The sequence below is a fragment of the Felis catus genome, chromosome B3 (assembly GCF_018350175.1).
Source record: "Felis catus isolate Fca126 chromosome B3, F.catus_Fca126_mat1.0, whole genome shotgun sequence".
Classification (NCBI taxonomy): domain Eukaryota; kingdom Metazoa; phylum Chordata; class Mammalia; order Carnivora; family Felidae; genus Felis; species Felis catus.
Genome location: NC_058373.1, coordinates 2,524,104 through 3,423,680, shown reverse-complemented (window position 1 = coordinate 3,423,680; position 899,577 = coordinate 2,524,104). Strand labels below are relative to the sequence as shown.

The window sequence follows — 899,577 nt, the reverse complement described above, 5'->3', positions numbered from 1 at the left end:
CAAAGGGCAGGGACTGTTGTGTCCTAAGGTTTCTAAATACCTGCCCAAGGTGATACCATCCATAGACGTAAGAGTGGAGCCACTGAAGATAGGCTGAGCGATAGAGTCGTCCAGAATGTTGAAGAAACTCCCACTGAAGTCTACATCACTGGCACAACAGCAGAAACTGACTAGACATATATTTTAAATATTAAGAAAAGTAGAGATTCTGGGTGGCTCAGTTGGTTGAGCATCAGTCAGACTCTTGGTTTTGGCTCAGGTCATGATCTCATGGTTCGTGAGTTCAAGCCCCGTGGTGGGCTCCACGCTGAAGGTGTGGGGCCGGCTTGGGATTCTCAGTCTCTCTCTGCCCCTTTCCCCCACTCTCTGAAAATAAATAAACTTTTTTTTTAAATTTTTTTTCAACGTTATTTATTTATTTTTGGGACAGAGAGAGAGCATGAACGGGGGAGGGGCAGAGAGAGAGGGAGACACAGAATCGGAAACAGGCTCCAGGCTCCGAGCCATCAGCCCAGAGCCTGACGCGGGGCTCGAACTCACGGACCGCGAGATCGTGACCTGGCTGAAGTCGGACGCTTAACCGACTGCGCCACCCAGGCGCCCCGAAAATAAATAAACTTTAAAAAAAGTCTTTGATTAGCAAATTCCCATGAGGAAATGAATACATTGTGCCTGGGTCCTGATGCTGAACACATGAGCTGCTGGTGACTGCTGGCGGATCCGAAAATGTTACCAAGTCGCCCTCACGGAAGCTGTGTTGCTCCCCTGAATACATGGTCAGCATCAACGATGACAACCATGGCCAATACCCCTCCTCCCTCTCAAAATGCAGACGCGCAGGCAGCCAGCTCTGCCTCTCCTGGGCTGATTTGTAGGGTCTGAGCTGGGCAGCTACTCCTGACCTTGTCCCTTCTGTGTTTTACCAGCCACATTTCCTGAAAACCCAACATTCCTGTTAAATTTTGAATTTCACTCCGTATATCTGTGCTCTAGATCCCTTTCAGTCTAGCACAGATCCCTCACAGTCTAGCACTGCTAACCAGGTGAGTTACGGCCTGCAGCACAAGCACTCACGTGATGGACCCACGATACTCTCTTGCTTCTGGGATTCTGTGGTTGTCTCAAGGAAATCAATCTAGGGAGGATCTAAGGAAAAGAGTTCATCAGACAAAGTGGTTGCCGCTGACCTGCCCTTGTAACACTCCCCTATCTGTAGCATGGGCAGATACAGGTGTTCTGTGCCTTAACTCAAGTACTGACCCCTAGGTGCCCGCCCATCGATAGCAGAAAGGACTTTTCCTGTAGTATGAGGAATGACAAGAGGCAAATAACCCAGGCTTCTCCTCTCTCTGATATGTTTGGTTAGGCCAACAATGTAATACAGGGGGTTTTGAGAGGTCAGAAGTACACCCAACCTTAGGTGAGGCCAAAGCCGGTGCCCAGCCATGGCCACACGCAGTGTTTCCCACATCAGCCCGTGTCCCTCACACCATGTCAGGCAACGTGTTCAGACGCAATTTCAGGTGGGACAGAGAATACAGAATATAGAGATTAAGCCTTGGTGGTGACAGTGGGCAGAATAATGGTCACCAAAAGGTATGTCCTAGTCCTAACCGCCCGGAGCCTGAGAATGTGACTTTAACTTGGAAATAGGGTCTTTTACGTGCAAGAAAGGGTCTTTTAAAGTCCAGGGTTTGGGGCGGGCCCTAAGTCTAATGATTGGTGTCCCTAGGAGACAGATGCAGGGAGAAGGTCACGTGAAGATCACGTGGAGACAGAGGCAGAGATGTGGGGGGCACAACGGCAAGCCGAGGAAGACCCGACGCCACCAGAAACTGGAAGAGGCGAGGAAGGATTCTCCCCTAGGGCCATCGGACGTAGCGCAGAATTGCCAACACCTTGGTTTCCGACGCATGCCCTCCGGGACAGTGAGAGGCCACCTTTGTGTTGTTTTGAGCCACTCACTTGCGGTCATTGGGTATGGCCGCTCCGGGGAGGCTAATGTAGAGGCCTTGGAGTTCATTCAGGTGTAGTATCATTCAAATTCCCGAGAGTCTTCCAGAAGAAACTGTGCGCTGCCCGTGACGACACTGCAGCAATGGCCTCCTGAAGACAGGAAGGGGCTTTCTCTGACTAAGCCCGAGAGACGGAAAGGAGAAACCCCCCGGGAGTGCTGGGGTTGGGGCTGGTGGCGGATCCTTCTTCTCTACTTCGGCATCTGTGCCACATACAGGCGGCTTTGCTACTTTGCTACGCTGCCCTGCCTGCACCCTCTAGTTCCTAAGTCCTGGGCCCAGAGGGCGACGGAATCAGCCGGTGACTTTGGAAAAGGGGACCGAGGGCCTGGGCAGGGGTTGCTAAGCCCCTCCCTTCCTCTTCTTGGGAGCAGCGCATCAGCAGAGTGGACAGATGCCCAGTCACCACGGAGACGCTGTGGTCTTCTGGTGCGTTCCTCTTAATTGCTCAAGCTTTGGGCCAAGAGACGGGGGCTGCTCCCCGGTTCCTTTGAACGCGCGCCCTTGCCATAGCTCTTATTTCTGGCTTTAGGCTGGCTGATGCTTATTATCCTACCGTCCTGTCCTACTTCGGTCTACACGTATTCATTCAGTCTATATGGATGCGCTTATAATTGTCGGCACGAAGCCACAGGAGCCGTGAGAGATGAAATTATATGAGGATGCGAGGCTGCCTTGCTCTTGGCCATCACGGACTCCGCCTCCTGGATCTCCTGGAGTCTCTCCGACTTAGGAAATGACCCTTCTCCGAGGCCCAGTGACTCGTGAGGGGTCAAAGATGGAGGGGGTTGGCGCTGGGAAGATGACCCATCTTGGTCACCTTGAACCAAATATTTCTTTAAAACCATGGTCTCTGGTTTACATAGCCAAGAGGAAGGCAGAGGAGGAGGCTGGCAGGAAGCAGCTAGGAAGGTACCACACAGGGGAGAGCCCCCCATCACACACACACACACACACACACACACACACAGACTGCCCTTGTCATGTCGCAGGCCAGACGTGGTGAAGAATCAGTTGATGCTGAATCTCCCACAAGACACCCACAGAGAAGGCCAGCAGAGAGCATCGCTAGCCTGCCTCCTGGTGCTGGGTTGACACCAATCCGCTTCCAATCGACCCGTTGCAAAGAAAACCGGATCATGTGCTTGTGCCTAAGGCTCCCTATCAGCAGGATTTCACGTCCAGAAGCATGTTACACGATGTGCATCTAGCGTTCTTAAAGCTGTTCTGTCTCTCCCAAAGACCCAGTCGCCACATCAACCTTTCCTCTCATTTTCTCCTGATCTCTCAACCTCTGCCCACTGCTCTCCTTGTCTCTCCTCCTGGATCCTTTCTTCTCTGGGTCGGTCCACATAATTTATTAGTAGAAATCCTTCGGCTTTTTTCCAAGCCCAAGAGCAGTCTCACAGCTAACCGAGCAGGGAAAGAATCACCCCATCCTTGAAGGCAGAGCGGGGAAAGCAATATTGCCGACCTGTATCATTTGCTTTTTTTCTTCTGTACTTGTCAAGAACAGTCTCCTTACCTTCCTGGCAGAGTCAAGGGAAGACATTCATGGCGCACGGCTCTCTTCCCGCATCACGAGGGCCATCGTTGGCAGAGTTACGGCTACTCCTGTGTCTCATCAACCCTCTGCGCCTCAGCGGTGGGGATGATTTCCTTCCCCGGTTTCCAGCACTAATGTAGAATTTTTTTATCCTATCCATTTAGTGGCTTCAGTGGGGGAAGGCATGGTTTGAGGAAAAAATTTGAGCTCAAATCATCTTCTTGGATCAGAAGTCTCTGCCTGACCTGAAATTTCATGTCAATATCAGTTTTTTATTTTAAATTTTCATTTCCATTTTCTTTATTTATACTTTGCAGAACACGGGACATTGTGTTCTCAATTTTCCCGGCTACACACATGAATTTAGGAATATTTGTTTCATGCAGTCTTTTGGTTTCTTTCTTGGTTTTCAAAAACAACAATAAAAATACACTGTTCCAGCACATATTTAATGAAATAGAATCTAGCAATTTCATGGGGAATGCTGAGTAAGTCCCACTCTTGCTTTGATGGTAAACCAGGGACCCAGGTTAGGGTTGAATGTCATACTTGCCTTGGTGGATTCGGGGGCTTCTGGGTGTCTTTCAGGCTGATGTTTTCAATGGAAAAGCAAGAGAACGGAGTTGAGAGAACATCCTTCAGGCCTGAGCCTCTGAACCATATGAGCGAATGATGAAGATAAAGGCAGAAGTCAAAAGTGGCTCAAGATAATTGCTTCTTGGTTTTGGTGTGTGTGTGTGTGTGTGTGTGTGTGTGTGTGTGTGTGTGTGTGTGTGAAAAAGACACAAAATTTGATATTTTCACTGTTTAGGGGAATTATAACATATTATATGCACATTAGAGAATATTTAAAAACTCCTTTCCCCATAAACAGACATATGGACAGATGGTGGATGGGCAGATAGCTGTTTTCACGCACACTATCAACTCCCATGGCTTCAAGGGTTAACCATATGCTGACAAGTGTCAAGCCTGAGTCTCCGGCCCAGGTTGTCCTCATTCTAGACCACAGGCATTTCCGGCTCAAACTCTTCCAAGTGAAGCCATTGTCTCTGTGCTGCCTCTTCCCACCCAATATGCTCCGTCTCTTATGTTCTCTGTGTTAGTGAATGACAACTGCCACTACCCAAGGCCAGTGTCAAAAACCGGGGCGCTCGCCTTGACTCGTCCCTTCGTGGTACCCTACCTTTGAAGTCATTCACCAAGCCTTATCAGCTCTAACAGCTCTCAAATACACCTGTTTCCTTCTGTCTCCACGACCACTTGGGCCAGGTTATGCCTACGTGAGCTCTTGCTTGGATCATTGAACATAACAGCCAGAGCCATCACTACTAAGATCCGATCTTCTCGTGCCATTTCTGTGCCAGATGTTATACTAAACAAGCCCCTGTGCTTAGGGTAAGTTCCAAAACCCCACAGCATGGCCTATGTGCCCTTCACAAACTCGCCCCCTGCCTACTCGTCTGTCTATTTAACTTGGGCCAATCCCCGATTTTCACTCTGGGCCCCACATGTATTAGTCTGCATAGGCTGGTGAATGCTGATGTAACAAATAAGTAAAAGGCGTCAGAGGTTCAACAGAAAAAGGTGCTTTCTTGTCCGTGTGAGATCGAGCGTAGGTCGGTTGACTCTCCAAGCCAGCCGTCCTGCGTGGACCAGCCACCCGGGATCTTTTCATTTGTGGTGCTGCCGTAACAACACACAGCATCTATGTTCACTGCCCAACTTCTCCTGTGGACAAAGCCACAGCAGCTTTCCACCGCCTCGACCAGGAAGAGATACACCGCAACTCCAGTCTCATTTCACCGGCCAGAGCGAGTCACGTGGCTCTGCAAGAAGGCTGGGAATCATAGCCTCCGAGAAGGAGGCGTAGGAGAAGGGATTCGGCCAACTGGCAGCCTTCCGTCCGCCACGCCAAACCTTTACAAAGCACGTGGCTGTTGAATTGGAACGTTCATCTTTGGGTCTTTGCACGTTTTCCTTTTTGTCTGGAATTCTTACTTCACACCCAAACCTTCTCATGAATAATTCCTGCCCAGAACTATTTTGGGGAGGAATGCATGGGAATGCCAGGCTAGAACCTCTTTCTCAGGATTATGAAAGCTGGAACAGTACTCTAGAAGCTGGCTTTTAGCTGGCATCCTTGAAGTGAGATATAAATTCTGTCCTTTTAAATTTGATTTTCAAATCAAATAGAAATGTTTATTTATACAGATTTTTCACATCTTCCTCTATGATGTAAAGAAGTTATGCTGGATCTGATGTGTTATCCAGCCCCTTTCACACCTGATACCACTGAGAACATACTGGGAAAGAGACAAGAGGTGAACAAGGACCCTTAAGCTAAGGATCCTTAGCTCCTTGCCACACGAGTGGCTCTGTTATTGGCTCACGTCATCACATCAGACAAGGGAGAGTCTCCTGGCAAGAGAGAAGTGACAGTATTACATCACTTACTCAAAGAAGTGCTGTCCCAATGACTTTGTGAAATTCTTTTTTGTTTAATTTTATGGTTCTATTAACACAAATACAACATGCACATAGACTGCCTGTTCATTTTCTTTGCTGCACAGCCTGGCATTGGGACTGGGGACTCTGATGGCCGGCGGGGCTCCTCTTTCCACAACGGCTTTGTGGTTCTTGGAGGGGACGTGAGCAATCTCTGAGGCGCAGTACGATTTGTTGCACATCAGCAGCTCTGCAGACTCCTTGATATTGTGGACCAGGAACTTCTGGAAGCCACCGGGCAGCACGTGCTTTGTATCCTTGTCGCTTCTGTATCCACTGTCGGGCAGCAAGACCGGGCCCTTCCGCACACCCCGTTGTCAATGCCTCGGGGTTCCCACTGGTTGTGCCTAATTTTGATACGGTGTCTGGCTGGTGCTGGATGAACTTCTTTTTAACGATCCTGGGCTTCGTCGGAGGTCTGGGGGTGGCCACGATGCCTAGCAGGAGATGGCTGTCACCTCCACAGGCAGCACCGAGGAAGAGAGTCCTTTGTCATATTCTATTGCTAGAAGTCACAGGTCCTGTCCACACTCGCAGGGAGGGGATTACACAATGGTGTGCATACCAGGAACAAGGATCATTGGGGGCCCCACTAGAATGTGCCTAGATACTCTACAATGTTCCCACAATTCCTAGTCTGAAGGTGCAGGCATATCACATGTGTGACCATGATGGGAGTGGTCACATAGGGTTTGTCCTAGAGCATGTGATGCATTGAGTCATTCTTTCCTAGATCTACACCCCTCACCCCAGCCATTTATATGGTTTAAAAATGTCTATTTGGAATAGTAGATTGTTTCTCATTGGAGGAGAAGCACAGAAGGAGAGTAGCTTTTTTTATTTCATTTTATCTTAATTTTTTAAAGTTTATTTATTTTAAGACAGAGAGAGTGAGAGAGAGAATCCCCAGCAGGCTCCGCACCGCCAGCACAGAACCTGACATGGGGCTCTATCTCCTAAACTCTGAGATCATGACCTGAGCTGAAATCGAGAGTCGGACGCTTAACCAACTGGACCACCCAGGCCCCCCTGTTTTTATTTTAAACCAGAAGATACTGTGCCTGCACTTAAACTTCAGTTCTCAGCTGAAATATCACCTCTCCTAAGAAATCTCTAACACCCCCATGGCTGAATTAATTGTCATCCTACCCAATTCTTTTATAGCTCCCTGTTCTGACACCTCTGGGAACACGTATCCCACCGTATCTCATTTGCTTCTTCGGGGAAGAGGCAATGTCTTATCACGCCATCGTGTTCTCAGGACCTAGCGCATGCCTGACACGAAGTAGGTCGTCGGCTAATATACACTGCATTTCACTGCATTGCACTGAAGTTTTCCTTAGGTTTGAGGCTGACCCATAGTGGATGGCGGGATCTGAAGGAAACTGGTTCCTCACCCTCATCCATAGAACGTTTTGGCCTGAGTCTTGGTAAAGAAGGGAGAAAAATGCCTAATTGGCTATCAACACCATCCCAAAGTTAAGTGTGTTTTGCAAAACAATGCTTTTTGTTGTTGTTGTTGAACTTATATGTGAAAAGAGACTTTCAAGTATTTCTCGGAGGCATTTCCAACCCAAATATTGCCAGGCCGGCAGAGCAAGGGGCACGTAGGAAGCCAACTAAACAGGCAAGTCTCATCTCGTGGGCCAGGTAAGTGACAGGGGATGTGGCACCAGGAAATAAAGATCTTGAGGACTTGGAAGAAAACTGTTACCACAATGTTAAACAATAGTGCGTACAGAGTTCTTTGCACTCTGTTTTTTGTTGTTGTTGTTGTTGTTGTTGTTGTTGTTGTTGTTGTTGTTGTTTTTGGGGCAAATTGATCAATGCTGGAATACGACGTTGGTCTCCAAGAGCTGCCAGAGGTGATGTTCGAGATGTGAATTTTTCAGAAGGCTGAGAGCAAAGAGGTAAAGGAATATATATTGCTTGGTTTTGTTTTCTTTTTCATAAGTTGAACCCTTTTGTGAGTGAATGTCTTTCTAAAACGTTACATGTACTTCCGTACGTCCGTAAACAGAAGCTAATGAACAAATGCATTTATAAATAATCTGGACTCGTGGACACAGGACGGTGCCACGACATAGTGATTTTCTCGAGCCTTCTGAGGGGGAACAACATGGTCCCTGACTATGGTGTCCTTTTCACTTCTTTTGTGCCTTTTACGGTTTTTCTGTAGTGACTTTGTTCGTATCTCTTTTCTTAGCAGGCTTTCTTTTCCTTTCAAATTTACAACTCTAAGTTACTCTTGAAAACTAGAACTATGTGCAGAGAAAGAGTCAATAGTCGAGCAAGACCTAAGTGTTTGCTCATAGGCGATATGCTTAAATCTGACGTCAGGTGGATGTTCAGAGGCCTTTTCTTTTCTGGCTGTGGTTAGACCCACAGAGACTGCTACAGCTGAGTTCTAGATGGGGAAGGTGTTGCTCTATTATACAAGCAGAGTATGAAGACAATCCTGGAGAGGACAGTGGAAGGACCTGTTGTCCACAATATAATGGACAAAGCTGGTGCTCAGAGAGGTGAAGCGATTTGCCTAGAACTCCCCAGTTTGTGGCCGATTCTGGGCCGCAGTAGTGGATTTCCTGATGATAGCTCCATGTTCCCCACTTGGCCTATGCCTCTAAGGAGAAGATAAGGGTTGTCAAGGGCGGAGTGAAATGGTTCAAAGGCACTAGCAAATCCATCCTTGCCTGGAAACCTGCGGTTTGCTCCCGTTCCACAGTGGAGTCTATCTGCACATACATGTATGTGTGTGGGTGCAGATTATCAGAGTATGAGATGCCCACAAAACCGGGTCAGGTCAGCACCTTCCTAGCCCTGGAGGCCACATGGGAACCGGCCTTAGTTTGGGGCACGGAGAAACCTGGTTTGCCGGCCCTGGGAAGGGCCCCAGCACTGTTCCTTTGTAACACTTTGGGGCACCCTAGCCCTCCTTATCACACCCCTAAAGATTCAAAACTTTCTAGAAAAAGTCTGTCCGACATCACCCACCTGACAGAGAGATCCTGACTGGCTCAGACCTCCAGAACCGCAGCAGTCCTCATTCCTAAGCTCCTGACTTGCAATCATGGATCCGGCTGTTCTAAGAAGTCATGAAATCATGGATCTGGCAGCCCGAGGCACTCCTTGGGGATCTCTGTGCAGGATGAGAGGAAAAACCAAGAATGAGGCTGTGCCAAGGCACACAGCGCCCCTCACCAAGTGGGACTGCCTCCTGTCCCCCTCCTCCCGAGGGTTTTTTGCTTATGAGGCAGAAAACTTGAACACATTTTGTAAAGCAAGTTTCTCTTCCAAAGAAGGACTCCACCCCGCCCCCCCCCCGGCCCCAGGCAGAAAACTACAGCCCGTAGGTGAGCATGTTCCCCACGTGGGGCTAAGGAGACCTGAGAAACTGCATAGAGCAGATGCTGTTGGTGCGGATGCCCCGTCAGACCCTCATCATTGGCAGGTGCGCCCATCCCTCAGTTTAAGAGAATGTGGCTGCCAAGGGCTCACACCTGACGGCTTCTCTGGAGAGCTGTCTGGTTTATGGGAGCTGCCTGGGGAGTTACAGCACCCCCCAACTCTAGGGGAGGCAAAGCCTGACTGCACATAGATGCCACAGCTCAGTCCTGTTGTCTTAAGACAAGGCACGTCTTGGGGCGCCCGGGTGGCTCAGTTGGTTGAGCGTCCGACTTCGGCTCAGGTCATGATCTCACGGTTTGTGGGTTCGAGCCCTGCGTCAGGCTCTGTGCTGACAGCTTGGAGCCTGGAGCCTACTTCGGATCCTGTGTCTCCCTCTCTCTCTGCCCCTCCCCCGCTTGTGCTCTGTGTCTCAAAAATAAATACACATTTAAAAAAAAAAAAAAAAAAAGAAGGCAAGGCACGTCTATGGTGGAGCTCCTGCTCTAGGGTGCCTGAAGTTCAGGCAAAGGTGAGACCGTACCTGGGGCACAGGCTTGCTCTCTGCTCTTACCTCTTCCCTGTCCTGTGCTCTACTCCCTTACAGTTTTTTAAATGTTTATTTTAATGTTTATGTTTGAGATGGGGGAGGGGCAGAGAGAGAGGGAGACACAGAATCTGAAGCAGGCTTCAGGCTCTGAGCTGACAGCACAGAGCCTGACACGGGTCTTGAACTTGTAAACCGTGAGATCATGACCTGGGCTGAAGTCGGATGCTTAACTACTGAGCCATCCAGGTGCCCCCCAGCTTTTTTTCTGTAAGAGCACCCCCTTAGCAGTCTTGCACCCCTAACACACCATGCTCACTTAGCACTCTTGGCCTCTTGTCTCCTGCTGGCTTTGGGTGACAGCATGTCCTTTGCACCTATTGTAGGCAACTGCAATTTCCATAGGATTTGTCCCCAGAAGCTCTTCCCTCCCAGCCTCCAACAGAGTCTTCTTAGGTGTGTTTCCTGAGCCCATCTCACAAGTCCTGTAGGCAGAGAGAGCAATTCTCTCTCAAGATTGATGCCCTGAAGTGATTTCCTCTCTCTCCCTCTCTCTCTCTCTCTCAGGACAAAATACACACATACTCCAACAGCGGCATCGCCAGGAGTAACCTCCCAAGTCCTCCCTGCACGCCTCGTATACAAATGCTGCATTGTTGTGCTGGTCCGGTTGGGGTCAGCAGGCCAAGCTGGGAGTAGGGGCAGGAATCCCCAAAACTCTCCCAGGGAAGAGGCAGATCCTGTCACTGGGAATGGAAACCAGGAACTCTGGAATATGGATCATCAGGTGAAAACGGAACTTGGTTTCTTAGACCTCTCAGGGTTGGTGACATTGCTCTTGGCCTTAGGTGGTGGGGGATGTCTTGGGGGAGGTGGGGTAGTCCAAGGCCTGAATCCCCAGAAATACATTGGGTGGGCATCTGTGCCCGATGGCCCAATCCAACAGATTGACTTTCTTGGGGGTTCATTCTCTTCTGTTCTTCCCACTCCCCATTCCTCCCCCACCTCTGTGCCTTGGGCGATGTCTTATTGAAATGTTTTGGCCAGATCTCAGGGGAGGGGAGAGTGGGTGGGCGACCGAGGGCAGGTTTGGGGTCTACACTTGGGCCGAGTGGTGAAGGAGAGTCCTAATGGGGGGTCAGGCAGGGAGTCTGGGGGCAGGACCTGCGAGGTCCAGCCAGCCCTCCCTGAATGGAGTGTACCTTCCATGGCTCTCTGTTATCCTAACGCACAGTGCCTGAGCCCCAAACAGGATGGATTGCTTGATCTGTTCCTCCGGATCAAGGAGGAACTTCTCCATCAGGGTCTCGGTGATGTTTTCTCTTCTTTTCACTCCCGACCAACTGTTTCTTGAGGGGCCGGCCTGATAGGAGATGTAACCCGGAGGGAGAGAAGCTCAGCCCTGGCCTCCACACCTGATGCAGGGCACTGCCTGGGGGGTGGCTCAGGAATCAAGAGTGCCTAAGGGAAAAGGAGACAGGAGTCCTGCGGAGCCATTAATTCCAGGAGAGGAGCGGCTCAAGGGTTCCCAGCACACCTTCAGCTCCAGAGACCTTCTCCGTGCCTTCCTGAACGGCAGGCACCGGGGGCTCAGCTCACCCCAGCTGCACGGGCATAATATCTCTTTGAATTCTCTATTTCATCTTGAATATTCATGTGATTTTTGCAACAGACTCCACGATACATCAGGGCTGGTTTTAGAATAGAACCATGGGACGTTCTAGCTGCTAAGAACATGAGGTTAAACCTGTCCACCGTGGTCTCATTTGTAAAATGGAATAAAAACCATACCTACCCCACAGGCCACGGGGATGACGGAGCTAACGCAAGTCAAGTGCCTGGTGCTCCATAAATGTTCTGAAATGTTATTCTCCTACTGATAGCCTGATAATGAGAAGTGCATACAGTGGGTCCTCATTATTTGCAGATTCCGCGTTTGCGAATTCACCTACCTGCTGAGATTTATTTGGGTCCATAAATCAGTGCTTGCAGCTCCTCTCGTGGTCATGTGGCAAAGGGGTGGAACCCGTGAATCGCCTGATCCATGGGACCGGGAGGCGTCCTGCTCTGCCTTCTTGTTTCATGGTCTGTTCAGTGCCACCTTCCGCATTTTTGTCTTCTTTGTTGGGGATTTCGCTGTTGAAAATGGCCCCCGAGAGCAATGCTGGAGCGCAGGCTCACTGCTAAGCACAGGCTGTGACACGCCCTGCAGAGAAAAATCCTCGTGTTACATGAGCCTCATTCAGGCAGGTGTTGTACCGCTGGTGGCCGTGGATTCAGTGTCGATGAATCAATAATACATGTTAAATAAAATGGTTTCAATGAGAACCACATATAAAATAAGGCTGTGCATTGGTTGGTTGATAGACGGGACCAGAAGCTGGCAGGAACCTAACTGTGTTTCAGGGGTTCAGCATTCGTTGTTCCCGTGGCTTTTTAAGAACAGAACTTTGTATGGCAAGTGACGAGAGCTGACGGTCCATAGGTGCGTTCTTTGTGGTTCAGCCCGGCCCTCCCTGCCGCCGACTGACTCTTCTTCCCCTGCTTCCTGCCCCTCTGCCCCCTTCACATTGAATGTCCTCTGCTCACTTTTCCACGAGATTCCAGCCCTTTCACATGGGGTGGACTGTCAGGAGAGCCAAAGGAGTCACTCGTCTAAGGAAGGTAAGGAGGGGAAGCAAGGCAGGCAGGGGGTCCACTTCTCTTGGTAAAGTTCTAACACTATATGCAACGTACCCCCTACAGACAGGCAGGCAGCAGCTTTGGGGATGGACAACAGAGGGACTTCAGAGGGAAGAGGTTACCAGCCCCAAACTTGGCTTCGCAACTCACTGTGTGCAACTTATTAATCTCCGGGGCCTCAGCTTCCCCACTGTGAAATGGGAATAACGAACCTAACCAACGCCATGGGGCCCGTGGTGGAGACCAGACGCACAGGAGGAGCTGGGCGCAGTGGCCGGCACACACGGGGCACCCGGGGACATGATGCGGGTGACGGTACTTAGGCGGGGGCATCAGGCCGACTTTGCAAGCAATTCCCCAGCCGCTGGCTTTCTACCGCCGAGGTTAGGCCAAAGCCGGGGACAAACGGTTCGTCTTAATCCCACAAGGAAAGTCACCCCAGTCCCCGGTCCTGACACCCCACCCCTACCCCTCGTCCGGGGGCCTGGCACCCCATTACTTGGGCAGCGGCGGAGCTCTGTGCCCGAGCCCGGCTCCCACGAGGCGGCGGCCGGTACCTGGCGCGCAGGCGCCCCTACCCGGGCGCTCGCGGACCCCGCAGCCGGACGTCCGTGGGTGGGGTGAGCGAGCTCCGGGCCGCGGCACGGGGTCGGTCCCGAGGTCGGGACGTGTGGGCCGCCCGGGCCGGGGAGGCTCGCGGCGGCGGGTGGGGGGCGACGGCGGCCCTCCTCCCGGCTCCGGCCGAGGCGGGGCGCCCCGGACTTGGCTCGCGAGGCCGCGGCCGCCTCTCCCCAGCGCGCCTGCCGCCGGCGGCGGCGGCGGCGGCGTCGGCAATCCCGGCTCTTGGCACCACGCCTGGCGGCCGGCCCAGGGCGAGGAGTGGCTTCCAGGAAGCGGGCGGAGGAGCGTTCCAGCCGCGTCTCGCCGTCGCCGAGGCCCCGCGCGCTCCGAGCGGCCCGCGCCCGGCCCCCTCACGCGCTGCCCCCGCGCCCCGGCGCCCCCCGGCTCGCGCGCAGGGCTGTGGCCGGCCGGCCGGCCGGGCGCGCCGTGCACTTGCCGGGCGGTGCAGGTGGCGGCGCGCGCCCTCCGCCGCTGGGCCCCGGGCCAGCGCCGCGCTGCGCGCCCGGAGGGGGCGGGAGAGGCGGGGCGGCCCCCGTCCCGGCCCCATTTAACTGCGCGGCGGCGGCGGCGGCGCCGCGGGCTGGAGGCCGGCGTCGGGGAACGTCCTGGTCCCGGGCTCCGCACGAGGTGCCGCGGCCCGCCTCTCCGCCGCGCGCGCCGCCCGCGCCGCACGTCCCAGAAGCTTCTACGGCGCCAGGTGGGAGTCGCGAGCTCCGCGCGGGGGTCGAGGGGAGGCTGTCCCCGGGGGGCGGGCAGGGACACCCGGGGCAGTGGCCCCCGGGCAAGGTTGGAGGGGTTACCTCGCGGGTCCCGGGGCGGGGGGGGGGGGGCGGCCCGGAGACCTCGGGCCGGCACGCTCCGTGGGGTCCTGGAGGACCCGGACAGGGACGTTCGGGGCTGCCGGCGGGCGGGGATGGGGGCGCTCCTGAGGGCGGGGGCCCCTGTCCGCGAAGGCCGGTGGGGGGGGGGGGTCCTCGTGTTGGGGCTTCCCCGGCGGAAAACGGGCTGACAGCAGCCAGTGGCCTTGAGCGTCGGCGGGTCGCGAGCGCCTGGAGCGCGGGGTAGCGGGCTGGGGCGGCGCGGACGCGCGGGCGCGGGAGGAGCCTCCGCCGGGCGGCGGGCTCCGGCGGGGTGTGCGGCGGGGCGGCCGGTGCGAGCCGGCGAGGGGGGCGCGCGGTTCCCCGGGCCCGGCACTGGCCGCCTCCCTTCGGCCCAGAGTCGCCGCCTCAGGTCGGAAACAGCAGCACATTTGCGGATCGCATTAGGCCAGGCCCTTAATGCTTTCTCCAGATGGAGAGAAGCCACCGACCCGCCCCCGGACACCGGCTCCGCCAAGGCGCCCGCGAGGCGAAGTGAGAGGCGAGGCGAGTGTGACCTCGGCTTTTCCAGTCTCGGCTCGTACTGATTTCCCTGTAAATCGTCAGGGGGACTCTGCAGGCCCCCTCCCACCCCCCTCGCTGCCCTCCTGGGCTCGGGGGGCCTCTGCCCGTTTGCCCTCACCTACTTTTGGCAGAGTGTGCCCGCGGGCGCTGAGGCCGTGCGCTCTGAACCTCCCTGAACTCAGCTCTGAGACCTCTCTGGCTGCAGGTCTGGGGCTTGGACGGTGGCATCTCCTGGGAGAAAAGCCTCAAACTGTTCGAGAACAGTCACCATCGTGCTGTGTGACCTTAGGCAGGTCCCTTCCCCTCGCTGGGCTGCCTTAGTTGGCCTCAGATTCATTTTTGCCTGAAGTCGAAGAAGCTGGCAGGTGCCCTAATCCTTGGCTCCATGCTGGCTTCCTGAGTCAGAAGCCAATCGCCACACCCTGCTGTTGACACATGAGCTGGAAAGTGGCTGGTGCAGAGATGTCTCAGCTTCTGGAGGACTGGCCGTGTGGGTTGCACTTGGGAGGCAGGTCCAACTGCCCTCCTGACCTTGATGTGGACGCCTCTTAAAGATAGCCCTCCATGGCCTGTACCTTGAAATAGGCACCCCATCCTGAATCTACACAAACCTTTTCGAGACATTGTTGGCGGGGCGGGGGGGGGGGGGTGGTTCAGGGACCCTCCCTCTGATGGGTCTCTTAAGTCATGGGTGCCGCCACTGGGGACAGAGCTGGTTGGAAACCAAATTTTTGCTCTCTTGTAGGCTCAAGAGAGACTCCCAGGAGACCGGACCCGATGGCTTCGTGGGAGAGTTCCTGGTGGCCGCTGACCTGGATGGTCGTCATGCACTCTGCCTTCCTACAGGTACTGTGCAGGGGAAGAAGGGTGGCAAGCTTCCCTCTGCTTGCTCACAAGCACTGTTCTAGATCACCTAAGATGTGGTATGAGCAGTGTTCATCCTATCCCAGAGAGAGTCTCATTTTCTCCCTTACCCCCGGCAAATGGCATTCTGGTTGACCTAGCTGTAAGAATGATCCAAATCTCTTGGGTCCTCGCGGAGCCCTGAGAAGGGCTCTGAGACCGCTTGGGTGCCATGTACCAGCAATGACTTGGGGGGCTGTCGTGGACCCTGTCTTTTCAGTCTAGAATGGCTGTCTGCATGTGCCCAGTGGAGGCTGGGCTGCTAAAGGCCAGGGCACAACGAAGGGGCCGAGCCCACTTTCTGACCTTTGCTCAGCCACGAAGTAAGTGTTCTGAGTTTACTTGTGTCAACACACATCACACTATTTTGCGGTTCTTTCTTAGGCTCCTGTCTCTCCCACTAGCCTGGGAGGGCCCAGCTCACCCCTTGCGTCCTCATTTGCCCACAGGGCAGACTGAAGTAAAGGTAGCATTGCCGGAGAGACAGGAGGGAGTGGCGGAGACAGTGACAAAGTGGATGGCTCATCCCCCATCTAGTGAGAACAGCCGCTGCCCCATTCCAGCGGAGCCAGGTGGGAACACAGGCCCAGAATTGCCGTATCTTCTACTTTTTAAAAGAGGGCTGGATCGTTCAGACTTCCTAGGAAACCTCCCAGGTTTTAAAGCCATGAAAGCCAGACACCTATGTTTGCATCCTGGATTTCGCCTAGCAGTTTGGAGCCCATGGTCTAAAGGTGCAGACCGAGTCTTAGTGTGATGTCCCCAGGGCCACTGTTAGCCCCGTACAGCACCTCATGTGGGTTGGAACAAGGCAGTCCCTCTCTTCAGGTGTAACTTCTTGGGCATATGGCTCAGGGGCCTGTGTACCCTCCGGGTCTAGCAAAGGGCCTGGCCCTTTAGGAGGGCTTTAATGTTTTTTCAACGAGGTTGCACACTTGAATAAAGAGACACACTGTGGGACAGATTGATCAGGCTGAGTCTCAGTTCACTTTCTCGGACACGGTGTTTCTGAAGCCTCTTTTAGCCCCAGTGCCTCTCGATTGCGGTGGCTCGTGGAAGCTGGCTGTCAAGGTACGGTTTCTCCCCCGTGATCCCCGTGTCATGGATGCTGTTCCGTAATCACATTCTAATAGATACGTTTCGTTAGCACAAAAATATATATATATTTTAAATTTTTTTAACGTTTATTTATTTTTGAGACAGAGAGAGACAGAGCATGAACGGGGGAGGGGCAGAGAGAGAGGGAGACACAGAATCGGAAACAGGCTCCAGGCTCTGAGCAGTCAGAACAGAGCCCGACACGGGGCTCAAACTCACAGACCGTGAGATCATGACCTGAGCCGAAGTTGGACGCTTAACCGACTGAGCCACCCAGGCGCCCCAGCACAAAAATATTTTTAGGGTGATTTTAGGGTTCCTCTAGTCAGTGAGGTGTAGGGTGGTGGCGAATGGCAGAGACTCACTTTTCGGTCCGGTCAGCAGATCTGAAACAGGCTGTGAGAGCTTCGCATATTTCTTCCTGGGCAAATGGGGCTGAGGCTTCAAGGCACAGCGTTTCGTTTTGTCTTCTCGCACCCTATAAAAAATTTAAATGTGCTCTGAGGCAGTCTGCTGACCTTTGGCCAAGGGCAGCGTTTGCCCAGCTTGAATCGCTCAGTGACCTCTTTTGGATTTTTCCGTATCTATGTGCCTCTGGCAGTGCTGTTTCCACGTATGGGGCGGCGGGTGCGGGAGGTCGTGGAAGGAGGGCTCAGACTACAGCGCCCTCCACTCAGTCCACCGCTCGAATCCCGGCTGCACTACCTCCTGACCCGTCCACCCAGACTTCTCCGCATCTGTTTCCACATCTGTAGAGAGGGGTGTCTACCTCAGAGAACCATTTGGAGGAGTTAATCCGCTGCAAGTGGAGAGAAGGAGCAGACAAAACAAAAACAGTGTCTGGCGTGTAATAAGTGTGCAATAAACGGGAGCTCTCTGCGGGGGCTGTTGCCTGGGAGCACCGGGGTTTAAGGGGTGCCTGCAGTTCCCGCTGTGGTACTGTAGGGGGCAGTCAGGAGGCGTCAGCCGGAGAGAGAAGGTGCTGTACAGGCGGGAAGGAGGTGGGGCCGACCTTCTCAGGGGAGTCTCCCGGCAGGTGTGAGTGGGATTAGCCAGGGCAGTCTCGCTATGTGGGCGGTGGGAGAATGTTCTAGGGTAGGGTAGGTCAGTCCTGAGAATCTACTTGTGGGTTGGACACTTGGCTGTCTGCCTAAGGTCAGCCTGGGTTTGATTCAAAGCTGCCCCTCTGGGATATCTTGAGAGTTTGGTTCGTGTTTGGGAGGCCTTGAGTGTTCCTCAATCTCTCCCCTTTTTTTGTTTTGTTTTTGTTTTTGTTTTCTTTTTGAGAGCGAGAGATTGAGAGCGAGGGAAGGACTGGGGGAGAGGGAGAGAGAATCTTAAGCAGGGCCGCGACCCGGAGCTCCATCTCACCTGGGTGAGATCAAGACCTGAGCAGAAATCAAGAGTCGGACACTTAAAGACTCAAGACTGAGCCGCCCGGGCGCCCCTCCCCTTGCCTTGTCAGTGTGGCCGCTAGGTGGCTGGTAGGGAATTAAAAGATGCGAAGCCGAGCCACAAGGAGCAGGGGTGTGCCAACTCGTTTAATAAAAACTAGATTTCCTTTATTAAATCAGCAAAAACTTAACCTCTTATATTCACTGACCGCAAGCAGTTGTGACAGATCGCAGAGCAAACGCATGAGGTCGGCCGCCTTGTGTTTTTCTGACTTGTTCTTGAGTGTTTCTGGAGCAGCTTCCTGTTTCCCTCGCCCTTCTGGGTCAGGGGCCCCAGCCGCGTCCTGTCGCCCCAGGTCCTCTCCTTGGGGACCCCGGTCTTCCCTGAGAAGTCAGCTGCCACCGCTCCAGTGCTCCCCTGCAGCCGCCTGCTTTGGGAAGGTCTTACACCCACTCAGGGGGTATAAACACGCTGCCAGTCGCCGGCTCCAGCCATGCTTTGGCCCATCCCCCCCATGTCCATTCCTTAGTGACGTCTTGGGCAGATTTACTTTCATTTTTTTTTTTCCATTTAAAAAAAGTCCAGTCCAATTTCAAATTTGGATTCCCCACTTTGGTTTCAGTGTCACCTCCCTTCTGTCTCGTGTAGGCTCCACACGTGGCTCTCCAGGCACGTGACGTGACGTCCTGCCGTGGTCTTTCTCGTCTCACCTCAGCCAGTGGTGAGGACGGGTTCGGGGATACTTCTGCTGGGTCCAGCCTTCCTGGCACTGGAAATAAGGAGGGGGGACGGGGAGAAGAGCAGACAGCTTTCTGTGTAACTGGACACCTCTCTCTGGTAGTTGCCACTGCCTGTTGGGCTCTCGGCGACTCTCGTGTCCTCGGGTGGCTGGTGTGAGTTCTTCAGGGGGCTCGGCAGGGCCTTCCTTTCCTGGAGCAGGAGGCCCAGCATGCCCATTGCTGCTGAGTTCTTCTTGCCTAGCGGGCAGCTTCGTGGGGTGGGGTCCAGGCATGCAAGGCGTTGTGAACCCAGCTCCCTAGCAGAACACACGGACTCACCCCATCACCATCTCGTCCACCTGCAACAGACGTCGCATTATGTGTCAGCCACACTCCAGTTAAAGAGAGACACCCCAGCTCCCTTTGTCGTTGCCCGCTTGATCCGTAGGGAACGCACGCTTCCTTGCCGTGCAGACGGTGGAGGCATCGGATTCTCCACGCCGCCTCCTCTCTCTGTCCTGCCAGCCGCCTTCGGTTCTCCACTTCTTGCTCGGGGAGGCCCAGGGACGTATCAGCAGAGCCAGTCTGAGCGGATGCACGTCTGGGGAGTGGAAGGCCAGTCTCGCCTTGCAGCACCGCCCCCCCTGCCCCGCCGTGCGTTCTCTGTGAATGATCTTTTTCTTCAGTGAATCTCAGTCGGGCTTAGAGAGTAGGGAGGTGATGCAGGACTGGCCTTGCCCCTCCCTGCGAGCTCTGCGGCAGGTGTGTGCCTAATGTTAGCCCCTCTCTTTAGAATGTGAGGTCCTTACCTCCCCTTTTGTCACCACTTTGGCCCTTAAGACCAATGTCTTAAGGTCTTAAGGTCACTGGGAAAGGTCCCATTGAATGTCTTGACTCCAAAATTAGACACTGAGCTCTAGTTAGTGCGAGTCGTGGTGGCGGTTCTGGTCCCAGCGATTTGGGTTTCAGTGGTCCTGGTCTGAAGTTTTAAGGGTTGTTCTTTCAGGTGGTTCTTGGCAGTTCTGGTCTCACTGATCCCCTCCGGTGTTATTTCTGGTCTTTGATCCTTCCTTCTGGTTGCATCAGTTCTGGAATCGAGAGGAGTTGTGGTCTCAGAGACTCTGGATATTTTGGTGGTTCGGGTCTCAACAGCAGTTTTGTCTGGGTGGCCGTCACCTTGGTGGAGGCCTCGGCGTCTGTGGTTCTCATCTCGGTGTTGGCTCTGGCCATGGTGGTGGCTCTTCCCTTCTCTCACCACAGACATTACATCATAATAATTAGACCGTTTGGCCTTCACCCCGTCCCTGTTGCATCAGAAGGCAGAATCCAAGCACAGGTGCAGAAATCCCCCTTCTCCTCAGAACCTGTCCCCTGACCCGGGAGAGGAGGGCGGCAGACTCAGCCGAGGTGACAGGTGTGTGGATGTGCTCTTGATTGACTTGGGTCCTGCGTGGGCAGTGGTTGTAGAGCCACGCACACCTACGCTCACCCTTCACAGTGGCTTCTTACGGCACCACGGAACCCCCGGTAGAACCATTTTCCATCTCTCTTACTCTCACCTGCCTGGTCCCCCACCTTCAGGACTTCCCGGCCAAGTTCTGGGGCACTTTTCCGGCCACTCCCCATCTAGAGAAGAGGTCTAAGAGAATGACAGTGATGAGTCCATTGAGCTCCTTGCCATAGCTTGACATCCTGTGTCGAGCGGCACTGACCGCTAGCGGGTAAGTTATGTGCATAAAAATTTAAGTTGTAGAAACATAGCAGAGGTAGTTAATGAAAGGAAAATCAAAGTAAAAAATCTGCCTTACCCCTACCATCCAGACAACTATCGATGTTTTCATGTGTGATCTTCCAGGCTTTGTCTATGCACAGATGTCATATAAATACACGTGTTATGTTTTGATTAGTGGGATCATGCTAAACACACTGTTAGACATCATTGTTTTCAGTCAGTATATCATGAATATTTCTCCCTGTCGGTACGTGTATGTCTGCGCTTCCATTTGCAATGGCGGTGTTCATTGCACTTATGGATATACCGTAATAATTTGTTTACACACGTTGTTTCTTTGTTGGACCTTTGGATTGTTTCCAAGATGGTTCGGTCGCCTGTGTTTGCCATCAGCTACCTGTAATGGACATCTTACGCTCACGTCTTTGCTTACTTATTTGAATATTCCTTAGAATAATTTTTCCGTAGTTGAATGTGCTTTGCTACACATTTGGTACACCTTGTGGCGCTTTTTCTCTTCATCCTGTTTTATTCTGGGTGGAGTTCTTCCAGCACTCTGGGTTTTGTGTCACACGTGCATTCCCTGAGTGACGTCCCCCTCCACAGTGATTTGGGATGCAGATTCCAAGCTGCGCTGATTGACACGACAGATCCCGAGCAGAAGGACTTAAGCTTGTCCTGGAGGCAGAGTCCGCCTTCTTCCCAAGCTGCCCCCAAGGCCTGCACCTGCAGGATGGAGTCATTGGGTAGATCCCGTGAGAATCCAGTGGAAGAATGAAGGGGAGCCCTCTCCTCATTTGTCATTGTGACGCCGGATGCCTTTCTCGTTGTCTCCGTGTCCTTCCCGTCTCTGGCTCTTTTTGCAAGCTGCTCAGTTCCGGAGTTCTGCACATTGTCTCTTGTGTCTTCATACGCTCTCCCCAGGCATCTTCCGTCAGTCACTCCTCTGCTTTTCTCGCCAGAGCCTCCTGCCTGGGGCTTATCACCAGGGGACCCAGATCTCAGAGAGATTCAGGCTTTCAAAAGTTCTCTTCAAGTAAGATTCTGCATACAATCGAAAGATAAAAGCGTATCTTCTATTTTACATTAACTTCTAAATGTCAGCATTGGAAATGAAACACAAGTTTGGTGAGTCTCTTTTGGCTTTTCTTTTCTTTTCTTTTCCTTTCCTTTCCTTTCCTTTCCTTTAGTTCCTTTTCCTGTCTTTTCTTTTCTTTTTTCTTTTTCTTTTCTTCCTTTCCTTTCCTTTCCTTTCCTTTCCTTTCCTTTCCTTTCCTTTCCTTTCCTTTCCTTTCCTTTCCTTCAGTTCCTTTTCCTGTCTTTTCTTTTCTTTTTTCTTTTTCTTTTCTTCCTTTCCTTTCCTTTCCTTTCCTTTCCTTTCCTTTCGTTCCTTTTCCTTTCTTTTCTGTTTTCTTTTCTTTCCTTTTTTCCCTTTTTTTCTAAACTCAAACACTTCTCCAAAATGGAAGAGGCGCAACATCTCGGACAGGCTTCTGACTGCCTCTTCCATGAACTGCACATCGATATCCATGAGCTACTAGTCAGCTCCCTAGGATATTCCCTGGGGGCCTTAAACATGATACGTCTAAAGGGAAGTCCTCAGTGCCCTTCCCCCGCTGCCCCACCAACTCTGTCTCAGTGCTTAGATTCTCCATCATTTGGTCATTTGAGCCAGAATCCTGGGATCACCGTAGATGTGTTCTTTGTGTTCTTTGCTGCCCTGCCCTGTACCCATTCTGCCACCAATTTCCATTTGTTCCATCTCAAAAATGCCTCTTAAATCAGTTTCCACCCCTCTGCTTCCATTGATACCATATGTTTGAAGAGTAGGGTACGTGGTGGCACCAGGTATAAACAAAGGCAGTTTGTGGTCATACCGGACAGGACCTTGCCGAGCAAGTTGAATAAGTCATTGATAAAGAGGGCTTTTTTTGGCGGGCAGCATGGAGTCCTGTGGGTGTTCAGGAGGTGATGGGAGGCACCATTAAGATTCCCTCGGACCACTGGTGATGCACATGAGCAGAGGGTACTCGTGAGGCAGCTGGCACCAGTCCAGGTTGGTAATGAGTCCTTCAACTCAGTTCACGAGAGTGTGTGGGTGGGAGTTAGCCATGGACAAGAGGGTGAGTATGGAAACATTTTAGAACCTGATGAGATAGATCCTGACAAGTGATCGTGTGGGATAGAGAGGGGCGGGGGAAGAATTGGAGATTTCTTCAGGTTTTGAACAAGTTTTAGGGGCACATGAAAATGAAAACTTACCCTGATCTTGTGAAATGGTTGGTGATGGCTGAAGGAATAGTTTCAGGGCAAGATGTCGATTGCAGAAGGTGAGGCACTGAATAAAGGACATGTGTGATGCTCTTTGAGAGGGAAGTAGGATCTGAGCAGAGTGAGCATTTCAGTATATATGTACTCCTCAGGGAAGCATCTAGGAGAAAAGAAGGGATTAAAGATACAAGAGGAAAAAACCAATTTTATGTAATTGTTTCATAACAGAAAAGTGGGCAGCGTTCCCCCACTACGTTGCTAATGGATCTGAAAGCACCAAAGCTGACATCTTATGGAAACCACATTGCAAGGTTTATGATTGTGATTGCTCTCAGTTTATTTGTACAAAGATGCTAATTTCCATAAATAGCATGGAAGCATAAAGCAATTTCCTCTCCAAGTATTTTATGCAATTACTTTCTGGAATTTGTCAGCACTGAACAGCTCCAGCCAATGTATGCTATAAATTATTGTGGTCAAATACTCAGAAATGCATTTGTTCTCCAAGCCTTCGCTTATAAATATAATAGCCTTTTATTTTGAAAATACTTTTTAAAAAGGAAGAATACCTATTTTATTCATAAGAACTCATATATGGTATTAAAGGACTTTAAATTCTCTTCACTCTTTTGAAATTTCCATTGTATTTTTCCTGATTTAAAAATATAAAACATGTTTATTAGAAAAAATATGGAGAACACAGGGAAAGACAAAAATGCTAAAAAGAACCATTAATTCTACCAATTATTAGGATTTTGTGGTATATATGTATTGCTAATATTCTTCCTGGAATATTAACATGTGTAAGCATCTTTTAAAAAATGATTACACTGTATTTTGGTTATAACTTTTTAAATATTTAACAGTGTGAGGAATATTTCCATATGTCCTCAAATATTTTTCCTATAGTAGTATTTAATGTCTTCATAATACTGCATCATTTAGATGTCCTATATTTTATTAACTAATTCTTTACTGCTGAACCTTCAGGTTGATCAGCTTTTTGTTATTACAAATAATGCTGCTACAAAAACTCAAGCAGAACCATCCTTGCTCACATTTGTGATTATTTTCTTTGAATACATTTCTGGAAAAATGTATTCGTTGAGACATAATTTGGGGGTCAAAAGCTATGTGCAGTTTTAAGACCTTAAATTTATATGATCAAATTGTCTTTTCACAAAGCTTCTATCAATGTGTGTTCTTACTTTGCAAAAGTTAGCAATATCAGACTTAATTAAGGAAATCTTAGTAATGAGAGATTCTCAAAAATACTTTTGGGCTTTCCTTATTACTGGTTTCGTGTAAGGTTTCCTTAAGACGTTAGAAATAGTATAACAGATTTTATCTTCATATTTTTGCCTATATTTTTCTACTGAGAATTTCTTGTTAATTTGTAAGTGTTCTTTATATATAAAGTATATTAACCTCCTGTCTTTCACATGTTGCAAGTAATTTTCCCATTTTGTCATTAATTTTTATCTTTATATTTTGGATACACTGACATAATTTTCAAGTCGTATACTTTGCCTCTGCATCATGCTTGGAAATAACTGAGAGAAAATGTATGCACATCTGTCTTCTTCTAGTCTTTTTTTAAACATTAACATTTTAATTTTGGAATATATTTAGTTAATTAATCTGTCAGTGTCTTCCTGTGCTAATACCATATTTTTTAACAAACTATTTTACTATAGCTTTATGGTGTGTTCAGTATCTATTAAGTCAAGACCTATCTTCATTATTATAGTTTTGACTAATCCAGAGGTCTTTCAAAGGATTTGGTCAAGTTCCAAACAAAAAAATTCTGCTGTTTTAAATGAGATTTGGTGTAATGGGGGAGTAACAAGGATTTTTTTCCCTCAAAACTACACAAAACAGACACACAACAAAAAGAACAAAGTTTATCTTCAGTGTAACAAGGAAATGGAACTGGCCTCTCAACACAAACCGTGAAGCATTTTTTTTTCTGAGTTCTGTGGATTCTAGACCTGAGTGAGAGAGGATCCTGGAGGCTGACATGTGTCTCCTTGGACTGTGAGCAGGACAGAGATTTCCCCAAGGGTGACTGTCACAAATTGTGCCTATCTAATAAACTCTTGGTAAGGACAGTGGCATTGGGAGCCTTGATGGGGCTCAAAAAAGTGGGTATTGTCCCCAAAGAGGCCTTACTTGACATCAAAAATGGCAAGTGACCCAGAGTTGAAGGGGAAAATTCTTGACACACATATTTTTTTTTGGTCTAGATGTTTAAGGTGACCTTCTGCCCAGGGAGTCTGCTGAAGGGGAAAGGGAAAGGGGATGAGGTAGGGGGAGGGAGCCGCACTTCCCAGAACAAAAGGCTGTGGATTAGGGGCTCCTCCTAGACCTCACGGACCTTCCAGTGGTGACAGTAAAAGGAAGATACTGTTCTCAAGAAAAGGAGAGAGCTTAATTAGAGGATGAGCCAGACAGCAAAACAGAATTGAAGCACTGGATGGCTCATCCCTTACGTCCTCCCCTCCCTCCTCCCTGTGCTGCTCTTCAGCGGCGCTGACTCTGCGAGGAAACAGGAACGCAGTGGGTTAAGCAGCTGGGGATGTGCCAGATCAACAGGCGTTCTACCCAGTGGAATACGAACGAACGAATACGTGATAATAGAAGACTGATGAAAGAAGATCCAACATACGTATAGTTAATATATCTTGAAAAGAAGAAAAAAATCAACGAGTTAAAACGTTTCTCACTTTTTCCCCGAGGTCTTTGTAAATATCGACTCCGGGCCTTTTGGCGTTGGATATTACTGAAGAGAACTGTGTGGCCAATCTGATTTTTTCCCCTTGTATGTGCCTTGGTTTGTCTGCCATGATAGCTATGTGATTTCTTCTCTGTTCTGAAGTCCTGTATTTTCATCTGGACATTATGTATATAATTTTTATGTAAATAGTTTTTTTTTAATCTTTATAAGTGTGTGTTGTGTGTGCAGGAAAGGCTTTTTACTGTGATCTTCAAATTTGTAATGGTTTGGGGCACCTGGGTGGCTCATTCAGTTAAGCATCCGACTTTGGCTCAGGTCATGATCTCATGGTTCCTTTGGCGTCGGACCCTGCACTGACAGCTCAGAGCCTGGAGTCTGCTTTGGATTCTTTATCTTTCTCTCTCCCTCTCCTCCTCCTTTGCGCGCGCTCTCTCTCTCTCTCTCTCTCTCAAAAACAAATAAACTTAAAAAAAGACAAATTTGTAATGTTTTTATTTTTTATTTTCACCATTCTTTTTCTAAGCTCACTTTTTCCACGATCTTAAATGTTTTCTTTAAACTTTAATATTTCCACTGAGCTTTTTAAAAGAGCAATCAGGTTGTCTATAATTTATCTGTGGCTGTTGTTGTGTGAAATTTATCTAGTGATACGTGTTCATTGACTACATTTTGCTTATGTTTCTATTTAAAAAAAATTGTATTTGTGGACCTTGTGAGGGTTCTGTTCTGATGGGGATTTTTTAGAATGGGGGTCTGCTCCATGTGTCTTTTGTCCCCCCTTGGTGAGACCAGCAGGCTAGCCAGGGGTGTTCCTCTCTTGATGATAACAGACACACACGGGAATAAGTCTGAGTGCACAACGGTCTTTCTTGTGACTTCTACTGGAGCCACTTTTGCTAACATCCCATTGGCCAAAGCAACTCACATAGTGGAAGCCATAGTCAGGGAGTGGGGAGGTACCTTGACCTGCTATGAAGCCTGGGCAAGTTATAAAGCTAAGCCCCAATCACTGGGGTGGGCAGGTAAGCTCCTCCCATAGAGATTATGTGTGTATGAATGTGTGTGCGATAGTGGGGGGTGAGGGGTAGGAGTGAATTTTTTTTTAATGTTTATTTTTGAGAGAGACAGAGACAGGGTGCAAGCAGGGGACGGGCAGAGAGAGAAGGAGACACAGAATCTGAAGAAGGTTCCAGGCTGTGAGCTGTCAGCACAGAGCCTGACATGAGGCTCAAACTCATGAACCATGAGATCATGACCTGAGCCAAAGTTGGACGCTCAACTGACTGAGCCACCCAGATGCTCTGTGAGTATTTTCAGTTAATCTAATCTAATCTGGTAAATCCGGGATTTTCTTTTTTTTTTCAAAGTTTGATTTTAACTCCAGGTAGTTAACATACAGTGTTAAATTAGTTTCAGGTATACAATATAGTGGTTCAATAATTCCATACATCACCCAGTGCTCTTTACGGCAGATATATTCCTTAATCCCCATCACTTATTTCCCCCACCCCCTCACCCACTTCCCCTCTGGTAACCATCAGTATGTTCTCTATAGTTAAGAATCCGTTTTGTGGCTTATCTCTCTCTCTCTTTTTTCCCTTTGCTCATTTGTTTTGTTTCTCAAATTCCACATATGAGTGAAATCATATGGTATTTGTCTTTCTCTGGCTGACTTATTTTGCTTAGCCTAATACACTCTAGCTCCATCCATGTCATTGCAAATGACAAGATGTCATTCTTTTTTATGGCTGAATAATATTCATTTGCATGAGTGAGTGTGTGTGTGTGTGTGTGTGTGTATCACATCTTCTTTATTCATCAACTGATAGACACAAAACCAGGCTTTTCAACGGAGTGTAGATAGCTCTGGAGAGCACGCTTTAATCACCACATTTACACCATCATCATCAACTAATATCGCTGAACTGGGAAATTGTAGCAGTGTCTCACTTTGCGATGTAAAGTCAGCCAGGAAGAAGTATACTTTACATCATGACTCAATGCATGTATGTATATATGTGTTCATATTACTGGAACAAAAGTTTCAAGAAACAAGGCTTATTCTTTCTATGAAGCCTTCATGGTGACATTTGCTTTTTTACCCAGTCCATTCCACTTGATCCTATGGGGAAAAAATGGCTGGTTAAGACCTAATAAATTAAGTTCATGACCCACTAACGGGCTGTGTTTAGAGTTTGAGAAAACACCACCCTGGTCAATAGACCCCATACTCTGTGTCCTTTTGTGTGTATTGATTGTCCTTCTCTGACATTTGGCTGGAGGGAGAGGGTTGATGAGTGAGGCATACTCCTAGCACAACTCCCAGGTCTGGTTACCCCTCACCCAGTGTAGCTCTGGTCTCCCTGAGGTGGTAGGTTCTTCTGCTGAACTGTTGCCAATGGTGTGCACGGAGAAGTGTCATTGCCAGCATGCATGTTATCAAGGCTCTTCAGAATGATCTAGATGCTCATATTCTTTTACTCCTCTGACCTACTAACACAATGAATCATATCAGTGAGCTCCCTAATATCGAATCATCTCTGTGCTCCTGGCATTAACTGAACTTGGCCATGATATATTGTCTTTTTAATATTCAGCTGGATTCAGTTTGCACATATTTTGTTGGAAACTACGACATCTGTATTCATAAGTAATGTCGGTTAGTATTATATTTTTCAGGTTTTTATATCAAGATTTTTGTTCACTTCATAAAAATGGGTTAGAGCATTTTCCATCATTTTTTTTTTCTTTTCTTGATCTGTTTAAATAGCACAGGAATAACCTGTTCCTTGAAGATTTGAAAGAACTTGATAGTAAATGGGGCACAGAACCTTTTTGGGAAAGTATTCTCTGAAGGCTTTTTAAAAATTTTATATGATTGGAATATTCAGGTTTTCTCTCTTTTTTAAAATTTTTTTAATGTTTGTTTTTGAGAGAGAGAGAGAGGTAGAGCTAGACCGTGAGTGGGGGAGGGGCAGAGAGAGAGGGAGCCACGGAATCCAAAGCAAGCTCCAGGCTCTTAGCTGTCAGCACAGAGCCCGACGTGGGGCTCGAACTCGTGAACCGTAGTGAGATCATGACCTGAGTCGAAGTCGGACGCTTAACCGACTGAGCCACCCAAGTGCCCCATCAAAAAAATTTTTTTTAAAGATTTATTAACTTCATCACCCTTAAACCTAGAGAGAAGCAACCGCCTTGGTTTTCAGAGCCTGGAATTCTGAGCGTTGGTGTAGCTAGCTCATTTAGGAGTATATTTTAAGCCATGCTATGAAACGGATTAACTATGACTTTATAATTTTATGAAAAAAAGAGGCCCATACATGTTAAAGTCCAAAAATACAGTGCCCGTCAGTTGGGGGAGGGGTGGGTGAAATTACAAGGAAACTTGCTGTTACTCAGTGGGATCTGGGAGACAGGACTCCAGATGATTCTGGAAAGGAGAAAGCAGGCAGAATCTTCTGCTGGGGTGAAGGCAGGGCTTATGAAGACATCTTCTGCTTGTCTGGTTCGGCTCATTGGTTTGGATTCATGCCCGTTTGCTGGGACGGAGGGTTGGAGGTACTGATGGAAAGACGCCAGCCCGAAGGTGAAGGGCATGGCTGTCCTTCTCAAGGAAGGGTTGCCCATCTGTTAACAATAACTTGTGTTCATCCTTCGCTCGGTTGGGAGGGAAGAGAAGAGGGGAATGTGTGCGATGGGCAGGTTGAAGCGGGTCCAATGCCCTGTGGCTGCTTAAAACAAATTCCTTTCAACGCACTCTTTGCATTTAGAACACAGAGCCTCCTTTCCCCGGAGCGGTGGCCAGTGGAACAGTAGCTACTAATACTCCCTCCTTCATGGTCCTCTGATGAGAGAAGACCTTCCCAGACCCTGGCCAGGCCTTTGCCTCGTGCTTCAGGACGGGCTTTGTGGCCTTGCGTCCTGGCGGAAGCCCGGTGACTGTGAGCTGACCTCCAGGCCCTCCCTCCCATCCTTGGGAGGCCCAGCATGTGGCAGGCGTCACCGCTCATGGCTTCGAGGGGCAGAGCACTTGCGCTGCAGGCTCTGTAAACCCTTTCTGGGATGCATCAGCAGCTTCCATTGTGAGAGCCAGGAGCGCATTTGGTGCGGGGAGTAGGGAAGGGGCGCGTGGCGTGGCAGGTGGCCACGGTCTGGCGGGCTCCGTTCAGCCCCGGTGGGAGGCCGCTGTTCACCTGGGTGGTGCCCGCTGTGTACCGGGCTGCTGACTGCCGGTGGCTGGCACGTCCTTGGCAATGTACTTAGCGACCTGGCACTTTAGCAGACAACGGGAGGAGCCCAACACAGGCTGCAGAATGAGCGAGCCGCGGTTGATTATGTAGTTGATTGATGAAGCCAATAAATAGGCACCCGCACACATAGGGGCACACGGTGACACAGACGGTGTGCCGATGCAGGCTCCCGTCCTTCCTCAGTGGGGCATTGGTGAATCCCTTGGGAGTGACAGGCCACGTGTCTCCGTCTTTGTTGACCTCATTCTGGTTGTTTCCTGTGTCGTCCGCTGATCTGCTTTGGGGCCCACCCCAGGACACAGATGTTTTGAGCAAGCCTTGGCTCCCAGGATTCTCCCTTGGCTAGCCCTTGAGTGGTTTCCTGGAGAGAGTTAACGGATTTTTCCAGCCTAGGAATAGCCAAGGAAGCTTGTCCTTCCAAAGGCACGTGGCACATAGGACGTGGGCATCTTTCTGTAACTGCCATGTGGATGTACTCACTGAGCTCAGAGCTCTGTTTTGTATTCGAAGACAGTGGGGTTAGCACATAAATCTGAGATTCAATTAACAAGTCCATTGACTGACAGTCTCTGATGAGGTCAAGAAAGAAAGAGATCTTCGTGGAAACTAACAGGAGACCAGAGCTGGCAGTAGAAGTTCACAGGGCGGCCTAATCTGTGTTCCGCATTTAGAGTTCAGATATCCTTCCCCGCTTTCTCTTTGATAGAATGGTCAGGATAACGAAGGCGTCGTAGCTTCTCTGGTATGTTAGAATTCTCTCTGTGGGGTTTGCTGTTTGTAAGTATTTTTTCCTGGTCTGTAGCTTGATTTTTTAAAATCCTCTGACGTATGGTCTTTTGTAGACCAAAAGTTGTCAGTTTTGATGAAGTCAAGTTTATCCGTTTTTTTCTTTGTTTTTTCAATTGTTTTAATGTTTGTTTATTTTTTAGAGAGACAGAGACAGAGCACAAGTTGGGGAGGGTAAGAGAGAAAGGGAGACACAGAATCCGAAGCAGGTTCCGGGCTCTGAGCGGTCAGCACAGAGCCCGAGGCAAGGCTCGAACTCATGAACCGTGAGATCATGACCTGAGCTGAAGTTAGATGCTTAACCAACTGAGCCACCCAGGTGCCCCTCATTTTGTTTTGTTTTGTATTTTTTTTTTTTCATTTGTGAATCATGGTGTTTGTTGTCATGGCTAAGAACTCTGCCCAGCCCTAGGTCCTGAAGATTTTCTCCTATGCTTTCTTCTAAAAGTTTCATATTTTGTTATACTTTGTGTTTAAATTTGTGATTCATTTTGAATTTTGTATAAGGTGTGAGGTTAAAGGTAAGGCTTACTCTTGCCTGTAGATGTCCAAATGCTCCAGCGTCATTTGTTGAAAAAACTGTCCTTCTTCCAATGAGTTACTTCTGCTCCTTTGTCTGAAATCCATTGGGAAAACACGTGTGAGGGGTTACTTCCGGACTCTACATTTTGTCCCGTTGATCAATATGTCTATTCCTCCTCCAACATGACATTGTCTCTGTTACTGTAACTATAAAGTAAGTATTAAAGTCGAGTACAATGCTCCTTTCCTACCTTATTAACTTCTTTATCAAGATTACTTAAGCTATTCTAGTACCTTTGCATTTCCATATAATTTTGGAATAAGCTTGTATATGTACAAAAAGTCTTCCTAGAATTTTGATAGGAGTGATGTTGAACCTGTTGATAAGTTTGAGGGAGGATAAACATCTTAACTATCTTGAGTCTTCCAATCCATGAACATGGTCTGACTTTTTATTTACATCAATTCTGACTTCTTTTGTAAGTGTTTTGTAAAATCCTGAACATGTCTTTTAGATTTGTACCTACACGGTTCCTCTTTTTTTGAATGGTTGTAAATGTATTGGGGTTTGCATTTCATTATCCACATGTTAATTGCAAATGCATAGGAAACAATTGGTTTTTGGGTATTGCTCTTAGAGCCTACAACCTTTCTAAACTCGTATATTGTTTCTAGGAGGTGTGTGTGTGTGTGTGTGTGTGTGTGTGTGCGCGCGTGTGCGTGTGTGCGTGTATTCCTTAGGATTCTGTAAATAGATGACGTGGAGTAAGGTGTAAAATTAAGGCCCGATATTATGTGCTATGTTGATATCTGGGGAAACTGGGAGGGTCTAGAATGGTCTTACTATAGGTTCTCTTCCCCACTCTGCTCCCACAGATATGGTCCCCTAGACAAGCAACCTTCCTTATGTAGAGGGCCAGGCAAGATTCCTGCTTTTTTTTTTTAATACTTATTTTTATTTTTGAGAGAGAGAAAGAGGATGAGTGGCAGAAGGGCAGAGAGAGAGGGAGACGTGGAATCCGAAGCAGGCTCCAGGCTCTGAGCTGTCAGCACAGAGCCCAATGTGGGGCTCGTACTCACAAACTGTGAGATCATGACCTGAGCTGAAGTTGGATGCTTAACCGACTGAGCCACCCAGATGCCCCTATTCCTGCTTAGATCTGAGTAGTGGATTTCAGTTCCTTGCCAGACTACAGAATTACTCAAACAAGCCAATCACATCCCCCATAAGGAACCAAGAGGTCATGTCTTGATAATACCTGCCTGTCTGCCTCTGTCCCTGCTTGTTTAGTCTGTTCCCCAGTGACACCCCCATGTGCCACTGCATGGCATGATGTGTCCTCTTCTCCCCGGGCTATGAGTATGTGATTAGTAATCCGTTGTCTGTCTCATTGGTCCAGTGTCAGCTGTCAGGTGTCTGGCCATTCCTATAACCCTGGAGGAGAATCCCTCCCTCTCCAGTTGGGCAAATTGGAAGTGATTAAACAGATAATCACGTCATCTCTTCCTTTCAATCTGTATGCTTCATTGAGGTTTGTTTTATGTCCCAGAATGCGGTCCCTCTTGGTGAACGTTCCATTAGACGAAAGAATGTATATTCTGCTGTTGTTGGGTGGAGTGTTCGTTAAATATCAGTTACGTTTGGCTGGTCGACAGTATTGTTTACTTCTTCTCTGTCCTTGCTCATTTCCTCACTAGTTATTCAGTCAATTACTGAGAGAAGGGTGTTGAAATCCCCATTGTGGATTTGTCTGTTTTTCCTTTCAGCTTTATCAGTTTTTGCTTCACGTGTTTTGAAGCTCTGTTGTTTGGCACATAAACATTTAAAGTTCCTGTGTTTGCTTGGTGGACTATTCCTCTGGGTCCCTGGTAATTTTCTTTGCTCTGGAGTTCATCAGATATTAATGTAGTCTCTCCTTTGTAAAAATTGATCTTAAACATAATACTAGCACAATATAAATTTTCCTTTTACTTTAGTATTCTTTCATTTTCAACTTATCTATATATACCGTTATATCTGAAGGGAGTTTCTTATACAGAGGATATAGTTGAGTTGTCTGTCTGTCTAGTGCATTCTACCAGTCTTTATCTGGTATACCTGTGCATTCGGTGTATTTCGATCATTTACATTTAATGTGTTTATTGATATGTTTCTTTTTTTTTTTTTTTAAATATTTTTTCAATGTTTATTTATTTTTGGGACAGAGAGAGACAGAGCATGAACGGGGGAGGAGGAGAGAGAGAGGGAGGCACAGAATGGGAAACAGGCTCCAGGCTCTGAGCCATCAGCCCAGAGCCCGACGCGGGGCTCGAACTCACGGACCGCGAGATCGTGACCTGGCTGAAGTCGGACGCTTAACCGACTGCGCCACCCAGGCACCCCTATTGATATGTTTCAATTGTATGTTATGTTAGGACTTTAGCCTGCTGTTATTTTTCTTGTTTCCTCTGTTTCTCTCTCTTTTTAAAAAAAATTTTTTTAACATTTTATTTTTTTAAGAGACAGAGAGGGACAGAACACGAGCAGGCGAGGGTCAGAGAGAGAGGGAAACACAGAATCCAAAGAAGGCTCCAGGCTCTTAGAACTGTCAGCACAGAGCCCGATGAGGGGCTCACACCCATGAAAGAGAGATCATGATCTGAGCCAAAGTCAGAAGCTTAACTGACTGAGCCACCCAGGTGTCCCTTTCTCTCTCTTTTTAAAAAATATTTAGTTTTGAGACAGAGAGAGACAGAGCATGAGTGGGGGAGGGGAAGAGAGAGAGGGAGACACAGGATCCAAGTCACATGGCCACACCTGACTTCCAGGGGATGGGAATGTGGACTCCTGCCATGGACCCAAGAAGGAAACTGGGTGTCTTTAGTGAACAAAACATCTGTTCTACCAGAGTTCCCCCATTGTTTGCTTGGGTACCTTAGAAATCCATCTTTAAGATCGTCAGGAATGGATCTGGGAAGAGTTACGCAACTACTACCAGCCTGGCCGTAGCCGTAGTTACAGCTGACATCTGATTGGCTGGTGCCTGTGCCTTACTAGTTGTTAAATACTTTAAATACCGTTCTTGATCATATAGTTTCTTTTATCGCAGCTTTATTCATCCAGCACCATTAAGGGCTGATTGTGGGAGCTGGGAGCACAGACTCGTTTTGGTGTGGCTTCTCGCTTTCCCAGCTACCTTTGACTTTGAGCCATGGTTAGAGACTTCCAGTTAAGTTGTTCCTGCCTCCCCTGTCTTTGTTATGGTTCCCAGCTGTCATCCCTCCACATCTAGGAGTGATGTCATCCCTCCACATCTAGATTTTGTTTACTTACTCCCATAATGTTCCTAGGCACCACTTCCCTAAGAACGGACGTTTAAAAACCTGCCCTGGGGCGCCTGGGTGGCTCACTTGGTTGAACATCCGACTCTTTTTTTTTTTTTTTAATTATTATTTTTTTTTCAACGTCTATTTATTTTTGGGACAGAGAGAGACAGAGCATGAACGGGGGAGGGGCAGAGAGAGAGGGAGACACAGAATTGGAAACAGGCTCCAGGCTCTGAGCCATCAGCCCAGAGCCTGACGCGGGGCTCGAACTCCCGGACCGCGAGATCGTGACCTGGCTGAAGTCGGACGCTTAACCGACTGCGCCACCCAGGTGCCCCGCACATCCGACTCTTGATTTTGGCTCAGGTCACGATCTCACAGTTGGTGGGATTGAGCCCCGCTCAGTGCAGAGCCTACATAAGATTCTCTCTCTCTCCCTCTGCCCTTACCCTGCATGCACCTACGCACACTCTCTATCTGGAAAAAAAAAAAAAAAAGATTTTCTCTCTCTCCCTCTGCCTCTCTCCCCCACTTGTGTGTGCTTTTTCTCTCTCTGTCTCTCTCTCTAAGAAAATAACAAAAATAATAAAAATAAGGATCTGCCCTTAGTGACTTTTTCTTCATCTGGTCCTGCCTGCACTTGATAAAAAAAATTTTTTTCTTAGAATTTGTATCATATGATTAGCATCATTTCAAGTCTCTTATTCAAAACTATTGGTATTCCAAAGGTCTGTTTTTCTTGGGTCATTTGGGACAGTTTCTGGGTAGGGGAACTTGATCATGTCAGTTACCTGAATGCTGATGTTTTGACCCTCTGGCTCTTGGGTTGGGCTCAGCACTGTAGCAGTTTTCTCTGCATCGTCTCTGGCGTCATGTGGGGTAGACCAGTTGTGTTTAAAAACTCAGGGATAGGAGGGGCGCCTGGATAGCTCAGTCAGTTGAATGTCTGACTCTTGATTTCGGTTCAGGTCATGATCTCAGGGTCATGGGATTGAGCCTGCTTGAGATTCAATCTGTCTCCTTGTGCCCCTCTCCCCTGCTTGCGTGCACGCGCTCTGTCTCTCTCTGTCTCTCTCTGTCTCTCTCTCTCTCTCTCTGTCTCTCTCTCTCCCTCTCCCTCTCTTTCTCTCTCAAAACAAACAAAACAAAACCCCCTCAGGGAGAGGACAAACAGAACACCAAAGATCATGGAGCCCCCAAACCAACCTAACAAGGTCTCGGGACAGGTGAGGGTCAGAATGAAGACTAGATCCTCTTCTCTAGTTCACTTGGTGTTTTGTACTAGACAACCTACAGCATCAGTGCCAGTGGCTCGTGGCTGAGTCACTCTACCGGGCACTCTCTAGGGCACATTTTCCTTTGCGTCTTTTCTGTGCTTCCTCTTCCACCCGTTTTATCCCTCTTCCCCCACATATGTCAGGTCTGCCGAAGGAGCCTACCGGTAGAGATCATCCTTGCTGTTGGCACTAGGTACCGAATAGATTACTACGTGTTGGAAGGAGGAGGCATCTGATGTCTAGTTGGAGAACGTTGGTGTGAAAGGGTAGGGAGATTCAGTATTTTGTTTATTGTACCAGGAAGCGTGATAGTGCTGTAGTCTAAATAATACTAATTGGGCTTTCTCTTGGCTTGGCCTGAATCATGCTGTTCTCCTTAAATTTTCCATCAGAGAACAGATGTCATCCAATGACTTTCCTACAACTGTTTGCTTTCTTAGTGGTCGGCTATGTTTATTTCTGCAGTTACAAAAATGTGTTGTTTATAACTCGTGAAGAAATGTGAATGGATTCTGATTTGCTTCCCATCTGCTTTTCTCACTGGGTCATTACCGGCCCGTTGTCAGGTGGACCAAACAGGCTCCATGGTGTGGCAGTGGAGGGAGACATCCCAGGTAGGCCTTCAGAGTTGCCTCATCCATCAGAGGTTAAGGAGTAAAAGGAAGTTGACTGGGAAACACTTGGACTTAGGCCACGTAATCAGTTTCAGGTATTGGCTCAAAAAAACTGGTCATCCTTTGAGCCAAGATGAAATCAATGGGAAGAGTGGAAGTAAGTAGAGAGTTGCTCACACCTTCTATTTGCGGTCATTGAGGAACTGCTGAGTTGTTACTCTGCCTTTGTATGTGGCTCACCATTTCTCCCAAATAGTTGGCTGGTTGTGTGTCCATGCCTCAGCCGAGCTGAACTCCTGTTCACACTTTCTTCTGCTTATTCTCCCCCCTCAGTCCTTTCTCCACGTGCCCCTCTGTTCTTAATTCTGGCTATCTTTCAAGATTCAAGACGATCACAGAATCTTTCCCAACCCTCTCGCTTCCATAAATCTCTCCTTTCTCGTGTCCTACCTTGTCACTGAATTCTTTCTATACGTGTCTTTTCCTCCCATTGGACTTCACATTTGACTTTTCTCGCTCATTCCTTGGGGTCTGTGTCTGCTTTCCCTTTGGGCCTGAAATCTAGCCAGATCCTTGGACATTGGGAGGACTCATTTAAGGACATGCTGTCTGCTTTGGAGGAAGTTCATGTTGAGTTGGGGAGAGACAAGTAGATGACGTGAGAAGCATAGAATGGGTCCTGATGGAGCTTTCCACCTGCCCGGTGTCTGATGCAGCCATGCCCCTGGGCCCTTGCCAAGTTTGGTAGAGTGTCCCTTGTTCCTCCCAGTCTGGGGCCTTTTCCGCATCTGCCCCATACTTTCAAAACTTGAGCCTCCCAGGTGCCTGGGTGGCTCCGTCGTTTAAGTGTCCAACTTTGGCTCAGGTCATGATCTCACGGTTTGTGAGCTCGAGCCCTGCATTGGGCTCTGTGTTCATAGTGTGGAGGCTGCTTGGGATTCTTTCTCTCTCTCTCTCTCTCTCTCTGCCTTTCCCCTGCTTGCTCTTTCTGTCTCTCAAACTTAACAACAAAGCAAAACGAAAAAAATGAAACTGAGCCAATCATATGGGGCAACCTTGGCCGTGAGACCTCCCAAAGGCCTGGCTTAGCCTTTGACAGCCTGAGACCATTTATTCTAACCTCTTTTGTTTGTATTTTCTCATTCTGCTGTTTGGAAAAACATTTAGAGTTTCTCCCTCATATAATAGTACTTTATGTCCCTGGCTGCATGCTTTATGCTGGTACTCGGATCTTAGGGCTTCCTGGTAGATTGGAAATTCAAAGCGAAGCTTACCTGTTTATGACTTGTCAAGGCCAGCATTGATTTATCTTCTGAGAATCCTTGCTTATTTCTTGTAAGTATTCTGTTGTTTTTGAGATTGATGCTTAGTTTGCTAAGATCTTTCTACTGTGTAATAATTAAGAATTAGAAAGGATTAAATAGTAATAATACAGTGCATTCTCACGTACCACCTTTTAGTGTAGGAAATAAAATATTGTCAATACAAAGACTATCTCTTTTTCTTTCCCTTTCGTCCCCACAGGTAATGACTCTTTGAATTAAAAAAAATTTTTTTTTAATGTTTGTTTATTTTTGAGAGAGAGATACAGAGTGTGAGCAGGGGAGGGGCAGAGAGAGAGGGAGACACAGAATCCAAAGTAGGCTCCAGGCTCTGAGCTGTCAGCCCAGAGCCCGACACAGGGCTTGAATTCACCACCCGTGAGATCATGACCTGAGCCGAAGTCGGACGCTCAACCAACTGAGCCACCCAGGCTCCCCGACTCTTTTGAATTTTGAGTTTATAATTCCCTTCCTTTTCTTTATACTTTTCCTGAATAAGTAAAGGATGTGGTGTTGTTTTGTACTTTTCAAGCTTAATATAAATGCAAAGAGACCTTGAGTGTTCAGTAGCTTGCTTTTCTTAGCAGTCTGAGCAGTGAGGTTCACCGACGTTGTGAAATGTAGCTTTAATTCATTTATTTTTGTTGCTGAACAATTCTGTACATCTTCTTTTTGGAGATTAGTTTCTCTAAGGTCTATGCCTAGGAGTGGAATTTCTGGGTGAAATGATGCATCCGTCTTCAACTTTACCAGCTACTGCCAAATTATATTCTCCAAAGTCATGGCACCTGTTTATGGTCTAGCCAAAAATCCAGGAATACGCACACCACAGTAGCTCCAGCCTGACGTGGTCAGGCTTTTTCATTTTTGTCAGTCTCTTGGTTGTTAAATGGCACCCTTTTGATGTTGTAATTTGTATTTTCTTGATTACTAGTAAAATGCTCACCTTTTCATATTTACTGGCATTTGGGTTTCCTCTTGAGAGTTGCTTATTCATGCTTTTTGCTCATGAGTTTTCCTGGTGTTTTGGTCTCACTTATTTGTAGATCGTAGCTCTGTAATCTAGACACTAATCCTTTGTCGCTCACATGTCTTTTCTCAGTCAGTGGCCTATATTTTCACCTTTTATGGGGAACAAAGGTGTCCGTGTGAATTTTAATGTAGCTTCTCCCTAGCGTTATACGCATATCCCTGGAGACTAGGGGTTTTGGTCTCTTTTGTGCGGCGATGTATCCCAAGTGCCTGGAGCAGTATATGGTCGGTGGCTGAGTTTCAGAAATATTAATTGAATAAAGGAGTGGATCAGCATTTATCCCTCTTGTCATTTGTAGTTTGCCTTTTTTCTGGGTCTCTTTAGAGAAATCCCTTCTTGCCTCGACGCTGCACAGATACCCTTGCCACAGATCTATATTTTCCTCTCAGTGCTGAGCCTCGTTAATTTTTTTTTTGCCCGAGGAAAAATTATTTTATATCCTGTACGGCTCTGTGAAGAGGAAATGAATGCGTTTTCCAGCGGGCTTTGCTTATTAGCCATGAGGGTAGACAGCTCTCTTTACCTCGAGAACCTCAGTGTTGACCCCTTATTTGAGAAAGGGGGAATGATGTGAACTTGCCTTGCAGGGCTGATGTGAGGTTACCTTAGATAGACTGTGCCAAGCACCTGGTACATGCCTGGGACGTAGTAGGCCTTCAGGAATGTGGCTGCCCGTTCCTGCTCTCTCGTTCCTTCACTGAGGACAGCAAGGCCCCCGGAACACGAGACCGTCTTTCCCGGTGACTTCCCCGTGGACGTGTAGAAACCCCACGATGGGCTCTTTTCGGCCTCTTTTTGTCAGCTGGCCCCTTCCCCCCCACCCCCCCACCCCACTCCTTCCTCCTGGTCTGGCCTCATCTCCTCAGCCTGGGTTTCTGCCCTAAGCCAAGTAGCAGACGTCTCTCTTTTACAACCTGTCACGAAGCCCTGAGTAGATGCAGGCAGGCCTTCGAGCCGCAACGCCGAGCTTCCCTCTAAAACACTTAAAGACACTTTTCATCAGAACAGAGCTGTTTCAAAAAAAATTTTTTTAATGTTTATTCATTTTTTGAGAGAGAGACAGAGAGAGAGAGAGAGAGACAACTGGGGGTGGGGCAGAGAGAGAGGGAGACCCAGAATCGGAAGCAGGCTCCAGGCTCCGAGCTGTCAGCCCAGAGCCGGACGCGGGGCTCGAACCCACGAACCGCGAGATCGTGACCTGAGCCGAAGTCAGACGCCTGACCGACTGAGCCACCCAGGCGTCCCTGGGCATCGCTTCGAACAGCGGGTGTGAGCTAGGCCGAGGAAAATCGGTGTAGCCACGCTGTTTGTGTCGTGTTCACATGTGGCTGCTGGCAACGGAAGGTATGGAAGATGCTTCATGTTCTTACGTAGCACGCACCACCACAGTGGGGATGTTTGTGCTGTTTTACGGCTCCTTGCTCAAGAGCCACGTCGAATGTAGTTGTTCGGTTTCATTTTGGCATCGGCGTGCTGGACTTTTGAGGTGCCATCTTGCAGGTAGGCCTCTCACGCTGGTTTGTGTTTGATGGCCGTTCTCCTCAGAGCCAATAATTGAGGCGTGGGTGGAGACCCCTTAGCATGGAGCCTTCGACGCCAACAGGGCCTGATTATCCCTTTCTGAAGCCCCTCCAGGGGTCTCATGCTTAGTCATGGCCCCAACGCGGCCTCTTGGTGAGTAGGGGGCGCTAGAAACAGCCCCCTGTCTTGGGTCAGTGGGCTTCCTTCTCCTCAAAACTTTCGGGGAAGTAAGGACTACTCCAGGATCCTGTCTTGTGTCGTTCAGCAGAGACGTGATGCCAGTCACAGAGGTAACCCTACACTTCCTAGTGGCCATATTAATAAGTGAAAAGAAACAAGATCGGTTTTCGCAGTATGTTTCATTTTACCCCAAATACCCAAGTGTTATTTCAACATGTAATCAATACACAACTTCTTTTTTAAATTTTTTTTTTTTTTCAACGTTTATTTATTTTTGGGACAGAGAGAGACAGAGCATGAACGGGGGAGGGGCAGAGAGAGAGGGAGACACAGAATCGGAAACAGGCTCCAGGCTCTGAGCCATCAGCCCAGAGCCTGACGCGGGGCTCGAACTCACGGACCGTGAGATCGTGACCTGGCTGAAGTCGGACGCTTAACCGACTGCGCCACCCAGGCGCCCCAATACACAACTTCTTAATGTATTGATTTGGGTTTGTTTCTTTTTTTTCCATCCTGAGTATTTGAAACCAGGTGTTTATTTTCCACTGACAGCCCATGTCAGTTCAGAATACAGGAGTCCCCCTCTTATTCCTGGTCACATTTGCCACAGTTTCAGGTCCCTGGGCTCCGCTGCGGCCCTGAGGCAGAGGATGCTCTTTCTGATGCGTCGTGAGGTCAGTAGCAGCCTCACGCTACGTCACGCGCCCGCGTCCCTCGCCTCACCTTGTCTCCTGCTCTCGCAGGCGTTGTGTCTGTCACCTCGGCACAGGAAGGGTTATTAGCACAGACCGGGAGGATATTTGGAGAGAGAGATCACAGTCACATAACTTTGATTGCAGTGTATCGTTCCAGGTTCTATTTTATTATTGTTTTTTGTTGTTCATCTCGTACTGGGCCTAATTTGTACGTTAAACCTGATCATAGGTACGTACGTGTAGAAAACAAATAGCGTGTACAGGGTTTGGTGTAATCTGTGGTTTCAGGCATCCGTGGGGGTCTCGGAGCAGGTAAGGGGGGGATGACTGTAGTCATGTTTCAGATACTCAGTTGCCGTGTCGCCTAGTGGCTAGTGGTGTGTCGGACAGTGGGACTTCTCGGGAAGCCGTGGGAATCGGCATTCCGTGCCCCGTGTCTCCTGCATCACTTCGACCGCAGCCGGCTAATTTCCGGTGTCCTTTGCTCCTTTCAGGGAGACAGCCGGGGTGGGGCCGGATCTTCCATGGGCTGTAGTAGGTAGAAGCCCCATTCCCCTTGCTTTTCCGCACTGGTTAGCTACTTAGGACTTAAATGTGTTCCGGAAAGTTAATATTTACACACAAATAACTTTGAGTGTTGTTTCAGCACTCCCCAGTGTTAGTTTTTAGGTTGGGAGGTAAAGCAGGCATATAATTAGCATATTTTAAAATTGGCAAAATTTGCCCGAAATGCTCTTATGATAATTGCTTTAGAATATAAATTTCTTGAGGGGAGAATTGTGTCTGTGGCTCTTACTGTCGTGTCCTCAGTGCCTCCCGCATGGCCTGGCACAGACCTGCTGCTCAAAAATACTGAAGGAATGCATCCGTGAATGTGCTAAGGTGTTTTATCTTCCCCGGTGTCCTATTTGTATTGTAGGTTTAGCTATGTTAGCTTTTAAAAAAAATTTTTTTTTAATCTTTATGTATTTTTGAGAGAGAGACAGTGTGAGCAGGGGAGGAGCAGAGAGAGAGGGGGACACAGAATCTGAAACAGGCTCCAGGCCCCGAGCTGTCAGCACAGAACCCAACGTGGGACTCGAACTCACGAACCGTGAGATCATGACCTGAGCCGAAGTCGGACGCTCAACCGACTGAGCCACCCTAGTGGCTCAACCGACTGAGCCACCCTAGTAGCTATGTTAGCTTTTAAACTTGGATTTGTTTTGAGATTGTATTGGGGATGCAGAATTTTTTTCTGCACATTAAAACATTTTTCTTAATGTTTATTTTTGAGAGACAGAAAGAGAGCACGAGAGGGGGGAGGGACAGAGAGAGAGGGAGACACAGAATCTGAAGCAGGCTCCAGGGTCTGAGCTGTCAGCACAGAGCCTGATGCGGGGCTTAAACCCATGAACCGTGAGATCGTGACCAGAGCCGAAGTTAGACACTTAACCAACTGAGCCACCCAGGTCCCCCCAGTGCACACTTTTAAAGTTAGGATTGCAGTGTGTTCTTTATTTGAATTTAAACATTTGAAAGTCCAGTTTGTTATATTGTGTTTCAGACATGAACCTTGCCAGCAGTGGGTCATATTTTAAAAAGTCTTTGCCGATCCGATAAGCATTTGGAATTTATTTTTTATTGCTGGTGACATTCGTAAGCTTAATAGCTATGTTCATTTCTTCTTTTACGGGTTTCCTATTCATGTTTTTGCCCATTTTTCTATTAAGCTATTCCTCATCTTCTTACTGATTTTTAAAAGTGATTTTAATTAATAGCTAATAGTTAATAATCTTTTCCCTGTTACTTATGTTTGAAATATTTTAATGTTTTATTTTTCACTTAGAAGTTTTTCTGAAAGGAATTTTTTTAAAGTTTTTATTTAAATCCCAGTTAGTTAACATACAGTGTAATATCAATTTCAGGTGTACAATAGAGTGATTCAACACTTCAGTACATCACCGGATACTCATCACAACAAGTACCCTCCCACCTCCCCTCTGGGGACCAGCAGGGTGTTCTCTATAGTGAAGAGTCTGTTTCTTGGTTTACCTCTCTCTTTTTTCCCCCTCTGCGTGTTTTTGTATCTTAAATTCTACCTGTGAGTAAATTCGGTGGTAATTATCTTTCTCTGAGTTATTTCACTTAGCATTATACTCTCTAGCTCCATCCGTGCTATTGCAAATGGCAAGATTTCATTCTTTTTTTATGGCTGAGTAATATTCATTGTGTGTGTGTGTGTGTGTGTGTGTGTGTGTGTGTGTCTGTGGCTGCACCAGTTTGCATTCCCATCAGCAGTGTAAGAGGGTTCCCCTTTCTCCACATCCTCACCAACACCTGTTGTTTCCTGTGTTGTGTTGTTAATTTTAGCCATTCTGACAGGTGTGAGATGCTATCTCATTGTAGCTGTAATTTGCATTTCCCTGATGATGAGTGATGTTGCACATCTTTTCATGTGTCTGTTGGCCATCTGTAGGTCTTCTTTGGAAAAGTGTCTATTCATGTCTTCTGCCCATTTCTTAATTGGGTTACTCCTTTTTTTGGTATTCACTTTTAAATTTTACCTAAAATTTTACTTTTGACATTAATTCAGTACATATTTTTATGGTTTCTGCCTTTGGAGTTGTGTTTCTAAAGATTTTTCCCCCACACCAAGATTTTATAGGCATTAAACATATTTCATTCTGTCCAGTAGCTATACCAGAATCATTTAAGGTCATGCAATCGTATGGTGATAGCAGATCGAACTGGTTCATGCGACCCTCTCCTCTGAGGCCATTTAAGGCCATCCACCCCTCTGGCAAAGGGGTGATTCTGGGGCTGGTGGGCAGGCTGGTCTGGAAAGAGAGTCCAGGCTGTACCAGCTCCTAATGCAGACTGTGCATTAGGATACAGGCTCAGGGCTTTCTCCCGCTGGGAAGAGAAGGGGGCTCAGGGTCAGAGGCGATGTCTCCTTGTACCCTAGGAGACCTCCGAGTGGCCAGCTGGTTCTCTGGCGCCTTCAGGGACATCGGTTGTGTGTCCTCCTTGCCCTGGCTGGGATGGCAGCCTCTCGGAGCAGACTCGAGCAGCATCATGGATGCAAGAGCACAGAGGCCCCACGTTTAATTCCAAAACCATCCAGGGTCCTTAAGGAGATTCTGCGCCAGCCCCGAATGGCTTTCTTAAACTGAAAATAACTGAGGCTTTCAAAGCGAAAATGCAGTGGGTGAGTTGAAGGAAATGCCAGGGGACGAAACGCTGTGTAACACAGTGGAAAACCACCAAGTGTCAACCGTGAGGGAAGTGCTGAGAGCCTTGGAGAGCAGACCCCGACCGAGGATACCTGGTGTCCACACGACAGCCACAGCAGGAAAGAGAGGGAAGGATGGAGAAGAGGCCACAGTGAGGGGACTCGAGGGGAGAGCTTCCTAGAATGAGGAGAAGGCTGGAGCCTAGAGGGTTACAGTCAGGGCCGATGAGAAAAGACCCAAACGGAGACCTACCCGTATTCTGAGAAAACGTTTGACTTCTAAAGATGCCGATGAGAAGCTTTCCAGAGATGCCACATTATCATAGTTAAAGTGTCTAGTTTTCAACAAAAATTTGCAACCCAAGCGAACAGGAAAGCATGGCCCCCACACACGAACAGACAGCCATCAAATAGAAGTGGTCTTTCTAGGAAGCCACATTCTTTGACAAATGCTTAAATCAGCTTTCGTACATACGTTCAGAAATTCCAGATGAAAGAAGTAATTTACAATGGGAAGACAGTCAGATGGCTGTCAGACCTTTCTTTCATGATTCTTGATTCTAAAAAAAGGTATGTGTGTATATATATATATATATATGTATGGCAAGGTATGTGTGATGTGATGTATTCGATATAATATAACATATATTTTAGCCATTATATTTTTCCACATGGAATTCATTTTGGTGCATTGATTGAGGACGAATCTGAGTTTGCCCTTTTTCCTCCTAATGTACCTATTGTCCTAAAGAATTTCTTGAATGAGCCACGACTTTCCCACTGATATAAGAGGCTGTGTGTATTTAGTGTTAAATATAAACATGCGTATACTACAGGTCTAACATAAAACTTATTCTATTATCTATAAGTAAATACAGGTATTATATCTATAAAGCAACTTATGTAACATGAGTTTTTCCAGTTTTATTCAGAGGTGATTGACATACATCACCGTATGGGTTTAAGATGTGCAGCATAATGGTTTGACTTACATATATTGTGCAATGATTACCACTCTAGGTTCATAACATGATTTTTACCTTATTTTATTTATTTTATTATGTATTTAGTTTTTATTTAATTCTGAGAGAGAGAGAGAGGGAGAGAAGGGCACAGAGAGAGGGAGACCCAGAATCCGAAGCAGGCTCCAGGCTCCGAGCTGCCAGCACAGAGCCCGATGCGGGGCTTGAACTCGCAGACCCCGGGATCATGACCTGAGCCGAAGTCGGGCGCTTCACCAACTGAGCCGCCCAGGTGCCCCTAAGAGTCAGTCTTGATTATTTAGATTTTTTTTCTAAAATGTTTTTATGTCTCCTGATGTTTCGAACATATTGGCGTAATTTTTTCCTTGAGTTCTGAGACACGTTGTGGTTCAGTCCCCTCTCTGTTCTCATTGCCACCCCCGGTTCTCTAGCAGGTTCTCTGCCTGCTAGTCTCTCGGCCTTCTGTCTGCCCCCCTCCTGTCTCGTCTCCATAGTCGTAGCCTCGCTTCCCTGCTCAGCGTCGGTCATGTGCTTCCGAAGGTTGAGCACTGACTTCTGGATCCGTCAGCGGACCCCCTCTGCCAGCCCACGCCTGCCTCTCCAGCTCTCCCTTGCTTCTCGCTCGTTCTGTGCCCGGCCCCTCGTCCAGCCTGCCCTCTTGTCTCCAGTCTCCTGTTTTGCCCACAGTGTTCGTCATGCCCGCGTTCTTCTAGAAGGCTCTGCTCCCCTCTCCTTCTCTCCATTTCCCCAATTCCTCCTTGTTCTTTACGTGGCAGCGTGGCGGCTCTGGTCTCCAGGATGCCTTCCGTGTGACCTCTGTCCTCGGCCTCGGCCTCATGCGCGTCCCTCTCGCGTGCTCCCGTGGCGTTCTGCTCCTCCTCTCCTGGGAGCCCTCCTCCCGGGGCTTCAGGCGGCCTGTCCTGTCCCCACCCGGCCGCGGTGGTGCCCCGGAGGACGTGCCCTGTGCCTCGTGTGGCCTCTGATGGTAGCACGGCACCCGCAGAGAGGAGGTCCGTGGAACACGCTCGCGCTAACGCTCACATTAAACACGCGTTTTGGGGGCTTCGTGACGACAACGCTCATGCTGTCCTACACCGCGCAGCTCCTTAACATTTTAAAGAGCACGGCCATTTGCGTGATTCCATTAAACAGTCACAGCCGTTGGGGAGGTAGGAGGTTTTTACCGCCGCTTTACACGTGAGGAAACGGGGTCTCCCTCCGACAGCACAAGTGCACCTTACGCGAGCTCTCTCCGTGGTGGGCCAGGGGAAGACTGGACTGACGTCCGCAGCATGGGCTCTTTCATCCTGAAGATGTGTCATTCTGGGTTTTTCTTTAAACACCGGGCTTCGTGAGGCTGCATCTGAGGGGCCTTTGAGTCACTGAGGGGGGTCACCGTGCTGTTCTCTCCTGGGCCTGCTTTTGCTTTAAGAAAAACGCACTGACTCTTAACCATGAAAGATGCCAGAGTTTTACTTTGACTGCTGGGGATTGTTTTTCTCTTTTTCTTTTCTTTTCTTTTTTGTTTTTTTGTTTTTTGTTTTTAATATATGAAATTTATTGTCAAATTGGTTTCCATACAACACCCAGTGCTCATCCCAAAAGATGCCCTCTTCAGTACCCATCACCCACCCTCCCCTCCCTCCCTCCCCCCATCAACCATCAGTTTGTTCTCAGTTTTTAAGAGTCTCTTATGCTTTGACTGTCTCCCGCTCTAACCTCTATTTTTTTTCCTTCCCCTCCCCCGTGGGTTTCTGTTAAGTTTCTCAGGATCCACATAAGAATGAACACATATGGTTATCTGTCTTTCTCTGTATGGCTTATTTCACTTAGCATCACACTCTCCAGTTCCATCCATGTTGCTACAAAGGGCCATATTTCATTCTTTCTCATTGCCATGTAGTACTCCATTGTGTATATAAACCACAATTTCTTTATCCATTCATCAGTTGATGGACATTTAGGCTCTTTCCATAATTTGGCTATTGTTGAGAGTGCTGCTAGAAACATTGGGGTACAAGTGTCCCTATGCATCAGCACTCCTGTATCCCTTGGGTAATTTCCTAGCAGTGCTATTGCTGGGTCATAGGGTAGATCTATTTTTAATTTTTTGAGGAAACTCCACACTGGTTTCCAGAGTGGCTGCACCAGTTTGCGTTCCCACCACCAGTGCAAGAGGGTTCCCGTTTCTCCACATCCTCTCCAGCAACTATAGTCTCCTGATTTGTTCATTTTGGCCACTCTGACTGGCATGAGGTGATATCTGAGTGTGGTTTTGATTTGTGTTTCCTTGATGAGGAGCGACGTTGAGCATCTTTTCATGTGCCTGTTGGCCATCTGGATGTCTTCTTTAGAGAAGTGTCCATTCATGTTTTCTGCCCATTTCTTCAGTGGATTATTTGTTTTTCGGGTGTGGAGTTTGGTGAGCTCTTTATAGATTCTGGATACTAGCCCTTTGTCCGATATGTCATTTGCAAATATCTTTTCCCATTCCGTTGGTTGCCTTTTAGTTTTGTTGGTTGTTTCCTTTGCTGTGCAGAAGCTTTTTATCTTCATGAGGTCCCAATAGTTCATTTTTGCTTTTAATTCCCTTGCCTTTGGGGATGTGTCAAGTAAGAAATTGCTACAGCTAAGGTCAGAGAGGTCTTTTCCTGTTTTCTCCTCTAGGGTTTTGATGGTTTCCTGTCTCACATTCAGGTCCTTTATCCATTTTGAGTTTATTTTTGTGAATGGTGTGAGAAAGTGGTCTAGTTTCAACCTTCTGCATGTTGCTGTCCAGTTCTCCCAGCACCATTTGTTAAAGAGACTGTCTTTTTTCCATTGGATATTCTTTCCTGCTTTGTCAAAGATGAGTTGGCCATACGTTTGTGGGTCTAGTTCTGGGGTTTCTATTCTCTCCCATTGGTCTGTGTGTCTGTTTTTGTGCCAATCCCATGCTGTCTTGATGATGACAGCTTTGTAGTAGAGGCTAAAGTCTGGGATTGTGATGCCTCCTGCTTTGGTCTTCTTCAAAATTACTTTGCCTATTCGGGGCCTTTTGTGGTTCCATATGAATTTTAGGATTGCTTGTTCTAGCTTCGAGAAGAATGCTGGTGCAATTTTGATTGGGATTGATTGCATTGAATGTGTAGCTTGTTTTGGGTAGTATTGACATTTTGACAATATTTATTCTTCCAACCCATGAGCATGGAATGTTTTTCCATTTCTTTATATCTTTTTCAATTTCCTTCATAAGCTTTTTATAGTTTTCAGCATACAGATCTTTTACATCTTTGATTAGGTTTATTCCTAGGTATTTCATGCTTCTTGGTGCAATTGTGAATGGGATAAGTTTCTTTGTTTGTCTTTCTGTTGCTTCATTATTAGTCTATAGGAATGCAACTGATTTCTGTACATTGATTTTGTATTCTGCAGCTTTGCTGAATTCATGTATCAGTTCTAGCAGACTTTTGGTGGAGTCTATTGGATTTTCCATGTATAATATCATGTCATCTGCAAAAAGTGAAAGCTCAACTTCATCTTTGCCAGTTTTGACGCCTTTTATTTCCTTTTGTTGTCGCATTGCTGATGATAGCACTTCCAACACTACGTTAAACAACAGCGGTGAGAGTGGACATCCCTGTCGTGTTCCTGATCTCAGGGAAAAAGCTCTCAGTTTTTGCTCAGGAGACTTTTTCTAAATTCATACCAACAATACTCCTTTGATACTATAAAAAACGCAGTAACAGTAAAGAAACAAAATCACTACACCTACATCTTTTTGCCTGGTTTTCCTCCCGTCGTGGGGCATTTTGGAGCTCGCCGAGGCTGGTCCCCGTGTTTAACGATGTGGCGAGAAAGCCCTGGGGACGAGAAGGGTGTGTGGAGAACCACACGGTCTCCTGTGAAGGTGGGTGGGAGCCCGGAGCCCGGACTCCCAGCTGCAAATCCGGCTCCCTTTCTAAACTTGACCGTCTGTCACCAGTTGTAACAGGTGTTTGGTGTTTCCAAGTGTGGCTAGTGTATGAACGTGATCCTGAACGTATCCAGTACCATGAATAAAACGAATCCTGTGTTTACTCAGGACTTAAAACTACATGCCATTTTCGTGTCAAACACATATGGAACGGTATGATGATGTTGTCAGCCCTCAAAAGAAATGTGGCAACTTACACACGTAAACCTGTATCACGACCCACATCTCACTTGGATCAAAGGCTATGGTTTGCATCTCTGTCTCTCGCTTTCTTTTGTAACGAGAGGCAATGTGTTCGTAACGCTTTCTTCTGCTGATTTATGGTTCCAATATGGCTTTGTTACCATTGGGGTTGATGTTAGCATCTTCATTTTGTAAAAGTAGCACTTTTTGTTTCCAAGAAGTCCTTGGCATTTTATGTGACAGACCCCCCAGTTTTCACGCAGTTTGTGGAAATTAGGGGGATGCCCTTTTATACACACGGACCAAAGACACCCTGCCTCTGAATCACTCTCTTCCTGTGTCTTGCTTGTTTAAGAATTCCGAAAGACAGGAGCATCCCAACAGCGAACTTGGCCGCTCTGCTGACGTGTTAGCGCTGAAAACTTCCTGTCTTGCTAAGCTCAGAAAAACAAACCGGCTTATGATGAATATAAGTGTTTTTCCGAGTATATGCAAACAGCACATTTCTGTCTTTTCCTTCTCTTGGAAGGCTGCATTTTGGAAGGCTGCATGATTTCAGCCACACAGACGAGCTGTTTCCTGAAAGAAATAAAGCCGTAGGGGTGAGAAAGATCTTGAATAAACACGAGTATGTCCCTGGACTGTGTCAGGTTGGGTGGTGTCTCATTGCCAAATCGGGAAGAACTGGTAATGCTTTCTGATTTTTTCTTTTCTTTCCTTTTCTTTCCCTTTCTTTTCTTCCTTCCTTCCTTCCTCCCTCCCTCTCTCCCTCCCTTCCTTCCTTCATTCCCTTTCCTTTCCCTTTTCATTCTCCCTCCTTCTTCTCTCTTTCCCTCTTCCTTCCTTCCTTTCTCCCTTTCTTCCTTCCTTCCTTCTTCCTTTCCTTTCCTTTCCTTTCCTTTCCTTTCCTTTCCTTTCTTTTCCTTTCCCTTTTCATTCTCCCTCCTTCTCTCTCTCCTCCTTCCTTCCTTCCTTCCTTCCTTCCTTCCTTCCTTCCTTCCTTCCTTCCTCCTTTCCTTTCCTTTCCTTTCCTTTCCCTTTCCATTCTCCCTCCTTCCCTTCCCTTCCTTCCTTCCTTCCTTCCTTCCTCCCTTTCTTCCTTCCTTCCTCCCTTTCTTCCTTCCTTCCTCCCTTTCTTCCTTCCTTCCTCCCTTTCTTCCTTCCTTCCTTCCTCCTTTCCTTTCCTTTCCTTTCCTTTCCTTTCCTTTCCTTTCCTTTCCTTTCCTTTCCCTTTTCATTCTCCCTCCTTCTCTCTTTCCCCCTTCCTTCCTTCCTCCCTTTCTTCCTTCCTTCCTCCCTTTCTTCCTTCCTCCCTTTCTTCCTTCCTTCCTCCCTTTCTTCCTTCCTTCCTTCCTTCCTCCTTTCCTTTCCTTTCCTTTCCCTTTCCATTCTCCCTCCTTTCCTTCCTTCCTTCCTTCCTTCCTTCCTTCCTTCCTCCCTTTCTTTTCTTCCTTCCTTCCTTCCTTCCTTCCTCCCTTTCTTCCTTCCTTCCTCCCTTTCTTCCTTCCTTCCTCCCTTTCTTCCTTCCTTCCTCCCTTTCTTCCTTCCTTCCTTCCTCCTTTCCTTTCCTTTCCTTTCCTTTCCTTTCCTTTCCTTTCCTTTCCTTTCCTTTCCTTTCCTTTCCTTTCCTTTCCTTTCCCTTTTCATTCTCCCTCCTTCTCTCTTCCCCCTTCCTTCCTTCCTCCCTTTCTTTCCTTCCTTCCTTCCTTCCTTCCTTCCTTCCTTCCTTCCTTCCTTCCTTCCTTCCTCCCTTTCTTTTCTTCCTTCCTTCCTGCCTGCCTGCCTGCCTGCCTGCCTGCCTTTCTTTTTCTCTTCTCTTCTTTCTTTTTTTCATGGCTACTGAGTGAATGCAAATTCATACGTGAGGGATACACACAGATTTGCTGATACTCAGTCATGGGCTCTGAGAGACACCAGGCCTGCTGAGTATTCCCTCATCTTCTAGGGCTGTTCTCTGCACACTTTTATGCCACGCTCGTGTTATTGGGGCCTGCTGCCGGCCGGGCTGTGGCTCGCTGGAGGCAGGAGACCTGGGAACAACCAGGGAGGAGCGCCAGGGCCCCGCCTGGCTGGAGTCGGATGCCTGTGGAGGCAGAGTGGCACTTGGGGCCAGGGAGTCCAGGGTCCCACCGCTGCTGTGGGCAGGAGCAGATGAGTCCCTGCGGGTCCCCGCCAGGGTCCTGGAGAATGCAGACAGTTTGAAACCTCCAAGGAAAATGGCAGGTTCCAACTTGTCAGTTCAGAAAATTAGAAAATGAAAACGAGTGATTTCTCAAGGGCACCCTGACCGACCTTGGCCTGCCCTGACCACTCCGTTTGAACCTGCGGTTCGTACTTTTCCCCCGAATCTTTTCCCGCGTGATGTGATGGACACCTTACCTGTCTCTTTTGTTCATTTTCTGCTTCCCCTAGTTAAGTCTATAAGCTCCTTGGGAAAAGGGATTCTCGTCTGTTCCCTTGACTGCTGAACTCCCTGTGTCAACAACAGCCCCGGTCCGTAGTAGGTGCTTATTAAACACGTGTGGACCGCGCGTCTGAACCAATGCCCTGGACCCAAGAATTGCTTGGATGCGCCATGCTTGGGGATTACCCCTCTCCGCCACTTTGGTAAAATAAAATACTTGTTTGTACTTTATTCAAAAAGCAAAAATGCCTTCTCTCTGCCAGAGAGATAATCATGTGTGTTAGTGGTGAAGAGGCTGTGGGAAAATGCACCCTCCACTTTCGGATCAAAGTGCAGATCTCACTGGCCACACTGGGCCTGAGGGTGCTGCTTCCTGAATGTTGAAGCCCCGTCACGGAGCAGGGAGGGTCATGGACGTGGCCCCAAAATACCAGTTTGCCACGGTCGTTCCCACATAGCACCCTCACCCCACAGTGGCTGCTCCTGGTCCTTAGAAACTGGGGGTCCCCTCCTCTGCCAACTTCTGGGGTGACTGGACCAGGGGGTGGGGTGGTGGGAGAGGGACGGCCTGGGTTAGCGAGTTCACAGTCTAGCCAGGTTTGAGATGACCATGCACCTGGTGTTTTTTTTTTTTTTTTTGCTTAAAAATTTTTTTTTCATATTTTCGTTTATATTTGAGAGACAGAGATGGAGCTGAAGCAGGCTCCAGGCTCCATGCTGACAGCACAGATATGGGGCTCAAACCCACAAACCGTGAGATCATGACCTGAGCTAAAATCAAGAGTCAGACGCTCAACTGACTGAGCCACCCAGGCGCCCCATAACATCACTGATTTTTAATGTTTTATTTATTTTTGTGTGTGAGAGAGAGAGAACGAGAACAAGCGAGGGGGAGCAGAGAGCGAGGGAGACACAGAATCCGAAGCAGGCTTCCAGGCTCTGAGCTGTCAGCGCAGAGCCTGACGCGGGGCTCGAACCCACGAACCATGAGATCATGACCTGAGCCAAAGTCGGACACTTAACCGACTGAGCCACCCAGGCGCCCCTAGTGTTTTTCTTTACCAGTAGAGCCCTGTTTGGGGGACACAACGTTCAGTGTTTTTCCCCTGAGGTATTTTAGGGCAGAGTTATTTCCATGTGACCTTTTGCTAATTGAAGCTGATTCCAGTGGGTCAGCTTACTTCAAGGTCTTGAAAAATGAACTCTTAAATGAAATTGTTTTGGGGGTGGGCTCCGGCAGAGGAGGATCTGGATTGTGTTTATTGGCAGGGCGAGGCTTTCCTTCCTCTCCAGGCTGAGAGTCATCGTGGAACTCTGAAATAGCCCCTTGTGAAGGGCCAGCGTGGTATTCGGGCAGAGCATTTTGGTCTTTCTGTGGTGGAGAGAATATTCTGGCGTCAGTCATGCAGGGCCCTGCGGGGGCGGAGGGGGTGACCTGTGTGGCTTTGATTGGGAAAGAAAGTTAATTGTCGGATGTCTTCCGTGCACAAAGCCCAGCTCTGAGCACTCAAGACGGCTGAAAGATGGGGGGAGGGAGTAGGACTCCTCTGCCAGGTTTTCTCCTTTAGGGAGCCAGAGATGAAGTCTGTTCCAGCACGATCTTTTCACCCATGACTCTTGGTTCTGCTTTGTCAGTGCTGTTTAAGATGTGTTCGCCTTTGTGTGTGTGTGTGTGTGTGTGTGTGTGTGTGTGTGTGTGCGCGTGTGTGTGTGTCTGTGTAGGGGGAGAGGGGAGGGAAGGAGAGAAAGAGAAAATTAGAGAGTACGTATTTAGAGGCAGGATGACTAGTGCTGTGAATGATGTTTATCAGCTCCAAATTCCAGTTTGCTAACAAGAGTCTTAACGTGATAAATTCAGGGAAAGACCTTCTGTGTTTAGCAGCTCATTCTGAATATGCACGCCCAAAGGCACCCCCCTCCCCACTCACAGCTCCAGGAGGGATCCAGGAGGGTCTGCCCTTTAGATTTCTTGGCCAAACGTGACCCAGAGTGTCGCTGAAGTTTGAAACTACGTGGCATTTTACCTCAGGTCTACTGAGATATTTATCCAAATGTCCAGTCTTTCAGCCCAGCGATATTAAGAGAACATATTAATTAGTTGCTGGTGAGCGGGGAAGACAAATCTTTTAAAATTTTTTTTTAAGTTTTATTTATTTATTTTGAGAGAGCATGTGCATGAGCAGGGGAGGGGCAGAGAAAGAGAGGGAGAGAGAATCTCACACCGACTCCACGCTGTGAGCCCGGAGCCCAACGTGGGGCTTGAACTCAAGAACCATGAGATCATGACCTGAGCTGAAATCAAGAGTCTGCCACTTAACCGACTGAGCCACCCAGGCACCCCGAGAAGACAGATCTTAAGTCCCTCGCATTAATTTGTAAAAACTAACAAAAAAAAAAAACCCACTAAAACAAATTTTCTTTCAGCCCGCTTTTCCAATCCTGCCAAAGTAAATATTATCTTATTTAATCAGGGAGCGTTGGGACACCTAAGAGTTTGAAAAGCCTTGGAATGATGACATCCTCCTTGAAAAAACAAAATGGAGGGCTTTTTGTTTTGTTTTGTTTTTAACCTTCAGGTTCAAGAAACAAAATGCACGTTGTGCTTTTTGGAATGAAACTGTAGTTGGTATGCTGAGCTTAAATAGTATTGGTTAACCTGATTTCCCCCTCCGTGGGCTTTGGAAGGTGCAAACTGTAAGGTCCTGTGCCATCCAGGCCGCTCCAGAGAACAGAGTCCCTGCAGACTGTCCCCGAGGTCTGGGGGTTCTGGCTGCCGCACCTGCAGGGCACTCTTCTGGACTCATCGAATGTTACCGTTGAAAGGCGTGGTCCCAACCTCCCATCCAGGTAGTGAGCTCACACCCGCAGATCTTGGTTGCCATGAATAGAGATCGACTTCCTGTGCGCTGATGTTCCAGACGGGAGCCTTGACGGTTTTCTGCTACGCGCTGGTGTCTTGAGGAACCGTCCGTCCTGCATTAGCGGCTCAGGGCTTTGCTTTCGAGGGGTTCGCTTCTGTCCCAACCTTACTAAGATCTGGTGGGATCTCGGCTCTCCCGTGTGCCATCTTACTTCGTGGGCTGTATCGCTGCGGATGTGAAGCATCTGGCAGGGTGTTTCTTGAATCCCTAAGCGGCCGACATGGAGACATCTGAAATGAAGGGACTGTCAGCCCGGAGACAGGCTCTTGGTGGCTTGGTAAGGGGCCCGGCCACCGGCCCTGTTCCTGCTCCGTGTGTGTTGCAGTCAGAAGGATGCACAGAGGGCGTGCTGCTGAGATCTGGGCTGACACGAAGCCATGCGACAGCGACGTGGCTGTCGGTCAGTGGAGCTGGGATCCAAAGCCTCGACGGGCCGGAGGGTCTTGAGAATGTGGACGGCGGGGAACGGTGCGGTCTGGCTCTCAGACTGCGGGGTCGTGGCTTCGCAGTGGCACGTGGCTCAGAGGCTTGGTGGCCTTCACTGAGCGTGAGTCTGTAGAGGTTAGCGGCGTGGCGTTCGGAGGGAGGGAGATGGATGTTCCGTGTCACGTGTGTGCTCAGAACAAGCTGGGAGAGGTGCTTAAACAGGAGTCACGCTGTGTAAAAGTCGCTGCTTGACTTTTGAGGCATGTGGGGCCCCATTCTGTGCTGTAGGACGTCCTCTTCTCCCTCTGGTATGTCAGCCAGACCTTTTGCTCAGTCCTGATAGGCATTCCCCATCCTTATGGAGTACAAACTGAGGCCTGGGACGCTGAAATCTTGTCCTTGACTTGCCATCACATATTCAGTCCTTCCTGCCAGAGTCAGAGCCTTCAGCTGGAGGGGGACGGGGGGGGGGGGGACACAGCTGCATCCCCAGGTCTCAGATTCACAGTCCCTGGAGGGGCCATTTGGATTCCTCCTGACCCCGTCCCTGGTGACTCGGCAGCTGTGGACAGTGGCTGGGGGGATGATGCATTCTGGCAGCTTCTCTCCGGGCCCTGGATCTGTGCCCTGGGAAGATTGCACGCTTCCTGGCCCGGCTTCCCTCCCCCTGCCTTCCCTCTGACTCTCGCTACTTAAGGGCCTGACATCTTGGGTCACCTCGTCCCGCGAGGAGCCGCGCACTGCCACCCCCCTGACACGTAGGAAGTCCGCTGCCTTCTGGGCGAGGATGTTGGTGCTGCAGCCGCCGGTGAACTCAGCCGGTTCTCCCGAAGGAAGGCCCACTCTTCCGCAGACTGGTTTCCCCAGAGGGAGGCAGGGAAGCCAAACAGAGGTGAACTTGCCCTTGGCAGCTGGGAGCTCATGTGCCCCCCTGCACAGACCACCTGTCCTCCCGTGTCTGGGTTTCTTCGGGTGAAATGAGGTGAATGGCACCCATGTTGCAGGGTGCATGTGAGGACACAATGAGACCGTCTACACAAACCCTGTCTGACAGCGATGCTCGGTAGGCTTGATTTCCTTCTTCCCCAGCCTTCTCTCCAGAGGGCCTCTAACGAATGCCTTGTTGGACGGTCGGAGATGCGGGCTGGGATTAAAGCATCTCTAAAGTTCCTCGCATTCTGGCACTCCGATGCTCACTGTGTGCAGACTCTGGAACCCAGCTCAGCATGTGTGTGTTTGGAGGGGAGGTGCAGGGGGCGGCTGGGGGAGAGGGCGGCCAGAGGGCAGTGCTGGTGGCCAGGGCACCTCATACCTCCACTGGGGAGCAGTGGACCTCTTCTGACCAGTTGGGCGTCTGTGAGCTTGCTAGATTCTGACACATCCCTGTTGCCTTGGTAGCGAGGGAGCTGCTCATCATGAAAGGTATTCAAGTAGAGGCTGCAGGGCGTCTGGCAGGATTTCTGAGGTAGACAGGCTGGATTAGATCACTGAGAAGGTCGTGTCAAGTGCTGGGCGTTCATAACCCTGGGATGACACACTACAGCTCTTCAGACATCAGGCAGCCATGGCCGTGCCCTGTGACCTTGGTGCGGCCTCGTTGCCATCCCAGGGAAGGGACTTGGGCTGTACCAAAGCTGTAGAATCAACTCCGGAATGATTGGAAATTTCCTCAGGAGTAAGGGACTTGATAAAAGGAGTCGAGTGCAGAGTCTTTTTTTTTTAAATTTTTTTAATGTTTCTTTATTTTTTGAGAGAGAGAGAGAGAGAGAGAGAGAGAGAGACGCAGAGAGGCAGAGAGAGAGGGAGACACAGAATCCGAAGCAGGCTCCAGGCTCCGAGCTGTCAGCACAGAGCCTGACGCGGGGCTCGAACCCACGAGCTGTGAGATCATGACCTGAGCCGAAGTTGGACGCTTAACTGACTGAGCCCCCCCCCCGCCCAGGCGCCCCAAGTGTAGTCTTCATTGTCAGTAACAAGGACTGGGATGCGGGTGTGGGTGTGGAGAAGGATCTGCCTGGCCCGGGGATCAGTGACCCTGAGCCTCCTTGGCCCCGGGGACCAGTGATGCTGAGCGTCTACAGGTGGAGCTGGGGCTGCTGAGCAAGCCGACCCTGGCCTGCGGGGCTCAGGTCGTGCGGTCCGCCAGTCTTTCCTTCCCGCTGCCCACACACCTACTGTGGAGACACGGCAGACGTGGTAGAGACCCTGTTCTCAGCCTTAGGGAACTTCCCCCAGAATGCAGCACCAACGTGGTCCTGGCAGGAGAGGCAGAAGCCTGGGCAGGAATAACATGTGGGGCAAACATACCTCGTTTTACCCAACCTGAGCTTAAGGGGACAAAAAGAAAGCTCACGAAAGGAGCTTATGAAAGGTCTGTAGATGTTTTGAACAGTCTAGAAACACAGCGATGAATGCTCTAGCTACGGAGGACTGTCGTGGTGTTACAAAAGGAAGCTCAGAAGATTTCAGGGACGCCCGGCTCGGGACGGCCCCACCTTGCCAGCGAAGGCGGCCGGTGGGGAGGAAATGCGGGCCATGCATTCTTTCAGGTGTGGGACGGTTCCAGAGAGGCCCAGGAAACAGCGGCTCTGAGGCCAGAAAGCCTACTTGGGAAGCAGGGTGATAGAAACAGGTGCGTGATCTCAGGCCCCGTTAGAAGGGTGTCTAAGGAGTAAGCCCAGGGAAGACCGGAGGGTCCAAGTCAGGAGTCCGCCAGTGCGTGTGGCGTGGGGTAGACTTAATTCGCCTTTATGACAGCCAAGCCTCTCCACGCACGTTGTGGACCCCATTCCTCCTGTCTTCTCAAGGGCTTGGCACCTGCGGTGTCTCGTCTCCTCCACAGTCCCTCTTACCACTGGATGATTCCCATAACCCAACAGACGTGCTCCGGTTTCTCCCGTCTTTACCAGTTCTGCCCGTACCTGTGTGTTCCCTCTAGCCGGTGCCCGGTTCTAAGGGTCCCTTCCTGGTCTCTTCTTCCTCTTATCTTATCCACTCCTCAAACCATTTCCGTGGTCCCTGCAACTTCACTGTACCTCCTCTTGTCCACGTCAACAATGACCTCCTTCTTGCCAGACCCAGGGGACCCATCTCTGGTCTCATCTTATTCAGTCTCCCAGGGCCGTTCAAGGTAGTCGGTTGCTCTATTTGATGCTGAACCCATCCATGGTCCAATATTTGTCTTTTTCCCCCCTTTATTCCTCTCTAAATGATTACCAGTTTTAATCTCTTTGGCTGGCTCCTCCTCTACTCACGGCTAGACATTAGAATTGTGGAGGGTCCCAGACAAAGCCCTCTTGTCTCTTTTCTCTTTCAGGAGGTGTGTATATATGAAAACGTAAACAATGACTTCCAGATCTCTGGCTTCAGGCTGAGACTGCGTTTCTGAGCTCCAGACTTGCATATGACAAGCCAACCCAAGCTCTCCACTTGGATGCCACGAAGGCATCTCAGATGCCACGCGACTCAAACACAGCTATCACCTCTCTGCCCCTCTCTTCCTGCTGGGGCTGCCCATCTATGGTGCTCCTTTATGGCCTGCTGCTCAGGCCAGAACCCCAGAAATTATCTTTGATTCCTCCCTTCTTCTCACCCACCAGCAACTCTTGGAGGACCTACTTCTGGCCTATTCAGCTCTCCCTTCTCCACTGGCATCACTTCGTCCGGGGAGTCATCTCTTCTCACCTGGATTAGTGCAGCCGCCTCCCAGCTGGTCTTTATGGCTCCATTGCTGCCTCCTCTAACCCCTCCTCCATGAAGCAGTCAACCTTTGAGATACTCCTGGTGGTTCTCTAACCCCTTGCCTGGGCCCACAGTGCTCTGAATGTCCTGCCTCTTCCTTCCGTTCTCTCTCGTCTCCCCTTCAGCTTCTCTCTTCCTCATCCACACGGGATCAGCCTCACTGACTCTTTCTGCAAACTCAACCTTATTCTCCTATCACCCTGTTTGCTTCCTTTAGAGCACGTAGAACTTTCTTCCTCTTGTTTATGGATTTGTTTACATACTAGGTGTCTCTTCGCCTTAGAAGGTAACCTCCGTAAAAACAAGGACCTCCTCTTTCTTGTTCCTCAGTGTACCCAGAGCTCTTAGAATGGTTCCAGGCATATAGTAGGTGCTCAGTAAATACATGTGGAATGTATAGGTCACTAAATATAAATCACTATAGTAGGGGGCCCCTTGTATTCAGGGAGCTGTTTTCAGGTGATGCTCCCAGACACCTCCCAACGACCCCCCCCCCTTTTGGTAACTAGATCTGTGTCTTCACACATAGCTGCTCATGGGTTCTGGGCCTGCCTTCTGCTCTGTGGTGCCAGGCACACATGGCAAGTCTTCTTAGGCATTTAAAATTATCATTCTATGAACACTGAAGGCAAAAGAGGCAAATCACAACTACAGCAACTAATTCTCATGGACTATTCGCTAGGCGTTTTAGTAATCAGGTTACCTGAACTGTCTTAAGATGAAATCCATCGTTTTCTTGCAGTTATGCAAGATTTCTCCTGAGCTTTACCTAGATGTGTTTTTCTTTCGTGAGAATAATTGATCTTTGACACATATTCAGACTTCCCAGGAAACATACACAGAAGTAAGAAATTATATCATTAAATTCACCTCCTATTTCCACATGGACTTTTTTATTTCCATCTCACTGTTTTTTTAATTAAAAAAATTAATTAAAATTTCCATCTCACTGTTTTTTTTAATTAAAAAAAATTAAAAAAAATAAAAAAATTTTAACCTTTATTTATTTTTGACAGAGACAGATTATGAGCAGGGGAGGGGCAGAGAGAGAGGGAGACACAGAATCTGAAGCAGGCTCCAGGCTCCAAGCTGTCAGCACAGAGCCTGAGGCGGGGCTCAAACTTGTGAACTGTGAGATCGTGACCTGAGTCAAAGTTGGACAGTTAACCGACTGAGCCACCCAGGCACCCCTCACTTTTGTTTTTTGAGCCTGATAAAATTGAAAGATTGGAAAAACAGGTCAGAAAGCAGAAGGTAATCAGCCATAGCTATAATCAAGCTGTTTTTTTTCCCTATGCTAATAAATACTGAGGAGTGAAAACGTTAGTACTGGAGAGGTTTTTGCTTTTTCTAGTATTTCATGTTGAGAGCCATAAAAGAGCACTAAGATGTGTGAGAGCCATGTTGTCTCTGTGGGGTCTGTGGTATTAGCTCCTCTTCCTTTTCCTTCCCAGGCCACTTAGAGATAATGTCCAGCAGTGATCAGAACGCTGGCTGGCCGGGTGTGATAGATGCAGTCTGTACCTCTGGCGGGGCCTGGACAGACTTCCCTGCCAGACCTTTAACACCCTGGCTTTGCTGCAGGCTGCAAGTGACCCCATAACTTTGGCAACACAGCCTTCCCAATAGAAGCTGGCGTAACAGAGAAAACCGGCTCAGAACACAGCGGTGGTCTGAACACTGAGGTGACAGCCCTGTGTCAAGGGAGGCTTTGCTGCTTAACAGAACTTTTACAGGTGATTTTCCTATTTTCCTCACTTCAGACTAGAGTAATCCAGACTCAAGCAAGCCACTCTGAGGGAAAGCAAGGGGGACGTGGGGATGCATGGCTCTGGGAAGATTCCTGTCACCCACTTGGTGCTGCAACCCTCGTGTGAATGAAATTTAATAAGAAAATCTTGAAATGTTTGTGAACAGTCTAGGGCTAACCAAAAGAGAGAGTTATCTGTTCTAAGTGCCTTCACAAAGGTATCACATACTGATTTCTCTCTCTTTTTTTTAAAGTTTACTTATTTATTTTGAGAGAGAGAGAGCTTGTGAGTGAACACACAAGAAGGGCGGGGGCGGGGGATCCCAAGAAGGCTCTGTGCCGTCAGCACAGAGTCCAACGCGAGGCTCGAGTTCACGAACTGCGAGTTCATGGCCTGAGCTGAAACCAAGAGTCAGATGCTTGACCTGGCGCCACCATGGCGCCACTGCTTTCTCTTCTTAAAGCGTGGTGTTCAAATGGACGTTTTGCTTTAACCAGAGTTCCTGCTTCAGTTTGAGAATGTGACCATTGGGGGAGCAGAGGTATTTGAGGGGTGCTTTTACTGCACCCTCTTCCTGTTTGCAGAGAGTGTTTTCCTCAGGGTAACACCTGTGGCCTCTTTCTTGGATTCTTAACTCCCGCCCAGACAGGGGGAGTGAGGTCTCCTGTGGGAGACGTAGTCCTTGATCGGTGTCCTTGGATCGGATGGGGCTGCACACTGGGGGCTCCCCACCTCCTGTGTCTCTTTCATCCATTTTCAACAGTCAAGGCAGCGATCCGTGTAGCCTCCAGCACCTTCTCGCTTGGGCTTCCCCAGGCTGGAGGTGATGACAAGTGATGGTAGCAAGTCCACTGGGTCGTTGTACCCAACCCATAGTGTCTAAGAGATGACGTCCTCCCTCCTGACTCCCCTCAACCCTGACGGCGGGGGCTTATGTCTAATGCTTCAGACGCCAGCGCATGAGCCTTTCCTTGAACCAAATGGAGTCTTCCTGCACGAGCCATGTTTATTTCATCTTGGATTTTTACATAAACATACAAAGCATTAGGAGAAAGTAAAGTCTCAAAGGAAATATGCCAAAACAATTAAACGTGGTTATTATAGGTTGAGGGGATTATGGGGCGATCTTTGTTTTCTTTTGTGTTCCTCCGTATCTTCAAAGGTTTCTTCGATGAATGTGGATTTCTTTTGTAGTGGGGAAAAAAATTTATTTCTCACTCCTTCACCAAACAAACAAAAACAGGAAGGAAGGAAGGAAGACAGGAAGGGAGGAAGGAAGCAAAAGAAAGAAAGTCCTAGAAACAATGGATTTGTAACAACAACACTTAATAATCAAGTTAACCGCAGGGCGCCTGAGCGGCTCAGTCAGTTGAGCGTCCGACTTCAGCTCAGGTCATGATCTGTCGGTCTGTGAGTTTGAACCCTGCATCGGGCTCTGTGATCACAGCTCGGAGCCTGGAATCTGCTTTAGATTCTGTGTCTCCATCTCTCTGCTCCTTCCCTGCTCATACCTCTCTCTCTCTCTCTCTCTCTCTCTCCTTCTCTTTCTCTCAAAAGTAAATAAACATTAAAAATTTTTTTTTAAATAATCAAGTTAACCACACTGTAGCTGAATCATTGGAGGGTTGTGGGGAGGGGGCAGGTGTCGGGGAATAAATAACCGTGTGCGCCAACTTGAGGTGAAGCTGTGTGATATCCTAGCCTACCAGTGCCTCAACACAGACACCTGGTGCATCTCACACCTTGGCCTTTACTAAGAGAGGTCACTTCCCTTTTCTTACTACAGACTTTAGTGGGTACAATCACGGTTTTTCGGGGGTGCTCACTGGAGCCTCGTTTGTAACCAGGTGACCTTGCCTTTCAGACCGCAGCAGAGAAGTCTCCTGGAGCGTATTTCCTTCCTGAGTTTGCACTTTCCCCTCAGGGAAGTTTCCTCGAAGACACGACCGGGGAGCAGTTCCTCACCTACCGCTATGATGACCAGGTAAGAACCTCATAAAAGAGCTTACCTTTGGCTTTGCCATTTGCCGACGGGCAGGAAGTGGTTTCTCAAAAATAACTTCAAAATAATTGTGTTTTCCCCCTTGGCACAGCTAACACGATACGCCTTTGGCTCTCTGGAGTGATCCCGAGACTGCTGGCCTGCCCATGCTTGTATACAATTTCCTACGCAATGTGTGGCTCTTGCTCTGGTGGGGAGGTTGGCTTGAGTCACTTTTTTCTTACTTTCATCAGAAATATACATGACGGCTTCGTTCATTTTACTCATCACCAAATTTATTATTCAGTTCTGAAGTTGTCCAACGGCACTGTTTTCTGTTTTCTTTCTTTTTGTTTTTTTAAATATAAATTATTGTCAAATTGGTTTCCATACAGCACCCAGTGCTCATCCCAACAAGTGCCCTCCTCAATGCCCATCACCCATTTCCCCTCTCCCCCACCCCCCGTCTACCCTCAGTTTGCTCTTAGTCCTGAAGGGTCTCTTATGGTTTGTCTCTCTCCCTCTCTGTAACTTTTTTTTTTTAACCTTCCCCTCCCCTGTGGTCTTCTGTTAAGTTTCTCAAAGAGCACTGTTTTCTGATTAGGCATTAATTTTTTCTCTCTCTTAGCTTTTACCTCCTTTCTTTTGACTGTGCCGACATTGATTTTTTTTTTCCTTCCCAAGCCCATTTTCCAGAAGGGAACAGGGTAGGGGTGGCTGTGTGTGTGTGTGTGTGTGTGTGTGTGTGTGTGTGTGTGTGTGTGTGTTTCAAGGACTTCCCAACGGCTCACCGCGGAACAAGGCTGTGCCTGGCGGAGGCGTGCAAGCTGGGCACTGGGCGCCGTGCTTCTCTTCCACTCGCGGCTCACGTTGTCGCCTTAATGGCGTTAAGGGTCATACACATCTTTGAGGTCACTCACACCTTGTCTGCAGCAGCGTGGGTCAACTCTGCCAGATGCAGAGGGTTCTAGCCGGTAGGGCCTGAATTCACCGGGCGGTCGGGGAGGGTTTTGGAGGATTTGGCGGATCTTGGTACCCACAGGGCCGGGTGCAGATGCAGAATGGGGCTACACTGTGTTCTCAGGGCACACGATGGGGTGGAAGAAGACGGGCCTATGACCGAGGTGTCCTCCTCCGTGTGGTCAAAGCTGGCAAGTTCGGGCTTGAGTGCAGCAACTGGTTCGCAGGTGGAAGGTGCTCCTCAGGAGCAGAGGCTCTGGCCGCGTGGGCAGATGTGAGACGTGACAGCAGGGAGCGGTCCGGCTGTGGGCAGGCCGTTCCGATCCTCTAAGCTGCTGCTGAGTGTGGCCTGTGCTCGGGACATTTGGCCGTGGGGCTGGGGTTGGGGTGAGCCGCACGGGGACCCACCTGTGGGCAGGGGGCTACCCGGGGGCTCAGGGGCAGGAGTGAGATAAAGACTAATTGTTTTTTTAAGTCTGTTTGTTTTGAGAGAGAGAGAGCAGGGGAGGGACAGAGAGAGAGAGAGAGAGAGAGAATCCCAAGCAGGCTTCGCACTGTCAGTGCAGAGCACGATGTGGGGCCTCAAACCCTCAAACCGTGAGATCATGACCTGACCTGAAACCAAGAGTTGGGTGTTTAACCGACTGAGCCCCCCGGCTGCACCGAGACCAATTTTTAATAAAAAATTTCGACATACAATCAGGATTTTCAAGTGTCTCGAGAAATGAGTGTGTGAATAGTTACTGTGGGCAGCAGGGCTGGGCAAGGGATGATCCCGTGTTCACATAATGGGGCCCGGTTAACACTTTGGATGGGCTTTGGGGCCTGGTTGCTACGTTCTCGTTAAGTTGCTTTCTGCCCTTCTCCCCGGTGGATTTTTACAGGGCCTGTGATTTATGGCTCCTTGTAATCGAGAAATCAATGATCCAACAGGTTTTCATAGGACAACTTCAGGGAACTAATTGAGAAGGCATTACGTGATAAAAGAGGGCATCTGGAAAACCATGAGCTATGTACTTTTTAATTCAAGAGTGGTTAATGCCCGCTCCAGGTTCTACAGACATTATCCTTAATATAATAACAGTTACAAGCTGGAGGAAAGTAAGTTCCCTCAGCCTTTTCAAAAGGCCGAAAGAAGACTCTTTAAAAAATGTTTTTTAATGTTTATTTTTGAGAGAGACAGAGACAGAGTGTGAGCAGGGGAGGGGCAGAGAGAGAGGGAGACACAGAATCGGAAACAGGCTCCAGGCTCTGAGCCATCAGCCCAGAGCCCGACGCGGGGCTCGAACCCACGAACTGTGAGATCATGACCTGAGCTGAAGTCGGACGCTCAACTCACTGAGCCACCAGGCACCCAGGCCTAAAGGAGATCTTAAAAGTGTGTGGCATACTGTGGAAATGTTGTCCTAAGACATGGTGTTCCAAAAAGCCCCAACGAATAGCATATGAAAACATTCTGTATTCTCCCCACCGTGTGTTTCCCTTAAGGGAAAGGAATAAGGTCACACTAGAACCAGTCGATAACAGCACCTGCTTTCTGCTAACAAAGACCAAGCAAACAGGCTGCACAGGCCTTTGCACCAAACTCGGTGTATTTCCTGAGTGAACTTCCAGAATGTTCTCAGCTAGAGACGATCCATCACCCCATGCCTTGGTTCCCTTTCCTCTTAACGCTGAGCGTGCTGGCCGCATCGTACTAGGGGGAGCCTCTCGGGCAGAGGGACGAGAGAATGAGTCCAACCTCGCCCAGTGAGAGAACTCCCCTGGGTCTGCACCATGCAGTGAAACATGAACACCAATTAAGAGCATTGCTTTGGTTTTGAATCCCTGTTGTGACATGTGACCGCTTGACTTCCCTTGTGACTCTGGACCCGTTACTTCACTTCGCACATCACACTTCCTGTGTGAAATGCAGACGTGGATGGTCTCTACCCTGTGGAAATGCTTTAAGGCTGAATGGAGGTAATTCATACAGGTGTCTCTGCACAGGGCCTGCTGCATGTAAGCACTGAATGTAGATACTGTTATTACTGATACGCTTCGCAGAGGCCCCATTTGGAGAATCTCAGATATGCTTATGCTGCAGAGGAGGAAGAGGCATATTCTCCATTGACATCGGGGGACCTTGAGCCATACTTAAATTAACTTATTAAGGCACGGCACGATATAGGCAAGTGCACGCGTATCTGAAGGGGAGAACTTGACGAATTTTTAAATGTCTTTATACCTGTGTCGTCGCACCCAGATCAAGAAATGGAGCGTTTGCAACACCCTAGTTTCCTCCCACTGAAGAAATAACGCCGTTCTGGCTTCTGTCATGATTATACTTTTGCTTTTTATTTGTAATTTTACATGAATGGAGTCGTATAGCACGTACCCATACGTGTCTGGCCTCCCTCATACGGCATCGTGTCGGAGAAATTTGACAAGTTGGCGGGTCCGACATAATTTAGGCTTTGACGTCCCTGTAAGTTGTATTCTTTGGAACAAGTTGTCCCGTACTGGGACACCACAGTGACTTCGGTGGCATGAGGCATTGTTCCTGGCTCAGAATTTCCCCAGCTGTCCCTAAAAGGTTTTCAGGGCTGTCCCTCCCTCACCGAGCCCACATCCGGAGGGTGGTGGGGGGCAGTTGTCTGGTGTACCTGTCACCTGCCTTCCGCCCCCCGCCCCCCATCACCTGCTGGCGTTGCCTGGCTAGGAACAGGTGCGGGTGGGTGCGAGTGGCCGTCCAGGCTGGTGTCTGTGCTGTCACACTTGCAGATTTGTGCAGACGCCCCTTTCTGCTGGGGCAGCGGCCTGAAGCCAGAGTGACACAGAGAGCTTCTGTCCTTGAAGCTGCAGCCTGCCTCTAGAAGTGATAGCATCGGGACTGGGTTCCCGAGGATTGTCCTACCCACAGAGCGCTCGTTTGATAAAATGGGAAGCAGGCAGGTGGTAGATCGCTATTTGCCGTCTTCAACCGTCCTCGTAGGGCTTTTTCGAGTATTTCATCCCGGCCTACTTTGCACGAAGACCTTTAAGGTCACCCTTCCAATGGCTCCTAGAGGAGGTGTCTGGAAAACGCATAACCCTGAGGCCAGTAAAGCACAGCTGTGATGTAGGCTGCGTTTAATGAGTCACATAAAAGGCGCACTATGGATTATGCAGGGGCCGAGGCGGCTTCTGGTGCAGGAAAGCGGTGCCGAAGCCAACTGGGTAACCGTGTGGTTCGGGGCAGACCGGCTGGTAGTCAGGCAGCCCTCGTCTTGCTTCTGCTATGAATCAATCAGCTCGTAATTTAACAACGGTTTTCAGCATCTTCGCCGTCAGATTTCAGCGTCAGATTCTCCATTTGTTTTGAAAAACAAGGTGACTGTGTTGCATGATCCGGATGCCTTCCACTTTGAAATTGTTGGGTTTTTTGTCTGTTTATTTTTTTATTTTTATTTTTATTTTTTTTAAACTACAGCTAGAATAGTCCACACTGCAGAGTGCTAATTGGATCATTCCGATTCTCAAGGTGGACCTGCCAGCAGCACAGTAAACTGTTACTTAGAGAATCATAGAATTTTACAGCTGCCGCGGACCTTGGCTCAACGCCTCGTTTTACGAGTCAAGGAAACAGAGACTCTGGATGTGTAAGTGACCAACTCAAGGACACCCAGACAGGTGTTTGAAAAAACTAAGACTACTGCACTCCGATTTCAGGCTGCCCCTCTGAGATATAGCTGCGTGCTCCTTTCAAGAGAATCACCCAGAAAATGATCTCCTTTCCTCGTAATCCTGCTTCTGCTGTTAAACCTTAGCAGACCGTACTAGACCCAAGGGAATGACTTAATATCACTGAGTTGCTTCCTCAGCTCATTCTTAACTTAGCACCTTCAGGACTTAAGAATTAGCTATGCCGATGGCATTTATACACATGATTATTATCACACTAGGAACGACATTTTTCCTTCAAAGTCCGGGCGGAACACGATAGCTGATGTTAAAATGGCGCTGACTTCCCATTTGGTGAGCATATCCTTGCAATGGAAGCATCCTGACATTTGGTTGCATCAGTCATACAAGGTGGTTAACCCGTGTTCGGTGAAGGGCTTGTGGTCCAGAAACTTGTTAGCCCGCCAGTCTCTGGGGTAAATTCTTTTGTCATTGCTCATGGTGGTTTTGGAGTTTATCCCAGGGAGGACCTGTTCACAGGCAAACGGCTGAAGGCCGGTCGGTTCTAGGAAGCGGAGTCTTGAATTGTGCAGTTTGTTCTCTCCCTGTGGCCGTTGTGGCGGTCAGTCACGTCGCCCGTGTCTCCTTCTGGGAAGGAGGAAGGCAGCCCTCACCATCCTCGCCTGTAGTGCACTGCAACTTTAAACTTGGGGCCTCCAAGGTTTATTATGGGGACAGATTTAAAAGTCTGTTCCAGGCTAGTCTTTCTTGGTGGGAAGTCATTTCTTTTTTTTTTTTTTTTTAAAGTTAGCGAAACTTGGGGCACCTGGAATGCTCAGTCCTCTAAGCGTCCGGCTTCGGCTCGGGTCATGATCTCACAGTTCATGGGTTCGAGTCCTGCGTCAGGCTCTGTGCTGACAGCTCAGAGCCTGGAGCCTGCTTCGGACTCTCTGTCTCCCTCTCTCTCTCGGCTCCTCCCCGACTTGCACTTTGTCTCTCAAAATAAGTGGACGTCAAAAAAAAAAAAAATGGAGACTCTACATTGACAAGAAAAAGCTAGCGAAACTCTTGGTCTTGCACAAAGTAGTCTTTTATTTTTGTGGGTTTTCGTTGTTGTTGTCGTTGTGTGTGTGTGCGTTTAGCGTTTGTTAGGTGTAGGGAAATACGGAAGGTGTGTCTTCCCAGACCTTGTGGGTTTGCTGGAATACTTACTGGCAACCGTCGTGGGATAAAAGGAGGTTACACACCCTTAGGAATCAGCGCCCATGTTCGTTTTCCCGTGGCGCGTGCATGGTCTTCGCCTGCATACATGCTGGTGTAACGTGTGCCTTGCCACCTTTCGAGGACGAGACACACAGAGGCAGAACAAAGCTTTAATAACTTGGACTCCAGGCAGGCGGGACAAGGCTGGGTGTTGAGTTAGTGGTGGGTTCTGACTTCCCCCAAATTAACCTAGGGTGAATTCCGATGTAAGCGGGTAGCCATGCAGAACACGCCTTGATTTCGTGTTGCAGAGGTCCTTGTACACCTGTTTGTACCCATCATGCCTTCTCCTCTGTGACCTTCTCAATTAGGTTCAGTTACTACCTTCAGTTAGGTAAGGAGCCCCTAATTTGGCGTGTGTTTTGTCTCTTCACTGCCCACGTTTAAGTGGATTCAAGATTTTTTTTTAAGTTAAAAATTCTGTTTCCTACACTCTGATCTATCACTTCCCTCAGTGACCAGTTGATTTTCAAATTCTTACTGTCTCTTGCTACTTTTCCCTATGCCCTTTAGCTCTTACAATCTGACTTCGCACATCTCCCTTGCCCTGCCCCAGCCTTGCCTTCGACGGGTGTCCTTTTTAAGAATTTGAGTTACGCTCCCGAGATCAAACCCAGACTCTCATGTGACTCATTCCGTGTCTGTAAAATTGTGTACTTGTAAAATCCTAAGGCGTTATAATGCTATGGATGGGGTCACAGTTGACTCTTTCCTTTCTTGGACGCCATTGACCGCCTGTTGGTATGATTTCTCAGTTCAAAATGCCTCTCCAACTTGTGTTTTCTCTACTGTTTCCATTGCCGGGGAGGCGGAGGGCTGGGTCTGTGGCCCTGACAGGCATTTGGAATTATAGCAAGTCAGAGTGGGAAGGACATGTAGGGATTCTGTTTTTTCAGGTGAGGAACCCCAGCCCCAGAGAGGAACAGGGTCTTACCCAAGATCACACAGCCAAGGCGGTAGCAAAGCCAAGTGCCTGTTCTTTGCCCTTAAGCTCAGTTAAGACATTTTTACATCTAATCTGTGGGAAGGAAAAGTATGAGAGAAATGTTTGAATGAATTTTTAATACTAGTAGTAATAATAATATGTTAATAACGAAGTCTTTGTAGAGTCTCATTTCCAAACTTCTTTTAAAAGTCTTTTTTCTTAAACCCTTATGACAAACCTAATTTTTCTTCTCCTTTTTAAAATTTTTTTTTTCAAGGTTTATTTATTTTTGGGACAGAGAGAGACAGAGCATGAACGGGGGAGGGTCAGAGAGAGAGGGAGACACAGAATCGGAAACAGGCTCCAGGCTCTGAGCCATCAGCCCAGAGCCCGACGCGGGGCTCGAACTCACTAGCCGCGAGATCGTGACCTGAGCTGAAGTCGGAGGCTTAACCGACTGCGCCACCCAGGCGCCCCCTTTTTTTTTTTTTTAATTTTTTTTTCCTTCTCCTTAATGTAACTATTGACTTACGCATTTTTTTTTCCTAAGGAGAAGAAATCTGTTTGCCGTGAGTACATCTTTCTCGAAGGAACTTCTTCTGAACTTTTCACGAATATCTTGGCGATGAGCTTCCTGGTGGTTCAGCTGTTGGCAGGCCTCAAGAAACATCACTTGACATTTCCAAGTTGTTTATGTAATAGTTTGTAACTTGGGAAGTGTATACCAACTTCTGAAATTTCTGGTGGAGGAAGATAGACACAGCCCTCGCACGTATAGGGTATTGTCAGCTCCTTCCCCGGTCAAAATGAACGCTCGCGTATTCTCCGGATAGGAGAGTTTCCGTGTTGTTTCTGGCCTGTGTGGATAATGTTTTTAAGCAGCACGCCACTTGAGCTTGAATAGCTCATTCCTTTGTTAGTGAGTCATCTTGGTCAGATGCAGCTATGCTCCTTAAATATTCCAAAGATTTAGCGATCTAATGAGAAAGCGAGCTCATGGTCTGTGAGGAGAAGACAAGAATGTGTTAATTGGAATGACTTGTACTCTGTTCCCAGTCGAGGCACAGAGCAAATGCATGAATGTCGTGCATGCGGCGGCACATGCTGTTCCGACCGGCTCTGGCACACGTGAACGCTGAATTCCATTGTCATCGAGCTTTTTGCAAATCAGCTGCTTCTCAAGCGTGAAAGAATGGGGTCTGTTACTGGAGACTCGGGCTCTGGCTTTTGAACTACGCGGACACTTTCCTCTTCTAGCGCTGTCTTCCTAGACTCATTTGGAGGGGGGGTGGGTACTGTGTACTATTATTATTTTTTGTCCCTTTCACCAGGTAGGTTACATGGTGGGTATGGGTGGCGTAAAGGTCAAGACAGCCCCAAACGCAGCTTCCCCTGCAAGTCACGAGTGCTGAGAGACGGGTCCCGTCCTGACGATGCCCTTGCTGTCTGTGCTCAGACATCCCTTCTCCCTGAGAGCAGGCTGGTCCCTGCTCAGAGATGCTCTGTCTTCAAGCACCGTGAGACTGGGTCGCTTCAGGCAACTCCACTGCGTCACCCCCTCCGCTTGGACGAAAGTAAGTGCGCTCACCTCTCAACCTCTCATCTCTGCCGCCGAACACGAGTTCCTCTGCAGGGGATGCCAGGGCTGGTGTTCTGCTGTGGCAAAGGCAGAGGTCTCGTTCGTGTCTGCCGTCTTGGAAAAGTGCGGGACTTGGGACAAGGAGCTGTACCGGTAGCCTTCCTGTGAGGATGAAGTGGGGGCTAGAGGGAGCCTTCTCGTTTCTTTCTTTGGTCAAGGAGAAAAACCAGAGATCGAGAGAGCCACAAAAAAGAGGTGAGTTTATGTGCAGGCCGGGGGGGGAGGGGAGAGAGAGAGAGAGAGCGAGCGAGCCATGTCCGGCAAGAAAAGACATAGGGCTGGATGTGGAGGCAATAATGGAATTTATTCCCTATCATGAGGGATTTTAAGCATTATGTTTGGATTGGCTTATTTGGAGTTTGGAAATGTTTCCTTTGGTTGGGCCAATTCTGGCCTACATCGCAGAAGTGCAGGCATGGCTTGCAAAGAGGCTCCTGACGGACTAAGGCTCTGCGAGGCTCGGGTCATTCTGTGGACACACCGTATTTTCTTGGATCTGGATTGGGGGCGAGTCAAGGAATTCTTGAGGGCTTTTTTGGGTGGTGGGAAAATGGCTGTGCCAGGCGGATGCCTGGGGCCAGGTAGAGAAGTTTCTTGAAAGTGTCTGTTGTGTTGCTCTGTGTATTGAGTTACTGTTTATAACGCTCTTCGTATGAGTTACGTAAGTTTCTGTAGGGCGGCCAACTGTCCCGGTTTTCTTGGGACCGAGATGGCCCAGGCAGACTGGACGCGTGGTCCTCCACCTTCACAGCCTGGACTTGACTGTCCCCTCTTGGGCTGCGGTTACCAAGTGGGATCTGTGGTCCCGGGGCGGGTGCTGCTGGCTGCTGTACTTGGTAGGACATTCCAAGGGCAAGCGGGGGACAAGCACGTGGCTGTTAGGGATGCCCCACGTGGATGTCCTCTGGGCACTGCCTCCCAGTGAATTTCCGGGCCAGGTTTTACCTACGAAGCTTCCCCGTGTCCTTTCTCGTGGCTCTTCTCCAATGGCAGACATTGCGCAAAGTGTCCCAGTTCTTGGGCCATCGCCCTCTGCCTCTTATGCCCCGTGTCTCTCCCCTGTCATTCATGCGAGCCCTTGTTTATGTTCTAGTTCAGTCATTATGTCGTCAGGGGAGCCCCTGATGCCGTCCTTGCCTTCCCTTCCCACCCAGGTGAGACTTGGTGTGCTTGCTTGCTGGCTTCCTTCCTTTAGCATCTTAGGAATTATTTTCTTACAGCATTTCCTGCCTCCTGAGCGGACTGTGACCTTCCTGGGTGGTGGCGGGAGTGGTAGGGGGGCGGGGGCTGAGGAGAGGAGAAGGCGGCTGTGGTCCGAGAGGGCACTTGGGCAGTTTGAACTTCTAGTGCTCGTCTGGGTGGCTCGTTTATCCAAACAGCAAACCCCGTGGGGATGCTGCATCACAAACGGTTCCAAGAAACCCAGTCCAGGATCTGAGGTTTGGAGCACTTTCTGCTGAGCCCCACGTCCCCGGGGTCAGCAATGATAGTCCTGGACAGTGACTGATGGCCTTTAATATTGCCTCTTCCCAGAAGTGATTCCAGTCTCTTCGTCATTCTGCACACGCGCAATTGTTTTGGACAGGTTTCCACTTCTGAAAGTTAATAACGTGTGGCTGCTTACATGAATACATTCGAGTTGTGTAGAAATTAACGAACGTCACATAACGTACGCCTCCCTTCCCAGGGCTGGGTCTAGCTAATGAAGTACTTTCTCCGTCAGTCTTCCCTCATCCCCTTGGAGGTTCTCCCATCGATTACTCATCCTCAGCCCCCAGCACGGTGATAATTTCCTCCCTTGACTCTCCCTCTAGGCTCTGAGTCCCTTAGGGGCAGGGGCTTCTGCGTCTTTTCGCCATTATACTCTCAGATCTGACTCACAGCCTGGCACAGAGTAAATGCATGGCGGACATTTATTTGTTGAAGGTTCTATCCCTTGTCGGAAACCTTAAGTGGGCCCCATTTGTGCCCTCCTCTGAGAGTTCAACCCCGGAACAACATTGACGTCCTTACGTAGCTTGGCCTGGGCTACCTGGCTTCTCTTGTCCCTCATTTCTTTTTCTTTTTCTTTTTTTTCAACTTTATTTATTTCGAGAGAGAGAGAGAGAAAGAGAATCTCAAGCAGGCTCCATGCGGTCAGCACAGAGCCTGATGCAGGGCTCGATCCCATGTGAGATCGTGACCTGAGTGGAAATCAAGAGTCAGATGCTTAACTGACTGAGCCACCCAGGCGCTCCTCCCCCATTTCTCTCATGTGCCCAGTGCTGTAACCAAACCGGACCTGCCTTCTTGAACCTTTGCCTACGCCGGGCCCTTGGCATGCCAAGCTCATCGGTGAACATCGGTGACTCCTGCAATGCCCACCATAGGTACTGTCTCCTCCATCCGTCTCCAGGGAGGTCGTCAGCGTATAGTGTTTTTTTTTTTTTTTTTTTCCTGCTCTTTGGTGAACAGCAGCTCATTCTTGCTTGGGACCCCAAGGCTTCATTTGGGTTTGTAATTATTTACATGGACATCTTCTTTCTTCTTCTGGATTGAGAGCAATTCTGGAGCAGGCCTGTGTGACTTCTCTGTGTCTCCCGTGGACACAGAGTGAATAGAAGGTCTGTTTCCAGGGGTGACGAGACTTGACAAAATTCTGATTATACCTTTGTTTCTGAGTTTTCTTTAAGGAATAAGAGAAATTCTTCAAAAATGTTCGTTATCCTTTGTCATCACAGAGTCTGTCCGGATTTCTTTCTTGTGTGTATGTGTGTTCAGTCCTGTTCTACCTGAAACTGAGGAAATAATTTCTTTCTTCCAAACACTGTTAGTCCAGAGGCTTGGTTGGAGAGTCACATCATTCTCTTTTTGGACTCTGGCTGTTCCGCCTCTAATTCTCCACTGTTTCCACATGGCAGGTCACCAAGGACAGTACTCCTAGTCCACTTAGATGATGCCTTCTCTTGATCCCTTCCCTCTGACATTTAATGCTGACAAGCTTTTAATTCTGCCAAGTTCAAAATGGTTGAGCAGAGTTTCCTTTCTGATCAGGACAAGGCAAGGTTTTGGACTCAAAATTTTTGCTGTATATTAGGTTTACGCTACATTAAAATATACACGTATCGAATAGAGCAGTGATGTGTTAAATGTATGCATTAAATGCAACCATGCTCCATTTAAAAACCTAATCCCAAACACACTGTGCCCACGGAAAGACAAATGATGCTTTGCACTGTGGCCTTTGTGTTTGGCGTCCGTGCTGGCAGCTGCAGGAAGTCTAAGGAGAGTTATTCATTCAGGGACTCATTCAGACGTTCCCTCAGCAAATATCGAGGGACTCTCTACAGCGTGCCAGACACTGTGCTGGGTGTGGGATGAATAATAACGTGAGAAAGGATTGTCTCCAGGGTACCTCATGCAATTCCAGTTGAAGACTAGAGAAGTGGGGGCTTTTTCTTTTTTGGAGAAGATTATAAGATACAGATAAGATTCTAGTTCCCCTTCAGTAAGTGACCTCCATGTACAGGCATACTGCGTGTGCGTTATAGTTACAGCTGCTTTGCAAAACAGTCGTCTGTGTTTGCTTCAGGAGCACATCTACTAAATTGCCAACACAGAGAGTATTAGCATGGCCCCTGTAAGGTGAGATGAAATTTGTGGAGAGTTGAAAACAAAACAAAACAAACCCAATAGCTAATATATGGGAAGAGAGAGAATAAGGTATAGAGGAGAAGGATGGGAGCTAAACTTCTTCCTATTCATCTGTCTTAGACACTTTACTCTGGAATCTGCAGAAGTTTTTACAAAATTGTAAAATGACATTAGATTTAAAAAGTATAATCTCTACAAATCGAAAATAAAGAAACAAAGCTAAAGAAAAATCTGTGCTTTCAATTGGTGGCATTAACCGCACAGAGAGAAGAATTATTCCAAGACTTTAACACATATAAGTTTGACTCTATGTGAGTATATCCAAGGACAAAGAGAACTAAAAACGATAAAACTTTCGACGGTAATCTTATTGTGGGTGGCGGCATTTGAAATGCTACCCAAGACCACTGTGTGGGTATTGTGGGATAAAGCAAATGAGCGATGCAAAAGTGATCATCCACTATATTTCTGGTATTCTTGAGAGCCCAGCTTCTTGGTGTGGGAGAAATGAGAGATGGGTGTAAAAGAGAAATGAAAACCTGATAGTCCTAAAGTTGAACTGTAAGTATCTGTAAGAACCCCTGAGGAATTTGATCTTCAACAAAAGTAACAAAATAGGATGTGTTTTCTAGCTCCATTCACTGAAAAGTCTTAGAAACAATGACCAAATGACCAGCTTACCTGCAACGGCACCCCTCGTGCCCAGATTATGGTCTCTAAATATCATTTCCCACTTAGCAGGACCTGGGACTCATGGGACAATGGCTCGGGGATGGAAATCTGCAAAATGAGACTGGAAACATTATGTAATTAACTCTGGTAATCAGGATTCCTAGAACTTCATCACAAGGACTCAGGAGCCACCTTAGCATAGGCTCTTACGAGCATAAAATGGGACAGTCTGGGCATCAATAAGAATAAAAATGACATGGCGGCGCCTGGGTGGCTCAGTCAGTTGAGCGTCCGACTTCGGCTCAGGTCATGATCTCACAGCTCGTGAGTTCGAGCCCCGCGTCGGGCTCTGTGCTGACAGCTCAGAGCCTGGAGCCTGCTTCTGCTTCTGTGTCTCCCTCTCTCTCTGCCCCTAACCCACTCACATTCTGTCTCTGTCTCCGTCAAAAATAAATAAACATTAAAACAAAAGAATGAAAACGACAAAGGATTTAAATATATGAACTGTGTTTAATTCCCTAAATTAATAACGATAGCGAAATGCATTCATCAGTGTTGGTGGGTGCAGTCGTACCACTGAGTGACCAGTGGTAAACGAGGAAAATATATCTTTACAGAAGTATTCCATCTATTAAAGAAGGGATGATAGAATGAGATGATCATTTTGCAACCGCCAAGGCACTGATGGTTCTAAGCGCAGTATATCAATACCTGCTAATGAGATCACAAAAAGAGACACCTAAACATTGTGTGTCTCTTGATGAAAAACACAATACCATCTATGAAGTACTCTTGCCCTCTGTGGTTCCTACCCCCCCCACCCCCGCCCCATGTGAAAATCATGGCTCCAGATCTAACATCCAGTTACAAGGAGGAATCCAGCGTTCAGAGAAATGTGTTAAACCAAGCCGTGGTTCTGCAACCACCAATATCCAGACAGTGGGAAACCTTACAGCACAAACAGCCCAGTTTCTTCAACAAATATATTTTAAAGGAAAAAAAACACAACAAAAAAAGAAAAGAGTAGGTGGGGAACTGAAATGATCAAATGAAACTTAAAAGATACATCAAGCATTTGCAATATATGGACCCTAGTTGGATCCTGACTTTAACTAACTAACTAACTAACTAACTAACTAACTAACTAACTAACTAACTAACTAACTAGCAGGAGTTACAATACCATTGATGATATAAGAAGATTGGAAAATTAATATTTTATTGTCAATTGTTAATTTTTAAGCTGCGAAAACAGTATCATGATCGTGTTAAAGAAGAGTATCTTTTATAGATGCCTATGAAAATATTTACTGATGCAATGACACGATGTTTTGTATTTGCTACAAAATAATGGGGGAAGGTGGGTAGTGGGTGAGTCAGGATTGGCTTTGGGTTATTGATGGGGGGGCTGAGTGAGTGGCCCTTGGGGTTCCTTATACCATTCTATCTTTACACTTGAAAATGTCCAGAGTAAAAAGTAAAAAAAAATTAGCAATTACAGAACAAACAACAAGAAAATAAACCCTATGTTTATTTATGAAACCCAACGTTCCTATGAGGTGGTGTCATTGCATTATTAGTAAGGAGCCTGCAGGTCTGGAGGAGGCAATGACCTCACCAAACCCAGGTCTTGCTCAAGGGAAAACATCTTTACTTCTCACTGCCCTAGATCACATACCTAAAATTAAACAATGCAATTTAAACTATATCAGATTCTCAAGAAAATCAATCAATTTAGCAGCAAAACATTTTATAATTAGTTGCCTCTTCTAAAGGCGTTTCTTAAATGTGTGGCCCCTGACCTCTGCCACACTGAAATATGAGAGAAAATAGTTCTCTGTTTTGTCCAACATTGCAAGTATTGTAAAGTAAAGTTTAATTTTATTCGTATTCCATTGGGCCTGGTAAAAGCATCCCATGATGGTTCACACATTCTGACACGAGCACATGTTTGAGAAGCATTGATTTAGGGGTTGGTGACAAAAGCTATTGGATTGTCAGCATTTACAAAGGTTAGAATGTGTCAGTGAGCCTTACACTCTGAATAGCTATGTTAAGCACTAAAATATTTTAATGACAGAAAATATGCCCTGCTATTGGCAGTGAGACTGTGTTACCATTAGCATATTTTACAAGTTGAGTCTATTTTGTGTTCTGACTTGAAGCAGCTTCATTTCCTGCCCCATTACAGGATAGTGCTCTTATAACATCAAGTGAGTGTCCCGAATTCAGCCCATTTTAAGGCATGGATTTATAATGCCATGAACTTAGTGTAAACCTTTAGCTAAAATGTTTTAAAAGCATATTTTTTCCTCAGTGTTGAGTCTTACAATATTCTACTCATAGTTTTTAAGTTAAAAAAAAAAGACATCATTAAACTTGCCAGATTTTATCGTAGAATATTAGAATAAGAGCCTGCAAAATAAACGCAAAAAACATTTGTTCTTTCCCAGGTTCAGATGAGTATAGAAAAATATTTCTGTACAGCTTAGTTAGTGATTTTTATATTTTTATTTTTTAATCTTATAATTTATTTAAGTAAAAAAATTTTTTAAATGTTTTTATTTTTGAGAGAGACAGAGACAGAGACAGAGTGCAAGCTGGGGAGGCGCATAGAAAGAGGGAGACACAGAATCCGAAGCAGGCTCCAGGCTCCGAGCTGTCAGCATAGAGCCTGACACGGGGCTTGAACCCACAAATTACGGGATCGTGACCTGAGCTGAAGTTGGACGTTTAACCAACTGAGCCACCCAGGCTCCCCATAATGTTGTAATTTATTTAGATGCAGCATATTTATTCTTTAATTTAGCAAAGTGGACTGGACCCGGGATTGGAGCTGTTTAGCATCGCTGTAGGAGGTTGCCTTGAAGTTCAGTTTTGCCTGCCATGCGTGATCTTGTGGCTAGGCTCTACACCTGCTAGGGCCAACTGTTGCCACATGCCATAGGAAATCTTACTTTAAACAACCAGAGTTCATCTGATCAGCAATATCATTAAACACCTGGCAGGCCTTACCATTCGTGAGCATTTTGTGGTGTTGGACGCAACGGCCATGTTGTCTTATCTATATGTGCACACTGGTGATTCAGACTCACACATTCCTTAGTAAAGGATTTGGGTGAATAAGGTTCCTTGCCCCAGGGGTCTTTGAGAGATCTCCCTTCCCAACTCCTAATTCAGCCACTCGGTTATCACCCAGATCCAGATCAGCCTCTCGAAGAAATACAAGCAAGGAATATCCCCGAACCTACAAAACGTTCTGCAATTTGCGAGAAGGGGACCTCCACTTCTCTAAACGCTCCTAGATGTTGGCTTCCTGCAAAATAGGTGTACAGCCAGAAACCTAAGAAACATGGGACACTGACTTGTCTTTTTACAAGAGGTTGCCCCCGTGAAACTAGCTTAGACTAGTTTACTAGCTTAGACTAGACTAGGAGGCAGGGTGGCCTGAGGTGACAAAGGCTGGAAAGGGAGAGGCATGATTTCGGGTGAAATCAAGATGCAGGAGAAACGGAGCATTCTGGAGTCAGCAAGACATCAAAGCTGTGGAGACAAGTGTCAGTAGTCCAGTCACACAAGAAAAGGACAGGGAGATAAAATTGATGACAAGGAGACTGTAACTATGTTGTAGAGATAGCAGAGAGCCAACCGATGGACTCAAGAAAGAGGTGCGACAGAAGAGACGAAAAAATGAAGTAAAAGTCTTAAGACATCTTTAATTTACTAAGAGCTCGCGAGAAAAAGAATCCCCAGAACTCACTCAACTGTGTTGATCGTGAGATGTATTGCATTGTGGTTTCAAAAATCGAAGAAAAAAGAAAAAAACAACTATGAAAAGTGGCATTTTAGAATTTAGGAAACACAGAAATAGAAAAAAAAAATCAGATAAGGAAATCGACACAGGCCACATTCTCTGAGCCTAATGTGAATAGACATCAGGGGAGATATTTTGAGATACAAACTGTAAGCGTTTAGAAATCTTAAGATATTCTCCTAAAGCAGTTATCGACCAAGGAGAAAATAAAAACTACAGTGATACGCTGTGTAGGAAATACCAAAAATGAGAATATCTCAAAAGTTGTAATGTCACTGGAATCTCTGGTGGAGAAGTGAATATTTTACCTCAAATACTTTCAGTAAATGTGAGCACTTAATATATTCAACAAGTGATATATTGGAACAATTGGTTAACTATTTAGAGAAAGTTAATTTAAACCTTTGCCACATGCCAAAATAAATTCCAGATGGATTGAAGAGTTAAATAAAAATTAAACCATAAAAATATAAAAAGGCCATAAAAGTAGATGTTTCTCAAATTTCTAAAAATTACAATAAGAAACTCACAATGAAGGGAAAACGAAATGTATTGATGGATTGGTCTACTTAGAAGGCTTAAAATGGGTATTTGTCGAAAAACATTCAAATGAAAAATTGAAGAAAAATGACGTGTCATGGAAGTGATGTGAAACTGCTCACTGTACAAAATAAAGTTTTTTTCAGGTAGGCAAGAAAAATGGAAGGTGGTAGATGAATATTTTAAAGGAAAAGAATCCATTCTTCTGTTCGGAAATCAAGTGGTTAGCAATCCCAAGGAGAGATCCAACTTATAAGCGATACGATGTGAATTCAAGCAGTGACCAAAGAGCATTTTTACCCGTAACATTAAAGAAAAGAAAAAGTATGAAAACCCCGTGGTGGAGTTTGCGGGGGCAGAGATTAGGTGTCTCGTGCTACTGAAATAAATACAGGGCTTTCGATAAGCGCTTTGCAACATATCAAGACCCTCAAAACTATCTTTACTTTCGGATCCAGCAAATTGCCTTTCCTGGGACTTTTCTCAGGGGAATGTTCTAAGTGAAACAGAATGTTTTATGCAAAAATACATGAATATCATCGTTATTTATAACATGTGAAACGCAGAAACAGTCCAAATCTTTGTAAAGAAATGGCTGAGTAAATTATGGGATCTCTAAGATGGAATATTACAAATTTTTATTATATTTACACTTTTGAAATAACATGGGGAATGTTAATATTACATCCATAACTTAAAAGATCGGGTCATAAAATCTTACAGGTCTCCAATTTTATTCATAACATGAACAGAAAGAAAACATCAAGAGACACCTCAAAATGTTAACAGTGGTTGTCTTTGGATGGTGGAATTATGAATGTTTTAAATTTCCTTTTCAGTGGATTTCTCAGGTTTTCTGCAAGTGAGGATATAATACTTTGATCTGGAGCACATGATAAATACTCTTTCTAAGTGGTGATGAAGGAGCACTCCGGAGGAGTGACTAACCCCTGTGCAGGCTGGGGGCAATTTTCACAAACAGGAAGGATGGGGGAGTTGACCTCCAGGACTAAATACTTATTTAATAGTGTCTACCTTTTTCTGTTTTCCCTTCTAGTTTTTCTTTGAGGAACTTCACTAAGAGATGATGACAGAGCTTAACTTCCCATTTTTCTTTATAGAGAAAACTCTGTTGTCTTGTGGAACCCCCCCACCCCCGCCCTTTTTTTTAAATTCCTTTTTCAGAACAGGTAAGTCTACAGGATTCATGCTTGGACAATGCATGTACTCAGGTGTTCATTTTCACCTGCACAAACCCACATGCGCCCATGCCCCTCCTTCTAACGTTTGGGTGAAACCTTTTAGTAAGGTCAATATGAATATTCATCTATCAATACAACACTGGTCAAGAGTTGGTTTGAAATCATAACTTGCTTTACTCCTTAAAGTTGCTCAGATCAAATCATTTAATGGAATATTTTTGTGAGTAAAAAAGGTATTGGGGCGCCTGGGTGGCTGAGTCGGTTAAGCGCCCAACTTCAGCTCAGGTCATGATCTCACGGTTTGAGTTCAAGCCCCACGTGGGGCTCTGTGCTGACGGCTCAGAGCCTGGAGCCTGCTTCGGATTCTGTGTCTCCCACTCTCTCTCTGTCCCTCCCCTGCTTGTGCTCTGCCTCTCTCTCTCAAAAATAAATAAGCATTAAAAAAATGAAAAAAAAATTCTCTGGGAATAAATACTGTACCCCTGTGGATCTCCATTTGAAAAAGACCACCCAAGACTATGGTTTGGCTTTAATCTCTGAGGGACAGAATTGTCACAGAGCAGGGCACCTAGTGGCGTGGTTGGTACCTGACCTACAGGTCCTAGCCTTTTTCTTTAAGAGATGTATGATGTCTAAAAACCAGAGTTAAAAATCTAATGTTTAACAATGATGTGGAACTTTGTAGAGGGTGCCGGGTTGCTTATGAGTGCTGACTGCCTGGAGGAGGGCTTGCTGACAAGGCCAAGAGCCCTGGCCACCCACGATGGGCCCAAACGATGGATTTTTCTAGGCGGGAACTCTATGCCTAAAGCCTGCAGGGTTGAATCTGAAATGACATCCAGAGCCTGCAGTGGTAAATCTCTTGAGAAGGATGGGCTGGAGAATCTTCTGTGGAGCGGAGCCCAGGTCACTCCGTGTGGCAGGGACAAAGGAAGGGGAAAAAGGCCGTCGGAAGCTGGCATGGAGACTGGGGTAAAAGAAACCGTAGCACGGTTTCACAGCAAAGGAACAACCAACCTCAGGGACTCGGAAGCTTAGCAGTTGGGAACATTTAACAACACGACAAACTTAACCATTGCTTTTATAATAGTGAGTGTTCCCAGAAATGATCCTGAGCACCAAGAAGGTGTTAAATTATTGTCATCCCTGTCCAAAGGCTGTCACGTGTCCTTTCCATTTAAAAAGAGCTAAACTAAAAATGATATTTGGGAGAGCCACCGTCTATTACCTGGAAAATAACTCATTTTCCAACTGGTGTCAGATAAATTATCACTGTATTTTATCTAACAGATGCTTCCTCTGTCAGATCAAAACATACATGAGTCAAACTGGGATTCAAAAGAACAGGTTGGGGGCGCCTGGGTGGTTCCGTCGGTTAAGCGTCCGACTTCAGCTCAGGTCATGATCTCTTGGCTCATGAGTTCGAGCCCCGTGTCGGGCTCTGTGCCGACAGCTCAGAGCCTGGAGCCTGCTTCGGATTCTGTGTCTCCCTTTTTTTCTGCCTCTCCCTTGCTCACACTCTGTCTCTCTTTGTCTCTCTCTCTCTCTCTCAAAAATAAACGTTAAAAAAAAAAAAAGAACAGGTTGGGATTGATGTTATTCCTTAGAGATGGATTTTCCCAGAAAATTCTGTTCTGTTTCAATAATAATGGGCAACAATAAGAAAGGGCCATTGCTTCTACATTTATTAACGAGTTTGGGTCGCGAGAAATCTTCTCGGACTATATTAGAAGTTGTGTAAACAAAGTTCAGCTCTGTTTTACCCAGCTGATTATATTCCATAAAACCATCATTTGTATTCCACTGACATTTCATGGAATTTATTGACTTTTCCTCACTTGTACCAGATTATCTTCCCACTTCTCACGTAAGGTTGGATTTTCATCAGAACATCACACATGCCTACTTCTCTCTCTTCGTGGGGAAGGGGTATGTTTCTTTAGAAACTGACAGCTTCGGAGACGGTGTTGCTCTGAATGTGATTCCCGTCAGGTGGCAGTGAGCGCAGGTAATGGATACTGTCATAAATGACATTTAGGTCATTGGAACCCGCCAAAATGCGCTGGAGAAATGATGGCCCCTGGAAAGAGCACAATACTGCATTGTATTGGGAAGCACACTCTTCAGGAATTCCTGCGCTGGCATTTATTACAACCCGCCACATCATTTCCATTTTCTGCGTTTCATTAAATTGACCGTCTGGGTGTAATCACAAGAGTGAAATGGGAAATGTAATGTAAAATGTCTCCTTACACCCTCCTGAACAGAAGTGAACGGCGTCTTTCATTCAATCAAGCAAGGTGAGCGCCTCCTAGGCCCCGGCTCGCAGGGGAAAAAACGAGTTAACAAGACAGGTTCTGTGTCTTAACTGGTCCTCAGCCCAGCAGGGAACCTGAGTGGACACAACCAGTGCTAATGTGATGCTGTGACAGAGGTGTTGATAGAGAGTATCACGGGGGCGAGGGGTGGAGGCAGGGATGTCTACGAACTAGGCACCCACGTGGGTGAGCAGAGACTGTGAGTCACGGCCTCTAAGTGCAATTACAGTTCTGGGGCTGGTGCGAAGTTCATTGTCTTTCGGCATTTTTGTGGGCTGCGCGCATTTTACGGGTGGAATTTAATGTCGTTTTAACTCACCAGAGAAGGTTTGTGGGTCTCGAGGTTTGGAAGATAATTCGCTCGGCAATGTGCTCCATTTTCGTGCAAACCTTTCAAACGATTGCGCCGTGCTCGCTAAGCTTTGTCTGATGGAAGCTGTCTTGCTGTTTGGAGGAAACGGCGTTGATTAAATTTACAGGGGGATGACTTTATTTAAAAATCCCCTCTAGTTTGTTGACAGCACTCATGCTTCATAAAACAGGGTGCACGGTCCTGAATTTCATATGAGTAAAAATTTATTAATTTTGGCGTCTATTTTGAATGCTTTAGATCATTTACTTGGCTTAGCGCCCAGCAAAAGCAGGAGAGTGACTCCGACATCAACCGCAAAACAGCCCAGGGACTCCTTCCCGCTGGATAGACATCTGGAATGGTACATGAGGAGTAGACATCGCAGGCGGACGCTTAATTAAAGGCTGGTATTCAGACCGGAGGAAAGTGTGGTGAGCCTCCTAGCATAAAGGGAATAATGAGTCTCTGCAACAAAAATTAATTTTTTTTTGTATTTTATACTAATGCTCTACAGCTTGAACCAGTTTCACCGTAAAATACAAACTATGAACTCATAACGACATCAAGCCCAGATAGTAATTTTTACGGCAACAATTTACGAGGCATCTGTGTGGGTTCCTTAAAGGGGAAAAAGTCTTTGACGTGTATTTTGCAGTTTGTGTGCAAAAACAGAAAAATCCCCTCTTGGGTGTGGGATCTCTTTGGGATCTGAGTGAATACGGCAATTGTAAGGATTTTATGCAGTCATCTATTAGGCTAATCTGGATATCAGAATAACTGGTGGAGATTATTCCATAGATAATGACACAAGAATAATAATTTAAAACAATGATGTTTTGTTAATTTCTAAAAAAAAAAAAAAATTCATCCTCAAGCTGTCACTAAGCTGGTATGGGCGTAACTGGGGCAGAGATGGGAAAGTCAGGGACGGGAGTCCTAGCTCCCTGTTCCCGGAGCTGTTCATACAGGGGTCCCACGACCCCATAGCTGAAGCTGTTCAGCGTCACAGCACCTGCGCACCTGTCTTGTGATAAGCTGTCTCTGCTGACTTACACCTGCCCACTCAGGTACAGGTGTAACCACTTGGGGAGGGCGGATGCTCAGGAAATAGTCTCGTGGTTTCTAGATATGGGCACCAGGCATAAAGGAATTAGAACATCTCTCCTCTAAACGGTGCAGGCACAAGTCATCGTTGGAGCTAAGAAGAAGCGGGTCTCCTTTTCAGACTCCACGGGGCATCAGGCTCAGCCCTCCCCCAAACAATTCCCATCTCACCTTGGGAATGACCGCTGCGGGGGGTGGAAGCATCTTTTTTTCCGGCTCCTTCTCTGCTAGCGGGGTGGGCGAGAGGTGTCGTGCTCCATACTGCATCTCTGGTAGGAGGTCATCCATCCAGTGGGGCCTCTACTCCCACTACGGGTTTTCTGTTCGGATTATGCTGTGTTCCGAGCTCTGCTGGTAGTTATACAAGTCAGTCCATCTTTACGACAGTGAAACTCTATCCAGTAGCCTTGTTATGTAAATGTTTCAGAGTAAGAGTTTTTGTTGTTAAAAAGTTACGTCTGATTTTTGGGCGCCTGGGTGGCGCAGTCGGTTAAGCATCCGACTTCAGCCAGGTCACGATCTCGTGGTCCGGGAGTTCGAGCCCCGCGTCAGGCTCTGGGCTGATGGCTCGGAGCCTGGAGCCTGTTTCCGATTCTGTGTCTCCCTCTCTGCCTCTCCCCTGCTCGCGCTCTGTCTCTCAATAAATAAATAAATAAAATAATGTTAAAAAATTTAAAAAAAAAACCACCAAAACCTTTCTTTAGGAAAAAACCTCTGATAAATAAACCAGAACTGGCTGCAAAGACAAGGTGAGAGGCACACGATTGAGCCAGGAATAAGTTGCACGAAAGATGCACCCCACAGAGTCCCACATACCTGCTATAGGATGGGAGAAGGTTCCATTCTGAGCTTCCTAGCAGACGACGTGGAGAGAGAAACCCAATCAATTACATAATTGACAGAGTCCATAAGATAATAAACTAACAGTGTTTCTCAGGAGCAAAACCAACCGTTGTTTATTTTAAGATGGCAAAAGCTACTGATTTTATAAGCAAGTAGCCTCTAGTCCACAAAGGTCAGGATAGTTGGCTTTGAAAACAAAATTCCTGTGATAGGCTTCCTTAACCTTGCTTACCAGATTCATAGCTTCAATAATTATGTTCTAGAAGCTTCTTCCATTAAGAAACTTATAAGTGTTTATAAGAACTTTTTTGGGGGAGATTTTTAATAAACTAAAACATGTTTTTATTTATTTTTGGCATCTCAACAACCTAAAGGTAGGTTGGTTGGTTTCACTACTAAGCGGTATTTGTGACACCAGCTGCTTCATACATTTACTTCATAAATTAAATTGGGTTTGGGTTTGCCGTGACCTGCTGGTGACAAGAAGAGAAGCTTCACCTTAATGTACCTCTACACACTATAGAAAATTGAGGGAGTCTTTGCCTAGAAAGTTTTAACAAGAAAGTTAAGGAGCGACACTTTTTAAAAATTTTAGTTAACCTACAGTGCACTGTTGGTTTCAGAAGTAGAATTCGTCGGTTAAATGCACCACCCCGTACTCATCACAAGTGCCCTCCTGAGTACCCATCACCCATCTAGACCATGTCCCACCCACATCCCTCCATCAACCCTCAGTTGTTTTCTCTGTCATTAAGAGTCTTTTGTGGTTTGCTTGCCTTTCTTCTCTACGCCCCCCCCCCTTCCCATATGTTCATCTTAAATTCCACATGTGAGTGAAATCATATTATTTGTCTTTCTCTGACTGACTTATTTCACTTAGCATAATACATTTTGGGTCCATCCATGTCATTGCAAATGGCGAGATTTCATTCTTGATGGCTGAGTAATATTCCATTATATATATATATATATATATATATATATATATATATATATTCCATTGTATATATATGTACACACATATACACATTATATATATATATACACATTATATATATATACACATTATATATATATATACATTATGTGTATGCGTGTGTATATATATATATACACACACACACACACACACACACACACGCACATACGCACACAGACCACATCTTCTTTATCATTCATCAGTTAGTGGACATTTGGGCTCTCTCCATAGTTTGGCCATTGTTGATACTGCTGCTGTGAACATTGGGGTGCAGGGACCCCTTCAAATCTGTATTTTTATATCCTTTGGGTAAATACCTAATAGTGCGATTGCTGGATCATAGGGTAGTTCTATTTTTAGGTTTCTGAGGAACCGTCACACTGTTTTCCACGGTGGCTGTACCAGTTTGCCTTCCCACCAGCAGTGCAAGAGGGTTCCCCTTTGTCCACATCCTCACCAACACCCATTTCTTGCGTTGTTAATTTTAGCCATGCTGACAGGTGTGAGGTGGTAGCTCATTGTGGTTTTGATTTGTATTTCCCTAATGATGAGTGATGTTGAGGATATTTTCATGTATCTGTTAGCCATCTGGATGTCTTCTTTGGAAATGTATCTGTTCATGTCTTCTGTCCATTTCTTAACTGGGTTGTTTGTTTTTTGGGTGTTGAATTTGTTACGTTCTTTGTAGATTTGGGATGGTAACCCTTTATCATCAGATATGTCATTTGCAAATGTCTTCTCCCATTCCATAGGGTGCCTTTTAGTTTTGTTGATTGTTTCCTTTGCTGTGCAGAAAATTTTTATCTTGATGAGGTCCCAACAGTCCATGTTTGCTTTTGTTTCCCTTACCTTCGGCGATGTGTCTAGAAGGACCTTGCTTTGGCCAAAGTCACAGAACTTACTGCCTGTGTTCTCTAGGATTTTGATGGTTTCCTGTCTCACATTTAGTTCTTTCATCCATTTTGAATTTATTTTTGTGTATGCTGTAAGAAAGTGGTCCAGGTTCATTCTTCTGCATGTTGCCACGTTAATAACAGAAAGGAGAACAACCATATGATCCTGTCAGTAGATGCAGAAAAGGCATCTGACGAAATACAGCATCCATTCTTGATTAAAAACCCTCAACAAAGTAGGGATGATTGGAACATACCTCACCCTCATAAAGGTCGTAGATGAAAGACCCAAAGCTAATACCATCCTCAATGAGGAAAAACTGAGAACCTGTATGGTCAGGAATAAGACAAGAATGCCCACTCTCACTTTTACTATTTAATACAGTACTGGAAGTCTTAGCCTCAGCAACCAGACAACAAAAAGAAATAAAGGGCATACAAATCAGCAAGGAGGAAGTCAAACTTTCACTATTTGCAGATGACATGATACTCTATGTAGAAGACCCAAAAGACTCCACCAAACAATTGCTAGAACTAATACATGAATTCAGCAAAGTCTCAGGATATAAAATCAACATGTGGAAATCTGTTGCATTACTATACGCTAATGATGAAGTAGCAGAAAAAGAAATCAAGGAATTGATCCCATTTACAGTTGTACCAAAAACAATAAGGTATCCAGGAACAGGGGCACCTGGGTGGCTCAGTGGGCCGAGTGGCTGCCTTTGGCTCAGGTCATGATCTCACAGTTTGTGAGTTCAAGACCCACATGAGGCTCACTGCTTTCAGTACAGAGCCCACTTTGGATCCTCTGTCCTTTACCCCTCCCCCACTTTCACTTTCTCAAATATAAATAAACATTAAAAAAAAAAGATAGGAATAAACCTAACTAAAAGAGGTAAAATATCTGTATTCTGAAAATTATAGAAGACTTATGACAGGTATTGAAGAAGACACAAGGAAATGGAAAAACACTCCATGCTCATGGATTGGAGGAACAAACATTGTTAAAATGTCTATCCTACCCAAAGCAATCTACACATTTAATGCAATCCCTATCAAAGTACCACCAGCATTCTTTGCAGAGCTAGATCAAACCATCCTAAAATGTGTATGGAACCACAAAGACCCTGGATAGCCAAAGCAATCCTGACAAAGAAAAACAAAACTAGAGACATCATGATTCCAGATTTCAAGCTATATTTCAAAGCTGGACTCATTAAGACAGTATGGTACTGGCACAAAAACATACCCATAGATCAATGGGGATAGAATAGAAAATCCAGAAATGGATCCACAACTATATGGTCAACTCATCTTCGACAAAGCAGGAAAGACTATCCGAAGGAACAAAGACAGTCTTTTCGACAAGCGTTGCTGGGCAAACAAGACATAACACTTTGGATCAAGATGGTGGCCAATAATTTTGCATCTACTTTATTGCATATTGCAAATCTTTTGAAATGCCCTCAAAGATGTGTGAAGAACAAGAACTCAATGGCAACCCCAGAAAAGAAGAAAAAGTTGTGCCAACAAACTAGAAATTCTGGGGAATTACTAACATTAGAAGTAGGAGTTCTTATAGACCCTAGGAAACTGTAGCCTGCAAAAATACTCAAGAGAAATTCTGTGGTGGAAGGCATTCTGTGGAAGTCCTAAGGCTAGAATTAGCAGATGAAAAGGGGGTGGAAGGAGAGTGTGATGTGGCTCTGTTTCAGCTGAGAAGTATACGGCAATAGTATTTTTTCTTACATAGCAGTAAGTGGAACACTGGAGCCGTAGAATCAGGCTCATGGTCCAGGAAGCCAGCGACCACTAGGAGAGAGGGGGTGGGGAGCCCAAATCTAGAAGATACATTATCATTGTGCTCCACAGACCACACATCCTGTCCTAGGTATAATTAATACAAAGTTGAAAAATTAGATACAATGGATAATTTTAATATAAAACCCAAATTTATAAAATAAGAAAACAAATTTATAAATAGAAAACATAAACTATAGAAGAAGTTGAAAAAGTGACCGGCTGTCTCTTACTTAGAAAGACACCAGGCCAAGATATTTTTCCATATAAATTCTAACAGCCATTCAAGGAAGCATGTAGTTCCTATTATTATAAACTGTCTAGAGCATAGAAAGAGCTAGAAAGCTTTCTAAAAGGCTAGTACGTTATGGATACTAAATCAGCAAAGATAATCCAGAGAAGGAAAATTATACCCTAGTCTCATGAACCAAATGCCAAAATCCTAAATAAAATATTAATTAGTGGAATCTAGAGGCTTTTTTTTTTCTTTTTAGGTTAATATATCACAACCAAGTGTGATTTTTCCCCCTAGGGATGAAGGAATAGTTTAAAGTTCAGTCATTTTAGATGAAAAATTCAATCATTACCAGATTATAGAATTGTCTTCATATGTTGTAAATGTTCAACATAGAATACTAATAAGGACTTTTTTTTTTTTAGCGTAGTAGGACTATAAGGAACATGTCTTAGTATTATCAACCAGCATAATACCTGGTGTTAAAACATCCTATTGAAATGAGGAAGTGGATGATAGAATCATATAATAATATTAAGTATTAATTTGGAATCCCTGCCAAAGCACTAAGAAAAGGCAAGGCAAGGGATGCCTGGGTGGCTTAGTTGGTTAAGTGCGCCCAACTCTAGCTCTAACGAACTTACGGTTCGTTAGTTCAAGCCGCACATCAGACTCTCTGCTGTCAGCACAGAGCCCGCCTTAGATCCTCTGCCCCCAATCTCTCTGCCCCTCCCCGCTCTGTCTGTCAAAAAATAAAATAAACATTTGAAAAAAGGCAATAAGTAAAGACTTCAAAGAAAGAGACAGAACTATAATTATTCGAGGAAATTATGATCAATCTAAAAATTTAAGAAAACTCTGAAACTATTGGAAGTGAAAGGTGAAATCAGGAGGGGGATATAAATTGAAATAAACTCAGCACATTTAATCTAACAGGTTTATACTGGACTGTATGTTTTCCAAATACAAAATATGTTTTCCTTAAAAAAAAAAAAGCAAATTATGGAAAGTTCCAAAAAATTACCATGTATTAGTTCATAGGGAAAAGTCAGTATGTTTTCCATATTAGAGACATATACCTCATTTCTTATCACAATGCAGTTAAAATCAGGCATGTGCAACAAAAGTAGAAATTAAAAAAAATTTTTTTTTTCAACGTTTATTTATTTTTGGGACAGAGAGAGACAGAGCATGAATGGGGGAGGGGCAGAGAGAGAGGGAGACACAGAATCGGAAACAGGCTCCAGGCTCCGAGCCATCAGCCCAGAGCCTGACGCGGGGCTCGAACTCACGGACCGCAAGATCGTGACCTGGCTGAAGTCAGACACTTAACCGACTGCGCCACCCAGGTGCCCCATCAAAAGTAGAAATTAAATAGATGTAGCCATTTGTAAATTGATGTAAGCCTGTCTCTTAAGCCAGCAGTTATCGGATCAAAGAGGAAATAAGATCTGTGATTATAAGTTATTTGGAAAATAATGAAAATGAAAAAAAAAAGCCTCACATTAGAACATACATTAGGAATAACAAAGTAAAATAACAGATAAAAATAATAAAATAGTCCGTGGCCACTATGATTTTTCGTAGCTTGTAACCATATATGTTTTTCCTGTCTGGAAGCTTATGAGATTAGTTCTCAATCTCTTTATTGCCAAAATTTTGCCTGGATGTGCTATTATGAGGGTGTCTTTTCAGTGATGTTGCCTGAAATGAACCTCTTCAGTCTCTGGGTGGAGATCTGACTTCAGCTCGGAAAACATTCTTCCTATCACCATCAGCAGCACTGGTTATTTGTTATGACATTGTTCTTTGATGGCCACAAGTATTATTTCCTGTCTTGTTTTAATTTGCTGATCCTTTCCATTAGCATTCTGAAAGAAGCCTTAATATTTGCCTGTTCCTTTTGTGATTCAGATTGATATATTTTATTTTCTGCTTGTTAGCACTTAGGTTCATCTTTAATTCTCCTGGCCTGTTACGACTGTCCTTATATGTTAGCTTCATCTATATCCGCTCCCTTTAAGAGTTCGTTTACCTAATCATTCCCTTTTTATTTCTTCTGCCATTGTGTCTATTTGCCTTGAATTAATTAATTAAATTCAGGTTAGTTAACATATAGTGTAGTATTGGTTTCAGGAATAGAATTTAGTGATTCATCACTGACATATAACAGCTGGTGCTCATCCCAACAAGTGCCCTCCTTAATGCCCATCACCCATCTAGCCCATTCTCTCGTCTCCCTCCCTCTGTCAACTCTTAGTTTGTTCTCTATATTTAAGAGTCTCTTATGGTTTGTCTCTCTCTTCATTTTCATCTTATTTTATTTTTCCTTCCCTTCCCCTATGTTCATCTGTTTTTTTCCCCTAAATTCCACATATAAGTGAAATCATGATATTTGTCTTTCCCTGACTGACTTATTTCACTTAGCATAATACATTGTATTGCCATCCATGTCATTGCAAATGGCAAGATTTCATTCTTTTTGATTACCAAGTACTCTTCCATTGTGTGTGTGTGTGTGTGTGTGTGTGTGTGTGTGTGTGTGTGTATCACATCTTTATCCACTCATCAGTCGATGGACATTTGAGCTCTCTCCTTAAACTGGCTGTTGTTGAAAATAGAACTACCCTATGACTTAGCAGCTGCACTACTAGGTATTTATCCAGAGGATACAAAAATGCTGATTTGAAGGGGCGTGTGCACCCCAATGTTTAAGCATTGCCTTGCCTTGAATTTAAATGAGAAAAAAGAGGAATCTGACATTACTTCTTTTGACTTTAACAAATGTTTTTAAAAATATGCTTTCCCTTGCCTTTTGAGTGGTATACTCTTTTGGTTTCCCTGCACAAGCATCTGTGTTTATAATGGGTTTGACATTTATGAAATTTAATTTCTCTGCCTGCCATTGGGGGAGGGTGGGGAGACTAATAAAAGGTAGATGTGAGTTACTAGAGTCTAACATTGTGCCTTAAAATACAATAGATAGCTTATAACGGTTGTATGAGGAGGTTGAGTGAGAATATTAAAAGTACTGAATTTTAATCTAGTGTCATAATTGATGTTTATAACAATAACAGATCTAACAAGAAATGCTTCTTCAACGCAAATAATACCTAAAGAGGCAAACTTTCTTTATGTGGAAAGTTCATTTATGTAGCACGGTTAGTTCTGATCGTTCTAGAAAAGCAGAGCATTGCTGTATAAGAAAGATTAAACCACATCCGTGACTTAATATTTGCCAAGAACACCAAAGATATTTCTGTTCAAATTTCCGTAGTTCAGATTCCACGATTTTCTCCATTTTTGCCTCGTGTAAAGGAGAATCCTTTCCCCTTCCACTGGATATGAGAGGAAGAACTCCCCCATACTTCTCTTACGGCTGCTCAAGCAAAGGTGATCTCTGAGCATTAACTTTGAATCAGTGGTCTGTCTGCAAGACTTCAGTGCTTGAGATCTCCCACATACGCCTTTCTACAGAAGCCATTTGTAATGTCAAAAGGGTGTGTTTGTTTATTATATAAAGTTATTGGCATTAATAAATGAAATGGAAATACACAGAGCGGGACTTGGTTTATGCCATTGGGCAGTATGTGCTACGGACAAATGTAATTTTTATGGTAGCCTACTGTCACGGAAGGAGGGCAAGCTTTGGAGTTGGACAAACCTGGATGTGCCAGGTGCTTTACCAAATGACTTTGATATAATATCTTTTTTCTCTCTCTACGATAACCCTATATCATTTGAGTATTTTAAGCTGCAAGAACGTAATGCCATACCAATAGTTACTTAAGTAAGGCTGGTACGATAGGTCACTGACATCATCAGAGATCCAGTCTGCCTTTCTGTTTTCCGTACTCAGTGTGTTGTCTCTTCCCCTTGTCACTGCAAGATGGCTATCGCAGCAGCAGCCACCACACTGAGGTCCTGGGAGGAAAGGAGGGAAGAGGAACGGAACCACTCACGTCCCATTAATCAAAAAAGCGATCTTTGCTCAGCACACCCAGGACAAATGTCTTCCTACGTATTGTTGCCTGGAACGGGGTCATGTAGCCACCCAGCAAGGGACGCTGGAAAGTGGGAACGAGATTGTCATGTTGGGTTATGATTCGCCACCTGGGATTCTGTTAGCAAAAAAAGAAGGAAGGTGTGGATATTAAGGGTCAACTAGTCGTGTCTGACACAAATCCTCTATTTGCTGTACACACGGCAAAGTCCAGATTCAGATAGGATAGATGGGCGAAAATCACCAGCCTTTGGGTGATGGTAGATCAACAGGGGTCTATTTTACTGTTTAGCCCGTGCTTCTGACTATCATGCGGTAAGCCAGGGCTATTTTACGCAGGACATCAGGGAATGTGCGTGATGTTCACAATATCGGTCACGCGAGGAAGCTAGCCTTGGGTGAACACAGTAACATTTCAGCGTTGAAGTAGTTTTTCATTTTGTTCAATGTGAAGTAAAATAGGAAGTTTCCTTCCCTGTCATTCTGATGGAATAATTAATTTCCGGTAATGTAAGGCAAAGATTTTTGTCATAGATTTTCCGGGGGTGGGGGGGGGTGGGGCGGCGGGGAGTGGATCCAAGGACTCTGGTACTGCCTGAGAATTTCTCTCTGTTTGGACACCAAGCAAATGGCCAAAGCTAACAGAAGGGACAGGTCAGATTGGGTTCCAAAGGACGCTGCCCAGACAGCGTGGTCTAGGCGTAATTCGGAAACTGCATTATATAAGGAAGTGTCGGGTGGCCCTCTTGCTGCGAGTGCCCGGAGTCCCCCTCAGCTCAGAGCCGGTTCTGACCGTGCCCGAGGTTTCCTGCTTCCTTGGCCCCCTCCCCTTGCGTCCCGTTCCCGTTTGACTTTCCTCTCTGTTCATCTTGCACTTCCTCTTTCCTCACTTGGAGAAAGTATAGAAACCACATTTCATGACTTGGCCCCTCAAGGCGGTGGTGGTGTCCCCGCTTTGGACCGTGTCTGCCCTGGCAGAGAAGGAGAAGTGGTTTCGGTACATTTTCCCATCCCCCCCCCCCCAAGCTATCCTGTCCCGGCCAGATCCGTCCACACGTGGGAGACACGGGCCGGATGCCGCGCCTCTGGCCAGCTGGGAGCGCTGGTGGCAGTGCACCTTGCTGGAAGCCGGCGTCAGCTTTGGAGTCTTGCCCAGAGGCTGGGGCTTCACGTTCCTTTTCAGGCTGGGCTCGCGTGTCGCAGCATTCGGGCCTTGGCTCTCACTGCCCGTAGCGGGTCGTTGGTGAGTTTTGGTCTACTGCGTTATGAGTTACCGTGATCCGGTTTGGTTTCAACAAAGACAGACCCTCGTCTCCCGAACACCTATTGTCTTCCGTGAGAAGAAAAGAGGAACGGCTTGGCTTGGCTGTTCAAGGGTGGAGAGGCGGCTCCTCCTTCAGAGTGTGGATCATTCTAGGTGGACGAGGGCAGCTTGTGGTGGCGGAGGCGGACTCACTGGCACCAGAGAGGCGGGCTCTCAGCAGGTGTCGACTCAGTGTCATCCAGAGTCGTTCAGGCCTGGGAGAAGGGCCTCGTACGACCTTCTTTCCGTGTCGTTCCCCTTAAACATTTCTCCTGCTTCCCTTTCTCTCCTCCCCTGCTCTGCTATGGCTCAGAATACAGATACAAAAGCACTCTCTTCAGCGCCTGCTATAAAGAACCAGGGGGCGTCGCCTGGGGGGGCTCAGTCAGTTGAGCGGCTGAGTTTGGCTCAGGTCATGAGCTCACGGTTCGTGGGTTCGAGCCCCACGTCGGGCTCTGTGCTGACAGTCAGAGCCTGGAACCTGCTTCGGATTCTGTGTCTCCCCCTCTCTCTGCCTCTCCCTGCTCTCTCTCTCTCTCTCTCTCTCTCTCTCAAAAATACATAAACATTAAAATAAAATATAAAACAGAACCAGTGGGGATAGCAGTACTCTGCTCTCAGGCACCTGTAGTCAGGGGAGAAGAACGGCCCTGGAGTTGAAATGGATTGTCCATTCAGGATTTGTTAACGTCATCGTTATCGCCACCAACGTTACCACGCATCGGTCCTTCACGGTGTACGTGGCGTGGGGCTCGTTCTTGAGGATACAAGCAGGTGCAAAGCCCAGTGGACGCTTTTGACACCACGTGCCTATGAGGTCCTCAGTGGTACGGGGCAGTGCCTATGAATGGGACATAAGTGACAGGGTCTGTATGTGCTACAGAACTTGCGAAGAGTGGGGGCCCGGGGTGTAGACGTTGAAAGAGAACGGAGGCTGGCATTTTACAGCAGGGAGTGTCACCTGCCGGGTTGTCCGGGGAGCAGGCTCTGAGGAGAGCCCAGCGTGCGAGATGTTTGTTTGGGAGTGACGCCCACGGAGGAGGGGATAGGAGGGAGGGGGGGAGGAGAAGGAGGACAGGCAGGGGGAGAGGTGGAGCTGTAACGCAGCCCACCCCCCAAGGAGCTCTGCAGCGAGGGAAGCCTTTAGAGTTGCCGCAAATTGCACTGAGATGGCCAGGCCCTCGGACCTGCCCTCGGATTAGTCACCGGCTGCAGACTGCCCCTGGGCATGACCCTAGAGAGACACCTTTCTTCCGCATCTCTTCCAGAAAGGCCGATGGCTGTTTGATAACACACTCCTGCAGCCGAGGCAGTGAGCTTCATCGCTGGGGATCCTGGGCCCCCACTCATGCGTCCCCATAGGCAGAGGGCACAAGCGAATGCAGGCATGGCCTGTGTGATGATCGCTGAATGGTAGTGGCTGTCCCTGCAGTGGGAACAGAGCAGGAAGTCATGCTGATGTGTCGGCAGGAGGCAGCAGGTGGAGGTCTCGCCTGCCCGGGCCAGAGACTTCAAGTTAATCCTGTAGATGTTAGGAATATACTGAATAGTTTGAGCAGCGGGTGAGTGTGACAGATGGGAACCTGTTTTCAAGAGGACACACCTGGCTTAGACATGGAGGATAGATACTCGTGGCAGAAGGTGAAAGGCAGAAAGGCTGTAGATTAGCCGTTCTTGAAGGTGGGTATCGCGGTTGGTGAAGAGTTCCGCGTTGCAGGCGGAGATCGGCAGTCCTCATGCGAGCCCGCTAGTTCACTGTGTAGCTTGTCTCTGGGCCTCTGTTTTACCACCTGTAAAAGTGATAAGCCTGGGAGTTCCTTGGCAGCTCGGACCACTTGTGATTCTACGTTAAAGTTACCTATGACTTTGTGTGCCTTAATTGTGTTTTTTTTTTTTTTTAAATTTTTGTTTTTCAACGTTTATTTATTTTTGGGACAGAGAGAGACAGAGCATGAATGGGGGAGGGGCAGAGAGAGAGACACAGAATCGGAAACAGGCTCCAGGCTCTGAGCGGTCAGCCCAGAGCCTGACGTGGGGCTCGAACTCACGGACCGCGAGATCGTGACCTGGCTGAAGTCGGACGCTTAACCGACTGCGCCACCCAGGCGCCCCTTTAATTGTGTTTTTGAGAAAGATGCCACCAGCTAGTTTAGTGCAAAGCCAGACTTCTGGAAGCTTTGGTTTGGATACTGAATGTTATTTGATTCCTTCACACTCATGGCCTTCCAAATACCACGATTTATTTTTCTTTAAATGTGTATTTATTTGTTTTGAGGGGGAGGGGGCAGAGAGAAGGAGAGAGAGAGAGAGAGAGAGAGAGAGAGAGAGAGAGAGAGAGAGAGAATGAATGAATGAATGAATATCCCATGCAGGCTCCACGCTATCAGCTCAGAGCCCAATGCGGGGCTCCAACTCACAACCCATGAGATCATGACCTGAGCTGAAATCAAGAGTTGGATGCTTAACCAACTGAGCCATCCAAATGCCTCTCAACTCCCTCTGTTTCTGCACACATTTTCGAAGCCAGTGGATTACAGACGCAAGCTGAATCTGAATCCTGTATCTGCTGTTACAAGCCTGAGAGTTTTGTGTCTTAATCAATTATAACGTATCCGGTAACTTAGCCCAACTCCACAGAAAACAGAATTAGCTTTCCTGGTCGTACAGAGATGTATGCGATGTCTTCACCTAAGCTTCTGCTTAAATAGCAATGAAAAAAAGAATTACACTGGCAATTAAAAAAATTGAGCCAGTTTGAGCCCACACTCATTGAGGATTTAGGTAAGATCTGTTTCTTTCTCTCCCTTGTGGGTTCTGTGGCATAGTTTGGTGTCATGACCAGAATCAAAAGGTCATTTAGAGAATGACAAAAATAAGACAATAAACAAAGATAAACTCACTGATCAGGACTCTGGCCCCGTTTGCCTTCAAAATGGTCCATAGAGAAAATTTTCTATATTGGAGAAATTTCAATTTCTTGGTTCGTTATCTCAAAACATGAATTTTTATCCCTACACATATATTATTGAAAGTATTAACTCTGCATGTGTTTGCCCATTAGCTAAATTACTAATTCATGCATTCCTTTAGTAAATATTTTTATTAAGAGCCTCTCGTATATCAGGTCACGTGTCAATGCTGGAGATATCCTGGCGGATAAAACTCGATCAAATATTGGATTTTATGGAGCTTGCAATCTAGTTGATGAGACAGACATTAACCAGATAACCACACGGTTTTCTTCTTTTTTTTTAAAAATTTTTAATGTTTATTTTTATTTTTGAAAGTGAGAGAGACAGAGCGTGAGTGTGGGAGGGGTAGAGAGAGAGGGAGACACAGAATCGGAAGCAGGCTCCAGGCTCTGAGCTGTCAGCACAGAGTCCGACGTGGGGCTCGAACTCACGAGCTGTGAGATCATGACCTGAGCCCAAGTCAGCCTCCCATCCGACGGAGCCACCCAGGTGCCCCCACATGATTTTCTGTATATAGTAAACTCCTCCCTTATCTATAGGGGATACATTCTAAGACTCAGCGGACACCTGAAACCAAGGGTGGCGATTTATACCAAGCCCTGTCCATACTATGTTTTCTTCCTATACATGTATACCTGTGATGAAGTCTAATTTATAAATTAGGCACAGTAGGAAATTAATAATAACCAATAATAGAACAATTATAACGACATACTGTAATAAAAGGTATGTGAATGCGTTCTCCCTCTCAAACTACCTTATTCTGTACTCACCCTTGTGATGCGGATGTGAAGTGGTCCGATGCCCACGTGAGGAGAGGAAGGGAGGTGAGTGACGTTGACACGGTGGCGTAGCGTTAGGCTACTGCTGACCTTCCGACGCTGCATCAGAAGGAGGATCGCCTCCTTCCGGGCCACGGTTGAGCGGGGTCACTGAAACCTTGGGAAGCAAAGCTGCAGAGAAGGCGGGGAGACTAGTCGCAGGCTGAGGTCCGGTAGGATTCCTCCGAGGACACGAAATGGAGCTGAGCGCTGGGGATGAAAGCTTGGTGGACTCAGGTGATCAGTCGAGGTGGGACTGAAGCTTAGAGTCACTGATGAATGTTTATGTCAAGGTCATTAAGGTTTCCGGCACTCTGTTATCATGGGAAAAAGAAAAGAAACGCACTATGCTGATTTAACCAAGTGTTGGAAGTCATCCAGTAGTTCAGAAGCAGAGTCAGGTTTACCGTGGACTTGAAGTCATCTCTAGTGACAGGGAGACAGCCATGGTTCTGCTTGGAGCCTCACTGGCTGGTGCGGGTGAATGGTATTTGGAAGCTCCGGGTCCAGGCAGAATCAAGCACCGATGGGGCCACGCCAAACGTGGACCTGTGGGCATTTGTGATTTCTCCCAAGTAGATTTTTCCCCGACATGCTCAGGTCCTTTCTCAGGAGGTGAGGAGCCCTGCCGGGAAAAGTCACTGGTATGAACAGAAAAGTACACGTGGAATTCTCATTCTTGGAGGAGGCATCCTTAGTAAACGCAGAGGAGAAATTGTAGAGGCGATATTGTCTCTTTGGCGTTAATTTCAGTCTTGAGTCACACAACCTGCCCCTCATTCATCGCCCAACCCTAGGTGTGAGGAATGTGCCTCTGGGGTCCAGATGGGAAGTGAGAATCGATCCGCCGAATGAGAGCCTGTCCTATAACATTTTGGGGCAAACACCAGCTCAGAACAGATCACTCCTTGTACAGTGGATGAAAACCAACAACAGTAACGTGAGAAATGTGAAAAGAAATATTTACGTATTGTGACCTAAAACTGTACCCTAAAAGAGGTAAAAAGGAATGTTTAGAAGGTAATTTATTGCAGGAAATAAATATGGCTTAAATTACGTTTGCTTTGGCAACAGATGAAATTGAAGAAAACATCAAGTATATGAAAATAACAAAATGAGATGAAAAAGGCTTAAAAGTTCAGACAGGTATGCAAACAAATGATGAAATAGCAGAGTTTTGATAGCACGATAAAGGACAAAATTAGCGTTGTGGAAAAAACTGAATCCATGACAGAACATACAGAAATTAAAATGCTCATTTTTGGTTATGCCTACTCTCATTTCTGTTAATTTTTTTTTTGCTTTATTCCTTTATCATGTTCATATTTTGGGGGTACAGCCCAATTTTTGGTACATTTCTTTATTTTTGGTACTTTTCTCTCCAGACCATAGTTTGCTTGAATTCATGGTCTCTGATGATTTTGAAAGTCTTAAGTTCTGTAATTAAAAATCCCCACTGGATATTTTTAAGTTAATCACACACATGATTAAGTAAAATAAATGATTGGCTTAATAGTGTAAGGTTGTATCATGCATGCATGCGTGTGTGTGTGTGTGTGTGTGTGTGTGTGTGTGTGTGTACATACTGACCTATACGCTTTGTTTTCCAAGAAAATTTTTGGCTTTGCTTTCAGATTTGTGACCATATTTCCAACAGTCATTTATACCATTGATGTCTAGCAGAACTTTCTGTAATTATGGAGGTTTTCTGCATTTGCACTAACGCAGTAGCCACACGTGTGCACAGCAAGCACTTGTAATGTGGCTGGTGTATTTCAGGTCCTATTTTGAGGTAGATAAAAATCTCACTTACATGATACAGAGCTCTACAAGTGACCATAGTCCTTTGATTACTCTATGTGCAACCCACTCAAATTTATACAAGTATCTCCTCCCTTCCCCACAAATTACAGAGACTCTTTGCTCAGATATTCACTGTGACGGTTTCATAAGCACCTCTTCATCCACCAAGATTCGGCTGGAGTGGCACCTTCTCAGGAAATGCTCCTGACTTCCCACGCTGAGGGTATTTGTCCTTTGAGCACTCAGTACCTGCTTGAAATCATGTGCTTTCCTTTATCTTGTAACTAGATCAGTCTTCTTTAGGGCAATGACTAAATTAGGCTTGGTGAAGTTTAAGTTTGCTAAACCTGTGGAAACTCTGGCTAACTCTCCGGAAGACTCAATGGACCTGAACGTCAACCATTTAGCAGTGACCTAAACAAGGCCATTGTCATTTAACCCAGGGAGACTCTCCTACCATTTTTAGTCAAGGATTTGTGGCTTTGCCATGAACTCGTCCAGTCTCGGGATGTGCAGAATGTTCCGGTTTCTCTCTTTACCCGCAGTGACATGCCACGCAGGGGTGGCCCAGAGCTTGCAGACTGCCAGCCAATCCCAGAAGGAGAGGCATGAGATAAAAACAACATGCTGGCTTCTTTCATTACTTACTTTTGTAGCTGTCAAATAATATTTCTTGTGGGAGTTTGTTTAAAGCCTGTGCCCCTAAAATGTGGTCTGGGTAATATTCTCGATGAGTTGTTGGCACAAAACCTCTGTTTTTCTATGTGAAATGGCTAACCATGGATGGAAGTAAATCACTGAGAAAAGTCAAAAAAGAATTTTTTAAAAACTTGGTATCATTAAACTTGAAAATCTATGCTGCTTTTTTCCTGGGAAAGGAAAGTCCACTGCGGATTGTCAAATATGAATGCTTTGAATATGGTTTGAGGTATGTTGAAATTAAGAGCTTCTTAAGGCTATTTTGTGGTTCTTAATGTAGGGCAAGAAAGTATATAAAGTAACCGGCACAAACCTACATTAAATAGGAAGAAGCATTATACAGACGCAGGGTATGATTTTGTTCCATGGCGGTGAGCGTAGGTAAAACCCTTTGCGTTGTCTCCAGACACTGCCAAATGTTGACCAGGGTGGGGGACAAAACTGCCCAGTTTGAGAAGCATTGTTCTAGAACATTCGTTGCAATGTGTGGGGCTGGAAGTTAATAATCTGGAGCATCTGACTGCTGGCCTTTGTCCAGCAGCCTTGAGATGCCCTGAGGCAGTTTCCATAAATACCGCTTCCAGGAATGCCAGCCCCCGACATCGGCTTCTTGGCAAGCGTTCACCGGGGAGACCCTGGGTTTCGAAGCCACAGCGGGGTGACTTCTTTGGATGCAGGTTGGACTTGCTCATTTATCAGAATAATTGACATGTAAAAAAAAATGTTATGACTGCTCTTTAAAAAAAGTCCAGCAGTACAGAAAACTGCAAAGAAAGCTACAAATCACCCCTATCCCACTTTCTAGAAATAACTAGCGTTTGCATTTGGCAAATAGCGTTTCTGGACATTTTCAACACATTACACAAGGAAGACTTTGCATGGGATCAAGAAATTGACGTAAATCTATGAAAATGCTATCCCAGGATGTGTGCCATTTTAAGTTAGAAATATTTAATTTCTGTGAATTTAGTAGATGATAAGGAAATTAAGGACTTGATAACCTAGGGATAAATGCTTCACAGGAGAATAAATCATTTCCCCAGGGATGTCCCTAAGAATGAGATTATGAAAAACACAAGGAATTTGTGGCGATATTTCAGACGATATTTACTTGACTTCCTTACGACTTTCCTCCATTCATCACCGCCCCCCCCAGTTTTTGTTATATTTTTGCTCATTTAATATGTTCCGTCCTACAACCTTCATGGCTCCTGATGCTGATTCATGGTTCCATATTGATGTGGATTCAAGACTCACTGTCGTTCCTTTTGTACAACTTGTACAATCCCGTTCTTGACAATTTTGAATCCTCTCCTGGTTGACTAGACTCCTTCATCAACTTTTTAAAGAAGGGCTCCGTTTTCTGAATTTTTTGCTTTCGTCATTTGAAAATGGTAGTGTTGCTTTTCTTCTTTCTATTTCATTCGGTTTTCCATTTCGTGTGGTAAAACACACGTGACATAAAAGTCACCGTCTTAACCGTCTGTAGGCGTGGCGTGCACTGGTGTTAAGTACATTCACACTGTTGTACAAACACCCCCACCGTCCATCTCCAGAGCTTTCTTCATCTCACGAAACTAAAAGTCTATACGCGTTAGACAACGATTCCCCATTCCTTCCTCCCCCCAGACCCTGCCAACCACGATTCTACTTTCTGTCGCGGTGAATTGTCGATTCTAGGTACTTCGTAAGTGGAATCATACGCTGTTTTTGTCCTTTTTTTTTTTTTTTTTTCTGGTCTGGCGTCTTTCACTAAATATCATGATCTTCATGGTTTATCCACGTGGTAGCATGTGCCAGAACTTCATTCATCTTTCAGGCTGAATAATATCGCGTTGTTTGGATATATCACACTTTATTTATCCGGTCATCTGTCCCTGGACGTTTGGGTTGTTTCTGTCTTCTGGCTCTTTTGAATAAATGCCGCAGTGGACATGGGAGTACAAACATCTATTTGAGTCCCTGCTTTCAGTTCTTTTGGATATATACCCAGAAATAGAATTGCTGGATGACACAGGAATTGTATTTCATTTTTTGAGAAACCACCAGACTGTTTTCCACAGGAGCTGCACCATTTTACATTCCCACCAGCAAAGTACAAGGCTTCTCATTTTTCCACATCCTCTTCAAAACTTTTTTTTTTGTTTTGTCTTTTTCTGGTTTTGTAAAAAAAATGAACAGTCATCCTGTGGGTCTGAGGGTGGTATCTTATTTTGGTTTTCCTTCACGAGTCCCTAATGATTAATGATGTTGAACATCTTTTCACGTGCTTACGGGCCATCTGTATGTCTTCTCTGGAAAAGTGTCTGTTCATGTCCCAGTTTTTAATTGGGTGTTTATTTTTTGGTTGTTGAGTTGTTCTCAATATATTCTGAATATCAGTCCCTTATATGATATATAACTTGTAAATATTTCCTCCCTTTCTATGGATTATCTTTTTACTGTTAATTGTGTCTATGCATGCATAAAAATGTTAAATTTTGATAAAGTACCATTCTTCTTTTTTTTTTTTTCAACGTTTATTTATTTTTGAGACAGAGAGAGACAGAGCATGAACAGGGGAGGAGCAGAGAGGGAGGGAGACACAGAATCTGAAACAGGCTCCAGGCTCTGAGCTGTCAGCACAGAGCCCAACGTGGGGCTCGAACTCACGGACCGTGAGATCATGACCTGAGCCGAAGTCAGATGATTAACCGACCAAGCCACCCAGGCGCCCCAATAAAGTGCCATTATTCTTGAATAGGTCTTGACTGAGTACAATATATTCTTGCATGGTACTATTTTTATTTATTTATTTATTTTTTAGAATTTTGTACGCATTACTTCTGTGTCTTCTGCCATTAAATGTTGCTGTGGAGGGGCACCTGCTGGGTGGCTCAGTCAGTTAAGCGTCTGACTTCAGCTCAGATCATGATCTCACAGTCCGTGAGTTGGGCTCTGTGCTGACAGCTCGGAGCCTGGAGCCTGCTTCGGATTCTGTGTCTCCCTCTCTCTCTGCCCCTTCCCCACTTGCACTTTGTTGCTCGCTCTCTTTCAAAAATAAATAAATAAACATTAAACATTAAATAAACATTAAAAATTGTTTTTTAAATGTTGCTGTGGAGAAGGCAGACTTTTCCCCTTGCAAGTGACTTGCTTTTGCTGCATGAATATCTGGATCCTGCTTCAGATTCTGTGTCTCCCTCTTTCTCTGCCCCTCCCCTGTTCGTGCTCTCTCTCAAAAATATTTAAGCATTAAAAAAAATTAAGAAAGAATATAATTGAATTTTAAATTTCACCCTGATAATCTTTATCTTTTAATTGGTACATTTTATTTGATTTGGATTTAAAGCAATTGTTGATATATTTGCATTTAAATCTTACATTTTGCTCTGAGCTTTTTAAATGTATTCATCTTAGCTATGATCTTCTCTCCGTTTTGCTTTCTTTTGGATTGATTCAGTATGTGCCCTTAATGTATGTTTTCCCATCTATTAATTTGGAAGTTATCATTCTTTTCTGTTCTTTTAGTGGTAATGCTAGAGATTAAAACATGTATCCTTGAGTTACCAAAATCAATTGTTAATTTGCCCTTTTATCGTCTTCCTAGATGATATTGACTTTCAGTATATTGACTGTTACCTACCGCTCTTGTGACGCATACGCCATTGTTATCACGTAGCCTGATTACATATAAATATTTTAAGCCCCATAAGCCATTATAATTGCTGTTTTATGTAGTTTCTCTCCATTTAGGTTTACTTACACGTTTGCCGTTCCGATTTTGATTCTTCATTTCTTTCTGCATTTCCGGGCTTCCTTTAACTCTAAAATCACCTTTTACTATTTCCTTTAAGACTGGTCTGATACTGATGATTCTGTTTTTGTCTGAAATGCCTTTATTTCATTCACAGAGAATATTTTCTCCTTTCTGGTTGCCATCAGTGGGATGCTGATCCACATTACCTAGCCCACCATGACTGTCCATCAGTCTTTTACAGTTGGCAGCATTAAGTGTTCTTTGCTGGTCTGTCTTACCGGATGTTGTGCTGGACATGCCTCATGATGGTATCTTACTAAATCTTTCTCCACGTAAAGTAAATTTGTATTTAGGAGTTTGTTTTTAACAAAAAATAAAACGAAAACAAACCAATACAAAGCCGTCATAGTATTTGGGCATTTTTATTTATGTATCTTAACATAGTTGGAAAGGAACTGGTTACGGTTCTTTTCTAACTTGTCCAGTAGCCATGAAAATTGCACTTATGGTGAGAAACATTGCCTAGATGTTTGCATCCACAATCTAGGATTGTGCAGGGGTTGTGATGGAGAGGTGGCCCTGGGGGATTCCTGGGCTTCCTGGGGACCATGGTGTCCCATGTGTTGGTGCCAGCATAGTATCTTCCAAAATATTTGTCTACACTCTGGGAATTTTTATTTGGGCTCTTAAAATACACTAATATTTTGGGGGCACCTGGGTGGCTCAGTCGGTTAAGCATCCGAATTCAGCTCAGGTCATGATCTCACGGCTTGTGAGTTCGAGCCCCGTGTCGGGCTCTGTGCTGACAGTTCAGAGCCTGGAGCCTGCTTCTGATTCTGTCTCCCTATCTCTCTGCTCCTCCCCTGTTCACTCTCTCTCTCCCTCAAAAATTAATAAACATTAAAAAAAGTATTAAAAATACACTAATATTTTATATATAACTACCCCAGAGACAAATCCCTTAGATGCAAGGGGACTTAGAATTTAGACAACGAGCATCATGGAATAACTTCTTACATTCTGCTTCTGTGCACCTTGCTGAACTCACTGTCCAGTGAAGATGAAAAAGTGCCCTTTGTTTTTATTTTAAAGTTATTTGTATCTGTGCTTTTTACTTGTGTTTCTTACTTGTTTCTTACTTTCTTGTGTGTTGTTGTTCTGCAGCAAGATTGTAAAGAATCTGACATCAGTTATAAATACACATGCCTATTGATTACCTCCAAACCGACAGTCACTCGTCACCAACAAGCTCCCAATTTGGCCTCCAGGAGCCAGGAAGATAGTGTGAATCCTCATAGGGGCTGGGTGAGGTCTGTGCAAATTGGAAGTCATGGGCCCTTTAGAAATCATGTGGCCATATCTTGGCTATTGTAAATAATGTTGCAATAAATATGGATGAATGGATAAAGATGATATGGCATATATATTACAGTGGAATATTTTGTTAAGTTTACTTTGAGAGATGGTGAGCATGAGGAAGGGAGGGTCAGAGAGAGAGAGAGAGAGAGAGAGAGAGAGAGAGAGAGAGAGAGAATCAGAAGCAGGCCCCATGCTGTCAGCATGGAGCCTGACGTGGGACTTGATCTCACAAACCGTGAGATCATGACCTGAGCTGAAATCAAGAGTAGGACCCTTAACTGACTGAGCCACTCAGTCACCCATATATTACAGTGGCATGTTACTCAGCTATAAAAAAGAATGAAATCTTGCCATTTGCAATGACATGGAGGGAGCTAGTGAAATAAGTCAGTCAGAGAAAGACAGACACGTATGATTTCACTTATACGTGGAATTTAAGAAACAAAGGAGCAAAGGAAAAAGAGAGCTAAGGACATACTAAGAAACAGACTCTTAACTACAGAGAACACACTGCTGGTCACCAGAGGGGAGGTGGGTGGGGAGATGGGTGAAATAGGTGATGGGGATTAAGGAGCCACTTGTAATGAGCAGAGGGTGGTGTATGGAAGGGTCAAATCATTATATTGTACACCTGAAACTAGTATCACACTGTATGTTGATTATACTTGAAAAAAAACCCCCACACGGCCATGCTTAGTTCAAATCGTTGCCGTGCTGGGATGTGGGTCCTACATTGATTTCTTCTTTTCTTTTTCTGAGAAGTCGGAAGTATAGGTTTTTATGTAAAAATCTCCATATTTTTAAACGTTAGCCAATGAGTACTTTTTTTTTTTTTTTTTGGTAAGATACTCAATTACAGTTAAATAAATCACATCGCTTCTCGGCCTTTTGGCTAAGATCAAGTGTACAGTTAAATAAATCAGATATGCAGTCAGATTCCTCCTGGGACCACCGGTTCACTCCCTTTATCTTAGCCGTCATCCAGACACTGCTTATGTTTTATGCACGAGGGCACTGAGAGTCTCCCCTCAAGGGTGGGGTTGGAAGGTGGTTGTGAGGCCTGGAGATGTGTGAGATTCACACGTACCACAAGCCACTTAGTACGGAAGCCCAAGTCGCTGGCACCCCTTTCTCCCTGCGGCTGGGCAGCTGACACGTCCTATTGATTCAAGCTCCCGAAAGCTTCATGTCTAAGAAAGTCGACCTTCAAAGTTCTCATCCCAAGAAAAATACATTTTGTCTCCTCTTCCCACGGTCCTCCCCCACATCCCTACCAGAGCAATTTTGCCAAAGCAACCATTTGCCGAAGTCTCTTGTCTGTTCAAAATCATTCCAGTGAGTCGGGGCACCTGGGCGGCTCGGTCGGTTAAGTATTCGACTCTTGGTTTCGGCTCAGCTCATGATCTCATGGTTTGTGAGTTCGAGCCCCTGCATCGGGCTCTGTGCTGACAGGGCGGAGCCCGCTTGGGATTCTCTCTCTCCTTCTCTCTCTCTCTCTCTGCACCTCTCTTGCTTGCATTCTTTCTCTCAAAATAAATTTAAAAAAGTATTCCAGTGAGTCAGTAAATTACTGTGCTGGAAAGCCTCCCTCTGCCCTCCATGCCTTCTCTCCGCTGCTGGCCACCATGTGCCACACCCACCCAGGAGGCAGGCCTGTGGGGACCGCATCCATGGTCTCCCTCGCCCTCTGGCTCCTGGCCAGATCTGACCGCCAGTTGGGTGAGGACTGCAGGGGATTAGCAAGAGGGAGGAGAGCCGTGTATCTGTTTCCTCAGCTCCCACCTTGTGGGGTTGATGTGGGCTGTAATTCTTTTTTTTTTTTTTAATTTTTTAATGTTTATTTATTTTAGAGAAGAGAGAGGGGAAGACACAGAAGCCGAAGCGGGCTCCAGGCTCCGAGCTGTCAGCACAGAGCCCGATGCGGGGCTCGAACCCATGAACCGTGATATCGTGACCTGAGCCGAAGTCAGACGCTTAACCGACTGAGCCACCTGGGCGCCCCTTGTGGGCTGTAATTCTTAACCAAGGCCTTAGCTCCTCTCAGGCAGCCTTTGGGCCCAGCGTCCGCCCGCCCTTGCCCCATCTTTCACGCAAGGCCCAGGCAGATGACAAGAAGGGCATCATTCACAGAGCCGGCTCAGTACCGGCCCCCGGGGCGGAGGGGGGTGCTGCAACAGCTCTGGGGTTTCCCGGTGCCCCGTCCACACCTTGGTAAGCAGTGGGTTTTTAGGATGCTCCTCGAGTGAGCCCCATCTGAAAGTGGCCTCGGTGTCCCCGCGGGGACCTGGTCCTCCCACCTAACACAGGGGACTACACTGCTCTACTCGGGGCTGCCTCACTCTCGCGGGTCTGGACGTGCTCAGCAGGGGCTCCTTCGTCTGCACTTGGAGAAGCCTTGGCTGCTCTGATTGGGGAAGTCTTCCTAACATTTGTGGGAGACAGGAGGTCCAACCACCTTCCAAATTAGGAGTTTGGGGCGAGGGTGTGGACGAGGAGGTGGACCCCACAGAACCCGGCTGACTCGGGGGAGGGGCTAGATGAGGTGAGGAGTCCCAGGACGGGGGCGCTGCGCGGCCTCCCAGGTGCTGGGGCTGGCGGGAACCATCCAGGGAGCAAGGTGCTTCCTCAGAAGCTCTCCTGGACCGCACTGACCCCAGGCTCAGGGAAGACGGCCCGTCTGGCTCTCCGCTCGCTGGTCTCCTACAGAGAGGGCTGCCAGACGAGGAGGGTCTTTGTACCGCTTCGGAGTTGGCCACGGGACGCAGATGTGCTTGTGTCTGGGGGACAATGAGAGTTCTGGTGTGCTTGGATCTGGAATGTGGTGTGAGCCCGAGGCGTGGAAAGGGGGCTGGAGAAAGAGGTAGAGCGGGTCGTGGAGAGCCAGGAGATAGAGGATCCCGAGGGATGGGTGAAGGGTTTGAAGAAGGTGGTGAAATAATCAGGGCCACGTTGTTGGAAACGGTCAACCAAACCCCAGAGGTCGTTGACTATCTGGGTCATGAGTTGTGGATATTCAGGAGTCTCCCCCCTCCAATCGTGGTTTCGGTCACTGGAGATCAACCACAGCATCACCCTGAGGGAGACGATCCTCCTTCTGACCCAACGCCAGAAGACCAATAGCACCCCAAACTGCATCACACGCCCACATCTTTCACCTCCCTTCCTCTCCTCAGGTAGGCATTCTGTCATCTCACATCATCACAAGAAGAAAAGGGGAGAGAGAACAAGAAGATATTTTGAGAGAGGCTGCATTCACATAACTTTTATTACCGTGTATTGTTATAATCATTCTATTTCACTACGTTATCGTTATTCATTTCTTACTGTGCCTAACTTATAAATTAAATTTCATCATAGGTATGTATGTAGAGGGAAAATATCGTTCATCGAGGGTTCAGTACTGTCTGTGGTTTGAGGCATCTACCTGGGGTCTTGAAACGTATCCCCCATGGATAAGGGGGGACTACTGGATACATTTTTGAGTAGAGGGTCCAAAGGGCTGAAAGGGGAGAGGGGAGATACAGGGTTATGGAGTGTTTCTCAATAGTGCCTCGCACACCGCTTTAGATATGTCCATGTTTAATATATTCTGGCTGAATTGAATTGTTGAGTCTGTGTGACAGCTGGAGTGGCATTTTTATGTCATTTACCTAATTTATGTATTTTAAAGATTTTTGTTGTTAAAGACCTTAAGGTCACATTAACCTGAAAGAATGTATTTACTGTTAACAAAATCTGGGTCATTTGAGATCTCCTTAAATAACCTTTGTGGTCACATTGGAATGAACATTTATTTGATGTCTGGGAAGTAATATCCCAGTGGAACTTACTTTATTTTGGGTTGTTTTTAATATGGAGCTGTTAATATAGCATTTCCAATAAGTGACCTTATATGTGAAATCTGTGTTTAATTACTAACATTTTTGCAAGACTGGTTAGAACTGTACTGTTCATTATAACTCTCAGATTTAAGGACTTGTCAGGAAAATATTTTATGATTTGATTTATGCACGGAGATCCAAGAAAGGCAAGGAGTCCTCGAGTCTTTATGAGATCGTGAACACACTTATTCCTGCAATACTCTTGGCTTTTACCAGTCCTATTATATAATGAGTAAACAATATCTCCTTTGAATTTTTCATCCAAAAATATTCCCCAGCTATAGCTTCACGTAGGAAAATATGATTTCCTAAGAGATCTCTAAGCCTGATAGTTTTAACCAAACAGCACAAGGCGCAGTTTACTTCTCTGGATGCGTTTCTATAGGTTTCCTTTTAGTGGTTCCCCCCCCACCTTAAAAAAAAAAGAACTTTTATTGGGTGTTTTATTGCATAAACCGTACATGTTCACTGTATAAAATGGGGAAATATAGATGAGCAGAAGGAAAAAAATCGGCAAGCATTGTAATTCTATCACAGTTCCAAAATAGAGATGAAATTAAGACCACACTTGCAATCATGTTGCAAGACAGAGGTGGAAGGGGTGCTTGGAACAGCAGAATTGGTGCATCCTTGGAAAGCGCATGTCCCTAACGGGGTAGCATTGCTTCTTCGTCAGTCTCCTCGCTCTGGGCTCCTGTGTCTGTCGCTGTCGAAGCCCGACGGCTGATTCTGCATCACCACGTCCCTCCAGGGTCTGTCACCTGCTGCCTGGCTGCCCTGTGACCCGTCCAGGCTGGTCCTCTGGGGACACCATGTCTCGAGCATCAGAAGCTTCCGTCTCTGTTTGTGTGTGGGAAATTAACACATGTGTCTGGGTCGTGAGCATCAGTTAAGAATGTGTGTCGCTCGTGAAATAACCTAGATACGATCAAATACGAGAAACAGAAGCACAGTTCTGCTCAAAACACAGAGGAAAAAAGAGAGTCTGCACTGAAATAGCAGGGGAGCTCTGTGGTCAGGTGGGGCCACAGCAGCAGGTGCTCTCACTGCGAGTGACGGTAGGGCGGCTGCTGGATTCATTGGGTTCCTGGTCACAAACGCAGCGGGGCATCCGTGAAGAACACGCAGGCTTGCCAGGGTCAAACAGAAGGGGGTTCCCCCTGGGCTCCCCCCGCGACACCCGACATGTGGTTCTCCAGGCCACAGTTGCTCACCTGTCAGAGGGGGCTGGTAGTACCCCCCTGGAGGGTTTGTGAGAAGGTTACAAGGACTGCAGGGAAAGCGCAGACAAGCAGTACTTTCTGAGGGTAGAAAACCTATAGATAGGGTTCAGGCAATGGCTTGTAGCGTACTCGCAACATGGGCTTTAGATAACTAGGCAAGACAGTGTATGGAGATGTGGGGGGAGAGGCTGCCTCTTCGGGGTGACCGTCAGGCCAAACATGGATCTGCTCTCCAGCAGTCAGATTTTACCATCGCTGCGTCTCAGAGCTGGGGCTGACAAATGCCCCTTCTCTCGGGAGGCTCACCACCACACTCAGCCCAGGGACATGGGCCCCACCTGATCTAGGTCCCCTCCTGATGGCAGGTTTCTTCCCTCCCCGCCCCTCCCCTTCTTCCGCCTCCTAATATTTGATCATGGCGATTGGTATTATTTCGTATTTTCACTGTAACATTAAACTGTGTTCACAGATTCCAAGGCTGATTAGTTTGGCCGCTTACTTGGCATTATGGTCTGCTTACTGTTTAAAAAAAAAAAGGCAGAAATATGCATTAGTGGAATTCTGTAAGATTAGGAAGCCATGGCCAGCACATTTATCGGGGACTTGGGCGGAACATGGAAGCTGCGAAGCTGAGCGAAATGGCTCAGAGACGGGTGACAGGATCAGGATTCCAACAGATCTCAGCAGGCCGGTGTTCTGGGCCAAAAGCAACAAGAGGAAATTCAGCAGTGATTAACGTTAAGGCTTGCAGGAGTAAAAACGGGGGAGAGCTGGCCCTGCTGTGGCTGCTTTGAAAAAGATGTGCTTTTGCAGGATAACAGCTTACGCGTATCAGGACATTCGCTTATTACGTTTATTGAGATGATGTGTGGTTCGTGATATATGTGTTATTTTATTTAAATCTTGCTGGGGTGAAGGTTATCATCTCCGTTTTATAGATGAGTTTTACAAGGGTTAAGAAACGGGTCCAAGATTGCACAGCTTTTAACCATTATGTGATACGGCCTCTTTGATGAGATCCAAGAAGCAGTGTGACTGAAGAAGGAAGGAAGGAGGGAGGGAAGGAAGGAAGAAGAAGGAAGACAGGAAGGAAGGAATGAAGGGAGAGAAGGAAGGAAAAAGGAAAGAGGAGGGAAGGAAGGAAGAAGAAGGAAGAAAGGAAGGAAGGAATGAAGGGAGGGAAGGAAGGAAAAAGAAGGAAAGAGGAGGGAAGGAAGGAAGAAGAAGGAAGAAAGGAAGGAAGGAATGAAGGGAGGGAAGGAAGGAAAAAGAAGGAAAGAGGAGGGAAGGAAGGAGGAAGGGAGGGAGGGAAGAAATGAAGAGGGGAGGGAAGGAAGGAAGGAAGGAAGGAAGGAAGGAAGGAAGGAAGGAAGGAAGGAAGGAAGGAAGGAACTCAGATTTTACTGGAAGAAAGCTGGAGAGTGGGGCAGTGCTTAGTCTGTGTTATTTTCAGATACAGTGCTGTATTCTGAACTCTGCATTTCAAGACTGAAAATGTACAAACGTAAGTGTGTGCAGAGAAAATATCGACGGAAGAGCTGGGGTGGTTGAAGGCACGAGATGGCTTGAGAACACTTGGGGAGGGCTGTTGTGTGGAGGTGGGTGGGGGCCCGCTGTCCCCTGCTCTGGGAGGCCATGGGGTCCAGGAAAGAGGTTCGGTGTTGCTGTGAGGATGAACACACGGACGTAAATGTCCAGGAAGGACCCAGGTGGCCTTTGTCCTGCCACAACAGGGCTTTTTTCCGAACGTTTGTGTTGTCTTCATGCTCCCAGCATCAGTGGGGAGCGGCGGGATCCAGGTAGAAATAGGGATGCTCTTGCTGCTGTCTGGGTCAGAACGAGTACGTGAACAGGGAAGACTGGCTAGCCGGCTGGGCGCTGGGGTTTCAGAGCAAAATCCCAACTTCATCTTCACGGTCAAGGACAGGAGAAAAACTCAAGGACCCCTCTTGACATGTGATTTTCTGTTTTCTTAGGGGGAAAATCTCTTACCCAACCAGAGAAACCAAATGCCTGCATTTATAACATGTCTATTTTAGTTATTCTAGAATCCAGATTTTTTTTTTCTTGTAAGTAAAGGTGGAGAAGTTATGGAAACAAACCGGACTCTAACTATAAACCGAACAGATGGGATGGTGGGAATAAAAACAAATTAAAACAATATTGCAAAGAACTCTCAACTTTCATTTAAAAATATATATGATGATGTTTTTCAACTTTTCACATTCAACCTATCGGTAGATCGAGTGACAAAATGAAAAATCAATTTCAGCTGTGTGTATTTTAAACGCTTGCCTAAATGGTTTGGACTCACCAACCTAAACGTCCAGATGAATGCCTTAAACTGACTGTGTTTTTTATGAATTAAAACTTTATTTTATGTTATGTTACAGACAGGACACAGCTCCATTTGGTGACGTTTAGTGTAGAAAATTGAACTGAACAGTGATCTAATTAGAACAGTAAATAGTATGGGTTTAATTAGCCCTTATTCGTGATGACAGATTTGATCAGTTGCCAGATATATATCCTTTCCTTTCACTTGACTGTTCCTGAAATATTGCCTCTAGTAGGGCTTCTTACTGTGCTATAAATAGGTAGCTTGGCAGAAGGCCATGAAATCCACTGACTGGTGAGTCTTGGGTGGAAGTTATTGGGAACCCCTCCCCCCACCTTGCTTCATTATTTCATTTCAGTTTTGAAAGTCCTTTCTACAGATCCCCCTCTTAATTTAAAAAATTTTTTTTTCTGGTTGGATGAGGTCATGTGGCCTAAGGGCTTGAGGAAGCCTGGGCAGTGTCTCGTTCAGCTGTATGCTGTGGTTTATTAGCATTAGGGTTGCCTTCATAAGTGTTCATTGACTGTGACTTAGGGCTTCCCTGTTAAATTCCCCCTGACTTGAACTTTTCTGCCTGTCAGCAGGATGTGTTCTTTGTTCGTTTGGCTGCCTGCATTTAATTCAAGTTTGAAAGTGTTTGCTTTAAAAAAAATTTTTTTTTGTTTTTTGTTTTTTTGTTTGCAAAATGCAGAGAAATAAAAACAAAAGAGGACAAAATCCTCCAGAGTCCTTGATCCCGGAAGTAGCCACGGCAAACATTTTAATTAACTTGCTTCTTTCTCAATGCAGGTACCTGGTTACCTGTATGAAGAGTGACAGAGACTTATACTGTGCTCTGAGGATTATCTTTTACCCCCTCCGTTACAAAAAAAATTTTTTTAAAAAAGGTATTTCAAAAACAAATTGCAAGTTCACATACAGCTAGTATCCGTTATAACACTACGTGGCTTCATCAGATGTAAGGTTTTGTCATCTTGGCTTCAGATCTTTTATGAGGGTGTAGGGGATAGAAGACATTCAGTCAGCATCCCTTCTGTGTCTTCCGTGAACAGCATTGGCTCCTAGCCCCACATTCTCCATTCTCAGAGGCAGGTGACTGTCTTTCTTGCAGCCCATATACTTGTACTTTATGCATTTTGTGGGCATGCTCACATACATGCACCTTTATCTGAAGGTGAAGAGATAGGAAAGGCCTTGTGTGTTCGCATTTTAGGGTGATTAAACCTTCCTGCCTTTTCCTTTGTGGTTTCTACTTTTGTTGACCTATCTAGGATGGTCTTGCTTACGTCAAGTCTATACGACTGTTAATCTATAATATTTCTAGTATTTTATAGTCTGAGTGTTTTTAATAAAAATTTCTCATATATCTGGAAGTCATTTTTGGGTATTTTGTGAATGAGTCATCTATGGTTTTTGTTTTGTTTTTAAATACCTTCACGTTGACGTGTGGTCCCATCCTATGTCCTTCTACTTGAGTCTGCTTCTGGACTCCCTCACCCCCCCGCCCAACCCTTTTTTTAATTTAATAGATTTCAAATGCTTATTACTATGCCAGTTCTCTACTCTTAATTGAGGCAATTTCCCTCCAATTTCCCTTCTTTTACAGTTTTTGTCTTGGCTCGTATAGACATTTATTCCACTAGATGAACTTTGGAATCATTTTGGTGGGTTCCAAGAAGGTTCTCTTGGGGATTTTGATTGGAGTTGTTATACATTTATAGATTAATTTGGAGAGAATTAACATTTCACAGTACCAAGTCTATCCATTTAGGACCATGATACATTTCTCCGCTTATTCTGTGGAGCCTACCGTAGGCCCTTTAGTAAAGTTTTGTAACTTTATGTAAGCATTGCACATCATTTCTTTTCACGGCTACATTTACGTATGTCTATATATTTTTAACTTCTAACTCTCCTCTTTTCTCCAGAGTATTCCAATATAAGTCAATGATGGCAATTCCAGAAGACTAATTAAACCAAAATGTATTCAAAATGGGCCCTTCTCTGTTTTCTTGGATCCCCAAGGCTTTGTTTACTTTGTTTTCTTGGGATGGAGCCCTTTTCAGGAGAGAGAGTCCACGAATCCTTGTGCAGAAGCATTTCCTTGGAGCTGGTGCCCGTCTGTCTGATGGATAGGCAACTCAGAATTTCAGGGGTGAGAAAGTATTAGGTGCAAGGTGTGACCCTGCTGTGTAGGTTATAAAACATGATTTAATCCATTTAAATTTTGGAATGATAAAATTTCAGACTTAAAACTGAGCTTAGAGGGGCACCTGGGTAGCTCAGTTGGTGGAGCATCCGACCCTTGATGACAGCTCCGGTCGTGATCCCACGGTCATGGGATTGAGCCCTGCATCAGGCTCTGTACTGAGTGTGGAGGCTGCTTGAGATTCTCTCTCTCTCCCTCTCTCTGCCCCTGCCCTGCTCATGCGTGCCTGTGTGTGCACACTTTCTCTCTCTCTAAAAATAAACAAACATTAAAAAAAATAAAACTGAGCTTAGAAGCTGCCTGGACCAAACCTTCACAAGGTGGAAAAATACTCACATGCCACTAGTTTCCATATAAAACTACCGTGTGTGTGTGTGTGTGTGTGTGTGTGTGTGTGTGTTAATGTAGTCATCAAGGCAAAGCATCTTTAGGCAACTTTGGTCTCTGTGAACAGCTTAGAATAAGACTCTGGGAAAACTGGGGAAGCTTTGGAATATTTCTAGCGTATTTGTCTACAGTGTATTGTGTTTTCTTTTTCACGTTCTAGACCTCAAGAAATGCTCAGGCCGAGGAAGACAAAGACACCAACTGGGATGCTTGGGGCAGCTGGAGTGACTGCTCCCGGACTTGTGGGGGAGGGGCATCATACTCTCTGCGGAGGTGTCTGACGGGGAGGTAAGTGGGGGCTGGTTGTGGGATGTCAGGGTCTTTGAAGGGTGGGGCTGGCGAGACAGCTCGGCTTCCGGCCTCGGAAGGTACTATGATGGTGATGTGACATCTGCTGTGTGTAAATATTAGTTATCCTCAAGTTACCATAGTTAAATAGTAATGGTCCCATTTTCACTAGTGTGGCCATAGTCCATCCACGTGAGACCCCCAGCTCAAAGGAGCCTGGGGCACTAGGCGCTTTAAGCTTTGCAGGAGGGAAGGCCTGGCGTGTTAAGTTACTGGCCCCACATTGTCAAGATTAGGGATAATGGCTCGAGTATTTTGGGTGCCACCCTTGAGTTATTTCACTTTTAATTCATTTCTTGTTCACTTTCTCTGAGCATCCCATCCATTAAAAAGGTAAAGCGAGTTCTGTTTTCACACCGTAGGTATGCTTATATTAAATAACGTGTTAAAATATAAGATTGGCTTCTTAAAAAAAAAACACATTAAGTTTGTAAGAAGCCCATAGTCATCACTGCGTCTGAGACAATTTGAGGTAACCCTTCATAGGGCAGTTGAAGTGCCAGCCAAGAATTCACTTCGGCTCTCAGAGAAGACAGAGCTCCAGGTTGATGGAACCTGATGTCCTGGTCCTAGACCAAAGGAAGGCTCCAGGATTATGGCAGCCATCGTCAGATTTGGGATATTGTCAGGCAGAAGGGTAACTTGACGTTCCCTGAATAGTGTCAAGGTGTAGATCAGAAATGCAGGGAGAGCATCCTGTGTCTGGCTCAAGCAGGGTTTCGTTGATGTTGCTGTTTTATGGGATATTAAAGAGTGACCACATACGTCCTGCAGTTTTCTTGAGACAGCGCACAGCGGGGCAATTGGGAGATTGTGATGTGGCCTTGGAGAATGAGGATGCTTAGTCCACTGTCGGACTGCAAGGGAAGGCTATTGGAGGCACTGTCGGTGTCACTGCCCCCAGGCTGAGTTCCCGCTCAGAGCGTTGACCCTAAGTGCGTGGTTGCAGAACTGAAATCTAGGGATTAGTTTTGCACAGACAGATTGGCGTACCTACACCCCCTGTGCTGTTGACGTGGGGAGGAAACGAAGGCTCTGTTACTCTGAGTGCGTCGTGCACTGTGCAGGGATGGTAGGGTATGTGCTGTTTGGCGCGTATTGATGCCGGTGAGGTCTGCAGTAGGAGGGCCGTAGGCCTGTGGGCAGGGGTCAGGGAGGGACTTCTCATGTGTGGGATAAGATTTTTCCCACTGCCGTTCAGTCACCTGGGGGAGAAGTTTCCAGCCTAGAGTCTGATGTGTGGAAGGTAGGACTTTGGCTCCACTCTGTGGCCTCCAAATCTGGGGGTCTGAATAATTTGCATTCAGTGGTGGGGTTTGGATGGGAAAGGAGTGGGGATTATTTGTGTTTGTCCTTTTTAAAAAAATTTTTTTTTAATGTTTATTTGTTTTTGAGAGAGAAAGAGCAGGGGAAGGGCAGAGAGAGAGGGAGACACAGAATCCGAAGCAGGTTCCAGGCTCCGAGCTGTCAGCACAGAGCCTGACGCAGGGCTCGAACTCATAAGCCATGAGATCATGACCTGAGCCGAAGTCAGATGCTTAACCACCTGAGCCACCCAGGTGCCCCTGTCCTTTTTTTTTTTTTTAAATGTACTTTTGTTTGTTAAAAACAATTGGGGGAATATATTAACGGCCATGAATGACCACTTTAATTCTGTTGTCATACAACCAAAATGCTCATTTATTCGTTGATTATTTTATTAATTAAAAAATAACCTTGACTTGGGAATATAATTTTGGTAATTGATCTATCTCTGTGTGTGTGGATTTGCATCTTCTCTCTCCTAACTGGGGCCAGCTGATCATTGAACGTGTCAGATAAGGAAGGGAGGTGGCCGAGTTTCTTCTGTCTTTTCTGCACCTTCCAGGAAGGGAAATTTGGGATGAGGACAGCAACAGGAGAGGAGAGGTCTGCCTTGACTGTAGCGAGTGGGCCTCGGTGCTCTCTGCTTCGGCAGGTGTTTAAAGCTGGCTGCTTCTGTTGTGAACACTTGGATGGATTTCTCTGAGGCGCCATGTCCCCTTTACCCCCAGTCCCTTGGCCTGTCTTGGCAGCAGTTCCCTCCAGATGTGTGTTCACAACCCCGTCTTGCTAATACTGCTCCTTCTTAGGCTCTTGGACAGCTGGGCACCCTCCAGGCTTCTTCCTGTTGATGTCTATCCTCACCCCTTGGCGGCCATCTTGGTAGGTTCCTGAGACAGCGCCATGCTGCCTGTGTCACACGCGGCCCGCGTCTGGCTCACCAGAAACCGTCTTGCCAACTTCGCTAAATGAACTCTCGAAGCTCAGTGAGCTGGTGCGGCAACAGCTACTCTCTGTACACAGGTGCTGCGGCCAGTCTCTCTGCCCTTAAATTTCTCAGGTATGGATTAGCCACCAACCAACGGCCGGAGGTACAGATTGAACTCTGTAAGTGCTGTCCCTAACATTTCTCCCCCTTGATTTGGGGTTAGCAGATTGAAGGCCTCATCCCTTCTCTTTCTTGGTGGGGCAGAGTGAAAGGTAGGATTTCTCAACGCTTCAGAAATCTTTCCACTCTATCTATAATCCTCCACTGATCTTTCTGTCTCCAAGCGCCGGACCCTTTTAAAAATTTATCTGTCTGCGTATCTATTTAAATTCCAGTTAGCTAACGTATAGTTGTATTAGTTTAGAGGTACAGTACAGGGACTCAGCAATTCTGTACATTACTTAGTGCTCGTCATGGTAAGTGTGTTCTTAATCGCCTTGACTTATTTCCCCCAACCCCCATCCACCTCTGGTGGTCACCTCTATAGTTAAGAGTCTGGGTTTTGGTTTGTTTCTTAAACGGTATTTGTCTTTCTCTGACGGACTTATTTCACTTAACATCATACCCTCTAGATCCATCCCTGCTGTTCCAAATGGGAAGAATCTCATTCTTTTCGATGGATGAGTACTATTCCAGTGTGTGTGTGTGTGTGTGTGTGTACCAAATCTTCTTTATCTGTTCATCCCTCAGTGGACACTTGGGCTGCTTCCATAATTTGGCTATTGTAAATACTGCAGTAAACATAGGGGTGCATATGTACCTTTTCAAATTAGTATTAGTATTTTCATTTCTTTGGGTAAATACCCAGCATGGAATTACCAGATACTATGGTAGTTCTATTTTACATTTTTTACAATTTTTTGAGGAGCCTCCACACTGTTTTCCACAGCGGCTGCACCAGTTTGCATTCCCACCAACAGTGCACAAGTGTTCCTTTGTCTCCACATTCTTGCCAACACTTCTTGTTTCCTGTGTTGTTGACTTTAGGCATTCTGAAAGGTGTGAGGTGGTATCTATTGTGGTTTTGATTTGCATTTCCCTGATGATGAGCGATGTTGAACGTCTTTCCACGTGTCCGTTGGCCATCTGGATGTCTTCTATGAAGAAATGTCTGTTTGTGTCTTCTGCCCATTTTTAACTGGATTATTTGGGTTTTATTGGTGTTGTGTTGTGTAAGTTTTTATATGTTTTGGATGTTCACCCTTTCATTGATGTGTCATTTGCAAATATCTTCTGCCCAGACCCTTTTTATATCTTGACGTACGCAAGGAGTTTAACAATTGTGAAGGACACTAACACAAAGTCTGCCCTCATCGTTCTCATAGGGGAGGGATATGGAACAAAATATTCAAAGGGTGGGAGCAGCATGTGTAAAAATGCTGGAGCAGGAAATGAAAAGAGGCTTTTATGCTTGGAGAACAACAGAGAAAGGAGAAAACAGAAGGGGCCAGTATTGAAGAAGGAGGTAGATCTGTAGGCCAGGATTCAGAATCTGGTTCTCAGACTTTTGAATTTCAGACACTTGTAAAATTTCACAAGAAGCATATTTGGAATTGATATAGGTTGTCAATTTTTTATTTCGTTAAATAAGGACAAAAACAACAACGAGCAAACAGAACGCAGCCATGGTCTTCCATCACAGCCTTTTCAAAAAAGAATTACAATCAGGGTCTTTTCATTTTAGCATCTAAAAGCGGGGCATACTCTTAGATTTAAAAAACCCGCCTTTAAATTGAATTCACTCAGCTTTATGAAAATCTACTGTTTATCTCTTATTTGTCTCACTTCACTTTGGACTAATATAAACTATCGCAGGTATTAACAGCTCAGTGATGGGCAATAGGGAAGCAGAAATTGAGAAGTAAACATAGTCATGGACTCAGAACTTGAGATTCTAAGATCCATAAAGGAAGCAATATGCAGAAAAGTGACTTTATCTGAGCCATATTTTTCATCCAGGCATTCACTGATTCTTAAGCAATGAGAGGTAGAAAAGCCAAGCAGAAGGCAGTTACAAAGAGGCTGAGACGGTAAGCAGATTTATTGACAGTCTCATGGTCCTGGGACATAGAAATTGGGGTTCAAAGCCCTGGTAGACACCTCAGTGATAAGCTGGTATCTCTGAAGCACTGTACCCTAAAAGTAAGGGGAAAAACCAGTTCTAATTAGACTAGATGTTGCTAAGACTAAAACTTAGTCTTGAATGAGCTCAACCCCAATTTGAGTGATAAAATTTATCACTATTCCACCTGCCTCCAAGAAGCTTTAAAAAAGACCCTAAAATACCCTGGAGATTATACGGATTTTCATAGATCATGCCCATAATGTAATAAAATTACCAGTCTTACCATGAGACAGGATCAAGATGAAAAAGAGAATAGAAACAGGTACTGGAGCTGTTGGATCTATGTGTTGAAAAACACGACAAAACAAAAACCCTGTAATAAATGTGTTTGGTACGAATAGATGACAAAATACAGGATCTAAGCAGAGAACCGGGATCCATGAAATAGCATCAAATGGAAATTTGAGAACAGAAGCATATGATAACTAAAATTGTGAACTTAACCGCAGATTAGAAATGACAGAAGAGGGAATAAAACTATGCTGGCTAAATTATAGAGGGGGGAAAACACAGAAAATAGAATAAAGGATATATGGTATAAGGTGAAAAAGTCCAAAGTATGTGTAATTGGAGTCCCACAGGAAAAGAAATGGGCGTAGAGTACAAATACGATTTGAAGAGATAGTAGCCGAGAATTTCCCAGAACTTCTGAAAAAAGTTACTGCTCTGTAGGGATCAAGCCACAAATTGATGCAGCCCTGAAAACCCCAAATAGAAGAAATACACATAAACCCATTATAGTAGAAGAAAGTCTTAAAATAAGTCAGAGAGAAAACACACATTATCTTCAAAGGAGCAAAAATCAGGGTGACTGTAAATTGTCATCAGAAGATAATGAAATGACCTGCTTAACATCTTGAAAGAAAATAACTATTAGAGTAGAATTCCCCATGGAGGAAAAGAGCCTTCAGGTGTGAAGGTGAAATATGGTATTTTCAGGCAAACAAAAACTTTAGAATTCTTTGCTACTTGAACTGTGCTAAAGGGAGTTCTTCAGGTAGAAGGAAGGTGACCCCATCTGGAGAGTGGAAACTCAGGAGGAAATGGACAATTGAGAACAGAAATATAAATGAATACAAACCATTTAAAGTAATAATAGCATGTTGTGTAGGGTTTAAGTATATGTAGAATGAAAAAAAAAAAAAAAAACCCAGGGAAACCATACCATGAAATTTGGGAAGGGGGTAAATGGAGTTAAAGTATTCTAATGTTTTTGAATTGCCTAGAAAGTCATAAAAGTGACTCACATTTGACATTTCAAAGTCAGGGTGCATCTTGTAAGTTTTAGGGTTACCATTAAAAGCCTAATAAAAAATTCTATAACTACCAACCAGCTATCATAGAAATAGAATAATGGTAAAATGTTTGGTTGATTCCAAATAACTCAAGAAAGAAAACTCATGGAGAGAAGATGGAATACAGAGCAAGTGTGGCAAATAGAAAACAAACAGCAAGGTGGTAGATGTGAACCTCTGAATATTTCAGGGTTTACATTAGATATAAATGGACTAAGTCCAGTTAAAAGATAAAGGCTGTTAGAGGTAAAACACCAATATCATATGCTGTTGACTAGAGACAAACGTGAAGTGTAAGGACACCCAATGACTGTAAATAAAAGCACAGGAAGAAGCCATAACGTGACACTAATTAAAAGAAAATTGGTAAAGCTGTACGGGTATCAGACAAAGTAGAAACTAAGGAGAAGAAGCATTATCAGAAATAAATCTTTTGGAATAGTTAGCTCAAGCCATCTTTGTAGGGAAGCGTATAGCCCAGAATATACATATCAGAATATACATATCAGGGTTGGCTGAAAACAATCAATGGTCTAAGCTTCCATTTAAACAATAAGAACAAATCTGGGGCGCCTGGGTGGCTCAGTCGGTTAAGCGTCTGACTTCGGCTCAGGTCATGATCTCACAGCTCATGAGTTCGAGCCCCGCGTCGGGCTCTGTGCTGACGGCTCGGAGCCTGGAGCCTGCTTCGGATTCTGTGTCTCCCTCTGTCTGTCTCTGCCCTTCCCCTGATTGCTCTCTCTCTCTCAAAAACAAACATTAAAAAAAATTTAAACAAGCAAATTTTTAAAAATAAGGATATATGTATATGCGTGTGTGAGTGTTTTATTTCTGAGTCCCTCTACTCCAAATAACAGGGATCTGGATTTTTGGTCAGAATTTGATCAAGTCCCTAGTTAATTCAGTTCTGGATCTCCATGGGAAAAGTGCCCTTCTGTCTGGGTAAGAATCACTGTTCTAGATGTACTGCATCTTTGGGTCAGTATCTCCATACTGAAAGATCAACAGGAAGCGTGGTTGTACGGCATTCATGGGAAGGAATATTGCCTTTCTGCTAAATGAATTTCTTTTCTATGATTTTCGTGTCTTGCTTTTATTTGGAGATAGTATTTGCGGTACCTATACTTTATGTAACCTTTCCAGAGTACCCTAGCCCGTGTAGGCACTGAGATATCACAGGGACCTCCATCTAGTGGGATCTTAGGTGTCTTTTGCTAGTTACCCCCATCCTGTTACTTGCAAGGAATTCTGGCTACATCGTCTACTTTAATTTAGTGGGTAAAGGTAGGTTCTCACTTAGCCTCACTTTTATGTACAGTGAATGGTATATTTGTGCACCCCCTTTAAATTGTTATTTTTTTTTAATGTTTATTTATTTTTGAGAGAGAGAGAGAGAGAGAGCATGAGTGGTGGAGGGAGCAGAGAGAGAGGGAGACACAGAAGCTAAAGCAGGCTCTAGGCTCTGAGCTGTCAGCACAGAGCCCAACGTGGGGCTCGAACTCATGAACCATGAGACCATCATCTGAGTTGAAGTCGGATGCTTAACCGACTGAGCCACCCAGGCACCCCCACCCCCTTTAATTCAGACTTGCTTACATTATATCTTGAAGTTCCTGGTTTGTGTATAGCCTCTGTGAATTTCCACGTATAATATAGAGATGTCCACTTATTAATGTACTAAGGTGGTCATTTCACTAGGCATTTGTAAGGAAAGGAATTCAATATATGTGCTCAGATTACTATTTCTATTTAAAATCTTTCTCTTTTTTTCTTATGTTTTTGTCTGAAATTTAACCTCTGGTAATTTGGAAATTATATATATATATTATATATATGTTATATATATATAATATATATTATATATCTTTTGCTGCCGATGAAATTGAAGATGTTTGAAAGCCATATTTTAATAATTGCTTTATAGCTACCAGTGCCAATGCCAACAATAAAATAGGTTTTTTTCTGATTTCTCCCTGTACAGACGATGAATATTTTATGCTTTTCCTCTTCACTTCCACCTCTTGGGTTTTGTTGTTATTATTTGAGATTTTACATTTCAGTGTATTGGCACCAGTATTTTGCTTTATAGCTTTTCTTTTATGATCATATTTCAGACCTTTGTTGAAACTTAATTGTGTGTGCGTGCGTACATTATTTCAGTGCTCATTATCTGTCTTTGTAGTTTCTTCATTTTGAATCATCACTTTGTTGGCAGGGATGTGTTTTGAGCAGTGCTTCTGGAATTTTAATGTGCATATGAATCACCTAGGGATCTTGTTAAAATATAAACTTTGATTCAGTAGGTCTGGAGTGGGGCCCAAGAGCTTTCATTTCTAACAAATTCCCAGGCGATGTCAATGCTGCTTGTCCATAGACCACACTTCAAGCAACAGGGCTTTATAGCCTTTTTAATTTCGGGACAAAGCTGTGGGTCTTATACTTTACGAGTCCTGATGTATCTGAAAATGTCTTTTTCCTGCTTTCACACATAAACAGTGAATGGCTTATTTGGGTATAAAATACCCAAGACACAAATTTCCCTTCTCAAGGCCCAGAGTTCTTTTTCCATAATGTTTGGTGTCCGTGTTGCTGCTCATAGACCCCTCAGGCCAGCTTGGTTGTTTTTGTTGTTGTTGGTCTTTGTAGATAACCTATTTGTTCTGTTTGGCAGCCCAGAAAAGACTTAGGGTTTTTTTTTTCCTTCATAAAGTCAAGAATTTTATAAGATTGTGTCTAGCTCTCACTCTTTTGAAATTCATTTCTCCTTGGCACATAATAGCTACTTGTGCAGATTTTCATCCTTATTTATTGGAGGAAAATTTTTCTTCTATTATATCATTCACTGTTGGTTCTTGCCCCTTTGTCCTGGCCTTCATGACCATCAGTTGTTTCTGTCTGTGTTCCACTTTTATTGCATTCTCACCAATCACTTTTCATTGCTTTTTTCTTTAAAAAAATTTTTTTAATGTTTATTTTTGAGAGAGAGAGAGAGAAAAAGACAGATACAGAGACAGAGAGACAGAGCATGAGCAGGGGAAGGGCAGAGAGAGGGGGAGACACAGAATCTGAAGCAGGCTCCAGGCTCTGAGCTGTCAGCACAGAGCCCGACGTGGGGCTCAAACTCATGAACCGTGAGACTGTGACCTGAGCCAAAGTTGGTCGCTTAACTAAGCCACACAGGTGCCCCACTTTTTTCTTTTTCTGTATATTTGAGAGCGAGTTTTCAAGATTCTTGCCACTTGAATTTGGTGTGTGTGTGTGTGTGTGTGTGTGTGTGTGTGTGTGTGTGGGAGAGAGAGACAGAGACAGAGACAGAGACAGAGACACAGAGAGAGACAGAGAGAGAGAGACAGAGATCTGTTGACTTCTAGTGAAGTTTTAAAATGCTCCTGTGGCCTATTTCTTACCTTACATTCTTTCCTTCACATTAAACCTGGTCCTTTTGTGTATCAGTTGCCTTAATCACTTGCATCGCATCAGGCAGACTTTTGTCTTTTTTTTAAATATGATATCTGGCTAGTTCATACTTAGTGTTCAGGGTCATCCTCATTTAGGAAGTCTGTTTTGATGCCTTGCTGTATCTTTGATGTTTGTCTTTTGTGCCTTTTAAATTGTTGGCAAAAAGGATTCCTTTTAGGGAAGGGTCAAACACTTCCCCACTCCAACGCCTAACGTAGTATCTGACATAATATTGGGACCCAAACAGTGCTAACTGAATGGGTGGGTGAACGTGAGCTCACTATCAACTTTTTTGGTTTTTTTGGTCAATGCTCCTTCTTTCTGACTAAAGCATCTTTTTCTCCTTTTCCTGGTTGACACATAGCCGACCTTGAAAACGCCTTTGAATCCTCGTTTCTTCCGTTAAGCATTCGTTGGCAATCCCTACCCGTTCCTGGGTTATGTGCACCTCTTCTGTGCTTCCTTGGGATCTTGTGAGTGTTTTTATGAGAGTGTTTCTTCCACCGTGTTGTTTTATTTTTCTGTTCTCCACAGTCGAGACTAAACTGAAGTGGTGTGGATTGTTTCTTTCAGCCCTTTACTTTATGTTCCGTGTTACTGCTGACATATATTGGAAATTTAGTAAATTTTATTTTACAGATAAATAACTGAATTAATAAATCCCAGGGCTGATTTAGAAAAAAGCCTGTTTGACTATAGTGCAGGTCTGTGGGATGGGGAAGCATGGTTCATTTGGTGAAGAATATTGACAGCTGTGTTGGGGAATATGGACTTTTTACAGTGAGATTTGTAAAAAAGCTTATACATGTTTATTTATTTTTTCAGAGATGTACAGGAATATAGTTTAAACAGCCAAATAGCTCATCTAGGCTTGAGGTGAAAAGCAACAATCTCCTGATCCCCTTCCTGCCGTTGTTTGATTCCCCAGGGGCGGCTGATTATTTTTATATTTATTCTCAATTCCTAACGCTTCTTTTGCAACTGCTTGATTGTTCAGTTGTGGCCATCGTCTCTTAGATTCTTATTTCAGAAGATGCGGAATTTAGCAATCTTTCACATTTCTTGTTCCCGGACTGTGCGTGTACGTACGTTCGCATGCACACACACACGAGCAAATACTGTCTTTTAGTTCCTCGTCTCAGTGTCATGTGCAGCTTTGGCTAGACCACTGTTCAGGGTTTAAATTATTACAACTTATGGGGGCACCTGGGTGGCTCAGTCGGTTGAGCGTCTGACTTCGGCTCAGGTCATGATCTCACAGTTCATGGGTTCAAGGGTTCAAGCTCTGCAACAGGCTCAGAACTGACAGCTCAGAGCCTGGAGCCTGCTGCGGATTCTGTGTGTGTGTGTGTGTGTGTGTGTGTGTGTGTGTGTGTCTCTCTTTCTGTCTCTGCCCCTTCCCTGCTCACACTCTCTCTGTCTCTCAAAGAAAAAAAAAACAAAAAAACGCTAAATAAAATAAATTATTACAACTATGATCTTTCTACTACTCACAGCTGAGTGATGTAAAATAGTATGACTATTTTTCCTTTCCAGAGTGTATTTTTCTTTTCTCTAGAATCCAAAATTGGCTCATTTGTTTTCTTAGTTTTGTACATTTTTATCACTAATTAAAAAAAATAGTTATTCGGATTTTCACTCATTTTTCTAATTTTCATTCTCCTTCATCTTCTTTCTCTTGGATTTCCCTCCTGGAGAGCTCCTAACAGCTTTTTAAGCTGAGCTAGTTGCCTCTATAGCTAGGAGCTCAGGGTGTCCTGCGTTTCATCGTACTGTCATCCCGGGAACGCCATCTACCTCTCTCCTGGGTTAGATCTCCTGTTCCCCCATCACTTCTCTCTCTTTTTCTCTCTCTTTTTTCCCCCTTAACTTCCTCCTTCTTTTTAATTAGTACATTTTTCAGGAGCTCCCTGGATATTTGAAAATGTCTTTATTTTACTCTCAAAGTTGAAGGATGATTTTTGAGAAATAGGATTATATAAAAATTATTTTCCCTTAGAAACTTGAAGGCATTGCTTCACCGTCTTCCAATATACAGTGGTGATATTGTGACATCCGAAGGCATCCTGATTTCCTGTTCTTTTTTCCTCCTCTCTGGATGTGTAGAGAAGCATTTGTCTCCTAGTTCTCTGAAATGTTATCATGCTGTATCTTGATGTGGGTCTGTTTTGGTCCGTTGTATGTACTCACCATGGATTCTTTCACTATGAAAATTTATTCCTTTCAGTCTTGAATTATTTCTTTGATGATTTCTCCTCTTCATTTTTTTCTGTTCTCTCTTGTTGGAACTCCTATTATTCAGATATTAGATTTTTTATTTTCTTCTCTTTGTTCATTTGCCCTATTTTCTGGGAAATTTACCTAAACTTATTTTCCAGCTTGACAAGTATTCTAAATGTATATGTATGTGTGTGTGTGTGTGTGTGTGTGTGTGTGTGTGTGTATATATATATATACATACATATATATACATATACATACACATATATACATATATACACACATATATACATATGTACATATATATACATATATATGTACATATATACACATATATATGTACATATATATACATATATGTACATATATATGTACATATATATACATATATGTACATATATATATACATATATATGTGTATATATATGTGTGTATATATGTATATATATATACACACACACACATACATATGTATATATATATTCTAGAGTATTCTATATATTATATATAGAATATATGTTCTATATTTTATATATATACATATATATATGTATACACACACACATATTCTCTCTGTTTTCTTTTTCTGAGATATTTTTTGTTCCTCGAGTTAAAAAGAATATAGCATTCTGTCCCTGATTTCCAGATGCAATATATTTTCTTTTATTTCTGAGTATATAAATAGACTTTTTGAGGACAAAGTTTTCTTCTCACATAGCCTTAGTTCCTTCCAAATCACAGTTTTCTATTTCATGTATGTCATTGTGGTTCGTGTTAGAGACTTTTGTAAGATTTCCGGTGATCCTTATTTGTTCATATTTAAGAAAAATAATTGTGAGCTTGATTGTAGGGGGTGTGGCTAATCTATCTTATTACTTAATGATGCTGTAGGTGTTTTATTTTGGGCTGGTCTGTCTTGTCAGATAAGGATCTTTTTTTTAAATGTTTATTATTTTGAGAGAGAGAGAGAGAGATCATGAATCCCAAGCTGTTAGCACAGAGCCTGATATGGGGCTTGATCTCATGAATAATGAGATCGTGACCTGAGCCAAAACCAAGAGTTGGACCCTTAACTGACTGAGCCACCCAGATGCCCCCAGACAGGGATCTCTTGATTCCAATAGTCTGGAAACCAGTGGAGCTGAAAACTATGGTCTTAGCACTAAATAGATGAATTTTTAAATTTAATCCTTGTTTTCAGTATGGTTACCTTTGCCCTTAATTGAACCCAGTTATCTCTCAGTCTGGAAAACTTTTTGTTTTACTGTCTTTAGATAATAACATGCAGCATTTTGCCAAAGTAAGGAAGGAGAGCTGGGAGTCTAACTGCTCCTTGGGCAGACTTTCAACGAGTTTTACTGTTTTTGGCCCCAACTTTATCCCACTTCCAGAAATATCTGATGTGCCTTTTCTGGAGCCTTTTGTGAATTCTGCAGAGCAAATTGAATTGCTTTTAAAAATTCCCCACTGCTGTCTTTGGATTTTCTTTCTTCAGTCTGTGAAATCCAAACATATCCTTAATATGAAGGAATATGTGGCTCCATAACTATTATGGAAATTGAATTCATAATGTAAAAACTATGTACCCCCAAACAGTCTCCAGGCCAAGATTGTTTCACTGATGAATTCTACCAAGTGTTTAAGAGGAATTTACACCAATTCCACACATTTTTTTCCAGAAAACAGAAGAGGAGAGAATACCTCCCAATTCACTTTATGAATATAGTATCACTCTGATATCAAAACCAGGTAAAGACTATACAAAAAAATAAAGCTACAGACCAATATTCCACATAAATATAGGTGTAAAAATTATTAACAAAATACTATCAAATAATGTTTAGAAATGTATAAAAAGAATTATACACTATGACCAAGTGGGGTTAATTTCAGGGATGTATGGCTTGTTCAGTATTTGAAAGTCAGTCATTGTAACCAACTTAATTATCAAGCTAATGAAGAAACATTCAAGGTGCCTAGGTGGTTCAGTCGGTTAAGCATCTGACTTTGGCTCAGGTCACGATCTCATGGTTCGTGGGTTTGAGCCCCATGTCAGGCTCTGTGCTGACAGCTCAGAGTCTGGAGCCTGCTTCAGATTCTGTGTCCCTCACTCTCTCTACCCCTCCCCTGCTCTCTCTCTCTTTCTCTCTCTCTCAAAAATAAATGAAAGTTAAAATTTTTTTTTAAAAAGAAGAAAAACTTCATGGAAGCATATCAGTTGATGCAGAAAAAGTATTTGATAAAAGTCAACACCAGTTCATGGTAAGGAACTCTCAGAAAAATAGGAATGGAGGGAGCTTCCTCAACTTGATAAAAAAGTGTCTAAAAATTATACTTAATACTGTATATTATGATTGATGGTAAAGACTCTCTAAGATCAAGAATAAGGCAAGAGAGTCTATTTTCACCACTCTGGTTCAACCCAGTACAATAAGGGAAGAAAATAAAAGACGTATCAGTCCAAAAGAAGAAAATGAAACTGTTCTTATTTGTCTATGTAGAAAATCTCAAGGAATCTACAAAATAATTCCTAAAACTAAAAAAGTGAGTTTGTCAAGGTCAGAGGATGCCAAATAAACATACAAAAATCTATTTTATTTTTCTTGTTAGTGATGAGTACATAAAAAGTGAAATTAAAAATATAATACTATTTACAATCACTCAAAAAAAAGTTAAATGCTTAGTTGTAAATCTAACAGAATATGTACAGGACTTGTATGCTGAGCACTGCAGAGTTCTGAGGAAAGAAATCAAAGATCTATACTAATGGAGAGGTTATGTTCATGGGTTGGAAGATTCAACGTAGGAAAGATGTCAGTTCTCCCCAGATTGATTTACAGGTTTAACCTAATTTCTCTCAAAATTCTAGAAGCATTTATTATAGATTATTCTAAAATAATTATTCCAAAACAACATTATTCTAAAATTTATATGGGAAGGCATAGGCCCTGGAATAGCTAAAACAATTTTGGAGAAAAGAAAAAAACAGAGTAGGAGGATTCAGTCCACCTGATGTAAAGTCTTATTATATAGGTATTAATTAAAGCTGTGATATTGTCAGAGGGATAAACATATAGATCAGTGAGAGAAAATATTTGCAAACCACCTATCTGACAAAGGACTAGTAATCTAACTTAAGAAATCTTAAAAATCAATAATTAAAAAAACACACAATCCAATTAGAAAATGAACAAAGACACAAATAGATGTTTCACCAAAGAGGATGCATGTATAGCAAATAAGGACATGAAAAGATGCTTACCATCACTGTCTATTAGGGAAATGCAAATTAAAACCACAATGAGATATCATTACATACGTAGCTTGGCTAAAAAAAATAGTGACATCTTTAGATGCTGGCAAGGATACAGAGAAACCATGTCACTGATACGTTGGTGATGGGAAAGTAAAATGGTATAGTCACTGTGAAAAACAGTTTCTTTAAAAAGTAAACATACAACCCATCAGGAGTACTCCTGGGCGTTTTTAGCAGAGAAGTGAATACTGTGTTCACACAAAAACTTGTACATGAATATTTTTTTTAATTTTTTTTCAACGTTTATTTATTTTTGGGACAGAGAGAGACAGAGCATGAACGGGGGAGGGGCAGAGAGAGAGGGAGACACAGAATCGGAAACAGGCTCCAGGCTCTGAGCCATCAGCGCAGAGCCCGACGCGGGGCACAAACTCACGGACCGCGAGATCGTGACCTGGCTGAAGTCGGACGCTCAACCGACTGCGCCACCCAGGCGCCCCAGTACATGAATGTTTATAGCAGCTTTACTCATCCAAAAAGAGGAAATAACTCAGATGCCCTTCAGTGAGTGAATAGTTAGAGCGGGGTGCTTTCATACTGTGGAATACTATGCAGCAATAAAAACAAATGAGCCAGTGATACATGCGACAAACAGAATGAATCAACACAGAAATTGCTGAGGTAAAAAAGCCATTCTCCAAATGTTGCAAACTATGTAGTATTCTTAAAATAACAACAATAACAACAACAAATAGAAACGGAGAACAGATTAGTAGTTGCCAGGTATTAAGGAGGAGGTAAACATGAGAAGAAAGAAAGTACTACAGTTATAAAAGACAACTTGAAGGATCCTTGTGGTGATACAAACGTTCTATATTTTGACTGTATAAATGTCGGTATCCTGATTATGTTATTGTTCTATACTTTTGCAAGATGTTAACATCGTGGGAAATAAGGTCAACTGTACGTGGGATCTCTTTTCATTATTTCTTACAAATGCATGTGATTTACACTTATTTTTAAATAAAAGATTTAATTTAGTTAGAAAAAAAAACTCCTAGAAATGCCAGGTAAAATAGAATATAAATCTTTTAAAAATATAATAAAACCGAATGAAGAGTTATTCCATGTTCATGGATAGAAAGACTTAATAATGTGAAGATGTCAGTTCCTCCCAACCTGGTCTATAGATTCAGTGCAATCCCAATCAGAATCCCAGCAAGTTATTTTGTAAGATATTGACAAACTGATTTTAAAATGTATGTGGAGAGGCAGACCCAGAATAGCCAACAAAATGTTGAAGGAGAAGGACAGTGTTGGAGGATTGACACTATCTGATGTCTAGATTTACTATAAAGCTGCCATAATCAAGACAATATGGTATTGGTGAAAGAATATTAAATAGATCAGTAGAACAGGATAGAGAGCCCAGAAATAGATCCACATAAATGTAGTTAAGTGATCTTTGACAAAGGAGCAAAGGCAGTACAATGGAGCAAAGATAGTCTCTTCAAAATATGGTGTGAAACGACTGGACATTTTCATACAAAAAAAAAAGAATTTAGACACATATTTGCATCATTCATAAAAGTTAACTCAAAATGGGTCATCATAGACATAACACAGAACTATATTCTAGAAGGTAGCATAGGAGAATATAAGGATGACTGTCAGTATGGCAATGACAATGACTTTAGATACACTACCATAGGCACTTCATTGAAATTAAAACATTCTGCTCTGCAAAAGACAATGCCAAGAGAATGAGAAGGGAAACCTCAGACTGGGAGAAAGTATTTGCAAAAGACACATCTGATAAAGAAATATACAAAGACCTGTAAAAAGATTTTCTTCAACGATAAGAAAATGGACAACCTAATTGAAAAATGGGCCAAATTCCTTAACAGGCACTGCACCAAAGAAGATATACAGATGGCAAATAAACATATGGAAAAATACCACCCATCGTATGTCATCAGAGAAATGCAAATTAAGCAACAGTGAATCACCACTAAACATCTGTTAGGTGGCTAAAATCTGAAACACTGACAACACCACACGCTGGCGAGGATGTGGGACAACAGGAACAACACAGTGGCTGGTGGGAATGCAAAATGGTGCAGCCACCTTTGAAGGTGGTTTAGCAGTTTCTTGCAAAACTAGACATACTTTTACCACTCTAGCCAGCAGTTGCACTCCTTGGTATTTACCAAAAGAGTTGAAATCTGATAGCTACTCAAAAACCTACACACGGATGTCTGTAGCAGCTTTATTCATAATTACCAAAACGTGGAAGCAACCAAAATGCTCTTCAGGAGAGGAATGGATAAACAAACTGTGGTCCATCCAGACAATGGAATGTTATTTATTGCTAAAAATAAATGGGCTATTAAGCCATGGAAAGACATGTAGGAACCTTAAATGCCTACTCCTAAGTGCAAGCAGCCAATCTGGAAGGCTTCATACTGTGGTTCTAACTGTATGACATTGTGGAAAAGGCAAAACTGCGGAGACTGTGGTTGTCAGGTGTTGGGGGTGGGGAAGGGATGGATTGGCAAGGCACAGAGGATTGTTATGGCAGTGAAAATGCTCTCTGTGATGCCATAATGATGGATACATGTTGATATACTTATGTTCAAACCTAAACCTACTGGATAAACCTCAAGAATCAACCATAACATAACCTACGGACTTTGGGTGATTATAATGTGTCCATGTAGATTCATCAGTTGTAAATAAGGTACCACTCTGGTTGGGGATGTTGATATTCGGGAAGCTATGCTTATGTAGGGGCAGAGAGATGAGTATGGGAGCTCTCTGAACCTTCCTCTCAATTTGCTGTGAACCTAAAACTGCTTTAAAAAATAAAGCCTTCTCACCAACAGTGCTTGAAGTTTCCTTTTTCTCCACATCCTCGCCAACACTTGTTGCTTCTTGTATTTTGATTTCAGCCATCCTGATAGGTGTAGAGGGATATCTCATTGTGGTTTTAATTTGCATTCCCCTCATGATTAGTCGTGTTGAGCATCTATTCAATGTGTCAGCCATCTGTGTGTCTTCTCTGGAAAAATGTCTATTCAGGTCCTCTGCCAATTTTTAATTGGATTATTTCTTTTTTTGGTGTTGAGTTGTGTAAGCTCTTTATATATTTTTGGAATAAGCCTCTTCTTGGGTATATCATTTGCAAATATGTTCTCTTATTAAATAGATTCCCTTTTTGTTTTTTGTTGATGGTTTCCTTTGCAAAAGCTTTTTATTTTTTTGCAGTCCCAGGAGTTTAGTTTTGCTTTTGTTTCTCTTTCCAGAGGAGACATATCTAGAAAAATATTTCTATGGCTGATGTGGAATGCTAACTGTGCAGTTACTGTAGAAAATAGTGTGGATGTTCCTCAAAAAAATTAAAAATAGAATTACCATATGATCCAGTAATTCCATACTGGGTGATTTACCCAAAGAAAATGAAAACACTAAAAATACTCCTCTGTTTGTTTCAACATTACTTATAATAGCTAAGATATGGAAGCCACCCAAGTGTCCATCTATAGATGAATGGCTAAAAAAGATGTGGTACATATAAAAATAGAATAGTACTCAACCATAAAAAAGAATGAAATCTTGCCATTTTCAAAAACATGGATGGAGCAGGAGGGTATAATGCTAAGTGAAATATGTCCATCAGAGAAAGACAAATAGCATAATATTTCATTCATGTATGGAATTTAAGAAACATAACAGAGGAAAAAGACAAAAACAAAACAAAACAAAACAGACTCTTAAGTACAGAGAACAAATTGGTGGTTGCCAGAAGTGAGGAGAGTGGGGAATGGGTAAAATAGATAATGTGCTCCTCCTGGTAAGCATTGAGTAATGTATAGAATTGTTGAATCGCTCTATTGTATACCCAAAATTAATATAATGTTGTATGTCAATCATACTTGGATTTGAAAAAAACGTAACATTAAAAGTTTTAATGAAAAAGTGAAGGTGAACCTACAAGAAATAAAGGAAATCAACAGAACCAAAAAAAAAAACATAGAGGTAACTGAATGCCAGACCGGTCAGTGCATACCTGATTCTATGCCTACGTGGAAAATGGAGAGGGGGTCTGTTGGTCTCCAGAACTCAGGCTGTTGAGTTTTAATTCCTTCATTTTCACAAGAGATCAGGTCTTGAGTGTATAAGAGGCATAGTGTAGGAACTCCAACCATAATATAAAGGCAGGACTTTTGAAGTCCATATGTTTACTAAAAAGATGGACTAGGACCCCCCAACCCTGCAAAAAAAAAAGGGGGAGCCATATACCAGCATAGAGAATTTTAGATTCTTGTTTTAACACTGAATTAAAAAAAGTTTCCACTTTGGAACAATAGACCTGTTCTTCCAAGAGTTTGAGGTACATGTATATTGATTTACATATGTCGGGTATATTGAATTAATGAATATATCCCATATTATTGTGGAAGCTTTGAGGTGAGAAATTAATGTGAAAAGTGGTCTTGTAACCCTTGATAGTATGAAGCTACTAGCAGTAGTAAAAGATATGGAGGGACAGACCACCAAGGCAGACCATATGGGATTCCTATTCCTATCAGTAGATCCCTTATTTAAGATTAGCTTGCAATCCTAAAATACATAATACAAAAGGAAACATTTGCCATGAGTAAGCACCATCAAGCAAGCATTGATGATGTAAGAGAAGAATTACAGTTATCTAAAGCCATGCAACTTTTTTTAATAATTGAGAAGAAAAATTTAGCAAAGTAGAAATAGAGGTGTGCTCTTTTGGTCTATGGTAAATATCCTCCTTCCGAATAAAATGTTACTGTACTTTCTCTGATATTAGGTATAAAATAAGGATGCTTGGCTGTCATTGTTTATATTTGTTATTGTATTTGAGGTCCTAGTCAGTGTAATAAGGCAAGAAAAAGAAATACAAAGTATTGGAAATACTTATTAGTATAAGAATTAGAAAGGAAGAAATAAAGTTCTCATGATTCAGAGACTACCTGATTGTCTAAGAGAACATAAGAATATCTCCACATTAAAAAAATAGGACTAATAAGGGTCCCATTACTGGAAACAAGATTAACGTACACGTAACAACTGTATTCTTGTACACTAGCAAGAACCAAGAAAACAAAATTTCAAAAAGATGCCATTTATACTACTAACAAAATATAAGGTACCTTGTAAAATATTCAGTAGATGTACAAGACCTTTTTGAAAAAGTTAAAATCTCATCTAAGTAAATGGTGAGATGTAATATGTTCATAAATAGAAAGACACATCATAAAAATGCCAACTTTCCTCCTAAAATTAATCTTTAAATTAAGTGTAATACCAATTCTAAGAATCAAATGGAGGGGCGCCTGGGTGGCTCAGTCAGTTGGGCGTCTGACTTCGGCCCAGGTCATGATCTCGTGGTTCATGGGTTCAAGCTCCGCATCGGGCTCTGTGCTGACAACTCGGAGCCTGGAGCCTGCTTCGGATTCTGTGTCTACCTCTCTCTCTGACTCTCTTCTGTTTCTCAAAAATGAATAAATGTTTAAAAAATTAAAAAAAAAGAATCAAATGGAAATGCAAAGGTAATGAAAACAGTTTTTCAAACAACAGAATGAGCAACTTGCCCCGATACTGAAATTTAAAATATTTAACTACAGTAGTAGCCGAGGCACAAATAATAGCAAAATGTAATGAAATATAGCAAAATGGAGATGCAAGAAACAAAGACATGCATATATGGAAGTTTGCTATATATTAGAGGTGGCATTAAAAATTTGTGGAGAAAGGGTGGAAATTCAATATATGGGGATCACCTATGATTATTGATATACAAAGGGAAAATATTAGAAACTGTCAATGCACATAAAAAATACATTCTAGGTTTGTTAGAGTCTACGTATGAAAAGCAAAGCTTGAAAACATTTAGAAGAAAATACCAGAGAATGTCTTTATGATCTCTGGGTAGTGAATTATTCCTTAATTAAGATACAAAGAGTTTAAGTTACAAAGGAAAATATTGATAAATTCAAGCACACTACACAAGCACTTCTGTATCATAAAAATGTACTATAAGCCAAAAGAAAAGCCTAGAGTAGGAGGCTCTTGACAGTGAATATAGCCAATAAGGGACTAGTGTCTGAAATATTTAAATAACTTCTACTTAACAGTAAGCCGAAACCAAAGCTGTAGAAAAATGAAGAAAGGATGTGAATGGGAAACTCTGCATCGTCAAAAACAAATGACAAAATTAACCTCATTACCAAAAAGATGCAAAAGAATACAAAGTGAGATATTTTATGTTCTTCGTATTGGGAAAAACTTTATAAGTTTTTAAATGCCAAATATTGGGGTGCCTAGGTGGCTTTAATTGATTAAGCATCTGATTCTTGAGTTTGGCTCAGGTCATGATCTCATGGTTTGTGAGTTCAAGCCCTGCATTGGACTCTGTGCTGACAGTGCGGAGCCTGCTTGGGATTCTGTCTCCCTCTCTTCTTGTCCCTCCCCTGCTTGCTCTCTCTCTCTCTCTCTCTCTCTCTCTCTCTCTCTCAAAATAAATTAAGATAAAATAAAATAAAATGCTGAATATTGACTTAGATATGTAAAAGCTAGAACGTTTCTGTGCTACAAACTGGGGTGAAAATTAGTATTCTCACTTTAAAGAGCAATTGGTCAATATCTAGTAGCAGTGAAGCTGTAAATGCCCACAACAGGGCGGTCCCACGCAGGCATATATCCTAGAGAAATACGTGCAGATATGCCTAAGGTGGTTGTGTGAGATTGCTTATTGTAGAATCTTCAAAAACTTTAGGAAAATTGATCAATAGAAAATAAAAAGAATTGATAAATTAATGGTGGTGTATTTATACATTGGGTTACTATGGAACCGTAAAAACAAATAAATTAGAGTTGCATCTATCTGCGTGGATATTTTCAAAAACATAGTGTCTATACAAATTTTAAAAATCAAGCTGTGGAAGATTATGCACACTGTGATACCATTTACTTAGTTGTCTCTGCAGAGGGAGGCAGGGAAATAGGATTGAGGAGGATTGGCAGAGAGCATCCCCCGTATTTGTAATGATAGATTTCTCAAAAATAAATCCAAAGAGAGACGCCTGGGTGGCTGTCAGCTGAGCGTCTGACTCTTGATCTCAGTTCAGGTCTTGATCTCAGGGTTGTAAATTCAAGTCCCTCGTTGGGCTCCACACTGGACATGAAGCCTACTTTAAACTAAGATAGATAGGTAGGTAGGTAGGTAGGTAGGTAGGTAGGTAGGTAGGTAGGTAGATAGATAGATAGATGCCTACTATAGATAGATTAGATAGATAAGATGGATGGATGATAGATACCTACTATAGATAGATTAGATAGATAAATAAGTGATAAATAAATCTGAAGAACACTTTCAGAAATGATGAAGCTTGCTGGTGTATGTATGAGTTTGTATCATTCTTTTATTGTGGGCTTAAAACATTTCATAATAAAATACTTGTAAGAACACAAAACAATTCAACTGTAAATATTGCTACTATGTTTTGAGTGCCCATCTCCAAAGTAGTACTTGCTTATTTTTTTTCATTTTTTTAAGGATTTTAATGTTTGTTTGTTTGTTTGTTTTTTTAGTTTATGCACAAATCTTAAGCTGTATTCTGAAACTTGCTCTTAGGCCTGAGAATCTCCACATTTGTTTATTCCCTGAGCTCATCTAATTTGAAAAAAATAGGTCAGGCTAGAAAAGATCCTAATCAAATATTAAAAAAATTAAATGGGGGGGGGGCGTCTGGGTGACTCAGTTGGTTAAGCACCCAACTCTTGATTTTGGTTCAGGTCATGATCTCAGAGTTTGTGGGTTCAAGCCCCATGTCGGGCTCTGTGCTGATGGCACAGAGCCTGCTTCTCTCTCTGTCTGCCCCTCCCTCTATCTCTCTTAAAACAACAACAAAAACAACAACAACAAACAAACTTTAGAAAAACATAAAAAAAATTAAATGAGAGAATTAAATATAAGATAAATGCATGGCAATATATGTCCTGTTCCAGCTTGGTTCCTGGTATGGGGCCAGGCCGATGGCACACCCACTTGCTCCGTGTCTTCCATAAGAACTGGGGACAGCAACGTTATTTCTCTGCATAAAAATTAAATTTGCAGCGGATTCGTTACTAGTTCATTCATCCCTGCTCCCCGTCTTTCAGGCAGCATCAAACTAATCACTCGTGACCCACTCACATATTAAGAACTTTTACTGACGTTTTGAAAGTACTCCGAGGTGATTGAGAAGGAAACCTCCTTCCCTTGGAAAGCTGATCAGGTCTCTTTATCCTAGAACAGCCTTAGAGAGTTGTTAAGTCTTCATGAATATTGAGCTCTGTGGTCAGTTTTTCTTGGAAAAGGAATATGGAGGTGGTTACATACAAAACCAAACAAAAAGCCATCCCAAAGCTTTTGAAAGCATTTCAGTGCCCTCTGTTGTTATCGGGACACTTATTGAAGTGAATTAAATTCATGATTTAGGGAAGGGGATGAATGTGGCTCTTTTGCTCATTTATTTTTTGTGGATAATTTTTTTTTCAGACTTTGATTATATTTAAATACACAGTCATTTCTTTTGCACTGCAAAGCGTGCCCCAGCCAGAATGTCTGTCTTGCAGAAATTTGTAACTTGATATTCTAGTCAACTGCCAGCCATGGGGAACACAGATTTAAGTTAACTACTATTTAAAAAATTAATATATTTTTATTCTTCAGACACATGCTTCTCAGTCTTTAAGACACTAGTGTTTGAGTCAATATATCATCAAATGAATGTAATAAATTATCCTGCTATAAACTTCGGGGAAATTTTATTAATGTTTTTAATGTATCCTCATGTGGAATCAACATATGTTTTTTATATATTCATAAATTTATGGCTTCAAAAATCTCCAATTTCAGGGTGTTATGAATGTTGTAATGGATAGAAAATACATAATTGTGAAATGATGTTCTTGAATTTTCATATACTCCTGATAACCATTAGCTCTTGCATATAATAATTAGAATGAAATTAAAAACTTGGAAGCAATATTTCTGTAGCTCAGTTGCTGCAGGCCAAAGGAATTATTTCCAGAATAAGCTGGCAGGTTCCTGCTTGGGGAATTAGGACTCCAGTGTCCTTAACTTTAAAATAACTTGCATTTCATTTTATGCCTGTTTCATAAAGTGGTGATTCATTTTCATGCTAAATTGTAACCAAAGCCACATCAATAGAGACCAGTCAGCGAGTTTACTGTGTGCTAGGTAGAACATTAAAAATGTTGGCCAGATGGTTGGGTTAAAAATATATATATATATTTTAAATATATATATATTTATAAATAAATATATATATAAATATATATATAAATATATATATAAATAAATAAATATATATATAAATTTAAAAATATATATATTTTTAAAAATATATATATATAAACATATATTTAAAAATATATATATAAGTAAATATATATATATAAATAAATATATATATAAATTTAAAAATATATATATTTTATATATATATATATATATATATATATATATATATATATATATATATATATATATATATATAAAACTACTGATGTGTTAGGGGAATTGAGAGATAGTGTCCCTGAATCTTTATATCCACATCATGGTACATAGTACTTCCTGGTAAGAAGTTGTTGGAGAAGGATGAATCCGGAATGGTCCTTTATATTTTGAGAATTCATGCGGTAAAATGCTCTTTCCATACCATTTTGCTGCTGTTGTGGTGGGATTTGTAGTGGAGATACACTGATGTTTCACATGTAGGTTTTCAGGCTCACCAGTTGGGGTACAAGTTCATGCCTCCTGGATGCTAGGCTTATAATCGGGACCGTGGGGTGTGGACCATGACTCTATGGGCCACACAGCAGACCTGAGACACAATCATCAGCTGTTTTCACCTCATAGGCTCTTTCCTTTTAGTTTTAAACTTCTTCTAAAAGTAATTTTGTTTTTCATTTAGGTGGCTGAAGTCAAGCAGTTGGGAAAAATGCATCTGGGATAATTTTTTTGAAGTCCCAAAACGCTTTTAGAGAAAACTCCATGCTTCCTAAGTTTTGACATTGTTTGTATATCAGTATTTAGATCAATTCAGATACTCTCTTAAAATGTATCTTTGCCATTTTCCTGCTCTCTGGAAAGGAGAATTAAAAGCTTTTTAGGGTTCCAAGTCAGCATGGTTCAAAAGTTTTGGTTATCACTTCCCTAATCTATTAGCTGCTTTCCTCATTCGGGGCCTTTCCAAAGTAAACAGAGTACTTTAAATTACCCTTTCGCTGTTTCTGTAATTTATTTTCTTCTTTTTTTCCACACATAAAAAGCACAATGAAATAAGTTATGTAAGTACATGACCTTGTCCACTGGCATAGCTGTTGTCTCCCAGGAGAATGGCGTCACTTCCCCTTGACCAAGAGAGAGCCTTCTCCACCCTAATACTGTTTTCCCGCCAGCCTCCCAGTTGGTGCTTCTTGAATATTTAAAGTTTGATGTAGCCTCACTGAAGGTTTAATAAATTTCAGAGCCATATACCTATGACAAGACACACAAAAAAAGGATATAGGAAGTGTTACCAAATACCAAGACTGGATCAGTCTTTTACAGTAACATCTGGGAAGGTGTTCTCATCCCAAAGTCATGAGAATTACATTAAAAAGGGGCAACTAATCGGATACCTTGTCTGCCTTCAGGTTCAGAAATTTAACTATCATGTAGATAATGCTTTCGGAGGCAGCTACGATGCTTTTATTTTTTCACCCCCAGACTTCCTCCCATATGCCTTCTCACTTCCATGAGGGGTACATTCTGCAAATGCAACAGAAAGGAACATGAATATGATATGAGACATAAGTGGGGAAGGGGCAGTTTGAGAAGGATGGCAAAGGAAGGAGAAGTGAAACGCGGGATCAAAAATCAGGAGACATAATAAAATACAAAATAATCACAACGTGAAAAGCAAACGAGTCAGGGGGAGGGTGGATTTGTAAAACCTCATAAAATTGTACACCGCCCCCCCCCAAAGTGAATTTCACCGTATGTAAATTTAAAAACTACGGGGGGAAAAGGAGGCAGAATAATAACCATGAAAGGTAATGTTTGTACTACAGTATGGATATACTTAATGCTGAGTTGTAGACCTAAAAATGGTTAAGACGTAAATTTGTGTTATGTGGATTTTACCACAGTGAAGAAAATTTTAAATTCAAAACTATAAAAACTGTAATGTCTGCATAATGGACTTTTATGTAGTTATTGAAAGAATTTCTTCAAAGAATTAGTAGTAAAGCGGGAGGAATGTTTGCTATCTTAGATCAAAACTAATACAAAGTTGAATTAGTAGTATGCTTTCACATCTGTCAGTAAATCATGCAGAAATACTGGATGATTGGATGCCAAAATATGGAGAGTGTAAATCTTGGTGATGGGATTTGGAAAGATCGATTATCCTCCTTTATACTTCTTGGCATGTTATTAGTGTTCACTTACTCTTTTTGTAATCAATAAAAATAGAATCGTCAGCGTGTGCCGTGAATTGTATATTGCCGAAACAGATTGTGAATCATTTCATATAGGCTCTTATTTAAGCCATACCAGCAAAAAATCAGATCCACTCGGTGAAGATTTCTCTTCTTCTAGGGCTAAATATTTTAAAACAATTGAAATAGTATCTGTTGACTTTTAACACAAGGTGATGAGTGAAGCCTGTGGTTAGCTTTCTTTGCTGCAAATCTGCCATTGAACTGACCAGGAATACCAAAGGTAAAAACACGTAATTGAAAAATCGGGAGAGGTGCCATTAGTGGATCGGATAACTTTAAGGAGTTAATATAAACTATAGACTAGCGAGCGCTGACTGGGGAAAGTTCCTGCCACAAGGAACTTCAAACATCCAAGGAAAAATCTGCTCAGAGAATGAGTGGCAAAGTTCTAGAACCAGTGGCTGGAGGGGAGGATACGGTACGCGGTGATCCTTTCCAGAGGATTCTCAAACCTGTATGTGACTTCAGACCCTACGGTACTGGTTTCCCGAGAAAGCCCCCCCGGACCCTATTTCGTAGTATCCATTTAGTAAGGCCAGTAGTCGAAATCAGAAGTGGACGCATCGCCTCAAGCAGATTTCTTGCCGAGATCACCGTATGGATTAGAGAAGGAGGTCACGGAATGTGCAGCTGACTGAGATTGCTTCAGTGTGTGAGGGGCATGGTGCCCAAATGCTTCTACCCGTAGTTCAAGTATGCACACACGTTCATTTCAGTGGTCATATGGATCCCAGAGTAAAAACTGCACATAAGTAATATCATGACATTAATTCAGCTCAAGAATTCACTCTCTTTAAAGTGACACTTTCATGAGACTTTTTGCCCTCCTGATTTCTGAAAGTTATTTCTTAGAATTTAAGCTTTGAATCTCTGAGGTGACATAAACAATAAAAGTTTTATCGGTATCACCTTGTATTTATTGTTCTTCCTTCCTTCCTTCCTTCCTCCCTCCCCTCCCTCCCTCCCTCCCTCCCTCCCTCCCTCCCTCCCTTCTCCATCCTTCTTTCCTTTCCTTTCCTTTCCTTTCCTTTCCTTTCCTTTCCTTTCCTTTCCTTTCCTTTCCTTTCCTTTCCTTTCCTTTCCTTTCCTCTCTTTTTCTCCCTTCCCTTCCCTTCCCTTCCCTTCCCTTCCCTTCCCTTCCCTTCCCTTCCCTTCCCTTCCCTTCCCTTCCCTTCCCTTCCCTTCCCTTCCCTTCCCTTTTTTCTTTTGTGCTGCTTACCACTTCTATGAAATCATTTCTTTGTCCTCTTTTTTCCTCTAGGAATTGCGAAGGGCAGAATATTCGATACAAGACGTGCAGCAACCATGTAAGTTCTATAACACAAATATATAATCCAATAAAATAAGTTCATGTTTTAAGTTAGAATATTATAATGTGTACTGTAAAGCTAATGGCTTCTTGGTACCCTTTGTGGAAAATTTAAGTATTTTTTAATTGACAACAGATTTTTGTATATCTCGTGCTTTCCATTTCTACTACCTTTTGAGGCCATTTCAAATGTATAAACTTATTTGGCAAGTATTTAATAATTTCTGAATTCATCGAAACAATACCTAATACCTGTAAAACACCTTCAAAGTTCAAAGTGCTCTTAGGTACGGTATGTCATTGGACCTTCACACAGTCTCTGAGATGTAGGCAGATGAGGTGTGGTTATTTCTTTTTTGCAAATGAGGGGGCCTGGGGCTGAGAGAAGTAAAATTATTTTCCAAGGGTCTCAAAGGAAGAGCACAGACTTGAACTGGTCTCTGCTTCCTTTCCCTGCTCCAAACCACCTGTCCTGCCCACTGCAATATGTTAAGAGAGCTCTATAGGTGATGCAAGAAAATCCCACATAGGGATGGGTTTAGAAACCTCACTCTTATTCTACAACGCTGAGCACTTAAAAACAAAATGCAGACATTTTGCTTGACAGATCTGAAAATGCAAAATAGATATCAGAAGGAACCAATCCTATTTCCACTTAAAACATTTCCCTTGTTAGTGATATATACCCAAATCAAAATGAAGGGAAATAAAAGGAAACTATGAGAATCTGGAAGTCTAAGTGAGATTTAGATTTTCTCTAAGTCCATTTTCTTCCCTTGGTTGTGATTAATTTATTTAAAAAATTTTACTCACTGGGGCTTTGTCCCTGTCTCTCCCTTCTCTGTCCTGGGCCAGTGTGAGACAGAAGTCTTGTCTGAGTGCTTGTCTTCCGCAGACCAAAACTTTTCCTGGGGGAGCAGCCCTGGGCACGCAGTGTGAGCGAGACCTTCTGACTGCGGGGCTCAGCCATGTTTGCGGTTTTTATCAGTGACCAAGCAGAAGTGTTTTTCTTTCTCTTACAGCTGGTTTCAAATTTAAGTGGGAAACATGGGCACTTATTTATTGGGCAAACTCCAATATCACTCAGGCCTTGGGCAGCCAGATTGGTGTCCGTTATATCTTCGGAGAAATTTTGGGTGACAAGGCAAATAGATTTCACATGTCCTACGACCAGATAGAGGTCCAAGGAATCGGGACACACACGTGTGCATGATGCTTAATTCAATGAGCTGGGGTCCAGGTTGGGGCACCAAAGGCAGAGAGAGAGATTGACCTCGGCACAAAGGTGGGCACGTGGGTGCAAACCCAGTCTAGCATTGTCTCCTATACAAGCACGTGAATTCATTAACAACCTAAGGGTTTTATCTAAGAGGCGGTTAGGTCTACTGCCTTTTGCCTGGTGCCTATTTTTTTAAGTTGTTTTTTATATTTAGGTTTTTTTTTGGGAGAGAGAGAGAGAGAGAGAGAGAGAGAGAGAGAGAGAGAGAATCTTAAGTAGGCTCTACACTAAGTGCAGAGGCCGATGTGGGGCTCAATCCTGCAACCCTGGGATCATGACATGATCTGAAATCAAGTGTTGGGCGCTCAACCAACTGAGCCATCTAGGCACCCCTAAGGAGAATTCATTTTAAACGCCCAGATCAAGGTGTGGCAGTTTGAGATTTCATTCTTGGGTCTCTGCGTGCATGCGTGTCTGTGTGTGCTCTGTGCTCTCGCGAATTTCAAGAAGGCATCTTCTTCAACACAAGTGTTACGAGGGTCTGGGAGTGTCGGTCATACAATGTGGGCACACAACATAATCTACTACAACCTACCACATCTCAGGTACAAGGGCTAGGACTTTGGTGCACTCGAGTGAAGATCCCATGCCCCTGAGGCTCCGTGGGACTTGGGGGGTCCCTGTGGTCTCTAACTGAGGGCCCCTCTGGGAGGATCCTGCAGGAACCTTTACCACCTTCTAGGCTGGGGAGAAATACATGTGTAGAAGGTGGTGACCAGCAGAGAGGAGAGCAGTGTGAATGTTGCTCCTTGTAGTTCTCAGCGTTGGAGTCCTTACAGAGATTTCATAAGAATGCGGTGTTAATCTCCATGCCTGCCATCGCAAGCTCAGAGTTTTTCCACCGAATTCCTTTTAGGCAAGGAAGGAGGGTTGTGGCAAGTCCTTCACGGCCGTGGGGTGCAGTCGTGCGTGCTCAAGTCCTCCCGCAGACCAGAGGGGGTCCGTGCAGCCCCAGCTGCTGGGGATCTCTAAGGAGTCTGTTCCTTCGCAGGAGAGATATACAGTACGTTCCTGGGAATATACATAGAATCGTCACAAGGAGGTCAAGTGCCATAAGTGAAGTAACCCCATGAACTCGGGGCACAAAGATAGTCACATCTTTTCTGGAGTTGCTTCCTGCTTTATTATTTTTTTATGTTTATTTATTTATTTTGAGAGAGACGGTGAGAGCACCAGTAGGGAAGAGGCAGAGAGAGGGAGAGACGGAATCCCGAGCAGGCTCCGTGCTGTCAGCGCAGAGCCCAGTGTGGGGCATGATCCCATGAACTGTGAGATCGTGACCTGAGCCGAAACCAAGAGTTGGATGCTTGACTGCCCGAACCACTCAGGTGCCCTGCCTCCTGCTTTGTTAATTGGGGTTTAGACTCTCCCTTTTGAAATCGCCACCTCTGTGTTGCGCAGGGTGGTGCAGAGGGCAGGAGGGGGACCAGTCTATGACCTACCTCCAGGAGAGAGGGAACCGGGCTCCCATCAGTGCACCCCAGCTTCTCGCTGTCATTCAGTGTCCCGGCTGAAGGCGGCCATGCTGGCACGGCAGCCAGTGGCTTCCCGTGTCCCTGGAGATGGGGCCCATCACCCACTTTTCTGAAGGAAGCTGCCTTTTGTGATTCCATGATGAAGCCCTCTTATGAGGGAGATTTGCCTTGTGGTTCAGAGATGTCCACACCTATAGCTCTGGGGCCTGAGAGCCTATCCCATCGGGCCGCGAGACCTCCCATTCCCACCGGAGGGACCTCACCATCTCAGTGATCAGGGAAGCCGCCTCCATGGAGGATCAGAGGTCACTGCCAGTGAGCCCCAGGGACCTACTCTTCCATCCCATCCTGGAGATGGCTCGTACTTCTGTTCCTCCTTATCTGAAGCCTCAAGCTCTCAGCCTCAGAACCACAGAGTTTGTCATCTATGTGTACAAGCTTTCTAACTGTTAGCAAAAATCACTAATAATGATGATGATGATAATAATAATAATAATAATAATAATAATAGAGCACACTTATTAAGTACTTCCTAAGTGCAGGCATTACTCTAAGTGCCTGACCGCGAACAAACCCATGATAGTCCTCATAGCATCTCTACAAAGTGGGTATTATTTTTATATCCACTCCTACACAGGAGGAGATTTAGGTAACCTGCCCAAGGTCACAGAGCTGAATTAAACCCCAGGCAGTCCACCCCCAGGCTCTGGAGTGCTACACCAGCCTGCCTCTTGGAAAGGAGCCTGAACGGTCTTGAGCTTTGTTAGGGGATGGGAAAACACTACGGACGGTGGTTTAAGACGTGGCTGCTTTTCCCGACCCACAAACACAGGACTGACTGGCAGGGGCGGTTGCCAGAACGTTCCCCTTTCAGACACCGTTACGGAAGCTGCAGGGGAGACCTCCTGAAAATTCACAGTCGGCCAGGGACAGAGATCAGGGAACAGCAGAGAAAGGACGAGGAGAAGCAGCTGAGGGAAGTCATGGAAATGAAGCCCTCCGTGGCATGGGCTTTCCACTTCAGTGGCCCAGGGGGTCCCCGGCACAGGGGAGGATCTGGCTTGATGCGGACGGACCCCGACAGCCGCGTTCCTGACTTGTGCCCACTTCAGGAGAAGATATCTGAGAACGACAGGCTCCAGGCGCTCGAAGATCGAATATCCTTTCGTTGTGAAGTGTGGATGCATTCGGCACACACATCAGAGGCCCTGGAAGGAGACATTCCACTCCCCGTGTACAGGAAAAGGAGGCATGGCCAGGAAATGAGGACCACGCTGCCCTCCCTGAAAAATCAGGCTGTGGTTCTGCGGCTCTCCCTGGCTTCGTTCTGTCAGGGAACATGGTGCTTTGGGCTGAGGGCCTGTAGGATTAGGGGAGCATCCCCTAATCCCAGCTACCTGCCGTCTTCAGAGATAACCCTCCAGTCGTGCTCAGCCAAGACCCTCACAGCCAGGGCCAGGCCCCTGGGGCCTCGGGAGAGAGTTTTCCTTATCAGGCGTATCCCAGAGCCAGTGGAGACTTTCCAAAGGAAGTCCTATGCGTCAGCAAGGAGTTCTAATACTTGAATTTGACTACTCGTTTTTTATATGTATGGTACCAAAGGCAATGCTGGAAGAGGGCAAAGGGAAAATACATTTAAAAATGAGTCTATCATAATTGGCTGAGAGTGGTTTTGCAAGCATGAGCACATTTTTCTGTGAGCGCAGATGGGGAGAAATGGTTAACTCAGCACCGTGGGGTCCCTGGTGGCTTTCTAGACAAAGCAACATTTGATGTGACCCTCGAGAGACTCTTCATACCATGGGTCCTATGGATGGCTAATTCCTGGCGGTTTCCCCTGAGAGGTGTTCTTTGCTTTCTATTGTCGCGGCTCCTACCCCCGTCCATCGGCCATCACACCGGCCCTCTTAAAATGCCGTGTTTTCTGTGCCAGTCCCCTCCGTGAATCCTTATTGCTTTTAATTCCCCTCACTTGCTTTCAGGGACCTCCGGAAACTGGTTAGACTTTTCCGTATTGAGCTCGTCACTTCTACCCTCACTGGACAAGTCCGTTCCCTGTCCCTCATAGCCACTAAATGTATTTCTGCTGTTTCTCTGTCGCTTTTGTAGTTTCCCGCGTGTTGTCCCATTCACATCATGCCATCCCTTAAATCTCATCTGAAATATCATTTTTCCATGATGCGTCATTTGCTAACTGTGGCTTTTTATAATGGTCACTCGCAGTAATTTATTTCCGGGCTGGAAATTTTGGCATCGGTTATATAACAGGATCCCCAAATTTACCTCCTAGTACAGCTAGTACAGCTTGGATATGAAGACAAAATAAAATTTTAAAATTTGCTTACAACAGAAATCGCATTTCCCCTAAGTCCCTACTCACTGGTTATCTGGGAAGAATTACCTAAATATATAATCCAAATTAAAGCTTGGTTCAGTCCTATTATATAAATCATCCCCTAGGTAATGGTCTATCTCTTTTGCATAAAAATGCTGTGTGTCTTAGGTAATCTCCCTGTCTTGGCATTTCTCCCTCAGTTGTCCATGAGAACGGTTTATGTATTTTCATAGCTTTAGGAGGGAGAAGAAATCTCTGTCTTTAGGATGGTCCTTGAATGGGTGCTAGTTGTTACCCGTTTTGTCCTCCTTCCTCTCCTTCTTCCTCTTCTCCTCCTAATCTCTGTCCTCCTCCTCCTTCTCATTTTCTGTGCTTTTCAGTCTGGCTGCCTACTCCTGTTGGAGTCAAGTCTTCCCAATGTAGGATCTCTTCTTTACTTATTCCACTCAGTCAAGTTTTCATTTAACACTTGGACAACGATTTTATTGCTTTCATTGCAAAGCTGTACTTATGAATCTATAAATACAAACAATGCACCAGTGTATTTCATGCATGTGGATGCTACATCTCCAAGATTACAAGCTCTCTAAATGACAACGGTGGGTTATTGTTTTATGTTGTCCATGGCATGTAACATATGCAAAACCCATAAAGTATACTTAATAAACGTGTTGTCTTAACTGATAGGGAGAAATGCTTCTTAGGGAAATCCCTAAGAATGTTTAGCATTCAACCTTCCTAAGGGTCAGCTAAACTACTGAAGACACAAGAATCCCTACGTTGTCTTGCACCAGGGCAGGGAACCCAGCTGAAGCCGACCAGACAGGCTTACTGTGGACACTGGAAGAATGCCAAGTAAAAGGAAGCATTTAATGTAAATCCTCCACGTCTCCCAAGATTACCAGAAAGTGGTATCATATAATGGAATGCTTGTTAGGTTGGGAATCAGTCTTGGCCGTGTCATATTCTAGCTGTGTGTCTTTGGACTAGTGACCGAAGACTTCTTAGATCACAGTTTTCTCCATTTCTAAAATGAAGGAAATGATAATTCTGACCCACCTCCGTCAAAGGGGGGTGGTAAAGAAAGAATGTCAGTGATGACCCCTGATAAACGAGAGAGCGCGACGCAGATACAAGGGTGTCTTTCTTCATCAGGATCATCATTTGCCAGGAACGGAGGCCACTCTAATTAGCTCAAGAAAAATGGGATTCACTGGATGGATGTGCGGATATTTACTGGAATTTGGGTATCAGCACACCTTGAGGGCCTGGCGCCAGGAATCAGACAGTGAGAAACCCAGGTTATGTACTCCTGGTGAAATACCTGGTTTGTCAGCCTTCCTTCTTTCATGTCTGGTGCATTCTTCTTTGCTGTGGGAACTGGCTGGCTTCACTTCGGCAGGCATCTCAGGAGAGAGAGGGCTAGCCCCGCCCCACAGCCATGGGAGTCCTCCGCTCTGGCTGTTCTGTTGCCATCCCAAATTCCTGGCCTGGACTAGGTGTTTGCCTCCGATAATCAGCTGTGGCCAAGGAGGCTGGGTCCCTTGTCCGAACCTGGTCACCCTTTCAGCAAGGACTAAGTGTAGGCTGGCATCTTAGGCTGTCTGTTAATTAAGCCTTGTGAATTTGGGGAAACTTCATTGGTTTATGGTGTCGAAGGCAGTCAGGAGTCAGACAGCAAGAAATTTCAGTCCCTAAAGCATGCTTGCCACACCAGTGAGCCTAATGCAAGGGAAATCATTTTCACTCTGCTCTCTTACACCCTTGGGCATGGGTTTCAAAGAGTCAGATACAGAGAAGACTGGCCATGGTTAGGGAGAAGGGAGGCCATATAATTTTATCAACTGATTATCTTCCCTGGCGCCAGCTAGAAAACACATTTCAAGAGAGAAAGGTCAACCGCGTCCAGTCTTCAGTTTGACTCTTCCATCCGTGTGACCTGTGTTAAGGTTTAATCTTGCTGAAACAGGAAAAATGTGGATACTCTACATTCCAGGATTTTGGAATGATTCACAGCAAACTAATACAACCAAGCCCAGGGGAAGTTTATTTATTATATTTTATTTATTCCCTACCTACTTCCAAAAAGGATTTGAAGCAGATTATGAAGGCCAAAAGCATAAACACCGTAAGACACAGAAGTCAAGTAGTAAAAAGGGGAGAAATGAAAGAAGTCATATTTTAAGATCCTGCCTGCTAATTTATTAATAACTGTTTGTAGAAAAAATAAAGTTAGGTTTCTACCTTACACCATCCATCAAAGGAAATTCCAGACGTAACAAAGAGTTAAATATCATTGCTAAACTAGAAAGGAACTAGAAACATGCATTTCAGTATTTATCTGTTCTTAGGCGGGGGGTGGGAAGCATTTCTGAACTCATGAATGAGGGAAGAAGATGTAGAGGGAAATATTAATAGAACTGACTACATGCAACATAGAGTTTCTTGACTTATAAAGCACCAAAACCAAAATCAAATGGGAAAAATATTTCCAGTGTAAGATGATGGAGTTGATAACCTCATTAGGAAAGTTGATAGTTTTATCTGTTAAAAATAATAAAAAGGCAAACATTCCACTAGATAAATGAAGGCGAGAAAACAAGAAATGTTTGAAGAATGAATACAAAAGGCAAATAAACATGAAAGCTATCAGACCTAAATAATGAGAGGAAATGCAAATTCAAGCAATGAAATGCTATTGAACACGGACGATTGGAAAATGTTTAGAAAATGATAATATCCAAGCTGAGAAGAGAGACAGAGAAAAAGGGAATTTATGGATCCTGGTGATGATAAGGAGGGAAATTCCTGGAGGGCAATTTGGCCATGTTTTGAAAAGCTCATGAAACACACCCTTTTTCTCAGAAATTTTATTTCCAGAAGTTTGTTTCTGGGGAATCATCAAGGATTTGTGTAAGGATTTAGGTACAAGAAACTTTGTTATTTATGTTTTTTTTTTCCATAAAAACTATTTGTCAAAAGTTTTTATAAGGGCCATTGATTACTTTTGTAACAAGAAAAAAATATATAAAATAATGCCTTTCTGTGTCTGTTCTTTTTTAATTGGGAAATTAGTATAGGATTAATTAATTCCCATCAGTTGGGAAGTTTATGCTCAGCTTTGAAGATTAAAGTAACATTTTGTCAGCCAGCATCTGGCTTTGGAAATAGCAGATGGGAGGGATTAGTAATTAAGTAAAAAGATTTCTGAGTCATCAAGCCTTGCCCAGACACTTTTTACTATTATTATGAGAGCTCCCCGGAGCATTTACTTAGAATTTCCTTGCTGTTGTTGTAGACAGAAATCGAAAAGGCTGTGTTTATCTTTCCATCGTAGATCCAGTTGAAGGCAGGCACCAGGTTCTAGAGAAGAGCAGTGACTGCCCACCCCCTGCCCCCTTCCCCCCAAAAGGGAAGAAAGGCACATGAATTAAACGACAATCACAACAAGCAGAAACAAAGAAACAAACACAAATTCTCACAAAACACAAGGCTTTGGGGGCCAGTTAAAGTAAGGGCCAAGTAATCCTTCATGCTGAAATGGTTCTTGAGGGCACGAATGATAATTAATGTTCCCTATAAAGACCTTGAGTCACCTGGAAGAATTAAAAGCGTTACGCGTCCCTTGTTTCAAGAAGAAGATGACCGTGACGCATTTAAAAACTTATACCCGAGGTGGTTAAAACAGAGCAAAATTTGGCATTTAAATATGATGGGCTTTAATTATTTGGGGGAAAAAACACCTGGGTGGAAGAGTGATCAGAATAAATATTGTCCCCATTATCATGGAGCTCCTAGTAGAACTCCACGGCTATAGATTCGGTCTTGAATTCGAAAGGACAACGGAAGAAATGACGGGACTCCAAGGTGAGAGGCACATGGTGGGATCTGGGCTTGTGAGACTTCTTGGAAACTTGTTCAGCCCCTGTTGGCTTATCTCCCTGAGTGATGTGCACGTGGCCTTTCTTCTCTGCTTCCAGGACTGCCCTCCTGATGCAGAAGACTTCAGAGCCCAGCAGTGCTCCGCCTACAATGACGTCCAGTATCAGGGGCGTTATTATGAATGGCTTCCACGATACAACGATCCTGCTGCCCCCTGCGCGCTCAAGTGTCACGCACGGGGACAGAACTTGGTAGTGGAGCTGGCACCCAAGGTACTGGATGGAACTCGCTGCAACACGGACTCTCTGGACATGTGTATCAGCGGTATTTGCCAGGTAAGCCACACCTGCTGCCAGGAGGGGCCACGCCCACTCTCAAGACAGAGACTCGTTTCTTTTTTTTTTTTTTTTTTAATTTTTTTTTTCAACGTTTATTTATTTTTGGGACAGAGAGAGACAGAGCATGAACGGGGGAGGGGCAGAGAGAGAGGGAGACACAGAATCGGAAAATGGCTCCAGGCTCCGAGCCATCAGCCCAGAGCCCGACGCGGGGCTCGAACTCACGGACCGCGAGATCGTGACCTGGCTGAAGTCGGACGCTTAACTGACTGCGCCACCCAGGCGCCCCGAGACTCGTTTCTTTACTTTTGTTCATGCAGGTGGAATAGTGTCTTTGATAATTTTCACGCAAAAAACATTTTAGAGAGGATTACTTGCCTTTAAATTATGTGGTACTTACTGAAAAGAGTGTAGACCTTGTCCACGTAGAATCAAAAGATTGCAATATATGACATCTTACAACTCCTCTAGGTCAGTGGTTTCTCCAACTAGAAAATGCGTCAGAATCACCCTGAAGAACTTGTTAAAACACAGGGTGCTGGGCCCCTGCCCAGAGTTTCTGAGCCACTAGGTCTGGGCTGGAGCCTGATAATTTGCATTTCTAATAAGTTCACAGGGAGATGCTGATGATGCTGGTCCAGGGATCCCATGTTGAGAACCTTTACCTTGGAAGGGTAACCTCCTTAGGTTCTTAGAGCCTTTTAACTCATTGTTTTCTTAAAGTTAATTTATTGTCAGGGCACCTAGATGGCTCAGTCAGTTGAGCGTCTGACTTCAGCTCAGGTCATGATCTCATGGTCTCTGAGTTCGAGCCCCACGTCAGGCTCTGTGCTGACAGCTCAGAGCCTAGAGCCTGCTTCCCATTTTGTGTCTCCCTCTCTCTCTGCCCCTCCCCCGCTCATGCTCTGTCTCTCTCTCTCTCTCTGTCAAAAATAAATAAACATTAAAAAAAATTTTTTTAAGTTAATTTATTGTCTTGGGTCTTTGGGAGCGTGATTTATCTCCTGCAAATTTAGCGTGAATGCATTCCAGCAGGTTTTTCAGAGTAGATTTTGCAAAGCTGTGATGCATGGAACTGACACCTATCCCCTCCTCAGCTTCCAGGCTGTTCCCTTAATTTCTGGAAAAATATTTTAAAATAATGCATGTGTAGTATTCCATCTACCCTATTATGTTTGTAACAAAAACAATATTAATAACAGCAAATGAGCAGCCTAACCACCCACCAAGTGTAGACACTACCAGCCCTCTCAGACATCACAGAGACGAGCCATGATCTTGCTATTCAAAGTAGCTTCTCTTTCCTCCATTCGCTTATCTAGAAATTGGCCTCGGCAAAATGTGGAGTCATTCTTGATTCTCCTCTTCCAACACACGCATCTCATCCATTGTCATTCTGCCTTCAATGTCTTTTTTTGAGTCCGACATCCCTGCCTGCATGACTTCTTTCTTAGTCTAAGCCTCTGTCACCTCTGACCTCAGCTATCACCGGCCTTCTCTCCTGATCTCCCAGCTTCTACCACAGTCCCCCTCAGGTCCATTATCCACACAGCAGCCCAAGTGATTGCTTTGAAAGGTAAGACAGAGTTTCATTTTAAGAACTTGTCACTCACCGATTGAAATCCCTCAATGACTTATCATTGCATTGATGTTGAAATCCATGATCCTAAAAAAAAAAAAAAAAAAAAAAAAAAAAAGAAATCCATGATCCTGGCTTGCCTTTTTGTTAGGGAGTACATTTATTTTCATGAGAAATGTTGGCCTGTGGTTTTCTTGTAACATCTTTGTCTGGTTTTGGCATTCATGGTAATGCTATCCACATAGAATGAGTTAAAAAATACTCTCTCTTCTATTTTCTGGAAGAGATTGTAGAGATTTGGTATAATTTCTTTCTTAAATTCTTGGTGGAATTCACCAATAAACCCATCTGTGTCTGGTGCTTTTTGCTTTAGAAGGCTATTAATTATCGATTAAATATCTTTAATAGATAGAGACTCATTCAGATTATCTTTTTCTCCTTGTGTGAGTTTTGGCTGATTGTGTCTTTGAAGGAATTGGTCCGTGTTATCTAGGTTAACAAACTTGTAGGCAAAGAATTGTTTATAATATTCTTTATTATCTTTTAATTTTTTTCAAGTTTAGTTTTTTATTCTGAGAGAGAAACAGAGAGAGAGCAAGTGGGGGAGGGGCAGAGAAAGGGGGAGACAGAATCCCAAACAGGCTCTGTACTGTCAGTGCAAAGCCCGATGCGGGACTTGAACTCACGAACTGTGAGATCATGACCTGAGCTGAAATCAAGACTGGGATGCTTAACTGACTGCGCCACCCAAGCACCCCTCTTTATTATCTTTTCAATATCCATGAGATCTGTAGTGATGTCCCCTCTTACATTTCTTCCAAGAGTAATTTGTATCTTCTCTTTTTTCTTAGTTAGCCTCGTTAGAGATTTATGAATTTATTGATCTTTTTAAAAACCAACTTTTGGTTTCATTGATTTTCTTTATTGATTTCCTGTTTTCAATTTCACTGATTTCTGCCCCTAGTCTTTGTTATTTCTCTTCTTATGATTATTTTGGATTTAATTTGTTCTTCATCTAATTGCCTAAGGTGGAAGCTTAGATGACTGATTATAGATTTTTCTTTTTTTCTTATATATGCATGAAATGCTATAAATTTCCCTGTAAGCACTGCTTTTACTGCATCCCACATATTTTGGTAAATATTATTAATTTCATTTTCCTCAAAATATCTTAAAATTTCTCTTGATGTCTCCTTTGACTCATGTTGTTTAGAAGTAAGTTGTTTAATATCCAAGTATTTTAGAATTTTCCAGCTGTATTTCTGATAATTGATTTCTAGTTTAATTCCAATGTGGTCTGAGAGTAGATGGTGTATGATTCCATTTTTTTTCTTTTTAAGATTTGTTAAGGTGTGTTTTACATTCCAGAATGTGGTCTGTCTTGGTGAATGTTCCATGTGAACTTAAGAAGAAAGTGTATCTTATAGTTCTTAGAAATAGTCAAGAGATGGAGTCAAGAGATGTATTTCTGATAATTGATTTCTAGTTTAATTCCAATGTGGTCTGAGAGTAGATGGTGTATGATTCCATTTTTGTTTTTTTTTAAGATTTGTTAAGGTGTGTTTTACGTTCCAGAATGTGGTCTGTCTTGGTGAATGTTCCATGTGAACTTAAGAAGAAAGTGTATCTTATAGTTCTAGAAATAGTCAAGAGATGGGTGGCTTAGTCGGTTGAGCGGCCGACTTTGGCTCAGGTCATGATCTCACGATCCGTGAGTTCGAGCCCCACGTCGGGCTCTGTGCTGACAGCTCAGAGCCTGGAGCCTATTTCAGATTCTGTGTCTCCCTCTCTCTGACCCTCCCTCGTTCATGCTCTGTCTCTCTCTGTCTCAAAAATAAATAAACGTTAAAAAAAAATTTTTAAATAAAAAGAAAGAAATAGTCAAGAGATATCAATTATATCCAGTTCTTTTGATGATGCTGTTGAGTTCAACTGTGTTTTTACTGATTTCTCCCTGCTGGATCTGTGCATTTCGAATAGAGGGGTGTTGAATTCTCCTTACTCTGGTAGTGGATTCATCTATTTTTCCTTGCCGTTCTATCAGTTTTGCCTCATTTTTTTTTTTGACATTCTCTTGTTAGGCACGTACACATTAAGGATTGTTAATGTCTTATTGGAGTATTGATCCCTTTATCATTACATGAATGCCCCTCTTAAACCTGATAACTTCCCTTGCTCTGAAGTCTGCTCTGTCTGAAATTAATATTCTTTTTCCTGTTTTGTTTTGTTTAATGTTAGAATGCCCTATCATTTGCCATCCTTTTACTTTTAATTTATTTATGTCTTCAAAAGAGGGTTCTTGTAGACATTGGATAATTGGATCTTGTTTTTTTGATCCACTCTGACAGTCTTTACTTTTAATTGGTACATTTAGATCCGTGGTGTTTAAAGTGATTATTAATATGGTTGGATTAATATATACCATGTTTGTTCCTGTTTTCTATTTGTTACTCCTGTTCTGTATTTCTATTTTTCCTCCACTGTTTTTCTTCATTTTACAGTTTTTGTTTTAAATTTTATTTTAGAGAGAGTGTGTGTGTGAGTGGGGGAGACAGGCAGAGGGAGACAGAGAGAGAATCCGACGTGGGGCTCAGTCTCACGACTGTGAGATCATGACCTGAGCCGAAATCAAGAGTCAGACGCTCATCTGACTGAAACACCCAGGAGCCCCATGGGTTTTGCAGTTTTAAATGAGCATTTTATGATTGAATTTTCTTTCCTTATGTGATACATCAGTTATAATTCTTTTTTTAGTAGTTACCCTATAGATTGTAGTATACATTTACAACTAATCCAAATTTACTTTCGAATAACGCTTGACTTCTTCACTATAACCAAAAAATTCTGATTCCTCCCTGCATCCCTTTTATCACTGCTATCATTCATTTCACTAATGCATAAACACACACACACACACACACACACACACACACACACACACAAGCATACACAATTGAGCGCATTGTTGCTGTTACCATTTTGATAAACCATCATCTTTTAGACCTATTAACAATGAGAAAAACTAATGTTTTTATTTTACTTGCCTTTATGCATTCTCTGATGCACTTCCTTTCTTTATATAGATCCAGTATTCTGAGCTATATCATTTTCATACTCTGAAGAACTATGTCTGCCAGCAAAAAAAATTCCCTCAGTTTTTGTTTGCCCGAGGAAGTCTTTATTTCTCTTTCACTTTTAAAGGATAATTTCCTAGGGTACAGAATTCCAGGTGGGTGTTTTCATTCTCTCAGCACTTGAAGTCAGTCCCTGCACTGTCTTCGTGCTTGCATGTTTTCTAAGGGTAAGTCAGATGTAGTTCTTATCTTTGCTCCTCTGTAGGTAAGGTGTTTTACTCCCTCTGGCTTCTTTCGAGACTTTTTCTTTATCTTTGATTTTTTTTTTTTTTTTTTTTGCAATTTGAATACGATATGCCTGCGTGTAGTCTTCTTTTAGCAGTTGTCTTTCTGGGTGTGCTTTGAGCCTCCCGGAACCATGGTTTTGTGTCTGACATTACTTTGGGGGAAATTCTCAGTCATTATTGCTTGAAATACTTCTTCTATTCCTTTCTCTCTGCTCCTTCTGGTTTTCCCACTATGCTCATGCCACACCTTTTGTAGTTGTCCCACGGTCCTTGGATGCTCTGGTTTTTATTTTTTCAGTCTTTTTTCTTCTTGCTTTTTTTTTTTTTTAATTTTTTTTTTCAACGTTTATTTATTTTTGGGACAGAGAGAGACAGAGCATGAACGGGGGAGGGGCAGAGAGAGAGGGAGACACAGAATCGGAAACAGGCTCCAGGCTCTCAGCCATCAGCCCAGAGCCTGACGCGGGGCTCGAACTCCCGGACCGCGAGATCGTGACCTGGCTGAAGTCGGACGCTTAACCGACTGCGCCACCCAGGCGCCCCTCTTCTTGCTTTTTTATTTGGGACGCTTCTACTGACCTCTCCTCTAGCTCAGAGACTCCACTCTTCTCCCTTTTGTGCCGCTTTTCCAATCCTGCCAAAGGGTCCCTACCTCCTTCTACCTTTGCTCCTGGCTGCTCTTATTATCTTCATGGTGTCAGCTTAATGTCACTTCCTTAAGAGGTCCGCAGGGATTACTCTACCTAAATTAGTCCCCCTTTTCTATTTCGATACCTTTTAATTGCACTGATACTGTTCCGTAAGGACACATTTCTTTCTTTGTGTGATCATTTGATCCTGACATTCTTCCACACCAGAATGTAAGTCCTTTGAGGACAGGAATCACACGTATCGTGCTTTCCGCCACGCCCCACGATGCCTACGCTGTCTGGCCTCTGCTGAATGAATGAGTCTTACCCACGTGCAAATGCAGAGGTTATTCATGTATCTCGGTCTCTCTCCTTTATTTCTCTCTCAATTTTCAATCCTGCATTTCTAGCTCAGTTTGAAGTCCATTCTTGGAGATTCCACAGATTGCTTCAATTCAGATGCCCCCTCCGCTGCTCCACGTGAACTAGTATTGTTCTTCCCAGATCTACTAGTTGTCCTAACTGCTATGCCTACTCGTTTCTGTTTCTGGCTCCACAATTCTCAACCTTGCCTTCCCGAATTCATATTTGAGTTAATGTATTTGCTCACATGTGCTCTCTATCCTGCTACTTCTATTAACTATCTCACGTTTTACTGTTTTTTCCCCCTTCCCCCTTTTTACCCCTCCAGTTCACTTTTGGGCTCTTTCTCTAAATGCTAAGAGAAGCTAATCCCTCATCAGCAGAATTATGCTTTTTCATTCTCCAAGTTTTTGACAATGAGTATGTGTTGTTTTCATAATTAAAAAGAATTGTTATTAAAAGTAATTTAGGGGGCGCCTGGGTGGCGCAGTCAGTTAAGCGTCCGACTTCAGCCAGGTCACGATCTCGCGGTCCGTGAGTTCGAGCCCCGCGTCGGGCTCTGGGCTGATGGCTCGGAGCCTGGAGCCTGTTTCCGATTCTGTGTCTCCCTCTCTCTCTGCCCCTTCCCCGTTCATGCTCTGTCTCTCTCTGTCCCAAAAATAAAATAAACGTTGAAAAAAAAAGTAATTTAGCTTGAGCTGAAGAATACTCTGGATAAGGTAACGTTTTGACATTGAGGTCTTGAAAAGTTGAGCAGTACTTATGTAAACCGAGGTGAGAAAGGGAATCACAAGCAGAGTGAATAGCACTGGAGAGATATAATAATAGTAGGTATATTTAAGGACCAGCGACTCATTCTGTAGAGTTGAGGTGGAAAATACCTGTGCAACAATGCTAAAAGTTGAGGTTATGGGCATCGGTGGAAACCAGTCATTAACATTCTGAAAGTTACAATAGGAGTCAATGAAGAATCTTACAGGGAGTAGCTCGGTTGGGATTGTCTTTAGAAAGGTCACTCAAGTGGCCACATGGCAGATTATTTGGAGAGGGCACGGTCTGGCCAAACCACAGGAGGTCAAGTGTGGGATAACCGGAGCTTAGGGTAATCCAGAGGGAGGCTGAATGGAGAAGATACGGCGAATTGTAAAGACTAACGAAGGAATCTTTTCGGACTGGGTGTGTTACTGGATGTGGGGAATGAGAGGGAAGCTTAGCAAGATGTCTGGATTTCTGACAGGATGATGAGTAGATGATGAGGCCATTCCTCAAGACAGAAAATATTGGGTGATATATGAATTTAGAGCTTAGGAGAGAATTCCAAATGAGAAACATCGATCTGGGAGTCTGTGGGTCACAGGGTTAAAGCTCATGTATGTCCTTGGAGTCTGAATAAGAGAAGTAGGGTTCCAATGACGGAGTCCTGGCCGCCTCATTTTAGGAGGAAGCCTTGGAAGGGGTACACTTGATGGGGCAGAATTTCTTTGTAAGTTTTGGGTGGTTGAGTGTTTAAGAAGAATAGTTAGCAGCGTCCAATACCTCAGAGATATCAAGAGAGATAAGGACAGAGAGATGCTTGCTTCATTTGGACCAGACAGATACATACTGGTGATCTCAGCTTGGGGGAAGGGGGGTCTCAGTGACACGGTTGGAGTCGACGCTGGTGGCAGAATGTGCTCATTTACTGTGGCCGCTTACCATAGCTGAGCTTTGGTCTTTTCAGTATGAAAGAGGAGGTATTATTCTCGATGTAGGTCCTATTTTAAACTCGTTCCTTCACAAACACATTCCAGGAGCCCAGCCCAGAAACAGTCAGGCAGGAGGCCTGCAGTCAGCACAGGCTGCCTCTCCCTGCCTCCCCCCTCGGGCTCACTGACCAAGGCCCCCTCTTCATATTCGTTGTCTCAGGTGCATAGTTTGCTCCAGTGATTTCCAAGGCTTGTAGGGGCTTGCAGGAGAAATGTGATTTTCGACACCGAATTAGTTCATCTTCAAAGTGTGCTTCCCATCACGTTTTTGTGATGCTGATGGGGAAGCGGATTCCTCAGGATACCTTGGTTGCCGAAAGCTGAGTGCTCTTTGGGCAAGGCTATTTGGAAGAAAAGGATTGTATGCAGTCTCTTCAGAAGTGACTGAGACACCTCAGGAGAATTCAGATCTTTCCCTCAACAGGATAAAGTTGACCTGCATTCTGTTTCTTGGACGATGTGGCCGTGGCCTTCAGTGATAGCTAGGACCAGAGAGAAGAAACTGTGTGTGTGATTCGTGCCGCTTGCCTGAGGATAAGCAGACTGAGCCCTGATGTTTCCTTGGCACGGACTACAAATAACCTGTGCGAGTGTGTTTACAGCGGGCTCATTTAAATGAGCACATCACTGTGCCCCTGGGAGCAACCTGTTGGGAATCTGAGCCCCACAGACAGCGGGAGACAACTACGCTCCCTGAGTGAAATTACCTTCCGTTTTGCAGGTCTGAATTTTATGGGAAACGGGACCTGGTTCCAACCAGTCTGACTTACCGTTCATGTTTATTGAATTCCCTGACAGCTGGGTGGATGAAGAAACCACTTGTAGTTCCAGTGAAACTAATAGCCACGAACATTCACTGGGTTCTTGATAGGCATCGTCTAAAGCACTTGGCTGTGTCAGCTCGTCACACGTATGAGGCGGGTCGTCATTAGCCCCACTTGGTTCGCGAGGAAACTGGGTGTAAGGGGGCTAAGGAACTTCCCCCAGGTTGCATAGCTGGAAATGGGGATAGCTAGACTTGGACCCATGCACCGAATTCCAGAATCTCTTTCCTTAACCGTCGCACTATACTGGTGGTATTTGTACTTTTTGTATTGCCCAAAGTATAGCTGAAGTTTGTAACTGGAAATAAGATGTGGTCTGGTAAAGGATGGCCGGCACAACAGGGGCTTATGTGCAGACAGCAGTCACGTGTAGACAGACTCAAGTATCTCCACACCTGTCCCAGACAGAAAGTAATCGGGTGGAGTCATTCTGAGCACGAGGGCTGTTGAGACCTGGAGAATTGCTCCTTGTGAAGGGGGCAGCTACGTATAAACACACCAGAGTCTGTTTGTCAACGGGAGCCAGAAATCTGGATTAAAAAAATTTTTTTTGAATGTTTTTATTTATTTTTGAGAGAGAACAAGACAGAGACAGAGAGAGAGGGAGACACAGAATCCGAAGCAGGCTCCAGGTTCGGAGCTGTCAACACAGAGCCCGACGCGGGGCTCGAACTCACGAACCGTGAGATCGCCAGACGCTTAACCAACTGAACCACCCACACACCCCTAGAAGTCTGGATTTTAGTGTGAAATGTCCAATTTGAAATAACACCTTGCTGTTAATGACCTTCCTGTGTCCATTCATGGTTAAATTGTAAAGACCTTCCTCTTTACAACACTGGCTAGGCTTTCCTGCAGTAACTAACAGCCGCCGAAGCTGAGTGTCTTACAACAATGGAAGATGACTTCTTGTTAATGCGCCCTGTCTGACACAGGGTCCACGGGGGTCTCTGCTCTTGGAACGTCCCAGTGATCAGACTGAGGGGGGCTCTATTAGAACACAGGTGTTACATAATAACTATAGTAGTAAGAAGGGGAGCTTGTGACTCATTCACTGACCCTTAAAGCTTCTCACAGAAGTGACACCAGCACTTAGACTCCTATTTGGCCCAAGACAGTCAAGACCACACTCACCTTCTAAGGGGGTGGGAAGTACCGTCTTCCATGGGCTGAAGGAGAAGTCCCATAGTTTAGAATATCTCTAATGACTACCGTGGCTCCATGCACCCTGGTTTTCTAGGCAGGAATCTAGAAGTTTTTCTAAGGTAGAATCCAGTTGTCGGGGATCTCAAACAGAAGTCGACTCAAAAAATTGGCCGTTGAAAGAGTAAATTTCACCTAAAAAGATTCAGATGTGGCTTCGTATGGAGGAATGCCGCTTAATTCCAATACTATCTTCTTTTAGTTGGTTAGGAAGTCGTGTGCAGAAACTGTGAAATAATCTTTAGCTGAAGTGATGATTTATGTAGGAGAATTTCTCCCCGGAAGCGCTGCTCATATACTTTAAATATTTGTTTAAATCAGATATCTTGTGTAATTTGTCTCATTAACTGCACTGTAGGATATGAATCTTGTCTTGTTAAATTATTCCCCGTGGTGCCTGGCTCTACAAAAGTTGGTTATTTAATAGATGTTAATTTATTGATATGTTTTCTCAGTTAGTGGTTTATTAAATCATTACGATTAGAGGTCTTGACCTCAGGAGATGTCACCGAGGTTGAAAACACCCCAGGCAGTTTTTCAAAAGTTGCTTATTATTGGTTCGGATGAGATCTGAGAGCCCAAATTTAGTAGTCCCTTACTTTCTTCTTTTTTTCTTAAAATAATTTTGTTTTTAAAATTTTTGAGAGAGTGAGCAGAGGAGGGGCAGAGAGAGAGCGAGATCCAGAATCCAAAGCAGGCTCCAGGCTCTGAGCTGTCAGCACAGAGGCCTACACGGGGCTCGAACTCACAAACCACGAGACCATGACCTGAACCGAAGTCGGACGCTTAACGGACTGAGCCACCCAGGCGCCCCAGTAGTCCCTTTCAGGGGCAGTTCTGACTTATACCCCATGAATCATAAGGCAACCAGACTTTCTTTTCAGGTATTTTTTTTTCTGTGATGTTTTCACATGCTTTTTTTTTGGCTGTAAGTTTTGGATGAACTGTCACTTGAAAGAAAATTCTAAAACGAATGTAAGTGCTCAGGGAGGTACTTGCTTGCCTAAGATCTTACAAGGCGCTAAACACTCTTCAAAACAAGCCCATCCTAGCTCCTAAACCCACACCCTTTCTGGATGACCAGATAGAGAGTGGTGGTCATTCTCATGAAATGCAGGGTGCTCAGGGACATGAATTGTGAGGACAGAGCTTGGCTCGGAAACAGTGTTTCTATAACTTCATGGTAGAATTATTCCCCTTGGAGAACGTTGCATGAACACAAGTTACTCATTGATTGAATCCCAACCACGCAAGTGCGTTTCCAAAATCAATCACCCTTAATTCGTTCCACATGTACTTGTAAATATTCATATAATTGCCTGTGTGACTCAGTTCTTTGTGGTCCGTCTGCCGGTGTAAAAATGGGGAAGGTGTGGCATGGTGTGAAGATTCTGGGATCAGTCGACCTGGTTTTCAGGCTCTTCCTGATGATGCTATTTACCAGCTGTGTGATACTGAAAGGCCAGTTGACCTCAGTAACATTCAGATGCCTTATTTGGAAAATAGGGGTAGAAGACATCACCCGAGTCATCAGGTTGCTGTCAAGATTTAATGAAATAATACGTGTACGGTGCTTGGCATGATGCCGGACATGTGGCAGGCATTCGATAAAAATCAAATATTACCATCATTCTTTCATTATTAGCTTGAGAAAATCATCTAATCAGGATGAGAGGATCTCAAAAGTCTTTGGAGTTAGCTACTCCTCAGATAATTTAATCCCCGCACCAGTTTTCCCATCCTGCCTAGCTCCCGGTTGAATACCTGTTCTTGGAGAACCCTGGCTTCTCAAACTTTCCGATATTGAACTAAACTTAGGCTTAAACCTGTAGCTTTCACCGTTTGGAAACACAAAGAACAGATGTAAACCCTTGCCTCATGACAGCCCTTTGTGAATTTAAAAATATCTTTAATCATGGGCTTTTCCTTAAACTTCCTTGGAACTTTTCCTACCTCTCCCTGAAACTTTTATTTGATCTTTCTCCTTCCCTTCAGCACCAAAACTTTGGAAGGAATCATCCATAGATGTGGTTTTAACTCCCTCCAGTTTTATTTTGTCTTCAACACCTTGGATACAGTGTCTGATTCAGCAGCTCCCCATGCTGGTGGGGGGGGGGGGCGACATGCCCAGAGTCAAAACGAAATGAAAACCAGAGAAATGATAGAAGGGACCCTTTTTTATTGAGCCTTTTGAAATGTTCTAATCCCTGTACTGAGAGTTGGTACATACATTTTCTCATTGTATCCTTACCAGACCCTATGTGAAGTATGTATTATTATCTGTATATTACTACTCATTTATTTTTTATTTTTATTTTTTTATTCTTGAGAGAGAGAGAGGGAGGGGCAGAGCGAGAGAGAGAGGGAGAGAGAGCAATTCCCAAGCAGGCTCCACACTCAGCACAGAGCCTGATGTGGGGCTTGATCCCATGACCCTGGGGATCATGACCTGAGCCGAAATCAAAAGTCGGACGCTCAAATGACTGAGCCACCCAGATGTCCCTCTTATCTCTATATTGCTCTTGAGGAAAATGGGTCTCTTGAGAGTTTGAATTGTTGGTCATCCCGCATCTTGAAAGCATTGGTGGGGCTGGGCAGGGAGCTGTCTGCCTCCAGAGCCCCTGCATAAACACCAGGTATAGAAATACAAATAAAGTTGAGAGAGTGTAAGGAGGGTAGAGATAAAATCTCTCACTAGGTAATATCAGCGGGCACATACTATGTAGAAGATGTATTTGTAAAATAAAAAGAGACGTGGCATAGCCCTTCGCCTCATATACAGAAGCTCACAATCGGGTAAAGCCCCACACATGCACGCACACACAAATTGCCCACAAAAATAATAAGTCACAATTATGAGTAAGGACTAAAAGGTAGCAGTATAGGCATATGTGGTGAGACATCTCTCCCATTCATTCCTTTCTTGCATTTAAAAATGGTTTATAGGGGCGCCTGGGTGGCTCAGTCGGTTAAGCCTCTGACTTCGGCTCAGGTCACGATCTCAAGGTTTGTTGAGTTCAAGCCCAGTGTCGGGCTCTGTGCTGACAGCTCAGAGCCTGGAGCCCGCTTCAGGTTCTGTCTCCCCTGCTCTTTCTGCTTCTCCCATGCTCACACTCTGTCTCTCTCTCTCAAAAATAAAGAAACATTAAAATAAATAAATAAAAATGGTTTATAAAGATACGTACGTAGGTATAACGGCAGAGGAAGGACCCAAGGTGTGGGTATAAGTAACGATACACAGAAGGAGATGTAAAGATATACAATAGAGCGATGGGTATGTATTGATGTTGAGATAGTGTGGAAATGGAGATAAGAACAAAGAAAAAAGTGTTCAAAGCAAAACGGTGGCCCAGAAGGATATGGCGGACTTCAGGATGGCAGTCGTTTTGGGGAGAAAAGGAGAGAAAAGGACCAGAGTAGGGTCAGAGGAGAGAGGGGAGGGGTGGGGAGCCGGGTACCCAGCGGAAACAGTATCTCTAGCGTTCCGTTCAGTTTATATACCTACAAGTCTATGACTCAAATTAAAAATATACATTAAAAAAATGAGTAACGATGTGCAGGGAGGGGCCGTGTCGGTTCCCCCCTTTCCATTAGATGGGGGGCGCGCGTAAGATCGCCCTCCCCCAGCCCCCCAAGCGATATCCTGCAAGGCTTTACGGCTTGCATAGTTTGCAAACTCTGTCCTCGTGGAAGAGAGCCCCCTCCTGAATCCAGGAAGGCTCCCACCGGGAGGATGTCTAGAGCTGCAGCCCCGCGTTCTCACGCTCCCGTCGCCCGCTTCTGTCCGCAGGCGGTGGGCTGCGACCGGCACCTGGGGAGCGGCGCCCGCGAGGACAGCTGCGGCGTGTGCGCCGGCAATGGCTCCACCTGCAGGCTCGTGCGGGGACAGTCCAAGGCGCACGTTTCTCCGGAGAAAAGTAGGTCTGACCCCCGCGCCGCTGCACCGCCCCTTGCTGGACACCTTTTCCTGTCGCTGAGCTGCTTGGGCGCAGAGCGCTTCCGACCCGTGCTCCGCAAGTCCCATTTCTTCCGGAAAGTGTCTGTCACATTCTCGGTTCGGTGAACTTCTCTGAGACCCCCCGTTTCTTTGAATCTTTACCGAGACAGGTTTTTTTTTTTTTTTTTCAAGATTTGCCATTGTTTTAAGGTAAAGCATGAAGTAGTAATTTTTTTATTTGCCTCCCATGCTTGCTAACAAGGTAGAGAACACCGCCTTGTATTTCTTACCCCATCTTTCCAGACCTTCTCCTCTTTCAATGAACCACAAAAGTCACCTCTGCGTTTTTCCGGTTGGATGTTGGTCTTTTCCGCCAGGGTTTGTTACGTCACGAGTATGAACCGCTTGCCTGTTAACTTTCAATTTTTTGGTGATACCTATTTTATTTTATTTTCATATTAAATATAATTTATTGTCACATTGGTTTCCGTACAACACCCAGTGCTCATCCCAGCAGGTGCCCTCCTCCGTGCCCATCACGCACTTCCGTGACACCTATTTTAAATATTGGCTTCGGTTTGTCGTTTGGCTTTCAATATTGTTTGTGTTTTTAGGATCGATAGTTTCTAAGTTTTACGTACTCAGAAATTTTCGTCTTTTTTTTTTTTTTTTTAATCTCAGTGATGTCTGCCTTTTGTAATCCCACGATTTGGGGGTCAGTAAGCATTTTGGGTAAAGGGCCAGGTAGGGTTTTAGGGCTCGGCAGGGCGTATATGTTCTGTCTCAACTACTTAGCACTGCTGTTGCAGCACCCCCCCCCCCCCCGCACCCCCAGACAAGGCCGAAGCACAGAGCACGGCTGTGTTCCGATAAAGCTTTATGTGCAGGGGTAGCAGTTCAAGCTAGACTTGCTGGAGAAGTCAGCCATGGAAACTGGGCGTAGCGGGAAGTACCCCAAGGCCCAAAGACGACCATGGCAGCAAGCGACGGTGATGGGAAAGGGCCCGAGGCCCAGTGGCCTGCCACCTGTTACTGACTGCAGGAGGTGGGGAAGCCGGCGCCTTGAAGGAGGTGCGGCTGGTGACCCGCGGGCCAGTCTGTTCCATCCCTGCCTCCTTAGCGCGCGTCCCGGCGGGAAGAGGTTCCGCCAGACAAGCTGGTGCCGAAGCAAAGTGAAAGCTTTGAGGGCGGAGGCCACTCTTCTGATGCCAGAGAGACGCTAAAGCCGGACTGCTCGGCCGGTGTGCGTCTAGGGGCCTCAGCCCTGAACGTACTAGCAAGGACCCTTCCCAGAATACCACGCGCAAGGATTGCGGGTCGCCCTGGACAGCCCCCATCGTGGGCGCCGTTATCCTAGGTTTCCCGCATCTCATGGAGGGGACCTTGTTGAAGTCTGGAGGGGTAACCCGCCCACCCCCCTCAGCGGTGACTGTTTCGGAGGCCGCAGTCATGTCCTCCTCTCAGGTCCTGCTGGGTGTGTTCTTCCTGCTTTGGCACCCACGGGGTGGGACAGCCATCAGGCCCAGGCCTGGGGCCACGCCCTCCACCTCCCGGAGCCTTCCTCCCAGAGCACCTGCTCACTGTTTTGTGTCCTCCCCGGCGTTTCCTAGCTTCTAGTTTCCATGAGCACCTTTATGTTGCAAAACCTTCTTTTTTTAAATTTGAGAGAGAGAGAGAGAGAGAGCGTGCACACACAAGTGGTGGAGGGGCAGAGAGAGAGGGGGAGAGAAAATCCCAAGCAGGCTCCGTGCTGTCAGCACAGAGCCCAACACGGGGCGGGATCTCATGAACCCTGAGATCACGTCCTGAACTGAAATCAAGAGTCAGATGCTCAAGCGACTGAACCACTCAGGTGCCCCTCAAAATCTTCTCTTATAATTACAGTCCTTATGTCCTAGTGACATTATCCTTTGGTAAAAAGGCTTGCTTTTCAATACTTTGAATGCACATTAAACATTCATAATAAAGCAGCACATTTTGGTTTTGAAGCTTTTCTTTTTCCATTTTTAAGTAAATCTGTATCTATATAACAGATAATATAGATAATAGATATAGACATTTATTTCTGATCAAAAAAACTAGACTTGTTATACATTCAGGAGATTAAGTGTCATCTGTCTGGTATTTAAGCAATGTCTAAACATCTAAAAAATATATAAGCATATATCCAAATATATAGAAAAAAATGAAAATGAAATCAAAATGGCTTATAAAAAATTAGTTAAACTCAAAACAGGGTAGTAATGGAGGGGAAAAATACAAGGCATGCAGAAATTTTATTTATTTTTATTTTTACTTTAAGTTTATTTATTTATTTTGAGAGAGAGAAAGAGAGAGAGACAATCCCAAGCAGGCTCTCTATGACAGCACAGAGCCTGACGTGGGGCTCGAACTCATGAACCATGAGATCATGACCTGAGCCAAAATCAAGAGTTGGACACTTAACCAACTGAACCACCCAGGTGCCCCCAAGGTATACAGAAATTTAAAAAAAAAAATTGGAAACAGACCTTATTTACAAAAATAGGCAGCAGGCTGAATTTGACCCCCAGATTGTAATTTGTAAACCGCTGCCTTAAAAGGAAAAAATCTATTCCTGTGTATTTTCTGCCAGCACCCCTATGGTTCTGTTTTCCTCACGTAAAACCTTCTGTTCATTTGAATTTATTTTGATATAACTTATGATATAGGGATTTTACTTGTTCTCTCCAGGTGGGAGAACACCATGGGAGGATGTAGGCAGGTGGGGGAAACCCAAAGTTCCAGGTGGGGGAAACCCAAAGTTGGTGCCATGATGCTCACGAAAAGCCTAGGCGTTCTTGAGAAACTGTTAACATGTTGCTCAGGCCTGAGTCCTGTTCCGCACTGGATGGGATGAAGGAGGAGACAGATGGCATTCAGGAGGCAATCATAAGGGCCTTCCTTGTCGTGCCGCACACGTCACTTAGGTGGAAGTTAGGCAGGGGAGTGACGTGGTTAGATTTGTGTTTTAATAAAATAATCTTAGCAGCATGTCGAGGCTGGACTACCTGTGAGGGGAGCCGGGAGGCAAGGAGTCCATCTGGGAAGCTTTTTGTAAATGCTTCAAAACTACTTTTTGTAAATAGAGGGTTTTTGAGATAATGAGGCCTTAGTCCAAGGAAGTGTGATGGGAGACAGACCAGAGAGATCTTTAGGACATAGAATTTGCAGAGTCCGATAATCCTTGGAATGAAGACCACAAGAGAAAATAAGTGAGGCTGATTCCAGCTCCCAGCCTGAGCAGAAGGGTGGATATGCTCGCTGTTCACTTGAGTGAGGGATTCACGCAGAGGAGTCACATACCGACAGTAAAGCTCACCTCCTCGGATTTTCCTTCTCTTGGGAGATTTGGCCCCATGAGTATTAAATATGTGAGAATCTTTCTGGTACCTTCAAAGAGATGTTGATTGTATTTTGTTTGGGGTTAAAGGATTGATCTGAAATACTCCAGTCCAGGGGCATCTGGGTGGCTCAGTCGGTTGGGTGTCCAACTTTGGCTCAGGTCATGATCTCGTAGTTCACGGGTTCAAGCCCCACATTGGGCTCTGTACTGACAGCTCAGATCCTGGAGCCTGCTTTGGATTCTGTGTCTCCCTTTCTCTCTCCCACCCCTGCCCTGCACTCATCTTCTGTGTCTCAAAAATGAATAAACGTTACAAAAAACTAAAAAATGAAATACGCCAGTCCATTGTTGTCTGGTAGCAAAATCCCCTTATTGGTGATAAATAAATTAGGTAAGTCCACCCAAAAAGAGTGTGTAGAATATATCCCGGGGCTAAGAATTGCATCCTGGGGAGCACCTGAGGTCAAGGCATTTAGCCAGCAAAGAACTTTAAAGGAACCTGAATGAGAGAAGATAGAAAGAATAGGTAAATGCAGGACTTCGCAAAAGCAGTATCATGGACGCCAAAGGACTGAGTATTTCCAAAAAGGAGGTGACGGTCAACCATGTTAACCGCTGCTGTGATACCAACTGGAATAGGAGTCCAACATGTGCTCTTTGGCAATTCAAAGACCACCCGTGACCTTAGCAAGAGTGGTCTCAATGAATTTCAACAGAAGCCAAAGACTGACTGCAGTGGGTTGAGGAGTGAACAGAAGTGACCAGAGATTATATAGACAGAGGATTTACCCGGGACAAAAGGAGGGTGCACACCCATGCCATGTGGAGCTGGATAACTATACAGGCAGGGAACATGGACAGGAATTAGCAGTATTCTAGAATATTGGATTTTTTTTGGTACTGTTCATTAAGAGGTGAGAGTCAGCTCTGGAAGAGCGAGGGCTCTCAGAGACTTGAGAGTGTTCCCATCAAAGAAAGGAGGGGAAGGAACTTACCAAAGACAGTAAAAAGCTAGAGTGATCTCTGTGAGGGCTCCCTGAGATGGGGGACCATGAATTCGTAGAGGTTCCCACCGGTGGACGTCATGAAGGAGCTGGCTTTGAGCAGTGGTGCACCAGTGAGGAAGGCTTTCTCCTACATACCATGGAAAACCCAACTTACAAATACAGGACGGTCTGCAGTAGACAGCCAAGGTTGGAGAAGCCGTTCTACTGTGTCTTTAAGGAACCAGACTCGTCTCTGTCTCCTCCATCGTCATCATCTGCATCATCATCCTTAGAGTGTGGCTTCCATCTCTGTCAGTGCAAAGTCACTGTTCGACATTCACAGCCATCCACACCCAGACAATAAAAGAGGTAGTGCAAAAACCATTCCTCGAATGCAGTACCCTTTGTTCAGGAAGGGAAGTCCTCCCCGGGGAGGGCTGCCTCATCACCCAGAACTGTGGCCTGCACACACACTGGCTTCTACAGAGCTGGGAAACCACAGATACAGCTTTCCACCCATTCCGTTATTACTGATATTGATACAGTGCTTTCGAATGCCCGGAATTGTCCTCAAGCATGGCGTCCCACTTAGTTCCACTACCCCCCTTACGTGATAGTTTTGATATCGTCAAACCCACCTCACCGATGAAGAGACTAAGGACCAGAGATGTTAAGGACCATCTCTCATAACTAACTACGAAAGACACTGTGGGGAAGTGGCTAAGAAGTTGGGTTCTGGGGGCCAGACAGCCTGGGTTTAAATCCTGGGTTGGTTGCTTACTACTGTGTACTTTGGTTTTCTCATTTTAAACTGGAAACAGCAATAATACTGCCTTTGTAGAGGTGCTGTCAGGATTAAGTAAATCCATCGTGTTGAGCATTGCAAATAGTGTCTGGCACCTAGAGAGTGCCCAGTGAATGCTGGCAGTGTTTTTATTAGAAATATGACTCATTTGGGTACCAAAAGATGTCACACCTCTCACGTACATTAAATGTAAATGTGAATATTTATAAACAGATGTCCCAATCAGCAGTCAGTCGGTCTGGGTGTTGTTGTTGTTGTTTTAATTTATTATTATTATTTTTTTTACATTTACTTATTTTTGAGAAACAGAGTGAGACAAAGCGTGAGCGGGGGAGGGGCAGAGAGGGAAGGAGACACAGAATCTGAAGCGGGCGCCAGGCTCTGAGCAAGCGGTCAGCACAGAGCCCGATGCGGGGCTCGAACCCACGAACTGTGAGATCATGACCTGAGCCAAAGTCGGACGCTCAACCGACTGAGCCACCCAGGCGCCCCACGGGTGTTGTTTTTAAGAAAGCTGCTGATGGGGATGGAGGGGGACCTTGTCAGAAGTGTCAAGGAAGACTGAATTGTAGGAGACGGTAGCGCTGGAGAGGAAAGATTCAGATCAGGGGGAGACTGTGAGGAGCCAGGCTGGACTGGGAGGAGTTAATCCAGGACGGCTTTTGGACTGGAAGTGGGGAAATAATAGCTCGGGTGTTGGGGGAGCACCTAGAGTTAAGCACTGGCTTTGAAGGGCCTGGAAGTCTCAGCAGAAAGAGACGCCATCTTGTCAGGGTCCAAGAGTGATTAGAAATCGCGGTAATTCTAATTGAACCAGGGTAGACGCTGAGTGAAATTGGGTCAAGAAACCAGTCTTTTGGAGACATGAGCCGTGGAGGCTCTGAAATGCGAAGGGATGGGATGGGGTACAGTTTCTCACTCTTGGTAAGGTAGAACAGATTCTCTCTGTCTCTCTCTCTCTCACACATTGATTTCGGTTTGTGGATTAGGGATCCCTATGAGACTGTATTGGAAATTGTGTAGTTTTTTCTCCAGGAAAATGCACTTGTAACCCCAACCCCCAAATTTGCCATTCTGGTTTGTTTTGGGGGGGCGTGTCTCAGACCCCTGTGCCAGTTCAGGACATTGCGGGTCAAAAGCCCCTAAAAATCTAACCGTTTTGATTAGTTTCTACAAAGAAAGGGCAACCGACACGTAGGGACAGATTGTCCAGCACGGCGGGTGAGGTGACGTGCTAAAGGCAGGGGCAGCCGGGATGTCACCCAGCTCTGTATGTTTGTGCCTGGGCTGCGGGGAGAGTGAGCAGATTCCTGCCTGCGTGAAAACATGCTGCTTCTTGTCCTTGACTTTCATTACAGCCCCTTCAAGTCTGTTACTGCTCTGAAACTGGCCAGCTGAAGCCGTTCTTGGCCGGGATTTTCCGTGGGCCCTATGGAAGCACTTCCCTATAATCATGCTTTGTGTGAAAGAAATGTGGGGAGTGAAGCCATGTCTCTCCCCAAGTGTGCATCTCCGGGCCTGCGGAGTCCACCAAGTTCCTCCGTCCTCCCCTTGCCAAGCAATCATTCCTGTCTTCCTTGGGAGCCCCACCGAGCGGTGGGGGGAACACGGCCGTGAGACGCCATTGGCACAGCCTCACTCTGGACAGAGTGCTCAAGGTTGCTCGCACACTGTCATTTCCACCAGGCAGCGAGGCAGATTCAAGGTCTAAGCGCCCAGAGCCAAGACTTTCGCTATGAGAAAAATCCGAAATCAGTCCAGGTCCAACACATACATTTCCTGTTCCGCGGGGCAAGTTGAGACGCTCAACTAACGATGGCACAGAGAGCTTTGGAGGTTGGAACAGGGAGGCAGAGGCCACTCGGTGTCGAAAGAGAGGAAACTCCGTACACAGAGAAGCAAGCACGTCTATTTGGAGTCTTGGTTTGGACTCAGGGGACTCCGTTGTGTTTCCAGATTTGTCCGTGATTTGGGTCTTGTCCACATAAAGGCACACGTGGCCTAAAGGGGAGTAAATAAGCTTAGCTTGTCCCGTCTGGGCTCTTTGTACGTTTTTACCTGGTGCATCTAAGCCTCTTGACACAGGGATGTCCGAGGCCGACCTGGAACACCAGCATTTCGCTGAACTTTTGATGTCAGGGCAATAACCGCACCCTCTTGCCAAACATCCTGTGCTTGATCCTGTTAAGCACATCCTATCTCCTGATGGAAATAGAATCCTGGACCTGGCTTCTTATTACGAGGACATTTTCCCTTTGACTGTCACTTCCTAAAATAACCTAGAAACCGAACTCAGTCCGTAACAGGGAAGACCGCATCAGCCGTGACGTGGTAAACAGACCGTCTGCTCACATCGTCTCTTTCTGCCTCCCCATTCGTCTTCCCAGGGCAAGATGCTGACCGATAGTGTTCCTGTACCAGAGCTGTGTGTGGCTGAAGGAATATTTCAATCTAGCCCCCGACCGTTGTCATGGGATATTGCCCCCCATTTACTTATTTTGAGAGAGGCGGGGAGGGGCAGAGAAAGAGGGAGAACGAGAATCCCAAGCAGGCTCTTGCACGGTCAGTGGGGCTCGATCTCACGAACCATGAGACCGTGACCTGAGCTGAAATCAAGAGTCAGACGCTTAACCGACTGAGCCCCCCAGGCGCCCCCTCCCCATTTAATTCAACGAGAGACGGCATGGAGTGGTAAATGGATCCCGAGACTGAACACCTGGGGCCCGAACTCCCCGCTGCTCCTGGCTCTGTCACGCATGTGTTTGTGTGTGTTCTGTGTCCTCTGCATGAGGAGAAGCAAGGGCGAAATGATATGCAGCCTCCGTTGAGAAGTGCTGTCAATTCTGCTTCTCACGGAGCGCTCAGACCGACCGTGAATCCCCCAGCCTAAAACCTCCCCATGGATTGCCTTCCCACTTAGGCTAAAATGCATACCTTTCCGTGACCTTCAGAGTCTTGCACGGCTGCCTCTGTGTCATGTCACGTGTGCCCTTTGGCCCCTCATGCACGAGGCTCCAGTCTTACTGTCTGGAAGATTCTAGAGTGCCGAGTGCCCTTCCTGTTCCGGGCTTTTGCACTGGCCAGTCCCTGGGCCTAGCATACACTTCCCCTGGCTCTTAACACGGTTGCCTCTTTCTCCACCTTGAGTTCAAGGGTCAGCTCCTCAAGGAGCTGTCTCTGACCAATCTGCCAGTCTGCGAAGCTCTTCTCTTCTCTTTTTACTTCCTGTTTGGCCTTTATGAAGCATGTCCTGGGAGCTCAATACATGTTGAGCTAACGAACACAGGCACTTTGCTAGAGACGATTCGGCTTTCCGTTACGGTTTCAGTGGGACTCAATAATTGTGCAACAGAACTGGCCTAGAAGCCAGAGACTGGGTAATAACCTCAGCTTGGTTGCTCACTCTCTGTGATCTTAGGCAGAACCACAGGGCCCTTGGCTTTTTCGTCTGTATACTGAGAGCCTCAGCACAGATGATTTCCAAGACCTCTTCTCGCTCTGGGAGTCTATTAAGTATATCTGTAATTTATTTCTTGTTTTAAGAAAAAGCAGACCTTGGGTTGGAATGGAGATCGTAGAAATAGACCCGGGATCTTATAGAAAGACATGTTCCAAAGCTTTAACGAAAAGGTTCAACAGAGGTGGCTTACGTTTATTCTTAAAGGGCCCAGGAAGTTTTCCATACGCAAGGGAAGTGAGTTGGTTTGAAGTCTCCTCGAATCTCCCGTGAACCGCTGCTTGGGAAACTTTTACATGCTACCATCACGACCTGCGTGGGAGGGATTTTGTGTACGCGCTGAGCCCCTCACTGGCATGTGAGCTCATCGAGGGCCTTTCACACCTGGCCCACTACCTGGCACCCGATGTGTTCTCCATAAGGGTGTATTGACTGGCCTGGAACAGGATTGCATAACCCACTTAGACCAGCTGCCCACGTGAATGGAAAGCGGAAGCAGCCTATTGGTGGCCAAGCCCTGTCACACCTGGCGTCACCCAGGAGAACTGACATCCACTAACCATAGAGTGCTCTGGGATCATTAAGAATAATAATAATTATTGGGACGGTAATAATAATAGGGGCCTCCATAGGCTGTACACTTATTTGTGGGTGCTGTGCTGAGTACTTTTATGTATGATACGGTTTATTCCTCACCATAACCCTACAGAGTAGGTACTATTTACAGCCTCCCCTTTGACAAACATGGACAGTGACCCAGGGGCTCAGTGAAATGCAATGCCTTGTTCAAAGTCTCACCCCAACAAGTCAGTGCCCCAGCGGGTCTGACTTCAGAGTTCATGTGCTCCCCAGCCTCCTGAGAGGTCTTCCCAGATGAGCAAGAAATGTGCACTGAGGTCTAGAGGGATGGGGTCGGAACACAGCACAAAAATGGAAGCAGAAGTGGAGCAAAGGCTGCCTCAGCCAACCTGCCCGTCGTCCCCCCATCAGAGCCCGCCCCCCCATCAGAGCCCGCACCCCCATCAGAGCCCGCACCCCCCCCCCCATCAGAGCCCGCCCCGTGGCTCGTACTGCTGCATGCACATCAGGACCCTCTGGGGAACTTGGTCCGTGTTCTAGCCCTCAGGCCCTACCCTAGAGTTTTGGGGGATAAATCTGGACAGTTCCATGTCGCCAGAGTCTCCAGGTAGTGACTCTCATCTGTGCCTCTGGTTAATGCCTCTGCTTTTCAGCCTCTGACGTCCCTGCAGTGCAGGAAAGATCATTTTCCCTCTACCCTTCCAGGTTCTTGGTTCACAGCCCCTAGTAATAAGAAGACAGAGTAACAGGAGAAAAAGAAATTTAATTACGTGCGTACATATGGGAGCCCCACAGAGACAGGAGACTCAAAGAAGTGGCCAAAGCAGGAAGCTTTTCTACCTTTTAAGCAAAGGAATGATAGATTCGTGGAGCATTGACAAGACAAGGGGATTGGGCTGTGGTAGTAAATGGTGAAGTAGTTACAAGGTTTACCCATGAAGCCTCCTCTGTCCTCAGTTCCCTGTCTCTGGAGAGAAAGCTGCTTCTAACCCCCTGGTCCAGGGAGGAGACCTTTCTCACAGGAGATTTATTTTGTGCATTCAAGAGGACAGAGGAGGGGCAGAGCGTCCCTCCTGCACCTGCTACTTCGCAAGTACCTTTAAATCAAAGTAATCAGTATGCCGGGGCGCCTGGGTGGCTCAGTCAGTTGAGCGTCCGACTTCGGCTCAGGTCATGATCTCACAGCTCGTGAGTTCGAGCCCTGTGTCGGGCTCTGTGCTGACAGCTCGGAGCCCGGAGCCTGCTTTGGATTCTGTGTCTCCCTCTCTCTCTACCCCTTCCCAGCTCACGCTCTGTCTCTCTCAAAAATAAGTCAACATTAAAAAATTTTTTTAAATAATCAGTATGCCAAAGTGGCGTATTTGGGGTGACATATCCTGCATCCCGACATCCCGCCAGATCAGTAGGCAAATGACCATTTAACCCCCACCAGGCTCTTGATTTCTTAGATGCAGTATAAAGGGCAGCGGGGAAAGTTATGCCAGGTTGCTGGGCAGCATCTGGACAGAAGGTTGTTGCCTGCTGCTGATGCGTAACGTAGCCCCCGCCCCCGCCGCGGCATGCCGTTCAGAGTGAGTCCTGGAAGTGAGCACGGGAGGGGACACTCGCAGGCACCCTGCCTGTCACCACGCTCTTTTGAGGGAAAGGCGTCTGAGGCCAGGAAAGAAGCGCAGCTCCAGGTTGGGAGCAGATGGTTGTGCATAGACACAGGGGCTGACGGCCGAGGACGCTCAGGCGCAGGTGCAGGGATACTAGACTCCCGTGATGGTGATGGAGCATGGAGTTAGCTCACGGCAGGACCAGGGATGTCATAGCAGGGCAGGTGTGGGTACGAGAGGCCATTTATCAGCCTGCAGTTGGTTGTTCTTGCCAAATCAAGTCTCCAGCATGTCCCTTCTCTACGTTTATTTATTAATTTATTTATTTAAGTTGATTTATTTTTGAGAAAGAGACAGAGCATGAGCTGGGGAGGGGCAGGGAGAGAGGGAGACATAGAATCGGAAGCAGGCTCCAGGCTCCGAGCTGTCAGCACAGAGCCCGACGCGGGACTCGAACTCACGGACCGCGAGATCATGACCTGAGCCGAAGTCGGATGCCCAACCGACTGAGCCACCCAGGCGCCCTTCCTCTCTACTTTTAAAAAGTGGTTGTTGATTTCTGAGTTTGACTTTCCCCTGTCTTTGCTCCTGGCATGTCTCTTTCGTCCCACCTCGAGCTACAAAAGGCGGCCTGGATGGCCGTCCAGCTGCAGGACTGGTGTCTCCACATGCTGACTTTCCGGTCATCTGCCTCCTACAGCCGTCTACTGCACACACAGAGCGGCAGGTGAACTTGAATCAAACCCGACTCCCTGACTTTGGAAAGTTATCATCCCCTGCTCTGCACAGCATCACACGACTACCCCTTTCTAGTGTAAAAGACACCAAGCAGCGATCAGTACGTGAGAGCATTCACAAGCACCATCGTTTCTCAGTTTACAGAATGCTTTCATGGCCACTGTCTCATTCGAAAGGAAAATAGGCATTCTTTCCAATTTTTCCATAAGGTTGTTGTTATAATTTGCATTAGCATTTATTGGGATGCCTTTCTTCCTTTTTAAAAACACTCCTTCGTTCCTTGGGAATGGAGACTGGGGGCAGGATGTGTGTGTCAGTTTTAGCCCAAAGAAATAGCTCTAGAGGGGCACCTGGGTGGCTCAGTTGGGTAAGTGTCTGGCTCTTGATTTTGGCTCAGGTCATGATCTCACAGTTCATGGGTTCGAACCCCACGTCGGACTCCGCACTGACAGCGTAGAACCTGCTTGGGATTCTCTGTCTCCCCCTCTCTCTGCCCCACCCCTCAAAATAAATAAATAAACATTAAAAAAAAAAAGAACAGAAGGAGACATAAATGTGCAAGGTCCAGAAAAGTAACATGTAAAATACCTGACAAAAAGTTTTGTCCAGCAGAAAAGCCAACCCACCAAATTAAGAAAATAAAAAAACAAAACAAAAAAACGGGGAGTGGGAGTGAACATAAAACTTTTATGTTCAAAGCGAACATAAAACTTCTTCTCTTTTCCCATATTACCGTGGAACGGATAGTTTAGGTTGGTGCAGTTCTAGTTGGACTTCACTGTGAAATAAACAATCTGCTATAAATTACAGTCCTTCTGGGCTGACCCTGATGTTTATTGATTAGTTAATATTGTGTGGACAGTTTATTTCCCGTACATCTTGCTACTTAGTGGAACTGCGATCTGTAGCAGGAAATGAGACATACAAAAAATATGATGGAACAGCTGGGGTTGAGCACTTATGTGTGGGAGGGAAATCCGTGGAAGCAAATTTAATGGATCCTTAGGTCAGCTCCGAGATTGCAAAACAAGTGAAACCCATGAAACAGAAAGTCTGTGCTGCACAGGCTTCTGACGAGTGAGTTTGGGTTTACACAATTATACTTTGATCTCACAGTAGAAGAGTTAAGAGTAACTTTTGGTTCTGACCTCAGCCCTAGGAAGCCCTTGGAAATCTGTGATCTTGGCAAAGTCATTTCAACCTGAAAAAAAAAAAAAATCCAGTTCTCTGAACTGTAGAAGAGTTAATAAAAATTTTATTGTAACTGTATTAGAATAAAAGAGGTAATTTATCTCAAGTTACCTGGCATCCTACCTGGGGATGTAGTAAGTGCTCAGCGAAGTTTGAATAACTTACCCTTACCCAGCCCTTCTGGTGGTTAGGTTCTCTTCTAAGCCCTGCGCGTAACTTACCTCATTGAACCTCCTCAAAACTCCCTTGAAACAAGTATGCTTATTATCCTTATTTTGAGGCTCAGAGAAGGCAAGAAACTTGCCCCAGGTCACACAGCAGTCCCAAGTGGCAGCACTGGTATTCCAACCCAGGTCATGTGGCTCCAGCACCTGTGACCCTGACCCCCATCCAGATGGCCTTTCCCGATAGTTTGTAGAGTAAACGTAATGCAGGTGACATTTAATGTGTGACAAGAAGCAGCCCTGGGAAATGGCCCAGTGAGTAGCAGTGTGAAGGATCTTCTACTCCAAATTTAAGAGACACATATCCCGATTTCACTCATATGTGGAATTTGAGGCACACGACAGATGAACATAGGGGAAAGGAAGCAAAAATAAGATAGAGACAGAGAGGGAGGCAAACCATAAGAGACTCTCAAAGACAGAGAACAAAGTGAGGGTTGCTGGAGGGGAGGTGGGTGGGGGGATGGGCTAAATGGGGGATGGGCGTTGAGGAGGGCACCTGTTGGGACGAGCACTGGGTGTCGCAGGTAAGCGATGGATCACTGGGTTCAACCCTTGAAGCCAAGACGACACTGTACGTTAACTAACTTGAATTTAAATGTTAAACACGTTTTGGAATAGTTCAAACACTGAAAACACTCAGCCGAAACCGGTAATCTGTCACCACCACCGCCGTCCCCACCACCACCAAATCTGAGTGCTCCCAGACGTGGACCTATTGCCATCATATTGTAGGATGGGACAGAGAAGGAGTCTTCCCTCCGTGCGCTACGTTCTCAACCATTGGATCCTATGCCATTAGAAGGTGTATGTTAAAGCGGCCTCCGAGTCAGATCTGATTGGTGGTCTCTTTTGCAAACTTGTGATAAGACACGTTAAATGGTCTGTATGTAGCGTGCCCGGAAACACGAGGATCAGCCTGCTCCCACCGTACTTAGCCTCCTCCCTCCTGCACGATCTCCAGCTCTGGGTGGCTCCAGACTGAAGGGGAATTGACCAGGAGGATTGTGATAGACCAGACGGACAAAGCATGATTGCCGTATTTATATCAGAGCGAGTAGAATTTCAGGCAAAAAAGAAAATAACAAAGGTGAATACTTTAGATCCATCGGTAATCAAAAATCAGTTTTCAAAATTGCAAACAAATTGCAATCAAATTGCAAAATTGCAAACAAATGCCGTTCCATCGAAATATATAAAGAAGAAAAAAACCCTTTAAGTGTGTAAGAAGAAATTGGAAGAAGTAACTACTATGAGAAACTTTGACACACAATGTAATTATTGTTGCACGAACGGGTATTTCTGGACATTGCATTTGGAGGGAATATACTGTCTTTTCAAGCAGTTACGGGCCATTTAGAAAAACTGATTGTATGCTAGACTCCAGAGAAGATTGTGAAGAACGTCTCCGTAGAACAGAAACCACCCGAAGAGACCTCGCCCTGCAGCTGTGTGCAATCATGCCTTGCTGCCTCCTGTTCTAGAAGCACAAGGGTCTTTCTCTCCAGGGCTAATTAATCTCTCCATCTGTGTTCTGGATTCCAGCCCCTCTGCTTCCTCAGAGATCTCACGCCGCCCATGGTCTCCTCTCTCTCCTCTATCCCTCCCTCTCTTCCTTTCCCATCAGGGTTAAAAGAGACCCCAGATTTCTCCCACTTTAAATGCAAGTATAATTTTTTATCCAATTAACACAAAGTGTTATATTTCAGGTGTACAGTATAGCGATTCAACCATTCTGTACACTTCTCAGTGCTCATCACAACAGGTGCACTCCGGGTCCCCATTCCCTAGTTCACCCACCCACCCCCACCTCCCTCCCCTCCGGTGGCCATCAGCGTGTTCTCTGTGTTTTCGAATCTGGGTTATTTGTTTGTTTTGGTCCCTTTTCTTTGTTCGTTTGTTTTTCTTGAATTCTTGAATTCTTACATATGAATGAGATCATATGGTATTTGTCTTTCTCTGTCTGACTCGTTTTCATTTAGCGTGGCACTCTCCAGCTCCATCCACATGGTTGCAAATGGCAACATTTCATTCGTTTTTATGGCTGAGTAATATTCCATTGTATATACATCGCCTCTTCTTTATCCATTCATCAATCAATGGACACTTGGGCTGTTTCCATATCTTGGCTGTTGTAAACAGTGCCGCAGTAAACATAGGGGTGCGTATATCTTTTCACATTGGTGTTTTCATTCCCTTTGGGTAAATACCCAGGAGTGGAATTAGTGAATTATATGGTAATTCTATTTTTAATGTTTGAGGAACCTCCATGCTGTTTTCCACAGTGCCTGCACCGGTTTGCATTCCCACCAACAGTTCACGAGGGTTCCTCCTTCTCCATACCCTCCCCGGTACTTGAGATTTCTTGTTTTTGATTTTCGCTGTTCTGACAGGTGCACAATCGTCTCTCACTGTGGGTTTAATTTGCATTTCCCTGAGGATGAGTGATGTCAAGCAAGTATAATTTTAACGATTGTGTGTGCACCACATATAAAAATACAGGTATTTTAAATTCTCCACATCTTTTGCTGCTACCCTAATCTTTCACCTACCTTTACTGACAGCTTTTGGAAAAACTGCTTATACTTCTGCTCTGCTCTTTCATTGTCGCTTCACTTCTCAAACCACAGCCTCCTGTGCCCGCTACTAATTGAAACTGCTTTTACAAAGCCCATTGACATTTTTTTTTCCTAGTGCTATGGACGTACTATTGTACTGTTGGTACCTCCCTCCTCAAAGTCCTCTATCTTACTAGACTTCTCACTGCATTTCTGGTCAAAGGTAGAGCTCTGCCATTTCTGCAGGAAAGGTGAAGCCATGCTGACAAGTTTGTGACCGTGGCACAGGCCTCCCTTACTGTCATCAGGACCGGCGTCTCCCCTCTCTCCGCCCCATATCAGTGCTACGCACAGCAGGGCTCACAAGCATGCAGAATCGGCACCCCTGGGAGGCAGCGAGATGGGCACGTTCTTGAGTTCCACCCTTTGCTTCTGGGTCAGGATTTCAATGGCTGGGGCAGGAGTCTGTGCTTTAACAAGTCCTCCAGGTGCTTCTGGGAGGTACAACCCTATAAAAGTATCATCGAGTCTTCCTCAGATGTATCGCGCTGTCCTGGAGAGTTACAGAAATGATAGGAGATTGCCCCTTGGGAGAAGGTGTTTAACACTGGAAGTACAGGTTTCTTTTCCCGTAATTCTAGGGACATTAAATCCTTAACACTGGATTACAGGTTGTCCCCCATCCCTAGCTGTCCCCTGTCCCGGCTGCCCTACAATGTCCACTTCTCTCCAAGGTTAGTACTGTGAACAACTGGGGATTCGTTGCCTTCTACGCAGCAGAACATTTGTTCCCAGGTTTGAGCTCTTCTGGCTAAAATCACATGCCACGGGTTCTGGTCTGAAAGGTTTCACTTGAGTGTGTAACAGTCAGTGGGTGGTGGTTAGAGCATGCACGCACACACATAACGAATATCTGTAGTGCCAGCCCCTAAAGAATGGAATTGCTTTGGAGTTTGTGAGGTCATAGAGGGTGACTTACCTTCCAGAGTATATCCTTCTGTCCCTTTTCATATTTTTAGAAAAAAATATTCCTTAATATTTTAACTAATTAAATGATACCATAATATTAATTAATGTTAACATGAGTTATTAATATATGTTATACATAGTCAACAATTTCCCAGCACCCCAAGAAGAATACACAATAATATGATAACATATCGGTGTTGTGACTGATTCATCACATGCTTACTTCCTTTGCCTGGATGCTGTAAATTTTGTACAGTAAACAAATAGCACATTGTATATGCAATAAAAGTTTGTTCTGAAAATGCATGTAAATTAGAAGGCTTTCCCCGAGCTGACAGAAACCTATCCGAGCACATCACTTGGGCTGAGCACTCTTGCAAAATCTTTACGAGCTTAGGCTGTTGTGTCTTATGAGTCGTGTTTGTCCTGTGGGAGTAACATAACACAGACCTTCATACACGTATGCATTTGAGAGACATACAGAACCGATCATTAAATATAATTTTTTTTTACAACTGAATTTTATCACTGAGGTTTTTCCTATTATTTCTCAAAAGTCTGCTTTATCTTTTTAAAGTGTTGGCCTAGGAAGATGTGCCATGATCTATTTAACCAGACTCATATTAACGAACATTTAGGTTTTTTTCTTGGTTTTGCTGTGCTTGTTCACCTTTGTACAAGTGTATCTTTGATTATATGTTTTTATTTTTCAAAGACACTGCTAATTTTTCCTCCCATAGGATTTACCATCATCCTCACAAACAGATTAAAATTTATGAGAGCATTTCGTTTTTACTAATGGGATAAGTGAAATGTATCTTGTTTTCAGGTTGCATTTCTGTGATTACCAGTGAGTTGGGCATCTTTTCATAATCTTCTGGTCCTTTTAATTCTTGGGGCACCTGGGGTGGCTCAGTCGGTTAAGCGTCTGACTTCAGCTCAGGTCACGATCTCATCGGTTCGTGAGTTCGAGCCCAGCGTCGGGCTCTGTGCTGACAGCTCAGAGTCTGGAGCTGCTTCAGATTCTGTGTCTCCCTTTTTCTGCCCCTCCCCTGCTAACACTCTGTCTTGCTCTCAAAAATGAATAAACATTAAAAAAATTTTTTTTTAAAGAATCAAAAGATACGGGGCACCTCCATGGTTCAGTCGGTTGAGTGTCCCGAGTCTAGGTCCTTTCTCAGGTCATGATCTCAGGGTTGTGCGTTCAAGCCCCACGTTGTGTATTATTGTCTTATTATTAATAGGCATTTTCTCCTATTTCTCCTTATGTTCCTATAGATTTTGCTTCATATATTTCAGTACCATTAATCTAAAGCACATATGAAGGTCATGATAGCTGAATTATTCCCTAGATTATTATGAAGTGCTCTTCCTTTAAATATTTAATGTGTTTTTCCCTTGAATTAAACTTTGTCTGACAATCGTATCATGATTTCTGTTTTATTTTTTTATATATTTTCCAGAGTATTAAGTTTAAATCTTAGACCTTTATTCTTCTACATTAAGACTCTCTTTAAAAAAAAAAAATAACGTTTATTCATTTTTGAGAGACAGAGAGAGACAGAGCGTGAGTGGGGTAGGGCAAAGAGAGAGGAAGACACAGAACCCTAAGCAGGCTCCAGGCTCTAAGCTGTCAGCACAGAGCCTGGTATGGGGCTCAAACTCAGAATGGCGAGATCACAACCTGAGCTGAAGTCAGGTGCTTAACCGACTGAGCCACCCAGGCACCCCTAAATTAGGACTCTTTAAAAACGTAATCACAAAGCCATTATTATATCTAAAAATTAACACTAATCCCTTAATATCATCAAATATCCAGTCTGTGTTCACTTTTCTCAGATCATCTCATAAATATTATAGTTTACTTGTTCAGTTTAAATATGATTTCCTTTAGTTCTTTGAGCATATTTCAAATAGCTTGTTTAAGGTTTTTTTCTAAAATTCCAACTCTGGGCTTATTTAGATACAGTTCCTATTGGTTGCTTTTTTTTTATTTAAAAAAAATTTTTTTTTCAACGTTTATTTATTTTTGGGACAGAGAGAGACAGAGCATGAACGGGGGAGGGGCAGAGAGAGAGGGAGACACAGAATCGGACACAGGCTCCAGGCTCTGAGCCATCAGCCCAGAGCCCGACACGGGGCTCGAACTCACGGACCGCGAGATCGTGACCTGGCTGAAGTCGGACGCTTAACCGACTGCGCCACCCAGGCGCCCCTCCTATTGGTTGCTTTTATTTTACCTGTGTATGAGCCATACTTTCTTATTTTATTTTTGTAGGTCTTGTAACTTTTTGTTGAAAATTAGACATCTTCAATATAATGTTGCATATCTGGAAATCAAATTCTCCCCGCCCCACCCCACCCCTAGTGTGTCACTCTTGGTGGCTACTGTTTAGTGATTTTCTCAGACCCAGTTTTGTGAGGTCTGTATCCTTTGTCCCATGTAGCTACTGAAGACTGTGCTCAGTTGGTTTAGTGGTCAACTAGTGATTGGATAGAGACTTAAAATGTCTGAAATCAGCAAGTCTTTGCTGAAGGGCTCTATGTATGTGTGGAGGCACAGTTCAACACTCAGCCAGACATCTGACAACTCTGTTATAACCTACACTTCCTTCTTGTTGCAGAGCCTCAAGGTCAGCCAGGGGTGAGAACGTAGGGCCTTTTCAGGTCTTTTCTGAGTATACTCACAGCCCTGACGTGCACATAGCCCAGCCTGTATGTGTGGCCTTCCAGATTCCCAGGAATATGATGGAGCTTGCCAAAGCCCCCTGTGGACATCTCTATTTCTCCAGATTTCCCCTTTAAGCTTTTTGGATAGCTTATGGTTTTCTTCAGCTGTTATCTACCACCTTGGGCAGCCTCAATGTTAACAAATTGCCTCTGATTGTTTTGGACAAGCGCCCCTCAGGAAAAGGCTGTTTGTACTGGGCAGGCCCCTGGGTACGTAAAATAAAGACAGCTTTGTGAGTGAGGCCCTCCAGGGAACCACTGTGCAAGTCAAGCAATGACAGTTGAGAATTGGGGCTTTGAGGGAGCTCCAACATATTCTGCCCCTGCAGCATCTTCCGGCATCTTCTGGGCTGCTGATTTTCACAGTGATAATGCTGTTGGTCTTTAAGGTTACAACAGAGGCTGAGAATGGGGAATATGGGAACAGGCTATTGAAAATGCCACAGAATTTGTGATTCTTACCAGGGGATTTTCTTTAATCAATTTTTCTCAGATTTGAGCTCAGGCTTTGCTCTACAAGCCTTAAGTTACTTTCCAGAATTTTGAAACGGTGAATTCTGACAGTTTTTTTCCTAGTATTTTCATGAAAGAGTGGCTTTCAGAGTCCTTACTTCATCATTTTTGCTTACGTATTCAAGTTAGTCTCTATATAAGGTCTGTATGTTGCATCTGGATGTTATGTCTCTTCGTTATTTTTTAATTAGAAGTATGTTCTTCTCTCTTTTTATTCTTAATTATGTTTAATTCATTTTTCATTATAAGCACACCCTTCTATTTTTTTCCCTTGAGATTTATTTGTTAAGGAAACTGTTTATTTGTCTAACAGGTCTTCCCATAATCTATATTTTTCTCATTACATTTCCATGATGTGGTATATTATGTTCCTTTGCACTATACATTTCATGTGAATAGGTAGTTAGATGTAAAGGCTTGATCATATTCCGATGTAGTTGCTTGTTCTGGTGTTATGCATTTCCTATCACATCATATTAGGAGGCACATGATGTATGGTTTTCTGTCTTATTGTGATGCTATAGCCATCAGTGATAATTAATGTATAAATGATAATATTATGTAAGTGCTTCATTTATCAGCTTGGATACTTCTATAAAGAAAAACTTCACCTTATAAACTATTTGGTTTCCCTGAAGTGTAATTCGTGTGGAAAGGCATGGTAAATGCATTATTCTTTTGTCTTTATTTACCATTTTTCAAAATAATGAGTTGGCTTGTAGCATCCTCAAAATGTGACCAGTGATTTTTTTCCAGTGTTAGTATGAGCTTAAGGATTTAAACATATTTCATGTGATCTGCTCCATTGCAGTTATTATTCTTATTAATGTTCAAATTGTCACATTTTTGCCCAGTTGGATACTCTTATGTTGACTCCCTTTCATGTAATTCCAGTTCGGTTCACATGACTCATGTCTTTGAAAGCTCCCGTACTTTTGTTATTCCATAGTGTTCTAGGATTATCTAGTTCATTTTCTGACCCAGACCTGGACGGAACCATTTCTTTAAAGACGCGCTGGTTCTTTTTAGTGGGAAATGGTATTTGGAGACACCATATGGATGTATGGGTGTTCATTGATACTGAGTTGGTTAATATTTTTTGGATTTTCAGGAGACAGACTAGGAATAAATACTGGAGTGTATGTATATTTATGTAATATTGTATATTAATATATTAACCTTTTAATGAGTATAATATATATTAGCTATAAAATATCATTATAGCATATAATTAAATATTAATTAAAATGCAGGAAAACAGTTTATTTAATATCCATACATACTTTCTGAATTTTGGGGGAGTTATAGTGTTTTTCCCCAGTTTTATTGAAAAGTAAATGGCAAACATCACTGTATAGGTTTGAACCATACAACATGACCTACATATTTTGTGAAATGATTACCATAGAGGTTTAGCTAACATTCATCTTCTCATATGGATACAATAAAAAGAAAAGAAATAAGAAAAGGAAAAAGGAAAAAAAAATTCTCCTTGTGATGAGAAAATTTCTCCTATATGTTCTATATCACGGTTAGCTATCGTCATCATGCTGTACATTACATCCCTAGTCTTAAATTTCTTGGAAATGGAAGCTTGTACCTTTTGATCACTTTCTTCCAATTCCCCCTCCCCTCTCCCTCTGTCTCTGGTAATCACAAGTTGGATCTCTTTGTCTATGGATTTGTTTTTTGTTTTATTTTGTTTTTAGACTCTGCATATGAGTGGAATCATACAGTATTTTTTCTCCATCTGACTTATTTCACTTAGCATTATGCCTTCAGGGTTCACCCATATTCTTGCACATGGTAGGATTTCTGCATTTTTTATGGCTGAATAATATTCCAGGGTGTGTATGTGTGTGTACACATACATTTATATAGACATAGACATAGACATAGGCGTAGATTGACTTATATCTGTTCATCTATTGATTTCCATGTTTGACTTTTGTAAATAATGCTGCGGTGCTCATGCAGGTGCAGATATCTTTCTGGGTTAGTGTTTTCATTTCCTTTGGATATATTCCCAGAAGTGGAGTTGCTAGATCGTATAATTGCTCTAGTTTTAGTTTTTTGAGGATCCTTCATACTGTTTTCCATGGTAGGTGTTACAATTTATGATCCCACCAACAGTGCAGAAGGGTTTCCTTTTATCCACATCTGTGCCAGCGTTTGTTATCTCTTGTCTTTTTGATTCTGGCCATTCTGACAGGCATGAGGCGATGGCTCGTTGTGGTTTTAATTTGTATTTTTCCGACGGCCGGGAGTGTTGAGAATCTTTTCAAGTACCTATTGGTCTTTCATATATCTTCTTTGGAGATACGACTCTTCATGTCTTTTGCCCATTTTAAAATTGGGCAATTTTAAAATTGTTTGTTTTGCTATTGAGTTGTATGAATTCATTATAAATTAAATTTTGGATATTAATCCCTTATCAGATATGTGGTTTACAAGTATATTTCCCATTCCATAGGTTGTCTTTTCACTTTGATGATGGTTTCTTTTGCTATGCAAAACCTTTTTAGTTTGATATGGTCCCATTTGTGTATATTTTATTTTATTGCTTGTGCAATAAAAATGTTGACAAGACCCATGTCAAGGAGCATCTATTCTATGTTTTTTTCCAGAGTTTCCTGGTTTTCCATTTAAATCTCTTACATTTAAATCTCTAATTCATTTCAGGTTAATTAAAAAAAATAATGTTTATTTTTGAGAGAGAGACAGAGATCAAGCAGGGGAGGGACAGAGAGAAAGATGGGGAGACACAGAATCCAAAGCAGGCCCCAGGCTCTGAGCTGTCAGCACAGAGCCTGAGGCGGGGCCCGAACTCACAATCTGTGAGATCATGACTTGAACTGAAGTTGGATGCTTAACCAACTGAGCCACCCAGGTGTCCCATTTCAGGTTAATTTTTGTTAATGGTGTAAGATATCAGTCCAGTTTCATTCTTTTATGTGTAAAAATCCCATTATTCCAACACGTTTATCGAAGAGACCATCTTTGCTCAGTTGAGTATCCTGGGCTCCATTGTCAAGTATTAGTTGACTGTATGTGCTTGGGTTTATTTCTGGGCTCTTAATACTTTATGTTGGTCTGTTTGTGTTGTTGTTATTATATACCACACTGTTTTAATAAGTGTAGCCTTTTAAGTCTAGCTTTGAAATCCAAAAGTTTGATGCCTCCCGCTATGTTCTTCCTTCTCAGGATTTCTTTGGCTATTTACGGTCTTCTGTGGTTCCATGTAAATTTTAGGACTATTTTTTCTACTTGTGTAAAAAATACTGTTGGAATCTTAAAGGGATTGTATCAAATCTATAGATGGCCTTTGGTAGTATTGACATCTTAACAATACTAATTCTTCTAGCCCATGAACTTAAGATGCCTTTAGATGTATATGTATCTTCAGTTTCTTTCACCATGGTCTCGCAGTTTTCAGAGTAGAGATCTTTCACCTCCTTAGTTAAATTGATTCCTAAGTATTGTTTTTGATGCTATGGTAAATGAGATCAATTTCTTTACTTTTTTTCAGATTTACTTTTAGTGTATAGAAATGCTATTGATTTTGTATGCTAATTTTGTATATTGCAACTCTACTGAATTTGTTATTAGATCAACATGTTTTTGGTCATGTCTTTGGATTTTCGAGATAGTTGACACTTGAACAGCAATGGGTTTGAACTGCATGGGTCCACTTATATGTGCATTTTTGTTTTGATAAATACAGTCCAGTCCTGTAAATGTATTTCCTCTTGCTATGATTTTCTTAATATTTTCTTTTCTTGAGCTTACTTTATTGTAAGAATGTAGTGTATAATACATGTATCATACAAAATATGCATTCATCAACTGTTTATGTTTTTGGTAAGGCTTCTGGTCAAGAGTAGGCTATTAGCAGTTCAGTTTTTGAGGAAGTTATAGGCAGATTTTTGATGGCGTAAGTGATTGGTGTCCCTAATCTCTGCATTGTTCAAGGGTCTTTATATAAAATCATGTCACTTGCAAATAGAGACAATTTTACTTCTTCTTTTCCAATTGTGATACCTGTTATCTCTTTCTTGCCTTACTACTCCAGCTAGCACTTCCAGTGCTGTGTTGAATACAAGTGGTGAGAATGGGAATGTCTGTGTTGTTCCTGATCTTAGACGAAAAGCTTTCAACCTTTCACCATTGAATATGATGCTAGCTGTGGGCTTGTCATATATTGCCTTTAATATGTTGAGATATGTTCTTTCTATCCCTAATTTGTTAAGAGTTTTTATCATGAGTGGATGTTGAATTTGTTAGATGCGTTTTCTCTGTTTCTATTGAGATGATCATATGATTCTTTTCGTTTATTCTGTTAATGTGATGTATCACATTGATTGTATATCGAACCATCCTTGCATCCTAGGAAAATAAATCCCGCGTGATTTTGGTGAATGCTCATTTTAACGTGCTGCTGAATGTGGTATGCTAGTATTTTGTTGACAATTTTTTCATCTATATTCTTCAGGGATATTGACCTGTAATGGATTTTTCTTCTTGAATTTTTACTTAGACAACTTACAAATAATGGCATTAAAATTTTTTCTTTCCAATATATATTTTTATATGTTATTTGTTTTCTAATTACATTGAGTAAGAAAGTGATCCCCAGAAGAGTATGGAAAAAAATGGTGACGATAATCCTCATTTTGTTCCTGACTACATGGAAATAATTCTAATGTTTCACCACTAAGTCTGCTCATGCTTCTGATTCTTTATTAAATTAAGGATGCATCCTTCTATTCCTGGCTTTAGTAGGAATCTTATGATGTATGCTGAATTTCATCAGATACCTTTTTATATTCATTTAATGATCATAACATTTAACTTTTTTGATCTCTTAATATAACCAATTATATTAACAAGTTTTTATCATGTTAAATCAATGGTTTTTAGCATATATTCTGTTGAGTCATGATACATAATTCTTGTGATACAATCTGTAATTAATTTGCTTTGTTTTAGTTTTTATTTTTATGTCTATGATCATAAATAAGATTTGGTTCATCTGTTTATTTTTGTGCTGTGTTTGGTTTGGGTATCTGAGTTATTTTAGTTATATATTACTGAGAATCTTTCCATCTTCTTTTTTTTTTAATTTTTTTAACGTTTATTTATTATTGAGAGACAGAGAGAGACAGAGCATGAACAAGGGAGGGACAGTGAGAGGGGGAGACACAGAATCTAAAGCAGGCCCCAGGCTCTGAGCTGTCAGCATAGAGCCCGGTGCAGGACTCGAACCCACAAACCGCGAGATCATGACCTGAGCTGAAGTCAGACGCCCAACAGACTCCACCCAGGTGCCCCTCAGTCTTCTTTTTATGTGCAATGTACCTATTTACTTAAGGTTTTCCAAAACTCATCCAGTAAAACTTTTTGGCCCTGGTCCTTTTTTTTCCTTTCCAGTTTCTATCTCCTTTTGTAAAAAATGTTACTAGCTTTATAATATTGTATTTGAAAAGTAACTCATCAGTACATTGCCATTATACAAAAGTCAAAAAATACAGAACTATGGTCTTCTTCAGTAATTTCTGGAACTTTCATCCCTTTCCCCAGAGTTAACCACTGTCAACAGTTTGGTGAAAACTCTTCCATGAATTTAAAGGATTAAATAATTAAAATCTCACTCTGTTATTTTCTGATATGCAATTGCGCAGTGCTATGCATTCTCATATTATTATGTTTATACCATGTTATTCCATGTATCCGTATACAACACAATGTATTATAACATATACATGTATATATTGCTACAAGTTACATATACACGGGGGCGCCCCTGGGTGGCTCAGTTGGTTGTGTGTCTGACTTTGGCTCAGGTCATGATCTCACAGTTTGTGCGTTTGAGCCCCACATCGGGCTCTGTGCTGACAGCTCAGCCTGGAACTGTTTCAGATTCTGTCTCTCTCTCTCTCTCTCTCTCTCTCTCTCTGCCCCTCCCCTGCTCATGCTCTGTCTCTCTCAAAAATAAATAAACAATAAAAAATTTAAAAAATTACATATACATGAGAATGCAATACTTGAACACAGGTACTTTATAATGAGTTTGTGTCTTACACATTTTTAATGTGGTAAATTATGCATAACCTACAATTGATCATGTTAATCATTTTTTAATTTTTTTTAATGTTTACTTATTTTTGACACAGAAAGAGAGCATGAGTGGGGGAAGGGCAGAGAGAGAGAGGGAGACACAGAAGCAGAAGCAGGCTCCACGCTCTGAGCCATCAGCACAGAGCCTGGTGCAGGGCTTGAACCCACAAGCTGTGAGATCATGACCTGAGCAGAAGTTGGATGCTTAACCACCTGAGCCACCCAGGCTCCCCAATCATGTTAATCATTTTTAAGCGTATCGTTCAGTGGCATTAAATACGTTCACGGTGGTGTGTAACCATTATTACCACCATCTGTCTCCAGCTTTTTTATCTTGCAAAACTGAAAGTCTGTACCCACTAAACAAACAAGAACTCTCCATTGTCTCCTACCCCAACTCCTGACACCCACCATTCTCCTTTCTGTCTCTGTGAACTTGACTACTCATACAAATGGAATTATACAATATTTATCCTTTTGTGACTGGCTTATTTCACGTAGCATAACATCTTTGTGGTTCATCCATGTTACACAGCATGTGTCAGAATTGCCCCCTTTAAGGACGAATACTATTCCATTACATGTATTTACCACGTGGTGTCTTTCCACTCATCTGTGGATGGACACTTGGGTTGCTTCCGCCTTTGACTATTTTAAATAATTTTGTAAACGCGGGTATGCAAGTCTCTGTCTGAATCTCTGCTTTCAGTTCTTTGGGGTTTGAACCCAGACGTGGAATTGCTGAATCATGTGGTTGTTCTGTATATAATATTTTGAGGAACTGTTCTTCCTGGTGGTAGAACCATTTTATATTCCCACCAATGGTTCATGGGTATTCCGATTTCTCCTCATCCTAAGGATTATTTTCTGGTTTTATTTTATGTTTTTTTTTTATAATGGCCATCCTAATAGGTATGAAGTGGGATCTCATTGTGGTTTTGCTTTGCATTTCCCTAAAGAGTAGTGATGTTGAGGATGTTTTTATGCACTTAATGGCCATGTGTATATTCTCTTTGGAGAAATGTCTGTTCCAGTCCTTTGCTCGTTTTTACATTGCGTTGGTTGTTCATTGTTGAGTTGTACAAGTTCTTTGTATGTTCTGGATATTAACCCCTTATCTGATATGTGATTTGTAAATATTTTCTCCCATTCCGTTTTTACTCTTGTTCATAGTATCCTCTGATGCACAAAAGTTTAATTGTGATATAGTCCAATTTATTTGTTTTTATTTGTTGCCTGTGCTTTTGGTGTCTTATCCAAGAAATCATTGCCCACATATATTGTTTTTTAGCTTCCCTTTTTTAGTCATCAGTATGTATGTTGGCTTTAATTCCACATCAAGTCCTATAGCTTCTTATCTTTACTTTTATCAGGTGTAGAGTATTCCTGAGTATGTGTGTATCACTGTTTGTTTCACCTCTCCCCTTAATAGTGGACATGTAAATAGTGTTCATTGTTTTGTTTTGTTTTGCACCTATGTATATTAGGAACAAACAAACAAAATCTGGAAAGAATATTTATCCAAGTGTTAGAGGTGATAATCTCTGGGCAGCAGGATTAGAAATGGTTTTATCTCCTTACTTGTTTGCATTTTTTTCAATTTTCCGTAATAAACAGGTATTTTTATGTAATGAAAACTTACAGACAAGTCAGCAAACATAGTAACATCCTTTGATCCAACCATTTTGTCCCAGCATTTATCAAAAAAAAACCAAATGTGTTCTCTGGAAGTTACACAAAAACAGTCTGTGCTCCAAGTAATTCATATCAATGATAACAGGCTAATATCGTGGAGTAACAGACTTAATGTTCAAATGGGGGACTGCTGGGGTAAAATTTTATACATGAGCCCAGATTATCATGTAGCCGTGAAAATTAATTTCAGAATGCGTAACAGCATGGAAGAAAAGAACATCTCTAAAGACTGGGATAAAGACACAAGGTGATTACCTAGGCGAGGGATCTTCAGGCTTTTTTCTGTGAAGGGCTAGATAGTAGAGAGATTAGGCCTGTGAGCCTTGCTCTCTCGCTTACAACCACCCAATCCTGCTTTTGTGGGTAAAGGACATAAGTGAATGAGTGTGGCCAGGCTTAGCCCGAGGGCTCTAGTGTGTGGACCACCCCCCATCAGAGCACTTGAACGAGGCCTGGAGATGGAGGCTGAACAGGTGGTAACATTGATTTTAAACTTTAATTTAGTCTTTTAAAAATACATTTAAGGGGCACCTGTGGGGCTCAGTTTGTTCAGCATCCAACTTCGGCTCAGGTCATGATCTCGTGGTTCTTGGGTCTGGGCTGTGGTGTTTTGGGCTTTGTGCTGACAGCTCAGAGCCTGAAACCTGTTTTGGATTCTGTGTCTCCCTCTCTCTCTCTGCCCCTCCCCTGCTTGTGCTCTTTCTCTTTCCCCCTCAAAAATAAATAAATATTAAAAAAAAGTTTTAGGGACGCCTGGGTAGCTCAGTCGGTTAAGTGTCCGACTTCAGATCAGGTCATGATCTCACAGTTCATGAGTTCAAGCCCTGCCTTGGGCTCCGCACTGATGGTGCAGAGCCTGCTTGGGATTCTCTCTCTCTCTCTGTCTCTCTCTCTTTCTCACTGCTCCTCCCCAACTCGCTCTTTCTCTCTCTCTCTCTCTCTCTCAAAATAAATAATAACTTAAAAAAAATTTTAATGCATTTAGATAAAATTATGAGTAGTATTAATATGCCTTCCACACAGTAAGTGCTTTCCAGAGATTGCTTGATAATAAGACAAAAATGTGGTTAAAGAACCCTTTGCAAATACCCCCAGTTTTCACTGACTTGCTTTTGTTGTTAGGCCTTCCACGCACAAGGTTTACTGTATTTGTCTTGTGTTCTTTCCCAGGGGAAGAAAATGTGATTGCTGTTCCTTTAGGCAGTCGAAGTGTAAGAATTACACTGAAAGGACCGGCCCATCTTTGTAAGTACAATTTAATCTTGACGTGTTTTTATTTCCTGATAGTTTATGTAGCCAAAACAAAAATCTTCCACTGTGTTCTCAGGTAGGTAGGCAAACGTCTCAAGGATTTTGCCAACCGCTCTGAAATCGTCTCCATCACTAGGGAATGATCAATACTCTGAATTTTTCTGTTCTCCTGCCCCAGTGCACGGAAATATACCAGTCGGAATTAATCCCCTTGTGGGAGAAGAAATGGAGTTACAATGAGGATAAACTATTTTTACATGGAGATCAGAATGGGGTTCAAGAGTTTTCTAGAAATTTCAACAGTTTGGGACAAAAAGAATTTTTTAAACACAGAACCATATCAGTGATTATGGCTGAAAAGTATAAGCTTTGTTGCTAGCACATCACATCGGGTCCAGGGGCTGCGAGAGTAAACACTGGTTTCCCAGAATACTGAGTTTGAAATGATAGAAGATGGCCGCTATATTGTTTCTTTGGCCAAAGTCAGATGGCATCTCCTCTGTCTTTGTCTTCTGTTCTCTTAGGACCTAAAAGAACAGGAAATACCAAAGTTTGCTTCTTTCCCAAGATCTCCTTGTGGCCAGAGGCAGGACTTCCTCAGTCTTATTCTCAGGAGAATGGGTTGGTGCCAAGACTGGCTCCCTGGCCTTGAGGAAGCTTACTGAGTTCAGCAATCTCTTTCCTTAAAAGTACAAACCAGTATTTATAACTATTTTAAAGGTACACAAATCAAGGTCCACTGGATCCAAGTGCTACACAGTTTTTGCCATTTTTCTTCCGAGCCGCTGTCCTAGATTTTTGATTATAAAATTTTCTCTGGGCCACAAGCATCTTACATCTTTGGTAGCTTTTAAATGTGTGTGTGTGTGTGTGTGTGTGTGTGTGTGTGTGTGTGTGTGTGTGTGTGTATTTTGAATTCATTCAAACCAGAAATGTTCTCTGAGAAGAGGTGATGTCAAAATGTTTAAGTAAACATGTTTAAGATCACCAGTAATATAGATTAAAATCTTGAAAAGAAAAAAACCCAAGAAATTCTGCAGTACATTATGATCTAAATCAGAGAAGCAAGAGAATGTCTTTGGGGCAGTAAGGGTGAATAATTGTTTGAAAGGTTTTTTTTTTTTTTTACCCTTCACTTCATTTTATGAATTATGACCAGAAGAGTGTGACCAATATTTTTTAATTAAAATACCAACATGTTTACAGTCATATAATGGTTACTTTATTCAAGGGTTTCTCTGCAAGGAAGCATCACAACATTCTCTCAGCTTCTTTTTAAAATGGCTTACAGGGGCGCCTGGGTGGCGCAGTCGGTTAAGCGTCCGACTGCAGCCAGGTCATGATCTCGCGGTCCGTGAGTTCGAGCCCCGCGTCAGGCTCTGGGCTGATGGCTCGGAGCCTGGAGCCTGTTTCCGATTCTGTGCCTCCCTCTCTCTCTGCCCCTCCCCCGTTCATGCTCTGTCTCTCTCTGTCCCAAAAATAAATAAACATTGAAAAAAAAATTTTAAATGGCTTACAGCCTAGAGCTCTTGATGAGAGTAAATCTTCATCCTCACAAACGTGAACTTGGTTTTTTGAAAACAGGTAAAAATCGTTCAGATCCAAGTTTTGTGGATCATTTGAGGGATCCCATTGTGACATACAATTCTGGATTCAAAACTACAAAGTGCTGAGTGTTAATAGTAGCATTATTCATAATAACCATAAAGTGAAACCAGCCCAAATGTCCATCACCTGATGGATGGATAAATAAAATGTGGCGTATTACTTTGCTGTAGCAGACAACGAAGGACCGACCTGTGCTACAATGTGGATGGCCGTTGAAAACATGTGAAAGAAGCCAGATGCTAAGGGCCACATATTATATGATTCCATTTATGTCTAATGTCCAGAATAAGCAAATCTATGGAGACAGAAAGGAGACTGATGGTTGCCTGGGGCTTGGGGAGTCAGATTCGTGGGGAGACGGGGGCATGACTGCTCGTGGGTACAGGATTTCCTTTGGGATGACAAAAAATGTTGTAAACTTACATCATGGTGATGTTTTCACAACTCTGTGAATGTACTGAAATCGTTAAACTACAGTTTAAATGGGCAGATTTTATGGCATGTGGATTTTATGGCGTATCAAAAAGATGTTTAAAAAATCTTCGGCAACTGGGCCCAATTTTCTCATGATGCTCAAGGCAGTTCCCCAAAATTCAGCTGTGAAAAGCAAAAGTAGGTTTGTAAGTTCCAAAACCAGAATAGGTAGATGGTAAACAGAATAAGAAAAAATGAATACTTTGAGGGAAAATATTCATTTCCATGCAAATATGTTCTGGCATACTAAATATAACTTTATACTCAAAACTGGCACTGTTCCAAGAACAGGGCTCAAAAATGTTCCCATTTCTCCCAAGGTGACAGAGCTGTTGTTTGGAACATTTCTCCTTCTGAACAGTCTTGCAATTGACTCTGGAAGGGTTTCTGAAAGTTCTCGTTCTCTGCTGATGATTAGAACTGGCTTCGTTTACAAAGGATTTAGTTAGCATTTCTGAACATCTAAATATAGAAGTGGTTTTATTTTCTTGATTTATACAACTGTTTTCTTAATTTTTTATTTGAAACAAAGATACATTCCTGAAATAAAGCTTACTTTGCTGAAATAAATCATTCTTTGAAGATCTGCATTAACTACAACCTTCCAAAAGGCTACATCATTAAGAACTGAGAACACTCAGTAATGTTAATGTCAGTCTCTTTGCTGTGGAATGGAATTTAATTACAGAATGTCTGCCTTACCTACTGCCTAGAGGTGTTCAGATCCTAAATTTCCAGTCCTGTCCAAAGCCTGGCCCCAACATAGTCCCCCATTTCCCTAAAACATCAAAAATGGAAGCAATAAAAGGATTCCTGGGAAGGAGATTTTATTATAGCAAAGCTTTGGCATTAAATGTGTTTGACTAGCAGTAAATGTGAGAAGGCATGGTGCCATAAACTGAAAACCTGCATTATTGGTAAAAAAGAATCATTTTTGACCATGTGTAGACATGTACAGTTGACCTTGAACAATGTGGGGGTTAAGGGCACCAACCCCTGCACAGTGGAGAATCTGTGTAAAACTTGTGGCTCCCCCCGGATTGAACCACCAACAGCCTATTGTTGAGCAGAAGCCTTACTGGCAACTTAAATGGTCAGTTAACACATATTTTGTATATTATCTGTTTTATATACAGTATTCTTACAATAAGGTCAGCCAGAGAGAAGAAAATGTGATTAAGAAAGTCTTAAGGAAGAGAAAACACGTGGACGGTACTGGGACTGTGTTTCTTGAAAATAAATCCCTGTATCAGTGGACCTGTGCGGTTCAAACCCGTGTGGTTAAAGGGTCGACTCTAAAAATACAAGCGTAGATGCAGAGTGACCAAAGGAAACGACTAGTGAGTCTGGTCGCATGTACTCTAAATGCAGCACTACTCGAAACCTAAGTTTGATGTATTTCTGACTGCCATAGCTGTGTGAACGCCCAGTATGTTTACCTAACAGGACTTTAGTGGCCTTGGAATTTAAGGAGACCTTTTGAGGACGGTTAGCAGAAGGCTAACCTCTTTTGAAAGAGAGATGCCTGGACTGGTGCTTCTCCGTGCACACCCTTCTGCTGGAAGCAGCTAGAAGCTTCCATCATCTTTGCAGATATCTCTCTGATAAACAACTGGAATGAATCAGAATATTTATTTATTTATTATTTTTTAGATATATGTTTATTTTGAGAGAGAGACAGTGTGAACAGGGGAAGGGCAGAGAGAGAGAGAGAGAGAGAGAGAGAGAGAGAGAGAGAGAGAGAGAATATCGGAGGCAGGCTCCAGGCTCCGAGCTGTCAGCACAGAGCCTGACATGGGGCTGGAACTCACAAACCAGGAGATCATGACCTGAGCCAAAGTCAGATGCTTCACCAGCTGAGCCACCCAGGTGCCCTGGATCAGAATATTTAAAGGCACCATCATAGACTTGAGCTGTGAAGATTTGGGGAATTTGAAAGCATCTTGACTTCTGATTCTACTTTTATCTGTTGGAGACCACACATCATCTTTTTCTTCACTCTTCTCTGCGACCCCCCACCGTTTTAAGCCTGAGGAGGAGAAAGAAGTCAGCGGTGGACAGCAGGGCTGAAGGCACACACCCTCTGCCTTTAGTGGTGGGTATGTTTAGGGGCTTCCTGGTCTCCACCCAGGACAAGCCCTCTTGCTGCAGAAACCACGGAGGGGTCCGGAAAAGCTCTATCAGCTGAAGGGCCGTGTGCGTTTCTTAGTAGCCACGGATCGTACATCATCACAACATAGGGCTGCAGTCAAATACAGCAGAATGCTCAAAATTAATAAACATTTAAAAATGGATTTATAAGTCAACACATCATCTGAATTGTTGCTTTCCACCGGTCTCCACCTCGCCTGTGGATTCATCACAGTGGCTCTGTTAGTCCATATGATCTGAATCACTTGTATCCATGATCTCCACTTTCATGAAATCCCTTCCCCTGTCTTTAGTCGCCCACTTCTGACTCCTACACAGTAGCGATCAGAGAACCTGCCTTCCACGTCCTACCTATGCAGCCAGCATTTGCAACCTGGAGAGCTGGAAACCTTCTGGGAAAAAATGCCATAAAGACAGTTTTTCCATTAGCATATATGTGTCAGTGGAGGGAAAGAGTGGTTTGGATAATTCACCTGCCCTTGAAAAAAGGCAAAAAGAGTGGGTTTGCTCCCTGAAGTTCTCATGCCCTTGCCACTAACAGTCCTGGACACTGTCCAAGTAATGGAATAGATTTGACAGCAAAAAAAAACCAAAACACCAGGACCAGACTAACAGAAACGCTGGCCTTTGGTTTTCAAGGCTGGATGTCCGACCGGCTTTCCCCTTCCTCCCAGATTCCGGCATCTCTGCTGTGACTCCGCATTCCGATGACACTTAGGAAGCTGTGATCCTAGCAGGGGCTAACGCAGTGCTGAAGCAACCCCAGCACAGCCGTGGAAGCCGCTGAACACTATCTGCATTTAACCTCAACTCATTTCAGGCTGAACCTCCGTCTAGAAGCTCGGTGTCTTTCAAGCCCTCTGTGTGGATGGATTTTGTCCAGTCTCGCCGTGTGTTTTGATGTTGCCAGAATGCTCACTGTTGCTCCTCCTTTACTGCAGAGGGATAATCCATGCAGTGTGGGGCCTTCTTACTATCTCTAGTGTCCCATCTTTGTTTTTCTGACAGCTCACTTTGTCACAGTTTTATGTCTTCATTGGAACCAGGAAATGAATTTAATCTCACGCTTTCCAAAAATCCACTGCGGTCGTAGCGATCAGGGCCAACGTGGTTGGGGTTTTGTGTGCCTGAAAGTAGCCGGCAGTATTCTTCGACCGCTAATGACTCCCGTAGATCAAGGAGCTCTGAATTTTCCCAGAAAAGTTCCCAGCCTGCCTGTCAGGCATAATCAGGGATGTCTCCTAATGCGTGTTATGCAGTCTGTCCAGGGCTCTTGGATTCCCACAGATGCTCCAGAGAGCAGAGAGAAATCAAAGGAAAACAGCCAAACACAGCCACATGCAGATAGCAGCCCCCGATGCCAGACGGTTTTGTTGTGTTTTCTCAGCTTTCCTGGGGCTCGGGTTCTGTCGTGTCCTTCGTTCAAGGTGGTCGAAGGGCCACTGAATATGCATGAATCAAGTATAGGTTTCAGAGCAGAAAATCTGTGATATTGTCTGTTCTGACTCCACATTTTAGAAACAAGACAGTGAAAACCCAAGGCAGAGACGGAAAGAGAGCTGGGGTCAGAAATGCATGTGCCCCGGGCCCTGGCCACACATTTTTTAAAAATTTTTAGCGTTTATTCATTTTTGAGAGACAGACAGAGACAGAGCATGAGCAGGGAAGGGACAGAGAGAGGGAGACACAGAATCTGAAACAGGCTCCGGGCTCTGAGCTGTCAGCACAGAGCCTGACGCGGGGCTCGAACTCACGGACCGCAAGATCATGACCTGAGCTGAAGTCGATGCTCACCCGACCGAGCCACCCAGGCGCCCCTGAATTTTTTTTTTTTTTTAACCTTAGACCAGAAAGAAATATCCTTTACAAAAAGTAGAAATGCTGTTTTGGTTCAACTGTTGACATTTTTCTGTAGGAGGTCTAAAAGCCCTTCTGTTTATATAAAAGCAAATGTGAATGAAGAGATAACATGCGGGGGAGAGATCTTTGTGGTGATGAAATAGTGCTGTGTCTCCATCCCGGTGATGTGTGATAAAACGGCATAGGAATGCACGCGTTTTACCGATGTCGATTTCCTGGTGTTCGTACTGCAATGTAGTTATCATATAAGATGTAACTGTTCCCTTGGGCAAAATGGTGCCTAGGACCTCTCTGGTATTTTTGCGACTTCCTGTGAATCTATATTTCAATATGAAAAGTTTACTTGAAAAAAGAAAAAAGCAAGTTCAAAATTCACGGTGGTTTTGTCCAAATGAAAGACTGGGCTTAAGATCTTCTCAGTGGATGATCAAATGAGTAACATATCTTTACTTTGAATAATAGCGACATCATGAAAAAGTAGAAAGGAAGAGATGTTTTCTCTTTCCCCTTATTGCGGGAATGGCTCCAAATTGTTGGGTAGACCCAATTGGACCTCACACCTTTGTGGACGACTAAAAAGCTTGCATATGTATCCCACCAATCTGAGTCCATGTAAGCTAAGTGGCTATGTTGATATTGGGTTGATATCATTGTGGTAGGGTCCCCTCCCTAAGGAAAAAACAAAAACTCAAGGCAACCTGGCTACATGTGTATGTGACAACATCCCTCACGACCTTGTAACATGAGACCGCTTAATCAGACTGCATGTTTGTGTGTTATCATTTATGGGAGACAAAGAAAGAGAAAATGTATAAGAACCTCTGCCTCGTGGCGTTCGGGGCTCAGTTCTTCAGGTATGAACTCAACTGAGAGGTGCTGGCACAAATAAAGTTAATTCCTGGAAAGAAAGGCCTCGCTGTCACGACTCTCGGTGCGAGAATCCTGCTACTTCCTATGCTGGTATACGTGTAGTGAAATAATTTTTGAAATAGAACGAATGCTTTCAAGATAGTTCTCTCATTTCACTTCTGTTTTTAAATTTTAGTTATCGAATCAAAAACACTTCAAGGAAGCAAAAGAGAACACAGCTTTAACAGCCCTGGAGTTTTTGTTGTAGAGAACACCACAGTTGAATTTCAGAGGGGCTCGGAGAGGCAGACCTTTAAGATCCCAGGACCTTTGATGGCTGATTTCATTTTCAAGGTACGATGCGCCTTTTCTCAAATGTCCTGCATCTGAAGCTCCTCACATCTTGAATTTTTGAAACGCTGCGTTTGTCTACCAGGAAGTCATCAGTGATTGTTTCTACACTGAGCGCGTATCATGAGTCTTTCCATCTTGGGAGCGGCTTCCTAAAAATTGTTCATCTCCCTCTAGTTTCTGCTTCTGAACCCCACCAGTTAAGGGACAAACCTCACTTATTTTAGGGGAGGGATTGTTTTTGCATTTATAGACTCTGGTTGTGTTCAGTTTCAAACCTCTAGGCGGAGTTTCGTGAAAATGGTCAACGGTTCAATGCTGCATGTCCTAATGTGTTGTGCGTGCTGTCTCCTTGCAGAGAAAATGGGGGCTCATCCCTTTCCTTCCTGGTTTGTTTCCTCAGTTGTATCTCATCACATGCGCTCATTGGGCACGTCATAGGGGTCCTTCTAAGAACTCTTCTTGTTTCTAACCCTGAGCCTCTGTCCCCTCTCTGGGCAAATCAGGGTGCATCTTTCCTCAGTCAGAGGATATGAAATAGAGTGGCCAATATATTTCCAAGGTAACACAGTGTGAAAATTCTTCTGATGAAACTGAAAATACCCAAGACATGAAGAAAAGAAAGGGCATTTCCGTGGGTGGTTTGGTCCCAACCCTTTTCAGAAACTCATTCCAAACGAAAATGGAGAAAAGCAAGTAACGGCCCGGAAGGGCTTTCCCCGTGCACTCAATGCCTTCGAAAGACCTGTCCGTGTACCACATAATTATCTGTCACAGAATGTTCCTGGTTGCACACCGATGTCCTGGGCTCCAGATTCAGCCTGCAGTGTGGCCAGCCAGGCGTTGAGCTGCACAGTGTTGTTTCTTTGAGACTGAGTTGTACATGGTCGACATTTAAAAATCGAGGAATTTAACATAAAACTATCAGCTATTTTTGTGCTTCTCTTTAAAATTGGAAGATGGAACTCCTAGTTGACATTTGGTCCTAGCAAGAACTGGCTGCAGCAGGTTACCAGGGGCTTTCCCCATCAGGGCACACTCTGTCCGCGCCGTGGTCCCCACTGCTCCCTGTTGCGTTCCTGACTTTGAAGGCATGAGCGTCGGTTCACAGACATGTAGGTTGCCTTTCACAGACACTTCTTGCTGTTCACAGATGTGTAAGTGACTTTTGTGTCAGACCCTTAAAGCATTAGGCCCGTGTTAGTTTTGGACAATCGCATTTTTAAAAGGCTTTTGGGAAGTATGATTGTCATCTTCCTTTCCTTCTATTCTTTCTCTCGGGCGCATTGTTATGCCAAAGTTCTGTGCTGCTTTCACCCCTGAGGGTTTTCCCATTTGATTCTCAAGTAGTTAAGGTACACCCTTGCATGCACACGCACACACGCACACACACACACGCACACACGCACACGCACACACGCACACATCTGCACACACATGCATGCACACATCCACACACATGCATTCACACATGCACCCACATGCACTCACATCTGCACACACATCCACACACACATGCATTCACACATGCACACATGCACACACATAGGCACCTTTTCTTTTTTTAATCCTGTTTTCATTCCTTCTTAGCCATTCCTTCTTAGATCTCTGCATGGGAGGTTCTTGTAAAATGATGGAATGGAAGGAATAGCCACAAAGGTCACCCTTTCAAGATATTGTTTGGTTGCAGCATCAGCATGGAAAATATACTTTTTATTGTCACCATGCATAAAAAAAACAACATACACATAAACCATATATTTCTACAGGTTGGTGTGTGTACATTTTTTTTTAAGATTTGAGAGGATGTGGGGCACCTGGGTGGCTCAGTTGGTTAAGCGTCAAACTCTTGATTTTGGCTCAGGTCATGATCTCATGGTTCATGAGATCAAGCCCCACGTCAGGCTGTGTGCTGACAATGCAGAGTCAGCTTGGTTCTCTCTGTCCCTCTCTCTCTGCCTTTCCGCCCCCCTCTCAAAATAAATAAACATTAAAAAAAAAGATTTGAGAGGATACTGAAAACATAAAAAAACTGAAAACATAAAAAACGATGGTTATTTTATTTTTTATATTACCGTTTTTGTCATTTATTTCTTTTTTTAAATATGAAATTTATTCTCAAATTGGTTTCCTGAGAAACGATGGTTATTTTATTTATTTTTTTTCAATATATGAAGTTTATTGTCAAATTGGTTTCCATACAACACCCAGTGCTCATCCCAAAAGGTGACCTCCTCAATACCCACCACTCACCCTCCCCTCCCTCCCACCCCCCATCAACCCTCAGTTTGTCTCAGCTTTTTTTTAAATTTTTTTTTTACATTTTTTTATTTTTGAGAGAGAGAGTGAGACAAAGTGAGAGCAGGGAAGGGGCAGAGAGAGAGGGAGACACAGGATCGGAAGCAGGCTCCAGGTTCTGAGCTGTCAGCACAGAGCCCGACGTGGGGCTCGAACCCACAGACCGTGAGATCATGACCTGAGCCGAAGCTGGACGCTCAACCTACTGAACCACCCAGGCGCCCCTTTTTTTTTTCCTTCCCCTCCTCCACGGGTTTCTGTTAAGTTTCTCAGGATCCACATAAGAGTGAAACCATATGGTATCTGTCTTTCTCCGTATGGCTTATTTCACTTAGCATCACACTCTCCAGTTCCATCCATGTTGCTACAAAGGGCCATATTTCATTCTTTCTCATTGCCACGTAGTACTCCATTGTGTATATAAACCACAATTTCTTTATCCATTCATCAGTTGATGGACATTTAGGCTCTTTCCATCATTTGGCTATTGTTGAGAGTGCTGCTAGAAACATTGGGGTACAAGTGCCCCTGCTCATCAGTACTCCTGGATCCCTTGGGTAAATTCCAAGCAGTGCTATTGCTGGGTCATAGGGTAGATCTATTTTGAATTTTCTGAGGAACCTCCACACTGTTTTCCAGAGCGGCTGCACCAATTTGCATTCCCACCAACAGTGCAAGAGGGTTCCCATTTCTCCACATCTTCTCCAGCATCTATAGTCTCTTGATTTGTTCATTTTGGCCACTCTGACTGGCGTGAGGTGATATCTGAGTGTGGTTTTGATTTGTATTTCCCTGATGAGGAGCGACGTTGAGCATCTTTTCATGTGCCTGTTGGCCATCTGGATGTCTTCTTTAGAGAAGTGTCTATTCATGTTTTCTGCCCATTTCTTCACTGGGTTATTTGTTTTTCGGGTTGGAGTTTGGTGAGCTCTTTATAGATTTTGGATACGAGCCCTTTGTCTGATATGTCATTTACAAACATCTTTTCCCATTCCGTTGGTTGCCTTTTAGTTTTGTTGGTTGTTTCCTTTGCTGTGCAGAAGCTTTTTATCTTTATATGGTCCCAGTAGTTCATTTTTGCTTTTAATTCCCTTGCCTTTGGGGATGTGTCAAGTAAGAAATTGCTACAGCTAAGGTCAGAGAGGTCTTTTCCTGTTTTCTCCTCTAGGGTTTTGATGGTTTCCTGTCTCACATTCAGGTCCTTTATCCATTTTGAGTTTATTTTTGTGAATGGTGTGAGAAAGTGGTCTAGTTTCAACCTTCTACATGTTGCTGTCCAGTTCTCCCAGCACCATTTGTTAAAGAGACTGTCTTTTTTCCATTGGATATTCTTTCCTGCTTTGTCAAAGATGAGTTGGCCATACGTTTGTGGGTCTAGTTCTGGGGTTTCTATTCTATTCCATTGGTCTATGTGTCTGTTTTTGTGCCAATACCATGCTGTCTTGATGATGACAGCTTTGTAGTAGAGGCTAAAGTCTGGGATTGTGATGCCTCCTGCTTTGGTCTTCTTCTTCAAAATTCCTTTGGCTATTCGGGGCCTTTTGTGGTTCCATATGAATTTTAGGATTGCTTGTTCTAGCTTCGAGAAGAATGCTGGTGCAATTTTGATTGGGATTGCATTGAATGTGTAGATAGCTTTGGGTAGTATTGACATTTTGACAACATTTATTCTTCCAATCCATGAGCACAGAATGTTTTTCCATTTCTTTGTATCTTCTTCCATTTCCTTCATAAGCTTTCTATAGTTTTCAGCATACAGATCTTTTACATCTTTGATTAGGTTTATTCCTAGGTATTTTATGCTTCTTGGTGCAGTTGTGAATGGGATCAGTTTCTTAATTTGTCTTTCTGTTGCTTCATTATTAGTGTATAAGAATGCCACTGATTTCTGTACATTGATTTTGTATCCTGCGACTTTGCTGAATTCATGTACCAGTTCTAGCAGACTTTTGGTGGAGTCTATCAGGTTTTCCATGTATAATACCATGTCATCTGGAAAAAGTGAAAGCTTGACTTCATCTCTGCCAATTTTGATGCCTTTGATTTCCTTTTGTTGTCTGATTGCTGATGCTAGCACTTCCAACACTATGTTACACAACAGCAGTGAGAGTGGACATCCCTGTCGTGTTCCTGATCTCAGGGGGAAAGCTCTCAGTTTTTCCCCATTGAGGATGATGTTAGCTGTGGGCTTTTCATAAATGGCTTTTATGATCTTTAGGTATGTTCCTTCTATCCCGACTTTCTCAAGGGTTTTTATTAAGAAAGTTTGCTGAATTTTGTCAAATGCTTTTCCTGCATCGATTGACAGGATCATATGGTTCTTATCTTTTCTTTTATTAATGTGATGTATCACATTGATTGATTTACGAATGTTGAACCAGCCCTGCACCCGAAATGATGGTTATTTTAGAAGGGATAGGTGCTTTGGGGGGAGTGATCTTAGCTTTATTTACAGTATTCTGATACTTAAAACAATTCTTTTTAATATAACTTTTTAAAATGTTTTTATTTTTATTTTTGATACAGAGAGAGAGAGAACATGAGCAGGGGAGGGGCAGAGAGAGAGGGAGACACAGAATCCGAAGCAGGCTCCAGGCCCTAAGCTGTCAGCACAGAGCCTGACGCGGGGTTGAACCCACAGACTGCGAGATCATGACCTGACCCGAAGTCGGATGCTCAACCGACTGAGCCACCCAGGCGCCCCTAAAACAATTCTTTTTTTTTTTTTCAACGTTTATTTATTTTTTTTGGGACAGAGAGAGACAGAGCATGAACGGGGGAGGGGCAGAGAGAGAGGGAGACACAGAATCGGAAACAGTCTCCAGGCTCCGAGCCGTCAGCCCAGAGCCCGACGCGGGGCTCGAACTCACGGACCGCGAGATCGTGACCTGGCTGAAGTCGGACGCTTAACCGACTGTGCCACCCAGGCGCCCCGCCCCTAAAACAATTCTTAACGAGAAGAACACAGTCATATATCACTTGCATAATTAAAAATTCTTTTACACCTTCTGGCCCAAATTCTGTGTTCACCCCCTAATAGAATATATTTCAGTGACATGTTGCCCCAGTCTGAATTAGTACTATTTTCTGTTTTCCTCTCTGGGTTCTGGTTTTCTCAGATTTAATAAACAATTCTGGGCTTTAACTTCAACTCCTGGAAAGCTTTTGATCTCTCTTGATGGAAAGGCTTTTAAATATATATATATATATATATATATATATATATATATATATATATCCATCAAAGAAGGTGTTGCATACAACTGTCTGAGTCACACATAACTGGAGCCTGATTTTCGTGCCTGTGGCCATTTTCTTTCATAAATGTGGTGTGCGCTCGGTGGGAGAGAATTTGGCAAAATCAGACACCGTGATGAAGCAGTATGACTCTGGTGTTGTTTTTTTCCCTGACTTTATAAGCTTGTCCAAATAATGTGGGTTTCTAGGAAATATACTTTTCCATCGGTTACTTTTTCTATTCTTTTTTTCCCCCTTTTTTCTTTCTTCTTCTTTTTTTTTTTTTTCTTCTGGGAACACTGTACTTTTACCCAGCCTGTGTTGTCGCTAGGGGGGGGGGGGGGGGGGGGGGGGGCTCTGGTTCCGCTCACATCTTCGCGGCTCATCATACCATCGGGTGTGGCTGCAGTTGGGGAAGTTGAAAGTGCGCATGAGGTCGCCAACGATGGGCGGCAATGTGTTTTGCTGTATCTCTTCCCATTCCCATCAGCCGAGAGCAGCTGGTCTAAAAATGGAACATCTGACTTCAACCCAGGCTGTAGAGAGGAGACCGGCTCTGCCCGCTCAGTGCCAACAGAGCACAGTCATGGGTGCGCCCGGGGATACTGAGGCACACTCTTTCATACGGGCACAGATTAGACCTTACTTCTTGGACTTGTAATAAACAGACTGTTAGAAACCATTATATTCTGACATCACGAGTAACCTCTGAAGGCCTCGGTGGGATGTCAGATTCTTCTGTGGCTCTGGTTCAGAGTGTAAAGCCTAGCAATCCACTGCACCAGTGAGACAAAAAAAAAAAAAAAAAAAAAAAAAAAAATGTCTTTCTCCTTTTTCAGAAGCTATATTTTCATGATTGGACCATTCTTGAAAATGACACTTTTTTTTCCTTCCCAGTGGATTTATGTATTTTTGTTTTCCCGAATGACCTTTTTCTCATGGATGACCTTCGTCACAGCGCTACTGGGTCACAGTATTTTGTGTTAGCGCCCCTCAAGTGTTCGTACTTCGCTTTTCGAATGTGTGTATGCTGCCACCAGGTAGCAGTAGAGAGTCCTGATCAGGTACTTCATGTCTAGGCTGTGTTGATTGGAGGGTACTGTAGGCACTATCTGTTCCGGGAGGACTTTCTGAACAGTTGCATCTGTGAGTAGATGTTTGTGAATATCAATTTCAGGAGTATGCCCATGAGAACAAAACGAAATGGTTTTGGTAAAGACCTCTCTTTCCATGGTTCACCACTTTGTGCTGGTGGCTTCCCTCTCTTTTGCAACATATCCATCTTAAGGGAGGGGGAAAAAAGGCTCTTCTTCCTTGTGGTCTGCAACCTTCCTCTTTATTCCAGATACCTGTCATCTTTCTCCCACTCAGATATTTTGTGTGTCTGCGGGAAAAGGTTTTCTGATATCTCTTCCCACTCATTTTCAGCCAGGCAAGCCTCTGCCATCAGTTTCCCCCAGCCTCAGCTCTAGATACATGTTGTGTTCTCTCCTTACACTGTCTCTCCTTTTTTATGGGCAGTTATGAAAGCACCTCTGCGTGATCCAAGGACGCAAAGATTTGAAACTGTCTGTCCTCCTTTATTGCAAAGAGCAGGTGTCTGCAATGTGGTGCAGACAGTGACTGAATTTGCACATTCACAGGTATTTCAGAACACAGCAAGACACAGTTGTGAGGGTCGGCGCCTGTGCTAGGTTCCCGAGGCTCTTGTGAAAGCACCTTTGTAAACTGGGTGGCTTGAAGGACAACAGATAGTCGTTGACTCCCAGTTCTGAAGGCTACACGTCCAAGATCAGGGTGTGGGCAGGATTGATTCCTTCTGAGGGCTGAGGGAGAGTCTGTTTCATGCCTCTCCCCAGCTGCTTGTGTCCTCGAGCATTCTCCCTTGGCCTTCTCTGTCTGGGCATGTCTGCCTCTGCACCCACATTTCCCCTTTCTCTGAGGACACCAGCCATTTTGGATTGGACCCACCCTAACGACCTCACATTCACTTTACTAGATCTGCAAAGACCCTACTTATTTCTAAATAAGATGTATTCTGAGGTACCATGGGTTAAAACTTACACGTATCTTTTTGTGGGGGAACCCAATTCAGCCCATACTAGTGCCCAACAGAAAAGAAAATTTACCTATTTTCATCATGTCCATCGATCAGAATTCCCTCTCGACCTGAGCATTTGCCGTTAACCACAGAGGCAGAGACTTGAAATCTCACCTGATGTTTGCCGTCATGTGATCTGTTGAGAGAAATTTCTTGGTGAAAACAGTTCAAATACTGTTCTAGTAGTTACCAGAATTCACAGCTAAATTATATGTGTAAACTGGATACACACATTTATTAAGAAAGAAAAAGAAAGAAAGAAAGAAAGAAAGAAAGAAAGAAAGAAAGAAAGAAAGAAAGAAAGAAAGAAAGAAAGAAAGAAAAAGCAAGCAGAGTTTTGTATAAATAGCTAGTCTGTAAATTTTGGAAATTAATTTGAAGTGGCCAAGTAAGGTAGTTGAATCTGAGTTTATTTTTCTTACCATTGTTAGAAAATCATTTTCTTAATGAAACGCAAGTAATATACTTCTGCACATGTTAATAGGCACTTCTTCATTGCTGTTCTGTGTACTTGACCATGTGCCTCGTCAGCAGAGCAATCGGCCCTGGGGGTTCGAAAGTGGCGGTTGGTGACTGGGGTTTGTTAGCAGGAATGCGGAGAATGAGCATTGATGTTCAACTTTCTATTATTAAGGTAGGATCTGGCAGGATGTGCAAAGAGACAGGCTGGAGGAGGTGAGGCCAGGAGACATGTCATGACGGCGGTCACTGTCCAGAGCAGGGAAGCATCTTAACTGGGTTTCAAAGCAAAGGCAGAAAAGGAGCTTATGCTCCACTGTTCATCTAGAAGCCCCAGAGGAGGAGGCCCCGTAAGGTATTTACTTCTGTCAGCAACAACCTGGGGGGGGGGGGGGGGGCGTCCCATTGGAACAGAATTGGCATGAGTGTGAGTTGAGCTCCCTGGAGGCTCCCTCAGCCCCCACATGGCATGGAAGGGACCTGGGACATTCCCTGTACCCTTGACTGGGCAACCTTGGAGGGGCTGACACAGTGGGGGCAAAATGACCCTGCGGCCGAGGGGTAAAGGTAGAGCTTCCGTGCCTCTTACTTTGTTCAGGAAAGACCCAGTTTGTGCCTGTGGCTGTGGCTTAATTCTCAGTGGCCCTTCCTTTCACTCTGAGAATTGTCCTGGCTCAGGCAGTAAAGCGTATGGTGTCCTAGGTAAGGGGCTCGAGGCCAGGCCAGGGACTGGGCGGGAGTGGCAGCCACACCACTGACAACCTGCCGCACAAGAAGGGCGTGGACCAGGCAGGTCACCAGAGGAGTCCACCGTCCCGTGGCCAGGAAAGAACACAGCCGAGGCCACTGGGTCTGCAGCTCCCTGCCGTCCTCCCAGTGGCCAGAGGACCCAGCGACAGGATGAGGACCTTCACACACGGATCCAAGCTGTCCCTCCTTTCCCGACTCGGGCGTCCCAAGTGGAAAAGCACCATGGAGGCGGTCAGTCTGAAGGACAGGACAGCTGAGAGACGGGACACTTCCCCGCCTGACATGACAGGGCGTGGCCTAAAGAGACGCAATGTTAGGTGTCAATTTTTAAACAAATGAACCGGCTTGTAATTGCCCTGCATTCAGACTAGAAAGCCAACGTGCAGAGAAGGCCTTGTCCAGACGCTCAGGAGGGTTTTTTATTTCTTGTGAACCTACTCAGCAGGGAAAACTTTTCTCAAGAGCTCTGCAACAGACCTGTTACCCGTCTCGTTGACAAGACTTGGGTCATGTGCTCGCTCTCAGCCTTTCCCTGGGCGTTAGTCCTTCTGGGTTCATCAAGAAGCGGATGCCCTCTTGAAACCAATATTGCACTGTATGTTAAGTAACTAAAATTTTTTATTAAAAATTAATATTTGGTTATTATTTTTTTATTAAAAAATTTTTTTAACGTTTATTTATTTGACACAGAGAGAGACAGAGCATGAATGGGGGAGGGTCAGAGAGAGGGAGACACAGAATCTGAAACAGGCTCCAGGCCCCGAGCTGTCAGCACAGAGCCCGTTGCGGGGCTCGAACTCACGGACCACGAGATCATGACCTGAGCCGAAGTCGGACGCTTAACCGACTGAGCCACCCAGGCGCCCCGATGTCTATTTATTTTTGAGAGCGAGAGAGATTGAGCAGGGGAGGAACAGAGAGAGAGAGGGAGACACAGAATCTGAAGCAGGCTCCAGGCTCCAAGCTGTCAGCCCAGCTCGAACAGGCTCCAGCTGTCAGCTGGGCTCGAACTCAGGAACCGTGAGGTCATGACCTGAGCCAAAGTCACATACTTCACGGACTGAGCCGCCCAAGTGCCCCACTAACTAAAATTTAAATTAAAAAAAGAAAAGGAATGGCTTCAAAACAAATAAGTAAAAAAATAAATAAAAATTAAAAAAAATGTACCAATATTGATTCATCAATAGTAACAAATGGACCACACCAATGCAAGATGTTAATAATAAGGAAACCGGTGTGTGTTGGGTTTATTAGAAGTGCTGTACTTTCTGCTAAGTTTTTCAGTAAATCTAAAATTGCTCAAAGAAGGAGGAGGAGGAGGAGGAGGGGGAGGGGGAGGGGAAGGAGGAGGAGATGCCAAGACAGGACTAGATGTGCAAGACGTTTATGAGTGGGATACCCACGAGGAAGAGGCAAGATGGCACCAAGAGAGGCCAGGAGAGCTGTCCGGCGGTAGTGAAGATCTGACTTCAGAAGCAGAGGAGAGAGGGAAGGAGAGAAAGTCGGGTGGGAGCATCTTAAACTGAAGGGTGGTCCTGGGGGATTCAGCAAGGCTGCAGGGGAGGCCCTGAGCCAGAGTCCTCTATCACATGGTGCAGTGTGTCCCAGGAAATGGCCTGCTTCGGACCGTGGGGTGGGAGCAGCCCACGGGGACCTTGACCTGCCACAGGCGCTGCCGAGCCGTTACAGTCTGCAGTTGTGCGAGTGAGAGGCATATTCTCATGGGTCCCACACCTGCTAAGGCAGCTGTGACCGCCATGGTCACATGGGACAGTCAGGCGCTAAGACACATGGGGGAGGAATGAACACCGGAACAGGCGTGAGCCTTTGGCGGATGGGAAGGGGAAGTGGATATTGGTCAGCAATTAAATGCATCTGCTCCAGTAAGGGCGTCATCTCTTTATGGAGAACATCTGGGTTTAATGCCTTTTCTGTCTTTTTCTTCCTCTTTTTTTTCTTTTTCTTTTGGTGATAATGGTTGGGACTCAGAAAACTATTTTAGTCCCTCTTAGGCATATTGATTTATTTAGGGTTCTGTTTTTGAGCCAAGTTTGAAATTTATGTTTTGCTAGAGAAATAATCCAGTTCGTCTAAGTCTTCCAACTCTTCGAAGGTAATCATGGTGCGTTCCCTTATCATTAAAAAACATCTCCATTGTACCTGTAACCATGTCTCTTTCATTCCTAAACTTGTTCACTGGTTCCTTATCTAATTTTCATTTCATTCAGATCATCCAAAGGTTTGTCTCTGAGACAGCCAAGGACCAGATTTTAGTTTTCCTGATTAACTCAGAGTGTTACAAATATTCAATTTATGTAAATTTTTATTTTTTTCTTTTATCTTTACATTAATTTATTTTGGTATTGTATTTTTAATTTCTGGAGCTCAATTCTTAATTCATTTTATTTTCAAACTTCTTTTTTCTCCATTACATGTATTTAGGGCATTCAGTTTTCCCGTTCAGAAGCTCTTAATTTTGTTGTAGTGCAAACTATAGATTTTTAACTTCATGATTGGACCATTTGTATTTTGGTTAGGAAATCTTTGCCTTGTTCAGGATCAAGGGTTATGAAACTATTCATCTCTGTTTTTTTCTGGAAGCCTTATTGTTTTACTTGTCATATTAAGAGCTGTAATCCACCTAAAATTGATTTTTGCACATGTTGTGAACTATAGTCACTATCTTTTAGCGCATCTATCCACTGACCCAGAACCATTAGGTGAAAAGATGGTCCTTTCTCCATTTGTCTTAAATTCAAAACTATATGTGTGTGGGGGTCTGTTTCTGGAGTCTGTTGTGTTTCATTGATGTGTCTGTGAGTACCATTGTGACTTAATTACTGTAGCTTTGAAACAAGTCTTGATATTTGCTAGTGTGTGTTCTTCCACTTTGTTCTTTTAATTTTTTTTTTAATGTTCATTCACTTTTTTGAGAGAGAGAGACAGAGCGTGAGCAGGGGAGAGGAAGAGAGAGAGGGAGACAGAGAAAACCAGGCTCTGAGCTGTTAGCACAGAGCATGACGTGGGGCTTGAGCTCACGAGCTGTGAGATCATGACCTGAGCTGAAGTCGGACGCTTAACCGACTGAGTCACCCAAGTGCCCCTCCCACTTTGTTCTTAAAGATGATCTTTGATCTTCTTGACTCCTTGCACTTCCATAACAATTTTTAAGTACGCCTGTCAAATTTTATAAGATTCTTTTGGATTTCAATTAGAATTGCATTGAATTGGGGCGCCTGGGTGGCGTAGTCGGTTAAGCGTCCGACTTCAGCCAGGTCACGATCTTGCGGTCCGTGAGTTCGAGCCCCGCGTCAGGCTCTGGGCTGACGGCTCAGAGCCTGGAGCCTGCTTCCGATTCTGTGTCTCCCTCTCTCTGCCCCTCCCCCGTTCATGCTCTGTCTCTCTCTGTCCCAAAAATAAATAAACGTTGAAAAAAAATTAAAAAAAAAAAAAAGAATTGCATTGAATCTATGTGTCAATTTGGAGAAAACAGAAAACTTTCCCATCCCAATTTTTCCAATCCATAAATATGGTATTCCCATCCATTTATTTAATTTAAAATTTTTTCTCTCAATAACATTCATAATTTTCAGTGTGTAAGTCATATATTCTAAGTTATCCCCAGTTGTTTGCTATTTTGGTGTTATTATAAATGAATTTTTAAAATTTTCTATTTATTTGTACTAAAGTTATGGAAATCTAATTGATTTTTGTATATTGGCACTGTATTCTTGCTATATTAACACTTATTAATTCTAATAGTTTATAGATTCTTTTGGATTAGGTATACGCAATTCTGATACCTATAATGATGATAATTTTGTTTCTTCTTTTCCAACCCATGTATATTTTATTTATTTTTCTTGCTATATTGTACCACTTAGGACATTTGGTATGATATTGAGTAGATTTAGGGACAGCAACTATTTTGTCGTGCTTCTCATTCAGAAGCAAAGGGCTCTGTAATTCTTCATCATGTTTGATGTTTGCCCTGAGGTTTTGATAGTTTATCTGATGAAAGAAATCTTTTTCTAATTTGCTTCCATTGTCACATACAAGTGTGGAATTTTTTCAAATGCATTTTCTACATCTTTTGAAGTGATCATATATTTTTTCCTTTAAGATAGTGAACTGTTGATGTTTAAATGTTAAACCCATCTTACCTTCCTGTAATAAACTTCACTTGATTATTATCATTAGTATAATTTATTAGTAGCATTTACTTATATGTATTGTTTTATTATTAATAAAAAGGATTATCCTTTCATGTATCACTGGGTATAATTTTAAATTATTGTATTTATGATTTTTTTTGGTGGCTTTGTTCTGGAAGAGGTTTTCTTTCTAATACTGTATTCGTGTCAGGTCTTGGGTATTAATTTACACTGGCTTTACAAAACAAGTTTAGAAATATTTCCTCAGTTTTCATTCTTTGCAATGGTTTGTTTAAAATTGGTGTCATTTCTTCTTTAAATATTTGGAGATATTAAAGCAGTAAATTTTTAGAAGTATGCATTCAGTGTCTTTAAAATATACACAACTATTCATACTTTTAGTTTCCTTTTGTGTCAGTTTTATTTCAAGGACTTTGTCTACGGATGCACCGTATTTTATTGCACTTTGTAGATTTTCTTTTTTTTTCTTTTCTTTTCTTTTCTTCTTCTTCTTCTTCTTCTTCTTTTTTTTTTTTTTTTTTTACAAATTGCCACAAAGATTTATGACATTCCTGAGTTGAACAAGTGTAGAGGTGCAATTTTTCCAACATTTGCTCATTTTGTGTTTCTGTGTCACATTTTGGTACTTCTCACAGTATTTCAAACTTTTTTATTATTACTATATTTGGGATGGTGATTTATGATCAGCGATTACAAGCCGCTGAAAGCTCAGATGGTTGTTAGCATTTTTTAGCAACAAAGTATTTTTAAACTAAGGTACACACATTGTTTTCTTAGATCTAATGCTACAGCACACTTAATAGACTACAGTGTAGTGTAAACATAACTGGGAAACCAAAAACGTCATTTGACTTGCTTTGCTGTGATATTTGCTCTGCTGGTCTGGAAGAGAACCCACAATATCTCCAAAGTTCAACTAACTTTTTAAAGGTTATTGGCAGAGATCTTTTCATATTATCTTCTTACTGTTTCTTCATCGTCTCCAGGATCTGTAGTGAGTCATTTTTCTCATTCCTGAGACCGATTATTTGTCCCTACTTTCTTTTTAACTTGATCAGTCACTTTGGAGGGCTATCACTTTAATTAGACTTTTCACAGAAACACCTTTTCATTTATGTTATTTACATTTTAGTGTAGTTTCCTTTCCATATGATTAATATCCGGTCTCATCTTTGTTATCTCCATCCTTCTTCTGTCTCTGGATTTAATAAGCTGTTACCTTTTTATCTTTTCTAGTTGGATGTCAGGTCATTGATTTTCATCCTTTTTTCCCCCATAACACATGTATTTAAGGCTATGAATTTCACTCCAATCATTCCTTATATTTTATGATGCAAATGTTGATATGAAATCTTTTCCCTCCTCATTCAAATTGTATTGTAGTTTTCATAGTGATATATTCCTTGACTTAAAGAATATTTAGAAGTATACTCTCCAAGTATGTAGGAATTTTGCAGTAATCTCATTATTATTTCATTTTATTTTAGAGAGCATGAGCATGGACAAGGGAGAGGGCAAAGGGAGAGAGAGAAAGAGAGAGAATCTTAAGAAGGCTCCATGCTCAGTGAAAAGCCTGACGTAGGGCTCAATCTCATGACCCTGAGATTATGACCTGAGCCGAAATCAAGAGTTGGACTGAGCCACCGAGGCACCCCACTCATTATTACTTTACCGCTTCATTCTACTATAGTCAAAGAACATATTCTATATTATGTCAACTTTTCTTAAATCTGTTAAAACTTAATTTGTGGCTCAGAACATAGCAAATATTAGAAGATATGACGTGTGGTCTCCTGTTGTTGGGCACAGTGTCCATACGTCAATGTGGTCATGTTTATTAATGGTTTTATTAAAAATTGTAACCTTACTGGTTTTTGTCTGCTCATTCTGTTAGTTACCACAAGAGATATGGTAAAACTACCACTGTGACTGTTACCTTTATCTAATTTTTTTTCTATTCTTGTTAATTTCAAATTATTTATCTTTGAGGCTAGGTTGTTAGGTCCGTTCACATTTAGAGTCATTACCTCTTCTAGTGACTTGACCACCTTACCATCACGAAACTATTTTCTATTAGTGCATTGTCTTCTGGCTTCCACTTACTCTTAAGAAGCCAGCTGTCAGTCTTATTTTTGTGCCTTAGAAGGTAATGTGTCTTTCTCCCTGTCTGCTTTTCAGTGTTTGCTCTTTGGTTTTCATCAATTTTTTTAAGATTGTTTACGTATTTATGTATGTATTTATTTATTTAGCAAGCACACACACAAGCTGGGGAGGGGCAGAGAGAAAGGGAGAGAGAGAATCCTAAGCAGATTCCATGCTGTCAGCACAGAGCCTAATGTGGGGCTCGATCCTGTGAACCATGAGATCATGACCTGAGCTGAAATCAAGAGTCGGACGCTCAACTGACTGAGCCTCCCGGGTGCCCCTGGTTTCCATCAGTCTGACTGTGATGTAATTAGTGACTTTCTTCTGCTTGAGGTTTGTAGAGCTTCACAGCCATGGCTTGATATCCACCATCGGTTTTGGAAGATTCTCATTGATTACCTCTGCAGATATAGTTTCTATGCCATTCTCTGTGTTCACTTTCTCTGGGACTATACTTACACCTTCACCTGTCATGTCTACTTTCCGCTTCCTTCTTCCGTGTCTGTGTACTGATTCTCTCTTTAATTGTATGCAATCCAGGGGTCAGCAGATCCTGGCCAGCAAGCAGAGTGGAGTTTTACTGGAACACAGCCACAGCCATTTGTTTACAGGTTGTCTGTGGCTGCCTTTTCCCTGTGCCAGCCAAGTCAAATCACTGTAATGGGGACTATATGGCCTGAAAACTATGTCTGCCTTCTGATTCTTTACGAAAATATTTGCTGAGCCCCAGTCTAATCCATTGTCAAGTCTGTCCATTGCGATACTGATTTAAGTTACTGTGCCTCGTTCTCCTAGAATTGCCATTTTATTTTTGTGGCCTCTCTGTTTCTAGTGAAATTCTCTGTCTTGTCACTTAACTTCTTTTTTTTTCAACGTTTTTTTTTTTTGTTTTTTTTGTTTTTTGTTTTTTGTTTTTTTTGGGGGGGGGACAGAGAGAGACAGAGCATGAACGGGGGAGGGGCAGAGAGAGAGGGAGACACAGAATCGGAAACAGGCTCCAGGCTCTGAGCCATCAGCCCAGAGCCCGACGCGGGGCTCGAACTCACGGACTGTGAGATCGTGACCTGGCTGAAGTCGGACGCTTAACCGACTGCGCCATCCAGGCGCCCCGTCACTTAACTTCTTAAGCATTTTCACCATCCTATTTTCGTCCAGACTTTCTCAAAAACAAGAGCCCAAGGAGGGAGCCGTGTGCTAACGCTGAGGTTTTAAGACCCTGGCACCGTATGGGGTATTGTGAAACACGACCTGAAGCCAAAGCTAGAATTTCAGGGGTTGGTAGCCGTATAACTAGGTGTTTAAGTTTCTATCTGGTGATGCCACTATTTGGATATTCTGTAATTCCATTTATAGCGTATTCCACCTTTTCTGTTGGTTGTTAAATCTTATTTTTTGTGTGTGCCTGGTTATGTTTAAGTTTTTCTGTGTATAGTGGGTGAAAGATTATAGATACGATCTGAGACTGGATTAATTTCTGCTTCTGGAAGACAGGTTAGCAGACAGTTACCTTCAGCCAACAAGCGATTGAAATAATTGGAACCTGGCGTTCATTCCCTTTGGAAAGTGGCCTACTTCCACTTCATACTTCTTGCTAGGATAGAGCTTTCTGGGGCTCCCAGTTGGGCACGTGGGACATTTACTGGTACCCCCCTCGGCTTCGTGGGCCTCGAGCTCCAGTGTTTGTTCTCAGACTCATGAGTCTGATGACAGCTCTGCTCAGCTTCTCAGCCACTCAGTCACCACTTGCACGATGGAAAATGCCGGGCGCAGAAATGTGGTGCCAGAGGTGGTGCCAATGTCACGCTCGCCTCTCTGGGCTTCCTTTGTGTCTGGGGTCTTGTCCCTGCAAACGCTCACTGGCGTGGTCGTTCTCTGATGCCTTCAGATACATCAGAAATACATTTTAGGCGGAGCTCTCACTCTCTCTGGCAGGATTCATCAGAGACCAGCCGTTCTTCCACAGCCAGAGCACAACCCTTTCGAAGTGTTTCGTGCCTCTGTGACGCTGTGCATCCTGCCCTCCCTCCCCCCACCTCTCCTCCCCCCACCTCTCCTCCCCCCACCTCTCCTCCCCCCACCTCTCCTCCCCCCACCTCTCCTCCCCCCACCTCTCCTCCCCCCCACCTCTCCTCCCCCCACTCTCCTCCCCCCACCTCTCCTCCCCCACCTCTCCTCCCCCCACCTCTCCTCCCCCCCACCTCTCCTCCCCCCCACTCTCCTCCTCCCACCTCTCCTCCCCCCCACCTCTCCTCCCCCCCACTCTCCTCCCCCCACCTCTCCTCCCCCCACCTCTCCTCCCCCCACCTCTCCTCCCCCCCACCTCTCCTCCCCCCCACTCTCCTCCTCCCACCTCTCCTCCCCCCCACCTCTCCTCCCCCCCACTCTCCTCCCCCCCACCTCTCCTCCCCCCACCTCTCCTCCCCCCACCTCTCCTCCCCCCACCTCTCCTCCCCCCCACCTCTCCTCCCCCCCACCTCTCCTCCCCCCACCTCTCCTCCCCCCCACTCTCCTCCCCCCACCTCTCCTCCCCCCCACCTCTCCTCCCCCCACCTCTCCTCCCCCCCACCTCTCCTCCCCAACAGCGTCTCGTGCTAGAGTGTTTTACCGTTTTATGATCAAATACATCCAAATATTATCTTTTAGTCAACTCTTACTTATGTTTATGAATCAGCTTTACTGACTGATTTCATCATTACTGCTTCTTGCATCTACTCCCTCCTGCTTTTATATTCGCTCTTGTTCAATACCTTTTCATAGTTTTTTCCTTTTTTTTTTTTCCAGTGCGGGTCTCAAGTGGTACCATTTCAGTCGTTCTGTGTCTGAAGATATCTCTGTTTCCCTGGTTCTGATGGATAATTTGATCATCGCTTGCTCATAGATTGACCATTGATCTTTGACTGTTGATTGACAGTTTAGTTACAAAATTCTAGACAAAAAGTTATCGTTGCTCGGCACTTTGAAGGTGTGATTTTGCTTTCTTGCATCCGGTATTGCCTATGAGAAATCGGATGCCAGTGTGATTCTCACTGTTTCATTTTTTTTTTTTCCTCTCTGACAACTTTTAAGATTTTTCTTTATCCTGGTTGTTGTACTTTTTAAAAATGCCTGCCCAGAACATTTTTAAACTGAGTACACCTGTCTTTCTCAAGGTCTAGGAAATTCTCCGCAATTATATCATCCAACATTGGCTTTTCATTGTGTCCTCTATTGGGTCCCCCGCTTGAAGTCCCCATGGGCTTTGGCATTTCTGGACGGATCCTGCGTGAACTCTATTTCTTTTTCTCCTCTCCTTGCATTCTGGGAGTTTCCCTTGGTTCACTCATTTGTTCAGTCAGGAGGGCAGAAAAGAAAAAAGGAGGAGAACGTGCTCATTGAGTGTCATCCCTCAGCAGTATCTTCCCTCTTCCGTCCGCTGGCTCACGCACGGTGGTACCCCTTCTCTTTAGTTAGATGCTGGGACGCTCGAGTATGAACACCACGCATTTGTGTACATTTGCGTTTCTCCAGTTGTGCTTTCCAGAAGGCCTTTTTGGAGGGATTTGCGTAAAGATGAAAGTGTAAGAATTATTGCAAGTGTAAGAACTCCAGGCATGTGGCATGGTGCAAACAAACCCAGACTGTCTCAGCCCCTGCTCTCATGGAAATTAAACTCAGATGTATCAGGTAGAAAAAAAAAAAACAGAAGTTACGTGAACAAGCAAAAAAAGGCCACCTACACGTTTGAGAACTCCCTTCCAGGCATGGAGTTGTCTGGAAAAATGACTCTGGGGAGCCTGGTTGAAGGTCTTCTGAGCCCCCCTCTGTGGCAACCCCGAATGAAGTGTTATCACATGTTAGAATTTTTGGAAACTTCATGTGCCGGAGTTGGTCGTGAAAGATCTGAAGATCTGAGATTGCATACCTCAGTCAAGTGCATTGATCTCCTTCGGAAAGCCGTGGGAAGTGTTAGACCGTTGCATGTAGATGCGTCACCATGGTTCTCTGTGTCCAGACCAGGTACACGGTGGCCAAGGACAGTGTGGCCCAATTCTTCTTCTATCAGCCGATCAGTCATCAGTGGAGACAAACCGACTTCTTCCCCTGCACTGTGACATGTGGAGGAGGTGAGGCACAGACTTCGTTCCTGAATGTTCCGAGCTCAGAGTTAGAAATGACGTACCTGTGTGTTTTTTTGAAGCTGACTGTAACATTGGTGTGGTGACGGGTGATGAGTGATCACGCGGCATCCTGCCCAGCAGCCTGGACCGCAGTGGTGTGAATGGATGTGTGTTTGCCTTTATTCTCGGAGACAGGTGCAACAGTCTAGACAGACTTCTAGCAAAACGCTGGAGACCTGTTTATGTGTGTCCTTGCATTTCTTGTCTTAAGTGTCTGTAAAGCATGCATTATTTTTAATTTTCCACGGAAAACCTGAAAAACAGACCAAGCAGCTTGGTGAATGGGTCGCGTTGGTTCTAACATTTAGATTTCCACCCCGTCCTCCCTCAAGGTAGGTGCCTTAGCGTAAATTACCAAAAGGAGAAAGGGTAGCCGCTGAGTGGTAAGGGGAAACTCCTGCCCGCTGCTCGCTTAGTTCAAGGATTTCACAGACAGTGAAGGAAGGTTCTGGGCTCCACACACGTGCTACACGTATTTACAGGCTCAGGTGGCGGGAAATCGGCTGTTTAATATAGAGAAAGCGTCTGCCTGGAGGAAAGGAGGCCGCCAGAGCCTCCATTGTAAGTCTCTTTTAATAAACTGAACTTTAAAATTGAAGAATAAATGGTTCTGAGCTCGTGCCAACACATGAACCGTGGTTCCTTGAATTGCTAGAGGGCCTTATGTGGATAACTTCCCCTAAAAGCACCAGGCAGCAGTGTTGGGCATTTCCATGTATCAAGCCACGTGGTGGGGTGTTCATCTTCACATTGATTCTTGCAAACAACCTTAAGAAAGGTCTCTTTGGGTGGCTGTATTATGTGTGAGCAAACAGAAACGTATTAGAGGTAAAGGACGTACCCCCGTTTGCTCAGCTGGTGAACAGCTCCCTCTGAGCCCCCAGCCGAGTGTCCCCAGTCACTTCTGCCTTTCCTCCTTTAAACTCCAGGCTTCGGGTATCAGGGACGCCTTCGGGTTCCTGGGAATCTGTATCTCAGGACTCTCTCCTGTGGGATTTAGGCTCCCTGTGAAAACAGCAGGCAGGTGCTTTTGTGGGGAGCACTTAGCCCAGACCCCAGAAGGAGCTTGTGTTGCCGAGAAGGAAAGAGAAACGGTCTAGGGGTTGAATGGGGCTCTGGAAACCAGCTAGAAAGTTAGTCTTTCCAGTTACTTCTTTCTAGACTTGGCTTGAGCAATAGACCACTAGATTATGATTCGACAGCAGTGGTTCTCAAAGTGGGGTCCCTGGGGCCAACAGCATCAGCATCACGTGGGAACTTGGTGGAAATGCAGATTCTTGGGCCCCACCCCGGACCTACTGAATGAGAAACTCTGGGAATGGGGCCCATTAATCCTTTTCAACAGTCCCCCCCAGGAAATTAGGGTACACATTCAAGTTTAAGAATCTTTGGATATCAGCTGTAGCCATATTAATCACTGCTTTTGCCATATCTGTGTTACCCCTGCACTATTATTTACTTAAGGTTTTTTCTTTAAATGGATGTTTTAAGAAATTTAAATGGAGGCATCTGGGTGGCTCAGCTGGTTAAGTGCCCAACTTCAGCTCACGTCGTGTTCTAATGGTTTGTGGGTTCGAGCCCCGCGTTGGGCTTTGCACTGACAGTGTGGAGCCTGCTTGGGCTCTCTCTCTTTCCTCTCTCTCTGCCCCTCCCCCTCTTGCTCTTTCCCAAAATAAACAAAAAAATAAATAAACTTTAAAAATGTTTAAATAAACATATTCACAGAAACAATTTAATTTTACCTCGGGGAGGCAAACTGATCTCCTGCCGTAAATAGAACACGATCACAAAAATAAATACGACTTAAACACAACGCGGAGATCATCTTTAAGTCCCTGCCAGCGCTAACATTCTCTCGGTTTTTCTCGATTCCACCGAAAGTGAAAATGTATTTTGCTGAACATTACAAGCATTGTTCTGAGGCAGAAACTCCTTCAGGGCTTTGAGTCACCGACCTTGCGTCAGTGACCGCCAAGGAAACTCTTAAAACACATTTGATCTCGTTGAAAGCTGATCGAGGGAAAACAGTGTTGGGCGTTGAGACCGTGATCTGCATAAATTCAGTGAGTCTCTCCAAACCCGGGCCTCAGACTCATTTTGGCCAAACTCGTTCTCCAAAAATGGCATGACGACATTTCCGCCAAGACGCAGGGTGGCCACAGAGCTGAAGTTCAGGGACTTGGACTCACTTCTTGGCTTTGCCACTGCTTAGCTCTGTGCCATCTTTGAAGCTCAGTCCGCTCATCCATAAAACAGGATGATGCCCCTTGCAGCACTGTCGGGGAACAACATGAGAGGACACAGGTCAAGGAGCCTAATGTAGTGTCTGGCAGCTAATGGGTACTCCGGAAATACCTGTTATGTCCGATTCTAAAGAAACCTGAATTTTGTTAAAAATTCAGCTTAATCGGGGCGCCTGGGTGGCGCAGTCGGTTAAGCGTCCGACTTCAGCTCATGTCACGATCTCGCGGTCCATGAGTTCGAGCCCCGCGTCGGGCTCTGGGCTGATGGCTCGGAGCCTGGAGCCTGTTTCCGATTCTGTGTCTCCCTCTCTCTCTGCCCCTCCCCCGTTCATGCTCTGTCTCTCTCTGTCCCAAAAATAAATAAACGTTGAAAAAAAAAATTAAAAAAAAAAATTCAGCTTAATCTACAGGGTTGTGGCCGCCCCCCCCTCCTGGCATTCTCCGGTGGTGGGTTATGAGATACATACATGACTCAATGCTCTCAGGGTGAGTGGGACATACCCACAGATTCCCTGCCTGCCTGTGTTATATCCAGAAGCAGAATCCCACCCCCTTTGAGTCAAGTGGACCATGGTTCCAGAGATGACCATCTCCCATGGACCCCCAAATAAAAGCAAAGAGCGGGCAGCGATGGGGGGGGCGGTATTCTTACTCAGCAAGTGGACAAAGATCTCTTTCTTTCTAATGTCTCCCCTCTCCCACCTGATCACTCAGAGAGACATTCTCATTCAGGCGCATGAGAAAAAAGAGGAGCTTTTTCACTCTGGGAGGGACATTGGGAATGGGACTCGGCTTAGTCAGTTGGTTAAATTCTTGGGAGGGAAACAGATGTGCCTCATACTCAGGTGCGGAAGGAAAGACAGCCCTGCTGGAGCCATAAATGGGAGCACCTGGCAGGGAAACTGTCCGCCAGAGACAGCAGTGGCTGTAAGAACAGAAGGGAAACTTTGGGCTGCTCTTGGGGTTCCCTCTACGGCCTGCCATTTTCTGCACACAGGCAGAATTTCAATACATTGGTTCATAACGTAGGAAGGCAACCTGCCTTATTTCCTTCGCTTTCAGTTATCTCTGTACCTCCCTCAAATTAAATTAATTGTCTCTCCTTAAATTGTATGCTTTTTGTCTCCTAGAAGTATGTTTCCACTTAGAACAGAGGTGTTCCCTTGCTTCGAGGAGGTATAGTCTCGTTCTGTACTTGTTTTGGAGGAAATAAACACACACACATAAAACCCACAAGGAAAGCATTACCAGAGTTTAATTGCATTACTAATCAAGTCGCCATGATTTGTGTAAATGCCATTTCTGAGTTGTTGGGTCATCAGGCAGGTCAGTTCTCTGCTCCCTAAGGTACCGGGATGCTGGGCTTTTCTGGCTGGCCTGTAATCATCTACGCGGGACTCTGAAGATCAGTCTGGAGAAAGTACTGGATTGATTGCCCCTGCCATCTGATATTGTAGACTTTCTGGCAGATATTGGCACCCGAGTAGCATTTTATTGACTCCATTTGGATTTTCGTTCTTGCGGTTTCAACCTTGCTTTTCATAACGCATACCAGTCTGTCCTTCCCCACGCCGTGTACGTCCAAGCCATGGCTTGCGGAATGCTGTCTAGTGGTTTATAAAAGCAGATTCCTCTCGGCAATCAGGCCCTTAAATGTATTTTTAGACCTTTAGACCAACTGGCTGAGGCTGAGAGCTTAGCTTTGAGCCTTTTTTTTTTTTTTTTCCTGAAGAGCTCATTCTGCTTTTGAAAAATTGCCTTTTTTTTTTTTTTTTCCTTTTAAACTTAGCATGACACTTATGTAGTGACAGGAAGCCTGGGATCAGGTCTTTCAGGAAGTAGAAGCATCATTTTGTGAGTTGTTTTTTTTAAATCTACGGCACTCGTCCATGTGGAACGCTCACTTTCCTCAGAGACTGTGCAATTTGAAATTCACAGAATCGAGAGTGAGTTTTCATCCCTTCTGCTCCGAAGGATTTTGAGGCAGGGGGCGGTGTAGGGGATGGGCTTTGTTCCTCCCAGTATGGACAGTGCTTACTTCCCCAGTTAGAGAAGTTCGTTGGCATCCGAGGTGCCCCAGGTGCCCCCGGACAGCAAACAAGTAAAACGCAGTGTCCCCAAGCAACAGGATATTGTGCGGTGGAAGGAGGCACCGGCCGGGGCATGTGGGTGGTGCTTAACAGTGTCGTGCTGAGTGAGAAAAGTAGACAATAGAACAAGATTTAAAGTACCTATCTAGTTACAACAGGTACACACAAGCAACATTGCATAAGGCACATGCGGATTTGAGAACACGTAAACAAGAAATAGGGGTCTCTGGGGAGTCAGGATGGGAATAGTAAAAACAGAGTATGGGGAAACAGGGGGCCCATGGCGCAGGGCTGTGGGGACATTGGGGAGACTGGCCAGCAAGTGACCTTCCGCCCCGAGGTCTGAGCATTCCGTAAAGGAGTCCCTTGCCACTTTCCCGTTAAAAGTGCTAAGACAGGGCGCCTGGGTGGTGCAGTTGGTTAAGCATCTGACTCTTGATCTCAGCTCAGGTCATGATCTCACAGTTTGTGAGTTCGAGTCCCACATCGGGCTCTGCACTGATGTTGCAGAGACTGCTTGGGATTATGTCTCTTCTTCTCTCTGACCCTCCCCCTGCTTGTGCGTGCTCTCTCTCTCTCTCTCTCTCTCTCTCTCGCGGCCACACATCTTCATCATCTTAGAAGAACCTGAAGATCATTAGAGCACACAAACCAACCCATTTCCCGGACTGAGCCACCCAATGTTTCTGCCTCAGTTGGACCGTGTAAGGACTCGGGCACTGCTGTGTGCTAGAAGCTCCCAGCGGTTCCCCCTGCATAGTCAGGGATGAGAACCACGGAGTTAAGTTTCTTCTGGGGGAGGAAGAGACTGTGCCAAGGGATCACTGCCGCGGGAAAACGACACAGTGCGATATCCACAGGTGCCTTTTCTTTTTCCCATTAGGCTATCAGCTCAACTCGGCCGAATGTGTGGATATCCGCTTGAAGAGGGTAGTTCCTGACCATTACTGCCATTACTACCCCGAAAATGTGAAACCCAAGCCCAAACTAAAGGAGTGCGGCATGGATCCTTGCCCTTCGAGGTCTGCGTCATTGCCCTTAGTGTTTACTCTAAAAAGAAATCAGCCAACCGCCACCAAGACCAGTCCATCTTTGCAGAGTGACATTTGCACTGTGCGACCTTGAACACACGCAGGTGGCAGCTACCCGCGTTCGTAGCCCCGCTCAGCGGGGACGAGGCTCGCCAGCGCCCACAGCCCTGCACTCTCCTGTCTGGCTGTGCGTGCATGTGCCCTGATATGCACCCCTCTGTAAGGACCCTCAGTGAGCATCTACACACACAACAGGGAAGCTCTCTCCATCCAAGTACGATGTCTTGTCCATCTGCCAGTCATAAAAATCTTGAACTCACCGTTTTCACTTTTAAACTGGGCCACCCGTTACCCCGTGCTGACTTTCGAAGCGTTTGCGTTAAGTTCAGTATAAATAATGCATTGCTCAAGCAAGTAAGAAGTTTCAATGCCAAGGCAGAAAAGCGATGCATAAACTATCCCGTTGCATAATTTAGTACCTGCTGACTTGGACTGCCTGGGGAAGTTTCCTGGCTTTCCTACAGTATCTTAAAATAACAGCCACAATATCAAGTCCTAGAATCCCCCAGACAGCTGCCAGCTGGCTGAGGCAGAAGTGTGCAAATGGAAAAGGAAGCATTCTCAGTGGATTTCATTTCCTGTCACTGAACTACCCATTTCCTGGAATCCCAGGTGAACATAATTATGAATAGAGACCTTTTCAAAGGACAGCTTCTGTGAAACAAAATGTCTTTCTAAAGAGTCTACTAAGATGATAAAATGTTAATATCCTCAACATACCAAAATAACCTTCTTAGATGATGAAAAGTAGGTTTATCCGAATAAAGAGACACTCTTCCCTTTGACTAACTCATACCACTGGTTTCTGTAGTTGCGTGTAACTGGAGATGGCGTGTGCCCGGGATGTTCCCGAAAACCAAAAAAGATGGTGGGAAGTTTTGGGGAAGGGTTCACAGCACTTGTCATGTTTCGTCTTCAGTCTGAAAGGGCTCTGTCTTTTGGGATGTCAAATCTGTATGGGTTAAATTAATATGTCGATTGATTTAGAAATGACACTGTCACCATGATTTCATTTGTAGCGACGGATTTAAAGAGATCATGCCCTACGACCACTTCCAACCTCTCCCTCGGTGAGTTACGTGTTTCCGTTTTCCACCCTGTAATTTGCTCTAAGTAGTTTGCAAGGAACTGTAGTATCTGTAGCAACAGTCCAAAATATAAGAGGGACAGATACTAGATCCTTTACAGGGAGCTACGGGAAAACAGACTTCAACTCCATAAGGAAGATGTGTCAAAGAGTCGGATGGAATACACTGCCTCAAACGGCCACGTCTCCCGTCACTGGGGACGTCCGACCATTAGAGAGGGAGCTCAGGCCTTGTGGTTGGTCAGAAATTTGAGTCCCCCTTTTATACCTGGATGACTAGTTTCCGACTTTGAGATTCTCCGGTTCTCTAGTAATATTGTCCTTTAGTATTGATGGTCTAGAGACAGCTCAAGGAACGCTTCCGGAAGTACTTTTCGCTGTCGCGTTTGCAAGCTTGAAACAGACAAGCCAATGACAAATAAATAATGTGTTTTTATTTGTTCGCTTTTGAGCTGGGAACATAACCCTTGGACTGCGTGCTCGGTGTCCTGCGGGGGCGGGATTCAGAGGCGGAGCTTCGTGTGTGTGGAGGAGTCCATGCACGGAGAGATACTACAGGTAGAGGAGTGGAAGTGCATGTACGCGCCCAAACCCAAGGTCATGCAGACCTGCAACCTGTTCGACTGCCCCAAGTGGATTGCCATGGAGTGGTCTCAGGTAAGATTCCAGACCGGACACTTTGCTTTTCATTTTTATCTTATTTTATTTTCTTAATTTATTGAGATACAGTTGTTTTTTTTTTTAAGCAGTCTCCCTGCCCGGCGCAGAGCCCAGTGCAGGGCTTGAACTCACGACCCTGAGATCAAGACCTGAGCCGAAATCAAGGGTCTGACTCGTAACCGACTAAGCCACCCAGGCACCCTAAGGACAGGACACTTTCATTGAAACCTCAGATTTGAACGAACATTGACTAGGGGCTATCGATCCTTTTGTCACATACCCCCTAAAAGGTGCTCGCAAAGTTAAATACCCCGTCACCTCTATTTAGGTTGACACCTAAAAGTCTTGATTGTAAGTTTAAGTAAAAAGTATCAAAGAGTGTCATTTCTAACATGTGAATGCTGACATTTTAAAATAAAAGTGTTACAGCATTTAAAGAAAAAAATGTGTTCAGCAGAATGTAAATGCCATGATGATTTCTCTTTGCCATCTTTCCCTTAAAAAGCACACAAAGAGGTCCTTCTTGAACAGTTTGTGGATAGTTTGCATTTTTCCCCCTTGAGCTCACGTTCTGAATCCACTCTCCCCACAGAAATTTATCCCAGCATACTGTACCTTTATGCCGTAGTCTTTTATTGATTACGCTATTCTACTTTTTCCCGAGAATATATGTATAGCAATTGAAATCGTTATATTTTATTTGAAATTAATTTATTTCAATTTCCTGTGGCCATAGGCTCTAAGTATTAGGAATGTTCCCCCTTCCCTGGATTGTTATTATCACAACAATATAAATATATTTCAAATTTTGGTAAACACTTATTACACATAAAAAGTAAATTTTTTAAATATAAAATTTATTGTCAAATTAGTTTCCATACCACACCCAGTGCTCATCCCAACAGGTGCCTTCCTCAATGTCCATCACCCACCCTCCCCTCCCTCCCACCCTCCATCAACCCTCAGTTTATTCTCAGTCTTTAAGAGTCTCTTATGGTTTGGCTCCCTCCTTAACTTTTTTTTTTCCTTCCCCTCCCCCATGGTCTTCTGTTAAGTTTCTCAAGATCCACATAAGAGTGAAAACATAAGGTATCTGTCCTTTTCTGTGTGACTTATTTCACTTAGCATAACACTCTCCAGTTCCATCCACATTGCTACAAAAGGCCATATTTCATTCTTTCTCATTGCCATGTAGTATTCCATTGTGTATATAAACCACATCTTCTTTATCCATTTGTCAGTTGATGGACATTTAGGCTCTTTCCATCATTTGGCTATTGTTGAAAGTGCTGCTAGAAACATTGGGGTACGAGTGCCCCTTACGCATCAGCAGTCCTGTATCCCTTGGGTAAATTCCTAGCAGTGCTATTGCTGGGTCATAGGGTAGATCTACGTTTAATTTTTTGAGGAACCTCCACACTGTTTTCCAGACCGGCTGCACCAGTTTGCATTCCCACCAACAGTGCAAGAGGGTTCCCGTTTCTCCACATCCTCTCCAGCATCTATAGTCTCCTGATTTGTTCATTTTAGCCACTTTGATTGGCGTGAGGTGGTATCTGAGTGTGGTTTTGATTTGTGTTTCCCTGATGAGCGACGTTGAGCATCTTTTCATGTGCCTGTTGGCCATCTGGATGTCTTCTTTAGAGAAGTGTCTATTTATGTCTTCTGCCCATTTCTTTACTGGATTATTTGTTTTTCGGGTGTGGAGTTTGGTGAGTTCTTTATAGATTTTGGATACTACCCCTTTGTCCGACATGTCATTTGCAAACATCTTTTCCCATTCCGTTGGTTGCCTTTTAGTTTTGTTGATTGTTTCCTTTGCAGTGCAGAAGCTTTTTATCTTCATGAGGTCCCAATAGTTCATTTTTGCTTTTAATTCCCTTGCCTTTGGGGATGTGTCAAGTAAGAAATTGCTACAGCTAAGGTCAGAGAGGTCTTTTCCTGTTTTCTCCTCTAGGGTTTTGATGGTTTCCTGTCTCTTTCAGTTGGAATCAATCCAGAAAATGAGGGTGGGTGGCTTAAAAAATTGTCCATTCCCAGAATGGGTTCAGACCTTCTTACAGCAAGGCCATTCCGCTCTTGAACTCCTGACCTATGTGCCAAAAGTCACGCTGTGATCTATCATCAGAAATCAACATTTTTACCTCTATAACCTGCAGAGCTCATTTTCAGCTCTTAGAAGAGTCCCATCCGTATGTTTTGTGTTGGCTTTAGAGCTTTCATACCACGACCCCACATCCTCATCAATATCGTGACTTTATCGTCACTCACGGTATCAAAAGGGGGGTTGCTAACCGAATCATCTCATTTACCTTTCTCGGCTCTTAATACTTTTCATTTGTTTGCAAACATCAAATACATTCTCAGTAACGAGAATTCATTATCATTAAGGATATATTCCTCCTCCAAAGAGTTCTGGAAATTGCAAATACCGACAGCATTATTAGGGTAAGTGTCCAGCTTCCCGGGGGGGAAGGGGGTGCTATGTGAGAGGAGACAATACTCCTTTGGATTGACCAGTCCTGGTGTGGTTATACCTTATCATCCATCGTACTGTTTTCTTTCTCTTTGGGCAGAGTTCTTGTTTCTTTCTTGGCCGATACGCAACAGCCTCTGACAGTCACATATATTTCAAGTTGATAAATCTTGGGGTAGGGGAATCGATTTCCCAGAAATAGGGTCTAATCTCAAACCTCACTCAGTTCATTAGAATATTTGTTCAATGGCAAGAGGAAATCAGATAGGTTTCCTGATAGCCTTTTTTTTTTAACTCCCTATTTTTAAAAACTCCAGTAGAGTTAACATAGTGTTATATTAGTTGCAGTTGTACAGTATCGTGGTTCAGTGGTTCCACATCACTTACTCCCTTTTCCTTATTTCATCCATCCCCTCCCCCCACCGCCCCTCTGGTAACCGTCTGTTTGGTCTCTGATGATACCTTCCCTTTTTGGAGAAGTGAGTATGTTACAAAAGGCCTTCCTATCCTGTGAAACTTGTCTGTGACCGTGTAGGAAACATCTACAGACTTAAGAAAGAGTCCTTGAGCTCGATGTGTCGGTGGCAAAGTCATGGTTTTGGCAACGAGAGGCTCCAGGATGGATCCCCTATGCCCCTTGGGAACTGTGTGACCTTGAGCAAGGTCCTTTGGTGGTGGGCTATTTGCTCATCTGTCGAATGGGAGTGAGGCTACTGACCTGAAGGTGCGTTGGGACATGAGTACGATAACCCCCGCGGGCCGCACCTGTTCATAGTGGGTGTCCTAGGACTTTCAGCCCCTCCCTCGGGTGGATCCCAGAATTGGGGAGGCCTGAAGTGTATACAGTTTGCACTTTGAAGAAGAAAGGATGCAAAATACAAATATCAGGCACCTCAGTGAATTTTTACTCAGAATAAGCGAAGCAATTGCAAAATTTTAAAAAACTGACAGTGACCCCCAACGTGAACTCTGAACTTTAGTTAAAACAATACAGCAGCATTGGTTCCTCCGTTGTAATAATTGTACCACACTCACACAAGATGTCAGTAATAAGGGAGACTATGGGGGTGAGTGGGGGCAAAGCAGAACTCTGGACTGTCTGCTCAGGTTTTCTCTAAACATAAAATGGTCCTAAAAAATAAAGTCTATTAATTAAAAAAACCACATACTTATACACATATGTACATAAATTGAAATGATATCCGAGACTTTCATGACAGGAAAATACTCCATTTGTCAGTAAGAGAACCTTCCAAATCATAAATAAATAATTCAAGGAAAAAAACACAGCACAAACCATGAAAATTCAGACAAAATAGCAAAACGTTTATTTAGAAAATTTCTTTAATATATTTATTTTTGAGAGAGTGAGACAGCATGAGCCAGGTCGGGGGGTGGGGTGTGGGTACAGAGAGAGGGAGACCCAGAATCCGAAGCAGGCTCCAGGCTCCGAGCTGTCAGCACAGAGCCCGACGCGGGGCTCAAACCCATGAGCCGTGAGACCCTGACCTGAGCCAAAGTCGGAGACTTAACCGACTGAGCCACCCAGATGCCTTGCAAAATGTTTTTATTAATTTTAACTGCTTGATATTTCTACAGTATTTTTCCTGAGCTTTGTGGCTGAATACTCTATGATGACCTCTTCATGTGATCACAGTTTTGCAAGATCGATTTCTGTAGACAGAATGGGAAGAAAATCCTTTAGTGTGACTGATCAGAATTTGATTTTTTAACTAATAGTTTAAAAAAGTTTCTTTTTCCCATGTTCTCAAGTTGTTTTGGATAATGTCATTACAAATTTAATCAAATTTGAGAAAACCTATATCAAGTCTCTTTCATATCGAACAGAAAATTTTCGGGTCATTTCAGTTTTTCTTGTGCTGTGGCCTCATCTGAAATACTTCTCAGGTTGAGAACTGGATGGAGACCTTGCAGAGGGAGGGGCCCTGAAACATAAGAATCGGGGAAAGCCAGCTTCTATCCCCTTCTTTACCTACTGTTTGTCTAATGGTCTTTTGTGTTTAATACTCACGTAGATCAGGGGCTCTCCTTGGCTTGAGTCATTAATGCCTTTGTGGATCTCCTCGTGGACAAGAGTTTCACTGGCTTCTCGTTTCTTCTTTGAAGTGCACGGTGACTTGTGGCCGAGGGTTACGTTACCGCGTCGTTCTGTGTATCAACCACCGCGGGCAGCACGTTGGTGGCTGCAACCCACAGCTGAAGTTACACATCAAAGAAGAATGTATCATCCCCATCCCGTGCTACAAACCGAAAGGTAAGTTTGTGGTGCATGTTAAAGTTAAATCAAGAGGTGTTTTCCAGCTCTCATTCGAATATCGCAGGATTTACATTTCAACTTAACCGTCTTAGGAAAACCGTCTTACCGACAGATGGCAGTTAGACTGTCCACCAGGTAAAGAAGCTGGACCCACTTGATAAATTGATCTGGGGGGAAGCTGAGTGCTTATCGACTCAGTACGTTTAGAGTGGCTCCTATCTGTCTGGGCTTACACCAACATTTCTCGCTGGACACGGAATAATCTGATGGAATCCCTGCTTTGAAGAAAAAGAAGGAGGATGAGGAGAAAGAGAAAGGGGAAAAGAAAAGGAGAAGGATAAAGAGAAAGAGGAGGAGGAAATTTCCCCCAGGGTTCTCATTCTTTTTTCCCCCACAGTATTTTGTACGTACCTTCCCCTGGAGTGTATGTCTCTTGAGGGAGGGGCAACATCATCTTTATCACGTGTCCTGGTGCCTGCCTACCGTGGAGTAGATGAAGACTTTCGGCTCCCAATGCAGATCTCTGGATGCTTTTTGAATTTCTTCTATTATTCCTATTTGTTCCCCAGGAATGAGCAGAAATGGGTAGCATCCACGGGCAGGAAGTCTTGGCATCATCTCTCGGATACACATTCCTTTCCATACATGGTTATTTCCATGTACTTGAGTGAGGTATTACCAACCCTTATGACAAGTATTTCCTTTCTGGAAATGGAAAAAGGATTATCCTCACTGGTTGGTCCCAAGAAGTCTTCCTTAGTCTTTTGGAAAGGATGGTACAATTCTCCTTCATTATTTCTGAGTTCATTATCCATACATAGAGCCTTATAGTCAACCGTTTCACAAATACTTATTTACTCTGTCCGCCCTTCAGGAAAGCCACGTGGTTGCCCCATGAGGTGCAAGTAATGGCCGTCTAACGTCGTCGGTGAAGTCTTTCCTCCTGCCTTGTGCACTTGATTAGGAGGTATATTTAGCTCAACAGGGGCAAAAAAATCTTGCCTATAACTCCTGAGGTTCTTTCACAGTCACCGCCTCAGGGTCTGTGATTTCCCTGAAGCAGCCCAAAGTTTCCTTTCTCATTTCATAACCTAGTGTGTTCCTTTCTTCATGTCTTACGAGGCTTAAAAGCGCAGACAGGAGCACGCATCTTGCTCCCGCGTGATGGGTGTAATCGGCAATCAGCTCCCGCGACAACTACACCAATAAAAGTTTGAGTAAAACCTCCTCCCAGTTTTCTAAACATCTACGTTATTTGATTTTCTCCATTGATCTCTTTATTCTTGGGCAAGGGGGATTTGTGGCAAAAGAGAGCAAGCTGATAACGGTTGAAGTAAGAACTTTAATGTGTAAACAACAGAGATTGGTATTGGTTTATAGAAGGCATTTTTTTTTTTATATAAAAGGCATTTTTATGCTCGCTTGGAGAACATCTTCCAACTGTGCTATGGGATCATCTGGTTGCACTGGGATAATGTGTTAATGAAAACAATACACGACAGAAATGTTGGGTTCACTCCAGAAGCCGCTTCAGGTCCTGTGATAAAAGACTCCGCTTTGCATTCGAAAAGCGTGACTGCTTTATTGATGAAACCTTTCGCAAATAACGATCATGTATCCAGCCGCTTTAAGCTTGTTGTTTGTGTTCCCTTTTTCTTAGAAAAAAGCCCAGTGGAAGCTAAATTACCGTGGCTGAAACAAGCCCAGGAGCTAGAAGAGCCCAGAAGAGCAACCAAAGAACCATCGTGAGTCCAGAGCCTTTTATGGGTGTAATCAGGGCATAGCCAGTTAACGTGATCTATGTAATTTTTGTACTTATTGGAATGCAACGATACATTTCAAATCCAAATGACCTGAATTTTCAGACTCTAGAGAGCTCGAGCTGGCTGGAAGTCTTCTTTATTTCACAATTCAGCAGTTCTACTTGGGCATTATCTGTGAGAAGCACATAAAAGAACCAGTGTGTGTTAACTCAAAGCAGACCCAGTGGTCTGTTACAATTAAGAGATTGGGGGTAATTCCTAGATCTAGATTAACACGTATGATTTGACCAAGGACCATGACAACCTTGTACAGATCAATCAGTCATTCCATGGTTAAGTCATGGCCAACCTCTATAAAACCAATTTACTTGAAATGTATCAGGGTGGCCCACGTGATTATAAGGAGAAATCCTGGAGCCGCTGTGGGAAGGAGCAGTGGAAAGAATATGGCACTCTGCATCTTGGAGCCTAGAACCGCCACTTTGAACTGTGTGACCATAGACAAGTCTTTAATTTTTCTGCGTCTCATTCTCCTTACCTATGAAAGGAGCAGGCTGAACTCGATCTCTCCAGGGCCCATTCCTACTTAAAAATCTAATGACTTCTATCCACATGTGATTTGGCAAGTCTGGGGTGGAATGGTGTCAGTGGAAATGGAGAATTAGGAGTAAACCAGAGACACCTTCCGGAAGCCGAGGGTACGGACCTAAAGAGAGCAAGGAATCAAAGGCACCCTGAGATTTTTCGTCCAGGAGTCTAGAAGAGCAGCAGGACCAATGACAGACTCGAGTAATTAGACAGGACAGCTGAGTCCCTGTCACATACGTGAAGTCTGTGGCACTGACAGCCTGTTTACCAAGGGGGCAATCCCTAGAGTGTTCTAGGAAAAGGGATCTCAATATGGCTGGTCTCCAGCTCAGAGCAGGTATTTCTTCCTCAGCACCTTCAGCAACAGACAGAGCTCCCTGCATTGAGAGACAGCTCATCCTTCTGTTGAACCTCAGGAGTTATAGGCAAGATTTTTTTGCCCCTGTTGAGCTAAATATACCTCCTTCAAATTTTGGATTTCTGAAACAGGAAAACAACCCACAAAAACCCACATCTATGCCCCATCCCACGTGACGGGTTTTCACAAATTTGAAGAAAGCTGGATCACAAGAGTGCAGCCTTTCCCGGGCTCATCACTCTTAGCGTTTTCCAGTGGTTTTCATGTGTTGTTTTTAGATCCCTTACCAACCTCATTGCTGTTTTCAGAACACGCTCATTTATCAATGTCCTTTCCAACTGGGGACCAGCCCAGTGAGCCCCTGAGGAATGTGGATTACTTCTCTATGAGAAGGCACCATGCCTCTAGCAATGCGGGCCAAGAGAACTGGCACATCCCACTTAGGACATGCGCAGAAAGAACTTTTCCACGTGGACTACTGTCGGGCCTGGAAGTGAACCCCGTGGTTTCTTCTGAATGACCCCAGAGTAACTAACTGAAGAGAGAGGGGTTCTGGGCTCATGACTGAAGCTTGGTGATCTAGAGGAAGGGGGGGGGGTGTCACAAGAAGTGGGTAATGCAGGAGAAGGAGTAATGAGAAGAGGAAGGAGGGGACACAAGGAAGGACCACAGCTGTAAAGACCAAGGCAGTATAGGGTTTAAGGAGAGTTGCAGATCTCATAGAAAGCCAAGGAGAAGCTATGTGGACTGAGGAAATACTATTTAGATGGACAAGAGTCTTTTCCAGTTAATGTTAGGGTAGGATCACTGAAAGGGTAGAGAAGTAATCATTGCAGAGATTTAAGAAACGAATTCCCAGTCAGAAGGAAGTGGGTATTTGACGACTGAAGAACGAGTAAAGATTGGTAGTCAAGTTGATGGAAAGAAGCGGTTATATGTATGTTTGATTTTTAATTGTTTTTATTTGAAGCTAGGATGACCTTAAATATATTAACAAGGTAGTAAGGATCGTACGCAAGTCAGTTAACATGTCTGCACCTCCCAACTGTACAAGAAGGGTATTGGGCTCAGCGTTACTGGAACCTTCTCCCCACTCCAATCTCCTGTGATTCTGTAAGCGAAGGAAAGAGAGAGATTTGAGACACTCAAAAGGGAGTGTGGTTGTCATGCCGGGAAGGCTATAGAGTTGTCAGACTGGGGTGACACATCCTACCAGGTTCTTCTGTCCCCAGAACACAACGAGATCACGATGGCTACTCCTTCTGTGTGTCCTCTCTTGGCTAATGGGATTGCTGTCCAGTTCCCCAAACTGCAAGCCTGGAGTCCTTCTTGCCTGTCTCTCGTTCTTCCCTTATATGTCGTTAACCACCGGCTATGCCAGTCATATCCACCAAAATCTGTCTCCATTCCAGCTCCTTCCCTCCCACCATCCTCTCCAGGTCCTGAACTCACCCTTCCAACAGCCTCCCGATTCGCTTCCCCCTCAGTCCCTTCGAACCTACCCATTCCACAGCTCTTGGACTAGACCAGCCAAGGCACAAATCTGATTCTTTCCTTCCAATGTTGCGAATACCCCAGAGGTTCCCCATCACCCAGATATTTACACTCGTTCACAAGGCCAACCAGACTTAGCAGGGGCCATCCCCCTTCCTGGCTCCCGGCCTTATCCCTAACCACTTTCTTGCTTTGCCTTGAGTGGGACGTTCCAGCCACGTGGAGCTGCTGGTCGTGCCTGGCCTTCGGGAAGCTGCCACTCACGTCCACGCTCCCCTTGTACTAATTTTCTTATTCGAGTGTAGGTGACGCGCTTTCATCAGAACCACTTGTGGTGCTACGTAATTGCAGATTTCTGGGCCCCGCGTGGCAGACGCTGAGGGGTGGGGCTTAGTCACTAAAACGTTTTCGGCTCTGCCAGATACCTTTTGGTGTGTGTGTGGTAAAACATGCATGACAAAATAGGTGAAAGGGATGAAGAGGTGCAAACTTCCAGCTATAAAATAAACAAGCCACAGGGATGAACAGGGAACAGAGTCCATCGTCGTTCGTAACTTGGCGTGGTGACCGACGGTGCTGATGCCCATCGTGGGCCTCGTTTTGTAACATGTAAAAATATCAGCCCACTCTGATGCACTCCGGAAGCAGCTAGAATGTCGTATGTCAGCCGCACTTCAATTTTAAAAATTACCTCTTTAACCATTTCTAAGGGTACGGTTTAGCGGCCTTAAACTACACTGATGCCGTTGTGTGACCAGCCCCACCACCCACCTCCAGAACCGCTTCATCTCCCCCAACATACACTCTGTACCCGTTAAGTGCTAACTCCCCATATCCCCCTACTGGCCCCCCCCAGCCCCCAGCACCTCGATTCGACTTTCCGTCTCTATGAATCTGCCACCAGCGTTTTTAGCAAGCACCCCAAGTGACTGGGGAGGGAGCATCCGAGTTTGGGAACCACTAGATCAGAGAGTCCGAAGGGTCCCTTTCAAGGTCTGAAAATCCCAGCCATTTTCTCCTTTTCTAAATTTTTTATTTTTATTTATTTATGTTTAATGTTTATGATTTATTTATTTATTTATTTATTTATTTTTGAGAGGGAGAGAGAGAGAGAGAGAGAGAGAGAGAGAGAGAGAGAGCAAGCGCAAACAGGGGAGGGGCAGAGAGAGAGGGAGGCACAGAATGAGAAACAGGCTCCAGGCTCTGAACTGTCAGCACAGAGCCCAGATGCGGGGCTCGAACCCACAAGCTGTGAGATCATGACCTGAGCAGAAATCAAGAGTCGGACACGCAGCCACCTGAGTCACCCAGGAACCCCCCGCCCCGCCCCGGTCTACCACCGTTCATTTTATTGGAAGGGGCAATACCATGTAAGCTCCAGGAGGTCCGGGCCTCGTATTCATTCCAAGCCTGCTCATCCATCAGTCCGCCTGCCTTTGCTGGTGGTGCCCTCCTCCCCTGACTCCCTGAGCAGAGCTCATGTGCCCTTTCCTGCAGAAAGACCCCACTCGTGTCTCTTCAGCATGGAAGAATGAGCCTGCACGCACCTGTTCCAGGCCTCCTCCCCACTTCCTCTCTCTCTCTCTGTCCCTCCCTCCCTCCCTCCCTCCCTCTGTGGTCGCTATGCAATTTTCCTTTATAATTCACACTGCTGGCAGGTTCTGGCGTGTTCCTGGCTGTCTAGTGCGAAGTTTATAGTTTCCTCCCTCCCACCACTTCTGACTCCGTCCATTCCCTCCATTTCCAAACAGGACTGCAGCATACCTCAGCTTCCAGTTCATCCCTTTATAACCACTGTCCTTTGTGGTTTGGGGATGCTCCCTTGTTGACAACGGAGGGGAAGGCGAACGCAGCTATATTTCAGATCCCTCGAGCAAAGCCTGCCAAACCCGCCTGGAGAAGATAAATATTTCTGCCTCTGTGGTTTCCCGTGGCCTGGGCTCTGAATTTACACAGGGAGTGGATGTTCTAAAGCTTTATTTTATTTTATTTTTTAATTAGGAAAATAAAAATTACAGCTTATAAAGCTAAGCCAGGGGAACTACAGTTTTGACCTTCTTAGCTTTCCACTGGGAACGTGTTGACAGTCGATACGGTTATCCTTGTTCTCAAAGGCCTTCCCGGGAGGCCTGCGACTTTCTTTGGGGTTTGTGATGCTTCCGCAGCTGGGTCGCCCCATTCTCCCATTTTTCATAGACGGAAACCAAGGAAACGGGGCGGGTTTGGAGCGCTTTGGGTGTTTTCCTCACTGCTGTGTTCGCTTCTCCATTTGCGGAAGCTCTGTCTGCTGCCATCCAAGTATGTCTTCTTTGAGACATCTGGTTTTCCCGCAAGAGCAGCAACGGCTAATACTGAGGACGTCGTTTGTGCCAGGTGCCTATGTGGCGGGTTAGCTCGCTTAATTCCAACAATGTCCCCACGAAGAGGTGTAATTATTACCCTCACTTTAGCGGCGAAGAAAGCAAGGCACAGAAGAGGTTAGGGAATTGCCCAGCCCTTCAGGGCTGTTAAGTGGTAGACGGTGATTCTCTGGCCTGTGATTTTAGGAAGCGCTTTAGTTTTGCCTTACGTGACCTGACTCCAAGCTGCGCGCATCCGTGGGTTGGTCCGAGGACCTGCCTTCAGGACCTACGCGAACGTGAGATGGTCTTGAGATGCACACGGGCATCCGAAGAGCCGCACGTCAAGTACGTGGGATTGTGTGCAGGCCGGCTGGCCACGCCTGGATGCTGACGTCGGGAGTGTGGGGAGGGGCCGGTGGGGGAGAGAGGCTGGTAATGGCAGCAAGGATACAGCGGGGAGCTTAAGCAGGTCTTGGAAAACTTCTCGGTTCACTAAGGAACTGGGACTTCGTTTGGAGAAAGTGGGAGGTTTTCACAAGTGAGGCCATCATGATTACACCCTCTTTTATTTATTTATTTTTTAATTTTATTTAAATCCAGACTCGTTAACATATAGTGTAATAATGGTTTCAGGAATAGGATTTAGTGATTCATCGCTTACATACAACACCCAGTGCGCGTCCCAACAAGTGCCCTCCTCGATGCCCATCATCTGTCTAGCCCATCCCCCCCACCCAACACCCCTTGAGCAACCTTCAGTTTGTTTTCTGGATTTAAGAGTCACTTATGGTTTGCCTCCCTCTCTGTTTTTATCTTAGTTTTCCTTTTCTTCTGTGTTCATCGGTGGTGTTTCTTAAATTCCATGCGTGAGTGAAATCATATGGTATCTGTCTTTCTCTGACTGACTTATTTCACTTAGCATAATACACTCCAGTTCCATCCATGTTGTTGCTAATGGCAAGATTGCATTCTTTTTTTAATGTTTATTTATTTAATGTTTATTTTCACTTATTTCATTTTATGTTCATTTATTTCAGTTTATGTTCATTTATTTAATGTTTACTTATTTTGAGAGAGAGTCAGAGAGTGTGAGTGGAAGAGGGACAGAGAGACACAGAATCCGAAGCAGGCTCCAGGCTCTGAGCTGTCAGCACAGAGCCTGATGTGGGGCTTGAACCCATGAACCATGAGATCATGACCTGAGCTGAAGTTGGACGCTTAACCGACTGAGCCACCCAGGTGCCCCACAAGATTTCACTCTTTTTGATGGCTGAGTAATATTCCATTTGTGTATGTATGTGTGTGTGTGCACACACACACACACACACGCACCGTATCTTCCTTATCCGTTCACCATCATGATTACATTTTATTTTTTTTATTTTTTTATTTTTTTTTAATTTTTTTTTTCTTTCAACTTTTATTTATTTTTGGGACAGAGAGAGAGAGAGAGAGAGAGAGCATGAACGGGGGAGGGGCAGAGAGAGAGGGAGACACAGAATCGGAAGCAGGCTCCAGGCTCTGAGCCATCAGCCCAGAGCCCGACGCGGGGCTCGAACTCACGGACCGCGAGATCGTGACCTGGCTGAAGTCGGACGCTTAACCGACTGCACCACCCAGGCGCCCCCATGATTACATTTTAGAAAGATCTTTCTGGCTGTCTGCAACTTGTTTCTAATCATTCACTATGATAAAAAAGGAACTGTGGAAAATGTCAAATTACACATCTCTGTGTAGACTGGACACATTTGTTGGGGTGGAATTTCTGGGCCAGGAGGCACATCAAAGGCATTGAATTTCTTTGGTCAAATTGCATTTCTGAAATTCAGTACTGATTTGCCATCCAAAGCAGTCCTGAAGCCCACCCTCTTTCCCACACCTCCATCAAAATGAGGAAGTTTCCTTTTTTCAAAAAAAAAATGCTATTTTCTAGTACAGTTGACTCTTGAACAACATGGGTTTGAACTATGTGGGTCGACTTACATGTGGATTTTTGCAGTGTGGCACTGTAATGTAAATGTATTTTTTTCTTATGATTTTCTTTCCTTTTCTTTTTTTTTTTTTTAGAGAGAGAGAACACACATGTGTGCACACACATGCATGAGCAGGGAAGGGACAGAGGGAGATGGAGAGAGAATCCCAAAGCAGCACAGAGTCCAATGTGGGGCTTGATCCCAGACCATGAAATCAAGAACCAGCTGAAATTAAGAACCAGATGCTTAACTGACTAAGGCATCCAGGCACCCTCCCTTACGATTTTTTTAATAGCATTTCTTTCCTCTAGCTTACTTTATTATGAGAAGACAGTATATAATACATAGGACGTATAAAATATGTGTAATTGACTGTTTATGTTATGGGTAAGGGTCCATTGGTTAAGTGTTTGGGGAGTGAGAAGTTGTATGCCGATTTTTGACTGTAGGCAGGGGGATGAGGAGAGGGTCAGTGTCCCTAACCCCCGAGTTGTTCAAGGGTCAGCTGTATTTTCTTTTTAATTTTTTTTTAACGTTTATTTATTCTTGAGATAGAGACAGAGCATGAGTTGGGGAGGGGCAGAGAGAGAGAGGGAGAGAGAGAGAGGGAGAGGGAGACACAGAATCCGAAGCAGGCTCCAGGCTCCGAGCCATCAGCACAGAGTCTGACGCGGGGCTCGAACCAACGGACCGCGAGATCATGACCTGAGCCGAAGTGGGACGCTCAACCAACTAAGCCCCCCAGGTGCCCCAAGGGTCAGCTGTATTTTAAAACAAATTTTTGTTTAATGTTTATTTATTTTTGAGAGAGACAGAGAGAGGCAGAGCATGAGCAGGCGAAGGGCAGAGGGAGAGGGAGACACTGAGTCTGAAGCAGGACCCAGGCTCTGAGCTGTCAGCACAGAGCCCAATGTGGGGCTCGAACTCACGAACCGTGAGATCATGACCTGAGCCAAAATCGGATGCTTAACCGACTGAGCCACCCAGGCGCCCCAAGGTCAGCTGTATTTTTAACGTGTTCGTGGTTTACCTTTAACTTTGACCCATGGAGAATTTACTCTGACGTGTGGTGTGTGGTGTTTGTCTAACTTAATTCTCCCTTGAATAATTAACAAGCTGCCCCGCACCATCTAGTGAATAATCTAGTGCGCATGTTGAGGTCACAATGCCTTCATTGTGTAAATAGACCACTCCATCGTCAGTGTCAGAGTATGGGAATTACTGCAACTTTTTAGAACTTTTTTCTATCAGGCTCTGCGAGGGCTGTCTCATTGTTATTCCTTTTAAACGGCTCATGACGGTCCTCAACTAACCTCCCATAAAACCTTAGAGTTGTCTTGTCTGTTTCCAGCCTCCTTCCCCCTAAATCGGATCGGAACTGCGTTCATTTGCTAAATCAGTTAACGGGGGACGCACATCTTTAGTGTTGAGTCTTCCCATTCAGAGGCATGTGCTGTTCTGTCCAGTGAATCAGATCTCTGGGGTCAGAGCCCCTTCAGTATTTTGTGGTTTTAACCATACCAGCTCTGTGCTTTTTTTATAGAGTTTTTATTCACAAGCTCCTGTGTTAAGCCTCAATCTTTTTCATCTGTAAAATCAGGAAAATAACAGTACTTGTTCATAAGGTTGTTGTGAAAATTACATTAAATGATAAATGGAATATTCTTTGCACGGTGCCTGGCAATGAACGCCAGCAGCAAATGTTGGTTGAATTTTGAGAAACCTGGTAGATGGATAGGGACTTTGTTTTTTATTATTATTTGAGAGAGAGAGAGAGAGAGAGAGAGAGCGCGCGCACACAAGTGGGGGGGGCATAAGAGGGAAAGAGAGAACTTTAAGCACGCTTCACGCTCGATGTGGAGCCCAACTCAGGGCTTCATCTCAAAACCCTGGGATTATGACATGAGCTGAAATTAGGAGTCAGGTGCTTAATTGACTGAGCCCCCCAGATGCCCCATACATAGGCACTGTTTCATTGAACTCGTATTTTTTTTCTAAAAATTTTCAATGAACTATACTGTTTTCCATAGTTATATCATCGTTAAAGAATCACTTCATCTTCTTTCCTAAAATTTGTACCTTTTACCTTTCCTTATCTCATTTTGTTATTCCTTATACTTTTTACATTTCTGAAGAGATTGCGTTTGTATCCCGTATAGATTTTGAAATTAGAGTCTTTGTATTTTAATAGGAGAGTTTAATTCAGTTAAATTTATTATGATTGCTGATAGTTCTGGCCTCCATTTTTTTCTTTTTCTCTCTTAAGGTTTATTTATTTTTGAGAGAGAGAGAGAGCACGTGCGAGAGAGAGCATGAGCAGGGGAGGGGCAGAGAGAGACACACAGAATCCAAAGCAGGCTCCAGGCTCCCAGCTGTCAGCACAGAGCCCGACGCGGGGCTCGAACCCACGAACCGTGAGATCATGACCTGAGCTGAGATCAGATGCTTAACTGACTGCGCCATCCAGGCACCCCATTCTGGCGTCCATTTTAAGTTATCTCCTTGTTTCTCATAATTTTGTAGATGATGCGTGTTTTCTGGATTCATTTTCTCCAGTAACTGGAGAGCAAGCCTTTGTAATTTCATCTTTTTCTGTATGTTTTTTTTTATCACCAACATTCCTTTTCTATTGACTTCTCCATCTTTAAAATGAGTTAAGTTGACATAGCTGGCTTTCTTACCAACCTATTGCAAAGCTCCTGGTTTCTAAAAAGAAGTTTTTAGCCAGGTGTCTTCCTTTTCTATGGCCGCAGGAGCAATTTACCACACACCTAGTGGCTTAATAAACATTTGCTATCTCAGTTCTGTAAGTCAGGAGCCCAGTAGATTGAAGTGGTTCCTCTGCGCTGGGTCCCACGAAGCCAAAATCGAGGTGTCTCTCAGCCTGAGCACCTGTCTGGGGCCCTGGGGGAGAATGTGCTTCCAGTCCTATTCAGGTAGTTGGCAGAGTTCAGTTCCATGCGGTTGTAGAATCGAAACTCCCATTTGCTTGCTAGCTGTCGGCCAGTTGTTCTCAACGTCAAGGGGTCGCCTGCCCTCCTTGGCTCCTGGCCCCTCCCGTCTCCCGGCCAGCAGCCGCTGGGGTACCTCTCCTGCTCTGAATCTCTCACACTCTCTTCCTGCATCTCTCTGACTTCAGCCAAAGAAATTTCTGTTTTTAAGGACCTGTGATTAGATTATCCTGCTAGGATCATCTCCTTATCTCGAGGCCCATAACCTTAACCATATCTGCAGAATCCCTTTTGCCTAGGATGTGAGCATCTTTGGGGTGGCCATTATTCTGCCTAAAACACATAAGTTTTTTTTTTTTTAATTTTTGTAATGTTTATTTATTTTTGAGACAGAGAGAGACAGAGCATGAATGGGGGAGGGTCAGAGAGAGAGGGAGACAGAATCTGAAGCAGGCTCCAGGTTCTGAGCTGTCAGCACAGAGCCCGACACGGGGCTTAAACCCAGGAACCACAAGATCATGACCTGAGCCGAAGTCGGATGCTCAACCGACCGAGCCACCCAGGCGCCCCTAAAACTCTAAGTTTTTACGTTCATCATTTTTTGTCACTTTTTCCTGGGAGATAGTGTGCCTTTCCAAGCTGTATTGTAGGCACTTTTTTTTTTTAAACATGTTTTATTTCTGAACACTTTGTCTGTTTGTCTTGTGTTAGAACCTCTACTTGAAGAATCCAGGCATCTTCAATATCGGATTATTTCAGTTTTCTCTCATTTTGTCTCTAAAAACTGCCAGGGTGCCTGGGTGACTCAGTCATTTGGGGGTCCAGCTTCAGCTCAGGTGATGATCTCACAGTTTGTGGGTTCGAGCCTCATGTCACGCTCTGTGCTGACAGCTCAGAGCCTGGAGCTACTTTGGATTCTGGTCTCCCTCTCTCTCTGCCCCTCCCCTGCTTGCATTCTGTCTCTCTCTCTCTCTCTCTCTCTCTCTCTCTCTCTCTCTCTCTCTCTCTCTCAAAAAATTAAATAAATAAATAAACTTAAAAATAAAAACTGCCATTTAAAAAAAATCCGTTTTGAAGAGGTAGAATTTACATACAGTAAGCGGTGTCTATTTAAAGTGATGAGTTTTAACAGGTGTAAACAGCCACCCAGCCCCAGCCTCAGGCAGGATACCGAACACTCCCATCACTCCCAGAAGGTCTCCTTTGCAGACTGTTCCTCCCTCCCCCTGCTCCAAGTGCTTCAAAAGCTCCCCTCAGGGCCCCTGCGGGGCTCAGTCAGTTAAGCCTCTGACTCTGCATGCCGGTTCAGGTCCTAATCTCACATTTGGTGAGTTCGAGCTCTGCAGGTACTGACAGCACAGAGCTTGCTTGGAATTCTCTCTCTCTCTCTCTCTCTCTCTCTCTCTCTCTCTCTCTCTCTGTCTCTCCCCCCACCCCGTCCCCTCCCTGCTCATGTGCTCGCTCGCTCTCTGTCTCTCAAATAAAAAAAAAATCTTTGCTTCAGTAAGCAATAATGAGGCACCTGGGTGGCTCAGTCAGTTGAGCATCCAACTCGTGAGTTCAGCTCAGGTCATGATCTCATGGTTCATCAGATCGAGCCCCATGTCGGGCTCTGCACTGACAGTGTGGAGCCGGCTTGGGATTTTCTCTCTCCCTTCCTCTGCCCCTCCCCTGCTTGTGCACGTACTCTCATGCTGTCTCTCTCAAGATAAATAAATAAACATTTAAAAAATAAATAAGTAAACAATACTAATAATACATAAAGAATTGAAAAAAATCCACAAAGACCATCATGCTACTTTATACATAAAGTTTCTGTTGCCATAGCTCCCCTCCCCGCCTCCCTTTCAAACCACTCATGGCTAATTTGGACAGTTCTCACATCTGGTTTTTAAGAGGACCCCTAAAAGGGTCTCTGAAAGCCAACTTGAAAGGTCCAGGACACCTTAGGAAAACACTGGATGTGACCATCACTTGCCACGTTGGGAACTGAGGTGAGCCTTTCCTCCAGCCCCATCTTCTAATGGGGCTCTGAATCACAACAGACACAGGGGTTCCCTGTGAATGAAAAGAATCTACATCTCAATTTTCAGTTTTTATCACTAAGGAGAGAGGAGGGGAAAAGAAGAGTGACCATAAACGTACAGTGTGCACAGGGGTGCCTGGGTGGCTCGGTTGGTTAAGCGTCCGACTTCAGCTCAGGTCATGATCTCGCGGTCTGTGAGTTCAAGACCCCGCGTCGGCTCTGTGCTGACAGCTGGGAGCCTGGAGCCTGCTTCAGATTCTGTGTCTCTCTCTCTCTCTGCCCCTCCCCCGCTCGTGCTCTGTCTCTCTGTGTCTCAAAAATGAATAAACGTTAAAAAATTAAAAAAAAAATACAGTATGCACATGGTTAGAAAATGCAAGACTTTTAAAGCTATAAACAGAAAGTGGAAGCTCCCACTCCACACTCTGGCACGTGCGATCGATCGCTTCCAGAAAAGAGACATTGTACATTGTACGTAAATCATGTACAGGTATGTGTGCTGTAAATGTTATAATTAAATAACATATACACTACATATACATATGCATGCCTTTCTGTGTGTATTTAGACAAAAGACCCCAGTATATGAGCCCTCCCACACTTACTTCATTTAACTCTCTCCAAGAGGAGACTATTCCTTCTGAATTAATAACAGACACACCTCCTTCTTTTAATTGACCTCATGTTATTACGTTGTATGTATATTACATTGTATCGGTGCCTCGTCTTAAATTTAATCAGGCTTTTTCTTTCCAGTTCTACCGGGGAAAACAGCAAGGAGAGAAAAGAGCATGTTCAAATATTACGCCAATACTCCTCTCTGCTGGGAGGTTGGGCGAGCCCTCTCCTGGCCTAGGGGAGGGGAGGGAGTTCTCCACCAAAAGTTTTCAATGCAGTAAATAGAATTCGGAGGGTTTACTGTTTGCAGGGCTCTTTACGGGGCTCATGTATCCCAATGGTGTTTCCTCCTGCTGATTGGATTGTGGACAAGGTGATGAAGTCTTGTCCAGGGAGAGAAGGTTGGAGGACTCTGAGAGACCCTTACTACCCGTTCTGAGATTTTGAACATGAACCCTTGGAACTATATCTTAGCCGTTTTCTGAAGCGACTTAGTACGTTATCCTGTGAACAGAGATCTGCGTTCACTTAAACTCAGGAAATGATGCACGCCATATTCCCCTCTTAGGCATTTATAGTATGCATTCATGTATCGTGGTCTTTGGAAAAGTTTTGCAGTAATTAAACCTGTGGAGCACTCTTGCACCCGTGGTTTCCCCAACTTACATTCGCTGGGCTCTTCCTTGCCTGTCACTTGTGAATATCTCACAATGCAAGTGTTGCTTCGGGATGACTTAACTAAGCATGTCCCTGCTGAGTCTCTGCTTTTCAATTCAGTGCAGGAATCAGTAAACGTCTTCTGCAAAGGCCCAGATAGTAAAGACTTTAGGCTCTGTGGGCCAAATAGTCTCTGTGGCAAATCCTCAGCTCTGCCATGTAGCATAAAAGTTGTCATGAACGAGAAGTGAGCAAGTGACCATGGCCATATTCCAATAAAACTATAATTATGGATACTTTAATTCAATGTTGTGTCATTCAGAAAATATTACCCTTCTTTTCCACCCCCAACCATTTAAAACTATAAAAGTCATTCTGTAGTCTGTAGAGAAACAGGTGGGCTGGACTTGACCTGTAGGCTATAGGTTGACAACCTCTGATTTAGTGGATAATAATTCAGAATCAGAAATAAATACTTTATTCAGCCATATTGTATCTAAGATATTTTCAAGAAGATGAAATTCAGTGTAGTGTAGTTGAGGACAGAATATGAAAGCTTCATCTACCCTGCAGAAAACATTTATTATCTTAAATATTGAGAGTTTAATAAAGTCCTACCTGTTAAAGGATAAGCCTGATAAAGATTCATTGAATAAATATTGATGAAAATTCTCCGTATTATAAAAGAACTCAGATTAGAAATTATCACTACATAATGGTTTATTTATGACCAAATTTTTGAAGAGCCTAATTTTAATGATGTTAAACAAAGGTGATAGCACAGCATTTGAGTTTTAAAATGGAGGCAAACTTTTGGGGCACCTGGGTGGTTCAGTCAGTTAAGTGTCTGACTGTTGATTTCGGCTCAGGTCATGATCTCATGATTTGTGAGTTTGAGCCCTGCATCGGGCTCTGCACTGTCAGACTTGGGTCTGTCTCTCTCTCTCTCTCTCTCTCTCTCTCTCTCTCTCTCTCTCTGCCCCACCCCTGCTCTCTAAATAAGTAAATAAATAAGCAAACAAATAAATAAAATGGGTGCAAACGTTCACTAGATCTCCAGTGAAAAATCCTTTCTGTTGCTAATAAGATTGGACAATTTGTTCATGACCTAGTTGAGCACCAGGAAAAATAAACGGCGTTTCCAATGTCCCGAGTTCCCTCTGAGCGAAGTTATCTCTTCCCTTCAGGGAAGGCCTGTCGCTCCTGCGGGGCCGCTGTATAACGGGGACTCCTGGGTCTTCTGTAGGTTCATCCCGGAGCCCTGGTCAGCCTGCAGCACCACGTGCGGGCCGGGCGTCCAGGTCCGGGAGGTGAAGTGCCGTGTGCTCCTGACGTTCACGCAGACGGAGACCGAGCTGCCTGAGGAAGAGTGTGAGGGCCCCCAGCTGCCCACCGAGCGGCCCTGCCTCCTCCACCCCTGCGACGAGAGCCCTGCCTCCCGCCAGCCCGACGCCTCTCCCCAGGAGGACAGCACGATGACCTACCACTGGGAGTACGCTGGCTTCACTCCTTGCACGGCCACATGCTTGGGAGGTATGGGATTCTCTCTGGGGGGTGGGGGGGGGTGGGGGGGGACAGCGGCGTCTTGTGTTGCTAATAGTTTGAGAAACCACTGACTTGGCTAAGCCAAACGTGCAACTTAGAAAAACCTAAAGGAGGTAAAGTCATTCGAATAACTGAAAACTATGCCTTCTCTGTCTTTATTTTCCATTGTGATTATTCCAGGAAGATAAAGGATCGTGTGGCAGTATATCCTGACCCCCCCCCCCCAAAAAATGTTATGCTCCTTTGGCCTCAGCAAATGTATAAATGAGGTGGGGAAAGAGGCCACTGATTACTATGGAATAAGTAGGGGAATGCAGAACTGGTAAGTCGAGGCAATCTCGCCCGTGAGTCAGTGTTACAAACTGAGGTGGCCTGGGATTGCCATTTCTGATGGGACTCTGTCAGGAGTCACCCTCATACCTGCACGTTGGGCTGGAGGCCAGGGAAGAACACACTGGTCACTCTGGTTTATGTGTGTGCACGTATGTGTGTGTAACGTGCATAGCCAGTGGGCCTGTTAGGATTAGGAAGTGCTAATATGGCCAGGTGGCCTCAATAGGGTGCAGGTTGGCACCAAGATTATTAAGCCCTCCAGGATCCAAAAGAGAGTTGATGAGCAGAGAGCAGGGGCTCAGATAGTCATTCTCCAGGGCTCTCTTTTTTGGAAGGAAAAGATAGAAATAGTTGGAAAGCTAGCTCTTCTGCCGACGTGAAGGAGACTCATCTGATCAGGACTCCAGGACCCCTGACACCCTGACCCTGGATTCCAGCACTTGTGGCAAACCCTGGTGGCTAAATGTGCTCTGACTTCAGGGGCGCCTGGGGGACTCCGTCAGTTAAGCGTCCGACTCTTGATTTCAGCTCAGGTGATGATTTTACGGTTTGTGAGTTCGAGCCCCACGTCGGGTTCTGCACTGACAGTGCAGAGCCTGCTTGCGTTTTTCTCTCTCTCTCTCTCTCTCTCTCTCTCTCTCTCTCTGCCCCTCCTGCATGAGTTCTTTCTTCTCTCTCTCTCTTTCCCTCTTCCAGATAAATAGATAAACTTTAAAAAAAGTGCTCTGACTTCAGTCCCAGCCAATGGTGAGAAGAATACAGGAGCTACTGTCTTAGAAGGTGGTTAGTTTAGTGAGTTCGAGCCCCGCGTCAGGCTCTGGACTGATGGCTCAGAGCCTGCTTCCAATTCTGTGTCTCCTTCTCTCTCTGCCCCTCCCCCCTTCATGCTCTGTCTCTCTCTGTCTCAAAAATAAATAAACGTTAAAAAAAAATTAAAAAAAAAAAAAAGAAGGTGGTTAGTTCAAGTGCATGCTCCAGCCCTCCTGGTGCCCCTGAGCCCATTACTTGGAGCTCCCTATCAGGTATTAGAGCTCGTGATCCTGTCACTGTACCTGAGCCCCTCCCTCTTTGTCCTCCGGGCCCTTAAGTGAATTCCCAGTCCTTCCCATCCAGTCTCCATGACTTGGTGGTATTTGTCTTTGTCCTGTTCTAATTCAACCTCTAAACCCACCTATCCTGACACAGACACCTGTTCTCTGACATTGCCAGCCTGCAGTAGACCCAGAGGAAGTGGCATATGTTTTAGCCCCAGCCTTCAGCTAAGCTACTACCTTTCACATGGAGTTATGCACGTAGGATTTAGAACAGGACACTTGGCTGCTCCCAGATTCTCTCTGCTCTCTTACTTGCTTCTCCCTGGTTTTTAGAAGCCCACCCAACTGACTAGGAGCTCAGATTTTCTTACTCACCTGGACCTCAACTGGCTGCTGTGTCTCTTGCCTCCAGGGCACATAGTCTCAGCCCCAAGTCCACTGCACACCTATGCTGCCGCTCAGAACTTAACTCCTGCTCTGAGTTCAGCACCCTGGACACCACCCTTGTTATAGCTTGGAAACCTTCACGTGAACATGCCCTTGGAGAGAATAGGAACTAGTACTTTCCTGATGAGTCTTGAGGACCCCTCCAGAGGTAGTTGCCGAGATGAAAAAATGGTCCCCCATTCAACTGCCATTATAGATGGCTGGAACTTCCTATGACATTCCTGGAAAGTATCAGCTATCTCCACCACTTCTGAACCAGTACGTTCCTACAGTATCACCAGGAGCTGTGTCTTTTATTATGAGAGCAGAAACAAATCCTGCTGTTGATTGCACAGCCTCAAATCTCTTAATCTCAAAACTCTTGAATGTTGCCTTTGGTAGAATTACTATTTCATCTAGTACTCTGCTATCCTTGAGTTTAGTTTTTTTCCCTGACTGGGAAGGCCCCTCGATTTGGGGAAGCATGGCATATTGGGTCCTCGGAACTAAGAGAGCAGTTGGAGTTGCCCAAGGAAAGATGACCAGGCGAATTCTGATTCAGTTGGCGGAGTCTGTTGGACCTCATCTTTGATAGATAGATAGATTGATTGATTGATTTTGAGGGGGGCGGGGAAGGGAGAGACGGAGAGAGAGAGAATCTCAAGCAGGCTCCATGTTATCAGCACAGAGCCCGACACAAGGCTCAATCTCATAAGCCATGAGATCATGACCTGAGCCGAAATCAAGAGTCAAACGCTTAATTGACTGAGCCATCCAGGCGGCACTAGACCTCATCTTTGAAGCTTGGTACCAAGATATTAGAATCTGCTATTGTGCTGTCTACTGAGGTAGCTCTAGGAGGCACCTCCAGGATGGCTGAGCCTATGGGAATGACTTTCCTTTTTTATTTGCTAATAGTTTTATTGAGATGTAATTCACATCCCATACAATTTATGCATTTGAAGTCTTTATTCAATTTGGTGGGTTTTAGTATATTCACAAGGTTGTGCATAATCAGCATCCTCATAATCAGAGGATTTTACTCAGAAATCCTCATAATCAGCATCACAGCACTTTACCCCCACAGAACCCTGTACCCTTAAGCAGGTCACTCCCCATTTTTCCTCAAGCCCCCATTTTCCCTGCCAGTGGCAGCCCCTGGAAACCACTGATCTACTTTCTGTCTATTCTGGACATTTCGTATAAGATGAATCACATAATATGGGGTCCTTCGTGACTTTTAATTAGTATAATGTTTCCAGTTGAGGTCCATCCATGTTGTAGCATGAATCAGAACTTCATTCCTTTTTATGACTAATACTCTTCCATTGTAGGGATAAACCACATTTTGCTTATCCATTCATCAGTTAGAAATTTGGATTCTTTGCATGTCTTGGGTGTTATGAATAATCCTACTATGGCCATTCAGGTACATGTTTTTATATGGACATATTTTTTCATGTTTCTTGGGTATGTATCTTGGAGTAGTAGAATGCCCTTTGAATCCACTTAAAACATACAAATTTGGGACGCCTGGGTGGCTCAGTCAGTTGGGCATCCTACTCTTGGTTCTGGCTCAGGTTGTGATCTCACGGTCGTGGGATCGAGCCCATGTCAGTCTCTATGCCAAGTGTGGAGCCTGCTTGGGATTTTCTCGCCCCCTGCTTCTTTCTCTGCTCCTCCCTGTTCATATGCATGCATGCATGCTCTCTCTCTCTCTCTCAAAATAAATAAATAAACAAACTTAAAAAAATACAAGTTTTGCGAAACCTGGCTAATTGAGCTTATCCTTATTGGCCCTGTGGACCTTTGGGCTGACTGTGAGAAGACAGAGCACCTTGAACATGTCAGAAGTGCAGCTCACTGTGCAGATAGTTGATGTGGAGTGCCCGTTTATTGCCTGGCATCCTCTTGTGAACCTGGAACACATTTTACAAGTTTTAACAGAGATCAACTTGGAAATCTTTCAATACTCAGTTACACAGCAATTTCGCCTTGTGAGAGTGCATTGTATTGTGCAATCCTAGAATAATACCATTTAAGTGAACCTTGGATACCCACTAACCCAAATTTTACAGTTAGGGAAACCGAGGCTCAGAGGCCATCATGCAGTCCCAAACAGAAAACAGTTCTCATCCTTTAGAGAGAGCTGGTCATATAATGGGTGCATATAATAAGCCTTTTAACTTGGCAAAAAGTGATATTTTTAACTTTGGGGGTTCAAGCTTAAATTTTGCTTTTAAATAAGTAAATTCTGTGAAACATAAAGGGTAATGCTTGAAACCAGGATCCTCAATAAAGACAGGGAAGCTCATGCCTGCTCTGTGCTAGACTTCATGGCTCTGGGTTCTGGGCTCAAAATCGGGGTATAAAATGAGTAGCACACAGTCCTTCCTTGACTTGATGGTGCACAGTTTTTGGTTATTTTGCCTTTATCGTCTTGACCGTACTAGCTACATACAGTGACACTTGCCTCTCGGTGATCCATTTTAATGTGGTTTTGGAGGCTCAGCCTCTACATGTCCACTTCTGTGTGATTAGGAATGTCGGTTTGAACCCTCCCCCTGCACGCGAGGAGAGTGGGTCTGCCATAACTAAAGACCACAGGAAGATAGCATTTCCACAGGCACACAGCCGTGTCTCCAGCTTCCTATTTCTGGTAGAAAAAATAATAGATGCAAATGACAGATTCCTGCAAAGATCATATCCTGATCCTCTGTGTACTTGTATTTTCCAACTAATCTTCATAGCATACGAGAAATAAAAATGCATCTGTTTGTTGTAATTGCTGGTACTTAGGAATCTTTCCTAAGTTGGCTTTCATTTTGGAGTGGCAATAGAGAGTTCTTTTTTAGTTCCTGGAAACATGAAGAATTCAGACATTGGATTTCCAGCTTCCACAGCGTATATACGTATGCGTGCAGCATAGTATGTGTGCACGTGTGTGCGTATATACGTAGACCTCTCGGAAGATGTGCCTGCCTTTGTAACACCCCCTGGTAAGGTTTTGTAATTTCGTACATCATCAACATTCCTCACCAGAATTTTTCTTTGTATTTTATGTTATTTGTTGCATTTAGGCCCTTTCATTTTTACTTTTGTATTTTTAAAACAATTGTTTAATGTTTATTTTTGAGGGAGAGAGACAGAGACAGATACAGAGACAGAGTGTGAGCAGGGGAGGGGCCGAGAAAGAGGGAGACACAGAATCCAAAGCAGGCTCCGGGCTCCGGGCTGTCAGCACAGAGCCCAATGTGGGGCTCGAACCCACGAACCGTGGGATCATGACCTGAGCCGAAGTCGAATGCTTAACCCACTGAGCCACCCAGGCACCCTTACCTTTGTATTTTCTAACAGCACAGGCTAGGAGCAGATTCATTGGCTTTGAAGCCTGACCCCACTTTGAACCCTAGCCCCGCCACTCTCTTCGGGCTGTTATAGAAGTTTGTAGAGGCTCATTTTTGTACAGTGAGAAGAGCCATACCTCCTTCATGAGGATTAATGAGGGGATTAAGTGTCCTCATGTAACAGGATGATGTTGGAGAACTTCTTAATCACAGTGCCTGGCACACGGTATAGAATAAGTGTTAGTGGGATGATTAATTTATAATATAATAACAGCAGGGTGTTCTTTTTATAATGCCACCATTTTTTCTCTTTAAAAAATCTGATTAAATTGCTGAACCCCCTTTTCTTTCTTTTTTTTTTAAAGTTTATTTATTTTGAAATAGAGAATACAAGCAGGGGAGGGGCAGAGAGAGAGAATCCCAAGCAGGCTCCACACTGTCAGCACAGAGCCAGACGTGGGGCTCAAACTCACAGACTGGGAGATCGTGACCTGAGCCGAAACCAAGAGTCAGATGCTTAACCAGCTGGGCCCCCCAGGTGTGCCAAATTGCTGAGATCCTTAATGCATCTACCGGTTTTAAGTTCATTCTTACCAATTCTCTTAAGTGAAATAACCATCTCTAATTCATGATGATTTTATTTTTCCCTTTCAAATAGTTATTTATCTTATTTGAGCTTTTTAAATCTTATTTCATTGTCTAGAATTTCAAGAACAATAATAAATAATGTGGGCAGCGCCAGCCCTGCCACCTCGCCTTTGTCCTGACAGTTAGCAGGCACCTCCCCGTTGTTTCATTTAAAAACATTCTTGGGGCGCCCGGGTGGCTCAGTCGGTTGAGCGTCCAACTTCGGCTCAGGTCATGATCTCATGGTTTGTGGGTTCGAGCCCCGCGTCAGGCTCTGCGCTGACAGCTCGGAGCCTGGTGCCTGCTTCGGATTCTGTCTCCTTCTCTCTCTGCCCCTCCCCACTTGTGCTCTGTCTCTCAAAAATAAATGAATGTAAAAAAAATTAAAACAAAATTTCTACAGATATCTATTGCACGTTTCTTTGTGGTAGGCACCGGGCTGGGTGACAGTGACTCTAAGTAGTTCCTGCTTTTGGAACTCAAGTCTAGTGGGGAAAATGCACTGATCACATAATCGCCCACATGTGTAAATCACAGCTGGTTATAGCAAAATAAATGCATGGTGCTAGGAAAACATATAATAGGAGGAACTTGACCTTATTAGGGAAGTAAGGGAAACCCTCCCTAAAAACAGTTACACTTGAACTTAAATATGAAAGATGGGGAATTGCTGAAGCAAAAGAGGCCGTTGGAGGGGGTGGTCCGGAAAGAGTTCCCAGCAGAAAAAAAAAGGCAGGTACAAAGTCCCTGGGTGGCAGGAGGGTTCATGGTCCGTCCCCAGAGTGAAGAAGGCAGGTGCGGCTGGAGTAGTGAGAAAGACAGCGAGGTGATGCTAGAGGAGAAGGCAGGGGCCAGACGATGAATGCCTTGTGGGCAAAGCTGATTTGGCTCTTTATCCCAAGATCAGCGGGAGACCATTCAAAGAATTGAAGCGGGGGATGCATGATCCAATTTTTCTGTATCTCAGAAAGGTGAGTCGAGCTGTATCGTAAAGAAACAGGTTTGGGAGGGATAAGAGCAGATGTGAGGGAGGCCGTCTACAAAGCTGTTGCCTCGTCCAGGCAGGGACTTGTTCTTGAGCGGTAATGACAGCAGAGGTGGAGGGCAGTGGATAACTCTGAGAAATATGTAGAAGGTGAAAGTCTGTTGGTGGAGGCGTGAGTGCAGGGGAGGTGTCAAAGCTGAGTCCCAGGGCTCTCTTCCGAGATGACGCGTGCTCGGTGGAGGTTCAGCTGGGCACGAGGACATCAAGAGTTCCGTTTGTGGACGCAACGACTTAACGTGCCTGTGGACTTGCGAACGGAGATGCTAAGTAGGCTTTGTGAGTGTGTGAATCTGAAGCAAAGAACAAAGATCCAGACTGCAAGTATACATTGGTGAGTCATCCGTGTGCGGAGAGGATCGAAGCCAGAGTAGTGGCTCAATCTCCAGGAAGAGAATGGGTGGCCATTGGTGACTCGGAGTCAATTCAGTGGAGTGTTGGACACAGAAGTCGGATTTGCAAGAATGGAGGAAAGGGTGGCAGGTGACAAAATGGAGGTGAATAGATTTTTTGTGGCAAAATTTATGATAAAGAATGCAGAGAGAGGGAAAAGGCTAGAAGGCGTCATGGATTGACGGAGAGCTGGGTGCGTGTTATTTCTTCATGACTAAGTGGCTTGGGTACATTCACAAGGCAGCAACAAAGCTCTCAGATAAAAGTGAAGGGAGAGGTAATCAAATTTCCTGGGAAGGTGGAAGGGAGTGAAATCCAGCAAACTCCTAATTGAAAATAGACAAGGAAAAGGCCAGGATGCTTGTGAGATGTGAGATGGTGGGTCTGTATGCCCGAGGGCAGGAAGTTCCTGGTTGTTTCGTGTTTTGTGTGTGTGTGTGTGTGTGTGTGTGTGTGTGTGTGTGTGTGTGTGTGTGTGTGTGAATGATTTGGTGAGTGAAGCGATAGATGGTTGAGGTCACAGTGTAATGTTCTTTCGTTGTCCTGCCGACTACCGGGTGTTAGTATTTGATTTAGGGTTTCACGTAGATATATGCAAACCGTAAATGAAATACATAGAAATGCTATTGATGCACGGAAGTATTGTCCACATAGCATGGGGGAGTCCAAGCATGCGTTCCCATGAAAGGGAATGTGGGACTGAAAGCTGAATTGGTCCACCATGGGCTCACACTGGAGTACTCCCTGTGGACATGTGTTCCCGCCACGAAATGTTAGCGTTCCCTATTTCATTCTCTTCAGGTCCCTTCAAGTCATGACAGGCCCCTAACCGTACTTTCTCCTTGACATATTCGGTCACTTCCTCTCAGGCTCCAGTGACATCCAATGATCCCCTTCCTGCGGACACATGGTTTCAACAGTCCTTAATCTTTACCGGCAGTCTCCTCAAGTCGTTGCTAAAAGGAACCCACCTATCTGCAGTGCGTAAAACTCGGCATTTTAACACCACGGATGATACTGTTCTCCACAGTTCTCCCAGCCCAGAACGTACTCTGCTTCCTCTCCTTCTTGTTCCCTGGGACTTTAGAGTGGCATCCACTCGTTCACAGTGGCCAGTCAGCTGAGAGAGCAAAAAAAAAAAACACGTATTAACTCTTCTTTTCAATATGGCCCTGGGCTTGTGTGTGGAATACAACACACACTCCTGGTTGCCTCACAAGGCAACACCACACGGAGGTGTGTTCATTTATTTTCTTTTATAGATCCCGACATCAGGGTTACAGTCCTTTTGTAAATGAGAGTTGGAGTCTTTTGTGCCTTTCAGCCATCTTCAGTAGTTTATGTCATGGATATTATCCATCCAAGAAGCTTGAAAGCACTGGTTCCTGCAAGTGTCTGAATCTCATTCTTATTTTTCCCTCCCGGGGGCGGGATTGAGGGGAGAGGCATCATGGCTGGATCTTTAACATCATTTCCAGTACACCCCCTGCTTATTGTCATATTCAAGATTTTAATTTTTAAGTAATTCCTCAATTTAGGTTTTCTTGGGGGGAAAAAAGTCATCCATTTCATGACAATATTGAAATTATCATTGGGTGGTTCATCCGGGGGCACCTGGGTGTTTCAGTTGGTTAAATGTCCGACTCTTGATTTCAGCTCAGGTCATGATCTCATGGTTCATGGGATTGAGCCCCACGTTGGGCTCTGTGTTGACTGCACGGAGCCTGCTTAGCATTCTTCCTCCCCTTCTCTCTCTCTCCCCCCCCCCTAAGTAAATAAATACAAATAAATAGACATTAAAAAACAAAAAAGAGTTGTTCATCTGGTCTCAGGTTGCTTTAAGCCTCTCTCCTCTCTTTTTCCTGGTGAAAGATTATGTGTAATCCATTCTGTCTTTCTGACCTAGCAGTTATGTAGGGACTGACTTTTGGAAAATTCTTTTTTTTTTTTTTTCAAATTTTTTTTTTCAACATTTTTATTTATTTTTGGGACAGAGAGAGACAGAGCATGAACGGGGGAGGGGCAGAGAGAGAGGGAGACGCAGAATCGGAAACAGGCTCCAGGCTCCGAGCCATCAGCCCAGAGCCTGACGCGGGGCTCGAACTCACAGACCGTGAGATCGTGACCTGGCTGAAGTCGGACGCTTAACCGACTGCGCCACCCAGGTGCCCCTGACTTTTGGAAAATTCTAATGGTTGGATTTGAGCGGTCAATTGGCTCCTATTCATTTATCGCTGGACTCTGTTGCGGTCAGAGAATGTTACCTGCTTCTGGCTTTTGGAACTCACTGCAGTTTGCCTTATAATCTGATGTAGGACCAGTTTTTTGTTAATGTTCCATTGGTGCTTCAAAAGAGCATATTACATCTATTTCTGGGGCCCAGGGCTACTTGGTTATTAAATTAACATACTTTTCTTACTCATTTTTTTCATATTTATTTTACAACTTGATGTATCAAATACTGGATAGTAATTGAAAGGTTCTGACTAGATTTCTTCATTGTTCTTGGTATTTCTTAGAGAGAGAGAGAGAGAGAGAGAGAGAGAGAGAGAGAGAGAATAGATTTCTTCATTGTTCTTGGTATTTCTTAGAAAGAGGGAGAGGAAGAGAGAGAGAGAAAAAGAGGGAGGGAGGGAGAGAGAGAGAGAGAGAATGACTAGATTTCTTCATTGTTCTTGGTATTTCTTAGAGAGAGGGAGAGAGAGAGAGAAAGGGAGAGAGAGAGAGTGACTAGATTTCTTCATTGTTCTTGGTATTTCTTAGAAAGAGGGAGAGGAAGAGAGAGAGAGAAAGGGAGAGAGAGAGAGAGAGAGAGAGAGAGAATGACTAGATTTCTTCATTGTTCTTGGTATTTCTGAGAGAGAGGGAGAGAGAGAGAGTGACTAGATTTCTTCATTGTTCTTGGTATTTCTTAGAAAGAGGGAGAGGGGGAGAGAGAAAAAGAGGGATAGAGAGAGAGAGAGAGAATGACTAGATTTCTTCATTGTTCTTAGTATTTCTTAGGGAGAGGGAGAGAGAGAGAGAGAGAGAGAGAGAGAGAGAGAGAGAGAGAGAGAGACTAGATTTCTTCATTGTTCTTGGTATTTCTTAGAGAGAGAGAGAAAGAAAGAGGGATAGAGAGAGAGTGGCTAGATTTCTTCATTGTTCTTGGTATTTCTTAGAAAGAGGGAGAGGGGGAGAGAGAGAAAAAGAGGGATAGATAGAGAGAGAGAGAATGACTAGATTTCTTCATTGTTCTTCATATTTCTTAGGGGGGGGAGAGAGAGAGAGAGAAAGAGAGAGAGAGAGAGAGAGAGACTAGATTTCTTCATTGTTCTTGGTATTTCTTAAAGAGAGAGAGAAAGAAAGAGGGATAGAGAGAGAGTGACTAGATTTCTTCATTGTTCTTGGTATTTCTTCTTTTTCTTCTTCTTCGAGAGAGAGGTAGAGGGAGAGAGAGAGAGAGTTATGTTATTTGGCATGTTGAATCAGTCAAGACTTGTGAACAAGGAGCCCAACTCACTCTAACCTTCAACAGAAGGAAATGTGTCAGTTCATTTATTGGCTCCATTTCTCTTTTTAGAGTCCCTTTCCCCCCCTCATCATTAATTCATTTCTTGACGAAGGCTTTGAATATTATTTCTGCTCCAAAAAGACCCTCTCGTCATGACGCTGTAGAAGGTCAAGTGTGAATTGAAGGGTGTTGCTTCATGCTTCCAAAAAGATTTGTTAGGAAAATTACACCATGATTTCAACACTTTGTTTTATAGCTTCTAAACACATCACGATTGTCACCCAAATTTTGCCAAGTAAAAGGTGAAGCAAACTTATATTTTTTTATGTTTACTTTTGAAGGTAAAGGTTTTATCAAGCCTCTTGAAATGAAAAGCCTTTAGGTCGAGTATGCAGGATAGAAGATACTCTTGTGGCTGCCCTTGGAAAACACATTTTTGTAGCCGTGTCCCTTTGTATCTCAAGTTAGCCAGTATTTATTAAAAAGTAGTTCATGGGAGATCCTTGGAGGTTTAAGACTGCATCCTGCCATGGCCGGAAACATAAGATTACAACTATAGAAAGGAGAAAACATAGCAGAAAGCACTGCACATCACACATGTATCTTTTATATATTCTTTTGGCCTATTCTGCATTCTGTAAAATATTGTAAAACGGATGAATTGAGACATGGCATTTGGAAGGAGAACCACAGTCTTCAAACATAATGGAACACACATTCTTGCATGAAACTGAATACATTTGCATATTTCAAATAGTATAGTCCGTTGCTGTTGCAATTTTCATTTGATTTTTTTTCATCAAAACTTTGATTTATATTTCGTTCTCAGTTCTGATTTTTCAGTGATTCTTTTTGCGTCAACAGACAAAGAATAGTGGTTGGGACGCGGGCTTTGGGGTCGGACAGAGCTGGCTGGCCTCAAAGGAAAAACATGCCTGCGGGGGCTCCTGTTTGCACAGTCTCTGCCTTGACCGGTTGACTGTATTGTATTTTGGAATCCCTGGAGTACAGAGAAAGAGCACTCACGTAGGAGATAGGAAAGCTAACTTTTTTAATGTTTATTTATTTTTGAGAGACAGAGAGACAGAGTGCAAGCAGGGGAGGGGCAGAGAGAGAGGGAGACACAGAATCCGAAGCAGGCCCCAGGCTCTGAGCGGTCAGCACAGAGCCTGACGCGGGGCTCAAACCCATGGACCACGAGATCGTGACCTGAGCTGAAGTCAGACACTTAACCAGGCGCCCCTAATGAGCCACCCAGGCGCCCCTAAGATTTTTTTTAATGTTTATTTTTGAGAGAGAGAGAGAGAGAGAGAGAGAGAGAGAGAGCATGAGTGGGGGAGTGGGTGAGGGGCAGAGAGAGAGGGAGACACAGAATCCAAAGCAGGCTCCAGGCTCCGAGCTGTCAGCACAGAGCCCGACACGGGGCTCGAACTCACGAACTGTGAGATCATGGCCTGAGCCGAAGTCGGACGTTTAACTGACAGAGCCCCCCACGCACCCCTCTAATTTTTAGTTTTGAGTCTACCATTTTTTGCTCCCTTAATTTCTCTCTACGCTTCAGTTTTCCTTATTATTAAATTAATGAGATGGAGATAATGATACCATTCTTTGGACCTCCCAAGATTCCTGTGGGCCCAAACAGTGCCCGCGAAAGCACTTCGTACACGCCAGAGCGCTTTCCCGATGGGAGGTATTGCTGTTGTTTCTGCCGGCAATGGCAATATCACGAAGTATAGTAATAGCGAACAGGAGTTCAGACCATAATGAACGCTGGAGTAAGGATTGTACATCAAAGTTAGCACGTATGCAGTGACATAGAAAAAATGTCACTCTTTCGCGGCTGACGTGAAAATCCGTCTCCGGGAACTACTAGTGTGTGGTTTGGAGAACACTTGGGTGGTTCGGTTGAGGGGACTTGGATTGGGAACACAGGTAAGTCTGCAGGTAGACGGGGAGTCGGGATGTCCTTTCATGTTTCAAGGTGAGTATATTTGGGCGGAGAGGGTAGTGGTGCTGAGTTGAAAAGGTGACTGAGAGAATGTTAAAGACTGGAAGCCTTTGAATGATGCCCAGTCTGCACGCGCACCCTGAAATGCAGCCCACAGCCAAGCGATATACTCAAACGGCAATGGCTAAAGAAGTCCCAAGACCCTGTTTCCCCCCCACAGTGAGTTATTCTAAGTCACTTGCATTTTTTTTTCCTCTTCCCAACCTCCAGGCCATCAAGAAGCGATAGCCGTGTGCTTACACACCCAGACCCAGCAGACAGTCAGTGACACCTTGTGTGATATGGTCCACCGCCCTCCTCCGATGAGCCAGGCTTGCAACCCGGAACCCTGCCCACCCAGGTACGTGCTGCCCTGCGCTCCTGGGACACTGCACCGAAGGGAACACCCTCTCCTGCAGAGACCCCCACGTGTGCACAGAGGCTTGTAGGTGCACCCGAGGTAGGTCACCTAGCCTACGTTCTGTATTTGTTGAATGACTGAGTGATCTCCTACTTGTTACCTAGAATTCACCCCATGTTGGTAATTATCCTTCCCACTGACTTGCCTTAGATCGTAGGTTGTGGGGTGTGATCTTGTAAGCCCCAAAGAATAGGTGAGTTGTCTTATTTTTGGTTTCCTTGGTCTGAAAGGTTGACCCTGAAAGTTAATCTTCTTCCTTGCTTAAGTCCGTAGAAGATCCTGGGGAGGTTTCTTGGAAGGGAGGGTAGATTTTCCTCATGTTGCGCTCTCCCCGGGTGTTGCTGGCTGCAGAGGATTTTGACTCAGCAGCATTAGTTTCTCGCACAAGAACTTCCAGGATCCAACCCCCAGTTTTTTCCTTCTTCTCTCCCAACCCTTTGTTGTCTTGGTCATACTTCCATGATAAGAATCAGTTGCCCAAAATATCTATATTTTAGACAATAAAATAGGGATAAGAGTAATATCTTATTCCCAGGCAGCTCCCCTCCCTCTTTGCCAGATTCTCTGAACCGCCTCTTGGTACGTGTCGCCCATCTAATGAGGCACCTTTAGCCCCCAAAGTCAAGTTTGCTACGTCTAGGACCCTAAGTGACTGAAGAAGGTCATTGTGTTCCTCCGGCCATACTGGCTGGCGTAAGGACAGGTGTATTTTATGTCTATTCAGGAAATAAGTCTGATTCTGGAATTTTCTTGACCCATCTCATATTGATCCCATGAAATGTGTTGGCTGTGATGTAAAAACTCCTGCCTTGATGGTCTGAGGGTGATGGAGTAGGGACGGAATAAGCCAGTGCTCCCTAGGAATCCAGCCCTCCCCATCCTACGGGTGGGCCCTTTCTTTCTGAATCTGCGTCTCCGACCTGCACGCTCTCAGAAGGAGGGCCTGCCCCTGTGTGAGCTTCATCTTTGGTGAGGACACCCCTGTGAAGAGCCAGGCACAGTGTTTCGTACCCATTACCATATTTCTGACTTCCGTTGTAGGCCGAGGAGATGCCAGGGACTTCCTGACTTGTGTTCCAGCCATCTTGTGCTCTGCTGTGCTCCGCTGGGAAGCAGTTAGGACCTAGGCCCAGAAACAGCACAGGGAAATCTGCTTCCCCGGTCTCCCCCACCCCTGCCCACCCTGGGCTTCCCGCGTTGTAGGACCATCCAAGATTGCAGAAGAGACATACAGGAGAGGTTTGGGGAAGGTCTGTTCTAACCGCTCAGGGTGCCCACTTGGCAAAGTGTGTCCAGAGCTTTCCAAGAGCATCGAGCACATCAAGGGGATGTGCTGTTCTGAGCGCACATCCACTTCTATGGCACTTATGCTATTTGTATAAACCCTCAACATCCAAATTACCTGTCCAGGGTTCTCAGCCGTTGGAACCAGTGACTCAGACAGTCTTGGAAAAGCCAGGGTTTCTGTTTTCCTTCCCTGACACATCCCTCCCCTGAGGCTCTGTAGGTGGAAGCGGACGGCTGTCTGTCTGACCAGGAGTAAGGGACAAGGGGAAACAGTGAGGGGAAGAAGCGTACTTTACTCTCCCGACATGTTTTCCCCTGAGGTTGGAATCAGGCGCGAGCTCCCCTTTCTCTGCACCAGCCGTCTTTCTGGAAAGAGGACTATAAACGAAGTGATTTGGAATTTATACCAGCTTTAAATGGTGAGTGCAGTTTGGTGAACCACACGGCTTCACAGCCATAAACAGAGAAGGGTAAAAAGAAGAAAATATTACCCCCCAGATTTGGAGTGTGCTTTATTTCTGGTTTCAAGTCTCATTCCACATCAACATAAGGTTAGTCTTCACCCAGTTGTGTCTTTTCTTTCTAGGCCCAGTCATTGGCAGGTGAGGCCATGGGGACAAGTGGACAGGTGGACAATTAAGCAGAAGATGGAAACAGGAGGGGTTTGCACAGCACAGAGTCGGGGGCGGGGCTGAGGCCACTGTTGTTAAAACCGGTTGTAAAAACAACCCGGTTCCCGATCTTGCTCTGAAAGTGAAGACAGCCCTAGTGGGTCCTCGTACAAGTTTTTTAGGGGGAAAAAATGAAAATACAGAACAACCCGTTCTGTCTTCATTCTACAAATGAGTCTGCCCAACTGCAGTCGCCACCTACGTTTGGTTCAGTGTCAGGTAAAAACTCGATTCCTTACGTATTAGCGTGATTTTTAAAGACTAAATCCAAATCAGACGTTTCCCTGTATTTATTCTATTTATCCCAAAATTTGAGGTCCTTCTTAAAGTGGCTTCACGTTAAGTGGCCTTTTCTGGCTTCATTTCTCCTCTGGTGACACGGACGTGATTCATGCTGATTTATCCCCTAACATCTCATAAACTTGTCCTGTCCATTCCTCACTGCCCCTGCCCTCATCCAGCTGTGTTCTGCGTGATCTGTTTCAGCAGTTTCTGCATAAACTCCTGCCTCTCGTGTTTCCTGCTCTGGTCCACGGGCCCGTGTATGACCTTGAAAGATCTTTCTAAGTCGTGGTGACCGTGTCAAGGCCCCAGGTGAAACCCTGCAGCACCTTTCCTCACCTGGGGATTAAAAATCCACACTCTTTACTTTGGCATATGGAGGAGTCTCCTGGGACTACCTCAGACTAGGGGGCTTAATCGGCAGGAACGTATTGTCTCAGTCCTGGAGGCTGGGGAGTCTGAGATCAAGTGCTGGCAGGGTCGACTCCTGCTGAGGCTGGGAGGGAGAACCTGGTCCAGGTCTCTCTCCTGGCTCTTGGGAGCCGCCGGCGTTCCTTGGCTCACAGATGCTGTTCTCCCTGTGTTTCCGTGTTGTCTTCCTCCTGTTTGTCTCTTTGTCCAAACGTCCCCTTGTTATTGGGACAGCCCTCATATTGGATCGGGGCCCATTCTAATGACGTCATCTAAGTTGATCATTGGCAAAGACCCTCTTTCCAAATAAGGTCACATTTACAGGTACTAGGACTCAAAGCTTCGACAACTTTTAGGGGGAAGCAGTCCAATCCGCTACAGCCTATAAAGTCCTTTGTGACCCTGGTTTTAGGTTTGAACCCTGTCTCCCGTCACTACCGCCCTCACTGCGGGCGTGTGCACACACACGCAAATGCACACACATGCAGAGGAACTTCCTCAGCAGCCATGGTGAATTTTCACCATGACCCACGCTCCTGTTTGTTCATGCCTTCAGACCTTTGCACGTGCCAGGCCCACTGTCTGGAGCCCTTTTCTACCATGAAACAAGTTTATTCTCTCCCCGGGGAAGTGATCGCTTCTCACTGGTATAATGAAGTCCAATAGAATGAGACCCTTGTTAGAGGGGAGCTCTTAGGAGTGGAGAGAGGACCGGGGGTGGGTCAGGGGCGGCACCCCCGCTCGACCCCCTCCGGCAGTTTCAGAAGGTGCCTAGCCCTCCGAGCTGAGCTTCTCCATCTGAGTAACGATGGGAGATGCTGCCCATTGTGACCCCCAAGGTCCTTTCAGTGCCAGCCTTTCACTGTAGAGGGCGCTTTCAGGTTGCGTTTTTCACTCACATCTTCAGAACTATGCCTAGACCCTTGGGTCAACTCATGAGTAGTTGGAAATGCTCAGGGCTCATTTTAGTTCTAAGAACAACAGCCTTCCCTTGAGAGGGTTGAGCCCACTCTGCGGTACTGCTCTTTCTTTGCTCGCTGAGCCAGAGCAGGATTTAGGAACAGGTCCGGACCTTGTTTCTTAGGGCTGCTGAGGGACGCACGCTGGTGCGCCCTGTGTGCAGAGAGCCTCTGTCCCCTCTTTGCTGTGCCTCCGCAACAATGATTGCACGTTATCTTCTCCGGCCACTTCTTGCCCACAGAGCTTCCAAGCGAGGAATAATAGAGCACACGATATGTCTTGGCCTCTTTGCAAAATTAAGAGTCTGTTTTTCTGTGAAGGGAAACACTCTTCCTCGCTTCAAAATTGCAAATTTAATAAACTTTTCGAGCGTTGAGAATTATGTTGGAAAAAGCCCAGCAGAGACAAAGGGTCGGTGCCAAAGTAAAGGTAAGTTTACAAAAATGTTTTAGGTTCTAGAAACCAGTGGTGTAGGAATAACAGGAACAGGGTGTTGCGTAATATTTTCCACACAAATATTTACTGACTCCAAGGGCAATAGCAGTAAAATATCACCCCAGGGTGGAACTTACCACTGAGATTGGGTTGGACAGTCAGTGGATCTTTATTTACCCAAAGGCAAATGCATTTGATGTATTTGCCTAGATTCTCCAAGGTGGGGTGTTGTATGTTTATTTGCTCTTATGGGGTTACTCCCCCTGGTCTATGCTCTAACTGCTGAGTGTCTGCTATTTATGGAGTTTGCTTTTTCCAGGAGCGAGCCAGCAGCTTGCAGAAACAGGCAAGGTTACATAATGGTCCCACTCATCTGAGGAAGGCTTTCTTCTCTGACAGCAGTCAGCACTGCTAGGGAGGGAGGTCAGAAAGCAAGAGGCAAGAGGGATGTGTTCCTCCGCCTACTTGTTACCCAGTTCTTGAGCTTGAAAAAATTCTGTATTTAGCCCATTGTCTGTTAAGAAGAAACCGCTACCCATTTCTTGATTAACAGTGGTTTCATTTCCAGTCCCTTGGGCCTCTGGTGGCTGCTTCTAGCTCCGTACTTTCTTGAAAGATGAATATCCGAAGTCACTCCAAATAAGTTATACATCTAAGCCGAATTATAGTGAGACAATGTCCTTTTAGTTACTTACCCATGTGGCTCAATTATCATCAAAATGTGATGGATATATCTACTGTTGGTGATTGCCCTCACCTCGAAAGCTACTGGAAATTTATAGCTAAACTCACATTCTAATTAATAGGTTTCCAACGGAGATGGTGTTTTAATTATACATTCTGTTCCAAATACAGATTGATGATCGATGCTGTATAAGAACAGGGAAATTAAAACAATATACCCAGGGGAAAGTCACGAAAAGAACTATCTGGGCCAGGAAAGGGACGGAAGTGTGAAGTGATGAGTGGAAACAGACCTGTGGTTCTTGAGGGCTTGAGGCCCCAAAGCCGTTGGGGTACGTGAGAATTCAGTGCCTATGGAGAGGAGGGACTGAATACCTTCCTTTTGATTGATTAAGAAGGAACCACCTCCACTGTTTCTTTTCAGGAAAAAGGTGCTGCCGAGCCCAGCCTGAAGCCATTGTGTGAAGGCTGTGTGCTTGGGGAGACAGAGGACAGACACAATGATACAAGCCCAGATTACATGTTAGCTCAGTGGTTGGACCCCCAGCGCCCTTGCTGTGCTTTTGTGCCATGTTGTCCACGCAAGACTCGGTTCCAGACTGGAGATCCTGGAGGGCTGGATGGAGACAAGCAAAACTGTAGACAGAGAAGGGTTAAGGGTCAGAGAAAAGGATAAAGGGAGATGAGGAAAGAGAAACCTTCCTCCACGTTGAGCCTGCAAAATGAAATTCCAAAGCACATGAAGAAATCTAATGCTAATGAAGATAGTCACTGGCATCAGCAGCTGAAAGGTGAATTCACTCCAGAAGAAATCAAGATACCAGAACAATCCAAAAAAGACTTTAAGTATTACTAAGATCTTTGGTGATATAAATTGGTAAATAACATCCATGTGAAGAACTGGAAATTACAAAATAGACATAGGCAGAAATGTGGTAAGAATAGGTGAGTCTTAAAAAGAACCAATTAGAGGCATGCCTGGCTGGCTTAGTTGGTTAAGCGGCCAACCTTGGCGAGGGTCATGATCTCTCAGTATGTAAGTTCCAGCCCCACACTGGGCTCTGTGTTGACAGCTCAGACCCTGGAGCCTGCTTCAGATTCCATGTCTCCCTTTCTCTCTGCCCCTCCCCTACTTGTGCTCACTCTCTCTCAAAAATAAATAAACATTAAAGAAGAACCAATGAGATAACCTAGAATTAATTCTTTTTTATTTATTTTGAGATATAGAGCGTAAGCAGCAGAGAGGCAGAGAGAGAGGGAGAGAGAATCCCAAGCAGACTCCATACTGTCAGCGCAGAGCCCCACATGGGGCTCAATCTCACAGTATGTCCACTTCATTATAAGCAGCTCGAGTCATATGCTTATCTGTTGGATCATGGTCAGATGTTCCACCATAGTGAGGCTTTTAGTATCTAAAAGGGCCCAGGACTAGGCAGGATCTGTTTCTTAAAAGGAACTTTGCAACATTATAAAAAGGTAAAGTTTAAGTTATATAAAGTATATCTCAATAAAGCTGTTCTTAAAAAAGGGAGAATGAAACATTTAATACTTTACTATGGTTGCATTTTCATTTTTGTTTTCTCTGGAGTTTATAATTGCCTTCATTTTTTTGTTTTCTTAGTTCCTATGATCCTATCATTAATTTATTCTCAAAATATCTACCAGGGTTTAACTATCCTTGCAGTGCATTCAAATACATCATGTATTCTGTTACATCATTTTCTTGGGGATATCCCTCTCAGAGCACTTCCTCTTCCTGCTCCAAATTGGACTGGTTGCTCCTTCCTAAACAGTTTTTGTGTCCTTTCACTCTCATATTGAGGGTTCCTTGCATCTCTTTTACATTGGATTCTTTGTTTTCCACCCTTCATGTTCCATGCTTTCCTCTTTCTTAGGCTGTTCACTATTTTTTGTTGGAGCACATAAATCCAGGAGCTTCCCAAGAAAGCTAGGGATTAAATTTTTGCTCTTGAATATCTGGAAATGTTCTATTACACCTTAATCTTTTGTCTGGGTGTAGATTTCAAAGTTGCATATCACTTCCTCTCAAAAAAATTTTTTTTTGAGACACAGAGCAAGAGAGCACATGTGTGTGAGCAATTAGGGGAGGGGTAGAGAGAGAGGGAGAGAGAGAAGATCAAGCATTCTCCATGCCCAATACTGAACCTGACTCGAGGCTGGATGCCAGGACTCTGAGATCATGACCTGAGCTGAAATCCAGAGTCGGACACTTAGCTGACTGAACCCAGGTGTCCTCCAAACAATTTCTTGAAGCATTGCTCCATTCACTGAGTTCTAACATCCAGTGCTGCTTTGAGAACTGCTTTGCCACGTAGATCCCTCATCATCCGCGCAGACCTGTTTTATTACCTCTGGAAGACAGTGGAACAACGTCATATGCTTTGGCGTAGCTCATTGTTATCTTTTGTGCTGGGAAATTGGGAGGGGCTTTAAAATCCTAATACTTCTTTCCATTTTGGGAAATTTTCTCCAGTTATTCTTTTCTTCTGCTTTTTAAATGAACCTCCCATTGTATAATGTTGGACTTTCTGAACTGACCCAACTTTGCATTTCTTCTATTCCTACTTTTTGAGAGTTATCTTTACTTCTATTTCTCAATTGATTGGTTACATTTTTATTTAGTTATTTTTAATTTACACAGGTCTTTTTGGTTCTCTTTAGGTTCCTAGTACCTTTTTAAATAACATCCTGTTTTCATTTCGTGAATACAGTATCTTTTGTTTCTTGAGAATATGAATTATGAAGTTTTTATTTTATATTAGTTTTGTTTTCTTTTGTACCTTGCATTCTGTCTGTTTTCTCCTGTATGCCTATTTTGGTTTCTTTTTTCTTAGATGTTTTAATTAAATATTTTATGTTCCTTGACTATTCATTTAAGTATGATGTATTAAAAAAGGCAGATTGGAAGCCCTGTGTATATGGACAGAATTTGTTGAGTGGTAGGCTTCACTCTAGAGTGATCTAGATGGGCTGCTTCATAGGGAGACCTTCTGAATTTGATTTTTGCTCTCAAGCTAGTTAATGTTTCTTTTTTTCTTTTTTTATTGAATATCTTTTAATTTATTTATTTTTTAAATTTACATCCAAGTTAGTTAGCATATAGTGCAACAATGATTTCAGGAGTAGACTCCTTAGTGCCCCTTCCCCATTTAAACCATCCCCCCTCTCACAACCCCTCCAGTAACCATCTGTTTGTTCTCCATATTTAAGAGTCTCTTATGTTTTATCCCACTCCCTGTTTTTATATTACTTTTGCTTCCCTTCCCTTATGTTCCTCTGTTTTGTATCTTAAAGTCCTCATATGAGTGAAGTCATAGGATTTTTGTCTTTCTCTGACTAATTTCACTTAGCATAATACCCACTAGTTCCATCCACGTAGTTGCAAATGGCAGGATTTCGTTCTTTTTGATTGTCGAGGAATACTCCATTGTGTGTGTGTGTGTGTGTGTGTGTGTGTGTGTGTGTGTATAGTGCTGCTATAAACATTTGGGTGCATGTGTCCCTTCGAAACAGCACACCTGTATTGCATGGATAAATACCTAGTAATGCAATTGCTGGGTCATAGGGTAGTTTAATTTTTTGAGGAATCTCCATACGGTTTTCAGAGTGGATACACCAGTTTGCATTCCCACCAGTGGTGCAAAAGAGATCCACTTTCTCTGCATCCTCACCAACCTCTGTTGTTGCCAGAGTTGTTAATGTTAGCCATTCTGACAGGTATGAGGTGGTGTCTCATTGTGATTTTGATTTGTGTTTTCATGATGATGAGTGATGTTGAGTATTTTTTCATGTGTCGGTTGGCCATCTGGATGTCTTCTTTGGAGAAGTGTCTATTCATGTCTCTTGCCCATTTCTTCACTGGATTATTTGTTTTTTGGGTGTTAAGTTCTTTATAGATTTTGGATACTAAAGCTTTATCTGATATGTCATTTGCAAGTATCTTCTCCCATTCTGTCAGTTGCCTTTTAGTTTTGCTCATTGCTTCCTTCACTGTGCAGAAGCTTTTTATTTTGATGAGGTCCCAATGGTTCATTTTTGCTTTTGTTTCCCTTGCCTCCGGAGACATGTTGAGTAAGAAGTTCCTGCAGCCAAGGTCAAAGAGGTTTTTACCTGTTTTCTCCTCGAGGATTTTGATGGCTTCCTGTCTTACATTTAGGTCTTTCATCCATTTTGAGTTTGTTTTTGTGTAGCCGGTTAATGTTTCTAGTGATGATTTCTCCAACCTTTTGTCGCATGGGAAAAGGATACAAGTCTGACTGGAAGTATTTTTTCTGAGCCAAGACAGAAGAACTCTAATGGTCTCACCTGGCAATACGTAGATCCTCACTTATTCCTCATTCTTAGTACAGTCCCCCACTTTTTGCTCTTTGCCAAGTCCTTAAGTAAGTCCCTTGACCTTCTGTCAGGTGTGGGAGAATAAATCGCCTTCATGCCTCAGACATGCAAAAGGATTTCAGGTTTGTATAGACTTTAAGTGAATCACTTTCAGTGAATTTTAGCTTCAGCTATGCCCCAGTTTTAGACATATGTTGTGTCTGATCTTCTCATGGCTTCTTGCTTTTGGACTTTCCCACAAATACCGGCTTGGTTTTCAGAGTTCTTCAGGCTGCTAAGTTAAACATCACTTTCCATCTTCTCTCTGGCTTACAAAATGTTTCAAATGCATCTCTGATAGTCTCTTTGTCTTTGTGGTTATATGCCTTTGTTTGACACCACTTTTATCGCTTTGCTCTCTTTTTAGTGGGTATTTTTGGGAGTGTGGGTGGAAGGAAACAGAAGGAAGCATATGCAATCAGTCTGCTATTTCCTGGATCATTATTAGCCCCTAAGAATAAAAAAAAAAACCAACATAGTTACATTAAAGTTTTTTAAGACACTATAAAGTGAGTATTATAGTAAAACCAAATGTGGGAAATAGTACATGCTATACAAGTAGTGCTATTGTTATTTCTATTTCTTTAGGGGAGAATTCTGTCATCTGTTGAGCGTGTCTGCTCGCTTTCATGTCATTAATTTTTTTTCTCCTTGTACCTTTTGGTTTGCAAGCTCATATTGAATGGGAGTTACGTGTTCTTCTCTGGAGTTTTTGGCTTATCTGAATAAATACCTCTCCCCAAGAGCCTCAGATCAGAACCAGGTCTCATATTGCTTCCTTTAGGTTCTGATCCCAGGTGAGATTTTGCAGAACCCTTCCCAGATTATATGACAGTTTGGCGCAATAACCAGGCTCCAGTTATCTCCCTTCTTTTATGTTATCCCAGACAGCTGATCAATTTCAACCGCACACACAGGCTACTTTTCTTCAGCCTTCAGTTATGGGTCAGGGAGTCTTGCCCACTGTGTTTCTAGAAACAAGCCTAGCTTCAGTCACCCCCCTCACTGTGGTGCCAGGTGTTTACTTTCCCCGTAGAAATTGGACTCCCAGCTGTTACGGCAAGTTTTCAATCCTGGCATCCACTAAACCTGGATAACCTTAGTCCACTTCAGCACTGTTTCCATTTGATTTATGGTCTACTGAGATGTTTATTTTGTATGGGAAATTAGCTTGAGCCTTATGTCTTTCATTAACTGTTACTGCCTTTTGTTTTTTAAAGAGAGAAGGATGCAGATATCTTGCTCTATTCTCCTCCACTGCCACCACCACTACCATTTGCTTTTTTGGATGCACTTATTCAGATTAAGAAAGTTCTCAATCATGAATATTGGTGCAATTATCAACTGTTTTTCACCCTCTATTGAAACAATCACATGATTTCTCTCCTATGTTTTGTTAATATCAAAAACACTGATTGATTTGCCAAGATGGAAGCCACTTTGCCTTCCAGGAATAATCCCAACTTGGTCACGATGTAATATTTATTTATCATTTCATTGGTAATATTTTGTTTAGGATTTATACATCTGTGTTTATGAGTGACATTGACCTAAATGAGTCAGGAAGTTTTCCCTCTTTTTCTATTTCTGGAGAATTTATATAAGATTGGAATATTTATGCATTAAATGTTTAGTAGAATTTCTCCAAGGAATCTGACACTTGAGCTTCTTTTTTAAGTATTTTAAATTACAAATTTAACCTAATAGATATAGAACTATTCATATTTCTCTCCATTTATGTGTTAGTTTGGTAAGTCGGTTTTTGTAGGAATATTTTCAGTCTATGTAAGTTTTTTAATTTATTGACATATAGTGTTTTCCATTACACACTTATTCTCTTTATTTCTATTTTATTTTTTTAATGTTTATTTATTTTTGAGAGAGGGAGAGAGAAAGAGACAGACAGACAGACAGACAGAGAGACAGAGGATCCAAAGCAGGCTCTGCACTGTCAGTGCCGAGCCTGATACGGAGCTCAACCTCATGAATCATGAGATCGTGCCCTGAGCTGAAGTCAGACACTTAACTGATTGAGCCACCCACGTGCCCTGTACTCTTTATTTTTAATGCTTTTGAGATCCCCTCTTAAATTCCTTTCGTTGGTAATTATGGATTATCTTTTTGTTCTTCCTAAATCACCATGAGTTTATCAATTTTATTAGTCTTTTGAAGGGGTAACTTTTGTTTTCTGGTCCATTCATATCTGTTCTCATGTATTTTGTACCTCTCTTCTACTTTTTTTGGGGGGGGGGGGTTAATTTACTGTTTTTTTTAACTTCTTTGAAATGGATACTTAGGTTATGATTTTAAGCCTTTCTTTTTAATATATTCATTTAAGGCTATTGATTTTCTTCTAATCATGGCTTTAGCTGCATTCCACAGGTTTTAGCACTTTGTATTTTTAATAACAAGTATCTAAAACATGCTGTCTAATTTCCATTATGATTTCTTCTTTGATCCATGAGTAATTTAGATGATTATTTCTAAGTATTGGGATTGTCTCATATGGTTCCACTGTGGTCAAAAAAACATGCTATATTAATCAGCCCAAGCTGTGATAACAAAATGTCATCGATTGGATAGATTAAGCAAAAAATTATTTTCTCACAGTTCTGGAGGTTGGAAAGTCTAAGATCAAGGTGCTGGAAAGGGCACAGTTCTGATGAGAGCTCTCTTCCTGGCTTGAAGACACCTGCCTTTTTTCTGTGTCCTCCTGTTGGAGAGAGAGAAAGAGAGAGAGAGAGAGAGAGAGAGAGAGAGAGAGAGAGAGAGAGAGAGAGAACTCTGGTTTCTCTTCTGATAAGGCCACTGATCCCATCGTGAGGCCCCCACCTCATGACCTCATCTAACTCTGATTACCTCCTAAAGTCCCAGTCTCAACTACCATCACATCAAAATTGAGGACTTCAAATAATTTGGGGGAGGGATACAACCATTCAGTCCACAGTGTGTACTGTTAGTATTGTAATCCTTTGATTAACTTTTCTTTTACTTGGGATTTATACTTCTCTTTTATTTAGGATTTAGAATACATCATTACATGTAAAACTCTTTATGTATATTTGCAGATTTTGTGCTCAAGCTTTTTCCTAGCTTTGTGATGCATGAGAATATTTTAATCTTCTTTTTTACTTTGGAGCTTTTAAAATAACATGGGAGTTCTCCTGTTTCTTGAAAATTTGTACAAACTCAACCACAAAATTAACAGGATCTAGTCCCAATCTTGAGTAAAACTTTTTGTAATTTCCCCAAAATTTATCTACGTCATCAAGCCTTCGAAATGTGTCCCTAAATTTTCTATATTCTTATTTAAAGTTTGCCTTCTTGATATACCAGGGGCTTAGAGAAGTATTTTATAGCTTTTAAAATTTTTTATTACTTATCCTTCTATTTTCCTTATATCTAACAGCTGTACTTTATATGTATATTTATACTTTTTATTCAGTCTTCATACTTTTATGAGTATTATATCTTCATTGTGAACTTTGCCTCCATAAATGAAAGTTTTCATCTTTTTGTCCCATTGCATTTGTCTCGCATACTTTTCATTTTGTATTTTTCCTCTTATTTGCACAAGTAAAACATATTTATTATAGAAAATTAGAAATCAGAAAAACTGAAAGTCACCCTTAGATAAACACTATTTTTTTTTCGAAGAACTTATTTTTTCTAACAATGAATGTTTATTTTAAGGAAAATCAGGGGAAATACTGGCAAGAATAAAGAAAATAAAAATCCTATCACTTAGACCTCATCACTGTTAACATTCTGATGTGTAATTATCCAGGCTTTTTTTCTGCATGCATTTATAAATGCATAAAACAATATGATTATACAGTATTTTTGACCTGTTTTCTAATAAACATGTACCATGAATTTATTTCAATGTCCATAACTATACTTTGTTTTTAAATGGCTGCTAGCATTGTGCTGCATGAATATACAGTTACGTAGTTTACCCTTTATTGTTAAACATTTAGACCGTCTCATTCATTCCATTTTATAAAATTTAATTAAATTGGCTTTTTGTTTTTTGTTTTTTTGCTATTACCCACCACCTAGGAGCAAACATCCTTTTATGTCAATTGTAAGCATTTTAAAATTGTTTCCTTATGATATGTCTCCACTGGTTAAAAATTGGCGTTCGCTGATCATTAAATATCCCCAAATTAAGATAACTATAACGTCCAGTCGTTCACCCATCAGGTGGGCAGGGATGCTGCCCGGTGTGGGTGACAGAAACCACGGTCTCTCACATGCTTCTAGCGGGAGTGTGAATTGAGATTCGAGAGAATCTTCCTTGAATGCAGTTTGGAAATATGTATCAAAAGCAGCTGCCCTGGGTTTTCATTTTCACAGATGTTTCATGAGAAAACCTGATTTTTCCAAGATCTTATTGGAAAGGAATCCCATTATACGTACGTGTTGTAAATCCAATCCTAACAGAGAAGAATTTTCTTAGGGATAGTCCAAATAATGAATCCAGGTGCCCTGGAAATTTCCTGAAGCGTGCTTTTAAGCATTTAAAATTTCTTCTGACACCCATATAAATCATGCTTGCCTTGGGGCTCTATTCAAAACAAAACCAAGATTTTATTATCGATATATGGTGGCATGTTAAGAACGGGGAGAGATCTGCTCCTTTTGTCCTCTGGGCTTTCCCAAGTGGGTAAAAAAAATCTTTAAACACTTGCCCCGCGTTTCTTGCCTGTGCATATTATGTGTCTGTGTTTTAACCGCCATCTGTCGGTGGGGATGCTGTGGTCTCGGGTCTGCGCGTGGAGTGTGAAATCTGGGCGCCCAGAGAAGAACTTGAAATCGTTGATGCTCGGACCGTTGCACGTGGTCTCACCGGCCACTTCAACTCCCCCGTCCCTTGTGTTTTGGTACAGGTGGCACACCGGCTCTTGGGGGCCCTGCTCGGCTACCTGTGGCGTCGGAATCCAGACCCGGGAGGTGCACTGCCTCTACCCGGGGGAGTCCCCGGCCCCCCCCGAGGAATGCAGGGACGAGAAGCCCCACGCTTTACAAGCCTGCAGTCAGTTTGATTGCCCTCCTAGCTGGCACATCGAGGAATGGCAGCAGGTACAGCAGACCGGGGACCCCACGGTCCGCCACGCCCGTGGCCGTTCAAGCCCCGACCCACCTCCTTCCGTCTCCTCAGTGTTCCAGGACCTGTGGCGGGGGGACTCAGAACCGAAGAGTCACGTGCCGGCAGCTGTTAACGGACGGCGGCTTCTTGAATCTCTCCGATGAGTTGTGCCAAGGACCCAAGGCGTCTTCTCACAAGTCCTGCGCCCGAACAGACTGTCCTCCACATTTAATGGTGGGAGACTGGTCGAAGGTAAGGGCTGTCCCCAACCTTACTTCCTTTTCGCCCCCTTTTTTGTTTCAGCCTCTAATTATTTCCCCCACGAGATTCTGCGGCATGCGTTTGGGGGTGTGTATCCTGGGGCCTCCAGTGGGGGTAGAGAGGCCTTCTGACATCAGACTCCATCTCCACAAATAAGAAAGGGCAGTCCCTGACCTGGCTGAGCTTCCCTGAGTCCTCAATCCCGTGCCGGGCTCAAAGCCTGTTACACTCCTCTGGTCGTACCATCCCACGACGGTGCAGGAAGCAGACGTCCCCTCCATTTCTGTGGACGAGGACACAGAGGCGCATTTGGATTGAGTGACTCTCCCAAGGGTAGAGCTAGGATCCGAGGCCACGTTTGTGTGATCCGAGGTTCGTACGAGGGCGTACGTCTTTCATGCAAGAGCGAGGGGTTTTGCTCCAGACGCACCCACGATGGATTCCCAGCTCTGTTGCCTGGAAACTGGGCGTCCTCGTTCAGCGTGCTTAAGCTGTCTGAGCCCCATTTCCCGTTATTTACATGCAGTGGTTGCCGTGAGCTTAACATGAGATATTAGGACAGAAGCACCTGGCAGAGTGGACCCTTCTCATCTTCCCGAGGGAGAGCGCACATTCTTCTGGCCTAGGGTGGGTTCGCAGTACCTCTGCCTGCTTGTTCCCCGGCTTTGAATGTTCCTTGTTTTAGCGGTCTAGCTCAATTAAGTGCCAGTATTCAAACACTATCTTAATTGACAAGCTACCACTCATTGTGCTCATCTGGGCCACTGACAGTCGTCAATACGTGTTTCCCTAAACCCTCAGAAAATGCTCAAGAAACAAACCCGTCCCTCCAGGGTCTGCGGGAGGAGCCCCAGGATCCAGCGACCGCGCTCACTCTGTCCAACTCCCAAGGAGCCAGAGCCAACGAGTGGCCAATACTCTCCCCCACGAATTGCTAGGTTGCAGGTCAGAAACACGAGGGGCAGGAAAATCGTTTCCTCCTACAGTCAGGGTCTGGATGGACAGATGTGGCTGCTAGAGGCGAGGCATCTTTCCGAGGCTAGCGACGGGGAAGGACAGGTAGGACTCTGCCCTGGGGATCTTCATCTGTAAAAGCTGGCTTGCTTTGTTTCCCCTCCTCTGTCCCCAAGAAAGAGTGGAAGTATTCCTTTGCGACTGGGTCGGGCGGGGGGAAGTGGGCTAAGGTGTTAGACAGGAGGGTGTCTAGGGAGGCTGGTGGGCAGACAGTATTGATGGCAGTCACCCAGCTGAGCCCCAGGTGTGAAGACCTGCTGCTCCCCCTTGGAGGAGGTCAAGGGCCCAGTTACCATCTCCACGAGGTTAGGGATAGAGCTGCAGGGGGCAGAAGGGCCGGGCACTTGTGCAGAGAGCTCTCAGCACTGTGTGATGCTTCATCTCCTGGCTACACTAAGGGTGCCCAGATCCGACCACGCGGGCGTCTCTGGACAAGCTGGGAGCTCCTGAGAAATGAAGAATCTTGAGCCCCCCACCCCCCCCAGGCCCCCAGGCCAGCCCTCAGGACCCGAATCTGCATCTCAACAAGCTCTCCAGGTGTTGTAAAGCACATCAGAGCTTGAGAAGCCTTTCCCTACCTGCCCCTCATCCTTATCAGGGCTGCGCAGCCCTTGAGTTTGTGTCCAAGGTGGGAATGGCTCTGGGTAATGGTCTCTCTGGGCAAGTGCTGTCCTAACCTGAGGGGAAAAGGCAGGAAGGGAAGGGCAGGAAGTGAGCAGAGGTCATGGAGAAAACAGGCACCTTGTTTTGGATGCAGCCAGGGAGGACCTAGAACCCCTCCCATGCTCTAAAATACGCCTTTCTGCTTCTCTCTTTTCTCCTTTCCCCTAAGAACAGACAGCCCTTGTCAGTTCCATCTTGTGTTCTAGAACAAACTCTTCTCATTGGCCTTTTAGAGTGGAGACTGGGGGTGTGTCCCTCTCCTGTCCATTTTTGATGTGAGCAGTGAATTTGCTGCTCCCGGTTCTGCATCACTGAAGTAACACCGTTATTATGTCCAGTCGTGCTTGCCCGTTGGGTCCTTGCTCTTGTCCTCGCTCTCAAATCGTGGATCCAGGCCCGAGCTTCCCTCTTCTGTGAAGTCTTCCGCCCCTGAAATCGCACAGCACTTCCCAGCTTGAACTCACAATGACCCAAGGTTTTATGGCATTTCCCTGGGGAGCTACTTCCTGAGCGTGCATATGTTTTCCCGTCTGGCCTACAGAGTCCTTGTGGCCAGTGACCATGAGACCCGTGAGGTCCTGGGGCCCAGCAAGCTCTGAACAGGTAAATACCCTTCCCCAAGAGTCTTTGCAAAGTCAGGGGGAAATGCGGAGTTCTGTTGAAGTGATGACCTTTCGAAAAGCTCAAGCCTGCTAACGAAGACAAGCAAATCTTTCATCGGGAGGCTTGTTGCTGGGAGGAAAGGGAGACAGGAGAGAAGGCTACCCACGCGAGCTGGCTGGGACCTGAGGCTCGTCAGTTTCCTAGGCAACCCCTGGGCAGGGCGAGGGCAAGCTGATGGGCACCGCAAGAGATCTGTGCAGGCACAGGCAAGACCTCGTCCCGCTCCCAGCCAAAGCTGCATCTCTAGAAGTCTTCCCTGCGAGAGCGAGGGTGGGTGTGCTCACATGCCCGGGAAGGCAGAGCCGGCCTCGGGCTCTGAAACCAAAAGCCAGCATCCAGACTCGGGCCCAGTCAGGCACACGTGTTGGGTTTCCTGCGGGGTTCAGCTTGTCTCCCGTTAGTAGACATTCCCTCTCATCTCAGACTTGCTTTGTTTTGGCAGAGAGTGATGCCAAAATCGCCACCCTCCCCAAAGGTTTCTGCCAGACCAGTCCTTGTGCCACAGGCTGGCTCACTCGGGGGCAGCCATCCATCTTGTGGTTCTGGATAAGGCCTTTCTGCGTTGAAACTGGCCAGTAACCCTGGACACAGAAAGGCTCAGGAGCCATGCCAGGATTTCCATCTCTCACCGAGCCAGACCTCTCGGCCTGTAGCCGGAACAGCCCTCTCTCCTGACACTAGCTCTATTCATGGCTGCTCGGGCTTTGTTCGTTCGTTGGCTCGTTGGTTTTTAGATCTGAACTACGCGTCAGGCAGAAAGAAGCCTTCGACTCTTACACTGCATTCCGAGTTGTAAGAAGGGAGCATTGACTCCTGCGTGGGGCAGTCTTCCCAAACGGCGGATTTCTGTGATCCGCGGACCCCTTGCTGAAATCCGTTCCTTGACTGAAATCCAGAAACCGTTCCTCATTGTGTACCCTCTGTATCTTGATGGAGCGTTTGACCATTTTGTCTGCCTTCATCATTCTCCTTCATGATGTTTCTTGGTGGTTTTTTTTTTCATTTTTCCTGTTTACCTAACTACATCTTGTCTACTGGTTTGTCTTCCTCCAAGGCTCCAAAAAGCTCAACATTTGATCAGATATTTGATGCATATCACTGCATTTTTCCTCCAGAGCTGATTCTGTGTCCTGACCTCGTCTCTGACTTCTATAAATAATTCCCTATCTCCAGGAACAGTCTCTAACCCTCTATTCAGTATGGTGTCTGCAGGTGTCCAAATAGGATGTGCCTTCATCCTGGGAAAGCAAAGAGACAGCCACTTAATTCCCAACCGCCTCCCCACCTTGCTTCTGTCTCTTGTTAGTATAGCACCACCTTTCCAACACTTGTGATCGTCTCTGACTTCTTCAGCTCCTGTGTTCAGCCACCAACGTCTGCTAGCTCTTTAATTCTTGAAATACAGCCATATGCCAAGTATAAAGGAGATCTCTTTAATGAGAACTTTCACAAAGAGCAGCTCAAGATATGTCCTGGACACATGGGTTTATAAATACGGCGTTCTAATTTTTAATAGACTCATTAACTGTGACTCATGAGAGCAGTGGTGTGTTGGGGCCCATCCATTCCAGCTTGTGAGAACCAGCTGTCATCTCTTAACTCGTGCTCGGTTGATAGCTTGAAATCAGCCATGGTGGAAGCATTCACGCACAGAAGTCGGCACACGTTATAGTCAATGCTGTCTCCCCAAGACCTTGTGAAGCATTTAGCAGCACACAACTGTATGAGAGGGTTACACACACACACACACACACACACTTCTCATTAATGAGACACTTTTAGCTTATTGATAGTTACTTGGGATGGTAGTGATCTCAAGAAGTTCCAATGTCTGGGGGCATCTGGGTGGCTCAGTTAAGCATCTGACTTCAGCTCAGGTCATGATCTCGCTGTTCGTGGGTTCGAGCCCCGCGTCGGGCTCTGTGCTGACAGCTCGGAGCCTGGAGCCTGCTTGGGATTCTGTGTCTCCCCCTCTCTCGGCCCCCCCCTCCTTGCAGGCTCTCTTGGTCTCTCTCTCTCTGTTTCAAAAATAAATAAACATTAAAAAAATTAAAAAAGAAATGAAAGAAGTTCCAATGTCTGGACTCTTTCAAAAAGTTTAAGAACCTTTTGGGCTTCTCTAAGGTGTTCTTTATTTTTATCTTCATAATTGGTGTTTGGTAAAGCTAGTTAGTATCTTATCTCTAGATGGAAATCCATTCTATCAGTCATATCCTTCAGGATTAGTTTGATCTTGATCCAAGGTGATTAATCTAAACACATTAGGTATTCCTTCTATGAATAGAAGAATATTCCAGCTTACAAGGTTTATTCTAAAATCTTCCTTTTCCTCTTTTTATTATGTAGTATTCATTATATGTTTCTTAATATTAATAATTTTGTACATCACCACTCTTCTACTTGAATAGTAATGTCTTTTTAGACTTAATATGGTAGTTTGTTCTTACATTTTGACCCACTTGAAATATACCCAGTGCATTCAAGTCCATACACTTCTCTCTGTTCTATTTATGTTAAATAATACACACACACACACACACACACACACACACACTTCTGAATATGCCTTATTTTCTTGACTAGGTTGTAGATGCCAGAGGGGAAGGACCATCTCTGCATATATGTATCCCACTTGGTGCTTGGTAAATACTTGTTGACTAAAATAAAGAGATTTAGAAGAGCTTCTTCTAAATTGAACATGCCTGATCAGTTCACCAGCAGACATTGACCACACACTGCTGTATCGATTGCCCTGGGCACTGGGGACCTGGGGCAGCCAAGAAGGAGGTCTTCATGAGCTCACAGTTGAATGAGGCAGATACAAAAAATTGTGACTGACAAGCCAGTAAAGGGCTCCCATCTACAGAACTGTGTGAAGAATCGAGGGGAAACATCTAGGTCTGCGTGGGTCCCGGGAAAGTGTTGCAGAAGATGCGGGTGTAAAACTGGGTCTTAGAGGCTGAGTGCAGGCCGGGTGGAAATGAGACAAGGGGGGTCCAGGCAGTGACAAGAGTGCACACAAAGGCACAGGTTATGAGCTTGGCGGTCTTACGTGGCTTGAGATTAGGTTGCAGCAAAGAAATGGAAGAAGGTGAAACAGGTGGAGAGGAGAGGTTGCCACCAGACCGGGGAGGAGCTCGGTGTGTGTGGTTGTCCCTGCGGTCATTGAGGGCACGGAGAAGGGTTCTGAATAGGGGAGTGAAACGCAAGGCTTTCAGGCATGTGGTTCCAGCAGCAGTGTGAACAGCTCGTTGGGGGAGAAGGAACCAGAGCCTAGGAGACCTTGTTAGATGGGTTGGAATAAAACCAATGAGAATAAGGAAGCAGTCAGGCAGAGAACAACAGTAGATAGTGTTGGGAGATGTTTCTTTAGCAGATAGAGGGGGCAGATTTGGTGACTGAACTGGTAAGATTTGAGTGGAAAAGAGGGGTGTGGTCAAGGGATAAGAGATGGCATTAAGTTTAAAGTTAATTGGGGAAGGAAAAACACATTTGGGAGATGATCCGAAAGGGAGACAAAATGAGTTTATTTTGAAACGTGTGTAGTTTGAGGGTCTGTCAAGGCACTAGTAAAGATTTGCAGCTCAAGAGAGATCTGCAGGATGGTTATAATTGGGGGAAGCATCCACGTTTAAGGGGTAGTTGAAGCCATGGACAAATGGATACTGTGACACGTCAGCGTATACTGTCCATGGCAGTTCCTCTGAAAATAGTTAGAAAATAGTGAAGAAAAACCACAATGGCAGCACAGCTGTTTAATACCCCCAGATCCCTCGTGGCGAGGGGAATGAAGAGGTACAAACCTCCAGGCACAAAGAAAAGAAGTCACAGTGGTGAGAAGCACAGCACAGGGAATGGCATCAGCAGTATTGTAATAACTTCGTCTGGTGACTCCACGTACTGTGGTGAGCATTTCTTAATGCATGGAGAGTTGTCAAATCGCTAAGTTGGACACCTGAAATGAATATAATACCATGTGTCAACTATACTTCAATTTAGGGGCTCCTAGGGGTTCAGTTGGTTGAGCGTCTGACCTCAGCTCAGGTCATGATCTCACAGTCCATGAGTTCGAGCCCCGTGTCGGGCTCTGTGCTGACAGCTCAGAGCCTGGAGCCCGCTTTGGATTCTATGTCTCCCTCTCTCTCTGCCCCTCCCCTGCTCTTGCTCTGTCTCTCTCTGTCTCAAAACTAAATTTAAAAAACATTAAAAAAAAAACCCTATACTTCAATTTAAAAAACAACACAGAAAACAGAGCAATGAGAACTGCTAAAGGAAAGAAAAAAAAACACAGATAGTCACGTTAACACAAGTGCTATACGTGGGTGAGGCCAAACCATACCCAATAGTGGAGACTGTGCAGGAGCTGTAAGTTTAACAGCTAGACCGACATGGAGATGATAAGAGGCACAGAAGTCAACCATACGTGACCCCTCGGGGTCTGAGACCAGTAAGTGATGGGAGAGGACTCCAGGACCAGGCTGTGGCTGAGTGCAGGGGACATCACACACACCTACGCGGGCCTTAAGAGGGCTGGAGAGCACGAGGGGAACACACATCCTTAAGAGTGCGAAGAAATACCCAGCAAACCTGCCGCGATTGTAATCCAAGCTGAGACAGGACACAAAGCGGAAGTGATGGATGCCTGGACCCCTGGGTGTGGAAGAGTCCAGAAGATAGGAATCTCAGAACTGTGGCCACACTGTTGACTACTTCTCCTTAACACCACAAGAGGGAATAGTAAGGACCCTGAAACACTCCCACCCTGTTACACTCTGCTGAAAGTATGGAAAAAACAGATCTCATTTAAATAGGGGTGTCAGCACACCCCATACAAAGATGCTGTAAAAGTGTCAGTAACATAGCAACATCATGGAAATGCGGCCTTGATGCAGATGAAAATATAACTTACTATTTTGAAGCGAGCTAAGAGAAGTTAAGAAATACACAGGAACAGATTGGAAATAGAAAAGCCCAGAGATGAGCTGGATAAATAACCGGGGTGTGAAGGAAAAGAGCTAACGTGGTCCAGGAGAGAACCAGAAAACTTAAGGGAGGGTTCCAGAAATGGAGAGTAAACTAGAAAGAAGTGTAGTAAGAGAAGTGATAGAAAGGAGGGAATTGAAAATAATCAAAGAGAAATAGGAAGAATCCAAGCAAAAAATATTAGATAGAAGGGAGGGGAAAAATCCAACGTGTAAGTATTGCTAGAGTTCCAAGAAAATAAAACCAAAACAACAGAACAAAACTATAAAGAAAATCACCATGTAACACAAATCGCGGTATTGAAAGGGCACACCACGCCCCTAGGAGAAGTGACCTAGTACCAACGTCAAGACATCTTTTGCTAAAAGTGCCGGAGTTTAAAGATGAAGAAAAATGTTATTTGTATATCCAGGCGAAAAGGCCAAGTCACTTACTAGGGAAAGAAAGTCGGGTTAACATCAGACTTCTCACCAATGCCACTTCACAGGGGAAAACATTGGAACAACATGTTTAACAAACGAAGAGAAGGGAAATGTGAGGCGAGGATTCTCTAGCCTCCCAAGGTGACCTCCAAGTGTAAAGGTCACAGGTACTTACAAAGTTGTAAGAACTCAGGGTGTGTTGTTCCCATGAGCTCTTCCAAAGGAATCTACCAGATTTCTGTGGCATAAATAGTAGAAGCTTTGGCATATGGTTGCTGCTCTGTGAACTGTAATTTATTGCACTGATTCTGTCACTTTCTCTCTCTCTGAGTTGGGAACATTCTCTAATGGCACCCTAACTTTGAACTTAGCAGACACGAGGTCACATCAGACCTCCATCCCGAAGAGGGGTTTGCAAAGGATGCTCCCATTCATGATGCGGAGGGGGAAATAATCCTGTATTTATCATTAGAAATGGCTTATGAGTGGAGACTGGCAGTGATGTTACTCACTGTTACATGAACCAAAATTTAAAAGTTGACGTTAATTTGTTATTATATGGGAGACTCCTAGATGATGATGTGACTTGGTTAAAAAAAAAAAAAAACAAATCATAACGTGGCAAATGGCAGTGTTAAGTTGTTTATTCAAAAGCATACAAAAAGCTTTTCTCTGTACTGAAAATATTAATAGTTTAGGGCTTTCTGTTAAAGAGGACACTCAAGGATTTTAATTTTTTTTTAATGTTTATTTATTTTTGAGACAGAGAGAGACAGAGCATAAACAGGGGAGGGGCAGAGAGAGAGGGAGACACAGAATCCGAAACAGGCTCCAGGCTCTGAGCGGTCAGCACAGAGCCCGACACGGGGCTCAAACTCACGGACCGTGAGATCATGATCTGAGCCGAAGTCTGACGCTTAACCGACCAAGCCACCCAGGCGCCCCATCAAGGATTTTAAAAGAAAATTGCATTCCCCTCCTTTGAAACTCAACATAAAACCCACAGAGAGAATGGAAGAGAGGGAACACTCCGTCTTCAGCGAACAATGAAGTGGCCACAATCCCAAACTGTAAATCATGGAACGCACCTGCCAAAGACCGTAACATCTGGCCCCAAACGAGAAGGGAGCCTGGCAGAAATCCCTCAGGGGCCGAGTGCAGTGTAGACCACCCCCCCCCACCCCCCCCACCCCCCCCCCCGTCCCGGGAGGACGCGGGACAGCCCTCCAAGGCCCGTTCAACAGTCCTTTGACTACAGAGAACAGACGAGGGCTAGACCCGGAGCTGCCCTTGTGTCCCTGCGGAACCATGGGCCAGGTGGCGCCGAAGGACACGCGGCATTGCAGGCCTCCCAACCCAGGAGGGCGGCCGGAGATGAGGTGGCATGTGGTGGCCGTGTTATCACACAGGGAGCCGGTCATCGAAGAGACGGTTCTCGGAGTCCCGCCAGCCACTCGAACGCCAAGAGCTGAACAGGCATGCGGGCAACAGAAATGAAATTGTTTGCCAGAGCGTCATACACAAGTGAGGTAAACTGCTCATCCCCTGCCCTTGTTGTTCCCAAACAGCTGCACTCATGACTCCAGCCTAAAACCTAGGCATCCCCATCGGGGGATGGGGGGGGAGGAATTGAAGGCGAAGGAGGAAATCAGGTCTCCGGGAAGGGAACAGAAAGCAGCGGTCACGTGAATGGTGGTAACATCTTTGGGATGTTCCAACAAGTAGAGTTCCAACAAGTAGAGTCTGTGTTCCCAAGAAAATTACAGTCATGGCGTCCGGGGCGGAAGGTGGCTTTAAAGTTAGGTTTGAGCTCAAAAGGAGATGGTAGGTCAACAAAAGGAGAAGGAAAGATAACTGGAACATTCATGGGGGGGGGAAACAACAGAAAAGAAAAATTAAGAAGAGCAGAAATACAAGGTTACCTTACAAGCAACAACAAAATTAAAGTGAAAACCGAGATACCATGTGCAGGCTGGAAGGACTCACGTACAGGGATAGGAGAAAGAGTACAGATGTGAAGTTGGTTTTGAGAGGCAGTGATGGATGTGGGAGACAGAGAGGAGATCACACCCAAGCCCACTGGAATTTCTGAAAAGAACAGAACAAATGGAACAGAAAATGAAAGAGAATGGGGCACCTGGGTGGCTCAGTCGATGAAGCGTCAGACTCTTGATTTTGGCTCAGGTCATGATCTCATGGTTTGTGGGTTTGAGTCCCAGGTCAGGCTCCGCACTGACAGTGGGGAGCCTGCTTGGGGTTCTCTCTCCCTCTCTGCCCCTCCCTGTATCACACGTGCTCTCTCTCAAAAATAAACATCAAAAAAAAAAAAAAAGAACAGTCAGCAATGACATCTCAGAACAGAATGTACATATCAGAAACCCTGACGTTACCTGGGCAGCATCATGAATGCTACCTGGAGGTTTGGAAGGAAGAGGTGGCAGGAATGAACGGGTTTATTTCCTCATTTTTCCTAGCCAGTAGATACTCTCCTAAGTCCAAACGTGTCATTAAAAACAATCATCGAAATATCTTGTTGGTTTCTACAATTTTTGTTTTTTTAATTTTCTTTCTTAACATTAGAGGGTTCTTTTTGGGAATTCATTGCCAGGGTGAAAAAAAAAAAAGGTCAGATATTCACCTTTTTTTTTTAAGAAATTAATTTTATAAAAAAAATGTTTTTAGGTTTACTTATTTTGAGAGAGTGTGCAAGAGGGGGAGGGGCAGAGAGAGTGGAAGAGAGAGAATCCCAAGCAGGCTCCACACTGTCAGCACAGAACCCGACTGGGGGCTCGACCCCATGAACCATGAAATCATGACCTGAGCTGAAATCAAGAGTCAGATGCTTACCTGACTGAGCCACCCAGGTGTCCCCCAACATCTCTTTTAATTCTACTTTAGTTCCCTTTTTTTCTAATACACCTAATGAAACTGCATTACATTTTTCAATTAAAATTGCATGTACACACAATGATTATCAAATATCAATGTTATTCACACATGGATGACCAAATATTAATGTTACTTTATGTGAAGCAGTTTGAGTGGGTTTTTAAAAAAAAAAAAAAAAAAAAAAAACAACTTTCCTTTTGTGTTTATTTCTTGAAGTCTTGGTTGTGGGTATGTATCTTTTTTTTTTTAAGCACAATTATCTTACTTTATAAATAAATAGCTAAAAAATAAGTCAGGTATCAATCACAGTGCCAAAAAATCCTCATGACGGGAGATTACTGGAAATTAATTGCCGTCTCAGGAGGAAGGAAGGAAGAAGAGGAGGAAACTTCCCATATTATAAAAGATAAGTCAAAAAAAATAGTGGGGATGAAAATATGGCGTAGGGAATGCAGTCAGTGATACCATGAGAACATTGTGTGGTGACGGCAGGGGACGGCACTTGCCGTGGTGAGCACGGAGTACCGGATCGACTCGTCCAATCGCTGTGTTGTACCCCTGGAGCTCATGTAACATTGTGTGCCACGTATACCTGAGTTAAATAACAGAGAAATAAAAAAGAGGAGGCGTTCGCGCCCAGGAACCGGCAGCCGCACGTACAGCCCCTCTTGTCCCAGTGGAGACGTGGCTGTTGGCTGCGTCGTCGGCGACGCTCCATGTGACCGGTGCACACTTCTCCTTGCAGTGTTCCGTCAGCTGTGGCGTTGGAACCCAGCGAAGAAAGCAGGTGTGTCAGAGGCTGACCGCCAAGGGCCGGCGCGTCCCCCTCAGCGAGGTGATGTGCAGAGATCTCCCAGGGCCCCCTCTCGTAAGATCTTGCCAGATGCCCGCCTGCAGTAGTAAGTATGGAATGGCCACGCTCCTCTGGGTGTGCCCGTGCTGTTCCTCTCGTCCCGATGGCTTCCTTTCCCGTAAAGCAGCACATTTCGGATCTGTGGGTAAAGCAGACCAAGCAGAACTCAGAATTGCTGTGAGCAGCAGCCGGTGCAATGTTGAGTAGGAGATACAGTTGTAAGGCAAGCCGGCCTTAATATGTCCACCCACCTTGACAGACGGCCTCTGTTCTGTGGCCTCGCTTGGGTTTATACTTCCTTCTTCCTTCGCTTGACCACGGTTTCTTCCACTTATGATTAATTCATGAGTATTCCTTGTAGAAGTGACGCCAAACCAGTCTCCGGTTTCCTTCGCCAAGGATGCGTTCGGATCCATTCTAGTGAGAGTGGAACAGCTAAGTAGGTTTAGGTATTCAAGCATCTCTTCTTGTGTATACAGTAAAACCTTGGACCGCGGTGAGTAACTTGTTCTCCGAGGGTTCTGCAAGACGAGCAAACATTTCGAATAAATGTTAACTTGATAAACGAGCGATGTCCTACAGTACGAGTAGGACGTGATGCCGAATGTCACGTGATTTATACCTGAGCCAATGGCTCTTGAGTTTCGCTTTGATTATACAAGTGCTTTTGACGACAGGCATGTTTCTGGAATGAATTATGCTCGCAAACCAAGGTTTTACTGTAATCTGAAACCAGCAAGGAAAACATGAAACCCTGCTTCAATTCTAAATGATAAGCTCAGCTTCAAGACTTAATAAGGTAGCTTCATTATATCCAAAAGCTAATATGCATACGTCACATTCCTCTGTATTTTCAGTGTAGATGAGAGAATGTTTACACATGCCTCTGTGGGTTCCAGGTAGGACGATGGGTGGTAACAAGTGAGTTGGGGGCTGGCCCTACAGCAAATGAAAATAACCACCCCAGGAGAGGTGGAGTTCGGAGCTAGGGGGAAAGCCATACCAGGACTGTGCAGCTTCTGGGTCTGTTTCTTGCTTTGTTTTTCACTGTGATCAATGACTCACCTGTAAAGTAATATTAATTACCTCAGGTACCCTCCTGAGCTTATGGTAAGAAAAAAAAATCAGAAATTAACTATTATGTTCATGCTGCTTAAGGGAAAAAAAAAACCTTACATATAAAATCCAAATTTACCCACAACTTTCTGGGAGAAACTCATAAAACAAAGTTTAAAAAAAACAGTTACAACTTAAAAAAAAAGAAGTGGAGGCTTTTTTTGGCTATTAATTGAGCATTTATTGGTTGGAACTCCTCACATGCACTAAGCCATTCAGCCCCCAGCAATTTGTGAGACACATATTATTCCCATTTTAGTGATGAGGAACCCAAGACTTAGAGAACGTATGAGGCTTGACCAAAGACCCGTAGCTGCCGGTTGGACGCCTTGGCCTGTTTGACCACAGGTCTGTGTGATTCCTGAGTCCACACCCTTAGCTGCCTCTTTATGCTGATTGATAGACAACGTTAACTTTTTTCTTGGGAATTCCTTGAGAACAGATTTTCAAACTCTTGAGACTCCAAGTTCCATCGTGTCCTGGAATTTAAGAATGCCTGTGGCCGAGGGCACAGGGTCGTCCTTCAAAGTGCTTATCGACTTGGTTTTTAGTAATTGTGGACAGTTGCATGTGGCGGTGCGCTTAGACCGCAAGCTGCCTTCGAGGAGAGTGAACTTCAAGGCGTCCAGGCGCTTCCTCGAAGATCATCGCAGCATGTGGCGTGCCACGTGGTGCAGGGTGAACTTAGAAACTATCACGGCGTGCAGCTCAGAGCAGGGTAAAATTACAAGTTTTAGAGCGAAAAAAGCAGGCAAAAGGACAGTGATACGTCTCTTTCCCCACCCCATTCCCTGGCTTGCCAAACGCATGGGGCATGGAAAGCAGAGAAGGGAGGGGAACGCCCGCTCCCAGCCTCACCCCAGCGGGGCCTCCGCTTCCTCCGTGGCCTGGCTCCCGCCATCACCTGTGCTCAGTGGCCTTTGCTTGCTGAAATCTGGCTTCTCCCTTTGCACCGTGATGGGGCATCCTCTTCTTCCCGGAGCCAGGAGGTGCGCTCAGGGGCTCATGGGTCCTCCGGACCCCTGCGGTCTGGCGCCTTCCCTGCTTCCCCCCCCGCCCGCCACCCTGCGCTCAGCGCCACCTCTGCCCTTGACGTAGCTTCCAGGGCGTCACGTGCAGCGGTTAAAGCCTCACTGCAGTATTCTTGCTCGCTCTGCACCCCCCGCCTCGATCACCTACTCACTTCAACCCCGGCTTTACTTTTCAGGTGATATTTGTTTGGCTTTGGGTTCCCCGGTCTGAGCTACTAGGATTTGCTGAAGGAAATAGCATCACATTCTTCCTGCTCATGCTGATTTACCTGGGCATCGAGTGTTTTTCTTTTCCCCCGTGTTTCCTAAGAATTCCTTAGACATTCACCATAGAAGCTATTGTTAACTACTGCGTTTCCCATTTCTCTGTTAACTACTCCAACTCCTAATTTCCCACTTCTCTGTTGATGGACTCGTCTTTTATTCCACTGGGACTAGCAAGGCTATCTGCCATAATGTCCTCTGACTTTCCGCCCCCCTTCACCTCATTTCTGCCCCATCTCCCCCCCAAGATTGGAAATGCGTGGTCTTCTTTGTGGGCCCGACCCCTGCATGATTGGAAGGGGCCTGAAGATGAGAAAGACTGAGTCCACCTGTGCTGTGATCTTTATTCCCTTTCAAGCCCCCACCTCTCGCTAAGCATCCTAACTGGTGCCTCCAGTTTAAGTAAAACCCATCCTCTTTGTTTATTTTTTTTAACTATTATTTTTTTTTAATTTTTTAACGTTTATTTATTATTGAGAGACAGAGAGACACAGAGCGTGAGCAGGGGAGGGGCAGAGAGAGAGGGAGACACAGAATCTTTAGCAGACTCCAGGCTCCAAGCTGTCAGCACAGAACCCGCCTCGGGGCTCGAACTCGCGAACTGTGGGATCATGACCTGAGCCAAAGTCGGTCGCTCGACCGACTGAGCCACCCAGGCACCCCATTAACTATTATTTTTGAGACAGAGAGAGAGACAGACAGACAGCGTCAGCTGGGGAGGGGCAGAGAGAAAGGGAGAGAGAGAAACCCAAGCAGGATCTGTGCTGTCGGAGCAGAGCCTGATGCGGGATTGAGGCCATGAAGCGTGATCGCGACCTGAGTCATGATCAAGAGTCCAATGCTCAACCACCTGAGCCCCCCAGGCATCCCCAACCCATCCTCTTTGGGTGAATGAGTTTTGTTGATCTTCATTTTGACCATGTTCATGGGCAGTTGGGTGGAGGGCGGGTGGGAGAGATTTCTTGAGCACCACACGGTCCGGTTATACCCCTGCCTGGGTCCCCCCTACATTCCCTGCCTCCCCCCACTCCAGACTTTGATCGTTTCTCGAATTCTTTCTCCCGCCATATCTAGCAACTGACATTCTTCTTATTCCTGAAAGACCAACGCAAACCCTCCCTTCCCCCACGATCTTTCTCAGTGGAACCTTCTCTGGAAGGTGATACAACCCCCCGAGTTACAATCCCAGCCGTTGCCTGGCCCTGTGACATCAGGCAAGTTACCTAATCTCTGCCAGGCTCTATGTTCTCATCTGCAAAACGGGAATAGTAAATTGCATCTACCTTGTACGATTGCTCTGAGACGTAATGCCTATAAAGTGCTTAGAAGCAATGCCAGACGCTGACTGAAGGCTCAAAATATTAGTTATTTTTAATGCCATCCCTTTAATTCCTGTCACGGCTTTGAAGACAGGACACGTCGTGACAGAGCAACTTGTGTCTTCTGTCCCAGGAGGGTGCAGGGTGCTTGTGTGGGGCAGGTACACAGTAGCCCTGGACTTCTCCATCGAGGCCCCCCCGAAGTGCTTACCATGACTTCTACCCGTAGAGACGCTTTTCAAATATCTCGGACTTGGATTCTCCTCACATTGCCGTTCGAAGTCTTGTCTTCTAATTAGGGATCTGAAGGGGGGAGAAACATAACGGAAATGTAGTATTTGGTTTTAGACTTTTTAAATTTTGTTTCGACAGTCTTTATTTTTGAGACAGAGAGAAAGCACGAGCTGGGGAGGGGCAGAAAGAGAGCGAGACGGGAACCGAAGCAGGCTCCGGCTGTCAGTGCAGAGCCCGATGCGGGGCTTGAACCCACGAACCGCGAGATCACGACCTGAGCAGAAGTCGGATGCCGGAGCCGACCGAGCCACCCAGGCGCCCTGATTTTAGACGTTTTTTTTTTTTTTTTTTAAATTATGGCTCCAGGTTTCTAGGGTTCCTGAGTTTTGGTGAAACAGATTCGTATTTGTTGTCAAAGTACTGAGATCAGGATGGTTGGGGCAGGGGGAGACAGCCAGGCTGACAGCGTATACACCCATCCCTTCCCAGGGCTGTCTCAAACACACTCATTTCTCTGCAGCTCTGGGTCTCTCCCTGAGACCCTCTCTCCCTCTCCCAAGGCTCTGCCTTGTTAGCTCTCCCGCCTCCCACACACACCTTGGACTCTAGCATAGAACACACGATGACAGCATTTCCTTATTCTTTATGCAGCCATTCACCAAGTGCTGCTGTGTCTCAGATGTTATGATACAAAGCAGAAGGCACATTCTCTTGTGATTAAGAGCTCATGGTCCAGTGGGAGAGAAATCTGCGTAGAGAAATGAGACCAGGAAAGTGCCATGGGTGCCGTGATAGAATGCGGAAGGCCAATGCCAACCAGGGGGGTGGGGGAGGTCAGGAAAGGTTTCACGGAGGAGGCTCCCTCGGGCAGAGTTCTGAAAGATGGGCATCCATTCTCCAGACCCACACTGGGGAGGACACAGGAGAATCTGGGAGAAGAGAGCACTGTGGACAAAGGTAGGGGGTGTCAAATGGACTTGTATGTCCGGGGAAACCGTAAGAAATACCGTGAGATTAGAACATAGGTTCAAGGCTATGACAAAAGAGAAAGCTTGAGAACGTAGCTGTAGAGGGTGTTGGGACTCTATGCTAAGAAGTTTAGATTTTATCCAAGAAGGAGATGAGGCGGTCAGGTTTTATTTTGGTTCATTTACTCCAACAGCTATGTGGATACATTGGATAAATACGAGGGTGCAGGCTGGGAGTCTGGGGGTGGGACTCTGGCAGTTTCTAGGTGAGAGAGTGCCAGGGCGGAGCCCCACGATGCCGCAGACATCCCGCCTTAGTACCTGGGGCTGGGGGCCACGGCCCAAGGGCAGGGGAGTGCTTGTACGCATTTAATGGCCAGCTCTGGGGCAGAGGGTGGTGAGGAGGGAGGGTAGCAACCCTTTGTTACCTTTGCTGATTTCTGCCCAGCGAGGACTACCATCGTGGTTGGCTTCCGGCTGCTGATGTGATATGGTTGAATGCAGAGTTGGGGACAGGTAGCAACAAGCTCGCTGACCTGAGAGCCCGTGAGAGGTAGGGCCAGCACGCCGCTGGGCAGGGAGGCATCACACTGGCTTTCTGGTTTCTGACTTGGGGTAACTGGGGGAAAGTGATGCCATTCACTCAGGGAGCACAGGAAGAGGAGGATACTGGGATGGGATGGGAGGCAGACATAATGAGTTTGGATTCTAATGTTTTAAACTTGAGGGCGGCTTAGTCGGTGAAGCGTCCGACCTTGGCTCAAGTCATGAACTCACAGTCTGTGGGTTTGAGCCCCGTGTTGGTCTCTGTGCTGACAGCTTGGGGCCTGGAGCCTGCGTGGGATTCTGTGTCTCCCTTTCTCTCTGCCCCTCCCCTGCTCATGCTCTGTCTGTCTCTGTCTCTCAAAAATAAATAAACGTTAAAAAAAACTTTTTTTAACTTGAGGTACCAGGAAGAGATTTCTGGGAAGCAGTGAATAGAGGTCCAGGCTAGGCAGATAAACTAAACCTGATAATCTAGAAGTGACAAACTAGGGCTGATACACTAGGCCTCCATAAACTAGACTGATAGACTAGATGTGATCAACTAGACCAGCTAAACGAGACCTGATAGAGTGCACAAACAAGAGCAGCTAGACTAGACAGCCCAAAGTTGCCCATTGCATCCGCAGGGTCACCCAAGGAAAAGCTTAGAGAGGGAAGAGAAAGCCACTCTCTGCACAGCAGGTGAGGCTCGTACCTGATCAGGCTGGGCCAGACTTGTAGTTCAGGGGTGTGTCCAGGGGCAGGAGGATGCAGTCGCCCAAGGCCAGACCAGTTCCTGCCCAGACGCCGTGTCCGATGATGTCATGCTCCAGGCACTTCTCCAGAGGAACTCACGGGAGTCCCAACAGGAGAGTAGGTCCAGGCAGTGGAACCCGGCAGCCTGGCAGGGCCCGAACCCCGGGTCGCTCCCCAGGCACACCTGCTCCTAATATGCTCTGTACCTAGCGTGAGCCCTTGCCACAGCAGGGTTAGGATGGGACCGGCTGGGGCCACACCACCTACCTTCCAGCAGATGGGCAGGCAGCCGGAGGGAGCAGTTGGCCCTCACGTGGCTCACCCGCCACTTGGGCGGGTTCCTCACCAAGGCCGAATGCCGCCTACCACCTACAGGCTCCCCAGGCTGTCTTAGAAGGAGTCAGGGCCCCATCTAGTTTAAGCTTCGGGCTCAGCTGAGGGACATCTGGCCACCAGTGGACCTAAAGGTGCTTAGAACCCCCGTCCATGCTTGCTTCTAGAGCATCGGGGTTCTGTGTGGGTCTATACCAGCCTCAGATCATCCCTTCAGATCACCATTCAGCTACACGGACATGCTTCCTTTCCACGTGGGCTTCTGCGTCCCAGGAAGCGCAGGAACGTCCAAGCTATGACCTCATCCTTAGCAGCACGGCTACCCCGCAAATAGTCAGTCTCCTCACACGCCTCCGGTGCCTGAATTTAAAAACCTGACTCTAGGGGTGCCTGGGTGGCTCAGTCGGTTGAATGTCCAACTCTTGATCTAGCTCAGGCCTTAATCTCAGGGTTGGGAGCTCAAGCCCCACATTGGGCTCCTTGCTGGGCGTGGAGCCTACTTAAAAAAAAACGAAACAAGACAAAAACCCTGACTTTGACCCAGTTTGTGTTGTGACTTTGAAGCCATCCATGTGCACATCCATCTTTTCCACTGTCCACCTCCAAGGGACCAGGGACCAGGCAGGGTGTTCAAATAGGCCTTTAAAATAATTGTAAGAGCTCTGTGTAGGTAGATATACAGATACATATGCAGACATGCACACATATACATACCCGGCCTTGTGACAACAATAGGCCACTGTTACGTATTTATAAAACGTGACCAGATAAGTAAAACTAGAAGCATCTAAGGAATAAGAAAGGAAGACGAGGCTAATACATGATTATGGCTTGAACTGGACTCTCCTGTTAATGCAGGAGCACAGATTTGTGTCTATACTTGTCGCCATAACAGCGATCTTGAAAAAGCAGGCTGGTCCACGACACCGTTCTGCATTCACTGGACAGGACACGAACTAATCCCTCAGAGTTAAGTGTGATGATTCCTGAGGCTGAGGCCAGAGAGAAATCCTCCTACAGTCTTCTTCCAGAAGGCTCCGCATGTCGTAAAGACTTTGGCAGGGTTCGCGCAGAAAACATGGCTGCTGCCTCTTATCTCTCCTTCCCTCTTGACCAGCAACATCCCATCACATTGTCCTTCAATAAAAGAAGTGGGGTCAGGAACACCTTTCTCTGCTGCCTTGGTTTCACCCAGTGGTAGGCGTGGGGGCAGTGGTTCTCAAACTTTGCTGCACCTTTCAGGCACCTGGAGAGCTTAAAAAAATTCCTAGGGCCCAGGCTGTTCCCCATAGGTCAGAAGTTCTGGGGATGGGTCCCAGGGCATCGAGATTAAAAAAAATAATAATAATGGATGTTTCCAGCAGGCTGCAAAGTTTGAGAGCTCCGCAGGCAGGAGCCACCTGACCTCCCCATAATCTAACTATGACGGAGGGGACACTCTGAGAGTAGTGTGACAGCGGGACCCCACTCCAGCGCTACAGCCGCCGTCGCTTCTGGTTGGTGGCACCCTTGCTGTGCACATTGTTGAGTTTTGGACAGCATCTCTGCCTGTAATAATGGATGAGCTGTAAATGTGAATCCATACTTTTTTTTTTTTTTTTTGCCTGGTTTTGATCGCGGTTGAACAACAGTACGTTCAAAATTCTGTGCTACCACCTGAAAGAACACCTGTGTGCCTCAAGTGGCTGGGGTGAACTTGACACCCTCTGTGGAGATTGTAGCCGGTGGGGAAGGCAGGGTGCGTGGCAGGTCGTCCAGTTCCACTTAGACCCGAGCTGATGATCATCCACGGGCAGAGCCCTGGACAAGTCCTCACCTGCTGACTCCATCTCTGTGGGGTTCGCACGCAAGCTCATTATGCCTGTCCCTCACCAAGGACATCCTCTGCCACAGAAATTGTGGGTCCACCCCTGTTGTTTTCCTGATCGCACTCGTCCCACCGCAGCCCAGCCAGTAGCTAGACCCTCACGGGGCTCATGAGCCACCCAGGAGGACTCCAAGAGTTATTCTGGAAAACTAGGGTCAGGCCTGAGAGGGCCATCTAAGTGGAGACCTACTCTGACTTTTCTTCTAGTGTTTCCTTGCCAGTGCCTCAGCCAGGAGGACCCCTAACCGGGATCCTTCAAGGTAATGAGGCTCCCAATCCCATGTCCTGAATCCAGCAATACCTCTGACCAGAGTCCAGTCTCTTCTATCACTCCCTGGTGCTCCCAATCCTCTGTGTGCCTGTGGACCTAAGTACATCATCAAAGAGGCCCCAGACTTTCCCCCACATCACCCCTCCCTCACTTCCAAGCCATCTCGGGGCACACCGAGGCCTTTCTGTGGGCTCTTCTTCCAAAGGAGAGACCTAAGGTGCCTCCTCTTTGGCTCACGGCCATTAACTGGGGGCCACATCCAGGAACAAGCTAGAGCCAGCCCTATGTCTCATCCCCTCTGGCACTGCCCTGCTGCTTTCTGGCCACACCTCCCATTGTCAGGTGTCAGGGCCACAGTGGTCGTTTGTGAGAGTGTATTGTGTGCCCACTACTGTGCACGCATTTGGTGTGAATGCCCAACCATACTTTCACACGCTTCTGATGAAGGCACTGGCACTAGTCACGTTTTCTGAATTGTTTTTAATGTTTATTTTTGAGAGAGGCAGAGCATGAGCAGGGGAGGGGCAGAGAGAGAGAAAGGGAGACAAAATTCGAAGCAGGCTCCAGGCTCTGAGCTGTCAGCACAGAGCCCAACGCAGGGCTCGAACTCAAGAACCTCGAGATCATGACCTGAGCTGAAGTCAGACGCTTAACCGGCTGAGCCCCCCAGGCCCCCTGCCCACGTTTTCTAGGCAAGAAAATTGAGGATCAGAGAGATCTAATGACTTGTCCGAGTGGCAGAGCTAAGATCCAAACTCAGTGCCCGTTCTCTCTTTTCTTCTTAGACCACGTGCTTCTTCGGGCCCTGCTAGTTTAATGGACCCGCTCAGGTCGTCAGCCATTGGCCAGCCTCATAGTCACCTTAAGATCTTTCGGATGCTTTCTCTCACTTCTCCACTCTCCCTTTCTCTCCCATAGCTGACGTGTCTCTGGCCAAGCCATATATTAACTCCCCAAAGGCTCATACCTACCGGGTGGTGATGGCCCAAAATATCAGACATCCCCTTATCAATGGAAACATTTAACATCACAGCTCCCCAAACCAGGGCTTTGCAAAATAATTTACGTGTTTTCATGCCCTTCATCCAAACTTGTGTTCCTTGCTGCTCCAGCACTCCATGTTTGTGCATACTGTTATTTGTGTTCTACTTGTCAGATGTTTTAAAAGAGGAAAGAAAATACAACCGTTGACTCGTATCAGCCTTGGAAGATTGCTGTCAGAAAGCTTTTATTATTGAGATGTTTGTTCGTATTTTCTTTTCTTTCTTTTTTTTTTCCCCTGCAGAAATGAAACCAGAGGTGGAGACAAAACCTGGTGAGCAGGGGCCCCAGATCCTCGGTGTCCAGAGAGTCTATATTCAGACAAGGGAGGAGAAGCGCATTAACCTGACCGTTGGGAGCAGGGCCTACTTGCTGCCCAACACGTCTGTGATTATTAAATGCCCAGTACGACGATTCCAGAAATCTCTGATCCAGTGGGAGAAGGATGGCCGTTGTCTGCAGAACTCCAAGAGGCTCGGCATCACCAAGTCAGGCTCACTAAAAATCCACAGCCTCGCGGCCCCCGACATCGGCATGTACCAGTGCATCGCAGGTCCTGTCCGAGAAACCGTTGTTCTGAAGGTCATCGGTGCCGACAACAGGCTGGTGGCGCCCCCGGCCCTCGGAGGGCATGTGAGGGACCAGCCTGGGACGGACCACAATGACGCCAATAGCTTGGGCGCCACCTGGCAGAAAATGAGGCAGTTGTGGGGTCACACAAATGAGCCTTATCCGGACAACGGCCAAGCTGACAACCAGCCTTTCCTGAGAGCGCTGTTGGGCCACTGTGGCACTTCTGCGGGGAACCGCCACTCCTGGGAGTTTAAGGATAAGCAGCTTGAAGCGGCCGTTAAGCAGGGAGCATACAGCATGGAGACCGCCCAGTTTGACGAACTGATAAGGAACATGAGTCAGCTCATGGAAACTGAGGAGGTCAGCGGTGACCTTGCGTCCCAGGTGATCTATCAGCTGGTGGCCGAGCTCGCTAAGGCACAGCCAGGGCATCCGCCATGGAGGGGCGTCCAGGAAGGGGTGTCTCCTGCAGCTCAGCTAAGGGGAACAACAGGAAGTGTGCCCCAAGGCTCGAATGCAGGAAACTCAGGCAAGCTGACATTCCAGCCAAAGGGACCTGTCCTCCTGAGGCAAAGGCAGCCCACCTCGGTTTCATTTAATAAAACGGTAAACTTGAGGATTGGAAATACAGTATACATTACAAAAAGGACGGAGGTCATCAACATCCTGTGTGAGCCCGTCACCCCCACTCAGGCCACATATACATGGACCAAGGATGGGACGTTGTTAAAACCCTCAGAAAAGTAAGTAAAAGAATACAGCGTTCCGTTTGTCATACCTTCTTAATGGGCATCCCAGTTTTCTTGAAAAGGTTTTCAAATTCCTTCTCCTGAGAATGTGTGTCCAACAGGATTCTTTAGGAAAGAAACTTAAAAAAAAATGTTAGGATGTGTTTTTCACATATAGGCTGGAATTTTAAAAATTAAGCCATACTATCCCGATCATTGTCATGTAGGGGTGATACAAGACTGGGTAGAGTCAGACTGAAGTTCAGCACGTATAGACTCTCTCTTTGCAGAGCACCGAATGTTTAAAAATAAAATCAATATGGGGCGCCTGGTGGCACTGTGGCAACTCTTGATTTGGCTCAGGTAATGATATCAAGGTTTCATGAGTTTGAGCTCTGCGTTGGGCTCTGTGCTCATGGTGCGGAGTCTGCTTGGGACTCTCTCTCTCCATCCCTCCCCCGCTCGTGTGCGCGCTCTCTCTCTCTTTCTCAAAATAAATAAACTCTAAAAAGGAAATAAAATCGATAGAAGTCCTCAAAAAAGTAATCACCCTTGCAGGAACCCCGCACTACGTAGGCACTGCAAAGCAGAACTCAACGGGGCCTTTCGCTACCTAGGAGACAGGGCACCTCATTGGAGTTCACAAGAGTTGGCAGAGCAGGGGTTAACGGTTGTCTGATGAGGTCACTGAGCAACAGAATCCCAAGACTAACTCTTGGCCGGTGGAACCAGGGACCTGATCTCCTCAACACTGTCACCGCTTCCAGCATCTGTGTATCACACAAAGAATCGCCTTAATAGAAGGATTGAGAATCTAAAGTAGTTTTCTGTGTCATAAAATTCGTTGCCATCGCTGCAAAAAATAAGGATCGAAGTTTCTGAGATGTTCAGAACCCAATATTAAGTCATATATTTTGTATTATGACCCCGCACGTCAGCACAGACACATCACGTTTCCTTCATTTCACGTAAAAGAGCGGGGAACGGCAGATATTGATACATTTCTGTATCCTTCACTGTCTCTAAGTCTTGCTGTTTGTACACAGGACGGGGGACATTTTGCTTTCCCTTTATTTGCCTTCAGAGAGCCCAAGCTGTCTCTGGGGATTGTTGAAACAAAACAGCAGATGTTAACTTGTTTTGCAGACCCAGAAGGTACTTTAAAAATGCAGACTTTATTTTTATCGTGTCTTTTAGTGTGTTGAGCCTAAAATGTGAAACCTCAGAAAAAATCTAGGTAAAACTCAAGTTTTTATAATAAATTACTAGGCTGTCTCTTAGAATGAAAAGGTAGAACAAATCTAACTTCTTCATTTTTCCCCCTTGGAACTCTGGACACAAGAGCGTTAAGGAAGTTTTCGAAGTGGAATAAACTTTGCAGATCAACTAACTAGCTTAGCAGTTCACAAATCTTTTGGCCTTCGGACCCTTTTGAACCTAAAGAACTTTAAAAACTTCTCTGAGAAGCCCAGAGAGTTTCTATTAATGTGAGTTACAGCTATCGATATTTACCATATTAGAAATTAAAACAAAGAAACATTTAAAGTGTCTGTTTATTAATCCATTTAGAAATAACCTTAAGGGGGCACCTGGGTGGTTCAGTCGGTTGAGCGTCCAACTCTGGCTCAGGTCATGATCTCATGGTTCATGAGTTTGAGCTCCACATCGGGCTCTGTGTTGTCAGCTCAGAGCCTGCTTCGGACCCTCTGTCCCCCTCTCTCTCTGCCCCGCCGCCACTCATGCTCTCTCTCAAAAATAAGTAAACATTAAAAAATAAAATAAAAATCAGAGGAAAAAAATAAAAGAAATAACTGTAAGGAGTCCATTATGTGTTCACATAAACAACAATTTTACACAAATACAAGCAGTATTTAAAAAAAAATTACTGATAACAATGGCATTGTTTTATATCTTTGCAAATCTCTAATGTCTGGTTTAATAGAACACAGCTGGAGTCTCCTAAATGCTTCTCCATTAAATCTGTTGTGATATGTTGTTTTAATTAAAGTTTATAGAGAAAATTTGGCCTCATAAAGACATGTTAGTTGGAAAAAGAAGGAAATTTTTATAGCCTTTTCAGATCATTGTGGCTATTCTTTAACACTACACTAAAACTGGACAAGGGGTAGTTTCTTAAATGTCAGTTGCCTGAGGAATCTAAAACCATATTAATGAAATTTTGTTACTGTGTTACAATGGAATAATGGCTTATCTTGCACTTAAAAAATGTTTTTACATTAATTTTTTTGAGAGAGTGAAAGTGCAAGTGGGGGAGGGGCAGAGAGAGAAGGAGACAGAATCCGAAGCAGGCTCCAGGCTCTGAGGCATCAGCACAGAGCCTGACATGGGGCTTGAACTCACACACTGTGAGATCATGACCTGAGCCGAAGTTGGGCGCTCAGCCAACTGAGGCACCCAGGCACCCCTTATCTTGCACTTTTAATGGATCTTTTACCTACACATGATTTTATATAATATCACACATTAGTCATTCGGAAAATATTGGCTCACCAGTTTATAGAGGTCTTTCAGATGTTGACGCATTTCCTTGTACAATGTAAAAAGTATACATTTTCTGCAGTATCACTACTCATCCCATCAGAGAAGTCTTTGAGTTTTGGGAAAGTGTCAAGTTCACAGTGGAGGATACTGATTTTCCAAAATTTTAATTTTCACCTGAAAGTTCGAATTTGATCATTGCCAACAAATACTGTCAGTTGTTTTCCTTGACTTGGCCAGCTCAATTTAGTTAAATTGTTAAAAATAGCTGCCACATACTCAAGTCTGAATAATCAGTTTGTCTGAGAGCCATTCTTTAAGTAAAAATGGGGTTCCATGAAAAAAGTGGCTAGTTTAGCTAGGAATTGAAACACGCAGAAGTGTTTGTGTGTACTTCCCGTTTTGTATACAGAATGTTAAAAATAGACATACTTGAGGGGTGAAATTTTGTAAAATTAGTAAGTCTCCCTGCTTCCATTCAGGACATTTTTTAAAAATTTTTTTTAGTGTTTATTTATTTTTGAGAGAGGGAGAGAGACAAAGCATGAGCGGGTGAGGGGCAGCAAAAGAGGGAGACACAGAATCCGAAGCACGCTGCAGGCTCCGAGCTGACAGCACAGAACCCAACGGGGAGCTCGAATTCATGAACTGTTAAGATCATGACCTGACCCGAAATTGGAGGCTGAACCGACTGAGCCACCCAGGCGCCCTTCCATTCAGACATTCTTAAGGGAAACTGTCATTTTTGTTTTTGTGTTAAGTGTGTGTTGGTCAAGAGCTCAGGGACGAATGGCATACCCTGGTGCCAGGATCGTATCCACCACTGTGTTTACTAAGCAGTGAAAATGTCAACACAGCAAAAAAAAAAAGGTTCATTTTACACCTTGTAAGGAAGCAGCGGCTGAGAGAGTTGAAGGGATCGATTCACCTATGGCCACACATGTCCTTCAGGGATGCAGTAGAGCATGGCCATTCAAGTAAATGTTTGTTGAGTTGATTTTAAGTAGTGTGACTTGATCACATGGAATCACCACGAGCTTCTGAGCCTGAGACTCCCGGAGGTCATCGGAAGAAAGGTTTTCACACGGCACTTCCAGCTCCAATGTATTTCTGCATACTTTAAGGATCAGCTGTTTGATACAGAAGCAATTCCATATGGCTATTAAAAGTTTTTAAGTTTTTTTTTAAATTTTTTTAATGTTTATTTATTTTTGAGACAGAGAGAGACAGAGCATGAATGGGGGAGGGGCAGAGAGAGAGGGAGACACAGAATCGGAAGCAGGCTCCAGGCTCTGAGCCATCAGCCCAGAGCCTGACGCGGGGCTCGAACTCATGGACCGCGAGATCGTGACCTGAGCTGAAGTCGGACGCTCAACCGACTGACCCACCCAGGCGCCCCAAAAGTTTTTAAGTTTTTAACAGAATAAACTAGTAAGATCCATTCTTTCTTCCATGTTCTTCCTCAAACTTACCCGATTAATTTGCACAACTTGCATTTAATTCCCTTTATGTAACAAAGGCTCTCACCTTCGGATATATTTTTCGGAATCTCGCTTTTCAGTTGAGGGAACTCAGAAATGGAATTATATTTTTGAGAGCTGCTCTCCAATGAGAGGAAAGAAAGCGTGTAGGCATTTGGATGCACAGTGTGTGCCATTGTGCTGTTGTATCGTGACCATTGATACATTCGGTCATCGGAGGCTTCTGAGAACTTGCTGTACAACTGTCACTGTGTCAAGCTCTGAAGATGCACAGCTGTGAATAAGATTTGGTCCCTGCTCTTGAAAAGATCACAATCTGGTGGAAAGAAATAGATATTTCATCAAATAAATATATGAACCAGAGCAGAAGGAGCCCAGAGGGGGAGGAGATAACTCTAGGAGTATTGGGGAAAGCTTTACAGGGAAAATTATATTTGATCCAGGATTCAGTGGGTAAGCTGGAGTTTGCCAGAAGGAGGGGGTGGGGAAAGGGTACCCTGAATACGGTGAACAACGTATGCAAAAGCTCGGGGTGATGAAAGATCATGGAATGTTCTGGAAACTGTTAGAGGTTCATTATGGCTGGAGCAAAGGGTAAGCACCATGAAATGAGAGGAAATGGAGAAGTGGCCCAGCTCAGCTCATGAAGAAACACAGCATTTAGCGGTCAGAACAGCCCGTATTGCTAAGATCTGGAAAGTGGGAGGGTGCAGGGAAAAAACAGCTCATGGACTACTGATCCAGGTGATCTAGAAGCAGCTTCAAGTCATTAAGAAAAAAATTAAAATAAAGCAGAACAGGCACCATTCTCCATTCCCTGAATAATCCCCTTATCGGTCAGGATACACCTGACCCATTTGGGTCCTCGTGGTATTACCTGCAGGTGTTTATGGGTACCAGTAATTGGGAAACCATATGGCGCTCACGCAGTGTAGACCTGATTCTTAACAGCATGCTCAAAGTCCAGGATAACGCGGCCTTAACATTGCCGCTTCCCCTGACTTCTTCCTACGGCGGTAGTGAGGTAGCAATTAGAGCCAAGCAGCGCTAACCAACAGCCTGCTCCCTTCCGGGGTGCAAATCCAAGCCGAAAAATCCACACCTGCGGTTCCACGAGGAAGGATTTGGGCCCAAAATGAGGGTTTAACGTCCTGCCAACTGAGGCTTGCTAGTTCGTCTTTCTGAAAACGTGGTGGGTCAAGCATTGTGTCCTTCCTCCAAAGTCCACACTCACGCAGAGTGAGACAGGAAGACGAGCTGTCCAAGCACCATCCGGCTGCCACGCCGCTGAGTTCCATCAAGCCCACGAGGAAGCCTTTTCCACCCTCCAGTCTCACGGGCGGGATCCTTGCCAGCCCAAAGTCTGATGTCATAGTCTTTCCCTGCGACGTGCCGGGGTCCTGGGGCCGTGAGGTACATTAAATGAATGCACCCCTTCCTAACTGTTCTGCAGGATCATCTTGGATGGAATGGGGAAAATGCAGATACGGAACCCGACAAAGAAAGACCAAGGGATGTATGGATGCTCCGTGGCTAATCGTCTGGGTTCCGACGTGGAGAGGTCTTCTGTGTTATATGCAGGTAATGCCCGTTGTTGAAACCCGAGCTTGGGGTTTTCTTTCCGTTTTTAACATAAAACCGTAGAGCAGCAGTTCTCAAAGGTCAGCAGGAGCACCTGAGGGCAGGTGGTTTGTCAGAACACAGAGTTCTAGGACCTCACCCCCATTCCTGGAGGTTCTGACGCCACAGGTCTTATATGGGGTCCAAGAGCTTATATTTTTAACACGGTCCCAAGTTATACGGATGCTGCCGGCTTGTGGACCAAGTCTTGAAAACGGCTCCTTTCGAGCTCGCCTTCCGAGAACTGGGAATGAATGAGAATTTAATTAGCAGTGTGGATAGTAGGGCCTTGTCATTTTTTTAAATGCCACCAGCCAGTGACAGAGAACAATTATCCTTTGAAGATGACCGTGGACCTCCAAAGGCATAGCTCCCAAACCTTAGAAACGGTTTCGGGAAGTCGTAACCATAAATCAGTGTCTTGTCTTCGCGGGAGGCAGACAGTGTCGTTTTAGTATGAAAACGTGCTCAATTGTAAAGGAACACTCTTAGGTGGTAAGTCGTAAGCAGGGCTTCCTTGCGACGTGCTCCTGTTCTGGGATTAAAAATGGAACGAGACCCGTCCTCCAGCCCTCTGCCTTATAGGCTCTGGTATCTGTGGCTCACAGGGACTGAGCGGAGGAGAGGAGCAGTAGCAGGCATTAGAATCCAGCATGCAGACCGCTAGGCATTGAGCGCGGTAGCAGGTGCACCATAGCTCCACACGGAGAAGGTCGGACCACTTGATTTTAAAAGCTCCTTGAAGCAGAAGGCCTGACTTCCTCCGCTGGCTACATTCCCAAGGCAGGGCCTTCAGACCTCGATTCTCTGCCCCACCCTCCTGGGTTGTTCTCTCCTGTGAGCATCAGTTTCTTCCCAGAAAGCATCTGTCCCCAGGTTCTGGAATTCCTGGGAGGAATGACAGTCCCCCTTGTGGCTGACAAGTCTCCCCGTAAGCCCGTCCCAGGACGATCCAGGTTCCTGAGAGAGCATGTCCCCTGGCTCCTGAACATGTGGTGACCAAACAGTCCACTAAAATGCCATTCTTGAGGGCACCAGGCACAGGTGACAAAACAGGTGAAGCAGACACACCCTCGCCTCCAGCAGCTCACACGCTAATGGCGGAGTAGAGAAGGCACTCGTGGCGGTCGTTCTCCAGGAGAGGGACGCTCTGTCAACACCCCCTCTGGGCTGTTGTCTTCCCTGACCCTCGCAGGCTCCTGACAGGCGCCTGGGCAACCGGCACCTTCTTCCATCTCAACAGCCAGCACCCTGTCCTCTTGTTCCGCTCAGGCGCGAAGTGTATCTCCTGAGTGAGTTAAGGAATGAAGCTGTTAAAAGTCCATGCTTCTCAAAATTCAGGGAAGTAAAAGCCCTTGAGCAGGTTCTTGGTTCTTGGCGACCTTGTCTTTGCTTATTTTTCCATGCAAGTTTTATGCAAGTTTTTTTCTCCCAAGTTTTCCTTCCAGAGAAGGAGTCACCTGGTCGCAAGCGCTGGTGTGTTTGACCAGCTGTGCTTCATCCTGCGCGTCGGAGACGCGTCCCTGCCCTGCCGCGCCTTCCTGGCTTCTTAGGCACTTCTGAGTTCCTTGTCTTTCAGTTTGTTGGAGAGGCATTTATCCTCAATTTTGCTTATAAAACCAGAATAGCCTCATAGCATATATATGGTTGCGGCAGTGCACCTGTGGGTACCTCTTTGAGTGCCTTCATCCATCCATCCATCCATCCCTCTGCCTGTCCATCTGTGCATTAAGCACCCCCAGGCTGTGTGTGTGTGTGTGTGTGTGTGTGTGTGCAAGTCCTAATGGGACACCATGAGGGATATAGAGAGAGCTGGATTCTGCCCCTGATCTCCAAGAGCTCAACCCAATTTACCCAACGCCGCGCGCTTTCCCAGAGCAGAGCCTGAACCTAACACCGTTTCCCGCTCCCTTTGAATTAAGAGGCGCCCGCCATCGTGGCTATTGTGAGAAATACCAGCAGACGGGAGCACAGCCATCTGTCCGTTGTGGTTGGAGGCACCGTAGAGGCACCCCTGCGAGCAAACGTGACCATCCGCTGTCCTGTGAGAGGCAAGTGTGGGCATTTCCGTTGGGGGCTGGGGGGCGCCCATGGCCAGCCCAGTGTTGCCGGGAGGTGCCAACTGGCAGTTTGGCATCTTCGACCTCAGCCTGAGTGGCTCAGAGGTCTGCTTTCCCAGGACACCGACAGGAGATCTCTCAAGGGCGAGACCAACCAGGAGCCCGGTGTGTAAAACGGAATGCCTGTTAACCGGTTTCCAGGGAGGACTGTGCCTCCCTGGCACACTGACATGTTCCCACCGGCAAGACCGGAACACGGGACCTACACGGGAGGCCAGCTTCTAGTCGTGGGGCTGCTGGGTGAGCGTAGCGTCAGTGAGGGGACTTGTTGGAAATTGCCAGATGTATCCTCCAGCTAGGCAAGGCCAGGCCTGGGGGTGGGAATGTCAAGGTCCCCTGGCCGACGCTCTCTGTTGTGGACTGTCCTAACGCGAGCGTGAACCGGTCTAATGCCTCGGTGGCTCCTTGTGCTTTGTTTGAGCTGGCGGATGAGCCCTCTTTCTAACCGACTGACTCATTCGTTCCTTAATAGAAATATCACTTTCGGTCTGACCTTGCCTTGATGTCTTTTAATTCTTGCTCTTTAAATCACAGAGTTTTGAGTCTTAACCTGGGCCCACGCTTCCCCAAACTGAGACGAGCATTCTGTACGACACCCGTGTCCATTTGAGGGGGTCAGCGTGGACAACTTTGATCAGTTTCTCAGGGAGACCTGTGAACCCTTTACAATTAAGATCTGTTTTTTTTTTTTTCAACGTTTATTTTTATTTTTGGGACGGAGAGAGACAGAGCATGAACGGGGGAGGGGCAGAGAGAGAGGGAGACACAGAATCGGAAACAGGCTCCAGGCTCCAAGCCATCAGCCCAGAGCCCGACGTGGGGCTCGAACTCAGGGACCGCGAGATTGTGACCTGGCTGAAGTCGGACGCTTAACCGACTGCGCCACCCAGGCGCCCCTTAAGATCTGTTTTAAGATGACTTAGCATAAGCTTGGGCGTCGAGCCACTGCCAGGACGACCGTATTTCCCTCGTTTCCGGCTTCTTCCAGGTTCTCTCCAGGTTCTTGTCAGGTACAGCCACTCGGGACGAGTCTTACTAGGCCGCGGCCCCGATAGGCAGGGTGACCCGGGGAGTCCTTGCGCTGTCCTGGGTAACACCGTGACCGTGCATGGCGGGAAGGGAGCCTAGGACACACGCGTCCACCTCCCTCCCTCCCTGTAACGGTCCCTTCCTTGCCATGTTTCCAGACCTGCATATTTGGCTCCACAAGCAGTGGAAATTTGCTAACCCCCAAGGTATTATTTTTCACCCCTTGGAAGTCCCTGCGGTGTTTGGCCTTACACAGACTTGAAAACTCCCTCCAGCCTCCCAACTGACTCCACCCACAAATATGGGAGTGTTCTGGCAAAGCGCGGCCACCGGTTACAGAACGGGCCGGCGCTCTCTGGCCCCGGCAAGGAGAAAAGCAGAGCGGAACTTTGCAGTTGCCAAGCCGCAAACGGCTCGAGTTTCTACAGCCCTGCACCTGCAGAAGGTTCTGCAAAATAGATCTGACTTCGATTAAGAGAAACCTCAACGTTTAACATTATTCCTGAATGTCTTACTTCCATAATAGTTTAAAGTCGGGCATCCGGGGGGATGAGCCGTTAAAAGTCGTCGTGGTGTATTATTTGCTGTCGGAACTCAGGGGCTGGGTCCAGTGGCAAGTGTTTTTGCGAAGGCCATTTACTCCAGGGGGGTTTTATTCTCTGGGCCAGGCACCATCGGCACGTGGGCCATCTCTGACCTGCCCCCGACCCCGCAGCCCCTCTGCCTCTCCCTGCTGCACCCGCTGGGGCAAGGGCGAGGCTCCGTGCCGGGAGCGCCCCTCCACCTCCCCGCTCCCTGCTTCCCCCTTCTGGGAGCCGCCCCATTTGGTCTTTTTTACCTGGCAGCCTTCCCCTGTGGACTGGACCCCAGAGACTCCTCGGGAGTCCTTTCCTTCTCCAAATAAAACCGCCTCTTTGTGAGCTATGTGCCATTGCAAATAAACCCGAAGGGAGTTTACCGTGTTTTCTTAAGAGCAGAAGCCATACTAACTGAGCCTTTTATGGAGAGCCGTCTTTTTAAAGACCGATGGGGGAGTTGGTGAAGGGTCAGAAAACTCGGGCTTTCCAGGCAGTTCCGTCACTAGTTTGTATGGGACCTTCCTACCCTCGTCTCCACGGTAGGAAATATACCATGTTAGTGGAAGGAGGGACTTTGGGCTGCATCGCGTCTAGCCCCTGATTTTACAGATGAGGGCAGTAGCGTGCTTACAGACTTGAACCCTGCTTCACAAAATTACATTTTCCTATTGCCAACTGAGACTGCTTCCGTGAACCGGTGGCAGGTATAAATTTTCCTTTTGTTTTTCAGTTGCCCTTAAAATATTTTCCGCTAATTATAATGAGCTCACCTCTTTGTACCTTTCAGACAGATTGATAGTCTTTTGTTAAATCCAAGTATGTTTTATTTAATTCATGTATATAGACATCAAAAGTCATGGTCTCTGCTCTTTCTTAGGTGATGTTTCTAATAACTGTATGAAATACTAGAACCTCAAATCTGGATGTTTAAAAGTTAGGCTTTTTTTTTTTTAATGTTTACTTCATTTTGAGAGGGAGAGACAGAATACGAGCAGGGGAAGGGCAGAGAGAGAGAGGGAGACACAGAATGCAAAGCAGGCTCCAGGCTCCGAGCTGTCAGCACAGAGCCCGACACGAGGCTCGAACTCACGAACCGTGAGATCGTGACCTGAGCCGAAGTCGGACACTCAACCGACTGAGCCACCCAGGCGCCCCCAAAAGTTAACTGTTGAAACCCGGAAATCTGGATGTTTAAAAGTTAGATGTTTTAAGTTGCAAGAGTTATTCTTCTTGCTCTTAATTTTTTTTTTTTTCTTCTAAAACATGGAGCAAGAATTGAAAGTGTGTCCTCTCTGCCACCTTCTGGTAAGAAAGGAAAAGCTTATCTGAGAAAAATGACCCGTAAATCGTAATAGCTGGGTAGCTTTTTCTTCTAGTCTCCATGCTTAGTGATGACATCCTTTATCTTATGATTTCCTGTGCATTCTGTGTTGCTTGTTTTTCTCTCTCATCAAGCGCATCAGAAGGTGCAGCTAAGCCGAGTGTCTGCTCTCACGTCTTCTTGTGTGTCAGGTTCCTCGTGACACCCCACACTGGAAATTCTTTCTTTTTTTTTTTTAATTCTTTTTAATGTTTGTTTATTTTTTTGAGAGAGACAGAGACAGAATGCAAATGGGTTAGGGGCAGAGAGAGAGGGAGACACAGAATCCGAAGCAGGCTCCAGGCTCTGAGCCATCAACACAGAGCCCAACGCGGGGCTCGAACCCACGAACCGTGAGATCATGACCTGAGCCAAAGTCGGACGCTCAACAGACTGAGCCACCCAGGCGCCCCCCCCCCCAACACCAGAAATTCTACTTATGAGGGTGGCCCTCTTATCAAGGCAGAGACACAGTTAATAGAATGTATGATGCAGCTTTGTTTGTAATAATAAAGAGCAAAGGGGAGAGGGAGAGATTAAAAGTGAGAGGAAAAAAAAATGTGAAAGAAACAACCTAAATCCCTCTCAGCAGGAGAAAGAGTCCATGAAAATATATTCATCTCCTTGAATACTATACAGTTGTAAAATGAATAAATTAGAGCTACTGGTGTCAACATTGATAAATCTTTAAAACGTAATCTTTCAAGGGGTGCGTGGGTGGCTCAGTCAGTTGAGCATCTGACTTTGGCTCAGGTCAGGATCTCGTGGTTTGTGAGTTCGAGCCCCGCGTGGGGTCTGTGCTGACAGCTCGGAGCCTGGAGCCTGCTTTGGGTTCTGTGTCTCCCTCTCTCTCTGCCCCTCCCCTGCTCATGCTCTCTTTCTCTTTATCTCACTCTTGAAAATAAATAAACATTTTAAAAGTTTAAATTATAAAGCATAATTTTTCAAGAAGGGTACTAAAAAGACTCGAGGGGGGAGAGCATCATCTTTTCCACAAACGGGCTAGTTCTACTGGACATCTGCTTGTGAAAAAACGTAGTGGAAATCCTACCTCAGGTCGTATACAAAACATAACTCACAGTGAATTGAAAACCTAAATTTAAAAGCTAACGCTATGAAACCCTCAGCATAAAAACAGGCACAATTCTTTGTCACCTTGGGTTAGGCGGTAATTTCTCGGGACGCAAGTACCAACCGGAACGAGTAGATAAATGGGTTTCTTCAAAGAGAAAAACTTTCAAGCTGCAAAGGACATTCTCAGGAAAGCGTCAGGACATCCCACGGAATGAGTGAAAATGTCCGCAAGTCATGTATTTGGTAAGAGAGTGTCCAAACTATAAAAGGGACTCTTGTACCTCAGCAATAAAAAAGACAACCCCATGTAAAATGGACAAATGATCCGAATGGACATCTCTCCAAAAATGTGCAGATGACCAATAAGCACATAAAAAGATGCTCGTTGTCATTAGTCATCATGAAGATGTAAGTCAAAACCACAACGAGATGCCACAGTCCACGCTGTGACGGCTGTAATCAGAAAGACAGATGCCCCAAGTGTGGAGAATGTGGAGCGGTCAGATCCCTGTTGCCCCGCGGGTGGGAATTTAAAATCACACAGCTGCTTTGGAAGACGGTCTGGAAGTTTCCCCAAAAGTTAAACCCAGAAATTCCAGCCCTAGGGGTATATACACCCAAGACCAGTGAAAACACACATCCCCACGAAAACTCATGCATGGGCGTTGACAGCAACAGGTAGGAGTAACTTCGATGTCCGTCAGCTAACGAATGGATCAACAACATGGAGTATATCCATCCGATGGAATTTTCTTTGGCCATAGAGAGGGATGAAGGACTGATACATGCTGAAACACGGATGGGTCTGGAGAAATTACGGTAAGTGAAAGAAGCCAGACACAGAGATCACATATTGTGTAATTACATTTCCATGAAATGTCTAGAACAGGCAAATCCTTAGAGACAGATAAGAGGCTGCCAATGACTTTCCAGAGACTGGAAAATGGGGAGTGATGACTAACAGGCACGCGTTTCTTTGGGGGGATGAGAATGTTCCGGAATGATAGGTTAGTGATGGTTGCACAGCTTTATGAGGATGCTAAAGAAATCACTGAATTGAACACGTGGAAGGGTGAATTTTATAGTCTATAAACCGTATCGCATCAAAACCGTCATCATAATACCCACACTATGATAGAACTACGAAGTTTTAAACCCTACAGCACAATCATGCTATTTATCAACATATGAGCATATGGCAAAAATGCACAGATATTCATGGGAAGGACATACTCTAGTGTCAGGATTTTTGGTACTCCTGGGAGAAAAGAAGGAAAAAGTTTGGGGAAGGAAATTTAGCCCGGCTCTAGGGCCTTATTGCTTAACCAAGAACTAAAGCGAATACTAAAGCTCGTCCAATGGGACCATGCACTCATTTTGCACACTAGACCTGTGGTTATCTATTCTACTGGTATTTTGGATTCCCCTCCCAGCCCTGCCTCTGCCGTGCTGTGAGACATCCAGGCCTGTCACCTACTCACCCTGGCCCGTGGTTTTCTGTTACAGAATAAGGGATTAGGGCATATGACCAGCGAGACCCCTTCCCGCCCTAAAATCCTATCCTGGACCCCTGGTCTTTTGCAGGAATCTGGGACAAGTGGAAGGAAAAATAGGAAGAATGCTTGAACTAAGATGCCTACCCAGGTAGGGCTTAGCGCTGAGTGCCAACAAGTGTCCTCACCCAGTTTTTGGAAGACGGAGGAGGGAACCCAGTAAGGAAATCTCTCGCTGAATAGCCAAAGGGGAGATGGCGGGAGCATGGGTGACATGGGCGAAGGGGATGAAGACGTACGACTTCCAGTTCATGGGGATGAGAAGTGCAGTCGATAATATTGTGATGTGTTTATTGTCCTGAGCGTTTCCTAACGTGCATAATTGTTGAACCACCAGGATGTACACCTGAAACTAACTTAATGTTACATATCAACTATATTTCAATTACAACTTTTTTTTTAATGAGAATAAAAGAGGTAGATGCGATGTCCCTGTCAAGGACCTACTTGGAGCTAGAGCACCAGCCCAAGGAAAACACATGTACCTCTATTATGACTCAGAGGCTATGGTTGTGATGAAAAGGAAGGAACCGAATAACGTAAGAATCTGTGGCCTGGTGAAACCAGAATTTGATCATTTGAAAAACGTCTTTCATTTACTTACAAGCTGATGTTTAGGGCAAAACAAGTTAACTGGAGGACGGTTAGTACAGAGGGTGATCTGAAGCAACTTGGATGGAAACCAGTCAGGCCTTGGTCTCCAGAGCTAGATATGGAGGGACCTTGGAAGTCTGTGAATCCAGCCCTTATGTTTTTTTGTTTTTTTGTTTTTAATTTTTTTTTCAACGTTTATTTATTTTGGGGACAGAGAGAAACAGAGCATGAACGGGGGAGGGGCAGAGAGAGAGGGAGACACAGAATCAGAAACAGGCTCCAGGCTCCGAGCCATCAGCCCAGAGCCCGACGCGGGGCTCGAACTCCCGGACCGCGAGATCGTGACCTGGCTGAAGTCGGACGCTTAACCGACTGCGCCACCCAGGTGCCCCCAGCCCTTATGTTTTGAAACAAGACCCAGAGAGGAGAGACCTGATCAAAGTAATGAATCCAGTCCACGGAAGGGTCTCGGTGAGAACCCTAGCACTGCCTCTGAGGCTGCCACTGCTTCTGCTCTGAACCCGTCCCCTGGTTTGTGTTTTCTGGCCTCATTATAAAAAGTGACACATGCTGGGGCACCTGGGTGGCTCAGTCGGTTAAGCATCTGACTTCAGCTCAGGTCATGATCTTGCGGTTCCCGGGTTTAAGCCCTGCGTCGGGCTCTGTGCTGACAGCTCAGAGCCTGGAGCCTGCTTTGGATTCTGTGCCTCCCTCTCTCTGCCCCACCCCTGCTCTCTCGCGCTCTCTCTCTCTCTCTCTCTCAAAAATAAACGTTACCAAAATAATAAAAAAAAAGTAACGCATTCTAGAATAATTAGAAAGCATAACCAAGTATTAAGAAGCAAAGAAACTCCTGTAATCTCATCACAAAGACACAACCATCGTTTCCCCTTCGTTACGTTCCCATAACCCTTTCTCATTAAGTCAAAGAATGTTCTCATGACACTGAAAGAAAATCCCAAGTATCATTTAATTGCTGCACCACTGAATGTAGCACGATTAAGCCAGTCCCTTATTTAGGGAAACTTAAGCAGCTCATCCGCTTTATGGTTACATGCAGTGATGTGAACAACATTTTTGTACGTATAACTTTTTGTGTCGTTGAGATGAGTTTTTTATTTATCTTTTATTTTTTTTAACATTTATTTATTTGTTTTGAGAGAGAGAGAGAGAGAGAGAGAGAGAGAGAGAGAGAGCTTGAGCAGGGAGAGGCAGAAGGAGGGAGAGGGAGAATCCCAAGCAGGCTCTGCACTATCAGCACGGAGCCTAATGCGGGACTCGAATCCACACACCGTTAAGATCATGACCTGAGGTGAAACCAAGAGTCAGACGCTCAACCCACTGAGCCACCCAGGTGCCCCAAGATTATTTTTTTTAAACAGATGAACAGGATTGGAATTACTAGGTCGCAGGGCATTCAACATTTTTATAACATCATAAAGCATGACAATTTCTGTAACTCAGAATGCATGTGACACATTGCCTTCTAGAAAGTGAAACCTGCCGGTGATGCGGGTTTAAGCCCTACATCCTTATCACCGTTAGACAGGAGAGGGTAGGGAAGAACATAGGCAGAAGTTACAGAATTAACCCCTCACAGTGTTAGGTACAAGCAGGTGGTGGGACCCTCCAGTGTGACAGGGGCGGGGGAAGGGGGTGCCGGTGGGGTGCTTGGTGCTCCGTAACATGAGTAGGGGGGAAGGATAGCTTCTCGCGTCTAAGCAATCGTGGCCAATTTCAGAAGAAACCTATTACATACGTGGGAAGTGTTTTCTTAATCGTGGGATTTTGTTTAGGGTTAAAATGCTATGGAGTATCCCTAAAGTTTCGTCGAGTCTAACAGAATTCCTAGCCTTCTTGACCAGGCTTCATAGTTTCCTTTACGGGGGAGGATCTTGAGAAAATTTTTGTGGTGCAGCCAGATTATGTGGTTAAATTCCTATATGTAGTCTCATCTCCCTGATAATTATTTTCCCCCGTCAGCCACCGGCTTATATTATATAGTGTGGAATTAAGTGGTAATGATGTAACATCTTTAAATCACAAATCCCTTTGATCCTCTCCAGAAAGAGAACCATCGCTCCAGAAAAAGACATTTACTGACCCAGTTTTGCATATAATTTTCACAATTCTTAAAAAGAAAACTTGAGGATCGTCTGCTTGCTCCTGTTTTAGGAACTGAACATGTTCTTGCTTCTTGTGGTTTTCGAAATGTACTCCCTCTTCTGTATTAGGTTGACCTCTTTTTCAAACCATGTACAACTCTTGAAATAGCTAAAGTTGTTTGTAAGTGTATTTAAAACCATTTGTCCCACTCAGAAGGGCTAGCCACCCCTTGCTTTTTCCACTTCTGCCTGTGATTCAGAAGTGTTCCCAACACCCTCCTCTCTTAATGCCATATTCAATCAAACAATCAGTCATAGGTGGCGGGAAATTCCATGCATTCTTCCATCCATTCAGCAAGCATTGACTAGGCGTCTACTAAGCCCAATCTAGTTCGTTAACGTACAGACATGAATAATACCTGGTGTCTGCAGCTTTATAGACAAGGAAACTATGATACAAGAAATGCCAACAGCTAAGCGTTTATGAAGTGCATCAGACACCTACAGGAGAGAATAATTAAAGCTTCTAAAGGATCAGAGGTTTTTACAGAACAGATGGCATTACAACCGAGCCATTTGGAACAAAAAGGAAGGCCGTTTGAATCAGAAGAAACAGCCTATGTGCAAAAGCATGGAAACACGAAAGCTTCTGGCTTATTTGCAAAACCACAGGCAGAGGCATGGGACTTAAGACGGAGGGTGTGCAGGAGAGTGGGAAGGGGAAGCTCTGGAAATGTAAACGGGGACCCGATTGTGAAGGACGTTTAATATCAGGCTAAAACCCTTGCACTTCATTTCACTGGCAGTGGGGAGACAAAGTTTGAAGCAGGGCAGTGGCGTGAGCCAATCTGTGTTTTAGAAAGAGCATTCTGGTTCCAGATGAAAAGCTAGAGGGGAAAGAAACCGCATAAAGCCATAAATTGAAATCAGTGGAATTGTATTAGGGTCATTGATTGGATTGTTGGACCAGTGACTGAAGATATTAAATTAAGATTCCATGGTTCTGATTTATCCAAGAGGGAGAGCAGGCGTATCTGGCATCTAGCAATGGATGTGTCATTAATTGAAGATCTGGGACATAGGTGTCCCCAGGCCAGCCCTGGAGTGTTGGCACATAGCAGTTGAGTCGAACACAGAGAGACGCTACAACGCAAAGAGCTAAGGAGTGTGTGCTGACAGACGGCCTCTCATAAGGAGCATATTGAAAATCCATCAAAACTCATCATCAAAAATAAGAATAACTTGGGGCACCTGGATGGCTCAGTGGGTTCAGCATCTGACTCTTGATTTCGGCTCAGGTCATGATCTCATGGTTCATGAGTTTGAGCCCCTCATGGGGCTCCCCACTGACAGTGCAGAGCCTGCTTGGGATTCTTTCTCTCCCTCTCTCTCTGTCTCTCTGTCCCTCCCCTGCTTGTGCTGTCTCTTGCAAAACGAAGTAAAAATTTTTTTCAACTAAAAAAAAAAAAAAAAAAAGAATATCTTGATGTGTTAAAGTGTTAAAGTCTGAACAGCTTATAAAGTGGATATTATTCTATTTGTTTTGCTAACGAGTCAATAGCCTCAGCATAGCCACTTGCCCCAATCTATATACCTAACCAGGGGATGAGCTAGGATTTAATCCCAAGTCCGTGTGACTCCAAGGGAAATGGATGGAGAAGAATCTGGACTTGAGACAAAAGAATGATCCCAGAGTGCTAACCAGAGAGGGAGGTCAAAAAAAAGGGCCTGAGGGAGGAATTAGGGAGTGCCACACCTTAGGGACAAGGGTTAGAGGCTCAGGCATAGGCGACAAGCAGGGCCTGAGGTCACCTGGGGAACTGCCCCACAGTGTGAGAGCTAGGGTCCAGGGAGGTTACACTGAGAGGCTGGCTCTTGGTGGCGGGATGCCGGCCGGCGTTGGGTCAGCACCCAGCTGAGGGAGGCCCCCACCCAGACACCCCACCATTACTGCAGCAACCGGAAAGGGATGTGGCAAATTGTGGGCTGCGTGGTAATGACTCTCCAGTCCCTCACCTAACCCTTGGTAGACCTGCCCCAGATCTCTTTGTGTTCGTATTTGGGTTATTGATTAGTGGATTGAAAAGACTCATTTGTAAAACCATTTTCTATTCTTTGAAGATCTGCTGAATCTCTATTCTGAATCCTTCTTGAGCAATGATTTTCTTCTCATCTTTCATCCACATCAGTTTCCCATGTGGAGCAAACATGAGTCTACACAATCCAGAAGGAGCGAGAAATGCTAGAAGAAGGTAGCTGAATATGCACAATGAAAAACGGAAAGGGCTATTCGAGAACCGATCAAATTTCATACTTACTGCTGAAAGCCTTGTGCTTGGGCGTATGTATGTCTGCAAATACTGAGTCATGCCATGTCTTGAAGCCGCCAGACCACAGCTCTTGTGGTCTGGTTCTGTTATCAACAACACCATTCTCACCATCAAGTGTCTACACCCCGCTTCTGTCTTCTGGCCCTCCAATATGTTTCTGTGCCCTGAAAACGTCACCGACATCCAGCCCCACGTTAACCTTCCCTTCTTCACACGGTAAAAACGGACTGAGCCATAAGGCCTTTTATCACATAATTTCTCCTCCTATGCCCATCCTTTCCCTGTCTGCAAAAAATCTTTCTTCTGTGCCCCATCTGTAGACCAGTGGATCGGCCAGCTGTCAATTTCATGGAGCCTTTTCAGGGACCCCACTCTTACCTTTCTTTTTTTTTTTTTTTTAATTTTTTTTTCAATGTTTATTTATTTTTGGGACAGAGAGAGACAGAGCATGAACGGGGGAGGGGCAGAGAGAGAGGGAGACACAGAATCGGAAACAGGCTCCAGGCTCTGAGCCATCAGCCCAGAGCCTGACGCGGGGCTCGAACTCACGGACCGTGAGATCGTGACCTGGCTGAAGTCAGACGCTTAACCGACTGCGCCACCCAGGCGCCCCCCCACTCTTACCTTTCTATCCTGCCTACCCTCTCCCCCAGTATACAGTTAACTAAAGGACCCCCATGTTTTAGAGTTTTATAAATTGGACTTTCTTCATCAAAAAAAATTTTTTAATTGGTTCTGCTAGCAGTGTGTGAGAGCCACTGGTTGGAAGGCTAGAGGAGGGCCTATGACCCATGGCAAATTTCTGCTCCCGAAATAATACACAGCTTCTCCACAATCGTATCTTATTTCAGATTTGAAATAGCTTTCACCTCATGGTTTTTTCAATACCGTATTTCTGATACGAACACTCATGAAGCCCATCTAAATTTTAATGTTAATAAAATTTGCAATTCGTAAAACACATGGAACTGGTGAAAGCCATCCAACGACCCATCCATCCGCTCGCATTCCTTCGTCCCAACTGTGCCTTCCTAGAGTACAGCCCACATGACCCGCACCGGGTGGGAACTGAAGGAGAGAAAATCGTGTTGGAATTCAACCCCTAGAAATAAAAAAGCATGAGGACTTCTTGGTATCTTCTGCAAAAGACATTTAGGACTTGGTGATGGAGGAAAAATAGTCATTGTGGGGAAAACACCATGGGACCTGAACAGAATTTCAGCATCTCTGCTAACATCCCAGCACAGGTATCCCTCTGTTTTCACTTATCTTTTCATTTATGTCATTTATCTTTTCATTTATTCCCCCTGGTTATATACTTGATAACACAGCAGTTATATGTTCATTTTCATGACACATAATATACTAAAATCATTTTATTATCAGGGATAGTGTCAGTTCAGGTCTAGAATCACCTCCCTCCCCACCCGCCCTACCCCAGAGAGTATGATTTAATGTGTCTGTAGTATGGCCTGAGAATGGGTTTGTTTTTTCAAGTTCCCAAGGCAATTCTTTGTTTTTTAATTTTTTTTAATGTTTGTTTATTTTTGAGAGAGAGAGAGAGAGAGAGAGAGAGACAGAGCATGGGGGGGGGGGGTGGGGAGCAGAGAGAGAGAGAGGGAGATACAGAATCCAAAGCAGACTCCAGGCTCTGAGCTGTCAGCACAGAGCCTGATGCGGGGCTTGAACTCCTGAGCTGTGAGACCATGACCTGAGCCGAAGTTGGATGCTTAACTAACTGAGCCACACAGGCGCCCCTAACTTCCCAAGGTGATTCTAATGCGCGTCCAGGGTTAAGAACCAATGCGTTAGCCAGTAAATGGGGCCAAAGAGTCTCCTGGGACTTCTCTCGACTGTTACTGCAAAATGAGAGATATCCTTTGGAAACAGTGGGTAACAAGGAGTGAAGCAGAAGCTGGGCTACATGGCAGGGCCTTGCGTCCATGCTCTGGGCTCATTTCGAAGGTGGATTCAGATGTGTCAACAGCTGAGACCTCAGTGTTCAAAGGTCCACAGAGGAGGCATCAGCTTCAGCATCAAGGAGAGTCAGAGAAGAGAGGGCCTATGATGGATCTGTAAGAATGAGCAGAAATTTTCCAAGCGGTAAAGAAGAGTACCCAGTAGAGATAACAATCCCCAGTGGAGAGAGGAGCCCACAGAAAATCTTAGCATTACACCCAGTGAGGCATGTTTGGAGAACAGTGAGGCCCCCAGGGCTAGGTGGCTAGCTCTTGTTAGCAGTTGGGACCCATGAATTGAAAGGGCTTTCGTGCCTTTATCCTCCAAGAAGAGGACATATTGTGGAGCTGGGAAAAATGAATCTTACTCCCCACCAGTCCTAGGGAGAAAGGAGCCACTTTATAGAGAAAGTGGGGGCAGCCCAGAAAAACAAGAGAAGAGCCGGAGCCTTGAGGGAGGTGGACAGGGAGCCTTGAGGAATCAGCCCAGCCTTGAGATGTCCCCCGAGGAGCTCCCCTTATGGTTTGAATTTGGTGGTGATAGCAGCAGGACCAACTTCATGGTCATGGCGCGTGGCTTCCAAATGAGCAGTACTTTCCATGTACCCTTTAGGGACCTTGTCCTAGCTATTTATTCATCCACATCCGGATGTTACATTGATAGACGTTGAAACTTGCTGTTCATCAGGAAGGGCCTCCGAATGTCCGAGGTTCGTCCCCATCTGAGCTGTAGTTCTGGAATTCTCTATATCGAAGTAGGTAACTTACACCACTCGTGTATCTTCGGTGTGCATCCTGCACTTGATTTGCACCAATGCTGAGTCTTTTTCTTCAAGGAACCACTGGAGGGTTTCGATCTTGAGATACTACGTGGAATAACTCTCATGGGCCTTTGCTGGCCCATAAACGAGACCCTGGAGGACAGCATCCAGTGGTGGACTGTAGCACTCATGGGATATGACTGGTAAACTTAAAGAGATCTGTCCAGTCCCAAGCAAAGCAGGGCTCCTAAGAGGCCCGGGATGTTGATACCTTCCCTCCATGTTAGAAGGAACATATTTTAAAAGCCTCTGGGGAAAGACACTTGAATATGGAAATGAGGACAGATGCCGTGACCCACGTTGTTTCTCATTCCTCAGATCAAGTTGCTTGGGGACCTGGTGTTGTCAATCTGTTGACATCATTTTGCTGGAGAAGAGAAAGTGCTTCGGCAGCTACTCAGGAGAGTTCTGTGATGGGTAAAAGCCATAGCCTCTCATTTGTCAGAAGTTCTGGGTATGGCATCAGTGATGGCTCGTCCTTTACACCCAAAAAGCATAGATTACATATTACCAAAAGGAACAGAAGAGTGTGCAGTTGACTCGAAACGGGAGCATTTCTTACCATATTTACTACATTGTGAACACTGGCCCCACATTCAAGAAGAGTATATATACTATTTGTGCTGGTCGTGTTGAGGTGTTTGTCTCTGACATGGGGACGGTGAGCTCTTTCCTGTTTCCTCTATTAGTAATGTCTCCCCTTGTGGTTTGTCTCTGCTGTGTTCAATTTGCCTCTTATCCTATGAATTGACAGTACAACTTCTTCATAGCCCCCCAGAGGTCACTAACGGTAGTTGAAATTTCCCGTCATCACGTGTGAAAAAAATCCAGAACATTGTCTAAGTGTTGAGTAGCTTGGGGAAATCAAGAAATGAACAAAACCCTACAGGTATAATATCTGTAATACATTGATATAAAAATCTAGCATTTTAGAGCCGTCCGAACAGGCCAAGGATTTTGTAGTGTGGAATGTTCCGTGGGCCTTTCAAGGACGAGGGATATTTGTTTTTAAACAGTGACTATTTTTAAAGACACCCAGAGGTTCAGACTTGCTGCAAACACGTGTTTTACAAACCCTCCGGAGCTGAACTTTTTTTTTACCACCACATTTGCCTTCCAAAAACGATTCCAGCATTGTGGAAACAGAACACGAAGTATCTCAGGGCTGCGTGTCTTAGGGGAATAGCCTGTCTTTGAGGTTAGGTAAATAAGTTTAAACTATTTCTGGCATTCTGTCGCTGTTTCAACAGAGCACACATTTGTTATTTTGAAAGACCGTCAAGAGCAGTGGTCAGAAGCATCTCGTCTGAGTTTCCTCCTGCCTCTTCCGTTCTTTGAACGTGTTCACACGGGTAACGACGCTTCTAGGTGCTGAGTTGCAGGGGGTCGGTTTCTTTTTTATCCACCCTGGAGACCTACATGTCTCCTCTTGCATCTCAAAACCGGCTGGGTTCTGCTTTGCAATCTGAAACTGCTGGCTCAGGGAGAATATCCCTGTGTGTGCAAACCCAGTATCATACCCTTGCTGTTCTGAGGTTGCTCGTGGAGTTGTCTCTGACTCCTGTCAGTTGCAGAGGCTGGAAATTCGGGAGCCTTCTGGAACTGACTTCTGGCAGTTATGGGGGCTTACACTGGGCTGGACCCTCTGCCTCTGGCTTCTTCTTGTACTCACCTACTATGTGCACTCGCTCTCTCGCTCTCTCTCGCTCTCGCCCTCTCCCTCTCTCTCTCTCTCTCTCTCTCTCTCTCTCTCTCTCTTGCGCGCGCGCGCCCTCCCATCAACCAGGATACAAAACTCAGTTCCTTGACTGCTTTCTGCTCATAGCAAGACCTCCATTGTTACCAAGCACTTGACAACCTTTTAAAGCAAGGCTGAGGCTTGAGAGATCATGGCAAAGTCATCCTATCCCCTTGCCCCTCTGCTTCCTGTTCTCTCTCATCCCCCCCTCTGCTTTCCCCAACCCCTAGGATTGCTGTAGGGACTCTAAGTTCTTCTCTCCCTGTTATGTGGCCCTTGCCTACAGATGCATGCATCGAAATCTTGCAAGATGTCCTGAAGGAAGAGTATCCACCCTCTTTAGAAGACAGCTGGAGGGGCGCCGGGGTGGTTCAGTCGGTTAAGTGTCCGACTTCGGATCAGGTCATGATCTCACAGTTTGTGAGTTGGAGCTCCACGTCGGGCTGTGTGATGACAGCTTGGAGCTGAGTCTGCTTCTAACTCTGTCTCCTTCTCTCTCTGCCCCTCCTCCGCTTAAGCGCTCTCTCTCTCTCTCTCTCTCTCTCTCTCTCTCAAAAGTAAATAAACATTAAAAAAAAAGACAGTTGGAATTATATACAGAAGAAAACAATGTCTCCAGCCTGTAGTCGGTTCTATTGAATTTATTTATTTATTTTTAAGTTTATTTACTTATTTGGAGAGAGATGGAGTGCAAGCCGGGGAGGGGCAGAGAGAGGGAGAGAGAGAATCACAAGCAGGCTCTGCACTGTCAGCACGGAGCCTGAAGCAGGGCTCGAGCTCACCCAGTGTGGGGCTCAAACTCACGAACCGTGAGATCATGACCTGAACTGAAGTCAGATGCTTAACCGACTGAGCCCAACAGATGCCCCTCTTTTTTCCCTCTGTTCATTTGTTTCTTAAATTCCACATATGAGTGAAATCATATGGTATTTGTCTTTCTCTGACTGGCATTTCACTTAGCATAATATACTCCATATCTGTCCACATCATTGCAAATGGCAAGATTTCATTCTTCTTGATCACCAAGTAATATTCCAGTGTGTGTGTGTGTGTGTGTGTGTGTGTGTGTGTGTGTGTGTGTGTGGTGTGTGTGTGTGTGTGTGACCTTCTTTATCCATTCATCTATTGATGGACACTTGGACTGCTTCTGTAATTTGGCTATTGTAGATAATGCTTCTGTAAACATCAGGATGCCTGTATCCCTTTGGAATTAGTGTTTTCCCATTGTTTGGGTAAATACCCTCTACTGGAATTATTGGATCATAGGGTAGTTCTATCTTTAATTTTTTTTTAGGTTTATTTATCTACTTAGAGAGAGACAGAGCACGCAAGTGAGGCAGGCTCAAAGCCTTTAGGATAAAAGCCAAATCTTCACTATGACCTGCAGTGCTGTGATCTGAGCCCCCTCCCCACCTGCCACTTCTCTGCCCTTGTCTCCTCCATGTACCTTCCTCGGTCACACCTCTGCAGCCACAGTGTTCTTTCCTGCTCCTCCAAAGTAGGAGTGTACCCTGAACTCCAGGCTGATAAAGCCTATGGGGCTGCTTCTCAGAATCGCATTCTCAAAAGCAGAAAATAAATACTTAGTATTCTAAAGAAAGCCAGTTCTCAAATAAATAGTATATCAGAAGTGGCATATGATAATATAAGTGCTTTTTCCTGATGCGCTCAATTCCAAGTCTAGCATTGGATCCAGTAATTGCCATGATTTCAAAGTAGTGATGGCACACGAGATATTTTGAGAGCTCTGTAACAACCGTGACGTGACACGAAAGTGTTTACCTGTGGTTTCCGTTAGCTGCGTAGTTGGAGATCCTGCCACCTTGTTTTGTTGGCTATGTTCATAGTTGCTGGACATTCTAAATGTCAGCTAGGGTTAGTGAAAAGGCCATGGAACCTTGACCTCCATCTATGCACCCAGGTGGGGTTAAGGGACTCCACGTGAGGAATGCTGCTTCAGGGCTGAGGCACGTGCTGTTCCTTCTGCCTGAAGTTCGACCTCTACATGGCTCGTCTAGCCTGGCTGAAGGCCTTCAGTAAATCTCTTTCACGTAGAACTTTACAACACTGTCGTTTACACGTTTCTTACCATGGAGGCGTGACAAATAAGCCAATGCATCTGAAACTCTTCAGGGTCTCTCCCCATGAGAGGTTTTATAACTTGAGAAAAACTCCATTTATTTAGACTCATTGTAGGAGACATGTCACAACTAATGGAGATTCTTCAATTGTTATGTTTTCAAACTCACGTCTCTTTCAAAAATGTGTGGTCGCTTAAGAATTACTCAATAGGGGATCTTAAAGGACTCTCCTTTAATTAGTAAAATAATTAAGTTCACGTGTATGGAAGCTGGTGAAATGTTTGAAGAGGTTTTTGATATGGTTTGCCCTTTTTTAATCAAAATATTGAAGAAGATTATTTGCTTCCTGGCAAGTACAGACCTTCCCTAAATTACCCGGGATTCCAAAATAATTGTGTCTGAAGGTGTGAGGACTTACCACAGAGTCTGCATTTTACTATCTTCTCTGTTTGGAAGAGAACATTGCCATGAATAACCAAAGTCACGCAGTTGTATCTTTGAGATACAATGATTTCCTTCCAGGAGATCTCCTCCCTGTTCGTGTATGCATTCAGCAAATATTTATATGCCTGCTCTTTGCCAGACACTGTCCCCACAGCTTACTGGAGAGGCCTGAGATTAATGTGGTAGTGATTCTCTATGAGAGTGCTGGCCATAGAAAGCACATAAGAAAAATGAGTTGAGGGGCGCCTGGGTGGCTCAGTCGGTTGAGCGTCCGACTTCGGCTCAGGTCATGATCTCATGGCTCGTGGATTCGAGCCCCTTGTCGGGCTCAGTACTGACAGCTCAGAGCCTGGAGCCTGCTTCGGGTTCTGTGTCTCCCTCTCTCTCTGCCTCTCCCCTGCTCACGATCTGTCTCTCTCTCTCTCTCTCAAAAATAAAGATTAAAAAAAATTTAAAAAAAAAGAAAAATGAGTTGAATAAATATATAAAAGGAAGGGTGAGTTGATGAATGAATGAATTGATCCCACACGTATCTCAGAGCCGAGGGGATAGTTTAGCACAGTCTCTTGCCATTACTCTTGTCCAGTTTTGAGCAGTATGGTCTAAGACCTTCAGGAAAACACAAATTTACTCCTGTGGTCTTGAGGCAGAAAAGTTGCCCTGCCTAATGTTACCATTTGAAATAAGAATAAAGTGTGTAAAAGACATCAGTCATCGACAGCACTGAGGCTGAATGTCCATTTGGGCCTGGACGAGGCCACGAGGAATTTCTGCCCAGTAGAGCTCTGGGTCAGCCTCTGAGCTGACGCTGAGCGCAAATACGATGTTGGACAAGCATCAGGAAGCACACGAAGAGCGTCGGTTGTATCAAAAAAGTAAATGTTAGGGATGCCTGGGTGGCTCAGTCAGTTAAGCGTCCGACTTCAGCTCAGGTCAAGATCTCATGGTTTGTGAGTTCGATCCCCGTGTTGGGCTCTGTGATGACAGCTTGGAGCCTAGAGCCTACTTTGGATTCTGTGTCTCTGGCTGTCTCTGCCTGTCCCCTGCTCACACTCTGTCTCTCTCTGTCTCAAAGATAAATAAACATTAAATATTTTTAAAAAGAAGTAAATGTCAGTATAAGTGTTATACCTCCCCTTGCCCCCCCCCAAAATTCTAGAAAAGCAAGATGAAATCAAAGAGAAATTAAAAAAAATAAGACTGTTAATTTGTTAGTTTATTTAACTGAAAGTTGCTGAGAGAGTAGATCTTAGATGTGCTTACCTCAAAAAAGAAATGGTAACTCTGTGACATGATGCAGGTGTTGGGTAATGAACGGGATGGTGGTAGTCATTTCGCAATCTACAGGTGCATCAAACCAATGTGTTGCACACCTTAAACATACACAATGTTCTGTGTCAATCATATCTCAGTAAAGCTGGGTGTAAAGCCACTAAAAGAGAGGCAGAAATAAAAATCATGCTGGAAAGAATGTTAAAAGCCAATCACAAATAAAGCCAACATTAGAAGCAGGAAATAAAATGCTCCAAATAAAATGAGGAAAATTCTGAGGCAAGCTCAGAATTTCTTGCAAAATGCAGAGAAAAAGAACAGAGAGCTAAAAACAATGATACCTAGGGCAATGGGCATGGAGAAGAAAGACTAATAATCACATGATTGGTGTTCCTGAGCAAGAGAAGGAAAAGGAGTAGACACAGAATTTAAGACTTAAAGATAGACAGACAGCTGGACGGATAGATAGATGGATAGGTAGTTAGATAGGTAGATGGGTGGATGGACGGATGGTTGGATGGAGAGAGATAGATATATGATTGATAGATACATAAATGATAGATAAATAGATAATTGACAGATTCATAGGTGATAGATGTATAGGTAATTGATAGATTCATAGATGATAGATAGATAGATAATTGATAGATTCAGAGATGATAGACAGATGATAGGTAGATGATAAATAGATGATGGATAGATGAGACAGAGAGAGAGAGGGATAGAGAGAGAAAAGGAGGAGAAGGAAGGAAGGGAGGGGAGAAAAAACAGTTTTACTGAATGGAAGCAGTGACTATAGTTTGTAGATTAAATGCTCAGAGTGTTCCAGGCAGAACTGACGAGCAAGTAATACTATCTCTTGATCGTATCCCTGGCAAATTTTTTGAAAATTTTAGATCACAGAATCCTGCAGGAATCCAAAAAGAAAAAAAGAAATAACGACAACAGATTACCTAAAAGGGAATAAAAAAATAGGCCTGCCTCGGACTTCTTCAAACCATGAAAGCCCCACGTGACAAGGGTCGGCATGAGCGGTGTGGAGGAAATTGCATTACGGCACTCCAGTTCTGTGGCCAGCTGAGCTGTTTCTTAGTGAGGAGAAGAGAAGACGTTCCTACACACTCCAGGATTCATAATCTGTCCTACCCACTGACCTTCCTACCTTTGTGGGAAAAATACTCCCAAAAGCCTGCCCTGTCAAGCAAGACATGAAGCTTAATTATGATCATGGAGACATTGCAATATTAAGGGAGTCATAATAAACATTGAAACAACTTAAATATAGAATTTAAGAATTTATTTTAGTGACTTAAAAATAGATTGCAAATCTATGGGGCGCCTGGGCGGCTCAGTCAGTTAAGCGTCCGACTTCAGCTCTGGTCGTGATCTCGTAGTTCGTGAGTTTGAGCCCCACATCAGGCTCTGTGCTGACAGCTCAGAGCCTGGAGCCTGCTTCGGATTCTGTCTCCGTCCCTCTCTGCCCCTCCCCCATATTGATGTTCTGTCTCCCTCTCTCTCAAATATAAATAAACGTTAAAAATTTTTTAAAATAGATGGCAAATCTCAAAAAAATTTAAAGAAGATATATGATGAAAAATAAAATTTTTCAATTTCAATCCTATATTCTATCAGAAGAAAGAAAGGATGAAGAGGAAGGAAAACTTCACATTTTCTCATCCTAGAAGGAAAATTGGAGATCTAGGAGATATGGTTTGAATTTTTTCAACTTTCTAAAATTTGAAGGTAGGTGAGGCATTCAGCAGACATCATATGATGAAAAGTCTTGCTCTCACCTCTGTTCCTGCCCCCTTTGCACCTGTGCCAGGGTATCAACTTTGTTAGATTCTTCTGTCTCTTTGCAAAGATTCTCTATGCAAGCACGAAGACTTATTTTTTCCTCTTTTTTTATGTAAAAGCCTATTCAACACAGCATTCTACACCTTGAAGTTTTCAGTTGAGAACATTTCTTTTTTTAAAAAGTGTTATTGAAATATGATTGAGATACAAAAAATTGTGTATGCCTAATATACACAATTTGATGAGGTTGGATACATGCATATACCCATTAACCATCATCCCAGTCAAGGTAATCCACATATCCGTCACCTCCAAAACTTAACTTGTATACTCCTTTTTTGTGATCAGTTGGCCATATTTGCATGGGTCTAATTCTGGGCTCTTTATTCTGTTACATTGGTCTATGTGCCTGTTAGTTTTTAAAAAAATTTTAATGTTTATTTATTTTTGAGAGAGAGAGAGAGGGTAAGTGAGGGAGGGACAGAAAAAGAGAGAGACAGAATCTGAAGCAGGTTCTTTGCTGCCATGCAAAACCCAATGTGGGGCTCAAATCCACGTACTGTGAGATCATGACCTGAGCCAAAGTCAGATGCTCAACTGTCTGAGCCACCTCAGGCACCCCTATGTCCCTGTTTTTTTTTTATTTTATTTTTTTAACGTTTATTTATTTTTGAGACAGAGAGAGACAGAGCACGAACGGGGGAGGGGCAGAGAGAGAGGGAGACACAGAATCAGAAGCATGCTCCAGGCTCTGAGCCATCAGCCCAGAGCCCGACACGGGGCTCGAATTCACGGACCGTGAGATCGTGACCTGAGCTGAAGTCGGATGCTTAATCGACTGAGCCACCCAGGCGCCCTGCTATGTCCCTGTTTTTAATGCCAGTACCGTTCTGTTTTGATTGCTATAGCTTTGTAATATATTTTGAAATCAGGAAGTGTGATACCTTTAGCTTTGTTCTTTTTCTCTTAATATTGCTTTGGCTCTTTGGTGCCTTCATTGGTTCCATATGAATTTTAGGATTGTTTTCTCTATTTCTGTAAAAAAAAAAAATGCCATTGGAATTTTGATGGGTATAGCATTGAACCTGTAGATTGCTTTGTGTAGTATGGACATTTTAAATATTAAGTCTTCCTGTCCATGAAAATGGGATGCCTTTCCATTTATTTGTATCTTCTTTACTTATTTGCATGGATGCTTTGTACTTATCTCTGTGTACATCTTCCACCTTCTATGTTAAGTTTATTTCTAAGTTTGTATTCTTTCTGATGCTATTATAAATGAGATTATTTTCTTCATTTCCTTTTTAGATATTTCATTGTTAGTGTACAGAAATGCAACTGATTTTTGTATGTTAATTTTGTACCCTTCAACCTTACTGATTTTGTTTATTTGGGGTGTGTGTGTGTGTGTGTGTGTGTGTGTGTGTGTGTGTGTGTGTGTGTAGTCTTTAGGATTTTTTACATAAAAGATTATGTCATCTGAAAGCAGAAATAATTTTACTTTCTTCCGACCCAATGCCTTTAATTTCTTCTTCTTGCCTAAGTACTCTGAGTAGGACTCCCAGAACCATTTTGAATATAGGTTTCAAGAGTGGGCATATTTGTTTTTCTTTCTGATCTTAGAGGAAAAGCTTTCACTTTTTCATCATTGAATATGATAAGGGTGATAAGCTATGAGCTTATCATATATAGATTTTATTATGTTGAAGTAAGTTCCTGCAATATCTAATTTGTTGAGGTTTTTTACCATGAAAAGAGTGTTAGATTTTGCTGAATACTTTTTCTGCATTTATTAAGATGATTATGTGTTTTTTATCCTTCATTCTGTTCATACGATCTGTATCACATTAATTAATTTTCATGTATCCCAGGGATAAATCCCGCTTGGTGATGTTATAAGATCCTTTTAATGTGTTATTGAATTCAGTTTGCTGGTATTTTTTTGAAGATTTTTACATCTGTGTTCATCAGGAATGTTGGCCTGTAGTTTTCTTTTCTCGTAGTGTTTTTGTCTGCCTTTGGTATCAGGGCAATGTTGGCCTCATAAAATGAGTTTAGAAGTGTTTCTTCCTAGGGGCACCTGGGTGACTCAATTGGTTGAGTGTCCACCTTCGGCTCAGGTCGTGATCTCACAGTTTGTGAGTTTGAGCCCTGCATTGGGTTCTCTGCTGTCAGCGCAGAGCCTACTTCAGATCCTTTGTCCCCCTCTCTTTCTACTCCACTAAAAAATAAAAAATAAACATTAAAAAAGCAGTGTTTCTTCCTCTTAAATGTTTCAGAAGAATTTGGAAGGATTGTATTAAATCTTCTTTAATGATTTGGTATAATTCATCAGTGAAGCCATCTGGTCTTGGACTTTTGTTTGTTGGGAGGCCTCAGATTACTGATTCAGTTTCCTTATACATTATTCACACCTGTTGAAGTTGTGTTTCTTCATGATTCAGTCTTGGTAGTTTGTATGCTTCTATGAATGTATCATTTCCTCTAGGTTTGGTGTATAATTATTCAAATTGAATAATTTGTGATCCTTTTGGTTTCTATGTCATCAGTTTTCATGTCTCCTTTTTCATTTTTTATCTTACTTATTTGAACCCTTTTATTATTTTTAGTAAGGATGGATAAGGGTTTGTCAGCTTACTTTCTTTTTTCAGAAACAACTCTTATTTTTGTTAATATTTTCTACTGGTTTTCTATTCCTTATTTCACCTACTTGTGCTCCAATGCCTGTGTTTTTTATCTTCCTTCTGCTAATGTTGGGCTTAGTTTGTTGTTCTTTTTCTAGGTCCTTGAAGGATAAAGTTAGGTTGTTTGAGATATTTCTTCTTTTTAAAAATTTTTTTAAATTTTTTTTAACGTTTATTTATTTTTGAGACAGAGAGAGACAGAGCATGAACAGGGGAGGGGCAGAGAGAGAGGGAGACACAGAATCTGAAACAGGCTCCAGGCTCTGAGCTGTCAGCACAGAGCCCGACGCGGGGCTGGAACTCACGGACCGCGAGATCATGACCTGAGCCGAAGTCAGACGCCCAACCGACTGAGCCACCCACGCGCCCCTTTTTAAAAATTTTTAAATGTTTATTTATTATTGAGAGAGAGAGCACGTGCAAACGGGGGAGGGGTAGAAAGAGAGGGAGACAGAATCCAAAGCAGGCTCCAGGCTCTGAGCTGTCAACACAGAGTCGAACATGGGGCTTGAACTCAAAAACAGCGAGATCACGACCTGAGCTTAAGTCAGATGCTTAACCGACTGAGCCACCCAGGTGCCCCAGATCTTTCTTCTTTTGTAATGCAGGCATGTATTGCTATAAACTTCCTTCCTACTACTGCTTTTCTTGCATCCCACAGATTTTGTTAGGTCCTATGTTTATTTTCTTTCATATTAGGTATTTTCTAATTTCCCTTTTGATTTCTTCTTTGACAATGGTTGCTCAAGAGCATCTGGGTTAATTTCCACATGTTTGAATTTTCCAATTTTCCTTCTGGTACCAATTCCTAGTTTTTTTCCAGCGTGGTTAGAAAAGATACTTGGTGTGGTTTCAATCTTCTTAAATTTGTTAAGACTTGTATTCTGGCCTAACATGTGATCTGTCTTGAAGAATGTTTCATGTATACTTGAGAAGAATGTATATTCTGCTATTGTTGGGTGGAATATTCTGTGTCTTTTTGATAGGTCCATTTGGTTAATAGTGTAGTTTAAGTCTACTGTTTCCTTGTTAATTTTCTGTCTGGAAATCCTATCCATTGTTGAAAGTGGGATATTGAAGTCCTCTACTATTACTGTATTGCTATCTATTTCTCTTTACAGATCTGTCAATGTTTGCCTTGTATATTTAGGTGCTCTGATATTGGATGCATAAATATTTATAGTTATTATAGCTTCCTGATGAATTGACCCTGTTATCAATATATACTGACCTTTGTATCTTATAGCAGTTTTTGACTTAATGTTATCTAGTATAAGTACAGACACCCTGCTCTCATTTGGTTACCATTTACATGGAATATCTTTTTCCATTCCTTCACTTTCAGTCAATGTGTATCTGTAATTCTAAAGAGAGTCTCTTTCAGGCAGCATATGGTTAGAGCTTCTCTTTAAATCAATTCAGCCACAGTGCCTTTTAGTTGAAGAGTTTAATCCATTTACATTTAAAGTAATTATTGATAGGTAAGGACTTAGAATTGCCATTTTGTTAATTGTTTTTCTGTCTTATTTGTGGTTCTTTTGTCTCTCTTTTCCTCTATGTCCAACTTCCTTTATGATTTGCTGATTTATTAATACTGGCATGCTTGGCTTTCATTTTTCTTTTCTTTTTCTTTTGTGTATCTACTAAAGGTATATTTGGTGTGTGATTACTGTGAGGGGTTACATAAAATATCTAATAGTTATAATTGATTATTTTAAGGTGATAACAACGTAACTTCAATCTAATACAAAAAACTCTACACTTTTACCTCTCTGTCTTCCTACTTTATGTTACTAATGTCACACTTTACATGTTTTTACATTGAGTATTCTTTTTAAAAAAATTTTTTTTAATGTTTATTTATTTTCGAGACAGAGAGAGACAGAGCATGAACGGGGGAGGATCAGAGAGAGGGAGACACAGAATCTAAAACAGGCTCCAGGCTCCGAGCTGTCAGCACAGAGCCCGATGCGGGGCTCGAACCCACAGACTGCGAGATCATGACCTGAGCCGAAGTCGGCTGCTTAACCGACTGAGCCACCCAGGCACCCCTACATTGAGTATTCTTAACAAATTTTCATATTCGAAGTCTTACTTCTTTTTGTCTTTTATTTCTTTTGCTTTTAATAATCTATTTATTTAAAATATCCCAGAGTATCACAGAATAAGTACATCTTTATTTTATTCTTATGTTCACCTAATACATTCAACAGCATATAAAAATAATTATTTAGGGGCGCCTGGGTGGCTCAGTCGGTTGAGCATCCGACTTTGGCTCAGGTCACAATCTTGCGGTCCGTGAGTTCGAGCCCGGCATCGGGCTCTGGGCTGATGGCTCAGAGCCTGGAGCCTACTTCTGATTCTGTGTCTCCCTCTCTCTCTGCCCCTCCCCCGTTCATGTTCTGTCTCTCTCTGTCTCAAAAATAAATAAAATGTTAAAAAAAATTAAAAAAAAATAATAATTATTCACCATGATCAAGTGGGATTCATTCCTGGGCTGCAGGGCTGGTTCAATATTCACAAATCAATCAGTGTGAGATATCACATTAATAAAAGAAAAGATAAGAACCATATGATCCTGTCTATTAATACAGAAAAAGCATTTGACAAAATTCAGCATCCTTTCTTAATAAAAACCCTTGAGAAAGTCGGGATAGAAGGAACATACTTAAACGTCATAAAAGCCATTTATGAAAAGCCCACAGCTAATATCATCCTCAATGGGGAAAAACTGAGAGCTTTCCCCCTGAGATCAGGAACACGACAGGGATGTCCACTCTCACCGCTGTTGTGTAACATAGCGTTGGAAGTGCTAGCATCAGCAATCAGACAACAAAAGGAAATCAAAGTCATCAAAATTGGCAAAGATGAAGTCAAGCTTTCACTTTTTGCAGTTGACATGATATTATACATGGAAAACCCGGTAGACTCCACCAAAAGTCTGCTAGAACTGATACATGAATTCAGCAAAGTCGCAGGATACAAAATCAATGTACAGAAATCAGTGGCATTCTTATACACTAATAATGAAGCAACAGAAAGACAAATTAAGAAACTGATCCCATTCACAACTGCACCAAGAATCGTGAAATACCTAGGAATAAACCTAATCAAAGATGTACAAGATCTGTATGCTGAAAACTATAGAAAGCTTATGAAGGAAATGGAAGAAGATACAAAGAAATGGAAAAACATTCTGTCCTCATGGATTGGAAGAATAAATGTTGTCAAAATGTCAATACTACCCAAAGCTATCTACACATTCAATGCAATCCCAATCAAAATTGCACCAGCATTCTTCTCGAAGCTAGAACAAGCAATCCTAAAATTCATATGGAACCACAAAAGGCCCCGAATAGCCAAAGTAATATTGAAGAAGAAGACCAAAGCGGGAGGCATCACAATCCCAGACTTTAGCCTCTACTACAAAGCTGTCATCATCAAGACAGCATGATATTGGCACAAAAACAGACACAGAGACCAATGGAATAGAACAGAGACTCCAGAATTGGACCCACAAAAGTATGGCCAGCTAATCTTTGACAAAGCAGGAAAGAATGTCCAATGGAAAAAAGACATCTCTTTAACAAATGGTGCTGGGAGAACTGGACAGCAACATGCAGAAGAATGAAACTAGACCACTTTCTTACACCATTCTTTTTGTCTTTTAACTTTTATATTGGAGTTAAGAGTGATTTATACAGACCCATTACAGTATTAGAGTGTTCTATATTTGTGTATATATTTAGCTTTTCTGGTGAGTTTATACTTTCATATGCTTTTGTGTTTTTGTTTTGTGTCCTTTCATTTCAACTTGCAGAACTCTCCAGCATTTTTTATGAGGCAGGTCTGATGATGTTGAACTCACTCGACTTTCATTTGTCTGGAAAAGTCTTTATTTTTCTTTCATTTCCAAAGGACATTTTTTGCTGGGTATATTATTGGTTGACTGTTTTTTGTTCTTTTGGTAATTTTGCATATATCAATATTTCATTTCACTGATGTACTACAAGTTAGTTAATGGGTCCCTGTTGGGTACGTGACTTGTTTCCAATCTTTTGCTTTTATATAACTGCATAAATACAGCATTTTTTATGCAGGTATGTTGATAGCATTAATTCCCAGAAAGGGGGATTATGAGATTCAAGGATCAATGTGATTGTGATGTTGAAAGATCTGGTCAAATGAATGCCAACTAGTTTTGTTTTTTTTTTAAGTAAATTGTAACATTATTGGAACTTTAAACACAGCGTTTAGTTTCCACTTTACAAGACAAAAGGAACAAAGAAAGGATAAGCAAAAGTCAAAGGCCCATAAAATCAGAAGGTCTAGAACAATGACAATGTAAATCTAAACATATGTGTAATCACAATAAATTGCTAACAGGGTTAATGCTGCAAAGACTCTTAGATTGGGTTTCCAAATAAAACCTAATGATATACAATTACACGAGACATTGCTGGAATAGAATTATACAGAAAGTTGTAAAAATTGGACAAAAGTATATGAGGTAGAAGAAAACAAAATAACCAAGAGTCATAATAGTAAAATCAGACAAGATAGGATTTAAGACCCTAAAAAAGGATAAAAAGACATCCATTTAAAAAAAAAAAAAGTAAAATCCACAGTAAAGTGGAGGCAACATGAACTGTCATGTGCTGGATAAGATAGAATACATAACAACAAAAATGGGGAAAACATAAAAAATGTGGTAAACATAGTAGACGGGAGCGCTTTTTCTGGACGTGAGCTCTCAAGGAGAAGCAGGTTAATAAGGACACATACTAAAAGAAGATAATAAAATTTCATTCTTGTAAATATTTGAACTTTATACCCTAAAAAGAAATAGCATACTTTCTTTTCAAGTATGCATAGAACATTTGCCAAAAAAAAAAAAAAACAAAAAAAAACAACGAAATGATTGTGTGTTAGGCCATAAATGTGCCTTAGAGATTTCAAGAAACAGTTGTACAGATTACCTTTTCTTTTTTTTTAAATTTTTTTTAAATGTTTATTTATTTTTGACAGAGAGAGAGAGAGCGCGCGCGCGCGCGCACACACACACACACACACACACACACACACACACGAGCAGGGGAGGGGCAGAGAGAGAGGGAGACACAGAATCTGAAGCAGGCTCCAGGCTCTGAGCCATCAGCACAGAGCCTGACACGGGGCTCGATCCCACGAACCGTGAGATCATGAGCTGAAGTTGGGCGCTTAACCGACTGAGCCGCCCAGGCGCCCCTCCCTAAAGATTTCATATTTTTTTCCTAAAGGAGGAGCATTTTGTTGGCTGCGTGCAGCAAACAACTTAAAGATTCACATTAGCATTTTTGTTTTCCGGAGACTCCTCTGTGTTAACCCACCTCTGGGAATGTCTCTCTCTGTCTCTACCTCCAGCTCCACCAACGCCTCTTCTCCCACCACCCCACTCACCGTCACATTTCTTTCCTTTCCTGATACAGAGTGATCCCGCCCTCTTAGGCTCCCATTGACTCGCATCCATAAGCCAGTCAGGTGCACAGTAGCCCAAAGCCCTTTGCTTTAACAGGACCCCCTCCCTGCCGTGGAGGAGCTCCAGACCTAGAAATAAATCGCCATCTCTCGTACTTTATGTAATTCAGCCCGTTCGCAGCCGTGCGGTCAGAATGCTAAACGGTATCTGTCCTGTGGTTCTGTGGCCCTATTCTTAAAGGAATTTGCTTTTTGTCATATCTGTTTTTATTCCAAAGGTGTCCCTCAGCCTAATATAACTTGGTTGAAGAGAGGAGGACCTCTGAGTGACAATATTTCCTTGCTTTTCAATGGATCCCTGTTGTTGCAGAATGTTTCCCTTGAAAATGAAGGAACCTATGTCTGCACAGCCACCAATGCTCTAGGAAAAGCTACGGCAGCATCTACACTCCACCTGCTGGGTAAGTGTCGGGTGCTTCTGGTTCAAGTGCTTCCTGTCATGCGTACAGAGCAGGACCCGGTTTCTTCCGTCCTGGAGTCGCGGAGTAAACGGGATGGACGTTAAGTGGCCGTCACCCTGGCTTGCCTCCGCCCGCTCCCACGCCGCGCGCTGCATCTGGCCCTTTGTCTTAACAGGTCTTCTCTTAGAAGGTTGTCACTTTCCTGCTGCTACTTCCGTGGCACACAGTTTTCTGCCCAGAATCCAGACCTTTCGTGTTCTGCCTGTGTGTTTGCTCATCTGCTGACCCGACCCCCCCCTTCCAGGCCAGCAGCGAGCTCTGTTCTAGTCGGTGTGGTTTCCTGCGCCATGATCCGATGGAACCCCCCGCCCACACGTGGTTTCCCTGGAAGTACGGCTTCCGGGAGCGCTGCTCTCCCAGGAAGAGGTGTCCGTCACTGCCTTTCTCACTGGATAGATGCAGGGCCAACTTCTGTCACTTACACAGGGATTCCTGTCTCCTGTGTGACTCTGATTTCATTTGACCTCTTTTGTCTGGTCTTACCGTTTGGTATCTGATTAAGTCCTAACACACGTTGCTCTCCAACTGTTTCCTCTTTCATTTACGTTTCCTCAATTAAATTGCAGGTCCTTTCATGATAGAGACCATGTCTGATACCTTATCTTTGCAGCCCTGAGGATATAATATAGTCTGGGGGCGCACAGTAGGTTCTCAGTAAATACGGATCACTTGGGTCTTTTTTTTTTTTTTAATTTTTTTTTTCAACGTTTATTTATTTTTGGGACAGAGAGAGACAGAGCACGAACGGGGGAGGGGCAGAGAGAGAGGGAGACACAGAATCGGAAACAGGCTCCAGGCTCTGAGCCATCAGCCCAGAGCCTGACGCGGGGCTCGAACTCACGGACCGCGAGATCGTGACCTGGCTGAAGTCGGACGCTTAACCGACTGTGCCTCCCAGGCACCCCATCACTTGAGTCTTAAGACACCTTACCATTGGGTCCATGTTGTAATTTGGAGATGCTCATCACAACGCGCCTCTCGACACAGGATGACAATCGGGGATGATATCTGGAGTTCATTCCCTTCCCCTGCGTTCATCTCTTTTGTTTCTCAAATTCCACATGGGAGTTGAATCGTGGTATTTGTCTTTCTCTGACCGACTTATTTCACTCAGCATAATACACGTTGTTGCAAATGGCAAGATTTCATTGTTTTTGATCCCCGAGTAAGGGAAGGAAAAATAAAATACAGACAGAGGGGGAGGCAAACCATAAGAGACCTTTAAAGACAGAGAACAAACGGAGGGCTGCTGGAGAGGAGGTGGGTGGGGGATGGGCTAGATGGGGGATGGGCATTGAGGGGGGCACTTGTTGGGAGGAGCACTGGGTGTTGGATGGAAGCGAGGAGTCACTGGGTTCTTCTCCCGAAACAAATACTACACTGTATGTCATCTAATTTGAGTTTAAATAAATAAATTAAAAATATATATTTGGAGTTCAACGAATTCTTGTCACCAAAATGGGCTTTAAATTGTTGAGACCCGGGGCGCCTGGGTAGCTCCATTGGTTTAGCACTGACTCGAGCTCAGGTCATGATCTCACAGTTCGTGAGTTCAAGCCCCACGTGGGGCTCTGTGCTGACAGCTCAGAGCCTGGAGCCTGCTTCAGATTCTGGGTCTCCCTCTCTCTCTCTTCCCCTCCCCTGCTCACACTCTGTCCCTCAGAAATAAATAAACATTTAGGGGAGCCTGGGTGGCTCAGTCGGTGAAGCGTCCGACTTCGGCTCAGGTCACGATCTCGCGGTCCGTGAGTTCGAGCCCCGCGTCGGGCTCTGTGCCGACAGCTCAGGGCCTGGAGCCTGCTTCGGATTCTGTGTCTCCCTCTCTCTCTGACCCTCCCCTGTTCATGCTCTGTCTCTCTCTGTCTCAAAAATAAATAAATAAATAAATAAATAAATAAATAAATAAATAAACAAACAAATAAATTAATTAAATAAATAAAAATAAAAAAAATTTAAACTGTTGAGGTTTTAGGACTCAATAAATAATACTCCTCTCTCCTGCCAGGGTCTGGAACCAAGTGAGAGTTGCTCACAGAAGTCAGACAGATGGACTTTAGGGATCATTCGATAATCCTGTCTGTAGCTCCAGCACCTACCACAGGTGTAGTAAGAGCTAAATACGTGTTTCACAAATGAATGGAAATGAGTCATTGGTGGACGTGGTATGAGATTACCATAGGTTCCACTGCTGAACCAAGAGGATGATGGGAAAGAACCTTCTCCATGGTTTTTCTTGTTGGCAGTTCGAGGAGTCCAGGGTCATAATAGGTGGGAGGTGCCCATGTGGGGATTGGAACCACTGTCGAGCACGAAGCACTTGGATGTTCACTCACTCCTCTGACACAGTAGCACAGGGTTGGGGCAGTCATTTTTATTTTTTTTTCTTTCTTTTTTCGGGGGGGGCGGCGGTCATTTTTAATCCTGGTACATACATGAGGAGACCCAAGAAACTCACAGAAAGTTTTCCTAAAGCCCAAATATATATCCTTTTCTTTTCTTTTCTTTTCTTTTTTTAGATTTCCTAATATTTATTTATTTTTGAGAGGCATAGAATTCAAGCAGGGGAGGGGCAGATGGAGACCGAGAAACTGCTTCCATGTTCTGAACTGTCATCACAGAGCCCAATGTGTGTCTCAAACTCATGGACCGTGAGATTATGGCCTTAGCTGAAGTCGGACGCTTAACTGACTGAGCCACCCAGGCGCCCCTATAGCCTTCTCTTTGAGCATTCTCATACTACCCCTCTTGGACTGGCTGTGCTGATCAGGAAGGCACTGGTGTACCTCCCTGTGGCCCTTCCCAAAGACCCCTGTGGTGTTCTAGGATCTTGGAATGGAAGATTCTCAACCGATGGGCTTGACCAAGCCTGTCTGATTGCTGAATGCCTTCCCCATGCTCTGAGAAGCGTCAGCCTTATCCCTCACTTCTGCTCCTCTCCACTCCTGAACCTGCATGGCTGCCTCAGCTCCACCCTGCACACCTCTTCCCTTAGGGGTTCCTCCTGCAGAGCAGCTCATGACTTGGCTGAGGAATCAAGAACATCTTACATTGCCAATACATGGCGTCCCTCCGCCACCCTGCCCTCATGCTCGAGTTTCACTGCCTTTCAGAAAGGCCATCTCCCCCATGTGAAGTCCCCTATAAAACGTCACCCATTCTCCTGCCGCTGAGGTGTCCCTCAAGAGGAGGGGTTTTGCTGTCCTTAGATGCTTCTTCCAGTCCCTTTCGGCATTAGGGGGACTCCATTCTTTCCGTCGTCTTAGGCTATAAACCCTGAAAACATGCAGACGCCACGTTTTAGCACAGCTGTTCTAACTGAACCCCGATAGCACCCCACACACCCCCACAGAACCCCCAGATCTGTGTGGGCCTGAGCAGCCGGGACAGAACATTTCATCGGCAGGAGCTGACTTCCTAGCGGCTGTCTTCTTTAAGAACACCCAAGCTGGAGTAAGAGGCAGATAATGTTTAACTGGTAAACAAGTGCTCCTTCTTTCTCTCTTTCAGAACAAAGACAGTTGGACAGTAAACGTGGATTTCCCAAGGACCAGAAAAAGCATAGGCTCCAGGCATCTGACACAGAAACCAGCAGCAGTGACCCAACAGGAGAAGCCCTACCTTCAGGTCGGAGATTTTGACTTCTTAAGGATTTGCCATTCGAGAGGCATGTGCGAGGAAAAGGAGTTAGCTACAGGATGTTCCGTTTCTTGCCCTTCTCGATAAGTAAAATTATTCCTAGGCACTTGGCCGGCTTTTCCCTTGCCCTCAGGCTTCTGTAGCTCAACTCGTTCCTTCCATACCGAAACAGTTTTGAAAAAGAAATCGCTCCCGAGGAAGCCCGCGGGGCTCATGTCCCAAATGTGCATCATTATTTGTGATAAAACAGGTGTTGGTTTTCCAGTTTCTAAACAATGGCCAACTTGGTAAAATATTCACAGAGGGGAGATTTGCTAGGAATTCTGGAAATGATTCCTTCATTCTTCTCTTTTTATAAATTCTTCCCTAGACTTACTAACTTTGTTAGGCATCGGTGTTCGGTCAGGAGAGCCTGATCTCAGTATTCCGAGCTTGCAAAACTCTTCAGGAGGCCAAGAGAGAGAGGTAGGGTTAAGAAAGTCAGAAATTCCGAAAGCACAGAAGACTAGTACTGATGATCTCAGAGTCTTGTAGCTCAAAAATGGGTAAATCACAGAAGGACACAGAGAAGCTCCTGTTATACTTCATGCTTTAGTTTCTACAGGAACAGTACTGGCTGCGTCATTTCACCCTTTTAAATCTTGAACGAGTGCCTCTCCTTTGCAGAAAGTATCCCAAAGAATAACTGTGTACATAGGGATGCTAAGAATGTGGTTCCCAGGCTCCCACCTTCTCGGATGCAGGAAGGGCCTGGAAGAAGAGAATAGTGCTGGGCCACCCATCAAACAGGCCAGCTCATGTTATTCATGTTATTTATGACATCATTCTCCAGGAGTATTTATATATTCTTCTCGTCTTTCAGGAATACTACTACCATTAGGAAATGCACTATTATCCATTCATGCAACAGTTGTCTTAGTCTGTTTGAGCTGCTATAACAAAAACCACAGACCGGGTGGCTCATAAGCAACAGACATCTATTTCTTACAGTTCTGGAGGCTGGGAAGTCCAAGATCAAGGCACCCGCAGATCTGATGTCTGGTGAGGACTTCCTGGTTCACAACCATCTTTTCACTGTGTCCTCCCATGGCAGGAGGAGTGAAGAAGCTCCCTGGGGTCTTTTTTATAAGGACTCTAGTCCCGATCATGGGGGCTCCTCCCTCATGACCCCGTCCCCTCCCGTGGGCCCCCCCTCCTATGACCATCACATTGGATGTTAGGGTTTGTCATCTGAGTTTGGGGGAGACACACATTCAGTCTACAGCAGCATTCTGCAAGTGTCTGCCCAGCGCTGGGGGAAAGAGAAGACTCTTCCCCCAGGAAGCTCTTGCCAGGCTGGGGAAAAGAGAGGACCTAGCCCCTGGGAAGCTCACAGTTTGAAGAGGGAGGCAGTCATGTGAACAGGTGTTCTGAAGCGGTGTGACAAGTGCTCTAATAGAAGGATGGCCAGGTCCACTGGCAGCACTGAGGAAGGGGCCCTAACTCTCTCTGGAGGAAACAACCAAGTCCTCACGCAGGCCTCAGGGCTTGTCCTGGGAAGAGGAAGGACAGCATTCCAGGCAGAGACACGGGAGGTGCAAAGGCAGATGGGGTTCCCTTGAAATGAAGGGTGGATGAAATGAAGTTGGAGGGTTGCTGAGGACCAAATCATTCAGGGCTTTGAAGGTCAAGGTAAAGACTAGAATTTATTCCTGTTTTCCCAGCACCATTTGTTGAAGAGAATATCTTTTCCTCATTGTATATTCTGTCCTCCTTTGATCCTGATGTCTGTTTATGTGCCAGTACCTTACACACAAAGAATGAAACCGGACTATATATACATATACATATACATATACGTATACGTATACGTATACGTATACGTATACGTATACGTATACGTATACGTATACGTATACATATACATATACATATACACATACATATACATGCTGTATATGTAAACAGCATATACAAAAATAAACTCAAAATGGATTAAAGATCTAAATGTGAGACCTGAAACGATAAAAATCCTAGAAGAGAGCACAGGTAGTAATATCTCTGACATTGGTCATAAAAACATTTTCCTAGATATGTATTCTCAGAAAAGGGAAACCAAAGCAAAAATAAACAAATTGAACTACATCAAGAGAAAAAGCTTCTGCACAGGGAAGGAAACAATCACCAAAACAAAAGACAGCCTACTGAACAGGAGACATACCTGATAAGGGGTAATATGCAAAATACATGAAGAACGTAGGCAGCTCAACATCAAAATAACCTATAGTCTGCCTAAAATGGGCAGAGGACCTGAACAGACATTTTTCCAAGGAAGACATACAAATGGCCAACAGACACATGAGAAGATGTTCAACATCACTCATTATTAGGGAAATGCAAATCAAAACCATGATGAGATATCACCTCACACCTGTCAGAACAGCTAGAATCAGAAAGACAAGAAAACAGCAAGTGTTGGAGAGGATGTGGAGAAAATGGAACCCTTGGGCACCATTGGTGTGAATATTGGTAAATTGGTGCGGCTGCTGTGGAAAACACTATGGAGGTTTCTCAAAAGCTTAAAAATAGAACTACCAGATGGCCCAGTAATTCCACTATTGGGTATTTAGCCGAAGAAAATGAAAACACTAATTTGAAAAGGTATATGCACCCCTGTCTTTATAGCAGCGTTATTTAACAATAGCCAAGATAGGGAAGCAATCCAAGTGTCCATCGGTAGATGAATGGATAAAGAAGATTTGGTGTATATATACACAATGGAGTATTAGCCATAAAAAAAACACAAAATCTCGCCACTTGCAACAACATGGATGGAGCTAGAGGGTATAACGCTAAGGGAAATAAGTCAGAGAAAGACAAAACCACATGATCTCACTCGCATATAGAATTTAAGAAACACATAAACAAAGGAAAAAAGAGATTAAAAAAACACTCTTAAATACAGAAAACTAACTGATGGTGGCCAGAGGGGAGGTGAGTGAGGGGATGGGTGAAATAGGTGATGAAGATTGAGTACATTTATCTTGATGAGCACTGAATAATGTACAGAACTGTTGAATCACTAGATGGTACACCTGAAACTACTGTAACACTGTGTTAATTATACTTCAATTAAAAAAAATTCTAGAGCTTATTCCTAAAACACACGAAGCTATTGAGAAGTCTTACATGAGAGTGAATGTGATCTTTTCAAATGCTCTTGTATCCAAAATCATTAACTGTAAACCAAAAAACAATTATCAATTGGAACCTCATCAAGATTATTAAAATCTGGTCATCAAGGACACCATTAAGAATATGGATAAGTCATAGATTGGGAAGAAAGATTGGCAGAACGTATGTCTGATGAGGAATTCCTATCTAGAATATATAAAGAACTCCTACAAGATAATCATGAACCCTCCCATCCCCCAAAAGAGACAATGGGCAAAACACTTGCACAGACGGTTCACAAAAGAAGATATACAGTGGCATGGAAACACAGGGAAATGACAATTAAAACCACTACTGGAAGAGTGAAAACAAAAACACCGACAGTGCCAGATTTTGGCAAGGATGTGAAGCTGCCGAAACTCTTATACATTGGTGGTTAGTATGTAATCTGGTACAGCCCCTCTGGAAAACCGTGTTGGTGGTTTCTGATAAAGCTAACCACACACCTACCTTTGACCCAGCAATTCCGCTCACAGATATTTATGCAAGAAACGTGAAGACATGGTCACAAAAAAATGTGGCCAAGAATGCTCATAGCAGCCTTCCCTTCATAATGACCATCACAAGGAGAATGGATAAACAAAGCATGGTATATTCAGACACTGGAATATTATTTAGCAATAAAAGAGAAGGGACTACTGATATGCACATCAATATGAGTGAATCTCAGAAATGTTATGCTAAGCAAAAGAAGCCAAATGCAAAAGACTGCATGCATGAAGTCCCAGAACAGGGACACTAGTAATGAATACTGATGGAGATGAATTAGTAATTGCCTGGTGGGGGAGGGGAATTGATGAAAATAATTCAGATTAAAATAATTGATTAAAATAACCTAATTAATCGTTAACACTGATTCAATTAAGAGGAAACTTTTTGGGTGATGAAGCGTGTTATGCCTTGTTTTGGATCACAGTTACAAATGTACATACAATTGGGAAAACTCATAAAAGAGCACACCTGATTTCCGAGCATTTTATTGTATGTGAATTACACCTCAATGCAAAAAAAAAAAAAAAATCACAAAAACAAAAACCCACGTTTTTAAAGAAATGCACGTGTCCTGCCTTGAAGTGCCAAGGTGTGTTTGTGAAGTATGACATAGTAGACAGAGTTAGATGTGGGGTCAGACACACATGGAGGTCCTTCCTTCTGGTTGTTCCTTCTGGAGGAAGGACCTTGCGCAAAGTCACTTGGCTTTTTTCCCCACTTTGGCAAATAAAACCGATCTAATTCACAAGATGGCCACAAGGATAAGTGAAAAATTGATGGCCGAGTATCTAATTCCATACTCGTCACCTGGGAGGTTCTCCATAAACCCAGCTGTTTTCAAAAAACTGTTTTAAATAACTGTAATCCTGGAGGCCCAACTAAAAATATGTCCTGTTCTGTTTTGCCAATGATGCCATATGCAACTTAAGACAAAAATTCAAAAATCAGCAGGAAAATCTGGAAAACAATAAGTTACCGAAATCGCTCTGCTCTGTGAGGGAGTCTGTGGACACAGCTGGTAGCCATCAATTGCTTGTGATCGTGACAGGAAAATCTGGCACCTTCTGTGGTCGCACACACATCCTTCATCATCGTATTGTACCTCATCTTTTTACCGAGCGTCCAAAGGGAAGGGAAAGGCTGTTTGGCACGAGGACTGAAATTAATAAGCCACAATTCCTGGAGGTGGTCAGCCTCAACTTTGCTAAAGGAAACTCCCATTTTTACCTTTCCAGATGTCTCCGTGACAAATTATTTATGCGGTTCCAGGAGTAAGCTGAGGTTTAGATTTAAGAATTAATGGAAAAGTAAGAATGGAACGAAGTGCATTTTTAACCTTACTGCTTAATCCAAGGTCCCGCTAAATGGCCTTTCATTTCTCTGCCTGATCCACTTTTGAGACACAGAACTGGTGAGAGCAGCCCCTGGAGACCTCCTCCCTCCTGTCCTCTTGGCTCTGCTTGGAGAATGCCGAAGAGGCAGCCCGCTGCCCAGAACACCTCCTCCCTCTCTCTGGGATGCTTCTGGCAGGTCCAGCTGGTCTCCAAGAGCCTCTCTTCCAGCCTGTGGCCCAAGGGGCCCTCGCCGGCCACCGCTCCCACCAGTTATTACAATCAGTCGGTGGAGGGAAAATGAAATGCACTGTGTGATGGGTTTACTCTGTGCTCCTCAAAGAACCAGACCGGCAGCCCCTGGTGGTCTTCGGCCGCGTCCCCTCCAGCCTCATCATCATATCTCATTCGGGGCTGTCGTGACATGTCATTTCCTTTCTGCAGAGCCTTTTTGGGAGCTCGGTAACTGGACGCGTTGTTCCGCCAGCTGCGGGCACTTGGGAGCCCGAGTTCGGAGACCCCGGTGTGTGACGGCCAACGGGCAGGAAGTGAGTGAGGCCCTTTGCCATCACCTCCAGAAGCCGCTGGCTGGGTTTCAGCCCTGTAACATCCGGGACTGCCCCTCGAGGTAGGTGTCATTGCTCCTACCAGTACCAGCTTTTTGCTTGTGTTCGAAGGCTCGCTAATTTGGATTTACCGCCGCGGTCGCGGAGACGCGTTTAGCTGGTACTCGGTACCAGGCATTCCGCTAAGTGCTTCGTGTGACTCATTTTGCAGGCACCTCGTTAGTTTCCTGTTTTGTAGGTGGGAAGGTTGCCCCAAGGCCACACAGCTGCAAAGGCCAGAGTTCAAACGGAGAAGGTAATCTGTGTTCAGAGCCTTCGCCCTTGATCGCTGCTCAGGTCTGCTCCCTTGCACTCACAGTGCTACCTCGTCCTTAGTGGAGCTGGTTCTGTGGGCCGAGCCTCAGAGATCGCGTGGAGGTCCTGTTCAGAGTGCCCATCCCTAGATTCCACCCTGGCGGTGAAGACCACTAATGACCTTTCTATGTAATGGATGACAGAAATCAGTAATTTTTGAACAGCCAAAATCCAACTCCTGATCTCCACCGAGCCCGTCCCGCCACTAGGCTTCTGGATTCAGTGACTGTGTCCCAGGCCCCCCGCTTTCTCCCACCTGCATCTGTTCTTGTCCATTTCCACGGTTCGTGCGGGAGCTCACGCCATCAATGCCCCTCACGTGGACTGCTCCGGGAGCCTCCTGATTCTTGTCTCCCCCCCCACCCCCCGAGGGCTCTTCCCACCGTAAGCAGAATCGTCTTTAAAACACAAATTCACCGTGATGCTCCTTTGTTTAAAACCCTTCAGACACTTCTCGTCAGTCTTAGGGCAGACACCGAAATCCCTAGCACGGGGTCATGTCTGTCTTATGCATTTTTTTCACCTGTGTCTAAAATAGTGCTTTACGTGGAGCACCTGGGGGCTCAGCGGGTTAAGCCTCTGACTTCAGCTCAGGTCACGATCTTGTGGTTTGTGGGTTTAAGCCCCACGTCGGGCTCTGTGCTGACAGCTGGGAGCCTGGAGCCTGCTTCGGATTCTGTGTCTCCCTCCCTCTCTCTGCCCCGTCCCTGCTCGCAGTCTGTCTGCCTCTGTCTCTGTCTCTCTCTCAAAAGTAAACAGACATTAACATCTTTTAAAATAGTGTCTAACAGACACACTTGCTGCCTGACTGATGGCGTGCGGCCAAGAACAGAAGCCCCTCCATGCTTGGGTCTCGGGCTGCCACTCTGTGTCACTGCTGGTCTCATCCGGCCTGGTTATCTGACCTCCACTCCACGCCATTTTGTTGGCTCTCAGATGCGCCATTCTCCTGACTCAGAGTCTTTGCACATGCTGCTCCCGCTACCTAGAACGCTGTTCCCTCTCTTTGCACTTAGACGTTTCCGTTCGTCTATTTTCAGGGAGACCGTCCCTGACCTTCCCCTCCGAGCACAGCCAGGGCCCCGTGCTGCTTGGGTCTCCTACTTCTTTATCATCTGTCTTTATCGCTCTTCCCACAGTCCGTCTCGTTGTCCCGCTAGACTGTCTGCCCTACAGTAAATCCACAGCTGTTTGCGGGACACTTTATCCCAGCACTTAGCACAACGTCCACCCCATTATGCACCCTCCACGGGTATGTGTGAAGTGAATGAATGGTTTCATTGAATCACATAGTCCCTAGCAGAGAACTGAGCAAATAGCACCAAAGTCTCCAGGAAAATAAAATAATAATAATAATAATAATAATAATAATAATAACAGTAGCATTTATTGAGCACAACTATGCGGCAGATACTATTACCAATCTCATTTTACTGAGGAGAAAATGGAGGCGGTGCAAACGTTAGAGAGTCTGTGGCCCTTGTGCGAATGCCCACGCCGGATCCGCTGAACTAGGCTTTGGAGGAGGTGGGGGGCAGGTCACACCGGGAGGACGTTCTCAGAGGGCCATGGCTGTTGGAGGCCCCCTGGCCGACGTGTCTCGCGGTGCCCGTCATTGGAAGGTCTCTTGGCTGAGTCACCACTCCCTCAGGAAACAGCCATCTGATGCCGCAGGAAGCCGCGGGGGCTGGGTTGTGTCACCTCTTGATTCTTACAACGTGAAAAGAAATTTATCAGCAGCCTCATTTATTATATGTTCTCAAGCTTTTGCTCATCCCTAGAGTACACAGTCATACGCTTTCACACCTACAAGAGGCAGACAGAAGTCACCCCACTCTGGGGCCCTTCACGTCGAGAGTCCTTTGTCTTTCTGTGCCGTGGATGCCTCTGGGTTGCCTGCAGAAGCCTGTGGCTCCCTTCTCAGAGCAAGGGGTTTTGTTTGTTTGTTTGAAGATTTTTGAACATGTGTTTATTTTTGAGAGACAGAGCATGAGTGGGGGAAGGGTAGAGAGGAAAGAGACACAGAATCCGAAGCGGGTTCCAGGCTCCATGCTGTCAGCACAGAGCCCGATGCAGGGCTTGAACTCACGAACTATGGGATGGTAACCTGAGTCCAAGTTGGATGTTTAACCCACTGAGACACCCACGCGCCCCGAGCAAGGGTTTTAAATCTGTAAAATAGAATATATTTGATCACAAAGGAAACCAATTATGCTGCAATACAGTACTAAAATATTTAAAAATTATGGTACAATAATAGATTTGCTTCTCCATTAATACACTAAATGGTAAGATCTGGCGGTACATTAGTTTTGCAGCGGTGATGAATATACATGGTATTTTGAGATGCCTGCTACAATTGTAATGTCATGTAAAAATATCTGTGGTTTCCATCGGTAACAAAATCACACAGGTATTGCTAAAACTACTGTATTTTGCAGCTGAAATTCTTATAACTGAAGGAGGACTCACATTATATCTCAGTGACAGTGAAGATGTAATTCTTTGCCCATCCAGGCCCGTGGTCCCTTGGAGAGCCACGGGGCTCAGGTTAGGAACCCGTGCTCTGCGGTAAACCAGCCAAACTTCAACATATTTAGTGACACAGCACTCCATCTCAGACACGTCCCGTTCCAAGTGTCCTGTGTCATTAAAGTGTGAAGTTTAGGGTCAGATAAACCTGGAATCCAATCCCAGCTCTGTTGGCATGTAGTTATCTGGGACCACGACCAAGTTATTTACCCCTTTGGACGTTGGTTTCTTCCCTCCAAGAATAGGGATAACATGTAAATCTGTCAGAGCAAACAGCACATCGGTGCTTTGAAAATATTTTCTTCCCTTTGGTTTCAACGAATTGAAACCCACTTTTTTGTTTTTAATTTCCACCTCATTTTGCCCCAGCTCTACTCTCTGGAGCCATGCAAGTGCTCTTATATACTTGGAGACGGCCCCACCCCACCCCTGTGTTCCTCATTTCCACCTGCTAATTCCGGTTGCTCCCCTGAATAAAAGAAACGCTGGGAATAGAGCTGGGAGTTCTCTGTGGTGCTGTCCATCCCCCCCGAGAAGTGTATGGCCCCCAAACGGTCGCAGTGTTAGCATTGGTTTTTTTCTTTTCGAGACACTCCCTGCGGTGTCTGACATCCCTGTCCTTCCTAAGCTGCCGTAGTTTTTGTTCCCAGGTGGCTCACAGGTGCCTGGTCGGAGTGCTCTGTGTCTTGTGGGGAAGGATTCCGCAGTCGCCAAGTGACGTGCGTGCGCACCAGAGCCAACGGAGCCACGCAGGTGACGTCTCCGAGGGCCTGCGCTCCCAAAGACAGGCCTCTGGGAGGAAGGCCGTGCTCCAGTCACCCGTGCGGCCAGTGGGTCGTTGGACCGGGGGGCCAGGTAAAGCTGGACGAATCTAGTGTTTTCAGGGTACCGGAATCATCGCTTTCCTTCTAATGCATTATTTTCGATTTGGGGGGGGCGGGTGGTCTGACTGATCTCCAAAACGAATGTAGGTGCCTGACGTCCAGGATTAGAGCTGGAGTGTCTCCGTGTCTTCTGATACAAAGGCAAATCACAGTCGGGTCCTTTGAATGCAGCCGTGTAGGAACAAGCTCCCGGGCTGACGAGCAGCCTCCGAGAAAAGGAGCAGAGGGACATTAGTAATAAGGGCACAGAAGTCTCATAACCCTCCCCCGATACCACCCGGAACAACAGTGTAAATAAAAAAATATCCGGGAAAACAATTCTAAAGAAATGTGTAGGGACCTCATTAGCCTGCTACGGCTGCTGAAACAGAGTACCACGCGCTGGGTGCCTTCAAGAGCAGAAATTTATTTTCTCACAATTCTGGACGCTGGAAATCCAAGATCGAGTTCCGTCAGAGTTGGTTTCGGTGAGACCTCTCTTTCCGGCTTAGACAGTCACCTTCTCACTGTGTCCTCATGTGACCTCTTCTCTGGAGAGAGAGAGAGACAGAGAGAGAGAGAGAGAGAGAGATTTCTGGGGCCTCTTCCTCTTCTTATAAAGACAATATTCCCAAGAGATTAAGGCCCCACCCTTAACATCTCCATTAAACCTTTAATACCTCCCTATAGCACCTGTCACATTGGGGGTTAGAGCTTCAACATATACATTTTGAGAGCTTCAACATATACAGTTTGGTCCATAACATTCCGCCTTCTGGTCCCCACCCCCCAATCCATGTCCTTGTCGTGTGCAAAGTACACCCATCCCATCCCAATATCCCTAGAAGTCTTAACCCATTCTGTCCTCAGTTCAAGTCCAGAGTCTCACTAAATGCCACATAGCCAGGCGTGGGTGAGAAGTGAGTCGTCCTGAGAGAGAATCCCTCTCCTGCTATGAAGCCGTAAAAGCAGACAAGTTATGGCCTCTGAACTATGGGGGTGGGACAAGCGGAGAAAGAAAGAAAGAAAGAGAGAGAGAGAGAGAGAGAGAGAGAGAGAGAGAGAGAAAGAAAGAAAGGAAGAAAAGAAAGAAGGAAGGAAGGAAGGAAGGAAGGAAGGAAGGAAGGAAGGAAGGAAGGAAGGAAGAGAAAGAAAGAAAGAAAGAAAGAAAGAAAGAAAGAAAGAAAGAAAGAAAGAAAGAAAGAAAGAAAGAAAGAAAGAAAAAGAAGGAAGGAAGGAAGGAAGGAAGGAAGGAAGGAAGGAAGGAAGGAAGGAAGGAAGGAAGGAAGGAAGGAAAAGAGAAGAGAGAAAAGAAAAGAAAAAAGAAAAGAAAAAAGAAAAGAAAAGAAAAGAAAAAAGAAAAGAAAAAGGAAGGAAGAAAGAAACTGGAAAAAGAAAGGGGTGATGGGTCCCAGTCAAGACCGAAATCTATCAGGGTCAATTCCATCAGATCTTAACGCTTGAGGATAATCTTCTTTGGCTGGATGCTCACCCTCCAGACCCACCAGGACAATGGCATTGCCCCCGTGGCCCTAGACAGCAGCCTCCCCCATGTGATTCTTTGGAGTGGTCCTGCCTGTGACGCACTAGGCAGGGGCAGGCGGGCCCACAGGAATTGAGAGGGGGGCCCTACCCTGTGAAAGTGAGGAGCAAACAGCCTTGACCCTGTGTGCAGTGGGACCGACAGACTTGGTGAGCTCTGAATCCAGGTCATTCTTCCCTCTTCCTGAAGGATGAAACATGTTGGCAGCTGAATGGCTTTATCCCATCCTGTAGAATCTGTAGTTTCTAAAGCTTTCCTTAACCGGGTCCCAACTATGTTCCTTTGGTCCAAACTGGCAATGTCTCTGGTGGTGCCATCTTGTCTCTAGCCCTGGCTTCCACTGAGATGGCTGAGTGACTCCATGGCCAATCTCCTTATAAAGTGATCGCCCAGCCACACCCTTCGTGTTCTCTCCAGAACGTATTTTCTCATCCTTCGACATATGGATAGACTGACACTTTCCGGAATCCTCCAGTTGTGGTTCCTTTTTGCCTAACGGTTCCTTCAGTTTATGTCTGTCCACTGATGTTCCAATATCAGCAGTAAGAGGAAGCCAGGCTGCACGTTCTGCACTTTGCTTAGGAATCTCCCCAGTGAAATATCCGATTTCATCACCCACAAAGTCTAGCATCCACAAAACACTAGAACACGATTTGCCCACGGTTTTGCCACTTTAGAGTGATGTTCGCCTTTCCTCTGGTTCCTAGAGGCGTGGTCCTTACTTCCCCCTAAAACCTCGCCAGAATCCCCCTTAATGTTTGTACGGTACAGCTTTGGTCTGCGAGCACAATTCATTCTGGAAACACACTTGTAATCCAAAGCACTTGTATCTCAAAGCGAATTTCCCCATAAGAAATAATGGAAACTCGGATGTTTTGTTCTACAACCCAAAAATATTCCTATAAAAATGATTACGGTACCGTAATATAATACAAAATGATAAGAAAATACAAAATATAAAGAAAAATAAACAAATTAACCTGCACTTAACTTTGAAAACCTTCGTGGCTGGTGTGAGAGAGACAAGCGAGAGGAGGGTGATTGTGTAGGACGACTTTCACGATCACTGACGGAATCACTGCTATTGGCTCAATGGAATCTTTTTCTTTTCGTGCAACTTTAACAAGGAGCCTATCCAATGACCTAGAATGAGCAAAGCATTCTTAACTGACTGAGCCACCCAGGCGCCCCCTAGCAAAGCATTCTTAAGCTCACTCTTGTCCGGAAAAGCAAAGGACTGTCCCGAGGTGCTTTGAAGTGACAAAAAATACACCAGTGCCAGTTGTGGGCACCTTCCAATGTTCTGAAAAATCGCTGATCTCTGCCAAACACCGCAGCCTGGGACCGAGCATCTGAACGTGGGAGACGATCACCCACAATCCTGCAGCGAGAGAGAGCGAGAGAGGGAGGGAGAGAGAAGGAGAGAGAGAAGAACCACTGGGCTCAGTTGTGATCATGTGATATCCCGCGTCACGTCCTACTCGTATTGCAAGCCATCGCTCGTTTATCAAATTAAAATGTATTAGAAATGTTTGCTCGTCTGCGGAACACCCGCAGAACAAGTTACTCGCAGTCCAAGGTTTCACTGTACTAATAACAACGTCCCCTTCAAGGCAACCAAGTTTTTTCTAGCACCTCAAAACCCTTCCAGCCTCTACCCATCACCCAATCCCTGAGCCGCTTCCACACTTTTAAATATTTGTTACAGTAGCACCCCACATTTCAGTACCAAAATCTGTATATCTGCATTAGCCAGGGTCCTCCAGAGAAACAAACCAAGAGGGTGTGTGTGTGTGTGTGTGTGTGTGTGTGTGTGTGTGTCAAGAGATTTATTATAAGGAATTAACTCATGCAGTTATGGAGGTTGGCAAGTCCCAAGAGCTGCAGACAGCTGCTATTGTCATTCTAGCCCAAAGGCCAGCAGGCTAGAGACCCAGGAAGAGCCAGTGCTTCGGTTCAAGTCCAGAAGCAGGAAAAAGCCGATATCCCAGTTCAAAGACAGTCTGAGTCAGGACGAGTTCTTTCTTACTTGGGGGGGAGGGCCAGTCTTTGTGTTCTCTCCAGCCCTTCAACTGACTGGGTGGCGCCCACCCACGTTAGAGGGAACAATCTGCTCTCCCCTGACTACTGATTTCAATGTTCATCTCATCTAAAAACACCCTCCCAGAAGCACCCAGAATCGTGCTTGGCCAAATAATCCGGGCACACCGTGGCCCAGCCAAGCTGACACATAAAATTAACCAATAAAGAAAATTATCCCATGAAGACAAATAGAAGACACGGTTGAAAACATTGTTGAAAAGTAGGCCGAATAAAGGAACCCTCTAAACTGTAAAGGTGTCTGCTTCCTTAAATGAGCCGAAACATGTGATATAATTTCAGCTAAGACTACGGCAGAACGCTTTTGGGGAACTTAAGATAATTTTGACATTCACACGGGAGAACAAATGAGCACAGGAAATTTTGGGGAAAATCCACTCACTAGAGGTGCGGAGAGACCTTCTGAATGTGGTGTTTCAGCTGCCGCAAAGCAGTTGTAAGTGAGATAGGACAGCGTCAGTGCGGGACAGTAGCCCCGAGTCGCGCAGTGTAATGGTACGACACACACAGACCCATGTTAAGCGGGTTCAATGTTCAAAGGTAATTAATCACAGGGGAAGAATTGCTTAAAAAGCTAGTGTTAAACTACCAAAGGTTTTTTTTTTAAAGAAAATTAAAGAAGATCTAAATAAATGGAAAGGCATCCCATATTTATGGATCAGAATACTTAACGTGAAGCTGAGAACACTTTCCACATTGATCGACGGATTCAACACAATCCCCGTAAAATCTCCCAGCTGGCTTCTCTGCAGATACTGACGAGCTGATCCCTAAAATTCAGATGGAAATAGAAAGGACCCGGAATCGCCAAAACCATCTTGAGAAAAGAACAAGGTTGGAGGGCTCAGACTTCTTGGTTTCAAAACTTAGCACAGAGCTGTAGTCATCCAGGCAGTGTGGGTAGACAGGGGATAGACCTAGAGATCGCTAGAACAGACTTTAGCTTAAGGTCGAGAGATAAATTTCTATATCAGTGTCGGTTGGCTTCCCACAAGGGGGACGAGACCATTCAGTGGAGAAAGAATAACCTCTCTGGCAAATGGTTCCAGACAACTGGATATCCGTGCGCACAGAAGAATGAAGTTGGACCCCTAGCTTATACCGTATGCAAGAGATTAACTCCAAGTGTATCGATCGGAGACCTAAATTCAAGAGCTGAAACTACAGAGCTCTTGGAAGAAATGTAGACATGAATCTTCATGCTTTGGGTTAGCAAGTGGATTTTTAGGTACGATACTGATAACGATGACGATGTAGTTGGGCTACGTGAAAATTAAACACCTTTGTGCTACAAAGGGCATGACTGAGAAGGTGAACAGGACTAGAATCGGCAGGAGGGCAAGGCCTTTTCAAGGATAAAACAAAGTATAAGGAAAAAGTAATATGCATTACGACATGAAAATTTAAGAATTGCACGTCAAAAAACTTTTTTTTTCCTATAACTGAACTCACCTTAACACAGAAGCCTCCGCTTTTGCACAGGGCAGGAAAACCCAAACTTGACAGTTGCCTATGCTTTTAAGCACAGTCCTATCAGGACCTAAGCCCTGTCGATTACAGATTGGCCCTGTTCTTTTCCCTTCTCCCCAGAGATGGTCTAAGTTTCCGGGCGGGGGAGGGGGAAAGTGGAGGTGGAAGGTCCTCGGGTGTCTTCTTGGCCCTGAAGGAGGGCTGCCTGGTGCTCAGAGCTGCACCCCCACCCTCCCTGACCTCCCCTGGGGACAGCTGGTTCCCCGTAGCCGACCTTCCCCCGGCAGTGCCCCTCCGTACATGACCTTGGTACCACAGCATGCCTGAGCTCACAAGGTCGTCCGTGCTGCACTCTGCTTTCGTTACAGTGCCCTGCGCGTTGCCTGGGTCGCACAGCGAGGATGCCACAGCATCGCGCAGCTTGTCAAGGCCACAACAGCTCTGACTCGGGCTGTGACGACAGAAGCAGGTACTGGCCCTGCCCTCGGGCGACGCGAAACCTCTCCCGCCTCGGTCAGTGGCTGTGGCCGCCTGGGAATGGAATGATGTCTCCTGTCTACTCCCTTCTCATAAGTGACGATTCCTATACCGCCATCCTGGGCAGTATGCATTATACTGAAATATCAGTTATCACGTACTGTTACAGTTACAAGTCATTTGAAGGTTAAACGGGTAGAAAGATACCCCAAAGAGGGGAACAAAATAGAGTAGCAGTGAGAATAGATATTTTTCCTTCCGTACACAAAGTTGGTAAAGCCTAATAACACTGAAGTTCACAGATTAAATCTTCCTCGTGTTTGCAGTGAACTACTTACTGTATTCCTCCGCTTAGAAACTATTCTGATAGTTTTGTTTTGTTGAACTATTTTGGCACAGTGGTTTAGCAGAGAATGACAAAGGCGTTTGCCTCGTTAAGGGGCTTAAACCAGAAAGGACTCTGCTTTCCTCTTAGTAGAAGTCTAAGCTGGTGGATGGCTTGGGGTAGAAGGTGTTGTTCCATGAGGTCACGCAGAGACCCAGACTCCTTCCCCCCCACCGCACCGTCCCAGAGAGGCGAGCCCCAGCCAGCCCAGAGTGGGGGAGAGAGCCGAAAGCACGTGAATGAGAGACTTTGGACTTCTCCCACTCTCGCGTTGTGTGATCGGGGTTACCTGGCCTCCTCGTGTGCGGGAGGGAGCGTTACCGCCCGTGTACAATTACAGTTGGGAGGTTTTGAGTAGCTGCCCTAATGTAAAGTACGTAAGAAGCCTGGATCATCGAAGATGCTCCATATATGGCCCCTTTTCCCTCCTTCCGCCCTGAGTCTTGCTGGAAAAAATGAGATGACCTTGAAAGCTGGCTCACTTTCCATCTTGAGCCTTCAGTAAGGCTTGGCGACATAGTATCAGCTGTGGTTCCTATTCCCCGCAACACAACTCAGGCCAGAACTAGTTTCCTCAAATGGAAACTGTTTGGAACAGCTGCCCTCCTTCTCAACAGGCAACCTAGTTCTGTCTTTTGCTGAGAAGACAGAGACCACACGCAGATTGATATCAATTATCCCAGATGTTTTGCTTTGCATTCTCAAAGGAACACTTAAAACACAGACACTTACCTGCGTGGATTGAGCTTTCTGGATGTATTTTCCTGACACTTGTTTTTTTTCTCCTTATCGATACTTCTTCCCCATCTTAGCCCAGCCCCCACACTGCAGCCTGAGCAATCCTTTCCAGAACCACGTCTGATCGCACCTCCACGACACCCCACCGCGCTGTGGGATTCAAGTCCCGCTAGAGGCTTCCCTTGCTCTGAGTAGGAAGGGTGGCCAAAGTATGCGACGTGGCCTAGAGAACGCTGCACAGTCAACTCTTCCCTGCCCTCACCGCCTCATCCCAGACCTCACACACCCCCGCTGTTGGTGCTGCAGCCACGTTGTCTTTCCTCCAGGACACGTGCTAGATTCGCCACGCGCTCTCCAACCAATGGCAGCGAAAATAAGATGCCAAGACATACTAGAGAGGATCAGAGGCATGGAGGGGTCTATCCGGAGGCTCAGTTGTGTGACAAAGTGGGGTTTTAGGAAAAGAGCTGTGGAGATGAACCGAAACGGTGGAAGCATTTAGAAGAAAGAATAGAAGAAAAATTCCCGGAGCTGGGGGGAGGCGAGGAGGGGTCAAGTTGCCTTTCATTTTCTCTGTCATCTCTGCTTCCTCCAGGCTTGGCCGCCCTGCTGTTACATCCCGGTGCTTTTCTGTCGCGCTGTTAGCTTTCCAAAGTTGAGACATTGAGGAGGACTCGTAAAAACAGGGTTGCTTTGCGATTTTTAGCACCATTTCTACTCTCCTGTTTTCTACAGGGAAGCACAGGTGTGTGTAGCACCCATGCCCAGACTGTGTCCCCTCGCTCAGATGTCCCCACGTCCCCATCCCCAGTCCTGTCCCCGGCTGGGAGGAGGTGGGATCTCTGTGCTGGACCAACCTTGGGTTCTTTCTCTGGGTCCTCAATCAATGCCCAGCCTCCAGAACTTCTGCTTCTGTGTTGGTCCCTAGCTCCCCATGTCCTCCCATCTGTCATGGGCTCTGTGGCTCCTCCTGCCCGCCCCTTCCACTCCCCACCCGGGGACCTGCCTTCCATCAGAGCAGAGATTGGCCCCGTCAGTTGTTGTTTCAGGCCCCTGAAACAACAAAAGTCAGCTCGGAATGATTTATGCAGAAAAGGTGGGAGATTTCTCATTAAGACAGGACCGCCCAGCACTTGGGCGCAACAGTTTGGTCTCCTTTTAAAACACATGTTTTTGTGCGTATTCGGTGAGTATTTGTTCCACCTTTTTTCAGTAGTAAAAGCTCATCTGTGCGTGGTATGGCTGAGCAGTGCTGGGTCTATGCCCAGTTGTCTGAAACAACTACGATTCATAACCACTGGGGAAAATAAAAGCCCTGTAATTAATAGGATAGCCTCCTCCTCTTCCCATGTAAAATCTTAAAGAGTTTGAGGGGATGGTGTTGTTTAAGTAAAAACATTTTGATGGAGTCTCCCCCTCCTGGCTAATCAAAGTACTGCTTCCAACTACATGTGACATTCTCTCCTCTGGAGATGATCAGGTTATCACGATTTTCTCCATCTTCCTCCATGTCCAGTGGTGTTTCTACTCTCCTCATGGATCATGCGCCCTGGTAAGGAGCCTTTTTAAAACATTTTTTTAAATGCTTATCTACTTTTGAGAGAGATAGAGCGTGAGCAGGGGAGGGGCAGAGAGAGACACAGAATCCGAAGCAGGCTCCAGGCTCCGAGCTGTCAGCACAGAGCCCGACGCGGGGCTCGAACTCCCAAACTGTGAGACCATGAGCTGAGCTGAAGTTGGGTGCTTAACAGACTGAGCCACCCAGGCGCCCCTGGTAAGGAGCCTTTTTTTTTTTTAACGTTTATTTATTTTTGAGACAGAGAGAGACAGAGCATGAATGGGGGAGGGGCAGAGAGAGAGGGAGACACAGAATCAGAAACAGGCTCCAGGCTCCGAGCCATCAGCCCAGAGCCTGACGTGGGGCTCAAACTCACGGACCACGAGATCGTGACCTGGCTGAAGTCGGACGCTTAACCGACTGAGCCACCCAGGTGCCCCAGGAGCCTTTTATGGGAATATACAGACGTGTCTCAAGAATTCAAAGGGAGGGGCGCCTGGGTGGCGCAGTCGGTTAAGCGTCCGACTTCAGCCAGGTCACGATCTCGCGGTCCGTGGGTTCGAGCCCCACGTCGGGCTCTGGGCTGATGGCTCGGAGCCTGGAGCCTGTTTCTGGTTCTGTGTCTCCCTCTCTCTCTGCCCCTCCCCCGCTCATGCTCTGTCTCTCTCTGTCCCAAAAATAAATAAAAAACGTTGAAAAAAAAAATTAAAAAAAAAAAAAAAAAGAATTCAAAGGGAGAGAACGCCGTCAGACCACAGGAAGGACCGTGACCAAGAAATGAGAAGTTCCTGGGGGTTTTCCGCCTTTGTCTCTGCCGCTTACTGTGTTTCTGCTTCATTCTTTGTCTCTTCTGAATATTTCTTTTTTCCTATTTCTCTGGCCTGTGTGGCACAACATGGCCACCATTGCTCCAGCCTTCAGGTTTATAGGTCTTATTCCAGAAACCTCCAGGCTCACAGAGGAAAGACAGTTCTTGAACCAGCTCAGCCAAGCTAGGGCTGTCTTCCAGTCACCTGTGGGGTGGGAGACATTCCCATGTAGCGCAAAGATACCTCCCAGGAGCCCTGGCTCGGGGAGCAAGTGTGGGCCCTCTAGGGTGGCTCTGCCCCCTGGGTAAACGTCCTCAAAAACCAGAGGGTACCAACCTTCTGTTCTGTCCTAAAGGGTAAGGAGCCACAGACGGATCCCTCTCCCCAGATGGTCTTTGCTAACTCTGAGCACGAAGCCTGGTGTGGCCATATTGTAAATGGAAGAGTGAGCGCCGTTTCGTAGCAGACAAGGTTGCTCGCACAGATTCGCACTCATGCCCGGACGTACCTCCAGGGCTCAGATAAACAAAACTCAGCTTGCCAGCAAAGTGGAGGAAGCATACAGACCGTGAGCCGTGCCCGCTTCCTTGCCTAGACTGACTCGCTCTGGCTTTCTCAGGACAGTGTGTCTTTTGCAGGGGGGGGGGGGGGGGTATCTTGACTTGGTGTTAGAAGTGAGCGGAAACACGTGTGTGCTCACCTCTCGCTGTCACGACGGGGCCACCGCCTTGCTCGTCAGCCAGCCGTGCCCAACACAAGTCGGCTTCCTGGCCAGCAGGGTCCGGATCGGCGAACCTCGAGGACACGGAAAATAACGGCACGGAAAAAGGCTTGATCTCAGCACGAAGTGACACCCTGCTTCTCCCATTTGCCATTTTTTGTCTTTTTTCCTTTTTTTTTTCCTTTTTCCCCCTCTTTCAGACTCACCTTGAAGGGGAACTGCTCGTCCGGGGCGTGTGACGCGTGCTGGCGCCCCGGCCCCTGGAGGCCCTGCACGGCGGCCTGCGGCAGGGGTTTCCAGTCCCGGAGGGTCGACTGCGTCCACACCAGGAGCTGCTGGCCCGTGGCTGAGAGACACTGCGTGCAGAAAAAGAAACCGGCTTCCTGGCGGCACTGTGTGGGGCCTTCCTGCCATAGTACGTACCCCTGTCGGGCCCGCCACCGCCCGCAGCCTTGTCCCGGCCGGACCCGGGGGCGCCTCCCTCGCCAGTGGCTGGTGGCACGGCCCACGGGCCATCCGGGGTGCAGGTGGCATCTGGGGGCACTGGGAGATTAGCCCCTTGGATGCGGGTACAGCTCGGTGTCCTTTCGGGAAGAGCCGTCGAACCAGCTGGATGTCCGCGGCCTTGGCTCCCTCCTCCCGCCTCTGTCAGCCTCACCGCACCCCCTCCTGCCTGCGGCTCTCATCTGCTGGGACAGCGATTCTTAAAGATTTGACCTGTTTGTACGATTATATGTTCACGTAGGCATATATTTTTATGTTATTGTATATTATAGTTGTTATATTATTTTTGCAAAATGTAATCATAAATATACGTAGCCAGGGAGCAGGCTCCTAGCGTGTATCAGTTTGCCAAGGGGTCCACACCCCTGCCATTCCAAGCCCTGAGAGGAAAGACGGAGGCCAGGAGGGCGGCGTGAGGCCGCGCGGCCGGCTAAGCGGGGAGCCCACTGTGCCTCTGAGCCTAGTGCAGAGTCGTGGCTCTAACCCCAGCTTCGTGGGGGCTTTCTCCGCTTTTTAAAATTTGGGTCCAGCTGACACACAGCGCTGCATTAGTTTCCGGCGCAAGACGTAACGATGGGACATTTTTGTTTAAAATTTATTCTCAAGTTAGTTAACATAGAGTGTCGTCTCGGCTCCAGGAGTAGAACAGAGTGATTCATCTCTTACCTGTAACACCCAGTGCTCTCGTCCCAACAGGTGCCCTCCTCTACGCCCATCCCCCGTTTAGCCCATCCCCCCTCCCACCTCCCCTCCAGCGGCCCCCGCTTTGTTCTCTGTCTTTAAGAGTCTCTTATGGTTTGCCTCCCTCTCTGTCTTTATCTTATTTTTCTCAAAAGATTTTTTTAATGTGTATTTATTTTTGAGAGAGAGAGCTAGAGAGTGTAAGCGGGACAGGTGTGGAGAGAGAGGGGGAGAGAGAGAGTCCCAGGCAGACTCCATGCTGTCAGCACAGAACCCTATGTGGGGCTCGCACACACAAACCGCGAGACCATGACCTGAGCTGAAGTCGGACGCCCAACTGACTGAGCCACCCAGGCGCCCCTCAGAGGATTTTTTTTAAAACTACATCTCAGGGCTCCTGGGTGACTCAGTTGGTTAAGCATCCGACTTCAGCTCAGGTCATGATCTCCTATGGGTTCGAATCCTGTGTCGGGCTCTGTGCTGACAGCTCGGAGCCTGGACCCTGCTTCGGATTCTGTGTCTCCCTCTCTCTCTGCCCCTCCCCTGCTCGTGCTCTGTCTCTCTCTGTCTCTCAAAAATGAATAAACGCTACAAAACCATTAAGGGGTGCCTGGGTGGCTCAGTCCCTCTCTCTCTGCCCCTCCCCTGCTCCTGCTGTCTTTCTCTCTCAAAAATAAAATAAAAACATAAAAAGAAACCACAGCATTTAAACTGCGTCGCCCACGAGCTCTGCGTTCCACGGATATCTGGTTTTTTCTTCCCTGCAGGAGCTTGCATGGACACCACCCACTACTGTATGTTTGTAAAGCATCTCAACTTGTGTTCGCTCGACGTCTACAAACAAAGGTGCTGCTGGACGTGTCTGGAAGGGTAAACCTGTGGAAGGGTCGTAGCGCTGCTGTGAAGAAGAGACCAGAAGTGTAGAAGCTCTTTCCCCCACGTAGCCGGTTCAAAAACATGTTATTTCTTTAAAAAAAAAACACAAAAAACACTGTAGATTCTGCATGCAAACAGGTCGATGCAAACTCACCGCTGGTGGCGTTTTGTGCTGTTGTTTTCCCCGCAGCCGGTCTTTAATTCCAGCTCTTTGAAGCGATGCATCCGGGACCAACGAGCGTACCGTGGCAGGCGTGCCATGGCGCGTGGGACCTCCCCGTGTCCTCCTCATCAGGAAATCGCCCAGGTCCCCAGGGCGTGGTCGCATGCTTCCTCCCGTGATGTGCAGGCTAATAGCATACGGCGTCCCGAAGTCTTGAGGGACACACGGCAACCGATGACTTCCTCTTCTCCCAAGCTTTAGGGTTTCAACAGGTTTATAAAGCGTTTACACTCTGGAAGCCCTGGCCGGTCGCCATTGAGATGGCGTGATTGGTGCTAGTGGCATTTTGGTGGGTCCCGAAGCCCAGGCTGTGAACCGACTGATCCGAGGATCCTGGGGGCGGGGAGCTGCATCTTGCCCTTACGCTTAGAGAACCGGTGAAGAAACCACAGGGGAAACCTTGCTGCCAGCTTCACGACCATGGAGCTCTATCTGTGACCAAATGAGGCATCTCGGAAATCAAAGGAGAGGGGGAATTCACCTTTTCTACTGATTTTGAAGTGCAGTCAAAGCTTTCTTTTAAGAGCTGTGAATGAGACTTCTTCTGAGCACTATTCTCTTGCACACAAACAGAAAATCAAAGCCTTATTAGACCTAATTTATGCACACGATAGTATTCCTGAGGGTTCTTATTTCGGGAAGATTGTAAGAAAGTAATCTAAATATGAAACACGGTGGTTGGAAAGACTTGTTTATAGTAAAGCATTGTTTTCCTTCAGACTGATTTGTCGGTAAATCCAAAGTGAATTTGGGTGAGGCTAGAAGTTACAGTTGGGGCTAGAGGTCAGAGTTAGGATTTGGTGAGTAAGTGTAGGGTTCGTGTTAGTTTTAGGATCGGGTTAGCTGAGAATGGAAATTATGGTAGGGTGAAGGCTGGAGTTGGCTTTGGGGGTTGAGGTTAGAGTCGGGACCAGGACGGGTTGTGTTGGGTTGCGTTCGAACTGGGGCCAGTGCTGGTGTTGGTGACAGTGTCAGGCTGGAGGGTAAACCTGGAGTAAGTGTTTCTGCGGAAGTAGTCTGGGGCTAGCATGAAGTTCAAAAGCCGATTTGGTTATGGCGCCCCTTCCCTTATATCCTGCCGATTACTGCTTTAGATGGCACACAAGCCCAAGTCAGTGGCCGTCTGTGCTTACGTGGCGACCCAGCCACCCTCACCCGTGTGCTGCCCCCAGCGTGCCGGCCACAACATCCCCCGAAGCAGGTGGCTCTGGACCTGATCACAAAGACGTGAGCAGCGTGTTTGGTGTTTGGACGTGTCTGTGGACGAGCTCGCTGAGTCTCTCGACCACATTCTGAGTACCAGCCCTCATGTTCTGACTTTAGCCTCACGGACACTGGTGATAGACACTACTGTACGTGGAGGGTTTGGTGGCCGGGATGGATGGGGATGGGGAAGGGCACACACACCAGCCCGCGGGTTGTTAATCATCAATCACCCTTGATTGTTGAAGGATTTTAAATTAAAAGAAAGATCATTTGTAAAATACTCTTTGTATATATTTATTATATGACTTAAAGGTGCAATATTTTATTTTGTACAGTATGTAATAAAGACATGGGACGTATATTTTTCTTATTAACAAAATTTCTTATTAAATTGCTTCACCTTTGTATTTAAAGTCACTAATTTTCTTGTACTTTTGTTACCATTCAAACGATGTTCCTGTGTACTGTATTTTACTACTGTTTCTATAACATAAGAGTTAGTTTCTTTCATGACCCTTAAGTGATTCAGAAATAAATTTGATTATTCAGTGGCATCCTTAGACACGTGAGTGGCTTGTTTGTATTGTTTTCTGATTTTGTCGCCTGGGTCAGCCTTCTTGTGGGTCTGGGAGCGGACCTGATGGGTTCACGGTCCTGGATCGTCTTGTGAAATGGGGGTTAGAGGATTCAGGGCGGATCACATAGAAATTCAACTCTCACTCCCTCCCCCAGTCGTTGATAACCTGCGCATTAGAGTGAAAACGATGTCAAGGGCAGAAAGGGTGGAAAGAAGTCCCAAATGGACAGCCTGAGACAGGTTTAGAAGTAGGTGGTGGTAGGAAAACAAGAAGTACTAATCATCTTTGATTTGGGATCATTAAGAGGGTTATAGGGACTGACCGACCGTGTCTGCACCTAAAGACTTTTTGGCCGCAGTTGGTGAGGAATCAAAGTCCCTCGTTTAACACTAGGATTCACTCTTAGCGTTGCCCGAGCAGTTCTTACAAACCACAAGGCCTTTCTTCCTAGTCTCTGGGTCTGTGGGCTCATGTTCCACAACAAGCATCTGCAGGGAGAGCCGTGGAGATGGGATGGGGTGAGGCTGGAAATTTCCTACTGCCTCTTCTCTCTGGATTGTCCTTCTTTCTTCATTGGATTCGTCCAAGTTTGGCCTAGTGAGAACTCCTTCTAGAATGTGGCAGGCTGTTAAATATTACAGGTTTCCGGTGCTGTTACAATGGGGTTTGTGTGTGTGTCCCTGCACAGCACATATGTCAAGGAGACCTTAAGGCGATGGCAGGTCAGGTGACTCCAGCTTCCCGCCACCACATTTGGAACTCTCTCTTGTGCAGACTCTGGAGATCACTCTGTACCTGCGTTCATGCTGTTCCCGCTGTCCTGCTTTTCCTGACCTGGCAAGTGCCCGCTCACCGTTCCAGATTCAGCTCAGCTGTCCTCTCCTTAAAGGAGCTTTCGCCGAATTCCCAGGCTAAGTGGCCCATGTGTCCTCTCTTCCAATGTCTTATTCACGCCTATTCTATTGGGTGTTAGATCACGGGGAGACACCATTATTCAGCTCTGTGTCCTCAGCCCAAGTCACATTGCCACGGGAAACCCCAGGGTAAGTTTACTATGGGGAGCCTTTGTCCAGGGAAGAGACCACCCCCATTAGATTACAGGGGGATTTGCATGTCCAGCATCAGAAAATGGGCCAGGATGAGAGTGCTATCATATTTTCTAATTTTTTCATTTTGAGTATATAATCATGTTTTTTATTACAAAGGTAAGAATATCTAGTTATGTACAGGTTAACCTAGGTAAGAGCTCATGACAAAGGCCTCTTTTCCAGAGAAAATTTTGTGCAGAAATGACTTCATGAAAATGCATTTTATTGATGCTTTATTAATGTTGCATAAATACAGAATTCTACAGGTCATAATTTTCACTAATCAATACAAACGTACATACACACGAGCTACTTTCAAATAAACATTTGAACCAAACACTGGTGGACCTATTCTCAAGCACATAGTTTGAAAGAATTCTAAAGCTACAAAAGACTACACTTCGTGATAAATCATACTCTCCCCTAATGCAATCACCAAGCAAGGAAAAAATAAAAACAGGAGTTTAATTCGTTAGGAAATTTTCAGCATTTATAAATGCAATATGTTCTTTCTGCTTCACGCACTGACATCATTCTTTCCCTCCCTTCTTAGCGCTTAGCTCACGCTGGAGAAGGACATAATTATGCCCCAGACTGAGCCTGCTGCTGCTTCTGAACCATGACTCCAGGCATGGCAATTAGGTACGTCATGACCCGGGGTTACCCTGAAGATTCTTCAGAGCCATCGGTCATTCCTAAAACTACTCGAACACACAGTGTTTTCCTTCCTACAAATACTGTCTTTCAAACCACGTGACTCTCCTAGTCCAAGCTCTCTATGCTCTGTAACGGGTTCTCAGGCGCTTGGTTGAGGACAAGACTCAGAAAGCTTACTCCTCATAAGCTCAAAGCAAATTTGGTCATTTTCCAATCCTTGCCTCCGGCCAGAAAGTGAGTGTTGAGGAGGTAATGACCCTCGTTTGGAAAAGGAGAAAGCAGGTTCAAAAGAGAGATTGAGGGACTTCGTAACAATCTCTGACACTTGTTTGGCACTTTGACTTTTGGGTTTCGATGAACCATCTGCCCTGATGCTCGAAACGATGTTTGTGAGCTGAGCAGAGCAAATGTCCTTTTACACATGGGGACGCTGGGGCTCAGAGACACCCGTCACTGGCCTAGGGTGTCGCAAATAGAAACTGTTGTCACTGGAACCCGAACTCAGAGCCTTGATTCCCCGTGCGCAGAGCCATTGCTGGTCACACGGCAGCTCCTCTTACGGACTTGAGCATGGTGAGGAGCAGTGTAGTCATCCCAAGTCTGAGATGAAGACCGTCGTCCCGGATGAGGAATCCACGTGTCGTGGTCAGAGGTGTGCTGGACGGTCCCAGTGCACTTGACACATGATAACCAGGTTGTGAGTGACCATGTAATTGTCTTAATTAAAAGCATAAGTGTAAAGGATAATCGATCAGAGACAAGCGACCAAACGGTAGGTTGGGGATCAAAATAGTTCAGGTGGGAATGCCCGTTATTCAATTTTCAGAATAGCAGAGTAGAGAACAATCTTGGTGAGAGATCAATACAAAATAGATTTTAAGGGCCTCACTTCCCATAAGTAATTTTCCAGTTTTCTTGTTTAAACTTTTAAAATGATTTCTTTTACCTCTCCCCTCAATTATTTTCACTACCAAAAAAATTGGCTTTGCCTTTAGAAAACCAATATCCTGTTAGCTTCCTTTCAAACGTGGTTTGATGATTAGGAGGCCTCCACCGTGGGTGTGATCTTGCGGAAGAAGCGATGACCTCGAGAATTTGTGTTTTCAAAGATATAACCCGGAGGAGAGGGAAAGCTAGCGGGGCAGATTTCCCGCTTCTTTGGTGTGTACTCTAGACAGTACATGGTTGTGTCATCGAATGGAGCAGAACTCTTCACGGGAGCGTGCACGGGTTTGCAGCTCTGTGTTGGATTCAGCTCATGTGGCACATAGTGAGACCTGAAAGTGGTCCAACCATCAAATTTTCCAGATGGGTTGGGAATCTGCTGCTGCTTCTTAATAAGTCCTTGACGACAGCTTTCCCAGGCTGGAAAATCTTCCTTTGTGGTGCTTTTTCCTTGAAAAGGAAAGTTGTTATTTCTTTTCTGAGAGACTGGCCTGATGGGAACAACACGTTTGGTCTGATAGGGAACGTAGTCAAGATGGCTTGTGCTGTTTAACTGCATGGTGCCTGGGGGAGGGACATACTCTGGTGTTTTCTTGACTGCAGGTGGTGGGATTTCCCATGGTTGAAAGCTTTCGCGGAATTCGGTGCTTCCTTCAAAATGAGCATTTTGGGTCACTCTGGTGTATGGAGGTCTGCAGAGTTTGGCAGATTCGCCAACAAGGCCCTGAAAGTCATACCGGTGAGTTGTGAGATCCTCAAAGGGTTGGGCGGTTGGCTTGTAAACCTCTTTTGGCCTTGAAAACTTGAATTCTAGCTGATAAGGTACATAGTCAAGGCGGTGACTTGTGTCACCATTAAAAGGGACGGTAGAACGTTTGATCACAGGGCTGGGTTTAAAGCTTTGCCGAGGCTGTATCTCCCGAGGAACATAATCATCCTGAAACGTAGTTGAATTTCCAAATTTCACGGCGGGGGGATGATAAGTTTGCTCTGGTTTATAAAGGTCCGTTTTCTGAATGTCCCAAGCTCTGTAATCATCTTGAAAATAAAAAAGAGAGCATCTTAAAATACTGAAGAAAACAACCATCTTCTAAAAATCATGGCTCGCTTACTTCTCTCATTGCCAAACATCTTTTCATTTCCTTCATAAATCTGGACAATAATCGAGTATGAAGTTGCTCAGGTTCCCCTGGTTTGTCTCTTCTTCATGTTCACCTGCCTCTTCTATCATCCCACTTTGGTACATATAACTTTCTACTTCTAGACTTACCTGAATACGCAAAAAGGGAATGGAACATCTGAGCCGGATTGTTGATAGTTTTTGAAAGCCTGTGTTTTGGATAAAGGCAGAGTTTAGGAGATTATGGTTGTGTTTTCCAGGAACTGCTTGGGGTTTTCACTATAACTCAAGAAATGCTAAAGGAAACCATAAAATCTAGGGATTAACATGAAATCAAAGGCCCCGATGTGTGGGCAAAAGTGACGTGGGTGTTATTCCTTGGTTTCGGAGGGACTCCTCAAAGGAGAGAGAATTTCAATTCCATTATACTTTAGGAACAGGACTCCCTGAGCAAAGATACAGAATAACTTGTACTATCCCAGAAAGTTCATCGGATTCAACTTTAACTTCTCAGGAAATGGACTTCACGTCATTCCCCAAAGATAGGGGGCCATCTAGAGGCCAGAGGCCTGAAATGAGTGCTTTCAAACATGTCAGAAACTGTATGTAGAATTTACAAGTGAACCTCAGAGCTAAGTCTGAGATTTAGCGTTAAATGCCTAAATTCTGCTTCTTGCAGCCTACCTAGACCATGGATGGGAAACTGAAGTACTTACATTTCAACTGAGGGTTATTTAGTTTTTCTATTTCTAGATGAGAAAGGTAGTAAGATAAGAAACACTGTGGAAAATGGGGTGCCTGGGTGGCTCAGTCGGTTGAACGTCCGACTTCAGCTCAGGCCATGATCTCACAGCTCATGAGTTCAAGCCCCGCGTTGGGCTCTGTGCTGACAGCTCGGAGCCTGGAGCCTGCTTCGGATTCTGTGCCTTCCTCTCTCTGCCCCTCCCCTGCTCATGCTCTGTCTCTGTCTCTCAAAAATGAACATTAAAAAAAAGAAATACTGTGGAATTGACCTTACCCAAAAAAGATGTACACTGAAGACTAATTTATAAAAGACAGAAGTCATACAAGCTAACATATAAGAGTCTAGGCCACAGTCCATGCAGTGTCTATTGGAAAGGCCAAAACTCAAATGCTTTTTATGGGGATACCTCCTTTGGAGAGAGGAATTCCTCATTCACAAACAGTTCTGCCACAGTGGCCAACTTTGGGACCAAACGATCACTTCCATCTCATCAAGTACTGGTGTTTGGATGAGAGTGGATGCCTGGCCTGAGAGCAGATCATCTGTGGGCTAGTAGGGATCTAGAAAACAGCCTGGCCAGAAGAGACGAGCTGGGTAAGCAATTCTTGTCCTTGTGAACCCAAATTTGAAAACATGGAGCCAGATAAAAGCGAGAGATGAATCTACAAGGATGCCATGTAGTGGATAGAATTGGAGAGCTATGGTAAGCCGAAGACTTCAAAATCCACCTGTAGGGCAACAGAATTGATAAGTAGACAGAGGAGCCCAGGTAGTAGAGTGGCAGTCAGAGCAGATGCATGCAGAGAAGTGAAGAGGCTGTAATAGAACCCATGGGGCTCTGGCAGAGAGGGGGGAGGGAGGGAGTAGCTCCGCCCTCAAGCTTCCTCTGTACCCGATGGCTTTCCGCTACCAGGTCACGGGAAACTCTCTTTTCCTTGAGGCACCATGAACGAATCTCTGTTGTTTGCAATGTCAAGTATAAAATTATAACACTTTTTCACAAACTAGAAGGAAATCGTAGGGTGCTATTGAAGGTCTGTAGTTCGACCTTGCTGCCAAAATGACTGAGAAAAAGATGTTAATTTCAAAAAAGAAAAAAGAAACTAAATAGAAGAGGGTAGTTCTCCCTTGCCAAACGAGCTTCAGTTTTCAAAAGGGAAGCAAGAATTTGGAGACCGAAACACAAGACTTCACAGCACACATTACCATGGATATCGGTTGCAGATAACTGCAGAAAATTGATTTTCCTTTTATACATAGGCCTATGCTCATATGCATGGAATATTGATTGTTCATTCTGGAGTATTTATTGATAATGTTCAAGCAACACCTTTAAAACGTAATATTTATTAATATAATCTATTTTTCATGTCTTGTGACACTGATAGAAAGGACAAATGTAGTGCCATGCATATCTAACAGTGCAGTCTGGTCCTTTGGCAACTGCGGTATTGCCCTGGTTAGATAAGGGAAATTCTGTTTCCTCTGCTCATTCTTTTGATTTCTAGCCACTTGCTCTCTTCTGATCAGCTTTACATCCATGTGTTTGCCCACCATCCATGTTTGAATGTAGAGCTCCATCCCCATCCTTATATAATGAGCTGTTCTAGGTTCCTCTTTGAGAACAAAAGTCCTGAGTTGCACATGCTAGTTCTTTTCCTTGGTACTTTGGAACCTGTTCCCTGTGGCATCTTATGGCACCAAGGACTTGGAAACAACTTTTACAAAGCCAGGGAGCTCCATCCTGAGCATTTCTTTCTCAATCTGTATATCATCAAAGAAGTCCCATGGTTTTAATACTACCTGGAAGCTGATGATTTCCAGAAGTGAATCTCCATTCCAGACTTCCTTTCAAACACCAAACCCACATATATATCTTTCTACTAGATATCCCTATTTCAAGAGGTAAACTGAAACTTAGTATGCTCAAACTGAAAAATCAATCTTGAAGTGTTAATTGAAATTTTATTTCATTTACACTTAATGTAGTGAATGGTCTAGTTGAGTTTAAGTTGACTATATTGTTGTTTGCTTTTGATTGTTCCCACATGTCCTTTGTTCCCTTACCCCTTATTTTCTGCCTTGTTTTAGATAAAGGGTATTTTTATTATTCCATTTTCTCCATTAGCACTTTAATTATAACTTCGTGTATTTTTAAAAAAATTTTTTTAATGTTTATTTTTTGAGAGAGAGAGAGAGAGAGAGAGAGAGAGAGAGAGAGAGTGAGTGGGGAGGGGCAGAGAGACAGAGGGAGACACACAATCCAAAGCAGGCTCCAGGCTCTGAGCTGTCAGCACAGAGCCTGACGTGGGACTCAGACTTACGAGCAGTGAGATGATGACCTGGGCCAAAGTCAGACCCTTAGCCGATTGAGTCACCCAGGTGTCCCAAACTTCACATATTTTTAGAATGAAAATGCATTTTTGTCCTATTAGGGGATCTTTTGGACCTACTTGACCTTAAATTGATATTTTTACCCCTTCTAGAACAGTGGAAGAAACTTTCAACAGTTTAATGCCATTTACACCCTCATGCTGTCTTTTGTGCTATATTTTACTTCCATATTTATATAAAAATACATAATATAATTATTATTGTGACTTTGAAAGGTCGGTATTCTCTTATATTTACCCACATAGTTAACCTTTCTGTGTGTTTCATTCCTTCCTGCGTTTCATGCTGCCCTCTAGAATCATGTTCCTTCCACCCAAAGAAATTCTTTACTACTTTTTGTAGTATGGGTCTGTTACTAACAGATTCTTTGAGTTTGTTGCTGTTGTTGTTGTTTTCCAAAAAATTTTTTATTTTGCCATATTTTTTGAAATATATTTTCATTAGATGTAAAAATCTGGGATTCATTGGGTTTAAAGTTATTGGTTCTTTTTTTCCTTTCAACACTTTAAAGATGTCATCCCATTATCTTCTGGATTCCATAGGTTCAGATGAAAAGTTAGGTATGTTTCTGATTTTTCTTTTTGTGAATAATGTATAGTTTTGCTACTTTTAAGAATTCATCTTCGCTTCATTTTCAGAAGTTTGATGATAATTGCCTAGCTGTGGTATTCTTTGTATTTATCTATTTGGGGATTTGTTGAGCTTCTTGAATCTGTGGCTTGGTTCTTTCATCAGTTTTGGAAATTTCTTGACCATATCTCCAAATATATTCTGGTTCTTCTTAGGTCTCATATTTTACCAAGTGCTAGATGTCACATATAAGAAAGCCATAGACATTGAAATCAATGTTATTTTCAACAGGAGAAAGCTTGCTTTTTTCAGTGTTAGGCCGATCACCTTGATCCAATCAGGAACTGAGCTAGGTTGGTGCTCAGAGGCACTTTTAGTTAGACGTGGTCTTCCTTTAGATACAAGTGTGTCAAGGACAAGAACTGTGGTGTGTTTGTGGTAGAGCCCTCATTCCGTGGGACTTTGTTTCCGAAGCACCTACTCCCAAGTACAACTGTGGGATACTTCTGTGGGATTCTTTCTGCCCGAGTCTCCTAGCCCACCATGCCCCTGAAACACTCTGCAAACACTCCACAAGGAAAACCAGCCATACATCTGGAGGACTTATAGATTCCAGCTTGTCATTTCAAGCCCACATATCAGGCGCTCCACTGGATTCCCTTCTCCCAGCAGAGTCTTTCTGCTTATGCCAAGCCCAGTCTTCAGCCTTGGCCTGGATTTGACAAATGGTCCAAGAGATGTAAACAGCTATCTTAGTTCACCTAGGAAGGCATGCAGCATCTCTGGAATTTTAGTTCTTTCCTTTCACAGCTGTCTAATGCCATTAAAAAAAGGTTTTTTTTTCCAGTTAAAAAATTTATACATAGGGGGGCCTGGGTGGCTCAATTATTTGAGTCTGACTTCAGCTCAGGTATGATCTTATGACTTGTGAGTTCGAGCCCCATGTTGGGCTCTGTGCTGACAGCTCAGAGCTTGGAGTCTGCTTCAGATTCTGTCTCCGTCTCTCTCTGCCCCTCCGTTGCTTGCACTCTGTCTCTCTCTCTCTCAAAAATAAACATTAAAAATAATAGTAACAGGGGCACCTGGGTGGCTCAGTCGGTTAAGTGTCCAACTTCGGCTCGGGTCATGATCTCAAGATTTGTGGGTTCGAGCCCCACGTCGGGCTCTGTGCTGACAGCTCAGAGCCTGGAGCCTGCTTTGGATTCTGTGTCTCCCTCACTCTCTGCCCCTCCCCTGCTCGCACTCTGTCTCTGTCTCTCTCAAGAATAAACAAACATTTATAAATAAATAAATAAATAAATAAATAAATAAATAAATAATAAATAAACAAACAAATAAATAGTTTATACAGATCTTTAGCTGTTGAAGTGGAAATGATGCGGTCTGCCATTCACTATAGCCTACCTGGAAACAGAACTCACCCACTTTTAGTAGCTATGATAAAAATGTTAAGCACCTCAGTCTGTGATCAAGGCTTCACAATCTGATCTCCAACTACATTTCTAGAATTAGACCCCAATCTCGCATTTCCTCCTCTGATGTTTACCCAACAACCATGGTATTTTTCTGGCTTTCTGCGTTTTTGCTCATTTCACCCTAGTTTTTGTGATGTCCTTCCCTTTCCTGTAGACCAGTACTTACTAGTCTCTGATACATTCCTGGGCTGGCCTGAAGTGTGATGTTGCTCAGTCTAAATTTTTGAAGCATGAGTTGTTCCATCAATTTTCCAGTGAATTATCCTCCTCCCTAGTAATAACACATACATTTTTTTAAGTTTATTTATTTTGAGGGGGTGGGGAGAGAGAGAGAGAATCCCAAGCAGGCTTCGTGCTGTCAACACAGAGCCCAACACCGGGCTTGAAGTCATGAACCATGAGATCATGACCTGAGACAAGTTCAAGAGTCAGACACTCAGCCAAATGAGCTGCCCCAGTACCCCAATAACACGTATTATTTATTTATACTAAAGCTATTTAATTTTTTATGCTACTATTGCTTTTTTTCCTCAACCATAAAGTTTCTACTTGTGAACAACTATGTTTGATTCGGATCTCTGTATTCCCTACAGTGGCTAGCACAGAGCAGAGAAATCCTGAAAACATTTATCAAATCAAACACTGGCCTATTTTCATCATCTATGTTTTAATATAAATGACCTTCTAAAGTGAGGCTTCTGGGGGCAGATGCATTTCTGAGAGTAGCCTGTCTCATAGAACTACATCTCCAGAACTAGATGTTACCCTTCTCGCCACCACCCTACAGGCTTTTTTCTTCCTTTCTCTTTATCGTATCCCACTTGTGTCTTTCCTCTGTTGTCTGATTCTCGATGAATAGCGAGAGGGTCTCTTGTCATTGTGATTTCTTGTCAGCTACACACCTGTCCCTAAATAGGTGTCTGTAAAACCTGCAATACAATCATCACACAGAATGATGAGTTCTGCCTCGGCCCTTAACATTTATGGTCTCATGCTCCCAAGCCTGGAAATACAAAAATAACCTCTCCTCACTAGGAAAGATCAGAAGTGAGAAAACCAGAGGGACCCCAGGAATCCTTAGCATTGGCTTATGGGGGTGAAAGTGTGGAAATCTACAGGAAACCCAGGTAATGAGAAGCTAGAACCAGTGTGTGTGTGTGTGTGTGTGTGTGTGTGTTATGTGTAATAGTCACAACCTCAAGGAATATCAATATTAGTGGTATTTTTCCATCGATCTTGTAGGAAAAAGAAAAGAAAAATCTTACCATGGTTGTTAAAAGACCCAGTCATTTTCATCAAGTACCTTCTACATCACCTTGTTATGCAGCACATGACCTCCTCTGCATACCAGTAAATTCAGATCTGCAATCGCTAGATGCTATATTGCATTATAACAATATACTTATTCACCATACACATTGTCTTAAAACTTCGTTTTAATGTTTGGGTAGCATCTTACGTGATCGCAGCTTAAAAGACAGAAAGCACGTTGCCCCCGACCTCCTTACACGTAGATCCTAGAGTACTGATAACAGGCACTTACCTACGCATCGAACTGGTGAGGGGGATATTTGAAGAACACATAGACCTTCAGCTATTGCCCATTTATACTATAAACCGTTGCTTTCATTGTGGGTGACATCACTGTTACAAAGGGGTTTTATCTGAGGACATACCATTCAGCTATATCACCTAACTAACGAAAAAGATATCAGCTTAAAAACGCAGTTACGTTATCAAGAAAAAATGTGGAAAGAATGTGTACTAACAAGATAGGCTTTAAAAAGAAAGACCCCGTTCCCCAAAAGCAATAGAGTATTTTAAAATCAACTTGGTTTTTGGAAAGAAACTAGCCATACACTGTCCAGCCTCTTACTCTTCTAAGTCAGCGGCCCACAGAGAGAAGGTGTCATCACACTTTGTCCCCGCTAGAAGCCTTAGAGGAGTAAGTTCCCTAAGCGGTGCACCACCATTGTCCCCGGATGGATAAGCCGATTTTGTTCTGAGTTCAGTATCAGGAGGCATCTGTGCCCAGATCTAAGCCTTGTTCTTCACCCTAGCCCTTGCCACTCGAAAGGGAATATTTGGTTCTGCATCTGCTCTTTTGCTTTCAGTGGGCTCAGAACTTAAGTGGTGAAGGGCGTCGCTCTTTACTTGACCTTCTCAAAGACTCCAGTCCGCTCGGTAGAGTTTCAGCTCATTCTGGAATTGCAGGAAAGGAACGGTGCCAAGTAACCGTGGCCCAATGCGACAAGGATGATACAATGCTTGTTCACTGGCAGCCTTTGCTTTTACGCTTGACCCTTGAACAACACAGGGGTTAGGGGCACTGACCCCCCCCTGCACAGTCAAAACTCTGCACATAACTTTGACTCCCAGAACAACTAATGGCCTACTGTTGGCCGGAAACCTTAACGACGGTTAACAGTAGTTAAGGTTCCTATACATCCACAGTCAATGTATATTTTGTATGTCACATGTATTCTGTGTTATGCTCTTACAACGAAGTATAAGCCGGAGAAAAAGTGTGATTCAAAGAATCATAAGGAAGGGATAATACATTTGCAGGGCTGGGCTGGACTGTATTTCTGGAGAAGAATCCACACATACGGGGACCTGGCTCAACTGTATGTGTTTTTAGACAGAGAACGTGAATTAAGTGGCTACATTTGGAAAGAAACCCAGGTCTTTTAACTCTCGATGAGGCAAATGGTCTTTCTTCACTATACAGTGCTGCTTTGACCAAAGCCAAAAAAGGTTCTCCTGAGCTAAGTTTGGCCACACACCAAATTATGATTTGACGTGGGATAGAAGCGAGTTTAGGTTTTTTGGCTCCTTCATTTTTGAAATGCCAAGTTACCTTTATAGGTTGGGACAGTGTCCAACTTTCCTTGTTTAGCTTGTTGTCTCTCCAAAGGCCGGACGATGGCCACAGGCTGCGCTTTGTAAGAATTGAAATCCCGTTTGTACGTAGTGCCAAGATCAATCTCCCCCTGTTTTGGTTTATATTCTTCTGGTACCTGGCGAGGCTGTTTGACTATTTCGTAAGGACGATAATCCGATCTGAAACATATAAATTTGAAACATAGCCTCACAGTTTCTTAATTAGAAATAATCATTATCTCGACGCAGTATTGAAATTTTCAAGGCTTTTTTTTTTCATTTGAAAAGTCTAAGAAGATATTAAAATGGTGGCAGTTGATAAACCACTTGAGAGAAATAATTCCTTTATGTCCTATCCAGTGACTAAATACGTTAAGAAAAAATATGTCAAAAATCCTGGTTTTCAAAACATCATTACAATGGATCTTCAGTTGACTGGATCTTACATAAATAAAATCTTTAAGTAACAGAATTTTTTTCTAACCTAGAAGGAAATTTTCGGATCTCATGAATCTAAAATCTACCCCCTGGGTCCACTTTGTCCAAATCCTACTTGAAGACTAAGCTATTTGGGCATGCTTTCTTCTAGATCATAAGATCTTCCTGCTTACTATTGAATCATCAGTTACGTGGATAATTAACACCTGAACTCTGGACTTCAGCCTTAAACCGCATTCATAGTATGGATGTGATTCTGTCTCATCACTGGACCTCCCAGAAGCCCTTGCCACAGATGGGAGCTGTGTGGCGATGCGGCCACCCTGGGCATCACGTAACCTCATGGGGCAGAAGGAGAGCTGCAGACACTTGGGTTGGCTGCGCGGAAGGGAGGTGACAGACCCAGCGTGATCAGACTCCCTGGGTCCGAATCCCGGCTCTGTCATTCACGAGATGCGTGACCTTGGACAACTCGGTTAACCTGCCTGTGCCCCAGTTTCCTGACATATAAAATGGGCCGATCACGCCATGTACCTCACAGGGTTATTTCAGAACTGGCACATGTACAGGCGTGCACGCACACATATTTACGAGAGCTTGGTGCCCAGTGAGGGCAATACGTTAGCCACTACTATTTATTATTACTACAAGTTTTCAAAATTGCTTTCTTCTCTTCTGGACTCTCCCGTGTCACTCATTTTAGTTGTTTAAACCGTCGTGTACTAATCACTACTTTCTGTGTGTGTCCATAAGCAACACTGAACACTTGTTCCCTATTTAGCGAAAGGCATCCCGGCGACTTGAGCTGCACAGTCGGAAAGCCAGGACTCACCGTCAGGCCTCAGCTCTCCTGTCAGCGCGGCCTCCGAATCTCTCGCAGACCCCACCATTTCCTCCTCCGTGGCGCTACCAGAACGGCCCAAGCTTTCCTAATCCCTGTTCAAACCTATTAGCTTCTCTCCAGTCTGGTCTCACGTTGCACCCAAAGGGATCCTCTCACTTGTAAGTTTGATCAGGTCGTTCCCACCGGTATCTCCCTGACCCCCTCCAAATGCAAACAGGGGGGTGGACAAGAGAAGAAACTTTCAGCGGCTTCGTGTGGCTCCAAGGACACGGCAAAAACCGCAGGGGGCCTCCTCCGCTAGCCTCAGCACCTGCTTCCTCCCGCAGGGGGAGGCGGCCTTCTCCAGGAATTGCCTTCTCTCCCCCCCCCCTCCCCTCCCCTGCCCGCCATCTTTGCCGGGAATGCACTTCCTTACCTACTTAATTCAGTCAGTTGCTTCAACCTGTCGGGGTTTAGCTCCCTCTTCTCTTCTCCCTGATAAAGTCAAACCTTTTATTCTGGCTCTCAAGTCACCTTGTGCCTGTCCTTCACGCACGTGATCACTGCTGCGATTTTGTCCTTCTTCCCAGTGATGTGTTGCTACCTTCGCTGGACTGCAGAGTCTGTGAGCACAGAGATCATGGCCGGAACCCCATGCTCACCGCTGTGTGCCAGGGGCTCAGCGGAGGGCCCGACACCTAACAAATGCTTAGTAAATATTATTTAGTGGATAAGTGGTAGAAATCACATACCTCTTACTCTCAAGACATCTGAGTTGTTCTTTGCTCTTCCCAAATGCCAGCTAGAGGGGAACGGGCTAAAATGCGGGCAGGCAGTGGAGGAATCAGGGAGATGACGGAGAGAAAGCGTAGGAGTCTTAGTTCCTCTAGGTGGATTCGCTAAGTGTTAGAAAGTATACCTCCAAACCCAAAGCAGCGGTCTATGGAGACGTGGTAGTGGGTAAATGCACTCTCGGCCATCGGATTGGCCCCACACGACGTGTCCACAATCACACTTCGGGGCGGGCTTCCTAGCTACCCTGGCAGACATCTAGCCGTCCTGCAGCTGTGACGTTGTACAAAGCATCGAAAATCTTAGAGACAAGTCTAGACATCTGCTCGGTACAGTCCCGTCCTGTGTTACAGAGAAGTACAGAATGACCCTTTATTGTTCGTACCGGCCCATCAGCCGTTGCTGCTTAGTGGACAGTCAACATGAGGGAGCTGAGGAAGGGTTCTGAACCCCTCGCCTGCGGCCCTCGGAAATGCTGCTATTCCCAGTCAAGATACCAAGAAAAGATCCAATGTTTTACTAAGTGTACAGACGGTGATTTAAAAAACGGAAATTATAGTTGCCTGGGCATATTTGGAACTTCTGGGAGCTGGGACATTTTCTTTTTCTTTCTTTTGTCTTTCTGGTTGGTTGGTTGTTGTGTTTTGTTTCGTTTTTACCATTAAGGGATGCTTGATCAAGTCAACTGACAAAACCAGAATTATGAAACAATTGCCTTTTTAAAGGAAGGTATGGCATGGGGCGCCTGGGTGGCTCAGTCAGCGAAGCGTCCTACTCTTGGTTTCGGCTCAGGTCATAACCTCACAGTTCCCGAGTTCGAGCTCCATGTCAGGTGCTACACTGACGGGGGTGGAGCCTGCTTGGGATTCTCCCTCCCTCCCTCTCTCTCCCTGCCCTTCCCCCCACTCCTGCTCTCTCTCTCTCTCTCTCTCAAAATAAATAAAAACTGAAAGATATGGCATGTCATTCTTTCCCAATTTTAACATTTAGAACTAGTTAAATGCAAAACCTTTATTCAACAAATATGCATATTGTGACATTTATTTCAGATCTCCGTTATGAATCATTAAGGCATCAAGGAAGAATGTTAAGGTGCAGAAAAAAATGAGCAACATTCCCATTTGCTCTCTCTCAATTGTTCTATTTCTTCACCTCATTTTCAATAATTATAGCTTGTTTATTTACTCGAGTTTTTGTTTCTTGACTGCTATCCTCACAAGACTGTAAGCAACACAGGGGCCAAGTCCCTCATGGCCCACGTCACACTCAGGGACGCTGTAGTACTTGACCCACTGCACTGAATCTGTGGCAACAGACTGAGCAGCAGTGCTGGTTAAAGATGCAGATTCCTGGGACCTGTGGTTTCAGGTGGAACGCTGGAATCTGCAATTTTAACCCTTCTGGATGATTCTAAAGCACACCGTATCTGAGGACTATGGAAGATCTTCAAATCTGTGGACGAGCCACACGTCTACAGAAGTCGAGTGCAATCACCAAAGCAGTGCTACCTCAAGGGCGGCCCGAAATGTTAGAGGCACGAGTACGGGCCTGAGAGTTCGAAGGTTTCAACCTTGGCTTATGCAAGGAGAATGGGCTCTAAAATGCGAAGAAAACGGGTAACACTGCAGATTAAAGTGGTTACGGAGCATTTTTAAAACCCCAAGTTATAGAAATCTGATGTGTGTGTTTCCTGACACCAGAAACTTCTATTTATTGATTTTTATACTTAACACCTAAGATTGTGCCTTGAATATGGTGTGCACATTAACAGAATAAAGACAAGAATTAACTCACTGACAAAGGTACAAAACAAATTAAAAAAAAAAAAAGCTAAGTCTGGGGCGTCTCGGTGACTCAGTCGGTTGAGCGTCCGATTCTGGATTTCGGCTCAGGTCAGAATCTCAGTTTGTGGGATCGAGCCCCGCATGGGGCTCTGTGCTGACAGCATGGAGCCTGCTTGGGATTCTCTCTCTCTCTCCCTCCCTCACTCCTGCACTTTCTGTGAAAAATAAATTAACTTAAAAAAACAAAAACAAAAACAAAACCAACTAAGTCCCAATGGAAAGTTCAGGGTCAGGAAGACTTCTTTTTGTCTATCCAACACTGAATAAACATGGAGTGTCTACTCTGTGCCAGCAGGCCTCCCACTAGGTTCCTGGAAATAGAACGTGAAGATTTGAATAGACAGTTCCTGCCTGTGTGGGCCTCTGAAATGGAGTTAATGATAAATAACTAAGATGCTTTGAGGCCTTACATAGGGGACTTTTACCCAGCCTGCAAACTGGGTACAGTGTCAGAGTGATAACTAGGTTGAGTGATAACTAGGTTGAGACGTACAGGCTAAGTGGGCATTAACTGGGGTAAAAGGGAGGGAAATTTCCAGGCAAGTGAAATAATATACCGGAAGGCTCTGTGGCAAGGGAGACCTGAGATTTTTCAAGAAATGAAAAATGTCTTGAGGGATGTGACATTAAAAGAGCACGGTGAAAATAAATTAGAGAAGCAAGTACAGACCAAACCATAAAGGGATTTTGGTGGCTATTAAATAAAATGGGAAAGCATAAGTATTTTAAGCAAGGAGGTGATAGGATTAGAACTGCATTTTATTAAAAAAATTTTTTTTATGTTTATTTATTTTTGAGAGAGAGAGAGAGAGAGAGAGAGAGAGAGAGTGACAGCGTGTGAGCGGGGGAGGGGCAGAGAGAGAGGGAGACACAGAATCGGAAGCAGGTTCCAGGCTCCGAGCTGTCAGCACAGAGCCCGTCGCGGGGCTCGAACCCACAGACTGCGGGATCACGACCTGAGCCGAAGTTGGATGCTGAACCGACTGAGCCACCCCGGGCCCCTAGAACTGGATTTTAAAGAGGTCATGTCTGCAGGGTAAAGTATAGGAAACAGATCAGAGATGTAAACACTAGAAGAGATACAGAAAATACAGGAAGCTACTGCATTCCTCTAGTTGGGAGACAGTGGAAAGCAGCAGATGTTAGAAGAGATTTTAAGTGGTTAAAACAATAAAGCTTTTTGTTGCCCTTTTTCCTTCTCACTGTTTGCCATTCTAACCTAACGCTTGTTTTTCTGTGTTTCTCAAGTTGCGACTCAACTGGTTCCTTGCTTCTTGGGTTGGTTCAACTTCAATCAACTTAATAGTTCAATTTAAAGAATAAAACAACTTTATTAAGCCCAGAAGACTTGGAGAAAAGTAAAGCAAATCGTTTCTGAATATTTACTTAAATGTCGTTATCCCTTCCATTTTACCGCGGCATGCTCGAAATTCTTGCTTGGGCTTCAGACTCTGAGGTGGAGGAACATTGCCATATGTAGGATATTTTTCCAAATATTCAGTTGTGGGGCAGGATGTGCCAGAATTTTCATAAATCCTTGTGGTTCCGTGTGGACAATGATGCCGCCTGTGCAAACATAAATAAACTGAAAGATTATTTTGGCTTTCAAAAATATTTTATATAACTGCATCTTAATCAGAGAATTTTGATAAACACACAATCTCTAAATTTAAAAGAAGCTTTACTAATACACACGAACACACAAAAAAACCTGTTTATTCTGCAATGGTGTTTACAAAAATAATGAATAAATTATGGTATATCCTTCATGGTGGAAAAAATTATGGTATTTCCTCTGACAATGATTTAGAGTGTCTTTTTTATTTTACTTTGTTAATGTTTACTTATTTTCGAGAGACAGAGCACGAGCAGGAGAGGGGCAGAGAGAGAGGGAGACGCTATATCTGAAACAGGCTCTGGGCTCGGAGCTGTCAGTGGAGAGCCGGACGCGGGGCTTGAACTCACCGACGGTGAGATCCTGACCTGAAGTGAAGTCAGACGCTTAACTGACCGAGCCACCCAGGTGCCCCTGGAGTGTCTTCTTATACTAAGAAGCTGAAAAGCTAACATTTCCCAGGCTCTTGGCAGGCAGGCCCCATGTACAATTTAGCTTTCAACTGTTGGGTGTGCTCAGCTGATGCTCTCGGACAGCACTACGCAGGGAGAGAGGCTTGCAGGGTTGTGTTAGAGGCACAGAGAGGCTGGAGCAGGCAGGCGTCAGGCAGCGTTCTGGTTTGCAAGGTGGCTTCCTGTCTGGCAGCTTTAGCAGGAAAGGGCGGTTCGGCAGGAAGGAGTGGTTCTGAAGCCTGCCTCTCTGTTGCTGTTTCCTGGGTATTGGCAGGGGCAGTGGCTCCCTTGGCAGCCCAGTTCTGAGGTGAGAGTTTTTGGAAATTTTTCCTGAAAAGCTTACTTTGAAAACTGTTTCTTCCATTCTTCCAACAATTCTGTGAGCTGCATATACTCCTTAATAAATTCTTTTATGCCTCGACTAGGCAAGAGTAGATTATATTGTCCATGACTAATAACCCTGACCAATATATCATATAAGCTAACAGCAGGTAGTTGTTAAAGAGAATAGGGTTGATCTTAAGGCGTGGCCGTTGCCAGACGCGGAGATTGTAAACAGTGAAAACGTGGGTTGCGGAACAGTATGTATAATACACTCTATTTCTCTTTCCTTCTAAAGAATGCAAAAACAAGTCTTAAAGAACATTTATTATTTCTAGGACTAGGATGATGAGGGATTTTCACTATATTCTAGATTTTTTTGCCTTGCATGTTCATACAGTGCCTCATGTATATTCATTTCATAATCAGAAAAAAAAAAGATAAAGTTCTTAACAAAACAAACATAAAAATCCAAGCAAACAAAAAAGAAAAATCAGCTCCTCGGGTCTCATATCATTTCGGGCTCCGGGCTATGTGTGAGGACTACCAATCCAAGCCCAGGTAAGGTTGAAGAAAATGCATACACTCTGTAGATGAGTCAGAACCGGCGAGGATATCTAGACTCAGTGAACCCCCGGGGAAGAACATAAGAGAGATCAGCTGTTTTGCATGGAGGCTGCTGGCAGCAGGAAGGATTGCAGTGTGTGGAAGGGTGGAGAGGTGGTGTCATGGGCTATTCAAAATTCAAAGTCAGAGGAGTGGAGAGATTCGAGATTACTGGCTGACAGTGGAGGCTTCGGGAAAGTCCTAAAGTGATTTAGGACCGCAGATGGTCTCTTGGAACAATCAGGGACGGGGAACATAGGTCATGCATAGAGGTTCTGATACAGGTGCACTGAGTTACAAGAATCAAGTCCAAGCTCTGGAATTTCTCATTATTCTTAGTTTTATTTCTCATGCAAGGCATACATTCACATTGTAACAAAACAAGCTGAAAAGCTTATAAAGGAAACCGGAAAAGCCCGTTCTCCCAACATTTCCAGTCTCTAGAAACTACTTTCTGACGATCATCTCTGCTTTTTAGTTTTTCTGGAGGCTACATCTGCGTTTTCATTTTTTCTTTTCTTTCTTTTTTTTTTTTAATGAGCTTTTAACATCTTGATTTATCCGCTTAGATTTACTAACTTCCAAATCCCAACACAGAAAGATTTAATTTATACCGCTCCACTCACTTCCTGTTACATGGTCACTCATGGATTCCGTGGAATCCACATGCTCATAATGTTTCTTTAGCAAACAGTGATCGAATCCGTGGGGCCAACAGTGACTCCGCGTTAGAAGACTGTGTTTACAGGGGATGGGAGGTTGTCACGCAGGGACCCACAGACCAATCTGGGTTTCGGGGTGCAGGCTGCTCCCATCTCGGTCGGTCAGATCCCCAAGGGGCACTGCTTGGAGGGGAATGGGGCTACAGTCAGGCTTGGATGGAAAGCTGGAGATGGAAGAAAGCGTGGCGCGGGCTGAGAGTTCATGGACTTGCAGATCGTCCTATTCCTATTCCTTCCTTCCCCCTAAGATGTTGGGGGCGTGCACTCTCCCAGCGGGATCTGATCGCACCCCTTAGCAGGCTCTGGACCCGCCGCTCCCGCGCAAGCGTCCTCCGCCCAGCCGGCCGGCGTTCAGTGTGCACCTGGCCAGGGAGTCTAAGAGCAGAACTGTTTCACCCGGGAGCCGGCCGGTGCGGACCCGGGGAGTGCGGTCGCCGTTTCCACGTCCCTTCATCTCCGGGGGGCGGCCACCACGGGGCTCCGATCACCCGCGCCCCGCCCGCCGCCACGCTGCGCGTTCCTTACCCGCAGGTGCAGATCTGACACAGACACCAGCTCCTCATGCTCGCGGCTGGCCGCTGCCGCCCCGCCGGCCGCTCCGCACCTGCAGCTACGGCCCCGCCGCGGCGCCCGCGGTCGTCAGGGCAACCGCGGGGCCAGGGAGACCGACGCGGAGCCGGCTTCCGGCGCGCGCGGGTCAGAGGTCGTGCGCCCGGGAGTCCCGCCCCTAGCGTGCGCGCGCGTCCGGGACCGCAGGGCGGTCGTCGCCGGGGACGCGCGTGGTGTGGCGGGGCCGGTGGCCGAGCGGGGCTGAGCCGGGCGGCCGCAGCTGGTGAGTGCGGGCCTGCGTTGGCTGCCGGCGTCCTCCTCGGCCGGCGGGGTCCCGGGGGCTCGGGGGGCCGGGGCTAGCGTGGCTGGGAGCGGCCGCCTCCCGCAGCCTTGGGCGCCCCCCCCTCCGCCCACGCCGGGGCCGCCGCCTCCCCGAGCCTGCGGACCCGCGATCCTGGAGACCACGAACGCGGAGCCCCAGGGAAGGGAAGGGAAAGTGGACGGGGTGGGGGTGGGGGTGGGGGCTTTTTCTTTTGAGAGCAAGGAGAGACTCCAGTGCACCTGTGGGGCCAGCGAGCGTGCGACCCGAAACTTTGTTCGGGCTGGGTAGGCGGTCACACAGCCGGTGCTTTGGTGTCGGGTGAAAGCGAGCGGGGGTGCTGGGACGAGGGGCTCGGAGAAGGACCGAGGAGCGGAAGGGACAGGTGTCCGCGTCTGCCCTCCCTCCCGCAGGCGCGCATTCCCCGCGTAGGGTCTGCCTCTGGGCAGTTAACTGCTGTCACCGCCCCGACGAGCTGCGTGACTCCTCGCGGCGGTCCAGTCCCGGAAGGGTGAGCCACCTCCGTCCCACAGGCGTGCTGTGGCCTTCGCTCAGAGGCTCGGAGTGGACTTGGATCTGGCCGGGCGAATCCCTTCAACAGGCGTTCACCGGGCGCCTGGGTTAAGGGACCTGGGAACTCTTGTCAGTTCCCAACATTACGGGGGTGGGGGTGGGGGGATGTGAGGCTTTGGTGTTTAGCCCATGTGCCATTTGTAACACATCCCTAATTTTTAGTCCCAGGAAAGAAAGGACCATGGTGCTCAATAGTCTGGATAAGATGATCCAGCTGCAGAAAAACACAGCTAACATCAGGAATATCTGCATTCTGGCTCATGTCGACCATGGTAAGACTCCTTTCCGAACGGCTTATTTTCAGTCATTAGGGGGGTGTGTCTGCATATGTGTCAGAGCCGGGAGAGGACGCTGTGGGCTGTTGAGCCTGACGCTTGCGGAGAAGCAAGTATTCCTTTGGAAGGTTGATGTCCGCGGCGCCGGCCATAAAAGCGTTTGAAATGAACAGGGCGAACTAGTGATTAGCATTCTTCGGTGGGGTGTATTTCATTGTGTGGTTTTTTTATTTTATTTTATTTTTATTTTTATTTTTTAACGTTTATTTATTTTTGAGACAGAGAGAGACAGAGCATGAACGGGGGAGGGGCAGAGAGAGAGGGACACCCAGAATCCCAAGCAGGCTCCAGGCTCTGAGCTGTCAGCACAGAGCCCGACGCGGGGCTCGAACTCACGGACCGCGAGATCATGACCTGAGCCGAAATCGGACGCTTAACCAACAGAGCCACCCAGGCAGGCGCCCCTCATTGTGTGTTTTTTTTAAATGAGACCTTGAGGTTTTGTTGTTGTTGTTGAAATAAGTGGTTTTTGTTTTTTGTGTTTTTTTCTTGAAATGGCTTTGTAATCTAAAAAATAGTCTGGACACAGTGTCTCAGGGCCTGTGTGATGTGATTCTGCTTGACTCATCGGGTGTCTCTTGAACGTCTGCTAGATTTGAGGGGTTTTGCTGCCTGTGTGGGAAGGGCAGAAACTTGTGACTGGGGCAGCAGTGGAGGCCTGGAGGAGATCTGGGGGTCGAGGCAGCACGAGGTGAGGGGCAGAGGGTGGACTCCGCAGGTCGGGACAGCTGGAGGGCTGGGAGGGCAGGGACGGGTTAAGAGGTTTCACAGCGTAGTTGGTGTTAAAGGTGACCCTCGCAGGGGGACTCAAGATGGCAGGTGGGGACGCACGTTCCAAGTGGGGACGGCGTCAGTAGGCGAGAAGGGAACGCGTGTGACCGAAGCGCAGGACGCGGGCGGCGCAGAGGTAGCTAGGGGATGATGGTGCACTGCTGACAGATTCCGTCCTTGCACCACCGCGTTGCTTCCTGCTAAGCGTGCTCTCCCTTTCGCACCCCTTCCTCCTGCAGTAGCCGCAGCCGGCTCAGAGGAGTGGGTGTGGTGGTGAGGGGGTGAGAGGGGAACGTGACGAGGCCGCCTGGGCCGTAGCTCACAGAGCGCTTCGTGCCACCTAGGACTGGGATCCGGGTGAGCCCCACCCCGCCCTGGAGTGAGACAGCCCGGGGTCGGAACTCCCTTTCAAGTCACCTCGCCCTGGGGAGCGTCAGCACGCAGCGTCTAGACCGGGAAGACTGTGCCTGCCTTACGGGGCGGAGGGGGTCACCTGGGACGCTGGCGAGGAACCCTTGGCAGGTGCACGCCCTGTCATGACTCTGGTGGTTAACGTTTGCCGCTGGGTAGCAGGGAGCCGCCGGGAGAGCAGAATAAAGCAGGGGTGTTGTAATCAACACTGTGGGAAGATTGGTCCGGCGGGAGCGTTCAGTGTGGATGGAAGGCAGAGAGGTCCGTTAGGTGGCCGTCGCTGTGGGCGGAACAGCCGCAGCGGAGTAGCCCGGGAGCTGAAAGGGCTGGTGGGGTCGCTTCGTGGGTGACGCCCGCCCACGGGTTTGTGTAGTTATGCTGCCCCCATTGCGAGGACCTGAGCTTTGACCGAAGTGTGGGTGTGTGTCCACGTCTGTGTATTTGCTTCGTGAATTAAAGCACGTGGCAGGTCAGTGGTGTGTGGTCCCAGGGATACAGCCAAAGTGCTGAAACACGGTGCTTTCTCAGCACCTGACGTCCTCGGGGAAATCGCCTGCCAGACCTAGGGTGGTACCCGCTGGACGGCGGGGGAGTGACGCCCCAGGCCTGTGCGAACACACAGTATTTACGCGCCACACGGAGAACGCGGCACGTGTGTTCTTAGGTGCTCCCGCTGACTGCTGTCTGGTTTGTACGGTTACCCATTCCGTGGCTTTGCTAAAATTCTTAGAGTGTACCAGGGACTTGGTTGTCCTAAGAAAAGACCCTCCGTTTGTCACTTCAGCCCAGCATTCTTTAAACAGTTATCTGTTTGTTGCACTTCAGACTGTGTAGTCTTTGTAAAATCTCGCGTGAAACTCAGTGTGTGCCCGAGTCCAGACTTTACCCCGGAGGAGACCCTGGGGTGTGCGTCCCGGATCTGGGTGGCCTCGGTCGTAGCTGCGCTGTGGCCGATGTCGTCCGCAGGCTTGCCCTCCGCGGGAGGCAAGGGTGAGCTTCTTGCATTGCTTTGCTCATAAGTGTTTCCCGAAGACAGTTTGACTGGCAAGTGCCAGCTCGGGCCATCCTTGGGGACATGTGGCAGGTTATATTGTTGTCCCTTGGTGACGTCGTATGCCGTGGACCGTCCAGAGACGGACGTGAGTCTTCTGCCGTCGTGTTGTTCTGGCCACCGAGAGCTTCAGTTTGTGGCGTGGCCGTTAGGGCGGTCACACGATGAATGTAGCGATACTTGATCGAGTTCTCGTAGGACAGAGTTTAGGAGCCACGTGGATGCTGCGCGTCACACGTTCTCTCTTGTCGCCGGCATGGTGGTGTGTCTCGTCACTGAAGAGTCTGCATTTTACTCTGTCGGTTATGCTTCAGTTAAAAAAAAGTTGCTCGATGACTTTTCGGGGGAGGGCGATGAGATCCACGGGTTGGAGCTACAGATTTCCAGCCCTCTGGAGCGTTAGGGTCTGTGTCCTTCCAGGTGACACTCCGTGCAGACAAACTCTTTGAAATGCTTATTATGTCTTCACTTCACTCAGTACCGGTAACTGGGAAATCTTGGCTTAACCAGTTCTTAAGGTCAGAAATTAATTCTGTAGATACGATACATCACCCTTCCTCTTTAGGAAAAGAAATAGATTTGAATTACTATTGTTATTTTAACAGGAAAAACTACTCTGGCCGACTGTCTTATATCTAGCAATGGGATCATCTCCAGCCGCTTGGCAGGCAAGGTAAGTAGTTGCATTCGATGAAGTCTTGTTGCCTTTCAGTAGGTAGCAGCTGTCCGAGGTGTGATGTATTCGTAGACATCCAGGAAGAGTGCAAAGCCCAGTTTATGTGTCTGAGAAGCTGCTCGTCTATTTAGCAAGATAATATACGTGTTGAGAAAGGTGTTTTATGTTGCTGTATAGTAATATGTCCTAAATGCAGAAACGAGTTTTTGTAACAAGTCCGGTGACGGCTGGCCCAGCTGTGGAAGCTCTCACAGAGCGCGAGGTTCTGTGGAGGACGAGTGTGTGGTTTGGGGAGACGCCGGCATGTGGGGGAGCACAGTGGACAAAGGGGATCGGGGCTGATTTGGGTGCTGTCCTCGATTCGGGGGAGCATTTGCCTGGAGGCCCCGGGAGAGGAAAAGTCCTGGTGGAGAGAATGCCGGATTCCGGAAGAACTTGAAGGCAGCTGGAGTCTGAGGGTCATGATGAAAATAGTGTCTTAGGAAATGAAATTAAAGAGATCTTCGTTTCTAGCTGCGAGTGTAAGTTACTCGCAGTAGAAAAACAGAGCAGTTCCTTCCCCCAGTGAGTTGAGGATATGATCAGTGGAGTTGATCACAGAGCTGGCATTTCCGATCTGTAGGGAAGAGACGAGCCTCTCCACGCATTGTCCTCGGACAGTTGGTTATCTGCGTGGAAAATAAATAAAATTGGACTTCTTCACACCGCACACAGAAATCAGCATGTAATTGAAACAGTCGTATGTGAGAAGCAAAATTATAAAACTTGGGAAAAGAATATAGGAAAGTACTTCTGTGACCTCAAGAGAAGGTTTCGTCACTGAGACGAAGAAGTACGTCCCGTTATGTAGGTTTGATCAACTCAAGTACATTGCAACTAAGAACATCTGTTCGTCAGGAAATGCCATAAAAAGAGTGAGAAGACAAGCCTGGTAAGTGGGAGAAAATAGTAATAACACATAATTGACAAAGGTCTAATATTCAGGGACTGTAAATAGCTTCTATCCGGAACAGAACAAATCTGTAATATAACCATTAAAAAGATGGACAAAAATCTTGAACAGGAAACTCCCAGAAGAGGAATGCCACATGGCCAGTGTGGCAAACTAGGATACTCAACCCCACTGACAGTCGGAGAGATGTAAATTAAAAAAATAATCATTTATCATCATTTGTCAGTATTTATCATTGATGATGGAAAAAGGAGTGAAGGCTCCTGATGCTTCTAGAGATCTTCGGTTTCAGTGTTTGCTCAGACTTCGTCAGACAGCCTAGGAGCAGGGAGAGAACGACCGGCCCCCGCGTGCTACATGCCGGGGAGGGCGTGCGGAACCGGCATGTGTGCGGAACGTGGTGCTGTCTCTCGGGGCGTCCGCTCTCTTCCCTTGGCAGCCTACCTTCCTCACCCCCTCCCCACGTTAAAAAACTACGAAGGGCTTTTAGTTTAAAAATGATGTGTTTAAAGCAAAAGTCCAGCTCAGACCGTCTTAGTGTCAACATTTCACTGGGAAGTAAGGATGCGTATGTTGCATTTTACAGTTAAGGTACATGGACAGCAGAGAAGACGAACAGGTTCGAGGGATCACTATGAAGTCGAGTGCCATTTCCCTGCATTATGCCAAAGGTAAATCAGTCTGTGTTTTAAAGAAAAATAGTTTGTCTCTTCAGTGTCCTCCTTTCTGTTTCCGGATTAAGTGTACGCTTCCGTTTCCATGCTCTGTACTCCGCAAATTTCCTTCTGGCCTCTGATGATCTGATGCCAGAGTCAGGCTGTCCAGACTCGGATGCAGATGGGGACCTCTGACCGGCCTGAGGGTGAAGAGCTGGCAGTTCCCACCTGCCCACGTCCCCCCAGGTGATCGTACGGATTTCTCCACCAGGAGGGTCGCAAGGCCTTAGCCTTCCATTCCTGGCTGGATCCTTCTTCTGTCCTGTGGCCTCAGTACTGGCTTTAGAATCTTCCTCACTCGGGTTGCCACGTTCGTCACAGTTTGCTCTCCCCTAAATCAGGATGTCGTTTTGACAGTAACACTTGCAGAACTGATGTGACAGGAGTAGTCATACAAGTATGTGACATATGTGTGAATACTCACCAAAAAGCCTGTGTTAGTAAAAATAATGCCGACAACCTTCGTGTCTGCCTTTGGAAAATGGCCAAGTAAACTGATACATCCGTGCTGTGAAACGCACGCAGCTGTTCAAACCACTGTTTGATCTGTATGTTATCATGTAGAAAAAAATGTGTTGACAAAAGCAAGTTGCAGAGTAAATATGTGTAAGATGGGAGTGTGTTTTGGGAATAAAATACTGAGTGTGCAGATCAAGGTGTCTGGAAGGCCACGTACCGAAGCCTTAACGCCAGTATCCGCGTTATGTGAAACTTAGTTTTCAAAACATTTACTTTTGTACCATTTGGAAATTTTACACAAAATGTGTATTTTTTTAATTAGAAGAAAATAATAAAGTTCTGTTTCATTTCCCTAATGGATCTGTGGTTCGTCTTCCGCAGTGTTCTATGTCTGACACTGACTCCCAGGAATATTCTGGGAGGTGTGACTGTATTGTCTTTGACGCCGGTCTTTAAAATATTTTCGTGCTAAACCAGCCTTGAAGCTCTTGGGTATTCTTGGTGAATTCCACATGTTTAATATTTAAAGTAATGCCTTATGTTTTTAAAACTACCTCTCACGTTTTAAAAGGTATGTCCTCATTCTGTGAGCCAGCCAGTGGGGCAGCGCTCCGTTTATTTGCCACCTCCCCTTATTTTTATAGACCTCACGAGCTTTGCAGCCTGCCTTTTTCCACACTCAGACCGTTAGTCTCTCTTTGTTGGATGATTCCTCTAGGGTCAGCTTCTGGATTCTGTCTCCAGGTCCTCCACCCCCTTTTGCAAGCATCACGGTTTACTTTCTATCGATACCACTCGCCCATTCCAGTGCACTGGTCTCTCTGGTTTAGCGCCGGAGGAGCCCGGCTCTAGGGCCCTGGAGGTTGAATGGTCTGCCCTGCGTTTTGTTCAGCTCTGACCTTGGGCGCCTCACTCCCAGACTGTTTTAGATGCGCTCCCTTGACCACACAGAACCGAGGCTTAAGCCCGCATGTGCTGCGGAGGGTCGGCTTATTGAAAGAATGTGTGTGCTGTGACATTGGAGAAATGTTCCTGAAAACCGAAAACCTCAGGAAATTCTCAGGAGCAAGATGTGGCCGGGCTTATCTGTTCTGCCAGGCCCGGGCAGAGGTGGCACCTGTGGATGGGCCGCCCGCGGGTCGGACGGCCGCCTCCTAGTCTGACTAGTGCCGATGGGAGTGCGGAGTCCTAAGGTGTCAGCTGTGTCTCTGGGAGCGTGACTGCCTGGCGGGGGCTCTGGCGTAGACATTTGTCACACCTGACGGCTGGTGCGCAGTCTCCTCTCCACACGTACAAAGAGTGGGGCACGTGCCCTCAGACACCTCAGACACGAGATACGCTCCTATCTGCGTCTCAGTCCTGATTCTCTGCAAGAGGGTGTTCCTGCCGCGAACGTGGGGCCATCCGAGGGGGACCTCCTCCCGGAGGAGGGAAACCTGATGGTGAAGAAACTCCACGGGTGGTTTTTGTTTCCTGTGTCTGCCCCTTCTTCCTGCCCCCCTCCAAATAACCTCTTAATTAACATTTAGCACAGAGATTCTTTTCTAAGTGCTTTCTGGTTCTGACACTTGATCTAACCGGCTTTCAGAAATTTTTTCAAATCCTTATTTGGATCAAAAGAGTATTTTTCTAGTTTAAAGTAAATAAATAGGCTTATAAAACCCAGGCATGTATTAGAAATGCTGTTGAAAACCCAAGCATGTTCTAGAAGGTGATACAGTATCACCTTCTATATCGTCCTCCCGGGACCCAATTCTTCCTTGAGAAGAAGATGGAGCCTCCTGTCTTTACCTTTGTCACCAAAGTTTGCTTCAAGGGTCGGGACCATGTTGTTAAACCTTGTTATTTTCCTGTTTTGTACCTCTCTCTGTGTCCTTCCCACAGGGATGTCGTACATTTACCCGGTCAAGAGTTAGGACATACTCCTGGCAACGTACTTTCTATAAAAAAAATTCCAAGGGGATGTAATTCCTTTGAGTCGTTTAGCCTAGAGTTCAGATAAAGATGGGAGAGATGTCTTGAAGTGGGTCAGATAATTTGAAATTCATGGACTGTTCTTTGAAGAGTCTCAAGGCATTTTTGCTTTCATTTCTGTTCTATAGCCATTCTTTACACCGGTTCATAACTATTGCTGTCCTAGAACTTCTGAAATGAAGTGTTCATTCTAGTTCATCTTTTTAAAAATTCTAAATAAATTGGGGTGCCTGGGTGGCTCAGTTGGTTAAGCCTCCGACCACTGATCTGTGCTCAGGTCATGATCTCATAGTTTGTGGGATCGAGCCCCGAGTGGGGCTTTGTGCTGACAGTGCAGAGCCTGCTTGGGATTCTCTCTCTCTCCCTCTGTCTCTGCCCCTCCTCTGTGCTCTCTCTCGCTCGCTCTCTCAGAATGATAAACTTTAAAAAGAAAATTCTAAATAAATTTACGCGTTTCACATTTGTGTGTATTATAGAAAATTCTATGCATTATGAAACACCCGAATGAAATAAAAATCACTCCAGTTTTACCATGTTATGTTTTCAAATTTTACGTCTAATCCAGCCGTACTCGTGTGTGTGTGCCTGCGTGCATATATGCACATGCAGGCTGTGAGGTCTCTAACTAAATTTCCCCCCCAAATAATGAACTACTAACTACAGTACCAGACAGATGTGATTATCACCGTATTCCTGGTTCTTGATGTGGTGTTGGTGCGGACACCTCTACGTGAGCGAGGCCATCCGCGTAGGCCCATTAAGGGCTAGAGAGTGAATTGTACCCACCCGTGAAATACCCCGTAACCTCCAGGCGGGGACGGATGCCATTCAGCCGCAGCAACTGATGCTCTGTGGGAATCTTTTTCAAGAAAAGGTGGCATTGAGATTTTGGTAAAATCTTCCAATTTTTAAACTACTGGCAACTTAAAATTTTTTTAAACACCATGTAGAACAAATTGTAGTGGACTTTAATTCTTAGGCTTTCTGTTTCTAATGTGAGGCATACGCTAGCTAACTACCTGGTTTGGTGGGACTTTCCGGATCCAGCCGGGAGGCAGCCACGTGTGGCTTGGAGGCCAAGAATAGGGAGGGCGTTGTGCGGGCTCACCTGCTCTTAATCTCCAGAGACCAGGCCAGGGGACTCGTGCCACCCACATTCACACGAGGCCAGCATGCACCAGAAGGTTCTTCTCACTCAGACGCAGTAGCTTCCCTTTCCTTCCGGAAATGTGAACAATAACCCACAGTCCCGATGGTTGTCCTAGTTGTGGGACGGAGGCTGGGAGGGACGGGCTCCGTTGTCCCTTGTTTGACCGCAGGTCAAACATTTTCCTCTTAAGATAACGCTTTTCTTTGTGAAGCATTCCGTTGGTGGCAGGGGTAAGAAAATGGGTGCGTGGGATCCTGGGCCGGGAGCCTCAGATACGGGATTTTGTGTGATCGTCACGGTGGCTCCGGAGACGCGTACTGCCCTCATTTTACATGCGTAGCGAGTGGAGTTCGTGGAGTTTCAGGAACTTTCCCGGGGAGAGAGTGGCTGGCATGGGGCAGTGGTCCTGGGAACCACGTGCTTACACCGCCAGCTCGCTCAGCTGGGCCCGGGTCTGGACGAGGCGGGTCCGTGCAGACCGTGGCCGGCGGCTCCCGAGGCCGGCGGCTCCCGTCCACAAGGGATCGCGGGGGCTACGTACAGATGTCTGGGGCCAGCGTCAACCACGTGCCCGCTGCGCTCGGTCACTGCCCTCGATGGAAGCCTCTCCAGCGTCTCTTCCCCACGTTTCTGTGGCTCTACCGCCCTCCGTCAGCCTCCCTCCGCTCCTCTCCTTCCCGAAACTTACACTCTGCAGACCTTCCAAGGGAAACCGGCACCCCTGCCTCCTTGCCGTCTTGTCGTTGCCATTCTCTCCGCCGCCTCCAGGCTGTTTTCCCAGGACACCGCTCTGCCTGTCCTTCTTTCCGGTGAACGCTGCTCCTTCCTCCCGCATCTGTGTCTGGGGTGGACGCGGGGTTGCCATTCTCTTCGTTCCCTGGTCCTAGGTCAAAGCTTAATTCTTGCAGCCTTGTTTTAACACTCCATCTCTTTTGAGACTCATCCCGTCTAACTGCTCTCGTCTTTCTTGTCCCAGTCGGCTCCTGATGACGGTGCCTGCTTGTTAGTGACTTTGGGGCCTGGCTCATAATTTCCCTTTTTACCCAAATCTGCCAAGTTCGCCTTCACCGTGCCCGACAGTGGCGTCTCCGGCAGCGTGGGCTCCTGCTTCTCCACCCGCTCGCTGTCGGGGCTCCTTTCTAGATTGTAGCCTTGCCTGGAACTGCCCATGGTGACGTTTCAGGATCGAAGGCTCCCTTGCCCCCAGTCCTGATTCTCTCCCGCTCTCACCTGTGTGGTCAAGCACCCGTTCTCTGACTTGATGATGTTCACGAGTGCCCTTCACTCACTCCCGGCCTCTGACAGCCCGGATTTGTCATTCTGCCGGCAGTCTCTCCAAGGTCCTTGGTGTCTTTGCTCCCTTGGCCTTCGGTCTTATTTCTCCTGGCAAAACTCTGATCCTTGACACAGCCAGCTCTACACCTTTTCCTCCCATCCCGGCTGGGGTCCCGGCCGGTCCGCGGGGCTGTGGCACTTCCCTCTCTCCTCTGCCGGGTCTCGTGCGTTCTCTCCAGCGGGCCATTTGAACCTCCTTCTGGACCCCCGCCCACTTCCCTTCCCCTCCCTCAACCTCAGCTGGTATCCTTACCTGCTGGGTCCCACAAATGGAAAAGATTCAGCTGCTTGCCAGCTGAAATTTGCCACACCTCAAAACGTAATGGTAGTAGTTTGGTTTTTTTTTTTTTTAATGTTTATTTATTTTTGAGAGAGAGAGACAGAGAGAGACAGACACAGAATCTGAAGCAGGCTCCAGGCTCTGAGCTGTCAGCACAGAACCTGACGCAGGGCTTGAACCCACAGACCACGAGATCATGACCTGAGCCGAAGTTGGACGCTCAACCGACTGAGCCACCCAGGTGCCCCAAAATGTAACGGTATTAGTATCTTTGCTGACTCTTCTCCTGTTACCATGAAAGGGCCGTGCTCTGGACTTGTGTCCTATGGAGTGTCTTCTCTCCTGTAACTTCATCTTCTCTGCTTCTAAGGATGCTCAGGGCTGCCTCATCTTTAGAAAGATGACGTTCATACACCCTTCTAGCCCCATGTCCCCTGTGCTGTCCTGGTCAAAGGTGTGCTGCTGTCACTCAGCTTCTTGATCCTGGGACCCGCACCTTATTCATGGCACATACGACCAGTAGAATTGAGTAAGAGGCCGTGGTCCCTGACCTTCCCTCCAGGGTGAAGTAAACAGATTCCAAGCAAGTTGCCAAGTTTGGAACCCTCACGTAGGTTCCGAGAAACGAACGTCGACCTTTTTCTTACGCAAGGCTTCTTTATCCTGGTTCCTACTCATACATCCTTTTGAGCGAAAATGCCAGTGATGGACGAATCAAGACGGCGTGGACGTGTCGTTACTAGATTTACTCCCCACGCAGCAGGGTTTCAAAGGCGGAGAAGCTCTCCGTGATGTCAGTTCAGGATGTGGCCACGGACTGAGCTGCGGTGTCGGTGGGCACACGCAGAGCCCAGGGCCGGTGAGGTAAAGCGTAGCCAGGGGAGGCCCACGTGTGGTCTGACCTGTTTCGTGCTGGGAGGAGTCTGGAGAGGACTTCGGGATGGGCCGTGCGGCAAGAAGACTCATTTGTCGGCCATTCAGGGTTGCGTGTGGATCACTGTTTCCTCCCTCCTCCCTAAACCACCTCACGTTTGACATTTTTGCTGGCGGGGTCAACCACCCATGATCTCTTCCTGTAACAGCCTTCTCATGAGCACACGCTCAGTTCTCCTGCTGGGACCTGTTCCCTGTGTCAGCAGATGGGAGAGAAAATGCATCGCGTGGTTCCGTGAAATAAGCCATCTCGGTTGATCTTACATGATTTTATACCTTAATTTAAGATATAAAAAGGGACGACAGTGGGATCTCCTGTGGAAGCCTGTGGCTGCCATATAGTTGGGGTAAATTCATGTCCGTGAATGTTCCGTGTTCTAGGCGATGTCCTCAGAAACACGGTCTCATGGCCCCGGTTCTGCCTGTATCCCCGACACTTCTGTTGTGGGAAGTGGCATTCTCCCGGTGTGCTGGGGCATAAAGACGCCTGTGTGATGCGCACATCATCGTCCACGAGAGGAGTGTGTCTCTTCCTTCGTTTGAAGCACGTTTTCTCTCCTCAGCTTTCCGTGTGCGTGTTGGCGAACATCTCCAGTGTTTTGGGGATTGAATGTGACCTTACGGGAAGTTTCCCTCTTCGCAGGGATCTTTGGCAGGTGCTCGTGACAGATGTGCATCTTCAAATGAAACGATGATCCGTGGTGCTTTAAAACTGGAGGACTCACGGGCAAGGGAGACATTATTTTCCCATAACTCCCTAATGGAAGAAATTTTGTGGAAGGTGCCTCCCATGATTAACTTCAGGTCTTCCAACTTTTTCTTTTCCCCAGTTGCCTGGAACATAAAAAAAAAAAAAAAAAGATTGGTGCTCTGCTGATTAGACCAGTGCCTGAAATGAAGGAGCATATTTTGGAAGGCCTGGGATGGATGGTTTAATGCTTTAGCAGGAGTCCGTCCTGTGCACAGCTTCAGGAGTGAGGGACAAATCAGAAAGATCATTTAGGGGGTGCCTGGGTGGCTCAGTCGGGCATCTGACTTCAGCTCAGGTCATGATACCACATTCCATGAGTTCGAGCCCCGCGTCGGGCTCTGTGCTGACAGCTCGGAGCCTGGGGCCTGCTTCGGATTCTGTGTGTCCCTCTCTCTGCCCCTTTTCTGCTCAGGGAAACAAGTCAGGGAGGCACAGTGTGGCTGAAGACAGTGGACTAATTGTGCTTACAGGCTTCCTTCCCCCTCTGAGGGACATTGGATTTCTTTTCCCTACTTTTGACATTGAGTTTGAAGGTATTTGGAAAGAGTTAAGATGAAAATAGTCGTTGCGAGTCAGAGACCGGCCCTGTGCTGAGCTCGGCACTCGTCAGCCATGTGACTGAGAAGGGCGCTGGTCTTCCCCCATCAGACACACTGGGGAGGTCGGACAGGCTTCTGTGTTACAGGGCTTCTCGAGCCTTTACTAGGGTGTATGTGCGTGGTGAGCCTCTTCCTCACCCCTCCACCCCGCCACTGCATTTCCCAAAGGGTTTTGATCACGCACTCTTTTTCCCACGTATGCAAGTGAAAACACTTGGTGTATCCCTAGCTTTCTGTTGCTTTCTAGATCTGGACTTGCTGTCCCTGAGTGAGTTTCAGGGGGTCTGGATTTAGATGCCTCATTAGAGGAGTATAGACAGATGGCTAGATAGATAGGTATGTTTGTTTTTTCTGGGTGTTACCTCGAAGTTCTGTAACCCCAGTAAAAGGCAAGAGCCCGAGGAAGGAAGCCCGAGGTTTCTCTGGGAGTGCATTTTTAAATTCTGTAAAGAACCTGACAGCAGACACGGTCTCTGCAAGTTCTGGATCCGGTCCGGGTATTCCCGGGCTTCAAGGTGCTTACGGTTGTCCCACACTGGAGTCTGGAGTTCATCCAAATGAACGAGCCAGGGTTCCCCAGCTGCACAACATAAAGGAGTCAAGACCTCCGTGTCAGACAGACCTCGGCGTGTTTCTGGCCAGCTACTCAGTGACCTTGGGTACCTCTCCTCCCTTTGGGGGCGTGCTTATCTAGGGAATGAAAGGTTAGGCTAGGACAATGCAGAGAGATTCTAGGCGTCTCACGGCTTCTGTTTCACGTGACGGGAGCTGATAGGACCCTGGACTCCCTTGCCGCTGCTCATTTTCCTCTGGCTTATTCTGTAGAGGGCATGGGCTTATCCCAGAGGGTGCTGTGAGTCCTGACAGTAAGGCCCCACTGAGGCCCGGGGGCCACTGCCCCAGGGCCCGGGGTCTTTGACAGCTTTGGTCTTCTTTGGAGCTGTCCAGGTCCTCTGTCTGCTTGGAGCCCTCCCCGGTGGGGGCAGCGGAGCCAGAAATCCGTGTAAAGCAATTTGCACGAGAAGACCGGGAACACGTTGCGGGTGGGGATGTGGAAGAAGCAGCCTGTTGCTTGATGGCGGTCTCTCCCACCGAGCCCCAGTGCACCTTGGAGTCCTTAACCCGGTGCTCAGAAGTCCCCGACCGGTGGAGTCTGGGCAGGAGAGATGAACTTGGTGCCGTCCTGAGTGGGGTGGTTAAAGTATGTGTTTGGAGTCTGCCAGGTTTAACTGCCACACGACCATTTGAAACTCTTTGATCTCAGGTGGTTTACCTTGGATTGCATTCTACCTAGAAGTCCTTGAGAAGGACGCTTAGCTCTTCTGTGCCCGAGTTTCCCGCTCTGTGTCACTCGTGGTAGCGACAACCTCAAAGGGCGGGGGGCTGGTAAACGCAGGACAGTGTGTGTAGAATGCTTGGGGCGGAGCCAGGCCCTGAGAGTCCAAGGACATAGGCCCTGGCTGTGCCCCTTGTGGTGGTGGTCACTCTTAGCCCCGTCCCCTGGGGCGCAAGGCACGTCGTCAGGGTGTTCCAGCTGGATGGGGGGGAAACGGGTCTAAATGGCCTTCCAGGTGTAAGTCTGACCCTTGGGTTCCGGAGTGGTTCTGGAGCCGGTGGTTTCTCTAATTGTGATCTGGCGTGACATGTCTGTGCCCTGGGGTGACTCATCGTCCTGGCCTGTCTGGCACTGACTTAGGGATGTTAATGGGATGTGGGACTGACTTGGGGTTTGATAGAACAGGGACTTTCAGGGCTTGGGACAAATCGCATGGTCATCACCCTCCTAAAAGCTGAATGGTCTTCCTTGTGAGGCCTCAAGGGGGTGATCCGCATGTGCATGCGGCACGTAGCACGCCGCTCGACGCATAGTGACTCCCCGGATTTGCGTGTCTAAGTCTCAGATTCACACCCTGCTCTCTGCGAGCTTGTAGGGAAGCAGTGGCCACGTGCTTTGTGTCTTTTTGAGTCGGCATTTCCTGTTTGGGCCCCTCTTGACCAGCTTTTACACCCAGGCGTTGTCTTCTGCCGGTCTCCACTTCCAACCTGTAGAGCGAATGTGGTAATGTTCACCTCACGGGGCCCTGCTGAGGGTTCGGTAACGTGGGATTGCGCGTCCCAAGGCACGTCTAGCACAGTGCCTGGCTCACAGAAGCCATTAGTAAGTGGTCCCTTCTAGAAGAATGAAGTCCGGCAACGTTAGGGAGAGATGCCCCTCGGGGTTGGAGGTCCATCGGTGGGAACCCCCACGTCGGGGCGACGGTGGTGGGTCGACCTGTTTGGCTTCTTTAGCTCTATTATGTCTCCCAGCCCCTTTCTCATTGTGAATGCCTGGGAGGGAGCGCTGTGTGCCCGCACGACAGAAAATGTGTGTTTTCTGGCTCTGTTGTAGGTGGTGAGGACTACCTGATTAACCTCATAGACTCTCCAGGACACGTGGACTTCTCCTCCGAGGTGTCCACGGCCGTGCGCGTGTGTGACGGCTGCATCATCGTGGTCGATGCTGTGGAAGGAGTCTGCCCACAGGTAGGAGGTCCTGATGTGGGGATCTGTCACTGGGTGAGGAGGGCGGGGACGGGGGGGAGGGACTCCGCACAGATGGCTCTGTGCCATTCTGGACATTCTGCTGACGGAAAGCTGGCTGTACGTTTCATTCGAGAACGTTCTGTGATGGAGTCAGTCACCCACACCTTGAAGGGATCATAGTGATGATGACCGTCACTTTCAGTACTTGGCCTCTCAGAGAGGATCCGGCCAAGTCTGGGGGTGTTGAACTTGAGGAGGATTCTCATGAGAGGTCGTCGATGGCAAGAGGCCAATCCAGCTGTCCCCCGCGTGAGATTCTCTTCTGTGGGCTTCTTGGGCTGTGGTTCCACCCCCGCCACCTCCCCCCCCCCCCCCGTCCCCTCCCTCTCCCCCCGCCTCAGTGGGAAAGGAGGGGGTGTGTGGTGGGACACCTGGCCTTTATGGTAGCTCTCCAGGCTCGGTTCTTATAAGGCCTTGTTTGGAGGCCTTACATTTTATCTTATAAAACGCCGTCACCTTTGTATCCTACTTCTTAACATACCCTCGTACGTTTTACTATTAAAAAAATTTTGGGGCGCCTGGGTGGCTCAGTCGGTTGAGCGTCCAACTTCGGCTCAGGTCATGATCTCGCGGTCTGTGAGTTCAAGCCCCCGTTGGGCCCTGTGCTGACGGCTCAGAGCCTGGAGCCTGCTTTGGATTCTGTGTCTCCCTCTCTCTCTGCCCCTCCCCTGCTCATGCTCTGTCTCTGTCTGTCACAAAAATAAATAAAACATTAAAAAAAAATTAAAAAAAAAATTTTTTTTAAGTTTATTATTTTTGAGACAGTGTGCAAACAGGGGAGGGGCGGAGAGAGGGAGACACAGAATCCAAGGAGGCTCCAGGCTCTGAGCCATCAGCACAGAGCCCAACACGGGGCTCGAACTCACAGACCGTGAGATCGTGACCTGAGCCCAAGTCAGACGCTTAACCGACTGAGCCATCCAGGCACCCCAATATTTTTAAAAAAGGATAATAAAAGGTTTAAATTACTCAGATGGAGGAGATTTGATAATTGCAAGAAGTTGTGCCGTAATTGTCCTGTTGCTTCCCCTCCGAGCCCTGAGGGCTCAGGTCCCCCGACTTGCGAGACAGAGCCTTCGTCTCTGTCCTGAAAGGATAGTGGTGTTAATGCACCTGACTTCAGAATAGCAGAGCAGCGGTTTGCTCTGAGAGGGGATGGTGGGCAGGGAGGTGTGCGTGGGCCTTCTGGGGGAAGGCTCTGTTTTTGGGGGCCTGTGTGTTGGCAACATGAGCATTTGTTTTCTAGTTGTTCAGAAAAGTGTGTGTGTGTGTGTGTGTGTGTGTGTGTGTGTGTGTGTGTGTGTGTGATTCCACCAAACTCTGCTATTTTCTGCACAACTTACCCTTCTTAAATAACTTGTCAGTTCCGCAAAGGCAAAGACCGTTTCTTGTCTGTAGCTCTTTCCTTCTGTGTCACAGACACCAGAGTCCGTGCTACGTGCTTAGTGAGCGCTCCTGTGTGAACGGTGTTGTCTGAGTTGTGATAAAGGAGTATGCAAATGAGCTGATTGTTAATCAGGGTCTTTTAAGGTGCTTTAATTATTTCGAATCGTGAGTTTCACATTTTCTTTTCTGTTTTCACCAGACACAAGCTGTTCTGCGACAAGCCTGGCTTGAGAACATCCGTCCGGTTTTAGTGATTAACAAGATAGATCGCCTGATAGTGGAGCTGAAATTCACCCCCCAGGAGGCCTATTCTCACCTCAAGAATATTCTAGAACAGGTATTTCATCCTTCCCTTCCATATTTTAAAACTCGGGGCTCGAAGAAGAGTTGTAAGGAAGTTGATAAGTTGGGAATAACGCGTTGCCACAGAACTTCACTTTCACGCAGCGTTTCCACCTGAGATCCCCTTGTGTTGGAGTCCTCGTGCTGCAACAGAGGACACGGGACACGCCTCCCCTCGGGAGCCCCTCCGTCTCCTGGAGGCATCCTCGGGTACAAAAGAGTGGATGATAGGATTAGAGCTGTCCTTTAAAATCTTGTAGTTTGGTTCCAAACTGAAGCAATATTAGGAGGCTTTTCTTTTTTTTTTTTTTGTTTTTGTTTTTGTTTTTTTTAGCATCTATTTTTCGATAACATTTTACCCAGTCATTCATTTATTTCCCCAGCCGACATTTACATAGCTGCGTGTTGAACAGTGAATTCTGGGACGTCCTTTGTGTGATAGGGGTGCGAATGTGACTACGGGTCAGAATCCCTATTTTCGAAGATCTCACAGCCGTGGGGAGGCTTTAAGGAGAACTTTGGAGACCACGCGAAGCCCCAGGCGTGGTTTTGAGGGCCACCACACCCAGACTGGGTCAGGAGCGGGGAGAGTTAGGCAGAGTGGCAGCAGAAGCTTCAAGATGGAAAAAGGTGGGGATATGGCCGGGGCCTTTAGGAAAGAGGGGATGAGATGTGCAAGGTTGTAAACGCCAGAAAGAGCACGATACGCTGCGAATGGCTGGTCCTACCTGGAGAATGAGGTCACGTGCGGCAGAGGCAGGAGGTGGGAGTCGGAAGGAATCTGGGGCTTAGATTATGGCGACCCTCGTGTGCCAGGCGTGAAGCTTTGAACTTTTTTCAAGACGGTGGGGCACCCCTGAGGAGGCCAACTGAGAATATTTCTTGGCCGGAGGGAGGAGACGATCAGAGCAGAGCGGCGCAGAAGAGTGGGTCAGTGGATCCGGTGCCTCGTAGAGGCGGACCGGCGTGGCCCCGGGCCAGTGGCGTTTGCAGCCATGAACGGGCTGGCAGGTTGGAATAGGGTAGCTTGCAGGACTTCTGAATAAAATGTTCCATTTTCTCTCTGCGGTAGGAAATGAGGTGGTGGCTTGGGAGCGAAAGAGTCGAGGACTGGTGGCCGGGAAGGGGGCCTGACGAGAGTGGAGAAAAGTCCAGGTGTGAGAACTGGCGGGGGAGCGGGGGCTCAGCCTCTGAACTAGCCTGTGAACTCACTAGGGACCGTGAGTCCCTAGTGACGCCAGGCCCGGCGCTAGAGACGGGCCGCAGATACCGCCCCCTCGTGTCGGCGTGACATTCCCAGTCACAGAGGTGACCTTTCCGAAGCTTCCGGTTTAGTCTCGCTGGGTTCGGAAGGAGAGGGCTGTAAGTTAGTCACTGTTGTGCGCCTCACCTCCGCCCGTGGGTGCTTCCCGGGAGCCCAGCGTGACTGCTGATCCTCGACCGCGCGTCTCCTACGCCTCCGAGTGACGTTCCGCCTTTCACCGTCTCTCCTAGATTAACGCGCTCACGGGAGCTCTTTTTACTTCGAAAGTCCTAGAAGAGAGAGCAGAGAGAGAGACTGAGTCCCAAGTGAATCCAGGTTCTGAGCGAGGAGAGCAAGTGTATGACTGGAGCGCTGGCTTGGAGGACACGGACGATTCTCAGCTCTACTTCTCTCCGGATCAGGGCGGTGTGGTGTTTGCAAGTGCGGTAGACGGCTGGGGCTTCGGGTAAGTGTCCGAGCCTCCCGAGCTCCCCTCGGGGACTGTGTGCAAGGCTGGTCTTCTCCGTGGAGCTTCTTGTTTGGCCACGATCACCGGCGCGTATGTAGTTGCAAGAAAGGCTAGAGCCCTCCTGTACCCAGGACCCAGTACCCGCCGCCCCGCCCCCGCCCAGCGCTGACGTTGACGTCGATACAGTGCGTCACCGCAAAGACCCCCTCACGTACCCACACCCCCTTCCTCGCACCCCCGGCCCCACCTTCACCCTCGCAGTCGCCAGATGTCTTCCATCTTTATAAGGTGTCGTTTCAAGGATGTCATAGAACCAGAATCAAACACTCTGCCACCTTCCAACAATTGGCTTTGTCACTCGGTGTAATTCTCCAGACTTAACTAGGTTGTTGCACGTGTCGGCAGTCGGTTCCTTTTTATTGCTTAGTAGCGTTCCCCGGTGTGGACCTACCACGGTTTAACTGTTCACACATTGGAGGACACCTGGCTCTTTTCCAGTTTGGGGCCGTTCTGCGGGAAGCTGCCACAGGCGTGCCCGAACGCCCGGGTAGGTGTTTCGGGGACACGAGTTCTCATTTCCCTGGGGTGAACGCGCGGGAGTGCTTTTGCTAGGTCGTGTGGCAGCCGTGTGTTGTGTGCCTAGCGTCGAGCTGTTTTTCCGAGGGGGCGAGCCATTTCACGTCCCCGCCGGCAGCGTCTGAGTGACTGGTCTGGATTCTCCACGTGTCACCACCGTTTGGCGTGGTCACTTTTTTTTTTTTTTTAAGCCATCCTGACGGGTGTGTATTGGAACGTGACCGCGGTCTTCATCGTGTTTTCCTGACCGCCGGTCTGGTGGCACATCGTTCCGTGTGCCGATGTGTCACCGATTTGTCACCCGGGTATCTGTGGGAGGGATGTCTCTTCGTGGCCTTTGCTCGTTTTCTTCTCTGTTTTCTTTCTTTTTTAATTGCGATATAAATGACATACAACGTCTTATTAGTTGAATGCGTCTCTATTTGTATATACTGTGAAATGTAAGTCTCGATAAGTGTAGTTATCTGTACATAGTTACAGAACAGGATTGTTGTCTTGCGATCGGACTTTTAAGGTTTACTCTCTTAGGAGCTTTAAAATCTGCAGTGCAGGGGGCGCCTGGGTGGCTCAGTCCGTTAAGCATCTGACTTTGGCTCAGGTGATGATCTCACGGTTTGTGATTTAAAGCCCCACATTGGGCTCTGTGCTGACAGCAAGGAGCCTTCTTGGGATTCATTCTTTCTCTCTCTCTCTCTCTCTCTCTCTCTCTCTCTCTCTCTCTCTCTCCCTCCCTCCCTCTCTCTCTTTCCCTCCCTCTCTCTCTTTCCCTCCCTCTCTCTCTTTTCCTCCCTCTCTCTCTCCCTCTCCCTCTCCCTCTCCCTCTCCCCCTCCCCACCCTTGCTCTCTCTCTCTCTCTCTCTCTCTCCTTCTCTCTCCTTCCCTCTCTCCCCCCCTTCTTGCTTGCTCGCTCTCTCTCTCTCTCCCTCTCCCTCCCTCCCCCCACCCTTGCTCTCTCTCTCTCTCTCTCTCTCTCTCCTTCTCTCTCCCTCCCTCTCCCCCCCCTTCTTGCTTGCTCTCTCTCTCTCTCAAAATAAATTAACATTAAAAGTCAAGTCTGAGAACTCTGCATGGCCCCTAGATCCTGAAGATTTTCTCTCAGTTTTTTCTAAAAGTTTTATGGTTTTACTTTCTGCATTTAAGTCTGTGATCCATTCCGAGTTAATTTTCTGTGTAAGATGTGAGACTAGGGTCCAAGTTCTTTGTTTTTGGCTATGGATGTCTGAGTACTCTAGCACCCTTATGCCTCCTCCGTTGAATTGTTTTTGTACCTTTGTCAAAATCGGTTGGACATACTTGTGTGGCTGTTTCTGAGTGTTCCGTTTCATTGATCTATGTGTCTGTCTTTCCACCAGTAGCACCTAATCTCGATTACCGTAAGTACCTAGTTAAGTCTCGAAATTGGGTAGATTGTGTCTGCTCACATTCCGCTTTTTGGAAGTGGTTTCTGCTGTTTGAGGATCTGTGCCTTTCCGTATGCATTTTATAATAATCTTTGCCTGTATCTGCAAAAAACTTTTGTTAGGATTTATATTGAAAATGCACGGGGAAACCTCTATATCAATTTGAGGAGAAGTGACATCTTTACGACGTTGTCTCTTCTAATGCAGGAACACTCATTTTGTTTTTAGATTTTCTTTGACTTCTTTCGTTAGCATTTTGTACTTTTCATCGTATGAGGCTTGTACATGTTGTATTGGTTCTGCACCTAAGTTTTCATTGTTTCTGAGCGATTATAAATGGTATTATGTTTTTAATTTTGGTGTTCACCTATTCATCCCTACTTTTTGGAAATACAGTTAATTGATTTTTGTATGCTAATCTTGTATACCGTGACCTTGCTAAACTCACATACTGGAATTTTCCCTAGGTTCCTTGGGACTTTCTACAAGACCGTCACCTCGTCTGCAAATAGGGACTGCTTTATTTCCTCCTTCACCGTGCTGCTTTCTTCTTTCCTTGCCTTACTGCGTTGGCAAGAGCTTCCAGGACTGTTGGAAGAGTGGGGAGACTAGACATCCTTGCCTTGTTCTGATCTTAGCGGGAACGCGCTCAGTCTTTCACCATTTCGTAGGTTATTTTTAAATGTTCTTTAGAAAAATTTTGTTTTTAAAAAAGGGGGGTGCGCCTGGGTGGCTCCGTCAGTTAAGCATCCGGCTTCGGCTCCCATCTTGATCTCACGGTTCATGGGTTCAAGACCCCCCGTTGGGCTCTGTGCTGACAGCTCAGAGCCTGGAGCCTGTTTCAGATTCTGCGTCTCCCTCTCTCTCTGCCCCCTTCCCTGCTCATGCTCTGTCTCTGTCTCTCAAAAATAAATAAATGTTAATTTTTTTTTTTTTAATCTCATGTCTTTGCCTCCTCCTCTAAAGAGGAAAATTCTAGGGGTGTCTGGGTGGCTCAGTCAGTAAGTATCCGACTTTGGCTCAGTTCATGATCTCACGGTTTGTGAGTTCAAGCCCCCTGGAGGGCTCTGCGCTGACAGCTTGGAGCCTGGAGCCCGCTTCGGATTCTGTGTCTCCCTCTCTCTCTGCCCCTCCCCTGCTCGTTCTCTCTCTGTCTCTCAAAAATAAAAGTCAGAAAAAAAATTTAAATGTTCTTTATCAAGTTGAGGAAGTTCCCCTGTATTCCTTTTTTCTCAGTCATCTTTATGGATGTGTGTCAAATTTTGTCAAATGCTTTGTAGCAATTAATATAATCCTATGATTTTTCCTCTTTAACTTGTTAATATAGTGGATTACATTGATTTTTGAATATTGAACCAGTTTTGCATCTCTTTGTGGGTTTTAAGTACAAATGATTTTTTTGGAACTCTATTCTTTGAATATATTTTAAAATTCCTAAGGTACAAAAATGTGTACATGGGAGATCATGAAAAGTCTCCCACCCTGTCCCTTAGGATTTCATTTCATTTCCCCACAAGAAATTAGCGCCCTGACAGTTTCTGGTATATCCTCTGGAGGTTATTTATGAGCAAATACATTCAGTGTAACACGTATTCCACATGAACTCTGCACTAGCAGGAGTTCGTGTGGAAAGAAGCCAACTCTGTTGAGAATGTGCACATGCTCGATGTTGACCGAGTAATTTTGCTTAAATTATTTCATTGAATTCTTAGGATGATCCTTTTCAATAGACGTTATGATTTATTACCTATGACTAAAAGACATCCAGCAATCGTTTGACCTCAGTCAGCCACTAAGTGGAAGAACCGATTGATACCAAAGTTTATGCTCTCTTACTTCCGTGGGCTCTCGGTCCTTCTGAAGGCCCCTTCTGGATAGGTACACACAGGAGCCATGGCATAGTGACGTCAGTTTTAGATTGTGGGAGGCAATAGATAATGTTTCTTAACCGCAACCATTACTGACTCGTGGAATCCAAAAATCCAAACATTAAAGAATTACTACTTGGAGAGAAATGTCTGCGCTTGAGTCAACAGCTGTGGGACCGCACTGAGGTTCACTCTAGTCGTGGGCTCCGTCTTGCACGTACCGCAGGATGACAGAAGCAGACGCGGTGCGCCAGGTGAGAACAGAGCCCATCGCCAAACGTGTCGGTTGGGAAATGGGAGGGAAGAAGGGATCAGAAATGGACCAGAGCACACGGCTTGGGAGGAGCCCAGCCAACGTTGGCTGTTCTGTCCTCCTTTTCATAGGAACTTGCCCTCCGCTCTCTTTTGACAGAACAGATTTTGCCGTGACAGTGAAATCAGGTCTAATACCATGATTTTTCCTGGTTGGTTTGCCAGCGGTTGTAGATACCACAGTCCGCTCGGTGCCTGTAAAGGTCATAAGAAAATTCAGAGAATGGATACGACAGACCCGCTGAGAATGTGTACTTTTCACACACGGTTGAGGACTTGGTAGCATCGTCACTTTGGGCCTCAGTTTCCTCTTCTGAAACATAAGAATATTGGGCTCAGATGATTTCTGAAAACTTTTTGAGCTAAAAAGTACAGTGATTGATTCGGTCACATAACCAGTCAGACCTGTTAGTTTCCTGGTTCGTAAGCGTTTTGCTAGTGAGCCACAGGGTGGGGGGCTCGTCCTTTCCTTGGAGTGATTTCCATAAATAGTGTTAATGTTTTATGCAAATTTTAGTCTGAATCTCAGAAACTGGTGGAAGCCTACTGTGGAAGGAGAAGGGGTGGAGAGAGGCTCGTGCGGATGGAGGGGGATGGCTGCTGTGTCCCTCACGACCTTGGACATTTTCACGTGCTCTCCGTCAGTGAGCTGGTCGCCCTGTGTTAGGCTGGGTCACCTGCAGACGTCTGCCCGTGCCCGCCGTCGGCAAGTGGATGTGTCGATTTATAGGAAGCTGGTGGTGGAATGAAGGCACTCGAGATGCTTTCCTGTGGACGTTCCTGCCGCGTGCCAGCGACTAGGGAAGGCGGGCCACCTGGTGTGTCACTGGAGGTGGGGACTGAGCACGTTTCAGATTGAGGAGGTTGACTCTGCAGACTGTCAGGGGCGGGCCAGGATCAAGTGTGACTAGAAGCTGAGCCTGGGCGAGCGGCCTCAGCCTGTCCCGAGACAGACGTGGATCCGGAAGAACACTTTGTGCGGACACAGACACACCATGGCTGGCATGGGCCCGAATCCGGCTCTGGTTTTAGACAAGTAGAACTGAGGCCCCAACCCTGTAAAACAGGGGACAGGAGAGAAGGGCCAGTAAGACGTCCTCCCTAAAGCGGTTTTGTCTGTCCTTGGACACCGGTGTTTTCAGATCCTCTAGCTGAGATCAACCCGCGGGGCGGCTTGACGCAAAAGGGCGTGTGACCCGGTAGTTAGCTCACTGTTGGCCGTGCTGCCGTGCAGGGGGACGGGCGGGACATGGGGAGGTCCCGGCAGGCCCCCAGGTCTCTCCCGGAGCTTCGTCTGGAGGTGCTCAGTGGAGGAAGTGAATTAAAATAGAGTCCAAGAATGGAGAAATTGGCATCACTTTAAAATGACGACTATCTAATGACACATGAATAAAAGCACAAAGCACTAATGGGAGAAGCGGTGATGTCAAGCAGATCTGATGGTAACTGTGGGATGAAAAAGAATGGGAAGGATGAGAACCAGGATTTCGAAGGATTTCTGTGCCTGTGTGTGTAAAGGAACGTGGCCTAGGAAAGGAGTTGAGGACAGTGCTGTACTTGATGATTCCTGTGCTGTACTTGATGATTCTGGTAGAGGTCTGAGGGTGTGTGGAAGCTTTAAGTTTACCACTTTTCAAGTGAAAAGCAGGACACGTCTCTGACACAGGGTTGGACAAGATAAAGAAGATACAGAAGTCTGGGTACCACAAATCAACGTTTTAAAAGAATCCCAGAAGCATGAACAGAAATCACACTAGAGATCCCCCTGGTCACAACAGTTAGGACACTAAATGCATGAAATCCCCCACCGAGGAGAGCTTTTGAAAAGAAGGAGATTCAGGGGTGCCTGGGTGGCTGAGTCACTGAAGAGGCCAAGTCTTGATTTCGGCTCTGGTCGTGATGTTACAGCCCTGAGATCGAGCCTCACATCAAACTCCGCACTGAGCATGGAGCCTGCTTGAATCTCCCTCCCCCTCTCTCCCTTTCTCTCCCCCACTCTTCCCTCTCTGTCCCTCCCCTCTTCCCTCTTTGTCCCTTCCCTCTCCCCGTCTCTCCCTCCCCTCTCCCCTCCCTCTCTCTCCCTCCCCTCTTCCCTCCCCTCTTCCCTCCCCTCTCTCCCCTCTCCCCTCTCCCCTGTCTCCCCTCTCTCCCTCATCTCTCTCTCCACCTCCACTCAAAAAATAATAAAAAATAAACAAAGGAGATTCCATTAAAAAAAAATCCAAAGGTTTGCTACACAAAATAGATAAATAGCATAGTTGACAGAGGATAAATACCAAAGCTTTGGCTCAATATGTCAATCAAACGTGAGCAGAAAGAAAGTTCAGCAGTTTTGATGAACAACGCAGAATTTATAACAAATGTATCGTGGCATGAGGATCCTTTTTATGTGGATAATGGACAGTTTTCAGTAGTGAAGAGGTTCATTCTCTGTCAGTGATCACAACAACAGAATGCATGAGACAAAAACAGAAGTAGAAGTAGAAATGTGTATGGCTTCAGGAAGATTTTATATCACAGACTGTTAACAGGTCCAGAGAAACATAAACCACGTGAATCATATGATAACTAAAGTCAGAATTTAAGTGTCCCTGAAGAATATACAAAGATCGGTCCTGTATCAGGCAAGAGAAAAAAAAAAAAAAACACGCAGTTTTGAAAATACTGAAAGTTCACCGTGTTAGTCACACGGTCATTACCTTCAGTTTTAACCACGTAAGAATAGACCCAGGTTGCCAGTATGGTGATCACAGGGCGCGCTTTATCCATTGAGGCCCTGACAGGCATCACCATCACCGTAAAGGTTAGGGCTCTCGGGTGGAGTCGGGTTGGAGGCTGTGCTGGGACCTCAGCGGTCTCCCTCCTGGGGGTTCCGGAACGGGGCTGCACGTCTGCATGGAGGTTTGCACCGTACCCGGCAGGGTCAGGTGTTGATGAGCAGAAAGCCACAGGGAGGTAGGGTCTGCCGACCTGTGTCTGGAAGGGGGGTTCTGTGCCTTGCTCTAAGCGTGCTTAACCACAGGAAGCCGGGGAGGGGGTCCCTGGAGCGGGCAGCAGGACAGAGTCTGTTTCTGTTTGGAGGTTTGGGAACTGCGTGCATTTGGCCCCTGGCCGCCTCATATGTGGAGTAGCCCCTGCTACTGCGAGAGAGACCACTGCTGCTCCTTCCAGCCTTCCGTGGCGGGAAAGCTGTCGGTCTGTGCCGTGAGGCACGAATCTATGGAGAGGAGGGTTCCCTCCTTCAAAAATAAAAAAAATTGTAATAGTGTGGCAATGATAATGTGGAGCGTATGTCTAGAGCGTAGCCAGTTTATAGATACAATAAATGTAAATAACATGACAATAGAAACTGAAGTTTTGGAAAATTTTTTAAAAACTTCAGCCGAACAAATAGCTGTTGGATCAAACGGGAAATGAAGTTTCTAATCGCCAATTGCTTTGAGGTCGTGGCCCGTCGAGGCCAACTCCGGAGCGTCAGCGGCCTGTAACCGTAGAGCTTGAAGTTTGATTCCCAGTTGGGTATTTTCTCTCCCTTCGCCCCCAGGGAGGGGGGACACTGGGTGTTTATCTTCAGATTCTGTAGCACCTGCTTTTGCTTCTAAGCTGCAGCCTGACCCTCGTCACACTGCCGGCTCCGACCATAATTAGTAACTTCCTCCCCTCTGGCCACCTCCTGCTCGTCCCAGGCCTCCGCTGTCGCCGGAGAGTGTCAGCTAACAGGACAAGGTTGCGGTTAACCCCTGATTCTGGCACGACCGCGGCTGCTGGCGGATGCGGAAAGATGTGTCCGGAGTGTGTTGCCTTTGGACTCCTTGTGCGGCGAGAGAACGGCAGGCATCTTCCAAGATGCTGGTACTTTGAGAGTTGGACTCACAGCTCACGCTCAATAGGCTGCTCCCCGCAGAGAAGAGATTTTTTTCCCTAGGTCTTCTGTCCGGATGGCACAGACCTTATATACGGTGCCCTTAATTGTCTGCTTATTGCTCTCACGTGGCCGGGGAGCGAAGCTGGTGCCAACTGGTTTCGCCGCGGGCCCAGGAGAGTTGAGTACTTGTGCATGTGTTTTTAACCCAGGATGCCAAAAAGCCTTTTCTGGCTGGCTCTGGCGGTTTCCCTTTGTGAGCAACAGGCAACCCAGAGCAGGGAGGGGCTGAGACAGAGCTTAACGCTGGCGTAGCTGCAGGGGGCAGCCGGGGCCCTGTCTCCTCGGCCCCTGTGCCTCTTGCCTGCTTTCACACGTGCGGACGTAAGACGGGGAGCGGCTGCACGCCTTCGGATTCCTGCGAACGCAGAGCGAGTGCCCGGGGGCGTGGGCAGCCGCGTCGGGTGGTACCTGCGTGTTATCTCGGTGCCGCCGCCTTTCCCGTAAAACGCGGGGGTGCCGGTACCAGCTTGTCGGACGGTGGAAACGACTGCGTCCGCGGTGCGTTTAGAGTCCGCTGAACCTGCCTCGGAAACGCTCCAGTGTCAGCTGCGCTCGGACTTGATTATTGTTATCAGTGACAAGAACACTTGATTTCCTTCCAGGATCGAGCACTTTGCCAGAATCTACAGTCAGAAAATTGGCATCAGGAAAGAAGTCCTTATGAAAACCCTGTGGGGAGATTATTATATAAATATGAAGGCCAAGAAGATTATGAAGGTTGATCAGGTGATGTGGCACGTGTCCCTCGCGTTCTCGCCCTGTTGAGACTTGCGCGGTAACACCTTTACTGTCCTTGGTTCACGTGGGTCAGTCCACGAGGGGCTTTTTCCTGTACACATTTGGTTAAGGCTCATGTGTCTCATTTCCAAGTGTTGTTCTTTAAATACCGGGTGTTTAAAGAGCCGCGCTCTCGGAGCCTGCTGTACCCCGAGGCTCTGCCGAGGCCTCTCTCCCGCCGAGCGCTGGTCACCGCGTGTGCTGACGGGGAGAGGTGGCTACTGCCCAGCCCTTCCTTCTGTAGGCAGAGGGGATGCCGAGTCACGGAGCCTCGAAGGATACTTCCTTACGGCCGGGTTGTTGTTTTAATGTAAAATTCAGGATTTTATAAATTCATTCTCCCGGAAGAGCACGTATATTCCTTTTAGAAAATGCTTGTGAATATAAAGCCATGAGAAAAAGAAAAAAACAGAAGCCAACACTGCTAATGCTGTGGTTTTAATTTTGTGCGTTCTCATAGGATAGAGACATGCATCCCTCAGTTGATTCTGTTATTTACGTAACGGAGCTGGCGGTTTGCTTCACATCATACCGTGAACATCGCCCCTTGCCATTAAAAGCTTTCATAAACAGTATATTTTAAAAAGGAGCCGGCGTGGCGAGGTGGGTCGAGAGTCCGAGTCTGTGGCTGAGTCTCGGCTCTGTGGCCTCTGTCTCTGTTCTTTCCTCTGTGAAATGGGGACAGTAGTTCTCACCTCCTCGAGCAAGGGGGCGTCCGTTTATGTTCCGTCTCCTGTGTGTGTGAGGGCATCCTCCTCCTGGTGCTTTTGCCATTATTTTGCACAGACTTTGTTTGATAAGAGAAACGGTAGGGCCTTTTGTTTTGCTGTTACCTTCTTCCTTGAAGTTTAGCGTTTTCCACGTTTAAGAACATTGCTGGCAAGAAGTTCGTGGAAGGACCTGCACACGCGGAGTGAATTTTCAGCTCCCGGTGTGGGCATCGTGTGCCCCCTGATGGCAGTGGGGGGAGGCGGCGGTCCCAGCGACTTGACCCCCAGCCGGTCTCGTCGTTTGTCGAGTCTCTGGTTCCCAGAGGAAGAGAACAGTGGTTGTTACTGACTGCAGATTATTGGCTGTTGAGTGCATATTTATAACTGCTTTCTGCCACTTTACTGCTAAGTAAACATCTTCTAGTAGAAACGAGACATGTTAATACAACACGTCGAGAATGAATATGTAGGCTGCCTGTTGAATATTGGGAAACTTAAGTACGTGTGTTCTTTTTTACAGGCGAAAGGAAAGAAACCTTTATTTGTACAGTTGATCCTGGAGAATATATGGAGTTTGTATGATGCGGTCTTGAAAAGGTAAGACTGCTATAGTGCTGGGTCTTTGGGCGCTGTGATTTGCCTCCCTTCCAGCGTGATGGGTGTCTCTTCACAGAGGTGGGCTGGACGGAGCGAGTGAATGGACCCTTCACAGATGGGCTGGTCCCGGGGTCCAAGGTAGAAGGGCATGTGGTGCAGGTAAAAGTGGTGGGAGGGACTGAGGAGCAGTCTGTGCTTCTGGAGGGCTGAGACGAGGATATAGACGAGATGGGTGGAGGGAAACACTGGACCTTTGTTTGTACAAACCCAGTTTGAGATGAGATCGTATTTGTAGTGGAAAGGGTGTTTGACATCTAGGATCATTCACAGGGAACTTGGGAACCGACTTGCCTGATACAAGTAGAAAGAAGGTTTGCTTTAGTAAATTTTCATTCAGAGTTATCTGGAGTTGGAACTGTGACTTCCAGCACTCGTACATAAAACTGCCTCTCCAATCACCATAGCTCGCTAAGGGGATTGGGCTCGTGCTCCAAGGGGCTCTGAAGAAGGGGTCATTGGAAGGAACGGAGTAGAGATTGAGCCGTCCTCCACTGTGGCTGGAGCCCCTTCCGGGTGTGTCTAGTTTCTTGTAGGAGGAGTACGTTGGGAGGAAGCGTGTCTAGTTCCTTTTTTTATTAAAAAAAAAATTTTTTTTTTTATGTTTATTTTTGAGAGAGAGCACGAGCCGGGGAGGAGCAGAGAGAGAGGGAGACACAGAATCCAAAACAGGCTCCAGGCTCTGAGCTGTCAGCACAGAGCCTGACTCGGGGCTCAAACTCACAAACTGTGAGATCATGACCTGAGCCGAAGTCGGACGCTCAACCGACTGAGCCACCCAGGCGCCCCGGAAGTGTGCCTAGTTCTTGTGGAAGGAGTGTGTCTGGAGGAAGTGTGTCAGAATGTGGCATTCCTTTTCCTCTGTGCCCCTTGGTGTCTCTCTGTGACCTCCCTGTTTGTATGTTTCCTACAGGGACAAAGAAAAAATTGATAGGATCGTGACTTCTTTAGGATTGAAGATTGGAGCCCGGGAGGCACGACATTCTGATCCTAAAGTTCAGATCAATGCCATTTGCAGCCAGTGGCTGCCCATTTCCCATGCTGTGCTTGGTATCCTTTGTCCTGATGGTTTTTAATGAAGTGATAGTTTTGACAAAACAGGAAAAACATGTGACTGGCAAACAGGAAATCCTTTGGAAGTAACACATGTCAATCCAGAGTAAGTCTTCTGTGGGGCGCCTGGGTGGCTCAGTCGGTTGAGCGTCCGCCTTCGGCTCAGGTCATGATCTTGCAGTTTGTGAGTTTGAGCCCCGCGTTGGGCTCTGTGCTGATGGCTCAGAGCCTGGAGCCTGCTTTGGATTGTGTGTGTGTGTGTGTGTGTGTGTGTGTGTGTGTGTGTGTGTGTGTGTCTCTGCCCCTCCCCCAGTCACGCTTGCTCTCTCTCTCTCTCTCTCTCTCTCTCTCTCTCTCTCTGCCCCTCCTCCACTCACGCTCTCTCTCTCCTTTGGAAATAAATAAACATTAAAAAAAATCAAAGTAAGTCTTCTGTGGTTATTTCATATTCCACCACGAAACTGTATTTAATGCTTTTAAAAATGAATATTCTGATGCTAATTTTTATTCTTACTAATACCAATTCAAATGAATGTTCTTTCAGGAAGATGTGTCTTTTTGTTTAGTAGACTGTGACAACAAAAAATTTTATTTTACTAACATTTATGTGTAACTAGGTAGTTTACATGTGTATGTCAGATCAGTGTTTCATTTTAGTGACATATTTTCTTAGCATATTGGTATTTCTTGGTAGTGATTCGAGGAAGACTTGATTTGAGATACATTTGAGTAATTAAAACATTTTTTTACATTCATTTATTTTTGAGAGAGAGAGAGAGAGAGACAGACAGACAGAGCATGAGTGGGGGAGGGGCAGAGAGGGAGACACAGAATCCGAAAGAGGCTCCAGGCTCCGAGCTGTCAGCACAGAGCCTGACGCGGGGTTTGAACCCATGAACCGTGAGATCACGACCTGAGCCGAAGTCAGAGGCTTAACTGACTGAGCCACCCAGGTGTCCCAACTAAAGTAATTTTATAGGTAAACTATCTTCTTTTCATTGATCTGCATGTCCCAAGCAGCCCCCGGTGGGCTGTGGTACAGTGTCCCGGGCGTGGGCCAGCAGTGGCACCTCAACCCGGAGCTGGGATGGACCCACACCTGCAGTGACACTGGCTCGGGGAGGGGACCTTCTCGTGTCATAGCCGGTGGCTGATGTTGTTTCATAAAAGTTTGTAGACACTGAAACCACGTGAAAAAATTTTAGGACAAGCTACTGAGCTCTCCTCACTTGTTCCGTGGGCTGTCAGTGTATTAGGATGTCTGTCTTCAGAATCCTTCCTGGGACGGGGCGCCTGGTGGCTCAGCTGGTTAAGCGCCTGACTTCGGCTCAGGTCACGATCTCGCAGTTCGTGGGTTCGAGCCCCACATCGGGCCCTGTGCTGACAGCTCAGAGCCTGGAACCTGCTTTGGATTCTGTGTCTCCCAATCTCTCTCTGCCCCCCCCCCCCCGCCCCCCACTGGTGCTCTGTATCTCTCTCTCTCTCTCAAAAATAAATATACATTAAAAAAAATTCAAAAAAAAAAAAAGAATCCTCCCCGGGCTTGAGAGAGTCCACGAACTCCCTGAACTTGTGTCTGTATTTTGAGACGTGACGCGCGATGTTTGACAGCTCGGGTGTTTTGCGTGTGGAGGTCCACTGCTGCCTCAGGAGTCGGCGTGTGCTGTGAGTCTGTGCCGGGGTGGAGGGCACTTGTTCACGACTGTGAGTCCTTAACCTCCAACTTCAGCGATGGTGTGTCAGAAACTTCCTAGCCCCCTGGACATTACGGCCGAGCGGGTGGAGAAGCTGATGTGCACGGGATCACAGACGTTTGACTCTCTTCCCCCAGAAACCCAGGCCCTGAAAGCAGGTGAGCCGAAGGTGGACGAGGCAGGGGCTTGGCTGAGCGGCCCAAGCCCAGGCTGCTCTAGACCAGTTAGCCAGGTGGCCGATTCCAGGGACAGTTCCACAAAAGGCCCTGTTGCCAGTTTTCTTTTCCTGCCAAAGTCAGAGTTTTGCCACGGCCGTTTTGTCCTCTCCGGGCTGGGAGAGCGGAGGCTCTGAGACGCCTCCCTTCTGCCCCGGTCTCATCTCCTGATCTCCTGGTGACCCTGTCTCCCGGTCCCTGGACGAGCAACGGTGTGTCCCTGAGCTGCTCTGCCGCCACCATGGCTGGGTCCCTGGGGGCCGCGGAAGGGGTTCCGGGGCCGGCCTCTCTTTGGCCCCCGCAAGAGGGGACCCGCCGGTCCCAGGCTCCGTCAGGCTCCATGACCGGCAGCTGCAAGGACTCGCGGCCTCCGCTTTCCCTCCGATTAGATGTGCAGCCTCCAGCCCAGAACCACTCGGCTGCTGTTCTCGGGGCCCCTCTTGAGTGTCCTCGTTAAATCCTTTGACCGGATCCGTCACGAGTGTCTGACGGCGTAGATCACTCCTCCCCCCGGGAGACACCGTCTTCTCGTGACTTCTTGTGCTTTTCTCCCTGTCTCCCTGGCCGCCCATCCTTCGCGTCTTTCCCCGCTCCCCACCCTGACTTTTCCGGGGTGGGACGCCCCAAGCAAGGCTCAGCCTTCAGACCCCATCCGTTCCCTCCCTGCATTCAGTCCCCTGGCGACCTCCTCCACCTCAGGGCTGTCGTGACAGCACACTCACCGTTGCCACCCACCTGTGTGGCTAAAGCGCGCGTCTGCCCCCCCCCCCCCCCGGCTCCCGTCGCGGCACCCCACCGCCACCCACCCCCGCCACCCACCCCCCGCGCTCCCGTCGCGGCACCCCACTGCCCACCCCCTCTCCGCTCCCATCGCGGTACCCCTCGCTCCCGTCGCGGCACCCCACCACCCCCGCCCTCCGCTTGCCTGCCCCAGGCACGCCCCCCCCACACCTCCTACGCGGGGCTTCCTCCAGCCGCCCGAAGCCTGCCTCCCCGAGTTCCGCCCCACGAGGTCCCTTCATTCGCCCGCCCACTCCCACACGTGGCCGTCATCCGGGCTCTGTGTGATTCCGCACCCTGCGTGGCCTTGCTCCGCAGTCCGTCCAGAGCGGGGCATTCGGCATTTCTGCGTCTGCCTCCCTGGGCCGCACGGTGATCTCTCACCTGCTCGAGAGGACAGCTTTTCGCTGGGGTCCCTGCTTCTGCCTTGGGTTCCCTTCGGTGTTGTCCCGGTGCGGCCTGGGCGATCCTGGTGCGGGCGGGGGGCCAGACCCGCCACCCTGCTCCTCCCAGCTGTTCCCTGGTGCCCTAGGCGACACGCCTGGTGTGTGTTCACTTCTGACTTCCTGTGGCTTTGTTCTTGCTTGAAGTTTACTGTCGGCTTCTTTCACTGACGTGCACATTATTTTGGTGTGGGGTGATTTTCTTTCTTTCTTTTTTTTTTTTTTTTTAAGTTAATCAGGGCCCCCCAGGTGACTCAGTTAAGTATCCTGGATGACACTTGATTATGGCTCAGGTCATGATCTCACGGTTTGTGGGTTTGACCCCACATTGGGTTCTGTGCTGACAGTGTGGAGCCTGCTTGGTGTTCTCTCTCTCTCTCTCTCTCTCTCTCTCTCTCTCTCTCTCTCTCTCTCCCCCCCCCTCCCTCCCGCTTGTGCACCCTCCACCCCCGCTCATGCACCCTCTCTCAAAATAAATATAAGCACTAAAAAAATTAATCAGTGATTTTATACCTCTAAGAGGTAAAGAAAGGTGTCAATACATTGATAGGAAGTTGTGTTAGATTGTATAGATTTAGGGGAAATTAACATCGTTATACTACTGAGTATTTCTAAGGGTTTTGTTACTGCCGTGATAACATAGTCCCTTCCGTTTTCTAACTTGTGTAAGCTGTGTGTATTTTATTAATGAGCTACCTTGTTGACTTTTGACACGTGGGAACATTCCTCAGTATTCCCCCTTGCTCACTGGGTCTAGGGAAGAATTTGTGAATGGTATGGGGCGGGGGGGGGGGGGTGCTTTGCTGGCTTCAGCTCCGGGTAGGGTTGACGGGAAAAAGAGTGACCTTTTCACTCCCTGTTTGTGTAGCTTTCCTGAAATGTGGGAGTGAAGACACTGCTCCCGTTATCATCTTTGTTTCCAAAATGTTTGCCGTTGATGCCAAGGCTTTGCCGCAGAACAAGCCCAGGTAAGGATGGGGGGGGGCGGGGCGGGGGGGTGGTCACGTTCCCAGGGTGGCACAGAGGGGGTGTGGGCGGAGCACGCCCCTGCTTTTCCTCCCCAGCCCCGGACTGCTGGTGAGCCTCCCCTGTGGAAACGTACGGTGTGCACCCTGCAAGGTGAAATCAGCTCCGGGACAGTTGGTGTGCATTGATGTGAAGTCTGAAGGAGAATATAGTAACAGTCGTAGCCACGGGTAATTTTTAGGGAGCATCCGGCAAGTTCTCCAAGCCTGGCTGGCGACCTCAGTGGAGATTTATAAGCGCGTGAGCATCTCTGCTGATCTGCGTGGAGGTGGGGCGTTGGCGCCTCCGGAGATGGATGATTTCGCACGGTCCCCGAGTCTTGGAGAATCTGTTCTACAGCATCCGGGTTTTTCCTTCCCGGCCCCGCTCCCTCCCCCTGTAGTTCAGATCCTGGTCCGTTCTTGGGGGGATTACTGGCGCCTCCCGACCGGCTTCCCTGACCTGGGCTCCATCATGTGATGTCGGGGTCCGGAACGAAAACTTGACGTGGGTGCCTGGAGCCCCTCTTGTGTAGTACCCGCATCTCCTCTGGCCATTCTCTGTAGGCATTTTTCCAGTAACCCGAGAGAAGTACCATAAACATGACGTCTTAAGAACGTCCAGTACACCGGGGAGCATCTTAAGTCTGGTTCTTGTGTGGTATCAATAACGACGCTCCCCTCACTGACTGCACCCCCCGAGCTCTCACAGTACTCGCGCCCCACCGCTGACGGGCCGTGCGGACCTGACAGCAGTTCTGCAGTGGGAGAAGTTAGTGTTTCTCTTGTACCTGCAAGAGAAGCCAGGCGCCTTAAGAAGACTGAGTTCCACGCTCAAGGTCACAGAGCTGGAAGGAGGCCACAACAGTGTCTGAGTCCAGGTGTGTCCGCTTTAAAGGCGACAGCCTTTCACTCCCTGGGTGGAGTCTGGCCTGACTCATCCACTGTGGCTTTTCTTTCTTTTCTTTTCAAGCACTTACATTTAAAAAAAAAAAAAAAATGTTTTCATGTTTATTTATATGTGAGAGAGAGAGAAAGCGTGCGAGCAGGGGAGGGGCAGAGAGGGAGAAACAGAGACAGAATCCGAAGCAGGCTCCAGGCTCCGAGCTGTCAGCACAGAGCCCTACGCGGGGCTTAAGCACATGAACCAAGAGATCATGACCTGAGCCGAAGTCGGACCCTTAACCGACTGAGCCACGCAGGTGCCCCTCAAGCACTTACATTTGAGTGTGTTCTTCGTTTAACTTTGAAAATGCTGCTGTGCTCAAATATTGAGCCAAAAGCAGCGGCGAGTAGTGAGCTGTGACTCTCCCCCCTCCGCGTGCTGTCTGCACGGGACCCCGGCAGTGAGTGCCATCCCCTGGCCCCGTGGGAGGTCAGGCAGGGGCCGCCCCAGGATGGTGCCCCTCAGCCCCGCTTCGGGATTTGCGTCACAGGCCACCGGCTCTGCCTGGTGCGTGTCTTCAGCCTCGTCTGCTTCCTTCCAGCAAAGAGTTTGTCAGGAGAGAAAAAGCCATTCTGAGGACAGTTGACCTTAAATTCAGTGATCAGGTGACCCTTTTCCTATGGACTACGGTAAATTGGCAGGACTTCATTTGTCACACATGTGACGTGTCTGTGCTTGACGGCGGCCTGGGTGAGAGGCCAGGACGGTGGTTCAGTTGTCACGAGCAGACGCTGGCTTTGAGAGCCGCACAGCGTGTCAGCCAGCTGCGCATCCCCACACGAGAAGGCGTCCTCGCGGAGCAGAAACTGCATGGTCCTTGCGGTCTAAAACCATAGTAACGTGTCCTGGCTCCAGTCTTGGTTCTTGGTCCCCTTCGCCATGGAATGTTACCCTCCAGCTGTCCTCATAACCTTTGCAGTGAGAACTTGTAGAATCTTCTCTCGAGCCGTTTTCCTTCCGTTGCAGCTTTCATATCCGTCTAGCGCGGATCCATGCCCCACGGCCCCGGCACCGCACCACGCGCCTCGAATGTACTGAGCCGCTCCGGGCTCCCTCTTCTGAGTCCTTGCCTGCGTTCCAGGTCCTCCGCAGTCGGGCCGCACACCGCCGCGCCTTCTGTCCAGCCGGCCCCACGTTTGTTCTTTGGCAGAGCTGGCTCTCTCATACCGTTACGTCACTCTTCTGAGATACCTGGGAGCGGATGCGTGGATGCGTGTTTTTACCTCTCCTTCCTGCCAGCGCCCTTCCTCCTCCCCCGGAAAGATGTCCCTGGGAGACCGAAGCCCCCAGCTCCACCTTCCTTAGTTGCTGTTTTCCTTTGTCCTGCAATTCTCTCTTTGTAGCAGAGAGCACTTTGCTCTGCCGAAGTTTGAGAAACCTGTGTAAACTTCTGTCTGTCATCTGATTCTTATCAGGGTGGTGCTTCAGGGTCCGTTTCTTATAATTCTTCCCAGTGGCGTTGGGTTTGACCTCCAAAACATCATAGTAAGTGGTTTCTTCCACCATTTTGTGCAGCCGGTGAGCAGGCCCAGGCCAGAGTGGGGAGCGGGAAGGAGCGCGTTGCTGGGCACAGTCCTCGGCTTCTCACTGAGTGTTCTGGAAAGTTCTGCCTAGTGTGGCTTTTCACCCCTCACTCCTAAATCTAAGCCGGCAGCCATCTAGCTTCCCTGTCCTTTTCCTTTTAGATTCTGGGCCTTTGTTTTTGCTGTTCCCAGCCGTAGTCTATCACAAGTTCTTACTAACACGTACATGGTCTACGTGTGTGCTCAGGAACACTTTACTGGGAATGTTTTATGCCGTTCTTCTCCCCCTGAATGTCTGCATCTGTTGCTTTTGCCTCCTTCTTGAGAAGCAGCTCTTCCTGTAACAAGATGCTGTCTTCAAACAGAAGTCACTCTTTTCTTTAAAAAAAAAATATTCATTTTTTGAGAGAGACAGAGTATGAGTGCAGGTGGGGCAGAGAGAGAGGGAGACACAGAATCTGAAACAGGTTCTAGGCTCTGAACTGTCAGCACAGAGCCCGATGCGGGGCTTGAACTCACAAACTGTGAAATCATGACCTGAGCCGAAGTCGGATGCTTAACCGACTGAGCCACCCAGGTGCCCCCAGAAGCCCCTCTTCTGGGTTTGTCGCTTTACATCCTCTCAGCTGCCTCTGTCCCAGCTGCAGCAGCCTTCCAGCCTGTTCTCGGACACCCCAGCCCCCTCTTGACCAGGGTCACAGAGGCCAGAGCAGGAGCATTCTGCTTGGAATCTGGAGGGTGGATGGATTTGTGTTTCTGCCTCTTCCCTTCCCCGCCCCCCCACCAGTTCACCTGCCCAACCTTTGGGTCAACGTGCTCACCTCTGCTCTCTTCCATCTCATGTTAGTAACTGCTGTCCCTTCAGGAAGAGTCAGCCACAGTTAGTCAACTACAGCCTGAATAACTCATCGCCCACGGCTGTTCCTTGGCTGGTAGAACTCAGCTTTCTTGGGTATAAATTCCTCTTTGTTCTCAACAAACGCTGGATACGCAGTGGGTGCTGGTATAGTCCTTGCTGATTTCTGTCTGGCTGTCTGCTGTTTCCCTGCACGCCGCTCCCGGCCCACGGCAGTGCCGGGCACGGAGCAGGTGTTCCCTGGACGGGCGGATACGTGGGCAGATGGGAGCAAGCGTCTATACGTTTGGCGCTAACTTGATAAATATAAATGCTAATGCTCCCCGACCGTGTCGTGAATTGAGGTAGAATTGATGTAACTTACGTGAATGGATGTTTCTTTTGACCTAAAGCTAACATCATCTGCTTAATGTGATGATGATTTTATCCTCTTTAATTCCTTCTGAAGGGGAGACATCCTGGGGATAAGGAGCACAGGGTTTGGAGTCCGAGCTGGATTTGAATTTCGGCTCCTCCCTCTATTTTCTGTGTGACTTTGGGTCAGGTTAAATTTCCTGAGCCTCTGCTGTATCAGCTGTAAACTGGAGATGATGGTGTCTGTTTCATTTAGTTGTTGTAATAAATATGTACTATCGTACGTGTAGGGGGATTAAGACAACGTCGAGATTCTGGTGATAAGCCCATTGAAACAGACTGTGTCTCTTCACCTGCAAACAGGTGTCTCATATTTTTTTCATCCCTGTTCTAACGATAACGTTATATTTTGCATTTCTTTTTTAACTCAGATACTCTTGTAAGAGGTTTTAGCAAAAGTCTAGAAACACAGTAAGTCATCCTGGGACTGACTGAAGAAACAGCTGGAGGGTTTGGCTTGCAGCGGAGCAGGGGGAGAGGGGCCCGAGTGCAGGCCACCGAAAGGAAAGGGGGAGCGGATTTGTTGGATGTCGCTCCGGAGCACAGGACTGCAGCCGTGGCTAGAAGTTGTAAGGAAGGAGAGTCCATCCTGTACTTGAACAGGCTTCTCACACGTGGAGCTCCCGGGAAAGAGAGGCTGGTCTCTTGCAGGTGAAGCAAGCCTCCAGCACCAGTTCTGGCTGCTTCGTGACCCCTGATCACACCACTCTCGGCCGCTCATGTTTTTGTGATCTATGACACGGCCGCACAGGGACATGGGTCTGACTGCAAAGGGACAGCTCCTAGAACCAGACTCATCCATTTTGAGGGGTAGGTGCAAAGGGAGGTAGGACTAGTGCCCAGTCCTGGTGGGAGATTGTCTAGCAGGTGGGAATCTTTCTACACAGCACTGGACAGTCAGTGATGTAAGCGGTCCCCTCCCCGACTGGCCCGCAGCGGGGATGTAGGCGGTCCTCTCCGGGGCTGGCCCGCAGCACTGATGTAAGCGGTCCCCTCCCGGACTGGCCCGCAGCGGGGATGTAGGCGGTCCCCTTCCAGGCTGGCTCACATGAAGTAAGAAGGAGGAAGAGGTTTTAGACCCCTGGTATAGGAGCTCTGAGAGTATGTGGCCATGTGGAATGCACGTGAACGGTGTACTTTCAGAATGGATATCTGAACGGGTTCCAGAGCTTAGGGGAGCAGAGGGGAGAGTGGCATGGCAGTGTGGGGATGAGACCACCTGTCAGGTGTCAGGTCAGCAGTCAGGGAGAAAAGCAGAAATCATGGGGAGGAACGGCAGGAGGGAGGCGCAGAGGGACAGGACCACACACAGGAGGGAGGCATAGAGGGACAGGACCGCACAGAGTGGGCAGCTTCCAGAGCTGGAGTGTCCAGTTAGGACCTGAGCACCGGCCCGAGTGTCTGGACGCTCAGTCCCGGAGTCCGGGGCTAAAGCACTGTAGTCCCGCCGGCTTCAGGGAGGCGGTTGGTCTTGCCTTGTGCCGGGGCTGAGGGTGCAGGCGGGTCTGCACAGGCCCACACGCGGGTGAGGAGCCTCGTTCTGGGAATCCGTGCACCTGCTTGCTTCTGCCTTCCAAACTGAAGCTCCCCAACAGTGCGCGTTTTTATTCAACTTAGCGCTCCCTTTTCTAAGACCCTCTCTGTGGCCTGATAGGCATGAGGGTAACTCTTTAGGAAAACAGCTCGTTCCCCTTCCCCCAACCAAGACTAACCCCCAACAGACAGACAGCCACACACCGCCTTTTCTGTGCTGGTACTTGGGTCTAACACAACGGCTGATAATCACAATTTGACCTTTTAGTCCAGCTGAATTTCCAGCGTTCAGCCTGACCTTAAACCCTTCCTCTTGGACCCAGGTTCTTTGTGAACATGTATTCTTTTTTTATATATATTAAATATAATTTATTGTCAAATTGGTTTCCATACAGCACCCAGTGCTCATCCCAACAAGTGCCCTCTCCCTGCCCATCACCCACTTTCCCCTCTCCCCCACCCCCTGTCTACCCTTAGTATGTTCTCAGTCCTTAGGGGTCTCTTAGGGTTGGCTTCCCTCCCTCTCTGTAACTTTTTTTTCCTCCCTCCCCTCCCCCCTGGTCTTCTTCCTCAGAGATTTTTCTCAAAATCTACATATGAATGAAACCATATGGTATTAGTCTTTCTCTGCCTGACTTATTTCACTCAGCAGAATACCCTCCAGTTCCGTCCACATTGCTACAAATGGCAGGATTTCATTCTTTCTCATTGCCAAGTAGTATTCCATTGTATATGTAAACCACATCTTCATCCATTCGTCAGTTGATGGACATTTAGGCTCTTTCCATAATTTGGCTATTGTTGAAAGTGCTGCTCTAAACATTGGGGTACAAGTGCCCTTGTGCATCAGCACTCCTGTATCCCTTGGGTAAATTCCTAGCAGTGCTATTGCTGGGTCATAGGCTAGGTCTATTTTAAAAGTTTTGAGGAACCTCCACACTCGTGAACATATATTCTTAGGCGTTTGTGGGGAAAACCTCAATTTAAAAAAAAAAATATTTATTTTTGAGAGAGAGAGTGCATGAGTTGGGGAGGGGCAGAGAGAGAGGGAGACAGAGGATTCAAAGCAGGCACTGCACCAATAGCATAGAACCCGATATGGGTCTTGAACTCATGAACTGCGAGATCATGACCTGAGCCAAAGTCAGAAGCTCGACCGACTGAGCCACCTAGGTGCCCCCACACCTCCATTTTTTACCAAGGCCTTATGCTTGCTTCTCAGCAGGGGTGTTCTGAGCCCAGGTATCTCACTCGTTTCCAGCCTGTCCTCGTTGTTTGCCTCCTAGAAAAAGGTGGGCGTCAAGGTCAGGCTCCGTGCCGTGGCGTGTGGCCGTGTGTGGGGCCGTGGACTCTTGCGTGTCTGTTCGTAAGCTCAGAGTAGCTCACGCGGCATTGTAGAGAAGACATCGCTACTGCGGGGGGAGAGCTCGCAGAGACCGTGCTTGGAAGGGGCTTGGGACCCGTCGCCGTCTTATCCGGCCCCGCTGACCGTTGCCCTTTCCCTGCGCGAGCGGACCCAGAGGTGCTGATGTTGCCAGGTGTTAACCTGCCTGTGACCTCCTGTAGACCTCTCACGCAAGAAGAAATTGCGCAGCGGCGTGAGCGCGCAAGACAGAGGCATGCAGAGAAGCTCGCAGCGACGCAGGGGCCGGCGTCCGTGGAGCCCCCGGAAGACGGCGGTGCCCCGGAAACAAGTCCAAAGGGAGAAGAGACAAAAGGTACAGCTGTCCCTAAATAGGTTTAGTGCGAATTAGTTGTTTTAACTTAGGCCGCTCATCCCCTGACTCTGGAGCTTGGCTTTAACTGTAGCTTTAATCAGCGTTCTGTCATTCTTGGTGCTTCTTTCCCGAAACTGGGCCACATGTCTCCTATTCACCGTCTGCTCTGTGTTTTTAGGCATCTCCTGGCCTGGAGGGAGCACTCGTGGCACTCATTGTCCTCTCGTTTCTGGCAGGTGGTGAGCACCAGGTGGAGGGTGAGACCCTTAAACCTCAGCCCGAAGAAGGAAGCAGCCACGAGTCTTTCGTTGCTTTTGCTCGAGTGTTCAGTGGTGTGGCTCGAAGAGGAAAGAAAATGTTTGTCTTGGGACCCAAATACAGCCCCGTTGAGTTTTTGCGGCGGGTAAGAATTAGAAATAAAATGTCACTGTAAATGTGTTTTGTTTTAAGTGTATTTAGAGAGAGAGAGTGTGTGAGCAGGAGGGGCAGAGAGAGAGGGAGTGTGAGGAGCCCCATGCGAGGCTCGAACTCACGAACCGTGAGATCGTGACCTGAGATGAAATCAAGTCAGGCACTTAACCGACTGAGCCACCCTCGCGCCCTCAAGACGTTAGTGTATTGTTTCACGGTTCTTAAATGTTTCCGTATCGGTTGAGATTACCTGATTGGTAGGTTTATTTTGTCTCTAGAAAGGCACGTTCAGGTGAATCCATATATCTCCTCTTAATATTGCTCTGGTAACATTTGGTAAATCTGTCTCCGTGGCATTTGGAAAACTGAACCAGTATGTGAACTGAGTTTTCAGGCCTTACTTAACTGTGACGCTTTCCAAGGCCAGAGGAAAGGGCTGGTTAAGAACAGCTGTCATGCGGGGGCCACGGCAGGGGCAGGACTTCGTGAAATACGGAGATCCAAAAACGAGGGGGCTCAGGCCAAGGGGAGGGGCAGTGAGCGGGTGACAGGCCGCGGTCACGGTCACGGCACGGCCGGTGGAGCCCAGAAATTGATCAGGAAGGTCTGTAAGCTGGTGAACAGCCAGCATCCAGTGACGTACACCTGAGCCGAAGGGCAGAAAACCCCACAGGCTTGAGCGACCTCAGGTCACTTTTGGACGTAAGCAGAGCGTATACGTCGTAGTTAAATCGTGAAGGTCGCAGGATGATGAGGATGCCAGAGGTGCAGGCGGTGAGTCAGGATCGGCAAGAAACCGCGAGAGCTTGTGAGAGTCGCTGCCTCACGAGCAGAAGAGCGCTCGGTCCTCTCCTCGGGGGAGAGCAGGGAGGCTGCGGACTCGGCCGCGGCAGAGCCAGAGGGGCAGGGGGAGGCTCTGCCGTCACCGTGCCTTGCCTACAGTGCTCTGTTCCGTCAGTTTTAGCTGTTTAATCCTTGGCGATGACTCTGCTGAGCGGCCCTCGGCGGGCTGTGGCATGTCGTGCTTTGGCGAGAGGGAGCGCGGCCGCGGGCGTGGGGACGGGGGGCTCGTGCGTTCACAAACCCGTTGACGCTCGTTGACACGCTACTTTAGACGTAGTTGATGGTTTGTTACTCACCAGTAAGGCTCGAGTGGCGGCCCGTCTTCTTCCTTCTTTGTTCTCTGGGCCGTCCAGGTGAGGAAGAAACTGTCGTTACTTGGCGTGGCACGGAGTTAGTGGGCTTTACGAAGTCCACGGGCCCTCCGGTTTATCTTCTCTGTGGAGCGCAGCTCTGCTCTCGAGGGGCTGGCGGCTGAAATCCCCTCGTCCTGTGCCACCACCCGAGGGGCAGCGACGGAACGAGTTGACCGCGCGGAGGACTCCGAACTCCGGTAGCCGGAGCCCCGGAAGGTCTCCTTCCCACCTGCTTTTCTAAACTGTCACGGGTATCGCACACCCAGAGATAGACCTCACGTGGACTTGGGGTCCTGTCCGCCGGGTAGCCTGCCTGTTACAGACTATCGCGGATGGAGCAAATCCACGGTCTCCGTGTTTCTGTGGAGCGGGGGTCCACGCCGGAGTGTAGACCAGACTGTGTTCTCCGGAGGCTCAATCGGGAAGGGGTCGGCCCCCGGGGTGGCTCGGGTTGCTGGCCGAGTCGCATCCCGGTACCTGGAGGGCTGAGGGCTCCACGTTCTTTCTGGCCTAGAAGCCGCCTGCGGTTTCCCGTCATTTGGCCTTTCCCGGCTTGGCGGTGCCCCTTCCAGCTGGCGAGGAGAGTCTAGGCTGAATTTATCAGCAAGACGGTCTCGTGTGATGTTACGCAAGCATGAGAGTGATGTCCCGCCGCCTTTGCCGAACGCTGTTGGTGAGCAGCAAGCCACCGGCCCCGGTCACGCCCAGGGGAGGGGGTTGCGTGAAGGCGTGAACGCCAGGCGGCAGGAGTCATGGGGAGACCACCGTCAGTCTGTCCGCTACTCTTTTGCCTTTTTGTGTGTGTATGTGTGGTTTTACGACCTGTATATGCACTGAGAAAAACCTCTTCTTTTTGAACTTTGTATAGATGGAATCTTACTGTCGGTATTCTTCTACAGCTCAGTTTTTTTTTACCTAACATTGTGAGGTTGATCTAAGTCGACACCTGTTCCTGTACTTTGTTCATTGTTCGTTGCCGCATAGTATTCCGTTGTGTAGACAAACGTTTTATGTTTCCATCTTCCAGTTACTGTGTATTTGGGCTGCATTCGTTTTTGGCTCCTCTAAACAATGCTACCTGGAATATTTTTGTACACATTTCCTCAGGCACATTTGCGAGAAGTTCTCGGTAATACACCCTTAGAGGGATCCTCTGGGTAACAGGATCTGTACATCTCCAGCTACCTGGTTAATTCCAGATCGTCCCCCAGAGGAGCGTCCCATGTGTCACCAGCTCCATTTCCACACCGTCCCCAAAATGTGCTGTTGTCAGGGTCTTAATTTTTGCCAGTCAGATGTAGATGACCTGGTCCGTTCGAGTGGTTTTAATTCACATTTTCTTCATTGCCCTTTTAATATGTTTATTGGTCATTCGTGCCTTTTCCTGTGGAGATATCTTTGGGTCATTTGCATATTTTTCACTCGTGCCGGATACAATTTTAATACTGGTTTTCAGATGTTCTTTGTGGAAGCTGAATGCTAATTTCTTGTCAGTTCTAAGTTTTGCAGGTTTCTTCTCCAGCTCGGGACTTGTCACACATTCTGTTAGTACATTTTAATGTGAAGATTCTTAGTTTTAATGTGGTGGGATTTATCAGTCTTTTCCATTATCAGTTTTGGTTTTTGTATCGTGTTTGAGAAAATTTAAATTACGACCACACGGAAGCCCAAATTTTTGCCCGTGTTTCCTTCTAAGGTTTATGTTTTGCCTTTCACGCTTAAATGTTTGGTTCAGTATTTATATATTCTATGAGGAAGGCATCCAGTTTTGTTTTTGTCCCGATACAAACACCAGTTGTCCTAATACGATTCATGAATGTCCATCTCGACCCACCACTCTGCCATCTGTCCTAAGTCGCGTTTCGTTTGCGCCTTGGTCTGTTTCTGGACGAACAGACTTCATTTTTTCTGTTTGTGTGTCACCGTGTCTGTTGAGTGCTGACTTCACTTCTAAATGTTTCGATATATCAAAGGCTGTGCCCTCTACCGTGTCTGTCTTTGTGAGTGCCTTGCTTATTGCTAACTCTTTACTCTTCCATATAAAGTTGATGGTCGGCTTGACAGGTTCTATGAAAAGCTCCTTTGAGAGACCGATTGCTTTAAATCAGTACATGTGTTTGGTACGAGTCAACAGTTTGTAATATAGAATCTATCTGTGAATCTATCAGGCATACCTACCTGTTTATTTAGGTTATTTTAAATGATTTTCGTTAAAGTTTTACAATTTTATCCATAAAGATACCTAATCACTTTGTTAGACTTCTTCCCAGCTATCTTATATTTTGTTGCCATTCTAAAAGTTACTGTTTAAAAAAATGTATTTTTTTCTCTTGCTGACGTAGGGACAGCTAACTTTTGTATAATGATCTTATGTCTAGCCACCTTGCTCACAGTGTCTTACTAATTATCATTTATCTGTAGCTGGTTCTAACTGGATGATTGTATTATCTATAGATAATTTTTTTGTCTTCCAATTTAATCCTTTTTAAAATTTCTTTCCAATTTGTCTTTAGAGCTATCCTGCAGACCTGTCGCTGAATCGGAACATGTACGTTTAAATGTAGCATGCGCCCAAAAGGCCCACATTTTCATGGGGTTTCCAAGTTCACCCTAACGCAATAGCTTCTCCCTCCTCTGAGTGTCTGTGAATTTACTTGCCTGTAGTGCTTTTTTGTCACCCACTCTGTTTGTGATGTTAGTTATCTTTATATATGCTGTAGCTTAACATTTTTTCTTTTCATAGACAGCAGTAGCACGGTGCCTTGGGCCTGTGGGTACCAAAGGTTAGTTGGTTGATTTAAAGGCCTTTAGGGTACTTGCATTTATATGGAGGTCGCTGAATGATACTGTCTTGAATACTAAATAATTCTTGACGAAACTTAAGATCAAATATGATACGAGGTGAGCGCATAAATCTGTTATCCCTGCAGCATATCCCTGCGGTAACTTGCTCTGTCTTCTCATCAGTGTCCCCAGTATTCACGGCCTTCCAGATTAACAGCATAGCATGTAACAGCCATGTTTGGCCATTTTGGTGGCGTTTTATCACTGGCTGCTGTCCCGCTTGGTCATTTCCTTGTGCAACTCAGCACCAGCACCTGCTCTTGCTGAGCGCTTGCAGGGCATTATGATGAGATTAAAACAATTAAAACAATTTTTTTTAATGTTTATTTTATTTTTGAGAGACAGAGCACGAGCCAGGGAGGGGCAGAGAGAGAGGGAGACACAGAACCCGAAGCAGGCTCCAGGCTCTGAGCCGTCCGCACAGAGCCTGATACGGGGCTCGAACTCACAGACCGCGAGACCGTGACTTGAGCCGAAGTCAGACGCTCAACCGACTGAGCCACCCAGGTGCCCTTAGATTAAAACAATTTTAAGTGATAAAAAGTGTGGAAGTAATAGCACAGTGGTACCAGGACTGGTGTGTGGCACGGTTCCCGTAAATACTGGCCAGGGGCTGTGGGGATTTTTGTTTTTTGGCTAATATGGCGGTACTAGGTCACAGAATTTATATTACTTAGTCGTAAAACTGATGACTGTGTCCCTTTCTTGACAGTTTTTAAATACTTGAGAAATTTAGATTTTTTCATAAAGCGCGGCATACTTTCTATCACTTCAGACTTCCGGGCTTCGGGTTGACGTGACGTGACCGCACCATCTCCCCTGTGGATCAACGTAACCTTATCGACACGAACTAGTGTTTCTGTTTGACGTCTCCTAACTTCTCTCCAATCGTTTCTCTTTGGCCAGGTGCCGTCGGGCTTCTCCACCCCACTGGACGACCTCCCCCCGGTCCCCCACATGGCGTGCTGCACTCTGGAAAACCTGTATCTCCTGATGGGGAGGGAGCTGGAAGGCCTAGTGGAGGTGCCTCCAGGGAACGTGCTAGGTAAGGCGGCGCTGCGGGCCCGTGGCGAGCCTCGTCTACACTCCGTTCTGAGAGGTCGCCCTGCCCTACCTGCCGCACAGACTTGTGAAATTTTGAAGGAAATGGCTTTGATCTCTTTTTCACTTTGGTTATTTTTTTTCTGGTGACCTGAGCCTTTAAGTTTGTGCGTTTGAGCAGTTAGCATGTGGATCAGTAACTTGCTGTGGGTTCTGGAAGTTCTGTTTTTAAAAGTACTGCCTGAGTAATTGGTGAATGCCCGGTTTTAAGCTGGGGCTCCATTTGGTTGGGAGCAAGAAGGGGGAGTCCTGCTCACTTAAAAGTCAGTCTGGATGAGTAAGACACTTCTGGTTCTCAGTTATTGGAAACTATTCTGATGTAAAGTTCTATTTAACTCATTTCCTCTGTTCCAGTATTTTTTATCCATTAAATGTTGCTTTACTAATAGTAGTTATCAGGGCAGCTGGGTGGCTCAGTCGGTTAAGCATCTGACTCTTGATTATAGCTTGGGTCACGATCTCACGGTTTGTGAGATCAAGCCCCGTGTCAGGCTGTATGCTGACAGCACGGAGCCTGCTTGGGATTCTCTTTCTGCCCTTCCCCCACTCATGCGTACGCGCTCTCTCTCTCTCTCTCTCCCTCCCTCCCTCCCTCCCTCCCTCCCTCCCTCCCTCTCACACACACATACACACACAAAATAAATAACCTTTAAAAAAAAAAAGAGAGAGAGAAAGAGGGGTTCCTGGGGGGCTCAGTCAGTTAAGCGTCTGACTCTTGATCTCGGCTCAAGTCATGATCTCCTGGTTCATGAGATTGGGCCCCATGTCGGGCTCTGCACTGACAGCACAGAGCCTGCTTCGGATTCTCTCTCTCCCTCTCTGTCTCTGCCCTTCCCATGCACACGTGCACACGTGCTCACTCTCTCTCAAAAATAAAATAACTTAAAAAAAAAAAAACTAATAGCGTTTATCCGTTTATATCCATAAATACTGTTTGTCAACCCTGCAGTGTTTCTTACATACTTGGCTTCTGCTTCTGTGGGCAGAACTCACGTTTTGAGGTCCTTAGTGAACCCTGAAGTCTCGGATTGAGGGATCTTCCTCGGAGCATCACGGCACCTGAGTGTGTGAAATGCTCTATGTCATGTACTGCTGCTTTCTGAGCCCGTAGGGTGCTTGTCGGCCATAAAGCTGTGTACTGGGTGATTGCTCGGCTGGGAATTCTCTTTATGTTTTAGAGAAATGGTCTAGACGGCTGGTCCACAACAGCTAATGATCGATCTGGATTTTGTGAACTTGAGACCAAGAAACTTGCCTGAGCATTTTGCCTCTCCTTCACAGAGACCCATTCTTCTCTTTATGCTTGAATTCTTTTCTTGTGGAGGGGCATGAAATTAGTGGAATTCCTAGCTTCCCATCAAGTGTTCCCCATTCTCTTCCAACCCTTTGGAAAATGCCAGGGGACCTTGACGGTTGGTATGTTTGTGAGCTGCCGTAGCCAGCAAAGTACCGTATGGGGAAGAACATGGGAAGAAGAATGAATAATACTCTGTCTTTGTTTATTTTTTATTTTTTATTTTTTTCAACGTTTTTATTTATTTTTGGGACAGAGAGAGACAGAGCATGAACGGGGGAGGGGCAGAGAGAGAGGGAGACACAGGATCGGAAGCAGGCCCCAGGCTCCGAGCTATCGGCACAGAGCCCGACGTGGGGCTCGAAGTCACGGACCGCGAGATCGTGACCTGAGCTGAAGTCGGACGCTTAACCGACTGCGCCACCCAGGCGCCCCTCTGTCTTTGTTTATAAGCCTTCCTTGGGTGGCCGTGTTGCTCCAATTCAGCCCATTTTGTTTCTTCAGTGAAAGGTAAGGCGGAAGATCTCGGACCTAACGCTCAAGGGCAGGAGAAGGTATTTGAGAGGGAATGGTATTTGCCATGTCTCCTCCCGTTAAGGCCCGGCATTTGTAGTCTTTGCCCGGTCGAGGTTGGGAACTTGACGGGCAGTCGTTCTCTCTTCTGGATTTCCGTCTGCCGTCCGGGACTGAGGTTCTGCAGCTGATAAGGAGGGACGCCATCTCTCTCTCATCTGCTTCTCCGGGCAGCCCTCCCCTGCCATCTGCGTCAGGAGACCTACTGTGAGCTAGAACTTTCTTCCTCTTGGAGAAGAGACACGTGCCCCCTTCCCTTCTCCTGATATTTCAGAATAATTGCGAGGTGATGGTGAAGGTGCGTCAACATTTGCTCACCAGATGTAGCGATCTGGAAATAACACAGACGGACGCACCACTTTGGGTCAAAACGCGTGGAGGGGGAAGCCGGATTAATTTTGCCAAAGAGCTAAGCTTGTGCGTAGCTGCAGGTAACCGAAACCCAAACGCATGCTTGTGACGAATTTCACTCACCAGGAAGCCTGAGCACAGACAGTCCGGGGCCGGGGTGACGGCTCTCCTGTGTCCTCAGCGAGCCAGGTTCCTTCTGTCGGCCTGTTTGCAATCCTAGATTGTGCCCCCAGGGAACCAAGGTGGCTCTAGCATCTCCAGGAATCACAGCCACGTTCCTGGCAGGAGGAGGGCACTAGGGCCAAAGGCCTTCTCACAGCGCTGTTGTCATTTGGGAAGAGATGCCCGCTTAGTGACTTCTCTGTAGTCTCATTTTTTGTGGCTTTTGTCACGTGGCCGCCCCTAGCCGCAGTAGGAGCAAGGCGCTGGGTATCTTACTCTGACAGCCTCCGCAGTTAAGACAAGGAGTTTGGCTTGTGAGTGGCTTTTGACCAGCCGGTCCACACGGCCGCCCGCTTTCCTCCCACGCTTGTCTAGCGCTGCCTGCGGCCCCTCTGTCAGGATTCTGTTTCTTTGCATTCAGGAGGGCCGTGCACCAGAAGGGTTATGAATGTGGCATTGAAGGAGCTGGAATCCAGCCAGCCACTCTGACTTGCCTTTTGAATGGAAACTAAAATAATTGTTTTCCTTTTATTAATCCAAATCTGACTGAGCCCCGTGCACGACTAGAAAACACGAGGATACAAAAATTCTGGTCATGGTTTTGCTGGTTATTAGCCTTAGTTATATGGCCGCAGGCCAGTTGTATGACCTTTCTGGACTTGAGTTTCCCCAAATGATTTAGACCAGAGCAGTGATTGCTAACGTTTCGTGTGATAAAAATAGACTAGCCACTTTAAATTTGTTTTAAGAAGACTATTTGTGGGTTCCCAGGACTTTTATTATATTTCTCGCATACTGTTACACTTACCATACATTCTAAACGTTAAGGACAGAATATTAAATAGCATTGTGTGGCGTACTTTCTTTGGTCTAGCTATAAAATATACACAGAATTACATTTTGTTTGTAAAATACGCACAACGTTGAAGTTGAAAATGGCCACTTATTATGGTAGGTTGACATTTCCGTAAGGATGGGGGGAGGTAAAAATTCTTAGTACGTACGTATGTCATGAAAATCTAGAGTGGGTTATATCAGTTTTCCACTGATGAAAAAAAAGTCCAAACTACATTCTCTCTCAGGGCCCGGCTTTAACTTTTCAGGCTTGTGTTTCTTAGAGAAGAAACTTCAGATCATTAGGAATTAGGGTATCTCCCTCCCTGATGCTCCTTTGGAAGAATACTAGTTACTTGGTTGGGTTGTTAACCCATTTAAGTGGCCCCATCGGAACCTCTTGAACCTGGTTACCAGCCTTGGAGTCAGAGTGACCCTTTTAGGCAAAAGCCACTTGCTAATTGGTTACAAAACTGGAGCACTTGTCATAGGAGCAGCAGTTTCATCAGCCACGTGTTTAATAAGGAACTTTCCAAAGCTGGGAGGAGGTTCAGGGAGGAACAGAGGAGCAGGCCTAGGGCTGCGGCGGGTTGAGTGGGGAGAAGCCCTCGGCCAGGAATGGATAGGACAGCCCAGGGGAACGGGAGCTGGGCCGCCAGCCCCGAGGCTGCCGGGCCGGGTCGGCTGAGCACGCGGTGGGGGGTCAGCACCGGTGGGTTTGCTGTGTTTATTGGTTGTGTTTTTCTTTCATTTTTAAAAAAAATGTTTATTCATCTTTGAGAGACAGAGAGAGACAGGGCATGAACAGGGAAGGGGTAGAGAGAGGGAGACACAGAATCAGAAGCAGGCTCCAGGCTCTGAGCTGTCAGCACAGAGCCTGATGCAGGGCTTGAACCCACAGACCGCAAGATCATGACCTGAGCCGAAGTCGGATGCTCAACCGGCTGAGCCACCCGGGCGCCCCTGTTGGTTGGCTGTTTAACTTAAAACAGTTTGTCTTCTTGGGAGATTTTAAGTTAAAAAAAAAATAAGATGGGCAGCTGAATTTGGTGGAAGTAACATACACGTTCCGGTTACCTGTTGCTGCATAATGAAGCGGCCAAAGCCTGAGAGCTTAAAACAAAGTCGGCCGTTATTTTCTCACAGATCTGCAGTTTGGGCATGGCTTAGCAGACAGCTTGTCTGTCTTTCCCAAGGTGTCCATGGAGCTGCCCCTGGCCTGGGCGCGAGCGTCCCTCACTGGCTGCGGGCTGGTGCCGGCTGGCTGGGACCTTGGCTGGGGCGTGGGACTGGGCCTGAAAGCGTAGCCTCCCCCAGGGCCCCTGGGCTCCTCACAGGAGGTGATGGGCTCTGCAGAAGCTGTATCAGCGTTCGTGACCTAGCCTCACTGGCTTTGACCTCACTCCACACTGGAAGCGAGTCACCACGACTGGCCCATCTTCAGAGAGAGGAGACTGACTGGCAGACATGTCATAGAATTTGTGAACATGTTTTAAAGTGACCGCACCACGAACCGCAGATAACTCCTTGTTGTCTTTCATATTTTAGCAGGCCCATGACAGGGCGCATATCGCAAATTAAGATGTGGCGATGTTTATAGCGATCGGGGCAGGCCTATAAATTGCGTCTATTTTGCTCTTGTTAACTTAGAGAAAAGGTTGTAATTCCTACTTAATAAGAAAGTAACAGAGAATGATATGCCTTATGTCCATATGCTTTTCATCAGAAATGATACTGAGTAGGATTTATCAAATGCAGATGAAAATTTTTGTTGGAGAAGGAAATGAAAACTCATATGGCATTTTTGCACAATTCAGGGTGTATAGTCAAAGTCCAAAGGAAAGTTCCTTTATTGGCACTTGAAAAATGCAGATTTCACATTTGAACTCGGCTATAACTCACTTGGAGAACTTGCATTGACTGATAAGTGTGGAATAGATTTTGTGGTCTGGAAATAGTTGATTTAGAGTCTCAAATGATTTAATTCCAACCTGATGTCTAAAAAACTCAGATAGATGGGACCGCAGAGACCTCCCCATGTTTAACACACAATGGCCTTTTGTTCAGTCCCCTACCAAGAAAGTCTCTGAAAATAAATGTTTGCTACAGGCTCCTATTAAAATGTGAGGGGAAATTGAATTAGGATTCCAAATCTTTAGCCTTTTCTTCTACGCTTTCAGATCTCTTCCATATGGCTAAATCTTTAAAATTTCAAGGCCATATTCTAAGACGAAATGTGATATTCCTCCTGTCACATCAAGAGGAAAAGAATATTAATTAGCTTTTTTTCTGAACTGACTTTAGTTCTTCATGGTTCGTCGCTGGGTGATAGGAAGTCAGTGAAAAGTGAAAGCTGAACGAAGGGTGTGCGTGTCTGTCCGTCTGCCTCTGAGTCTGTCCGTCTTAAGTGGAGCAGTTGAGGAGCCAGATCCTTCCAAGGGCACTACATGCAGATTTGATGTTGTTATTTCAAAGGAAATCTCAACAGTCTGTGACTCTTAAGTCTTTGTGGTAATTTTTGTAATACATTAAATTCACTTACTAGTGAATTTCTTTTAAATACACCTTATTATCAACATTGCTTCACTTGGAAAGAATCTGTTTTAATCAGTAAATGACCGGAGCCTTACTTAGTGTTAAAAGTTTCAGCTGGTTTTCCTAATTTTCCTTTCACAGATGATAGCGATTTTATTGTTTCCTTATCATGTGTCTTGTTTCTTATTTTTAGATCTGCCCGTAAAAATACGATAGGTGATAATGACCGCTGCTGTACTCTGATATTCTGTCTGGTTCTTCCCTAACTTTAATGAAAGTACCCATTTTAGTCTCAGGTGTTGCTGGTACCCATTGATTCATGTCTCTTATTTACCATGCCATCAAGTATGCTTTTTTTTCCAACCGAGAATAGATGCTAAATTTTATGGGTGTGTTCTCAGAAGCTTTTCTAGTCGCTGTAATTGATGTCGTGGATCCTGTTTAATTACTTCCTGATTATTCTTCATTGTGCTTGCATTCCTGGGGGAAAAAAAAAGAAAGGCAGCCCCCGATCATCGCACGTTCTCATCACACACCGTTCTGTTCGGCTAACTAGCATTTCGTCCAGATTTTTCTTGGATGGTAAGTAAGTTTGGCTCTTATTTTCTTGGTATTTCCAAAACAGGAAACTTCATCTCTTGCCCCCTCTGGAGCTGCTCCGTGTGATGGCAGTCAGTAGCCTTATGTGCTTTTTAAAATTTAAATAGGTTGGGATCAAGTAACATTAAAGGTTCCCTCCATCAGATGCACTAGAAACCACGCGTCCCTCCTGGCTACCGAACTGGATGTTGCCGTTCTAGGGAAATGTCTGTAGAAGGTGAGAATTATCTTTCCTTTGAAGGTTTGGAAGTAGTTCACATGTAAAATCATCTGGACTAGGTACCTAAAATGTTTGATTCATTGAGTCTGGTCTGTTGTCTTTCTCCTGACCCGTTCTGTGTGTGTGTGCGTTCTCTTTATTTCTTTATCATGTAAGTTTGTCTTTGTATTTTGATGTTTGAGCTCATATGTGAATTCTAAGGGTTACGTTTTAAGTTCTCTGTAGAGGTCGTTTTCAGTATCGTGTAGGCCAAAATATACTAGGTCCATTTGAAATATGCAGATAATGAATGAGCGTTCTCTGCTAGGAGAGGGATAACCACCAGGCTCCTTATATCCACATATGAACGTTCGTTTCTTAAAATTGTGGTAACAAACATAATGTAACATTTATCATCTTAACCACTGTTACGTGTGCGGTTGAATCGTGTATTTTTGATGTAAAATTAATCACGCTGTTTAAAACCTGTACGTATTTCTTTCAGAGATGATCTTCTCTCATATTCATAGCTTTTTGTGTCAGTATGTTTGCTGTAACTCCCAGGATAGGGATGCACGGGGGTGCAGTAGTGGTGTCTCATTCCTGACGGTGTAGGAGTCCTCGGGTACATTATGCTGTGTTTCCACGGGATTTCATCTGCACAGTCTTTATAAATGATACAGTGACTGCCATCACTGGTTCTGTTTACTAGAGTAACTTTTTAAATGTGGGGGCGCCCAGATGGCTGCTCTGTTTGGTGGCTGCCTTCAGCTCGGTCATGACCTTACGGTTAGTGAGTTTGAGCCCCGCATCAGGCTCCCTGCTATCAGTGCAGAGCCTACTTTGGATCCTGTCCACCCCCCCCCACCCCCCCCGCCGCCCCTCTGCGCGCTCACGCTCTCTCTCTCTCAAAAATAATCATTAAAAGATTTTTTGTAATGTACATAGATGTTGACATTTATCAAATGGTCTTTTCTACACCTTTCAGGTGATGTTTTCTCTTTCTTGATCCACTTACGCCATGAATCACAGTAGTAACACATTTCTTACTATCAAATGAGTCACGTATTCCTGGAATAAGCTATTTGTTGAATGCATTTCAACACGTTAATAAAGCAATGAATTCAATTTGTCGCTAGTTTTTTTCTGTGTAACGTGTTTATGTTTGTAAGTTGGGCTGACCCGTATTATTTATTTATTTATTTATTTTTAATCTTTACTTTTGAGAGAGAGACAGAGTGTGAACAGAGGAGGGGCAGAGAGAGAGGGAGACACAGAATCTGAAGCAGGCTCCAGGCTCCGAGTGGTCAGCACAGAGCCCGACGCAGGGCTCGAGCTCACGAACTGTGAGATATGACCTGAGCTGAAGTTGGATGCTCAACCGACTGAGCCACCCAGGCACCCATGGCTGTCCTGTATTGTTATATATATATATATGTATATACACACACACATACACAATATATGTGTATGTATATATATATATATACACACACATACGTTTTATATATATATTTATTTATTTATTTATTTATTTTAAGTTTATGGAGTTTACATAAGAGCATCATACGAGCTGCATGAGGCAAATTACAAATGAGGGATAGTTTTCACTGCGTTTTATTTTATGGAATAGTTTAAATGGCACAAGGATTTTCTGGTCCTCAAACAGTTTTGACAGTAACACCCGTGAAACCACCTACACCTGGTTGGTCATCAGCGTACAGATTTGATCATTTTATCAGTTGTTATTCTCCCTTTCAGGTTCTTTTTACCGTTCCTTGTGCTGGCTTTTGTACTTCATGCTCTCGTATTATTTCAGATTGATTATTTAGTTCATTTGCATGGATACTGGCATTAATATTGATTATAATGATGACATCCCGAGTTAGCATCTGTTAGTGCTTACCACGTGCCAGAACCTCCTGTGTCTTCAGGGCTGAGTATCTGATTTCCTCAGGGCCAAGGGCAGTAGATACATTTTATGGTGGGGAAAACTGAAGTTCACAAAGGTCACGTAATAATACACATAGAAAGCTGGGATTTTTGTCTGCCTCCGTATCTGTAGTTATCTAACCTTCTTTGTTTCTATATTGAATTTTGTTTCCCTTTTCTTTGATCAGTCTTATTGGGTTGTTTGTTATATTGTATTTTTACTTCTATTCTTAATTCCTCATCTATTATAGGTTTATTTTTATTTTTTCAGTTTATTTATTTTTGAGAGAGAGACAGAGAGCGAGCAGGGAAGGGACAGAGAGAGGGGGAGAGAGAATCCGAAGCATGCTCTGCACTGTGAGCACAGAGCTCAATGTGGGGCTCAAACTCACAAACCGTGAGATCATGACCTGAGTCGAGACCAATAGTCGGACACTTAACCAACCGCCTGAGCCACCCAGGTGCATCTGTTTTTTTTTTTTCCTCAAATGTTTTTATTTATTTTTGAGAGAGAGAGCAGGGGAGGGGCAGAGAGAGAAGGAGACAGGGGGTCTGAAGCGGGCTCTGCGCTGACAGCAGAGAGCCCGGAGTGAGGCTCAAACTTAGCAACCGTGAAATCATGACCTGAGCCTAAGTTGGACGCTTAACCCGCTGAACCACCCAGGCGCCCCTGTTACAGTTTTTAATACATTAATGTAGCACCTTTATGAAGCCTTACCTCCTATTTATCACTAATTGTCTCGTTTTATTACTATTTTTGAGAAGATTTGGTTCATGTTTTTCCTCCTCTTCGAATGAATGTGTTCATGGCCTGAATCTTAGTATAACCTTGGCTAGATTTCTTCAGTTTTATACGTTGTTCTCTTTATCACTGCATTTGTCTGTGTGCCTCCCGGCCGGTGGCCGTAGCTGCACTTTACAAATGGAACCAGCTGTGGGTCCCTTCTGCTCCGAAAGCACCGGGCTGTGTGGTGGCTGGAATCCCCTTGTCTGTGACCTCAGGTGAATTGTTGGCATATGGTTTGGCAAAATGCTTGTTCCCCGGGTTAAGGGGTGTCCGCTGATCCTTTTATCATGGACCGAAGCAATTGGCTGTAACTGTAACTTCTTTTGAATACATAGGTTATCACAGGTTTATAACCTAAGGATTATCTGTCAATAAGGTCATTGCCTTTCTAGACATTATTTGAGAGCAAAGGATTATTTGATGGAAATTTTCTTCCCCACCATCTCGAAATAGTACATTCTTCTTTTACTCTTAGGTGGCACCTACAAGGTGGAGAGCAGATCTGACCTCTTTTCTTGGTATTTTTCACGTGTGACGGAATGGGGAAATGACGTGACTTTTGTAAATGGTTTAACGAAGGTTGGGAAGATGTCCTTATTGATTGGTGTAATAGTCTTCTTGTTGACCAAGTGAGATTTGATTTTTTCCCAGGGGACAGACAGTGGGCCAGTTGCCAGAAGGCTCAAAAAACACGCTCTCGTGCCCCTCGGTTGACTGCGTGACTCCAAGATGCGGCGAGCCCGCTTGCAGGCAGGCGTGTGTATCAGAGAAGCTTTCACGTCGGCTCCAAACGAGGAGACGTGGACAGGCGCGTACTGTTTAGGAGAGCAAAGACAAACAAACCAAAATGGCAACACCGTAAATGTCCGTGGACGGAAGGGTGAGGAAGTAAAATGTGGTTCGGTCACGAGGAAAAAAATACCATCCCAAGTGAGAGTGAATGACACTGGGCCCCGGCTGGAGTCAGCCTCACGGATACGGTGGATTTGAAAAGCAAGTTGCCGAGCATTTATGTGGAGGTTAAAAACCTGTAAATAGCAACAGATACATGCATAATAAATGATACACGGACAGGTAAACCGCAAATTCAAGGCAGTAGCTCCCTGGAGAGAGGGTTTGGTGGAGGAAGGGGGCGCACAAAGACGGGAAATGTCCTTGTTCTTCCCGTGACTCGTAGGCTTGTGTTGCCTGTTCTGATTCGCCTTCTGAGTTTTTCACGCCTTGAGTGTCATCGGCTTTACTTTTTTAAGTTAGGAAGGAAGGCAGTGTTAATATCTTTACTTGACATCATTGGTGCCGCCTTGGAGAATTTGTCCCCGCGGGTTGAGCTGAGAGGTGGCCTGCAGTTAGGATGCTTCGGGTTACGCTGCAGCTGAGCGGCGTTTACTTTGTAGTCTTAGGCGAGGTGCTTACCCGCTCTGATCCTGCCTCCTACCTTGCAGATGACAATAACGGAAGGCTTTAGGGTGGCGACCCTTCTTTTGTTTCTAAAAATAGCAAACGGCAAAATGTTAAGCAAGGAGCTTATTACTGTTGATTTCCATGGGAAATGTCGTTAGTTGACTGCCAGAAGTCACACATGTAAAGACCATAAATCATAAGTGAAGCCCTTAAATATGAAGATTAAAGAACACTTTTCCAATTGAATGTGGCATCTGTTTGAATGCACTTCCTTTTCTCTAAGGAAGGATGTCCAGGTAGGCCGTCATAAGCATTTTGATGCTTCCCTCGTTCTGGGGAAGCCCACCTGAAGAATGTTCCAGCCCAGCGGTCCGTGTAGAAATCAGAGGCTCTGGCTGTTTCTGAAACCATTTCTTGGCTCCCACTCTTCTTCCTAGGTATTCAGTTACAAAGAACCAAAACTTCTGTCAGCTTCTTGAGGAGAAAACACAGGCTGGCACAGATGACAGGAAACAAGACGAAGGCACCATCCTTGCGACTCCTGAGTGGTCCACATTGCCTTCGGACCCCCGCTCCAAACTTGGCATCAGAGCCGGACTCCAGAAGTAGGCTTCTGGGAGAAGGAGGAGTGGCTGACGGGCAGAAGGCTGTGGCTTGCACCTTGAGGGAGGTGGAGACTTTTCTACCGAGAGGCAAGTACGCAAGCTTGAACACAGAGTGCGGAAGGAACAGATTCTTCCGCGAGCGACCAGGCCACGTGCCCGGACAGCCGGGCCTTGAGCTGTTGAGGGTGGATTCAGAGTTAAGGTGTGAAATTTTTTTTTTTTTTTTTGCAAGACGTTATTAACTATAAACATGGGCATATATTCTTCTAAAGTACTATTCTGAAAAAAACAGGGATTCACAACACAGATATAAAGCACACCACAGGATTGCAGTATAGTTTGTTTCCTGAAAAGGAAGTGTATTAGGGTTTTAAGCTGTTAATTGCAAGGGAAATCCTTAGTCAGAGGTCTGTAATTAGCAGCAGGAGCTGCGAGTACACGGGTTCTGCCTGGAATAAAATAGACTGTGGCCTGCTTCCAGTTTTGTAGCCGGGGAGGAGAGTCACCGCACCTTCAGCAGGGAGTGAAGTCCCTCCGTCCTGGGCAGGTGGGCACTCAGCTCATTCCATCCTGACATTTCACACAAGCTGATGTGGGGAGGGAGTCCCTTAAGGGGAAGACATCTCTTTAGAATGGCGGACACATTTTCTTTTCAGTGTAAATATTCTGGAATTTCGTCGCTGAGAGCGAAATCCTTTCCTTGGTCCGAACATTCCTCGTTAAAGGGTATTGGGATAGTAGCATTTCATTTCAATGTGATAGGATTTTTCAGGACCCTGGAGCCACGTTGTCACTTGGCAATCCTTTGTCCCTCCTGCAGTGCGCCGAGTCGAGCCGCATTTTGCTCCCCTCGGTGCGACCAGGCGTTCTGGGGGGCTCACAGGTGCATCCTAGGCTGGAAAGCACAGGATGCTAGAGAAACAGAGACGTTCTGAGCGTCCGCTCTTTTTTCTGCCTCGGTCCAGTCGAGAGAAGAGCACCGTTCTGCGCTTTGTGAGGCCGCTGTTGGCCCCGGGAGCCATTTGAAGCCCCTTTCCTGTCTCCGAGCTGAGGGTGCCCCCCCGCCACCACTCCAGCCCCAGGCAGGCAGAACCCAGGAGCTCGTTGTCCAGAGAGCTGCTCTGTCCCCAGTTTGCGCGCCGTTCTCAGAGCTGTGGCCGATGGAGACCCAAGGCCCACTGGTACTTTCCTGTTCTCTCCCCTTTTTAGTCCTCGTGGTCTCCTCCAGATACTTTGTTCTCTTTCTTACTCTGCTCTTATGTTATATAAACCCCATGTGCTCATTTAAGTTCCTCTAGGCACGGACTGGCTTACCCATAAACTCCTCGGCCTTACCTTTGTTCCCAGAGGCAAGGCTCTTGGGCCAACACTTTTATCGTTCAGTTTCCTCCGATGCTGTGATCTGTTATCGGGCTCTGTTTGCGGTTCTGATATATTGTCAGTCTGTAGTGTTTGGTTTTCATGGTTTCAATAGTTTGTTTTTTAATCTCATTTTATCACTATTTATTCCAGTGGGTTTTTGGCTATCCTTGGACATTTATTTATTCTTCCTTGTGAACTTCAGATCATTTTATTACATTCCAGTACATTAAGTATTTATAGTATGATGTTTTATTCACAGAGGTAAATCACGATCACCTTTCTTTTACTGTGAATAAAGCTCAGTAATATAGAAGACCTAGGCAGTGTGATGTCCGTAAACATGCCTCCGTACGCACACGTGCTCCCGTGAAAGGGAATAATGTTGTGCGAATCTGTAAGTACATTTGGGGAGAATTGGCATCTGTATCCCGTGGAGCCATTTCTCATGACGCGGAGCTCAGGAGGGGGGCGTGACTCACACCCAGCAGGACGTTGTACCAGCCTCCCAACTTGATTACCGCATCACGGAAACGATGAAAATTGTACCGGTGCTGGTCTCCTCGGGGAAGAAGCCCTTTCCACTTTTACACAGGGTCTGAGCTGTGGGCCCCAGGCCTGCCTGGGTGCCCCTGAGCCAGCCGGCAGCTGCCAGAATGACTTCTTCTGCCGCAGGGTCTTACCTGAAACGGGCTCCTGGATATGGGGGAGGTCCACGCTCTCTTATTCTTAACTTCTGGAGAGAGCAGCTTCTCTCTTGGTGGCATAAATTAATTCTGGCAGGCCTGGGTGACCTGTAATCTAGTTCTGGTTTTCAGAGTTTGGATTTGGATTGGACCAAGCCTTTGGATGAGATCTTTCTCTGAGCTGACATAGATTTTCCGTACTTTTTCCCTTTCTTCGGACATTTGAGATTTGAGGGTGGGGGGATTTGGGGAAAGGAGGAGGGGACATCAGTGTCTCTGATAAGCCTCTCTCAGGATCCAAAATCTCTTAAAAGAAAAATGAGATCTAATTTTTTTTTAGCAGGTAGTGAACTGTTGTTTGCTTTAAAAAGACAAACTTTTGTTTGCTTAGTTTTATAGACGAATTACTATCTTACATTCATGTATTTTGTGTGTATTATGTATTTGGCTCTGTCCTAGGTTGGGTTTTTCATGCTGGGTGCTTAAATTTAGTCTTCCCAATTATTTACAGATCTTTCACAGATTTGATCCCAAACCAGCCAGTAAGGCAACCTGTCTGTTACGTGAGAAACAACCCTGGTTGGCCGATGGAGACCTCCGGCCAGTCGGCCACTTTGGTGGAAGTCAGGTTGTGTCCGTATGAAGTCAGGTTGTGTCGGGTGATGTCTTATGGCCTTTCCTTCTCTCTTGGTTGGCTTTCCAAGAACCCTCCTACACCTGCCTGGGTTCTCCGACGTCTCTTGGTGGCTCTGCTGTTCTCAGCAGCCTCCCTGCCCTCCTCTCTCTCTGCATTGCTCTAGGTGACATTCAGAAAGCCAGGGGTCCAGAGGCCATTTGGCAGTCCGGATAGGAATTTCCCCCCCTAGAGACACTTGTCACCACCAGGAGCTTTAGAAGAGCCGTCGTCACCCTGATTGGATGCATAGGGGACCAGGCTGCACGTGGCTGTGCCCAGGAGAGGTCCAGGATGGCTCTCTAGGACTTGAGCCATCTCAGAAGCTCTGGCGCTTTCTCTGATCCTTATTCACACCAGCCTTCATTTCTGGGCAGGGGCTGCGTGGGGCACGTCTGCTCTCAGAAGCCATCCATCCCCCTGGGATAGTGGACGTGGTTCCAGCTCTTAGCCGGGGCTGCAGCTACTCCGAGATGAGCACAAGGGGGCGGCCTTTTCCATCGGTTCTCCGCGTATCAGAGGAGAGAGGAACAAAGGCAGGCGACTGTGAACGCCTGCAGGAGCCCTGCCCTGCCCGAGCCGCGTGTGAAACTTGGAACTGTGAACCGTGTGTACGAAGAGTGCTGAGCTGTCTGGTGAGGGGACTGAAGCTCGTTAACCCAGCCGGGGTTCTGGCGTGGCTGCTGTGAACCACACCCTCTTGCCCAGCCCAGGGCCCTGCACGTGGCACGAGGGCACTTTGGACAACTGCAGGTTTACAGGTGTCTGTCACCAAAGCAGGAAACTCAGTCGTGGTTTCCGCTTGGTGTTTGAGCCTGAAGAACAATTTTATAGCTGCCATTTAAATTTATTTTGGTCCTTCCTCCTTCTCTCCCTTCCTTCCTGCCCTCCTGCCCTCCTTCCCTCCTCCCCTCCTTCCCTCCTCCCCTCCTTCCCTCCTTCCCTCCTCCTGGCCCTCCCACCTCTGTTCCAGGCACTAAAGCCATCGTTTTAGCTGTATGTTTTTTCCCTTCGGTTTTCTCTTCATCTTAGAAACTGAGTTGTGACTCCTTGCATTGTTTCTACTTGGAAAAAGCATTACTATGAAAATATATGCTGGTTCGTAGGCAATGAAGCAGAATATAAAACCTCACTAATATCCTGATCTCCCATGCAATTAGAAGCACATTGTCACCGGTTTTGTTTTATGTTCCCCAGATGACTGTTTGTTAATTTACAGCAGTTCGGTCATATTTCAAAGGATTCGGGTCTGTTGGTTCAAGCGCAGATTTGAAGCAAGAGTTGCTATTCCTTCACCGTCGTGTGGGAATCCGTCTTACCCTTTGAGTCTGGAAAGGCTGCAGGAAATCAGATATGCTTTGAAAATCAAAGGCAAAGCCCCGTCCCCCTGGGGGCGGGAATGCAATAGGGGCGTGTTTTCCTTTAGGTTTCTACAGAAGCAGCAATTAGTAGATATGTTGTGTAATAATTGTTTTTCTTCAAAGCCACAAGCCTTCAATTTTTCCAAAATGACCATTGTCATTTCATTTTCTCAGCAGTCCACATTTGCATATCTTTTGTTGACTGAGGAGGGAAGCCACATTTGTAAGTGCTGTTGAAGGACACATCAGGCCACCTGACCAGCACTCACTGAGCACCTAGTGCATGCTGGGTGTTAAGTGAGTCACCTCCGTGTAGGTTTGTTCCCAGCAGCCTCACTGGACACTTGAGGGGCACATCTGCCATCTTTGTTTGCCCCTGGGAAGTCGGAGACCGGGGAGGTTTCAGTCACAAAAGAGGACTGTCCTGGCCGCCCCTTTTGAGCTGGATTTCGTTTCCTGCACAGTGAGTTGTGTGGCCAAGATTACGTTAAATACTTCTGCCCCTGGCCCTCCTTGCTTTGTCCGATCTTCTGATCTTTGAAATGCTGTTATGCTGTGATTTGGGACCTCGGGCCTGCAGAGTCCTTGAATTTCATCCTTCCCATAGTGCAGTCCTTGCTTCCTGTAAAAAGGGAACCTAAGACTCAGAGAGACACCGTCTTTTCTCAACTTGGTTGATGAGCGTGGAAGGTGGAACCCAGGTCTTTCCTTGATAAGGGAGAAAACCGTGGGAAGGACTGGAGGAGGAATCACTGGGCTGCTCCCCAAAGGGAGAAGAGAGAAGCAGACCACTGAGAAATTGTCAGTTTTCCCTGGTTTAGAAAGAGGCACGGGGCACCGGGGTGGCTCAGTCGGTTAAGCGTCCGACTTCAGCTCAGGTCATGATCTCGCGGTCCGTGAGTTCGAGCCCTGCGTCGGGCTCTGTGCTGACAGCTCAGAGCCTGGAGCCCGCTTCGGATTCTGTCTCCCTCTCTCTCCGCCCCTGCCCTGCTCATGCTCTGTCTCTCTCTGTCTCAAACATAAATAAAAACATTAAAAAAAAAGAAAAGAAAGAGGCACTGTATACAGAGGTGAGGTAGTGAGACTCCCGTCCCCGAGGAGATATCTTTTCCAGTGGCCCATGTACTTCTTCACTACTGATACCACACCCCAGCGGCCTTGACTTGTCCTGTGTGTGGACCTCACAGAGCCTGCGCCCTCCACTGCACCACGCCCCCCCCCCCCTCGAGCCCTGGTGCTGTAGCTCTCACCACTCTTGAATACATCAGGGTTTTTAAGAGTTTATTTTTATTGAGATGTAAGTATAACACTGTCCGAAGTTCATGTGTGCATTGTGTTCATCTGCATCATTTGGATCCCACGGTACGATTCCCCTGTGGCGTTAGCCTCTGCCCGTATCACGTCACATGATCGTTTCTTTTCTGCGGCGAGAACACATCAGATCTGGTCTCAGGACTTATTTTATCTGCTGGTTGCAAGTCTGTCCCTGAAAACAACATCTCCCCTACTTCCCCCGCCCCCCAGCCTCTGCTGGGCATCATCTTACTCTCTGTTTCTGAGTGAGGCTTTTTCAGATTCCGCATGTAAGAGAGATCATACGGTATTTGTCTTTCCCCGTCTGACTTGCCTCACTTAGCTTGGTGCCCTCAAGGTCCACCATCCACATTACGGTGAATGGCAGGATTTCCGTCCTTCTTGGAGCTGAATAATATTCCATTATCATTCCGTTATAGTATGACACACGCCACGACTTCTTTGTCCATCCCCCCGCTGATGGACACGTGGGATGTTTCCTACCTTAGCTGCTGTGAATAAGGGGGTGCAGATATCCCGTTCTCGTTTCTTCTGGATCTATACCCAGAAGTGGGATTGGCGAATCACGTGCTAGCTGTGTCCGTGTGTTTTGAGACTCTCCGTGTTGTCCTATGGCGGCCGCCCGTTCGCATCACCACCAGCAGCGTCTGCGTCGGATTTTCCTATGTGTGTGTTTCGGCCCGTGCCGTCTCTTCTCCCCTGGGTTCTCTTCTCCTTTGCTGCTGATGAACTCAGACGCACATCCCAGCCCACGTGCCACTTCTCTGAAGCGTTCTCCCGCCGCTCCTGCGCACACATCTGGCTCCTTCCTTTGAATTCCTGTGTCTCTTTTAATACGTTGGTCGTAGAGCAGTAATTGCATGCCATGGTTCATGTTTTCAGTTGGTGTCTCTGAGCTCCTGGGGCAAGGATCCCCCCATCCTGGGGCCTGCTCCCCGTGGGGGTGCGTGACCCGGCCGGTGCGGTTGACCAGACAGCCGCAGACTGGCCCTCCACGTGCCCTTCTGAGCGCAGGGACGGGATGGAATTTTGAGCCAGAGGACGAGAGTCTGTGGAAAGCCTGGGAGATGTCATTACAGTTATTCGTTAGTTTGCTGGCGTTTCCCTCCAGAGCACGAATGGGAAGACCGAGGTCCTCCACATCAGAAAGGGCGGGTGGGGCCCTGCTGACTAGATGCTCGGTTCCGCCCGTGACCCCTGGCCACACCCTCTGCTCCGCTTCCCTGTCGCTTCTCGGGTTCAGTGTGTTCACCAGAAGGCGGTTTGTCCCCAGAGTTGACGTCGCAGGACGTGCTGTCAGGTAGGCTGGGTGTGGCACACGTGAGACGGTGTCTCTCCTGCGCGGAAATACTCCTGTGCCCAGATGTGAGATGCCTTGAGGCTGTTCGCGGCCTGAAGTCTCATAGCTGTGAGACTACAAGTCATGTAACGGAGGTCGGACCCACATCTTTCTGAATAGTCTCACTTTTTGAGTAACTTTTTTGGATTGTTTGTGCCATAGAAGTCTAATGTGTTCCTGGTTACTTACAGTAAACTTGGAAAACAGTTCCCCTCACGAGGTTAGACAAGTTTACAACTGAAACAGGTGTGTTAACCTGCTTTGTGTTAAAATACAAAATTGTCATTAAAGACAAAAGCCCAGTGTTTCCAAAACTCAAGTTATGACCAAATTTAAGTGTATGAAGGAAATTTTTGTTTAATGTTTATTTTCGAAAGAGAGTGTGAGGGGGAGGGGCAGGGAGAGGCTCCAGGCTCCGAGCTGTCCGCACAGAGCCCAACACGGGGCTCGAACTCACAAACCGAGAGATATGACCCGAGCCAGAGTCAGACATTTAACCTACTGAGCCGCCCAGGTGCTGTCCCCACCCCCCCCCCCCCGCCTTTTTAAAATCTTTTTTAATGTTTTACATTTATTTTTAAATGTAACAAGTTTGTAGTTATGTTCTTTGCAAACAGCACAGAGCATTTTTGTGTGTGTGAATCCTTGCTTGTTTGCCATTTTCTTCAGTATGCCCTGCTGACCTTCAGACCCTGAAAACAGGACCGTGGTGGGGAGGGGTATGGGCGGGAGGGGTGAGCCCCGGAGCCCATGACTGCATCTCCGTTCCGTGGGAAAGTGGGCCGTTTATCTTCATACCAAGGGAGACCCCCCAGCCTGGCCTGTGTGGGTTGTTTGCTTTATGCCTGTTGTCTTGGAGACGTTGTTGTGGCCCCTTTCCCTCCTGAAAATCCTAGTTTGGATGATGGATTGTGTGGTCCACTCCAGTTATGATCGAAATATTCGTACTTGATTATTTTATTTTATGCTTTGATCTTAATGGGTTTTTTTTCCTGCATTTTTTTATACTATACTTTTGCGTACTGTTGGATTCCTTAATGTTTTAGAAGGCATGTCCTATTTTTAATTGTATGAATTGTTGTCTTTGATTTTTCAAATCATTGTTTCAACTTAAGAGTCGACACTGAAATGCTCTCCTCTGTATCCCACCGATTTAAGGCTGAGACTATAAATTCCTTCAGGATGGTACCTGACTCCTCTTTGTGATTGTGGGGCCTAGGAATGTGCTTTGAACTAGGTAAGAGCTCACCCGGTGTGTCTGGAATGAATCTTGGGAAGCGCTTTGGGCATGTGGAGTGAAGGCTGAAGTCCAGTGGGTCTGAGATCGGAGGGACGTCCCGCCGATGGAGGAGCCAGGTTGAGCTGGGGCTGAGGAGTCCGCGAGCCCCAAGGCACCACTGACCGAACCCGGTTTCAGAAGAGATGCCGTTTATATTGTTCTGTTCGCCGGGGCCCCCCAAGAAGTTCCCCGTGAACTCTTTTTCAGTTGGACTTGTTTCTCAGAGGTTCCACTGGTGCTAAATAGAAAGACGGAGGAGTTTCCCCTTGCCCAAGCAGAGAGCAGCAGCTCGATGTGGCCAGCGGGACTGTCCGCGAGGACACAGACCGCCGTGAGGACGAGGAGTGTGGGGGGACGGTCACTGCAGAGCCTCGCCAGGAGACCACGGAAGAGGCCAGAGATTTCTCTGCGCATATTCCGCCGATTGAGCCGTGGGTACTTGTTAGGAAAAGCCTCAGCTTCCTAATTTGAAAGCAAGGTGTATGTAGTGACCCTCACAGGTTTGAGCCAGAGGAGGGAAGGATGCCCTTTCTCAGACCTTAATTTGTAAAATATGGCTTGTACTTTAATGGGCATTTTAGAACACCAGAAAAAGATGAGTCCTTTGAAAGGCTTTGCCAAATTTTACTCTAGCCAAGTGCCTTCAAGTTTAGGCAGGATATAGACAAACCTGTTTACCTGTAATACTATAGACTGTCACGAATAAAAACCTTTGACAATGAGAAAGGACAGTAGTCTTTGACTTTGTGTGGAGTGTAGCGGTCGCTTATCTGCAAAGCTACAAGGGGATATAACTGAGTGTAAAAAGGGATGGGTGTGGATAAATTGGGTACAAACGTTCTGTAAGTCCCAAGTTATTAGGTAGCTGTTTACAACATGATTGATGCTCAGCAGATGTAGATATCGTTGAATATTGTTTTCCTCCAGCAAGTGTGTGTATTTGCTCATTGAGTTCACTGTTTCATTTTCAGGATCCAGTGGTCACAAACCAGAGCATAATCCTCGGGTGTTTTCATTTTTTTTCAGTGTGTGTGTGTGTGTGTGTGTGTGTGTGTGTGTGTGCGCGCGCACACACACATGCGGGTGTGCTTAAGATTTGAGTCGTTTTCTATACCTGCCTCTTCTTTGTTGGCAGATGTCACTGGTAGGCTTTCGTTTTGATTTCACTCGTTTGGATTTCAGAGGTAGCACGTGCTGATAGTTAATATCTGGACAAATACTGAGATGTCACAAAAGTAACAATCTCGTCTCTGCCACCAATTCTTTGTTGTTACCACCAGTAACACATTGGTGTGTGTTCTTCCGTGGGTGTTCCCCATACAGTAATACACTCCCTCCCTCTCTCTCTCTCTCTCTCTCTGTCTCTGTCTCTTTCCTCTGTTCTCCGGAACTGGTACTCAATATATCATTATTCCGGTGCGGTTCAGCAGACCCGCCTCGCACCCTCGCTCCCCGGGTTGGGAGGGATGTTGCGCGACAGGTGACAGGTGTGTATAACCTGTCCTGTGCATGTATCACGTTCTTCTGACACGGCTTCAGGTTCATTACTGCCATCAATTTCTTTATCGATTCACACGAGGACTTTGCACCTTACTGAGTGGTGGAACCCACACGCGAGATATTTGTTAGAACGCCCCGTCAGGCCTAGAGCAGTAAGGTCTGACCACGAGGGCTGCTGGGCATCATTTATGAATAATTCTAGCTTCTGTAACTCATAAAGGACAAACTGGTACATCCACTTGTGTTTTAATTATTTTAGTAGGTTCTAGACGTTTCCACACCTGGTCTTAGTGCATTTGTTACTTGCAGACCCGGTGTGCCTGGCCTTCTCTGCCCCAGCAGTTGTTTAAAAAAAAAAAAAAAAAAATCCCATTAGCTGTGTCTTTAGCAATTCTTTACTTCCGTATTTGTGGCTGGCTCTTGGCCGCATATTCCTGAGTGGATGAGCATAACTATAAATGTCATTCGACCAACACGTGTGTGTTCAAGTCTGAGATTTCTCATGGTTGGTATTCCGTGTCCATTTTCCTGGTGGTGATTTTATCACCAACCAATTAGCTACAGCCAGAGATTGCCACTTTGCCACAAATACAGAGCTCTTTGTCAGAAAGACCACCCACAGCTCCTGAAGACCGACTTTCACACTGCATCACACAGTTTGCAAAAAGTTTTCCAAGGGAGTGAGCATGATGGGTTCGAGTGCAAGCCTGGGGCGCTTGACCAAAACCCCTGTTTGTGCCCGGTCACATATGGACGGGGTGTGATCGTATGAAGGTGCCTGGCCTGAGGCGCCCCCGGTGCGATGCCGAGCCAGACCCGGAGTAGAGTCTCACTGCTGTGCGCCCACGTCCAAGGTTGAAGGGCAGCGTCCAACTGAATGATTTCAGTTTGGGATTTCACGTCCAAATCCATTTCTAATATGATCGCCTTATGTTTTTATAGCATTATACGCTTTTCAGAATGCTTTGATCTGTCCAGTCTGCTCTTAGCTTCTATATTTCAAAGGCCAGTAATGGTTCGGTTGGAAGTAATACCTATTAGCAGGGTGACTTGGAAAACTTTGAAATCATTTCCAGGTGCGTTCCACAGGCTGCGTTTGAATGATGAAACCGTAAACTTGCTTTCCTGTAAAAGAAAACTTTGCTGCTTTAAGTGATCTTTGAAATTAGCAGCCTCCCAGGTTTCCGTCTTCTTGTTGTTTTCCTCCGTCTTTGTAAGGAATGGATCCAGTTGACGTGGGGAATGAGTAGCTTGTGCGGGGGACCTGAGGATGTGACCGAGGGGAAATACGGGGCCGAGAAAACTGCCCATTTTCCCTAAATACCTACGGTGCTGGAAATGCATTGTAAATAATTTTCGTTGTAGAAAATCCCTCTCACTTCTGGTTTTTGTTTTTTTGATCACCGTAGGGATACAGACTAGGATGGAGAAAACCCAAGGAGAATCAGAAAATAAAACAACAGCTGGGCATTATGTTTATCGGGGGACTTTACTCAGATTTTACCTGTGACCCAACGTCCCTTTTTATTTTTATTTATTTATTTATTTTAATGTTTATTTATTTTTGAGACAGAGACAGAGCATGAATGGGGGAGGGTCAGGGAGAGGGAGACACAGAATCCGAAGCAGGCTCCAGGCTCCGAGCCGTCGGCACAGAGCCCGACGTGGGGCTCGAACTCGTGGAGTGTGAGATCATGACCTGAGCCGAAGTCGGAGGCTTAACCGGCTGAGCCACCCAGGCGCCCCACCAACGTCCCTTTTTAAAGCGTCCCACAGACTTTAAAGATAGGGTGTGTGCCCGCACACACACCCCTGATGTTGCTCAGGACGCGAACGAGTATCGTTCGGCACAACAGTAGGACGCCTGTGCTCGCCAGCCCCGTCCGTACCTACAGACGATTGCCTCACCGAGCTGGCACGGTGAGTCTCAGGCCTTCCCTCTTCTCCTGAGGACTCAGGAGTCCCACGGAAACCCGAGTCCTCTGGCCCAGATGATCCCCCTCCGGAGCGGACACGGAAGAGTCGGTGGACCTGTGGAGAGACGGAACGTTCCACGGAAGAGACCGGTTTGACCAGCGAAAGCGATGGGACCATCTGAAAGGGACTCCTTGTAAGAAACTGGGAGAACCTAGGAAAATAAACGACCATCCCGAGGTGAGACTAGCAGGGTGAGGCGCTGGCGTAAACCAGAGCAGATACTCAAGAAAAACAAATGAACTGAGGACAGAAAAATAACTGATAGGGCTGCGGGGTTTTCAAACAGAGCAGTGGAGGGGCCGCTCCAAGACCGAGGAGGCCTGAGTCAGCGCACGAGGAGGAGGCCCTGCAGAAATGCCGAGTGAAGAGCTGGGACGTGGGGAACAGACGCCGCGGACTCGATGCACGGCCGTGTGTACCAACGTGCGTTCGCTGTCACACCAGAAAGAAATCCTGGAAGAAGAGTTTCCGGGGACAGAGCACGGAAGGGAGAGACACAGTGGAGGCTGGGGCAGGAGTGCACGAGAAGAGACCCCAGGGAAATCTCGAGAATTTCAAGAATAAAAAAATATATAGGGGCCCCTGGGTGGCTCAGTCGGTTGAGCGTCCGACTTTGGCTCAGGTCATGATCTCACGGTTCGTGGGTTCGAGCCCCGCGTCGGGCTCTGTGCTGACACCTCGGAGCCTGGAACCTGCTTCCGATTCTGTGTCTCCCTGTCCTTCTGCCCGTCCCCTGCTCGCACTCTCTCTCTGTCTCAAAAATAAATAAAAACATTAAAAATTTTTTTTCTTAATTAAAAAAAAAAAGAATCAGGGGGAATTTGGTGGAAGAAAAACTAGTATCAGAACGATGACAAGACTGATTCAGGGGCACCTGGGTGGCTCAGTCGGTTGAGCATCCGACTTCAGCTCAGGTCATGACCTCGCAGTCTGTGGGTTTGAGCCCCGCATCGGGCTCTGGGCTGACAGCTCAGAGCCTGGAGCCTGCTTCTGATTCTGTGTCTCCCTCTCTTTCCGCCCCTCCCCTGCTCATGCTCTGTCTCTCTCTGTCTCAAAAATAAATAAAAACATTTTAAAAAATTAAAAAAAAAAAATATATATATATGTATATATTCCAGAACATCCACATAGTTTAAAGCAGGGATACCCACGAGAAAAAGAAAAAATTAGGTCAGCATCAGGCTTCTCTTCTGGTCCCCAGAATTCAGAGGGGGGGAAACCGTGATTCATGAATTCTCTGTGCTCCCGGGTCCATCTCAGTCCCTTGTGAGAACATGAGCTTAATTCAGTAGGTGTATATCCTCCCTTTCTGTGTGTGAATTAAATGTAAAAACTGGATTCTAGACTTCAAGCAAAATCCCAAGTCTGCAGAATAGAAACCGCAGAGGCTGTTATATCATAAAATAAACTAAAAACAAAAGTCAGTAATAAAATCTTAATTCAAAATTATTCTCGCCAGTTAGACATTAAAATACCACCTCTTAAGTCACTTTTAGAGCAAAGTGGAGATTAAGTTTGCATCTACAGGGTGTAGTAATCCCTTGATTTGAAGCCCTTGAGTTTCATGGTAACCAAACGGTGTTAGTGGAAGTTCCGCCCATTTTACAGCAATTTTTTTCACCACCAGAAGTAGAAAGTGAAAGTGGAACTTTGACCGTGTATCCCGGCCTTGGCTGCCCTGCTCACTGGCAGGTGCTCCCCCGCAGGAAACTACTGCAGAGACAGCCGGGTTCGGTACCCCCGCCAGCTTCCTTTGTAAGGTGGTGTGTGACCGAGAGCATCTGTGAGATGGCGCTAAAAACAGATCAAAAACAGCTTACGCAAGAAAGTTCAACAAAATATCCAAGGGGTGCGGTGATCAGGAAGCTCAGGGTTCAGGGGAACGGTGAACAATTCAGCTCCAGAAAGTAGCCGATGGCCCTGCAGGCCGAGGTCCCAGTGGGGAGGAGCTCAGCAGAGGACCTGTGTGAGCCCCCGAATTACTGGGACCGGTCCCACAGCGCCGCAGGGGAGAGCAGCGTGAGCCCCCGCCGTCAGAGAGGACCCGATGAGCCCCCGCCGTCAGAGAGGATCTGATGAGCCCCCGCCGTCAGAGAGGACCCGATGAGCCCCCGCCGTCAGAGAGGACCCGATGAGCCCCGCCGTCAGAGAGGACCCGATGAGCGCCCGCCGTCAGAGAGGACCCGATGAGCCCCGCCGTCAGAGAGGACCCGATGAGCCCCCGCCGTCAGAGAGGACCCGATGAGCCCCCGCCGTCAGAGAGGACCCGATGAGCCCCCGCCGTCAGAGAGGACCCGATGAGCCCCCGCCGTCAGAGAGGACCCGATGAGCCCCCGCCTTCAGAGAGGACCCGATGGGCGCCCGCCGTCAGAGAGGACCCGATGAGCCCCCGCCGTCAGAGAGGACCCGATGAGCGCCCGCTGTCAGAGAGGACCCGATGAGCCCCGCCGTCAGAGAGGACCCGATGAGCCCCCGCCTTCAGAGAGGACCCGATGAGCGCCCGCCGTCAGAGAGGACCCGATGAGCCCCCGCCGTCAGAGAGGACCCGATGAGCCCCCGCCGTCAGAGAGGACCCGATGAGCCCCGCCGTCAGAGAGGACCCGATGAGCCCCCGCCGTCAGAGAGGACCCGATGAGCCCCCGCCGTCAGAGAGGACCCGATGAGCCCCGCCGTCAGAGAGGACCCGATGAGCCCCCGCCGTCAGAGAGGACCCGATGAGCCCCCGCCGTCAGAGAGGACCCGATGAGCCCCCGCCGTCAGAGAGGACCCGATGAGCCCCCGCCGTCAGAGAGGACCCGATGAGCCCCCGCCTTCAGAGAGGACCCGATGAGCGCCCGCCGTCAGAGAGGACCCGATGAGCCCCCGCCGTCAGAGAGGACCCGATGAGCGCCCGCTGTCAGAGAGGACCCGATGAGCCCCGCCGTCAGAGAGGACCCGATGAGCCCCCGCCTTCAGAGAGGACCCGATGAGCGCCCGCCGTCAGAGAGGACCCGATGAGCCCCCGCCGTCAGAGAGGACCCGATGAGCCCCCGCCGTCAGAGAGGACCCGATGAGCCCCGCCGTCAGAGAGGACCCGATGAGCCCCCGCCGTCAGAGAGGACCCGATGAGCCCCCGCCGTCAGAGAGGACCCGATGAGCCCCCGCCGTCAGAGAGGACCCGATGAGCCCCGCCGTCAGAGAGGACCCGATGAGCCCCCGCCGTCAGAGAGGACCCGATGAGCCCCGCCGTCAGAGAGGACCCGATGAGCCCCCGCCGTCAGAGAGGACCCGATGAGCGCCCGCCGTCAGAGAGGACCCGATGAGCCCCCACCTTCAGAGAGGACCCGATGAGCGCCCGCCGTCAGAGAGGACCCGATGAGCCCCTGCCGTCAGAGAGGACCCGATGAGCGCCCGCTGTCAGAGAGGACCCGATGAGCCCCTCCGTCAGAGAGGACGCAAGCCCCGGGAATGCTGTTCCTGCAGGAACAGGAGCAGAGCCACGTCATGTCAACAGCCCCCTCCAGCAAGCTGCAGTGGCAGCCCGGGTCTGGAAGAGCTGTCCTGGACCCTGCAGGGCAGGGAAGAGGGCGCTGCGGGGCTCACAAGAGCCAGGTGTTCAGTTCTCGGGAATTTTGCTAACCAGTTATTACACTCAGCCGTGATTATAAAGTAAATTATATAATTTGTAAGTAAGCTAAATTCTCAAAACTAAAGGTAATAAATAAATATTCGAAAAAGGATCCAGAAATAAGCTTCTGGTGCTGCTGGCGAAAAACAGTGAAGCCGGAACATCTAACGTTCAGAAATGGTTCCGTTCAGCCCGATCCAGTGTTCGACTGCTCAAGCAGCCATTTCCGTTTATTTTTGATGTAAAGAGAGTATATTCCATGCTGGGCCTTACCAGAGAGGCAGACAACGCGGCAAGTACTTTGGAATATTTTTGTGTTATGTTAATGGCCTTTCCCCCTAGTGCCCGGTGCCTGGCATTTTATGGATATTATTTATTTTTTTAATTTATTTTTTTAATGTTTATTTATTTTTGAGACAGAGAGAGACAAAGCATGAACGGGGGAGAGTCAGAGAGAGGGAGGCACAGAATCTGAAACAGGCTCCAGGCTCTGAGCTGTCAGCACAGAGCCCGACGTGGGGCTCGAACTCACGGACCGCGAGATCATGACCCGGGCCGAAGTCGGCCACTTAACCGACTGAGCCACCCAGGCGCCCCAATTTATGGATATTATTTAAAGGTAAAAAGGAGAGTACCTACTTGGATTTTGAAATCGACATAAGTAAGATTCTACATATCAAACCCTACAGATGTGGTTCTGAAACTCTGAGTATAAAAAACTACCTTCTGCTTTTATTTATAAGAAAAAAATATCAGTAACTGATTCCACTGAAGAAAGGAGAGAAAGAACCAGTACCAGTATATACATAAATAGGAAAATGGGAAGATATCAATACATCAGAGCTGATAAATAGCACATAAGTTTGAAAAGATCAGTGTGAGGATGCATTTCTCATTGAGGAGAGGGGGAACATGCGTTAGGAATGGGTGGGAATAGAGTGATACACTTACAGAGACCTAAATTGTGAGAGAATACTGTATCCTTCTCTAGGCCGAGAGTAGTAGGACATTTAGAGCCCTGTACGTGTCAATACCAAATGGTACGGAGTTTTCATTTAAATTTGCATTTATTTTCTTATTAACGAGGCAGAGCGCTCCATATCTGTTGGCCCCTTGTGTTACCTTTTTTGAATTGTTTCTTTGTGTCTTTGGCTACGTTTTTAAATTGGGCTGTATTCATTTTCTCATTTCTTTTTATACATGGAGGCTACTAATCTTTGTTCTTTTTTTTTTTTTAATTTTTTCTTTCAATGTTTTTTATTTATTTTTGGGACAGAGAGAGACAGAGCATGAACGGGGGAGGGGCAGAGAGAGAGGGAGACACAGAATCGGAAACAGGCTCCAGGCTCTGAGCCATCAGCCCAGAGCCCGACACAGGGCTCGAACTCACGGACCGTGAGATCGTGACCTGGCTGAAGTCGGACGCTTAACCGACTGCGCCACCCAGGCGCCCCTACTAATCTTTGTTCTGAGACACACTTTCCGTAGTTTTTGTGTACTTTTTGGTTTGCCTTTTAACTTTCATTTTGCCATGGAGGAATTTTTAAAACGTCTAGGCAAAGGTGAGATTTTTCTTTTCTTTTTTTTCTCCTTAATGTCTCTTAGGAATTTAGAAGTTGAGATTTGTTTGCTGGTGTTATCTAGCTTTCTGTACTTTATTGTTTCTTTCCTGTTAAGAAGACACACACTGTGGGGCGCCTGGGTGGCTCAGTCAGTTGGGCGTCCGACTTGGGCTCAGGTCATGATCTTGCTTGCGGTTTGTGAGTTTGAGCCCCGCTTCGGGCTCTGTGCTGACAGCTCAGAGCCTGAAGCCTGCTTCAGATTCCACGTCTCCTCCTCTCTCTGCCCCTCCCGTGCTCATGTTCTGTCTCTCTCCGTCTCTCAATAATAAATAAACATTAAAAAAAAATTAAAAAAAAAAAAGAAGAAGACACACACTGTAACAAATTAATAAAGCAGTGGCGTGTCGAGAAGAGTGCTGGTCTGCCCCGCTCTCTGGTGAACATCCCCATTGGCTAGCGTCTGGCGTGGGGTTTGTGGGAGCAAGAACGAGCTCGTGTCTCACTCCCTCATCCACCTGGTTTTTACCTTGGCCCGCCGTGTGAGGTGGTGTAATTTCTTTTTTGGTTTTTTTTTTTTTTTAATTTTTTTTTTCAACGTTTATTTATTTTTGGGACAGAGAGAGACAGAGCATGAACGGGGGAGGGGCAGAGAGAGAGGGAGACACAGAATCGGAAACAGGCTCCAGGCTCTGAGCCATCAGCCCAGAGCCCGACGCGGGGCTCGAACTCCCGGACCGCGAGATCGTGACCTGGCTGAAGTCGGATGCTTAACCGACTGCGCCACCCAGGCGCCCCGAGGTGGTGTAATTTCAACTGGAGTCTTTAGTTTTGAAACTAGTGGCCCGACGTCCTGACCGGGTGGAGGGGGGAGGTCAGAGACAGGCACTGGGCACTCCCGGGGGGTCACATGTCCTCTGCGCGGCCGGCCGCACGTGTCCCGGGAGTGCCTGTGCGGGCCGCCCCGAGGTGTCGTCCTGCCAGGACCTGAAGACAGGTGTCTTGTCCTTCCCTGAGGCACCTGCTTGTGTCAGCACAGTCCGGGGAGTCGGGTCTCCTGACTTTGTAGCCGCTTGGCGGGCTTCTCATCCACCTGACTCTGCCTTGTTCTTGTCCCAGGGCCTCACGTGAAAAAACTGCATTTCCCTGTTTTCATGATACATGTATTTTGGCGGTGGATCGTTTCACCTCGTTTCATCCAAAAATCCTTTATCTTTCAACCCCCGAGAAATTTGGGAGTCGGGAATTTTCATCCTCTCCCTTACAATCCACCTGGCTTCCATTTTCTTCTAGAAGGTGGCGGGGGGGGGGGGGTGGCAGGGGGATTCCCCCAACAACAGGAGGGGCACACGGGGCTGGAGGAGGTGCTGGGGGGGGTGTGCACCACCCCACGTCAGTTGCTGTCCGGGCGGGTCTGGCTGGGCCTCGATTTGAGGTGCGGTGCCTCCGACGGGAGGAGGTTGCCGGCACTCAGGAAGCCCACCGGCCCGGAGGTGGGTGCGAGCTCAGTGCTTCCCACGCCAGCCTCATCATCGCAGGCGCTCGTCTGGCCCGGTGTTTGATAACTTGGTTGAAACTAACACGCCTCCGTCGCTCTGTGAGGTTCCCGGGAGTGTTGCAGTCCTGGCTGGAACTTTCCGGAGCCCTGCTCCTGTGGGTCCCGGGACCTGGGGTGGGCGCGCACAGCCCAGTCTGCGTGTCTCCACCGTAGACCTTCCACGTGGCCGTGCAGCAGCTGGCCTTTGCAGGGCAGGCGTTTATAACGACCCTTTGCTAACGGTGTCGAAGGCGAAGTCTCAAGATTCAAAAGGATTATTAAGCACTGGTGATAATGACAGTGGGGACCCCGAGTCCCTGTTCTTGGCCTCCGTTCTGGCCTCGTTCACGTGTCCCGTCACCTCGGAGCCCTGCAGCGCCACAGCCCCACGGAAAGTAGCCGGGACCCGGGGCGGGACCGCAGGGCCGCTTCCCCCGAAAGGTGAGCCCCTCGTTAATAACGTGTCCTCCGGGGCTCCTGATGTGACCTGACGTTCTCTCTCTGGGCGGGTGTCCTGGCGCTGTGCACTTTTTAGGGAACCCTGTGCTCGGTTTTATTTCAGCCTTGGCTTCAGTCACTGCCTGAGAAGTGGGGCCAGCTGCCAGCTGACCCTGGCCACAAACAGAGAACAAGGGGCCTATTGTAAACCAGTGATCATACTCGCAAGACTAGAAATGCAGTGCCTCCGAGCCGCAGAGTACGTTTTCCTGGACCGTCCTTGGAGCGTTGTTATTACTGCGTTTCTTCCAGCTCCTTCTATCAGATTCAGGGAGGGCGGGTGCGGCTTCGCCACACCCGTTCTCCTCAGCTGGCCTCTGGGGCCGTCCGTGGGGCGGGGGAGCGGGGACCAGACCCGGGGGCAGTGACCACTAACAGCGAGGGGCCCCGGGGGGGGGGATGACCCCGCAGCGTAAGCAGATTAGCTGACTGAAGGAGCCATGAGAGCAGCTTCCGAAGAAAGCAAGCTCATGGCCACCTCGACTCTTACGGCCACCTCGACTCTTACCGCCACCCCTGCTGCCTGGACAGGTGGGCGGACCCCCGGGCATGGGCAGCACCTGCAGTCAGGAAGGAAACCAAGCTTGTGTTAAGGACAAAATCATTACAAAATGTGATTACCAGCCTTCCTTTCTCCCCACATTTGAGAAATTGATGCTCCTGGCTCCTTAGTATTCAGCCCGAGGGCGTGTGCGGTAGAATGCCCGGGACAGGTCCTCAGCTCAGCCGTTGCCCCCACAGACCCAGGCCTCCCATGGGCCATCACCGCCAGCCCTCTTTCCTGCTGTGGGACCCCTCCCTCCTGCGGACCTCATCATTGCCTCTGTGTCCAGTGCCTTTGGAAAGATGCCCTCGGGGCACCTGGGCGGCTCAGTCGGTTGAGCATCCAACTTCGGCTCAGGTCATGATCTCACGGGTCATGATCTCACAGTTCGTGGGTTCGAGCCCCACGTCGGGCTCTGTGCTGTCAGCATGGAGCCTGCTTGGGATTCTCCCTCCCTCCCTCCCTCCCTTTCTCTCCTCTCTCTGTCTCTCTTTCTCAAAATGAGTAAATAAACGTAAAGAAAAATGCCCCGTGCCGGAGGGACTCGGCCCGGACATACAGGGGAACCCGGCCTCCCTCCCGCTTGCTTCTCTGCAAGCTCACTTCACCCCACGTTCTGGCTCCTTGTCCTTTGTCCCCGTAAAATGTGACTTCCCGGCGGCTGGCCGTCCCCTCCTCCCTCTGGACGCACTCAGTTTGTCTCACCTTTCTTAATGGAATGATGCGTCACCTGCGGGTGGCCATCGTGGGGACCCGTGACTTAGTGAGTCGTGCTTCGCGGAAGAAAACCTGAGGGGGAGGGAGCAGCTTCCTCAGACTCCGGCTCACAGCGGCCCCGCGGGCGGCACCAGCCGGACACCTCTGTCATGCAGCTAACTGCAAGGCCTGTACCCGGAGGAGGGAGCTGGAAGTTTCTAGGGGTTTCCGTGGAAACGGAAGTGTTGGGGAAGACGTGGTAGCGAAAGGCTTGTGTTCTTCCAGCAAGTGAGAGCGGAGGCAGTGGTGTCCCTCGGAAGAAGGTGACGGAATCCAGCACAGGCCAGCCAGCAGGGGCCTGACGGGAGGCGACGTACGAACGCCCCCCGTAGATGTTCGCGATGAAGGAGTGAGTCCCCACACACGCTCACACAGCCAGAGGCCCCTCGTCAGGGAGGTGGGCTGCTGTGACCTGTCATCTCAGATGACACTCAGAGGCTTTAAAAACTGTCTTCCTGGGGCACCCGGGTGGCTCAGTTGGTTGAGTGTCCGAGTTCGGCTCAGGTCATGATCTCACAGTTCGTGGGTTCGAGCCCCACATCAGGCCCTGTGCTGACAGCTCAGAGCCTGGAGCCTGCTTCGGATTCTGTGTGTCCCCCTCTCTCTGCCCCTCCCCTATTCATGATGTCTCTCTCTCTCTCTCTCTCTCTCAAAAATAAACATAAAATTTTTTTTTTAAATAATAAAAATTGTTTTCCTGGACTTGTGTGCAAAATGCAGAAGTACAAATTAAGTCAGGTCTTACTAGTCACCTGGTCACTCTATCCCAGTCCGGTAAATCCGGGACCGAATCCTGTAGTGAGTCTCTGCAGAGCGAGCTGTTTGTGAACGGAACGGAAACATGCTGATGGAGTCGTAAGACCCTGGGTGTCGAGAGCTGCCTGAACTTGGGAGATCATTTTGTGCATTCCATATTCTTTGGGAAGGGCCGACTGTAGGAATCTTGTTGTTTTTATGTTTACTCTTTTGAGAGAGAGAGTGGGGGGTGGAAAGGGGGGGGAGAGAGAGAGAGAGAGAGAGAGAGAGAGAGAGAGAGAGAGAGAGAGATCTTAGGCTACACATGTCATGCAGAGCCCGAGATCGGGCTCGATCTCATGATCCTGGGATCATGACTTGAGCCAAAATGAAGACTCGGACGCTCAACCGACGGAGCCCCCCAGGCACCCCTCGTTGATGTCCTCGACAGTCCGGTGTGCCCGTGTACCGTGTGTATCTTCTTCGTGCATACACCCGCGTGTTGCCAGCGAATCTCCCCGAGTCTCGTGATTCATGCTGTTCTACTCCAGTCCGTTGTTTTATCAGCATATATGCTTGGATGTTTTATTAGTGCTGTATCCTAGAATCTGTTCTCACCTTCCGATTTACTATATTCTTTTCACGGCTCAATAAACTTTATGAATGGACCTCAAGTTTTTTAAACGATTCCCTTTCTGATGGGTAATGGATCATGGCTTTTCCTGTTTCAAAGAATGCTGTACTGACCATCACTGCATTTATGTTGTGTTACTGTTGTTGTTTTTTGTTTGTTTGTTTGTTTTGCCAATTTAATCAGTTACCTCTTCATTTTAATCAACATTTAACACAAATGCTCATTCGTTTATTTAGCAGGTATCTGCTGAGGGCCTGCTGGGTGCCAGGCGTGGCCCTTCTGGTGTGTGTCCGGGTAGAGAGGCAGTGAGGCTATAGTTGGGGGGGTGGGGGGGAGATGGGAGCCGGGAATAGCGGTCCCAGCACAACCAAGTGGTGTTCGATGCGCCTGAGCTGGTGGTGTTGCCTGTGGAGGGTGTGAGCTGTGCAGGGAGACGGGGCTGGTGTTCTCTCCCGGTTTCTATCCCTGATCAGGCTTCAGTTGTCAAGGCCCTTCTCCCCTCCACGGTTTCAGCTGATGTTCGTGTTAAAGCATCTTCTGTGTATGAAGCTGTTTGCAGATAGGGCCTTTGTCCAGCCCTCTGCTCCCTAAGGACGGTCCTGGGTGTAGACACCGGCGTCTCTGGGCGTGACCGCTTCACCCCCTCCGCCCCGCGTACCGCGTTCCCGACCCTGTGTGCTCCCGGTCGTGCGGGAGGGTGGGTGGCCCCCTGCCTCGTGCTCTCCACCATCTCCCTCCTTTCTTCTCCTGCTCTACCAGAGTGGTCATTTTTACTCTTCCTTCGGTGAAGGAAACTACAGGAGCAAGGTTTTCGGTGATTCTGGAAAGGAGCAGAGATGTTATGACTATTTATTGTCCTTGGAAAAATAGAGCTCATCTATCCGAATACATTGCAGAACGAGGGCACAGAGGGAAAAGCCATGGCCTGGGTCGGGAAGCTTGGGCTGTCACCAGGACTGTACCTTGGGATCGGCCTTTCTCCGCCATACCCCTCGGATTCCTCGTCTGTAAAACGGATGGGCTCTGAGAACTTGCTGGAGTTGACAGTTTATGTTAAGTCAAGGGCATTGCTGCTTTATAAGCAAGCCATGAAAGTTTGCAGAACTTTAAGGAAGGCCCTGATATCTAAAGCGGTGACGGTTTTGCCGACGAGATGCCTTTACCGGCCCGAACTGGTGATATTGGATCCGGAAACCTGGCTGTTCCCGGACCCCCTGCTGCCCTCCTTTCTGCCACCTGAGCTGAATATCGTGAGCGCTTTTCTTCGTGTAGGATAGTAACTCGGGTAGTAAACTGCCAGGGTCAGCCTCAGCACGGACCGCGTTGTCTTCTGGGGTTCGGATGTGGGTCATTTCCAAGTGGCTGGTAGAACGGGCCCTTGAGGATGACTGAGCTGCTTCCTGGAAGGAAACCCTCCTAAGGAATAGGAAAGTACACACAACAGAGAATCTAGGAACGAAGCCTTAGTCTCTGGAGGGAGGAACGGTGTGATGCCGGCCCTGCATTTGCCTTTCGGCCCAGGCCCGTTGCTCCCGTGACCACAACCTTTGGAACCCAACGGTACAACCTGCAAGAGTTGACCTCTGTGAGACGTTCGGTCGCGGGTGGCGTCTCAAAGCACCTAGCAGAGCAGAGCGCCCAGAGAGCCCCGCACAGTCTTGGCACTTTCACGGCGCCAGTGCCTGAGTGTCTGTGGCAAGTGTGAGCTCTCGGGCCCTTGAGGAACAGCCCCAGAGAGGCGGGCGGACAGGTCCCAAAGGAGGCCCTGTCGCGACTGGTGGACAGGGAGCCGGCGGGAACTGGTTGTGGCTAATCTGGCCTCCCTGGTAGGCCTGGCTGGGAAGCCCTGAGAGAATGGTTTGCACGGGTCCGTCCTCTGACGGCTCCTTCGTAGACGCTCGCTGCATCAGCACTTCTGCTCTGTGCAGTTCTTTGGCTTGCGACAGGTTTCACTAGGGACAGGGCCTGGTGGTACGTGCGGAAGGGTACTTGTGGCCGTCTGAGGAGACGCACCAAGCGCTCCGGTAGAGTAAAGGTTTTCCTGACATCCCTTTTTAGGGGTCTCCTGTTTGGGGCCAGTTAGAAGTGACAGTCTCACCTCCCAGCATATTTCTGGGGTCTTTGTGAAGAGGCTCCCATACCCAAGGCCACTGTGGACCGTATTATGGAAATAATCGACTCGAAACGACTGTCACGTTATTTTGCCGACCTACTTTTCACAGCACTCTTTCTCTTTTCCTTAGAACTGGCGTGCACTCCCCATGATGTAAGTGGGATCATTTTACTCTAATGGTGGTTAGATTTCAGCACTGCTAGTTGGTAAGGGCGGAAGCAGGCTCTCAGAAATTCTTTGCGTGATGTGTTGGATGTTTTCTGTAGATAAAGGCAGCGGTGGAGAATTATGTGATGTTTGCTAGAATTGTTTTGTTTCCCTGAAAAATGAAGCAGACCAAAACCCAAAGAATAGTTTTCAAAACCATTTTGAGCATCTTCCAGTGGGGATTTAAAAGGACCCACCTCTAAACAAACCGCAGAGTGGCAGGAACCAGAGGACAGACAGATGCCCGCAGCCAGGAGGGGACGGGCTGCACTGTTTGGGGTCAGGGCGCGATTTGTCACGGACAGACAGTGTTCAGAAGAGTCCACGTAAGATCGCTGCTGTGGAAGACACATTTCATCAGTCACCGGACCACGTGGCGGGAAGACACAAGGAGACCAGCCACGTGTTCTTTCCTTTGCTGCCAATTCCGCCTTGAAGGCTCGGAAACGGTTTACCTTTATTACCTGCAGGTAACCGCGCCTCTGAAAGACTCGGGAGCACTTGAGGTGGCCACGTAGCCGTGTAATTTGTGTCGGGTAACGTTTTTAAGTACATCTCGTTTGATGCGTAGCAGGCGTATGCCAGCCTTAAACCACAGGTTGGCAGATTTTCCCACACTGAACACGTGCCAGTGTCCCCAGCCTCTGGATTTGGAAACACAGCATAACTGGCATCCCTCCACTTCTTGCCCCCCGTCTGCTTCCCCCCCCCCCAAGGGTGGCCCCCACCCTGGCTTCCGATGTCACGGATCTGCTGTACCTGTCCTCAAGCTTGATATAAGCCGAATCACGGAGAGTGTACTCGTGGGTCAGGCTTCTCTCGTTCGGCGTCCCGGCCGTGAGACTCCCCCGCGTCACTGCGTGGTCGTGACCTGCTCGTTCTCTTCGCCGTCCCGTGTGTCCACCGCCGCTTCTCCGCTCTTCCGGTGGGGGACGCGGAGTTTGTTGCCAGTGTGTGGCTATTATGAATGTTGTTGCCTTGAGGATTCCCGTGCACGTCTTGCCCTGCGTATTTGAACACAGGAAACGTGTGACGGAAGAGGAGCTGCTGTGTCGTAGGGTAGGCGTTTGTACAGCCTCAGTGAGCGGACCGATTCGTGCCTCCCCAGGAGTTGGCTAAAAATTCCGGCTGCTCCGTATCTTGGCCAGCGTTTATTTTTGTTTTCCTTTTATTTGAGCCTTTCTGGTGTGTATGGAGTAGTATCTTGTGTTGGTTTCCCCGATGACCCGCGAAATTCAGCTCCTTTTCGTTTATTTATTGCCCGTTGATTTTTGCCCGTCTACGAAATGCCTGTTAAGTGTCTACCCACTCTTTCTAAAATTCTCTGATTTCTTTTACGTTGATTTGTAGGCATACTTTATATATTCTGCATTCGAGTCCCTGGTTGGATGTATTTATTGGAGATATTTTCTCTGACTCAGAGAGTTACCTTCTGCTCTCTAATGGTGTCTTTTGATGAACCGCAGCTCTTAATTTTAATATAGTATAATATTTATTAATTTTTCATGACCAGTGCTTTTTCTGTCCCGTATAAGAAATCTGCTTACTCCAAAGTCATGAAGACTGTGGCATTCTTCTGTAAGCTTTTCAGTTTTATTTATGATATTTAGATTCGTGATCCTCTTGAAATTGGCCTTTGTGAGATGGTGTGGGTGGGACTCAGATTTTCTGTGGAAACAGTGGCAACTCCACTCTACTGGACCCTCCGCGCATGTGCTGCCCCCTGTGCCGTAAGTCCGATTATACGGCTTACGTTCATTTGATCCTGTTAATGGCAGCTCTTTAAAAACAAAAACAAAAACGAAAAATCCTCAGAAGTTCTTGTAGCTTGTGTCTAACAACTTTTCATGGGAAAAATTATGTTTTTTATTTAAAAATGGCCACACGTAATTTCAAGCCTAATACCATTACAGTTTTCATTTTTACTTATCTTTTTCTTGATTTAATATCTTGATTTGCATATCATCTTTTCTTCGTAGAATTTTATATTCTGCTTTGTCTGTGTCTAAGTAAGTAGGTCTTCGGAAGCTCGGTTTGTAGCAGCCGTGTGGTATCTTATCGACAGGGACAGTGTGTTAGCCTGCTGCCTGCAGTTTAGGGCACTCTTACTTAGAGCGATGACAGCTGTCCCCCTAGACGTCTTACTGAGCTGTCATTGCACAAGGGGGCCGCAGTTGAGAATCAACGGACCGTCTTGGGCCCCATCCTTACTTTCACTTCTAAAGCTAAGTCTCCACTACTCCAGCCTCTGTTCCAGACACCTTGGTCCTTTTCAAGGGGTCGATACGGTACTAACCTATTGCTTTCATTTATTATAAAACTAAAACCCGTAACTACTACAACGTAAGCCTCGCTGATATTTAAAGTGATATATTCTTACCTCATTCATCCGTGATCAGTCCCTAGTAACAACTCCTTTGAGAGCCGTAGGAGCTGGCCAGGGTACTGGCTTGGATTAAAATGACCTGCGTTTGCTTCAAATCTAGTTAACATTCTGATACTGTTTCTCCTCTTCCGAATTACATTTCATCCGTAGGCTCTGGTATGAAGCGAGTTGTATCTATGCGCTGGTAACTGTGCCTCATCAGGATGCTACTACGGACCAGTAGTCTCAAACAGCTCAAGCTCCAAGGCTCAGGGTTTGGAATAAACTACCAGCAGTCATGTGGCCGACTTTTCCAAATGCTCCCAGGGCGCTCACGGTAACAAAGTGCGAGAAACTTGAACGTGGGGTCTCAGGCTTCGTTTCCTTCTCCTCCATGGTGCTCAGCACCGACCTCTAAACCTAAGCAGTCAGTAGATCTTTGATGACCCCGATCTAAGAAGCACAGGAATTATAGGAAACGTTCCTTCAGCAACTGTTTTGAGCTCTACTCTTAAATAAACCCCAGTATATTAGGTTGTAAGGTTCCATAGGCCCGTCCAGATTCTGTAATTGCTGCATTGACTTTGAAGAAAATACTAACTTAGTAGGCCATCATTACATATGGTAGAGGACACAGGGGTCCTGTCAGGCGACGTGGGCCCACATCTAGTGCCAGGATGGCCTGTGAGGGGATCTTCCGTGGAACTGAGAGTGAACAGGGCCTTCAGTCTAAGGCTGGCAGAGCCCTCACTCTCAGAACCTCGGTCAACCTCAGGAAACATTCCGGCTCCCTGTCAGATAGGAATCCAAGAGTCCCTCTGCGGACACCAGGCAGCAGAGAATTCCAAGTGTGGCGGTCCAGAGGTGAGGGCACAGTTCCAGCTTCTAGGGCCCAAATGGACCCATGCAGGTATAATACACGTGCGGGATAATGCCAGCGTTCATTGCTGCGTGGTCATTCCAGCAGTGCAAGCGTCCAGGCACAGAAGGAACCGAAAGGCTTGAAAATGCTCCCATTTGGCTATCCTGACGGCATAATCAAGTCAGCCCCTTGCAGTCGCCGTGGACGTGAGCCTGCAGATGTGGCTCCATGCAGATGGACGGCACCGACGACTCCGGGGCCGTGAGCGGCTGTCACAGTAAAGTGGCGAACAGCTCATTTGCAGAGCAGCCTTCCTGGAAATTCAGTGTATGTGAAATTGTGAAGAAAGTACTTCATCATTAAAACAGAGTTAGGTTTCAGCTCGGATCCTTGTAAGTAGTCTCGTCCAGCAGAGTGCGCAGAAGCCGCATGACCCGGGGAAACTCTACGCGGGAGACTTTTCTACACGTTGCAAGTCCCTGGTCCCTGGCCCTGCCCGCCGAATGCCAGCGGCAGGCCCCAGCTAGACACGCCCCCTCTGGTGACCGGATTGCCTAGATTTGTAGCACTGCTTGTGGGATGCTGTCAGTACACCCGTGCCCGTGGTCAACACCGTTCGGGACACGTGACTGGAAATCACACCGGCGGGTTGCACTGGCTGAGCGTGCAGAATTGTTCTCCTGTGTGCTCGTGACAATCGTGCCATCTCCAGGGCAGGACACCTTTGCCAGTCCGTGGCTTTTTCAGACAAACACCAATTCTGTTGGTGCGAAAAACTATCTCATTGTTTTGATTTCCGTTTACATGATTAATTTTTTAGGTTAAGGTTCTTTTTTGTATGTTTTCTGACTACTTAGGGCTTCCTTTCCTTTCAGTGTCTTTTCTTAGAACTGCGTATGTTCTTCACTTGTGTTGCTCGGTGGGTTGCCTGTTTTTCTCCTTGATCTGTACCAGCTCTTTATATATGATGCTTGCTAATCCTTGGTCTGCTTTAAACATTGAGAACATCTGTTTTGTAACTTTTTTTTTTTTCCAGGTAGGCTTCATGCCCAGCAACAGGGCTCGAACTCACAATCCTGTGATCAACAGTCAAGTGCTTACCTGACTGAGCCACTCAGGTGGCCCCTGTCGCTTTTAATCTTGTGCCATATTTGTGATACAGTTTCTATCATATAGTAGGAAGAAGTTACCGGCCTTTAGTGTAGGATCCCGTGACTTGTGCTTTCAACTTGTATGTTTCACGTTCAGGGCTTTGATCCATGTGAGATTTATTTTTCTACGTGGCGTGTGGCAGACGGACATGTATTATTTTTCCACTTCATCACCTGGTTGTCGCAGTGGCGTGCGCCCAGGAGTCCCTCCCTTCCCCCACGGTTGTCCCTTGCTCACGTCCGGGTTCCCACATGGGCGTTTCTGGGCTCTCCATTCATTGTCACTGGTGTGGAATCAGACACCCAGCATGGCTGTGCTGTCTGCACACTGGTTACTTTCTCAAGGAAGGAGGTAGGAACCGACCCTTGTGAATTTGTCTTTAACCCCGCCCACAGGGCATGGCTCGGGGCGCCCTGCCCTGGTCTTCACGGCACATTCAGGTTGTCCTTCCCTTTCCTTCTCTGATCACTTCAGTCAGAATCTGCCGTGCACTGGCGATGAAGGCGCCATTTCACACAGAAATGACTCCTCTTCCTCTTCCTGCTCTTAATTGGAAATATTTCGAGTTGAAAAGTAAGAGAAATCCGGTCATAACTTCCTGGTTGTAGAAAGCCGTATCTCTTTCCTTTCTTTTTTTTTTTTTTTTTTTTAACCTTAAGACAAATTTCCAGCATTGTTTTAAACTGTACAAGGCATTTTATGCTTCTCCTGTGGCAACCTTTGTTTCCCCGTTTAGTTAAATCATTTGAGTGGGAATGCGTATCTTGGAGCATCACATAAAACTGTGTATACTGTGTAAATGTAGGTCAGTGGGACAGGATACAAAGCTCATGCATGGATCCAATTACGAATACGAATTTATGCTTTAAAGGAAGTTATTACAGCCTTCTTTACAATTGACTAGTTAATAGTGTGTATATAAAATTAAATAACGATTCATATCCTACACCAGGAAAAACCCTAAACTGATTAACAACTTCTAATAAAAAAGGAGTACAGCCGTGCCCGTGGTAACCACGGCTGCCCACGCTTGCCCTGGCTGCGTGCTGACTCTGTGCCTGGGACTCGGACACTCTGCTTCTCAGGCTCACGTGTCCCCGTCCCCGCACGTGCTGCGTGTGTGTGGTGTGCGTGTGGAAACTAAGACTTGGGAGAACCTAGGTGGCTGGAATAAGGCTTGAGCCAGAGGTAAACTTCCGTGCCTCCGATTCGGGATCCGACGTGACGGGACCGCGTGCTGACCGGACGGAAGAACCAGTGGCAGGTGCAGGGTCCCAGAGAAGTGGAAATAACGGGGGGACACGTCTCTGCAGTCGTGCTTGCCCTGCCAGGGCCGCTGCGGGTCGTGACCGGTCCCTCACCGGCCTCCGCCGGTGCCCTTCTCCCACCCCCATGCCAGCCTCTGTGTCTTCCGGGAACAGACCTCGTGTTTACTAGGTACGACGTTTATCGCAGCGTATGGTCACACGGGTCGTCCCGTGTCCCCCTCCGCAGTCTCAGCTCTGAGGACAGCACCGTGCTCGTGTTGACTCGTTCATTGAAGGCACTTGATGAAGTGTCTGTGGGTGCCCCCGCCCTCAAACTGGAATCAGTGAAGAACCAACAGAAGGTCGAAGAAGTATTTATCAGTCCTTTGAAAGCACAGCTTTGTAAGCTTTCAAGCCCAGACACCAAACGGGAAAGGCTCAGGAAAGGTACTAGAGAGGAAAAGTAGACGCAGAATAAAAGGAGCAGCTCCAGTCCGGAGGAAGGACTGGGAGTCAAAGTGCGTAGGACATAAAGAACGAACACGGCAATGGCAACAGTGAGCCCGAGAGAAGGGCTCCCGAGGGCTCTGAACAGGAATCATCACAGCGTCGTCGTCCATGGCCGAGATGGGGATCCTCGCCTCGCCTCCCCCCGCTTCCCCCTCGTCCCCTCCTCCTGGCTCCGAAGTGGCCGCCGGGGCTCGCAGCTCCGCCTCAGTTCTCACCCTTGCGCGGCCGTCCCCGGAAAGTCCACGGCACGGTGACCACGTCCCCTGATGCTCGGTCTCTGTTACGTCCAGCCTCACGCGCGTTTGGCCCCCGCTGTGCCGTTACCCCGTGCGGCGGGTGGTCCAAAGCCCCTGGGCCCCCAAGCTCTGCGGCCCTCTGTGCTGGGTCCCCCCACCATCCCTTTCTCATCTATTTCTGCTCCACTAGAAAACGTTATTTTATTATTTTTAAATTAATTTATTAAGTGCTACCTCCTTTCCCCCGGGCTGGCCTCTGGAAACCCTTCGGTTTACTTGCTTTGAGGTGGGACCTGGGGCAGCACCGAGTGCCCGGGTCGGTTTCCAGGCCCGAGATGGAATCTCTTCCACTATTTCGATCCTAGACCTCCCGGCCGTGGGAGTTCCCTGAGCCCGCGGGAGTGGGGGCGATCTGGCTCCCTGAGGACTCTTTCTTGGGGCATAAATCGAGACTGCACAGTGTCACCTTTACCTGATGCAGGACACTGCAGGACAGGTTCCTCCCTGTTCCCTAATACAACGACAGCAAACCTACACATCTCAAAAAATATGTATTACTTTGTCTCCTTACTGTAGTCTCTCCCGAGAAAGGGCCCCAGGTCTTAGTACAACCTGCCTGAGAACTAGTATTAACTGATTATGAGCTCCATCTGTCCTCTGAGAAGGAAACCGTTCTGACCCGGTGGTGTCACTGGGAAGGCTCTTCCCCAGGGCCTCCTCTGACACCGGGAAGCTAAGGGGCGTTGATCTGACAACAGACTTGTTGAGCACACTGGAGAGACTCGGCCGGTCCCCCGGAAACCTTCGCCAGGCAATATTGGTCTACTTTGGAGCTGTTTGTTAGCCAAACAAGCCTGGAAAAGGCCCAGATTATATTTTATATTTATGTTTTACACTCATGTACCTACCTGCCTACCTGCGTCCGTGACAAGTTACGAAGCGCGTGGATCCCCTGGGATACCCTCCGTAGTTGAGTCCAAGGGGGGCAGAATCTGAGTTTGCGGTAAGATACAGAATAAGAACTGAAAACTTTAGGTCGAGGATATGGGCTGCTTTGGTAATCCAGAGGCAGAAGGACCTAGATTTGAAGGTGGTCTTCCAAAACCAGTGGTTCTCTAGATTTGCACCACCCTGGGAACCCGTCCTTTAAAAGCAAATGTTTTTATCCAGGTGATCCTTGAACAACACACATGTGAACCGTGTGGGTCCGCCTATACGTGGATTTTTTTCAGTCAGTGAAGTCCAGTACTGACAATATATTTTCTTTTCCTCATGATTTTCTTAATAGCGCTTTATTTCTCTAGCTTACTGTACTGTACGAATGCAGTATGGAATACGTGTGACACACAGAATCCATGTAAATCAGCTATGTTATCGGGAAGGCTTCCAGTTAACACAGGAGTTAACAGTGAGGAGTTAAGTTTTGGGGGAATCAAAGTGAATTTTCAACTGCACGGGGTCAGTGCCCCTGAACCCCGTGTTCAAGCATCAGCGGCTCTTGTCTGAATCCTCATGTCCCTTCTGAGGTCGTGTTCGCTGCTCACACAGGCCTGAGGCTCCGTGGGCGTACGTGGTGTGTAGCTGGCATCCACTGTGAAGATTTAAAGGGATCCGTTAACTCAGGTGTATTAAACAGATTAAGAGGAACCAGTTGATGGTTCTTGAGAAGTAATATTAAAGTTGGCTTGGAACGTTGGCAGTTAGGGACCATACTCCAGCTAGAGCACTAACATTTTGCCACGTTGTTATTGTTCTCTTGTATTCAGATACTAATTTTTATACCAGCGTAGAAAGCGCACTTTCAGAATCCAGATGTCCCTGAAGATAGTAATGCTGTCCTCCGTCCAGACAGCAACGGGCCGTCCGCAGGAAGCAGTGTTAGAATTAAGTGACGGTTTCACCGTCTTCCTGCTGCCAGTGTGAGCTCATCGTGGAGCCATTCAGCCTGTGCACTGGGAGCTGGTCGGAATAGAAGAACGTCGTCCACAGGGGGCCGGTCCATCTCTCAGGCCCCACGGAGTATTTCCGGTGTCAGATCGTAAAAGAGGACACGTAAACGATGCTCCTCAATATTGTTTCTGGAATACTATTTAAAGGGAAGCCTTAGAGACAGCCTGGAAAAAAGCTGGGGCTTGACAGCACTTGTAACATGCTGATTTTTTGAGTAAGAAGAATTTGAAGGGAGTGGCACGCAGCCTGGCACGGGCCTGGGACGCGGTGCAGGAGGGCCGCGTGTCCCCCGCCCCGCAGCCAGTGGCCACACGCTCGCGCATCTGAGTGCACTTGTACAGAGAGGAATTAGGACCAGAGAGAACTTGGATCGTTGATGTTCAGCCACACAGCAGTTACCGGTGTTTGCACAGAACTGAGCTAGAATTTTGGGTGTTTAGTGCATTGCTTTTACCCCATATTCCTGTTTTCTCAGCCTATTTTCTCTCTTTTGCTTACATCACGTGCCCTTTTTTGATAAACATTAAAAAAAAAAAAAAAAAGCTTGTACTCTCTCCAGTCCTTCAACCAAATCAATGCCATGCTAATTTCTGATTTTGTTTTTCTGAACTGTCACTTCTGTCCCAGAAATTCTGAGATGATTCTCTTGAGTGAACATGTCCCTTACCGATCCCTGCACACACACACACACACACACACACACACACACGCACACACACGGACACACACGCACACACCCCGCCAGGCTATAAAGTGCTTTAGCATATGTGCTTTCTGTGAAGGAGCTGTTCCCCCATGATTGTCATTGTGACTAAAGCAACCAGAGTAGAAGTTAGCAGATAAAAAGTTACGGACATTATAGCAGTAAGTTATGTGTGCCTGTGGAAGGGGTGGGGGGCGGGGAGGGAGAAATCTAGTGAAGTGAAAACAGTGACAGTCTTACGATGGCGTGACTCTGGGTATGCTTGTCTTTTTTCAGAATTATACTTGATATCATTTTAAAACAGAAAAGCTTTTAAAAATTGTGTTTTGTGTGAGTACCCAGTCATACACTTACTAATTATCTGATAGTATTTCAGGAAATTCTCAAAGTGATTTTTTTTTTTTAAATCATTTCTTTGTGATTCACCCAAGTAACCTTAATGGTCCCTTTCCTGGATTTTGAGATTATATATGTGTTTTTTAATATTTATTTATTTTTGAGAGAAGAGACGGAGCAAGAGCACGAGTGGGGAAGGAGCAGAGAGAGAGGGAGACACAGAATCCGAAACAGGCTCCAGGCTCCCAGCTGTCAGCACAGAGCCCGGCACACGGGGCTTGAACTCATAAACTGTGAGATCGTGACCTGAGCCGAAGTCAGATGCTTAATTGACTGAACCACCCAGACGCCCCTATAGAGATTATATAATTATAATCCTATTCACAAATCTGGACATACCTAAGTAGCAAGAGTAGATTTGGTAATTTGAATAGCAAAACGTCGAGCAGCAGTTCAGTGTTCACAGTGTGCTGACCACGTTCAGCTGCATCCTCGTGATGCACAGGAAGGAGTGGGATCTGCCTTTTCGGTGAAGGCACGTGCTGTGCGTGCAGGAAGGACACGTGCACTGGTCAGAGGTCAAAAGCAGGATGGGTGAGGTTTGAGAGGGAATATTTACTTGGGGTGGGGGGAGTCTCCCAACCCCTGGCCCATGGGAGATGATGTTATTTCTAGTAGACTTGGTGGGAACTCGGCCAGACCCACATCTGTGGGTCTTACCAGTGGGGGAGGGCAGCAAAGCTGTGGCCGGTGTAGACCTTTCTCTGTGCTGGGCCAAGAAGCACAGTAATGAGAAATGGATACCTTGACTGAATAAATGCACGGGATGCACAGGGACTAGACATAGTACCTTGGAAACGTCAGTGTGGAGAGGGTCCCCTGCACACGAAAGGTCTAGAAATCATGTCATGAGCTGAACAGTTAGAGGAGCTAGTGATGTTTAGCGTGAGGCAGAAAAGGCTTCAGAGGGTCTGACAAATGCCGTCAAAGTCCCAGGGGTGCCTGGTGAAAGTGGAAGCAGGTCTTGTGTGCACCCCGGGCGCTGTCCTAACGCATCTGGAGGTTGGAGGTCGGGGGTAGATGGGTTGGAGCTCTCCCTTGAGGCAGGGAGGGAGTGGGTGAGTTCTGGATGCTTTCAGCAGGGGCGGGGGGTGGGGTGGCATCGCCCGGGCTTCCCCACCATGTGCTCACACTACGAGACCTCTCAGCTGCCTTTAGGTTGTGTGCCGGAAGCTTCTGTGTCAGTTCGCCTCCACCAGGCTGAGCGTCCGGTCGTGGGGTGTCCCGTCCCCCGGTGCCTACCTGACGTCCGTGTGTCGGCCCAAGGAGCAGTGCCGTTTCCTGTTCTCAGTGGTTTCTGAGCCCAGCATAAAGTGCTGGTCAGGGGTCCCTGCCCCCGTCTCCTGTGCCACCTTCCCCTTGAGCGACAACCTCCCCTCCCGTGCCCTCCTCCATCTTTAACCCCAAAGCATGGAAACGGCCCTTGTGCGTGTCCCTTAATTCATTCCAAAGTGATGTCTGCTCTTCCTCTGGACGTGAGGCTCCATGCGCCCCCTTTAACCTTCCCGTGGGGCATTCTCCCCCATCTGCTCGAAGACAGATACCCCCCTGGGCAGTCTTATGCAGCCACCCCTGGGAGCCTGCAGTGGGACGGGGACAGGAGAAGGGGCAGGTGGGGGGAACCGATGTCCCCTTCTAAAACTGGGGTACTGTGAAGGGGGGTTTGGGTCAGGAACGCCACAGCAAGCTCAGACTTGAAGTCTCTAAACGCCCTTGACCCCTGTGTAAGTATTTGGGAAAAGAGAGGATTCCAGTAGAGACCCCTCTTCGTCAAATCAACGTGTTTTGAAAACCAGGAGTTATGGGAAATAATTAGTATTTTCAGACACACGTATCTGGACATGGTCGCTTCTGGGGTCAGAGTAGGCACGTGTCAGCCCAGTTTGCAGTGACCGCACGAGCTGCACATCTGGAAACCGGGCACCAGCAGAACGCCCGTGTTCGTCACGGCAACCAGATAGCATCCAGAGGTGCAAAACCTCCGTGAGGCTCTGCCTCGTTCCCTGCGACATTTCTGAGTGTTTCCCTCTGTGACCTCCGTTCTGGGTCGGTGTTCTTATTTTTCTAACGTAAATTCAGAATTTATCATCCTTCGTTGACCGCGTGCATCTTTTCCTCCCTGCAGGCATAGGAGGCCTTCAGGACTTCGTGCTGAAGTCGGCAACACTGTGTAGCTCGCCGTCCTGCCCACCATTCGTTCCGCTCAACTTCGAAGCCACGCCTATCGTGAGGGTCGCCGTGGAGCCCAAGCACCCAAGTAAGAGGACCTCGTTTTTAAAAGCCCGTGACGTCCCTCCCGCTTTCGAAGTGCGTGTATTTCACGCTTGATTCCTCACGATTTGTGTCAACAGGGCTGTGGATTTTCATTCCGGGTGTGTAACAGAAGAGAGCTTCCCAGGCCGGAGGCCCTCGCAGACCAGCTGCTTTTCCCAGGGGGTCGAACCTCCGTCCTGCGAACACGGTGTGTTTAGGCTCCTTTGCCTTCTGGGGAAACCGTGTCTTTTGTGGCAGAGATGAGGTCATCTCCTTCCCCCCGTGACCCTGGCACAGGCTCAGCAGAGCTCATGTTTTATGTGATTGGTTAGGATCTTAGACTCTTACCCCAAACTTCTTGGTTCCAAACCCATCATACTCTCTTGGCTCTAGGTTCGCTAGATTATCTGGACACCGGGCGTGTCCTGTCTCTTTGGAAAGCACTTCCTGCCCCACCCAGTGTGCCGGACCGTGTCTTTACTAGTGCTTAGTCTTTGGTTTGTGCCATTTGCCTGACCAGGCCTCGTTAACTCTTGTATTTTGCTTCCCGTGACATCGCTAAGCCCGCATTCCCTGTGACTTTGGTGTTCCCAGGGCGTAGTGGTCGTCGGGGGAGAATCTCCTGTGTGCTCTAAGGGAAGCGCAGGGCAGGTGTCGTAACATGGTGGTTCTCTGCGGACATCTGTGGCGCCATCGTTGCCCTTGCCCGTCTACTCCCCATCTCGCCCCAGAGCCGGGGCCTCCCGCAGGCTTGTCTCTGCCTCAAGTTCTAAGAGACATCCTTAGCATCGAGGGTCCCTGGGAGCCTAGAGCAGACACTCGGAGGACGGCATCTCTGACCTGTGGGCTCGGTCCCGGTAAGCAGCCATCTTGGTTGGGCCCCAGAGACAGGCCTCCTTCCCGGCCGTCACCGTAGACCGCCAGTGCTGGCTCGCTGCGCGGACTGACCCTGTTCTTGATGAGGCCTGCTTCCTCTCCAGGGGCTCGTCCAGGCCCTGGCCCCTCACGGTTGGCTCTTCTCTTGTGCCGGCGTGGCTCCAGCCGTCGCCGGCCGCCTCCAGCCCTGAGAAGTACGCACAGTACGAGAAAGTTCCGTTTTACTGCAGTTGTGACACTTGAGTCTGGCAACTGCGGTTTCTTCTTCGGCATTTCTAGTATTTCTGGCTTCTTCTCTGTTCCATTTAGACCTAAATTTTTAAACCCGAGATCAAAGAAATAATTGCTAATCAAAACCATAATGTTTTTGTAGAAATTTATCATTTTTGGAGTGTGCCTGTCGGCCGCGTGCCGCCCTGGGCTGGAATCCCCGCTGGGGAGCAGCCGGGCCGGAGGGGCCCAGCCGGCTTCCTTCCCGTCCCGCGGCCGACTGTCCGGTCTCCTGCCCGTGGGCGAGGCCGTGCGGTGACGGGAGACGTGGGAGGGCTGCGCCGAGGCCCGTTTTCCTCGCGTGCTCCATTGCGAGTTCCTCAGCCGTGTGGGAAACAAACCAGCGTGGGCGCCTGGGCGGCTCAGTCGGTTAAGCAGCGACTTCGGCTCAGGTCATGGCTCAGGTCATGATCTCACGGTTCACGGGCTCGAGCCCCTCGTAGGGCTCTGTGCTGGCAGCTCGGAGCCTGCGTCGGATTCTGTGTCTCCCTCTCTCTCTGCCCCTCCCCCTGCTGGCCCTCTGTCTCTGTATCTCTCTCTCTCTCTCTCTCTCTCTCTCTCTGTCTCTCTCTCAAATGTAAGTAAATGTTGAAAAAAATTTAAAGAAAAACAAACTGACACGGTTAGAAGGGACAGCGGTTTTCTTCGTAATTTTAGGAAGTGTGGCTCCTTTCCCACCCGAGTGTGCAGCCTGTGCCGGACTCACGTGCACGCGCCTGGCCAGGTGGCCACAGCGCCAGCGCCCGGTGTCGGAGTTGCCCCCTCGTTCCGTCCGGCGCCTCCGTGTGCGCGGGGGATGTCTGGGGTGCTTCTCGGAACCGTGTCCTCGTTCCCGCCAGCCCCCGTGAGCCCTGGGGGGTGGTTACTGTGCGGCCCCTCCCCCCGCGGGTCCCGTGCCAGCGGACTGCGGGCAGAGCGCCCTCCTGTGGCCGGATTTCCTGGCCCCGCCCCCGTGAGCACACCCTGTGCCCCGTGCCCTCTCCACCCCCTCGTGCCGCGGCCCCGGCCGGCTCGCCTGCAGCACCCCCCTTGCTCACCTTGCCGTGTGAACACACGCCTTTCCACTTGGCTGTCATTTCCGAGACCGGGGTCACAGTACCGTGGTGGCCGCCCCTCTGTCCTGTGTCCCCGGGACAGAGAAGCGGAGGTGTCCCAAAGCCAGGATTGCTTCCCTCATCATAGATCCTTGCCACACACTAAGGATTTCACGTTGATTGGTTTATTTAATCCCCTCCGTAGCCTTATGCAGGTTTTTATCCTCATCTTCTCAGAGGTAAACTGAGGCTTAGAGAAGATAATGCTTGCCCAAGGCCTGCAGTTAGCGGTCGGTGTCCCACAGCGTACCGCCAGTCCAGGACACCGAGTGCCTCCTGTGGCCCGGCCGGGAGGGAGGTCGGCCGGCCCTCCCACGTGGAGGTGGCTGCCGTGGTAACACTTCATGGTGTTTGCAAGTTTTCTCCTAACGGTCGGTGGTGCAGCCGTCCAAGGTGTGCATGTAGTGTCCCTTGACCAGTGGCTCTTCCCCTGGGAAGGGCACCTGACAGACCGTGTGGCCCAAATGGGACAGGTACATCGTGGGCCGCCTTTGCTCAGTCACCGTGTCCACGTAAAACCCCCATTTAGCAGTTGATACAGAAAGGTTTTGTTGAAACCCAGATAGTGAATATTTTTCATGATCTCACTTTTTTTAGATTAATTAAAAGATGTTGACTTTTTTTCATCTTTAATAGATCATTTGGAAGATTTTTAAACAGGTTAGGAAAATCAGCGTCCAGATTTTAAGAGGTTTAATAGATGCCGTTTCTGGCGACAAAATGACTATCATCGTAAATAAACATTTTCAAACATCCGATTTCAAAATGTCTCCACATTCCAAATTTTGTTTGGAAAAACTTTCTTCTTTGCTCGTTGTTCGGCTCTCGCCTTTACCATGGAGAGAGAGAGATTTTAACGGTGTGTGCCTTTGTTGTTATTTTTAAGGAATTTGTAATTGAGCCAATGGGGAGCTGGCAAAAAGCTTTTTCCTTTATTATTTTTATTGTTCTCTCTGTGCCATATGTTATTCATGTTATCAGTGGTCTTTTTGCAGGAATCTTTTCAAACCAGGTGAAGTTAGTTAACACGGATAATCTCTGTAAACCCGCTTAATTAGGCAGAGGAGAACCACAGGATGCCGGAAAGGAACAGAAAAGACGGCCTGTCAACCCACGCTCAGTGGGGTCCCACTCTGTCTTCCCTCCGAGTCCACGCACCCACGTGTGGCTCGTCACTGCCTGACGCGTGCGGGTGCTGGCATCCTCCTGCAGGCTTCAAACCAGTGACTTTGACACGAGCTCTTGGCTTCTCTACCCGCCTCCTCCTCTTTAAAACAAGAACAGTACTCATCCCGGCCACACAGTTAATGAACTCATGCCTGTGAAGTACTCGTTGGCACGTGGTTAGCTAATACGAAGTGTTACCACTAGAAAAGTTTTATTTCAAAACTAAGTAGACGTGGAAAAGTAAATCAATACGGAACAGACATACTAAACACCACTGATGGTAGAAAGTTCCCGTGGTTTTGTTTGTCTGGCCTGTTGAAAACTGGGCATGGATGGGTTGCCGAGCCCCTCCTTCAAACGGAGAAGCGAAGCAGTGACGCGAGACTTCCTCTGCCTCAAATGACAGTTGCCGCTGACTACACGGGATGGGGTGGAAAGGCAGTTAGACCAAGACGGGCGTCAGAATCCCATCCGTGCCCGCAGCTCCGGTGGGCAGTCAGGACACGCGGTCAGGGGCAGAGGCACGGGCAGGAAGGGGGTGTAGAAGGCGCCCGGGGCTCGCTGGGCACAGAGGGCAGCTCTGTTCTAAAACCCAGGGTCCTGTCGAGCGTGTCTCCGTAATCGTCTCTTGACTTGAACACCACGTGAGGTGTTTCTCTGTTGGTGATTGTAACTCTACTCTGGGGAAGAGTTCTGTTGCACGTGTAGGTGTATAATACGTGCGTTTGTAATAGCACGTAGGTGGATGCACACGCGCAGCGGTGGGCGTTTGTGTTTGCCGAGGATTTGGATCGCTCAGCTTCGCGGGTCCTGACGGTAACAGGTGTCTTGTGGGAGCTGTTTGCCGCATTATCTGCAAGAAAAGTAAACGGGTACTCTTCCCTTCAGTAGCCACGGGCATCGTCTTGCGGTTCGATGAGTCCTTAGTCCGTGTTCAATCAGTGTTTCGTTCTGTTCGCCTAGGTGAGATGCCTCAGCTTGTCCGGGGAATGAAGCTGCTAAACCAGGCCGATCCCTGTGTCCAGATCTTAATTCAGGAGACGGGGGAGCACGTTTTGGTCACAGCGGGAGAAGTCCACCTCCAGCGGTGCCTGGATGACTTGAGAGAAAGGTGAGGCGGTGACGGTCGTGGAGCGGTCGCGGACCCCAACTCGGGGCGGGGGGGGGGGGGGGGCCGGTGTGCCCCGAACCAGTTGAACTCAGACGAAAATGAAGTGCCCTCGATTCAAACATGAACTGCTATGGTGTCGCCGGACCGTAGATTTCATTTTTAATAACTGGCAGCATCCACTTCTGCACTTGAGTAAGTTTACATTTTTAAGCTCGGGTCATAAAGTATTTTCACACGTAGGTCTTTTCCTTTACACGTGTACACACGCAGCACGTCACAGCAGCCAGAACCTAGTCCTGTGCTGTGAGCTTCGGCTGGGACGGGCCAGACTTCTGTCCTCGTTGATGGAGCGTCCGCGGGGGACGCCTGCAGGGCATCCCGCCGTGTCTCCACGCTGGTGACGGTGCCGTCATAAAACTCGCGTCCCAGGTCACTTTCTGTAAATGCTCCGTAGCTAATGTATGTTTGGCGGAGCAGTCAGGAAGATACAGCGGGGGGAGAGGCACCGTTGGCTCCCCGTGCACAGGTGACCTCCGGGGCGCCGGGGCTCCTTCCCGGCCTGCTCCGTGCGCCGCGGCCCGTGTCCGCTGCTACCTGCTTGGGCGGCTCTAGTGTTTGGTCGACGTGAACTCCTGGAGGTGGTGTTCCCGCCCCGAAAGTGACTGCCAGCCTCTGCGCTCAGCACGGTTTGTCTCGTTCAATCCTTATGACGGTACAGCGCCGGGCCGCGGTAGTCATTGCATCACCACGGTACTGCCGCCCCCGCCACAGTACCCCTGCCCCCACCGCAGTACTCCCCCCCCCGCCCCGCCGCGGTACTCATTCCATCACCACAGTACTCCCGCCACCACCCCCCCCCCCCCCCGCCGCAGTACTCCTTCCCTTACCACAGTACTCCCGCCCCCGCCACAGTACCTCTGCTACTGCCGATGATAGAATAGGGTGAGAACAGGTGCACCTGCGGCACCATCCCCGGGGACCTTGCGGAAGCTCCTGATGGAAAGGGGGCGCGTTCTCAGCTTCGTTTCTCGTTTAAGATGGCGTTGTGGCTTTTTCCTCCCTTAAGTGTTATTATAGCCATAATTAGCACAAAACTGGAAGGCACGCCTTCCCTCTCTTCAGTGTTTGTTACCGTTTTCTTATAATTTCTGAAGAATATAACATTGGCTAGAGAATAACGCTAATTGGATAAATTTTAAGGTATGTTTTAAAATAACAATTCTCGGGGCGCCTGGGTGGTGCAGTCGGTTAAGCGTCCGACTTCAACCAGGTCACAATCTCGCGGTCCGTGAGTTCGAGCCCTGCATCGGGCTCTGGGCTGATGGCTGAGAGCCTGGAGCCTGTTTCCGATTCTGTGTCTCCCTCTCTCTCTGCCCCTCCCCCGTTCATGCTCTGTCTCTCTCTGTCCCAAAAATAAATAAACGTTGAAAAAAAATAAAAATTAAAATAAAATAACAATTCTCAAGAAGGCTTTTTAAAAAACCATTGAAATGTCATGTTAGTTTTTGGGGTCTTTGAACTGAATTATTTTCTCTTTTTTAATACTCTGCTACCAATTAAAATCCATGTTAAATAACCGTATGGGGCGCCAGGGCGGCTCAGTCGGTTGAGCGTCCGACTTCGGCTCAGGTCATGATCTCCCGGTTCGTGGGTTCAAGCCCCACGTCTGGCTCAGTGCTGACAGCTCAGAGCCTGGAACCTGCTTCGGATTCTGTGTCTCCCTCTCTCTGCTTCTCTCTCTCTCTCAAATATAAATAAACATTAAAAAAATGTTTTTAAATAACCTTACATTTCTCAGGCCATTAACTCTTCTTTTAAAAAATGTCTTTTGGCATTTAGAGTTATATTTCAAGTGTTTTCCCGTAAACCTAAAATTGATTCTAATTAATGATTACTTTTTTGTTTCTTTTTGAGCCTTTGCATTTTTACCTCCTGGTTTTCATTATGTGTACTTTTTAATCTCAGGAGGAAAACCTAGTTTATAATAAAAGAATTAGTTTCTTAGAAATATGCCCTTAACGTAGCATTAAAATATTTTAATAAATCAGTGTACTTGGGCAGCTACTCTGTGTAAACCTTTTCAGAAAATATCCTCATCCAAATACCTGACAACAATTTACACTTACATTGAATGAGACTAACAAAACCCAAAACATATCTGCTTTTCAAAATATATATACTGCTTCGATACAGTACTTTCTAAACTCTGAAGTGTTTATCTACTTTTCTTAAAAATTCCAGTTTCTGAAAGTGATGACACCTTCCCCTCCCTTTGTGTGTGGCCCTGGTGTGACAGATAAGTCCCGTCGAGCTCCGGCTTCTTGTCGTCTGTCGCTCCTCAGAGCGGAAACCTGGGCCCGAGTGGAAGGAGTCTTCTCTTGCTCTTGTGTGCTTAGTTAGCAGGGGAGTTGCTAGACCAGGGGTAGGAGAGGACGACAGACAGATGGCTGCATCGGGACCCAGGCAGGCAGCATTTCATGTCACGTGCGACATGGGGACCCCGAGGGAGCTGCCTCCGCAGGTGTTGACAGAGGCCATTGCCTCCTCATGGCTCCCCAACAGCATGTCGGAGTTCAGGGCACCTTAGGGAATTGGGGGCTAGGTCCCTCATCCTGGGCTAAGAAGCCTAAGAACATTATGAGCAGTTTTATACCAATAATTTTGTTTATCTGTTCACCTATTTATTTTGAGAGAGGGGATGTGAGCAGGGTCAAGAGGCAGAAAGGGAGAGAGAGAATCCCAGGCAGGCTCTGTGCTGACAGACGCAGGGCTCGATCTCACGAACCGTGAGATGATGACCCGAGTGGAAACCGAGAGTCGGACGCTCGACCGACTGAGCCGCCCAGGCGCCCCCCACTAAATTTCAAAGGAAATGGGCAAATTCCTGGAAAAATCTGACCCATAAAAAAGTAGAAAGCCTGATAGTCATAACTATCAAAAGAATTCAGAGTTGGAATAACATTGAAAGTATCAATCAATGTGTATTTATTTGCCAGATTAACAGAAGAAAAATCATCTCAGTGGACAAAGGAAAAACATTTAATAAAATTCAGCATTCACACATGCCCAGAGCTCTCAGCAAACCAGGAATAGAAGGAATGTGCTTAAAACTGATGAGAAATATCCTCAGAGTAACTAGGACACACATGTACTTACTGTCTTTGGGGGTCAGAACTGAAACAAGGGTACCCCCTGTAACAGGGCTGTTTCAGATCATATTGTCGGTCTTGGGCAGCGTTGTGAAGAATAAAACATAAAGGATACGGGACTCGAAAAGGGACAGCTGCCACTGCCACCGTCTGCACGCGGCATGACGGAGCGCCAGTAATCCAGAAGACGCGGGGAGATGTTAGGATTAGTAAGTAAACCCAGCAAGGTTGCTCTAGTCAAGATTAACATGCAGAATTGATTGCATTTCTATATACTGTTAATAAACAGAAAAAGAAAATTATCTTAAGGTTACCATTTACAGTAACAAAAATATCAAATGCCTAGGAATAAAACGGACTCAAATTCCAGGCTGTCTGCAAACACTGTAACACACAAAAGAAGGTGTCTTCCACCTTTATGGCTTAAAAAAATTGTATTATGATGATGTCAGCTTTTCCCAAACTGATCATACATTCAGAGCAGCCCCAGTCACAACCCTGTTCACCGCATGTGTTGGCAGAACTTGACGAGTTGATTCTAAAATTTGTGTGAAAATGCGAAGGGCCAGTAAGGACCAAAACCCTTTAAGCAAGTAGGACAAGGTGGAAGTTCTCACTGCTCTGGAAATCAAAACTTATTGGAAAACTGCAGAAGTTGACTTTGTGCCGTTGACACAAGGATAGACGGACTGACGGGAGGACTAGGGCAGTGAGCGTGGAAGGGGCAGGGCGGAACAGTGGGGGCACCCGCCTCTCCGCAGACGGTGCCGGCAGCTTGGACCTCTGTCTGGGAAAACCTCTGCCTCATCCCGAACTCAGAAACCTAGTCCGGGTCTGTTGTGGGCTGAAGTGTAAAAGGCAAAGTCATAAAGTACCTGGAAGATAACACAGAGTATCTTCGAGACCTCGGGATAGGGAAAAGCTTCTTAAATAAGACGTTAAAAACACAAATGACAGAGTAAAGTTTGATGGTCAGAAGACACGATGAAGTGTAAGAAGGCAAACCCTAGGGTTAGAGAACACGTTTGTAATATGCACAGTAAACACGGGACTTCAAGCCCCAGTATATAAAGAATTCCTTCCGGTAGATGAGAGAGGCAGCAACCCCTAGACGGTAGAACAAAGGCTTGAACAGGTGCTTCACATCCCCAAAGTCTAAAGACCAAGAAACATATGAAAAGATATTCAGCTCCCTATTAATTACTGGGAGGAAGTTAAAACCAAAGTGGGATACGTCTGCATACCCACCAGAGGGGTTGAAATTTGCAGGTGGCCTTATCAGATGGCGCCAGAGATGGGCAGTAGGAATCCCCCTCCGTAACTGGGGACACTGGGAGTTGGTATGACTTCGGAATACACTTTGGTATTACCTTCGGAGGGAGGAGGTGGGTGCTTGTTACGGCTTCTGGTCTGAGCCTGGCAAGTGTGCATTATGAACATTCGTGGCAACAAACATTTAAAAAAATTTTTTTTACATTTATTTATTTTTGATAGAGACAGAGCACAAGCGGGGGAGGGTCAGAGAGAGAAGGAGACACAGAATCCGAAGCAGGCTCCAGGCTCCGAGCAGTCAGCACAGAGCCCGACGCGGGGCTCGAACTCACGGACCGCGAGATCGTGACCTGGGCCGAAGTCGGCCGCTTAACCGACTGAGCCACCCAGGCGCCCCAACAAACGTTTTAATAGTCCCCAAACTGGAGACAACTCCCAACAGTGCAGTGGACAAATAAATCATGATACCTTCTTAGCGTGAAATTCTGTATAGTAACCTCAGTGAACAAGCTATTCGAACATGGATGGATATGTCACAGCATAATACTGAGCCAGAGAACCCAACTGGAAAAAAAAAAAAAAGATTTGATCCTGTTTATATATACACATGCAGTATTAAAAGCATGCCAGACTGAACTATAGCGGGTAGGGGTTACATGCGGGTTACATGTTCAGGCAGTAAGAATTTTCAAGAAGGGACTAGAGTAAAACCCGGGATAGTGGTTCTATTCTTGGGGTTGGGGGAAGGCATGAGGGTCCTTGGGCTGCTAACGTTCTGTCTCTCGACTTGAGTGGTAGTTTCCGTGGGTGTTTACTTTGTGGTCACTGACAGATCTGTACATTATTGTTTTGTCACCTGTTCCATAGGACTATAAAATTTTACAATTGTACCTACATTAGGAGTATACATAAAACTCTAGCGTCTTCTAGCTCTCATAGGACAGAACCTACCTTCTAATACATGAGCTCCCTTTTCGACTTTGACACACATCTTCAGAAATACATTACGTGCAGGAGCGGGAGACAGGGGACACCCTGTCGTGTCCGGGCCAGAGAAACCGTCACGGTTCTTAGCAACCAGATCTCAGGAGCTCAGAGATGGCAACATCTCCAGGTGGTGGTGATCAGAGACGGCGGGAAGTTGCGGGCGGTCAGAGCCTGCTGTGTTCCCGTGGAGGCAGGGGCCGGCTCCGCGTTGTCCGGATTTGGAGGGCCTTTGGCCCCAAGGTGCTCTGCAGGTGGGACAGGATGTGCACCCCCCTTTCGTGGTGCAGAGTGATTCTCAGCAATCTCAGAGGTGATTACTGCAAGGGGTTTCTTGGGACCCCCGGAAACCGAAGGCCTGATGAGACTCCCAGCCCTTCCTACGTTACAGTACGAGGAAAAAATGTGTTTGCTGTCAGAGTTGCGGTAGCTGTCGCAGTTCAGTTCTAAGAATAAGACCATATTTTCTCTAAATAATGATAATGTTAAAAATATCGTCCTGTGTCTCAGATTTCTACATGCTTTCATTTTTTTTTTTTAAGTGAGGAATGGGTATTCAATTTAATTGAATGCGAATTTAGCATTTTTACAGATGGTTCCTTAGATTGGTTACTCTATTTGACGTTTTCAATATGCTGTATTATTTTAACAGATCTCCTAATACAAATAAATTTTTATGCCCTATGATAAAAGCTACTTCGTGTTATGGTGAAGTATTCCTTTAATGTGCTGTTTACTTTGTCACTACAGCATTAACTGGGAAGAGCATGGGTTCTGGGGTCAGACCTAGCTTCGCCACCGACTAGCTCTGTGACTTCGTCTTTCTTACCTGGTTTTCTCCTCTAGACAAGGAGGATGCTAATATACCTACTAAAGATAAACTACCTGTAAAACAGCACACTGTGTCATATGGGATAAGTGATTAGTGAAAAGAAACAGTGCACATACATCCTTTTTCCCCCCTTGTTATTTCAGATCTTATATCTGAATTCTTAGGTGAGATTGAACTGCGGGTTTGTGTATGCTGTCTTTGTCAGGTTCGAAGAGGAAAATTTATTTTATTTCATTTCTTTAATACATGAAAATGTGTAGGGCACATCCTGGTTTACATAGGAAGCACCAAATACGTGTTGATGCGAATTTAGCTACCGTTTTTATGAGTAGGCACAGCATCTTGAATAAAGTGGTACTTTTTTCTATTAAGTTTTGTGTTTTAATTCCAGCGTAGTTAGCACACATTACGCTAGTTTCAGGTGTACAATATAGCGATTCAGCTATCGCATTTGTTACTCAGTGCGCTCATCATGACAGGTGCACTCTTAATCCCCATCACACAATTCACAAAGATATTTCAGTACGATGTCAGGAAGACATCCATCCCGTATCTTCCGTAACGATAAGAGCATTGAAATGAGCTAATCCTTGACAGTGAACATGCTCACTGGCAAAACCAAAACCTTTCTCGGGAATAATTTTTTTCACATTGTTATTTTCCTCCACACATTCTGGTCCATTCAGGTTTCCTATTCTAAAATCATTTAGAGGGGCGCCTGGGTGGCGCAGTCGGTTAAGCGTCCGACTTCAGCCAGGTCACGATCTCGCGGTCCGTGAGTTCGAGCCCCGCGTCGGGCTCTGGGCTGATGGCTCGGAGCCTGGAGCCTGTTTCCGATTCTGTGTCTCCCTCTTTCTCTGCCCCTCCCCCGTTCATGCTCTGTCTCTCTCTGTCCCAAAAATAAATAAAAAAACGTTGAAAAAAAATTTTTAAATCAATTAGATTTGGTTGTACCTATCTATTTTGGTAACATACTGTTTTTAGAAAACCATCCATCTATTGAGTTTTAAAATTTAATCAAAAAGAATAAAATCAAATAAACCAGATACCTGCCCCAGATCCCCAGAATGTTCTACAGAAACCAGAAACAAATCTAGAATCAAGTGCGACCATTTCAGAAACTCTTAGTATTTAGTTGCCTTACTGCGTAACATTTCCCAGAGAAAAGCATTGGTCCACGATCCCAAGATTTCATATGACATGTATGTGTGAACAGACACACATACTTGCACATGCGTTTATGCACACATCCATCCACACTGCCAGTGGCAGGTAGAGACCAGCCCAGAGCCTTAGTGTTACCTGGGAATGAAGTAGACACAAAATAAAGAAAGATTGGGTGGTTTCATTGCTTTCCGAATCAATCCACGCCCATTTCCAGAATCTGCCCACCGTGAACTTATAACTCATTTGGAAGAAAATGTGGCATGAAACTGAATTTGATAGCATGTGGAAAAAGGGCTTTCTGAACTTGGTACTGGACCGAGGTGCAAGACTCTGTGGCCAATACAGTCGTCCCTGGCCACACGTGGCCATTTAAAATTAAAGCTAAGTGAAATTAAAACTTCGGTTCCTCGGTCACACAGCCATGTATCGAATGCTCTGTAGCTACGTGTGGCTATTTAAATGTAACTTAATTAAATAAAAAGAAAACTTCATTTCCCCGGTTATAGTAGCCACATTTCAGCTGTCCAGTCATCACAGTGCAGATACGGAACATTTCCATCGCTGCAGAAAGTTCTTGTTCAAAGCGTCTCTCTAGACAAACTCCTGGGTCACGCCAGCCTGGCTGTGAGCATTTATCAAAGCCAGATCCGTAGTCAGGATTTGACTAGGTGTCCTCAAGTTCTGTGATTCCTTGTTTAGAGTTGTACTCATCGAGCTTTTCTTCTCCCAGTTTTTAAATTGGCAAATCATATTTTAAAGAATTCATATGTCAAATCTTACGAAACTATTTATTTTCCGCTCAAAACCATATTATCTAAATAGATGGTTGATTTGTTTTGAGAGCGAACAAAGCGGTGAAATCCTTATGTATGCAAAGAACTCCCTGAAGGTCTGTTCCCGTTGGAGGAGGTCCTTTCAATCCGAAATGAAAGTGGTGTTTGAATTTTGATAGAATGTCAAGGACCGATCTTTCCTAGTAAAATAATTTTCATTCAGAATCCTCATTGTGTCACAGTTCTGCGTGGAAGTTTTGATGCCATTTTTATCGTAACCTTGTTATTTCTCTTGAATTTGTAGGTTTGCGAAGATTCAGATCAGCGTGTCTGAACCGATTATTCCATTCAGGGAAACAATTACAAAACCGCCAAAAGTCGACATGGTCAATGAAGAAATAGGCAAACAACAAAAAGTTGCAGTTATCCACCAAACAAAAGAAGATCAGAGCAAAATCCCGGAAGGAATCCAAGTTGACGCTGATGGGCTCATCACCCTAACGACCCCCAACAAGCTCGCCGTGCTCAGTGTTCGAGCCATGCCCCTTCCAGAAGAAGTCACACGGATCCTGGAAGAAAATAGTGATCTGATTCGTTCTATGGAGCAGTTGACATCCTCTTTGAATGAGGGCAGAAATACTCAGACGATCCACCAGAAGACCCAAGAGAAAATTTGTGAATTCAAAAGAAAACTAGAGCAGCACCTGACAGGGAGAAAATGGAGGAACGTTGTTGACCAAATCTGGTCATTTGGGCCAAGAAAATGCGGGCCCAACATACTCGTAAATAGAAGCGAAGACTTTCAGAACTCAGTATGGACAGGCTCAGGCGTCAAAGCTTCCAAAGAGGCCAGTAGATACCGAGATTTGGGCAACAGCATCGTGAGTGGTTTCCAGCTAGCAACCCTCTCTGGCCCCATGTGTGAGGAGCCTCTCATGGGCGTCTGTTTCATTCTGGAAAAATGGGACCTAAGTAAATTTGAAGAACAAGGGGCAAGTGACAAACATAATCAAGAGCGAAGGGACGTGGTACAGGAGGCACAGGCGGAAGGCGAAGCCTGTCCCGGCAGAGGCGAAAAGGGGGGGCCGCAAGATGGCGGCTCTGAGCCCTCGGAGCAGAAGACATCCCAGAGAGGAGAGTCTTCGCTCACTGACTGCTACGGACCCTTCTCCGGACAGCTCATTGCCACCATGAAAGAAGCTTGTCGCTATGCCCTGCAGGTGAAGCCTCAGCGTCTGATGGCAGCCATGTACACGTGTGACATCATGGCCACCGGTGACGTTCTTGGTAAGGAAAAGAGGGTGAGGACAGAGAGGTCTCTGTGGTCAGAAGACTCAAACTCACTTAATTTTTGTTTTTGCAGAAGCTGCATCGTCATCTGGGTCACTAAAGCACTAAGGGCTCTGAAAGCCTTAAATAGTGAAATGGCGATGGGGGAGGAAACGTGATTACCAAAGATCTTTTCGTTTGCAGCAGACAGGCTCCTTCCTGTCCCGACGGTCTCAGGCGTAAGGTTTGACGTGCAGCGGTGTTCCCGAGTGAGTGGCCCTGTCGGTCCAGGTAGGCAGAGTCTCTCTGGAAACCATCAGAGAGTGAGGTGACATTCGTGCACACCTAAGGCAAAAGGCCGTCTGGAAGTGCCGGGTCCTTTTGGGAGAAGAAGAGCATCGGGGGCTTTGTTCACCACTGACCATTCCGTCAGATCCTCCTCCCGATTTTTCTGTCTCTGGAACATCTCTGGGATCCCTGGAGACACACAGCCCTGGCATTTAGTAGCTGCTTTGACTTTTGACTATTACTTCACGGAGACTTTGTTCACCTGTAAAAAGGAAGATAACCCACCAGAGGCTGTGAAGATTAACCCGAGAACACAAGTCCATGCTTTAGAGGGGTGCCTGGCCTGCGGCAGCTCTCCCGTGAGAGAGGCGGTCCTAGAACCGTCTTTAGGGGCCAGGACGGCGCTGGGGAGCTTGTAGGTTCCCTCTGAGGCCCTTCGAGTCCGTGTGTGCTTAGTTTACATTCTTTTTAGTAAGGTTCTTCTGCTGATCAGCTCCTAAAAACAGGCATCTAACTCGTCAGGGTATTTTTTCTCTAAAGAAATTTGGGCTTGCATCCACAGTAGGGTTCCTACGAGACGGGCCAAGCATCCAAAGCAGCGTTTCGGAAGCAGCGGGGTTGAACAGTTGCAGGGGGTTGGCCCCGCAGGACCGCCTGCCTGGAGCCTGTGTGTGCCGCGCACGCGTGCACGGTGTCTGCAGGGTGACAGGGAGCACGTGATGTGTCTCAGCCCCGTTTGGGCCAGCGTATCGTTATGAGCTCATGGGATCCGTGCGTTGGTGGAGGAACACCAGTCGAGACCATTCCCGGACGTTATTCTTCGTTTTCACCAAGAGCTTTCTTGATTTGCGGAGGCGGAGGCAGAGGTGGAGTTGGAATCGGGGAACCGTGCAGGAGACCTGGCTGCTCCGGTTACCCCGGCCCTGCCACGAACCACCGCCACCTGAATGCTTGCCTCGACGGGCAGCTCACAGCCTGTCCCCCGAGGAAGCATCGTCTTCCCTCTGTGGTCGCCTGCTGGTCTGCGGCCACGTGCACTGCCACGCGCCCCCCGCGCGAGCACTTCGTGCGCCCGAGGAGCATATGAGTTTTCTGCTCTATGTCCCTGAGAAAACTCTCCGGAGCCTTCCGCTGATTTTTCACGGTGGGATTTTTGGTGCCCTTTCACCGTTCCCGGGGCTGTCCTTTGGGGCACCCCTCACTTGCTCCACACCCGCCAGAGAGCAGCCGTTCGTGCCAACCGGCGTGGGCGCCACACGGCCCCCGGCGCGGTAGCGATCTTTCAGTGGGATTTAGCCACCGCCCCCTGTCGTGAACCCCTGGGAAGCCAGCGTGAGCCTCGTTCCTGTTTCAAGATAAGTCACGTCTTCCCACCCGTTCCCCAGAAAGCAGAATCCGAAGTTTGGCAACTGACCAGACCGTAGAGATGACAGAGTCCCGCGAACGCGTGTGTTTCCGTGAGCACCGCACGCATCTGGACAGTGCAGTTTTCCCCGGGCTTCTCACACACCCAGCAGTACAGGGAGGATTCTGGGAAGTGCCGGCACCACAGCTGTAACACACGGATTGTGTTTTCACGTGTCTGCTCTCGTGAGAACCAAAACTCAGTAAGAGGTGAACTGAGTGGGTGGGTGGAGTGAGGCTCCTTCGTGTCTGTAGGCTCCCCCGACGGTCACCTTGCCAACCGTATGGAAGAAGTAAGCTGAGGTTGGTGAGGTTTTGTGTCAGAAAGTCCATGCGTCTCCCGACGCAAGTAACTCCTACTCGCAGAAATATGTACAAAGCTCTATGATGTTTTCTTAAAACACTGCGGGGAATTGGCATATGGCTTCCTAGTCTGCAGTTTATAGAATCAGTGTTTTTATCCCCCCAGAAGTTCATTTGTTCCTTACCTTTCGCCTGTACTTCAGCACACCTCCCGTCATCGATAATTTCTCAAAAAAGACAAGTTCTTTAGGGCTGTGAGATGTGACCCTGGCCCCGGAGACGGAACCCATTCAAGAAGGCCAGCTGCCTGCTCGTCAGATTCCCGGGGGTCCTGGGCCCCGGTGCGCTCTCTGCCGTGATTGTTCGCCCGGCCCGTTTGTCCCCTGTTCTCCCCAGCGAAGAGAATGCAGGAGACGTGGAAACCAGGACGCCCTGCTTTCCGGCGCTTCTCTGTTGACGCCACACTCATTTCTCCACGCGGTGGGCACGTCTCAGCCTTATTTCGAAACTAACGCAGCAGACCGCACTTGGTGTCGTTCGTTGGCCCTTTTATTTGGCGGGCTCAGCTGCTCTGGTTTTAACAGCCCTCCTTCGTCCGTCGTGCGCGCCTTCCTACAACAGGCCAGGAGGGCGCAGCAACCTGCCCGCCTTGACCCGACACATTTATTTTGGAGCCACTGTTGTATTTTGGGGTGGGGAGGATCTCTCCTCCTTTTTCTGTCACTGGGATCATTCATGGTTGGTATTTCTCTCTCATTACTCCTGCAAGGAATTTTATCTTAGGACTTGTCATCCCAAAACTTGTTCTCCTTCTCCTCCTTCGTGCATTGGAAATGACCCACCTGGAAGTGTAGGGTCCACGCACATCTGTGCCTATCCCTCCGCCTTCCGGACTCCTGGGGTGATAATAGGAATGCACAGTTCCTCCCCAGATTGCCGTCTCTCCTACATTATCTGTTTGGAGTGGCATCTGTCCGTTGCTTTCTGGCCAGGCACATTTTCCCACCTAACACCTGAAGCCAGAATCCGTGTTGGCGTTCATCCACTGAAATTCCAGGCAGACCGTCGCGTCTTCCCTGTCGAGCCCATGCTCTGTGCCCGCTTTCCCGTTTCCATTAGGAGTTCACAGGACCCTGCACGTGACCAGGCAGCCCCAGGCCTGTCTTCCTCCTGGCCCTGTCCACCTGGCCGTCAGACTGCGGCACTTGGTAGGAGGAGATGTACCTTGATCATTTGCAGGGTTACTTGCCCCCCTTCTCTCTCAGGACCAGAGTTAGTCTTTGTCTGGCCGCCTCCAGGTCACTGTCCACTGTGCTGTAGGTCCTTCCGGTCCCTCCGAGGCGGCACCCTTTGCGTGGACTGCTTAGTCCCGGGCTCTCTGTCCCAGGCGCTCTGGCTGGCGTGATACATTTATCCCCAACCAGCTGGCTGCCACCTTACAGAGACCCCGTGTTTCGATTTGGTCTGGAGTCATTTCCTCCAGAGTCAGTTGGAGGCCCTGCTGCTCAGAGTTGAGGGTCTTCTCTTAAGCCCATTTTGGGTTGCTTCAAGGGGTCCTTTGGTAACGATAGCCACTTTCTTGTACCCAAGGTCAGTATAGCCTCCTGCTCGCTTTCTGCACTTTTCTTTTTCTTTCTAAATCACCTCCTTCATCCGGAACAATTAATGAGGAGACCTTGGTGACCCTAAGGCCTTTGCTTCCTGCCCAGATACTCAGACATCTCCCAGACTTTGTTGACCGATGCTTTAATTCTCTAAGAATTAGCACAACTTGAAAGACAAATTCAGGTCTTTCTTATTAAGCAAAATGAGTGTCCTTAGTCTCTCTTAAAAACTGAGTTCTTTCTACACAAGGTGGTTAAAGCGAGACATCGTCTATAGGTGGTCCGAGTAGGGCATTCTGTAGAAGGACAGAGGCCTGTCCTATATCCCTTCGTCGGGGGAAATGGGCCTCTTCACTTACAAACTCTACTTTCTCAAAGGCCCAGTTCTGTTCTCATTTTTCACCCATGAAAAGTGCCCTTCACTTAGCGGACGTTAGAATTGGTTTGTGTTTTTGTCACGTTCATATTTCTTCTTCTGACCTGTTAGCTTCTTTCATTCTTGGCTCCTCACTGTTTTTATCTGGCGGTGACATCACACGTTCCTGCTGGTGTTGGAGTTTCCGCCTTCTGTTTTCACCCGTAGGGTACGCGCTCATGTTGCGAGAACATACGTGCCTTGAGGTGTCAGGGACAGTCTTAGTAAGTGCCACTGTTGGCTCTTAAAAGCCTCCTCTGTTCCAGACTTGGGGTCTCTTTTCCATTTCATCAGCCTTTCCTAATTCACTTCAACAAAACGTACTGACGTGTGTACGTGCCTACACCGTGTCGAAGCACCATCCCTGCTCGGAGAGAGGCGTTAGGCAACAAAGCCTCATTATATGAAACAGCACGGCTGAATTTAGTGAATAAATGTGGTCTTCCAGCGAAATTTTATGAGAACTTGGGATTAGCAGAATTCGAAACAGGGTAGACTTTTCTAAAGTGATAGTTCTTTGAAACGGGCTTTGATGGGTGGAATAATTTTGAGTTGAGCAGCTGAGTGTGAAATTGGCCTTCTTTGTACCACGGCACTGCAGACTGCCACGGAGCTTGGAGGGAACCCGCTCCGACTCGGTTTTATGGGCACTTCTGTTCCGCATTACCATGCCAACGCCGGCTGGTTGGGTGGTTGAAGCCAACAGTAGTAACACTTTGCGTTTAACCCACACGGACCTGTGTCTTGTTACATTTGGGTCCTCACCCGGTCACCCTGATGCTGCCAAAGTATTTATTAGCCTTCCGGCCCCCTGTCAACTTCGGATCCGGTCATCATGCCTTCCGGACCCTTACGTTGCTGGTGACCGTCATGAGGACACGCAGCCGCAGTCAGAACACGGACGCCCGCCTCAGGACATCTTGCCAGGGTGGGCATAACTTGTTGACGTGCGTTTCCTGTAAACTCGTGGCTGGATTCATCTGCACAAGAGCGGCCGGCCCGCCTCCCCCACTCTGTCCACAGTACACTGTAGCTCACGTTTGGTCAAAGCCCATCTGTATCCTGTCGACCACACGTGCCTGATTTAGCAGTCTGGTCGCTCTGTAACAAAAGGAAGAGAGGTTAGCGCGACCTGGTTTATAAGAAGTGCCCACCAATTTCTTTGTGTGTTTTAATTGAAGTTACACCGCAAGGGCCACCAACGATAACAGAAACCACAACATAAAAGAAGAATCTTCCTCCTTGAAAATCAACCTGTCATTTTCCACTCTTTTACAGTCTTTGTCTGTAATAGTATGTTTCGCATAGCTGTAACCTTATGGTGGAAGCAGTTTAATGTTTTGCTTTTTGCATTTATTACTTCTTTTAAAAGCGTGCTTCCATTTGGCCACTTAGTATTCACAATTTTCATTTTAATCTATGCATAATACCCTATCAACTTGTTATGCTATAATTTACTTCCCATCATCCCCAGATTGGAAATCCGCATTGTTTCCTGTTTGTTTACCGTAAGAGAAAACATTGCTGTGAACAGCTGCTCCCGTTCCTCAATTTTGGAAAAACGAAACGAAACATACCTTTAATTGCCGAGCTCCCAGCTCTAAGGATTGTAGAGTCTCCAGACCAATCTTGCTGCCCATCAGAGAAGAAAATATACAGACGGGAATATGTAGTGCCATGAAAGAGATTAGGTTCAATGGAGCCCACATGGCGAAGAGACCGTTTTGATCTTAGGGTACCACAGGAGACTCGGACCAGGTGGTTCCAGATGGGCTCTAACTCCGTGGAGTTGGCCGAGATGCACCCTAGATTGGAGAACTGTGCCCACAGCGTGTGCCGTGGCAGCGAGTGCCCTACCCCGGCTTAGGGCAGAGGGTCCGCCCCGCATGCCATGGAGTCTGCGGTCCCCGTGGAGGGTCCGCCCCGTGTGCCGTGGGGTCTGCGGTCTCAGTGGAGGGTCTGCAGCTGTGGGTTCTGCGGGCCCCAGAGCTTGAAGTGAGGGGTTGCTGCCGGGTCACAAAGGGCCTTGAATTTGGGTCCAGACGTTTATCTGTTTATCTGGTAGTCCAAGTCCCGCCCTGATCAAAACTTCGCATCGATTAGACTTTTTGTTGCCATCTTTTCCCCAGTGGATGCTTGTGTCTTGGTGCCTTTGCGCAGCAGGTGCACCGTGACTTTTTGTCGAGTGCGAGGACAGGTGACCAATAGTGGAGCAGGTGCCCCGGTGGAGGGGAGGCCATGTGCTGAGGCCGCAGGGTCACGGGTCCTCCTGGATGTGGCTACCATAATTTCCCCGCTGGAACAGTGACCAGTTTGGAGGGTCTCCGAATGCATCCAAGCATCGGACACAGCTGTTGTGAAAGCCAAGTGCGTTTGGAAGGGTCTTTTTATAGCGGATTTCCTTTGCTCGGTGATCCATCCCTAGGCCTCAGTTTGGGGATTTCGTTTTAGTGGAATTAAAACCGAATGGCCGAGAATTACACGATGAATGACGTTCGGTCTCCGTTGCAGTACCTGGTCGGAGGCCCCTGGCCTGACCCACGCAGGAAGGGAGGGGCTGCGGGCCTCCATGGTGGGGGCTTACGCCTGGAGGAGACGGGCCGTCTTTCCTGCGCTCTTCTCCTCGGCCAGCCGGGCGGCCGAGACTCCTTTTTCCAAGTGGCAGGCGAGCGGAGGCCTCGGGACGTGCCTGCCGGCCCCGCAGGTTCCTCACAACCGTGTGTGGTTTTCAGTTGTCTGTTCTTAGCAGAGTCGGACCCCCTCATGGCTAAGAGGATTCTTGGAACACCGGAGGGACCCTTCCAGAAGCCGGCCTCTGTAGCGGGGAGACCTCTCCCTCCCGAGTGGGAGGCGGCATCGGGCCTGACTGCGAAAATGTAGTTAGCCAAGAGAAAGTGCGGGCATTCTTGTGATCTGGGTAGACCTTGTCATCAGACGGGAAAGACGCCACACACGGTCTCCAGGGGAAAAGAAATACTTACGCCACTTACGTGTCAACCAGTTTTTAAAAACGTGACCAGACATCTCTGCGTGTTGTTTTCGTTTCTAATATCAAAATGTTACTGTGTCTGTTCCTTGCTTACTGGGCCCAAATAGCCTCACGCTGTTCTCATCAAACCAATAACGTCTCACAATTACGAGCATTTCAGTGTGTACAAAGCCCAGGCACACTCGTCCCCTTGGGTTTCACACCCGGAGACTGACCGTCATGGGGGATGTTGCATCAAAAGGTCCTTTTCAAAGCCGCCCGCTTCTCAGGCTGTGTGAGGGGTCTGCCCTTCGGGCAGTGCGGTTTGGGGTGGTTTCGCCTTTCGTCTCCGATTTTTTTTTTTGTCGCGTTACTTTTAAACACTTAACGAGAAAAGTTTTCATGCTTGTGTAAACCAGAATCCTCGGGAGCGCCGTTTCTCACGGGTGGACTGTTACAGGGAGCGCGAGCGGTCGCGTGTCTGTGTGGCTCGGGACGTGTCACCGGTCAGTGAATTTAAGAGCCGTGTTGCTTTCGCAGGTCGGGTCTACGCGGTCTTGTCCAAGAGAGAAGGTCGAGTGCTTCAAGAAGAAATGAAAGAAGGGACGGACATGTTCATCATCAAGGCGGTGCTGCCCGTCGCCGAGAGCTTTGGCTTTGCTGACGAGATCAGGAAGAGGACGAGCGGCCTGGCCAGCCCGCAGCTGGTGTTCAGCCACTGGGAGGTAACAGCCCAGCCCCGTCCCGCCTCCTCAGGCGCCGGCGTGCTCCCTGCAGATGACCCCGAGGGTGGCAGCCACCGCCGGGCCTCCGTGGGGCCTCCGTGGGGCCTCCGCCCAGTCCCTCGCCCGGGAGAAGGCACGGGGCTGTTCTCCTCCAGATGGAAGGGTCCTGAGGTTACGTGGGGCCTGTGACGCACACATACACACACTCACTCTTCACTTTTGTTTGATGTAAAAGTTAAGACGCAGAGCCTTCGATCCTGCGTTTCCCTCTGAAGATAGCGGTTAGAATTTTAAGGGAAAAATCACAGACGTGTTGAAAGTGAAGCTCTCGGGAACTTTTCTTCCAGCGGGGAGACACTTCGGGCGTTTAGAGGGGAACGGTCGTGTTGCCAAGGAGCAGCTCTAGGCTCCTGTGCGTTCTGTGGCCCTCAGTCCCCGCCGCGGACTCTGCGGGTTTCCGCGACTTCCGTGCGCTGTGGGGTGAAAGGGTCCGTCAGAACCCCTCGCTGTCGGTGTCGGTAAAGGTGGGCAAAGAGCAAACCTTACCCGCGCTTAAAACTGCAAACGTGGGTCCGCATTGCTGGGGGAGAGGAAAAGATGGTGAAGACATCGTTTTTTCACTGTTGGGGTTGGGCGGGGAGGGTACTCACACGAAGTAGGGAGGTCAGACCAGCCTCCCCGAGCAGGTCCTGGAAGGAGAGCTAGCCGGGCCCCGAGGAGGCGGGCGCCGCGGGACAGGCGGGCGAAGGAGAGCGGAAAAGTCTGGTCACCTTCCAGACCCGTGTCGGGTCAGTAGGAGGGTTTGGAAGCTACGGGATGTAGGAGGAAGGGCTGTTGTAGCAAACGAGCGTTTGTTGTCACTTTGCAGGGAACAGAAAGCCCGGCCCATCGCTCCCGCTCCCAGGGAGGCCCGTGCCTGCCTAGTGGGACCAGCGCTGGCTGTGCCGCCACAGGTTCGGGTTGCAGAGACCCCCTCTGCCGCGTGCTCGGGCAAGCCGGGGGGCCCCCCGAGTGCGTCCCGCCCCTGGGATGGCGTGCTGACCGTGCAGCCTGGTGCACCTCCCAGTGGTGTGGACGCGCTCGGGGCTCTCTCCTCCAGCCCTGCCGAATCACAACTGTTTACGTCCGGCGCCAGGTCGTCCCCTTTCTCACTTTCTGTAGCCAGACGGGCCCCTTTCTCCAGAGCAGGATTTAAAGAAACCGTTGAAGTGCGGGTAAGAGAGGGGAATGTGGTAAGTGAGGGAGAACTTCCTTTTTAAAGTGAATTTTGTCGTCAAGGAAATCAGCACTTCAGAAAGCCGGACTTTGACGGCAAGTCTAGTTTTAATCGGGCGGTTCCTGTCACCTAAACGGACACCAGGGAAGTGGCTGTCCAGAACTGGAGGTTGTGTCTGCTTTTCCTAAACAAAAAAGAAACCGCACATCCGTAACGCTCAAAAAAACCACGGTTAATGTTCTGGTGTAGTCTCCTTTTTTTCTTTTTTTTTTTAATCAGTACAGTCTTCATCTTAACAGGGATTTACTATGAAATTTTTCTTGATTTTGTCTCTTTGTCTAGAAACTAAATGAAGTTTTGGTGGTTTTATCGGTTTATATCAAAATAGGTATCATTCATTCCATGTTTCACTATGTAGAAAACAGGAGGTCCAAAACATTTATTTATTTATTTATTTAAAAAAATTTTTTTAAACGTTTACATATTTTTGAGACAGAGACAGAGCATGAACAGGGGAGGGTCAGAGAGAGGGAGACACAGAATCCGAAACAGGCTCCAGGCTCTGAGCGGTCAGCACAGAGCCCAACGCGGGGCTCGAACTCACGGACCGCGAGATCATGACCTGAGCCGAAGTTGGACGTTTAACCGACTGAGCCACCCCGGCGCCCCCCAAAACATTTATTTGTTAATTTCTGAACTTAAGTGGGTAGTAATTTCCCACTTACCCAAACTTGGACCTTTTCAGCTTTGTTTTTGGCACTCGATTATTACAGAGGAATAAACACCAGTGAGGGATACAAAGAACGGATTTGTCCAAGCAGCTTCCGAAGAACTACGTCTGTAGTGAGTCTATTAGGGATGATCTTACTGGAACGGTCTCCAGAGTCCTCCCCTGTGTGTTTTAGGGACTAGGCGTGATTACAGGGCAGTGCAGCTGACATTTAGAACCAAAGGGGGGTTTATCCCACTTAGAGCAGTGACCTCGAGAGGGCAAAGCACTGTCTTCATCGCTGCTGCCGTTCCGAGAACCTCCCCAGAACTTGGAGCTCACCCGTCCGAACATCTTGCCGATGACAAGGTGTCCGTCTCAGGAAGGTGGCCTTGATCCCACCAGTGACAAGGCCGGGTTCTGGCATGTTTGACGAGAACAGAGAGAGTGCAAGTTCGTGATCCCGGGGGATCCCGTGTGCGGACAGATCCAAAGCAGGGATTCAGAGCTGTCATAGGGGCATCATGATTGGAGGAACTGGGTTTCTGAATTCACATATCCTGTTTGCTAAAAATAAGTGATCATTTCACAGTCGGCCTTATCCCTGAAAGTGGTTTTATAAAGCACATTTTTAAAACTCTACGAAGTTTTCATTGTTTCCTAATTGGCAAGTAAGCAGGTAAGACTGTTCTGTGAAAACCTTCTCAGAGTAGATTGTCTTCTTGTGGGGTGGGGGCCTGGGCGGAGGGGACTCCCCGGTTGGGGGGGGTGGGCGGGGGCTCGCCTGCAGGGGCTCACTGGCGGGGGCGGTGGGGACTCACTGGTGGGGGTGGCAGGGGCGGTGGGGGCTCATGCGGGGCTGGCGGAAGGCGGGGGCGGGGGCCCAGGCTGCTCCAACTCCTTTGTCAGCACGTGGCTTCTGCTGAGGGTCCAGAGTGGCTGCTCTCCCTCGCACCACACGTCCGCATCCCAGGCGGGAAGAACAGGGAGTGGGAGAATGGGAAGAGGAGGGCGCGTGCCCTCCCTGCAGGGACGTGAATGTCCCAGTGCCCACAGCCAGTCGCGTGGCCACATGTCACAGCACCCACCTAACCAGGAGGTTGGGAAATGGAGCCTGACTAATCAGGAGTCAGCAGACGATGGCCCGTCACCTGTTCCGGTGAACGAAGTTTCCCGGAACACGGTCGTACCCATTCTCAGACGTGTTTTCTGTAGGTCCTGTCCAGAGACCGTGTGGCCTGCACTCTGGTTCTTTACAGAAAGAGTGTGCCTCCCCTCATCCCGAGCCTGAAATACCTGTTAGCAAAGAAAACAGGAGAAGAGATACTTAGGAACAGCAGGTTCTTACCAAGTAGGCAATTTTTGTTAATGCGAAAACCACGATGACTTTTCCATCTGCTTTTTCTCTCACTCACAAAAGAAAGGCCGGAAATCTTACGTACTTAATAGTAGTTGTTTTGTTTTGTTTCTTTTCAAATACTAGTTTCTGTCTTAGTTGGTTATTAAAAGTCAGTCTCTTGGTAAATTTAGAGACGAGTGCGGTCGAGAAGAGCCCGCTCCAGTTTTGTGCCACCGTCTGCCGGCCCCCTGCCACCTGTCCTAGTCCCCGCTCCCGACAGCTTCAAATCTGTGAAAGTCTTGAAAACAGCGTTGTAATTAAATGTCATCGATGTGATCGTTTTTGGCTGTCTCCGTCCTCCCCCCGGGTTGGGTTTAGAAATAACGCAGTCGGTGAGCTCTGGCTTCTCGCTCCAAGCCACTTTCTTCCATTTGTGTTCTATCACACCATATAATTTACAATCAAGAGCTTTTGAGAGAAAGTGCTTCAAAAAATAGAGAAAATAAAATTACAGGCATTTTCCATGAGGAAACCTTTGAAGTCAGCAATCTCATAATTTCTGTGTTTTACCCCTTCTGTGAAAAGGGAAGAAAAGGAGCTAATAACAGGCACAGAGAGAAAAATATTCCCACCCAGTGGAGCTCTACACGCATGTCAGCACAACCTCAAGCCTGGCTGCTCGATGCCGAGACCACGCGGGGGGCGGGCTGGAGTTCACCCGGGGTGAGGAGGCCGCGGCTCTGAGCACAGTAGCGCTGAAGAAGTTCATTCCGGACGCGGTGCCTCCCACCCGCCAGCCACGGTCCTCGCGAGAGCTGGGCACCGACCTGAGACGGGGCTCCCCACGCGCTTCCCTTCTGGGCTGTTGTCCCCTTTCCTCCTCCTCTTCCTCTTTCTGTTTTTGTTTTTAATGCCGAGGACAGCAGCTGGCACTTGGGAGCCTTCCTTCCCGTGCGCTAGAAAATGCCGTCCCCTCCAGGCTGTGGGGTTGCAAAACAACATTCTCGCTGTGGGCAGATGAATTCTGGGTGAACCAGTTAGAAAATAGCACCTTTTCTTCCAAACTGATGCGAGCTCTGCCCTGTGGCCTCGAGGGTGCCGTACTGTAGCGCACGGCCCGGTGTGGGCACCCGAGCCCCCCGGCGAGGGGCGGTCTGGAGCGGGACTCCAGAGGACCCCAGGACGGAGGTGAGTGCAGAAGGTAGGCTTCGAGTCTACCCTGGAGTCTGTGCGGAGGGCCACACAGAATGGGACCTTTTGAAACTCCTGGTCTTACCGGTTTTGAAACAAGGACCGGTCTGAGTCTGTGTCTCTCAACTAGCATAGTTCGCTTGCTGCTCTATATAAAACGCGTCACTCTAGGGGCGCCTGGGTGGCCCAGTCGGTTGAGCGTCCGACTTGGGCTCAGGTCATGATCTCACGGTGCGTGGTTTCGAGCCCCGCGTCGGGCTCTGTGCTGACAGCTCAGAGCCTGGATCCTGCTTCCGATCCTGTGTCTCCCTCTCTCTCTGCCCCTCCCCCACCAACACTCTGTCTCTCTCTCTCTCTCTCAAAAATAAATAAACATTGATAAAAACGTGTCACTTTGTAAACAGGATTAACAGTCTCTTCACCCTACTCCCCAGACCTGCTGAGAACATGCAGCTTCTTTATACGCTGTGACGGGCTTATGTGATATGAGGGGAGGACGCCAGTAACCAGCTTAAAACTAGTCTCCCGCGGCGTAGACGGTCTGTGGACGACTGCCCGGGTGACGTTCCGCTTCCCGGCTGTCTCCCCAAGGAGAGGGCTTCTGTGGCCGCGTGGCGCGAGGGAGAAGGGGGTCTTCACCAGGAAGCGCCACCGGGGCCGGCGTGGGGCACCGGCTCCTCACCAGACACTTTTTTCCGTGTCTGGTAGAAGTCGCCCTCGTGCGCGAGGTGGAGCCTCATCGTGGCTTTGATGTGCGTCTCCCTCGTGACTAATGACCGACGTCTCTTCGTGGCCTGCTGGCCGTTCGCACATCTTCTCTGGAGAAGGATCCCTTCGAGTCCTCCGCCCGCCTTTCCATTGGGCTGCTCGTCTTTTCTGCTGGGTTGTAGGACTTCTTTTTCCTGGACGTCGAGTCTGTTCGTTTACGGGGTCTGCTCAGCGGTTCGCTATTTAACCTGCCTGCCGAGGTTCTTTCTTTTGCATCCTTCCGTCTGAATTTATCTCTAGGATTTCTAGCTCTTACTTTTTTACAGCTGCCTCATGTTTTATGGATGCAGTGTCCCCACACGCCCCTTATTTCTTGGAGAATTTTTAAGTGAACTCCGTAACCCTCGCTCACTCCGTCACCTCTCTTACTGGGTTACGAATGCTCCCCTGTTGAGTCTGGTTACTGTTGATTGGGGCGGGGGTTCCTGTCGTGCCCTGTGCGAAGCCGTCTTCAGTCGGGTCTTCTCCCCCGCGTCACCCTGGGGCATCTCCGAGTCACCTGTCCCTCCCGAGCGCCGCAGCTCCGCAGCTGCTCAGCTCGGCGCCTTCACCGGGGCGGACGGCGCAGGACCGCGGACACGGTCCCGGTACGATCCGTCCCGCCCTCTGTCCCCCAGTGGTAGCCACGGCCCGGGGCACACGGGGTTCTTCCAGCTCCAGAGAGAGGGCCTGGGCTGTGTGGCCGGGGCCCGTCCTGAGCGGGCAGCGGACCCGGCCTGGCGCCCTGTGGGACGCGGACGGGGGTCTTACCCCCATTTACTACTGTGGGCTCCCCTCCTCCCCCTCCCGGTTCACAGACCAGACCCTTCCATTTCTGGTGCTGAAGAGCATCTACTTCCTTTTCCGCCATTTCTAGATTTTAAATTGAAAAGCGTTAGGATTTGAGGCCACTGAGTAAATACCACCCCTTTCTGTGCCGAATTGAGAAATGAGAGAAAACGACAAACCGGATAAGGTGTGTGAAGGCCAGACTCTCACCTTCATTACCCGTCAGGCTGACCTTGGAGAGTGTGGTCTCGACCGTGGAGGGTACGGAGCCCCTGCCGCCACGTTCCAGAATGAGACCAGCCAGGCCGCGGGGCTCCTGCCGCAGGGCCGGGTCAGGGCGGCTTCTGTAAGTGACGCGGAGGGACGGGGCGGACTGTGCACTTCTAGTGGAGAGGGGAAGAAGACCCTTGTCCCCCGGTCCTCTCTCTTCTCACACTTACCTGTCACATCCTGGGGGAACCCTTGGCGAGGAGGCAGAGACAGGCCACGAGTGTGCGGCTCATGGAACCTTCTCTGCCTGCAGGAAACTGTCCGCCCCCTCTGTCCTGGACCTCAGGGAAGTCTGTGTCCAGTGTCGCCATCGCTGTGGGCCTCGTGACCCGGCAGCTGCTCATCCCAGAGGGGCTGGGCACCCCCACGTCACTACTTACAGACCAGCCCCGCCCCCCGCTGCCCCCCTCCCCGGGGCCCAGGCTCTGCCCTCTCCCTCCCATCAGGAGGAGGCTCCCCTGGACATGTCCCCCTCACCGTGAGGGCGCCAGCAGGCGGGGGCCCAGACCAAAGAGGGAGGAGGGCAGTGCTGACTGCCGCTCGTCCCGACAGAACATGGGCCAAGCGGCCCGGCTCACCGGTCACACCACGGAGTTTGGGAGCAAAAGCTTGGGTGACCAGAAGTGGGCTTACGGGCGTTGGTCTTTGCTGGGGACGAAGGCAAAGTGGATGAAAAGACCCCGCTGGTACCCAGATGCATCCGAGCGAGAGGGGGAGCTTTTCCATCATGTTATTCAAAGTTAAGAGTCGCCCTTGTGCCTCGGGGTGACGTCGTGCACCTTACGGGTTTGTTGAAGCTGCTTCCCTCTGTTCACGCGTCCTGTGATCCCTCACGACTGTTCCTTGCCCTTCCCAGCAATTGGCTGTTCGTGGCTTAACTTTGGTTCTTCAGCCTCACGCTAGGAATCTGGCAAGGCTGTTTGAAATCCAAGTATGCTTGCCTGACCTGGCACGTTCTGTCCCCTTCTCTCGCCAGGTCATCCCCAGCGACCCCTTCTGGGTACCAACCACCGAGGAGGAGTACTTACACTTCGGGGAGAAGGCGGATTCTGAGAACCAGGCCCGGAAGTACATGGACGCCGTGCGTAAGCGGAAGGGTCTTTACGTGGAGGAGAAGGTGGTGGCGCACGCGGAGAAGCAGAGAACCCTCAGCAAAAATAAGTAACCCCGCCCCCGGCAGGGCCTCCTCTTTCGAACGGAGGCGTCACCCCGGGCCAGATGCTGGGAAAACCTCTCGGAGCTCACTGTCAATAAAGTTGATGCTTATAAGTATTTTAAAGAGGTGCGAGAGAACGTGTTTCCCAAGTGGTTTTGTTGACCCATTCTGGTGCGAGGCGAGAAGTTCCCGGCGTCCCGCGCCCGGGGGAGCTCGCCCCGGCGTGGTCCTGACTGATTCCCAAGTCAGGCCGCGTCCTCGAGAGGCCACTTGCAGTCCGACCCGGTCGTAGCTGACCCTCGCCCTGCTGGTCTGTGCGGCCACGCTGTCCCCTCCGATTGGCGCTGGCCTCAAACCTGCTTTCGCACTCCCTCGTAAATCACATCGCTCGTGTTAGATAGGTGTTGGTGAGAGTTAGGCCGTACGCCTGTTCTTTAGAAAAATAACTTCTGTAACTTCCTCGGTGGTTTCCTGTTAATCTTCAGGGACGCTAGCTAACGTGACGAGATTATTTCCTTTATTGCCAACACTCTTAAACCTCCTCGGTTGCGCCCTTCGGGGAGATCTCCTGGAAGGAGCCGATGCGATTCGGGTAAAAAGAGATTTTGTAATTTTTGATGCTTGCTGCACTGATAGTTTTTATAGCCACTTAAACGAAGGATTCTCTTTCAAAACACGTACGACGATCAGATCAGACTTTGTTTTTGAGAGGCTTTCAATGGGCTTTCTTCCCATACACTAGGTCAATAAACGAGGTCCTCATACTAGTTATGGAAACATTATCTCTGTTCGTTCGAGCCATGGTCTAGCCGGTCGACTCTAACTGACCCCGACTTTGGCGACAGTGTGGCTACATAAGTCGCCGTCAGTTCAAGCTTACCAGGTACAGATACTTGAGTTAACTCAGGAGAGTTATTCCGGGCATCGGTTTATCTTGAACACTTTGATAGGGAGGAAAAGCTGGCGCGTCCATTGGCAGGCTTCGTAAACAGCACCCTTCCGAGCGCCCACACGTGCCGTGAGAAGTACTCTGGGACTCTGCCCCTTCCCGGCACTCGCTCATTTCGCAAGGAGGCGCAGCCCCAGACTTGGAGCTCTCTCCGCAGTCCCGTGGGGCCCTGCCAGACGCGCCGGCACGGGGGAGGTGACGCGGCACCGTCCCCACGTTGAGGGAGACGGTCACGAGTGGTCAAGCGACCCCGGAGAAGCCGGCCGGGGGGTGCGGCCAGCCCCCCGTGTGAGTCGTCCACCCCACGTGTGCGCCGTGGTGCCCCCCCCCACTCAGGAACCACGTCCCTGTGCGGCAGGTGTGGGTACTGAGACCGTGTCTTTGCTCGCTCGTGCCCCGGGGCCGTGCCCAAAGCCTAGCCTCACTGGCAGCGGGAGTGTTCCTGTTCTCACGCAGGCGGGGTGTCTGTAGTCAGTTACGGGCAGGCCTCGGGCAGCGGGGGGCCACCAACCCAGGACGCTCGCTCCTGGAGGACTTGGCATTGATGTCTGGGGACAGCCGTCCTGCTCTGGGGACGGGCACCGGACAACATGGCTGTAATGCCTTTTCCCCATGACCCTGCAGCACGGGCGGGCCAGGGGCTGGGGTGGGGAGAGGGGCAGAGAGACGAGCTGCTTGGGTCAGTGTCCACAGACGTGAGGGGAGATACCCAAGTCCTGTTGTGATCCCTAGGACACCACACACACACACACACACACACACACGCACACACACGCGCACGCGCGCACACACACGTATACAACAGTACGTGCAAGTGTGTGCGTGCCAGGTAGTAGCTAAGTTCACAGCCCACAGCCCGGGGTCCCGTTTCTCATCCAGTTAACATCTCTTAGTAAGCCCTATTCCAGGCGCATCACAAAAAGTTCCCAAGGATTATTGCCTGATCTGTGTTAGGACCGTCGGCAGGAGCTGGGTCCTCACTATGGCAGAGGGAAGGACTTGGGGCATCTTTATATCTATATTTATATTCTGTGTCTCCAGCCCAGTAGGCAAAGCTACTAACAGTAATGGTGTCCAAGTTTCAGAAATATATAATGGCTCCGTTTCTGGCTGGTAAGTTTAGAAAACAATCGATTTCAGAAATTAGGCCAGCCTGTGCACCTGGCACGGAGAGTAGGGCACTGGGTAGGGAATACCCCTTGTCTCCTGTCTGACAACGACCAAAGAAGGCTTGGGGCCTTAGGCAGCTTGTCACAGAGCAGGAGCCCTCCAGGTGAGTATGTTACTAAATCTGCAAATTAGAAGGTGTTCATTGTGAAACAGTCAAACCCTTTCTTTTCTTTTTTTTTTTAATTTTTTTAATGTTTATTTATTATCAAGAGACAGAGACAGAGCATGAGCATGGGAGGGACAGAGAAAGAGAGAGGCATAGAATCCCAAGCAGGCTCCAGGCTCTGAGCTGTCAGCACAGAGCCCAATGCAGGGCTCGAACTCACGAACTGCGAGATCATGGCCTGAGCCGAAGTCAGACGCTTAACCGACTGAGCCACCCAGGCGTCCCTCAAACCCTTTCTTTTTAAGGCAGAGAGCATTTTAAGCTTTCTAGGATAGAAAAGAAATTGATAAAAGTAACAATAAAAGCCAAGCATTTAGATCAGATTCTAAAAACAAGATTATGAATGTCGACCAAAACACAGGAACCAGACCGCAGAGGTGCTAACACTTTCCTTTGATCCTGCCGGTGGTCACAGAGCCTGCAGCACAGAGAGAGTCTCCTAGTGGCCTGGGAACGAGAAGAGGGAAGAGACCACCCTGCGGTGTATCTGCCCTCTGGTTATGAGCAGAGCCCCGTGCAGCAGGCTCTAGAGAGAGGCAGAGTGGTTCCGACCAGACAAGACGAGCAGGAAGGGAGTGAGGGGGCCGAACAAGTAAGGGTTCCCAGAAGGGCTGGAGTGAAGGGTCCAGGCCTTTCCCAACTTGGCCAGTCGCGGCCCAGGGCTGGAAGGCCAGAGGCTTGAGTAGCGGGATGGGGTTTCTTCCAATGCACATCCCCTTCCTCTGGGCCCGGGTTGATAAGGACATTCCAGAGGGCCAGGCAACTCTCTCTATCCCACACCTCGGTCCCTCCCCCGGCAGGGCTAGAGCGTTCGGTTTGGGGGTTACTTCATTACCCTCTTTGTTGATTTTGCACGTCCCTCCCGGGTCTTGGGTCTGGCTGAGAGTATCTTCTACCTTATAGTAGATAGAGAAACCCTTAAGACTTCAAAAAAATAATAACAAAATAAAAAATAGAGGTACAGAGGGGGGAAAATCCTTTTGTTGGTGATTAGTTGTAGAAAACTTATAGGCTGAGTTTCTGATGTAATGAAATCCTAACGATCACTTTTTTTAATCACTAAGCCTTTCCACGTGCGTACGCCGTTATTTTAGGCTCGGGAAAGTAAGGGTCATTGGACAGAACACTGATGGACGGAGGAAGGAGGCATTTGCCTGTGAGACCCAGTAGGAGCCAAGGAAGGGAGGGGCAAGCCGTAGGATCTGGGGCACCGATAAATGGGCCGTTAAGGGAAGAAGGCTGGATCACACCGGACAGCCTTGTTTGAACATCAGATTTAGATGTTTCTTTTTTTATTTGTCCGAACTCAGAAAAAGTGACCTTATGAGGTCTAGTTTTGAATGTTTACTTCTCTTCTATCTTTTTTTTTTTTAAGTACATCTGGAAAATTCAGAGCTTGTGGACTCCTGTTCTGCTGTCAGATGAGATCATTGGAAATACACACTTTTCATCTCACATGCTCCCTTTTCCAAAGACATTTTCTCTCACTAACACAACTTCGCTTTTAGGGGCGCCCGGGTGTCCAACTCTTGGTTTCCGCTTGGGTGGTGATTTCCCACTTTGTGGGTTCGGGCCCCGGGTCGGGATTCTCTCTCTCCCTCTCTCTCCGCCCCATCCCCTGCTTGCTCTCCCTCTGTCTCTCTCGAGGGTAAATAAATAAACTTGGAAAAAATTGTTTAGGAAACTTCCCTTTTGAGAATGTCACTTGGAGGTGAAGTCATTTGGCCGCTTCACGGCGGCCTCGGAGTGTTTTTAAAATTGCCCCCCACCAAGTAAGCAGCATTTGTTAGCTCCCAGATGCGTAGCACTGAGCGTTTGGAAAGGGTTGGATCCAGACGGAAAAAGCGGTGCTTACCGGTCACATGGTTCTCCGAAGGAGGCAGAAGCCCCCGAGGTCTGAGACCACCCAGCCTCCTCTCTCGGAGAGCTGCGTCCCTTCCTCGGACAGGGCTGGCGTTTCTCAGGTGATGTGCACGGAGCCTTCCTCTCGGACCGGGCGTCTGCCCTGCCCGAAGGGAGCCCTGCGCCCACGGCCTGGTGGCCCGGGTCACACCGCGGCTTCCCCCTCGGGACCGCTGGCTCGGGGGGGGGGGGGGGGGGGGCGTGTCTCACCCGGGCCCGGGGTTAGATCCACGCTCTGCAGGGCGTGACCTCCTCGTCCTCTTCACCACTGCCCCCCAGGCCCCTGCCGGCCGCCACTATGTTCCCTGAGCCTCGCTCCCGCCAGAGCCATCGAGCTGGATTTTGTTTCTTCTCTCTCCCTCTTGGTGTTGTTGGAGGAGCCTCGGGGCAGCGGGCCTTTACGTCCTGGGCTTTGTGGCGTCTTGAGCAAGTCAGCCCCTTGGCAACCCGCCTCCCACACGAACAGACAGGTGCCCCGGGCGTCCCCAGGCTTGGGGATGGATTCAAGCGGCCGTCACTAGCGCACTCGAGATTATTACCTCCTTCTGTGACTCATCCAACCGTGTCTGCTGCCTTCCTTTCACGGTATGTTTCCCTCCCAGAAGGTTGTTCAGAATCCCCTACAGATGGGGGCGGGGGGGGGCGGGGATGGCCAGCCCCTGGCAGCTGCGGGCCGGCCCGGACAAGCAGCTTTGAGTAGTGGTCTCTCCCCAGCTTGGCCGTGCGTGCTAGAATGTACGGTGGTCATACGTGCACCCTGGGCGTCTTTCTAGAAACCTCTCCCACGGAAGCATCACACAAGGCACGCAGAGGTATCCGCACAGGGCCGTGTGGAACGGCCCCCCCCCCGGGAAGGCTCCGAACGTCCATCCGGAAAGAGCTGCCGGCTCCGCAGCTGGTTGAGGGCTGGAAGCTCCTGAAGGGTAGGAAATCCCAAGATGCTATACTTGGCCTGAATCCGTTTTACCACGTACTTAAAACGTGCGTGTACGTCGTTATCCCACGCTCCGTAAAAAACCAGAGACCTGGCTACGGACCTGTGAAATTTCTTATCGCCGGGGGCGTAATTAACAGAGCGGTTTCCTTTCTGCATTGTTTTTCTGTAAAGTTTTTCCTTTGCGAATCCAGCATGTAGTACTTTGACGATCAGAAAAAGGCGATTCCCTGGGATGGAAAAGCTAACAAAGGGGTCCCGCACCGCAGCCTAGTTGCCGAGGGCCCGAGGGGCTCTGCGTCCGCAGTGAGGCGGGTGGTGGTGGGTGGGGACATGTGCTTGGTGCCGCGCTGAGAGCCTCGAGGGCCGAGTCGAATGCACCAGACAGGCCAGCACGATGCCGGCCCTGACTTCGGGAGGGCCGGCGGATGCCCGGCCACCCCACAGACAGGGCAGCCCCCGTGTCTGCGCCCCCCACGCCCCCCATACAGCGTCTTCGGAGGGGAAGGGCGCGGGATGCTCCTGTCCCAGGAGTGGGCATGTTCTGAACCACGTGGCTACACCCACAGGTCAGAGATCCAGGCACACTGATGATGGGTCTCGGGAACTTGAACAGGCAATCGGGATCAAGAGCCAGCTGGGAGAGGAAGAGGAGGGGAAAGAGAAGACCCCGAGGGGCACCTGGGGGGCTCAGCTGAGAGTTTTTGAGAGAGAGAGAGAGAGAGAGAGAGAGAGGGAGAGAGAATCCCAAGCAGGCTCCGTAACCGGATGAGCCACCCACCCAGGTGCCCCAAGCATCTGACTCTCGATTTCAGCTCAGGTCATGATCTCAGAGTTTGTGGGATCGAGCCCCACATTGGGCTCTGCACTGACAGTGTGGAGCCTGCTTGGGATTCTCTCTCTGCCTCCCTCTCCCCCGTCTCATGCTCTCTCTCGTTCTCTCAAAATACATACATTAACATTTAAAAGAAAAAAAGACAGAGGTGCCCGTGAGAGGCCTTGGAGGTGGCGGGGTGGTGAGTCACCAGAAGCCCTGTGCTCGGCTCCTGGGGCTGGGACCTCGGGCCGCTCAGACCCTAACCACACGTCCCCTCTGCCTCCCTGCGCGGTCCTGAGGCCTGGTCCCCTGGGGACCTCGGGACAGCCGCCCAACTGATAACCTGTCTGGCTTCCCCGGCAAAGCCCTCCTCCGTAGGGAAACCCGAGGGGGGTCTGCTCCCCCCTAAAAGGGTGCACATGGAGTCCACCCACCCCTGGAGCCCCCAGAGTCCCTTCTGGCCAGAGTGCATTCTCCGCGAGAAACCCAGTGTGGAAGTTCCAGTGTAAAAACAATCCAAGTGCAGCCGCCCCGTTGGGAGCAGGGGGGAGGGGGGAGGGGAGCCTCAGACCCGGCCCCAGGTGCAGGTGGCAGCTCCCTGAGGCCCCATGGGAATTCCCCGGGGTCTACAGAGCGCATCTGAACACCCACAGCTGTGGGTCCCGCTCCCAAGATGTGCCCGGCATCCCTCTTTGCACGCCCACCCCTTCGCTGGGGCCCCAGAATCGCATATCCATGCACCGTGGCCACGTCCACTGCCACCGGTTGTAGGGCACGGCGCCCAGGTCAGGGGCCGCCGGCTGGTCACCAAGCTCTCAACATCTGCAAGCCCCGGGGGAATTTGGGCGATCAGGTGCACACGTCCCAGGGGTCAGTGGTTCTCAGAGAATCCGCCCCAGACCAGCAGCACCAACCTGACCCGAGAGCCGGTCGGAAATGCCAATTCTCAGGCCCACCCGAGACCTACTGAATCAGAAGGAGGGAGTGGTGACCCCCTTCATCTTCCCGGCAGTCCTCTCTTCACACGCCGGGGGGCCTGAGAACCGCCATCCCAGGCAGTGGTGGGAGAACAGCTCTGAGTTCACCTGCTCTGGAGATTTGTCTCCGTGGGAGGAAGCAAAGCAAAGCCCCCGCCCGGAACACACCTTGGTCTCAGCACACGGGGCTCCAGAGGACACGGCTTCCTTTCATACGTTGGGCGCCCCACCTCGGAGATGCTCCCAGGGAACTTCAGGGACAAAACCGGGGGCCCCTTTCCAAGGGTCAAAAGTCACTGCAGCAGACAGATTGCCCTGCGTCTGTTTCTCCACAGTGGTTTGGCTGGCAAAGCTCCCCTTGAACATAAATGGTACCTTTTCTGAGTCTTACAGGCTCTGGAAACACACACACACACACACACACACACACACACACACACGCTGATTACTAATTCTTTCGTCGACTGGAGCGACCCCTGGTCACCTTCCCTCTGGGTTTTTACATTATTTATGTGCAAGGAATACAGGTCACAGGGCACAGACGCCCTCACACAGTTCTTGGCTCTGGACAGGGTCACTTAGCATCACAGGGATTCCTTCTGAGATGGGTGCTGGTCTCATACATCACATGCTTACGCTGCCCATGACCATTCAGCATTTTTCTAACAACACCAGTTGTCATGATAACACTCTTTCGGAGCCCCCACCGTGTGCCAGGCTCCACCCCAGCAAGTTGTGTGATTACCCCGGTAAACACCACCGTGATTCCCCGATAGCCCCTTCTGATAGATGAGAAAACCGAGCAGATTGGTTAGAGACCTTTTGCTCAAACATCACACAGCTGTTGGCACACGGTCCGTTAAGTTGGGGATCAGAGGGATGTTTCCTCCGTTCTGCTCTTCTGTCAAGGAAGGCGCTGTGAGCTTCTCAGGTGCCCGATGCTAACTGTTGTCAACCTGATTCTGCTCTCCTAGTGTCTCAAGTCACGGATGCGATGGGGAGCGGGGGCGGGGGTTGGGGACAGGTGTGGCACGAGTGGTCCAGGGCGGGGGGGCCTCAGCTCCGCACAGCCTGGCCTCGGACACCCCCTTTCCCTGCGGGTCATGACTCGAGGGCCACCACGTTTCACCAAAGAGGAAAACGGTCCCAACCTGCCTGTAACTTCCAACTTCTCACTGTCAACTGAAAAGTACACTCCCGCTTTGAGTCGAGGACAGGCCAGCATTATTGACTATTTCACTACTGCTCCCTCCGTTTATCTATCTCCAGCTGTGTGGTTGCACTTTTCAAACTGGAGTGAGAAATAGTAACTCCTGCACAAACCCTGGGTCTCCCATTCGGCCGCCTCAAATCTTCCACGTACCTGTGGTGGAGGCAGCTAGATCAAGGGGCTGAGGGGGTGAAGACCGGATTGAGTGGGACCAAAAATTACACTACCACCCGTGGCACGAACAGGTTGACTCGGAGAGCCCCGGCTGCCCTAGCTCTCGGCAAATCAGAGAACTCATTACGATAATAGCGGAGGCCGTGCGCTGAGCCCTGAGGTGCTGGGCGCCGTGCCCAGCAATTTACAATTAATCCTCCAGAAGCGTTAATAATTTACTCCGTGCCAGGCATTCGCAGGTCTCCTGACACTTGTCTAAGGCGTCTACTCATCTTACAGATGAGGAAACTAGATGCGGGAAGATGAAGCCAGCCTCCCAAGGCCCCGCAGCCAGCAGGGGGCGGCGCTGAGATTTGAACCCGGGCACCAGACCCCAAGCTTGCAAACGCCAGGCGAGCCCGCCGCCTGATGGAACAAAGTACGTACTGGTTATATTTCCCATTTACAGACGCCGCCCGAAGCATCGGCGGAGCGTGGGGCTAATCCCTGAGCGGCTGTGCTCACCCGGCACCGCACGGGCGTCTGCGTGCGGTTTCCCTGGGGGGGGTCAGGAGGGCCGGAAAATGCACAGAAGCACAGCTAGCCGGGCGCCTTCCACCAGACCAGGAAGACCAGGCTGTGGAGAAACAGGACACTTTGTCCTCCTTCATCAGAAACACATTGCTTCCAGGAAACCCACCCAATCTGGTTTCGGCAGAAGGACGCGCTATACCCGCCCTGGGATCTGCCCCGGGCGGCCCCGGCTGTTCCCGGGGCGGCCCCGGTGGCCACGGAGGGACCGGTGCCCGTTTCCACCGTGAGAGGCCAGCCGGGTGTGTGCTGAAGGGGACTGAGCTCCAAGGAGTCGCCTCTAAAGGACTCCAGGCTGTGGGCTGTGGGCCGAGAGGGAGAGGGAGGGGGTCCAGTGAGAGTGAAGGATCGGGAGGGAGATCCCTTCAACAAAGAAACATTTTCTGAGCTCCAGCCCCGGGCCGGGTGCCTGGCAGCGAAACAGAACGTCCCCGGTCAGGGAGGAAGACGGTCCAGCCATCGAGGGTAAGTGCCTTCGAGGAAAAGACTTCAGGCCCAAGGCCCTGACCTACTGGGGGTCAGAAAAGCCTCCGCTGAGACTGGGGCCCTTGGGCATGTCCAGGCCGGGACGGGTGAGCCCTCTGCTCTGCAGGCCACCAGGGGTCTCTACCTGCTCCCCCAGCAGAGTGACCTGAGCTGCTTGCACTTGACCTCCTCAGAGTTTCCCCTGGTCCCTCCAGCCTCGTCCTTTCATTGCCTCCCCTCCTCCTTCTCCTCCTCCTCCTCCTTCCTCTTCTTCCTCTTCTTCTTAAGTTTATTTTGAGAGAGAGAGAGACAGAGAGAGAGAGAAAGAATCCCAAGCAGGCTCCGCTCTGTCAGCACAGAACCTGACGCAGGGCTCGAACTCACGAGCCCTGAGATCATGATGTGAGCCCAAATCAAAAGAGGGAGGCTTCACCAACTGAACCCCCCAGGTGCCCCACCACGCCTTCTTCTTACAGGTGGGCTGTCCGCCCCCCGCCGCTCCCCCTGGTCCCTTAGTCACCACCCTGGGGCGGGGGGGTGGTGAACAGGAAGGAGGAGGCGGAGATCCCACTGGGCCCCTCGAGGGCGCCTGCGGGCACCGGGCACCACACCCGCGCTGCCGGGAGGAAACGGCCCCGTCAGGCGTCTCCGCGACGATGTCCCTTCCCGCGGCCCGTGAGGCCAGGGTCTGGCGCAGCCTCCCCGGCACGATGGCGGGACACCGCGGGACACGGGAGGGACCTGGCCGCTGGGCGTCTCTCTCTGCACCCGCGAGCAGGCGCTCTCGCAGGCACCGCCGAAACGCCTGGTTTGAGGTTCTCCCCAAGCTTGAAACTCTTAGCGGGTGTACATGGTTCTGGAACTTTCCCGACTTTTCAAACCAGTGTCTTGTGGGAGGACCTAGCACAGGACTCCACGGAGGATGATGGGGCCCAGTGCGTGGAGACGCTGCTGTTGTCTGGCAGGTGGAGGCCGGGGATCAGGGGGCAGGCCCCACAACAGTGAAGTGTGCGGACCCCAGTGGGGTCCTGTGATCCACGGTCCTATTTGTCCCAAGACAAGACAACGTGAAGACCACAACATTCCCATCGAGATAAACAGACAAAGTCATGCCTGTGCCCCAGGCGCTCCCCCTGAGCACTTTGGTGACGCGTGCCTCTTGCGTTGTGGCCAAGAGTCCAGGATGGATTTCGCCGCCCAAGTGGACGGCTTTTCCAGGGCCACCTCGGGGCTGCCTCCTGAGACCCGCCGGGGACAGTGCCCAGCGTCCTGAGCGGTGGCAGAATTTCCCGGCAGGCTTGGCAATGTTGAGAGAAGGCAAATACTTTCCCTGTGGCTCATCGTCTGCTCCTCCGAAGCGCGTGGCCTCGCCCCCTCGTGGGGCTGCCTCGGGCTTCTGGAACGTACGGGGAGCCCGCGCCCGCAGGTCTATTCATTCCTGGACGCACGTGCCGTCCAGGGCGAGGCACCTGTGGACAGGACCGAGGGTGCCCGGTGTGAACGGGAGGCGGCCGGCGCTCCCCACACTCCCCGCGGCTAAACACGTGGTCTGAACGAGGCCGTTCGAGATGGTTTTCAAACCACGCCGCTCCGTGCGCAGACTCCGATTGGATCCTGGATCCAGGAGACCAAGCGCAGGACACGTGCTGGAGACTCCGGGGGAAGCCTGGGCGCAGCCGGCGTATCAGGGGATGAAGAAGTCGGCGCTCGTCTTGTGTGCTGTGGTGACAGGGTTTTGGCTTCAGCAGGGCCGTGGCCTTGTTTCCTAGACGTGCAAATCGCAGTATCTGACTCGAGATCGGCGTGGCCAACTGTGGTTTATCCTCTCCGCAGTGTATTGTCCTGCCCTTCCTCATCTGCTGAACATTTGCATAATGGAAAGTAAAGAACCAGACCAAGGTCCCGTGAAAAACGAAAAGAAAATGCTCCCGTGACGTTGAGGTCAAGGAAAAGCAAGTGTGATGTGGGGAGAGGTCCAGGTCCTTCAGTGAGGGCAGCGCCCGCTCCCCTCGGAGCGGCTGGACGCGGCTTCCTTCCTGCCTCGGACTCTTCTCCTGAACGTGGAGACCCTGTTGCCGCAGAGACAAACTCCGGCCGGTCCTTCCTCCATCCTCTCGTTGGGCAGTTGGTTCGTTTATCCAGTCATTCAAGTATGCTGGTTTGCTGCTGTCTGTGCTGGGTGCTGGGTGTGCAGTGACGGTGGAAACAGTTCCTTCCTCTCTGGAGCTCCTAATCTGTGGGGGAGGCAGGTGTCAGTCCGAAAGCTGCCAGGATGAGTATAAAATGACAAGCAAACCAAATGACAAGTGCTATAAACAAGAGTATGGAAGAGGGGCGGGTGACCGAGCCAGGAAGACCCAACAAACCGAGTTTGAAGGGAAGAGAGGGGATGTGCAAAGGCCCTGTGGCTCGGCTGGAGGCAACATGGCCGCCGTGAGGGAGGACGGGGGTACCCGAGAATCGGAGAGGACGGTAGCGGCACAGGTGGGGATGCTTGGTCCGCGGGCTACTTCGGCTTCTGTCTCCCAGGTTTGGCGATTAACTTCAAGTTTGTCTTCTGTTTTGGTCGCTGACTTGCCCCTACCCCAACTCTCCGTGGTTCTGCACGGCTTCTGAGCGTCAGACACACCCTCCACCTGGCCCCTACTAAGATGTGCGCTCTGTGGCCTCTGTGGTGGGGTCCCCTCGCCCCTTACCAGGCCAGGTTGCTGGTCTCAACCCGAGGTTCTCATCCACTGGCACTGTGGCCGTCTGTAGGCTGGGGGAGAGCCGGGCAGCCCACCTCAGGCCTTGTCTCTACCTTACCCCACCGCCCTGCGTTTTCACTCGGCCTGACTGTTCCATGTATATGTGACAGGTTCCCCGCGAGGGACACTGTCCCCAGAGCTGCAGTCCCAAAGGCAGAGCGTGCCAGCCTCAGCCCATTTCAACGCCGACCCTGCCACACCCTGGGGTTGGGCTGGAGCCGGGAAGCCATGGCTTCTCCTCTGTCTCCCTTCCTTCCCGGGCCTATCAAGTGTCCTCTTCCTGTCTGGAAGTTGCCTGGCACACCATCTCCTCGTCCCTGCCCGGGTCCCACACCCCATGACTACTAGGGGTATCTTCCCCACATTCCAGAACACATTCTGTGGACCTCAATCTACAGGTTTGGCTCCAGATATTTCCACAAATAAGAGAGTATTGGTTTGGGGCGCCTGGGTGGCTCAGTCGGTTGAGCGTCAGACTTCGGCTCAGGTCATGATCTTGCGGTTTGTGGGTTCGAGCCCCGCGTCGGGTTCTTGCTGACAGCTCAGAGCCTGGAGCCTGCTTTGGATTGTGTGTCTCTCCATCTCTCGGCCCCTCCCCTGCTCATGCTCTGTGTCTGTCTCTCAATAATAAATAAACGTTAAAAAATTAAAAAAAAAGAGAGTATTGGTTTAAGGTCTCCCAAACCACATCCTCTTAATAGCAGCACATTCAGTGAGTAGCACTGGTTAGGATCAGGCCCCCTCTGGAAGGTTCCTTCTGGACTCCATAGAGCTACTTCCTTTTCGACCTTAGAGCCATCCTGGGCTCGTCCTCACCTAGATGTCTGCCTCTGGAGTCTTCAGTCTGGTGGCACCAGCTCCTGACTCGTGACGGAGCCCGGAAGGGTCTCGCAGAGCCTCTGTGTGCCCCTTGGGTGTTCCTGCTCCGGGGGGCAGGCATGCCGACCCATCCCAGGCCGGGCCCTGGATCCCGGCTCTCTGCCCCCCTCTGGTGGTGCCCTGCCATATTGCCCTGCCTGCCCTGGCTTGGCCCTTGCAGCGGGGCACCAGCGGCCAGCCCCAGCCATTTGGCCCCATGGGAGAGGCGTGAGTGCGGTTAAGACCCCATCAAGGTGGCCCTCGTCGTATGAAACGGTGTTTCCCCCGCTAACTTGTTGCCAGGATAAAAATCAGGGAAGGGTAAAAGCCAAATACTCACGGAGTCCCTGGCACCCGCCAGGCCTTTAGTGACCACGTGCGTGTGTTCCGCAGGAGGGCGATGAGGCCGGTGCCGGTGTGGGCGGAGCCGAGCCGGGAAAGGAGCCTTCCAGGGGCTTGTCTGAGTCAGAACGTGCGTGAGAGGCAGAGCCGGGACACAGGACCACGGCACGGAGCAAAGAGATGACAGGGAGGGCGCGGACTTCTCCCGCTCTTCGTCCCGAAGGAGGCAGGACGGCAGAATGTCACAGGCTTCCTTCCGACGGGGCGGCCTCCTCCAGCTCGCCCCTCCCCCCACCTGCCCCACGCGCAGAAATCCGCGTCCGTCCAGGCCCGGCCGCGCCAGGCCGGCGAGCTTGGCCAGCGAACAGTCGCGGCTGTGCTTCCCTGTGTGGGTCCCACGTCCCGAGTCATACCATCCCAGGGCTTCAGTGGGACGCCACCTTGTCCCTCATCCAAGTGTTTTGACTTTTTACCATCCGTTTGCTAGTGAGAACTGGACTTAATGAGGCAGATCTGGACTCCAATCCTGACTCTGCCTTTTACCAGCTACGGGAGCCCGGGACGCTTCACCCGACCTCCGAGCACTTCCGTTCGACATCTGTGCAAATGGAAATCATGAGCGTGTCGCTCACGTGCTGTCGTGGGGATTAAATGAGATAAAATATACCAAGGGCTTAGCACAGCTCCGGGCACATAGTAAGGGCCCGGTAAACGGTAGAAGGTAGTGTTAGAATAAAGACCACTTCTCTCTCTCTCTCTCTCCCTCTCTCTCTCTCTCTCGAGCTTCAGTTGTGTTTTTGTTTTTTTTGTTTTGTTTTTCCGGTCATATTTGCAAGAATTGCATAGATTTGAACCCATAACCACTCCTTTTTCTTAAGTTATTTATTTATTTTGAGAGAGACAGGGTGCACACACAAGCAGGGGAGAGGCACAGAGAGAGAGGAGAGAGAATCCCAAGCAGGTTCTACGCAGTCAACACAGAGCCCAACGTGGGGCTCAGTCTCATGAAGTGTGAGATCACGACCTGAGCTGAAATCAAAGGGTTGGAGGCTTCACCGACTGAGCCACCCAGGTTCCCTGAATCCAAAATCACTTCTAATGTAAATATGTTTTGCAATCAACTTTCTCCCTTTACATTTAGTTTGGTTAGATTTCGATTCTAAAAGATTAACATCTCTGCTGTTAATTCTGTTCGTGTTTTCTCTGATTACTTGAAACCTGAGAAAATTCAGGGCACCTGGGTGGCTCAGTCAGTCGAGCATCCAACTCTGGATTTTGGCTCAGGTCACGATCCCAGGGTCCTGGAATCCAGCCCCGGTTCGGGCTCCAGGCTGAGCACGGAGTCCACTTAAGATTCTCTCTCTCCCTCTCCCCTGTTTGCATTCTCTCTCTCTCTGTCTCTGAAATTAAAATTAAATAAAGCCTGAGAAAATTCTCATTCCTCCATATGTCTGATACATCACTCTTTTCTTAAATAAGTTTATTTATTTATTTTTGAGAGAGAGAGAGAGAGAGACAGAGTGTGAGTGGGGGAGGGGAAGAGAGCGAGGGAGACACGGAATCCGAAGCAGGCTCCAGGCTCTGAGCTGTCAGCACAGAGCCTGATGCTGGGCTCAAACTCACGAACTGTGAGATCATGACCTGAGCTGAAGTCGGACGCTTAACCGACTGAGCCACCCAAGCACCCCCATCCCTCTTTTATACTCCTTGTCGTGATAAAGCGATATATAAGTGAGCAGTCAGTGAGTGAAGCTGGGAAATACATGAGCGGGTTTCCCCAGACATATCATGGGGGCCTCCCCTGCCAAGGAGGTGACGGAGATTGATAATGGAGAGGAGGCCCTGGGGCAGGTTTCCAGCTCAGCACTGGAGACATTTGGGGGCCAGATGACTCTTTGTTGTGGTGGGGGGGAGCATCTATCCTATTCATGGTAGGATGAAGACACTCACCATCCTGGCCTCTGCCCTCTAGATCCCTCAGTGTGCCAACCAAAAATGTCTCCAGACATTGTCAAATGTTCCCTGGGCGGCAAAATCACCCTGGATGGGACCCGGCCAGGCTGACCGTTGCCCTGAGGCCTCAGTCTTAATGTGGCAGTGCCTCAGGGCACCCAGGTTATCACAACCATAAAATCAGCTGGATGCAGCCGTTGACAGAGCAGAAGGCCTGCTGTGGGCACAGGTGAGTGATGGGGCCGCGGTCCGACTGAGGGAGGATCTCATCGAACATTGCTCGTTAGAAAGTAAATATTGATCTTTTGGGGCAAACTACTTTCAGGAATTTTTCCCGGTGGTCCGTTTGTTCAGGTGATGCCGATCCTGAAGACGGCTGCCTCGGGAGGTCTAGAAACACAGTGAACCAGGCAGAGGCAGGCCTGGCTGGGGTGGGATGTGGTCTCTGAAGACAGGCTCCCCCCTCCGCCCCTGCCGGCCGCCTGCTTGCTCTCCCCTCCCACTACATGTGGTTTCAGCCATGTCCTGTTGTCCAACACTCTCCACTCTACCTCCAACGGTGACCATTAAACAGACTCGTCCTTTGGAGAATGAGCTCTCTGCCTCCGCTCTCTCCAGCTTAGGCCATGCTCTCCGGATGCCCAGGGCCTCGGGACCATAGCCCATTCCCACGGCTGTTGGTCCCATGCTGGACCTCAGAAGAAAGGTGGAAAGTCACAGTTCAGTGTTGGAGGGAGATTCTTGAACCGGTCCCAGCCCCAGGGTTCCTGACTCAGTGAGCCTGGGGTGGGGTCAGGGGATTTGCGTTCCTAACGACTTCCCAGACACTCCACTTTCTTTGATTACCACTACCTGAGAAACGCGAAGAACACGACGAAACTGGGGACAGCCGGGTGATTCGCCAAGCTAGGCGGAAGACCTGGCCCAGGAGGCCCAGTCCGTCTCTGGCCTGAGGGCGCTGCAGGGCCCCAGGGGCAGCTTCTGGCGTCAGGATTCCCATGTGCCGCCGCAGGGGTGCAAGCACCTGCCTTCCAGGCCGGGAGAGCCCAGGGCCCGCGTCCTGACCTGCAGGACGCGGGACTTCAGTGCCACATCTGGGAAAATCCGGGACATACCACCCCGCAGGCGGCTGCCAAGGGGTGGGGCTCCACGATGCCCTGCCCATTTGGTGGGCGTGTCGATCCCACAACCCCGCCCCTCCCTGCCCCTCCAATCAAAGCTCTGGAGCCTTGGGCCAGCCTCTCAGGGAGGGGCCGGAAGAGGAGGGTGCAGCGACACAGCAGCCAATGGGAAGCCAAGAGGTAGGGATGCTCGGTCAAACTCCTCCAATCACCTGCGGCGTAAGCTCGGGGTTTCACCCACCATTGCAAAGCCGCGAACCTGGGCATCCTCCTCTGTCCCACCCGGACGTGGATGCAGGGCCGGGCTGTTGGGTGTCAGAGTGATTAGTACTGGACCCTGGGGTCGGAGAGCTCAGCGTCCGGGTCCTGAGGCGGCCGCTTGCGAGCTGGATGGGCTTGGGGCACGTGACCTCCCTGGTAGGTAAAAGGCGGTCGTACCCCGGGTCCGCGGCGTGGCGTCGGGGGCACGCGGAGCCTCTAGCGCAGGCCCAGCGCGCTGTCGGGGCTCTTCCCTCCCCCCGCGCTCACCGAGGGCCACCTCCGCCTGTGTAGACGACGCGGAGCGTGCTGTGCCCCCAGATTCCCAGGTTGAAACCTACTTCCCGGTGGGGTGGTTCTGAGGTGGCGCCCAGGGAGGACATGGGGTCACATGGGTGGAGCCTGCGGGACTGGGGTTAGTGCCCTTCTAATAGAGACCCCAGAGAGCCCGGGGAGGGGGGCAGGGTCCCACGTGGGGGCACAGCCAGAGGGGCGGCGAGCGGGACTCAGCAGACACCTTATCCCGGACCTCCCGGCTTCCAGAACCCGGAGGTGCCAGCTGTCACTCGCGGAACCCCGAGGTGTAGACTGTCACCTAAGCCCCCTGCCTGTGGTGTTCTGTCCCAGCAGCCGCGGTGGACTTAACACAACCTCCCCCCGGCCATTGCACCTCCAGCCCAATGCCACAAAACCCCGGGTCACTCCTGAAGAGACGGTGGCCCCGATGGCCCCGGGGACTGATGTGGGACTGCCTTCCAGGAGCTCGGACATGGAGGTCACCAGGACGTCCTTTCGTAGACTTCCTGGAGGTGGTTTGTGATGAGGGTCCTGAACCAGAAACAGATATTGGGGAACGAGGGGTCAAGTTTTGAAAGGTGTCCCCAGATCTTCCCTGGGGTCCTTGGAAGGTGGTCGAGGAGAACCTGCCACCTCCCCTCCCAGCTCCCTCTCCCCATTACCTCTGCTCTTTCCAGCTCTCACGTCCCCAGGCCACGCAGGAGCCCGGTGTTTGTCTCTGTCCCTCAGGTCAGCACCCACCAAAGAAGGCTGTCTCTGAATCCAGCTCTGGATGGGCCTTTGGGTCCCTCGCCCCTCCCCCTCTTTCAGGTCTCTTCCTTTTCTCTCTGCCCCTTTTCCACCTCGGTTCGGCTCCCTCAGTTTCCCCTCTTCAAGATCCGGTCGGGTTTTGTTAGGAGAGGAGCTGGGGAACCACAAGATGGGGGACCCAGGATGGCCCATGGATGGAGGGGATGCTGGGCCAGGGATGGGAACTGTGTCATTAGGCTGTAGGGTTAAGACGTTTTTCCTTTTATGCTTTGTGACCAACTTTTTTTTTTTTTTTTTTTTTTTTTTTTATGATTTGTCATTGTTGAGATGGGACAAAAGTCACATTCAGACTACGTCACATGTCGGTGGTGTTGAGAGGCAAGCCAACCCAGCAAGAGGGGATCCCTCGTTCCCTCTTCCCAAATTTCTTCTCCTTTGCTCTTCACCGTGCCCTGCAGTCTCTGTTCCACTGTCCTGTCTGTGCGTCCCGGGAATAAACGGAATGACCAGTAAAACCCCAGCTGGCGGGGAGCAGGGCGGTAGTGTTTCCGTGTGTGTTGTCGGGCAGGGAGGGTGACGGTAGCTCCCAGATCCTGGACAGGAAATACCACAAGCTTTTGTCCCTTCCGGGCACTGGGCGCATCCTGCTGCCCGCAGGGGTGACGAGGGACACGGACCCAGCGGAGCACTGCCCAGGCACAAATGCCATTCTTAGGAAGTAAGTGTCCTTCGTGCCAGGCCGGCCGGGCTGAGGCCTCTGCCAGATGCTCGAAATGGGACATCAGTGGTGTCCTGGGAATCTAACGATTGAAGCTGGACTCTGTTACCGTTGCAGCCCCACAGCGGACGAGATGTTCACTGACCTCATGGCCACGGCGGACACGCAGAGGCTGTGTGAGAGCTTCTGGACGCACGGAGTGGCGGGCAGAATGGGAGACCAGGTGAGCAGGGCCCCGTGCTTGTTGGTGAGGAAGGACACCAAAGGCAGGGGTACGTTTTGAGGAGGACGTTGTTGCTGATGCCCCTGTAAGGCGGGCAGAGGGGGAAGTGGGGCCGCTGGCGGCTCCTGGGGGTTCATCTGAGAAACTGGGGCGGCCTGGGCCGGTGTCCAGCCGTGGTGTGGGCAGAAGGCTCGTCTCTTGACTCTTTAGCGTGTCTGTGACCAGAAGAGAGCTTCTCAGTTGCCTCTCTTCTACATCAAAATACAGGATTGTGGCTAGGTAATTAGAAACTTGGGGTTTCTTTCCCCTGCTGGACCGCAGGACCAAATTACTCCCGTTCTTAGTGTGGGCCGCTGCTGGGCCATTTTCCCGAGTTCTGAAATGTTACATATTTGTCCTTGCGATGGTACCGTTTGTGGTGGTGAATGTGCAGTTATCCAGGAAGGTCTCGCATTGTTTTCTTTTGCTTTCCATCGCGAGGCTGGAAGGAACTCAGCCCCTCCTACCAAGAGCTGCGCAGTTGGTCTGACAAGTAATTAGCCCGCAGAAGTGAGTAAGAAGCCTGCCTTCCAGGGGCCACAGACAGATTGGAGCGCCCCCGGGGGCACTTGGCTGGGCGGGAGCACCTGGAAAGCAGGTCAGATTACGAGAGGTAGAGGGTTGGGAGCCCTTCCCGACACCCCTGAGCATTCCTTCTTTGGGCACCTGCTGTCTCGTGTTTTGGTCCCTGTGGGTGCACAGATGTCTGAAGAGTGAGCTTTCAGAGATGAGCAATGATGCCAGATTCCATGTGATAGAATTACAGGCTGTCCGAGGTGGAGGGGCCCTTTGAGAGCAAGCTGACCCCCAGACCAGAAGTCCCAGGTACCCAGCTTGCTTGGTGCCATAGCCGGGTGGTGAGCAGAACCAAACGTACCAGCTTGCCAGCTCGTGCCTCTTTCCCCCCATCTGCTGTGTCCGTGAGGAGTCGGGGGAGCAGGGGAGGGATGCTCACCCGTGCTGTGTGCCGGGCACGGGGCTCAGCGTCGTCCAAGTTCATCGTTCGCTCGGTGCTTCGGGAGTACTTCTTGACCCAGGTTTAAGCTCCAGGCCAGTGGCCTGCAAGGATACATCTAGGGACCTTAGGTGGCTGTTGAATGTCACCCAGGGACTGACGTCTGTGCACCGTGGAAGAGGGAACCCGTGGAAGCACGGTCAGACGCCTGCTCTTCGGGTCCTGTTCTTCCGTCCTGGAGGCTCGGGCCCAAACGTGGTCCTCAGGAGCCCGGGCCACAGTCACAAAACAGCCACGGAGACCAGCACCTCCCGAGCGCCAAGGGGCAGGCGCTGGGCACAGCGTCCCAGTCTGTCCTCACCTCAGCCCTGTTATCATCTCCTCGTTTCCAGAGGGGAAGATCAAGGGCCCACCCAAAGTCACCCGGCGGAGACAGGCTGAACACCACGTCGGCCTGACCCCAACGCCGGCGGTCCGCACCACTGACCCGTGCTCTCAGCAGACCGTGCCTTTTCACCGCAACATGGAACACCACAAATTAATTACCGACAGAGCAATTATAGACGTGTTCAAACAAATTGCAAATATGAGTACAAGTGCACTCTATTTACAAAGCCCTGGAAATGCTGTTTGGGAGTTTAGAAAAACATACACGAAGGGGGGTAAAAAAACAAGGAAGAACTCAAAACCGAATTTACAAATCGTTTGTACAATAATAACGAGAATTATGTATCATAACAAAAGATGAAAACTCAGCAGAAAAACTAGCAAAGGATGTGATTAGGAAGCTAAAGAAAAGAAGTTGCATACATGGCCCAAAATAAATGGAGAAAAGTTCAAATTTTTTGACTAAAGAAACAGAAACCGAAGCAAGAAAGGATTTTGGAAAATGACAAAACCCGGTGTGGGGGATGCTGTAGGGAGACAGACGGTGAGGAAGACACTTTCCTGTGCTGTAATGGGGAGTGTAAATGCTTTTGAGGACAAGGACCCTTCAGTGGCAATTTTAGCCTTAAAAATATGTATAGCCCTTGACTGTCAATTCCGCTTCTAGGGATTTACCCTCAGGAAATAATCTTTAACGTATATAAAGAATTTTCTGGGGCGCCTGGGTGGCGCAGTCGGCTAAGCGTCCGACTTCAGCCAGGTCACGATCTCGCACTCCGTGAGTTTGAGCCCCGCGTCAGGCTCTGGGCTGATGGCTCGGAGCCTGGAGCCTGTTTCCGATTCTGTGTCTCCCTCTCTCTCTGCCCCTCCCCCGTTCATGCTCTGTCTCTCTCTGTCCCAAAAATAAATAAACGTTGAAAAAAAAAAAAAAAAAAGAATTTTCTATTAAAATGTTCACCATATTGCTAATGTCAGCAAAAATTTGGCAAAACGTTGAAATTTGGCAAAACAGTAGGAATTGTAATAAGTAAATATACTGTGCATATAACGGAAAACTAAGTTAGCTATTAAAATGGTGCCATGTAAGAATATTCACGGCATTCCAAACACCTGTAATAGGTTGTTCAGTGAAAACACAGTTTAAAAACAGCAATGCGGTGTAACCCCAATTCTAAAGCACGCCTGACCTTCCCAGGTGATGAATGGTAACATAACCGAGGGGGGATAAGCCCATTTCGTGTGCATCAGGAAAGGGTGTAGTGGGAACACGCATCCCCCCTGGGGCATGTGTACCCCAGAATGCATAACCTGAATCATTAACATGACCATTAACATGATCATGATGGGTGACACCCCCCACCCCCCCCCCCCCCCCGCCCTGTCAGCTGCGGGACACCTATGAAATCACTGACCGCTGGCCTGGCTGCTGAGTCAGGAAAACAAGTTACTGTGGAGAACAGTTTTAGGACAATTGACGTCGTCTGGATATGGACTGTGGGCTAGATATCGAGAGATTGGTGTCGATGTTGGCACTACGGTTACCTAAGAGAACTACCTTATTCTTGGGAAACAGACCCTGAAACATTCAGGGGGTTAGGGGCCTCCCGCTTAATCGCAAACGGTCCAGAAAATAAATATCTGTCTATGTTAGAGTAGTATGTTGTTAGAATCGTCATTTAATATCCGCAACCACACGGAATATATTTTTTTTTTTTTTAATTTTTTTTTTTCAACGTTTATTTATTTTTGGGACAGAGAGAGACAGAGCATGAACGGGGGAGGGGCAGAGAGAGAGGGAGACACAGAATCAGAAACAGGCTCCAGGCTCTGAGCCATCAGCCCAGAGCCCGACGCGGGGCTCAAACCCACGGACCGTGAGATCGTGACCTGGCTGAAGTCGACGCTTAACCAACTGCGCCACCCAGGCGCCCCCACATGGAATATATTTAACGTAACAGCAACAGTATCTGTGGGTCTGTCTCCATTCATAGGGAGACAGAGAAGAGGGAGAGTAGATCCGGGTGAGGCGCCTGGGGAGCCCCTCGTACCGTCGTTGGGACGTCTCTGCAAGTTTGAAGCGACGGCAGGACTAGCGGTGACAAGAGGCACATTAGCAACGGCAACGTTACTCACACAAGCGGCAATAATACTTTTTCCTTGGTGGTGGGATCGCGCTCGGCGTTTATTTCCGTCTCTCTGCAGACACGTGTTTTCGAACATTGTCCGTAGCAAGCGTGTAAAACTGCGTTTAGCTGGTTCACCGAGCAGTCTCAACTCTGGGGGCGTCGCTGGAACTGCCTTAGAAAGAAACCCCCCCAGTCGCAGCCGCGTGCGTTCTCTTCAGGTCCTCGATGGCATCTCATAAACATCTATAAGCTCCACAGTCACTGTAATTTTTAAAGGACTCTGGCACAGGTTACACCGTCTGTCCCCTGTCCCCCTGAGAGCTCATCCTCTTGCCCCTACGCTGGTCTGGCCTCAGCCTGAGGGGGGTGGGGACGGGAGGGGACATCTCCCTCCGCTGGCCCGGTCACCCTCCACTCTGGTCTCCGGGGTCGGGACCCTTCTGGCCGCTTCTCCCAAGGGTCCCTTGTGGGAGCTCTTCGGGAGGCCTTGAAGGGGCTTCCTACCATGGCTGCTGTGCGCAGCCCGTCACTGCTCTGGGTCCCTCAGCCAGCGGGCAGTTCATCCCGGTACCTACCAGAAGGCCCACGGGGTCAAAGTGTCCCCAGCTGACCCGGCACCCCCACCCCCACCCCAAGCTGGGTCCTCCTCTGGCCTTTCCCACCTCGCTGCAGGCTACCACCCTCCACCCAAGTGATCCCTCCATCCACACTCGCTTCCTCACCCCTGCAGCGTACCCACCACGTCTCGTCTGCTCTGTTCCTGAGTATTTCCCCAAACCACTCAGTTTTCCCGCCTTCTTTTCAGGTCACGCTTCGGTCACACCCCCTTAGTCCTGGTGCCCACAACCTGCGGTGATCTCTGAGCTCCAGCTCTTTAGACGTACCCTCGTCTCTTCCTCTCTGTCCCTCCCAGCCCCCTGGCCCTCTGTCCGTGGCCTGCTTGCCTCCTCTGAAGCTTCTGGTCCCGTGAGCGCACGGCCGGGATGGAGAAGGTCCTCAGGGGCACGGGTCGTGCAGATGGGGTTCCGAGTCCATGGGCAGTCCTGGATGAAGACGGGAAACCGTCCCTACCCGCCCCAGTTGGAGGGAAGGGATTTAGGGTGGGTGTGCGGACCGGCTGCTCCCGGGCACGGGGGTCACTGAGCTGCTCCCTCGGTGTCCACAGCCCTGTCTGGATTTGCCCAGGCTCCTCGGTACCTCATCCCAAAGACAGTCGCATGTGGGGATTCGTGAGAGTCGGTCGGAGATGCTTTTGGAACTTCTGAGATTCAGCTCCTGCACGTGGTTACTGGTCAGCAGAGGCAGACAGAGCTTAGTGGGGTCTGCAGCTCATGCTTGAGGGGTCCCCCAAGAAAACACAAATTTTCACATCCACGGTGCAGAGCCGTGGGGGACCCCGCAAGCCTAGTTGCCTTAGCTTCTGGGTCAGTCAGCCTTTCTGGTCCGAGGCTACAGCTGAGGACAGTGACAGCAGGGCCACGGGACCCCCGTGGTCAGGGCGGTGCTGAGGTCGCGACAGGCCACAGTTGCGCCAGGACCTCCGACTCGGGTCGGGCAGGCTCGGGGCGCGGTCTAGGCTTTGTGTGTGTCATTAGCTGCGCAGCCGTGGAAGATTGTTTCAACTCGGCACCTCGGGTTCCTCTTCTGAAACTAAGTGGGGTCACTGTTCTAAAAGATTCCCCATTCCCCTTCCAGAAACGCATTCTTACAGCTGAATTCAAATGACTCCAGCCCGTTTTGTGCCAGTGAGGAAAGAACCAAGTGCTTATAGTGATGATGATGATGAAAAAAATCTGGGGGCCCCTGGGTGGCTCAGTTGAGCATCCGATTTGGGCTCAGGTCATGATCTCACAGTTTGTGGGTTCGAGCCCCGCGTCGGGCTCTGTGCCGACAGGAGCCTGCTTTGGATTCTGTGTTTCCTCGCTCTCTCTCTCTCTCTCTCTCTCTGACCCTCTCCTGCTCGCGCGCTCTCTCTCTCTCTCTCTCCTTCAAATATAAACATTAAAAAAACTTTTTTAATTTTTTTTTTTTTTTAAATCTGTAGTTTAACTATCCCAGGCATGAAAAGCATGGTGTAACCCTCGCTCCCGCCCCACTTGGGAAAAGAGCACTTCGTCGTGGGCTGGGGACTCCCTCTGCTTATCTCGGGAGAGTTCCCTGGCCACGCACTCGCCCTGAGGGCGAGGGCTGCCTCCCCTCCCCGCCCCCCAGTTTCTCTCAGACCCAGCCGGACTGGAGTCCAGCCTCGGTCTTTTGCCTGCAAATAACCAGGTTCCCAGCGCCAGTTATCGAAGAGACTGTCTGTTCCCCCCGAATATTCTTGGCTCCCTTGACAAGCATCAGGTGGCCACTCAGGCACGAGTTTCTTTCCGGGCCCCCATCCTGTCCCCTGGTCCAGGTGTCTGTTTCTGTGCCAGGTTCTTACCATTTCGATTACCAGAGCTTTGTAATATATTTTGAAATCAGGAAGTGTGATGCTTGGTACCTTCTCAAGACTGCTTGTGACGCTTCAGGGTCTTCTGTGGTTCCATAGAGGTTTTGGGATTGTTTGTTCTATTTGTGTGGAAAATGCCATTGGAATTTAAAAACAAAAATGTTTTCTAATGTTTATTTATGTTTGAGAGAGACAGAGACAGAGTGTGAGCGGGATGGGGGCAGAGAGAGAGGGAGACAGAATCCCAAGCAGGCTCCAGGCCCTGAGCAAGCCGTCAGCACAGAGCCCGACGCGGGGCTCGAACTCACAAACTGTGAGATCATGACCTGAGCTGAAGTTGGAGGCTCGACCGACTGAGCCACCCAGGCGCCCCTGGAATTTTGATCAAGATGCATCGGGTCTATAGGTGACATCAGGTAGGGTGGACATTCTAACAATATTAACTCTTCCAGCCCGTGTAGACTGGCTATCTTTCCATTTGTGTCTTTGTCAGTTTTTTTCATCACTGTCTTACGGAGGTCAGTGTAGAGATCTCTAACTTTTGTTTTTAAAGTTTAATTATTTATTTTGATAGAGACAGAGACAGCGCAATGAGGGAGGGGCAGAGAGAGGGGGGGGGGAGGGAGAGAGAGAGAGAGAGAGAGAGAGAGAGAGAGAGAATCCCAAGCAGGCTCCACCCTATCAGCGCAGAGCCCGACTCAGAGCCTGAACCCATGAAACCGTGAGATCACGACCTGGACCGAAACGAAGAGTCTGACGCTCAGCCGACTGAGGCACCCAGGGGCCCCGAGATCTCTCACTTTTTGGTTAAATTTGTTCCTAAGGATGTTATCGTTTTTGGTGCTATCGTAAAGGGCATTGGTTTCTTTATTTCTTTTTCGGGTAGTTCACTGTTGGTGTGTAGAAACACAGCTGATTGTTGTGTGTGGATGTCGTGCCCTCGTAGCTTCGCCGCATTTATCCGTCCTGACGGTTACCGGGTGGAGTCTTCAGGATTTTCCTCACGTAAGATCACGTCATCGGCAAACAGATGATTTTCCTTCTTCCTCTCTGATCTCCGGTGCGTCCTTTCTCTACCCACTTTGTTGAGAGTTTTTATCCTGAAAGGACGTTCAGTCTCGCCAGATGCTGTTTCTGCTTCAACTGAGATGATTGTGTGATCTTTATCTTTCGTTCTGTTAACATGGTGTCCTATATCACTCACAAAAAATTAACTTGAACTGGATTAAGGGGTTAAATGTAGGACTCGAAAGTGTAAAACTCCTAGAAGAAGACATAGGAAGAAAGCTCCTTGACCCTGGTCTTGGCCAGGATGGTTTGGAAAGGGCACAGAAAGCACGTGAAACAAAAGCAAAACCAAGTAAGTGCTGCTTCGTGAGACTAGAAAGTTTCTACACAGCAAAGGAAACCATCAACGAAACGAAAGGGCAGCCCACCAAACAGGACACAGTGTGTGCAAACCATCTATCTGATCAGAGGTTGATTTCCAGAATATATGAGGAACTCCTACAGCTCCATCGCGGAAAGATAAAAATCGGACTTCAAAATGGGCAAAGGATCTGAACAGACCTTTCCCCAAAGAGAGTATGCAAATGATCACCAAAAGCCCGAAAAGGTGCTCGACAACACCAGTCAGAGAAATGCAAATCGAAACCACAATGGGGTGTCACCCTGTACCCCTTAGGAAGGTAGAATCCAAACAAGAGACAGCAAGTGCCGGTGAGGACGCGAGGACGCGAGGACGCGGAGAAAGGGGAGCCTCCTGGCTGTGGGTGGGAATGCGAACCGGGGCAGCCGCCCGGGAGCACAGGATGCAGGTGCCTCAAGAAATTAAAAACAGAACTGCCCTCATGATCCAGCAGCCACACTTCTGGGTATTTACTTGAAGAAAATGAAATCACCAATTGCAGAGAATATGTGCACCCCCATGTCCGTCGCAGCTCTGTTTTCAGTAGCCGAGCTATGGAGACAAGATAGGGAAGGACCCTAAATGCGCACCCAGGAGCGGATGGGCGAAGAAACGCGAGATACATTACCTATTATTGTGTGTCATCAAGGAGGAGATCCTGCCATTTGTCGACGTGGATGGACTTCGAGGGCATTGAGTTTCCGGGAATAAGGCAGAGAAGGACAGATCCCATAGGATTGAATGTGTGTGTGGAAGCTAGAGGTGCTGACCTCCCCGAAGCAGGGAGTGGACTCATCATTGGTCACTGCTGGGGGCGGGGGGCAGATAAGAAGACGTGGGTCAAAGGGTACCGGCTTCCAGTGTCACATGAGTAAGTTCCGGGGAGCTGACGCACAACAGCATGGTGACGGGGGCGAACACGACTGTGTTGTGCGCTCGAAAGTGGCTAAGAGGGTAGATTTGAAATGTTCTCGCCACCACAACAGAATGGAGATCATTTGAGGTGAGGGATGTGCTAACTACCCCTTTTGTGGCAAAGATTTTATAACACGCGTGTATTGTTGAGTCCTCATATCGCACCCCTTCAACTCACACGGCGTTGTGTGTCAGTTATATCTCAGTGGAGCTGGGGAAAGACAGACGTGGGGTCGGGGGCCGAGAAGAAAGAAAGACAAGAGGAACACGAGGAGAGTCCCCTTTTCCATCCCGGGTTCATATGTGACCCACAAAGTCAAGTGTTGATGTAAGCAGAATGGGTCTTGACCCCCTCCCTGTGTGCTTCTTTCTTTCTGAGGCCCCTGCCCTCGGTCCCAGAGGCTTAACATTAACCCCCGTGACCGCCTGGGCTTCCCTGACCACACACGGTGGCCCTTGTCCCTGTGGCATCCCACACGCGCCCTCCCCGGCCCTCAGTCCATGTGACGGCAGCTGAGGGCTTGCAGCAGAGAAAGCCGGTTGAACTAGGGGTTTCATGCTCGGGCACCTTATCCCCGGGGAGTAAGTAGCGCTTCTGTGACCCGTCTACATGGGTTCCTACTTGTGGGAATATCGGACAGGATAAGGAAACGAATGTGAAACTGGGCTGAGTGGACGAAGATCGTTTCTGGAAAGGAGGGTCAGGTGCCCCCCTAGAGATGGACTTGTATTCATGGCGCCTCCCCTCTATCCCTCAGATCCTCACGTTCTCTGAATATTCCAGGTCTCTCCCCAGATGGAGGGGGGCGGCAGGGTCTGGGTGGGGAGGAGGGGGGCAGAGGCTGTTCACAGGTGCGGTTCCCCTGCAGGCTGGATGCCCCCTCGTGAGATGCGGGTCTTGGGGACGGAGGCAGAAGGGCCAGGGGGGGAGGGTGAACGGGCCGGAGAGCCCAGAGCCTTGCTGCCTGGAGGTGACTTCGAAAGCTCTACTGACTTAGAGCCATGGTGTGAGCTGTTAGAACTTGCTTTTAAGGGGGCACCTGGGTGGCTCCGTCGGTTGAGCGTCCGACTCCTGATTTCGGCTCAGGTCATGGTCCCAGGGTCATGAGTTCAAGCCCCATGTTGGGCTCTGTGCTGACCGTTGAGCCTGCTTGGGATTCTCTCTCTGCCCCTCTGCCCCTCCCCTGCTTGCTCTCTCTCTCTCTCTCTCTCTCTCTCTCTCTCTAAAAAAAAAGAAACTTTTAAGAAGGATCCACTTGCTGGGGATCAGCTCTGATTGCCCAGCTCAGGGAAGGGAGAGTCAAAGCTCTGAGGGTGGTTGTCCCAGGAAGGCAGACGTGGCCAGGGAACACCGGTGCCTTCCCGGGAGACACTGCTGTTTGGAGGGTGGGGAAGAACATTAGGATTCTCGTAATACTGGCAATGGTCAGAGGACTAAGGCTGTCCTCGGCAGGGACGGGCGCAGGCCGACAGGGCGGGGGGCGGGGGAACCACGTAGCCAACAGCTCAAGGGACCCTACGGCGCACTCTGCTTGTCACTCACACGTTCCGTCGTGGGTCTGTGTTCCTACGGGCACACCCGTGTGTGAATGTTTCCTTCGGGTAATTTCTGAAAAGTGGGGTTAGAGTATCAAAGGGTATGTGCCTTACTGACCTTGGCAAGACCCTGGAAGCATGCTGGAATGAGAAACCGCATTTGATGAGAGTGGGGAGAAGCAGGCATTCCCTGTTGCCGGTGGGATTGGAAGATGCCCCCTTTCTGGAAAGGAACGTAGCAGTCCGGCAGGCTTTGACATCTAGCGCGATCCGCGTGCCTGTCCGGTGTTTCCGTTTGGAGTCCGTCCCAAGGAAGTAAAGATGGGCAAAGATGTTTTTGCTAGGCTCTGGGCAGCACTGTATGTGGTGGTGAGAAATGAGCAACCCCCCCCCACCAAGTTGTGGTGTCAGGGGACTGGTGGAGTAACACAGGACACGTCTGGGCACTAGAGTGCCCTTCCTTCAACGTCGTGCTGTTCAAGTGTGTTTACGGACGTCGGTGGTCTCCACACAGCGCGTGCGAGTCGAGGCTCCTGGGGCTGAGATGTGCCCGCCGCCCTCAGCTCTGGGCCCCCATCTCCTTTCTGAGTCAAGGTCAGTGGTGGAGCTCCACGGGGTCCCTGCGGCCCCTCCCCGGGCCGGACCGGCCTCCACGAGGGCTGATTGATGGCTGGGTGGGGTACCCATCTGCTGGGCTCCCTTTCCCTGGGTTTTGGGGAAATAGGGACACTTTCCCCTAGCCGTTCCCAGCACTAACACGCAGTGTCCACTGTTCCATCCATGTGGACATCTGGGTCCCGGGGGAGGAGAGACCCGAGGCTCCGGGCTCAGAGCGGTGTGCGGGAAGGGATGCGGGGGCTCCTGGCAGCGTGGGCACTGGCTTCCACGGGCACTTCTGTGCCCCCACCCCCTCGCCGGGACTGATGGACACTCAGCGGTCAGAATTTTATCCCTATGTTCTCATCTCCTCTGTACTTTTTCTAACCTCAGGATTGGGGTCGTCTCTAACCCTCCCCGCCCTTTTTTTTTTTTTTTTTTTTTTTGCTTCTGAGAACGTCTCGATGTTTTCCCTTGAAATCTAAGGAAATTGGTGGTGCCCAGTGCCCACACTCCACAGCGTTGGAGGAATTCTAGGACCCATGGAGCTTCAGGGGCATGTGGGGGCGTGAGACCGGGACGTCCAGCGGGACCGGGCCTGTGGGCTGTGGCTTCAGTGCCCGAACATCCCTCCCACTGAGGGAGCGAGGGCTGGGCTGGGCAGTGACCAGGCACGCCTCGGTTGGCCGGGACTCGCTGATCCGCGTGCGGAACGTCTTTCCCAGCAGCACCCATTAGTAGACCGGACGGCAAGGTGCGATTCCTCTTGTTCTAGGACAGCTGATTGCGAAGACAGGTGGTATAATGTGTTTGATAATTTGAATTAAAGTAATAGCAATAATACTAATAGCCATGACCGTTTGTTGAGAAACATAACATACTGTATGTTACCTGTCAGACACCATATATTATGCGTCCTGTGCTACATACACGTTAACATCGTTACACCTTACGTGTTACTTATTATTTAGAATATATCGTGGCCAGAGACTAGCAATTGTATCCCTCCTGCCTGAGCTTTCCTCATTGCTAACGCAAATCCAAATGTGAGTGGTTGGGTTTTGGGGGGCGGTGACGGTGGCCGGCAAAACCCTAGCCGTCAATTTCTGATGATCCGTTAGGGTTTTGTGTTTTCAGGATGGGGAAGGCAGGGAAGTGGCCTGAACCCTGGGCCTGGGAAGAGTAATGAGGTGGAGTTATTGGGCTGGTGGGGACTCTCTGGGTTGGGGGCTGGGAGGGGCACTGTGCGTGCAGGTTGGTGGACCCTCCGGGTGGGGGGCTGGGACGGCCGCTGTGCGTGCAGGTGACGGTCTGGACAGGGGCTGTAAGTGGCCTTGCTGAGAACCGCGAGGAGCAGGGGACAGGGGGCCAGTGCTCACCAGCAGCCAATGTGGGAGCCCACGGCCCCTCCTTGCTTGGGAGTTGGAAGTTGGGGCACTTCTTGAAGGGTTATTGTAGGGTTCGCTTTGACTGTCGGTTCGGTTTCCCTGAGGGCCAGGTGAGATATGGGATGACAGAATTAGGGTTCAGGAGAGACTTCAGTGGGCCTGACTGCTGACAGCCGTGTGGCTCCCAGAACCAGGTCCCGGCCAGGCGTCCCGTGCAGCCATGAGAGGGAGCCGGAGAGTGTCCCACTGGAGAGGAGACGGGGCCTGAGCGTCAGGGCGACCCAGATACTGGCCCATGGGGCGTGTCCGGGGCTGGCGAGACCACACCTGGATTTGTCCTTGGCTCCGAGCGCCCCAGATGCCCCCTTTCTCAGCCCCCCGGGGACCCTCTCCCCTAAGCCCTGCCCTCTTTCCTTCCCTCCCCACCCGGGTGGCCCTGAGCCTCCTCAGCCTCCTTGTCCTGCCTCCAGCCCCTGGAGCCCAGCCGGGAGGCTCCACGACCCCCTCCTCCCCAAAGCCCCCCTTCCGGCCTTCACCCCACCGCCAGATGAGTCTCCCTCCGCGGGAGCATCGGTGGATGTGGGGCCCTGCGTCTCCCAACCCTGCCAGCTCTCCGTGAAAGCCTGGCCTGTGCGGGCCGTTCTGAGCCAGGCAGGGAGGTGCGGGCGGGGCGGAGACCGCACGTAGGGCTGTGGCTGCCTCCCCTGCGTGCCACTCCCAGCCCGCCAGCACGCACATGCTCTGCGGACCTGCGCACTGATTTCCAGGCCCGAGTACCCGCCGGGAAGGAGACAAACAACTGTTTTCCGAGGGTGCTCATGAGCGGCTGCTGTGCTCGTGGTCACCCAGGAGACACGACTGTCCGCAGCAGGGCCCACGCACCCCCGGATGGAGGGCACAGCGTGGCCCCGTGGTATGGCGTGCTCTTCCGGGCCGGCTGTCCTGTGGGAGGAACCAGCTGTGCTGAGGGCCTGGGCCGCGCAGCCCCTGCGTCGAGAACTCGAGTGTCCGCGAGCTCCGGGCACCTGTCTTCCCTGGGGGGAGGGGGGAGCCCTGGGCGCGCTTCCTCGGACCTGGTGCACCTGGTCCCCGCTGGTCGCAGGGACCGGGTCACCTCTGCGAGCCTCTCCTGGCCCCTGGCATCCCCTAGGACATGCAGGCTCCCACGCCTGTTCCACGCAGACCCTCCAGGAAGGACATGTGGAAGTCTCCATGCTCCCCAGGTGCCCGAGACCCCGAGGAGGCCTCCCTCCCCACAGCCTGCTGCCCACGCCGACCGAAGCTCCGTCTCCCGCTCTGTGCCCCGTAGGTGCTCCCATATCCCCACCGGAGTGATCCCCAGGCACACACGTAGCCTGGTTTGTCTGCCAGTGGCGCGGCCCAGGACGTCCCGGGCCATCACGTATTAGCAGAGCTTCTTCGGGGAGCTGTGGGCCACCCAGCGGTTCCTGCAGGGGGCCACACGCGGACAACTTACAGCCTCCCCTGTGACGTTCCCGTTGGCCACCCTGCCAGGAGGGCTGTCCCCGGCCCTTCGGCCCCTCCGCCCACGCAGCCCTCAGCCTCAGCCACTTTGCTGATTCTCTTCCCTCTCTCTCCCAGCCACCCCTTCTCGACTCCGCTCCTGCGTATCTGCAGCCGTAGAAGTGGCTGGAGAACAGAGGGTCTTGACGGGACCGGCTGCCTCCTCCTCAGAAGGCTACTGTGGTTGTAAAAGGCAAAGAAATCGTCTTCCTTTACAGAGTCAAGTTTAACGAGCCAGGAACTCCCCATCTCGCAGGTTGACGTTGTACACGAGGGGCACCGACACGGTGTGCACGTGGGTCGCTGCGTGGGCTCCTTTCCTGGACTCCCCCGGGAGTTTGCTCACTTCCCCTCAAGCCTCGGAGCATGAGGGTGCCTCATTGCCCCCAGCGGGGTCCCCCCCACCCTGTGTGCTGACCGTGCCCTCCCTCAGGTCAACCCTTCATGGAGGCACTAAGGATTCTCTCTTCTTTGTTTTTGTTTTTTCAAATGTTTATTTTTAAGAGAGAGAGAGAGAGAGACATATCGTGAGCTGGGGAGGGTCAGAGAGAGAGGGAGACACAGAATCCGAAACACGCTCCAGGCTCTGAGCTGTCAGCACAGAGCCCGACGCGGGGCTCGAACCCACGAACTGTGAGATCATGACCCGAGCCGAAGTCAGACACTTAACTGACTGAGCCCCCAGGCGCCCCAAGAATGTTCTTTTGTCCTCCTCCTCCACCTTCCTTGTTAAATTAATGGACCGTATTTTTTTTTAACGGAATGGTTTTATATTTACAGAAGTGAGTGAACAGAACGGAGAGCTCCCGGGCACTCCCCTGCTGCCCCACAGACTGTCCCTTCTGATCATCACCGGCTTGCCTCACTGTCGCGGTACATGTGTTAGAATTAGTGGAACAATTCTGGCACGTTATTGTTGACTAAAGTCCAAGTTTACGGGCAGGATTTCCCCTAGCGTCTCTTCTCTGCTCCAGAACCCCATCCAGGACACCACATTACAGTCCTTAGTCCTCGGGTCTCCTCAGGCTCCTCCTGGTGGTGACAGTTCCCCGGACTCTCCTTGTTTTTGGGGAGCTTGGCGGGTCCGCTCTTTTGCAGCGTATGGCCCTCTGTCGGAATCTACCGGACGCATTATGCACCATCAGACCAGGGCTCCGGGCTCTGCGAGGAAGGTCACGGGCACCATCGCACTGTCTTCAGATGCTATCGGTGTCAGTGGCACACGGGCTGCCAACCCTGGCCGGGCCACCTGGCCGAGGAGAGCTGTCAGGCTGCCCTGGGAGGTCGCTCCTTCCTGCCCCTCCGCCCGCCGTGGTGTTTGAGGGGGGAGCACGCAGCCGCCATCAGGGGCCTGGGGCCGAGGGTCCTGTCCACCTGCCTGAGGGCAGGGAAGGCACACGAAGCGTTTACAGTCCTTCCGCATGGGACAGTTGTCTCTTCTCTCATGTATTGCTTTATCCCAGCACTTATTCATAGCAGGATGGACTCAGCGGTATTTATTTTACGCCCGGCGTCTAATCCGATACTGCTTCACTGACTTTGTTGCTCAGGTTGTTGGCGCTCTGGCTACGGGGACCCTCTCGGTCGGTCTCCCGGCCCTTTGACAATCCCGCGTCCGCGCCCTGCGTGTTTCCTCACTTTCCTCGTGGGGCGAGCTGCTCTGTTCGCTTTTTTTCATCCCTGGCCCTGTTCTCAGCTCTCTGTTTTCACAGCGAAACGTGCCTCAGCTGCCCGGGGCCCAGAGCAGGTCCAGCCCTCTCCCGTGGCCGCCCGGTGGCTCAGAGCACGAGTCATTCACTCCTCCTCGTCACTGCACAGGGACTTGGACAGGTGGAGTCGGCAGAGGACCGGAGTCCGAAACTTCCCCTGCAGGGTGCGGCCGCTTCCTTGCAAGTGGGGGGGGAAGGGGGGTGCCTCCTTAGCCCCCACCTGGAGCAGCCCCCCGCACTACGCTGCCCCCCCGAGGGAACGCGGCCGTGGCCCCTCGGCCCGTCCCCGCCAAGACACCGCCCGGCCTCCGGCTCGGCTTGGGCTGTCGGCAGTGCCTCTCCCCACCAGGTAACAGAAACACGCCCTTGGGGGTAAGTCCCCAGCAGCCAGCCGTGGCCCCTGAGCTCCTCGGGCAGCTCTGAGCTCCGCTCCCCCCCCCCCCATGGAAAATTGTCCGCTGCGGCCAGGGGGAGGTGTGACCCGTGTCGAGTCGAGGTTACTCACCACAGGATGGCTTTGGGCAGGGGGGGTTTCAGTGACATTCAGCAATGGGAAAAGACACAAGCCTCAACTGCTCTATTTTTATGAGAGGGCGTGCATATTTATATATCGGCCTCATATTTAAATGTTCCAGTTTGGGCTATGGTTTTTTGAAAAAGTACTATTTTTTTTTCCTTTTTATAGAAACAGTTCACTTTGAATTGTGGCAGGTTTTTTTGTTTGTTTGTTTTTCAAAGAGAAGTCCGCGTTTGAACTGCACGACAACCACACGAACAGGATTTCAAGAAATCCTACGGGACCCCACCAGAAAGGGCACGGAGGGGTTGTCTGCTGTGTTGCTCACGGCTAAACGTCATTGTCACTGGGGCCTGTGGTCCCGACCACAAACATGTGACCGAGGACACGGATGGGGAGGCTGAGCTGAGTCAGATCTTCCGCTCGCCTTAGCGCTGGCTCTGCAGAGGGCAGCGTGGGCCCCGCTCCCGGGCCTGACTCCCCGGGGTCTGACTCCCGGGGCCGGGGGGGGGGGGGCGTTAAACGCTTCCGCGGCCCCAGTTGGGGGCCAGACCCTCGCTCGCGTTGAGCTCGGGAGGGAGGATGAACTTGGGTCTTTGGATGCTGGGGCGAAGAAAACCACCCCGTGGAAGTCCACGTTCCGCGGACCAGCTCCCTGACTTCCGGGCCCCACATCCCGCGCTCACACTCGCCACGGGATGGGCCCGCGGTCGCCCTACCAAGTGCCCACGGTTGCGGTGTGGCTCCGCGTGCCGGGCACCGTGTCAAGTACGCCGCAGGTTTGTGTGACCCTACTGGAGCCTCGTCCCCGCGTCCCCATGTCCCCGCGAGCAGGTGACATTGTGCTCCTCCGTCCACAGACCACCGAGCAGGGGCTCAGGGAGGTCAGTGAGCCGTGGGGCTGGGGTCAGAGCCTTCACCTGCCCCCCTGTAACCACGGGTCCCGGCGCAGGAACCAGAAGACCTAGAGCGCGGTTCCGTGTCTGCCCCTAACTGGCCGGCTCGGCGGGAGCAAAGCCACTGGCCACGTGTGACCCCCCGATGCCCTGCGGGTCACAGGGAGCCGACTGCCCCTGCCCCGTGCCCGTCAGGCTGCTCTGAAAACACACGTGTGTGCACATGATGTGTCCCCGCTACCAGTGGTGACAGGCCTCCGTCAAAATGTCCCCTCTGGAGGTATGTCCTGCTCCCACGTACTGTCCCCGGGGCAGGCCTGTGGGCGCAGCAGGAGAGGCAGTACCTGCCGTCGGCGCCGCCGGGCCCTCGTGCCCCAGAGCTGGTCGGGGGAGGCTCCGTGGCTCATCCTCCGGACCTCACCCGCGGTCAGACTCTGAACTTGCCCTCCTCCCAGCGGGACGAGACTGGGATGAGCCCACCCAGTCCCAGAAGCGGGCTGTCCTCCTGTCCCAGCCTCCCCAGCGGGAGTTCGTATCTCCGGCAGCCTGTGTCCCCGCCACGGGGCCAGTGCCCACTGTGCCCTTGCCAAGCCACCCTCCACCCGGCCACGTAGACCCCTGCCCGTCCCCGTCTGTGGCCCACCCCCTTGCAGGGCAGCCCCGTCGCCCTGGCTGCCGCCTTCCCCAGCCTCACCTCGCACCTGCCCCCGCCAGCCTCGCTCAGGGGCTGGGGGGGGCTCAGGGGGCCCCCACCAGCCTCGCTCAGGGGCTCAGGGGGGGCTCAGGGGGCCCCCGCCAGCCTCGCTCCCTGCTCCGCCTACCCTGACCCTCCCCTGGAGCTCTGCTCTGGCGACGCTCTTCCAGAAAAACCTCTGTTCCCATCACCCCTACTAGGGGCTTCTCCTGGAGCTCCCCCTCCACCCCCCTTGGACTTTGTACTTCTCCCCTCCGTGAGGGCAGGGACTTGAATGGACAGGTCCTCGTGCCTGGTTAACGCCGGCAGAAGGGATGTTCTCGGCTGGGTGGGTGACCACAGGGCCGGGCACGCGGTGGCTGGGCCTCTGGTTGGACCCTGCTCGTGCTCCCTGAGGCCGTGTGGGGTGCTCCACCCCCTCTCGGGGCCACCCGCGCCCTGACCCTCCCACCCGTCACCGAGCCTGCAGGCTGGCCCTACACAGCAGCGTGAGCACAGGCAGGCAGGGCCCACGAGCAGCAGAGGTGAAAGGTGCCAGAGTGGGTGCCCGCTGGCCCCGCGGGTCGGGCTCGGGGAGGAGTCTGAGCGGCTCTCCTCCTTGCCTGGCGGACTCGGGGTAAATCCCCATCGCTGGCCGGCATACAGATAGAAGAAACCAGCTGAAAATCCACCCGCTCCCCTGAGGCAGAAAACCATCGGGCTTTACCACATTCCCTTGAGCGAAGAAAACGTCAGATTTGCTCAGAACAGGATAGAAAAGTGCGTCCCCTCCCGTGTGTGCAGTTGCAGCCACGTAATGCGTGATCTCCTGTCTTGGGGCAGATTCCTCCCTTAACACAGGTGCCACGGAGGAAGAGCCACGGCCGTGGTACCCGCAGCCTGGATTCTACTGGGACAGGCCTGAGGGCGACGGGCGAGGACAGCCGGGACAAGGCCTCCTGCGCCTCCTGCCCGAGACACTCCGTGGGCATTTGCTGTGAGCGGTAACCTCTCTCGTGTCTTGCCACGGACCTGTGAGGCATATAAATGCTGGTGGATGGGAGCAGGGCCCAAGCGGACTTCGTGGACAGAAATGTAATTCTTATGGAATGCAAACCAACAAACAAACTCAGCAAAATTCTCCGCAGTCTAGAATCTTCTGGGAAAGTGTTGCCCTAAATTACGGAGTCTGCTCATCGAGATGAAAGTCTGTGTCTCAGGACATAATTATTATTTTAACCATTTTGGAAGGAAATGATTCTCCCTGAAGGCTGAGCTCCTTGAAGGCAGAGTTGTGTCTGACTCCCCACATCAGCCGTGGGGCCCGGCTGTCAGGATTGTCTTGCTGACACCTCTTTCTCGTTTTCTTCCTTTCTCCCAGAACCTCCGCACTGTTGGGGGCTTTCCTGGGACCCTTCCTTTCCCCCTTCTCCTTGCACATTGAAACAGTCAGTGAGATATGAGCAAGATTAGGTAAACCTTCCATGAGAGCTGTTTCAAAGAGTGCAATTCAGATGGGAAGTATGCCTCCCTGTCCCCAGCACTTCCCTTTCCTCCTCCCTGCTGACTGGAATTTAGATGTGATGACTGGAATTGCAGCAGCCATCTTGTGATCACGAGGTGACTTTGAGGCTGGAAGCCACATGCTAAGAATGGTGAACAAGAAAGATAGAAGGTTACCGATGAGATCAAGAGCCACCCCAGTCTTGGACTCCCTACCTCCAGGTTTCCTGTTATGTTGAAGAAACTGCCTGCCCCCCCCCCCGCCCCGCCAGGCTTGGTTCAACCGCTTTTGTTTAGGGTCCCTGCAACTAGTGGCCAAAGCAATGGCTAACTAATGTGCTCGCAAAGAGCCTGACGTAGAGGAGGGACTTGGTAAAAGACAGGATGGGCCCATGGCATGGTCTTGTAATGAGCCCTCAAGACCTTGAGGGATGCAAGGCTATTTGTCTTGTAACGTGATGGCCCAGATTCCGCACTGACTCCTCGTTCACGATCTTTCCCGTCGGAACTTTCCGGCATGTTGGGTGCCACTTTCCAGCCTGTGCCGTCGGCACATTCCTCCGTCCGCTTCTAGTTTGTTCCTTCTGATCTGCTATGAGTGTAGAAACCCTCCCTGTGATTGTGTTAGAGCTGCACGTTGAGTAAAAGCACAGGAGCTCTGGGTGAGGTGGACCGAGAGGCTGGCCTCTGAATATGGGTGAGGAAAATGCTCCTGTGGGTGAACTGTGTTTCGTTTGGGCTGCTCAGAAGCCTTTGTAGTCATTTCCCCCTTTGGCCACATTTCAGGCCCGCCAGTTTGCTGCAGAGGTGGCTCTAGAAGGGTGTGAATTCTGAGAGCTGCAGCCCAAGCTTCTGAGAGCCCGTGCACGGGGAGGGCGGGGTCAGTGTCGTGAACAAATACTCAGCGAGGCTTCGAGCTCCCGTCAGCCGGGCTGACTTTGGAACTAGATCGAAGTTCTAACGAGATAGGTGACTTAAGTCACTGGTGGTTTTCAGACCTTTCTTCTTTGTGTGCTTTGAAGGGTCCTGCTGAATTATTCGCTAAAAACAGTTCCAGGGCAGAGACAGATCTAGAAAGAGGCCATGACGCGGACAGGAGGCGTTGACACAGGAGAGTTAAGAGTGAATGAAGCAGAGACACGAAGACTAACGTGGACATTTCCTAATTGGTCCCAAGTGTGCTTCCACTGACCCCTCCCATTTAGCCCCGAGGGCTCCAGTAAGGAGACCCGTGCACACAGGGCCCTCCTACACAGGCGGGGCCGAAGGAGTCCCAGGCCCACGCTAAGGAGGCCCGTGTGCTTGCGGGAGGAAGCCGAAGATGCGGTGTTGTCGGGAGATGCCTGGGCACTTCTTACGGGGTGGAGACAGGTAGTGACCCGTGCCGGGCGGGTCACGAGGCGTGTGCTTGGCATAGCGCGAGCGCCCGTGTCCTCTGCACGTTTCAGTAATGCTGGGGTTCTAGACGCCGATGCCGATAGGGGTCCGTGTGCGGCGTCAGAAGGGGGAAGCAGGGCCCCAAGAATGATACGGGCCAGAGACACAGGGAGACTCCTGCTCAGCACGTGGGACGTGTGCGTGTGCATGCACACGTGTGTGCACGTGGATGGGTGTGTGTGCTTGAACACAGTTGGTGACATGGACCCGGGCCGGGAAAGGGATCAGACGCGGTTCCTAAGTAAGACAATCAGATCTCTCAGGGTGGGGATCTTGGGGCCTAAAACTTCAGACTTTGGCCCACTCACCACTCACTGCAGGCCAGCAGCGGGAGGTACCAGAGCGTGGCCTCACCTGCTGTGGTTCCTGCCTGCACATGTGTCCCTTTGGTTGGGGGCCCTGTGGAGAAGGAGTGGAGCAGGTATTTAATTAGATTTTACTTCATCTAATTATAGGCCAATGTCTTCTTGGTAATCGTTTCTTTCAAAAATTAAGACAAATTAAAAAAAAATTTTAATGTTTATTTATTTTTGAGAGAGAGAGAGAGAGCGCGCGCACACAAGTGGGGGAGGGGCAGAGAGAGAAGGAGACACAGAATCGGAAGCAGGCTCCAGGCTCCGAGCTGTCAGCACAGAGCCTGACACGGGGCTCGAACTCACAAACTGAACTGCGAGATCATGACCTGGGCCGACGGACACTCAACCGACTGAGCGACCCAGGAGCCCCTTAAAATTAAAACAGATTTTTAATGTTTATTTTTGAGAGAGAGAGAGAGAAAGACAGAGCACGAGTGGAAGAAGGGCAGAGAGAGAGAGGGAGACACAGAATCGGAAGCAGGCTCCAGGCTCCGAGCTGTCAGCACACAGCCTGACACGGGGCTCGAACTCACAAACTGAACTGTGAGATCATGACCTGGGCCGACGGACACTCAACCGACTGAGCCACCCAGGCGCCCCATCATTCAAAAATGTTTAAATTACAGAGGTTTTCATGTGTGATGCAAACCTTTTAAGCAATCCAGAAGTTAGTGCAGTAAACAGTGAAAATCTCCTGTTTCTCCTCTACTCCCCTTCCCGGTGCAGAGTGAACCCTTATGTGGAGTCAGACCTACACTTCCAGACCTTTCCCTGGGCAAACACACACACACACACACACACACACACACACACACACGCACACACGGACACAGTGAGATGATCTTGTATGTATCCTAACCTACAACTGAAGAAACCTCAGTCTATCGTGGTTATCTTTCCGCGTTGATACATGTATATTTAATTCATTCCTTTCTTACCCGCTCTGTCCTGGTCCATTGTGTGGATCGTTGGTAATTTGTCGAGTCACCCCTTATCAGAAGGCATTAGATGGTCTCCGGTGTTCTGCTGTTAGAGACAAATTAACGAGGGCACGAGCAGTGAGGTGAGCGACCGGCACTTCGTAGGACACGGTCCTGGAGGAGGGTCACCGGATCAGAGGGTGTCCCGGCCACGGCCGGTCGACAGGCACCGTCGCAGTTCCCTCCCCACAGCGTCTGTGCCCTTGTTCCAACGAGCAAGCGTAATGAGTAGCAAGCCCGAGCGCGAGCCCCACGCTGAATGTCCGTCTCCTCTCCTTCCCCACGCCCCTTGTTGGCCAACAGTTTGACCTTTGCCGTCACCACCAGCAGCAGCCAGCCCCGCGTGTCGACCCGTCTGAGGACCGCAGGCTCCGTGCCCGGGGTTCCGCACGCTCCGTGTCCCAAGGGAGTCTGCCCCACGTGGCCTGCCCCTCGTGTTCCTCCGGACGCCGTCCTTGACGTGCCCGCAGACCCCGCTGCCCCCCACCCCTGCTTCCACCGCGGCACCCACCACACCCGAAGCCGTTCGTTGGGGTCTTTACCTGTTTTTCCCAGGAAGTCGGGGACGGAGTGCCGGCCCCCGAGTGTGGCGCACGCTGTCGAACGATCCGATGATGACTTCCGGGTACTTCTCGGTTCACATTGGTGTTTTCCGGGTGCCCCCAGCCCACCCTGAGGCTGGTGGGTGTTCGGGCCAGGCCGGTTGATCCGCTCAGTCGTTCTCAGGAACGTGAGCCAGAACAGGCAGCCCAGCGGCACGCGGGGGCGAAGAGGTGGCCGTGGGGGCTGGGCAGGGGTCAGCTAGTGTGGTGGGCGCAGACGAAAGTCGAAACCGTGTGGGTTCTTTGGGGTGTGAGGAGAAGAGTTCACGGGGAGCGGCCTGACAGGAAAGGTCAGACGTCAGGGGGCTCCTGGCATAGTCAGGGGGACTTCCCGGAGGAAGGGGACTCGGGCATCAGGCGGGTGCAGGTTTGAGTCCCAGCTCTGCCACTTATAAGCTGCGCGCCCCTGAGCCTGATATTTAATAAGCAGTGCCCCCCCCCCCGCACCCCCTGCCCCCGGTATGGCACACTGGGCGCTGAGAAGAGTGGGAGTGTGTCTTTTGTCTGCTCAGCACCCTTCAAACAATTAGCCGTGTAAATAGAACTGCTTATCTACTCTCTCCTCTAGAAGGGACCCTAAAAGACTGGCAGAGATGCATCGGTACTCCTGAAACTCCTTCTCCGGACCCAACACGCCCGGCGCCCGTCTCCCGGTCCTCCGACCCCGTCTCCCGGTGGTCCCCGGAGGGCGGCCCTGGGGTCCAGTGTTGTGCGGGTGCAGCTGACGAGCCCAGGCACAGAGGGCCCTGTCAGCCACTCCTACTCACCCCTCGTCGCTGGTGAGCATTGACAGTCTTGCTTTTAATATTCTGGTCGTGCTGGTCGCCTTGTAGTGAGCTCGTGGAGGTCAGAAACTCTTACGTGCTCACTCTGACAACGCTTTTGCTGCCTCGTCCCATCTTGATGGGGTGAGATCCTCCTGGTCGTCTCAGCTTGGTGGGATGTCTTGGGTCCTCATTTCTCTGTCCGGAGACGCCTCCTCGGAGGTGGTGGCTGCAGCCAAGACGATGGTTCCTCACCGTCTTTGCCCCCTTCCTCAGGACGGGAGCCCCCCCCAGGGCCCGCCCAGCGTGCCCCCCCCCCCCACGCCTACTGTGTGCTCTTCCCGATGCCTAAGCAGAGCGAGATGCTCTCAGGAGGTGGCCGTTCCTCTTTACTTGTCCAGCCTGAGACTGTGGCCCTCCTTGGCTTCCGCGGTATCTGCTCTCGAGCGGAGTTGCGAGATCTTTCTCCACGTGAAATCTTCCATTCGCAGAAGCTGCCGTCCGGAAGGCCATGGGCCGCCTGGAATGTTTCCTGAGAGTCAGTCATTTGCCCCAAGGGCGGCCCGGGCACACACACAACCGCGGCTTGTCGTTTCCAAAGTGGAAGCGGGGGAGTCGGGCAGCATCAGAGCACAGCCCTCCCCGGCTCAGGGGGTGGAGGCGGAGAGATCTCTCAGTCTCTCTGACCGCGGAGCGGAGCTCAGCCTCAAGCCCCAGGGACAGAAACGCAGCGCACTCGCAAAGGTCGAGCAAACGCGGTCCCACAAAGAGCGTTCCGGAATCGGCAGGAAACGCGTTTGCTCCGGGAGCACCCGTCCTCCGGGCAGGCGTTTGTGGTTCTCACGCGCTGCTCGCTGACCGTCCGCTTTTGGCCCCTTCCCAGCCCTGCGTGGATAAAGACGATTTATCGCGCGAGACGCGGGACTTTCCCTTCATAAATCGCGAGAACGGAGTAACGGGAACGGCGAGAGGCCGATTGTCTGGGAGAGGCATGGAGTCACCTAACAGCACGGCCGCGAGCCGTAAAGGGAGGAGTTGGCATCAGAGCTGTCTGAGGGCACTCTCTGGGGCGATGGAAATGTCCTGTGATGTATGCTGTCCGGTGTGGTGGCCGTCGAGCACCTGCGAGGCGGCCAGCGTGACACAGGCCCTGAGTTTTTGACTGCGTGGCCTGTTGGTGAATCTTAAGTGGCCGCACGTGGCCAGACGGCGTGGCTCCGAGCCACGGAGCCGCAGTGTCGCTCCCTCAGCTGTTACTCAGGGGAAGTTCTCTGAGCAGCCTCCACCTGCCCCATGGGAGCTGACCGCATGCGCCTGGTGCGGGTCACAGGCCACGGCCCCGCTGTGCAGAGAGGTTAAAGTGTCTGGGGGCCGAAGGACCAGGAAAGAGACGGGCTGGTGAGTGTGGAAGGTACCAGAACACCGGTGCGCGCACAGCAGGACCCTGAGGGTGTCTGAGGGGCGCCAGGAGGGCTGCACAGAAGCGTGATGTGTAACCTCGTGTTTGGGAAGTGCTCCTGGAGTCCTGGGCCTGATGCTCGCGGTCCGAAGGGACCCGGAAGCTGCGGCTGTAGCCCGCCCCCCTTTGACCCGCTTTGTGACTTTACATCAGCGTCTGCAAACCATACAGACAAACACTTTTGTCTGTTTTGGTGTCGTCCGCAAGCCCATTAACCCAATACTGACAGGAGGCGCGCTTTTCCCGCCATGAGCCCCCGCGCGCCCAGTGTCTCCTGGTCAGCCAGAAGGCCCAGGGGGCAAAGTGGTGTCACTGGGAACGCAGATGGGGTCTCCAAAGCAGGGTGTGAGTGGGTGGGCTTCAACAGAGAACAGATGCAGGGCGGCACACGGCGTCGGTTCCCTCCACACGGCGCGTCCAGGGCAGGCGCATCGCGGAGGTTTCAGGGGTCGGGAGTGGGGGCTGGGGGGAGAGCAAGAGGCAGAGGGGAGGGTCCGAATGGGGCAGAAGGAACCGTGTAGGCAGGTTTTCTGCACTGATTATTCCTCTGACTGTCCTCACCTCTAGAACAGGGACCCTACACGTGCCTACTTCGGAAGGTCGCAGGGAGGAATAAATGAGAAAATGCAGAGTGTTTTATCACAGTGCCTGGCATACAGTAAGGGCTCGATGCAGGGTGGTTTTATTATTATTCTCGCAGGTGCTGAGGGAAACGCAGCGTAAAATAGTGTTGGCGGATCGCTCCACGCCTGCCCAATAGACACCTGGGACCCCTGCTGCCCAGCACACGCGCAGATCGTAACCCAGTGTGCTTTGCGGGAAGAGCAGCGTGGCAGCGCAGAAGAGCCAGAGCCAGCAAACACGGTGACGAGCTCCGAGCCAGGACTCCCCAGGACGCCCAGGGTCCCAAGTGAGATGGGGCCTCACCCGCCAGGTGCTTCCGTAGTTTAGAGTCAGAAGCAGGCTTACCAACCGTCAGATGAGACGTGTTCCGCCCTCCCTCCTGACAGACTTGCGCAGCACTTAGAAGGCCAGGCTCGGGTGTGAAGTTCTCAGACTCTGGCCCCCAGGCCCGTCCTGTCCCGGCTCCTGGGTCACCTGGCATCGGGAGCGACCTCGTGTGGCTGCGTGTGGGCAGCCCGGCTCCCACGTGCGGACTCGGTCCGCTGACCCAGGGCGCCTCGGCCACCCCTCACGTCCACGTCTGTGCCTACTGCTGGGAGAATGGACCTCAGGAGGAGAGATCCAGAACGCACATCTGGAGATGAGCTGGGGGCCGCTGGGGCAGGGACTCCTGGGAGGGTCCCAGGTCCCTGGAAGGAGGGCTGTGGACTTGAAGTGGGCAGGCTCCTTTGGGGACTCATCATCACGTGGGGAGGGACACAGCCAGAAGGGGCCGGGGGAACGGTCTTGCCTGATCTGAGTATGGCTTTGCTTTGATCATTTCCTTAGAACGTCTCCGAGGAAGATAAAGGGGGAGAGTTTGGCAGGATTGAAGAACCCAGGGCACTGCCATATATCTGACATTGGGGAAAACACACAAACAAAAACAACCCAGTGCCCGAAAGGAGGACGTGTTAAGACAGCAGACATGGGGAAGCTATTCAGGGAGATCGTCCACTACCGGTGCCACCGGGGAGTACCCACACGGCAACATGGGATGATGTACGTGCAGGTGTAAGACAGCTGTGGGAACATCTGTGTACCCCAGGGGAGGCCTGGGAGCTGGTCTGCAGACGTGACGACAGCTGCCCACAGGGGGGTCTAGGAGATTTCTTCCCCGGGCTGTCGGCTGTGGCTGGGGAGAGGCAAGGACTTCGGGGTCTGGCAGGTGGGGCCCCGTGGGCAGGAGCCAGCCGGGTGCGGGGTTCGGTGGCTGGTTGTTGGGTCCTGCAGGTGGATGTGGGTTTCGGCGGCTGGTTGCGGGGTCCTGCGGCCGGTTGGGGGGTCCGGCGGCTGGTTGCGGGGGTCCGGCGGCTGGTTGTTGGGTCCTACGGCTGGATGTGGGTTTCGGCGGCTGGTTGCGGGGTCCTGCGGCTGGATGCGGGGTCCAGCGGCTGGGTGCGGGGTCCGGCGGCTGGCTGTTGGGTCCTATGGCTGGATGCGGGGTCCGGCAGGCTGGAGCGGCTGGTTGCATCACTGGTTTTGCGTACTCTGCTCACGGCTGCCGGGATGCACAGACAAGCGTCTGTTGGCAGCCACTCGGGAGCCGAGGAAGCACTTCAGGCCTTCGGCCCGCTCGGCGCAGGGGGAGGCGTCGTGAGTCCTCCGGAGACCCCGTCCGGCCCCGCGCCTCCCCCGGATGCCGGCCCGCGCCACCAGCCGTGCCTTCGAGCCTGCCGTGGAGGCTCACGCTGCTCTCTGCCGCACTTACTGAGCGCTTACCGTGCGCCGGTCCGAATGTGCCCGTGTCAGAGCCCCGGCAGCCGTGGTGAGAGCGAGCCTGGGCACCGCAGGCCGGCGGGGAGCAGTGGCCCCACGTCGCACACCTGGGAGGGAGAAGCGGGACTTGGAACTGCAGGTTCCAGCTGTGCGCATTCACCCGGAAACCAAAAGGCAGATGCCCCAGCGCCCCTTCGTCTGGAGGCTGGAGGCGGTCGGGGCTCACCCCCCGCGCCGCGTCTCCGCGGACCTCAGACGGGTCAGGCGGTTAAACGCGAAACCCACCGGGCACTTGGGCGGCTCAGTCGGCTGAGCGTCTGACTTCAGCTCGGGTCACGATCTCAGTTTGTGGGATCGAGCCCCGTGTCTGGCTCTGTGCTGACAGCTTTGCACCCTCTCTCTCCCTGTCTCTCTGCCCCCCTCAAAATAAACACTAAATGCGAAACCTACCAAGCAAACCATGGAACAAGTAGAAGAAAAAGCAAAGGCCTGCCCGCTCTTGGGCGGGGCCTCTTCCTGCGACCCCGTCTTCTGCACACCTTCCCCTGTCAGTGTCCCGGGACACCAAGGCTGCCGGCCTGCCTCCTACATCTCCGGCCAGCCTCCCAGGCCAGCTCCCTGTGCCCGGCCTCTGCATGATGGAGCCCTGGGGCCTCAGTTTCTCACTTCTTCTCTTTCGTACTTTCTTCCTATGTGGTCCTCGGGGCTCTGGCCTTTGTCATTATTACCACTGCCAGCGCCTCCCCCCAATGCCTGTGACTCCAGCCCTGACCGCCAGCCTGCAGACACTTAACTATTCTCCATGGAGAGACAGGAGGAGTGACAGAGGAAAGGAGGATAAGGTGTGTGTGTGAGTCCGTGTGCCTGTGCAGCTCCTGTGTTTGAAAATAACTCAAAGTTGGGGCGCCTGGGTGGCTCAGTTGGTTGAACTTCTGACTTCGGCTCAGGTCGTGATCTCATGGTTCATGGGTTCGAGCCCTGCGTCAGGCTCTGTGCTGACAGCTCAGAGCCTGGAGCCTGTTTCAGATTCTGGGTCTCCTTCTCTCTCTGCCCCTCCCTTGCGCGCTCTCTCTCTCTCTCTCTCTCTCTCAAAAATAAACAAACATTAAAAAAATTTTTAAATTAAAAAAGAAAAATAAAATTCTCAGAGGAGAAAATGTGATTAGTAATCAAACACAGGAAGACGTTCAGTCTCAGCCAGAATCAAAGCAGCAGGAAACAAGACGAGGAGATACAGAGTCACCTACAAGGTGGGCAGAGACCCCGGAAGGCGAGGGAGGCCCTGGGGGAGGCCAAGCACAGCAGGCGGCTTCCCAGCTGGAAGCCGTGTGCAGCCTTTGGCCCAGAAATACACCTGTGACACGCTCAACAGAAATCCTACTGTCCACCCAAAAGCAGGTTTTCTAGAAATCACCCAATTTAGAAGCAGGCTAAATTAATCCCTGATAAATTTGTTAGAATTTGGAATTTCCCTGATGGCGATAACAGCCACTCGGGCACTTGCTCTGTGGCTCCTCCTGCCGACGGGGGCCCCGTCCCTGGGAAATCCTGGTGCGGTCGGGCCGCGGTGGTGCCCAGGAATCTGTATTTCAGAAAGACGCTTCAGGCGATTCCTATCTTCAGGCCACTTTGGAAAATACAGAGGAAATAAAGTGATGTCATTAAAAGTGACGTTTACCCAGGGGCGCCTGGGCGGCTCAGTCGGTTAAGCATCTGACTTTGGCTCGGGCCATGATCTCATGGTTCGTGAGTTCAAGCCCCTCTGTGCTGACAGCTCAGCGCCCGGAGCCTGCTTCCGATTCTGTGTCTCCCTCTCTCTCTGCCTCTCCCCTGCTTATGCTCTGTCTCTCTCTGTTTCTCTCTCAAAGGTAAATAAACATTAAAGAAAAATTGAAATAAACCGAAGAGGATGTAATTAGACTGAGAAATACTTGTGACATAAGCACAAAGAATGGCAAGTGTGCGAAGTATTTGTCTGTTGGACGAGTACGCATCGAACACCTACTATGTGCTAGGAGGGGAGGAGACAGAACGAAACCAGCACCGTCCATCTTCATGGAGCTTTGAGTCTGACGGGGAGATGAACAGTGAAAGTCAGGAGAAAAGAAACTGAGAGGTTCTGCCCCCATCTAACTGCGGTGCGATCTAGCCGTCACACGCGTGTCTCCCTGGCTCGGCCGGGAGCTCCCGGAGAGCCGCTCAGCTCCTCTCTGTGTCTCCATCGCCTGGCCCGTGCTTACTGCTCTGAGGTTTTGGAGGAAAGAGTGTGTCCCATGGAGCGGGCGGAAGGGTAAGAACAACCGGGCAGGAGCAGAATGTCCAGAGCAGTTGCCGAATTCTGCAGCGGGGGGCAGAGGAGAGTTCTCTTACGGGGCCCTCCAGGCACCTGCAGACCAAGGCGGGCAGGCCGAGCGGGTGGACAGCAGCCCTAGTCTGGAGAGACCACGCGGGGCCCCAGAAGCCGGGGTCCTGCGTGAGAGGCACAGCACCTGCCCACATCCAGGACCGGTACGGATCTAGGACCAGCCCAGACGCCCGCAGGGGTAGAGGGCCGCGAGCGGTGGCCTCCCGTTCAGGAAGTGCCTCAAATTTAGACTTGGGGTTGTCTCTCAACGAGGTTGTAAATACGGACACGGAGAAACACCAGTGGGATTGGAGAAAAAAAAGCTTAATGGTTTCGTGCCTGTGTATCATGACCAGACTATATTGCTCCCCACGTATTGTGACACTCTTGTAAATAAATCCTGCCGTCTGGGAGTTACCGTGATCCAGTCGCACTGTCGTTGATTGATGCAAAACGTTGAACGTAGATGTTCTTCTCCTGTATCAAAAAACACGCTGGAGTCCTCAAACACGAGTCCGGTTTAAGTCTCTCTGGATTCTGATGGCACGTTCCAGGGCAAGAAGGCTGCCCGGGGCCCTCAAAACTCGGAAGAAGAGGGGCTCATGCTTATTTCCTTCGGGTCCGCTTTGTGTAGGTCGCCTCTGGTGTTAATTTGGCCCTTGTCGACTCCCCAAATTATTGAGCGTGCTATGAAGAAGAGAAGTTGCTGAGTGGGGAGAACCTTGGGGTCACGCCCCCAGTGTCCCCCCAGGGACCGTGCCTGAGGGGTCAGATTACAGGATGTCGCAGAGCTGGGATGTAGGGGGAGTGCCAGCCCTCGAGTGATCTCCGCCTTCCGACCGTTTCCTCACCCCGGCCCTTCCCGCTGGAGATTCCGGAAGGGAGGTTTATGGGCCTGGGGTGGGTGGTCGAGGTCCTGAGACCTGCTGGTCCTGCGGGGGGAGGGCGGTGGGGACTGGCTGGACGCTCTCGGTGCCCCCCACCCCCACCACACACACACACACGTGCAACAGGGAAGATGCCCTGGTCGTCTGTAGTGGCCTGGGCAGCCGGGCGTTCCGCTTTGCAGAAAGTCGCCCCCGTCCCCACACCAGCCCGTCTCCCTGTTGACGTGTTTCCAAGTGCTCTTTCCGTTTGTTGGGTCCCCGGGGCCTTCACGTTACGTCCAGTTTCCTTCCAGACTCTCGTTCCCACCAGGAACGTACTTCTGTAATCCTGAAGCACGAGTCCAACAGAGTGGCAGACGCCCATATTCTCAGAGCAGAGCCCCAAGTGGAGACCGTTGTTCACCGTAGTGCTTCCAGAAACTAGGAAGAACTTCGGGAGGGTCTCGTGGGGGCACGCTGTGCCCGGCCGGGGGCGGTCCTGTGAATAGGAACTTCAGTGCAAGTGCGTCTCCAGCTGCTGGGACGGCCGAATCCCCGCTGGCGGAAAGACACCCACCTTTCCCGGGCATGCGGAGTCCCCGCAGCCCGGTGGCCCCGTGCCTCAGCAAACAGCGACCGGGCCTACAGCACTCTATACAGTGCTATAGACACTCTAGTCAAAACAAAATACCGACACTCGGTGGAAGCCAGCGCACGGGTGGGCCCTGCAAACTTAGTTCTAGTCGCCTGTGTGTTAACTTCGGCCGGGATCTGCCCATTGGCCTGGCCCTGCCCTAGCCCTCCCACAGCCGCGGTCCCCCTCGAAGGCAGAGGGTCTCTGGGACCAAGGAACACAACGCCTGAGCCCTGCGCGCCCTCTCCCGCATTTTAGGCCACGTTCTGGGTGCCCGTGATGCAGGAAGTCTCTGTCTGAGTGCCCGAGGCCTGTCGTGAGGACTTGCCCAGGCTCTTCTCCTGAGTCCGTCCTCCTGAGGGCAGGAGGTGGTGAAGAAGGGGCAGCGTCGGAATGGGGGGGGGCAGCGGAGCTCGGATGCGTGGGGGCCGAGATGCTCACCGCCTGTGTGAGGCGTCTCTCCGGGCAGGACGGAGCCGGACAGGAAGGGAAGGGAGGTGGGTCCGCGCTGGCCTGGCGGCTGGCCCTCCCGCGCCCTCAGGGAGAATTCCAAGCTGCGGAGGATCCTGCACTTGATCCTGGCCTAGGTCGAAAACGAAGATCGCGTATGTCACAGTGGAAGCATGGAAGCACGGGATACGCCGTCTTTAATAGTTTGTGAGCTCGATTGGTACCTTGTGAACGTTTGGACACGTGACGTGGATCCCCACTTGCACGCTTGCTCCGGGCTGCGAAGTTCGGGCTCGGTCCCCAAGGCCTGGAGCTCCCGCCAGCAACCAAGCCCTGGGCCTCACGCGCTCTCCTGCCTTTCCAGCTCTTGCATCGTGTGAGTGTTGGCTGACGGGGCCGAAACCGACCAAGAACGATGAAAGTGGTTTCTTTCCTTTGGGTTGTAGGTTCGATCCCTCTGGCTGCAGAAGGGACAAACTGGCTGAAGCCAAGAAACTGGCTTAGCAGAAGAAAGACTCTCGGGTCCACCTGCTTCACGTGTGTTCGGATTGAGCTGCTCGAACCGCGGCGTCCGTCGATTGTCCATCCTGTTTCTCGGCTCTGCTTTTCGTCTGAGCTGCCTTCGTTTTGGGGCCACCACGACGGCCATGGGCGGCTCCAGCGGAAAGAGAAAACCCCTTTCCCGACAGGTCCACCGAAAGTCCTGGCTGAGCCTCTCCTTGGCCCCGTGTGGGTCACATGCTCACCCCCTGAACCTGAGTCACAGGGACCCAGTGTCCAGGCAGGTGGGCGGAGTGGAGTGCCGCGGCCTGAGCTGAGCCGTGCGGACAGTGTGGGGCGAGGGGGGCTTCCAGAAGGCCAAGGGGATTCTGAAGCTGGAAGGAGGAGCCGTCGATGATGCCGGGCAGGCGAGAACAGGAGATTCGTCCAGCGATGCCTGCCACTTGGGCCGGGAGGACAGAGGGGGGCAGGGACGTGTGCCTGTTTATGAAGGACAGAGCCGGGCAGGGAAGTGACACAGTGGGGGGTGCGTGGCCGCGGGGCAGGAGGTCAGGAGCCCCGCACTTTGCTACGGCTAACGGGCGGGACTCGAGCTGGACAAAGCAGATTGTCGCTACAAGAAACTTTGCGACTCAGAGACTCTGGGAGCCCCCGTTAGGTATTTGGGCTGGGGAACCAGGCGGACATAAGCAGAGGAAGGTGGTTTGGGACAGAAAGAAGCAGAGAGGTGCAGCGAACGCCGGGAACCAGCAGCCCCAGGGAGACAAAAAGAGTTGAGCGGTCCCTCTCTCCTCCTGCCACCCGGCGGTCCAGCCCCCCCGTGGACAAGACTGCACTTCCTGCGCTTGGCCAAGATTCAGGGTCCTTCCGGCAGGTTCCCCTGTGGGGGAGGGGCTGTGAGGGCGTGGGTGTGTTTCAAAGCTGGATTAAGTCCTTTGCTGCTCCACACACACCACACACACACACAACAAACAGAACAAACACACAAAGGCAGGGAAAGAAGCAAGTCTTCCCTCCTAACTCCACTGAAGAACACAGTCAGGTGTTTCCCAAGAATGTGTTGGTTTTTATCCTCGTTTTCCACAGACCTCAGGAGGAAGGGGCACCAGCAAGTCCTGGCCGTGTTCCAGGTCTGGGACAAGAGGCGGGGAAGGGGGGGACGCACCGGGCAGAGCATCAGGTGGGGGGTTTGGGGACCCTCAGGCCACCGCTGTGGAAGCTGCGCCCTCTCCCGCACGATCTGCGTGCTCCCAAGGTTTCTGTCAAACCCACGGTCATACGCTGAAATCAGATTTCCAGCTCTGAAATCTGAAATTAGATTTCCCACCCTCTGCTGATAAGTCCTCTTAGAAGCCCTTTGTGAAGCGAAGCACGACCCCTTCCTTGGCATTTGTATAAGATTTTTTTAAGTTTTTTTTTTTAATTTATTTATTTTGAGACAGAGGGAGGGGCAGAGAGAGGGGGAGCAAGAATCCCAAGCAGGCCCCACGCTCTCAGCGCACAGCCCCGTGCAGGCGTCGATCCCACGAACCCTGAGATCACGACCTGAGCCGAGACCAAGAGTCGGGCGCTCCACCGACTGAGCCCCCCGGGCGCCCCAAGATACTATTTTTTAAACCAGAAAAAAAATGGAGACGTTATTTTTCCTAAAAAGGCAAAGTTAACAGGCCAGGTCCTCTGGAGGCGTCAGACGTCTGCTCCGCGCCGTTTTCCGTGTCGCTGCCGTCGGAGCCACGTTGAGGCCACGTTATGGAGCCCGTGGTTCATGTCACTTAGCAGATCTGTTCCCTGGAAGACCGGGAGCCGGCACTTACTTTTTGAAGGTAAAGTGTGTCTTAAAAGCCCCAGGGGGCTGTGCTATTTAAAGGCACAGGGGGTGAGTGGAGCTCTAACGAGGGGCCCCACTCGGGGCTTTGGCACAAGCAGCTCCCTCTGGGGGCCTTCCCCGGGGCTCGAGGGGAACAAAGACCCTCTGATGGAGACGTTCTTAACCAGTGTCACCTGGGGAGCTGTGGGCCCTGCCCCCCCCACCCCTGCTCCAAAAGCAGCATGGGAGAGGTGAGGGGGTGCCCTGAAGCTGAAAAAGCTCCTGGTGATTCGGCTCAGAACCACCCCCCCCCACTCCCCGACATGGGGTCTTATTTCAAAGCTTGGGGTTTTACATTCAGCAAAATCCACCGCTTTCAAAGCGGGCCACCCTGGGGGAGTTGCACACCACAGCAGGACGCTTCCCCGCCCCGCCCCTTGGTGAGCAGGGGAGCTGGGACTTTGCGGGGGGGGGGGGGGGCCTTCTCTTGGTGCTAACAGGTTATAGGAGGGAAGGCGGAAGGGGGTGCTGCGTGGGGTCCCTTGACCTGACACCCAGCTAACCAGCCTTTGAGTTAATTTGTCAGGCCAGGTAACAAAGCTCTCACCGAGGGAGAGTTTCTTCACGGAAAAGAGAAGAAGAGAGACTTGGAAAACAGTACTCCCGGCATCATCTGCGCCGAGCGTCATTCATTTTACAGTCAGGAAACGCGTCTGGGTATTTTGGGCTCCGAGGAGGGAGGGGTGGGCCGGGCTGGGCGCGGGGGTTCAGCTTGCCCTGTTCTGGCCTCAGCGGCCGGCCTGCCCCTGCCGGCGCGCCAGTGGCGGGAGGTGCTGTGCCCTGCGCGGTTGTTCGCGGCCATCGCGCCTGCAAATCGCTCGCGTCCTTGCCTCCCTGCCATCTGCCAGCCTCACCCCCTCCTGGCCCAGCGCTCCGCGGGCTCCGAGGCCGGCGCGGTGAAGTCTCACCTAGTGTCCCGGTCGCCCGTGCTCTGCACGTGCAGTTTCCTCTGCGCGGAAGATGGACAGGAGCCTCTCCTTCCCTCCCTTTCCCGCAGCCCCGGACTCCCTCCAGTCAGCGGATCAGTCACCTTCCCATTCTTAGTCCAGTGCCTCGTCTGAAGACGGCTCTGGCCCCACTTGGAAGACAGCCTCCACCTCGGGGGAGCCCTGGGGGCCCTCGCCTGCCATCATAGCAATCCAGGGGATCGCGTCAGAATTGCCTGTTTCCGCGTCTTTGCGCCCTCAGGGTGCTGGTGGGGGCCTACTGAGTTCTTCCGCGCACCGGGCACCGTGCCAGTGCTGGACAGACGTCCTCAGCCTTCGCCGGTACCCCCATTGTACAGCTCGAGAAACTGAGGCTCAGAGCTCGGTGACCGGCTCTCGTCTCGTAAAGAGAACGCAGGGTCATCCTGCCTCCCGGTCTGAGCCCACAGCGGCAGAGTAAGCCAGGGTGGGGCAGAGATGAGCTTCCGTGTTTGTACCTTCAACGGCCAGCCTAGGGGACGGGCTCCGGGGCGACTTGCTAAAAGAAGGAATCGGGTTGCGGGCGCGGCCTCGGCAGAGTCTACCCCGCACGTCATGCCCCGAGGCCTTAGTTACCTGCCGGCTCCCTTCCTAGGACACCTGGGACGCGGGCCCACGCAGGACTTGGAAGGTTTTCACCAAGGTAACGGGAACCTGAAAGGTTAAGGCAAACCGAGGTGGGCTGCCTAGAGCACTGTCAGCTGTGTGTGTGTGTGTGTGTGTGTGTGTGTGTGTGTGTTTGAAAACTGACTCCAAAAGCTGAGGATTTTAAACTAAATAGGACTCTACTCCGTCTCTCTGAGCCCTGCTTCTTTTGGATTCCTTCCTCTTTTTGAACTTAAAAGGTGCAGGGGGCGCCTGGGTGGCTCAGTCGGTTGAATGGCCGACTTCGGCTCAGGTCATGATCTCATGGTTCATGGGTTCAAGCCCCACGTCAGGCCCTGTGCTGACAGTTCAGAGCCCGGAGCCTGCTTCGGATTCTGTGTCTCCCTCTCTCTCTGCCCCTCCCTGCTTGTGCTCTGTCTCTCAAAAATGAAGAAACGTTAAAAAAAATTTTGTTTTTTAAAAAGGTGCTGACCCTGTCTGACAACATTGGAATAGGACAGCTGACGTGACGAGAGTGTCATCTGCGTGGGTCACCGCGGTGGGGTCTGCGGGACAGGAACCCTGTTCTCAGCAGGTGCATGACGACGGGTTTAGGGCAGGAGGGCCACGGCCAGCTCGCGGGCTCTCGAGGTGTCAGAAACTAAGCGTGTGTGACGTGCATACACATAACACCCGCGGGGAGGGCGGGAGGGGAGACGGCGGTGAGGCCCAGCGGGTACGTGTTACCCACAGACGAGTCTGGGTAAAGAATATACGTGCGTTCCTTGTACTATTCTTGTGTTTGCACTTGCCTGGAAGTCTGAAAGTGAAAACAAAAAAAAGACAGTTGCTGACCTTGGAACAAAGGGACGCCCCAGGGAAGAGGGAGTCGTGCATGTCTTGTGCCTGAAGTGCAGAGCGCAGGGGCCGGGGATCCCGCCGACTGAGCTGCTGCGTGGCCGGCTTCCCTTCCCGGGTCGAGTCGTGCGTCTCGAGTCCGCTCGGCGCTCAGCAGGCCCAGCTCCGCGGGAGGCGGCCTCGGTGCAAGCGAGGGCCACCCGTCCGCACGCGGCACTCGAGTCGCTTCCTCCGCCGTCCCCACGTGCACGCTGCACGGACGGCCGTGGCCCCGTGATCCACGTTCTCCACGCTCTCCACGGGTGGCGACGGGCGCGGACAGGAAGTGGTGTCTGAGGACACAGGAAGGGTGCAGCCGGGAGCCTCCGGGGAAGCCTGCGGCTTAGCCGGGCTGGTGGGGGCGGCGCAGGGAGGTGGAAAGAGCCACAAAGAACACGGACGCGGGGCTGAGGGCGCGGGAGACCCCGACTCGCGGCCGGAAGGCGACAGGAGGTCGGCGCGGGGGGCGTGGCTGGAGAGGTGGCTTCTGGGCGGGGCCTCGTGGGACGAGAAAAATGATGCAGAGAAAACAGTTTTTAAGAGGCGGGCGTCGGGGCGGAGGTCCGGAGAGCGGCGCTGGAGGAAAACGGCAGGTGCTGAGGTGGGGACAGCCGGGCCCTGTCCTGGGCACCGTGATCGCCTGTTTAGGGCAACGGCCTTTCCCTCCCTCGTTCTAGAAACGAGTAAACGGAGCCTATGCGGGAGGCTGCGCACATTAGTGTGGCAGGCAAGCCCACCGGCTTGAAAAGTGCTTCGTGAGGATAGCTGTGGATGATAATGTGATAGGAGGAGGGGGAGAGGGAGGAGGAAGAAGAGAGGGAAGAGGAGGAGGAGAGGGAGGAGGGAGAGGAGAGGGAAGAGGAGGAGGAGAGGGAGGAGGGAGAGGAGAGGGAAGAGGAGGAGGAGAGGGAGGAGGGAGAGGTGAGGGAGGAGGGAGAGGAGAGGGAAGAGGAGGAGGAGAGGGAGGAGGGAGAGGTGAGGGAGGAGGGAGAAGAGAGGGAAGAGGAGGAGGAGCAGAGGGAGGAGGGAGAGGTGAGGGAGGAGGGAGAGGAGAGGGAAGAGGAGGAGGAGGAGAGGGAGGAGGGAGAGGTGAGGGAGGAGGGAGAGGAGAGGGAAGAGAGGGAGGAGGAGGAGAGGGAGGAGGGAGAGGAGAGGGAAGAGAGGGAGGAGGAGGAGAGGGAGGAGGGAGAGGAGAGGGAAGAGAGGGAGGAGGAGGAGAGGGAGGAGGGAGAGGAGAGGGAAGAGAGGGAGGAGGAAGAAGAGAGGGAAGAGAGGGAGGAGGAGGAGAGGGAGGAGGGAGAGGTGAGGGAGGAGGGAGAGGAGAGGGAAGAGAGGGAGGAGGGAGAGGAGAGGGAAGAGAGGGAGGAGGGAGAGGAGAGGGAGGAGAGGGAGGAGGAGGAGAGGGAGGAGGAAGAGGAGAGGGAAGAGAGGGAGGAGGAGGAGATGGAGGAGGGAGAGGAGAGGGAAGAGAGGGAGGAGGGAGAGGATAGGGAAGAGAGGGAGGAGGGAGAGGAGAGGGAAGAGAGGGAGGAGAGAGAGGAGGAGGACAGGGAGGAGGAGGAGAGGTCGTGGCAGTCATGGCTGTGGTGCTGGTGGTCCCGGTGGAGGTGGTGGGTTGAGTCCTGGAACACTCCCGAAGCAGCACGGGTAGCTGGGTTTCTCTCCCACTCTGCCTTAGCCTTGACCAAGCCCGTCATGTCCTTAGTACTCAGTCCCTGCTCAGGCTCATAGGAGAAAGGGTGCTTTGGAGACGAGATCGTCTCCCTTCCTCAGACACGTCCCCATTCTCTTCTGAGCTCTGATTCTGGTGATGTTTTCCCAAATTCTGCCAACACCCCCCCCCCACCACCACCTGCAGAAAGAAAAAAAAAACCCACAAACTTGTACTTGTCTTGTGGTTTGTAGGCAATTTAGAGGAAAATCACCCCAGGGCAGGATGGAGAGGAGGGAACCGGACACAGCACTCCTTGGGGGTCAGCTCATTCGCGGTCCCCAGGCCGGTCCCTAGTGCCCCCGAGAGACCAACAGAAGCAGAAGACACTGTAGCCAGGGGCAAGAACCCCATCCCAGGGTGAGCCCGTTCCCGCGGGTGCTTTCGTGCCACACCTGCACCAGACCTGAGAAAGGAAAGTGCAGGAAGGGGTGTGTGTGTGTGTGTGTGTGTGTGTGTGTGTGTGTGTATAGAACCAGTGTTAAAAATAACATTTCCTCTGCAGGAGATAAAAATTTAAAAAAAAATTTAATGTTTATTTTTGAGAGAGAGAGACAGAGCATGAACGGGGGAGGGGCAGAGAGAGAGGGACACCCAGAATCCCAAGCAGGCTCCAGGCTCCGAGCTGTCAGCACAGAGCCCGATGCAGGGCTGGAACTCAAGAACCTAGAGATCATGACCTGAGCTGAAGTCGGAGGCTTAACCAAATGAGACGCCCAGACATTAAAATAATAATAATAATAATAATAATAATAATAATAATAATAAAGCTGGAATGTTCAGTCTGGGGTGAGGGAGGAGGAGAGGGGGAGATATTGTGCTTTTACCTCTTGGGGAATATTTGTCTAATTGACCCTTGAGTATGGTAAGGATACAGTGGTTCCTTTCCCAAGGAAAATTTCACGGGGACTTATTTATTCCTCACCGGAAACCATGAAAACCGTGAGTGAAACGCTCCGAGATCCACAGGCGATCAGAAATCCATGCTGCTGGTGTTCCCGGCACAAGCGGATCTGCCTTCGAGGATTCTGTCCCCCGGTGCAAAGCCACTTAGAGATGACCCGTGTCTGGGTCTTCTGTGCCTCAGTCCACGTGGAGGACGTTAACAGTCCCACAAAAGGAAGGAACTGCAGCCTACCCCCCTCCTGCTTTCCATTTGTTTTGAAGTGACCGCTGCCCGCCCCACACCTCAAGGGCTCGCCCACTAGGAACCATCTAGAGTAGGGGACTTGAAAGAACAGCGGCGAAACTCCAGGCGTTATTCATCCCCCCTCTTCCATTTTGTGGTGCAGGGACACCAGGAGGGAACACGAAGGGCTTGGAGACCCCTCGTCCAGCCAACCTTCTGCGTTTCCGTAAGACTCTGGCAGGGGGGTCTCTAGTAAACCTCCCCCCCCCACCCCAGTTGGACGGTTGGCTTTGTAACGCCACGGGCATGTTCGCCTCGGAAAGTTTTGGTGACGTTTTACTGCCGCCATAAAGTAGCAGGGTTGATTTAATGAGCTTCTGTGCTCGTAGGAAGCGTCCCCGATTCTGGCTAGCCGTATGAGGTGCATCCATTTCGGAGGTTTGTGAAAACACGTAAGGCCCCTGGCCTTGAGAGAAAACCAGATTTACATTCCTCCCTGTCTCAGCAGGAAACCTTAAATCAAAGGCAACCCGCAAATCAACACGTGCTTATCTGGCAGTGTACTTGTCCCGGTTTGTAATTAGACGTGTATTTATTTGTGTGGATCGATGCTGGTCTCCTCTTGACGCTGCAGACTGCCTGGGAGGCATCTGGCCCCGTTACCCTTGGACCCCTGGGCCCAGGCAGTGCCTGGCACAGGGGCGTCCGAGTGTCCGGAAGGAAAGGAGGGAAGGAAGAGAGGAAGGCAGGCAGGCAGGGGGAGGAAGGAGAAGGGGAGGAAGCCAGGAGAGAGGCAGCGAGGGAGCCGGTCACGGATGGAAGGATTCCTTACAGCCATCCTGTCCGCCGCGGAGAGGCTCACTTGTTTTTCCCCCCAGGTATAAAATGGAAAGAATAAAGTACTATTTTCAACTGCTACTGTGTAACTCAAATAGTTATATGTATATATTTTAAGTAGCCTTTATATATATATATATATATATATTTTTTTTTTTTTTTTTAAGTGGTTTTAGATGTCGGACAAGATGGGCCCCATGCTTTCGAGGGCCCCCACTCTTGCTGCCTGCCCTCTGGCTGTGTCTCTCCCCACGATAGGTCACAGCAGGACCTCCATGCCCAGAAGGCCCCACCCCCTTCTCAGGGTCTGGGGGCCTCTCCCCGGACAGTTCCTTCCATCTTCCACCAGAAATGTGCCCAAGGTGTGTCAAAGGGTGTGGCTGTTGGCAGGGACAGAGCGTGGATGGAGCTGGGGCTCCACACGTGCTCGAGACCCCCTTGTGGTGCGGGACGGGAGGCACGGATCACGGCCAAGGCCAGCTCTCCCTGTGCGGCCAAGGACTGGGGCAGAACCGCACAGAGGCTGGGGGCTCTGAATTCTAACCTGGCCTTCCAGATCATTATGAAGGTCTATTTGTCTAGGTAGGAGGTTACAACATACTATGTACAGCAGGTGATACCTTGACTCATAACTTTTAAATATGTAGCGATATGGTGTGGGAGCAAATGTTCGCGTGTGTGTATAGTTCTAAAATTTTGCTGGTGTCACATCATGATTAAGTGGGAGAAAAGTTTTTTTTAATGTTTATTTTTGAGGGGGGGAGGGGAAGGGGCAGAGAGAGAGGGAGACCCAGAATCCGAAGCAGACCCAGAATCCGAATCTGAGCTGTCAGCACAGAGCCCGACGCGGGGCTCGAACTCACAGACCTCAAGATCATGACCTGAACTAAAGTCAGATGGTTAACTGACTGAGCCACCCGGGTGCCCCAGAAGAAATATTTTTTAAGTTCTCTGCCCATTTTTCCATTGGGTTATTGTGTATTTGTTTTCTTTTTGTTTTTGATATTTGGTATTGTATGATTTCCTTATATAGTTTGGATATTAATCTCATCAGGCATGTGGTTTGCAAACATCTCCTCTCATGCCGCCTTCTCGTTCTGTTGGTGGTCCCCTTTGCGGTGCAGAAGCCTTTAGTTTGATGTAGCCCCGCTTGTTTGTTGCTGCTTTTGTTGACTCTGCTTTTGGTGTCCTATCCGTGCCTTCGTTGCCAAGACCAGATGAAAAAAAAAAAGGGGGGGGGGGCTAATGACTCGAATAGACATTTCTCCAAAGACGATACACAGATGGCCAGCAGACACGTGAAAAGATGCTCGACGTGACTCATCGCCAGGGAGATGCAAATCAAAACCACCATGAGAGACCCACTCATGCCCGTGAGGACGGCTCTTCTAAAACAAAGAAAGCAAAACAGAAGAAAGTTCTGGCAATTCTACGGCGAGAAAATGTGGAATACACGTAAATTAGAGCATCGGTCAAGCTTAAGAAAGGAAGGAAATCCGTTTGTGACGACGTGGCTGAATGTGGAGGACGCTGCACTAAGTGAAATGAGTCCATCACAGAGGAAGGAATACTGCGTGGTTCCCCCTGGAGGAGTCTGCCAGGGTCAGACTCAGAAGCAGAGAGCGAAACGGAGGTTACCAGGGTCCGGGAGGAGGAGAAAATGGGGAGATGTTCAACGGGTACAAGTTCCAGTTATGCAAGATGAACCTGTTCTAGATTTCTGCTGTGCCCCACGGCACCTGTGGGGAACAGCCCGGTGTCGTGTGCTCAGAAACTTCAGGGGCTGGATCTCATGCTGTTCTTACCACAGACAAAAGGGACAGCAGGAAACTTCTGGGGGCGACGGATACATCCATCGTCAGGACCGCGGGGACAGTGTCACAGGTGCGTGGACACGTGCAAAGCCGTCAAATCGTACACGGCACACGTGTCCCGGTTTCTGTGTCTCCATTATTTCTCAACAAAGGGGTTTTTAAAAAAGAAAGAGAGCTCGCGCTTGGACGGCTGGGTGTGCCTGCCGCTGGCCAGCTCGGGCTCAGCTTCCTCTGGGCGAAAGTAAAGTAAGTTAGTCCCCATTTCACTGGATTATTGACATTATTGAATGACAGAACCAGCATCATCCTAGTATGTAATAAGTGCTCAAAAAATATCACAACTTATTCTGCTTTATTTTACTTCGTGCATGAAAACATCTTCTCAGCTCGTCAGTTACGTACTTTGAGGCCACAGACGAAGTCCTCTGCGTAGCGAGCATTGCGGGTCCCCCCTTTGCAAGTTGCTTGCACCACGGTCTGTCCTCCGTGGCTGTTGTCAGAGTCGTGATGTGACACAAACGCCTGTCGGTCGGCTCGTCAACGTGCTGTTCCCTTGCAGATGCCCCACCCTGGGTCACCCCGCTGTGTTCCCCGTCCCCCAGCCCGGTGCCCGTGGGACAGACACGCCGGTATCTGCCGCAGCCTCATACCGTCTCGCACCGGCTTCTGGACGTCCTCTCCTCAGAACGGATGACACATTCTTGTCCATCCGCGGTCGTAAGAGGTGCTAATGTCTGGTGTCGTGACAGCTGCTCCTAGCCCCCCTTGGTTCTTCTGTGATCTTTCAGATGAACTTCCGAAAGATTCGGTGCCCCCCACCTCCCAAAATGGTTGTCTTTTGACTACTGTATAAACTTCTAATTATAGGGGCGCCTGGGTGGCTCAGTCAGTTGAGCGTCCGACTTCGGCTCAGGTCATGACCTCGCGGTTTACGAGTTCGAGCTCCGCATCGGGCTCTGTGCTGACAGCTGGGAGCCTGGAGCCTGCTTCGGATTCTGTGCCTCCCCCTCTCTCTGCTCCTCCCCGACTCATGCTCTATCTCTCTCTGTCAAAAATAAATAAACACTTTAAAAAATTAAAAAAAAAATGTAATTCTAATGATAAATTAATCCTTAAAGAATTAGCCTAATTAGAACATCTTCCCATCCGTCGTTTGTCTCCAGTCCTCATTCACTCACATAACATCTGCATTGTACAGTTTACCACATCTGAGCACCAACCGGAATGTTATTCACCTAACAGTTTTGCTCAGATTGACTTCCTTTCAAAACATACATACCAACTTCCACTTCTCCTTGCCTTGATCCCTGAATTCCAAGGTTTCATATACTAAATATGATTTTGTAATGCAATTAAGATGAACGTATAATAGTTAAAACAGACCCATCTGTGTGCCCCCCAAGGTCACCACTGGCCCGTCTCACGTCGGCCAGTCCCGCCCCGGAGACCATGGCCAGGGCCTCGGCAAGGTCAAGTTCTCCCTGAGAACCCCCCCCCCCCCCCCACATCTCTTTGCAGCGGGCCGAGCAGCCTCCTTGTCTCTCTTCCTACTGACCTGTTGGTATTTGTTTTATTTGGTTGTTACATACTTTTTGTATGCTTTGTCGTGTTTGGTTTTACGCTTTCCACTTAACGATGCTTCTTAACACTTTCCTGCTGGAGACCCCATCTTCTTTCTTTTCTTCGGAGTCGTGGAATTTACATCATGGCCTCTGTGCTACTTCTTCTGTTAGGTTGGTGCTCACGCCTCCCGAAAGGCATTCTCGCATTTGTATTTCTTTGCTTGCTAGAGTCCATGAATCTCCGTATCCTCGTGTACACGTTTTACTACAATGACAGCTGTGGAATTTAAATAAAGCTGTAAATTTGTTTTATCAGCATAACAAAAACGATTCTATTATTAGCTAAAATTTTAACAGCTCTGTTGACATAATTTTTATCTTTTGAACTGAAATGCGTAGGGAAGAAATCATTTTAGCACGAAGTTGAGCTGGCTAGTCATTCGAAGTTAGTTGTGAGACGGTCACAGCTGCATTTCAGTTGATTGGCATCTCGACTTGTCACGGTGATGCTGAAAAGGCAAAAATTCTTCAGGTTATAAAGGTATTTCTTTTTTTTTTTTTTAAGTAATGAGAACAGAGAAGGTGTGGTCATACAAAATGTTGAAAAAGATTAGAGCTTTAAATCCTTTTCTGCTCTGTGTTCTGTCACTTTAGAAGAGGACGAACATGGAACCCTCGTCCCTCAAGTGCGTCGCCATCCCACTGGCGAGAAAGAAGGGTAGCCCGCCTTTGTTGCCTCAGTAAGGACTAATATTCCTGTTATAGATGAGAAAACCAAAGCTAAGAGACTAGCTGACCAGTCGAAGGTCAACAAACTGAGGAAAACTCAAAACGTCACCCCTGATCCGGTGCACCTGTCCACGCAGCCAGTGCGTGCAGCCGTTGTAGACGTCCCTGATTAAGTGGTCCTCATGTTTCTGGGAGGTGGCCCGCCCCATCTGCAGGCAGCTCCCAGCTCAAGGCGGCTCCTGTCCTCTGCTGGTATCTGCCTTCCAGAAGCATCTACCCTTGTCTCCCCCACCCCCCACTGTACTTTCACAGAAGAAGCCTCCCATTGAGAAAAGTTCCTAAGTATCGGAGAACTATCAGTCCCTCCACGTTCAGGGCTTTCCCACTTTTGATCTTTCAAACTCCATTTACTGAGCACTCAGGATCGTGACCCGCTTCAACTTTTATTTAATTTGGTGTTATTGTTTCCTATCTGTCATCCTCAAGTCTGATGAATAAATACTTATTAGCCCCGAGACTTTCCTCTGTTGCCAGAGGCCTGGCATTTGGTTTGTTGGTTGGTTGGAGTTGGGGGTCTGGGGTCGCTGGGTTCCAATCCTAGTTCCCAGAATGGGACCTTTCTGGAACAGAAACGGCCATCGCAGCTTATCAGTACACCGTGAGAACTGACACTGTCCGGGTGTTCAGCATGGTGACTGACTCGTGCCATATGTCAGCACGTGGTGTTTGTTTTATTTTGTTTTACTTCCATGGCACGGAAGTCCTGCTAGGAGCTTCGTGCGGGGCTGGGACCACGGAGCTGTGGCTGCCTCACCGCCTCCCCCACACAGGGTCCGGCAGCTCCCGGAGCCTTCACCTCGGGGCCCCGTTTAGTTCAGGGAAAGGGGGCTGGGAGCGAGGGGGCTGAGACCGCCTTCCTGCAGATGCCTCGCAGGACGGCCCCCACCTGGACTTGGGAGGCAGCTGCCCTGTTCCTCATAGGTTTGACAACAGCAAATGTGACTGAGCCTACCCCACGCCGGCCCAGGACACGCAGAGGGGTGAGCTAGGGGCAGCCTCGATTTCCTTGAGTTACTTGAGAAAGAATGAGCACTTCACGTGGGAAGTGAGGGCTCCGGGTCCCCAGTCCAGACCCACACTGTCAACGAGCCTGTGGGTCTGGGCCAGCCGCTTCCCGTTCCTGCACTCCCTGCCACATAAAAGTTTGGGACCACACACTTGCTGGCATCCCGAGGTTCTGACCACCTGCTAGAATTCATCAGTTCATAGAAAGGGGTTCCACCTGAGAGTCTGGGCTCAAGTGGAGGAATCCACGGGTCCATTTCATCCCTGCTCAGGAAGAAGAAAGGGCACCTCCTTCCCGAAGGTCGGCGGGCCTCCGGGCTCCCGGAGTTCCTGTGTATCTTCAAGGTTTTAAAATTACCACCTCTGGTTCCTATTCCTCTCTGACATCGCAGAATGGTTATTACTGATGAGTAACCAAATGAACGTTTAAATTTTAGAAGTCAAGCCACTTTTAAAGGCCCATTTTATACAATTTATGACACTTTCTCCCTCTGTACCCTCATAATTCCGAAAGCTTTTATAAGTATAAATGTGTGCTAGGATTCGCTTTAGGTTTTTCCCTTCTATTTACAGCAGGTACGGGTGCTTTTGGTTTTATTAAGCCTTTTAGCGCTGTTTAACTTTTAAACTAAGCATGTATCGCTTTTAAAAACTAATCCAATAAAGACGCTCAGAACTTGAGACATGAAAATAAAACGTGATCCCGCTATTTAAAGAACCATCATGAAAATGCCGACGTATTGCTTCCCGGCCTGTTCGTCTGCCTCTCCTGATGCTTCCTGCGGGTTTAGTAACATACGCGCCTCTTATCTCTTTCTGTTCGTCCAACCCAAGGACAGCGTTTCCCATATTATCAAAATATTCTTCAAAAACGTTGTGTCCATGTTACATACATGTTAACAACAGGACAGCAAAAACCAAAATGCTTTCAGGCGCCCTCACCCACGTGGGCGGTACAGTCCCGTGAGGGACGCAAGGCTGGAAGTGTTTCCCACCTCCAGTTGAGAATCCACAGCTCAGAGGTGGGACGGAACTTGGGTGGTTCCGCTCACAGGCTCGGGTACCATTTATCAGCTGTGTGACCTGCAGCCCAACAGCGAATCTGAGATTTATTGAGTCCAAAGGTCACGTCACCATAGGGGTCCTGCTTAAGGAAAAGAATAAAGACCTCACTCTTGAAAACTTTACTAAAACGTGATCCTGTGAATAAATTGCTTTCACCCCTCCCATGGCCATGCAAAGGCCCTGTGCACGCGAAGAGCCCAGAGCTCAGGCTTCACTTGCTTCAAGATAAATAAATCTGCCTCCGCCTGGGCAAGAGACTTAACCTACCTTCATCTGCAAAATGGGGACAACAGAAGTGACTTTACCTTTTCTTAATTTGGGACAACTGAAATTCTCGATTACATTACCAGACCACACTCTGCACTCTGCAAGCTCCTTTCTTTTGCTAATAATAATAATAAAACAAAACAAAACAAAACAAAACAAAACCATGGCCACCTCGGGAAGTTCTTGGGGAAAGCGTCCTGTATCGGGAAAAGTAATTAAGCTCTGGGGTCCTAAAGGAGCCTGGGAAAGTCTAGCCAAAAACTAGGGAGGTGGGTCTATTTAAAAACAGAACTGGACTTTGCAAGTTTTATCATGTCTTGGCTTATTAAATCCACTAATTGAGAATTAAATTTTCCAGATTGTTACTTTTATAACAGCACTCGAGTGTCAGAAAATCCCCTGACCGGTCAGCACTGGATACAAGTAGAGAAGATACGAAGTGACTGTGGGTTAAGCACCACCCCACCCCAAACTAAGTACGTTTGCTTAGTGCTTTGTAATTTACAGCGAGTTACCTTTCACCGTCATTATCCATCGGCTCAAACAACCCCCCGAGGCAGGTGGGACGCTGGATACTAGCCTCTTCTCAGAGACCAGCGTGCTGAAGCTGAGCTCGGCTGGGGGGTCGGGTCTGTCAAACATCACCCTCCTAGACTCTCAGGAGGCCCTTCGATTTTGTGGGCGTCTTCAGAAAACCACCCGGTCTTTGCACAGGTGTTCCTGAAGCACTCTGGTCTACGGAGGGCGGCCCGGGATGCACCTGACCACGGGCAGCTCTCCATGCATTCGTCGGGTCGGAGTTTGAGCTGATCCTCCAAGTGGGCTCAGATGTGTGATTTCATGGAACACCTGCAGTTACGGCTGGGTGCAGATCTGCTGGGGGAGAAGGACACCTGTCAGTTCCACAAAGTGTCACACACACCGTCCTGGGAATGACCCAAGGACCCCAGGGACTCTCAACAACATGGGTTTCTGATTTAACCCACCTGAAATCTTAACACTGCAGGGAGGAGGGCAGGATGTGTGCAGGCCTGTCCCCCAGAAGGAGCAACCCTGGGTGGGGGAGCCCCCATTTACCTGTGTGCGGGCCTCACTAGCAGTGGACGCTGAGGAACAACTTTACTTTCATGGTGGTGTTTGAAAAAGGAAACCCCACTTGGCCCAATCGGGAGGTTATTAAGTTCCTGGAAACGGAGCTGAGAGGCCAGCAAAAAAGCCTGTGGTGTTGGCAACATGTAAACGCGGAGGCCCTGGGAGTCCTTTCCCTGTCTGCCCTGGCCTTTATAGGCCCTGAGCAAGGCCATTCCCGGCCAGGACCCTCTCCACGGAGAACCTCCTTCCTCTGGGCACCCCCTCCTCACCCACAGATGAGTGGGACGGGAGCCCACAAACCAGGTTGAAAAAGACAAGAATTCACTAGAGTCCTAGGCGGTGGCTCTCCAGAGGACTTGCCACCGCCTCTGCCCCATCTCTCTCCTTCTCTCTGTCTCACGCACACCCCAGACTCAGGGAAGCTGACACAAACATCCTGACGGAAATAACCACTCTGAGCGCCTTCTAAGCCTCATTTCCCCGAGGAAATAATCAGCACCTCTTCTCCAAGACAGCTCCAGGTGAGCAAGAAGGGAACACCTTCCCGTGCTCAAAAGTAAAGGCGTTTGCGGCACTGCCCACTGATTCCCGAGCGCGCTCGCATCTACTGTCACAGTTAATTCTCCGAACCCACGAGGTGGCCGGGGCAGGTACGACCTGCCCCCTCCTTTCACGCATGGCACACCGGGGCCCGGGCGCTCGCGCTCCTCCCGGGCTCACGCAGGGAGAGAACACCCGGGAGCCTCCGCCTGTGCGCCCCGAGCTCGCCCCGCGGCACCGGCAGGCCCCCCGCGTGGGCCCGTCCGCGGTGGCGGCCACATGGCCGCATTGTCCCGCGCGCGCGTCCCGCCGAGCCGCGCGGACGCCGGCGCTCTCCGCCAACCGCAGCCCCCGGCCGCCCTGCCGAACCGCAGCCCCCGGCCGGCCGGGCGCGGGGACGCGGCGAGCCCGGGGGCGCCGGGAACAACGAAGAGGGGCGCGCGCGGGGCCCGAGGGGGCGTCGGCGCCCGTGGCTGCGCAGGGGGCGGACCGGGCGGCGGCCGGCGGCCGGCGGGCAGGCGGTGAGCCCCGGCCCGGCCCCCAAAGCCTTCTTTCTTCCCTCGCGCTCGGAGGCGGCCGCGGGAGCTCCGGAAGGGGGCGCAGCTCGCCGTCCCCCTCCGGCCGGTCCGGGCGCGCCCTCCCTCCGCCGCCAACTCCACCCCGAGAAGCGCACAAAGAACGGCGGGGCGGCGGGCGCACACCTCCCGTCGGGGCGGGGCCGCGGGAGGGGCCGGCGCACGCTCCGCCGCGCCCGCCTTAAAGGGCCCGCCCGCTCCTCGCGCGCACCGCGCATGCCCGGCCGCGGGGCGGGGAGGGACCCGAGAGCGGCGCGCGCACGCCCGCGCCGCCCGCCGGAGCCATGGCCGGCGTCCCCGCGGTGGCGGCGCGGCGCTCGTGCACGCGTCAGCGCCCGCGGGGGCTCGGCCGGCGCGCGGGGCGTGTGCAGGACCCCCGCCCCGCGCCTTCCGGAGGTCGCCGGCCGCAGGGCGGGCCGGGCCCGCGCTGCGGCGGGGTTCCGGCTCTCCGATCCGCAGTTTCGGGGCCACTTGGACGGAGTGCTGCCCGGGGGGACCGAACTGCGGGCGCGCGCGCGAGGAGCGATGCGGGCGGGCCTATGCCTTTGTGTCTCCTGCGCTCCCGCGCAGGTGGGCAACCCGCGCCAGGAGCCACTTTGCCAGTGCGCACCGGGACCCTGAGTCCCGCTTTCCGTGTCCGAGGACTCGGACCGCCCTTTGGGGCGGACAATAGACCCTTCTCCCAGTGGCACCGTGGGCTCTAGGGGTGGCTTATTTGGGGACGCTAACGGGACTTTCGCGGGACCGCTCGCTCAGAGCCGGGCCGCTGGCAGCAGAGTTGGGCGCGTTTTCCTTTCTCAATCGCGCGAGGGAGGAGATCTGGGGACAGACTGTCCTCGGCCGATAGGTACGCGCGAGTGTCCCGAGCCTGCCGGTCCCGCATTAGACAACAAAGAGAGGCGTTAGCGGCGGCGGGGGAGGGGCGCGGCCGGGAGGAGGACGGGGCGGGCTGCGGCGAGCGCGGGGGTGGGGGGCGCTCGCTCTCCGCTCGCCCTGACCGCGGCCTCCGCCCGCCCCCGGCCCGGCGCGCGCCAATCGCCTCCCCCAGCGATAGTGTCAGTAGCATTGTAGTGTCAGCTCCCGCCGGTGACGTTGCGCCTCCCTCGTCCCCCTCCGGAGCCGTCTGGCTGCAGAGGCTCAGTCAAGAGGCGGGGAGGAGAGGAGGAAAAAGCGCTGAGTGAGGGCGGGCGGGCGGGCGGGAGGGAGGGAGTGGAGGAGCCGGGGAGGGGCTCCTTAAAGAAACGCTGCTGTCGCTCGCCTGCTCGCTCCTCGCTCGGCATTGTGGCCAGCCAGCCGGGCACTCGGGGGGTACGCGCGGCCGCCGCTCGAGCTTTGCCCCCACCCCACCCGCCGGCAGATCTGGGGTGGGGACCCAGGCGGGGGCTCCTGCAGCCACTGCCCGGCGCGGACCGCACCGAGCGCCCCACTCCTCCCGGCGCCGAGAAAGGAGCAACGGAGCCCTCTGCAGCCGGCCGGCCTCCCCGCCCCTGACCACTCGCTTCCCGGCTGCCTTTGTGGCCGCAGCTTCTCGCCGCCGAGCCGAGGGCCGGCGGGGGCGCGGCGCGCACGGCCGAGCGATGCCCAGCTCCCTGTTTGCAGAGCTGGAGCGCAACGGCAGCGGCGGCGGCGGAGGGGGAGGCGGCGGCGGCGGTGGCGGCGGCGGCGGCGGCGGCGGCGGCGGGGGAGAGACCCTGGATGACCAAAGAGCCCTGCAGCTCGCGCTCGATCAGCTCTCCCTGCTGGGGCTGGACAGTGACGAGGGCGCCTCTCTGTACGACAGTGAGCCGCGCAAGAAGAGCGTGAACATGACCGAGTGCGTGCCGGTGCCCAGTTCCGAGCACGTCGCCGAGATCGTGGGGCGGCAAGGTGGGTCCGGCAGGGATGGGGAGGTGGGGGGGGGGTGGGGGAGAGGGTCTCGGGCCACCGCCCCGCGGGGAGGGCGCGGGAGGGCTCGGGATCCGCGGCGCCCGCGAGCCTTGACGAGAGAGGAAGAGCCGCGCGAGGGGCCGGCGCCCCAGACAAAGAAAGTGCAGGCAGGCTGTCTCCCGGAGCCGCGCCGCTGCCACGGCGGGATGCACTTCATCCTGCTAAAATCACTGCCTTCTCCCCTAGCGCCCCCCACCCAACCCACCCCGGGAAATAGAATTTAAATATAAGATGCTTGGGGGAGGGGGCCTTTGATGGGTCCTTTGGGAGGGGGAGGAGGAGGAGTGAGCATCGGATGGGAGGAGGATTCTGGATTTCTGCAAAGCGGAATGGAGCCCAGAGGAGGAACAATGGGTCCCGGGACTGCCCCCCCCTCCCATCAGTCCCCCATCTCTGGTGGTGGTGGGGGGGCGGATCGCGGCTCCGGCCCTCTTCCCCGGACCCCTTCGCCTCGTCTTCAGGGCGGACGGCGCGCCCCGCTGGATCCTAGCGGCATCTCCCCAGCTGACTTTTTCTGGGATTCTCGGGTTTGCTCGGGACGACTGCAGTCACCGGGGGAGGGCTGGGCAGCCAATGGGCTGTTCCTCGAGCGCCTCGCGGGTGGAACCCGCTTCCCAGCCGGTGGCGTGGCCCGGGGTCAGTGAGGGAGCCGCCCCCTTTCCGCCCAAAGCGTGTCCTGCTGTCCCGCAGCCCTGGGCGCGGGCGGTCCCAGGTCTCCGCGGTTACCCCGGGATAATGGGCGTGTCTGTCTCTCTCTCCCACTCCCTCCCCTGCACCCCGGCTCCCAGGTTGTAAAATCAAAGCGCTGCGGGCGAAGACCAATACTTACATCAAGACCCCGGTTCGCGGGGAGGAGCCTGTCTTTGTTGTGACGGGCAGGAAGGAGGATGTGGCCATGGCTCGGAGGGAGATCATCTCTGCCGCGGAGCACTTCTCCATGATCCGCGCCTCGCGGAATAAGAACACGGCGCTCAACGGCGCAGTGCCCGGGCCGCCCAACCTGCCTGGACAGACCACCATCCAGGTGCGGGTGCCCTATCGCGTGGTGGGGCTCGTGGTGGGGCCCAAGGGCGCCACGATCAAGCGCATCCAGCAGCAGACGCACACGTACATCGTGACGCCCAGCCGAGACAAGGAGCCGGTGTTCGAGGTGACCGGCATGCCTGAGAACGTGGACCGAGCTCGCGAGGAGATCGAGGCGCACATCGCCCTGCGCACGGGCGGTATCATTGAGCTCACGGATGAGAACGACTTCCACGCCAACGGCACGGATGTGGGCTTTGATCTGCATCACGGGTCCGGCGGGTCCGGCCCGGGCAGCCTCTGGAGCAAGCCCACCCCCAGCATCACGCCCACCCCCGGCCGCAAGCCCTTCTCTAGCTACCGCAACGACAGCTCCAGCTCGCTCGGCAGCGCCTCCACAGACTCTTACTTCGGCGGGGGGACCGGCGGCAGCACAGCCGCCACCCCGCGCCTAGCGGACTACAGCCCCCCCAGCCCCGCGCTCAGCTTCGCCCACAACGGGAACAACAACAACGGCAATGGATACACCTACGCGGCGGGGGAAGCTTCCGCGCCTTCCCCCGACGGCTGTCCCGAGCTACCGCCCACCTTCGACCCGGCCCCCGCCCCCCCGCCTGGGGCGCCCCTGCTCTGGGCTCAGTTCGAGCGGTCCCCGGGGGGCGGACCTGCGGCGCCCGTCTCCTCTTCCTGCTCTTCCTCCGCGTCTTCTTCCGCTTCGTCCTCCTCGGTGGTCTTTCCCGGGGGCGGCGCCAGCGCGCCCTCCAATGCCAACCTGGGGCTGCTGGTGCACCGCCGGCTGCACCCGGGCACCAGCTGCCCGCGCCTGTCCCCGCCCTTGCACATGGCGCCGGGGACGGGCGAGCACCACCTGGCGCGCCGGGTGCGCAGCGACCCGGGCGGAGGGGGCCTGACCTACGCCGCCTATGCCAACGGGCTGGGGGCGCAGCTGCCGGGCCTGCAGCCGTCGGACACCTCCGGCTCGTCGTCGTCGTCCAGCTCCTCCTCCAGCTCCTCCTCCTCGTCGTCGGGGCTGCGGCGGAAGGGCAGCCGCGACTGCTCCGTGTGCTTCGAGAGCGAGGTGATCGCCGCGCTCGTGCCCTGCGGCCACAACCTCTTCTGCATGGAGTGCGCCAACCGCATCTGCGAGAAGAGCGAGCCCGAGTGCCCGGTCTGCCACACCGCGGTCACTCAGGCCATCCGCATCTTCTCCTGAAGGCGGCGCGCGCCTGCGCGCACCCCGCGGGGAGGGGGGGGGGAGAAGGGGGACCCCCCTCCCCTCCCCTCCCCTCCCCTCCCCTCCCCTCCGGCCTCGCTCCCCCCACCCCCACCCTGTCCGCGCCCCCCCCCCCGCCGCCTTGGTGCCCCACCTTCTCCTCCCCGCCCTGCTCTCACTCTGAGGTCCAGAGGATCTTGGAAAGCTGTAGTATCCGCTCATTTTTAAAATGTAATTTTTAAACAAAGGAACTTGCCAGGATGTCTGCATCAAGAGTACTGTAGCCTGGGAAGCCTCTGATCTGAACCACCTGAAATGCATGCTCTATAAATAATAGGAACGGCGACATTCTAGTCATGATAGTTTTTACACTGTACTTAATAGGAAGCTTCCAGAAGAAGAAAACCCCACAAGTTTTCCATTTTTCTTAAAGTAGGAGAAAAAAAAAAAGAACAATAATTATTATGATTAAGATGGTAATAGTGCTTATGGGATGTGTGGACTGTTTTACGTGTGTTCCCCTCTGTGGCTGGGTTCCTCCGATGCTTATTCTAGAACACAGTGGATCCTTTTTGAATGTTGTGGAAGGGCCAGGAGTTCCTGTGAATCCAGGATACTGCAGCTTTATAAAAGTTAAACAAACTGTAACATATCTCTTATATATTAAAAACGTTTAAAAGTTTTAAAGAGAAATTGCATTAATACAGATTGAAGTATTTTATTCTTTTTTGACTTGAAAAATTATATTTCATATTGCAAAGATGTTTACAAGTATTTTAATTTAAGTTCAGTGAACTTTTTTGTAGCTGGGTTAAATCTTTTTATTTTAGTATGGCCTTATGGCAAAGAACACTGTATTATTTTAATAACCACACAATTGTGACGAAATTACAAAACCATAAAATGTGTAATGTTTTGAACAGTATTCTGTTGGGATGGAGATTTTATAGGTTCAGACAAATCTTCTAGATTTGCTTCACCCAGCATATTTTCTATTCAGTGATATAAAGCATATTTTATTCTATATTATTACAAAAAAAAAAAACGGAAACGTATAAACACGTCAAAAGGAACTGTGGATGCTTTCTAACATTTGTATAAATAGAATTCCGTGCAAGCTACGAAAATTCTGTTGGGCCACTATAGTTTTAGTATTCCTATTTTAATACATTTGTTTACCACTTGTTCATGTATATGTAGGTGACGTTACTTGAGCTTAAATGTACTTTACTGAGCAAAGTTTAAAAAGCAAAGTATATTTTATTTTATGATAAAGGGCCTTTAACCTCATGGTCAAATACTAATATTATATTTGCTGAGACAAGATTTGAAATTGTATCAAGAGTTTTATTTTTCTGACATTTAAAGTTCTACATAATAAAGGTAAGACTTAAGTAATGGTGCTACTTTGTTTTTTAAGTATTTCTATATAAATAAAATATTGAAGAAAATCTATCTTGTGTGGCGGCTTGGTGTTGTTTTGTTTTTGTTTTTGTTTGCTTGTCTGTTTCTAAGCCCCTTGGAGCCCACCTGTGTAAATCACTTTTAAGTAGCTGGTGAAAATGTATTCATTCCAGGCATAGGATGTCAGTATTTTGTCAATAGAATGGGCTCTCAAGACAGGCCAGAGTTGTGACGAGCTGAACGGATAGACTGTGGGTAACTTTATTTATTTTTTTTTTTGTAATTGCACGCGTCTACTGAATCAGGGCTCACTTCCCCATTAGACATAGCAGGCACGGTGCCTAGGGCCCACGACACTTTTCAGGGGCCCAGCAAAAAAATGTTCGATTGCTTTCAAAATCGGAAGAGAGAAAACCCAAAAGCGATGAAATTCTTCAAAGGAAACGTTTGAATTTTCAGGTCCACGAGAACCTATTAAATTTTCCTGAAACACGAAGGAAATAAAATGTTAAAAGTATTTAAAGTTACATCAAAGATACACTTTAATGTTGATATTATTATGCAGGAAGGAGCCCAGGACACAAGAGTGCTTGGAGCCTGGCAAAGCTATAATCCCGCCCTGCCTGGCCCCTTCCGGGTACAGGGAGCCTAAGGGCTGTGTTTGCTCTTGGAAGTTTCCATGGAGGGTCGCTTCTTGGGGGCAGCTGCGCAAGGACGGTTTCTGCTTGCAGGGGACCCCGCTGGATTTGAGGACTGGTCTTAAGAGGCTTCTGCTGGAAAGACAAACTAATTGGTGTTGACAGGCTGAGGGGGTTAAAACTGTTTGTTGTTGTTTGAGAGAAGTTTTGTTGTTTGTTTTTAGCAGACTTACACCTGCTGCCTGGCTGTGGGGCTTTGTCAAATGATGGGGCCACCGTGTTTCACTTGACCTGAGCTCTGTCTTCTAGAGAGTATTCAGACATGGCCAGACCGTGCCCCTGAATTCCCAGCAAACTTCCCAGCGGATCCGCTGCCCCCGGAGAACCGTGTCTGCCCAGACTGTGGCAGGCCTCTCTTTTCATCTGTGCGGATGGGTCACATTCAGCAGGTGAGTCCAGACCGTGGGCTACAATATATATTCAGTGGGGGTTCCTCTTTTCCCTTCGTATTCATTTCTATCTGTCCAGAAATTTAGCGACGGCCTCCATCGTCGCTCCTGATTTTTTTTGGTTCAAATGCTGCCGTGTAAAGGCAGGAGGCTGGAATTTGGGGTGGGAAGGGAAAAAGGAGTGGCCCGGCTTGGGAAATTTCTGGCATCATCTCCAGCCTCTGGAACGTTCCCAGATGGTGTTTACCCCCTGGCCGAGGCCTGGCGAGAAGCAGTGTTACAGTGTTTCCCACCTTTCCTGTTAACTGTTCAGAAATGCCTAGAACAGAACCAAGGTTCCTTTTACACTTACCTCTTCGGCCATGTAACTGCTTTTCTGCTCTAGCAGAGTGATTACAGAGAGGACAAGGAAAAAACAAAAGCCTTGATGGAATTTCTCATGGGCTCTTTCTCACACGTGGAGATTTTCTTGGGGTCCATATGCTGCTTTGGAAAATAAAAAAAGATGAGGTCTTGAGGCTGCTGACATACGCTTTGAGTGGCCCACATACCTTTGTGGGGAGAGGTTCCCTTGGTTGACATGGAGTTTTGGGATGTATTATGAATAAATGTTGGTTTCTCGGGAGAAAGAGCTTTCTCTCTTTTAACCCATTGGTTTCCCCTGTGGGGCAGGCCCTGGTCACCAGCACAGGGCGTGGAAAAGGCTAGTGGGATCAGACTGGCATTAGCTTTTGATCCGAGGCAAGCCTTCTGTCCCATTCCCCAGATCCCCCAAATGACGACCCTGAAAGTGGCCACGGGCTGCGCAGGTGACCGTCCTCCAGCTGGAGAGGCGAGAGAGGCTATATTGGTGCCCCCTCTGAAATCTCTCTGGTCTCTGAAATTCCAGCTGGCAGACAGCTTTCCCCACGCTATTTCTTTATCTACTGCTCAGAAGGGGTGGGTTTTGCACCCCCCCCCCATTTAGGCAGTCTCGGGGGACATTTTTGGGTGTGACAATTGGGGCTAGTGCTCCTGGCATCTAGTGGGCAGTGGGCAGGGATGCCGTGAAGTGTCCCACGAGGCACAGCAAGGAATCATGCAGCTCAGGGTTTCAGAAACCCTGGTAGAGACAAAGCAAATGTACCTTTCCTGCTGTTTATTCACCGCCTTGAAATTGGCGATACTGTCCTGGTGTTTGAATGCATCTGGGATTCTCCGCTAGCCAGGGTCGCTCTTGCGGTGTCAGGAATGTGGTGGGGGAGCACTGGGCGTCAACGCGAAGGAACTCGTTTTACCCGCCAGAGTGGTAGATTGCACCCAATTAATAATAATAACGCTCACACGGGATGTTCAAAAGCCCTGTTACCTCCATTCTCTCCTGTGGATCTTACCACAGCGCGGAGGAGGCGCCATTGACATTTTGCAGTGCCTATTTGCGGTAAAATGCAAATACTCGAAATGCAGTCTGCACAAACACAATCCTGGGTTTTCTCACCCGGGCTCACGCTCTTCCTGCCTCGTCAGGCTGAAGTCATTTTATGGAGAATTCTGGGAACGGATCTGTTGTCAGCAGCCTTTCCCCTTTCCCTGCAGCTTGGGTCCCGAGTCGCCTCTCGGAAAAAGCTTCTTTATCTTCGGTGAATTTCAGACACGAGGTAAGCCAGACCTGGTATCTCGAAAGCCTTATCTTTCCAAGAAATATGAACAAGTTTGCCCCCTCTCAACGGGGTTCTGAGCCCGCTGGGCCACACAGCGCTGGACGTAGTCGTCTGTAAAGCTTTCGGGGGACAAGGTAACTCGGGAAGAGGTGGATGGCTGGGGTCACTGTCACCTTCAGAAGGTCATTTCCTCGCCCGCTAGGGAGCAAGGGCCCTTCAGGTGCTGAATGTTGCCTACCTTTGCCTGCCTCCCTCCCCTGATCCGGTCACAACCTGCCCCTGCCCCCTTACTAAGGGCCCGTCCCCCACTGTTAAGGCCCTCCTGCTTTCCAGAAGGGAGGAAGTGGAAGGGGGGGTAGTTAAGCACCCCTTACAGGATTGTGACAGTCTATTGAGCCCTCACTCTGAACTCCGCTCGGCGCTCACCCAGCCCAGTGGGATGTATGTGAGTAAACCCATTTCAGAGATAAGGAGACTGAGTTGTCGAGCAGTTCAGTGACCTACCTAGGGCCAATAAGCCCTGGACTAGGATTCCACCCTGGATCCATCTGAGTCCAAAGCTCCTATCTATACCGCTAGAAAAAAATGGGTTTTCCAGGACAGCCCTCATCCATCACATAATAATCAAGCATGGGAATGATGGTTTTCTTTTCTTTCTTTCTTTCTTTCTTTCTTTCGTTCGTTCGTTCTTTCTTTCTTTCTTATGTTTATTCATTTTTGAGAAAGAGAGAAACAGAGTGCGAGCAGGCGAGGGGCAGAGAGAGAGAGGGAGACACAGAATCGGAACCAGGCTCTAGGTTCTGAGCTGTCAGCCCTAAGTCCGACGTGGGGCTTGAACTCACGAGCCGCGGGATCATGACCTGAGCCGAAGTCGGACGCCCAACCGACTGAGTCCCCCAGGTGCCCCCAGGTGGCATTTTTATGGAGTTTTTTGTTTGTTTTAGACAGGATATTCTACACTCATTTTATCCTCATCAAAGACATATTTTTCAGTGTTCCTGTGATGAACGTATTACAGAATTGGCTTCATGTCCACTGTTCGGCTGGTCACAAAACAGCCAGGAAATAACAAGGCTTCGGGAAACATGGCACAGAAACGTCCCTGTGCTCACGAGGGGCTGATCGTGTTCTTGGTTCTCCTCGGCAAGTCTGTGTCTGGCCTGGTGTCATGGCAGCAGCTGGGCCCTTTCCCCACTTCTCAAATCAATAAAAGCACTGATCATCAAGAAAGAACCATCATTCCCACGGGGCGCTGGGGGGGCTCCATCGGTCAACCTCCGACTTCGGCTCAGGTCACGATCTCACGGTTCGTGAGTTCGAGCCCCGCGTCGGGCTCTGCGCCGGCAGCTCGGGGCCTGGAGCCTGCTTGGGATTCTGGGTCCCCCTCTTTCTCTGCCCCTCCCCTGCTCGCCCTCTGTTTCTCTCTCCCTCTCAAAAATAAACATGAAAAAAAAGTTTAACAAAAAACGTCCCCTGAACTAACTTAGTGACAGACAGTTGCCCGAACCCTGACTGAAGAGTAAAACATAAGCAGTTGTTTGCCTCCGGAACGTGAAGGTCTTCGTTTGCTCCCTCCCATTGGCTCCCTTTCCCAGGGCATTTGTTAGGCCTGTGGCGTCTGGGCACGGCCTGAAAATGCTGTGAGGGGTGCTGCCCACCCCGTGAGCCCGTGGGGCCCCTTCCATCAGGAATACCTGTCTTCACAGGAGGGTGGGCGGGACAAATGGCAGGTCCGTGACTCAGTTTGCTCGTCCGTGGAAAGAGAGACGGCTCTCCCTTCCTCCCGGAAGTGTCAGACGTGCTCAGGCCTCCTTTTGGGCTTAAGGACACCGTGTGCCCCCCTCCACGGCGGCACTCGCTGTGCTTTTCACGGTTGTTTCCTTGTCTTTTCTGGCCCCGAGTCTGAGAACGTCTTGTCCTTTCAACTCTGAGCCCCCAACGCCCAATACAGAGCCCACAAGGGTACTCAGCACACACATTTAGAAAATCAGTGAACAAGTCTCTTTTCCTCGCAATAACCTGCATGCCCATCGCGGGGGGACCTGTTTATTAAGTTCCATAACCTGCACACAGTGGAATTCTGCGCGTCATAGCAAACAGAGGTCCCGCTGGTGTCTGTACAGGCGAAACGCAGAGGACAGGCTTTTCGCACCAGCCAGGTGCTGGATGCGTAGAACAGTTTCAGAGGCTGATACGATGGGCGGCCTTGGAGCGGGTTCATCCCGCCTCCTGGTGGTCAGGCCCAGGGAGGCCCCTCCCCCTGAGGGGGGCTTGCACGTGGTGACTTGCTTCCAATGAACAGGACGCGCACACGGGACGGGATGTTGCTTCTGAAGCGAGGTCACAAAGAGGCTGTGGCTTCTGTGTCCGTCCGACCAGCTGTGTGAGAGGCCCCGGGGGCCAGAGACGGGGCAGGGGGGTCTCTGGCTGCGAGGAACTGAGGGGCTCAGCCGAGTGGCCCGTAAGGATTGCGACCTGCCGACAAGGAGAATGAGCGGACACGCCCTAGGCTGGATCTTCGGATGAGACCGCAGCCCCGGCCGGCGTGTGGACTGCAACCTTGCGGAGACCTGGGCAGAGACGCCCAGCTGCCAAGTGTTTAAGTTTTAGGGCGACTTGTTAGGCAGAAATAAAGATGATACAGACGTGCAATTAACTGTTGAAGACTGGTCGTCCCTGGAGAATGATGGAGAAAGTTACTAGCTGGGTCACTGGGGAAAATTGCTGAGCTTTCTCTGTGCCTCAATTTTATCACCTATGAAATGGGGACGATAATGGGGATATCAGTATTATCCTGATTTTACAGCCCAAGAAACGGAGCTTAAGTGCCTTGCCCGGCAGGGAGTCACTGGTGAAGGGGGGACTAGAGATGTCTGGAAACCAAGATCCTTCTAACTGCGCCCGGTGCAGACACGCGGAAAACACCTGCTTTTACGGAACAGCCAGAAATGACTCCAATGCATTATGAGGACATTTAATATATTGCTTACTGAAAATATCTAACCCTCCCACCTATGGATTTAGAGCCCAGTAAAACCCATCTCTCATTAAGACCACGGTGGCCGTGGCTTAACATTCCTTCAGTAATAACTCAGGAGGCACTTCAACAACAGTGCACTGCGAGAGAGCTATACCCCTGAGAACCTCTCAGGACTCTGATAGGTGGGGTTACTTCTCACAGCCACACAGGCGGTACGGAGCACCCCCCGGGTGGGCTCACTCATTCACCCACGATTCCTGCTTTGTAAATTGCTTTGTCCCCTGAGATGCCCCCACGAGAGGAACCTGGAAAAGTTGCGTGAGATCAGACTTCCTGGATCTACCCTCGGAAATCAACACCTGAGGGGGAGCCTGGGAATCTGCAGTTTAACAAACTCCCTACATCCCTCAGTAGAGGGTGGTTAGTTCAAGATGTACATGCATACCTTAGGCAACCCTGCAGGATCCTGTGAAAAAGAAGGCAGCCCTCCTAGTTTGTACGGATGTTAAACCAGGATGTATGATTAAGGGAAAAACTTCAGAGGTACTATCGCACCTATCGTATGAATAAAAAAAACCCCACGTATGAATGAATGGATAGAGCTGGATTCACAGAGTCAAAGGTCCCGGGATTCTGCGGCGAAGCCTCGCGTGGGCCACCGGGCTGGGTGAGCTCTAGGGCCCCTTCCGGAGACGGCTCCAGCTGAACTGGGCAGTGGAAGGTAACTCTGCAAAAGCGGCTGAGACGTGGATCGCGGAGGGCCCGGAAGGCTTGGTTGAGGGCTCCAGGGTGCGTGTTGCAGGCATCCCGGGGACGCAGATTCCATGTTGTGTTTTGGTAGCCGGGAGCTGCCTGGCCTGGGCCGGCGCCAGGACGGGCTGGGGGCCTTGGTCCTGGAGGCAGATGGCTCAGGGTGAGAGCAGGCAGAGCATCTGGGCTAATGAGAGGAGAGGAGGAGAGGGTTGAAAGGACCCCGCCAAGGTGTTAGACCGTCATGTGACATCTCTGACGTGGGACGTTTTGGAGCCACCACAAACGCAGTGTCACATGATTCTACCTCCTAGAATTGACAGTGTGGTGGCAGAGGGGATTCCTGGGGAGGGAGGACGGGCAGGGGGATGTGGGGACTTGACATCTCCATGGCTCGGTCACCGTTATTTAAAAGTAGAGGAGCAAAGCTGTTTGAGGGGTGACTGGATGGCAGGTCATAGGGTTTGGGAGCAACAGCCTTTGCTTTCTGCTTCATGAACACATCTTGTGTTTTTGCAGATTTGTGCCTTTGCCTGGACCATTCGTTCCCTCTGCCTAGGAAATGCGTTATTTTAAACTTTTTTTAAAAAATGGTTATTTATTTTTGAGAGAGAGAGTGAGCAGGGGAGGGACAGAGAGAGAGAGAGAGAGAGAGAGAGAATCCTAAACAGGCTCCAGGCTCTGAGCTGTCAGCACAGAGCCCCATGTGGGACTTGAACGCACGAACCGTGAGATCATGGCCTGAGCTGAAGTCGGATGCTTAACCGACTGGGCCACGAAGTGCATTGTGGGAAAAAACAAAGATCCCAGTGGAAGTCTGGTGGGGCAGAGGAAAGGAAGGTCTACCTGAGTAGGTTTATGAAGTCAGTGCGCAGGGAGAGAGGTTCTCAAGGATTTCAAAGGTGGAGAGAGGCATGCTCGTTGGACGTGGTTGGGAATGGGCCTTGGGACAGAGCAGCTCCCTAAGGAACACGCTGTTTTAGGAACACGACCGCGCTGGTCATAGCCAGGACTGGAAAGAGAGATCAGGGGCCCAGGACTGAGGCGGGGAGGGTCCCAGGCCAGGGAGACCGCAGCTGGGTGGGGAGGCCAGGGGAAAGAGACCAAGGGCTTCAGGGCTTAGCAGAATCTCGTGCAAGAAGGAGCATCGATGTGGTCTGGTTCCAACGGTACGTCCGCGGATGCTGACGTCGTCTCCTCCACCCGCCATGTCTTTGATGAGTTCTGGGGCCGAGGAAGGGCATCCCTCTTGTGCCTTTGGGCAGGTCCACGTGGGACAAAGCTGGTCCTTGCCTGGAGCCAACAGCCAAAACGTCACCCGGCAGCTTTCGCTTCATGGATCGAGTCAGATTTCTCTCCTGCCTGACAACCTGCCCGTCAGAGGTGAAGATACTGACCACGACAGCCCAGATCTTCTCACTTCCATGATACCCCTCTCGAGGGCTCTGGCTTTGTGCTTTGGGCACGCTTACCCCTAGCTCCAGTGACTCAGAGCAGGGGCACCCGCTCTCCATCCATTCACTTTCTCGCCGGCCCGGTTGCACCACTGGCCCGTTTCCAAGTCAGTGCCGTCGCAGACCGTGACTCTTGCTGGGGGCGCGTGGCCAGGTTTGGGGAGGCCTGGAAACCACCCCCCCCCCACCTTGGAGAGGCTCTGTCCTGGGGTCTGGCCATGGACCAGCTGGCGAGGTGGTCAGGAGGGCCCACGTCCGGGGTCCGAACACCTCAGGCCCTGTTGGGGATGAGTAGGGCAGAGGCTGGAAACCACAAATAGACTGCAAGTCCAGAAGAGGCTGTTGAACGCATTTTTTGGAAACCACTCTACTGAGGTCTGATGGACATAAAATGCAGTACATATTTAATGTACGGATTTATAGACATTTTTATATACACATTTAATGTGTTTCCTTCAATGAGTTTGGGGATAAGTATATGCCTGTGAAACCGTCACCACCATTAAGACCATAAACAGACCCATCACCTCCCAAAGTTTCCTCCTGCCTCTATTATTATTATTATTATTATTGGTGAGAACATGATAGAAAATCTAACCTCTTACAGAATCTGAAGTATACAATATAGTAGTGTTAGCTATAGACTCCGTGCTGTATAGCAGATCTCCAGAACTTACTTACCTTGAATAACTGAATTTCTCTACCACTTGACCATCCCCTACCCATCTCTCCTTCCCCCTACTTCCTTTTTTTAAAATGTTTTCTTATTTATTTATTTATTTATTTTTCAGAGGAAGAGAGAGAGAGGAGAGAGAGATCCCCTTACTTCTTTTTTTAAAAAACGTTTACTTATTTGTTTGTTTGCTTGTTAATTTATTTTTTAGGGAAAGAAAGAGGAGAGAGAGAGAGAGAGAGAGAGAGAGAGTGAGAGAATGAGCAGGGGAGGGACGGAGAGAGAGAGAGAGGAAGATACAGAATCCCAAGTAGGCTCTGCACTGTCAGCACAGAGCCCAAGGTGGGGCTCGAACTCATGAACCACAAGATCAGGACTTGAGCCAAAGTCGGACACTTCACTGAGCCACCCAGGTGACCCCCTCCCGTCCCCCTAATTCCTATTCTACTCTCTGCTTCTAGAAGTCTGAGTGTTTCAGATTGCACATGTAAGTGAGACCGTGCGGTATTCGTCCATCTGTGTCCGGCTTATTTCACTCAGCACGATGTCCCCCAGGCCCATCCATTTAGTTGCCCATGACAGGATTTCCTTCTTTTATGAGGCTGAATGATATTCCATTGCATACACCTGCACTACGTTTTCTTCATCCTTCCACGCGAGGATGGACACTCAGGTTGTTTCCACGCCTTGATTGTTGTGAACGATGCTGCAGGGAGCACGGGGGTGTGGGTGTTGGACACTTCTCGAATTTTCTCATGGAGTCTCCTTCACTTCGTACAGAGACCACCTCAGGTGGGTGTGCAGATTTCCCTCTGCCGTCCTGGCCTCCTCCCTCTTCCTTCTCTGCCACGATCCTCTTGACATTCCCTACCGAGTCGCCCTCCCACAAGGGTTTCCACCCCACCCCAGAGGAGGGATGTGAAGTCCTCCCAGTTCTTGTTCTTTTCTCAATGACTAACTTTTACTTACTTATTCGTTCCTTTTATTTTAATTCCAGCTAGTTCACAGACAGCGATTCGACACGTCGTGCGTCACCTGGTGCTGATCACAACGGGTGCCCTCCTTAGTCCCCGCCCCCTATTTCACCCATCCCCCCACCCCCTTTCCCTCTGGTAGCCAGAAATGTGTTCTCTAGTCAAGAGTCTGTTTCTTGGTTTGTGTCTCTCTCTGTTTTTTTTCCCCTTTGCTCATTTGTTTCTTAAATTCCACATATGAGTGAAATCGTATGGTATTTGTCTTTCTCTGACTGGTTCATTTCACTTAGCATTGTACTCTGTAGCTCCGTCTATGTCATTGCAAATGGCAAGATTTCATTCTTTTTGACGGCTTTGTAATATTCCATTAGAGATCTACATCTATATCTATATCTATGGATATAGATATAGATATACCACATCATCAGTCAGTGGACCCTAGGGCTGCTTCTATAGTTTGACTATTATAGATGGTGATGCTGTGAACGTTAGGGTGCATGTATCCCTTCGAATTAGTGTTTTTGTATACTTTGGGTAAATACCCAGTAGTGCCATTACTGGATCATAGGGTAGTTCTATTTTTAACTTTTTGAGGACCCTCCACACTGCTTTCCAGAGCGGCTGCACCAGTTTGCATTCCCAGCAGCAGTGCAAGAGGGTTCCCCTTTCTCTACGTCCCCACTGACATCTGTTGTTTCCCGTGTCATTGATTTTAGCCATGCTGACATGGGTGAGGTTGTATGGTTCATCGTGGTTTTGATTTGTATTTCCCCGATGACGAGCGATGTTGAGCATCTTTTCGTGTGTCTGTTGGCCATCTGGATGTCTTCTGTGGAGAAGTGTCTCTTCCTGTCTTCTGCCCATTTTTAAATGAGATTGTTTGCGTTTGGGGTGTTGAGTTTTGTAAGTTCTTTATATGTTTTGGATTCCAGTCCTTGGTCGGATACGTCATTGACAAATATCTTCTCCCATTCGGTAGGTCGTCTTTTAGATCTGTTGGTTGTTTCCTCCATGGTGCAGAAGCCTGAAGTCCTTGCAGCTCTAATACCCCCTACTGGTGGGAGGCACACTTGTGCGGCACTCTAGGAGAGCGTGTCTGAGTCTACAGAGAGCAGCGTGGACAAGACGGCCAAACCTTCTAACACTGTCTCAGAGCATAATGTCTAGGTGTTATTTTACTAACATGTCCCCCTGTTTAACAAAACGACTGTGTGAAAATATGCACAGCACCAAACTTGCCATTTTAACCATGTTTTAGCGTACGAGGCAGTGGCGTTAAGTACATTCACAGTGTTGTGCGACCACCCCCACCATCATCGCCAGAACTTTGTCACCTGCCCACATGGAAACTCCGTATGACTTCCCTCCCCCGCTCCTGGTGACCACTCTCCTACTTTCTGTCTCTATGAACCGGGCTATTCGAAGTCATGTCCCTCTTTTTTTTTTTTTTTTATACATTTTTGTCCATCACAGAATTTTTTCCCACCAGGGGAGGGTAGATAGGAAAAAAAGCCAGTCCAGGAAAAAGAAGCCTTTGTGCCTGTGCCCAGTAATATTCTGACTGATAATCAAACCTTCTGAGGCTCACCTCCCGGGCTCTCGCGGGAGCTCGAGGAAAAACCCCAGGGAATGGCTGAGTGCGTTGTGGGTGAACTTCAAATAAGGAAAGAGCTGCTTGCTCTTCAAGAGGAAGACGGGGACGTGGTTTGTACACACCTTGAAACAATGTGCTTTAGGTTCATCTTGATTATGTACATTACAAAGCCCCTTTCCAAGGGGCAAATTATGCATTTGGAAGCAAAGCTAAGACAGCCAGACAGTCTTATAAACAGGTGAGTGTCCAGAATGAGACTCAAAGTGCTTTTGCATTTTTCACTCAAAGTTGCGTGCGCGTGTGTGTGTAGCTTGAAAATGTTTCCTAGCTTTCTTCCGAGTGTGGCGTTTACATAATTGTTCAACCAATGAGTATACAATTAGATTATCCGAAAATCTCCATTGTCGACTTAAACATATACTGATCCTAATGAGTGACAGGCAAACATTCTGTTTGTGTGCTTTCTGAGGGTTCACTTGCTTCACTTTTTTTTTTTTGAAATTAAGGTTAGAAATTCCACATTTCAGGTTAAACATTTGCCACCTATTCTAAAATCACTACAGAGAATCAGAGTGTGTTTTTTCTTTTAATTTTTAATGGTTATTTATTGATGAAAGAGAGAGAGAGAGACAGAGCACAAGCAGGGGAGGGGCAGAGAGGGAGACACAGAATGGGAAGCAGGTTCCAGGCTCCCAGCTGTCAGCACAGAGCCTGACGCGGGGCTCCAGCTCACGGACCGTGAGATCACGACTTGAGCCAAAGTCGGGCGCTTAACTGACTGAGCCACGCAGGTGCCCCAGCGTGCTTTTTTTTTTTTTTAATACAAATCTTGTGTTTCTGAGCATTGATTTACGCAGTCGAAGGCTGAAGATTTTTAAGAAGCGTGGAACTGTAGCTTCTGAAAATTGGCCTGAAAGTTTTCTGACGACAGCTAAGCTGTGGAAGCCGGGGGAAAAATAATAGTGACACTTTAGAAGAGAATTCGAAGATGAGAAGGAAGATTAAATGCCAAAGCGTAGGAGACGCAAATAATCGGCAAACAATAATTACGAGGAAGAGCAAAACTAGGTAGCCCTGAAATACAAGACGTTGGGAGCAAGAGGCAGACACGTTGAACGCATTCCCCAAACGCTGCACGATGGATAGGCTTGGTCTAGACCCTGAAGTGTGTCAGGGTAAGGACCACTCACAAGGTAACGTGTAAGTGGGTTTATCCACCAAAGCACAGTAAGCCATACTGTGCATCTATTGGGAGCACATTTGACCCCCAGACTCAGGAAATGTGATAACCGAGAACAAAAAAGCGTTGCTAACTGCATCTAAATGACGGCAAAGAATAAATAAACACATGACTATTTTATTAGTAACTATTAGGACTTGCTAAACAGCCTATGTTATACTGGATCTGGCTGGGGTTAATTAAATATCAAAGACCGACAGTTGTTACCAGGAAGCTTTTAAGATCCATGCATTATGAGTAGCAGTATTTTAGATCTTCTCTTGTAGGAGCTTGTACATCAGTGTGTTATTGTCATAAAAGTTTAATTTCAAGAGCTCAGTCTTCATTAATGCACAGCTGGGATGGCGTGCCAGTCGGATTCCAAACCCCGCTCCGAAGCCAAGATCAAAATGAATGAAAACCTCCAATCCATATTTCCCTTTTAGGGAGAAAAACCACCTTAAATTTCCCTCAAAAATTTATGAGAAGCTGGGGACGGAGTAAATGCTGGGAGGCATGGGATTTCGGACTTACTGCCACAATACCTTGCCCTCTGCTTGGTAAGGCCGGGCCCTGCCAGCTAGCTCACTACAAGAGTGGGTAGGCCAGGAGTGCGAGTTCTCGGTAGAACTCGGCCACATATTGAATTTGGAAACCAGAACGAAGTCCCTTCCAGGGCAACCCAATTAATCCTTCCTTAATGGTTGGAATTGCGTCCAAACCAACCTCCAAAGGTAATCAGTCAAACTTAGGAGCTTCTTGAAATAGAGAAGTCTGCAGGGTTTTGGCGCACGGGATGGGAAGGATGAAGAAACACATCCCCCTGGGCCGCTTATCAGATCAGGTTCTGATAGTTTCACGGCCACGGGCAGTCACGGCCACGGGCAATCCGCTCAACCACAGGCAGGTTGAGCCGTTAAGAACGGGATGCCCCAGGGGCCTGCGTGGCTCAGTCGGTTAAGCGTCTGACCCTTCGTTTTAGACTCAGATCAGGATCTCTCATGGTTTCGTGAGTTCGAGCCGCGCATTGGGCTGCATGCTGGCAACATGAAGCCTGCTTAGGATTCTCTCTCTCTCCCTATCTCTCCTCCCCTCCCAACTCTCGCTCTCAAATAAGTAAATAAACTAAAAAAATAAAAGGGGGATGCCCCCACGTGAGAGGAAGGAAGCAAGCCCCTGCCTCCTGCTAAGGCCTCTGAGAATCTCCCTGGTTGTCCCGAGGTTCTCGATGGCTCTTTAAGTTTGAATACAATGTAGTGGCTACGTGTGCAGCTCACTGAACAGCCACCCGGACCAGGGAGAGTTTTCCAAACGCTGGATCATATCAGATGACTGTGGAGGTCACCTGTGGGGTGATGCGGGGGAGGGGCGGAGCCGGAGGCTGTCTGGCCGCGTCCTCGGGGACACGTCCAGTTTCAAATAACACAAAACCCTCCTGTATCCCTTTGCCCGGGTGGACAAAGGACCTCAGGCTGAGGGGCTTACATAACAGGAACGTGCCGTCTCCCGATTCTGGAGGCGAGAAGTCAGGTCCGGTTCCTTCTGACGGCTGGGAGGGAGGACCCGTTCCGGGCCTCTGTCCTCGCAGATGGACGGCTGTCTTCTCCCGAGGTTCTTGTCATCGTCTTCCCTCTCCGTGTGTCTCTGCACTCAAATTTCCCCCTTTTATAAGGACACCAGTCATACTGGACTAGGGCCCACCCTGATGACCTCATTTTAACTTGACCTCTGTAAAGACCCTGTCTCGGAATGTCACATTCTGAGATACTGGGAGTTAGGACCACAATACATGTTGTTTCAGGGGACGGAGTTCAGCCTCTAAGACTCCCATAGCGGCTGAAGCAGAGTTTGGATTTATGTATGGATGGCCCCGCGGAGTAGGCAGGTCCGGGCTGGTCTGGGGGCTCAGAGACATAACCAGGGGCTACAGCTATTTCCACCAAGTTATGTGGTTGGTGCCTCAAGGTCCCGAGCTGGCTTCTCAACCCCCCAGGCTGCTTTTCTGTAATCCTTGCGTGAAGAGAGGGGTGAGGCCCAGGGGAAGGGCTGAGGGGACCACAAAGAGGCACTTTCCCACTGAGCCTTGCCTTTTCACTCAGGGACCACCTCTCGCTGGCCAGACCCATCCGCGTGGTGGGGAAACCAAACTTTATTAGCTGTGCTTGGTGTCACCTTGAACAAAAGATAAAAGACGAAGGTGGGGGGTAAATGTTGCAAAAATAGCAGAACAATTTCAACAGCTGAGCCCGGGGGGCGCCTGGGTGGCTCAGTAGGTTACACGTCAGACTCTTGATCGATCTCAGGTCGAGATCTACAGTCGTGAGATCAAGCCCCATGTTGGGCTCCATGCTGAGCGTGGATCCTAGTTGGGACCCTCTCTCTGGCCCTCTCCCGCTCAGGGTCCCTCTCTTTCTCTCTCTCTCTGCCCCCCCCCCAATAAATAAATAAACATTAAAAAAAATAGATCCGTCTGAGCTGAGTAAGGACTGGTCTGTGACAGGAAATGGGACCCTGAAGCCCAGAGAGAGGATGAGTAGCTGACCCTTTGAGGACGGAAGGGTTCAAAATAGTCACTTTGCCACTGTGTCCTGTTGGTCTCCTCAAGGAAGAGGGTCCGTCCCTACACTTAGTGCTGAGCTCTGTTGACGCGGGTTGGACATTCAGAGGTGGCCACGACGAGACCGGCCATGGTCAGTGGGAGTCCAGGCAGATGGGTCCATGAAGAGCCTCCGCCGCTCCATTCCATCACCCATGTGCCAGTTTTGAGGTGGCCGATGACGAAGGCTGGCTAGAACCAACTGGCCCAGTCGTTTTGTCTAGCTGGTTGCTGGCCACCTCTTCCACGGTGGACGCTCTCTGGTGGGCACTCCTGGGCGATAAAAAATCACCGCGTATTTCGCCCATTTCCATGTTCATCTACTACGCGCCTCTCTGCCAAGACTTCTCGGGCTCCAACCTTCCAACCCTCCTCCTTTTGGGCCCTGTGGCGGCAAGACGGACCGCTGGCCCCTGCTCAGGAGTTTGGATGTTTTCCTCTTGGCCACTGCCCCCTCTACCTTGCCTTTCAGGACCACCCCTGCATGTGGCTCTCGTGTGGCAGCTGTCCCTTTTCAGCTTGTGTCCCCACACCAAGCTGACCCAGCAGTGAACCAAGCTTAGACCTTTTCTCCCCCTTCAGTTGGTCATATGGGTCCCCTACGAGCTGAGAAAATTGTGGTGGGGGGCTTGGGCACCTGGGCTCCCCACTCATGCACCTGTCTCACGCCCCTTGGTCCTGTCAGACGCAGTCTTGGGTCGGTCATTTTCGACTACCATTGAACTACTGCTGAGCGCATCTGATTTTATGACTTGGAGAACCCAGCTCGTAACGGACAGCTATGGACACATGTTCACCTGATGTTCCATAATCAAGCACTCTTTCTCTACCAGGGTCCAATTATACATCGTGAGCTTTTCTCGAAAGTCTAGTACCCTTGAGACCCGCTTATGATTTTTCCAGTGGGCCTTTGCAATGAACCCCACGCTGCGCCTTCTGCTACCCCAGACACGTCCAACATCATACGGTCTGCCAGATTGGCCCACGTGGCAGGACTGCCCAAAGCTCTTTTCTGCTCTGAGTTGCACTTGACGCGGTGACCTTCTGCGTCAACCAGTATGTGGACCAGAGCAGTGTCCCTAGATGTGACACCCCAAAAGGTCTACCTTCCTCCTTTAGGTGGCTAATATAAGATGTAGCAATCTGTCTTTTACTTTGGAGGTAAAATCCCAGTATTTCCTTGGCATCTTGACTCCGAAAAATTTATCAAAAGAGCAGGTACCTGAATCTTTGTAGGATTTGTCTCCCACCCTGGGATTGCAAGTATCTTACTAAGGCTCCAGAGTACTCACCCGTTTTGTTCATCCTCTTTGATCCGTTTTGATCATCTGTTTGTCTGATCAGCATGGTGTCATCAACGTAATGGACCAGGGTGGTGTTCCATGGGACGCCCACGTTCTTCAGATCTCTTAAGACTACATGGCAATAGAGAGCAGGAGAGTTAACACGGCCCTGAGGCAAACTGTAAATTAATACCGTTGTCTGATCCTTGGGAATGCAAACTGTTTTGGATGTTTGTTTCTGGTTGGAATAGACAATAATGAATTTGCCAAATCAATGACACCATACCTTGGACCCAAAGCTTTATTAATTTGTTCTAGCAATAATGCCTCAATCTGCAGGGCAGATGCAACCAAGGTTAGTACTTCATTGAGCTTGTGGGAGTCTATAGTCGTTCCCTAGGATCTATCTAGATTTTGGAAGGTCCGTGCTGGTGAATTAAACCTAGATATGATAAGGTCTCCAACCCTGTTGCCCTGAGATCTCTGGAATTGTCCCTGGATCCAATACTGTTTTTGATGAACTGCTAAGGGAACAATTTCAGAGGGTTCTACTTGACCCTCTTCACCATGACGGCACTTGCTCTACAGGCTAGGGACTCAGGGTTGGGGGATGCCAGGCAGAAAGGTGGTTCCTTGAAGATGTTCATATCTTAATCCCCAGAATTTAGGATGATGTTACCTTACAAGGCAAAAGGGACTTTGCAGATGTGACTGAGTTCAGACCCCTGAGGAGGGGAGATTACCCTAGACTCTCTGGGTGGACCCAATATAATCATAAGGGTCTTTATGAGGAAAGTAGGAAGCAGGAGAGTTAGAGAAGGGGGGGCGGTGACCGAGGGGAGGCTGGAGGGATGCACCTTCTGGCTTTGAGGATGAGGAAGGAGTCGTAGGCCAAGGAATGTGGGTGGTTTCTGGGAGCTAAAAAGGGCAAGGAAATGGATTCTTTTCCAGAGACTTCAGAAGCAACACAGCACTGCCGACATCTTGATTTTGGCCCAGCGAGACCTATTTTGGACAGCTGACCTCCAGAACTATAACATAATGCATTTTTGTCATTTTAAGCTATTTTTCTGGTGGCAATTCGTTACAGCAGCAATAGGAGACTAATACAGGTGACTCACACTGACAAGTATATTGGTCCCAACTGTGATCTCCAGGACTGGAAAAATGACCACCACATGTGTCCACTGTTCATCAGACCGGCTTTCAGGTGGACTTCAGCCAGAGTTCCACTGGTTACGTGGTCCCTGTGAGCCCATACCATAACAGGGAGGTCCTGATGAAGCTTCCGGCGTCCAAGTATCAGTGACAACTCAAATCCTGTGTCCACCACCACTTGCAAGGTGTGGGCATTCCCCTTTGGCCAGTGAACGGTGACTGGAGTATTGCTCATAGGTCTTTGGGGGAGGACTGAAGGGGTCATTACAATACATACTAGCCGTGGTGTGCAAGGTCCCTTCTCCAGTCCCTGGGTTCTGGGCCTGAAAGTCGGTTCCGGTCTCGGAACTGGAAGAAGGATCATGACTTTTTTATTTGGGTGATCGCTGGCGACCTCTTACTCTACCGTTCTTGCCTTCTGTTGATCGTAGACGTCTGGCAGGCCCATCGTTGGCTGCTGATCTGTTCTGCTCCTCAGGGCGCGATGCCCTGGGAGCCAGCTCCACAGCTCCCCGTGGGCCAAGGCCCCTTTGGCCTTGCGGATTGCCGTAACTGTGGCATATCCTGGGAGGCACTACCACCTGGCCTCTGTTCTTTTGGGCCTCCACCATACAAATCTCCTTTAATGAGACCAGCTCTGTGAGCGCCTCACCTGTGGTCAGCTCGGGCCATGGAGAAGAGCCACCAGCGATCGTTTCCTGTTGGTGCCTCTGCCGTCAACTTATTCCCGGTGAGCTCAGTGAACCGTGGGCCCACCGGGCCTTCCGATGGAACCCACTCCTCGGGTGGGCCTTTCTCCTCGTATGCTCTGTCTCCTCCAGCACACCCACCGCCCTGAGCATTCTGTCTCCCTTCCTCTACTGTTCCCCAAAGCAACTCAGGCATATCCCCGTCGTTCAGCATGCTAAGCATGGGCCATCTCGTTCTGTGGGCTTCTAGCAGCCACCGTAACATCTAGAAAGCGCCCCCCACTGAGACATTTTCTCAGATTACCACCCGCGAAATCGTTACCAGTTAGGCAGCCACCTGGAGCCAGTCCTGCGTCCACACGTCCCTGGAGATGGGGTCCTCCGTGCCAGCCTGGGCGTGCATCATCCAGCCCCAAGACCCCATCTTCTTGTCTGCCTCCTTGGGTCACTCCCGGTAGTCACTGTGTTAGTTTGGACCCTCTAAGAAGCGGATAGTAAGACGGAATTAGACGGGCGAGATATTTACTGAGGGAAAGTCCTGTGAAGGATGAAGGAGAGAGGGAGCAGGCTCAGTGGGCAGCCTGGAGACCCCAGTGCTGACTTGACCCCTGCAGAGGTGGGGGAAGAAGGAAGGAGACTGCTGGAGAGTGGTGTAGCAAAGATTTCCTATCAGAGGGGTCTCGCGTCGGGCGGGAATGACAAGGCTGTAGCACCTCCGCGACACTGGCCCGGGACAGCCCGGGCCTCGGCAGGAATGTTGCAATAGATCCCCAGAATGCGGTAGCTGGAGGCGATCAGCTACCTTTACTGCTCCTGCCAAGTGGCCTCTGGAAGGGACATGGCGCATGCCCGTCTCCCAGGACTGCACATCAGTAAGCGTTTGGACAGAGACTGTCCCAGGGAGGGCCCTGGGCAGGGGCTGGGCCCTCAGGACGATGGGGCAGAGCCGCATGGACTAGAAGTGGGTTAGTGAGGAGGTGTTCTGCAAGGGCCTTTTCAGGTCTCTTACGAGCGTGTGGTCAAGCAACAGCAGGCTGCGTAGCTTCTAACCGTTAGTCTACACCTGTGATGCTGATGCGAGAGTAAGTAAACGAGTGCAGCGATGAATTTCACCATGAGTCTAAGACGGAATAAGCACAGGCCAGTTCCTCAGTGGCCCGTGCACGGGGACCAGCTCTACGGCAAAAAAGGCCCAGGCGGGCCCACCGTGTGACACGACTCTCCCCCAATTTATGCTGGTTAAGTACTTTCGCACCTGTATTCTCCTTATGAACTTTTACTGTGGAAAAAGGGGGGGGGAGAAAAATCGGGGACTAAGGAGTGTGGCCTGGGCAGGCGCGATCAAAGACGAGCTCTTAAAGAGCTGGTTGCTGGCTGGCTGGCTGCAAGCAAAGCGGCAGAGAGGGGAGAGAAGGCGGGAAGGGCTGGGCGCCCGGGGTGAAGGAAGCCACAGGATCGACTGAACTGCCTGGGGTCTGTCGCAGGAACCTCTTCTCGGGGGGTTACCGTGACGGGGATTCTGTGGCCCACAGGAGACTCCTCAGATGGTGATGGGCCACGAAGAATCAGAAACCAGAGGGAAGAGGGTTTTATGGGCCCCTCGCGTCTCCCATTCCAGGTTCCCATCTCCAGGAAAGAGAACCCCGTGGTGGCTGGTGCCTGGGGAGGCGGAGACCGAGTGTCTTGGAGAAAAAGCCTGGGGTGAACCAGCGGGGCAGAGGGGCTGAGAGTCAGGGCGTGTTTGGGCGTGGGCAAGATGGCGGCATGGGAGCCCCAGAGGCAGAAGTTCTTAGGGGCTGAGGGATCTGACCTCAGTGTGAGCACCCAAGGAACCCAGCAGTTCATGGGGATGGGGGGGCAAGGGGGTGGGGCTCCTCAGACACAACCCGGAGGGGCCCTGCTGCTGGGGGCCAGGGTCCTAACCCTGCTGCAGGGAGGACGCGCTTGGGCCCAACAATGCGCTTTTGCGGCCCTCGCGCCCCGCTCCCCGTGTCTCCACCTTTCTGGCTTGCCCATCGGTCCCGCGCTCGGGGATCAAGAAACTTGCAAGGAAGAGATTCATAGCTTCTCTTATTTAAAGTTTTGCTTTGCAGAAGTCCAGAGTGTGGAATTGCTCGTGCCACACGCACGTCTTCCGGGCCCCTCACCCCGCTCCCCTGTGCTGCCCTCTCTCTTCCTCCACCCCTCCTCTGCCTTTCTGTCCACCGGCTGGTCACAGCTCCTCTTTCGCCATTGTCTTTCCCTTCCGGCTTATTTCCTTTCCCCTTCCTTCCCCTCCCGATGGATCCCCCCACTTCCTGCGGCCACCCACCCTCCCGACACACCCACACTCGCGTACAAGGCCATCACGCTCACACACGCACACTTTCCCGACCTCTTCTTCCCTTTGGGCTGCCTGGGCCCTGCGTTTGGCTGAGGAATTGGCTGCTGACTTCCAGGTTTTCAGATGTCGATTATCTGACTTCGCTCTAGAGGTTAATCTGGATTCAAGGATTCCGAGTGGAGGGGCAAAGGTGTAGAGAAAGGCAATTTGATCACTTCCAAGTCTGTAGATAAGCAGCCGTGTCGCCAAGGGGAGAGGAGACCACCTCTCTATCGGGGAATCTCGCAAAAGCCTTCACGGGGAGATAAGGTTCATTTTCGTTCCTTAAATACATTTGCTGATGTAGAATGCCTTACCTTTAAAGAGGTCAATATTTCCCCTACTTGAAGTACATAGTACTAAAGAAAATCACACGTTCCTCCGTGGAGATATAACTGTATTATGGAGGTTTGGGAAAGACGTTTTTTCTAAGCTGCTCGGGACTTCTTCACCCAGCAGTCCACAAATGTTTGAAAAACGAAATGCCCCCAGCAAGTTCCATGATGCAACTGGAGAGACTAAAAAAAACCCCCAAAAACAAAAACCACAAATTGAATTGACAGGTGCCCTCCAAATACAAAACACACAACATATGCCACAATGTGTATAAATGAGTTATCTTTTTCTTTAAGGTGAATGCAAATTTTTTCCTTAGGTATTACTATTCTGAGTCTGTCTGAAATTACACACTTGACTGGATAATCAACCCCAAGCACTTGAGACTGAGAACTTGAAATCAGGAAGGGTAAGGGGAGAGGTTGATAGGGTCTCGCAGACTGCTAGGCTGGAGAGAACCTTATGGATCCCTTGACGTCGAAGTCCTTAGGGCGAGGACACTCAAACTGGCCACTACTGACATCTCGGGACAGGCCGTCTCTGTTGAGGAGGCCGCCTGGGCGCTGTGGGATGTTTAGTGGCATTCCCACCCACGACAAGCCAGTAGCATCCCCCCACCCTATGCGACAACCGAGACTGTCTCCAGACATCGCCAAATGTTCCTTGGTGGCGTGTGCGTGCGTGTGTGTGTGCGTGCACGCACGCGCGTGTGTGTAAGAATTGCTCCTGGGTGAGAATTCCTTAGGTTACAGACAAGGAAAGGATCCAGAAACCTCACGATTTCCATCAGCGGGAGGGGAAAGATACTCTTGGCCGGACCCTTCAAACAAAGAATCCCACCAGGTCCAGGGAAGGCCAGTGGGGGGCTGGGGAGGGGGTCCCCCTCCAGATCAACAAGCCGAACCCGTGGGGGCATTGGAGAAGCCGGTAGAAAACCCTAAGGGAGAAAGCCACTGAATGGGAAGCAGAGACCGTGTTTTTTCCTTACGCAGACCCCCTCTCCCCATCCAAGCCTTCGAGCTTGCCTCCCGGAGAAGGATTTGTTCTCCACTGGGCAAAACTAACACAAGAGCCCAGGCGGTTCCAATGGGAGCCTTGAAGACGAGACAGAAGCTGAAATGGCAGAGCGTGTCCCTGAGGTGGCGGAGGAGGAAAGGCCCCGGGCAGTGACCCCGGCTGGAGTAGCCGGCGACTGCTGGCTTCTGCGGCTTGGCCTGCTGCCACGAGGGAAGAGAAGGCAAAGAAAGAAACATGTCCGGTCCCGCAAAAGCAGTTGGGTTGGACAGACGGCAGCTGCACAGGCTGGAAAAACAGCTGGACAGGAGGCAGGGAACGGGGGGCGTGCAAGGAAGAGGAGGAAACCCTGCCCCTAAGAGGAGACTGAGGGTCCTCAGCCTTGGGAGAGACATCGGCGAAGCGGGACCTTTCGTCCTCTCTTCTGAGGCTTCCCATTGGAGGCATTTGGACCCGCTGCCCATCCCCCACTCCCGGTGGCCCAGCAGGACTGGCCCCAGTGGCAGGTGCTCTGCCGGAGGCTCAGAATAGCTGACCTTAGAGCGACACCCGTGCCCAGGAGAAGAGAGGTGGGAGAGGGGCCTGATCTGGAAGACAGGGCCCCGCACCTGCTGTGAACCTCTCTATGACGTGGGAGAGGAGACGTTTCCGAGGCTGGTGGGACAGCTTCCAGGCACAATGGCAGGGTGTCCGTCCTCGGGCGTGACACCGACCTTTGACCCAGGTCTCTGCGGGGTGGGGAACCAGAACTGCCACCAGGCCGTGTAGACACTTGCGGGGCGGGAGACACGAGTTCACCTCCCCTTCCTTCCTGGCAACCCCTCAGCAGGGAGCAGAACGTGCCTCCTGAGATCCGTGCCAGGGGTTGAGGAGGGCCCGTGATTCGTGAAGAAACTTGAACGAGCAGAATCCAAGGCCGTTTGGTTTGAAGCGGGTTGATTTTACATCTCCTCCACCCATACCTCCGGGAGAGAAAATCCACTAAAATGTCGATCTCTGACTCGTGCCCAGCGCACTGTTTCCGCAGAGGGATTATGCCGGAACGGAGCAAGACACTCCCGGTAGGGAAATCCCCTGGGATGAGGTCTGGGACGAGAGACCATGAGTCATCTTGGCCCCACGGTCCAGCAAGGGAGCTGGCGGAGCGAAGGCATCAGCATATGTTTCTAGAAGGGGCTGGTGAATGAGCTGATTAACTGCAGGGTGAATGGCGCTTTGCACATGGGAGCCCTGCCGGCCTCCATCCGGGTTCTCTTGCTGGCTTCGGGGCGCCGCAGGTGCCAGATATGGGGCAGCGGGGACCGGGCAGGAGGCTGGCTGCAGGGATCCTGCGACGAGGCCAAGGTGAGCCCCAGAGGGAAGGAGCTTGAAGAGCAGATCCAGAGACACATGAATGGGCTCGGCCCGTCACCCAAAAAACCCAGGGACAGCAGGCAAAGGAGGAACCTCCTCCTATCACATCCTCAGTCCCTGGGCTGCCCCGCAGGGAACCCCAAGGAGCTTCGGGGACCGAAGGGTCTGGGTCTAGGCACCAAGGGGATCATATCTGCGGCCGCCCTTGTCATTTGGGGTGACTTGATCAGTTCCGAGGTGTGGTGTCTGGAACGAAACACACGGTGCCCCGAAGAAATGGGAGAGAGGGGTTGGTTGGGCCCCCGGGGCAAGAGGACCATGTGGAGCTTAAAGGAAGGGGTAGGGACGCGCATAGCCCAGCAGGTGGTAACGGACGCCCAGGTGGCGGCTGTCAGGTGCACCGGGGAGCCCCGTGGCTCTCCTTGTCGGCGACCCTGGCCTTGGGGACGCAGTCTCAGGTGGCCTGGGGCAACCACTGCGGGAGGCACTGGTTTCTGAGGAGCCCGGGAGGAGTGAGCAGAAGGAAACCGCCGAGCGGTCGTCTGCCTGCTGGCGACTTCGAACCCGTTGTCGCGCTGAAGGTCAAGCAGGAGAGCCCCGAGGCCCAGAAGTACGGGGGAGGGGGGTGGGGAGCCTGGCGCTTCCGGGGCGGGCAGAGGGTGCCCTGGAAACTGAGGCTGTTCAGCCAGAGTGCCTTCCTCTGGGCGGACAGCTGGCCTCCGTCAAAGCGATGGCCTCTGTGACTCACAAACACATGTTCGTCACCAATACTATGTTCATACAAGGTGCAGCAATAGAAGCATTACATATACACTACTTATATATATACTTATAATATTATAATATATAATATGTAATATATATGACATATAATACTTATATATATGTGTGTGTATATATATTATACAGTTGTTATAATCTCTTTGTTATTCTGCAGAGATGGGGGAGTTGATTTGCTCCAACGCCCAGGGGGACGTCACCTAATACAAGATGAAAGGGAAGATGTACGTTTTCACCCTATTCACCTCTGCCTCTCTGCTCCTCTGAGAACTGCCCCCCCCCACTTCCATTCACGAACGGACCCCAGCTCTCCCCCGTAACCCTCACGGGGTTTGGAAGGTCGTCGGTCAGGGCCTCGGGAGATCTGGCTGCGGCCCCGGTCCTGGCCCGTGTCCCAGGCGATGTGACTTTCAGTTAATTTTCAACCCAGTTTACTCATTCTTTTCCCACCGGGGTATTAATAGATGACCCGCTTGTTTCGCTAGGTAAGCGGCGAAACCAAAGGAGAGAAGATGCGTCAGGTCGTTTGCGGACTCTGAGAGCGCCGTGCGATTCTTCTTGCTTTTGTCGTTGTTTGGCACGAGGACTTTCTAGATGCACCAACACCACTCTGTGTTGGGCCTAATGAAGAAAATGGCCTAATCTCCTTCAGGGTTATTTTTCCCGTCCATCACAGAAGGACAGATAACCTCTCTCACACACGCTAGTGGTTACGGATTCAGCGAAGTAACATGCGCCGGGTGCCCGGCAGAGGGCGTGGCCCATAGTAGCTGCTCAGTTAAATGCCAGTTTTGGAATGATCGGTCTTGTTCTGTTCTGTGCAGGACGTTTATTGGCACTTGCTACGTGGATGATGATGTATAGGACACTGTCCCCGTGTCAAGGGATACTTGGAAGCGGAAACAGGGAGCCGAGTGTCCAGGCCCCTCCCCACATACCCGTTCCTCCGTCTTTCCCTGTGTTCCGACCCGGACTGGGGAGTGACTTTTGCTGCAGCCTCCCCTCGGCCAGCTTTGTCCGCGGATGCCCCCTCCACGTGTGTACTTCTCCCCTCGCTTCTATTTCCCTTTCCCTTTCCCCAAGCTGCCACCCTGAGCGCACTACCTTCCCCTTTGCTCCCCCCCTGCCTCGACACGGACTCTGTCATCCTGGATTTGTCCCCTTCTTTCCTTCCGGTCCGTGCTCCCCCCTGCCGCCCCAGAAAGGCGCTTCCTGCTCCCTACCTGCTGTTTTGGACGATGGGACCAGCCTCCGGCTTCTCCCGTGCTGCGCCCGTCTGTCTGCCTTGATGGAGGAGATCCTTCCGAAACCCAGCAGGTGAATGCATCACTTTTCACACATCCACGGAGCGGTGGCCTTGCGGTTCGTCCAGAGGGAAACAGCTTTCTTATGACTAATTTTGTAAGAGCCCTAACAAAAATATTATCTCTAGTGCTTAAATATAAATCCTGGGTGGCTCAGTCGGTTAACCATCTGACTTCAGCTCAGGTCATGATCTCACGGTTCGTGGGTTCGAGCCCCACGTCAGGCTCTGTGCTGACGGCTCAGGGCCCGGAGCCTGCTTCGGATTCTGTGGCTCCTTCTCTCTCTGCCCCTCCCCTGCTCACGGTCTGTCTGTCTCTGTCTCTCAAAAACGAATAAACGTTAAAAAATTTTAAAAACAAATCCTGCCGTACGACGCTATCCCTTACCAACCACGTACGTGCTTTTTGCTCGGCTGTGATTTACTTAGAAAAATCTTAGAACCATCAAGAGAAGTAAAATCCCATTTTGATCGTCCCGTAGGCAATTATTTCCAAATTCCGTTACACGTACCAGATCAAGGCATCAACTAGCCAGCATTTACGCAAAGAGGAAGGTGAACAGTACAGAGGCCTCGTCCCCAACAGCTCACAGTCTGTTTTATAAATCTGACTCCAATCAAATTTAATTACCAGAGCCTCTCAATGCCACACTTGAGTCTGCGTAGAGAAAATGACGAAGTTTTACCCCGTTTATTTTGTAATTCAGGGAGGACGGATCGTAACGCGATTCTCCGTTCCTTACTCTGCCGTAAAGCAGCCATTAACTTCCAATTTTCCTTTCTCTTTTTACTCTCTCAGCGCATTCTAATTCTGGGTGAAACGGCAGTTTTATCACATGTCTATAAAAATATGCATATACATAGTCTCCGTATTACCAGACCTCCATTCTATTCTGATCGAAAATCCAAAAGGGTGCACAAATGAGGGGGAAGTCCGCCTCGGAGAAGAGGGCACCCGCAGGCCACGCTCTGGGGGGGCTCGCGCCCGGGCCGGTCCAGAGGGGTCCAGACGGGAGGGGGGCACTGACGTCTCGCCTGCGGCTGCCCTTCAGAGAAGCGGGGGGCGCTGAAGGCCACAAGCTAACAACCAGGTCTGGAAAGCAGGACGGGCGGCGGGACAGAGTGGAGGGTCGCTCCCGGACCCCCTTTTCCTACTGGGCTGCCAGCAACTGAGCAACCGAGCGACCTATGGCTTCACCCAACTCACAAGGAGCTGCAGCCGGGGGGGAGGCAGGGGACAGCTACACTGTGCATCTGCAAGAGAGGCTGGGGCTGACCGTGGCTTGTGTCCTTTGGGCTAGATGGTGGGCTCCATGAGAGCGGGGACGGCGTCTGTGTCCTCACCCCGTCCTCTGCCTCTCTGTCGAACGTGCGCCATAGACACCCGTGGGCGGGACGTGAGACCGCCCGATGGCAGTCAGCCTGTTGCCCTCTGCACTGCGGGTTTCCAGGTCTGGGGCATTAGTGGCCCAGGGGACAGGCCCTCCTCGCTCTGCTGGGTGGGACCTACTGTTTTGTGACTCCCATTTTCTCCGACCAATCAGCTGCTTGAACTCCTGAAGGCCACTGGTCCATCGAAAGGACGGGGGTGTTCAGGGCGCCTGGCGGGTGGAGCCGGTGGAGCGAGTGATTATTGATCTCGGGGTTGTGGGTTCGGGCCTCAGGCTGGGTGAAGAGATCGCTTAAAAACAAAATCTTAAAAAAAAAAAAAGAACAGGAGTTCTATTGTCATAGGTCACCTGGGATCACGGATGAGGATCTTGTTGAACATTTATTTCATTTTAAGTCACCTGCTTTTCTTTCTTTGGACTGTAGGAGTCTTAGAGTCACCGCTTCATTCTAATGATCTGACGCCTCTCAGAGACATGTCTGGGTGTGGGTCATTTCTCCAGCATCCAGCACTTTCTGGGGTCTTTTCATATTTAAAAAAAATTTTTTTTAATGTTTATTTTTGAGAGAGACAGAGACAGAATGCGAGTGATTTAGGGGCAGAGAGAGAGGGAGACGCAGAATCGGAAGCAGCCTCCAGGCTCTGAGCTGCCAGCACAGAGCCCGACGTGGGGCTCGAACCCACGAACCGCAAGGTCATGACCTGAGCCGAAGTCGGACCCTTCACTGACTGAGCCATCCAGGCGCCCCATGTGGGGCCTTTTACTTTGAAGGCCAGCGTTTCCCTTAAGCTGGGGAAATTTTCTCTCATTTTTGAATAGGATTCTCCCCGTGCTAATACATCTTTCCGGAGCTTACATTTCGATCGTCTCTGACCTTCTAGATTTGGTGCGTACATCTAGGAGAGTTTCTTACTTGTCTCTTCTCACCCTTCCATCTTAAAAACTTAAAAAAACACATTTTGGCGGTCGGATATTTTATACTCTGAATCGTGCTCTCATTTGTCCACTGTCGTTCTCGGTCAATTCCATTTCGAGGAGGAGGCAGGGGCTGAAACAGGTGCGCTTGTCCGTAAGGAAGGAAAAGGCCGAGACCCCGGGGGGGGGGGCTGCGTGGTTCCACCCGAAGGCCATCCCGGAGCTCGTGGGGGTCAGGTGAAGGACGGTGGGGGTCGGGTGAAGGACGGTGGGGGTCAGGTGAAGGACAGTGGGGGTCGGGTGAAGGACGGCAGGGGTCGGGTGAAGGACAGTTTCAGCTGCCGAGTCTCCTTCAAGGAGGGGCTCAGATGGAGACTTTGTCTCAGAACTTTGAGCTCAAACAGAAAGAAAGTATCGGAGGTGGCAGTTCCACAGGCAGCCGGGCTGAGAGAGCTGGTCGCCAGAAGAGACGGGAGCAAGAAGAAAGTAGGCCACATGGGACAGCCTTGCGGAGGCGGAGACATGAGGTAGCCGGTCCTTAAGGACGACTCTCACAGACCCCTCCACGTGCAGAGAAAACCATAGACACTGGGCTTCGTAGCAGTCTCCATCCATTGGCACTGAAGACATGTCAATACACCGTCTTCCTCATCGACCCAGATGGCACCGACAGTGGGGGGCTCAGGAGAAGGGGCATAGGGAAAAGACAGAACAGCTGACCTCCGAGACCAGGACGGGTCTGGAGAAGGGAGGGGAGCCGGGACCTCACCTGCGGGTTAACGTCAAAGGAGGGTAAGTGTAGACATGCTGTGAGTTTGGAGAGGGGCGGGATTCCAGTGGGCAATGGGAGGCTGGCTGGACGAAGGCTCCGGAAAGGCAGTCTTGTCTCTGGTGGGGGGAAGGTGGTGGTGGAGGGACTGGGACCAGGGTGAGGGATCAGAGCCGACAGAGGGCATGGGGGAATTTGAAGGGATATAAGCAATGGGTAAAATACCTTTAACCGGGTGTTTCCATGTTGCCCTTTCTTCCAAGAAATCCACACATGGAATTATTCGCAGCCACGGAGAAGAGAAGACCTGCAAAATAGTGGAGAGTCTCTTATTCAGAAACAAACAACGCTCAAGGCAATCAGGGTCTGAGGCAACAGGTTCTGCTTTCGAGATCTTACGGATTATCTTCTCGAGCTATAGCCAATGCTCCGAGAAGGGGACAAAGAGACTATGTTCTAGATGTGGGAACGTTCCAGAACAGGAATTGATAGGAAACTACCTTGGGTGTTTCTCTCTGAGAAGACATTACAGTGATTTGAGGGGTTAATGGGAAAAGAATGTGAGCCAGTTTGGATGAGAGAGAAGAGAAGCTTGGAGATTAGCTGAAGAAGGATGCAGGGCGTATAAGCCTCCTATCGCTGCTGTAACAAATTGCAGAAACTCAGGGGCGGAAAACAACCAAAAAATTATTATCTTACCGTTGTGGAGGTTAGAAGTTGGAAAACAGGTCTTATTGGCAAAAGTCAAGATGTTGGCAGGACTCCACTCCTTTCGAAGACTATGGAGAGTGTTTTCCTTGCCTCTAACCTTGTAGAGATTGTTTGTATTCTTTGACTCACGCTTCCCTTCCACCAGTGGCATCACTTTGACCTATGTTTCTGCCATCATATCTCCTTCTCTTGCTCTGACTCTTCTGCCTTCCTCTTATAAGGACCCTTGTGATTACCTTGGGTCCACCCAGATAATCCAGAATCATCTCCCCATCTCAAGATACTTAACTTAATCACACCTGCAAACCTCTCTTTTGCCATGTAAAGGATCATATGCACATGTGCCCGGGATTAGAATGTGGACGTGCTCAAGGCAGACGGGGTGTTATTCTATCTACCACACAGGGTCAAGGTAGGAATTTTGAAAAAGAATGGGAGAGACAAGCAGGCTTATTTACTAAAGGGACAGTGCCAGGAGAGAGAAGGAGAGAGTTCAGATCCAGGGCAGGGAGGTAAAGACGGATGAAAAATGTTTTCCAAGGAGGTGGAGGGGGTGATGTCAAAGGCACAGGTGTGGGCAATACTCGTGAACAGGAAGAACGAAATGGAGTAACGATGAGCGATGGGTATGGAAATAATGTGATTGGTGGTTGGGTGGAAGGAGGCAATTTTCTTGACGGAATTGGAGATGAGGTTCTCAGAGGGGGCGGGGCAGAGTTAAGGATGAAGTTTGAGGCTGGAGAACTCATGAGTAGTATGTAGGGGGATCAAGCACTCCGAGCGCCTCACAGAGGAACATGAGATGGTGATTCCCAACTGTCTCCACCTCGATTCATGGTCATCCATTGTCTGTACTGCAGAGGAACCCAGAGGTTGGGAGCCCAAACTGAATCCAGTCTGCTGTGGATAGAAGAGGAGTCTGATGGGTCAGAGCATAGGAAACTCTGCCTGTTCCTCGCTCCTGGAGAAGCTGGATGGGGATATCTCTCCTTGCTGACTCGGTCTTTCTAGACCTGGGAACCAGCATAGGAATGTTGGCTCTAGGAGGGGGTACCTCCCTGGATGGGGGCGTCTTTGCTGGGAAGCACGTGGTAAACACAGAAATGACACGTGCCTGAACTCTCTTCATGGCTCTCAAAGGGCTCTCTGACTGCCTCTGAGGTCTGAACTTGGAGGATGGGGACCCAGCAGCGGTTCAAGCGGGAGAGCCATGAGACCAGAAGACCCAAGACAGAAGACTACTCGGGCGTCAGGAATTTGGGGGCTGAGTCGGCTTACAGGGCAGAGAGGGCATCTCAGGCCACTGCTGTAGCATAAGGTGGCCTCGGGGTACCAGGGTCAGTGACCTCCTTCTTCTGCATGAGAGTTAAGGTGACTCAGGAAAGCGCCATAGCTACACCCACGAAGGGATAGATAGGGGTTCTAGAATGGAACGTTTGTCCACCTGATGGCATTTTCTGTTTTGTTTTGTCTGTGGGGGGACAGGCGGGTGAGAGTTATAGACTCTCCTGTGGCAGGAGAGAGGAGGAAGGAAAGGGAAGGCCTCCAGAAGAGTCCGTGCAGGCTCCGGTATACAAAAGAGCCTGGAATTGTGAGGGTGGTCAAGGGTTGTCTTGGGAACTCTGGTGGGGGCATCGGGCCAAATCCTATAATGTATATTTTTTCCGGTAAGGCTGGACCATTCATTAACGTGCTCTACTTTTCAATCGTGGAATAAGGAGTAGGATACAAGAGTGTCTATTTTCCAGCAGGGGCGGTTCCAGAAAGAACTTTGGTAGGAGCACATCTGTTACAATTATTCTTGCTATATGACATCTACCATACGGCCTCGCCCATATGCTTACGGCATCGCTGAAGATTTATTAAGTGCGGCACAATTATTTTTGGTAATTGAGTGTTTCAGGAACCGTACGTTGTCATTTTAAAGGGGCCAAGAGTTTGACATGCTGAAGCATCTGTCTTTCAAGACATCTGGAGTTGGGACAGCAGGCAGGGGAGAACAGGCACTTACGATTGGACGTTAAGAGAGTAATCACAGTGTTTCAAACAAAACAAAACAAAACTTCCACGAGGTATTCTCTGTTTGGTTTTCCTCGTCCCCCTCCCCCCCTCACTCCCCACCTTCGGATGCTTGCTCACCACCAGAGATCTCCCCTCTTTGCTGTCAACTTTAAACAGACACGGCTCCCGGATTATCTCTGGCCAGATTATTTTAACAACCTATGAGGGGCCAGCGGATGAAGGTGTGGTGGATAGCCAGGGGCATTCGGAGCCGGAAGATTTGCATTCATGTTCCAGATCTTTTTCTCCTGCTCTGGGGACTTGGATCATCTATAATCTAAGACACGTTTTCTTCCTCTGTGCACCGCAGGTCATAATTACACTCTCTTCCGGAAGCAGTGCACGTGATAGCCCTTAGCGAACTGTACAGGGCTGTGTGCATGCCTGTGATGGGTTTTCCAGGGATGTCTCTAAAACTGCTTGAGCTGCGCACATTCACAGTCTCTGTAAATATTCTCTTGGGTTGAAACGTCTCTTTCAAGCTACAAGGAGGGCGTCCCAAATCCTGAGCCTCTAAGCTTCAATACAATGGTCTTCGTTAAGGGAGTGACTCTTGTTGTGCACGTATAAGTACATAAAAACCTTTCAAATGCTAAATTAGCAGGAAACTAAAACTCTTCAGAAGCCCAAAGACAAGAATATGTGGGAAGTAAGAGCGATCAGGGCAAGGGCGCCTGGGTGGCTCAGTTGGTTGAGCATCGGACTTCAGCTCAGGTCATGATCTCGCACTCTGTGGTTCGAGCCCCGCGTCGGGCTCTGGGCTGAGTTTGGAGGCTGGAGCCTGCTTGGGATTCTGTGTCTCCCTCTTTCTGTGCCCCTCCCCTGCTCACACACTCTCTCCCTCAAAAATAAACATTAAAAAAAAATAGAGTGATCGGGGCAAAACACACATTAAGCATTTAACTAAAATGACACTTGGTTTAAATAAAGACAAGATGAAACCAAAACACCAGTCACAAACTGAGTTAGTCCGGATGGGATTAACCAGAGTTAAAATACACCTCGATCTCTCAAGAGGCGGGATATTGATTAACGTAAGATTTTACTAAATTACAGGCAACTGTAACTACAGTTGTAGTTATTTACTAAATTACAGGCAATTTTACTAAGTTAGAGGCAACTCTCTGCAACTTGTAGAGAAACCACGGCCAGGTAGGAATTGAGCACAGAGCTTTCAAAGTAGTAAAGACAAGACAAAAGAAAAAAAGAAACTCGAGTATTCTACAACGTGCCAAGAAAGGAATCATAATAACAAATAAACAAAAAACAGTGAGGAAACAGGAAAAGTAAAAAGCACACAAGATCAAAAGGTAGAAATAAGTCTTCATCTATCATTAGTTTTATTATATGTGGAAGACATAAACCATCCAGTTACATGATAAATGCTGTCCCCCAGGATTTAAAAAAACAGACCAGCCATATTTTGCTTAAAAGACACAGCGAAACTAAAACGTACGGTTGAAAAGTAACAGAATGGAAAAAGATACGGCAGGGAAACACGAACCACATATCAGTGCAGCAATATTGGACAGACCACACACGGGTGTAACCGTATCAGACGAAATAAGACTTTCAGGTGAAAAACATTGTGAGAGACACGCAAGATCAATACATCATGATAAAATAGGTCAAGTCACCAGCAAGATGTCACATTTCTGATCTCGCTCGCCCGTAACGACGTAACCTTAAAACATGTAAAGCAAAACTTGACAGAATTGCGTGGAGCGGTAAACAGACTGTCCATCACAGTGGGAGGTTTTAGCGCACTTCTCCAGGCTTTTGTTTTATTTTTTTTTCACGTTTTATCTAGTTTTGAGAGAGAAAGATAGAGCATGAGTGGGGTGGGGGTGGGGGGGCTGGCAGAGAGCGAGGGAGACACAGAATCCAAAGCAGGCTTCAAGTTCTGAGCCGTCAGCCCAGAGCCCGACGTGGGGCTCGAACCCACAAACCGGGAGATCGCGACCTGAGCCGAAGTCGGACGCTCAACCGACTGAGCCGCCCAGGTGCCCCTGCACTTCTCCAGATTTAAAATTCAGGGGGGTGTGGAAGAGTCAAACAACACGACTGGTCTAACTTGTGCGTGTGAGACCCTGTACCCAACACCTGCACAATACATAGCTTCCTCCAACACAAACGAGGTATTTATGAGACCTGACCCCACTCCAGAGCAGGGTGGCTCAGTACAGCTTCACGCAGTGACGGAGGTCTGACGTTGAGGCCACAGTGCAACTCAAATATGGGGACTGCGCCAAGGAAACCGAATTTGAAATTTCATTCAATTTTAATTAATTTATATTTAAATAGCCATTGTGGCTAGTGGTTACTGTATTGGACAGTGTAATACTGGGTCATAAGTCTTAGCACATTTTTAAGGATTGGTACCATAAGATCATATTCCCTGACAATAACAAAAAGTTAGTGCCACAATCAGTATTGAAAGATAACTAAAAAATCTTATCCATTTGGAAATTAGAACCACTTCTAACTAGGGGTGCCTGGGTGGCTCAGTCGGTTAAGCGTCCCACTTTGGCTCAGATCAGGACCTCACGGTTAGTGAGTTCGAGCTCCGCGTGGGGGTCTGTGCTGACAGCTCAGAGCCTGGAGCCTGCTTCGGATTCTGTGTCTCCCTCTCTCTGTCCCTTCCCTTCTCACACTCGGTCTCTCTCTCTCTCTCTCAAAAATAAATAAACATTTAAAAAATTAAAAAAAAAACCCCACTTCTAAATAATTCAGAGGTCAAAGAGGACGTCATAACGGAAAACCGAATGTATTTGGGGTTGGACAGTAACAAAAATATGGAAGATGTGAACTTGTGTCACAGCTAAATTTGGTAGAGGGAAACGTAATGTCTTGAATACTTATACAAGAAAAGAAGCCCCAAGTCATGACCCAAGTAATTCTAAGTAGATTAACAAAATATAAACAAAATAACCCCCAAACCCAAAGGAAATATTAAAGGTAAGATAAACATTATTTCAATAGAAGAGGAAGGGACAATCCAGAGGATAAACAGAGTTTGTTGTTTGAAAAGATTAATAATATTGATAAACCATTGGCAATATTTATCAAGAAAATAAAGCTCAGATAAACGATACTAGCAAGAAAAAGGCGACCTCGCTGCATGAATGGCAGAGATTAACATGTGATGAGGTACCGTGACAAATAACTTTATGCCCCATTTTTTATTTTTATTTTTTTATTTTTTTTATTTATTTTTTTTTTAATTTTTTTTTCAACGTTTATTTATTTTTGGGACAGAGAGAGACAGAGCATGAACAGGCGAGGGTATGCCCCATTTTTTAAAACTTAGGAATAAATGGACAAATTCTTAGAAAAACATAACTTATCAAAGTTGACTCGAGAGAAATGGAAGGCATTGATTGTTCTGTAACCATTAAAGAAAGGAATCTGTGCTTGAAAGCTTTCCCCAAAAGAAATACTGAAGTCTAGAGTCTTTATAGGCGGGTTCTAACAAACAATGAAAGGATATACAGTTTTAGACTCACACAAAATATTCCACAAAATGGAGAAAAAAAAGGAATTTCCTCCCACTGACTTAATAAGGCGAGTATAACCTCGCTGGCGAAACAAGACAAGGAGAGTAAGAAAAGAGAAAACTTCTGGCCGGTTTCGGTCATGAACAGACGAACAGAAAATTAGCAAGCTGGGTCCAGCAACGTGTAGAAGCGACGGTACGTCGTGACCAGCGTGTCGCCGTATCTCGGGAACGTTAAGACTAGTTTAACACTAGAAAATCTGTTTGTGCCCCTTCCATCCTCATTGATTAAGCAGAAAAGCACATGCTCGTGTCAACAGATGCAGGAAAAACGTGCAAAGAATCACTCATTTATGGTAAACGTTTAACAAATTCGGAATGAAAGGAAACTTTTTTCAGCCTGTTAAAGATTAGCCACAAAATACCTACCGCAAAGGTGAGTAAGATAAAATTCCTACCCTCAAACGGCTCACGATCCGGGTTGGAGGGGCACAGACACAGTGACAACTATGAACCATGTAATTATTTTTTGAGTCCTCATAACAGACAGGAAAGTAAGATTCACGTCAATGAAATCAGCCTGTACGTTTTAATTTCTTTTGATGTAATCATATTGGTCAAACATTCTCTTTTCTTTTTTTTTTTTTTTAATTTTTTTTCAACGTTTTTATTTATTTTTGGGACAGAGAGAGACAGAGCATGAACGGGGGAGGGGCAGAGAGAGAGGGAGACACAGAATCGGAAACAGGCTCCAGGCTCTGAGCCGTCAGCCCAGAGCCTGACGCGGGGCTCGAACCCACGGACTGTGAGATCGTGACCTGGCTGAAGTCGGACGCTTAACCGACTGCGCCACCCAGGCGCCCCAAACATTCTCTTTTCTGTGACTTAACGATGTAATCCTCCTGTGCTCACGGTACCATTTTGTCGTCTCGTAATTATATCCTGTAGGAAAAATTTTAAATGTTTTGCTAAAATCAAACCATATCATGGGTATGCCACTCAGCTGGCCTAGATGATATTTGGACTCCAATTTAAAAAACATTCTGGGGACATTTTGACATGGCTTTAAAACCATAAGAATTTTTTTTTTTTATCATTACGTATCATGCGTACATATGACTTAGCTGCAGCCATGGTTTTAACCATCCCTGTGCTTCAAGGAGACTGGAGGCTTATGAACAGTACAGACACGCAGTGAAGGTCAAGAATGGGTTGGGGGGATGTGTAGGATTAAATAGGGTAAGATGTCTGACTTTACTGATCAATAAACAGCTTGGCAGCTGAATGTTCTTTTGTCTAAAGGTCAATTGATAAGTCCAAAACTCTGATTTTCGGAGCCTCATTGCATTCTGGGGTACAACATCTCCAGAAAACTGGGTGAGGCTTAGGGATGAGGGGACGGTCTCGAATACGCTACTTGATAATAACATGCTTCAAGTTTTGAGGATGACTTTTAAAAATTATATGTTTATATTCAATCATTTTATTGTAATTTCAAAAATATCAGTCCCCAGTTGATTTAGTGGGGGGGGGGGGGAGAGAAAGGTCTTTCACCCCAGATAGTTTGAGAGACCCGGAAACAGACTCCATTAAAATCAAGAAATGCTACTCAGAAAAAGGCACTGTAAAGACTAAAAGACAAACTACACAGTGGAAGAAAATGTTGGCAACGCATGTAACTGACAAAGACCTAGTATCTAAAACGTATAAAGAACTCATTCAAATCAATTAGGAAAATGGGCACAATCCTGATGAGGCACTTCATATAAAAAGAAAGCCTAATGTCCAATAAACATATTAAAAGGCCTCCACCTCATTAGTCATCAGAGAAAGGAAAATTAAAACCACAATGAAAACCACATACACAGTCAACAGATTGGCAGCGACTTGAAAGCTTCACGAGCCTAAATGTTGGTGGGGAGGCTGTGCATTACAAGAACTCTCAAGTATTTATTGCTCCTGAGAGTGTAAATTAGTTAAAACTACTCTGGAAAACTTCTTGGCAGCATCCCTAACAATCTCCTGACAACAATACGTGCCATACGACCCGGCAGTTCCTAGGGACCCAACAGACACGCGTTGCGTTATGTGAAAGCAAGACGTGTACAGATCGTGAAAAGAACCCAGATGTCCATCAGCAGGAGATGGGACACCTGAATTGCGGGATAGCCACACAACGGAATACTCTCTGGTAGTGGTTCTCAAAACACGGACCATGCATCGGCCGCAGAACCACCTGGGTACTTGTTAGCATTGCAAAATTCTTGGGTCTCGCTTCAGAGCTAGCCGACCAGAAACTCTGGAGGTGGGGCTCAGTGCTTGTTTCAACAAGCCTTTCTGATGACTCGGATACACGTTAAAGATGGAGAACCACTGGTCTACAGCAAGAAAAATGAATAACTTATAATGTGGGGCAGCAACCCAAATGAGTTGCACAAACATGAATTGTTTTCCTAGGTTTTTCATGGTTACCCTCAGGGATCAGCAGGCCATTTCAGTGGGTTGACTCTTCTATAAATTCAGAATGGTCCCTGTGCCTGTGATAGTTCTCATCCAGATAGTTGGCCCCAACCTGGGGCCAAAGTCTCATGATGGAGAGGAATAGGTATAGACATAGAGGTCACTGAAGGGGTCTGGAGCTGAAGAAGGGTGCCCTTTGGGCCCAAGGCAACGTTCCACCGCTGACATGAAGTTCATGGTCAAGCCGGGAGCTGAGGTTGCCAGAAACTTTGCTGGAGTTCTGTGCTAGGACCTCCCGGGCCTGGCTGTGGTTGGAGAAAACAATTCTGCCGATGAACATCGCCAAGGGTCTGAATGGAGGAGGTGTCTGGAGACCAGATATCCCTAGACTAAGAGAGTGGAGGAGGCAGAGGCTCTGGGGAATGTTCTTGGCTCACCCCTGGCTCTGCATCTCTGGCCCTTGGTCATTACTATCGTTGCTGCTGCCCAGACAACTTGGAGCCACACCTGTTGGAGAGGTTCCCCAACTCTGGTTACCATCTCCTGCTGTGGACGGTGTGTTCGGATGTTGCCTCTTCGGGGGCCACGTGAATTCCTGAGGTTCTTGCACCCTTCACTCCTACCCTGTTTTCTCCAGATGGTCCTTAAAGTTTAACAATTCCTTTTAAGGATCACGAGGCAGATGTAAAAGTCAAATGTTCCAAGGTGTCAAGACAATCTCATCAGAGCATTATGTACTTGTGTGGCTCCTGGCCAAAGGGGAGCTCATGACAAACATATGGTTCTTTGAACTTACCCATCCCCACGGGTGGTGATACACTCTATACACGACTGACTCCCAAATTGATGTCCCTTGCCTGGTCCTCGTGTCTAAACTCCAGATGATGCCAACTGTTCGTGTGACATTTTCCCTTTAACCTAAGCAGACTCTCTCTCCATCCACTTTTCACCATCTCCACTTGGCAAAGCCGCTGCCCCAGCTCGTCACTCACTCAAGACCCAGGGCCCGGTACCTCCCTGGCTCCTCAACTTCCCTCATCGGCCACATCCAATCTACTGGCACATTCTTTTGGTTCTGCCTTTGAAATATGTAGTTTATCCAACCGTGACTTGTATTCTCTCTACTTCTTCTGCCCAAGAACAGACCACAACCAACCCTCTCCTACATTTCTGCGCACGTGTTTTCACGGGTCTCTTTTGTCTATTCTTGTCCCCTTCAACCCACTCTGCGAATAGCATCCAGCATGATTTTTTAAAATATGTAATGCGGACAACTTAAATCCCTTAGTTAAATCCACGCTATCGTTTCCCATTGCGCTTGAATAGGATCCATATTTCTTGACATACCTAGGACGCGATCTAGTCCCCGCTACGTCTTCAACCTCATCTCTGGCTCCTTTTCTCCCAGTTAGTGGTGCCTTAGTCATGTTGGCCCTCTCGTTCTTCCTCCTGCTGGATGCAATCATTCCTAACTCAGGGCTGTTACCTTCACTTTTGCTTCCTTCTGGAATGTTCCCCCCACTTCCCAGGTGGTCACATAGTTCTCGCCTCATCATTTGTGCCTCTGCTCATAGACATCTTTGGCTGTTTTATCTGTAAGATAACTGCTTGTCTCAGTCCTCTTATTACACGCTATTTTCCTCATAGCATTTACTATCCAAAATTTAATCATTATATTATTGAGTGCTTAGTTGAAAGATGATAGGGCTGGCAAGAATATAAAGCAAGGGAAGAAACACATGGAACAAAGCTTCAACCGAATATGCCCAAGCACCAACTGTGAGCCAGGCATGATAGCAGGCGACAGAGTTAGAAATACGAATTAGATGGGACCTGACCCTCATGAATCTCAGGGTTTAGGGTGACCAGAGGCATGTTCAAGAAATCTTGGGAGCACAATGAGTCATGGGTGTTGGGAGCATGTAAGGAGGACAATACAGAGAGTTTCAGTGTTTGATGCGTAATTAGGTTTGGGGAGGAGGGACATGGGAATCGACTCGGGTTCTGAGCCTGGAAAACTCAGTGAGAGTAGTAAAACCAGCAGTTTATGATCAGAGTGGAAAAGGTTGTCTCCGACAATCCCTGATACCTTCGGGAACCCCCTGGCTGGAATCCACGGTGGTCAAAAGCCAACTGTGGTTGTGCTGAGGATGTAGCTGATGTTAAGGAAGCAGCGGCAGGGGCGGTAGTCAGTCAGAGGGTTTGTGGTTAGGATGGCTCTGAAAAGAGAGAGAAGCAGACTGGCTCCTAGGAGGGCCTAGATCCCTGGGCGGTCCTTTTTGGATCCAAGCCCTCTTGGGCTCTTTTCTGTAGTGACCTCCTAGGACATAGAAATCTGTCTCTTTCCCCAGAGTCCCAAAGCTGGAGCTCTGAGTTGACTCACTAGAATACATTATGACCTATAGTCTTGAGTGTTGGCCACACTACTTTTCAAGCTATTGTTTGTTTTATTTCACTGAATGCTTACGCTTTCTATCTATGAGTTCCTGGAAGCCAATGAGTTTTGTACACGCAGGCTTCTGATCTTGGGAAAAGGCTGGACTCACTTGGTACGGGGCGTGCACACACATCTTGGCTCCATCCAAACCCTGGAAAGTTGGTTTCTGAGGCCGTTGTCTACAGCTGCCTCATTGTGTGGATGCTGCAGGCATAAGATGCACGTTCTAACTCCTAGTCCTCAGCCTCACCTTTCATGCGGAGTTTCTAGCAAAAATAGGCCAATTGGAGTGGTGACTGTTGTACGTAATTCAGGCTCACATTATGGCTCTTTCTGCAAATAGGGTTTTGCCCTAAACCCATCGGCCATCACTGGGGACGATCTGAGTCAAAAGTTCATTTCCGTGATGTGTAACTGGGAAACTTTCCATCTTAAGCAAGATGGTGTCTGTAGTGTCTCAGAAATATTTGACAATAATAGGCTCTTCAGTTAAGCAGAAAATCTAAGAGAGACGCTCGGCAAACACTTTTATTCCATCCATGTTGGCCAATTATGACCTGGTTTCCTAGAGAACTATGTTTACTGCCTGCTAAAGAGGGTGCACGACTCAGCTTTTGAAATATTAACTTACTAAACAAAGTGTTAAAACTGCTTTGCATTCTCAAGTTCTCATTTTCACTCCGATCCCCGAAGCCTGCATGTTAGCTTAACCCCAGATTATTCTGGAGTTTTGCTGCCAGGGATGTGTAACATTTGGTTTCTTTTCTTTACTTACCCACCTATAATGGGTGGTTGATGGTCTGGAGGAGAGGTCAGCCAGCTTCAATGTAGAGATAACGCTGTTCATGGGGCACGCTGTATAATCTTCCTGAGCACATATACGTATTCTAGAGAACAAATTACTGAACAAAGGCACCGTTGGAAAAGTAGATTGAAAACACGAGGTCGGTTGATTTGTATTTACACAAGGGATATAAAACACAGGGAGCAGTGACTACCTACTTAGTTATTTTCAGAAGCGTTGCCACCGTGCTTTGCTGGAGGGTGACCGCCCCTTTCCAGAGGGATGATTGGCCCGAAGACGTCGGGTAGACGAAGGAGGAAGCAGCAACGCGAGGTGCCATGTCATACTGTCGTTCCCTGACATTCTCCCCACCCATCAGTAGATGTTGAAGAAGTCCTTGGAAAAGGGCTTTTGTAGTCCACTAAGTGTGGGAAATGCTGTGTACTTTGTCTCCCGTCCGGAAATTCACAGGGTAAGTAAGAGAGCATTATCAGGACTCCGGGAAAATCTTCAACCAAGAAAACCGACTTTGCTTCAGGGGACCTTAGAAAGCAGTTTGGGGGGAAGGGCCCATATTGATGTCGTATGATCGAGGTCTGAGTTCATTAAATCAGAGTCCAGGCGCTATGGGTTTTCCCCACGATTCAGGGGCTCTGAGGTACAGGGCCCCCGTCGCCGGACAGGGGAGGCTGACACCGAGTTTCAGATGGGTGTTAGGAATTATTATTTTTTAAGTTTGTTTATTTATTTTTGTGGGGTGGGGGGAAGGCAGAGAGAAAGGGAGATGCAGAATCCCAAGCAGGCTCTGCACTGTCAGCACAGAGCCCGACATGGGGCTCAGACCCATGAACCACGAGATCATGACCTGAGTCAAAATCAAGAGTCGGATGCTTAACTGACTGAGCCACCCAGGTGCTCAGATGGGTGACTGTCAGTCAGAACTGAGTGGAGGGACCAGAGACCCACAGTCAGGGCCAGAGGATGGGGGCGGGGGGACAAGTAAGTGGCCCTCACACACGTCCCTCTAGTGTCTAATCACCTCTCCGGTAGGACAGTTCATCAGACACCAGCCTTACTTGATGCTTCCCGTCCCTGCTTGCCCGGCAGTGAGAAAAACAGAAAAAGGGAGAGTGACGTTGTGGTAAAGATTGCCACGTGACGTGCCACGACTGTTTATTCTTCTCTATGGAGTGCGCCAGCATGAGATACAAAGACGCTGAGTTGGTACATCAGGCGAAGATGTTTTGATTAAAATCAAATTACGGTTAAATTAGCAACCCTGCCTCCGAGAACACATTTCAAGGGAACAAACCTAAACAGGAAGAAAAACGTGCAATGAGATACTCCTCTATTAGCAAAAATACCAGGTACCTAGAGTTTCAACGCTAGGGGAATAATTAAATAATCATGGTATACCGATCTGATGGAATGTTATTTAGCTGTTAAAATAATAATTATAGAAATTTTACGGGGCGCCTGGGTGGCTCAGTCAGTTGCGCGTCTGACTTCGGCTCAGGTCATGATCTCACAGTTCGTGGGTTCGAGCCCCGCGTCGGGCTCCGTGCTGACGGCTCGGAGCCTGGAGCCTCCTCCGGATTCTGTGTCTCCCTCTCTCTCTGCCCCTCCTCTGCTCACGCTCTGTCTCTCCCTGTCTCAAAAATAAATAAAACACATTAAAAAAATTAAAAAAATAATTATAGAAATTTTATAATAACGTGGAAATACTCTATTAAGGGATATGAATTTACACATCAAATATAATTCAGGCTATCTAACACAAGCAGGAAATCTGTGCAGAGAAGTACACATTAAAGCAACCATATCAACACGAACACGGTTGTTACTTGGGTGTTGGGCGAAAGACAGCTTTTTTTTTACTTTTGCGTATTTTAAAAAATTCTCTAAAATGAAACTGAATTACCTTTAAAATGAGACATGCCTAACAAACTTCAAACCCATAGAGTTTAAGCTATCACTCAGAGGATTTGGCTAAATCAGGTACCCCAAATCCAATTTACTTGTTTGGAGAGATTACGTATAAAATACTCTATATATTTTCATCGTCTGGATTTAGACGCAGGTGTGATTTTAAGGCACATGTACATTTAATAGCAGATTAAGATATTCCCAGAGCTACTTTTGCAGCTTCATCAAGGATCTTACGTACCTAAGGCGCGTACTTACCTACCGTATTGACCGCAGCTAACCGCGTGAACAATCCATTTTGGCAATAGTCATGGATCTCAGGGCAGAAATTTTACGGTGACGAGTAGACCCGCCTCCTGGAAGCTACCACTCGGGCCTTTGCAGTTAACATTAAAAATACTGAATCCCTTGAAAACCTCTCCCTTCCTTGCCCTCCTCAGAACCCAACCAAACCGAAGCAAGACTCACGACGCAGGCGACGCTCTTGAAGTTGGCGATCCCAAAGCTTCAGTTCTGGAGTGCGGCCTCCAGGATGAAACGTCATCAGGGAAAAATAATTCAAAAATCTTATTCTTCACTCCGCCATGCATTAAAGGGATCAGAGTTGTGACCCCCGCTTTTGTCTTCACCTTCGGTCCCCTGTTCTCTTAGGCTCCATGCTCTGGGTTCTCTTCTCGAGTCTCTGAAAGTTCTCTGGTGCCGTCGGTCTGTTGCTCCTCTGCCTCTCCTTCCGAATCTGATCAGACGGACACGGGAACGCACACACGTGAGCACCCATGCATCCACAGCCCTCCGTGGAAAGCAGGGAAGGGGACGAAGTTCAAGGGACAAAGCAGACGGTAGCTGGTGCGGAGGGAGGACAGCTGTCTTCGTAGGGTCCACGCTGGCGTTGTCCGTGTGCACCCCCTTTCCACCCGCACGCACCCAGCCGGCCGCAGGTCCTGCTGAGCATGTACATCTTTGGGCCACCTGCCTGCTCGTCCGCTTACCCTGGCCCCATTCTCACTCCCTCCCGCCTGCGAGGTTTCTACGGGCCCCTGACATGATTCCTACTCTCCTGGTTTAGCCTTCATTCACTGGACATTCTCCCAATTGATCTTCTTGGAGTCCGTGGCACTCCTGTGCCCCCAAGTCATCTGCACTTGGGTCTCACGGTAAAGCCCAGCACCTCACAATGACATTCAACTTCTTCCGGGACCTGGTCTGACCCATGTTTCACCCTTCGACTCTCTTCAAACAACTTCCTGAGTATGTCTTTCCTCTCTGTTTCCCACCTGAGCTCCAACCGACACCCACCCTGTGTCTCCACCTGGGCACGCCAGTCCCCACCTGATTTAAAGTCTTTCTTACTCTTCAAGCTCAGTTCACAATATTACTTTGTCCATGAAGCCCCCCGGGTCCTTCCAGCCAGAGGGACCTTTGTCCTTCCTGTAACCTGATGACCCTGTTGCCTTCACTTTTACCTTTAAAAAAAAAATGTTTACCTATTTATTTTGAGACAGAGCACACATGAGCAGGAGAGGGGCAGAGAGAGAGGAAGAGGGAATCCCAAGCAGGCTCTGAATTGGCAGCGCAGAGCCCGACCCAAGGCTCGAACTCATGAACTGTGAGATCAGGACCTGAGTGGAATTCAAGGGTCGGATGCTTAACCGACTGAGCCACCCAGGCGCCCCCTCTGTTGTACTTCTTTTTATCTTGGTTTAGTGATTTGCACCTTTATTTCATCGCCGTGGAGAAAGGATATTTTGTTCGTCTTGCTATCCCCATAGAGCTCAGAACGCTGTCCTGCACACAGCGGGCACTCGCTTCTTCATTTTTGCAAAATTAAATCCGAAGAGCTGAGAAGCCTTTCTGTTTACGAGAAATACTTACACTCTGGATATTTGCCCTCAACGATAATCTCGCCCGTTTTGGTCAGCAAAAGGGTACATTTCAATGCAAGCTTCTTAATTTAAAAGCGAGTGTTTTGAGAGCACAAAGAGTAAAGCTCGGGTAACATGGTACGATAAAGCATTGTTGAGTCTGGTTTTTACATTCTGTTCTCATTTATCTGCTCTCTGAGAGGGGATGACGAGAGACTGAGACCAGTTTCTCTGCATCTAAATGCCTGACAAATGATCAATTCAGAATTAGGCTACAGCTCTCTGGAATCCGTCCATGTGGTTAAGTCTCTCTGGGAACCTCTAAAATTCAGACGTTTACTACGGCCCGTGGACTGTTGTTTATTATTATACAAATATTGAAACAATCGCTGTGTGTGTGTATATATATCTCTCTCTGATTACGCGGAAATTATACATCCTAGTGGAAAAGCATGCTTCTTATTCTTCATCTTTAGTAATCTTGCAGAACTATTTGCGATATAACTTAACGAAGTAAAAATAGAGTTTAATTTTTAAAGTCCGTTCGACAAAAACTGAACGTTATTTTTATCCATTGTGGTGTTGGGAAAACTTTAATTGGTAACAGATTAGCAGGTGCATCCTGCATGTCTGGCCTATGTTGGTCTTGAGTATGTTTTTAGTATGTGATCCGGGGCTGTGGTACCAGACTTCAGAGAACAATACATAATTCATCACCATCGTCATTCTCACAGAGCAGTATTTATGAAGCTTTTCCTTGGGCTTGGGGCCATCTTGGCTGTTTCAGAATTTTGGTGAGCAGATTGAGTGATAATTTTAGGCTTCTAAAATCAGTCTGTGTCCCCTCCGTCACATGATGCCATAAGCAGCTGGTGTTGCCTTGGCAACTTTACAGAATAAAAGTGCTGCTTTTGGTAAAACTTCGAGTCACGTGACCTAGCTCTGTCGCTGGGGAAGACGACACAAAATTATTACTTACTTCTCCACCAAAACAAACCCAGATTCGCAGAGGAGAAAAACAAATCCAGAACTCAAAGTCCCGTGTGAATTAATTACCCGCCTTGCCGACATCTGAAAGCCAAGTTTCCTTGACTTTGTAATTTCAGCATGCTCTGCCCCTTGTGATACTTTGAGGCTCATCTGTTCCTTTCCCCAGTCCTCCCTGTGCCGCAGGAAGGTGATCCGTTTCTCGGGAATTAGCATGGCCAAGAGGACAGTGACAGACCACGTCGATCCAGAGGGTTCTGGCACCTAACCTTTAGTGCGGTCTCGCACCAGAGTCCCTTGCTGTGTTGAGTTCAAGCACTGCTATCACTTTGCTGTAGGATTTGGAGACAGAAGATTCATCTCCTGGGTAGGTCCCTCCTTTTGGGGCCTACTGCCAAAAAATCATGGCATCAGTCGGTGAACAGACAAATCAGTCATCCACGAAATACAAACAGCCGACAGTAATCATGTAGATGTCCGCTTTGCATAGCTCTTTAAAGTGATAAAAGGACTTTATGTTTCATTTTTTAGAAGTCCCAGCTTTTAAGAGAATCTGGGAAAGTAGAAAATATATAAAGAAACAGAGTAAAAATTACATAATTCTGGCATTCAGAGGACATCCCTGTTAACATTTTAGAAAATTTCCCCCCTTCCATTTTAAAAGATGTTTCCTCATAAACAAATTATAACATATATTTCAATACAAACACACACACACACACACACACACACACACACACACAACGTTATTGTTCCTCATTCACATAGAAACCATTCCCCCATGGCGCCCATGCACGGATACACCTATTTATTTCCCCAGTCATTAAATGTGAATAATTTAAGGTGGCTTAAACTTACCTTTTAATGACTCTTGTTTTTTTATTTCATCATTTCCATGTTGTTTGGCTTTTCTAATATTGTGCTATTACATGTGATATGGCAAGAAAAAATCTTTGCGCTTAATATAGAGCATCAAATGTGAGAATACGATATCAAAATTTGTGTAAAAAGTCTTCAGCCTGTATACATATTGAAAATTTACTTTCCCAGAAAAGTTGTATCCTTCGCTCCTTCATCAGTAATGGATCAAAATGCCAGTTTTTGCAACACATCCTTCACAGCACTGAATCACGTCAGATGTTTTTTTTTTTTTAAAGTAATTAACACCTAGTGTCTGAATCTTGGTTTTGAAGTCAGTTCTCCAACTAAAGGAACCAAGGATTGGAGAAGTGACTGATTTTAGGTCTGGCACAGGAAATACGGAAAATGAGCCCAGAGCATCGTGAAGTGACAGAGAGTAAGGAAGTCCTCGGAAAAGAAAGTGATGGAGAACGCCCAAGGGTGGCGGGAACCATTGAAGAGCTCCCGATGGCCAACGTTGGAACGATCTGAACAACTAAATGCATGAGAGTAGAATTTAGATTATAAGCCCAAGTATAAAATAAATATCCACAAGTCCATACTGATATAAATAACGATTGAATAAATAAATAAATGGAGGAGAGTAGACGGATCTCCCACGCAGAAGAATTCCAGACAAGTCATGTGGAAACTCTGCCCTCAGGAGGTGGAGCCTGACTCCCCACTCCTTGAATGTGACCGCTGGAGTGACTTCTTTCCAAAGAGTCCAGCCTGGACACAGGAAAAAGGAGTAACCTGACGGTGGGGGAAACTGACAACCATACCTTGGCCAGGTGACCCCGGTTAGCATGGGAAGTCCTGCTGACAGGATGTCACGACTTGGAGTGATGCGGAGTCACGGGCACTTCTCGTCTGTGCTCTCCGTCAACGAGGAAAACCAGTCTACTTGTGAGAGTAACAAGTCGAGGGATATTCTACCAAATAGCTGACTAGCATTTCCCAAAACCGTCAAAGTCATCAAAAGCAAGGAAGATCTGAGAAACTGTTAACAGCCAACAGGAGCCCAAGGAAATACGTCAATTACATGTAATGTGGTAATTGTCATTCTCTTGCCTGATCCCTTTTCTTTAGAGAGTTAACAAATTCAGACTCTTGGATGATATTTTACTTTATTTTATTATTTCATTTCATTTTATTTTATTATTACTTTATTTTATTTTTTATTAAAAATTTTTAATGTTCATTTATTTATTTTGGAGAGAGAGAGATAGCGAGCGAGCAAGGGAGGGGCAGCGAGAGGGAGACAGAACCCCAAGTAGGCTCCATGCCATCAGCACAGAGCCCAATGCAGGGCTTGAACCCACGAACCATGAGACCATGACCTAAGCCGAAACTAAGAGCTGGACGCTCAACTGACTGAGCCGCCCGGGCGCCCCTATGATTATTATTATTTTAAAACAAATCTGGGATTACAATTGATGTTGGATGCTTTTTTCAAGGGCTGAAAATTCAGGTAATAAATTTGTCCCCCTCCCCAAAGCAATGGCAAAGCCATGCATCACACTGACATTTTCAATTAAGTTGAACTTATTTTGGTGTAAGACTTCAGGTACGGTAATGACTGAATTTTCACCCAAGATTATTTATTATACAATTTATTCTTTCTTCACTGATTTGAAACACTATTATTTCTCATGTCGTCAATTTCTGCGCATGTTTGGGTCCGTTCCGGAGAACTCCTTCCTGTCCCGTACCTCAAGTTAATTCTCTCCATTCTGTCTGTCACCTTGGCTGGACAAGCCGTCACTGTTTTCTTCCTGTGTCATTTCAGTAACCCAACTATCCCCTGTGCCCGCACTGCTTTTTCCCCACCATCTGGTTTTTGCAAGCAACTAGCCTGATGCTTCAAGAACGTGCATCTCATCATGCTATCTCGTATTGCAAATCCGTCCTTTTCATCCATATAAAATATAATCCTTACCAAATTACCTTACTGAGCTAACATTACCCCTTATCAAAATAAAATCCAAACTCCTTCCTATGGCCTGAAGTCTCTTGGTGACCTAACCTCCGTGGTCAGCTCTCCACCCCTCACCTCTGGCCGGCTGTCACGCAAACTCCCCTGAACCCCCTGAACCAATGTTTTCCCTGTTTCAGGGATTTTGTGCACACTGTTCCCCTTAGGGGGACCCTCTCAGGACGCTTTCCCCACAACTGGCTTCTCCTTCTAAATCTCACCTGTAACTTTATCTCCTTCTAGTTCCTTGACGATCTTTCCTGGCAGGATGGTCCCTGTGTGGTCAGCACCCCTCCTTTTATCCCGTGGATTTCCTCAGCAGGGCTCCTGCAATACAGCCCCACCCTCGGTGTCAAAATATGCCACCCCACGTACCCACGTTAGCAGGAAGGTTATTTTGAGCTGAAGGCGACTGAGAAGAAGCAGACACAAGAAAAGCTCTGTGTCCCCTCCTTGCCTCAAAGCGGGGTGTGAATTTGCAAAGGTGTCTCCTTTCCTGCAGCGGGAAGAGCAGAGCTCCCCAGGACTTCACACACTTATCGGCCCAGAGCGTGGAGAAGAGTCCACATAACAAACCTCACTAACGCAACCCTCACCTTCCATTAGTGTCCCCCGTATGTTTACCTTCCCACAGCGGGCCGCCTCTAAAAGCCTAGACCCCTTTCCCCGGTCTTGCCCCTTCTCTGCAAATTTATTGTCCTTTGTTAAAATGACACGTGAACCCCAAGTTGTAACCACCCCTCGGAGTTACTCCGCACGGAGTGGGCCCGCGTGTCTGCACGATGCGCGTGTTGTGTTTTTTTCTCTCGTCCGTTTGTCTGTTTTCAGTCTAAGCTGCAGAGCCACAGCCCGCGGAACTAAGACAGGTGGAGGAAAAAGAGATCAGTGTTTTCTGGCCTCCACTCTCCCTTTCCTGCTTGCCCCAGATTTGCTGGATGCCCCCCTCCCTGCCCACGAGGGCGGGGACCTTGTGTCCTGTTCACCACCGTATCCTAGCACTTGGCACATCGCCCACGCTACATGCTTCGGATCACATAAATACGAAATGAATTGGCTAACGGGCACGTCTTAGTACTAGTAACATATTTTAGATTGTTGTACCTTTTTTCCCCCCTAGTGGTTTTAATACATTTCTTCCTCCAGAAGAATGTGTGGATTTCTTTTGTTGTCAAGGTAAAAATTCTGATATTTAGTTGTATTTCTAGATTAATTTGGTGATAACCAACATATTTATAATATCAAGCCCTCCCATGCAGAGATACATCTGTCCATTTTTGAGATGTCCTTCTTAAGTCATCCAATAAAACGTATAGCTTTCTTTCTACAGGATGTCTTAGGTTTTTTTTTTTTCCTAAGCGTTTTATATTTTTAACTTCAAAAACCAGAATCTTTTGTTTTCGTACATTTTATAATTATTATAAATTATACTTCATAAGTGAATTTATAAGTACTTCTTACTGGTGTATAGGAAGTTATTGGACTTTTTTCGTAATTAGCCTCTCTATTAAACTCTAGTGTGTTGTAGGAATTTTTCCATTTATTTTCCTTTATTTTCCAGGCATACTAATCTACCAGCTTAAGACAATAAATACAATTTTTCTTTTTCTAGATTTAATTTCTCCTTTCATTTTTTATCGTGGCATAATAGGCGTAACATAAAATTTGCCATTTAAACCACGCTTAAGTGTATAATTCAGTGACGTTAAGTACATTCACGGGATCATGCAACCACCACCGCTCTACGTTTCCAGAACTTTCTTGTCATCCCAAACAGAAATGCTATGCCCACTAAACAGTAAGTCCCAATTTCTCCTTCCCACCAACAGCTGGTCACCTCTATATTCTCTCGTGTCCCCGTGCCTTTGCCCTCTCCGGGTACGTCACACAGGCGGAATCACAATTATTGGCCATTTTTGTCCGGTTTGCTTTATTTTGCATGATGTTGTCAAGGTTCACCCGTGTCGTAGCGTGTATGAGAATCTCATCCCTTTCTATGGCTGTGTCTGTACAGACGACGTCTTGCTTAGCTCTTCATCCGTTGATACACCCTTGGGTTGTTCGTACCTTTTGGACTTTGTGAGCAATTGGTATATGGTATATTGTGATTCCCGTGTATGTGTCTAGAGGTGGAACTGCTGGGTCATATAACAAGTATATTTACTTTTTATATGCTTTTCTTGGCTTGAATAGGCAAAATCTCTTTGGGGGGATAATGCATGTACTTGCCTTGGCCTTCACTTTTCCAGAGTTTTGCCATAAATTGTGATCGTTTTTCTTGCATTACTGTGGGCATTTAAAAATGTTAATAAACCTTGTTCCTTTCCTTAATTTACTAGCAATACGTATAGATGTACATGTATATATGTATATATTAATGTTTATTTTTGAGAGAGAGACAGAGTGTGAGCTGGGGAGGGGCAGAGAGAGAGAGGGGGACACAGGATCTGAAGCAGGCTCCAGGCTCTGAGCTGTCAGCACAGAGCCGGACGTGGGGCTCGAACCCATGGACCGCGAGACCATGACCTGAGCCGAAGTTGGACGCTTAACCGACTGAGCCACCCAGGCTCCCTGGAACACATATATTTTTTGATGTCAAAATTGTATTTTTATTTTTATCAAATTCCATCTCAATGTGTATTTAAAAAAGATTAATTTTTCTTTATTAACTATTGATACTATGAATTATATTAATTGATTTTCTAAAGTATAAGCCATTCTTGATTTCTTATTTTAATGATACCTTGATATTAATTCTTTTTTATTGGGCACTTAACCCGATTTCCCTCTTTAAAAAAATTTTTTTTTTAACGTTTATTTATTCTTGAGAGACAGAGACAGCGACAGAGCATGAGCGGGGGAGGGGCAGAGAGCGAGGGAGACACAGGATCCGAAGCAGGCTCCAGGCTCCGAGCTGTCCGCACAGAGCCAGACGTGGGGCTCAAACTCACAAACTGCAAGATCATGACCTGAGCTGAAGTCGGATGCCTAACCGACTGAGACAGCCAGGTGCCCCTCAAATTTCCCCTTAAAAATTTTTTTAACGTTTATTTATTTTTGAGAGACAGAGACAGAGCATGAGTGGGAGAAGGGCAGAGAAAGAGGGAGACACAGAATTGGAAGCAGGCTCCAGGCTCCGAGCTGTCAGCACAGAGCCCGACGTGGGCCTCGAACTCACTGATCATGAGATCATGACCTGAGCCGAAGTCGGACGCCCAGCCGACTGAGCCACCCAGGAGCCCCTCAGATTTCCCCTTTTAAAAATGAATTTTTAATCTCATGGAAGCTTTATATACAAATATGGCCCATATAACTTCTTCTGTCTGAAATTTATTGAACTTATTTTTCTGCCAATTATATGATCAATTTTATGCTTCATGAATTTTAGATAAGATATAGTCTATCAAATTCTCTTGTTCTTTTACATATTAATTTAAAAATTTAATATTCATTTAAAAATTAAATTTAATACTAATTTAAAAATTAATTTTAAAACTGTATTCCTATTTCTATATTCTAAATTTTTTTTTTAATTTTTTTTTTCAACGTTTATTTATTTTTGGGACAGAGAGAGACAGAGCATGAACGGGGGAGGGGCAGAGAGAGAGGGAGACACAGAATCGGAAACAGGCTCCAGGCTCTGAGCCATCAGCCCAGAGCCTGACGTGGGGCTCGAACCCACGGATCGCGAGATTGTGACCTGGCTGAAGTCGGACGCTTAACCGACTGTGCCACCCAGGCGCCCCATCCTATTTCTATATTCTTATTCAGTTTCTACCTTCCTGATCTGTCATGGCCTGACAATTATTTTCCTGTCATTTTTATTGGTATTCATTTTTCCTTTTACATTATACCTTCTATACATACACGGGTGCGAGGTTATTCAACACATAAAAATTCCTTGTGGTTACTTTTCTTTCTTTTTCATTATGGTTACTTTTTCATTGTATATTATGTTTTTCGTAAGGAAAAAGAACCATCTTTGTGGTCTATAATGTCTTTTTAAAAATTTCCTTGAGCTTTATTTTGTAAACTAAACTGATTGGCTTTCTTTTTGCTTGATACTTTTACTTTTTTCTACCACGTTTTAGCAATGCCTTTTATAAACAGCACTTCTAATTTCCCATTATGGAATCACTCCCATTTCAGAAGAGAGTTTGGCTTAGTTTCAAACATCATCATAATTGATAATATGTGGCCCTCCCTTTTTTTGTGTGCTGTTTTAAAGCTTTTCTTTTCCTTCCTTATAAATGGCTTTCTTATTTTTATGTGTCATATCATTTGAAAAAAATATTTATTGTTCTATGGATATCTATATTTATATCTATAATTTGGGTTTCTGTTACTAATTAAGATTAAATTTTTTAAAACTTTCCAGGCACCTGAGTGGCTCAGTTGGTTAAGCATCTGATTGCGGGTTTCGGCTCAGGTCGTGAGCCCGTGGCTTCGTGGGTTCAAGCCCTGCATCGGGCTCTGTGCTGGCACCTCGGATCCCACTTGATATTCTCTCTTTCTCTCCTCTCTCTCCGCCCCATCCCCACTTGCACTGTCTTGCTCAAATAAATAAACTTAAAAAACAACAACCACAAAACCTTTCCACTTATATTTCACCAATTATCAAATTCAAGAAGGAAGTAATCTCTGGTTTCGGAAATAGAAATTTAACAACTTTATCTCTGCTTTTTCATCTGAAGTTCTAGATCTTGATCGATATTATTACTTTTTTTTACCTTTTATATCCTATGTCCTCTGCAAAAAATAATCTTCTTTATTTGCCTTCCATTTTATCATCAGATTTATGACAAGTGCTTAGTCTTATCTCCGTTGAAGTGGCTTTAGGTTTCACCACCACTTCATCCAGGGCACGGTTTTCCCATTCCTTCTCTCTTAATGCTGCTCCTCTCTTTGGAGGTTGGAAAATGCCTTTCAGGTTGCCTTCGGGGTGGTGTATTTTGGGGTCCTTAAACATCTCATATGGCTTTCTGTTACCCTGAAATCCGACCAATACAATGCTTGGGTCACATCGTTTTCCCCTTAAATCTCTGTAGCTATTAATCCATTGTTTTTTGGCAGCTGAAGTGGCCGAGACGATTGAAGCCAGTTTGACTTTGTTTCTTTTTTTAGGCACCCTTTTCTCTCTCTGTATGCACACTGGCCTGGTTTTCTTCACTTCTGACATTGGAGCTGTATCCGCAGGGTGGGGGTTCTTTCGCTTGACTTTTGTCTGAGATGTGGTGTCATATACTCGACGACAAGTCGTTGTATTTGGTGCCCACGCAAGAAGACTTGTCTGCCTTTCTCAGTCGGGTCAAGTGCGTCCCTGTGACTTATCTCACTTAAGGACTCATGTCCTTTCCAGGTAGAAGTTGTGAGACCAACTCATGGTTTGCCAGGCCCCCCTTTCCCTCTGTCACGATGACCGGAAGTTTCCCAACCAGCCTCTGTGTCATCATAAACCTACGGTGTGATTTTGGAGGCTTCTGTTCCCACGGCACGACCCAAATGATTCTGGGTCACAGAAAGTGAACCTTCAGTCAGGCACACACACACATCTTCCTCATCTAAGGCAGTTCCCAAACTTACTGGTCTCAGATTTAACAATTTTTGAGGACCATCTCCTGCAAATTTGTGTTTGTGTGGGATAGATTTACCAATGATTTGCCATATTACAAATGAAAAAATGTAGGATTAGACATATTTTTCTTTTTTTTTTTTTCCCACGTTTTTATTTATTTTTGGGACAGAGAGAGACAGAGCATGAATGGGGGAGGGGCAGAGAGAGAGGGAGACACAGAATCAGAAAGAGGCTCCAGGCTCTGAGCCATCAGCCCAGAGCCCGACGCGGGGCTCGAACTCACAGACCGCAAGATCGTGACCTGGCTGAAGTCGGACGCTTAACCGACTGCGCCACCCAGGCGCCCCGAGAATTAGACATATTTTTCTTAATTAATCTAAAATATAATTATTAACTCATTAAATCTTAGCATAAACAGCACATTTTTTTATGAAGACTATATTTTCCAGAACAAAATACAATTCAATGAGTGGCATGGCTTTATATTTTTGCAAGTCTCTTTACAAGGGGCTCACCAAAAAATAGGCAAATTCTCAGACCTGCTTCTTTGTCCACTTTGCTGCATTATGTTTTTTCTTATTAAAAAAATTTTTTTTAACGTCTATTTATTTTTGAGAGACAGAGAGAGTCAGAGCACAAGTAGGGGAGGGATAGAATCCGAAGCAGGCTCCAGGCTCTGAGCTGTCAGCACAGAGCCCGACGTGGGGCTCAAACCCACAAACCATGAGATCATGACCTGAGCTGAAGCCGGACGCCTAACCGACCGAGCTCCCCAGGTGCCCTTGCATTATGATATTTTGATTAAAGTAGATGACGAACATCCAGCAACACATGGTTATGTATTAAATATCACAGGGGTGGCTAGGTGGCTCCATCGGTTAAGCGCCTACTTGATTTTGGCTCAGGTCACGATCTCACGGTTTGTGAGTCTGAGCCCTGTGTCAGGCTCTGCTCTGACATCTCAGAGCCTGCTTGGGATTCTCTCTCTCCCTCTCTCTCTGCCCCTCCCCTGCTTGCACTCTGTCTCTCTCTCAGAAAAATAAATAATAAATAAATAAGCATTAAAAATATTTTTAAAAATCATGTCAGTTCACTCGTCAGCCACTATCTCATCAGAAAAGCCTCGATGTGTTGGAAAACTGTCAGACTCATGGTGGCAAATCTTAAAAATTATATTTTTAAATCTTAAAACATTTGAATTTCCTTTGAAAAGTCCAAATTTTACCGTTAGCAACAGATGCTGTCGGTTGTCCTTGAAGTGACATGTTAGCTTTGCTCATTTTTGAGAAAAAGCCTGCCACGTGTCTGCCCCTGAGTAACTGTAGGGTATCAGTCACTCATTCGGTAAAAATGCTATTTCATGAAAAGAAGTGGCTATTTCATGAAAAGAATTGCCAGCAATTCTCTTGGAACAATCATTGTACTTCTCTGGGTGGGACAGGGCTTCCTGCTTATCTACGAGGGTATACCAAATTATTCCCAAAGTTTGCAGCTTAACACAAACACAGACATCTATCACCTCGCACGGTTGCCGTGGGTCAGGAACCTGGGACAAGCTGTGCTCAGTGATTCTGGCTCAGGGTCTCTCAGGAAGTCCCATTCGAGATGTTGGCTGGGGCTGCATCATCTGAAGGCCTGACTGGGGCTGGAAGACCCACTTCCAAGATGGCGCACTCACGTGCCTGGCACGTTCATGCTGGTTATTGGCAGAACACTTCAATTCCTTTCCATGAGGACCTCTCCAGAGGGCTTCCTGAGTAGCTTCATAACATGACAGCTGCCTCCCCAGAGGGAGCCATCTAGGACACAAGAAGGAAGGCACGATATCTTCATGACTTAGCCTCAGAAGTTATACACCGTTATTTCTTCAATATTCTTTTGGTTACATAGGTTGCCCCTATTCAATGTGGGAGACTACACGAGAGTGGGACCGTGAGAGATGCATACCACTGGGATGTCTTGGGGGCCCAGTACCATAGTGTAACGCTCCGAATATGAAAAGGCCAAGATTTCATAATGTTAGTGCTTGTACTGTTACAGCAAGGACATTGTTCAACAAAACTGGCAGTTTAATTTTATTTTTTATTTTTTTTTAAAGTTTATTTATTTTGAGAGACAGAGGGAGAGTGAGTGGGGGAGGACCAGAGAGAGCGGGAGAGAGAGAATCCCAAGCAGGCTCCATGCTGTCAGCACAGAGCCCAATTCAGGGCTTGAAGTCATGAACTGTGATATCAGGACTTGAGCCGAAATCAAGAGTTGGACACTTAACCAACAGAGCCACCCTGGCACCCCCAAAACCGGCATTTTTAAAAACCAACTACATGGGGGTAGAGAATACGATGGCTAGTAATACAGTTTTGTGCCAAGGCTTTGACTTGAGCTTAGGGGCTAGAATCTTACCCACTCTTGATTTTGCGCTGCAAGTAACAACTCTGTGGAAATGGGCATATAGCATCACTGTACTGTTATGAAAATAGTTTCGAGTTTGTGGATTCTCTGAAAGTATCCTGGGACCCCCGAAGGTTTGCAGACCACATTTCGAGAATGACCGACCAACAAGAACCTGTCCTTTACTATGTTTTAGGTAATTATTCTCTTATTTAGGGGGGTACGTTATTCAGGAATCTCAATCACGTATACACTGGAGCGTTGTTCCGTTATCTTGGACGCATCATTTTATCGTTTATCCTGTTAGTCTCTTCATCCTTTTCTTTTACATCTGTGAATAATTCTCCAGTTTTTTTCCCACTTTACGGATTCAATTTTCCGCACCATCCATTTTTGGGGTTTATTCTCTCCACTGAGGATTTTTATTCTTATGGTTTTTTTCCCCTTTATTTCACCTCTTCCCCCCTTTCTTTGCTTGTTTCAACTCTCTGTTGAGACACAGTGATCTCTATGCTCTGATATGCTGAACTAGTAGAGGATAGGAAACACAACAGCCATGTGTGGATTTCTCTGGTTTTCCCGTGGAAGGACCCCTCGTGGGGACTCCTCCACACCAGACTGGGCGGTGGTGGTGTTCATGTTCTAGTGGCCACCACAAAAACGCTCCCCGAGCACTGCCTAATTGTGGGTTTGGTATAGACCCTGTCTCTTTGAGTCAGACAATGGGAGAAGTAAGACATCACCGCTGCGGTGATATGGGCCACCTGATTAGATGCATGAGAAGAATCCTGGGCTTCCTGTGCGGCGAGATGGTATTTTTCTCAGTTCACCCCCCTCTGCCTCGTGGTCGTCGGAGACCTCTCTCACGCTCCAGCCTGGGCGTGTTTGTTAGACCTTGGTTTTGGGCGTCGAGGAATCGTACGTGTTTCTTTATCGAGGTTATAGTGTGGAGGAGAGCTACTATAAACAGGTGTAAAAGTTCGTTTTTAAAAATGTTTTGCTCCTCAAAGAACTTGAAAGATTATTGAGATCATTTGGAATTACAAAAGTGATGTAACAGTTACAACATATTTTAAAATGGATGATTCAGAGGCTGCAGCAGTCAAAAGCCCACCGCCTGGTCTGTTCCGGCTCTCTGGAACATTTCATTTCTTTTGTTTTCTTTGATATCAGTTTTTAAAACTTCGTTGTAAATGTAACTTAAGGAGACAACCCCTGCCCCACATTGTCATTTTAGGCTCTGTGCTGGGCACTTTAAAGTTTTAAGTCCCTTGAACACTTTATAATAAAAAGGTCCGCGGAACGTTGGCAGAAGATGCATTCAAATATTAATTGCAGATCTTTCTGAGCAAAAGGATTAAATTTAATTTTCTATGTTATGTGTTTGGTTGTTTCCAGAAATCTCACAAAGTTAGCGGGCTACTTGTTTTATTTTTAATGACACAAGGAATACAGAAAGCCATGTTGGCTGCAAAAAAAAAAAATCAAACAATAGAGAAGAAATCAATTGCCGAAATTTCAATTATTTTTCCAATCTCTTTATCCTTGGCAACCATTATCAATGGGGTATGGACTCTTTTGATCCTTTTCTGGTGCAGTCCTGCTCTTTATTTTTAATGTTTATTTATTTTTAGAGAAAGAGAGCAGGGGGAGGGACGGAGAGAGAGGGAGAGAGAGAGAATCCCAAGCAGGCTCCACGTTGTCAGGGCAAAGCCCAACACGGGGCTTGAACTTGCAAACTCTGAGATCGTGACCTGAGCCAAAATCAAGAGTCAGACGCTCAACCCACTGAGCCGCCCAGGTGTACTCTTCACTCACATTCTTAAATGAATAAATGTGTGTTTTGAATAAACTAAATCTCACTGTACGCATGTTTCTGCAGCTTGATTTTTTCCTCTGTTGATACGTCTCGGAAAGCTTTCCATGTGAGTATATGTAGATCTAGATCATTCTTTTTAAATTTGTACTGTACTTCCTAATATGGATACAACATAATTTGGCTGATTATCTCCGTATAGGTTTTTTTCTGTTTTTGTACAAACAATGGGGCAAACAGACATCTTCATATATGAATTACTTTGCATGGACACAAATATTTTTCTAAGACAAGTAACTAGACTAGGAATAATGGGTCAAAAGACATGCTCATTTCAACAGATGTAAATTGTACAGTCTTGGATTTGGGTGTCAAGAATGCACCTCTAAGCTCTCGTTTCAGCCCTTGGCAGAAAACCTAATGCCCCCAAGTGTGATAGCATGCATAAGGAAAGTGACGGAGGAATACAGAGCCCTTTCTGCAATGGTTATGTCGTCTACACCTGCTGACGGACGGAGGCAGCAGCTTCGGATGGATTTGTTGTTTTCTTTCAGCCCTGGTGCCCCAGAACTCTGCTAAGGCCCTGACCCGTAATTGCCCCCCGATAAAGGAGGGGTGGTGACGGTCTTCTTGGACACACACACACATGGGCTTTAGAAGTACTTCCTTCCCTTCCCTTCCCTTCCCTTCCCTTCCCTTCCCTTCCCTTCCCTTCTTTTTCCTTTCCTTTCCTTTTCTTCTTTCTTTTCTTTCTTTCTTTCTTTCTTTCTTTCTTTCTTTCTTTCTTTCTTCCTTCCTCTTTCTCGTCCTCTTCCTTCTTTTTCTTCCACATTTCTTCTGGGTAGATCAAAACTCTGGAGGGCAGGAAGGCCGGACAGATTGACAGAGAACCAGAGGGCTCTGGTTTCATAGTTACAGTTTTTGTCCACGTACCATGTGATAGAAAACATGGAACAGATCATCATGACTTTTGATGTTTGATATCACGGGCTTACACATTAAAATCAATGCTTGGTGTAGAGAGTTGCCTATTCTTTTCCTTCTGTTTTTAAATGAGTAATAGAGCGGTTGATAAATGTCATTGTAGTTTCTAGTAATGAAGATTGACACCCTTATTTTTACAAAGACCTGCCTCGTCCATAAGGTCCTCCACTCCGAACTGACACAGACACAGCCCAGAGGATCTTCACCCCTTTGTTCTTTTCGCTCTTTCTGTTCTTTCCAGGTGTCCTTGAGTCGAATCAAATGAAGCCAGCGGATCTTTGCAGGTGTATATTGGGTGACCTCTTCACCTTGAATTCTCCCCGTCCATCTTTTTGTGGATAGCATTTTGTCGATCTCTCTTGGTCGCTGGTGATTGCACTCTTCCCTATGGTAAGTTATTAAATTCTTATTATTTTAACAGATACAGCGTCTGCACATAGTACAAACAGCAAAAAGCATAAAAGTGTAGAATGAAAAGTTGAATGCCTTCCCGTCTCTGTCAGTATCTGTATGTATGTGTGTATGTATGAACGTATGTATGTATCTACTATTATCTATCTATCTATTATCTACCTATCTATCATCTCTCCATCCATCCATCCATTCACCTATCTATCTATCTATCTACCTATCTATCATCTCTCTATATATCTGTTTTTTACACATGGCACATACTATCCTTTACTTTGCTTTTTCCTTTATTTTATATATATATATATATATATATATATATATATATATATATATACATTTTACATATATTCTGAAAATTATGTAGAAATGGCTTCTTCTTTTTTTTTTTTTAAATAGCAGCTTTGTTGAGAAATAACTCACTTACCATAAAGTTCACCCTTTTCACGTGTTCACCCCACTGGCTTCATGTCTAGCCACCAAGTTGTGTGACTACCAACACGCTGTAATTCCAGAACATTTTCATTACCCCAAAAAGAGTCCCTATTCCCTCCAGCCGTGGCTCCCTACTCCTTCCCCCTCTCGGGCCCCAGTGGTAACGAATACCCTCTCTGTCTCTTTGGATTTGCCTCTTCTGGGTATTTCATAGAAAGGAAATCCCACCCAATGTGGGTTTTTGCATCGAGTTCCCGTCACTTACCATAATGTTTTCAGGGTTTATCCATGTTGTTGTGCCTATCAGTCCTGCATTTCTTTTTATGTCTGGACAATAGTCCACTGTATGGACTCGGCACATTTTGTCAGTTCCTCAGGTGATTGGAATTTGAGTAATCTCCACTTTGTTGGCTGTTAGGAATAATGCCACCATTAACCTTTCTGTACAAGTTTCAGCAGGACATATGATTTTGTTTCTCTTGGATATATACCTAGGGGTAGAACTACTAGGTCAAATGATAACTCTATATTTAACTTTTTGAGGAACTGCCAACCTCTTTTTCAAAGTGGCAGCACCATTTTACATTCCCATCAGCAATGTCGGAGGGTTTCGATTTCTCCACATCCTTGCCAACAGTTGTTATTGTCAATCTTTTCGATACAAGCCATCCCAGTGGGCATGAAGTGGCATCTCATTGTGGCTTTGATTTGCATTTCCCCAATGACTAATGGCACAGAACATCTTTTCGTGTGTCATCTGTAGATCTTCTTTGAAGAAACGTCTATTCAAATGTTAAATCATCTGCCTGTTTAAAAATGCGGGTTGTCTTTTTATTGTTCAGTTGTAAGAGTGCCTTACACATTCTTGATACAAGTCCCTGAACGGATATTTACAAACATTTGCAAATACTTTCTCCCATTCTGTGGATTACCTTTGCACTTTCTTGATGTTGTCTTGTGAAGCACAATTTTTTTTTTCACTTAGATGAAGTCAAATTTATCTATTTTTCTTTTGTGTCTTGTGTTTTTGGTGTCATATCTAAGAAACCATTGCCTAACCCAAGGTCACAAAGGTTTACCTATGCTTTTTTTTTTCTCAGAGTGTTTATTGTTTTCACTCTTAGATTCAGGTCTGACCCATTTTCAGTTTTTTTTTGTACATGGTGTGAGGTAGGGGTCCAACTTAATTTATTTGCATGTAGATATACAGTTGGCCACAGCACCATTTGTTGAAAAGATTATTCTTTCCCCATTGAATTGTTCTGACACCCCTTCCAAAAATCACTTGATCATAAAACTGATCAGTGGTGGGTGATTTCTGGACTGCTGATTTTATTTCATTGATATTTATTTCTGTCTTTAGGGCAGTATCACACTCTGTTGATTATAATAAGTTTTGAAATCAGGAACTGTGGGTCCTTGAATTTTGTTCTTTTTCTTTTCTTTCTTTCTTTCTTTCTTTCTTTCTTTCTTTCTTTCTTTTCAAGATTGGTTTGGCTATTCTGGGTCCCTTACATTTCCGTATCAATTTTTTAGGGTTAGCTTGTCAATTTTTGCAAAAAGGGCAGCTGGAATTGTGAAGGTGCTTTGTTCTTTTTAACCATTTTGCAGATGCTCCCTTGTTTGGCTCTTTTTCTTTGCATAAGTATATTTTACCAAATCATTACTAAAATCGCAGACAGAAGACTTTGACTTGTTTTGTCATAATATTATATGTTAATTTCTGTTTTTAATGCTGTTTGAAAAACTATTTTCCCATATAACCTCTGTGGGTAAATTATCTATAGTTATTATTTTTGTTCGATGTTTGTATTTTTTCCTCAGAATTTGGAAGTTTTATACTTGTGTTCTCTAGTTGTTACTTTCCAATGCTAATCTCCAATTTTCAATTTTTATGAGTAATATTGAAATCAGTGTATTTCTTCTTATTTTTTCCATCCTCTTCCCCATCTAGTTTTATTGGATTATGGTATTTTATTTTTATAGCTTTATATAGACTTATAACTCTAGTAGCATTATTTCTTGACTTTCCAGCTTGTAACTGATGAGGAAATTAGTATATTCTGTAACCTCCTTTCTTTTGTCCTTCTCCAGATCTCATGGCTTTCTTGTCTTTTATATTGTCAGGGCGTGTACCATTTACATGTTTATGGAGCCATAATCTCTATATTTTCTTTAGTTGTAGTCGAACATTTAAATGGAGTAAATGTCCAACACCTGCTATTTCAACGTGGTTCCTCCATTTGTCACTTGACTCTTCTAGTAGTTTCCTCAGGGAGGCCTCATGGGAAATACACTCATCTATAGCTTTTATGCGTGAATGGCGGTTTGGCTGGGTTTCACCTTCTTGCCCCACATTTCATTCCTTGACCCCTTTGTAGGCATTATTTTATTATGGTTCTTCATAGGTTGAGTATCGCTGTAGGGACATCCGAGGACACCTGACTTGTCCTCTCTCCCTAATAGGTGACTCAGTCTTTTTACCAGACTGGCAAGATGGTGATTTGTCTATAAAATCAACTGATTTTACTAGAATTGTGTGTTGATGTTCATTTTGTACCACTTGACTCCTGCCTGCCTTTATCCGGGCTAGGAAATAATACATCTTTCCAATAGTAGTTGATTCAAGGCTTCTTCTGTTTATATCTCTAAATATATTTTTCATGTGGTTCCTTATTTACGTCTTCCGCTTCTGTGGCAATTTTAACCATATCATATGTGCTTTGTCAGTTTTTCAGTTAAAAGTACAATATTGTTTCAACTTTTTGATTGTTTTCATTTCTCAGAATGAATGTTTTCCTCGCTGGTGTGCTTTCCGTGCATCACTGAGTTTCCGGCAGTTTCTACCGCTTCCACTATAATCTTCAGGTGGATAATGGTTTCCTTTTCTGCTTTACTTCTTTCCTGAGTTCTACCGACTACCGTCTTATTTTCTTACACGGGTTTTTGTGTGGCTTTTCTAGTTCTTTGTTCCTGCTTTGTGATCTTGCTTGATAGTTCTGATGGTTCCGAGTTTTGAAAATTCATGACAATGTGCTGGGCCACAAGTTTCACCTGCTTACGGCACCATTTTTTTCAAGCGAGCATTTTTTTGGGTCATTTATCTTCCTACTTTCTTTACTCATTTTTTGGTGGCATCTTTGCATAAATTAAAAAAAAACATTCCTGCTCAGTTTTGAATATGATGAGTTTTTTCCTGAACCAGCTATTTTCAGAAAATTTTAGTGGGGGAGGATCCAGGACGGTTTCAGGCTGGCAGGGACTGTCCCTAGTTCCTCATTTCTCGGGCTTGTACATGTGAATGAGTTCTTTTAGGATTCAAAGTTTTACCTGGTCAACCGAGCTTGGCAGAAATAGGCTGCTTCTAACGCAGATTATTTTTCCTTCACTCTTCTTCAACAATGAACGGCTTCCTGCAAATACATCGCACCTGTGTGTGTGTGTGTTGTGTGTGCACGTGTGTATGTGTGATTACCATTTTATTCTCGCCTCCTTAGCTTCGCTTCTGCCCTAAATCCAGAGAGGTGCCTAGGACTGGGCCTCACACTGGACTCATCCTTTTAGCCAAGAGCATCTAGGTCATGCCATTTATTTTGGAGGATTCTGTTTTGATGGCTCTTTTCTGAGATCTGCAGTTTTTGATTTCCTCCTGTACCTCTGGACTTTGACTTGACGTTTACGTTTTCTTTGCTGTCCTGAGTGATTTCAAAGAGATCGAAGGGGCAGAACTATCGTTAACCTGCCATTTAAAAACTGAATGTCCACGGTACTCATTTACGTCAATATCTTCTCCCTCCTATTAACTGCTGAAGGGCAGGGGCCATATTTAGTGCATTCCTAATCTTCTGCTTTGTACATAGCAACCATAGTCATGTTTGCTTTATAATGATATAAATATAGAATCCACATGGAGTTAAGTCAGTCACGTGTGTATTACTCGACTCCCCCAGTGTTACTTGGGAGGATCACCAATCATCTTCAGACAAGTAAACCTCTGCTGTACCTTACCTGCATTGGGTTACGTTGAGCTACTCACGGAGAAAGAGCTTCGTTGCAAATCAGTTCTTGAAGTTTGGAACTCATACACGAAGCTTTCTGTCTCCCAGGATCCGCGTGTATTTTTATTTCTCAAGTGGCAGGTACTAGGACATTCTGCTGAACCTTGGGGTTAGCCGGCTCGGGAGACGACCTATCTCACAACTGACCCATACTCACAAGCCACTCAAGTACATTTCAAGGGTGCCACGTACTCCATATTGTGCAGTTGACCACTCCCAACATTCTGTCTTCAATTTATTGAAAATCTGTCCCGTCTGGTAGGATACAAAAGGCACAGACAGATGGAAAATTTATTTCAGGTACATAGATGAATACTGGAAACAAGACACCAGTACAGTTGGAAAGCAATGAAATAAAGACTTGTTGGGAGCATCTGCTGGGCAGAGAGGGCCTCCCTGGGGACCGAGCTCAAATGAGAGCATGCATTTCATCACTCGGTTTTTAGCCGGGTAGTTCCAGAATATATGGTGCTCAGTAAATGTTTATTGAAGTAATGACCGAGTGCTATCAAGTAGATCGAGTTGTCTGGAGTGACTTTTTCAGTGACCAGACTTACAGGGTGCTCATGTACAACTCAGAAGGCACATTTTCACGTCGGAAAACTCAGGCACAGGAAAAAAATTTCAACTCACGCTTCTGTGAAATTATGAGGATGAACTCAGAGCACTTAGACTATTTCAGCTGAAGGGACTTTGGAGGACTTCCATCTTGACCAAGTGTATAGCCGGGAAACTGAGTCCAGAGAAGGGAAGGGACTTGCCCGGCTTATGCTTAGAAACCCGCTCCCCAGCCTGCAAACCTGCCTGAGCCTTAACCAAAATGTGGCGACCAGTGGCATCTCTTTTCCTCCCCCTTGGATAAAATCCCTTGTTTACTTCCTGCATGTAAACACTTAAATAGGTTTGAAACACGATCCTTTTGGAGTTAACCCTTATGTAAAAGAGGATTGCGTTTATTTAAATCTCCGACGTTTCTTCTTCTCAGCCATATTCACCCACCCCCTGACAAAGGAACACTGTATCTACCATTCATAAGCATTGCTTCCCTCCTACATTTAAAATACCAAATCTAAAATAAACCTAAAAGTCTTGGTTGAGAGTTTATGGAACTCACACATCTGAAGTTCAGCATCACTGTGAAACTTACAGGTTTTTCCCTCACCGGCTGGAAATTCACTTGGACCGACATACTCCAGGTCTGCCTCTCTTACCTGGGGCATTTGGGCATTTAGCATTTATAACTTCATCTTTATTCACATTGGCCAAGCTTTTCAGCGCCCTACCATCGCGGTCATTAACAGCAAGGTGGATGTGTTTATTTACACTTGGACAGGAGACGTCCTGAAGTTTCCTGGTGGTCTGGGTCTCACTCCAACACCTCCACTATACTCACCTTAATTAGGCTTCACAGATCTGACGCTTTCTTTTCTTCCCTTTCAGGGGTATTTCTGGAAAGCGCACCAATAGAATTAAGTCATTATAAAAAGAAGACGAAACTCAATTTGTTGTGCTTATAGGTTACTGACTTTTTTTTTCCCGAGGAAAATGTGTTTTGATGATACGCTGCAGCCCTGAACTACAGTGCAGAAAATGACTTTACTCGGCCGCATTCATGGTAAGGAGAAATTAATAATTCCGATAATGAAATAAACATGACTTCTTCAATGTTCGTTTAAAGTCTACGGAGCAGCAAATAAATGACCATGGTGAATGAAAGGAGTAGAACACTTAAATTGTTATTTTATTTACATATTTAAATGTTTTTCACGTTCACTTATTTATTTTGAGAGAGAGGGAGGGAGAGAGAGAGAGAGAGAGAGGAAGGGGGAAAGAGAGCGAGAGCAGGGGAGGGACAGAGAGTGAGAGAGAACCAAGCAGGCTCTGCGCTGTCAACACAGAGTCCAGTGCGGGGCTCGGTCTCACGAACCCTGAGATTATGACCTGAGCCGAGGTCAAGAGTCAGACGTTTAACAGACTGAGTCACCCAGGCGCCCCTTAAATTGTTATTTCAAACTGCAGTGAAACACTAGTACCTGGGCTGGAAACAACGCTCAATGAAAATTAAAGGTCATTCTTAGTTCTCATGTAAATTTTCTAATTTTAAGCCTCTCTTTCGCCTCCCGCGTGAGGTCCTTCTCCATGTGAAGCCCTCAAATACTGTAACTGAAGTAACCTGAGAGTCATTAATAAGCCAGGAAGGGTCCTGGAACATGAAGGCAGCACCATGTATCTCTGGTTCATTGTTTTTTAATAGCAGTTGGAGACACTAAAAAAGCAAGGAGATTTCTCCAGGGTCACGTGGCTAATGTGTGACAGAGCTGTGACTGGAAACACGTTTCCAGACGTCGGGTTCACGCCCTCCGCACTGTCGCCCGCTGTGATCAGAACTCTGCTTTCCTCTCTAGTTTTATTCATTGCTCTCATGAATCTGGCAGCTGGCCTCTTTTTAGGTTTATAGGAATCACTTGACTTCTGGTACCGAACACCCACGCAGCACGCTGAAGACATGGCGGGGTGTGCAAAGCAGAAGAAAAAAGGATCATATTTTATTTTATTTTTTATAGGGAAAAAAGATCATATTGTAGATAAACGTGAAGCACAAAAAGCAGGAGCAAGTATGTTGGGCTTCTGATTATCCTTTTCATTTAGCCATCCATCTGTCCATCCATCCATGTATCTGTCCATCTGTCCATCCATCTGTCCATCCATCTGACCATCCATCCATCATCCATCTGTCTGTCCATGTGTCCATTGTCTGTCCATATGTCCATTCATCTGACTATCCATCCATCGATCCATCCATCTATCCATCCATCCACCACCTATCTATCCATCCACCCACCCATCCATCCATCCATCCACCTATCTGTCCATCCATCGATCCATCTATCTATCCATCCATCCATCCATCCACCTATCTGTCCATCCATCGATCCATCTATCTATCCATCCATCCATCCATCCGACCACCCAACAGACATCAATGAGTGTCAGTTATTTGTCAGGATTTGTGCTGGTCAAAGGAGGAAGCAACAGTGAACAAAACAGGTATGACTGGTGTCTTCAAGGAACTCGCTGACCGGCGAGAGATACAGACACCAGTCAAAGTGTGAATCAGATGCCCGAGTGAGATCAGCGCCAGGAAGGAACCCACAGGTCCGGGGCAGGGAGTTTTCTCCAAAACAACGCATTTGGTAAGAGTTCTGCAGAATGGGTCGATGTTAACGAGGTAGGGCGAGGGGGGTAAAGAACATTCTAGGCAGAGAGAAGAGCCTGGGGAAAGAAGGAAGAAGCGGGATGCATCTGAGGAACTGACAGCACAACAGGGCTGCAGCCATCAGAACAAGAAGGGAAGGCCCGTGGGTGGTACCTCGCCACATACCTGAGGGCTGCGGTGCGGGCTCCCGGGAGTGTGATGGGCGCTCAGTAGGAATCCGGTCTTTATTCTAGGTGCAGTGGGAAGACAGGAAAGGTCGAGGTGATGGGAGTTGGAAAGTGTCCTTTTGGCAGCAGCGTGGGGGATGTGTCGAAAATGAGTGGGACGTGATAGAGGAGGACGGACGGGCCGTGGCGGGCATGTCAGCGAGAAGTAATGGCAGGTGGAAAGAGAGAGGTGGCCACGGAGACAGAGAGTGGAGAAAACGGACATCTATTTAGAAGCAGAAACGTCCAGAGCTGGATGGTGAACTGGTCAGGGCGTTATCGGGGGGGGGGTGTTGGTGGTGGTGACATTTCCCTGGTTTCTGGTGTCACAATTATGTACACTTATTAATGGCTTCAACACTTATTAACAGTGAAATAATCTAACTTGTTGGTTCCTCAGTTTCTTTATTTGTAAAATACAGCTAATCATGTACCGACCTTTAGAATTCTTGCGTCAAGTGAGAGATTTACCTACGTCATTTTTAATATGGGCAGAAGGCATGGAAAACAGAGAGTGTATGTTCGCTCTCGTCCTTTTCCCTCTTATTTTATAAATGTTTATTTATTTATTTTGAGACAGAGAGGAGGGAGAGGGTGTGAGTGGGGGAGGGGCAGAGAGCGAGGGAGACACAGAATCCCAAGCAGGCTCCGGGCTCAGCACCGAGCCCAACGTGGGGCTCGATCTCGCCACCCTGAGACCATGACCTGAGCCGAAATCAAGAGTTGGACACTTAATTGACTGAGCCACCCCGGCACCCTGTCATTCTTATTATTTTTGATGTTTACTGAGAGCAGGAACATTTGAAGGGGAGATAACATGTCCAGTTGGGGACATACTGAATCTGAACGATCCTTGAGATATGCGAGTGGGGATTCGAAGTGTTACAATCAGAAAGGCTCTTCTGAGCTCTGAGGAGAGCGCCGACATTTGGATGGGAGCAGGGCCTTGTGCACTGATCCAGTCCCCCGGGGAGGGCCACAGGGTAGTAAGTGGGGAGCCCAGTAGTGAGTCCTGGAGGAAAAATAAAGTGTAGAGTCATGGAAGCCTGCCCAGAGGGAGGGAAGGTGCGGCCAGGGCACCATGACAGGTACTGAAGGCAGTGGGGCATCATGGGAGCCAAGGGGTGGACACAAGGAGCATCACCAGTCCTGAAGGCCGCTGGGGTCCTCTTAGATGAGGACCCGCTATCAGTGGGGTTTGTGGACATCAGTGTTGGAATGACGGGCCCACAGACCAGTGTAGGGGGTTTGGGAGGGAAGCACAGAGGAGGAAATGTTGTGAAGGAGAAGACAGATGGCTCATCCGACCCCTCCCCGAGCGATGGTCCTTGGTCCCTGGCTCGGTCCCTCCCAATGACTTCAAATAACCATGCACTCTTACAAGTGACATTCTCTTATTGTCTGATGAGTAGTCATATTTTCCGGTCTGGGAGTATAAGACACTTGAAATGACAATAACCAAAGAGGCCAACTGGGTCTGGACCCACGTGGGTTTGCGGGGAGCCCACTGCTTCCTGACAAGTGTAGGGGAATCTCGCCCCTTCTGACCTTTGAGGCTGCGTGATCCGCCTTCCGAGCCATTCCTGAGGTTGGTCGTGGGGGCCCCAACGACAAGAAGGAACATTTGTCTTATGGGCGCGTGGCACAAACACATCGCGTAACTAACACTTGCCTGGATCTTGTGTTCTTAGAACTATGGGCTCCGGGATGGGGGTCCCACCGAAGCCAGTGTGTTTTATATCTATAACCTCGGTATACCTGGGGCCCCCTGTGTTCCTATCTTTCTGTCAACTAAAAGAATTAAAAGTCCCTTGGAATAACAGCATGGAAAACACTGCCAGTTTTCAATTAGTCTCTCGAAAAATGTCCGAGGGCAGGACGGGAGGCGGGAGCGGGGAATGCTGCTAATGACAGCAACACTTCTTAAAATCCCTCCCACTGTGTCCGCGTCTCCCTCCTGAGAGACCCCACAGAGCCTGCAACCACTCCCCGTGAACCACTCCCTGGACGGTGCCCCATTCGGCACAGACATGCTTGCTCCTCATGAGCCCGCCCCCCTGGCTGCCAGGACCCCCCCCCCCTTATCTTATCATCCATTTGAACTGCTTTCCTCTCAATAATCAGCACTTCTCGCCTCACTCCCTAAGTTCTGATAAATGGAAGATTTATCTTTGGTTATCTCTGCAAAGAGATCTAGGAGACCTCTAACCTATTGCCTCGAAGAGTAGAACTCCTATGCTGCCCTCAGCAGCCTTGGGAATATATATGAGAGCCTCCCATTTATAGGGAAGAGTATTTGGGGTAAAGAAGGAGTAAAAGAACAAAGATTTTAATCCTGAGCTGTTGCTTCCGTTTGGGGGCCAGGAGCACAAAGCTAGATTCGGACTCATGGGTCTTGATGGATTATTTGCAAGGCTGCTTGCTTGCAGGGACTGCAGAGAAAGAGGAAGGGCGTCTCATGACTGGGCCTAATTGGTGCCAGCAGCTGGGATTCTGCACCAAGTACAGTGACTTCTGCCCCGCAGCTAACTTGGCTCTTTTCACAGGACACTCGGCCAGGCTGGCTACATCCCCCGAAGTGCCTCCAGACGCGGACGAGGACTGGGGAGGCCCTGCTCCGTGTCCCAGGTGGCCTGGCTGGCTGGGACAGCCCTGAGGCTCTTTGCCCCTTTCTGTCTCCGGTGGGAGGTTCTAGAGGCACATCTGGGCAGAGGTCATTCATGGAAGCACTTTTTTTCTCTCTCTCTCTCCCTGACTAATTAGGGACCTAAATTCCCCAGTCCCCCTCTGCTTTCCAGGAAAGGCTTGGCTCAAACCATACCTGGTTATTTGGCCAAAATTATTATGCAGCAAGCACCGTTCCAAGCACTTTACAAATACTAACGTATTCAATTCGTATTAACAAGCCTGCAAGGTAGGTATGGGTAGGACCCACATTTTGCGGGAGGGCGAAACTGAGGCACAGAGAGGCTGAGTGGTCAGCCTGAGATCACTCAGCCGGTAAACGAGAGAGCCAGCTTCCAGACCTCTCTTTCCATGCGTATTCTGTTGGTCACCACCTGTCACTGCCTGTCAGAGGAAAGCTTTCTCGACCCTCAGATGAGACGTGAATGAGAGGCATGAAGGAGGCTCATATGGCAGGTGTAATCATAGGACCTGTCTCCCGGGACGAAGTGAGGATCATCAGTATAAACACTCTGCACACTCCTGGGCATATTCTCATTGCTCCATGGCCATTGTTATTATTACTGATTTAGAAACCTGGGGTCCGGGGCGTCTGGGTGGCTCCGTCGGTTAAACGTCCGACTTTGGCTCAGGCCACGATCTTGCAGTCTGCGAGTTCGAGCCCCACGTCGGGCTCCGTGTTGACAGCTCGAAGCCTGGAGCCTGCTTCAGATTCTGTGTCTCCCTCTCTCTGCCCCTCCCCTGCTTGCGCTCTGTCTCTCTCTCTCCCTCTCTCAAAAATAAATAAACGTTAAAAAAAAAAAAAGGAAAAGAGAAACCTGGGGCCCACAGGGGCAAAGTGACTCATTCAAGGTCATGGGAATAGTTGGTGACCACCTGGGATAAAGCACTGTTTCCCCGGAGAGCCTGTCTCACAGTCACTCCCTCCATCACTTCCCTCAGGATGTTTAAGTAAAGTCATTCAGCAAAATGCCACCAGATCTCTGAGCCTGCCTGTCCGGTGGCAGGAATGAATTGCAGCGGGCCCCGTGATTATCGCGGTCACCGACGGCAACACGCGGTCTGGTTCGCGTGCACACAGCCTGCGAGGCGCGGGCACGCCCGCCTTCTTATTTAATATGTAAAGAATTTTCTGGGACTTAATGCCGCCAGAATGTCAGAAGAGTTAATGGCAGATGTGGTTGTGGAAAACGTTCTGTATTTTTAGACAACCTTTAATTAAAACACTTTGTATGTCTCAGGGACCAAATCATATGCTGCCACTTGAAGGCTGTCAGAAGGGGAAAAAGTATACAAAGCTTCTAAAAGCAGCTTTGCTTATTTTTATCTGTGATGGAGTGAGGGAGCCTTTGCAGGGACAAAGCTATCTCTTGCCGCAAAATTACATGAATGTAATACACAGGGCCCGTAGGCGAACCTTCGAACCTCGAACCTCGGACACATTGTGCTTCATTCGCTACATGTTGTGCTTCATTTGCTACAGTCCTCGGGGTCAGGCTGAGGGCAGTGAACTCCACTTTGGACCCCCAAACGCTCCTGACCCCGCAGGACCGTCCCAATAAGCGGATGCAATCGCTTACTGGCCTTGAGCACCCAGACGCCAGGTGATTTGCAAGCCTGAGCTCGAGCACAAGGCAGATTTGCAGGAGTCGCCAGCGGTCATGAACACAGACGTGCGGCCCAGGGAGTGGGCGTCTGGAGGCGGCGAAACGTTTGGAAGCAAGCGCCTTAGAAGGTGAAGCTAGTGTCTTCGGGGCCAAGCAATGAACGCTGCAAACTTTGCCGCTGTGGCTCCACTCCTGAACCCCACCCGCTCGGGGGTGGCTTGGATGCTTGGATGCACGCGATTTCTTGGAGAAGCCTGCTTCCAGAGGTGCCGTCTGATTCCCAGGCCCCCTCCCTTGGGGTGTGGGCTGGACGCGGGGCTCCTCCCCAAGGGGATTAAGAGGAAAGGGCGTGCGACAGAATCGAGGTGGCTGTTTCCGGTCACTGGGGTCCGGGGCCACTTTGCACGCAGCGATAAGGCAGCCAGCGTGCGTCCCCGACGCCCGGCCTGCCTTCACTTTGACGCGGCCTGTCGCCCCGAGCCCCGTACCTTCCTCATCATCTCCCGGCCAGCACAGCCACGTCCCCGGGGCCTCACCCACACTCCAGCAAATGAAACTGCAGCCTGGGGCGGTGGCGGGGGTGGGGTCAGAAACCTGAGGGCCTTCCTTTCCCACAGACTTCGGCAATAGTAACTTTTTTGGTAGACGGCAGGTTTGAAATGTGTTTTAGGGTTTTTCACAGTGTAGCCCGGGGGTGGGGGTGGGGCATCAGGCCTCCTGCTTTTCCTGTGATGGTAGGGTAGGCAGGGTGTGAGCTCAGTGCGTGGAGGGAGCTCCGAGAATCGTCGTCCTCCCGATCGGTGGCTTTTCTGGGCAGTTTGTCCCTGCCTTAATGGCACCAAGTGGCCATTCTCCACTCTGGACTACAAAATGAGCAGCCTTCCCCCGGGGGAGGGGGAGAGGTGGCCAGGAACGTCCTGAAGATGTTTAAGCCAGAATCCTAAAGTATCTGGTGTCCTCTTCCCCGGTGTTTAGGGTGCAGGGAGGGGGAGATGAGACACAGACTTTGCACCGTGACTGTTTCTTGCCATTGTCCCCCTCACCACCCCCCCGCCAGAGCTGGCTGGTGCCGGGTTGTCAGAGGGCCACACCGAGGGGAGGACTTTCCATGGCTTCGCGGGACGCGACTGGGCACACGTTCCTTGGGAAAGTCCTGTTCCCAAGACAAAGTACGGTCACACTTGATGGCGAAGAGAAGCCATTTAAAAAGAGCACATAAAGGACATGGGGAAGTCTTTGACAAGACGCCAATGATCCCCACATCAAGTAGCAAAGGCTCCCAGACTCCTAGGTTTTTTTTGCAGAGGATTTGCATCAGGAAAAACAGAGCCAGCTGAACTGAACTGGGTGCGGGCTTTGAAGCCAACTGAGTTTATCGCCGATTTCTTCCTCGAGGTGAATGGCAGGATAACAGGCGGCGACTGGCTTGGAGCCATCACTCCTGGCGTTTTATAGATGCAGGTAGAGTTAAAAAAAAATGAACAGATTGATCTGCAGTGAAGGAGGGGTGTCAGAAGTAGGAATCTGAAATACGATCGCAGAGACATAACTTGAGAAAGATACAGTGAGAGGATCAAAGGGTTTTTTTTTTCCGATTTATAAATTTAGTTTATTGGATTTGGCCTCGGAAACGGGTTTCTCTTTTTCAGTTTTCAGCTCAGTTCTCAAGGCAGAGCGGAGTCCATTTCGTGGGCTAATTCGGGGAGCATCGCAGGACGCACCGGGCAAGCCACACGGAGACGATTCTGGAATTCATGAAGCGGGAAGAGAGCCGAGTCTCCAGGGGAGCGTCGCACGTCTGGCGGGGCAGGTGCCAGGAGAGGGTGAGGCTGTGACAGCCCGGGGCACGGAGAGCATTCCCGGTATGTGTGCGTGAGGGCTGGGGCTGGAGTTTCCCCAAGGCGGAGGGGCCGAATATCGCTTCATGTGGGAGTTGGTACTGTAATTCAAGACGTGGTCATGGGACCTTTGTCCTCATGCCAGCCTAGAACTCAGGGAGCCCCAGTAGACACGGAGCGCGGGCGCCTGGCCCTGCCCTCAAGGTTACGACGACGGGGTGTGTCTGCGGAGGGAATGACAGCTGCTTAAGGACTGGCTTTCTAGGTTGAGGAGGGGGGCTGGACGTTGCTTCTTTTTCCTCTAAACCAGCGGGTCCCCAGAGAGAACACAGACTCACGGAGTGGGGCTGGGAACGTAGGACGAGCTTAATGCCACCCCCGTCTCCCCCGGCCCTGGTGGGGAAGAAAGAGGGGGCTCCTGGTGGTGTTCCCCAGGCCAGGGGACCCCCAGGAAACCAGCTCTTTCTCGTCGAGTCAGGGAACGGGGAATACTCTTGTCACTGGATCTTGGTGGGTGTCAGACAAGTAGCAGTCACCTAACGAGCCTCCGAGCCTCCACTTTTACAGAATAAATGGGTGCTGTCCTTGCTGTATTGAGAAGGGCCAGGTGCTGTGGTGCTGGGTCGCCCAGCCACAGGGGGGCACCTGTTCTTTGTGGATACCTAACTGAACCCAATTTACAGTTTACGTATTTCTATTTCAAATAAAGCTTTGAGGACTAAATTTGAAGTAATACATCGGAATCATCCAGCTCTATACTGGAGATCTCTGGATACCAGTGACTAAGGTGAGCTGACGAGAAAGAAAGGCTTCTTATAGGTGGCCCTCCCCTGGGGGGGGCACCAGGGCCCGGGCGGGGGGCACCCTCCGGGGATGTGTTACCAAGACCCAAGGCGATCTTGTGGAAGGAAGAGCCGGAAGAGAAAGACAGAGGTGTGGGGAGTGGTGTGAGGCAGACGGCGGGACTTTGGCAATTTGGCTGAAATTTGGGCTGGGCTGAGAAAGTGGTAAGAAAGACGGGGACCCGGGAAAGCTACTGGGCGGCTGCAGAGCATTTGAGACCCCGACAAAGGGGTCTGGATGTCATTCCCGAGGCCTTTGGGGACGGGCGTGGAATGAGGGTAGTTCTAGAACAGCTAGCAGGGCAGGGAAGCTGGAGGCAGCCGGCCACGGGCGTCCCACCCGGGTGTCCCACCCGTGCGCGACGTAAGAATGACGAGTCGCCAAGGCGGGGCCTGTTCTTTTGGGGGAAACGTGAGTCAAAGGGAGACTCCCGAGTCCCTGGCCTGGGCGACCAGGAGTTGGGTGTGTGTCATGCATGGAAACAAGGAAAATGCAAGAAATGCAGATTTGGGGGCAGAGGAGGGTTCCGCCTGGCATGCGGGGAGTCTGAGACACTGGCGAGGCATCGGGGTGACGGTGCTTGGCAGGTCAGGCGCCAGTCAGGACCAGGGAGGGGAAGGCCTGGGAACGTGAATTCAGGAGGCATCGGTGCAAAGCGGTAGATGGAGGTCAGTGACTGGCTGGCCTGGCGACCACCTGAGCCAAGGAGCGTCATCGGCGATCTGAGGCGCCCTGCCGGGCCCTGTGCGCTGACTCAGCTCTGAGAGAGACCCGATTATCCTCGTGGGGAGGCCCGGGGCTGCGCTGGCCCTGAAGATCAGGTCTGTACGACTCCAGGAACCCTCATGTTCCACATCCAGCCTTCTACAAACTAGAAATCATTTTATTTTTTAAAAATGTTTACTTATTTATTTTGAGAGAGACAGCACGAGTGAGAGAGGGGCAGAGGAGAGAGAGAGAGAGAGAGAGAGAATCCCAAGCAGGCTCCACACTGTCAACGCAGCTCCCGACGCGGGGCTCGATCCCACCAACCGTGAGGTCGTGATCGGAGCCGAAATCAAGAGTCGAACACTTAACCGGCTGAGCCGCCCGCACGCCCCTAGAAATAATTTTAAAACCAAAATATAGGAAGGACAAAGGAAAACCAAAATAGGGGATATGTAGCTAGCAGCATTCATTAAATCACCCGAATCTCGATTTTCTCTTATGAAAATGGTAACAGATGAGAGGCCATGAATGAGCCATGTAACCGGTAGCCGTGCTCAGCAAATGTCTGTGTTCTCTCTCCTTTTTCACCTTTTCTGCTAGCGGCGGGGGAGGGGGGGCGGTCAGGGTCCAAGTATTTATCCCTTATTCCAAGGGCACCCGCCCTTCGGGCCCTTTGTGGGTTAATGGGAGGTGATAGGTATGAAGAAGCAGAATTCTGTGTTATTGGGGTGTAGGCAGAATAATGAGGCCCCCCCCCCAGAGAGGCCGGTGTCCTAATCCCCAGGGTCTGTGACTGTGATGAGGTAAGTGGCAAAGGGGGGTTAAGGTTGCAGGCGGAAGTAAGCTGACCTTCGTGGAATCCGACGACCTTACGACAGGGAGATTATCCTGCGTCATCCGGGGGGGCCCAAAGCAGTCACGGGAGTCCCCGGAAAGGAAGTGCAAGGAGAGACCCAGAGGGATGGCCGTGCGAGGAGGACGCAGCCCGGCATTGCTGGGAGAAGGAGGGAGAGTAAGGAACGTGGGGGCCCCTAGAAGCTGGGAGAGGGAAGCAAACCGATTCTCCCCTGGAGCCTGCAGGAGGGGCACGGCCTCGCCAAGGTCACGTGAGCCCGGCGAGACCCAGTTTGGACTTCTGACCTGCAAAAAGGAACGCATTTGCGGGGGAACACATCTGCGTTGCTATAAATGCAGCATCGAAGGTAATTTGCTATAGCAGTGCTAGGAAACTCTAACAAACGGCATGCTGGAAGGGACCATGCGAACGGAGCTGCCCGGAGCGGCCGACGCGCCCCGTGTGGACGCACAGGAAGGGATAACCGCGCTGGGCGAGGCCGTGCTTACCTGGTCTGCCCTCCCCGGCTGTGCCTGTCAGTGCGGTGGTGTTCTGATGGTTCCTAGGATCTTCCTGACCACTGACCCCTGAAGGCAGAGCGCGGGTGAAGCCCTCCCCCAGAATAACTGCGCACAGCACCTGCAGGGGTAAGCTAGGTGTGCCGGTCCTCGCGGAGTCTCCTTTCCCCACGGGTGGGTCTGGAGCTCAGAGCTTTCTTAGGGACTGGCCGGCAGGTGCCGCGGCCTCACCCAGAGCCCTCTGTTTCTCAACTCTCGGAAGCAGCCTTGTTCCGCTTCAGTCTCTCACCCCTTCCACACGCTCCCCCTGCTTCCCGTGGGCCACCCACCCTGTTTCTGAACGGTGCGCCCTGGTCCCTCGGCTTCTAGACTCGGCTTTCGGGCTTTTTGCCTGCAGAAGTTCCAACTTTATCTCACATACAAAGTCTTGACTAGCTATATATATATATATGTATATGTATATTTTATGCATATATGTTTTATAAACGTAGCTCTTCAGTTTCTGATATGCTACTTCTAGTTCTGTGCACGCCTGAAATTTTGAGGACGTGGGGATGCTTTTCTCTCTCTGCAAAATACTGGCCCCGAGTGGCCCGGGAGAGGCCCCTCCCCCTGACCTGTGTACCCCTCTGCCAGAGGCAGCAGCAGGGACCAAGGGACTCGCGAGCTTAAGACCTGCCTAAACCCTCGTCCGGGCCCGGAACCAACCTCCCGAGTTGTCCGCATGAGCCGTCCGAGCTGGCTCCGTCCACCGGGCTTCTGCCGTGTGGCTGATAGCTCGGTAACCAGTACGAGCATCCTACAAAAGGACCTGCTTCGGCTTCTGCAGAACATTGACTTCTAAGGCCTCTTCCGGTTCGAAATGCCTCATTTCTTGGACAGCCATCCTGTCCCCCGCCTTCTAACGGAGAGGATGACGCTGGACCGTAACGCCAAGGTGAGGAAGGGGCTTTAGACCTTCCGAGGCCTTGGACGCAGCACCTGCCTCCTTGGGGATCAAGCTCGCTCCTGAGAATTGTTTAGACTGTCCCATTGTGAAAAGTCAGTGCTTCCCCATCGCCAGATCCCCAGCAATGAAATTTTCCCCAACGAAACCATAACACCTCCTGCTCCCCCAAAGCCCAAATGGTTTTATTTAAAAAAAAAAAAAGACATAAAGAGCAGAAGGAAGTGAAGAAATTTAATCAGATGTCAGAGGCATGAAGACTTTTCATTATATACGGTTTTAATAACAAACATGATATGTTAGAATATCAGTTTTAAAGGTGTCGAGCCAAAAGCCCTGAAGAGTTTTCCATTTGCTTGCCTGTCTTTAAAAAAAAAAAAAAAAGTTATTGTGTTTGTATCAGTATTAGATGGTTTTGGTTTAAATTGATGTTCATTCTAAAGATGCTGCATTTTGGGGCGCCCGGGTGGCTCAGTCAGTTAAGCGCCCGACTTCAGCTCAGGTCACGATCTCACGGTCCGTGGGTTCGAGCCCCGCATTGGGCTCTGTGCCGACGGCTCGGAGCCTGGAGCCTGCTTCGGACTCTGTGTCTCCCTCTCTCTCTGCTCTCTCCTGCTCACGCTCTCTCCCTCTCTCAAAAATAAATAAGCGTTAAAAAAAAGTTAAGATGCTGTATTCCTTCCTCCAGCCCTTTCACTCGTGGCCCTGTATCCACGTGCTTCTTGGATGTACAGGTGCCTGCCCGCTGGCGTTGGTGACGCGAATCTGGGCTGCAATTCTGCGTCGCGGCTAAGGTCAGTTTATTGCCCCTCGGGAATAGAGTCCCTTCCCTTCCTTTGCTGCTCAGAATGAAAGCCACCCTCCCTGCGCTGCTGGGCTGGGGACAGGGGTCCGGGACATTTCTGCCTCTCTTATCCCACGGTGGTAGCTTCTCATCATCGAGGTGCCACGTGGGGTGGGCAGGGGCTCCGGCAGACTCCTCATGGTGGGCGACCCTTCGCATTCATTTCTGCCCCTTGGCCTCTGGCCCAGAAGGCGGTGAAATAAATAGTTCAGCTTCCCCGCAGGAGCAGGTGGCCAGTGAGGCTGGCTCACCTCACCGGATCCTTGTCCTCTTCTCAGTTGGGGGCTGTTACTTATCGGGTGAATCCTGGGGAAGCGTTTGGAGGGGGGCTGGGGCATTATTCGAAGCAGAAAGAAAGAAGGGTATTCCACGTAATAGTGGCTGTTGTGGGAGGAACTGCGTCTCCCCAAATGTGTCACAGTCCTACCCCACGGTACCTGTGAACGTGACCCGGTTTGGAAAGAGGGTCTTTGCAGAGCATCAGGTGAAAAGGGTAAGCTAAGGTGGTCGGGGTGGGTCCTGATCCGATATGGCCACACCCCTTGTAATAAGGGGCAACGTGGGCCCAGAGGGGCACATGGGTAGAGGAGGAGCATGTGACACAAGCTCACTACCCACAAGCCGAGGGAGGGCTGGGAGAGAGGAACAGAACAGCTTCCGCCGTGCCGTTCCTGCGGACCCCTTGGTCTTGGGCTTCTGGTCTCCAGAAAGGAGAAAGATGGTCAGTGTCATGTGTTTGAGCCACCCAGTTCGCCGCGCTCTGCTCTGGCAGCCCCAGGACACTTGCACGGTCTCGAGATTGAGATGCAAAAGGTCAGTAGAAATATTCTAAGCAAATAAGGAGGAAAAACACCTGGTCAAGGGAGGCCTCTCGGGCCAAGCTTGGGAGGTGGGAGTGAGTCCAAAGCAGGACAGCCCAAGGAGCTTTGAGATGGGACTGATAGGAGCTGGGAAGGGGAGACTGAAGACCAGGGCCCTTATGTGGAGGCTAAGTTTTGGCCCTGCAGGAGGAAAGGACAAGGGCCTGAACTAAGGCAGGGGTGGTGGGGTAAGCGGGTGCAGATATAACCTAGAGAAGAATAGGAAGGTGGTTACCAGGTATCTGGCTTGGGATTTTGCAGGAAGCGTGGCACCATTCAGAAAAAAAAGGGGGGGGGACAAGCTTTAGGGGAACAAGGTCGATGCTGAGTTTTGCGTGCACACGTTGAATTCCAGGTGCCTTTGGACACTGGAAAGAAATAGTCACAGTTAGAGGTCTGGAATTCAGGGACAGATCTGGGTTGGAAATAGAGTCATCGCTCGAAGGGGGTAATTAAAGTCAGGAATGTGCCTCTGTCAACCGAAGAAAGTAGGTGGAAACAGACGAGAGCCGAGGATGTAATCTAGGGAAAGAACAAAACTTAGGTGATGGATAGAGGAAAGGGAGCCAAGCGAAGGACCCCAAGGAGGGGCCAGCAGGGAGGAAGAAGGAGGCCAGGAGAAGACCCTGGATGGAAATGTAGGAGAGAGCGCTGGCCGACGGGAGCAAATGCAACGGAAAAGCCCAATAGGCACAAGACCCAAAGTACGGTCGGGTTGGGCAACTCGGAGGTTGCTGGTGGCTGGAAGGAGGGCGTCTTCGGAATGGAGTGTAGGACACGACCAGGTCTGGGGTGGTTGGGGGACAGCGTGGGAAAGGAGAACACGGAGCCATCTTATGGAGACTGCCCATCAAGGAACTTGGCCACGAAGGAAGAGAAGGAAGTCAGATGGTAGCTGGAAGGGGCACAGGAGGCAGCCCATCCATAGAAGGAGAAGGTGAGGTCAGTGCCCAGGGAGAGGCAGAATCCCAAAGTGTGGAGAAAGTGCAGTTGCCACTCTCCAACTGGTCCACCTCACTGGTGTGAGTGCAAACGTTTCCTCCACCAGCCCTGTATCATCAGCCTTATTTGGTCACACAAGGTTAGATCTCTGTCATAGGAAGTTTGTAGACAGGGTCAGTGAAAGGCACCTCAGTGAGTGGGTTTTGTGGAATGAGGGCTGACCCTGCAAAACAAAGATTTTCAAATTTGAGGCTGAACTTTAAAAAAGTCGTCTTCCCACGAATTATTCAAATACCGAACTGTGCGTTTCAGAATTTGATAGCATTAAACCTTGCAGAGAGGGGGCTATTTTGTCTTAACCTTCCGCCGGCCCCTGCATTTTAGTTTCCAACAGAAGAGGGAACCAAGCCTGTGCCGAAGGCCTGAAATTTGCTACGTGTCATACTAAGGGCATTGACATGGGTTGTGTCATCTGATCGTCAAACTATGTTTGCAATAGAGATAGCTTCATCCCATTTTTTTTTTTCACGTGAGGAAGTGCTAATGACTTGAGGGAGCTTGGATTCAAACTCAGCTCAGTCTCCATCCATTCCCCACCACCCCCCCCTCAACCTTGTTCAGCGGCTTGGAAGCCAAGACCCATGCAAGGTGTCTAAGAAAGGACACATCAGCAATGCAAAAATATTTCTTGTGCGTGACGAGCAATCTGTTGCAGCATAACCTGACTTCCTTTGAAATAGAGGAGGTTCCTGGCAATTTTTGTGTTTGAGGAGCAAACTATGTGGCTCCCATTGCAAATCCTGCAGAAATTCAGATGTAGGAGAGATCTCCGTGGGCTACTCTAGTCAAAATGACTTCCCGAGAAAAATGAAGCTGGAACTTGGCTTTGGAGGAGGAGAGTTTGGGAAGGTAATAGGCCACTTTATATCAAAGAACAGTATATGCAAATTCAAAGATGGGGGTTAGTAAAAGGTTTCTACAAAATGCTTAGGACACTGACTGGACATCAGTGAAGGTTAAACCATGACGTGGGTTTGGTCTGTTAAGGCAATCAAGCTTAGCTAGCCCCAATATGGTAGACAAGTGGGTGCTCATGCAAAATTTGAGCAGGGGGTACTTTCATTCCTTCCTTCCCTCCATCCAACCATTCATCCACCCACCCACCCATCCATCCATCCATTCATCCACCCATCCGTCCACTCACCCATTCATCTGTCCAACCCATAAGCACTCAAATGAGGATTGCTTATGAGCCTGTCTATTTGGAAGGTAGAGATAAAAACACACATGGCTGAAGTTCTCAGAAGAACATGAGCAAGGCAACTAGAAGGGCAAGATTCTACAGAGAAAGGAAACAATCTCTTATTCGTCTGTTGAACTTCACCATTCACCCTTTATGGTCTATCTCCTCCCGCAGCTGATTCGTCAATGAGAATTACTTTTGAAGACGTCCCATGTCGTTAGCTGGGCTATGAACTCAGAGAAGGCAGAAAATGGATCTTGTTCATCTTGTAAATGCGAACAATTTGCAAATCCCTATGTCCGATAACTAAACTTTGAAGATCTGTTATGCGTCAAGAATGATGCCACTTGCCAGGGGCACATAGTTTTTTATGGAACGGAATTGATATAAAGAGAGGGAGCTCGACGTCTTGAAGGTCCATTCCTACTGTAGCATGCATAGCTTTATGGGTCACTGTTGGGCAAGGGAGAGAGAAGCCTTCTAGGCTTGGAGCGGGCACTGAGGAGGCCCAGCAGCCCTGGGGAGCTAGATGATACTCGGAAGGGTGTGTTGACTGTTCGGGTGGGCGTGGGCAGCAGCAGCAAGACTAAAATGGGGAGAGGAGCCCCTGGGCCACACTGGGAGGCACCAACACCCAGGTCTGTTGGGTGCATGCACCGTTTCGCCTTCTTACTGCGCTGCAGTCCCTTCCTCTGTGGATGTGTCATGCACATGTCCCTTTGTATGCGGGGAACCCGCTGAGGTGGGTTGCGTCAGTCCCGGCAAGGCTGCGATCCCTTGATTTCTTGCAACGCTCTCTTGGTTTCGAAAGCACCAGCAAACGGTATTCCCTAGGATGCTTAGTCTCTGAATTTATTCTTAGCTCGCACACCAATAAATTCTTGCTTAATGACTGAAAAATAGCAGGAACAATTCTGCCGAGATAGAGGAAGTAAGACCGGACAGAAGAGCATCTCTCTGGGGCATCTTTCTCATGGTGCAATGCCTTACCTCCATTATTTTATTCATTTTAGGTTAGCTATTGAAATAGTAATGGAAAGAACCAGATTTCCCAGTCACTAGCCGTCTGTTGCAGTCGTAAATTCTGAAATCAACATCATGGGATTGAAATGTGCTGGGATGGATCTAACCTGTCACAATTTAGAAACACTTCAAGAAATTAATGTGACCCAGAATATTACGTTTTGTATTTGCATGAGCCAACGTGATTTTATTTTATTTTATTTTATTTTATTTTATTTTATTTTATCTTATTATATTATTTTATTATTTTATTATTTTATTTTATTTTGTTATTTTATTTTATTATTTTATTTTATTATTTTATTTTATTATTTATTTTATTTTATTATTTTATTTTATTATTTTATTTTATTATTTATTTTATTTTATTATTTTATTTTATTATTTTATTTTATTATTTTATTATTTTATTTTATTTTATTATTTTATTTTATTATTTTATTTTATTATTTTATTTTATTTTATTATTTTACTTTACTTTATTATTTTACTTTATTATTTTATTTTATTATTTTATTTTACTTTATTATTTTATTTGGAAAAATAGGCATGTTGAATGGGAGCGTGCATGTCTCTCTACTTGAATGCCAGACCAGTTTCATGTATTATTCTTAAATGTTGCTAATCCTGTAGATATTTCACATCAGCAGATTACATAAATGCACCTCTGCTGAATGACTATATTAACTCAGGTTTCATTATAAAGCCCCTTTATCTGACAATTGCACCTGTCACAGAGTGTCCTCAATTTGCTTAATTGCAAATATTTTTCTGAGGTCATTTGTTTTTCTTTCTAGGGTTAAAGGTTCTGCACAATTTTCCTTTTTACTCACATCTGCAGAGGTTCTCAGAATGCCTGAGAATGAACACTACATGCTCTGTTTTAGAGTCTTAGGTGATTTTCCCCATGGGGCGTATACATTTACTTCTTAAGGTCTTGTAATTCACTTGAAAATGTACATTTACTCACACTAATAAAATTTTCTTCCAGCTATATATTTTCCTGCATTACATCATCTCATTAAGCACTAGAATCCCTCAAGCCTGGATTTCCCCCAAAGATTGTGAGAAATTTGTGACTGGCTCCATGAAATGAGCTCTTATTCTGTGATGGTCTAAAAATAGTTGTACCAAACTGCAAAAACATATTGCAAGTGACTCAGACTAATGCTTTTCTTCTGTGTTCAGGAGCTATTAGGTGATGGGATGGGAAGAAACCCGAGATCATCTGGGCAAGACTTTTAGTTTGCAGATAAGAAAACAGAGTTTCTGAGACGTAAAGTGATTTGCTCATGGTCCTTGAGCCCTGGAATACTCGTCTCTGGATTCCCTACTGTGAAGAGAAAATGTCCAATTTGCATGCTTGGAAAATAGGAGAGTGGGACATCTGGAATCCTACAGACTTGGATTAAAATCTCAACTTGAGGGGCACATGGGTGGCTCAGTCAGTTGAGCGCCTGCTTCTTGATTTCGGCTCAGGTCCTGATCTCACGGTCTGTGGATTTGAGCCCCACGTCTGGCTCTGTGCTGATAGTTTAGAGCCTGGAGTCTGCTTCAGATTCTGTGTCTCCCCCTGTCTCTGGTCCTCGCCTGCTCATGCTCTCTCTCTCAAAAACAAACCTTGAAAAAATTTTTTAAGAATCTAAAATCTTAACTTGATTGTTTAGGATCTTTGTTGGCCTTGGGAAATCTCAGTATGTCTCAGTTTACTCATTTCTAAAATGGGTGTATGAGTAGCAGACTCCTCATTGTCATTGCCATGACAAGTAAGTGACGTATATCCATGCAAAGAGACCGACACAATGTCTGGCAGGTAGTAACTGTCCAACAATTGATAGGTAAAATTCCTATTATTTTTATGAGTATAGAATCAAGATTGACTATTTACACTGATAGAATGAAGTGATATGAAAAAAGTGATTGATTTGCATAAATAATCGCTTGAGGGAGAGAATACTGGGTGTGTGGGGGAGACTGAACAACTTCTTGCTGTCATCCTGCTGTTCTGAATTGACGGTAGATGCTTGGAAGTTGAGTCCCGTCCAAAATATCTGCTCCTGCAATTAGGGGAAGGTGCCACTAGGTGGCAGTGGTTTCTCAGTCATGGTTCTGTGATTTTGGTCACCAAATGGATGATTACAGGAGAGATTTTTTTTTAAGTTTATTAATTTATTTTGGGTGGGGGGAGGGAGGAAGAGCAGAGAGGGGGAGATAGAGAGAATCCCAAGCAGGCTCTGCACTGCCAGCCTAGAGCCCATAGCATGGCTCGAACTCATGGACTGTGAAATCACGACCTGAGCCGAAATCTGAACCAAAATCAAGAGTCGGTCGCCCAACCAACTGAGCCACCCAGGTGTCTCAAGGAGAGATCATTTGAACATTTTCCTATCTGTATCCATTTTGAAGTAGACCTCCCGATCACCACTATATATCAAAATAGTGTAATCGACAGGACATTGAAGTCAGATACACTCAGGTTTGAAATCATGGACATCATTTGACCACTTCCTGGATCAATTGGCAAGCCCTTGTGTAACCAGTACCCAGATCAAGAAATAGAACATTACCAGCATCCCAAGTGCCTTCTTTGTGACTTCATCAAGATATTTTACCCCTTGGGCCGCCTGGGTGTCTCAGTTGGTTGAGCGTCCGACTTTGGCTCAGGTCATGATCTCACAGTTCGTGAGTTCAAGCCCCGAGTCGGGCTCTGTGCTGACAGCTCAGAGCCTGGAGCCTGCTTCTGCTTCTGTGTCTCCCTCTCTCTGCCCCTAACCCACTTGCATGCTGTCTCTGTCTCTCTCGAAAATAAATAAACATTAAAAAAAATTTAAAAAAAGATATTTTACCCCTCAAGGTAAACACCATTCTGACTTCTCTCATCATACATTAGTTCTGCCTGTGTTTGAACTTATTATAAATGGAATCCTATAGTATACTCTCTTGTGTTACTGTTCAAGACTGTTATCTGGGGTGGACTGTTTTCTCTGTTTTAAAATTGATATATAAGTGTTCTTTATATATGCTGGGTAAAAACCCTCTTCTCCCACTTATTGGCTTGACTGTCACTCTTTAACAGTGTCTTTTGATAAATAGAAATTCTTAATTTAATGAAGTTCAATTAATCATTCTTTCTCTTTGTTGTTGTTGTTTTTTTTTTTTGTGGGAGGAGTGGGGTGTGTTTTTAAAGAAAGATTAGCCTACCACAAAGTCCTGCAGACCGTATGTTCTTCCATGTTACTGTCTAGAAGCTTTACTGTTTTACCTGTTACATTTGGGTCTATGATCCCTGTGGAATTGATATTTGTGTAGGGTTAAGAATTCAGATATTGTTATTTTTCTGGATATTGTATTGATTGACCCTGCACCATTTATTGAAAAAAAAAAAAAAAGACAACCATCCTTTCTTCAATCTGCTCCAAGATTGTCTTTGTCATAACTCATGTGAACTTGTATATGTATTTCTGGACTCTCAATTTAGTTCCATTAGTTGTTTTTTGTTTGTTTGTTTTGTTTTTGTTTTTATTTGTTTGTTTAGCTTCGTGTCAGCACAACAGTCTTAATTATTGGAGCTTTATAATAAGCGATCCTGTCTGCAAGCGCAAATCACTTACACTTGTTTTTGAATGTTGGTGACCCTTTCATAGGTTCATGTCAATTTTAAAATCAGCTCATCAGCTTCTGTATGAAGGTCTGCAAGATGAACGGACATCCTTATAATAGCGAGTCTTCACGTCAGTGGATGCGGTGGGTGCCTTCAGTGAGTTAGGTCTTCCTGAAATTCCTCCCAGTAACATTTTATTGTTTTCTGTACAAAGGGCTTTCACTTCTTATCTGTACATTATTTGGATGTTACATCATGTGTGCATAGTGATAATTATTTCCAGATGCTCCTCAATACTTTGAACTTCCGTTCACTTTGTCTTGCTTTATTCACTTGTGTTGGTTAACTAGGATCTCCAGTAGAATGTTGGATATAGTGGTGGTGGTGGCATCTCTGTCGCTCTCAAACTTAGGCACGTGCATTTCCGTATTTCACCACTAATTAGGTTTACTGTAGGGGCACCTGCGTGGCTTAGTCTGTTGAACATTCGACTTTGGTTCAGGTCGTGATCTCATGGTTTGTGAGTTCGAGCCCCGCGTCACGCTCTCTGCTGTCAGCACAGAGCCCACTTTGGCTCCTTTGTCCCCACCCCCTCTCCCTCTGCCCCTCCCCTGCTCACACACTCTCTCTCTCTCTCTCAAATATAAATAAACATTAAAAAAATTATGTTTACCGTATATTTATTTTGGAGGTTCCTCTAATCATGTTCAAGAAGTTCCCTTTTATTCCCAATTTGTTAAAGTTTTTTTTTAAATAGTGAATGGGTGATTCGTTTCCCAAATGTATTTTTTGCATTTATTGGAGAAAAAGGGTTTCCTCCATATTTATGTTCATCTGATGGTTAAGTTTTAAATGTTAAACCAAGTTGCATTTGTGAAATAAATCCGACTTGGTTGACCCTGATTAATTTTGTAACATATTACTGGATTTCATTTCCTACTATTTTGTTTTTGATTTTCTTGATTTATGTTCATGAGGGGGATTGGGCTAGACTTTTCTTTTTGTATATACTTTTTAAGGTTTTGGAATCAAAGATTTGCTGGATTGAGAATAAAAGAGATGGAAAGTATTCTCGCTTTTTCTTATTCTCTGGAAAAGTTTGTGTAAAATAGAAGTGCTTTTAAAAATATTTGGAAGAATTCACTGTTGCAGCTGAGACTGGAGCTTTCTTTGTGGGAGGGTTTTAAATTATGGATTCAACTTCTTCCATAGATACGGGAATGTTCTAATTTTCCATTTCTTCTTAGTGCCAGCTTCGATAAGTTGTATTTTTTCCAAGAATCTAAAGCTTTTCATTGATATCCATGGTTTTCCACAAATATCATCCTTTATATCATCAAGGCCAATTGGCGATGTGACAGTTAAAAAAAAAAACAACCAACATACGCCACAACTGTCTTCATGATTCTTCTCCAAGTTGTTGCCCGCCCTCTGCTGAATCTCCACGTTTTTATGTTGTCCCTTCTCGATTTGAGGTAACCCATGACGTCACATTTTCTTGAACTGAATCATGACACTAAAGTTAATCAGATTCTATTCAGTGTCTGCAGGGAGTTTGCAATGTTCAACACCGCAACTGTAGTCCCACCCAGGTGTTGGCTGGTCGTGTTGGCCTTACTACGCTCTGAAGGTTTTTTTTTTTTTTTAATTTTTTTTTCAACGTTTATTTATTTTTGGGACAGAGAGAGACAGAGCATGAACGGGGGATGTGCAGAGAGAGGGAGACACAGAATCGGAAACAGGCTCCAGGCTCTGAGCCATCAGCCCAGAGCCTGACGCGGGGCTCGAACTCACGGACCATGAGATCGTGACCTGGCTGAAGTCGGACGCTTAACCGACTGCGCCACCCAGGCACCCCTACGCTCTGAAGATTTGACAACTTTTTACCACCTCCAGTTGTGTCACTTGGGTGCGTAGTACGACTAATGAACAGACTCAGTCGAAGCAAAGACAGTATGAATAGTTGCAACCAAATTTGGGCAAGTGCTTCGAAACTACGGCGTGTCTGAAAATGATTTCAGGATGTCATCAACCCCAAGTTCAGGGCTGTTTAAAAGTTAAAAAATATAACCTGCTGGGATGAGCACTGGGTGTCGTATGGAAACCAATTTGACAATAAGTTTCTTGTTTAATTAAAAAAAAGTTAAAAAATGTATACAACAGAAGAAATATAACAGTTTTTTAAAACATACTTGTGCTTATCAGTCTTTTTAATTTTCTCTCAGCAGAGCTTTGTTTTCTCTTATATTTAAAGGAGCTTTTATCCATTAGAAGAATGGAAAAATATAGGCTCTGATTTTACGTTTTCCCAAGTGGTTGTCATAGAGTATCACAAAACGCTGAAATACGGATGCCACTGTTCTACGTGTATAAGATATTGTTTTCCTTAAATTTGTTTTCCACTTGTTATTTTAATGGGGGTCTAGTTTCCCAAGGTATATGGAAAAGGAAAGAGGTGTTCATTCACATTTCCATACCGCCAGGAAGTTTCCGAATGGTCATTTCTTCTGACTGAGAGTTCTCATCACGATCTTACTCACCCCGTATGCCCCCGGAGCCTAGAATTGAGTCTAACTCATGCTGCCACTGAAACTTTCTCTCATGTTCCCTATGGTTCATTGGAAACTCCTGTGGGGCAGGCGAGTAGGAATTGTTACCATCCGCAACCACACAAGCTAGAAAATGGTCAAGCGAGGCCGTGACTAGAACCAAGCCTCCTGACCACGTATCTCCTGCCATCTCCCACGAAGCCCTCCTTGGTGGCCACGTCACTAGTCTGGGTTGGTCATTTCTTGTTCCTTTCTTCTCACAACACCTGTGCAATAAAGCCTATGCTCTGTGAACAATTAATTCGGCGAGCTTTTAGCAGGTAACTGAGGGCATGGAAAGAGGGGTTATTTGTATAGTTGGGCCGAGTTCAGTGATTTTCCAGAAGGCCAAGTTTCCTGCGCCATCCTTCATAAAACATTTGGAGTGCAGTTGGTGAATCAGGCCCTGTGATCAGCACTGGGGACACCGAGAGCGATTACACACGCAGTTCCTGTAGTCCTATAGGAAGTTTTTACTTATCAGATCACTTACCTCATTTTCTGTGAATCGACCCAATTTCCCACCAGCGATGCTCTGGAGGGAACGGTCAAAAATAGCACAGTGCTGGGGCGCCTGGGTGACTCAGTCGGTTAGGCGTCTGACTTCGGCTCGGGTCATGATCTCGCGGTCCGTGAGTTCGAGCCCCACATCAGGCTCTGTGCTGATGGCTCAGAGCCTGGAGCCTGTTTCGGATTCTGTGTCTCCCTCTCTCTGACCCTCCCCCGTTCATGCTCTGTCTCTGTCTCAAAAATAAATAAACGTTGAAAAAAAAAAATAAAAAAAAAATAGCACAGTGCTCTTGCTTTCAGAGTGACTATGGTCTCGACCGATCATGCTGTTTGTGCCCCCAAATAAAAGCCCACCGTGATTTCGTTGGTCACGAGGCCATCCGCTGAGTGGGGCGGATGATCTATTACCTGGTGTTGACTTCCAAAGCTGGCTTCTCTGAGCCATTTGGGCATTTGCTTCCTTTAAGGCCAATGACTTGGGAAACTGATGGAGCAGAACAGCTGAGGTCATGTCTGAGGTAACAGACCTCGGGGCGAACATGACCCCCGATCCCTGACTTAGTTGGGATTCTTTGTTTGGAGATAACGGAAAAACCAACTCAAACTGGCTTCAACGACAACAACCCATGGTTCTTGGTTCGCCAGCAAAAGATTTCAAAGGTAGGGTGATTTGAGGACGGGATTAATTCAGTCTCTTAAGTTTTTCAAGGGCCCGGCCCCTTTTCTTGTTTCTGCCCAGCTTTTTGTAGTGTCGCGTTTGGTTTTGGGGTGACTTCTTCACGTTTAGCAACGTTGCGCTCACTGTCCCAGGCTTGATATCGGTGACCGTGATGCTGAGGAGACAAGCATCTCTTTCCTGGAATTTTTCAGCGAACTCCTCTCACATCACACTGGGTCTGCTAAGTTTAGGCCAGTGGCTGAGGCTGGGGAAAGCCAGATGCTGGTTAATTTAGGCCACTTCCCTGAATTAACCCCATGGCACACGGGATGACTCTGGAGTAGACTAATCAGGATCCACCCAGGGCACTGAGGATGGGGTCAGCTTTCCTCAGAGTACAAGGGCTTTGTAAAGATGCCAAGAGCATAGCCAGAATTGGGTGCTGTTAGGGTGCAGCAGAGGTGAGTGGATCCTGGGTAGCTGATCATCAAAAGCCTCTGGCAATGACGCGCACCAAACAGATTAGAGTCCAGTGGGGAGATAAAATAAAAGACCCGTAATCACTGCTGTGAGGAACACTCCAGAAATTGGTAGACCACTTTTTACACGTTTAAAGAATGTTTATTTATTTTTGAGAGAGAAAGATCGTGAGCGGGGGAAGGGCAGAGAGAGAGGGAGACACAGAATCCGAAGCGGGCTCCAGGCTCCGAGCTGTCGGCCCAGAGCCCGACGCGGGGCTCGAACCCATGGACCGCGAGATCGTGACCAGAGCCGAAGTCGGACGCTCAACCGACTGAGCCACCCGGGTGCCGCGACATCGCAGAAATCAGTAAACTCTCCGATTTTAAATTCCATTGCGTTTCTGTTTCTGTTTGCAACGGACACGTGTCCATCCCTTGGTCGTGTCACCACCTCGTGTCTTGTACCCACGTGCACGTGTCCACATCCCGTGTGTAGACACACAGGTATGCACACACATACGCACCTGTCCTCTCCGTCTTGTTCCTACCAAAGGGACACATTTCACTCCCAGCACTAGCAATCGTGCTGAGTGACTTCAGGGAAGATGGCAGGCTGGGGCCGTGGCCTGACGTACTTGAGTTACCGTGTGGGTTTGTGGGTTTTGACAGTTTGAAACTGGACACTCTTTACTTACCCTCCCCCACCTGCCCTCTGACATAATGGTCGAAATACAGAAGGGGATTCAGATTTCCACCAAAGTTGGAAACCAGAAATATCAGTTAATGGCTTACTGGGAGCCAGGAGAAAACGTCTGCCTCGCAGCACTCAGAGGAAGCCCCAAGGAACAGAGTAAGGCCACGTAGGGGAAAAGAGGTCACGGGAAATTCTTGGTCCATCGTGGCCCCTCTCTCTCTGCAGCTCCCTACTGGGCTACTATCCTAATGTGTGAACGGGGAAATGTGAATTCGGCGCAGAGTGGACAGAAGGCTCTGTTCTCCGTTCGGTGTCTTTGACGAGGAAAGAAGGATGTGTCACTTCAGACGAGAAGCTGGCCAGGCGGCCCCTTCCTTAGGCTGGGTAAATTGCAGATCACGGGAGAGTTTGGCCGGGCGTGGGCAGTGACGTGAAGTTCCACGTCGGGCAGAGAGGTGGGGAGTGGGGGGACCAAAGCAAAAACCACCCGCACTTTTTATGAACAAGTATCGAGCCCGAGATCTCTCCCTGATCAAAGGGTTGAACGAGGAAGAGAGAGAACACGGGACTCGAGAGGCCGAGGAACAGGGCACTTCGGAAAAAAATTTATTATGGGAAAGAGCAGAAACCTTGTAGGAAATATCTGACTTGAGCTCAATAAACTTCAGGAAGCCAAGGATGAGACGGGAACGCGATAAGCTTTCATGAAAAGGGAGATCGTTGTGATAAGGAAAGCTTTTAAGAACACCAACATTTAATTACTTTTTAAAACGTGGTTGATAACAGATCTGGATGCAAAAACCAACAACAAAAAAATGCAGAGAATAGTACATTCCTTTTCAATTTATGTGGTTCCCAGGGCTGAGCCCACATCCTGCACCCCTCCCGCCTCTGGACAGATGTGAAATTTGTTTTTTGTTTTTTTTTTAAATGTCTATTTAGCCTTTCTTAGCGAGAAAGAAAATTATAAATTAAGTTCTTTCTTCACTGTTTTGGCTCTTCAAAGGGACCTACCGTCAATGAATGCCAAATGTGCTATTAAGACTGCTCCAAATGTTAATAGATCTTCTTTGAAAATTGTTGGCCTGTGTTGCCGATTAAACGTGGAGCTCAAGCTTGGTGAAGTTACAGGTGTGCACAGGGGTTGGGGTCACAGCTTGAGGACGTTTAGAAGGACCCTCACGAACAGCATAAATGATTTTTGCATTAAAAACGAAATCGCTGAATCCAAACCGACAGTGGAAGTGCTAAAGAAGCAAGCTGACACGGCAGAAACTTTAATGGGAAATGCAGAGCCGTGTTTTTCGAACTGAACACGTTATAGGCCCACGGGAGCGTCCCAGAGGCCGGCGTAAGGGGGTGAACGGGTTCGAGGGATTGGGGCCCAGGGCCCCGGAGGCTCCCGCCAACCAGAGCAGCGAATTTGGGTCCTCTTTTTCCTTTAAAATAATTCTGTATAATGTGGGCCCTTGAGGTTCTGTCTGAAATTGTTTTCCATGGCTAGAACCATTTGGAAAGGGATGAATCAAATCGAGGAAAGCTCTCAGAATCTGGAAAAGAGGTACAAGGAAATACAGATGGCAGCAAAGGGGACACAGAGCACAAAGTTGAACGGGAGCCGTGGGTGAGTAAGGGGACAGCCGCGGGTGGAACCTACGGGAGAACCCAGCCCGAGGAAGGGAAAGCGGCGATAAGGAACACGAGGAAGAAGACGTCTGAGGCTGAGTAAGCAGGTGTCAGGGACAATTAAAAAGAAGAAAGACGTTGGGGCGCCTGGGTGGCGCAGTCGGTTGAGCGTCCGACTTCAGCCAGGTCACGATCTCGCGGTCCGTGAGTTCGAGCCCCGCATCAGGCTCTGGGCTGATGGCTCGGAGCCTGGAGCCTGCTTCCGATTCTGTGTCTCCCTCTCTCTCTGCCCCTCCCCCGTTCATGCTCTGTCTCTCTCTGTCCCAAAAATAAATAAAAAAAAAACGTTGGAAAAAAAAAAAAAAAAAGAAGAAAGACGCGGAAAGATCAGCACATCACCTGTTGTGGTGGCTTCCCATATTCCTACAGTCACCTAGGTAGGGAGTAAGGACACAAACAGAAGTTCCTTTTATGTGTATTCAGGCTTGTAGACTTCTCCCAATTAGCGTTTTGAAAGGAAAATATGTTGGCCTCCGAATTTTGTGTTAGCAAAAGTTTTCACAGATGAAGGGCATCCACAAGACCTTACGTGTTCTCTTTTTGGGGGGGGGGGGCAGGGGAGGGAGACTGGAAGGTGCCATAAGGCGAAGTGAGTCTATGGTCTCTTTGAGGAATATTGCTACACAAAGCAGTTATGTTGGCCAAGAAATGAATCAAAAGGAGTAAAAGTGGAGTTGTGTCTGTACAAAAGCAGGGGCTTGGAGAATGAAGTTAGTTGGGTGGGGTCGTGTTCGCTTTACGTACGCTTTGCAAACTCCGTGCATGAAGACAGAACAAATACAAAATAAAAACTGTAACTTAACTCTAACGTGTGTCCGAAAATCCCAAATATAATTTAACAAAACCGGGAAGAAGGGAGGCGAGACTGACGAAGAACGAAAGCGCGAACTAGATGTGAGATCTCACACAGGAGTCGGACAGAGAGATTTTTATTTTCGGTTTCGATCATTAGAGAAATATATTTTCCAGATGATTTTCTAAGACTCCAGGGTAATCACTGGCGTTTTAAAAATGTTTTAAAATTTAGGGGCGCCTGGGTGGCGCAGTCGGTTAAGCGTCCGACTTCAGCCAGGTCACGATCTCGCGGTCCGTGAGTTCGAGCCCCGCGTCAGGCTCTGGGCTGATGGCTCGGAGCCTGGAGCCTGCTTCCGATTCTGTGTCTCCCTCTCTCTCTGCCCCTCCCCCGTTCATGCTCTGTCTCTCTCTGTCCCAAAAATAATAATAAAAAAAAAAACGTTGAAAAAAAAATTAAAAAAAATAAAAATGTTTTAAAATTAAAAAAAAAGTTTTAAAAATGACCGATTTTCACTTCACCACAGAAGACCAAATAAATGAAACAGGACGTGAAACTATAAGAAAACACACACACACACTGACAACAATTAAAATTCTCTCAGACCCCAAAAGCATGACATCAATAAAATCAAACATATTATCCATGATGGTACACATAAGTACCTTCAGATATTCAAGCAGAAAATTAATCTTCACTTGGGATGAAAACTTTAGCCAACAAAATCTTATTCTATGTTATTCGTAAAAGACTATCTAAGAAAGGAAAGGAGTAAAAAAAAGAAAACGGCAAGATTAAAACAAAAATCTTGAGCTAACAGGTACAGGTAGATAAAAAAGCAGAAATCTTGAATAGAAGACTCCTGTATTCGTACGATATAATTAAGAATTACAAGGGGGCACTTGGGTGGCTCAGTCGGTTAAGCGTCCGACTTCAGCTCAGGTCATGATCTCACAGTTAGTGAGTTCGAGTTTCTTCTGTTTCTTTCGGAGGTGTGGGAGACTGCTAAAGTCTCTCTCCTCTTCTAGGCTTTCTGCTTTTTCTTCTTGGGTAACTTCTAGAAAGATACCTTGCCATGTGGGTCAATGACATGTTGCTCATTACAAGTATATTCTGATCCTAATGACCAGAGGACGCCCTGTTCGTTCTGTCAGAATAAAATGATTCCCATCAATTTTAATGCTTTTATGCTTTTAATTTTTTTTATTTTTTAAAAATGTTTATTTATATTTTGAGAGAGAGAGAGAGAGAGAGAGAGAGAGAGAGAGAGAAAGCACCAGCAGGGGAGGGGCAGAGAGAGGGGGAGACACAGAATCGGAAGCAGGATCCAGGCTCTGAGCTGTCAGCACAGAGCCTGACGCGGGGCTCGAACCCACGAACCGTGAGATCATGACCGGAGTTGAGTCGGCCTCTAAACCCACTGAGCCCCTGCAGGCGCCCTTCTCTATGTATTTTACATATGAATCCTGTATCATTTAGTTCATTTGACTAAATTAAATGGGTCATTTAATTTACGGCATTTTTTTGGTAGCTTTGTTGTAGTTTTGATTAACGGAAGTTCTTACCTTAAAAATATTTTGTTCAAGGAAATTTCAGTCGCAGACAAAAATAGAAGTCCTTAATTTTGATGTACCTGAATGGTAAATATTTTATGTCTCCCTTTGTGAGTTTTATGTTTTTTTTTTTTCAACGTTTATTTATTTTTGGGACAGAGAGAGAGAGACAGAGCATGAACGGGGGAGGGGCAGAGACAGAGGGAGACACAGAATCGGAAACAGGCTCCAGGCTCTGAGCCATCAGCCCAGAGCCCGACGCGGGGCTCGAACTCCCGGACCGCGAGATCGTGACCTGGCTGAAGTTGGACGCTTAACCGACTGCGCCACCCAGGCGCCCCGTGAGTTTTATGTTTGAAGAAACCCTTCTTTATCCCCAAGTCACAAAGATATTTGTGTATGTTGTCTTCTAAAAGTTTTATAATTTTCCTCCTGTAATCACCCGGAATTGTTTTTAGTGCACTCAGAGTTGATTTTTTTTAGCCTACTTGGAGTTGAGTTTCCCATAGGTGTGGATCTATCTCTAGACTCTCTAGTATTTTCTATTTATTTCCTTGACTCTTCTGACTGGCTGCCTACTGTTTTCATTACTCGGGTTAATGATATGTGTTGATACAAGGCCTGTTGGCTTGGGTTTCTTCTTCAGTAGTGGTCTGCCTGTTCTTTGATCTTTAACTTTTCCACATAAGGTTTTTATTTTTAATTTTTGAAACATTTATTCATTTTTGAGAGACACAGTGTGAGTGGGAGAGGGGCAGAGAGGGAGAGGGAGACACAGAATCCGAAGCTGGTTCCAGGCTCCGAGCTGTCAGCACAGAGCTCGACACAACGCAGGGCTCAAACCCACCGACTGCATGATCGTGACCCGAGCCAAAGTGTCGGATGCCCTACCGACTGAGCCACCCAGGCACCCTTCCATATGAGTTTTAAAATCAGCTCTCAATATATATATATATATATATATATATATATATATATATATATATATCTGCCTGGATTTTGGTTGTGGATTGCATTGACTCTATAGATAATTTGGGGGAGAACTGATATTTAAAACACTGCCTTCCTATCCAAGAATATGGTGTATTTCTCCAATGATTAAGCTTTAGAAAAAAATCTTCCATTAAAGCCCTCAAACTTACCCCATCAAGGGCTCGCTCATTTTTTGCCAGAATTGTTCCTACGTTCTTATAGTGTTAGCTGCTATTGTAAGGGACATCTTTTTGCTTTTAACCTTCCTATATCTTTAGTGTTAGATGTCTCCCACGAAGAGCCAGATAGTTGGGTGTTTTTAATCAGTAATCTTTGTCCCTCTCCTTATATTCCTGGTTGTCTTGAGTGGTGTCTTGGTCACCTTCCTTGCAATGTCATCGGTGGGGTTCCCTGAGGCTTAGCATAGACGTTCACTCCGCCAGAGGCGTTCATTCACCTGTAAAGCACGGAGGGCGTCAGAGCCGTTAATCTCTTAATCACCTATCATTTTGTTTACCGCGAGTGATGCTTTTAGTTTCGAAGTCAATTTTGTCATTCTCCTTTTGGTTAACGTTTTCTTCTTTTGTCTTTTTCTCGTCTTTTTTTTCCCCCAAACTTTCAGGGTCCTCATGTTTAAGACCTACGTCTCCTGAGCAACACGCAGTTGATTTTTTTTTTTTATCTTTCCTTCCTGAATTTAGTCCATTTATACTGTTTGTGATTATCGACATGTGTGTATTCAATTGTATCAGTCCCTTTATTATATATTTACTGTGTGTATGTCTCTGTTTTTTTTTCCCGTTCCTTCCTTCCCTTCTACTAGTTAGGAAGTTATAACCTCGTTGTCCCTTAGCCAAGAGGTGATCCATTCATAATACAAGTCAGAACACATCATTCCTGTGCTCAAACCTGTCAATGGCTTCCCTTTCTCTCAGAACAAAAGCTAAAGTTCTTTTGAAAGCTTATAAGGCCTCTATAATCTGGCCTCTCACTCTTCTCTGCCCACTGTCTTTCTTGCCCTGTTTGTCCCAGATACCCTGGCTTCCTTGATTTTTTTTTTTTTTTGAACACCCATGACATACTCCCTTGTGCAGGACCTTTGCACCTGCTGTCCCCTCTATCCGAGCCTTCTTCTCTCAGGCATCCTTGTGGCTCACTGCTTATAATATCAGATCTCTCGTCATTTTCCACCTTACCATTGAGGCCTTTCCTGATCACTCTACATAGGACAACAACCCCACACCCTCCCAATGCTCCTCCTAGGCATTTGTCACCCTCTGTTACATGATATATATTCTTTCCTTTCCTTCCTTCCTTCCTTCCTTCCTTCCTTCCTTCCTTCCTTCCTTCTTTCTTTCTCTCTCTCTCTTTCTTTCTTTCTTTCTCTTTCTCTTCCTTTCTTCTTTCTTTCTCTATGTGTGTCTTACCCAATAGAATGCAAGATCTGTGAGTGCAGGCTTTTTGCTCATGTGGTTCACCGCTGTATTTCCAGTGTCTGCAGCCTTGCTTTGCAAGGGGTAGGAGTTTAGTATTTGTAGAATGAATGGATTAATCCCATTTGGAAAGTGTGCAGTCATTCAGATTTTGTCTCTCTCCCCTCGCTTGTCCCCTAAATGATTTGGGCCTTCAGTGAGGGCGTTACAAACATCTGTGTGAGTACAGAACCTTGTGCTGACTTTTGTGTCCTGACTGCTCCCCGTTGGGTGTCTGGCCCCGTCCTCCACCTGGATCACTGCACAGTGTCCACTCAGAAGTGCTGGGCCTGTGGAACTCTGAAAATTTGCGTGAACACCCAATGCTGAAGACCGGTCTGGGCCATTTTCCTTTGACCCTGATGCCCGTCTTCTGTAGTCTCTGTTCTGGATCTCTCTGGAACCTTCTCTGAGGCACGTGGAACTTGCAGATCGCCATCACGGTTGGGAAATTAGAGGCTTTGATGGCTGCCTTGCTTAGGACTGTCTCCCCTTTCTGCGCACGTCAGGTCTAAACGTGGGGCTGTCTGTCTGTCTGGCTAAACGTGGGGCTTTTCCTAGCTCTGCAGCCTTCCCCAGGCTATGTTCCCGGAAGAGGACCCCCAGGCCCCGGGAGCTTGAATGCCTCCAACCCCATCTGAAGACTTTGTCCCTCTACCTCCAGGTTTCATCCTTGGGGAAGTTGGTGAGTTCTTCGGCATCCTTGATTCGCCCTTTGGCCCATCCCTCTGCTTCCCACATTCCACAGACAGAAAGGGTAGAATTCCCCCCTTGGAGATTTCTCCCACTTCATATCCGAGTTCCGTGGTTTATGGTAAAGCGCTACGGGCTGCAAGTTGGCTGGGCTTGCCTCTGCTAAGTCAATAAGTGTTTGGAGTTAAGGCTCTTTATTTATCTCCCCTGCTTCATGTATTTAAAGCCTGGCTTTTGAAACCATTGTCTTGTTGTAGGATCAAAAACTGTTTTAGCTTTTTTTTTTTCTCTTGGCCTTCCTTCTTGTGACAGGGTCCGTAAATACAAATTGACACAAACATGCACGAGCAGAAAATGAATGGAGGACCTAAGAACTTCTGGTGTAAACTCAATTATGTGCAATATAAGTATCTGATACCTACCTGCTCAGACTGATGCTTTAAATCAATGAATGGGGTTTAAATGACACGATGACCTCAACACAATTATTATGGGCCTTGACATGTGTCAAGGTGTGCTTTGTAGGTATGGCTGTTATCTCAATGTTTCGAAAGCCCCCCCAAGTGATGTCCTCATTTGGAAGGTGAGATTTTGCCTTCACCCCTCATGAGACACTTAACTGCACATTGGTTGGCGTCCCTTCTGAACTCTTGGCTGGTGTTACCTCTAACCTGAATTTAACTCCAAGTTCCTTGAGAGCGGATGCCATGACTCACGTCTTCTTGTCTGCTGGTGCATAGTAGGTCCATTCATCCCACATTGTTTGTCTATCCTGAGCCAGGATCAGGCTGCGTGCTGGGAACGAGGAGTGAAATACTCATCAGCTCCTGCCAGATGAAGACAAGTAAGTGTACCCAAGAGTTATGGCTGCTATGATCCAATGCCAAGGCGGCCAGGAAACACTCCACGGAAAAGTGACTGTAAAACTGTGTTTCAAAAGACGGGTAGTGTTTGCCAGGTGGACCAAGCACGGCAGGACTTCCCAGGAGGGGGAGCTGTGTGGACAAAACACCGAGGCACGAAATAAAAAAAAGCCAAACTCAGGGAACCACAAGCAGTTCAGCGTGCTGAGCGTGTGGCTGAAGCCTTGAAAGATGGCAAGAGTGTTCAGGAAGCTGACAGGGGCTAGCTCAGGGACCCGGGCAGGGGAGAGGCATGGTCAGATTTGCTTTTCAGAAAGACTCCCTTAGCTTGGAGGTGGATGATGGGTTGGAAGGCTCCGAGACGGGAGAAGGGAGACCACTTAAAAGACTATGAAACAAAGATGAGTAAAAGGGGAAACAGAAGAATGTAGAATCCATGGAGCATGATCGATTCCCTGGGAAATGTTTGTTTTGAAGGAATGATGGCCGCAATAATAATAATAATAATAGAGCACCTAATATGGGTTGGGGATTCTGATTATCTTTACATACGACAGTTTAACAGTTAATCCTTCCAACTATTCTCTTAGATCAGGACTCTTACGATCTTCATCTTACTGAGGGCACAGAGAAGACAAATAGATTCCTCATCGGCACCCAGCTAGTGAGTGGCAGAGCTGGGATTCAAACCAAGGCAACCCGCTTCCAAGAGCCCGTTCCAGCTCCTTAGCAACATATTCCACAGAGAATGAACCTTGGTAAAATGGAGGCGGGGGGGGGGGGGTTGGGGAAAGACTTTCAAGGGTTAATACTTCTCAGTAATGAAATCCAGCATAAGACGAAACGTAGACGGAGAAAATGACATTGTGGGAGGGTATCGAATTAGGTTCATAAGCTCTGTGAGTTTGGCCAACACCATTTTATTTTATCGGGGTGAAATAACGTAACAGAAATTTTACCATCTTGCTCACTTTTAAATGCGCAGTTCAGTGGACTTAAGTACATTCAGATTGTTTTGCAACCAAAATGGAACTCGACACCCATTAAACACAAGCTCCCCACTCCTTCTCCCCCCCCTCCGCCCAGTCCTTGGAAATCACCATCCTACTTCCTGTCTGTATGCATTTGATGGTTCTATGTACTTCAGATATGTGGAATCATACAGTAGTTGGTTTTCTTGTGACTGGCTTACTCACTTAGCGTAATGTCCTCAAGGTTCATCCACGGTGTAGAATGTGGCAGCATTTCCTTCCTTTTTTTAAGGTTGAAAATATCCCATTGTACGTACGTACCATATTTTGTTTACCCATTCGTCTGTGGTGGAAACTGGATCGCGTCCACCGTTTGGCTATTGTGAAGAACGCTGCTAGGAACGTGGGTGTGCAAAAAACTCTTCGAGACCCTGCTTTCGATTCTTTTGGGTGTATATGCAGAAGTGGAGTTGCTGTTTCGTATGGTAATTCTATTTTTAACTTTTTGAGGTTTCTGTTTTCCCCTGTGATTTCTTCTCTGACCCATTTGTTGTTTAAGAGCGTGTTGTTTAATTTCCACAAATTTGTGAGTTTTCCAGTTGTCCTTCTGTTCTTGATTTCCAGCTTGGTCTTACTGTGGTTGGAGAAAATACTTTGTATAGTGTTTACCTTTTTACTCGTATTGAGACTTATTTTGTGGCTTAACATAAGCTCTATCCCAGAGAATGTCCTGTGTGCACTTGAGAGGAATGTGTGTGTCACTCGTGGGCAGAGTGCTGTGCACACGTCCGTCAGATCTTGTTGGTTTACAGTGTTGTGTAAGTCCTCTGTTTCCTTACTTATCGTCTGGCTGGCTGTTCTGTCTGTTATTGTGAGTGGTGATTGAAATCTCCAACGGTTACTGTAAAACTATTTTTCCCTTCAAATCTGTCCATTTTCTTGTTCAAATATTTTGGTGGTCTGTTACTAGGGGCATAAATAACTGTTATATTGTCTCAATGTATTGAAACTTTTATTAATGTATAATGGCTTTCATTGTTTCTTGTTACCTTTTTTGTGATTTAAAGTCTATTACGTCTGATATTAGTATAGCTATTTCTGCTTTCTTTATTTACTATTTGCATGGAATATTTTCTCTTCATCCTTTCAGTTTCAACCTCTTTGTGTCTTTGGACCTAGAATGAGTCTCTTAGAGACAACATATTGTTGGATCATTTTTTCTTTCTTTTTTTTTTTTATTATTCATTCTTTCAGTCTCAGCCTTTTGATTGGAGACTTTAACCCATTACATTTAAAGTAATTACTGATAAGAAGAGACTTTTGTCATTTTGCTATTTGTTTTCTATATGCCTTATCACTTTTTTTTTAAAACAACAATACTAGTTTTCATAATGGCCCACGTATTTACCTCTACTAAAATCTTTATCTCTTTGTATAGCTTCAAGTTACTGTCTAGTATCCTTTCACTTCACCCTGCTGAACTTCCTTTCTTGCAGAGCAGACCTGCTGGTAACAAACTCTTTCAGCTTTTGGGAGTTATCTAGAAATGTCTTAATTTCTCCCTCACTTTTTTCAATGTTTGTTTATTTGTGAGACAGGGAGAGCAGGCGAGGGGCAGAGAGAGAGGGAGACACAGAATCCGAAGCAGGTTCCAGGCTCCGAGCTGCCAGCACAGAGCTCGACGCGGGGCCCGAACCTGCAAACTGTACGATCGTGACCTGAGCCGAAGTCGGACGCTCAAACAACTGAGCTACCCAGGCTCTCCAACTCCTTTACTTTGGAAGGAAAGTTTTGCCAGATATAAGATTCTTGGTTGACAGTTTTTTTTTTTTTTTCTATTAGCACTTTGAAAACATTGGCCCACCTCAAAAATTTCTGATTAGGAAATCTGCACATAATCTTGATTGTAGATTCATTTATTTAATGAAACTTGGAAGGTTTTTGGCTATTTTCAAGTAATCTCTCTGCCCACTTTTCTCTCATTTCCTTCTGGGACTCCTGCAATGCGTATGTTGGCCCATTTGAAGGCATCCCACAGGACTCCCAGGTTCTGTCTACTTTTCTCCAATCCTGTTTCCTTCTGATCCTCAGACTCAATAATTTCAATTGTTCTGTTTTAAGTTCACTGGTTCTTTCTTCTTCCTGCTCAACTCTGCCTTTGAATCCCTGTAGTGAATTTTTCTTAAAAAAATTTTTTTTTGACATTTACTTATTTTTGAGAGACAGAGAGAGATAGGGCACAAGCAGGGGAGGAACAGAGAGAGAGAGGGAGACACAGAATCTGAAGGAGGCTCCAGGTTCTGAGCTGTCTGCACAGAACCCGACGCAGGGCTTGAACTCATGGACTGAGAGATCATGACCTGAGCTGAAGTCAGCTGCTGAACCAACTGAGCCACCCAGGTACCCCCCCCCCACCCCAGTGAATTTTTCATTTCAGTTCTTGTACTTTTCCGCACTAGACTTTCTAGACATTCTCTTTTCATTTCTTTGTAGATTTTCGATCTCTATCAATATTTCCATTTTGTTCATACATCATTTTCTTGATTTTCCCCACATTTTCCTGTAGCTCTTTAAGACGGTTGTTTTAAATCTTTGCTTGGCGAATCATCTGGTGTTTCTCTGAAACGGTTTCTTATGGTTTATTTTTCTTCTTTGAATGTTTTTTTTTTTTGGTATGCCTTCTGGCATACCTTTTTGAATGCTTTTTGTTGTTGTTGTTGAAAACTTGGCATTTGAATCTAATAATGTGGTAACTCTGGGAGTCCAATAGATACTTCCTCTGCCTCAGAGTTTTCTTTTCGTTTCGTTTCGTTTCGTCTCGTCTCATTTCTTTTCTTTTCTTTTCTTTTCTTTTCTTTTCTTTTCTTTTCTTTTCTTTTTGTTTCTTTTCTCTTCTTTTCTTTTTTTCTTTTTTTGGTCTTTTTTGTTTGTTTTTTTGATTGTTGTGGATTCTGTGGTAAGGATCCGCCTATGTGTAAACCTCAGGTCTTCCTGGGTCTTTCTAGCCTAAACATTTCCCTGGCCATGCGAGGTGATATAATTCCCTCTGTATATGCAGTTGCTTTTCAACGACCTGCTTTTTGATGCCTAGTTCCTTAAAGGACAATGGGGGAAAAAGGACCGTAGCCTTTTAAATCTTCTGGAAGTCACTTTGGCTGGAGGGGAAGGGGCTTGCACAATGATTAGGGTGGGGGGAGTGTAAAAATGGCCACCCGCTGCTGTGTCCACACCTCCATGACCAGAAGCAGCATTCAGCGATCAGAACATAGACACCTGATTTTTGGAGGACTGATCCTTTTGTCCACCCAAGTGCTCCAGAAACAGGTGCATAGCCGTGTGCCCTGGGGTGGGGGTGGGGGGCGATGGGTAAGGATGCTGAGGAACTGAGAGCTGAAACTGGCAGAAATCACCCACATATTACCGTCCAAACCTTCTTCCGGGAGTTGCAAGACATCAGTAAATTCCAGAGTTCCAAAATCATTCAGACAGATTCTGCCAGTGCAGTTGGCTAGGTGAGGAGACAGATTCCCGGTGCTTCCTTCTCTGCTGTCTTCTTAGTCTCCAGGAAACCCGCACTTTTGTCCGTCACTCTTGAACATCACGTGGAGGAAAATGACGAAGGCACTAGAAGAGGCTTGGGCTGTAACAGAGGCAGGCTCGTGCAGCCTAGAAGAGGATGTGTGAAGGGTTATTATTATTTTTCAGCTCATCCCGTCGACACGTTGGTGTTTCGTGCTGACTTACTTGAAGTTTTGCGTAATTGCTTTGTGATGTTGGGAAAATTTTGATTTGTTGCCATAAGAGCAGACTGAGATGGAACACATGCGTGATCTCAATGAATCCTGCAAAAGTCCTCTTTTTTTTCTAACTCATATTCTTTCCAACAGAATATATATATATATATATATATATATATATATATATATATAACAGGTTTCTGAATGCATATTTTCCTCCGTCTTCTTCACAGTCATCGTGTTCAAAACCTAATTCTGAATTCTTAAAACATGCAGTGAGCCAATTACCTCAGATTACTTATTTTTTTTTTTTTTTAAGGAGTTGCTTCCTCCCTTGGAAGGGAGAGTTAGCCAAACCTCTGTGCATGGTTCTGCTTTCCACCATGGGAGGTGCTATACGGGTTATTTGGTTCCTGGGCAGTTCCTGCTGGGGTGTTTGTACTTTGAGCTCAGCCAACTCGGCTCGTGAGTGGTAGAGAGAAGGTTTTGAGACTCAAGGCACATTTAAAAGCTTCACACCTTGCAAAATCTAATTACTATTTAGAGTGAATGGTGGTGTTAAATATAGTTGTTCCTCTATAAAAGGTCTAGAAGCATCCCTTAATTGGAATTGAATGCAGGCTCCAAAAAATGCATCTTGATTAGACGGGGGACAGAAAAGCAAATGAGACTAGTTTTTTTTTTGTTGTTTCAGTCTGTTGATATAAGTTTATATCTGTATGCATAGCTGCACATGTAGATACACACACATCTCTAGACGTATTGTTTATGTAAGTCGGAGAAGGGATGTTTCTAATGATGATGCAATTGGCTGCCTTCTTGCAATTGCTAATCAGAGAGAAGATAGTCACACAGCCTCAGACGTTGTATTTCGCTCTGCTGTGGATGTTTGGGTCTCTCAACCCAAATGGGAACGCGACTCGGGCTCCGTGGAGTTGGAAGGGAGCTTCGAGTGACGAAGGTCCCGTGCTCCCTTCTGCGACGGATGTTGCACTGAACCACGTATATGCACTACCTCCCGGGGCAATCCTCTCCCCTCCCTGCCTCTCTTTGCAGGTTGGATGCTGTCTCCCAGAAAGATAGCTGCAGTTGGAGTGTGTTTTGCTGGATGGATGGCTTTTCTTGGGATGAATGTCTTCCCAGTGATGTCATCTAATTTTAGACTGCTGCAGATGGAAATGAGGCACCAGACTCACACTCAGGAAGCAGATGTCACAGAATCTGCTTACTCACACTCTGAAACAAAGCTCAGAGCACCACGGAGAGGGATTTCGCGGGGACAAGGAAGGTTCAGAAAGGTGCAAAAGGTTCAAAGCCCCACCCGGAGGGAGTGTGGAGCCGGCAGAACCGACGTGGGGCAGCCTTCGCCAGTCCAAGTAACGCCGGGAGCACCTGGGGAAGTGTCAGTACATTCCTGTTCAAATCCCACAGCGACACAGATTCAGTTAGCCTGTCAATACCAAATATCGTTTGAGCGTTCATATTGCTAGGTGTAGGTAAAAAAACAAAAACAAAAACAAAAAAAACAAGAGAGAGAATTGGCTGTGGAAAGGAAGAATTTTGTTTAATTTCAACGACTTTGTTAAGTTTAAATATGAAAAAGACCAACCTGGAGACTGCGCTGGGTGATTCTGATGCCCAGGAGCATCATTACAATTTTTCTGGAAAATATTTTTGTTAAGAAATGGCGTCCTCGCTCACTTTGATGTGAGAAGCCACCCATAGTTTGTCACTAGTTTTCAAAGTGTGTGTCAGTGGGTTTTTTTTTCCCCTATCCTATCCCTCCCGGGGCTCTTTCTCCTTCTCCCTTTTCCTGTCCCCACAGAATCATGACACCCCCCCCCCCCCGAGGCACAGGTGACCTCGACTCTGTGTTTCCTCCCAAACGTTACTGTTCTTCTTTTTTTTTTTTTTTTAATTTTTTTTCAACGTTTATTTATTTTTGGGACAGAGAGAGACAGAGCATGAGCAGGGGAGGGGCAGAGAGAGGGGGAGACACAGAATCCGAAGCAGGTTCCAGGCTCCGAGCTGTCAGCACAGAGCCCGACCCTCGGTCCCTGTAGCCTGTCCTGACCACAGACTCCCCCAGGTCCTGAGACTCTCCACAGACTCAGAGTGACGCCAAGTGTCTCCACGTGGGGAACAGTGGGGTGCCATTGCTGGTGTGAGCAGCTCCCCTTCTCGGTCCACTCCCCTCCCCCCAGACCCCCACACCCTCACATCTCCATCCTGCTGCCCTATTTCCCTGCTGCCCTGTTAACAGGTCCCCTGGAAGTCAGATGACTGGCCACGAGGTCTCAAACCTAACTGAACCCAACTCATCCAGAACTGAGCCGTTGGCTTTACTCCAAGCTTCCTCTTCTGTTGTTTCCCGTCTCGCTGCAGGACCCACCCCCTTTCCACTTACATAAGCTCAAAACCTACCAGTAATTCTTGTCTCCCTCGCCTCTGAGTTCGTGACAATCCTGGCCATGAGCTGTGACCTTCACTCCCACACTGTCTCTCCAGTGAACCCACTTCTCTCCATTTCCATCATTAGCCTGGTCCTCACCCTGCGCCTGGACCACTGTGGTATAAGCCTTTGTAATTGGTCTGCAGTTCAACTCCCATCCACTCTCCGGCCTGCAGCAGAAAGATCTTTCTGAACAGAAACCCCAGGTACGCCACCATCTTGACCATAACCCTTTGGTGGTCATCCAGTTCTCTTGGAGTAAGGTCGAAATTCCACACTGTGGCCTTTGAGGTCCTGCATGGGGTGCCTCAGCTCTTGTCTTGTGCCGTGCCCCCCATTCTCTTGTCGCATTTCCCCCTTCTTCCGGTATGTAAAGTAAATTATAACTTTGTTAGCTGAGTCGTTTTTGTATGTCGGTTTAGTTTTTCCTGTGGCTAAATTAGTCTTACATGTTATGGCTTGTGGGTCTCTTTGCCGTCTGGAGAAGGCGTTCTCCAACTTCAGATGACCCAAGTATTCTTGCACGTTTTCTTTCCTAGCTTTGATTTTTGCCCTTGATTTATGACTCCATCTTTGGTCTTATGTATGGTGTGAGGTAAGGTTGAATTTGTGTGTTTTCCCATTTGGAATCGATGATTTCACCTGCCATGTCTAACCCCTTCACTCTCCGGGAAGGGTCGTAAACTAAGTTCCTACATTGTCGCATCTCTGGAGCCACCATTTTGTTCTGTTAATCTCCTTGGTTTTTGCTGCTGACACAAAAAGAAAAGACACCCGTGACTAGAACTTCACAATGTGTTTCAAATTCTGATAGAATGACCTCTGCCAAATGGTTCTTACTTTCAAGACTTTCATCATTATTTGTGTGTATTTTTTCTTCACTATGGATTTTAGGTTTCTATGGACTTTTATAGAATTGTCAAATAACCCCAATTCCATGATAAGTCTTGGTGGTGACTTTTATTGGGATTGAATTGAACTCATGGGTTAATTTAGGAGATACATTACCATGTTATTATTGCTGATTCCTCCCACTTAAGAAAAATGAAGTATTCTTTTGTTTCTTCACAGTATTGTGGTTTTCATCAGAGTCTTGGTGTGGTTCTCAGTCAGTGTTAATTCCTAAGTACTTAGATTTTTGTTGCTTTGGGGGAGGCAATCTCTATTACGTTTTCTATTTGATTATTGCCTGCATATGGGACAGATAGGGAATTGTGTTATTTCTTTATCGTGCGTCTGACGTATTATCGAACACTCTTACTAATGTAGTGGCTAAGTGGCTGGCTGTGGAGTCCTGTCATAGGAAAACAATGACTTCTTTTCCTCTTCTTTTCCAATACTCGTGTCTTTTAATATCTTATTTCTTGTTTTGTTTTATTGTACTGGAGGTTGGAGAGAGCACTAACTAATAGTGTGTGCAAGAAAAGAAAGTATGTGGGCTAGTTTGATGGATGAAAAGCTGACCTAGGGAGGGATGAACAGGGGAAGGGAGGAAAACAAAGGACTGGCACAGCTTGGAAGCTCATCCCCTGGCTTCCCTTGCAGGAAAGGGAGAAGAGGACCGTGGTACTCCAGTTCTGGGAAAATGAACAGGAAGAGTGTGACGCCCCAATGCAAAGGGCGGAGAACTTCATTCAGATGTTGGGAGAAGAAAGAATGAGTTCGATTCTAGGCGGGTGGAGTTGATGGCCCACGGGACCTTCGAGTGGAGAGTCCACGAGGCAGCTGGGTATTTAGGGATCAGCATGGATCCTTATTTCAGATGAACAGCTGCTCCCACTGAAACCATCTGGGTTTGCCCCCCCACCGGCCTCAGGTCTGGGCTGGCTTCGGACGGGGCGTCAGAACAGGTGGGGCGCGGGAGCTGTGCAGGGAATGTCTTGGCCATCGGGAGGGGGTCACGCAGGCTTACTTGGAGCTGGGGATTTTCGGCGAGTGAGGGCAGGTGTGCACACCAGCCCGACCCCAGCCGCGTCAGCCCCTGGGATAATCTCAGGATTTAGGTTCTGGATAGGAGCTGGTCAGTGAGCTGGTGATGCACATGCGTTTGTATTTCTTATTTCCAAACATCCACGATGTTATTAAACTGCATTTGTAAAAAAAAGATGGGTGATTTTTTTCAAGTCTAGGAAGGGTTGGTGAGTGCCGATGGTGGGGCAGGAGAAGGAGTGTTTAAGTCCCCTGTGTGTCTGGAGATGAGGCCGAACTTGAATTTTGATGGGAACTGGTCTCGTCCCCTCTGCCACCAGGTAGTGATTTATCTGCACTGTGTTTGGACCTCGGGCCGTCATTATCTCTGATGTGGCTGTTGCAGATCAAAGAGGGAGGCGGTGGACAGCCGTGTCACCACCCCACCGTCACCCGCACGGGGACCTTCGCGCTGACTTCCAGGGTGCCGGGCTGGGGTCCTGCACGTCATTACCCAGATTAATGAGGACAGATGGGTTTTTGTATAATCAGCCTTGCTGTGCTGCAAGTCGGATTGGGTCGCCAGGTGGAATATTTCAGTAATGAATTCTTACAAATATAGCAACCAATTCTGACTTAGAAAAAAAGGAGCCCCGGGGTGCTAGCGGGTAACAGGGAGGCCCTGTGTTATTTTACATGGAGTTTGCCAGAGGGCTCAAGACCGGCAGCCTACGGTTTCCGTCCCCTTACTAACAGGTAACAAGGGACGACGTGGGGCCTCGCCCTTCCCTGTTCTCACCGCCTCGTCTTCTTCAGTCTTTCTCGGCGTCCCAGGCTGCCCGGTGGTTACAGCACAGCCACCCCAGGTACTTCCGCGGGCTCCTTGAGCAAAACGGGCTGTACCCAAGCGTGGGGCAGTTGAGAAGAGGGGCTGGATGCAGGACCGGGCTGGGGAGAGATGGGCCTGGCAGAGGGCGGCGAGGGCTGGGGGGGCGGGACACCTGCCAGCTCCAGGGGCGTGGCCAGAGCGCCAGCCGGCAGGTGCACCCGTCTGTGCTCCGGCATCTGAGGACCCACCAACTGTAGGTGGCTTTTGTTTGTTTGTTTGCCTTATTTTGTTTTGTGTTGTTAAGAAATGAGGCCAGGGATATCAAGAGAAGCTACCAATTTGCCAAAGGAGGTGTTCAACCTTCCCTATGCTTTTCCTGGTTGCCAGCAAAATCACCCCTTCCCCGCTGTTTCCTTTTTCTGTGAATTTGCCTCATTCAAAATAAAAGGAGGCATCTCCCCGCACAAACCTCATCTCCTCACTGCATTTATCAAGTTTACGATGGACTTGTTGTTTTTTTTTCTTTCTACCCAGCAATCTGTATGTGCCCGCATGTGAAGAAAAGTGGAATGCAGCCGCTGTCATTTTTTTTTAAAAGCTTGTGGGTGTGAATATTCATAACAGTGTTATTGATAATGGCTCCGGATGGAAATAATTCAAATGTGTAGCAACCGGAGGATCACTGGGCACTAAAAAGGAATGTGCTACAGATAACCGCTCGGAGGGGGTGAGTCTCGAAAACATGCTCAGCGAGAACAGCCGCACACAAAAGGCCTCCTACCGAAGGATTCCGTGGATACGAAACTTTCATACCGGCCACATCCGCAGAGAGGGAGGTAGATCAGCGGGGCCGCGGGGAGGGAGCGTGCAGGGCGACTGCTGGGGTGCGGGGTTTTCGTTTGGGCGCCGGGATGAAGGCATTCTGAAATTGCAGCCTGGCCTGAACAATCCCACGAGAACAGTGTGCTTTAAACGGGTGAATCGTATGGCACGCGAATTATATCTCAATAAAACTCCTATACGTGCGTATGGTGACACGTTGGTATGTGTATAACGGTTTTTCCTAATAAGATATATAAGAAATTGTAAACAGGGGTGACCGGTGGCCAAAAGGAGTAGGAGGGGAACACTCATACTTCCCGTTTGATATCTGTCCATAATGTGAAAGTGGTGTTGTAAATAATTTTTCACACGTTTGTTTATTTTTGAGAGAGACAGAGCGTGAGCGAGGGAGGGGCAGAGAGAGAGGGAGACACAGGATCCGAAACAGGCTCCAGGCTCTGAGCCGTCAGCACAGCGCCGGACGCGGGGCTCGAACCCATGAACCGTGAGATCATGACCTGAGCCAAAGTTGGACCCTTAACTGACTGAGACACCCAGGCACCCCTTAAAGTGTTTTCTTTTTAATTTGAGAGAGAGAGAGAGAGAGAGAGAGAGAGAGAGAGAGAGAAGCAGGGGAGAGGGGCAGAGGGGGAGAATCCCAAGCAGGCTTCACACTCAATGTGGAGCCTGACACAGGACTCGATCCCACGACCCTGAGATCAATGACCTGAGCTGAAATCAAGAGTCTGAACTCGCAACTGACTGAGCCATCCAGGCGCCCCCCCCCCCCGCACAGTGTTACAGTGTTTAAGCCACTCACTATATTACTTTTATTTATAAATAAAAACTCACAAATATCTACACAGCTTCTCTTAGCATGTTGCATAATAAATTTTAGGAGTCAACTTTTTCCTAAATGTTAGTTTGTTTTCCTTCATGAGATCGTAACATGCATAAGGACAGGACTGTGCATTCATCTTGTAGAATGTCCTCAAGGTCAAAAGTGGTAGAGAGTGGGCACGTGATAAATGCGTGCTGCCTTTCAAAATATGTTCCCTTGACCCAGAGATTTTTTTGAAAATGAAAGACGAGATTGCCCACAGGAAAAGATTGGGATTTTTGTCATTTCCAAGAACTAATATTTACTGAGTATATACTATGGCCATGCATTGTGCAAAAATGTGCTATATCATCTGGTATAACATCATATCCAACATATACTAAAAGTAGTAAGCGCTCATCAGTGTGGCCTATAATGAACAAAAATCTGGAAATTAATGGGCCCAGGGTTGGCTCAGCAGCTTAAAGATCCCCTCAAGAACCCGAGTCCTTTTTGTCTTTCCATTCTGCCGTCTTCAGGGAGTCCGTATTGGATGGCCTCATGGTCGTAAAGTGGCTGCCGCAGCTCCAGCATTATGTCTCCACAGAACAGCATTCCAAGCGGGAAAGAAGAGGAAAACGGGACACGGAAACAGACCTCTCCTTTGAGAAGTTCTCATCATTGATTAAGGATGAACATCTTTCCTAGAAGGCCCCACCAGACTTTCTCTTTATAGAATTGTGTCTTGTGTCCTTCCCCAGACCAAAGCAGTTTCTGGCAAAAAGGGATGTGACTGACTTTGACCAATTACGATCCATATTGTGGGGTGGGGCACAAAACTGATGTCCTGTTGCGGGGGTCCAGGGGGAGGACCACCGGTCTCCGCCACAAATGAGGTAAGGTAGGGTACTGTTACTGTCCCCGTTTCGCAGGGGGATAAAACTCTAGCAAGAGGGTAATTTCTCCATGGTCACACACACACACACACACATCTCTCCAAACGGCCAGGATTCCACCAGCTGACTTTTGGGCTCTAGCCATCAGGTCTTTGCCATCGCATTATGGTGCCTCCCTCAAAAACGCACCCTGGCCAAGAACCCAGATTGACCTAGAATATAAAAGTTTAGGTGTGCCTGGGTGGCTCAGTCGGTTAAGCGTCCGACTTCGGCTCAGGTCACGATCTCACCGTTCATGGGTTCGAGCCCCACGTCGGGCTCTGTGCTGACAGCTCGGAGCCTGGAGCCTGCTTCGGATTCCGTGTCTCCCTCTCTCTCTGTTCCTCCCCTGATCATTCTCTCTCTCTCTCTCTTTCTCTCTCTCAAAAATGAATAAACATTTTAAAAAATTTTTTAAAAGAATATTAAAATTTAAATGCATAAAATGTAAGTATTTAAAATATAACGACATGAAATATAAATACATAAAATAGACAATACTTGCATTGGGAGGGACATTAAGATTCAATCAAGTGCCGCCTCGACCAGCAACGTCAGCACCGCCTGGAAGCTTCTTAGAAGTGCAGATGCTCAGGCGTCACCCCAGACCTCCTGCATTAACACCTCTGTGGGTGGAGCCCAGAAATCTATGTTTCAGAGCTGACACCTGCTAAAGTTTGAGAACCATGGACCTGTTCCAACCCCTTCGCTTTAGAGCCTGATCCAGTTTCTTCAGCTAGTAAGGGGCAGACGCGGGATTGTAGGTGGGCCTGAATTCTGAGACCGACATTGGGATTCTAGATTCTCCCCAAGCCTGCGCGTGGGCAGAGACGTCGCGTTTTTTAACAGCCTCGGATGCACACGTCTCATTGACAACGGCGCTAATAAGCAGCCCGCACCACGCGGAGGCATTGTGCTACGCCCTCACGGGGGCTCATCAGGTCCTCGAGCGACCCGGTGGCGTGGGCGTTCTGACCTCCGTCTGGCAGATGAGGGAACTGAGCCACAGAGGAGCGAGGCAGACCCTCATCGTCCTCCAGCCGGAAAGCCGGAGGACCGAGGTTCAGATGCCTCTCCTCCAGACGCAGGTGTGCGCGTGGCCAAGCAGGTGAGCAGGTGGAACCCGAATCTGAGCCTCGGCCTCCCCGTCCCCGCCCTGCCCATGCAGGAGAGAAGCCGCCGCCGGGGGGGGGCCCCTGTCCTCAGCCAGGCTTCCAGCCGAGGGCCACAGGCAGGGAGTCTGGCCGTCGTGGAGGTTTCCGGAAGCTGTGCGGGCTGCAGCTGTGAGCAGGGCGCTGGCCCAGGCTCCCTCCTCCCGCCCTGGGCTGCAGTGGCTCTTTCCGGCCACCTCGGGAAGCCTCCTGTCTCTCTCCCGCTTTGCCAAAGCTCCGCAGGCCGTGAGGAAGTTGGCTTTGGCTTGGTGGCCTGGGGGACTGCATCGGGGACGAGAGAGGAGGAGCCCCCAGCCGGCAGCATCTGGCCAGCTGCTGTCCCTCAGCTGGAATGCCAGCCCGATCGTCCCTGGGGGCTGGTCCCTGGAGTGTCACGGTGCCAGGCTGTGCCGGAGGGAAATCGCTACGACGGCCTGCGCCTGCGGGGGCCCCCCCACCTGGTGCCAGCAGTTACTGATCAGAGCGGGTTGTCACAGGATGATGGGCGGTCACAGCCGGAGGGGACTGGAGAGGCCACAGGGCCCGGTGGCTTTCACACTCTTTAACACGGCAGAGCCTTTGCTTCAAACGAACGCGTAGGCAATGAAAAACCAATACAGAGAGCTGGAGGGTGGAGGCCGCTCAGAGCCCGGGGAGCTCCGTCCACGGGGCCCTGTGGCAGCTGGACCAGCACCCATTTCCACACAGATAGAAACTGAGGACAGACGGTGCGTGGGATCCCAACCTGCGGGGCAGGGCCACGGCCCCGAGCCCGGGATCTCGGACTCCCAGAGATCAGACACGGGACCACACGGGTGTGGTCCAGACACGGGAGCCCCTCGGGGACGGGACACGGCTGTGCCGGCCGTGGGGCTGCTAGTCTGTCCCGAGATGCCGTGGGGAAGCCTTGTCCGGTCACAGTGGAGAATCTGTGACATTTAGGGGAGATGGGGGGCCTCCTCCCAAAGGCTGGAGAGGTTTGAGCCAAGACCCCGGGGGTCGCCCCAGGTCACGGAGCCAGGAGGCCTGAGGTCAGCTGGGGTCAGCGTTCTGTATAAAGAAACTTCGGGAATGGAGTGAGGGCTTCTTACAGACATGCCCTTGGCAGAGGTCAAACGTGAACCTTTCAAAGACTGGCTGAAGAGTCTTGGGGGAAGACTGATGGAGAGGCAGCCCCAGGGACGGCCTGGTGCCCTCGGCCCATGGGGAAGTTGTCAGAGGAACCGAGGGGTTGTTCCTGGGGGGGGGGGTGTGGTGCTTAGGGGGTGCCAGGCCAGGAGAGGGGAACGAGGCAGAGCCGTGGGGACCACGGTCCTCTAGAAACGCTCCCCAGCTGCTCCCCAGAGGAGACCAGACCTGTACTTGGGTCTAGACTTCACCCAACACCACGAGCCTTCAGGTTTTCTCCAGACTCACCAGTGCCTGGCCCCCAGCTGCCTTTCCCGGCTTTCCATGGGCCCCGGACGGACACACCGCGGACCAGGGCTCGGCCGCACGGGACACGCCACGCCCGGCCCTGTTTATCGGATTCTTCCAGTTCTCAAAGCACACGGACCTTCACCCGGTGCCATGGACTTTATGCAGCTGCAGGTTTGGGGGTTCGTTTCCGACCGAAGACTTCCTCCCGCCCCCCACCCCATTGAGCTCAGCTCACCGAGCCCAGCCTGCCTGCTCGGCTTTCGCCAGGCGTCCGATCCAGCCTGCCGTGTGGCTGGGCTCTCGGCAAACCCCGCGTCAGTCAGTCCTACCGCGATAGACCTTCACGTAGCCATTTAAACTACCCCAGCGTGTGCTTTCCTTACAGACTTTGTGGGACACCTGTGTCTACGTTTCCTGGGTTGCTTCTTATGAATTAGAGGAGGGTTGGTATCCACCCCCCCCCCCCCACCCCCGGCATGGGCTCTGGAGTCAGGCAGCCTTCAGCTTTGGAGAAAATAATACCCGCTGGTGACTTCGGGCGAGAGAACGTAACCTCTCTGAGCCTCATTTCCATCATTTGTAAATGCCGCCGCGATAGAGGTCATGCATATAAAATGCTTCGCACGGCGCCTCGCACACAGCAAGCACGCGGAGGGCACGGGTGTCAGCGGAAGCCTCGCCATGAACGGAGCTTGGAAAAGCAGGGTTAAGGGCTCGCGCTGGGCAGGGGGTGAAGGGAGAAATAAAAAGTTGGGTAACTTTCGAACACGAGATTGCTACCTTTGTCTAAGAAGAAATGAGACATACAGCTGTAAACTTATGTAAAACCCCATCGCCTGGCACCTCGGAGGCGAGTCTAGTGGGGACGGTGGCCCCCTGAAAACCACTCCATCTCGCCACAGCTCCTGGGTGGGGGCAGAGGCACCTCAGCCAGCAGGGCGGCCTCTTGAGGATGCCCCCCTGACCGTCACGGGGGTCCCGAGACGTTCCCCGAGCACCCTGGCTCCGACCCAGCCGCACGCTCGCCCTGAGCTGAGCCACGTCTTGGGTTTCTTCTCGCTCACGTGTGTCACCTGCTCTGGAGCCCACGGCCGCTGGCTGGAGGGTCTCAGGGGTGAGGGGAGGGTGTGAGGCTGGGGGTCCTTGCAGAAGGCCGTGGGTCCTGGCAAGGCTTCCAGAACGGGGAGGGCCGGCGTGGGATGGTTACATCACCCGCTAGTGGTTACCTGAGGCTGCCTCTTCTTTGGGTGAAGCAAGAAAGAATTTGCATGAAGTAGTTGTGTGCATTGTGTGCATGAGTGTGCACATGCGTGTGTATATGTGTGTGCACGTGTGGGCATGTGCGAGAAAAGGACAGAACGATCACTGAACCTAATGGGGCCTCACCAGCGTTATTCTCCTTGAACGTCCTAAATCTTAGAAACACCGCCCTTCCGCGGGAGCCCCCCACTCGCCCAAACTTGACTCTGCCTCGCCTGCAAAGTCCTCCCTGGAGCTGCCTCAAGGTCCTGGCCGTGACAGGCTAAGATTAATGACACTGGTAATGATAAGCCATCAGTGAGCTCTTATTGTAAGTAGGCAGCGTGCACGCGTGCTTGACCTCTGCAACAGCCCTGAAAAGCAGGCAGTGATTTGAACTTGACAGGTTTGGCAACAGAGGCGCTGGGAGCTGAGGTGGCTCGCCCAAGATCACCCTGGGACTTTGGGTGGTGCTGCAAACCCACCTGTCCCGGGCCCCCGTGGCAGCGGACCTCCCCAGCACCAGCACGGACGTCCTCTGTCCTGCGCCCCCGTCCTTCAGAAGACGGTCCACACTCCACTCTGGCGCAGCGATGCAATACGTGGGGACCGCGTTCCCGGCTCCCATCTGACCTTCCGGCAGCCCGTCCCTCCCCGCTCTTCCTTTGTCCCTTTCTCTCGCTGGGTCGCCCCTTAATTTTGATCTTCCGGCGTTGACCCCTGCTTCTCGAATGGGGCTGTTCCAAGGCCTCGGGCTCGCTCGGTGTGTTCGACACGGGTTGAGCTCGCGCTCTTGAAGAAAGCCCGACTGTGACGACGGGCAAGCATGCCACTTCCCTTTTGCTGCCCGGGTCACGCGTTCTATTTTATTTTCATAATAAGCCTCTGCCTCTTGTCCGCACGGTGCACTAATTGCCTGTTCTCCTAGGAAGAATGCCGGCTACGCTTTGCCGAAACCAAGCAAAATCATGCAGTAATGATCTGCTAATTTCCTCCAAACCATTATTTATTTATTTGCCTACTTTTCTCTTTATGATGGTGAAGAGACTGAGGGGGGGGGGAGAAGAGGGAGAGTTTAATTCTCCCAGAGACAATCGCGTCCTCCCAGAGAGACCCTACAAATTCCCACAGGACGTCATGTCTAACTTTTCATCCCTCCCCTGTTTCGAAACTAGATCCCTCTTTCAGGAAGTTGATACCCAGCTTGGGGTCAGAGCAGGGACCGGCCTGTTCTAGGAGGAGCCTGCGGAGGCAGGGGGGCTTGGGGCCACCTTCCCCGCCAGGCAGGGGGAGGCACAGTGCCTAGGACACACAAGAGGCCCTCGGAAATGTCCTAATTTCATTTGAACTTAGAATAAAGGCAACGAACATACTCGAAGCTAGATTATATTTGCCTTTATGTCAACGCAGTTGTAAAATATAATTAAAAAAATTTTTAATGTTTATTTATTTTTGAGAGAGCGGGGCGAGGCGGGGCAGAGAGAGAGAGAGACACGGAATCCGAAGGAGGCTCCAGGCTCTGAGCCATCATCACAGAGCCCGACGCGGGGCTGGAACCCACGAACCGTGAGATCGTGACCTGAGCCGCAGCTGGACGCTCAACCGACTGCGCCACCCAGGCGCCCATATAATGTAATTTTGAATCTCATTTTCTGGCGGACGGGGGCCAGGGGAGTCATAATTCGGCCCCACGTTCTCTGGTCGCCAGAGATGGCAGGCTCACTCTCTTCTCCCGCCTCCTTCCCCCTCTCTCACCCTCTCCTTGCTCATTTCTCGCCGGCCTTCTCGGGATCTGTGTTTCACCCCCAAACAGCAGGTGCCGACCTTCCCGAGGAGGCAGACTGCTGATGAGACAGCAGCGCTGACCTGCACAGGGTCTGGGGTGATGCTACTTGTGTGGCCCTGGACCCTCCCCCGCCCCGACCCTGGATCACCTTGCGGTCACCCCACTGCTGACAACCACCGAATGACAGAAGAGAAAGGGACGCGAAAATCAAGTACAGTAAGTTTCCAAACCATTTTTCAGCGGCAGAACATTACAAAGTATGACACGAAAGCATTTACAGGATCTCACACACACACACACACTGTGTCAACCACGCAGGAGCTGCCCAAGTGAAGGGACGACCCCCATCTCAGCACCCCCGGAGGATCCTGGAAGTCTGGGCACGTGTAGGGCCTCCTGTCACCGCCCCGGCCCAACACGGCCCACCCGGCCCGCACCTCTTCATGTCGGGGGAGACGGGGGTCCCCGGAAGGCTGACTGACGTCTTTCCCAAAGCCCCCGGGCTTGTTAGTGGCTGAGGCCTCGTGAGCCCCGGGCGCCCTTCCGACCTTCCTGGGACCTTCCAGGGACCTTTCCTGTTGTTTGGCCATAAGGACCCTTCGATGCCCCTTTAGGAAACACAGGTTAACACAGAGAGGAATGTGGGGGCACAGAAAACGCCAGAAGTCCAAAACCACACTCCTGGAAACTCGTCTCCACCACAGGACACTGTGAAACAGGCCTCACTTACGGGGTACACGCCAGGAGCCGCACCCCAGTCCTTCCATATGCTTTGCTTCCCCCGTAGGGAGAGGTGAGCCCTCCTCTGTCCCCTGCAGATGTGACCCCTCCTCTGTCCCCTCCAGGTCCCCCAGCCTGACAGGAGCCTGCCCTTCGGTCCTCGGGAAGCCCATCCTCAATACTAACTGACGAACAGAAGGGCCGATCGTGCCTTTAAAGTCCTGCAAGAATGTTTCCAGTCATAATTCACAGGACTTGGGCTCCGCTCCCAGCAGAGCCAGCAGGCGGCCTAGCCGAGGCAGGAAGGGGGGAGGGCGGTGTGGAGGGACGGCAGCTTCTTTCCAAACCTTTGTCCTGCAGATACGACTCTTCTACAAACACTGCAGGACCTAAACCACAGGACAGAAGCCGTGCAAAGGCACCGCGGCCTTACGCACCGTGCCTTTGCACGTCTGTCTGTGTGTGTGTTTGTCGTACCCTCACCTTGTAAACGTTGCCTTTATAGAAGTGGGGACACATTTACACACTTTTGCGTCACCTGCTTTGCAACTTTCCCACCCTTTATTCGAAACTGTTTCTTGGGGCGCCTGGGTGGCTCGGTCGGCGAAGCGACCAACTTCGGCTCGGGTCACGATCTCCCGGTTTGTGGGATGGAGTCCCGCGTCGGGCTCTGTGCCGACAGCTCGGAGCCTGGAGCCTGCTTCGGATTCTGTGTCTCCCTCTCTCTGCCCTTCCCCTAGTCCCCTGTCTCTCTGAAAAATAAATAGACGTTAGTTTTTTTTAACGTAACATTTTCCTATTGTGAAAGCTTCTCTATCAGCGTTCTAACCCCGCATGGTGGTCCTTGCACCGGATACGCTGTAGTGAACGGAACAGCCTCACATTGTAAATTGTTAGTTTCTTCCCAGCAGCTTTGCTGCCTTGGAGGTGCGGAGTGGTTTGCAAAAGGAGAATCCGGCGTTTCACCTTGGTAGGAGAACATGAAGGGAGGAGGGTTCTTTGTGTCTCTTCTCCCCCGTCTTTGCGCTCCCTTCTTTTTAAAAGGAAGCCAAAGCCTGAGCTGCTTTGTGGCAGGGGCATGAAGGCACTTTTGTTTGGATAAGTTTCAGTTGATTGAGAGGATTATGCAAAGTGGCTTTGTCTGGGGAGGAGTTTGGGGTTATGAATGGTGGAGGGGGGCGGCAGGGTGCGTGTGCGCGTGAGGGCTGGGCACCGGGAATGCCTGCGGAGGGCGGGCGGTGGGCAGGGATCGCCAGCCAGGCATGGGAGGAGGCAGGGGGCATGGCCAGAGGAGGCCCGGCGGGCTGGGGAAAAGACACCTTCCATATCCACCAAGACTGGACGCCGTGGGAGATTCCTGATTCCTTTGACTGGAGACCCTGGGAGGAGAGGGGTCTCCCCAGACAGCCAAGACTCCTTTCCTGACACAGTTGGGGGGCGATGCTGCTACATCTATTTTGATCGAAACGTTCTAAAGTCATACGGTTATTTCTTGCACATCCGAATCCGCACAGTAAGGAATTTACTCCGTGACTAAAGTTTCAGTGCCTGTGTTTGCACCGATCTGCAATTATCCCCGAGAGACTCAAACCTAAACGTGGAAGAACTGGGTTAAAAAGGATATGCAGTTTTTAAAAAATGTTTTTATTTTATTTTTGAGACAGAGAGAGAGACAGGGCGCGAGCAGGAAAGGGGCAGACAGAGAGGGAGACACAGAATCCGAAGCAGGCTCCAGGCTCCGAGCCATCAGCCCAGAGCCTGACGCGGGGCTCGAACTCATAAGCAGTGAGATTTCCACACAGCATCTTCTGGGCCCTGTCAGTGATCAAATCCCAAAGCCTTTGGCCATGAAGCAAGCTTCTTCAGGGGCTCGATTTTCCAGAAGGAACTCCCTGAAGCCCTTTCCCGACTGGGGTCCCGTGAGGCAATAAAGCCATACAGAAAATGATGCCAAGGATGATTCCCACTCTCCCAAGGTTGGTACGTAGCTACAACTGTTCTAGATTCCTGGGGAAGAAGTTAATTTGGTGCTTACAAGGGGTGTCTTGGAGCTTCAGGGCTTAATTCTGCCCTGGGGTGGGGGGGGAGCCCAGTTGGGAGAAGCTGCTGGAATCTTGCCTGCCATGGCTCCTAGTTGCACCTTCTGGAAGACTCTTCCTTGAAGGTCTCGGAGGCTGGCGTGGAGACAATCACCTTCTTTGGGATCTTCTCCTGCCCTTTGTCCTAGAAGCACACATTTTACGGTGAACAGTCAAAAGTCTTTTTTTTTTTTTTTTTTTTTAAATTTTTTTTCATTTTCGACCCTGGGATCATGACCCGAGCTGAAATCAAGAGTCGGACACTCAACCGACTGAGCCACCCAGGAGCCACGCTTTTTCTTTCTAACTGAGTTTCTTTAGCAATTTATAATTCCCTTTAAAACTTGGAAGACTTCCGGGGCGCCTGGGTGGCTCAGTCGGTTAAGCGTCCGACTTCAACTCAGGTCACGATCTCGCGGTCCGAGAGTTCGAGCCCCGCGTCGGGCTCTGGGCTGACGGCTTGGAGCTGGAGCCTGCTTCCGATTCTGTGTCTCCCCCTCTCTCTCTGCCCCTCCCCCGTTCATGCTCTGTCTCTCTCTGTCTCAAAAATAAATAAACGCTAAAAAAAAAATTAAAAAAAAAAAAACTTGGAAGACTTCCGATTTCTTTTCTTTTCATTGAATGCTGCGTGTCAGCAACTCTCTCTCTCTCCCCTCAGTTTCCATCCTGGTTTCCTTGCTCCCCTCATGCCACGATTCCGGCAGCCACGGTGGAAAGCCACGCTTGAGGAGGACACACCCTCAAGGCAGCAGTGCCTGGGGCCACTCGGGTCCCCTGAGCCGTCTCACTGGGTTTTTGCCACTCAGAGCGTCTTGCGCTACTCGGGGTCTAGAAGGATTTGGCTTTTGCAAATACCTTCCCTCCCTCCCTCCCTCCCTCCCTCCCTTCTTCTCTCTCTCTCTCTTCCAGCTGATAGAAACTGGCTTTCAGACCATTTGAACTGAAACAGACAGGGTGTTCTAGCCCTCACCTTTAGTGTGTGACCTGGACAAGCCATCTCTTCTCCCACAGCCTCAGTTTCCCCGTTTGTCAAATGAGAGTTGACAGCAGGCGTTCTGTAATATTCCCCACCAACCCTCCAACAGGGAAGGGCACTATGATTCTAGGAATAGGATCTCTTGTCTTTCTCTTTTCCTCTCCTCTCGATCCTAGAAGGATGCCTAGCATTCTGAGAAAGAATTAGGAACGGTGAAAGCGATGAAGGCTGGATTCTGCCATGGCTGCAGCCTCCTGCTCTCCGCGGTATACACGGGAGGGGGGCTGGACACATACCGCACTCCAATCTGTAAGAACAGCTGTAAATCCTTGCCCCGGATTCTGAGCTGAGCGTGGATATGAAAGTCAGACCAGCTCCCGGCCCGCGCAAGCTGTTGTGTATCAGTTTGTAAAGCAAGTTGCGTCTCGTGTTTATTTTACCACACCTTCAGTGGCGGGTAATCCCGTGTGTAAAAATGAGATGTGTTAGGGGCGCCTGGGTGGCTCAGTGGGTTGAGCGTCCGACTTCGGCTCAGGTCACGATCTCACGGTTCGTGAGTTCGAGTCCCACGTCGGGCTCTGCGCTGGCAGCTCGGAGCCTGGAGCCTGCTTCCGATTCTGTGTCTCCCTCTCTCTCTCTGCCGCTCCCCCGCTCATGCTCTGTCTCTCTCTGTCTCAGAAATAAATAAACATAAAAAAAAAAAAGATGTGTTACCCACCCAGAAATTTGCTCCATTGCTTGAAAAGTGAGTGATTGTGTACCTGTCTTACCTCTAGTACCAAAGGGTCAACCCCCTGAGAGCAGAGAGTATAATTTTCACCCTCCCCGGGACCTGCGATGGGGGGACAGCCTGGGGACGTCACTGTTAAGGACGAAGCCTGGTTGGGTCGGCCTGTGGTTTTCCCTGGCTTCTCTTTATTCAGTCTGCACGTCCTTGACTCTCTCCAACTCTTTCCCAACGACACACCTCGTGGGAGATGTCTAATGTGGGAACAACCTAGGGGTCTGAAGATCACGAGTATGACGGCCCAGGCATGGGACTGAGGAGGGCATGCTTAAGAGGCCATGATATTGCGACCTCCCTGCGATACCCGGACAAGAGTAGCATCACGGTACGTGAGTCTGAGTGGAAGGAACGATGACTTTCTGTACGAGTTGAGAAGATGATGCAAAGGTGCCGGCTGGGAAGATGCCAGAAAGTTGGGCCATTTATAGATAAATACTAGCTCTCGCCTTCTTTACTGCTGGCAGGTCAATCGAGGATCCTCATGTAGGCCTCCGCCACTGTTGAGTGTCTTGTGAAGGCATCTTCACAGACAGAACAACTTTTGGTGCTTCCAGGGTCAGCTAGGTCTAAGTTTGGGTCTTGGCCGCGCCTTTGCTGACGAGTGTGAACCTGGACAAGTCACGTTGTCTTTCTGAATCTCTGTTTCCTCACCTGCAAAGTGGAGATAGGAGGACTGTTGTAGGAAGTAAAACGTATTTAAAGTACTTAGCTTAGGGGCGCCTGGGTGGTTCGGTCGGTCGGCTGAGCGTCTGACTTCGGCTCAGGTCATGATCTCACAGTTCATGGGTTAGAGGTCTGCGTCGGGCTCTGTGCCGACAGCTCGGAGCCTGGAGTCTGCTTCGGATTCTGTCTCCCTCTCTCTCTGCCCCTTTCCTGCTCGTGCCCTCTCTCTCTCTCAAAAATAAAAAAAACATTAAAAAAATAAAGTACTCAGCTCAACATCTGGAACAATGGAAGGTCAGGTATTAAGGTTCCTCTTAAGAACCTGAGAAAGCATGAATGTCCAGGGTTTTTAGACAGTAAGAAATCCCTACGGGAGTACAACGCTTCCCAGCTTACAATATGCTCCCGCTTTCATGGGCTCTGCTGATCCCCATGAAAGCCTTCTAATTAGGGCTGGCGTGAATGTCAGGAGTTTGGGTGGCTTACCTGGCATTATTCACCAAGTAGGAATGCGTCAGAAGCCAGAACCAGAACGAGATTTTCTGACGACTTCCCTGTCCTCATCGGTCCCCGGAAGTCATGATGACCAGATTGTACGTGTAATTTAATTTCAGCCTGTTTTTCAGCCTCAGATTTGAAAAATGTTCTACTTCTCGAGATGATGACAGAAGGCTGTAAAAGCCAGCTGGCCAAATTATAAAATTACATTTGTGTTTCATCACTAATAGTTATCAAATTTTTTTGGTCATTTATTCTCTAGGAGCTGTGCATATAATTTATTCCATCTGGTTGACCACCAGATGCTTCCGTAGTGAGAATTTTGAGAATTTGTCCATGTTCCCCCCTGCATGCCTTCGATCAGAGGTAGAGAAACTCCGTACTTAGTTCAATCTCGTTTGGTTATAGACCAGTTTTCAAAACCAATGTTCTACCTCTCATGCTCCGGTTCAATTACCCTCAGGAAACATAATCATATCTGCATCTGAAAGAAACTTCCCTGGCCTGAGAAGGGACAAGCATCCAAATTGATGGTATTGGAGGGATACGGAAGGTCATCTATCTTAGTTGTCTGTTCTACGCTTGGTGGCCCGGGGGCCCAGAGAGGGGATGACCGTTCCAGAACTCCTGACTCCCATTTCTGTGTTATTTCCACCACAACAAGCTCTCGACTCCTCCGAGGTCTTCAGCCAGAGATGGAAACTTGGGAGAGATGCTTAAGAGTCGGGGGCAGATCGGGAAGACAGTAGACAGGAAGGTTGAGAAGGCTGTTCCCAGCTGAAAGGTTGACCCCAGGAGCCAGGGAAGACATTCTGAGGGTTATTTGGAATAATGGCTCGCCCAAGTCCTGGGCACCAGCAAAGGAATGTGGCAGGGAAGTCACCATTTTTTTCTTCCTTTTAATGGTTCATGGAGAGCTTAAGAAAACAAAACCAACATGTTCCTTTTTCGTCCATCTCAGGACGTCAGGTTCTCTGGTGCAAGGACGTCGGGTTCCTGGTCCAGCTCGGCATATGACACATCTCAAGAACTCAGGAATGCTTGTGGCCTGAATATAGTCTCTTCGCAAGCAGGACTCACCATGGCCTCTGAGGTTCCTCCAAAGGGAATGACAGTCATGTTAATGTGATTAGATAAGTTGAAACGCTTCACAGCCGCATGCATTTGTTTGGCTGACTCAGAGCCTAGGGCTTCTATGTTAATTGTTTGTATCCCCTGGAATAAAAGCCCCAGGCGAGATGGTTCAAAACATTTCTGGGGGTGCCTGGGTGGCTCAGTCGGTTGAGCGTCTGACTTGGGCTCAGGTCATGATCTCACGGTTCGTGAGTTCGAGCCCCTGGTCAGGCTCTGTGCTGACGGCTCAGAGCCTGGAGCCTGCTTCGGATTCTGTGTCTCCCTCTCTCTGTCCCTCCCCTGCTCACGCTCTGTCTCTGTCTCTCAAAAAATAAATAAACGTTGAAATATTTACAAAAAATGGTCACAGAGTCTCCAGAAGGAAAATGCAAGGGTCACAGGCCTGTGGTTCCCAGTCTCCTTCCCCTGGAGGCTGTGTGTGGACCACTCTGTGTCACATTGGCTGAGAAATGGTGGCTTGAAGGCTGAACTGTTTAGTAAAGGAAGGGAGATGCGGACGTGCATTTCAGTTCGTAGAGATCAGTGGTCATGATGAAACCCACATAAAAGAGTCGCAGTCTGTAGAAATATTAACAAAAGCTTCCGGCACAAATTACACCCTATGCAATAATCTAGTAGAGACTTCTAAATTGAATCCTGTCATTCTTACAAGAGCACAGTTCCTGTGCACAGAATCAGATATGGTGGGATATTCCCAATTAATGCGGGGACGAAAGAATATAGCCTGGGTGCATGGAATTGAAGTAAAGTGCCAAATAAGTAACATTTTATACCAATAATTGATATAAGAACTAAAACATTAAATATATAGTTTAAAGCATCAAGGTGACATGCGATCATTTTCAGGCGTTTCGTTAAAAATGGTTTTAACTTTGACTCTGTCTTTCAAAGTTTTCACTTTATCTTTTTTTTTTTTAACGTTTATTTATTTTTGAGACAGAGAGAGACAGAGCATGAACGGGGGAGGGTCAGAGAGAGAGGGAGACACAGAATCTGAAACAGGCTCCAGGTTCTGAGCGGTCAGCACAGAGCCCGACGCGGGGCTCGAACTCATGGACCGCGAGATCATGACCCGAGCCGAAGTTGGACGCTTAACCGACTGAGCCACCCAGGGGCCCCTAAAGTTTTCACTTTAAATGGTAATAACGAAACGCTACGATGCGTCGGACCAAAGGCTGAACCGTGGTCGGCGACTCATATACCGTAGCAATGGCCAAGTCGTAAGGAGTTAACACGGAAGTGTAACCAATTTCAGATTTTCTTCTTCCGCTGCTATGGCATAAAATGCTCGCCGGAACCGTTTTCCGCTACTGTGTTCGTTGCCCGAGAAGTGCTTCGGCCCACGCATTTCAGCCACACACTGTCGACTGCTTCTGTGATGCCTACCACGTCTTCACGGGTAGACTCTAGAACTCTCTGGTCTGTTCATCCGGATCGGAGGTGTGAGCCACGTTTTGTTTGTTGTGTGTTTAGTGGAACAAGTGCTTCTGTTGTCCGGTCAGAAATCTTACCTAGCAGCAGTGGTTCCGGGTGGGCCTGCGGGGTGGACAGGGAGACCGTGGGGGTGGGCCTACGCGTGGGTCTGTGCCTTTGCTCTTGGACTCGTGAGCTCCGGGTCTCGGGCAGGAGAGCTCGCTCTCTGAGTTCCCACCTTCTTCCTTCCTCTACCGCGGGGCGGTCTTACGGAGATCCCTTGGCGGCTTTGACGCTCACTTTCCCCACCTGTAAAAGGGGTGAATGTTCGTGCTCTGCTCCCTGAGCTGTCGCAGGGGCAGAAGACACGGCACCCGGAAAACTCACAGTGCCCACCCGCTTTCCTCCGTCCCCAGGGGGCGGGCCCGGCTCCCTCTTCTCTTCATTTCTAAGCTCACTGACTAGTAACCACATTGGGGTTTCCCCTTTCCCAGGACTGGCCCACTCGCCGGAGACTTCTGCCGGGGTACTGGACACCCGTGGGCTTGAGCGGCCCCCTCTTTGGCCATCTCTGTTCCAGTCTTTCCCAGCCATCTTGGGGCTGCAAGAGCGGGAGTCTTGGGGAACAGGTGGGGAGTGGGGCCGCACAAGGCTGAGGAGGCGCCCTCTCCTGGGCATTTGAACCCTGAAGGAGGACCCTTGGAGCCTCTTCATTCACAGGAGTGTCCCTTCCGCTACATTCCCGTCAAGGCTGCCGGCTCTGCAGCGCTTCTCTGACTTGCACTTGAAGTGACGAAGCCAGAATCGGGCCTCCAGCTCCTCTGCTGGTAGCATTACCGTCCAGGGGAGACAAGCGTCTGACCGGCTGGCCTTCCCCCCCTGGCAGGACCACCGACGCCGGACGACCAGAGGGAGGCGGGAAGGCCCCTGGCCCCTCAAATCCAGCAGCGGCCATTTTCCCTTCCAGAAGTCTCTCTCCGCCTACCCGTCTTTCTAGTTTTCTTTTACTTTCTGCAGAGAAACGCTTGCTCGTTTCCCTCCTTTATGAACCTCTCCCTCTGCAGCACCTCTCTGCCCTCCCTCTCGGATTACAAGCACCGCGTCTTGGAAGTACATATTTCTCGGGGCGCCTGGGTGGCTCGGTCAGCTAAGCGTCAACTCTTGGTTTCTGCTCAGGTCACGATCTCACTGTCCCCGAGTTCGAGCCCCGTACCGAGCTCCGTGCTGACAGTGCGGGGCCTGCTAGGGGTCCTCTCTCTCCCTCTCTCTCTGTCCCTCCCCCACTCGCTCTCTCTCAAGGTAAATGAATAAAACTTAAAAAAAAAAAGAAATGCATATTTCTTGAAATAAAACTTTTGAAGGCACATTAGCACAGAACCTAATGAAGCTAGGTTCTCCGTGAAACATCTTCACTGTGTTCTTTATTATCGTCAGACATGTTTTTTTCTCGAATGAGCAGCCTTCTTGCTCTGAGCCCCAGCTCCTCTGCTCCTGGAATGGAGCGTCACGCCATGAAACCTCAGCCTGGAACCATGGGCCGCCTTCTGTTCTGAGAAGCCTTTGGCTGTATTCTCACTGGCCGCCCGGCCTCCACGCTTCGGTCCACCAGGGGTTACGAAGAGCGCCTTTCTGTTTGTTTGTTTTGTTTGAGTGACGTGCCACTGTGTGCGTCTCGCACAGTGGGAAGTTTCTGGCCCCTGCCTCCGCCATCCCTCCCTCTCCAGCCATGTTGGCTTGTGACCTCATTCCCTGCGAAAGGATTCCGTCGAAGGCACGTTCGTTGGTTTGAGTGCGTGTGATCGAAGTCACTTTGGAAAAAGGAGGTTCGTTACGGCGTCCGCTCTCGTGGAAAACACACAGCATATTATGGCAATTTCAAAAAACCTTTTTATGTTTCCCCTGAAATATTAACCCGTTACAGCTTGCTTAAAATCGGTAATTCAAATACCGGTGTGCAAGTGAAAGAGTTCCAATCTTCACGGTCTTTTCCTACAGAGACCATGTATCGATACTCATCCATCACCACTCAGTCTCGAGGGGGTAATTTGTTTGCTTATTATTATCCCCATAAAGGATCAGGGGCCACCTGTGCGCACTCACAGCAAGCACCAGAGGAAGGGGCCAAAGATGCGTGAAACACGGTCACTCTGGTGCGCCGAGCAGAGCAGTCAGCCGTAAACACGTTTTGCAAGAGGTTTCTAGAAGACTCTAGATTGTTCCGAACCAATCACAAACCCCGTTTTCCCTCTGCTTCCTCTGCTCAGGATGCTATGGAGCCGAAACATTTCCCCAGTGGCCCGTGTGCCAGGAAGGGCTACATGTCCCCCTCCTGCCAGGGAGACGTCTTCGGCTGGGACTTCCCATTTCTTTGCTGATGTGTGTTCATAACCAGTGGAAGCATTTTGATCATGCTTTAAAGTCTCTGTCAGAGACTCCTGACATCTCTCCCGTGTCAGTGTCGGCATCTATCGATTGCTTGTTTGTGTTTTTGTCAATTCACGTTGAGACATTCCCGGGTGATGGTGTGACGAATGACCTGTGATTAAATCCTGGGCATTTTTGCCTAACGATGTAACGCATTGGATTGTATTTAATTCTACTTCAGTGGTTTTTTTTTCTCTTGACACTACTGTAGCAGGGGAGGGGGCCTCTTTGTTACAGTCAGGTGAATGTTGGGGCTCAGGTCCCCCCCACCTGTGATGACACCCCCATGGTTGTAGAGGGCTCCTTTTTACTGCTGGCTGAAGATGTCCGTTCTGGGTCCTCTGACGCCGTGGGGTGGGAGCGCATGACCAGCCAGCAGTGATGAAGGTTGTGTCTTTTCTCTTGGTCTTCTCTGACACCATCTGGGGTGTGTGCGTGTGCGAGTGTGTGTGTGTTGGGGTGCCTTGTGACAACCTTGGGGGGGTGTCACAGATTTTTCTACGGTATTGGCTGGAGTAGACGGGTTACTGTCTCAAAGATTAGAGAGGAAAGGCTTTCTTATCTGTGCCTTTTGGAGGCTCCTGGTTGCCAACCTCTTTGGTTCCAAATCTAGAATACATAAGGCTAACAGAAAACCCAGGGCACTTACCACTGTTTTCTTGATCTTTGATCTTTGACCATTGATCTTTGACTCTTGAGGTCTCTAGCTGGTCTGTCCTCTTCTGTCCGTGTTTCAGGGTCCTCTTATATTTGTTTTAGATACAATGGCTGGGGTTTTTCGTTGTGCTTAGCAGGAGACAGAGGGAGAAGTGCATCTACGTCCTGGAAGCAAAAGTCCACAGATTGTGTTCTGAGGCCACAGGGTGGGCTTCTTTCTCAAGGGGAGAGTTCAGGTGGGAGGAACCTTGGCTTTTGCCCTCTGCACTTCCGTGAAACTGACGCCGATGTTGGAGAGGGTCACAGCCGTCCTGTGACCCTGAGTGTGAAAGGCAGGTGGTCACAGGTGGTACAGCTGGAACACACAGGGGTCTGAGTGGCCATCTCCCGGGTAGCTTGCCAATTCTTGTTCCAAGAAAAAAGCAAATCCCTGTGTGCTTCTCATCGATCACAACCTAATTTAATTCCATCGGATACAAAGCTCATTTGTTACAGGAGTTGGTGAACCAGTAAGTAGTAATTATCCTGGGGACCTGTACGGTCTCTCTACTCTTCTCCCCTTACCACAAGTACCCGTAATTTGTCCCTGGGCTCAACACCTTAGGGATATGTTTGAGTTTTGCCAAAATATGCACCCTTTGGTACATTTCCCTTCCTTACTTTGTTTCAGTCCATAGGATAAGTCATTATAGATGATCTGAAAATAAAAATAATACTTTCTATTACTTTCAAAAAGAGAGTGTGGGCAAAACGGGTGAAGGGGGTCAGAAGGTGCAAACCTTGCAGTTATTAACTAAACAAGTCAAGAGGATGTAATGTAACGTCATGTCGCATGGTGACTACAGTTAATGCTGTATTGCATGTTTGTTAACAGAGTAGATCTTAAAAGTTCTCATCACGGGGAAAAATTGTGACCGTGTATGGTGATGGGTGTTAATTAGATCACTGGGATGATCATTTTGAAACATATACAAATATTGAATCATTATATTATACAGCTGAAACTAATATAATGCTATATGTCAATTATACCTCAATTTAGAATTACTTAAAGATAGGATATATTTCAAAACAAATGAGCAGGGGGGCCTGGGTGGATCAGTCAGTTGAGCACCTGGCTCTTGATTTTGGCTCAGGTCATGATCCCAGGGTTGTGGGATTGAGCCCCACATTGGGCCCCATGATGAATGTGGAGCCTGCTTAAGATTCTCTCCCTCTCTCTCTCCCTCTGTCCCTCCCCCATCTAACAAAATAAAAATAAAAAATAGATTAAAAAGTAAAGGAAATGGACAAGTGTTGGGGCACCTGGGTAGCTCAATCAGTTGAGCAGCCGACTCTTGATTTCGGCTCAGGTCATGATCTTGCAGTTGTGGGATCGAGCTAAGCATGGAACTTGCTTGGGATTCTCTTTCTCCTTCTCTCTGCTGCTCCCCCACTCACTCGTGTGTGTGTGTGTGTGTATGTGTGTGTGTGTGTGTATGTGTGTGTGTGTGCGTGCGCTCTCTAAATAAATAAACTTTAATTTTTTTTTTCAACGTTTATTTATTTTTGGGACAGAGAGAGACAGAGCATGAACGGGGGAGGGGCAGAGAGAGAGGGAGACACAGAATCGGAAACAGGCTCCAGGCTCCGAGCCATCAGCCCAGAGCCCGACGCGGGGCTCGAACTCATGGACCACGAGATCGTGACCTGGCTGAAGTCGGACGCTTAACCGACTGCGCCACCCAGGCGCCCCTAAATAAATAAACTTTAAAATATGGGGAAGTGTAAAAAATGTTGCTTTGGATTCAATATTCAATATTATGAGTAAAAATACCTTTATAGGTTATAAAAAGCTTTATATATAAATATTACGTATATAGAAACATAATATAAATTAATATAAATGTAATATAAATAACATGTATTTATATAAACATAATATATTTATATTATTTATTTAATGTAAAACATTTGTATTTTAATATATTTATATTATTTATTTAATATAAACATATTATAATATAAATATATTATGTTTCTATAAATATATAGATATCTATCTATATATATATTTACATCTATATCTAGATTTATATCTATATATAAATATGTAGATATAAATATATTTCTATAAATATAATTTCTAGGTTATAAAATACACACATGTATGTGTGTCTCTATCTATATCTATAACTATCTCTATCTCTATCATTTCCCCCTCTCTCTCTCTCTCTCTATATATATATATATATAGTTAAAAAGAAACAACAGATCTTAAATGAAGTCACTTGTGCAAAACCTCACATCACCAAACCAAGACTTACCACCTAACCTAACTGCAGTTTCCACCCTCCCCAGGAATGTAGTCTTAACCAGTCTGGAACTTCCTGGTCAGCACCTGCGAGGTAATCCACCCGATAGACCATTTTGTCTCCCAGAGGAAGATGACCTTGTCCAAAAGAATCCCTCTTTTCTTTGTTTATGACTTCCACGTCCCACCCTCTCTCTGTCTTCAAAAACCTTCCATTTTCTTCCGCCTCATCCTTTCTTCTAGCTGCATGGCACGCCACACAATTCACCAATTGCTGAATAAAGCCAGTTGGATCGGGGTGCCTGGGTGGCTCAGTCGGTTGGGCGTCCAACTTCGGCTCAGGTCATGATCTCACGGTCCGTGAGTTCGAGCCCCGCGTCGGGCTCTGGGCTGACAGCTCAGAGCCTGGAGCCTGTCTCCGATTCTGTGTCTCCCTCTCTCTCTGACCCTCCCCTGCTCATGCTCTGTCTCTATCTGTCTCAAAAATAAATAAATGTTAAAAAAAAAAAAGCCAGTCGGATCTTCAGATGTACTCAGCTCTATTTTTGTGACTTCAATATACATATTTTATTATATATATTTTATATCATTTTATTATCATTTTTATATATAAACTCATTGTCTCCTCGCCGCAGCCCTATGAGGTGGTCACTGATACTTTGCCCACTTCACAGGTGAGAAAACTCTGATCCCCGCAAGGAGAACAATTTGCCCCTCGTCTGACAGCTCACGGGTGAGGCAGGCGCTGAGTCTCACACTCCGGTCCTGACCACGAGGTGCACTGTTTCTGAGTATCACCCTTTGCAATATTTGAGGAGAGGTGTTCTGACAGACAAGGGAGAATCTGAAGTGTACAAATACAGTCGGAGCCTCGAACAGACGCTTGATAAATCAGTACTGAGTTGTAATCGAGAGCGGGGTTGGCGAACTTTTCCTGTGAGGGGCCAGGCAGTGAGCGCCCTAGGCTCTGCGGGCCATACGGTCTCTGTTGCGTATTTGTCTGTTTTTATTTATTCATGTTTTTAACCAACCGTTGAAGAAAGGTAAAAATCGTCTTTAGCTCACAGGCCATGTGGATGGATTTGGCTGGGGGTCTGTCGGCTAGGCCACTGAGTGATCACAGACAGCAGAGCCTGTCCATCCTGGCTTCGCGCAGTAAGAGTTTCCCCGGCTGGGATGGCCCGTGGGACTTCGCTCCATTGGAAAACAGTCCTTCCCGTCTCTTCTCTGCATGGAGGAGGTCAGGGGTCTAATGTGGGGCGCATGAATAAGTGTTGAGCAGGCCCCTGAGCGTGGGGCTTTGGCCAACTCACTCCACTTTTGCACCGACCACCTGTTGGCGAAACACAATCTCGTCGTATATTATCCTAACACGCGGACTAATGATTTCCGGCCTTTCTTCACGAGGGCACGTAGCTCCCCCCCAGATAGGCCCCTTAGGTCGTTACTAGATGTGAGAACTGGGCAATCTCTAGGAATGCTTTCCCATCTGGCGGTGGAGGAAGGCGGCACGGCGTGGGGTTCGCTTGTGCGGTGGCCCGAGTTCTGCACTTACTGACTGGGTAACTGGTGGTTCCTTGGATTCTCTTGTCTGCAGTCAGCTCACTTGCAAAAATGAGAATGTGGAGCTGGGTCATCTCTAGGCTCTCCCCCACAGCGACGCTAGCCTGATGCTGGTGGCCACAGGGAAAATGGCGTCCTGTACAACCTCCGAGTTGTTCAGAATTCATTAACTGGGCACGGCACTCTATCTCCTCAGGACTAGGGACTCCACAAAGTGGCTGGATGTCTTCATTTATAACTTTGTTTTTGTTTTGTTTTTGTTTTTTTTACTTTAGGACAAAAACATAGAAAACAGTAGTTCTGTGCTCTTGGGATCACGTTTGGAAATGCAGCGTGGAGAATTAAGAAAATATTCAGACAACTCCATTTTAGTTTTCTTTCCATTTTTTCTGGATAATTCTTGCTAGCTGCAGTTACCATTATTTTCCATTTCCTTTGCGATGGAGAGGGGAATGTGAACTTTATGCCCAAATATGAATCTTTCATTAAACGAAGTCAAACTTGGGGTATTTCTTCCCATTTCTGATGGCCAATAAGAGACGTTATCAGCATCACTGGGAAATGTAAGGGGAACCTTTCTGGGAAATAATTGAGGAACATTATTGAATACTGAGTCTTAAAAATGTTCCTACCTTTTGACCCTGTAAGTCCCCATCTATTAATCTATTTTAAGGACGTAGTAGTTAATGCTGACAAATTTACGCACAGATATACACATTATAGCATTGGTTACATAGATGTTGGGAAAATCTTTAACAGAGAGGAAATGGCTAAAGCATTATGATACTTCTCCTCAGCGAACATTATGGTACAAAGACGTGCAAAGCCACCGATATGCTTTTAATGCGACAAGTGACGATGAGCTGACGACAAAAACTGAGCGCACCTGTTTGGGTACAAAAGGAAACGTCCTACCGCTTGGTATGCATTCGGTGATACGCTATGTGCTTTCTAATTATTCCATTAAATACAGCCACCCGGAAGGGGGTACCATTATACCCATTTTCCAGTTGAAGAAACCGAAGCTTAGAAACGCTGAGTAACTTGTTAAGTTCACAGAGACAGGAAGAGGCAGAATGTGGATCTGAACTCCAGTCGCTCTCGGATTCCAAAGCTTTGGTTATGTGACCTCTTACGAGCTACTTTCAAATGTCATGAAAATTAACGACCGCCACATCGAAGGGGCTGTGTGTGAGCTCCTCCAGCTGTGCTGAAATACCCCTGACTTTCAAGGCTGGTTGAACGGCTCAGGGATTGTGGGGTCCTCGTGGCGCAATCCCAGGGCCCCCGGTCCACTCGATGGGGAGAGAGCTTCCCCCCCGGCCCTTCTGCAAAGAGCAACGGCGTCCCGCCCCCAGGAAGAGATGGGGTGGCTGACTCCGTGACCACAGTGGGAACACATTGCTAGTCTTTGGACAGCTCTTGGCCTTGAAGGGTCACGGGGGAAGGGAGCAGTTCCAGCTTTAACACTTACACCAGAGCGCCTCGCCGTGCCCCTTTGTTCCTTTCTTCTTTTCCTTAACATGTGCATGTGGATGTAATAAAAGTGTGCCGGGTCGCTTGGCTCTCGGGGAAGAGGAAGAGCGTGATGGTGTAATTGAACTGTTACTGCCTGCCTCTCCGACGCGCATTAGCTGAGTAAAACACACAGTCAATAAAACACGACAAAACAATAAAACTAAGCCCTTCGGTGCTCTCTTATGGGGTGTTACGCAACCCAGAAACCTCTGGCCATAAAACGGAGAATGAGGCAAACTTTACACTTTCGAGAACAAAGACGCTCAGGCACTAGGTTGCAAACGGCTCGCCCGGCCCGAGCCCTGCTCTCTGAGCACCTGGAAGCAGTTAGCTTTGAAAGCCTCGCAGACTCTGGCTGCTTCAAGTTCACAGGCCCTCCGTGAGCCCTTGTTAGGAGCACGGATGGGAATGTGCTTTTCATTAGGGAAGCCATTGATCCTACCAACAAAGATACGTTTCTTTTCGATGATAAGTTTATTAGCCCTGGGCAGAGAGATGGCTTGCCAGCCTTCCTCTTTGGGGATGCTGCTGGGTGGGGGGGGGGACTCAGAGCATGGGACCATAGGTGCCAATGCCTCCAGGCTCTGGTTGAAGTGGTCTCTTTTGGCCGGTGGAAGATTGCGGACCACATCTCAACACTTCCCAGGTCTGGTTAAGACCAAAAGAAAACTGGAAGCTTCTATGGTCGGTAACTTGCTGGGACTTGCTGAAAAGTAGGCCAGTGCAATTTGTCTATTTTGGGTTTCAGAAACATTTGTTCTCCCCGCAAGAGGTATTTTAAATACCTTCAGGACTGCGATTGCAGCCGCAAACAATTCATTAATTTTTTTTTTTTTTTTTTGCCTAATTTTAAAGCATGTGTTGAAGATGACGCTGACGATGGATGGTAGGCTGGGCTCGGAGCCTGGGTGGCGCCCGTCAGCAGAGTTCAGACGCGCCCCTGTTGGTGCGAGGGCTGCGGGGTCCGCCTGCCAGGAGCTGATGTGTGTGAGGCCCTGAGGGGCCCCCCGGCGCAGAACGCACCCTCAAAGGAGGAGAGTCAGACTTAAAGAAAGAGAACAGTCTTGGCCAAGCAACAAAACCTGAGTCATCGGCAAGGAAGGGCCATTCTGAGTCAAGCCTGCTGCATTTTTACTTAGACCTGCCCCCCAGCCTCTACTGGATTCACTCAACGGGGTGCTGGGTAGCACGTGGGGCGCAGGGCTGGTTCAGGCCAAACCCCACAAGACACCGGAGCGCAGCACGGTCCGGGGGCGAGAGCATGCATCTTCTTGGGCGCCTGTGTATCCGGATACGCTCAGCAGATAGCACATGGCGACATATGGGATGTTCCGTAAATACATGTGACAAACTTCCAGGGATCCCCCCAAATCAATTGGGCATGTTTGGGTGTGTGGATGTATGTCTGATGTTTGTGGGGGTGGGGTGGGTAGACCCCCATGGCTACTATCCCCCATCAGCGGGGGAGGCTGAGAAGAGGGAAGAACTTTTTTTTTTCCCTCTAACATTAGTCTCATTTAGAATTGTAGGCACTTGGAAAAGAGACATGTGGGTATTTCACAAAGGGGTGAAAATAACGTAAGCGTGGATAGATAAATAGGCTGTGTTAGTTGTCGAGCCTGTTTATCCCATGGCTCGGCACGCAGGCACCTGATGTAGCCACAGTCCCCAAATGGGGTTAAAGGAATCGCTTCTCCACGTTCCTGTGCCGCAGGAGCGTGTGCAGAATGTCTCCGTCACGTAAGAAGGACCAAAGTATTTGAGCTATTTCATCATACAGAGAGATGTTGGTCACCTACAGACTTCCATTTCACACACACGCGAGTCGTGAATTATGCCCCCCACATGGTACCTGATCAGGTAGGGGGAGTTGTCACTTTGGAGTAATTTCTCCTGATGTTTTCCCTGGTCTACTCTGAAAGGAGACACAGCTGGTCTTCTCGTACAGGTCGGTGAAGTGTTTCTGGAGGTCCTTTCCCTGTAGGGCTTGCAGACACAGTCTGTTACTACATCAACAAACTGGTAGAAATGGTCCTGTCGCACACGCAGGCGAGGGCGGTGCAGCCTGCCAGCCAGTTTATTTATTCTCAAGATTCTGAACTCCCGAGTCCCAGTCTGCATTGTATGTCTTGTAAGCCTCCCCTGGTTCAGTCCTAAGTGCATTGTTGCACACGGGACAATCTTAGTTTTACCTCTAAACATTTTCCATCCACCCATCCATCCATCATCCATCCATCCATCATTCATCCATCCACCCATCCATCATCCATCATCCATCCACCCATCCGCCCATCCATCCATTATCTATCCATCCATCCATCCATCCATCTACCCATCCATATGTGTTTTCTACCTTCCTTCAATAACTGATGAGCTACCATGAACTGGTAGTTTAGGATTATATTCCTGTCTTTACTACTCACCCCCCACCCCAGCATTATTGAGATAGAATTGACATATAACATTAAGCTTGAGGTATACAGTGTGATGATTTGACGCACATATTTTGTAAAATGGTGACCACAATAAGGCTAGTAACACTTCCATCACCTACCTTAATTACCCCCCCCTTTTTTTTAAATGATAAGAACATTTAAGATCTACTCTCTTGGCAACTTTTGAGGATATTAATACAGGGTTGGTGATGACAGTCGCCATGCTGTACTCTACTCTTTTTTTCCAACCCAAAATGAGAATCCAAGTTTGTGAAATACAACTGATGATGTCGTCTGAGTGAGCTTTATGAAGCAAAATGAAGTGATTACGAAAATTCTGCCTTCTTGAGCTTGGAGAGTGAGTTACACATGTTCTATCTCCCCCTGTCCCTCCTGGCTTCCCACACTGAGGCATTATGGACAAAGCTCTGAATGGTAGAAGGACTGTCTATAGTCATACCCCATGGTAGTTTACAGGGACAAACATTGAAAAATATAACTCCAAAATAAGTGTAGGAGGTGTCTTTGTATCTACTGAGTGCAGGTAGTGAGAATCAAAGCTCAGGATATATTAATGGAGGCCTCTGGAGCTGCAAGGTATTCATCTGTGTGACATCTAGTGGGTACTCCACATGTGCTAGAAGCCTGGGGGCCACAGCTCAGTAGGAGTGTATGAGCCCTTCTGAACCCTTGACCCATATTGTTTCTTGTAGTCCTCATGAGTCAACATGCTATTATCATTCCATTTTTCAGAGAGAACCCAAAGCTTAGAGAGGTTAAGCAATTTGACCAAAATTACACAGGAAATTGGAGAGTGGAAGTTCAATCCCGTGCTTGTAGATATTAAAATGGCCAAACCCTCAGAGAACTATGAAGCTGTAGATGCCAAAAGGTCCTTTTCAACCTGTGGAAAACTCCTGTCTGTGTAAGACTGGTCTTGTACAAAGGCGGTTCCAAAGGGGAGACTGTTGGCCTAGGGTCGATGTGGCCGGGCACAGCCCAGCCTGGGTCCACGGCCCGTGGAACGGGGTCAGTCCTCGTCCGGGCGTGTGTGGTAGATTTTTGGCTTCCTTAGACTCGAGCAAAGTGGCCCCATCCTGTTAGGATAATGGAGGTTTTGCCTACTAAGTGGAGCCTGTGCTCTGTGCGTCCTCGGGAATTCAGCATCCCTGGCATGAATTGTGCACTTGGCAGCTGCCTCTATTTAGACACCAATCAGCTTTCATCTTTCGGACCGGGTCTGCTCCCTTTCTACAGATTGCTCAGCAAGCTACAGATCTTCTTTGTATCACTCAGCAGGCGGACATTTATTTAATTCTGTATTATTCTTTGTTTAATAGCTGCCTTCTCTGCTGAATTTCTTGAAGGCAAAGATCACATTTTTTACTCTATTTATTTATTTTTTTTTTCATTTGCATCCAAGTGACTTAGCAACTAGTGCAATAATGACTTCAGGACTAGAATCCAAGGATTCATCCCCTACGTATGACACCCAGTGCTCATCCCAACAAGTGTCCTCCTCAGTGCCCTTTGCCCATTTAGCCCAGCCCTCCACCCAGAACCCCTCCAGCAATCCTGTTTGTTCTCTATGTTTGAGTCTCATGTTTTGTCCCCCTCCCTGTTTTCATATTACTTTTGCTTCCCTTCCCTTATGTTCATCTGTTTTGTATCTTAAGTTCCACACATGAGCGAAGTCGTATGATACTTGTCTTTCTCTGACTGGCTGATTTCGCTTCGCACAGTACCCTCCAGTTCCATCCACGTAGTTGCAAATGGCAAGATTTCATTCTTTTTGATTGCTGAGTAATACTCCATGGTGTATATATACCACCTCTTCTTTATCCGTTCATCCGTCAATGGACCTTTGGGCTCTTTCCATATTTTGGCTATTGTCGATAGTGCTGCTATCAACACGGGGGTGCATGTGTCCCTTTGAAACAGCACACCTGTATCCCGTGGATGAATGCCTAGTAGTGCAATTGCTGGGTCGTAGGGTAGTTCTACGTTTAATTTTTTGCCAAACCTCCATGTTGTTTTCCAAAGTGGCTGCACCAGTTTGCTTTCCCACCAACAATGCAAGAGGGTTCCTCTTTCTCCGCATCCTCGCCAACATCTGTTGTTGCCTGGGTTGTTAATTTTAGCCATTCTGACTGGTGTGAGGTGGTGTCTCATTGTGGCTTTGATTTGTATTTCCCTGATGATGAGTGAAGTTGAGCATCTTTTCATGGGTCAGTTGGCCATCTGGATGGCTTCTTTGGAAAAGTGTCTACTCATGTCTTTTGCCCATTTCTTTACTGGATTATTTGTTCTTTGGGCACCGAGTTTGAGAAGTTCTTTATAGATTTTGGATACTAACCCTTTATCTGATATGTCATTTGCAAATATCTTCTCCCATTCTGTCGGTTGCCTTTGCTTTTGCTGTTTGTTTCCTTCGCCGTGCAGAAGCTTTTTATGTTGATGAGGTCCCAATAGTTCATTTTTGCTTTTGTTTCCCTTGCCTCCGGAGACATGTGGAGTAAGACGTTGCTGTGGCACATATCAAAGAGGTTTTTGCCTGCTTTGTCCTCTAAGATTTAATGGCTTCCTGTTTTATGTTTCGGTCTTTCATCCATTTTGAGTTTATTTTTGTGTGTGGCGTAAGAAAGGTTCATTCTGGGGCGCCTGGGTGGCACAGTCGGTTAAGCGTCCGACTTCAGCTAGGTCACGATCTCCCGGTCTGTGAGTTCGAGCCCCGCGTCAGGCTCTGGGCTGATGGCTCAGAGCCTGGAGCCTGTTTCCGATTCTGTGTCTCCCTCTCTCTCTGCCCCTCCCCCGTTCATGCTCTGTCTCTCTCTGTCCCAAAAATAAATAAACGTTGAAAAAAAAAAAAAAAGAAAGGTTCGTTCTTCTGCATGTCGCTGTCCAGTTTTCCCAACACCGTTTGCTGAAGAGCCTGTCCATTCCATCAGATATTCTTTCCTGCTTCGTCAAAGATGAGTTGGCCATACGTTTGCGGGCCCATTTCTGGGTTCTCTATTCTGTCCCACTGATTGAAGTGTCTGTTTTTGTGCCAGTACCATACTGTCTTGATGATTACAAGATAATACATCTCAAAGTCACATTTTTTATATTACTGGCTAATCACGGTGGTAGGCACAGATACCAGCGAATAAAAGCCAACACGGTCCTCAACTCTGATGGAATTTACAGGATAGTGGAAAACATACATATTAATCAAATAATCACACTAGGAATATAAAATTTTAGCTGTGACAAGGGAGCTGCGGGGGTTTCTTCTAGGTCTATGGTGAACGAGATACTCTGAAAGCCTCTATCATCACATCATAGTTAGATGGCCAGGAGTTACAGGAAACATAACTTTAAAGATTGCTAAGCCAGAAATAAAACCAAGGAATGCTGCCAAGGGCAATGCAAATTTGGAAAGCTGTGTTGCTCAAAAAAAATTTTTCTATTTAGTTAATTGATCAAATCTTGTTGTGGTAAATTTCTTTGATTTTTCTCCACTTGTTTGAAAGGTATACTCTTAAAAATGATGTTGGGGGTTCTGATCCATTTCTGCTTTATATGTTTTGAGGCTTTTTTACTTGGTGCATTTAAATTGTAAAATCCTTCTGGTGGGCTGGCTCTTTTCTCATTATGAAATGCTCCCTCTTTATTTCTAATCATGCTTTCTGCCTTAAAGTCTACTTGGTCTGATATTTTTTTTTTAATTTTTTTTAAACGTTTATTTATTTTTGAGACAGAGAGAGACAGAGCATGAATGGGGGAGGGTCAGAGAGAGAGGGAGACACAGAATCGGAAGCAGGCTCCAGGCTCTGAGCCATCAGCCCAGAGCGTGACATGGGGCTTGAACTCATGGACCGCGAGATCGTGACCTGAGCCAAAGTCGGCCGCTTAACCGACTGAGCCACCCAGGCGCCCCTACTTGGTCTGATATTAATATAGCTATGGGAGCATCTCGTGGGTTAGTATTTGCATGACATATCTTTTTATATCTTTTACTTTTAACCTTCTGTATCTGTATTTTAAAGCCTCTTATAAGCAGCACATAAGTGGGTTTAAAAAAAACTAGTCTGGAAATATTTGTCTTTTAAAAAAATAGATTTATTTTTTAGAGCAGTTTTAGGTTCACAACAAAATTGAGCGGAATGTACAGAGATTTTGCCGGGTACCCCCTGCTCCTGCCCGCCACAGCCTTCCCCCTGATCAACATCCCCCACCACAGGGCACGTTTGTTACAAATGATGAACATACGTGGACACGTCATTATCGCCCAAGTCCATGGCTTACACTAGGGTTCACTCGCAGTGTTGTGCATTCTGTGGCTTTGGACAAATGTATAATGACATGCGTCCACTATTACAGTATCACAGGGAGCAGTTTTCCCTAAAAACCCTCTGTGTTCCCCTACTCATTCTCCACTCCCCTCAACCCCCCCCCCCGCCAAACACTGATTCCTGTAAAGCCGGTGGGGGTGGGGCGGGAAGCCAACAATAAAAATACATAGCCAGATGAAAAAATAATAGTAAAGATAAAAAAAAATGATCAAGCCACAGAAAGACATGCATGAACCTTAAACGGAGGTTATTCAGCGGAAGAAGCCAGTCTGAAAAGGCTCCACGTGTATGTTTCCAATTACGTAACATCTAGAAAAGGCAAAAAGAAAGCAGTAATAAAGGTCAGTACACAAGACAGCTGCAAAAATCAGGAAACTTACATTACAGGAAATAGCCATTCCTACGATCTAATCATCAGACTCCGTACGGTTCCATCAATTATCCCAATTAGGTCCCTCACAAGAAAACGTTCCAGTCCGGAATGATCCTTATGTTTCGTAACGTTTGCCACAGCTCTTTAGATTTCTGCGGAGCGGTTCCTCCGTCTCTCTCGACAAATTTGCATTCACTTCAAGTTTCCTCATTAGACTCAGGTTGTGCCTTTTTGATAAGGTTGTGGTAATAGCGATGCTGTGCTCATCTCACCGCATCCTATCAGGCGGTACCCCATTTGAACCTGTCCGTTTACGGATTATGTTTACTTGAGTCGCTTAATGAAGGCGTCTGCTGCAACTGTAGACCAGACGGAAAAGTTAGTCTTTTCCTCTCCGTGATGCCTAAGCGTCTTGAGGGGTGGTCCTCGGCAGCCATGTTTCATTCCTTCGCAAACTCAGTTCATTCCGTGACTCGTTTATATCCGTGTGGGCTCACGGTTTCCTGTCTTATTTCAAAACTTTTATTTTCTTCGTTACTCTCATTGCTTATTTTGACGGCGAAATGCTGTCCTTTTGGGGCAGTGGGAGCCCCTGCAAGCGGACTTCTGTGTCCCTTTGACATGTCCCCATTATTCTGTGAGCACTTCCTTATTGTCCAGCGTTAAGGACATGCTGCGGGCTCCTGGTATGTTTCCTGCCTCCGTCACGAAATCTGTCGTTTCTCCAAGGAGCCTTTGCTATTGGGGTTTCTGCTAGGGGATAGATAGATACAGATACGGATACAGATACGGATACAGATGCAGATGGAGATCTCCATAAACGTTTCCATTTACACTTATTTCTCTGCCTATTTACGCACAGTGAAAAGCACGAGTTCACACCGGTACCTTCAATCCCAACCCCACACGGCATGACAGGATTTATTCTAGTTTCGTTCTTTTTCCGTCTGATTTACTTGCTTCTTTATTTATGCAAAGTACACTTGACCCCCAGTGTTGCCCATCACAGGTTCTCTCCTTTCGTACTTACGGATTCCTTTCCTGCTGTGAGCAACGGGGCCCCCATCACCCTCGACGCATTGACTTGTTTGAGGACTGGCTCTGCGTGCAACTGACCATCCCCATCATCACCCGTTCTCTGCCGGGCTCTTCCCTTTGCTTCTGGCCCTCGTGTGCTGGCCTCTCCACGCTGGGAGCTCCTTGCCCTGCTTGTGTTCCGCTGTGGACGTCCTCCTTGCGCCTTCGATGGGGTTGTGTCTTGTTTTGAAGGCTGATGTTGAGAAGGGGGTTTAGGTTCAGTTTGTTCTCGTTTGCGTTGTTCGCACTCTCCTGTGCGGTGAATGGTCTTGGCGTACGTCTTCTGCCCTCCGTGGCCCCGGGACCCCGGCCCCCGGCCTCCGGGCTCCTGGTGTGATGCAATCTCATTCTGGCTCCGAGGCTCCGGCTCAGTTGTGTCACCATGGACACCCCAGCCCCAGACACACAGCCCGCGGTGTCTGCCCCCATTCATTGTGCCCAGACCCCCGCAGCCCCACCACTTCCCATGAAACGAAGGCTTTGGGAGAAAAGTCACTTGCCATTTTTTCCACTCCCCTGTGCAGTGCGGTGGGAAGCCCTTACCTTCACACAATCCCTTGGCTCTCTCTTATCTCATTAAAAAAATTATTTTAGAGAGTTGGGGGGGGGGCTGGGGGGCAAGAGAACTTTTTTTTTAATTTAAATGTTTGTTTTGGGGAGAGAGAGAGGCGGGGAGAGGGTCCCAAGCAGGCTCTGAGCTGTCAGCACAGAGCCCGATGAGGGGCTCAAGCCCATGAGCCATGAGATCGTGACCTGAGCCAAAATCAAGAGTGGGATACCCAACTGACTGAGCCACCCAGGCGCCCCTGTTATATCATTCCTTACGGAAACTTCTTATTCCTGTCACCCTCGCCGTGGGCTGAGCTCCCAGACACTTCCCTCTTCCTTTGGATTCCAAACTGAGCAGTTCCTGTGACCCAGTTCATGACTTTGGGGTTCTGTTTGCAGAGTTGTGTTTCCCTTTGACCTGCGTGGCGTCGTCTGGCTCACCTATTTCTCCGCTTTATCTCCACGAGGTGTTTGGAGTAGAGCGAGCATGTTGAGGTACTTCTCCAGCACTAGTCACTGTTAGCCTGGCCCTGAGTCCTTATGTTGGTTTCTATTCATACTTGACCTTCCATTGATTTAAAAAATGTATCCCTACTCCACCCTTAAAGAATAATCATTTCTGGGAAACGAGCCAACCATTTGGACGGTGACAGCGGTCTGCGTCACGGGATTACCATGGAGGTTCAAGTCGCCAGAGGGAGGCTAGCTTTTAAATTCTCTCCGCGGCAAGCCTGCAGGGCAGAGCGAAATGTGCAGATGGGGCTTACGGGGCCTCAGCTCTGGGAAGAAAAAAATGAGTATCGAAATTGGACCTGTGTCTCCCGTTGTCTTGGAGGAGAAGTTGGGAACCATGGCCTGTCTGAGAAAGTGGTGATAATCAGACCTCGCCTTGTTCTGGCCTTCCTCGTCTTCCCTTTCATTCCTCTTCGCTTCCAAATTTATTGTGTTTTGAAACCCGTGGGCTGGGGGATTGCTTTTCAGAAATATGCATTCCTCCCATGGCCGCCCCGTCTCCATGTATGAAATGTGCTTCCCTGCCCTTTCATGTTGGGTGTGGCCGTCACTTTCCCGGGCCAGTGGGCATGGCTGTGCCAAAATCTTAAAATGTACTTCTGCAGTTGGGCTTGCTTCTTGGTATGTCTCTTTCCCTATGAGGAAAACATGCCTGGGCTAGCCCATTGGTGCAGGGGGATGGGGACATGTGGAGAAGAACAACACCAGCCCAACACCCAAGCAGAGCCCAGTCCATGTGAGTAATCCCCAGCTGATCTGCACCTGTGTGAAGGGCCTCCCCAAGCCCGGGAGAGCCACCCAGCCCAGACCAGCTGGCATCAGTTGACTTTTGGTCAGTCTGTGTGTGTGTGTGTGTGTGTGTGTGTGTGTGTGTGTGTGAGTTACATAAATGCGTGCTTTTCTATGCTGCTGAGTTTTTTTGTTGTTTCTTACACAAAAAATAACTGCAATATTTAAGGCAGATGAAGGGTAGCACATAAGCCACCCCACAATATGCCACTTTGGCAGAAGGATTCTTTTGAGCTGAAGGTAACTGAGAAGAAGCAGACACAAGAAAAGCTCCCTGTCCTTTTCCTGTTTTCCTCGAAGCAAAGCTGTCACTCTTCCCTTCTCACTCAGGGAAGATAAAAGCTCATCACTGGAGACAACTTCAGACCTTGTCAACCTGGAGATGGGATCCACGTAACAAATTTCACCCAGCAGCCTTTATCTCCATACTCGGAAGCCTAAAACTGCTTTCCTTTGTCCTGGTGTTGCTCCACAAATTTAAAGTTCTTGGTTGAAGATGTTATACAAGCCAGAGTTCTAAGCTGCTGCTTTGAGTTACTTCTTTGTCTTTGGGTGTCTCCCATGTGCACGTGAGGCATACATGTCAATAGACTTCTGTTTCCTTTTCTCTGGTTAATATTTTATTACAGGGATCGCAGCCAAGAATTCAGATGGGTAGGGAGGAAATTATTTTTCCTTTCCTACACAAATGACACACTTTCCATTACCCGCCAGAACATGGCATCCCATTTTGGGTCCCCAGTCTTTCCCTCGTCTTATCTTAGTTCTCATCAGCACTACTTTCTCTCAGTATCTTTTTCTGTTTTCTATTCAGGACCCCTGCCTTGCATCTCTGTGTCTAATTAGAACAGGGGTCTTGCCTTGTCTCCTTCAATTTTCCTCCTCTGGATTCAGGCTATGCCCAACCCTAAGCCCATTGGCTGAAACCTTGTCTGTTGATATTAGATTTTGCATTAACTTGAACATCTTTTGGGATATCTTGCTTTTGGGCTCCACCCATCTGTCATCATCGAATTTCTCTTCCTGTGCCACTGCATGCCAAACCCTTTCTAAACAGCTTCCTGAACCTTTATTTTATTGGCTTTTTGCTTGCCATGCTTTTAAATACTGTGAGTTTTTTTTTTTTTAAAACTAAGTGTCGCAGTAATGCTTGGAATGTGTAGAAAACAATCAGAGCCGTGCCTGGGATTACTGCTGTTAATATTGTGATGTATTTTATCCCAGTGCCACGGTGGGTCTAGACCTTGGCCGTGCCCCTGCTTTTCTTCTCCGTTCCGTTGTGAGTACTTGGCCAAGATGCATCCCATCGTGAGTCGTATCTCCAGAATGACATAATGTGGATTTACGGCAGTGGGTTGGGTGAGGCGGGTGGGCAGGAGCTCTAGAGGGCAAAGAAGAGCCATCACTTCTCAGAGATGAGGCAGAGAAGCAAGAGGAATGAGACTGAGTTATGTGGCCGTCCAGACCTGCGCCAGTAACGCGGCACATCTCTTTGCTGGGGTTTGTGTGAGTGGATTCTCGTCCGTTGGTCTCTCAACCCGGAAGCCAGGATGTGTGGTCTTGGACCAACCCACACCTTGCTGTTCCCGGGCCCCCTTTTCATCTGGATGCTGTCCACTCCCGTCCGTTCGCATGGTGTTCCTACAGCAGGAGACATTGCCAGCCTCCTTGGATATCAATTACCCCTGCCTCCCTGACAGCACCCTCCGGTGCCCTGCCTGGACTTGGGTTTTCCTGGTTGGCTTATCCACTACATCTTACAGACCGTCTCTTGTCTGTGAATTGCTCCTGTTTGAGGCTGTATAAAAAGCACTGAGTCGGTTCTTCTAACGGTGGCCATCAGGGGTCACCTTCTTTCCAAGTCCTGTGGGCATCTCCTGTACCTCTCTGCATGTTGTCTACACAACCACCAAATCTGATTTATGCATTCACTTCCTTTCAGGGCTGTCTAACAGCCACTGGCCGGGTATTCGACTTGGCCAACACCGGGACGGAATGTGTGGCTATGCGCAGGTAGTGATAAATGCCGTCCTCTCGATGGAAAATGTGAATTGGTGATGGGTCACCCAACGCTTCTTGCTTACTTTAAATTGAAACATTCTACTGAGCTCACCCTAACCGCAGAATTTTTATAAATAAACAACCCTTCTTGGATTTTATGACTGTGGGCTCACCGCCAAGTGCAAACGTCCCTAGTCTGCGGCATGAAGATCCAGTGAAATGGAACAGGAAAGGTAGCCGGGAGAGAGGGATAGGGAGAAGGGGGAGGGAGCGATGTGATAGAGGTCCTGTCTTGAAAGGCCTGTGGTTGATTTTGCAAAGTGCTGGACATCCAGAGGCGGGGGTGGGGGGCGGGGGGGGGGTGCTCTGTTAAGCAACTTGCCAACCGTGGCAGAAGCTGTTGTGAGAGGGAGGTCCCTGCCCGGCACAGCTGGTGTTGGATGCTGTCACTCACCCCTCTCTCGCTGCCACTTTTGAAGAATAGTGACTTTATTTCTATTTTGAATATCAATGTGTGAAGTCAACTGTCCTCCAATCTATACCCACTGCTGGGACAGTTCCAGGGTTTTGGATTAAACACCCCAGCGCAAATCTCTTTAAACCTTTCCTAAATAAGAAATTATGCGAGGCTCTCTCCTGAAAGATTCTGGCTCCCAGGGAATTAAAACCTTCAGCTCTGTTTGCTCTGTGGAGAACAAAGTGGCTGGGGGAAGCCTTCTCCCAATTGGCTGATGTCCTTCCGTCCCGCTGAGAAGCTGCAGGCATGGCCTTACACCCTTTCTGCAGTTCTCGGTGGCTGCTGGCTTCCACACTGGGCTCAGGGGTTATTTATTTTTTTTTCTGTTTGCATTATTCATCTGGAGGGCTGCGCCAAAATTATCACAAAATGAAAGCTTCACTCCAAGCAAAGTCAAATAGAATTATCGGACCCTTTGCTGCATTGCCTTCTGACAATTGTCCCTTGCCTGGCAGCGTTAAGTGTGTTTTTATTTGTTGGATTTCCCCTCTCTTTTTGATTTGTTATGCATTTTCCCTCCCAGGCCCAGTAAAGGTGAAATCATCTATGTTGGTGTCGTTACGGTTTGGGCTCGATATTAGAGATTGGATTTGCTCGGGCCTATGTCAAAGCACGAAATCACTGCAGAATGACTAGGAGACATTTAGGGAAACATCACCGCATGCGTGACACCTCACTGTGTCTCCAGGTGAGGGTAAATACGTGTTTAAAACTCTGGTAAGAACTCTCCCAGCTTCCCGCAGTCATTCTGCAGAGACAGAAATTTCTGTCTTCTACCCCCAGCCCGTGGAGATGTTTTGACCCAGGGGATTGAAATGGCCAGAGTGTCATTTTTGAAATACATCTTTGCTGACAAGGGAGGGAGGGCTGCGGGATGAGGCAGTGAGCCAAGGAGCTGTGTGAGAATAGGGGTTTGGAAGGGGGTCTGGGTCCGGGGGCCACGTCACTGAGGGGAAACGGCCTGGGCTTCCAGGTAGGGGAGGGAGCGTGAGGGGTCACGGGTCAAGGTCAGTCCTGGTTTCTCTGCCCTAAAGGAAATAGAGAATGGGGAGGCAGGTGCATCAGACATCATCGTGGTGGAACAGACAGCACACGCACTGACCGGCGAGAGAAGACAAGACAGGGAGGCTGTTTGGATGGTGTAGACAGAGACCTGGAGACCAAGAGCTGCCCTGGGGCTACGTCAGCGGAGAAGTTACTGGAATCCAGGGAAGGTTTGCCTGAGGGCTTCCTGGCAGGGGCTGTGACCCTCCGTAGGGCTGTGACTCTCCATAGGGGGACACAGACAGCCCAGGCGGCCACAGCAGGAGGCCCCTCAGGAAACAATACCTTTCCCTCTCTGCTCTCTGGGGCTTTCTGCCAGGGCCTGCACTGGCCGAGCCCGGCTAGAAGCCAGAGGCTTGGGGCACAGGGCAGAGGGCCAGGGGAAGAGTCGCAGGGGGGTCTGGGTGGGCAGGCGGGGACTTCGTCGAGGTCTGCTTGGACCAGGACGGCCTCGCGGTGCCTGTCCCTGGGCTGGTCGAGGGCTCTGAAGGAGAGCCTGAGTCGGATTCACAGCTGGGAAAACATCAGCCAAAGCGCCCAGGGAGAACTTTGCACGGGGCCTGGCACAGGGGGGACGCTCAGGAGACGGTCACTGCTGCCGGGAGTGTGACCGATGGACACTGCCCAGAGAGGGGACGTCCGGGGTCAGAGCAGCCAGTGTGACACCTGCAGGGGGTGGAGGAGAGGAAGGGGGCAGAGAGGGGAGGCAGGGGAGTAGTGAGGGGAGGGCAGGGGTAAGGTTGAGGGAAGGCGTTGTTTCCCGGGGCGTGACCCAGTGTATTTATGAGGACACTGAGGGCGTCAGTAGAGAGTCAGCCAAAGATACAGGCAAGAGGGAGCAGGGTGCTGGTGGAGTGAGGGCTGAAAGGAGGAGGAAGGGGGAGGAGGGGGAGGGGAGAGGGGAGGAGGAATAGTAGGGGAAGAAGAGGAGGGAAGGAGGGGGAGAAAGGGAGGGGGAGGAGAGAGGGAGGAGGAGAAAGGGGGAGGAGGGGAAGGGGAGGGGGGAGAGGAGGAGGGGAGAAGGAAGGAGAGGAAGAGGGGGAGAGGGAGGGAGGAGAAGGGAGGAGAGGAGGGGGAGGGGAAGAAAGAGAGGAGGAGGGGGAGGAGGAGGGGAGGGAAGAGGGGGAAGGGAAGGAGGAAAGGAGGAGGAGGGAGGGAGGAGAGCGAGGGGAGGAGGGAGAGGAGGAGGGGGAGGAGGAGACATGGGGTGAGGGCACAGGGGAGGCTCACTGTTTTGTGACCCAAATGAAGGCGGGAATAGGTGTTGCCCCAAAGGGGGAGGGGGAAGAAATTCAGGAGTTCTTATGAGACAGTCCCTTTTCCTGTCTAATACAGGGGGAGAGGGGGGGTGGGAAGACGCGCCCTATTGTTGTGCCCATTTTCCAGTGGGGACACTGAGGTGGGAAAGGGATTTACGGAACACCGGCAGAGGGGTGAGAGGACACCCACGGTTCTGCTGGAGCAGAGAAGACGAGCAAGCGGTCCCTCTGCCAGCCGCCCCCTCTGCCCCCCAGCAGGTGCCACACCCCCACTGTGCCCGGGGAGGCACCCGGATCATTCCAGAAGCGCGCTCTAGGCAGTCACCGGCTGGCGGGGACTGGTGCCCTGAACTCCGGCCTGCCCCCCCGGGAGGAGGAGGTCCCCGAGGGACTGCGGGCAGCAGGTGGCTTCGGGGTGCGTGGGGCAGGCGTGGAGGGGGAGGGCGTTCGTCGTGCGCACCTCACCTTCCTCCTCTCTGGCTCAACCTGTCCCGTCCCTTCTCCTTCCCTCCTTGGATCACTGAGCGTGGTTCTCCTGTCGCCTCTCACGGAGCCGTTGAGGGCTCACTCAGACCCCTCAGTCATCTTCAACTCCAAACACTTACCAAGACTTTTCCCCCGGGTGGGCGGTGGTGGGGGGGTGGGGAGGCTGCTGTCTTCCTAAGGGAAACACTGGAGCCCGACGTTACTTTGACACCCTCCCCGCCCCCACTTAAGGACACCTGTGTCTTCCTGTTCATTGGACGCGTGAGGATTAGACAGGTGACCTCTCGGGTCCTGGCCTTGCATCTGGGACCTGGACTCCCCCGTGTTGAACTGACAAGTCAGGCCCCCCTGGGCACGTTGGCAAAGGGTCTAGGCCAAGGCCAGACTTCTAGCAGCGGGGGTCTGTCTCCTTTCTGGGACCTGCGTGTTGTGTGCACCCCCTGACGACAGCTGTTCAGTCTCCAGAATTCGCTCCAGCGTGGCAAAGGGGGGCGCGGGCTTCCACGTGACCGGTGCATCTTCAAGCCGAGTTTACCCCTCTCGCTTCTGCCGTCGATTTTCACTTTTCCCTGTGCGCCAACCTTCTCAACGGGGAGCCCGAGAGGCCTGCGGACGGCACATCAAGGTTTTTGTAACCCATGCCGGGCCACGGCTTGGGACGTGTTCCCTCAGCGTGTTCCAATGATGGCAGGCGAGACGATTCTAGGCTGTACGTGGATGTGTGTTCTTTATTTTCATATGTACTTTCCATTTAAGAGAAGGGATACCAGTTTGCATGCATGGCAGGAGGATGGTAAAGTTTCTTTTTCTTTATTTTTTTAATGTTTATTTATTTTTGAGAGAGAGAGAGAGAGAGAGAGACAGAGCGTGAGTGGGGAGGGGCAGAAAGAGAGGGAGACACGGAATCCGAAGCGGGCTCCAGGCTCTGAGCGGTCAGCCCCAGAGCCCGACGCGGGGCTCGGACCCACGAACCGCGAGATCACGACCTGAGCTGAAGTCGGACACTTAACCAACTGGGCCACACTGACTTTCCTGGTCAGGGGGTTTCCTCAGTGATTCCCCAAGGACAACAGCTGTGGGAAGAATAAAAGCTCAGAGTTGGACGTGGAAGGAGTAGTTCCCTTCCCTGCACCAACCACGGACGTGACCTGGACAAGCCGCGTAGCTTCTCCGGAGGTCAGCTCCCTCTCTGAAGAGTCAAGCCGACTGGGGGTCCGTGATCCCCGAGGCTCCCTGTCCCGCCTCCGTCCGACTTGACATCCTTCCAGGCGCAACTGCTGTTCCGGGTCTGGGCAGACACAACCCGGAGGGGCGACGAGGTGCCGTGCGCGGGGAAGTCTTCCCGAGGAGGTGCCTTGCAGACTCTGGGGCTAGGTTGGGGCTATCGAAGACGACGAGATCGGTGGGGAGTAGAGAGCCGCGGTATTTATTTTTTTTGATGTCATTGGGGTCCCCTTTGGTGCCGGAGATCTCGAACTTTCCCTTTTCCCATAGTAACAGGTGCGTGGCTGGGCACGTGGCTGCCTTGGCGACGGCCACACTCCCCCAGAGCCCCTCACGCCCAGGGGAGGCCTCTTTGCTCCGGTCCTCTCCCAAGGCATGTGAGCCGAGGCGCTGTCGCACTTCTGGAAGGAGGGGCTAGGACAGCCGGAGCCTTGGGCCCGCTGGATCCTGGACGGGTCTACGCACCTTGGGCCAGGTGGGTGTGGAAAACACGCCTGCGAGGCGTGGCCGCTGGAGCAGGGGCGTCGGAAGTGCTCACCGGCGGCCACGAGGGAGAGAGAACATAACTTTACTGTTCCCTACGCCCACGGATTTGGGGGGGGGGGTCACCTTACTCCAGCAGCTTGCTCCCTCATACCTAATACCCTCTCTCCACGCCACGCAAATGTTGTGCTTTCCAGTTAGGCGCACCTCTTCCGTGTCGTAGTTTTTAAACGTAAAAATGCTTTCAAGAGCTGCTTGAGAGTCCCAGCGAAATCAAACAGAAAGCGCAGGGATCTCCCACATCCACCCCTGCCCTGCCCCTCCAGAGGGGCGCTTCTGTTACAACTGACGAATCTCCGTTGGCACATCGTTACCACCCAAAGTCCGCACCTTACGCCGAGGGGGGCTCACTCTTGCTGTTGAACGCTCTCGGAGTTTGGACGGGTCCACAGCGCAGCGTGTCCAGGACCATAGTGTCATACGGAATAGTTTCCCTGCTGAAGTCTGCTGTGCTCTGTTCATGCCTCTCTCTCTCTCTCTCTCTCTGCCCCTTTTCACTGGAGATTTGTCTTTCCCAGAATGTCACACAGGTGGAATCGTGCAGTGTGCTTTTTCAGACTGGCCCCTTCCAGTTATAACATGCATTTAAGTTTCTTTCTGCGGCTCGAGACCCATTTCTTTTTTTTGGTGCTGAATAACATTCCGTGGTCCGGATGGCCGCAGCGTCTTTTATTTAGCGGCTCACCTATGGAAGGCCATCTTGCCGGCCCCCAAGTTTGGGCGATTATGAATAAAGCTGCTAGAAGCACCCGTGTGCAGGTTTTTGTGTGAACCCAAGTTTTCAGCTCCTTTGGGTCAAGATCCCAGGAGCGTGACTGTCGATCATCTGGCAAGGGAATGTTCAGTTTTGTAAAAAAAAACAACAAACAAAAAAAAAAACAACCCACCAAACTGCTTTCCAACGTGGCCGCCCCGTTTTGCATTCCCACCAGCGGAGGAGCGAGGCTCCCTGCTGCTCCCTGTCCTCACTGGCACGGGGCGTGGCACCCTTCTCTTCCCACCTAGCAATTTCCACCCCAGTCTCTACCTCTTATCACAACCTCTTGCGGCAAGGTTATTGAAGGCAGAGTCCGCGAATGGTCCGCATTCTCATGGTCAGGAACACACAGAGGTTGTCTGTAAACAGTGAAATGCGAGTAGGAATATGCATGTTGTCGGAAGGAATCGGCTAGCCTGTCATTCAGCCTGCGTGGGGCCTGGGGGTGCAAACCCCGGAGGCCGAGTCGGGAGCGTCGCGTTTCTAGTTCAAGGTCCCGGCTCTGCCGATTTCATGCAGGGCAATGCCTGCTGGAAACTTAGCCCTCCTACATTTAAAATGAAGACATCATGTTAACAGGTATCCCAGGTCCTGTCGGCCTCCGGCTCTCTGTGGTTTGAGGTTCCCGCTGCCTGGAGCCCTCCACCTCCTCCCGGCCACTTAGCTGTGAGGGTAGGAGTTACTCTCCCTTCTGGGTTCGGCCTAGAGATCCCGGCCTCCACAGAACCTTCCTGCCTTTCCTCACTTCCCCTGGAAGACTGATGCCTCTTCTGAGGTCCTGTCTGAACTGCTTGCATTATCTCCCCTGTCCCTGTCTGGCCCAAAGTAGCAGCTTACTAAATATTTTTATCATGAATAATCAATGAGTGAATGAAGGAATAAATGGGTCAAGAATTTCCTTTTTTCTCTACTTAATAAAAACATTCTTCCCACACTACGTATTTATTTTCTTAGTCTCTTGGACTTGAGCTGTATTTTCTTTATACTATTGTGGGGTAATTTGCATAGGCGCGGATAAAAATACAATATATGCAAAGCCGGGGTAAGTTTCTATTTTTCGGGCTGCATCTGTGTCTCCAGCATCTAGAGGGCAAGTTTAGCCTTACCGCAGAGTTATCACAACACGCCATGTGCCTCTAGGCAGTTGACGAGGAAGATAATACAAACTAATAATCATTAAAATTATCCAAAGACTATTTAGACTTATTCCTGAGTCCATGCTTCAGAGATTCGCTTAAAAGGCAGGAAATGAGAACTCAGCTGATATCTCAAATCCTTTCCTAAGAGAATTAACTCCCTAGACTCTCCATCAAGCCCCTAGACTCAGGCTTCTGCGTGCATACAGATTTCACCGCTGTGTAGACAGGTCGAGTTACCGAGATGGAAACGGTAGAGAGGAGACACGTTTGAGCCCAAATCCACGTAACTGGGAGGGTGTCGCGTTGGGAAACGCTTGTCGTCTGCTTTAAAAACTGGGGATGTGTGCCGAGTTGCATTTGCGAAGGTCACGTCCAAGAAGTAAACGCTAGGTTGTCTTTAGAAGCCGTTAGTGTCCAGCTCGGTAGGTGTAGGTTGACCCTTCCCAAGGGGTTACAGCTGAGAGATGCACCCAGTATTGTGCCCTTGACAAAATACTTGACGGGAAGAGAGACGAACCTGATTTCAACACCGTGCTTGTTCCGTCTTCCTGGAAAGTACGGTCGCATGGACTTACGGCCCCGTTAGCATCTACTCGGCCCTTCCTTTCTTTTTCCCATTTTTGATGGGGCCAGAGGCAAAGGCCATTACCAAAGGTAATGAGGATGGCAAAGAGAGGTCTTGAAAAGGTTTTCAAGTCAAAAGGAGGCTGATGAAGGAGCCCGATAAAGGTCTACGCGGGTGATGTCGACCGCGGGCACTTTGCCTTCTTCCCGGGGGCATCGGGTAATGTCCGAAGGCACCTCATCGTGCTATTGGCATCTGCTGGGTGCGGGACAGGAATGGGGCGAAGCAGCCCACGGGGCTCGGAGCAGACCCCACAACAAAGAATTATCTGGCCCCCGATAGCAGTCATGCTCCTCTGCTGAGAAGTCTGGTCTGCTGTGGCAGAGAAACAAAACCAAAGCCTCCAGCGTCTCCTTGGCACATCTGTTCTGGAGCACAGACTTGCCGGTGGGTGGGTTCAGGCAGTCCGCACGTGGAGTGAGACCCCAGCAAAGAGGCAGTCAGGAGGGAGTGACCCAGTTGTGTCTGGGGCTGATGGCTCTGCCCTGATGCTGGTCCCCGTGTTGGTGATCAACTCTGTAGTGTGCAACGTCCTGAGGACTCTGGTTAGTACCGGAAGGCTTACTGTCTGTCGGAAAGGTTGGATTCAGTGGGTGCCACGTGGAAGAATGTTGTAGGAAGAATCGTGACTTTGGAACCTGATACGATTGGATTTGCATCCCACGTTCCCACTAGCTGTGTGACCTAGAGTCTGCCCCCCCTCCCAGTCCCCCATCCCCCAAATAAACATCGCCTATTTCATCATCTCTAAGACTTTCCCCCCACCCCACGTTTCAGAATTTCTGACATTCGGATGTCTCTTAAAATTGAAGGCATCTCGTAGCTTAATGGGAAGTGATTTTTTTTTTTTTTTTACACCTTAAGCTGAGATAGAAAATAATGATACTTACTTCCAGCTGTAGTGTCTTATATTCTATGAAGTGTGGCTGTGCTAACGCTCAGCCGGAGGCAGCCCCCAATCAGAAGCTTAGCCAACCCAGGCTTTCCACCCCAGAGGAGGCAGAGTGGAGACCGCCTCTGCTCACGTCTCTTTAGAAAAATTACTTCATTTCTGGGGCGCCTGGGGGGCTCAGTCGGTTGAGCGTCCGACTCTTGATTTCAGCCCAGGTCCTGATCTCAAGGTTCTTGGGGTCGCGCCCTGCACTGGGTGTCAGTGTGGAACCTGCATGGGATTGTCTCTCTCTCTCTCTCTCTCTCTGTGCCCCTCCCCTGCTCACTGTCTCTCTCTCTCTCTCTCTCTTTCAAAATAAATACACATTTAAATGAATACACAAATAATTTAAAAACGAATTACCTCGTCCCTCCCATTCATCCTGGGGAAGGAAATGGCGCCCCGTTTGGGTGTCCTACTCAATTCTCCATACATTCTGGCCCCAGTCCTCTGAAGTGCGGGTGCACACGGGTGCTCGCATGTCTCTACAGCAGGACAACTTGGCACACCACCTCCAAGGAGACAGCCAGGCTCCCGGACACCATTGCCTTCAGTCGAGCCTGGCTCAGGGCACGGGCTGTGCGGAAGCTGTCCGGGCAAAAGGCTTTCTGCTCCTATCTGGTTTGCAGCCGGGCAGGAAACAACAAGGCCAACAAACGCGGCCACGGCCAGCGCTGTGCACACGCCCCCGACAGGTGTTGCCCCCGGAAGACTGTTCTCTAGTTTAGCGCCCGAGACGGTCAAGGTCGGCGTGAATGCTGGTTGGTGGGAGTTGAAAATTAATATGGAAATGATTAAATGGTGTGTTTTCCTCTAAATTTTGATTCCATTTCTGGACAGACAGAGCCATAGAAGTTAATAATAGCTACGCTCTACTGTTAAAATAGAGCTGTTGACAATGATCGTGAACGGGACACGGGAGGGCCTGCCCTCCTCTGCCGTGTGGTTCTTCTCCGGTGACCACAGTGCACCCGGTGGTGGCTCCCGCACTGGGCAGCCCACGCCTGCACAGCCAGAAATAGCTCCTCTTGAGATGAATCGCTGACTAATTTTGTCTCTGTCCCCAGCAGGGCATGGGAATGGCATGTCTAAGGTTGGAGGGATGATCAGCGCTGGAGACAAGGCTCACCCCTGCAGGAGAAGGAACCCAGCGTGGTGGGGCCGGATGGGACAGAGGAGGGAGTCGGTCTCGCCCTAAGCCCGACTCGGTCAGCCCCCGGGAGACCTCGGGTGGTTTCTTTAACGACCCCAAGTTTCCGCAACTGTACCCCGGGGGGACACCTACCTTTCTCCCCACCGCCAGCCTCATGAGAATCGGATAAGAGAAGATGAATAAAAGTATTTAATACAGATAAAAGTATCTAAGAAAACCCAGACATGGCCTCTCCTCCACGTGGCATGCTAGAAATTCTACTTGTCATTGGTTCTTGCTTATAAAGATCTAGATTTTTTTCCCCACGTGGCCCTTCTATCTGTTTTGGTCCAAATCACACGTTAAGTCTGCCTCCACAAAGCAACAACAGGTCCGTGATCAAATTGTCCAGACGGGTGTTGGGAGAGTTCGGCAGATCTCGCGGCGTGGGTGTGGCGTTTGTGACTTTTTCCAGAGAGCGGCCTGTGGGAGCTCCCGTGTGTTTGCAGCCCGCTCTCAGGGGACACTCCTATCTACAAACAAACACCCTTGACCTCAGAAGAACTCTAAGAGGGCTGTTGCATTTTCTCTGCTGGGAGCCTCATGTGTGGAGGGCTTGGTGCGACCGGGGGGAAAATCAGGGCTTAGGGTTCACGGGCCGTTATTCATTAGGCAGCCTGGATCGGAGCTCGGGAGGAAGGGGTGGGTAGGAGAGGGGGATGGAAGACGGAGGGCTGGCTGGGGGCTCAAGCTGGGGACTGACAGCAGAATTGCCCCGTGGCCCTTCCAAATGAGATAGCCCGATGCTATTTCCAAATAGGAGGAGAATCTAATGAGAAAGTGATTTTTTTTCCCCTGCCTGCCTATAATGTCATTTCCTTAAAAATAATTTCAGGAGGTTAGCTTTCTGGATTTATAGCCTTGATAGCATTATTAAAGTCTGAGGATGATAGTTACTGCCCTGGAAGACCTCACTATGTACCCCTAGGCCTCAGGTTCCCCACCTACAAAATGTCAGACTCAGGCAGGTGTGTGTTCAATGTCGCCCCGGTTCCAAAAATTGGGTAATCTTGCCGCTTCTTTGCTTCTCTCTCTATCCTTTCTGTTAGCAGCGGACTCATTCTCACGGGACAACCAGGCTCTATTTGTCTTTGCTGTTTTTCACAGCATCGCCACCACAGAAATCTCACCCCCAGTGAATGCTCTCAGTTTTCATTTTCCTTCTTCTCTTGGGATACTGGTTTCTGTTAGTCTCCTATGGAAATGGTTTTAACGCACTCGTTTATTCACTCAACAAACATGCGAGCGTCTACTACGTGCAAGGCACTGGGCTCCTTGCTGTGAAGGTTACAGATACACCAGAGAGGGCTCTGTCTTAAGGAGCCTACCCCCCCAGTAGTGGAGGGAAGACAGGTGTGTTCACACAGAGCACGAAAGGGCAAGGGAGAGGTGTTCAGGAAAGGCGAGGATGATGGGATGCACGAGTCCAGAAGGAGAGGGAGCGCAGGGTCATATTGGAGGATGTAACAAGTACGTATCACCTTTCTACTGCCTTCTGCCGGGGTCTCCAAAGTGTGTTTGTTAGACCTTTCATCCTGTGGGATAGTCCTCGAGAAAAGGGTCCCGTTGTCAAACATGGTTGACCGAGGTTCTATTACCTCCCGGGAAGATTCATCATGATTATTAGAGTAAAAAGTATCAGTACTATTAATATTAATTAATTGATTAATTATACAAAAATCATTACTAACTGTCAGTTAAGCAATAATACTCATAAATGTTCATTATTAATGATTACATAATAACTAATAATATATAACTAATAATTGATTAGTAGTTATGTAATAATAAATTATAATAATTGATTCTTAGTTATATAACGATTGATTAATAATATTTTTTTCAGTTGCAAATCTTTGCTTATATATTTACTTATATTTTTATATTAAATATAACTTATTGTCAAATTGGTTTCCATACCACACCCAGTGCTCATCCCAGCAGGTGCCCTCCTCCCTGCCCATCACCCACTTTCCCCTCTCCCCCACCCCCTGTCTACACTTAGTATGTTCTCAGTCCTTAGGGGTCTCTTAGGGTTTGCCTCCCTCCCTCTCTGTGACTTTGTTTCCCCCCTTCCCCTCCCCCCTTGTCTTCTGTTAAGTTTCTCGGGATCCACGTATGAGTGAAAACATATGAAATCCGTTCTTCTCTGCCTGACTTATTTCACTCAGCACAATACCCGCCAGTTCCATCCACGTTGCTGCAAATGGCAGGATTTCATTCTTTCTCATCGCCACGTAGTATTCCATTGTGGATAGAAACCACATCTTCTTTACCCATTCGTCGGTTGATGGACATTTAGGCTCTTTCCATAATTTGGCTATTGTTGAAAGTGCTGCTAGAAACATTGGGGTATGAGTGCCCCTGTGCATCAGCACTCCTGTATCCCTTGGGTAAATTCCTAGCAGTGCTATTGCTGGGTCATAGGGCAGATCTAGTTTTAATTTGGGGGGGAACCTCCACACTGTTTTCCAGAGCGGCTGCACCAGTTTGCATTCCCACCAGCAGTGCAAGATTAATAGTATTCTTCAGAGCAAAGGTCCTGAAAAGACTTACAATAAAGGGGCCTGCTAAGCTGTAAGCCCCACCCACATCTCCTTGTCACATGTTGGCGAAATACTTATTAATGTCTTCTAGAAACAAGGACTACGAGAAATGCTACGGGGGTGGATAAAGCCTGAGCCTCAGGGTCGCCAAGCCTGGGTGTACCTCCCAGCCTTCTTAAGGCTCCTCCCTGGAGATTCCGCTTCCCTTCTGTCTCCCCCTTGACCAGAATGTTCGTCCTATTAAACTCCGAGCAAGTACGGTAACGAGTCCTTACTCACCAGCAGTATGCTCTTAGGCGACTTTCTTCACTTTTTTTGTGCCTCAGTTTGGTCCTCAGTAAAGCAGGCAAAATAACAGTGGCTTCGTTGCAGGGCTGCAACCAGGCGCGAGAGAATAAATATTTGCAAAGCGCTTAGAACAATGTCTGGCAATAGTAGATGCTCCCCAAATACTTGTTAAGTGAAATAAACAGGGGGTCCTGCATCCAGTGGTGAAGCAAACCTCTCACCTGGACTTTGGGTCCGACCATGTCTTCTACGTACATTTCTGAATCTGGGGCCCCACAGGGACACGCTTGGAGCTCGTGCAGACCAATCTTCCCGACTTACCGAACCCAGAAAGGGGAGGAATTTCCCCCAGGTTCGATCGCTCATGTCTGCAGAGCCAAGGAAGTAAGAGAAGGGGCCTCAGACTGGAGTCATTTCCAACACATGGCTCTTGGTCCTTTGACAAGAGTGTGACACGAGTCTGCCTCGGGACTCTGGCAGGATCTGAGGTCGAAGCCTCCCAGGCGGGCTCTCCGGAGCCCCTGTCCACAAAGGTGAACGGGACCCCAAGCCAGGCCAGTCAGGAGCTCCACCGGATGAAGCCTGACCCCCCTGACTAAGCCCGTTCATGGCGCCCGTTCGCGGGCCTGGGGGACCTCAGCGGTAAGCACGGTCGAGGGAATGATCTGGCGAGGCTGGTCCAGAGCTCCAACATTTGTTCAGACAAGGCACCTCACACACGCTAATTTAGTTACAACCCCGGGAGGAAAGGGAGGAGGGAGAGGAACAGGCAGGCTAAGTGGGGGAGGGAACTTTGCCCATCCTTCTCTTCAATGAGCTCCTTCTCTGAGCACGTGGGATGAGAAATGCGACTCGTCTGCCCTCTCTGCCCATCTAATCTCTGGGGGCTGGGACTTTGAGCGTCTCAGCTCTCTGGGTGTGATTCTGGTGTTTGAAGATGTGTACTTTTTGGACAACGCGGACCAAAATACCAGCTAACGGTTACAACCGGGTCCCCGCTGGGGAGACTCCAGCCTGTTCCGACCCTAAGAAAACAAGTTGCAAGGTGCTAGATCTGTCCAGCCGAGACGGGCGGGGCGAACGTTGACGCTATGTGGTTTTTGCCTTTTGTGGGGACTCTGAAATCGAGTGAGCTGGGATCCCCCTATGCTGGCGGGGATTCTGGAGTTTGACGGCCCTGGAAGCTGGTTACGGAGCAGACGGGCACCCACTTCAGGGAAGGTCCTGGCATTCCGTCTGAGAATAAGGCCCCAGCTGGCTTATCTGTCCCTCCGGCCTCCTGGGTCCTTCGTCTCCCTTCTGGGAGAGCATGGGGTCCCTGGACCCCTTTCTCATAGCTGCCGAGCCGTGTGCATGGATGACCCCAAAACCGGTGGCTCGGACTCCTACACTCTTCTGGAAGACCTCCGCCATCACGCTCCTGGTCACAACGGGTAACACCTGTCAATATTCACTGCTTGTTTCATGCTTGCTTGACGGGCATTTCTCCCTCGACCCTGTGGGCCGGGCTGGGCGGGTGGGATCGGCTCATTCATCTTGGGAAGCAGCCGGAGCTTCGCTGAGCAAAGGGCAGGGAGGTCTGAGCTCGGAGCCTGACCCTCTGATCCCGCATCCGGGAACCCTCCCCAGACCCTCACTGCTCCTGGGGGGAAATTCTCTCCCGGGGCTGTCCGGTAGTGGCAGAAAGCCCACGCCCGGGGTTAACCTCCAGAAGGCAGCTCTCCTGCAGAAGTTACAGTAAAAACGAGTCAGGCCCAGAGACACGCACAGCTCCGAGGACTCACAAGGAAGGCGGACGGCTGGCCGTCAGCGGAGACTGGAAGCCACGCCTCCTCTCGCCCTCCTTCTGACATCACTCGCTGGCGGGATTTGGCTAAGTCACCTCCCATCTCTGGACCTCAGTTTCTTCCAGGCCCCGGTGTCCACGGCTCGAGGGACCCGTTTGTGAAAGAGCCCGCATGGAAGGCGGCCCTTCGTCTCTGTCCTTGGCTCTTTTCCACTCTTGTCTCTCACTTCTGAGAATAAACACCCATCCACATTCCTGAGACGTGTTCGATTTTCTCATTTCTTTGCCTCTTTCCCTCTCTTTCCCTCTTTTCTGTCCGTAGGGCCCTTCGGTCCGATCGCAGTTCTCTACTCCTGAAAATAATCACCAAGTTTATGTAACCTCCTAGTAAGCAACTCCTAATTTATGTGGGGAGTCTGCCGTAGCTCTCTTCTGGAAATTACAGGGTGCTGTGGAATCATACTGAAAACACTGCATTAGCCGAGAAAACGGATTGCCCCGAAAACGAATTGGAGTGGCTAATGCAGAAGTGTATGTTTAAATGTGAGGCCTCGGAGCAAAGAGTCCTGCTCAGTGTTCAGTGCAAGGTGAACCACTCTTTGTAGGGAGGCCCCTCGCCCCCACCCCCCGGAGCTGCCTCTTGGGTCCTATTTGGGCCTGAGGCCGAAGGGATGCTTTTCTGACCAGCCAATGCCTGATAATGAGACTCTGAGATTTTCACTCCCCCAGAAAAGCCAAGAGGAAAGCCCAGTTTGTTCTAAACTCCCTCCGATCCTCCCTTTCTTCGAAGCCGTGTCAGGAAACCTGGATCCCTCCTCCCGGTCCGGTCTGGCCGCATGAAAACTAACAGCGCAGAGAAGGGCTGACCTCACAGCCTGCCTGTCACGCTTCCAAATATCTCAGGAAAACTGGAGGAAAGGACCCTGAAGTCTTCAGTGCGGCGTCTTCTGTGAACTGCCCGGAAGACGCACTCCTGCTCCTGGCGATGCTCACGAGGGTGAGCGCGGCGTTGACCTTGCCCTTTGCGGGCTCTCGCCTCGGCAGGGGGCAGCCTTCCTGCAGGTGCCCGGATGGAGCAGAGGGCCCAGGGCCCGCAGACGGCCTCCTCTGCTCGGAGAGGCCTGCGACGGGCCGCGGGCAGGGTCAGGACGCACCGTGCAATGGGGGCCGGCAGCGCTGGAGCCACAGAGGGACAAGCACAGGGAGGTTCTCTGCCCCTGGTTCTGGGGGCGGGGGCCGGGGGTGGCCGGTGCAGGCTGAGAGCAGAAGAGAGAGCACCGCCCCGTGGAAGGATCCGGAACAAGCACCGCTTACAGAAAGGAGGTTTGCAGAGTGGCTTTGTGGCCTCATAGGGCGGGGGGCGGCGCTGTGGTCGTGTGGGCGGGGGGCGGTGGAGCCGTGTCACGTCTGGGTCCACGTGGGGGCAGCCTAGAAAGGGCGTGGAGGCCGAACCCAGGGGAGCAGGTGGCCCTCCTGGGCTTGCAGAGGACTGCTTGAGATTTCCCGCAAGCCTCTCGCTGTGAAGTTCTGTAACAGTTTCTCCCGTGTTTTGAGGAAAGAGGAGCCCCCCTTGCATCTGGGCTGTACCCACCTCTGCTATGGTCCTGCTAAACTCTGGCAGGAGAGGACTGCTGACCAGCGCTAAGGTCTCGGCAGGGGGGTGACCCCCGCTTACCGGCGTCTTTTCTCCCAAGCCACCCTTTCCTCCTCCCGCCTGAGGATGCCCCTTCCGCTGATCGATACCTTTCTCGGTGGCGGCTCCCCGGGGTTGGGCCCCCGGACCACGCGTGTCCTGCGTTCCTACCCGGCCACCTTGCCTGTTTGCACAGAGCGCGGCGCGTCCTGCCCTGGGTGCTGGGGGTCCAAACAGAAAAAAAAAGGCATGTTCTTGCCCTCCGGGAGCTCACGGTCCTTTGAGAAGGCTGGACACCAAAGTCAATCATTACAAGAAGGCACCCTGAGTTCTGAAAGAGACTTTTGGACAAGGTGCTGTCACAGGGGAACGAGAGGGCTTCTTCTGTGTGGGGGAGAATTGGCACGTCTTCACTTCCCTGCTGCTCCAAGAAGGGTCCCTGGAGCTCATGTGCATTTGGCTCCGATGGAGGGCCACGCTTCTGTCACGTCCCCAGTGACAGAATGCTCTGTTCGCAGTGGTTGCTTCTTGCCTGCTTGGGGCCGATGCGGACGAAGTGTCCCACGGCGTGAACGAGTGACCTGTAGACAAGTCGGCAGTGACAGAGCCTCTAACTAGAGGGGCATTTCCAGCTGGCGATCCCGGGGCCCGTTTCCTCCCTCTTCGCCTCCTTCCTGTTTTCTATAACAGATGCGAGATGGAGGCCTGGGGCAGGAGTGGCTCGTGCACGGTCCCCTACTGCAGCCAGGGACCAGGGCCGGGCCTCCTGACGCCCAGGTCCCCGCAAGCAGTGAGCCAGCCTGGAGGGAAGAAGTTCGCCGCCCCAGACGCGCTGTGACTTACCTGCGCTTGTAGAGTCCTGGGGAAATGGCCCGCCGGCTGCAGAACATCAAGTTGAGACCCTGGACACTGAAAATTGAAACTTGAGCTAAGAAGCAAGGAAACGGAGAAAAAGGAAAAAAAAAAAAGAAAGGAAAAAGACAACAGAAAAAAAAAAGATCAAAATGTGTTTCGTGTCTTAGGGGCTTTAATGACGAGTCTAGGAATGCTTATTCTTAGAGACTGGTAAGGAATCCTTTGAGAAGGGAAAAGATATTGGACAGATGGCATTCTCCAAGGAGAGTTGGAGAGTGGAAAAAACAGGGCTTCCGGAACTGTGATGTGGAATCCCCGGATCTCCTGTCCCGTGCGGGCTTTCTCTGCGAAATACCGGTGAGGAGGTGGCTTAATGGATCGGCACTCTTTGCCTTTCGTCTTTGCTACAAGATGGCAGTCGGTGTACGGAGTGGATTAGGGGGGTGACTCAGAGCCCTTGGTCTTGTCTCTGCCCTCGTGACTTGCACGGAACAGCCTTTCACGGGATGCAGGTACTTAGATCCGAATGTACACGTCGTACCCAAGAGGATGGCATCATCGTGAATGCCTCCCGTAAATGAACCGTTTTCAGCCTGGAAGGGATCATTTTATTCGATCACTTCAGATGAGGAGACCGACCGGCCCAGAGGGGAAAAGTGATTTTTCCCAAGTCATGTAGCTAAATAGACTTAGAACGGGGGGCTAGTTCTCCTAACATCACCCGTGACCTTACTTGGAAATCTCCGACTCTTTTCTCATGGAGGTTTTATTTTTCAGAGGAGCCGACATATTTTACAAAAGTGGACTCTGTGCCTTGGGCTTATGAGCCTTTGTGCCCATCTAAACCTTACACGAATCCTCAACATGTCTTTAAGGGGCTACCGCGGGGCACCTGGGTGGCGCAGTCGGTTAAGCGTCCGACTTCAGCCAGGTCACGATCTCGCGGTCCGTGAGTTCGAGCCCCGCGTCGGGCTCTGGGCTGATGGCTCAGAGCCTGGAGCCTGCTTCCGATTCTGTGTCTCCCTCTCTCTCTGCCCCTCCCCCATTCATGCTCTGTCTCTCTCTGTCCCAAAAATAAATAAACGTTGAAAAAAAAAAATTTAAGGGACTACCGCATGACCGATTCAGAAATCGAACTCCCCGATCTCCTACTGTTGCACGTTGAAAATTTTCCACCCTTCCCCATTACAATAACTCTTGTGACAATCCTTTTAGTCCATTTCTAGGATGACGCCTTTTGCATAATTAACTCAGAAGCCAAAGTACCAATTGAATCCTAAGTCTTTGGGGAAGTATTAACAAATTTATCTCTGCAAAAATCAGCCCAGATTATACTTTCCTCTTTAGGGGAAGATGACACGATGACTGTGCAGGTGAGTGGAGTCACACGAAGTGAAGCAGTCCTGCTGGAAAGACATCAAGGTAATGGTTTGGCCTTAGCCCCAAACGCCCTGAAATCCACGGTGAGTTCCCACCGCGCCCCTAAATGAGTATACTGCAGGCTAAGATAGTATGTGTATTATAGCCAAATTAAAAAAAAAAAAATCTGTCCTTACCAACTGCTGATATAAAGGACGTAGACTCTTCTGGACTGCTGGGGGAAGCGTAAAACCCCAGAAAGCCATCCAGCCGTTTCAGAAGACAGGCTTCAACTCTAGAGCGTCAGCATTGCTAACGTATATTGGGGATTAACGATACTGTTGAAAGTTTCACCAGCTGTGTAACGATAGAGCTCACCATTCCCTCTTTGCTATGTGTGTGTGTGTGTGTGTGTGTGCGCGCGCGTGCGTGTGCGCCCTGCATGGGGACACTTGGATTTTGTTCTTGCTTTCATTTAGCTTTTGAGTTTGATCTAGTGTATTCATTGTGCCATTATTTCCTTCTTTCCAGTAACGAAGGCACTTAAGGCTATCGGCGCTGTGATTGCAATCTTAGCCGTGCTCACTGGCTTTGATATGCCCTGTGTCTCTACGTCACTGCTGATCTATTTTTTTTTTCCTTTTTCCCTAAACAACATGTAATTGCAGTGTAGGTTTCTCTCCGGAATGGTTTTTAAATTTCCAAGGGGTTGCTTTCCAAATATTAATTGCTCATTTTGCTGCACTATGGGGAGAGAACGAATCCTGTAGAGTTTTTTACTTTGGGGAATTTATTGTGGTTTTCATTGTGTCCAAGAAGGTAATTTTTTTTTTTTTTTTTTTTTTTTTTTTTTTTTTTTTTTTTTTTTTTTTTTTGGTGAACGTTCCACATTGATTTGAAAGGGATGAATAGGGCACAAGTTATAAAGTTTATTATTCTCTGTGTATAATACTTTAAGTTTTACTGTTTAATTTCTTTCTTTCTTGTGTTTTTATTCTCCGTTAAAAAGAAGTCTCGTTAGGGGTGCCTGGTTGAGCGTCTGACTTCAGCTCAGGTCATGATCTCACGGTTCGTGGGTTCGAGCCCCGCGTCGGGCTCTGTGCTGCCGGCTCGGAGCCTGGGGCCTGCTTCCGATTCTGTGTCGCCTTCTCTCTCTCTGCCCCTCCCCTGCTCACTCTCTCTCTCTCTCAAAAATAAGTAAACATTAAAAAACAGAAGTATATTTAGATTTCCCTTTGTGATTTTAGCTTTGCCAACTTTTGAGTGTTTAAGTTCCATATGCTTTAGGCTGTGATACTTGGTATAAAGTTTCAAGATAATTGTATATTAATTCTGCAAGATATCTTCCTTCAGCACAAAATAACCTGCTTTATCCGGTTAAAAGTTTTTGCCGGGAATTGTAATTTGTGCGCTGTGGTGACTCCCTTGTCTTTTGCTTGCTCTCTTGGCATTATCTCATGCCCTCCATTCTTTTAGCAAGATATGCATTTTACATCTATTTGTGTGTTTATTTGAAATTCAATTTAAATGAAGAGTCAACAGACGCACAGGTCAAAACACTCACGAGGCACAAAATTATACAACGAAAACTCTTTCTGTCCCCCTGGATCCTCCAATATCTCCTCTAGAGATAGTCCTTCCTACTAGTTTATTTTATATTTGACTACATAGTTGGAGACGGTCTCTCATATTTTCATATAGTGCCTTCTTTATAAACACTGCCCAGTGCTCCCCTGGGAGGCCGTATCGTGACTTAGTCATTGATCACCAGTCGGATGGACATGGAAGGTTTTTTTTCCTTAAAAAATTTTTTTTAAGGTTTATTTATTTTTGAGGAAAAAAGAGAAAGCTGGAATGTGAGCAGGGGAGGAGCACTGCCAAGCTGGGTAACGCTGACACGGTAGGACGTAGACGTCTCCGGGGGACCCTGGTTCTGCCTGCCAGACTTCATATTCAACACTCTGTTTCCGAAAGTGCTGTGGGAGGTCGGCTATGTTAGAAACGTTTTCACCCCCAAAGCCCTTCAAAATCTGGTCCTGAGAACGGTTTAGATGCATTTACCTGGAAGATTGTCTTTTGGGCGAATGGTGGTGTTGAAAATAAGGCAGCAAAGTGCCCTGACCCTGAAATTAAAAATCTCAGCTGTGCTCCCCGCCGCTCTGCTGGGATGGGGGGGCCCGTGCCTGGCGGGGGGTGTGGGGAGGAGGTCGCGGCTTCCTGGTGGCCTTGGGCGAGCTACCTCATCTTCCTGTGTCTCGGTAGGTCACTTCTGCGTAAAGTCAAGGGTTGACGCAGGCGAAACGAGCCCACTCTACGCGCTGGGATTCTGTAACTTGATGTGCAGCCACCTTTCCTTCCCAAACCCCCTTTGACTGCAAAGGCCAAACTATTAGCCTTCTGCAAAATAATCAACTGTCGAAATTACCTAACAGCTATATTCCATCAGAGCAGAAGAAGTTTCATCGAAGCTTTTAGTTTTTATTTTAAAACTGTATTTATTTATTTTGGAGAGAGAGAGAGAGAGTGCACCAGGGGCAGAGAGAGAGGGAAAGAGAAAATCCCAAACAGGTGAGCCTCGAGCCCACGAAACGTGAGATCATGACCTGAGCCAAAATCAAGAGTCAGATGTTTGACTGACTGACCCACCCAGGTGCCCCCATATTTATTATTCTAAATTAGTCTACACTAACCTAAAAGTTTTGTTTCTATTAAGAATCTCAGTGATCTGACGGTCACATATCAATTGGAAGGTATACAGTTTTTGGTGTATAAACATGTCTTTTTTTTTTAATGCTTATTTACTTTAGGGAGAGAGAGAGCGCATGCGAGCAGGTGGAGGTGAGCAGAAAGAGAGAGGGAGAGAGAATCCCAAGCAGGCTCTGTGCTGCCAGTGCAGAGTTCGATAAGGGGCTTGAATTCACGAACCGTGAGATCCTGACCTGGGCCGAAATCAAGGGTCGGACGCTTCACCGACTGCGCCACCCAGGTGCCCCTCATCAAAGCTTTTTTATTTATTTATTTATTTATTTTTTTTTTTTTTATTTTTTTTAAAATTTTTTTTTTTCAACATTTATTTATTTTTGGGACAGAGAGAGACAGAGCATGAACAGGGGAAGGGCAGAGAGAGAGAGGGAGACACAGAATCGGAAACAGGCTCCAGGCTCTGAGCCATCAGCCCAGAGCCCGACGCGGGGCTCGAACCCACGGACCGCGAGATCGTGACCTGGCTGAAGTCGGACGCTCAACCGACTGCGCCACCCAGGCGCCCCTCATCAAAGCTTTTTTAAAAAACTGCTCAAGCCCGTCCCAATTCATTGCAAAGTGCAACCGTAGGAGCACCAAAGAGTCATATCACCAAGAGGGCCCCTGCTCCCCCATTACACACAGGGGGCACCAGCTCGGGCTGCCTCTGTTTCCTTCCTCGCCGATGGAATCTGGTTTCATCTCTAAGTTGACTTTGTAAGCCATTCTCTCAGGTCACACAGCGCTGCCTTCTTTCGGTTTCAACCTGGACACTTTTTCATGACTACTCTTATGCTATGGAATAGTGATTTATCACTGGCAGGTTGTAACAGTTACCGGAATCGGAAATGCCATTAGCCACGCCTGTTCTTTTGGCCGAATTAAAGACCATTTGAGAGACTCCGTGTGGACCGGGTTTCTCCCTTGGCGCAAACTGGATGTGTTCACCGCATCCTCTGCTTCCCTCTGACTGTAGCAATTTACTGACTTGCTGGGGTTTGGTAGGGTGACGAGCGTGCAGGGCAGAAGGCGGGGTCCCTTGACCACGATCGTAGGAGAACATCCACGCTTGCCGCGTTTCACGTTCTGGAAATGGCTGGATCAAACTCATTTCAAAATAACTGAACATGAATTCGCAAGGCATCACCTACCTAATTGAAAAGAAAGAAAAAAAAAAGCCCGCCGCAGAAGGCAATTTGCACGCGAGGCGTGACGATTGTGTACTTTGGATTTTTATCTTTTCATCGGGGTAGGGGTGTAGGGGAGAGAATATCCGGTCTGCCTCCCGTGCTACTAAATATGCAGAAAAAAAAATCATGGAGAGGGAGGGCCTGAACCAATCTTGGCACAGCCGTGATGTTGTCTCGGTCGGGGTCTTTTCCTTCTGTTTGGCTGATCTTCTGCAGGGTTCACACTGCCTGTGTCCTCTCCTGCAGTGGTCTCAGACTTTGGTGCGCACAGAGCCCCCAGGAGAGCTGTTACAACCCAGACGCCCCGGTTAATCACGAGAGGAGGTCATAGACAGGAAGTCTGGACCCAGGCCCTAGAATTCCCACCTTTAACAGGTTCCCCAGAAATGCTTTTGCGGATGGTCTGTGGACACCACAGCGCTGAGTAAATATTTAATGAATAAATTCAGGAATAAGGCATCGACCTCGCGGTCTTTGCAATTTCTATAGCCTTCTCTGTTTGCTGTTCGTTCTTTGGAGGTACTTTCTTTTTGGGCTGTTGTTCTCTTGAAAGAGGCAGGAACTTCCTGGTTGGAAGTGAATTTGAAGGAGCCAGGAGACATTCTCCAAAAGTGGAACAGGAAGCCCAGTGTATTTTGATATTTTCTGAGCCCCTGGAAGCCATGAACTCGGTGCTGCATGACCGTAGGGGAAACGTGATGAGGAAGAGTCCCTGTCCGACAGACTCACTGTGTTGGTGAGCTTAGACTAGGCCACACGTGTGACACGCAAGTCTACCTCTCTCCAGGGGTCAGCAAACCCTCAGCCAGAGGCTGCTGACGTTCTCCTGGGAACTTTCCACTTCCTCACTCTTATTATCTCTGGGAAGCTTGGACTTTGTCCTTCAAAGTTACCCAGCGTCCTGGGGAAGGTCCAGAAGACAAAACGTCTGCGTTCTGTTCCGGGTTTGCTGCGAGCTACCCCTATGACCTCTGGCTAGCCCATTCGCCCCTTTGGGGCCTTGGTTTTCTTATTGGTGTCGTGACGCCCCTCCGGTTCTAATAGCCATGATCGCGACTCACAATCAAGACTCTACGGGTAGCCAAGGGTTCTGGGCCGGGTGGGCTGTGATTGCAAACAAACCAAAAATAAGTAAAGCGAAGCAAAACAGGAAGCAAGTGGCCAGGAGCAGGGCAGGCAGAGGGGAGGACTGGTCAACCTGCGGAACCACCCCCCCACCCCACCCCTACTTACTGTGGCCAGGAGGGCCTGGATGATGGCCTGGATGCTGGTCAGCTGCTGTGGCCTGGTCGGAAGGCCTCTTGTTTCTTGAGTAGCTTGACTCAACTCCCATGATTAACTGTCTTCCCCTATGCTCGTATCATATGGGGAGATCCTTTGAAATATGAAAACGATCCCATTATTCATCAAGCTTTCACCCGCTAGTTTTAGCAGACGTTGATGGCTTTTGATGGAACCCACTATCATGTAAGATTTGCCAAAGGATGCTTTTCTAGAATATAACTCTTAAGAGTTTAGTCTTTTGGATGAACTTAGAACAATTTTATTAAATATTTACTAAGAAAAACACAAAACACAAAAAACCCTTATTGGATGTATGAGTCAGCTTAGCCCACCATAACAGAATACCACGGACTGGCTGGCTTAAACACGGGTATTTATTTTCTCATGGTTCTGGGAGCTGGAAGTCCAAGATCAAGTCCAAAATGGTTGTTTTGGTGAGGACCTTCTTTCTGGCTTGCAGACAGGGGCGAGAGAGAGAGAGAGAGAGAAGGAGAGAGAGAGAGAGTCTCTCTTCCTTGTTAAGGCTTCAACATAATGAATTTTTGGAGGAAACAATTTAGAGCATAGCATTGGGGTTATAACTGGAATTTTATCACCTGTATCAACTGATCTAGGGAAGTTAATATCTTTGCAATATGGAAACTTCACATCCAGGGGTCTGGGATATGTCTTAATTTTTCAAGTGTTACTGTATGTTATTAAATAAAAATCTGAGGTTTTCTTCACTTGTGCACAGCATGCGTATTGTTCTGTTTATTCCTAAGCATTTATATTTTTTCTTGCCTTTCCAAGGGGAATCTATGTTTCACTGTGTTTTCTAACTAAAATTTTCTGGATTAGAAAAAACTTTGTTGGAGGTATTATTTATTTCATATTTGCCTATGTGTTTCCAGTTGGTTATCCTGAATTTCCTAGAAGATTATTATTTCTTTAAATTTTCAAATAATGATAATTTGGTCAGCTCCCTTCCAGTATTTATATGTGTTTTTTTCATTCTTTTTGCTCATGTTATGTAGCAATTAGAGCTTTCGGATCGATATTGAATAGCTGTGATGATCGAGACAATTTAGATGTGGTCCCAGGGCTGATGATAAATTCTGAATCTCACTATCGGTGAGTATAACAGGGAGGAAGCACAGCACTCGTGGAGAGACAGACCTGGGAGCCAAACTACCTGTGTTCCAGTCCCAGCACATTTACCGATTAGCTGGGTGAACTCGGGCACGTCACTTAACCTCTCTGTTCTTGGTTCCAGCACCTGTAAGTTGGGGACGATAATGGTAGGCTCTTCATGGAACTGTCAGAAAATCAAATGCATTTGTATATGTACTTGAATAGAGACTGGCAGGTCATAGATTCTATCTAAGCACTTGCCACTATGCGTAAATAAGATGTCTGCTAGCTTGAAAGAGTTTTAAAAAATCATTTTAACACAGTATCACCTTTTTCCTAGTTGACTAAGAGCTTTTTCAGGAGTGGATGCTTGATATTATCAAATGTCCTTTTTTTCCCTCCCTTTGATGTGATGATAAACTGTAGAAATAGATTTCTTAATATTGAACTATTTTTGAATGTGATGGGATCATTCTACTTTGACATGGTGTGCAAGTCTGCTCAAAAAATCATTTTATGGGGCGCCTGGGTGGCTCAGTTGTTTGCACGTCTGACTCTTGATTTCGGCTCAGATCATGATCTCCTAGTTCGTGGGTTTGAGCCCTGCGTCAGGGTCTGTGCTGACAGTGTGGAGCCTCCTTGAGATTCTCTCTCTCTCTCTCTCTCTCTCTGCCCCTCCTCTGCTCCCTCTTTCTTTATCTCTCAAAATAAGCAAACGAACATTAAAAAAAACTTTACAAATTTTACACTCGTATTCTTTTTTTTTTTTTTTAATTTTTTTTTTCGACGTTTATTTATTTTTGGGACAGAGAGAGACAGAGCATGAACGGGGGAGGGGCAGAGAGAGAGGGAGACACAGAATCGGAAACAGGCTCCAGGCTCTGAGCCATCAGCCCAGAGCCTGACGCGGGGCTCGAACTCACGGACCGCAAGATCGTGACCTGGCTGAAGTCGGACGCTTAACCGACTGCGCCACCCAGGCGCCCCTACACTTGTATTCTTAAGTGAGATTGACCTAGCTTCCATGTGTGTGTGATGTAGTGGGTAAAGTTATTTGGCTTTTTGGTTTTTTGAAACAAAATTATATCTGCATCGCAGAACAAAAATTATGTTTTTGTATTGTCCATCTAAATTTTCTCTCAAATTTCCTTTTACCCTTGCCCTTCTGGGACTCAGTCCGTTCATGGCTACGGCTTTAAAAGCCTGCAGCCTCAGGAAAGGGATAATACAGTAAAAGATAGAAAAAAGATAGAAAGTGAGGCTGGAGGGTCCAAGCAAGAGTTTTGAAAGCATACGTAAAGAGCTAAGCTTCCAAAATAAATCGACTCTGAACTGGGGGTGGGGGAGGAGGGGGAGAAAATGGTAAAGTTAGTTTCAGTAAGTGTTGAGAAGAAAACATGTCCTTTGTCTTCCGCCCCGGGACCCCAGGCGGGCAGGGAGGGGAGACTGAGAACCCAGGTAATGAGGGGTGCTGGCCAGAGAGAGAGACCCCAGCTCTGGTCGCCAGGGAGGGCGCATAACAGTAGGAGCCCAGCCCAGGTGCTGCTGGTACATAAGGTGCTTCTTGCAATTAGAAAAAGGGTCATTTCAGAGTGGGGACCATGACTTCTTTCATACCAACGCTATTTTTAAAAGTATTTTTAAATTCCCAAGTGTTTGGATTTCTCGGGATACGCCTTTGTTCTCAACTTCTTTGTACAAAGGGGTATTTCAAAAATTGCCACCAAAAACTGCCATGGGTAATTATTGTTTTTTGTAGTCGTTGAGTCTGTGCTCTGACACGAAGTCGATTTTTGTGAATACGCTAGAAATATTTGCGAAGAATGTGTAATCTGTGTGGGAATGCCAGAGTTTAAACATTTGCGGCTATTGGAGAAGCTCATTGGTTTTATTACCAGAATGTTCTCTATCATCACCTAAATCTGATCAACTTGACCTTCAAATATGAGAGATTTGGATTAAACTCCTCCACCGTGGTCCTCATTCTGTAAGCTTATTCCTCTATTTCTAGTAGGTTGGCTTTATCTATTTTCATGATAATTAGAGCATCAAATGTTTTCATTGTTACACATTCATTGTGGTTTCCATCGATCATTATGAAATATTCTTTGTTTAGGATTTTTCTTAGTTTGATCTAATATTGCTTTCCTTTTTAAATTTTCCCTGGTATCTATTCACTAATCCTTTTACTTTTATCCAATGTATGTTATTTTAGATAAGATTGTCTTTTCCAAACAGCAGTGTTGAACTTTATTATTTGACTCAATATTAGAGACGTTGACTTTAAAAAAAAAATTTTTTTTTACATTTATTTTTGAGAGAGAGAGAGAGAAAGAGAGCGCACACAAGCAGGGGAGGGGCAGAGAGAGAAGGAGACACAGAATCCGAAGCAGGATCCAGGCTCTGAGCTGTCAGCACGCAGCCGAATGCGGGGCTTGAACTCACAAACCACGAGATCATGTCCTGCGCCCAAGTTGGACACTCCACCGACTGAGCCACCCAGGCACCCCGAGACGTTGACTTTTTAATTGCACTCAGTGTGTTCCTGCTTACTTTGGTCATAGACGTGCTTGGTTTTAATTATTTTGCATTTTTTATTTTTGTTTCCTTCATTTCTTTATTATGCTTTTCCTTACCTCTTGCATGGGCATTTTGTTCAAATTTTATTAATCTTTTTTCTTTCTAGATTTCAGAAAATATACAATCGTTTTTACTCTACTCTAGTTGCTTTAAGATAAAAATATATTGAACTGATATCTTTCTATCAAAAACAAGAAAAATGAGAATCTCTCCACTGGGGAGAAATTTATCATTCCTTCGCTTCATCTTTGCGCTTTATGTAACTACTTTATTTTGATAATATGTTTTGTGTGTGCGTATGTGAGAGAGAATACCTACGACTTTAGACTAATTAGTAAGTTAAATAATAAAGTAAATTAAATAATATAAATCAAATCAATATTGATATTTAAATGATGAACCCTTTTTCTGAAGATGTTTTTTGACATTTGCACTAAATTTGATGGTCACGTTAACAATTATTTAGATGTCACCACAAGTGTTCCTAACACCGTTGGTGGTGAATGATATTGTCTCCATTTTGGTATTCTTTATTTTGGTACTTTTTTTTTTTGCCAGTTGGGCTACTTACTCAAGAATTAGTTTTTCTTCAAGAAGTTACATGGATGTTACTTGCATATTTTAGGTTTCTTCCCTTATTTCACATTTTATAACATCAAAAGAACATTTGGGCCAATAGTTTGCTATAACAAGTTTAGAAAAGTAGGCAGTTAAATGCTTGTTTTCAAATCAACTTTGTTGAACTTGAAGCATGTCTATATTTCTTGGGTTCTGGGGCCTCTGTTTTTTTTTTTTTAAGTTTATTTTGAGAGACAGAGCAGAGGAGGGGGAGACAGAGAGGGAGAGAGAGAATCTCAGTAGGCTCTGACAGAGCCTGATGTGGGGCTTGAGCTCACGGGCCATGAGATCATGACTTGAGCTGAAACCAAGAGTCAGACACTTAACCAACGCAGCCGCCCAGGCGCCCCTGGAGCCTCTGTTTTTAACACGCCAATCTGAGGTATGGAATTCTGATGTAGTTAATAGACTAAATAGCAAAGATGATTTTTTTTAAATTTTTATATTTTATTTTATATTTTAGAGAGAGAGAGAGAGAGAGCAAGTGGAAGCAGGGGAGGGGGCAGAGAGACAGAGACAGAATCCGAAGCAGGCTCTAGGCTCCAAGCTGTCACCACAGAGCTCGATGTGGGGCTTGAACTTACAAGCAGTGAGATCAGTACCTGAGACGAAGTCAGATGCTTAACTAACTGAGCCACTCAGGCGCCCCTCAAAGGTAATATTTTTAAAGAGTAATTCTAGGAAGTATCTACAGTTTTATGGCACTACGTCGGGTCCCAAACACATAATGCTTTGCTGTTCCCTGAGTAAGTAATGATGATAAACATCCATGCACAATACCCTTCATGACTATTGGACAACTCCTAACCTTGAATTACTCATTAATTGGTGTCCCTATTTAAGTCCCGTGCACATGTGACAAGGGAATGGGATTGATATTAATTGGGCACTTGATTCTTCAGGTACTGTGCTTAGTCCTTCAAATACCTTGTCCCAGTTTGTTCTAATCAGACTTCTAAGAGCTAGGTTGCATCACTACAATCTTCCATTGGGAAAACCTGAGAGTGGGTTCCTGTTGTGTGGTGTAATCCCAAACTGGTTAGGTGGCATTCATGCCTAAGTTTGCCAGAATCTGGTACTTGTCTGTGCACCATGCTGTACTACCTTAGAAACGATACGTGGCTGACCCAGGTATAGCTCACGTGTCCTGTGCAAGGGCGAGGATGTTTGAGTTTTTCTGGTGATTGAACCCATTGTGATAGGATGTCAGCTTTCTTTTATTGTTGCTTCCCTTCCAGGCTATTTTCAAATCTAACTAATCGATCTTCACCAAAGGGTCGCTTCCAATGATCAACTGATTGAGAAGTCACTGCCTTTACCAACAAAACCCTGGGAGGCAAAAGTTTCTTTTTCTAGACTCTACCTTTTGCTTCAGCCATAGCATCACCTACAGAATCAATTAATCAACAAACAGAATTAAAATAATACTAACCTTTTTAAACATAATGTTTATATAATCTCACGTATACCGAAGAGCTTTTGACGATGGTCTCGCCATTCTATTTATGCAGAACACTACACTTTGCGAAGCTCATCCATTTTCGTGTTCCTTAATTAAAGTAACCTTTGCTGAGAACCTACCAGGTGCTGGGTATGGCGATAGGTCTTGGGGAATCAAAGGTCAAGAAGATAAAGTCACAGTTCTTGAAAACTCATTGTCTAGTAGCAAGGTGTTATACAAAGAGATGTATCATCATATAATGTAGGAATTGCTATAGCAAAGATGTAAATAAAGTGAGTGGTGACTATAAGTCAATGACAGAGAGCAGTGAGGTGAGGTAGATAGACTTTTGAGTTTAACATGCCACGATCCAAAAATTCTATCCACAGCTGAATTTGTGAGTACAGACAAAAGAAAGATGTCAGATTTGCGAGCTCTTAAAAAAATATACTGCCCCCATATTCTTCCTCAAAATCTTTACTTAAAGCATATACCAGGCAATTGTGAAATAAATCAAAACAAAGAACTCAAGCATGGAGAAGTCATGGCGTAAAGGGAACAGAATATCATGCTACAGTAAGTATACTGAAAGAAAACTGAAATATAAGCCCTTGTCAAGTTTTAAAACTTTTTCCTACATTGACACATGGGGAAAAATCAGTGAAAAATATGGCCTAGGAAACTATAATCAAGCACAAAAATACAAAAAATATAGACAGCAGAAGGAAGGCCACCTATATCCGCTATAAAGCAAAATGTAATTGGGTTGGATACATTAAAGACAAGATAAATCAATAAAGAATGCAATTCAATTATATGCTGTTTCTGGGAGACACATCTAAACCAAAGTACTTCAAATCGAAAAATAAAAAAGCGAGGGACTCATCTTACATTAAAAAATGAATCAATGTATGTGAGGTAAACGTAGCATTCCACCGCTATATGAAAAGTGTGGTATGACCATCGCTAAGTAGAGTTGACTTCGGAAATGCAAGGACGGTTCAATTGTAGGAAATACAGCCATAAAATTAATGTGTTAGTAGACTAGAGGAGAAAAATTATGATCATTATAATACCCTGAAGTGCCACTGATAGAATTAGGTAACAATTCAAACAAAAATATTTTGCATTGACTAGAAGTTGAAAGGTCTCATGCCTAACACGGAAACACAAGGAGAGACTTCCATAAAAGTGAGGAAAAGTAAGGGGCGAAAGCATAGATTGGAGAGCTGTACAGACACAGGCCTACTACGTCTCAATTCCAGCACTTCCTACCCGGGCGGATCTCCATTCCTTCAAGTCTCATGTTCTTGTTCCGTCTGGAAAATGATTGTCGAATAACAGTAGGTCATGATGATGAGATACTGCCCATCCCAACAGGAGCTTGCTGTGTGAGAAATGGAGCGAGTGTCTTGTAGCCAGTCTCTACAACAACCCTGCGGTGTGGATGTCCTGGTGTCCCCATTGTGCTGATGGAGAAAGTGAGGATAGGAGGCCAACTATCTTCTCCTACTACCTCTTAATGTTATGTTGAAGGATTGATAAAATAAGGTATGTGTTTTAGCCAGTCCCGGCTGCTACAACAAAAACACCATAGACTGGGGCTCCTGGGTGGCTCAGTCGGTTAAACGTAACACTTCGGCTCAGGTCATGATCTCGCGGTTCGTGGGTTCAAGCCCCGCGCTGGGCTCTGTGCTGACAGCTCGGAGCCTGGAGCCTGTTTCAGATTTAGTGTCTCCCTCCCTGTCTACCCTTCCCGTGCTCGTACTCTGTATTTCTTTTTTCAAAAATAAACATTAAAAAAAATAAAAAAACAAAACACCATGGACTGAGTGGCTCACACAAAAAACATTTATTCCTCTCAGTTCTGGAGGTTGGAAAGTCTAAGTCAAGGTGCCAGCACACCAGGTGTCTGGTAAGAGTCCATTTTCCAGTTCATATCCAGCCTTCTTCTCACTGGGTCCTCACAGGTAGAAGGGGTGAGGGAGCTCCCTGGGGGTCTCTCTTATCAGACCACTAATCCTCGTTAACTCAGGCTCTACCCTCATGGCCTAGTCAGTCATCTCCCACAAGTCCCGCCTCCCAATTCTATCACATGGGAGTTAGGATTTCAACATAGGATTTTTGGGGAACGCAAACGTTCAGTCCAGAACAGCATGCCAACTGCTTTGCAGAGTGTAGTGCATACTAATCATGGTAACACTTCTTAAATGCCAGTGAAAAATACCACGATCGACACTGTTTTTCTTTTTTTTTTTTTTTTAACGTTTATTTATTTTTGAGACAGAGAGAGACACAGCATGAACGGGGGAGGGGCAGAGAGCGAGGGAGACACAGAATCAGAAGCAGGCTCCAGGCTCTGAGCCATCAGCCCAGAGCCCGACGCGGGGCTTGAACTCGAGGACCGCGAGATCGTGACCTGAGCTGAAGTCGGACGCTTAACCGACTGAGCCACCCAGGCGCCCCACGACACTGTTTTTCAATATTACTATGGATATATTTGCTGGGGGAGTACAAATGGAAGAAGGGACAGATATTGAAGATGGAGAGGCAAAATTATTATTTGTAGATGATGCTTTCTATCTCTGGGAAGACCCAAGTAAATAACTTGAAAAAGTATCCAAAATAAAAGAGTTAGTGAGAGGGCTGATTTTAAAATACAAATCCTGTTGATACCTTTCCTGTCTACTGGAAATAACTAGTTTAAATATATAAAGGAGAAATTCTCATTTGAAATGGCAAGAGTAAAAAAAAAAATATACTGAAGAGTAAATTAAATAAGAAAGAGGCTGCATTTATTTAAAGAAAAGTATGAACCTTTAATGAAGGACACAAAAGAATTCTTCTTTAATTGGAGGGAATATTTGCTAAACACTTGGGAAGGCTATACACTGTAAATATGCCCGTAATCCCCAGATAAATCTATAAATTTGTGTTACCCACGGAAATCTCAAAGGTAAATTCTGGGAATATGGTTGCACGATTACAGAGTTCATCTGAGAAAATAAACCGGTAAGAAGACAAAAAATATTGTGAAAAGGGATTAATGATGGAGAGCTTTCTCTACAAGTATGAAGATGTATTTTACTTTATGTTTTAAAGGTTATTTATTTTGAGAGAGAAAGAGAAAGGGAGAAGGGGAGGGCAAGAGAATAAGGGAGAGAGAGAATCCCCAGCAGGCTCTGTGCTGTCAGCACAAAGCTCAATGAAGAGCTTGAACTCACGAATTGTGAGATCCTGACTTGAGCCGAAATCAAGAGTTAGGCGCTTAACGGACTGAGCCACCCTGGCTCACCATGTATTTTAAAGTGATGGTAATTTGGGAGGTGGGTGAAGTAGGTGATGGGGATTGAGGAGTGAGCTTTTTGTGATGAGCACTGGGTGGTGTATGTGGGTGATAATCACCAGGTTCTTCACCTGAAATGATTCCACTCTATGTTAACTAACTGGAATTTAAATAAAAACTTGGAAAGGAAAACAAATGACAATAATTTGACAACGCGGTTCTTTCGAAAGAGTGTGTGAACAAAGAGATGAGGAAGAGTTTAAAAAATCCAGAAATCGATTCCATTGGTCTATGTGTCTGTTTTTGTGCCAATACCATGCTGTCTTGATGATGACAGCTTCGTAGTAGAGGCTAAAGTCTGGGATTGTGATGCCTCCTGCTTTGGTCTTCTTCTTCAAAATTACTTTGGCTATTCGGGGTCTTTGGTGGTTCCATACAAATTTTAGGATTGCTTGTTCTAGCTTCGAGAAGAATGCTGGTGCAATTTTGATTGGGATTGCATTGAGCACAGAATGTTTTTCCATTTCTTTGTATCTTCTTCAGTTACCTTCATAAACTTTCTATAGTTTTCAGCATACAGATCTTTTGTATCTTTGGTTAGATTTATTCCTAGGTATTTTACGCTTCTTGGTGCAATTGTGAATGGGATCAGTTTCTTTATTTGTCTTTCTGTTGCTTCATTATTAGTGTATAAGAATGCCACTGATTTCTGTACATTGATTTTGTATTCTGTGACTTTGCTGAATTCATGTATCAGTTCTAGAAGACTTTTGGTGGAGTCTATCGGGTTTTCCATGTATAATATCATGTCATCTGCAAAAAGTGAAAGCTTGACTTCATCTTTGCCAATTAAGTGGCTAAAATGAACAAATCAGGAGACTATAGATGCTGGCGAGGATGTGGAGAAACGGGAACCCTCTTGCACTGTTGGTAGGAATGCAAACTGGTGCAGCCGCTCTGGAAAACAGTGTGGAGGTTCCCCCCCAAATTAAAAATAGATCTACCCTATGACCCAGCAATAGCACTGCTAGGAATTTACCCAAGGGATACAGGAGTGCTGATGCATAGGGGCACTCGTACCCCAATGTTTCTAGCAGCACTTTCAACAATAGCCAAATTATGGGAAGAGCCTAAATGCCCATCAACTGACGAATGGATAAAGAAGATGTGGTTTCTATACACAATGGAATACTATGTGGCAATGAGAAAGAATGAAATATGGCCCTTTGTAGCAACGTGGATGGAACTGGAGAGTGTTATGCTAAGTGAAATAAGTCAGACAGAGAAGGACAGATACCCTATGTTTTCACTCTTATGTGGATCCTGAGAAACTTAACAGAAACCCATGGGGGAGGGGAAGGAAAAAAAAAAGGTTAGAGAGGGAGGGAGCCAAACCATAAGAGACTGTTAAAAACTGAGAACAATCTGAGGGTCGGTGGGGGGTGGGAGGGAGGGGAGGGTGGGTGATGGGCATTGAGGAGGGCACCTGTTGGGATGAGCACTGGGAGTTGTACGAAAACTAATTTGACAATAAATTTCATCTTAAAAAAATTATTATCAGTCGCCTGTAAAGTCGGAGATTTAATACAAAATAAGTTAAAAATCTGTGCCAGCTATATTGTAACAAAAGAAATAAAGTTCAAGTAGAACATTAAAAATATATATAAATAAATAAATAAATCCAGAAATCGATCCAAATATATCTGAAAGACTTTCCTGTATGATACAGGTGATAACTTCAAATCTTGGTGGAAAACGGGACCGTCGGGTAAAGAGTACAAAAACAGAAGACTCGCCAAACGGAAATAAGTGGAAATAAATTGTGTTAGCATTCTCCGGAGAAACAGTACAGCTGTCAGCATGGTGATTTTGTAGTGTACAGAGGTTTGGGATGTTTAAATAAACGTTTTTTCTTTTTATGTTTTATTTATTTTTGAGAGCAAGAGAGACAGAGCGTGAGTGGGGGTGGGGCAGAGAGAGAGAGGGAGACACAGAATCTGAAGCAGGCTCCAGGCTCCGGGCTCCGGGCACAGAGCCCGACGTGGGGCTCGAATTCACGAACCGTGAGATCACGACCTGAGCCCAAGTCGGACGCTCAACCGACTGAGCCACCCAGGCGCCCCTATAAAAGTTTTATATAGTCAGTTTCTCAGGTATCTTTTGGCCCATAGCAAAAACCACCCTAAATAACGGCATGAAATAAACACCATTTAATGGAGCCCATGGGTTCTGGGTGCTCAGGATTTGCACGGCTCTGTGTCAACAGTGGAGGCACCTGCTACCTTCTCCGTGGCTGCGACACAACCGTCGAAGCTCACACATCCCAGCGAGCCGGGAAACCAGCCCGCTTCATCTTGGCGATGCTTTCACGGGAGGGGAGGACAGACCGTCCGGTGCTCAGTTATGGAACCAGGGACAGGTGCACGTCTGTGGTCACAGCGTGGAGGGCAGCCGGGCAGAGACCTCGGGGTCTGAATACGTGGGTCAGGGGGCTCCCTGTGCCAGCCCTCTGCCACCAGACGGTTCTGCTGGCTTTTGGAGGTGAAGAACAGAGCTGGGGAAGGTACAGCAACGATTGGGAAGACGGTCAGGACGGCTGTTGGTCTCACCAAGCTGGTCTCCGCCACCAAGAGTCGTGACGTGAACCGGACGGGAGCTGGTTCTTCACGGACAGACGCTCAGGCCCTCGGCTGTCCCTTAGGTGACACGCAGAGGACACAGAGGCTCCGTAAGAAAGCAGCTTCCCCCAGAGGATGCATTTCCATAGACTCCTCTGCCTGCTCAGACTCCTTCTGGGTGAAGTCTGGGGTACGGGGGGGGTGAGTTTGGGGGACACCCTCCACGGAAAGCCTGGTCTGCGCGATGCCACTCGTGATGGACACTGGCTGGTTCCCAGAACGCGGTGGCGGCGGCTGACTCTCCGGACCGCTCTGCGTTGGTCTGGCTGTCCAGACGCGAGGTTGACGAGCCGCCCTGTGGCCACTCGGGACAGGCCGGGTTCCTTCTCACGCCGACGGGGCAGATGAGACAAACCTTCAGATGACTCTAGCGGGGCCCGTTCCTCCCGCGTCACCGGGAACTGGAAGCCGGGCTCTCACTGCGCACAGGTGCCCGCTCTTCCTGCGGGCAAGGCGGTTTTGGTCTGGCTTTACCGCTGAGCTCTGCCAGCAGGAGACAGCACAGCCCCCCAAGAGCATCTGTGCAACCCCCCCGTCCGTGTCTTCGGTGCTCCTGTCACCGAAGCCCATTCACCTTCTGAGCTGCGGAGTTTGGGACAAGAACAACACAAAACCGAATGACGAGTGCACTGCCTAGGCACTGTCTGTGCGGCTCCCCGATCCGTCACTTGGAGGACACAGATCAAGGAACGGAGAAGTCGTCGCCTCTTAGCCTCGCTCCCTTCCACGGAGGCTCCCTCCTGCGCCCGATCAAGACAGGCAGGCAGGCGCCAGGTGGAAATCTAACTGGGGCCAAGTGGCGACGTCCTGACACCGTATCTATCTTCTGACCTGTTCCAGAAGTTTCTTTAACAACCGTGAATCCTCCCACGGGGTCATTAGGACAGCCTGAGAAGAGGCCATGTGTCCTACACTTTACAGGGATACAGGGACCTGGGCTTCTTTCATCTGGTTGCCTCGGGTTGGTGACCTGACGGCTTTGTGCCTCTGTTTCCTAATCCAGAAAATGGGTTGCAGATGGCATTTTCCAGAGCCCTCCTTTCCCCCGAGGTCCCGCAGCTGCTGGGGGAGGCTGAGGGCATGAGCTCCACTGAATGTCCCCCCATCCCATTTCCTTGACCCCCCCCATCTCCCTTACCCCTGCTCACTTCATCAGATCAGCCCGATTTTTCCCAGTTTTACATATTGAAATGCCGCCACGATCTGACCTCCATCCACAGCCTTCCCTACCCTTTGGGATCTAGTTTTGAAATGGGGTTGGGTCCCTTCACTTTGCCACCCAGTGGAAACCCAAACTTTCCTCCCTATTTCTGTTCAGTCCAAGAGAGGCTGACGTTACCGTCAGCCGTGATACAAAAAAGCCCCCTGGGCTTCTACAACAACAATTTCCCATCTACGAGACACCCCTGAGCTTAATAGACTTTTCTGGAGGATTGTTGCAGGGAGGGGGTACGTCCTGCCATGCAAAATCCTCTGCCATCTTGCGGCTCCCTGCCCCTGACCCCGGTCCCTTCCAAGGGACTTCCAAGTTCTCTCCCTTCTGTTGTGTAGAACGGTCTTGTCTGCCTCCCAAGCTTGGAGCCAGGCCTTGGAGAGTCTCACCCTCTACTCCGGGCATCAACGAAAGCTTCCCAAGAACCACCGCTCCCTCCCTGAGGAAGAGCCTGCCGTCATTATTGAGGTTGTCACATTTTCACTGTTTTCTTGCATTTACTTTGTCGAAAGCGTTTCGTGGCTAAGCCGAGTTTGAAAAACACTGCACATCACTGTGTTTGGACTGAGCCTGCTATGAACTTAGATACTGCATCATCAATACTCCTGGCAGATAAATCAGTGCTTTCATCCAATTAAAGTATTTGCCAGCGCTGATATTTTTTAAAATGTAAAATATCTCAACCATGCAAAACTATGAGCCGGTGTTTTTTGAACTGCAGGTAACATTTTTTTTCGAGAGAGAGAGAACAAACAGAATGAAAGAGAGTGGAAAATAGGAGAGCGTTATCAACTTAGTAAATATAAACATTTCTTCATAAACATTTGGTTCCAGATCTCTGCGTGTGCATGTACGTGTGTGTATGTGGGTGTGGGTGTGTCGCAATGGAAGATAATGTTTTTCTCACAGTGGGTCACGGTCACAAAGTTTGACCATCACCGGATAGACAGGGCTGTGACGAACGCCAGGCTACTCCCGGCTCAGTTCCGTGTCACTCGGTTCTAGGACGCACACTGTCACTGTAGGGTTTTTTGCTGCCGGTCTGTTTGTTGTTAAATCAAAACATTACAGTTGGAATTGGAGCTGAGCCCTCCCCTCCCCCCAACGTTCCCCTCCTTGATTCCGTTCCTTTCCTTCTGCCCCGTGGACACTTCATAATGGAGCCGATCTTGTCCATGCGTGTTTTTATGCTCTTACTACATATTAAACATATGGAATTGTTTCGTGCATTTTATGCCAGTACTCATAGTAAGCGGTTTTTAAAAAATATATCATTCTGAATCTTTTTCTTTTCTCTCAACACGGTAATTTGCAGATATCCCTTGCTGATACGCGTGGTTCCAGTTCAGTTACGTTCGTGGTTGTATAAATAGACTGAAGGTTATTTGCTCATTTTATGCTTAAGGGACATTTCATTTACTATTATGAAAAATATTGCAGTGAACATTCTTGTGTATCTACTCGTCCACATGTGACAAAAAACGGTGATGAAACGATTTTATAAGCCAGAGAAGGTGATTTGAGTATAAAGCCAAGCCATAGTCATATAGGCAGTGTCAACATCTCCAAATCAATAAAGTTGGGTCCTTTCCTCATACCTTAAAAAAAATCAATTATAGGGTGAATTAGAGACCCGAGTGTGTAAAAAAGAGCTAAAAATAAATGCAGAAAAATATTTTTGATATTGGAGTGGAAAGGATTTCTTACATAAGCTAAAGGAAAGTAAAAACAATAAAGGAAAAGATTGGAACTTTCTACCATACTAACACTTCATATTTCTCTTTATTAGAAGGTCCTAGGGGGCGCTCGTGGGGCTCAGTCAGTTGAGCATCTGACTTCGGCTCAGGTCATGATCTCACGTTCATGAGTTTGAGTCCCGCATCGGGCTCGGTGCTGACCCGCTCAGAGCCTGGAGGCTGCTTCGGATTCCGTGTCTCCCTCTCTCTCTCTGCCCCTCCCCAGTTTGTGCTGTCTTTCTCTCTCAAAAATTAAATTAATTTTAAAAAATAAGGTACTAATATAAAAGTTAAAATACAATCCACAACTTTGGAGAAGGTATTTGTAATGTACAGAAGCTAATCTACAAAGAATGGTAATATTTTTTTAAAAAAACCATGACACCCAAAAAAACGTCCTTGTCTGCCGAGCCAAAAGGCCCACATTTAAGGATCATTTTCTTGCTTATCTCTTATTTCCTGGATGACTAAGTCTGCTGTTACACATTGGCTGATGTCGTTGTCTTTTTGCAAAAAGGTCTGGCCCTGCCCACATTTCCCTCCTGAAATTTAGGTAATCTTTCAGGCCGAGATTAACCGTGTCTCTTGCAGAGTTACATATGTGACTTTGAAGACTTGCCTTCAAAGCAGTTTATTTAATTTTTTTCTTTTGAAATATACCAGTCAGCTTTTTTTTTTCAACGTTTATTTATTTTTGGGACAGAGAGAGACAGAGCATGAACGGGGGAGGGGCAGAGAGAGAGGGAAACACAGAATCAGAAACAGGCTCCAAGCTCCGAGCCATCAGCCCAGAGCCTGACGCGGGGCTTGAACTCACGGACCGCGAGATCGTGACATGGCTGAAGTCGGACGCTTAACCGACTGTGCCACCCAGGCTCCCCCCAGTCAGCTTTTTAATGAACTCACGCTTGTGTCAAAGGTTGAACGTACAGTTGGAGAACTATATAACCCTATAGCTTGTCATGGGCTAAATTGTATCCTCCAAAAACTCATATCTACTCTGAACCTCCGAAGGTGATCTTACGTACAAACAGGGTCTGTACCGATATTATTAGTTAAAGATTGAGATGAGGTCATACTGGGTGACAGTGGGCTCTGAATCTCAGGACTCGTGTCCTTACAGGAAGAGAAGGCACATGGCACACAGAGTGGGCAGTGTGAAGGTAGAGGGAGAGTGGAGAGTGATGTAGCTGCATTAGCCAAAGATACTAGTGATTTTCAGGAGCCAGCAGAAACTAGGAGGGATCAAGGATGGAATCTTCCTTAGAGACACTGAAGAGAACATGGTCCGCTGATACTTTGATATTGGAATTCTAGACCCCAGAATAGGAGGGAACAGATTTCCATTGTGCTGATCCATTCAATTTGTGGTAATTTGTAATTACACAAGGAATATGTTACAAACTAATACAAAGCCAGCATGTAAGTTTATATACCGGTCTGGCCAATACGCTGCCAAGTTTCTGCCATAGAGTGACCTGAAGCACATTTTTATTTCGTGTATCACCTTGACCTGTGCCAATATGCCTTGACTGAAACCAAGCCAGCCATGTTGGCTATGGTGATCGTGCCAGGGACCGGTGTGTAGCTAAAGGCAACAGGTAAGCACGAGGAGGGTCAACCTTTGAGGTGACTGGACACCAGCTTTGTCCAATAGAGTCACTCTGTATGAGACAACAGCAGTCTGATGCAATCTGACCTTATATCTTTGGAAAGCCTAGATATAAGCGAAGCCCAAAAAGGTTGGTCAGTTAAACTTTGGTCATTATCCTAATAGTGCTGCTTTGCCTTGTCAGGTCTTTGTGATATCGGAGTATGTCTCAAGCCCAGACACACTAGAGCAGAGAATGTCTGTGCAGCGACAAGGTGGCTCCCCGTGTGAGTCCACATCTTCATGGGCCCCCATCATAATACTTCATCATTGGTTCTGGTTCAAGATGGCAGCGTAGGAAGATTCTGAACTCACCTCCTCCATGGAACACCAAATTGCACCTGTTGGTAGAACATTTCCTCCTGAAGAAGAACTGAGGGGGGACTGACGGCTACTGGACAACCAAAGACAGAGAATGGCAAGAGAACAGTAAAAGAGGCAGAGATGCCAAGGGAACTCCCACCTTTGACCCTACCAATGAAAGTGCGGATGGTACTGAGGGACTAGGGAGAGGTCCCTCTGTCCTTGGACACAGAAAAAACCTACAGCTAGCATATAGAAGAGACACTAGAACTTTGCCAAGCAGTAGAGGAGGCACGGAATGCTCTCCAAGTTAGAGAGACTGGAGACTGAAAGGGTTCACGTTCTCATCTCGCCTCGGAAACCTGGGCTGGAGCAGGGTCTGGACACCATGATGCGTGGGTCTAGTCACCTCAGTGAGCTCACGACTCCAGCGGGCCCAGGGTCCTGAAGCCCACATCCACCCTGGTTGCACTGGGGCACAGAAAAAATGTTGTGGTTTGAAAGGGCCAAGGAACTTCTGGAACATTCTCTTCCCCTCCACCTTGAAAGCCCAGACCCAAGCAGGGTCTGGCTCATGGTGATCTTGTGACCTCAGTGAGCCTGGGGTTCACAAGCCCAGACCTGCCGCCCTGTGGTGCTGGCACACAGACAATAAGCTGAGGTTTTGTTTTTTTGATGTTTACTGATTTATCGTGTTTTATTTACTTTAAAAGATTTGCCCTTGTTTTTATTTTTTTCTTTTTAGTTTTCATCTTTTGTTTCTTGTTCTCTCTCTTTTCCGTTTCTTCTTCTCATACTTCTTTCCTTCTCTTTTTCCTTCCTTATTCTCTTTTTTCTTTTCTCTCTTTTTTTCTTTTATTATCATTTTCTTTTATTATTTCTGTAAAAAGCTGTGGTTTAAAAGAGAAACTGGCATATGCAGCCACAGGACCGGTCAGCCAGCAACAGTCACCAAGCACAGAGGGTCTACATGGGGGACACCATATACAAGACCACTCTTTCAGCTTTGGGAGAAGTAGCCATGTCACCTAATCCACAGAAACAAACACAGAAGTCAAGCAAAATGGGGAGATAGAGGAATATGGTCCACAAGAGAGAAGAAGAAACAACATCAGAAAAAGGACTAAATGACACGGAGAAACGCAATATGCCTGATAAAGAATTGAAAGTAGTGATCGTCAAGGTGTTCAGCTGGCGGGAGAAAGACTGGAAGAACTTGGTGAGACCTTCAATAAAGAGACAGAAAATATTAAAAACAATCAGTCAGAGCTGCAGAACACAATAACTGAAATATAAAACACCCCAGAGGGAATCAACGGATTAGAAGAGGCAGAAGAATGTATTAGTGATCTGGAAGACAGCATAATGGAAAACACACAAGCTGAACAGCAAAAGGAGAAAAGAATTTTTTTAAAAGTGAGGATGGATTAAGAAATCTCTTGGACAACACCAAGCGAACAAACATTAGCATTACAGGGGTCCCAGAAGAAGAGAAAGAAAGGTGTAGAAAACTTACTTGAAGAAATAATAACTGAAAACTTCCCTAACCAAGGGAGGGAAATAGACATCTAAGTCCAAGAAGCACAGAGAGTTCCAAACAAGAGGAACCCAAGGAGGTCCACATCATGGCACATAATAATTAAAATGTCAAGGGTTAAAGATAACGAGAGAATCCTAAAAGCAGCAAAGGAAAACAAAAGTTACGTACAGGGGAAAACCGATAAGGCTATCGGCTGGCTGATTTTTCAGCAGAAACCTTGCAGGCCAGAGGGAATGACATGATATGTTCAAAGAGCTGAAAGGAAAAAAACAAAAAGCAAAAAACCTACAACCAAGAATACTTTACCAGGCAACATTATCATTCAAATTTGAAGGAGAGATAGTTTCCCAAACAAAAGATAAAGGAGTTTGTCACCCCTAAACCAACCGTATAAGAAATGCTAAAATCCTAAAAGTGCGCACAGGCAGTAATTTCTCTGACATCAGCCATAGCAACATTTTTCTAGATACGTCTCCTCTGGCAAGGGAAACAAAAGCAAAAATAAACTATTGGGACAAGATCAAAATAAAAAATTCCTGCATCCACAAAACAAAAAGACAACCTACTGAATGGAAGAAGATATTTGCAAATGGCAAATCCAATAAGGGGTCAATATCCAAAATATATAAAGAACTCACACAGGCCAAAACAGAAAAAACAAGTAATCCAATTAAAATGTGCAAAGGACCCGAATAGACATTTCTCCAAAGAAGACATCCAGATGGCCAACAGACACATGAAAAGATGCTCAACATCACTCATCATCAGGGACATGCAAATCAAAACCACAATGAGATATCACCTCACACCTGTCAGAATGATAAAACAAAAACCACAAGAAACAACAAGTGTTGTCAGGATGTGGAGAGACAGGAACCCTTGTGCATTGTTGGTGGGAATGCGAACTGATGCAGCCACTGTGGAAAACAGCGTGGAGGTTCCTCAAAGAGTTAAAAATAGAACTACCATATGATCCAGCTATCGCGCTACTGGGTATTTACCCAAAGAATACAAAAGCACTAATATGAAGGGATACACGCACCCCTATGTTTAAAGCAGCATTATTTACAATAGCCGAGACATGGAAGCAATCCAAGGGTCCATCGATCGATCAGTGCATAAAGACAAAGTGGCATACGTGAAATATTACTCAGTCACGAAAAAGAACGAGTTCTTGCCCTGTGTGAGAGCACGGACAGCTGTAGGGGGCATTACACCTAGTGAAATCAGTCCGATTGAGAAAGACAGGTGTCATATGATTCCACTCATAAATGGAATCTAAAAAAAAAAAAAAGAATCAGGGCACCTGGGTGGCTCAGTCGGTTGGGCGTCCGACTTCGGTTCAGGTCATGATCTCGCGGTCTGTGAGTTTGAGCCCCGCGTCGGGCTCTGTGCTGACAGCTCAGAGCCTGAAGCCTGTTTCAGATTCTGTGTCTCCCTCTCTCTCTGACCTTCCCCCATTCATGCTCTGTCTCTCTCTGTTGCAAAAATGAATAAACATTAAAACAATTTAAAAAAAATAAAAAAAGAATAAACAAAAACCACAATCAGAGCCATAAATACAGAGAACAAACTGACGACTCCCAGGGGACAGGGTGGTGGGAAGGTTGGGCAAATGGGTGAAGGGGCGAGGAAGACACAGGCCTCCAGTTACGGGATGAATAAGTCATGGGAATAAAAAGCAGAGCATCAGGAATACAGTCATTGTAATAACGATGTTAACGGGACAGATAGAGCTATACCTGCAGCGAACACGCCATCATGTGTGAACTTGTCAAATCACCAAGCTGTATACCTGCAACTAATATAACATTGCGTGTCCACTGTACTCAAATAAAATAATAATAATGCTCTATAATTGGTAGACACGTTTTCTCAACTGTCTTTCAGTTTCCAAGAAATATCAAAAATGACTTTAGAGCAGTATCTGAGCAGTTTATCGTTAAAGGCCGCGTTACGGTACATTCACCTCCTCTGAACAGCATCTTATGGTTCTCTGAGGCAATGTTAGCCTCTCCCTCCAGTTTCTCTGCCGCAGGACAAAGCATATTGTACAGATCATTTGTGTTCACATGTCTGTTGCCCCAAAAGACTGTGAGTCCCTGCAGGGCACCGTGAGACACTCCTCTGTCTCTGGGCTCTGTGCTCTGTGTATGTATATCATGCCGACTCTGTTGGATTGGAAAAAGCAACTATCTTGCTCCCCCTGTAATGAGTGGGAAGCTTGAGGAAAGAGATTTTGTTTGGTTTGTTTCTCATACACATCGTAGGTGATCATTTTATTCATGTGTGGCATTTAAGAAACAAGGTACATGAACAAAAGAAAAGAAAAAAAGAGAGACAAACCCCAAAAGGACTCTTACAGGGGATGCACTGATGGTCACCAGAGGGGAGGATGGTGGGGGATGGGGGAAATAGATGAAGGGGAAGGGATCACGAGTACACTTCTCATGATGAGCACTGAGAAATGTGCAGAGTTGGGAATCACTATACCGCACACCTGAAACTAAGATAACATTGTGTGTTGACGACACTGGATTAAAAAGAAAAGTTCTAGCAGAGCTGAGCGGCAATATGAGACTTCGCCGATAGGTGTCGCTGTGCTTTCAAAAGTCACCATTAGGGTAAGGACCGAGTTCCCACATTTAATCTTCCCCAAAACTGCATCTTGTAGGCGAGGAAACAGAAGCCCAGAGAAGTCATGTTGCCTGATCATGCTCCCTCAGCCACCAGTTTGGGAAGCAGTATTCAAAGTGAGGTTTATCTCCTTCCCGAGTGAGCTAAGTCAGTAGGCTGTTCTCTGGCCTGAAAATTCTTAATTTCCAGACATCAAATGACATGAGCACGTGTAAATCACCAGCATAATCTACTAAATCAGTTATCTAGATTTAAAAAAAATTAATGTTTTGCTTGTTTTTGAGAGAGCACAAGAGAGAGAGGGAGACACAGAATCCGAAGCAGGCTCTAGGCTCCGAGCTGTCGGCACAGAGCCCGACGTGGGGCTCGAACTCACGGACCGTGAGGTCATGACCTGAGTCAAAGTCAGATGCTTAACCAACGGAGCTGCCCAGGTGCCTCGTTAGTTACCCAAATTTTAGATTCCTTTCTTAGTTTTGCCAGATAAGTGATTGGTTCACAAGTAGGGTCAGTTTGCCCCCAGGTTATATGTGACGATATCTAGAAAATGTTTTTGGCTGTCATTCCTGGAGAGTGGGGTGTCATTTGGCATCCAGCCGGTAGAGCCCAGGGAGCCTGCTAAACACCGTACATCGCCCAGGACAGCCCGCACGGCAAAGAATTATCCAGGCCAGATGGTCAGTAGTCCTGAGGCTGAGAAATCCTGCTTTGCAAGGATAGCTTTAATGCGTTGGTAACCTGTATTTTCCTTTTCCAATTCAGAGGATGGGTATAACGGTCTCTGTGTTGCCGACGAAGAGAGAGCACAGAGGTGGTGATTTGTTGACGACAGAACCGAGTCTGGGATGGAGCCGTGTGCTCAGAGTCACCCAGTGATGGGTCCTGGTGGAGCGAGGTCTCCCGCCGTTAGCTCGGGGCTCTCTATCCTATGCTGTCATTCTAAACTGATGGCCAAGAGAGATTTTGCTGTTTCAGGCAAATCTCAGGTTCTCCTTCTGTGAGCCAGGGTAATGGAGCATAATCAGGCTCAAAATTGCCAGGATTTAGGTGTCAAGGATTTTAGGCCCTCCGTCGGGGTGTGATGGTGTCTGGACCTGCGACCCACTTAAAAATGGAAGCCAGTGTTTCCGCAGAAATCTGGAGGCTTCCTCTCGGCATTATAAGCCGACAGACTGGGGAGGCCCTGATCCCAGCAGAGTGACGCACGGGGGCCTTAGTGGAGGTGAACTCCACCGCAGCTGAAGTGTGAGTACAGCTTGTGATCCCAGCCACATCCCGTCTTACGGGGAAGCTGAGAGGCAGCAGATCCCACGAGGGCTCTGGATTTGGCCGAGATTCATGATCCAAATGGAAGCGCCAGCAGGGTGGACAGATGAGAGCCCAGCTGCCCGTGGGAAGCATGTCGTGGAGACAGACGCCGCAGGGCGACAGGCACGGGCTCCTTCAAAATCGGGCAGCGTGGCCAGCGGTCAATTCTCAAAAACCCAGTTAGTCCCAAGTCCACCCGGCGGATAACCAACGCATCCGACGTAGCACGTGCATCAACTGTAGGCGTGCCCTTTAAGAGCTCTCACGTGACTGTTTTAATGGCTCTGGCAGAAATGTCCCTTTGGGGGTAGTGGTTCCATGATAAGATTTTCGCATTCTGAACTGATCTAAAGTCGCTCCCCTGTCCCTCCCACCCTGAGAAACTAGCAAACGAATTCTCAAGTTCTAAAAGTCTGGCCAAAGAGAAGTCACTAGAAGTGAACATTTCCCATATAAATTTTTCTGTCACTCAGACTGCTGTATTGTCAATGCGATAGGATTTTCTTTGTTACTCCTGATTGCTCTCCGGTAGGTTTCACTGCAGTTTTCTTTTTCTTTTTAAAGCGTTTTAATGTTTTATTTATTTTTGAGACAGAGACACAGAGAGAGAGAGAAAGGACAAGTGGGAGAGGGGCAGAGAGAGGGAGACCCAGAATCGGAAGCAGGCTCCAGGCTCCGAGCTGTCGGCACAGAGCCCGACGCGGGGCTCGAACCCACGCACCGTGAGATCATGACCTGAGCTGAAGTCGGATGCTCAGCTGACTGAGCCATCCGGGCAGCCCTGAATGCATTTTTCTATTTCTATAAAGCTTCACAGTATAAGTATCATTTTGCCAATCCCTCAAGTCAGCCTTGTATGAATTCCTAGCAGTTAAATTTTTAAGGATGAGCTAAATGGAAAAAAAAAAAGTGTTAAAGAAATCAGAATGAACTGCAAACATGTTGCTAAATATTTGCATTTTCATTTCTAATAAGGAAAGACTTGGATGTGTTGACTTGTTAATAGTTTGCAGGAAAATTAGACAATACTCAGATCGGGGTGGGGGAAAGAATGCAAATTCGCAGGGAAAAGACTGTCACAGGCCGCACGTTTGTACCTCAAATTCCGCATCTGTTCACAAATGTGACAAGAGAAAGAAGGATTAAAAAACATCCTAAAAATGCTGAAAGATTTGTACAAACAACAAGAAGGAGACATTAGCCAGGATTTCAGATCGCCTGTAAGAGTATCGACTGGAAAGTTCTCACACAAAATGCTGCAGGTGGGGGTCCTGCTCGTGAACTATTGACTGGTTAGAAAATTGTATTTCGTTATCGGGAATAAAGAACAAGCACTCTCACAGCTGTTCTTGGTCACTGTTGACATGGTCAAGAGCATCGCTGAGAAACCGGGGAATGTGGTCAGCGTACCCCAGGCGACGAGTGAGTGATGTGCATGTGGGCACAGTACCTCCTGGCGGGCTGGTTCCCAGCTCGGCGCGTGCAGGGACCCTGCAGTTGTGGGGACAGACAGAAGCTGTGTGTCCAGGGGCCTCCGATTACTCTGCATCGAGGGAGAGTGATGTCATCTGCTGTGAGACAAGGCAGCCAGCTGGCCTGGGGTTCCTGGGGTCGGGAAAGATCCAGAAGGATGGCTGTGAGGCCTGAGTCCAGCAGCCCCCCGGGGATCTGTGGTGACGCGGTTCAGGGGGTACCAGCATCCAGTGCAGATCTGTGAGCGCCCAACTGTGCCAGCCCTGTCCCCCGGGCCACTTGGTCACCTCCTTGCCCTCGCTGTCCAGAAGGCATCCCGGGCTCGCGGCAGATGTGTGTAGGGTCGCGTCCCCCATCGCTCCTGCCTCCCTGCTGAGCGTGACTGCTTTTCACTGGGCTGACCATGTCTGGTAGTGCCTGTCCGTCTGTCCTCGCTCGCTGTGCAAATCGAGCCCGGTGTTCCCCGCTCACCTCTGCCCTCCTGGTGCCCAGAGCAGTGCCGGGCACTGAGAGTGTGAGCAAGAAATGTGTATGGAGTGAATGAGCGGGTGGATGAGCCAGGGACATAGAAGGACCTCTGCGATAAAGCCCTGGTGTCTCTGTCACCTGGTCCTGTTGTCTTCTCCTGGGTCCTGTCCTCCAGCCAACCCCTCTTCCCTAGAAGAACTCTCTTTCTAACCTGCTTGTAGTTTTAAAAATGTGCCGCTCCCCCTGCTTTGCCCACGCTGCGGACCCCTGCTCACCACTTGGCTCATCCCTGGAGACTTCTCCGTGTCCCCAGGAGCAGCTGACCGTGCGGCTGCCTCATTACTTGGGAGGTCTCTCCACAGCGCTTGTGTGGATCGCCCTGGAGCGTAAGTATCTGTGCATACATCTCCGTCCGCACCAGGCTATGTGCTGTCTGACATCGGGGTTGTTCCCTGATCACCTTGATGTCCCCAGCACCCGTCACCGGGCCCAATACAGCCTTGCTGACTGTGGCGCTATGACTGGAGACTGGTTGCGTTTGTGAGTTGAGACCCCGAGACGCAGCTCTGCAGGACACGACCCACCCGTATCGGGCCAGGCCCAGGCACGACAGATGGCTCAGGGGACGGAAGCTCGTGGTCCCTGGGGCACCTGGAGAACATGGAGTCCTTGACCCTGGTTGCTTATCCTCCCCAGAGAGAGAGCGAGGGAGGGCGCGGAGGACGGCAGTGCCCTGAGCCCCATGCTGCACAGTCCCCGATTCTCCGCCAGGTGAGGGCAGGAAAGCGAACCGGACCGAAGACGGACAGCAAGCATGTCAGACTCGCCCCCCTTCGTACGACCTGCCCGTTGAGGGAACCGGCCGTGAAACTGTCCGGTTAACCCTCCGGTGGACGGCAGCAGAGGGAGACTAAAGGCAAACGAGAAAAAGAAAAGGTTTCTGTCACAGCTTCGGTAACTTAGTAAATGACTATGTTTCTAAATACAGAACTGGAAAAACATCATCCCATGTGCTCCCTCGGCTTTTGTCGCTTCTCGTTTTGAAAATTCAGATTCCGTGACTTTCTGGATCTACAGCCTCTATAATTCTCTTCTTGGACACCATCATCCGAAAGCAGATGCAGCTCGGGGAAATGCATGGAAATAATTACAGAAAAATGTCTCCAAGAGGCACTGGCCAAACAATAAATGACAAGATGCCTTTGGGTATAAATCTAGAAAGGGCACATGTGAATTATAAATGACACCACCGTTTCTTCTCTCTCTCTCTCTCTCTCTCTCTCTTTTTTCCGAATACAGTTTGGGCTGCTTGACGCTTTGGGAGTTTAGGTGGCCATCTCTGTAATTTTCATCAGATTGAACACACTTTGAAATAGAACCAACATTGTTAGCACAGCTTGGGAGCCGCTCTCTATTTTTTCCCACTCGAATACCAGCCTCACCAGAGAGAGTTTCCATTTTAGATATGTTCACTCCCTGAGCAAAAATCCCATGGAAAATGATTCTTGGGAGGACATGCAAATGTGCCAGTGACCTACATACGGAGCCTATAAGCCCATCGGATCGCTCCTGCCACTTGAAACTTGGGGGAAAATGGAAAAATGGAATCGCATTTTGTACGGTGTGCTCCAAAAAGCACTAAGATTTTTCCAGGGCTGGTTTCTAAAAGATTGTTCTTTGTCTTTGTGACTTTGCCAAACAACACATTTAGACTGGATGTGGTTATCTGTAGACGAATGAAGGTGTGACGTTATTGTTTCTGGTGTTTTCGTTTAGCACCAGGAGCCGCTCACAACCTATGGCGTTGGGAGCTTTCAAATCACCGAGGTGGTGGGATCTCATAGCTGGTGTAGACAACGCGTGTGCACAATTTGCCCTGGCTACTTTCCGTAGGCTGGGCAGACGGCTCAGTCCCCCTGAATGTTTCCAGAGCTTCTTCCGGATTGATGAAGCTGATTCGTCTGTGGGAATTGGGGGATGTGGCATTTGCTGTCAGGAGGTCTGTGTTGGGTTGAGACACAGCGGAGTGGGGCTCATTTCTCTCTGGCGACGTTGGGGGCTTGCCGCTTTTGGCTGGTTTGCCCCTGTGCGCTTGGACACCGCCCCACAAAAAGATTGGACAATTGGATACGGCCCCTGGACTGCATTTCTTGGGAGATACAGCGTGAGTGCGTTTGATGTTTGCCACGAGAGCCGAGGAGACCCAAAAGATGTGGACGAGCCCAAGGCACATGGAGGCCGACAGAAAGTCCCAACAGTGGAAGTTTTGTGCCATGAAGGGAACCGAGGCTTTGAGGAGTAATTGGAGATACGTTTCGGGAACCGGAAGAGCAAGGATGAACAAGGAGTGATTACAGGACTCAGGACACTTTTAGGCTCAAATGCTAAAAACTACTTCCAACTGGGTTGGAAATTAAAAAAATAATTAAAAAACAATCGGCTGGTCGTGGTGGGTCAACTGGGAAATCTATGGGAGGTATAGGGCAGATGAACGAAAACAAAGACAGGGGACACAGAGTAATTTTCTACCCTCCGTGTGTCTGCTTTGAGCGGGCCCTCATTTTCACCTTTCTCCATGGGGCCGAGAAAATGCCCCTCGACAGCCTTGCGTCTACAATCCTGAGAATTCTAGATCCGCAGGTCAAGAGAACAAAAGTCGCCAGTTGTCTCCCATTTGCGAAGGTCTTGGATTGGCTCTTTCTGGGCCACGTTGTCAAGGGGGTAGAGTGCGTGATACGTCTCCTCTTGGTCACACGCCACCTCTGCGGGCCGGGGAGGACAGGCTGGAGCGCTTGGCCAGCAGCTCCGCCGGGATTCTTGGAAGGTGGGGAGGAAATTCCCCACGTGGAAAGTGTTCCGTGATCAGCGTCTGGGAACGGGAGCCCGCCGGACAAATAGTAAAGCTGTCGTTCCAAACCACCCATTTTGTCCCTTCCTTTCTCACCGGGTGCCTTGCGGCTGAGGCCGCTGATCTACTCCACCATGGCGGCAGTGGGGTGGGTAATTGTAGAGGCGGGTGTGGAAGTCATGGCGGCCACTTCACTGAAGAGGAAGCAGACCCAGAACGTGACGTTTCTGAGGCTATTAAGTCGGTAAGTCACAGAGCTAGAACTAGAACCCCCAAGAATTTGGAAGCAGTAGGTAATAGACGAGGCTGTCGGAGGTTGTCCTAGTGAGGCCTCCCAGCACGGTATTCATGGCGGCCAGGTCTGATTCCTCTTCCTCCATGTCTCTTATAGGTTGGGAGTGGCAGGAATTTTGTGAGGATGGTGGCCCTGATTGGTCTGAACTGCCTCTAGTCCGACCAGAAGCAATGCCTGGATGTAGGTACCTGGGGGCCCCCAGAGGAGAGCGTTGGCTCGGTGAATTCCCCGGCACCGAGAGCTCACTCACAGGACACCAGAACCCGGGCTGGAAAGACCCCATCTGTGGGTGCTGGGCCAGCGTCTCACTGGCTCAGGGACTGGGAAGGGCCACGCGTCCACACCGAAGACAGACGGGATCAGATGATGAGGTACCGAGCAGCATCGAGATAGGACCAGCGGGAAAAGGGGAAGGACACGGGGTCACAGAGTCTCACTTATCCGGCCTGCGTTTTTCTTGGAAGCAGTGCCACACAGAAGCTGGCACCCTGGGTCCTTCCCGCTTGGATCGTAAGTGACTTGCTCGTGGGCCCCTGAGGAAGACGGTGACCGGGATCTTCATGCCTCGAGGGCCAGGCTAGAGCAGCTACACCGGCTTCCCAGGCCCTACAGAAACCCCCCCCCCTTTCCCAAGGCTGTGTTCCAAAGACCGAAATTGCCAGTTAATAGATTCAGCTATTTCAAACTCCCGTGACTGCTGTGGGCACGGACCCTGTTCTCCCATTTCCTCTTGGAAGCTTTGCACTTCTGGAACCTAACTTCTCTGCCTCCTTCCCACATTGTTTTCCGGCAACCACATTTCATTGTCCTTAATTAACCCGGAGGCATGACTGCTGAGTCCACAGATTAGAGAAGCCGTCGTTTCTGAAATGAAATTTCACTTTTTTCCCCCTTCTAGGAAAGGTTGGGGCAGCCGAGAACATATAGGTCATGTTTCCAATTATAAAACGCCAGTGATGCCGTTTTTTTTTTCTCCCGCACTCCCAAAAATAGAAACGGGGAAGGCCGACTGAGCCCACTGTGTGAAGTCAGCTGTCCCCAGCATGGCCACTGCACCCGCCAGTTGCTCACCACCCACTGGTGTGGCTCGCGCGACAGGAGGCGATGGGGCCGGGCCGAGGATTTTCCCCAGCTGCGTCGCTAGGTGGCGCTATCAATAAGGAAGGCCCAAAGGCGCTCACCTGCCGAAAGCGAAGAATTGAGCACTTCACGTGCACTGCGACCATTGGGGTCTTAGCCGGGGACACAGAGCGCGATTCGGCACGTTGTTCCAAACCGGTGCATTCCTGCAGAGTCAATGCTGGGGGGCGGGAAGGTGACGGTGGGTGTTCTATCCTGGGGACACGGGGGGACAGAGCAATGTTTTATTTGTAGGAGTTTGAGCTCAACATGGTATGGCTTTGGCTTCTATGGGAACAGAGGAGGGTGTGGGGCTGGGAACGGCGGGGGGGGGGTGCGGATATAAGGTCGGGAAGGGAGAGAGGGGCTTGACGGAGAGGGGGAGGGGATTTCTTGCTAAGGGATGTAGCAAGAGAGAGCCAGAGATGATGGAAGCCTCGGGTGAGGGACGGGATCTGTAGGTTACGGGGCTGATGTGACAGTCACAGGGGAGAGCCCGGCAGGGGCCCCGCTGACACCCTGACACGGGGGATAGCACGTGGCCTGTGGGAGGCGTCTGGCAGGACCCTCTCGTGGATGGGGGCCCCGCGAGCTGCCCGCTCCCTAACAACACCTGCGGGGTTCCCCGAACCCCGAGATTCACCTACCGCCCAAGATCGACGTTCGACCTCACTGAAAGAGTGAGTGGCCGCCAGTTTCTGCTGGAGAGGACGGGTCCGTGGATTCTGGGCCAGGGGAATGGCGGGAAGTCCTGTCCGACGTGCTTACCTCCGCTGCCTGCCTGGCTCTCACTGCAGCCCGTGCCGCCCGTGTCCCCCCTGGCTCTGCAGCGTCTTTCAGCCACCGAGGAACAGGGACAAGGGGCTCACCCTCCCGGGAGTAGCTCCTGTGTGACCGCCTCCCCAGATCCCCTCCCAAAGAGGGGTAACGCCGAGGCCTGTGTGGTTTCCCAGTTCTCCCGCAGGGTTAGGCTTTAGACGCCCTCTGTGGTCAGCGGCCTCCCTGCATAACCCTCTGGCGCTTCCTTCCCTTCCTGGGCTCCCTTCCCGACCCCCCCCCCCCCCCAACCGGTGTCGGCCGGGATCCTCCCTCGCTCTGCTTGCGTGCTAACCTTTTTTTTTTTTTTTTTGTCTCAGGAGAGCCCAAAGTGACATATCGTTGCACGAGCCCCTGTTCTGCCTTCTGGAGAATGCAGCCCAGCGGCTAAGCCGGGGCAGCCGATTTTGCCAGAAGCAGCATCATCGGCACCATCTGGTAACTCACCAGAAATGCAGATCCTCGGGCCAACAGCAGACCAAGCGGTCAGAAACTCTGAGGACGGTGTTGGCAATCCACGGTCCAACAGATCCTCCCGGGGCTCTGATTCGGGCTCAGCTGGTCTGACGATGACCTCTCTAGAGAAGCCCGGTGTTCAGGGTCTTTGACTGCTCCTTGTCTCTTTGGCCGCCCTCCTCTGGAGGTGTCTTGGCTCCCCGACGTCACTGAGGACGGGTCCCGGGTCCCAGGTCGGATCAACCCACCGGTCGACAAGTCCAGCGGCAAACGCCGCTTGGTCCTCGGCCGGCGATCGAACTCTCAGCTAAGTTTCCAGCCCTTGCGGAATTCATGCCCTTGATCTGTCTGCAGCTACTGGAGGCAGCCCCCCGACAGGGAGGATGCTGTGGCAATGGGGCTCCCCTGTGCACAGAGCATCCGTGTGGCTTCTGTAAGACGTCGTTAGGAGGAGCCGGGTCGAGGTGGTGGGGCCGTGGAGGAGGGCGCCACCTGGTTTCTCAGGTGCGTACCCATGGCTCACCCCGCCTCTGGCTCTGGAGGCTGTGAATAGAAGCTGTGAACACCCCCAGGCCTTCGCAAGATCACGCCACAATCTCCGGGAGTCCGTGCCAACTTGTATCGATTTTGGTACCTTGGTCCGATTCTTTGCTAGCTTTTTCTGTTGAGTGGCCTTGGTGCTTTCCTCAACAGACGTGAGGTCCTTCGAGACGCCACCTCCCTGATTTATGATGGCTTCTGGTGCCTCCAGTATGAATGATCTATCCGTTCGGTCCTACCTCCCTTCCACTCCCTCCTCCCTTATATCCTAGGTATTTAGGCAACATCCACTCTCCAGGACGTGAGCCAATGCCATCAGCGCTGTGGAACTGATCTTGGGGCCTATGACAGATGGTGCTGGGCTTGGCAAGCAGCATATTTTTTTTTTTTTTCAGGAAACAGTCAGGGTCCCGCGTGTTCTTCAGTCCTGAGGCAGGGGAGGGGAAGAGAGTGAGGTGGGTAGCCAAATGGCTTTCTCATTCTGGAGGGAGTCTTGACACCGTGCTCTCTCCGCCAGATTCTCACTTTCAGCCCAGCTGCTCCTGCCCACTCTTTGTCCCTCTCCTCCTGCAGCCCAAGGACCGTGCAGAGCCAGCTAGATAGGGTGGGACATCGGGTGTGAAGGAAGACGTGGAGACCAAGAATGAGAGGTGACAAGCAAACCATGGGTCTCTTCAATTACTTAAATGATGGGACTTTGCCCGTGTCCAGGGGCCAAGGTTCTGCCGCAGCAGAGGCGGGAGGCACCGTCACCCCCTGGCTCCGTCTGGAAAGTGCCAGAAGACCAGTGCCAAGGAACCCGGGTACGGGAAACCGATGGCTCTGCCATCTCCCCCACTGATGAGTCCCTGGATGGTTGGCGGGAAGGACTCGTACCTGTACTCGGCAACCGCCAAGCTTCACCTCCATGCCTGTGGTTCCACTGAGCCCACGTACCTTCCGAGACCCTCGTGTGCCGCGTCCTCAGAGGCCTCCATTCGCTCGCCTTCGGGAACTGTGCTTCATCAGCACCTGCTCTTGAAACATGAGCTCTAGCACGGAGCTGGATTCTGATGCCGGTGGGGCAGGAGATATGGTCCCATAGCTCTAGTGGCCATGTCACAATCTCGGCTCCGATCTGTTAGTTTAAGCTCACGTGAGTTTCCTTAGTTTTAGCCTTCTCAATTGCAAGGAAAAATTGTGGTCAGAATATAAAGAAGATGTGAGAGATAGAGATAGAGATAGAGATAGAGATCTCTATCTGTATCTATCTATCTATCTATCTATCTGATGGAATATTACTCAGTCATCAAAAACAATGAAATCTTGCCACGTGCAACAACGTGGATGGAACTAGAAGGCATTACGCTAAGTGAACTAAGTCAGTCAGAGAAAGACAAACACCATCTGATTTCACTTATGTGTGGGATTTAAGAAACAAAACAGATGAACATAAGGGAAGGGGAAAAAGAGAGGGAAGCAGACTGCAAGAAACTCGTAGCGATAGAGAAGGAGAGGGTTCAAGGAGAGAGGTGGGTGGGGGATGGGCGTTGAGGCGGGCACCTGTTGGGAGGCGCACCGGGTGTTGTATGTAAGTGGTGAACCGCTGAATTCTCCTCCTGAAGCCAATATTACACGATACGTTAACTAGAATTCAAATACACGCTTGAAAAAAACGTAACTCTGCCACGTCCCCTTGGAAATCGTTCTGACTGAGGCACGGATGACCCCTCCCCCCTTGCTTTCACTGTTTTGTTTACTTCTAATTGCAAATGTGTTTTTCCATGTCTGAACTTCCCTTTGCCACTAGACCCTGGGAATCAGGTTGTACCCCCAGTGCCCAGGACAGTGCTTGGCAGGTAGGAAAACCTCCTTTTTATATGCATAGGATTCTTTCTGGGTGCTCTATTTTATTCCACTAATGTATGTTCCATTTTTAATGGCAGTCCTGTTCTGTTCGGGTTATTATAGCTTTGTAGTATACCTTGAAATCTACGATTGTGATATCTCCAGTTTTGGTCTTTTTTCTGAAGATTGTCTGGCTATTGGGGGTCTTTTGTGGTTCCATACCAACTTTAGGATTGTTTCTTCTATTTCTGTAAAAAATGCCACTGGGATTTTGATAGGTGTTGCATGAAATCCATCAATCGTTTTGGGTAGTGCGAACACTTTAACAATAATTAATTCTTCTAGCACGCGAGCGTGGCGTCTCTCTCCATCGACACGTGTTTTCTTTCACTCCTGTCACCCGTGTCTTACAGTTTTCAGCACAGAGGTCTTTCGCCTCCTTGGTTAAATTTATTCCTAAGTAGCCCATCCTCTTTTTGATGCAACTGTAAATGATGCTGTTTCTATAATTTCTATGTCTGACAACTTGTCGTTAATGTGTAGAAATGCAAGTGATGTTTATACTGATTGTGTGCCCTGTAACGTTACTTGATCTGTTTATTAGTTCTAACAGTTGTGTTCCTCTGTTTTTAATGCCTAGGAAGACACGTTCTTACCCCTTTCCAGCTATGTGAGCTTCATTGACTACTCACTCCTGCTTTGACCTTTCAGGTTTTACACACTCTTTCCGGTGATTGTTCTCCAGGACAATCAACCTTCCCGTCTTCACTCACCATAGATTCCACAGATATCTACTATAAGGATGGGATCTTGTTTGGGGCGCCTGGGTGGCTCAGTTGGTTGAGCGTCTGACTTCGGCTCAGGTCATGATCTCGCGGTTCGTGAGTTCAAGCCCCGCGTCGGGCTCTGTGCTGATGGCTCACAGCCTGGAGCCTGCTTCGGATTCTGTGTCTCCCCCTCTCTCTGCCCCTTCCCTACTTCTCTCTCTCTCTCAAAAAAAAAAAATTAATGTAAAAAAAAATGTAAAAAGAAAAGATCTTGTTTGACTTACTTGTGCCCTGATGGCTGCTCGGTGTGCTTTCTTCCATTCCCAGCGGCCAAGCTTTGCCCCACAATGGGGCCCCCAGTCCCTCCTCGCCCACCCTTAGTCTGGGTCTCAGGCTCCTTCTGGCGGCACAAAACCCTGCCAGTGTGTTCTGTGGCCAAAGCATTGCATCGGGATAGTTGCCTGCTTGTCAAGGATACGTGGGAGTGTGGCAGAAAAGCCTCTAAGACCCCTTCGAGTCCCAAATTCTAGGATTCTGTCGTTCATGCCTTATGTTTCAGTTAAATGCAAGTTCCCCACGCCAAAATAGAAATTGACCTGTGGCTTTTAACACCAGGGCCTCTGTGGCTCTTTATATAACGATGCGATAGATTTGCAGCCAAAATGATGCCCTTGCTTTGCTAATAAAGCAGCCGGTTGGAGTTCAGAAAGAGGAAATCTCAGTCGTATTATTAGACCTGGACAAGTATCCTTTCTGACAACCTGCACTGTCCCATCAAGGCCTCTGTCGTTTCTTAGGTTTTTTTGGGGGGGTTTTGTTTGTTTTAAACTAACGTCTTCCCCTCGGGTCACCTCTGAGTAAATCAGTCAAAACATTGAAGGGCTGGGGAGGCTGGGTGGGGGGTCCTGAAAATGACAATGAGGAAAGTGGCATAAAATTATTCTTATAAATAAGAAATCAGTAATTATTAGAACGCAGACATTTATGCTAAATGGATGGCAAAGTACTGGAATATGTTATAAAGTGTCTGCTTTAATATCTATATCCTGGTGGTTGCTAGGTTACACGGGTACTTTTAATAACAGTAAAGGGAGCTAGAAATACTCGTGGATTCTTTCCCCATTGAAATTATTACTGGCAAGAAAAGGGACATATTGCTGGCTAGTGCAGTGGGATATTATAAGCTCTCTGTTGCTCATTAAAATGCATATGAGTTGTTCATATTATTACTGGTTCGGTTTAGAGTTTTCCTTCAAACCAGTGAAACCTTGGGATAACGTTACTTGCATTGAGGGATCTGGGTGGTGGATGCCTCTGTATCCCGGAAACGTAACTCTATCCAATTCCATTCAATAGTACTCCATTCCATTTGATCCAAAAGACCTTTCCTGAGCACCTAGTACGTGCTGAGCACTGTGTTTGGACAGTCGGGGTGTGCAGGTGAATGAAAGCGTGTACGTTTCCTTTTCGTTCCTTGTGTATCAACTGCAGAGCCGGGATGTGCCCGTGGCCCTTCGTGGAGGGGAAGCCCGCTCTGAGAAAGCTGCATGAAGCAGTTAATTTAAATAAAATGCCGCGATGGCTCTAATTGGGTCTGGATAAATCTCCTGGGAGCACAAACTGATTAATTTTAACTCGGAAAATAGGAAAAGGAAAAAGCTCTAAACACTTCAAAGCAGTGGTGATATTTGAGCTGGGATTTGAGAGAAAACAAGGGATTTTGAGACGGGAAAGGCCGGAGGAGCTTTTGCTGGAAAGAGGAGGGTCAGCTTCGTGGGAAACGTGGACACTCGTTCTGGATCGCGAACACCACCGAGCCCGCGCTCAGGGCTGGACAGTCACCGAAGCGCTGTGCCTGAATCAAGTCAATGCGCATAACAACCGTCCGAGGTAGACCCTGTGACCGGTCCGTTTTAGGAATGTGGGAATACTGACCAGAGACGGTCAGTAACTGCATAAGGTGGCACAGTCACTATAGGTCAGGAAGCCGGGCTTCTGACACAGGCAAACCGAATTTGGAGCCTGAACCCTCATCCATATTCCACTCCTCCCCGGTGTGCGTAGCCCCGGGGGGCCAACACCTCGGCGAGACGGGGGTCGGGGGGGCAGGGGGGACAGAGGGTGCTGGGCAGGTTAGACGATGTCCCGTAGGGTAGGTTAGATTGTGCTGGGCTTTCAAGGACATGTTTAAAGTGTTTGTACCTTTTCCTTAATATGATGGGCAGCTGATGAAGGCTTCCAACAGGGATAGGTCCAGATTTTAGGAAGATAATTCCACTGGGCGTACGGGGACTGGATGGGCCTGGACGTTACAACTGGACATTAAAGCAAATTCATTAAGAGACTATTGCAAAGGTCCAGATGAGAAAATAAGCCGAATAAATACATTTCCAGCACCTAAGACACAATCTGTAGAAACTCAGGTCCTTCCCAAATTTTATTTTATTTTATTTTATTTTATTTTATTTTATTTTATTTTATTTTTTTATTTTATTTTATTAATTTAATTTAATTTTATTAAAAATGTTTATTTATTTTGAGACAGAGAGAGAGAGAGAGCTCTCATATAAGCAGACAAGGGGCAGAGAGAGAGGGGGAGAGAGAGAGAGAGAGAGAATCCTAAGCAGGTTCCGCACCATCAGCGCAGAGCCCGATGTGGGGCTCAAACTCACGAGCTATGGGATCATGACCTGAGCCGAGACCGAAAGGTAGACGGCCAACCGACTGAGCCTGCCAGGCACCCCCACCCCACCCCACCCCGAAATAAAATACTAACCACTGATGTTTCATGAGCATGAGCCTTGCTAATCCCATGGTTTAGCTCTGGCCACCGTCCGAAACCTGAGCCTTCCCGCTTCCTCCCTTGACTCTTCCCTGCAGAACCTTCCAGACCTATCTGCTGTACTCTCTGGCACTTCCGTCTCTGTGAGGACGTTTTCTACTAAAATTACAGCTTCCTCAGCAGATGTTCGCTCCCTCTTCGCCCTCAGCGGCGACCGGAGCCACCCTAAGAATATTACTTGCTCAGCCGCGGTGCCCCATGTGGATCATCTGTTCTTCTGTCCACGCCCTGAGTAGCAGACCCATGTCCACCCTCCCTTCCGGCTCAGTGACACGCATACCAGCCCCGTCTCCACTCCAGGGCCCCCAACCCTCCGGCCTTCTAACCTGTCGCCTCTCCCTGCCTCCTGTCATCGTCTCTGTGGCCCGCCATCGCGTGCGGTTCTCTGTTACAGGGAAACCACCAGCCAGGGGCAGCCGGTGCCTCCGGGTGACCCTAGAGGGACCACCCAGCACATACAGCCAGTGTCTCATCCCGTTCACCTGCTTGCACATGTGGTTCACACCCTGTCTTCATTTTCTTATTTTCCACTTTCCCACTTATTTCGGGGTCTCCCGAAGTGCGTCCTCTGCTCCCACCACAAGCCGGAGCAATCACGACCGAGGCCATCGTCATCATCATTGCTGTGAAAGCCACCGGCAACTCCCAACCCTCTCGGAGGCACGTGGCACGTATATGGGTTGCCCCCTAACTTAACAGTTCTGTCTTTCTTTGGGCGTGACACCACCGAGGGGTGGCTGAGAGAGGGGGACTCTGGTGTAACTTTTCCACTAAAGTTCAGAGGGAAGCGTGTGTACGTAACTGCCGTGCTTGCTTGCGGGACACAGACCTGCTGCGATTTATTCTAAAACTTTCGTTCAGCCTGTGAAGTCTACCTGCTACCCTACATGCTTCGTAGGAGGAGAAATTGAGATCCAATTTCCCTCTGTCCTTCCTTCCTCCCCTCCTTCCTTCTTTCCCTCCTTCCTTCTTCCCTTCTCCATCCCTTCCTTCCTTCCTCCTTTCCTTCCTTCCTTCCTTCCTTCCTTCCTTCCTTCCTTCCTCCCTCCCTTCCTTCCTTCCTTCCTTCCTTCCTTCCCTCCTTTCTTCCTTTCCTCCTTCCTTCCTTCCCTCCTTTCTTCCTTTCCTCCTTCCTTCCTTCCTTCCCTCCTTCCCTCCCTCCCTTCCTCCCTCCTATCCTTCCTTTCATTTCTTCATTTCATTGTTTCTTTCCTTTTAGGAATTGTTCAGATATTTATCTTTCCTTCGCTTAGCCCTCACCTTGAATGAAATCCATGAGCTTTGTTTGTGTGTGTTGGGGGTCGAGGCTGCTTGCTTCGGGGTAATTAACCGTTGATCTTAGAGTCACACGCAGTTTCTGAGTGTTGGACACAACCAGAATATTCCTCAACCCATAAGCAAAAAGCCTTGGTTCTTTGCAAGGGAGCCGAGCCTGTCGTGGGGGTGGAGGGAGTCCCGGTGACTGGTTAGGTGGCCTCTCTGGACCCAAGCCGTGGCTCTGCAGCCCGCACACTTTGTGGATTTCTTCCAACCTTTACACTGCCTCGGTTTCCAAGGTGGACCAGGGGGGCATTCTTGTACCAAAATCCCTCCTCGTCTCTCAAATCCTTTCTGTTACATCCAAATTCCCATTTCTCATGATAACTTCTCTGCAGCAACCCTCCACTGTTATCAGTCTGAGGTTTCTGCCTGCCAGACAGTGACTCGCCAAACGGGGCGCCTCCCCTCAGGCCACCAGACTGCCCTCAGGCGGAACCCCCCTCGGTCAGCGAGAGCACCTGTCGTCTGTGACCAGCCTTGCCCAGCTAGCCTGCTCAGACGTCGGTGAGTGCAGACCAAACTCCTGTTGCGCCGAGTGAGCTCAGGTGAATAGTTTTTCACATCACGCTTACTGGTTTTTTGGGTTCATCGGCAGGAGCCTCTAAAGAAGGAAGAGTGGGAAACAGAAAATAGTACAAAAAGTGAATAGAGCCATTTTCAACCCCACCTTCTGAACATAACGGCCGTGGCACCTGGTGGCTTCTCACCGAGTCTGTTTTCTGTGCCTGCGTGGGGAGTCCCATGTCCAGCAGCATGGCAAACCCCAAAGATCCTTGTAGACCAAATGTTGTGACTGGATGCTTTTTTCCAAAGTTTACGTTTCTAGAAGTGGAGCCGGGGGACCAAACGATACAATTTTCTCAAGTCTTGATATGCGTTGCCCAAAAGCCAGCGTGGAAATGACCATTTCCCACAGCTTTCCCAGCACTGAGTAATACAGTTTTGTTTGTTTTTTAAATACTTACTTATTTTGGGGGCGCCTGGGCGGCTCAGTCAGGGAAGCGTCCAACGTCGGCCGGGTCGTGATCTCACGGTTCACAAGTTCGAGCCCAACGTCGGGCTCTGTGCTGTGTCGGGCTCAGATTCTGTGTCTCCCTCTCTCTCTGCCCCTCCCCTGCTCACGCTCTGTCTCTCTGTCTCAACAAATGAATAAACACTAAAAAATTTTTTTAATATTTACTTATTTTTCGAGAGAGAGAGAGAGAGAGAGACGAAGCATGAGCAGGGGAGGGGCAGAGAGAGAGGGAGCCACAGAATCCGAAGCAGGCTCCAGGCTCTGAGCCGTCAGCACAGAGCCCAGTGCAGGGCTTGAACCCGTGAACCACGAGATCATGACCCGAGCCGAAGCTGGACGCTTAACCGACGGACCCTCCCCAGTAATACGGTTTATTAATAAATTCTAACTTGATGGCTTAAAATGGTTTATTGTTATTTCACTTTGCATGTATTTGCCTACTGGCAAAATGAGACCCTTAAAGATACTTTGGGCTATTTTGTTTTATTACTTCCGGAGTTGTCAATGTGTGTCCCTTGCCAATCTTTTAACCATAGCTTAGTTCCCCATTCCTGTGTGTCACTTAGCCCCTCCTCAAAAGTCACCCCTTAGGAAAGCCCTTGGCTGACTCCTCCACTCAACCTTGTGCCTCCCGTGAACCCGCTTGACCGGTTTTCAGGACACTCATCAGCTGTCTCCCCACAGGGCAGGGCTCCGTGTGCTCTGTCCCCCCCGTGTGTCCAGGGCGCCCCAAAGCGTCCACCATAGTGGGCCTTCAACACGGTCAGTCATAGGGAGTGAGACTGTGCACCTGCCTGTGTGCACTGTCCTCAACTGTCCCCATTCTTTCCTTGCTTTTCTGGCAAAGAGAAGGTCGTGTTTCCCACTCTCTTTGGCGTGAACAGCACCCTTCAGCCTCCTAGACTCATGGCTTCTAGAAGGCAGCGTTACAACCTCTCAGTGGTATTTATGTGTAACTATGTGTAACTGTTTCACTTCTAAAATTTTTTTAATGTTTCTTTATTTTTGAGAGAGAGAGAGAGAGAGAGAGACAGAGCATGAGTGGGGGAGGGGCAGAGAGAGAGGGAGACACAGCATGCAAAGCAGGTTCCAGGCTCTGAGCCATCAGCACAGAGCCCGACGCGGGGCTCAAACCCACGAACTGTGAGATCATGACCTGAGCCGAAGTCGGATGCTGAACCGACAGAGCCACCCAGGCGCCCCTGCTTTCTTTTATTGTGATAAAATACAGATAAATTAATATCGACCACTTAAAGCATTTTAGACAGGTTTTTTTTAGTTTATTTATTTATTTGAGAAAGAGACAGAGAGAGAGAGAGAGAGAGAGAGAGAGAACAAGCGAGTGAGGAAGGGGCAGAGAGAGAGGGAGAGAGAGAATCCCAAGCAGACTCTGCACTGACACCACAGAGCCTGACTCGGGGTTCAATCTCACGACCCTGAGATCACGGGCTGAGCTGAAATTGAGAGTACGGTGCTTAACCGACTGAGCCAGCCCGGCGCCCCAACCATGTAAATCATTTTAAGCATTTGGTACAGTCATGCTGTGGTGCAGCCATCACCGCCACCTGGTCCCAGTACGCGTCACCCCGGAGGGAACCCCGGCCCGTATGCAGTCACCCCACCCCGTGCCCCTGCTCTCTGCCCCCCGCACCCACAGACCTACTAGACTGTTTTCATTGCCCCTTGACTTTGGGTACAAAGAGAAAAAAAATGTCATGAAATCACCTCCATCCAGTTTCTCCGGGTCTGTTGTCAACTCCTCAGCCTTCCAACTTTTTGAATGATTCCCGACAAGCCCGGAATATGAATTCGGGGGATTTCGCACGATTTCAGCAGGAGGCGTAGCCCGAGGCTGCAGACTGGCCCGGGATAGCCGGGCCCTGCTCTCTCTCTCTCCTAAAATCCCATTTTTTCTGTCGGACACCTTGCCACTCTTCTCCACAGGGCGTGGGCCAGAGGAGCAGTGAGGGGGTCCCCGATGGATTCTCGAAAAGCCGGGGCCGCCATTGAAGGAACTCTCAGAGCCAGGCCCCTTGGGGTCATGTTCACCTGAGGGTCTACTGAGGTCCGCCCTGGTCTAGATCCAGGGGACCTGCCTAGTGCTGGGGGATATGTTCCATCCCAACCCCTGGAACTGACGAATATCAACTCACATGGCCAAAGGTGGGATTAAATGAAAGATGTTGAGAGGAGTGCTTATCCTGGATTATCTGGGGGGGGGGAAGGGGGTCCGGAAGATAATCCCAAGGATCCTTATGCAGCGCCCTGCCTCGAGAGACAGCCAGAGGGCTGCAGGGACAGACACACAGGAGAAGAGGAGACGGCAAGAGGGGGGAGGATGTGCCCACGAGCCAGGGGATGCCAGGAGCCACCAGAAGCTGGACGATGGACAGATTCTGCCCTAGAGCCTGCAGAGGGAGAGAGAGGCTAACACCCGGATCTCACACTCCCCTCCCCCCCCGCCCCAGGATTGTGAGACAATAATACACTTTGGCTGTTGCAAGCCAGCCAGTCCGGGTAATCTGCTAAGAAGCTCTACAGAGGGTGACGGAGGCGGGTTACCACGGCCTTTCCAGCAGCCACAGAGCGGGTCCCATGGCCACTTTTGTTGATGGCCACCACGGCTGAAACAAATGGCCCCAAGTGTAGTGGCTTACAGCAACGCCAACTTTTCTTAACAGTTCTGGAGGTCAGGCTCGGCATGAGCCGTACGGGGCTAAAATCAAAGAGTCAGCAGGGCCGGGTACCTTCTGGAGGCTGCCTGTCTCTAGAGGCACGGCCACACATCACTCCCGCCCTGTGCTCTGTCATCACATCTCTCTCGGCCTCTGACCCTCCCGTGTCCCTCTTATAAGGACTCTTGTGTTTCCATCATGTGCCCACACAGATAATCCTTATTAAGATCCCTGATTTACCTTCCGTGTAAGGTAACTTATTCACGGGTCCTGAGGATTAGGGCGTGGGCACCTTTGGGGCACCGTCACTTGGCCTTGCTCTGAGATCCTGGGGGACAACACTTGAGCTGCCCTTTTGCTGATACAAACATTCCTAGCTCCTAGGTATTAGGGTTCCGTTGCAGAAAGCAGAATGTACCCGAGCTGGTTTAAGCAGAAGGAAGTAAACCTCAAGGCAGCACATGGCCTTGAATATCTGGAAGGACTTCGGGAACAGACTGGAGACTGAGCATCCAGAGCGGGCTCCTAGGGCCACACCGTGGCATGGAGGTCCTTCCTGATTATTGAAAGCCACCGAGAGCCGTCCTTCCCCAGGACCCGGTGGTCACCATCCACGAGAGCAGGCTGGACACCCCCCTGGTCCTCCTGCCCGCTCACCCCTCTGTGTCACTCCTCCTTGACCTGGTCTCCAGGTCAGCTCTTGCCCTAGTGTCTATCTGGGTGGGGCATACATGTGGAACCCTGGCCGCGAGGGGAGACGGGGGCTCCTTTCAGCTTTCCAGCCCCTGCGGTCCGGGAAGACACATGGAAGGCAGTTGGGGCCAGCTTAGTAAGACATCTGCCACCGGGTCCCCCAAGACTCCGCAGTGTTGGCTATTCAGAGTCCCTTCTTATCTCCCAGTCAATGCAATAACTGTCAGCCTTCTGGAACTTTCTAGGCTTTAGAACCATTGCCCACGGACTTTGGAAATGTCTGGAAAGCTGGGCTCAGGCTGCCAACTTGCCCAGAAAGAAGACCAACCCCACCCCCAGGCCCAGACACCTGTCCCTCCCCAACCCGCGCCCCCCACTGCCCATTGTTTCATGGCTTTGTTGTTACGTGTGTGCATTTAAGACGCCAAGTTCCTGAAAAGCAAGAATCATACACTCTCATTTTGATTCCTTTCTTCCCTCGGCTGCCCTTTATGAACTGGACGTAAATTCTAACCGAGCTGGAGGGTCACCGTCCCCCAGAAAAAGCCCTGCCGGGTCTGTCCCTTATTCTCCCTTCCAGCTCTGCCTCCTTCGGGGCTCCGCACAGACTCTCTGTTCTCTTGGAAACAGTCCCTTCACTCTGGCCAAGAGCTGTGTTTCCACAGCCCGTGAACATTCTCTGTGGCTGTTGACAGTGTGTGATGCTTTCAGTTTCCTATCTGCGATGACTCCCACCCCAGCTCTCCCTGCTGTGGGTCCTGTGGGGCAGGGACGGCTCCCGTCCGTCTTTGCGATGCTCCGGAGACAGGCACAGGGCCAGTTCAGAAACTCCCGTAAGTGCTTCCTGAGTCAGTCCCTTTCTCCGTTTAGAAATTAGGGGAGGGATATGATAACAGATCAAGTGACAGGAATGTCTGGAGAGCCTACCATGAATGAAAAAAAGATGTCTACCAGGAGGCCAGAGATGGCTTATGAAAGGTGACAACTTGGCCATGTTAGGTACTTTTTCTGCTTATGCAATGTTGGCATGCCTCCTGAGCCATATGCCTGGAAGGCTTGCACGGATGGAATGGTGGCCAGGACGCGTCTGGCCTGGGGACGAGTCTGCCTTCCAGGCGTCTCTCTCCAGATGGGGCACAGCGGCTAACTAATGTCTCTGTTCCTTTCTTTCTTTCTTTTTTAAAATATAACTTATTGTCAAGGTAGCTAACATACAGTGCATAGAGTGTGCTCTTGGCTTCAGGAGTGGGTACCCGTGATTCATCACTGACATACAACACCCAGGGCTCATCCCGACAAGTGCCCTCCTCAATGCCCATCACCCACTTTCCCTGCCCCTCCGCCATCAACCCTCAGTTTGTTCTCTGTGTTTAAGAGTCTCTTTGGGTTTGCCTCCCTCTACAACCCAGCAATAGCACGGCTAGGAATTTACCCAAGGGCTCCAGGAGTGCTGATGCACAGGGCACGTGCACCCCAATGTTTCTAGCAGCACTTTCAACAATAGCCAAATGATGGAAAGAGCCTACATGGCCATCAACTGACGAATGGATAAAGATGTGGTTTACATATACAATGGAATACTACTTGGCAATGAGAAAGAATGAAATCCTGCCATTTGCAGCAACATGGATGGAACTGGGGGGTATTAGGCTGAGTGAAATAAGTCAGGCAGAGAAAGACAGATATCATATGTTCTCATTCATACGTGGAATTTGAGAAACTTAACAGAAGACCATGGGGAAAGGGAAGGGGAAAAAAGAGTCCCTTTCTTACTCCAGTTGGGAAATTAGGGCTCAGATAATTAACTTCTGGTGCCTCTTAGACCCGTCAGACGAGGGGTCGTGTGAGCAGACTGAGTTTGCTTTTCCTGGTCTGGCATGTTCAGAAAACCTCTATTGCTGGCCAACTTGGCAGGTGCTCTGGAACAGAAGCGCTGGCTGCTAAGTGACAAATAGAACCTTCTATGGGTATGGTGTTGCCAACTGGCTCCCTTCCTGGCCGGTCCTCCCAGGGAGCACGTCTGTCCTCTGGGGCGAGATCTGGGGAGGGCTCCGGTGGTGAGAATGCCCCTAGGGCAGAACGGAAAGGATCGAGACTGTTCTGTATGTGACATTTCCTATTCCTCTTGTCACCTTTCCTGGAGTCCTCTAGGGTTAGAGGCTACAACGGACGTATCCAGTCCAGTGGGTCATGGGAAGTGGTTACACTGGGAAGGATGCCCCATGTCATTCACATGACCCACTCTGAGCATGCTAGGGGAGACCTGAGCCAGCTGTCCACGCTTTCTTTGTTGTCACCATTGCTGGTACCCAGCATGACCCACAGGTGACTGCTACCTCCCACTGTGGGGTCATCAGGACTCTAAACAGGTGAGTCACCCTTGTCCACCTTGAATAGTCAAAGGGACTGACTGGTGTACTGGAAACTCAGTCCTGGCCTCCGTGCAAGGCAGAATAATGGTCCCCAAAGTTGTCCACACCCTAATCCCTGGAACCTGTGAATATGTTACCTTTTACTGGATGGAGCATTTTGCATGCCTGGGGGAGCCCAGGTCACAAAGGAAGTAGGAGAGGTTGAGAGGTGACCACAGAAGCAGAGGCCAGAGTGACGTGCATCATGGTGCAGGCAATGGACTCAGCCTCTAGAAGCTGGAAAAGGCAAGAAAGCAGATTGTCCCCTTGATCTTCTAAAAGGAATGCAGTCCTGATAGCACTTTGATTTTGGGCCAGCGAGAGCCATGTGAGGATTCTGACATCCAGAACTACAAGGTGATAAATTGTGTTGATTTAAGCCACCGAGTTTGTGGTAATTTGTTACAGCAGCGATAGGAAACTAATACGGCCATGCTGGGAGGTCGCTGCCCTCTGCCAGCAGGGCAGCTGAGGGTCGACCGCCTCAGGCTGGCAGCCGTCCTGTTTTTATCTACTCTTGAGGGCTGAAGAACAAGGGAGTGGTGGTGACACGATGGGCTCTCCTGTTGCCACCTTATGTTCTGAAGGAGGAGGCGCTGGGCTTTGAAAACCCCAGGACACAGGGAAGACATCCATTTGTGGCAACACCCTGCCACCCAATATGGCGGAGAGATTCTACCCCAAGTCGGTGTCCCCCCTGCCGTGTGCCCTGCCACGAGCCGCCCAGACTCTTCCTTTGTTCTCTGCTCCCACCTGCCCCCTGGGAACGTCTCTTGGTTACAGTGCTTTCCTCAGCTGCGTCCGCCCCGCTCCCGTCCGTGGAACTTCAGCTTCGGGTGACTCAGATGCAGATCTGGTTCCACACCCGCCACGGTGGCTCCTGAAGGACAGGGGAAGAGCTTGCTGTGGTGTGCCCTCCAGGGCCACACTTGGACCATCACTCCGATGCACGGTGGCTTTGCGACCCTCCTTCCTGCCACTCACGTTCACGTCCACATCTTTGCGTAATCTCATGTCACGTTCCAGGGTCAACTTCTCTTCGCTCTTGTACCAGTCCCTGAACACCGTCATTCTTGCTGTCTTGTGGGGCAATTCTGTGGGCATTCTGCATCATAATCCCTGCAGCCCGTGTCTTCCGAGGCTAGTTCTCTTATACCCCGTTCCTCCAGCCCTAGTAGAGTCCAGAAAACTGCCCACCTCCCCCGTCTCCTTTACAGCTATGCCACCATCTGATTTCCCCTGCCACTTTCTATGCCTGCCCCAGGATTAGCTATGGACGGGATATATCAGGCTAGCCCAGTCCAAAGCAAAACCACATCACTCATTTTAACAGAGAAAGTCTTACACGAAGAATTGCTCATTAGTTACTAAAGAACCAAAAAGGCCAGAATAAAATACACAGGCCATTTAAATTTTTTTTCATGTTTACTTATTTATTTTGAGAGAGAGAGCGAGCATGCGAGCACGTGACGGGGGAAGGGGCAGAGGAGAGGGAGAGAGAATCCCAACAGGGTCCACGCTGTTAGCACACAGCCAGATGCAGGGCTGTATTCCACACCCCCGGATCATGACCGGAGCCCAAACCAAGAGTCAGACGCTCACCCAGGAGCCCCCAAGATACGCAGATCTTAAGAAGAGGCAACTAGCATCCTTCAGGCTAGGGGGACCGAGGAAAGAAGTGGTCATTGTCTCTGAGTTAAAGCAGATTTCTGTGAAGGGGGCACTGCTCGACTGAGGCCAGAGTCTCTGAACTTGGAGGAGGGTCTGGGATGCTGGAGCCCAGACTTCGGGGGAGGGGACCCTGGCCAGTTGGTGCTGGCATCACTGAGTCTGCTTCTGCAAGCAAGGGCTGGACCAATCGCCCGGTGGGTTCGGTTGCTTCTCCCAGAACACGCCGTGGCCACCGGGGAGGAACCGGAATTACTACATACTTTCTCCGAGGATTGTCGGATTTAGCAAATAAAAATGCAGAACGCCCAGTTACACTTCAATCACAGATCAACGGCGGATACTTTTTTGGTATATCTCATGCAAGACTGGGCACATGCTTATACTAAACACATACCTGTTATTGAGCTGAAATTCTCGCCGGGTGCCCCGTATCTTACTGGTCAACCGTCCTCGCTCCTGCAGCACTCCCCCAGCCTCCCTCCTGCACCCCTACTGCCAGACCATGGCAGTAGGCAGCCGTGAGCAGAGCAGGAAACACGGTCCTCAGAGGGCTGCTGCAGCATCCTGAGGACAATCACAGAGCTTCACGACTGGCATGGCGAGGTATTGTCACCTCAGCTCCTGCCTCCTGCAAAGTCTCTTGGACACTTATCTGACTGCTTGTAGCCATAGGCCAACTGTTGCTTGTGTGGACAGTTAACACTGGGAAAGTCTAAAGATGGCAGAAATCGGAAGCTACAAATGACACACACAGACCCGCCTTCTTCCTGTGCCTTGGGACACGGGCTAGGCCCTCGCTCTCCCGTGACTTTGCTTCCTCGGCTCTTTCTGCCTTGGCCTTGAGGAGCCATGAGCAGAACGGGATGAGGGAAAGCGTAGGATGATCTGGGAGCCCAGACACACGTGCGGAAGTGCCCGCGCCCTTGGTGAAATGGCAGCAACATCTCCACTTTTCTTTTCTTTTCTGTCCTGGAAAAAAAAAAAAAAAAAAAAAAAAATATATATATATATATATATATATATATATATATATATGACTTTTTCTTGTTCTCTGTCACAGAATGAGTAACATTCTGTAAACAAACATGGACAGACAGGCACCTTAACTTACGCGGCTGATTTCACAGCTCTTGGCGGGTCTCTGGCTTTTCCAACAGCTACGAGAGGTCCCCCGGGATGCTGTTGGAGGAAAGTCAAGATGTGCTGGGTCACTTGCCTCGGTGGCTCCATTAATCCCCTTCCCCTCCAGGGTCCCTCCTTCAGTACCTTTGTGTTCAAGGGTCTGCTCACCTGACATCCATCCACCCGCTTTGACCATCTTACGTTTCATTTCAACGCCAGCCCCATCCCTACTCTTCCAAAAGGAAAACACACTCTCGCCCAAACAGATAAGCTTGTTTTATTGAGAAGTGCATACTTAGGGGAGTACAGTCGTCCCTTAACAACAGCTGAATGTGAGTAAGCCCTTGAATGGCCAGATAATTCTCCCGGAGATCTTATCGATGTACTTTTCGTTTTCCAAAATGGAAGCAGCTTCTCTGTTTCTGGTTTTATGTGCGTCCTGTAGAAAGTTCAAGAAAAAAAATATATATACAGATTAAATTACAGCTATGGCAACAGATCACCCCAGCGAAAGTCACAATTTAAAGTTGGGAATACACAAAAAAGAGGTGAGAGTGGGAGAGAGCCAAAGCATAAGAGACTCTTAAAAACTGAGAACAAACTGAGGGTTGACGGGGGGTGGGAGGGAGGGGAGGGTGGGTGATGGGTATTGAGGAGGGCACCTTTTGGGATGAGCACTGGGTGTTGTATGGAAACCAATCTGACAATAAATTTCATATATTGAAAAAAAAAAAGATTTAAAAGAAAATAAAGTTGGGAATACCGTTTTCCAGATTACCAAGCACATTTACACAGCACCCCGCACATTCCTTCTGTTGTGATTTTATTTAAAAAAAAAATAGCGTATTACTCATGTTAGCTAAGTTTTACTGCGGCAATAAATTAACTCTGGATTCTCAGTGGCTTAATAAAACAAAGATTTATTCCTCATGCTTTTCCAACACAGATTGGCAGCGGCTCTGCTCTGCTCAGCCATTCTCGGAGCCAAGCTACCGGAGACTCTTGTCTTGTGACCACACTGTCTGGACCGCGTGGCCTTCTCGGTTGCTGCGGGAGGGGGTAAAGGGACTGGACAGTCAGGCATTGGCGTTTTCCTGCCTCGGCCCAGAAATGAAACAAGTCACTCCTGTACGTGTTTTGTTGGCCAGAACTAGTCCTATGATTCCACTTAACTTCAATGAAACTGAAAAGTATGACTTTCCACACGCCCAGAAGAGGAGGAAGGCCACATACTGGTGAATGCTGGCGATGTCCCCCACTCATGGGTTCGTACTATACGTATTAATTTATAATCTACTGTTTTCAGCCAACGGTTTGTCACGGGCATCTTTCCACGGGTCCTTGTCATTGTTAGTGACTGCACAGTATGTTATGGTGAGATTACATCTCTCTTATTGCCATGACCCCGTATTAATGGTTGACTATTAGGTTGGTTTTAATTTTTCCCTAGTAAAAACAATGTTGGAAGGAACATTCTTCTACAGTCTGTGTGCATTTGCTGGGTTCTGTTGCCAGGCTGAACTCTCCAAAACGAAAGTTCCTGGTCAAGAAATATGCACATTTTAAGATGATTTGCTACATCTTGACCGAGAGTTTTTCAGAAAAGATGAATCCATTAAGTCCGGAGAATAATGATCAAAGTGCTGATGTCCCCAGATTGTTTCCAGGGCTAGAGAGTAAAATTCTCTGCTAATACAATCAACCAAAATGGTATTTGATTTGAAATATGCTATTTCTTTGCTGCGAGTGAGAACAACATTGTTTTCATGCATTTGTCAGGGCTTCGCGTAACTTCTTCGGTGAATTACCCCATTACCCTCTTAATCTTGTGAGTCTCTTTTTGCTTATTAATTATTGGGAGCTCTTTACATATTCATTAGATTATCAACCTTTGAGAAAACACATTACAAATATTTTCTCAACATTTTCTTTTTGTCTTGTAACTTTTTATGGGATTTAAAACTTATAAACACTTATTACACAATCTTTCTCTCCATCCCCCCGATTTGAAATGCTTCTCATCTGTGCACTGGAGGTTTGCATATATTCTGGACCAAGTGTGTGTTTTCTGTTGCCAGCCTCACACTGTTGCTTTCTATTATAATGCGGTTTAAAATCGACCAGGGAACATTCCTCTTTCTTACTCTTCCTTTTCAAAAACGTCTCGACTATTCTAGTGCATTTACTCTTTCAGATCAATGCTTCTTAAAATTTCTGGTTTCAAGACTCCTTTGCATTTTTGAACCTTCGTGAAGACTTCAAGGAAATCTTGCTTTATGTGTGTTCTACCTACTGATATTAGAAATTACTACTGAGAACTGTTTGAAATATTTCGTTGCCAAATCATTGAAAAATAAACGCCATGTAACTATTACATGTTAACACGAATGATACATTTTCTATAAAAAAGGGCTCCATTTTCCAAAATGAATTATTGAAAAGGAGAGAGGTATTGTTTCACATTTTTGCAAGCCTCAATCGGTCTCTCTCTCTCTGTCTCTCTCTCTTTTCCCTCTTTGGTGGTATAGCCCTGATTACACAGTGGGGTCAGGGGGAAAGGGTACAGGACTCATGTGATCCACTTGGGTACATCCTGGTGCTACCTTGACCAGCTGTGACTGTGGACAAATACGGGCAGCCACCCCGTCTGAGAAGTGTGATTATCGAGGGCTCAGACTTCTCAGGAGCAGGGGGTTGGGTCACCGCACTAGACAAGTCATGGAGACCAACGGAGGTGATATCTGAGGGCAGAGTCTCCTAAGAAGTGAGAGAACAAGTGTTAGGGCCTCGATCCCACGACCCTGGGATCATGACCTGAGCCGAAATCAAGAGTCGGATGCTCAACTGAGCCACCCAGGCGCCCCTAGAATTTGTGTGTTTGTTTGTTTTTTTAAATCAAATTCTAAAAGTTAATTCTGCTGTAAATTTGGATGGAATGGACTTAACTGGGCAGAGAATTAATTACTGGCTGAGGCTTTATATCTTAAATTTCTTTTATGTCCTTTCGCAAATTTTCATAATGTTTTCTATGACATGTTCTCACGTTTTGTTAAGTGTATTACGAGGTATTTTATATTTTTGTTATGTCTCAAGACTCTTCTCTCACTTTTTCAAAGAAATTCTCTTTAGGTGAGCTTATCCATTGCCACAGCCTCAGTTAAAATTAAAAAATATATATATATTTATATATATGTATATGTATGTTTATATTTATGTATATATAAAATATATATATATATTTATATATGTATATTTATATTTATGTATATATAAAAAATATATATATGTCCATATATATATATATATATATATATATATATTTGGATGATTCCAAAACCTGTGTCTCTCTATGCCTGATCATTTCCTGAGCTTCACACACATATATCTGACCCTCTGTTTAATTTTTTTCTCATAATAAAGAATTCTAATATTACAGGAAAGAGCACATTCATCTCAGGTAAAGCAGAAGACTGACTCTGGCAAAATCCATTGGTTTTCATGAGAACGTGATTTCCACTAAGTGGTCCCCAACACGTTCTGCACCGCCTACAGGATAAAGCCAAGCTCTTTGCTGTGACCCTTGAGACCCCTTCGCCTACCAGCCCCTCCCTGGCTCCTCTCCTGGACAGCCAGAGCCCAAGACATGTCAAACTTCCAGACCACGCCAGCCCGTCCTCCGTGTTTTTTCTCCTCAGCTCAAATACTGTCCAATCTTCAACTCTTTCTCAGCAACCCCCAAGCTCCAGGCAGAGTTGGTTGTCATTGTTTCTGAGGTACAGGGTCCCTTGGTACGCACCTGTCAGAACAAGTATCTCACTGCGTTGCACTCAGCTTATGTGTCTGTCCATTTTTCTAGACTGCAAGCTCTTTGGGGCCATGCTCATTGTTGTGATTCTCTCACTAACCCTGGTATCCGGCACACAGTGGACCCCAACTGTTGAATTGATCACTGAGTGAATGAATGAATGAATCAATCAATGAAACAGCATTTGCATGCTGAACTTTCAAACTGAACCTATAGAGTGATGGGAAATATCACACACATGAATGGGAAAAAAATGGCCTCAGGCGTCCAGGTTTCATCGAACATCTCATGCAGTTTGACTTGGACTGATTACAACTTTGGAGAACGCAGAGCCAAGGTGAGCTTTAGAAAACCACGGGCCGTAACTAAGGCAGCGGATGACCTCTCTTGGGTGGGTGGGTGGCAAGCGAGCATCCCTGTCCTCAGCCTGCTGTGCACCAAAAAGTGCCATCAGAGCAGCCCAGGGATGGCGTTAGCCTCTTCAAACTTTCAAGAAGGCAGCTCCCAGCGATCAGATTTTAACAGGCGATGAATCTCTGGATGGTGTTTGTGCCGCACTGAGTGTGTTGCAGTAAGAAGCTCTATAGGATCCTATAGGATCAGACCGGCTGCTTGTGTTATGTTCCGATTGGAAACCCAGTCACAGGGAGGCCTTAACGTGGCTCCCCATCCTGGGAAAGACCTTCCCTTTCCCCAGGGCCGTGCTCACCATGATCCTGTGCAGCTGCCTCTGCCGGGAACGTATGGCCCAGGATTTCCCCCTTCGCTTCCTGCCCCTTGACTCCTTCTGTGCTCTGGTGCTGACCCGCAATCTTTCCTGGAGTTGTATCACATCAAGGTCAACCTCGGCTCTCCCTTGGTCAGAAGCTCCGGGCTTTTCTGCGTCTGAACTCTGGCAGCGAAGCACCACCCAGTGGGGGTTACGTTTTCAGGGGCTGAGAGGTGGCTTCAGTGGGGAAGCCCCATGGAGCCCACGGAAAAGTAAGCATGCAGAGCAGGGGGAAGAGAGGTAGACAACAGGGGCCGTGTGGGAGCAGGAGGTGCATCCAGTAAGGAGGCCAGGAACATGTGGAGTCTGGATGTTCTGGGACTGTGTTCAGAGACGGAATTTGGAAAGGGACACATTTTAGAATGCATGTTCAGGGGTTGAGCTTAGGAACCCAACAAATAAAAATTAAATCGAGGGGCACCTGGGTGGCTCAGTCAGTTGGGTGTCCGACTTCGGCTCTGGTCACGATCTCACGGCTCATGGGTTCGAGCCCCACGTCGGGCTCTGTGCCGACAGCTCAGAGCCTGGAGCCTGCTTCGGATTCTGGGTCTCCCTCTCTCTGTGTTCTTCCCCTGCTCACACTCTGTCTCTCAAAAGTAAATAAAGATGAAAAAAATAACCTTAAAAAAAATCAAATCGAATCTGGACGAGACACGTGGGATAACCTTAGGTAGGAAACGTAGGCCACAGAGTCGCTGGGATTTTAAGGCCCAAATTCCCGAGGTACACCTCTTTGCTCTCTCCCTCTGTCTCTTCCTTCTTTCCTTATTTGCACAGCGACTGAGGCCCGCTGTGTGCCACACGCTGGTCTGTGCAAGACGGGCCATGCAGCTCAGCACTAGTCCTGCCACCCAGGCCTGTCAAAGTGCCTGCATTTTATGTCTGTGAAGCTCCCAGACTCTCTGAGGTTGGACATTTTTTTCAGTGCCTTGGGAAAGGAAACACGTAAGGCTCGCCAACTTCTTCACCAGGTATCTGTGCAGAGCCTGAAGGTTACTGCTGTTATAGGCAGTATGGCGACCGTGGAGATGTCCCGCTTGATACTCTGTTAGTGTTTTATGACTGCTGTAGCAAATTAACACAAACTTGGCAGCTTAAAGCCACACAAACTTATTATCTTACGGTTCTGAGTATCAGAAGACTAAAAAAGGTATACAGGGCTGGGTTCTTTCTGGAGGCTGTGGAAATGGAGAGAATCTATTTCCTTGTTTTTCCCAGTTTCTAGAAGCCACCTGCTTTCTTTGGCTCATGGCCCCTTCTTTCATTCCAAAGGCAGCAGCATCATAGCATCCTAATCTCTCTCTCACTCTCTCTCTCTCTCTCTGACCTCTGCTTGCATCATCACGTCCTCTCTGGCTCTGACCTTCCTGTCTCCCTCTCATAAGGACCCTTGTGATTACCCAAGACCCACTTGGACAATCCGAGATAATGTCCCCATCTCGAGATCCTTAACTTAGATTTGCAAAGTCTCTTTCAGCATGGAGGAAAGCATATTCCCTGGGGATTAGGACGTGTACAGCTGTGGGGGCAGACGGGAGAGCATTATTCCCCCCTCCAAGACAGGACCTGGCTGGGCGGAGACTTTGTTGGACCTGTATCACTGGCTCAGACTTTCCTGGCCCAGCCCCACTTCTCTCCTAGGGTGACTGTCCTGTGAAGGTGTCACTCCACCTCCCCATTAATGTCTGCTTTCTGGAAGACTGGAAACGTCACAGCTCACGCAGCGTGGACGGCCCTGATGTATGGATAAGCCAACGGAAGCCCACATAGCACGCTCACATTGAAGTTTATCCTTTAATATTGGGTCATTGACGTTGGATGGGGCTGATGTGGTTCCTCTGCGTCCCTTTGCAGATGAATCCTGGGGCGTGTCCAAAGTCTCTCAGCAGAGGAGGAAAGAATGGGGTAGGGCAACCTTCACACCATCTTTGGGGTGCAGAAAAAGGATACCATAAGAACAGAAGATCTCCACCCTTTCCTTAGTCATTATTTTTCATCTGCAAAACTTCTCAGAGGCAAGAGCCCTTACGCAGACTGTGGTTCGCAAACTATGTCTACATCCATTACTCCCTAGTTCCCCTACTCAGCCCCGTACTCTCATCCCCGCTTGACTGACAAGGAAAGTGACAAGTGCACGAGTCCCAGAATTAGCGAGGGTGGAGGCAGGGGCGGGGGGCAGGCAGGCATGCCCTCGCGCGGGTCTCCGAGAGCCTGGAGAGCAGAGAGGAGAGGTCTGATCACGTACATTTCATGGAAGAGAAGCATGAGGCTCAGAGATGCTGAGGGAGCTGTCCCGGGCGCCACGGCTGAGATGCCACGCCAAGGCTAGTGTCCCTGCTGATATATGGTGCTGTCACTTAGACAGCGATGCTGCTAATTATGCACTAATAGCTAGTAATTAATTAGGGAGAATCAGAGCGGGGGCCTGAGAGTTTGGAGAAAAATGGGAATCAGTAAAGAGTAGACCCAGTGCCTTCACTGACTTCGTTTCATGTTTATTTCCCGTTCATGTGCCACTCAGTGTGTCTCATATATTTTTAATGAGAACATTCTACTAATGCCAATGGGATTGACTTTTGAGGGAGCATTAGGAGTGTAAGACATGGTTGCCGTGTGTCATTGACTAAGACCAATTATCCAACCACGTCTCCTCTGACCTTGACACTGGCCAACAAAAAAGAAACAGGACCCTAGCGTGTTTGAGGAACCCATGCCCCAGAATGGAATGTTCCTTCCGAATGGCCTCGCGTGAAGAGTGGGCCACAGAGCCAGCCCGTGTCTGGATGGAACGAGGAGTCGGAGGGGCTGCTTGGCCCCACACACTCCTCCCCTCTCCCCTCTGGGCTCAGCATCCTGCAAGGCTCACAGGGCACGCACAGAGCCTCTGATCGGACTCCAGCTCCGGTGATCTTTGTTCCTCAGTCTCCTTACCTGTATACTGGGTGTAATTCTCATACTTAATTCGTACACTTCCAGTGACAATTGAGTGAGTTAGTAAATGGGAAATGCTTAGAGCACTCCCTGGCATGTAATATGAGCTATTGAAGAGCTGGCTAATAGTATTGTGATTGCTGCTGCTGTTTGTGTCACAACTAGAAGAAGGAACACATTATCAGGTCTCCATCTAGAAGAAGGAAAACATTATCAGATCCAGCAGAAGCATCGTACGGATTCCACATGTGGTGCCTGAGGTGTGTGAGGAAGGCGTCTACTCAGATAATGTTCCAAGACGGGAGCTTATGATGAGGTGTAGAACATCTTCTTCACCAGAATTCTTTGGACCGCCCTCTGTTTGTCCAGAAGCATCAGCGATAACCTCCATCGTGAAGGGTGCCACCCAGCGGGTGCTGGTCTGTTGCCAACCGCCCTCTGTGTTTGCTGGTTCTTTTACCTCTGGGGCATTTGCACCTGTGTGGCGTTGAGCAAAGCTGAGTTGTTGTGGGTGATAAACGCCCGAGGAACTTGAGGTCCCACGGACAAGGGAAAGGTGGCAGTAAGGAGGTGTCACCCAGGGGGGTGAGGGGGGTGGCGAGGTGTCGGAAGGAACAAAAGAGCAACGATAAAACATACAGGTAGTGGGGAGCCCAAGGAAGGCTTTGGACAGAATGCTTTCATGTCTAACGTGGGATTCGGAGTGGTTTGAAGCAGAATTTGGGGCATAACCCCCCTCCTCTGTCCTTTCCGTGAAGCCACTGATACTAAAATTCATTTAGGGAAAATGCTTGCTTTTAATAGTAATCAAAGAGATGCAGGTGAAAGTAACGATCAATAATGTGATCCCATGAAGGACGTAAAAACAGTGGCACGGTCGTGACGAAATAATGACTCCGACACTGCTTGTCCCAAGGTCACGGGGGCACCCCTTCGGGTAATCAGCCATCTATATCAAAGCCATATACACGCGTACGTCCTTGAACTCGATTCTATTTCTGGGGTTTCGTCCCAAGGAAATCATTTAGACGAAAAAAAATTCTGAATTCTGGAAGATCTTGAATGTTAATTGCAGAATTAACTTTAATAGGGAAAAAAGAAAAAGACTAGATCTTAGGAAAACAGTTAAGTAAGGAATTTTATAACCGCTCTATGGAAGCATAGGTGGTCATTAAAATGGTAATTTTTAAAGCAAAGTGGAAAATGCTCATGATAGGACATTAACTATGGAAAAGGCGGACACATCGTTGTATTTATACCTTAATAAGCATGCAAGCTATGTTTGTGCATAACAAGGATTAGACGGGAATACAGACAAATGAAGCCAGTTGATGTGTGGAGGGGTGGCACTGCGTGCCTGGGGGTCACGTTTTTCAGATCCTTTATTCTGGTTCAAGTTTACAGAGCCTGTGTCCCCCGTCCCCAGCAAAGGGCTGGTGTAGCACACAGGGCTCGGGCTCTGGTGGGGCTCGAGAGCCAGGGTGAGGGCTGAGATCAGGCAAACATTCGTGGGACGGGATTAAGATGCTCCTTGGCCTCTGCAGCTGGGCCAGCGTGGTTGCAAAGTTGGGGGGATGGTCAACCCTGCACCATCAGCTTTGAGAATCCAGACAAGGTGAAATACACATGACAATACTCTCAGAGGCAAAGACATGGTTGGGGCCTTTTAGAGGACACCCATCTAATGGGAAGGGCCTGAGCGGGACACAAATCAGGGAGGACTCCATGGTGCTCAGGTCTGAGTTTCCCCAGGTGGGGAAGGGTGGGGGGTGACCCCCTGCCTGGTGGAATTATGGAGGTAAAAGTCGGGTTCCCCTGGCTTCTCTCTGCGTTGTGTCTTTCCCAGGTGAATGGATCCTAGAGTTACCCATGGCGTTGCCACAAGCCCGGAGTCCCTCTACAATAGCTGCAGGTTACCGGGGAGACGACCAGAGGTTCAAGTGGATGGTGCACTCTCCATGCAAAGGGCGGGACCGCTGACATAAAACAAGGTGGGCTCTTCTGGGACAGACACCTGGGGTCAAAGGCCACTAGGCTGAGGACTTCTAATTCCGAGGAAGAATGTCTGGGGAAGGGAGCAAAAGGGTACTCCAGAAACAATGGGATGCCGGTGCGGTTATCTCCTCAGAGTCTTGTTCAAATGTCCAGAGAGCGGTAGCTGCCATACCTCCCAAAGAGCTTTACTCTTTCCTCTCCGTTTCTTCTTCTTTTTTTGTTTATTTATTTTTGTGACAGAGCGGGCATGAGTGGGGGAGGGGCAGGGAGAGAGGGGCACAGAGGATCCGAAGCGGGCTCTGCGCTGACAGCAGAGAGCCCGATGTGGGGCTTGAACTCACGGACCGCTGGATCACGACCTGAGCCGAAGTCGGACGCTCAACTGAGCGCCACCCAGGAGCCCCTTTCCTCCCCTCTTCTTTCACCTCTTCGGAGGACAAAGCTTGCCCTTTAGGCCACTGGCGGTCAATCAGGGGTGATTTTACCCCTAAGGGATATTTGGAAACGTCTGGAAGCGTTTTTGTGTCACAACTGAAAGGGGTGCTACGGGCATCTGGGTTAGGCGGTTGCTGAACATCTTACAACGCCCAGGACAGGACCCCACGGCAGCCCAGAATGTGGGTATTGCCCAGGATGAGAAGCTCTACTCTACACCCATCCTACTTACTGGGGTGCCCACCACTGGCCACCAGTGGCCAAGCTGGTGCCGATGATGGTGGTGGTGGTGGTGGTGAGGCTGGTGTCATCCCAGACTTTTAACGCACATGTAGTTTGCATACATTTAATTCATCAGATCCTTCCATCCCAACAAGGTGGGCAGAGGTTATCATTCCTATTCTGGAGGTGAGACCGGGTAGGTGGACAGAGGGCAATACTTTATCCGAGGTCGCACGGAGAGCGTCAGCATCAAGCAGAACTGGTTTCAAAGCCTTGGTGTCTGGTGCCTTCTAATTGTATCCTTTTTCCACTGCACTGGTTGGATTCTGTGAATATAAAAAGAAGGAAAGCCTCACCACCGCTCTGAAAGCCTGAATTTGTCCCAGGCTTTACGCATTAGTGCTGGAGCCAGGATTCCTCATTCCCAGACTATTATAAACAAACACACCTACAAGACACACAGAGACTTTTAGGGACTGGCGGGGTGTGTGGTCCTATGACTGACACCGTGGTGAAGCTGGGGATTTGGCTGCTTATCTACGTCTCCCGTGTTATCTTAGGTCAGTTAGAAAGCCACATGCCAAGAGCGACACCCGCTAACTTCTCTTTTTCTTGTAGTAGATGCTCCATAGTAACTATTGGTAACTACAAGTTTTATCGACTTTTTCCTCAGAGCTAAGTATGAATTAAGTGTAAGCTTGCTTGGTATTTTCTTTATCCCCACCCGCCTCCCCCCCCCCACTCCCCACCGTCCTAAAAAAGACTCGATTGAGTCCTGGGCATTTGCATGGAATTGATATCCACAAGTTTTCACGACGCCTCACACCCCCAGTTGTGTTTTTCCTGAAAACACCAAGCAGGATGCCCCCAGCCCTCCTCGCGCAGGTGCGTCGCCCTCCCTTCCTTTAAGAGTGTCACCGACAAAGGCTGGAAACCCAACTGCTTAATAACTGGCTGGAATAAAAAGTTGGCATTATAAAACTGGCAGAGCTAGAATCATCAAGAATGGCTTCCAAATAGCTGGCCCAGATGGCCAAGTTAAACCATCCAGCGTTTCAGAGCCAGAGCATAGAGGAGTCTGAGCAGGACACGGTGGTGGGAACAGGCGAAGGCTGGCTCAGTGATTCTGGGGGAGCCGTGGTGCTCGGGGTGTGGAATACTCCTCTGAGGATTGTCTAACAGTGTCTTTTTAAGAAATTGATACAGGGGAGCTTGGGTGGCTCAGTCGGTTGGACGTCCGACTCTTGGTTTCAACTCGGGTGGTGATCTTGGGGTCATGAGATAGAGCCCCATGTTGGGCTCTGTGCTGATTGTGTGGAGCCTGCTTAGGATTCTCTCTCTCTCTCTCTCTCTCTCTCTCTCTCTCTCTCTCTCCCTCTCCCTCTCCTGCACACACGCATGGGCACATGCACTCTCTCTCTCTCTCCGTCTCTCAAAAATTTTAAAAATTGATCTATAATTGACATATGACATTAAGTGAGCTTAAGATATACAAAATGATGGTGCACTGTGATTGCCACTGTAATTAGGCTCCACATTCTTGCCAACACGTGTTATCTTTTGTCTTCTTGACGATAGGCATTGTACCAGGTGTGAGGTGACGTCTCATGGTGGTTTTGATTTGCATTTCCCTGATGTTCGTGATAATGATCATTCGGTGAGCCTGTTGGCCATTTGTACATCTGCTTTGGAGAAATGTCTGTTCAGTCCCTTTGTTTAACGGAATTGTTTGTGTTTTTGTTACTAAGTTGTATGAGTTCTTTATATATTTTGGATATTCACTCTTTTTTAAAGATTTTTTTTAAATGTTTATTTATTTTTGAGAGAGAGAAAGAGATAGAGCACAAACAGAGGAGGGGCAGAGAGAGAGAGGGAAACACAGAATCCAAAAGAGGCTCCAGGCTCTGAGCTGTCAGCACAGAGCCCGATGCGGGGCTCGAACTCCCAGATTGCAAGATCATGACCTGAGCTGAAGTCGGACGCTTAACCAACTGAGCCACTCAGACACCCCTAATGTTTACTTATTTATTTTTGAGAGAGAGAGAGAGAGAGAGAGCACACAGGAGGGGCAGAGAGAGAGGGAGACATAGAATCTGAGGCAGGCTCCAGGCTCTGAGCTGTCAGCACAGAGCCCGACGTGGGGCTCAAACGCATGACCCATGAAATCAGGACCTGGGCTGAAGTTGGACGCTTAACAGACTAAGCCACCTAGTCGCCCCTGGATATTTACCCTTTAAGCACAAGTGACAAAAGCAAAAATCAGCAAGAGAAACTCCATTAAACATAAAGAAACAATCAACAAAATGAAAAGGCAGCATACAGAAGGAGAGAAAATATTTGCAAACCATAGATCTGTGTTGTAGTGTCTTGAATCAGGGTTTGGTTATTCTGTAACAGCTATTTTAATAGGATCATTCTTCACCTTGAAGACATTAAAATGCTACTTTTTTTTTTTTTTAATCACCACTAGCAAGTACTAGGATCTCAGGAGCTAGAGGTGGAGCTGGGATGGGACGAAGGGTGGGTTACCATATGTGTCAGGAACACCTAGTGGAGAAAAGGCTGCCGGGGGCCTTCCTCTTGACATTTTCCCTCTTCTTGGCTTTGCTCTGTCAGCAGCACTCAACCCACCTGCGCTAGAAGCTTCTGCACCTCGCATCTCAAAATGTTACCCCCCTTCTGCCCATAGCGGGATTGACTCTCCTGATTCTGGGTCTACTGAGGAAAGACCCAAGAAGGTAGACCCTAATTAGCTGCATGAGAGGGCCACCCAGCCTCTAGGTCATCAGCTGTGGCCAAGGCGGTGGGTGTGATGATAGGTTGTCCATTCCAGAGTAAAAATAACAACACAGCACTTCCTCCGGGGCTGATAATGTTCCAGACGTTTACTCGTATGAGCTTCTACTCATGACACCGGGACATCATCTGTGACCGAGGTACTCTTCTGATCATCCTTATCCTAGGGATGCACAACAAAGGCACAGAAAGGTTGAGTGACATGTCCAAGGTCACACAGCCAGTAAGGTGCAAAGTTGGAATTAGCATCCAGGCAATTGACCAAAAATGACCCAAAGCTGTGCTTTGAACCACTAGTCCGTAGCTGGTCTTACCGCATGTTGGAGGGGCGAGGGACAGAGCCTGCCCCGAAGGGGGTAGATATCATGAGAAGAAAGGAAATGTAGGTGGGCAGCCTGGAACTTTACATCTCTCAGTGTGACTGGGCAACACACGAGGGTGGTACCTGCTTTGTGTGGTCATGAGATGATCGTGGTCAAGGATGACGTGAGAAAACGCACAGGACAGGCAGGCAGCGTCCCTGGCGGCTGGGACAACCTTGTAAGTATAGTGGTTGTTGCTTCTGCGTCATCCGTACTGGTCCTAATATCCTTGTCTCTTGGTGTTTGAATAACCCCTTTGAAAACCCCGAGCATCCGTGCTAAGAAGAAGCAGAGAGGTGGCTGTGTCCGGGCTCAGGTAGGGGAAGCCGTGTCTGGAGGTGGCGGCCTGAACGCGGGAGCAGAGCCCCCCCCCCCCCCCCCCCCCCCCCCCCCCCCCCCGCCGAGGAGGAGATCACATGCCGGAGGAACATTCGAGCTTTTCGGCAAGGCCACAGCCCCCCCACGTGGAGACTGACTTCTGAGCACGCCAACCTTGGGGACGCCGCGTTTTGTCTTTTGAGGAAGCTGAGACCCCTTAGAAGGTCATAAGGGGGCTTTGCGTGGCCCCACAGCTTGGCTGGGTGTCGGCCCCCGACTGAAGCAGGCCCCAGGGTAGTGGGACGCGATGGATGTGCTTAAATGGGAGAGAGTGAAAGCCTGGGGGCAGGGCACACCTCCCTTCGGAGGAGAAGGGAAGTTGGAACCAGCCCGGAGTCGGCAAGCCTTCCAGACTGCTGCCCAGACTCCCACAGCCGCCCCCCTGCAGCCGCCCTCAGCCCTGCCCAGCACCACCGTCGTCTCTGAGCACACTTCGCCCCACAAGGAGGCTCTGGCCGCTGCATGCCAGAGGGATGGAAGGTAGTTTCGATGCCAGTTGAGGAAAGGAAGTGGGGCGAGGAGTCGAATACTCCTGCCAGAATTCTCCAGAAGATCAAATTTCTGCTCTTTTCTTTTCTTTTCTTTCTTTTCTTTTCTTTTTTTCTTTTCTTTTCTCTCTTCTCTTCTCTTCTCTCTCTTCTCCTCTCCTCTCCTCTCCTCTCCTCTCCTCTCCCCTCCTCTCCTCTTCTCTCTCCTCTTCCTTCCCTTCCCTTCCCTTCCCTTCCCTTCCCTTCCCTTCCCTCTCTTCTCCTCTCCTCCCCTCTCCTCCCCTCCCCTCTCCTCCCTTCCCCTCCCCTCCCTTCCCCTCTCCTCTCCCCTTCTTCCCTTTTCTTTTTTACTTAATAGAGTTGGACTCGCTCCACAGAAACAAGTCATGAAACGGCCACGCTCTCTGCTGTTGAGAAGCAGGGGCTGCGCTTCAACTTTGACGTGAGGTTAACAGAACTTATTCCCGTTGATGGTTCCCCTCCGTAGATCAAAACACAGAAACACAAGCCGCAGCCTCTTCTGACATTTGCCTGTTTTGAGCATGGTGCTCTGCCTAGACTCAGATCTCCATTCCCTCAGGCGACTTCAGGTGGGAGCTCAAAAGATATTAGGGAGAACTCGCTCTTTTTATTTCTAAATGTCTCTTGAGTGATGGGAAAAGAGTGCTCCCTTGGTTCGCATGTTCAGAACCGCCAGCTGGAGGCTCGTGGTTACTGGGGAGGAAACTGGGGAGCTGTGGGTCGATCATCCACCCCTTGATTTCGTTAAACTCCGCCTCCCTTCTCTCATCTCAAGTTTAAGGGCGCTGGCCTCCACCGCCAGGTTTGGGTAAGAAACAGTGAGGTCCTACCCACTGGAAAACAACGCTTTGATTTGTGATAGGCTTTTCTTGATCTGACTGGGGGGCTTATAAACATCGATTAAGCAGCTACGTGTGCTAGGGCAAGTGGAGATGAATCTGATTCAGTCCCGGCCCTCCGGGAACCCACATTCCCGGGGACAAACAGCTAGCTGGTTAATGACAGTGCTGCTTTATAAACGCCTCACACTCGTGGGACGTACGCAGCAGGGAGCACTAATTCTGACCTGGAGCTCAGAGGAGCTGTCTTGAAGGACGAGTACGAGTTCCAAGATCAAAGGGATGGAGAAGTGGCTTGTGAGGGACGGGAGAGCAGAAGGTGAGGGACCACTGGGGGAACACACAGCGGCTTCGGGTGGTGGAGTGAGGAGAGTGGTGGAGGGCGTAGACAGGATGGCCAGGCAGCCGATGAGCTCACAGCCTTAGGAAGGGGGAGCCGGAGATGGGTCCTGGCAGTCTTGCAAGTCATGCCAAGGAGTTAGGCTCCATTTCATAAGAACAGAGACCCATCAAGGCGTTTGGGAAGCACGTGACCATTTGTCAGCAGGAAGACTTCTCAGAATCTACGGTCCAGATGATGAGTCCGGAGACCTTCAAACTGGCGGCTGAACTGAGACTAGAGATGAGGGGTCAGATGCTACAAATATTTTGAAGACCCTTTGGGAGAAAAGCAAGATTAAAATAAAAATCTGAGTTTCACAATTAGGTTCACCGCTTCCTGGCTGATATTGGCCAAGACACTCTCTATGATTCGATGTTTATGACCTCTAAACTATGGAGAGTAATCATAATCTCCCCTCCATAGACTGAGGATTGTATGGAGGCCATGAGAAAGCACCCCAGAGACTATCACCTTAGCCAAGGGCCTCAGCTGCTGGGCTCTGATGTCATTGCTGGTTGGTGCCCAGCCTTGCCTTGCTTGGGCTCTCCCCGGGGGCCACAGGTGAGCCTGTTCATGGGCAACGGCAGCCCCGGACAGCCGACTGTGACTTGTAGACTCTCTAATGGCCTTGCTGAGTCTCCCTTGGATTGGCTGGTGCCTAGGACATTTCCAGGCACCCTGCTACCTCTCCTTTCCAGGTGGATCAGGCTCGCACGGCGGTCCCCGGCCTTCCCCGCTTTCCCTCATAGGTGGCTTAACGTAATCCACGAATATTTAACATTTGGTCCCATTCTGGCACCTGTCTCTCAGAGGACGCGGACCGAGACAGTGATCGGTAAATTCTAAAAGTCTATGCAGAGCAGCCCAGATACCCACAGACGGACGAGTGCACGGTTCCGATGTCGTGTGTCTACAAAACGGAATTATTGTTCATTCGTAAAAAAGACATGACGTACTGATACATGCTACAACGTGGATTGACCTGAAGGAACGAGAAGTCTTACGCTAAGTGGCAGACGTCAGCCACGCGTTACCCCGTCACATTGACACGAGACATTCAGAACAGGCAAACTCATAGAAACACAAAGAAGGCGAGTGGTTTCCAGGGGCTGGCAAGGTTGGGAGGAAGGTGGAGGGACCCCCATAATGAGTGTGCAGTTTATTTGGGGGACTGGAGGTTTATTGAAGTTCATCTTGGCTCTGGAAGCAGGGGTGGTGATGGGGCCACGTGGTAAGTGTCCCCAATACCACTGATTTGTGTCCTTTAAGACGGTTCAAGTGGCGACTTTCATGTTATGCGTATGCTTTCACAATTAAAAAGCCCTCCGTGTGGGGATTAGGGACATCATTATTACAAAAGTTGTTCTTCTCCGTTGGCTTTCCCCATCTCCCAGCCTCTGGATCCTTTCTCTGCTGGCTTCCTCTCCCCACCATCCGCTGGAACTCTTTCGCTAAGTTTCCCAACCCCCTGGTTACTCCCACACCGGTCCGACAGAAGTGGTCTTGTCTGCTGCCTCCGACAATCCCTCCTCCCTTCTCTCCGGGGTGTCCGAGGGGCGCCCTTTCACTCGGTCCCTACTCCCTGTAAACCTCGTTGGTCTCCATCCGTTCTCAAGAAATGGTGACCCCTCCCAAAAGCACGACTCACCCTCACGTGCTCACTCCAGTCCCAGCCTCCTTCCCAGAGCAGAGCCCACTCAGAATCTTCGGGGCTCCTGCCCATCCATCCCGGTGAGTGTCACCCCCCTACACGCACTGGGTGTCACTTGTGACTCGTCCCTCTCTCTCTCAGTGCCCAAATGGACTCCGCCCAAGTCCTGTCAAAGCGATCATTTTCATGCCGTTTCAAGTCCCCGCCCTACGACCCGTCTAACCTGGACCACACGGCAGCCTCTCGCTGGTCTTTCTTTAGTCCTTCCTTTCCTCCTCTTTCCAAAGCATCCTCTTTGTCGCCGTTCACGTGATATTCTTAAAGGGAACTGTGACCGCATCGCTGCCCAGCGTAGAGCCCTTCAGGGTCTCCGTGCGCCTCTTTCGTAACGTGACTGTGGGGTCACTGGGCTGGTCCTCCCCCTCCCGCACGCCTCTCCTTGCAGACGGCCCTGCCCTTCCTTGCCAAGGGTGGAGAGACCCCGGGTCCCCAAGCTGCAGAGTGGAAGGAACCAAGGGAGGCAGCCTCCCATCCCCTGGCAAACATTCTTGGAGGCACCCCCCCGGGGCCTGCTGAAATGAAAACGTCCCTCCTTCTTACCTGCTGGAGAGGGGAATAGGCCGAGGGGCCTGCCCCCTGGAGCAGCGAGTGGGGCCAAGAATGGTGGCCTGGATCCTGGCAGGGTGGCCGGCCCACTCGCCCTCCCCTCAGCCCCCACCCACCTGACCTAGCTCGTTGGCTGCGGTAACAGAACATCACAGACTGGCTGCGGTAGAGACGGCCTCACGCCGGGAGCTGGAAGCCGGTGGTCCAGGTGGGGACACGGCTGGTTTCTTCTGGGGGCCGCGAGAAAGACTGTGGTGAGCCCCTCCTGCCTCCTGCAATTCGGGGGCCATCTTTTGGCAGTGTTGCCCCGTGGTCGTGCTGGCGTTCCTTAGCTAGTGGGCACATCGCCCCGATCTCCGCTTTTGTTGTCACATGTCCTTCCCCCTGGTGCCCGTCCCCATCCAAATTTCCACATTCCGGTCACACTGCCTCAAGAGTCCAACCAGCTCCAGGATGAGCTCATCTTAACTAACTGCTTCTGTAATGACCTTGTTTCCAAATAAGGACACGAGTCAGCCCGTCTCACCGCACTGAGACAGGCAGGCCAAAGGCTCCCCTGACTGATGCCTGCAAAGAGGCGGCAACATCTTTAAAACTGGACCCCGGGCCGTCCCCCGCACCTGCCCATCCAAAGCGACTCGAGCCCAAGACGAGAAATGAGAAAGAGACCACGTCTGACCACATCCCAATCCCCTACCCTGCCTTCATTGCCTTTCACCCCTTCAAATCTCGTTCGCGTCCCCGACCCCAATCGCCAACGGGAACCCTTGCTTTTATTCAACTTACTGTGGGCCTCGTTACGGGGCCGATGTATATTCTCGTCGGACACTGAGAAACTGACCTCAAAGCCCTTTTTATGGACGTTGATGTTTCATTATTCGAGTCTGGTTCACAAGAGTAGCTTAGAAGAGACTGCGCGGACCAGAGGTTTAGTGAAGGGTTAAGATAGCCAATGAAAGGACACCCGGGCAGCTCAGCCAGTTAGGCGTCCCACCCTTGATTTTGGCTCCAGTCGAGATCTTAGGGTTTCCTGAGTTCAAGCCCCTGCACCGGGCCTTGCGGCCACAGTGCGCAGGGCCTGCTTGGGATGCTCTCTCCCTCTCTCCGCCCTTCCCCTGCTCCCGCTTTCTCTCTCTCTCTCTCTCTCTCTCTCAAAATAAATACATAAACTTAATTCTAAAAATTTAAAAAACAGCAAACCGCATTTGGAGCAGCCGCACTGAAAGTCAGTCGACTGAAGACACAGAACAAATTCTCCTTTCTGGCCTGCCTGCCTCTCTTTTTTCCCCCCGTCTTCAGGGTGTGCAGGAGACTTCCGCCGTCCCCATCTGCCACACGGGCCTTCTTCTTGGCCTGGACGCCGTGACCCTCTTTGTTGAGGGGCTGTGCTCTGGGCTTGGGACACGTCGCAGCATCCCCCGCTCTCTTCCCAAGAGATGCCAGTCGTGTCCAGATGCTGCCCAATGTTCCCCGATGGGCAAAATCACCCCCGGTTGAGAACCACTGTCTTAAACTTACAAAAGGCACGTGGTAACTGAGATGCTGTGCGGTGTGTGGGAATATTTCATTTATCACTTCTAGCGGCTGAGCGGTTCGTTCTCCTCCCCCGCTGATAGGTGGGGAAATAGGGCGGGTGGTCCAACGCCCTGCCTTGGGTCATGCCGCACATCTGTCACCAACGACGCTGTGATCACCCCAAGCTTCTCGTCTAAATGGTGTCAATGGCTCTGTCCTAAAGCAGAGGGTGTTGTCCCCACATCACCGCCAGAGGTTGTCTCTGCGGGTCCCCCCTGCTCACTGCTGGCCTCGCAAGAGCCTGGGTCCCCCACTGGCTGTTTGTCCAGCCGCTGCCAGCATGGACCTCGCATCCTTGCATACGCAGCCCCGGTAGGACTCTGGGGCGAGCTCCCGTGCTCAGCAAGGAGACGTGCACGTCCCTCCCGGTGAGTGTTTACGTCAGGTCACGTTCTCCCTGCAGGGCCCCGCACAGCTACCGAGGACTGGATCCCCGTGTTCAAATGCCGGGAAACGCAGCGTGTGAATGAGATGCCCCTCCCCCCACGCCTGCCGTGGCCACCGGCGCTGATCTCATTCCGCCTGCCGATCGAGGGAGCCTTCGTTAATCTCATTAAGTGAAGCCAGTGCCCCCCCCCCCCCACCTCCATCAGGGAACGGTTTTAATGGCCCAACAAAGGGTTCAGCCCCGTGCACCGTGGACTTGAGATAATGTCCCGTGTGGGGTTAACCGAACTCTCCTGCCGGCAGCGCTGAAGCCATCTGCCCATTTATTGACAGCCTTGTCAGCAAAAATATGGAGTCTGAGGCTTGGCGGGCGGCCAGTCCGCCTTCCACTGTCTCTCCAGTGTCTCGGTAACAGATGCTGTGCCTCATGCCTGGGGCTGCTGTTGGCAAATCACTGCTGCTTATGTTATTTATCAGGGGGTGGAGGGAGGGCAGGAAGGGATACGTGTTTTCCAGGAAGGACTTGGCGTTTCTTTCCAGGTTCTCTTTTTGCAGATGAAAAAAAAAAAATCATTTGACACTGACCTTTGGAAAGGTGAAATAATCGGCTTATGGTTCAACCCCAAAAAGAAAGAGAGAAAGAAGAAAGAAAGAAAGAAGGAAGGAAAGAAATAAAGAAAGAAAGAAAGAAAGAAAGAAAGAAAGAAAGAAAGAAGGAAGGAAGGAAGGAAGGAAAGAAAGAAAGAAGGAAGGAAGGAAGGAAGGAAGGAAGGAAGGAAGGAAAGGAAGGAAAGAAGGAAAGAAAGAAAGAGAAGGAAAGAAAGAAAGAAAGAAAGAAAGAAAGAAAGAAAGAAAGAAAGAAACGAACTTATTCCAAACCCTGGAACCCTTCAAGGTGCCAAATTACAAGTTGTCCACGTTACGTGGGCTTGAGCACAAGCCACACAGTCCATTCCCCTTAGAAGGTGCTTTTTAGTTATACGGTTACAAAAAAACCAACTGACTTAGGAGGAGTTTTCACCAATAATAGCTGGATCATCATGAGTTCTTATCCCCCCATCAATGGAAATCGATCAGGGTGCTGTTGCTGAATGAATCGAGAGTCAAGTATGACTCAGGGAAGAGGCGATTGGTACGTCCTCGTTAGAAGACGTTTTCCTGGTGGTACCTTTCCCTTTAAAGGAGGAAACAAGGGGACTGGACTAGGAAATGATTGATTGCAGGGGCTCCCGGGTAGCACCGTCGGTGAAGCATCTGACTCTCGATCTCGGCTCAGGTCACGGTCTCGCGGTTCGTGGGTTCGAGGCCCACATCGGGCTCAGTGTTGATGGCGCGGAAGCTGCTTGGGGCCCCGTCTCTCCTTCTCTCTGGCCCTTGCCTGCTTGTGCTCTCTCGCTCTCTCTCTCCAAATAAAGAAATAAACTTAAAAAATTAAAAAAAAAAAGAAATGATTGATTGCAGTTTCTCTGTGGAGCTTTGCACACACATCCCGAGCAGGCATTCCCAGCCGGACGCCCCTCTTTGGAGAGTCTTATACAAGCAGTTGTCAGAGGAATTTTTCCCTTTACGTGTGGGACCCTCGACCCCTGGTTCACGTGGGCTCTGTTTGCTCCCTCAGCCATACCAGAGGGAGTCTTGGATCAGGAGAGAAAAATAGCGCACCGGCCCCCAGGAAAGAGAACCACTACCCTGGGGAGGTGGGGCGTGGGGGACGGGTGGCCTGGTGGGGCCCCTCCGCAGCTCCCTGAGCCGCACGGAAGGTGTTTCTCTGTCGGTTAGTCCTCGCTGCTGTGCACATTGAAAAGACCAAGCTCCTGACTATAGGAATCGGAGAACTTGGCAGTGGATGGGCCCGGGAGAGGACCCCTCTTCCAGCACAGGGGACTGAGCGTATCCGAGGCCAGCGGGACTCGGGTGGCCCTTGGGAGGCCCCAGAAGCCTCACACACTCCTGGATACCTGTAGGCACGCGGCAGGAGCGTGCAAACCGCTGTCTCGTGTCTGGTGCCCCTTCTGCGTCTCTGACGCAAATTTCAGTGCCTTCCGACGAGCTGGTCTCCGGCATAAATAAGGCGACGAGAGCCTGATGCGAATGAGTGCCGAGTGCATAGGGCCGTAAGCCCCAAACCGGCTGGAGAACGCACGATTTACGTTTTCGGCTCTAGCTCCAAGGCCATAGTACCACTAATCACGTTTGGCGTTCCTAGTGGCTTTACGGTTGAAACGTCGGTTCCAAATGCGTCTTCTGGGCCACCGGAAGGCTGCCTTCCTTGCCGGTGTCCGGGCCCGACTGTGCAGTCAGGTCAGGGCAGTGGCGTGGTTATCTGCTGGCGGGAACGCACGGGGGGCAGTGGGATGAGACCCGGCGCTGGGCCAGCACGGGTGACCTGGGGAGGGGTGGGTCCCGGGAGCCGACCGCCTTCCGAGTCCAAGATGGTTTGCATCACAGCTGGGGACACCAGTTTGTGTGACAGATGAGACCTGCGCTGTGGGCCGGAAGGGCTCCAAGACACTTTGTGCTTCGTGGGCAACCAAAGGGGGACCTCTAGGAATCGGCTGAGGGCAAGGCCACGGGGACTGCCCGAGGGCCGACATTGACCGTGAGGGCGCTGGCAGCACTGGGGGCGACATAGAGCGGAGCCACGACCAGGCCTGGGTCATGCAGGGTGCATGGGGCCCAGGGGTGCCAAGTGCGTGATTTCTGCCCTAAACGTAAGCAAATAAAACTACCAACAAACCCTTTTTGGGGCTGGTGGGGATCATGGAGCTGTGCCTGGGGGCTGTGCTCCGGGGACTCCTTCTCAAGGGTTCTGGTCTCCTCTGGGGGTCGCGTTTTGGTTTGTGCTCTTGGGGGCTAGCCGAGGTCTTTCGGGACAGCTACCACCAGAGGGAAGCTAAATTGTGAGTAATTTAGGCCCAGCCTTGCAGGGTTTAGTGTCTGAGCTAAATGTACCCGTTTTCTATGCTGTGCAGCAAATTGCCATAAACTTCGAGGCTTAAAACAAGGCACATCTGTTGTTACACGGCCTGTGGATCCACAGCTTGGCACAGGTCAGCCGAGTCCACAGCTCAGGGTCTCAGCGGAACTGGGACAGGGCTGCAGGCTCATTCGAGGCTCAGGGCCCTCTTGGAAGCTCCCGCGGGTCATTGGCAAGATTGATTTCTTTGTGGTTGTAGAGTTGAGGGCCTCAGCTCCTTTGAGAAAGTTCTCTGCCGTGTGGCCCTGTCTGCAACACGGTAGTGTTTCTTCAAGGCCAATAAGAGGATCTCTCTTGCTTTGAATCTCCGATTTCATTTAGGACTCACCTGATTAGGTCAGGCCCACCCATGGTAGTCTCCCTCTTAATGAACTCACAATCAACTAACTAGAGACCTTAATTACATGTGAGAAATTCCTTTGCCTTTGCCCCTTGTATAGCATAGCCTAACCACCCCCCCCCCACCACCAAAAAAAAAGTGCAATCCATCATGGTAATAGTCCCACCCACATTCAGGGGAGAGGATGTCATGTACACCAGGGGACGGGATGAAAGTCATGTACACCAGGGGGCGGGAATCTGGGGGATCGTGTCAGAATTCTGCCTACCACAGTCGGAAAAACTCCTCTTCTCTCTGACTTTTAATCATCCGTTAACTTAAACTTACGCTAGATGATTTTTTTTACGTCAGCTTTTTAGATCTAAAACGTGAGCGTGATCTCAAAGGGCAGACTGGACGCTGAAGCTGCTATATTTTCCACTGGCGGGGCCGCAGAGACAAATCGGGGTTCCCACGTTAATTCTGAAACAAACAATCCTGTTTCACTCAACGATCGATGTTTTGCTCAGTTCTTAGGCGGAGGGAATTTAAGGCCCACCGAAGGTGCACAAATACCCAGGCAGTAGAGGCATCCTCCTGGTCTGTATGGATCCAGATCACTAAGACTCGGTTTTTCGTCACGAACAGAGATTCAGCTAGGTCACAAACCTGATTGCTTCTGGGTCAGGGTCGGTTTAACGACCGTGAACGCCTCTCGTGAGAACGTTGGATCGCATCCCGAAACCCGAGGCCGCCTTCCCGTGTGTCTCAGGCTGTCTTCCTCCTGGAAGAAGGAGCAAAGGCTGCGGACCCGGGAGGCTCGCCCGTCCTGGCCCTGCGTCTTGCGGTCCGCGCTCTCCCCACCCGGTCCATCTCCCTGGTTGCTCAGAAGGAGACACGCAAGAGCGTGTCTCCTGTCTGAAGAGGAAGGAACACAGCGCCCCGTCGGCATCCTCAGGAAGATGTTCTCCCAGGCCACGGGCTCAACAATCCACCTGTCAGCGGCCCGATTTCTGTACGAAAGGCTCGGGACTCATTTCTGAAGAGCCAAGCAAGTCTGGGACTTCTGCTGTCTGCCGTCCCACATCAGAAGAGGGGGGACAGCCTTGCCGAAAGTCTTCTGCTAGAAGAGTACCCACCTTTCAATCCTTTTGCTGCTTCTCTTATGTTTATTTGTTTTGGAGAGAGACAGAGACAGAGCGTGAACAGGGGAGGGGCAGAGAGAGAGAGGGAGGCACAGAACCCGAAGCAGGCCCCAGGCTCCGAGCTGTCAGCACAGAGCCCGACGCGGGGCTTGAACTCACCGACCGTGAGACCGTGACCCGAGCCGAAGTCGGAAGCCCAACCGACTGAGCCTGTCAATCCTTCGATTTCTAAAAGAAAGGGCTCAAGATTCAGAAAAGTCCATCGCCCTAAAATCTGCAGGCTGCTGTGAAGAACTTCCGTAGTAGAAAGAAACACTTGGGAATCTTCTAGAAGGGTGTACTAACTGCATAAGGCAAAACACCTTTTTGGGAACTAAAAAAAAACAAAAACAAAAACACACAATTGGCTGTTCTTTCCCTCTGCTGTATCTGTCTGTGCCTCCTCCTGAATTTGTTGGGAATGACGTGCAGTTTCTGTAAGACAGCTACTGGATGGGCTCTTTCACGTGAATCAGGAAAACGTTGCAGATGAAAACAAACAATCCTGGAAACACGAAAACAGAAACATCAACAACACATACAATAACAAGACCCTGTCTTTCCTCCCAAACTCTCCTCCCATCTTCTGTCCTGACGGGGCCTTAGACCCAGCCCAGTGACTGGGGCTGACAGCGAATCTTTGCCAACGTGCTTTCGACATCGATGAAGTCAGAGGATGTGAATTAGTGGCCTGAGCCTTCTCCAGGCGCAAGTGAATTAACAGTGCCGTTGCATTCTCTATAATTATAAGCTTTGCCTGAGTCTCCACATTTTAAGTATATAAAGATATACTTAGTCTGATGCACTATCACGTAATGGAGAGGAGCTCTCTTCTGATGGACGGAGCGCCGGACAAGTCAGCGACACTGTGCTCTGTGCGGTCAGACGCTGCGTGCGGTATGACCAGGCTCCTGCCTGAATGAGTCCTGGCCTCATTTTCAATATCTGTAGATAAAATAAAATAAAATAAAATAAAATAAAATAAAATAAAAGGGACTTGTGGGGCGCCTGGGGTGGCTCAGTCGGTTAAGCGTCTGACTTCGGCTCAGGTCATGATCTCACGGTTCGTGGGTTTGAGCCCCGAGTCGGGCTCTGTGCTGACAGCTCGGAGCCTGGAGCCTGCTTTGGGCCCTGTGTCTCCCCCTCTCTCTGCCTCTCCCCTGCTTGCACTCTGTTTCTCTATCTCAAAAATAAATGCACATTTATTTATTTTTTTAACCTTTTTTTAATGTTTATTTACTTTTGAGAGAGAGAGACACACACAGAGCACTAGCAGGGGAGGGGCAGAGAGAGAGGGAGACCCAGAATTCGAAGCAGGCTCCAGGCTCCGAGCTGTCAGCACAGAGCCCAACTCGGGGCTCGAACCCACGAACTATGAGATCATGACTTGAGCAGATCCAGAGTTGGAAGCTTAACTGACTGAGCCTCCCAGGCACCCCTAGATTTCCTTTTCTAAATGCTTCTTCCAGGGGCACCTGGGTGGCTCAGTCGGTGAAGCATCTGACATTGGCTCAGTTTATGATCTCACGGTTCATGAGATCAAGCCCTGCGTGGGGCTCTGTGATGATGGCTCGGAGCCTGGAGCCCGCTTCGGATTCTGTGTCTCCCTCTCTCTCTGCCCCTCCCTGGCTTGTGCTCTCTCTCTCTCTCTCTCTCAAAAATAAATAAACATTAAAAAATATTTTAATGCTTCTCCCAGCTCTGATGTCTCACAAGTCCATATATTGTCATCTCGTCCACAAGGGCTTTTCTACAGATTTGGAGACCAGAGCCAGAGCTTGGAGGCAGCTCAGGGCTGGTCACATGCACAGTGTGCAGTGAAGTCTGACCCGAGTGGGCGAGCCCGCAGCCCGGCCACCAGGTGCCATGGCTCAGTCCTGGCACGGACACCCGGCCCCTTGTTCCCTCCCAGACGGGCAGTCAGTCTTGCCAACAGAACTTTGCCGGCTACACGGCAGGCTGTGCACTTTTCTGACCATTATTCTCTCCTCAAAGGTTAACCTTTCTGCGTCCTATTTAATCAGGGTCCTAAAAGATGAGCTGCAATCATATCTAGTAAATAAATCGAGGCCAAAGTTTTAAAGGTAATGCCAGGTAAGACGTTCACTTCCCCGGATTTACAGTGTTTTGGTCCAAAGAAATGAATAATGGCGGTGTCCCAGACACCATGGGAAGCCTGTTTTTATTTCTGTACCAATTTAAAGCACTGGTCCTGGTGGGTCACCTCCGCGCCCCCCATTCTGCCCTCCTCCTACCCCAGCCCCTGCGAGGCCATTCGCCTCCAGGACGTGCTCCACAGACAGCTGGTTCCACAAGTTACTGCCTAAAAATACTCCCGCTCCGTGGCCGATAACTTCCTCTCAAATGACCCCCGTTTCCTCATCAGAGACAAGAGTAGATTGGGTTAGATGAGTGTTTTTCTTCCTTCCCTATTTCCTTCCCTATGTCACTTTAGCGTATTCTTTTTTTAAGCATGTTCTTAAATTATTATAATTATAAGACATTTTGAATATATAAATATGCACAAAGAATTATTTAACGATCTTTTACATCCACCAGTCAGATCGAACAGATGTTAATTTATTTCTTCATATTTGCTCTGGGTCTTTTTATGTAAGTCACGAACCAGTTCTGAAAATGTTAAAAAATACGAGAAAATGACCCTTTTAAAACCAAGGAATTATGGTAAGTCAAGGAGGAAAGCAAATATTATGTTAATAAATAATTATGAAAATTAGAACACTGCGTATGAAAATCAGTGGAAGTGTGTCGAATCTATAATCGGCAAAAAATAATAATAATTTTAAATGCCTTCATCATTTACCAAGCAAAGACAAGGCACTCTAGAAAAGAAAAGAATAATCAAAGAGCCACGAGGAGAGACAACAAAGGAATTAATACAGATAAACCCAGAAATGAACAAATCAGGAACAGGATAATACACGTCCTAAGAAGAGATTATATACAATGAATGAACTGACCCAGAGTATTAAAACATGTGGGCATCTGCCCAGGTATGAAGCAAACCAAACTGTGACACCAATTCCTACCAAAGATAACAACCAGAAGGCTGGTGGGAAGGTGGTGAGCATGGCGGTCTTCCAAAGCAAACAACCCAAAGACACCTGTTGCAAAGCAAATTCATAATGTTTAGATATAGTCAATATAGCCCTATCGGATTCAACAATGTGTGAAAAGAATACCGCGACCAAGAAGGGATCCATCCATAAATGGAAGCCGAATAGTGAGGGAATATATCACTAAATGTGTAATAATAGATGATGTAAGAAAAGCAATTGTCTCGGGATGCCTAGGGGGGCTCGGTCAATGGGGCACCTGGCTCTTGATTTCAGCTCAGGTCACGATCCTGGGGTCCTGGGATCAAGCCCTGTGTTGGGCTCTGCACTGAGCATGGGGCCCGCTTAAGATTCTCTCTCCCTCTGCCCCTACCCCACTTGCACTCATGGTCTCTCTCTCTCTCTCTCAAATAAAAATAAATTAAAAAAAAAGAAAAGAAAAACAATCGTCTCAACATATTCCCAAAATGTACTGACCATCACATGGATGAACTAGGGTGACAGCATGCTAAGTGAAATGAGCCAATCAAAAAGTACAAATATCGCATGATTCCACTTAAATGGGGTCCCAAGAGCGTCAAATTCAGAAACAGGAGGCAGAAGGGTGGTTGCAGGGCTGAGGAGAGGAGGGAATGTCTGCTGTTCAATGGGGACAGAGTTTCAGTTTTGCAAGATGGGAAGGGTTCTGGAGAAGGGCTCCGCAAATGTGTGGGTGTGCTCGACGTGACCGAACCGTCCATTTCAAAATAGTTAAGACGATCAACTTTCATATTTGGTGTATTTTACTACAATTACATGAACGGAAGCATAAGTCAGAATGTCCGTCTTTCTGCAAAATTACAAAAAGGATCTAACGTCAAGTTCTGACCCCAATCTACATACACTTAATTTGCTTGTCCTAAAAATCCTTAAAAAAATGTCATCAAAGTAGTGGTTCATTTTACGTCTGATGGAAATCAGGAAAAATCAGAGATCAGAAACAAATGCTGATACTTATTTAATAGAATTGTTCAATTTGCAAATGCTAGCAGAGTTCTTTGTTTGTCTGATATTTTTAATGACAGCACCTAATTATTAGTTTTTGTTAAAGAATGTGATATCTGTTATTTCTGCTTCTTACACGTGTGGTTTCTTTTGTGATCAAAATGAAATCTTTAAGCACCCCCTAGATCCTGCGTTAGAATGCGTGCTGTCGGTTTTAAAGACGTAGATTTTCATCTGTGTTTTCTTAATCCTACTCTAGCAATTGCCAAGCTTAAATTCTTCCTACCTCTTTTTTTTTGTTTGTTTGCTTGTTTGTTTCTGTGCACTTGCTGTCATAAACCGAGATTGGTGCATTGAAGTAATTCACTATAATTACATTTTTTCTTCTTCTCCTAACGGTTTTTCAATTTTCAAACCAATTCCTGTTGTCAAAATGCTCCACACTCTTGTTTCTTCAGTGTGCATGATCATGTGTTCACCAACAGGAAGGGACTCTCTCTGTAGGTTGGCAGAGATGGGACCAGGAGTCCAGCATCTCTGGGGACACTGAGTAGCGCTGAGAGTGCCGTGATCTGGGGAGCCACCAGTCATTGGAACCGGGCCTCTGGCTTCCCTGGGGTCCAGGGACACTCAGTTTAGCAGGCAGTAGCACTGGTAAGAAGACTCAATATGACCACACCACACACCTGGCGTGGAGGTGACGGTCAGCAGGCATCACAGAAATGGGAAGCTTGGAGACAAAGGTCCTCCCTCAGCCAGAGCCCATCTGCGTGTCTGGGGAGGCAGCATCAGACGTGCCGACAAAAGGCCAGTGAAGCTTGGGGTCACTCCATAAGCATCTTCTACATGACTTCTGAACAAAGAGTGGTCAGGGATACATCCTTCCTTTTCCTCATTCAAGAGAAACAAACAGTTAAAACACAGGGTTTCGATGTGAAAAGAATCTATACCATCCAGTTCGAGATGGTGATCGAACTCATCTTTAATTCCTTGCCCTCTTGTTTTCCCCAACATCATCAAACTATAAGGGAGAAAAAAAAAAGTCTACGTAAATGTTGGAAAATAGGAAGGAGGGCCACGGCAACTGTAGAGACAGACTGAGGATCTCCTCGAAGGGTACATCCTCCCCTCTAAGAAATTCCAGTCAGACTATGGTTCGATGGACGTGAATCGGACAATGTCCCGTCAGAACTACCAAAAAAAAAATCTCTTCAAAATGAAGAGAGGCAAGGGCTTGAGGTTCTAGCCATGGAAAAGTCAACTGAGTCCGGGTCAATGCCATGAGTGTCCCTAGGGAGTGGACTGGTTTGGGCAAACGGAGCTGCTGGGCACGACGCTCCATTCTGGAATCCGAGCGGTGAGGATGGTGTGCAAAATGAAGGAGGTCAAGGTCACGGTGAAGAAGGGGCTATGCTATCACTCATTTCAGGCTTTCATTCCGAACACACGGAGAACGGCCCCAGCAGTCCGGTCTCTGCTGTGCAGTCCTAATAGGTCCCATATGAGCTCCTCTGCTGAGATGTTGCCTCCTTCAGATAAGTAAGACTCGCTCCCTAAGGTGTTGTGTTTCTCTTTTTGAGGGCATTTGTGATTTGGGGAACAGATTTATTCTTCCTTGACCCCAGATATCCTTTCCATGTTTATTCATTTGTTTTCTTCAGTTTCAATCTCCTGATCTTTGTTGAGAGCCAAGTGGCTTTTTATTTCTACGGAAAGAAATGATCTTTTCTACTCGTGGAAACATTAGTCACCACGCGTCCTCATTTAGAAACTTTCTTTTCTTGAGAAGGTGCCAATACCAAGGGCGCACACTCGCCCGTTTCTCCAGGGATCACTATCAGGATTGTTTTCTGGAGCCATTGTTTCTTTAAATTGAATCTTGATACTTAGCAGCCTGTGATTTTAAGGAAAATTAAGGCCTAATGGATGGCTTACGGTATCATTCTGCATTTCCAGAGATTCCATTTACAATAGTATCAATTGCACTGAGATGAATGGGTTTCACCCTTCCATGGAAACTGGGAAAATCAGAGCCGAGTTGACTTTTAGATACATATTAATAGCGATTGCTGAAACGCAAAGGTCAAGAAACAATGCTCAAATACTTGTCTTTACTAAAACACTTAAATTATGGAGCACTTGAAAATCTACTTCCATTTTTTTAAGTGAGCACATTAATCTTCTAAGCAATGAAAGAAGCACTCATGAATGGAGGGAGTGAGAATAATTTAGATCTGACGCCACCGTTCCTTTGGAACCAGATTAAGGAGTAGAGCAGTCAGAGGGGTGATAGGGCCCTTTTCTAGGAAAGGGTACCAAGAGCCCAGCGTGGCCCCAGTTACTGATGGGTTTATGTTCACGTCTGTAATCGTCTCCCCTTGAGTGCAGGAGGCGGGGGCTGTGATTTGCCTCAGACCAATAGACTACCGCTCGGTACGAAACTGTCAGCAGCCTCAAGGATGTGCAAGAGTCCCGTGGCCAATGGCCAGCAAGCAAACAGGGGCCTCAGTCCTACAGCCAGGAGATGAATTCTGCCAACAACCTGAGGGATCTTCGAAGCGGCCCTTTCCCCAGTCCAGCCTCTGGAGGGACCCCGGTCCCGGCTGACACTTGGCTTTACCACCTGGAGTAGAGTTCAACGACACCGTGCCTGGATTCCTAACCGACAGAAAACTGTGACAGCACAAATGCACGGTGCTCTAAGCCTCTGAGTTTGCAGCGATTTGCCAGGCGGTCATGGAGAAAGAATACAACCACGAACACGCGACACGGGTGGGGACAGTTGTATGTGCCCGGAGTCCATGCAAACGAGAGCAGCAAGTGTGGTGGGAAGAAAGAATGTCATGAGTGACTTAGGTTAAGAAGCAAGTTAATTTATTGTCTTATGAGGTGGATTGGCCTGAAGTCAGAAGTAAATTACTCAGAACGATCGAGAGCTTGTTTGTTGCCTGCCGCCCACAGATTCCTCTACCCTTGTCCTGCAGTGCTCAGACCCTACACAAACGGACGGAAGACAAAATTTAAAGTACCCTATTCCTGCAGGGTGACAAAATGCTATCCCCAGGCACCCACATGGTTTGGTCTGGCTAAATCCATTATTAAGGTTGCAAGATGCACTCACAGACACTCCTGAATTTGGCAACCAAAGACTCAAGAGAGTTTACCTGGGTCACGCTAAGATCCCATCTCCCAAAGGGCTGGGGTGAGTCGGGGGAAAGCTTGATTCTCTGAAGGGGGGCTTCGGTGGGTTTTGTGAGATCCTGTCTCTGGGAGCCTCCTGTCTCACGCTGTTTCTGAAACAGGGGGCTTTCCCCAAGCACTAACTGAGGCGTCTGAGAAGGAGCTACATGGTGGTTTCATTGCCTCCAGAACCCAGAAGGGGTTTAATTGTAAGGTGCTGAAGCTGTCTGGTCTTCCTGGAGGCACAGAGTCTCTTTCCCCAAGTAGCACCGACTCATGCGCTCCCAGCGACCACCTCCTCTGAGCCTGTCCACAACATTTCTTCCTCACTGACCTGAAACTCTTTATATATTCACTCGTATTGTTTTATTTCACATTGCAATAGTTCCCATACTTTGGGCAACACAATTCAATCAATACAGATGTAAGTGTAAAAGCTCCCATTCATATCCTATAGTCTCAGCGAATCCCACTGCTGTATCCAGAGATGACCATTATTAAAGTGTGTGTGTGTGTGTGTGTGTGTGTATACACGCTCAAGGAGAGGTTTTATGTATAAAATGGGGACCATTGTTTATACACACTGTTCCATCACTTCTTCATCGCTCAATGAAACGCCGTAGATGTCCCAATGCCCACTCATATGACTCCGCCTCATTATATTTCGTACCTGTAGAGTATTCCGCTTTAAGAATACATCAATATTTGTATCCCAATTTCTTTATTTTTGGACATTCAGCTTTTTTGTTTGTTTGTTTCCCCCAATCCAGAAACGGGGGAATCTTTATACATCTTTATACACATATGCAAATATTTTCGAGGCTAGTTTCCTTAGTCGAACTGTTGGATCACTAGGACACGTGTGTTTTACCTTTTTTTTCTTAAATTTTTTTTAATGTTTATTTATTTTTGAGACAGAGAGAGACAGAGCATGAGCAGGGAAGGGGCAGAGAGAGAGGGAGACAAAGAATGTGAAGCAGGCTCCAGGCTCTGAGCAGTCAGCACAGAGCCCGATGCAGGGCTCGAACTCACAAACTCTGAGATCATGACCTGAGCTGAAGTCGGACGCTCAACCGACTGAGCCACCCAGGTGCCCCTGCGTTTTACCTTTTGAGAGACAGCCGCTAAGTTCTCTTCACGAAGACGGGACCAACATACACTCACTCATTAGAGTATGAAGGTACCCATTCCCCACACGCTCGTCTCTACTGGATGCCACCAATGTTTTAAAATTTGCCAGCATGGGTGAAAAACGAAATCAGCAACTTGGCCTTTCCTTTTTAAGTTTCCCAGAGGGACGATGGACTTTCTGTCCCTCTCCTCTCCTGCTCCAAAGAGAACAGGTCTGATATAACTCTCATGTGTAAATTTACGTTTAAATTTTATTACTAGACTTCCTCATTTCGAATCATTCTTGTATTCTGGGGTGATACACTTTGCAGTATTTTTAATTTGCTGCTGGATTTGGTTCGATAGCGTTTTATTTAGAATATTTACCGTTGTAAATGAAGCCTTTACAACCTTCCTTTTTTAGTTATTCTTGTCTGGTTTGTTATAAAGGTTTTGCTAGACTAGTAAAACTAAATTGGGAGAGTTTTCCATTCTTTTCTGTGCTGTGGGACCTTATCTGCATAGCAATTGTTTTGTATCCTAGAAAGTTTTGTCGAACTTGATGGCCAAACTTTCTGATCTATGTGGCTTTAAGATCGAGAATTTAAAACGGAGACAAAGACCGTATCCCACAATTATGGGTAAAAACAGTTAGAAATATTTGAGCCCCACCCACTATCATGTACAATCTATCAACAAGACTACATATAGTATCTTTCTAGTTTGTATCGGTGGAAGGAATTAGAGAAGAAGCTATAAAATCCACCACGAGGGAAAAAAACCAGAAAGGCTCGAAGAGAAGTAGCTGGCCACGACACTCGTTGGATGGCCTTGACCTCTTTGAATCATGAAGATAACACAGAAGCCCTGCTCCACTGGGTTGTCATGCGACTCGACTTCTCGGCTTGATTTAGAGTTTTTAAGCCTGCCTCACTTGGTCATGAAAAACTTCTCTTCCCAGAGGGCTCACAGGCCAAGGGATCATTTTACTTTGCAAATATGCAAAGGGTTTTTAGCACGGGGTCTGGCTCATGGTAGGCATTCAATAAAAGTTGGTTTCCTTGTCCCAGACCCATTAAAAACCTCGGCTTCGTTTAAATGTGTACGCTTCTGTTCTCTTAGGAGGAAAGGTAGCAGGTAGGGGTGTTATTTAGCTTAGTCGCTGGAAATGAATGCCAGCTGTGTGAACTTCAGATGCAATCAGGATTCCAGGGTCTCAACGAAATCTGGATGTGAAAAAAAAAATAAAATAAAGTGATTTTGTGAAGGCGCAGCAAATCCAGTTGGCCAAACCTCATCCTTGGAAAACGTTTGGGTCTTCAATCAGCTTCCGTATGTATCAGAGACTCCTTTCCTTATGATTTGGCAATTTCCAGTCCCAAGATGTGTGGAGGTAGACGAGCATAACTAACCCCGGGCTTTCAAAAGTAATTAATGGGTCCGCCTTCCACTGGTAGAAATCCCCGCTTTGGCACCTAGATCAGAACAATTCTTACTACATCGCACATAAAACAAAACCATTCTTTCTTACTTTCATAGATCATTCCGTACATTCTTCCCGTGTTTTGGCACAAATCACTGGCTCTAATATAAGGCATGCCTTGTACTTCATTTTAATTCAGTAACCCGGAGAGCCGTGGCTTGAAGGATGGCCGGGCGAAGATCAGCACGTACAGAGTGGGGCTCCAACATGCCAAACATCTGTTGGATGTGAACATATTTCAGATGGCTTTAATGCAGCTGAATGTTTGATATCACACGGAAACAGACACTCTGTGATCAGAATCCCTACGTAACAGCTACGATAGCTGTAGACAAACATGTCTCTGAGCTCTCCCTTGGAAATGATACATATGTGGCCGACCTCTCTAGTTGTCTACCCTATTTCCACTCTCCCTTTTTTTCCTTACTAGTAGGAGGCCAATTTTGTGATACATCCAGCTAAGACACTAATTTTTCCAATTTATGGTGAAGTTAGGGATGGCTGTATGATAGAATTCTGGATAATAAGATATACGCAGAAGTTAGCTAAGCCTTTCTGGTAAATGTTTTAGTCTTCTTCTTTTTCTTTTCATTTTTGTTTTCTTCCCTCCATTGCATTTTACTTTCCTGCCTGGAACGCAGTATTGAGGCCGGAGTTGGAGGAACCCTCTTTTGACCATGAGGCAACACACATTAAAATAAAAGCAGGTCCAAGGGGCTCCTGGGTGGCTCAGTTAGTTAAGTATCCGACTCTTCCAAAACAATTTTTTTTATTTTATTTATTTTTGATAGAGAGAGACAGAGCACAAGTGGGGAGGGGCAGAGAGAGAAGGAGACACAGAATCCGAAGCAGGCTCCAGGCTCTGAGCTGTCGGCACAGAGCCCGACACAGGGCTCGAACCCACGGACCATGAGATCATGACCTGAGCCGAAGTCAGACGCTCAACCGACTGAGCCACCCAGGCACCCCTAAGCATCTGACTTTTGATCTTGGCTCAGGTTACCATCTCACAATTTTGAGATCAAGCCTCACATCAGGCTCTGCACTGACCTCAAGGAGCCTGCTTGGGATTCTCTCTCTCCCTCTCCCTCTGCCCCTCCCCTGCTCATTCTCTCTTGCTCTCTCTCTCTCTGTCTCTCAAAATAAATAAATAAACGGAGAAAAGCACATCTTAAAGATGGTGGGAGTGAACAGAGAGATGGCTCCTGTGACATTGCCAAATAGGACCACTTATCATGTGAGAAAACTAAACCCTATAACTAGAGTTATACTTATTATTTACAGTTGAACACAATCCAGATTGGAATCACATAGACGTTGTTTTTCCTTTTTCTAAGTTTTAATGATTATTTCCTCATTTTACCTCTTTCTTATGGAAAAGCTGGATCCATATGAAGAGTGTACGTACATAAGAAACCTCAGACACTCGTATTTCCCTCACACTGAGTTTATAATTTCTTTCAGAGGTAGTGATCTCCATCCGTGTCAGCATGATTATTTGGACAAAAGGACACAGGTTTTTATAACCAGTGGAGAGGCAGGATCGAGGTGATGCCCGGGTCTTTTGCTGTAGACTTCTGTAAAAAGTTATACTGTGCGTGCGCACACACACACACACACACACACACACGCCTTTTGCAGGGACTAGGAGTTCCCAGAGACATGGGACCATCACCTCTTATGGTTCAACAGCTTTCTTCTCCTAGAAGGGGATCCCATAGGTTCAGGAATGTCCAGAATTGCTGATGGTATATTTGGTGTATTTTCAGAGTCGACAATATGGCCAACCATCCAGTACAGAAGGATTCTAGTAGAATTTGTGTGTGGTTCATGCACAGATGAGAAGTTCATATAGTCTGTCATTGTGCCATACATCATTACCGTACGATCATACATCAAGTTCACGTAATCATGCCACACCCTTGACTTTCCTGAGGCTTCAGCTTCCTGCTGCCTCTTTGTGAGGGGAGAATGTCCTGCCCAGGGACAGGGTGACTATCAGGGTCCTCACTCCTATTCTTTCTTTACTTGCCTTTGTACTTGAGCCCTTTATGGTCTGTCGATACCTCTAGTGATACTGAGTGTGTGGGGACGAGGAGGAAAGGACGTAATCCACAGAGTCAGACTTGCCACTTGGTCCTGGAGTTGAGTAAGAAATTGCAGGAAGCATTGCCACTAGATAGCTCTGATTCATGGTCCTCCCCACCCTCCCATCTCACCCATTTCCATGGAAAATTAAAAATTGTTTACAGAAACAAATTAAAGGGACAGGAGGAATGTTGACAACATTCGTCATCTATGTGTCTTAACCATGTGGCTTTAATAGAACTACTGTGACAAAAACTCCCAAATAGTTTACCATAGAAAAAAACCCGCACCAACTAAAAACAGTATTGTTTTGATTAGCTGTGTTAAAATATTTAGAGAAAGTAAAAGATGTTTGGAACCCGTAGAATTTCTGGACGGCCGGTGCAGAAGGTCACGTTGCGGAGGGACACAGCCATGTGTCTCCATCAGGGGCGAGCCTCCTGGAGGATGAGAAATGAGGCATGGGGGCCAAGGGTCACTGGGATCAAGCCTGCAAAGTCATTTGCAAGGAGGACTGTGGAAAGACGATACGGGAGAGTTCTAGAAGGGAGAAAGTTGTCTCAGATATAAAATGATTGAGAATAGCCCCAGTGAGAGCCATCAAGACGGGCAAAAGCCTACAGGTTGGCAGGTGGGGTGGGTAGGGGCCGGACCAGTGACGCCCTCGCCCAGCCAACTGACTGCTCTGCCTGCAAGAAGGGGTAGCTGGTTGTGCAAGTCCAGTGCTCAGGGAGGCAGAAAAAGTGCTCAACGAACAGATTTTGTGGCTCAATAAGTGAGACAGACCTGGCTGGAGACACAAACTGAACCAGCATGTGAGGCCAAGTAGAAGGAAAGGAAGAGGGTAAGATGAACCCGGGAGTTGGCAGCCTTCTGTGAAGTCCACAGAGGGCCGTGAGCCTCTGTCACAACTACTCAGCTTGGCCGCTGTGGCACAAGACAGCCAATGGGTAAGGTTGGATTAGAACCCAGCCTCGCCCATTTGTCGAATATTGTCTGGGGCCCCCCAATCTAAATTTGGCAGTTTTCACATGTCATAAGATAATTTTCTGTCCTCCCCTCACCCGCTTTCCCCAACCATTGAAAAGTTGTAGAAGCTATTCTTAGCTTGTGGGATGTGCAAAACCAGGCAGTGGGCGGGGGCCCATGTTTTGCCAATTCCCGTGTTAAACAAATAAAAGCCCGAGGGTGGGGACTGGGGGGGGGGGGCAGAATGAAGGGAGCAGGAGATGGTGAAAAGGGGTAGAAGTAAATGTATGAGGTAAGAACATCAGATTTAATTTTTTTTTAATGTTTATTTAGTTTTGAGAGAGAGACGGAGCGTGAGCAGGGGAGGGGCAGAGAGAGAGGGAGACACGGAATCCGAAGCAGGCTCCGGGCTCCGAGCCATCAGCACAGAGCCCGATGCGGGGCTCGAACTCACAAACCACGAGGTCGACTGAGCCCAAGTCGGATGCTCAACCGACAGAGCCACCCACGTGCCCCCAATTTATTTCTATTTTAAAAGAAGGAGCTATTAAACAAAAATAAAGGCATTTGTTGTTACCTTTGCTTCCTCTCGTGGGTTTTTGACATCTGGGAGCAGGTTATGTCGTCCCCGTACCTGCTGCTGGCTTCTGGGGCTCCTGTCTAGTAGCCCTGCTCCTCAGAACTTTTTTTTTAAGTTTTAGAATATTATCTCTGAAATCCACACCTTCATTAGGTGACAGATCTATGAGGAGCGTGATTTTATTTGGAATATTTGTTCTTTCTTTCTTTCTTCCCTTTTTTTTTTTTTTTTTGGAGCCACAGACTGTTAAATTGAGGGCTTCCCCACAGAATCTGCCACAGCCAACCTTCCAGGAGCATCTTTTACGGCGTCCCTCCATGGGAATTTGTACTTAGTTGGAATAGGCACAGAGATCATTTAATTTAATTGAAAATGATTCCAACTGCCGAGTAACTAATTTGGAAGCTTTTTGAAGCCGGACAGCCCATCAGACCACCTCTGTTCCCTTTCCCTGCGTTCCCTCCGGACGACACTTGGGGCAGAAGACAGGCTCACAGAGCGTTTGCTGACTGAGCGAATGAGCCGGCGAACGAGTGGTTGCCATGGTCATGTCAGTCAGTGGGAGATCAATAGACATTGCGGAACCGAAGATGTTCACCGCAGCTGTGCTACAGGTGTCGATGCTTCTAGAATTATGGGAAAGTCGCTGGAGAGTGTATTTCCTGGTTAGTGGGCTCTGATTTCTTTCCTTCAAATCAGGGGCTCTGAATTCTGTCAATTTGGATGGGGTATCGTTTGCCTATGACTACACAGCTGTGGTTATTGTTGGAGCCAGTTCTTGGCCATGATTTGCTTTGTGAAGTGTTTGCTCTGAAATGCGGCTGGACAGGAACCAGAATCCAAGACATTTCAGTGGTTGTGGGACATGCTGGAGGATGTTGTGGAGATCGAGGGCCATTTGGGGATGTGGTAAAAGGTCATTAAGAATGAAGAGCTATGATAACCGAGGAAATATGGTGCCTTATTGATTTTTAACCCAAGATTAGACGAAGAGAAAAGCATGGGAGAACTGCCCTTTGGCCCGACTTGGTGAAGCAACAGTAACCATAACTCCCTTCTTCTGGTCTCTTGGTTTGTGTTGTTGTGTAAAAAGCTTCACTGGTATGGGACCAATGGGAATCTTCCTTCTGGTTCTTGCCTTCAAACGAAACGAAACGAAACGAAACGAAACAGCTAAGAAGCAAAGGTAGTGTGCAATTCTGTCATAGACGAATGGGGGCACAATTTAGGGCAACAGGATTAAATGTGGGCACATAAAAGTCAAGTATTTCAGGTGGAAAGGGCAATGGCGAAGGAGCCAAGGTCACACTGTCCGGGGAAATGGCCATGCGTCCCCATCTGGATGACGCATGTCTGGGTGACACAACGTTTACCTTGTGATCCTGGCCTAAGCATAGTGCAACCTCCCCTTCGTGGGGGAGCCCGGGATCCAGATTCTGGGTCAGGTGGGACAAGTTTCCGCGTGGGGCTTCCTCGGCCTCGGCCTTCCCCGCCTTCAGCGTGTCGGGGTCCAGGCAGGCCAACACTCTTCTCTCTTCAGTCATCATGGGGACAAATAATAATTGCACATATGGTCCCTGAAATCTGTTTCCCTTTCAAAGTGCTCACTGTCTGGCTGGAACAATGTTGGGATTTTGCAGACTGGCACTCGGGCCACTGCTTGCTCATGCTCAAGTGTCAGAGCATTGAAGATCAGCCCATAATCCTTCCTTGGCCCGCGACTTCCAGAGTTATTACAAACAGTAATTGCAAGACAGGGTTGCAGGCCGCTCACGTGGCCGCAACATTTTCTTGACAAGCTAGTACAGAACGTCAGGAGGAACATTGAGTTTGCATTTTTATGGGCAGCGTAAAGAATGCTTTGTAAATATCTTAAAACTGAAAAAAAGAAAAAAAAAAGCCCCACTAACCCCAACTGAAAACACACACACACACACGGCACATCAACTCTAAGAAAGTTCGTTTTTGCTAATCACAACATCAGGTATCTAGTGATCAAGCAATTTCCTGGCAAGAAGTACTGTCAGACAAGTCTGGAAGGGTTTTACAAATGTCGACTAGCTCGTGAACCGCAGCCCATACCAAGCTTTTGCAGAATGTTAGGTGCAGAGCAATTTCACATGCTCTCTGGGACTGCTTTGTTCTGCAAGAAAACCTGGGAACAAAACAGCCGTAGAGTAATTTGAGTCTAAATAGAAAATGGAACCATATGTGGGACACGTTGTTGGAAAGAAACTGAACATTTGATAAATGTTAATAATGATTCAAAGGATATTTAGCTTCTCTCTTGGTTGACCTCGAATACGGTGAGATGACCCATGTGTTGGGCACACAACCAAACACAACAGAACGGCTGTGGCAAGAGACTGGATTTGGGAGATGTAGTAATTAGGGAGTGTCTTCGGTAAGTTGTAGCTGTCCCGCGCTGACTAATGCGGGGTGGACTGTTGTAAATCTACCGCATTTACTAATACAGAGCGGACGACCAGACCGGGGAGAGATTTTCGTGTATCCGCCTTTGGAATCCATAAGGTATTACCTAAGCTACCGACTTGCAATAACTTATGGCTGCATTTCCTGGAATCACTGAATCAGAACCGAGAGGTCCCGAGAGGTCACCTAGTCTCGAGTCCCTCCAGGGAAGAGCTCCTCTTTGAAAAGCAGCAGCATTTTCGGCTCTCGGCGTTTGATTAAGTGTTTCTAGGGGCAGGAGGCTCATCACTAACAGAGTTCTTGTGTTGGATACTTCTCCTTGTAATAACTTTTTTTTTTTAATTTTGAGCCTCCCTATAATTTCTACCATTTGCCTTGTTCACCTTCTGAAGCCTCACAAAACAAGTCAAATCCCTAATCCCCATGCCAGCCCCGTAGATCCTTTTTTTTTTATTTTTTTTTAACGTTTTATTTATTTTTGAGACAGAGAGAGAGACAGGGCATGAACGGGGAAGGGGCAGAGAGAGAGAGGGAGACACAGAATCGGAAGCAGGCTCCAGGCTCTGAGCCATCAGCCCAGAGCCCGACGCGGGGCTCGAACTCACGGACCGTGAGATCGTGACCTGAGCTGAAGTCGGCCGCTTAACCGACTGAGCCACCCAGGCGCCCCCCAGCCCCGTAGATCCTTAAAGGCAGCTCTCAGGCCAGTTCTGGGTCTTCCAATTGGTAAAAGGGAAACCCTGAGCCAGATGGCTAAGGGGAGTCCAAGCACCAGTAATCACAGTGCCTGTGACCTACGACCTTACAGCCCTTGGGTAAAGCTCCAGGGCAACAATGGTGGTACAAGAAACCAGTGACGATTTGTCTCTTCCGGTGTTTACACCTGTTACTTCGTTGTGTGATTGCATTGGATGACCCATCGGTCCATCTGTGATCCTGTATCCAAACAGTATGTACATTTTCCTTTGCCCCCATAGTTCTATTACCCCCATATTGGTCTAGGCCACTGTATTAGTTTCCTGGATGCGGAAACAAGGTACCATCTGGGTGCGAGGGGGCTCAAACAACAAACATTTAGTGTCTCATCTTTCTGGAGGCGGAAAGTCCCAGACCAAGGTGTCTGCAGGGGTTCCCTCTGAGGGCTGTGAGGGAAGGATTGCTCCAGGCGTCCCTCCTAGGCTTGTGCCTGGCCGTCCTCTCCCTGCTCCTTGTCTTTCCTCTTTATGGGGAATGTCCAAATTTCCTCTTCTTATAGGGGACACTGGTCACATCGAATGAGAGCCCCCCTTAATGAGCTCATTTTCACTTAATTGCCTTTCCAGCACTGTATCTCCAAATAGAGTGGTGTTCTGAGGTTCTGGGGGTTAGGGCTTCGACCTCTGAGTTTGGGTGGGGGGACACGATCCAGCCCATACCAGCCACCATCATCCCTCATCTGGGTGGCTCGCAACTGTGTTTAAACTGGAGTCACGATGTCCTCCACCCCGTTTCCGACGAGTAGCAAGAGTGACGCTCCTAAACTGGGAAGAGTGTCCTGTCGTTCCCCAACTTAGTCCTGCAACCGCTGTCAGTGCAATTAGCATCCCAACTCCTATAAGACATACGGGCCACCGATGACCCGGTGCCTTCCTATCGTGACCAATTCCACGGGATATCTCCTTGTCCGCGGTGTTTCGGCTGCCTTAATCTTTGAATAGTGAAACCCCTTCTGTCCTCTGGGCATTTTCCTCTGCCCGGAACATTTGCTGCCCTCTCCCCCCACCAGAACCTTCTACTTCTTAGCTCTTAGCTTAAGTATCTCTTAATAGAGACTTTCTGGCTCCACCTCGCTGGAGAAGAGTGCCCCTTTGCTCTAGCTCACAACCTTTAGAATAACTTGCAGTTAGTTTCAATTAACCGTTTTGTTTTTTTCTACTCGAGGGCAGAATCTGAGATTCACTGATTATTGTATTTCTTCTACCTAAAACAATACCAGGCGTAGAGTAGGCACTCAAATAACATTGAATACATTGGTAGGGTCTCTAACACGATGTCAAACACCGATGATACCACCAGCCCCATCTTGTTCCTGACTCCAAGAGGCATACTTTTAATTTCCCAGCATTTATTCATCTATTAAACACACTATTTATCTCAGGTTTCTGATCGAGATCTCTAACAGACACTCTGGCTCCCTAACTAACATACTTATTTATTTTCAACAGAAGGAGGATTTTGTTTGGGGCCCCACACAGCTCCACGTGGCCATATCTTCTCGGTCACCGGCGATTGGTCTGAGAACGAGCCTGTGATGACATTCTGGCTAAGGAGACCAAAAGGGCTCCTGGAGGGGCTTCTAGAAAAGGTTCCCATTGTACACGCAGCCAGAAAAGATAGTGCTTCTTCTAGGGAAAATTGCTATTTTTACAGAGTAATGGTATAACTGGAGAATGCCAGTATTCTGAGGATGTCAGAGCGGAACGAGGGACAGAAACTGTATTCTGGATGATTCTGAGCTACATACTAACTACCCTGGGGGCGTCTTACCTCAAGACTTCTTATGGTTTAGGCCGTTGGTCTGGGGATTGCTGATATGTATAACTAAGACTATTTTCTGCAATACTGCTTAGTTTCTTGTATGTCTAGTTTACTAAGATGATTTTTTTTTTAAATCAGTGCTTTCTTTTTTTGTCGCATCAGGAACAACCTCAGATAGTTTTCTTTGTCCTCTTTTGAGGCAGAGGTGGGACTTTTCCAATCGGTTAATATGGTAAATATCTTCAGTATATTCCCTAAGGTTGAAACACCTGTGCCTTCCGGGGATCCACGGAGCTTGGTTGTGAAGGAGTATTCACTTTACTACTGGACTGGACTCAATTAATCATTACGTATTTTTTGTGGTGTGTGCATCTATTTTCAAAAGTGACACACCTATAGTTCTATTATTTGCTTCTGTCGTCGTTCAGGGTTTCATCTGCAGACCTCTTTCCTTTATCTTCCTGAACTCTTTAGGCGATCTCATCCAAAGAGTCCAAATGAACAACGGTTCTGGGTGTGGGAACCAGATGCCACGTGCTTAGAACCTCACCCAACTCTGTCGCTTAGTAGCCTTGAAGCATGGGAAACTTAAGTTTCTTTGTGCCTCAAATTTCTGAGATATTGAAATATTTTTATTGCATTAATTGTTTATTTAACTTATTTGTCTGCCTCCGAGAGCCATTGTGAATGTGGATTTGAGTTAATGCATTAAAAAAATAAACCCATGGAACAATGGAATACAGTTAAGTGCTCTATAAATATTAGTTATTATTATCAGTATTCAGCTCCGTGCTTTCCCATCATGAATAAGCTGACCAGCTTCCCCTGTGCCCCACCCCCCTCCAGTGAGTGGCACCACCACTCACTCAGGTGGAAACAACCTGACTTTTACTTCTCTCGTCCACTGACGTCTCTCCAGCACCTTGGAAGTCTCTGGGAGCATGGCAGGTGCTCAGTAAATGCGAGCATGTAACAACCTGCGAACGTGATTTTGTCTACAACCCACTAATCTAGTGCGATTATTCCCCAAAAGTGTAATACTTCAGTTTTATTAGTAGAGTCATAGACACAGGAGATGGTAAAGGAAAGGTAACCAATAACGGAACAGGAAACACGGCAGACATTCCGATTCAAAAGGTAAAAGTAACAGAACCAATACTTTTCTGATCAAACCCACAAATATAAGTAAAAGAAAAAATACACTTATGCAAAATGTGTAACACACATAAAGGAAGACGGAAGGAGTGCAGCTGAAGAGCTCACCAATTGCAATAAGTTGGAGCGGACTGAATTCTTTTATGAAAATAAATATAGACTGATTTTTTATTTTATTTATTTTTTATTTATTTTGAGCAAGAGAGAGAGCAGGGGAGGGGCAGAGAGAGAGGGAGAGAGGATCCCAAGCAGGCTCTGCACTGTCAGCACAGAGTCTGACTCGGGGCTCGAACTCAGGAACCACGAGATTATGACCTGAGCCGAAATCAAGAGTCAGGTGCTCAACCGACTGAGCCACCCAGGTGCCCCTGAAGTTACTAGTCTTAATCCCCCTTCCCAAAGAAAGCCGGTACACAGTATAGCACCAAATAATATAGCAGATAAAAAAGTGAAAATTCTTTCAAATGCAAAGAAAGCTTCATCAAAATATAATTAGAGACAAACATTTTGACATCTCTCAGGTTTGGATGGATCTGTTAGACAAAAAGAAGTAACAATATCAGGCCACCTGGGTGGTTCAGTCGGGTGAGCGTCTGACTTCAGCTCAGGTCATGATCTCACGGTTTGTGGGTTCAAGCCCCCCGTTGGGCTCTGTGCTGACGGCTCAGAGCCTGGAGCCTGCTTCAGATTCTATGTCTCCCTCTCTCTCTGCCCCTCCCCTGCTCATTCTCTGTCTCTCTCTGTCTCAAAAATAAACATTAAAAAAAAAATATATATATATATATATGATTCAATTATTGCAAGACAAACATAACTCCCTCAAACAAAAAACTGTATGTGTCTTTGTGTATATAAATAGAATTATGTGTATATACAGAAATGTATATATTCAAACGAATAGATAAGCTTTAAGTCTTATTATAGTAAAGTAAGTATATATAGGATGAGATATATGTTCGAGTTGGTATCCAGGCATATGTAAACATATGATTAAATATACACTTGTGTATGTGCACAGAGAACTAAGTGTATGTATGGCTATATATAGAGGAATAAGATGATGTTAATTTATAAAGGAGTGATAATACATGATCAGGTTACGGGTATCATTGGGTAGATATATACATGTGTGTGTGGATTAGGATTGGGACAGAATGCAAATTGGGGAAGAGCTGCGATTAGGGCTGTGATTTTGGTTGTAGGTGGGAAAAGAGTTAAAGCTGTGTGCCTGTATGAGATTGGGGACCAGGGCACGGGCAGGATTAAGGGCATAAACCTGGATCCAAGTTTGGATCCGGGCGGGATTATGATCTATTTTCTACACAATTATATGATTTTATAGATGTATCTTCAATGGATCATGAATATAGATTTTCTGACTGTATAGGATTATTAATTGAATTTTTTATCTGTGCCAGGATAGGATTTTGATTCCACATCTGTTGAAGATCATGCTTAAGTATTTATGTAACTGTGTAAACCTATATGTGTGCAGGGATTTACATATATGTATAAATAAATGCATATATAAAGATATATGTGTCTCTTGCATCATTAAATTATGAAGATTCATCTCTATCTTTAATATCTAGTAGTTTATAAATATATCTGTCTAGAAATTCCTAGGTGGACTTGGGTAAATATACACCTATCTGTACAGGAATATATAGACATATACACATGAGTCTACTCCTGTAACGGGTTATGTAAATATATCTGTATCTTCATAAGGGATTAGGCAAATGTATCGTTTACAACATGGGATTACGTGCAATGGTCATTTTGTTAAGATTATGCAAATATATCCATTTTTTTTACATGATGTTCCAAATCTTTCTTTCTCTGAGTCTGTTTCAGATTATATAATGGATTATGTATCTATGCCAAATTATGTAGCTTGACCTATAGAACAGTAATACATTTAGTGTTCTGTAAATGTACGGGTATCTGTTTAGTATTACAAAAATGATGCTCTATTGGTACCTCTATCTGTTTAGAGTACATAATGAAATATATCTGGACAAGATTATGTGTGTCAATTCCTATTTATAACTCGGTAGTTTAGCATATAGTGTCGCAGTAAGTCTCAGTACATACTACCTCAGTATGGGATTAGTTAATGTATTAGCTTCGGTCCCTTGATGGGATCATGAAAGTATCTGGGTCACTATGGATAAAGGATTATGTAAATAGAGCTCTTGTGTGTTTATATAAATCTATCTATCTATCTATCTATATCTCATAGATATCTGATATATCTATAAGATTAATTGTAAATACATATATTTGACACTATATGGGATTATATACATGTGTCTGGATATAAGCCATGTTCAAAATTATGCAAATGTATCTGTATATCTACCTGTGTGGGATTGTGTAAATTTAATTATGCATATATTTGTATTTGTGTATGTATATGGTATCTGTTATTGCTAAGAATGTGCAACCATCAGTATCTGCATAGACCTCCCCCCAAGTGTCATATGTTTCTATTTCTAACTCTTTAAGGATAAGGTGTAGGTTTCTGCAGTCAATGTTTATGAAAATAAATCTATACTTTTATTTACAAAGTATTTTTTAAGTATGTCTTCCTAGAAGTATATAAAAGGATTTTAATCTAAATCTCTATAAGACTAGGTAACTGTTTCTTGAGCGATTTTACATTAAATAATTTTATTTTATTTATTTTTTCATTGAAGTATAATTAACATACAATATCATATTAATTTCAGGTGGGCGGCACATTGATTTAACAGTTCTATGCACTACTCAGCAGTCAACATGAAAAATGGAGTCACCACCTGTCAGCAAACAACATCACAAAATTATCGACTATATTCCCTATGCTGTACTTTTCATCTCTGTGATTTATTTATTTTGTAACTGGGAGTTTGTATCCCTTCATCCTCTACTTTAAATAATTTTACATCGTTAAGGTCAAGATGAGGACACACACTAATACACATCAATGTAAATATATCTGTATCTATATCTGAACACAAAACTTTATATTTATGACATCACTTAAATCTTCGTTATTGTCAACATGTGACAAATACAAAACTATATATATAAGTATATAAGTAACAAACATATATTGTGAAATGTAGTAATTACAGGGATATCTGTGAAATCACAGCACGGAATACGAAATTAGATATTACTAGAACCACGTGCACCTGCTATATCCTTTCTTGCCTGTGCCTCTCCTCCAGAGCTGACCACAATTGTAACAATTTCTTTGCTTTTTAGAGCAGTGTCCCGCATATATACACATCCCCAAGCGATATATTGTTTATTTTTTTAAGTTACCTATCTTTGTGGTTTTCTGTGGTTTGTTTTATTTTTTCACCAAAAATTATACTCTAAAATGTCCCCGTGTGGTTATCCACACCTGTAATTGATTCAATTCACTGCTATATAGTTTATCATATAAGTCAATGACAATCTAACGTGCTGACTGCAGATACACACGTCAGCATCACCCGAGAGCTTGTTAGAAACACAGACTCTCAGTGCCCATCCCAGAGCCAGCTTCCAGTTAAAACAAGATTCCCAGGGGACGTGGGCTGGTTTGTTTGTTTATTATTTATTTATTTGTTTGTTTCATATCATTTATAGGATTCTCTGTTCTGGTTAGGCATTCAAGTATTGTATTTGGCAAATATAGTTTTCCGCTTTGTTACTTATTTTGGACTCTAATTATGATGACATCTTAATATTAGTGCAATTGAACTTATGAACTATTTTGAAGGTTAATGCTTTGGTTTCTTGTTTAAATAGATCTTGTAGGGGCGCCTGTGGCTCACTCGATTGAGTGTCTGACTCGATTCAGTCTCAGGTCACGATTCCAGGGTCCTGGAATCAAGCCCCATGTCAGGTTCTGCACGGAGCATGGAGCCTGCTTGAGATTCTTTCTCTCTCTCTATCTCTCCCTCTCTCTCTCTCTCTCTGCCCCTTCCCCCCACTCACACACTCTCTCAAATAAAATTAAATAAAATAGATCTTCTGTTTCCTAAGATCATAAGAATATTCACTTATGTCTTCTTTTTTTTTAATTTTTAAAACATTTTATTCATTTTTGAGAGACAGAGTGCGAGCAGAGGAGGGGCTGAGGGAGAGGGAGACACAGAATCCGAAACAGGCTTCAGGCTCCGAGCTGTCAGCACAGAGCCTGATGTGGGGCTGGAACTCACGAACCGTGAGGTCATGACCTGAGCCAAAGTTGGCACTTAACTGACTGAGCCACCCAGGTGCCCCTCACTTATGTCTTCTTTTAAGAGTGTTGTACATTTTTAAAAATTTTTTAAAAATGTTTATTTATTTTTGAGACAGAGAGAGATAGGACATGAGCGGAGGAGGGGAGGAGAGAGAGGGGGAAACACAGAATCCGAAGCGGGCTCCAGGCTCTGAGCTGTCAGCACAGAGCCCGACGCGGGGCTCAACTATGAACTGCGAGGTCATGACCTGAGCCAAAGTCAGACGCCTGGCTGAGCCACCCAGGTGCCCGTTAATGAACCAACTTTTGACTTTGATGATCCTTTATATTTTATTTACTTTCTTTCCATTTATTCAGTTGTTTCCCCCCCCCAATTTCACGATTTCATGCTTTGTTAATTTTCGCCCTTTCTTCTTTTTAAAAAATTAACATTTTAGGTCATACATTTGCCTGAAAACACAGCTGTTACTCTATTCCACATATTTGATAGGTAGTATTCTGTCATTCAGTTCTTTGCATTTTCAAGTTTTCATTTTTATTTCTTCTTTGACCCAAGAGTACTTAGGGTGTATCTTAAATTTCCTAGTAGATTTATTTCTTTATTTGATACTGACTTCTACAATGCATTATATCCAAGGGTGTGATCTGTATGACACAAGTTTTTGGTATTTTGTGGGAATGTGTTTTACAACCCAACCTGTGGTCAACTTTTGCCAATGTCCTCAATGCCTGACAAAAATGTATCGTTTCTCTTTCTTTCATATCTTCTCTACGTGTATATTTCTACTGACTCTATGAGTAACTGAGAGGTGTGTTTAAATAGATCACTAAAATGAAGAGTTTGCCAAATTCTCCCAGTAGTTTTGTTAATCTTTGCCTTCTGTTTCTAAGGCCACATTATGAGGTTCCTACATGTTAAGGACTGTTGTGTCTTCTTGCGAATTAAAACTTTTATCACCATTTAGATACCTTCTCTATCCCCAGTAATGCCTTTTGTCGTAAAAGTCTATTTCGTCTTGGGGCGCCTGGGTGGCTCAGTCTGTTGAGCGTCCGACTTCGGCTCAGGTCATGATCTCATGGTCCGTGAGTTTGAGCCCCGCGTCAGGCTCTGGGCTGATGGCTCAGAGCCTGGAGCCTGCTTCCGATTCTGTGTCTCCCTCTCTCTCTGACCCTCCCCTGTTCATGCTCTGTCTCTGTCTCAAAAATAAATAAACATTAAAAAAAAAAATTAAAAAAAAAAAGTCTATTTCGTCTTGTCAACATCTGTTTTACATGCAACTGACACAACTTTCTTTTGGTTTATTATTGTCTGCTTTACCATTTTTAATCCTTTTACTTTCAATGTTTCTCTATTTTTTAGGTGTATTATTTATAAGCAGCTCATGGCAGAATTTATTTAATTTGATGGAATCTGACAGTCTTTGCCTTTTAAATTTAAGGTGAGCCTAATCTATTACATTTATCATTGTTATTGATATATTGATACATTTGTACATTTTCTACCACCTTGTTCTTTCTATAGCTCGTATTTTCATTTTATTATGTTTCCCCTTTTTCTTGACTTTGTTGTTTTTTTCTTAACGTTTATTTATCTTTGAGACAGACAGAGACAGAGCATGAATGGGGGAGGGGCAGAGAGAGAGGGAGACACAGAATCGGAAACAGGCTCCAGGCTCTGAGCCATCAGCCCAGAGCCCGACGCGGGGCTCAAACTCACGGACCGTGAGATCGTGACCTGAGCTGAAGTCGGACGCTTAACCGACTGAGCCACCCAGGCGCCCCTTGACTTTGTTTTTAATGTGGTTGAGACTTTATTTCTAATTCTTCTTCTTGGAATAGATATTACATATTTTACTTCTATTTTTAATAGTTATCCTTAAGAACATATGATGAGTAATTAATAAAGTCTAAAGTTAATTTATTTAAAAAATTCACAATCTGAGGATATTACAACACTTTAATTATTATCATTCCTATATCTATCAGCCTGGGGTGTCATTCTGTGATAACAAGAAATTTCAAAGTCTCTGTTTTATAATTTCCAAAGTTTACTTCTTTCTCAAATGATGTATCTGTCATGATGTGTCTGGGGACTGTCCTATGTCTTGTTTACACACTTCTACTCAGACTGATGGAACAATTTCTACTGGGGATCCTGGGTTTGTCTGATTGTGTAATCCTCATACTGTTAATGCAGTTTTTTCACATAAAGGAATGCTGTATACATGATGTTGAGTCTTTCTTTTTTCTTTTTTAATGTTTATTTATTTTTGAGAGAAAGAGAGAGAGAGAGAGAACATAGGGGAGAGGAGAAGAGAGAGGGAGACACAGAATCCGAAGCAAGCTCTAGGCTCTGAGCTGTCAGCACAGAGCCCGATGAGGGGCTCAAACTCATGAACTGCGAGATCCTGACCCGAGCTGAAGTCGGACTTAACCGACTGAGCCACCGAGGCGCCCCGATGTTGAGTCTTTCCCCAAGTTACTACATGTGCTCATGGCCACTGGATGAGGCTAAATATTAGTTGGTCTTTATTGTTCAAAACTCTGGAGATGAGGAACGGTTGTATCTTCATTTTTCAATCCAGGAATCTCTAGACACCAGTCCCTTTAATCTCTTTAAACGCGCAATCTTTGTGTGAGTTCATCAAATACAGCCAATAACAACCAGGGCTTGCTGCTAGCATTCTGTTTCCCAATCTCTTTGCCTCAAGTCATCAGCTCATTTGGCATATTATCTCCTTCCCAAGTTATCATAGAAACAAATTGACCAGATGTTTCACCACTATGTGATGCGGGTTACTATCTCTTCAGCCTCGATATATCACTCGCCACTCTCTGGCCCTGAAGCCAAAGCCGTATATCTTATGTTCAGTCGTACTGGTAGCAATCTGTTTCTGCTGCCAGTATCTAAGTCACCTTAGGCTAAGATACGCTGTCGTGTGAAATTGGACAATTGTATGCGCTACTTACGGGTTTGCAAATTAGCACAGGATAGAGACTATAGAAATAAGAGGAGGACATTAAGACTCTATAAAAAGTTAAGTTTCTATATCATTCTAAAAAGCAATTCTGCTACTCGGAATCTGTCCCGTAAGAAATATTTGAACGTACGTACAAAGATGCACAAACAAGTATGTTTATTTTAGCATTGTTTACAAGAGTGAAAACTGGAAACCGCTTACATGACTATCCATAGGGGAATGTTAAATAGATTACAATGCAGTTGTACTATGGAATACTTCGACAGCCATTAATTAGAACGAGGTTTCCCCATAAGTTGTACTACAGCATCATCTCTAAAACAAGTGTTCAGTGGAAATACATAAAGGAGCGGAAATATATAAACCTGTAATGTAACTCCACTTATATTAAAATAAATGTAATTAAAACAAGAACAAACCAAAACATTCTGTGTTTGTAGATGCGCATATAAGATGGAATAGAATCTGGAACCGTATGCACCAAAATGTTACCGCAAAAAGGTTTACCTCTGAAGAGAAACATGAGAAGGGAGGGTGATGAGAGGGGATTTTAGCATTTTATCTTAGATATGGCTCCATTGTTTAAATTTTTATAAAGATAGATTATTGTAGGGGCTCCTGGGTGGCTCAGTCGGTGAAGCGTCCGACTTCGGCTCAGGTCATGATCTCATGGTCTGTGGGTTCAAGCCCCGCGTCGGGCTCTGTGCTGACAGCTCAGAGCCTGCTTCAAATTCTGTGTCTCCCTCTCTCTCTGCTTCTCCCCCGCTCCCACCCTGTCTCTCTTTCAAAAATAAATAAACATTAAAAAAAATTTTAATAGATTATTATATTACTTTTGTAAGTTAATTATTGGATAAATAACATAATTTTAACTAAAGGGCATGGCAGACATTTAAAGGCAATGAGGTGAGGAAGAATGATGGGTGATGGGAACAGTATTTATGATCATTGTCACCAAATACTGAAGTGTTTCTCAAGGTGAAAAAGTTCTACATTTATTTTGGGCACTCCCCAGAGAGCAGAAGGCTGGCAAATTTAAACGCCAGCTCATCTCCCAAAGCGGTCTACACCTGGGGCAGACTACTTGTGGGATATAATGGAAGTCCTGGCCTCAGGGATTTTGAGGAGTAAATCCAAGCCCTAACGAGCTTAGACTAAAAGACATTTAAGCTAGATGGGTTTTCATCTAAAAGTTTCTTGGGCAGCCCTAATTTCAATTGTGATTGATTGCCCCTAGAAACCATCCAGGCATCCCAAAATGGGTCGTTCTTGAGTTGAGCGTTGGCTCCCCCAGGGGATCATGGGAGCACATAGGTCCTGACTACAGGTGCACTCCGCATGAGTAAATCTACTCTTGGCACCAAATTCCCCAAGAGTTCCTTTAACCCTCAGTTGCACCCCCAACATGCCACCTTCTGCAAGAGTAGAGTTACCCCTCCGCCTCTCCAACCGAGTTTCAGCCCAGGTGCTTCCTGTTCTGGTTCCCAGGAAAATCATGAGAAACCACGGAGTATTCAGTTTAAAATGCTTTCAGGCCTTCTTTCTAGAAGCAAGCACACAAGATCTGTCCTACCTCCACCCACATTTTGTTGGCCAACGTAATATCTCACGGAGATGTTTCCTAATGGCATGCGCTTGACCAAGAAGATAAGACAACTGTCGGAATTTTCAGGTCAAAGAAGACCTTAAAAAGTGTGGATCGTTGCCTCCTCGTTTTCCCAACTGGTGTGCCACGCACAGGGGACCCAGAGCGTTTCTTGGCCGTGCTGGACACTCGCATCTCACGTGTCCCCTTCTCGCAGAAGTCAGATGCTTCGGAAATGAGTGTCGGGGTGGACCAGAGGAGCGCAGATTCATGGGCTGTGGCTCATGAATCGAAACATCCGCTCGCGTCCTGTTTACTGAGATGTGGGGAAAACGGGCAGGGACGTCCATACGGCGTGCTTACCTGGATGTCACAGCCTGGGACCCAGCTCACGTGCTGCCAGATGTGTCTCTTTTGAGGGTGGCAATGAACAGATGTCGATGTCGATGCAGCTACAGATCCATTTTCTCATAAGAGTCTCACCTGGAGAGAACCACCCTTTCTTTGTGTGTTTACGGATCTCTGCACACTTTAAAAGTGCGTCGAAACACCCTCGTCCTGTTCATTAGCGCCCGTCCAGGGTAACGTTCAGTTCAGCCATGCAGCCTCCCCGCACTTGACTTTATTTTTGTAGAGACAGCTCACGCCTCCTTGCATCAGCCATAATCCTTCTCAGATGTTGGGGTGAAGTCTGTCCAAGAGAGCTGATCATCTATCATAATAGATTTAAACACTTGTCTTCCATTATCCCATTTAGAGAGACAAGTTTATGTTTTTATAAATATCTAGTGTCTCACTTGCCACAAAGGATCAAGTTCCCTTTATTATACTGCAGAGAGAATTAAAATTATTGAAAGACACCACATTACGTTTGGTAATAGCACCTGACTCCAGAAACTACCTTGATGAACGGTCTACACCCTTGTTTTGGAAACGGAGACCTAATTTCTCCCCTGCACAGTAAGAAAGATCTGTGGTTTTAAAAACATATGCCTATTTGCTTCGATAAAAGATATAAATTTACCCAAATGTATGCAACACAATAATGATAAATTCAAAGAACCAGTAGTTTTAAGATCCTAAAAATAAAGTTATCCCACCAGGAAATGACACAGGAACATATCTGTCTGATCGCCGTGCCCTCTTTGAACTGCATTGGGTTTTTTCAAATGGCATAAATTTCCACTTCAGTTTAGAAGAAGCTTGGCTTTACAGGAGTTGGTTTTGTTTTTTTTTTTTTAATGTAAAGCAGGTTGTGATTTTTTGAAATCAATATTTCATTTATGATTCATGTTTTGCAAAAGTGGGTAATGTAGTGCCTTAATGGATGGAAAAGGATCGTGGCACGGAGGTCAGAAAGCAATTACTGCCATTAATAATACACGTTCTGCGAGGTAATTGACAGACAGAGAGGAGGGGCGTCTTCAGAATATTCCTGCAGGGGTTTGGTGCATGGGATGTATACAGAAATAGCAGCTGACTTTAAGAACGAACAGCGTATGTCAGAAAAGCACACGCTTTCCTGTGAACGTTATCTCTGCCTTCAGCAGATAGTTTTTCTACGCATACAGTAGTCGGTTAATTACAGAACTGCAAATGATTAGAACAATCAGGAAAAATAAGATGCGCTGGAAGTCCTAATCGCAGGAGGCCCCGGGCGTGACACGCCTTGGCTAGATGACTCATCATCTGTATTTTCCTAGTTTCCTGCTCGCAATTCAGGCACTTGATTATTTACCTTTTTGACAAGGCTCCAGAGCCCAACTTTGAGAAACGTCTCCTGAATAGACAGGATGAGCTCCGAGAGGTTCGTTCCTAAATGTGCACGGCACCTCCACACAGGCCAGCGTTCCGTCCTCGGGTCAACCCTGGAAGGAGGCGCGGTAGCTGAGGCAACTGAGGCACGGCATGGGGCTACGATTGCCACAAGACCTCGAACTCCGTGGTTGGCTTGGGCCATAGGGTTTTCTGACTCCAAACCCTTTTTCTCTCTCTCTATTTTTGGATGTAGCAACATGGGTTGGGGGTGCGGAGTGAGAGAGAAAGAGGTCCTGTCACCAGTATGGTGCCTTTTACCTTAAAGCTGCATTTATTTTAATGATTTTTTTTCAGGGGCGTGTGCTTGAGCCACCTAAGCCTGGTCTCAACGTTCAAGGACGTGCGGGCGTTGAAACTGGCCACGACCGAGGTGTTCACACTGTGGGGACTGGCAAAGGCTACACATCAGGGCTTTTGTCTACAGACCGTAGCTGCCAAACATTTACCTGCAAAGCACTATTTTAAATGTATTTTTCATCTTCAGACCAGTTATCGCTGTGCCCTTGAACGTCTACATCTTTCCTAAAATGGAGGCTGAAAGTTAAGTTGCTGTTTTGAGTTAGTCAAGCTCTTAACTGAGCTACGTGTAGAGCAAGGGACCCAGAGAAGCACCTTCTTTTCCCATATGCTCTACTGAAAGCAATGATTTCCAAACACCTCCTCGGGCTTCTCCCCCAAGCATGAAAAATATTTATGTATACAACACACACCCCACGCACATGTGTGTACGTATATGTATGTAAATATATATATATATATATATGCACGTACTGTATATTATTATGTATATACACATTGAGGTTGTGCGTGTATACAATTGTATATGTAACTATGTGTTTATATATGTTTGTAAATGACACGCGTTACTTTACTAATAGATGTCAAATTATATGTCAACTATACGTCCAAGAAATTTTTACAGGATGACGGAAAGATTTATTTTTAAATCTGTACATTATTTTTAACTCTTAAAATTATTTTGCACTTACACAACTTAACCTTGCTCCGTATCTTTGGCTAAAGCTGAGTGGCTCAGGTTCAATGCCAGCCACTCACCAACTATACACAGTACTTGGTTGAATGTGGTCAGAACATTTCCCTCTTTCCTCATGGGAATCAGGTGCTTTTGCAAACTCTTCACACGAGTGTGTGGTGTTTGCATAGTTTTAACAGATGGGTTCAAAACCCATTGAAGCTATTTAGTGTTGAAACAGTAAATTCCACTTCTGTGTTTTTAGAGCTTGCGGATTTGGACGGTGTTATCGGTAACACTCTTAGACCATATTTAGGAACAGAACTACATAACGGTGGGAATTATTCCAAACGTCATACGCGTATCAGAGTGCACTCTCCATTATGCGGGTTTCTTCCGAAAAGCAGTTACCTTCTCGATCACTGTCAAAACCATTTCCACTTTGAAGGAGCAGATTGCACATCTGTAATACCTACTGAAAGAGGTTCTGAGAGTCATTTGTCATCACAGAAAGTGTTAGAAAATTCGCAATATCCATCCTCTTAAAAGTAAAAGTTTGCAAGCATCTTTAATTTTGAAAACTTTCCGAGTATATTCCAAGCAGGGCAATCCAAGAACCTCTCTGAGGTTACAGAATATTTGGGGTAGACACAGACATACATATATAAGCTTTTGCATATATACATAATTATATCCATAAACATTTTCTTATAGAACATCCTCTGATCACAATGTATGTATATACAAAATAATACGTATGCAATATTGGCACGTATGATACTTTATATGGACACATACGTTATGCGCACATACGTTATACACACATACTTATGAAATCATCTGTGTGTCCACGAAACACGACTCTAAACATACTTACAATCTTACCATGATCAGAATTATATACGTAACTGCGTCATACACAAAATTTTGAACATGATTTTATACCTCTAAGTATTTGTAACACTCGACATATCCCTGTAGATACACGTAATCCTTTGCATAATGTTCTACTTACGCACACGCGTTTACATCACTCTGTGTAAAATTCAGTCCTACAAGTAACCTTATACTGACTCTGCGTGTACATGTGTGCACAGGCACCACTTGAGATTATGATCCCCGAGCTCATTTGGCAGGGACACATGTAAAGTGCACGGAGGAAGCCGGCCGGCCAGCACAGCCCCTCCCCACGGTGGACCTCCCATCTCACGTTCAGGGTTCTTCACGTACAGGACGGGTTAGCATGTGGCCAGCTGCGAATGCCAGGATCTGTGCTTAAACAGTAGTCTGGCTTAGCCTTTTAATTCCCCTAAATTAAAAAGTAAGTCGAGGGAGACACAGAATCGGAAGCAGGCTCCAGGCTCTGAGCTGTCAGCATAGAGCCCGAGGAGGGGCTGGAACTCATGGACCGAGAGATCATGACCTGAGCCGAAGTCGGATGCTTAACCGACTGAGCCACCCAGGCGTCCCCACTCCTGACATTTTAAATAATGACGGAACCTGGAAGGTTTACCGAAACTGCAGTAGCTATCCTTACTGACGGCCCCTTACTATGTTCAGATTTTCACAAAAGGCCCGCCAGGCCGGTGTCATCTTCCAGATGTCACTGGCGAGGGAAGTGAGGCATGGGGTAAGTTAAATGATTTATCTACGGACCACACACCCATCAAGTACCCGTTCACATCGAGGTCTCCGGCAAGCCTTATTACAAACCATACAATGTTGCAAATGGCTTTTGTCTACCACGGGAATCGAACGGATTATTAAATGATGCTGGGTTTTCGCCTTAGAATATAACATACTCATGAAAAAGATGTTTCCAGCAAACGTCAAACACTCAGGTTATCGCGCTCGGCGAGATAAAACGGAATAAAATGTACAGGGGGATTCATCGCAATGTCTACACCCGTATTTGTATCTCTAGATCTAATCTATGACCTGGAAACCTACTATGGTGACAACCGAGCGATTTCTTTGTCTTAGTTTTGATCGACTCTATAGTAAATATATAATCTGAGAAAACGAAATACATTTTAGTTAGTAAAACAAGATTGTGGGCTTAGAGTCAGCAAGGTCAAGGTTGCAGCACTGACGCACGGATTCAAACTGACTGGCATTCCTCTCTTCCTCTGACACCTGGGGGTCACCGCCCTTCCTTAGGGACTTGGTCCTTCTGGTACAGAGCAAGGGTCTCTAATACACGCTGGTTTGTCCTCTGTGTTCCTTTAGCAGGATGCTTAGTAGGGCACTGAGTTTCTCAGGGCCCTCTCATGACCCACAGACGTCCCCTTACAGAGTGGGAAACACCCAACGACCCATTAGTCCGCCATCCACTTAAAACAACCAACTAAGGGGGTAAGAATCAAAATGCCCAAACCCAGAAACTGAACTCGTGGACTCTCTTTTTACTCAGGTGTAAATAAAATAAGGCGTGGGCCTGATTGCCTAGAGCAGCTTGTAGTTCTCAATCTTTGGGGGGTCCTGAAGATACTGAAGAATCATTCAGAAATTATCCCTTTCCCATACATGCCCAATTTTGCGAATGATGTCTGAGGATTCACAGGTGCCCTGGGGGGGCCCCGGGTTGCAAAGCGGGAAAAGGCGGGATGAGAGGTGAGGGGTTGCAGGGAGAGCGATGTGCCCCTTACTCGGAGGAAGAAGGGGAGTACCCAGTGACCAAGGATCACGCCTGCCATGGTCATCAAGGTGTCTGTCCCTCCAGCCTCGACACGTCCTGTGCCATAGACTCGGGGCTCATTCTTCCTGGGACAGGCGTGATGCACATCGAACCACCCCTGCTCTGCACCCCACTTTGAACAAAACCCACAGATCATTCTGGAAGCGGCGTTGCTCTCTGAAAGCCAAATGCACGGAAGTATCCCTAGGAGCCCCACGCAGATACACACGGGTCATCCAATCTGAGTTCCAAAGACGTAAAAGCCCTGACCTAAACCCGGGTGTCGTCTCTCAGTGGGATCTTCAGGCACAAACACCCGCATCCCCTGCCCCCACCGTCATCGTCACACACGCTTCCGGCACGAGCTCCGGGTGGAAGGTTACGGAAGCTGTCTCAGCGCACGCGCACGGCCCCTGTAGCAGAGCGGTTCAGGGCGGGGCCTGGCAGGTTCCTCCTGGGAAGGGCCAGCGAGTAGACACTGCGGGCTGTGTGGACCATGCACAGCCTCTAGCACGGGTTACTCTTTGTTTTTGTTTGCACAAGCCCTTGAAAATTCACAAAACACTCTTTGCACGCAGACTGTGCAAAAGCAGCCCTGTGGTTAAGAGGGAAAACTCGGAAGTTCTACCGGTGTGGGTTCAAACTCTGACTGGCAGGCCCAGCTTTGTTATCTTGGGATGCTTGCTCCGAGGCCCCGGGTCCCAGGACAGTGGGGGTGGGGGCCACCAGAGCACTTTCCCTGAGCTGTGCTGGGGAGTCAGGACCTAGTGCAAAGGAAACACCCCAGAGAGCAATGGTCCCGGCGCCCCAACCGCGGCCCCAGCTCTTACCAACAGGTTCGACGGGGAGGGTCGGGGGGCGATGCTTTTCCCCAAGTTACCCAGGGTCCCTCATTTCCCCGGGAGGCCACTGCCAAGGTCATCCAGCTGGGTTTTCCTGCGGCACAATTTGCACGAGGAAGGGTAAAGACTGAGCGCTCAGAACTATTAAAATAGTTCCTATATGCAAAGTGGGATAAAAATAGCTTTTACCTACAGGGTTGGTTTGCCAAGGAATATGGTTTGTTTGTTAGAATGTATAGCTCCGAGTTTTTAGCGGAAAACACCTGATTACAAGGACTAATTTACAGGCGAGTTTGTCGCAGAAACTTTCTCTGGGTGATACCCCTGATGTAATACATTCTACGCGTGTTGGGTTGACACGTGTTTCTCCCATTTCCACCTTAGGGTCTACGCCCCCAAGCCAAGACTCCGCTGTCTGTTAACCAACTTGAAAATAAATTAATGAAAGAAAAAAGTAAATGATTTTAAAAGTACGCTCCAGGGGCGCCTGGGTGGCTCAGTCGGTTAAGCGTCCGGCTTGGGCTCAGGTCATGGCTCAGGTCATGATCTCGTGGTTCACGGGTTCAAGCCCCGCGTCGGGCTCTGTGCTGATGGCTCGGAGCCCGGAGCCTGCTTCGGATTCTGTGTCTCCCCTCCTCTCTGCCCCTCCCCTGCTCACGCTCTGTCTCTGTCTCTCTCAAAGATAAATAAAAAACATTAAAAATAAAAATAAAAGTACACCCCAGCCTCACCAGGGAAAACTGAAAAAACCCACAGGGAAGAAAACATGCAGTCCCGCCGCGTGAGGGGGGCACAGTCAGCACGTCACCACACACCCTTCCGGACGTTTTTCTACACGCACAGAGGTTGTTCATGAAGCACCGATCCTTCAGCGAGTCTTGTTTTGCGGGTGGAACGTACGTTGGCATCCCTGAGCAGGTGTAGAAGGAACAGAAATGTGTGAAGTCAGAATTCAGGGGAACACGCGTGGACCGCTGACACCTTGTGGAGAAACGGGAAACGCGACGTTGCCATTTGTTGATGGGGCTCCAAGGGTGTGAGGCAGAGAAAGGCACAGAGTGGCCCAGGGACCCCCGCTGCACACACGGGCCCCTCTGCTCGCCTCCTGGTGCCCCTTTTACAGTAAGGAAGTCACAGTGACAAGAGGCAGGCACCGATGAACAGCGTGTCCCAGGACGGGTGTTGGGCCGACAACAGAAGTAGAGGGAAAGCGTCAGAATTGTACAAACAACCCTTCGTACAAATCTGGAAAACCCAGATCCTGCCCCTGTGGGAACTTGGGCCAATTCTGATTTTATATTTCCTGGGAAAATTGTCTATCTCAACTCCGCCTTCAAATTTGTCATGGAGTTTTTCATAGGATCCCGTGACACTTTTCAAACACTTACTCTACCCGGGTGTCAGTTTGCTCGTTTGGCTTTTAATGTTAGTTGTGCCTCGTCTTTCCTGATCCTATTTACCGAAGGTTTATCTGTCTTCTTAGTCATGTCGAAGAACAAGCTTCGGGTTTTTGCCGATCAGATCATTTCTGGGAGAAGGAAATCTTTTCCGTTATTTCCAGCTTTTATCTTCCTATTTTTTTCTGAGTTTCTTTGGGTTTTATTTTCTTGCACTGCATCTCCTTGCCCGGTAATGAGATTTTGGATTGCTTCTCCGCCTTGCCCGCGCATTGCCTGGAGGTAGCAAAGCACACAGGGTTAACGCCAGAAATAATAACGATGGATGAGAGAGGGGCCCAGCCCCAGGTAGCCCAGGGGAGGCTTCTCAGAGAAAGAAGGAGGAGGACGTCAGAGGGACCAGGGAACATCTTGTCCTGGAAGGAGCCACTGAGGGCAGGACTGGCCCTGAGATCCCAGGTTTGAGCAGAGGTGTTCACAAGCGAGCTAGATCGTCGTAGCCCACGGTTAGACCACGAAGAGGGGAACATTTGTGGCTTCTGTGCTAAGACTTCCCTGCGCCGGTGCTCTCCAGGGGAGTCTTAGTATCGATTATTTTAATTCTTCTGTCCACTGGTAATGCTTCTGTGTTACAAGTGGAATTGCATTTCCAAGAGCTCCAGATATGAGACCGAGAGATCAAGTTAGTAATTCTGAGCACCAAGAGATTTACCCTCAGTCAGTCCAACCAGCCTGTTTTCCCTGGTTTAGTCCCAGTTAATCTGCTTTTAAAATGCTCATTTCTGGGGTGCCGGGGGGGCTCAGTCGGTAGAGCACCTGACTTTGGCTCAAGTCGTGATCTCACGGTTTGTGAGTTCGAGCCCCGCGTCGGGCTCTGTGCTGACAGCTCGAGCCTGGAGCCTGCTTAGGATCCTGTCTCTCCCTCTCTCTCTGCCCCTCCCCTGCTCATGCTCTGTCTCTCTCTCTCTCAAAAATAAAATAAAACATTAAAAATTAAAAATAAATAAATAAAATGCCCCTTTCTACTCTCTCTCCAAGAAGCACCGTGAGCCTTTCTCCATGTTCTCAGTTTAAGAATTTGAGGCTCTGTCCCCCCGAGAAAGGCACTCGAGAGAGCGCAAATACAAGATCTCAAAGGCAATTTACCTTTTCAAATAGGAAAGAAACATTGGCATCGAAACAGGCAAATGGCCCCACTCCCCGCTAAGGGAATCGCCCCCCTGACTTCGGGCTCCTCGTTCCCAGTGGACGTGCCTCTGTTGTCACCGTGCGGCACCGGGCCGTTCCCCTCGGGTCCCCCGCACGACCCCCGGAAGAGCCTTCGTCAGTTCTGCTACCTCCTTCTGCCATCAGCCTTTTTGCTCAGTGGTCTGCTTTTCGCATCAGCGTGTTTTTATAGCACACAGCGGTTTCCTCAGTTACACAACAGACCCAGTGCCAATAAACCCTCTTCTAGGTAACGTAAAGCGTATTTGAGCGCAAGAATGATTACATTTTCATAAGCTAAAAATAAGCCCTTGTTTTTAATTTTCCATGAGCACGCGGCCCCTCGGCCCCAGAAGCCACCTCCTCCCTGGCGAGCCCTTTTTGCTAAAGTCATCAGCAGCACGCGGCCGGGAAGGTGGAATTCAAATTTCTATTATGAAACACGTGCGGAAAAGCCCGTATGCAAATCTGTCTTTAATCCCACCGTATCCCTGCCTGTTCAGAGTGCTTTAAAGAGCGAGACTCTCTCAAATATACTTCGACCTGGAAGCAAATCCCACCAGAGCCAATCTACGTGGAAAGAATATCTTTATTTTGTGGAATGCAGACAATAGGTAGCATTACCGTCTCCTCGTGGCCGCATTATGGAGTCGGTCATATTATACCCGCGAAAGGATGCCAACCATGTCTCTGTTTTGCCCAGATGCCGCAAGCTGACTGTGCAGCATCGGTTTTGCTTATCGGAGGAAGTTTATTTCTTCCGTGTGCTTTCGACTGTGAAGATGTCCCGTCCCAGCCACAAACTGCTGATCAACTCTAGAGGGGCGTTTGTAAGCCATCAACAGCTACGTTTGACATACTGTTGTCAGACACAACATTTTTCCTCTCAAGATGAAAATTTGGGGGTCTTCCTTATGTCTGTCGAGGGCTGGGATATAGCTGTGGGGTAGAACCCCACCTAAGAAGGCCTCTCTTTGGAATGATATGATTGCAAACGCTGAGAAAAGATGTCTTTAAAAAATGACTCAAGAGGACCAGTGGGTTAAGAGTGAGGGCGCTCGAGGGGCACCTGGGTGGCTCAGTCGGTTGAGTGTCCAAGTTGGTCATGATCGCACGGTTCGTGAGTTCGAGCCCCGTGTCGGGCTCTGTGCTGACAGCTCGGAGCCTGGAGCCTGTTTCGGATTCTGTGTCTCCCTCTCCCTCTGCCCCTCCCCAGCTTGTACTCTGTCTCTCTCTCTCTTTCTCAAAAATGAGTAAACATTACAAAAAATCATAAAACAAAGTGACGGCACTTGAGCCAGACAAACCTGGCTGAAAACCATTAGTCAAGAAATGCAAGCTCTTACTGTCACCGTCCGAAAATGTCCCCTGTGCGTTCTGCTAATCCCAAAGATCTGACGATCTACACCATCACTTAACAGGTCACTGGCTCAGACAAAGACTCCACCCCCAGTCTCTAATAGAGGCAAAAGGAGCCACATCACGAAGCGCGTTCGGTAGGCCTGGTGTTGTTGCCAGAACCTTAAAATGTGGCAGCTAATGGAACCCTTTGAACCTTCTTCGAGGGTAGGTGTTACCTTAACTTTTCATTTGAGTGATGTGGAGTGTCTTGCTTAAGGTAGTATTTATATCTGTGTATGAGAAAGGTCGTTGGAGCTGAGTGACCACGGAATTACAGATCCTTGGTCCTCGAAGTATGGTTCACGACCATCAGAGAAATCACTGGCCCATCGACGAGAGCTAGTTTCTAATTCTTCCTGTCTGTAAATACCGCAGGGAACGTTTTTAGCTCAACGTATTTCCTTCTATGTCGGTTTATTTCAAATGATGGAAAATTGGATGTGTTCTTTGGAACAATTAGTACTTTGGAAGCTCAGGACGCGATACTCTCACCCTAATTCTACCGTAACTTTGCTCAGACCACACTCTTCATCCAGACCGGTCTACGTTCTGACCCATCCAGGGCTGCTGCCTTCCGGGGGGTGTGCAGCCGGGCTGCGTGCGAAGGCGTGACTACTAACAACAGGTAGACTGGGTGCACACTTGCAAATTATTGGCAGCGAGAGCCCGGGTTCTCAGTCCTGAATGATTTTTTTTTTATGTTTATTTATTTTGGAGACAGAGAGAGACAGAGCATGAATGGGGGAGGGTCACAGAGAGAGAGGGAGACCCAGAATCCGAAATAGGCTCCAGGCTCTGAGCTGTCAGCACAGAGCCCGACACGGGGCTCGAACCCACGGACCGTGAGATCATGACCTGAGCCGAAGTCGGACGCTTAACCGACTGAGCCACCCAGGCGCCCCCTCAGTCCTGAATGAAATAAGGGTGCGGTTCATTCACATTCACTGCTGGCTGTAGTGTCTGTTGTCCGGTCTGTTAAAACTTCCCCGATTCGTCAGTAAGAAAGGTCTCACGTAAACACACACACACACACACACACACACACACACTTGTATTTTTGGAAACTTGCAATAAAAATTCCAAGGAGGGTTTTTTTCCCCCTTGCCATTTTAATTATTGCTATTTTACCTAAGTTTCATTAGAGTTTCCAGAAAAACAATTTTGTTTTAATTTTCCCCAAACAGGGGTTGTATGAAAAACATGCTTTCAGTTACCAGCCATCCCCTAAGTTTTGTCCCTACTTCTTTATCTTTCACAAGTCTTTAAAAAAATAATGTAAGAAGGGGCACCTGGGTGGCTCAGTTGGTTAAGCGTCCGACTTCAGCTCAGGTCATGATCTCGCGGTCTGTGAGTTCGAGCCCCGCATCGGGCTCTGTGCTGACAGCTCAGAGCCTGGAGCCTGTTTCAGGTTCTGTGTCTCCCTCTCTCTCTGACCCTCCCCGTTCATGCTCTGTCTCTCTCTGTCTCAAAAATAAATAAACATTTAAAAAAATTAAAAAAAAATAATAGAAGAAATGCATGTTTATTGCAGGAAACAAAAAGGTAAGCATTGATAATGGGACAAAACACCACAACACTATTAACAGTTTAGAAATAAACTGGGTGGCTCAGTTGGCTGAGTGTCCAACTTTGGCTCAGGTTATGATCTCACACTTTGTGAGTTCGAACCCCACATCGGGCTCACTGCTGTCAGCATGGAGCCTGCTTCGGATCCTCTGTCCTCTCTCTTCCCCTCCCCCGCTCAAACTATCTCAAAAATAAGAATAAACATTTTTTTTAAAAAGAAAGCAGTTAAAATCATACCGTGTAAATATCAAATGTATTTAACATAATTTTTTATAATTGATCAATATATATTTTGGATATATATTGACCCACAAAAATATTTTCACAACAGTTATATGTCTACCCATAAAACAGGTTTTTACAAGTTTATCACACACTTGATACTTGTAAATACTTGGCGAACCAGTGTAAAAATGAATAAAATTAGGATGATCCTGTAGATTCCAGATTGTAACCCAGTATTTTTACTTAAAAGTATCTTTGGCATCTATCCATGTTAATAATTTTTACCCACAACATTTTTATAATGACTGAATAGAATCTATACTATACAAACGGAACCCTTTTGGAAATAAAAATAGCAGCACAATTAAACCGAAACATATGCCAAAGCTAAAGTCATTGAAAAATTTAGAGCATTTACCATAGTCATTATAAAATAAAAAAGGAATTGGAATAATTGAAATTGGTACTTAGTACAAAAAGTCAGAGAATGCATAATTAAATAAACACATGGGGAAAGAAGCAAGGAATTAATAGCAACATAGATTTTAATGAACTGGAAAATTGATTTCGAGTGTATCCGTTCGAGAGCCGTCTCTTTGGGGAAAAATACAAGAACAAATCCATCCCGCCCTGAAATGAATCGAAGAATTAGAAGAATACAACCATTCTGAATTCTCAGTTCTAATAAAAATTTAGGAAGGAAACACAAGCGTACAACGTCACTAAATAGCCATTAACTGTAGATGCCGATGGCATTCTAAAATATTAAGAGACAACCACATGAACATAAATCCGAATGAAGTGGATGGTTTGCAAAGGACGCGATCTTCAAGGAGATGACCGTGTCCTAAAGTTGATTGATAAGGAAGAACAGGAGTTCAGACCAATAACCTCGAAATTTTGAAAAGCTCATCATAGATGCAATTCTTTACTAAAAAGAAAACTTGAGACTCCGATAGCTTCACAAGCGCATATTTCAAATGCCCACAAAACAAACGATTTCTCTGCTCTCTGAACTCCCGCAGAGAGCAGCGAAGCAGATGACCATGATCGCGTTGTGCAGTTGACATTGCCGTTGTAGAGAGATTTGAAAAAGAACCCTCAAGAAAACCACAGATCACGTTAACTTATGAGTGTAAACACATGAACCACAGGTAAAAATGTTATTTGAACCCACTGATAATGCGTGCTGTGTGGTCTATGTTGTGATGACAACGGAGGAAAAGAATATTGACTGTACTTCACTGGGAGATTTTCGTTCTCCTTCACTAAGGTTTGGTCAAAAACAATGTCAAAGGCAGATTTTGGTTCCTATAATGATGGAACAGCTTTTCTGGACAACAGTCCTTCTGACAGATAACAGTGATAAACTCTGGACAAAATCTCTTCTAGAAAACAGTTATGTGTAGACACTGGATAATGACAAAAAGTGGCCAGAAACTGACATGGCCAGAACTCTTGAAATAATTGAACGCCCCTCAGGGGCTTAAGGGCATCATTAGATGGCTCTCTCAACTATTTAGAGGTAAAGCGTCAAGATGTTTCCCTTAACGAATTAGTCAGAAAAGAAGAAGCTAATGATGATGAACTATTTAACCATCACCATGACTAACTGCTGACTCATGATTCGAGAAAGGATAATACGTAGATACATATGCATCCAGATATGGTAGTAAATACAGGTAGTCAGAAAAAAGGACAAAGCCAATAGGGCAAAATGTAAACTTTTGGTGAATAATTAATATAAAAGGTGTGCAAGAATTCTTTGCACTATTTTTTGCAAGTTCTTGGAAGTTTAAAATTACATCGAAACGCAACACAAAGTTATAAAACACTCCACATTCAGGAATTACAGCAATTAATAATAGGATCCTCAGGTCCATACAAACTCTTAAGCCATTACTAGAAGCATCTCATCTCTGAACCGGTAAACTCTGGAAAACAGAAATGTTGAAATCAAGTTAAATATATAACTTGCCAAATGATCCAGGAATTCTTCTCTTAGATATTTTCCCAAGAGGAATGAAAACATATGTTCACAGAAAGACTTGTACAGAAATATGCCTACCAACTATATTCCTAGGAGTGGAAAAAAAAAACAAAAACAAAAACAAAAACTGAAAACAACCCAAATGTCTACCCACAGAAGAATGGATAAACACACAGTCCGCTCGTAAAATGGAACACTACTCGCTAATAAAGAAGAATGCACCACTGACACGTAGAGCAGTGTGCTTGAATCTCAAAATCTGTGTTTTGCAGAGAAGCTGAGCACGAAAGAGGACCTACTGTATAATCCCAGGAAAGGACACAGGGAGAACTTTCTGGGCGGAGGGACAAGCTCTATGTCTGGATTTGAGTGGTGGTCGCATGGATGCACACAGCTCATGGAATTCTAGAACTAAGGTCTCTGCAGCTCGACAGAAATTTTACCTCCGTTTTCATACATACTCTGGAAATCTAGAACATTCCATATTCAGGGAATCCAGCAAGTAAGGAGGTGGGCATCCTCCAGTCAGGACATATTCTTAAGATATTACTGGACGTGTCTAGTGTCTGAATTTTTGGACTTCTGTCAGGACTTCAAAGCAATTCTAATTTCGAAGAGTGAGGGTGGTCCCCAGAGCCTTAACAGGAAAGAAAAAGGCACAAGAATAGTGATTGGGCACGATTCCTGGAAAACAAACAGAGAATCAATTGAAAAACTGCTAACCGTGACAATTTACAAAACCAGCTACAAAATGAAGTTTTGAAAAAAAAAAGCAGTATCTTTCCTATTGAGCATAAGCTATTAAAACATTAGGGGAAAATATTTTAGTAACACCAAAAATACAAAAAATCTGACAGTAAATTTAAAGGCAACACATAGAATATATATATTTTAAAAGCCCTCCTAAACTATACTCAGAGGCGCAAAAAAATAATGGAGAAACATGTAATGTTTCTGGATGAAAAAACTCATTGCAAAAATATCAATTCCCTCTACACTAACATAAGAAATATCCTCCCTGATCTGCACTCCTGGTGGTTTTTCTTTGACCTTGACACAGTTATTATCTATAATAAAAAAGCTTCGAGGCTGTCACTAGAATATACGGGCCAGTACAAGAAAATAGAAATCCCAGAAACAGAAACAATTCTAACTATGTATTTAGATTTAGAATACAATGATTCTGATATTCCAAAAATTGGCGAAAGGATAGAAATTGTCCCGTCTATGTTGCTGAAACAGCAGGACAGCTATTCGTGAAGAAAATAGGGGCACTTGTACCCCAATGTTTCTAGCAGCACTTTCAACAATAGCCAAATTATGGAAAGAGCTTAAATGTCCATCAACTGACGAATGGATAAAGAAGATGTGGTTTATATACACAATGGAATACTACTTGGCAATGAGAAAGAATGAAATTTGGCCCTTTGTAGCAACGTGGATGGAACTGGAGAGTGTGATGCTAAGTGAAATAAGTCAGGCAGAGAAAGACAGATACCATATGTTTTCACTCATATGTGGATCCTGAGAAACTTAACAGAAGACCATGGGGGAGGGAAGGGAAAAAAAAAGTTAGAGGGAGGGAGGCAAACCATAAGAGACTCTTGAAGACTGAGAATAAACTGAGGGTTGATGGGGGGAGCGGGAGAGAGGAGAAAATGGGGGATGGGCATGGCGGAGGGCACCTGCTGGGATGAGCACTGGGTGTTGTATGGAAACCAATCTGACAATAAATTTCATGTTTAAAAAAAAAAAACTAACTAAAAAAAAAGAAAATACTAATTTGAGACTCCTCCACGCTACTTTACCGCAAAGTAAATTTCAGATCGCTAAAAATAAATGATAAAACTATGAAAACTTCAAAACAGTAGGTGAATATTTGTGTAGTTGTAGTTTAGGAAAACTACAATATCAAAAACAGAAATTGTGTTTTCTGCCATAACCCCCCAATTGACAGATGGAAATATACAAAAATTATATTTTCGTGGACCTAAAACTACAATTAAATAAAAGGTAAATAGATATGGGGAGTTTTTGCAACATATGTAATCAGAGAAAAGTATGTTAATGGTCTTAATATATAAAGAGCTTTTCCAAATCAATGAAAATATATATATACATAGAGAACCTGGTTTCTCAACCTCAGCACTATTGACACTTTGGGCCGATAATTCTTTTTTTTCCGGGCCCCCCACTGTTGCCCTGGGACCCCACAGTCCTCTCCAAGGAGAGCAGCTACAAGCCACCGTCCTCGGCAAGTACGGTCCCAAGGCTCCGTGGAGGGGACCCACATCCATGCCACTTGGGCCATCATGCCCCATAGTTTCAGCCTTTCTGGTGACAAGCTCTCTAGGCTTTCTTCCCCCTATTCTTCTCCAGAGTCCAGAGACACGAGGGCCGGAAGGTGAGGTCAGTGACAAGGTCCTGTTTCTCACAGTCGCCTCTGCCCTGTGCACCGGCTCGGGCACGTCACGTCCGACTTCCTCTTCCTCGGGGTGTGTCCCTCCCGGAGGGTCCTCAGGAGACCCTGCCCACTTAGCTCCCCTGACAAGCTAAGCAATGTCTGCACTTGCCTGGATTTTTCCCAGACAGAAAACTGACAGGGGAGAGATAGACGGAAAAGTTCACAGGAGGGCTCCTTGTCGAAATGGCTCATTCCAGGGCTGGGCTGGGAGAGGCCGCGAGGAGCCTGAAGCATCTTGCTGGCCTGAAGGTGAAGGTGTTGGGAACAGGAGCCAGTTTGAAGGGGGTCCCACTGGCCGAGCCTGACATGGTAAAAGGACGCCCAAATCAAGAGTGATATATATAATCCACAGGCTACGACAACACTCAACAGTTTATACTGATATATATCAGGAAATAATACGTAGATTAAAAAACTAAATAAATGTATGAAAAAGGAAATCTCTCGCTCCCTCTCTCTCTCTCTATTACAGTGGATTTGCAACTAATAAATATAGAAGGGTTGATGGATGGTATCTGACAGATGAGACCACGAATGGGTTTTTTTTCTTGCAGTTTATCAGTATTTTTTTTTTTTAAGGCAGGCTTCACTACCAGCGTGGAACCCAGAGATGGGCTTGAACTCACGACCCTGAGGTCCAGACCTGAGCTGAGATGAAGCGACCTGAGATCACGACCCTGAGATCAAGACCAGACGCTCAACCGACTGAGCCACCCAGGCGCCCCATTTTTTTTTTTTACAATGAATAATTGCGTAATAAAAATGCGAAAAGTCTCTGGTAAACCTCTCAGGAAGATACGCTCTTTTTCTATGCCTTGCGGGTGACGTTTGTCTCCTACTGGTACGTTGGTGCATTTTTGGAAGGCCCCACTTTATATATATGTTTCCTGTTTACCTGTTTGAGAACGAGGGCAGACTCCCCACCACCCCTCCCCCCGCCCCAGCAGGGCTACTCTGCACAAAGGGGGTGACTGGGGAGGTCCTGTCTGCGTGCTCGGCTGGGATGGATGGTGTGGGCTGGCGACCGCCCACAGGACACCGCTTTCTGGTGCGCCCACGGGTGAGTCCCAGCTGGCCGTGTTCCTCAAAACGGTCTGGGTGGCTCCCCTTGAGGTTTATCGGATGACTCTCAGAACTCTCTCTAACCTTCGGGGCAGAGCCTGGTGCTACAAGCAGCCTGGCCAGTCCGGCCAGACAGCACGGAGGTGGGAGGAGGTTCAAGTCCAGAGCTGGCGGGTGGGAAACGTCACCTCTCCAAGTGTCCTCCGCGGGATTGCTTAAACCTGCGGGGCGTGAGGTCACCTTCCTCGTCTGCTTTCCTAGTTTTCTGCTCCAAGGACATGGCTTGGCCGAGCCGGCTTCCTGCCACCTGGGGGTACGAGAAAGTCCAATATCTGTAGGAAACCCCCCTCCCAGGATTGAGAAGCGTGGCCGGTGGACATGCGCTGTCCCCCACCGTCTTTGTTTCGTGGGGGGCCGCTGGTTCTAGAAGAAGCCACCAACAAATGCTGTCCTTCCCACTGACCACGGGGCTGTCCCCCACGTGGCACTGGAACCACCCTCCCGTGGAACCCCGCCTCCTCCTGGTCCGGAGCGGCTGGTAGAGGACTGTCCCCAGTCCTTCCCTGCTGCGTGGCTCTTTGGGGAAGAAGGGCCCCGAGTGAGCGCCCAGCAAATTCCTTCGGAAGAGCGCCCCCGGGGGGTCACCTGGGGGCTCAGTCGGTTAAGCCTCGGACTCTTGATCTCGGCTCAGGTCGTGATCGCGCACTTTGTGGGTTCAAGCCCCCCATCGGGCTCTGTGCTGACAGCCCGCTTGGGATTCTCTCTCTCTCCTCTCTCTGCCCCTCCCCTGCTCACGCTCTCTGTCTCTCTCTCTCTCTCTCAAAATAAATAAGCTTAAAAACATTTTGAAAAGAGAACGATGCCACCAGCACCCTAGAGGGTAACAGCCCCTCAAGGTCAGGTCGTGCAGGGGGCACCCCTCTGGGTTCTCAACTCCGCTCCAGCCTTTCTCTCCATTTCAAGCGTTCTCTGATCATTTCCACGGGGGCCTTTTCTGGAAGGGTGGGGTCGCAAGGGGGGGTGAACACAGAGAGGAGCTCGCCTTCAGGGGACGGCGGAGAGGCTAGTCCTTAGGGAGAGGAAGTGACCCTGAGGGCAAGAGCTCTGGGCGTCGGGAGCTCCCAGGAAAAGGGTGACACAGGTCATACTCCACCTTCTGCCACCGAGACCGCCGTCTTGTACTGCCTGCAACATTACGGGGACAAACAAAAATCCGAAAGTAGATGAAGAGGCTGAAGATGTCAAAAGGTTGCAGGTACCAAGAAAAAACCTCATTTCTTTCTTTCTTTCTTTAATTTTTTTTAAGTTTATTTATTTTTGAGAGAGAGACAGAGACAGAGCACGAGCCGGGGAGGGGCAGAGAGGGAGGTGGGGAGACACAGAATCCGAACCAGGCTTCAGGCTCCGAGCCGTCAACGCAGAGCCCGACGCGGGGCTTGAACCCGCCAAGTGTGAGATCAAGACCTGAGCAGAAGTCAGACGCTTAACCGACTGGGCCACCCAGGCGCCCCAAGAAACCTCCCTTCTAAAGTCAAACGGGTCCACCGATCCTGCAGCCCGAGAGCACAGTCCGTCTCACGTTACAGAAAACCTCAATCACTTGTTGCCAGTCCTGTATTCGTGCTAGACTCCCACCCGCCTCTGGGTCAACGGCGGCTGCCACCCTGTGGCCACGGGGACGCGCTTGAGTCGCCGGGGGAGTTGGCGGAGAAGGCGCCGCCATCCAGGCAGGCCAAAGGACAGACCAAAGAGGTGAGAGAGAAAGACCACGTCCAGACGGAGGGCCGCCGAGTGGTGCGGGCTGGTTACCAGCAGGTGCATTTTGATGGAGCTGTGACAGATAATTCTGGAGAGGCAGGCGGAGGCCAGAACGTGACGGACCTGCCGGTTTGCCCTGCCCAGGATAGGAAGTAACAGAAGGGTTCGGAGGAGAAGAAGAACAAAGAGAGGCCACCCTGGGGGTGGCAGGGGGTGCTGGACCTGCCCGAGGTTCCCGAGCAAAGATAGCAGAACCCAGAGTGGAACTCAGCTCGCTGCCCCTCACGCGCTCGTCTTCCTCCCGTGCCTTGAACTGTGCGTAGGCATGTGTGTGCGTGGGTGTGCACGGGTGTGTGAGCGTGTGTGCGTGCCCGCAAGGGCGTGCGCGGGGGCGTGGGTGCCCATGTGCGTGTTGAGAGAGAAGGGGCAAGGCCGGCAAAGGTGGGACCCAGGCTGTGCTCCTTAATTAATTCAACGAGCATTTGCCGCTGGGCCGAGCCAATTTAGAGGTGATACGAAAGGGGCAAAAGTGCTCAAAAGTCTGGGAAAGAGAATCCGCCTCTGGTGTATTGGTTTTGATTATTCCTCAGCTACATAAACATCCAAAGAGATGACCTCATGTATTCCACAGGCATGACCAAAGATTATGGCACAGATGTTCTGAAATAAACACTGTTAGTGCGACCACAGAGCTTCGCAGCCCTGTAACGGCCCCAAGAAGAGCCTTGTCCTTTTTCTTCTTCTTCTTTTTTTTTTTAATGTTTTATATAAACCACAAGTTAAAGCTACATCAGAAGGAAAACAGAAACCTTTCTTCATTTGCTCTGTTCTTGGTCTCGTGGTTTATAGACGGAGGGTCTCTGCACGCCCGCCCCTACTCCGGAAGTTAGAAGGAGCCTTTCTCCTGTTGACGGGATTCTGCTGAGAATTGAATTTTCTGCCATATTCGTTACTCTTTCCTAGATGTTCCACGGTTCTGCTTTTTACAGTCAGGTTTCCATTGGTATGGGTTATAGCTACGCTAAAAGGAGCATTATGTCCCCACAGCCTATAAACTGTATATTTTTGACTCTGAGATTTTTCCTGGACTTCACCGAGGATGAAGATTATGTCCTGTTTTTCCAAAACCTCCCACGGCGCCCAGTTCATGCCATGGCGCTTAGTAGGTGCTTTATTCTCAGCCACGTCTCTGGCCGAACAAGACGCCCGAGGTGCTGGCCGCAGAAATGAGTGGACAGGACGGAATTTGCCAAGGCAGACAAGACCCCAGTCTGGACTCGTGTCGTACTGTCATTCAGGTTGGTGAGCACTCAGCATAAAATTTAAAATTGTTTTAAATGTTCGTTTATTTTTGAGAGAGAGAGTATGTGTGCAGGGAAGGCGCAGAGAGAGAGGGAGACACAGAATCGGAAGCAGGCTCCAGGCTCCGAGCTGTCAGCACAGAGCCCGACGCGGGCCTCGAACCCACAAACTGTGAGATCATGACTTGAGCCGAAGTCAGACGCTTAACCGACTGAGCCACCCAGGAGCCCCTAATTTATTTTAGTTTTTAAGTAATCTCTTCACCCAACGTGGGGCTTGAACTCACGACCCCGAGATCAAGAGTTTCACGTTCCACCGACTGAGCCAGCCAGGCGCCCCAAATTTAAATTATATATATAAACAGCAACAAGAAATGTTTTATCTGAGAACAAATTCATACCTCCAGCAGCTAAGAATGCAGTTTGTACCATAACCTACTGGGATAAGCTGAGATCTGCACGGTCTTCTCAGAGTGGAGACCTTAGTTACGTAAACAACTTTATTCACCCAAGGAAAATGTTCTCCACAGTATTTAATATAATTCACATAATTTGTAGGGAGCTAGAGTTACAAAATGTTTTCTTAGTTTAGACTATTATACTATGCAATGGTGGGATTTTGGACGATTATATTTTTCCCAGAACTGGCTCCAGGGAAAATAGTTTTATTACCTGATTTTAGACTAAGGTATTTCTGCAGAACATTTTAATATAGCTATTTTTCAATAGGTGCATAAAATTGTATTCATTTATATAGTAATAAAGAGCACACAAAGACCGTAAAAATAGAAGTGCAGATTCTAAATAGTTTACTGTTAAAATAAAGCAGATGTAACTTCACGTCTATGAGCACGGGCATCCGAGAGTAGACTTCAGCTTGTGGGCAGAGCAGTAAAATATCCCGACATAGAAACAATAGCTTCGTGCACGTATAAATTTTATCTTAATACTGTCCACGTTCACGGGCAAGTCCGTTTGTTTATTTATTGTACAAACATATATGTGACAACCAAAATGATCCGGACGTGTGGCTCAGAGATAAAGTGCACTCCTCACCTTTGAGTAAGTCATGTGGGAACAGAGGAGGAGAAAGGAACATTTATACAGTACCAGCAATTTAAGTCTCCTCCTCAGAAAGGCACGATCCACACCGTTCCAAAGGCGAAGCAGGTGTAGCTCAGAGATGTTAAATCACTTGTGCAAGGAAACTTTTACCAGGCAATGCATCCAGATAAAAATCCATCACTGAAAACATAACTCATCAAAAGTTGGAATGCAAAGAAAAAAAAAAAGGCTACATGCATTAATGAGAAAGAAACGAGACACTTACTAAAAAGTACATGCTTCCCTCCATTCTCTCCCTTTCCTTCCCCAACTACCTCGCTTCCATCCTGGGTTTTAGGACGGGATGTTTTTCTAGGTGAACTCTTTTTCCCACTTAAGAAACAGAGATTCCATTTCCAGGAACGGTAGTATGGTTTCTATTGGATAAAACCTCTACAGGGAACAGCTGTAACCTTTGGACAGAATGTTTAAAAAAAAATTTTTTTAACGTTTATTTATTATTGAGAGACAGAGAGACACAGAGTGTGAGCAGGGGAGGGGCAGAGAGAGGGGGAGACCCAGAATCCGAAGCAGGCCCCAGGCTCCCAGCTGTCAGCACAGAGCCCGACGCGGGGCTCGAACCCACGAACTGCGAGATCATGACCTGAGCCGGAGTCGGTCGCTTAACCGACTGAGCCACCCCGGCGCCCCTGGACAGAATTTTTTAAAACAACTTCTCGAAGGTACAGGGAGAAGCTGTGGGAGAGTGGCTGCTTGGAGTTGTGGGTGTTTTCCATTTTTACTGCTCTTTGCCTCTGGGCAGACTTTGTCAGAATCATGTGAGGCTGTTAAGACTCGGATAGAAACTCGGAGTCTTAGAATAGAAAACCTCACTTTACTGGCTGGAATGGAAGAACTAGGGTGTGAGCGCCACAGATCAGCGTTGTCCTAACAAAGAAAGAACTGGAAAAGAGGAGTCACAATTTTTTTTTTTTTTGTATAAACCTTTAAACTACACGAAAGAGATATTTTAACTGCCTCTCACCAGGAAAGAAAGACTTTGGAATTTGTGTCCAGACAAAATAAATGCCTGCCAAAACAAAGCATGATAAAATAAAATAAAATAAAATAAAATAAGATAAAATAAAATAAGATAAAATAAAATAAGATAAATAAAATAAAATAGAACAATTAAAAGCTCTTTACAGGAGTATAACAGAATATGCAGTCTTAAAATACATCATCGTAATGTTCAGTAAACTATACAAGATTACTAGACACGCAGAGAAAAGGGAAAATGTGACCCATATGGGCAAGAAAGGGCAATCGCCAGAGACTAAACCTGAGATGAGCCAGATGTTGGATATCAGACAAGAATTTCAAAGTAGCTATTGTAAGTCTTCTCAAGGATGTAAAGGGAAAAATGCTTAGAATGACTCCACAAATAGGAAGTCACTGCAAATAACGAGAAACTGTCAAAATAGGGTAAAGAGAATCCAGAACTTGTCGCATTCAAAAATAAAACTTCTCAGCCTTTCCAAAACCTAGGATGGGCATGAGGTAGTTTGGGGAGGAAAGGGCGAGAATGGGGAGAATAATGCCATTTTTGGAAAAATGCCTCAGTTTCTTCATCATTCGTAAGTATAGGTTTTCGGAGTTCGGTGTCTGATGATTTATATGTTGTCAGTCATGGATTTTTATCTGTCTTCTCCACCTGATCCTGTTTTTTTCTAACAAAAGTCTCTCAAAGTAGGGAATGATGTGTGTAGCTATAAGACCCTTTGCCGTAAAAATTTTTTTTTAATTTTTTTAATGTTTATTTTTGAGAGAGAGACAGAGACGGAGCAGGGGATGGGCAGAGAGAGAGGGAGACACAGAATCCGAAGCAGGCTCCAGACTCCCAGCTGTCAGCACGGAGCCCGACACGGGTCTGGAACCCACAAACCACGAGATCATGACCTGAGCTGAAGTCAGGCACTTAACTGCCTGAGCCACCCAGGCCCCCTATGCTGTAGCGAATTTAAGGTAAATTCTTCATTGGCCATTTTATCTAGACAAAAGGGCTTCCGAGAGCCTCCTGGGCTACCACCTGGTTAAGCCTACTGCCAATAGCGCCGTAAGCATTGATCCCTTGGACTAAACGCGACAGAGATGCTCACAAGGGCAGAAAGCAGACCACGAAAGCTACTCAGCCACAAAAATAGGCCTTTTCTTGGAAAAAGAAGGAGGAACCAAATATGTATGGAAAAGAGCAAAAAGGCCCAGGGAAATACCTCCCAGGGAAGATGACTGAGTCTAACAGAGAAACTGGACCGTGAACCCAGCTGGATCTCCGAAATGCGAGGCGATCGTGATTGCACGAGCCCCCCCTGTTTTTCCCCGTTCGAATAGCACGTGTCCCCTGCCCTTTTCCCGTCCCTGCCTCGTCCCTGAATACTGAGGTTTTGGGTGAGCAGAGAATGTACATGTTTCGCTCGGTCTTTAATATTAAGATGAGTTCCGTCACGGAACCTTAGCTCCACCTGGTTGAATGAGACGCCACCGGCCTGGATTTCAGGTCTCAGCCTGATGCCTTACTAGGATTAGACTTTCCGGGTCCTAGGAGGTGAGTATAATTTGTACGTGGGGGCAACATGAATCATTAGGGAAGAATGCGGCCAACTGATACTTGGGAGGTCTCAAGTGCCCCTCACTTCATGGTATTCACTCTTCGGTAGGCCCACATGGACAGTAGGCCTGGCCAACAGGACATTAGCATGCCTGATGCCAGCAGGAACATGGAAGAAATATGCTTGCACGTTGGGATCGCCTCTTGGGATACTTTCCATTGGAAGCCAACCGCCATGCTGTGAGGAAGCACAAGCTGGTCAGGTGGGGAAGCTGCTGGAGGAGAGGAAGAAATCCCACATCATCCCCAGATGAGGTGCCAAGACTTGTGCCAAGACATCCTTGCAGATGCAACACGGAACGGATATGAACGATAACTTCCACCTCTACCCACACTGAAGAATTATGAGCCCACGAAGTATCGTCGCTATTTTAAGCCATTTGTGTCAGAGCAGCTTTTAGGCAGCTATACATAAAAAAAATCCTAATGAGATGTTTGTGAGTTGAATTTAACAGTACTTTAAAAAGGACTAACCCATGGGGCGCCTGGGTGGCGCAGTTGGTTAAGCGTCCGACTTCAGCCAGGTCACGATCTCGCGGTCCGTGAGTTCGAGCCCCGCGTCGGGCTCTGGGCTGATGGCTCGGAGCCTGGAGCCTGCTTCCGATTCTGTGTCTCCCTCTCTCTCTGCCCCTCCCCCGTTCATGCTCTGTCTCTCTCTGTCCCAAAAATAAATAAACGTTGAAAAAAAATTTTTTTTAAATAAAAAAAATAAAAATAAAAATAAAAATAAAAAGGACTAACCCATCACGGGTAAGGCAGAGTGATCCGGCAATAGACCAGTTACCGAATAAGTAAGCAACAACAACGAGTAACTCTAGATACAATGAATAACACGAACAGTGTAAATTAGGAAAAAAAAACAATTTAATCTCAATAGGTAATTAGTTTTTAGAAGAAATTCAATTCTTTTTTTTTTTCAACGTTTTTTTTTTTTTTTTTTTTTTTTTTTTTTGGGACAGAGAGAGACAGAGCATGAACGGGGGAGGGGCAGAGAGAGAGGGAGACACAGAATCGGAAGCAGGCTCCAGGCTCCGAGCCATCAGCCCAGAGCCCGACGCGGGGCTCGAACTCACAGACCGGGAGATCGTGACCTGGCTGAAGTCGGACGCTTAACCGACTGCGCCACCCAGGCGCCCCAAGAAATTCAATTCTTAATTAAAAAAATATTAGGATAACAGACACTCCCGATCCACAGATTTTCTTTGCCGGGACAGTAACGAACCCCTCAGTTGCCGTGTTAAGTCCTCAAAGCTCATAGCTACGATTTATCGAGGAAACCACACTCTGCAGAACAGGAATTGCGTTATCTTGGCCTCAGGTGGCCTACAGCCAATGACTGCCTGACAGAAGGCTACAAAAGACAGACCCCCTTGCCTTGGGGGCGGGCTGACCCTGTGGAACATTCCATGCTCAGATTAAAGCTAGACTCCAGTTGGCACGGCATCTCTGTTGAACCACACGTGCTGCCTTACTCTACTTCCCTCCCCCAATTTTCTTGAGATCACTTTCTCAGCAGATTGCCTGGACCCAAGTCCCTAGCTCCAGCAGTATTTCCGGCCTCGGAGTGCTACGAAGGAAATAGTAATTATGTCTTTGGAACTGAGCCGTCAACGTTGAACACCATTGATGTTCTAAGAGAACAAATGGCAAGTATGGCATAACCAACCACCAACTCAAAGCAAAGCGTGGAGAGCCTCTTTGGGCCTCTTCAGCGGCACGCAAAGCCATCTCTTCTCCCACAGCTGAGGTGAAGGTGGGGACCAAACTGAGAAAGGAGATGTTGTTGTAAGAGGAGAGAAACTTCAGAGAACATTGCCTAACAGAATGAAGCCTCAGTTGGCACAGGTCCCTCCGAAGACAACGCTTACCTTCCTCGGGATCTTTGGCCTCCAGACCAACACTTAACTTAGGGTCGTTTCCAGCAAAAGTCCACTGAGATAGTAATGGCAGGCCTGACGCGTAAACTCAGACCATATAACTCCAGGACCCATGTTCTTACCCATTTTACTGTTCTGCCTCAAACGGTCTTCTTGCAAAGCATCAATAATCACTTAGAACTACGTGTTTCCATATTGCAGCCTCCAGCCAGATGTGGCTCTTTAGATTTACATCAATTAAAATAAAATAAAATGCAAAAATTCAGGGCCTCAAAGACTCTCACTCCGTCCCAAGTGGTCAGTGGCCACATAGGGCTGGTGGCAGTCATATTGGTCAATGCAAATAGAGAGCATCTCCGCGATCACAGAAAGTTCTACCAGAGAGCACTGAGTTAGAACATATAATGGCCAAAAATAAAATCACGCTCAAGTGTATTCGCAATGATGTGTAACATACTTGCCAAAAAACTTGAAAGGAAACTCAACGACGAGGTCCATAGGAAGGAAAACAGTGAAAGCTTTATCGTGTGATGTAACAGAAGAATAACCAAGAAGTCTCTACTGTTCTCAGTTCCTTTATGTATTTAACATTATTGTAAGTAACATCAGAATAGGATTTTATTTTTCATCATACTGTGACAACTTGATTCTAAAATTACTCTGGAGAAAATATTGAAAGTGAATAAAGAACGAATATTTTCATTTCTGAATATCTGTCCGCTGTAGGAGTTTCTTGGAGCTGCTGACCACAGACGTTGTGTCTTTTTTTTTTTTCATTATTTTTTTTAACGTTTATTTATTTTTGAGACAGAGAGAGACAGAGCATGAACGGGGGAGGGGCAGAGAGAGGGAGGGAGACACAGAATCGGAAACAGGCTCCAAGCTGTCAGCACAGAGCCCAACGTGGGGCCCGAACCCATGAACCGTGAGATTATGACCTGAGTCGAAGTCGGACGCTTAACCGACTGAGCCACCCAGGCGCCACTGTCTTTAAACAAAGGAAATTTATTCCCTCGCTGTTCTGGAGACTAAAAGTCTGAAATCCAGGAGGGCTGTGCTGTCTGCAGGGAAGGGCGCTCAGAACCGGCCTCTGGCCTTCTTCGGCTCTCCCTTCACTTGAGAACAGAGAAAAGTGCCCTTTATTTCCCAGGTTGCTTCTGTTTTCTTAGGATTGAAAAAGAGAATAATAAATCCCCACGATGCATAAGATCTCTTGACTCCGCAAAAATATGAAGTACCTATGTATACATATGTATGTATGTATAAAATATGTAATATATATAATTTTTCCAATCAGGAAAATTTTCTTTTTGTCTGACCTATTTTCCTTGCTCTATTTTGTCATATCGGAGCTCAGAGCCAGTGTTGTAAAGGATCCTTACAGAGATTTGGTTCTATTATAATGACCTGTGGTCAATTTCCAGCAGGTTAAAAACTTTCTTGCGTAACAGACATTTAGAGAACCAGTAAGCTTCCTCCAAAACACTTTAAAAATATTCACACAAAAAGATGGTTTGTGTATATGTTTGTACCTTACTTTACTTGGATGACATCTATCTCATGCTGGGTCTCCTTAATATTTGTGCCTTGTCATATTTGTTAAGAGCTGTATTTATGTGTAGTAAAGAACAGTGGGTGTGGTAGCATGTGCCCCCTGCAAAGCCATGGCTGAGTCATGGCAAGACCTCCTGGCTCTCTACTAGAAACTTCTTTCCCGCTCTTATCACACTCCCTGTTCTCCATACCTGCCCACACTTCCCTCCCGTACCTCATTCATAAGAAACTTTAAATCATAACAAGTCATGGACCTGAAACAGATCTGAGATCCCTGTTGTATTTTCATTGTTTCATGGAAATAAATACAAATAATAAATGGGTTCAATTATGTTACTAACACGTAAAAAATGACAATAGGAAGACCGCTTACAGTTCTGTGAAAGTCAAAGTTGCCTTAGTAGAGTCTCAATAATCTAGAATACTGAGTTTATCCACACATATGCACACAACCAAGAGATCCTTTAAATACAGTAAAACCTTGGTTTGCGAGCATCATTCCAGAAACGTGCTCGTGATCCAAAGCAGTTGTATATCGAAGCAAGTTTCCCCATAAGAAACAGTGGAAACTCAGATGATTCATCCCGCAATCCAAAAATACTCAAACAAATGATTACAATACTGTACTACAATACAAAATAATAAAGAAAATATAAGATATAAATAAAAATAAACAAATTAACCAGCACTTACCTTCGAAACCTTTGTGGCTGGTGTGAAGGAGACAAGAGAGAGAGGAGGGTTACTGTGGAGGATGACTTTCACCGTCACTAACGGCTGTTGACTACAGTAGAGTATTACTGAACTCTTGTCATAGACTCTATCGAATATAAATGGCAATAAGGCAGCAGAGGAAAGGGTCTGTATCAGCGGGCAGCCTGACCTGGAATGAACAAAGCGTTCCTAAGCTCACTCTTGGATGCAAAAGCAAAGGACTGTCCACAGGTGCTTGGAAGTGACAAAAAATACACGAGTGCCAGTTGCGGGCACCTTCCAACGTGCTGGAAAATCACAGATTTCTGCCAAACGCCACGACCTGAGACCGAGCATCCGAGCGCGGGATACGATCACCCACAATCCCACGGTGAGAGAGAAAGAGAGAGAAGAACCATTCGCTCCGTTGTGATCATGTGACATTCGGCATCACGTCCTACTCGTATTGCAAGACATCGCTGGTTTATCAAGTTAAAATGTATTAGAAATGTTTGCTCGTCTTGCGGAACCCTCGCAGAACAAGTTACTCACAATCCAAGGTTTTACTGTATATTTTGGGGAATCACGGATTTAACAGTAGGCTCCCTTCTGGCACATTTCCGGGGAGTGGAGTTCTACTCAGTGATAAGAGGCTAAGTTCTAAGTATATTTAATACGCTTCTTTGAATTCGGTTTGGAGAGCCCTCCTGTCACAACCAACCGTGACGGTAGGGAAATAAGACACATGCAGTGATTCCCAAAGACTTGAAATCTTCCGGGTTTGGTTTCTCGGGCTTCCACGACCCCTCTTCATTGTCCCTGAGTCACCCGAACCACGGTGTGCGCAGTGGCGACAGGGGAACCAGAGCCATGCCACGGGAAGAGTTCCAGCAACAACACCCATCCCTGAACCTGTATCCTCATTTCCCTTTCTGTCCCACGATGCATTGCAGGTGACTTTAAACAGCAGGTGCGCAATCGCTTTGTATGGATCCATATTCTTGATAAGTGCTTCTGCTGCTTCCATAAAGGTTGGATTTTAAGCATGCATGATGACACACGAACCCTGCAAAGGTGTCATGTGCTCGTTTTAGAAAGGCATCTCTATGACTCCCATTCCAAACATGACCATCAGCGTCCCCGGGCACTGGTGTCCCTTGGCATATACAATCGGAAAGGCAAAGAAGAAAGGAAACTCCCCACTCTCATGGTCACTGCCTCACTATTCACGGTGGCCAAGATACAGAAACAACTTAAGTGTTTGTCATCAGAGGCGTGGAGAAAGAAAATGGGGCATCTCTACACAATGGGGTATCATTCAGCCTCAAAAAAAAGAAGGAAATCCTGATATTTATGAGCACGTGGGTGAACCTGGAGGACATTATTTTTTTTTAATGTTTATTCATTTTGAGAGAGTGGGGAAGGGGCAGAGAGAGAAGGAGAGAGGGAATCTGAGTCTCACGAACTCGTGAGATCACGACCTGAACGAAAATCCAGAGTAGGATGCTTAACCAGCTGAGCCACTCAGGGTCCCCTAGACAAAATTAAAAAAAAAAATTTTTTTTAATATCCATCTATTTTTGAGAGAGAGAAACAGAGAGAGACAGAGCATGAGTGGGGGAGGGCCAGAGAGAGAGAGGGCAACACAGAATCCTCAGCAGGCTCCAGGCTCTGAGCTGTCAGCACGCAGCCCGACGCGGGGCTCGAACTCACGAACCGTGAGATCATGACCTGAGCCGAAGTCAGATGCTTAACCGACCGAGCCACCCAGGCGCCCAGCAAAATTTTTAGAGTCGGTTCATGCCCCGTGCAAGGCTTGAACTCACAACCCTGAGATCAAGAGCTGAGATCAAGAGTCGGATGCCCACCCGCTGAGACACTCAGGCTCCCAAGAGAGTGGATCTTGTGTTCTCACCACGCACAGTCCTAAGGAAGGTGACTGTATGACCTAATGGATGTGTTCATTTCACAAGCGTCTGCGTATCGAACCATCACGTTGTGCACCTCAGATACACGTAATTCTTATTATCAATCGTATTTCAATAAAGCTGGGGGAGGGTAGAGAGGGCTTGGGGTACCTAAAAGAAGGAAAAAAGAAAGCAAGAAAGGGGAGCTCTTTCGCGGAACAGTGGTGGAAAGAGGAAAGGCTGGAAGAGTAATCTCACTATCAAAAAGAGTGAGTCGTTTACCGGGTGGTTCATCGGGACTATTTTGAGCCAGGAAAGCACTGCATGGACGTCAACGGACACTTTGAAATCAGTCCCCTGGCCATAAGGATCAGGTGAGGACAGTCACACGTGGGAAGAGTGGTGATTTTCTTGGTACACCTGTGGTCATTCAGGAAGACGAGTGATAGAATGAAAACATTTTTTACAACTCGGGAAGGCTTTAAACATGTCTCATATAATTCCCTCATTGTAATCTAAAGTGCACTTCGGCCCAGAAGGGGTTTATTTATTTGTTTATTTATTTTTGGCAAAATGACTTAGAGCCTACGAATGCCTTTTTGTCTTTAAAATGTATATTTTTTGGGGCGCCTGGGTGGCTCAGTCGGTTGAGCGTCCGACTCTGGCTCAGGTCACGCTCTCGCGGTTCGTGGGTTCGGGCCCCGCGTCGGGCTCTGTGCTGACAGCTCGGAGCCTGGAGCCTGCTTCCGATTCTGTGTTGCCCTCTCTCTCTCTCTGCCCCTCCCGCACTCGTGCTCTGTCTCTCTGTCTGTTTCTCTCTCTCAAAAATAAATGGATATTAAAAATATATATATTTATTTATTTTTTAAAATAAATATTTTATGATTTTATAAAATAAATATTTTTAAAATAAATATATTATAATTTTATAAAATAAAAATTATTTATTTATTTATTTATTTATTTATTTATTTTTAAATTAAAAAAAAATTTTCTCTCTCTGACCCTCTCCCACTCGTGCTCTGTGTTTCTCTCTCCCAAAAGTAAATAAACACTCAAAAAAAACCTTTAAAAATAGATATATACTTCTGACAAAATATCTGCAAACAGAGTTCATTACAGAGTCATGAAGCAGACGTCAGGAAATGAACATTCGAAGCAAAAACTCTGCTTCATTTGGGAGAAAGGGGCAATGGCTTGCAAAAGACTTGCCATCTTTTCTGGTTCCCAGATATAAAGACCAAAGAAACATGGTTGTGAAGTCTCCGTTCTCACCTCCTTTTGACCTGGGCTTTTTCTTCCCCCCACTGGCAAAGAAGTCACACCAGTTGTGCAAAAAAAACCCCCTGCCATTATTATCTGTGACTTTTTAAAACTCCAGACATGCCTTTTCACATCCAGAGTGACTTAATGGAGCCTAACCACCAATTAATGGCTTTAAAACCAGCGGGGATCCTGTTCTGCCCCATCACCTAAGATGAATTATTGATAGACGCTTTCAGCCCTGTGTCCTGTCGGATATTTCAAAGTCAACGTCAGCCTCTGCATTTTCGCATTCATTCATTACCGAGGTCAAGATTTGTGTGGCGGTGCTCTCCCAGAAGAAAAAAAGGGAAGAGGGGGAAGGAGAAAAATCCAGCTCCCCGCCAAGGGTGGAGCCGGACACAACTGTCCTCTGTTTCGACCAGATCTCTGTAAGATGCTCGCGGCCTCCAGGCGCGTTAGTGGGATCAGGGCCATGGTTCCCTCAAAGCAGGTGGAAACCCGCACATCTTGAAGGGAAGGACACTAAGTGAGCTTATAATTACGACAACAGCTTTCCACGGAGGCTCCCCTTTGCTTACATTGGAGTCTTGGAACAAAATCTTGCAAGGTGAGCGGGGCAGGTATTATCGCTCCCGACACCGAGAAGGGAAAAACCTGAAACCCTGACTGTGGTTCTCCCTTCTCCTGCTTCTCCTCCGCCTCCGTCTTTATTAAACGTGTGTGACAGTCGCGCAATTGTTGTAAGTCTGCTTGACGATAGGCGACTCAAAAAAGGGGACTTTTAATGACCCAGATTTCATGTCACTCTGCTTCCTCTGAATCAGCCACTTCTTAGCAAAATAATTAGCACATTATTACAGTTCCTTTTAAATGTTTTAGGGGCGCCTGGGTGGCGCAGTCGGTTAAGCGTCCGACTTCAGCCAGGTCACGATCTCGCGGTCCGTGAGTTCGAGCCCCGCATCAGGCTCTGGGCTGACGGCTCAGAGCCTGGAGCCTGTTTCCGATTCTGTGTCTCCCTCTCTCTCTGCCCCTCCCCCGTTCATGCTCTGTCTCTCTCTCTGTCCCAAAAATAAATAAAAAAGTTGAAAAAAAATTAAATGTTTTAAACTGACTGGTGGCTTCATGATAAGAACACGATAAAATATAATGGGTAAATGTGTGATAGATAATAGCCCTTAGTAAACTTCCAAATAAAAGGGACATGGGGTCACGAAAATATTTTATACACACGGTTAAAAACTTTGAAACATCTCTCACGAAAGCAATCCCCTGAAAAGACACACGAATTAATCACTGCTAACTACCCGTATGTGTATATGCCCCCTGCATATGTGTTATTATAGTGTTTCATTTTGCTCTTTAAAATTAATTGCGCCCATAATATAGTTTCTGAAATGCCACATACGCTTCGTAATTACAAATTTAATGAGTAAATATTATTCCATTTAGGTCATTTCCCAGCATCAGTTACTCATTTCCTTATTATCGGCCACTAAGGTTCTCGCCGATTTTTCTCCGTGACAAGTAATGCGAAAGAGACTCTTTTCACACGCACGAAACATTCGTTTATTCGAAGTATTTCCCTTAACACCTACCGGGAGTCATGTGGCAGGATCAAAGACTCGTCTACTTTCCTGGGTTTGCCTGTGTTTCCCGCAAGGGTCCTTCCCCGTCCGGGATGGTAACGCCAGCAGAGTGTGTGAAGCCACACCACCTCAGTAGAACTAACATCACTCATCGTCATGCTTATCTTTTGAAACAACACCTACCACACCGTGTGTAGGATTCTTAATCGGCATCAAAAATGAAGACATATCATCTAACCGTTGATAGAACATGAAGACGCAGTTTAGGGAGGCAAAATAGGAAGTCCAGAAACAGACAAAAGATAGAACAGATTTTATTTCATATGGAGGAACCTCAAGGGGAAAAATTTGCTCATTCAGTAGGGAAGACAATGGGAGTTATTTTATAAATTCAGAATAATAAGTATTTTAAAGGTACGATTTTGAACAGAGAAGCCGTAAGGTAAATCTAAGTACCTACAGATACAAAATCTCTGCCCGGTAAAAAACCACTAGAGGCAAAATGAAGAGGTAGGTAAAAATAGGAGGGAAAATTATTGCAAATGATGTTACACACACGAGCTCCCCACTGATTTCCCCAATGCATGACTAGCTCATTCAAATTCACAACTAATGAACCAAAATCTCAATTAAAAGATGGACAATGGATATAAAAAGACTGTCTGCCAACAAGAAATAGAATTGAAAAGGGATATAAGAAAACTCTCTGTCCTATCTTTAAATTTTTTTTTTCTGTACCTCTAGAACTGTTCTAAAAAATAAAGTTTATTTTTGAAAAGTTACTTAAGAAGGGCCAAACTTGCAGCCAGTGTAAGCTGGCCTCCATATTAGAATCTTTACGGCCAGTGTCCTGGTCAAATATGAGGTATGGATTTATACCTATAGATACATCAAAATCCATATCTATATTTGTATCCCTTTGGCTCTGTTTCTCTGAAGAGCCCTGATTAATGTAGATTAAGTCCAGATGGAGATGTCCATTATCACCAATTCTATTTGACATTGGATTGGAGGGACTAGTTAGTACCGAAAAAGAAGAAGAAAATTAAATAGGGATAAGAATTGGAAAGAAAGCTATGAAACTGTTGTTCTCAACCAGAAGTGTCTACGGTACAAAAGCAGAGCTCTGCGACCAGGTATTGTGCGCTTGGATCCCAACTTCCTCATCCGCCAGCTGTGTGGCTCTGGGAAAGTTACTTCACCAGCCTGAGCCACATTTCTTCATGTGTGAAAGGAGACAATAACTCAGTGCCTGAGAGGGTTATTGAAATGATTCCAGAAGGTCATACATGCAAAGCATGGTCTAAGTTTGTGATAAATGTCTTGGGTTTTTTAATGTTTACTTTTATAAATTTATTTTTCAGAGAGAGAGAGAGAGAGAGAGAGAGAGAGAGAACATGTCAGCAGGGGAGGGGCAGAGAGAGGGAGACAGAGGATCCAAAGCGGGTTCTCTGCTGTCAGCACACAGTCCAATGTGGGGCTCGAACTCACGAACCAACAGAGCTGAAGTCAGACAGTTAACCGACTGAGCCACCCCGGTGCCCCTCGAGAAATATTTATTATTATCCAGTATTATAGCTTTAAATATTGACCCTCTATTTTTGTTGTTGTTTAAATACGGATCCTCTGGTTCCTCTGTTAATTTGATTTCATCTCCGTTTCGTTTTACTTTCCGAGACTACAATTTTGGGCCCAAGCACGGCACTTCTCTTGTTTCCTGTGTAGTCGGAAATTGTTAACATAGCTTTTCAGTGACTGATAGGCTCCCAGGGGCGGTCACTTGCTCTGCTATACATTTCTTAACTGACCTTTTTAACGTTTTCGGAGAGTCTCTCATTTTTCTAGAGAGAAAAAGGAAAGCCTCACATAGTTGAAGACTCCGACGACAAAAAATTCGCAGAAATATTCCTCTTGGCTTACGATCAACCTACTGAGTGTAGATAGTTTATTGACTCAGACAAGGTCTGGTAAATAACATTTGACTCTTGTCTTTATCTGACTTTGAAAAAATAACTCACGAATCGTAATTTCAAGAAGTAGCAAGAATTCTTTTTTTTAATTTTATTTTTTATTTTTTAAAATTTATATCCAAATTAGTTAGCATATACTGCAACAATGATTTCAGGAGTAGATTCCTTAGTGCCCCTCCCCCATTTAGCCCATCCCCCCGCCTGCAACCCCTCCCGTAACCCCCTGTTTGTCCTCCATATTTATGAGTCTCTTCTGTTTTGTCCCCCTCCCTGTTTTTATATTATTTTTGTTTCCCTTCCTTTATGTTCATCTGTTCGGTCTTAAAGTCCTCATATGAGTGAAGTCATACGATATTTGTTTTTCTCTGACTAATTTCGCTTAGCACAATACCCTCCAGTTCCATCCACGTGGTTGCCAATGGCAAGATTTCATTCTTTTTGACTGCCGAGTAATACTCCATGGCATATATATACCACATCTTCTTTATCCGTTCATCCCTCGATGGACATCTGGGCTCTTTCCATCCTTTGGCTATTGTGGATAGCGCTCTCGTAAACACTGGGGGGCATGTGTCCCTTCGAAAGAGCACATCTGTATCCCTTGGATGAATGCCGAGTAGTGCGATTGCTGGGTCGTAGGGTAGCTCCATTTTTAGTTTTTTGAGGAACCTCCATACTGTTTTCCAGACAACAATTCTTATAGTAGGAAATTAGGAAAGACTTCATCAGGGAGTAAGTACACTGTGGACTGTCGGGCAAGTCCCGTGGCAGCAGATCCCACGGGATTGCTGAGCAATCCATCACGTAGAACCACCACGTAGACCCCGGGCTGCCCACACACCCTCTATCCTCAGACCGTTGAGGGTTGTTTATATCTAAGAGGGCTACGCAGGCAGCATGTGGCTTCACGTCTCTGACTGAGTGACAGGGTCCGCCAGCTGGGAGTCAGGATTTTCAACAAGTGTCTCACTGGGTAAGTGCCCCCCTACCTCAGGGATAGTGGAGCCCAGGGTCTGGCATCTGGACCCCAGATAGCTCAGAGACAACCCTTTATCAAAGGACCCACCAGCAAAGTCCAGGGGGCTGTGTGATAGACACTTAAATCAATATTTATTCTTCAAATTCGTTAGAGGGTTTTGTGTGAGTGAGTGTTTGTTTCTGTTGTGTTTTCTCCCCCCAGACTCAGCACTAGACTTCTTTTTACGCCCAGGAAACAGCCAGAGAGAGTAGAACTTGGGCCACACCTAGCCTGGAACAAAAGGTCGTCTTCCCAGCGGGCTGGTCGTTAGAAGGGTCCCTGAGAGCCAAGCCGGGGGTCAGAGTGGGGGGCGCCTCACAGGACACAGGACAAGCGCAGAGCAGAGGGCCGCTCTCGCTGGCGGTGCCGGCTCTCGGAGGGGCCTGCCCTGGGGCCGAGCTTGCCAGCGGGAGGGAGCAGAAAGCCACCATCCGTGGTCTAGATGTTGAGGAGCCCGTGGCAGACACAGGAGAGACCCCCGTGTGCCAAATCGGAGAGCGCAGCGGGGGCTGCTTTGAGGCAGGAGCGCTGAGTCGGGGGACCGAGGCCAGAGAAACAGGCGATGTCCCCGTGCACGGTGACCCCCAGGAGGGGGACCGGGTGCATGGACATGCGCAGGAGCTTGAACCGACCAGACGAAGAGAGCGGTTGCCGTCCAGAGAAATAGTCCCGAGCCCCCAACAGATGCGTTAATGTTCTCTTGAGAGAAAACAGCAGCTGTTGCGTCGGTGAAAAAGATCGCTTAGAAGACGCAGTGGTTGGGGCGCCTGGGTGGCGCATTCGGTTAAGCGTCCGACTTCAGCCAGGTCACGATCTCGCGGTCCGGGAGTTCGAGCCCCGCGTCGGGGCTGTGGGCTGATGGCTCAGAGCCTGGAGCCTGCTTCCGATTCTGTGCCTCCCTCTCTCTCTGCCCCTCCCCCGTTCATGCTCTGTCTCTCTGTCCCAAAAATAAATAAACGTTGAAAAAAAAATTAAAAATAAAAAAGAAGACGCAGTGGTTGAGATAAAGGACAGAAGGGACAGAGTCAGAGACCAAGCTAACAAAGTACGTGTTTAAGCCAAATATAGTCCCCGGAATCCAAGGGAAAGGGACAGGGGCATAGAAGAAGTCCTGTAGAGGGCACGTTCAGAAGTCTCAAGATGCACCTGATACGATTTCCTGAAAGAAACCCGGGAGGCCTGCGGGGGAAAAAATATTCAAAGAGATAACGACAGACAGAATTTAATCTCCAGGAAAGCTTCTGATGATTCTCAGTCCTCTGCCTTTCGATTAATCAGCCCGAGGACCCAAAGCGGAAAACTGATTTGCAAGGAGCCCAAAGCCTCCCCGTCTCGGGTTACTGACCTGTGGGCGCCGACGCTCGCTCGGCAGCAGAAGGACCTTCCGGGAAGCACCTGCTCACCTGCGGGGCCGGCACGGAGCAGGGGAAGGAGGGCAGAGGCCGCGGGCAGAATGCTAAATCGCCATCTGCTCGGGCATCTATTCACCACGCAAATGCTTCTTTAGTACCCACGGTGCGCCAGGCTCTGCGTTTGGCAGGGCAAAGCAGTGGGAAGTTGGGTCAATTCTTTGCTCTCGCGGGGTTCACTTTCTAGCAGGACAGACCAGCAGTGAACAAAGGGATGTGATGTCATTTCAAGCAGTGAAGCCCGCCTTGCGGAGAAACCAAGAGGAGTCGGGGGCTGGGGGCGCGAACTGGGAGGCTCTGTGAGTCTCGGCGTCCGGAAAACCTCCCCAGGAGAAACTTGACCACAGGCCTGAGGCATGTGAACAGTTGTGACGGTAAAGGTCTGGGGAGGGGGGGTTGTTGGAGCAAAAAAGGACAGTAATGCCACATGGCGATGGGGTGAGAGCCCCCTTATCGTGTCTGAGGAACGGTTAGGGGCTCCCGGCCTCAGTTTCTTCATCTGTAAAGATGTGGATGATACGGGCACCTAACTCTTAAGGCTTCCTGAGGATTAAAAATTAAAAGGCGTGATCCATGCAAAGCCAATGGCCCAGGGCCTGGCACGTAAACGTTTTCTAATAAACATGGACTTGTATCTTCGCGATCTCTGGGAGCCTTGCCTTGAATAGTTTGTAAATTAGCTCTGAGCCACAAAATACTCCTTTATGCTTAATTTCTCCAAGGCTGCCTTGTTAAGAATATGCAAATCATCCCATTAATAGGCTCTCCTCCCTCCAGGGAGCTGGTCTTCAAACAGTTCCTTGCTTTTGACCGACAGCTGCACCTGCCCCTCTGGGCTCGAGGGTTCGGGCTCCCCGGGGTGTGGCCTCGGCAGCCACCTGATGTGGGGCGAGCCGGGCCGGCTCTCCGCGACGTCGGCGCTGCTCGCACAAGCTCTTTTCCTTTCTGGGGACTCCGGTCTGGGCAGTACGAGACCCAGACCCCGGTCCCCACTCTTCATCTCTCCGGACTTCCTTGGATTTCTGCGACTGCCAAGTAAACCACCAAGGTGGGTGGCGGCCTCGATGAACGACTGGAAAAAGACAAAAGCCCTGAAGTGCTTTGTAGTGAAGTATCGACCCCGCCGGGGCAACTGCGTGGGGACGTCTCCGTGCCAGTAGCCACAGAGCGCGTCGGTTCCTGAGACGGGCCGCTCGGCACCATGTCACTGACTTTCCAGACTCATTGGCCCCCCAGACCTCACCACTTACAAGGCGCCCTGTTCCGCGCTGAGCCCTGGCGGGGTGGAAGGGGGAGCTTTTCCCTCCTACCTTCGTGTTTCCAGGAGGGAACGTGGCCTCCCAGAATGGAGAGCTTTAAGATAACATCTACCATTTTCTTTTTACCAAGTTCGTGCCCTTCCAGTGGTGACAGCAGAAAGTGTGTGCGTGTGTGTGTGTGTGTGTGTGTGCGGTGTGACGGTTCTTCAGGCCTCTTTCCTATCTCAGCCTGTCTGCAGGACACAGCCATTCCCATGACGGTCACTGACGCAGCAGTGGTGGCCAAGAGGCAGGAAGCCAGGAGCTCTGGGGGGGGTGTCCTCCGGCTCCATCACCTGGCAAATGCAGGAACCAGCACCCAGCCCTGATGTCACCCAGTCCCGGCTGTCCCTCCACTGCCAAAGAGCCTTGAAATAACCGCACAAAAGTACCTGGTGGGGGATGTCACCACCTTCAGGGTACGGAAGAGAAAACCGGGGCTCCGGGCTGCGACCTAACTTGTTCACGGTCCCCGAGTTAGTGGGACAAATGCCCTGACCTTGTCTGGCCCCAAAGTTTACACCCTACATCCTTCGAAGCTCGGGTTCCTGGCCTCTCGGAGGGGAGCCATGGGGCCCAGGAGACCTTGGTTACAGGGCACTTTTGTCCTACCACCTGGAAGTCATTTCTTCTCCTGGGGGTCTAATGTCAAATCTGGGGTTTGTCACTTCCTAGCTCCACACATTCCCAGCTGGGAGGCCGGAGGCGAATTGTCTGAGCATCAGTTTGCTGAGCATGAAACGGGAACAACTGAAGGTCCCAGGCTGTTAAGATTGCTGTGAAGGTCACGGGCGCTGATCCACGTGAGCACGCAACAGAGGGCTCAGTAAGCAGTTCCCGGTAAACCCCGGCTGTCGCGAGGGGTGGGGGTGGGGGGGACACAGCAGCAGGAACAGTGGTGTTTGCCCTGGGTGCCCTCCGGGTGCCCTGCCGTGGCTAAGACAGAACAGTGCCCCCAGGGAAAGATCCTTCCGGAACGGCAGTCCTCCAGTTCTATGGCTCATCCAGCCTGAAAGGCAGCATTTCTTCCGCAATTAAATTTAGGGCACGGCTTCCATTCTCATTTCAGGGTTTGATGCTCCGGAACCCTGCAGAGCCGCTCACCCGCGGCTCGCGGTGCCGAGCAGGGGTCACAGCCCGTTTTGGGGCCCTCTTGTCAAGGGGACCAACACCCTCCATCAGGCAGGAGGGCTCTCGAGCTCCCTGGACACACATCCAAGCTCGGAGGCCTGGCCGCCTCTGCCCTGTCCTTCGTCCCCAGGGCAGCCTGCAAGGTCCCCGGCCGGTGGCTTCCTGAGCACAGACCCAGGGACTCGCCAGACTTGGTGCTGAGGGGAGGCCCCCCTCCCCCCCGGCAGGCATCGAGTCTGCAGGGCAACCCTGTCCGAGTCGATGGCCTGATGCTCTCGGCCTGAGTCGGTGTCTGTGACAGCCAGTAATGACAGGGCCTGCCAGCCTCCGAAGGGAGCTCCAGAGATTCGAAGGGAGGAGACACTCACCTCTCCGAGGGCAGCCAGGGGCAGACACACGGTGCGTCATGCCCGGGGCCCTGGAACCGGCAGGTCACTGGAGAGAGAGGACTGTCCCCCCGGGACCCCGATGCCTGGCTGGTCGTAAGAGGAAGTCAGACATGCGTGCATTCTGACCTAATAGAGCCACGTGGCCCCCACTCGTGTCTCATCACAGAAAACACCAGAATCAAAGCTAAGAGTAGGAAGGAATAGAAACTGAGCGAACGTTGAGTCCCCCCCCATCTCATAGAGGGGGAAACAGAGGCTCCGTGCTGCTCAGTCCCATGCCCTCGGCGATACAGCAGCCGTCTGCAGTGCCGACCCCGAGGCCCCACTCTCCAAACCCACCCAGTGTCCTTCCAGCAGAGGGAAGAATGCCCATCAGGACTCACTTCCCACGGAGGGGGCTGACCCCATGGAGGGTTCTCCCAGCATCGCACGTCCAAACACCTAACTTCTTCTTCCAGTCCTTGAGATGCTAGTTTGGGGATTGCACAGAAATGTTGCAAAGGGGGCCTGCGTTTATTTGCTTCCTGGAAACAGAAGCCTCAGCAAAACAGAATCAAAATGACAGAACCATGAAACGCCTGTCACCGAACCATAAAGCTTTGGGGCAGCCGGTTGTGCCAAAGGTAGCGAGGCTGGGCCCCCAGAAACCTGAGCTCCTGGCCGGGCCTGCGTAGACTCCGGCCAGTTCCTACCCTTCTCCTGTCCAGCCACACCTGTCGCTCAGGCGTGGTCCGTGCATGACCCGGTGTGCCTGAGCCCAAGGGAACGTGGGAAAGCGTGTGCAGGCGTGTGCGTGCGTGTGCAGGCGTGTGCGTGCGTGTGCATGTGTGTGTGTGTGTGTCGGGGGTCCCTGGGAATCCCGTGGCGGGTGCCATCTTTCCATAGCAAGCTGAGAGCTGGGATTCGATTCTTTCGCTTCTGCGGGCACTGGAAACCGGCATTTCGAACTGGGCGGCAGCCCTTCAGGAATGATCTGTGTCAAATGGATGAGACCAAAGACGGGCGTCAGGAAAAGGTGTTTTGAAGGTTGGTGTGGGGCCGCCGTAAAGGTTTGAGCGAGGACAGTGGTGTCCAGACCCTGAAGAGAGACCAGGAGACTGCAGCTAAGGAGCAGTTTGCCTGCAGGCGAGGGGAGAGGAGAGGGCCAGCCGATCGCGCTGGTGCTGGGGTCCCGGGAGGCGGAACACACCTGAAGCTCGGGACCAGGGAGCCCCAGAGCGTCCCTTCGGAGCTCGATGGGTGCATTCCAGGATTTATCCGCGTCTTCCTTTCCCTCCAGACTATGACTTTTTTCTTCTATTGTAGAAAGAGAGAGATAGAAAGAGAGCAAGTGAGCAGGGGAGACGGGGAGAAGGACCTAGAGAGGGGCAGAGAGAATCCCAAGCAGGCTGCACGCTCAGCATGGAGCCCATCACGGGCTTAAGCCCAAGACCCTGGGATTGTGACCTGAGCTGAAATCACGAGTCCAGGCTTCACAACTGAGCCGCCCAGGTGCCCCCAGACTATGAGCTTTTGGAGGTAGGCACGGAGCCATCTTGTTTTTGTCTCACCCACACCGAAGTGCCCCGTAGTCAGTGTTCGAACAAGAAAGTGTCAGATGGATGAGTCATGAAGAGCTCGGGTCTCCATATTGTATTTGAAATAGAGGCAGCATGTCTCCACAGGGAGGGGTCTGGCAGGCAGGCGGGGACTCGGCAATCATCAGCGGAGAGATCAGCATGCGCGTAAAATAGACATATCTGGAGTTGATTTCCTGTACTCAGATTTCCTGAGAAGACACACCATGTGGGGAGACAAGGGAGTGAAGGCTATAACCTGCATCATGGAAGAGGCAAAATGGATGCACCGGGAGGAAAAACAGAGCAAGTGTGCAACTAAGTGGAAAGAAAATCAGGAGCAGGTGCCTGTCGTTGCTTGAAGGAGAGCGCGCGGGGGGGTGTACCCCCGGCGAGGGGTGATTAGCAACTTTTCCGGGGCACCGGGGCGGCTCCAATTCTTGATTTCAGCTCAGGTAATGACCCCGGCGTCGTAGGACTGAGCCCCGCCTCGGACTCTGCAACGACAGCACGGAGCCTGCTTGCGATTCTTTCTGTCCCTTAGCCCTTGGTGCGCGCACGCTCTCTCTCTCTCGCTCTCTCTCTCTCTCTCAAATAAAAAGAAAAAACTTGAGATTTATCAGTTTATCAACTTTTAAAATAAATGTTTGGCATTGCCATTGGTTTCTCTTATGAGTCTTCAACATTGTGTTCTGGACTCCTAAAAAATGTCATTATTCTCTGCTTTCAAAGCTGAATGGCTTTTTAAATGGGTCGATTGTCTCATCACCCTTGGTCTTCTCTAGAAGGAAACTTAAGTTGGCCAAGTGCTCTCACCATAAGGAGCACGTGAAAGGGGAACGCAGAACCGATGAAAAAGGGTGAGGCAGAAAGCTATTGAGGTGCCTTTGCAGCAAAGCCCCCCATGTGCCTTCTCCGCACTTACCAAAGTTTTAAGGGCGCGCTTACAACTTTTCCACTCACCTTTTGGTAACTGCAGCATTGTCCTATGGCCCACTGGGAGTTTTGCTTAACAGCAGATTAGAACTTCTCTTTTGCTCAATCAATTCTCCAGTAGATGTTTGCCGCTGGTGAAAAATTTAAAAATCACTCACGAGAGTTTTCCACTATGACGGTAATGCAAGATAATGGCACTCTGATCGTTCTTTAAATCCTACACATGGAATAAACTCTACAAGAATGGTTTCTTTCTTTGATTTACAATTTCATGACCATGTTTTCAATTCATTCAATTAATTTTAATTAACAAATGCTTCAATTAGTTCCTCGTAAGTCGTTCTGAATGCGTAAGTCAATTGTTTTTCATCTTTCCGTATCTGAGTGCCAACACAGAAACCAGTTGGAGATGCTCGTTAAATTGTCATTATTCCAAGAAGACCACTTCATTTCTTGGTTTTTGAAAGATAAGTCTCTTTCATGCAAAAATGTAATGGCAATTGCCCTATTTTCAGCGCTTCAAAATAACATTTATATATTCTTAAGGAGATTGATCGGTTCCATTTTTACGTGATCTACGTGTAACGCAAGAGACATCGCCTTCTTACACTCTCTGAGGTCATCATGACTCTTGAGGGTTTCGATACATTTCAGCAGTCTGAAAGCCTGAGATTAGCAATGTCTGTCATGTCAAAAACTGATCTGAAATAACTCAAAGCACGCAAACTTTGATCAGGCTGGATGACGATGAATATTAAATTTTCCCCTTCAAAACATGTTAGAAAGGTTTATTTTGTTCAATGCATCTTTTGTTTGATTCTCTATTGCTATTATTGCATTGTAGTTTTGAAAACGAAATGAAAGCACGTTTCATCAAACAGAATGGAATGAGATACGGCTTATCATATCCGATCATAATGAAAGAATCATTACTGAATCATATCGAGTCAAGTAATTCATCAAAATGAAGTTGCTGTTGACCTTTGCGTATGCTCTGTTGACCCCACGGACTATGCTTTTATTTCCTATTACTTTTATCTTCCTTCTGCTTTTTCATTTTGTTTGAGACTATTCTCCTAATCTTCCTGATCTCGTCCGTTGGCTGTTTTCATTATCCACATTTTCTTGGCTATCGTAATTCTTTTCCTTACCATTGTAACTTTGACCATCAGTTTTAGAATTTTGCTTTTTATTGAGAGATAATAAGAGGTAAATTGTTTTCGGACATTTTGAAGCGTCTTCGAGTTTTTCATATTTTTACATTATTGACTTCCAGTAAGGTACTTTCTCTCATTATATTTGAATTTTGGTATAATCAATCACTAAATGCACCAAAATCAATCTAAGATTAAAGATACACAAGAATGATCCCCGCGCACTTTAAAATCGCTGCTATGCTGTAGTGAGATGCACAAATGTGTGATCAAATTAATACCACATGCACCGACTCTGGATGAATATGTGTAGGCATTTTGTCCCAGGGGCATATATGTTCCTCGCTGAACAGGGGGGTCATTTGGAGTTCAGCTCCATGGAATCACTGGACTTTGAGTAAGAAATGTCAGATACCTTAAAAGGAGTTCTCTTAAGACGGGAGGTATAAAATGTGACTTCCCACCAAGATTCCTCACTGTCTGTAGTATGTTCCATGTTTATGCCCTACAAATGGAAACTCTGATAAATTTTGCTTCAGGTGGTATCCATCCAAAAAGAAAATAATATATGTGGGATGTTAACATTGTTGAAATTACCAGGTCAAAATTCTATCATGAGAATGGAATCGGCTACTTAGAGAGTTAATGATTGGAACCTTTTTCTAAGGGTAACTTTGGTTCTGTACATTTGACATCTCATTTCTCGCAGAGCCCGCACACTTTTAGCTCTGGACACCAAAAGACGCTTTCACAGCACAATACATCCGTTGGCCCCACCCCTTTGTGTTAGGATGCTGAGTGCATGAGCACAGTCGTAGAAGGAATACTCCTGGAAGCCCTTCTACACCAGCAATGGCTAAATATTTTCCCACTACTTTCCATTGAGTTTCAATCTTCTGTATACCTAGGTTTTAGATAACTCGTAAAAATGGTAGGGTGTTTTTTGTCTCTTTTTATGTGATACATCTAGACTAAAGCTATCACCTTACTAAATGCACGCTATTTGTCCCTCCTATGTACACTCTGTTTATGCTCTTTCATTGCCCTCTCTTCAATGGAATTGTTTTTGTTTTTTTAATATTTTTTCTCTAGTGGTGTAGACACCATGATCTCTTTCACTGCCAGTAATGCACTTTGTGGTTACTCTAGAAATTATAATATCATGTTTTGACTTTTTCCAACTTAACATAAACTGTAATTTTTTGTATTTTCCTCCCTAATAACATAACCTAGAACCTAGACCTAGAACCTAGAACCTAGCTATAACCTAGAACCTAGCACCCTAGAACCTTCAAATATTTTAGCTCCATTTTTCCCAGTCCCACTTACACACTGGTATGTTTTGCCATTATTTTACATAGTTTAACCCTTGAAAGACACCATTATTCTTGCTCTGTGTAGTAAAAGATTATTTGGATTTCATTTTAGTTGTTATTTTCGTGGATCTTCCTTCTTTTTTTTGTCTCCAACATTTCCGCCAACTGGGAGCATGTTCCTTGTATCCTAATTATAGCCCTTAGACTTTCTCACAATGTTGGTATGTTGGTGGAAAATTGTTTCTCTTTTCTCTTTTTTCAAGATCGATTTATTTTGCTCTCATTCTTTTCTTTAAAATTTTTTACTGTTTATTTTTGAGAGAGAGACAGAGAGAAACAGAGTGTGAGCAGGGGGGTGGGGCAGAGGGAGAGAGGGAGACACAGAATCCGAAGCGGGCTCCAGGCTCTGAGCTGACGCGGGGCTCGAACCCACTAACCGTGAGATCATGCCCTGAGCTGAGGTTGGACGCTTACCCGACTGAGCCACCTGGGCGCCCCTGTTCTGCTCTCATTCTTGAGGGAAGTATTCACTGGGTATCTACAGGACTACCGTTACTTTTCTTCTGCCAATGAAACTTCTCTTTCCATCATTTCTGGCTTCCATTACTGTCATCGAGAAGTGAGCTGTCTCATTTTTGAAACTGAAGGTAATCTGTCTTTACGGGCTTTGTCTTTTTGGTGCCTGGGTTTCGATTTATTTTTGTTTCTCCTACTGCAGATTTGTTGGGTTTCTTGAATCTATGAACTTTCAGTACTTCTGAAAACCGTTATTCCTTAAATAATGCTTCTTACCCATTCTCTCTCTTCCTTCTGGGAGTCCAGTTCAACACATTGGGAGAGTTCCCACTGTCTTACGCAACTTCCTCCGTGGTCTTTTTCATTATGGGACTTTCTGTGCTTTCTTCTGGGTAGTTTCTTTGACCTCTCTTCCAGTTCTAATTCTCTTTTCAGCAGTGTCTAATCTGCCCTTAAACCCACGTGAGAAATTTTAGTTATTGTACTTTTCAGTTCTAGAATTTGCTCTTTGTTGTTTTCAAAATCTGCTATGTCAATGGCCAGTTCCCTACTCCTTACAGAAATCTGCAGATTTGACTTTTCTCAGTTACATTGTAAGATGTACCTGATTGGTCTAGTATCTGGAGTCCACATAGGTCTATCCTACCTTTGTTTTACTCCGTAGGTGTCATTCATGTTATATGATCTTCCTGTGTTCCTGGTCGCCTTTGATTCTATGCTGGGTATTGCATGTGTAAAACCACGTTAGAAAGTAGTTTTCCGCGGCCTAGAGTGAGGTGATCTTCACCTGGAGAGGATTCCGTTGGCTTTACCAGGTGTTTGTAGGGCACTCAAAGCGTGGGAAATTTGCCATAATGTTAGGTGAAAACGGTAAGATCCCATAGCTATCCCTACATTGGACATTTTTTTTTAATCAGGAAAAACACTGGCTAAATATTTATCTCCATTAAATTTCTTAGAAAATGGAGATCAAGGAAAAGTTCAAACACTCACAGTTCTGTTATGAATAACAGCCATTAAATATTGAAGTAGATATCTTATTAAATGTTGCATTTAACTGATAACAAAGGGAATTAAGAGCTGGCTTACACTTATACCACTAGACAGGTGTATAAGCATATGAGGCACCTGGATCTGTCCCTCGTGCATTATTATTGCCCTCATGATGCAAAACTACCTCTGATCTAAAGATGGGTGAGAAACGTACCAACGTGTATATAGCGTTGGGTTTCTTTTGATCTACAACGTTCTCTCTTTTCCTGTCTGGAACCCATGTCTGTGCACACCCAGGATATTTTGAGACATTATCTAGACTTTCTTTTCTTCCCCGTATGCTTTTTAATACTATTTCCTTTTGCTCGCTAGTCAGGGGGCTGTGATAAACTTGCTGTGTGAAGTAAGCGGGCTGGAAAGATAGAGCGGAGGCCCCAGGACAACAGACATCAGTGAGGTCACCGAGTGGATTTGTCAAACTCAAGCCAAGGTTTTCAATTGCAGAATACAAGTCTTTTGTTTGACTATTTGGTTTTGAGAGAGAGAGGAGGTCTTTTGAGACTAAATAGACTAAGAGCTCTGAAGGAGGAAGGTATAAAGTGTCTATAAAAAAACACAGTCGTTTGGAAAGAGAATGCATGCTGTTATAAGATCTAGTTCTTGTCCAAAAGGAAATAAAAATTCAACCCTGTGGCAGGAGGGGGAAAGCTTCTGCCCAGATGGGTCTGGCAAGGAGCTCCAGAGGGTTGTAGGGAGCACCTAAGAACAGTGGCGTTTGTGTCTTTCTTTGCGGGTGACATCTGTGAACTTCTCACAGAGGCCCTGAATTCCTCCTAAAAACAGGGGTGTGGAGTAGAAATGACTGGGAAAGGTGGTCAGGGCGGTGGGGCAGAGGCACCTCCAGGGTCCTACACACACAGGACCGAATCATAGCACCCACTGAGGTGGGGCTCAAGGTGAGGGGCACTGTGGGTGGCACTGGCTGTTAAAAGCCATGGCAGAACGGTGCACATCAAAAGGGAATGCTATAGACAAAAAGATGAATGGAACAGAACAGGGACCCCAGAAATAGCCCCACATAAATACAGTGAACGGATCTTTGACAAAGAAGCAAAGGCACTACAATGGAGAAAAGCTAGTCTATTCAACACAGGCTGCTGGCACAACTGGACCGCCACGTGCAAAAAAGGAATCCAAACGCAGACCTTACATCCTTTCCAAAAACCGATGCAAAAATGGACCCTGGAGACAGAATGTAAAATGCAGAACGAGGAAAGTTCTAGAAGGTAACATGGGAGGAAATCCAAATGATCGCGGGTTAGCTGTGACTTCTTAGGTACAACACCAAAGGCATGATCCGTGAAGGAAAGAATTGATCAGCCAGACTTCATTAGAATTAGAATTTTCAGCTCTGCGAAAGGTGCTGTCGAGAGAAGGAGAAGACAAGCCACAGGCTAGGCGAGAGTATTTGCAAAAGACGCGTCTGGTAAAGGACCGGTACCCGCGCTAGGCAACGAACCCTTAAAACCCAACAGAACAGAACAAACAACCCCATTAAAAAATGGATGAAAGGCTTGAACAGATGTCTCACCAGAGAAGGCGCGCAGATGACAAATCAGTATGTTGAAAAAAGAAAAAAAAAGGAGTCCACATCGCATGTCATCAGGGAAACGCAAATGAAAACAAGAATGAGATACGAACCTATTAGAGTCCCCAAGCTCTAGAAACCCGACGACGCCACACACAGCTGGGGGTGTGGAGAAACAGAGGCTCTCCTTCGCTGGTGGGAATGCCTCACGGTGTGGCCCCCTTGCGGTAAGCTTGGCAGTTTCTTACAAAACTGAGCGTCCTCCTACCATAAGATCCAGCAATCGCTTGCCTTGGTGTTTGCCCAAATGAGTTGAAAACTTAGGTCCGTGCAGAAACGTGCACGAGGATGCTTTTAGCAGCTTTCCTCATCATTACCCAAAAGTGGAGGCAACCAAGGTGGCCCTCCATAGGGGAACGGGTTAACCAGCCATGGCGCATCCGGACAGTGGAATAGTATTCAGCGCTGAAGACACGTGGGCCATCTCGCCGTGAAAAGACGTGGAGGAAGCTTAAATACGCGGTACAAAGTGAAAGAAGTCCATCTGAAAAGGCAACGTGCTGTACGATTCCGAATACATAGCAATCTGAAACGGCAAAATTTTGGAGACGGCAAAGAGATCGGTGGTCGCCACCGGCTGGGTGGAGAGGAGGGGTGGGTAGGTGGGGCAGAGAGCGTTTTTTTTTCAGCAGTGAAACCATTCCGTGATATAATAATGATGGATCCGTGTCGTCACACATTTGCCCGAACCCATAAAAGGTACGATACCAAGAGCGACCCCTCACGTAAATACTGACTTGGGGTGATAATGATGTGTCAGTCCCTCCGTTCTAACAGATGTCCCACTCTGATGGGGTGTGTTCAAAGCAGGCAAGGCAGTGTGTGGGAGGGGGGACAGGAGGGAGAACTCTATTGGCTTTCCACTCCACTTTGCCGTGAACCTAAAAGCGCTCCTAAAAAACCCAAATGCCATTAAAAAAAATAGTGGATGGTTATGGGTCACCAGAGACTATCTAAGATAAGAAACACTTCATTTGAGGCCAACCTGAAGGGAAGACTGTGGATCCAAAAGCCCCCTTTACTCTGATGTCAAAATCCTTTCTCCTTCCTCACCCTCAACCCCAGAAACTTAGATCACCTCCACGGAGAAAGGAAGAAGAGACAGGAGCTGAATTCTGCGATCTCCCAAATGAGTGGATGGTTGCCCAGCAGACGGATTCTCAAGCTGAAGGTGCCTGAGTTTTACCCTGAGTTGGAAAAATCAACTTCTGCGACGTCAGCAACATTGAACAACTTGAGGACCAAAATAACTGGTTAGAGTTCAATTATAGAGAGAAACAAGGAACGTCACACACCCGGGTTTTGGCACTCGGCGCATTCAAATCCGCTCCACGTACCTTACGAAGTTAGATGTGCAAGTCTGAGCTTAAAAGAGAATTCCTGAGCAAAACGCACTAGGCTTACAGACAGCACCAGCCAAGGGGCATCTGATGGGTGAGACACAGCATTCCTCAGGGCTGGCATCTTCCCCACGCCCCAGGGTGAATTCACCCCTTACCCATTGAACCTGCCATTCTAGTGCACAGAGGGGACACAGAGCTCCTCAGGGAGGCTTCCTAGAGTCAGACACCCAACACGGCCAGGCATCTTGCGGCCAGCCAGGCCAGAGGTGGAAAAACTCAGGCAGGAGCTGGAGACTGTCAGACTCACTGCTCAGAGAGGCCAGAGGCAGGCTGCGCATGGCCGGTGGGAGAGCAGTGAACCGAAGCCGGTTTCTTTCTGCCTTTGCCCGGAGACAGGATGGTGATAAACCAGGGGCCACAGTCTTCCTCCCTTCCTGTTTGTGCTCAACCCAGAGACTCGCGTTTCAGGTGTTTAGACAGTAAAAAGGTCTTTGGATTAGATCTGTCTGAACCAGGGCAGGAAGGTGGGCTTAAGTCTTTAAAAAGCAGGAACCCAGGGGCATCTGGGTGGCTCAGTCAGTTAAGCGTCTCACTGCAGCTCAGGTCATGATCTCGCGGTTCGTGGGTTCGAGCCCCATGTCGGGCTTGGTGCTGATGGCTCAGAGCCTGGAGCCTGCTTCGGATTCTGTGTCTCCCTCACTCTCTGTCCCTCCCCTGCTCATGCACACACACACTCTCTCTCTCTCTCTCTCTCTCTCAAAAATAAATAGACACTAAAAAATTTTAAAAAAAAAAGCAGGAGCCTGAATTGTTGTTTCTAACTGAAAATTTAAATACATAAGGAAACTCACTTCAGTATTTGCAGACTGGAAGAAGGAAGGAGGAATTGGGAAAACTCAACACAGGTTGGCAAAAAAAGAAAGACCCAGGAAAGAACTCATGGGGGACGGGGGGGGGGTCGGGCATTCACCCTCCCTGAATTTTCCCTGTCAAACGACAACCCATCCAAACTAGCTACGTGCTGGGCCAGCGTCATGGAGCTACAAGAGGTGAGGTCGTGTTGAATGCAAGACTAGGTTTCACTCCTGGCTAAAGAAACTCCTTTTTCTAGAATCTTACTGTAGGGTACATGTCCTCTTAGTGCAGGAAGGGTTAGCAGTGGACAAAAGAATCTCACTGGGGCACCTGGGTGGCTCAGTCGGTTCAGAAGGAGTCTGACTCTTGATTTCAGCTCAGGTCATGATCTCAAGGTTTGTAGGCTCGAGCCTCGCCTCGGGATCTGTGCAGAGTGTGGGGCCTGCTTGGGATTCTCTCTCTTCCTGTCTCTCTGCCCCTCCCTCTCTCCCTCCCTCTCTCTTTCTCTCTCTCAAAAGAAATAAATAAACTTAACACAAAAAAATCTCGTGCTAAGGCACAACCCGTGGGGTGGCTGGAATTGGACTTGGCAGGCTGATCTTCAAATGGGGGTGACATACCAAAGGGGTATAATAACATGGAAGGTTAGGCAAATGTTAGTAGTGAGGAAAGCTACAAACCTATAGTAGACGGTTGAGTACAATTTAAGAGAGCTTTAAAAAGAGAGAGATGCCGTGGAGCCTCGGATCCCATGCAGCTCATCAGATCAAAGGTTCTGGTGAAATTTTCCCTAAAAATAAACATCAGATAAGCACGAACCGGGTGGGCATCTGGGTGACTCCGTGAGTTGAGCGTCTGACTCTTGACCTCAGCTCAGGTCATGATCTCGGGGTCGTACGTTCGAGCCCTGCATTGGCATGGAGCCTACTTAAAAACTCTTAAAAATGTTGGGCGCCTGGGTGGCTCGGTTGGCTAGGCAGCCAACTTCGGCTCAGGTCATGATCTCGCGGTCCATGAGTTCGAGCCCCGCGTCGGGCTCTGCGCTGACAGCTCAGAGCCTGGAGCCTGCTTCAGATTCTGTGTCTCCCTCTCTCTCTCTGCCCTTCCCCTGGTCATGCTCTGTCTCTCTCTCTCTGTCTCAAACAAATAAAC

General features: G+C 47.7%; 5 protein-coding genes and 10 long non-coding RNA genes across 25 annotated transcripts; 7 read left to right on the top strand and 8 right to left on the bottom strand.

Moving 5' to 3' along the window:
* Positions 1–549: 549 nt before the first annotated feature.
* Positions 550–13,847, bottom strand: LOC105260609. 2 transcript variants are annotated; one of them, XR_002742759.2, is made up of 4 exons: positions 13,240–13,847; positions 11,953–12,206; positions 9,064–9,208; positions 550–8,692 (listed from the first exon to the last, which is right to left on the bottom strand). It is a non-coding gene; the product is annotated as an uncharacterized LOC105260609 (long non-coding RNA). The 2 variants fall into 2 exon arrangements; XR_006598788.1 differs by having other exon boundaries at positions 550–7,965; positions 13,240–13,843.
* Positions 13,309–364,678, top strand: ADAMTSL3 (ADAMTS like 3). 3 transcript variants are annotated; one of them, XM_023254830.2, is made up of 30 exons: positions 13,309–14,000; positions 15,431–15,531; positions 62,489–62,608; positions 116,320–116,447; positions 144,003–144,048; positions 153,120–153,356; positions 166,854–166,980; positions 195,695–195,769; positions 202,914–203,071; positions 222,225–222,336; positions 227,607–227,745; positions 228,834–228,884; positions 229,354–229,558; positions 234,165–234,312; positions 235,976–236,060; positions 250,332–250,618; positions 263,544–263,673; positions 277,751–277,943; positions 278,023–278,202; positions 289,591–289,744; positions 299,668–300,739; positions 306,158–306,285; positions 308,247–308,375; positions 337,598–337,780; positions 341,348–341,464; positions 346,957–347,140; positions 350,615–350,819; positions 356,309–356,409; positions 360,829–361,043; positions 362,581–364,678. In XM_023254830.2, exons 2-30 carry the CDS (start codon positions 15,463–15,465, stop codon positions 362,685–362,687), a joined length of 5,085 nt encoding a protein of 1,694 aa, XP_023110598.2. In that variant the 5' UTR covers positions 13,309–14,000; positions 15,431–15,462; the 3' UTR covers positions 362,688–364,678. The 3 variants fall into 3 exon arrangements, with proteins under 3 accessions (XP_023110598.2, XP_044914660.1, XP_044914661.1); XM_045058725.1 differs by lacking the exons at positions 13,309–14,000; positions 15,431–15,531; positions 62,489–62,608 and adding an exon at positions 69,921–70,969; XM_045058726.1 differs by lacking the exons at positions 13,309–14,000; positions 15,431–15,531; positions 62,489–62,608; positions 116,320–116,447; positions 166,854–166,980 and having other exon boundaries at positions 143,998–144,048.
* Positions 297,072–298,935, bottom strand: LOC123385785. Its single transcript, XR_006598791.1, has 2 exons — positions 298,413–298,935; positions 297,072–297,381 (listed from the first exon to the last, which is right to left on the bottom strand). It is a non-coding gene; the product is annotated as an uncharacterized LOC123385785 (long non-coding RNA).
* On the bottom strand, positions 299,645–301,349 carry LOC123385786. The gene is made up of 3 exons (XR_006598792.1): positions 301,275–301,349; positions 300,775–300,864; positions 299,645–299,979 (listed from the first exon to the last, which is right to left on the bottom strand). It is a non-coding gene; the product is annotated as an uncharacterized LOC123385786 (long non-coding RNA).
* A 1,322-nt stretch (positions 364,679–366,000) lies between the features above and the next one.
* Positions 366,001–384,917, bottom strand: SAXO2 (stabilizer of axonemal microtubules 2). 2 transcript variants are annotated; one of them, XM_019831795.3, is made up of 4 exons: positions 384,712–384,917; positions 381,857–382,036; positions 376,551–376,753; positions 366,001–368,424 (listed from the first exon to the last, which is right to left on the bottom strand). In XM_019831795.3, the coding sequence occupies exons 1-4, from the start codon at positions 384,747–384,749 to the stop codon at positions 367,481–367,483; spliced, it is 1,365 nt and encodes a 454-aa protein (XP_019687354.2). In that variant the 5' UTR covers positions 384,750–384,917; the 3' UTR covers positions 366,001–367,480. The 2 variants fall into 2 exon arrangements, with proteins under 2 accessions (XP_019687354.2, XP_023110597.2); XM_023254829.2 differs by lacking the exons at positions 381,857–382,036; positions 384,712–384,917 and adding an exon at positions 368,657–368,715 and having other exon boundaries at positions 376,551–376,653.
* Positions 384,873–507,825, top strand: EFL1 (elongation factor like GTPase 1). Of its 4 annotated transcripts, XM_045058727.1 has the most exons (21): positions 384,873–385,018; positions 385,790–385,899; positions 388,801–388,868; positions 390,410–390,494; positions 400,410–400,543; positions 402,189–402,326; positions 403,826–404,040; positions 412,727–412,850; positions 414,132–414,208; positions 415,179–415,315; positions 417,048–417,170; positions 419,319–419,418; positions 426,293–426,444; positions 426,681–426,847; positions 431,802–431,940; positions 443,102–443,356; positions 478,494–478,625; positions 482,992–483,139; positions 491,621–492,603; positions 500,108–500,292; positions 507,530–507,825. In XM_045058727.1, the coding sequence occupies exons 2-21, from the start codon at positions 385,809–385,811 to the stop codon at positions 507,716–507,718; spliced, it is 3,642 nt and encodes a 1,213-aa protein (XP_044914662.1). In that variant the 5' UTR covers positions 384,873–385,018; positions 385,790–385,808; the 3' UTR covers positions 507,719–507,825. The 4 variants fall into 4 exon arrangements, with proteins under 4 accessions (XP_044914662.1, XP_023110595.2, XP_044914663.1 ...); XM_023254827.2 differs by lacking the exon at positions 443,102–443,356; XM_045058728.1 differs by lacking the exons at positions 388,801–388,868; positions 390,410–390,494.
* Positions 502,084–506,953, bottom strand: LOC123385784. Of its 2 annotated transcripts, none has more exons than XR_006598789.1 (3): positions 505,885–506,953; positions 503,369–503,513; positions 502,084–502,784 (listed from the first exon to the last, which is right to left on the bottom strand). It is a non-coding gene; the product is annotated as an uncharacterized LOC123385784 (long non-coding RNA). The 2 variants fall into 2 exon arrangements; XR_006598790.1 differs by having other exon boundaries at positions 506,494–506,953.
* A 4,757-nt stretch (positions 507,826–512,582) lies between the features above and the next one.
* Positions 512,583–521,928, top strand: LOC123385783. The gene is made up of 3 exons (XR_006598787.1): positions 512,583–512,819; positions 516,288–516,426; positions 521,042–521,928. It is a non-coding gene; the product is annotated as an uncharacterized LOC123385783 (long non-coding RNA).
* A 2,311-nt stretch (positions 521,929–524,239) lies between these two features.
* On the top strand, positions 524,240–555,664 carry LOC109500465. The gene is made up of 4 exons (XR_006598783.1): positions 524,240–524,481; positions 526,205–526,310; positions 551,216–553,739; positions 554,766–555,664. It is a non-coding gene; the product is annotated as an uncharacterized LOC109500465 (long non-coding RNA).
* A 3,013-nt stretch (positions 555,665–558,677) lies between these two features.
* On the bottom strand, positions 558,678–562,719 carry LOC123385781. 2 transcript variants are annotated; one of them, XR_006598785.1, is made up of 3 exons: positions 561,965–562,719; positions 561,101–561,178; positions 558,678–559,480 (listed from the first exon to the last, which is right to left on the bottom strand). It is a non-coding gene; the product is annotated as an uncharacterized LOC123385781 (long non-coding RNA). The 2 variants fall into 2 exon arrangements; XR_006598784.1 differs by lacking the exon at positions 561,101–561,178.
* Positions 562,720–566,679: 3,960 nt separating this feature from the next.
* LOC109500464 (translation initiation factor IF-2-like) lies at positions 566,680–575,458 on the bottom strand. Its single transcript, XM_045059836.1, has 4 exons — positions 575,138–575,458; positions 573,172–574,929; positions 572,701–573,058; positions 566,680–569,568 (listed from the first exon to the last, which is right to left on the bottom strand). The coding sequence occupies exons 1-2, from the start codon at positions 575,456–575,458 to the stop codon at positions 573,994–573,996; spliced, it is 1,257 nt and encodes a 418-aa protein (XP_044915771.1). The 3' UTR covers positions 566,680–569,568; positions 572,701–573,058; positions 573,172–573,993.
* Positions 574,926–580,009, top strand: MEX3B (mex-3 RNA binding family member B). Its single transcript, XM_003986747.5, has 2 exons — positions 574,926–576,258; positions 577,107–580,009. Exons 1-2 carry the CDS (start codon positions 575,970–575,972, stop codon positions 578,552–578,554), a joined length of 1,737 nt encoding a protein of 578 aa, XP_003986796.2. The 5' UTR covers positions 574,926–575,969; the 3' UTR covers positions 578,555–580,009.
* A 363-nt stretch (positions 580,010–580,372) lies between these two features.
* Positions 580,373–583,911, top strand: LOC123385782. The gene is made up of 3 exons (XR_006598786.1): positions 580,373–581,045; positions 582,621–582,682; positions 583,679–583,911. It is a non-coding gene; the product is annotated as an uncharacterized LOC123385782 (long non-coding RNA).
* A 7,975-nt stretch (positions 583,912–591,886) lies between these two features.
* On the bottom strand, positions 591,887–606,994 carry LOC109500463. 2 transcript variants are annotated; one of them, XR_006598782.1, is made up of 7 exons: positions 606,548–606,994; positions 605,124–605,256; positions 598,378–598,535; positions 596,218–596,340; positions 594,904–595,198; positions 593,815–594,501; positions 591,887–592,046 (listed from the first exon to the last, which is right to left on the bottom strand). It is a non-coding gene; the product is annotated as an uncharacterized LOC109500463 (long non-coding RNA). The 2 variants fall into 2 exon arrangements; XR_002158013.3 differs by having other exon boundaries at positions 598,393–598,535.
* Positions 606,995–796,125: 189,131 nt separating this feature from the next.
* On the top strand, positions 796,126–804,832 carry LOC102899249. Its single transcript, XR_440410.4, has 3 exons — positions 796,126–796,397; positions 798,989–799,274; positions 804,484–804,832. It is a non-coding gene; the product is annotated as an uncharacterized LOC102899249 (long non-coding RNA).
* The last annotated feature ends 94,745 nt before the right edge of the window (positions 804,833–899,577 follow it).

What these genes read in the sequence shown, in the direction of transcription:
- ADAMTSL3 (XM_023254830.2), top strand. Translation starts at nt 15,463, where the DNA reads ATGGCTTCGTGGGAGAGTTCCTGGTGGCCGCTGACCTGGATGGTCGTC. An exon ending in AGAGCAACCAAAGAACCATC is followed by an intron (nt 236,061 to 250,331) that starts GTGAGTCCAGAG and finishes GGTCTTCTGTAG; the next exon opens with GTTCATCCCGGAGCCCTGGT. An exon ending in ATCTACACTCCACCTGCTGG is followed by an intron (nt 337,781 to 341,347) that starts GTAAGTGTCGGG and finishes TCTCTCTTTCAG; the next exon opens with AACAAAGACAGTTGGACAGT.
- SAXO2 (XM_019831795.3), bottom strand. Translation starts at nt 384,749, where the DNA reads ATGAGGAGCTGGTGTCTGTGTCAGATCTGCACCTGCGG. An exon ending in TGTCAGATCTGCACCTGCGG is followed by an intron (nt 382,037 to 384,711) that starts GTAAGGAACGCG and finishes ATGTTTGCACAG; the next exon opens with GCGGCATCATTGTCCACACG. An exon ending in CACTGTCCCAACCTATAAAG is followed by an intron (nt 368,425 to 376,550) that starts GTAACTTGGCAT and finishes TTTATTTTCAAG; the next exon opens with ATGATTACAGAGCTTGGGAC.
- EFL1 (XM_045058727.1), top strand. Translation starts at nt 385,809, where the DNA reads ATGGTGCTCAATAGTCTGGATAAGATGATCCAGCTGCAGAAAAACACA. An exon ending in GGAGACTTTTCTACCGAGAG is followed by an intron (nt 443,357 to 478,493) that starts GCAAGTACGCAA and finishes TCCTCCCTGCAG; the next exon opens with GCATAGGAGGCCTTCAGGAC. An exon ending in GGCCACCGGTGACGTTCTTG is followed by an intron (nt 492,604 to 500,107) that starts GTAAGGAAAAGA and finishes TTGCTTTCGCAG; the next exon opens with GTCGGGTCTACGCGGTCTTG.
- LOC109500464 (XM_045059836.1), bottom strand. Translation starts at nt 575,458, where the DNA reads ATGCTACTGACACTATCGCTGGGGGAGGCGATTGGCGCGCGCCGGGCC. An exon ending in GGCCCGGCTCTGAGCGAGCG is followed by an intron (nt 574,930 to 575,137) that starts GTCCCGCGAAAG and finishes ACAAAGGCATAG; the next exon opens with GCCCGCCCGCATCGCTCCTC.
- MEX3B (XM_003986747.5), top strand. Translation starts at nt 575,970, where the DNA reads ATGCCCAGCTCCCTGTTTGCAGAGCTGGAGCGCAACGGCAGCGGCGGC. An exon ending in CGAGATCGTGGGGCGGCAAG is followed by an intron (nt 576,259 to 577,106) that starts GTGGGTCCGGCA and finishes CCCGGCTCCCAG; the next exon opens with GTTGTAAAATCAAAGCGCTG.